Genomic DNA, 1,100,466 nt, shown 5'->3' with positions numbered 1-1,100,466 from the left:
AATTTTCAAATGTAAGGACCACAGACAAATGATCATGAACACACAAGAACTAAGCTTGTATTTTTTCTGTTAGCACTTCTCAATTTAATAGAAAATGTCCTAAAGACCATCGAAACAACTTTAAAAAATCATGTATGTGAGGATTAGAAGTGGCCATTAAATGTATATTTACCCACAGAACCAAAATTATATGATGGTGACAAAAGAGACAGAATAGGATGTGATGCCAGTAGTAAGTAAGGTGGCAGGTGTTGTTGCCTGGTTTTCTGGGAGGAAAAAGCCTTGTTCTGTGTTTGCTGATTTGTGTCATGTAAACATTCTCATAATCAATTTCAAGCCACCAACTTAAAGAGGATCCTACTGGTAAAAGATGGAACAATTGAGAATTTGTAGAAATAACTATAGTAAATCAAAGCACATCAAATGCATTTAAACACATGAATTCATTATGATACTAAAAAGAAAACCCTACTTAATTGATCATTATTAGAGGCTAGTACAAGGAATGAATTCACTTTGAAAACTTGTCAAAAAACAACAAACATTAATTTTGCCTTTCTTTTAAAATCAGGACCTCACGGCAACAAAATAGTAGAAGAGAGTTCATCTTTGTAAAAATATCCCAGCTTGTACATGAGAAAATAAATAATTTAATCAAAATATAAACATTCACAATACCTAATGAAATAGAGATCTGAACACTGATCATTAATTGCTGCTGACATTATCAAAAGAGGCAACGGTGGCATTAGTTACATCCTGAAGGAAGTGCAAAGTGCTTCCTGTGAAACAGTCCCACATATGTGAGATCTAACGGTGGATGTGTAATAAATGTAGGAACGAGTTGAACGTGTTGAATGATGCCAAGACAATGCAAGCAGCACACCCAGGTAATGGGAAAGCCACCGGACAAAAACAAAGAAACAGAAAACCACAAGACCCTGAATTCTTTGAAGTAAACCATATGAAGATAAAACAGGTATCTAAATCAGGATACCTAAATGACAAGACTTCAGAGACAAATTAGCAGTCAAAATGTATAACTGTTGTTTGGATCTCAATTTGATCAAACATACTGTAAAAAGAAAGAGAGCAATTGTAGGATGATCAATAAAATGTGTATATTGCCTACTTATTTGGTGACAGAAAAATTGTTCATTGGAGGAGGGTGTGATGAAGATATTTCTTCACAAAACATTGTCCTGTTTTTACATTTATCTGTTGTGTTTTATACGTTGTGCGTTCAGGCCACTCAAGATGGCTGTTCTCTTGCTCTCTGTACATCCTCTGCTCCACTAGTCCCTGCTTCACTCAGGACTGTCCAATCCTCTATTATAAGGCTTAGCCAGTCAGTGCCTATGGGCTTGCTCTCTGCCCCAGCCACTGGTTTCCCTGGTAACTGATGGGACTCCTTTTCCCAGGAGTAGGGAAGATGCTACCATGTCCTGGCTGCCCTTGTCCCTGCACAGTGGCTGTCACTGCAGGACCTTGTGCTTCAGTCTAGTGGGATTCCCTATCCAATAAACCATTGATGTCTCTGTTTCTGGGCTTCTTCTTTGGTCTCAAAGCTGGGCAACCACAGGGCTTGCAAGCCTGCAGGGTGCGGTCCAACATACATATATACCAAAATGTTTATAGATGAAATAATGTGTGAGATTCATTTCAAAATCATTGGATGGTGGGTGAACATGTGAAGTTATGAAGAAAATTGGACTGGTCATACTTTGATAATTGTTGAAAGTGGGCAATGGGTACATGGAGACTCAAAATAATGTTTTCTTTACTGCTGTATAAGTTTGAAATATTCTGTAATAAAGATTTAAAAAAGATGACCCTCTGGCTATAAAATATAAAATTCTAGAACATGAAGTTAGATTATTCATTATATCAAATAATTCTGAAGAAAATTGAAGTTAAGTGTTTCGGTGGCATTAGACTGTATGCTTGTATGACCTCTCAAGGTTCTTTCTATTCTTGGCTGTACTTCATTTCTTTAGAAAGTAACGTTATATTAGTCTAAGGTTCTACAATGCTTTTAAAGATTTTAGGTCCAAGGAACAATATATTATGGTGGTTTTAAGTGTGCCTTTGTTTTCAATACATCACTGCACTAGAGATAACTGGAGATCTGAGACTACCCTTTTAGGTCACTGAATATACTACCTTTCTTTCATCGAATAGTTAGAGATAAATATTTTTTCAGTAGGGCAAAAATCACAGATGATTTTAACTTTCAGATACTAATAAGGGAGTTACTGAACTCGTAATATTAATTGGCAGTCACTTTCACTTTTTTATGTAGGAAGGTAAACTTGTAATAATATTAAAGAAAAAAAAAACCTTGACCTCAAGGCTGTATGTTGATATCATTGATTTCACAGCACTTAATTATAAAATGTATGTTTTAAAAAGTAAACACAAATTATATTTATTCTTTATATATTTATTAAAGAAGAAATACTATAATAATTTTGGCTTTATTTTTAAATGATTTAATAAATATTAAAATAAAAATTGCATTTATTGTATACATGTAAGGTAAAATAAATGAAGGGAACATCTGTGTACAAAATTAAGAAATAGAGTGTTACTAGTTCCTTTGAAGGCCCTTGTGTAAGGTTTGCTTAAACATATATATTTTTTTTTCTTTTTTTTGCAAACTCTATTACTTCCATTCTAATACTCCATCCATCCTCCAGGCTTTCCTAGGCCACTGATACAACAGGGAGCTAAGAAACACTGGATCCTGTGTTTCAGAGGCAGAAAGAAGGCAATGTCGTTAGCCCTTTCCTCCTTCTCTCTCCTGTTCCTTCATTCATATATTCAGTTATATCCCTATCTTCTTGTTTGCTAGCTCACGCTTGGGCAACATCAATGCTTGGCAATCTGTTTAGTGACTTTCTAACAAAAGCAGCCAACATAAATATTTCCATGAAACAGTGGGGAGTCGGCCCAAAGGATGCTATGCTTATAACAGCACCTGCTCCTGAAAAGTCACCCTGATGAATTTCCAGAGCTCAACCAACTCAGAGTATGGTAGTACATACATTTATCCAAAATTTAGTGAGTGCTTATAAAGTGGAAGATAACCTTACTGTTCTAGGAACTGGAGACATAAGCCAGGCTCCTATTTCCATTTCTGGAAGTTTTCTTTATATGTCAGTAGAAGAAAGCTACAAGCACCCACGCAAGCTATGGCCTGAGCCTCTCCTTGTTGCCAGGCACTTTCTCAGGGAACATACCCAGGAAAACATACCCACCATCCTGACCCGGCAGGTGATCAGACTCCAGTGGGAAGACTGGCACCTAAGCAAGTGAATAAAACTCAACAAATGTGCAACTCAACTCTCAATTCAGCTTGGGGGAAGGGAGAGGGAAGCAGGAAAGGCTTGAGAATAGGGGCACTGCTGGAACTGTGGTACGGAGGGTAGGGTCACGTTGACAGTGAAGACCCTGGGGTCCGCTGGTCAGACATGGAGGCAGGAACAACTGCATTATAGCTTATTACAAGAATTTGAATGTAGTTCCCTGTGCTATACAGTAGGTCTTTGTTGTTTATTTAATATATAGTAACGTGTATCTGCTAATCGCAAACTCCTAGTATATCCCTCTTTTTCCCCTTTGGTAACCATAGTTTGTTTTCTATGTCTGTGAGTTTATTTCTAGTTTGTAAATAAATTTGTGTCATTTTTTTATATTCCACATATAAGTGATATCATATGATATTTGTCTTTCTTAGTCTGACTGACTTCACTTAATATGATAATCTCTGGATTCATCCATGTTGCTGCAAATGATATTTCATTCTTTCTTATGTGGTGTGTACACTGTATATATATAAACCACAGCTTCTTTATCCATTCATCTGTGTATGGACATTTAGTTTGTTTCCATGTCTTGGCTGTTGTAAATAGTACAGCTGTGAACATTGGGGTGCATGTGTCTTTTCAAATCATAGTTTCCTCTGGATATATGCCCCGGAGTGGGATTACTGGCTCATGGAGTAAGTCTATTTTTACTTTTTTAAGGAACCTCCATACTGTCCTCCATAGTGGCTGAGCTGAGTTACATTTCCACCAACAGTGTAGTTTTCTTCACACCTACTTTGGCATTTATTATTCATAGACTTTTTAATGAAGGCCATTCTGACTGACATGAGGTGATTCATTGCGGTTCTGATTACAAAGAGAAATTCTCAAAGATGATTTATTTTATCAATCTTTTCTTTATATTTTGCACTATTTGTGTTTAGTTAAAAATTCCTTTGTTATGAAGAAACGGAAAAATATTTCATGTAAATGGAAACTAAAAGAAATCCGTGTTAGCTATGCTTATATCGGATAAAGTAAACTTTAAGCCAAAAATTGTATTGAGATAAAGATTACTACATAATTATAAAATTACACAGTAAGGGATAAAGGGTTTGATTCATCATTTAACAACTGTAAATATTCATACACCCAACATCAGAGCATCTAAATATATAAAGCAAATATTAAAAGCTCTGAAGGTAGAAGTAGAGAGCATTATAGTAATAGTAGGGGATTTCAATATCCCATTTTCAACGATGAATAGATGATACAGACAGAAAATCAATATGGAAACGTTGGACTTAAATTATGCATTGGGCTAATTTGACCAACAAACAGATACAGAATATTTTGCTGAGTTCAAACTCGTTCTGCTCACTGCATGACAGGCCAATAATCAGGAGACAAGGTGTTGGGGCAAGGAATAGCGACTTTTTTGGAAAGCTGGCAGACCGAGAAGAAGAACCATCTTACTCAAGTAAGAATTCAGACTCCTTTTATACTAAAAAGGGGAGGGGTGTGATTGGTTGTTGCAAACTTCTTGGTGTAGGAATTCTTTGTTCTTGTAGCTGTCCACGTGGGTCAGGTCATGGTACCCCTGTAAAACCTAATAAAACAAATGTTATTTTTTATTCTGCAACTTTTTATCTTCGTATAAGTGCAAAAGTGTTAATATCCTTAAAGGTCAGATCCTTGAGAATAGGCTCTCCTGTATTTCAGACTAAAGGCAACATTCTTTTACAAAAGGTGCAGAGCTAGCAAGACTAAGCCTAGACAACAGGGCTCAGGGTTAGAGCCAAAGAAACAGATCCTATATGGAGCCAGATTTGTTCTTTTCTGTTACAAGTATTCTAGCAATAGAATACATGTTCTTCTCAAGTGCACATGGAACCTTCTCCAGACTATCTCATATGTTAGGTCACAAAGCAAGTCATTTGATATTTAAGAAGACTACAATTATATCAAGCATCTTTTCCAACCACAATAATATGAACCTAGAAACCATCCTTGCATCCTAGAAGTAAATCCTGCTTGATCACTTCGGTATTCCCTTCCATTGCTAGTCTTGCTAGTCTGCTAGGAATGATGCCCATAGGCTTTGTTTTAGATAGATATTATCTGGCATCCATTGGGATAATTTTATGATATATTTTGTCTGATAATGGAGTAGAAAAGGCCCACAAGGACCAGCAAGGCCTCCCAGGCACAGACATGGCTTATCGCTTTTGCGCTTCTGTGAAACAGCTTGCTTCTAGGAGACTGAAACTAACCCCTCCCCACCCCACAGGCACGGAACCTGCCCAGTGTGTAAACCTAAGACCACATGATTTTTTGTTCCTAAAACCCTATAAAAGCCTGTGTGAACCTACAATCCGAGTCTGGAGCTTGGAGTGTTAACTCCTCTGGGCCGCCGGCACAATAAACCTGAGTTCTCCACCCCTCCGAGTGTCGCTTGGTCTCTCCATGGGATTCAGGTTTCTGTAACAATAATACCTCAGACTTTTTTCATCTGCGCTCATAAGCGTATAATTTGCAGATATATTGTACTTTTCCCTCCCTTACCTTTCTTCATCTGTTTCTGCTTTTTTAAAGGCTAGGATAGCAGCATCATAAAATATAACGGAGTATTTTCCCTCCTTTTCTATGCTCTGGAAAATTTTGTGTAAGCTTAGATTTATCTGTTCTGAGAACATTATCTGGTTTTACATTTTGTTTACAGGAAGATTGTAATTACTTTTTCAATTATTTTTGTGGTTAAAACATTCAACTTATCTATCACTGCTCCAATACATGGTGTCCTTGTTTCAAATTTGAGCTAGAGTCCAGAGACAATATTTGGCTTGTGTATGCAGGTCCAATGTTCTTTTTTTTGTTGCTGTGGTTGGTAATAAAGTTCCTGCATTTTGTATTTCTTCACATTGAACTTGCAAATGAAGTGCTCTAATTGTAATGTATACCTCTCCATATATATTTCATTTTGTCTGTCCCTTGAGATACCATGTAATCAAAATTCATACTAGATTACATGAAACACTTCATAGAACAGCATAATTAAAGATAAAAACACATTTCCTATAAAACGTGTGAAATTAGTGAGTAGGGTGCTCATTCTGATGCTGCTGAAATTATGGTTGATGATAGTGTTACCTAGTCCAAACTTGTTCTGCTCGCTGCATGACAGGCCAATAAATTGGGAGATGAGGTGTTGGGGCAAGGAATAAAGACTTTATTTGGAAAGCCGGCAGGCCAAGAGGATGGCAGACTAATGTCTTGGAGAACCATCCTACTCCAGTCAGAATACAGGCTCCTTTTATACAAAAAAAGGGGGGGGTGTGGTTGTTGCAAACTCCTTGCTGCAGGCATTCTTTGTTCTTACAGCCGTCCATGTGGGTCAGGCCATGGTGTCCTTGTAAACGTCCAACAAAACAAAAGTTACTCTCTATTTTGCAACTTGCCATCTCTACATAAGTGCAGAAGTGCTAACATCCTTAAAGATCAGAGCCCCGAGGACAGGCTCTCCTGTATATTTCAGGCTCAAGGTGATATTGTTTTGCAAAAGGTGCAGAGCTAGCAAGACTAAGCCTAGAAAACAGGGCACCATGGTTAAAACTAAAGGAACAGATCTAATATAGAGTCAGATTTGTTCTTCTCTATTACAATATTAAGCAACACTAATATTTAAGATGACTATTAGAAGGGTTAGGTTATGTAACTTTGAGTAAGAAAAATCTGTAAATTGAGGCTACTGAAGGGAAGAACTGCCTGGTTAACATCTGCCAGGGGATAACCTGGAAGATACAGCACACAAGGGCAGGTTTTACTGCTGCCCTTTCCACATCAGTGCACAGAGGCTGAATTTCGAACTGCTAGCACCTGTTTTGTTTTGTTTTTTTTTTTCAGATTTGTCTAGCCATTGGAGCCTTCTCAGCCCACCAGAAGGCTGGCAGGGTCAGGGAATTAATGCCTCCTCTTCTTCCTGGGGTCCTCAGCTAATGCTTGGTTGTTGGTATATAGATATATCAGTTCTCTCTCCTCTCTGATGGGCTAACTCTGAAGTGAATGGAGCATAGTGGTCCCCAGAGCTCCCCTTTTGTTGGAGGAGGTCCCCCATAGCATGTGACTTCTGGCTGACCCGTGAGTTGGACCCAGGCAACTGTATTTTCTTCACCCCACCCCTTACAATGTACATTCTGCCCCCTATTCCCACAGTGGGAACTGTTTTCAAAGATGTAGCCTTGAGAGAGCCATGTGTGGTTGAGACCATCTGCACAGTGTAAATGACTGAACCCTGTTAAGACCTCTATATAAACTTTTGAGATTCTAGTGGGCAAGTGCAGAGGTCTACTTCTCTTGTGGCCACCCAAGACAAGTCTCCTATGTAAGTTTCCTTGCTTTTTAAACCTGTCATCTACCAATCTGGAGAGGTCTGCCTCTTTCTTTGGTCTCTCCTTGCCAGTTTGGGGGCCAGTTTGCAAACCACAACCAGCAGGATTAAGCTGTTCTTTCCCTAAGTGGTAACTTGATTTATGCACATGCTGTATTGACTGTCTCCCCTTCCCTGTCTCATTTCCTAAATCTCCTACCTGTGTCTCCTGGACTTACTTTCCAAACAACCTAATTGCACTTGAATATATTTCTCAAGTTCAGCTTACTTGGAAACTCCCACAAAGACAGATGTTTCCTAGTAAGCAGGTCCTAAAGATATTTTTCTGTAATCTGACAACTGGCTGACCAAATGACCACGATAATTTGATTGCTGGCCCTCAGTAATGATAATATCTGAAATGTTTTTGCATCACAATTATTAAGAATTTTCTCTGGAGTGAATTGAAATGGGATGCAGGTGTAAGAGCATTCACTAATTTACGCCATTTTTTTTTTTTTTTTTAGCATTTTAATGTTATTGAAATAATACTGATTATAAGACCTGGGAATTGGTTGGTTTGGATCTAGTGTCATCAGTAAGCCAAAGGCAGAAAATGTGATGCATGTCATCCAACCGTCAACTCAGAATATGGTGAACAAGCCACAGATACTCTGGACCATTGAGAGAGACCTTCATCTCATATAGCCAAGAAAAAGACAAAAGTAGTAGCTGATGGCAGGCATCAACTCACAGGATCTTTGGGTCTATTGTCACTCTTCTTATATTAACACCTTTTTTCTGATTTCTGTTAACAGAAATAAAATTGTGTTTCAACAGGTATTTGGAATACCATATAGAAAGCTACCTACCTTGACCACATCACTACCTCTCTTGTAGTGGCTAAATATATATCTGTAGAAGCCTTCTTATCTGATGTGATCTGGACCAATAGATGACTGGTTAATCAAAAAGTCTGTCAAAGCAGGAAATCAGTAAAATAAGAAACAAGTACTTTTTACATATTTTAACTTAAATATAAATAAATACACCCTCAAATTTTAACATATTCAGGAGTCATCACCCATTTTTAGAGGATGGCTCCATTCATATTTTATCAGTTTGCATAGCCTCCAACTTAATAAATTAAGATGCCACTACCTGAAATTAGCTTGCTCCCTTTATGCACTTTTAGTATATTGTGGGCTGATACTGTCAAGTTTCTGGCCAGTTGCTTAAATAGAGGTCAATGAAAAAGATCTTCTGTTGTTTCACAGATAAATTCCATGGGCTTCTGAAAAGGAATATCTAGTACAGTTATGATATAATAGTCTGTAAATTGTTTTAGAGTGAAAGAGTTTCTAAATACACCAAAATATGAATATGTTATAAATAATTTTTATCAACAAATGCACATAAGGACATAGAAGAGTGATAAAATATGAGGGTCCCTTAAGAATTTTCCTCTTTCCCTTCTTTCGCCCTCCCTACTTCCATGGTTCTAAGTTCTTGCCATTTCTTACTGGGAAATTTTGGGGGGCAGGGCATTATCTTGCTTTCAATATAGGTCTTTGTTGCATTATAGTTTTGAGACCATGTGGGCAAATTCCTAATCTGTCTCTATAATAGACCTTATAATATTTCTTAAATATTAGAATCATTATGAGATCTATTAAATGAGAATATGCATGTAAGTGGGTAAGGGTAGTGATAGGTTTATTGAAATAACTTAGTAAAATTTAATATTAATAATATTAATAAAAATAGTAGTAATAAAGGTTACTCATCTATATAGTGCTTTGATCCTGCATTATTTTTCTGAAATGCTTTTTTTTTCCTTGTGGCTACTTGTGGGGACAGTGAGGAGGCTGTTTTGGGGGATATGTTTTCTTCTACAGTTAACCCCTTGAACAACACAGATTGGAACTGTGCTGGTCCATTCATATGCGAATTTTTCTCAGTAAATTCTTTCCTCTCTAAAGTTAAAGGCAGATTTTCAACTGGGAGGAGAGCCCGCACACCTAACTCCTGTGTTATAAAATGATCAACTGGATTTCAGTTGATTTTCAGAAAAGAAAATAAATGTGGGGGTTTATTTACCATTTAATATAGATGGATTTAAAATAAAGAGCAAATCTGGGAAGAAATAATTCTGTGACATAGTGTTAATCCTCTTAGGTGTTAAGTGGGAAGAAAGTGCAGATTAATGCATATGGCCTGAACCGATACTTGTAAAAGCAAACAACACAGTGTTTGTCCTCCCCAGCCAATGTCTATCAAAAATAAGCATGCATAGATTTACATGCGCATGGGTACACACCAAGCTTCTGTGACTTGTGCCTGTAGAGTTTAGGCATGGAAGGGTTTGGGGGAGATATTATTAATGTACATATTTTTGCGTTGGTCCACTAGTCACCCTGAGGATATATTTCTTTGATAATTTAAGATACATATTTTTAGCACTTGAAAAGAGTAAGTCATCTGAATCATTCACATGCATAAAGAGTAAACAAATAATATTTTGTTTTTGAATTTTGTATTAAGAAAGTTAAACTTTTTAAAAAATCAAGAGGAAAGGCCTTATTCCCTAATATTGTTTTCCATGGCCTTTTTTTTCCCCCTGCTTCAACAGTCAAGACTGTTGGCATTTAAAAATTCAAACACAGGTTTATATTATGAATGTTAATATAAATACATGGTAGTAATCGTTTCAGAAAATTATTGGCTGGTAGCAAATATTTTTCTGTGGCTTAAGATATTACTAGTCTCATCTTTCTTTAAAAAATGAATGATTTCTTCTAGGTGTAAGTGTCTGAAGGGATGAAAAATATTTGCTTTGTTTAGCATTTCCTTCAAAACTTCTTGGGCTAGTAGGACCCACTAAAAGTAAGTGAAATCATCAAAGTGCAAACTTCTTATCTATCAGATGCCATCTTATATGATTGCCAAAAAGTAATGGGCCACATCCTTTGGGGGAGCAGATTTCTTTGAAGAAATAACTCATTGTAAATTCCATTAATATTTTCAGGCCGCTTTAAAAATGGGGGTCTATCAACAAATACAATGTAATGAAAAAAAGTTGATAAAATTGATTTAAAATGACATTTTACAATGAAAAGACTATGGAAGTATTTATTTTTATATTGTTTTAATATCCTGATTTAAAAAACAATTTAAAAGTTCAATGAATAGTGTATTGAGTGACATCCGTACTCTCTATCTACACACATAATAAAATCTGACTATTTCAATAATTAAGTTTAACTTCTAAATGAAGTTTCAGAAAAAGAAACTCACATTGCTTCTTCAATTGAATGACTTTGTCATTGCTCATCCACCTGAGGTAGTCAAATTGGTATATATGCTTAGGTATCACCATAATGTTTAAGAATTGTCTGTGAGGGAGGAGGCCTCTGGAAAATAATTTTTTCTGTTTCCTGTCCCAGTTTTCTTCCAACTCCTTATGTTCAGGTTACTTAATCCTCAAATATAAATCTCAGCTCTGTCTCCAGCCTGGGAGCAAAGCTGGTACTTACCTCCAAGGGTTGGAGATCTGGTTAGGAGATAAGATTATATTAGATTGGTAAACTCCCTGTGACAGATACCTTGTCAGCTGTCCTGCACAGATTTTATACTCATGTGTTGGAACCGGCCTTCTGCTTCTGAGGACATTATCTAGTATTTCTGTCCAGAACGTAAGTCTTAGTATTTTCTACTCAATTTTATTTTATTTTATTTTTTTTTCTTGGTGGAAATGAGGTGGGAAGCCCCATAAAAAGACCGGCAGGACCCCTAGGCAGGGCTGCTGCTCTCCTCCCAGCACCGTCTGGTTCCCTGGCATAGAGGCTCTATCTCAACTTTTACCTCTAAAGCGGCTAACTTACACCTAGAATTCTATTGGTTCCCTGAGCTCACTTCTGATTGGTTATTTCCTTCACTCCTGATTGGTTATTACTCTCACTTCTGATTGGTCCTCTTCCCTAATTTCTGATTGGTCAATTTGTAGTACTTCATTTGCATGGAGCTCACTCCTGATTGGCCTATTTCTACAAAGCTTGTTCCTGGTTGATCAACTTCTGTTGTACTTTATTTGCATATGATGTTGCAAAGTGTAAGACTGGCAGCCTATAAAAGGCCTGTGTAAACCTACAGACGGGGTCCAGAGCTTGAAGCATTAACTCCTCTGGGCCCGCTGGCATAATAAACCTGAGTTCACCAACTCTCCAAGTGTTGTTTGGTCTCTCGCCCGGATCCAGGTTGCTGTCACAACTGAGCTGTAACACCGAGCTGTAACACATTTTTCCACAACAGAATGAGGTAATTAAGTTTATTTATTTTTAGAGGAGGTACTGGGGATTGAACCTGGGACTTTGTGCATGCTAAGCAGCTTTCTGGTCTACCACTTGAGCTATACCCTCCCCCACTCAATTTTATCTTGATACTCTACCTGCTTCCACTCGTGTTTCTCAAGGAACTTGAACATTTTCATTTATTTTCCATCATTCCAAAAATGTCAAATGCATCCCTCTTCTACTGTCTGTCTTTCTATGTACCAGGATACGTTCCTGATGGGTCCTTTCTGCTTCCGTGTCTCATCTGTTGCCTAGTTCTCAGTATTCTATGATGCTTACTTACTGCTAAGTACTCTCTTGCTGAATGCTCCTCTCACTAACCATCTTCTCTCAATGAATTCCAGAGACTCTCTCAGTAGTCCCATCCTTTTGGCCTATAGAAAGTTTTATTTTCTTTTAATTTTAATTGAATATTCTACATCTGATAGTTTTTGTAAACTATACAGAATCAATTGAGAGTTAGCAGCAGGAATACCAAGAACTATTAGGAGTAACAAAAAGAGTTGGTCCTCTTTTTTGACTGAAAGGCGAATAGTGTTTAGACAGTGGGAGTTTATATTTCTGAAAGTCTTTAATATTGTTTTATTCTTGGATGTGCTCTAATACCTGTTCTCTTCTCTCCATGGCACTGGTAAGACTGATCTTTATCTGTTTTGTGCTTCTGTTTTAAAGCTTATCTTACTTCAATGAACAGCTACTGAATTCTGAGTTCTCCTGATTAGGATACTTGAATTTCTTAGTGACTTCCAAAGTGGGGAAGACAGATAATGAAATTAAATGAATAAATTCTTCCTTCTTTTATTTATTTACATATTCATTTATTCTTGCTATGTGATAAGCATGCAACTAAGCTTTGAAGATATTTGTAGAATAGCTCTACTCTTGATATTCTCACAGTACAAAGGGGAAAAGCTAATTTGTAAGCACATAATGAGGATACAGTGTGCTTGGTACTAGAAAGTTATGGCATTGCTGATGGTGAGGTACTGCCCCCATCAGAAGCGCTCTGTCAATTCAAGAGATTGGAATTGGGGAACAATTTATTTGCTCAGATACAGGTTCTGCCTACCCTCCAGGGTTTCTAGGCTGTTTCATTCATTATGTATCTCTTTCTTCCTACAGCAAGTTATCCAAAAGCCTGGCTCAACCACTTGCCAATAAACACATTTTCCATGCAAAACTGAGAGTAGAGAGGCATTGTTCGTTCAAGGTATATTTAGTGTCATGTCTTCCGAAGTTACTTCCAGGGAAGATATCTCTTCTTTGCTTTCCTTTGTGGTTACTCTTCTCCTTCCTCGTCTCTGATATTGCACCCAGATTTGTGCTGCATGGGTGCCTCGCAGGTCCTTCCGCGCTGATGCTGGGTGTTTTAATTTTTGTTTTTTTTTTAATAAATATAGTGGAGCAGCATTGGTTTTAGAATCCTGATTCGACCATTTGCTTGTTGTATAGCCTTCGGTGAATTATTCAGTCATTCTCAGCATCTTTTTATTCAGGTGTAAAATGAATTCATGTCAAATTTTCAGCTTTAATATGCAATTAAGTAAGAATGCAGAGAACATTACCTTGAGAATAGTAAAAACAAAATAAGTTATCTTGATCTTCCTTCTCCCCTATTCAACTGACTTACCAAAACAACTTTGAAACATACACGGGGACAAGTAGATGCAATATTCAAAGCACACATTGTTTTTCAATTTGGTTCAACTACTTCAGGAATAATAATAATTGCAATAATATAGTAAAAATAAAACTAGCTAGGAGAAGGTCAGAAAACAATTCTAATAGCTTTTCAACACATAGTTAAAACAACTAAAAAATATACAATAGCAGTCAAAGCATGATTGGGCTTCATAAATCTGCAGTATATGTGGTTCTCCTTTCTGGGAAGTTCAAGTAAATAATGTCATATTGAGCATTCACTGTGGGCCAGTTACGTGCTACGTGCTATCATTAAATGAGTTAGGCTTACTCTTTCCATTATCACACAAGATAAACTTGGTATTGTGCACAAGCATGTAGAACAGAAACTCAGGAAGTCTAAACAGACAGCAGCATAAACATTAGCCTTTAAAGATGCGCAGCAATGATTCAAAGAGAGCTTGATGTAGGAACTGAACCTTGGGGAGTCATTTGAAGATGACAAAGGAGGTAATTCTTCAGAGAAACAGGGGAAAAGTTATTCCATGTGAAAAATAATTAGAAATCAAAAACTAAAAAAAAAAATGTGGAGAAGAGGGAAGGAAGAGATAAGAGATGAGAATAAAGATATATTAAGACAGCCAATTGGTGAGTCAGTTCTGCCCTTTCCTCAGAGATGACAAGTGGAATGACTTTGCCTTGTAGTTTTGAACCAACTTCAGCACACATACAGCCTTCTAATCTTTATGAAGTTTTACCAAAGCAAAGAAAAGCCAAGTATGAGGACCAGAACCTAATTTTTATTTGAAAAAAATGTGAAAACTGTTGGAATTTGGACAGATCAAAGATCTGAGAGTCAGCTCAAGAGTTTGACAAATATTTATTATGTTCCTATCCTTTACCTTATTATTATTTCAGGTGATAGGAATGTAACTTGACTAAGAACTGATTGTTGTCTTGATGGAGATCACCACCCTGTGAGACAGATACTCAGGTCAACACACTGAAAATCCCAATTTATGTTCTCTACTAGAAGTGAGAACGACGGAACACAGGAACAGAGAAGAGGACTTGTTCTGGTTTGAGGACCTTGGATGAATTTCTGTGGATATGAAAATAAATTTTGTTTTGATAGGATGTATGAAGTTAACCAGGAGTTGGTTAAGATTTCTAGGCAATAGAGGCACCATGAGCAGAGTTGCAAAGACATAAACCAGCATAGTATGTATAAAGAAATGACAGAAATTGGTTATTGCTAGTGTCTGAATTAGGAGATAGGGGCTGGAATTGATAGAAGTTAGGATATAAAAGACCTTGTATGCAGAAATAAGAAGATTGAACAGAACAGGAAACAGATTCTGCAGATGAAGAGTCAAACAAATTCTACAAATAGTCTTTTTTGGGCCACATTGAATCAATATTAAACATGAGAGATTTTATATTAAAGTCAGATATTTGACTTCTCTTGCTAGTGCTTTTATGGCAGAACCAATTCTTCATTTTCTTTTGGCAGTAATCCCTGGAGGTGAGAAGGCTTCTACTCAAGGGATGCACTCCCTGTTGTGCCATTGTGGCCACTGCTCACATAAAGCTTACATACGCATTTCACCTGTCTAGCTGTATTTTCATCTGACCCAAGTAGACATTTAACTTTGCTAGCTTTACTTTTGACATTGGTTATCTACATCTAAGAGAACTAATACAGTATTTTAATCTGTGGCATGACATTTAAGCAGGTGGGCGGAGTGGGAAATTCAGCTGGATTCACAGCAAGTTCAGAATGAGAGTGAGAAACAGGCTCCCTCTAATCACAATGTGAGGCTTAACTAGAACTTGCTTATATTGAGCAAATTTCAGTATTTGTTAGATGTGAGGGAAAGCGAGGAGCCTGCAATGGTAATCAGTTGTATGGTTTGGGTGGCGAGATTGATGATGAGACCCATGACTAAGAAGAAAACCCAGGAGTAGATTTGGAGAAGAGAGGTGAATGTGTTCAATTTTGGACATGGTGAGTGAAACTTCTGGGGATGTCCCACGGGACAAGTAGTAGTGAGTCATACACATAAGACAGAAGCTCAGTGGAAAGGCCAATACTAGGAATAGAGTTTGGGGGTTTGTTATTATGCAGGTGATATTTGACATCATAAAAATAGCTGAAGTCTTGAAAATAAGAGTAGAGTAAGAGGAAACCCTGGAAAATTGAAAGAGAGGTGGATGAAAGCATGAAAAAATGAAGAATGAGTCAGAGGAGTATAGACAAAATCAGAAAAAGAAAAATGTATTCTTCATCATCTGAATCTCCTTGGTTCTTAATTTCAGCCAGCGGGAGTTTGGATGGCAAAGGTTATCTCTCGTCTCAGAGAATCCAAGAGTATAAGCGATTTTAGGAATGAGCACTTAGCAGTTCCCAAGTCAATAGATTGGTTCAGTGAGACAAAAACTGAAATGCATTCATGTGGAAACAAGGGTGATTTTTGTTTGAGTAGCTTCAATATATTGATGGAGACAGAAAAAGAGTTCAGGGATTGAGGAGTGAATGGAAGATGTCTAGAGTCAGTGAGAGTGAACTATTTTCAAGAAGCTTGATGCAGAAGAGGAGGAAAATGACAGAGTGAAAACAAGAGGAAGATACAAGATCTAGGAGAGAGGGTTTCCGTGACATGGGAGAGACTCGAGCATGCTAGTCACTTACCTCTGAATGCATGTTTATGGAAGTCATGTGCATGGATTTCAAACAACAGAAGACCAGAGCAATCCTAAGTACAGTAAGGGGTAATTCATTATCAATGCCATTATTGCTATTTACCATTTTAAAAAGTTCAATAAAATATGTTTAGTAATTCCAGCTCCCCTTTACCTTCCACACACGTTCTTTCTGCTGCGATGGGACAGAGGTCCCTGTCTCTACAGGCAACATATTCTGTTCTTTCCCAGCTCTAACTTGCCTCTTACTCTTCTAAGCTTAATTCAAAATCTGCTTCTCATATTTCCACTTCTGTTTATAGTTCTGCTTTTTGGAGCCACAATAGAGGAAGACTAATCTATCTTTCATGAGAAAATCCTTTGGATATTTGAAAAATAACTTACACACCTCCTCTTTTATCTAACTCTTTTCTAATCTCTTCAGAAGTTTCTACACTTAACACCTATTTGAGATGTTTTCAAGTCTCTTACCTACTTCATGTCTCATTTTTTCTTCTTTCTTTTAATTTACTCTGGCTTATAAATATATTTAAATGATGTTGAGTTGGACATAATATCAGGGTTGGTTTGTGTAGTGCAGAGTAAAGTTGGTTGCCTTGTTCCACAGTAGGGAGATTATTCCTATATTTAAACTAAGACTGGCTAGCTATTATAAGCAACCATCTCTCACTTCTAGCTCATTAGGAAACTTGCAGTCACAGATAGTTTTCACATTAACTCATGTCAAGTATTTTTCCTTCCTCCATAAACTTATGTTGGTTATTTTGAGCTAAGAAGCATAAGTGTACATTTTGTTGTCTTCATGTTAATCTAGAAATTTAGTTCCTCACTGTCATATCAAATCTTGGTTTTGTCCCTATATTGTTTGCTTTCTACCTACATTGTTGTCTCCTGAAAATATGATAAGTATCCTTTTAAAAATGATAGGTGAGGACAAGCCACAATTTTATAATGGTCCACTGGAGATTTATCCCAAGGTTGAAATCAATGTCTTATTCAACACTATGTATGGTTACAAAGGCATTTATGAATTCATCTAATAATATTACCCAATTCATATTTCACAAAACATCTTAACATATATAAATACTTTATTCATGAGTCCAGGTGCTTTGTCAAGCTAGTGAAAATTATCAAAGTAGGAAATTATGATAGTACAGCAGACCCATTATGGGTAAATCTTGGATTTCTTAGGATTTCATGATTCTTGTCAAGATATAGTAAATTATATTAAATAAAAAATAAATAGCACTTGACTATCTAAGTGATTTGTCATGCTGTTTTCCAGGAGTAGAAATGAACATCGCACAAAGTTGACAGGTATTGGAATCTAGCAAACGGATTAAAATATTTGGCTTTGGGATACGTTAGCTCTGTGTCAAAGGTGAATATTTAAACTTACAGTATAAAAGAGGTAAATGATAGGTGTTTCATAAGATTATTATGAAGATTTAATGAGAATTTATACCTAGTCCAGGGCCAACTGACACTGTGCATATGACTCATTAAATTTCTTACTTTCAATACCAAAATACTCAAGAATAACTGCACTAAGTATTCAAGTTGACATTATATCCATTTTGAAGATGGATAAGAAAAGTTTAGAGAGTTGTATTCATCCATTTAGTAATTATTGAATGCTTTCTAGGTTCTGGCACTGTTACACATTAGATATGGTGAATTATGAGACGCATATCTAGAGATCCCGGGAACATGGAGATTGCCCACCAAACCCGCCCTCAGTGGCTAGATAGTCCGTTTTGAACACCAGTCTGCTTAGAATTGACATAGTGTTTTGATGACTCAGTGATTGTCTTTTATTATATACATTTTGTAAATATTAACAATAAATCTAGTAATTCTTTTATTGTGTAGGTATAGTCCATAATAAAATAGCTTATTGTATTCAGTTCCAAAAAAGTAATATGCTGGGGTAACAAAATGGGGCCCATTAAGATGCCTAAAAACCAACTGCTTTAATGGATCACTAAAGATTATAATCAACATATGAAGTATATGTCATTAACTGCTTCTAAGGTATTCATGAGACTCAACTAATTTGTTCTTTTATGGAGTAAAACATTTCCCTTCTGATTAAAAATACTCTTTATTAAGCTGATAATGTATTTTTATAGCTAGATAGCCTTAACTTGGTCACAAATATAGAATTAGTGGAATTAGAATGAATGATGTTGAATGTAATTCAAAATTGTCAAATTATAACCTTTTTTTGTAAGAATAAATTTATTGTATTTAAATCTTATTGTCTGAGAGAGTGAATAACATTGTACAACTATGGAAAACTATCAGGATAGATGATAATTTAGTAGCTGTGTTTAATAGCACTGACTAGAAAGATGACTAAAAATATGGTCCAAATATGACAAATCTGTTTTGTTTTTTGCTAAATAGATCAAAACATGCAGTGTATTTCCCTTGGGAGAATTTTTACTCATTTGAAATGAGAATTTTTAAAAACTATGCTAGTACAGTACTTTTACTTTGAGAGGAAATGCAGAGTGCTTTATGTAAAGATACTGCGTGGATCTTTCAGGCATATTTAAAAAACAGTAAGTACCAAAGTAGGACTTCCAACTATGCAGAGAGTAGGTTGATGATTCTGTACACACACACACACACACACACACACACACACCCAACATACAGAATTCTGAAAAAAATACCTTGACTCTGAGAAAATGGTCAAAGGCAAAAGAGAAACTGAGAATCATTAGTTCTTGAAAAACCGCTATAGTTTCAGTTAAGAAAAATGGAAATCTTTAGTCTTTTTGCCTTTTGTTGCTCCATTCCTCACTTACTCCCACTGTTGGCTGGTGAGAAGTGTTCATTTATCAGCTGGAAGCTGTCTGCATAAACGCACAGCTGTGCTGCCAGAGGATGTGGGCTCTGTTTTGTGTATAACGTGAAAACACAAGACTTTGCAGATGAACGTGGTGAATGCAGTAGGAAACACGGAGGACAACATTTCTGATAGCTTGAGGTTGTGATCCTGCTTGGGGTGAATGATGGAGCAGCTGGAACTTTATCAGGAGATTCTGGGAATAAGAGACATGGACTAGTGAGATGAACGATCTCTGACTCCCTTACTGTCTTGGAAACTATGCGTTTGAGTCAGCTAAGTGGCTAGTGAATATAAAGGGAGATTTGGGAATTGGCTGGTCTTTGAATGCCCTCACCAGTCCACATGCAGACTGATCATCAGAAAGAGGAAGTTCAAGATTTTTGAGCACAGAGTCTGCCAAACTCACTGGCTGACCATTAAGCTATGGAGATGCTGGGGTGACCCCTAAGAAATGAAGCTTAAAAGTTAAGAACAAAAACCCTGTAGAGACTTAAGAAAAGAAGAAATAGGAGATATTGTCATCCTAGCTCTACAGATTTGTTACCTATGTGACTTGTTCTGGGTAAGATGCAGATAATCATGACAACTACCTCCAAGGACTGTAGAAGAAATTATACAGTACAATTAAAGTCATAAGAGCAATGTCTGACACATTGTAATTTTTCTATTATTTCTTTTTCCTTTTTTTTAAGTATCATTGACATAAAGTATTATATACATTATATTCATTTCAGGTGTACATCACAGTGATACAACATTTATATACATTACAACTTTATCACCACTATAACTATAGTAACCATCTTTTACCATATAAAGTTATGACAATACTGTTGACTATATTCCTTATGCTATCTATATATTATATCCCCATGACCCATGACATTTATTTTATGACTGAAAAGTTTACATTTTAACCCCCTCCAGCTATTTTATCCATTCCCCTACCTCCCTCCTCTCTGGTAACTACCAATTCTCTATATCTGTGAGTCTGTTTCCATTTTGTTTTATTTGTTCATTTATTTTTTTTAGATCCCACATGTAAGTGAAATTATTTGGTATTTGTCTTTGTCTGGCTTGTTTCACTTAGCATACATACAGAACATTCCACTCCAAAACAGCAGAATAAACATTCTTTTCAAGTGCATGGAGAACATTCTCCAGGATAAATCACACGTTAGGCAGCAAAACAAACCTCAAAACATTTCAGAAAATTGAAATCATTATCAAGCATCTTTTCCAACCACAATAGTATGAAATTAGAAATCAGTTACAAAAAAGAAAACTGGGAAAGAAAACACAAACATATGGAGGCTAATTTTTATATTTCTGTAGAAACCAGTAAGTGTGCTTTTGCAAAAACACAAGCAAAGATCTATGAGGGTAGTAGTTTTTATTCAAATCAAGAGAGAACAAGAAGAAAAAAAAAGAAGAAAACGTAGAAGCAAATGTATAGCAATACAAAGTTGCTGGTTAACTTGTTGATTTCAGGTTCTCCTGACTTTTTCTATGCATGATTTTAGGGCGCCGATGCAGTCATTCAGCAATGATGTGCTACTATGTGGCAGTCACTGTACAAGTTTCTGAAGGTAGAATATAGCTAATGTGAGAATAATCAAACCAGTGATACTACTAACTCAGATGTTTCAAATGTATTGTAACTATTTTATGTGAAATAGGGTCTCACTCTTAGTCATTTGGCAAGACAGGCTAAAGGTAAGGGACGTCTTTCCTGTAAACATGTAGTATCACTCTCTTAGCTGGTGACTAATTACAGTAGATACTGACCTAAGAATTAGGCTTACATTAAGTTTAGCGTTGCATGTGACTTTACATTACTCTAAAGTCAATGTAGCTAATAAATAGAGATGTTGACCAGAGTTGTTACCGTCTTTGAATTTGCTATTAGTTATTTCATTCTGTGAATGCAACTGTTAGTTTAGAAAGCATTAAGATATTAGAACAGACTCCTAACTTGAGAACATATTGAGGGCATAACACCTGAGGGAAATCTATTGTGATTATCTTGGGCAGGGGTGCTCACAATGCCTTCTGACTTTTGTTCAATCAACACATGGAAAATTCATACATTTCAGATTTGACTTTTGAAGGCTTCTCTGCCAGGAGTGGGCAGAACTGAGGTTGCATCAACTTCTGTTCGTGGTATAACTCATAATATCTTTGTAGCTGTACAGTTCTCTCTTGACCTTTAGACTCATATAGTTACTGGACTACTTGACATTTCCAAATGGATGCTTCATAGATACATCAAACAGTATTTCTGAAAGGAACTCTTGATTTTATCCAACAAACCCGATCCTCTTCTGAGATTTCCTGCTTTCAGTAACTGTTAAAACCACCCACCATGATGCTCATGCTGGAAACTTACTGTCATCCTCCGTCTCCCTAGTCAATGCATCTGCAACTCCTAGTGTTTCTGTTTTTCAAATGTATTCATGCTTATTCTCTTTTCCTCTATCTATGCTATGATTATTTGAATCCAAACTGCTTAAATTGTATCTTTGGTCCCAGCCAGTTTCATCTTAAATCTTGCCCTCACTTGAACCCTTTGTTTTAAATATAGCATCAGAGGAATCTTTTTAGATTATGAATTGGATAGTATTATTTGCCTTAAAAAAAAAAAAAAAGAAAACAAAACTTTGTTCTACTTGCTTGAGATGCTGTCACCCAATTACAAATACCAATTCCTTACCGTGGTCTATCAGAGTGTAGATAATCTGGCCAGTTCACACCTTTCACATTTGTTTCTACTCTCTCTTCCATATGTGTTCTGGCCACCTGGGCTTTCTTCTAGTTTCTTCATCTTTGTTAGTTCCTTTGTCACCTCAGTGTCCTAGCTGATAGCTTCCTGTCTGAAAAAATCTTTTGCTGTATATCTCAGTATGTATCTCAGGTTAAACTTTACAAGACTTCTCCAAAGTTGTCTAGTCACTCTGTTTTTTAAAAAAAATATTATTCTACCTTTGCTCATCACTTAAGTACCTCAGGTTTTTAAAATTTATTTTTATTGGTGTAACATTTGTTTTTAACATTATATAAGTTTAATGCATATGACATTATATTTCTCCCTCTGTGTGTAGTACAGTGAAGACAAGTTTCAAATATGCATTTAGTATATTCATCTATATTGATACAACTTTAACTTGCCATATAATTGCTCTTAAGAGAAGCACCAATAAAGTACATTTAGCACCTATTTCTTCATAATTTCTAGAGACTAGACCTCTCACACAAGTAAAGCAAACGCGCAAAACAAAAAGTATACATTACAAAGCAGTATTTGTTCATAATGCATAAATGAATGCAAATAACTTGATTAAATGATGCTGAAGTCAAGCCCTGTAGATACTAGCTGCAGGTGTAGGCAAGCGGCAAGAAGGTGAAGCTCCCTCCCAATCCTGGTTGTGTGGTGTCCCCTGAAATCCAGCGCTGACACCCACCAACACAGCAAGTTTCTCCAAACACAGGGCTCACTTCAGGGTTTAATCTCCAGCACAGGTGGAAATTCTGAATTTGTGGAGAAATTACATTTTCACAGAACTGAGTGGAAAAGAAAAGGGTAACATATCTTAATTCCTTTGTAGATCTAGTCATTTTGTTAGACTCAAAATATAAAAATTATATCAAGTATACTTGATTTACTTGTGAAATTTAAATAGTTGGCGTGTTAAATTTAAAAGAATGGTTTCTGGAGACTCTAGTTTCAAATTTACTATTGGGATTTACTATTAGATGTATTTAATTGTTACCAATGGCACTGCAAGCTGCTGAGTTTAAGAAATGAAATATCTTTTAGTTTTTCCTTCTTTATCTGAGGCAGCAAACAACAGAGAAGATAAGAAACTACAAATATTCTAATTAACCAAACAAAACCATCATGCTTTGTAGACAGGGTGTCCACTGTGTTCTCAAATAGATGTAGAAATACACTATTTCAGAGAAAGAGGTAAGATAATAAAAAAAATGTTTATTACATACATAAATATATTCTCATACAAACAAAGCAAAACCACAAAATAAAAATGTATATTGTTATGTAGTATATATTCATAATGCATAAATGAACACAAATAACTCGATTAAAGAACATTTAAGTCATGTCCTGTAGATATTAGCTGCAGGCACAGGAGCTCTGCTAAGCAGCAAAGTACCCTCCCAGTCCTGTGTGTGTGGTAGCCCCTGAAACTCACTACATGCATATACATATCCCATTGGGTCTGGCCAGAAGATTCAAGAATGAAACACGGAGTTTATAACATGAGTGTGAGGTAGGAGGCAGGTGTCCTCACATGGTGAAGAGTATCTCGGGAGGCAGGAAGGGTGGGGACCAGCTAAGAGATCAGAGCAGATATAGTTCAGTATAAAGGTGATGGGGAAGGTGGTGAGCAAGGCAGTGCAGTTTTACTGAATAAATACCATAAGCCAAGAACTGGGCTGGACAGTTTAAAAGGAAGTTACTGTAATGTTTGCAACAAGTATTTGAGGTAAGTATTATTTTCCTTAATTTACTTGTAAGAGATCCAGAGCTCAGTAAATTTAACACTTTTGCCCAAGTTCACACAGTTTGAAAGTGGCCTGTTCAGAACTGTCAGAGAGATATATGTGGGTCTAAAATCAAGCTCTTCCCAGCAGCTAAGCTAATATCATGGCTGTTTCCAGAAAGGGGAGCCAAGAAACCAAACTACATCAAACCAAGTGGTGGAGAGGTGGCCACTAACAACTTCATCATTCTATAGTTCAGTCACACTTGTAGGCTCTGTGTTTGTAGCGGTCAACAGGAGAGGCAAAGTCTTACCCGCACAGCCAGTACAGTCTAGCAGAAGAGACAGACAATGAAATGCAAAGATATGAATGGATGTCCGACATAAATAGTATGTAGCTATAGATGCTTTGAAGAAAACTGTAGCTGTCAAAGTGGATGGATGTGGCAGGGGTAAAATATGGCCATTTTACATGAAGTGGCTAGCAGATGTCCGACCAGAGACACAAATGGAGGGAGAGAAGCCCCAGACCAGTAGTGCTGTGGGCAGCCAAGCCACTAGAGCCACGAGGTGGGACTGCTGTGTCTGGCGGATGTCAGGAAGACAGTGTGGTTAGCACCAGATGAGGGAAGCAGACAGGTCAGAGGATAAGGGTTTAGAGATGCAGGAAGCTGCTGGTATATGTGAGTCTCCATAGGCTGTGGGAACGAGTTGTGTTTTATTTTACATGATGGGAAGCTTTCCGATTTTGAGCAGGGGGATGTCAGGAACTGACTTTCATGAAGCACCACTTTTGCTGCTTTGTGAAGGACTGGGCAAACGTCAGAGCTGGCAAACCAGTTAGAAGGCAATCATTCAGGTCCAGGAGAGGTCATGGTGCTTAGAATAGGGTAGTAGTCACATCGGAGATGTATTTTGATGTCACAGATGTGGAAGCATCTGTGGTTGTAATAGGAGCAAAGAGAGAACATGTAACAGGCTTTCCCACAACAGCACTGGGCGGTTGTTGCTGCTCTAGTTGGCTGTGATTTCAGCTCTGTGCCTCTGGGAAGTTCAAAGGATGCTATAAAGTAATCATGCAACTTCCCATGTCTCCATTTTCCAAGCTCCAGTATTCTCATTGAAAATATCCTTTGCCATGCTGGTGATCACCCTCATTATACGAATGATCACTATCAGGGGTTTCTGCTTTGCCATTGTCTCATTATGATCTCAGCATAAGATTCACAAAACTGAAGGTTTTTAGTCTTCTGTAAATTATTTGGCTTATTTCTTAAAGAGATGGGTTTCCACCTAGACTTGGGATTTCCCATTGTTATTATCTTTCGTGTTGCTTCTATGTTCTGATGAGGAATTCAATGCTCCCCTCTGTATGGTCTTTGGGAAAGTTTTATGAAAAGGATACTAACTAATGTTCTTGGGATTTTCTTATGTGCCAATTTTGGGACAAAGTATCTTGCCCACATTGTTTCACTTTAGCTTCTGAATAACCCTGGTAAGTTCATGTTATTGTTATTCATAAAGGAGGATATTGAGGCTGAGAATTTAAATATCATGATCGACTCCACACTAGTAAGCAGTGGAGTCAGGATATGAGACTTTCCCTATAATTTCCCTGGAACTGCCAAGCACAAGTGCTTTCTGTTGCTGATGCTCGGCCGATCCCAGACTAAGTTCCCAGAGCAACCCCTGAAGGAATGCCTTTTTTTCCCTCCAGCAATTGAAAGTTTCTTTCTGACATCCAGGTTAACTGCGCTGCTTATTTTGTAATCCAGTCAAATGCAGCAGAGTTTTATATTTCTGCCTTTGAATCTCAGATCCAAGCAGCTGGCAGCAGCATGAATCCCTCAGTGTAAAAGAATTGTAATGATCTGAATCTGTCGATAGGTTGACACCAAATTCTTTTAGTCACATAAGACTTTTTGGGGTTAGGAATAAAAATAGTTGCAGAGGAGTGGATTTCAGGAGTCACAGAAGAACAATTTAACTCAAAAATGATGCTTTATAAAATATTTATAATAAAATATGCTTAATTCTCCATCCCTAGAGACAACTACCAAAAATACACCTCCTTTGATTTTTATTCCCATCACTTCCTTCATTTCCTCTCAAGTCTGCACTAAAATAATGTTCATAAACTGCTGCAGGCTATACCGTCCTGCAATTGCTCTTCTGAAAAAGGGACAAGCAAGAATCTTCTTACCTGCTGATAACTGGTTCACCTTCAGGGATAAAGTCGTTAATGAGAAATGGTTATATTACGACTGCCTATTTTTACCCCACATCTTAGTTTTTCTAATTTACATAAACCTATGACTATTTTACTACAAACCATAAAAAGAAATAGCAAACTTTATATAATGTTTAAAACCTAAGAAAACCACTCAGTTCAGTTCAGTATGAGGACTTAGTATGAGCTATGCTGGAGAAGTTGCTCTTGAGGACTTTATAGTCTATGGAAGAACAAACACAAAGAGAAAAAAAAAATCCTAAGCTACAAATGCTATGAGACAATAATTTTCTCAACTTGAAAATTCCACAAAGACTTACTGGTGGGAATAAGTAAAGTGGAGCAGGTGAATATAAAGGGAGAGAGATTTCTGACAGAGGAAACTGCCTGAAAAAAGGAAATCTAGGGTGTGAGGTATTGCTAGTGTTCTGTCTCCCACGTCTCCTCCCAGTTCCCAGCGTGAGAGTGAGGTCCAGTGAGGAGCTCACTCTGCGTCTTTTGCTGCCGTCAGTAAGGAGAAACGATGCAGTGAAAGATGGGGCTAGTTGGCATTCTGCTTTCCCTTAACTGTGATGTATGTGTGTGGGGGTTGGGGTGCTATCTACAAGGGGCTAATTGTCAATTCCAGCCCTACACGCAGGACCTGGCACCAAGGTTGATGTCCCTAACCACAACAAAATCCAAGCCAGTCTGCTTTTGTTGCTATCGCAAGTGATACTTGGATTTGCTTGGGAACCTGCTATGGTGTTTCCAGAAAATGTCATTATGAGAGGAATAAACCTTTTCTTACCTTCTTGGTGCATTGTGGCACTATCAGCCTCCAAATCTCAATTTCGGGTGGTTTTTCCATCTCGTCTCCTTAATGCCTAAATAGATGTATAGGTAGGATGATGATTCAAGTTAACTGACTCAGATTTCTCATCTGACTGTGAAGACCATTCTTCCAGCACTGAGAGAAAAGAAAGGTCAGCAATGAATCCTACATGTGGTAAACTTAGATGCAAAAAATCCCCACAAAATATTAGCAAATCTAATCAGGCAATGAATAAAAATAATCACTGACTCTGATCAACTGGAATTTGTTCTAGGTATGCAAGTCTGGTTCAACAATCAAATATCAGTGAATGCAATTCACTATGCCAACAAGATAAAGAAGAAAAGTCACATGATCTTATCAACTAATTCAGAAATAACATTTGACAACATACAACAATTATTCATGACAAACACTCTCAGCCAATTAGGAATGGGGTGGAGGAAGGGACTTCCTCTACTTGAAGAACATCTACCAAAAACCAGCAACTAACAAAACCCTCAATCGTGAATGACTGAATGCTTTTCACCTAAGATCCAGAATAAAGCAAAAACGTCCACTCTCACTACCCTTATCCAACAATTGCTGCAAGTTGTTGTCAGTACAGTAAGGTAAGGAAAGGGAATAACAGAAACACTGATCAGAAATGAATAAATAAAGCTGACCTATTTGTAGATGAAATGACTGCCTACATAGAAAACTTCAAAGAACTTATAAAAATTCTACAATTAATTAATGAGTTGAGTATGATTGTAATATCATCTTGCAAAAATCAAAGTAAACAGGTAGAAACAAAAAAGAAAAAATTGTACTTGCTCAAAATAAAATGAAATACTTAAGTATAAATGGAATAACACATGTACATAATCTGTGTGCCTAAAATTACAAAATTGGCTATTATTATTTTAAACAAAATGTTACCTGTTAGAGCAATTAAGAACAAGAAAAATAAAAATTTTATTTTTCCTTCACTTAACCTTTTCTGATGCTCTTCCTTTATTTGAACTGGATTTCTGTCCTATACCATTTTTCCTTGTCTCTGAATAACTTCTTTTAATATTGTTTGTCCAGCAGGTAAACTGGCAACAAATTCCCTTAATTTTGGTTAGTCTGAGAAATTCTTTATTTCCCCTTCAGTTTTGAAAGATAATTTTTCAGGGAACAGAATTCTAGGCTGGTGATTTTCTCTCTCAACACTAAATATTTCACTCCACCTTTTTCCTGCTTTTGTGTTTTCTGAGAAACTGATGTCCTTTTTATCTTTGTTCCTCTTCAAGGTAAGGTACTTTTTAAATTCGGCCTTCTTTCACGTTTTTTTTTCCCCCTTCATCTTTGATTTTCTGTGGTATGAAATTAATATGAGTAGGTGCATGTGTCCTGCTTGGAGTTCTCTGAGTTTCCTGGATTTGTGGTTTGCTGCCTGACATTAATTTGGGGGAAATTCTCAGTTATAATTGTTTCAAATATTGCTTCTATTCTTTCCTTTTTCTCCTTCTGGTCTTCCCATTATGCATATATTAAAATATTTTGTAGATGTCCCCCGGTTCTTGCGGTTTTTTATTTCAGACTTATTCTTTTTACTGTTTACTTTTAATTTTGCAGATTTCTACTGAAATCCTGTCAAACTCAGCAATTCTTTCGTCAGCTGTGTCCCACATAACAAGCCCAATTAAGGCATTCTTCCTTTCTTTAACAGTATGTCTGACCTCGAGCATTTCTTTTTCTTTCTTAGAATTTCCATTTGTCTGCTTACATTGCCCATCTGCTTTGGCATGCTGTCTATTTTACCGACCTTAGAGCTCTAGGTGAATATTCTCAGTGATTATCCCCAGTCAGATAATTTCAACAGCCCTGTCCTAACTTAATTTTATGAGGTTTGTTTTGTCTCCTCAAACTGTGTTTTTAGTGTGTCTTGATATCCTGTCATTTTTCTGGTAGTGGAACATGATACACCAAGGAAAGGGAATTGTTTTAAAAAGGCTGTAATGACGTGGTGGTGTTACCTGCAGGGGGGGAATCAAAGTTACCTTGGTTCTCAGTCACCTGAAAAAAAAAAAAGAATTTCTCACAGGAGACAGAAAGTGTGATATAAAACAGAAGATTTTATTAGTGAAGTAAAGAGATAGTAAAACGTAGTCCACCCCCGAGACCTGGGGGCAGGCCTCTCCAAGAGGAAAAGTGGTGCCGCTGCTTTGTTTTTCCTGTTTTATATCCTGGCTTAGGGGGCGTTTTCGTGATTGGTTGAGTCACTGCTCAGGTTCTTTGAGCGCTCAGGCTGATTGACAGCTCACGTGCCTTGTGCTCAGGCACGCCCGTCTCTTCTGCGCATGTTCTTACCCATGATGCACACGGAGAAACCTACGGGCCAGACCGGGGCTCAAACTGCGGTATTAATTACATCATAGTGAGCATTGGGTCAAATTAACCTGGGTCCTTCTCTCTACTGGGCAGCCTCAGCGTTCCAATCTAGTCGGCTTCTTTGCTGGCCTTCATTTAGAAAAAGTAAGTTTGGGGCCCCTTGTCCTGAGCGCAGGAGTGCTGTTAATTTTTGGGTTGCTCCCTCCCCCTTCTCTCCCCTTCCCTGGTGCTCATTTCTATCTAACTGCCTAACAGTGGTAAGATGTTTGGGGACGTGAGGCATCCTACAGTCCTATGAGTAGGTCTCAGTCTTTCAGGACACTTTCCCTTGGACTATAAACTTCACTAGTGCTTTTCTCAGTTCCCCCACCAGCACCTTAGGTGGGACAGGATGGCCAGAGTGGATTGATACTGAGTATTTTCCTTCTCCCAAGTGGAAGGCTAGCTGGGTCTGGAGTCGGCTATTTCCCTTTATCCACGTGGAAGATGAGAGTCAGGTGTGGTTGGGTATTTCCAGTCCCCTAAGTCAATGAGGCTCTGATGAAACACCTGAAGGTTGGGCGCTGTTTAAATGGTTTTTCCTGAGGGCAGACCTTGTTAAGAATAGAATGATCTGGTGTATTTCAAACTGGTTGCTTTTCCCCTCTTGCGGTAAGCAGCTGGGGACTTTTCTCCAGTGTTCTTTGTGAGAAACTGATACAAGTTTAGAAAGTAAAACCCACAAAAGTGTGGTCCTCCCCATGAATGAGTCTCTGGAGTTTTTCACTCTCAGTACTGTCTACACTGAGCCTCCTGTAGTTAATCAGTTTTAGCTCTGGTTTTCCTGCCTGGCACGGATTCCTGCACAGATTTCAACTTGTGGATCTCTGCTCTGGTAAGTTACCATTTTTGTATTCATCTGTTGGTCTCTCCAATTTTGGTGGCAATGATTTGCTTTGTGACCTCACTTCTCTTATATAAGTTGGGGTCACTAACAAGCATTTCTAAACTTTATTGTTTTTATAAAATATAATGTTTGTATTTATTTGCTCTAGAAAGGTAGGTTAAAGCAATGGTATAACTTGAAGCAGTTAGGACGCAATTCAAAATATAAAGTTTAATTAACAAAATAAAACCTAGGAAGTACAAGTAGGTTAATATTATTAGAGAGTAAGAGCTTCTAGGAGGGTATTGGAAAATATGAATAAAGAAATTGGTTTGTTGGGGGTCTGGAGAGACTTGAAGATTTTGGTAGAAAGTTTGGATTTTATTTTGCTTGTCATGTTATAGCATTATGTTTTATTTTGCCAGGGTAACAAATTATCATAGGCTTAATGACTTAAAATAACACAGATTTATTATCTTACAATTCTGTAGGTCGGAAGTCTGAAATGGGTTTCACTGAGTTGCAATTAAAATGTCTGCAGGGCTGTATGTATATTTTTTTTTTTTTTCTGGTGGCTATAGAAAGATCCTCTACTTTTGCTTTTTCCAACTTCAAAAGACTGCCTGAATTCCTTAGCAGCTAATCCCTTCCTCCATTTTCAAAGCTAAGATTGTAGCATCTTCATGTGTATCTTACCCTCCTCCCTTTCTCTTACTTATAGGAACCAGGATAATCCCCTCAAGTTTCTTAACTTAATTACACTGGTGAAACCCTTTTGCTGTGAAAGGTAGCATATTTACAGGTTCTAGGAATTAGGATATGGACATGTGCTGCACGGGAACTATTCATAAACATTTATTGTGGATACATATGAAGACATCTAAAAGAATCAAACGTTGAAATTGAGTTTGCTTAATGTTAGGTGTGTAAGCAAAACTTCTGCAGTTGTGTGTAGTGGCACAATTTGCCTGTCCCCCTGAGTCTTCCAACCCTGTGCCTAAAGCTGGACTCAAAAGTAGAAAAATACAATGATCTATTTATGCCCTAGATTGATGTGGAAGATCCTGGGTATTCTTTTAGTGACTCCCATGTCCCTTGTCTTATATTTTTTGTGTCCCAACTTTTGTTGCCACTTGAAAATGGGAATTATTTCAAAGATTCCAAACATACAAAATGTGCACAGTGTATGTTTAATAGTGTCTAATTTTCCTGCTCTTCTTCAAACAAGCCAGATCCATGCTTCAGTTCTTTTTGTGTGTGTGTCCTTTGAGACCATTGTATTGAAAAGGCCAGTGCTAAATTCTCATTAGCTTTTGTTTTTTTTTTCTGAAGATTCAGAAAAGTACGTGTCAGTTCCAGTGGACTCATCTGTTCTATCTTGCTGGGATAGCCGTTAATATCAAAGTTGCAAACATTCTTGTGCAGAACAGATTTTACTGTAATTAAATCGTTCAAAGTGAAAAAAGTTCAGTTCGACTTTCACTTATCTTTTGTCTTTTGCCGGGGGAAACAGTAATTTTGCTGAAATTTTCAGCACGCAGGCTGTCATCTGGTCTCCTCTTTCATCTCTGAAGGTGAAATACCCAGATACCACTTTAAACATTGTTCTTTAGAGGATTGCACAAAGGACTTCTATAACTAAGTGTGTAATTCAGAAATGTCACTATCACTGCACTGTGAAGGATGTGTGATTGGTGGAGTAGGAGTGGCTTGTATTAATCTTAGTTGGCTTTTCCTAATTTTATCTTAATTCAATGAGATTAGAGCTCATATGAGATTGTCCTCAGATATTGCTCAACAACACAGGTATTAGTTGAAGCAACAGAAGTCTGCATTATATTTACTCACTGTGTTAAGTGTCTAGTGCAACGAATTTCCACAGAGGGAGTTCACCTGATAAGAACATGTGAAACTCCAGCAAACTAAGTTGTCTCCGTGGCTTAACTATACTGTCATTTCATGGAATTTTAATGAAGTTAACAATAAGTTGTAGATGAGTTCAGTGTTATTACTTGCCACACATTGGTGAAAAGAGGTAGAAATGTGAAATGCAAAGCCAGTGAAATTAACATTTAAAACGGCAGTCAATGAAAGCATCATTCAGAATCTCCATATATGCTAGGCTCCTAGACAAGAAATTTATAAAGCAGAGCTCCTAAAATTTTGGCAACAATTTCTCAGTACTTGAAAGGAGCAGTGATATCAACTTGCTGACACTGTTTTAAATTCTTCTTTCAAAAGCTGAATAGAAATCGTTACCTTACCACCATTACTTTGTAAGTGTTTGACATGATTTATTCCTGAGTGTCAAAGAGCTTTAATATAATACCTTATCATAAATTTAATAATTCTCTAGCATCCTTGGGATAATATGGAGTTTTCCTAAAGTCAAATGCATTGTGAAAAGCAGAGACAAAATGAAAATTCACTTCCTTGTTTGCATGTACCTAAACTTACATATACATATAAAAGAATATATATATTCATTTTTGGGTAGTGCAGAAATTATCTGCCCACTACTAGGTTGTGAGATGTTTCTAAACTTGCAGGAGTTTTTGATTTGTAACCAAGTTACTAATGAGAGCTTATCTAGAGGAGGAAATATAGTAAAGGGACACCAGAAACTACCACATGTACAATTGCTGAAAGAATTGGAAAAGCAAAGAGAGAGATGACGTAGAAAGGAAACCGATAGCCGCCTTCAGACATCTGAATGATTATCATGTCTAGTTCCTGAAGTTCGAATATATGGAATTAATACGGAAACATGATTCCATCTAACATCAAGAAAATTAGGAATCCCCAGTGATGGACTATGTTGCCTCAGATGTGAGCTCCCCGTCACGAAAGTGATTAAGGTAAAACTGGATCACCATTTTCCAATATTATTTAAAATAATTTTTTTTGCACTATGCACAAGAATAGGTTAGAGGAATACAATTCTGTTCCTCTTTATATTTCTATGATTACTCATTGTAACAAGGCGGAGATGCTAAGGTATCCAGCTGCCCAGTGAAGTGTGTAACAGCCTGATGCCCCAGGAGGGAAGCTGATCAGGATTCACAAGACAAATCCAGCTGAAGTCAACAAGAACCCCAGACAGTCTCTAATTATTCATGGCATGTTCTCTGTATGCCCACAAATACTTCATGGATACACTCTAGGCTATAAATACAACGCTTTATGGTGATCCGGCCTTTGTAATGGATACACCTAGGCATCTTAATCTTCTATATCTTTCTCCTCTTTGCACAATATAAAGATTCTTTAAGAATCTTTGCCAGTCTTCTGAGTTTTAGATGTATCTTGGTAGCTTGCAGCTAATTCAAAATAATGATGGAAACATTGAGTCCTATTTTGTTGTTGTTGTTGTTCTGGGAGAATGTCCTGAATTTACCCCTTATTCTCCGAAGTTGCTCTCTGATAGTTTTGCCTAGTCCTTGAATTTTAGTGAAATGTTGATATCAATGAGAGTCTATCCAACGTGGGAGGGGTAACACAGGGGCAATAAGTTTCCTAATCCTTTAAAAATTCAAGGAAGGACATAGCTGTAGTAAGACATATTGTTTTGAAGGGGCGCTCTTTGAGTGATATGAACTCAGAGTACCAGAATTTTGACCGAAGTGTCAGTGGAGGACTGTCCAGATCAGAGAGCTCCAAAATTGAATATTTATCTCAGAAATCTAAAAATACAACAAACTGTTTAATAAAATATTTCAATGAATAAGATGTGACATTTCTAGAGTTTCTTTAAGTTTAAACATACAAACATGTCATGCATGTACATACACAGTATGTGAACACAAATACTAATATTAGTTACTAAATACTAAACTTAGGCTGATATTAAATTCCAGTTTGGTCTATGAGTCTTCCTGTTTTGTAAATAAGTTCATTTATCTTTTTTTTTTTTTTATTCCATATATAAGTGGTATCATACGGTACTTTTCTTTCTCTTTCTGGCTTACTTCAGTTAGAATGACATTCTCCAGGTCCATCTATGTTGCTGCAAATGGCATTATTTTATTATTTTTTTTCTGGCTGAGTAGTATTTCATTGTATAAATATACCACAACTTCTTTATCCAGTCATCTGTCGATGGACATTTAGTTTGCTTCTATGTCATGACTGAAACATTATGCTGTATACCAGAAATTGGCACAACATTGTAAACTGACTATACTTCAATAAAAATATATATGATACATATATTACATATAATACATATATTTTATATATAATATACAAAAAATTTCCAATTTTGATGTTCAAGTTAATCATCTTAGACTTTGGGGTACATCCTTTGTCTGTGTCCTCTTTTTATAATTTTTGAAATTATCCAGTTCTGTGCAGTCTAATAGTCCTCTTTTTCCACTGTTTAATACTTTTTTTCTCCATTTTTTGTAATGAATACTTTTTTGTATTAAGGCACTTAAAATACATCAAATTCTCATTTCATTCCTGAGACCTGCTCTTAGTTTGGGCCTTATGTATACATATGCTCACCTAATATAGGAATATTTATATCTTTCAGTATCCCTTTCTAAAGTATATTCTGTGTCTTTCCAGAGAGAGAGAAGACAGTATAGCTTTTTTTAAAAAAAAAATTCTTTCTCTTTTTTTCCTGTCTCTTTCTCTATCATTTGAAAGCCTCAACTTCAGTCTTTTGGATATTCCACAGTGGCAGTGATGGAAGAAGAGTGGGTGGTTAGGCATCTACCTAGCTCTTATCACCGAGGTGTTCGTGTTCAACCATTAAGATGGAACTGTGCTCATTGTCAGGTTGAATACACAAGCAGAGCCTGTATACTTACTCACTGACTGGGTAGTGACGGCAGTGTTGACTCATGGCAGTAAACTGGACCATATGGCTGCAATATCTAGGATTATCCAATTGGGTCTAATTTGGCCAGTGTGAAAATTTGAGACACAGAAATAGTCCATCCTAATTCTAATCAGAAGCAGAGTATCAAAACTAAATAGAAATGGAAGGATATATGCTCCAAAAAACAATGCAAACACAGTCTTTTTTGGGGGGAATGTCAGCTATTCAAGCCCACCATTACTCTGGAGGATAATATTCAAGGAGCTCCTCAGCTTAACTCTGGTAATTGACTTCAAACCCAGAGAAAGGCAATCTAAGAAATGACTGTAGCTATTCTCTGAGGAGATAGGCAATGGAAAAGAAATCCAATAGGCATTTTGCTGTTCCCATGAGATTGTACGTACTTTCCTGTTGCTTTCAGAGTCCAGATTCTGAGGATGAACCCCCTCCCCATTTCTTTTTAGGGGCACAAACTGGAAAATTAGAACAAACAAAAATAAAAAAAACTTTAGGGATAGAATAGGTATCTGTTGATGAAAACCAAGTTTACTGTGGACTAAGTCAGAGGGAAAGCACCCCTAGAACAAGTGAGGAATATTTAGCACTGAATAAGAATTCACATTTTCCCTCTCCATAAGAAGATCGGACATACAAATTTAACCTGACATGGTGGCAGGACTAATATTTTTGTCATCTTTTATTTTAAATAATTATCATTTCTCTTTTCCTCATAATAGCATACATTTTATACACACACACTGTAACTTAAAGGCCAAAGCTATTCTATTACGCTGCTTGCATGATACATGGTGATGATGGTGAAAAGCTACCTCATGTTGCAAGCATGGCATGGAATTGTACTTTTCACAGTATTGGAATTTCAAAATTGTATACAAAATTATTTGTCATGGATGAAGTAATGGGAAGCAAAGCCTGTCTTCTTAATAAGAGCTATATTGTAATGATATTGGAAACATTACACCCAAGGGATGGGAAAACAAAGCAAAATAGAAGTTTTTGAATTGTATTAAATGGTGTTTCATCAGAGAGAGATGGAATTTTTACTTACTTTATTCCAAAATTCCCTACTTGAATTTTATTCTTCACTTGCTGACCTGTTTTCCATTAGTCTATTGCCAAAATGGGACATAATCACATATAAACCAATCAGACTGAGTCTTAAAACAGACAAACAAGGTAAGGTCAAAGAAACAGCTGAGTTTAGAGTGTCTGCCCTCTGGATTTATATTATGGACTTTGAGAGATGAAAAAGCATTCTCTGGTTTAATGAATTGAGTATGATTTGATTCTGTATTGAATCACTGTGTGTCATTCAGCCAGAAGTTCAACTTATTACTGCACCTGATTCCAGTTAAATTTTTTATGAGACCCACCACTGGGGAAATTTGAAGCCACTATCATAAGAGTAAAAGCCAGAACACCTCCAGAGATTATTTTATGCAACATCATGTCACCCTGTACAACTGAAAATGCTATCAAGGACTATAAAAGTATTGTAATCTAGAAAATAATAATAGAAAAATAAAAGCAAACAGTTACTGCCATATTATATTTTAGTTGTGTGACCATCCTCAGACACAGGGAAATCTAATGACAGAAGAAAAACAACTTAGGCAAATTTTTCTGTATTTCACATGCATACCTGTTAGTATCTGAACATATTCAAGGAGTGATTTTTGATATTTATTATTTTTAGAGATAAATGAAACTGAAAAATTCACATAAATGAACACAATAAGACCCTCAGTTATTATTTTTTTAATGTTTCCTGTCTATATTTTTTCCTTTTTCAGTTTTATTAGGTAGAATTATTACAGTTTGATTGCACATACACATTATATTGCATGTAAATCCATATATACAGTATACTGTACTTTTAAAAAGTTTACATATATGTACTGATTATTGTTTCTAAGAACAGATTAGACCTTTAGTTTTTTTAAACTTACATAGTTATCAAAGGAATAAAGCCAACTACAAAATAAGAATCAACAGAATGCAATAATCCAATCATAAAGGACAGTCAAATGTGAGCCTCAGTTATTAATATCAAGCACCAACAATTACAGACAACAAGGACATCACATCACTCTTCTGTATCTTCCATGTTTCTCCTTTAGTCTACTAAGATCTAATTTCTATCGCAGTTAATCTTGACATGACCAAAGAATTGCTCAAAGTATGTGGCTGATGGATGTTCTAGGGACACAAAACCAGTTTAGCTCTCTTTCCAAACCCTCACGTGAAGAGTATTTTTCTTTCCTGCCTCCATGAGTACCATGGAATAAAATAAAATGTCGCCATTAGAGGCAAGATAATGTTTAAAACATATATTAGCATGTTTATTTCAGAGGACTGTGGATTTTGTTACTGCTTAAATCTAACTTTGGTGGTTTCAACTGTTTTCTCATGCTCAAAATAAGGTGGGACTTTACTGAGAAAAAGAGGGAAACCATTATGCCAAGAGCTAATGCACGTGAGTGTGACTTTCTGTGGAAGGACATCTAACTACAGACCTAACCCCTCTGTTTTCTTCAGTCATTTCTAAGCTCTGAATACAGTAAAGTGATTAAGAATCCACTTTGGGATGAAAAATGGCCTTTAAAATGAGTCACCTGTTCCTACTGATGACAAATTGAAGACATTTAAGCAAGTGCTGGCATTTCTGACTTTGGTGACTTGTGAAATGCAAGGGATTTCTGTAACTTCTGAGGAAAGGTGTCTGATATCTAAGGGCCAAGTTACCTGTTAAACACAGTAGATGCAGTGCCTCACATTCAAAATCATTTTAGGGGCTCACTAAAATGTTCTAATTTTTAAAAATTTCATTAGGAAAAAAATTGTAGGTGAAATAAAATGTTTTAGTATGTAATGAAAGTGTATTTTATACCAATGCACTTGACAAATGTAATTTTAATATTTTTATGGAGAAAGGGTCCTATGAAGGCAGAAGTACATTGGGCCCGTGAAAGTCTTAACATGTCCCTGCTCACTTCAGTCTATAAACATAATAAAAGAGGTGGGGAGAGAAAAAAATACATTGTCTGCAATGGTTTAATATGAGGCTTTTTAGATTCTGGACATTCCAAAAATAAATTTCAGCCAATTTATCAATCATTCATTGAATGAGTTCTAATTTCCTTCAAGCTGAAGTGGCAGCTCTGATGTGACTATGCCCCATATGTTTCCATTGGAGGCCAAACACTGTTCTTTGCTGCATTCTGGTGACAGTTGCCATTCTGTGTGGTCCTGTGTCATCAGTCAGTTACTCATTCAAGACAGCACGAGTTCTCCTCTTTACCCTTCCAAACTGGATGGTCTGTGATGATGTGATTCTGCCACAGTATGTTGCTCAAATCTTTATCTGAATGCAGCACCTGGTCCCTCTTCAATATTTTATGAAACAGAAAACTCATGAATGAAGACACAGTAACTACCACTTGCACGTGCCAGAATACTTTCTGATATATTGATAGACACCTATGCATGGATTTCTGCAAGATAGTTGTTGGTACTGTGCTTTTGAGGGCAGAAATTTGAACTGGGCTTGAGAAAACCTGATTTTGCCTCAGTTATCCCTTTGTTTCTGACTCTGAGCAAGAAATGTGCCCCATCTTGGACTTCATCTGTTCAATAAAAAGAAAAATGGACTGACTTCTAGGATCCTTTTTAGCCCTAAATGTCAGTAATTCCATAAAGCTTTTCTGTTGGTCTCTAGCACGTCCTTATATGATGTTCACTTGCAGTGCCGGAGATCTGAACCACTAATCAGCAGTGGCTAGGATCTCCTACTGACAATGAGTCCTTTAAATTGTCCAGACATTTATAATGAGCATCACTTCCAGGCTGTAGCATACTTGGCCGGGTTCCAGGAGACTCTTTTATAGTTGCAATATGTCAAATTTCCACAGCTTGTATTTATGGGAAGGTTAGATATTATCATCCTGGATAAGGACTGGAGTCTGAGCTGACTTGATCTTAATCTGTGAGGCTTCATGGAAGTCAAGCTGACTTCTCTGATTTGCTTTTACCTTTTGGTTTGCCAGGAAAGAGAAGAATTCAGGGGATGTCTGTCAGCTTTCTAATGATGTGGAAAATTGTTAGCTATTTATAGCATTTACTTGGTGCTGGCTTGTCTTTGATTTCAATTGCTTACCAATTTAATGATATATATCCAGATCTGAGTATCTAGTAAAGGATCATCAGATCTTCACCATATTGTAAATGTGGATAAAGTTTGAAAAAATAATTTGCATTTTTATACTTTTACACTGGCTTAATGTAAATTATCATATATAATTAATAATATGCAAGTAATATTAATTAATAATGACATACTTAATATATAATATATTAAGTATATTTTTATTTAGTTTTATAAAGTACACAGCTTAAATTAATATATTTGTGTATAATAACATTTATTGTAAGCTAAACAGAAGTATTTTTTTTTTATTGAATAAGAAGTGCCTGAATCATTGTTAAAGAAAAAAATATATATATACCCTAATATACTAGCTAAGTCTTCCAGTCCAATGATCAATAGAAAAAAAATGATACTGGATCATCTTTATCTTACTACCAACCTCAGGGAAGAATATTCAATATTTCATCATTAAGTAAGTTGTTAGCAGTCAATGTTCTGTAAATCTATTTGTTAGAATTGAGGTAGTTGATGTAGTTCCCTTATTCCTACTTTGCTAAGTGTTTTAACAATGAAGGATTGTTCACATTTATCAAATGATTTTTCTGCATTTAATAAGATAATTGGAGGGAGGGTATGGCTCAGGGGTAGAGTGTGTGCTTAGCATGCACGAGGTCCTGGGTTCAATCCCCAGTACCTCCATTAAACAATCAAATTAACAAATAAACCTAATTACCTCCCTTGCAAAAAAAAAAAAAAAACTTTAAAAATAATCAGATAATTATAACTTTTCATTGTTTTCTAATGTTTTGAATTGTATTGACTACTTTTTGATGTCCTGTTTTCACAGCATCATATATAAACTATATTGTCATCTAAAGCCAGTTTCTAAAACTACCCTCCCTTGCCTGCTCAAGAACCCTTTGTGGCAAAATTCTTACTAGATGGTGTCTCTATTCATGGCCTCTGATTTTTTTTCCTTTCCATTTATCAACATTTTTTAAAGAAAATATTCAAGCACAGAGAGAGTTTGAAAGGACTGTACAGTGAAATAATGTGTACACATAATCTAGTTTTTTCAGTTAGTCTTTTACTATCTTTTCTTTACCATATCTATCTTGTCTCTGCGTTAATCTTTCTGTTTGTCTTTTATATGAGGCATTTTGAGTTAAATTGCAATCATCAGTATACTTCACCGTAGATACTTCAGCATATGTGTGATCAGAGGTTTCCTTTTTTTTCTCTGGATGAGAAGATTACAGATTGTTGTTCTTCCTTCGTAAGTGGCTGGGAAAATTCTCTGAAGTCATTCAAGTTTTGAGCTTTCTTTGTGGGAAAGTTTTCATTTACTGATTAAATATTTTCAAATAGACATTGGACTATACTTACCTGTTCCATTTGCTCTTGATTTATGTATAATTACAAATTTATATTTAAATTATAAGACTTTAAACATAAACTTATAAATGAAATATTTAAAAAATAAAATTTTAAGATAAATGTATATTCACAAGAGGTTGTAAGGGATAATGCAGAAAGATCCTGTATATCCTTCATTCACTTTAATGGCAATACCTTGTAAAACTGTATTATAATGTTGCAACCAAGAAATTGAGATTGTTACAATCACTGATCTTATTCAGATTTTATAAATTCTTTCATGAACTCATTGTGTGTATATGTGTATAGTTGACCATTGAACAGCATAGGGGTTAGAGGAAGCAACCCTCTGCTTCATCAAAAATCAAAGTATAACTTATAGTTGGCCCTCAGAATCCTTAGTTCCTCATTCACAGGTTCAACCAACCTCAGATGGTATGGTACTGTAGTGCTTACTATTACAAAAAATTCAAGAATAAACGGACTTGGGCTGTTTAAACCCACATTGTTCAATGGTCACGTATATATAGTTCTGTGCACTCACATGACGTGTGTAGATGCATGTGGAGACAACCACAGTGAAGGCACAGATTGGCTCCATCATCCCTCATGCTACCCTTTTATGGAAACAGCTGCCTCTTTTCCTTCTTCCTTAACCCCTGAAAACCACTAATCTGTCCTCCCTGTTACCAGTTTGTCATTTCCAGAATGTTGTATCAGTGGAATCATACAATAAGTTACCTTCTGGAATTGACTTTTTCTCATTAAGCATATTTCTTTTGATACAAGTTGTTGGATGTATTAATAACCTGTTCCCTTTTTTGGTTGATAAATAATCTAAGGTATATATATATATATAACATAGTTTAACTATTCACTCTTTAATAGACATTTAGGTTGGTTCTAGTTTGGGGTTATTATGAATAAAGCTGCTATAATTATCTCTGTAAGGTTCTGATGTGAACATAAGTTCCTCTCTAACTTGTACCATAATTTCACCTATTAATGAGTCATTGCCAATAGTAAATAATATTTCTATATTCTCCTCTCAAACATCCTCTTTAAAATCCCCAAGTCCCTCTAGCTCTTGGCTCATTTCTCTGTTCCTCTATCATATGGGAAATTACCTGGAGGCAATGGTAGCTTCCAAGGACACCACTAGGCAAGCTCTCCCAGAGGTCATAGAAGTGAAATGCTCAAAGGCCAACTTAAAATGCTTTAAGCATTTGGTTTATTAAATTAATATAAAATACACTGTGAGAACCAAAAGAAAGCTTTGGGATAAGCTAAAAAATTCAGGATAAAATACAAACAGGGTAGAAGACACATACCCTCTGACTCTTGGGTTACACGATGGTCCTATCTCCCTTGTCTCTCTTTTGCCTATCTCATTAGAATACAACCCACTGAAAGGGGGAGGGTGGAGTTCAGTGGCAGAACCCTGCTCAGCATGCACAAAGTCCTGGGTTTAATCCCCAGCACTGCCATCAGAAATCAATAAGCCTAATTACCTCCTCCTCCCCCCAAAAAAAAGACAAAAAAGGAATTTTTAAAATGTGCAAAATCTATAAGACAGCTCAAAAAAAGTTAAAATACAACAATCTGGAAGCTACCCTTAATCTCTCTCTTTCACCACCCACATCCAAGCTTGTAGTATCTACAATCAGAATGAATCCTGACTGTGAACACTCCTCATCTCTCCCTCTGCCACTCCATTTGATGCCTCAATGCCACAGCCAACTTTCTCTTTCAAGGCTTGTGTGGTGTTAGCTTGAAACATTTCATAGGAATTGGTTTCTCCATAAATCTTGCAGAGCTATCTTTGAACAGTGAAACTTCTTAAAATCTTCTGTTAGCTTCCAGGCATAGGTGAAGCCTTCACAGTCTGGACCCTTCTTGCCTGTTGGACTTTTTAAGTCTCTTTTCTGACCATTCCTCAAAGGGTTCCACTGTATCCCAGGGACAGTTCCCTCGCTCTCCCAGTCCTCCGACTGGAAAGCTCTTCTACCTGTTAGTCCCAAGGGTTCTTGCCTCGCTTACGTGTGAGCGTAAGTCTCGCTTCCACAAAGACTGTTTTCCTGGCCCCCTTGTTGAAAAGAGCCAGATTTCTCCTCAACACATATCATTCCCTATCCTCTTTTCTACCATGTTTTCTTTATAAAACTCAGAAATTCCTAAACTTTCAGAAATATGAACATACACACGTTTATATACACACATTATATACACCTATTTTATATACACGTTGTACATATATGTGTTAATGTGTGTTATGTATCTACATGTATCTTTTTTTTCCTCTCTGAAAACTGATTTTATTCTTTCCTTTAACAATTCAATTCTTAAACAGGAGCAGCTAGATTAGTGCTGACATAAAACGGACATTGACTAACTATGGGTAAAATGTATGAACGAGTGTGAACAGCAAAGCTAGGATAATCTTGGCCTTTCATAGTTCAGTCTTCTCTTGCCTTTTTTTTTTAGATTAGCCCATAAATTGTGTCCTTTGTAAAGTATAGCTTGTACCAAAGTACACAGAGAGCTCTTGATGTTCCTGAAGTTTTTCAAATGCTGTGAAAGCTCAGGTAAAAGACACCAAAGCGATGAGGAGCACATTTATGCTGTGGAATCTGATACCTGTCACAGGGCTTCCAAATCTCTCCTCCATGCCCATTAATTCTATTGAATTGTATTGCAGATAATACGATTTTTTTGGTTCATTATCTTAATCTCCAAAATAATCCTTTGCAATAAGAAATATGTTTTTTTGTATCCTTTCTTATAAACAGATTTGGGGAGATTAAGTGAGCTACTCAACAATGTATAATTAGTCAGGGAACTAAGAGTTGAATTCCAAATTCTGTAGTCATTCAAATGTACTACATCATCGTGTCAAAATATGCTAACATGTAGGAAATAAAATTTTTGGTGTTTCAACTCATTAACACTAAAAAATTTTTAAAAATAATAGCAGAATTTCCCCCTTGTTTACAGATTAATAATATTCCATTATGTGGAATACACACACACACACCACATCTTTGTCCATATACCCATTGATAATCACATAGTTTGATTCCATATCCTGGCTATTGTGCATAATGTTGCAGTGAACATGGGATTGCAGATACCTTTTCAATATCCCATTTTCATTTCCTTTGTATACAAAGAAGTGGGCTTGCTGGATCGTATGGTAGTTCTGTTTTAATTATTAAGGAATTTCCATACTGTTTTCCATAGTTGCTGTACCGATTTACATTCCCACCAACAATGCCCAGGGATTCCTTTTTCTCTATGTCCTTACTAACACTTGTCTCTTTTTGATCTTTGCTATTCTAATAGGTGATATCTCATTGTGCTTTTTTTTTTTTTTATGATTAATGAGGTTGAATACTTTTTCTTTTTTTTTTTTTTTGAATACTTTTTCATATGCTGTTGGCCATTTATATGTCTTTCTTGGAAAGATGTCTATTCAGTTCCTCTGCCAATTCTTTAATTGGATTTATTATTATTGAGTTGTTTGAATTAAAAAATATTTTGAATATTAGTCCTCTATTAGATATGTTTTGCAGATATTTTCTCCCATCTTGGAGGTTGGCTTTTCACTTTGTTGTTTGTTTCCTTTGTGGAGTAAAAGACTTTTAGTTTGACGTAGGTCCACTGGTTGATTTTTGCTTTTGTTGCCTGTACTTTTGGTGTCATATCCAGAAAAATTGTTGCCAAGATCAGTGTCAGGTAGTGTTGTCCTGTTTTCTTCTGGGAGTTTTATGGTTTTAGTTACAGTGTTTAAGTCTTTAATCCACATTGAGTTAATTTTTGTGTGTTGTGTGATAGGGGTCTGATTTCATTTTTCTGCATGTAGCCATTCAGTTTTCTGAGCACCATTTACCAAAGAGACTGTCCTTTCTTCATTGAGTATTTTGCCTCCCTGTTCAAATATTAGTTGAACACATATGCCAGTTTATTTTTATTATCTTCTGTGTGCCTGTGCCTCTTTTTATGCCAGTGCCATCCTATTTTTTTATTGAGTTACAGTCATTTTACAATGTTGTGTCAAATTCCAGTGTAGCGCACAATTATTCAGTTATATATGAACATACATATATTCATTGTCACCTTCTCTCTGTGAGCTATGGCAAGATCTTGTATATATTTCCCTGTGCTAGCCATCCTGTTTTGATTACTATAACTTTGTAGTTTAATTTCAAATGATACCTCCAGCCTTGTTCTTTTCTCTCAGGATGACTTTGATTGTTCATGGTCTTCGCATTTCAATGCCAATATTAGGATTGTTTTTTTTCTTTTTCTGTAACTGGAATTTTGATAGGAATTGTATTGAATTTATAGATCACTTTGATTAGTACAGACATTTTAACAATATTAATGCTTCTGACTCATGAACATGGAAAACTTTCAATTTGTTTGTGGCCTCTTCAATTTTTTTTTATCAGAGTCTTCTACTTTTCAGCATACAGATCTTTCATCTCCTTGGTTAGATTTATTCCTAAGAATTTAATTCTTTTCACTGCCATTGTGAATGAGATTGTTTCAAATTTTTCCAGATATTTCATTGTTATTGTACAGAAACACAACTAATATGAATGTTGACTTTGTATCCAGCAAATTTACTAAACTTGTTGATTAGTTCTAACAGTAATTGTGGTGCAGTCTCTTAAGAGTTATTACATATTAAGATCATATAGTCTGAAAATGGCGATTTTACTTCTTCCATCCATTGGGGATGGCTTTTCTTTTTTCTTCCTTCCCTCCCTCCCTGCCTGCTTCCTCCCTCCCTTCCTTTCTTCCTTCCTATCTATGCACTTTTCATACACAGCTGCTATTATGTTGATGTTCATTCCTTTTATACCTAATTTTTTGAGAATTTTCATCATGAAAAGGTGTTGAATTTTGTCATAAGCTTTTTCTGGTTTTGAGTTTATCATGTGAGTTCATTTTTCATTATGTTAATGTGGCATAACTCATTTATTGATTTACATATGTTAAACCAGTCTTACCTCCTAGGAATAAATCCAGTTTGGCCATGATTATGATTCTTTTAATATGCTGTTGAATTTGATTTGCTAATATTTTCTTGAGAATTTTTACATCTCAATTCATAAGGAATATTGACCTAATGTTTCATCATCCTGTTTAGTCATGTAGGGTACAAGTGTATAGGCCTGTGGTGACATCGGGTCCAGGGAAGCATTATGTCTTCTGGCTCAGGTCACTGGGCTCCATGGCACTGACAACTGTGTGGGTCTTGGAGAGCATCTGGGCATCCATACTGACTGCAAGGGCTGTTGGTTTCCCCATGGCACTTCCAGGTCCAGTGGCTAGGGACCAGGGCACAGAACGGTGGTGGCCGGAGCCACCGCCGTGCACGTCCCCTGCTGCGGAAGCCAGCTGCAGGTCCCTGTGTAGTAGCAGGGTCTGGTTACAGACTTACACACACGTAGTGGCAGGGGCAGGGCAGGCAGCAAGGGCTGGAGCACACTGCAGGCACGCTGGCAGTGAACACAAATATCTGCGGGGCGAAAGCTGGTAAAATGTGCAGGATCCAGAGACACTGTGCTGGCCTTTGGTTTATTCGGTGGTGAAAGCTGCTGTGTTTGTCTGCAGAACAGGTCACTGTGAACTGTAGCTGCTCCTGCCATGGGGCCACCATGGGTAGCCCCTGCTTCTCTTCCTTTTTTCTAGCCCCCTCAGCTTTGCCTCTCCGGGTGAAGTGAAACTGAAGCAGGACTTTCTTACGATGCCCCAGAAGGCGGAGGAGGCTGCTTGCTCACCTCGCTCTTCCTTTCCTAGTGAGGGGCGCTCTTCCTCGCTGGGGCGTTCCCTCCGCACAGCAGTGCCGGCTTGGGGGATGGAGCGAGGCAGGCACAATGAAGCTGTCTTGCGTGTTATGCAGTTATTCTCAGGTTTTTTAGTTCCACTGTGTTGCCGAAATTTCTCAAGTATTCCAGAGCTCTCCCAGAGCTATTTTTGTTTGTGGATAGCTGCCTAATTGTTGCTCTCTTGGGAGGACAGACAGGGTGTTGTACACTGCCATTTGAGTGATGTCACTCTCCTATCATTATCTACTTTTATTTTTTCATTCCAGCTCCTGTACTATTTCCAGGGAGAGTTTTAATAAATTAAACAGTTAAAACTGATGTCTCTTTATCTGTAATACTTGCCAATTTCTTTCTTATTCTATTCCTCCTCCCTCCCTTCCTTCTTTCTTCCTTTCTTCCAATGCAGTGAGAGCAGTGATCTCTTCTGCATTCTTCAGTGCTCCATTCTAGACACTTAGTACATAACTAGATTCTTAACAATATTTGTTGACATAATAGGTAAATATTATTCATTTTCTGTATATCCCACAAGTACATATCTTTCAAGTCTCTAATGATGCTCATAAATTCTTAACTCTCTGAGGATGATTTGACTTCAGTATTGTAAATTCATTGCCCTATGTCATCTTCCAGGAATGTTATGGTTCAAGATTTAATGTTTAGGTCTGTGATGTGCCCTTAACGTTTATATGGAGTGACTGATTGAGGTTCTTTTTCCTTCTCATTTAAATTTCATTATTTTGTAATACGAAAATACTTTACCCACTGAATTAACTTGCCACCTTAGTTGAAAATTACACATGCACGTGTGAATCTATATGTGACCACTCATCTGTTGAATTATTCAGTTTTTAGACCCATATGGCACTGTCTTGATGACTGTAGCTTTACAGTATGTCTCGAAATCAGGCAGTTCAAGTTCTCTAACATTGCTCCTGTTTATCAAGACGACTTAGGCAACTTTAATTTTTGTATGCCTCTAATACAAAATCAGCGTGTTGATTTCCATACTATAGTCTGCTGTGATTTTGAGCAAAACTACATTGAATCTAGTATAGGTCAATCTGGGGAGAATGGATATCTTAATATTAGTCTTCCAACACATTCACATGTCTTATCTTTTTCTTAAGTCTTCTTTAAGGTCTCATATCAAGGTTTGTATTTTGGTATTTTGCAATAATTTTTGTTAGATTTATTCTTAGATATTTGATGTTATTTGATAATTTTATAAGTGATATTGCTCTATTTCATTTCTACTTGTCTCATCTAATATATAGAAAAACAATTGAGTTTTTGCATATTGACCTTATTATTTCTAGCATATGTTTTGTAGTTTGAATAGCCTTTTCTTTTACACAATGTCATTTGCACATAGGCATAGTTTGACTTTTCCTTTTAATCTCTATGCCTTTCAGTTAATTATCTTGTAGTCCAGTGTTAAATAGGGGTAAGTAACTGATATCCTTGGCTTGATTGTGATCTTTGGGAAAGTGTTCAGTGTTTCACCAGTAAGTATATATTACTTGTTGCTGTTTTGTTACTGATATTTACCAGACTGGGGAGATTCTCTTATATCTTAGTTTTCTGAGAATATTTTCTTTAAAACCATCAATGCGCATTGAATTTGTCAAATGCTTTTTATGTATCTGTTGAGGTGAGCATATGGTTTTTATCCCTTTACTCTGTTAATGCCATGAATTCCTTTGCTTGCTTTTCAAATGCTAAACTAACCTTGTATTCTGGAGAGGAGATCCAACTGGTCATGATATAACATAATTTTATATTGTTTGGTTAAATTTATTAATATTTTATTAATTTTTTTTATGATTATACTCTCAAGGAATATTAGCCTCTAATTTTTGCTTTTAGTACATTCATAATGTTTTGGTGAGAGGCTTATACTTGCCTCGCAGAATAGATTGAAGAGTGTTCTCTATTTCCTGAAAATATTTGACTGGTATTATTTTTTATTTAATGTTTGAATTAAACTTCTTCAAAGTTAATACCTAATACCATCTAATATATCTTTTTATCCTTCTACCAGCTCAAACGGAATCTTTACTCTGGGCCCTTGTGAAAAATGTCTGTTGTTGACTTGTACCATTCCATTTACTTTAACTTAGTTTGTAAATAACCATATGGGGTATATCTTTACCTCAGTTTTGGTTTTAATGAACCCAAGTAATCTTAGTAGCCCCTTCCACCGTAGGATCCAAGTTTATGTCTTATATATTCCCTTTCCTCTCCCTCTTTGATCTAGCACCTGGTACATGATCCAGACATAGTGAATGGGATTCATATGTCCTGTACTTTACTTCTTGAGGGGGTGAAACAAAGGTCAGACTCAGATTGTGATTTTGTCTGTGGTTTTACCTGAGTGGAGAGTCTACATGTGCCTTTAAAAGTACTGAGAGTACATAGTGTCTACACTGGTTCCAGAGATGACCAGTGATGGACATGGTGTCGTCAGGGGCAGCACCTTGAGATTGCTCCTGGGCAGCAGACTGATGGAGACTAGCACTTTTTGGATCCTGACACAGGTTGATTTTGTAGATTTTCTCTGAATTCTGTAATCTACCAGAGTCCTTTACAACTGATTTCTCTTGGGCCTATTCAGAATCAATGTCTGCTCTTTGCAACCTCAGTCCTCTGGTGATATTCTTACAGGGCCATGGAGAATGATCTCTTTTATATAGCAACATCATGTGTTTATTACAGTTTCCAAAGAAAACTGAGTAACCAGTTTGCTCCAATTGTGCATGGGTATTAAGCATTTGTTTGTGTTCTAATGTTATTCTTCAAGTCTAATGCAGTTTGTTTTTGCCTGAAATAAGAGTTATGCTTATGAATGATATTAGCTAAGGGAGAGCTGCCGTGTTGTTCTTTGTTTTAAAAACTCTAAATGCATATCTTTTACCCAATTTTCTTTTGTAAATGGAATTATAGTGGAATTAATTCTCATAGATTTCGAGGATGTTTGTAGTGAGGTGATTTTCCACTGAAAGAAAATGATAAATGGTGTTGCATCCAACTCTTAGGACAGTGAATTCCTCAATGAAATTTTACATTGATAGAGCACCTCGGGGGGTCAACTTTCAAAGGTAAAATGTAGGGTCAGAAATTGATCCTTAGGGAAGCCAATCTTTAAAGTTTCATAAAGGTCAAAGCATTTCACCTCAAGGTTGTTTCTTAATGGCTGTTCTGGATGGATCATTGTATAGTCAATTTGATTGATTGTGCCATTTGAGACACCCGAAAAAAATCTGGCAAAAGCAGCCAATATGTTGGTTTTTTGTAGGTACAGCCTAGGGAAGCAAAATGTCCTTTTTCATGTAAAATTTTGTTTTGTAGTGGAAAATATTGGGGATCTGTAGTAATCATCTAAAAATATTGTAAATATTAATACAGTCAGCACATAAATAAGTGGGCATATATACCTACACAGGCACACAAAATTTGCTATTTTTCTTTCCAGTGCCTATTTTTGCATATCTACATTTTTGCCTTAATAATTTGATATTTATAATAATGACAGGTTAAGCATATTATTGTCTAACAGCCAGTGAAATATTAGGTTTAAGGCCATGATAACAATAGCCCAACATCAGAGTATGTTTCTCCTTTTGCCTCTCTGGTTTTAGGATGACATAAAATCAGCTGAATGAAAGCAAAGTTGAACTGCAGAAAACAATCCTATCTGAAAGCCAGTCAATGGTTGGCTTTCTTACTTCAACTTTTATCCCTAACTATTGAGAAATGTAAGTTGTATCCTTACTTATAGCTAACTACTTAGTAACTATGCAAACCTCAACATATTGGCTAGTCTCTCAGAAATTCAGACTCTTCAGTTTAGCTGGTCACTCCGTTTATAAGGCTGGGTTACTAACTACACCCACTAGGATGGCTGTGAAACTTAAATGGGATGATCTAAGTAAAGCAGTTAGCACAGTGCTGGTCATATATTTGTGCTGGAAGAATTTTGTAATGACGATGACTCTCTGCCGTCAGCAATCCTCTGAACACAGTGGGAAGCTTTGTAGATAAGCCAACACACAGTTGTATCAGACTCAGACCAGTCAGAGCGCTTCCCTAGGTGGAAGGGGAGAGTGTGTATTTCAGTAAGTCCAGGGAAGCCAAGTTTTTCTCCAGTGTTGGAGAAAACTGTTTTATTTCAGAAACACCAAATGAAGTGGTTGACTTACACTTAAGGGCCCTGCAGTATGAAAAAATAAGCCCCAGACATTAAAATCACATTCAGAGGAGCTGGCTGCCAACAGGAAAACTGACACAAAGACACTGAGACCTAATGGAAAGAAAAATGGATTCATATCTCTCATTTCAGACTCATTCCAGGCCATAACTGGGAAATAACAGGCAGAACTCCCCACTCTGTTATTTCACTCTCTCTCCTCTCCCCATCTTTCTCCCTGTCTTTTGTTTTTCTTTTTCATTTGGAGGAAGCAGAAGTGTGTAGAATCAAATGTCCTGCACTTCACACATGTTAAAAGCAGATTCTGTTGTCAAGAGGGAAACTTTTGCTATAAGACACAGAAAGCCCAAATGGAAATGACTTAAATGAAAAGTCTCAAAGATCAATGGATCAAAAATTAGGCAATTAAATGCTGGAACAAGTCATAAAGTTGCAGAGTTGTCCCTCCATATTTTCCTCTGCTGTCATCAGTGTATTTCCTCAGCTATACTTGGTGTATTGCATGAGAATATTCCTCATCATGAAATGGAACCTTAAATATCATATCCTTCTACACCAAAGTGCAGAGACAAGAATGGAAAAGCAGTTTTTTAGTGTGTTTATAGCATAAAGGAACCTATCTTGGAAGCCCTCTGGAAGGTCCCGTGGTTTTCTGTGATTCAGTCACTGGGAAAGGAACTGAAACACAGGCTTAGGCAAATCAGTATTTATCCAGGTCACATTGGAGAGATACAGAAAATTTTAGGATTTAGACAGCACAGAAGATTTCATAAACCCTTGAGGATAAGCATCCAATTATATCTACTATGGTTACATTCTCACATGTGGAAAGCTACTCTTTATCAATGAATATAAGGAACTTCCTCAATAATTCATCATTCATATTAAATTACAGTTTTCCATATGGATGGTACAAACCTTAGCAACTAGTAGTTGTCAAATCATTAACAAAAAGGCTGCATTTTTAAAGATATTTTCAATTTATCTACTAACGTGTTAGTGGTCAATTTCTAATACATATCTGCAAATACATAGTTTTTAAATTTACCATTACCCATTTTTGGAGCATTAAGAAACAGTTCTGTTTGAATCTTCCAAAAATGCAAAAATAGTCGTTACTCTGTCATTTCTGAATCACTTTCTAATAGCTGGTTGTTTAGGGAATGTGTTCATTCAGAACAAATTTTCTGTTCTATTACCAATGTAAAAAAAAAAAAAAAAAAGGCTTATTGTAGTATAGTTTCCTAAAATTGAAAAAAAAAATAAAAAGCAATGGAATTTAGAAAGTCCTGGACATTAGAAAATAATTTGATGTAATTAAAAATATAGTTTATTCATTTAAAAACACAGTGTATTTTCATTAATATATAATGCGTATGTACACACACACAAAGGCATGGAATAGGTCACTTTAAATAAATTTAATCAGAAAGATTTAATAAAAATGGGTGCTTTAGAGTTGAATTCCTTGGTAACTGGGAAGGATTTCTAATAGGCATTGATAAAAGTCAGGACATTCAGAGTAGAAAGAACAGCATTAATAAAAGGGCATGGAGATGGGAAGGAACTTTTGGAGCAGGTTAGCTACAAAGACAAATTTGATTATATCAACAATGAAGTAAAATATTAGTAGTATGACTTTTTGGATAGATTATAGAGAGTCACGGATAGCAGGCTATGAATTCATTCTGTGGTGCACTTTATTCTGTAGGTAACAGAAGTAACTGGAAATGGTGCAGCAAAGACAAGGTGAGTTTAAAATGGTCTTAAGGAAATAGAAATCTTAAAGTAAGGTTATAATAAAGTGGGGAGGATCCATATGCAGTTAGGATCAGTGGTAGCATGTTATAAGCCATAAAGCATACTCTTAATTAGATAGACATTCAGATTTCAGCTCTGATATTACCAGTTTTAAAACTGTAGAAACTTAACCCTTCAGTGTCTGGCTTATTTCACTTAGCATAATGTTATCCAGGTCCATCCAGGTACAGATTACAAGATTTCCCTCTTTTTATGGCTGAACATTATTCCATTTTATGTATATACCACATTTTCTTTATCCATGCCTTGGATATTTCCACAGCAGTTGCACCAATGGTGTCACTTACATGAGGAATCTAAAACAGTCAAACTCATGGAAACAAAGTAGATTTGTGGTTTTCAGGAATTGGGGAGGAGGATATGGGAAAGTATTAGTCAAAATGTGTAAAGTTTCATTTATATCAGAAGAATAAATGCTAGAGGTCTACTGTATGGCATAGTGCCTTAGAGTTAACAATACTGTATTGTACAATTAAAATTTTGCTAAGATGGTAAGTCTTATGTTGTATTCTTTTTTTTTTTCTTTCCAAAGTTTATTTGATCACTTGGGTACATGATAGGAGGTTGGGTCCACAGACCACAAATATTTTTTTTTTTCCTATAAGAAGAGTCCTAACATTAAATGCTGGATTCCAGAATCAAATTTGTCCAAAGTCTTTATGCCTTCCCCCAAACATTCTTCCTTTTTACATATGGTCCCCTGGTTATTACAAGTTATGTGATAATAGCTATTGGCATGCTTGGATTCAAGATAAATAAAAGTAGGAGTAACCCTCAAACTTTCCACCCACAAAAGAACATTCTAGCCCTCCAGCAAAATATCCTCTATCATGAATGGGTTGAGGGGAAGGGATTTTTCTTTCCTTTTTTTTTTTTTTAATATTTTGACTGCACATACACATTATATTGCATGTAAATACATATATACAGTATACTACACTTATTTTACATTACTTATATGTACTAATTATTGTTTCTAAGAACAGATTAGATCTTTAGTTTTTTAAACTTACATAGTTATCAAAGGAATAAAGCCAACTACAAAATAAGAATCAACAGAATGTGGTAATCCAATCCATAAAGACAGTCAAATGTGCTTACATATTTTCAAGAAATTAAAATATTAATTAGTTCATTTGTGTCTTTAAGTTATTATTTTTTAGATTCCTCATATAAATGATATCATATGGCATTTTTCTTTCTCTTTCCAGCCCACTTCATTTAGAATAAGAATGTTCAGGTCCATCCATATTGCTGCAAATGACATTATTTTATTCTTTTTTACGGCTGAGTAGTGCTCCATTGTATATATGTACCACATCTTCTTCATCCCGTCATCTGTTGATGGACATTTGGGTTGTTTCCATGTCCTGGCTACATAAATAGTGCTGTTATGAACAGAGATGGTCGATAAGTTTATGACATAGACTGTGGTGTTGGTTTCACAGGTTCATATTTAGCTCCAAACTCATCAAGTTGTGTACATTAAATATGTACTGCTTTCTGTATGTCAATCACACCTTAATAAAGTAGTTTAAAAACCACACCAATTATTTAACTTTTCTCTGTGTTTATGTGTATTTTTTCCACCTCAGTCAAAAACAATTAGCTAATCCTGTTGAGTCTGCTGCGCACATAATTTTTAAATCTATTGGACGTCATAGCTCTGTGCCTGCTGATTTCATTCAGCAATTCATTGCAGTCTAGTCTCTTGCTTCCTTTCCAGCCATAATGTTCCAGCATTGATCTAGCCCCATACATACTGCCTTTATTTGTGGCTACTTAAATTTGTCTTTTAAAATTTGACAAGCCCTTACTTTTGAATGCCTTTCTTTCTTATCACCTAGCTGACATTTTCTTTGTCTTTCAAATTATCAAACCAAAGTGGTGTTTCCTCTGGGACCCTCTTCCACCTCTCTCTCTCCACCTGATGAGAAAATGAGATGTTTTGTCCTTTTACTGCTTATGGCCACATGTGTACTCCTGTACGGAAGTGCTTCTCATGCTGTGTATAACTCTTTACATCAGTGTCTCTTAAACTCTTAAATAGAACTTTACATTTATGTTGTTTGGCACACAGTAGACTTTGAGTACATGTTGATTGGATAAAGAAATATTGATTGATCCCATCACAGAGTTGGGATTATATAATATGGCTCCAACATGAAATAATTTAAAATCATCTTGACATTTGTTTCATCAACAGAGTTGGATTTGAGTCTTATATGAGTGCAACGATCAACCTAGCTTTGCAATTTTGATAATTGATTTTTATGAAATATTTGAATACATCAGAAAGCATAGCCAAAGTACTTAAAGGGCTAATAGCTAGATTATTATGAGGAAAGAGAAAATGAGTTTGTATGGATCAGTTTAGAGATGAGAATGGTGTTAACCCTCTGCAGCTATTTCTAAAGGTGATGATTAGTTTTTTTTTCCTTCTTGAGGAGACAGGATAGGAAAAACCTTAAATTATAGTAAGAGTTTGGGTAGGCATTCAGAAGTGACCATTATCTATGTATGGTTAAAAGGATAATAAGAATGTTTCATCTATGCCTGACTTTAAAGATGAAAAACCTAAAATTAAGGTAGTTGTCTGGATGGCTTTGAAACCATTCCTGACTCTAAAAATAAACATAATACAGAAGATAAGAATTAAAGGATATGTTAATATATACATTTTTTTCTTGTAGTCAATTATAAAGAGATTATTTTGTACATATGACCCAGATCAATAAACAATGGGCATATTATGCCCAAATTAAAGGTACTATTCTCAGTTTAATTACTTACATATATAATAGATGGCTGTTAATTCTAAAAGCTGTTACTACAGATGAGTTTGTAAATATCAGTACTTTTAGAAACCAGAATGTAAACCCAATTGTCATATAGTACTTTTGAACTTAATTTCTTTATTGTTTGCACAAGTGTACATGCATTGAAAAATAATTGAATGCTGAGAAGACAGCAATGAAATTGTTTTCTTCCCACTGCTGTTCAGTTCTGGTCCCCTATAGTATACCTGTAGAATCAAGTACAATCTCCTTATGGGAGCATACAAGGGTCTTTATATTCTTGTGTCTACTAACTTTCCCAGCTCATCCTCTTTTAATCTGTAATCTGTTTTCTCTTTAAGTGTATATACACACATACAAACATGCAGACAGACACACACACATTTAAACAGACATTTCCTGCACCTTGCTTTTTGACTTGATAAAATACTTGATATAATTGTACATATAGATATTATGTAGTCTTTTTTTAAAAGAAAGTGAGTTATAAGCATAGATACACAGAACAATGGAACCAAATAGAGAGCCCAGATAAACTCTTGTATATATGGTCAACTAATATTTAACAAGGGAAGCAAGAATATTCAGTGGGGAAAGGATGGTCTCTTTAGGAAATTATGGGATAACTAAATGACCACACGCAGAAAAATGAAATTAGATTCCTATCTTACAGTACTCATTAAAATTAGCTCAAAGTGGATTAAAACTTAATTTAAACATTGGAACTGAACCCATAAGACTCCCAAAAAAAAAAAAATGTAGAAAAACACCTTTGACATTAGTCTTGGCAACAATATTTTTGGATATGACACCAAAAGCACATGCATCAAAAGCAAATATGAACCGTTGGGACTAAATCAAACTAAAAAGCTTACACAGAGGAAAAAACAACAATTAAACTGAAAAGGCAATCTATTGATTTTTAATCAATCTGTTTAAAAATGGACAGAGGAACTGAACAGACATTTTTCCAAAGAACACATACAAATGGCTAATAGTTAAATGAAAAGGATGCTCAGCATCACTAATCATCAAGAAAATGCAAATCAAAATCACAGTATCACCTCACACCTGTTAGAATGACTCTGATAAATAAGACGAGAGAAGACCAATGTTGGTTAGGATGTGGAGAACAGGGAACGTTTGTGCACTGCTGGTGGAAATATAAACTGGTACAGCCACTGTGGAAAACAGATGGAGGTTCCTCAAAAAATTTAAAAATAGAACTACCATATAATCTATCAATCCCACATCTGGGGACACATCCAAATGACATGAAAAGAGGATCTCAAAAAGATACCTGCACTTTTAAGTTCATTGCAGCATTATTCACAGTAGTTAAGATATGACAAACTCTCAACAGTTGAATTGGTAAAGATGTGATATATAGAATGGAATATTATTCTATATTGAGAAAGAAGGAAATACTGCCATTTGGGAAAACATGGATGGATCTTGAGGGCATTATGCTAAACAAGGTGAGTCAGATAGAGGAAGACTAACATTGTATGGTATCAATTATATGTAGAATCTAAGAAAGCCAAAAGTTGTAGCAATAGAGAATAGGATGGTGATTATGAAGGGGCTGGATGGTGGGACAGTAAGAGAGATGTTGGTTAAAGGATACAAACTAGAAGATGAATAAGTTCTGGAGACCTAATACATGGCATTGTGATTACAACCAATGATATGGTATTACATACTTTGAAGTTGCTAATAGACTAGATTTTTAAAATATATGTTTTTTTTTAATTGAAGTATAGTCAGTTTGCAGTGTTGTGTCAGTTTCTGGTGTACAGCATAATGCTTCAGCCATACATGAACATACATAAATTCATTTCCATATTCTTTTTCACTGTAAGTTACTACAAGATATTGAATACAGTTCCCTGTGCCGTACAGTATGAACTTGTTGTTTATCTATTTTATATATATTAGTACCTGCAAATCTCAAAGTCCCAATTTATCCCTTCCCACTCCCTTTCCCCCTGGTAATCAAAAGTTTGTTTTCTATGTCTATGACTGTTTTTTCTGTTTCAATAATGTTCATTTGTCTCTTTGTTAGATGCCACATATAAGTGATATGATACAGTATTTTTCTTTCTCTTTTTGGCTTACTTACCTTAGAATGACAATCTCCAGATCCAACTGCATTGCTGCAAATGGCATTATTCTATTCTTTTTTTATGGCTGAGTAGTAATCCATTGTATAAATACACCACAGCTTCTTTACCCAGTCTTCTGTCAATGGACATTTAGGTTGCTTCCATGTCTTGGCTATTGTAAATAGGGCCACTATGAACATTGGGGTGCATGTATCTTTTTGAATTAAGTTTCCCTTTGGATATATGCCCAAGAGTGGGATTGCTGGATCATATGACAAGTCTATTTTTAGTCTTTTGAGGAATATCCATACTGTTTTCCATAATGGCTGCACCAAATTATATTCCCACCAACAGTGTAGGAGGGTTCCCTTTTCTCCACACCTTCTCCAGCATTTATTGTTTGTGAACTTTTGAGTGATGACCATTCAGACTGGTGAGAGGTGATACTTCATTGTAGTTTTGATTTGCATTTCTCTGATTATTAGCGATATTGAGCATTTTTTCACATGCCTATTGGCTATTAGTATGTCTTCATTGGAGAATTGCTTGTTTAGGACTTCTGCCCATTTTTGAATTGGGTTGTTTGTTTTTTTTATTATTAAGTTGTATGAGCTGTTTATATATTCTGGAAATTAAGCCCTTTTCAGTCTCATCTTTTGCAAATATTTTCTCCCATTCCATAAGTTGTCTTTTTGCTTATGGTTTCCTTTGCTGTGCAAAAGCTTACAAGTTTAGTTAGGCCCCATTTGTTTATTTTTGCTTTTATTTCTATTGTCTGGGTAGACTGCCCTAGGAGAACATTGCTGAGATTTATGTTGGATAATGTTTTGCCTATATTTTCTTCTAAGAGTTTTATAGTGTCTTGTCTTATGCTTAATTCTCTGAGGCATTTTGAGTTTATTTTTGTGTATGGGGTGAGGGAGTATTCTAACTTCAGTGATTTACATGCAGCTGTCCAGTTATCCCAACACCATTTGCTGAAGAGACTGTCTTTGCTCCATTGTATGTACTCGTCTCCTTTGTCAAAGATTAATTGACCAAAAGTTTGTGGATTTATTTGTGCTCTCTTTTATGTTCCATTGATCATATGTCTGTTTTTGTACCAGTATCATGCAGTTTTGATTACAGTAGCTCTGTAGTATTGTCTGAAATCTGGGAGGGTTATTCCTCCAGCTTAATTCTTTTTCTTCAGTATTGCTTTGGCAATTCTGGTTCTTTTTTGATTCCATATAAATTTTAGGATTATTTTTTCTAGTTCTGTGAAAAATGTCCTGGGTAATTTGATAGTGTTTGTATAAAATTTGTACATTGCTTTGGGTAGTATGGCCATTATAACAATATTATTTCTTGCAATCCAAGAACATGGGGTATCTTCCCATTTATTTATGTCATCTTTAATTTCCTTAGTCAATGTTTTGTAGTTCCCTGCATATAATTCTTTCACTTCCTTCATCAGATTTATTCCTAAATATTTTCATCAGTTAGATGCAATTTTAAATGGGATTGTTTCTTTACTTTCCTTTTGTTATATTTCATTGTTAGTATAAAAAATTCAATTGATTTCTTTGTGTTAATCTTTTATCCTGCTACCTTGCTGAATTCTTGTATCAGTTCTAGTAGTTTTTGTGTGGAGAATTTAGGGTTTTCTATTGTAAAATAGAGTAACATGGACTCATTTTTTTTTAACATTTGTGATTGATTCACAATCATTTTACAATGTTGTGTCAAATTCCAGTGTAGACCACAGTTTTTTAGTTATACGTGAACATATATATATTCATTGTCACATTTTTTCCTCTGTGAGCTACCATAAGATCTTGTGTATATTTCCCTTTGCTATACAGTATAATCTTTTTTATCTATTCTACAATTTTGAAATCCCATCTATCCCTTCCCACCCTCTGCCCCCTTGGCAACAAGTTTGTATTCTATATCTATGAGTCTATTTCTGTTCTGTATTTATACTTTTTTTTTTTTTTTTTTTTTTAGATTCCACATGTGAGTGATCTCATATGGTATTTTTCTTTCTCTTTCTGGCTTACTTCACTTAGAATGACATTCTCCAGGAGCATCCATGTGGCTGCAAATGGCGTTATGTTGTCAGTTTTTATGGCTGAGTAGTATTCAATTGTATAAATATACTACATCTTCTTTATCCAGTAATCTGTTTATGGACATAAAATGCTCAGTATCACTAATCATCAGAGAAATGCAAATCAAAACTACAATGAGGTATCATCGCACACCAGTCAGAATGGCCATCATTCAAAAATCCACAAGTGACAAATGCTGGAGAGGCTGTGGAGAAAAGGGAACCCTCCTACACTGCTGGTGGGAATGCAGATTGGTGCAGCCACTGTGGAAAACAGTATGGAGATTCCTCAAAAGACTAGGAATAGACTTACCATATGACCCAGGAATCCCACTCCTGGGCATCTATCCAGAAGGAACCCTACTTCAGGATGACACCTGTGTTCATAGCAGCACTATTTACAATAGCCAAGACATGGAAACATGGAGTCATTTTTAAATTTTATTTTTCTTATGTTTTTATGAAGATACAATTGACGTAACATTGTCTAAGTTTAAGGTGTACAATGTGTTGATTTAACATTTGAATTAATATTTATTACAGGATGATACTACTGTAGCATCAGCTAACACCTCCATCACATCATGTAATTATAATTTCTTTTTTTGTGGTGGCAACATTTAATATCTAGATTAGATTAGATTAGATTAAATGTTGCCACCACAAAAAGGAAATGATAATTATATATGATGGAGGTGTTAGCTGATTCTATATTAGTATCATCTTGTAATACATAAATGTGTTAAATCAACACATTGTACACCTTAAACTTAGACAATGTTATCTCAATTGTATCTTCATAAAAATAAAAACATAGGAAAAATAAAATTCCAGAAATGACTCCATGTAATTCTACTTTACAATTGTTCAATAATTTATATAACTGGTCATCTCTTACAGCCTAAGATTTTCCCAGACAGAGATGTAAAAAAAATGGAGCTTCTCCATTTATATTGGCATAATCTGGTGAACAAGAGGCCATATGAATACAGGCCACTTGCTTAGGACACATAACCAATTCTGAATATTTATTGTTCAGTAAGGGACACAAGGAAAGCATACAGAAGCTCTCCACCAGTGATTATGGTTTGGGCACATACCAGATTACCCTTAAGTAATGGATATGTCTGAGTAGAGTTCAGCCTAAATTCTCCCCTATGCTATGAAATATTCAGAATCTTCCCTCTGTGGGATTCTTGAAAGAGGCTTGCAAAGTGAAGGTATAACAGGATGCTGGAAGGATGCTGAGCATACTCAGGGCTTGTATAGAGAGAAGCAGTAGTGGAAGTCTGAAGTTTCCTGGAAGGAGGGAGAAAGTGACAGAGGTTAGTTTCCTGTCCGTCCCTTGCCCCCCAATCCATTTCAGTATCAGAGAGAGCCGGAAGAAAAGCACTTTCATAAATGACATTGCCTTTCAGGGGTCAATGGAAAGCTGTCCTTGAGGGTCCATAATGTGGTCCATGGTTGCTGTCTAGGGCATTACGGGAGGTTCTCCAATGTCAGGAACAACCATTCTCTGTCTAGGCTCTAAAATCTCTATTCTTTTAACTTTGCAAGCTCTGTATTTTGCTTTACTTGTTTTGTAAATGCCACTGTAAATGTGTTTGATGAAATGTAACTATTGGCTGCAAGTGTAAAAGTAGCCATCAGTAGTGGCATTGTATGTGGCCAGGACATAAAGCAAGCAGGGAGGAGACATCTGAAGAGAGGCCAGAGTGAGTGCTGTTTTTCCATGGCTCTGGTTCACAACAGACTGACAGGTTTTCTAGAGCTTCCTTCTCTTCCTTCCTAGATTTGTTTCCCCAAACCAGTCTTTTACACTCAGTCATATGGCCCCATCCATTATTTAGTTCACTTCTACTGCTGCGGGAAGGATATATTTAGCAGGAAAGGCAGTGAAGGTGAAGAGACCCATTGTTTACAAATACCAACCATCTTTGACCTCAGAAGTAGGGAAATGTGAATAGATTCTGAAAACCTAGAAATCCATAGACAGCACCTGGGTAACATACACAAGTGTCACAAAAAGAGGCTGCTTATTTGAATTCCCATGTCTGTATGGTGAGGGTTAGGAGCCAGTTTTGTATACAGATAATCAGGACACTGCAAAGCACCTCCATCTGCTGATGGTGGAGGATGTTTATCCTTGATGCCCGTGTCCCAGGCGTCACATACATGGTGTTCCCGCAGACCTCACCGAAGAACAGAGGACAGATTTTGAGTGTAAGAAAGGCCCATTTTCTGAGTTGAAAACATTTTTGAATCTACTGTGGTTCCTCACAGAATGTTTAGAATTTATTCTTTAGGGAAAGAAATGAAGAGCAATGTGTATGGGATGGAGAGAGACTCATGACAGGTAATTTGCAAGTCACAGAACAAGCCCAGTGAGTGTAAATGAAGGTGAGGCAGAGTTTTAGCTGTTTAGGCCAACTTTTTAGGCTTTGAAGATTGAATAATGCCATGACTATCAAGGCAGTGTGCATGCCTATAGAGAGAGAAACTGGTAAGTCCTGTAGCTTAAGGGATGATCCAAGAAGTAATTAAGAGAATAATATGTTGAGTGATGATGCATGTAAAAATCTGCATTCTAGTGTCTGCGGGTGGAGCTAAATAAGAGGATTTAGTTAAAGGGATGGTCTGTTCGGTCAGCAGTTTTGACAGGGTACTGGGTTTTCCGGAGACAGGCAGAAAGCATATCATCAAAATGAGCATGATCTAGGGTAGGAGCTCCGAGTCAGTACCAGAGACAGAAAACCGTTCCATTTCCCAGAGCAGACTCTAATATGTAGGGCTACAGTCCTCTGATCCGGGATGAAAGGAAGCAGAGAGTGAGATGAGCAGTGACACGTGGCTCAGAATATGGGTCCTGGCTGAGGCCCATAAGGATGAGGCACGTTCCCATACAAATGTCACAAACACGGGCACTGGAAAAATAAAATGGACTTTCCCAAGACTCTGAAGTCTTTGAATTGAGTAATTTGAAGATTATGGAGACTTGACATTTAGAAATAGATAATGAAAAAATGTTAGAAGAAAACTAGGGGGAGAAGGAGCCAGTGAGAGAGGAAGGTGCTGCAGTGGGACCTTTTCAGGCTGGAAGCAGAGAGATCTTTGGGGGACTTGGCCAAGGGGGATGGGCTGTGAAGAAACTGACTTCAGCCCTTCTTTCATAGATGCTTCTGTTGGTTTGAAGCAGAGACAGGAATTCCCGAAACAAGTTACAGCTTAGACAGCGCCCAGTGGGGTGTCATGTGGAAACGCTGACTAGAATACATGGAACTGTAAATTGAGGCCTTTGGTTCACGTGCTTGACCGCTCTTCCTCTGAGGTTCAGGATGTTCACTTTTTCTCTCTTCCCTCCCTCTCTCACCCTGTCCCCTCTATGCCCTATTTCTGATTTTCTTGCCTTAATATGTGTAACATTTTTCTCTGTTGAGTACAAATGAAGTAGGAAATTCCCAAGGTTGGTCACAGTTGGGTTAGATCCTATTGGTGAGGAAGCAAAACCCCGTGGGACTGGAAATTAGTGTGTGGAGTGTGGCTGTGGACACAGCTCCTCTGGTGCCTGGGCTTTGGTGCCTCACACAACCTATCCTCCAGCACCAGTATGTTCTACCCATGGGGTGTTTGATGGGTCTCTTCTTCTGCTGTATGCTGGGTGCCCTTTTTTGTGGGGGAGTTGATGTGTATCTTTTATGTGAAGTTTCAGGGAGCTGAGGATACTGAATTGAAACGGATGCCTAAAGTTGAATTCTAAGATCTGATGGAAGGAAAACAAAGCTGCGAGTCTTTATGAATTTGAGAAAAATCAGAGATTTGAGAAATGTTTGACACAGTCAGCAGAGACAATAGTTTCAAAAGAACTCCCAAGCTCAGAAGGAATACTTTTGAGAAATCCTAGTTCAAGGGCTGTCTGAGGCTGGCATGCCGTCGAAGACAATGAGTCCCAGGAACCTGTGGGAGAACTCTGTGGGAGGTAATGAATCCAATCCATAAAAAGCTCTCATGGTCCAGTTTGAGTCAAGGGTTAGCTTGCCTGGACGACACTGATAGGAAGAAGGGTTTTGAAATGACTGAAGAAGCACCTGTCAAGGAAAATAAAGCTATCAGAAAATAGATCAGAGGATAAACGTGGGATCTGCAACATGGACAGTTCTGAGGGAATCCCTTTCCAAATTCTCCACTATCATTACACTGTTTTTTAATAAAACTCCCTTAGAACTTGCTTGCATTCACACCAGCCCTTTTTGTACCTTTAACCATAAAGGCGCCACCCCCACCCCACCTCACTTATCTCAGAGCTTACACTGTTGCACTGCCTGGGGGGGTAGAATCCTCTTAGTGATGAGGGGATAACGTGTAAGCAATGATTTGGGGGAAGCCTCCTTTGATGACTTTTCAAGCCTCTCTAAACCATGCAGCTTACTGATTGTGCCTGTTTATATGTTTTTTTTTTTTTTCCTCTAAGGGTGAAGCTTGTATCTTATTGCAATACTGATATTTAATTCTGAACAACAGCAGTGGTAGGGCTACTGATTCTTGCCCATTTAACCCAGTTATTCCTGATGGGGAGGGCAGTCCTCGCTCCCCTGGGAACATTTGTCAGTATCTGGAGATATTTTTCTTGTCATAAATGTGGACATGAATGCTACTGGCATCTAGGAGGGGAGGTCAGGGATGCTGCTAAGCCTCTTACTAGTGTATGGGCCCCACTTCCACCCCACAAGCCCCGCAAATGTCAACAGTGTAGAATGTGAAAGTCATTGTTTAAATGTGAGTAGAATACATTTTGTTATACCATATTTTTCAAAGTCAAAATCCTCAGATAAGTAAAGTTATTGTTATTCCAGTAATAGTTGTCTCTCATTATATGTTATAAAAATTTAACATATTCCATCGTGTACTTCAAAAACAAATTTACTTAAACTTATAAAAAGCATAGGTATCGAGTTAAAGGTCTGAGGCAAAAGAATCTCGTCCTCTCTGCCTGGAATCTGCTTTTCCATAGGTACCCTCATGACTCACTCTCATTTCTCCATCAGTAATTTCTTAAAATGTTTGCTTTTTAATAATAAGGTCTTCCCCAGCCACACTATTTAAAATTACAATGTATTCCTGCACCCATGCACTTCTGTCCCCCTTGTCTGTTTTATTTTTCCCTATCACTTATCACTGTCTACTAGGATGGATATTTTACTTTATTATCTTATTATCCCAAGTCTCCTCTTACTCCTTGAAACATCAGCCCCTATGAGGATGGTGATATGCTTCTCTTTTGTTCAAGGCTGCCTTCTCCACAACTAAAGATAAACTGGGAGTTTGAGATTTGCAGATACTGACTGGTATATATAAAACAGATAAACAAGTTTATACTGTATAGCACATGGAAATATATTTAATATCTTGAAGTAGCTCATGGTGAAAAAGAATATGAAAATGAATATATGTATATTCATGTATGACTGAAGAATTGTGCTGTACACCAAAAATTGACACATTATAAATTGACTATACCTCAATAAAAAAAAAAGAATACTTGGCACAAAGTAAATACTTAACATTTGTAGAATAAATGAAAAATTACATTGTGGTGAGGAGAAAGCACCAAAAGTCTTCTGGAGAGCCACTGGAGAGTAGTAGGCACAATGACTAGGTTAGAGACATGGGAAGGATACAGGGAGAGTCCGTGGACTTTTTATTCAGGATAGCCAGGGAACATGGCTGAGCTTGGTAACCGGGAGATGCCACTGAGAATCCTAGATTATCCAGAGAAATTTGAACTGCTTAGGCTGAGCAGGGAGTAACTAACAATCTAGCACATATGAACCTGCCTAACAGAAAAGGCAAACTCCAAAATGAAGAGGCATATTGATGATAATGTGAGGGAGAGCTTTGGTGAGAATCACTGAGGTTTTTGTATTAGCCAGTAGGTCACCTGGCTTGAATTGACACTTGAAATGAAAATATATACAAACTTAGGCATTTATCATGCACTGCTTGGTATAGTATGAAGGAAACACCCAGTCTCCAGTTGAAACATCTGTGATTGACAGCCCAGAATGTATACTAACAAGCTTATTGATAACCAGGCTGCTTCAGCAAAAGAGCCAGCTCTGTGGCCAGTATTCCAGGACTGATTGACAAGGGGAGCAGTTGCAGGACACACCAGGGGATGAGGACAGGCCATTAGTAGTGAAGTAAGAGCTTTTCAAAATTGGAAGTATTTACCAGTGTGTGATGGCCCATTTGGAGTAGTTTGTGCAACCTGCTTTCTAGGGGGGAAAACCTATTTGCATACAGCTTCCCGCTGTGAAATTTTCACATGGCCAAGGTGGTAAAGAGAAACTTCTTTGTTGTGGAGCCATTGATGTGACTGGAGAGGATGCTTAGGTCACTCTTTCTGGGAGACTCATTGTTTGATTGATTGATGGAGCCATTCATTCAACCAACAGACATTAATTGGCAACCTGCTCTGGGCCTATCAGGAGTGTGTCATGCTTAAGATCCTCAATTTTGAAGTCTGATGAAGCTGGCTTCAAATCATGACTCTTACACTTAGTTCATCTTCAAAAAACTCAGACCAGTTAACTGCTGCATCTCAGTTTCAACATCCATAAAAAGGAGTGGATCATAGCTCTCACATATCATGTTGAGGGGCTTAGGGGACACATTGTATATCAGCTGAGAAAGGTTTCTGGCACAAAGTGAGCTCAGAATATGTAGCAGTATTTTCTGTCACCACTAAGAGAGTAGGGATGTTAGGGGGAGACCAGAGGACTACTCTTGTAGTAGCCATAGTTGGGGCTCAAAAATATCTCTAAAGACTATTGAGTCCAGTGAGTGTTAAGCCTAAGTCTTCAAGTTGAATGTGAAATATTAAACCATGCAAGGTGAAAAGAACACATATTCAATACAAAGGATTATGTGAATATGTCATGTAGAAGTTAAATCAACATGGAGAAGAAAAAGTGGGTGTTTTGGAAGTCTATGCAGTAAAGGGAAATCTTGGCTGGATAAGCTGTGTGGTCACATTGGATAGCACGAACTGAAACCTTTCTCTTGAAAGTCACCGCAGGGAAGGGCGAGGAAGGATCATTCATGCATGGAATCACGTGTTAGCTGGTCACCACAGCAAGACTCTGAATCAGCAAAAAGCGTGTTTCTCTTGTGCCAGGTGGCTATTCCTGCTCTGGGCTGTGCATTCTCTGTGGCTGTCTGCCTGTCTGTCTCTAGCTCTCACTCTCTGTCTCCCTCTTTATTTTTTCATTACTACTGATTTGGTGGCCGATTCTACAGACAGGTGAATTTTTGGAATATTAATTGAGTCAAGGATAAATATTTGAAAAAAAAGGATAACTTATGGATGGAATTCAAGGTATTAGAGATTAGGCTGATTCCCACACCTAAAAACAAAACAAAAAGGCAAACCCCATGAAGTCAGACTCCTGCAATCTTGCCATGGGGTGTCTCTGAGGAAATTAACTGGGGAAAATGCCTTTAATTGGCATTCAGATTTCTAACATAGCTCTACTTAATTCCCTTTAGGGCCATACTAGAGGAGAGCTTACCCATCACAGCTTGGTTTGAATGTGGTTAGCCATCCAGTCCTCAATTATGGAGGCCCACTGGCCACAGTATTGAAAGAAAAGATTATGTATTGCTAGGGGCCACATTTGCTGCACATTTTTTAAACAACTTAGATGAAAACAACAAAGAACAAGGCAGAGGTCAATAGTAATAAAATCTGCTCTTCAACACTGGAAGTCTGTTACAAGGCATGTGTCATCTAGGGTGACTGCAAATAGGGACGTCACAGGTCAAGGTCACAAACCTCACTGTTGTGAATATTCTTAATGTATCTCATAAGAGTAAAAGATTTGGGGTAACAGAAATTACTGTGGCAAAATGTTTAAAATGTCAAAAATAACACTGTTGACTCTAAGGCTATGAAATTATTCTCCAGTCTCATTCTACCTCTGTTTATTTCTATTAAACTGTTTCTTGTGTGCTTATTCTCTGGAAGTTGCTGTTGGTGTGTTTGGAGTGTTTTTTAAATCTAATTGTCTAGAGCTACTCCGTGGAATATCTCAGTTGGTGTGAGAGAATGTAGCCAAGAACGGATAGTCATGTTTTCAGACTGTCCATCTTTGAATACATGAATATGGATAGAGACGCTCTTAGAAATCCACTACCCCTAGTCCTGACATGTCTCTAGGTACTTCCCACTGCCCCTGTTTTTTTCTTCTCTTTCTGCTCATGACCACTGGTTCTTTTTCTCTTTATTTTGCTGCCCATGTGTTTGGTGTAACATGTGGGATTGTCCAAGAAGGCTCACTTCTGAAATAGGAATGCAGGGAGTTCGAGGCAGCTAGGGAGCTCACAGGTGTCATCCCCAATCTGTCTGAGTGCTTAGTAATAAGTGAACAATAGTTCCTCTTCAACAGGACTCTGGAGGAACACTGATGATCAGGAAATCTCCAAACTCACCGCGACGAGTTTGTACTTAGCAATCTAGTTATAAGAAGGACTATTGATATCTTGGAGAAGCGCATAGTGTGAGTAGAGGTGTCTCTGCCAACAGGTGCTAAACATGATGAGATGCATGCCAGGCCACAGGACTGGGACAAGGGGCATGGGGAGTGAGTTAAAGGCACTCTTTAAATTTGGAGGTAGTCAACATCCCAGTTGAAATTATTTAAAAAAAAATACTCTTCTGATAAAAAACACAAGGAATGGTCTTAGGTTATTAAATGAAATGTTCAGAGCAGGAAAAATGCAAATCAGGAGAAAAAGCCTGTGATGTGTAAATACCCACCGAGTGCCTGTGGCATTTAGTGGTTGTTTAGTGGTGAAAGGCTCTTAACATGACCGTTATTAAGATTTAACTTGAGGCTGTCTATCTCTCTGCGACTTTTCTACCTCATTCTTCTCATTGTTTGCGTTTTCCATTCAGCCATGCATATCAGGCACATGCTCATCCCACCGTTAGCGTATGTAAGCTGAGCCTGAGCATGGATGCCACCAGTAAGAATTGACCAGAGAGAATATTCATGGAGTAAGGTTGAGGGCAGCAAGATGGCGTCTGTGGAAGATTTAGAAAGGTCAAACATGACCTTAGGGACTGGGTTGCTGTCTTCAGTGGACAGGGAACTCCATGAATACCCTTACTGCACAAATACTCTCACACCAGGAAATTTTTTACCATCAGATAGCCTTATTCAGACTAATATCGTTGTCCTGTGTATAGAATACTCGAACCATAGAAGAGAGGCTATTTTCTGAATAACTGCAATCCAGAAAGAAAATCCAAAAAAAGAAATCTATCAAGATTTAATTAAGAGTGTCTATTAAATTCTAGAATTTCTAAGTTCATGTGAATAGAGGTTGAGGACCTTATTAATTCAAGGAAACCCAGGGAATTGGAGATATGCTCGAGACTGATTAGAATATATCAAATAATGTTTTACATTAATGATGATAAAAATGTGAAGTTTTTTGTAGAGCTTGAAACATTGTCATCAAATCTGTTTATTATAATTCTATATTCATTCCATGGCAGGTATTTTTGAGCATCAGAAAGCTCTGATGCTAAAATCAATGAGGAAGCTAAAATTGATGGAATGACTATGAAACAGTGAGAAATGCTTAAAATAAATTTTGAAAGGATGTTGACAGAGAACTTCTGTTTTAGTTTAGTGTGTTAAAAAATTCACAATATTCTCATTCGCTTGGTAAAAGCAAGAAAAATACTGGAAAAAAAATGATGATTTTTCTATAGGGCTAATGAAGAACAGTGACTCCAAGGAAGCCTTGATGAACTGAATTCTGGAGGAAAGCAGAATCCTTCATAGGGCAGCAGAGTTGCAGTGCTGTTTCTAGAAATGAGCAGAGGGAGACATGGGCTTGCCACAGAAGGACAGAATTGAGAGGGACAAGACAATATAAGCTGAGTATTGAATGACTTATGATTTAGATGGATAATGTTGAAATCCTGAAGATCCCCAAATGTAAAAGAAAATGACTGGGCTTAATCATTCTCAGGGCACCTTCACTTCTGACTTTTGTACAGGGAGCAGCAGTGAAGAGACTGGAGAATGGAAAGAAATAATGTGTTCTTGAGATTTCTCATGGTACTTAGATTATGGGGCTGTGCCTGAGTTAAATCTAAGCATGATCTCAAATTATATGAATTGTCAGCCCATCCCCTCCCAGTTCAAATAATGACAAGATCAATGAAAAGCACAGTCAGAGGAGATTTTGTCTTGAGCTAATCACAGGTGAATTCAGCCTAATTTAAAACTGGTCCAGATGTCACTCAACTTGATGGAAGGAAGAACCTCAGTGGGACATGGATTGTCTTGTAATAAATGGCAAAACAAAATATTATTATACTTCTATCTCTAGAATTTTACAATAATGTCTACACTAATCTAAACAGTGTAGATAAACAGAAAAGTATGACCCCCCAGATCAACAGAAAATCCAGTTATTAGAAGGCTCCCCAGGTATAATCAATTATTGGATCCAACATACAAAGGCCTTTAAAACAAACATTTTAACTATGTTAAAAAGTTATAGGGAAATATTTAAGTAAAAATGAGGAATATCATGCAGCAAAATTAAAAGTAGAATGAATAGGACAAATAGAAATCAATTAGGAAAGTGGCTGGCTTAAACCCACTGGTACCAATAATTTCATTAAACAAAAATGACCTAATTAATCATATTAAAAGGCAGAGGTTGTCAGACTGGATACAAAGCAATATACTGCTATATGCCACTGGGGCAAAATGCTTTTTAAAAGGACAAATACCTTAAAAGTAGAAAGATGAAATGTATAAACCATGAACATAATACTCATGATAATTTTGCTGTATTAACATCAGAGACAGCGTACTTCAGGTAATAGCACATTGCTGGAGGAATCAATACTCCATAGTGGTAAAAGGGATATTTTGTTAAGACAGAGGAATCCTAAATGTTACGCACCTTATAACAGAAATTCTAAGTGCATAAAAGGTATAAGAGAAGGAATAGATATAACTACAATTATATTTGGAGATGTTAACATTCCTACCCAGTAATTGAAAGAATAGCAAAAATAGTAGTAAGAGCATGAAAGGTTTGAGTAACACTGTCAACCAACATGATCTGTTAGACATTGTGGGGCTCTAAAACCAACAAAGTTAGAATCATATTCTTTTCAAATGCAAATAGAATATTAATTAAGATAGACACTATGCTGAGCCATAAAATGGCAAAGGACTGAAATCCCGGAGTATGCTTTCTGATCACAATGAAATGAATTTAAAAATTAGTAACATTCAGATATTCTGAAAAATCCCCAAATGTTTGGAAAGGAGACAACATATCCGAAATAACCACTATGTCAATGAAGTGACAAGGAGGTTTAGAATGTATTTCAAATTAATGATGAGTTTTAAAAACATGACATTTGTGGGATACTGCTAAGCAAGAGAAATGCATGGCTTAAAATCTGTATATTGGAAAAGAAGACAGCTTTCAAAATCGATGATATATTTCCATCCAAAGAAGCTAGAAAATAAAGAGCAAGATGTTGTGATGCTAGCAAATAGTTGAAGAAGATGACGCTATACTTATTTAAGTGTGTATAGGCTGAGCAGAGAGGACTTGAGTTGACACTCAACCAACATAATCTCCCTCCCTCCCTCTTCCTCTCTCTCCCCCTCTTTCTCCCTCCACTATCCCTACCCCCACCACCCTGCCCTGCTTCCCCAACATAGCACACATAGCCACATATATTTTCTCTCTGGAGAAGCCTCATGGGTAAGGCAGCTAGGAGTCCTAAACCCTCCCATCAACCTGAATGTGCTTTAGCATCATGACGTGCAGAGACCTGCCTTCTTCATGGATTTTAGTCAGCGGCAGTGACTCTGTTCTATATGAGGCCCAGAAATATTAGATCTGGTAACCTGGCATGAAATGCCAGAAAAGAGGAAGTGGCTTTTCAAAATGATACAAAATCCTTATGAACTGTTAATGGGTTATATTCCAGTAGCAATAATCAGTGGAGTCTATTCTGCAAAGCAAGAGATCCCGGGACGAGGCTATGGTGGCAACAGCTCCTGAGAACAGCAGCGCTAACTTGTTTACTTCTCTCTGTTAATCTCTCCATTGTTTTCTAATTATGTTGATTTTGAAAATAGTGTGTTTGAATATCCTGGCTTCCCACTTAGATTTTCCATTGTCTAAGAGTCACCAGGAATTATTCTGAAAGAAAGCTCCGTGGGTTAGGAGTGTGGGAAGGAAGCTTAGTAACTGCTTTTCAGCCTCAGCGGGGAGTGTTCTCTAGAGACCTGTGTGCAAGAATTTTTCTCTGATGTACAGATAACCTCTCCACTGTCCTCTGTAGATGTTTTGTTCAATTGTTTTCTACATATGAGTATTGGACCCCTCTTCTGGTCTTAAGATCTGCATTGTGAATAGGATATTTGAGCATTAAGAGGTATTTTATTAATAAGCCTTATTCCAGAGCAAAAAAGATGTTTAAGTTTTACTGGAGAGAACAATACATTTCTGAGCTTTCAAACTTCAGTCTTTATAAGCAAATATTAATAACAATTTTGAACTCTGTACATTTGAGGGATATCGTGGAAAGAAGACAAATACTTGTTAAGTATGGAAACCGGGAAACCCATCTACACCTCATCATACAGATACGCAGACTCATTTGTTAAAAAGACGGAGGAATGCAGTTTAGCCTCCTGCTAGAGCTGTATGTCTTGGCCCTGGCAGACAACTTTTACTTATAATACAAGCCAGAGAAAGGGGAACACAAAAAGGAGAGTTGATGTGTGACTATTTTTTCCATCCCACTCTATAGTGTCATATTATTTTGAATGATGAGCACAAACTTTTCCATTGTGTTATAAAATATTAACAGACTTATAGTAATGGATTTTCATAATAGGCCTCCTCTAAGAGAAAACATACCTACTAAGAAATGGCAAGATGTTGCAGAAAGATCTGAGATGTGTAGAAGCCTTATTGGTGGGTGGGTAGGAGGTGTCCACAGGAATATATTTTCTGATGGTAAACAGAAGTTGCTTGTCTCTGATGCAACTGAGCTGTTTTACACCCTGACATGTTTCTTCCTGGAAGGAACAGGGAAGAATGTAGTTCAGAAATTAGATCACGGTTCTGCTGTTTTTCTTTTTTTGTTTAGAACAAGAACTGTTCTCAGTATTAATCATTTGTGTATTCTTTATGTTTTTCACTCTTGCTCTTACATTTTTCCATATTTGCGATAACTGTCCTTGTTCAGTTTATGGTAGTTGCATGATAACTCCGAGTGACTGTATAATTATGATCAAAGTGTGTCTGGTAGAGTTATTATTGGGATTAATCAGGAATTTCAGGGTTTGATGTGGGGAGAGAACAGAAAGAAAGGGACTGGGAAACAGATTCCAGTCCCTCTGTTTGTTGGGCGACCAGAGGTGACCCTGTACTGGAAGGGAGGTCTCCTCTGTGCTCTGACCTGCTCTTATTTCCACAATGATGGAAATAGATGGCCCTGTCTATTGTCTGTACCAATACTTGGTGCTGTGCATTGTAGCCATTAGTGATTTTGAGTTTTGAAGATGGGGACATCCATTTAGGGAACAAGATTTCAAATGAAATCCTCAAGATCTGGACATGATAAATGTGCATAGGCACTTTACTACACTTTAGAATTTCTTAGCTCACAGAAGAACAAAAGTAGCCTAATATGAGTTAGACCAGATATTTGGGGAATATGTGTAAGGTTAGGTGAACTTTTTGACATCTTCTAAAGAAAGGAAAGACAAATTTAGGGAAATGGCTTTTAGGAGTAAGTTTATGAATTTAAAAAAAATGGAGAATTAAGAAAAAACATAGGAAACTCTGAAAAGTTATAGCTTTGTAACTTTTTTTTTAACATCAGGGCTTTCGTTTCACAATGTCTGAAATGGAATGACCTACCTCCTTCATAAGGTTACTTTGCAGGTTGAATGAGATGATGCTTATAAACTGCTTAGAGTACCTGTGACTCAGCATGGGCTCAGCAGATGTAGCTGTAGTCATTTTTTATTCTACTCCATAAAGAGAGCAGAGATCCTGGGGAGATGCAGAGGAGTTCCTCATGAGTGAGTGAAATATGAAACTCATAAACTCTTTCCGAGAATAAGATCCTTTCCATTGAAAATTAAGTTCTCCTGTCAGAAGTGAAATATGAAGAAAATTGCACTGTGCCATATTTAGTACACATGATTCCTAAAATGATGTGCTAGAAAAAAATACAATAAATACTGTGTTGACATTGAGCCAATTAGGCAAGTAGAAACCGGTCATTATACTTCAAGTCCGTGTGAAAGTGCAGTACTTTCTCATAGTAAGTGGATTGTAGCTTATTCTGGGAATATTGAGCTGGTAATCTTCCCCTTCGCTCCCAGTGTGCACACAAATGTGGCTGTTGAGAGAAAGAGAGAGGGATGAAACTTAAGTCAAGTTGCAGGTGTACTGTCACCAACATGAGGCTCCTGGGCCGAATGCACCGTGATGGATATCCCAGCACCACTGTCTCTGGAGCATCAAAAGGGAGAGTGGGTCTCTTCCTAGATCAGACTGGTTATTTACTGATCCAGCTCTGCAGTTTTTTTCATCGTTGTAACTGAATGTCTCTATGTGTCCTTTATCTTTCTCTTAGCTCTTTCTCTTTCTCTCTCTCCTACTTTCTTTTTCTCTGATTAATCTTTTTCTGTGTGTTTTTAAAAATAAGTTTATGTTTTTCATTCATCCCCAGCTTGTATTCTTTTAATGATGAAAATTAAGTAATGGCAGGTGGTACATGAAGGAGAATTTAATAAAGTCTCCAGAATGCCTGTGGAGAGAAATAGACATATTGGTGACTAAGGAATACTACAGCATTAAAGTCAACTTCTGGTCCTTTACGTGGAATGTGCCAGAAAGGAAAAAGTCTGATTCTGAATGAGCTGTGTCATAGGGGCAAATAGGTGGGGTCCTTTACATGGAATGTGCCAGAAAGGAAAAAGGCTGATCTAGAATGAGCTGTGTCACAGGGGCAAATAGGAGGGGCCACCAGTATGGTCTTGCAGGACATGTCAGAGAATCAGTAAAAAGAATAAACCTGTGGTGTGAATATTTTCATGCATCAACCATGAATGAGACTCCAAATGCCACCTGTCAAGATTGCATTAGAAAGAAAGAAAATTATCAGTCAGGGACTAAATCTGGTAACTGAAAATTATCCTAAGGTTTTTATTGAGATAGAATTTTGGACTAAGGAACTAACATTTCTATTTTCAAATGTTCATAAAACCACGAGTATCACTATTGAATCTGCAGCTATGAAATGTCTTCCTCTTTTATTTAGAGTTTTCAGCTTGTGAAAATTGCTCTCTATGAGGCTTAATATCTAAGTTGGGCTTATATGGGGTGCTTGAGAGTTCAATGGGAAGAAAATATCTTGAAATGGGAATGATGACAAAAATGGAATGACCAATGAGTGGCAAGAATGGTGCTCTTTAACTGTACTGGAAAGTCTGTCTCTCCATTTCCTCTTTAAGACTTCCAGCTGTCCTGTAATATTTTATATACAGGTTAGGAATCCAGGTTTGGAAGAGTAAAAGTAAATTTGTAGGTTCTTGGATTCTACTATTTCTGAATAATCATACAAAGGCAAAATAATGACTCATTTGAGAAAGACCAGCAATATGGAGGATATATTTGAGGCCACATGGAATATAAAGGGAATCAGGAATCCCTGGAGCCCTGTGTAGTGGGTCTTGATAAACAGTGAGGCATAGCGAGGCCTTTTGCTTCATCTGTTGTGTGTACGTTGGGCCCTTGAAGCAAACACCCCAGACACAGCAGACACAGAAATATTTCAGAAAATGTTGATGATTGAGACATGGTGCTTAGGAAAAGGAGAGGGAAGCATCCTTTAATACTAAAATCATGCAACTTGGAAGATATCTTCTCCACCAAGAAAATAGTCCCAAAGCAGTACTTGGGGCACCCAGAATAACTCAGAATACAAAACCACTAGTTAAGCTACTGGAACTGATGTTTTAAGATATCTTAAGAGTTTCAAAAGGCACAGATGTCTGAATTTGGTGACTTTTCTGCTGTCAAACTTTGATGAAATACAAGGCAAAGAAGATGGTTAGAAGATGATAAACTAATAATCACTCAAATCTCATTTAAAAAAGGGGGGGATATGTTCATGCAGGCAATTATCTAAGTTTTCTCCATCCACTTACTAGGTTCAACTAGACAGGTGGCAGGTCCAGAAAACACACGATTAAAGATGACCCTAGTGAACTGCACCTAGGTGAATTAAAAGCTAGAGATAATAGGGCTACGTGTCCACAGTAGCACAAGGAAGTGCAGTATCTGAAAGGTTTGAATCTGGGTTTTATTGGAGAGAAAATTATTATCACAGAATATTCCATGAAACTTCCCTATGACCTGGAATTGATTCAGGGAACCTTAAACTGATGACAAAAATATTTCAAACCTTTCAACCTCCTTATATCCTAAAGGAAGTACAGAATAATTGGGGTCCAACATCTTCCTAAGACTTAGTCAGCCATGGTTCAATGAGTTCTACTACTCAAGCTGTCCACCCCTTTCCTATGTTCCATTTATATAACGCCACTACAGGAAGGGTAGATATTTCAAACAACTCTGAAGTCCTATGCAAAAACCTAGAAGAGAATGACACAGCTTATGCAGCCCTTTCCTGCCAAGTAAGAGGTGCGTGTCCCTAAGCCACAATCTGAGTGAATGTGGTTCAAAGAGAATAATTTGTGAGACGAGGGATGCCTGGGAGAGAAGAAGATTCTGGGATTTCATTTCCCTTTTGGAAGTGTTCTTATGAAATGATTTGCTGATACGATATTGGTGCCTTTTTGAGTAGATCAGTAAGGTAATTGGAAAAGGAGGACAGTGTGGAGAAAGGGCTGGGGGAGGAAAGAGAGCAGCCAGGTAGCAGTCAGCCTCCCACCCCTCCTGGTGTAGCAGGGATGTGTGGGGTTTTGTGGGTCTCTCAGACACTTGGAAGGAGGTGGGCTTGAGCTGCCCTGTAGGGACCCCACTCAAGAAGGTTGCTTTCTGTGTGAATAGATCTGCTAACAGAGGCTCAAGCTGTGCAAAGAGTGGAAAGAAATTAAACTGGGACTAGATCTCCCTTCCTACCACAGGTAGGAGTGGGGGGTGTCTCTGATTAAGTCCTTCAAGAAGCCCACCAGTACCTAATCCACATTTGTAACACAGAGAACATTGAGCTATAGTCAATATTTAGTCAAAGAAAGGGCAACACTAAAAAGGGGCTCTAAAAGCATCCTAAGAATAGAGGTCCAACCCCTCACTCTTCCAGTTACTCTGGCAGACATCTGGGGGAAGGGAAGAGATAAACATTAAATACCATATACATTGGGAGTTAGAGATTTGCAGATACTAACTACTGTATATAAAATAGATAAACAACATGTTTATACTGTATAGCACAGGGAACTCTATTCAATATCTTGTAGTAACCTATACTGAAAAAGAATTTGACAATATATGTATGTATATTTATGACTGAACTATTATGCTGTACACAAGAAATTGACACAACATTGTAAACTGACTATGCTTCAAAAAAAAAAAAGGATAATAGATTTCAGAGCATAGGACTTGGGGTTCTGGATCCAATATGTTCCCTGCAGTTGAAAGTCTACAAGAAATACTCTAAGGCCAATTTTGTAGTTAAGAGGAAGTAAAGGAGTTTGTCAGAGCATGGGTGAAGGAAGTGTCAGGAAAAAAATTGAAGCTTGAGCCACACAAGTTCTGTCTGACCAATAAAGTAATTATATCAGTCAGAGGTTGTTGAGTATCTTGGGAGAACAGCAGAGGCAAATAAATCCTAATCTCAGGCATGACTGAAGCAGTTTTGTACTGATCAGGTAGCCCAGGGGCAGCCGTGACCTAGACACAGGGAGAACGGAGAAAACTGGAGCCTTTCACATGACTGGAATGCTAGGACCATCAATTTTAAAATGTTCTCAAAGAAATAATTTTGTTGCTTTAAGTAGTTATTGTTTATTTAGGTATTTACCTTGCTTCATGTATTATTTTATCCTGTTTTATCTTATTTTTTCCTGAGGGGTACTGATTCTGTTAAAGAGACATTAGGAACCAAATACAGTTAGGATAAAAACTTACAAAACTGCTTCTTAAAGAAAACAAACTTTTATTGTGGACATGGTCGTGGTTTTCAAACGCAGGTAGAATAGGATGATGGACCTGGTATATCAATCACTGTCCTCCACAATTTTCAACATACTTTTTTTTTTTATCTACATCCTTTCTTCATTTCACTCTCTGTGGATTATTTTGAAGCACAACTGAGACATCCTGTAATTTCACTGTAGCAAAGCCTGCCAGGTGCTCTTGTGAAATGGGAGGTAGCCTTCTCTAAAGTGGTAGGTGGGCTTCTTTGAGTCTCTACATGAAAGTCGAGGATTTACAGTCTGTTTCATACTCACTCAAAGTGCTTAGGAAGGTGGTACAAATGGTTGGCCCTGCTGAAGTTTGATATGGTTTTCAATAATTAACTGATTCCAAGGACATTTATTAATTGGATACTTTATGGGAAGGAATTTTAAATACTGATTAATAAAAGTTTAAACATGACATGGATTTAGTCCAAATCCCATCTCTAGCATTTTCTACCTAAACATACAAAGCAGTTATCCACTCACCCTTTAAGTCTTCATCTGTACAATACAACAAATATTATTTGCCTGTTAAGTTGGTTGTCAGCATTGAATACGTTGTGTTAACGATGTGTTTTGAGTAATAAGTGTCACTACACTTGGTATCCGATGACATTGGTTGTAATGCAATGCAGTGGATTAACGATGTGAGATGCTGGGGAGAGAATAGAGGAACTCCTCATGAGAAATCAATTAGGTTGAAATGAGATTTTCCTAGAATAATGGAGTGATGCCAGAGTTATATTGCCTGGAAGTTTAGGTGGCAGTAATCTCTCTCTAGTGCTCAGAAGCTTCTGTGTTTCCCTTCCCAAATTTCTTTCCCCAAACAATATTTTCTACTTACTGGAGCTAACCCCCATCGGTTATCCAGTCTATGATATTTATGATGTCAGCAGGTTATCTCAAGTTTCATACAGAACATATAAAGGAATGTTCAGCTATCAAATCCAAGCTGGTTCTTTTGCAGAAATTGACAAGCTGATTCAAAATTTCATATGGAAATACACAGAATGTGGAATAGCCAAACCATCTTGAAAAAGAACAAAGTTGGAGAATTTATACCCCAGACATACTATGGACAAATGAAGTAGAATTTAGTGTCCAGAAATAACCTTTACATTTCAAGTCAATGTATTATGAAAAAGAGTACCAAGATAATTTGATTGAGAAGGAGTAGTCTTTTCCACAATTGGCGCTGTCACAAATAGATATCCATATATAAAAGAATCAAGTTGGAACTTTAACTCACACTGTACACAAAAGTTACCTCAAAATAGATCAAATACCTAAATATGGGTTGAAAATGTTAAACTCAGCACAGGGATATATTGGATACCTTGTAATAATCTAAAAAGAGTATGTAGATGTGTAACTGAATCACTATGTTGTACACCAGAAATTAACATAGCATTGTAAATGGACTATACTTCAATAAAAAATATTAAACTTTTAAAAGAGAATATAGAAGTGAATCTTCACCACCTTGGGTGAAGCAGTGATTACTTAGACATGATATCGAAAGCACAAGCAACCAAAGAAAAATAGATAAATTGACATCAAAATTTAAAGATTTAAACATAAGACAAGATATAATAAGCCTCCTAGAAGAAAATATAGTCTAAACATTATCTCACATACATCTCAAAAATGTTTTCCTAGTGCAGTCTACCCAAGTAATAGAAATAAAAGCAAGAATAAACAGATGGGACCTAATGAAACTTACAAGCTTTTACACAGCAAAAGAAACCATAAGCAAAACAAAAAGACAACCTACAGAATGGGAGAAAAGTTTTGCAAAAGATGAAATTGACAAAAGCTTGATCTCCAGAATACATAAGCAGCTCATACAACTTAATAAGGAAAAAACAAACAACCCAATCCAAAAATGGGCAGAAGATCTAAACAAGCAATTCTCCAAGGAAGACATACAAATGATCAATAGGCACATGAAAAAATGTTCAGTATCACTAATTATCAGAGAAATGAAAATCAAAACTACAATGAGGTATCACCTCACACCAGTCAGAATGGCCATCTTTCAAAAATCTACAAATGACAAATGCTGGAGGGGCTGTGGTGAAGAGGGAACCCTCCTACACTGCCGGTGGGAATGCAGTTTGGTGCAGCCACTATGGAAAACAGTATGGAGATTCCTCAAAACCCTAGGAATAGACTTACCATATGACCCAGGAATCCTGCTCCTGGGCATATATTCAGATGGAACTCTACTTCAAAAAGATACCTGCACCCCAGTGTTCATAGCAGCACTATTTACAATAGCCAAGACATGGAGAAAGCCTAAATGTCCATCAACAGATGACTGGATAAAGAAGTGTTATATTTATACAATGGAATACTATTCAGCCATAAAAATGACAACATAACACCATCAGCAGCAACATGAATGTTCCTGGAGAATGTCATTCTAAGTGAAGTAAGCCAGGAAGGGAAAGAAAAATACCACATGAGAATGCTCATATGTGGAATCTAAAAAAAAACCCATAAATACAAAACAGAAACAGACTCATAGACATAGAATACAAACTTGTGGTTGCCAAGGGAGAGGGGGTGGGAAGGCACAGACTGGGAGTTTGTAATTTGTAGATACTGACAGGCGTATGTAGAACAGATAAACAAGACTGTACTGTATAGCACAGGGAAATATATACAAGATCTTGTGGTAGCTCACAGCAAAAAAATATGACAATGAATATATATATGTTCATGTCTAACTGAAATATTGTGCTCTGCACTGGAAATTGACACAACATTGTAAAATGACTATAACTCAATAAGAAAAAAATTTAAAAAATTTAAAGCTTTGTACCCTCAGAGGACGATACCATCAAGAACGTGGAAAGACAATTAACGATATGAAAGAAAATATTTGTAAATCATATATCTGGTGATGGATTTATATCATAAGAAAAGAACCCTTATAACCCGATAATAAGGTAACCCAACTAAAAATAGGCAAATAACCTCAATAGATACTTCTCTAGAGAAGAAATACAAATGCTCAGTAAGCACAGAACGAACATACTCAGCACCATTAATCATTAGAAATAAAAATCCAAAGAACAACGGAGTGCCGCTTTACATCAGTAAAAGGCTGAAGTGGGAAAGACAGTGAGTGCTGGCGAGGATGTGGAGAACCTGGAACCTTCCTGCATTGCTAATGGGAATGTAAAACGGTGTAGTGGCCTTGGAAACCAGTTTGGCTGTTCCTCCAAATGTTAATTATAATATTACTGGATGACCTAGCAATTCTCCTTCTGGGTATAGTCACAAGAAAACTGAAAATTTATGTGCACATCAAAGTCTGTACATGGATGTTCATTGCATCCTTATTTATAAGGGGAAACAACCCAAATGCCCACTAACTGAAGGATGGATTTAGAAATGTAGAAATCCCTACAGTGAAACATTTTCTCAGCCATCCATAAAAAGGAAAGAAGTACAGTGCATGCAACAACATGGATGAATGACGAAAATATTATGTTAAGTGAACAAATGTAGTCATGGAAGGCCTCAATTGTGTGATTACCGTAATATGAAAGCTCCAGAATAGGCCATCATTAGAGACAGAGAGTAGATTGGTGTTTGCCTAGGGCTTAAGGTGGTGTGAGGTGTTTGGGAGCAACTGCTAATGGGTGTAGTGTTTCTTTTCGGGGATGGTGAGAATGTTGTAAAATTAGATTGCAATGATGCACAGATCTGGGAATGTGCTAAACATTATTGAATTGTTAGTTTAAATGAGTAAATTTTTTTGGCCTGTGAATTTTCTCTCAGTAAACCTGTTTTGAGAAGCATAATGTTTAAAGTATGTCAGAGAAATCTGAACGAGGACATGACATCTTGGTATTTCTAAGTGATACGAAATACGAGAAAACCAGAGATCTAAAGGATTTGAGGATACATAGTAGACTGATTGATGTTATTATTTGAGATTCCTTTAATAAGACTGACATATTAGAATGTGAGTAGTTCCTGCTCATGGCAACAGGTTAGATTCCAGAGGTCAAAAAACACAAGTTGGCTGGATCTCTGGAGCGATCTGTGAGCAGAGAAAGCTTTGTCAGCCTGGACAGTGAGAAGTACCATGTTGTCTGGAAATCAGTATGATGAGGAAAAAGATGTAAAATTCTTCAGAAAGCCTCTAGGCCAGGGATCATAGACCTTTTCTTTAAAGGGCCAGATAGTAAGTATTTCAGGTTTGCAGACCACGTGGTCACTGTCACAACCATTCAACTCTCTCCTTTTATTGAGAAAGCAGCCGCAGACAGTACATATGTGAACGGGAGAGATCATGTTCAGATTGTTTTTTCGGTGAAACAAGGTGATGGCTGGATTTGGCCTATAGACCGCAGAACTTGCCACCCTGCTCTAGAGCAAAGATGGTGGACAGAGGAGATGTGGAGTGGACAATTGTCCAGATCCAATTCTCAGTTCTTCTATTTGAGGGTGAAGAGAAAGATGGAAAGTTGGATAGGACTGCTAATGTAACAACACATTTGACTCCTTGTGAAGTTACTGTGTTCCCTGGGAGCCTTGGAGTTTCCGGACCAGTCCTGTGTGTGAGAAGAGGGCTGAGGAAGCAGCTCAGCCTGTTACTTTAAGTGCCCTCTGAGGAGAGATGCAATAGTTGCATAAAAGCTAGCTTTGTTTTTTATTATTTTAATTATAATGCTTTAGTAGAAAGATAATAAGGGGCCCTAATAAGTTAGAACATTTCCTCAAGATGGACTATTTCTTACCTGACAACAGATGCCCCAGTATAATGAACAACTTTATGGAAAATTAAGCCTAAATTTGTATGTGGATTATGAAATACTGAAAACAAACTTATTCTTAAAAAAAAAAACCATGAAAACTTATCCTATGAGATCTTTGCATGTTTTCTGGGAGCATTAATAGTAAGACACTAAGGAGACATTGAAACTATTCAGACATTGTCAACCAGATGAAAATTGTATCGGAAAATTTATAGCAAGATTAACAGCAACAGAGCTTAGATTTCTTCTCAAGAGTGTTTCTCTGAAGGCATGGGGGCAGGAAGAACATTTAGGACCCGAGGGTTCTAGGGGGCTGTTATTGGAGCTACACTACCATTGATTCATCCTAATGACTCCAGAGAATTAATTCTACTTTGTCATCTCTCCCTCCCTCCCCCTTACATTTTTCTCATGTTTATTAATGAATTACTGATATTAGAGTGGAGGTTTCATTTATAAAGTTTCATGTTCCAGGTACCTTGTGTCATATGGGGTCTTTATCAGTGCTCAGTTGTGAAAGCCAGAACATGAGCAGAGTGAGGGCAGGATGAAGTTGCCTGGGACCATGCTTGGGATTCTTGGTGGCCTTGGTGAGAGAACTCTGTGTGTGTTGGTGGGAGGCCCCCAAGTTTCCCATCCCAGACCCGCTTTTAACATCACCATTTTTCCTTTCAGATAATTCTATCCCATTATAAACTGAATCTAACATTTTTATCCTGTGAGCAACAAGAGGTAAAAAGCTGAGGTTACCCATTGAAAGTGGGTAACTAGCTTTGGAATCAAGCTGTTGAGAATGAAAATTGTGAATTTGTCCTTAATTACACAACATATTATTTTAAAGTGTAAGTAACAACCATAGACTTTATGTGAGAGACAGGGATTTGGAAAAGGGCTGAGGTTGATCCTTAGAATTTCTAATATATACAAATATTAACTGAATGGGGAGTACCATGGCTTTGGTTAAAAGACAGAAAGCAAAATGAAAAAGTCACTAGGCCTAATCAGTGACATCATTTCTTTGTTCAGTTAGTGTGTCTGTCAGTATGTTTAGTACTTTCCTAACAAGTACCCAAGACCTATCTGATGTCTGAAGAGGAGTAGAGGAGTCTTGGTGTCCAACAGAGTCTAGGCTGGGTTCATCACATGATTCATGAGTTAGAACCATACGTTCTTCTCTTTAGATGACCTCTTCCAAAAGATCACCAAAAGTGAAGTATATCTGGGGATCATCTTTTTAAATTTGAAAATTTTTTTTAAGTTTAGTGTATATGTGTATATAAGATAGTACTTAGTGAATACTTAAAATGTATAAATTGTTCATCCACACCTGTGTGTGAGCTGTATTCACAGCAACAGAGCTCAGTTAAATGCAGCTGTATTTTTTTAAATTGAAGTATAGTCAGTTTACAATGTTGTGTCAGTTTCTGGTGTACAGCACAGTGCTTCAGTCATACATGAATATACATATATTCGTTTTCATATTCTTTTTCACCATAAGTTCTTACAAGGTTTTGAATATAGTTCCCTGGGCTATACAGGAGAAAGCTGTTATTATTTTATATGTATTAGTATCTGCAAATCTCGAACTCCCAGTTTATCCCTTCCCACCCCATTTCTCCCTCTGGTAACCATAAGTTTGTTTTCTATGTCTGTGAGTCTGTTTCTCTTTTGTAAATAAGTTCATTTGTCTTCTTTTTTAGATTACACATATAGGTGATATCATATGGTATTTTTCTTTCTATTTTTGGCTTACTTCACTTAGATAATGCTAATTTGATTTACAAAATGGTACTACAACTTGAGAAGTGTGACGCTGTTCACTTCAGAATAATAATTTTTATTTCTCTTAATTCTCAAAATGATTTTTAAAGCCTAGTGGATGCTAGCACTCATTCTAGGTGTTAATTTAATATCCCTAAGAAAATTAAAAGGCTCTGTTCATATTTACTTTTGATGGGCTTGTTCATATAAGAAATTTTCAGCATTCTACAAAAATAAAATTGCTAGAATTAGTTAAGTGAATTTAGCCAAGTTAAAGGATTCCTCATCAATACACACAAAAAAACAAAACAAAATAGACAAATAAAAAGTTATATATCCCTTTAACCTACAGAATTTGTTTTATCATTTCTTTTACTGCAGATTGACAAGATGAATTATTTTACTTTTCTCCTATCTAAAAAGTATTCATTTTACCTTTACCATTTAATACTTTCTTTTTTCTGCTCTTACAATATAGCATAATTTGTATAAACAAAATTCACCCTATTCATTACGTAGTTCTGTATTTTTGACAAATGCTTACAGTTCTATAACCACCACTACCACATTCAAGATACAGAACCATTTCATCACCCTGCAAAATTACCCTGTGCCCAATTGTGGTCACCTGTCCTGCCCCCCACAGTCTCTGGTAACCACTTTTTCTGTTCTATTGCTTTGCCTTTTTAACAATGTCAAGTACATTGAATCATGCAGTATGTGGCTTTTTAAGTCTGGCTTGTGTCACTTAGCATAATGCATTTCAGATTTATTCACATTGTTACCATATCAATTCTTGGTTCCTCTTTAATGCAGAAGAATATGCCATTATACGCCTTTACTGCAGTTTATCCATTACCCAGTTGAGGGACATACTGGTTGTTCCCAGTTTTTATGGGTCTTCATTTGTACCTCTGGGGAAATAGAGGTAATTTTATTTTATTTCATTTTACTTTATATATTCCTCCCAGGACCTTAAGCCTTTTATTTTCTGGAGAGATGGAGAGACAGATTCAGGTGAGGTGTTGTGTCTTTCCAGTTGTGGTTGCTGTTCCTGGCCCAGAATCCTGCCTCACGAGGGGGGCTTTCTCGGATCTCTCATCCTGGCTCTGATCTTCCTTTTGAGTGTTGGGTGAGGTCTGTGAAGAAGATTCTGCAAATGACTGAGAATATCCCTTGTGTCTGTGGGTCCTAGGGGTTCTCTTTCCTTATTAGCTCATACTCAGCCTTTAGCAATTTAGTAAACATTTACTTGAATTCTTAGAAGTTTGTATGCAATCTGTCATCTGCCCCAGAGACACAACCACGTAGGTCTCACCTCTCCTTGGCTGTACTTGTCTCCCTTAGATTTTGGGGTAGTTGGCTGTACTGCAACCACAACTCTGATGGGCTCAAGAAAAGCTGTGACTTTGCAGGTAATGCATTAAGTTTCTGTGTTGTTGCTGTTAGATACGTGGGAGTAATGCTCTTTCCAGCTTTCTAACATCCTAAACAGAAGACAGAAAGGACCTCACCTTTATTTTTAAAGGATGCTTTGACCAAGTGTACCTTGTCTTTCAACACTTCAAAATATGCCATTCAGTTGACTCTGACTCCCATTCTTTTTCAAAGAAAGTAAGATGTACTTATTATTAGTATTTACCTGTATGTTAAGTTTCTTGTTTCACTAGTTGCCTCCAGGATTCTTGTTTAATTTTTGATTTTTAGCACATTGACTAACATGTACCTATGTTTTGTTTTACTTTGTTTTATTCTGCTTGGGGTTTTTCTTTTTATTTGTTTTGTGTGGGGTTCTCTGTGAACTTCTAGGATATGTGGATTTGTGTTGGTCAGTCATTTTTAAGAAAAATTATTGCCATTACCAATTTAAGCATACTTCTTATCCATTCTTTTTCCTCTTCATCAGAAATTCAGCTTGCAGGCATATTGTTTCATATTGTCCCATAGATGTCAGATATTTACTCAGTTTTTTCACTATTTCCAATATTATTTGGTTAATTTCTATTGGAGTGCCTTCTGTTTATCTGATCCTTTCCCCAGTTGAGTTTGTTCTGATGTCTTTTAAAAGCCTTATCTCATTTTTTTCCTATTATTTCTTTTAGGCTCTTTTTTATAGTTCATTTCTATGTTGAAATTGTCCATCTGTTCATCATGTTACCTATATTTAATATTATAACCATGCAACGTCCCTATCTGATCATTTTAAAGTCCTCATCTGATAATTCCAGTATCTCTGCCACATCTGAATTTTTTCTGATGACTTGTTTATCTTTTGGTAATGTATGATGTTTACCTGATTGTTTCTGCACTTTGTAATTTTTGTTGAAAGTCAGAAATTTTTCACAAAACACCAGAGACTAAAGTAAATAGTATTTATGCCCAGAAATGTGAGATTTGATAAATGGTGCAAACTCTCACTGTATCTGGGCTCCCTGGGATTCTAAATTGGCATAGTAGCCCATTTGGCCTTGAAGAATTCATTTTAATTTCAGCTGTTTTCTTCTTATCTACTTTTGTGGTGATGACCTAGTTTACCTACTGTTTTGCAGTAAGTGAAATAATTTATCTTCCTGTCTCTCTTTGGAGAGAATTTGAACCCTTTGGATTTCAGTTTGCCAGGTACTTTGCAATGTCAATTCTTTGATAACCTAAAAAATTATGATTTTGTACACTCCAGGACTTGATCTCATCATTATGGTGGAATTGATATGTTTCTGAAATTTTCTACATCTTAAGCAGAAGTGGAAGTCTAATTAATTGTGTTTTTAAATAATAATAACTGATCACTGGAAAATGAAAATTAATAAACAGTCATCAATAGTAGTCTCACATTATGATCTGTGGGGGATAGATTTAACAAAATATATACTAGCTTTACAATGAAAACAAAATATTGCTGAGAGAAATTAAAGAATACACAAACAGATTGCTAGATATACCATCTTTCTTTTTTGAAAGCTCAATATTTGTGGAATTTCCACTCTGCAATGTGATCCAAATGCAATCCCAAATCAAATTCTAGAGATTTATTTTTAATTGAAGTATAGTCAGTTACAATGTGTCAACTTCTGGTGTACAGCTAATGTCGCAGTCTTACATATATATATAATACATATATTCATTTTCATATTCTTTTTCATTAAAGGTTATTACAAGATATTAAATATAGTTTTCTGTGCTATACAGAAGAAATTTGTTTTTTTATCTATTTTTATATATAGTGGTTAACCTTTGCAAATCTCAAATTCCCAAATTTATCCCTTCCCACCCCCTTTCCCCCAGTAACCATAAAATTGTTTACTATGTCTGCTAGTCTGTTTCAAAGATGTTGTGGTAAGAATTGAAAATCTGATTCTAAAATTTATGCAGAAATGCAAAATCTGAAAATCACTAAGGCATTCTAAAAGAACAAAAGTTGAGGGATTTATATTACTTGATTTCAAGACACTTTAAAGCTCTAGTAATCAAGTGAATGTGGTGTTGGTGAAAGGGTAATCAAATAGAATAATGCATCAGAATAGAGTCTGCAAAAAGACTAGCTTTATTTATCAAGTCTCAAATTGAAGTCACTTTCTCACTAAAATCTTCTGTCTCCTGAGATAACAGATTCCTCTACTAAACCCTCTCACTATCCTGTGTCTTTTCATCTACTTCATAGTATTCATCACAGCAATATTAAATAATCATTTCTATAATTATTTATTTATTGTTAGTGTTCCCCATGAGACTATGTATTTATAGCAAGAAGTATTCTCCTTTGTTCATGGGTATGTTAAGACTTAATACAGTGATTGGCATATATTAGTTGTATAATAAATCCAAATGAATAAGAGATTTCAGAGTTCCATGAAGGGTAATAATTTGAGATTATACTGGTATACAGCCGATGGTATTTGTAGACGTTCTCTAAAGGCATCTGCAGGAGACCACTGTTTTGCTGACTGGTTTTCTTTGTTGCTTCTTTTTCTAGTCGCATCTGGTCTTTAGTTGTTTTCTCTAGATTGCTGTATCAGTTGGTATCCTTAATTTCAAGCAATCAGAAACAAACGTGCTTCTTTGTTAGTGATAATGTTCAGTAAATTGTCTTTTAAGAGTGAACTCTTTAGAATGAAGCATTGGATTTCTTAATGTTTCATGAGATTGTAGTCCACCTGGTTGTTTTTTGTTTTTTGTTTTTTTTTACTTTTTATTATGAGATTATTTGAGAATTATAAAGTTGCCCACAATAGTACAATAAATTCTCTTAAACTTTTACCCAAATTCCCTGAACGTTAATATATTTTACATACAATTTTTATTCTTCCCTTCCTTTCTTTGTTTCTCTCTCTAAACATATTTAAACACACACACACACATACTGAAACCATAGGAGTACATATTGTCTATAGATTTTTCTTTCAAAAGTTTGAAGTAAATTTGCAGATATACAAATTTGACATAAATTTATGTTTACTTATATATAGCAGTAAAAACAGTAAATTAGAAGTAAATTTACCCCTACATACTTCAGAGTATATTGCCTAAAAATAAGGATATTTACTTACATAGTCAAAGTAAGATTATCAAAATTGGGGAATTAATGCTAATGATTATTATTAAAACTTCAGAATTTATGCAAATTTTTCCTATTGTCTCATTAATTGTTTATTTTCACACACATAAAAAATTCTTTTCCGGGATCCAATCCAGGGTTACATGATGAACTTAGTTCTTTATTTTCTTTGTTTTCTATGATACTAACATTTTTGAAGAGTTCTGGCTATTCATTTTCTAAACTATTCCTTAATCTGTGTTTGCCCAATTTTTATCATGATTAGAATCTAGGTGTGCATTTTAGTAGAAATCATTATAGGAGGCACCTGATGTCAACTTTTCCCATTAATTGTAATCATATTTTGATCACTAGATTGTAATGTTGTTGGCCAGGTTTCTCTACTGTATTTCCCATGGTAATCCTTAAGTGTCTGATGGAGATATTTTATAAACATTTTGCTTCTCATCTTATTTTTGCCTACTAATTTTAGTTTATGGTTATTCTTCCCTGAAATAATAAGATGGGTGCCAAATGGTGGTATTCTAATTCCATCATTTCCCTTTTTGCATTACTTTGGAATCTGTGGTAAGAAAGAAGTTTCCCTTCTCCACCACTTATATCTGTTTGGACTCATGAATTCTTGTTTTGTTCTAAGACCTATAATATATTCTTCTCATTATGTCTTTTGTTACCCAAATGCCTCATTGGTTTTGAAAGCTGTGTCTCCCCATCTTCAGTAGACATATGTCTGATCAAGACATCTAGAGTATTTAGCCTTCAGACTTCTTAGCATGAGGTCATCAATCTAGAAGACTAGCATAATGTTCCTTGGATAGTAAGACAGTCAGGGCCCCTTAGTCTACAGTATGGCACAAAGATAGAGAACCAACATAGCCTAGAAGCAAGATGGTAAATATCTTTTCACATCTTCTGCTCAATTAAATGAAACAGCCCCTGTGTTTTCTGTTGGAATAGGTGAAAAAATATTCCCCAGATCAATAGCTACATATGATATGTTTTCAGTCTCCAGTAAGATGGTGGGTAGAATGGGAAATGGTAGATAACATTACAGCACTTTTCCATGTACATTTCAAGTCTTTGGTCATGGCATTAATTTCTTAAATTCTCTCCTAGTTATGGGTTAGCTTTTGATGTACTAGGGAAGGGTTAGGGAAGAGGAGAGCCAAAGATTACTACATGACCTTTCCTACCATAGTAAACCACTGTTCCAAGTATTAGAAGCCAATGTGATGATGTTCTCAGCTGCTAATGATTGCTATTTTAGTATATGCTGCAAATATCAATAAATGGTTGATATTTTGGATGTTCCACTACAGGCATGGTGAAGTAGATTCATGTCAAGTTTCTGTTGATCACCTGATCTACTTAAATTCTATTACGCACCAGTGAATAATAGGGAATGTAGGTGCCCAGGTCATAATGTTTACTTTGGCAAGCATCTGATAATCTAATGTGTAAGTACCTTAAAAGATGGCTGCAAATATCTTTGGTAAAGACTAGGATAAAAATACACATAATATGGATGCTATGTGTTTTTCCTTAAGTATATCAAACTTCTGCTTTGTTCAAGGGGGCTATAGATTTATATACATGTGTATGTATATATAATCACTATAGAATTGACTCAGGTCTGGGAATTGGAATACAGAACATCAATGAGATACATACATAGTTAGTCTTGGGTGTCCCTTGAATAAATAATACTCAATAAAGAGGTTATTTCTCAAGACTCATATTACACTGTGCAATGTGCTTGTCCCTGCACCCTGTTGTGTCAGCCAAGCCGGCCTTGCTCTTATTTCTGTAACTTAAGGAGCATTACTTGTTTAGGTCCACCTATTATACGCCCACCCTGACTTCACTTGCAGTGTCTCCTGACCACAGCATGACTTGCCCTAAAGTGAACGGCCTCAGAGGAACTTTCCAGAAATACTAATGTACCTCTCCCCTCTGTATTTCAAAGACTTGTTGAAGGAGAGATAATCTCAGCTGTCTTGTGGTTTGTAGTCAGAGACATGCCTGAATTTCCATCTCTTGAAATATTTAAAGCATTTGTATGAAAATTTTGACATCTTAGTTTCAAAAAGAAGACCCACCAGCCATTATAGTTTTTTTTTTTTTAAATAACTATGTGATTAAAACTGACCTTAGCTGCTCGAGGTACCACATTATATCCAGAATATGTGAATGAACATTGATATGTTGACGATTGACATATTCAGCCTTACCTAATATTAGGTTTTTGTTTTTAAAAAAATCACTCTCAAATCCACAGCCACATACCTTCCACGGGTTTATGCTTGTTATGTTGATATGATTTTCAAAGTTGTGTTTTTTAAAAAAAAAATTTAAGCCTCTCTTCCCAGGCTTTACTTTATAATTTATCTGTGGCACAAGGTAGAATATTCATTTATTATGATTCTGTTATTGGGCAGTTGAGTATGAAAGAATTGGCTTTATCTTAAAAGGTAAGTACTTCACTTGAGTGTGCTGTGAAGCATTAAAGAGAAGGAAAAAAGAAACAGCAAATAGATGAAGAAGAGGCCACTTCAGTTGGCAGGGGAAGCTCAGGGAGGGCTGAGTTTTGAAGGGAATTGTGAGTTTTGAAATTCCCCATATACCTGTGTTTCACTCTGCAGAGCCCTTACTCATACAATCCACCTGCTGACTTTCACATAAGGGACCTGGAGAGTCAATGAATTAAATTGTCACTGCAGTTTGGCAACCTATAAAATAAACTTTTGTGTTAATTATTAGCTGCCCTATCACTGATGTTGCTGAAAATAAGAGATTTTTTTTAAAGGAATGTAGTGTCCCTTGTTTCAAGAAATGAAATAAAAACAATTTTAAGGATTTGACTGTATCATTCTTTTCCTTTAAATTATCTACTGCCCTTAGAAAAAGTTCCCCTGTGCTGCATTTCTTGAATTACTTTTGCCCATCATGTGATTGGAAGAGCAAGGATCTCCCAGACTTGCTTATAATCAGCTCTGTAATCATGGTTATCATAGGGAACAATTTAATTTGTTAATACATAACTATTGTGGGCCAACCAGATGTCCATCCATTAATGATAATGGGATTTTCATTGCAGTTAGCAGTAGAAGCAGATAATCAAACACATATTTTAATTCATTTTAATCCAACTCTCCTGTCTACAATATTCCAAAGGCTGAAACAGACAGGTTCATATTGGAAATCATGAGAAATCATCTCAGTTGCAAGCAGTAGAGAAAACTGGGAGGCTATCTGGACAATAAGGCTTGAAAAGTGAACATAAACCAATAATAGATCAAGAAGATGTGTCCAGAGTACCATCAACAGTACTATAACACACACCACTAAAATTAGGAAGGATATAGACGGTTCATACAACACAGCTAACAAGTGTGTTGTAAGTAGCAAATATAGAACATCATAACCAACAGGGAGAAAATACCCATTCATCACAAAAATGTGCAATGTTTGCAGATCTGTGGCTGCCTCTCTTAATTCTTAGAGTCATTTCCAGGTACTCCTTTCCTTGTAAATACCAAATGGAATAACAGATGTCAAAAAATTCCTAGTACTCCATGGGGATACATTACATTAGACTAATAGTTATGTAAGTATCCATAGTATATAGATAGATATAATTGTACTTTATATGTAATCAGTGTATATTATGGTAGTTACCATATTTCTTGGAAAAAATGAGGGCATGACCGTCGTCCCAATGATTAGTAAGTTTCAATGATCAGTCTCTGAGATAAATCATGACAGAAACAAGTCACTTTAACTGTCTCTCTGGAACTAAGATTAACTACAGTAAAAACTTGCTAACATAATTTTGCAGAATCTATATAGATCAGTAATTATTGGTAATCTTACCCCTACCCCAAATAATTATTATAAAATTGAGTCATAAGAATATTATAAATAATTTCTAGTTTGGAACAAGTCCTCTATTTGTCATCCATTTTCTATATAAAATATTTTGATATTGTGCCACAATCATAATTACACTCTATGGTGTTTTATGGTATCACAGGATACCAGTTTAAATGTTATGAGGAAGGCCTTTTTTCTTCATTTTTGAAATTTCCTCTTTTAGTTTCAAGCATGGCCGAACTTCTCTGCAGTTTCTTATGCAGTGAGTAATTACATCCTACTTAATTTTTTGAACATGAACTAATATTTAATGAGTATCCAGTGGCCACATGACAGTGCAATAAACATTCTTTTGTTTAAATGTCTATTTATTCCCAGACTGCAGTGTCTTTTTAAGATGCTGAGAATCTTAGCAGTTTCACAATATGAAAAAGCATAATAGTCCCCTTATGAAGAATTATCACTCTTGAAAATATCCCAAAAACCAAAGAGAAAGAAACATCATGTCTCTGAATATTAATAACTTCCAGAGTTGTAAGTTCTTACAGAAGAACTATTTTTTTTCAGATATTGAACAGCATTCCGAATAGTTGCAGCATATCAATAAGAAAAAGAAAATGAGTAATGTAAAAATAAACTCTGTATCTAATATTGACAAAATTAATTAAGTACTAAAAGGAATTGAATGTCATTTACTATGAAACTAGGAGTGAAGCTTTCTGGGGGAATTGGTATCAGTGATATAAATAAATGTGTACAATAGCCAAGCAGCAATACAAGTCTTATCCTAAAACATGTATCTGAAATCTAAAAATATTTCTGACAATATAAAGCAGAGAAACCTGAGTTAGAATGAGGGCTCCGAGTTCTTTCCTTATTGGTGGACAGGTAGGGGTGGGTGAGTATTGAGGCCAGGGGCTATTAGTAAATCTAGGAACCCTCTTGATACAGTCTGAAAGGTGGGGGCTATGGCATTATATGAAAGATTGATATTGAGACTGGATAATAAAATATAATGCCTTGGCTTTGTTTACCTAAAATTATCTATCGGAAACTTCAACAGGCAGTTATTGACTAGAAGATTACCAGATGTCCCTGATAGCAGGGAGGTCTGCAGACTATCACCCACTCCACAGCCAAGGAGGACTGAGCCTAGGGGTGATCACTGGGAACATCTGGGGGTATAGCTGGATCAGGCAAAGAATTCACAACTTTTTGTGGTTCACTTGATCTACTCCAATTCTGTTGACATATCAAGGTGGTGAAGAGATCTATACAGAATGGATTTATTTGTTAGGCACCCTGACTGCTTCTGTTTGGTAAAAGAGATGTAAAAGCTTTTTTAGCACTGGTTGGGGAAAAACCATGTGAAAACTGCATGTGTTCCAACAGTTACTGGGCTATCTGGAAGGCAAGAAGAGAAATTTGCCAAAACAAAACCAAAAAGCCCATGATATGAAAGCTGTTAGTCTTTGCCGTCATCCTGCTTTCCACTGTGAGAAATAGTGGAAAGTACCTTTTTAATGAGAGGAGTTGTAGACCTGGAGTGGAGTCATCTATAGTAGCTTTGATCAGATAACAGGTTGTAAAGAGTATATGGCATTTTGAAACACTAGGCAAAGATTGTGTCATCTAATCTGCATGCTAAAAACGATTTCAGTCAGGTCTGTAAAGAGTAGTTATTAGACATCAGATAACAAAAAGCAAGTGTGCATTCTGCACCTTTTATTTAAAAAAATGCGGTGATGTTTTTGAGTGAATTAGATGTATGCCCTTTTACCTGAAACCAGATTTTCAGTACTCTCCAGTATGACATACGGCTTTATTGTCATAAACCTAAATGTGGGTCTACAAGGGTTCAATGTATGCATTTGCCAGAGCTTTATCTGTGATAAAAAATAGTTATGATCAATAAGTGCTGTTTTTCAGGCATTTTTCTCAGCAATTTATATAATTTACCTTAGTTTAGTCTTTTCAATAACCCTAAGAATGAAAAGCAGTCATTATCTCCATTATTATAGATGAAGAATTTGCAACTCAGGGTGATTATCTTATCCAAATAATCAGAGATGGAGCTAGGGCTGGTACCCAGGTCTGGCTCACTACAGGTCCTTGCTCTTCGTTAATCTGTACTGCTAACAAGGCAAGTTGTATTTGACTCTGTTGATGGGCAGAACGATGTTCTATAGAGGAAGGTGCATTTATTTACTTATATATATGTTGGTTATAATTTTTCATCATGTGATAAGAACTTTTAGGATTTAGTGTCTTGGCAACATACAAATACAAAATGAGCTCAGTGTTAACTATAGTCATCATGTTGTACATTGTATCCCTAGTATTTATTTATCTTATAATTAGAAGTTTTTACCTTTTGACTACCTTCATCCAATTCCCTCACACTCTATCCCCTGCCTTTGGTAACCACAAATAGGATCTTTTGTTCTATGAGTTTGTTTCTATTTTTAGATTTTCCATATGTGACAACATATAGTATTTGTCTTTCTCTGACTTATTTAACTTAGCATAATGCCCTCAAAGTTCATCCATGTTATAGCAAAGGGGAGTATTTCCTTCTTTATGGCTGAATAGTATCCTCTGAATGCTAATAATATAGAATATCTTTTCAGGTGCCTTTTTGCCATCTACATACATTCTTCAGTGGACTTTCTCTTCATGTCTCTGTCCATTTTCTAATTGGATTGTTTTTAATTGTTGAGCTTTGAAAGCCCTTTATACATTCTAGATATAAGGATCTGACATATTGACTTTGTGTCCTGCTAACTTGTTGAACTTGTTTATTCTAATCTTTGTGTGTGCACATTTCTTAGGATTTTCTATGTGCAAGATCATGTAATTTACCATTAGAGAAAATTATACCCCTTTATTTCCCATCTAGATGCCTTTTAATTTTCTTTGCCAACTGCTTTGACTAGAACCTCCAGTAAAATGTTGTGTAGAACCAGCAGTAGCAGACATCCTTGTCTTGCTCTTACTTTAAGGTTAAATATATAGTCTTTTACAGCTAAGTGAGTTTTCATAGATGCCCTTTATAAGGTTGAAGAGATTCTCTTTTATTCTCATTTTTTGATATTTTTTTTGTTTTAAATCATAAAGTAGTCTTGAATTATCTAAAACATCTTTTCTTTATCTATTGACATGATTATGGTTTTTTATCCTTTAATCTACTGCTGTTATGCATTACATTTACTGACTTCTGGCTGTTAAACCAACTTTGTATTCCTTGGATAAGTCCTACTTTATCGTGTTACATACTTCTTTTTATATAATTATATTTCTGCATTTGTATTGCGGGTATTTTGTTACTGGAACTGTTCTTACCAAAGTATTTAGTGACCTTCTGAGAATCAAACTGCTAAGTCCTGTAGCATTTGTTTATTGACATAGCATCTGCAATAATTTTACATCCTTCCATAATATTTTTCTTTTATCACATGAGAAACCATCAGTCTTTCAGGTCCTCCCCCGGCTTTACCATAACCTGATGTCTCTCTTCATATCTATTATAGCTAGCACGTATTTTTATGTCTCCTTGTGATCACATTATTCTCAAAATTAGGGATTTGCTTTTCTTCACTTTTGATAGTGCCTGTTTCTTTGAATACTTTCAAATTCTTCCTTTTCTTCCTCCTCCTCCTCCTCTTTTTTCTCTTTCCTACTCTCTCCACTTCTCTTCCTTTCCTTTTCTCCTCTTCCTTCTCCTCCTTGTCTTCCTCCTCCTTCTGTCCTTCTTTTCCCTTTTTCTGACTAAATGAATAAATAAATATAGAAAACTTAATGCACAGGAAAGTGTTTCCTACTTAACCCTAACTGTAAGCTATTAAATCAGATGTGTGTTGGAAAGAGAATAGAAAAGGTGAGAAAAAAGGATAGAGTTGTAGTGAATTCAGACATTGAAATGTCAGAGTAGAATTAGAGAGGAGAAAAGAAGAGTCAGAACAAGTTCCTTGTATAAATTAAACTAAACATTTGTAGCTTGCTATGTCAGTGTTTCCCAGAGTATTCTTTATGTGTTTTGCATTAAACCAAGTATATAGTCATTTATGTTTAGAAATTTATGGTAAAACAAAACTAAGTGACTCCTTAGAGATTCTGGAAGAATGAGCTATATTGCTAATATGAAGCGATCATAGTAGCTAGCATTTCTCAATCATATGTAACCAGGAATCAATTGAAAAACCCTACAGCAGTCACCCAAGGACTGAGGCATGCTGTTGTTGGGGAAAATCCAGTTTCCTTCTCATTCAGAGGTGATGTGGTGGTGGATGGGTATGACTCAATATTCTAGATTTTAAAATATTATCATTCAGGTCAATTTATTAAGTTTTTGCTCACATGTTATAAAATTAGACCATTAGTAGTTTAGGTAAATATAAACATGTGATGTTTATAGAAAATGTCTTATCTGAAACCAATTCCTCAGCTTGTTTAAGCTTGTTCCTTGGCTTCTGATTTCTTGGTACAAAAGAAGAGTGTGAACTAGTATTTTAAAGTATCAGCATAACAACAAAAAATTCAAAAAAGGAAATGCAATTCCAGACTGAACCCTTAAAAACAAACTATATATTTATTCATGTTGTTACCATATAGCAAATTCAGTAAAATAGGGAATTATGTAGTGATAAAAAAAACTAGATGCTTAAAATCCTACAATAAAAGTAATATTTTTAAAGAAAATTTTATGTTTATGTTTTGATACTACAAAAGAGACAGTTATTTCAGTATTAAATCTGACTTATCTGAAAAATATACTTCTAGCAAAGAATAAAAAATAGAACTAAAAATTACCTTTATATTTTCAGGGAAACATGTTAACTCTAAGTCTAAGACTTAACAAATAGCTTGTAAAAGCAACATAAGTTTCATAATGAATCAAAGTAAGAGTCAATAACATAAAGTATGAGTTATTTGAAAAGATAAATAGTAATTTTCCTTTGTCCACACTAGTTAAGGAAGGTGCTTTTTTCATAAGTTAACCAATTTGATCAACTGAAAGTTGTCTGGGAAATTTCCTCAGTAATCCCCCTTTTAACACTAAAACTGTTAATTTTAACACTTTACTGTATCTTGAACCCTCCTTTTGATTTTACTTCTACTGTCAGTCACATAATTTAGGCCCTATTCCCTGACAAGTCAACCACTTGTGTGACTTTTAATTTGTCCAACTGCTCTAAATTTCCTCTGATGACTGCTGAAATGTGTTTCTGAGACTCTTGATCATGTCCCTTTCTTCTTGAAATTCATTGAGCTGCATTACTCATAGTATAAAGTAAAATCCCATTATCATAGCAATAATGAGGCATCATGATCTATTCCTTGTCCTTTACTTCTTTCAAATTTGGAAATTAGTTTATGCCAAAAGTTGTACTCAAATGTACCCAATGGTTTTGAACCTGATGTATTCCCAAAATATCTTCTTCTCTTTATATTTGGCTATTTGTAAATCATTTTTAAGCTTTAAAAATCAGTTATAATGATTGCTTTATTCATAGTGTAAAAATCTCTACTTGGATTTAGTGAGTCCTTTCTGTGTGCTGTATAACTAAATTTATACACCAGTAGGTACCTGTCTCATTGTATGTCATTCTTTTCCAACCAACTTTAGCATAGGACAATTTCACTGATCTTCACAACTTCATTGTTAGCAAATGCCTAAAATGTATCTATTAGATATTCAGTAATTTAGTAGCATATGGTAGCTTTTTGCTAAATCATTTTCTCCTTCTTCCTGGGCCAGGTAAATTTTCCCAGTTTTTTCAGATTTTCTTGCAGTTAGGTAGGGTCATATAACCATATATTATTCAATGGAAAGTGAAATGAAGTTGTCTGCTTTCAGGCCTTCACACTCTTTTTTTAATTCCAGCAATCTTAGAGACTGGCAAAGCCATAAAATGTAGGGATGCTGAGTCCATGGGTATTTCCTAGGAAGAGAGTCACCTGCCGGTCATGAATACTCAGAATTTTTCTGAGCAAGAAATAAATTTCCAAAGCTCATGACTTAAGAAAATAGTTTATCTGTTCCTTTAGCTCTCTTATATTAAATAATATGTTTTTTAATATATTTGAGCATGTTTTAGCATATTTTGAATATGTTTAACTGAATTTTGTTTATCCATTAAAATTAGTATACAATACAATATTAAATATAAAAGTAAAATTTATTAATAATAGAGTGTTCTGTGCCAAATATTTTATGTTAATTGTCTCTAATTTGTTATTCTGGTTTTATAAATGTAAAACTGAGATTTAGAAGGATGAACAATTATTCCAGGATATAGAGCCAGTGGTGTGGTCTCAACCCAAACAATCAACTGAAGACTTATATTCATCCTTCTGCACTGCAGCATCCTAAAATAATTCTAGACTGCTGTGATGATTCAGAAGGATCTTTGAGAGCAAGTGTACTGATGTGAACATTGGTCATCACTCTGGGGGTGAGTCAGAATATGTCTATCTTTAGATTAGTGTGCAAATTTTCTAAGAAATCAATAATATGGCCTTAACATTATCTTATGGATCTGCACCTGAATCAATTGTATCTGTCAATCTTTTAAAGGGTTTGAGTTTTCTGATTATATGAATTTTGAATGATGGAGTTTTTACTCACATTGCTCATTATATACTACAAATTCAACTATGGGAGGAAGGATAATAAATACTATATCTTATTCAAATTTGCAGCAAACAGATTTTGGCTAGGTTCTCATATAAGACAGAAATCACTTAACCATCATTAAAGCATTTGGTTTCTACTTTGTTGATTAGTAATGACAATTATAGCTGCATTGTTTTAATTAGCTGTTAACTATCACAAACTTGGTTCAGATATAACAGAAGTCACTTAACCATCATTAAAGCATTCAATTGCCACTCTGTTGACTAGTGATGACAACTATAGCTGCCCTGTTTTAATTAGCTAAAAACTTATGAGAAACTTAAATAAGTAGGGTTTCCATAATGGAATAATCCAACACACAATACAAATGCAATATTTATTTGGTGTGGGGTGAAATAATAAAATTTTAAAACTTTATTATTAGTAATGATGTTATAAATCATAGAATGCATTTTTATAAATTAAACATAATCTTGATTTATTAAAATAAATTATGAAAAACTTCAAATATTCCACTTTTTTTTCATTTTTGGATATGGCCCTGAAACTGTAGGGTATCTCTGCTGCATTGTTCAATTTGAAATATCCCCACATGTGCATTAATTAGTATCACATCATCTTTTACCTTTCATCTAAAGGCAGACTATTGCTTTTACATAATTTTCTTAGCATTCATAACAGTGATTCTGAGAACATCTTCCATTTCTACTCTTAACTTTTAAAGCTCTTGCCCAATTACTCACTTACCTAAATATATTATAGTATTTCCAGATCCTTGTCAGCTGGGAGGGAAGGGGCATCACAGGGTTCCAGGCTTTCACACCACCCCTTTCACACCTTTCAGTTACTTTTTAATTTTCTAAATAGTTGCCTATCTTGTTTCACAAAATGAGATGAATTTTAACAGATTTGAAGATATCCTAAAGCAAAGGTGAATGTCATTAATATGAAGAAAAAAACTCTGATAAGGAGAAAACTCCAGCTGAGACGGTAATTTGGATGGTCGAGACTCTAACTGAGCCCATAATTTTCCCTTAGACAAAGCAATGAGGTGAATATAATTATTGAGAAAATATTTTTGAAGCACGTGGTTAAAAAATAAATTTCTCATGTGATATTGTTCACAAAGATAGTGATAGGAGAATGTCAGTCATAGATTGGAAGCAAATATTTTGAAAAAGTATACTGAATATTTTTATATAATTCTTTCTTGTAGATTCTGTACTTAATAACCCAGAAGACACCATCATTGTGCAATTAAACAAACAAAAAATAATTTACACATAGATAAGCATGTAGATCCAGAATCAATTATTTTTTAAAAAAGAGTTTAAAGTGTCCACATTATAGTATTATAGTTCTCTGTTAAAATATCTCTTTTTCACAATACTAAAAGACAGCCTATATTTTAAACTTTTTTAATATCCAGTTACAGAAACAAGGGCAATATCAGATACATAATAAGTATTAAATAAAATTTAGCATTTTCTGGTTGAGTAAATGAGTGAAACATTTGCTCATAACTGGTCAGTACACATAATAACTAATGTTATTACTTACTTTAAGGAAAACAGGTCATTTTTGATTTGCACAACACACACACATATACTGAGCTTTACTTTTACTCTTTTCAACAATTGATGCAGTTGTTTAACTTATATGACATTTTCCTCTTCTCCACTTGTTAATTTGTGTTTTTGGAGAAGCAGTGCCTATTTATATGCATTTGGTTCATTGTGTCCTGGAGTAACAGTCTGTCCCCATCTACTGCTATGTTTCTTAAGCTATTCATTTCTCATTGTTATCTTTTGTTTGATCAACTTTATTCTGCAGGTTTTCTCATTTAAATTCTCAGACTTGGGACACTGAAATGTTAACATCACAAACTTGACTAAAGTTTTCTTTGTTCAACTCCAATGGAGTTGTGCTTTGGTGAGGCAAGGTTAAATCTGGGTTGGCTACAACTTTGTCTGCTCTTCTCCACTTTTCACAGTTAAAAAGCACCCTAGGTTGTACTTTTATACCACACAGAGTTAATGACAGAATATGGTGCGTAGTGCTATAAAAATTCCAATGCATAATTGGAATCCTAAACACAGTTTATAACACTTCTAGCCAGAAAGTTGTGTGGAATTCAACATTTTACTGTACCTATTGAAATTCTAGGAGATGTGAAAGAATAATGGAATGAAATAAGAACTTTGTTCCTAAATACTTCAGTAAGTTAATTATGAAATGAATTATTGAGTTAATGTGCACTTTACTTACATGCAGAACAATTTTCATTTAGTATATCTCAGTGATTCAAAAAACTTGAAAAGGGAAGATTTCAATGTTAGCATTTTTACTAATATGTTCTATTTTTCAAGCACTGGTTTTATCTAATTGTAGATAGTGAGGCTTTTCATCTAAAATATTTCTTAAATCAAAATCTCAGGTGTGAATTCCCATTATTAAGCTATCTTCCTCTGCTCCACAGGTCTCTATTGCATTCACAAACTTCATCATGGTAATACATCATTTGTTCATTTTTCACTAGATCTTTAAATTAAGTAATAAGATACTAGAGTATTGAGAGCTTTCCTTCATGATGTTTATATGCTAAAGCTGTGTGACCTTTTCAGTATTCTTCAGTTCATTTTGCTGGCAATTCTTTGTTATACACAGAATGGTTTTGAAAGAATCTTGTAGCTTCAGGTTTTGAGTTATACACACATGGTTTTATTAAGGCAGGAGAGAAATTCAAAGAGTAAGTCTAGTTCCTAAATGATAAAGATAAAAAATTATTCAAGATAAGAAGTAGTATGTTGTTTAGTCTCCATGCAGTCATTTTTTTTTCTCATTTGTTTTTCTGTGGTTGGTTTCTACTTCATGCCATTGTGGTCAGGAAAGATGCTTGAAGTAATTTCTATCCTCTTAAATTTGTTGAGGCTTCTTCTGTGCCTGAATGCATGGTCTATCCTAGAGAATGTTCCATGAGCACTTGAAAAGAATGCATATTCTGTTTCAGGGATGTAATGTCCTAAAAATATCAGTCAAGTCCAACTGTTCTTATAGTGTCATTTAGTATCTCCATTGCCTTAATGATTTTCTGTCTGGAAGAACTGTCCAGTGATCTTAAAGTCTCATGATTATTGTATTCCCATCAATTTCTCCCTATATGTCTGTTAGTATTTGTTTTATATATTTAGATGCACCTGTATTGGGTACATATGTGTTAAAGAGTGTAATATCCTCATCTTGTATTGCTCCTTTGATCATTATATAGTGTCCTTCTTTATCTTTCTTTATGGCCTTTGTCTTAAATTCTCTCTTGTCTGAGTATTGCTACTCCTGCTTTCTTGTCATTTCTATTTGCATGGAATATCTTTATCTATCCTCTCACTTTCAGTCTGTGTGTGTCCTTCACCTATTGTCATTCTAAGTGAAGTAAGCCAGAAAGAGAAAGAAAAATACCATATGATATCATTTATATGTGGAATCTAAAAAAAAAAAAAAAGACCAAGGAACTTATTTACAAAACAGAAACAGACTTGCAAACATTACCAGGGGTGGAAGGGCATGGGAGGGGATAAATCAGAAATTTGAGATTTACAGGTACTAACTAGTGTATATAAAATAGAAAAACAGTAAGTTTCTGCTGTATAGCGCAGGGAACTATATTCAGTATCTTGTAACCTGTGATGAAAAAGAATAAGAAAACAAATATATGTATGTATATGTATGACTAAAACATTACGCTGCACACCAGAAATTGACACAATATTGTAAACTGACTATGCTTCAATAAAAAAAGAAAAGAAGTAAAAAGAAAAAGAATAGACTATAAAAATAAGCTAAAACTTACAAGTAGTATCACGGATCTTCATTTTAGACCTTGAGCCTTTGTTATTTTATTCATTCCCTCAACCATAGAAAGCTTTCTGAGGCAAAATCAAAGTAAAGATTTCTGGGACTTAAACATGAATTCCACTCACTCCAGATTTCCAGAAATCAATAACCTGATAGGTGGATAAAATATACAGAGATGTTTGCAATATTAGATAATGATAGCAATTAAACACTACAGATTTTAGAAAATGAAAAAAATCCTTTGGGGAAACAAACAAAAAAGCCTTCTAGAGAAGATGGTGTATGAGTTAGGCCTGTAAAAATTAGGAGAATGTCAATAAATGTAGGTAGAAGAAGGCATTCTAGGCAGAGGCCAGCTAGAGATTAAATATAGTTGGAGAGTCACAGTGTTTGGTTTTGCTTTAATTTGCTTTTTATTCTATAGAATATTTTTAAACACAAGGAACATTATGGTTACCTTAATTAAGCTTTATGGCAGATAAAGAACACTGTGCCTAAATCTCTGAGTTCCTTTTCACATTTTCAAGTGCACCTAGAACATTTCCAAACATGAACAATATGCTGGGGCATAAAGTAAATCTGAAGATGTTTCAGAGGTTGGAATCATATGAGTATGTTCTCCGACTACAGTGTAAAAATAAGCTGGAGGCTAAATTCCAGGAAGATAAGTAGAAAATGCCTGTATGTTTAAATGTTAGAAAACATAATTTTAAGTAACTTATGGGTCAATAAGAGATCACATTGTAAATTTTAGAGTATTTGGGACTGAATTATTACTAAATTGTGACATATCACAGCTTGTAAAGTAAAGCTAACTTTCTGCTTGGGAGAAATGATACACATATATGTGTTTAAAGAATGACCTGAAAGTTAATAATGTAGACACCCAGCCCAAAAAGTTATCTAAAAAGGAAAAAATAGAACTCAAAAAAGTGAATGAAATCATGAAGACTTAACTGTAAAAGTTAATAAAATAGAGAACATACACAACATAGAGGATTACTGAGGTAGAAGCTTTGCCTTGAAAAGGCTAATAAAATTGATAAGCCTCTGCGCAAACTTTTAAGAAGAAAAAAAAAAGACTATCACTGCAGAACTTGAAGGCAAGAAAAATCAGAAGTAAATATAAAAAGTACCAGTAAGTTAAACATTTGGAAGAAACAGACAAAACTGGCTGTATTTTTAAATATCAGCAGCAAACTGTTACAATTTCTTTTAAAAAATACAATTTAAAAAAGCTTTAAAACATTAAAAAAAAAAAGGAATAGATGTAAAAAAACAATGTTCCAGAAGTCTGTGCCATATAAGACACAATTGGAGGAAGTTAGAGATGACTTAAATAAACTGAAGGGATAAGCCACATTCATGTAAGATGCAGTACTGTGATAAGGTCAGTTTGCTTTAGAGATTCAAAGTAATTTCAATAAAAATAATAACAGGATTTTTTTTAGTGGAATTTAAAAAGCAAATCCCACATTTTACATGTAAATCTAGAGGAACAAAAATATCCCAGACACTATTAATAAGAACAAGATGGAAATATCTACACTATCAAATACAACTGTGTATTTAAAGATACAGTAATTAAGAAAATATGATATTGGTGTAATGATAGACAAAGAGAACAACAACAACAAAAAGGAATAGAATGCCCAGAACACAGGTCAAATATATACAAGCATTTGATTTATGACAAAGGTGATACTTCAGAAAATAGGACAATTATATTTTCAGTGGATACTGGGTTAATTGGATGTCCATATAGTAATAGTAGAAATTTGACTCCTACATTACAATATATACAAAAATTATCAAAAGAAGATTCCTAAACATGTACACAAGGCAGAAAAATGTCTACATGTACATCAAGAGGCATGTATGAGGATGTTTAGAATAGCATTATTCCCAATAGACCAAACTTGAAATAACCTCAAATCCTTCAACTATTGATGAGATAAATCACAGACTATAAATTATATGAATTATAAGTTGTGTTGTATATCTTGCCCATTTTGATAATTAATTTGGCTTTACACTTATATATTGTGCATACATGTTTTGCCTCACAATTTAAAGTGAAGGAAAACCCCTTAGAGTTAATGTTACATGCAAATACCAATGTATTTAGAGCTGATATTCTATATTGAAAATTTGCAGATAAAGCTATATAGAACTTTGAAGTAAATACACAATGGTAAAGAGATTGTTTTAAAAATAAAATCAACTAAGGGAAAAAACAGAATAAATTACTAAAATAATAAATGAGAACCCATCATTACTGATTATTTGAACATTAAATAACAATAAATAACATTATAAAATCTCTGCCCATGAATTTGATAACTTAGATGAAATAGACCAATTTCTTGAAAGATACATCTGCCCAATCTCACACATGAAAAAACAGTCTGAATAGGTCATTATCTATTACAGAAATTAATTGAAAAATTTTTAACGTTTAAAATTGAAGTATAGTTGATTTACAATATTGTATTAGTTTCAGGCATACAGCATAGTGATTCAATAACTAATAACCTTCTGAAGCAGAAAGCACCAGGCCAAGATGGTTTCACTCATGAACCATTTAAGGAATATATGACACCAATTCACTATAAACTCTTCCAGAAAATAAAAGCAGAGAGAATATTTTCTAATTCATTCTGTGAAGCCAGTGTTATGCTAATACAAAATCTGAACAAAGACATTACAAGAAGGGAAACTATAGTCTAATATTCATCATAATAGATGAAAATCCTCAACAGAATATTTATAAAATCAAATCCAGTAATGTATAAAAGCATTTATATAATCACCGTCAGTAGGATATAAATTCCCAGTCTGGTTCAACATTCAAAAATCAATTGATGTAGTTGGGAGGGTATAACTCAACTGATAGAGCGTATATTTAGCATGCACAAAGTCCTGACTTCAATCCCCAGTACCTCCTCTAAAGAAAATAAATAAATATGTAAACCTAATTGCCTCCCCACCAAAAGAATCAGTTGATGTCATCCTTTTCATCAGTAGGCTGAAGAAGTCAAATGATACCAATAGACGCATAAAGAGCATTTGACAAAATCTAATACTGATTTATATTAAAACTTCCTGCAAACTAACAGACGGGAACTTTCTCAACTTGATTAAGACTGTCTTTGAAAAACCTGTAGAGATTACTGAATGGTGAGAAACGAAATGCTTTCTTCCTAGATTGGGAACAAGGAAAAAAATGTACCCTCTCACCACTCCTTTTCAACAACAGCATACTGGAAATCCTAGTTAATGTAATAAGACTAAAATAGGAAATAAAGCTATACCATGGGAAAGGGAAAAAAAGAAACTGTTTGTTAGCAGGTGACATGATTTTCCCAAAGAATCTAGAAAAACAAAAAGTCTTCTGGAACTAATAAGTGATCAGAGTAAATTTACAGGATACAGGGTGATTTTAAAAAGTCAATTGCTTTCCTCTGTACCAGCAATAAACAATTAGGACTGTAAATTAAAAGCACAACATCATTTACATTAGCACCCAAGAGAAAAAAAGAAATACTTAACTATAAATCTAACAAAATATGTATAAGATCTATATGAGAAATACTACACAGCTGTGGTGAGGGGAGAGCTAAATAAATTGGGGAAATATTCCATATTCACAATCAGAAGATTCACTGTTGTTAAGATGCCAGTTCTTCCCAACTTGATTTATAGATTAAGTGCAGTTTGAACCAAATTTGGGGGGATATGGAAACACTAATTCTGAAGTTCACATGGAAAGGCAAAAGACCCACAATAGCTAACACAATACTTAAGGGAAAAAAGAAGACTGATAAGTACCTGATTTCAAGACATACTGTAAGGGTGGGAGGGTATAGCTCAAGTGGCAGAGTGCATGCTTAGCAAACAGGAGGTCCTGGGTTCAGTCCCCAGTCCCTCCCCTAAAAATAAATAAATAAACCTAATCCCTACCCCCCCAAAAAAAAAACTAAAAAAGGAAAAAAAAACTTTCCAGAAAGACATACTATAAAACTACATTTATCAAGACAGTGTGGTATTTGTGAAAGAACAGACAAATAAATGGAACAGCACAGAGAGTCCAGAAACAGACCAACACAGATAGTCAACTACTTCCTGACAAAGGAGCAAAGGCGGCAGGGAAAAAGATGAGTCTTTCCAACAGGTGGTGTTGAAACAATTGGACCTCCACATGTGTGGAGGTGAATCTAGACACACGACAAGTTTTTAAAAAATTAACTCAAAATCATTGATAGACCTAAATGTCAAGTGTAAAACTGTCAAACTAAACTTCTAGATTACTTAGGACAAAATCTCAGTGACCTTGGATTTGGTAATGAGTTTTTATATATAATTTCAGAAACATCATCCATGAAAGAAGAAGAAAAATAAGTGGAACATCACTAAAATTAAAAACTGGCATCTTCAAAAGACACTGGTAAGAGAATGAAAGCACAAGCCACCGACTGGGATAAAATGTTTGCAAAGCAAATATCTGACACAGGCTTTATGAACTCTACACTAAGAAAACAAAACAACCCAAATATTATGGTTTGTTGCAAAGCAAATGACAAACAATGCAGTGTTTGACTCAGAAATTCCACTTTTTTACCATATAAAAATCATAGACATTCTTAAAGAAAATGTTACAAAATTTATAACAGCATTTTTGTTGTCATGGAATCCTGAAATCAACATAAATATGTACCAATGAAAAATAAAGGATGCCGTATCTGTACTTTGAAATGTTCTTGCTAAAATGCAGGAACAGGAGCTTCAGCAGTAACATGAATAAATTCTAAAGGCAAAATCTTCACAATAACAAAAAACCGTTTCAGAATGAACCTACTGTATGAGACATATCAAGTGTGTAAACAGGAAGAATAATTTTATAGATGTATACTTATTTAAATATTTACACATATAATTGGAGGACAAAAACCTGCATTGACAATTGAATAGCAAATTTGGAGAGTGGGTACCTCTGTGGAAGAGACTGGGACCTCAGAGATATTCACAAGTGATCTCAGCAGTAAATAAATTTTACTTCTCAAAACAAATGAAACAAGAATTGCAAAATAGGAGGCTAGAATGGAGTTGAGGGAGGCATACAACATTTTTTAAGTTAATTCACAGTTATTTTTTTCAATACTGTGATTATATGTAGCAGTGAAAAAAATAGGGAAGTTCTCAGTGTATGGACATGGGAAAAATTTTAATGACTACCCATCAGCCAGAAAAAAAAAAAAAAGCCAATTGTAGAGTGATACTTAATTTGTGATACCATCTTTACAGAAGAAAACTCACATGTTATTTATATATTTATACTATATATGCTTATAAACATACCAGATGCATAATAGTGTTCCAGTAGTGTTTATCCTAGGGGAGGGAATAGGGTTGTGTCAAGAAATCCTTTGTTTCATCTGAACTTTTTATTGTTTTTCTTTTTTCCCATGGAGTGTATAACATGGGTAAATAAAAATAAATGACGTTTTATTTAAATAGGAGACACATTTGATTTTGTGAGAAAAAAATGAAGCGGAGAGTGATCTTAGCTAAGTAGCTTCAAAACTAGACTTATGGGTCCCTGTTAAGATCTCTGGGCCTCAAATTTCATTTTATTTTATAAATAAGATGATAAGTAAGCAATAAAGACCTTTGAAGATCTCAAAAATTCCTTCAAAGCAAACTGCTTCAGAAATGACTACTTGCCCAAATCCAGAAGGCCCTTCTCCGATACGTTACTAAAAACCTGTAGCCCACAAAGCGGTTCATTTCCAGGCACTGCTGTCCTCCTTTCTAGCCATTTCTGTTTGGTCTTCTGTGTAGCTGAGGGCTCTTTCCTTGGCCTTCTGTCCCTATTCTATTCATTTTCCTGGATCTCCTTAGAGAATCTGCTCCCACGCATAAGTTGATAACACATTAATCTCTTTCTTCAAATATGTGGTGAGTACCAACTCATTGATATAACTACCTAGAAAAAGTTTCCATTTAGAGGGTGTTCAGGTAGCTCCTTTTCCTTTAAATATCTCTATCCAAGTGATACCTCTATACCCGGTGTTACCTAATATTACGACCACCCACTTAGTTTCCTAAGCGAGTGGTAATATTCCTCGATGCTGGTCTCCATTCTTTGGTATTGAGTTACTCACCCAGGCCTGTTGCTTATGCTTTCTTGCGAATGTGCCCACATTTCCCCCTTATGTCAGATTCTCATCATTTCTAACTTTGATGTCGCTACACTTTCCTCACTGCATTTCGTAGGCCAAGCCTTGTTCATTCTCCATATCACTGAAAGAGCTTCCTACAACACAAACCTGATCATGCTATTTATTACCCTTTAATTTTTAAGTATCTCCTATAGCATTCAGAATTTTTAAAAGATAGTACCTCGGCATTAAAAATCTATCTCTGACCTGTCCCTCCAGCCTCATATTCGACCATTTCAGTGCTTTCTTCCTCCTGATGATAGTTCCTGGCATGAAATAGCACAAAACACTTTTAAAAATTAAAAATGATATCTCTAAAGAGGTATAGTTTACATAGCATAAGATTCAACCAGTGTATCTGTCTAACTTGATAATTTTAGTAAAATTGTACCATCATCACCACAATCCAGCTTTTGAGTATGTCCATCACTTTGAAAAAAATTCTCTTGAGCGCATTTGTAATTAGCTTCTAATTCTCCCCTAGCCTCAGGCTGTTCTGATCTGCTTTCCAGTCTTTGTAAATAATATAATATAAACAATCTGCCTTTTCTCATGTTTTATATAATTGGAATCATACAATATAAAATATTTTGCATCTAGCATATTTTTGATGCTCATACATATTTAGCATACATTACTCAGTGCTTCATCCTTTTTATTGCTGAATAGTATCCTGTCATATATCATACAACAGTTGGTTTTTGCATTCATCAACTGATAGACATTTGGATTTTTTCCAAATTTGGGCTATCATCAATGATGCTGCTGAGAATATTTACATACAAGTCTTGTGTGGACAGATGTTTTCACTTCTCTTGGATAGAATCCTAGGAGTGGAATTGCTGGATCATATGGTAGCTTTATGTTTAACTTTTTGAGTAACAGACAAAATGTTTTCCAAAGTAACTAAGCAGTCTTATTTTCCTCCCTGCAATGTATAAAGGCTCCGATTTCTTCACATTCTTGCCAGTACTTGGTATGGATGGTCTTTTGATTACAAACATTCTATTATCACATTGTGGTTTAATTTGTATTTCCCTAATGAAAAATAATATAGAGCACTTTTCTTCATATGCTTATCGGCTATTTATATGTATTCTTTGGTGAAATGCCTATTCATGTCTTTTGTCCATTTTCTTTTTTGAGTTGTTTGTCTTATTCTTTAAATATTTTGATATATTATTTGCAAACGTGATCATCTAGCCTGTGGACTGTAGTTTTAGGTTAAATGGTGTATTTTGAAATAAAAGGTTTATAATTCTAGGAAAGTCCAAATTTCCATTTTTAAAATGAGTAATGCTTTAGTAGTTCTGTAAGAGAATTATTTGCCTAACTCAAGGTAATGAAGACTTTCACTTTTAGTTGTTGTTGTTCAGAAGTTTTATAGTTTTAGTTCTTACATTTATGTTTATGATCTATTTTGGGTACATTTTGTGTGTGGTATGAATAAAGAGCCTGTTATTCTTGTTTTAATTTGGCTGTTCGATTGTCTTGGAACTATTTAGCGAAAGGACTATCCTTTACCTATGAAATACCTTGGTATTTTTGTTGAAAACCAAATGACCAAAAATGTAAGGTTTAATTTCTGAACTATCAGGGTTTTTTTTCCATTGATCTTTATGCCTGTCTTTATGCTATTCCATAATGTCTTGACTACTGTAATTTTAAAGTGAGTTTTGAAATCAGATATTTTTAAGTCCTCCAACTTTGTTCTTTTTTTTAAAGTTGGAGAAACTTTAATGGTCATACTTTGCCAGGGGATGAGGAGGGATGTTCAGCGATATAAGCACCAGAGCTAATAGTGTGGCATAAAATCTAGCAATTGTGAGACATTTACCCCAGAGAAGTGAAACCTTAGTATCATGCAGAAACTTAAACACATATTCAGAGCCGTTTTATTTGTAATAGCCTTAAACTGGTAGTTATTCATCTGTCCTTCAGTGGCGAAACAAACTGTGGTGTATCCACAAACACTACTCAGCAATACAAGAGTATGAACTGTTGATAACATGCAATGACTTGGATGAACATCAAAGAAATTGAGTGAAAAATGTTAGTCTCAAAGGTATATATACTGTATTTGTCAAATAGTGTAAGTGTATAAATGGATACTGATGAGTAATTGCCAAGTGATGGGGACAGGGTTGTTGTGTGGTTGTAAAAGAGTAGCGTGAATTGTGGTGGTGGTACAGTTACGTATCTTATTAGTGGTTGTAATTATGCAAAATCCAATGTGATAAAATTGCATAGAGCTACACACACACAGAAAGATGAGTACATATAATAATTTCAAGAGATAAAGTTGAAAAAATGTGAAAATGAACAAAGTTCAGGGTTTCCTGAGAATGTGCTTCAATTCTGAAAAATAATATTAAAGAAAAATAATAAATATGGCTTATTAAAAACTTTTAAAAAGTCACATAAGAACATTGTAGAGAATTAAGAAAACAAACTCCCCAAAGATACAAAAAGTATGATAAATTCTCACATAGGGTTAGCTGCTCTTAATATCTAGTACACATTTTTCTTTCTTTTCGTGAATGTAATAAATACTGATTTGTAACATGCTTTTAAAAATATTACATTGTGAGCATTTTACCATATCATTAAATAGACTTCCACAATGTCCTTTAAAATGTTTATGTAAATGAAAATATGTGGAAACTTCATAACTTCTAAATAAATTATTGTTGGATATTTAATTAGGTTTCTATTTTTAATATGACAAGCAGAGGTGTAATAAGCATTCAGAATTTTCTTTACATAAACCCATATTATTTACTAGGATACACTTCAAGACATAGAAATTCTGGGTAAAAACTTGGGCATATTTCTAATGTTTTTTGGAAGTACCTTGCAAAATTGCTCTCAAGTCTTTGTACCAATTTATAGTCCCACCAGGAATATATAAATTGTCGCACATACATACTCAGATATTCAAAAACACTGGACATTATTAGTGTTAAGATGTATATTTTTTGATAAAAGTTATATTCTATATATATACAATGATACATAGATATTTATTTCATTAACTTAATAGGCAAAATGAATCTCACTATTGTCTTACTTTGAATTGTCATTTTTTCATGTGCTTATTGGCCATTTGCATTTTCCTTTGCTGATTTGCCCATTAGTTCATTTACTTATTTTCTGTTAGAAGATTTAAAATTGTCTCTAAACAACTGTAATCAGTTTACAATGATACCCTATTTTCAGATTTAAAAGAGATCTACATCATTTTTAACTGATACAGGTGTAGGACATATGCTTTTTCAAAGTGTGGAATTCTATGAAATTCCTCTCTTACAATTATCTTTGGCAAATGTTCAACATTACCAAACACTGTGTACTGTATTTTACCAATTTGGAACGTGCTAAGGGAAACCAATATCATTCTCTTCCTATTAGAACCAAAAAAAAAAAAAAAAAAAACTGTGATTTTTCTGTAATATCTTCAGTAGTCAATATATAGAAGTGATTTTAATATTTATTTATAAAGTAGTTATTTTATTGTGTTTATGGTCAGTAAATGTGATATTAACCCTATTCCCCAAGTTCTCTCCCAGGCATAAAATAATACCTCAAGTTATGCCACAAAGAAATGAAAGAAAAGCAAATCGTTTTTGGCTTGTATGGCTACTTTTCAGAGTGTGAGCAGTTAGTATATACACAAATTAGAATTTTTTTTCTACTGTTGCAATTTACAGACTCCTTCCAAATCTCTTTTAACATCTCAGTGATACGGCTTAACTGTCTGTGAAATGTGTGCTGTAGAGATACTGAATGATCTGAAGCTTAATTAATGTTTTAAATGTCCTTTGAAATCTTGAATTAAAAGGATATTAATATTGCAAAATCCATGAAATGGTAATTGGATTATTTTATTTCTGATTTATTGAGCATTTAGGATATAGAAACCAAAAATAAATAGATAAAGACCAAAAGTCAATTTTTGGAAACTTGGTTACATTTTTCATCCACATGTAATTGGAAGCAAATATATTAAACTTCAAAAAAAGGAGACAAAGGCAAGATCATGTCTTAGAACATGGTTTGTATCTCCAATTCGTTTCTAACTTGAAAATGTCATGTTTTATCAACACAGCTTTGAGAATTCAGCTAACGTACCCCGTTTGCTCTAAAGCCCTTTCATTGTTATCCTGTGGGTTTTCCTTATGGTCATTATGCAAGAAGTCACCTTAAGATAATGACTCTTACAGGCTTTGACTTTAGTTTCCTGGTATAAATTTATCAGAAGCTATCTGCTTGTGTGTGTGTGTGTGAGAAAGGAGCAGAGGGGTGCTATGGAGAAAGGGTGTGGTCTTTTTTAATTGAAGTGTCAGAAGAATTTATTAGAGACTTACATGAGGCATCTCCATCACCACTGCAATGTTTGAACTATATTTTCAATGTATACTTTTTTCTTTGACTCGGCCCTCTTTTCAACCCCTCCAAATGTTTTGTTGCCTTCTAAGTTATGATACTATTCTTTTGGTTTCTGTACATCTAAGTTGGCCTAATAGGAACATTTTAATATTTTATTAGCTAAGAGACCTATTCTAAAACTAAGGTGCATTCTCCAATCAGAAAAGCTTGAATCCTTTTGATACGTGATCTAACTTTTACTTAATCCTGTTTCACTTTGACATACTGCAGGTTCACAGGAATCATAGATGTTTTCTATACATTAAAACATTTAAATCCATGAGACCTTCCTATATAAAGACTATGTCAAAAATGTACATCTTATTACATTATTCTCTTGTGATGGTCTTCCATGGCTTAGTTCTATGACACATGAAGTTGATCACATGGCTATACATTTCTCTATGATCAGATCACAGTTCCTGCCTCTTTCAGTCTCTTTTTTCCCCAGCTTTCTCAGTTCTAGCTTTGCTAGAGACCCCCTACCTCACTACCAATTCTTAGGAAACCCTGGTTTCTTTTTGCTCCAGGGCTTTGCGCAGTTTCCTGTGAAACAAGACTGTCTCCAATACCAATTCTATCCTTCAAAGGCTAATGCCATCCAGCTTATAGACTGCCTTCCCTGGAATGCCATCTTCTAAACCTAGTTTAGTGCCTTGCACCATTATAATAATTTAATAAATGTATACACTTAACAAATTAAGTTATGATTGTATAACTTAGTGCCATATGAGACATGGAACCAAACAGTTTGGCTCATCATTTCAACCCCCATTGTCCTGCCCGGTGCCTGGCACGCAGGAGACCCCCGATAAGTATCTATTGACCCAATTGATGATGTATGTTTCAGATATAAGTGCATGTTAGACATACAGCAGGAGAAAAGTTTAGAGGTAGTCTACTGTCATTTACAACCTATTATCTAACTTCTGCTTGCCTATCTGTACAGATAGGGCCCTCCTGCATCATCAGCAGCTCATTTTACTTTCAGACAGCACAGACTGTTACAATGCCAATTATTTTTCAATCAAAACTTTTCTCTTTAATATTACTCTTCTAAAGATAGGGCATATTAGATGATTAGCACTTGATTATGTTTCATTGCTCATGGTCATATATATCCAAGGTGGTATGTATGAATATAATAAGGATCAATGGATAAGATATTGAGGCAATCATCAGTTTGAAATACAACTTGTTCTACCCTGATTAGAGGGAGCTTTTAAACCATGCCCTCCATGACTTTCTTCCATAGCATCCATTATATACAATAATGATAATGGCTAATACTTACTGAGAATCTCTTCTTTGTTCTAAGTGTTGTAATTATAGTAACTAATTTACAACAATAACTCTGCAAGGTACTTTAGTACTATCTTAACTATACATCAATATATACACAAAATTATTTACTTTTTAGTAGGTTTGTGAGAGTAGTAATTACTAATGCTGTTGCCTATTAGTAATTTAATAAGAATTAGATTAAGTACCAAAGATAGTTGAGTATTTTGGCAAGTACAGAATAATCTGGGGGAAGGTGGGGATTCCTGGCCAACACAGGACTGGGAGCAGTGCTCCTGGGAGCAGGGGATGGAATTATCTCTCAGATACAGAAGGGCTTCCAGATGGAGGATGAGGGAACCAGAAATGAGAAATGGATAACATGGGAAAACAGACATCCCTTCTTCATGAGTCTAGAACCATTTCAACTGCCCTCACAATTTTGGTTTAATTACAAGTTAAATTCACGCCCAAATGTGTCAAGATGTGACCTTCAGCAGATCCAGAGTCAGCATTCCCCTTGATTTCAGAGATGATTCTCACTCAGTAGGAATTTTTTCATAGAGCAAATATTTTGGTTTCTCACTTGTCAAAAGAGAACTGGGTTTTCTATTTGCTGTGTAACTTATGTAAGGAAGTGTCAGCCTTAAAAACTAGCTGGAAATTTCATTGTCTTCTCCAGAATTCACACTGTTTTCAAAAACAGAGTACAATTTAAGGTACAAATTTTAATGTGTATTTTGAACTATAACCAAATCATAATGTATTGAGGTTTTAAATAATGAAATAAATGACTGTTACTTATTCACATGATAACATTGAAAATAAATTTAATCCTTATTTCTCTGGAAATGAGATAAAAAATGTTCTTCAATGTAATATTGATGTTAAAATTCTCCTACCTAAATATTAGGAGACTCTTATAGAGAATTGTGCACCATTATAAATAATGTAATGCTGGCAAACTCCCAGTATGCATGTTGCTTTCTTTGGCAGGTACTGAATGTTTTGAGGAATAGAGTTTGTGTATTATTTTTGTCATGCTGAGCCATTCTGTTCTTTTCCTCAGCAAAACTAAGTTCAACAAACATAGCAACTGAGAACTTCTGAGAGATTTTTTTTGTAAGTAATATCAATTGCAAACCTTTCCAGATGATCATATATTTATTTATTTTTGTGCCCCAAATATATGTCTTAAAAAGCAAGTAAAATATTTCCATATTCTATGATATATAGTATAAGTAAAGCATACTTGCTCTTTGTATTCCTGCATTTATGGAATAGTTTATGCCAAGTCTTATGCTGGGGTTCCCAACCTGCAGGCCACAGATGGGTTCCAAAGGGCTCATGACTGCTTAAATTACATGACAATTTTTGTGTGAATCTACTTATAAATATAATTTCTATTATTTTCCTGTTTCCTTGAAAAGGATTCCTAGAGTTTGTCAGCTTAGCAGAGGGCATTTTATAACAAACAAGAAATTAAGAATCAGTGCTTCTCAAGAGGTTTTTAGGGCAATGAAATTGTTCTGTATGATACAACAGTGGTGACTACATGTCATTATGCATTTGTCAAAACCCATAGAATATACGACATCAAGAGTGAACCCTAATGCAAACTATGGACACTGGTTGATAACAATGTTCCATGTTGGTTCATCATTTGTACCAATTATGCCACACTGATGGGGGATGTTGAGGGTAGGGGAGTATATATGTGTGAGTGGGGAGGACTATGTGTGAACTCTCTGTATTTTCTGCTCAGTTCTGCTGTGAACCTGAAACTTCTTTAAAAAAATAAAGTCTGTTAATAAAAAAAAGAAAAAATCAATGCTTCTGTCTGCAATCAGCATTATCTTTCAGACTGCTAATAATAAGAGTTTACATTTATTGGGCACTTAATTTTTACTAAATACTGGTTTAAGTTCTCTATGTATAATAACAGATTTAATAGTCTCAACAGTCTTAGAAAGTAGGCTCTAATTTTATTTCCACTTTATAGATGAGAGAATTGAGTCACAGAGGCTTAGTAATGTGCCAGGTACCACGCAGCCAGTAAATGACAGAGCAAGGATTTGAACCTGGGCCACCAGTTTCCAGAGTCTGTGCTATAAGGCATAATATTAAATGAATTTCATTAAAAATGTATATGGTTAAGTTCTGTGGATCAGACATTTATTTAATTATTTTATACACGTTATTTTATGAGATCACCACAATAAATTATGGATTTAATATAGTTTATTGTCTACATTTTATAATCAAGATGACTTAAGTTTGAATAGTTTAATATATGAATGAAATAATGTCTATGCCATGGACATCTAGAGATTGTCCAGTGAATGAAAATTTCCCATTTTTTTCTCTTCCTGATAGGAAAGCAATGAAGTTGAAGTAGAGATAGAACTCCAACATTAGCATTCCTATTCAGGAAATATTTTGATTCAAAAGATCAGTATGGATAGCCAGAAAGGGATATTTTGGATTCATTTGATGTCTACTTTCATTTAGGTCCATAACCAGCTGTAATTTTTCTACAGGTAAGAAACAGGTCAGTTCCATTTCACTTGCTCTTCTGCTGGGTACCTATGTTATGGGTACCAAGATTATTTCAAAGTTTTTTTTATCCTTAGAGCTATCTCCTTGAATTTATTGACTGCATTTCATCTTGCACGAAAAGGATTCAGCTTGGTAGCATCCACTTAAAGCCAACTTTCTTTTGAAGTACCATGGAATTCCTGAACAGTTGAGATGTTTGCCAGCCTCACAAGTCTTAAAGAAATTCTGCAGTTGACAGTCTTGCCTGTGCTCATCATTTGCTCTCCTGTACTTTCCAGCTCTTCACCTTAGCTGAATCCTGACCTTCTCCCAGAGGCCACCTCTGCCCCCTGGGCTGGGGGAGGCTGTCTGCTCTAGGCTTTCAGGTGCTGTTTCTGAGAGAGCTCCACTGCCATCCTCTAGTCACCCACCAGCATCCACATCTCCCATCTGCCCATTCTCTCCAAATCTCTCTTTCCAGCTCTATACACTTTCTCCCTTATATGTCTGTATTTTATTTTGTTTTCTTCAGCCTGTCACCATTTTTACTTTCTGGTTTTATAATCTCTTCTGGCAACCTATCTAAATGTGGATTACAATTGCATTGTTCACAATATTCCGTACACATCAGTCACCTCCCAGCATCTCTCTAAAACCTGGGAATGGACTATGAAAGGCATTGTAATGTAGTAGAAGGAACACAGGTGTTAGAAATGGGCCAGGCTGTGGCATTTCCTAGCTGGGTAGCTTTATTCAGTTGGTGCATTGAAGTCTATTATTATGTCTGCTATTAGAAATAATACGTGTTTCTCAAAAAGTTAGTTTGAAATTGTACATGTGATTTTGTTAACTATAGCTATAACTAGGCAAATTATAAAGCTGACTAAAAGAGGGCTGTTCTCAGATCAATGATGATAGTGGTCAAGGCAAAGATTATGAATAATCCAATTCTCCAGAGCTGAGGTCTATTTAAAACAGTTTAAAAATTGCAGTAGTATGAAAGTGCCAATTCTTAGTTCTTAGTTTATTCAATACATTTTGTTCAGTATCTTCTATGTGCGAGACTCCATGTTTGTAACTATATTGGGTTCAAAATTTTGTAAGAATAATCTCTATCAGCATTTTGGTTTAAATCCTTCAAATATTTATAATTACCTCTTCCTACATATCTATAAATGCTATTTTTATGAAGATGACTCAAATTATACTTTCTAAAAATTTAAATGAAAATCAGCAATTCCAGTCCATTTCTCACACCCATCTTGCCTCAGTTCAGCAGTAGGATTCATTCATTCATGACACAGTGTGCTAAAGGAAGTCAGTAAATAGGCTAAGATCAAGAAATTTCTAAACTAGTAGAGGAAATAGATATTCTTTCATGATCATATCTAAGATAGAATGTCCTCCCCTGTCTTCTCTTTCCTCTAATCTTGATTCAGTTTCTTTACTGTACTTATTTATTCCCTGTCAAATGTGTGTATTTCCTACCTGTCCCATTACAATGTGAGCCCCTTGAGAACAGGATATTGTGTCTCTTGTTCATTACTGCATCCCCAGAATTTACACTTAGTAACCAGCACTTAGAAGCCACCCCTTGCAGAGTTAAGGCACACTGATGAATCTGTGTGATTATCTGATCTTTCTGTCTCACTCTGTCTCTCTGAGCTTCAAACTCCATGAGGACAAGGGTCGTGTGTATTCGGCTCATCACTGCCCCAGGGTGACCTCCAAAATACTTGGTATATTGTGTATGACCAATAAATAGGACAAACCATTATCAAATAAAGAGGAAATCAGATACTGTCTTTTCATTTCTTTTGAAAAATCTATGATGTAAATTTACCTTTCCAGAGTAACTTATATTAGCCTAGTTAAAACCTTATGGCTTTAATCCTTTATTGGTTGGTGTGCTCTTAATATGCATATGTCTTATTTTTCCATCTAGATTACACAGCTATTATATTCTTTATTAGAGCCAAAAGATTATTGCTTATAAAGTGCTACATAAATAAATCTTTAGACCAGGCACACATTTTATTTCCTCTCTATTTGGCCGTGTCCTCTGTGGGTCATTTTCCTGTTTTATCTTGCTTAGGACTTTGTATAGCTTTCTTCATACTATACTGTTACTTGTTTATTTTGGAATGTAAGTGGATATATTTATTTCTAATTTTCCTTTTTCTCAAAATGTCTTTACTCTGGCTTACAAGAAATAAGACAACATTTTAAAAAATTAAGAATGAAGACACAAAGTGAAAACAAATGGATACAGGAATAGAATCAGTACACAAATTCCCGTTATGAAATACCAAGTATATCCCGTGAGAGTGAGCAGTGAATTTGCCTCCTAGTGGGAGTTACTACAAACAGAGCAAAATGGTCTTTCATGTTACTTACTAATAATTTGATAGAAATTAACAGTTCATTTCTAAGGAGTCACACTATGGCTCATAATTAGACTAGGAAGAGTTTTTCCCTGTTGTCCTCAGGAAGAATATCCAACTTTAATCAATGAACAACATCCCCAACAATAGCCATCCTATTGGCAATATTCCATATCTTATTCCTCACACCCCACAGCACAGTTACATGACTGCGGTTCCACCAGGGACCAATGCTTGGTGGTCCAGCCTATGTCTTTCTGCTGACTGGGTTTAATCTGAGAAATTTAGACTGTGTTCCTTTAGGAAACCCTGTGCTTTTGATGAACAGTTAAGTAATAGTTTCCAGAATTACTTCCTTGCCTCTGCTTGGAGTGTTGTTACATTCATATAATCAGACAAACTTTTGTAATTTGGGGGAAACCAGGTCTCTGGGGCAGATCTGGTTTCCCTGGACATTCAGTCTATACTTTGAAATGTACTGTGCATTTTCATCTCTGAAGGGATCCTTCCAGGAAACCCCAGGACACAGCCAGAAACAAACAAACAAACAAACAAAAGAAAAAAACAAACAACCCCCCCAAACTTAAAACTAAAAAGAGACCAGTAATCCAGGATTTACAAAGATGGGTGAAATTTGATCAAATGCCCTAGTAGAGGTTGTGTGAGTGGATCTGAATGTGGCCTCGGCCAATGTCTCATGGAGTTCTTATTACTGAGCAAACAAAGTATTAATTTCTGCTCTTTGAAGAAAATTTATGGCTGAGGCAGGAGTCTGCGGAGCAACTAGGTAGGAGACAAAGCACAGGAATGTGGGATTTAGCCCCAGGCACATGAGCAGTCATATCCTTCTGAGAGAGTGCAGTTTGTCTTTATTGCCTTTGATCACTCCCTCTATTTAAAGATAATATTACTCCCATTTTGGTGATCCCCTGTAAGGAATGGAATATCAAGTATGTATAAGTAAATATTTCAAGAAAGTGACAAGAGTAATTAAAATTAAAAAAAAAATATTGAAAAAAAAATAGAAGCATCCTCAAACCCAGAAACCTGTGTTAAGTTAGTGAAGCGTAAGTGCTAATATCTTGCTGGAAAATTCCCCAGTTCTTCATCATTCCAGCGCTGCAGTGGGAATCCAAGCCCATAACCATACACAGAACTCAGATCCTAGTGGCCGTGGAACTCCCTTGACTTGATGCTACACTGGGTGGTGTGTTGGTTCTCCCTTAAAGAATCCCCTGAAAACCGGGGAGGAGAAGGAAGAAAGTTGTCCTTCCAGACTCGCTTCGCAGAGCAGCCACACTGGCGCCCTCAGAAGACAGCAGCTGTGGCGTGTTCGAAGCTCACGTGGCATTCATCTGAGGTCTGCTCTCACAGATATTCTGGAATAAGTAGGATTGCTCCTGCCAGCCACCCTGACCCCCTTCCCTGTCTTCCTGCCCAGCTGGAATACCCACCTTTCCTCTCCAGACACCCACCCACCAGCACACACCCAAATGCACACCCACTTTCAAGACCATAAGAATTCCCAAAGGTAGTGGAACTAGATTACACTTTCCGTTAACCTGAAAATGTGGGGCATTCAAACATGTGGGTCTTATCTATACCCTAATCGCAAATCTAGACATTTGTTATTAAAGTTACACTGGAAAATGTAAATTCACAGAGAACAAGTGTGTCAGGGCCATCCTCCAGAGATGGAAAAGGAGAGATGGAAAATAAACCTTTTCATGGTTTTAATTCATTTTATTCCTCTGGTTCACCAAATGTAATCATATTGGTGGAAAAGTGTCAGTGCAGGTCAACAACTCATATTTCCCAACTTTTACAAGTGTGTCTAGACAAACAGCATTGTGCTAACTGGGAACCATATTTTCGTTATTTCTTTCATGCGCCTTTGTGCCATAATACTCAACACACTGCTTCATACCTCAGAGTGAAGTAAGGGTTTACAGAAACTAAAAACAGTTTTCCATCTTTGAAAATAAATAAGTCTAGATACTTGCTAAAAATTTATGGAATTCATTGGCACTCAATAAATATGAATGCCATTTATTTTATATGATGTTATTAATAATGATAATAAAAACCTACATTTTGCAGAATGCTCTGTAATCTAAAATGTGCTTTCATATTTCTTCAGTTCCTTATTTGTTCATCAGTTTTTTTTTTATTCCTGAGGAGAGGAAAGCATCTATTTTTAATTATACCCTTTGGTGAAATAATGTACAAACATTTCTACTTTCAGATACAAAAGGATAGAAGGACTCATTTCTGTTTTCACAGGAGTCCCACTACATTTTCAGTTCTTTGCACATCAGGCTAAACGGCAACTGGCCCTTTATTTAGAGAATCTTCATTCTCAGCTGTTGGCACTGCCATCCTTTCAGCTGCTCTTAGCCTCTAGAGCCTGCACATGATAAATAATACAATCTGCTGGAAGGCTCTAACGGCTTTAAATGTTGCTGCTAATGCGCCTGTGGCATTTTAGACCAGACATTTAAAACTTCCCTAAAATCTAGAAATTACAAAACATTTGTGGGTTTAAAAGGGCATAAATTAATGAATGGCTTGATTTTTCTTTTAGATGAGACATTTCCAGCTCAGTCACTGAGTACTTATTGCTGTCTGAGATCCAAATGGCCGTGGCAGTTAATCACCTATTATAAAGGACCAAACTCTTTACCATATCTGCATTAAGACTGATCTACTGAATTGAACTATTAGTTTGGGAGCCAATATATTCGAGCTGAAAACCCCAAATGGGTCAGCTCTTTTTGCGTTCTGGAAAGAGACAAGCCTTTTGTTGTGTATTCACATCTACAAGGGCTGGCTCCTCATCTTTCAAGTTCTGTTCCCTGTGGCAGGTTCCTGATAGGTAGGAGGAAAGACATTAAGGCTTCCATAGCATTTCAGAAGTGAGGCACAGATAAGAGAGAAGATAATGAAAACAAGGTGTGCCCTATATTTTCATCTCAGATTATTCTCCGAGAAAGTCCTAATGGGCAAGGAGGGAAGTTTACTATGACTGGGGATGAATACTGTTTTAAGAATGCTTTCAAGCCTCCAGAAATAAAGCCAGTTTCTCCCTAAGAGCCAAAGAAAGAGCTTTTTTGCAAATGTGATTGTTGTATTTGCTCTTCTTGTGCTTATAATGCAAATCTTTCCATTTCTGAGGTTTTACTCATGGATATAAAGCAAGAAGCTAGACTTTTGTTCAAAATGTTAAAATCATTTTCCCTATTGAATGTAATAATAATACTAAACAGCTCAGTTTAACAGTTTAAGAATGGCATTGTTGATCAACAATCTACATTTCCATCCCAAATGGAATGGAATAGCTCTTCCAAATTGTGGATGAACTTGGTCATTCATAATTTAAAGTTCTATTAACTCTGATTGCTTTGCTGTGATTTGAGAGAAGGCTAAAATGGGGCAGATGGCATCATTATATCAAAATAGTTTGTTAAAGATAATGAACTCACTTAAAAGAACAGTTGAACTTATAAAGGGAAGAACAGCTCGAATAAGTGTCATGATGTTTCAAATTTACAAGCACGGCGGCTGTAAGTAAATGCCTTTTTCTTTGTCTTCTGTGATACCCTCCTGGCCTGACCTTCCTTGCACCCCTCTCTTTTGGTATTTTGGCCTCAGTATTTAACATTTATTAAGGACCTGAAATCACTACTCTATCTTGGAAAGCATAGCCCTTCTCACAGATTTGATAATGCATTCATTGATCCAGGAATCTTTACTATTAATCATGCTTTTTCTACCAAGTTCCATCCAATTTATTCAAATGACTTGTTCATTATTTCCTTTTTGCTTCCCTGCTATATATCATGAATCAAAATACACCTAGAAATGAAGTTTTATTGAAATCTAATTTATCTAATGACATTTATGTGCAAGTGATTATAATAGATCTAGTCATTCATATTTTCCCCTTAGACACATATGCTACTTAATGCGTATGTTAACTCTTCAATTCAGTTAGCACTTTTGAATGTGTTCTGAATGTGATTCTGTGTGTCAAGAAACTCAGTGACAAATTCTATGAATCAGCAATGACTAAACATTTTAATACAGGTGCTATAAAATAACAAGCTTCTGACTAAATTGTCACAAAATTTATTTGAATTACATATATGGACGTTCAAGTGGCTAGAGGACTTTTCTAAGAGACAAAAAAGTAAAAGCATAATAAAGAGAAAATGGCTACTTCAGAACGAACATGTGAGGCATAAACAGAAAGAAAACTTGGGTTGTCCTAGGTAGAAACACCAGTGTCCAGCCGAGAATTAAAAGACTGAGCTTTGTACCAACTGTAAGGTAGGAGAAGGAACATAAAATTCTGAAATTTAGCCAAAATATTAAAAGGGGTAAATAGTGCCCTCCAGCCCCTTTTGGAGAGCAAACTAAATTATCTCTGTAGGAACAAGCCACAATTTCGACTCTCAAGATTTCAACATATTAGGATCAACAGAATAGCACAATGAATGAGCAACACAAGACTAAAAATGAGTAGGGATATTTTAAACATAATAATACGGAACTTTTCAAAATGCAAGTTTGGAAATGAGAATCGAAATTAAATAGGAAATGTGTATGCTTCTGGTTCAAAGTAGAAAGTTGTACAAGAATGTTGCTCTTATCCTAACAACAAAAGCAAGCCAGATCAACCACATACTCAAATTGTTATTATTTTCTCCCCATCATAGAGGATATAAGTAAATATAAGTTGAACTAAATGAACTCCAGAGCGTGAAGAAAGAAAGGATCCCTGGATGTTCTCGTCTGTGACTGAAACAGAGAAGATAGGATATTTGCAATAAATCAGGATAAGGAAAATCAGCCTAATTTTCAAAAAAGCTTTTATTTTTCATGTGTTAGCTGACATGACAGATTAGGGTCAGAGGATCCCCTGACACAGAGCAAAACTGCGCTACTTTAAAGCTATTTCCCACCAGCCTCTACAGAGTGCTGGGGGTTGTACCATAAAATCAGAAACAGGGAAGAAAAAGTGAGAGAAACTCCAGGGATTCCAGGCTCTCTAATGAGGCAGTGACAGGAATAGGAGTGTACCTATTTCTGGAGATAAATATAACTCAATTCAGACTCTATTGGGCTTTTATAGAAATGCATGGCACAAAATAAAAACCCATGAAAAATCAAGAACTTGTGAAGCCTCTGAGAAAGGAAGTAGTCAGTAGAAGTAAACACAAAGCAATTCTAGATGTCAGCGTTATCAGTCATAGACTTAAAAACACCCAGGGTGAAATGTTAAGAAATCTAGTGCACTGCATCAGCAATGTGGATTAAAGAGAGTGTATTCAAGTAGACATATAGATGAAGACAAATATCCTAAAGAAATTGCTCAATATTATAATACAATAGTGAAAATAATGGGCTTAATAGAAGGCTAAATGCAGGTCAATAGAAAATGATAAAATTGAAGTACAAGGAGGGAAATTGGTTTTAAAAAGAACAAAGCATCAGAAGTCTTTTGGAGAATACAAAGTGACTTAATACACTTATCATTAAACTCCAAGGAGAATAGAGAAAGAAAATGGGGTATATAAAATATTTGATAATACGGTGGCAGAGAGGTTTCCAGTGGATGAATGGCATCAACCAACAGATCACTAGGCACAAAGTATTTTACATTTTAAAAAATCTAGTTATAATCAAATAGATAGAAATGGGCAGAACTTAAAAGCATTCAGAGGGAAAAAAAAGACACCTTACACACAGGGGGAACTTATATGACTATTAATATTTTTCCAGAAACAAAAACAGATGGGAGAAAAAAATCTGGAAGAAAAAGCAGGCTGTTCTGGTTCTCAGTCCTTTAAGTGGCAGATCTCTGTAATTTGCAGCTTGTATAATCACATGAGTCAATTCCTTCTTCAATAGATAGGTAGAGAGATACCCTGGCTAGCAGAGATTTTGGTATTGAGAGGGTTTGTAGAGGAACAGAATAATGATGAGCTTTCTGAATTGGTTCTGGAGTTTCTGGAATTGAATCTCTAATTTGATTAAAGGTGATAATGACTCTATTTCCAGCAGAGGCAAGAACAGTGATAGTTCATGGTGTGATCTGGCAATAGAGATACATAAAATATCACAATTGTATATTCCTCATCAACCAATTCGGAGAAGTATGGAGCTGGGTGACTGTGTATATGTCTTTCATGCATTTTTTGAAAACTAACAAATATAATGAGATTGGCTCATTGCTCCTAATCTCTCTGGACATGGTGGTACAAGGATGTGCTCAGTGATTCAAATTCCCAGCTCAGGAATGACATGAATAACCTCAGAGTTTTCCACTGTATCCTGAAGGGGGCCCTGTATCTCCGGTAGCCCCAGGGCTGACAGTGCTGAATACTATATGCAGAATCTTATTCCGTGGCTAGCTGAATTACAATGCAAGTTGAAACTCTAATCCTCCCATGGCGTCTACTGTTAAAGTGAGGGCGTCTATTGGAAAAGAATGGGATCTTGTAAGTGAAATAAGTTCACGTGGGAAAATGCTGGTGAGGCTGGAGATATTGAGCCGCCAACGTCTGATGAGTCAGCTTTGCCGGTGGAAGAGGTCTTCCCACCCCAAGCACCTCATTCCCAGGGGCCGTGGCTTCCCCGCTTCCATCCTCTCCACCTCCATCTAAGCGGTTTAACTCTCGTTGCCTGAGAACACTGTAATGGCCTCCCCCAAGACAGTTGCCATGAACACAATGCTGATTCTCCTCAGGACCCACACATACCACCGTTCTTTGCTTCTAGAATTATAACCGGGTTCAAGTCACAGCAGGTCCCTAAAGGTGAGGTACAAAGTGTGATCCATGAGGAATCCTGTTACATTCCAAAAAGAACTACTTGAATTTTCTAATTTATCCAAACAGAAATGTAGGGGAATATGTGTGAAGATAGCTCTTAAGAGCATGGGTTAATGATGGAAGGAACATAAAGCTGGATTAGGTCAATTTTGTTGATATGGGCTCAGTTAGCAGAAATGCTGGATTCACTGTCATAGCTTGGGGACTTCGGAAAGGCTTTAACAGTTTGATTAGTTGGTTAACTGAAACACGGAGCAAAAGGTGGCCCACAGTGTGGTAACTGGAAATACTGGATCTGCCTTGGTTAGATGTAGAAACAATGGTTTGAGTGCTTTGGAGGCTGGAAAGTCACAGTGGGTTTTCCATATTGAAAGGGTCCAGAAGACATCCTTTTAACCACTACTGTGAAAAATAAATTTGCGAATGGAGCTCTAGCATCCTTGAAGAACTCTGTGATTGTTCTTTTCTGTAGGCTAGACCTTATAGTGGGAACCACAGTCACTGAACTGGAAAATCTAAATACAATGAGAGTAATTTGAGCTCAGGGTGGCAGGGGCCAAGTGGCTATACTCAACTGCCAAGAGCAAGGTGGGTATGGTTTCCACAACAGACAACAGAGTCAAGGCAACAATTGGAACAGTCTAACTCACGCAGACCTATGATGTTGGCTAGTTGATTATGGTGTTCCTAGAAGTGAAATAAATTGAAATTGTCAAAGTCTGGACCACTGTGACAGGATACCTTAGACCAGGTGACTTAAATAACAAACTTTATTTCTCACATTTCTGAAAGCTGGGAAGTCCAAGATTAAGAGGCCTGCAGATTCCATGTCTGCTGAGATCCCCCTTCCAGTGAGGCATAAAATGTCTAATATTCTTACAGGAAAAATAAAATAAGTTATTATTTCAGTTATTTAAATTTTGCTAAAAAATTATGAGGAAATACTAAAGAGAAACTTTACAAATAAGTGATTGATCTTTGCCACCAAATTGTTATGCATAGAATACAAGTCCTTTGTAAAAAGAGCTAAAAGTGAAAAGATTCAAAATGAAAAAGTAGATACTTTCTATAGCTTTCCATGAACTAGGTAATGTAATAGACACTGTGAACCATCCTTATGAGGAAATTTTTCATCAAAGGACTTCCAACACAGAAGGAATTGTTGTCACTTTACAGTCTAAAGAATTAAATTAGCTTTTACACTTTCGCTTCTGTTCAATAGAATTTGAGCTAGATATGAGAGGGTTAGTTTTATCTTGACAAATGTTGCTACAGCCATATTAGGTCAAAAAATAGAAACAATTATTAGACTGTTAATAAAAGGGACTTACATGTTTTTCTTATTTATTCCGCTGTTTCATACATAATGAAAATACTGCTTGGTTTCTGAAGCAGGCTACTAAAATTGTCATGGATACTTTTGTGAAAACTGTTCAGTCTGTATGACACATGCTATGAATCATTAACTCTTTATGGAGTTTGCAGAAGAAATAGAAGACAATGAGTTGAATTATCTTGTGTTTGTGCCAATTTACTCTGGTTCAACCGGGAAGAGTATTTCTTTTTTTTTTTTTTTTAAAGATTTATTGTACTGTTAATTCCAATTGCAGATTTTCTTGAAACAGAGGAATGTCTGCCAAAAATTTAATAATCAAAGACAAAAAAATGGCAGTGTGATTTATGTTTTCTCACAGAATATCACACTGCATATAAATAAGATCAATTTGAAGCTCAAGGAAAGAAAGAAGCTTATTTGTTATCTAAATAGACAGATACGGAATGTATGTTGGTATTTAAACTTTTCAAAATGAGAATGAATCATAATTTTCTAATATGAATCAACATACTGATGATTTTAGTTGCAATTTACAGTGTTAACCACACATGTGCATATGGTGCAAAATCTACAAAATGAAGAAATTTTGGTCATGATAGATTCAGACTTTTTTAATATATGCCAATACTTCTTTAAATATGATAGCAATACCGAGTTGACATGAAAATTAATGAATTTATTTAGCTTGTACAGTCATATTTTCAAGCTCCTGTGCTCTTCTACAAAGTCAAGTCAATTCTTATAAAATTAGATAAACTAGTTTTACGTATATGGATGTGGGTATTAAAGGAAAATACTTTTTGTATTCAGTTCAGTTATTCAAGAATCTTTACATGTATTTAGAAAAGCTTGGTTCTGTTCAGCTACATTTCAACTGAAAATGTTATGAAATAGAAATACAAACCGTGCATTTGCAATTACATTTCAGCGTTCAAATAGAGATGTGCCATAGGGGTAAAATTGACACCACATTTCAATGACTTAGAATGAAAATTATGAAAATCTTATTAATGATTTTATGTGGATTGAAGTGATTTAAAAGTGTTTAAATGATTTGAAAAGATATCTTGACTGAGTTACATAAAATATATTATTAAAATTAATTTCACATCTTTCTTTTTATTATTTTTAGTGTAAATATCAGAGTATTAAAAATTGTCTATCAGGATCCATTTTATTTCCATTGGACAGAACTTCATTACAGCAACACTAAAAAAAAAAAATCAGTGTTTGACTGAATAAGGTAATAGTGGACATAAAATTCAGCCATTACAATAGTCAAATAATACAAAATAAATAGGAAAAGAAAGAAAAAGAGACTAATAGAGACTAACAGACTATCAACTAAAGTCTTTCAATAAGGAAATTTCAAAAGCTTGACATTTGGTGGACTTCTGTTTCTGGCACACATGAAAAAGTAACAGGGACTAAATTTATCCTTCCAAGTCAAGAAAAAGACAAGGAGTGGGGGAGAAATAAACAGGACAAAATATATACAACTACAGTTCAGAAAACATTGTACATCAAACAGTGGAGGACAATGATCTCTGAGAAAAGGGAAACAAATCATTTGAGCCTACTGTTATCCCACTGAGTGCCTACTGAGAGGTGCCATGGTCTGGTACAAGGATGCGGGACCCAGGAAATGAAGTAGATTGAGGGTAAAGGTATTAGAGTCAAGAGATCCTAAAGCAGGTAGAGTTGAGCTCTACATTCTTAAGTAAATTTTAAAAAGAATAGTTTCAATAAAAGTAATAATGTAGTGTGTGATTACTAACATATGTAAACCTAAAATCATTGACCATACAGGACAAAGTTCAAGAGGAAAGAAATCTAAGTGTGATGATTTAAAGTGCTTATGGTCTATGTGGAGTGGCTTGAATGTGACTGTGATAAGCTAGTTATATTATAAATGAAATGAAATCTTCAAGTAAACACACAAAGAGAGGAGATAATTATTGGTTGTATTTCTTTAATAGATACAGCCCTATTCAGATCATTTATTTCTTCTCCTGTGTGTTTTGGCAGCTTGTGTCTTCTAAGGAATTGGTCCATTTATCTAGGCAGTCAATTCCTCCAGTACCTAATTGCCACAAGACATGCAAGACATTGTTTATTAGGGGAGCTCATTAGAGATTAATTGACCACGGTTTTTTACTGGGGGCTAGTCATGTAGGCAACTTCTGCTTAACATGTACCAAACTCCAGACTGCCAGAAGGAGTGCAAGTATTCCGCATAAGCTATAACATTTGTGTAAATCATGTAGGCATGTTAAGACACCCTTATCATTTCGGGAATTCTGAGAATCATCCAGAAATCCCTTCCCAGACACCAGTCAAGGGTCCATCTTGCATGCATGCCTTTCTAATGATAGCAGCCTCCGGCCGGCTGTGTTAATATTTTTCTGTACAGTATCCATTTTGAGTTCATTTTGGGGCATGGTGTGAGGTAGGGTTCTAAATTAATCTTGTTGCATATGGATATCCAACTGTTTCAGAAACATTTGTTGAAGATACACTCCTTCCCTATAAATTGCCTTGGCACCTTTGGCAAAATAAATTGACCATAGATTTGTTTATTTCCGGAATCCAATTCTGTAGCATTAATATGCATTTATACTAGTGCCAGCATTATACTTGATTATTGCAATGTATACATTTTTGAAATTGGATAGTATAATTTTCCAGATTTATTCTTTATCTAGATTGTGTTTGCTATTTGGGATCCTTTGGAATTTTGTATGAATTTCAGAGCAGCTTTGGGATTTTGGTAGGAATTGTGCTGAATCAATAGATAAATTTGTGGAGTCGTTATCTCACCTCGAATATTGCATCCTCCAATCCATGAACATATTTCTTTGTTTATTTAGCATTTCATAATTTCAGCAATGCTTTATAGACATTTATGTTTAACTCTTAAACTTCTTTGTTAAGTTTATTCCTAGTTGCTTCTTTCTTTTAATACTATTGTTATGGAAATCATTTCAGTTGTGTTTTGTTCATTGTTCGTATATAGAACCACATTTTAAAAATTGATATTGTGCTCTGAGACACTGTGGCCTTGTAAATTCTGTAAACATTTTTATATACAAAATCATACTGTCAATAAAAGTTTACTTCTTCTTTTATAAACACAATGCATTTTAATTCATTTTCTTACTTTATTAAATTGCCAGGACCTCCAGGATAAAGTTGAAGAGCATTGGTGAGAGTGGACATCCTTGATTTGTTCCTGATCTTGAGATAGGAGGACCATTCTGTCTTTCAACATTAAAAATGGTGGTGGTCATAGGTTTTTTGTTATTGTTGCAGAAGTTTCTTTCATTTCTAGTTTATCAGTAGTCTTTGTCATGAATAAGTGTTGTTATTTGTCAAATGCTTTCATAGAGTCTTTTGAGATGATCATGTGGTTTTTGTCTTTTATTCTCTTGTATTGCACTAATTGATTTTCAGCTATTCCCAACTTATTTTTGGGTAAAGAACAAAATTCTCTAGCTGGCCTTCAGTGCTCTGCCTGATCTGGTCTCCACAGGCTTGTCCTGTCATAAGTTCTTCCTCTCGCCTCATTATTCTCTCTTCTTTAGCCATGTTGGCCCTCCTTCCATAGCCCAAGATTGCCTTTAACTCACCTCCGTAGGGTCATTTTTATATGTTTTTCCTTCTGGCCAGGAGATACCTGCTGTTGCGCCACCACATCTTTTAGTGAACTTACGTTCATCCTGCAGATTTTTTCTTAGTCATTTCTCATTGAGGGAAGTAGTTTCTCTCTTCAAAGCTCCCAATGTTTCATGTCGCTTTATCGTAGGCTTTGCCTCAACACATACATTTGTAATCATACAATCTGGAATAGTTAATTGAAGCAAAGTTTTGGTCTGTTATCATGTTGTATTTTATCCCACAATATCTAGCAAGGGACCTAGAACATATCGGATGTGTAATAAACATTGTTGGATGTAAAAGTCGTGCATGAGAATGAGAAAGGGCCTTTTAGGAGTGTTTTTGAGGAATCTTTTAAGCTACATGTAGCTGATATGATGGCGTATTCTGACCTGCAAATGGTTCGCTGTGACTGAGCCAGTAAGTTCATGCTGGGCAGTGAGCAGAAATGAATCTATAGACAAGCCTGTCATGATGAGCTCACTATGTCATAGTAAATAATTATATTTTATCCTGGTTATTTCAGTAATTCAAGCTTGAATATTTGAGTTATTACTATCCTTTCTCCCTCACATCTCACACAATTATTTAGCAGTATCTCAAACTTATTCTTTCCTTTACAGTGCCATTTCTATCACTGTTGTTTATATTTGCCTTTTTATAAGTCTTCTGCTGTCACTTCAAAATTCATTAAAAAATTTTTTTAATACATTTGTACACCAATCCCTGTGACATTTGTAAAAACAGAGAGAGAGAAAGGGTAAAACACTGTGTTAAATAAGAATTTAGCCTGGCTGGATTTAAGGATAAGTGGGATGCAGTGGGATGTGGGAGGTTTTACAGAGACACAGGTCCCCAAACTTGACCTTGTCCTGCTAAGTTTTTTCTTTTTTTTCTTTTTTTTTTGATAGAGGTACTGGGGATTGAACCCAGAACCCTGTGCATGGTATACACACTCTCTACCACTGAGCTATACCTACCCCTGCTAGGTTCTTAGGCATCATACACACAACGGGGAAAAATTTGACAAATTTTAGGCAAGAGAGTTGCAGTAGAGATATTTAACTTTTAGGAAAAGGTATATTACTCTGAAGTATTTATTTAAAATAATACAAATTATAGGCAGAGAAGGGAGAAGGGAACATACTGCATTCTGAGTTTCTGGTTAGTTACGTAAATATCTATAGTTTGGCTGACAGCAAATGAAGGCAAGGAGGTCTGAAGAAAGCCAGTGTAATTATCATCCTTACTGTTGGGTGTGTTAGAAGGAATAGCTGAATGGGTCATTTTTACTTTCCATCTTTCTGCATATGGGACGTATTCTGTGGTGATTACCACCGATAATTTTCTTTCTCGATTTTTTCCTACCAGTTTATGTGCTGTTGTCTTTAAAATAACAGAAGTACCTAATTATAGGCAAACACTGAGTATTCTGATAAAAAATAACAAAGTACAACTTTTAATTTTCTATGCACCATGCTAAATATTTATCTCTATCATTCTCAAGGAAACGAGTAAAGTAGGTACTATTATTACTGACCCATTTTATAGATGAGGAAAGGAATTTAAGTGGTGATATTACTTCCCCAATGTCAACCATTTAGTGTGTAGAGCCATGACCCTGAGCTCGGGTCTGTGTGACTATGCTGTGAACCACTGCATTTTACAGCTCTGTCCTGGCACCTAAAGAAGGTTAAATCATCTTGGAGTACACAGTTTATTTCTTCTTCAGAATACTTAATCTTGAAAAACATATAAACTAATTTAATATATTTTGGTGGTTTGAAAACTAGTTATCCTTTAACTTCACCTAGTAATAAAAATGACATCTAATGTGGAATTTAATTCAGTGGATCTAATGTTTAAGCATTTATAAAGTGTTTTAAACATTTTACAAAGCCAAATGTATCAGAGCGCACTAGGAAACAGAGCCCTCGTGGCAGTGAAGAATGCATGCTAATCATCCTTTGCTGTCTTTCTCACAGATGGTATCACATTATGCGTCAAATTAATCTCATGGTTGTGTTTTTATTTTTAATTATGTACCCAAACTATATCTTAAGCAGTGCAGTTACTTCCTTTTTGTTATGCTTTGTTATTTTTCCTTCTCATTCATAATACCTGGAATACATAGATGATCATGTTTAATATAAAAATTCCAAGTTTAGCACCATAAAATCAAAATATTCATGAAACACATCAGCAGGAATATACTTCAGAAGCATTGCTACAGTTTAGGTTTCAGAAAAAGGATTTTAGATGATGTCTCTGAGCACAGAGTGATTTGAGTAAAAAGGCAATGAACATAGTTACTGATTTCTGAAAAGTGAATGTAAGTAGATGCTGATACATTTACTAATACCAATGATTCATTCTAGGGAGGAAAAGAAAGTGGAGAGTTAACAGATTTATAATTTTTCCATCCGTGAAATGAGGTCATTCTAATTCAATATATAATATGAGACATCTGCTAGCTTTTATATAATTATGAAATAGTACATTTTGTATTCCCAGAAGAATAGCTTTGTGTTCCCGAAATAGTAAGTTCATAAGACTATTGAGATACTGGTCTATAGCCCTTTTAGTGTGTTTCATACAATCCCTCTGTCTTCACTCGCCAACATCTAAGAGGCATTAACTTCATGACAATTTTTTTCAATGATCAGCTGATTAATTACTTTTAATATATTTAATTGTCTCCATTCAAAAACAAACAGAGAAACCCTAAGAATGGTCAAATTTGTTTACCACAGTTGCAGTTGTAATCTCACCTATCTTAATGGAAGTTCCCAGTTGAGTTGTGCATTACAGCTATCTCCATATTTTGCTCTAAACTCAGCATATCGTTTAAGTCAGATTTCCAATCCCTGCTCTCTTTCAAAAGTAGATCAACAGTGACTCCGTATTGCTAAATCCAGAAGGCATGATGCACTTCTTAGGCCGTATCTGAGATCTAATCAGCGGTCAATACTTTTGACTATTCTCTTTCATCGAATTACTGTCTCTCCTTGAAGTCAAGCTTAAATTAAGCTCCTCGTTTTCCTTTGCAGTAGGTATGTCTGCACAAATAATTCTGTCGTGTATTCTCTAATACTTGAATGATGAAGTTCTTAGGGCTCTGTAATTCCTCAATGATCTCATTCACTCTTATGTCTTCATTTACCATTTGTAATTCCCTAAACCACATTTCTTGTCCAGATCTGCCACCTCAGCTGCAAATCTTCATGTCCAAATAGTTACTTGTCATGTGTACTTTGTTTTATAAAAGTCTCAGTCTTAAAATTTCAAATATAACATTTTATTGAGCTCTAAGAGTTTTTAATATATTTTAGAGATTAGGCTTTTTTGAGATACATGATTTGAAAATATGTTCTCCCATTCTATGGGTAGTTTTTATTTTTTTACCCTTTTTATAAAGTGTCCTTTGAGATACAAAATTTTAATTTTGATGAAGTCCATTTTGTTTTATATTTGTTGCTCTTGCATTTGCTGTCATTTCTAGTAAACCACTATCAAATGAAAGACTATAAAAAATGTCCATATGTTTTCACCGAAGAGTTTCATAAGTTTAGTTCTTATATTTAGATATTTGATTTATTTTGAGTTCATTTTTGTAAATAGTGTGAGCTGAGGGTCCAAATTTATCCTTTTGCATGTGGATATCTATTTGTCCAAACATTATTTGTTGAAGATGACATTCTTTCCCTATTGAACAGCCTTGGTACCTTTGTTGAAAATCAGTAGACCATAGATGTATAGTTTATTTCTGGAATCTCAATTTCATTCCGCTAGTCTCTTTGTTCATACTTAGGACAGCACCACACAGTTTTGATCATGATAACTTTCTAGTAAGTTTTAAAACAGTTAAATACCAAAATAGGTCATTGGGGTTTTGATAAGAGTTGCATTGAATCTTTACAATGCTTTGGGGGAGTATTGAAGTCTTAACAATTTTAAGCCATCCAATGCATGAACACGTGATGTCTTACCATTTACTTAGACCTTCTTTAATTTCTTTCTGCAATGGTTTGTAGTTTTCAGCATAAAAGTCCTACACTTTCTTAGCTGAACATATTTCTAAGTGCTTTTATTTTTGATGCTACTGTAAATGGAATTATTTCTTAATTTCCTTAGTCAATTTTTATTTTATGAAGCCTTAAATTTTTAGAGCAGTTTTAGGTCCACAAAAAAATTGAGGAAAAGGTACAGAGATTTCCTATAAATGTCCTTGCCACACAAATGTGTAGCCTCTACCATTATCAGCTTCCCCCAACAGAATGAGTAATTTGTTAATTACTCATTATTTTATGGCTCAGAATGTGGTACTATTTTATGGCTCAGAATGTGGCCTATATTGGTGAATGTTCCAAATGAGTTTGAGGAGAATGTATATTCTGCTATTGTCGAAGAAGCAGTCCATAGGTGTCAATTAAATCTAGCAGATTGATGATGTTATTGAGTTCTACTGTGTTCTTACTGATTTTCCATCTGTTGGATCTGTCCACTTAATATCCTCTTCAAATTGTTTACTGTTAATGTAGAGAAACATAACTGCTTTTTGTGTATTTTTACTATATCTTGCAAATTTGAAGAAATCTTTATTAGGTCTATTCTTTTTATGTGTGTGCATTCTTTAGGATTTTCTACACTTGATCTTAGCCAAAAGGCCAAGAAATATTTATATAAGATCTATATAAGATTGTACTACCTAACATCTAAGAATAGACAAAGTTTTACTTTTTCCCTACCAATTTGTATTAACTTTTATATCTTATTTTGTGTAATTCCTCTGGCTGAGACTTCAAATGTGTAATAGCAGTGGCAAAAGGCGTCATGTCTTACTAGTTATTTTAGGCTGAAAGCCTCCAGTCTTTAACCATTGAGTATGATGTTAGCTGTGCATTTTTTTAAGCCCTTAATCAAGATGATATGATTCCCTTGTATTTCTAAAATATTTATTTTTAAATCAGGAAACAGTTTTAAATTTTGTCAGATAATTTCTGTACCACTTGAAATAATCAGCTATTACTAGCTGATTAATAATTAATATTAATAATTAGCTATTTTTCTATACATGTGGTATGTGCCCTTGATTTTCATATGTTGAACCATTCTTGCATTTTTGTATAAATTTCATTTCATTATGATTTATAAATATTGTTATATGTTGCTAGATTTGTTTTAGTAGTATTTTGTTGAGAATTTTTGCATCTATACACATAAGGTAGTGGATCTATAGTTTTCCTGTGATATCATTGTCTGGCTATGGTATCAGGGTATTTCTAGCATTATAGAATGAGTTAGAAAGGGTGCCATTTTCTACTTTTAAAAAAGGGTTTGGGAAAAACTGGTTTAATTTTCTTTAAATGTTTTATAGAATTTACCAGTTAAGCCATTTGGTCCTGGAATTTTCTTGTTGGAAGTGTTTTTATTATGGATCTATTCTCTTTACTTGTTTTAAGTCTCTTCATATATTTTAATTTCTTTTTGATTCAAAGCTTAGGTACTTTGTATGTTTCTCAGAATTTGTTCATTTCTCTAGGTTATCAATTTTGTTGATGTATAATTGTTCAAAATATTCCCTTAATTCTTTTTTGTGTGCATATTTGGTAGCAATATACATATATTTATTTATAATTTTAGTAATTTGAGTCTTCTCTCCTTTTTTCTTAGTCAATGTAGATGAAGAATTGTCCGTACATTCACCTCTTTCAAAGAATCAACTTTTGGTTTTATTGGCATTCTCTATTGTATTTATATTCTCTGTTACATTTGGTTCCACTCTAATCTTGATAATTTACAGTGGATTCTTCAACACTAGTTTGAACTGCATCGGCCCACTGATATGTGGGTTTCTTTCTCTAAATACATACTGCAGTATTACATGATGCATGGTTGGTTAAATCTGCAGATGTGAAGGGCTGACTGTACAGTTATATGCAGAATTTGGACTGCACCGAGTGAGTGCCCTAACTCTCATGTTGTTTGGGAGTCAAATGTTCTTTCTTCCTCTAGCTTTGGGTATAGTTTGCTCTTCATTTTCTAGCTCATTAATATGCAATGTATGTTATTGATTTGACTTCTTTTTTTAATGTAGGCATATGTAACTATAAATTTCCCTCTGAGGATGGTTTTCATGCTAACCTGTACATTTTGGTATATTATTACTGTTCATTCATTTCAAAATATTTTCTAATATCTCTTGTAATTTCTTCTGTGACCCATTTATTATTTAAGAGTGTTGCTTAATTTCTGCATTTTGGAAATTTCCAGTGTTTCTAGTTTCATTTCACTCTAGTCAGAAAAGATACTTTGTATGATTTTTATCTATTTAATTTTATTGAGACTTACATGCCTTAACATATGGTCCATCCTGGGGAAAGCTCCACATGCACTTGATGAGAACATGTATTCTTCTGTGTTTGGGTGGAGTGTTCTGTATCTGTTAGTTCTAATTGGCTTATAGTGTTGTGCAAATCTTCATTTCCTTATTATTCTTCCCTCTAGTTGTTCTGTCAGTTATTGAAAATGGGCTATTGAAGTCTCCAACCATTATTGTTGAACTGTCTGTTTCTTCCTTCAATTCTATCCACTTTTGCTTAGGCAAAATGGATTGTGTGTTAGGCTGGTATACATTCATAGTTGTTATATATTTGGAATGGATTGACTTTTTTGCAATTACAATGTGCTTCTTTGACTTTGAGCAATAATCAACCTAAATTCTCATAGACTTGATATTAATATAGTCATCTAAGCTTTCTTTTGGTTACTATTTTCATGGAATACCTTTTTCATCCTTCACTGCCAGAGTTTTTGTGTCTCTGAGTAAAACATGAGTCTCTTGACAAACATGTGTATATGGATCCTATAATTTTTCTATTCTGCCAAGCTGTGTATTTTAATGAGAGATTTTAGTACATTTATATTTAAAGTAATTACAAATAAGAAATAATTTACTTCTGCCATTTTACTATTTGTTTTTGTATGTTGCATATCTTTTTAGTTCCTCAATTCTTTCACTACTGACTCTGTGTTCAATTGATTTTTGATAGTGTACACTTTTAATTCCCTTATCATTTTCTTTTCTGTACATTTAAAATTTATTTTCTTCTTGATTATCTTGCAGGCTACAATTCACCTCATAAATTTACAATAATGTATTTTGTATTGATACCAACCTCACTTCAAAAACAGAAAAAAATCTACTCCTTTACATCTTTATTCCTCTTTGTCCCTTTGAAAAGACCGTATTTTCTTGTTTCTTGAATAGTTCATAATTTTTTGTTGAAATTGGATATTTTTCATAGTATGATGTGGTATCTATGGAAATCAGACTCTCCCTACACCCAGGTGCTATTATTTGTCCTGAGTTGTTTTTGTTTTCTAAACTACTTTTGTAACAACCATATTACTTGTTGTGTGATTGCAGAAGTTATGGTCAACTTAGCTAGTGGTCACAGTTTTAGTGCATGTTTAACAGATTTTCTTAAGCTTCTGGACCCAAGAAACAAAAATGTGTCTTTGCTAACTGGCTCTATTTGGGGACACTGCTCCAATGCTAAGCCAGGTCATTTGTAACTCTGCCTCAGCCTTTTTACTTCCTGCTTGTGCTAAAACTAAATTTCAGTTGAAACATTACAATCTTTCACGTCTTTGTCGAACATACATTCTACTCTTTGAATGTGTGTGGCTCCCCAAATTTCCTGGTATATCCAGGAACTTTGCAGAGCTCTTATTCTGCAAAGTATTTTACTCCTCAGTATTTCCCCCAAGGCTTTCAGCCTTCCTATTATTTGTTCCAACTTTTATCTCTTTCCCCAGGTGGCAGAGGCTTGCCTTTGAATTGTTTTGAAGAACTTCCTCCCTAAAGTTACTTTTCCACCCTAAAAGAGTTCCCTTTTAGGCAAAACAAAGTCAAGCTCCTTGTCATCAATCTTTCAGGGAGTCCCCAGGCAGATCAGAGCAGACAAACACAATTACTGTGGCATAAGGTCTACTTTGCTTCCCCCAGAACCAAGAACCCACACCAGAGATTCAGACCACTGTCTTCAGGACTGCCATGTACCTGGGAGGGGTGTGTGATAAGGGTAAACTGAAACTACACAAAGCTCTGCAACTGAGTTTCAGCGGTTTCTCGTCAGGGCCACCCACTTTAAACAAGAGGACTCTTACCTCTTCCCAGGAGACAGCCATGTTCCCTTTATAGGTCATCTCATATGCATATTTGGCTCCGGTCAATGCATTCTCCACCAGGAGAGTCTAAAGACTAAAACCTACAAACTTGATTCTTTAATTGTTATGCTTAGAACACGTTAGAGTTTCACACAGGCCCTTATAATAAAGACCAAATTCAGCCCAATAGATTACAAGACCCTTCATGGTTGAGTTCCTGTCTGCTGCAACTTGTTAAATCTCTTTCTTTAGGTCTCTATATTCCATGTGCAATTGCCTCATTTTACTTTCTTACATCAGGCTTTCTTACTCCTCCCTACTTCTCTCTTTAGTGGTTTCTTCTTACTTTTTCTTTCCCTTGCCTCTTTTACCTCAGAGTCCTCAGGTTTGTTAAATCTCTCTGCTTCTCATTACTACACTATTCACCTAGTTACTTTCTTAGCTTCCCATCCACTCAAGGTTTACTTTAGTAACAATGACTGTTATACTCCTTATCCCTTATATGCAAAGCATTGTCATTGGATTGGCAGCAGCTGCATTACTGATAAGCTTGATAGAAATGCAAATTCTTAGACAGTAACCTAGATGTGCTGAATCACAAGGTCTGGGAGTGTGGGGGATGGGGCTGAAGCATGTAAATCTGTGCTTTAATAAGCTCTCTGGGTGGCTAGTAGATATGATCAAATTTCAGAATCACTTCTCTAGTGCAGTTTTATAACTTTCATAGCTTGCTGTATTTTCTCTTTTGAAACATTTATTTATTTTTTTCTTCAAGTTCTGTGTACCCCATTTTTTGAAAGTTCAGTAAGAGTATGACTATAAACGTTTGTAATCAGCATAAATAAGAACTGAAATATATTTGAAAGGATAAATTAGTAAAATGAATAATTGATTTTAAAACCTTGTGTTACAAAGAATGGATTACCTACTGATGATTTCTGAGGTTTCTTCCCAGAATCTGGAATCCAGATTCTTATTTCTCACATTGTTGTGCAAAATTGCATGGGGAGTCTTGTTAAAATACAGATTCTAATGGGAGAGATTTAATTGTGATACCTGAGATTCTGCATTTTAACAAGGTCCCTTAGTGAGGATAATATATTCCTTGCATTTTTTGGTATATCCTGTCTTTGACTTGAAGCACCAAATACATTTTCATTCTTACTGACTGGTGTTTTAAGAAAACTACCATGCTTCTTCCTGTGATTGAGGTGAAGATTTTTTTAGAAGTTTATGTCTAAGTGACATATTCACCAAGTATATTATATACTCCAGGGATCTTTGGTTTTCTGTGCATGAAAAAATAGATTTAACCACTGTTTCCTAATAGTCTTACATGCACTGAGCTTTTCCCCTCTGTTCTTTTTTAGTGCAATAAAAACTACCTATTGAAACAACCTGTTGACAGTAAACAACAGTTTAAGAAGAACTGATTTGTCAAGAGTGGTACTTGTCAAAGTAGCAAAGTTGATACTTGTCAGTCAAAACACTGAAAAAATCCTCTTAGGAAAGAAATCCAGATTCACTTTATTTGATCAGTTTCTGAAGGGCAAGTACATCTTGAGAAGAGTCTGGGTAGTCAAGCGAGGAGAGCTTTATGTCAGAATTGACGGGAATGGGTCACCGAAGTCCAATGGGAAAGCTACAAAAGTTATCTTAAAAAATATACATTTAAATAATAAAAAGGTAAAAACTGCTTTAGGAAAGAATTAGATAATAGAAAGGCAAAGAGAAAGGGCCAGAAAGTGTCAAGTTTAATCATTTTGTTAGTTGTGGGTCATTGAGAAAATTCTTAAACCACTCTAGGCTTCATCATTAAATGGGATTGATAATTCCTACTCATTTCACAGGATTGTTTTATGAATCAAACCAGTTAATATATAATAGAACCCTTTGTAATACTCCACACAAATGTAAATGATTATCATTCATTCACATACCAATTCCTAAACATGTGGCTCCTAATATGTGCTAGGTGCAGCACCATTATCCTGGTCATCACCATTATGTGGGATCTTTGCCAACTGACATGTCAAAACAATCTCTTTGGAAAGTAAGTACTTGACTATCTATGATTACTAGGCCTGTGCTAACACTCCAGCATGACTTCAAAGAAGGACCAAAACAGAGGAAACACCTTAAAAATTGAGTAAATTAGGAAATGTGAGCCAGAGCATACCTGAATTTCATACTGCTTTTCTGACGTTGGACTTGGGGGAAGCTTTATTAGGATTTCATGGGTTATTTTAGAAATAGACTTAGACTCTGGGTAGCCTGTATAACTTAATGTAGTGATATTTTATATTTGTATACAGAAAGGATATGTGATCCCTCCCCCTTTCCCTTAAATTATATGTGAGAAGTCTAGCCTTGCCACCAGATGGTTTTGCAAAATAAATTAGTATGTCAAGGCCCCATTTTGTGCCCATGCTAGGAAAATCCTGATAAGAATGGTTTAGTCTAGAAACAGACTCATTTGTATCACAAAGTGATCATCTCCAGTGCCCCCCAACCAAAAAAAAAAAAAAAGAGTGAGTAAAAGTAAGTGATAGAAAGTGAGCACTTGGAAAAGATTGATACTTGTGAGAATGGGACATTGTCAGCATCACTAGCGCCAGTGTCACTGAACTCAAAATTGAATACTAGAGCAAGAAGTTGTTAATGAAAGGACAAATAGAAGCTAGATAAATGCTTCTCTACAACAATCCTCAGACACTGAGTGCAAGGCACATTGGGAATATTACTGGGGTTATTGGAAAAGGCACTGGCAAGTATGGTATCGAGATGAGCAATGATGGATGCAGTGATTACAGTGGTAGTTGGCAATGTTAGGTATACCAGCTGTGCCCCCCTGATTGTGTTCAGTGTTAGGCACTGGGACCAGAGATTAACACTCTCTGGTCATTGCTTCTGGGGTGTTAGTGGTGCTCTCAGTAGGTGGCAACTTTGGCCACACGGTTCACTATTTTGGATGTAGTGTTGATTAGAGACACCTCTGAAATAGCAGAGAAGAAAAATAGACACCATCTGATATCCAAGACAATTAGTTAGTCCTTGGACATCTCATGAAGCATCTGTCTGTGATTTCTAGAACAATTTAGGAAAAACATGTAGCAGAACAGACTCTGGTTAGAAATGTTGGGAGAGTGTCAGTGAAATGGTATTTTATTTTTCAACTATCATGATCTGAGATTCAGTGGTCACATGTATTTTGTTATGATTTGGGTAAGCAAAAACATAATGAAAAGAGTATTTCATTTTACCAAAAACAATACACATTTAACACTTACTGCAATAATATTTATCCATTCTGATAACAAGATTGAGAGCTATCATACATTGAGCATCTGGTATATTCTAGCTAATGCACTTACATCTAATCTTTATTACCAAAGGGCTTCATTCTTTGGTTACTTCAACTCTATGGCATCAGTAATCTCTCTGCTTCATTCACACCACTCCAAATCACAAGCCATTATATCTTTCATTTAAACAAGGATGTTTTCCTCCTTCTAACTAATGAAGCTGTTCAGGTTAAGACCATTGATAACTTCATTCTGTCAGATCAATAAGAGACATGTTGTGTTATCTGAGTGATATTCATCAACACTGGACATAATTGACTATTCTCTAAACTCTCCTCCTACTACTTCTTTCTGTTAGATTTCCTTCTTATTTTTCTGAACACTTGTACTAAATCTTCACTATAACTCCTCCATTTCTCACTAACGTCTATATGGTGTAGTAGTGTAGTTTTGGGTTTAGGTCTCCTTCCTTCTTTTTCTGTATTTTATTCCTAGGCAAACTCCCTCCTATACTTTGATGATGTCAAATAACATTAGTATGGATCTTTGTGTTTTATATATATATGGCGGAGATCTCTCTTACCAGCTTTGTTTGTGCATTCAAGAAACTACTTGACATCTTCACTTAAATATCTTACAAACATATAAACCTGAACTTTTAATTTTATTTCCGCCCATTTTTTTCTTCTAATCTTCCACATTAACTGAATGATGCTACCATCTTATCATATCCTTTATGTCTTCTTTCCTTTTCAACCCACCCTGTTAGTCAACCCATAAACTTTGGATTTTTAATCCTCACTCTGCCATTATCTTTCTGCAGGCATACGTTTTTAGCATCTTGAATTGAAAATAATAATATTGCTCTTACATATTCCATTCATTCAGTCAAAACATATGGACTAATTATTTAAAATAAATATAACACTAATCAAGGACCTAGTTGAGATGACCAAGCAAGTAGAAGTTGTTACCTTCATAAAGTTTGTAAGTTCCTAATCATGAGAGTTTGACACGAGAAGATTGTATTATGGGTGTTTTAAGTACAAAAAACATACAATAGGAAGAAAGTGAATGGCTTTACATCGAGAAGTGACATGATCAGAATTAGATCTTATGTTTATTGCTCTGGCTGCTTTGCAGAGAGTTAGTTTAAAAATGTAGTGACTGGATGGATGTGGAGGGAGAAGCCTGAAAAAGATTCATAGACAAGTTGTCAGGCTATTATAGGAAATAGCTGTTGGTAATTTTACCTAGAGTAGTCATAGTAGGAATGGAAATAAGTGGATGGACTTGATATACATTTTGCTAATAAAAATATATATAAATATATATGTATTACTGATTGAGGATAATATTACATTTCAAAATGGCGCTGTATAGTATCTGCTGAAATAGTTTAATCATTTCTGTCTTTGGCATTGAGATGCATTTCTGTAGGACCTGGAAATAACAGGCATTTAACAAATGTTGAATAGATTGATGGATAGATGAATGGATGGATGAATGAATAAATGGATAAATGGATAGATGAGTACATGCATGCATGACTCAGTGAGTTAGACTAATTAAACTAGTGAGAACCTGTACAGTGTTGACATTAAATAATCTGTTGCTTTTTAGCATGAATAGCACTAGATATACATGTACATTTATTTGCTATATGTGTTGTCAGATACTCCTTTTCAAACTTTTGTGAGGGAATTTTAAAGCGGATTTCTCTGTTCTCACATAAAGGCCCCTGGGAAGCCTTGTACATTTGGAAAGAAGCAGTCACCTGCAAAAAAGTATCCATGTTTACCCACTAAATAAATGCAGCTTAATTCTCTTTAGAGAAATAGGCAAGCTATTCAGTTCCTTCAGACTGATATTCACCTTTATATGCATTATACTTATGGCCACCCCTTTTCTCAAAAACCAACATGAAGAACCTTATAAAGTCATTTGTACCTAAAATAAACTAGGAAGCTATTATTACTGTTCCTCCCCTTTTCCCCTAGAGACAATGTGCTTTCTTTACTATGACTTTTGCTTTAATATTTGTGAAAATTAAGAGGGTGATGCATTTTAAATTGACAGCTTTGATTTGCATAAAATACAAGTTCTCCCAAGCTCTTGAAAGCACTTCAGAGAGTACTTAAAGGCTCAGTGTATCTCCCTGCTCATTATACATGCAGTGCTCAACTGCATCTGCTGATATATATTTTATTAACAGTGTTTCCCCATCTCCTTGCCAAAGTCTGTTAAATTACTCATGGCTTCCTTTTACCTCTACTATGACTCCATTGCTTCCACGTCAATCTTTTTCCTCCCTATTTCTGTTTGGATGGAACACTATTGTGTGTGCAGGGAGGGGTGGAGACAGGAGAGAAAAAGGGGAAGAGTTTTGAGTCAATATATTGGACCTGCTCCAAGATGGGACTTGGTGTGCTTTTGGGAATGAGGGGAGAGAGGAAGTGAGAGAAAGAGAGCTAGGGGTGTGTGTGTGTGTGTGTGTGTGTGTGTGTGTGTGTGTGTGTATGTGTGTGAGAGAGAGAGAGAATAGGCAAATATAAGGAAAGACAATATACCACTTGCCGAGTTCTAAGTGGCCTGGATATGTAGACAGTGTTTTGAGCTCAAATACTATCAACTGAGGTCCTATATTTTGGGGAAACACCCTTATTTTCAATGAATACAGCTTAATCCAGCTTGTTTTCTTCTCTATCATGTTGCTTTTTTATTGATTTACTTATTCTTTGCTTCCTTCCTTCCATTTTCTGTTTTTCTGTCTTTCCTTTCCTTCCTCTCTTCTTTGCTCCCTTCCATCCTTCTTTATTTATTAACTCACTTTTCCCCCCACTGTTCTTAATGTAAGCAGTGCATCCTTGGTTTTACATTTGAGAAAAATCAAAAAGAAATGCTGATATTTTATTACACAGTATATGCTTGTATTTTATTGGACTCAAATGTTACCTCATCAGAACAGGGTTTAGCATAGCTCTCAGAAATTGTGATGTGGCGAGTGTGTTTGCCAGTCCAATGCTGATTCTCATTAATGCTTACCCAGACTATTTTGAAGATACGTAACTGGAATTCCAAACTCCAATCTTTCCTTGTCATATTGTTTTTGAATTCACCTGACATTTATTTAAATGTCATACATACACACTACACATATACATATGCACACATACATACATACATATTTAGTTAAAAGATAAACTGAGGCACATTAAAACTTTCAAGAGAACATTAAAAATGTTCCACCAATAAGAGCTAGGGGAGAAGGTTTTTTATAGAGAAGACTTGGAAGTAAAGCAAGGATGTTATTTTATCGGCTATCGCTTAAGCACTTGCCTTATTTGAGAAAGCTTAGTTGGCTGTTTGTGATCGGCTGTTCTTAAGTCTCATTTTCTTGGATTGGAGACATTAATTCTGGCTTAGGTTTTGGTTTGATTACTAGGCTACCAAGGTCGGAGAGCCACCTTTAACATGTATAAGGACAGGATTCTGGTGATTTTTGATTAAAACTTTGATGGTCCCATGATACTTGTATACTGAGTGAATTACTGCAGATTTCATTAGAATGCAGATTCCCAAAACCTATCTATGAAATTCGATTTATTTGTTCTTGAATGGCCCCAGGAATCTACATTTAAAAAATTACTCTGATATTGAAGTCTAATCACATTAAACATCTCAACATTCCCATAGATAGTACTTATTTCCCACGGTCTCTGTAGGTCCTTCATCTAGAATGCTGTGAATCACTCTTGCACAAAATCACATGTCAAAAGACTCCTCCGTGTCACTGACCAGAATTAAATAACCCTGTCTCATCAGTGCTACGCTGCATCTAACCCTGCCCCCAACAGTCTTCTGTGATATTGTGTTAAGTGAGTTCAGAGGTCTTGTTTCACAGGGAGAGTGTGAGTTTGGTCTTGTGAGCTCTTATTACTGTTTATATGTATATGTTGGTGCAGTGACTGCCACTTAATTGTGACACAGAAAACAATTTATTTTAGGAATTATCATATACTTTCGTTTTGTTTCAGAATATTAGGTATGTAGATATGCCTGAAAACATGAATTAATTTGGCTACATGTAATTTCCTCAGTTTTATTTTCAATTATAAAATTAATATGGTATAAAATAAAATATAAATAAGCACAAATGAATAAGTACTAATGTCACCCAAAAGCCTACAGCTCAGAGAAAATACATTTGCTGACATTTCTTGTAGAATTTTCATTTTCTTATGTACAAAATATACTTTTTTTCTCACTAAAAACAGTATGATTGTATTGTAAAATTTGTTTTTATTTAGTTTTTAATTAATCGACTCACTTCTTAGAGCAGCATTAAGTTTGCACAAAGTACGGGTCCTCATCCCTGCCCCTCAGCCCACTCCCATGTTTCATCCACCGTGTCTTTGTCTATTATTAACATCTTTCACTGGTTTAGTACATTTATTAAAATTAATGAACCAATATTGATAGATTATTATTAACTGAAGTCCACAGTTTTTATCAGGGGTCATTCTTGGTGTATTACATTTCTTTGGGTTTGACAAATATATAGTGTAATGTATCCACAATTATATTATCATACAGAATAGTTTCACTGCTTTAAAATTCTGTGCTCCAACCCCTGGCCACTGCTGATCTTTTTCCTGTCTCTCTAGTCCTGCCTTTTTCAGCTGTCATATAATTGGAATCATATGGTATGCAGCCTTTTCAGACTTGCTTCTTTCACTTATTAATATACATGTAAGATTCCTCCATTGTCTTCTGTGACTTGCTAGCTCATTTCTTTTTATTGCTGAATATTATTACACTCTCTGGATGAGCCACAGTTTGTATGTCCGTTAACTTATTGCGGGACATCTTTGGTTGCTTCGAAGTTTTGGTAATTATAAATAAAGCTCCTCCAAATATCCACATGTAGGATTTTACACGTTCATAGTTTTCAACTTCTTTTGGCAAATGCCTATGAGCATGATTGCTGCTGGGTCAAATCGTGGTGTCTTCCAAAGTGGATGTACTATTTTGTATTCCTGTCAACATGAATAAGACTCAGTCTTACTCCTCATCTCATTTGGTTTTGGTGTTGTCAGTATTTTAGATTTTAGCCAGTCTAACAGATGCGTAGTAGTATCTCGATTTAATTTGAAATCCTTTAATGACGTCTGATTTCAAGCACCTTTGCATATACTTAATCATCATCTGTACATCTCCTTTGGTGAGATGTCACTTCAGATCTTTTGTCTTGCTTTTCTTTTCACTTATTTTGAAATTCCCAAATCATAAGTTTTTAATCACTACATAGTATGAATGTGAATTCCTTTTTTTTTTTTTTTACACATATCTATTTTTGACTGTATATAAAAAAGTAATGTAACTTAGGAAAATTCTTTGTTGATGTGGTCCCTTTTCTCCCCCAATATTCTCTTATCAATATTTCATAGTTAAACTAAAGTGATCCCATAAGTTAGGCTAAGTATTGTTATAAATTAGGAATAAATGACTGAAATTATTGAGTCTTATTCAGTAAAAAACATAGACAGGCATTGACAAGACTTATCTTCTAATGTAGAACCATAGAAGATGTCACTCAAGTTGGTTCCTATAATGTGAGTTGTATAGAAAAGAGCTATTAAATAGAAAAGTCTAAGTGTGAAATTCTGATAGCTATATATATATATATATGAAATCTCCCTTCAAAAAAATATATACCATTATTTGATATAGGCATCATTATAGATAATTGATTTTAAATCTGCATTATTAAGAGCAAATTATAGTTTTATTACTGTGACAAAACAATATTTTTTATCAACACGATCAGATTGATTTAAAAACAGTTGTCATTTTTGCCTCAGGACTTTTAAAATTTCAAGCCAAGAGACAGTGTAATCAGAAGAGAATAATATATATTGTGATAGAATTTCTCTGTGAGTGAGAAAGAATCCTAGTGAGAAAAAATTACTAGGGAGGATTTTGATAAACACATAAAGGCTCATATTTTAAAATGTTAACATTTACTCCACACTGCAGTTCCCACTGATTCCTTGTTCATGAATGGTCTGAACACTCCATTTCCATATTCAGGATTACAGTGTCCACACCATGAGCCACATGAAGGGAAACAAAACTACTAATGTAATTTACATAGAAATATGCTTTATCTCCTTCCTTAGTCCCCATGTGAATATGCTTCAGTATTATATAGCCTATAGATTCTGAGAAATTCAAGAGAAAATATTCTGTGACATGGTTACAGAGCTATATTTAAAACAACAAAGGATAAAGAAACTTCAGAAAGCAGAAAGCTTCAAAAGAGGTGTGTTTTTGTATTGTTACACAGATGCCCTAATTCAGTAAAATACAGTGAATATAGCCACTTATTCATAGACACGCCTGCTGTATATTTTCTTATGTGTTGTGTGCTTTCAGGATGTTTTTTCTATTTTTTTAACAATGTATATTATAGGCACTTAAAAAAATCCTTGTGACTTGTTTAAAACTACAGTCATTTGCTAGACTACCCTAGGAATGCAGTGAATAATTAGAATAGGAGGCATTGGATTTGGTAATACATTCTCCCCTGTGCTAGGTGCCATGGAAAATTAAAAATAAACATGCCCTGGTCCCTTTATAAGCAACACGCAATCTAGTGATTAGGTGCTGCAGTAGATAATCAATCACTGTTATGGATCATCATATATTAAAATACTCACTTGAAATTCTAATAGTCATCTCAAAATTGATATTTTCAAATCTGCACTCCTCCTATTGACATTACCCTGCTAACCTCAACATGCTCCATCCACCACCTTCTCCATCTCAGTTAAAGACAATTCCATCCTTCTGGTTGTCAGGCTGCATCACCTGGACTTGACCTTCATTCTTCTCTCTCTCACACTCATCACCCATGCCTTCAGGAAATTATGGTTACTTTATTTTAAAAATATGTTGCCAACCTGAATTTTCACTATTTACTGCTGCCAGATCAGAGCTACCATCAACTTTCTTCTAAACTATTGCAAAAACCTCATAGGTAGTTTTCTTGTTCTTAACCTTCGCCCTCTATTTACTTTGAAATTCTATTCTCTGCTATCGTTACATAGGAGCAGCTAGAGAAAATATTTTAAGACATAATTTAGACCATGCCACTCAAATCTGATCAAAACACCATATTCAGTGGCTCTCCATTTCATTCACAGTAAAGCCAGAATCCTTACATCATCAAGAAGGAATCGCATGGCCTTCTCTCATTACCTCTAGGCATCATCTTCCACCCTTTACCATGTTCACTTAACTCTGATGGTGGAGGATTCTCTAACACTCCAAGTACACTCTTGCCCCAGTGACGTTGCTTCAGGCTCATGTCTGTAGTCCCTTTTCCCCAGATATGTTCTTGGCTGAATCTCTATCTTCAAGCTTTGCTCAGTTCTCACCTTCTCAGATAGATTTTCCTTAACTCCTCTAATTAATTGTGTAACCCATGCCCTCTACCTCTGTTTCACCGCCTCATGGCTATCCTTTCTGATCCCTTTTACTGTGATCTATTCTTTTTCTTTATGTTTGCTTTAGTCTTCTTAAAGACCAATCAATTTCTTCTTTAATTCATCTCTCTTGTACCATACGCTATCATAGGCAGCTAACAGTTGAAAATCTCTAAGTGAAATCTCATTAGCCAAAACAACAAGGTTCATTAATTACTCTGTTTATCTCCTAAATGGCTACAGTTTACAATTGGGAGTGAGACCTTCTGATCACCCACCGTTCTGCCTGGTTAAGGGAAGAGCAAATCAAGCAAAGCATCGTGGTCTCACTGAAGTGAAGAGAGAGAGAATGGCTGAAGAGGCTGGGATTTGTGGAGCAGAAAGGAGGGAGCTGCAGAAAGGGAGAGTTGTAAAAAATGCTAAAAATAATCACAAGGAGATATAAGAGCCCAAAATACGGTAAACCTTGGCTTTTCCTTGACCAAAAAAATTCCTACCTTCTTCTAACTCTGAAAGAACGATCTCCATTCAGAATCATCACAGTTACTTTGTATTGTAGCTACCTGCTGATGCTTTGTGTTTACCTTCTCTGTATTCCATCAACTTTTTGAAGGCAGTGGTCATGCAGAGTTTTGTATTTCCAGCAGCAACCAATCAGTATTTGTTGAAAAAAAAAAAAGGTAAAGAAAAGTGTCTAGCTTTTGGATATAGAAGTTGCTCAAGTTCTGTTTAAAAGGAAATGCTATCAGTTAGACTTGGATATTATGAATATACATCCATTCTTTTAAGCTAACTATGCTATAACTTCCAGTAAGATAATTGATTTACATGTGTGTCTCTTTAAAAATTCTTAACATATAATATACATTTAAATCTAATTAGTTGCCATTTTCAACAGTGAAAAAGCTGATACTAGAAACTTTATACCTAATTTTAAAATAAAACTGCCTTTGAGAAATGTGTTTTTTAAAGGAAAAAAAAATCTAGTTTCTGGTTCTAAACCTCATAAGGGTCTAAGAGTATGGATTTTATCCAATTCTAAATATATGATACAGAAAAAAAATTGCTAACAAAGTGAGCTTTTAAATAAAACCTATCCAAAGTAGCTAATTTCTAGCAGCTTTTCCTTTACCATGTAACTATAAAATATAGTGATTACATAGGCAGGCTATAACCTTCATCCATTACCTTCCCTTAGTATTCACTAGAAATGGAAAATGATGACTCCAACAGGCCTATAAAATATGATACAAAGAAACCTTAGTGAGTTTTAAGATGTAAAACCCCACATTATATTCTAAAATGGTACATAATATTTCTGACTATTTTACTTTATAAAAATCTAAAATTAAAAAATAGGAAATAGTATTTCCCCTGAGGTGAACATTATAGCCTACGGGCTACTTGAAAATCTCCTTTAAATGGATTAGGGATATTGCCGGTATTTAGGTTTGATGCTCCATCCAGATTCAAGGTTGCAGTATATTCTCAGTCTAATCCACACTGAGTAATTTTTATACTAAAGCTTTTACTAAAAAACAAAAAAAGCAGTGTTGCTATATTTTTAGCTGAAGACTGGATTGATGTAATTTTAATTATTTACAGATTGTTGGGCTGAATTGTTAAAACAAAATTATATGTAACAGAATTTTCCTGATAAACTTCTAATTCTCAATTTGAAATTAATAACGCTTATTTTCAGAGTGAAGATTTTGCATGTGATGTTATTAATTAGATAAAATTCTACATTTATCATTGAACAAAGTGGGGGAAAGTTTTTAATCACTTTTATTCCTTAAAATAATTCATTCAAATGAAAACAAGACGTACTATTTTCTTTTTAGGTATTTGATTAGTTCAATTTTGGAGCTAAAATATCATTCATTTTACCTGAATCCATTTGTCTCCTTTACTACAACTTGTTTTTATCAATGTGAACATTAAAAAAGAGGTTGTGCTAGGCTGAATAATAACTCCCCAAGGGATGTTCATGTCCTAATTTCTGTAACCCATGAATATTTAACTTATATGGTAAAAGATGCAATTGAATGAAGGATCTTGAGATGGGAAGATTACTTTAATTTATCCAGATGGACCCTAATTGCAATCACAAGTATCTTTATAAGAGGGGACACAGTGATTTGACACAGACAGAAGTCATCGTGACCAAGGAGAGCTGAAAGAGGTGAGGAAGGCATTCTCCCCTAGAGCTTCCAGAGGGAGTATGAGTTGGTCAAATCTTGACTTTGGTCCAGTGAAATTGAATTTAGACATCTGGCCTCCATAACATGAGAGAATACATTTATGTTTGTGGTAATTTATTACAAAGGCTTCCATAAAATGATACAACATTATTGATAATTATTCAGTCTTTAACAGCAGGAAAAAATAAGATTTGTTTAGAATAAGATGGTGGAATGAATCTGTAATTTTTTGCGTGTTTAGGAAAATAATAAATATTTGGAGTAAATTTTTTTTTTTTTTGTCCCCTGTTGTGGAACCTGTATTCTGTTTTTAGAAAAAAATGTAGTAATAGGCATTGATTAGGTTCAGAATTCCCGGGGTGTTTCATTTCCCCTTTTTGAAAACTCAACTGCTTTATTTCTCCTGAGGAGAACAATGAATCTGGGCTCTGTTAGCCTCCATTCTCCTATATTCTCTTTCCACAGTCTTTTACAGTTTTTTTTCCTTTTTTTTTTTTTTTTTCCAAATTTTCATTGAGATGCGAAGCTTGTGGAAGGATAAGCAAAAGAGAAGTAAAATTGATCCCATTCCAACAAGCAGCTTATGTTCTGGTTAAAAATACCTAAGAGCACAAGAAGAGCTGCTAGGAAAAGAACTTCCCTGAAAGAAAATGGGGCTTATGGAGAAGTGTTTTGGACAGGTCTGTATTTTCTCAGACTTGGCAAAATAGATGTAAACTTGCGACAATAAGAAAAGCATATTCCTGAACTCTCTCCTGCTCTCCTATGCTATATGTCAATTCCCATCCTCCAAAATCTAGTAATTAGATTTTTCTTAGGCCCTTTCAAGTTGCAAGGAAAGAGAAATCAGTCAGGAAACCAAAGATGAAAGGGACTTAATAAGTACGTATAAGAAGAAAGGAAATCCAGAAAGCTCTCTAAGTAGCGGAACCAAGTCTGTACTTCAGTAATTTCCCTTTCCACTTAGAGCAGCCAGAATTCAAGACCACTCCTAGGAGCTGTAATTAATGTTGGTATGCTTTTGATGGGGAGAATAAAATGTAACCAAAGTCTATTGGACTTAAAACAGGTTTGGGTATAAAGGAAAAATTTCTGGAAATGTTTGATAATCCGTCTTCTTGGAGTGTATCTGGTATTTATGGTAAATGGTGCTCCAAACATTTCTGTTTTCTTACTTGCTTGACTCAGTTACTACCACTGGTTGGCCGGTGTTTCTGCCACTCAATCAATGATAGAACTTGATAGACTTTTTCAGTAAACACCAGTTTGGATTTTTAGACTCTGTTGGTTTTTTGGGCATCTCTCTTCTGGTCTTGTACATTTTGACTTAGCTTCTGCTCTACTGTAACCATTTTCACTCAAGATTGAGTCTTATGCACTAAATAGTTGGCAAGTTCCAATCTGTATTGTACTTGAACCCAGGTACAGGAAATAAAAGGGGGCATTGTCTGTATAGATACAACGACAATAGAATTAACTAGTAGTCAATTTGCCTTTTTTTAAATGACCATACACCAATAATTCTAAACAGTATTAGTGATACAACATTCCTTCTTGATGGAGCACATGGCTGCCACTGCTGCCTTGATGCGTCATCTACCGATAGTCTCCGTCTTTTCCAAGCATTGTTACGAATGATATCCTAGGAGAGCTTTTTACCTATTAACCTTATTTTTTATTGAGAAATTATTTACATGTGATAAAATGCACACTTAAGCATTCAACTTGACGTGTTCTAACAATTGATCCCTTGCGACCACCATGCTAATAAACACATAGAATATATTTGTTACCCAGAAATATCACACTAGTTCACTTCCAGTTAATTCAAAGCCATCCCCAAACCCCACCAAGAAAAACAATCCTTTCTGTTTTTATCACTCTCAATTATTTTCATATTCTCAAATGCCTTTTAAATGGAATGTGTCGAGCTACATTTGCTCATTGATCTGTTTCTGTTTTTAGGCCAGTACCTTACTGTTTTGGTAACTGTAGATTTGTAGTATAGTATGAAGTCATGGAGTGTGACACCTCCAGCTTTTTTTTTTTTTTTTTCCTTCAGATTGCTTTAGCTATTCAATATTTTTTGTGTGTGGGTTCATATAAAATTTAGGATTATTTGTTCTAGTTTTGTGAAAAATGTCATGAATATTCTTATAATGAGGATTGAATTAAATCTATACATTGCTTTGGGTAGTAGGGTCATTTAAAAATATTAATTCTACCAATCCATGAACACAGGGTATCTTTCCATTTGTTTGTATCATCTTCAATTTCCTTTATCAGTGTTTTATAGATTTCTGAGGACAGGTGTCTCACCCCCTTGGTTAAGTTTGTTCCTAGGTATTTTATTCTTTTAGATGCAACTTTAAACAGGATTGTTCTCTTGCTTTCTGTTTCTGATAGTTCATTATTAGTGTGTAGAAAAGCAACAGAATTCTACATATTAATATTCTATCCTGCAACTTTACTGAATTAATTTATTAATTGTAATAGTTTTGATTGAAACTTTAGGGTTTTTTTTTTTAATATATAGTTAGCATCTCATCCATAAACAGTGACAGATTTACCTCTTCACTTCAAACTTGGTTGCCTTTTATTTGTTTTCCTTGTCTGCCTTTTGTTTTCCTTGTCTGATAGCTGTGACTGGAACTTCCACTACTATATTAAATAGCAGAGATAAGAGTGGGCATCCTTGTCTTGTTCCTGATTTTAGAGAAAAAATGGTTAGCTTTTCACTGTTAAGTATGATAGCTGTTGGTTTATCATAAATGCCCTTAATTATGTTAAGCTATATTCCCTCTATACACACTTTGATGAGAATTTTTATTGTGAATAAACATGGAATTGTGTCAAATGCTTTTATTGCATCTATTGAGATGATTGTATGGTTTTTGTCTTTCTTTTCATTAAGTGATTGTATCTCATTGACTGATTTGCATATGTTGAATCATCTTTGTGACCCTAGAATAAATCAAACGTGATCATAGTGTATGATCCTTTTTATACATTATTGGATTCAGTTCACCAATATTTTGTTGAGGATTTTTGCATCTATATTCATCAAGGATATTGGCCTGTATTTTCTTTCTTTTGTAGCACCTTTGTCTGGTTTTGGTGTCAGGGTAATGATGACTTTGTAGAAAGAATTTGGGAGTATTCTGTCCTCTTCAGTTTTTTAGAATAGATTAAGAAAGATAGATATAAGTTATTTTATGTTTCAGAGAATTTCTCTGTGACGCCTTCTGATCCTGGATTTTTGTTTGCTGGGAATTTTTTAAAAATTGTTTTAGTACAGATTCAGTGTCACTACTAGGGATCAGTCTATTCCAATTATGTATCCTTCCTGATTCTATCCTTCTTCCTGAGTCAGTCACGGAAGATTGTAGGTTTCTGTTTTACTATATGTGTTGCCAAAGCGAGCACAAGACTGTAGGTTTCTAGGAATTTATCCATTTATTCTAGGTGGTCAAATATGTTAGTGTACCTGTTTATAGTATTCTTTTATGGTTTTTTATATGTCTGTGTTATTGGTTGTAATTTCTCTTCTTTTCTTATTTTATTTGGGTCCTCTCTCTTTTTTCATGATGTGCCTAGCTAAAGGCTTGTCAATTTGGTTAATCCTTTTAAAAAACCAGCTCTTGGTTTTACAGATCTTTTCTATTTTTTCTTTTTTTGGCCTGCATTTTATTTATTTCTTCTCTGATCTTTATTATTTCCTTTCTTCTGCTGACTTTGGGCTTTGTTTATTCCTTTCCTTAATCCTTTAGGTAATAGATTGTTTGAGCTTTCTCTGATTTTCTGACTTAGTTCTGTATTACTATAAACTTCTCTCCTAGAACTCCTTTTGCTATATCTTACAGATTTTAAAGAGCTGTGTTTTAATTTTCATTTGTCTCAAGGTATTTTCTGGTTTCCTTTTTGATTTCTCCATTGACCCTTTGTTTTTTCAGTAGCATGTGGTTTTTTTCCCCCATTTTGCTAAATGTAGTTGATTTCTAGTTTCATACCGTTGTGATCAGATAAAAATGCTTGATATAATTTTTATCCTCTTAAATTTGTTGAGACTTGTTTTATGGCCTAGCATGTGATCTGTCCTGGAGAATTTTTCATGTACAGTTGAAAAGAATGTACATGCTGCTGCTTTAGAGTGGAATGTCCTGTAGGTATCTATTAAGGAGAACTGGTCTAATGTGTGATTTAAGATTACTGTAAAGAGTGAAGATATTCATTTTCTTTCTGGATGATGTGCCCATTGATGTAAGTGGGGTGTTAAAATCCCCTTCTATCATTTTATATTGTTGTCAATTTCTCCCTTTATGTCTGTTAAAGTTTGCTTTATATATTTAACTAAATATATAAAACACATGTATGAGTTGCAAATATATTAACTAATGTTGTATCCTATTCTTGTACTGATCACTTTATCATTATATAATGCCTGTCTTTGTCTTTCGTTATAGAACTTTATTTTAAAGCCTATTTTGTCTGATATGATTATCACTACCCTCACTTTCTTGTTGTTTCTATTTGCATGAAATATCTTTTTTCCATCTCCTCACTTTCAGTCTGTGTGTGTGTCTATAGTTCTGAGGTAAGTCTCTTGTAAACAGCCCATAAGTGGGTATTTTTTTTAATCCAATCAGCCACCCTATGTCTTTTGACTGGAAGACTTAGTCAATTAACATTTAAAGTAATTATAAATTGGTATGTGGTTACTGGCAATTTTGTTACTTCTGTTTTGTTTTATTTTATTTTTGTTTTTATAGTTCTTTGTTCTTTTCTCCTTTTAGTTTCTTCTCTTATGGTTTTATGATTTCCTTTAGTGGTATCTTGTGTTTCTGTCCCTAGCTTTTGTGTAGATTTTTCATTTGTAGTTAGCATGATGTTCATAATTTGACTTATAACTATATCTACTTGTTTTAAACTGGTAGTCATTTAGGCTCAAACACCTTCTAAAAGATCGATATTTTCTTAATCTATGTTATGTATTTATAGTGTCTTATTTTACATCTTTGTCTATCCCTTAACTGTTTATTGTAGTTATAGTAGATTTTACAATTTTTGTCTCTCAGGCATAATAGTAGCTTATTTAGGTAGCTGATCCACAGCTTTTACTATATATTTGCCTTTACTAGTGGGGCTTTTCCTTTCCAATAGCTTCTTTCTTCTTGTTATAGGTATTTGTTTTCCATTTAGCCAAGACCTTTCAATTTTTCTTTTAGGGTCAGATTAGAAATGATGAACTCTTTTTTTTTTTTTTTTTTTTGCTTGTCTGAGAAGTTCTTTTTCTCTGTTTCAATTCTGAATGATAATCCTCCTGAGTTTGTAGGTTGTTCCCTTTTAGGACTTTTAAATAGCATGCCACTTTCTTATGGTCTGCAAAGTTTTGGCAGAAAAATGAGCTCATAACTCTGAGGAGGTTGCCTTGTATATGATTCTTTGTTTTTCTCTTGCTGCATTTAGAATTCTCTTTCTAATTTTGCCATTTTTGATTATGATATGTCTTGGTGTGGGTCTCTTTGATTGGCTTCTCTAGAACTCTCTTGTGCTTTCTGTACCTGGATATCTGTTCCCTTCTTCAGGTTCAAGAGTTTTTCAGCTATAATTTTATCAAATATATGTTCAACCCTTTTCTCTCCCTCTTCTCCTTCTGCAACCCCTATAATGTGAATGTTAGTACACTTGGTATTATCTTAGAGCCTCTTAAACTGTTCTCATTTTTTAAAATTTGTTTTCCTTTTTGCTTTTCTGATTGGGTGGTTTCCATTTTACTTTCTGATCACTTATGGATTCTTCTGTATCACCTAGTCTGTTATTAATTTTTTCTAGTGTGTTTTTCATTTCAGTTATTGCAATCACCAGTTCTGCTTGGTTCTTCTTAGATTTTTTAGTTTCTTGCTAAAAATTTCACTCTGTTCATTATTCTTTTCCCTAGTTAAGTTAGCATTCTTATTATTCTTATTACTAAGCTTTGAACTTCTTTATCTGGTAAATTGTCTCTGTTTCATTAGAATTTTTTCAGAGTTTTTTTCTTTTTCTTTCATTTGAAAAAAAGCCTCTGTCTTCTCATTTTGCTTAACTTTCTCTCTCTCTATGAAATTAGTTGAAACAGTTATGTATCCTAGTTTTGAAGAGTTATCTTTGTGTGGAAACATCCCTATACAGTGTGCATGTGCCCAGTGGCCTTGGTGAGAAAGCTGGATCTGACCCGAGCATGAGTCACATCTTTCCTCAGGGTGTGCTGGCAGCTGTCAGCTTGGTTGGAGTTGGGGCTGGAGATGGATTGGCTAGAGGCTGAGTCAGGTGTGAGCCAGTGCCTTTTCCCTGCTCGGTGGCCGATACCACCCTATCAGAGGTAGGAGTGTGTCCCAATTTGCTGGAGCAGAAGCCCTGAAGTTTGGGTCTGAGCTGGTTCAGTTCCCTCTAAGTGTGTGTTCACCCCAGATGGGAATAGTGCTGGAGCAAGAGGAGCTGAAGCAGGCCTCCTGTGTGGGCTGGGGTGCTGGCTGGGGTGGTCCTGGGACAGCAGTCAGAGTTCTGGACTGCTTCTGCTCTGCCACCTCTGTGAGCACCAGTGATGGCTGCTCTTGCTCTCTTCAGATGCTTTGCCACATCTGATCCTGCTCTGATCCCCACAACTGTGCACTCTCCTTGGTCATGGCATTCTTTGACCTAGCGTAGAGCTGCCCTGCTGAGCAAGACGGGTAAGAGTGGGTGCTTGGCTCAGGCTGCTGTGTTCATGGGAAACTGGCCAGAATCCCAGGCAGTGTCAATCTTCTTTCTCCACCTTTTTTCAGGAGTAAGCAAGCATGTGTGCACTCCTCATGAGTGAAGTCTAGGTTTCTTACAGCCCCACTGTCAGTCCCACTGATTTTCAAACCAGCTAAGGGGACCCATCCTCCTGGTGTCGAACCACAGTGCTGGGGTGCCCAATATGTGATTCAAGCTGCTCACTCCCCCGGGAGGGTCACCAAACCCATGTAATCCCTCTCCTCTTCTGTGTCCCCTCCTAGAGGCACAGGTCCTGACCTGACTTCTCTTCCCTTCCTACTTGATCTTGTGTGTAAATTTATTACAGCCTTGGCTGTAGACGAGTCTTTCTGACAGGGTCCAGTTTGTTTCTAGTGAGGAATGCTCCACACATGGATGTGTTTTTAATGTGTTCACAGGTAGAAGTGAGCTCTGTATCCTCCTACTCTGCCATCTTGATCTCTCCTCACTATTCAGACAGTTTAGTCCACCATCGTATTCATTGAACTAGTCCTTTTAGAGCTTATAGGCTGACAATTTTACATATTTCAAACAATGTTTGCTCTTTCCCTTATGTTTCAATTTTTGTAAACTTTTCCTGCATGATTTAGGATTTTAGAATAAAAAATTAAAATTCGAGCTCTTCATTGACAAATACGTTTATATATATGCAACATTAATAGGATCAATCAACAAGTATACTGTATACTTCATTATACTAGTGCCTCAGGTTTTAATTTTTAATTTTATTTCTTTCCCATAGCACTTGTACAGAATGTATAAGCTAAATTAAAAATATAAATAAAAACTCACACAAATCTGAGATATATTTGGTGCATGTGCATTGCCTCTCTTATAAAATGAAATGATTACTTGCAAGATCATCAGTGTCATAATCTACCTTTGTTAGTTCATGTATACTTAGTTTTTTTTATGTTTGCTTTTGTTTTAATTCTGTTCCTTAATCAGATTGATAAAAAATTTTCATCAATATCATTTATAAAACCTTTCTATTCCAAGTCTAAGTATCAGAATTTTAAAAGAACATTACAGGATGATATTTATTAAAATAAAGTTTGATTTTTTTCTATGCATTTTGGATACATGTAAGCATATCACAAAAGGCTGAAATGTAGTTTTCAAACTCCTTAGAAAGCTTTGTCAGTAAAGAAAAATTTTTAAAAATCATACTTTAAAAAATTAATATCTTTAGCAAATTGTTGAATGTTGTTTAACTTGTTTTTCCCATCACTATATTTTTAAATGTTTTTCCTCTGCAGGATGTTATTAGTGTTCTCCCAAAGGAAAAGGAAAACTGTGTGTCAAATTATTTTTTATTACGAGGATTATTAGTCAGGATTTCCAGAGAAATGAAACCAATAGGATCTCTGTCTCTCTTTGTCTCTCACTCTAGAGAGAAAGATTTATTATATGGAATTGGTGATTAGGGAGGTTTATAAGTCCCCAGAGCTGCAGTTGGCAGGCTGCAGACCCAGGAGAGTCATAGTGTTGCTCCATTTGGAAGCCTGGTGGCCTCAAGACCCAGGAGGACCTGATGTTTCAGGGCAAATCTGAAGGCAGGAAACACTGGCGCCTTTACTCAAGGCAGTCGGGCAGGAGGAGTTTCTTCACACTTACTGGCGGGTCAGCTTTGTTGTTTCTCGCAGGCCTTCCACCAGCTGCATGGGAGCCACTCACTGTTCTGAGGGAAATCAGCTTTACTCGGTCTACCTATTCAGATGTTAATGTCATCATGTCATCCCGAACACTGGTACATACACATCCAGATTAACCTTTGACCCAAGTCCTGGGCACCCTGTCAGCTGAAACATGGAATCAATCATCACATTAGACAATGGTTGAGTTACCAGTTTGAAGATTTCCCCACTGTAGAACAACTCAGTCTTCAGTATGTTAATATACATTGCTAGTTTGCATAGCATGGATAATTCCAAAATATTTTTGGTCTTTTTTTTTTTTAAGGAACAACACAATAATGTTTCCAGTAAGTGTGCTGCAAAGAGCAGTTTGGAATATACAGTCAACCTTTGAACAATGCTAGTGGTTTGAGACACTGAGCTTCTGCTCAAACAAAACTCTGCATATATGTGTACAATTTTCCTGTTGGCCCTCGGTATCTGTGGTTCTACATCTATGGATTTAACCAGCCACAGGCCTTGTAATACTATAGATCACATTTACTGAAAAAAATTTAAGTATAAGTGGACCCCCTCATTTCAAACCCGTGTTGTTCAAGGTTCAACTGTACTTACTTAACTCTCAGAATAATGATCAGACAATGACAACAAAATACTGTTAGTCACAAGTTATCTAGTTGTTCCCATTGTTGAAATTCTAGAGATTTTACATCTGGAATTACAGTAAATCACTCGCTTTAATCTCTTTCTCCAACTGTTCTTTGTCATGTTCAGCCAAATATATTAATAAATCTTTCCAAAATTCAGGATTATTTATTGATCTTGCAACCAATATGGAAGTGGAGATGACAGTAAACTGATTTCCACTCAAATAATGAGTCTTACATTTACAGGCTCTTTTTAGACGGCCTTTTTTACATAGTGAATGCTTTTGTATTTTAGTGTTTTCTGTTAAACCCAATTATCTGAAATTTTTATATTCTGTTTAAATTCCATGGGCCCCATAGGTGTGCCATGAATGACTCTGGATTAGAAAGAGCCAAATGGAAATTTGGCATTATCTGGTAGTAATTTGGTAATATTATAGGTAAATTTTCTATGAACAAATGCTTTCTTTTTTTTTTTCTTCTGCTTTCATCAGTGGGGCATATTGAAATTGAAATATTATAGTTTAATATAATTCAACTATTCTCTGAGAATTCTTTTTCCCCCCGTGGGTTCTTTAATAGGTAGTTGTTACATAAGTATAACCATTAATTTTTTACTAATGTATTCATTGAGATAACCACAACTGATTTGTTGTTTTGGTAGTCTGGTTATGTAAGCATATGCTATTGACAGACTTAGGCAACTGTTCAGTAATCTAATTAGGTCATATATTTAAAACCCTAAATTGAATATATTTTTGACACTGCAAAATAAATCACAAGCTTTCTTTGGAAGATTTAATGTAATTACCAAGCGTATCTGTGGTGATGATCAATATACTAAATTGACATAAATAAAACAAATAAATCCTTATATTTAATAATTTGAATTGCCAAGCAAGTAATCATTTCCATGTTGATTAAATTATTGAATATCACTTTTCTCTCATGACAGTAGCTCGTCCTCAGAAGAATATTGTCAGAATTTGCCATCTGTGTCTCTATGTCTTAACTCCAAATCTCCTTATATAATTTAATTGTTTCTAAAAGTGGTCTGGAACTCAAATCTATGTTTCTGATTTTCTTGTCATTACTCTTCTAGACACACACCTTAGCATATTAAAATAGCCTTTTTGGTGTTTCCTTCAGAGCTGTTATGTTCATTTCGCTTGGTGATCACCTTGATGGGTCGAGCTGTGATGAGGAGGAGGTTGAATGAGATAACTTATAAGTTCTCTTACTAAAACGTGGGGGGAGATGAACAAAAGAAGTACACAAAGCACATTAGACAGATGGGGAAGGACCATCAAAGAAGTCAAGAGAGGGAGATAAGTTCAGGTGGTCACCAGTGTCAACTTTTGCAGTGTGTGTCATGATTGTGGTTACCATGTTCAGTGTTAATCCCCCAGGATAATTTCTGAAAGATACACTTTTCACAACTCTTTTGCTTCCACTTCTGTCACGGTGGCCTCTTTCATATTACTGGGATTACAGGCATATTTTGGAGATGCTGCCAGTTCAGTTCAGGACCACTGCAATACAGTGAATATCACACTAAAGCAAGTCACATGGAATTTTTGGCTTCCTAGTACATGTAAAAGTTACGTGCACATCATGCTGTAGTCTACTAAGTGTGCTGTAGCATTATGTCTAAAAGATAATGTGCATATCTTAATTAAAAAGTGCTTTATTACTAAAAAAAAAATCTAAGCAAAATCCGAGCCTTTATTAAGTTGTAACATTTTTGCAACAGTAACAGGAAAAAATCACCGATTACAGAGCAACATAACAAGTATAATAATATTGGAGAAGTTTGAAATGCCACAAAAATTAGCAAAATGTGACACAGAGAGATGAAGTGAGCAAATGCTGTTGGAAAAATGGTGCCATTAGACTTGCTTCATGTAGGGTTGCCAGAAACCTTCGATTTGTACAAAATGCAGTATCTGCAAAGCACAGTAAATGAGGTATGCCTGCATACATACCAGATGAAACTCCAGTAGCTTCTCACAGATCCTGTAGCTAGCAGTATGGTGGCAGAATCCAATGCTTTGGCCTTCAAATTAAGAGAGCTTTCTATCTAGAACCCAAAAGCATCATTCTCATTTACTCTTTTCTTCTGTGTTTTCCCAGTTTTGCCTTAGGAGGTCTTCACAGTAAGTGTAGTGTTTCTTGATGGTGGACAGAGTAAGATGCTTTTTCTAAGCAAATAATTGGGCAAGTGAAAATACTGGCAGCTGCAACATTTTATTACTGTAAGAACCAGGCTTTTGGGTGTGTTGAGGTAACAGTATCTTGGAACAATGTGTGCTTTCGTGTAGTCAGGCTTATTATATAAGTAGTAGCTCCCCCTTATCTGCAGGGGGCATGCTCAGGATCCCCGTAAATGCTTGAAAGTGTAGATAGTATCGATCCGTACGTGTACTAGGTTTTCTCCTATACATACATACCTGTGATGAAGTTTAATTTATAAATCAGACAGTAAGAGAGTATCTAAATTGCCAACACCACTACCCTTGCACTTTGGGGCCATCGTTAAGTAAACTGAGGGTTCTTTGAACACAAGCACTTTAATACCTTCACAGTCGATCTGATGACAGAGAGGGCTACGCTAAGCGAATGATGAGTGGGATATGCTGAGCAAAGGGACGGTTCGTGTTCTGAAAGGGGCAGAGCAGTACCGCGTGAGACTTCACCACGCTACTCAGAATGGCGCCCAATGTAAAACTTAGGCATTGTTGAATTCTAGAATTTTCCATGTACTGTTTTTGGACTGCGGTTGGCCACAGGTAATTGAAACCACAGAAAGTGAAACCACGGATAAGGGAGGACTGCTATAGTTAAAAATCACAGAGTCCGAAAAGGAAGGAAGATTCCATTTCCTTGACCATTCTTTTGTTCCCTCAAGGAAGGCCCTCAGTGCAAAAGGCATTTATATCTTATTATTGTGCTAATAAAGGAAATGCCAGAGCATGTATTCTATCTGCTGTTCAAACTGAGAGCTATAAAGCATTTATCTCAGGCTCAGCATTAGAGAGAGATTTGTTCCGTCAATTTTATTAGACATCGGCAGAAAGAAGACAACTGGGGAAGCCCTTGAGTAGAAACCATAAATGCTGTGTATTTGCTAAGAGGGAACCATTCACTTCTCTTACAATCCTGGGGATCGTAGGCCTCAAACAAAGCAAAAGTTCTTAGGAAGAACTGTCCTTTAAAAATACTTTTCATGGCTTTAAAAATATTATTCTTGTTTAACTTGTTCTCTATAATTCTTACAATTGGTGAAGACAATATGTGACATGGTATTTTTCTCTCATCAAAACATAATGTACAACAATACCTCAAGCAACTTTGATAGCAATAACTAAATGTCTTTCTTTTTCTCTGTCTATCTATCTATCTGTGTTTCTAGCTATCACTCATTTTGTGCCATACACAGCTCTATGAATGTGTGCTATTATTAGCTCCATTAAGTGATGAAGAAAGGGAAGCGTTGACAGGTTAAATAACTTGTATAGAGTCACACAGATAAATTCACTATGGCAGGCTAATCAATTATATATGAGCTTGTTAAATTTTCCTTCCTTTTATCTAAACTCCCCGAAAGATAATCATGTATATAATTTATCTTCTGAGACAAGATATATATTTAATTTTCGATATGAAACAATCAATTACACCTTCTTAATGGCAACTCCTTTACAATCTATGGGAAGCTTTTAATGCTTCTAAAGTAAATTTTAATTCAAATCTCTATTAAAATGTATCATTACAAATAAAAGCTAATAAAAAGGCTATACTATATTTTGTTCTATTCTGTCATTAAATTTAATAGAAAAATTTGAAACATAAATGTTTCTTATTATAGAACTATTTAAGTGAATTATGATACATCTGTATGTAGAATATTACATAGCTATGAATGCAGTCATCTTCAAGAAATGCTCATATCACAAAGCAATAAACATGATACAAAACTGAGTGAAATTCTGATCTATAGTGAATATAATATGAGTAAAATCAGTTTTACCTGCAACATGATCTTCATTATAAAGGTATAGATATATATATATACATGCAGAAAAGAAAACAATGGAAAGAAATACTCCCAAGAGGCTGTGAGTGGTTATCTCTGGAGGGTGGGCCCTTGAGAAATTTCTGTGTATGTTGTGTCTTTATACTCTTCTTTATTTTTCTAATTTCATGCTGTGTACATAAACAACAAAACTTACCAAAGACACTTTTATTCCTTGCCTCAAATATTCTTAGTAGGTTATTATTTCTGAATCAGTTAAGGTAGTAGACGCAGTAAAGCTTTATGAAAAGTGTACTGATCTTATACTCAGGAGACACACTGCCTGATTCCTAGCCCTCATCTAAAAATAGATCATAGAAATAATATTTAGGATTATTTCTAGATTTAATATTTAGATAAAATTAATGTGTTATCATCAAGTAAAGAAGTACAATTAGGATCTAAGAAATTATGGAAAATTCATGCAAATGTTATAAATTTTTATCTGATATAGAATATTTAAAATAAAAGAAATATGTGAACATTATATGGTATTTGATTGATTATAAAATTTATATACAATAAAAATATTCTTTCACTTTGGAAAAAATAGGGAAGTCATGCAACAGCACACTACTATAGGGAATTTAAGGTATGTTAGGCATCCCCTAGGGAACAACCGGGAATTTTCGCTCCTTCACTCTTGTCTATTACACTGCCTGAAACTGACTTTCTCTAGAATGAGAGCTAGCGGGGAGAATGATGCTTCTAAAGGCAGTCACCACACAGAGTTATGCAGGTAGTATGAAAATACATTTCAAATATGAATACATTCCAAAATGCAGACAAGTACTGGTGACTCTTATATTTTAGAAAGTTTTTCTGCATTTATTTTTAAAGTGTTTTTTTTTTGCATAACTTAGTTAACAAATGCATGTTCTTCTCCAGATAGTCATATTAAAGTGAACATTCATTTCCTGGAACATTCAAGCTAGATGAGATTTTCCCACACTCACATAAATTGCTTGACTTTAAAAATAACCTAGGTAGAAAACATTTTAATACTCATTTATCCTTTTTTTTTTTTTTTTTTGCTAGCTTTCCTAGTAAAATGGGTCAGACATACAGAATGAAGAGATCAGAATAGGTTGAAAATGTCTAAGCACAAATACCATAGCAAAAGGACCCACAAGGTATTTTAAGTTAATTTTAAATGTAGGTAAAATACACCTTGTGTTGTGAAGATTTCAAAAGTGGCTTGATTTATTCATCTCCTCTGACTTTTAAAATTGTACAGCAGTGACTACTCACTAACTAAAACCATAAGTATCATCACTAGATTATGGTATATTATACTGTTAATGTGATGTTAAATTTGATATCTAATAGTTTGTTGAGATTTTTCCATCTATGTTTATCAGGCATCACGGATACTGATCGGTAGTTCTCTTGCAGGTTCCTTATTTGGCTTTGGTATTAGGGTAATGCTGGCCTCATACAAAGAGCTTTGCCATATTCCCACCTCCCAATTTTTTAAGGGCTAGCATTAATTCCTCTTAAATTTTCTTAGAATTCACCAGTGAAACCATCCGGTCCTGAGCTTTTCTGGTTGGGAGGTTTTTGATGACAGTTTCAATCTCTTTATTCACTATTGATCTATTCAGATTTTCTGTTTTTTTTTTTTTCATGGTTCAGTCTTAATAAGTTCTATGTTTCTAGGGATTTGTCAATTTTTCTAAGTTATCCAATTTAGTGGCATAGAGTAGTTCATTGTAGCCTGTATATTTCTGTGGTATCAGTTATAATGTTTTCTCTTTTACTTAGCTAAAGGGTTTAGCTAAAGGGTTGTTAATTTAATCTTTTCAAAATTCTGAGTTTTATTGACTATTTCCATTTTTTTGGTCTCTATTTCTGTTCTAATCTTTTTTATTTCCTTCCTTCTACTAGCTATGGGTTTAGTTTGTTCATTTTTTCCTAGGTCTTTGAGGTATAAAGTTAGGTTGTTTTTAAGATCTTTCTTTTTTTCCTCATGTAATTATCACTACAAACTTTTCCCTTAGAACTATTTTTGCATCAATCCATCGATTTGGATACATTGTGCTTCCATTTTTATTTCGTATCTTTATCTCACTTTTGATTCACTGCTTATTCAAGAGCATGTTGGTTGATTTTCACATATTTGTGAGTTTTCCAGCTTTCTTTCTGTAAATGATTTCTAGTTTCATATCATCGCGATTGGAGATGATATGTTTTATGATTTTGTGAAGCCCTGTTTTGTGACCTGTCATATGATCTATCCTGGAGAATATTTTGTGTGCACTTGAAAGAATGTGTATTCTGTTGCTGTCGAATGGAATGCTCTGTTTTTGTGTTAGGTCCGTTTGATCTAAAGTGTGTTGATTTCTTGTTTGGATGATCTCTTCACTGTTGAAAGTAGGGTATTGAAGTTTCCTACTACTGTTTTATTGTCTGCTTCTCCCTTTAGATGTTAGTATTTGCCTAACATACTTAGGTGCTCCAATATTGGGTGCATATATGTTTATGAGTATTGTTCTTCTTGATAGATTGACCTTCACATCATTTTATAATAGCTTTCTTTGTCTCCTGTTATATTTTTTAGGTTTACAGTCCAATTTTTTCTTGATAGAAGTTTGGTTCCTACTTTCACGGTGTATCTTTGTTCCATCTCTTCACTTTGCACCAACATGTATCCTTAAAGCTTAAGTGAATCTGTTGTAGACAGTATATAGTTGGTTCATTTTTTTTTAACGTATCTAACCACTGTATATCTTTTGATTAGATAATTCAATCTGCATACCCTTGGAGTAATTACTAGTTGGTAAGGACTTATGACTGCCATATTATGACCTGTGTCCTGGCTTTAGAGTTCCTTTGTTCCTTCCTTTGTCTCTTGATGCCTTCCTTTGTGGATTGATTTTTTTTTTTGTTATGATTTGCTTTGATTGCCTCCTCTTCATCTTTTGTGAATCTCCTCTTTTACTTCCTCCCTTTTATATTTTTGGTGTCACAATTCACATCTTTTAATATTGTGTAGCCCTTAACAAATTACTGTAGCTATAGCTATATGTTATACATTTCTGTAACATTTGTACTGAGGTAGTTAACACAAGCCTGCATCACAGTATTAGTGTATTGTGAATCTGAATGTATGCTTACCTTTACCAGTGTATGGGGTCTTTTCATATGTTTTCATGTACTTATTATCTTCTGCGGTCATTTCCCCTTGACACACTCCTTTCAGAATTTCTTATAAGGTACATTTAGTGGTGGTGAACTCCCTTGGCTGTTGTTTGTTAGGCAATAATGGATAGCTTTGCTGGGTATTCTTGAGTTTTGTAGGGGGATAGAGGCTGGGTTCTCCTATGTCCCTGTTTTGATGGAGATGGCAGGCTGTTAATGGTCAAGAATTCATCACTGAGTAAACGAATATAAATATTTAAACATATTTATATTTGCAGAGATATTTTCCTTTATTGTAGCCTCAAATTGTAATTATTGAAAATGTGAAATAATGTGATTGGACAAATCTGTAACATCATGAATTCTGTTTTGGGCTGCTTAGCCTTGATCCAAACCAAGTTCCAACAAAGTCTTTTGTGATAGTCTTGTATTTATAATATAATATACTCTCATTCTTGGTCTCTGAGGTCAGAATCACGGAAAATAAGGGGAAATATAGTGAAGAATAAAATAAAGCACTATTGAAAACTATAGGAAATGATGAAAAACCTTAAAACCTCAAAAAATCTAGATATATTTTTTCTCAATGTAAAGAATATTATGTGAATCCAACTAGATAGATTTTCTGTCCAATGCAATGTCATAATTACACAATATAGCTTTCAAAATTATAGTAACATATGCGTAGTCTTTTCAGGTGAAAATTAGGAAGAATGTCTAGAAATATGCAGGATAACCACAAATGGGAGTGGTGAGTCAGACTTTCATTTAGTTTGCATCTTTATGAAGAAAGAAAAAATAATGTTGAAGCAGTTATCTAGATAATTTATTAAAAATAAAAAAGACAAATCTTCCAATTATAGAAATGTAGGGTTGGCTGCTTTTTTAAAGAACTAGGTTTATTTCTGATGAGTAGTCTGGGTAACTTTGGAAGTGTTCCGTCTTCAAAGCACTCTTAATTATGTATTATAGACACAGACTTAAATGGTTCATACTAGGACTGACTTTAGGTTTCAGTGTAGTCAAAGAATAATGAAGTGTATCAATGAGGACTTTAACTGCATCCTACTGTACTTATGTCTGCAAACAGGCAAGAATCATTATGAAATGGCCGTAACATGCAGGAGGCTGAGCAACATGCTTTATTCTGCTGAAGCAAAAATAACTTGATTGGCTAAATGCTTAATCCTGAACTTTGTTGTCTATTGTAGTTATCTTGATGGGAATGACTTGAATTTGATCTCCTCATGGAGATCAAAGGAATTCAAGTCACAAATTATACAAAGGTATAGGCAGAGGAGAGGTGAAGAGACCAGAGGAATATGGAAATGTAAAACTGACAATTCACCAAGGCTAGGCTGGTTCTTTGCAATAGATTGTGGAAACTCAGTGGTTGGTACACTGAAATACTCAAAAGTGTAAAGTACTATGTTCTTCTTAAATATTTATATGACTGAGAAAATTATTTAAATGCTCTTTTCTTTAGGTTTCTTATACTTGAGACGTGGATATTGATCATTCTCTAACTTGATTGTCAGATAAAGTTGATAAAAATGAAAATGAGTGTACCTAGTTCTTGGTACAGATTAGGCACTTACTAAACATTTGTTGGTTTTTACTCTTATAAGGGTGTGTGATGATGTTGTGGAATAATGTGTTACATTTCAGTGCTATAGCTCATTTGAAGGAATTTTGGCTTTTCATGTCTAATTTTAGGAAAAGCTGTGTAATTTCTACTTTAAGAGTTGAAAACAAAAAAGGGAAAAACACCTGATTATGTTTAGCCCTACCACTTTACCAGGTGTGGAGAAGGGTTTAAGTATCTGGACAAATGTTACTAAACTAGTGATTGTTAGAAGTATAATTTAAACTCCGCCTTCTGATTGCAAGTTCATATTCTTTGCACTGGACAATGCCATCATGTTCATTGGTGAATCCACTGCCTCACGTAAGATATGTGGGTGGCCCCTTCTTCCGAACTCCTCCATGTGTCAGTGATGCTTGTTGCTACTGTGTGAGAAAAGGCAGAATCAACACATTAGTCGTGCCAACCGTTCTGCTGACAAATTTTCACCCAAGGGAAAGGAATGTAACAGAATTTGTAGATTTTCACATTAAGAAAGTCATTACTACATGAGAAGGAAAATGTTGCGCCATCTCCCAAAAAGGACTCGCTTAAAGAGAAAACAAACAAATAAATACCTATCAAATATGTAGGTCAAGCCTTGCCTTAGCTAGTGACCTCACTATCTCTTTATACCTCTGTGGTCTCTCCAACAGGAAATGATTTTTACCTGTATTTTAAGTAAAAAGACGTCAGGCATATTTGCCATTTGGTTCCTTTCATGACCGGTCCCAGTCAGCTCAGATATCATGGTTGCTATCACACATCACATTCTGATACCTCCATACAAGGTGGATACTGTTTCTTTTTCTTTATTTCTCTGAACTTGGTAACCAAAGGGAGCTGTAGGTTTGATCTCTGAAGTGAGTCGTAATCGTAGACATTCTATTTGATATCTGAAATACATGGTTCATCCGTGTATCAGATAGAACCATGTTTCCTAAGTGGCAGTTTAGTATTTAAATATAGACTTTACCCAAGAGTATGAGGAGCAGTCACTGAAAACCCACTACCCTATGAGACAATACATAACTCCCCGACACCACTTTCCTATTTCTGTTGTCAGAAGGTTCTGTACAGAGGTGGAAACGAGGAGCTAGTGAGATTCCCAGTGTGGTCACACGTGTCCCTCCCAGGAAGCACATAACGTGGCATAAATGAGGGTTGCAAGGTGCCTTGAAATGATTTTAAGGCCACTCAATTGCAAAAGGCATCCACTGATGACTATAGTCCCAGTTAAGACACCATCTAGTAATTTATAAGAGGCATGAAAACAGGCATGGCTGCTGGGCTGGTAGATATTAGACCAAGGATGGGGCAAAAAAGATTCCACTAAAGAAGTAACAAAGTAAGGACAGGAAGGAGAGGAGAGAAGAGAGAAAGAGAGAGAGAAAGGAAAGAAAGAAAGAAACAAAGAAAGAAAAAAAGAGAAAGAAAAAGAAAGAAAGAAACAGAAAAAAGAAAGAAAGAAAGAAAGAAAGAAAGAAAGAAAGAAAGAAAGAAAGAAAGAAAGAAAGAAAAGACAGAAAGAAAGAAAGAAAGATCTCTCCTACTCTCCTACAAAAGAAAGAAAGAAAGAGAAAGAAAGAAAAAAAGAAAGAAAAAAGAGAAAGAAAAAGAAAGAAAGAAAGAAAGAAAGAAACAGAAAGAAAGAAAGAAACAGAAAGAAAGAAAGAAAGAAAAGACAGAAAGAAAGAAAAGATCTCTCCTACTCTCCTACAAAAGAAAGAAAGAAAGAGAAAGAAAGAAAGAAAGAAAGAAAGAAAGAAAGAAAGAAAGAAAGAAAAAAAGAAAGAAGAAAGAAAGAACCCTACTCTCTCCTACTCTCTCCTACTCTCTCCTACTCTCTCCTACTCTCTCCTACTCTCTCCTACTCTCTCCTACTCTCTCCTACTCTCTCCTACTCTCTCCTACTCTCTCCTACTCTCTCCTACTCTCTCCTACTCTCTCCTACTCTCTCCTACTCTCTCCTACTCTCTCCTACTCTCTCCTACTCTCTCCTACTCTCTCCTACTCTCTCCTACTCTCTCCTACTCTCTCCTACTCTCTCCTACTCTCTCCTACTCTCTCCTACTCTCTCCTACTCTCTCCTACTCTCTCCTACTCTCTCCTACTCTCTCCTACTCTCTCCTACTCTCTCCTACTCTCTCCTACTCTCTCCTACTCTCTCCTACTCTCTCCTACTCTCTCCTACTCTCTCCTACTCTCTCCTACTCTCTCCTACTCTCTCCTACTCTCTCCTACTCTCTCCTACTCTCTCCTACTCTCTCCTACTCTCTCCTACTCTCTCCTACTCTCTCCTACTCTCTCCTACTCTCTCCTACTCTCTCCTACTCTCTCCTACTCTCTCCTACTCTCTCCTACTCTCTCCTACTCTCTCCTACTCTCTCCTACTCTCTCCTACTCTCTCCTACTCTCTCCTACTCTCTCCTACTCTCTCCTACTCTCTCCTACTCTCTCCTACTCTCTCCTACTCTCTCCTACTCTCTCCTACTCTCTCCTACTCTCTCCTACTCTCTCCTACTCTCTCCTACTCTCTCCTACTCTCTCCTACTCTCTCCTACTCTCTCCTACTCTCTCCTACTCTCTCCTACTCTCTCCTACTCTCTCCTACTCTCTCCTACTCTCTCCTACTCTCTCCTACTCTCTCCTACTCTCTCCTACTCTCTCCTACTCTCTCCTACTCTCTCCTACTCTCTCCTACTCTCTCCTACTCTCTCCTACTCTCTCCTACTCTCTCCTACTCTCTCCTACTCTCTCCTACTCTCTCCTACTCTCTCCTACTCTCTCCTACTCTCTCCTACTCTCTCCTACTCTCTCCTACTCTCTCCTACTCTCTCCTACTCTCTCCTACTCTCTCCTACTCTCTCCTACTCTCTCCTACTCTCTCCTACTCTCTCCTACTCTCTCCTACTCTCTCCTACTCTCTCCTACTCTCTCCTACTCTCTCCTACTCTCTCCTACTCTCTCCTACTCTCTCCTACTCTCTCCTACTCTCTCCTACTCTCTCCTACTCTCTCCTACTCTCTCCTACTCTCTCCTACTCTCTCCTACTCTCTCCTACTCTCTCCTACTCTCTCCTACTCTCTCCTACTCTCTCCTACTCTCTCCTACTCTCTCCTACTCTCTCCTACTCTCTCCTACTCTCTCCTACTCTCTCCTACTCTCTCCTACTCTCTCCTACTCTCTCCTACTCTCTCCTACTCTCTCCTACTCTCTCCTACTCTCTCCTACTCTCTCCTACTCTCTCCTACTCTCTCCTACTCTCTCCTACTCTCTCCTACTCTCTCCTACTCTCTCCTACTCTCTCCTACTCTCTCCTACTCTCTCCTACTCTCTCCTACTCTCTCCTACTCTCTCCTACTCTCTCCTACTCTCTCCTACTCTCTCCTACTCTCTCCTACTCTCTCCTACTCTCTCCTACTCTCTCCTACTCTCTCCTACTCTCTCCTACTCTCTCCTACTCTCTCCTACTCTCTCCTACTCTCTCCTACTCTCTCCTACTCTCTCCTACTCTCTCCTACTCTCTCCTACTCTCTCCTACTCTCTCCTACTCTCTCCTACTCTCTCCTACTCTCTCCTACTCTCTCCTACTCTCTCCTACTCTCTCCTACTCTCTCCTACTCTCTCCTACTCTCTCCTACTCTCTCCTACTCTCTCCTACTCTCTCCTACTCTCTCCTACTCTCTCCTACTCTCTCCTACTCTCTCCTACTCTCTCCTACTCTCTCCTACTCTCTCCTACTCTCTCCTACTCTCTCCTACTCTCTCCTACTCTCTCCTACTCTCTCCTACTCTCTCCTACTCTCTCCTACTCTCTCCTACTCTCTCCTACTCTCTCCTACTCTCTCCTACTCTCTCCTACTCTCTCCTACTCTCTCCTACTCTCTCCTACTCTCTCCTACTCTCTCCTACTCTCTCCTACTCTCTCCTACTCTCTCCTACTCTCTCCTACTCTCTCCTACTCTCTCCTACTCTCTCCTACTCTCTCCTACTCTCTCCTACTCTCTCCTACTCTCTCCTACTCTCTCCTACTCTCTCCTACTCTCTCCTACTCTCTCCTACTCTCTCCTACTCTCTCCTACTCTCTCCTACTCTCTCCTACTCTCTCCTACTCTCTCCTACTCTCTCCTACTCTCTCCTACTCTCTCCTACTCTCTCCTACTCTCTCCTACTCTCTCCTACTCTCTCCTACTCTCTCCTACTCTCTCTCTCCCTGCCTGGAATCGAACCTACAACCTCCTGCCTGCTAGCTCTATGCTCTACCACTACCCTACAGCCTCTCTCTAGCTACCTGACTTACCTCCATACTCACCTTTATCTCTTCAATTCAGCCAGTATGCTGGGTTCCAGGTTCCTCCAAAAAACAAATAATCAAATTTAGTGCTAATAAAAAACAAATAATCAAATTTAGTGCTAATATCCTTAGATGCCTGCATACATTTCTTTGTCGTTTGCTACCTATGCTACTGAAATTTCCCAAACTGTCTGATTTAGGACTCTCATTTCCTCAACAGGTTTCTTTGAACTGGATACACTCATCCTTTGGATTTGTTCCATTTATCAGAAATGGTAGGCCACAAAGTCAACAGACCCTTGTTATCATCAGCACATGGAAGCAGAGGTATGACTGATGCTGACTTGACTTCTTCCTTCTTGACGATTAATGGTTGTCCCTAGCATAAGTTTAATTATTTCAAGTCTGGCACAAAACCTCTTCACATGCCCCCTGTACTTCCCTTCTCCATCTAAATGCTCCCCAGTGGCTTTTAAGATTCTGTCTTTGCATCCATGTCTTGTTTACCCGAGCAGATATTGTGATTGGCAAAAACAGACATAGAAGACAATGGACTAAGTGCCACAAGGCCCTGAGGAAACAACTTACACTGCAAATTTTTGGGTCCTGCTAAACTATCTAACAATGACTGCAAGAACAAGCCCCAAATCCACAAATAAGATGTATTAGAAAAAAAAGAAAAAAAAACCCACTAGCTAACATACCTTGAACCGTATCATAGCTATATATGTGATATATATAGAATATATGTATATATGATATATATATTCTATATATACTTAGGAAAATAAATTCCTTTATTCATTTATTTAATTTTCTATATTTTCATTAAATATACTCAGTTTACAAACTTGTGACAATTTCTGGTCAGCAACACACAGCTTCAGGCATCTCGAAGCATACATATTCATTTTCATAATTTTTTCATCATAATTTAATTCTAGCTATTGGATATAGACTTACCTGTGGTATACAGTATAAACTTGCTGTTTATCTCCTTTACAATGACATGAGTTGGTATCTATCCGCAAATCTCAAACTGCCAATCTATCCCTTCCTAACCCCTGCCCACCCTACCCTGGGTCGAGTAACCATAAGTTTGTTTCCTGTGTCTATGAGTCTCTTTCTGCTTTGGAAACAACTTGGTGTCTTGTTTTTCTTTTTTTGTTCCACATATAAGTGATTTCATATGGTATTTTCCTTCCCGTTCTGCCTTATTTGCCTTAAATGACATTCTCCAGGTCCATCCATGTCGCTGCAAGCAAATGGCATTATTTCATTATTTTTTATGGCTGCATTGTATTCTGTTCTCTAAATGTACCATAGCTTCTTTAAACAGTCCTCTGTCAATTCGTGGGTGAAGTTATTTCCATGTCTTGTCTCCTGGAATCAGTGCCACTGTGAACACTGGGGTGCATGTGTCTTTTTGAATTAAAGTTCCATCTGGATACATGACCAGGAGTGGGACTGGTGGATCACAGTGTCAGTAAGTCCACGATTAGACTTCTGAGGAACTGCCCTGCTGTTTTCCATAACGGGTGCACCTAAATACATTCCAACCAAGAGTGCAGGAGGGTTCCCTTTCCTTCACACCCTCTCCAGCACTGATCCTTTGTGGACGTCTGATTGATGGCCATTCTGAGGAGCATGCGGTGACATCTCATTGTAGTTCTGATTTTCATTTGTCTGACAATTAGTTATATTGAGCAGTTCTTCATGGCCCTATCGGCCATGTGTATGTCATCGTTGGAGAATAGCTTGCTTAGGTCTTCTGCCCATTTCTGGATTGCGTTGTTTGCCTTTATCTTCTTTGGAAAATTAATTTTAGTATAAAGGCAAAATAGAGACATTTTCAAAGAAACACACAGAATTTGCCACCTGTAGACTGAATAAAGACTTACTCCACTCACAAAGTCATGAAACATTCTTCTCGACATAAAACAGTCTCAGATTTACTAATAATTTCTAAACAAAAAAAAGAAGGCAACTTGGTCTGCCCTTCTGTGCCCCAACAGTAGACAGGAATTTCCCTGCACAGACTTCAGGCAAGAAATAAGAGGAATCCACTTTCCATCTGAGACATGAAAATGGTGTCTATTGACAGAATTCAAAGTATGTTTGCTTGTATGTGAACCTATTACTAATCAAATAATATTATTTGCTCTGCTCGGCAAATGCTGCAAAGTTATGGTACAGAAGAATCTTTCATGAAAATTCATTTTGTTTTCACACATATATATATAATCAAATCTCTGTCAATGAATTAATGAAAGCCATTGCAGTTCCACTAACATCAACATTACTCCCCAGGAACATATGACAGCAAGATGCAATACTTTTTATGGAGGTAAAGCTTATTGTATGACTCAACTGAATAGAAAATAAATTCCTTTTTAAAATGCTATGTCAATACTGTGTCAGAAGTGGAATGATTTAATAAACAAGTGCACGTAATGCCCAAGCCCCAACAAGTTCCCACTCCTCCCCACAAAAACTGGAGAGACACTTTGGAAAGATTATAATCATGAGCCATTTTATTTGATGCAGATGACGACTTGGTGTGGTTACAATAGTGCCATATTTAGAAATTCACTTTTCCATAATTTTCCAACAAAACCGTAGATAACATTACAAATGAATGCTGAATAGTTGCACAATAAATACACAAACATCAATTGCAATTTTAACACTGCAGATGAACATCAACAACAATCAACAGTGACAGAAGGAAGAAAGCGAGAAAGAGACAGAAGGAAAGAAATAAACAAGAAATACAGAAGGAAAAAAAATCCATCCTATGTACAATTACAGGCAAAGTAAAAAATTAGGAAGGAATCTGTATACACAGGAGAGTGGAACACATGCACACTGAAATCTTGCACATCTAGATAATCCATTGAAAAGGACAAAAACATAGATGCAAATTTCATGTCCTCATGGCATCAAAGAATGACAATGGTTAAAACATTCATTCTGCCCAAACACTGTAACTTAGTCCCTACCTGAACCGCAATACATTATTCACAGATAAAGAGCCAGTCGACCTAGGTTTTGTGTGGAACCAAACCACAGTGTATCTAGATGGCTCAACTCAGTCAAAGATGGGGGAATCAGGCCTTCCCTGTCCTTGGAATAATTTCATATGGTTTCTCTGTATCTTCCATGTCCAGCTGTCCATTCACACTTAAGCCTGTTTGGAATTGAAAGAGTTGATAATACCTGTCTCAAAAATTAATCTCAAAAAATATAAACAATATAAATTCCATTTTCCTGATTCCAAATCGGAAACATCTGAATGGTCACCTGGGCAAAGAAGATACATTGATTCCATACAAACTTATGCCAAAGAAGTGTAGGGCCATGAAAACAATGGTCTAGAACAACTCCTGAAATCCTGTGCAACTCTGATCTAGTTCACTATGTAAAAAAAGCACCCTAAAAATCAACAGAAAACATCATACTCAGTGTAAAACACTTTCGGCTTTCCTTATGGTTCCTACATAGAAAAAGAAGGCGGTGGCGGCTTTCCCGACTGCGTTTCTCAGTGCACTGGATGTCTTCATCAGGCTGGAAAAGCCAAGTCCATTTGAAATTTCCCTAGTTACTCACGAGGATGTCTCTTCAGGGAGAGCTCCACTCTGAGGCGGCATTTCGGGGAATGGAACCCAAATTGTCTACGACAGAGACAATACAGAGGAAAATTCTAGATGAAAGTGGAAGGGAAAAGAAAGCCAGTCAATCTCCAAAATCAAGGTAGATGCCATATTTTTACACAAAGCACAAAAACAACAGAAATGGGAGCCTTCTAAAGTTGCACAGGCTACTATAAAATGTACTTTCTTGTAAAAGGAAATTCCATTCATGTAAAAATGGGCAACACAGAAACTATTAAGGCCAGATACCCATATAAGTTAGAAGAAAATTTTAAAAAATGGACTAAAAAGCAGAATTTTCTTTCAGAAACAGTATGCATGCCAGAAAACAAGAAGGTACATTTCAAAGTAAGCTCAGTATATTAGATACTTATGCAAGGCACGAAATAGCATCATAAATAAAAATGCAAAATGGGATGACAGAAGTTAAGAATTATACATTTTTTAAAAAATCTTAATATTTTAGAAGTTGTACAGCAACAAATAAATATGCAAATAATACCATAATAGCAGCTGATGATACAAACTGAGGAAATTTTATACATTAAAAAAGACAGAAAACATTGGGGAAAGTAGCAGTTATTGAGGGCTGGCACAAGTAAAGAAAATGTATGGATAAAACTAATACCTGAAGATGAACATCTGATCCAGGAGATGGAATACATTAATAATAATGTGAACACCGTAATTCAAAGAACTACAGTAAGAAATTTCCCAATGTCCTTTTAAAAACAGAAAACAAAATACCTGACACTTTTAATCCAGAATGACAACACGTTCTAGTAAAATGGTTGAACTTAAGTAAAAAATTTAGCCATTCATGCCAAAGAGTATGAGATTTATGTAAGAAAGCAAATAGATTATCAGGAGCTGCTTAACTGCTACACCTTCAGCTACAGTAAAATGAGGTAACATTTCAGGTACCCAAGAATAGAAAATGTGAGCCAAGGATTTCCTGCTCAGCAAAATTGAGCTTTATTTCTACAGACTATCAATTGTTATTAATTTATCAATATTAATAAGATTGTTCCCATGAGACTTTACTCAGTTGTCTCCCTGTGAAAATGGTTCAGGCAATCAAAAACTAGAAATATAGTGACTTAAGGACTGCTGATAGCAGTGATACACATACTTACCTATGAAACTAAATTGAGATCTAAAACTTATAGCATGTAACGGCTGTGTTATCTGCCATTGTAGACTAGTGTAAACATGAAAGTTTGGAGAGGGTGTGGAGAAATTGTATGCAAAAAAAAAAAATAATTAAACTCTTTCAGTCACCATAATTGATTTGGACACTATTCCCATTGTGTTATTCTGGTTCTGTTCGTGTGTGCTATGCTATATAGCAAACTGAGTAACCATGGACTAGTGTAATCGTACCACCTTCTGTGTTCTTTAGAACCAAGATCTTCATGAGGAAGAAAGAAGGTATCTACAGAGACAATGCAAATATAATATAGACTAGATTAAATGAAAGCCCCCTAGAACTACTTACACATTAGAACCAGGAGTATTAGCAGCTTTAACAAGGAAGGACAGACCTCAGTCCATCTTAGATCTACGCCTGCAGCTCTAAAACTGTGTTGTTTCCTGTTCTCAGTCACGCTGGTTCTGCATGTTTTGTAAACGAATGTTGCCCACAGCCTGAAATGCACGTTAGCCCGTTCTCAAGGCTCTGACCTTTACAGTTGTAACCACTTTCCCATTCATGTAAACATAAACGTTGCAGAACAGAGAGTAACATTTGTCTTGTCGGGGGTTTACAGGAACATCGTGCTCTGACCTAAGTGAACAGTTGCGAGAACAAAGGATTCTGACACCAAGAAGTTTGCAACAACCAACCGCACCCTGTCCCCTTCTTACTATAAAAGAACCTGAATTCTCGCTTGAGGAAGATGGTCATTAGTTCCCCATCTTCTCAGTCTTCTGGCTCTCCGAATATCCATGCTGTTCCTCATGCCAGTACCTCGTTTCTTGATTTATCATCCTGTTGTATGGCAAGCACGATGAATTTGGACTCCATAACATGGTTTGAGTAGGTGCTCATAAAGTTTCCTGTTCCTTTCACCTACATGTATACACCTTTTTATGGTCCGCTTCTCCCTGCCTTTTCCTCTCCTCCACATATAGGCGATACATATCACATTTTCTGATGACTGTGTATACATATATATTCTCTATAGATATATATTCTATAAACTATCTTTAAACTTAGTAGCAATGAGCATCCATATTGTTTTCTTCAATTACCATTCCTCTTTGAAGGAATCCAGGGCTCATACAGAATGGGCTGATTCCTTGTGTAAGATGAGCCCAGATCAACTTGTCATACCAAGTTGTAAGTTACCTATCAACAAATATTAACACCATGTCCAAAGAACCAAAAGGACACAGGAAGCGATTTGGGAAACCTACCACTGTCCAAAGAGGGGACATGTTACACTTCATGAATGATAAGAATGGCCATGGATGGCACCCCATAAAGTGTTTACATCTCTTTGTAACTGTACTTAAAAATCATAATTGGTCATCTTTTGAGGATGGCAGAAATTAATTTTTACATACAGCAGGTACACAGGATGTAAAAATCAAACATTTTTATGTGGCTTTTTTCCATCTGGTGGATACTCAAATTATAATTGAGGAAGAATATCACTGTATTCAAAGCATTATAGTGAATCATTACAAAATAACAGGATGAAACTAGAGCCATCTTGAAAACTCCCTGAGTTAGTGGGTCTAGGCATTGAACCCCTATGTATTTTAACATCAAAAGAGACTGAAAACCTAAACATATGCCTCCTCCTAAGGCAGGAACACACGTGAATCTATACCATTGCCAAAGGGACTGTGCCTGATTCCGATAGCGCCTTGGCATCCAGAGGCCAATTTGCAGTAATTACAGAGGAGGGACTAAATTGCTGTCATGCACCATGACTATACAATGAGCAAAATCCAGACTCTGAGAAATTCTAGAATAAATGGCCTAATATCTTAAACAGATAAACATCATAAGGAAAATGAAGGACTGGAATGGAAATTTTAGATTAAGATTTCATCCATGTGGCTGTTACAGACAGGTACACAAACATACACAGACAATTGCCCATACACAGGTACCTATGTATCCTTACTTCAGCATCTGCCTACAATATCATATTCAAAATATACATAAATAAAAATTCTGAATCCCATCCTTCAACAGTTAACTGTAAGATGCTTTTAAAAAAATTCACTTATTAAAATAAACTTTAACACTGTGGCGTGACATCACTAAAATGGTAGCAAGCCATTCCCAACTGCGCTCCCCCTCACAAGAAGGCCTACTAACAACTATTCATCTGCAAGACACCATTGTGAAAATCTAAAAACACGGGGGTGAAGGGAAACACCTCCTGCATCAAGGAATCTGCCCGATGTAGATCCATCACCCCATATAGTTACAAAAAAGGGCTTTTTTTTTTTTCTGTGAAGAGAACTTTTAGGTGTCTGCAAGTCCCCAGAGTGCTAACCACTCTGGCCATGTAGGGAAGCTCATCTGTATCCCTGCCCACTCCTGAGTGCGGCCTTCAGCCACCCAATCAATGAACCTAACCAGAGCATGTTGGCAGGTGCACAGACCAGCCTATAGCCCCACTTACAGTGGCATTTGACCAGAAGACACATCAAAACCAGGGGTCCCTTTCTGGCCAGAGGATTCAGTGCACAGTCTTGTGTGAATCAGGACCCTAAGCCATGAGCCATGCTGGCCACCCTGGGGCACATTCTGTAGCCCTGCTAGGACAGGGAAGCTAATTCATAGCTTCCTCTTCTGGTGAGGACAGTACCCAGTCTTGACCATTTAGGAAAGCTGACCAGAGGATCCAGGCAACTGTGCAGGCTAGCCTGCAGCCTTGCTTGGGCAATGAACTAGTCCAGGAAAGAAATGAATGGTATATTCAAATTACTGAAAGAAACAAAAATGTCAACCAGAAATACTATACCCAGCCAAGCTGTTCTTCAGAAATGAAGGAAAGATAAGACTTTCCCGAACAAACAAAAGCTGAGTGAGGCTATCAACACTAGATCTGTCTTGCAGAAAATGCTAAAGGGAGTTATTCAAGTGGAGCTAAGAGGAGGTCAGTTAACATTATAAAAACCTATGTAGATAGAATAAAACTCACTGGTAATGAAATAAATTAAGGTTTCTAATACAGTAATGGTGATGCATAATACACATAACTCTGGGTTAAGAGTTGAAAAAAACAAGCATATTGCAATAATTATAACTGCAATAATGTATTATTGTATACATAATGTAAAAATATGTAAACTATAATAATAATGTGAAATACCCTGATACAAATGCCAAATAAGACATCACAAGAAAAGAAAACTAAGGCCAATATTCTTAATAAAGATAGATGCAAACTTTTCTACAGAATATTAGCATACTGAATTCAGCAGCACATGAAAGGAATCATACACAGGAAAGGAATCATTCAAGTGGGATTCAATCTTGGGATGCAAGGATGATTCAACAGAAGCAAGTCAATGAATGTGATACAACATACTGACAGAAAGAAATATAACATTCATATGTTCATCTCAATGTATACAAAATATTTCATAAAATTCAATACCCATTCATAATAAAAACTCTCAACCAATTAGATACAGAAGAAAGGTACCTCAACATAAAAATGGCCATAAAATTCAAGCCCACAGCTAACATCCTACTCAGTGGGAAAAGTTTGAAAGTCTTTAAGATCAAGAACAAGATAAATGTGTCTACTCTTTTTTTTTTTTTTTTTTTAGTCAGTTATAGTCAGATTACAATGTTGTGTCAATTTCTGGTGTTAAAAGTGTCTACTCTTACCACTCTGATTCAATTCAGTATGGAAGTCATAGAAAAATCAGGCAAGAAAAAGGAAATAGAAGACTTTAGAATTTGAGACAAGGAAGTAAAAATGTCTCTATCTGCAGATGACATGATTTTATATATGGACACTTCTAAAGGCTCCACCACAAATTAAAAAAAGAAACTGCTGGAACTATTAAACAAATTTAGTACAGTTGCAGCACATAAAAGCAACATACAAAAATCAATAGCATTTCTATACACAAACACAAATTATCTCTACAAGAAGTAAAGAAAAGTACCTCATTTACAACAGCATCAAGAGAATAGTTAGAAGTAAATTCAACCAAGGAAATGAAAGACCTCTACACTGAAAACTATGACGTTGATAAAAGACACTGAAGAACACAAAAATGGAAAGATATCGTGTAGTCATAGATTGGGAGAGTTAATATTGTTAAAGGGCCTGTATCACCTAAAGCCAACCATAAATTTGCTATAATCTGTATCAAAATTCCAGTGGCATTTTTTTTACACAAGTAGAAATAAAACAATCCTAAAAGTCACATGAAATCATAAAACACTTCAAATAGCCAAAGTAACCCTGAAAAAGAAGAATCAAGCAGTATTAGACTTCCTGATTTCAAATTATATTACAATGTTGTAACAATCTAAACAATATAGTGTTGCATAAAAATAAAGACACCTACCTCAATGAAGCAGAATCAAGAGCCCAGAAATAAACCCATGCACTTACAGTCAACTAACATTTGACAAGGGAGCCAAGAATACCAATGAGAAATGACAATGTCCTCTATAAATTGTGCTGGTAAACCTGGATATTCACTTGTAAAAAATGAAACTAGACTGCTATCTTTCCTCACTCATAAAAATTAACTCAAAATGGATTAAAGATTTAAATGTAAGACCGAAACCATAAGACTCCTAGAAGAAAATATAGAGGAAAAGTTCCTTGACAGATTTCTTGGCAACAATTTTTTAATATAACTCCTAAAACCCAAGCAGCAAAATCTAAAATCAACAAATGGGGATATATCAAACTAAAATGATTCTGCCCAGCAAAAGAAAAGAAACAACACAATGGAAAAGGAGCTTATGAAATCAGAGAAAATATGTACAAATCATACCTGGTAGTGGATTGATATCCAGACTATATTATAAGACTCATAAAAATGAATGGCAAAAAAATAATAATCAAAAAATGAGCAAAGGACCTAAATAGATATTTTTCCAAAGAAGACATAAAAATGGCCAACAGGAACATGAAAAAGGTACTCAACATCACTGATCATTAGTAACATACAAATGAAAAACATAATGAGACATTAGTTCATGCCTGTTAGAATGGCTGTCAGTAAGACACAAGAGATTACAAATGCTGGTGAGGATGTAGACTAAAGGGAATTCTTGGGCACTGTTGGTGAGAAAGTTAGTTGGTACAACCATTATGGAAAACAGTATGGAGGTTCCTCAAGAAATTAAAAATGGAACTACCATATGATCCAGCAATTCCACTTCTGGATATATGGCCAAAGAAATTGAAATCAGTATGTCATAGAGACATCTGCATTTCCATGCTCATTGCAGCATTGATCACAATAGCCAAGACATGGAAGCACCCTAAGTGTCTACGGACAGATGGAAGGAGAAGAAAATTGTATATATAGAAAATTGTGTGTGTGTGTGTGTGTGTGTGTGTGTGTCTATCTATATATACACAAAATTGATTACCATTAAGCCATAAAAAAACAGGGAAATCATGTTACTTGTGACAACATGGGTGGACCTTCAGGGCATTATGTAAGGAAGGCAAATACGGTATGATCTCACTTAGATGTGGAATCTAAAGAAATCTAACTCATAGAAAAAAAGTTCAGATTTCATTTCCTGAGTTGATCAATGGATGAGGAGTCAGGGAATTGGGTGAAGGTGGTCAAAGGCACAAACTTCCTTTTATAAGGGAACTAAGTACTAGGGGATGTAATGTATGACATGATGATGGTTAACACTGCTCTGTGCTACATTCAAAAGTGGGTAAGAAAGTAGATCCTAAAAGTTCTCTTCAGAGGAAAAAAGGCCCTTTTTTGTAACTATATGAGGTGATGGATGTCAACTACACTTATTGTGGTAATCCTTTCACAATACATATGTGACGCCACTATGCTCTATACCACAAACTTACACAGTTTTGAATGTCCATTATATCTCAATAAAACTGGAGGAAATAAAAAAGAATTCTACTCATAGAATGAGGTACTTAGTCATCATTAGGTTGCCATGCGGTTTTCTCACCTTTTTCCTTTATACTGTTGAGTGCCCGTAAAATATTACGATATTCCATGTTGATAATCATAAAAACTTGGGTTTTTTAACCAAACACTAAAATCTGTTGTATCTCAAATACATCTAAGGCAAAGACTGCAAAGTATCTTCACTCTGTGTTTCTATCCAAGTTGGAAATGCTGAAGCATAGCTGTTATTACAATATTTTGTCATTTTAGTTTTTGTTCCAAAGCCATGTCAGATGGAGAAATAATTTTCTCATTTTCACCCATTTCAAGCAGTAAGAACTCTAGAAGCTTCTTTATTAGACAAGGCCATGAGGCTACACTGTATTACTTGTGTAGTACGGTGACCGTGTAGCATATTTTAGGGTAATTTATTAGCTTGTACTTCAGACAAGCCCCCCAATTCTACAACCATAAGCCAAATGGATCCGAATTCAGCTACTTTGCTGTGAGGGAGACAGTCAGCCTCCTCTATGTCCTCTTACGTTCATTTTTAACCTTTCAATTCAATTTAATGTATTGTTCTTGTGTTTTCTACATGTCATTGTACTAGGCACAAAAATAAGTAGTGTGAATAGAAAACTCTGGTTCCTAACCTCAAAAATATTTTAAAACTACCCAGAAAAAAAAGACCACTGCACAAGTACTTAAAGTATGGTAAATGTTATAAGAAAAGGAAACCTCGTGCTTTTATGATGATTACTCTTTGGTCTTATTCCAGTCCTGGATACTAAATTCATCACTTGGAAATAATAGTATACTGAACCACTATGGCAGTTAATTCAAAGACAACCCGGTTATCACCTACATGATCTCTTGTGAAATTCTGCTTGAGAAAAGTAGAAAAAAGGAACACTACAACCCTTTAATTTTTTTGATTATTATGTCGCTTTTGATGGTTCCTTTTCTAATCTTTGTTGAAAATGGAACTCAAGGACACAAAGAGGTATAGTCAGTTAATTATAAAAGGTTAATCTATAACCTGGCAATCTTTAATAAAAAGTAGATCCTACATTCTTTTTCCTCATTGTATTCCTTAGATTGACTTCCCAGATAAGCTATTGGGCGGGAGGGACTCCAGCCTCCAGTTTTTAATTGTATATTAGTACATTAATTTCTAGAAATACATATTTTTGAATTCTTGATATTACTAAAGCTGGTACTGGTGAGGCAAAGTTCATAATGATGTAGGAATTCATGTCTGAATATTTATCTATTCTATTTAATTCTGCTGTATTATTTCATTATATTGTACAATTTTCCTAACAACCCCAAGTTTTGATATTTTCCCTGTTTCTCATTACAAAACTCATCCTGTATTATTTAGGTTAAAATAGAATAAATAAAATAAAATAATGAAATGAAATGAAATGAAATACCAGAGAAAGTTAATAAAAACTTTTCTGGCATAGGAAGTTTTTTTTTTGTTTTTGTTTTTGTTTTTTTTTACACAAGTGATAGAACTCTTGTATTTAATCCCAGGTCTGTTTGATGTCAAATGTTCTTGGTAAGCTACATGGCACCAGCAGCTTTCTGGTTTCATGAAATAAAGATACATGCTTTGAAATTTGAACAGTCTATACTACTGCCAATCAGTCTTTCCTGGTGAAGTCCTATAATCATTTGCAACTGTATGGTTGCTTGGATGTACATATTTGTTATAATTTTATATCAGCTCCTTTACATTTTTCCTTCACACATAGGTAAAAGTGAAGGGGTGTCCCTTGTGGCTGACTGACTTGTCTGAGGACAGAATCCATCTGATGTATTCAGAACTAACAAGAAAAAAACAATTTAGTAAGACAAGTGTAAATTGGAAAGCGCACCCTTTCTTTCTTGCTTTTGAGGATGAAGTGATTTTTGGAAACTCTGTTAAATCTGTCATCTTCCAGGCAGGAATCTGAGAGGAGTAGATATTTGGGGGGATATTATTCCTTTACAGGTAGATCAGGTATATCTAGACATGATTCACTCATTCATTCATGTTGTCAACGTGAAGTCGTTGACCCCTTTTACCAAGTCCTCCTAATTGTTACATGTAATCATTCTGATCACTCAACTCTAAATGTTTACAAATTAGGCAAATAACCTGATGACATATTCTCATATTTTTACCTAAACTTCTCTATGAAACTTAGTAATATTCCAACAACTTCAGTGATCCTTAATGTCTGTATTCTGTCTCTCTGAAAGAACCGTATACTAGCATAACGTCCTGAAAACTAAGATTCCCATGTCACAGTTCAATTCATAGGCTTCATCCCCCTAAATTCTTAGTGATCGCTTTATAACATGCTGGGGAGGGGTCTACAGATGCTTTTATGCCTCTTGTTTCAGTAGTTCCTTCATTCTGTCTTCCGGGTTCCCACGTTTTAATGCCTACACTAATAGCAGCTTTGACATAGTAAAGGCACAATTCAATAAACGAAAGCTAAATGAATGCGCAGCCTAGGACCGTTACCTTCTGGGTGTGGGTAACGGTCCTGGGCAGTCCTCAGAAACCAGGATCGAATATTCTCATATTGGCAACGATTTTAGAATGCCTAAGCATTCAGAGAAACAGCTTCATGGAGATTTTCGAATCTGAAGTGTACCGAAAAGAAAATGTATCACCTTTCTCTCCAGGTGGCCATTGCTCCAGCAGGAATTAGAAGAGGCCTTTCAGGGAAGTAGGAACTGATAGATTAGGTTCATCTGAAATAATTTGTGGCTGTGAAAGATGCTGCTTTAATAATCAGGATGTTAGCCCCAGTGTTCTGGAGACATTCCAGCTGTCATTATCTCTGCCCACCTACTTTCCTCCCTGAAGTTTCAATGGAATTGTTTTTCTTCCCAGAAACTTAAAAAGCTAATAAGGCCATGTCGAGTTAAAGTAACACTACAATATTTTACTCTTAAATACTGGAATTTTAAGAATAAAATGACTATACATTTTCTTATGAAAGATTTAATTACATGCTTCAAATATTTACTCATATAAAGATAGTTACAGAGTCCAATCAACAGCATACTTGTGGGAAGTGAAAATTTTCAGAATTATTCTCTTTACAATATAATTTTGGGAAAAAAATCAGAAGACAACACAATTACACCTTTATTTGCTTCAGATAGCAAGGCTTTATTCTAAGTGTGAATATGTTTTGCGGGCGACTCATAAGTCTGAGGTCTCTGGATGATTTAGGTTTACCTGTGTCTTTAAAAGTCTCCTTGATGCTAGTCACAAAGTTGTAACAGCATAAGCGTGAAAAACATATTTTAAGAATTGCTGCAATATGGGCAATCCATTTTGTGCTTCAATATGTAAAGAATTCTAAAATTTTGAAGAAAGCTATGTTATTGCCCTGGCTTATTCGTCTGAGGAATTGAGAACTTTTTAAAATAGCCTAATTAATTATAAAGACAGTTAAAAAAAAAGTTGCTCAGAAATATAAATTTTTTTTTTTTTTACATTTTGAGCTATTATCCACTTACAAGTTGGAAAGCCATTGTTCAGCAATTAAATCTATCATATATATTATTTTTATTAACTTCTTATGTGACATCAATGAAAACATAGAATTTTATCACAATGTTTTGCAAACAGTGAACTCTTCCTCATGTTAATAGAAACATGACCATCTAGAGACGGAAGCATTGCTATTCTGTTACCATTTTAGTCTTACTGAGCTTCCTACTCAGAACAATATACTTCTTGCTACCAAATTTCTCAGGAATGTGACAAATGCCCCCTAGATATCATAAATTAGAGAATAAATTGGGAAGTGCTGTAACAGGACTCCTGAAGGTCATTTGAAGGGCTTTAGGAGGAACGCTCATAGATAACAGGAGAGTAGTTTTGGACCAGAGACAATGTCTATCACTACTGAGTTAATGATTAAGGATGCTTGGAGGTTGAAGTGAATGTCATTAACCTTCTCCTGCCAATGTTAGTAGCATAGTCAGATAGTATAAAGTGGATGCTTACTTTTTAAAGTATCATTTTCATAGGACACTTGAAATATTCTTTAAAGAAGCAACGGCCTTCTATGAAGATTAATAAATACAAATGAATGAAAAATGGAGTCTACAGTTCGTTAACAAACCACTGGTGAATGAGAATGAGGTCTTAATCTCAGAGCAAGTGTACTTTAATCAGTCCTTTCTGTGGTTGATTGCTTGCATCCTAGGTTGGGAATTTTGTTTCTAATTCAGAAAAGTCTCAATAGCAATATCTCTATTATTCTCTGGCATGTAGAACTTGAAACAGGAATTACAGGTACTTCAGGGGTAAGTGCTAGTCTCACTCATCTTGATAACAGCCACTCTTCCATTTGCACAGCCATTCCTGAATTATTTCTGAGCCAGAGTTTCTGTGTCTTCAGTATATCTATTTGTTAACATGCTGACTGACCCTACACATCCATTGCTTTCAAATATCCAACAGATACTACAGTTTAACAGCTGGGGGGGTCCTCATATGTACCTTCATATCTAAAGCTGTCATTTTTAGATAGGGAAATTAAGATATCCTTACTAAAATCATTTGGGAACATTCACAGACTTGGACAGAGTCTAGCAAGGGACATTGAGAAAAATCTATCAGAATTTTAAGGTAAAATTAAGTTCATTAAGATGATGTGGATGATAAAGAAATATGCACATTATCAAAGAAGATAAAGCACACTGGCTTTCCATTATATAGTAACAGCAAAGATATGGATATATTTACACTGCATAAAGTAAACTATACCAGTAGTGATAGCTTGTTTATTTCCTTAGAAATGAAGATTGATCTGTCTACCTACCTACCTGTGAGTTTGTTTACTGACGATGATAGCCCAGCAAACAGAGTCTCAGTAGCTCTGAGAGGACCGCTCCCAGGAGTCCAGCCAGTATTACTAAGTGAAGTTTGAAGACAGAGATGAGTATAATGTAGAACATACTGGCCAGGGCCCACCTGCTATGAATCTTAACTTCGCCTATTATAAATGGTAGTGTTTTAATCTTCTACAAACTCTTGCCTTCTGTGAGCCCCAGGAGACAGTTGAACTAGATCATTCTTCCAAGGTCTGAGATGTTACAACTCTCTAGAAGGGAAAATCTTCATTTTAGATTAGATTAATTAAAGTACATGTACATTTTAGATACAAGGAGCCAATTTAATGTTTACTGTATCAACTTACCAGCTGTAACTAATTTGAAATATTTTAATCAAGTCAAAGAAAAGGCATAAGTTAGATGATCCCCTATGTTTACATTTTATTTTTTACTTAGAATGTTCCTAGGTAATTAGATGAATATTATGCATAGTTCATCTTCACTCATTATTAATTTAAAAATTAATCATATTTTTTTACATTTTTGTTATTTTACAATGTGTCAAATTCTACTGTAGAGAACAATTTTTCACTCATACGTGAACATGTATATGTTCATTGTCACATTTTTTTTCGCTATGAGCTACCACAAGATCTTGTTTATATTTCCCTGTGCTATACAATATAGTCTTGTTTATCTATTCTGCATTTTAAAATCCCAGTCTGTCCCTTCCCACCCCCTGCCCCCTTGGCAACCACAAGTTTGTATTCTATGTCTATGAGTTTGTTTCTGTTTTGTATTTATGTTTGTTTGTTTAGATTTAGATAAGTGATCTCATATGGTATTTTTCTTTCTCTTTCTGGCTTACTTCACTTAGAATGACATTCTCCAGGGACATCCATGTTGCTGCAAATGGCGTTATGTTGTTGGTTTTTGTGGCTGAATAGTGTTCCATTGTATAAATATACCACAGCTTCTTTGGTCAGTCATCTGTTGATGGACATCTAGTCTGCTTCCATGTCTTGTCTATTGTAAATAGTGCTGCTATGAATATTGGGGTGCAGGTGTCATTTTGAAGTAGGGTTCCTTCTGGATAGATGCCCAGAAGCAGGATTCCTGGGTCACATGGTATGTCTATTCCTAGTCTTTTGAGGACTATCCATGCTGTTTTCCACAGTGGCTTTCCTTGCTTCCCTCTCCCACTCTTAATTATTTAGATGTCTTCTTTTACAAATTTGTGTTTATTCTTTTTGTAATTCATGGCAGTTATCTCCTCTCCAGTTATGAGTTTCTCATTTTTGTAGCATCCTGCTTCTTTTCTATTTAGAGTAGACCTGTGAATATTTCTTTTAGCATGGATTAGTGTTGCTAAACTCTTTTAGATTTTGCTTGTCTATCAAGTTCTTTATCTCTCCCTCTATTCTAAAGGATAACCTTGCTGGATAGCGTATCGTTGGCTGCATCCTTTTTTCATTCAGGACTTTGCATATATCTTGCCCACTCCCTTCTGGCCTGTAGTGTTCGTGTAGAGAAATCAGCTGAGAGCCTTATGGGGGTTCTCTTGTAACTCACTCTTTGCTTTTCTCTTGCTGCCTTTAGAATCATTTCTTTATCCTTGACTCTGGCCATCTTGACTATGATATGTCTTAGTGTGGGTCTGTCTGGATTTTTCCTGTTTGGGACCCTCTGAGCCTCCTTACTTGGATATCTGATTCCTTTAGGTTTGGGAATTTTTCAGTCATGATTTCTTCAAATACATTTTCAATCCCCTTTGTTTTTTCTTCCCCTTCTGGAACCCATAATATGCGTAGATTGGCATGCTTTATATTATCCCATAGGTCCCTAATATTGTTTTTGTTGTTTTTTATTTGTTTTTCTCTCAGCTCTTCTGATTGGGTGCTTTCTGTTGCCCTGTCTTCTAGGTCACTTATTCGTTCCTCTGCATTATCTAGCCTGCTTTGTACAGTCTTTAGGTCAGCTCTCATCTCAGCAAATGAGTTTACTAATTCTACTTGGTTCTTCTTTATACCTTCTATTTCATTTTTGACATATTTTATATCTCTAAACACTATTTCTTTTAGTTCCTTCAGTACTTTCACTCCTTCTTTGAAATCTTGATCTAGTAGGCCATCAGTGTGTATTATTTCCTTGATTGTGCTTTCAGGGGATTTCTCTTGATCTTTTAATTGGGAGTGGTTCCTCTGCTTCTTCATATTGCTCATATCTCTTTGGCACAGTGGCTTAAGGAGTATCAGTTATCTAGTTCTCCTGGAGATGGTGTGCTCTTAATGATTTTATCGAGAGGTCTTTGTGTCTTCACCCTGTTTTGTGAACTCAGCTTGTTGTTTCCAGAGGCCCTCTGTTGGTGCCCTCGTCTGTGCTGCTCCCAGTGGCTGTCGGCTAGCGGAATGCGCCCCCTCCCAACACTGGGTCAGGTGCTGAGCTTTTACTCAGTGGGCAGGCGGATCACTCCCCTTCCAGATGCTGCACTCAGCTGCTGCTGTAGGGCGAGGGAGGTGGGTGGATCGTGCCCCCTCCCGGCTCTATGGTCAGGTGCTGCATTCCTGCCAGGAACAGTGGTAGCAGCCCGCCCTCTCCCAGCACCGGTCGCTCCGCTGCTCTGTGCAGCTGCCCACTCCACCTCGGGTCGGCGCTCTGAAAGTGGGCTTGGGGAAGACCGCAGAATGGCTGCCCCTGCTCCATGCCAAATCTCAGCTCCTTATTTGTCTTGGTGGCACGAGTACTCTGAGGTGCCAGGGCAGAAAGATCCTATCTGCTTCGGGCTGTAGACAAGTCTCAGTCCTGCCTATGAGGTTGTGGAGCCCCAGGGTGTGGAGTCAGGTCTCGGCCCCTCCCCAACCCGGGCGCTGCGCACAGGAGGAGATGGTGGCTGTGGCTGCGCCCCGCCTCTCTTCTCACGAGAAGCATCAGTAATGGCAGTGCAGGTCTGAGGAGACAAAGGCTACGGCGCCCCTCCCCCCAGGGCACACCAGCTGTGTTGCTTTGCTTTTTTCACAATTTATAGGGGACTGAGGTTGTTCTGCTCTGTCCACCTTCCCAGCCATGGCGCGCAACCCCCTGCAGTCCCCTGTGGCTGCCTCAGTGCAGCCGCCCCAGTCCTCCGCCCGACTCAGGAGGCCTGTCCCAGCCCCAGCTGCTGGCTTGCGTCTCAGGCTGGGTGTCACGGGGACTCTTTGTGCCCATTTAACTCAGTTCTGTCGGTCAAGGGGTGCTCAGGGCAGATCTAAACCTAGGAGGCTCCCCTTCTGTCCCACTGGCCTCTCCGTTGGAGGGGGGGACCCAGCAAATGAGCACCAGTCCTCCTTTGCCACTCCCTCCCTGTGGGATTGGTCCCGCACTGTTTTGCTTTTTCTTCTTTCTTTTTTCCTTTTCTCCTACCAGATTTTTGGCACCTTTGTCTTTTGAAGGCGGCGATGTTCTGTCAGAGTTCAGCAGGTGCTCTGGGTGGCTGAGTGGGTCCATAGATGTGAGTTTTGGTGCCTATGTGGGAGACGGTGAGCTACAAGCGTCCTTCTACTCCACCATCTTGCTTCTCTTTCCCAGTCATATACTTAGAGATGTAAAGAACCTAGAATAGCCAAAACATTTTGTCAAAGATGAACAAAACTACCTGATTTCAATAATTATTATAATGGTGCAGTAATCAAGGCTGTGTATAATTGACATGCGGACCAAAAACAATAGATCAGCGTAATGAAAAAGAACATGGGCAACTCATTTTTAACAAAAAGAGGAAAATAGCACTTCAGTAGGTGGAACAATTGATAACCTTATGCAAAACAAACAAAATAAACCCCTTAGATTCATACAATGTACAACAATTAACTCAAATGTAACACTTACAGTGATAAAATTCAATTAAAATGCATAGGAAAAATGCATATGACCTTGTGTTTATACAAGCGCATTTTAAGATTTGATACCAAAAACAAAGCCCATAAAAGAACAAACCAATATATTGGACTTCATTAAAATTAAAAGCTTCTTTCCTTTGAAAGTCAATGTAAAAAGAATCAACAAACCAGTTACAGACTGGAAGAAAATATATATAAACCATATTTCTGATAAAGGACTTGTACCTAGAACTCTCAAAATTACCCAGTTTAAAACAAATGGGCAAAATTTATGAAAAAATCCTTTACCAAAGATGATGAGTCATTAAACATATGAAAAGATACTAAACATGAATAATCATTAGAAAATGAAAAGTGTAACCACAATGAGATTCCATTTCACATATATTAGAATGGCAAGAATTAAAGAGATTGACTATTAAAATTTTGGCAAGGATAAGGTGGAACTGTACTTCTCATACACTGATGGCAGGAATGTAAAATTATACAGTCACTTTGGAAAAGATGTGGCCATTTCTTTTAAAGTTAACTGGACACCTTCTGCATGATCTAGACTTCCCACTCCTAAGACTTACTCAAGATAAATGGGAGCACACACATGCATATATTAAGACCTGTACGTAAGTGCTCATAAGAACTTTCATTGTAATGGCTGGATGTTGAATGCAACCCAAATATTAATCAATGAATAAACTTGTAAACAAATATGTTATATCTATAAAGTTGAATACTATTTAACAACAAGAATGAAGAAACTATTGGTAATTATCCCTACATGGGTGAATTTTAAAATAATTATGGTTAAGTGGATTAAGTGTACAATTTATGATTTCATTTATATAAAGTAGTAGAGTTAGAAAATGCAAATGAATCTATGGAAAGATTGTAGACAACTCATCTATGGTTTCTCTGGGGATGGGGAAGGAAGTTAATTGGTCATAAAGGGGAGGGAGAGAGAGAGATTACAAAGGAACATGTACACATTTTTAATAATGATAAATACGTTTATAAAGATTTTGGCAACAGCATCTTGGACACATGCATGTATCAAAACCTATAAAATTATATGCTTTAAATGTGTGCAACCTATGTCAAAACTATTTAAAAATGATACTTAAGAAAGATTATTCAGACCTAATCTTGGCATGCAAGGTCCTAGTAATGTTATTAGTGTTAAATATACATTGGTGAAAAACTAGAGAACATGATAGTTTTCTATCAGAATAAACACACACACACACACACACACAAGGAAGTAAATAATCCAAAGGAATTGAAAATTTTTGGATCAATCTTTAAAAGGACTATGTAAATGTAGGGCAAAATGGAAACAGAATGGGAAAGACAGAAAAAAGTAGAAATAAACATTTTAATTAGCACTATGTTTTGTTGTGAATTTAAAAGAAGCAAAGCAATTTCATTAACCTCTTATTTGTTTTATTGTAATTTGGTTGGTTAATATTATAACTATAGCCCACACAAGGTCAAATATTGCTCCTGGTTCCTAGAGTTTGAGCAGTTTTAATTGCACACTGGAAAACCAGTATGTTTATGGTTTGCAGTGTGTATAGTGTTTCAACAAAGGAAAAGGAAATATCTTGAGTGTCATAAAATGAAAAACATAAGTACAAAAAATTAATTGTGAGTTTTCATCATAAGGCTGAATGACTTTCAAAAGCACAGGGGCTCTGTGCTTATCTGGACACTGACATTGCGATGTTTTAGATACATCACAGCATCGCTCTGACTTAACAACTTGGCTTCTTTAAAAAAGATATTGTATTATGAAAAACAATATTGAGAAAGAAAGAAAGACATGTCTGGAGACCAGTTTATAAACCTCCGTTTCCTTCTGCCAATAAATATTTTATTCTAGTTGTAGCAATGAAGTGTTGAAGGTGAAAATTGTTTATAGGTTACTTCTTATTATATTGTATTATGTTATATCATATCCAGTTATAGCTTCTCCACCTAGAATATTCTTTCCGAAGCTTCCATTTCTGGGCTTTGTTCCCCTAGCCTGCTTTGCCTGTTTAAGTCCTATTCGTCAGTACCCAGCGTAAGTATCAGCTCTTCTATAAACAGTCCCAAACTCCTTGTGTTTGTGACATATGTTATCTCAAGTTTACCGCTTCGATGGCACTCAGTCCACTATGTTATCTGTTATCTCTTCTGTCTTCTCCGCTGGGCCAACCTGGCCCATGAACCCTTTACTTGTATTCATGTACATGCAAAGAAACCATTCAAAACCCAACACGTATTTGACATAAGTGATTGAAAGGATTGAGTGCAATGCAATGCGTGAATTGTCATGAGAAGATACACTACAAAGATGAAATTTAAATAAATATATAGCTTCTCAAATAACTAGAAAAGTCAACCAGTTACATTGAAGGATTATGGAAATTAAGGAGCTCTTTTGTTCAAATCAACAACACAACTAAATACAGCCAGAGGAATTAGCAAGCAGACACAGCAGAACTACGGAAGAAATGAGTCACAGTTGCCCTGGGCAACTCCTACAAGCCATTGGCTGGAATCTGCTGTATCGTGTCCTAAAGGATAAGTCACTGGCCAGTCCTCTCCCATCCATACCAAAACAGCAGTATCTGTGGTTTGTTCGTAGGTTCAATATAGTTAGAAAGACCAGCTCTCCAAGCAAAATGTAGAATCAGTGTATGTACTTCCCTAGAAAGTATGGTAGGGCTACCAAGATACCCAAGACAGTATTTGGGGTCACTTTAGTCTTTCCCACATGGTGTATACAGCTCACAGACTGAGGAAAACCTTACCCTTTTATCACAGTGAGGGCTTTTCCATTCACACCTGCATTTCCTGCTACAGAACAGTGATCTCTATAAGGAAACTCATTAGTTTTGAATATTGATCATTTATTACCACTCATTATTACTGATCCCTATGCTTTCTATGAATGGACAATGAATTCTCAGTAGACATGTGAGGACAATGAAGACAGGGAAACTAGAGAAAACAGTCAAATAAACAAAGAAACCAACTTCCAAGAAAATAGAAAATGGAAAAAAGTATCTAGCTTATATTGTCAAAAATTCAAGAAAAGTTCACATTCATAAAAGAAAAATAGGCTAATCTGAATAAAAGAACATTCGTTCTTCCTTTCCGTCTGTGTTATCTTCAGTAGATCTCGTGACTTCTTCTGTGCCTGTAACAGTGCATTTACTAAGTTTTTCTCCCCATCTGTGCTCTTTTGTTGCAAGGTAGTTAAAAGCTTCAAGAAATATCACACTAACTTCTTCCATTGATAAAAACTGGTGAGACCTAAGCATTTATTATTCAACAAAGTAATCCATTCATCAAATATTGATGAAGCAGCAATGTGTGTCAAATACTTTTACAGGTTCTAAGAATGCATCCATGGGAGAAAAAAAGAGATAACCGACTCTCTTCATGGAACTTACATTTTAGGGAGATGAAACTGAAATGATCAGATGTGGTAAGTTTGAAGAAGAAAAACAAGGTAGGTAATGAGAAGAGAGAATGATACTATATTTTGATTGTCTTCTTGGGGAAGACTCTTCTGATAAAACTGTATTTAGCATTGACATGAAAACAGAGTTTGTGAACCCTGAGTAAAGAAATTTGCAGGCAGAAGTAACAGCAAATGTAAATCCTGTGCCAAGTATTATATTCTTGTCGTGTTCATAGGATAATGAGCCTCAGTGGCAGCGGGGAGGGAAGTAAAAGCTGAGTAAGCGAGGCCCCCGATGAACGGGTGTGAAGACCTCCCAGCTGCTGGCTTCGCGCGCCCATGGCAGTGGGACAGGGGCGGGGGCGTGGACAACAGTCACAAGGTCATCGCAATAACCCTACTGAACCAGGATGCTCAGGTTCTGGACGTATTCTGAAAGGGGAGCTGACAGAATTGGATGTAAAATGTGAAAGAAAGCAGGTAAGATTAAATGTTATTCTCCTTCTTTGGGGTACACATCTGCATACTGCACCGCTGGAACCGCCCTGGAAGGAGGAGGAAAGAGGTAGGGGCAAGGAAAGAACAATTAGGATAGCTAACATTAATTGAACATGTACTTTGTGCTGGCAAACTTCTCAGTGCTTTCCATGAATAATATCATTAGATATTCACAATAATTGTCTGAGATAGGTGCTGTTAATAACCACAGTTTCAGAAAAGGAAACTTACCCTTAATGATGCTATATTCCAAACCCTAAGTTAGTACACCTAGTAATTAGAGAAGATGATGACATCAAGCCATCTGACTTCAGGTCCAAAATAGTATCTGTAGGCCACCCGCTTTGGCATGAAGGACTTCCTGTCAAGCACTTTGCAGAGGTGCTCCTGTTTAATCATCACAATCAAGTAACTGTGAGAAAATCTTTACTTAACAAGGATGTTAAACTTACTAAAAATCACAGATGCTTCAAACATTAATGATTACATTTCTAGTTTTAAGTAATATGTATACGATATTAATTGAGCTATTACCAAACATAGAGGGAGATTTTATAATCAAATATTTCCAGATTTGCTGAATTAATTAGTTATATTGATTGCAGGAGTTTTTAGAATCTTTGAATATTATTATTACTCAAAAGGAGTTTTAGCATGCAACACGTTTCAGGCTTTTATTTGACCAGGCTCTTATTTTTGGAGTTCCTGGTTTAAAGTATTTTCTGCCATACGTTTTGTTGCATGTACCATGAGAATGATGACTGTTCCTAGCAACCAGATGAACCACATTCCTTGGGAATTTTGTTACCTCTTGGAAGAGAATTCATGGAGTTGTGAACGGCTTCACAAGGATCCTGCAGAATAACTTCAGCCACATTATTTTCCTTAGAAAAATTAGAAAAGTGGAGTGTTTGGAGTAGTAGATGAATAGTGAAGAGGGGAAAAAATAACTTGCTATAATTCCACCAGCTGTGGCCAGGACAGGGCACGATCAAATGCACCACATTCCCAGCCTGTATGTGGTAAAATCTGGATATGTCCACACTCATATCTTGTTATTCAGCAAATGGGTCACTCACTACAAATATTTATCTTCATTACTTGCATGGACTCAGATACTCCTAAAGAGTTATCTCAAGCCCTGAAAGACTCACCTTTGATAAAAACTGGGCCACTGATATCCTTAACCAACAGTGGTTTTGATTGTCTAAGCCACAACATACAAAAAAAGTTATAATTATTTTTTCGTTGGTGTCTGTGTTTCTGAGAAAGGATGAATTCCACAGACTGACATGTCAGAGCTAGGAATGTTCAGCTGCTAAAACTGATGCCGATTTATGTCTAAGACTGCCTGCTGGTAAAAACTGCCACACGCTGCATCAGGCTTGGCTGTTTAATTGCCATATGACATCGGACAGGTGACTAATAATCACAGTGCTGACCTTCTAGGGCTGTTATGCAGATGCTTGATGATGATGATGATGAAGAAGAAGAGAAGGGAGAGGAAGGGGAGGAAGGAGAGGAAGAAGAAGAACTACTACTACTTAGAATGGACCATGATATATTGCAAGAGGTAGGATTGCAAACTCATAGTGAGTGAACATGCCACAGTAATAATAGAGACAAAGTATGCATATTTAAAGTTGCTGTATTCGGATATACTTTTTTTTAAATCTATAAACCTCTAAAAGGTGGAGCAAACATTAACATGGCATCAATCCCTCACAACTGAGGTAAATATAATCTATTAAGTAACTTTTCTAGTAACAGTTTACAGGGGGCAAAACACAAGTGGATGCTCTGAGAGAAATGGGTAACTCTGAGTGACGGCTCTGCTTGGAACTTGCACCTACAAATAGTCATTAATTACTGAGCATTTTAAATGGTCATTCCAGAAATGATAAAACTCTCTCCATTTGGAATATTTATGTAATTATTGATCTGAATTATATATCCATTGATGTGCTAGCCCTTTCTAAGTGTGCATATTAATTTAGAAAAAAATACATTGTACATTTCTGCTTAAAATAGAACACGGTGTTAGAACACAGAAGTAACACAGTTGAGCCTTAGTTAACGTGCTGCTTACACCTGGAGTCTAACGGAGAGGAAGACACGTGAAAGGTGAGTGGTATTAGCCTTGTTTTTAATCTTATGGCTTGAGATTTAATTATGACACTAGCAGTGTCCCTGCACTGGGTTATATAAAGTCACTTCCCAAGGACCCATATCTGCAACCTCTTTCAGGTGTGAGCTAGAAATGCCATCAGCAGTTCTGTGACACACCGATGTCCTGATGCCCGGCAGCAAGAGGAATGCTGACGCTGCCTCTTACACACCTTTCATTCCTTCTGTTATGAAGCAAGGGAATGAAACTGCTGTGTTTTGAAACATAAAATTAAGAAACTACTGGTACAAATAAATTGGTTTTAATTCATACATGTCTTTTAATTCTTTCTAAGCCTGAGAAGATAATTTAAGCCCTCAAAATAAATATATGCTAACAAAATAGCTCAGCAACTCAACTCAGATGACCTTCTACTTCAGAAATATGTATCCCTTGGGTTTTTTTAATACACCATATCCTAAAATGCTTTCAGAATTTTCTCAAACTTGGTAAATATAATTCTCTCCATATAGATAGACAGACAGACATGTCAATGGACTGTCTGATTGACTTCTGTTTAATGGTGATGGTTTCTACTTTTCCCCCATGTTTTTTAGGAATTATAAACTGAACGCAACCAAGATCTATCTAATTCTTTCTTTCACAGAAACTTCTGGATGTATTTTTACCTAAACCTCCAAGCATTACTTTTTAATATGGAATCCTAGGAGCCTTACAGCAGTATTTTTCAAACTGTGACTTGACCTACTTACGGATTATGATGGAATAGTGGGTCATGAGAGCAAGTTAGGGGTGAGGCAACAATTTTTTAAATAAAATAGGATAGGATAGAACAAAACAGTAAAAATCAGAGTGCAGAACTAAAAGTAGATATATAGTATAAGATGTTGTCTCATGAACATTTTATTCCCTTTGGCACACAAGAGTGTGCGTGCCCAAAGTTGTTAAACCGTATTTATACTATGGACGGGTATGTAAAATTTTGATAGCTGCAGTGTGATAATTTATGTTTCTACTTCCCTTGTTTCACGTGCCCTAAAAATGGTCTTCCAAATTCTCTCTATGCACATTTTCTTGGGAAACGTATTTTGGCGTTCATCTGTTTATGAAAATATGTTTTTCAAAATGCTCCAGAGACATACTTATCCTAGAAAAAAATTTAATTATTATAGGCATAGCTTTAGAACAGGTACACTTTGAAATTTGAAATTAACAAATAAGTTTATATATCTCTCTATTCCACAAATAGATATACCAAAAATAATTGCTTCTGTGTTCCCAACTTAAATTTAAGTTCTAATCAGGTTACATACAAAATTTATTTATGTTCCTAAAAATGAAAGTATATTTACACTTATAAAGGTGTGAATAAAGCTTATTCTACATTTCAGTTTGCCTAAAAGAGTTTACATCTTCATAAAACAACAGCATGTCATGAATTCAATTTATCTAAATACTATATTTCCAGGCTTGTGATAATAGACATACAATATACTAAGTACATAATGAGGATGGTGGCCTGTGGAAAGTTGCAGGTGAGGGGAAGAGATGAAAGGTTATTTTATTAAAGATCTAAAAATGAGCTAAAAGAAGAAGCAAATGCATTCTGAACAATAATTTACACCACCTACCATGCTAGAGGTTTTATATCAGTATGTTCAGCACATAGGCAACACTCTGATGTGGATAATATTATTTAAAATTTGCAAATGAGGAAACCAAAGATCAATGTAGTGAAGGTTTTTGTTTTTGTTTTTGTTTTTGTTTTTGTTTTTGTTTGCCATAGGTCACAAAGCCAGTAAGTGGTGGGTCTTGAAGTTTATCACAGCTCTGACTCCAAGTCCACCCGTGTCACACTGCACAGAATACTGAAGGAGGGAGCAGGAATTCTCATTTCTAGTTCTCATCTGCAGGTAACTTAGGTAAAAGAGAAGCCAGTATTTTACACCTTCACACTATCCAATTCTACAGACTAAACTGGAAGTTAAATTATTGTGGAAAACAACCAGCCGTGCAAAAGAGATATTACATTCTTTAGTTCCACCCAATTTATTCTAGTACACTGGGGCCTCAAATGAGAAAGGAATGATTTAGCAGCAGGAGGAACTGAATGGAGTTGGAAAAGGTATATATAAACAAACAGGCAAATGTTCAGTTTTTATGCCAGTTTTGGGTGATGGCAGAATGTGTGCCTTGGGCAGACACCATCAACAGAGAAACAGATAACACACATATTTTAGCAAAGATCAGATCTAAGTTAAGAAATCAGAACCTGCAGGAGTAGCGGATGCTGTGATGCGCTTTCCAGATGCCCCTTCAAGACTGAAGAGCTGCTTTCCCATCTGCTGTGGCTGTTGCTGGCTGATGGCTCTCAACTGCCAGCCCTCCCTGGAAGCTGTCCTGGGTTGGAGGGACTGCCTTACTTCTCTCTCTGTGGGCAGCCTACGTTCGTTGGCTGGTAGCTTCCATAGCATAAAGACCTGGTTCCCTCACTGTAACACAGACTAATCTAAGGGGTCCATCTGGCCTCAGAAATTCCTTCCTTAATGTCTGGTCACCTGAGGTGTTCTTTGAGACAACCTTGCATCCAGAGCTTTCCCTCTGCCCAACCCTGCTGCTTTGTCATTCCTCTTCTACAGTGATGATGATCTCCAAAGTCCTCTCTTACCAAGTCCCTAAAATATATGCTCCACCTCACACTCTGTTTTCTGGGGAACCCAAGCTTCAAGGAGGCCTACAATAATCTGAGTCCACATCGACTGTCAGACACCAAGGGCTCCTTGAGCAAGCAACACTGATCAAATGATGAGGCAAATGGTCACACTCATTCAAAAGGTTAAAAACACACAGATGTGGGACAGAAAGTACTCAAAGAAGGGAAAAGGAAAGGGGATACACTGGACAGTGGCTGAGTCTGTTTGGATGAGGCCAAGTAGGAAGAAAAATGGCTCCCAAAGTTGTCTGCATCATAATCTCCACAGCCAATGAGTACGTTATCTTACATGACAAAAGGGACTTTGCCAGTGTGATTAATGTTAAGGATCTTGAAATGGGGAGACCGTGCTGGATACCCAGGGAGCCCAGTCTAATCATAGACATCCTTAAATGCAGAAAGCCTTTCCTAACTGTCATCAGAAAAGGAGTTGTGAGAATGGTCAAAGTGATGCAGTATCACTGGATTGAAAGTAAAGGAACAGGGGCAAAAGCCAAGAAATATGGTTACCATTAAAAGCTGGGAAAGGCAAGGAAACATTCTGCCCTAGAGACTCCACACAAAATGACGACAACAAAACACACACAAAAAAAACCCCCAAAATACAAAGACAGACTATTGGTATCTTAATTTTAGCCCAATAAGGCTTTTTTTTTTCTTCAATTCAAACTTACAGATCTATAAGATTATATATTTGCGTTGTTTAAAATACTTCTTTGGACTATTTGTTACAGCACCAATAGTAAACTAATCTATATTTGGTATCAGGGGTGACGTGCTGCTATAACAAATATCTAAAAATGTATAAATGGCTTTGGAATTGGGCAACAGGCAGAGACTGGAAGAATTTTGTAGATCATGATAAAAAAAAAAAAAGAAACAACTAGATGTCTTTGGGGAAACTGTTAGTCGAAATATTGATGGGAACTATTCTTCATAAGGACTCAGAAAGAAGCGTGGAGCAGGACTGAGAAAACATAAATCATCTCACAGAATCTAATATCACTGTGAACAGACTGTTAGGAAAATATGGACTTTAAAAGAACAGCTGGTAAAAGCTGAGAAGGAAATGAAGAACACGTTATTGGAAACGAGAGGAAATAACATCGTTGCTGCATAGCGGTGGAATGCGCAGCAGAACCGTGTCCTTCAGTTACGTGGACAGCAGAACTGGTGAAGGACAAAGCTGTACATTTCCTGGGGAGACGTCTAAGCAGAGTGTTGAAGGTGCAGCCTGGTTTCTTCTTGCTGCTTATAGTAAAATGTTAGAGGAAGGAGATTGACTGCAGAACTGTTAAAATAACACAAAAGTGAGTTTAAAAAAAAAAAAGCAAAAAACACCCCATTACTGCATGATTTTGCAAGTTGTCAGCCTATTCAGATTGTGGGGGAAAAAATCACTATAATGGAGAGGTTCACCACCTGGAAATCATGATCTAGAGGAAAAGTCAAGTATGAGGCTACACTCCTTCTTGCTAATACCTCAGAAGAATCAAAAGAGCATAATGTTCCTTTGCACATATGGCTCTTGGAGGAGATTAAGTTCTAACAGGTCACTTTAATCTAACTGGCATCTTGGGAAACCATACGGCATGAGCTCTCAGCCAACCCAACAAAAACCAAACACAGAAACTGGGTACTCTAGGAAAGATCTTGTCCAATGGAGGGGACACCATGACATAGATGGGAGAGCCCCAAGAGTCTCCAGAATTCCAGCCAACAGAAACACTGCTAGCTGGGAATGAAAGGGGTAGGGAGAGTAAAAAATTAACGAAGGCTGGCGGAACCACCCATTTCTACAGGCAGGAAACAGGCCGTTACAACTATCTAGCTGCAAAGCATGCACCACCATTTATTAAAAATGGAGGCTGCCGACCAGGGCGGAGCTACGAGCCCAGATAACTGAGCCCCTTAGGGTTACTCCCAGCACTTAAAACAGAGCTTCCCTGCCTAGACTTTGAATTTGCCTGGGACCAGTAACTCGTCCTCCTTCCATCTTTGACTATCTTGAGCCTGAATTCTGGGAACTGTTATCATGTACCTGTCTCACCATAGTGCTTTAGGAACAGGTAACTTGCTTCTCAAGTTCCATGAGTCCATAGATGGACAGGATGCCCAGCAGGGATTGTTACCAGGGAAGATCCCATGTCTCATTTAGATGATTTAGACGATGAGATTTTAGGCTTTTAGGCTAATGAGATTTAGATGAGACTTAAAGTCTTGAGACTTTTTATACTGTTGTGATGGGTTGAATATACTTTTTATATGGGAATATAAACATGTAATGTAAACAGAATAATGACCCCCTACATAAGTCCACATCCTTATCACTGGAATGTGTAATCATGTTATCTCACATGGATAAATGGATTCTGCAGATATAATTAAGGTTAAGGATCTTGAGATGGGAGATTATCCTAGATTAGATTATCTAAAGAGGTCCAATCTAATCACATCAGCCCATAAAAGAAACTTTCCTGGCTGAGGTCAGGCTCAGAGAGAGAGTCGATGTCAAAAGAATGGTAGAGAGATGCAGGGCCAGGAAGGAAATGGGCACAGAGCCAGGGAATGTATGTGGCCACTGGAAGCTAAGAAAGAGAAGAAAATGGATTCTTTGCTAGTGCCACCAGGAAGAAACACAGCCTTCCTCCCACACTGATTTTTTTTTAATTTTTAATTTTTTTTTTAAATTTTGTCTCCCACACTGATTTTAGCCCACTGACACCCGTGTAGAAATTCTCATGTACAGAACTGTAGGATAATAAATTTGCATTCTTTTAAACCATGAATTTTGTATAATTTTTATAGCAATGAGAAAGATAATACAACATTTATAACTATCACCCAGTATAGTATTTGGGACACCAATGAGAAGAATTAAAAGGTTAAGTATGACAATTGAAATGTGCTAATGAAGATTTAGGAGTCAATATGGTGTCTCCTTTGAAATATCTTCTCTATAATAGTTGCTGGAATCCAAAAAAAAATCAAGATTTATGAAATTGTAAATTAATGTTTATATATATATAATCCTAAATTGAAACCTGACATATATATGTTACATATGTTCCTTTTCACTTTTGACCTAAATTATTCCCATGAAATTTGGGGTGCTGCTTTTTACGACAAGGAATTTGTATTCACTTTGATTATTTTATATTTTTCTTTTTATATGGAGCATGGATGGCTTTAGCTTTTACTTTTCATAATAACAGGTACTTTATTGACTGTAATTATAAATTTTTTTTCTTTTCACTGAATTCAAAAGAAACCACTTCTTTGATCTCATCTGATTTGACTGAAAAACACTTACTCTGTGAAATGCTGACAGAGCTGTTCTCCAGAAAGAACAATGTCACATTTTAGGGGGTGTTGGGGAGAATGCTTATGGAGGGTAGGGTTTCACTGTTGCAAACTTAATTGTTCTGAAGTAACTAAACAGGCAGAATTAACAAGTAAATTTGAAACAGTTACAGAATTTATACATAATCCAGATTGCTGGCAATGTTTCATACAGACATCGAGTTTATAAGACAGTTTTAACGCATCATGTAAATAGAAATGCAGAATAAGCAGTGTGCTTTTATCTTTAGAAAAGTAAGTAAACATATGCTGTTTGAAGGATAATTTTCTAATCTTTAAGGTGAAATGAAATTTCCTGTAATCCCTTCCATGATTTATTGCTGTCTCATGAGCCAGACTCAACTCTAATTTTTTCCTGTAATATTTCAGGTCAGCCTTTTTCTTTCTTTTGCTTTTCCAGTTGTTCACCATATGATCTTCTGCAATTTTTTCAAATACAGACAATACGTATGGATTCACTTATCTGAGCACATATGTGTGCCTGTATATATACAATTTCTGATTGTTGGTTTGGCTAGATACAGAATTCTCAGAATGAATTAATTTTCTCAGAATTTTAATGGAAATTTAACATTATTTTGTATCGTCATGTATTACTGATAGAAGTTATGCCAATGGCTTGCATTCATTTGTAGGTAACCAATTTCATCTTCCTGAAGGTAATATCATCATCAATGGAGTTGTGAAATATATAGGTACCTATTATTTAACATTCCTTCTGTTTATAATGAAGCGAACTCGTTTTCATTTTGAAAGCCTAAAATTACTAAGATGTTTTAGATCAGAATAATTCTCCTCTAGCATAATGTTTTAAAATTTTTTAAAATTTCTTTTATATATTTTTATTGATTTATTTTTACTGGTGGGGGACGTAGTTAGATTTGTTTATTCATTTTTAGAGGAGGTTCTGGGATTGAACCCAGGACCTTTTGTAAACTAAATTGTGCTCTACCACTTGAGTTATACCCGCCCCTCATCACATTGTTAATAAATGCTTCATTCTCTCCTTTCAGCCCTCCCAGTATGTGGATTAATACTCCACGTCTCTTAATGTTTTCCTATTTTCCATTGTCTTATTATCTTGGACTCAGGATTTCCTCCTCCCCCCAAAAAAAAATCTGTGATTACTAAATAGGTAGATACCTGCATCCATCCTATTGTTTACCTATCCTAATAAAGTTGTATTTTGTAATTTTATTTTACATTCTCAATACATTTTTGTTGTGCTTCTTTACTACTTATTTCCTAGAGATAATGACTATTCACGTCTTTCTAAGAATATGACTAGAGTTTTTTTTAAATTTTTATTTTATGTCCCCTGGGTCTGTTTCTCTATTTGCATATTTAGCTCTTTTATCCAAATAGTTTTTTTTTCTATCCCTAAATTGCAGGTGGTTGGGATGGCTTGTTGTGTTTTTAAGTGGGAAATCAGGCTGCTTAATAGATACCTGGTAGGTGTTTTCTCTGCAGGTATGTAGGCCTGTTTCCCCAATATTTCCCTCCCCTGGACGAGCATAAACAGCAGACCTTATTAAACTGGTTTGTGTTAAGTTTGCCATACATGTCGACTGACAGGTTCTGCTCTAGCATGTTATGTAGCAGAAAAACTAGGCACCCACCAATCTCCAAAATAAGAAGGTAAAATCATTTCATGTGTAGAACCTTTTTGTTCTCTTTTTCATTATTTAGAAAGCCCAGCTATGCTTACTTTTCCCTCAAATCCTAATACCTACACATGGGCCCTTCTTCTGGTCAGAACTGAGGCTCGCTTTAGAAAGACAATGTTCATGGGATAGTAAATTAGATGGAGCTTTTAGGAAAAAGGATATTTTTTACTTAGAACTTGGTATGTCTGAAAATTTCTTTTCCTCTTGCTGACATGTGCTCCACCTTGTGTTGTATGTATGGGGGCTCTGATTCTTTTACTCTGCTTTTGATCTAATCTCATTTGCCTTCTATATCCCAGGAATTCTTTAATTTTTTGGCTCACTAGTGGCATCTCTTCATATTATGGAGATGTGTTCTATCATAGGAGTGGAAATTCAGGATGCCATTCATCAGTTAATCTGCACAGCAACTCTATAAGGAAATTTTAAAAAATCAGCCAAGAAACTAAATGTCTCTATGTCATAGTTTCTGAGTGACAGAGCTGTAATTTAACCTTCAGAGTCTCTATCTCCATATTCAGATCTCTCATTCTTAACCAGAGATAATCTTGAATTCCCTTCCATTTCAATCAATTCCATTGAAGTCAGCAAAATGTACTCTGAATGTCTATAATGTGAGAGTACTATTAAAGCAATGAAAATACAGAAATGGCTAAGACAAAGATCCTATTTTCAACGGATTCACACTTTTGTATGCGGAATTTAGTAAAGAAGGAAAATCAGTGAAAGCAAAGACTAAATTTACTTGCCATTCAGTTTTGCCTAAGATTGTACTGGTATAGGTAAACTGACAAACATGTAAATTAGCAGAAGAATCGAATAGCCATTTTTCCAAAGAGGAAAGGCAGATGGCCAACAGACACACGAAAAGATACTCAACATTGCTAATGATCATGGAAATGCAAATCAAAACCACAATGAGATACCAATTCACACTGTCTGAATGTCTATCATCAGAAAGAACACAAATAACAAATGTTGGCGAGGACATGAAGAAAAGGGAACCCTTGTACACCGTTGGTGGGAATGTAGTGTGGTGCAGCCACTGTGGAAATCAGTATGGAGATTTCTCAAAACACTAAAAATAGACTTACCATATGATCCAGCAATCCCACTCCTGGATATATATCTGAAAAAAACACAAATTCAAAAAGATACATGCACCCCAATGTTCACAGCCATGTTATTTACAATTGCCAAGGTATGAAAGCAACCTAAGTGTCCATCAACAGATAAATGGTTAAAGAAGGTGTGATACACACACAGTGGATTACTACTCAGCCATAAAAAGAATGAAATTTTGCCATCTGCAAAATTAGAGGTTTAGAGCGCCTTATGCTAAATGAAACATGTCAGAGAAAGACAAATACTGTATGATATCACTTACATGTGGAATCGAAAAAGTTTTAATTTTATTTTGGTGAGTAAAACAAAACAAAACAAAAAAAGAAGCCGATTCACAGATATAGAAAACAAAGTAGTGGTTACCAGTGGGGAGAGGGAATGGGGAAGGGGCAACATAGGAGTAAGAGTATAAAAAAATAGGGATTATTATGGGATTATATGAAATCATGTGTGTGAAACTCTTGAAAATTTTAAAGCACTGTAGAATTTAAACACTCTTTCATTCAATTTTTAAAAACTGTAAAAAAATAATAAAAAAACAAAACCCTTAACTTCTAGCGATTAAAGTTGAAAAACATTCATTATGAATACTCTATATATAAGAGAAAATAATGAACGTGTTTCTTTTCATGTCTTGATATAATCTATAAAATACTGCATATTTCAAGTAATATACAAATGATAGAAATAAACCTATTCATATATACACAATAAGGATTAATGTTTTTAACCTATGTCTTACTTGTCAGAGTTAATTTGCAACAAGGAGGCAAGTGGAATAACAAGTAGCATTATTCATAAATAAAATACATAAAAGTATATTCAGGAAAACCATGCTGTTACTTAACTGTCTAATTTACGCTCTGCCTATTCAGTTTGAGTAAATAGTATTTTAAATTTTCCATGAAATGTGAGATCTTAGCACTTGTCTGTCTTTAGTTTCAGAGAAACTGAAATCAAAGGAAGACTTGTCCTTGGACACATATACACATACAGGCACAACCAAGCCTGCTTCTTAAGTCACTTCTCTGAGTCCCTTGTCTGAATGGAATGGGAAGATGGGAGATCTTTGAGTCACTTAATTTTCCACGTTTTCCTTGAGGGAAACTTTTCCTTTAGTGTTATGGAAATATGATATGTCAGTCTATTATATGATTCCTTTGAAAAACAACTTAGGCTCAGAAGGGCTAGACGATACTGAAACAAATGGAACCTGAAGAGATATTTTCTTACATGTCATCAAATCTGTTTCATTAAAGGCACAAACTAGGGGATACCTAATAAAGTCAATGAGGTTTCTTTGGTTGTTGACATCTTTCATATTGAAAGGAATACTGCCAACGTTTTCCCCTATCATTGGAATTTATGCAGGAAGTAGACTCATATCATCATACGGTACAGTGGAATCTTATTTTTCACTCTTTCTACTCTAGTTCCAAAGTAAATTAGGTGACTGAGAACAATGACACACCATTATTAACTGAAGGTAAGTAGAATTTTCCATGGAATCCAGTACTGATTAAGGGAAAAGACAATATTAAGAGATATATTTTCACATCCTCCAGGTTATATTGATGATCTGAGGAAGGAAAAAACTTGTTTCTTGTGCCATGTATGTGCTCTTTACTTGCTACAGATTCCAATTACACTTCAGTAGAAAACCAGCAGTAAGAAAACACCACAGACATTATTGTTCTAGACAAAGCCCACCAGAGGTTACTGAGTAGCAGGTGAAACTTTCAGAAGAAACAAGATATTATCATACTTTCAAAATATCTACCCCAAGATATTTATTAACTATAAATGGAAAGATAGTAACACAGCAAACACTATTTAACCAAGTAATCACAGTTAGCATCAGCGGTAAAATATATTGACATTGTTTTTGATACCAAGTGTTGAAGAAGGACATATTCTTAACCTTAGACCAATCATGAGGAAACATCAGAAAAATTCAAATTGAAGGACATTCTGGAATATAATTAATCAATTATACTATTCAGAAGTGTCAAGATCATAAAAAAAAAAATAAGGAAAGACTAAAGAACTGTTGCAAGTTGAAAGAGACTTAGGGAAAGAAAAGTGCAATGTCAGATCCAGAACTGGATCCTGAAACAAAAAGAGGACATTAGTGGAAAAACTGGTGAAATCTGAATATGGTCTGCAGTTTAATAAATAATATTATAACAATGTTGGTTTGCTAGTATTGACAATTTTACCATGCTATGTCAGATACTTACCTTTGCAGAAGCTGATGGGATAGATACAGGAATCTCGGCCGCTTGTAAGTCTAACATTTCAAAATCAAAAAATTTTTTAATCATTTGAGAAGAAAAGGCAGAGTCTGAGGGAATACACTTTCTCCATCGAACTTTTAAAATTTCACTGACAGAAAAAGACTAGATTTGGAGGCTGCTCTTTAATTCTATCAGGAAATACACATGTTTCCATGAGAAAGAAAATGAGGCCTACAAGGAGAGTGGGTGAGGAAAAAAATGGGAAGGTTTGAGGGTTTTTCATTCAAGGATATGTCTACTTATCATTCTTCCTCAGAAATGGAAGGTGGGGTTCCTAGCAGCAGTAGTCATACAGAACAGGAGGCGTTTAGACTTGCTCACCGCCGAAAAGGGGGGACTCTGTCTCTTCCTAAATGAAGAATGCTGTTTCTATGTAAATCAATCAGGAATTGTCAGAAATATGGTCCAAAAATTATGAGATCAAGCTGAACGCAAAAACCAGGAATTAGCAAACTCCTGGGCACAATGGAATAACCTCTGGAGTTGGGCCTCCTGGCTCCTCCCCCTAGCAGGCCCCCTCCTTGTGATCCTTCAAGCACTGCTGTTTGGTCCCTGCATCCTTAGTCTCATTACCCATTTCATTAGCTCACGAATAGAGTCACTGAGACTATAGCTAGTAATTACTCAGTACAGGCCCCTGGACCAGGAAGAACCAATGATGAATAAGGGACACCACTCTAAGGTTGATGCTCCTTACAGATGTTAAAGAGAGCATTAAAAGAGGGGAATGAGGTGGGAAGCCCCATAAAAAGAGCGGCAGGACCCCCTAGGCAGGGCTGCTGCTCTCCTCCCAGCAACGACTGGTTCCCTTGCCCAGAGGCTCTATCTCACTTTTTGCCTCTAAAGCGGCTAACTTACACCTAGAATTCTATTGGTGCCCTGAGCTCACTTCTGATTGGCTATTTCCTTCACTCCTGATTGGTTATTACTCTCGCTTCTGATTGGTTATTTTTCTCACTTCTGATTGGTCCACCTCCCTAACTTCTGATTGGTCCATTTGTAGTACTTTATTTGCATGGAGCTCACTCCTGATTGGTCTATTTCTACAAAGCTTGTTCCTGGTTGGTCGACTTCTGTTGTACTTTATTTGCATATGATGTTGCAAAGTGTAAGACTGGCAGCCTATAAAAGGCTTGTGTAAACCTACAGATTGGGTCCAGAGCTTGAAGTGTTAACTCCTCTGGCCCCCTGGCGTAATAAACCTGAGTTCTCCAACTCTCTAAGTGCTACTTGGTCTCTCGCCCGGATCCAGGTTGCTGTCACAACTGAGTTGTAACACTTTTTTCCACAACAATTACACGGAGTCAGCATGGGGTCAAACACAGAGAGAGCATACGTTAAAGACCGTAAGTTTCAGAGGCAGACCAATCATCTGTCAAGTCCTGAATATTCTACCTGGTAACTGTGTGACCAGTTTAACCATAAGTTACGACTACCACCATGGCCAGTACTACTACTACCACAACTATCATGGCTACCATGACTACTGTCACCACTACCAGTACTAATACTACCACTACCACTACTACTATTACTACCATTACTACCACTGCTATCACTACTACCATCACTACTATCACTACCAGTACTACTACCATCACTACTACCATTACTTCCACTACCACTATCACTACCATTACTACCTCTACCACTACTACTACCACTACTACCATTACTACCACTACCACCACCATTATCAATACTACCGCTAATTCTCCTCCTCCTTTTTTAGTGGCAATAATACTTACCTTGTAGATTTCTCAAGATATTACTGAAGTCATGTAAACACTACAAATAAGAGCCATTAATCTCATGTCTCTTTAAAGCCATACATTTCTTATCATTGTATCATTACATAAAGTTTAAAAGAAGAGAAAAATCACATCCATTTTAATTTACCAAAAGGTATGTGTGATCATTTTAAGTTTTATGGTTATATATTTTAACATGGTTGTGATCTTAGTGTATCATTTTTATTTTCCATTTTCGCACATTACTGTTTATGGCTTTTTCATGTTGGTACAATATACTTAAAATGATAATTACCTCTCCTCATTGGAGCATTTTAGTTTATTCCCTTTTTTTTTAACTATTGTAAGCCATGTGTGTTGCATTGTTTGCATTGCTTTTTTCCTTAACTTGGATTATTCCTTTTATAAAGAATTCTGTATCAATGTCTGTAGCTTTTTTTTTTAAACTCAATAGTTAAAAATTGACCCTCTTTCTAGATTTTTATTATTTTTACCTGCTACTTTTTAGATATCTGAATACATGTATCTTAAAGCACTTGATTTTCTTGATGTTATTATCAGAAGTACTTTCTTGTCAGTATCAGACAAAGCAAGGTTATTGGCATGATCCTTCCTTCCAGTACAGGATTACAACCCTGGTGCAGACCATGTATAACCACCACTGTTTAGTTATATGAAGCATGACAAGTGCTATGTAAATGTTACTTCTCATTATTAGTTATTCATTCTGGCATGATACTATAGGGAAAAAGTAACTTTGCCAGAGATTTTACTATCATTCTATTAGCCTTCTTTAGTGTAGGTTGCCACTGGTGATGGTGCGTAAGAATACAGAACAGATGAGATCTTTTACGTTATGTGGAAAAGCCTATCACAGTGTCCCTCATTTTCCAGGGTTAGCACAGTGCAAATTTTCTATGAGTTCTTTGGAATTTGACCAGCGACTGCTTTGCCTGGGCCATTCATCTTGATCCTGAGGCTGTGCAGATTTCTGGCTTTTGAGTATCCACACAGACCTCTCACTATACTCTAAACTGCAATTTTATGTTCCCTGAACTTTGCTTACTTTTGTTATCTCAGGTTCATTGTGACCCCATTAGTGTCCTTCCTTTGTAGCCTGCTCTCATGTCTTGTTTTCTTGTTCAGCTATTATAACATGTTGCCATCCTTGATCCAGGAGGGAAAATTTAGTCTACGGGTATAAGAATTAGATATGTTGCTTGTATTGGAGAATAACATAGTTATCAATTTCTTAGAAAGAGAAAAGATGAAAGGTTAAGAAAATAGAGGAGATGCTATGGGCTTTCTCTGCAATTTCCCCAAGCTGGGAAGGAAGAGTGAAGCACAACCTCTAAGTTAGAACACATGCTGCTAGTTTTGAAACAGAAAAAAACAAACTAATTCCACAGTGTTATTGTGATCATGTCAAAATATACATGACATGAAAGTTGCGATTTAAAATATTTAAGGGTACACTTCAGTGGCACTAAATACATTCATTATCATGCAAATGTTGCCACCATCTATCTCCAGGACTGTTGATTTTCCCAAATTGTAACTCTATCCAATAAACAATAACTCCCAGCCTTCCCTGCTCCCAGCCTCTGGCAACCATCATTATATTTTCTATTAATTTGATTAATCTAGGTGCCTAGAATAGTACAATATTTTTCTTTTGATTATTGGCTTATCTCCCTTAGCATATTTTCAAAATTCATTCATGGTACAGCATGTGTCAGAACTACCTTCCTTTTTAAAGCTAAATATTTAATTGAATGTATACCACATTTTGTTTATCTGTTCACCCATATAGGGACACTTGAGTTGCTTCTACCTTTTAGCTAATGTGAACAATGCTGCTATGAACATGTGTGTACAGATATCGCAGACCCTGCTTTTATTTCTTTTGGATATATAATTTTGCCAATATCTAACACTCGTTATTTTCTGCGTGTTTCTTGCCAATATCCCACAATTGTTATTTTCTGTTCATTTGTTTTAACACTAGCCATCCTTATGGGTGTGAGACAGTATCTCACTGTGGTTTTGATTTGCATGCCCCTAATTATTACTGATGCTGAGTAACTTTTCATGTGGTTATTGGCCACTTGCATATCTTCTTTGGAAAAGTATCTGCCCAATCAAGATACTTTGCCCATTCTAATTAGGATTTCCCCCCTTTACAATAGTTTTAATAATGGAAGATTTAAACTTTGAATTAAAATATGAAGCTAGAGAAGGGACAGAAGAGATGTGAGAAAGGGCTCTGGCCTCAATCCAATACACTTGGCTATACCTAGATATTTTACATGTGTTAATGGAAATGATCATGTAAACACTGTTACTCCTTAAAGAGTCCTGTATCATAGTTGAAATAGTGGGTTACAAAGACCCCACAGGTGATAGGGAAATGGCAACATCTGGAAGCCCCCCACCCACATCGGAGCAGATGGCTCTTCCCCAAGGGATATAATAGTAACTACTTCCCTCAAAGAAGCCATCTGTCTGAATCATTATTTTCACCAATTAATGAAGAAGGCATTTGAAAGGCTGAGAAACTTGTTAATTCTAAAAACAGGAAGGAGGAAAGAACTATGATTTGCCCAATTATAAACTGACACCATTTCTAGACATCTCTGTTGAATACGAAATAGTATCTACTTCTGTTGCCCTTTCTGCATCATTCAGTGGAATTAGCTGAATTGGTAAAAAGCAAATCAATAGATGAAACTAGTCTGTGATGACAAATTTGACTTGCTTGACAGCAGTGTATATTATTACTGATCACCAAGATCAAATCAGGCAGAACAAGCAAGTCACAAAGTCTTATGATACAATAAAGCTCCAACTCATAGTATTAATCTGATGGTGAATTCAGCAGGGCAGGTAATAGTATTTTATCTTGATGTTGTTCAACTATTATAATATTGGTTAAACCCTTACCTACCACTCACTGACCCATTTCTTCACTCCTTAAACCCCAGCCATATAGAAAAATTAACAGTTCCCTTATCCACTAACAAGCCCATATAGCTGCTAATGTCAGCCCCAGATGATAACAAATTGGCAAACCTTTCTCATTCTGATTCCAGCTCAAGCATCTTCTATGTGAAGAACTGTTCTATCATGTAAGAAAGCTGATAATGCCACCTTAGCCTCCTCATGGTTTGTAATATAAATTGATACTGCAGCATTTTCTCACTCAGCTAATTCACTGTAAAATGCTGACTTTCGTAGTAGACTGTTATCATGTGAGGAAATAGAATGCATCCCCCTCACCTATGTAGCACTAGTCCCCAGAAATAAAACTTAAAAAAAAGAAACTGGTAATTAAAGAAAAAAAAAAGGTTTGGAAATGCTATTGACAAGATGAGAACTTGCTTTAAAAAATCATAACATGATAATTTTATGAAGGCTTTCATTCCTTTTTGCTTACAATGAAAAGCTATACATAAAACTGTTATTCTCAACTTTTAAGCACACAGCAAAAATAAACTTCAGTTAAAAAAACAACTATCTGGAAACAGAGATGCTGAGATTACAAATCTGATTTTTTGGGTTTAGGGTTGGTGTTTATTAAATAGGGCTTGCCAAAATCAGTCACTGAACTTTGAACCTGGAAATTTATGGGTTCTTAAATAATGGTTCCTTATCCATGCCTATAGCTTTGTGTCTGACAGCAGGGCAAAAATGCTTCCTGGTGTTCAAAGGGGCTAATCTAATGTCTTACCTAGTTTCATTAATTATTCTCAATCAAACAAAATATTAAAAAAACAACCTTATAATCACTTCTGCTGGCCTGTTTGTAGTGCAGCTGCTACAGGCTCATGATATTTCTGTCTCTGCCCTACTCAGATTTCCTCGAGCCAGACACACTGGGTGGACCGACACTCTAGAAGCAAAGCTTGCACACCATGCTGAAAGTAACAATGCTACATGGCAAACTCACACCTGACTTTCCCAAACAAAGAAACCAGCTCTTGATGAGGTGATCTGTCAGTAAGCACAAGCGTGGAGAGATTTATAACAGACGGCTCATTCCAATGGGGATGTGATTTTATTAGTTTCCTCTCTCTTGTTCTCTCAGCCTGTCTCTCTCTCTCCCTTACCTCTTAAATATAATTACAAATATAAATATTGTATTTTGATGCCCACCTTTGCCAAAACAGTGCAAAATGACTCACTTTTCATTGTATTTTTTCTCAAACATTGACTCATCAGGCTTTTTATAGCTCCTCACACTGTTTTTTTTTTTTTCCCCCTCAGTAACTTTCTGATTAGTGAGCCTTTTGCTCATGACAGCACTTAATGATGTCGCTTAAGGGAGAAGTGCTTGGGATGAATTTATGTCTGCTTGCTTTATCCAAGCAGAAAAGTACTTTGCATCCTTTTCCTTGCCTGGTCCCCTTAGAGCTGCATTCTAGCCCAGCTGATGGATCGCTTCCTGTCTACAAAGACTAACCACAGTGTCTTTCAGTCTGGGAGTGTGCACGTTAACGCACGCTGTCTCATTGTCCTGTCCTCTTAATTTAAATGCTTGTCTCCTTGCTTCTCAGTCTAATAGCTCATTCCTTCTCCCCTATTACCCAGTACTGTTTCTCCATCCTATCACTTGCAATTTCCAGGATGACATATTTTAATTCAGATCATAGCTCATTTAGTCCTTTCTCCTGATATGCTAATAGCACCTCAAGCTAATCATTAATTTATACCCTGTGGTTTCAATAATTCCTTCCATGCTAAATCTTGCAAAGGAATATTGTTTTAGGCTTGGCACCTTAACTTAGTCTAAGGCAAAAATGTGCCAGAAGATGCCAAGTCACTGCAAACCCCCACCCCTGCCCCACCAATGGGGGCATCATTGCTCACCTAAAGGCTTGCTTTCTCAACAAGTGAAGACTAAAAGGCACAGAAATGACTGTACACCTGCTGCTTTATGTGGGTTTAATTAATGTCTTTTGGAAACAAAAAGGAAGTGTTTTGCAAAATTACTGTTTATGTGCCCCTGCAAGTAAATATATTAATGGGAAAAAGAGATCAAAAGAGAGAGAAAAAATTTAATGTTAGTGCTTGAAAGATCTTCAGAGATCAAGTGCAAGCTCTTCCTTTTTACTAATGAAACAACTGAGGTCCATGGAGTTTCAAAGATTTGCTGTGGGTCACACATCCTGTTACGTGAGGTTATTAAAGGGGCAAAGCTAGCCCATGGGTCATAAAAGCAGGCAGGCAAGTTCTAAAAGGGGAGAACTTGGGCTGGCTCATTTGGAGAGCTTCTGTGCATGTGTGTGTGTGTGTGTGTTATTTATTTAAATATCATATGTTTATACACACTGATAACATTCCTCTGTCTCCATAGACAGACAGACATACGTATATACACACACTCTCTTTTCTCTTGGATTTCCTTTTCCCTCTAATTATTTTTTACTCTCTTTCATGTTGTTGGATAGTCTCAAATCTGCCCTCCTTCACTACAACACTCATACACACACACACACACTCATATCTGATATTTTATGTTATCATTCATGTTTAAGTTCGGGACACTCAAATACTGATAGATGATCTATGTTGGGTGGAGGGAGAAAACTGTCAACTACTGATTTTCCTAATAGAAATACCAGATGGACAGGCTGGGCAACCATACATTTAGCAGTCAGACTCCAAAGTATCAGTATCTAAAAATCTGTTCTGTTGGTTTATTCAGTGTCTCTGTAGGAGGATTTGCTCAGCTCATACCTGGAGTGTGTAGATCTGGCTATCAGCATTCTAAGAAGTTTAATTATCTATCAGAGGACAGGAAGTCCCACCACTCCATGTGCTGGATTTCCCTTAACACTTCTGGTTTTTGGAAGGCAGCTCTCTGTCAGTCTACAGTGGCACATGTCCCTGAGTCTGATGCTTCTCTAGTACCATTTTGCAGTGTTGGGGACAAGCAGTCACTAGGATGCATGAAATAATAAAGTTACCTGGGGCAGGTACCTGTTCCATATTGTGCTTTTTACCGATTTCCCTGATCTTAGCCCTACATGTAATACACAGGCCTCACTCCCACTCATCATCTCACCCAATAATATCAGTGCCTCTGATTCCCAGGTCTACTCAGGGCTCTGCAGGATGAATCACTGGGCTTTCCATTGGCAATGTCTTCTGCCAGGAACTGACAACAACCTTCTGAATCTGCTAATGCTTCATCCACATCCCTTCATTAAAAATTTGTTAACATCTTTTACTCACTGTAGTCCCCACTCCTGTTCTCTTTGTAATCATAGTGTACAACTAATGTCTTTTTTTTTTTCTTAAAGTTTCAAAAGGCAGCAGAGAATGAGTCTGGAGTTAGCTGTTGCCCCTTGGATAGTGTGACGAGAGGAGGATTTGTTATTTATCATTCATTATTATGCTTCTCACAAAATCACTGAAGAGGCCAGATAAGCATCTCTTGAAAAATTCCCTGAACAACACTGCTGAACTAGACCACTAAGTCAGTCACTGACTCTGTGATGTTTGGGATGCTACAGAATTAAGAAACGACCATCATTATTGCTGACTCCAGAGCCATGCTATGTCTGCCATGAACTGGGCCAAAAGATCTTTGCCCCATGTCTCTCCATAGTCAGGAGACTAAGCTCCTGACTTTGGATTTCTGATGCAGCTCACACTCATAAACACACACACACACACCCCAAATATCATTATAATCATGCTTGCCAGAGGAGTTACATATCTGCTTGATATTTTCTTTGCCTTTACTATCAAATGTTGCTGCCTTGGCTTGGTTTAATGTAGATAACTTGCAGAATCTGAACTGTAATGAGTCTTGGAAATACGGGTTTTAGGTTTCCATGCACTAACATGCAGTAAGGAATATTAAAAGGGAATTGGGCTGGAGTTGAGTGAGCTTTTATAAAATATCTTTCATGTTTGTGTTTAACTGAAATTCCCTTAAGATCCCTTTTCTATGGATTCAAATGTGTATATTCATATGTGTAATTCTCCTCAACTGGGGGTACTTTTGCCCCTTGGGGACATTTGGACACACATCATCTTTGACTGTCTCTCTGGGGGTTCAGAACTGATACCTAGGCAGCAGAGGCAAAGCATGCTGATAAATATCTTACAATGCACAGTACAGCCTCCAACAACAGATATCAATAGTGATGGAATTAAGAAACCCTAGTATATGTGAATACATGAAAGATGAGTAGTTTATAACTATAATTATCTCTGGGGATGAGAGAAAAGGACTCGATTTAAGAATGATGATTAATGACAGTGGCATTTCTTTACACAAACAATGAAATATCAGGAAAGAAAAGCAAAGAAAAACATACCTTTTAAAATTGCATCCAAAAAAATAAAATACTTAGGAATAAATCTAACCAAGGAAGTGAAAGACTTATATGCAGAGAACTACAAAGCACTGACTAAGGAAATTAAAGATGACATAAAGAAATGGAAAGATAACCCATGTTCTTGGATTGGAAGAATTAATATTATTAAAATGACCATACTACCCAAAGCAATCTACAGATTTAACGTAATCTCTATCAAATTAACCAGGATGTTTTTCACAGAATTAGAACAAATAATCCTAAAGTTTATATGGAATCACAGAAGACCGAGAATTGCCAAAGCATTACTGAAGAAAAAGAATGAAGCTGGAGGAATAACCCTCCCAGACTTCAGACAATACTACAGAGCTACAGTAATCAAAACAGCTTGCTATTGGTACAAAAACAGACATGTGGATCCATGCAGCAGAATAGAGTCCAGAAATAAACCCACAGACTTTTGGTTAGTTAATCTTTGACAAAGGAGGCAAGAACATAAAATGGAGGAAAGTCCAAGTCTCTTTAGCAAATGGCATTGGGAAAACTGGACAGCAGCATGTAAATCAGTGAAGTTAGAATGCTCACACTATACATAAAAATAAATTCAAAATGGCTTAAAGACTGAAACATAAGACAAGACACTATAAACCTCTTAGAAGAAAACAGGCAAAACATTACCCAACATAAATCTCAGCAATGTTGTCTTGGGGCTATCTACCCAGGCAATAGAAATAAAAGCAAAAATAAACAAGTAGATAAACAAGATTATACTGTATAGCACAGGGAAATTATATATATATGTATATTTTTTATATAGCTCACAGTGAAAAAAATGTGACAATGAATATATGTATGTTCATTATAACTGAAAAATTGTGCTCTACACTGGAATTTGACACAACTTTGTAAAATAACTCAATAAAAATGCAAAAAAATTAAAAATATACATAAGACCTAATTAAACTTATAAGCTTTTGCACAGGAAAGGAAACCATAAACAAAACAAAAAGACAACCTGCAGAATGGGAGAAAGTATTTGCAAAACATGAGACTGACAAGGGCTTAATCTCCAGAATATATAAACAGCTCATATAACTTAAAAAGTAAAAAACAACCAACCCAATCCAACAATGGGCAGAATACCTAAACCAACAATTCTCTAATGAAGACATACTAATGGCCAATAGGCACATGTAAATATGTTCATTATCACTATCAGAGAAATGAAAATCAAAACTACAATGAGGTATCACCTCACACCACTCAGAATGGCCATCATTCAAAAGTCCACAAAGAATTAATGTTGGAGAGGCTATGGAGAAAAGAGAATCCTCCTACACTGTTGGTGGGAATGTAGCTTGGTGCAACCATTATGGAAAACAGTATGGAGATTCCTCAAAAAACTAAAAATAGACTTACCATATGATCCAGCAATCCCACTCCTGGGCATATATCTGGAGGGAATCTTAATTCAAAAAGATACATGTACTCCAATGTTCATAGCAGCACTATAATACAATAGCCAATACATGGAAACAACCTAAATGTCCATCAACAAATGACTGGATAAAGAAGTTGTGGTATATTTATACAATGGAATACTACTCAGCCATAAAAAAGAACAGAATAATGCCATTTGCAGCAATGTGGTTGGACCTGGAGATTGTCATTCTAAGGTAAGTAAGCCAGAAAGAGAAAGAAAAATACCATATGATATCAGTTCTATGGGGAATCAAAAAGAAAAAAAAAGGAAAGAAAAACTTATCTACAAAATAGAGTCACAGACATAGAAAACAAATTTATGGTTACCAGGGAGTGGGAAGGGATAAACTGGGAGATTGAGAGTTGCAGATACTAACTACTACATATAAAATTGACAACAAGTTCATACTGTATAGCACAGGAAACTGTATTCAATATCTTTTAGTAACTTATGGTTAAAAAGAATATGAAAATGAATATATGTATGTTCATGTATGACTGAAGCATTAAGCTGTACACCAGAAATTGACACACTGCAAACTGACTATACTTCAATAAAAATATATATATACAACAAATGATTAAAGGGACTTTAGCCATTATTTAATTTTATTTTTTTAACAAAGTGTCTGTGTGTATTGGTGTCATTAAAAAGTAGTAAAAATAATAAAGTATAATGAACAGCAACCAAAATGTGGAGTAGGGATATTCAGAACAGAGTATCTGCCTTACCTCTAAAGGCCCTTTGTTTTCATATATATTCCCAGTGATATAACAGCCCACACTATCATTTTAGCAATAAATCTAAGTGTCTTCCTTAACTCCTTTCTTCTTCATCCTCCACATCTAATCTAGGATTAATTCAAACCCATTCTAATAGTGAGTAAACTCTCTGAACCATCATTCCCTCTTCATCTCCACTGATCATTTTAATTTATGCTTTCTTTTTAGGTTTTCCCTATGGCAACAGACTCATTACTAGTTCCCTGCTATCTGCCTTCAAAACTCTCTTTCCAAGTAATTTTCCACATCATTGACAATTTCATTCATATGTGCCATTATTCACAGTTTCCCCTAACAAAGACCTCAGTTGTTTTCTTCTTGGATGAAGGATGATGAAGACAGTCTCAGTATCAGTCTCAGTCCCCAGGACTGAGGCAAGTACCACTGGTATCACTGATTAATCTCAGTAGTCTTTTGGGCTGATACTAACTCTGACTTCAGACTCCCTCCTAACATGATCCATGCAGCCACCACAAGTATTCTGGAGTCTGTATAAAGATGACACTGAGCATGCTTTCTTTCAACACTGAACTGCTGCATATCTAACAGCTGTTTTTCTCTGTCAGTGGGTATTTCCATATTGAGGAATAAAAGTGATGAGGGGATACTGATGACTTAAAGAATGGAGCAAGAGATTCAGGAATATCCTGTAACTGAGTGTTCTTTTCAGATACTTTACTCTGATTTTGAAGATCTAACAAACTTAGTCAGAATACTTGACCAGTAACTGACCATGTTCTAGAACTGACCCTATATTCTATTATATTAGTTTCCCAAAATAGAGTTTGGTGGAAGCTGACATCCAATTGTACCAGATTTGAAACTACAACTCTTACTAAAGCTTATGCTTCACCTACTTGTAAACAGACGTCATCTCAATGGGAAAGAGAAAAATAAAGAGAAACAGTCCCAGGAAATAGCAGTCCAGAGAACAATTAGGGAGCAGTCAAAAAAAATCGGAAAAGGGGGGTAAAAACAAGAACCTATGATTCTGAACAAGTTTAAATAAAGCAGTGTCAAGGCAATAAGAATGAGATCACTTCAGAATAAGCAAAACTACCATAGAAAATAGATGGTGGTTCACCGTGACATAGACAAACTGGGGATTTATCTTGAGTGTGGAAATGTCATCAAAAAGATGTCAAATAAAATGGGCAGGAGTAAAGAATACAAAGATATGAAAGAAAAGAATTATAAGTTTGAGTCAATTCTTAATAGGAACCTAATTCCTAAACTCATGAAAAAAGGAAAAAATGAGTGAGAAATATGAAGAGTTGAGTAGACCTCGGAGGGGATGAGTATGAAGAATCCGATATCAGACAGAATGAAAAGAGAAGATGTGACATGTCAAGAAAATTATTTAACATCTTCCTCAGGAGAAGGATGATTTTTAAAAGAGGAATTTTTTCAGCAGCACATTTTAAACTGATTTCACGTGCCTTCTATAGAGGCTGAGGGAATCATTACTGATTTCAATAATCATTTTAGAAAAAAAAATTCTTCATACTTTATTTTTTATAATTTCACCTCTTCATAGGACCAAACAAGGAATCAAGTGTAAATATAACATTTGAACCTAAATGAAATGTCATGCATCAATGTCACCACCAGATGAGGACGGAGCACCCAACATGGCAGCAGTACCTTCTGGATGAACCCCACACTCACCTTTCCCAATAGTCACGGTTCCAGCCTCACAGGGTCCTTGAGGTACCCTGGGTTTGCACTTCATTCAGTTGGCACAGTTTTATTTCTTTCAATGACTCATTACAGAAACAGACAGAATAATAGCTGGGATGAAAAGTTGGATGGTTTGAACTTTTCATCTTAGAAATAAAAACTGAGGTGCTTTTATGGAGCACATATAACTTTAAACGTTTGGTGTTTTCCATACAATCACATAATGATGACATTGTCGGAGGAAATCAGAGTAAGCACAAAACCAATAGGGTTAGCAAGGTTGGAGCCTACCAATATTGAGATTGATTTTCTACACAGAATGATTAAACTACCACTGCTCCCTTACATACTAAATCTTTAAAATCCAACTCACCACTTCACTTTTCCCAAAAGTAGAAAAGCAAAAGAAAAAAGAGAAAAACTTATATGAAGAAAAGTCATTACTTCCCCAAAGTACAATAGCATATTGGCTTTGAAAACAGTATCTTCTGAGAGATGGGAGCCCAAAAGCTAGGGTTCAATTAACTCAATGAAGGCTCCATGTTCCTTCCCATCAAGTCAGAGGCAATTACGTCTATACGCAAGTACAGACGTATGAATCAGTCTTTCTGTTCCAACTCTTCCCATTGTGTGTATGTATGTTTCTATTTTTATTTGTTTATGGAACATTCCAGGAAGAGATACCAGATAAAAACAAGAGGGATTACTCAGCATTTCTGAATTCTGTCATAAGATAGTCTAAAACTTACACATGTGCTACAATTATAGGCAGTTCTTGACATAAGTCATCAAATAAAAAGGAATAGAAGATGGTGACATAGAAGTCTCCCAAGCTCCCCTGCTCCCATGGGCACAATGAATCTATGGCTGCACATGGAACAATTCCTTCTGAAAAAGAACTCAGAAAGTAGCTCAGTGATGCCTGCACAACGGAACGATAAGAAAATCGCCACATCGTAAAGTGTAGTAGAGGGTGAGACACAATCTTGTCGTCACTACACCCCCGGCATGGTAAGACACCATCAGGAGGGAACTCACAACTCCAGATTCTCCCTGAGGAGCAGAAGGTTTGGACTCCACATCTGACATCCCAACTTTTAAGACTTTCACCTGACAGATGGGTCCCCAAAACATCTAGCTCTGAAGGCCAGTGGGAATTGCCTCCATGAGACTCACAAGGGTATAGCAGACTGAGAAAGTCTCAAGGAGCATGTGAGGACTCACTGGGGCTATCCCCACAAGCCCAGTACAGAGGCAGCAGACAAACCTGCCCAGTAGTTCCATGAAAGAGACCTATTTGCTTAACTTAAAAACTGTACACTGAGGGTCAGACTTCCAATTTAACACACAGCTAAGATCCAACTGCATTCTCTCCAAACACCAGGCAGGCCAGTGGGTGCTGCCTTTGTGCTCTTTCTCTGCCCTGCACCCGGTCACTGGTACAAGAAAGATGCTTGTACACGCATCCCATACCAAGGACACATCCCTTGACAGCCTGGCTCCATTGCTAGAAGGGCTTGTGTTCACAGGATTAAGAGGACAGAGGCAACAAAACAGTTCTTCTCCCCTCCTCCTTTTATTTTTTATTTTTTTGTTAATGGAGGTACTGGGGATTGAACCCAAGACCTCTTGCATGCTAAGCATGTGCTCTGCCACTGAGCTAATCCCTCATCCAGAAATAGTTCTTAACTGGCTAAGTACAGAGGGATCAGACAGAAACACCCAGAAAGAGGTATATTTACACACTTTAAAGCTGCTACCTGAGGGTCCAGCTTCCAATCAGCCTCCATCTAGGGGCTGACAGAGATCCTCCCGTGTGGCACACTGAGTGGTCTTGGCACATCCTCAACTACTGGGTACCACTAAGGACAGAGAAGGCTGCTTGGACATTCACAAAAGTTTGAGAGACGAGCAAGAGCTAGGGCAGGGCTGGATGGCAAGTTTCATCTCCTATCCAAGACCACTCCTTCAAGCCTAGAAGTGGTGGTTTTATCTATAGAAAACAAACACAGCAAGGATCAAAGTAAATGAAGGAAGAGAGGAATATGTTTCCAACTAAAAAATAAAATAAAATCACAGAAAAAGACCTTAAGGAAATGGGGATAAGTGATTTACCTGAAAAAATGTTCAAAATATGGTCATAAAAATGCCCACAAATTCTTACATTCTCCTGAGAACAATGTACGAACAAAGTAAGAATTTCAACAAAGGGACAGAAAATATAAGAATGTACCAAACAAAAATCAAAAAGATCAAAAATTGAGTAACAAAACTGAAAAATTCAATAAGAGTTCAACAGAAGACGAGGTGAAGTAGAAGAAAGGATCCAAAGTTCAAAGATAGGACAGTGGAATTCATACAGAAGAGCAAAAAGAAAAAAAAAAAGATTAAAAGAAGGTAAAGACAGCTTAAAGGACTTATGGGACATAAACATATGGAAGATATTCCCATTATGGGAATTCCGGAAGACGAAGAGAGGGAGAAAGAGGTAGAGAACTTATTAAAAGAAATAATGTCTGAAAACTTTCTGAACCTGGGAAAAGAAACAGAATTCCAAAACCAGGAAGCCCCTAGATTTCAAAGAAGGTAAAACCAATGAGACTCACAGTAAAACACATGATCATTAAAGTGTCAAAAGTTAAAGACAAGGAGAGAATCTTAAAAGCAGAAAGACAAAAACTAATTGTTATATACATGTAAACCCCCAGATGGCTAACTGCAGATTTTTCTAGCAGGACAGAAAGAAGTGGCATAGTATATTCAAAGTCCTGGGGTGAGGTGGGGGAAGGAAGGAAGGGAGGGAGGGAGGAAGGAAGCCCAAACCCTGCCAAGTAAGAGTACTTTACCCACCAAAGCTGTCCTTCAGCATTGAAGGAGAGATCAGAGTTTTCCAGACAAGTAAAAGCTAAAGTAATTCATCATTAGATCAGCCATACAAAAAAAATGTTAAAGGGACTTCTTTTCATTGAAAAGAAAGGGTGCTAATTAGTAACAGCAAAACAGTATAAATAACCCTAGAAAATGTAAATATACAGTTGACCTATGAACATGGGTTTGAACTCTGTACACTGACTTATACATTCATTTTTAAAATAAATATGTGCTACAGTACTGCATGATCTGTGGTTGGCCGAATCCATGTACACCAAACTGCACACATGGAGGTCTAACTATAAAATTTTATACAGATTTTAGACTGCAAGGAGGGTAAAGCCCCCAGCCCTTGTGTTGTTCAAAAGTCAAGTGTACTGTTAAACTCAGAATAATCTACTATTATAATGGTGATGGATGACTCATTTATAAGTCTAGTATAAAAGTTAAAAGACAAAAGTAGTAAAATGACTATAATACAAAAACTTTTTAATGAATACACAAAATAAAAAGATGTAAATTGTGACATCAAAAACATAAAACATGAGGAGGGACTAAAATTATAGAGCTTTAGAATGCATACACACTTAAGTTTTTAACAGCTTAAAACAGACTGTTATAGCTCTGTTTTATGCAAGCCTCATGAAATCATAAAGCAAAAACATATAGTAGATATATTAATGATAAAGAGAAAGGAATCTAAAGATACTACATTAAAAGTTACCAAATCACAGTGAAAGAGAACAGGAATAAGAAGGAAACAAAAGAATGAGAAAAATAGCCAGAAAACAATGTTTTTAAAATGGCAGAAAGTCCCTACCTACCAATGATTACTTCAAATTTAAATGAATTAAGTTCTCCAATCAAAAGATAGAGAATGGCTCAATAAATTTTTTAAACATTCAAGATCTAAGTATATGCTGCCTACAAGAGACTCACTTCAGCTCTAAGGATGCACACAGAGTGACAGAGAGGGGGTAGAAACAGACATTGCATGTAAATAGAAGCCAAAATGAATCCGGATAGCTATGCAGGAAAAAAGTAGGGTTTAAGCCCAAGACTGTAACAAGAAACAAAATTATGTCTGTAAATAAGGATAAAGGAGTCTATCCAACAAGAGACTGTACATTGCACATGTTTATGCACCCAACAAAGGATCACCTAAATATATAAAGGTGTTATTAACAGACCAAAGGGGAAAAATAGACATCAATGTGATAATGGTGGGGGAATGCAATACCATAGTTTCATCAATAGATAGATCATTCAGACAGAAATCAATAAGGAAACATTGTCTTAAATTACATGTTAGAACATATGAAATTAACAGTTATTTATAGAAAATTCCATCCTAAAACAGCAGAATATACATTCTTCTCAAGCTTAGATAACATTCTCTAGGATAGATCATATGTTAAGCCACAAAGGAGATCTTAATAAACTTAAGCCGAAATCATATCAATCCTCTTTCCCAACCACAATGGTGAGAAACTAGAAACCAAGTACAAGAAGGAAAGTGGAAAGTTCACAAATACGTGACAATTCTACAACATGCTACTGAACGACCAATTGTCGAATGAGAACTCAAAAGAGTAATAAAAAATTATCGAGACAAATGAAAATGGAAACACACAATATCAAAAGTTATGGGATGCAGCCAAAGTAGTTTTAAGAAGGAAGTCCACAGCCATAAAAGCCAACATTAAGAAAAAGAAATATCTCAGGCAACCTAACTTTAAACCTTAAGGAACTGGAAAAAAAAATTAAGTTCAAAACCTGTAGATGGAAGGAAATAAAGATCAGAGCAGAAATAAGTAAAATATGGATAGAAATATGGTCAAACAAACAAACAAACCACCACCACCAATGAAAGTAAGAGCTGGTGTTTTGACAAGATAAACAAAATAAACAAAACTTTAGATCATCAAGAAAAGAGAGAGAAATCAAATAAATAAGATTAGAAATGAAAGAGAAGATATTAAAGCCAATACCCCAGATATACAAGGCATCATAAAATACTATAAAAAATATACACAATATTGGACAATTAGAAGAAGTGGATCATTTGCCAGAAAAAAACAACTTATCAAAACTGAATCATAAAGAAATACAAAACTATCTGAAAAGATCTATGTCTAGTAAGGAGACTGAAAGTCCAGGACCAGATGGCTTTACTGGTGAATTCTGCCAAACATTTAAAGAAGAACTAATACCAATTCTTCTCAAATTCCTCCAACAAATAAAAGGAGAGGTAACACTTCAGGACACATTTTAGAAGGTCACAAATATCTGATACCAAAACCAGACAAGTGTGCCACAAGAAAGGGAATTACAGACCAATATCCCTGAAGAACAGATGCAAAGATCTTTCACAAAATATTAGCAAGTTGAATTCAAAACTGCATTTAAAAAATCATACACCATAATGAAGTGGGATTTATTTCAGGGATGCAAAGTGGTTCAACATTCTCAAATCAATCAGGGAGATACAGGCACTCATTTATTGTTTGTTTGTTTTTGGATTTGACCAAAATCAAAGACAGTAAAAACAAAAATAAACAAGCAGAACTATATCAAATGAAAAGTTTCTGTCCGGTGAAGCAAACCTCAAGAAAATGAAAATGAAACCTAAAGAATGGGAGACAACAGTTACAAATCATTTATCTGATGTGGTCATGAAAAGGTGCTAAACATCACTAATGATCAGGGAAACACAAATCAAAACCACAATAGATATCACCTCACACCTGTTAGAATGGCTATCATTCAGAAGACAAGAAATAACATGTATTGGGCAGGAGATGAAGGAAAGAGAAACCTCACGCACTGTTGGTGGGAATGTGAATTGCTTGTGCCTACTATGGAAAACAGTATGAAAGGCCCTCAAAAAATTAAAAGTATAACTATCATATGATCCAGCAATTCCATTTCCAAGTATTTATCTGAAGGAAACAAAATCACTATGTTGAAGCAGTGTCTTGCATCTCTTTGTTCACTGTGGCATTATTTAGAACAGCCAAAACATAGAAATCTAAGTGTCCATCAGCAGAGAATGAAGAAAAGTGGCGTACATATACAATGGGATATTAATCAGCTATAAACAGAAGAAAATTCTGTCATTTGCAAGGACATGGGTCAGTCTTGAGGATGCTATGCTTTGTGAAATAAGGCAGACAGAGAAACACAAATACTGTATGATCTAACTCATATACTGACTCTTTTAAAAAAAGCCAAACTCAAAGATGCAGATAACACACTGTGGTTGCCAGAAACAGGGGCCAGGAATGGAGGAAGGTGGCCAAAAGTTATACACTTCCTTATAAGATAAATAAGTCCTAGGGATGTAATCTACAGCACAGTGGTTATAGTTAATAACATATTGTAAATATGAAAGTTCCTCAGAGAGTAGATCTAAACATTCTCATCATAAGAAAAAAGAATTATAACTGTGTGGTAATGGATGTTAACTTATTCTGGTAATCATTTTGCAGTGTTTACACATATCAAGTCATTATGACATATCTAAAACTAATAAAATTTTATGTTGATGTTTCCTTAATATTAAAATATTGTCAATATATTTTCATGACATAAATAAATTTTAAAAAGAAACAGATTGCATTTCAAATACCTCTTATATACATGTAGATACTATCTGACTAAAATTAGTAACGGGACTCCAATATAATTCCATATATTTTATATCTTTATAAGTTCTATAGGAGAAATTTTGCATATTGGAATGAGAAAAAGTTTAAATAATAAGTAGTCTAAGAGGGAAATAATTATTTTCAATGACTAAAAGGGTCTGATTAGGGATCACAAATGTTGGTACTTAAAGCACGAAATAACTGGGCTTCCAGAACTCTCTCCTCGATAATTAATTCTATTTGATATTAACAGCTAACATGGCCAAACTTGTTCTTATAACTGAAAAGGGTAACTTGGAGCCTCACCTCTTATTTACCTTCTAAACACTGAAATGTGTTTCAGTTGCTGTTGTACCAATCTTATTAATCAGAGAGATTTCTTATGGTAGAAACAAAACCCTCTAACATCTTTCTGACACATGTCTGCTCAAACCAGAACCTTTGTTTATTTATCCCTTTTATTTGCTTTTCACATATGTATCGCTGCTCTACAGAGAGTAGTATAGGAAGCAAAGATTAACTACATTTTTATTATTTCGGCTTCAGAGTGGTCATGTGTGGTTAAGATTCCCATCTTGGGAAAAGGCCCAGGAAGGCAAAACTACATCACAGTCCACTCTGCTACAAGTTCTTTTAGTACTCAAGGGACTTTTTTCCTCTTACGGTTTTAGAAATAAGATGTGAAGTTTTTATTTTCCTGATTTCAATGAGAACATACGAATCTTTTAGAAAATGTAACAATGAGTAAAGGACAAAATTTAAATAACTCTTTTTCCCACCTTTAAGGGGTCCTCACTATTGTTTTCACTGTAAGCTGCATGCTGATAAAGTCAAGGAAGTAACAAGGACAGATGAATACATGGCACAGATGAGGTGATAGGACAGAGTGGTGGGCGGTCATTTTGTTTCACATCCAGTTAGTGTTGTCAGAATGCACTTAAAAAAAAAAAACTTCCCCATCTACAGGTGGTTCAGTTATCACTTGGTGTTTCTATAAATTAACCAACCTGCTTAGAGTAAACGGCTGATGCGCCGTTTGTCATTCTTCCTGATGCAGCAGTTGCCACTTTCACCATGAAGCCGTATTAATAATCATGTTACTCCTTGCGGTTATGATTGGTGATTCAGTCATTCAGTTATTTTCAAATATTATGTTACTGTGTTTTTTAAAAAATATTTACTTTATTGGTTGCAAATGTGCTTCATGCTTCTTTAGTCTTAAAATGGTATCAATTACCCACTGCAGCATATAACTCGTATTTTTGAAGCTGGAGAGAAATTCGACTCACAACAATTATGTCTTTGCTATAGTAGGCACCTTCATGTATTCCTTTGTTTTTGTTGGTTTTATGTTACTTTAAAAAATTTGTCTATTTTCACTTTGCTCTTGGTTTTAAGACCAAAGCTAGACAACGTTCATAGTATCTAAGAAATTTTCTGAGTCATTCAAAATTAGTTAAAATTGAAGTTATTAGCCACATAATCCTAGAAAGTTAAGCAACTTAGAAATATGAAAATGAATATTCCAAGAAAACTGATTCTAAAATTTATTATTTATGCAAAAAGTGAAAAAGATTAATGTAGTGATCCTTTATTGGTACAATTGAGATAGCAACTATATTACCCTAAACAATTGCTTGGGGTTTTTGATACTAATTATGAAGCAATATTCTGTTTTCAACATGTCCCAGGGGTTCACTTTTTTTCTTGATGCAAAGGGCATGAGATTTGATATTTGGAGTCCAGACCATTAAATTTCTATCAGTGATGAAATGCTGGTACCCATTTATTCTCTTTGGGAAAATCTCTGCTAATTTTAATAGGTTTATCATTATTAATATCAAAATTATCTTAGATAATTTTAAGTTTTTTCATTGTCAATATGCTATACATATTGCATATTTTATTTTGGAAACATTTTTTCTAAATTCTGGTAAGATTTCCATATATTTGCATTCAATTATAATTTCAATTAACAGTTACTATTATTTCACAATACCATAATAAATAATAGAGAAATAATGTGCTGCTCCTTGTGTTTAAAATGACTGCTGTCTGAAATGAATCCTAGCAACATATATATGAGAGTACATAATACTCATTTAATATTTTTGGAAAAATTATATATATATATACCCCAGCCAGTTTAATTGTTTGATTAACGCAATTGGTCAACCTTTCAATTGTATTTATCAATTAGACTATTAAAAATAATCAAACATCCTGGGAGTCAGGGAAGTTAAGTAAATATCTGGTTAACAAATCTATAAGTATATTAGAGCCCCAGTTCCAAAATAGATCATTGAAACATTAGCACTTTCAAAGCCAGTTTAGAAATTTAGAGCACTTAATTATTTTTAATATAATCAGTTTTAAAAACTTTGACATGGCCTTGACTTAAGACAAGTGGGTCAAAATGTGCCTTGAAACATTATTTACTGAAGAGATTAGTGATAAGAGAACAGTGAGAATAATGGCCAAGTTTGTCTCTGCGGTAACATGCATTCTTTCCATATCTTTTTAAAAACTTATTTCATATGAGAGTAAAAACATCTTCATGAATAACAAGAATCAAAGGAAATGAAATGGCAGACACATATTCATTTTTCCCTTTTAAATAAATATTTAAAATTTTAGTCTTCTTCAATCTAGGAGCCACAAGGAGGCATTTGAATTTGTGCTCACCATAATACTAGTTGAGAATTAGGTTATGGTTGTCTTTGCTAAAATGTTACCTAGCCTTCTTTCTACCACTGATCTCAAACTATTTATACATGCATGAAGAAGGATTCTTTTATAAGGTATTTTTATGATGTTTCACTTCTAACAATTTCAATACGCACATTAATCAAGACATCGTGCAAGTTACGGAGTAGGTACAATGTTAAGGACCTTCCTTGCCAATGAGAATTCTAAAAAGACGGCTAATGTTCAGACTACATAACTTCTTTCCTTTCCTGTGAAAGCAGTAAGGTCTTGGCTTGGCCTCATTTTCCACCGAGAGTATTATGGAAATGAAGTTCTTTACTGACATATATTTTATTTGTTCTCCTTCCCTTCAATCTCTTATTGTCATTTAAGCTCAGCTCAATGTTTAATCCTGAGCAGACTGATTAAACTAAAAGGCCTTAAAATATGACATGAATTCTTGCCCCCCGCCCCTGCTCCCCTATCACACACACACACAAAGGAACACAGCTTCTTTCAGCTCTCCTCATTTTTCTAGGGGTTAAGTGCTTAGTAAATGGAATTTAATTTTGCATCCGCAATGGTATGAGTTTTAGAGTTAGAAAATTTGGGGCTCCCATTTCTAACTACCATTTACTTGTTTGATGACATTAGAGTACCTGCTTAATCTCTTAAAGCCTCAGTTTTCTCATCCATAAAATTTAATTTGATTGGATTGTTGTAAATATAAATCGGACAATATATGTAACAGGACAAGGGAAGGTACAGACTGACTAGCTGCAAATTAATGCATTTCTTTTATTTAGGTGTGGACATGTAATTAGGCTTTTGAAGCAATTGGATGTGCTTGGGAAATGTACACTCTCCTAAATTCAGCTCGTTAAACAAAATTTCTGGCATAATACTCCACTTTTCCTCTCCTTTCAACTGGTGCAGTGAAACCCCATTGAAAGTGGCAAATCTTGTCAGGTTACGTGCCTGAATGACTGCATAATTCAGAGTCAAAAACTGAAATTTCACTGGGGGAGAAATAAACTTCAATTTCTTTGTAAAGCACTGCTTTCAAAGTTTATCCGTTACATTATTAGCTTTAGCTTAACTGATAAGGATCTGAATAATCAATGTTACTAATTGTTCTCCAGTTGGAAAGGAAGAGAAAAAACTTAGTTTAGCCATATGGACAGCTTATACAAAGGCATAGACTAGGCATTCACTGTAAAGAGGAAGGTATTCACTGTGTTGCCTCTTTCTGCACAAATATCAGCAAAACATAATTCAGAAGAAAAGATTACCCGCTGATTTACATTATACATGCCAAAGCTCAGCGCCCAGGAGCATTACATTTATATGACATTTCCCCCCTGATTATAGGATCAAAGTCTCGCTGCTAAAATTTTAACTTCAAAAGACCTTTGGGTAACCAAAGGCATGGGAGTGTCAGGAGCAGTGAGTATTTAGCCACTGAGCAGATACGTGAAAGAGAGAGATGACTGAAACACAGAAGTTTTCATTTGATTGATATTTTATGTTTTTAAATAGCCCATATTGTCAGAAATTTATTGATTTAACTCCCCCAATTAAATGCAATTATGATACATGTTAAGAGAATCGTAGTTACCGAACTAAGTATCAAATAATAATAAAGAAATATGTGTATATATATGTATTATTGTGCTATAATACATAAAAAATACAACTTACTATGTGAACCATTTTTAAGTGTAGAGTTCAATGGTATTGAGGATATCTGCATTGTTGTGCAACTATTAACCAGGATCACCATCATCCTTCTTCAGAACTATATTCATCTTGCAAAACAGTAACTCCAAAACAATAAATAAATTCCCATGACTTCCTCCTCCCAGCCCTGGCAAACACCATTCTACTTTCTTTCTTTCTTTCTTACTATTTTTTAAAATCTCTTCTTAATTCTATACTCAAGCTTCTGGTAATCAATATTCTGCTCTGTTACTGTGATTTTGACTTTACTGTACTTAATTTTTTAATATTCCACACATCTGCATGATTATGCAAATTTATCTTTCTGTGTCTAGCTTATTTCACTTAGCTTAATATCCTCCCATTCATCCACGTTGCCGGAAATGGCAGGATTTGCATCTTTTTAAAAGTTGAATAATATTCCAATATATATACCATTTTGTTTACCCATTCATTCATCAAAGGACATTAGGATGTTACTATATCTTGGCTACTGTGAATAAGGCTGCAAAGAACGTGGAGGTACAGATATATCTTCAAGTCAGCATTTTCACTTCCTTTGGATAAACACCCAGAAATGAAACTGCTGGATCATATGGTAATTCTATTTTCAGTTTCTGGAGAAACCTCCATACTCTTTTCCATAATGGTTGTACCAACTTACATTCCTAATAATAGTACATCAGGATTCCTTTTGATCCATGCCCTTATCAACATTTATTATCTCTTACCTGTTGATAATAGCCATCTTAACAGGTATGAGGAGAGTCCCCATTTTGCTTTTGATTTATGTTTCCCTGGTGATTAATGATGTTGAACATCTTTTCATAAAACTGTTGGAAATTATGTGAATTCTTTGAAAAAAAATCACTGTTCGAAAAGAGCCTATTTGTTTTCCGTGGTCCTTAGGGATTCATAAATGCCAAGCTCCACTGGGTCTTCAGGACGAGGCATTCAGGAGCTGGTCCCTTGGGTGGCAGTCTTCAAAGTCAGGGGCTAGATGTGTCAGAGATGCTGAGGGTTAGAGATGCCCTCCTGACTGTCAGGCACTGTCCTGGGGTGGCATTTATGGCCTGAGAGTGTCTAAGTTTTCCTGCCCATTTTGATGTGTGTATTTTCTGTTTCCCTCTGTTTATGATTCACAAAACTAGTTTCTGGCTTTCTCACAGAGGTAGTGATCTACAAGTAGCTGTATATCTGGTGTGTCCATGGAGCAGGGAAAGTCAGTAGTTTCTCATTCTACCATCTTACTGATGTTTCTAGTACGGATTTTTATAAAAATATATACATTTTTTAATTAAGAGGGAAAATGATATACAGTAATACCAACATGTACCCATCTCTCAGTGGCTCAGGCCACTGAGCAGTGATATTCTGGGGGTTCAAGCTCCTGACCTAGAATCTTATGGAAGAGAGAGATTCAGCTGGTTGGATCATGTCAGGTTATTAACATTTCTATGCTTCACAAATTATTTAAAATAATGACCCTTCACCTTTCTTTCCCATTTGAGTTATAGGGAGAACTTTTATACATCCCAATATTCAGCCAATGACTCAAAACTATAAGCAGAATATTTAGAGGTATTATCAAGATATTACCAAAGCTTTAAGATTTTCACGTAATTCTAACTTGTCCCCAAGTTGAGAAGTGCTACTTTAAAATGACAGGGAAGTGTTTTTTGGTTGTTATTCTTTTTTTTTTTAATGGGATTGTTGTACATCAGAGCTGGAAAGTAAAAATAAAATGATGGACTACCACTTCCAGGAAGATGACATAGACATATTTTTTCCTATTATGGACATAATATATAAGACAAACGTAAGAAGTCTCTGAAAGGTGGAGAAAAGAAGATTGGCTTGGGTCAACAGGTTCCAGGAAATAAAATAATAATGAGTTCCTTAGGTTCTGTTTTTGCCACATATAACTTAGACTTGGACCTGAGGAAGCTGACAACTTGGAAGTGCCAACAAATAAATGAATAACTGAGAAATAAACCAACCCACCATTACAGCTGGAGACTGTATAACACATCTCTCTCAGCAACTGACAGACCAACTAGACGGAGAATCAGTACAAATACGAAAGAATTCAACAGAATAGCTTCCACATTGAGAATTTAGGAAATGAAGAGCAAAAGGACTTCCACACAGTAGAGGAAAGGAAATAATGGAGGTAAGAGCAGAAGTCAGCAACATCAAAAACAAAAAAAAGCAACAGAGAAAACTATTGCAACAACAGCAACAAAACGCTCTTTGAACAATATCAATACAATTGACAAAGCTCTGGCAAGACTAACAAAAAGAAAAAAAATGACACAAATATCAATGTTAGGAATGAAACATGAGCTATTACCCTGCATTTTGTAGGCATCTGAAGAGTAAAAAGAGAATGTTATGAACAACTCTAAATGCATCAATTTGAAAATTTACATGAAATAGACCTATTCCTCAAAAAACACCAACTACCACAACTCATGGAGTACAAAATAGATAATTTGAATTGTTTTATAACTTATAACAAATAAGGGCATTGAATGCATGCTTTTAAAATGCCCAATGAAGAAATCTGAAGGTCCACATGGTTTTGCTGAAGAATTCTGCCAAACATACAGAAGAATTAACACCACTTCTACACAATCTCTTCTGAAAAATGAGATACAGGAACAACTCCCAATTTATTGTCCAAAATTAATTATTTCCCTGTACAAAAACTCAAGCACTTGCAAAAAAATAAAATTATAGACCAATGCCCCTAATGAGTATAGAAGCAACATTTCTTAATAAAATATTATCAAATAGAATTCAGCAATACATAAAAATAATTATACACTACGGCCAAGTGGGGATGAATTCCAGGGAAGTAAGTTTCATTTGATATTTTAAAATCAAAAAATGGAATCCAATATATATATCTTTAGCATGCTGAAGAGCAAAACTCACATGATTGCATAAAACAATGCAGAAAAAGCATGTGATAAAATTCAATATCAACTCATGATAAAAAAAACTCTTGGTAGTATCACCATATTCCTATTTCTCCCTTCTCAAGTCCGTTTACATTTAAATTAATTTTTGATAGGTAAGGACTTACTATTGCCATTATGTTCATTGTTATGTTTTTGTTTTGTAGTTCTCTAACTGCTGTTTGTGGTTTGATTTATTTTGTAGGTATGAGTTTTGATTTCTCTCTTTTTTTGTGTATGTGTTTACTTTATTTGTTTTTGTACTTACCAGGGATTTACATTGAACACTTCATAGTTATTGCAACCTCTTTTAAACTGATAACTTTTGTAATACACAGACTCTAAACTTTGCACCTCCTTGTACGTATTTTATGTAACTGATGACAGATTTTACTTCTATACTGTGCTTCCATCAACAAATTCTGTGCTTATAGTTATTCTTACTGCTTCTGTCTTTTAACTTATATGCTAGTGTTAAAAGTGATTTTATGCCACTATTATGAATGATAATATTCTATCTTCATACTGTATTTACAAAAGCAGTGGATTTATACTTTTGATAAGCTTTCGTGCTTCTGTATACTGTCTTTTTGTTTCAACTTGAAGAACTCCTTTTAGCACTTCTTATAAGGCAGGTTTACTGGCCAGGAAATCTCTCAATTTTTTGTCTGGTTAAGTCTTTATCTCTCATTTGTGAAGTACCCTGGAGTCTTTGTCCATGAATGACTGCCAAGCCATTGCTTTTGTAGGGGTTTAAGGCCAGGAGACATCTTATTCCACCAACTTGCAGACATCCCTCAGGTTCTGTTAAATGCAAATTTCCAGCTGTTTATTACAGATATTAAAAATATCAAGTGATTTTTCAACATGTGTAAACTATATTGTTAGTTATAAGTGCTTTTCTTGATTCTATTTTTCTACATAGATGAATTATATGATTTGCAAATGTTGCCAGCTCTGCTCTTCCTTGATTGGCTAACGAGTGATGCGCTTGTGTTTTGTTGATTCTCTTTTCCACAGAACTTAGGTTTTTGCTTCCAAAAGTTAGTTCTTTATTTTAACACTTTCATCATTTTTTTCTCATCTGCTCCTATCTTTCTTTCCATTTATTTGTTAATTTTTATATTTTGCTGAAATGAATGCTTAGTTTGTATCTTTTAAATTCTAACTATAAATATTTAAATTTGTGTGCATAGTTTTCTGATTATGGTTAGGCTATACTTTTCTAAGTGACTTACTCTTATCATCACAACTTGATGATAATTTTAACTAGAATGTTGGCCAAAGATAAAATCTATCACTGGTTGTAATAGTAGATTAAATTGAGATCATCCACAGATGGAGATAGCTTGTGGATAATCCACATTTTTGTTTAGAATGGTTGTAAATTCTGAGAGAACTTGCTTCAAAATTCTAGAGCTTTGCAGGTATGGTTGAGTGAATAAGAGTTAGAATGTGCCTGACAGATAAGCCAGACATTGTATTTGGCCTGTGATGTTCCCAAAATCTTGTGAAATAAATTATCATTATTATCTGTTTGCCAGTGAGTAATGATGAGGGATTTGCTTGCAGACAAAATAAGCAGAGGTTACAATATTCAAAATAAGATTATGCTTTTTGCACTTGAACTTGGTATCATCCGTCCATCCCTTGTAAAGGATTACTCCTATGAAGAATTTCCTATATGGGAATACTTGTTTTGCACATTTCTCTCTCAAATATGAAAAGCATGTATATAGGTTAAGGATTTTATCCACGTCATCGCTAAGTGTTGAGAATTTACTATAGGCTAGACTTGTGATTTCTGGAGGTCAGAAACTGAATAAAACAAACACATAACTGCTTTTTATGAATTGGGTCATCTACTGGGGAAAACTGGAGAGAGATAACTTTAAAGTGTGATGAATGTTACAGAAGAAAATATTATGGTGGGATACAGCTTTATCTGTATTTCCTTCTTCTCATGTATACTAGAAATTGTTGTAAAAGTTTGATGTGTCCATATATTAAATATGGCTCAAATGTCTTATAAGTCTTAGTGTGCAATTAGGGCTGTTTTATAGTTCAAACTGCATCATGGCATGAGACATGGTTGTTTGGCTGACCATTTGTTAATGATGCTGAGACAGGTCATTGTATTGTAATTATGACATTCTAATCCCTTCATTAGTTTTATTTTGTAATTTATGACTGAAAAGAATTTCTACAATTTATATAGCATTATTTTGGTATCATGTGAACGTCTCTTTCCTTTAACCGTCTGTCTAATGCTCTTAACACCACCTGGTAACCTTTGCCTAAATAAGTCCAACCAACTGGTGGCAAAAAAAGTAACGTTCTATTTGAATTGATTATTTTAGAGTAAACTTGGATCACTTTCTTCTGTCAGAAAAAGCTCAGTATGTGTTTGTCTTTCAAATTTCAAAAAGTAATGGGTTCAATTGAGCCCCCCAATGCTTACAAAGAATTTTCTTCTGGCTTGCTTACTTAGATAAATATACTTCGTACTCCTTTATTTTCATTGATTACATGGGTTGAAATTATTGAAATATTATTTCTTTTCTACTGTTGACACTGTCATAATTTTGGTTAGTAGGCATGAATTCAAGCTGATATCTGTGACTTTTTTCATGATATTACTTTTTAATGCTTCCCTCTTTCTGCTGTTCAGGCTTGTATCAGGATCTGGAATCAAATCAGGAATTTCTAAGAAGTCCAGCTTCCATTTAGAGGACAACTCTCATAAAGACTTAAGTATGGTATGGCTAGCAGTGTTTACTGTCACTGAGCAGACATTCCTGTAAGAGTATATATGCTTAGTACACAGAGATCAATATTTCATAATGTTTTCAGTTTAATTCTAACATTATGGTATTTTCACTTAATCTACTTGATTTTATAATTGCATCTCTTTTACATTGAATCTAATTATTCATAACATAATTAAGATAATTGCTTTATTCTCCCTCATAAAAACACTTTTAAAATAAAAATGCTGACATCAGTACAAACAACAAATGTACCAAGTGAAGTTTAAAATTTCTCTATGTTCTTTTATGTCCTAGAATCTATTCCACTCGTTCAAATTCCAAGGGCAGTGTGGTAGAAGTAGTCAAATCTGGGTGTAGGCAATAAAGGGATGCTCTTTTGAGGATTTTAAATCAACAACAACATTTACTTTACTAACACTTAGTCTACCTTTTATTATCATGAGGTGCCAGCAATTTCAGTATCGCTAGCAAGAGTTTAATTATCCCATATCTTTTCTTTTTCTAACTTTCTAAACAATTACCGTATTGTTTTCACTGCACACAGAAAAATATGCTTCACAGCAGCAAATATATTACTCATCTTTAGTAAATGTTTTATACTTGGAAGTTACTCTGTTATACAGCTAGCCTGGAAATGTGCAGGCTCAGCTACATGCGATCCTTTCGAGAGTAACCCTGTAATATTTCAAAATCATTCCACTGTCCTCTGATTCAGTCTGTGTCTCTAATCTCGGTGGTACCACATATCCTTTTCTGTAAACAACAAACCGAGGTGAGCAATGAGTGCAGCGATCGTGAAGCCAAAGATGCACAACATGAAATACTCTAGTTCTGTTCTGCAGTGTGAGCGTGTTGTGGACGACTGGTGTCAAAGGAAAAAGACTTCCCCATAAAAGCTGATGTGTTGCTCACTGTCAAGCTGTGAATGCAGTAAAGAGAAGTCTGGGGAAGTTCATCTCAACCTCTGAAGTCCTGCGTTACCCAGAAGAATATATGGATATGAAAGAATCTGCTCCGATTTTTCTATTTGCTATATGTCATTTTGCTTTTCTGAGTTACTATTTTCTCCTGGGATAGAGTTTCATAACATTTGCAAGGAGTCAAATGAGTCTTTTAAAGTAAAATGTCAAGTTTTAAAGTTGCTCCTTGAAGACTGAAAAGCAGAAATTGTGTAGAAGACCATTAATTTTTCAATAACAATAACCACATCACAGAGAAAGTGACATTTACATATACAAAGGAAGAGTCAAATTTCCAATAAGGATACCAGAGAATCTAGGAAAGAAGCTTGTCGTAAACTTCCAGAACTAGATATTCATTTTAAAGCAACAAATCAAGTGATCTCAACATTTACTATCATTTAGTCATTCCCTCTGGCCTTTTTTTCCCAGAGAAAGAACAGTTTCAAAAAAATTTTTTTTAATCTTTGAGATATTACAATAGAATATGTTGGACTATGAGGATATATAAAAACCAAGAGAATAAATCCAGAAGAAGCAAAGACAGCAAGTGTGACCAAGACAGGACTATTGCTAGCAATTTCTAGAATTTATTATGAAATGGAAATTTAAACGATTTCTACCAAACTCATTTATATATTATTTTCCTATTTACTTGCATATCTGTTGCTTTACATCAAAAATTCAATAGTAAAAATTATTTCAAATTGTTCTTTGATAAACTATGAGTGAAGATGCAATAACATGTAAACTATATTTTCTAATAAACATGAATATGTGAAGATCATTGAAAAATTTACAGAAGTCCTGAAAACAGGAATTATGTCACTATATTGTGACAGATCAAAATATATGTTTTTTACTTTTTAATTAAGATAAAACCATTACTGTATTTTAGAACTAATTCATTACTTTTAATATTTTATATTTTTATTTTTTACTAGCATGATCATGTGAACTTCAAAAACTTCTGCTTGAATTTCTTTTCTGAGCATTATTTTTATTACTGTTTACTGAAAATACCTTTGTCACATAAACAAAGAGTATGTTAAAAAATGGACATTCTGGGTGCCTGAGTTCTTCTCTGAATTCCTTTGTGTTAGTTTCCTGTTATCCTTTCACAGTTTCAATGCATACATATTTAAATTAAACTTGGTATGTTATTTTTCTCTGCTTTGGTTTGGCCCTTTACTGGTGATTTTTTTTTTTTTCTTGCTGAAACTCTCCAAATTTATTTTTAATCTTTAAAAAATATCCTTCTGTGATCATGGATGTGTTTTAAATCTGTATTCATATTTAAATAATTCAATTGACATGTTTGGGACTTTCCCGGACCCTCTGGAGGAGAAGGGGAGAAGTTTAAACAGATCAAGAACATCTTCTGTTGCTCACATGACATGCAGTTTCTTTAACACAACGTTCTCACGTGTTTTTCTGCACCTTATCACACTTCTTCCCTTTAGCCATTTTCAGAAACTCCTTTGCTACTTGCTGGCCTCAGAGATGATTACATCAGCTTCTCTTGGGGATGGGTTGGGGGGCTCCCACCCTGAGGGGATGGGAGTCCTAGCCATGCTGGGCTCTCTAGGAATACTTGAGCCCTGCCAGTCCCCTCGTGGAACCTGCCGCACCACCACAGCTACTGGCAGAATTCTCAGAGGTTTGGAGGGCCCTCTCATCCTGGTCACTTACATCTTAACTGGGAATTTTCTGGAAATCCCTGCCTCCATTTTACTCATGGAATAAATCGCTGGGGACTTGTTTTTGTTCCCACGGTTTAGGTGAAGGAGTAGACAGTCAGCTCAAGGATGCTGCCTTGTCCCTGTGAAAAGTGGATACTTTAAGAATATCATCTCACATGAAAATTATAGTCCAAAGAATGGCTCAAAAGAATAACTATTAGAATCGTGATGAAAAAGAGATGACTGAAGAACAAAGCAGTAAAAGTTAACTTCTTTTGAATTAGGAAGAAAACAGTTAATGTCTAAGATTTCAAAATATTTAGCAACATGGAAGGAAGCATCATAGGACCTGAAAGTCAAAATTGATCAAAGTTAGTTGCTCAAAGGAAGAAGGTATGGTGGTGGAGAAATGGTGGCATGGGGGATTTGAAATGTCCTTCATACGCTCTTCTTCACTACGTATGTTAGAAGATGTGCTCTTGTTGCTATATTCTGTCTGTCTCTCTTTGTCTCTCTCTATTTCAGGTCATCTATGTCCCAAGCAGTTTGGAGCATTCAGGTCCTGAAGTAAGAAAATGGAGAGACTGGTCTCACATGTAACTAATTAGGAGACTTTATGGCTGTCATGGCACTCTGCTGAACACCATGTGAGTTGAGGCCATAGATGATTATTCATCTGAAATTCAATAGCAGATTTTTACTTCAAAGATACTATGAATTACTTTAAAAAGATCTTAAACACATTTTCTTGTGATTTCTAATAATTCAGGGACTGCTGGGGATTTTCAGTTCAGATAATCTTGTGATCATTTCTGAGAATTTTCTCTAAACACATTTAGTTACCATGTGTATACCCAAATCAATGTATATTGTATCTGTGGGTATGTGATTTAAACACTTAGTTATTGACTAAACTCATTGATCTCCTTAGTGGTCAATCACTTTAAAGGTAGATTCATATAGTTCGATGTAGCTGTGTCATTACAGGCAAACTTAACTTTTCTCAGATGATGTTTGGACTGTGGCCATTTAGGGTTTACTGTGAGTGAGTGAACCAGAGCACTCATTTTTAGAGAACTACTCTGGACCGGTTTTCCTCCCTTGTAGTAAAAGACTTGGTAAGTTCTATAAAATGTCGATTACTAGCATTTGCAAACATTCAAAATCTGTGATAGCCTGTCTGGTAGGTTTGAAAATTAAGTCCAGTTCAAGACATATGTTAGCATTTATAAGACATATAATCAAGTCATTTATATGGACTGTTAAAATATTGGATAACTGAAGAGACTTTTGTCTTTCTTACAATAGGAAAAGTAAGATGGTGCTGATTACCAGAATAAAGCTCTACTTTAGTCGGAGGCTGGTTTTGAAGGTCATACTGGGATTTCTCTCTTTCCAAGAATATAGGGGCACTATGGTTTATTGCACTTCCAGTCATACTTATAATTTAATAAACAAATATAGATTTTTCATCAAATCTGTAAGTCACTGAGACATATTTCCAATTCAGTGTTTGGCACCATCAATTCCCATTTTCATTTTTTCCCACTGTCAACTTAATCATAGAGGGACATGCAACTGATGTCTTCATACATCCTCCAGTTTCTCCCATGACTGTCCTCTTAGAATGATTCCTAGCCTGTTACATAGAGCCACTGTCTTCTTAAATTCTACTAAAGACGCCAAATGCTTCTATGTGCTCTTCCTCTGTTTCCTGCAAAGGATGATTTTTGGTGACACTCTTTCCTACATTTTCAGGATTCTCTTTTCTTTCTTTTTTTTTTTTTGTAGTATTTTCAAATATACCAACTCAACCATGTGCTCTAAAGACTTGGTGTTTCCCAAGAGATCAAAAAATAAATGTCTTTGATTTTTGTTTTTACAATTTACGTGAGTGATAGCTGGGCTCAATATCACTAATTATCAGAGAAATGCAAATCAAAACTACAATGAGGTATCACCTCACACCAGTCAGAATGGCCGTCATTCAAAAATCCACAAATGACAAATGCTGGAGAGGCTGTGGAGAAAGGGGAACCCTCCTACACTGCTGGTGGGAATGCAGTTTGGTGCAGCCACTATGGAAAACAGTGTGGAGATTCCTCAAAAGACTAGGAATAGACTTACCATATGACCCAGGAATCCCACTCCTGGGCTTGTATCCAGAAGGAAATCTACTTCAGGATGACACCTGCACCCCAATGTTCATAGTAGCACTATTTACAATAGCCAAAACATGGAAACAGCCTAAATGTCCATCAACAGGTGACTGGATAAAGAAAAAGTGGTATATTTATACAATGGAATACTACTCAGCCATAAAAACCAACAACATAATGCCATTTGCAGCAACATGGATGCTCCTGGAGAATGTCATTCTAAGTGAAGTAAGCCAGAAAAAGAAAGAAAAATACCATATGAGATCACTCATATGTGGAATCTAAAAAACAAAAACAAAAACAAACAAACAAACAAAAACAAAGCATAAATAAAGGACAGAAATAGACTCACAGACAGAGAAAACAGACTTGTGGTTACCAGGGGGGTGGAGGGTGGGAAGGGATAGACTGAGATTTCAAAATTGTAGAATAGATAAACAAGATTACACTGTATATCACAGGGAAAGATACAAAAAATGTTATGATAACTCACAGAGAAAAAAATGTGACAGTGAGTGTGTATATGTCCATGAATAACTGAAAAATTGTGCTGAACACTGGAATTTGACACAACATTGTAAAATGATTATAAATCAATAAAAAATGTTAAAAATAATCTCATCTGTAAGTCAGAAGCATTAATAAACACGGTTTCCAACGAAAGATATTTTATTCCTCAAATCTGTCCCCTTTCTGTATTCTCAAATTCATTCATATAAGTTCTTTAACACATTGCATCAGGCCATCAACAGAAGCCTGCCTAGACCATGACCTTGCCTTCCCATAGCAAGTCTTGTCTCATTGAGCCTATTCTTCATTATAGTACCTATGATCAACCCCACCCATGTCCCCAGATTCAGGTTACACACTGTTATTTTGTGTCCAATATATCTTTCAATCCTTCAAATAGGCCATGCGTTCTCTAGGCCGAGCGTTTTACCTCACATGCAATCTTTTTTGCCCTCCTTCCCTCACTTATCACGAGCACACTGCCTGTGCAATTCACATCCACCTCTAGTAAATCATTTTAGCAGAGTTATTTATGTGATTTTCTTGCATTATTATAATAGGTTAGAATAGAAACATAAGTACATTGATAAATAAATATATCACTGCCCTTGTAATTAAATCTCTACTTGTTTAAAATCGGCTTTTCCCATTTAATTTTATATGAGTAATTATGCATAACTTATCCATAGTAATTCAAGGAAATAACCAATATTACAGATTAAATGTACTTCAATGTAAGCTCCTTAAAAATAGATAGTTTTTCTCATATTCATCTCTGCACCCATATCTAGATGTAATTTAGTATCTAATAACAACAACATATTCTTTCAATAAGAAAATGACTTCTTACAAATCTCCTACTAAAATCTAACTCTTTGCAATCAAAATAGCTCAAATATGTCTGCTATCATTTTAAGAAATTTTCCTGACTCAGATCTTAGACCTACTTTCAAATTGAAATATTTTTGAACTATGCATTTAATTTGAGTATCTGTCCATTATCTGGTGATTAAAATATATTAGTAACAATTATCTCACCAGTCTAGATTTCATAAAGGCATAGAAATCTATCTTGTAAAAGCTGCTTTTCCTAGTATTTATGAATGTAGCTCTCCATGCAGTTCATCTACTCATCTGTAGTAAAATAATGATTAGTATCTGCAGTGCTAACTCAAGACTCTACAAGATTCTGAGGTAACTTCTGAGAATCAAAGACAGGCTTAAATTGTGTTTATCAGAGTTCTAGTGGCCATAATAATAATAGCTCCTATGTGTGGTTCACAAGGCAGGTTCCTACCATTTTGTCTCACCTTTAACAAAACCCTTATGTACAGACATTAGCATCCCCCTTTTACATACTAAGACATCCCCAGTATCACACAGGGTGGAAGTGACAAGACTCAAAGTCAAACCCAGGTTGGTCTGATTTACAAAGTCTGGGCTCTTAAGAACTACTTGCAAGTCCCTGGCATCAGAGTCATGTGAGCTGAAGTAGCTGCATTGATTCTCTCTGGGAATCTATGCCTTATTGGGTCCAAGAAGATCTGGGTTTCAGCTTTTCAGGACTAGGAAAAACGTGGATCAAGTCAGCTCCCTCAGGGATGATTTGATAAAATAAAACTCACAAGAGACTTGGTTATAGAACAGAATGACTATTTACGATTTCACCCTGAGAAATATTACTGTCAAGCTGGTTTCAATACTCATGTTTGTTTGTTTGTGTATATTTTTTATGACAAATTCTATGGTAGGCTATAAAGTCTGAATCCTTTGAGAACTGTTTGTTAACTTAAGTGACTAGAAGACACTGGTAAACAGATAGTTGCAACGCAAGTGCTTTTTTGAGATGGTGCTGATAACTGATATTTCCTAAGAAGTATTTCTTCTTTTTATGTGATTCTTAGCTAATTGTTGAGAACACTGCCTTTCTATTACTCCTTCCATTCAAACTGAAAAACAGATTTGTTCTCTCAAATGAAATACTTGTCATTCTGTCTTACAGGTTTAAAAATAAAATTCCCTTAGTTCCTTGAAAGCAGCTCCACCCTGCAGGGCCAAATAACCGTTAACCAACTCAGAGGACTGACGTATCATTCAGAATACTATGTGCGTTTTAAACTGCAAATACATCTACAGGAATAGCATGCATTTAGTATGCACAAACTAGTACATTCCTCTCCTATACACAGGATAACAAACACAAATCAGAACCATAAAGCTGTTGGATGAGCATATAATAAGGATAAAAGGTTTTATGCGGTGTATTAAACGTCTAGTGGCACCAGAATAAGGGTAGCCTCTTTTGACCTACACATTTGGAATGACCTTAACAATGGGGCTACATTTTAAAATACTCTGAACAAGCAGGAGTGGACACTGTCATCATTTCCTTTATTTAACTTCCTTTTCTTTTCTCCTAGGTAGAATACACAATCCTACTTTAGATTTTTTTTTTTATTTGGTATTTTTAAAAGATTGTTTACATTAGTTTCCAGTTAAAATCAGAACATTGTATCTGGTCATTTAAAATGTTCCAAACTCTTTTTCTGACTCACTTGGTGATGATTTAAAGTTTAACTCTCAGAATGTCATATATTTATTTCATTTCTAAGGTCTTTCTGAGCAATTTATGCCATCTCCATGCACTGATACATGCACTGTTGCCTAGCATTCAGGTTCACACACACACACTACCTCACACTGCCTGGTTTCTAAACCTTATGACATCATTTATTAAGTAAACTTGGGATGTGGGTCTTTCTGCGCTTATGTTTTCTCATCTGTAAAATGGGGGCAATATATTATAGCAGCTAGAAACAGAAGATTCAGCTAAAGTGACATTAGCAAAGGGGCTATTTGCAGAGGTATATTTAGGGTTAAAAGAAAAACACAAAAATGAGATTGTGAGGCACAAAAAAACAACCACAGAGCAAAGCTGTTACCATCACTATGACTGAAGGGACAAGGGAGACAAATGATATAGTTAGAGACCAGTGAAAATGGAATGATAAATTTGGGTCATGAAGCAGAAGCTGATTTTAAGGAACGATGCATCAAAGAGATAACAATGGCTAAGCAGGAATGGTCTTGGAAAAAAAAAGTATCCTGACTGCTACCTTTTTTCCCTGAACCAAGCTCTTGCTATTGCTTCCCTTTGGCTTCCAGAACACAAAGAGAGGTCAAGAATGGATCAGAGGAAGGAAGAATAGAGAAGAGCCAACATATCCTGTATTCAGAGCAACTTAAGAGATTAATATGAGGAACAAATGGGTTAATGTCTATGAAATTGTTCATAAACTCATAGCTGGGGAGAGGAAGCAATCAGAACGTCTGGGCAAGGCTGGCATAACAGAACTTGTAACATATGCAGGAAATTGGGGAAGAGGAATTTCTGATACTTGGCAGCCCCTGAACTATTGGGGCTCTGTTCCATCATGGCACATGTCTCCAGCATCAATCCCTCTACATCTTGCATGTTGCCTCCTACTATGATAGACTATTTAGAAGGAATGCTGTGAATTTATGAAAACCGTCATATTTCCATGGCAGTAACACCATGATTTTTGTATTAGTAGAGGACAACTTGGCTGCCTGTGAACAAGACAGTAAGATCTAAAAGAGCGAAGTGAGCCTTCCGAGTCTGGATGGCTCCATCCCTCACATCATTTAGGCTTTGGGTTCCTTCCATCTGACTTCTCTGTCAACCACTGAGGAATCATACTTGTCTGCATGACTGAAGCTTTATCCTGGGCATCTCTATGTATCAGCTTCTGGGAGTGGGATGAGCAGGAAAAGGGTGTTCACTGTTTAAAGTGCTGACAGAGAAATGGTACTCAGTGCTTCTGTTCATATTCCACCTCCCAAACCTTTATCACTTAACCTTTTTGTCACACCTGATGACAAAGGAGGCTGGGAACATACTTGGGCATGTACCTATTTTTTTAAGGAAGAATAAATGAACAAATGATGATTGACAGCCATACCTCAGATACTACTTTTCTTCCTTGATACTCTTTGACAAAATAATGAATGCTGTCTGAGATATGCATTTACACACTTAGTTTACTTAAAGAATGCATTTCATAAGTGTCTTAGATATGTGTTATTTGGCTCTGGGCAATTAAACTAAGTGAGCAATATTGGAGGGGTATGTTGAAAGCGTATGGGAGAGTATATTGAATGTATGAATAAGGATTGCACAGAACACTTCCCCAAAACAGTAATCCCTCCCTTTCCCCATTCTTCCTCTTGATGGCAGTTTTAATTTTTTTCTTTTGTTATTTTTGTATGTCATTTCATTCTTTTCCTCTCAAGATTACTTTATTTGGTCCACTTGAATGTACGGATTCCTGATTGGCTCACTTGGAACTATCTTCTACCTCAGTCCTTCCTCATTGCTTGTGTCAGAGCCTAGTGCCATGTGGTCCACTACCTATTCATTAGTGATCATGGGACAAAATCATATGAGAAGATGATATACTAGAGTTGGCCAATAACACGTTTCATATTATAAATTATTATTTTAGGTCTAACTGGAGTCATGTCTGTAAGGGTTAACTATTTAGAAGAAAAAGGCATGGCTATATCTTGTAAGAGTTAAATGAAGGGGCTCAAGTAAGTGCTATTAATTTAAAAAACAGATACACCACTATGGGTTTCCATGGACTTCGATGGCTTTGTGCAGGAGTATATACTGAGGTACACTTTTGCCAACAGGTTGAGATTGAAATAGGTAAAGAAAGGAGGAGAAGTTACTCAAAGGGTAGTGAACGGGACATGTGTAGACACGTAGATGAAAGAATTCTTATGCAAAGAAAAACCAGATCCTGTTACAGCAGAGCAGTTCACATAAGTAAACAGAAAATGAATGACAGAAACACTGAATTAAATACTTAATTCAATTTCACATTAAATGCCTTTTGCCTTATGATATTCTGATGCTTTCATAGATGTTTTAAAATATCACCTTATTTAATTCTCTAAACAGCCCTTGTCATCGGTTTCAAATTGCTCGTCTGTTTTGGATGGTGAAAGAGCAGTTCAGAGAGGTTAACGTAACTACCCAGCGACCAGCAGCTAGTGAGTGACAAAGCCAGAATTTGAATCCCATATATTTTGACTTATTTCAGTGGATGCTAGCATTTACTTAACATCAGTAACTCTGTTATTCTTGGTTGTTTGTTTTCTATTATTTTGTCTGACTTGAATTTCTTCAACCACACATGTCTAAACATTCTAGGAAAACTAAATGGAACTTAGAGGAATGTATTACATTCCAAGAGGCTTCTTCATGTTACTGCTTGGTTGTGTGGGCTACAGCAAGACCTTTCATTACAGGTTCTTGCCTAAATAGTCAAAGAAGAGATCATCATTATGTTTAATACTACATGCATATTTATGGAAATGGTTGATCTACAAATGAAGCATTCCATTTTTAACTGTGTATTGTTTTGAATTTTCTATACTATTGCTGAGCTTCTTTTGGTAAGAAAAATTTTAGATAAGGATGAATCTCCCCTTTTTAAGACTCCACACTCTGACGTAGGGGTAATCAATAATGATAATAATAATAATAAATATAACAAAAACAATAAAAACACCTTAAAAACCTATAAAATTTAAATTTTCATCAGAACTTAGAAAAAATGGAAAGCACTATGTAAACAGACTCAGAATTTTAAAAACATTACATTTATTTAATGCATCTGCTCTTCTATTTGGGTTATTTTTCATATTGGTAAGACACTGGTATCTGAAAGTTAAAATGTTGTTTTAAAAAATTAAAGAGAAAATCCGTATTTATAAGAGCATTAAAATGAACTGTGCCCTGTACCTTGCTTTTAATGGTTTATTAATAAACACTTCAGAGAGAAGATACAACAAAGCATGAATTGCTCTTCTTCCGTATTTATTATTTTTATTCTTTAACATATATTAGGCATACCTAAGAGTGCAGAGTGCTATACAGAATGAATAAAAGCTAGAGTGATGATTAGGCTATATTCTGGTGAGGAATTCACAGTAGGTACTCAATAATTTAGTATGATTTATCCTCTACTTTTTATGCTAATGGTTAAAGAGAAGTCAGTAATATTTGAGCTGGAATTTGGAAGGAAACTCTAGGTTGGTTCATTGTGGAAAAAATCCTGTATTATGACTCACAAATAATATGATATAAACCTTCCTCATTGTTAAAGCATTGAAAAAATGTGTAACAGACTTTAAATTCACATCTCCAAGTCACTTCATAAAAGTTTGATTCTGGTTCCTTTCCTCTTATAAGCAAGAATCAGCTAGCTGACATGAAACATAGAGAGCTTCTGTGGGTCAAAATGGAAGACCACATTCTTTTACAACATTGAATTGCACATGGCCTAGGAGGTGGTAGAATCATGACTGGTCTTGTAATCAACCACTTGCCAACTCTGGACTATTTTTTTGACCCTCTTATTTGACCCTGAAATCAGCTTTCCATTTGCTTTAAAGAGTGATATAATAACTAATTCTTAGAGAGAGTACAAGAATTAAATGAGATTATGAGTGGAGTAGTGTCTCCTACAGTACACATTTAATAAATATTTGCTCAGTATTAAAAAAACATTTTATAATGAAGAATTTAGTCTTCAGAGAAAGAAAATTCTCAGATGACTGACTTTATAAGAACTTCCTCACTTCTGATGAAAAGAAACCATTCTTTATTCTCACTTTACTATTTCTCCACATATTTTATATAGTATATGCTTCAGTTTTTAAGAAGTTGCCAAGTGCCTTTCCTAAGTGGTCCCGATGTTAAACAATTCCACTAGCAATTCATGAGAGATCCAGTTGCTACACATCCTTATACATGGTATGGTTCAGTATTTTAAATGTATGTGAAGTGACACCTTGTGGCTTAAATTTGACCACCCTAATGATTAATGATGTTATGCAACTTTTCATATGCTTATTGGCCATTTAAATAACTTAATTAGTATATTTTTGTTCTAAGTATTTGTCTTATTTTAATGGATTATTTGTCATTTATTATGGAGTTAGAAGTGTTATTATTAATACATGATACAAATACTTTGTAGATTGCATTTTCTTAATTGTTTCTTTTGAGATTATAATTTAAAAGACATATAATGGCCAACAGGTATATTAAAAGGTTCTCACCATTACTAACCATCAGGGAAATGCAAACCAAAACCACAATGGACTATCACCTCCCAACTAATGGCTGTTATCAAAAAGATAACAGAAAGTGTTGGTAAGGATGTGGAGAAAGGGAATTCTTTTTTTTTCTTTTTTTAACATTTTTTATTGATTTATAATCATTTTACAATGTTGTGCCAAATTCCAGTGTAGAGCACGATTTTTCAGCTATACATGAACATATATATATATTCATTGTCACATTTATTTTCCACTATGAGCTACCACAAGATTTGTATATATTTCCCTGTGCTATACAGTATAATCTTGTTTATCTATTGTGCATTTTAAAATCCCAGTCTGTCCCTTCCCACTTCCCACCCCCTTGGCAACCACAAGTTTGTATTGTATGTCTATGAGTCTGTTTCTATTTTGTATTCATTTTTTTTTTTTTTTTAGATTCCTCATATGAGTGATCTCATATGGCATTTTTCTTTCTCTTTCTGGCTTACTTCACTTAGAATGACATTCTCTAGGAGCATCCATGTTGCTGCAAATGGCATTATGTTGTTGGTTTTTATGGCTGAGTAGTATTCCATTGTGTAAATATACCACTTCTTCTTTATCCAGTCATCTGTTGATGGACATTCAGGCTGTCTCTATGCCTTGGCTATTGTAAATAGTTCTGCTATGAACATTGCGGTGCAGGTGTCATCCTGAAGCAGGGTTCCTTCTGGATATATGCCCAGGAGCGGGATTCCTAGGTCATACAGTAAGTCTATTCATAGTCTTTTGAGGAATCTCCATACTGTTTTCCACGGTGGCTGCACCAAACTGCATTCCCCCCAACAGTGTAGGAGGGTTTCCCTTTCTCCTCAGCCTCTCCAGCATTTGTCATTTGTGGATTTTTGAATGATGGCCATTCTGACTGGTGTGAAATGATATCTCATTGTAGTTTTGATTTGCACTTCTCTGATAATTAGTGATACCGAGCATTTTTTCATGTGCCTATTGATCATTTGTATGTCTTCCTTGGAGAATTGCTTGTTTAGGTCTTTTGACCATTTTTGAATTGGGTTCTTTGGTTGTTTCTTATGAAAAGGGAATTCTTGTACACTGCCAATGGGAATGTAAATTGGTGCAAACACTAAGGAAAAATCACATGGAGGATCTTTACAAAATAGATTAAAAATAGAATTACCATATGTTACAACAATTCTACTTCTGAGATTTTATCCAAAGGAAACAGAAACTCTAACTCAAAGAGATATCTGCACCCCAGTGTTCACTGCAGCATTATTTGCAATAGCCAACACATGAAAACAATCTGTGTCCATGGATAAATGAATGGACAAAAAAATATAGTGTGTATATATATGTATATATTTATTTACATCTGTATATATATAATATATATGTGTAATATATATATATAATATAATATATATAATATATACACCTACATACACAAACACAATGAAATATTATTTATTTCATTCTATATTCATTTAATTTTATTCAAAGAAGAAAATTCTGCCATTTGCAACAACATAGATGGATGGGGAATGCATTATGCTAAATGAGATAAGACAACAAGAGAAATACAAATACTGTATAATCTCACTTATAAGTGAAATCTAAAACACACACACAATTAACTTACAGATACAGAGAATAGACAGAAGGGGGAGAAAAATGAATGAAGGTCACAAGGCACAAATTTCCAGTTATAAACTTAAATCCTGGAGATATAATGTACAGAATGGTGCCTGTAGTTAATAATAACATTATGTACATTTGAATGTTGCTAAGAGTGTAGATCTTAAAAGTTCTACCACCAGGACAAAAATTTGTAACTATGCGTGGTGATGGGTTTTAACTAGACTTACTGTGGTGATCATTTCTCAGTAAATGCATATATCAATTCATTATGTTGTACATCTAAAACTAGTAATGTATGTCAATATATTTTAATTAAAAAAAGATTTCAATTTATCATCATATCATTGTTGTATGTTTCCTATCTAGTCACAAATAACTTTCCTATGTTTTATTTCAGAAGTTTTATAGATCTTACATTTAAAATTATGATTAATGTCTAAAATAAGTTAGTATTCATGTACCTTGTGAAATATGGTTTGTGGTATGTTTGTTCACTATAAATTATCCAGCTATTCCAATATAATTTGTTAAAAAAAGTTTTGCCTACTGAATTTCTTAGAAACAGCCTCAAACAATAAAAATTAATTGACTATGCAAGTGTAGACCTATACTGGACTGGTTCTATTGATTTCTGTTTTTTTAAAATGAAGTGTAATAACAATGTGTAAGCTTAAGGTGTACAGCATGCTGATTTATACATTTATATACTGCAATACAATTACCACTATACTTTAAGCTAACACCTCTGTCACATAATCATCATTTCTTTTTTGTGGTAGGAAAAATTAAGACATAGTTTCTTAGCAACTTTGAAGTTTGTAATACAGGATCCAAATCAGAAAGAAGTAAAACTGCCATTATTTGCAAATGATATGATCTTATATATAGAAAATCCTGAAGACTCAACAAAAAAAACCCTGCTGGAATTAATCAATGAATTCAATAATATTGCAGGATATAAAATCAACATCAGAAATCAGTGGCATTTCTATACACTAAAATGAAACACTGGAAGAAAATAGAACTATCACATTCACAATAACATCAAAGCACAAAATACTTAGGAATAAATTTAACCAAGGAAGTAAAAGATGCATACAATGAAAACTACAAGACTATAATGAAAGAAATTGAAGAAGACACCAACAAATGGAAAGTTAACCCTGTTCAAGGTTCTGAAGAATTAGTATTGTTAAAATGTCCAAACTACCCAAAACCATCTATAGATTTAATACAATCTCTATAAAAATTCCAACAGCATTTCTCACAGAAATAGAAAAACAATCTAAAACTTGTATAGGACCACAAAAGACTCTGAAGAGCCAAAGCAATCTAGAGGAAGATGAACAAAGCCAGAGAGATCACACTTCCTAATTTCGAACTACAGCTGACCTTTGAACAACATGGGGGTTAGTGACAACAACTCCACCGGGCAGTCAAAAAACCACATACAACTATATAATTGGCCCTCTGTACCCATGGCTCTACATCTGCAAAGTCAACCAACTGTGGATCATGTAATACTGTAATACATATTTATTGGAAAAAATCCACATATAGGTGGGCCTATACAGTTCAAACTCATGTTGTTCAACAGTCAACAGTATACTACAAAGCCATAATAATTAAAACATATGTTATTGGTAAAAACAGATAAATTTACCAATGGAACAAAATAGAAAGCTTTGAAAATGGACATATAATATACCAAAATTTATGGGATTCAGCAAAGGTAGTTTGTCATACAGTGATAAATGCCTACAGGAAAAATAGAAAGATCTAAGCAACCTAATTTCACACTTCAAGGAACTATAAAAAGAATAACAGATTAAGCCCAAAATGAGGAGAAGAAAGGAAATAAAAAGAGGAGAAATAGAGACTAAAAAGACAATAGAAAAAATCAATGAGAGGTATTTTTTTAAGAAGATAAACAAAATATAACTTTAAAAATAGGTTCTCAAAATTATAATTGACAGAGAAGACATTACAACAGATACCACACCAAAAAAAAAAGGATCTTAAGATACTACATTAAAAAATTATACACCAACAAATTGTACAATCTAGTAGAAATGGATAAATTTCTAGAAACTCACAATCTACAAAGAATAAATCATGAAACAGAAAATGTGAACATACATACTAATAGTAGGGAGACTGAATAAGTAATCAACCCCCCACCAAAGAAAAGTCTACAGATGGCTTCAATGATGAATTCTAGAAAAAATTTAAAGAACAATTAATCCTAATACTTCACAAAGCTCTTCCAAAATTAGTTAAGAATAATTCCAAACTCACTCTACAAGGCCAACATACCTGATTCCAAAATCAGACAATGTCACTGCATGAAAATTACAGCCCAACATATTTGATGAATACAGATGCAAAAGTCCTCAAAGTATTGGCAAAGCAAATTGAACAATATATTAAAAGAAACATATACCATGATTAAGTACGATTAATACCAGTGACAAAGGGATGTATCAACATTCTGAAGTCAGTCAATGTGATACACCACATCAACAAAATGAATGAAAAAGCAGTATGATTATCTCAAATGATGCAGAACAAGCACTTGACAAAATTCAATATCCATTCATGATAATAACTCCTAAAATATTAGGTATAGAAGGAACATAATAAACACCAGATATAACAAGCCCACAGCTAACATTATACTGAAAGGTGATAAACTGAAAACATTTCATCTAAAATCAGGAACAGGACAAGGATGCCTATTCTCACCAATTTTATTCAACATAATACTGGAATTGCTATCTGACAGTTATGCAAGAAAAAAGGCATGCAAATCATAAAGGAAGATGCAAAGCTCTATTTGCAAATGGCATGATAATATATATAGAAAACCCTAAAGACTCCACTCAAAACTGTTAGAATGAATAAATAAAATCAGCAATGTTGCAAGACACAAAAATCAATCTACAAAAATCAGTTGCATTTTTATACACTAACAAGGAACTATCACAAAATTAAATAATACTCCCATATGTAGTTGCATCAAAAAAGTAAAATATTAGGAATGAATTTAGTGAAGGAGGGAGGAAAGATCTGTACACAAAAAACCCTAAGACATTTGATTAAATAAATTATGGAAGATACAAATAAATAGATATATATGCCATGCTCAAGAAATCAAAGAATTAATGTTGTTGTTAAAATGTCCATATTACCAGAAGCTATCTATCTACAGATACAATGCTATCCCTATCAAATTTCAATGGTATTTTTTAACAGAAATAGAAAAACAATTCTAAGTTTTGTATGGCACCAAAATGTTGCCAAATAATCCTGAGGAAGAATAACAAAGCCGGAGTCATCACACTTCCTGATTTCCAATTATATAACAAAGCTATAGTAATTAAAACAGGATGGTACTAGCACAAAACACACACAATGATCATTGGAGCAGAACAGAGTGTCCAGAAATAAATCTATGCATATCTGGTCAATTAATTTTTAACCAAAGAGTCAAGAAAATACAACAGAGAAAGGATAGTCTCTTCATAAATGGTGATGCAAAAGTCACATGCAAGAGAATGAAATTGGTCTACTATCTAACACCACTGACAAAAATAACTTGAAAAATATTAAAGACTCAAATGGAAGATGTAAAAGTGTAAAATTCTTAGAAGAAAATATAGGGAAGAAGCTCCTTAACATCAGTGTTTGAAGTGAGTTTTTTCATAAGACACCAAAAGCACAAGCAAGAAAAGCAAAGATCTACAAGTGACATTAGATCAAACTTAAAAGCTTTCATTAAATGAAACAAACACATAGGCAACCTACAGAATGGAAGGAAAATATTTGCCAACTTTATACTGTTTAAAAGATTCATATCCCAATTAAAACTATAACTCAACAAAAATAATCTAATTTTAAGGCAGAGAACCTGAATATACATTTTTACCAAGAAGACATACAAATGGCCAAGAATTATATGAAAAGATGACCAATATCACTAATCATCAGAGAAATGCAAATCAAAATTTCAATGAGATATCACTACATACCCAGTAGAATACCTATCATCAAGAAGACAAGAGATAACAAGTGTTGGCAAAGATGTGGAAAAAAGGAAACCTCTGTGCACTGCACTGCTGGTGGAAATGTAAACTGGTTCAGCCCCTATATAATGAGATTCTTCAAAAAGTTACTATCATATGATCCAGAAATCACATTTCTGGATATATAGCCAAAGGAAATAAAAACAGGGTATCAGAAAGATATCTGCCTTTCTTCCTTCCCAATTATTCTCATATTCTCTATGACTTTTACTTCCCACTGTCACCACCATACCTTACTGTTTCACATCCTGTTTACTGTGCTCGTCTTTCTGTCTGCAGTCTATCTTTCTTTTAAACCCCACACTGTAACCCAGCTTTGCTGGGTTGGGTTTTGTGATAAACTATAGATACTACCTGACTAGTAGACAGTATTTTTAAAAGAGATTCCTACGTGATTTTTTTCTGTTGTAATTAAAACCTTACATTTGTACAATCCACTTAAAAGTGTAAATATTGTGTATGATAAAATGTATGTCAATCTTCATGCAAACTTCAAAAAAGGTATCTGCACTCACATGTTTACTGTGGCTCTATTTACAATAGCCAAGGTATGTGTATAACCTAAATGAGAATGAATACAAGGATAAAGATGACATGGTATATATTTTATACACACACATACACACATGCACACACACACAGGAATGTTATGCAGCCAACAGAAAAAGGAAATCTTACCATCTGCAACAGCATGGATGGAGCCTGAGGGTATTATGCTAAGTGAAATAAGTCAGATAGTGAAAGGTAAATACTATATGATATGACTTATACATGGAATCTGAACAAAAATAATGTAATTCATATAAACTGTAGAAAAGTTGTTGTCAGGTGTTGGAGGTGGGGAAAATAGGGAGAGTCACCTAAAGGGCACAAACTTTCAGCTATAAGATGAATTAAGAACTGAGGATCTAATGTATAACATCGTGACTATGGTAGATAACACTGTATTTTATAATTAAAATTTGCTAGGAGAGTAGAGCTTACATGTTCTCACTCCCCCAAATTTTATATATACACAAACACAAAATATATATACACATACACACACTTATGTATATATGTGATGGTTGGATTAACTAGATAGAAAAAGCCTTTCATAATGTATATCAAAATATTGATGTATATTTTAATATTCTACAGTTTGTCAATTATATGTCAATAAAGCTTAAAAAACAACAAAAATCAAACAAAAAACCTCAATGAGATGACAACGACTTAGAATTTCAATTTCTTTTAGCAAAGTTTTATCATTTTCAGAGTTCAGGTGTTTTCATTAGAAAATAAAATGATTTAAAAACAAATTTATCATTTTTAAATAGAATTGTATCCTTGATTTCAGTTTGGGATTGTCACTGCTCATATATAGAAACAATTTTGTATATTGATCTTAAATCCTGTGACCTTGTTCTCCTGTTTATTTATTCTAATACTTGTTTGTTTAGGTATGTGTATGTGTGTATTCATTAGAATTTTCTCTATATAATATTTTGTTATCTGTTCATTCTGACAAGTTTACTTCTTTCTATACAATTTGATAAACTAATTTTTCTTGCTTAATTGGTTGGGCTAGTTAGTTTTGATAATATGAAACATCTTGGGATTTGGCCATTTCATCTAAGTTACTGAAATTTTTGGCAAAATATTTTGCTTATTGTTTTCTTATCATATGTGTATTACTTATAATACTTAGAACTGTGTGGTCAGTCTCATTGATTTTTTCTACCATTTTTCTATTTTCTGTTACAGAAATTCCCACTCAAATCTTTATCATTCCCTTTCTGCTTCCTTCAATTTGATGGCCCCTATTCTTCTAGATCCTAAATGTAAATTCTTATATTTGAGATTTTACTTCTTTTCTCACAAAGGCTTTCCAACCTATAAATTCCCTCTAAGCATCAGTTAAGCTGCATCACATAAAATCTGTTACAGTTTTATTATCTTCCAAATCTTATTTTCTAATTTCCCTTGTACATTTTTGACTCATGGCTTTGGACTTGTTTAAATTTCTAAACAATAAATTTTGTTTATAATATTTTTGTTTTCAAGCATTTGTGCATTTCTCAAGTGTAGTTCTGTTGATTTCTACTAACTCCTTTTCTGTCAAAGAACAGGTATTCTATGTTTTTACTACTATTAAATTTATGAATATTTGCTTTATGGCCTAGCATGTGGTACATTTGTAGACTATTCCATAATAACAGAATAGAATTATGTACTTACTGGCCTCTGGAACCAAAAGAGTCTCAAGATCACTCACTAGGACCATTTTACTCTGTAAACTCAGACTACTGTGAGGATTATCAAGACTATTAAAAATTACTTCATGTTAGCTCATCATGTTAGAGTTTACTGATATAATATTTATGAGTCAAAACAAAACTATTAAAGCATTACTGTTTTTATATTAGCACCATGGCATCTGTTTGAAGGCAACTGTTAGAAGGATTTCCTAGTTGAAAGGATATTAGATTTTCTTATAAATTGAATTAAATGATATCTAATTATATCATATACATGCTAAGTAAATTTTATGTATTCAATGGGCTAAAATAATTTTCCAGGGAATAAAATTTTATCACTAAATGCCTGTGAATTAAATTGACATACTGTCTATAAATATTGCCTTTACTTAATATACAGACAAAAATATGGTCTGATAAATAAAAAACAAAACATTTTCATAACCTAGAAAAAGAAAATAATTTCAGGCAATATTGTGTACAGTTTAAGTATTTGGCTTTGTAGTACTGCCTGTGTTTAAAATAAATCTTCACCTCTAACAAGATAGTTGATGGTAATTTAGATAAGTAACTTATTAGCCTTTATATTCTCCTCAATCAAATGGGAATTATAATAGAATTTACCACATAAGACTTCAATGAAGGTGAATACAGATGTTCTAAACAGTGTAAATTCTCCCCAGATTAAATGGTTCTATTATTATTGTGATATTATACTATTTCAATATTATTATTGTGATGTTATTGTACCATTTCTGACACTAGCAATAAAGGAATTCATAAATGATGTTTTCAGACCCAAAATCATAAGATTAAAAATTATGTAAGAGAAGTAACCATCTTCGAAGAGAATTTTAGTCACTTCTTTTAGAATGAATTATGGAATGCATCACAGCTAATCCCAGTGGGAATGTGTCTTCTTCATTATGTTGTCACTGTGACAGATTTAAAGAGTGCCCTTCACTGGCCATCAATATAGATAAAAATTTAACTCTAGTTGTAGAATCTCCATAATAAATGAGTAATCTTCTCTCTCAATTTCTTCAACTTTGAAACATTTTTATATCTTTCAAGTTTATTGTGATCAGGCAGTTAAAATGTTGGAAAACTAGCATTTGAAAAACCAACAATGGGATTGAGATACAACATTGATGTTGATCCTGTTATTTTATTACTGATTTGACTCTAACACATTGATTTTACTTTATATACTTCTTAACAAATAAGCAAAAGAAGCAAATTCTTATAGAAGTCATTGAGGCTTGAATATTTAGAGTAGAAGTATTATTATGAAAGTGATATTTTCATTGCTTTTTTTGTCTTTAGCAATTTGGATTGTGCCAAGGATATGAGAAAATGCCTTACAACAGAAGGAATACACACATAGCTTCAAAATGTCAAAGCACTTCAAGTACTTCTTAAGTATTTGATAGTATGCTAACTGCAGGAAATACATTAATGAAAAACAACGGGGAAGATTGACAGGTATTTACAGCACAGTGTGATGGACTCAGAATGTGGTAGGCTCAACAATGCCCCCCTCACAAGATACCTATGTCCTAATCATCAGAACCAGTGAATATTACATTATTTGGCAGAATATATTTTGAAGATGTGACTAGGATCTTGAAATGGGGAGACTTTCCTGTATTAGCCATGTGAGTTCAAAAAAATCACAAGGGTTCTCTTAGGGAGGAGAAAAATTTTCTTCTACCCCTCTAAGTTCTTCTTGCTAGGTCTAAATTAAACTGAAAAGAATTAAATTGATGTAAGACAGATTAACAGGGAAAAATCAAGCAATTTAATAATAAAACTATATGAGATAAACCCAGAAAAACTGAGTAACTTGTCAAAATGACTGAAACCCTCACCTTAAATATCATCGTTAGCTAAAGATAAAAGAGGATGTTGGAGGTTTGAGATTTTGAAGGGGAGGAAGGCAATTAATGTGGAGGTGGAAAAGCAAATGTTTGGCAAACAAAGGTTTGCTGGGCCTTGTAGAGATAATGGGACACAGAATGGACTCCCTTGTTCTGTCGAGTTTCTCCCCAGGTTCTGCCAAGTCTGCCCCATCTTCTTTGTAGGTATCTTGGGTGGTAGCTTTATCCAGGAACAGGCCCTCTATCTAAAATCTTTTAGGCAGCAAGGGGAAACGTTGCAGGCGTTTTCTGAGTCTTTTAGGCCTTTATTATTTTCTGCTCAAAATAATCTGAGTGCAGAAGAGACATTCTGAGGTGGCAAATTTTGTACCTCTACAGTCCTAAAAACAGGCAGGCAGAAGGAGAGCTGGTACAGAAGACAGTACAACTATTGAAGCAAGAAGCTATACTGCTGGCTTTCAACATTGGAGAGATGGGACATGAGTTAAGGAACATAAGGTATAACGATGCTGTGTTTTATATACAATGGAATACTACTCAGCCATTAAAAAAATAAAATGATGCAATTTGCAGCAACATGGATAGATCTGGAAGTTGTCACTGTAAGTGAAATAAGCCAGAAAGAGAAAGAAAAATACTGTATGATATCACTTATATGTGGAAACTAAAAAAAGAAAAAAGAAAGACATTAAAGAACTCATCCACAAAACAGACTCACAGACATAGTAAACAGTGTAATGGTTACCAGGGGTAAATGGGGAGGGAAGAAGTAAGTTCAGGAGTTTGAGATTTGCAAATATTAACTACTGTATATAAAATAGATTAAAAAAATGTCTTCTGTATGGCACAGGGAATTATATTCAGTATCTTGTAATAAAAATAATATAAAATAAAATAATATTTTTTAATGAAAATTCTTTTTTGAATTAAATGATTGTTTTAACAATATTTGCTGTAGATAGAAATTAAAGAATCTAGTTGCATCTTTATATACTTTTTGTAAGTATTAGGTTTTGCAGGTAATACATTCAATAATTTTTTTCAATGCTGATTACAGATGAAGCTGCAGTGGGTACAGTGTGCCCACAAAAACTTAATCAGTTGATCTAAGAAAGATGTGGAGATTTTCATTCAAGCCAAATTTGAGTATTCTAACCCAGAGAGACCATCTCAGAAAGCTCTGAGAACTGCTGCCTGTTAGAAGTCAAGGCTCATTTATGTATGTTTTTTGAGACAGAAGACTATACATTAAAAATGTATTATTAACAGTTTACACAAACCAGATTTAAATAACATAATGGCCCTTTACAAGATCAAGAAGGAATGTTATCTTTTAAGGACTTGCCTTGTTGATGCTAGGAGGATGTTGCTCTTTATGGTTGAGCAGGTTTTCTGCCGACTGGGGAGATACGGTTGATGCATAATGCAGTTACACGATGCACAGTATTTGGGTATTTAAAATTTTATCAGTAATAAATAGAAGGTGATTTAGTGGCCAAAGATACACATGAATGAGTGGGGAGACACAGGCCACAAAAGAAAAATAGATACAATGGACTATATCAAACTTGAAAACTCCTGTATAACAAAGGACATAAGTAACAGAGTGAAAAGGCAAAATACAGAATGAGAGAAAATATTTGCAGTTCACATGTCTGATAAGGGACTAATATCCAGAATATATAAAGAATTGCAACAACTCAACAATAACCAAACAGCCTGATAAAAAATTAGGCAAAGTGCTTGAATAGACATTTCTCCAAAAACATATACAAATGGCCAACAAGCACATAAAATGCTCAACATCACTTGTCAGGAAAATGCAAGTCACAACTGCAGTCAGATTCCACCAGTAGAAAATATGAAGTATTGGTGAGGATATGGAGAAATTAGAACTCCTATGCACTGTTGATGGCGATGTAAAATGATATGGCTGCTGTGGAAAGCAGTATGGTGGTTACTCAAAAAATTAGTGATAGCATTCCCATATGATTAAGCAATTCCACATCTGGGTACATATGAGACAGGAGGGAAGGGGGCAGGGCAGAACCATTAAAATACAACACAACAAGTGGTACCAAGATGGCAGTAGATTCAACTTGCAGTAGACCTTGAGGCCCAAGATGGCAAGAGACTTAACTTCCAGTAGACCTTGCACTTCATTATATACTCACTGTAATACATTAGCATGGTAAACGGCACCCCCACAAGTGCCATGACAGTTATGAGGCTCTGATCATAAAAGTCAAACAGTGGGCAGTGGCCCAATTCCTGGGACTCCTTGCTCCTTCCCCAAAGTAATTGGAATAATCCCCCCACTTGTCTGCATATGGAATTACTAAACCCATAAAAACTAACCACCCTGCATCTCATGGTTGCTCTCTCCTGCCTTCTGAGACAACCAGCACTCTGGCTCTGGAGTGTGTATCTACTTTTACCTTAACCACCCCTGTGCCTCCTGGCCTCTCTGTCCTCCTGAGACAGTCTCACCTGGCACCTGGGATGTGGCCATCCCCACAAGCCTCATTTCCCTGCATCACCTATATACCTAAACGAATTGAAAGCTGAGTCTTGAAGAGCCCCCTACACCTATGATCACAGCAGTATTATTCACGAGTGCCCAAAGGTGGCGGCAAACCAAGTATTCACTTATGGATGAGAAGATAAATAAAAAGTGGCATACAAATACAACGGAACATCATTCAGCCTTAGAAAGGACATAAATTCTGATGTGCATTATGATATGGATGAACCTGGAAGACTTAATTCTAATTGGATTAGCCAGTCACAAGAAGACAAATTCTACTTATGTACCCAGAGCAGTCAAATTCATAGAGACAGCAAGTGGAATCATTATTGCCAGGGACTGTGGGGAGGAAGGAACAAGGAGTTATTTAATGGGAATAGAGCTTTAGTTTTTTTAAGATGGCAAGACTTCTGAAGATTGGATGTCAACAATGAGAATGTACCTAATACTACTGAAATGCATACTTTAAAATGGTTAAGATGGTGAAGTTTTTGTTTTGTGTATCTTACCACAAAACAAGGGTGGGTTACCTTCAGTCTCTCTCATGGCACTATTAGGCATGTTACTTAGCTCTCTGCCTTTGTCTCCTCATGTTTAAAATAATGGCACCCTCCTTGTTGAGAAGAGTGACAAGTTTATACAAGTACCACCCTTAGAACAATTTCTAGAACATGACAGCACTATAGAACTCTTCACAGTTACTACTACTATTCAAACAAAACTGCTTTTAGCAGTAGAGGTTAGTGGTAGGATTAACTGCCTATGGGTGCAAGGAGAGCAAAGAACCATTAAAAGTTGGATCATCATCTCAGTAGTATCGACAAAGTTTTATCTTCAAAGTAGCCTTCATCAATTTATAATAAGCTTTTCTTTTCTTTTTTTCTTTTAGTAATGTGCCTTAGCTTCCAAAATACTTGTCAAAATACGCTGAGCAGTGCTTCATTTCAACTTTCAAATGTATGTTTTAAAGTTTACTCTTTATTTCAAAAGGACTTTACAACAGAATTTGATTTCTCTTTAATTCACTGTGGATAGGAGTCTCCATGAGTCTGTTTTGTAAGTCAATTTGTCATCTTGAGGAAAAAAATGACAAAAATACTTTCAGAGAAGGCAAGTTTGGAAAAACAACTGACTGCTATCATAGAAATTCACATAGTAATTCATTTCAGAAGTATGCAATTCTCCAAAGAAAGGTCCTTGGCTAATAAAATATTTGTATTGGTGGACACAATTTATAGAGGGATACTTCTGTGGGTTTTGACACGGCCAAAATTCCTTAAAATTTTGAAAATAAGGTAACAGACAGCTTTATATTATTTCTATCACTTTAGAAAGAGGTCCCATTAATTAATTTGTAATTGCCACTGCATTTTATAAGTAGTAATCTCAATAATAATATATGACTTTATGTATCTTCAAAAGTGTCATTAACACTATTGCTTGTGTGATGAACATAGTGGGATCTAACCTTTTTTTCCCCTCATAACTTTTTCTTGTAATACTTAAAAAAAAATAAGCCACTCATTACAATTTTAAAGGTAGTGATTTTTGGAAAACCACCATTTACTTTTATCCATCCTGTAAAATTCATCATTGTCTTTCATTAAATATTTTTATGAGTCCATAACAAGGACTGAATTGATTGTTTCATCTTCTTTTATTTCCTGTATTTACCCTTTGACAGAGGTGCTAATGAGCAACAAATTGGTGCTAAAGACAAGCCTCGGGAGTGAGGAAGCTGGGGTCAGACTGGCTTGAAATATTTATCAACAGTGTAATCTGTTCCTAAATATAAGATGCTGTTTATTCCAATGTAAAATCCAGAATTTTGTGCTTCACTTGGAATTATACATACATAGGATTAAGTGGCCTGAGTCTTATTTTTTAGAAATTTTTTTGAGCTTGGCCATCATTGACATTACCCCTCAAGAGAAAACAGGATTCATCCTGGCAGAAACAATGCTAGTGCTTCGCCCAGGGAGTTTCAAGACTCAGTTTCCTATTAACATATCGCAAAATGTGTCATAATTTTGGGCAAGTCTATTTTTGCTTTATAACAATTAGAATATATAAGAACATGGGAGGGTGTAACAACTGAGCCTGGGTCATCACTATGAAAATGTGAGCATTAAGTTATTTTAAGTGCTCTTATCTCTGATTTTTATGTTCTTTGATATTTTGCACATTGCATCAAACACTTTTCTTCCAGGAATTTAGTGTTCTTGTTTTGTTTTTTTCTTACATCTACTTTTCCCTTTTCCTTGTACATATTATCAAATATAGTAGCATCTCTTAACAGTCATGTATGTATAAAGTCAGTGTACTGATCGTTCCAGTGGCTTTTAACCGCTAACTGTAATATAAATATCCATCTTCATAAAAATATCTACAGTCGTGCATGTGCACGTAACAGATTTTTTTTGTATCAGCACTATTACTGGCTAAACTCTTTCCCTCACCTCTTAAATGTGTATGTTTAAGTTCCAACCCCCTGTACCTCACTATGATTATATTTGGTGATGATCTTTACATGAGATCATTAGGGTGGGCCCAAATCTACTATCACTGGTGACCTGTATCAGCTAAAAACTGGCTCTTGCCATCTGCCTCTATAAGGATTAAGTCACTTGCCACTGTGGTCGCTGACATTCAACACATCCTGAAGGGTGTTCAGGGTGAAGATCTTGAATGAGGCACCCTGTGCTCTGGGAAAACTCACAGAATTGGCCCTCAGGTATTTTCAGGAGAAAATTTTATGAGCCCCAATTCTTGCATCTCCTCATATACAGAAAAACACTAAAATCATTAATGGAGGCATCTGCTTCTCGTGAGTAGCAGCAACCTTCTCGTGACTAGCAGCCGCCCTCTGCCAAAATGTGTGCTTGACTGTCCATCTCCCACTTCATTAAAACCATACGTAATACTGATCTTCCCTCCTGCCTCTTGGGTGAGATGCTGTCTCCTGGAGTACAGTCCTCACCTTGCCCCACCTTAACTCACAACTCTCACATTGTGAAATTTTCTTTTTTCAACTGACACTTGTAAGAAGACAATGTAAAGAACAAGGAGAAGGCAGCCAACTAAAAGCTGAGGACAAAAGTCTTGCACGGCAGACTAGCAAACAAAAACGCCCATTTCAATATTCCTAAAAACACATCACTGCCTAATATGTCCATAAGTAAAGCCGAAACTCTCCAGGGAGGCAAACATTGCAGTCTCCTCTTCCTGTGCTTGTAAAACCCCATGGAATAAAATTCAACAAATATATATTTATTTAGTGCCTACTGTGTATAACATTTTGAGCCATATCATGGAAGATAAAGTCCCTCCTCTTAAGAAACAAACCCAGAGGGGAAAAACAAACTCACAAATCATTCATATATTCTTAAATATGTGCAATTTCAGAACTATGTTGATAGCAACAAATTTACTGCAAGGTAGATCAAAGCTACCTTACAAATGCAGTTATTGTAAAAGAATTGGGGGAAAGATTATGCCCAACTGGATATATTGGGATATGCTTTCTAGAAGGAATGTCTAAATTTAAACTTAGAAACAATTTTCCACTTCCCAAGATGAGTGAAAGGGTGGGATAGATAAGAGTGGCTTGTGATAAACTGTAGATATTAGATTAAGCAGAGCATGTTGAAGAAACAAAATAAGGATAGTCATAAGGGGAACACTGGAGAAAAAGGAATAAAAAGTAAAATCAACTTAGGCTAATTAAAATTAAACCTATTAGGGATAAGTCAAAGTATAAAACAGTGAATTACACACTAGAGAGTTGAAATACTATGTGATACTAAGTACTAAACAATATTTTTAAGCAACAATGTTTTTTAATCTCATATAGGTTGTTTATAAAAGCAGGTGTCTACCTTTCATATATAAAATAAAATCCATGTTAAAAAACATCTACTTGCTTTACAATGGTGCATTGAAACTGTGCCCCCCTGGGGTTAAAGGAAGTGGTAACTAACACAAACCCTTGAGCTTGTCTTACAGAATGTCAGGTAAGAAAGCAGCTTTTTGAAATCTCTGCTTGTTATATGACAAATTTGACTGAAACAGGTTGGAATCAATATATCTGATTTGAGTCTGCATGGAATAAATTTGCTTGTCCAATGGGCAACCCTTTGATATCACAGTCTGAATTTCCACACCTTGTTACATATGGACCCCTGCTCCCAATTTGCACAGGACCCTTGAAGAGACATGAAGACCAAAGGTGCCTGAGCAGGGAATTCTCAAAACTTACACATTTCTGATCATTGCTGAGCACCGCCCCCTGCCATTCCCTTGCTTAACTCCTTGCTTCCACGATTAATATCCTACTCAACAGCAGATAGTAGCTTTGTCTCCTGTTCCTTGGCTTGTCTGCCCTTCAGTAAAGCCTTTTTCCTCTGCAAAAGACTGTTGCCTCAGAATCTGGTCTTGGGAAGTTGGAAATGAATTTCTCCCACAGAGAAATTTTTTTTTTAATTTTTAATTTTTAAATTTTAATTTAATTTTTCCTTAAGTACATTGTCCTTTTTTTTTAACATTTTTTATTGATTTATAATCATTTTACAATGTTGTGTCAAATTCCAGTGTTCAGCACAATTTTTCAGTCATTCATGGACATATAAACACTCACTGTCACATTTTTTTTTTCTGTGAGTTGTCATAACATTTTGTGTATCTTTCCCTGCGATATACAGTGTAATCTTGTTTATCTATTCTACAATTTTGAAATCCCAGTCTATCCCTTCCCACCCTCCACCCCACTTGTAACCAGAAGTCTGTATTCTCTGTCTGTGTGTCTATTTCTGTCCTGTATTTATGCTTTGTTTTTGTTTGTTTGTTTTTGTTTTTGTTTTTTAGATTCCACATATGAGCAATCTCATATGGTACTTTTTTTCTTTTTCTGGCTTACTTCACTTAGAATGACATTCTCCAGGAGCATCCATGTTGCTGCAAATGGCATTATGTTGTTGGTTTTTATGGCTGAGAGGTATTCCATTGTATAAATATACCACTTCTTCTTTATCCAGTCACCTGTTGATGGACATTTAGGCTGTTTCCATGTTTTGGCTATTGTAAATAGTGCTGCTATGAACATTGGGGTGCAGGTGTCATCCTGAAGTAGGGTTCCTTCTGGATACAAGCCCAGGAGTGGGATTCCTGGGTCATACGGTAAGTTTATTCCTAGTCTTTTGAGGAATCTCCACACTGTTTTCCATAGTGGCTGCACCAAACTGCATTCCCACCAGCAGTGTAGGAGGGTACCCCTTTCTCCACAGCCTCTCCAGCATTTGTCATTTGTGGACTTTTGAATGACGGCCATTCTGACTGGTGTGAGGTGATACCTCATTGTAGTTTTGATTTGCATTTCTCTGGTAATTAGTGATATTTAGCATTTTTTCATGTGCCTTTTGATCATTTGTATGTCTTCCTTGGAGAATTCCTTGTTTAGGTCTTCTGCCCATTTTTGGATTGGGTTGTTTATTTTTTTCTTATTGAGTCATAAGAGCTGCTTATATATTCTGGAGATCAAGCCTTTGTCGGTTTCACTTGCAAAAATTTTCTCCCATTCTGTAGGTTTTCTTCTGGTTTCCTTATCTGTGCAGAAGCTTGTAAGTTTCATTAGGTCCCATTTGTTTATTCTTGCTTTTATTTCTTCTAGGAGAAACCCACAGAGAAATTTTGATTCTGCTATCGCAAAAAAAGTGTTTGGGGGTAAAATTAGCTTATGTAAGTAATGGTAATATTGCTTGTAGAAAAGTTTTGTCTTTATAATCTTTTTGTATATTCTCTCATTGTAGCTTCAGTAACTTTATACAGTATGAATTGTATTCATTCCAACATTTACATAATAGGGATAAACCTAATTTGAGTAGAGGCTTTCATTTTTTTGTTGTCTAAATTTCCTTAGTATCTCCAGGGTTTGTGATGGAAAAAAACACATTCAGTTAAGGCAAGGCATGACCAAGGATAGTTTAGTCAACATATGCTTGGCTAAGTGATGTTAATTAGAATCTATTTATTCAGACTTGGTAATTACTAAATCTTCAAATGCTTAGATTGGACTTCTCATAACCAAACCTTAAAAAAATAATGTGGCAATACAACAATACCATGAGAGGAAAAGAAAGGCTAAATAATTCTGGAATGGAGGAAGAATAAAGGACATTATTGGAACAATTGACTAAATTGGAATATGAACGATAGTTGAGAGAATCTTATCAATGTTAACTTGTTGAATTCAGTAGTTGTAGTGAGGCTGCAGACGAGAATATCCTGATTCCTGGGATTGCCATTCTCATGCATTGTGTGTGAAAAAGAGGTAACACGTACAATGTACACTCAAACACGAGGTGGTGGGGACTGGAAGGTGGGGAACGGGGAGAGAATCAAGCAAAATATTAAAAGCTGATAAACCTGGATAAAGGGTATCTGGGAGTTATTATTCTGACAAAATTTCTCTAAGTTTAGAATTCTTTCAAAAAGAAAAGCATAATCATGATACGGCATTATCCACAATTTGATGAAGAAAAAATGCTGCTTTTACTTCTCCCACTTTTGTGACTCTGTTCCTTTTTATCCAAAGTTGCATGATGTTTTGACCATTTTACACCTATCAACTGACAGTTTTAAGTACAAAAGCAAGTAAAAGAAAAAGAAAAGCTCCATGCTTCTCAATTATTGTATGAAAAAGCAAAGCGTTTGCAATTTCTCTATTTTGGTGGCTCAGTCCAATGGCTTTTCTCAAACATATTGATTAAACTTGTTTTCAACCAAAGACTCAGATTAAGTCTTTATTGGAGGAAGTATAAAATACTTGCTGTTTCGGAAAAAGTATTTGGAATTGTATAACGTGATTTTTTTAAAAGCAAAAAAAAAAAAAAAAAAAACAACAAAACAAAGACAATTACTCTGGACTCTTACAATATTTACTTCGTGTTTGTTATTTTAAAACACTTTGCATTTGGAAGTCTTGGAAAGTGAGACCAATTTTGAGTTGTCTTGCATTTAGTATTCAAACTGAAAACTGGCTGTCATTATAAAATATATTTTTCCCTGAAGATTATGATTTTGTTAGTGGGTACATTGGAGCTGGAGCTCAGAGGAAGGGGGAAAAAAGTAGTTTACATGAATTCTGATGTTTTCAGCCTATCTGTAATACAGACCTCTTCCACATCTTTAAAATATAGACTGGACTCATTCTTGACCTAGTGAACCTGATACATTAAATTTCTTTTTCATTATGGAATTATTTCTCAAAAAATTAAGGAGGGTAAATGGAATGACTTATTTCCTACTTTATTTTAAAAAATGGTACAAAGTTGAAGTGGTTTATAATTGGAAAGAGGAAAACCTCCATCAATTTGATTAGAGTCATTTCCATACTCTCTCATTTTCTTTTAATACAAGTATTTGTCTTAGTAAGTGCTTAATAGAAATGTAAATGTCAATAAGGAAATAAAACCACAGACAAAAAAATAATGGAGAAATGTGTTTCCTGGCTGGAAAATGATCCCTGGGTCAAAAAATGTGCAATGTTTCCCCTCCAATAATAATATGAAGTTTCAAGCCTTTTCATGAACAGATGCAGATACTCATGTAAGCATGCTTGTCCTGTGTTTTTAGAGTGCTATGATCTCAGAAATGAGGTTCAAATATTTATACCTAGATCAATTTACAACACGATAGTACACCAGCTGTACACCAGCTTCCCAGTGAAGTGACAATATTTTTTAAGAAAAGTGACTCAAAGTCTCTAGAAATGATTCTAAAGAAAAGAGAAAAATGAAGAAACATCTATTCAAGAAAGTTTATAAAAATTCAGCAAAAAATTTAAGAATCTATAGTATTAAACCAAGACTGCTCCCTCCTGCCACCTCCCAGCTCAGCAAGATGAAATGAAAGCTCCAGACTCCAGACCAGTATATCCAGGAACACAGGGCTTCCTCCCCTGCCAGCTCCCAATGAAGCACTTTATTCCTGGGAAGACGGAGACATCAAAATTTCTCATTCTGCTCTGTTACCTATTGGTGAGGTCAGTTCTGGTTTTGTGTAGTTGAAACATGGAGCTCTCTCCTTCTGTCAAGCTTCCACTTACAAAATAGAAACTCTACCTTACTCATAGCACCATGAGAAAGCTGGACCCCTAAGTAGCTTTGCCCTGGATTATAAGGCTGGTTCCATAGCAAAAAACAAACAACCCCCCTCCAAAATTAACAAAAAAAAACATACAAAAGCACCAAGAAGACCTTAAGCTATTGTCCAGACTCCTCTCCCCACTGAAAGATTAAAATTTAAAGAGGCATTATTACTCAGAGAAAAGTGCACCATTGTTTCCAGATCCCTGGCTTTGGCTCTGAGATTTCACCTGGGGTGAGAAACAGGATATAAAACAGATACTAATCTCTTCCCCAAAGCAACCAACTTAATAGCCAACAGGACCTGGAGTAGTTCAAGAGTAAGGATACGCAGAAAACACTGGAGGTTGAGGTGAAAGGCAACTGGGAGGAGATTCTTAGACTTGCTGAGGTTACTGGATAAACTCTGGGCTGAGTAATTTCCAAGAAAGAACTGCCAGAAGGCACTTGGGAAGAGCCTTCATGGGGTCAGATGAAACACCTAACACCTTGTGGAAGAATGACTTAATGAACTTGAAGATAGATCCATAGGTGTTATGCAATTTGAAGAACAGAGGGAAAACATAATGAAGAAAAATCAACACAGATTTAGAGAAATATAGGGCACTATTAAATGCACCAACATATACACAGTAGGAGTACCAGAGAACAGTAGAGAAAGATGGGAGCACAAAAAATATTTGAATAAATAAAGCTGAAAACTTTTCAAAATACATTGAACAATCTACACATCCAAAAAGCTTAATGAACTCTAAGTAGGATAAATGCAGAGATCCACAGACATCTCATAATAAATACACTGAAAGTCAAAGACAAGGAGAAATTCTTGAAAGCAGCTAGTGATGAAAGTCTTATCACTAACAAGGGGAACTGTAAATAAAAATAACAGCTCATTTCTCAGAAACAACGTAGATCAGAGGATGTAGGATAACCTATTCAAAAAGGTCAAAGAAAAAACTGTCAGCTAGCAAAAACATCTTTTCAAAGGTGAAGGCCAAATTAACATATATCCAAGTAAACAAAAACAGAGAATTGGCTAGTATATCTAATTTACAAGCAATATTAAAAAAAAAGTCCTTCAGGCTAAGAGCAAGTAACTCAAGACATTAATTTGAATCCACACAAATATATGAAGAGCACTAGTGAAATTAATTACATAATTATAAAATACAGCATAAATGCAAACTCTTTACCTAAGTTAAAAATCAACTGTGTAACAATATGTATATCATGTATCATTGGATCTGTAACATACAGAACTGTAATGTATTTTAATATATTTACCAATGACACCACAAAGGATGTAGATGGGAGCAAAGTTAAAGAAATGACTACAAATGGTATGGTAATAATTATAAGAATGTATTGTTGGGCTTGTAATATTAACAGATATAATATATATAACAAAACACCATAAAAGAAGGATAAAGTAACAGAATTACATTTTTTATTGCACTGAAATTAAGCTAATATAAATCTGATACCAAAGATAGATATGAATTAAAATATATATGGTAAGCCCTAAATCAGCCACTAAAAATGACTAAAAATGGTGAAAAAATTATTATTATTAAGGTAAAATATTTTATGGAAAAATATTCACAGTGTAAATAAAGCAGTAAGAGAAGGATAGAGGAACAAAACAAAAATGTGACACATAGAAAATAAAAAGTAAAATAGAATACATAAAATTAGTGGTATCAATGTTACTAACTATAAATGGATGAAAATCTAGTCAAAAGACAGGGATCACAAGATCAGATAAAATAAAAAAATCCTACTGTATGCTTTCTATTGAAAATAAAAGAATGGATAAAGATATATTGTAAAAATAGCAATCACAAGAAATGTGAAGTGGCTACACAAATGTGATGCAAACAGATGTTAAAACAAGGTATGATACTAGAGATTAAAAGAGGCATTTTATAATGATAAAAGGGTAAATAGAGGAAATCCACCAAAAAAAGGTAATAATTGTCTCTGTCTCTCTCTATATATACATATACATATATATGACTACCCTATAATACAATACAGCATCAATTTTCATGAATAAAATTGATAGAAATCAAGGGAGAAATTGAAAACTCAAAAATAATAGTTGCACACTTCAGTGTTCTACATTCAAAGATGAATAGAACAACTAGGCAAAAATATCAACATATGAAATATAAGATTTAAGCAACACTATAAACCAAACAGACCTGACAGGCATCTAACTACAGAACAGTCTAGTGAACAACTACAAAATGTATATTCTTCTCAAGTGCACAGAGAGCATTCTCCAGGATTGACCACATCTTTGGTCATAAAAAAAATGTCAATAACATTAAAAACAAAGTATGATCTCAGATCACAATGGCATGAAATTAGGAGTCAGTAAGACAATTATGGTCAATTAATCTATGACAAAGTAGGCAAGAATGTACAAAGAGGAAAAGACAGTAATGTGATGCTGGAAAAACAAAGAATTAAATTAAAAAAATTAAATTAGAATATTTTCTCACACTGTTTACAAAAATAAACTTAAAATGGATGAGAGACCTAAATATAAGACTGGAAAACTTAAATCTCCAAGAAAAACTTAAAATATTCTTTGACATAAGTTGTAGCAATAACTTTTGGGGTGTGTTCTAAGGCGAAACAAACAAAAGCAAAAATAAACAAATGGGATATAATTAAAAGCTCTTCCTAGCAAAGGAAACCATCCTCAAAAAGAAGACAACCTACTGTATAGGAGAAAATGTTTACAAACAATATGACCTATACGAGGGTAATATACAAATATATAAACAGCTCATACAACTCAGTATCAAAAAATAAACAACCCATGGGACCCATGTCTCTCATACTTAACCTTGTACTTAACCACCATGAAAAGATGATTTGAAGGCATTTTTTAACTGTATATGTGGCTATAATCAATATCAAATCTCATAAGAATATTTTGTTTTGGAAAATTAGGCATATAACTGTAGTATACTCAAAATTTTTACATTTCAGAAAAATAACAAAATTTAAGGGTCTAAAATTTTTAACATTGAAAGTACAAGTCGAGGGGTACATTACACCTATCTACAAGTATAAAAAATAGACATACACATAAAAAATTAAGCAATCCAATTAAACATGGAAACAAATATTTCAATAAACATTAGGTTGCAGGTATCTTTGAGTTAGTATTGATTTGCTTCCCCCTAATGAACACTGGTTTGATCACCATTTCACGTAGCTGCTCGTCATTTGTATATCTCCTCTGCTCATTTCTTAATCAAATTCTTTTTATGTTATTGAGTTTAAAAAATTTAATTAATAATCTAATCTTCCAGTTAAGGACATTGGGAAAATAAGAAACCTAAATGTAAAGCATAAGGAAGGAAATAATGAAGATGGGCAAAAGTATTAAGAAGAGAATAGAAGAACAATAAAGAAAAATCAGAGACCAAAATCTTATTTTTTGAAAAGATTAAAAAAATTGAAAACCTTTCAGGTAGATTGATCAAGAAGAAAAGAGAAGACTCAAACGACTATAATTAGTAATGAGAGAACATTACCTCCGAACATATAGAAATAAAAGATTAGGAGGAGATATTATAAACAATTGTATACCAATAAATCAGGTAATTTACATGGAGTGGATCATGTTTTTAACAAAGACATCAACCACCAGAAATTTTTCCAAAAGCCATAAACTAAAAAAGCATATAACAAGTGAAGATATTTAATTATTATTATTATTATTATTATTATTACTACTACTACTAATAAAACTACCCACAAAGAAAAGCCCAAATGCAGAAGGCTTCACTGCTGTAATCTACCAAACATGAAAGAATAATTTATACCAATTATTAACAAATTCTTCCAAAAAATAGAAGAGGAGGCAACAATTCCCAACTCAATCTTTAGGTGTTACCCTGATACCAAAACCATAAAAAGGTATCACGAGAAATGAAAACTACAAACCATTATCTTATGAATATGGTCACAAATCCTTAACAAAGTACTAGCAAAGTGAATCTAGCAACTTATAAAAAATAATTATACAAATATTATTTATTCTTGGAATACAGGTTGGTTTAACATCTGAAAAATTAATGTAACATAGCACGTCAATAGAACAAATTATATGATCCTCTCAATAGACACAGCAGGGAAAAACCTCAAAGAAAATGACTAATGAAAGATTTCTGATATGTCAGTTTCCTGTTGCTGCTATAATAAATTAAAATAAACTTGGTGACTTGCAACACATTATCTAAGAGCTCTGGAGAACATGAATCAAACATGACTAAAGGGCTAAAATGGAGGTGTCAACAGGCTCCTTCAAGATGCTCTAAAGAAGAATTTGTTTCCTTGTCTTTTTCATATTCTAGAGACTTCCCATATTCCCTGTGATCCCACTTCAATGTGACCTCTCTATTCACATCATGTTCTCTTCCCTGCCTCCATTACCATGCTGCCATATCTCTTCCTCCTTTAGTTTCTTCTGGTATTACATTCTCAAGAACATTGTCTGCGGATATCCTGGGATTCAGTTCACTTAATAAGAGACTCTCTACAGACCTTTTATGGGTAATCCAATCCCTAACCCTGGGCTTTGCTGAGATGCTGGAGGGGACCCAACAGTTATGCTCAGTCTCTTCAAAAAGCTCCTGTGGCCCTGATTATTTGATTCTTCCAAAGCACTAATAAAAACTACACCTGTGGCTTTCTTTTAAGACGGTATTTTCTGTCAGCAAATCTCCTAATTACATTATCTTTTGCAACCTACATAGACTGAAAGCTTCCCTAATTATCAAGGTCTGATTCCTTTCGGCTTAACATTCCTTCCCTTGATTTTTTTCTTTCCTCTTGCATTTTACTGTAAGAAGCAAGACAACTCCAGGCCACACTTTGAACACTTTACTCAGAAATCTCCTGAGCTAAATAACCAAGTTTATTGCTTTCAAGTTTTGATCCCCTCACAACTACAAGACACAATACAACTAAGCCATCTATCACTATACAGCAAGGATACCCTTTCCTCCAGCTTCAGTAACATGTTCCTCATTTCCTTCTGAATCCAGCAGAATCTTTATCATTTGTATTTAACAGTTTGCTTAAGGCAACCTAGGCTTTTTCTACTACACTTCTCAAAAATCCTTCAGCCTCTGCCAATTGCTCCATTGCAAAACCACTTACACATTTTCAGGCATTTGTTATAGCAGCATTAATCTCCAGGTACTGAAATCTGATCAGTCAGGACTCAACTAGAGAAACAGAACCAACGGTGATACATGTTAAAATATTTCCCATAAATATTGGCACACACAACTGTGGGGATGCCGTGGCAAGGCTGAAATTCATAGGTCAGGCTGCCATCAAAGGCAGGATGGACTCCCAGGGACGATCGAGGCTACTGCCTTAGGCTGTTTGGGCTGCTACAACAAAATGCCTCAGAATGGGTAGCTGATAAACAACAAAAATTTATTTCTCACAGTTCTGGAGGATGAGATCAGGATACACATGGTCAGGTAAAAGTCATCTTCTGGGATGCAGACTTCTTTTTTTACGCTCACATGGTGGAAGCAGGCCAGGGAGGTTTACCACGCTTCTCTCACAGGCACAGTAATCCCACTGGTCAGGGTACCACCCTCATGATGTAATCATCTCCTAAAGGCCCCCCACCTCCTAATACCACCCTTGCCTTGGGGGCTAACACTCCTTCAATATATGCATTTAAGGGAAATACATTCAGACCATGACATGCAGCCCCCAGTTACTCAATCGAATTTTTTTCTAGCTATTGCTATAGAGGTATTTTATAGATGAAATTCAAGTCCATAATCAGCTGACTTAAATAAGGAAGATTATCCTAGTTAATCTTGATGGTCATCCCATCAGCTGGAAGGCCTTAAAAGCAGAGCTGATGCTTCCCCCCAAAGAATAAATTCCACCTGTGGAATACAGTTTCAGCCCACATTCGAAAGATCTAGCCTGCCAGTCCTGGGATCTGCCCCTATGGATTTCAGGCTTACCTAGCCAGCCCTCACAAATTCTCAAGCCAATTTCTTGCAATAACTTATGTTACCTTCTATTGGCCACCTCTCTGAACTCTGATACACCTACATCTTGATTATACAAGTTTGTTTTCATAAACTAGCATAAAATCAGTTTAAAGAGGTGTCATATGTTCCCAATAACCAGCATCTTACCTGAATTTGACTTAGAGCACTTCAGTTTTGAAGACATAAAATAGCCTACTTGTAATAATTGCCAAGTCAGAGATAATATTAAATACAAAGTGATATAACCAGCTTCAAGTAGTTTTGTTTTATCATGAAAAGCAGTCGTTAAAAAAACCTATGAATGTTGATGAATGTTGGCAAAGTGTCTGTATTTGTATCTTACATGGATTTATTTTATCTAAAGTGATGTAACTAGTCACACAAAAAAATCAAAGCAACTCTTCAAAATAAGTAATCTAGAGGCCCCTTAAAAATGATCTTCTAAAGATCACCTTGGATTGATTATTTTCAAGTGAGGAATCATTTAGATCCAATTTGGGTTCATGGGTCATTTCAAAGAAAATGAAATGACCTATTCCAACTATTAACATTTTCCACTGCATGAAGCAGTAAAGACGTCTTGATGGACTGTGACTAAAAGCAGCAAAAAACATTTTATTTTTTCTTATAGAAAAAATTTTATTCTATTTTTGTAATGAATCAAATTGAGACAACATTATGTCTCCAAATATAAACATTTAAACTGTGATCCTATTCTTTAGCTTCTATTCTTTTCATAAATATTTAAATAATATATTGTTGAAACAATATAGAAAAACAGGAGTAATGTCTAGCCAGTTTAGTCAAAAAATGTAAGCTATTATGGATGGAGGATATTTGCTGGAGAATTCTGATGCCAAGACAGTTTTATAGAGCAAAGGCATACAAGGTGTTATTCTCTAACATCACTATGTAATTTTAGCTAGAAAAATCTCCAGAAGTCTTCTCCTTCAGTTATGACATAGTAACTGGTACCAGGTTTGTTTTTCCAAAAAACCAAACAAACAACTATAATGCTAGACAACATATTTGAGGCAACTGCCTTTAGGCAATGAACAGCAGGCAGCACAGGACTATGGTTCTTGCAAAAGGAAGAACACAAGAGGTGAGCCTCACATGCATCCTGTTAACCTCCTGCATGAGCTGCTTTTCTGAGATGAGTTAAGGAGTAAACTGACTGAGCTAAGTAGGCAGAAATTAGAGCCCCATCCTACTAATATGATAGGATTCCAGGGAAAGGTAAAACAGTGCGTGGTAGCAGCAGACAGGATTTGCATGGAAATTTACCACAATTACCTCAGTGAAGGCTGTGTTTCTCTAATGCCAGCAAAGACTCCAGGAGACCCACAGAAACTTACTGATGATGCCAGAGGTTATGCATCACTGAGGAACGGAATTGGAATTCTGGCCCTGTAGAAGTGGAATCCTCGCTGATCACCCAGGACATTCAGATTAAGCCCTCAAATCAAGGCATGCCTAATCGTGCGGAGTACACCCTAGAGTGAGGATCACTTCCTAGGACTAAGACTCAAATCACTGCGCACTTGCTCTAACAAAGAATCAGATCCATCTGAGAGGAGCAAAAGGATCTCCTGGCAATTTAATGACCAGCGAGAATACATCTTGACACACCTCAAAGCAAGAAGACTTAATCCAGGCACCTTGAAATGGATACCGTATAGCAGCAGTTTATAGAAAAGATGAAGAGTTTCCTCAGATCTGTAAATTAGGAGGCACTGAATTTGAATCACCTGATAAATGTCTTCAGAAATGTAGGAGAAAAGTTGATCATAATTAGTAAGCATAGTGGAATTCAAATGGAGAAATTAAAATGAAACAAAACAAAAATCTAGAACTGAACTGAAAATTTCATTTACTAGACCTAACAGCAATGAAGATGGCAAAAGAAACTTTTAGTGAACTTGAAGACATACCAGTATAAAGTCCTCCAGTCTGAAGAACAGAGAGTAAGAAGGTTAAAAAAATACAAAGAGACTCAGTGACTTGTGGTATAGACAAAACAATTATATGAATAATTTGACTTCAAGTGGAAATGATAAAGAGGGAAAAATTACTGAGACTACATTTCAGCAATGCATTTAAAAGGTTGTTTTCATTTACCTAACATCTGGGTGTTTTGCACTAGAAAGACTATTCAAAATGTCTAGCCTACTATACTGCCCCACGTTGAAGTTCAATACATTAATTTTTGAATTGATGTGAATTCCTTTCAATATTTTCTATATCTGCCCACTTCTACCCTCCAGAAAATGATAGACAGTATAGAGACATGAAAGAATTAGTGAACTTTCCTAACACACCAACAGGAGCTAAAATGGATGCTTGATGAGTCAGATCTCTTTGGACAGAGAGTGAGTGATGCTCTCATCTCAGTATTTTTTGCTAATGGCATAATAAGGCCATCAGCTGTGCAGTGTTCCACACTGTGCATGTCTCATGTACAATAATAATACTTATGACTCCTGGTTAAGGGAAACCTACTTGAACTGCTTTTCCAGTAAGAATCAAAATAAATTTGGTGATATGTCAAACAAATTTTTGTAAAGGTTGTAAATACTGTTTACATCACCTTCTGTCTTTATCATGTAATGTAGGCAGGAATGCAGTGTGTTTCCAGATGTTTCCCCGTTTTTTAAAATGCCATATTATTATTAAAAATATACCATACGTGACTCCATTCATTTCTGCCTATCAAACTATCACTTGCAAACAGTAAGCAAAATCATGAGGCTTGAAGCCTATTTTGGGTCTAGTCATTTTCAACAAAATTATTTTTTTCTTTCTGCCCACAGTGCCTAAGACAGTGAGTCTCAGATTGTAGTCCTAACATGTGTTCTTGGTGGCATCCTAGGAGGACTGGATACCAAAACAATAAACGTGTACACTGTCCCATTCTCCTTGAGAAGATAAAATAACTGAAACAGTTCATCTTGTTCATCTTAATGATATCTAATATGGCATGACGATGCAAAATTCATTTGCATTTTCTAAAATAAAACATAGTGTTCAAAGTTCTTTATTGAAGCAGAAGCTTTAAACTACACCTTTACATGGTCCGAGTAGGCACTTCCTTTGCTTACAGAGGTACATCAATAGAAAGATTTTAAAAGTCCTGGGTTAAGGGACAACATTTCGTTTTGTTATTGAAACGTTCTTTTTAAAAAGAGTATTCAGGTGGCTTACTATAAAAATACTGTGCAAATGACTATAAACAGAGAACTACAAACTTTTAAGGGATGATTTCAGTAAAGCGAACAGAAGTATCAGGGAAAGAATAGTGGATTTCCTTCTAGACCTGATCATCTGCAATAGAAGTGGTTTCCTTTAGGGTATGTGTACAGTTCAGGTCTTAGAAATGCCCAGCAGACACCATCGCCCAGAAGCAAGATAGGTAGTTTTTTGCATCAACATAATTTTTCTATTTAGGTAGCTTCATTTGGGGACTTGAAAGTGGTCATCACCTTTACATCAAAGTGAAAATATTTACATTAAGAGCAAATAAGTGTCCTGTGGTTATTTGTAGATACCTGCTATCCCCTTACAAGAAAACTCAGCTGAGCAAGAAAAGAAAGAAGAGTTGATATATATCATGTTTCCTAAAGGACTGTTGGTTGCTCTTTAATTCAGCCCTGAGAATAGATTTCTAGCTGATAATCAATTCTTTGTGTTTTCTCTGAGTTAATGCAGTCTCAAGAAGAGGCCCACAGATGCTGCCCTAAATATATCGGTAGCAAGAAAAAGTAAAAGCAGCAAATAGAATTTATCATAAAAGGTCAGAGATGATATCCATCAACTTGTCTAGTGCCAGAAAGTTAAAGTAGATTTTTATTTTAATAATAATATTATGTAAAAGCCATTCCATATTTTAAAAGTTAAGTCATAGTAAATGCAACATTCTGTGTTGTAGGAAAAAGCCACGTGCTATTTTAAAAGGTCCTTCAGTTTTACAAGTCATGATTTGATAAGTTATTCTGACTTCGTGAATTTCTCTAGTAACCAGTCTTCAAGCTAATCAATTACAGCAGTAGTTTCATCATAGACATTCACTTTTGCTAATATCTGATTGATTGTTCTAGGTGGAATTAAAACTGAACCTTGTTCAACCATACACTTATATGGAAATATAGAAAAACAGATCCTCCTCTTGAATACATGCACCTGCCATTGGTATCAGTGAGAAATATACACACTATGAAAAGTAAGTATAGAAGAAATGTTACCTTTAGTTTGAGATACTCTATACTCAAATTTAAATTTTAAATTGGCCCATGCTTTTCCTGACTTGCTCAAATGTAACAAAACCCCATAATATTTGGCTTGTTCCTGTTCCATAATAATTTCTTGCTCTAAACCATTTCCAAAACTCTTCTTAGTTTCACTTTGGGGCCAAGAAAATGAAGGAGGCTCTACAAGGGGTTATCTCAGCCATTGCTAATCTCCTCCTCTGATTTCCGGACTTTACTCATGGGTAACCATTCCTTCCTTCTCGGTAAATTTTCTGCTTTAGCCTAGGATTGTCACAAATAGCAGTAATCAAAAAGGATTCATGTACTTATCGGTATCAAAAAAGGGATTAATAGAAGCACAACTGGCCTGTGACCAATCCAATTTCAATGGAATTGAGCAATATAAAGGTGCAGTTGATTTTTGTGCACGTGTCCATGATGGTGGGGGGAAAGGCAAAAGCAATAGGAATTTCTAATTTTTTTTAACTCATGAAGTGCAATTAATCATTACATCTACATGAATATTTTCTCTCCAACTGAAGCTAGAGTCAGTGTCAGCACAGGGCACAGTATAAGCTGACAACTTCCAGCATATGGAATAAATCCCATCTTTCCCAAACCAAAATCTAAGTCATCAGCTCTACAGTCACAAACCTTAGAATCAGCCAACTCCAACACATCTGTCCCTTTATTATCCTTGTGTAATAAATATAAGTCAAAGTCTTGACTGTTATTTATGCATGCAACTGGAATGCTTTTTAAAATTATTTGTAACATATTTACTTTACTCATTATTTTTGGTTAAGTGAATATCACAACTTGCTTACATATAAAAAAGGATCATTCTCTGCACAGAATAGAATGCTTTACAAATGTGGCTCATGATTATTATAAATAATAAGCACAGATCAAATTGTTCTGTATAGTCTGGAGCAACTGATCAAAACTGCTCAGTAAAACTCATATATAAGGCAAACACACAATCAGAAACTGACTGCAACATCATTTCTCAATTTTCTTCATTTGGTGAGCAAGCTTTTAGCCTGTCAGGTAGAGGCCCATGAGTTTTCCAAGAGCTCTCACATCATGCTAGTCATTTCTGTATCTTGGGTACACCTTCGTGTTGTGCATATGTATAATTCATCAATTTTAAAATGCACATTTTAAATAATTTAACATCTCTAAAATGAGAATGTGCCTTAACAATCATTGGCATGTCATAATTTATTATTATGTTTTTTAACTTCATAGTGGAACACACATATTGGTGTCCCTTATCATCAATGATGCTTTTGATTCAGTTGACTATATGGTATTGACTAAAAGTGTTTTGAACTTGAAAAGCAGCATATATGTTGGAAAAATAAGATGTTCTAGGATCCAGGTTAAAGATATATTGCAATTCTTGGACTGATGCAATGGAGTTAGTAAAGAGGCTGGATTTGAGGCCAACAGTAGGTGATTTTAACAAATGGAATAAGCTACTAGAAAATGAGATTGGATAGAGACAAAGACAAAGTAAACATTTTGCCTTTGGATAAAAGAAGTGGGATATCTTCCTTACATACAGAATAGAGGTTGGAGAAGTGAAGACAAAATTTTGGGGGAGGGGCAGGGTGATTAGGAAACAGAAATCATTATTAGTTATTTTAGTGAAGTAATAAACAAGGTGATAACCTGAGGACCAGGCCAGCTCTCCACATGAAGCTGGGAAAGGCTGGTTATTAATTTGATTCTTCTGGTATAGCAAGATTACTAATAATGTTTGATAGGGCTCTGGTCAGAATTCCCTTCAGAAGGGGTGCAGTCCTTTTGGGGAAGGAGTTGAGAAGGAGGCCTCTGGGGGACCCTCCATTTGCAACCTGCACAATTCATACCCCACTCAATAAAATAAAAGCCCCGAGACTGAGAGTAACAATGAAAAATTTAAAAATTGACCTCATATTTTTTTAGACAAATTGACATGTACAAATTAATCTAATTCAATTATGTCTGTACCCAAACAAAAACTTTAATACCAACTGCCACTAACGAGAGAAAATGAGAAGGAAAGACTTAGCTTTTATATGAAAAGAAGTTAAGGAAAATTAGGAAGGAAGAAAGACCTAATATCACTTAAACAAGCTTAAACCATCCCAAGGGGAAGTCTAGCTGTGGACTTAGACTGGGTAAGACAAATAAAAAAAAATTTACAAAGGTAGAATTTAAATTTCTCTCTATAAATATAAATCCAAATTATTATATGTCAGAATTCTTATATATTGCAATCTATCACTTCTCATGGTCAGGTTAACAAAGTATTTAGTTTTGTGTTCACACAGCAACATTTCACCTATTAATTTGTTTAGCATCACTTCTTAAAAGGAAACCCAGCATCATAAACTGGAAAAAGCCTGACAATGGCATTCTTGATCTCGGAAGGATTCTTGGAAAAAGACAGCTTGCTACTTTTCATCATTTTCTCTGTTTTGCCACAGCCTAGGAGGGTTGGATCCACTTGTGGGGAGAAGTGGAAGCAACAGCCTACATTAAACAACTGCACTATCTATGAAAACAATTCAGTTTATATTCTGGGGGGTCTCAGGTCCATCATAAGATAATGAGAGAAATCCATCCAAAAACACATATGACATTCTCTGAGACTTACGATAATTCTTCCTTTTTATTTATTTTTTTAATTTAATCACATTTAGGATCCCATGAAGGATTGAGTTGTGCTTTTGCACTCTGTATCCACTGGTACCTTTGGGAACTGCATGTTTTGTTTGTCCTTTATTCTGCCTTTAGAAGCAGCCAAAGTGAAGAAGTAGAAGACATGATTGACCCTGGGCAGGGAATTGGAAAACCAGTTGTGAGAATGAGGGAGCCCATCCCTGGAGCTAGCAAATGCACCACTGATGTGACTTGTTAGAAATTAAGTGAGAAACACCATGGTCTCCTTTTGAGAACATAAGGTAGGCAGGGAGGGAAAAGAGGTTGGGACCCAAGAAAGCAGTTATGTATAGGCTGAGAAGAGACTACTGGCCATTGGTTGGTTGTGGAAAAATCACGTAGGGGGAAAAAAAGGTAAAAAAGAATTTCAGTAGGGTGGCCTGAAGAGGCACTAAGGTTCTTGCCCCAAATCAAGCAAGGCTGATAAAGTAGCTTTCCCCTCTAGCACAGTTTAAAGAGAAGCATGGACATCACATATTGTATCCACCTATCCCCCTGAGTGGTCCTGACAGAATTCACATCGGAGCCATAGGTTTTCCATTCCAATCCCGATCCCCCAGAAGTCACTGATTTTTTTTCAGAATAGCAACAATAATTTCAGACCTCACAGCAACCCATTCATTATATGGAAATTCCGTTAACAATTTGAGCTGCCCTTTTAAGACAAATTGAAGCAAAAATTTTGTCACTGTGTTGGCTATTCTTTAAATGAGTATTTCGCTTGTTTGTTTTCACTAATTCACCAGTAAACTTACTTGAAATGATCAAGCCAGCTCTATAATTATGCAAAGCTAATGGGTTTCTTGGACTAAATCATTAGATGATTATATTAGTTAATGTTCTTTTGGTTGCAAGTGATGAAAGCTGATTCTCTTAGCTTGAACAAAAGAGGAGGCTTAATGGCAAGACATTGAAATAGTTTATGTCATCAAAGGAACATTTGGGCCAACAAGACTTAAAAAGGGATTGAAACAGGACAGATTTAAATAATCATGGTTCTCACCTCTAGGTAAACATTTTTTTTTTTCCTTTTTTTTTCCACAAAGAGCCAGATAGAAAACAATTCAGCTTTCTGGGCTACTCAGCCCCTGTTACATGACTCAGAACTACCACTGCAGTGTGAAAGCAGCTGTATGCAGTGCAGAGATGAATGAGCATGGTGTGCTCAAATAAAACTTTATTTATATACTCTGGAATGTGAATGCCATAGAATTTTCACATGCCAGGAAATAGCATTCCTCTTTTGACTTTTCCCCACAACGGTTTAAAAACACATGCAAAAACCATCCTTGCCTGCTGATCACACAAAAACCAGCAGCAGGCTGGGTTGACCTGTGATCCTTACTCCGTCCACTTTTGCTCTAGAAGGCTGCCTAGAATGCTCCAGGACTTTTGGTCTCTCTTTGTTCAAAGTTTAAAATGCTGGGGAAGATAATCTTGTTGCCCTCAATCACATGTTCTCCGCCACACGGGAAGGCCCACACAAGGCAGACATGGGCTCTGGAAACCTGCCCTGGGGAGTGAGTCATTATTGACAATATTTGGAATTACATTTGAACCACCTAAAATAAGACATGTCATTTTGTTCCCTGCCTACAGACTTCAAGTTTAACATAACTATAGGTAAATGGCCTTAATTTTTATAGCCTATTGTAGGAGGCAAAATTCTAAAATGACCTCTAAGATTTCCATCTCCTGATACACACATACATATATCATTCATCCCTTTAAGTGTGAGCTCAACCTGTGAATAAAAAGAATTATCACTTGCATGATTACGTTACATGGATAAATAAATTCTTTAGATGTAGTTAAGATCCCTAACTAGGTGACTCTAATTTAATAAAAGTGATATTATCCTAGGCAGGCCTGACCTAGTCAGGAGTGCCCTTTAACAGGGAGAGATTTCAGAGAAGTGCTCTTATGCTGGCCTTGAAGCAATGAATGGAGAAAGTAATTATGAGATATCTATCTATCTATATATATCTTCCTTGTTGTATAGAGCAGCTAACTACATTCTCTCACCAGGAAAAAGATCTAGAAACAGCCATTTCTGATTTTATTATACAATTGTCCTCTATTAGTTTTCCTCAGTATTTTGAAATCACTATATATACATACACACACACACACACACAAACACACACACAATGGAATATCATCCAGCCATAAAAAAGAGGGAAATCCTGCCATTTGTGAAAACATGGATAAAATGGGAAGATATTATGCTAATTGAAATAAGCCAAAAAGGGAAAGATAAATACTGTTTGATCCTACTCATATGTGGAGTTTGAAAAAAAATAAAAAGGTCAAACTCATTGAAATAGAGAGTAGAATAGTGGTTACTGGAATCTAGGGGTTGTGGGGGTGGAAAGGGAAGATACTGGTCAAGGGTACAACCAGTCAGTTATAAAATAAATATGTTCCAGGGATCTAATGTATAGCATGGAGACCACAGTTAATAATACTGTATTATACACTTGAAATTTGCTAAGAGAGTACATCTTCAGTCTTCTCATCACTCAAACACACACACACACACACACACACACACACAAGTAACTATGTGAGGTGACAGATGTGTTAACTTGATTGTGGTAATTGTTTCACAACATACATGTATATTAAATCAACATAGTGTACACTTTAAATACATACAATTTATTTCCAATTTCACCTCAGTAAAGCTGGGGGGAAAAGATGGGAGATGAAGCAAATCTCCATTTTTTAAGAGGCTTATGAATGGGACCAGGTTGAAGAAAACAGATGGAGAAAAATTGTGCCCAAGGAGCTAGCACACTGAAAGATTACACCCAGGAGCTACAACTCCTTCTGATTTAGATTTAGATGGTGATGAGATTGGACTTTCATGACATTTAGCTTAGATTTTGGACTTTGAGTTGAAATTATGAGAATTAGATTTAGATGACAAGATTTTGGATTTTAAGCCAATGGCATGATAGAATGAGAGTCAGGAATTTTGATAGACAGTGGATATATTTTGCATTTGGGAAGTAAGTGAATCCTTGAGGGCCAGGGGAGCAGACTGTGGTAGACAAAATTCTACATAGCTCTCAAGATTCCTGTCACCTGAGATAGATAGACAGATGGACAGATAGACAGATAGATAGATACACACTATATATATAGTTTTACCCCCTTCCTGAGTGTAGACAGAATCTGTGGACCTGCTGAACTACTGCTCTCATGATTAGGTTACTTGGCAAAGTAAAGGGATTTTCACATGGAATTAAGGTCTGTAATTAGTTGACTTTGAAGGAGGTGGTCCTTGTGGAGTTGACCTAATCAGATGAGTTTTTAAAAGAAGAACTCTTTTACTGGTCTAAAAGAAAGGAAATAACAATGTCGTGAACTGCCTATGGAGAGGACTGTGTGGCTGGGTTCTGAGGGATGGATGGCTCTATGAGCTGGACTGGTACCTAGCTGACAGCTTCAAAGAAAAAGGGAACATCAGACCTAAAGGTGCAAGGAACTGAATTCTACCAATAACCACGTGAGTTTGGAAGAGAAGCCTAACCTCCAAAAAGGAATGGAACCTGAGCTACCACCTTGACTTCAGCCTAGTGAAATCTGAGCAAAAGCTTTAGCTCACCAGGACCTGAACTTCTGACCTGCTGCAACTGTGAGATAATAAATGGAAGTTGTATGAAACACTTACAGATGTGATAATTTGTTACATGGCAATAGAAAACTAATACAACTGTGTTATAACTATGGGTCTCAGTTCCCAGATGCCAGCCTAGTGGGATTGTTGACGGTATTTTATAACCTGTATCTAATTGTAAGTCTTACAAAGACAATTGAGTGCATATTTGCATAATTCCCTCACTAGTAAATTAAGTACATTGTTTCTCTTATTCTTTCCTTTATAGGAAAGTGCAAGTCTTTCCATATTCATTGTCTATTCATTGTTTCTAACCTGGCATTGAAATTAGTATTATTTTTCATTGTTTGTTGGTCTCCTTTTCTTCAGTTTGATAAATGTTTATGCTTGCTTAACTGTTAATCCAAAAACACATTATTAGAACTTTCATTTGTATATGAGACTATTTTATGTCCCTGTTGTACAGAGCGACTAAAACCTTCCCTCGGCAGGAAAAAAGACCCAGAAACACAGCCAATTCTGATATCATTATACACTGTCCTCTATTAGTTTTCTTCAGTGTCTTGAAATCACTAACTGTGCCTGAGTTCATTTCACCAATTATTGCTTCAGCAAAGAGGTGGGAGCTAATATCCCTCAAGTTCCTATTCTTTTTAGGAATCATTTTTATACCAAACATCTCAAAATTCAAATGTATAAAAGAACACGTATTATACAATGAATCACAAAAAATGAATATGTAAAGAAGAATTAACTATACTGTAGTTATAAACCACCTCTTCTGAAAATTTAAGTAAAGCTATTCCTAAAAATATCGATAGAATAATTTAAGTATATAAAGGGCATTTTAAAAAGAATTGTACATGATTTTCAAGAGAACATGTAATTTGAATTTCCTTAAACATTAATAATGGATACTGAAGTAGTTATGGTAAGAAAAAAAAAAGTAATGACTGAAAGTGTTTAAGATTGAAAATATCTCCATAAAAGTAGAGGGGACAGAGCTGGGAATGGTAATCAACAAGGTTGGTAAAACCTGCAGTTTTGTAGGGTTTGGGATGTTTGTTTTTAAAGTGGCATGGATAGTGAGCAGAAGGCGAAGAGCTCCAAGCACTATCTGACACATATATGTAAGACTGTGATGAAGCACTAAGGAGATGTTACTAAGGGGCATAATTCTTCCACGTCAAAGGAGGATGGTGGTGAGCGCTGCCAGTACTGGCAGCCTCGCTTCCAAAGCCAGTCACATGACAGCTGCCTCATCCTCCCCTCCATGTACTAAGCTTTTGTGTCCAATTACACTAACTTTAACTTTCATCCTGCGTTTTAAGTCCCATTTTCAAACACAGGATCTAGTCTCCTACTCCCAACCCAAGCAGCATGGCACTGAGTAAAGTGATGGAAGGCACCAAGATAACACTGGATGTGAATTTCTGTCTCATCCTTTGGATGCTGAAGGCAGCCTGACTGGGTCTCAAGTCTAAATCTGAGCTGTTCCCCCAGCAGCCTGCTTTCCTGCCCACTTCTTATTCTTTGCTCTTGGCTTCCATGATGCTGATGTCTCTCTGTATTACTCATCCCACACACATCTTCCTTCATGTTCTCTATGTACCACTCACACAAGCCACTGCGTACAGAATATTTGGATGAAATACATGGGGAATTTGGAGAAATTTTAAATAGTGAAAAAAATATCAGAACCAAATTCTAAGCTTCTTCCCGGCCTTAGGTCAATTTTCCTTGCAAGATTTCTCCCTTATGATTTTCCTTTTCTAGGTAAGATTTCACATCCTTTTTTTTTTTTTTTTTAATGCTAAACAAATAACTTTTTCAGCCTCTCTTCCACATCCTAGTCTCAATCCACTTAATTGATTTCATAATATACTAATGAGTTTTGGCGTTCAGTGTGTAAAACAACTTTCAGATCATGCTCCCCCAAGCCTTCACATCTCATAACAAAAAATATCAATCATTTTCTTCCAAAATATCAAAGTCATCTATCTCTGACATGAGCCCAGTTGCTGTATCTAGAATATGGAAACAGTAGATATTATACTATTGAAATAGTATTTTTTCCCTTTCTCTTTGATTACTACTATCATCACCGTGGGACCCGCTGTCTCTGTTATTGCTCGTGTTGCTACTGTATCATGAGTACCCCCCCAGCTCCTATCATTACAACTGATATTTAGCAGGTATCATTAGACCTGATTCTACATCAAAACTTACAGCTTTTATTGTTTTGTTGTTCTTAGAAATCTATCATCCTCAACTGTGGTAGGCAGCCTCAAAAATGGCCCCTTGTGTCTCCTGCTTTCTGGTATGTATGACCTTGCATAGTCCCTCCCCTTCTGTGTGAGTTTAGAAGAGAGTGTGACTCACTTTCTAAACATTAGAATAGGGCAAGAGAGAATGGATGTCACTTCCAAGATTAGGTTACAAAAGACTCTGGCTTCCGTCTCACTGGTCCTCTCCTGCTCTCTTACTTGTTGACTTTGATGGAATGCAGTCAACATGTTATAACTTGACCTGTGGAGACAGACCCAGGTGGGAAGGGACTCAGGCAAGCCTCCAGCCATCAGCCACAAGGGCCTGAGGCTCTCAGACCAACAGCATGCAAAGAGTGGATTCCTGCCAATGACCCTGTGATTGAGCTTGGATGTGAATCCTCCCCCAGCTGAACCTTGGGAAGATTATAACCTTTGCTTACACCTCTTACAACCATGGGAGAAATTCTGACTCAGAGGATCCAGCTACACACTGTGTACATTTTGGAAGCTCTGTTGTTTCATCTACTATGATTTGGGATATTTTGCTATGTAGCAATATATAACCAACAAAGCACTTTCCATAAATGAGTTTTTTTTTTTTTTGGTCTCTTTTACAGCTCTGTAACTCCCTATATTATCCCATCAATAGTACTATTCAGATACTATAGTAATTGCTTATTTATTTCTCTGCCTAACCTACAAGACACTAAGCAAAACAGGAACTGCCCCTTGCTCTTCCCTGCCTCTCCTGGGCTCAGCACTCTTCTCTATTCTCTCCCTCTCCCCTGAGAACCTTACCAAGTACGACTTCATCCATTCACAGGCACCAGTGAATATTATAAAAAGGATGAAGTCCTCCAACGTGTATCAGCTATAACAACAGTGGTTTATTGACTCAGAAATGGGACAATGTGAAAAGAAAGACTATCCTGTTATCAATTTTAAAGACTCAGGAGAAAGACAAAAATAGTTAAAGAGAATGTTTTAACATGTGAGAGATGGAGAAACATTGAGTAGACAGATGTGATAAAATAAAAGAGGGAGTGTATAGTTTATGAAACCATAAAAGGGAAAAAGCAAATTGGATTCGATGAGTGTCACTGATAGTCATACCTCTTAGGTGTTTTTTTAAGACCGTTATGTTGGTTGAAGCTCCCAGATTGAGTTATGTACTTGCTAAATATTTGGCCTGTGACATTCCCGATGTGCTGTTCAGGTTATGGCTGTTTTCTTCAAAGCCCTGTCCTTTCAGTCATTCTCACATTAAATTTTAGGAGTGGTTTACAATGACACAGAAAGAAAAAAGGACTTTTAAATGATACTGTTTTCCCAGATTGGCACTGCATCTGCTTCTAGTGGTACCCTGGTCAGTGGAGGATTTGAAAGTCTGGCAGCTTCTTCTTCTAATGAAAACTCCTAGGAATACAGACCATTGACTCTGCTCAAAGCAGCAGCTTCCAGCTGCTTCTTTGGTAACTTTCATTTCTTCCTCAATTCCTGATACTTTCACATCAGTTTCTTCTTTCCTAGCACATCTCATTGTTTCATTTTAAGCACCATTCAACAGTTGCCCCTATGGGTTAGATCTAAGATTAGCAAACTTCTCTGCTACATATTCTGATATTGTAGGATCTGTATCTCTGGCAAGTATCTAAGGTGATTCTTACCGGCAAGGAAGTTTTGAAATCACAGGACAACTCAAAACTAGGCCCAAGCTGAAACTATCTAGAAATAACAATGGTGCTGTATCATCATCTCAAGTAACATCCAAGCCGTTTGAACTTTGAAGCTCTTTAATTCCACACAACAAAGAAATATAGCTTTCCCTTAAAAAAAAAAAAAAGTCATTTTAAGTCTTAACTAAACTAAATTAACATAACTAAAAGGTGAAAATTGAGACAAAATCCATCAAAAAAAGGAAAATTAGAAGTACTAAGAATCTCATGCCATGGTATATGATCCAAAATACGTGTCAGCATGGTAACTGTATCTTGGTTTCTTAAATTTAAGGCAAAAAAACCTCCCCCCAAAACCAAAAAAAAAAAAACCACGTCATATACAGTTCATAGAAGGAGGGGGAAACTAAGGTCCTATGGAGCTGATCTTTATTTCACCCTGGGCACTGCAAGGAATTAAATTCATAGTTTTTTTTTTTATATTGAGAATATTAAATGGCATATGTAGTGTTTATAAATATAAAACAGGTTCGTCCTGATGGTTTTGGCATTTACCCAGGAAAAAAATCTCGCGGGGAGGATGAACAGTGGCTGGGAGGGAGGGGATGGTAAAGAGACAGTTAACTACTGAAGAGCAGGATCTGTTTTAAAGATGCTTACAAGCGTGTGTAGCTCAGCAAGTAGACATGCTTATTACCTGCTAATGAGCTTGTCAATAATGGAAGTTGATACGAGCAGAAGATCAAAGGCTTCCCTTTGTGTCTGACCCTGAATCCTAAAAAGCAACTTTGACCACACATTTTGCCAATTGACATATAATTATGATCATTATACCATTAGGTATGTCACTGTCCCTATTTAAAATTTAGGGAAGATGGATGAATTTTTGTGTGTTATTCTCTGAGCATATCAATAAAATGCCCACTGACTTCTCAGATGTAGCTGTGCCCTTTAGTGTCATCACAAAGAGGCTTCATTTCAGAACCAAATGAAGATTCAGTGGTGATTCTCTACCCACGGTTTATGAAACCTAAATCCTGCAGTCACAGAGGTACAGTATTCCCATAGAGTACTTTGTGTAAAATGGATTGCAATCTGCGCTGGTCTTACATCTTCTTGACAGTCAATTTTGTGCCTTATTCGCAAATGTAGCGCTTCGTGTGAAGCAGTCCGCCACCGAGGTTACAAATCCTAATGAAGTGCTTTACCTCCTGTCAGATTTCAGTGGGGAAGGTTTTCAAATGCGTTTCCATTTATATATGTCTGCTTTTTTACTCTCAGTGCACAATGAAATCCTACTGAATGATGTGCTTAATTTTCTATTTCCTTTCCTTGAAAGTGCATGTGGAAAGACAGAAAGTAGATTGGTGCTATAAATGCAAAGAGAAGCAATTAAGTCACAAAAAATTGGGTAGGCTTTGCCTAATGTGGATGTATTGTTATAAATAAGACACGTTTAGAAGTCTGTTGACTTTGGGATTTTCTTCTCCATGCCTGTGGTTTCAGTTTTCTATCGATGGTGAGAAGGCAAGGATTCTAGTCTCTCTCTCTTTTTTTTTTTTTTTTGCTAGACCCCAAAACAATACATACAAGCTTGTAGTTTCAGAGATTTAGAGATCTGTCTGCATTTTTCATCTTTCTGGATCAGTGCCATTAACAGCAGGCAAGTTCAGGCACCAGAGGAAATCTGTTAAATACGATAAATTATTTTAATAGATAAATTATGCCAAATAAATAAATAAAAGTTAGAAAAATAACAGAAAAAAATCAAATAAACCCGCTTGTTTTGCTTTCAGACTACTCAGCACGGTTTGTTATAACTGTAAATTTAAATCTAATCACATTGGGAGGTGAGCTTTGGTGAACAGACAACAAAGGCTCTGACAATTATATACTTGACTCCTGTCTTTCAGTCTTTTCAAAGTAAAACAAGATATCGTGATTGATCATGCACACAGCGATGATTTAAACTACTAACTGAGTAACTAGATTTGTAATTGTTTTATCACCCAATGATAGGAAAGTTTAACACTATGCTATTAACCACAGGTTTTAGCATTTATTCATATATATAATTTCTCTAGCTCTCTCAAATCTGTACCTGAGATCTGTTACTAAGATTTTTGCAACTAAGGCAGGAAGGAATAAAAAAACCTGTGCTATACAAATCGGAAAAAACCTATAGACTGGGAGCTTCTCAAGCACTATTAGGCTTATTGGACTGCCTTTGTAGCAATGATGAATGAGTGAAAAAATTATTTTTAATAAAGCACTGGGTCAGCAACTCATGGTAATCCCCTACCAACTTCCCCTTAAAATATTTGTGCAGGCACAAAAAATGTGAGAACACAAAGCAAACATTTTTTAAAAAATTAGATAAGTAGGCCATTTATTTCCATAACCTGTGAGAAATTTTATCAGCTACAGAAAATGCAGCTGAACACACAAGGGCTTCCTATCACAGGATGGGTGTAGAAAAGGGGAAGGGGGAGATATAATGTGCACAAGGATAATGTGCTGTGGATTCTCAATCATTTACTCTGGGTTATTTCATCATTAGACATCATCAGCACAGTGTTGACTCCCCTGAGATTTCAAGGGCCTATAAAATCACCATAAAATAGCTGAAAACAGAAGAGAGTGTCAATTACAAAATAGCAAAATAAAGACAGTAAAAGTGCAAAAGTTCAAAAAATACACAACTAAAATATTCGTGTAATATTGCACCAAAAAACTAATTGCCATTTAACGGAACTTGTAATTTGTACCCGTACAACAAGTGCACGAGTTATGTACGTGCATGGTCAGCAGGAAGAGCCCCATAGAGGCCGAAGGAGCCCCGGGAACGTCCTCCCATTGAAGAAACCATCTCAGCACCTGACTCTGCCATTCCCAGTTCCTCACATTCAATCCTACTGAACTCCTATCCTGCAGACTCAGTATCACTGATTCCCAGGCCAAACAGGATTCACAAAAGCAAAAAATGAAGGCAACGTCAGCCTCCTCAAAAGTTGAGAGGAACATTAAACTATGCTGACTTGGGGTGGGAGTGGTGTAATGGTGCAGGGATCTGCTGGGTTTTACTCTGGTCCCCAGATTCAAAATTCCTTTTTTTATTCCTTACCCTTGGCTGCATCCTTACACCTAGTACTTAGCATTGGATTTCAACCATCAGTCCCAAGTGAATTTCTCTTTTACTGATGAGTCCTCAATCATGCAGATTCTCTGGAAAGTGTGGTGCTAATATACTGTGAACTTTGAGCCCCAAGTTCCACAGTGTTCAAATCTGTAGTCAGGACTAAACCTCTCTGGCGATCCCTTTCTGAGCTACTATTTGAGTGGTTTACCCACTGCCACAATATCCTTCCTGTCACCTGACCTATTTTACCTCCTAAAGTTTCAGAATATTGCTCCTGAATCTCAGTTACACCTGGGCTCCAGGGATCACTCTAAATTTCAGCTGTTGCTTTTTGGATGTTGGGCAATCTCCACTCATCTCACCCACAATGGGAGGGATGTTGCCCGTGTCCAGCTGAATCTCGGGTCAGTCAGGTTTAAATGCATTCCTTGGATAACAGCAGGTCTCCAGCTTGTCCTATTGCTGGACATAACTTACCACAAATAAAAAGCCGAATCCCCTGACACTTCCCAAGATTATATGAACTGATATAATGTTCATGTTCTCTTCTATGTTTCATGCATGCTTTCTGCCTATTTTCTTTCCCCTCACATTTGGGAGCACATTAATCATTCTGCTCTTTGAAATGAAAGACATACTTTGACTTTTAATTAATTTCTTGAGAACAAATTTGGAACACTTGTATATAAGTTTTCTTTTTTTAAAAAAAAATGGGTAGTATGGCATTGTATAAAGTAATTTTTTAAAGTCCATTACAGTTGATCAGGCTTGGAATTCTAGAATGACTTCCTGGATCAATGCATAGCAATTTAAAAGAAGAAGGAGAAAGAGAAGGAGATGCAGGAAGAGGAGAGAAGAAAGAAGAGGAAGAAAAAGGTTTTAAAACCTCTGAAGCTCTGAGTTACCCCAGTTGCAGAGAGGAGAATGAATACTGCGGTAAAGATATTTCAAAAAAAAAAAAACTTATTAGCTCACAGCAGGTGGGAAGCACAGGCCTTGGAGAGGGAAGATACATCTTATATACCTTCTGAACAGCATTCCCTGCCCTTTTTCATTCCTTACATGTGGTCACTAGGTAACACACCCCTTTTACCACAGCGATCAGCTGAAGGCAGCTGACAGGGCTGTGCTTATAAATAGCAAATGTTCGAAGAGTCTCAGAAAAACTGGGTCCTTCATCATTCAGCTATCCATTTTGGCTTAGGATACAAGTCAAAGAGAATAGGTAATTAAATACTGGCTAGAGTGTCCACGCACTGCAGACTGTGGCTAGTTTGGGGTGCAGATGAAAGCACAGGTATAAGAACATTGACCCGAGGGCCTATTTTCCACCTCCTTGTGTTCTTTTTAGGGTGTCTTTAAAGTACAAAATGTTATCAGTGGATATTGATATGAGGTATGCTGGCCTCTGATATTTTCCATCTAAGCAGAAGATGTCACTGAGATGTTCACTGTTGCAACAAGTATGTCCTACTAAAATGCATCTAGACTATCTTACACATCTTTTCATGTTCCCAGAGAACTGGGTCATTCTTACGAGGTTTTTAATCATGTATGTGTGTGTCTGTGTTATATAAACTCCAAGGCCACTGCAAAAATCTGTAAGTACACCTACATATTTTTTCCAAGGCAGTATTATTTTTAAAAATTAAAAAAAAAAACTTTCCTTATAAATACACTTACAGCAGGAAGATTTCCTTTGCGCAGTTCTGAGACCAAAAATTCACACGAGTTCAGAAGAAAGAGAAGCAGCTGATCAGAAGAGAAATAAATAAATAAACAATTAAACAAATAAATACAACCACAGTTGTGTTTTCTCTGTGCATTAACATCATGTGGTAACTTAAGCATTACATACAAGAAGAGCAGTGTTTATTAATTGTAATAAACATTGGCAGTTTCTTTCTTTACAGGGACAAGGCCTTATTGCAAATATTTTCTTTGCTGATACCATAGAAAATAAAGATTGCAGGAACAAAAAAGAAAAAGAAAAAGGGAAATATTTCATGTGCATTAGAAGTTTAGGAGATGCTTCATATTTATCTTTAAGAGGGTTTTTGTAAAGCAACATTTGAAGCACATTTTCAAATATATTTTTGAGTAATTGTGTACCACTTTAAGGTTTTGCTATAATTTTAAAACAGCTTCTAAAAGTTTGTAAGTCTAAGAACAATTTAAAACAGCACCTATTATTAGCCACAATTTAGAAACAAAGCATTTAATTAGATTTTTATGCCAAGGAGTAGAATTGTGAGCAAAGTCAGTTATTCTAACCTTTCTTCATTTTAAAAATAATCAACTGCCTTTCCTTCTAGTTTATCTTTCTTCTTTTCTTAACACTTTAAATTCATTTATAATCATTTTACAATGTTGTCTCAAATTACAGTGTAAGTTTATCTTTCTTTTTAGCTTCTTTTCCATTTTTTTATTACACAAGATTGGCAGAAAATGTAGTGAAGGAAGAGACAAACACCCTTTGAAACAAAATTGGCCATAACAACTACCAAACAAACTTTCCATAACTGGCTAAATTTGATAATTAAGCAAAACCTCTCAACTCAAAAGGAATTTAGAAGACATATACATTATGAGAGGAGACAGATTTCATTATTTTGGATGTTAAAATTCTTGAATAGGAAGATTATTTTTTCATTCTCTTTTTGAAGTTTGCGCATGAGAGCTACTGCTGATACCCAGGTCATATCCCCAATGATTTTTCCCTGGACTAATATGGGACTTAGTGACACCCACAGTACTTACTAACTGACAGGACTGATGCTGTATTCTCTAATGAACTGAATAAATAAATGATATTTTAGGTATGCAGCAAGCAAATGTTGGGGAAGAGGGGAATTATACTATGAAGAGAGAAAAGCAGAGTAATTGACTTGACAATGAATACTGGGAAAGAGGTTAGAGACAGTAATGACAGAGAAAAAATATAGAAACAGGACAAACAATATTAAGGGAGTGAGCCATGGCCAGGATAAAAAGAATGCAAAGGATCTTGGGTTTGTTTTTTTTATATATATATTCAATAGCTCACAGAAGGGAGGTGGTGTTCTCATTGCTCAAATCCTCTGTAAGACAGTACAGTCAGCCTTTGAACAATAGGAGGATAGGGGCACTGACACATCGCACAGTCAAAAATTTACATATAATTTATATTCAGCCCTCCATGTACGGCGGCTCCATATCCTGATATTCAACCAACCACAGACTCATCCAAACACGAATCATGCAATACTGCAGTATTTACTACTGAAAAAAACCCATGTGTAAGTGGTCCTGCACAGTGGGCCAAGGGTCAATTGTAATTCCTATTTTGAGAAACTCTCTGCTGTAATATACTCTTGGCCTATGAAAATTCCAAAGAATTTGTGGGTATGTGTATGTATGTGTGTGCTTAGGTGTGTATATGAAAATAAAGTTTAATTTTGCTTATCTAAGTATAGCAACAACATCATTATATGGTAACTGTTTCAGAACTCCTGCTAATTTTAGTTTTGCATCACCAAAAAATCCAATTTGATCCCTTAGAGGAAACTTCCAAGGAGTCAGTTTGAAGTTAAAAGCAAGTATGTTAAGAACCCAGCTATATTTGTGTACAAATGTATGTCAAATATTTAGAAGAGAATGTGGAAGATAGCAGCAAAAAAACAAACAAACAAAAAAAAACCCCAAGAAATTCTAGTTCTGTATTATGTTTACAAAGAAGGCAGACAACTCCATACATTTCTATACAACCCGTAGGTCTATCATTATTTTAAAATTGATTTAAAAAGGCAGGGTAGATTCATATCTTCTTCATGCCCAATGTGACTTGACAGAAGAAAACTCGCCAACAATGTATGCCAAGTTCATGGTGCTTATGACAGATATTGATACAAGAACAGTTCAAGTCATCACGTCTGCCGTGTAGACCAGAAGGCTCCAACTTTTGCTGAGAAACCACAGTCAAGCTACTCAGGAGAACTTCTGCCGATCTGAAAAAGGATGCAGCTCAAAGAGAAAAACTATGCCCGCGAGTCTGAAAAGTTTTGGAAAACTCATTAAGGGCTTTGCATCAAGGTGAGGAATGTGAACTTAATACTAGGAAATTCTCCCTCCATTCAATGAAATGATGATAATTCAAGTAAAAAATATTCAGATAAAGTGTGATAATATAAAGTAAAACACAACCCCAACAAAAATAAAGTTTCCCATGGACTATAAATGCACAGAAGTAAACTAAAGATGGAGCGGCGGGGCACTTGGGTAGCAGTGGTTGAAAAACTTAAGAGTGGAAGACGTGTGACTCCAGACTGCTTGACCCAAGGAGGCTGAAAATAAGTGCAGAATGTGCTGCCCAGGGCTGGAGCTGATAGCAATCAGTGTTCTTGTGGTTGCAGGAGAAGTCGCTGCAGAAGGAGCTTGAGTCAAGTCAGCCTCTTGTCTCTGGTCCAATAACTAGACCTAGAGTAGCAACAATAAGACTGTGAGCCAGACTATGAGCCACTGAGAGGACACCTGACTTTGGACTAGGAGCCCGCTGAGAATGCTCACAAAATCTACAGAGAGGAGAAGATTCAGTAAAAAGATGGAGGGGAACAGTGCACAAGAAAATCTTCCCAAAGAATTAGACCTCACCAAATGAATCTCCAAACCTCCTGAGAAAACTAGGAAGGGCACCAACATTTTAGAGCCATTGGGATACATCAGACTCACAGAATAACCTCAACATGATTTTAAAATGAATTAGCTCTGAAAACTATAAAACAAGAGAATAATGGTCCTGAGAACAGAAGACATTAACAGCAGATACCTATAAATTAGAAATGCAAAGACATAGGCTTACAATGATTAGACAGAGACTATACATTGTTTACTAGTACATCAGGCTTTACATTTTAATGACCGTATAGTTACCTATATTGGCTGATTCCATTTTACGTGCTGCACATCAGTAGGTCAGGATAATCATTCCACACACTACACTTAGGTGGTTCTATAACTGGTTAATGGTTAAAACCCAGAGAATTTTCAGTGTAAAATGATGGCCTGAAGAATTTAATAAGAGTTATTTCAAAAGAAAAAGCCTCAAGCCTATTGTAAAAATTTCTCAGTGGATCTAGATAAAAATACAATTTGTGCTATCTGCAAATTAATCCAACACTGAAGGATATAACATAGATCACCACATTGTTAATATGGCAGGTACTGGCCACGTATGGCTATTTAAACTTAAATTTAAAATTAATAAAATTTAACACAATTAAAATTCAGTTCCTCAGTTGCACCAGCTGTATTTCTAATGCTCAGTAGCTACACGTGGTTAGTGGTTACCGTTTTAGGTAGCAAAGACCTAGAACATTTCCATCATTGCAAAACTTTCTACTAGACAGGACAGTTATAGAAGATTCATAGTAAACTCAGTCACATCTAGAAGCTCATAAAAGAACCAATAGAACAAAAAACTTGCTGACTTGGTCAATAAAATACATCTGACTTTGGGTGTTGCATAGTACAGTTTTGAATATATTTAGTTTGAGTACGTTTGGTACATAACCATGTGGAGATGTTTAGTAAATGAGTGAAAAAAAAATGTGGCACTCAAATGTCTGATGTCAAAGACAGAAATAAATAGTTGGTGGTTTTTAACTTCCAGGTTTCAGCTGAAATTGTGAAAAGGTTTGACTTAGGACTGGAGCATAGAAGAAAAAGCATAGCTCTTGGGTAACCTTTGATGGACTCTGTGTCAGTCACTAATGTTTGTTGCTAATAGAAAGCACTGTAGCTAGCTTAAGCAGAAAAGAAATTAAAGGCAAGAGGTAGCTCAAAGAAAATGAAGATTTTTAGAGACTCAAGCTGAGAGACTATGCAGCCGAAAGGTTCCTGACTACGTCATGGGAATGAACCAGAAAAAACCCGATACTGCAACTGGCATTACTGGCACCTGCCGTGGATGAGGAGACCCTCGTCTTGTGCTTGGGAGCTAGATGCTCCCATCTGTATCCTCATCCTTCCTAGTTAAAGTCTCACACTGACGCACTTGATTGGCAGAGTCCAATTTCCAAGCTTACCCATTTTTAGCTTCAAGGAAAGCCAAGACTAAGTTTTCTGCCTCTTTCCTTAGGGATACATAACTCATACTGTAAGAAATGTACCAAAACATGGAATGTATTTTTTTTAAACAGCCAGAAAATTCAACTAAAGTTCATGATACTATGGAGACATATGTGCATATCCTTGGTAAAGGAAAAATAAACACTTGATACATCAAAAAACTGTAAGAATCCCATGTGAAAGCCCAGGGACAATGGGTTTTCAGAAATGAAGGGTGAACCACAGTGTCAAATGCAGTAGGACAATTGAAGAAACAACTATTTTAAATTTAATTCTGTAAAGTTGATGTTAAGGGATGCACTTCATGGGAGAAAATGACAATACTAAAAGAGAAATAACAAAATGGCTGCACTTAGGCTAACTAATTCCTGGCCTTATACTTGCCATTTGCTTTTACAACGGTCAGCACATCTGACTGACAAGACACTGCCCCCAGCCCCAGGCCCACTGTTACAATTAGGGTTAGAGTCAGAGCTAGTAATGTCTCTGTCCGTTTCACCTTACTCTGGCAATTGACATTTACAATCATGTTTGGATTCTGAGTCATTCCCCTAGGAATGGAGTCACCGGACGACAACCTCAGGAGAATGACCAGACCCACCGAAGTCCCTCCTGGCACCTAACGAGTCTGATCAGATAAAGAAGGTCACGGGCTGATGACCCTCCAGACCACTGGATGGTCCCATGATGCCGGACAGACCTGCCAAGATTCAGGAGGAAGCTTCACCAGAGACTCTTGTTGATCGATATCCCCTTTTACTCTCCAGTTTGTTCACTATATAATCACAAAGCCCCAACCCTAAGACGGGTTCCCAGTTGTGAAGGCACTAGTCTGCCAGCAGTCCCCTTTGCCTGGCAAAAGAATAAAGCTGCCTCTCTTCTTCTAACCTCCAAGACCCAGTCTCTGAATTCTTTGGCTCATCAGGGATGGGGGCTGATCTTCCAGCAACAATACCATATAAAAATTAATTCTGGCAAGAGACCCATTGCACTTGCTTGTTGGGTTACCGCATTAGCCAGCCACCTAATTTGTGGTGGTGGCACGTTACATGAGTTGTCTAGTTGCATCTTCACTTCAAGTTACACAAAGTCCCTTTGCTTGGAGAAAGCAAACTGAAGCTCAGAGCCATTAAATCATTTGCCCAAGGTAACAGAGCTGGCAGGTACTAAAACACAGACTCCAATGCTCAGTATCACTCCACTTTGTTGTGCTGCCTACTATTATTAGACTTTGACCGCAGCAGGCTCTATGACAGACATAAAAACATCTGTTAGAGCAAAAAGGGAAAAATACGGACTGGATGGTGAAATAAATTGATTGACAGTTAGATGAACAATCAATTCTCAGAGAGGATTAATCAAGTGATATCAATTAATAAGAGATGGCTCAAGATAAACTCTTTGGCCCTCTGCATACATTGCTGTGTTTTTCCAATAACAGAACTGAAAATGTGGGAGATGGCATGCTTAATATTGCTATTGGTGTTTTTATTTTTATTTCTCATACACGTCTAATTAGCCATTCTCCTTTATTTTACTTTGTTTCTGCTGTGTTGACTTAAACCATGACTTTGGTTTAATTTCTAGTTTAGTCATTCAAGTATAAGTTCATTGACAGTCTGTTGATTCAGTCAATGAATAATTATTCACCAAGGAGCCACCATGTGTCAGGCCTTTTGCTCGGTTCTGGAACAGACTTAATGAGCAAGCTAGTTATGGATTCTGGCCTCATGAAGCTTGGGTTTCTAAACTAATGTTTTCTCATCTGTAAGGTGGAACTTGTAGTCCACACCTAAAATTGTGCTTTCAATGAGTGAGCAGATGCATCTGAAAAGATCAGCACAGTGGTGATTGCCTTTTTTAATTCATTAACTCGCTTACAAATTTATTTACCCCATTACAACCATCACTTCTGTGCACTTATATTTTATCTGGGTCATTTTACCTGAATAAGCAGCTCTAAGTACAAGGAATTCTGTTCTTGAATCCCGGATTGTCCTAACTCTTGTGACTGTCCCTGACAACCTGCTGGTCCAGCACGCTGGTTACGGTGTTCCTGGGTTGTCCCAGCAACTACGTCTACCTTATCCGATGCAGTTGCCCTTTATCCCTTGATGAACTTCTTTGAAGGACTAGTATGTCTTCCTCTGACCTAATAAATTCTTCTGATTCCTTTCATCTTCTGCCTCCCCAAATGCTCCATTTTTTTCCTGCTGGATCCGCTCCAGAGGTTCACAAATTTTAGGGTACACTGTATATACCTAGGGAACTAGCTCAATTGCATTTTTTAACCACCACCTTCAATTGCTAGATTCTGATTGTTGGACCACATTCTTACTAAAGAACAAGACTTAACCTGAGATATTCAAGACTTAGATGATCTATAGCTTAAGAGGAAGTGCATACAGTAAGTTTTGTTGAATGTCTACCATGTGTAAGAGACATTTTAGTTGATATATTATATGTTTTAGTTTATTTAATGCACAGGAAAACTCTGAGTTTGAATATTATTATTGCAATTATGTAGATATGGTTATTATGGGAGGAAATGTGCCCCCTAAAACACCTATGTTGAGGCTCTAGCCCACAATACTTCTGAATTTAAGTATACTTAAAGATGGGGCCTTTAAAGAAGTGATTAACTTAAAATGAGGCTATTAGGAGGAGCCCTAATCCAATCTGACTGTTGTCTTTATAATCAGAGGAAACTTGAACATCAGGATGCACATGAAGAGAGAAGAATACAGAATAAGAAGATGGCTATCTGCAAGCCGAGAGAGGCCTCAGAAGAAACCAAACCTGGTAACACCTTAATCTTGGACCTCCAGTCCCTACAGTGGAAAAAAGGATTGTTCAAGCCAGATTGCTTACAAAGTCCTAACAAACCAATACCTATGGTAAATAAAGCTCAGAGGGCATGTAGTTTGCCCAAGGTCTACCAATGCAAAAAGAAGTGAGAATATGAACCAAACATAGATAGGTTAATCTAAGTAAATTTTTTTTGCATTACGCCATGTTGGCTCCCATAGCAGCAGCAGTAATATCATCATGTTATTATAAGTAAGACTCTGCTAACAGTGAGATTTTTAAAATACTCTCAAGGGAGATCATGACATTTCAAATACAGAGTTGTGCATGTGCATTTTGAGTAAGGATGAAAGGACTGACGAAGCAGCCCACCATTCAGAGTTCATTCCTATATTGCTCGTGTATGGTTAAACGTTCCCCTCTAACGTCTGTTGTCATACAGATTTCGGCCTTACGTTTTCCAGCCTATGGGGTTACTTGTTGGTGAATAAAGCGAGATGCTGATTTTCAACTTTTATTATTTCTTGTCTTTATTTCATTAGAATGCAGAGGGCAGAACCAGCACCTTCACTTTGATCTGTGCTGTAACTTTCAACTGCCAGTTTTCAATCACTATGAGCAATCAGTCCAGAGTCTAAGTTGAAAACTGATTACCAACAGGCAATTTTGTATTATCGTTCATCTAACCTTTATTATGTAAGAAAAACTCTACTCTGATTTCACATTTTTTTCCTAATGTGTTTTGTTCTTGTAGCAAAGTCCTTGAGCCTTGTCTATTTTTGTGGGGGTCAGCATTTTCAGAGACATGATTCACAGAGGATAGAATTACTTCCAAGAAGTGTGAATTTCTGAGTCCACAGTCTCATAATGCAAAGGTGAAGAAAAGGAAGCAGGGCAAATCTCTTGTATCTGTCATGAATTTCAAAAGGCAAATTAAAAATAACTCAGAATTTCACCCAGTTATTACATAAGCTTACATTTTGCTATTCAAATATGCAATCAAAACAATGAAGGTGAAACCTTCTATTAAAAACTTATACATCCTTCAGAGGGAGACACTGAACTTCACCCAGCTGCAAAAATAAAATGTTCTAATGAAGCTAAAGTTGTGAGATTAATTGCTCTCATATATTCCTTTTTAATGAATAGTAACAATTGACTTGACAGGCTAATTATTATAACATCCTGGGTCCACAGTATGTAATAAGAGTTATAATGTACCAGTCAATCAAAATCTTTCACTTCTCTTATTGTGCCTGAGATCCTCAACTTTTTTTGTTGTCATATTAACTAGGTGACATATGGAAATTACTAGAGGTGTTATCCTCAAGAGAGAACAGAAGCCTAAGATATTCTGCTCATATTTTAATTTCAGTTGATGTGAAATGGCTTTGGGTACATTGAGCATAAATTCTTTCCAATTTTATAAGAATTATTATATTACCATAGGGCATGCTGAAATGGAAATTTTGGTAAGATGTGCTAAAGCTTAGTGTATCCTATTGGTAGACAATATAGGTTCTTAGACAATGGAGAGAAATTAAATAAATTATCATACCAACCCCTAATGAAAGGTATGTTGGAAGATACCACCTGTGGAAGTTTTTGCTCATGTTGTTAGACACTTTTAATATATATTTTTAGTAGCTCCACACATATTTTTCTGGAAAATTTAATTTTTTAAGATCTTATATTTAAAATTTACTACTTGAATGCATGTGATTCTTCCTTCTACTGGAATTCAACCTTTCTGATGCACTTGCCCAATCATGTTTATATGGTACCTCACATTTATACTGAGAGCTCCTGCATCAAAACAGAGAAAACTACAATGAAAAGGAGGAATGTAAAGCAGTTGGGCCAGGAGTCAAGCACACAAGAGAATGGAGATTGAAAATCCTGTTGAGCAATGCAGTGTGAATGAGAATTCAAGGAAGATTCTCAAGATGTCATTTAGATACTGCTATATTATAAAACAGCTGATGTACTTATAAGAGATGTCTCTGCATCATACCTAATGCAAAGAAGTAGAATTTTGTGTATCATCTTATCTAAGATGCCATCAATTGTAAGAGTCATCATCACCAAACTGACTGACTCAACACATTCTTACCACTTGGAAATTTCATTTTATAATTATTAGAAAAACTTTTTATACATAGTCTAATAAAGGTATTTATCAAATATACATCTTGGTGAGGTATATGTAAGAATAAAAGAAAAAATAATTGATCAGACGATTCCTAAAACTTATTCCCAATCCAAGTTTTCTGAACTATTCCGTGACTTGATGTAAAAAAGTCTAAATTTTCATCATAGTATTGTCTCCTTGGACACCAAGAGAATTGGTAATGCAGCTTTTTCAAAGAAGGCTGACTCTTGTCTTTGTTATTTTCTCCTAAGTTGCTAGAAATTATTTATATGTTGATGCTGCATTGTTTTCTTCACTAAGAGATGCCAATAGGTTATCAAAGAGAAAGCAAAACTCCCATAGCTTCCACAACTTTTTTTTTTTCTTTTTGGACTGAAACATGGAGTGGTTGCATTTGTCTGATTGGATGATGAGGAACAGTATCCAGGCTTATGCACGCACAGAGCACAACTGCATCCCAGTGTCACCAGACCAACAGTGACTACAGTATGCCAAATAGTGAGATGCAGCTTGATTTTAGACATTAAAACTTGAAAAACAATGTCACTTACAGTTAAAGAATGTAACAGGCTCTAACAGGGCCATTCCATTCCTCTAAACACTTCTAAGACATACCCTTATTCTGGAACCAACTAAATAATGGAATTCCTGGTAATCATTCAATATTTCTTGCTCAAAATAAAGAAATGAGAAAAGATGGTCTTTGTCGTGGGGCACCACATAAGATGCCATTAACTGTAGTTCACAATGTTCCACTCAGTCTCCTACATGAAAATGATTCAATTAGTCTTCCTCAAAATAGGGTTCTTTTCACTAGAAATTCAGATCTGATACATTGAAACTGATCAAATAATACACCTGAAATCAATCAAATTGTATTATTGGATGGTTGTACATGCATATCTACTAAATAAGTAAAGCACACTCTTCCAATAAGAACACGGATAAAAGGACTGATTTGATTCTGATTACATACCCTGAATCTTTTCTCACCAGGCTTCTGTTAAAAATACATTAGCTATGAATAAACAAATAAAAATCTTAGGCCTAATGTTGGACCTCAGTGTTTTCAAATTTTGCCTAACTGGTTTTCTTTTATGTTTTTCAGGAGGTAACAGACACACGCTGCAATGTACAGTCCTTTTGCAAGGTCTGCTATCTGCGACATTAAATACAAAACACATTGCTCAGCTCCAATTCTTGATTCCGTGGTTTCTTCTGATCTCGGGGCACCATTAACTCTGTTTTCCACTTCTCTCTCTTATCATGTTTCATTTCTTCCTCTTGGTTTAATTTTTTCTCTAAAAGCTACATCTGTCTGCACCAGTCTATCTTCTTTGGCCACTTCTTCCTCCATAACTGGTCTCAGTCTCCTCAATCCTCCAAGCCAATGATTTCCAGTTTTTGGAAAGTACTTTTCTATCAGTAAAATAACTGCATATATGAGTATCATCTGTGCATGTGTATATGTGTGTAACACTCCACTAATTTTTGCTAATTCTTTTTTAGCCCAACTTCTCATATCGGATTGGATCATAATTGACAAACATTTTAGTTCATTATACTCATGATAGCATAGTTGGAGACATAAGTAAACCTGTCAGTTCCACTCTTGTATTATTATTTGTTTATATCTGTATTAGTTTAGTTTTCTATCTATTCTATAGGTCTTTCAATGAATAATTTAAAACCATTTTTGTGAGGGTAAATATAGTTGAAATTAAGTAACATTAACTGTAAGTCTTCTTAACATAGGATATATAAATTGCAGTGTCCTGATAAACTGAAAGAACTAAAGACTATGAGCCTCTGAGCCCTGAGTTGTTGATTTCTCTTTCTTTACTCAGACTGCCTCCCATGTGTTGACATATTTGGCACAGGGCCACCTGACAAAGCCACAGAGTCAACTGTTCCATTAATTATAAATGGAACTTAACTTCTTTAATACTTATAGATATAGTATACAGAAATTACCACTGTATATTCTTTCTTCATTTCAATGGATGACCTCCCAAAGCCCCTAGAATGTACTGATTCCTAATGCTGGAGACCGCTGCTCTGAAATGGCCCTCTTGACCTCCTTGTCACAAGGTCATGACTCCAATGTCTGCATCTTTCTTCTATTCTTCTGATTGTGCTAACCCTTCTGCCTTCACAAACTTAACTGGTTGGAAAAAAATCTAGCTTCCTGCAAACAGCAAATCAAAGAACAATAAAAGAAATTTTGTCTCCATGTAGCATTCTCATCTCTGATTTTGAAAATGCTCCCCCTACGGTATACAGCAAGAGAAAAATGAACATACATCAAAATACGCCAACTTGCTTTGAAATCTAGCAATAGGAGATGAAAAGTAATTCATCTTTAGCTCTTTCTTATCTACTATGAATAAATTACATAGGCAAATTTATCTTTTTTCTCCATTTTTCTTTCTTGCTAGGAGATGAAAAATATTGATGAATAGAGGTTAAATCATTCTTTTCCCTCCTTTTCTGCCTTCTTTGGTTGCTATGCAATTTTTATAAACTTCTGTACAACTACATATTTATAAAATAATTCTGGCTTCCCATTTTGATGAGAAATAGGTCAATTCTCAATATTTGGCTAAATACACAGTTATTGACAATTTCCTCTGTGTGACACATATGTTAAGAACTAGAAATTTAAAAATGTATATATATATATATATATATATATATATATATATATATATATATATATGCTCATAAAGTCCTTGGGGACTCTAAGTCCAGTGAGCAAGACAAATGTGCACATATACAATTCTAATAAAATCTTACATGCATATTCTGCATATAAGAATACAAGCAAGGGAATAATGAATTCTGCTTAGAAAAAAGAGAAGGCAGTTTAGCCTTAAATGATGAATGGCCATTTGGAACTTTATTGGAAGAAGGAAAGCTACAGAAAAAAATACATAAATTATAAAAATGCTTAAAAAAATGCTTGGTTCCATGTTATGTTTAATTAGTCAGAAAGGAAATGAAAACGACTACACTCATAGCTCAGTTTAGTTAGAATTGCTTTGTCCAAAAGGAAAAAATCTCAAATTCATCCAAATTGAGATGCTTTATAAACTTTATTTCATGAATAAGTCATTTATTTTTATAATCTGGGAAGTTGTAATGCATGTATAAGCTAGAGCTATTTTTCTTTTCAACAACAGAAAAATATTTCTGGCTAAATTCAACATAAATTTATTTGAAGGCAGATAAGTAGCTGAGCAAATTATAATTAAAATCTTAGAAGAGGCAGAAAACTGAGGAGACTGATGATTTTTGTAAAAGTATTCACAACTACTTTCTTCATTCTGTCTCCTTAGCTAGTCTTTGGAATGGCTTTCAAATATTTTATAGCATTGTATATTTCTCATAAAGATAAACTTTTGCAAGAGAAAGAGTCTAATTTGATTAACTTGAGTCATGGGGCCTGGAAGAGTGATGAGGAGCCCCACATAGAATGGGGAGGGCAGTTTACTAAGAGGCATTTTGATGGAAGGGGCATGGGATAAAATGTGTGCTTTCAAAAAGAACACTTACACATCCATTGCATTCCTTGGTTTCTCATTAGAAACACATCATTTTATTTCATACTAAAAGTTCAATATATTCACACAGTATTCTTTACTATCATATATATCAGACATATAATAAATGCATAATATATATTTACTATATAACATCTGTCTCCTCAAAAGAGAGGCAATTCTAACCCATTAACTGCAGCAGCTTCATGATCTCGGAATGACTTGTATTTTCTCTTCATCCTGGCTTTTTTCTTTCTAGGTATCTTATAATGTATGCCAAGTATGATCATAATCACTGCACCCTTTAAATAGTATGAATAAAGAAGAGGAAAATATGATTTTTTTAGTGTAACCTAATAAGCAAACTTCGTAATATTTGCTTCTGTAATTGTCTAAATCTGTAACTTACATTTATGGTGTTTCTGCTCCTATTTTCCCCTTTTTTCACTTAACCAACTTAGCTAATTGGAATACTTGTTCAAAATCTTAATTTTAACAAATCTGATTTTCTGGTGATCCTTCCTAGGGAACACTTTAATAGTCTTCTTTTAAAATTTACAATTGCCATATTCATTTAAATAATGCCCCCCAACAAAGATCTTACATTCTTCACTTCCTTTGTCTAACAGAAAACCTACTTGCCAATGATCTGAATTATTCTTTGCCTATAGAGACAGTGGCATAAAATGCCTGAAAGTTAGTAAGACCTTATCAACTTCCAAAGCTAAGTAACCATTTTTGCATGCCCTGATAGAAGATGAACCTAGAATGGCAAAAATGAGATTTATTTTCGAGATGATCAAATAATATACTTTATTGAGTCACCACTCCCATATTTGCTTCTTGATTCCTGGGCTTAGGTATTGTAGCTCTAAGAGAAACAGCACTATATAGACAAATGGTTTACAGAATATAGCACATCCTCCGTGACAGCACTCTTATGCAAATGGTATTGGCAGTGTCTTGTCACATGGTCATTTACTACATTTTTATCAGAGCCTGGTAGTATGCCAAGAGTTGCTTTTCTGAAGTTGACTTACCAAAAGGATCATGATTTTTCTCCCTCACCTCAGGATCCTACTCTCCAATTATGAGCATAATGCTTGTCAAAGGCTCCATCCATCTGTAATAGGCACCTTGGGAAGTACTGCATCTTCAAATTAGTTGAAAGACCCACCAGCAATATAGGCTGGTATTGCTCTGTCTTGCTCTGGGATTCACACAAATTTCACATTTCACCTGAAAATTGGGCCACAGAAAGACACCTAAATGTTTCCAAAGTTCTTTGTAGGGTAGCCATCCAAATGTTCTTTGCCCTTCCTAATGGTAGCAGGACGAAAATGAGCCATATTTAATTTACTTTAGAGGTAATATCCTGATAGGCCTCCAGGCTATACAAATCCGAGAAGCTTTCCTGAAGTATAGATAAAATCTATTTTGTTGTACTAACATTCTATGATACGATTGTTTAAACATCTATAAACAGCACAAACTTACTCTCCAGACATTAACATCAAAATATTCTCCTTGTCATACAACAGTCACTGTGACAGTGAGTTAACTATTAGCATGAGTTAAATTGTGACACAAAGCAAGAATACTAGAGTGTGGTAGGCTGAGTAATGGCCCCTAGTATGTCCACATCCCAGTCCCCAGCACCTGGGAATGTATTTCTGTACATGGCCAAAAGTCTTTGCAGGTGTGATTAAATCAATGAATTTTAGATGGGAAATTATCCAGTTGGGCCCAATGGAATCACAAGGGTCCCTATAAGAAAGACACAGGAAAGTCAAGCTCAGACAGGGAAGTATGATGAGAGAAACAGAGGTGGAGCAAATTCGTGGCATTAGCCAAGGAACTCAAGCCATCTCTGGAAGGTGCAAAGGCAAGGAAACAGATTCTCCCCAGAAAGGAACACAGTCCTGCTTACACATTGTAGACTTCAGATAACATATTTTTGTTGCTTTCAGGCACTAAAGGACTAAAAGAAAATATATTTTTGATGTTTTAAGCCACTAACTTTGCAGCAATCCATTACAGCAGTAGAGAACTAATAGAAATAGTAAAAAGGTACTATTGATTTTACTGGGAAAAAAAAAAAAGAAAACTACTTCAATAGCTGATAACAAGAGCCAAGAGCTGCATTACTTTATCCCAGTAAGGCTTCAACATTAAGGACAGCATACACCGTTGGAGGTTTTTTTTTGTTTTTTGTTTTTTTAATTAAGCTTCAATAATCTCATAAATTTCTGAGAATTATCAGGAAATTTCACAGGTCAAATGAAAGATTTGAAGGAGAATGGCATGGAAATTCCCACCCCTGGTTTTTAACTCTTTCTAATTTTTAGGTCTTTGATGGTGACTAGTTATCTTTGGGTTTCTCAAGGATATCATTACTTTTGGAGGAAGAAGAGCCTCCAACAGCTTTCTCTTGACCATTCGTTCAGCAATGACCCTTACAATATAGTCAGTGGAGGATGCTTTCATTTTCCAAGAATATCTATTCAGATTCTTACTCTCAGTATATGTGAAAATAAAAACAAAATAACAGGATGGGTTTGAGGTCAAAATCAGGCCTCTTCTATCCCATGAACCCTACGAGCCCCCTCTCTTTCCAGCAGGTTACAGTAGTAATCAACATTTTATACCCAATGCTTTCCAAAATTTTCACCTCTTTCTTATCATCCAGTATAAAGTTGTTGTGAATAATAATCCAGATCTCTTTGTAGAGAGCTATGAAAGATAGTATCTATCTGTGGTTGTACAACATGTACACAGTTTCCTCTTTGAGACCCCACAGCAACTGGGTTCATTCCTAGGAGCCCCCTGGCTTCCTGTCGGATGTACACACAGACCATGACTTGCCACGTGATCTAGTTACCTTTCAGTCCACTGTGCTCAGTGTGATAATCATGAGTGAATGGATGCACATAAAAGGTCCAGTCCTGCTTTCCAATATCTCAAAGTCTGTGACAGTATTTCTTCTAGATATGGACAGGGCTTTTAGTCTTTCAATGTCATCGAGCAAATTGGATTCAGGTTTGCTCTGACTAAACCAGGCAGCAGCTGTCTACTTAGGCTAGCTCAGTAACGTAGGATCTCTGTTGAGAGTAACTATTCTGATGAGTCCAGCCTGATCCAAACTTATGTTCCCCAGCCCCCTCCTTGGCTAAGTGTTCTCAAAATCCAATATTACAAAGTTTTTAGGCTTTGACTATGCATATTAGCAAATTCCTGTAAATCCTCCTGGGACTAACTTAGCTTCACTATTCTAATTTAGTGTTTCAATCTCTGTATATATTCATGATTATGGCCAGTAGTCTCTCAACAATACAGGGACTGTTTTCTCTTGCATGAGAAACATGGATTCTTTCCATAAAAGGATGTTTTACAAGGATTTGAGGGATCTAGGTTCTCCAGCTAGTCTTATTCTCCCATATACTACCCTCTAATTGTTCCCGATTATTGGGGATATATTAGTTCTAGAGCAGTGCTTGAACTTACAAAGGAAAACAGAAAAGGTTGTGAATTCAACAGATTTATAATAGAGCAAATTACAGAATTAATGTCTAAGATTATTTTGGTGATCTCAGCTCTGTGGCAGAAGAGAGAAGTGATTTTTTTCAGTGCAGTCACAAAAAGGCCCCGAATTCAGCCCATGCCTTGGAGCAAGAATCTGAAGATTTGAGCTTGTCATTCTTTTGCTTTTAAAATAGCAAATATTGTCAGAAACAACTATCCTTCCCTGTGCTTGCAGAATTATTTGACCTTTCTGGGCTGTACTGTGACAGTAGTTAGTCACCCAAAGCCTTGTGCTTGTTGAACACATGGTTCCAGGTGATCAAAGGGAGACACTTAATTAGCTGCCACACCGCTGATTACCTTGGGGTAGTTATTTTCCAGTTCTGGAATGTTAATGGGAACCGCAATGCCATTTCTGGCATTTCAATGTCATAACCCATTATAAACACCCCACATTGTATATACATGTCAGTGCGTATAACGTGGGGGAGTAGACTGTGCTGCCCCCAAATATGCAACTTTCGCAGGTGAGTTATTATGAGCTGAAGATAATCAAAGTGCAATGAACTCAAGAAGGCTGTCTACCTTCCTCTTAACTGCCTAAAGAATTTCGACAGAGGGCCTGGACCAGGAACAGAGCTAATACCAAAGATAATTTTTTCTGTCAGAAAGACTTATCTGCATGGCATGACAAATATTTGTTTATCAAACATCTGTTCTTCTCTTTCTCCTGTAAGTTATCTTCTTCCCTGGTGAAGCCCCAAATCCCTACCCGCTTCTGCTCAGCTCAGGATGGACTGTCAGCCTCACCTGCCTGAAAGTCTTTGGGTCTCGTGTCTTTGGGGCTCTCAAATGTACAAAATTTGTTTTTCTCCCTTTAATCTATCTTATGTCAATGTAATTATAGGACCAGCCAAAGAACCTAGAAAAGAAGAAGGGAAAAGTTTTCCACCTCTATAAATGCAATAATTAAGAGGGTGAGTTAGCAAGTCAGACTCAATGGAATCAAACTGTGTTCCCACTACTTGCTAGCTCGGGAGAATTTCTCTCTAAACTTCAGTCCCTTCATCTCTAAAGTGGTAATTATGATACTGCACATGGTAGTTACAAGGATTAAATAAGCTAATGCAGCACATAGGATCTACTCCAAATTATGTTTAAAACTTGATTAAAATTAATAAAAAATTATACATTAATTTGTGTTTATATGTGAATATATATATAAATATATATGTGCATATGTATATATAAAACTAGGTGTGTGTTTTAGACCATCATTCTAACACATGTTACCCTCTAGTCCAGATCTATTTAACCCATGAAACAGCATGAGAGGACTTGTTAATATGAGAAAAATCAAATCTCTTTTTAAGTTTCTTATGACTTCACAAGTAACTAGGGGTGAAAAGGAGCAGCTAATACGCTCAGCAATTCTCAGTGGTGCAGGGGATTTTTGAGTAATTTTTTTTCTTTCTTCTTAAGTAGCTTCTCTCTCATTACACTGTGAACAGATGCATACATGGGTACTGACTCAGATCTTTAAAGCATAAGCAGAATTTACTGTCTACCATCCAGCGTTTTTTTTGTAATGCAGATTAACAATGGGTCTCATTTCTTTTTTCCCAAGGAAAAGAACCAGAGGACCAATAGGAGTTAAGGAAATACTTTGCTTTTAAAAGTCAGCACAATAGAGATGAAGTGCATAAAGAAAAGGTATTCAGATTAAAACAAAAAAACTTTTCATGTACCCATGACAAGGCTGTTTCCACATGCATGTTGAATTTTCTGACAAAATAATTTTTAAAAGGCTATCTTTCTGAAAAAAGAATGAAATAGTAAAAACCTGAGTTTGAAAATAGATGAGGTCTAATTCACCAAAAGGACTAAGATGATTACATTTGGATTCCAACCTCAAACTCCTAAGTACAAGATTAGCTACAACAAGAAGATGCATGATAGGTTCTCTGAGTAATTCATTTACCACTTGAGTCATATTGGGTGCTTTTCAGTAGCTAGTAATCGAAAATCACACTAAAATTGAATCAAACCATAAGGACTTTTATGACTCAGAACACTGGCAGGCAGGTGGTCCAAAGTTTTGTTCAATGGCTTGAGAAGACCAGGATGGGCCCAATATTCTCTGATCCATTTGCTAAATCACATTCAGTCTGATGGCAGTATCTCTGTAAATATCCTATTATGTCACCAGGGTGATGGAACAAATCAGGAACAAAGAGGAAGTTGGAGACAGTAGCCGAAGATCTGTCTTCCCCAACCCCAAGTGATTTATTTCTCTTTATATTTCATTGGCCACAACTAGGCCATGTACCTGCTCTTAGGTGAGAAGAGATAGGGAAAGCTGGCATTTTTCCCCCCTATACTGGTTATAAACTAGGAGGTGTCTTTTCGATTACATGAGATAACTGGAGTAACAACAGTTAGTTGAAGACAAAATATATTGATATATCACATGCTTCATTGGCAAGAAAGACAGACTCTTAATTGTTTCAAGTTTGCTACATCATTTACTGGGTTCTCCTCAGAGTCTTATGATCCTGTCAAGCTGTAGTATATTTAAATCTCAAAAAAAATTTTGATACAGCCAAGGAAATTTAAAAGCATTTCAGTGCCCACCTGGTCTCCCATTCACATAATCTGCTCATCTGCTTTGTCATCATGTTTTCATTTCAGCATATTTCATCCAATGATAGCAAGATTCCAAATAAGGAGTCTCTTCAAGAGTAAGCAAAAGAAAAAACAAACTCTGTCTTCCTGCCTCTAAAGGTAAAGTCTGATTAAAAGAGAACATTTTTTTCTTCTGCTTTCACGTCTCGTTTTTCCAGTCCGTTACTAAGTAATATAAGGCATATAAATGGTGCACGTGCAGATACAGGGAACCAAGTGAAATGATCCTTTCTATCCCACTGCCCTGTCAAATCCTTAAGCCAGAAGAACAAAAAACACCCCAGGATTGAAGTCTTTGTTATCTGCCTCCCACCCTCCTGCCCTCCACTTTCTTTCCTTTTCGAATTTTCCCATAAATCAGGAAGCTTGATGATACAAACAAATGATCAAGTTGAAAGGGACATTGCTATGGGATTATGGGTGGAAATGTTATTTTATTTTTTAGCAGAAACCTTTGTAATATAACTTTGAATTAAAGCCTAAGTTCCTTCCATTTGAATTTTAAAATGCTTTTTTATGACTTGAAAGAAAAGTAATATGATACAGAGATTCTTTCAATTACACTATTAAGAACATATTTTCTCAACTATCATATATTACGTATGTAGCTACTTGGCAGCTACTTAAAGTTTCCAACAAGAATATGTGAAATTCTTAATAGAAAGTCTAGCATCGCAGGGATCATTTAACAACATGGGTAAATTCCAAAGAAAATAAATATTTCATATTTGAACAAAACTTTTGTAGCTTAGAATGGTTTCCTGATTTATGTAGGTGCCTCCTTTCTGCCCCATCTTCTTTAAATAAAGATTGAGGCCACTGGTCCACCCACTGAAATCTATCTTTTTGCAGACAGCCTTGCTTCTGGATTTCAGGTACATGGAGTTCTCCCATCTTGTTAAATCCTACCCCAAGGGGGAAACATTTGAAGTGCCCCAAAATGTATTATTAATTTCTCTTTCAATGATATAGTTGAGGAAAATATATAGTGCCACATGTTCTTCTAGAATCTAGGCCTAATACAGTATTTTCTTTTATTCTCCCTAAGATTTCTAGGTTTATAACTACTGAGGTGGGTGTAGCAAAAAAAAAAAAAAAAAAAAGGTGTTAGCATCTGCATTTCAACAGTGGGCAAGTGTCACATTTATCCTGAGCACTGTAAGTCTTTTCCTACCTCTAGCTTCAGGGCCCATCCTCACTGCTTTGATACTTCCACAAATGCAGCATTGACAGGGGCCAGACCACACATCTCAGGTGTAAAATACTGTGAGATGTAACCATTATCTCCAACTTAGAAAACAGTACAAACTCCAAGCTTGTTAGGGTTTTTAAACCTGAAGGGATGGGTTTACAAGAGGTCACAGAAATCCCACTTGTGACTGTCCTTGCTAAACTTCTACACCAGAATCAGATTCTAGATGGGGCAAATTCCAGACCAAGACCAGGCAGGACTTTGGGGAGTTCCCTTCTGATGGGGATTAACAATGCACTTCTTTGGTTTAACTACTGTAACCTGTATATTTCTGCACCTCTGCATGCATATGGTCCCAGTGGATACTCAAACATGGAGTCATGTTTCTGGAAGGAAAAATGAATGAATGGATGAAAGAATGAAGATTAAAAGCTAACTCACCCTTTCTGTCCTAAGCACTATACCGTGACTCCAGGAAATCTCCTTCTAAGGCTTACGTGTCTGTCTGTTTTTGTTCAGGTAGTCTCAAAGGTGTCTTAAAGTGAGTATATCCCAAAGTAACCTTTTATTCTTTTTAAAAATCTGTTTTCATTCTTTGGTTCCTGTCTTGGTACATCATGACAACATCTATGCAATCATTCAAAACAGAAATTCCGATGACTTTACTTTTTCAATTCATTCAGTAACTAAGTGCCTAGATTGTGGCTTTGTCAGCATGTTCGTATTTATACCCTCTCCCCAGCCTATCTGTTCCCGCTGTAGTTAGGGACACATCGCATTTGACCTGGTCAAGTTAAATAGTATCTTAAAAAGTTGGTTGCTCTCCAGCCTCATAGCTCCCCCAAACTTCCCTTTAACGTCTAAACAGAAGGAAATAAAATGTGATTCTTATCCCATCTCTCCCTGACTTAAACCTCTTTAGATCACACTGCAAAGGAAATAAAACCTAAACTTGCTGGTATCATGAATATTTACCTGTTTTTCAAAAATGTTGTCAAATCCTAACTTTATTATGAATACATTTTCTATCACCTCTGATTCACAAATAAGTCTGACACTATTTTTCTCAGAGTAAAACTCTTCCTACCCAATAACTGACTAACAAATAAATAAGTGTAAAGATACAGCCGATATTAAACTGAAATCTACTTCCTTACAACTTAGTTTCATTTATCTTAGACATTACCTTGTGACCTTCAAAGTCTAATCTAATTATTTATTTTAATTTGTTTTATTTAATATTTGGTCCATGACAACTATCCAAATAATTTAAAGATATCCCTCTGTAGATCTGTCAACATTAGCTGAGAATCACCTCTTTTCTATGCTGATCTTCCCAATTCTTTATTCTCTTCTTGAATTATATCTTTTATCTTCTCAATTTTATTAATTACAGTACTATTCAAACACATGGAAAAGAAAAGAGAATAACGGATTGACGCCCAAGCAGCTAGCTTCAAGAATTAATAAAGCATGAACTAAGTTGTTTCATCAATATCATGGCCACCAACTCCAAACAACTTTGATTTTTTTATGAAGCAAATTCCAGACATAATATCATTGTATCAGTCAATATTTTGGCATGTATTTCCAAAAAGTAAATTTCTGAACAGTTTCATGACCAACTCATCATTCTGGTCAATGTCCTCTGAATGTGTTTTTGTCTCCTTGTCTCCCTCTGTGTGTGATAGCCTGAGTTACCAGAACGAGATGATCAGCAGAAAATGAGTATCACCAGAAACTCTGCAAACACACTTCTAAATAATTACATTTTTATTTGCTGCATAAGAAATAAACTATCTGTTCCTTTAGTAGCTATTTTTATTTTTGTCTTTAATTTTATTTTTATTGAGTTATAGTAGCTATTTTTCAATGCTCATTTATTTTAATTTACCAAATGTGATACTTTCCTCAAGTTCTACAATATTCTCTCAGCCTGCGCATGTAAATTTGTATAAACACTCTTAGAAGCCTCAAGGAGCACAGTTCAGCTTTCATTATCTTGGGGGAATTTCTAAGAAAATCACCTAAAAGTGTAAATGCCTCTGGCATCTTAAACAGCTTAGAAAGTACTCTAAAGAGAAGGTAAAAGAGGATGACTCTGAGGAAGGAGGAGAGACTAAGTGGGGAGAAGCAGTAGAAAGGGGACAATTAGTACCCTCAAGAATCTTAAACACTTAAGAGATATTGAAACCACTGATACAAATTATGATTTGACTTTAAAGCTGATACAATTTCAGTGGTACAGTGTCGAATAATCCATTCTAAAAGCACTCCTCTATCCAAAGGGACAACATGAGCACTAAGTTCCTAGGGTCGGGGTTATCAGTGTCCTGCCTCTTAGCTCCAGGCTCACCTTCCATATATGCTCTGCCTTAATGGACTGCAGTCCTTTAAGAGTCTCTGTTTCACATTGAGCATGGTGGTCAGCTTTCTCAAGATGGCACACTGCAGGGACATGGCAGGAGGAAGGGCTCCTGCTGGACACTGGGTCTGTGGGGTGGTGTGAGGCATCTAGTGGAACACTGACCCCTGTTTCATGCCCAGACCTCTGCCTGGCCTCACAGTCACCTTCCCATAGCTCTCTTGACTTTGAGACCAGCATCCTAAAGTCCTTTCTCTGCCGGCCCACGTGGATGGTTCCTTCTGAGCCTTCACTCTCTGAACACCCAAGCCACCAGTTCTTGTATCCTATGTGACTTTCAGATGGCTGCTTTCTGCTTACTTGTGACAGCAAGCCAGCTCTAACTGGGGCAAACCAGCAAATGTCCGTGCTATCCAAGGGGGTGAGCTATACTTTCTGCAGGGAGACCGGAACCCTCGTCTTGAGACGGGATCCTTTGGAGTTTGTCCTTCCTTTCTCTGGTACTCTCCCTAAGTACTAGGCTAACACATAGACTACCTTTGTGTCTTACAGTCACTCCTTTATCAGAGTTCAGTTGTCCTTTATGTGAAATTTCTCCAGGTTAAAAACAGAAAGCAAAGTCACTTGTCAGAAATTAAATCCTATATATGTGGAGTATCTCAATTCTGGCAACAATTCTATAAACTGGAAAATTTATCCCAATCTAACATACAATTAAACTGAGTCTCATGAAATAAAACAGGTGTCCACAGTTATTTATTCAACTTGTTGATGAACCCAGTTTTCAATCTAGGTCATCATTACTCTAAAGCCATGCTTTATCTCTCTGGCTGAGCCATGGAGGACTCCTTTGGTCAAGGTGAACGTATGTGATGAACAACAAACATAGTATTTAATATACTCCCTTTTATCTGTTCCCATCACACTATCTCTAGAGAAATTACATATGCAAATTCCCTCCCAGGTAGTCAATCTAACTCTCTTTCTCAGAGTTGCGGTGATGCAATGTCAAATCTGTAATATTAATCATTTGACAATTCTCTGATAACATACAATGTCTTCACTCCACTAAAATGAATGACCTGCCATATAACAAATCATTTAGTACTCAAATTTTCTGTCAGTAGGACCAAATATTCATAGCAGCCACACTTGTATTTTTAGTCTTGCTCTTGTAAAGTGAAGATGAGACAGGTCTTTTAATGTTTTTAAATATGAGTGCTATTCAGTATATAGAAATAAATGCTTTAAAAATCACAGAAATTCCTAAACTATTATCAGTTAATATAATTACTTGAGCACCCAGGTTGCTAATGCAATTATAGACCAGTACCTACCCCATGTGGGAAAGGAAAATGAAAAACTGTAGAGGCCAAGGGATAAATTTTAAAAGCTATGAATAATAATTTGAATGGAATAGTGCAATCTATTGAGTGGGTTAATTTAGCAGCAAAATCACCAGTAAGAAAGAAAAATCACTGAAAATATACCTAATAGATTTGCTCAAGATTAGCTCACTTGAGAGGAAAATAGGTGTTTTTACAAAAGGACATCTTAGGCAGTATCATTAACAGATAGATAAGAGAGGGGAATAAAAAGGACATGCACAGCTTATCATACACTGAATCATAGACTTAAACTCCCGGGAAAATTGCATTTTTTAGATTAAGGCTCTGTTATATTTGTATGTATCAATAGAATATCTCAAATATCTTTCTTCAGGCAAGTATACACAGTTAATCAGTTTTCCCAGTTACAGGTTGATTACTGAAAAATGTTATGAGATTTAGAAAATAACATTATCTCATGATCGCAGCCATAATATCTGGTATACAGCTTATGTCTATTAGAAGGGAAAAAAAAAGCCAAAATGTCCTATAAAGATATATTAACTAGAAATATTTAATTCAAATAATTTATTTTTCTAAGTGAAATATACTATAGAGGTAAGAATCAGTAAAACAAATCTTAATTTTTTTTCTTCACACTAATTCAGAATCATTGTGTAGGGTTACTTAGGGTAACAATTTCTCTGGGCCTGAAATCCTTTATCTTTAAAATAAGAGGTAAGTGTTTATATGGGATGCATTTTCAAAAAACTCTATTGGTATATGTTTTATGTCAGGCAACCACATACTGTGTTCTGTGTTAATGCGTTAAACAACACCACCACCAAAAAAATAAATAAATAAATAAAATAAACACCTGTTTCTGCCATAAATTTCTGCCTTAAATCTGTCTTAAACAGAGTTTTTGATTGTTTAAGTTACTTGATAGATCAGTAAGAAAGTTCTATACTAACACTGCTCATATCAAAACAAAAAAGAAAACTGTCTTTTCTATAGATGTTCCTCAAATACTGTGACCCAATAACAGAAAATAATGCCACCCTAGAGCAGTTTTAAGGACTTAAACTATGCGTCCCAATATAAGCTCATTATATTCATGATGATAAAATATATTTAACATTGTGCACGTATTTAGAGAGACTATAAAATGTCTAAAATTATTTATCTAAGATTCTAAAATGTTATAATTATGCCTTGAAAGGAAAAAAACACTAGCATTATCATATAGGCTTAAAAATGATAAAAGATATATGAGACTCTACCCTGAGAACTTAGGGCAGACATACAGAAAAACATCACAGGTTTAACTTATTTACGTGTTAGTATAATGAAGATTGATGACGACTCATTCTCACTGTCCTTGAAACACTTCAGCATTATGGTAAACCCTGAAAAAATTCCAATTTGTTTCTCATATTTTCTTGCTCTATGCATTTTTGCCTTTCTCTTGAATGCCCACATTTAAAATGAGCCCTTTATTGAAAGCTAAAATCTTCCTCATTGAATGATTTATGACTATGGGGTAAGTTTTCATAGATCCTCATTTTCCTCTTTTAGCAGCTGAAATTAGATTGAACATGATTTACTTAGATGAATTTGCTGACTTTGCTTCATTCTGCACTGTAAATCTTGGGGCAGCCAGATAAATTCAAAATGAACTACTGGGGACATTCAAAGGTCCAATAAAATAGAACATAAAAAAATTTAACCTAAGATAGCATCCCTACATAAAGGAGAGGGACAGCCTATGCCTCCATTCAGTCTTCCTGCTGGGACACCCACATGGCATAGGTTATCTCCACTTACCACCTCAGAGAGAGCGGCTGCCTACCGGTGTTCCTTTGGCAGGTGTCAAGATATTGACTCCAAATGCCAGGTTTTTTTTTTTCTCTCCCTGATTTGGAACCTTCTTTTTAAATAATATTCCAAAACTAATTTGCTAGAGATTTTATGAAGAGTAACAAATATAGAAGTATTCACTTACTATGACTTTAAATAGATTAGCATATAAGCCAATACATAATTAACATAAACACAAATATCCTGGAACTCTATGTTTGAATTTGTAGAACTGTGTGTTATCAGCAAGTATCTTATTTTTTGAGCACCCAAATTATTCAGCCACATGAAAACATAGAATTTCTGTGCCATGGTTGGTTGCTTGTTATCAAAGAGAGGGTAAAAATATAAAATAGAAAATACAACCCATGCAGAACCAGGCTGCATGGAAACGACAGCTTGCAAATGTGTGACACATCTGCTGCCACTTCTTCCTTCCTGTATCTGCTGTAAACGTTACTAACAAATCATCCTTTATCTCTGAGCCTAAAGCTTAGAAGAATTTTAAGGCAGTAAACCATATGGCTGCTACCAGTCAGGTGTAACATATGATATGAAACCTATTTTCTCTTACCCATCCAAAGAAATCACCTAAGATGAAACATAGGAAATAAGACAAAGTACAGTGCAATGAAGATTGCTGGGATCATGCAGGAAGAGCAGGTTCAGCTACCCAGTGCTACGCAGACTGATGTTTACATACATTGTAAGTAGGTAAGGCAGAAGCAGAAAAGAGCTTTCTGGCCCTGGCATCAGTATCAATGATTCTTATCTCACCCAAAGGCTTAGTCCAAGAGTATTTCTAAACTTAGTTTGCCATTAAGAGGGGATTTCCTACTACAATTGGTTCCAATTAATTCTGAAATGATGAATAGATGAATGTCATGGGAAACTTAAGATGAGACTCAAGTTTGGCAAAAACTGAGAAGAAAGATGAAATTTAACCAGTAGGGCCAAGGAAAATGACACAACTTGGTTTGACAAATCAGCTTGGAGAATGACATGATTTATGGTAACAAAGGTTTCTTCATTTACAGATGATGATATCTATCCCTGAAAAACACCTTCATGCTTAGTTATTAGGAGAAATTCCTATTCGAACGTCAGACTCTAGCTCAACTGCTAAGCCTTATCCAATCTTTCACGTGATATCAGGTAGGCATTCCCTTCCACTAGAACACACTGCATTGCATTATTTCCCGGTTTGTTTATACAAACAACATAGCCATTTGATGTTAAACACATTGAAACAATAGGTTGTATGATTTTAAAAAATATTTCCCTTGTGTAACATGAGAGCTGTTAAAGAAAATATATTTGGTATATGTTTGTATGTGTATATAAATGAATGAGTAGTAAAATACACTAAGTAGGTGACACTTCTTCAAGATTACAGGCACACCACAGAGATATGGTGCATTCAGTTCCAGATCACAATGAGAAAGTGAATATTGCAAAGTCACAAAATTTTTGCTTTCCCAGTGCATATATAAAGTATGTTTATACCATACTGTAGTCTGCTAAGTGTGCAATAGCATTATGTCTAAAAAACAATGTACATACCTTAATTAAAAGTACTGTATTGCTAACCTATGCTAAGCACCATCTGATCCTTCAGCGAGTAGAGGGTCTTGCCTTAATGTTGATGGCTTCTGACTGACCAGGGTGGTGGTTACTGACAGCTGTGGTGACCGGCCATTTCTTAAAATAGACAACAATGAAGTTTGCTTCACTGACTTGACTCTTCCTTCCATGAGGATTTCAATGTAGCCTGCAATGCAGTTTGCTAGCATTTTTCCCACAACAGAAATTATTTTAAACTTGGAGTCAGTCCTCTCAAACTCTGCTACTGCTCTATCAACCAAGCTTCTGTGATGTTCTAAATCCTTTCTTGTTGTTTCAACAATTTGCACAACATCTTCACCAGGAGTAGTTTCCAACTCAAGAAATCACCTTCCTGGCTCATCCATAAGAAGCAACTCCTCCTTTGTTAAAAGTTTTATCATGAGACTGCAGCAATTCAGTCCCATCTTCAGACTCTACTTCTAATTCTAGTTCTCTGGCTATTTCATCCACATCTGCAGTGACTTCCTCCACTGAAGTCTTAGATCCCTCAAGGTCATCCAGTTGGGCTAGGATCGACTTCTTCTTAACTCTTGTTAACATTGATAATTTGACCTCGTCCATGACTCACAGATGTTCTTAATGACATCTAAAATGGTGAATTCTTTCTAGAGACTTTTCAACTGCCTCAGTCCAGGTCCATCAGAGGAATCACTATTTATGGCAGTTACAGCATTACAAAATGTGTTTCTTAGATAATAAGACTAGAAAGTCAAAAATCACTCTTTAATCCACAGGCTGCAGAATGGACTTTGTGTTAGCAGATATGAGAACATGCATCTCACTGTCCATCTCCATAAGAGCCCCTGGGTGACCAAGTGCACTGTCAATGAGCAGTAATACTTCGAAAGGAATTACTTTTTTCCCCCTGAGCAATTGCTCTCAACAGTGGACTTAAAATATCCAAAAAATCATGTTGTAAACAGATGTACTGTCTTCCAAGCTTTATTGTTCCATTTGTAGAGCACAGGCAGAGTAGAATTAGCATAATCCTTAAGAGCCCTGGTGTTTTCAGGATGGTAAATGAGCACTGGCTTCAACTTCAAGTCACTGCATTAGCCCCTAACAAGGAGAGTCAGCCTGTCCCTTTGAACATTAAAGCCAGTGGTTGGCTTCTCCTCTTTAGCTCTGAGAGTCCTAGATCACATCTTCTTCCAATCTATTTTGCCTACAGTGAAAATCTGCTGTTAAGCGGAGCCACCTTCATTAATGATCTGAGCCAGATCTTCTGGATACCTTGCTGCAGCTTCTACATCAGAATTGCTGTTTCATCTTGCCTTTTTATGTCATGGAGATGGTTTCTTTCCTTAAACCTCATGAACCTAACCTCTGTTAGCTTCAAACCTTTCTTCCACATCTTCCTTACCTCTCTGAGCCTTCATAGAATTGAAGGGAGTGAGGGTCTGGCTCTAGATTAGGCTTTGGTTTAAGAGAACATTGTAGCTATTTTGAACTTCTATCCAGACCACTAAAATTTTCTCCATATCAGCAATAAGACTGTTTCACTTTCTTATCATTCCTGTGTTCATCAGAGTGGCACTTTTAATTTCTTTCAAGAACTTTTCTTTTGCATTCACAATTTGGCTATTTGGGGCAAGAGGCTTAGCTTTCATCCTATGCTGGTTTTTGACATGCCTTTCTCAGTAATCTTAATCTAAGAAAAGAAAGCTTTTGATTTGAAGTGAGAGATACGTGACTCTTTTTTCACTTGAATACTTAGTAGCCATTGTGGAGTTGTCAATAGGTCTAATGTCACTACTGTTTTGTTCCAGGGGATAGGGAGACCCAAAGAGAGGGGGAGAAACAAGGGAACTACCATCGGTGGATCAGTCAGTACACACACAAAATTTATCAATTATGTTCATTATCTTATAGGGTGCAGTTAGTGGTGCCCTAAAACAGCTACAATAGTAACATCAAAAGTCACTGATCAACATCATTCAAAAGTCCACAAATGACAAATTCTGGAGAGGCTGTGGAGAAAGGGGAAACCTCCTACACTGCTGGTGGGAATGCAGTTTGGTGTAGCCACCGTGGAAAACAGTATGGAGATTCCTCAAAAGACTAGGAAAAGACATTGCATGACCCAGGAATCCCACTCCTGGGCATCTATCCAGAAGGAACCCTACTTCAGGATGACACCTGCACCCCAATGTTCATAGCACCACTATTTACAATAGCCAAGACATGGAAACAGCCTAAATGTCCATCAACAGGTGACTGGATAAAGAATAGGTGGTATATTTATACAATGGAATACTATTCAGCCATAAAAACCAACAACATAATGCCATTTGTAGCAACATGGATGTTCCTGGACAATGCCATTCTAAGCGAAGTAAGCCAGAAAGAGAAAGAAAAATACCATATGAGATTGTTCATATGTGGAATATAAAAAAAAAAATGTAAATACAAAACAGAAACAGACTCATAGACATAGAATACAAACTTGTGGTTGTCAAGGGCAGGGTGTGGGAAGGGACAGACTGGGAGTTCAAAATTTATAGATACTGACAGGCATATGTAGAAAAGGTAAACAAGATTATACTGTAAAGCACAGGGAAATATATACAAGAACTTGTGGTAGCTCACAGCGAAAAAAATGTGACAATGAATATACGTATGTTCATGTATAAGTGAAAAATTGTGCTGTACACTGGAATTTGACACAAGATTCTAAAATGACAATAACTCAATAAAAAAAAGTTTAAAAAAACCTCAGTGATCACTATAACAAATATAATATTGAGAAAGTTTAAAATATTTTGAGAATGACTAAAACATAATAAAGTGAGCTAATACTGTTGGGAAAACTTGCTCAATGCAGGATAGCAACAAACTTTCAATCTGTAACAAAACACAGTACCTGCTAACTGCACTCAAATGGGTTATGCCTGTACTTCTATAAGCTGATTATGAGTTTATGAGTTATATTAAGTTATTGATTTTATGTAACTTTTAGAAAATCTATTTGTAATGACAAACTACTGCCTGTGAGCCAAATCTGCTCTGCTGCCTATTTTGGTAAATAAAGTTTTATTGGAACACAGCCATTCCCGTTCACGTACAAATTGTTTACTGCTGCTTTCATGATACAACAGCAGAGCTGAGTATTTGCAACAGAGAACACATGGCTCCTAGAGCTGAAAATATTTCCTATTTGACCCCACAGAGGAAAAAAAAAAAATCCACTGACCCTCTTCCAAGAAGTCGTGTCATAGAGGCATAATACATTTGGAAATGAGTGGAATAGGACATTTGTCAAGACGACAAGTTTGCAGAGCAAGTCACTGCTCTTGGCTCACCTAAGGTTCCATTTTGATTTGGGATGCCTTGTGGGATGTTTTACAGTGTTCCTGGCCTTTCTCCCAAGTCATAGATTTATGATCCACTGCCTAAAAATTACATAACTTGAAGTTATATAAAGGCCCCTATATTTCTGGGTTCTATATCTTTCCATGAGCTGTGCTATCAGCATCATCATTAGTAAAGCAGTTCTCTTTGGATCTCACATTTTCATCAGCAAAGTGAGAAGGTTAGATGGCAATGTCCTGTGCTCTCTTCCAGAAAGGCTGACTTCACGGGCATGTGACCTGTGTAGTCACACAGTTTCATGCAAACATTCCCCTGTACAATTCACTAACATGGTCTCCCAGGCTGGAGCAATTCTGCTCTATACCCAGGATCCCTGAAGCATCACAGCATTGGAAAGTCTCTGAAGCAAGTGCTTCTTGGGGATTGTCTTTCCCCCACTGCACTTCCTCCTCCTGTCAACGCTTCCCTTCCAGGTCATCCATGGCCTAGGTTCCCAAAGGTCTGATATTTTCTGACATTCCACCAGCCATGGGCAAGAGGTGGCTTAGTGTTCTTTCTATCCCAGGAATACTGGTATTCAAAACAATCTTGGAAATTAAAAAAAAAATTAAAAGCCAAAGAGACAGGACATTATCTAGAGACCTAGTTCTCTCATTCTACAGATGAAGAAACCCAGAGCCAACAAAGTTCTGGGATTTTCCCAAGATAAAAGCAAAGTCCAGAACAGAACACATGATCCAACTGTCTCCCATCTGCTTATTTTAGCATTTCAAGGGAGGGGCAAGGCATTTCCAGATTTTCTTACAAAGTATTGCAAACAGTGAAGGTACATCCTCTGTTATTTCAAAAATTTAAGAGAGTGCCAGGCTTTTCAAAGTTTTTCAACAAAACCCTCTAAGTTGCAGCCTGATGTACAATTCGCACTTCAGTCCCACTGCAAATGCTTCAGTTTAAATCACCACCACCATCATCACCATCATCACGATGATAAGTCATAGTAATGAACTACGTTGTAGTTTGTAACTGCTATGTATCAAGCACAGTGTTAATCCCTTTACATGTATTACCCATTCGCTCCTGTACTAGAGAAGCTCTGAGACTTTGCATAAGTGACTTAACCTCACATTGCCTCATGTGCAAATTAGTAAGCCCAGGTGGTACATAAAGTGAAAACAAATGTTATATACAAAGCATGGTGGAAAGTTCAAGATATACCACATTATTATATTGTTATATATTTATATAAATACATTTATTTGTAAAATATAATGTAACCTAATTATTTATATAATTAGATTTTATATATTTTATACAATTATATATTTAATTTTATATATTAAACTTCATAAAAATATATGTAACATTATTAACCTGCTTTGAACAAAATATGTTTACAACTAACTGGGTATGAAAATCATTAAAGATTCTATTCCCTTGAGTTGCTTCTACACTAGTTTTGTGAAAGGGACTGTAAAAATAATTAAAGAAATACACAGAATGTATAAGCAGGTGATATAGGTAATCATTTCTCAGTGGAGAGAAAGGATGTTGTGGTCAAATATGTGAGAAGGGCTTAATAGCCCTGGGGAAACACATCTGAAATGTGCAGAAGAAATTTCCTAGACCTCCATACATCATGTTTCTCTCCTTTCATGTGGGGAAGCCCTGCATTAGCTTGTGATCTAGGGGAGATGTTCTTTAAAAGAGACACCTCTTCTGTGATGCAGCCAAGGCTTATAAACTTCTTATCTGGGAGGTTTCTGCGACCTTTCCAAGCAACATACTACCCAACACAGCCCTAGCTTTTGTTTGGCAGTTGTTGGAGATATTTTGAAGACAAAGGCCAGTTTGCCTAGCTGAGTGTTCCATTTGCCTTGTGACACAGGTTTTCAAGTCCAGCACAAAGAAATAACAACATAGCAAACCTTCCATTTTACAAAGTCAATCTCACCACCACAATAAACTTGAAGCTCATAAGCAGTTATGGTAATCAGCAACCCATTTCAATGCGCTACCAAATATATGTAACCTACTGACCTAGAGGATATCTGCAAGTTTCCTGTTTCCCTAAGTGTATGGATATTCATATCATCACTGAGCTGATGATCTTTGTTCATGTATTTGGTGGTGCACTTTCCTCTCCAAATCCTGGGAGTTCTCTCTACTCTTCTCTTTCAGTTCAAATATCTGCTATATTCTCCCTCAATCATACAGTCTCACATTTTATTTTACTTGAAATTTTAAACATTTTTTGGAATTTTGTTTAGGCTATGTCCTACGATGAGAAGACGTGGGGAGCCCCACCATGCCCTGGAGCAGAAACACAGCTAATCAGCTGCCTACATATACCAAGAGGGAGAAATACTTGGCGAGGGAATCTGCTCCAATTTCTTTCCTAGTGCAAAGATGACTTAATAAATTGACTACGCTTTTTGCCACATGAATGTAACTTGAACAGATAATTGATAAGCAGATATATGAAAGAAGTTTGTCTTTCTTCATTGTCCTAAATGGGGAAGGGGGATTGGGTACAGATTTAATTTCATTTTTTTATGCCAGTTGCATTATTATTTCCATAAAGCAGCTTTAGAATAAGCTCATCAAGTTAATAAGCTCTAACTGGGACCATATGAACAACTGTAAAGTTACTAAAAGGAAAAATATGCCTCATGTGCTCTAATGGGATTTTTGTGTTTTCTGACTTAACTGATATCTCAGATACTGTATTTTTCAGTTCTAGAATTTCTATTTTTAATAGTTTTTTGTTGCTCTGGTGAGATTTTCTATATTTTCATGTTACAAGCATATTTCCCTTTACAACACTGAGCACAGTTATAGCAGCTGCTTGAAAATCCTTGTCAACTTATTCTAACATCTAGGTGACTGAAAAGTTGGTCTCTACTGTCTTTTCTCTTGAGAATGGGCCATGGTCCCAGAATTTTTTCCCCTATATTTTGAGTAGTTTTGAATAGTAGCTTGGATATTAGAAATGATACACTGGAGACAATTTAGACTATATCACAGTCTTTCCAAGAATATTCATTTTTAAAGCAGGCTGATTTCAGACTACAAAACTCTTCTCTGTGATGGGTGGCAGCTCCAGTTTCAACTGAGTTCTGTTTTTCTGGGCTGTGATGTTAGTTTCACTTACACGTGGTCCAGCGCTAAGTCGGACATCCGGGCAGCGACTGTGAACAGGACGTGTTGCTCTCGCTCTCTGGCATTCATGTTTCTGAGATTTCCCCTTAATTTTCTTATCACTGTAGTTGCTCTAAAACTCCCTCCCCTGGTTCTTCATGCCAGTGTGACTACGGACTGGCCACCAGAGTGCCCCGAATGGTGCAGACTTGGGCCTGCTCCCAGGTAACAGGCATAAAAAAATCAAAAATAAATTTTCCCAGTACCCAGTGCCATTCTCTTCTTTCAGAAGTTAACTCCCTTCTAGTTTTTTTCTTTTTTCTCTTTTGACTCTCTTGATGCTTTCAAGGAGGTCCCCCGTCACCAAATTTTCAGTTGCTATCTTTGGAAAGGTTGTTCTGATTGGAGCTACTCAGTGAAACCAGAAGCAAAATTTTCAGATAGTATTTGAAATTCAGATGAAGGTTTGTTATCTACAATTAATATCTATAATTGAATTAAAAGCTTATTTTTAATTATATGGAATATATCAGTCTTCATATTCCAATCCTCCCACACTCTACTGATAGACTTTAAGAGATTATTTTTCAAACAAAATATTCTTTATAAACTAATTTCTAGAACATTAATTAAAAGATAATGTTCAGAGTTGTAATTTAAGTGATTTATGATCTGCTTCATTTGTAATCTACTCTGTATAAAATATTTAAAAGGCTTCAAAGTATTCTTTCAATTGAATAGGAGTGGGATTTGAATTCTTCTGAGGCACCTCTTGATATGGCCCATTCTTACAAGGGATTACATTTTAAAATTACTTAAAAATAATAGTGAATAAAACTACATATACTAGAAGAAAGAAAAGAGGAAAAGAAACACATTTTAAAAGAAATTTTTATTGATTAACAAATGTTATGTAAGTTACACATATGAGTCTACCATCATCCCTCACAAAATAAATTCTGATTATTTTATATTAGGTTATTTCTGGTTTTCATGCTGAGGGAAACTTGATATAAGAATAAAAGTTTATTGGGGGTGGGACATAGCTCAGTGGCAAAGCACATGCTGAGCATTCATGAGGTCCTGGATTCATTCCCCAGTGCCTCCAGTAAAAAAAAAATAAAAAATAAAGAATAAGTTAAAACAATTCAAAAAGAATGAAAGTTTTATATTTCATTTTTGGATACAAATGATCAAAACAGAAGAAGGTTTTAATTCTAAACTTAAATTCTGAAGAATGTAGCTACTCTGCTTCTCCTCCAGAATAATAAACCAAGCATAAACCAAGCATATTCTGGTGAGTCAATATGACAAATAAATTGAATTCATGCCCAAACTAATAAATTGCACACATTTGCCAACAGTGCATGTACTGTTTCATTCCCCTTGATACACAATCACTATAAATACAGGCTATTTGCAATACAAAGCATAAGTTACTAAGAAAACCATTACTTATTCACATTGATATCATTTATATGAAAAATATCCTGTACAGTTTGAACAGATCAATTTATTCTTATATACAGAACAGCTAGTCATAAATCCTATCTGTTTTTCTGTTTTTGCTTTCATGTTGAATCTTACATTTCCTGTACTCCCTAATTTAAATCAAGTTTCATTCACAAAAATCATTTTGTGGCATATATCATTACCTTAATTACTATTCTGGGGATATGAAATAAAACATTATTATCTCCTTGAAGCAGTAAACAACTCATAAAACCAATGTGAAAGACAATCACCAACAATACTTTAATTCTTTTTCATTTCTGAGATCTTCTATATCAAATTTACAAAAAATTATGTTGTATATAGTTTCCGTGCAAGTGTATTTTTTAATATGTTTAGATTTCAAGTCAAATAGGAGAAATCCATGGTTAGTCTGCTTAAAGTAAGCAAATTTTACTTCTAAAATATTTTTGTTTCCATGTTTCTTAAAGAATCTATATTTACCTTAACACAGAATTGTTGAACAATGTAAACTATTATAGTGACAAATATTTTGATTTTGTGTTAGCAAGTCAAAGAGATGTTGAAAACTAGAGGACCAAACCTAACCATTCATTTATTCATTGCAAATATATAGTTTTTATGACAAACTGTATATAAAATAACTACATAGATAACTCAGAAATTTAAATAAAGACTTGAGAATTTTGTGGTAGTTACTGACAAGTTAGAAATATTAGCTCAGAAGTCAAAGAACATTCCTTTCATGTTTTGAAAGGCTTATGTAGTAACTTATTGCATATATTTCCATTTTACACTCTAATCAGCTCTATGCTGTGGGGTTTAACAAGGTTCTCAGGACTGTGTTTTCAAACAGATCTACAATTAACCCTCACTTATTTTTACCTTTTTGGAAAAATAATATATGTATTTAGTTTGTAAAAGAAGAGTCAATAAGAAAATACTTTCTACTCACACAATTAAGAAGAATTCTGGACAAAGTAGCTTAATCATTAAGTGCTATAGTTGCCATTTTCCCATTTTATCTTGGCTAAAATAACCTGTGTTTATTGTATTTGTTTAAGCTTAGGAAAGGTAAATTTCTAGCACCCTCCTCCCAAACTCCAGGAAAGGTCATGTGTCCCAGATTTGATAATTAAAACATAATAGGAAGTCTTACAATGAAATATTTCTTTACTTTAAAACAGGAAGTCTTAAAAGACATAGTAAGAATTTCTTCTTTGAAATGAGAGAAACTTGCATACAGAACAGATCTGCCTGGCTTCTGCTTTATTTAAATAAGCCATTGGTAGATAGTTTACTACATTCTATCGAAAAGTGTCCCTAACTAATGTATAAAACATACATGTGAAAGAATGCTTTTTAGATATTACAAAAGAGGCATCAAGAGGACTGTGATCTCCGAATTTTCATAACAATCACAACAAAACCAAAATACAGTTGGGAGATGGTGAATCCTGTGATTTCCAGAGCTTAATGGTTGAAGACAGTTTTCAGACCACAGCAGAAGGAGGGGAAACCCAGTGAGAAACCAAGGATCTCACTGAGTTGAAAACTAAAAGTTAGAATTTCTGGAGGCCAAGATGGCTAGAATTTTGGGGGTGGAATATTAGACTATGATGGGTCCTTAGCCTTGTAATTTGCATCTGGCCTCCCTTTTAATTTTCACTCCCTGGGAATGGCACTCAAGATTGGCATTATAGAGTTCAAGGGACATGTGCATTCAGTCAAGAAGATATCAATGGATGCTATGAAGGGATGGCTACAGAATGTCTTTTCCTATTTTGGGGAATCAGTGTAAATAGCATTTTGTCAGACACTATGGAGATTGAAACTTTACAGCACCCCCCATCACCCCTTTAAGGACTGAAATTGAATTTCCAGCCAGCATGCTTTGACAGAAGCGAAGAGATTTATTGAATTCCAAAACAATAGTACAAAGAAATGTAAATTTCTCAAAAATGTTTATTTTCAAGAAAGACATCACAGTTCTTAATTTGGGCAATTGTGAACTGCACACAATAATCGTTAATTGTGACAGCAATGAATAGGGAAATTAAGGAAATGTGGGAGGCTGAAAGAGAGAAATGAATAGAGGTCTGGAGGAAATACCTGATGAAGGAAATTAAGGAGGAGCAAGCAGGTGGATTAAAGCAGCTGGACTAGGAGGTTAAGACTGCAGAAAAGCAGAGAATAAACTTGAAAATTAGGTATAGCTTAGGTCATGAAGATTAAGAAATGTGCTCTGTCATGAGTGAACAGTTGGGAGCCACTGAAGCTTTTACATCTAGAGAGTAAATAGCATCATGAAAATAAAATTTTACTTTAAAGATTAATCTCTGTGGGAATATGGTGAAAATTACCATGGGGAGAATTTAGAGATGAGGAGTTAGGATACACTGTCTGTGGTTATCAGAGCCCAAGTTGGCATAAATATATGAAAGAAAGAACTGAGAAGTATTTAGGAGGCATTGTGACAAAATGATTGGCACAATTTAGTGAATTTATTGACTTAAGAGATGAGAAGGGGTAGACAGTAACATGGTCAGATTTTCTGGGCCCAGAATATTAAGAAATTGTTAGGAGTCACTAACAAAAGTAAATTAATTGCCAGAAATTAAATTAATATGGAAGCCATAACTGTAAGATAGGTTTTGATGGCATCATTTCTTAATCAAATAAACTAAAATAAGTAATACTTAGGAAAATGTGTGTAACTGAGTCTATTACAAAGAGAGGAACATCTGATGATACTGGGAGCATAAATATTTAAAATCTCACATAGAATTATAAATAATATGTGTGTATGTATATATATATAATATATATATATAAAACTGAGCAAGCAATTTGTTGTTGTTACATTTGGGCTAGAAAGGACCTGGACATGTATATTTTGATAGAAGAAAAACCTAGAGGAGTCTAATGCATAGCAGTGGTTCCAGATCTGTTTCCTAAATTCTCTTACTGTTCTAAAAAGATAAATCAGAGGAAAATACAAATAATAATATTGCCACTTGCCTAGAATTTTCTTTAAATATATATATTTTTGATAATAAAGATGAACATCAACTTCTATACAGAATCATTAGATCACTTGTGAATTCTCAAACTGATCCTGACACCGAGTGAAAAACAGTCCATTAGTTGCTTCACAAGCCAGCTCCAGACTATATGTAACACGTTTTACTGTGACTTCATCTATTGATTTTATTTTTGAAACAGTGACCCTCTGCAAATAGACTCGCTTTGAGACTGGAGAACAGATTATGTGAGGCAGTTATTTATAATGATTAATAGTGCACTATTATTTTAGAGTATCCTAATTCCATATGATTAATAATATAACATATGATTCAGTTGGATCCAGCTCTTGAAAACTGCTGAGATACAATTAACTGTGAAAAATAAAACTGGAGATTGGCATATGTGAATTACAAGAAGAAAAATACAAAAGGACCTATGTTACAAAATACTGGTGAGAATTTCAGTTTTCTCAGATCAAAAGAAGTTGTTTTCAAATTAATGATGACAGAAGGTGGGACAAATGGCTGAGAATAAACATGATCACTTCCAAGTACTAAAGAGTTACAGGGACTACAGAGCAACAGTGAAAGAGAAGGACACAATTCAGTGCTTGGTAAAAACAAAAAGCCAAAAAGTTTGACTTTACCAAAAGCAACTGGAATAAGGAGAAGTAAAGTAAGAATTTCTAAAGCTTTCATTTAACTATCAATTGCATATCCTTATATTACCAAAAAAAAGGCCGAACAACTGGACTCAGTTATAAAAGTATTTCCAAAGAGATAAATAGATATTCCTTTATCACATGACTTGGAAATTTTATGAATTTACAATTTTTGTGATTTTCTTTTTTCAAAAAGAAAAAGATTTTTAATTTTTTTTAAAAAATCCACCTTTATTCAACATTTTCCAAAAGCTCTCTTGTGAAAGCATGGATGATTCTCAGATATATACAATACCTGCTCAAGGACTCGCACACACTTGGGAAAAATCATACAAGCCAACAGGCAGAGAGCACATCATGGTAAACCCCAGGCATAGACACCTACAATGAACAGATCTAGAGTGAGCAATATGGTATTTTTTCACTGTAATTAGCAACACTGTTCACACTGGAGACACTCAAGGCATAACAGGCAGTCAGTGACTATTAGGTGAAATAATTAAAGAGGGAAGAGTGAAGTGGGATTAACAGGGAAGCTACGTTGCTTTAATGCAGTTTTTTTTTTAAAAAAAAGCATCAGAAATAATGGATTAACAAATAATTATACACACAGAATAGGTTACTTGCTCACACTTGATTTGTATTGTATCTTCAGACTTAGCCAGTGCAATAAAGCATGATAAAAGAATAAATGGTAAAATGTTAGACATGTAGAAACAAATGCCTTATTTGAAGACGAAATGGCTGCTTATGTAGAAAATCTTAAGTATCTATATAAAAACCCTACTACATTTATTGAGTTTCTCAAAGTGGTAAAATAAAAGTTTATTATACTGCAATCAAGTGTAAACTGGAAAATGACATTTAAAGAGTATCTTTCACAATAGCTTTGTAAAATATTTAAGGGTAAACTCAAAGAAAAATGTGCAAGAATTTTGTTCCAAAAACTTCAAAGGATTAGAGGGAAACATTTGGAAAGATACCAAGATATGTGTAGATATATACTACTGTCATGGATATGAAGTCCCAACATTAAGATGTTAATTGTCCGCTTTATTGATCTATTCATTAAAGGCAAAGCCAATTAAAATCCCAGAAAACAAGGTAATTTTAGAATGCATACAGAATGACCAACACAGTATTTTAAAAAGAATGTACTAAGAGGACTTAAATTATCTGATTTCAAGAGTACAAGGCAACACAAATTAAGGCAATATGGTAGTGATATAGAGATAGACATCTAGAACAGAATAGAAAGTTTGCAAGTAGATCTAATGTACGTGGTCAATAAATTTTCTAACAAGGCCACCAAGATCACTTAAGGAAAGAATTATCTTTCAAGTAACTGAAAAGAAACAATTAGATAATTGAGTGGGAAAAAAAAAGCTGAATCCCAACCTGCACCTCCTATAACACAAAAATATTTTGTTTAGATGAATCACTGACCTACACGTGAAAACTCAAGTAATAACAGCTTCAGGAAACATGTGAGACTTGCCTCACATTTCAAAAAATTCTTAGACTTCTGTTTATTACAAATAAAAGTGATTTATAAAAATCTTAGAAAAAGCATTATTATTGTTACATTTTATTACAGTTTCGTGCACCAACAGATGGATGTAATCCAGGACAATCTTTGAAATATACACAACCTCATGGAAGACAGAGGAAACATTACTAAATGATCTACTCAACTATCAGAGGACTTTCATGTTTTAGATTGGCTTAGATATTTATTACAGGGATTTTGTAAAATATCTGAGCTGGGAAATGTAGTATTTATAAAATGATTACAATAAGCGGACAATGGAGACAGTAGTTACGAATGTAGTTGACATCCTCTTCATGAAGATGGTGCTGAGGGATACTTCTGGGATATTCTTAGAGCAAGTGAGTTAATCCTATATATCACAAGGGTCCAACGTCTTACAAGAAGTGAGCAGGATCACCAGAGGGGACCCTGAGGGCAAACAAACATAGCAATAGCAGATTTCTCTCCCTTTTAATAATAACCGCACAATCTCTTATGAGTTTGTACTGTTACATTGATTGAAAAAGAGAACAAATCTCTTTTGAGATAAAAAAAAATCAGCTAGTGCTATTTTCATTATTTATTAAGCCATTTCATTTTATTTCAAATTGCAGGATGGAAGTGAAAATATGCACCCATAGATCTATGATAATATGAACAAGAAAAGGTAGGATGGGAAGAAAAACAACAGTGCGTGAAGAGAGTTCCTTTCCTTATGGGCAGTGTCACAGCGCCTCATTTAAAATAATTATTCAGGAGTGATTCTGTATATACATGTAAGCAGTTCATTCTGAGTCATTTAGGTCCTAGGAATAGCAAAACAGATTTGACACATTTGAATAATATATTGTAGCAGACATGAAGGGGTTTCAATCCTGCCCCACTGTCTGCCAGAACCTCCTATCAGAGAAGGAGTGTTTAAGAAGCCTCACAATTGAATCAGTAAGTGCTCTGTCTTCATTAGAAATACCACGTGAAATTGATGACAAGATTTCTGACTAAGATCTATTTTGGGCTAGGTGTTGTCATAACACCCTGTGACCTCACATGTGATGCTTCCTTGATCTGTATTACAGACATCTGAAGTTAGAGATGAAACCTTAATGACTGTGCTATACACACGGGGTGTCTCTTTATCCAAAGGCAGTGAACTTAGGTACCAGTAACTCCAAGAAAAATATGGATTTCTCTCTCAAAAGCAACTCTGAAAAACATAATCTCAATGGGCATAGATCATTATTTAACTACAACTTATTTTATCTAGCCATCTCCTTCCCACATTCCTGATTCTGATCAGAAACATATTAATTATACTCAAAGGAACAGTGACAATTGAGATTAGCCCATCATGTTTGAAAAAGTGAAGACCTGGCCTTAAATTTTTTCCTCCAATTTACCACCCATAATAGGATATGAAGTTCATATTTATTATCTGATTTTAATTGGAGGATGGATTTTATTTGAATGCTTTGGTCTTTTATTACTTCAGTAAGAAAAAATACGTGATTCACAAAAATCACGGAAAAAGTATTTCTATTGCTACATTTTATGCTATTTGGTACAGAGACAGATATATGTCATCCAGGACAATCCTTGAATATATACAATCTCATGCAAGACCGATGAAACAGTACTAAATGACCTACTGAATTGTCAAAGTACTTTTATGTTTTAGATTGACTCAGATACTCAAACTGACCTAAAACTAGGTCAATATACAATCATTCAATAAAAATTAACTCATCTGTTTTTAGATTTATTTTCTTTAAGCACTTTTATGTTAATCTCATATACAATCAGGATGCTAAAAAAGTGGGTAGAAAAATATCTTAAAATTACAGATAATCTTTATAATATTATGGCCACAAATGGAAAACAGAATCCTTCTTTCTTTTAGAATCTGAACATTATAAAACTTAACAATAATGATCCTTATTTTTCTTGTCTTTGCTTTTTTTTTTTTTTTTAATCACTGATACTCTCATCTTCTTTGGCTCTATTGTAATCAAAAAAGCATTGTTGGTTTTCCCACTGACTTGCACTTTTGCTTATTTTCTTTCAAGGTCTTCAGTGTCCTGACATTTGAGTGTTTCCCAGAGATTTAGTCTTTTTTTCTTCTTATGTTTGTATACTTTTTACTACTTATGCTCCCTGGCCAATTTCATCTCATCCATTATTTAACTTCCTTTCTACACTTTTGAGTTCTAAATCTATACTTGCAAGATCCTATTAGCCTTTCCAAAACAATGTTTCATCAGTGTTCTCTCCTGGCTGGTAACACCATCAATCATACAGTTTCTCAATCCATAAACACGGACCTATTATTTCTTTTCAGTAAATTTCTACACCTAGCAAGTTGGTAATTAACTAGGAAGACATAGTCATTTAATATTGACAGAGAATTATTTTCTAGTATCTCAATTCATCAGAATCCCAATTCATAAAAATATGTTAAAATCTATTTCACTTTAGCTATTTTAAATAATGTTTATTTGAAGACTAATCTATTATTTTGTTATAGAAAGATGAAGATAAGACAACCAACATATATGGAACTATGGTAATTTATAACATATGGGTTGAATTAAATTTAAGAAAGTACTTGCAAAGAGCAATGGGAAGAAATGTGTAAATTACCTTCTCATCACACATGGAAAGCCCATTTTTTGTTGATACTCCACTTAATGTGAATTCTTTGTTACCAAAGAGCATTGAACTCAATTGTTTTTCCTTCCTTCATGACTTTATAGCTTATATGTCTACTGATAGAATGATGGCTTCAAACATGTGAGCAGCTAAGACATAATTATTTCTAAGTAATAATAAATACACCTTGTGCAGGTGTTCTCTGGGGCCATTTACAGAACTTCTGGTTAAGTCTCTTTCCCCATTTTCCACCCTGGATATATTCAGATGTATTCTTCCAGCAAAACAGAAAGCCCTTTGCAATAGAGAAGACTCTACTCCTACCTTCCACTACTCCCAGGATATTTTCTCAACTGCCTTAGTGAGAACGTTCTTACGAATGCATAATAGGAAGTAAGTTAGTATGCCATAAAGGCAGAATGGCTATAAAATGTTTTCAAGAAGGGTTAAAAAGAGAGACACCAATCAGGTGTTCACAATGGCCTATTTCTTATCTTCTGCTCTGTCTTCACTAAACCTAAGTCAGGACTTTTCACTGGACAACAGTTCAGTGAACCTGCTTTCCCTGCAAGCCCTGGGCAAGCACTGAAAGCAGAATATGCCCCCTTATCAACTTATTCTTGGTGACTAACCAGAGTGGGACAATTTCCCTCTCGGGCCCTGCTGATCATTTTCCCTTGCTTATCCAACTCTCCTTAAAGTTTCTGCTGAAGTACTGCCTACCTCTTCATACCTATTCAAAAAAAGCCTTTCTGGTTTGATTTTGAGACACTTGCATATTTCTGATAGAGCATTCTCCCTATTGTAATAGTCTTAAGTTTAAGCAAATTCTCTCCTCATCTAAGTTCAGATTTGTTTTTATTTAACAACATGAAATTTTAAAAATGGAGTGTAAAATGTATAAAGTATATTTAAAAACTGAACAATTTTATAACACCAGATAGTAACTCTTGTTACAAATAATACAAGTTTACATAATTCAGGATAATCCTCCTGCTGAAAACATTGACAAAAGCTTGAAAAAATTTAAATCCTTTAAATACCTCAAATTTTCAATGAGGAATGAGGTAGTGAAGATTATTTCAAGAACAGAAAGATACCCCATTTTTATATTCAGAAGAATTAATGTAAAGTTGTCAATTTCCCCCCTCAATTCCTTAAGAACTCAAAATGCTGTATGTGAAAATATACATATGCTAATTCTAAAATTTATATTGAAATGTAAGAAGTCAAAAGAGCCAAAGACAATGTACAAAATGTAAAAAAAAAATAATACAAAAGACATAATACATTGGCCAAAGTGTCAATAAATTAAACAGTGGAACAGAAAATATTGCCCAGAATCAAATCCACTTTGTCATCCACGCATGATACTTGACCTATCATAAAGCTTGATACTGCATAAACATGAAGAGCAGAGTCTTTTCATGATTGAACTGGTAACTTTTTTTCCACACCCAAAATATCTTGACCATGTCTATAATGGATAAATTATTTCTATATGAATTGCTATTCTAATGTAAAAGGTAAAACAAAAAGTTTGTAGATAAAAATATAAGAGATTAACTTTATGAAGTATAGGAACTTTTATCTTTAAAAAATCCACAAAAAGCAAAAAATAAAAAAAAATTGACTATATTGAAATTAGAACTTCTGTTCAACTAAAGATAGTGGTAAATTCATCTTCAGTATTGGCAAATACATTTGGAACACATAAAACTTACAAAGAATTTATAGCCAGCATATACAAATCATACAATATATAATCCATAGATAAAGCTTATGAATCAATGTTTAAAAAGATATGAACCCTGGAAGAATTATGGCCAAAGACTTGAGCAATGTTCTACAGAAGATGAAAGAAAATAACCAAAGAGACATTAAATATATGTAAAGGTATGCAAATACATTATTAAAGGAAAGCAAGAGGGAGATCAAGATGACAGAGTAAGATGATGTAGAGTTCACCTCCCCAACAAACATATCAAAAATACATTTACACATCGAACAATTCTCACAGAAAACTAACTGGAAACTGGCAGAGCTCCTATATAATCAAAGCTGTAGGAAAGTTTCCCATCTAACTGGGTAGAATGGAAAAAAAAAGAAGAAAAAAACCCATCAGGTTTTCATTCAGGATCGGTGCCGCTGTGAGGGGTCTAAGAAAGAAGACTGCATGGGCAGACACTCACCCTGGGGAATGAATAGGTCAAGCCACAGACTGGGTGTCCCAGTCCTGGGGTCCTACTCAGAGGAGACAAGACCCCTAGGTTGCTGGGAGAATCACTGGGACAGATAGAACTGCTGAAGAAGCCTAGGCTCCACCCACAGGAAGTATGTGGGTGCTGGTGAGCCAACAGACAGGATGGAGAAAGTTCTGCATGAGAGGCTGCTACCTCACCACATTCCTCAATCCAAGCTGGGGAAAAACCCTGGCCCCACTCATTCCATGCCAGAGTTTGGTGTACAATCTAGGGAAGCTGGACCCTGGAAAAAGACTCAATCTACAAAAGCAGGGGTGGCGAAGGGGCCTGAGGTATGGCTTTGGTGGGGTCACTGTGGCCATTGCTGGCAACAACTCAAAAACACCACAAAGGCAGCAAGGACCTCTGATGGCAACATGGCCGATGGAGCTCCCATGACCAATAAGCCATGAACCATACTCCCAGCAGAGTGAACAGTGACTCTGCCCACTCCATGCCACAAACTTGCACTGGATCTGGGATGACAACAGCAGGGGAAAGGACATGAACTCGGGCTGTGTCTGAGTGGAGCCACAGCTGCCTTCACAGGTGGGGCTTTAGACCTCTGTGAGCACACAAGTCTCACTTACTTCAGCACTCTCCTCCTCTGGGGCAAAGTGTGAGGAGGAGAAAAAACACACACTTAAAGGAAACAGAGTCTACTCAAGCCCAACATAGAGGAATTACACTCCAGTAACCAGGGGGCAGACCCCTCACTGACAGGCAAGCAACAGTCATGGAGCAGATGGGAAGCTGTGTCTCATGCAGACTTTTGCAGCTCCAGCATCAACCACACTCCCCATCAGTGTGACATACTTAGTCACAAAGCAAGCCTCAACAAATTTAAGAGGATGGAAACTATTTGAAACATCTTTTCTGACCATCATGGTATGAAACTAGAAATCAACCACAGAAATGAAAAATGGGAAAAAATAAACACATGGAGACTAAACACGCTACAAAAAAAAAATGGGGGGTCAATGATGAAATCAAACAAGGAATTAGAAAATACCTAAAGACAAGCTGAAAATAAAAACAGCGACTTAAAAAATCTATCGGAAGCAGCAAAAGCAGTTCTAAGCAGCAAGTTTAAAGTGATAAAAGTCTTCCTCAAGAAATAAGAAAAATCTCAAGTAAACAACCTAAGCAAACAGCTAAAAGAATTAGAAAAAGAAGAACAAACAAAACCTAAATTCAGCGGAAGGAGATAATAAAGAACAGAGACAATATAAATAAAACAGAGATTAAAAAAATAGAAAAGCTCTATGAAAGCAATAGCTGGTGCTTTTGGAAAGGTTAAACAAAACTGATAAACATCTAGCCAGGCTCACCAAGAATAAAAGAGAGAGGATGCAAATAAAATAAAAAATGAAAGAGGAGAAATAACATCCAATATGAAAGGGATATAAAAAATCATAAGATAATACTATGAACAGTTTTATGCCAACAAATTGGAGACCATAGAAGAAACGGACATATTTCTAGAAAAATACAGTCTGCCAGGATTGAGTCAAGAAGAAACAAACAAACTGAACAGGTGAATCATCATAAGTGAAATAGTACCTGTAATAGAAAACCTCTCTGCAGACAAAAGGCCAGCACTGGACAGCTTCGCTGGGGCATTCTACCAAATGTATAAATAACTTACATCTATTTTTCTCAAACTATTCCAAGAAACTGAAGAGGAGGGAACACACCCAAATTCATTTTTTAAGGCCACTGTTATCCCGATTGGAAAATCAAAGGCAGCACAAAAAAAGAGAGAGAAAATACAGACTAGTATCTGATGAATTTAGAAGTGAAAATCCTCAACAAAATATTAGCAAACTGAATCCAACAACACATAAAAAGGATCATATACCATGGTAAAGCTGGATTTATTCCAGGGTCCCAAGAAGGGTTCAACATATACAAATCAGAGTGATACACCACATTAATAAAAGGAAAAACAAAAAACGCATGATCACATGATCATGTCAGTAGAAGGTAAAAAAGTATTTGACAATATTTAACATTTATTCGTGATAAAAACATTTCATCAAAGTGGGTATAGAGAAAACATACCTCAACACATAGAGGTCGTTTAATGCAAACCCACAACCCATGTAACACTCAACAGTGAGAAGCTGCAAGCCTTCCTGCTGAACTCAGCAATAAGACAATGATGACGGCCTGCAACGCTTCTATGTAACATAGTATTGGACGTCCCAGCCACAGGAATCAGACAAGAAAAAGAAATAAAATGTATCCAAATTCAAAGGGAAGGCATGAAACTGCCAATATTTGTAGATAACATGATTCTCTATATAGAGAACCCCAAAGTGTCTACCCCCAAACTAGTAGAACTAAGAAATGAATTCAACAGTGTAAAATATAATGTATAGAAATCTGTTATATTTTTATACACTGAGTGAAATATCAGAAAGAGAAAGAAAAATATCACATTTAAAGTTAGATCAAAAAACTTACATACCTAGGAATAAACTCAACAAAGGGGGTGAAAGAACTATATGCTGAAAACTATAAAATATTGATGAAGGAAACTGAAGATGATTAAAAGAAATGGACAGATAATACATGCTCTTGAATTAAAAGAATTAATGTTATTAAAATGGACATAGTACCCAAAGGAATCTACAGATTTAATGCAATGCCTATAAAAAAATACCTAGAACATTTTTCACAAGACTATAGGGAGTTATGCTAAAATTTATATGGAACCACCAAAGACCCTGCATTGTCCAAACAATTCTGTAACAAAAGAACAAAGCTGGGGTTATAACCCTCCCAGACTTCAGACTATATTACAAAAGCACAGCAATTGAAACAGCATAGCATTGGCACAGAAACAGACACACAGATCAATGGAACAGAATAAGGAGCCCAGAAATCAACCCATGCATCTACAATTAATCTACGACAAAAAGACACAAGAATATACAAGGATGAAAATACAGTTAACAAGTGGTGCTGGGAAAACTGGACAGTCACATGTCAAACAATGAAACTTGAAACTTCCCTCACACCATAAATATAAATAAACTAAAAGTGGTTTAAAGACCTAAATGTAAGGTATAAAATCATAACTCCTACAAGAGGACTTAAGCAAAGCACTCTTTCACATAAATCATAGCAATCATAGCAACTCTTTCACATAAGTTGTAGCAATCATATTTTCTTGGATCAGTCCCCCAGACTAAAAAAAAATAAAAATAAGCAAACCTAATTAAACTTAAAAGCTTTTTGTACAGCAAAGGAAACCATCTATAAAACAAATAAAACATACAGAATGGGAGAATATATTTGCACATGATATAATCAACACAGGATTAATATCCAAAATATACAAACAGCTCATATAAATAAATACTATAAAAACAAACAATTCAATAAAAATTTGGCAGAAGACTTGAATATACAGTTTTCCAAAAAGATATAGAGATGGCTAAAAGGTATATAAAAAGATGTTTAGAACCACTAATAATTAGAGAAACACAAATTAAAACCACAGTGAAGTGTCACCTCACACTTCTTCAAATGGCTATCATCAAAAAGTCTATAATTAAAAAATATTGCAGAGGATGTGGAGTAAAGGTAACCCTTTGTAAACTGTTGGTAGGAATGTTAATTGGTGCAGCCACTATAGAAAACACTATGGGGGTGCCTTAAAAAAACTAAAAATAGAACAACCGTATGATCCAGCAATCTCATTCCTGGGTATGTATCTGGAAAAATAAAAAACACTAATCTGAAAAGATATATGCACCCCAATATTCACTGCAGCACTATTTACAATAGCTAAGACATGGAAGCAACCTAAATGTCCATCAAGAGGCAAATGGATAAAGAAGATAGACACACACTCACACACACACACACACATATATGATGAAATGTTAATTAGCCATAAAAAAGAATGAAATACTGCCATTTGCAGCAACATAGATGGACCTAGAGAATATTATGCTTAGTGAAATAAGTCAGAGAAAGACAAATACTATATGGTATCACTTATATGCAGAGTCTAAAAAAAAAAATACAAATTAACCTATATACAAGACAGAAGCAGACTCACAAACAGAAAACACACTTGTGGTTACCAACGGTGAAAGGGAAGGAAGAAGGGACAAACTGGTGTGTGGGATTAACAAACAACTATATATAAAATAGATAAGCAACAAGGATTTGCTGTATAGCACAGGGAACCATGCACACTATCTTGTGTTAACCTATAATGGAATGTAATCTGCAAAAATACTGAATCACTATGCTGTACACCTGAAACTAACACAACACTGTAAATCAACTCTACTTCAATAAAGAAACAAATTAAGGAAAAAAAGAAAGAGAACATAATGTAATCAACCAGCATAAAAAAGAGGTAAAATTCTGAGGATTGAGAACAAACAAATAAACACTGAAGAGAGCACAAGGGAGGTAAAGAAAAGATAGGAGATCAAGAGAGAAAAGACTCAGCTTCCCTAAGCCTGCTGTAAAATGTCACTGGCACAAATAGAGGGAGGGAAATTTCTGATGAGAACCAGAAGTTTTCGTTAACAAGGTCAGTATGACCCACAGTGAGATGTATGCAAGTGTTAAAAAGCAAATACAGTCTCCAGCTGTGTGAACAGAAGTAAAATTATGTGCAATAAATAAGGCAAGAACAATAACAACAAAATAAAACCACAATTGATATCTCTAGGAATAAAGAGGTGCAATTTTAAGAAAATTAAAGAAAAGAAAAGAACAAGTTTTGGTATATGAAGGGATAGGGACTCATAAAAACCTCATGACAGGGTGCTTTGGTTAATTAATTTCAATAACAATTTGATATTATTTACAAAATAAATGTTAAATAATGAAAAAAATTAGTCCTTGTTCTGAGTTCCTGGCATAGCTTCTAAAATCCTGGAAAATTTCCAAATGATAGGAGTGACTCTATTATTCATGAACTCCCTTGGACCATATCTGAGCTTATGATAATCAGACAATTCAGGATGGGGCTAGTGACCAGAAAAACCAACTATATATTTAGAGGGTTGAGGCTTTGAGCCAGACCAACCTTCAGCAAGAGGAGGAGGGGAGGAGAATGAGTTCAGTCATGTGGCCAATGATTTAATCAATGATGTCCATGTAAAGCCCAAGACAAAAACTCTGAACACTGAGGTTTAGTGGAACTTCCTATTTGGTGAACCCATCTGTGTGCTGGGAGGGTGATGCAATCTGATTCTATGGGGAGAAGGCACAGCAGCTCTGTATTTGAGAAACCCCATGTCTTGTCCTATATACCTTTTCATTTGATTCTGATTTGTATCCATTACTACAAGCTGCAACTCTAAGTATACCACTTCCCTGAGTTTTGTGAGTTGTTTAGCAAATTTTCAAACCTCAGTGAGGTTATGGAAACTCTTCTGGAATTGTAGCCAGTTGGTCAGGAATGTGGGAAGCCTTGGGAACCCTGAACATGTGGCTGACACTCTAATTGAGTTCCACGCCCTTAGCAAATAAGGTTTGCACTAACTTCAGTTGTTAGAGTCAAAACTGTATTGCCATACAGTAAGCATATACCATGATCTAGCAGTTATATGCTTAGGTATATTCCCTAGAGAAATGCATCTGTGTATGGATCAGAAGACATGTATTCTTAGAAGCATTATTCGTGAAGTAAATATCTGTGTAAACCCCACTGCTTATTGGCATGACAAACTGTAAAATGCTTTATATTCATTAAAGGAATACAGGCAATGAAAATTAATGAACTACAATTACATGCAAAAATGTGGTTGAGTCTTGAAAACATAATTTTGAATGACAGAAGCTTATAACAAAGTAATACACACAATATTGCAATTCTCTTTATGTCTAATACAAATACAGTCTGCTGAAAAGTAATAAACAGAAATCTCAAATAAACAGAGTCAGGAGACCAAAAAGGGGAGCGCTCACACCTCATGACCACAGCAGAGCACAACAGAAAGAAGAAAGGCTCCTCTTCCTTCCTCACAGGACTCAGCAAATGAAAAGCCATGGGCTCATTATCATAGCCCTCCCAACTTCCTTTTCTCCTCTATAAAAGCGTTCTCCTTCCCTTGCTATGTGGGGACTTGCACATGCCTCGTCATGGATGTAGACCTTAAATCCTAACTCTTTGCTGATACCAAATGTGAGCTGGCCTTGAGATGAGTTAAGGCCGTGGACCCAAGGCCATGATCAGAGCATGTTTGTAGTATTCAGTAAATGATGACTGTATGCATGCATCAATTATATAAGATTCAGAACAAAGAACATAGAAGGACACATTTGCTAGAGACATCCTGTAAGCCTCATGAACAAAGGAATTCACATTGCGCATGTGCTGGCAGAAAACAGATAACGAGCAAGACAGGGGCATCACAGGTGCGCGCACCGCCCTGTGGCAATGCAATAAAATTCTGTTAACCCCGTGGTGTCTCCTGCTGCAGTCTGTCCAGCGGTATGGCAACTCCTCGTGTATTTTTTCATTTGGGGTGCTCACCTTCTAGAACCCCACATCAGCCCCCCTCAGCTGACACCAAATAAACCCATCTTTACTAGAGAAATACCTGGCAGTCTATTTGTTTTAGGACAATGCTTTGGTGGCCCATATGGGGATCATAGATGACCTTGAAATGTTCCAGGGCTGATGAACAAATAGGTGCAGTATCCGCAAAATAAACCCTCTGCTTTTCCCACGGACGCTGGAGTTTGAAGGTATCTGTTTCTCCTGGATCTGAACACGTCCCTCTTTGCAGCTGAACATCTCTAGGCTTTACTCAGAATCTACCCTAAGGTTCCTTTCTGGTTAAAGCCTTGTTCTGTGTGCAAGTACTCCTTAGGCACTTTGGTCTGATTTCAAGATTAGACTGTTTCAACTGCAACTGGCTGAGAAGCTGCTGGCCCATTCCTCCAGGAACAGGGACTACTTCACTGAAACTGTGCCAGTTTTTCAGTCATTGGCTCATTCCTTTGAAGTAGGGGCTGTTCTATTGAATTTGGCTGAAAAGCCTTTGGCTTAATTTCTCCAGGATCTAGCTATTTCCATAGAATTAGCTGTTACTAGCTTGCAAGCAGTTTGAACTGAGCTGTTTGCACTCTTTTTTACTCTGTAGTGATAAACCTCTAAGAAATGAGATCCCAGTTATTGCACTATTTTGAGGGTGCCCCACCTACAGGTACTTTAGCTGATTTTATGTTCCTTCCTCATGTGCACTTTTAACTAAATGGACTGATGTGACCAAAGGCAATTTAGAATATCAATGGCTATTATGGGGAAATTTTTAAATCCCTGAAGTTAGTTTCTTTAAAATTGAATTGGACTACAATAACTCAAAAACTTACAGAACAGTGTGCAATGCTTATTTTGATTGATATTTTGAGGTTTCCCAGTATTATCAGGAGTCTAAATTGCCTCGATGCAAAATAATCATTTAAGATTAACTGAGGGAAACAAATGGTTAAAGAAAGATAAAATGGCTTCTGAAGCCTTAGACTTTCTTCCTTGGCTTATCTCAGGCTCTGGCTCTGGCTCCACCCTGTCTCTCTTCCTCATAGCCAGACTCCTCCTCCAGCACCATCGTCCCCCTTCCCTTCTAGGCTGCCTCTGCCTTCTCTATGCCCTCAATCACCCCATACTATTTCTCTTACCAAACTTCCCTTTGTCTCTGGAAGTCTCCCCACACTCTTGTCCTCTCAACTTACCAGAACCTATCTCCTTACAAGTAAGTCCTCTGACAATTCAAAGGTTAAACCTTTAATTTCTTACATTCCCTGAACTAAAGCTGAATTGTAAGCCATAGTCAAAGATTTTCCCAGAGCAGCTGAAGATCCTCACAGACTTAAAGTGGAATTTAATAAAACCATTCAAACTTATCAACCTGGTTTCTCTGACTTTTATCAGGTAGTTCACACGCCTGCTGGTGAAGGTCATGCTCATCATCAGACAAAAACCACGAACTGGGAAAATCCTGAACTTTCTCTAGAATTACAACCAGGAGATCAACCTGGTAACTTATCATAAAATCAGGATTGGAAAATCACTAGGCAACTTCATCAAGCAATTCCCAGGGATCATCCAAAACCTGTTGATTGGAACAAAATTTAGGTTTCCACACAAAGCCAAATGAGCCTGCTCATGACAGTTACAAATGATTTCAGATAATTTTTAAAGGAAATTTTGGTTTTCCTCCAGATGTTGATTTCACCTGGGTAGCTTTTAACTCTACATTTATTAATGGGCTAACCTGGGACCTTCCCCTTCTAGTAAAATGGACAAGGATGGCATGAGAAATTATGTCCATTCCAGATTTAGTTCACCTGGCAAACCAGACCTGTCACACTACAGATGAGTACTTCCAAGAAGACCACCACGATTTTTAATCTTCAACTCCAGCAAATGAAGGCCCCTAAACAAAAACAAAACCCTTCCGGTTTCTGCTATTATTGCAAACATTCAGAATGCTGAGAAAGAGATTACTCAGAGGTATTTTTGTAACCTATGAGAATACATAATTGCTGGAGAAATGTCTAGTAGTCTATTTGTTTTAGGTCAATAAGCCAAAAGTAAACCATATTGTTTATCAAAATATCTATATCTATCTATCTATCTATATCTATATATATATAGATATAGATATATATATAACAAAGAAGTGGTTACTTAATGACAGAATAGTGATTACCTTTAAAGAGGAGTGTTATTACTAGGCTGGGGCAATTGTACAAAATAAGATACTGACAAATGTTTCACTTATTGTCCCAGGTGGCAGTTACCTGAGTCCTTGTTTTGTGGAACAATTTTGCTGTTTGTTTTATGAACATTCCTATGTGTAGGTTATATTTCACTATACAAAAAAAGTCAGAAGAATTTCATAGGAATGAAGACTTGTGACCAAGTTTTACCAGCTTCCTTTGACTTGCTTTGACCAATAATGACAATGAATGTATCATGTTTATCACATAAATGTTTGCTTCTAAAATTGGTAAGTCTGGTTATTATCTAAGGGAGATTTTGTGTCACAATATTCTTTTCATGAAATATTCGATAATGGCATCAGAAATTCACTAGCAAATTTCAGTGAGGCTTTAGCCAAGCCTCATACAAAATGTAAATGAAACATTAGAGATAAGTCCAAACAAATGAGATTTTAGAAATGCAAAATTTTCTCTTGTCATAAGACTATGACCTAGTCACTTAAGCCAGGGTCCTGGAAATTAACTAGTGTTATAGAAATCAAACTTGAAACTGCCCAATTAATCCATAATGTAAAAATCTATGATATTTGAAATTAGAGCAAATCAAAGCTTTGCCAAGTAAAATGGAATATTTTTTAAAAATCCAAATATTACTTTTGACTCAGATATATATTACTGTTCATTCCTCGATATTTATTCAAATTTTTTAATGAAATACTTAAAGCAGTCCAGTCCATAAGTTTTCAGGTTCACTTGATTTCATTCATCCCAACCTCCCCAACATTTACTTTAAAAATATACCGCTTTTTTGTAATATGGTAATAATATATCATGACAAAGCTTTTGTAATTGTTTTCATTTATTTTATAATCCTATTCTTCAAATTGTAAAATAAATGCATCAAAAATTTTTTTTTGTATTTCTAAAAACAGCAGGAAGTCATAGTCTATAGCAGCTATTCAAAAGGCTGTTTGCACACAGTAATTATTACAAAATGAGAGTTCTAATTTAGTAGACTTGGAGTATGGTCCAAGTACTTGTGATTTTAGAAAGCTCTAACAAAAAATTCAATGTACAATACAGTTTGAGAAGAGATTCTATGAAAATGCTTATTTATTACAAGAGTTCCTTCTTTTCAGAAGTGTTTGTAACTATTTCTAGGATGAAACAGTTCAATTCTTATGATGTATGATTTCCTCCTAATTCTTAATTTTTAGGGTTACTGTAACTTCTTACAGAATATAGAAATTAGGATATATATTTTTCTGTTTTATTCAAGGGTAATGATTGATAGAAAGTATTTCTCTCCTTTCCACATACTCTTTATCTGTCTAGGACAAACTGGAAATTATGGCTGGCTGTCCTAAAAGAGTTCTACAATTTTATTAAAATATGAACTACCATTTGAATATATGCATCCCCAATTGATTTTCAAGTCTTGATCCCCTGAACAATTTGAAGCAGTTACCCTTCCCATCATACACAAAGAGGATAAAATGTTATATTTATGAATGTGAGTTTCAGTATCATTGTGTAGGTAAAAACGGGTGGGATTCTCTACAAAGGCTTTAAGGAATGAGGGATTTGGGACATAACATACCTGGAAAAAAAGCTAACTCTATTCCTTTACTTTTCCATTTACAATGGAGTTAGAATAGCAGTGCCTTTCATAGTCATATACTGACAGCCTTAGCAATGTTAAAACAAACTTACAAGTACACTTGATCTCTCCCAAGTCACATTTTTCTCATCCTTAAATAGGAATAAGTGTGCCTTTTACGTGGAAAGCACTGATCATGGGAAGAATCTGTTGTCTAAGAGCAAGGGGAAGGCATCAAGAGTAGACAGAAGAAATAGATTTGGTTAAATTAGCAAATTCATGAGAGACTGGGTGATGTCAAGATCTGGGGAAAGAAAGCCCAATTTTGAGAAGATAGTAATTTTTTTTAAAAGACCAAAACCCCAGGAAGCACCATAAATGGTCCTCATTCCCTTAACCCAAGTAATAAAGAAAGGCAAGATCATAGCAGAAATCTAACTGGGTAGATTCTAAGACCACTGTCAAAGCTGCTCTGCAAATTCTTAACTGCAGGTGCCCATGGTACTTCATCTCACAGTAAGAACATTATATTTAGAGAAAAATATTTAAAAAGAATAAATGGTTTTTGGGGGAGTAACAAATGTCTGTCTAGTCCCATCCTGGGGCACCATTCAGGGAAGATTTTGGCTAACGTCTAGGCAACAAAGAATACTGAATATATTGTAATATCTGATACTTACTGAACACTTACTCTATGTTAGGTGCAGTTCTAAGTACTTTCCGTGCGTGGACTCATGTAATTCTCATAGAAATTCTATGAGATTAGATTAAGTATAATCATAATCTCCTTTTTTGCATTTGAGGAATCTGAGACCCAGAGACCTTAAGTAAATTATTCAAGGTTACACAGCCTGTATGCAGATACACATAGTAGTATTTATAATTACAGAAGATAAAAGAAAACCTTTTCATTGTAAAATTTTCTGTAATGTCTTAGCCATTTTCTTTTGCTTCCCATAGGAAAAATAAATAAATTACAATCACTAAAGATTACCTCTGTATGAAATTGGAGCTCTCTTTTACAGACAATATATTTTTGATTATTGAATTTCTGATAGTTACAGTGTGAAGATAAATTCTTCATGCACTGAGAAAATAGATTTTTTAATCCACTTTAATACAAATGATATAAATTGGTGGAAAACATTTTATTTTTTAAAACCAAAAGTCAACATCATTTTGCCATCTAAATAAACTAAAAATTGCAGCTGATTTTTTTCCTCCAAATAGAAGACACTCTGACCTTGTTGACACTAAGTGCTTTGAAGTATCTGACTTTTTTTCCATTTCCCTTCCTTTTCTTTTTCTTCTTAACTTCATAGACTAACCTTTGGTAGAAATCATGGTAAAAATGTTGATATTGCTCTCAGAAAAGACCATAGAAGTGAATAGACACACTTTTTCTTTTACCAATTAGCTGAGGTTTTTAAGATTTTCAACTAGTTAAAATGCGTAAAAGGGGAACTTAATTGCAGAACTTTCTATTTATAGTTTTTATGTATCAGCACATAATAGAACATCACTACACAGACACAGACACCCTGCAGATGGGGCTCCATCTGTTCAGCCTGATTCTGCTACATGCTTATGAACGAAGCCCAGTCATCGACCTTGTAAACTGCTGCTGCCTTAAACACTCACTGCGTTTCTATACCATTAACTCTGAATGTTTTCCTGTCTTGACTATTGTTTTCTTTCTCTTGCAAAAGAGTTGTTTTGCTGGAAGATTTGTCTCCACATACAATGTGTCACTGTGGGCAAGTACTGCCAGTTATATCTTTTGTATGAATTCTAAATGTAAATTTATTCATTACAATGCCTCCTGTTTGGGCTAAAATTTCAAAACAAAATAATATGGTTTAAATCAACACAATGAGTACCTAAATGCTGTCTTAATAATTCTTTGTTACTTTAATTGAAACTATTTTTTCTACTAGAGTCTTTTAGTACTGACTTAAGTCAAGAAGGCATTGTGTTGAAAGTGCAATGGCCAAAGCATAGCTTACATTTCCGGGACACTCAGCACAAACGTATGTAAGCACACTGAGTTGCCCTCAACTGTCCTGAGAAGCAGAATCTTAAGTCAGGATGAATGAGCACTAGCCTCCGTCTGCGATCTTTTTCATCTTCTTTTCTGAGTGAGTGACAACAAACATAAAACCAAACAGAAACGACAAGGAGATGAAATTAAGTCTATGCTATGTTCACCTTTAGTGGAAGCCCTAGAGTTTTGGGGAGCGGACTTGGGACTTCACAAATGAAAGCTTCTAATCACACACGCCTCTCATCAGTAGTAAATCTACGGCAATACAGTATTTTTTGGTGAAATAAATTATGTTCTACTGGAGGAGAGTATACAAGTAGGCAACTGCTTGACACAGATTACATAGTGTTAAACGTTTCCAGATCAGAGCTGTCTTGCTTTGTGATTAATAGCGCTACACATCCACTTCTGCCCACCCGACAGTAGCCTGTTCTAACGTACTCTTTACCTGAACAGACGAGAATTGTTCATTTCTTTAAAAGTTTATCTCCTTCTTTCTGCCTCATTCTCTTTTAACCTCGACTGTTCCCCCTGGGAATTTATACCGAGATTCCTTTGTGGCCCCTTGTTCTGCCAAAGAAAAAACAGTTTTTTCTTTTTTTTTAATATTCCTAACTGTGGAAAGACTATCACCTCCCATCACACACACACACACACACACACACACACACCACACACACACACATGCTCCTTTTTGAATTTTTGAGCTACCACCTGGCAGGAATTTAAGTGTGATTAAATTCCCTTCCTTTTTCTCCAGCCAAGTATACTTAGAAATGAGAGCTTAACGACCTCAGTCTGGGAGGATGTAATTCTTGGAGAAGGAGGCGATCACCAAGAAGCTGAAAAGAAGCAGCTTTACGAGAGGCGATCTTCACACCTCAGAACTTCCAGGTGATCCCGGTCACTGTCCCAGGCAGGTACAGATCTACAGGAGCCACTCCACAATTAGCGCCAAACAGAACAGGGTGATGGAAACAGAATAAAGTCTGAGACCACAGAATCCTGTCGAGAATCTGGATTTGCCAAATATTTGTTCTGTTTTCTAAGCTTTCTTCTAACACATGTAGATCCCATTTTGGCACCTGTGAAAGTGACTTTCCCTGGTGTCTGCCCTCCCTTTCACCCTCACACCTTTATTTTCAGTTCCAGAGCTCTTATTCTCATGTAGTTAGGATAATTTTAGTACATGAACAAACTCATGAGATTTCAAGCAAAGACAAAATTATCATCTTACCCCATTTAGTCAATTTTTACAGTGTTTTCTCTTCCTTTGTCCTTTTTCTTCTATGCTTGGCTCCCACATTCAGGGTTCCAGTTTTTTGTTTTGGGTTTTTTTTTGGGGGGGCAGCATAATAACTAAACACTACACAGTTTCTTAAAAACCTAAATGAACAAATTTGTAATGTATTAATTTCTAGTAGATGATGGTACTATCTCTAAATCCTCTATTAAGTTGTGCTGATATAGCTATTCTTTTATCAATAAGATGATACTTTTGGAAGCACATTACAGATTAATGAGGAATAACAAATACAATTTAATATCAAACATATCATCCCACTTATCACTGAAATATTTATTACTTTATAATAATATAAATATATTTTATCATTATATATAATTGCACCAAAAAAGGAAATCACTGGTAAAAATTAAGGAGACTCAAAGAGCTTAATGTACAAACAACCTGCCTATAAAGATCTTTGACAGACCAAACTGATACCTGCAAATAAGGATGTTTTTAATTCTGCTTTGAATGTATTAAGTTGCAAAAGAATTTTTCTTACACCCTAGTAAGAAGAACCAGGCAGATAACCCCTAAAATTATAGACTTATTTAAATCTATAAGAGCTCTGAGAATCTAAGCAAACTGAAATGAATTAAAAATCCAGGCATGACACTCTTGTAGTAGAAAAGAGACCCACGGTTGCTTTTTTTCTTGGCAGAAGAGTGGAAAGTAGGAAGTTGCCACCCTTAGGAACTGGGAGAAAGCAGCTGAATGTTTTCACAATTGTATAAAGTGGAGAGTAGACTAGGATGAGTGTGTAGATTCTAGAGGAATCTGAAGCTGAAAAGGGTTTGCATTCACCCATCATCACTTTCCCTCAGGCCTTCATAAAGTGCTCACTCAGAAAATAAGGGTTCAGCAGGTTGTACAAGAAAGACCCATTTGAGCACTTCAGGTCCTCAAATAGTAGGGAAGGTTCACGTAGGCCAGGAGAGAAGGCTATCATTTATATAATTCATATAAATATATCTATTCATCCATCCATCAGTTTATCTATCTATCCATCTATCTACCCATGTGTGTATTAGTGTGTGCTTGTGTGTGTGTGTGTGTGTGTGTGTGTGTGTGTATGGAGAAAATGTGAAAGTAAAACTGTTTCTAATCAAAGGCAATCTGATTGTCTAGCATAAAATCCTAAGGGATCTACAAAAAGTATCTGAATTCTCGTAGTATTAATTAGTAGTAGTAGTATTCTGGTAGTAAACTAACAAGGAATTAAGCAAAGTGGCAAGATAAAAAATCAACACCTAAAGTCAAGTGTACTTCTATATACTGGTCACAAGCAAATGGAGAATGAAAAAATTAAAAAGCTAGTTACAGGTAGCATGTATAAATTATATATTTCATTTATTTCTATTCATTTGAAGGCCAGGGTAAGAGGAAATTCAGCAGGAGATGGCCTTTTGATTCCAGCTACCATGTAGACACAAACACAAACACGCACGCACACACACCTATGCATATTAATATATATATATAGATACAAACTTTAACACATAAATAAGTAAATTAGACACAAAAATGTGCAAATTCTGGCCTTCAAAGGTTGAATTTCTGTATTAATTTCATGCAATCTCAATCAAAACATAAACAGCCATTCCTGAAGGAAATAAAAAATGACTGTAAAATATATTTGGATATGCAAATGCTTGTGAATACACAAAGCAATTTTTAATAAGATGACTGCAGTTTTAAAGTAGAAAGAATTTTTCACAATATATTCTTGCTACACTAATTCACTGATGTATTTCACAATAAAGCTTAGCACTCAAACCAGCATGGGATGTCATCTACTGTAACTCCCTTTTATTAAAACTTTGAAAAATCTCAATGCACATTAACACTGCATAGAGGAATAAGGCAATAAAGGAGTTATAGTGTTTAGTCAGTGTTTCCCAAACTTATTTGACTACAGAACCTCTTTCCACTTGATTCCTATTAACACCTTTTCAATGTAGAGGTTAATGGAATATTCTGTGAGGAACCCTGCTATATACCTCCAAGACTAGGAAACAACAGAATTAGTAGGGGAACTGAATGTTAAAATAGTTTATAATGCTTAAATAAACACCAAAGACTACAACGTGGTTTTCTCCAATGCTCTAATCACAATATTTTGACTTTTGTGTCTAATCAGCATTTTATTAAATTTGATGAAGTCAGGATTGGCCAAATATCCACTTTTGACTTAATGATGACACAGCTAGACCAAAAATATTGCTGAGTCACGATTCTTGACCCTCCAGGATTATCTTCATAAAAGAATTGGTTCTGAAATTTCTGCATCCCAGGAGAGAAATACCATTAAAAAAACTATGGTCAGTATGTTTCTTGCTGTCCACTGAGTGAGCTTAATTAACAGAACTCTTTATGTTCCATACAAAGGCCACTGGTGATAGTTAATTTAACGTGCTAACTTGGCTACACCACGGTCTCAGACACATGGTCAAACATGTGTGGATGCTGCTGTGGACGTGTGTTTTAGATGAGATTAGCATTTAAATCAGCAGATTCTGAGTAAATCAGGTCAACCTCCCATCATGTGGGTGGACCTTAAGAACCTTAAGAAAAAGACTGACATCCCTGAGGAAGGGGGAATTCAGCCAGCAGATGGCCTCTGGACTGAAACTGCAGCTTCTTCCTGGGTCTCCAGCCTGTCAGCCTACCCTGCAGATTTTGGACCCACTAGACCTTATAATCACATGAGCCAACTCCTTAATATTTCCATAATATTTATTTTTATATTTATCTCACACACTTCTGTTTCTCTAGAGAACCCTGGCTGCCACACAGGATTCCTCCTATTTCACACATCTGTCCTTCCCCTTAAGTCCCTAAGATGTAAAACTCCTTTCAGTGTATTATGTAAAGAAATGCTATTCATCCTTCCACTGAAGTCACTTTGTGCATCTGTCTGAAACCCAAGATCATACACTTCTTGGCACCAATGTAGAAACAGGATTGGATAATGATGTATTAAATACTCTTCTAAATGTGACCACTCATAAAAGCTGATCTTTCTGATACTAAACAATGAATATTTCAGAAAGCGATTGTATTTTGAAATGCATGTGGTTTGGACAACAACTCTCTCACCATGAAAGAGAAAGCAGGAGCACTTCTTAAAGGGCTCTTCTGAGATAAAGTGGCCCTGCAGCCTTTGAGTAAATGTCTTTGAAGAATGAGTTACTGGACATCGTGTTGTATGCATGTGTCTATGCACCTGGTCGTTACTTTTTGACTCATTACAGTTGATCAGGAACCCAAACCTGGGTACCCATTCACTTGGCTAACCATTCTAACTCACAAGAGAAGGTTTTGAAGAGGAAAGGATGACCACAACCAGCTGGTATTTAAGTTCTAAACTCTTTGAATTTCCAATCCAACATTTTTCTCCCCTCCTCTACCACCCAAGGAAAGGGTGAACCATTTTTAGCAAAATTTAAAAATTTGTCTGGTAACATTTTTTTTTTTGACCAAAATAATGATTCTTGGTTGATAAACCCATAAGAGGAAGACCCCTCATTTTTTCCATCCCCAGAGTCAGCTTTATTTTCCTGTCTAATAATTCAGAAATAATACTACCTTACTACTTAAAAATAAAAATAGGTAAAATGCCTAAAGATGAGAGAATTCATAAATTTTTAAAGTAATTCACACTTACTGGGGAGCTCCAAACTTCAATTTCAGTAGAGACGTAGCAACAGTAAGAAATGGTACTTTAGTGGCCCTACTCACAAAGTGATAAGAACATATTCATTCTCACATTATTTTTCATTAAAGGCTATACTAAGGTATTGAATATAGCTCCCTGTGCTATATAGAAAAAACTTGATTTTTAATCTATTTTTATATATAGTGTCTAACATTTGCAAATCTAAAACACCCAAATTTATCCCTTCCCACTCTCTTTGTAACTGACTGTACTTCAGTTAAAAAAAAAAAAAAGAATATTTTCTCTGAAATCCTTCTTGATTCTTTTAGAAAGTCATAGAAAGAGGAGTCCTCCCACCTCAATCTCTCTGCTAGATTTCTATACAATAATCCTTACAAATCCCTGCAAAGTGCCCTTCTGTGCTATTTTTTCTATTCCCAGTATGGAAGACTCTCTCAAATTGGTGCTTTAACATTTCTCATTAGTGCAAAACAGGCTGCATGGTTCAAGATCTAAAATCATCTCCAGTGCCTTATACTGACCATATGAATATAGTCTGCTTCTTCCTGCACATGCAACCCACATATAATCGTATATCCTCATCTAATTCTTGGTTTCCATGTCCTCCCACTGGCATATCACAGTACAAGGATATCCTCCCTCCATTTTTGAAATTATTTCTATTTAATTGGGCTCTGAAAATCAGGAGAAAAGTGAGAATATTTAAATCACATACCACGATGCACTCAAACTAATCCCCTCATATTTTCTGACACTTTGACTCTCTTTTACTTTAAGAAGAGCTCTTTCTCCTGAAGAAACTCAAAGCAGCAAAAACCAAAACATGTCCAAAGATGAATCATCCTATACACTGAGTTAGTCCTGGCAAGCCCTTGCTGGGTCAGTATTTATAATGAGTACACAGCTCTGCAGAATCAAGTGCTCAACTGTTTTCTACTTCCCCACTGCCTAAATAAAATGAGTGGGCCAGGACTGGTCTACCTGAAGCCAATGGCCGAATTTTAGGAAATACATTATAAGAGACAGTATTCTTTCCAATATGTGAAGAATACATCCTGGAGGGAGAAGGAAAGGAAGAAGTTTACTTCACTATAAGAAACACCTGTTAAATATTAGAGTATGTTTTAACACAGACACTGTGTGATATCACCCTTATCAATTCTGTTTCTGGATGGATACATGGTTTTAGAAATTTGAGATGTTGAAACTACTCCAAGGTCAGAAATTGCAGGTAGCCCTACTTTGTGTGCCAATGAAATAGTTATAATTACAACTTGGTCCATTTCCAAGTCAGAAAACCAGAGTAAGTTACTTTTTATGAGCATCTTTTATGGGCTAGGCTTAGAGTATGCACATTATTAAATATTCTGAAGATATAAGAGTTCATAGTATTTATTCTGTGCCAAATGCCAAGTCCTGAGTTAGGTAGTGTTATTATTTCCAGTTTTTGGGTGAGGCAACTGAAGTACAGAAAGTGAAGTGGTTTACTAGCTCGTGTCCAGGCTGGTAGCAAAGGCCAAAGTTAAAATAGAATTCTTGGCAGCAATGCTTTCGAAAATATTTTAAAGCAAAAACATCATGTGCTCAATAAATACTGAACTAAACTGAGTTAATTGCACTATGTTCACAATTTTAAAATGGGGTTTTGACCAAGTTACATATATTTTAATTTGAAACAAAGAGAAAAATGAATTCACAATGTAAAGTGCCTTATCCAGCAGTCTTTCAAAGTCAAATCTCTGAAGGTCACATTTAAAAAGCCTTTCTGAGAATTCAGTGACAAAAAACAAAACGCACATACCCTATTATTAAGGCTACACATGCAGTTATTTAAAAATACATTAAAGAACTATGAAGTTTTTTTATTTGATATTTTTAAGAAAATAACTTCCCACATGCCCAGTAATTTATCATAATTCATTTTTATGTGATATTTTATCAACTACTTAAAATATGAAAGCATATAATTTCCTTCATCCAAAATCTAACATTTAAGTAATCCATGACATCTGGTTCTAATGCTGAGGCTGACGACATGATACATGCCCAGGTGGGTACAAATAGAATCTTTTTTCATATACTAATTTTTCAATTTGTATTTACTTTTTATTTTCTTCTTTTTTTCTATTGAGGGGTATTTTCAATTTTTAATTAATTCACATGAACTCTTTATGGATGAAGGTAATTAAAACTTGGTATTTTGTGCTGCAAATATTTTTCTCAACCTCTTTTCTTGGTTTTCTGCCTTTGTGTTAGCCACAGAAATGACTGGGTGTATGTAGTCAAATCTATCAGCTTTTTCATTTATGAACTCTGACTTGAATTTTTATATCTAGGCCTGTCTTCCCAAGTTTGTGTATCTAAAGGACCTCCACACTACCACTGAGGCGTAAGCCAACGTGGTCTCAGTGTGCACAAACACCAAATGTGAACATGTGGAACAGTTACTGTCCTCAAGGTGAATCTGATGAGAACTGGGGAGCTGATTGATAAATCCCCTTTCCTTTCCTCCTCCTGGACTTCCTGTCTCTGGTGCTTTACTTTATATGACCTGCTGGAAATCCTGTGCAACTGAGCTATTTTTTGTGCTCCATCCAGTAAGCAGCCACCTCAGCTGTGCGCCTGATACTTGCTCTTGTTCCTTCCTGTCTTTCTCTTCCCCTCATATTTGCTTCTCAATCATCATACTCCCTAAAAACATGTTCACAGGCAAAAGTCTGCTGCAGGCTCTGATTTTTGAGTATCCCACACTAAGACATATGTGTAATAAAGAACTAGTTAATATGCCAAAAGAAAAAGAGGAACTATTGATTTCCTAAAAACCACTGCCTGGATTGTTTCCCTGTCTCAGTAAATGGAAACTCCGTTTTAAGGGCTTCAAGCTCACCAATTTTAAGTAATCCTTTTCCTCTCTCCTCTTCTCATATTCTACATCTAATCCATTAGCAAATCCTGCTGTCTGTACCTTCAAAACACATCTAGAAAATGATCCCCTCTGTGCTACACCACAGGTGCTCCTGCCCGAGCTGCCGTTACCATTCACCGGGATTTTTCAGTATCCTTCCTTCAACGTGGTACCCAGGTGTCTAGACTTGACACCTATGATGTATGTTTCATGTAGCAGAAGAAAGATTCTTTTTCAAATGTGCATCATGTCATGTCACTACTCTTCACATAACCCTTCAAAGATTTTACAGTTGCTTAGAGCGAAGGGAAGAATTTACAATGGCCCATAATGCCCTCCTTGTTTTAAGCCCTTGTTTTTTCTCTACCTTAATTTTCCCGCTACACATCTAATCTCTCCTCGTGACAGACCTCCTTGCTGGATATCACACATGCCGCACATCCTCCTCCATTATGACTCTTTCCATTTGCTATATTTTATTAGCTTTTCCAAAGGATTTAAATAGATAATCTAGTAAATCTGGAACACAGTTCCTGATAAGATCATAATAATTATCACTTGTTATGACATTTTAAAATAGAAGCTGCAATTATTCTCAGTGCCTCAGTCTTGTCAGTAAATATGTGCAATGACTGTAACACCAATGTTAAATGTGAGAATATTTCTGAGTTTACGCGAGGAATATGAGTGGTTAGCATGAGACAGTGGTCCATAACCTGGAGAGCACTATACAAATGCTGGCAGTTATTAAATATTTAATGTATTCACTGTACTAACCATCACTTTTTTAAAAATCCTTTTCATCATGTGTTTGGATGACTGAGTGTGTCATGGTTATAGATTTTACGATATATTATTCTAACATGTCACCGCACTCTTCCCTTCTCCTCCCCCTCCATTCCTTTTCCATTATCTAGTTGATGTACATAATCAATTATTAATTGATCAATAAATGATGTACGTACATCAATACACGTATCTGGTCCTATCTGATTCCTCCTTCCTTCTAGCAGTTATTCTATTGCTTTTTGAATCCCTATCACCATTCTTTTCCAGGTTCACTTTTCTCTTTCCTAGATTTTCTTCCATTTTCTATTTTTTCTAACATGATTTTGAGAGTTTCTCAGCCAGTGTTTGATGTCAGGGCTTGGAGTTGTCTGTTGCCATGGATACTGCTTCAGCTACTTGCCCACAGGAGGGAGCCCTCTACCTGTGAAAAGGTAGGCTGGCAGCAGCAATTTTGTTGTTCTACAAGAGGATGGTGGAGGAGTCAATTACCAATAGAGGCATAAGATGGCTTATTTTCTCATTGTGTGCAACTCTTACTGGTGCAAGTATGGCGTTTGGTTTATTCTCTGGACAGAAATAAGAGGCACACTAGACAGTTACACAAATAGTAAGAAAGGCATCTAATGTCTCACTGAACAAATATATCTTCTCATTTTCTCTTACCAGCCTGATCTCTTTGCACTGAAATCTCCATATGAAATACCAAGCAAGAGTCCCATGCAGCTAGACATCAGCCAGGACTGTCCTCACAGGAGAGGAACAAATCCAAATGACTGCTTCTGAAAGGAAGTGAGGTTTCAATGGGGCAAAGTGATGGAGTTCCTCAGATAACTGGGGCATCCTGTGAGACTTGCTGAGAAGTATACGAGTCCTCAAAACTAAGGACGTTTCAAAACCATCTCTCCAAATTCACAATGTTCTTTTGGGACGATTATGCCAAGCTAAAAATAATTTCATTCAAGGCTCAAGAGTGTTTTGTAACCAAGGAGGCCTGAAAATATCCCTTTATAGCTCCAGCACTATGAGTCCCACAGAGCCACCATCCTTGCTCTGAGACCTGGAGGTTCCAGCAGAAAGAAGAGATGCACTGGCCTCCTTGGGCAGGAATTTGTGCTCACTCATCCATCCCTAGTGACTATGACTGGGCTGATTGTGGGCCTGGGACCTAGAATTTTTTTCCCTGGCTACCCACCTTCAACTACCAATAATTATAATTTATGCTAAAGATGATGTTTTAGGTCAAATAGGAAGAACAGAGCACTGAGCAGTCAAAGCTGGTGGGCCAAGGAGCATGGGTCTTCTAAGAAACATGAAGCCTAATGTTCTATATTTCTTAAGGGAAAAAAAATTATCTGTCCAAATTAATTGGGGATAAACTGGCATGAAAATAGGATAGCAACTGAAATTACAACTTACATTAAGTTTTTTAGCTAATTTATCATTTATCAAATGCTTTTATCATAAAGAATATTCATTAAAATCAAAAGATTATTCTCACATAAATAAAATCTAAGCTTCATTATTGGAAAAGAAACCATAGGTTTTCAGAGGACAGAGATTTCAGATGACACATGTCTTTAGCAGTCCTATACTGAGTGCCAAATTTAACTATAGAACATTACACCAAGTGTAAGAAAAAGGGACCCTAATGTTTAATTTTAAATATAAATATAAATATAAATATAAATATAAATATAAATATAAATATAAATATAAATATAAATGAAGCAAACAAAGTAACTTTATTTTCATTCATTCTTTTCCCCTTCAGTAGGGTACTCAGCCTTCACATGTCATGTCTAGGGTCCAACTTCAAAATACTTCAGTTTTGTCAATGCTGATGCTGGAAATCTTTTGAGTATCTCAAAGTAATTTAAGAGCCAGAAACTAATGATAGAGGCTGAATTCCTCAAAGAAGATTTTAAAGAGAAGAGACTCACAAAAAGAAAAAAAAAAAAGAAAAAGATAAATAGAAAGGAAGGAAGGAAGGAAGGTCATTTATTTTCTATTATACTAGCAGGGCTAAGGGAAGACTTTCTTCATAAAAGCAGAATCATTGCAGCTTTTACCACTACTTCCCAGATTTAAAGCCTTTATTGCTTCTAAAACTCAATAAAGGAGTCACAGGTTGATGATTTTTACATCTCTTTTGGTGCTGTCAGTCAGAGAAAAGCAGAAATTTTTTAAATAACCATAATTACAGCATGAAGTTAAATAACAACATTAATTTTGTACAAAGTAATCCAACAAAAGAATTATGTAGCTAAGGTCTGCATGGAGTTATCAACAAAAGGTCCCATTTATAGCTAAGTTGTTTTGTGGGGGAAGGATGAGGTATGAGGGCTTCATTAAAACCTCCTAACAATAAAAACAAAAGAAAATCAAACCGCAGATAGATGGCTCCTAAAACACTTCATTCCAAATGCTATGCATAAGCCATCAAAGTAGGAAAACAAAAATACCCTCAAATCACATTATCTGAAGGGAAACAGCCACTGTGTAACTCACCTACATTTCTGCCTAAAAGAGCAAATATCACACCAGTGCAGTGACAACACACACAAACATTTGGAGATTAAATGAGGAAAACTGTGTCCAATTTTTGCTCAAGTGTTACAGTTTTATGTGAGCCAATGACCGACCAGTCCACTGCGAAGAGGTGACTGAACTGCCTGCACCAGCACAGAATATCTGTGAACCCAGCCTTGTTTTGGGGTGAAAAAAAAGTGTATGTGTAACATATAAATATATACATGCATACCTATATCTGCCTTTTGTTTAATCTGTAACTCTTCAATCTTATTTTTATTAGAATCTACTTACATGACTTAGATTTGCTAGGTAATTCTGTGACTTTAAGCTTCTTAAAACTGCTTTAGATCTATTTGTTTAACATTAGAGTAAAAGGTAAATGTTATAAAATTTTTGCTTGATAGTTTATCCAAAATGTCAAAACTATTTTTAAGCCTGAAACAAATTAAACAGTCATTTCCAAAGTCTGGGCTCCAGACGCAGAGTTATGGACTCGGTCTTTCTGTCCTTTCCCACAGGAATCATCAGTTACACATGTGGCTTCTGAAAAGCAAGGTGGGAATCTAAATTACAGCAGGTTTTCTCATTGACCTCTTACTCTGCTCGCAGGCTTTGGAAAGATAATTACTCATTTACATAAAAATCCTTTTGCTAGGTTATTTGAAAACTGAGATGTTTACTTCTCTTAGCAGGGGAAATGATTCAGACTTGTTAGCATAATACATAAAAATGCTAAATGAAAAAAGTCCTGGCGGTCTCTCTGCACTCTTCCCAACCGATCTGGGATAATCCAAAAGGCCTGTTTAATTGAAAGGGGCATGATATGAAATATAATGACATTTCACTGTAGGACGGTCCAAAGTTTCCATTTATTAAAAAAAAAGGATCTGGGATCTTTATCAGAGGCATGACTGACACCCACCTGCTTATGGGAGGTTTATGGTGGAAATAATTTTCCGTAAGTACATGGTTGCTGCCCCTCCACATGCTTACCCTCTTTCCACTTTAGTAGTATTTCAAGGGCATGTGCATGGCACAGGGTTGGGGGTGGGGGTCCATGCTCTGAACCTTGGTATTTGTTCTTACTCATCAACCCTTCACTTGCATACTCCTCCTTTCTCACCACCTTTGCTTTGGGATATGGGAAGTCTCTGAAGTTCTCTTTGTCCCTGATCGTTCTCACACAAGTCTTGGAGTCAAGTCCTCTTTGCTGCTTGTGCCACCCCATCCCACGCTGGGGGCTGACTGCTGACACTAAAATCTGTAAGTTATCCCAACTCCATCTCCTGGCCACGCTGTGAAGTTGTGCGCTATGAACGCTAACTGCCATTTTCAAGTACAACTCAGATTCAGCAGGTTTCTAATTGTGGCCCGTTTAATCTTTGTCTGCTGGAAGATACGTCATTTATTCTGAGAGCTCTTTTAGACCTAATGAACCCTCCTTCATCAATCTACTGAACCCCGTGTGTATTTCAAGCACAGCTGCTCTTCTCACGTTAGTCTATGGATTTGTTTGCATTTGTGTTTCTCGCTGCTCTAGACTGTAAGCTCTTTGAGAACTTATGTGTATTTGCTTTTATATGCCCACTAGCTAGACCTGTACTAGGCATATAATAGACTCTTAATAAATATGTATTGAATAAACAAATCCTCACAACAAGCCAGTAGTGTAAATATCTTCAGCACAATTTAAATTAAGAAACTCACATATGGAAGATGTTAAGTAACTTTTTCCAGTTCTCCATATAGATAAAAATGGACATTTAAACTTCAGGTAAGTCTGACCCTAATACTTGCACTTTTTTGCATCCTGTTATACACCTTGTGTGACCTCAGACTGTGTTTTCACTATGTACAGAATTGAGTTTTTAACGTCAGTGTTTTCATTATTGCTCATTTTAATTTTTATTCCACGTGAAAATTCAAAATAAAAAAACATGATCTTTTAATTAAATAAGAGAAATTTATCCAAATGAGAATAATTTGCTTTGAATTCTCTGAATGAGCAGGATTATTATTTGGATGAGACCAAATTAGACAAATGATAGCAAATACTGAGAATGATAAATTGCAAGTGAGGTGTGCAACACTGTACTTAAAATCAAGAGTTCGTGAACCTGATCACACTACTATTGAAAAGAGATCAAAAGGAATGTTGCAATTAGCAGTGGCCAGGAGTATTTTTCCCAGGAGAAATATTCCTAAGGCAGTTACTGTGACTCTGAATCTGTTGTGTTGTTTTGTGTTGATCGCTGCTCCTTCTCCCCACCCTTCAAAATATGGCTACAGGGAAATGTTGTTACAACTTATTCGGCTTAGCTGTGCTTCATTAAAGGCTAATCGGCCCATGGAATCTATTTTATATGTTTCTGTACCATTTGCTGAATTGGATCTTCTCAAAATAACATTTTAAGTATCTGTATCAATAATAACGACAAGTAAACTTCTGAACTTAATAAAAATGTTCAGTGTTCATGTCCCCAAGCATTCATGAAAATCAGCGGAAACAACTTCCCAGGGAACACCATATCAAAAGGAATTTTGTCCGTGTTTTGTGGATCATGGGAAGGGGGGCAAGCTAGTTGGAAAGAAAATAAACAGGATGCTGATCCACGACATATATTTTTGGAAGTGCTCTCCAGTTGAAGCCTTCCTCTTTATATGTGCAGAAAGCCTCCTTCACTGAAGACATTCTCCCATAACTCTGCCTTATATGGACCCAGCATTGTAAAGAACATTGTTATCCTAGAAACAATACCCACAAATGCTTAGTGGTAAAGATGCTGAGAGCAGATGAATTTTTGACTCCAATTACAGAAAGCTGTATTGAAATAAGGATTTAGCACCATGATATAATCACTGAGCTCTAGTCAAACAAACCTCTCTCTTTCTCCTTCCCTCCCCTTTTCCTCACTTGGCCTTCTCTCTGCCTCCCCAGAGATATTAAGCAGCTACTCTATACAGGTAAAATTCCCAAAATGAACACACAACCTTTATATGTGTTGTTAAAATCACTAAGCCAAGAAGGAAAAAAAAAATGCAGGCCCTTCAATGTGTATATGGAAATAAAATAGGTGGAGGAAGAAAGTGAAAAGCAACTGGGAGAGACAAGAAATGCAATTATATTAAAAAGAAAACAAAATTGGGGCAGATATAGGTTAAAAATGCTAGTTTCCTTTAATGTTGATTATACTGGAAATCCATCCCTTCTAAACACTGCTTTCCTAATATTCAGCAAATTTCTGATGCTGTACAATTTTCACACTGAAAATGCTTTTCAGATTCATTAAAACTATTTTATCTCCATGTTCTAATATTGTGATAGACTTTCACCTTAAAATAAATATATATCTGTTTAGCTATCTCCTAATTTTCAATTGTTGAGGAATACATTCTGCTTTTTACTTAAAAAGAAAAAAAAGACCTATGGAATCAAATAAGAGAATTTTGAATTTCCTTTCATTGTGCTCTAGAGTGATGTTTCCTTGCATGAAAAATTTAGAGTCCATCAATAGATTCTTTATTATTTTCCTGCTTTCTCAACTGTTTTGCAGGCATGGAGTCATCAGCTTTCCCTACTTGCAAAAAAATGATATTTGTAATTTATGATCTATTTATGGTCACCTTTCAGTTTTTTAAATAACATTAGAAAAAACACATTTAAATCTACATTTGAATCTAAATCAGATGTCATCGCAAAGGAAACTATATGTGGAATTGATTATACACATGAAGCTATTTTAGCAGAAACCAACCAGATCTGTACTGTGCTGTGGTACTGTGAATGCAGCTGTCCAACTCTGTGTTAGCATGCATGGTCTGTCTGAGTGCAAATACAAGTATAAGTGAAGAGCTTGAGATCAGCTCAAAAAATAAAGTGAAATTAAAGGAGTGATTTGCAGAAGAAGTATTTGAACATAATGTTTTAGGACCAATCTCATTTTTAATAAGGTGAAGAAAATTTAAAAAAAAAAAACTAGAGAAAGAAAATGTTTTTGCCATGTGATCTCAACACCCAATTCCCTCCATATAAACAAGCTGTGGCAAGGGTGATTGGCCCTAGTATTCTCAGCATGATGCACTTGAGATAAAAACTGTCCTGTAACTGGAGGCTGGTTGCAATACAGAGTCCCCCAACTCTCAGATATACTCATCTGGAATTTAGCCTCCTCTGGAGAGATGAGAAGTACGGGCAGACTGCCCCTCCTGGGGAGATACTGTAGCCCTTGACTATGAGGAGAGGGAGCTCTGTGTTCTTGGCTGCTCCTGTCTGGATTGGATTTTCTGTCACACTGTGTGCAAGGTGGGGAAAGTTGGGGGGAGAGAGAGAGAAATTTGCAATTCAAATGCTACTGTCTCTTGCAATTCATACTGAGGTGTAGTAGAATTTCCTGAGTAAATGCTTCTTCATTTGCTGTATGTCCTGGGGACAATTTCCAAATAATTTTTTACTTTTTAAAATACTTCTCACTCATTATACTTGTTTTGCTGGAGAGTGGGCCACAGAGATCTTCATGCCCAATTCCAGAAGTGGAACTCTACAGCTCATGTAATTTAAGTGTTCAAAATAAAAGGTAGCCTGCAAATTATTTAATCACTGTATGTCACTGATAGTAGATCAGCTGCCCTAGGAATTTAACAATTGACAAAATTTTAAACCAGTGAAGAAGCAAAAACTATAATCTGGTTCTCAATTCTTTGAAGTTATACAAAACAGAAAATCATGCCCCTTAAAAACTGTAAGTTTGTAAGGAAGATTTTTGTATTGTTAACTGAAATAAACAGTCTTTATTTAGAGAATGACAGAGGGAGAGTCCAATATAGACTAAATATTTAGTCTAAAGATTAACAGGGACATAATCTGATTATTGAGTATACTAATCCCCTACGTGATATTCGCTCTCGCTCACATTACTATTTTATAATTGCTGTTAATGTTTTTTTTAGTAAGAGAATAATTCTAATTTTGTTTTTTCCAAAGAGAGTTGTTTCTGAAATACAGCAATTTATGAAATGGATTGTTACAAAGAAACACTATGCAACTTGTTTTCAATCATCTCCAAAAAGTCTTCAAATAGAACGAACAAAAATTTCTGAAAGACAATAAATCTTTCATCAAGAGAAAGATAACACTAACAGCAGTAAAAGTCATTACAGTTGTAAACTCCTGGCTGTGTAAATGGACTAGGCACATGGTAGATAAATAGAGACGTTGATGTAACTCTATGTACAGATTAGTGATTCTCAACTTAGGGTGACTTTATCTCCTGGGAGATGTTTTTCAGTTAGGTAGAGTTCAGGAAGGCTACTATATATTCTGCAAATCACAGAGCATCCCCTCACAACACAAAACAATTGTGACATGGTTGAGAAATCTTGCTATTGATAATTATAAGTACAAAGCAGAGGTCCCATTATAACACTGCTATACATTTATTCAACTCACATTTATTTCATATGTAGATGGATCAAGCACTGTCCTAGGCTTTTGGAAATTCAGTGGTGAATAAGAATCTGTCATGAAAATTCTCATTAAATTCACAATTTCGTAGAGAAAACCCTGTAGAAAAGCACCTGTGGGGAATCTGAGTAAGAATCGGAGAGAGCAGAACAAAGACTTTAAAGCTCTTCAGTGACTTCTACTGGAACTTCGATTCAGTTTTATGATCACCTCAGGTCAAGAACTATGGGCTTAAATTTCAATCTTCCATGTCACAAGATATTAAAGAAGAGAAAGCAGTCTCGTTTTGAGCCAAAGTTTTGTTCACTGAACAATGCAAAATTTTTAATCTAGATAGACGATCAGAAGATCAAGCACAGAGAACTTAGTTTCTACATTTAACAAGTAATTTTATTTTCACAATGAATAGAGAAGCATCTTAAGGAGATTTAATGGAGGAAGGGGAATCACATACAGATTTTGGTTCAACAATGTGTTAGAAGTGAAGTATGATTCTGACAGAGCAAAGGGTTTTCAATTTCTCTTAGACCTCTGACCTCATCCTTAGGGATGTATTTAGAAACAGGGATGAAATAAGAGTTAGTAAGAACAATACAAGCTATTTCTCTGTAATGCCTGGGGACTACTTGGTGGCAGTGGCAGTAGTCTCAGAAATGGGTCTAAGACATTCAGTAGCAGTACAGGTAAGAGCAGCGATTGTACTCAGGTGTAAGTTGTGACAACAGCATGGTTTTAAATTTTTGCCTCTACAACTGATAAAGATACACCTCTGGCAGGTTAGAGAAGGAGATAAGAAAGCCATCGGATGATCTGCAGTAGATGAGGAATTCTGTAATGACTCCAGGATTCAGAGGAGAAATGGAATTTCTACGGAAGAGCTAAGGTAAACAACCAAAATACTCTTTTCCAACTATTATTGTAGTCTTGTTTTACTTCCTGACTCAAGCAGTGTGAGAAACATTTAAAAAAGTTTTTTTCCTCCTCCAGTGTATCCCCTTTCAAAAGAACAAACACCCATTTAAAAAAAAAACAAAAAACTGAGCTTATGACATGAGTGCGTTTTGGCACAATTAAATCAGTAATAAAAATTTTCTCCTACAAAGAAAAGGGAAGTCCATTGACTCCTATATTATATCCATTATAACACCAAGAGTGAAAATAGGATAAAAGTAAAAGAATAGCATTTGCCTGCCTGGAGATCATACTCTGTAGATGAGCAAAGATATTACTGTTCCTTTCTTAGAGTTTTTTGCTTTTCAGTCTTGCCAACGTAGGATTGATATTTTCATTAAAAATTACAAGCTTCCTCCCAAATGCACATCAAAAGCAACATTCAGTATCATTATCATGGATTCTATCGCTATGGGCAGCCATTCTGTATTCCCTAAACATGCAAGGAACCTGAATCTAGGGTCAGTAGATAAAAGAAAGTATGACAGACCATGTTGTTTTAGATTTTATATTTTCCCTAACAATCTAATAAAATAGAAGATGAATAGGAGAAATTACTAAATGGGTAGCAGAAAAAGAAAATGGTAGCAGTAAATCTCTATCACTTTATCAACTGATTTAAACGAAGGGCTTTTAAGAGACTATCTAAAATTTAGATGTGAAATTACAATAATGTGCAAAATGGGGAGGAGAGAGGGAACATACTTGTTGATTTTTATAAAAAATGAAATTTCAACTGGGGAAGTCCAAATTCATTATATCCTTGGAGAATTGTGTTTTCTTAATATAAATGTGAGGGAAGGAAGCAAAGAAACACTCTTCAAATCTTATGTTTTGCTGATGTGATGGAGGAATAAAACTGAACACATTTTTGTTCTGATCCCAACTAGCTATTATTCCAATAATTGTTTAATGTGACATTAAAAATACATCATTAAAGTAAAGAAAACACTTCCGCACTGTGAGTAGAAAGCACTTACACTGAACACTTAATACTGAAAAAATTACCACTAAGAATAAAATTTACTTCTGGCTGCCTAACTGGAAATATAAAAAGAGAAAGAAAGTCTACTAAAATTTCATTCATGAATGAAAAGTTGCTTATTAGTTTATGAAGATAGTTCTTCAAATTTTTATTCACACTCAATTCTTAGCTAATTTATCTGGGAGAAGTTTTTATAAGGACTATTGGATAATATGAAGGATAATCTTTCATAACCATTTTAAAAAAGACGAAGACTTATTTATTTTCTAATTTTTTGTATGAATCACAAAGATAAAGTTAGTCATGTCAACTCATGGTTTATGGAAGCTATTTCTAAGTTGTACAAAAATGTATCTGAGGCAAGAACTTTCTGGTTTTCCATTCCCAAGGTAAATGGAGAATGAATTCAGGATAAATAATGGATCTGACATAAAATTCAGTTACGTAGGACTGCGAATGATTAACATGTCTTTCAGCACTAATATTCCTTACATCAATTGCCTTAGTCAAATTTTTTAGGGTTAAGTTATGACAAAATTTTGAAACTGACATGTTTGCTAATGACCTGAAGTAGAGATTCCTTATTAATTGGTTGGAAACAAAGTCACATGGTGCAGGTGATACCACCAATTTTTTTTTTTTTTTGAAGAATCTAAATGTTTGGCTCCTAATTTGCAGGGAGTGCCAAGCCTTTTCTAACAGCTGTAATTCTGTTTCAGTACACATGCAAGTTGAGCTCACGAAATTGTGAATTACATAGCAGAGATGAGATGAACTTATTTGCAAAGATTTTGAGACATAGCCTCTGGACTGATTCTTAAAACTGCCACTGAATGATTAGTTTTTATTGTATTGAACAACTAGAGTGAGTATCTTAGCTTGGAATCCCTTAAAATGGACCCAGAAACAAGTACTCAGGTACAGTTTTAAGAAAACATGACATGAGAAAGAAGGAAGGAGTAAAAGCTCATACAAGGGTGCATTATCAAGTTCATTGCTGTAGGCTTTAACTCTAAATTCCCTCTGGACATTTGAAGAGTCAGAACACCTCTCAGAATGTTCCATTTAAAATTAGAGATGCTGAAATTCTTATGCAAAGCCCCTGTTACCCATTGTTTGAGGACTGCCTCCCAGGGGCATCTTCACCTCTGTATTTCTAGGCAACTCGTATGGCCAAATCCAGCCAGTTTTTGCAAGGGTAGCCTGCTGGAAGATGCAGGGTGCTTAAATTTGCACAACAGCAGTTCAAGATGAGCAGATTAAAAACAGAGATGGGTAGAGTAATGTGATGCAGGCAAGAGAGGCATGTTCACAGTGAGTTTTGGAGATAACATATATAAGCTAGCTTTTTTTTTTCCAATCATCCCAACTGGATGCTAATCAGTACCTGCTGAACAGGAAGGCTTGTGGGTATTTGTCTGCTTTGATACTATTCCTTTTAATAGTTGCAAATGTTTTTGAAGGTCCTGAAATGTGATACTAAGATGAAGTCACCAGTGTGAACAAAAAACATTGCCAGTCATATCAGTAAACAAAGAATGCTGTGGCCATCAAATCATCAGCTGCTACTTCCACGCCCTCCCCCCGCCCTCCCAGTGAGCAGAGGGAATTGAGGATGCAGAAAGGCGGGCCGTCCAGCCTCTGCTGCCACCCACAACGGTGCCCCCCCAGAGGGAACTCAGGATGGGAAAGAGCAGGAAGCTGGCTCTAGATGGCTAAGGTGCACATGAAAGGGATGCTTTCAGTGAGCCCAGAGCTTTGCACCTTCCTGTACGTAGAAAAGCACTAAATTCCTTAACTTGAGATACCTGGTTTATGTTAATTAACAGTTATCTTTCGATGTTCCAACTACCTGGTCTTTGTTGCAAAAACTCGTATATCTTGGTTTCTCCCTTGCCACTTTGGAGCAGTCCCTCAGAAAGCTCTGAGAAGCTGTCAGCCCAGGCATAAATCCTCAGAAATGTTGACTAAAGAAAACATAACTTACATATGTGTATATTATAGACATGTATATGTGTGCATATATACACAATGACATAACTATTCTCTTAGAAGTATTTATATGTCATCCTGTTACCTAAATATGGGTTTGCAATACAAAGTTACCAAATTAATCCCTGTCCTAGATTTAGCAATGGGTCACAACATCATGCAAACAGCTCCTCTGGGACTTTGTCACCTAAAGCATGCAAAATATATTAAATTGATTAGATGAAAAGAAAAGTTGCCATGGCCACTCACGTGGGTAGCAGGTCAGGAAAACTGGATTCGGAGAACAGAGACCAAGCAGTAGAAGGTAATCTATTACGTGGGTTCCACTGACAGCTAAGTGTCTGCGGGTGTGCTTCTCAGCCCTTGGACTCTTCTGCTGGAAATGGACTCCCTCAAACCTGTTTTGTTCTCTGTAGAGCAGGCACTACTGGTCTCTTTCCACATTGCAACTTTTCAATGTATCTTGGGTCTGGGCTGAGCAGTCACGTGAAATTCATGAACTCAACCTTTATGGAATCATCTAATGCTGCAATTGGAAGGAATTTTAGAGGTCAGCAAATCTAGTCCTTGTAAGATGTGATGCATCATTTACTATTTATTGACTGTTTGCCTGCAAGCAAATACCCTAAGGATGTTCTCTCTGGCCGTCTTTCTGGGATCCAAGAAACAGTTTCCAATCTGAGGGCCATAATAAGACTATGTGAAAAGAAAACTTGATGGCCATATTGCTGATGTTTAAATCCTGGCTCTGAATTGATGTCTCTGTGATTTTGGACTAGTTAATTGAGTCATGGAGATGCAGATAGAGATTAAAGGTTTTTTACAGTGTTTCTTGGCACTCTGTAATGCTCAATGAATTTAAATTACTATTTTCATCAAACTCTGCCCAACTTAATACTTCCTCTTTCTCACAGCTGTCTCTCCTAGCAAGCACTCAGTATTCTTTTATATCATCTCACCCAGGAAAAAAGAGGATATTAATAAATGCTTGTTCTCCTTTGCCTACTGTTTAGGAAAAATATAAAAGGTATCTTATCAGTTAAAGCTGGCTTGCTGGAAGTCGTATATGACCATAGAACAACTTTATCTGTGAACCCCAGAGATCAGTATGTTGTAACACAGCACACCTCAGAGGCACTCCACGTTATCATTATCGAAAACTTTAAATAATTTTATCATCACTTCCAATTTTTATATGTTCTACAACACTGCAAATTTGTGTAAATGGTGAAATTCTAACATAGAATCAATGAACCTGATATTATACAATTGCACACCACTTTAAATGGAGCTGTTTTAGTTAAAATAGGAAGCCAGCAGGAGCAGGTACCATCTATATTTCATTCATTGCTATGTAAAGCGTAGAGTATTTGTGCACGGTAGGTTCTAAATAAATATAGTTGATTGAGTGATCTATTTAGTTATTAAGAGATAAAACATAACATTTGTAATAATTAAACATTAATAGAATCAGTAAATGTACATTTTACTAAAGCAAGAGAACTGACACAAGCAGGATAAATTGCTACTGCCACCAGAATGCAGATACTACGAAAGCCGATGCATTCCTAAAAATAACCATATTAAAGTTTTAGTGGGAAAATCATGCTTAATACTCGCTACACATGGTGTTTGCTAAATAATGTGCATGTTTTAATTTCTAACTAGTTTATGTCTTCTTAGTGAGTACCCACATGCTGTGTATTTTCTAAGCTATACATTTTTAACAATGGCTATATGAACATCAACATATCTTCAGCTAACAGCAAATGGAATATTTTTTCAATATTCTCATCTTAATGACAGCTTCCAGTATACATACTTATTTGATCATGTGAATTTTGTCCTTTCTTTGGTGGATATGATGTATCACATTGATTGATTTGCATATGTTGAAACATCCTTGTGTCCCTGGGATGAATCCAACTTCATCATCGTGTATGATCTTTTACACGTGTTGTTGGATTTTGTTTACTAATATTTTGTTGAGAAGTTTTGCATCTATGTTCATCACGATATTGGCCTGTAATTTTCTTTTTTGGCAGTATCTTTGGATTTGGTGTCAAGTAATGGTGGCTTCAGAGAATGAGTTTGGGAGAGTTCCCTCTTCTTCAGTCTTTTGGTAGAGTTTGAGAAAGATCGGTATGAGTTCTTTCTATTTGAAACTTAACCAAGAGACAGATTCTATTTGTCTATCATACAAAGTTGAGTAAATTATTTTAACTTTTTTGAACAGCTCAATTTTCTCCTCAATGTCTTAAACTCAAAACTGGCCTGGTTAGAAGTTTTTACAGTGAGTTACTTATAGAGACATAGCAACTTTTATTCTCTATAAATGATTAACTGACAGATTTCTTTATCCATGCTTCTTTTAAAATTTTACTCTTTTATTATACTTACATAGTTCAGTGTGCTAAAGTATCCTTGCATAATTCAAGAACTTACCATAATATGAGAGACCATAAATCAGGATTACACACCTTTATGCTGTTTATAAATATAAAATTCTTGGTTGTTTTCACATTAATATATTTAGACATTCACTATTCTATTTGATTGTGATAAACATTATACAGTGAAAGAGATATAGATACATATTTAATCTGTACAAATATATACATGCAAAACCCACAGATGCGATTTCTTTCTTAGAACCAAAGAAGACAACATTTACGAAAACCTTGAATTCTGTTTCTTTTAAATAAAATAGACCTGAATTGTTATTGCTTTCTCTGAGTCTACATTTTCCTAGATGCATTTTACTCCTCTGGTTCATTCTGAGCTAATAACTACTTTACGAGCCCCCAGTAATTCTGCCACTTCACATGGTCTGTATCCACAGGGTCATAATTCTTCTATCACATTCTTACTCTGTCCTCTTCTATCTTAATTTCTCTTCATATTTCTTTGAGTTTTAATTGGAATACTCAATCTCATTACTTGGAGGTATAAGAAAAATATCATATTTGTATATTCTCTAATTTATACTGTGAGTTTTTCAAGAACAGCCTCTTTCATAGACTTCTTTGTACTCAGCCTTGTCATCATATCAAAGCCCAGGAACTGTAATGTAGGTGGTGCAGAAATTCTATGTGAGAGACGATGGCATCCTGTATACAATTCTACTGGGATTATTCTGACCTTTCAAAACTATGTTTCTATTCTTTGTTTTTGAAGGATGAAAATAATACATATTATAATCATTGTAATTTTTAACATAAAACCTATATAAAGGAGAAAGTAAAATTCATCAATAGTCCCCTTCAAGCTCCTCACTTCCCAAGACAGTTAAGTTTAATAGTTTGAAATAAAATTCTTCCAGATATTTTTTTCCCACCTAAAATAATTTTATACAGAAATTTGTTTTACACAGTGTGTGAGCCTGGGTTGGGGTGAAGGATCCTTGGGTGATCAGTTTAGCTGTCTGCTCTTTCCTGCAGTAAGAACTATGCTCTTGGCTACTGTGTCCTCCCTGCCTCCCTGAGCCCAAGCCCGGATGCCAGATACAAAGGGCTGGCACGGAGAAAGGCTTAGATGCTATCCTAAGCTGAACACAGGTGAGGAGTGTTGCATAATCAAAGCCTAAGTAAATATAGGTAATAAGACACTTGCATTGACTAAATCTTGCAAGAAAAAGTATTTACATTTCTCTTTGGTATTTTAGTTTCTCAGAAAGGAAATGCACAATGATTAGTTTTGCTAGAGCAGGCAGATAGCTAGATATGAGTAGAGAATGGGGGACACAGACCAAATGGCAGGAATTGGGCAGAAAGGAGGGGCACAGGCCAAATGCAGGAAACCACACATCATGTGAGCAGCAGGGGTCCTTGGGCAGAGAAAGAAAAGCAGGAACCTTGGGGCTGGTAAGGGATCATGCCTTTTGGGATGACAAGTGGCCTGGAGAAGAACAAAGGTGAGAAAAGGCAAGAATTTCTAGTGTCCTAATGTAACCTTTTGTTCATTATGCCCTCATTTCAATAAAATTAGCCTTGCAGATCAGAAGTACCCATCATGCACTGTTGCCATGACACTTTCAATCCAGACTAAATAAGGACAAAAATCCCTCCTCCCTATGGGAAGGTGGAGTTGGGATGATAATCAGGGAATACTACCCTCAAACCCGTTCCTCCCCTATGAATATTCCGCCCATTCATTTTTACACCCTATGTAACTAACTTGCTAAAGAAACTCGGGGCAGCCGCTCACCTGAGCCTGCCCGCTCTCCCCTGAGAGTGTACTATCCATCCTTTAATAAATCCTCACTTTACCTTTTTTAACCTCTAAGTCTTGTCTCTGAATTCTTTCTGGGATGGGATAAGAACCTGGAACACCAGTTGCATCTATTGGCAACATCTTAAAATAAGAGTTTCATATCCTGAGAGAATATCAAATTGTCCTTATATGTAGACCATTAAGAGTATTTTATTTGTCACATACATATATTTTTTTCATGATTTTTCCCTATCAAGACCTCTTCAACAAAGTCTTGATTTTAATATAATAATAGTACATACACTGAATACCATGTAGATTTTTAAATATACTGCTCTAGTTTCAAAATCAATTACTGGTTTTATTAAAGTAATTTCAGTTAATTATACGGCAACTGTGCTGATCATTTAAAGTCTTTATAGCTCAAATATTAGCAATCATTAACTTCTTTACACAGACTAGCTGTCCAATTTTATATAATTTACATGCATATTTGACTCTCTAACATCTTTGCAATATTGAAGTTGATTTTTAATATAAAATGGAAAAAGTCATTAAATTTTTAAAAGCCTATAACATTTTCAAGAAATGCTTAAACCATTACTTAAAGAGAAGAAAGCTATTTACTCTATACCTCTAATTTCCATAGTAAATAATTTTAAATGTGAAATTTATTATCTGAATACAAGATGTTCCCTGAATATGTGCTGAAATACAACATGTATTTTGTACTTTGGTTTCCCTGATATTAAATATTTGTGTTTTAACTGTGCTGCTTTGTTGAATACTATTTATATCCTAGTGCATGGCAGATATTAGAAAGAAGTCTTTGAAATGACTTTAGGAATAACCTTTAGAACAATGCACAAAAGAGAAAAATATTTAAATAAATTTTGGAATGAAAAATCCTCATTTTTCTAGTATAATTTTACTTGAATATATTCACAATGACAATTGTGTCTGCTAAAAACATTTTGTAATTTATAAAGAGAAAGTAATATACTTTTACCAAAAAGCACATTAAATGTCTCCTTAAAAAAATTTCATTAAAAACTCATATATTAAAACTCTTTACTCAAGATACATTCCTATACTAATAATTAAAAAGATTTGATCATGCAACATCTAAAATCTAATATTTCCTGGTTATTCTCAAAACCTATTTGCGGAAGTTCTAGGGTCTAAGAATTCAGTATTAACATTTTCCTCTGCAGCCCTCGCATTTTCCAGCCTTTCTCTTTATCCCTACCTAGACATATCTAATAAGACAAAGTTAACTTCCTGCACCATCTACCCAAACAGATTGGTTTCATTCAGGAAGTCCCATTAACGTATAGAGCAGGAAACCCACATAGTATAACTCATGAAATACTGAGCTTCACTGAATTCCTACAAAGGTCTTCTTTGGAAACACGTATCAAGAATCGTAGTTACTCATATTATTTCAAGAAAATAAAACAAAAAGTAAAATATTTGTCAAACTGCTTGATGTGTACTACCTTGTCTTTACCATGAGGGTTAAAGCCACAATACAGATTAAGAATTAACTCAGTTTTAAAGAAAAACAAAACAAAACAAACAAAAAAATTTCTGAATCCAACAAGTGTAAAATGACTTAGTGAAAACCACATGATACTTTAAAGCAGAGAATGAAATCAAATCCTAGTTCTGCTTTATCCTAAAGCTTACATTCTTTTTGAGATGCTATAGTACTTTCCAAAAATAGGCTAAAAATTATTTAGCCTAAAGACGATTCATCACATACATTTTACAGATGACCACATTTATGATGTTTGTTGACTTCTTTTTAACCCTTAGTCTTTTTTCCCTTTGGTCCCACTCTGGACAAGCTGATGCAAGAGCCAGCACACACCTTCTCCTTTGGAGCAGGTGGGAAATTTAAATCTCACACACCTCCTGACTGGGTGTCAGAACATTCCCCTGGTTACACCTTTTAATAGCTATAAACCCATCCCCTCTGCTTTGCCCAAGCCACCTCTTACCTGTTTGCACAAACTGATTTCCCCAGGTGTCCCTGGTATGAGGACCTTCTGTCAGATTCTCTTGGTGGGTGATGTGTCATCAGCTTCAACATCTGAATGCAGATTGGGGTTGGGGGGAGGTCCATGCTGCAAAATAACAAAATATTTATAACTCTATAAAGGAGTTTACAGGTCAGTTCTCAACCAAAGTAACAATATTACTCACAGATTCTAAGGAAAATATCCAATACATAACTGGTTTGTTACAGATAGCTGAGATATATCAATATAAACCAAAGGTAAAAGTTTAGAAACTAATCATTTGATCCTTGACCCATTTTCCTATTTTATAACCTCACTGGACACTTCTGTGAATGAGATAATTGGTAGTAATCAAATACTATTCATTTTAAAATACTCTTTGTATCTAATATGTAACAAGCATCTAATAAATGCTATTTGAATAATAAATTAACAGACACTATTGATTATTCTGCTTACATTTATTCTTAATAAAATTGATATACATTGTAGAGGCCTATTTATGTAAGAATCATCAAATCAGACTGACCATGTTCATACTGTTTCAGATTTTCATGATATAAAAAATAACACTTTCTAAAAAGAGTAGAATAAATGCTGTATATATTCACAGTCTAAAAAATCTGCATCCATGTGGAATTACCATTTAAAATAAGGGCAAAATTTAACAAAGAATGTCAGAGTTTATGTCAATAGAACTTTGATAATGATTTTTATGCTCCAAAATTAACATGGACCCACCAGTTAAAATAATTAGATACCTTAATTAGTTATACTATTAATGAATTCTGATCCTCTACTAAGAAATTGATTGAGAGTAACAGCATTTTCTTTAAATTCTAACTCTAAAACAAACAAACAAATGCACAAACTGGAAGAATTAATCATTTTCTGTCAATGTTTTCTAATTTTCCATTGATGAAAATGAAATAAAGGAATGTGTTATAACACAGCTTATATACAGATCTCTTTGGAGTTTCATGCATTGGCACAGACTTTCTGTCTTCAGGGAACATTGCATTTTTTAAAACTATCTCTGAACAACCTAAATGTCCTCGACAGATGACTGGATAAAGAAGTTGTGGTATATTTATACAATGGAATACTACTCAGCCATAAAAAATGATAAAATAATGCCATTTGCAGCAACATGGATGGACCTGGAGATTGTCATTCTAAGACAAACAAGCCAGAAAGAGAAAGAAAAATACCATATGATATCACTTACACTTGGGATCTTTAAAGAAAAAAAAAAAGACAAACTTATTCACAAAACAGAAACAGACTCACAGACATAGAAAACAAACTTATGGTTACCAGTGGGGTAATGGGGTGGGAAGGGAAAAATTGGGAGTTCGAGATTTGCAGGTACTAATACACATAAAATAGATAAACAACAAGTTCCTACTGTATAGCACAGGGAAAGATATTCAATATATTATAGTAACTTATGTTGAAAAATATGAAGATGAAAATATATATGTTCATGTATGACTGAAGCATTATGCTGTACACTGGAAATTGACACAACACTGTAAACTGACTATACTACAATAAAAAAAATTAAAAAAATAAAACTCTCTCTGCTGCAAATATTAATCGGTATAATGCCCCTGTTAAATCACTCTGCAGTAAGATTAAACTTACACATGTTTTCAAGTTAATCCACTGTTACTGAGATAACCAAAACTCTTTAAAAATCATAATTTTCTGTTCTTTTCATATCTCCTGTTCAAGACACATATTGTCTGCCCAAAGAAATGGAGAGGATGGAAATCCCTTGTGATCTATTTAATATATAGCTCTTAGGAAGCTAATATAGAAATTAAAGTTCTCATGCAAAAAATATATTAGAAATATGTGGAGAAACAAAAAAAAAAAGTGTTACTTCTTAACATATTTATGTGATCCCAAAAACAGTATGAAAGAGACTTTCTAGTTTGAAGGTGTATTTGCTAATATGGAAGGAGTGAAACTCACAAAAGTCCATTAAGTCATACCCTTTTGTCTGAATGTTGCAACATGTAAACAACTCAAGATAAAATGAATTTGAAATTAATAGAGAGGGAAAACAGAATTATGGAAAAAAAGAGAGAATGGGTTTTTTATTTGTTTAAGGTGTGGCAATCATTGGCTTCTGACATTTGCATGGTGCTGGTCCTAGAATATTTAACATTATGCTACTTGATTCAAGATTCTTTGTTATCAGGTTCTCTTGCCAGCACTGAAGTTCTGGAAGTACAAACATAATATCTTTTTAACCAAGATTCATGGGCCCAGGAGTCAATACTTTTTAGCAAGAGACATGAACTTAAGTGTCAGTTCCTCAGATTTTTAGTGCAGAGTTTGTGTTAACAGGATCTGATGAGGCTCTTTCCAGTAAGATAAAAAAAGGAGTCTTAAATCAGTTACTTCCAATTTTTAGCTAAAGGTCACACAAGGAGTCCATACTTTATCCTTGAGAAAAACTTTTTGTACTTGTTAGTAATAAATCTGGCTTCAGTGACTTAAGACTTTATAATAATACATTAGATGATTGTGAAAGCTTTGAAGTGTCTTTGTTCTCTCAGTTTTCATTGCTGATGATGGATGATAAGGACAAAGATGTTTGTAGATGGTGAGCAGCATCGGATAAAGCATTGACACTGATAGTTATTTATGTTATTCTGAAAGCAAACATAAGGGTTCCAGATTAGAATCAGACTATTATTAATTACAGCAATGACCACATCAGTTTTCCATACCCCACTCTCAGAAAGATGCAATGAGAGGCCGATGGTTAGCCACCCATACAAAAAAGTGGTTTTCTTATACTACAGGAGAGGAATCTGAAATTCTGAGTTTACAAAGTGACTGATATACAGTTACACTCCTCTCCCACTTGAGAGACAGAGAAACTGTACCTCCTTAATGAAAACAAATCTCCGAGGCAAGAAGAAGAAGGTCCCTAGTTTACAACCATTTTGAATGTGAATGTAAAGGAACAGCCCAGGGATCCAGCCCCTGTGAAATGCAAACCCACACCTCTGTGCAAAGTGCACTGAAAACGTGAAAGAGCAAATGCTTCCAGAGGACAAAAGGACACAGTGTCTATTTTTAGCATGTCAATTTCCATTGTTCAGGAGGCCAGAACCCTGCAGGAACACTGAAAAATCCAAGGAGGACTACTTTCCCAGTGTCTTGCAAAGCTTTTTATAAAATGTAAAATCATACAGTGAATGCCTTTGTTAGCAGATAGAGAGATTCCCAAATTAGAGAGCCCACCAAAAGTGTGGGTCCTTGCCCACCAGTTGAGGAGGAATTCTCAGCAGAAGCAGAAAGACAAAGTGAAAGACACCTTTATTGCTCAAAAGAGAAAAGGGAAAGAAAGTGTTTGAGTGGGGGAAAAGAGAAGAGAAGTGCTCCAGTGGGGAACTGTTAGCCCAGGTAGCTAACAGGATGAGAGAGCTACATCTCCAGGGAGGGGCACCGGGGCTTTTCCTGGAGACTTCTCCCCTCATGTCCTCCTTCCAGGTGTGTTGGAGTCAATCACTTTTTCCAGTCCTTATGCAGGATATTCTGGCTGTTGTCATGGCAACTGTCAACTGTCCTGGTGCTGGTGGGTGTGTCATTTAGTATGCTAATGAATTATAATGAGGCTCAAGGTCTACTGGAAGTCAAATCCTCTGCCATATTGGGCCTAGTTGGTTCTCACCAGTTTCTGTTTTTTTCTTTTTTGCAGCTTTCTCCTGTGACTTAGATAGGAGTAATTTGTTTCTATTCAAGGGAGGGACAGGGGTATGATCCTGGAGGCAACAGCCTTGAATTTCTAACAGAGAAATTCAAGAGATTACTGAAGGGGAGGCTAAGGAAGAGATCTGGTCATCACACAGTTTACCTTTTTCCCTCTGGTAGCAAGTATAGTGTCTGTAAAACATCTCAGGAATGTGCATCTGATAATGAATCTGTGACTTTATTGTCCTAATCATCAACTGCTTGAGCCTGCTCTTTTATGACTCAGAGAGGCCTGGGAAATTTCATCTTTTCTAAAAACAAGAGGCAGAGGTTTGGGGGGGAGGGGGTGTGTGCCCTGCAGGGTCCTGCTAGGTCTCCCCATTGGTATTGGATATTTAAATTAGATAACCCAAATTGGACACACAGTATTAAAATTGTGAGTTTGTGTTTTTTTAAGTTATGTTTAGATAGTCATCTTTTTGTTGAGCAAAGCTGCTAGCCATCCAGAAAACGGACAAACAATAATAAGAATGTGTACCTGTTCATTTAAATGGCACAACTATACAAATTCCATTTGCTGGTGTTCAAACACCTATGTCCCATTTTCATAGATATTTGCCAGAATTATGAGGTCAGCAGACAGGACATGTACTAGAGACAGTTTCAGGAATTTTGGCCAAAATTGTCCAACAAATACTGATTTAAGATTGCAGCCAAATTTCTGTTATGGGGAAAACTGAACAGTTTGGGCCAATTAATTATGTTGGCTGATTTGATCACACTGGAAGCAGGTATAAGAGAGTTTATTTAACACTGCTATGGCCCAGTTTTGAGGTCCTGGCTCAGTTTCCCTTTCTGAACAGCTAATTAAGTTCACATTCCCCAATGATTCACCTTACTGGGTCTCATACTTCAGGCCACAGTATACCTTCCTTGGATTAGATACCATAAAATGAATGATAGTCAATTTGCCCGAGAGCCATCCAAATTATTTAATGAGCCAATCCCCAGGGAACTCATGAAATCTAGCTAATGTCACCCTACTTGGCCAATATAAGCTGTCCCCTGAATTCCAACTTGCTGTTATCTTATCCCCAGGTTGACCTTTGTAAGGCCCTCAGTGAAGGCCTTCTCTCACTCAGCCTTTCATCTCTCTTGAGTGTCAGTATGTTGTGCCCACCATCAAAAGAATCTTCAAATTTTACGAAACTGAAGGTAGAATCCTCATTTTAGGAATGACATTCAATTAATTTATAAGAATGTAAATGATTATTCCTGAATGAAAAAATACACAAAGAAAATTGTAAAAAATCTCCAAGGCTTTTGATTAATAATATAAATCAATCAAATGATATGGCATATATTATAAATTGATATATCGTGAATTATACTGGACTGACAGGTGTCCTAAAATCTGTAAACAAGTATTAATTGGCAAATAGTACCTAGTCTTTGGGTTTCAGCATAAATCCTAACATGAGAAGGCTACTTATGCATATAAATTATGACAATGGAACTTTATAGGTTTGGAAAACAAATAATTCTCACAATTATGAGTTGATTAAATTTTGGAGAATTTCATACAAGCTTCATTCCTCATATGAATAATTTTTAATCTTTCTTTTTATAAGGAGATAGAATACAATTTGTGTTAACTGGGTCATTCCAGCAAAGTTCACATTCATATAATTATTATTATAGATAATGTTATGTTATGTTAACTTTCATCTTAACCCACTCATTTATGTTAACTTTCATCTTAACCCAAGTAACTAACTTTTGCTTCCTACAAACACATACACAGTGAAAACTAATCACAGATCCATAAACTCTTCATCTTTATGAGCAGATATTTTTATATAACCTTCAGAAATTCTACTGTCAAAAAAAAAAGGCACCAAAACATAACAGTATACAGAAGCATTTTCACATTCTATATGGAAAAAAAAAAAGGTAAATTAAAATTATGTTTAATGATCAAAGCTTCTATTTTTGCTTGCTTTGAAATTACCCAGGAAACCAAAGATTATTTATTAACACATTTTAATATTAGCCTAAGGTCTAAAATTTACTTTGGAACTTGGAAATTGTAATTAAAGTCAATATATTAATCCCTCATTATTCCTAGAATTATTAGAATTTATGGGTTTTAACGTTTTGAGATAACCTAATAATTACAAACTAACTTAAGTGCCATTTATATATTTGAAATCTGAAACTTTTGTGGGAACAGTGATAGCTTCTTTGACTCATAAACCAATGTTTATTTCTAAAAGTTTAAATCATGAGATGCTTAGAAATAATCTTGCATAGAGTATTTTCTTGGCATTAATTTACAAAGTAATACTTGGAAGAAGACATATGCATTAGTTAACTTGTGTTATTCACACACTTAATAGGACTACTACGTGTTCTTATTTTAATACAATTTATAAGCTTATGTGTTTATAAAACTGAATTTTAAAGACTTCTTAAATCATATTTATGCTTTCTTCTTCATTTCGTGGAACTAAAGCTCATCTTTTCCCTTTTATGTTGAGCAAGGCCATTACTCAACTACTTTCCCAAGTTGCAGGTTTTATTTTTCTTTTTTGTATATATAAGCTCATATATCTTAAGCAAAATAAATTCAGTTTAGTAATTTTTCTTTAGTTTCTTTTTATAGATGGCAATTGCTGTGTATTAGACTAGATATTTTTATAGTGAACATATAATAATAATTTTCTTCATCAATTCATTTCCAAAAGTTCCCAATAGAGGGGATAAAGTAAAAGAGAAAAAAATAAAATAAAAAGGAGAATTTGAAGAAGCCAGTTTAATCGATGTGGGAAATTATTATTGTCAAAAGCTATGTATCGGCCTTCTGCATGAAGGAAAGAAATATTAGATGCAGAAAAGTCTTCTGAGACACACGTACACGAGCTTTTATAAATCATTTAAATAAAGTGAACTTTCATAAATGTTCTATCTTTCGGACGAAGAATCTAGACTCTCTCTTCCTTTTTGTGCTAAATTGTCTCCAAAGTGAAAAATTTTATTTATGTCAAAAGTTCCTCAAAGTGATCATTGTAATTCCAGATTGTCCTTTATGAAATCCTTTCAAAAATTAATTTTTTTGTGCTTTGGCACCCATACAAATGGGCAGATGGAAACTGGCTTCATGGCAAACTTATCAAATGATGGTTGCCCTTTGCTTTTTTATTGGTGAAAAACAAACATCACTCATTAAGAGTCCTCCCAAAATCAAAGCCAACGCTGAACTCTTATGTACCTCATAGAAAGTCTTAGAAATTTTAAAACTGAAATATAGAAATTGTATAGAATTACTCTCTAATTATACCACATTAAAAACTATAAAGAAATTGCAAAGGTAGAAATGAAAAAATCTAACAATGTGGCAGTTTACTCAATTAACTAAGCAATACCTTGATAAAAGAAGTAATCAAAATTCAATTGCCAAATAATAAAATCTATGAGATATGACAAGTGTACAGAGAGGAAATTAACCACCTTAAAACTCACCATTACTCACAAAAGCAAAGAATGAAAATAATAAAGGCGATATTCAATTTGATGACATACAGAACAAAAAAAAATTTAAAAAGCTACAAAGATTAGAATTCATTAGAAATAGAAATTTTTCAATGAAAAATAAAAGTACACGAGAACTCTGATACATCTACGGAGAGATTCTTGAAAAAGTATAACCTAACAGTGGTATAAAAACAGAAATTTGAAAAAGATTCTGTCAACGTGAAAACTGCACTGGCTATAGTTGAACCATCTAGAGTGACCTAATCCAAGGCTGTTCAAATGAGGAAGAGAATGGGTTCCAGACTCAGTTCTGCTGTTAAGAGATGAAGTGGAGAGGATTTTAGGCTGCCTCTGTGTGTCAGCTTCATCTTAGCAGGAAAAGTAAATATTCCCTGATCTTTGTGATTGGAGGCAGTTTTGTAACTTGGAATCAGGCCCTTACTCTTCCACAGGGACTGTGAGACAGGCTGCTTTCATCCTTGTTGATGATGTTTCACTGGGATGGGTCCTGGCCCTTGAGAATCACAATCCTGGGTTTTAAAACTGGCAACAGACTTTTAAATGAATTATAGCTCAAGGAGCAGGGTATGAACTTGCAGTTACAAACTTCCTAATGTAAGTGGTCTAAGAAAAGGGAGGTCAGGTGGCTAGAGTAAGAAGGATCCTATCTAAGTCTAGTTAAACTAAGCAGAATATTAAGGGTCAGTTGGTCAGTACTCCAGGACCCCATGTTTCCACAAGTCATTATTTTTGAAATTGAACATAACACAACACATACTAATAATGTTATCACATGATAACTAAATTGTTCCATAGCACAGAAAAAGGAAGAACACGTCCAACTTTTTAACTGCAGCATAACCCTCATACCTAAACATTACAAAGTAAGTACCAAATGAAAATTACCAGCCAGTCTGGTTTCTGAGTATTTACACACAAATACACACACACACACACACACACACAAAAACTAAATTTAACATGAATGGATTCATTCCAGCTGACATTTAAAAAAAAAATATTGAAAGAGCTGGGCTGTGTATCGGCAGGGGTTGTACCAGGAAAGAGAGGATACACTTAAAATGGATTAATTGAAAACAGTTAAGTGAAGGCACTGTTTACAAAGGTTTGAGCAGAGTTAAGAGATTAATACAGATAGTGCAACTCCTAGGGAATGAACAACAGTGGCAAAGGGGTAGGCGATCTCACAGAGATACAAGGAAATATATTACATGTAATCTCGAAGGGACAAGGGAGGTGGGATCCCGATTTAACGGAGTCTGGTAAAAACTAGGGCCATGGACCACTAGATAAACCTTAGGACCAGAAAGAAATGCACGCTTCGCCAGGTCTGCAGCCACGTTTAAAAGGAGATGCGGGAATTACCGTCTCCAGTTCTCCTCACCTCCCGCTCGAAGTCCTTCTGAGTGTGCGTCCCACTGGTCAAACACAACAGGAAGCCAGAGGGCAAAGGAGCCTTCCAGAGTAGACAGCAGGGCAGAGAGGGCTGGTGTACTGAGATCGGGGAGGGGGAGAGCAAAGATTGTATCCCAATTTCAAATGAGCTCCAAGATCAGGAGACGTGCTACATGTTATTGAACCTAAGACTAAACTGTTTGGAAGATGCCATTAAGTGGCACTAACAAGTAAGAAATGCTGGCAACTGAATTAGAATACTTCCTAATCTGACTTTTTAAAAATTGTACTGATTTAAAATATTTTAGATTAGATAAAAATGTTATATCACTCTTGGCAACAAAAACATGCAAAGCTAGCCGAGATATTCTGAAACTGCCACTTATTCACTCTGATTATTTGAAATCACTTGACTCAGCTTCCCTATGCCCTGCCACCTGTACCGTCAAGAACATTAATGAGGTGACCTTTCTTAAAAGAATGCCTGACCACCATCCTCAGGAGGCTCCTCCAAGCCACAGACACTCATTTTACAAATTTTGATGCTGGTACTTGAACCATTGTACCAAAAGGTACCAATGGAAAGTTTCCAGACACCTTTCCAGATTCATTTTCTTTCTTCAAATGACCCATGGGTAGAGTTTGAGAGAAAAGAAATAAAAATCTTCTCTCCTTGTGAAATTAGTATTATTTTGAATCACTGTCACATACAAATGAACCTGTATTATACTACACCAAGACATCATGTTAAATAAGGTGGGCCACATTAAGAGGATTATATAGGATTCCAAGGGAAAAAAAAGTATTTAAAAATGTACTAAGGATATAATAGAAATTACAAAAAAATTGAGACATCTGTTACTTCAATAAGTAAACTTGAAGAAAAGCACTATGTATATTTTTAAATCCACATTTTTTTTCCTGTATGTAATGAGGTTTATTATGTATGTTTTATGGAGAAGAAATTATGATGCCTGACTACTGAGTCCAGGAAACCTGCAGAGGTCACCAAAAAGACAATCATGCTGCACATTTCTACAGCTCTGAGAGTGAAGAGAGTGAGGGCAGAGCAGCTGTGGGATTCCCTGCCAAGAGGCAAAAATCAGGCAGAACCCCAGCATGTCACTCTGACACGGTTTTTCTCTCGCTTACTTTTTTTTTTCTCCCAGGCTGGAAAACTGCTAGGAAGTCAGAGGGAATGCTCAGAGTGTTAATTAGGGGCAGGAAAATGCTCTTCAATGGCTTCTCTTTGGTAGTTTCTAAATATGAAATTAAAAGCCTCCCCCCCTAGAGGAAGGAGTTGCTGCACAAAAACAGCCTGCCAAAGGGCTCTGGATCCCAGACACGGTGAATCTAGGATCAAATGTTCACTTTGTGGGCTTTTCCTTACAGCAGAGCGCTCCGGCTGAGTTAAATGTTTGTCTGCCTCCTACTGGAGTCTGGGGAGAATAATGAGACAATGTATGTATGTGCCTAAATTAATTTTATAGCAGCCTTTCTCCCATTGATTGATTAGTTAAAGTCAACAAGGAAATAGGAAATACTCAAGTGAATTGAGGTGCTGTTTACTTCCATTTCTTGCTCTGCACTATACTGGCATCTAAAATATGTCATGTTAATGTTAGGCAATGCTTCAAGATTGAGTTTTATCAAGGAAGACTGTTTCTGTGGGAGGCAGGTCTTACCTGAGTGTCAAAGAAGAATAGAGATTCATGTTTGTTTGTTTTTTAATTAACTCATCCTTAGAATTCTTAGCTACTTCAGTTTAAAACCCACTTACAATATATGTGCATAGATAAATAGATGCAGATATACAACTTTGTATTTAATGCATCTCATGCAACAAGCTTTTGCTAAGGGGACAAGCAGGATAAACTGCAGTCTCATCCACTATGGTAAATAGTAGACATTGTGACAAAAAGCAGGACCCTGCAGGGCCCTCCCAAGTACCAAAGTTCCTATGCGCCCTCCATTTCTTTTTTCTAATAAAAGGCTTTAGTCTTCTAGAACTTTCCTGAGTTCCAAAGAGCAGACTTGGGCAGTTACTAATTAGGGAAATGAGGGACTGCAGAAACAAAGGAAAAGCAAACAAGAAAAAAAAATAACAAGAATTCAGCAATAAAACAGAGTCCTAGTTCCTCCTCAAGGGATGCACAGAACAGTCTGACAGGTGTCTTTGAGTTGTTTTTCAGGAATTCAGATCCTCCCCCTACAAAGACACTGCCACCCCCAACATACACACACACACACAGTGGAGAATGGTGATTATGTGCTGAGCACAAACACTAGACGCTAGGCTGGTTGGAAGCAGAAGATTAATGATTGAGAGTCCTGAAACATCACTGTCTTCCCTCACCGTCAACCAATCAGAAGAAAGCCATGCACCCTGCAGCCCCTAACCCCCAAATGCTACCTTTAAAAGCACCTCTCTGAAAGCCATCTGGGAGTTTGGGTCTCTTGAGCATGAGCTGCCCATACTCCTTTCTGGGCACCCTGCAAATAAAAGCTGTACTTTTCCTTCACCACAACCTGATGTCAGTAAACTGGATTTGCAATGCTGTAGGTGAGCAGATCCAAGTTTGGTTCAGTAACAGTAGTGACTAGGAAAGCAGCTCCTCCCTGTGTGGCTAGACTTTAGCAGCACTGAACACAACAGAACACCGAGAATGGGAAAGGTAGCCTAAACATTATGCTTTCCTAGGCTCCCTTCCACGTTTGGCCTGCTTCTGCTCACACGGAAGTACTTCCAGACATTTTTTTTTTTTATATTTAGACTTTCTAATTGTTTTTGCCAAGAGGATTAGCTCAGCACTGGTTAACTCAAAATTATCAGAAATGGAAATTTTGTATTTTTAATCTCCCCAGGTGTTTCTAATGTATACTGAGAACTTTGATCTAGCCAAAGATGACCTATTAGCTTCTAATTATACTCTGTTAATTTGATTATGAGTTGAGTTTTCATTGATAGCTACCATTAGCATAATAAATGATAGTAAAATACCTCTCTAGCATTTGTCCAAATTTTCTATCCAACTGGTAATGTCTATTAAACAAGAGACTTTTCTTGGTATGTGACTTCTTGGTATGTTACTTTTGGCCTGTAAACAACTGCAACTCTCAACATTCTGTGGCTGCTTGTGAAATCTGGGCCAGTTTTACTCACAGGAGCTTATTCACCTTCGTGTCTTTCATAAGGAAGTGGCATAATGCAGTATGTCAGTGCATCACCTCGGGAAGGCAGAAATCACTTCTGAGATCTTAACCTGCAATCTTTGTTCACAAAAGCAGGTATTAATTCCCAGTTCATTACACAACTGGATGAACCAGCAGGCATTACATGTCCCTCAACATTTAAATAAAATGCTGTTCATCTCTGATTGGATTAAACATTATAATTTCCCTAACAATTCTTCTATTTCATGATTGTTTCATGGACCTATGAAAATTAGAGACTATATGACCTGACTTTTCTTATTCTTTCAATCAATAATTCATCCTCAATATTTTTACATACCAGGTATAAAATATATTCACATTTTATGGCAAGACAGGAAAAATTCAAACATAAAAAATGTTATCTGCACCTTGGACTCCTCCCTCCCCTCTGCTGTGCACTGTGTACCTACATGACGCACTGAACAACTTCCTCGTGGGCAAAATACCTGCTCAAACATAAAGAGGAGCATTTTCCCATCACCAGTAAGACAACTACTTAAGAGATAAGATTCCTTCTTAATCTTGTAAGGGACCCCAGTGATCCATGACCCACTGCTTTGTGCCAGATTGTGTAAACTGTCAATAACACATCATTTAATGTATAGCCCTCTGTCTCAACAACCTATGTAACTATGCTTTGACTTCTAACTGGCAGAACAGATCTTGGAGTTTTCTGATATGCTGTTTCTGGGTAACAATAGTCCATTTGGCCCAAATAAAATTTTCCATTTCTTTCTTACTTTGATTGATTAATTTTTTGTCAACATAGGCCAGGAATTTTAAAAAGGGGGCTTCAGAATGTTCTTGTCTGCATGTGTCTGTCTGTCTTTCTTTCCTTTTCTTTTTTTTTCTTTCTTAACTGGGACTCTGATGCTCCAATTGGAGCAGTACTTCTTGCTTGGATTGCAACCTTCTGAAATTTTTCTTTACTAAGTTAGAAGACAACAGCATTGGTGGTTAATTGGTTCTTTGCTCCTGAAATAGGAATAATTGAAGTACAGTGATTCATATGCAACCAATGCATACCATCAATGCTTAAGCAATTACTTTTACATTTTAAAAACCCTGTAACAAAGACAATACTGCAAAGAGCAGAGTTCTCCATCCTTAGCAGAAAGGAAACTTCAAATAAACCCTCTTTCAAGCATATCAAAGAGCCTTTAATGGGAAAATTACATTGTAATCTCTAAAAGGACCAGTTTAGCTGCAAAATGAGTTTCTAATTAGTGGGCCCTATTATTTTGCTATTTGATAACAATTTAGCTTCTTAGTGAAGCATATTAACTCTAAAACTTTTGAGGAAAATTTATAAACCTTGCTGCCAAGAGCACCACAATTGATGGGCATTAAATATTTAGAATCTATTAAACTAAATGTGTTCCTAAGTGTCTTAAGGGTGAATGATGAGTTACAGCCTACAGGACAAGGGGCTTCATTGCCTTCTTATTCTTAAGGCTCAAGCAATTCAGTTCAGAAGGGGTCATCTGTTTGTGCTTGTAAGGCAGTGAAATTTTGAGTCAAGTTCTATATATCTATGTCCTCTCCTATCTAGTCCTTGAAAATAACATAAATAGAAATAACACTGTAATCAAGTAGCAGGTTTTGCTGGTCATTTGGCCCTAAAGAGTTTATTTTAGACACTTTGTTAGGGTCTGAATATAACACTGTAAATGAGATAAGAAACCCAAGATCAAATCCTTGTCTCTGATCAAAATAACACTGTTTGGGTCAATCATGATATAAAAACATAGTGATATTTCACATTTCTATTAGTGAAAGAAAATACATTTTGTTTAGTCTCTTTTTTATCACATTAAATGTTTGCAAGATTAATGTTTTTCAAAAAAATGGACTTTCTTTTTGCTTATTTTCCTCAGACTTCACATGATAAGTAACAAAAATGAAATGGTAAATTATAATTACATCTTATGAAGAAGCTGTTTGAAAAGTACATTAGCAAAGTATCTGTTGTTTGGACCAGGTATGGCGATGGTGATTAGGTAACTGGAAACTGAACTTTACTAATATTCACAGAAAAGACTGAGAGAAGGTAATGAATAAACTGTAATGTGTTTCTGAGGATGTGAATTGGGTTATATTTATCTGACTGAGGGGGAAAAAAAAAGAATAGAATGTCTTGCAAGCTACCAGTGAGACAGGAAGGGGGCAGGGCACAGCCATTCAAGGAATGTACAGCCATTAACATCAAAATGGTGAAGATTCAACCCTCAGGAGGCCTTGAGGCTCAAGATGGTGGGAGATTTGACTTCTAGCAGATCTTCAGCTTCATTATATGCTCATTGTAATATATTAACATGGTGAATAACATGCCCACAGGCCCATGGCAGTCCCAAGGCTAGCCACAAATGGTCAAAGAATGGGAAATGGCCAATTTCCTGGGAATTGCAGCCCCTTCCCCAGGCTACTTAGACCAGTCCTTCCAATTATTAGCATATGAAGCTACCAAAGCCCATAAAAAAATGGCAACATGGAGCCTTGTAGCTGCTGCCTCTCTCTCTCCATTCAGAGACAGCCCGCACTCTGTCTATGGAGTGTGTACCTGCTTTTAATCTGAGCACCCAACCCCCACAACTCGTGGCCTTTCTCTTGCCTTTCAATGTATCCCTCTGAATAAATCTACCTTTACTCAACTTGAATCCTCTCCTGTGCGAAGCCAAGGACCCACACTTGGTGGGGCACGTCCCAGGGGCTCAACCGAAACCTGGGACACAGCCCTTCTCATGCCCCACATCTGTTTTTCCTGCATCACTAGGACCAAATTCTAAATATGTTTTATCTCTGCAGACAAAAAATTGTTACCTGCCTTTCCAGTAAACAAAGAATGTTGCCCTCCATCAAGCCATCAGCCACTACAGCTTCCATCTCTGGTACACCCTGAGGGAAACTGGGGATGGAGGAGAACAGGCTAGGTCTTACTTTTCTTACCTATGTGAACGAAAATATTGCGATGTGAATGAAGATACTGCAACCATATCAGTAAACAAAGAATGCTGAAATCAAGTCATCAGCGGCTGCTGCCACCCCCCAGTGAGGACAGGCCTGCATCCACTCACAATGGTGCACTCTGAGCAGACTCAGAATAAGAAAGGGCAGGATACTGGCCCTAGTCAGGTGCTTGTCAAAGGAATGAGTTCAGTGAGCCCAAATGTTTGCTTCCTCTCATACATAGAAAATCACTTAATTCTTTAACTTGAGATGTCTGGTTGTCTTTAGATAACAAACAATATTTTATTGTTCCAACTACCTGGTCTTTGTTGTAAAGCTCCTATATATCCTGGATCCTCCCCCACCTCTTTGGAGCAGTTCCTCAGAGCAATCTGAGAGGCTGTCACCCCGGCTCAAGTCCTCCCGCCAAATAAAATGTAACTCTTAACTTTTAGGCTGTGCGTTTATTTCAGTCGACACCTATTACAAAAATTAAAAACCAAATTCTGTCTACAAAGCAGCGTATGATGTATCTTACGAATAATCTTACCCATAAGACTCATGTAATGTGAGAATTTCAAGTAGAAATTCATGAAAAATTGTAGAACACATGTTCTTTTTTGGCATTACTTGTTTTCAGTTTTTAATTATTTTATAGTCTTTCTTAGCTTAAATGGTAGATTTGGGGAGAGTTTTGTATTGTTATTTCCAAATTGCAAAAATTTCAATTTTGTTGCTGTTGAAAATATTTGTTCTCATTTTTCTAAGAAACTTATGTAACACTGTTTTAAAAATGCAACACATTTTTCAGTCTGAAACGAAATAAAATGCATTGGTTAGTATAACTTACTCTGTTCTCATTTTTTTTTCCTACTTCTCTTTCATATATTTATTAGTGAATTTAATAATCTGAGTATAGATTTTTATAAACCAACTACATTTTCAAGGTTCCAAACATGAAAATTAAGAATTTTGGCCTTTGCCTTTGGTGAACAATAGCCTAAGAATGTTGATTAAAATAGATACAAATTCTGCTCTATCATGAATTCTATCATGAGAACATCCACTTAAAGTACATGTTATTAATAGTAGCCAAGCTCCATCATGTGCCAGATCATGTGATAAGCGCTTTTGTACAAATTATGTAGCCATCATAACAAAGCCAGGAGTCTCAGCTTCCTCATTTGTAAAATGGGGGTTAAATACTCCTCACGTTCCTTATCATTAAAATATATCACAACTTACTGGCAAAGAGTTACTGCTAGCTACTTATCTTGGTACAGACAAGCATTATTCATCTTCTAATAAATTCACATATTAAAAGTAATTAACCAAAAAAGTTCTAGCTGAATTCTAACTTTTAATTAATTATTTAGTGCTGCTGAAGGTAAAGTCAGATTTAGGTCTTATATTAAAATGATGAGATTAAACAGAAAATATTCAACAGAAACCTTACCACTGCCATAAAATGTTCACCTGAAAGAATCTGAGAATGTAAGAATTGTGTTGATGGTGTTACAAAACAAACACAAGCTGGAGGCAGAAAACCTGAATTCAAATTTATACCTTTTAATAGTTCTATAATGTAGGGCAAGTAACTTAGTTTCTCTGAGCTTCATTCATTTGTTAATGCTCAAAAAATCAAGCATGGAGACAGCCGACTAATTGGCTCCACTTTCTTCATCTTTACAATACAGGTAACGACCATCACAGAAGTTGTTATAGACTCCAAAGATGTCTAAGTTAGTAGGTTACATTGCAGACCATTCAGCCCTACAAAGCTGTAATAAATTATTATTCAGATAAGTGACCAGCTCTACCCAAATAAGAATAGGATGGTTTTGATTTATCCATTTTACCACCAAAGAGCTAAATGTCTTAGAAGATTTGAGGATTTGTTTTGGTTATAATAGTTTTCTCAAGTCTCATCAGCTCTATCATTCTATGAAATTTATCATTGCATTGATTCACTCATTCATTTAATTTCCACATGTATTCATTCGTATGTTCTTTCTTCTTGAAGGAGAATTGATTTACAGTATTATATTAATTCCAGGTAGATAGTATATTGATTCAGTATTTATACAGATTATACTTCAATAAAAGTTATTATAAGAAAATGGCTATACATAGTAACGTGTTATACAGTACATCCTTGTTGCTTATTCATTTTATCCATAGTAGTGTGTCTCTCTTAGTCCCATACCACTAATTAGCCCTCTTCCCTTCCCTCTCCTCTTTGGTAACCATAACTTTGTTTTCTGTATCTGTGAGTCTGTTCCTGTTTTGCATATACATTTCTTCATTTTTTTTTTTTTTTTTTAGATTCCACATGTAAGTGGTATTATGCAGTATTTGTCTTTCTCTGACTTATTCACTAAGCATAATATCCTCTAGGCCCATCCACATTGCTGCAAATGGCAGAATTTCATTCTTTTTAATGACTAATAAATATTTCATTGTATATATACACATCTATATCTTACATTTCTTTATCTGTTCACCTGTTAATGAGCATTTGTGTTGCTTCCACAACTTGGCTATTGATAACAGGGCTGCTAAGAACACTGGGTGCATGTATCTTTTTCAATTAGTGTTTTAATTTTTTTCCAGATATCTACCCAAGAGTGGACTTGCTGGATCATATGGTACTTCTATTTTTAGTTTTTTGAGGCAGCTCCATATTGTTTTCATAGTGGCAATTGACATTCCCCCCACCAGTGTGCAGGGTTCCCTGTTCTCCACTAACATGTTATTTGTAGATTTTTGATGATAGCCGTGCTGACAGGTGTGAAGTGATATCTACTTGTTTTGATTTGCATTTCTCTAACAATGAGCAGTGTTGCCCATCTTCCCATATATCTTTCAGCCATCTTTATGTCTTCTTTGGGAAAGTGCCTATTCAGGTCTTCTGCTCACTTTTTGATAGGGTTGATTGCTTTTCAACATTTAGTATGAGCTGTGGATATATTTTAGATATTAATCCCGTATAGATCATATTGTTTGCAAATATTTTCTCCCATTCAGTAGGTTGTCTTTCAGTTTTGTTGACAGTTTTGGTTTCCACAGGTGTGCAAAAGATTTAAAATTTATTTAAGTTCCTGTTGTTTATTTTTACTTTTATTTCTCTTGCCTTAGGAGACAGATCTGAAAAAAAATATTGCTACAATTTCTGTCAGTGTTCTGCCTATGTTTTCTACTAGGAGTTCTATGGTTTCCAGCCTTATATTTAGGTCTTTAATCCATTTTGAGTTTACTTTTTGTATACGATGTGAGGTAATATTCTAGTTTTATTATTTGACACATAGCTGTCCAGTTTTCCCAGAACCACTTACTGAAGAGACTGTCTTCTCTCCATTGTATATTCTTGTCTCCTTTATCACAGCTTAATTGAATATAGTTGCATGGGTTTATTTCTGCGATCTTTTGTGTTTCCAGATACATTTTAGGATTATTAGTTATAGTTCCGTGAAAAATGTCCTCGGTATATTTATAGGGATTGCATTAAATTGCTTTGGGCAGTATGGTCATTTTAACAACATTAATTCTTCTAATTCAAGGGCATAGGATATGTTACCATTTCTTCATATCACCATCAATTATCTTCAGTGCTTTAATTTTCAGTTGTCAGAGGGTAAGTCTTTCACTTTCTTGGTTAAATTTACTCATAAGTATTTTATTCTATTGGATGCAATTTTAAACAGGATTGCTTTTTTTCTCTTTCTGGTCTTAAACTATTAGTGTATAGAAATGAAACAGATTTCTGTATATTGACTTTTTACCCTGCAACTTTGCTGAATTCATTTATTAGATCTAATGGTTTTTTGGTGGAGGCTTTAGAGTTTTCTGTACAAAGTGTCATGTCATCTGCAAATACTTTTTCCTCTTCCCTTCCAGTTTGGTTGCTTTTGTTTCTTTTCATTGATGGCTGTGGCCAGGACTTTCAGCTCTGTGTTCAAGTCAAGTGGTGAGAGGAGGCATCCTTGTGCTCATGCCTTTACAGGGAAGGCTTTCAGGTTTTCACTGTTGAGTGTGATGTTAGCTTCGAGTTTGTCAGAAATGGCCTTTATTATGTTTAGATGTGTTCCTTCTGTACCCAAATTGTGACTTTTTTTTTTTTTTTTTTTTTACCATGAATGGATGTTGAATTCAGTCAAATGTTTTTTTTGTGTGTGTGTCTGTGCTCTGGTGGAGATGTTCTGGTGATGTTTACCCTTTCTTCCGTTAATGTGGTATATCACGTGGATTGATTTACATAAGTTGAACATCCTTGTGAGCCTGGAATAAACCCAACTGGGTCATGGTTTCTGACACTTTTTACATATTGTTGGATTTGGCTTGCTATTCGGTGGAGCATATTTTCATCTATATTCATCAAAAATCCTGGCCTAGAATTTTCTTTCTTGGTAGTGCCTTGATTTTGGTACAAGGGTGACAGTGGCCACATAGAATAAATTTGGGGGTTTTCCATCCTCTTAAATTTCTGCAACAGTTTGAGCAGTACAGCTATTAGTTCCCTACATGTTTAGTAGAATTCCCCTGGGATGCTGTCTGGTCTTGGTATTTGGTTGCTGGGAGTTATTTTTTGTTTGTTTCTTTGTTTTTACAAATTCAGTTTCACCACTAGTGATTGGTCTGTTCAACTGATATTTTTCTTCTTGACTCAGTTTTGGCAGGTTTTATATTTCTAGAGATTTGTCTACTTATTCTAGGTTGTGCAATTTCTTAGCATTCAACTGTTCATAATCTCATAATTTTTTATACCTCTGTAACATTGACTGTTATTTCTCCTCTTTCATTTCTAATTTTATTTGATTCCTGTCCTTTTCTTCTTGGTAAATCTGGCTAATAGTGTTTTTTTTTTAATCAATTTTGTTTATTTTTTCCCCCAAACCAGCTCTTGGTTTCACTGTTCTTTTCTATTTTTATCTCTCTTCTCTTTATTTCTCCTCTGATCTTTATTAGTTCCTTCCTTCTGCTGACTTCAAGCTTTGCATGTTTTCTTTTTCTAACTCTTTTTGTTGGTAGGTTAGGTTACTTGAGATTTTTCTTTCCCATGAGTGGGATGCCCAATCTGTGGCTCAGCTTACGCCTTTCTCCAGGACAGGCGTCTGCCAAAGCAATCTCCCTTTCCCTCTGAGCCCCCTCCCAGGGACACAGGTCCTAACTGGATTGTTTTTCTACCTTCCCTATCTGATTACATGTATGTATTTCTTACAGTCTTGGTTGTACATGAGTTCTTCTGTCAGTTTTCAGTTAGTGTCAGTAAGAAGTATTTCAAATGTAGATGTATTTTGGATGGGTTCATGGTAGGGGAAGTGAGCTTCACATCCTCTTACTCTACCATCTTGATCTCCTCCTCCATTGGTAAATTCTTAAGAGAGAACAAAATCTGTGGCTTTGTTTCAGCTAATAAATGTTCTTAACATCTGGAAGACACTTTTGTATGAATTTTACACCTATGAGGTAAAAAACTGTGCTAGATTAAAGGTTATCTCTTTCCTGTGGATTGTTATAAGCTCAATTATGAGAAAAAGATACTTTGAGGATAGTATTTGCTTTGTTTTAACCCCTTTCTGCATCATATGCTGCAACATCATATTGTCATTATAAGATCACCAGACAGGTGTGGGGTCGGTGTAGGCAAAGACAAGGAAGATGGAGCCTGAGGATAGAAAGGCCATGCAGGATGGTCCTCCTCTCTCACCTCAAGTTCACTACCCACATTAACCTACATTGAGGGAAACTAATTCAGACTTAGGGGATGTTAAATTTAAGAATAAACATCCTACCACTGGTATATTGTCAGGCTCAACAGGGCTTGAAATTTACTGGGTGATTAGAATTAATGAGGAATAAAATATAGCCATCACAAGATTAATAGGCTGACTACAAGGTTTTAGAGGCACACATATATGTGTCTGTGACTTAAGGGGACATCAAAAATAATATATATATTTTTTATATAAACTAAAAGCAGCCTCTGCTGCAACCTAGCTTTTCAAAAAAAAGGTTTATTCTTAATTATTTTCATTGAGGTGAAATTTACATAACATAAAATTAAGCCATTTAAGTTGTGCAATTCACTGGTACATTCATAATACTGTCACAACCCCTTCTGTCTAATTCCAAAACATTTTCAGCACCTGAAAAGAAATCCCTGTACCCATTAGACAGTCACCTGCCATTTCACTCTTCTACCAAACCCTGGCAGCAATCAGTCAGCTTCCCACCTTTATATGTTACCTGCTCTGGATATTTAGTATCAACAGAATCCGTTCTTAACTGTAGGTCTTTATGTGCCCAGACACTTGCACATCTCAGAGCACAGTGATGCTCTCTCGTGCCTCACAGCATACTGTTGCTAATGTCACTGCAGCAGGTCTAGTGAGAACTTGACTCACACTTTCACAGTTACTTTAGTTTTTATTGCCTTCATGTTTCAGTTAGTAATCTTTAATGATCCTCTTCACAGTAAAGGCAAATCTCATCTGTGATGGATCCAGGTGAGTGCCAAGTAAACTATCCTTATAAAAACACAGGAGTGATGTCTTAGGCTTCATCAAAATCATGTTCCACTCTTCTGAAATAATACTTTCTTACTATTTCATCAGGAATGTGTGTGTGTGTGTGTGTGTGTGTTGAGGTGATACTACTTTCTAAGAGATATAGTAAATGTTGCCACAAAATGTGCAATAAGATAGTTATCCCTTCTCTAGATCAGTGGACTTCAAAGATATGCTCTCTTGGTTCTAAGGACTACTAGAGATAGTGCAATATTGGCTTGAATTATGTTGTATTTCCAAATTACCTAAAGGATTTTATAGCCATCTCTGCTTTTTTTCCCCCTAGTCCTGTCTTTTAGGTGTCTGGCTGGATACCTTGTCCAGAGGAATCCTAATAATGGTGACCCTAATATGGTCTTTTCAGGTGCTCACCTGAACCCTAAGATGAGTTTGTGGGCTTTCTTTTCTGTGGATCTACAGACAGAAATTACATTTTTTATTTTGACTTATAAAGAAATAGAAGAGTGAAATGTGGCTTCTAGATCTTTAGTTCCAAGTTATAAATCTCTGCTTTTGAGGTATGAAATGTTTGCACAGTTATGCATGTGGCCCTTTTATCCATGCTTCTTGCTTACTTTGTGTACCATTCTTCAGAGAAAACCAGAGGTGATTAACTGGACAGGAAGCTGGCGTTTGTTTCCCACTGAATGAATAAATGAAATAAGGAATAAATACATAAGCATCAATCCCTAGCTTTTATCATCTAAGCAGTTGTCTGCTTACTGGTCTGCCTCTCCTGCCTACACTGAGGACTCTAAGGTCAGGTAAAGTGAATTCTGATATATTCAATTCCACACTGAGTATAGCAACAGGTACACAGTAGAGATACAATAATCTCCTGATACACAGTAAATTTAAGGTAATATTTTAAAACACGTATTGTGGTACAACTTCATATGCAACACTTTTTGTTCCAGGTAAGAAAGCAGTATGTATATATGTGTATATATATGTATATGTATATGTATATGTATATGTATATGTATACGTATACGTATACGTATATGCATGTATGTAGTTATGTATCGGGGTGTGTGTGTGTGTGTGTGTGTGTGTGTATGTGTATATAGCAAAATATTTGATTTTCAACTGGTTTTACATTTCAGATCAAGAACCAGTGACAGCAGTGATGTAGGCAAAAATGGTAGAGGAGGGGTCTCTAATGGCTTGCCCTGCCCCAGAAACACTGAAAAACCTGACAACAAAGATCAGAATCAACCTCATAAGAACAAATAAATACAAAGACATTCTGTCATTCTGTGTTTACTAATTGGAAGACTAAATATTTTTAAGATGGCAATACTACCCAAATTGATCTATGAATTCAGAGCAATTTGTACCAAATCCCAGTGGTGTTTTTTTTTCCCCAGAAATAGAAAAGCCAATTCTGAAATTCATATGGAATATAAGGAACCCTGAATCCAGAATAATCCTAAAAATGAAGGACAAATTAGAAGGATGCACATTTCTCAAACGTGATCTCAAAACTTAACTACAAAGCGACAGTAATAAAAATGCAATATTAGCCTAAGATAGACATACAGATCAAAGAGAATCGACCATCCAGGAACACATACTCATATTTAAGGTCAGTTTATTTTTGACAAAGAAGCCAAGAAATTTCAATAGGGAAAGAAAAAGTTTTTCAACAAGTGGTGCTGGATCAACTTAGCACGTGCACCCACATGAACACGCACACACACATGCCTTGTTTACAAGTTGACCCCTAACATATCACACAACGTAGATAAATTCAACATAGATCAAAGACCTAAATGTAAGAGCAAAAGCTATAAAACTTTTTGAAGAAAGTATGAGTAAAAGTACATGGTTTTGAATTTGGTAATTGTTTCTTAATTATGATATGAAAAACACAAGCAACAAAGACAACTACAAATGTTAGACTTTCTCCAAACTAAAAACTTTTGTCATTCAAAGTTTGGGCATCAAATACTATCAACAGAGTGAAAAGAAAACCCACAGGATGGAAGAAACTATTTTCAAATCATGCATCTTATAAGTATCTAATATCCATGAAATATAAAGAACACTTACAACTTCACAATGAAAAGACAAGCAATTCAGTTAAAAAACTGGCACAGGATCTGAACAGACATATCTCAAAATAGATAGAAAAATGTCTGATAAGCACGTGAAATGATGATCAAAGTCATTAGTCATTAGGCAAACGTAAATCCAAACCACAAAGAGCTATCACTGCACATCCGCCAGGAGGGCATAACCAAAAAACAGATTACAAACAACTGTTGATGAGAATGTGGAGAAATTGGAACCCTCATAAAATTAAAATGGGACCATCACTTTGGCAAACAGTTTGGCAATTGCCAGTAAGTCAAATATCGAATTACCATTTTACCTAGCAGTATATACTCCAAAGGACTGAAAATGGACACTCAAACAAATACTTGTACATGAATGTTCATAGCAGCATGGTTTACAATAATCAAAGGGTGAAATGCACAGAGAAACAAAATATGCTATAGCTATGTAACAGAATATTATTCAGTCATAAAAAGGAAAGAAGTACTGATATATGCTACAACGTTTACGAACTTTGAAAACATTATATTAAATTAAAGAAGCCAGACACAAAAGGCCACATATTGTTTAATTCCATTTATACGAACTATCTAGAACAGACAAATGCAGAAAGACAGAACAGATCTTTGGCTGCCAGGGGCCAAGGGGAGAGTGCTGCTTGGTGGATACTAGGTTTCCTTGAGGGTGAAAGAAAAAGCTCTGGAACTAGTTAGTGGTGATAATTACTCAACCTTGTGACTGCTCTTAAGGCCACTGAACTGCACACTCAACATGGATAAATAGTAGGTTTCAGGTCACCTATTTTTAAAATAATCAAAATAATGTAAAAATAAAATAAAAACCTATTTTTCTCATTTATATCTAAAAACTATATAAGAAAGAGTCCTGTAATTAATATCTGCCATTAACTGAAATCTAAATCATGATCTCTATCTAAAAGTAAAACAAACAATTTCTGAGACTCACACTGTGACCTATTTCAGGAACCATTGGAGAATGGGACAAATTTGAATGGTGACTCTGAATTTTTCAAATGATGTCCAATGTAGCTGCATACCACTCCTAAGACAGACGGAGTGGATATTGACTTATTTTTTTCCAAAACCACTTGTAAAAAAAAGTATATTTTTAGTAAATAAAGTAACATCTGTGATTTATGAAATAAAAAAGATAATAATTTAGTCAGGATTTATGGTCTTATTATCTCAGTTCAGTAAAAAATATTTATATTTTTTAAAATGTTGAGAATAACCATAGTTGATATCCTTGGGAAAGATTCTGAAATTATTACAACAAAAATTGCATTGTTTGATTCCCAATATCACCGAGCACCTACTCCTTGGTGCAGTGCCCGTAATCTTATGCTGCCTCATTATAAACTGGGCTCCTAAGGTCAAAAATGTGTTTATCTTAGTTTAAGTCTTTAAATTTTATACATTATGTTCCAGACTTCCTAGAAAAGTGAAATACATAAAGTGACAGAACATTTGGACTAGAAAAATCCTTAGTGATTCATGGAGGTTACTAATCATTTTAGAAAACTGATTCCCAGAGATTTTTTTGTTTTAATTTTTTGCACTTTTTAATACACTTTTATTTTATTTTAAGCATTTTATTTTTATGCACTTTTATTTTAAGTGCAATAAAATGATGTGGGAGATTTTAAGAAAGGACATTATATCTCTGATTAAAATTTTAAAAGATTAATACATAGATGGCTGTTCTATTGAATATAGAGCACCATTGAACAGGATTACAGCAGTGGAGGTACATGGGGGAAAATTATCCAGTTCTGGGTACATTTTGGAGCTAGCACAAAGAAGACCTTATTGAAAGACTGGATATAGATTTTGAAAGAGATGAGTAAATTCTGAGTCTTTGATTTGTAGACTAAAAGTCTATGTGGGTATTGACAAAGATTTGGAGTGGGAAATCAATTCCTGTGTTTTGGCCATGTGAAATTGAAGTTATCAATCATGCATCTCAGGGAGATGTGGAGTAATCAGCTAGACACATAATCCTCACACTCAGGAGTGGTGACTGAGAGGAGGCATACATTTGGATGCTATAAATTGGTTTCTGTAAACTTTGCAATTAAGTTATATCACTTCAGGGAAAAGGTGAATGGACAAGATCAACAGGGACTGCTCTCTAGGATATTCCAACATTTAGAAGTACGCAACAAAACAGAACCCAAGAAAGGAAACTGTAAATTCCCATTAGGACAGTGAAAGCCTCCTTCAGAGACACTTTCAGAGATCTCTGAGAAAGGCTTCAGTCAAGAAGGGAGCAGAAAACTATGTCAAGGGCTGCTCAGAAATCACAGAGGATGAAGACAGAGAATGGACCACTGGGTTTGCCAAGAAGTGGATTACAAGGGCATTAAGAGTCGGGTGGCTGGATTAAAAGCCCAAATGTGACACATGAAGTAAGTGGATCAAATGAGGAAGTAGAATTTTTTTTGAAATGTTTGGTTGTGCATGGGACAGGAAAATGGAGTACTTACTGGTGTAAGAAATATATGAACAAAGGCATATGAAGCATGCAATTTATTGGCATGGACAGTTCCTCACAAAATTCTGCAAAGTATACTATCTTTTTTTTTGCACAGTTTACAAATGAAGAAGCTGGCTCAGTGACTTTGCTGAATCCCTACTAACTGTTAGAGGGACTCTACTTCTGAAACCTGAATTTCCAAGTATCATTTCTCCAAAAGTCACTATTTTTGGTGTATAATCTAAGGAAATCAAGCTGGTAAAATACATTTTTAGGAGGTGCTTTTGTCAACCTAAGTGTCCATCACCATGTGAATTGACAAAAAAGATATTTATACACACACACACACACACATATATATATATATAGTAGAATATTACTTAGACATAAAAAGAGTGAAATACATGGATGGACCTAGAGATTATCATACTGAGTGAAATAAGTCTGACAGAGAAAAACAAGTATTTTATGATATCACTTACATGTGGCATCTAAAAGATAACTGGAATTAATTTATTTATAATACAGAAATAGACTCACAGTCATAGAAAACAAAGGTTACCAAAGGGGAAATCAGGGATAAATTAGGAGTATGGGATTAACAGATACACATTACTACATATAAAATAGATAACAAAGATTTACTGTATAGCACAGGGAAATATATTCGCTATCTTGTAATAACCTATAATGGAAACGAATCTGAAAAAATAAGTAACTGAATCACTTTGCTGTACACCTGAAACTATAAATCAACTATACTTCAGTTAAAAAGGTGCTTTTGTTCTATGAATTTTGAGAGCCCAAATTCTGTACTGTGTGCATGTTCCTCACAAAAGACTTGAACAGCCTTTGAATGTATGTTTTCTTCACCTGTCAATGGAGGACTAAAGCATAATTGCTTAGCACAAGCGTACTTAAGTGTGTGCCGAGTCGTTGAGATGACTGACGGCAGGTATACAGCCATTCATATGAGAGATGACCAGATGCCCATCAGAATTTTGTGAGTTCCTACCACAGAGGAGAGATATCCTCAGCAGTGACATGCTGGTCTCTGTTGCACCTCTTTCTGCATCCAGGTAATATCACACAAATAGCCCTTACTAGTGCATTGCGAACAGATGAGATGTGTATCAGTTCCAGATCACAGTGATTAAGGAGTGGATAACGTTCACCATGGTTTCCCATTTCCAATGTACCTGGTACATGCAGAGAAATCTGATGCCCTAGAAATAGGCATTCCGTGTTAATGGGAGAAAGTCCAGATCCCTGAATGTCCCTGTAGAAAGCCACTTACAGATAAGGATCACCAGTATTCAACTTCATATAAACAGAAAGTGAACATCTACTATATTAAAATGCTGAAATTTAGAGATTCAGGTATTAAACAAATTAGTTACCTTGATTAATACACTCAGCTTATGCTGAATTCCTGTAACTAATTCTTTAGAAACTGAGAATCATAAATAGTTTGGGGATATTTGGACACCACAGTGGTGGTACTGTGTTCAACAGCAAAAGATGTCCTGTTGCTGAGAAGATGGAAGCTTTTATATACTCTGTATGTGATTTTGCGACATTCTGGGTGTCATGGAGCCAAACTATTGGATTACAGTGAAGAAACCGATGAAGTAAAACCTACTCTAGCTAGTAACCGCACTGTTACCAGTAGGTGCCAGGAAATTTTTCTTACTGACTTTGAAAAAGCAAGTTAAATGAAGAAAATGCTATAGAAATAGAAATTGATAAAATTAAATTTGTTTTTAAAAAATCTCTTTACTCTGTGACGTCATTTCTTTTGTGCACATTAATCTTGATCAATTGGAAAGAATGGTACACAGTGTCATTTTTAAAATGTTAAAATACAGAGGTGGTAGATTTTTTACAAGGATTAACAGATGTACCAACATTATTAGAAACACATGTGTGTAGAAAGATGACTATATGTATGTATGTAACCATTACATTAAATATATATACATATATATTCTATTTCTATTTTTATCAAGGAATTCTCTATTGATGATTTCATCTTAGACCTTCATGTTGAAGTGAAGAAAATTCAGTTTTGGCGGTTAAAGATGAAGAAAATAAGATAACATTGGTTAACTTAGTCTAACAGATGCAGAGAAGTTTTCAAAGCAGAAAGACAAGGGCAGGACATAGGCTTAAGAAGGTAATTCTGTGAACATCAGAACAGTTCTCCTGTTTCAGATGCAGATTCTTTGTGAGAAAAACAAAGTAGTAGAGGAAGATACTCCTCTCCTCTACTAATCGTTCCGTGTTTTCACATAAAAGCAGTACTTTCATTTCTAGATTTTGAATACCTCTTAGACGTAAGGGCATTCGTTCAAAGTGACACCATATATTGTAGGTGTTAGCGTGTACATTTTTCAATCTTGCTGTAAAATTTAGGGAGTCAATTATTTAAAAGTACTCGTTTAAACACCATGCGGTTCATTAATTTTACTTAGGGAGTCCTAAACAGAGAAACATGTAGTAAGTCCCACAACTAAGTACAAAATAAAAGCACCATTTAGGGGCCATTTTTAGATAAAAACATTACTTATAGAGGCAGCCATGGACTAGGCAGGGGAGTATTTTTCCAAATACTATGATTTGAATGATGACAAAAGAAATCCACCAGCAATCCTATCTCAATATATTCCTTCCTGTTTCCAATGCCTTGGAGGACAGTCATCTTTCTGCCTTCAAGAGAGATTGGTTCTCTCTTGAAATCTGAGGATGCTCAAGTCCCTTATATGAAATGATGCAGTATTTTCACACAACCAACACGCATTCTCCCATATGCTTTAAATCACCTCCATATTCCCAGTAATACCTGATCCAGGTAGCTCTCGAACAACACAGTTTTGAACTGCGTGGGTGCACTTATAGGAGGCATGTTGTCCCTAAATACATACTACGGTACAACACGACTGGCAGTTGGATGAATATCCGGATGTGGAACTATGGGTACGGAGGGCTGACTGCAAAGTTTTACTTGGCTTTTCAACATCATGGGGTCAGTGCCCCTGACTACCTTTTAGTGCAAGTGTCAAATGTACAAAGTAAGTGCGATGTAAATAGTTACCAGCATATGGCCAATTCAAGTTTTACTTTTTGAACTTTCTGGAATTTTAAAAAAAAAATTCAATTAGTGGTTGGTTGAATCTGTGGATGAAGAACCCGTGGATATGGAGGACCAACAGAGGTACAATATTTCTCTTAAATTAAGCACACATAGTTCTTTGTTCTTGCGTTCAACAATACTGGGACCATAAGCACTTCCCTGAACCTGTCTTAAACAACACAGGATCCAGGTATATATTCCTCTCCCTATATGAAATAGTGAGATAAGCCCAAATGCCTCAGCTGCTTTCTCTGAGAAGTATCTGCTCCCAGAAGATAAGACTATGGGAGTCAGCTCAGAGCTGCTCTATGCCCAAGCAGCTTTCATGTCAAGAGTCATTTCAGAACATGCTCATCTTCCTTTGCAAAACCAGTTATTATGTCATACAGTCTGTCCAGACAGAGCTAGTTTTCTGTTGAGTAGAACCCATTTTAAAGTTATCTAACCCAGTTCTTAAAATCTCAAGAATATCCTACACTTAATTTCCAGTTTTGAGACACTAAGTATGGCAATGTGAATTGGCCTTCTTTTGGAAATCAAAATCTAGATTTTTTTTTTCCTGGTGGCCTTTTTTGGAGTTTGCAGTAGTCACTTGTGTTAGAAAATGAGTCTTTTTCTCATCCCAAGGATGGCTCTGAGAATTATACCCCATCCAGGAAATGGGCCATGAAGCCATGTTTTTATTATTTTTGCTTTTGTTCTTGTTTTTTATTAACCGTATTCTGGCGTTAGATCTGATTGGACCAAAATGAACACTAAGCAAAAAAAATCTTCTCTATTAGTTGGTCTTAAGTCTATAGGCACTTAAACTTCTGGCTGTATAAAGCTACCATGTCCCCCTTCCACCTTGTTCCCAAAGAAGCACAAAATGTGGGGTCTGAAGAAAGAAAGCAGTGGAGCAGGTACATTTTAAGAAACAACACTGGTTACTGATGGCTTCCCAAGTTGTGGCTCCCTGTGCGAATTGTCCCTTAGTATGTGACTTGAGTCTTCTGTCTTAAGCACGTGGAACAGCTCACAGCTCCTTGTAATCGATGGGATGCTCATGGAGGCAGCTCTTTAAAAGTTTTGTCATAAAGTTGAGTTTTCTTTGCCAAAACTAATCACTACCACAATAAACGCAAACACATTTCTGGTAAGAACCAGGGTACTGGTGAGGATATTTAGCACTGCACACCAGCTACACTTCAAAAACAGGGAAGAAGCACAACCAAAGAGCAATTTCCTTTACCCTGTAATTTCCACATAGTTCATGCTTGGCACAGCACTTCACAGATAGGAAGGATTTAATGAATTAAGAATTTGATTGTCACCAGATACTACTGATTTCAGAATTTTCTCTCTTATCCCAACAGAATAATATAACTCTCTATAATTTGGAGAACCATTTGGATGAATTAATAGTAAATTTTTAAAATCTCAAATTTCTAGATGGAGAAATAAAGGATTGATAGGAAAGTTACATGTAGCGATGGTAAAGTAACAAAATACTGTATGATCAAAACTGACAAAATCATTTTAATGTTGTCTGACATGTTAATTGCATTAGTAAGTGATATAACAGGATTTTTTTATTGTTAGAAAATACTATGAAAGCACAGTGCTGAGTTATTTCAAGGATAAGTATCCTTGAAATGAATAAAACAAAACATAAAACTACAGTAATATATAAAATATATTAAACTTCAGTAAAGTGTCCATGAAGAGAACATTATATTGACTATCAATTAACTGCAAATATTTGGCCAATTACCTACTAAACACTAATCCTCATTTACTCTCTCTGACAGGTAAATTGGCAGGATTTGGCTAAAATGATTCCGGGATCTGTCAGTCTACAATGATTAGTAATTCCAAAGCAAATTTAATTTCATCCTTTGTGGTGTATAAACCATTTTCTCATCAGTTCCTTATTACTCTTATACAAATTTTCAGTAGATAAATTAAAACATTCATTTCAGTACTGAAAATACACTGAATCTGAGAAACTATCATTGCTTAAGATCAAGAACCTCCCAGTTGTTGGGATAGAGTTCTAATCCAAAACTTTTAAATTCAGAATTTTTATTAAATGACATCAGTTTTTCTGAACACTTAAGATTCCTACAGTGAAAGGAATATATCTTTTACAAGCCCACTAGATTCCTGAAAGCAACTGATAAAGCATCATTACTGTAGTAAGATTTCAATGCTGAGAATGTTTGCAAAGATAATTCCTTTGAAGTTCATTTAATTCAAAGCTGTTTTCAAGCTTCAAGTTAGTATTCACTAAATGAGTACAGGTGACGTGAAGAAAAAAGAAAAAGAAATCTGATTCAATAATCTGAAATATTTTTTCTTTTGCCCAGCCATCAGAACAAATTTTACTGAATCACTAATTCAACAGAGCAAGTAACTTATAAATTTAAAGCCAGAAGAGCATGTAATGGGAAGGCATCACTTGTGTAATTAGCTTCTCTAGGCTTGCCTGCTTTCATTGCTGAATGAGGCTAATATGAAGAACTAATTATACAAATTTTACCATGTGCCTTGCACTGTCCTCAACTGAAAAGGATTAACTTACTGTAAGACAACAATTCTAAAAATTCTCATTTTACAAATGAATGAGCTAAGACAAAGACACATTAAGTAATTTGGTCCAGGTTCCACAGCGGGGAAATGTCAGAGCCGTGATTCAAAATCAGATAGTCTAACTCCAAATTCCACATTTTAACCATTACTCTCAGTATTCCATATACTCTGAGGATTTGCTGAAAGAATTCATGGAAAGAATTTACAGAGCCAGCCATAGAATAATCTCCAATTAATATTCATTCTTGTTAATATTATCAACCTATAACATTTACACACTATAAAGAAATACAATAATATGCTAGTAAAAATAATAAGTTATTAATATGATAACTAGTATCCTACAAGAAAAGGACATAAATTAGGATATATTGTATACTACTCTGGTTTAAATTTAAATAAGCATAAAATCGAAGGGGTTCAGGGCAGTTTGCCCAAAATATGTCAACTGACATGCAGATTACTTTAAGCTGAGGATAATTAAGGTCTAAAAGGCTAAAGAGTCCCCCTTAACTGTCTAAAATAATTTAGATAGGGAGCCTACAGGAGGAAGAGAGCTATAATCAACTATAACTTTTCTAGCATAGGACTTCTCCACGTGGCACTGAAAACACTTGTCTATCAGGCAGTATCCTCCTGTGAACTGTCTCCCTCTCCTTTTAAGCCCCAGATACTTACCCCTGCCCCTTAGCTCAGAATGGCATATAAACCCCAGCTGCCTGCCTGTCAGGGGGCCTCTCATGTCTTTGGGGATCCTATACACACATAATTAAATTTGTTTTTCTCCCATTAATCTGTCTTCCATTAATCCATTAATTTAATTATTAAGTTCACCAAAAAATCTAGAAGAGAAGGTCAAAGTTTTTCTCACCTATGAAACAAACAAGCAAGCATCTACCCTCATCACAAAAGCCATTCATGTGAAAACAAAAATTTAGAGTTAAAAATAGAGACTGAAGAGAAGTCTGTATACACCTACATCGTCCCCTGATATTTAAAATATGAATACTTCCTAATGAAAAACAACGTTTCTGTCAAGATTTCTTTAAATTTCTGGTGGGGTATTTGTTTATTTCCTGTTGTGACTCACTGCTTTCTCTGAAAACTTGATCCTGCTCTTATCTCAGCTTCTATGTGACTAGCAGACTTTTTCTTTTATTCTCTCAAAATATTAGTATGTACAGCCAGGTGAAGCAAGATTGGAAATAATGCAATAAGTCAATATGAAATAAAACTGAATATTAGACACTCTTGTCTTCCAAAGCCTGTTAGCCCAATCAATAGCCTGAGATTTTCTCAGAGTTCTAATCTCCTGCCCTATTATTGTTCCTTTGAGTCCATCCAAACTCAGCTCATCTTGCCTTACATTTTCCCCCATCTTTATGCACATACATTTAGTTACTTATCCTCTCCAGCTGAAGATTTACTTTGGTCTACAAAGGGCATCTTCTGTGGATCCCCCTTGGGTGCCCCATACAGCATCCTAACGGTAATTTCAGAGATTTTCTTTTTCTCTTCTATCGAAGGGGTGCCATCCAGTGACCTAATTCCTCCTTGATATCAATAATAATATGCCTTATTAATGGCACATCCATTGTGAGTCAGTTTTGATCTTTCTTATCTCAATGTGAATCTGGCCATAGAATTTGTGGGGACTAGTGCAAAATAAAAATGTTCAAAAAGTGGGGGAGAAAGCCAGACACAAAAGTCCACATATTATATGATTCCATTCATATGAAATAAACAGAAGAGGCAAAACCATGCGACAGAAGGCAGATTAGTGGTTGCCCAGGGGCGGGGGGAGGAGGCAATGGGGAGTAACTGCTTGAGTTAGTGGACCTTCTGATTCCCAGATGTCCTCTGGAGACAAACTGTGAAGGAAGCTCCTTGTCATTTAAGGTTAAATTCCCAAGGAACAAATGCATCTGTTAAAGAGAAGCTGTTGATTCATTCACTCATTCATTCATTCACTCTGTATTTTTTAGTTGCATATGTTTTTCTTTTCTCCTTATGGCCTAATACGATAGTTTCATATACCTTGTATAGTTATTTTCTATGTTGTTTTGATTAATCCTTAATTGTGCTTATCATCCCATGGTGATATATTTCAATAAACTCCTGTCTCTTTGTCTCTATTTAAAAAAAAAAATTCCTTCTAGTTTTATTGAGATATGATTGGCATATAGCACTGTATTTTTTGGGGGGGAGGTAATTAGGTTGGTTTGTTTGGTTATTTAATATAGTTACTGGGGATTAAACACAGCACCTTGCATTTGCTAGGCAGGCACCCTGCCACTGAGCTATACCCTCCACGCTCTTTGCCTCTACTAAATTCAATGTAAAATCCGTCCTGTTTTTGTTAGGCAGTTAGATAGAAATGAGCACTGGGCAAGGGGAGAGGGCAACGCAGAGTAACAGTACGCCTGTGCTCATGATTAGGGGCTCCAAAAATGTTTGCTTTCTTTAAATGAAAGCTAGCAAAGAAGCAGGCTAGAATTGCACACTGCAGCTGCACAGCAGAGAGAAGGACCCACTTAACTTGATCTAATGCTTATTGTAATGTAATTAACATTGCAGTGCAAGACCCCTCTCATAGGTTTCTCTGTGTGCATCATGCGTAGGAACATGTGTAAAAGGGATGGGAGCGCCTGAGCACAAGGAACCTGAGATGTCAATCAGTCAATCATAAAAACACCCCCTAAGCCAGGATATGAAAAAACTGAAAAAATAAAGGAGTGGCGCCATGTTTTCCTCTCTTGTGTTGGCCTCCCCCTAATTCTCAGGGCTGTATTATATAAAATCTTCTGTTTATATCACGCTCTCTCTGTCTCATTAAAAATTCATTTTCCTCAGGGGACGAAGAAACAAAGTGACTTTTTCCCACTTCTCCCAGTAACATTTCTAAAGGAATTAGTTAACTATATAGTAAATATTAAATATATATATATATATTATATATATATATATATATATATATAATATATATATATATATATCAATCCTGCCTTTTCACTGGTGTGTTTAAAACACTATGTAAAGTACCCAGTTGAATCTGATTTTACGTACCAGGCAATAAGGGTTTAAATCAAATTTTTCAGAAATGATATATATATATATTTTATATATATATTATTTCTGTCACTTTCCTTCTCAGAATTTGATTTAGACTCTTACTGCCTAGTGTATAAATTCAGATTCAACTATGATACTTTACCTAGCATTTTTTAAACACATTAGTGAAAAGGCAGCATTGATCAAAGGGAGATTCAAGGATATTCAGTCTCTACAGAGTCTCATAGACTACAGGAAGACATGCAGTTGAAGCATAGTCAGGATTTCAGTTAAAAAGTCAGGAGAAGTGATTATAAAGAATTTGTGGAAAAATAAATGGGACAAAAAAAAAGGAACAAGAAGAGACAAATTATCTTCATTCTTGATCACCGTAAACATGAGGATCACCAAGGATGGGAAGTTTTAACTAAGAAGGCATAAGTAATCAATGAAGACTGCAGGCATGTACTCCTCCCTCCTCCAGTTGAGCTGGCTACAGCCCTCCTGCTCTACAGGATCATCTCCTTAGGGTGTGGGGGAAAAAATCATAAAGAAATTACGTAAACCATAAAAAGTATCAAAGCTAAATATGATCCATCATCCACTACTTGGAGAAAGATCTGCACAGAACTTTGAAAGAAAACTATGTCTCAAATAAGTGCTATAAAAAAATAATGTTAGTTTTGTAGGAAGAGGTTAATTTGAATCATCCACCTCACAATATTTTGAAGCTCCCATAGGTAATGGCTTCTCCTACTGCATTTATTTAAGTCCATGCAGGGAATAGGTTGTGTAGATGCATATATTATGATGAACCACCTGTTCCATTTAGCAACATTGCTGCCTGGAGGAAACCTCAGGGAATCCAAGGACTAATGCTGAGCAGCTTATTCTGCAGGATGCCTTTGTCATTTGTGATTAGATTGGAGTAGCTGGACTCTAACAGCTTCTTCCTTAAACACAAACTTCCAAAAATGTTGAAACTTCTTGGTGCATGATAGGGACAGAACAGGAGGTGAAAACAAACCAGACTTCTAACATTTTTAAGAGAGTTTCCTCCAATAGGAAAGCTCTTTTCAATCATTTTTCTCCTAGGTTTTATTATCTGGGAAGGTCCACTGCATCCTTTAAGATCAATATAAGGTCATATCCACTGTGAAGTCTTATTGAAACCTCCTGTCAGAAGTAATTACCTCCTTTACTACTGTATAATATTCTATATGCACTGATGAAATGAAAATATCTGTAAGGCATGACAAGAAAAATGTAACAGAAAATTTTCTCTGCTGTTTGAGCCACCGCTCCCTCCCCTTTAGTGTGCATTGTGCATCTGCATTATACATTAACTAGAGTTACTCGAGCCAACCTGAGGATTATGACCACAAAGACAGTCTTTCAGAAAGCTCTGAGGAGTATTCAGCCTAATAAAGGTCAAAGCACAGTCGTATTGAGCTTTTGAGACAAATGATTATATATCCAAATAACATACTGACAATTTACATACTTCAACGAGGTGAGTAATGGGTCATTGTGACCCCTTACAGGATTAAGAAAGGAATGTTCCTTCCTAATGAATCATCTTCCTGAAGCCAGGTGAATTTTTTTTTTTTTTTGGTAAGTAGGAATTCCTGTGTCTACAATAGTCAAGATACAGAAGGAAACTAAGTGTCCATCAACAGATTAAAGGATAAAGAATATGTGGTATATAGCTATAGATAGACAGACAGACAGACACATACATATACATACAATGAAATACTACTCAGTCATAAAAAGAATGAAATAATGCCATTTGCAGCAACATGGATGGACCCAGAGATTATCATACTAAGTGAAGTAATTCAAAGACAATATTATATGATATCATTTATATGTGGCATCTAAAAAAATGATACAAATGAACTTATTTATAAAACATAACAGACTCACAGATACAGAAAACAAACATGGTTACCAAAGGGGAAAGGGTTGGGAGAGGGATAAATTAGGAGTTTGGGATTAACACACACAAACTACTACATATGAAACAGATAAACAACAAGTTCCTACTGTATAGCACAGGGAACTATATTCAATACTTTGTAATAATCTATAATGAAAAAATATGAAAAATACATACACACACACACAAAGACATATAAGCCTAATCACTGTGGTGTACACCAGAAACTAACACAACATTGTGAATCAACTATACTTCAATTAAAAAAAAACAGAAATGAGTATGGGACATAGTCAAGGAAGGAAATTACACAAAATGGGAAGATAACTCATATATTTGCACACATACAAAATAGTAATCTGTCACAAACTGGTATCACTTAAGCTGTGAGAAATCAATAAAATACAAGCTTCAGCATTTTGACAGAAGTTTCATTCAGCCAGTATTTGTTGACCTCTGGTAGCCATTCGGGAAATGGGGATTCAATAGAGAACAATTAATTCTGTAGAAGCTAAGCATCCAGAGGAGAAAATACACATTAATTTGCATGGACAACCATGCAAATCTATCCAGAACTGTAAACTCTGAGAAGTATTGGAAGAGAGATACATGGTATCACAGGAGAAAAGGGAACAACACCGTTGTTGCCTATTCAAAAGCCATGGTCCCTCCTCCCTCTTTAGCATAACCACAATTTTACATCGTTAAAGTTTTTGCTACAGCCCTCTTCTTTTCTGCTGGGATGTTCAAGACTAAGGGTGTGAAGCTTGGTGCTTCAGCACATACTTTACCAAGGTGACCAAGCTGAGGAACTGGAGATGCAACTAAGAAGTTCTATTTCTTGACATTGTTGAGCCAATGGGTTTAGCTCCTAGGTGAAACTGATCCCATTAATACAACTATTTGGGTAATTACTCTGTTACTGAAGCTAAACACATTCTACTGAGAGTTAAGGAAACATTATTCCAACCAATGTTTCAGGACAGGTATCACAAAGTTTGATTTCCTTTCTCTGAGATGTTCTTCCACTTTGTAATATTAGTTATGATGTACTGAATACTTACACTTATCCATAATCACAAATATTATTTTTAATCCTTATAAAATTGGAAAAGAAAGATATTACCCTTTTTCCCAGATAGGAAAACTGAAATACAGACAAATTAAGTAAGGTTTTTTTTCAGATTATACAGCTAGTGAAAGGAGGAGCCAGACTTCTAATCCATGTCTCCCTGACTGCAAAGCTGAGGATCTTCCCAGTATATCATGGCAAGTATCTCATCACTCTGACATTTAAATGATTCCAATATTAACTTATTAGGAAAACAGACTCAATTAATTTTAGCCATAGAATTAATGAGTAGAGAGCCTCAGATCATATGCTGTTGAGGTATAGAGATACTCACTATTGCCATGTTGGCTTACAATTGGTACAGCTTTCAAGTAAATTTTAGGATAAATCCAGATATAACTGATCAGTAGATCTTATGAAATCAGGAATAGTGTAATAATAATTTCAAATATACTCTGTAACTTAAGAATTTTTTTTGGTCATAAGTAGATTAGAATTCACTATAAATTCATTTCTCTTCTATGAGGTCATAGGAGGTGTAATAAAATAAAATGCACACATTTAGATCTTAAAAGTTCTCATCACAAGAAAAAAAATTTTAAAATGAAGTCATTTATGCATACATGTGTATGTGTATATATATAAACACACACATAAAATCATCAGAAGTAGCTGTTAATTACCTCCTTATGATTGTTCTCATTTTATATCACGTTGTCTAATTTGAAATGGATATTTCATTCAAAGTGTTAGGGTGTCTACTAACACTTTTGTGTTAGTATTTGAGAATTAAGCTTTTGAGAATTAAGGTTGACAGTATTGCTGTCTCTTGTATGTCAGAGGAGAATTTACTTTTTATTATTTCTATCATCACCCAAAGAAATTTAGGCTATTGCATTCTAAAAGTTTTAAAAACAATCTTTAATGACAATCTGATTTCTCTGCCTCATTAATACACCTGTTAAAGTCAATAAATCCTTTTAGAACTGTTTAGGAGAAAGTGAACTCAAGGGAACAATGTTTCCCAGGGAAATGATAATGGGATACACAGCCTTTCATTTCTGGGTCACTGGTTTGAAAGCAGCTCTGGTTGTAAGTGATGGGAAGTCATTAATGTTCAATGGCCTATGTGAAATTAGCTGGTGGTTTCAGTCCAGTTCCTAGTGAATAGGTGTCCACATTCCAACTAGCGTTGACATGCATGTTGACAGTTTTATCATGAGGACCAGGGGCTACAGACATCAAAAGCCTGATTTTTGGCACACATGAGAAATTATAGTCAGCACGGCTGGGGAAAGGTATGTTTCTAAGAACGTAGCCATGGAAAGAAAGAGTTTGAAGATTGTTTCTCCATGGGGACCCCTTTCTTTGGTACTAAGAATGTTCAAATGACAGAGATATATTTATAACACTGATCTAGTGTAACTCTAGCATTTTTCCATGTTCTCAGGATTTTTTTTTAAATCCCAAATTATTGGAAACATTTATCAGCAAAACCAGTATTTATTTGGAATCTAACCAAAAATGAGCTCTTAATTTTCTTAGACCAATGAAGTAATCATCTCTTGACAAGATCCAGGAAATCAGTATTACTTGTTTTTTGTTTTTTTCTTTTTTGAGATGATGCTGATGGCACTCAACCAACTTTGGAAGCGAAACAGAATGTACCTTACAGAGGACCAGCAGAATTCTTGGACTCAAATAGTACTAAAATAGATTATTTTAATACTGATCTTTCTTCATTTCTTGGCAGGTATACTATCAGAGCTGAAAAGCCAATTATATCAGAATCTCAGGTATTCCAACACACACATGGGCACCAACAAAAGAGAATGCTTACCAGATGTTTCATATGGTAAAAGTTGCACAGCGATGTCCACAAAAGATAATTATCTAAATGGGGCTATCAGCCTCCTGTTCTCTGACTCTGTCTCCGCCTCTGTCCCTCTCACACACACATACACACGCCAATTCAAAAACAAGCCATCAGCAACCATTTATTATCTATTATTTTACTGTTTTCCAGGAATTTTAAGCTTCTTCAAATAGCTCATTTAATACTGACAAAGTATGTGGGGGTTGTCATTATTATTTCAATTTCATAAATGAGGAAAAAGTCTTAGGGAAATAAAAGATTCCATGCATGTTTCATTGGCTAAATAATAGGGTGAAGGTTCCCATTCCATGTTATCTTGACTTCTAAATCTGTGTTTATTCCACTATGCTAATATAGGAACCTTATGTCAAAACACAATGTAGAAGTCCATAAGCAAGACATGTCTACTGTTTTTCATTTCTTATATGCAAATAAGAGAGTGGAACTAGGTGCATTCCAAATCCCTGTTAATTCAACTGTCATAAGATTCTGAAAATGTTTTCATTGGATGATGCAGACAATAATTGGAATCATTAAATAACATGTTCTATCTATGGTACCTCTTAATATTACCACGTATGAAGTTCAAAAATCATTCTTGGTTGGGATTTGTTGCTACTGTTTCCCACTAAAAGGCTCTGGGCTAGTAATCCCAAGATTCAATGCACTTGTTTCCCTTCATGTGACAATGAAGAAAGACTCCATTGTCAAGTTTACATTTAGGGGTGGTATCATGAATGTGGTAGAAATGGAGCTGGGTCTCAAAGCACAGCAGAAGCCACCTAAGACACACAAAATAGCTTTGAGTGCTCCTGGACTGGTCACTCTGGTTTCAGATGTACTGACATTCCTGGTGAAAAATGTCTTTGCTTTCTTTATTAAATTGTACAGGGTACAAACCAATGCTAGGAAATGGAAGAAATGAACTGTTAAAATTGGCTACATAGAATGAGTAGACATTTTTCACATGGCCAATCTGATTAGTCAAATTAAAGCCTGTTTACAACCCAAGACCTGTGACCCAACTTTCTACTAAATGTGTGGAAAATTAAAACACTATTAATTTTCTCCACTTCAGTTTATTCATCTGTAAGTAGATAGCAAAACAATATTGAATTTAGCTGAAAACTTTTAAATTCTTCTGCTAAAATTGCCTAGAGTCCATTGAACATTTCTTAAAAATTATATAACTGATAGAAAATTTTTATCCACTGTGGATGGGTTTGGTTTGTGCAAACAGTAAGACCCAGTTTAGCACCAAGTATGATAAATTAAGTAAAATATTCAAGTTGGAAAATACTGTTCATTTTTGTATGTTTTACAGGTTACTTTTACACAAAGTCTTATTATACAGTCTAGAAAGCAAATATAGCAAACCCAAAATTAGACATAATAAGATCCATGTTAATCATATGCAACAAATCAGAAGGACTGCTTTAGAAAAGTCAGTGATTGAGTAACCTAAATTAGTACAACACAGGAGTGGGGAAAATAAATCCACTAGACTGGACCATCAAACCATGATTCCTTTCCTTGCTCAGAGCCCTAAGCAAGATGATACCATCTTTAAATTTCTAATTAACATCTTTAATTTTTGTAACAGCAATCCTCAGGCTTATTCTGAGGTTAAAGTTAAATATTGCATGTGAAATTTTTATCATATGCAAATGCTATATGAAAATTAATATGTAGTTATTATCTCATTGTTATTTTTGGTGCTGTATCAGGTAGCATGCTTTATTCAACCAGTACCAGGTAACCCATTTTAAAAAGGCTTAAATAGTAAATAAATTTCTTGTCTCATGTAACATTAAACCCAAGGTGTTCTAGCTTTGAGAATGATTAATTGAGTGATTCAGTGAGGTTGTCAGCAACCCACCCTACTGCTTTTTTCAACTTATCATCCTTATAGTGGCCTTACTGCTCTTTGCAATCTGGCTAAAACATTTCCAAGCATCAAGTCCAACATAGCAATGGTCAGAGAGATCGAAAGTATATTTCTTCTGTGGAAGAATAAGGCTCTATTTTTCAGACTTTCTCTACTCTAAGGTAAATCTCCATTAAGTCTTATTAGACATAGCTGGGTTACGTGGCAAGACTAAACTAGAAACTGACAGAAGAAATAGAATTATTATGGGACCTTAGACTAATCAGAATTTTCTCAAAGCTGGGAAAGGGTCAAATTCTCAGAGAGGTGACTATCTAAACTAAATCATGGCTCTTTTTTAAAGGTAGTCTACAAAACCTGTCACATATATCTATGGGTTCAGGGGTTTGTGGTTGTTACTGGAGTGTTCTGGTTCCTTACCCTTAATTCCCAGCATTGGTGACCCAGTAATTGTGCAAATGTATAAATCTAGTAGTCATAAAAATGTTCCTACAGCTTTGTAGAGGCAAGTGTCCCCTACCTTCCTATCCCAACACCACCAAAGAGCTGACTTCAAACTCACACATTTTTACATAATCTGAGTCTACTATCTATATTGGATTGACCAAGCCAATTCTTTCTCATGAATTTTCAGAATAAATGTTAAGCATACACTATGTTAACTTTTAACAAAGTTGAGTAACTACCACATGATCAATACCATGTGATCATGATACAGAACATTTTTATCTAAATTATCCTCGTGTTGCTTTTTAGTCACTCCCCTCTCTCGCCCCAAAGCTTTGACAATCACTGATCTGCTTTCTGCCATTTTATTTATGTCTTCTTTAGAATTACAGTTTTCTTTTGTATCTGACTTCTTTTATATTCCATAATATTTATGTAATTCATCCATAAACCATTTGCCCATTTTATTGGGCTGTTTTATTATTGAGTTGTAACTGTTCTTTAAATATACAGGAAGCAAGTCTTTTATTACATTAATATACTTTGAACATTTCTTATAGTCTGTGGTTACCAGTGTCTTTTAGAGAATAAAAACTGTCATTTTTTTTTTCTTTTATGGATCATGGTGTTTTTTGTATCCCATCTGAAGAAACTTTCCTAACAAGTGGCACAAATATTTTTTCCTATGACATATACAATCAGTTTTATAGTTTTAGCTCTTACATTTAGGACTATGATGCATTTCTAGTTACTACTGGTTTATGGGGCAAAAGTTTCATTTTTTATGTATCAATGTTCAACTTTTCCAGCACCATATCTGAAAATAGTAACATTTATTGAATTTCCTTCACATCTTTGTTAAAAAATTGACTGAATCAACATGTGGGGGGCTATTTCTAGACCCTGTTTTTTCCATCCTTTTACCCACACCACAGTGTCTTGATTAAAGTAGATTTATTTAAATCTTGAAGCTGAATAGATATCTTCAAGTTTGTCTGCTTTTCAGAATTGTCTAGGCTTTTTTCATTTCTATATAAATTTCAGAATTGTCTTGTTAATTTTAACAAAAATGCCAGCTAGGATTTCGTGAGGGTTGTATTGAGTCCATACATTAACTTGTGGAGGATTGACATCTGAACAACATTAAGTCTTCTGGTTCATAAAAATATCTCTTTAAGTGTTTTAAGTGTGTCTCAGCATTGTATTACAGTTTTCAGTGTACAGATCTTGCACATACGCTGTTAAATATTTTCCTAAATATTTCATATATTTGATGATATTATATATATGGTACTGGTTTTTTAAATTTCAATCCCCAATTTTTCTTTAAAAGGACAATTAAATTCTTAATTTGCCTGTATCTTGAAACCTTGCTAAACCAATTTATTGCTTGGAGTAGCTTTTTAAATTCCTTAGGATTATGTATATAGGAAAAACTGCTATCTTGCAAATAAACACTTCTTTATTTCCAATATCTATGCCTTTTAAATTATGTCTTTGCCTGACTGAGGTCTAGGATGTCTGGTACAATGCTGAAAGAAAGTGTTGATAGTGGAAATCCTTGCTTTTTTGAGATTGTGCTTAAAATGTTCAGTATCCCACCATTATCCCACCATAATTTTAGTAGTAAGTATTTTGCAGCTGTCCTTTATCTGGTTAGGCTATCTCTTTTAATCCTAGTTTGCTGCAAGTGTTCAATGAAGTAAGGAGACTGAATTTTGTCAAGACTTTTTCTTTATATATTGAGATAATAATACAATGATTTTGTTTTTATAGAATGAAGAATACAGTTAATAACATTAATTTTTATAGGTTAACCTTACATCTCTGAGATAAATCCAACTATTTCATAGAGTAGTAGGCTTTTTCTATATTGTTGGATTCAATTTGCTAAAATTTTGTTTAAGATATTTTGCCTGAGTTCCTAAGGAATATTTATCTGTATGGTTTCTTTTCCTATTTCCTTTTTTCCCCCAAGTATTTGCTGTTCATAAAAATTCTATGTAAGTTTTAAATTAACAACTGAGCTTCAAAACAATTGATGCAAAAACTGATATGTAAAGAAGAAATGGGAAAATCAGCACTTACAGAGTTATATTTTAAAAAGCCTATTTCAGTAACAGAGAATGGAAATAAGAGTATAGAAGACTTGAAATTATTAATAATCTTGACCTGATATTTTACAACACTTTACAAACAATAACAGGATATATATTATTTTCAAATGCTCACAGAACTGTGGAAAAAGAGACCATATTCTGGGCCATGGTATCAGTTTCAATAAATTTAAAAGATTGAAATAACACTTATAATTTGACTATATGAAATTAAATTGGAAATATCTGTAACAGAAAGATATCTGAAAATCCCTGTATATTTGGAAATTAAACAGCATACTGTGAAGAAGATATTAATCAAAGAAGAAATCATGAAGAGAAATCACAAGTTATATGAGAAATTATATCTAACTAAACAGAATGAAAATACAGCATATCAATATTTATGGCATGGGGCTTAAATAGTTATTAGAAGGAAATTATCCTATTAAACACTTAGAAGGTAAGTCTCAAATGAATAAGTTTCTGCCTAAACAAACAAAAAGATAAACAAAACAAAAACTAAATTAAATCCACATCTAGTAGAAAGATAGATATAAGACAAGATTAAAAATAAATGAAATTGAAAACAGAACCACAATAAAGAAAATGAAGGAAATGAAAAACTAGTATTTTGAAAAGGTCAAGAAAGTAAGATAGAAGACACAAATTACAAGTATTCACAAAAAATGATGGGACATTGCAACAGTTTCCCTAGGTGTTAAAAGTATATCAAGAGAGTACGAGGATGTACTTCATGCCAGTATGTTTTACAGCTTACATGAAATGGACAAATTCCCTGAAAGACAGCAGCTGCCAAACTCATTCAAGGAGATAATTCACCTGAATAGCCCCACATTTAAGTTATTCATTTTAAGATTTCCTGTGAATTTCCCTGTTGCACATATTTCATAATAAATATTAGTTGTCATCACTTATTAACTTTTCATTCAATTATTCCATAAATATTTACGTAGTATACTTGAATTCAGAGACAACTCACAGACAACTAGGCTCTACCTAACCAGTCAATATTTTTTTTAAGGCTATCATGATTTTATCAAATATCTTCCCTACCATTGTCGGCTCAAAGAAAGTAACTGTAATTCTTATTCATTTAATATGCTTCAGATCATATTAACCTCAATCATTTGCAATATTACAGCTCCATTTTATACCATATCCTTATCTCCTCATAATTCTAAATATGGTCTTGCCTTTTTTTTTTTCAGTGACATGATTTTTTGTCTCATTTAATGTACTATATACCATTGGGCAAAATAATGCACTTCTCTGAAAATTACATATCTATACATGTCACTTGGCATCACTTTTACTTCCCAGAATTCCTTCTTTTTCACTATTATTTAAAAATTACATGAATAAATTCTTTGTACTGTTAGAGAATGAATCTGGAATGTAAACTTGACAAAAGTGTGGGAACTTGTTCAAAATATTGCTATATTTCTATCAGCATATTAGATGGCGTAATGCAATAACAAATCTGGAAAAGACGTGTTTAAACTTTGCTAAGCCATGTTTTTGAAAGGAAACAAATCTGCCTTTAAATTTGATTGAGAATGCCTAACTACTCAAATTCTTCAACTACCTTTGTTTACATATAATTTGGTTTCACTGCTTTGTGACTGTACATTTACATTTAAATAGATTCATCTTCAAATGATGTGCAGCATACAATAAAAACGTGGGATTGTGAGGGCATTTTTTTTAGAAATTTTTACTGACCTGACAGTCCAAAAAGCTATAGAGCTCTCTGTGACATTTTAAAAGTTGCACAAATGAATTTTATCACATCTGTAACTCACAATGATATTACAATTTGGAATGATTTTTCAATGTGTCTTGAACCTGACTCTTTCCTTCATTCTGCACCTCATTCTAATGCAGATTGTTGAAACTGAGTGTCTCAGCCATTTCCTTTAAGTTCAAATCTGGGTCAAGGACTATACAATTTAAGATAATTCAAAGGACATTATATACTTTTCCCGAGTTTTCCTTCTGAGTAGCAGTGTCCACTTGACTTCTAATATTGGCAAGCAAAATTATTTCACACTAAATATGATGGAGATGTTAAAAGTACACCCAATAAAGTCCTAATAATATTGCAGAAGTGAAGCACAGATAACAATATAATCCTAGAATACACACTTGTAGTTAGCTTAACAGAGCTACTATACAATACATTATATGAAGTCTCCTAGAATGTTCTTGGTGTTGAGATGGTCAGTACTGTTTCATTTTTCCCTCTGGTTCTCATCTTAATTGCCACCCCTGTAACATCACTTTGTTTAATGCTTTGCTTAATGTTTCTTTGTTTCTAGTTTTGTTACATTTTTTTTTATCACTTGAAACCCTCACCAGAGTAGAAACTACATGAATATAATTATTATATTCAATGTAGTTGAGTTTATTCATTTGGAAACTGCCTTTTTCTAAAAGGTCTGTCTTTTGATGGAAACTGATTTCTACTACACCGAAAGGCAGGCAATAGGACACAGACATCATTTAATCAGCAGAATCCCACCCTCATGGCCAGAGCAATTCATTCACTTGAACTACATGAATTCAAACTTGAGTGAAGCCCAAGAAATAATCACCGTAAAGAGTTTCCCCTTTCCTTTGGAAATACATAAATATGAACTGTTTGATAATCACCTTTAGACAAAAAGGAGACACCCTAACTGACAAAAGAGCCAATATCCAGAAAACTGATAAAGGAAATGAACAAAGGCAACACACAACCCACACATACCAAAGGAATGCTATATCGAACAGTACCTCAAGATGGGCTCTGGAAATGTGTATCAACATGTTGTAAGAAACTTGTTCTCTGCTTAAGCAACATGTGGCTGGTGTTGCCCTCTGCATGATGATAATTTCATAATTCACATGTGTTCTCAAATGAGACTATACAGCACTATACTGGTATATGTATTTCACAGCCAGATCTCCAAAATTACGTCTTGATTTGTAATGTTTGCTGATACCCTCATGCGGCCACTGAACCTGAAGCTAGAAATAGAGTCAACAAAATCAGCTGTCACAAAGCAGTGTGAGCAACTCCGGCCCTACCCTGAGGCTAAGCTGTAGCTGGTCATGAACAATCTCCTTAATTTTCACAATTTAGTGGGGGATTCTTGTCTGGATTGTGACAAAATTTGAAAAAAAAAATAATTGAAATATAGTTTTAAAGGCTCTGTCTGCTGTGCTTCATTGTTATTTGAATTGTGGGAATAAAGAGAAGTTTACCTACGCAGGATGTCGTGGATGATGGGTGGAGCACAGATTAGAAGAGAAGAGGGAGAGGCAGATACATAATGAAGTGAATTAAACTTATGTTTCTGGATTCTTGTTCCCATAGGACTCTTTCTAGACGCGGACTATGGCACACTTGTACATGTGATCATGCGCTTATAAAAAATTGTCAATACCAAAATATTTAACCAGTGTCATTTAAAAACACTGTCTTTTCCAACTCCAATTTTCCTATACTTTCTGTGGTGTAGGCTGAATGGCCAGAGATGTTTAGAGGTCCAGCTGGTGTCCAAGTAGATCGGGGGCAATGGACACTTAAATAAGGACATAGCAGGGTGATGGGAGCGGCTATGTGAGGATCAGAGGCACATAAATGTTTCCTGAAACCATGGAAGAGCCTGACACTCCCCAAAATATGTGTAAGTTAAAAGAAAAGTGGCTAAAATTTAAATAGTGGAAATAGCATCACTGAAGGAGTATGGAGAAGCAAACCAGGGAAGAAAGAGACAGGAAGGGAAACAGAACTGTGCAGTGGTGTGGAGGTTCCTGGAGTCCAGTTTCACAAGGGCACTTGATGGATGATTCCACAAGAGATGAGAACTGAAATTAGGCAATCCAATCTAGTCAATGAGAAATTAATATATATAACCAATTCAATAGAGTTCTAGGGAAAGAAGCCAGATGACCATGAGACAAGGAAGTAATGTAAGTGCTATTATGAAGACAAGTGGGCAACCTTTTCAACGTACTTAGTTGAAATATAGAAATACAAGAGCACCAGAGTGATCTCCAAGGTTTAATCCTGGATTTGAATATTCTACACACATACACAACTCAAGAATTAATCTATACCTTGTATAACATGTGTATATAAAATTAATATAATGTAAATAGTTACTTTGCCTCTAGGTAAAAATCAAAGCAATACTAATTTGAACATTGCCTTAAAAACTTAAAGGAATAAATGTTTCAAGATAAATTATATAAGCACTAATGTAATGTGTGAGGTTTTGTTTACTCTGTTTAGCTTTTTACAAAATGTGATTTTTATGTAGTACATTTATATGCTTGAAGGAGATGAAAAATAAATGTAGGGGAATAATTTTAATTGCCACTATTTTCAAGCCTATTGAAATCTGTGTGGGACATATAGTTTTAGAAAACTCTCTTCAGAGCTAAATTGACCTAAAGTCCCCTGAAGTACTTGGCCTAGGAACAATTTTTATTCTAAAACTTAACATACAAAAAAGAATTACTTGATGCTAATTTATTAGTACCTATTTCTCCATCATGGTCTAAGAAATCTAATCCCCATTCAAGGTTTTTTTTTTTTTTTTTTTTTTTTTATTCCTTATTTCTCTACATCTGAAAAAAAAATTAGATACATTTGGGGCATATTTACAAAAAACAGAATAAAAAGACTGTTTTGAAGTTGTGAGCATTTTTCTTCATCAAGGATGTGACAAGAAGCAGTTTTATTCGGCCTCATCTCCCGCTGATACAGTGCCAGCACATTTGGAAATGGTGCATTTATTATTTCCATTATAGCCACTGTCAGTTTGGGAAATATTAATTTTGTCTAAATACACAGCTTGCAGATTTTGAATCATCATTCATGGAAATTTCAAAGCACACAGTATCAGTCTTAATGTGAGGTTGCATTTTACCTGAAAATGGAGCACTCTTGCAACTGAATTCTCTTGGTTCAGAACTTTTTTATGTTTAGTTTTTTAAAAATGCTTTTCAGTCTCAGTCCCTTTCTTAAGTAGAGACATTTTCATCACTTAGTTCTTTAAATTTGTTAACTATTATGTATTTCATAATAAATTTAATTTGCATGTTAGGGATTCTTTGCCTAGATTATGAAAAGTATCCAAAATATAAATATAAGTTATATTATTTGAACCTCAAATAGAAAGCTGAATTTGAACTCAATGTACTAGGCAAATCCCATAAACGCCTTCCCTCCACATATCATTTCCAACTAAATCTAACAGCTTGAACCTCATGCATCTTAGCCTTTATACAAACTGTCATTTAGCATCCAAACAGAAAATTTCTGGTATTAGTAGGGTCACACCAGACTAACAAAAGGGTATAATTTACTCTCATTTCTTTCCCACTAGGCGAATTTTGTTGTGGACAGTATAATACATTTCAGAAAACTCTCAAGCAAAGGCAAAATATTACAGATGATTTATTTCCTTGTCCACCTCCAGCATCCCCATCTGACTTTGTTACCTCCTACCTAAATGTCTGCACATTCTCCTCAGTCCTCACTGAAAGAGTGTGAGGAAGACGATCAGTTCACAACTGAAATTTAGAAAACTTCTCGTTACTTACCTAGACTCTCTACAAGTTCAAAAATATTTATCTAACTCAGTGTTGGCTATATTTGTCTCCTTGATTTTTCAACAGTATCCAGCTTCCACTGGGATGCAAACTGACCTACCTACTGTGTACAACATGTGTTGACAACTTGCTAGTCCCAAAGATGAATGTTTTCAAAATGAAAATGTCCAATACTATATCCCTCTCCTCCCTGAAATATATACTGCATGTCCTTTATGTGGAATATTATATTAAATGAGTGACGTCTGTCCTTGGCAGCCTCTCCTTCCTCCAATTTCATGACTTCTCATCCTTTTTGACAACTCCACAGTACCCACCCATTCCCTGCTCCCTAAATTCTGTCAGGTTTACATTTAATCTATTAGCAGAACATAGTTAATCCCTCTCAATGTCATTTGTGAAGTGAAGAATACTTGCATACTCTATTGAATCAAGAACTAAATGGAACTACCTAACTGGGATTTCACAAAATGTGAACTGGAGTAGGGAAGCTATTTGGAGACCTTCTATTAGATAAAACGTCCATCTCCTTTTTATGACTAAATCCTCCACTATGAAAAGTACAGATATAATCTACATCACGAGACTGTATAATGTAATAACCTGAACTCACTCACTATAGAAAAGCTAGGTTCAATTCCCAATTAATCCATTTAACTGGGTAGCCTTAAGTATGTCATATTCTTCTCTAGACCTTAGTTTTCTTCTTTGTAAAATCAGTGGAAGATACAATGAGATACAGGAGACTATATGCTTAGAATTGTGATGCAAGAATAAATGACCAAACTGGAGGGAACTCTAATTTGAAAATGTACATGCACCTCAATGTTCATAGCAGCACTATCTACAATAGTCAAGACCTGAAAGCAACCAAATGTCCACTGACAGATGACTGGATAATGAAGTTGTGGTATATTTATACAATGGAATACTACTTAGCCACAAAAAAGAATAAAATAATGCCATTTTCAGCAACATGGATGGACCTGGATATTGTCATTCTAAGTGATGTAAGCCAGAAAGAGAAAAATACCATATGATATCACTCATATGTAGAATCTAAAAAAAAAAAAAAAAAAAGAAAAAAGAAAAAAAGAGGACACTAATGAACTTATCTACAAAAGAAACAGATATAGTAAACAATCTTATGGTTATCCGGGGAATGGGGGTGGGGAGGGATAAATCTGGGAGTTTGAAATTTGTAAATGTTAGCCACTATATATAAAAATAGATAAAAACCAAATTTCTTCTGTATAGCACAGGGTACTATACTCAGTATCTTGGAATAACCCTTAATGAAAAAGAGTATGGAAACAAAAATATGTGTATATATGCATGACTGGGACATTATGCTGTACACCAGAAATTGACAGATTGTAACTGACTACACTTTAATTAAAAAGCAAAAAGAATAAATAATCAGTAGATAATCACTACTTCAAAGATAATAATAGAAATAATGATGTGACGATTATGATGATAATTATCATACAATTTTTCTTTTGATCACTTCCTATTACCCTATGTAGCAACTATGCCTTCACACATAGGTAAAGCAGATGTTTCATTAATCAATTCAATACTTTTTTTAATATTTGTTATTGAACATTGAGTAGTACTAGGTATTTGTCAGGCTCAAAACTGCAAATCACTGAAAACCTGTATATAACAATTTCCTTTGTCTTCATTCCCACAAACCTAAATTTTGAAATAGACTAGTATTAAGATATGGGGTATATTATACACTGCTATACAACCTTATGGTTGGAATATCTTAGAACTACTTCAATCACTGTTCTACCTAAAACAAGAATCTTCCCTAGAAAATTACCACCACAGACATATCCAGGCTTTCCTCCAAGAAAAGTATAGAAGTTCTCTACCTCAAAAACCAGTCCACAGTTTTATTGCTCTGATTATAGAAATATACTTCCTCTTACTAGGTGTAGAATCTGCTTCCTTGACCTAGCAGTGTGAGGTGTTAGTCCTGCTCGCTAGCGTTCCCTAGTACAAGTGTAAGCTGTCCTCCACGCGACAGCCCTGCACACACTGGAAGTCAGCTCGCACTGCCCCTCTCTGCTCTTCATCTGTGTATTCCTGGGGTTCAACTGTATTTCTGTCAAGTCCAACTTCCTTTGTGGTTGAGTCATTAAAAATGTTGAAAAAAATCAATGGTAACCTCCCAGTGCTTTCGTTATCAGTTGCTATGCTACTAACAGTTCAACCTCCATCCTACAACACTGACTTCATTAAGTTTATGAATTCTGTGAGTGGGAAATTCAGATCGGCCATAATTGAGGTGGTTCCTCTCTGCTCCATGATGTGTGAAGCCTCAACTGGGAGAACAAAACTTAGCAAATTCAACTCATTTCTTAGATACAGATTTCATTTTCCATGTTATCACAAGTGATGGTACCTCCAAACTTTGTGCTACTACATAAGGTAACCAGGATAAATTATGAAAGGTGAAGATAAGACTGAGGGAAACAACTATTATCTTGATTTGTGTCATAGGGAACATTCAGTCTGTGAATGAAAAATACTGCAAGCCACATCAATAAACAAAGAATGCTGAAGCCACCAAGTCATCAGCCGCTGCCACCACTCCCCACAGTCAACTCACGGTGCAGACAAGCCCGTAACCCGGCCTGTGCAGCACCCACATTTGTGTACTCTGAGGGGACTCAGAATAAGAAAGGACAGGATATACTGGCTTTACATAGCCAGGTGCTTGTCAAAGGAATTATTTCAGTGAGCCCGGACTTCTGCACACCTTCCTATACATAGAAAAGCACTAAATTCTTTAACTTGAGATGTCTGGTTTTCTTTAACGGTAATCTTTAATGTGCCAACTACCTGGCTTTCTTGTAAAACTTCTATATATCCTGGCTCCTCCGCTACCTCTTCAGAGCAGTCCCTCAGAGCAATCTGGAAGGCTGTCTCAAAGGGGTTCAAGTCTTCTGAAATGTCCGCTGAATAAAATGTAACTCTCCACATCAAGGCTGTGCATTTTATTTCAGTCTACAAGTCTCATGGTGCAAAGCATACTTTCATATAACCAGCCCCAACATATGTTCACTTCCCTAACGTGGCCAGAACACCCATTTGACCAAGACATCTGTGGGATCCAAAGAGCCCTAAGTTGTTCAGAACACCATGTGACCAGAACCCAGTCACGTAACCACTCATCTTCCAGTTCATCTACCATAACACTCCTGTTAAAACATTTCTTAAAATGGCTGTAGCTCTAATCCATCTACTGTCATCCACCACAGTGCTCATTTCTTACCAGCACAGCTACTATTCAAAAGGTCTTCATTACATCAGTGCCTTTACACTCCCTTAGTCTTCATGATTTCCCCCCTCCTGTTACACTAGCCTGAGAATACCTTGATTATGGTGAAAAAACAACTATCTTCCAACTCTGTGTCAGCCGCTGACTGGTTTAATATTGCTGCAGAAAAACAGATCATTTGTGAAATAAAATTGTGTATCCTGGGTAGATTTAATTTGGACTTGATTAAAAATCATGGCTGTAACTTAAAGCCAAAGATGTCAATCTTTGGTTAATGAAAAAAACCTAGAGGGAAACTTTAAGTAAATAAAGTGGTGGTGTAAGTGCTTTGATAACGTTGACCTCTAGGCTGGCTATTAGCCTTTGTTTAGAAAGATAAGGAAGGAAATGAGTGCATGTACACCTGTCTATTACCACACATTTTTAGTTAAACTTCACATGTTCTGCAACTTGTCGCAATGAAGTTCAGGTTCTGCCTGAGTCTGAATATCAAAGGAGGCAAAGAACTTTCTTCCTACAAATTTAAACATTTTAAAACATTGTTAGAACTGTTGACTTCTGATCTATGTTTAGAACAGGAATACCTGTCCCAGTGTTTCAAAAAAACGTGTTCCAAGTTTTAAGCTATATTTGGCACAGGGGGCTGGCTTTCCTGATAATAGTAATTGTCCATTAAGTATGACTTGGCTGACCTTTGCTAGAGTTCGTATTTCTAAACATGTTGGGATCATATGTAAAGACAATCTTCCTTGACAAAAAAAAAAGACAGCTTGCATTTAAAATAATAAATCTCACAGTTGTCTTAATCTACTTCTCGGCAGAATTCAAAGCCTAACAGATCCCCCCCATTGAAATGATATTTCAGCTCTGATATGACTACATTTTACTATTTGTCAGTTTTTTTTTAATGGCTTACGTCATTATATCCTATCAACATATTTCACCCCAGGCCATCAACATAGTTTCTGTATCTTGAGAAGATTAAAATTTACACACCTACTATTAAATGAACTAGGGTGTGGTTTGTTAAAGGATCCAGACTTAGTGAGTTCACACAAAAAGCAGTTTCACCCGCTGTCATCTACACCTTCAAACTGCTATGTTGTTCTTCCCCATCCTTGTATAAAACATTGAGTAAATCCCAAGGCTTTTATAATCACATTGTAGTATTTACAAATCCTGTATGGTCTAATGACAAAACTTTATTCTCTCATTTGAATCAAAGCTATTCCCCTTCTAGGCAGCTTTGACCTGAACTAGCAAATAAGCCTTCATGTAATTCAAGTTCTGCTTCTCTCTCCTGCTGGCTTTACCTCTTTCTTCTATAAGCTACTTGATGTTTGAATCTATTCCCAGACTTAGAGGAAGGGTAACAGGTTCTAGAAAATACACATGTTCTGCGGCCAGGATAACTGCAGTTTAACATCTGGACAACGTGTGTGTCGAATGCCGAAATCATAGTAGTTGTGTTTACCAAAGGGTAGTTTCAGGTTTCTTTCCACATAACCATCATTAGAGACCACTTTTCTGGTATTTCCCTGATGAAGATGAGGTTTCTTTCAATTAGGCTTTTAAGACTTGCTCTGTCAGCATCTAACTTCCAGCTGTCTCTCCACACAGCCCTCTCTCTTGGCCCACGCTCCCTTCCACAAGGCCCAATTCTGGCCCATAGCAAACTGCTTTATGGCATTTAAGGTCTGTCCACTGTCCAAGCAGTTTGCTTCCCTCTGCTGCCACAGGCCATTCAAACCCGTAGAGCCAGGTGGCACTTTCTGGAGTCATGAAACCCCCACTCTTGGGTTCTCTGTGTGCCTGGAGACACTGACATCTTAACCCCGACTCCCCAAGGCAGCACCACTCCACTTACCTGCATTTCTGCAGAATTAAAAAAAAAAATCTCTTGATGTGTGTTTACCCTAACAAAACCCATTACCCCAGGAGATAACCAGTCTCAATACCCCAGGCAGACAGGCCTCACATCCTGCCTTTATCAATGTCATAAATCCTATAGTTCAGAGAAGTCCCTGCCTTCTTACAACCAATCACATCCCTGTTCAAGAACTGATCACGCAGCCTCCTCCTCCTCATGTGCACAGCTCCTCCCCCCAAAAAAGACCCCGCTCTTGGCCTCTGCACCCTCTTGCCTGTGTGGCCAGCTGTTGCCTACAGCAGTGTCCCTGTTAAACTTCCCTCAACTCTCCTAGGTCTCTGGAAATTTTTCTACCAACCCACATTACCAGCCTGCTGCTTTTGTGCCCACAACAAAACTTAGTCTTTTTTTTTGGCTTGAAATCAGAAAATGCTTCTCATATCCTTAAAAATAAAAACAAACAAAAGTGAAAAAAGCCCTAACATCTTAAAGTGGGTCTCTGATCATCCCTTCACATGTCTTGCTGGCAGGAAGGAGAATGAGCAATTATCTCCCCAAATAAATTCCCAATCTGTAGTTCTTTTTACTATCACTCTCTTCTTCCTTCATTTAGGTAAGAGTTGGACAAATAACTAGTTTTGCAGAACCTTACCATGTTCTGTTTATGATCTAGCACCTAGCTGGTCTTCTTGCTCACTGCCAGCCCCAAGGCACAGGAACTCCAACACAATAGGAAAAGTTACACTTGACCTTGTGTTACTAAGAGACAATTCTTAAAGAGGCACTGAAACTTAATTCTAATTCTACACGTCTAAAGAGGTTATGGAAAAACTAAAGAAAAGTAAGATCAATGTCCAATTTTCATTACTTCAATGATAATTTTTATCTATTTTATCTTTGGTGAAGTACTTTTTTTTTTTTTAGCAATCATGTCTAAATTATTTCTTAAGTTACTTAGAGCATGTATTACTGAGAAAGGAAACTAGACATTTATATTTAAATATCTGGTGATATGTTTGTACCAGTTTAAAATTATTAAAGTAGGTTCATTTAAACATATTAAAATAAGGTGAATTAAAATTTCAAGTTTATATTCCTGAACTGTTTAAGAGGCTTGCTAATTAGAGAAGTCACCCGCACAGTGTGAACATCATACTGGACTCTGTCTTTCCTAAGAATACTCAGTAACTCCCCTTTGCTTATGACATTAAACAAAAACTCCCTTACTCAATGTCGCAGGTGCTCTTTTTCTATATGCTTCCTGTTTTCTTCACCAAACTTACCTCTCACTATTCCCCCACTCAGTTCTTCCACTCAGCTATGCACTCTTCTTGACATAGAAACTTATCACAAAGGTCCCCCAGATAGCTTCTTCCCTGAGTCCCTCCAGCTAATTTTACTCATTTATTTCCACTCAAGATCAATGCCAATAATTGCACCAACTTATTTAGAATTTGCTTAGGCTAATTTCAAATATGTATCTGCAGGTTTACGTCAGCTAGATTTTTAAATTACTTAACCTTAAATTTTTTTTTGTTTTTTTCAATCTTCAATGCCAAGAGTAGGACTCTGTATACACAGAGCAGTCTGGCTACACATTACATTGGTGACAATTTATTACACAACTGAATAAAAAACACTACCATATCATGGAGCTCTTAAATCTCACCAATGGCAAACAGCGATGTGACTTGTTAATATAAGTTATGCAGTAACACACCATACCTTGATTTATTTTTCTCCATTTATACATACATATATTTAATTTCTGATATGTCTATAAAGATCAACTGCTTTTTCTATTGTCCTGGAAGGGCACCTGTTTATATTTTACTTATAACTCATGCATATTTATGAATAAGTAAATATGTACATTATATATGCATATATATGAATGAATGAAGGAATGAATGAACACATATATTCATTAATTTAAATATGCTGAGTGAGTGTGATATATGTATATATGAGATCTATATGTGTGCATGGATGTATGAGTGCATATAGAGTGTGGTAGGTTGTAAAATCAGACACAATGCTTTGCCTTCTTTCAAGTAGACCCTTTTGCCACTCACTTGGATCAGGGCTATTAAGATTCACTTAGGCCAACAGCGAAAGTAACAAGCACGATGCAAGCAGAATCTTGAAGCACTTTCACGCTAAGATTCCTTCTTGTACTGGGAATCTTTCTACCATCCTATGAAGAAGCCTGAGCTAGCCTGCTGGAGGATAAGAACACATGGAACGGAAACAAGCCTCACCACCTCGGGCCCCAGGGACCAACCAGACTCAGTGTAACTGAGGACATCCTCGACAACCGAGCCCCCGCCGCTCACCAGCTGACTGTGCTGATCAGCCAGGCCAGCTCAGAACAGAAGGGCTTCCCAGTGAACCAATAAACTGGTGACTATTTTTATATTAAGTATATTAATGGCTACTTATCAGGTCCTATTCTACATGCTTTAAATATACAGCATTAGCTACTGAAACAGAGAAAAGTCTCATGATCGCTAGACAGTCACCAGTAGAGAAATGACTCAAACCCCAGCAATCTGTTCTCCTCATACTGATACCTAACTTTCTCTTCCCTGCATGATGGACTGAGCTGGGAATTATTTATCAAGGAGCAAATAGCAGGTGAGCTCAAGCAATAATTACTTGATACATGACATTGACAGTTAAGAGCAATGGAGTCTGATACACATTTCAGTCTCCCATCACTTTGATCTCTGAAAATTTGAATAAAGCTAGCCAGAAGTTAGATATTTACCCAAAGTTAGACATTCTTCTGACTCATTTCCAGTTTTTGAGGCAGAAGGCAGTGGCTAAATCATCCCCTACATCTACAGTGAGTAAAACCATGGATGCTCCCATTTTACAGATAAGGAAATCAAGACTTAGAGGGGATGAACAATTTGCTACACATCACCTGTTCATAGGTAAATTTCTTTTTTCTTCCTCCAATTGCTTTATTCCTTCTCTTACATCATATGTCTATCATCTGAGTATATGAACCAATTCAAGCACTCCTGTAATGCTGGATCACCCAGCAAGACCCTAACTCCCCACCCCTTCTCTTTATTATTTCTTGAGTTTGGAGGCATGGATATCTGATTCATGTTTTCATGATTATCTGTAACCTCAGGAAAAAATACAAGGTATGGCATTCTTGTAGAATATTGTTAAGCACATTTATGTGGATTTAAATTTCTCTTCATTCTTCACAGATTAAGCTGCTTGCCTCCAAGGAATATTACTTCTAATTATACTAACAAGAGTGATCAAATTAAATTCTGAGATATTAGCACTGTAAATTGACTTTTCTTGTTGGCAATCACAGAAAACCATATAACTTATTTGGTACTAATTCTCTGGGGTTCCTTGAAAATGACCTCTAGTTCTTGGTATAAATTAATTTTGTAAAATGCTTTCCCACTTGGAGAACAGTGTTGAGACCTCTAGGTCAAGGAAAAAAGAACATTAAACTTTTGACATTTCAAATTTTGTTTTCTTTCTGTAGTTATTTCAACTTATATAATAAATGGACTTTCTGTGAATAAAATATACATGGTATTTTGTTTTAATATCATTTACTTTAAAAATGGCTTAAGTAGGGAACATAAAAGAAATATATGAAGGATGAATTAAAATGGGTTTCAAGTGATGAAGCAGAGTGGTACTTTATAATGAAGTAGAAATAGCTGCAGTTTTATGTGTATGAGTCTACAGTTTAACCAATAGAGATGTACTGAGAACACACCTCTTAAAAACATATAGGAAACTTATCATATGATCCAGCAATCCCACTCCTGGTCATATATGCAGAGTGAATTCTAATTCAAAAAGATACATGTTCATACACCACTGTTTACTATAGCCAAGACATGGAAGCAACCTATAGGTCCACAGACAGATGCCTGGATAAGGAAGATGTGTTATACTTATACAATGGAATACTACTCAGTCATAAAAAATAATAAAAGTGCCATTTTTAGCAATACAGATGGACTTGGAGATTGTCATTCTAAGTGAAGTAAGTCAGAAAGAGAAAGAAAAAATACCATATATCACTCATATGTGGAATCTTAAAAAAAAAAAAGAAAAGAAAAAGGAAAAAGGAGGACATTAATGAACTTACCTACAAATGAAACAGACTTGCAGACATAGTAAACAATCTTATAGTTACCAGGGAAAGGGGATGGAAAGGGATAAATTTGGGAGTTTGAGATTTGCAAATGTTAGCCACTATATATAAAAATAGATAAAAACCCTAAACAACAACAAAAAACAAATGAAAATATATACAGAAACAGTCATATTGTAAGGTCGTACTTGAAAAGTGACACATGAGGTATAAAACAAGTGAAACAGGAAAGACATGAACTAACTGAAAATGGGAAGACAGAGATAAGAAATATATATATTTATATATATATATATATTTATATATATATATATATTTTTTTTTTTTTTGGTGAAGGATGAGAGAACGTAAGAATTCATTGAAGGAGAATTTAAGTTAGCTGAAGAATGGATTGGATGGCATGGAAAGAAAACTTAATTTAGGTAAAGTGGAGAGCATCATTGGAGCACACATGCAACAAAGTTTTGGTAGAATGAGACAGTGTTTGTGGGGGTGATACCTGGATTGTGATTTCTAAACAAACATTTCCTTCAAATATCTGCCATATCTGGCAAATGGAATTGCCATCAGAGCGTGTGTGTGTGTGTGTGTGTGTGTGTCTACTTCACAAAGAAATCATAACTGACCTCTTAAACTTTCTTCAGCCATAAAAAAAATATCTGAAGACAGGAAACATCACCACTCTCTCCTGATTATGAAATTTGGAACCGTGTTAGAGTTAAACCTCTTTTAGGCTGAATGTGAGCATTTACACACCTGACACTTAGCAGAAAACTTTTTCTGTCTATTTATATACTTTGAGTAAAGTCTAAGAAAAACTGAAGTTAACCCTTAAACTAATTTTAAAGATGAATTCTAAGGAAACACCAAAATTAGAACAGAAACATAGGGTCAGTGAGGCTATGTTTAAATCATCTTATAGGAAATATCATATAATCATTTAGTCAAAAGGCTAATGTGATAATTGCCAGCAACTTTACCCATTCATTAAAGCGTCATTTCTAATGACAAACTTGTAAACACCTCATTTGCCAAAGTTACAAATACATTCTTAATTTTGCAATTTTATGACTCCAATAATGAATATCTTCACTTTGTTTTCCTCACGTTGTCTCAGTAATGGAGGCTTTTTAATGTGTTCTACTTTATCATTGTTGTGACAGCAGGTTTTTGAATAGTGGTACAGGAAAACATCTTTTCCACCTCTCTTTTCAATTTTAATGATGCTGTGACATAATAGGAATACTTACAGGACAAAATAGTCTACAATTTTTATTGCATTCATACTGTATATGACAATTGTAGTTGCAAATGAGTGCATGAGAGGCACGCTAACATCACCTTAGTAACTAGGGAACCTCGATACCCCGCCTGCACGGCAGTAGTAACAGTGCTTGATGCCTCTCCTGAGCATTTACTATGTACAAAGCCAAGCTAAGCACACTAGCTATATAATCTCAATAAATGCTCAGATTCCTGGCATTATTTCTATTTTATAAACATGGAAATTGGTGATTAGATGCATTATGTTAATTCCCCAAGATCCCACAATTAGTAAGCGGCAAACTGCTGAGAATGCGTCCTGCCTGGATCTATATTCCTAGGTGTGGGCTCGGAGTTGGATCCTGTTTATATAATTTCTGAGTAACCAGAACTCTATGGGGAGCCAAGCTCTATAATCCTCAGCTCTGATTAGTATAGAAAATTACTCATTATTGCCACTCTTACACATTTTAATTCCTCCCTTGCACTTTTAAAAATTATTCTCCACTGATGGATAAAGTACATGTAGTGAAGTGTACAGATACTGCCTGCAAGTCTAAAACACACACACAAAATATACCCACACTTCTGTCAAGACAGAGTATTTCCATCAACCAAGAAATATTCCTTATGACACGCCCCAGACCGTTCCTTCCTATCCTCCATTGCCAAGTCTGTGAGTCAACCACTGTTATTTTATCTTTCCCTGTAGATAATTTTTCCTGTTCAGGAGCCTGATTTAAATGACATAAAAAATGTGTACTATTTTTGTCTAGTTTCTCTTGCTTAAAACTATGTTTTAGAGGATCATCCATGTTGTTTGTACCTATAGGATGTTTTTTATTACTGAATAATAGTCTACTGTATGAATAAATTACAGTATTTTAATCCATATTGTGGTTGACAGACCTTTCAGTTGTTTCCAGTACGTGGTTATTATGAATAAAGCATCTATGAGTGTTTATGTATGTCTTTTTATAGACATACGTGTTCATATCTCTTGGGCAATATTAAAAAATAAAATGGCTGGTTCACAGGATAGGTGTATTCTGAATTCCTACTGAAATTGTCAAACAAATTCCTGATACAGTATTTAGATTTCTGTGTCTTTGTCAATACTTGGTATCATCACTCTTTTTGATTTTAACCACTCTATTAGGTGTGTATTAGTATCTCATTATAATTTTAGTTTTAATTTCCTTGATGAGTGATGATAATAAGTATTCATGAAATTATTAGCCATTTGTGTATTCTCCTGTGTGAAATGTCTATTCAATTGTTTTGCCCACCTTTGTGTAATTTGTCTCATTAATATTCCTTTTTAAGAGTTGTGTATATAATACACATAGAACTAGTCACATATATTATGAGTATTTTCTCCCATTCATTGCTTGTGTATTCATTTCACTAAAGAGGTATTCTTCAACAGATTCCTAGAGCTTTTTGAATCAGAAAAATTGCTCAGAAAGAGTTTCCATATAGCCACATTCCCACACACACATTTTCCCTACTATTAATGTTACATGGATTATAATTGATGAACTGATTCTGATGCATTATTATTAACTGAAGTCTAGTTCCCATCAGGGTTCACTCCTCATATGGTATAGTTCAATGGTTTTCAACAGTGTAATGCCATATCCCACCACTACATTATAATATAGAACCGTTTCACAATCCTAACATGCCCTGAGCTCAACCTGTTCAGCTCCCCAAAACAAAATCCTGGCAACCACTGGTATTTTTGAATGTTTCTATAGCTTTACCTTTAGAAAAGTTTGTTCCTCTCCAAAAAGTGAACCATCAGGATTTTGTGTGGAATTGAGTGTGACCTAGATAAAGTTGGGAAGAACTGACATCTTAACAATATTGAACCCTTATGTCCATAACCATGGATTCCTTTCCATTTATTTCGATTTTCTTTGATTTCTTTCATCAGAGTTTTATAGCTTTCCTCATATAGATCCTGTCCATATTTTGTTGTCTTCACATCTAAGAATTTATTTTTTTCTTGGTGATAGTGTAAATGGTGGTATGTCTTGAGCCCTCTATTGAAGGTCAAAGTGATCACAGCAAACTAATTCTTTATAAAGCTGAAATGTTTAAAATAACAATTTATATATAGAAGACATTTCTAAATATTGTATTAGAAAAGAGTTAAAATTCTAAAATCTACAAAAATGTAGTGTAAATAGCATCATGGCTGAAAAGACAGTAACTTGAATTTACTATTATTAAAAAAAAGAATTTCAATATATTCAAGCCATGAAAAGACTGCACTATTTTGAACCCAACATAAACTAGAAGGTTATTTAAGTGCTCTTCTTTATAGCTTCTGTTCTTGAATTTTACTAGTCAAATCTTCATAAAAATTACCCTAACAGAAATAAGGCAATGTTGATATAACAGCAAGCTATATGAATAATCACAAATGGAAGATGAGTAAGATGCTAAGTTTCAAGGATGTTAAAGGGTACTGCAATATAAATATCAAAAAATGCTTGCTTCAATAATTGAGTTTCCTGAGGCTACTTTTGAAAAGCTGCAGTCCTGTCTTTTTATTGTTTCAAGGACAAAACCAAGATGGCACTGATAATTCAATGTGGAAAATAGCAGAGATGAGAGCCACATAGACTGTTCATTCAAGATTTTCACTAAATCATATAATGATAAAGCTGCACTTTCCTCTCATTTTACTTTTATTTCAAATGTGTTTATTTCACTTTAATTTAAACTTTATCATTTTCTCCTTGGCATTTTGCCTTCAGTGTACATTTGTCTTTATATTTAGTCACAAGCACAGCTCTACGTTGTTGAGCTTACACAAAAGACACACAGTCCTTACTCAAAAGTGGTCCAAAAACCTGCAGAGGGAGAAACACTTTCAAATGCATTCTATGAAGCCATCATCACCCTAATAGTAGAACCAGACAAAGGTATCACACAAAAAGACAGCTGCAGGCCAACAGCACTACCTAACATAGATGCAAAAATCCTCAACAAAATACCAGCAAAAATGACTCCAGAAGTACATTAAAAGGATCATACACCATGATCAAGTGGGATTTACCCCAGGAATGTCAGGATATTTCACTATCCGTAAATCAATGAATGTGATACACCACATTAACACAATGAAGAACAAAAAACACATGATCATCCCAAAAGATGCAGAAAAAGCTTCTGATAAAATTCAACATCCATTTATGATAAAAATTCTCCAGAAAGTGGGCATAGAAGGAACATACCTCAACATAATAAAGTCCATAAAAGCAAACTGACAGCTAACATTGTACTTGACAGTGACAAGCAGAAACCATTTCCTCTCAGATTAGGAACAAGAAAGGGATGCACACTCTCACTTTCATTCAACATAGCTCTGGAAGTCCTGTTCACAGCCATCAGGGAAGAAAAAAAGTAAAAGGGATCCAAACTGGAAAGAAGTAAAATTGTCACTGTAGACAACATGATACTGCACACAGAAAATCCTAAAGACAGTACCAGGAAACTGCTAGAGCTCATCAATGAACATGATATAAAACAATGCTAAGAATAAAATAAGAATCAAGTCCAGTCAACACCTTGATTCCAGCCTACTGAGGTCTTGAGCAGAAGCTGAGTCACTCTCCGCCTGAACTTGTGATAACACAGAATTGTAAGAAGATAATGAAAAAGAATATGAAAGGAATATGTGTATGTAAATTATGACTGAAATATTATGCTGTACACTAGAAATTGACACAACACTATAAACTGACTATACTTCACACACACACACACAAAAGAAAAACAACACTTGTTAAATCCAAGATGGAAAAAAATGGGTATTTTTTAAAGGTAATGTGTTTGTTGACAGTATACTATAAAAGCAATAGAAAATGAATACATCTGGTAAAATCATTCTATTACATAAGGAAAATTAATGGACTTAGAAAATTTACCATCAGCTTACAATGTAACTGTCAGTTGGTTAGTATCATCAAAATCAAAAATTATTTAGGCTAAAATTATTTGCATCATAGTATTTATATCCTTGTAAAACTATATTTATTAGAACATACCTAGATTATATTCATAAAGCGAATTTTGGCCATGTTTACAGATAATTCCTCAACCCCTTTCCAAGAAGACTTATGGTGGATCTCTAGGTACTTAATCCTTCACTTTGAGGAAAAAAAAAATTCACTAAAGGGAAGAGCAGAATCAATACAACCTCAGATATTCCATAATTATTTCCTCTGCTATCTTATTCATCAAAAAGCAATGCTTCAGTATATTTCATTGGAAGTAAAAGTTTGTAATCATTTATCCTGATAGTCTTAGGTTATTTACTAACAACCAGAAGAAAATGTAAATATTTATTTTGGTCATTTACAGAAAATAATTTGATAAGGGACAATTTTTAAAAAATTTGCTATCACTTCATCTCAAAGTGATGAAAGCATTTCATCATTAAGAGTATTTATGGAAAAATCTTTCTCAGGAATCAGCAGAAAGGAGACCTGTATTTACCTCACCTGAATACTTTTTTCTTAAACCTGGAGACTCTGTAAATAAAGTAACAGATAACATGTTTTATCTTAGTGATGCTCACAATTTTGTACCCACTTCTATCACATGACTAGGATAAGGCATGTATTTTTATGTAGAAAAAAAAAACTTATCCTGAATCTTTTGCTAGTTGATTTGTTATATAGTCTTACATTTTCTTTAATCTGATTTTATTATTCATTATTTATTTCTGGTTGACATTTGGGAAAGCTGCTCAAATAAACTGTCCTCTATCCCCCAAGTTTAACTCTGAATTTCACAGTTTACTAGATTAAGGGAACGGCATTTAAAAAATTCCCATGGACAGGGTCTGGCCAAATACATTTTATCATAAAACTTATAAAATTTATTATCCTATTTCAGTGATCTCTTACAAAAACAGGTTTAACATTGCAGGAGATTCTTCAAGTCTATTTGATCAGCTTGATATGAAATCTCCTGCAGTTTAACTTTCCCTTAGGGCTTAATACTTTGATTTCTGGTACCTTACCTCTTTAGTCATAGCTTTAAAATGCAGCCAAAATGTATATTTAAGTAATTCTCCTGGGGCCCATCACAAGGCCGTGATAAACAGTGTTCAAGAGTACATTAAATTCCAAGCCTTATTAAATGGACAATTCAGCATCATGATGACATTACAAAATAATAGCACTCAGTTAATGCATTTATACAAAAAATATACATAGTCTAGTGCAGCTATTGGTATGGGGAAGTTTATTCAAAGATAACCCAGTATAAATTGTAAGGAGATAAAATACTCATTTCCCCCAAACTTAGGGGAGTCATTGACCAAAATTATCTTAAAGGAAAAAGCCAATACTGAAATTCTATTACTCTGTTTAATCTAAGTGGCTCTGCTTTAATCAATGTTCATCAATATGGATCTGATAAATACTGCAAGGAAAAAATATAATACATAAAAAAAATTTAAAAATCTAACAAAAACAGTAAAAAAAAGAAAAAACTATTTTGATAGACCTAAGGCTTTGCTCCTTGCTTTCAATTATTAAATAGATGCAGTGTGTCCAGAATAAAAAATAAATAATCTGAGAAGTTTTTACTTAAAAAAAATGGTAATGTGAAAAACTGTTGTAGCAGTGGGAGAAGTCAAAGAGAGACACTTTGAAACATCAGCACAGATGTGAATTTATGAAAAATAAAAGCAGCAGCTAAGTCTATAGGTAAAATAGCAAAGCTGAGTTGCATCTGGCAATTAAGCTGAATACCTTGGGAAAATCAAACTCAACACTACATAAAAATATTTTCATTGATAGAGGCATTATATTTCTAGTATCTTCTCTGCAAGCTGTATAGTTCATAATTGTGCCTTCATGGTTGTGGTCAATATGATCTGCTTGAAGGACTGGTAGGTCCAACAGTCTGTGGGGCAGGGCCACAGGTTTGTAAAAATCAATGCCACTGGCATTCAGGTCAAGTTGGAGCATGGAATTCATGCTTTGATCACCCCCTCTGTTCTAAACATGTACTAATTCATGATAAAATATTAAAGAATAAAACTTAACAGGCACTTCCAGACTCAGATACCAAATTAAAAAAAAAAAATCTCTCTGTGCCAGAAATAGAGTAAAAACATGCAAAAACGAGCCAGGGAGCAGCTGCAGGCTTACTGAGCTCGAAATGCAAAGAAGGTATGCAGGCAGGAGTTCAGCTTCTCCAGGGTAAATGGTACTACAGGCGCTTCATGTAAAGTGGTGACTCTGAATTATATTGACTACACAAAACCAGACAATGAAATGTGGTCCCCTATACCAAAAACTTTAGTAAACGGAGACAAAAAAAAAAGTCTAGTAAGTCGAAACTCAGCAAAAAGTGTATCTTACGAATGAAGAATTAAGAATCCGATGAACAAAAATCAATCAGATACCATCAACTGATGCACAATAAAGAAAATCTAAGAATGTACTTCAGTCAAAAAGAAAAACTCTCCAATGGAAAATTACAGAGGGGATGAAGGAATTTGTGGGGTATGTGTGTGTGTGTATTTCTTTAAAAATTAACTGTATACATATAATGTTTTGTGGTCTCAAATATACAGACAGATATAGTCACATGTATTTATCTGTATACCAATATATTACTAGTATCATACAATTTGAGAAGTTGAAAATGAAATCAATGTGTTCTAGGTTCTTTTATTGTTTTCTGATATTTACTAATTTTAGCTAACTTAAAGATGCATGTTGTAATTGGGAAGGTAAGTATTGCAAAAATAGTAATAATTGGATATGTTGAGTTGGTCAAGACAAATATGGGTTGATGAAAAATAGACTATAACTAAAGAAGAGACATGAGGAAAAATATAAAACAGAAACAATATGTATAAAGCACAAAATAACATGTTAAACTTGAACTCAGTATTTTTTTTAATGGAGGTACTGGGGATTAGAACCCAGGACCTTGTGCACGATAAGCACATACTCTTCCGTTGAGCTACACGCACTCCCATCTCAAATATGTTAGTATTAAAGCGACTGTAAGTAGCTTAAATGCTTTCTACTATTTTTTGTATGAGATAAAATTTATTATTTAAGTACACATAAAGAATGAAAATTAAGAAATGGTAGACATCCTTTATGTGTACTTAAATATTAAAATTTTTAAGTATTATATAATGCAATTTATCTAAATTTTAATAACCAGAAAACAACATCCATTTAATATTTAGAGGCACATAAATAGGTGGTAAATATACATGGAAAAAACTGCTACTAATGGAAAAGAAACATGAATCCAGGGAAGGCTTACATGTTCTGTTTTTTTATGCATTCTTTACCCTCTCATTTAAATAAGTTTTAAAAATTGTGGCTTAATGTTAAAAAATGTTAATAACATTTTATTTAAGACTATTATAAATAAAGACAGATATAGATAAGTAAATATAAAGAATGACATAATTTATAGGAGAATTCATATTATTTACATTTATAAGGTTGTTCCATACTATATCAATTTGGGACATCCATTCAGCATAGTTCTTACATTTGCTGATGAGATGAAACTGTTTACATGAAAAAGGTAGTTAAAACGTGTTAATTAATGTTAGCTATATTAAATGTTCCTTAAATTTCTAAGAACGCTTAACTTTCATTCTTCACTAAACTAACTGACTTAATGACTCTTCCTCCAATTATCCACCAAGAATCTATGTCTGTCTCTCACAAACTTTGATATTGTATCATTTTAATTGAAATCAATTGGCCATTTTGGTACTAAACATGGAAGCCCACTGTATGATTACTTTGAAGATGACATTTATGAAGTCAAAATTTCTAATTGTTTATTAATAAATAATTAATTGCTTTTGCTTACTATGTACTAGAATCATTGCCAGTAGGTGGGAAGAAAGAAATAAGCCATGTCAGTGCTCTTCTCTGTACACGGAACTAGTGACTTGTCAGAAATAAAGAGCCTATTGTCAAATCTAATGAAAGTATAATATTTCATATCCTGCTGAGTCTTCACTGAGTTTTGGCACTGAGGACGGTAGCTATAAAGAAGTCGAGTAAAACTATTATTTAACACACTATTAAATATAAGTGAAATAAAGATTTCTTGTTCCAATTAAAGTATGATGCACATACTGGCTAAATAATGTCAACTGATGTTCATCAAATTAGTCACAAGAGAATGATTGTGTGTTCATGGGGCAACTGACTTCACCTTTGTGTTCAGAAGTGTTTCATTATCTCTATGGGAAGGACAATGCTAATTATACAAGTGGGGACCTTGGGATGAGTTGAATTAACCTGCAATACAAATAAGTTAGAATACAAATCTAGTGACTATTAGCATGATAACACTGAGTATCTAGGAAAAGGGGGCAAAATGATGTCATTGTCTTTCTGCAGGTGTTCCTGTGTGGTGGGGAAGCCCCAGCAGCAGACAGTAGGAAGCAGAGCTTGGTCCTGGCCCCCATCCCTTCATGAGTTGTATCTTATTGACCTGTGTGATGGACCTTCAACTCCACCTCTCGTGAAAATCATTTGTGTCTGGGTAAATCTCCAGGTAATTTACCTGATGAGTAAGAATATAAAGAAAAGTCTGTAGCAAAGATTACATTAATTTAAAATTATTGATATATATTCAATACTACATAACTTACAGAAAAAACTTATTTCCTTCTAAATATATAGAAATGAATGAAAGAATGCTAATTGCTTTCCAGGAAAAAAGTATTTTAAGTTTTGATGGCACCCAAGGATTATTTTGAAGAGCCCTAAGTATAATTTTTGGGTTATGATGCTGTGTTCTATAATCTTTTTGATTTTATATTTGATCCTTTTTTTTTAATTTTTGTTGAAAAGTAGAACCAAAGTTGAAGATCTTATCAAAGAGAAACTTAAAAAAAAGTTTACAAGAACATGTTAAACATAATAACAAATATCCAAATAATTATTTGGAAATAGTCAAATTATTGGGGTTGATGAAGGAAAATAATATTAATAGCAGTGGTGAAACCAATAAACTTCATTATAGATTCATTTGTATTTCTTAATATTTATATACGTTTATGTTGATATAACTTTTAAGACTATAGTAAGTCAGAAATTTACACTGCCTCTGAGAAAGGTGGCAGAGGTTCATTAGTTTTAAGGTTTTTATGACTTTTAAAAGGAAAGTAATTTCATTTTATCTAAACAAATATAAAAATGTAATACCTGGCTGATAAAAATGTCACAGTTCTCAAGCAAGTAATTTGGTTCATTTTCTTTTTATTGCTCTTATTTTGAATAGTTTCTGTGAATAAAAAAATATATTTTTTCCCATCAATGTGAATGGGGACCATCATTTAAGAAGGCTTAACTCTGTAGAGTTTATATTCCTTTCATATAAGATATCCTCTTACAGAGTTTTTAGGAACAAATATTTCCTTGATAAGAAGTAGATTTCTTCCATGACAAATTACCTTTGTAGAGTGTTAGATAGGCCACCTTTTCCTCATGGCTGATTTCAATCAAGAGAGGTTTTTTCTATGAACCCCCAGGGCTTTTTCCAACATGCTCTGCTCCTGAGAAGGAGCTTATCTCAGAGAAATCCTTAATCACCTTAGCATGGACTGGTGTCTCTCCTGCTCCTCCAGGGGGCGCTCTGCTTTACCAGTGGAGTGTGGGAAGGTGCTGCCTTGGTCCTGCACTGCCCAGGCTGGGCATTTCAGTTAACCTCATGTTGGGCTTCACTTAGCGGGTACAGTGAATATTACGATACACTGCATCTTCCAACCTTGCCTTTTTCTCTGGTAAAGGTAATAAGCTAACCATCATCATCTATTCCTTGTTTTGTATCTCAGTGTATTCAGAATTATGCTGGAGAAAAAAAACACTATTCACTTTAAAGGTCATTTTAAAGAGTCCAACATGAATGACAGTTAAAAACATGGAAAGCAAAGCTGTGGAGGTTTGTGTTTGAATCTCATCTTCATGTCTTACGTGTTGTGTTATCTTGGGCAAGGCACTTTCTCTGAACTTCAATTTTCTTATCTTTAAATGAGACAAAGATATATTGATTATTATAAGGATTTAGTGAACTATGATTTTGTATGTATACTCACTTTCTAAGTACAATTGTATGAAATATAACTATATGTAACCATATATAATAATCCTTATAACAATAGTGTATAAATAAAGTGATCTATTTTTACATAGACAAATATTTAACAGAAAGTATATGGGAGGTAGTTAAGGTTACTGTATTTATACGATACCCACAGAAGCCATAAAAACTTAGTACAATACTTTATGCATAAAAGAGTTCCATAGAATACTGAGTATTCATCACTGGAAAAAATAATGAGGAAAAATAGGTTTCTGGATAGAAGAGAAAAAGAAGTTCCTTAAAACTGCAAGCCTTACTTTTTGTGAAACATATTCCTTGAGTATTCCAATTGTCAGTAAAGAACAAAACAAGCAAGCAAGCAGGGAAGGTGGGGCATAATTCTCTTTTCACTCGGAATACCACTTTCTCTTAGTGTTCCTTACAGCTGCCATTGCATGTTTTTCTTTTTTCCTTTTTTAGGAGGCAATGCTTCATATTGCAGCCTCTTGTCTATTTGGGTCCATTGCTATAGATTAATTTTCCATTCACTGTAGTATAATCATGAGCTATACATACCAGGATAATTGGTATAATAATAATCTACACATAATCTTTTATTTATCCAAAATGAGATGGAACTTCTATCTACAGGCAATCTTGAAAAATTAGCATCTTTTTTTTTCCAGGGAATTAAAGGATTAGTGGAGACATATCCTGTCTCAATTTCAGAAGTAGGTAAAAAACCAGGTTAAAGATACAGTTGCAATTGCAGCAGGAGAAACCAAGATGGAACCCAAGACAGTTTAGAAACATCAAGTCTATTTAAAGGTATGAATTCTGTCATATTGCCCGGGTAACAGATGACATAAATAAAATAATGGCCAGCATTTCATGAATTGCAGAACAGTTGAATACCATGTGAATGTGAACATGTCCTAGTCAGTGAGTAGCAAATTAGTATGTGCTGGCTGTCACCTATGTCTTTTTTGATTCACTGATGCAATACACTTCCTGAAGGCTGTTCATCTTAGACAGAAAGAGATGCAATGATCGGTCATTACCACATTCAACACTCTCCCTATTCTCTATCCAATCACTACATTTATTTTTTCTCTGTGCTTAGCTTGTACCATAGCACAGTCCAGTGGTAGGGCTTTAACAAGCAAAAAACAAGTTTTTGGTAAGAGACGTGACAAAGATACAATGTAACATACGTGAAAAAATATGTTATAAAATATAGCCTACCAAACATGTAGGTTTTTCAGTTAATTATACATACTACCACATGCAATAAGGAACTCTCTGATCATCAGAATGAATAGAACAAAACATAATTAAATACACAAGCTCAAAATGTCAAAGAAGTAAAATATAAAAATCATAAAAACATAATCCAGAAGGCACCCTACTTCAAGATGACACCTGCACCCCAATGTTCATAGCAGCACTATTTACAATAGCCAAGACATGTAAACAGCCTAAATGTCCATCAACAGATTACTGGATAAAGAAGTTGTGGTATATTTATACAATGGAATACTGCTCAGCCATAAAAACTGACAACATAATGCCATTTGCAGCAACATGGAAGCTCCTGGAGAGTGTCATTCTAAGTGAAGTAAGCCAGAGAGAAAGAAAAATACCATATGAGATTGCTCATATATGGAATCTAAACAAACAAACAAAGCATAAATACAAAACAGAAATAGACTCATGGACGTAGAACACAAATTTGTGGTTGCCAAGGGGGTGGAGGAAAGGAAGGGATAGAATGGGATTTCAAAATTGTAGAATAGATAAACAAGATTATACTGTATAGCACAGGGAAATATACACAAGATCTTATGGTAGCTCACAGAGAAAAAAATTTGACAATGAATATATATATGTTCATGTATAACTGAAAAATTGTGCTCTACACTGGAATTTGACACACTGTAAAATGATTACAAATCAATAAAAAATATTTAAAAATATCATAAAAACATAATAATCAAGTTGTGCTTCCCAAGACTGGGTAGTCGATTAAATCACAAGGAAAACTCACACCTGGAATGGTTTTCAAATATGACAAAGCTATGTCTCAAGTACACTTTATGAATATGGTACATCAGTTTTAAAATATAAATTCTTGAAGGTAAAAAGAAAAACTTAAAATATCTTATTTGAAGTTTGGCTATGCAATATGTATATTTTATGAAGCCTCCAAGATGGCTTAATTCTTTCTTGAATCATGAAAGGTATAAATTATATATATATGTTTGTATGTGTGTGGACACACATATCTCTATTCAGATGCAGTAAGGAAGTGTATAAATGCATGTGTGTATGCGTATATGCATAGATCAAGATAGAGAAATGCTCTATTTATCTCACATCTGATAAGGACGTGATATAAAAAAATAAGGATGTATATATATTACACACACACATACACACAGAAAGAGAAAAAAATGTGATTACAAGAAATTACCCTGAGAACATTCTTCTGCTGTAGTCATTTTTGTCATTTTACAGTAGTTAATTTATTTCAAATTATATCTGTTTTTCATAAATACAAGACAGAGATCTAAGTCCAACATACCCTTTCTTATTAGGGTAAACAACAGCTAATTGTGATAGGATGTTAATTCAGTTTGACAGAAGGCATGTAATGAAATAAAACTTTCAGATCCTATTAGCGTAGGGGTACTATGCTTCATGGTCATTTTCAACAGCATTGCAGTTGGTGGTTAATGACACGCACGTCCTGGAGAGAGAGCGTATTTTGTTTGATCAGGTAGGTTAAGAGCTGACAGAACAGTGCAGTTGTGAGGCTCTTGATTGCCACGCACACTCTTGTTACTTGCCAGTTATTTAAGGAGAACCTCACTGATTCCTTTTAAGAGACTAACTGGAAATGAATGAGCTCTCAAAGTTTATCAATGTAAGCAGCAGCATAGAGCATCCTAGCCCATGCACGCTTCACAGTGCCCATGGGTGGTAGCATGGGGGCGGAATTCACCTGAGTCATGTCATCATCACAGCCAGACACGTCACGTTGTGATGATGTCTAATGTTAAGAGTAGGAAAAGGTTGTTTAGATTTGAATCTGCACAATATCTGCAGGTCAGTCTTTAAAAAATAGTATCACAGAAATATTTTATTGCTATGAGATGCTGTTTGTAATATTGGTGGGTAAAGCATGAACCCATTTAAAAAAAAAAGCATGAACCCATTTTTTTGCTGAAAAAATGACACACACACACACACACACACACACACACACACACATACACATGCAGGTGTGGAAAGCTGAAGATATACACCTCAATATTAATAGTGTTATTTCTGAATAGTAAAATGTTCGGTGATTTATTTATGAAATTTATTTTCATCTTTTGGCTCAACTATACTTTCTACTTTAGTATAATGAGCAAGAAACAACTGCGTAATTATTAAAAAGATGCCCTTTATACACTGGAATCTCTAGTATAACAAAATATGTCTTTATAGTACAATGGTTTTCATCTACATCTCTTTTCACTTTACAGAACTCTTTCATAAACATTGTTGTAGTTGATCAACACAGCAACACAGGAATAAGTCAAGTTCTTGTGCCCCATTTTATAGACGAGAAAAGAGAGGCTCAGGGAGTTCTCATGCCTACCCAAGGTCACCCAATTTATGGATGGGGGAGCTAAGGGTAAGCCAGGATCTCTGACACCTGGTTTAGAATTTGCCACAGCTTCACACTCCCTCCGGGGACAACTGTCACCAGCCCAGGCCTTGAGCTTCTGGACTCCAGCTGCTAGCTCTCAGCCACATTCCCATTGGAAAAAAAAAACCACAAAAAAACAGCTTTCTAACTTCTCCAAAATAGTCAGGGGCCCTAAGAGCACACCTCTAACCATTTCACTGCCCTGCTTAGAGCCTTCAGGCTCCTCATGGCTGAAGGCCAAGGACTCTCAACTTTGGGCATCCTGCACTGGGAAGCTCTCTGTGGTGAGGGGCTGTCTCTTGCAGTGTAGACCTACTGGCAGCACCTCTGGCCTTTCAGCAGGTACCAGGAGCACACTGCCCCTCCTCATCCTCCCACATCCAGTTTCCTCAACTAAAAATGCCTGTAGACATTCTATTCCCTTTGGGAACAAATGAAACCCCCAGGACCCTTACTGTGGCCTCTGATTTCTTCTGCTGCATCTCCTTTCCCAGAGTCCTGTCTCACATGTTGACCTCAGCAATGGTATCCTCCTTCACCTGTACCTTCTTCTGAGAAAATATGTGTGAACATATATACACATGTATATCTGAATTAATTTGCTGCATACCTGAAACTAATATGACATTGTAAATCAACTGTACTTCAGTAAGTTCCTCTCCCCTCCCCAAATCTGACCTCTAACATCTGTAGAAGCCTACTGAGCAGTCATGAAAAATGGACTATTGGACTGCACATCTCCCCTGAGTGCTTCCAAAAAGGAGCTGAGGGGACAGCCCTTCTTGGAGGCTGCTTTCCCTTGACACGCACCTTCTAGTACCTCTGAAGCGTTCTGCCATTTTCTGCCTGTTCTCTCCCTGGATTACTGTTTGGTCCATTCAGGGCTTTCCCCCAGGTGCCTGGGTCCTTCCCATCCCTGGGCAGGGCCGGCTGACTCAGGCCATTCTTCCTGATTCACTATCCTGGCTCACGCCAGATTTTGCACCCGACCCTCAGAAACTGCTCACTGTCTCATCGTCAGCTCCGGGTTCCCTCTCTCGTCAAGTGACGGCTTATCTTCCTGCCCTTCACTTTCCTGCATCTCCCTGCTGCACCAGTGGACAGACTATTGTTTCTCAGGTTACACTCACTCTCCTATGCTCTGCAAGGACTCTGTCAACCACGTGTCAGCACTGCTAGCCGGATCCCTGTTCGCTTCTGCCACTGGAGGCATGGGAAGGAGACAGAAAGTCAGAGGAGGGAGAAAGGTTTTAGATCTTTTTGTTGTGCTTCCAGCTTCAGGCTTGTTTTCGGTTCCTGTCAGCATCACCATGGCAGTGCATTTGCTCTGGGCGGCAGCAATTCTCTTGACAATAGCAATTGATCTCAGTGTCTAGGTTTTTCAACACTCCCAGAACCACCCTCATCGTGACCCCTTAGAAATATCAAAACCATCCCCTGGCAGCCTCCAAGGTCTGAGTCCCTGCTCCACACAGTCCTTCCTCTGAGGTCCTGGGATGTCTTTATCATGTGTGCAGAACCCCGCCTGCCAAGTCAGAGTTTCAGCTCCGTAAAGCCCTTTCCCCAACTGGGCTTTTAAACTTTTATCTTAATTTCAACATCTTCCCTGTTAGTTCAGCCTAAGGGGTGTTAATTATACTCACTACCACCATAATGCTTTAATGTTGCTCTGTTTGTCCTAAAAGTTCTCTCACAATGTTAACAGCTGTTCTTACTAAAATACCTTGTTAAAATAACTGGAGTTGTACCTGTCTCCTGCCTGGACCCCTGATTAGCAGACCCCTCCTGTAAGACCTGTCTCCTTCCTCACATCCATGCTTCACTATGACATGTATCAATGTAAAGGATTTATTTTGTGTCTGTTTTATTCCAAAGGAGGCTGAGATTCTCCAAGGCAGGATACTTTTATTTCTTCACTCTAGGAACTGAGCACCATATTTATTTGTTCAATGAACTGAAGAATGAATGACAACACTGAATTTTCCCAGCTCATTATTTCTGGCAAGTGGTGATGGAACATTCTGGAAGTGTGGCTTTGTAAACTACGTGTCAGAGCAGAACAGGAAGCTGTCTAGCTGCAGGCTGTGAGGAACACCAGCTTCCTGATCAATGACTCACCATGTACCCAGGTTTTTATCACTGTCTAGGAAAGGACAGAATGATCATTTTCTCTTCTGAGAGTCGGTGCTACGTGCTTTTCTCTAAGGAAGAGAGCTTGCATTATTGTCTCTCAGAAATCTCTATATATTAAATTTCTAAACTCTCTCCTCTGACTTAAAAATAAGATGAAAAGTGCTACAATGCTATCCCAATGCTAGAAATTATACAGAATTGATATTCTTTAGTAAGTATGGATTGTGTAACAAAATGAATGTTGCTATGTGTCATTGTAATTAATATTTGCTATACTTGACACACGGTCAACTCTCAGAGGGTTTTCTCAGATAACATGAAAACCGAGGGCACACTCTCTTCATTCAACAATGAATTGATTCAGCTTTCTCCCCTCTCAAGGGATAACGGCTTATGTAGCTCATCCTCTGTTTTTTTTAATGGTCCAACACTACCTCTGTAGGAGGAAGGTCCAGATTAATATTCTGGCCCTAAGAGTTCAGATGTCTTTGCCCTGGAAGCAACTGACTACAGTTAAATACAACCTGTTCTCTCCTCTCCACTGCTGAGACCGCCTTCAGACAACTAGGCATCATGCAGTGAGACTGAGCTTATCTGGGAGTCCACAGGATCATGACTTAATTCAAGAATAAGGTATAAAACACACATTGAGAGTCTAGAGAGGTGGAGAGTATAAAAAGGAAAGACACTACAGAACTTTTACAAATCAATTGTACTTTTTTTTTCCAAATCAGTATAAGGCAGCGTGGTGGCTGGCAAAATGGCATTCTTCCCCAGGGGTTGCTAAGTGGAGCACACCGAGCGCAACCTTTCTAGCCAACAGTTAGTCTGCCATGCGATGCCTTCAGCAGAAAATGGAATTACCAAGAGCCACCCTGATCCAAAAGCCTTATATGCTGTTAATGAGTTGTCTATATCTTTTGTTTCTTATCACCTTTACAAATTTAAGAGGCACCTAGGTTCAATTATATGAAATAGGAAGGAAGCATTGCCTTTACTTAGAGTAGGGAAGAAAAGTCAGTTGATTGTGGATATGTTGCTGAAGTGTTCTAACAGCTGTTGAAACTCTTATTTTTTCTTATCCATTCAGTTCACAAGAAAATACCTCAGAAATTTAAAAGTAAGATGCATTTCTGAAAGCTAAGAGTTAAGTGTCTGAGGTACCATTATGTGCCAATCACATCTAAAGCGCATCTTTCTATTTTGCAAGCAAGGATAGCCCAAATCACAGGTGGAAAAGGGAGAAACATGTCCCTTTTCTTCCTTTTATGTTTTCTTTATTTTACAGATTAGTGTTGTAATGCTGCCCGAAGAAAAATGAGCTGGGAGGGGGAAAGTGAATTCATTCACACTACAATATCAATAGGTAATAATGCATGGTTATATCATGATCTTCCATTTTTCTATGTTTTGTGTGCACTGTTCCACTGTTTATGAATGTATTCACCCTTGTCTTATGAACTCGGAAAAAATAAATGCATCCTTCATGTCTCAGCTCCAGGGTCAAACTTCTTTGTGGCCCATGTCCCTGATTCAAGCACAGAGAGGTGCTTCTAACTATGTTTGGCACTTTGAATATACAGTGCTTTTGACATTAATGTAGCAGCATAAAATTATATCATAAGAATTAGCCTTGAACTTAGTCTTTAAAAATGTAACTGTTAATAACTGTGTGACAGATACCATAAGTTACCTAACTCTTCCTATAGTATTAGTTAAAAAAAGATACATGATGTTGAAGCCTGTGCATTTTCAAATATATATATACATATTTGAATTACATATGTATATATATATATAAATGTTTGTTAGTTAAAAAATATAAAGACATTGAATAGTATTTACACGACCAAAATTTTAGCTGCCAGTTCCACAGATCCTCCAGCCTTCTGGAGTTCCCTCACCCATACTATTTAAAAATGGCTTAAACCCAGATGCCAGGTATTGTTAACACTCAGACTTCCTCCCACTCACTGGAAATTCTTGGGGCTTATACACTTCCCCTACTCACCTCAGCTACATACTTATATTTTCTTGAGTGATTTCTCTCTCATCTTTTTCTCTCTATCCTGGGCTTTTTAGGTATGGAGCAAGAGCCCCTTTTCTGTAATTTTTTTCTAAGAAAAAGACCACATGTACCAATTTTGTATGTAGTCACATTTTTTTGTGAAGGCACTGATACATGATTGTAGAATAACATATGCCAGTTTTATAATATGTAGAATAACATACAGAACAATCTAAAATATAATTTGAATATTAGACACATGTTGAGATGACCAAGGCCATATCTTGCTCTCAGAAATTCCCAGTGGTCATTTTTCCTTTGAGGGTCAGTACCCACCACTTTCCTTAGGCCATTTTCTCTAAAACCTATGTCTATTCTTGCCACTTTATCTGGATTATTGGGTCAGTGTTTCTGGTTGGGTCAGTTTTTCTCCATGAACTTTTAATTGGCAAAAAGATTTTTTTATTCTGTTGAGAAATTTACATTTTCTTCACTTCTTATATTTTCCATGCTCTAAATGTCATGACAACAGTGACACAAAACTTCTGTAAAAATTACCTCTTTTTAAAGGAAATTCTGTCAGCTCTTACATTAAGATTTTTTTTTCCAACACACACATAAGCATATGGCCATCAACCAATCAGAAAAGATACTGGCAATAAACAACCAAAATGCCTGGAAGGGAAGGTGCTGCCTGAATCTCAGGTCTCAGCTCTGCGTTCTATGATCGTCTAAGTGATTTCAAGCTCCATCTCCATTAATCCTCTGAACACTTCACGGGTAGGTATCATCGTATCATCATTTTAGAGATGATAAAATTAAAGCAGGGAAAGCATGTAATCAAGTCCAAGTCATATGTAATTCAATGCCAATTAAACCCCGGCAGCTAGACTTCAAGCATTTCCTCCAAACCTTATAAATGTGCTAACATTCACATCTGTGATGTTTGGTTTAAAACTCAAAATTTCCTAGGAGGTGTGTATTATTATTCTCCCTTTTTTGGGCAGTGAAGAGATAAAAATCAGAAAATTTATGTAAGTTAGGTAATTTTGTTTAGTGAGATACAGAGGGTATGATTCATGATTGAGTTCCAGGGGACTGACCTATGCAAAGGTGAAATTGTATAGAAAACTGAATGGAACAGTATGTGCTTAGAGAAAAATCCATAGACACTTCTGGACTTTGTACTTTTTTTATGTTCCCTGACAGGGCATGATGCATAGTCTGGTTTATTCATGTCGTAACTATAAAAAAAATGAAAAAATAAGGCAGCATGAATCATTCACATTATATATGACAGTGTTCATTTCAAATTAAATTATACTTAGATAACATTTGAGAACGCATATATGAAGGTCCTGATTTTTTTAAAAAGTGGCCAAAGAGTTTTTTTTTTTTTTACAAGGTAGACAGTTTTAAAATAAGGCATGAATTACAGAACTATCACTTTTTAAATATGAATCTTCATAAACATTTATCTATTTAGGGCCATGATATGTGATATGTGACATGTTCCATGTCAGACTGAGGAATTAGGTTAAGATGAAAATTAAAATCAGTTCTAATTTTTTACAGCTGCCTTTTGGTCAGCTTTAAGCTGTAGCATGTAGATTTTAGCCCAAATAATTTGGTCCATATTTCAGAAAGAAAGTTTTTTTTGCTCATGTCTTAAATTAAAATGTCAAATATATTATCAAAAATATTTAAACAGTCACAATAGTATTGTCTTTGCAAGTTTCTTTTAATTCTACATAATTACACTCATTTCAATAATCTTTGATCTTTTCACTGTGCCATCAGCTATGGACTAAAAAGGTCCTGAAAATCCTGACTCAGTTCAGTTAAATATTCTGAAGGAGTCTGTTTCTGACACTGAGATTGGCTTTCACTGGGAATGATCCACTCATGAATTCTATTTCTTGCATTAACAATGGTCAGGAGGAAGTAAAATCCTTCACTGAAATTACTGTTCTTTTACTTCTTCTTTCCTCTATCCTGTAGCTTTTAGAAGAGAGCTTCCGACTAGCCAGGGGAAAAAGAGAAGCCCCTTTTTGATAAGACTGGGTGGCTCTAAATAATTTATTGCAGCAGTCAGTGTCAGGATGGAGGAAAAGGGAATCCTCTTTTTGATATATGACATGTAACTATTTCACAAGGATTAAGTAAAGATTATCCTTAGGCAATAACCCATTATGGACAGTGAATAGACACTGACAAAACTCTAGGCTCTTTCATTTACACAGCGAAGTATGTGTTAACTGCCCAAAATGACAAGGATAGCCTAATCTAGGAATACAACTTTTTAAATACTGACTTATTGAAAATTAGTAAATTACACAATACCATGAGTCTGCTTCTGTCTCTAATGAAACACGTAGACAGAAGCATTCTTCTGAAACCTACTAACATCAGTAACATTTCATTTGCACACAACTCAGCTTGGAGAGATTTGGCTTCTGTTTTTAAAACTGGCAGCTCTTGTGAGCTTGTTAAACAGGGTAATTTTTACAAAAGCATTAGTTAATTAATATCTGAAGAACACCCACGCATGCTTATTTCTACTGATTCTCCTTTTATAAGGGAGTGAATAATCCTTGGAGCTATTTTGTGGCCGTCTGGGAAACACTAAACATGGTTTTCACATAAAAGCCAACTCAACTGTTTTATTATTGAATGTGGAGCCTAAATGTAATAAGGGTAGTAAGTTGTGAAAAGATACTGTTCATTACATAAATATGTACCTATGAAATTAGATTTGGTTATTTTTAAATTTTCTTCCTAATTATAATCTCTATAGAAATTGTATAGGTAACTGAAGACTTCAGGCAACTAAAATGACTCACTTACTGTCTCTACGCAGTTTTAGCCTAAAGTTCTAAAATCATTTGGGACTTATAATTACAGGGCATTATAATCACAGTAAAACTTACCTGTGAGATGCCATAAACATTTTGAGATAGTTTATATAGAATAACTTCATCTACATGCAGCATTGCCTCAGATTAACAAGTGGTAAATCTTTTACAAAGTCACATTAATTAAAATATGTTTGCATTTTCATGATCTTATATAAAACTGAATGTTACACTTCCATTATATTTCACACTATGAAAAGATCAGAGAGAAAATATGTAGCTATTTTTAAGCTATCAAGCAATTTTAATGTGTTCAAAACTTACCTTTACCAGGACTACTACATAAACACTAGATTCTTAATTCTCTGTATTTATATGCCCAATATTCAACATGTTTCAGAAATTTCTCTGACAATTTTATTATGGTTGGACTAATAGTCATTTGCATTAGTTTTTTTTTTTCATCTAACAATTGGGTATTGTTATCTAAATTCATGGTTTTGAACTCAAGCATTGCAGTTTAAATTCTCCCCCCGTTAGAATTCTCCAGAACTTCAGAACTTTCATCTGAGATTTAAATAAGTGCTTAACAGTATCTATTATCCTATTACAAAAAGAACCTCCTCACATTTGGAATATTTCATCAATTTATTAATCCTTCCTTGAAACAAGACACCATGTTTCCTTAGAAGATACTCCACACTCACATGATGAAAGAATCTTATCCAACTTGCAGAAAAATCCGTGAAGTTTGAGGTTGCCTTTCTCTGTATGACACAAGCCATTCCCTTGGAGGGGAGATTAGAGATCTTAGCGCAGGTGCAGAATTGTAACGTAGTGAACACTAACAAAGAATGTGTGGTCAGATAGTGGGCTGAACTAGAGGATTAACTCAACTTTCAGTGCCTTGTTAACTGACACATGAAGCTTCACTTCAAATCTTGACTGAGCTCATTTGTATATGAGGCTTTCCCACTACTTACAAGAGAGAAAGATAAAAAGCCATGACCTCAGATTTAAGTAATGTGAGGTGATGAGATGCCAGGCAAGCCAGACACAGATAGGCATGTCCCTTCCAGCACCTAAAGCCCAATATTTTCATCACACATTCAAGCTCATTCCCACAGACATCACAGAAGCCAGCTAATGTGGAGAAAACAGAATTCTTTGATCTCGACAACATGCACAACTATCTTCCACTTAAATACCTGCCCATTTTCCCTCTTTGATGGTAAAACTGTCCGTATGATTCAGCTAGTCCCAAAGCAGAAGCAAACACAGATAAATCTCCAACAGTGTCTCCAATACATCATCCTTAATACTTACAGTCACCATTATAAAAAGATAATTGTAATTGGCTATTTTGCTTCACGAAGGAATAAAGGCTTTCTTGTTTAAAATTATGCACTCTCAGGGATTCTGCAGCTCCAGTTCTTTATCTTAAGTGGTGGGTTAAAAGCAAATGTGTATTTTAACAACTGCACGGTAGACATACACAGACAAAACAATCTGCAGAATCTTTCTGCAGCCAAATGAAAATACGGTCTGTTTTGTAGGATGTGATATGCAACAACGTTTTGGTCTGGAGTCTTAGTAACGTTCACAAATAAACCACAATGCAGAAAGTCACGAGTTCATAAAAATTAACTTCCCAGAAAAAAGAGGGAAGATTGTTCTTAACTCAAATTGACATAGACGGTCAATAATTCTGATTAAGTTTGGGACAGTTTTGAATTAAAAACACAGAAGCTCCTATCTCTGACAACAGATAGCTTCTCAGCCTATCAAAGAATATGAAACTTTTAGGATGACTCTGTAATCCATTCTACCCACCTTAGAAAGCAAAGCCATTAGAAACGTAAACCTTTGCTGTGCCTTAATAGTCTTATGCATCATTTCACACAACTGGCTGGACCAAGCTGAGCATTAATGCCCTACGTTTAATATTTCATTAACCAAATCCTCAAGAGGACCATTATTGTGTAATAGCCACTGATTTAATAGAAGAGTTACACAATCACACAGACTTGTAATTCCAAGTTTACATTCTTTAAAGAATTCTTCTTATACTTTTTTTTTAATCCACAACCTCAAAATGCAAGCATTTTTTCTCCACAAACTCCAGATGGATAAAAATTTTCAGTGTTTTAATAAATTCCACCATGAATGCATTTTCCTTTCTTTTTGTTGGAATAGAACTTGCAGGACAAGAAAAATCTTGATTTCTTCTGATATATTAGGAAACATTTTGAGTACAAGTCAAATTTAAAGTCTGTTTATGTTCAATTTTGTCCCAAGAAACCCAAAAGGGACACAGTGTCCTGTGCTCAACTGACCCAAGCTGGGTGGGAATACACAAACTCTACTCATTTAGGATATCTGTCCACTTTTAAAATTAACTATATCTGTTATGTGTGACACCTATGCACATTTGATGTTACACACCTCCATCCAATTTCAGATAGCCCTCTCTCCACCCATTCACAGTAATTCACAATCTCTTAGAGAAAAAATACGCATCACTCCTTTAGATTTGTAAATTACCATCACAGTTGATTTCACTATTAACAAAGAGAAATCGCTTTTCCCTAGAACTCAGAAACGGGTACATATGTTGTGCCAGTTCCAGCGAGGATTAGCCTTTTTAAAAACACAACTACCACTAAGTAACCTTTTTTCATTAAGTTCCAAGAGACCGACTTGTGCCTCACTGTTTGGGCATCCCTGAATTTGGCGACCACGTCAAAAGAGGTACGTCAAATGACTAAGCTACCCTGGCTCCTAACAGCATTACAATGCTTTTATTAATAGAACAGAATAACCATTATCAATGCTTTCAAAGAGACCTTTTGAAAAATCCAGGTTTTGGATGAAAGCCAAGGGACTATGCTTTTGAAATGTATATGTACATTTTAAAGACCATTATTATTATTATTATTTTTGAAAATGAGTCTGAGTCTTTTCTACTTTGACAGGGCAAAGGAACCTCTCGAGATTAATCCTGAAGATCACAGATCAAGGTTTAGTGTTCAGCCTGAGCAGCACTTTATCTAAAGTTCATGTAACTTGATCTCTGGTTTTTCAGATGAGTAATTTTTGGCTTAAGTAGAGCAGAGGAATAAATATATTTTTATTTCTGACTATTGGAAAATCCCAGTTTTCAGTGTGTGAAATGGGGAAGTTCAGTGAAACTTCTCTAACACATGCCGTGATTTTTACTGTGTCAATCTCACTTAATCCTCACAGCCACCATTATGCGTGATGCATTACAGCTTTCTTTTTACATGAAGAAACTGAGGGTTTGAGGGTTTCTTAACTCACCTTTTTAGTACTTGTGCCAACGCTAAGGCCTATGTTACTTCCTGCTGACCAGTATACCTCCCTCAGAACTTTCTAGCACTATGAAAGATGGGAAATATACTTTGTCATTAACTTATAAGTTGTAGAAATCTGAAAGTTTCTAGGAATATCATCAGCCAAAGAAGTAGGATGAAGACCTTCTTTTAGGCTTGGAGAGGTGATTTAACTATTTAGTAATAAGTACAGAACTTGGGTATTAATTAAAGAAAGGCAGTGGCTTTAGCAAAATATTAGCCAATCTGATAACTTATATCACTGTTTCATATTTAATTCGATTTTAATTTTTATCTCTTCACTGTGTATGAATGTAATTATGCTTAATATGAAGGTAGTTGAAAGGCGGCAAGAATTAAGTCTCTGAATTAAACAAGTGTATGAATCAATAGCTTTACACTTAATAGCAACAGTCTGAAATTACTTCAGTGACTAATTTACTATGTTTATATAATACAGTCAAAATTTAAAAATACAGAGAAAAATTTAAAATATTGTGAATAACTGTCCTAAAAAAGGATCACATTGGACTCAAAACCCCTCTCATTTTCCAAGTCCAATTTCCACATTAATTATGTAATATTTTTCAAGTCACTTAACCACTATAACACTTTCTTTTTTATTATAAGGACAGCATCTGCCTGTTGCAGTATTTTGAAAGGAGAAAATGTACCTTAAAGGCTTCTATTAAGCCCTATATAATGGAAAGTGTTACTGCTATTTTAAATAAAACACCAGACATTGTGTTGGTACACACAGATTTCCTCATGTAAACATAAGAAGTATGAAATTATTATTTGTGGAAATCCAAACATACAGTTGTTTACTCATGGATTTTAATAGCTATATTTAAAACATTAAACGATAATTGTTAGTTGTTAATGAACATGAGAATTTTCAAACAATATTCACTACTATCAGTACACATTAATAAATGTGTTGGTTACAGTGGATTATATTTTGAACACTGGCAGTCTCTGCTTGGTTATTTTGAGAGGTTTACCATCTTACACAAATATGAATGGCATTTAACAGTGTTTTTCTCTAAATATTTAGAGGAAATATTATTTCTTTGTTTTTCAACTATTTTTTTTTTCGCTTTGCCTCTCCTAGCATCTAAGGTGAAATGTGCCGAGGATAGGGATTTGGGTGTGGACCTTGAAGGGAAAGGAAAGATGGTTACTTAAGTATTCTCCTAGCCTTGACTAAAAGGCCAACTTTAACTCATCTAATATTCATTTAGAATGGCTGAGCCAAGAGAGAAATCCAGCTATTTCCTGCTCCAAAGCTATTCTACACCATGGGGTTTCATCACTTCCTAAAAGGATTCACTGGTAGATTGTCCAAGAAATTTAACTTCACTAACTATAAAGTATTAATATTTTGATATAGTACACTATCCTAATTATTTATTGATTCAGTTCAGTGAGGAAAAAATAAGGCAACAATAAGTAATATACATAAAATACAGTAAAAATTGGAAATTTGATTACAGTGTGCAAAATGAAAAATAGTCTTCTTTATGAATCTTTGCTTCATGCTAGTCTTCTCAGTTCTTATGTTAAAAATTAAGCCTACAAGGTTTTCTTCTTTAAAAATAATTTCTTTTCTTAAAGCTGGCACAGATGACAGATTATTCAAGTAATCCATTTGCACCCATGTCTAAATTTTTGGAAAAGTTAAAAAAAAATTTTCAGAATCTTTTTTACCTAAGCAGACACTGCAAAGCATAACAGAAAAATTTACTTTTAAACTATCAGGAGATCAATCTACAAGGGTTATTCTCTTGATAAGAGCCTCTGTGAATTAAACTAAAGAGTTATTTAATATCTTAACCGTGAAAATTGTTTTCAAAGATATATAGTCTATTAACTTTTTAAAGTTATTCTAACATAATAAAAAAGCAACAATATGCTTCAGTTAGAATGTGTACATGCTTTATCAAAAACAAATTCCATTAAATTCATTTTAAAATTGGTTACTGCATGTATGACCTATACATACTCATTATTTATAAATGTGTATACTTATACAGATTTATTTATTCAGAAATGGAATTTTTGAGAATAAACAGTATTATCATATCCATTTGTTAAATACAGATGCGAGGAATGCAAAGAATGGTGCAGTTCATAGGGTCATAGATTCTCAGTAGCAATGCAAGTGAAATATACGTGATCCTTGCTCTTCGGCTGAACACACCTGTGCTCTTTAAATGTTGCTCATTCTGACAGTCCCTTATCCTCACTGGGAAGCACAAGAGAAACCCTGGAGTTCTTGATCCTAGCTTCTCCCAAAACCTGGGCAGCACCGATATATTAAGTACCCTTGAAGGCCAGGCTAGAACAGCAAAGAGGCCTTTGGGGGATTCAAAGGTCACAGAAGATCAGAAATGCACCTTCTGTCTCTTCCTCTCACTGCTCTGCTCAATCCGGCAGGTAACGTTCCCACACAAAGATGCACAAAATTAGGATTTAACACAGAGATTCTGGATGTAAGACAGGCTCTCTTCACACCACCATGACTATTTGACTATACTGGATCCTACAAGTCTTCCACAGTGAAGCCATAAATGGCAGGATTTGCAAGGAAGTGAAACAGGCCTTCTTATCACTGTATCATAATATTTTATTTCTCCATCCCCTTATATATAAACCATGTCTTATTTTGTGTTTGGTATTTTCTTAGTTTTTTTTTTTTTCATATTTGTTTCACACTTCTTTAAGATTTTTTAGCCTTTTTTATCATTGTCCAGAACACATGTATGTTGTATAGGATTTTCTGAGGCATTAGCATATAACGACTAATCTGTATTTGCATTCTCAGTGCACACAGATATCTGCAAGACTTTACTGTTCTAACTTAAATGGAAAATACCAATGTAGGCCACAACTATTAAATTGATCCTGAGGCAAAGCAGGAAAAATTCAGCTATATAAATTTATATATCACAAACATTTAGTTAGCCTCTGATATTTTAACTCTACTGGGCCACTACCTAACAGGTGTTTCTTTTCCAACATTTTCCTTAATCATGAATGAAAATAAATTACCTTTCTAATTTTCATAAGCACACATCTGTTATTCTCATACACTCGTACATGTACAAATACAAATATATACAAGTCTCTATACAGAATTGTACCATGTGGGTTACATTAAAAAAGGAAGGGGATAAAAGCTATGCACTGAGAAAAAATCAAATAATCAAATAATATCCAGCACAGTGGGCCTCCATATCCATGGGCTCCACACCCACAGGTTCTGCATTCACAGATTCAACCAACCAGATCAAAAATATGCAGGAAAAAATTCCAGAAAGTTCCAAAATGCAAAACTTGAATTTGCTATAAGCTGGCATCTATTTACATAGGATTATATTGTTGACATTATAGTATTATAATATTACATATTATAAGTAATCTAGAGATGATTTAAAGTACATGGGAGACAATGTTCATAGCAACATTATTTACAATAACCAAGACATGGAAACAATGTATGTTCATCAACAGATGACTGGATAAAGAAGCTGTGGTATATTTATACAATGGAATACTACTCAGCCACAAAAAAGAATAAAACAATGCAATTTGTACCAACATAGATGGTCCCAAAGATTGTCATACAAAGTAAAGTAAGCCAGAAAGAGAAAGAAGAATACCATGTTATCAGTTATATGTGGAGTCAAAAAGAAAAAAAAGAAAGACACAAATAAACTTATTTAAAAAGCAAAGGCAGATTCACAGACAAAGAAAATAAATGTATGGTTACCAGTGGAGAAAGGGGGTGGAGAGGGAAACATTGGGAATTCAGGATTTGCAGATACTGACTACTATATACAAAATAGATAAACAAGGTCCTACTGTATAATACTGGTAACTACATTCAATATCTTGCAGTAACATACAATGAAAAAGAATATGAAAAGGAATGTGTATATATATGTATGTTTTTATAGCTCAAACATTGTGCTACGCACAAAAAATTAACAGAACATTGTCAATTTCCTATACTTCAATAGGGAGGAAGGGAGGCAAGGAAGGAGGCTTGAAGGAAGGAAGGAAACAGGGAAGGGAACAGGGGAGAATCTACTGGAGCTCAGTCCAGATGGCAGAGTAGGAAGACTGAGATTGATAAGCAATCTGCCTGACAAAGAGTTCAGCATGGTGATTGTAAAGATGATCAAAGAACTCAGGAGAGGAATGGATGCACAGAAAGAGAAGTTGGATGATTTTAACAGAGTTAGAAAATATAAAGAACCACCAGAGATGAAGAATGGAATAATTGAAATGAAAAATACACTAGAAGGAACCAATAGTAGACTAAATGATACAGAAGAATGAACAGATCAGTGAGCTGGAAGACAAAGCAGTGGAAGGCACAAATAGATGGAAGGATATATGATCTTGGATTAGAGGAATCAATATTGTTAAAATGGCCATAGTACCAAGGCAATTTACAGAGTCTAAGCAATCCCTATTAAAATACCAGCAGCATTTCTCACATAACTCTAACAAATGATTTTAAAAGTTTTATATAAACAAAAAAGATCCCAAATAGCCAAAACAATCTTGAGAAAGAAGAACAGAACTGTAAGACTCATGCTCCCTGACTTCAGAAGATATGACAAAGCTATAGCAGTCAAAACAACATGGTACAAACAAACAAACAAACAAACAAACAAACAGATCAATGGAGCAGAAGAGAGAGCCCAGAAATAAACCTACACTCTTAAGGTCAATTAGTCTATGATAAAGGAGGCAGAATACATAACAGAGAAAAGAAAGTCTCTTGAACAAGTGGTGCTGGGAAAACCGGATACCTACATGTGAAAGAATGAAATTAGAACATTCACCAACATCATATACAAAAATCAACTAAAAATGGAATAAGGACCTAAATTTAAGAACAGAAACCATAAAACTCCTCAAGAAAAACAGGCAGAACAATCTTTGACATAAATTGTAGCAGTATTTTTAAAAATCTGTTTCCTAAAGCAAATGAAGTAAAAGCAAAAATCAACAAATCAGATGTAATTAAACTTAAAACCACCTGCAGGATAAAAGTAACCATCAACAAGATGAAAATACAACCTACAGAACGGAAGAAAATACTTGCAAATTATATGACCAACAAGGGGTTAAAATCCAAAATACATAAAAAACACATAAAACAACCTCAAAAGCAAACAAACTGATTAAAAAATTGGCAGAACCCCTGAAAAGACATTTTTCCGAAGAAGTCATACAGATGGCCAACAGGCACATGAAGAGATGTTCAACACTGCTAATCACCAGGGAAATGTAAATCAAGACCACAATGAGACACTATCTCACACCTGTCAGGATGGCCATCGTCAAGAATAACAGAAATAACAAATGTTGGTGAATGTGTGAAGAAAAAGGAACTCTCATACATTGTTGGTGGTAATGAAAGTGGGTGCAGCCGCTATGGAAAACAGTATGGAGTTTTCTCAAAGAATTAAACATAGAGCTACCACATGGCAGCAATTCCACTCCTGGGTATATATCCAGAAGTAATGAAGTCACTAATTCAGAAAGCTACGTGCACTCCAATATTCACAGCTGCATTATTTACAGTTGCCAAGATATGGAAGCAAACTAAGTTTCCATCAACAGATGAACTGATAGAGAAAATATGGTGTGTATTTATATACACACATACACACACACAATGGAATACTACTCAGTCATAAAGAATAAAACTCTGACATTTGCTACAACATGGATGGACATGGAGTATATTACAGTAAGTGAAATAAGTCAGACAGAGAAACAAATACTGCATGATAACACTTAGATTTGGAATGTCAAAAATAAAATAAACTAGTGAATATAACAAAAAACAGATTCACAGATAATAGAGAACAAACTTCTGGTTACAGGGGAGATGGAAGTGGGGAGCAATATGGGGTAATGGATTAAGAGTTGAATACAAATTACTGTGTATAAAATTAGCTACAAAGATATTGTTCAAGGGAATACAGTCACTATTCCATAATAATTAAAAATGAAGCATAATGGTCAAAGATTTTGAATCACTGTTTGTACACCTATAACTTGAACATTATTTTACACCACCTGTATCTCAACTTAAAAAATAACATATTAGCTACACTGGATATAAGAAGGCAAATCAAGTATAGTTCCTTCTTCTGAGAATCACACAAAATACTTTTGTAGGTTGCAGATACCAGAATAAGAGAAATGTCCAAAAGTGAGTATTTCAGTTGCCACATTGGGTATCAAGGGGGCTCAAAGAAAGCTGCCAATGAAGAGAAGTTTTATAGAAAAGATGACAGTTGAACTATGACTGTGTCCTGTAGATAAGAAAGGCTGGAAGAACATCATAGCTAGAAAAATAATACACACGGGGCATTTACTGTTATGTTAAAACTTCTGTTTTAATCTCCATGTAAGTGACACTACATTGTGATCATGTTCCAAAGATATTTTATATGCTTTGTTCAAAAAATATACCGACTAAAGGATTGATACCGAAGTGGTCTCTCATAGGCAAAACTCTCATAGAGACTCCAAGGACTTCTGAATTCCACTGATTATCTATGAAAAATTGAAATTGTGGATCTGATAGCCTATTTTCACATCCCCAGGATTTTAACAGAAGGCTAAACAAAATGTGTTAGTATTTCCATAAATTGCAGAATATATTTTGTGAAGAACAACAGTCAGCTTTGAAGCTATGCCTTCATCTTCCAGATGCTTCTAGTGAGTAAACTGCAATGATGATTTAATCATAAATGCAAATTCTAGAGCTAGCCTGTTACTCGCAAACCTGCTAATAGGTGGTTTTCCAGTTGGTCTCCTTTCTTTAAATTACTTTTCTTTCCCATAGACTAGTTCATTAATGTAATCAAAATTACATTTTATATAATAATCTTAGGAAGGACAATTAAGGGAATGGAAATGAAAAAAAAAAATCCAAAAATAAGACTTCTCAAGAGAATGATTTCGGTGATCTATTTAACAGAATCAAAGTGTTTTCCCCTCTTACTGAAAGTACTTTTTTTCTTTTTTGGCCTCCCATAAATGCTTTTAAGACTCTCTTTGGAAAACCAGTCATTTTCAAAGTACCCTTAAGAGCACATAATCCATATGTAATTTGAAAAAATGGCACTTTTCTGAAATAATAGCAATTTTCTAGATAACTAGTTTATACAATAAGGAAATGCCTCAGACTTGCTTCGAAAAGGGGAGTATATGACAGATGGACACCTCGTGCCATACTTAGGATGGAGTATATTACTTACAAATACAGAAATACAGAGATTAATGTGTAGCAGATGGTAATCTATACCTTTTTTCTGGGAAAATATGCAGCTCAGGAAACAACTGGGGATTTTGGGGGAGCAGAGGGTAGTGTTATAAACCCATAATTTTTGGAGCCTTGTAAGAATAAAATAAGAGCCATTTGGGAGTAATGTAGGTAGCTGGTAATTTTAAAGGTTACTTTCCACTTTGAGGGGAGCCACAGAACAGAAAGATAGAAGGCAGGTTGATCCTGACTTACCTTGGCAAATCATATCTATCCTATTTGAAATGCAAGTCTTAGGTTTTCTTACGTTATATGAATTAGGGAAGGAAAGAAAAAAAGAGCAAGTAAGAAAATGAATGAACTCTTCAACAAAGGGGATTAAAAATCTACTTCTCTAAAATAAAGATACAGTAATCTCTTCTATCTTTCAAAAAAGAAATAAAAGAATTCTGTTATCAACTGCACCATTGCAGGATGATCTTATTAAATGGTCTATAATTACCCTTCACCAAGCCGTGATCAATCAGACCTTCAGTCATCCTTAGATTATCTAGCCCAAAAGATGATGAGATGTTTCTACAGTGGAAATCTTCCTATAAGGGGAATAAATCTTTGGTTACATTATCACCTTTATACATATATAGATGGTTAAACATTTTTTTGAACCAGTTCCCTGGGAACCAAACAGTCAAAGAGAAGATCTAAGTAACAGATCTCTTACATAAAGGCAGATTGTGGTGTTTGCCAAACCTTAAAAATATATCACTGTCATTCATAGTCACAGTTAAAACTGATAGAAGTACTGAAGATAAACTCTTTCCTCTGGGTTATATATTGCAAAATACTTTGGAATGGAAAAATGGTCATTATTAGGGGTTGAGGATTACTAGACACACATTATTAAATATAAAGTAAACAACAAGGACCTAGTGTATAGCACAGTGAAGTGTATTCAATTTCTTGTAACATAAAATGGAAAAGAATTTGAAAAAAAATTATGTTTCATTATTCACCAAAAAAGAAAGAAAGATAGTCATTATTCTTGGAAAAGGATCTTGAAATACTAATTCAGTTATAAGATTCTCATGCAAACCTGAGGCTCATGCTTGTGTTGGAAAACTCAAGAAAAAGAATTTAGTTTCTAAGTGGGTCGCACATTAAAACAGATGAAAAGTGTGTGTGTGTGTGTGTGTGTGTGTGTGTGTGGGTATAATAAGTTATCCTAAGCATTAAGAAGATAAGGATATCAGAATAACGTACTATTTTTTTTAATTTTTAATTTTTTTTTTGGCAGGGAAGGTAATTGAGTTTACTTATTTATTTTTAGAGGAGGTACTGGGGATTAAACTCAGGGCCTTATGTTTGCTAAGAATAATGCACTCTACCACTTGAGCTATACCTTCCCTCTGATGTACCATTCTTGACTCCAAATAAAGGTACTTTTAAAACATGAACATCTTGTACATATCAGAGCTGTGAAGAGCATAATTCAAGGAGACTTCTGTTTATGTAATTTATACTAAAATAATTTAAATAACACATTTGCTCTAGGCAAATAATATTTTAACAAGACAACTATCTAAATAATAATGTGTTAGCTAACTAAAATATAAAAAGTGATGTCATTTGATCAAAATAATCTTGTGCTATATGACTTTGTGGCTAGAGCTGAAAGCGATAAGTAGCATTAAACATGGCAGGTTATGTAGGTACAATAGAATTTTCACTACAAAGAATTATCAAACTATTACATTTTTAAGGTGAAGGATACATGAAGACTATTAGTTCCTTCTAATTTTCTTGCAAATAGCAACAACATGCACTTAACTTAGCAGTAGCTTACAATGTTTCCCTCAGCTGAAGCTAGTATTTGAGGACATTAAATATTTGGTACTGTTGTGAGTATGGTACAACCATTTTCCCTCTGAATTCTAATCAGTATTCTATGAGGTGGGCATGATGGGTAGAATGGAATTATTTTTTCCACACTGATTAGTTTGCAATTAGGTGAAAATTCCATGAAGTCAAATTTCTCTACAAAATGCATTAGAGGTGCCGTGTCAGAGATTAATACAAAATTTATCCACAAATCCTTACAGCTGGGTTTTGCTCTGGTAGTAGGCAGACTGTCATCTCTGGAGTGTCAGCGAAAGTATCTGACTTATTTGATGTGAAAAACAGATTGTAAACACTAGTTTGTATGGATAACATCTTATATTAACTATATATTCTACTGTTGTGATTTAGCAGTTATTAAAACTCTTTGCAAAGAATGATAAGTCACACCTATAGAGTCACTTTCTTGAAAACAAATTCAAAACCTGAGAAAAGAAGCATGATGTTCACTGTTTATCGTAACTCAAGATTTTAATAAGTGAGAAAGTTTGCTATTTATAATAGTACTTATAATAATTTCAATGTGCTTATTTCTTTCTTGTGCACAATTGAGTTGTATAGTAAGCAGCATAGTATTTTTTTTTTTTTTGAGGTAGAAAGAACTGAATTCTAATTTGATTTCATTTGGCTTCAGCATTTTTTTTTTTAACATTTTAGTTTTAGTATGTGGCAAATGTGGATAATAATTTTAAACTCCTAAGGTTGTTGGTATATAGGATTGAGGTGATAACCTATATGGAGCACCTTAGGGTGCCTTTAGTAAATAATAGATGTTCCCAAATTATTAATTTCACTCATATTATTTCTAACTTCTTCTAGAAAAAATGTATTGAAATAGATTGGGAAATGATGCTATAATGTGAATTTGCACCATTTCCATCATCCCTTGAGACACGACTTTGATCAACTTCTATAAGCTCTCCATGCTGCAACTCCATTATGCATACAGCGGTATTTTGTTCTCTCATTTCTATCTTATTTATTCCTGCCATAGATAGCGAAGTCTGCTACTTAGGACATGGAAAGACTTGGAGATCTGAGGTGGAAAAAAAAGAAATTAAAAAAATCTAAGCGATTTTTATTCAGCTCTTTTACCTCTTACAGCAGGGGCTGCAATTCCAAAACACACAGGTATGTTCTGCAAAGCATCCAATGCAGATTTCCTTAGGATGAGACGATATCTATTTTTACATCACTGTTTCTCCCGTCCTAACAAAAAGGTTGATTTATGTAATTCACTTAGTGAGTATTGGTGAGATGAACAAATAGATCTTTTCAATACACAGAGGATGTTTTCATAACTCCATCACTGACAGTCTGCTTTTCACACATACCACACATGCTGATTGCATTTCTTTCTATCACCTATTGATTATTTCTTAAACAAAACCTTGTGTTGTCTACTTATCAGAAAAATTAGATTGATTAGAGTGTAGGTTGGCAAACTATGGTCCAGGGACCATGCTGCCTGTTTTTGTAAATAAAGTTTTATTGGGACATAGTCATACTGTTTGTTTACTCATTGTCTAGACGTGCTTTCTGGGTACCACGGAGAGTTCAGCAGTTGCTATAGAAACAATATGGCCTGAAGAATCTAAATATTTACTTTCTGGCTCTTTACAGAAAAAGTGTGCTGACCCTTAGAGGATAAAACAGAGAATTTAGCAGCAGTGTTTAGGAATCTCTGCACTATTTAGAAAACTTCCTGGGGGAAACTTCATGTGTATCATACTCAGCTTGGTATAGAAAATACAAATTTAAAGTGATGCAACAGATTTTGTAAAAAGTATTGAGGAAGTTATGCATCTAACTGAGTGCTGTCTCTTGTGGCATGCCTATTTATATCTTCTCAGTGGTGAGAAGACATTTGCCCTTTAATGGTGGATTTAAATTTTGGAAGCAGCTCAAGTCTTTTTCAGAGGTAAAGTGTCTGCATAATGAGTCTGACAATCAGCAATATAGTTGTGGTTTAAAAATTTGAAGCAATGATAGTTATTTCCTTATGTGGCCTGTAATCTGACTCTGAAGACAACTACAAAAGGAGTGTTAAAAAAGTTTTACACAAAAGAAGCATCAAGGGATTGAATTTCTGTTTCTAAGATTAAAAAATCTCTAAGTTGCAACATCCAAGAATTTAGTCACATCTAGAATGAACAAGGCATGTAAACATGGAGTCCATGCTGTCATCTGCAATATTCTATCACTTTGTATATTAACTTTCATCTTGGTTCTATTTTTTACTGATGAACATTTGAATCAAATAGAAAAAAAACATAGCAATCAAAAAAAGATACACTTTGAATGGTTAAATCAATTAACTGATATTCAGTTTTGTTCAAAGTAACAGAGTATCAGATAACATTCTTTATGTTCAGCAAAACCGACAATAGATGCTCATTCTGTTCAGGCAGTGTGACATTACACATTTTAACTACACTCCTTGTGAAAACATGTGTCAGCCTGAACATAATTTCTTCAGAATGTGAGGGTATTAAATATTGTGGTACAGATGCTCACAAAATATGTACCCATTTTTGCCATATGGGAGAGACAAATGAAAGTCTTCAAGGATCAACAAGAGAAAAACAAACCACATGCAGATGAAACTAAGTGCCAGCCTGGGATAATATCCTCTTTGAAGTTTCAGGAATGATAAGAGAGCTTTAAAAATGATCTATGGATACACAATGGCACAAACAACAGAAAACCTCCTATTCTTATTTTGAAATAAATGGATAGACAATCTATGTTTATGCTTAAAAAATATTGAGTGGTGATGCAAGAGATAACATGATAAATGTCTATGTCTCATGTTTTTAAGCAGTATGTAGAAACAAAACACCCAAACATTCCAGTATATTTTTTTCCAATATATGTAACTACAAGATATCCAAAGAGGGAACTTAATACCCAGTACTCTGCAAATGACTGTGCAATACTTCAGAGTAGCTAACTTTAAGGTTTTAATCAGTATCTTTCTTCCCCTTAATTGATGTCCTTTCCTATATTTAATATCTTAATAATTGGCACTACCATGAACTGAGTTGGCCCGTTAAAGCCTTCAGAATCGTCCCTTCTCACTTTGGACAACTGGTCAACAAATCCTATCAGTGGTACCTGTTAACTACACCCCCTGGCTTTCCCTTCAGCTCCACTCCTACTGCTTCTGTTTCAGTCAAGAAGATCAGCACAGCTAACACAATCTACTTATCATGATTACAAGTCCCTGCATAACTTCCTCTTTCACTGGACTCAGTTCTACACAACTACATGAATAATAATCCTCTTTTTTAAGGCACACTCTTATTGTTTTTTACATATGAAAAATAATGCTATAAAAATACCTGTATTTGTCTACCAGGGCATATATACAAGAATTTTTGTATTTTTAGTGGAGTGTATGTAACTAAAATTAGAATTACTGGGTTACATTGTCTGAGTATGTTAAATTACAAAGTAATTTCCATCTTCTGTAATGGCTGCACAATTTACATCCCTACCAGCAATCTATAAACAAATACTCTTGATTCACATTTCCTGCCATACTTGATATTGTCAAACTCTTGAATCTTTGCCCAACTAAATGGATGAAAAATACTATTTTTACCATATTCTTTATTTTTTTACTAATCATGAATGAGATGGAACATCTCATATTATTAACTACAGCTCTGCCCCATCCCCACCCTTGATGTAACCATAAAATGCACTCATGCAAACTCACACACCCTTCACTTATACAGTTTTTACTCATCTTGTGTCACAGTATAAAAAAATCACCATTTTTGGAAGGTTTTGTTCCTCCCATTCCTTCTGTATCACATTTAGTTACATATCTGTGCACTTTCTACAGCGTACTCTTTCCTCCATCATAGCACTGAACTATTGCATATCGCAGACTTTTTCCGAGTTTGAATTTCCAAACAGGATCTCATGAAAACAGTGACTGTTTATCTCATATATTAGTGTATCCTCAATGTGTAATGGGTTGAATACTAAAGTTTCTTAAAATAAATCCTGCTCCTGGGCATATATCCAGAGGGAACCTTAATTCAAAAAGACAACTGCACCCCAATGTTCATAGCAGCAGTATTAACAATAGCCAAGACATGGAAACAACCTAAATGTCCATCAACAGATGACTGGATAAAGAAGTTGTGGTATATTTATACAATGGAATACTACTTAGCCATAAACAATTAATACAATAATGCTATTTGCAGTGACATGGATGAACCTGGAGTATGACATTCTAAGTGAAGTAAGTCACAAAAAGGGAAAAATAAATACCATATATCAGTTATATGTGGAATCTAAAAAAAAAAAAAAAGACATATGCAGCCCAGCTAGCTCAGTTGGTAGACTCTTAAAAAAAAAAAAAAAGGACAAATAAACTTATTTAACAAAACAGAAACAGACTCACAGACAGAAAACAAACTTATAGTTACTGGGGGGAAGGGAGTGGGAAAGGATAAATTGGGAGTTCTAGCTTTATAGATACTAACTAATATACATAAAGTGGATAAATAAGAAGTTTGTGTTATATAGCCAAGGGAACTATATTCAATATCTTATAGTAACCTATGGTGAAAAAGAATATGAAAACAAATATATGTACGCTCCTATATGACTGAAGCACTGTGCTGTACACCAGAAATTGACACAACATTGTAAACTGACTATACTTCAATAAAAAAAATAAAGTGTAGGGAAATTAGGGAAAAAATAAATTAGCGCTGGTTCTAGTAGTTTGAAGTGCTTTTCCACATATGATATCAATTACTTCGGGGATTAATATTCCTTATTTTTTCTTAGCTTTCATTAAATTAAATTGTGCATATGTGTGTCTATGAGAGAGAAATTCAAATAATATAGATTTATACATTTAAGTACATACTTTTGTGACATACATTCGAATTCAATTGTATGTATGAGACATTATCAGCATGATTACCGGGACACAAAACATTCTGTGAACCCCAAATACTCTTAATGATTTCTAATAGCTTCAAAATGGGTGTCCCACAAAAATTCCCAAGCCAGTCTACCCACTGACTTATTTGACACTACCGCCCCATTTATCCTCTTTCGATCCAGCTCCCGATTATTTCTTCAATTATTCCACAAATACTTATGACCCCTTGAATACTCTGATTATCTTTCTAGCATGAAGATTCAGCTGTGATCAATCCAGTCCTCAAAGAACTTCTACCTAAGTAAAAGAAAACTCTACAATAAAAGCCAACAAATGAACACAGATTTTAATTTCAGAGAGAGATAAGAGCTGTGAAGAAATTTAATTGGAATACTCTGCCAGACTAACTGGGCAAGGGTTGCAAGTTCCAACAGAGCAAACAATAAAGGCCTCTCTGATGAAGGTATATTTGAGCTCAGATCTTAATGATGAAAATTGGGCTGGTGTTTATTTCTTTTAGGCCCTTGATAGTATTGCTGAGGACGCCACCTCCAGACACTTTCAAATGCCACCACACTGTACAGCTTGACACGGTGCTGCTGGACTCTGTGCACAGGAGAGAAAAGCCTTGTCCCCTTCCCCTGCTGCATGTACCCGCCAAACGCAGCAAGGCTTCACAAAAGATGCCATTTACTTCACCTGTTCTCCTCTGCTCACCGTCTCTTGCAGCCACTTTCCAAAACTTTAACAACAAACATGCATTCTCTCCACAAGAAAAGTGTCTACGTAATTCAGATTCCCCATTTACAAACCTGGGAAACTAACACTTCCCCGGATGACCACCCCCTTCCCCCACTCCGTACCGCTTCTCTGCCAAATAGCCTTCAATGTAAAGTTCTGCCACAGTGAAGAAAGTACAGACTCTGAAATTAGGAAAATCTGGATACAAAACCTTTTCTCATTTCCTTCATTTCTGTGACGTTTAAAATTAGAGATGCAATTTAATAGTACACTATGGTTTGAATCACCCATTAAACATCATTGAAATATACTAAGTGTAACAAACTCCAGCCTTCAAAAGCCATCTGCAAGCAAGCTATAAAGGAAGGGAGCCGACGCCCCGCAACAAGCCGTAAGAGATTCTGTTGATACAGGCTTCAGGAAACTCAAACAAGTCCACGAGATCATGGTGCACTCCCTGAAGTTTGAGAACTCCTGTTCTCTGGGACAGCGAAAACAAGGGTGGCACTCCAGCCGATTCAAGACATAAATGAATACTGTACGGTTTTTAGGGCTGGGGTTAAAAAATACTACAAACCCAGGGAAAAAAGTACAGAAAATATACCTTCTCACCGTTCTGGAGTTTTGAAATCCAAATTCCCGGCGTGGTTCCTTTTGAGGGCTCTGAGGGAGAACCTGCTGCAAGCCTCTCTCCGAACATCTGAAGGAAGCCAGCAAGCCGTGGCATTTGTTGGCTTCTGAGCACAGCACTTCAATCTCTGCCTCTTGCCTTCACCTGGCATTCTCCCCAGGTCCCTCCCGTGCCTCTTACAAGAATCAGGTGTACTGGTTTAAGGGCTCACCCTACTCCAATATTACCTCATTTTAACTAATTACATCCATAACTGCCCTACTTCTAATTGAAGTCACATTCTCAGGTCCTGGGAATTAAACATATTTTGGGGGTGCGGGAAACAGAATTCAACCCATAACAAATAACAACTACATGTTCAGCCAAGTGCTATTTCATGAGTTCACATGAATCAGAATCTTCTGAGTAAGATATCAATGCAGACAACCAGCCGCATCCCAGGATGCCTCACTCAGGATTTTCAAGGCAGCTGAACTCACATTCAGGATTTTTAAGCGACTTGCATGAAGTTGTTTTAAAATCACTTTTGTAAACAGATGACTAATGTTTCCATGGTAATGGTTTGTGCTATTTGTAATAGAGTAGGACACATTTTTGACACTGAAATTTGTGGTGTAACAGGCTACAGAATTTTATGTTATCCACGCAATACTAAGTATTGCTGGTACGAGGTTGCTACAATACAAAAGGAAATGAATCGTTTGAAATTGATTCCATCTGAAAATGAAGCCTCTTAATGGATTTGTTTCTATCATATTTTTCCACATAATTCTTTATTCCTGTTTTATGTTAATCTTTTTATTCTCTTTTCTTTATATGTTTACATTTCATTTCTGCTTTCTTCGTAGTAGCAAGAATGCTTTTATAAGTGTATTTCTAGTTTAAGGCATTTATAGTGGTACTTATGTACTTGACTTTGTGCTAAAAGCTGAGGAAATAATGTCCTCTAAGACTCAGTCTCAGTTCAGGAGACATTCTTTGTTTTTTTACCAAAAGAGAGACAGACAGAACTTAAAAAAAAAAAAAAAAGCTACTGTGAAATGTGAAAAGAAATATTTCTCAAACTTTAATGTGCATAAGCATCAACTTGGGATCTTGCTAATAATCAATTCTGATTCAGTAACTTTGGGGTGGGGACTGAGATTCTCATTTCTAACAAGCCCTCAGGTTATGATGCTTCTACTTTGTGATCTGTGCTCTGAGTAGGAAGTTGATAAGAAATAAGATGGACAGACACACAAAATGCTAATGGAACACAACTGGGGATACTGGTATTATCTGATAGAAGCCCCAGACATCAGCCGTAGAAGTAGCCCCACACTGAGCCACTTTGGGTCCCTGACTTTAGATGATGTTGGTACACTGATGACTTTTAAATATTTTCAAAATTTTCTGACAATATAAGCATTCCCTTCATCATAAATTCTGCTTGCCATGGAGCTTAAATTAAGGTAAACCAAAAGTAATAAAGGCTGCTTTAGAAGCAATGCCTCTCTGTGTCTGCGTCTCTCTCACTCTCTAACTGCTGAATTGGGAAAAAAAAAAAAGAAGACAGAATAAAACTGAGCTTCTGGATTCAATATGACTCCCCATGCATCCTATTCACCTTTTTATATTAGAGGAGGAGATGTTTATATCCTACTGGCTTACACAGTGAAATTATTTATAGCTAACATTAGTTGTTGGTTTTATGATAATTTTAATGAAATGTTCTCCAGTCCCTCCAAATATAAAGGACGTTTAAAGTGTACGCTAATGCTCGACAATTGAGAGGCTATAACCAACAGGGGAGAAGTGATGTGGCAATAACCCAGCTGAATTGCGGGAATGCGCCTGTTCTCTTCCAAAAGCCTTATTCACTTCTTTTAATGCTCTGGATAAACTATCTTATATAGCAGTGAATAAGTAACAATGGGTCATATACCAGCTGTGAGCGGTTTGGTGGTTAGTAAAATAGGGAGAAACCAGAGATTTCTAATCTCAAATAATACTGCGTATGACAGCTGAAACTTCAGTAATTTGCGGTGACTAATTCTATACAAGAAGAACAGGAAATGACAGCTACATGCCTCAATTCTTTACATATCACTGGATATGTGTTTAAAACTTGAGACTTAGGAATTTAACAAATGAGGGAATTCATCCTATTTACCCCACTTAGGATGCTGGGCAAGTTGTTTAACTTCCCCACACCTTGGTTATTCCCATTTGTAAAATAGGAAATTGAATGAGATTTCTTTTGTGGAAATCACATAGAACATAGTGGTAGATAAAATCTGGTTACAGCCTCTTCCAAAAGTACTAGTTCCTTCTCCTCCTCCCCTGATCTGGGCTTTGGGAAGCCCCAGGATTCAGCTGCAGGGTTTTCCTCTTTCTTTCCTTCACTTCCTTCCTAGAAAAGCTCATTTCCAACCTAGACATGTCTCTTCCTTGAACTCTGGCTTTGCTGATAAAACAGTGGCAGCCCCTCTGAGATGTCTGATGAGCATTTCCGACATCACATATTCAAAACTGAGATCTAATTTATCTGCTCCCCAAACCATCTGCTGTTTCCCCAAGTTACTGTACATCAGCAAATAAGCCAAACCATATTCTCTTCAACTCATGTGCAATCCATTAACAAATCCTGCCACTTCAACTTTCAAAACATCCTTGAACCTCACACATGTGCACGGCCTTTACTGTTTTCATCATGGTTCAAACAGCCGCTATCTTTCACCTGAATCAGGGCAGTGTTTCCTAATTCAACTTCTTATTTTTATCCTTGTCCAGCTACAGTCTATTCTCTCTTTAGCACAAGAGTAATTATCTTAAAATGTAATTCAGATGATCCCCCTTAGTGGCTTCCATTATATTAAAAAAACTTTTAAGTGAAATATAGTCAGTTTACAGTGTGTTAATTTCTGGTGAGCAGCATAGTGTTTCAGTTATACATACATGCACATGTTCCTTTTCATATTCTTTTTCATCATAGGCTATTACGAGATACTGAATATAGTTCCCTGTGCTACAGAGTAGGGCCTCTTTGTTTATGTATTTTATACATAGTAGTTAGTATCCACAAACCCCAAGCTCCCCCAATTTATCCCTTCCCACCTCCTTCCCCCCGGTTTACATAAATTTGTTTTCTCTGTCTGTGAGTCTGTTTCAGTTTTGTAAATAAGTTCATTTGCCTCGCTTTTAAATTCCATATATAAGTAATATCATATGATACATGTTTTTTTTTTCTGGCTTACTTCTCTTAGAATGACAAACCCCATGTCCATCCATGCTGTAGCAAGTGGCATTATTTCATTCTTTTCTTATAGGTGAGCGCCATTCCATGATGAACACACACACACACACACATACACACACCACATCTTTATCCAGTCATCTGTTGATGGACATTTAGTTTGCTTCCATGTCTTGGCTATTGCAAATAGTGCTGCTAATGAACACTGGGGTGCATGTATCTTTTCAAGTTAGAGTTCCTTCCAGATACAGGCCCAGGAGTGGGATTGCTGGATCATAGGGTAAGTCTATTGTCAGTTTTTTAAGGAATCTCCATACTGTTTTCCATAATGACTGCATCAAACTACATTCCCACCAAGGGTGCAGGAGGGTTCACTTTTCTCCACAGCCTCTCCAGCATTTATCATTTGTGGACTTTTAAATGATGGCCATTCTGAGTGTTGTGAGGTGATAACCTCATTGTAGTTTTGATTTGCATTTTTCTGATAATTAGCGATGTTGAGCATTTTTTCATGTGCCTTTTGACCATTTGTATGTCTTCATCAGATAATTGCTTGTTTAGATCTTCTGTCCATTTTGGGGGGGGTTATTTAATCTTTTAAAGCATAATCCAAGTACACACCATGACTTCTCTGGCCCTGCTATTCATGTAACCTCATTTGCTGCTTCTTGTTCTTTCCTTATTCAGTTCCATCCAAATAGTTCAAACTGCACAAGATCCCATCTCAAGGCTTTTGGGATTTCTGAGCTTTTTCATGAATTTGGGGCATCACTGTTATGGCTGGCAGGGCTGGGACATCTGGGATAGCTGACACCTCTCTCCCTTTGTATCCTTTTATCCTTAACGGGGCTAGCTTGGCACTTTCCACAGGGTGGCAGAAAGTTATCCAGCAGCAAGGGGTACAAGTCTCAATATATCATATACAAGCTTCTTGTTCTAATATGTTTGTTAATGTATCATTGACCAAAGTAAACTCCGTAGTCAAGCCTATTAACGATGTGGAAGGGCATTATAAAAGGGCATGGATTCACGCATGCAGAATTTAATGTTAGCATTACTGTAACTATTTTATTAGTTTCCTATTGTGTAATAACTTATCACAAACTTAGTGGATTTAAAACAACACAAAAATTATACATCTCTAGACATCCAAAATGAGTTTTAGAGGGCTCCAATGGGTCAGAGGCCTGCGTTCCTTCTGGAGGAAGAATCCATTCCCAGGGAAGACTGTGTCTTTGCCTCTTGCAGCTTCTAGGGGCTGCCTGCAGTCACTGGCTTACAACTCCTTCCATCACTCCAGCCTCTAACTCCTAGCATCACATCTTGCCTTCTGACTTTCACCCTCATTCTGCTCTTATGAGCATCCTTTTAATCACATTGTGTCCGTCCAGATAATTCAGAACATTCGCCTCACCATAAGATCTTTAATTTAATCACATATGCAAACCATATAAAGTAACATGCTCACAAATTCCAGACATTAAAGAATGGATATTTTTGGCGTCCACTATTTGACGTAACACACTTTTCATGTAATGTATTCCCCAGGCTTAGAAAGAAATTCTGGCATAGAATGAGTCCTTAGATGTTTTTTAAGTGAATGAAGAAGGTTCCAGACTTAACTTATTTGAAGACCCTTTTTATTTTAAATGATACCATAAAGAAACATTTTTTCTTTTTTTTTTTTTAGTGAAAAAGATTTTTAGATTTTTTTTTTTTTGAGGAAGGCCTGTATTGCTATGAACTTCTGTCTAAAAATTGCTTTTGCTACATCCCATAAATTTGGTATGGTTGTGTTTTGTCATTTGTCTCAAGGAATTTTTAAAAATTCCTTAAAGAGACATTGCATATGCAAGATAATTCTTCAAATATACTAATCAAATATTATGTATAAAAGCAAGTCATTTTAAGTATTAAAGACCAACAGAAAAAAGACAATATCCACATTTTAATTCACTAATTTAATTGTGTTTGCAGGCATATGTATTGTGTGCAGGCGTATGTGTGTATTATGGAACACAGGAGAAATTGGGTGGCTGATAATGCAAATGATGCAAGAAAAGTTTTGAGGTTTATGAAAGGATAACATAAAAATATTTTAAAACATTATGTATTACAAATATGCAATGTGTTAGTCTAAGTATTTTGCTTGTATTAACTCATTTGATTTTTGCAACAATGTAATGAGGTAGATACTATTCATATCAATCACTTACTAACGAACATAATGAAAAATAAACTTCTTAATAACTTGCCCAATGTGTCATAGCTACTAACTAAAGGTGGCATGAATGAAACCCAGGCAGCTGGTTTCAGATTCAGCTACCTCAATCATTAAAGAATAGTACCTTAATGAAGACGGAAGGTTTTCTGGAAAATACAGGAAAGGAATAAAATCACATTTCATTGGGATTATTAAAAAGGCTTCTTTGGGTTGGTGTCACTTACATTCAGACACATTTTCCAGGGAAGAATTATTCCAAGCAGAGAGAACAGCTTGGGAGGCTCCAAAGAGGCAGGGAGATGTGGCTGCTCCATGAGAAATGCTGTACATTCTTGTTTGCCTGAGCACCTGGGTTATGTCTCCCTGTATGAGATATTAGGCTAAGAAGGTAATTGAGGGCATGTTATGGGAGGGGAGACACTGCCTTAAATTTGGTAAGCAATCGGAAGCCCACCTAGAGGAGCGATCTGACTAGACTGACTTCTCACAGTTTGCTCTCACGGTGACATATAGGACAGCCTAGAGTACTTCAGAGTCTGCAGAGAAAAAAGTGAAGCATTTTGCACAACTCCACATAAGTCACCATTTGTATGAATTAATGAGAAGAAGCAGAGAAGAAAAGGAATAGATGAAAGAAACCTGAACAATTTGGATGCAGTATGATCTGTTAGATTTGAGTTTTCTATCAGGAGTGAAGGAAAATCTAAAGATGCCTGATTTTATTTTTAAGGTTGCATCATTTGGAGAAGTGGTTTTTAAATTTGTTCAATCATTTGAAAATATTTATTAAGCACTTACTGTGTATCACACTGTTCCAGCTATTAAAGATCTATTGATGAAAATACAAAAGTTTTGAAGTGACCAAGGGGACACATTTAAATAAATAATTTTGGTGTTATTAAAGTATAATTATGGTTATATTCTTAATATAAGAGTTAAGAAAAAGAGCTAGCTTTTCAAGAAACATGAGTTATCATTTAATGTTCAGAACCAATAAAACAAGATGTTAAGGATAACCAGAAAAAAAAGAAAAAAAGAAAAGGAAAAAAACACCTGGAAATATGTATCCATAAGAGAGAAAAGAGATGATTTTAATGCTGTAACTCTCAAAGGCTGATCTATCACTAAGCCTATCTCTACTCTTATCTCTTCTGTCGTTTGGCTATTTGCTTCAGAACATTCTCCGTTTTCACTCGATCTAGTTCAAATGGGAGTTCTGCCTCTCGATTTGAAGGTTAACACGCTTCTACATTTTCATATCAGAATTTTGAGAATAACTTCCATTTTGAAATTTTTCTTAAAAGGTAAATGAAGCTAGGAAAGAAGGACAACTAGTGGAAATTAAACGCTTGAAAGAAAACCTGTGAACATGCGGAGATGTTCACATGTATCTGAAAAGTATGGAAGAATGGCAGCCTCCAATGAATGGTCCATTCTCTTATATTTCAAACAAAGACCATCTTTGCTTTGTTGTGTTTTATTTAGGTCTTTCCTTCCTTTTGCATTGAAGTGCTTATCTTTTCAATATGCCTATGGTAACTGTCACATTACTTCATGTCATTACATTATAACATTATATTTCAATCTTGATATATATCTAAGACAACTGTTTAGAGGAAGCCCTTCTTACAGCTTTTGGAAACTCACTTGGTTACTTCTAGATACCATGTTGCACTAATGTATATATACTCAAATACTTAATTTACCAATTAGTTTTGAAATTATGGTGTTCTGCAATGGTGATCGTACTCTTTAAAAAATAGTTAATTGTCAACAAGTTGTCTTTCACTAGTGTTCTAAAACATAACAATATAATAATTTTCTTTTCAAATTAGCAATTTTTGTTCATAAAGAAAAAAGCCATAATATTTTAATGAGATACTCTATACATTTGAAGGAAATTACACACATTGGAAATGTAATTATATTGTTAGGCAATTGACCCAAATTTCTAGAAAGCATTTTGTGAATATTCCCTAAGAATTGGAAAGATTTAAGAAGTTTTGACCCCAAAAAATCTCTTATAGATTCTGTATAGGAACATAATTCAAAATAGTGGAACAAGGCAGAAAAATGGTTAATGTATAAAAAATGCATTTTAAAAGGGTTCATGTAAAAATTTTTGAATATTCTATATAAGGGAATTGGCTTAAAACATGCTATGCTTCATAAAACAAATATTATTTAACAGTCAAATGATATTTAGAAGTTTTTATAGTGCAAATATGTAAAATTTCAAATACAAAAATTTTCATTAAAATAAGCAATTATAATACTGTTATGTTAAAACATACATTAATAAGATAATTAAAAGAAGCAGGCTGAAGTGTAATTTGACTTTTCTTCCTAAAATTAAGTATTTCTTAGGCATATTAAAGTCAACATATAAAGTAATCAATTGGCCTTATATCTGCCAGATTCTTGCAGTGGTTCAGAGAGCAATATTGGATGAAATTGGAGAATCACTTGGGAAACAACCACAACAAAATTCTATCAGTTAATACAGTTATTTCCCCAGTTGATGATACAGAAGTGAAATGAACTTTCCAGCCTCACCATGGTTGAATAAACTGAACACCACAGAAATTCAGGAATGGAAAGAGCCCTGGAGATGGCACTCATTCTGTCCCCTGCATCTATAAACTGCCCCCAGAAAAATAAGAATGTATTCCATTTTTTATTATAATTTTCTAAAAAAGCACTGCAGTAAATTCCTACTTTAAACAAGCTTATTCAATATTTCAAAGTTCTCTTAAGGAAAAATTCTTTCTTAAAAACCCAAAGCAAACCTATAAATAACTTTCTTGTTAGAGATTTAATTTTCCTAATCATCATTTTGCATTTTTACATTCTTATTGATTACTATTTAGTCATTGTCTAGTTTTCTACTTTAGTTAAGACAGTTTTACATCCTTCAGCTTTCCCCAATATATGTTCATTTTCAATCCATTAATTACCACTGAGCTCTTTTCTGAATACTTTCCAGTTTCACTGCATGCCAATTAATTTGTGTAGCAGAGAAATAGTCAGATCCTAATGTCTTATTTTATAAATTCTAGTAAATCATTTTAATGTTTACTGTACTGCTCAAACTAAAATATTTTAATTTAAAATAATTAAAAATTCAAACTGTAACTATGGCTAATATTTTATAATTTAAAAGTTTACTGTTAAGTACAATAATACTAGCACTCAATGAATACCATGATATCTGTCACCCAAATTTTGGTTATTATTTCAGAGTAAGGTATAATTTTTGATTTCATTCCTTCATCTTTACTTGGATTGCTAAAATAGCATGCCAACCTTCTAAAGGAACACTTACTTGTATGTTCTTACTCATGATCAAATTTACAAAAGTACATTCTTTAAAATAAACATGTAATTTTATCATACTCTTTTGAAACATTTATAATCATGGCTGGCTTTTAGATGATTTCTGTGTGTTTGATATGAACACTGAATGTGAGACCTACTCTATTAAATATTTATATACACAGCACAGTATTAACCACAGGCACAATACGGTACAGAAGATCTCTAGAGCTTACTCATTTGCATAACAAATCATATACCTGTTGAACTCCAAGCTCTCCATTTCCCTTTCCCTGTGGCCACTAGCAACTACCACTCTACTGTCTTTCTATGAGTTTGGTTATTTTAGATATCTTTTTAAATGGGATCATGCACATTTGTCTTTCTGTGGTTTATTTTACTTAGCATAACGTTGTCCAGGTTCATCTAGTTTGTCAGATATGGCAGGGTTTCATCCTTTGCTAAGGCTGAATAATATTCCATTATATGTAGATACATGTTCTTTATCCATTTGCCCATCTAGGGATGTTTAGGAATGACTGATCTTCTATGAATTTTTATTCATTAAAACAGATTTTGGCATTATAAAGATATTTTCCTTGAGAAAACTAGTTGAGATTATGTAAGAGTAAAAACTGCTATATAATTAGCCTACTGAAGTTTAGGTAAGAATACACCTGTTACTCAGTTGGACATCAACTTGCAAAGAAAAATTATCTGGACACAGACCTTACCACCTTCACAGAAATAAATATAAATGGATCACAGATATAACTGAAAAATTAAAAGCATAAACTTTTTATAAGGTTATATAGAAGAAAACCTAGACAACCTTGGGTGTGGCAACGTTTTTAGATATAGCATTAAAAGCATAATCCACATATTGTCACAAAAAAAAATGGATCAATGGAACTGATTAGAGCCCAGAAATAGACTCATACACCTACGGTCAATTAATCTTTGGCAAAGGAGGCTAGAATATACAATGGAGAAAAGACAGTCTTTTTGGCAAGTGGTGCTGGGAAAGCACGGACAGCCGCATATAAATCAATAAAGTAAGAGCACTGCCCCACACCATACACAAAAATAAAATCACTTAAAGACTTAAATATATGACATGACACCATAAAACTAGAAGAAAACACAGGCAAGTATCCTTTGATATAAATTATAGCAATGTTTTCATAGGGCATTCTCCCAAGGCAACAGAAAAAAAAGCAAAAATAAACAAATGGAACCTAATCAAACTTACAAGCTTTTGCACAGTAAAGGCAAGCATAAACAAAACAAAAAAGGAAACTTGCAGAATGGAAGAAAATGTTTTCATATGATTAAAATGTTTGCACAAATATTAATTTCCAAAATATACAAGCAGTTCATACAGCTCAATATCAAAAAAAAAAAAAAAAGAAAAAAGAAAAGAAACAACCCAATAAAAAAAAAAAATGAGCAGAAGACCAAAGTAGACATTTCTCCAAAGAGGACATCCAGAAGGCCAATTTGCACATGAAAAGATGCTCAACATCACTAATTATTAGAGAAATGTAAATCAAAACTACAATAAGGTATCACCTCACACTGGTCAGAATGGCCATCATCAAAATGTCTACAAACAATAAATGCTGGAGAGGATGTGAAGGAAAAGGAAACCTCCTACACTGCTGGTGGGAATGTACATTGGTGCAGACACTATGGAGAACACAGTTCCTTAAAAAACTGAAATAAGTTACCATATGAACCAGTAATTTCACTCCTGGGCATATATCTGGAGAAAACTTTAATTAGAAAAGATACATGCACTCAAATGCTCACAGCAGCACTATTTACAATAGCCAAGACATGGAAGCAACCTAAGTGTCCGTCAACAGAGGAATGAATAAAGGACATGTGGTATATATATGGGATGCAATACTACTCAGTCTTAAAAATAATGAAATAATGCCATTTGTAGCAACATGGTTGGACCTAGAGATTATCATACTAAGTGAAGTAAGTCAGCAGAGAGAGACAAATATCATATGATATCAATTGTATGTGGATTCTAAAAGAAATGCTACAAATTAACCTATTTACAAAACAGAAACAGACACAGAAAACAAACTTATGATTACTAAGGGGGGGAAGGGAGAGATAATCAAGAGTTGGGGATTAGCAGATACAAATTACTATATATAAAACAGATAAACAACAAGGTCCTACTGTAGAGCACAGGGAATGACATTTCATATCTTGTAATAAATTATCATGGAAGATAATCTGAAAAAACATATATAGATATATGTGTGTGTGTATATATATATGTATAAATGTATGTATATAACTGAATCACTTTGCTGTACACCAGAAACTAATGGAAAAATGTACATCAACTATACTTCAATAAAAAAGCACAGTCCACAAGAGAAATAATTGATAAGCTGAATGTTAAAATTAAAAACTCTGCCCTATGTAAAACAGCAAAAAGAGAGTAAATAAGCCATAGACTGGAATAAAATAATTGCAAAAGAAACATATAATAAAGGACAGTTATCTAAAATACCGAACTCTTAAAACTCAACAACAAGGAAACAATGGGCCAAAGACCTTAAGAGACACCTCACTAAAGAAGATCAACCGATGGCTAATAAGCATATGAAACGATGACCCACATCATATATCATTAGGGAAGTGCAAAGTGAAACATCAGTGAGGTGCAATTACCCACCTATTAGAATGGCCAACATCCAGAACAGTGACACCGCCAATTGCTGCAAGCACTCATTTCTATGGAAATTCAAAGTGATGCAGTCATTTGAGGGGCAGTTTGGTGGTTTCTTGCAAATCTGCATCTTCATACCACAGGATCCAGAAATCAGACTCTGTAGTATTTACCCAAGTAGTTGAAAACTTACATCCACACAAAAACCTATGCATGGATGTTTACAGTGGCTCTTTTATAATTACCAACAGTTGGAAACAACCAAGATGTCCTCCAGTAGGTGAATGGATAAATAAACTGTGGTCCATTCAGACAATGAAAAAGTATTCAGGGCTAAAAATAATTGAGCTATCAAGCCATGAAAAGACATGGAGTAAAATTAAAAGCATATTACTAAGTGAAAGGAGGCTGTTTGAAAATGCTACACACTGTGACTCCAATTATATGTCATTCTAGAAAAGGAAAAATGATAGAAATAGTAAAAAGATCTGTGGTTTCCAGGCAGAGGGATGGGGCAAAAGATGAATAGAACACATAAGTTTTAGAGTGATAAAAATACTTGGTATGATACCAACTGATGTCATCATACATCTGTTAAAACTCATAAAATGTACAACCTCAAGAGTGAACCATAATGTACATGATGGACTTTGGGTGATTAAGATGTGTCCATGAAGGGTTATCAGTTGCAACAAATGTTCCACTCTGGTAGGGGATCTTGATAACTGCGGAAGTTCTGAATGTGTGGGGGCTGGGGTTATATGGGAAACCTCTATTTCCCCTCAATTTTTCTGTGAACTTTAAACAGCTCCAAAAAAATAATAAAGTAAATAAAAATGTTTTAAAATAAATATAACATCTGACTTGGAAATATGTTTCCTTCAGAAGGGAGATGAATTGCTTTTATTTTAGTTCAACCCAGTTAAAACTGAGAATTTCTATAGGTTCGCTGTGAATTACCACATCTAAGAAGGAACTGATAATGGTTTGCTTTATCCCTCTAGTTCCGTTTCCACTGCTGCTTCCCTTGCAAAGAATTTATTTGTTCACACTTTGCAACTAAATTATTCTAGCTGCCTGCCTCTTTTTCTTTCAACTGGTTCTGAACATTACTTGTTTTATAACACCTCTTTAATTTCATCACTTCTGCTTTCAAAATCTACCTGCCTGCAGCAGGGAGACTTTTAGTTCCCTGTCACGATAAAACTTCCGTAACTCTCTTAGTTGTAGACCAACTTTGGCAAAACTGTCAGTCACACTGTTTTGCTTTTGACCTTTACCTATTTATACCTCCATACATCTGCCCTTGTCAATCCCTATTTTGCTTTTATAGCCACCTTATCCCAAGTTCCACCTTCAAATTCTGGATGTTTTTTATAGGCTGGCTCATATTTAAACACTGGCATCTTCTCTCTCTCTCTTTTTTTTTCCCCTTAGAATTATTTGAATTTATATCTTTTCTTCTTGTGCCATAAATTCCTTCAGGATAGAGAATGTGTTTTGAGTTCCTTAAAGACTGCTTACAGATTGAAACTAAGGATTCCACATCTACAATGGTGGCTTGAATATAATTACTATATACTTACTCAAGGAACATTTCTAAAATTATGATTTATCAAATATTGTTGCTTAGTAACAATTCAATTCATATTTATGGGAGACTTATTTAGATCCGAGACCCAAACAAGGCAGAAAAACAACAGAAGTGATTTTAAGAGGCCATATACTTTCAAAGAGTTCATTCTGACAGGAGAGTTAAATCAAAATTAAACTAACAATTCCAATAAAATAAGATACTGATTGGTATTGATAAATTGTGTGTGCACAGATAAAAAGGGTTTTTACTAAGTCTTGGGATCACAGGTGTTGATACCTGTCTTGAGTCAAAAGTTGAAGGTAATCAGGAAAATACAACATATAAAACATTCCAAGGAAGGAAGGAAGTAAAGAGACTGGCGATTACATGGTTACCAATGAAGCACAACATAGATGTGCACAGAGCTAGAAATGAGACATCTGGAGAATGAGTAGTAGGATCAGAATTATAGAATCTGGTCCAAAATTTCTGGATTTGAAAGGCAGAGTGCTGGGTATTGGCCCCCTGAGCCAAGGTTAGTGCAGAGGTAGGTCCTTGTGCCGAATGTTAGAAGTCATGATTTTTCCTCTATCTCTTGCATGTTTCCTCAATCACATTTCCCATTGACTGGGAGAAATATGGTCATATTACTTTGTTAATATCAAAACTTCAACTCAATATCTTTTTCAAGTGCTCAAACACAGTCATAGAATTCTTACATAAACAGTATTTATTCATCAATAAAGCAAGCCGGGAACGTACAAGAGTCTTAGAACTGGAAATTTCAAGAAGAATTAAGAATATGTATGATAGGATAAGGTGTGGCTTGACTAAGAACAAGTCAGATATTAGGTGAAGGACCACATTTCATGGAAGGACACTTTTCTCCCTTACAATTTTATAGAATTTTCCCATAAAAACTATATGTAAAAATTATGCCAGAACAATGATAAGAACTGCATAAAAATTAGTCGTGGAAATTGGTACAGTGAAGGCTAAGGCCCCCAGGATTAAGAAGACAGGATTTTTTTCAGCTTGATTCAGTTTAATCAATAAAATGGTAAGATATTATAGGCATACAACATGATAATTTGATATACACATACTCTGTGAAAAGGTTCCACCCAGTTAATTAAGTGACACATTAATCACATCACATATCTACCTCTTTTCCCCCTTTGGTGAAAACACAGAAGTTCTACTTTCTTAGCAAATTTCAACTGTTATGAACTATAGTCTTCAGGTTATATGTTGGATCCTAAGACCTTACTCATCTTCTAACTGACAGTTTGTACCCTTTTAACACTGTCGCTACTTCCCCACTTCCCAGTCCCTGGAAACAGCTTTTCCACTCTTTGTTTCCACGAGTCTGACTTGTAAAAAATGATTCCACATATAAGCGATAACATGAAGTGTTTGTCTTTGACTGGCTTATTTTATTTGGCATAATGTCCTCCAGGTTCAACTGTGTTGTCTCAAGTGGTAGGATTTCCCTCTTTCTCAAGGCTGAATAGTAGTCCATTGTGTGTGTGTGTGTGTGTGTGTGTGTGTGTGTGTATCTCATTTTGTTTATCCATTCATCCACTGACAGATACTTAGGTTGTTTCCATATCTCAGCCGTAGTGAATAATGCAGCAGTTAATATGGGAAAACATATATCTCTTCAAGGGAATGACTTTGTTTCCTTTGGATGTGTACCCAGAAGAGGGATTGTTGGATCATACGGATGTTTTGTTACTATTATTATTATTATTATTATTATTATTATTATTATTATTATTAATTATTTTATTTCTTGAGGGACCTCCACACTGTTTTCCATACTGGCCCTCATGGGCCAAGGCAAAAGCTGGGGTGCAAGACAGATGAAAAGCTCTCTCCAGGGAGATACTGGTGACTTGCTAGAATGGATCCGAAGGAGAAGGCAGTGGGAGTACCCACCAGCTTTCTTGGTCTCTGGGAAGTATCACAGGCAGCTCCTAGCTATGTGCTAAAATTAGAAGCTGGACCTTCTGGCAGCAGCTTTGAGCATACGCAGCTAGGACACTTGCAAGGAGAGAATGGGAGATGGGCATTTTTGCCTGTTCCCTCTGCGGTGAGTTCTTGTGGGGAACAGCCATGGTGCGTGCTCTTGGGCCATCAGGAATTACTTGTTTGTACAGCTGGAGGCTTTCAGAGCTGTATCTTTTGTCGGGTCATCACTTGGGTGGGAGTCTTAATAGCTGGAGCACCGGATTGGAGTGTAAACCCCTTGCTCTTCAGGGAAAAAGTGGGAAACTGGGGGTTCTCTTTTTATTGTAGGGCACTGCTGTGGGGTGGGGTTTAAGGTGAGAGTATCTCAGCCTTTCCTACCATTTTAATGTGTGTTTTGTTTTTTTTTTAATTTACCCAGTATGCAGCAGTTGGCCATCTAGTCTCTGGATTTCCCTGAGGGAATTGCTCCAAGTGCAGCTGTACTTGTGGCGCTCTCCCGGGAGGAGCGACATTCCGGAGCCTCATCTGTTGCCATTTCGGTTGATTCTCCCACCCCTACTCAGTCTTCAACCTAAACTGATATGATTTTAAATTTCAATTTTTTCATAGACTCTAAGGTTAGTAGTCAACCTTTCTAACGTTTAGTTTCTTTATCTGCAATCATAGGAAAAAAGGTCCTCATCAAAAAAACTCATGGGATTATCTGGAGACTAAAGGAGACAGTGTAAAGGACAGAGACGTTTCTGACACTTAGTACGTGTTAAATAGATGTTGATTATAATGATGATTTTAATGTACTCTTTATTTGCAAATGCAGATATTCTGAGTTACACCTTAGAATATTCTCTTTCAAATTTTAACAGAAAATACTTATTTTTTTCCTTAACTTTTTTCTGATACTTTCTTCTTCTTCCTCTTCTTCCTCCTCCGACTCCTCCTTCTCCTCCTTTTTCTACTTCTTCTTATTACTATTGTTTAGGGGGAGGTAATTAGGTTTATTTATTGACTTATTTTAATACAGGTACTGAGGTTTGAGCCCAGGACCTTGTGCTTGCTAGGCACCCACTCTACCACTGAGCTATACCCTCCCCCTTTCTCATTATTTTTACATAATATCTCTTATATCTTTTTCAATTCCCTCTACTTATATTTCATCACTGTCAAATTTCTCAAGTTGACATTTCTACAGCTGTAGTAAATATTTGCTCTTAAACTCTTCCTCTAACAAAAATTAGTTCTATTTATAATGAATACAAGAAAAAGGAGAAACTGGTCATACTATATATTACATTTATTTCTTTTCTAGGTTGACTTGAGATAACTAAATGTGATCCTTCAGATGTCTCACCTTCTTAAGCCTTGAAAAATATCACTTAAAATTAGTTGAAAATACTACTATAGCATTTTTGTTTTAAAAAACATAAAATTAGGCAAGCCAAAAAAAAAAAAAAGTTTGTGTTCCATATTTTCTTGTAATTTTATTTTAATCTTGTATGATCACTGTGATTATGTTTATTTGGCCACTGCTTTCCAGCCTACGCAATGTTAAGAAGGGGAACAAAGGAAGGCTGCCATCATTCCCATTCACTTGAGAACAATTAGAGGTGACTAACTGGCAGCCCTGAGCATACAGTCTCAGGTCTCAATCTAAGAGATAAAAACGTTTCCTTATATTTCATATTTTGTAACCAATGAAAGGTCTTCCTCGATTTTTTCTTCTATTTTGGTAATGCCAATACTCTACTAATCATATTTTTGCATGCCTTCCTCTCCCTAACCCTAACCCTAGCTCTTCTGATTTTCTAGGACCTGAGATCTATAAATGTTTTAATTGTATTTTGAGACTTTACTATCTGTATTTTTTGTTATTAATTTGTTGTTAATTGGATAAAAAAAAGGAAGATTGGATTAAGGCAACTGAAATAATTGAAGAATTTTAGGTAAACAGCCTATTTTATTCACCTAAATATATTCTCTGTGATAAATATATTAGGCAATCTGTCCACAGAACTACATGATTTCAGCACAGTTTAGTGAAAAGTCTTTATAATTCTTTGTATCCATGAATGTTCATCCAGAAAATCAATTTCTAGCAGCCAAAAAATAACATGTTGCAGCCAATCAACCTATCCCAGCAGAAACCCAGATGAAGAAACACACTACATGGCAAATGGCACCACAACTGATGAATAATTATGACAAATTAAAAGGCTTAATGAGAACTGAGTATTGAATCCCCTCAAACCTCTAAAACCACAATCATAAGCTAAGAAATTAATTAGAATGCATTGGTTATTACATGATGGAAACTACATGTGGCGAGTTGAAATTTACACTATGTGTCTTTCCTACAGAGCTCAGGAAGTGTCAATGAGTGACCACAGAATGATGGACAATGAAATATGCTAACATCACAGAAAAGCAGAAGAGGGCAATCAAATCCCTGATGTTCATTCTGAGACTTAAGTAGGTATATATCCTACATGAAGCAAGTATACAATACTATAATTTACACACATATTTCACATAATAAAGTTGATGAGGGGCTATATAATAGAGAAGAAGGAAGGTAGGAAAAGAAAGACAGGAAGTTGAAAACATTTCACATTCAAGTAAACACTGTCTGTAAGAAATAGATTTGAAATAATCAATGAAAACTCTTTACTTTATAAATAATATTTTCTAGTTCTCACACTAAAGTGTCCCAATAAGTAGAGTTACCCACTGCTGCAATCTTGTATTCATCTACAATGCCCCAGTGCTAACCTTATTCTCACTAAAGCAAGACAGGGTTCTTAGGAGCTGTGTGTGTCTTGAGCCAGGGAAAATAGAGAGGAAAAGAAAACTGAGTTGTTGCCAGACAGTTAAGACCATTTTCAGGGGTGAAAAGGAGTCAGCATAAAGGAGCTTCCCTAAACAAGCTAAGAATTAAATAAGAAAATAATAGTTCTTTGAAAAACCATGAATCTATGATGATATTCAAAAATACATGAAAGAGTAGGCATATAAAAATGCATTTCAAGTGTTTACAGACATTGCTGAATATGAGTATATCCAAGATATGTGCTTATGTCATTGTAGTCAGCAAGTTAACTCATCATACTTACTCGACAGTCAGTGATTAGTTCTCACATCTAGATGGGGTAGCAGAAGTCTAGGTAGGTGAAATCAGTCAACAAAAATATTGAGGATGTGTAAAGATTTACACTGAATTTGTTAAACCCATGGAAATATGTTTCTCCAATTACTGGTTCCACATTAGAAAACTGACATCTTTAAGGTTTAAATTTTACTTGATGAACTTTTTTCCACTTGTATAATTCTGAATTAGACTAGATAAATGTTGGTTCAAGTACCCACTCTATAGACACACACAGTGAACTTCTATCTCTCTTTCACATACACACACACACACACACACAAACACACACACATTTAGCAAGAGACAAGGGGAAAATTTAAGATACAATAAGGAAATATGAGATTATACAGTCTGAAAGAAAACTCACTCCTTGGAAAGTTGCACTATGTGAGAAATAATAAAATCAAGTCTAGGTGAATCTTCTTGGAAGCTACACTGAAATCCAGAAGATAACCCAAGGCTGTTAGCTGCAGCACACGACCAAAGCTGTCACAGCAAATAAGAGATGGCCACTAGGTTTCCTTTCATTAAGGTAATGCATTTGTGACCCTGGGAAGAAGACATGAGTGTATTACTGGAAATTTTATGTACTTTATGCTAGTAAAATAAGTACAGTAATGGATTTTTGGAGTCATTGCACTGTGTACATATACTTGTTTAAATTTTACTTGAATGGTTAAATTAATCTGTTATGAAATTTATAATACAGGCTTATTACACTTAGGAGCATTTACAATTAAAAGCATTGCCTAAGTTCCCAGGAATATTTTGCTCATAAAATTCATATATTTGCCTTTTTAGATGTTCAAAGTGATTAAGATAATCAGATAAATTTTTGACTGTAGCTTAATGTCTAAGGGAATCTATTTAATTAAGTATGTAAATAGAGGTAAATGTTTAAACAGATTTTTAACCTTGCAAATGTATGAGTTAGCTGAATATAAACTGAAACCAAGTAAATGACTAATTTTATTTATAGATAATTATCAAATTTAAAAAATCTTAGAGTTTCAAAAACTAATTTAAAAATTTTAACTACAATAATTGGCATATTAATTAAAACAAAAGTAATGGAAACTATTTCTTACTGTGGAAAAATGCCCTCCTTAGACATTAAAAAAAAAATAGTGCAAACAGACTTAAGTTACATATCTATTTGCTATAATATTTATTTTAGAATTTAAATTATATATTTTATTTTATTTTGATAAGAGTAGCATTATGGAGATTCAACAATTTTTTTTAAAACCTCAGGTTTCTAATTGTGAAATTTTTTCAACTGAAATCTTCATATTCATAGTCTATGACTAAGAACATACTTAGGTAGGCATGAGATAAAGATGACCAATCTTCCCTCTGAACCAAGTGAAGTGAGAAGTGAAACAGGAAGGAAAGATAAACTAAATTAAATATAATTAGTTGTATTTATGCTATGCTTAAAGTTATATATTTATTTAAATAGATGAAGTAAAATTGAGTATTTCATGGCTACTTCAAGAAAGAAAAAATAAATTACAGAGCATATTAAAATGAGGTATCACTTCACATCAGTCAGAATGGCTGTCATCGAAAAGTTCACAAATGATAAATGCTGCAAAGGGTGTGGAGAAAAGGGAACCCTCCTACACTGCTGGTGGGAATGTAGTTTGGTGCAGTCATTATGGAAAACAGTATGGAGATTCCTCAAAAAACTAAAAATAGACTTACTATATGATCTAGCAATCCCACTCCTGGGTGTATACCCAGAAGAAACTCTAATTTGAAAAGATACATGTGCCCCAGTGTTCACAGCAGCACTATTTACGATAGCCAAGACATGGAAATGACTTAAAGATCCATCAACAGGTGACTGGATAAACAAGTTATGTTATGTTTATACAATGGAATACTACTCAGCCATAAAGAAGAATAATTTGTAGCAATATGGATGGACCAGGAGATTGTCATTTTAAGTGAAGCCAGAAAAAGGAAGAAAAATACAATATGATACCACTCATATATGGAATCCGAAAAAAAAGAAAAAAGTACACTAATGAACTCATTTACAAAACAGAAGCTGACTCACAGACATAGTAAACAATTTTATGGTTATCCTGGGAAAGGGGGTGGGAAGGGATAAATTTGGGAGTTTGAGATTTGCAAATGAAAACCACTATATATAAAAATAGATACAAAACAGATTTCTTCTATATAGCACAGGGAACTGTGTTCAATATCTCGTAAGAACCTTTAATGAAAAATAATATGAAAACAAATATGTATACATATGCATGACAGGGACGTTATGCTCTACACCAGAAATTCACACATTGTAACTGACTATTAATTTAAAAAAAGAGCATATTATCTCATTTTACATACTTTAGATATCATAAGCATCACAGCTGGTATGTTCTAGTGATTTCAAGATTAATAAAACCATTTCTACACCATCCTAAGAGGACTATACTGTCCTTCTGTCCTCTCTACCTCCCTCCCTCTATCCTTTTCTTTCTCTTTCCTTCTTTCCCTCTTTGCTTTTCTCATTCCCTTCACTACCATCTTTCCTTCTTTCCAATGACTATCACACTGTCTAAATATCCAAGATTTGGGGGGTTAAGATTTATATTGGAAGTGTCAGGCATAAAGGGATATTATTTCTCTAAACACTGGTTCCACACTGGGAAGAATCACATCTTTTAAAGTTGGAATGCTTTAACTGAGGGAAACATTTTTCCTTGTATAACTTAGAAAGAAAAAGTCAGCTAAAAATTGGTTGAATAAATTATTTTATTGAACTCCCTGAACATACACACACACCCAAAATTAGAAGGAAAAATACATAATTTTTACTGATACTAGACAAATGCAAAAATCTATGAAGTACAGTTGCCAAATACTGTAAAGCCTAGATAGAAAGGAATGAGGTAAACTGACCGAACCACTTCAGATTCTAAGTAATGTTGGGGTTTCCTACACATCAACTGATTTATTTCAAAAGGCAAATCCAATGGTACTCTGACTGTTGCCATGATGCCTGAATATCCTGCCAGACAACTGGAAAGTCAGGACACAGCATTTCAGAGACTTAATTCACCAGTTTGTAATGACATTATATGCTGTCTGTTGTGAGGCCTCCTAACTAAAAGAGAGTTTCAAGAAGACCCTTTATAATGGAAAATCAAAAAAGTTAAACATATCAATATATCATTATATATTCTTTGAATATCTTCCCTGCACCTGCCCAGGGTACAGCAAACTGATATAAGAAGGATGTTTTTAATATATTATAATATCATATATATGAATATAATATATTTAATATATCAGTGTATTGTATTGAGAGAAGAATGTGGCAGAATCTACAGACTGACCCCCTTGAGTCCACCTTCCCTTTCCTCTCAAACTGCGTATTAATAGATTATATTAATAGATTATAATAATTAAAGTTCATTATACATGATCTAATCCATAAAAACTTAAAAAACTAAAATTTTAACAATGGGGGAGAATCAAGGTATTGTTTCTTTTTTTTTTAACGTTTTTTATTGATTTATAAACATTTTACAATGTTGTGTCAAATTCCAGTGTTCAGCACAATTTTTCAGTTATTCATGGACATATACACACTCATTGTCACATTTTTTTCTCTGTGAGTTATCGTAACATTTTGTGTATATTTCCCTGTGCTATACAGTGTAGTCTATTCTACAATTTGGAAATCCCAGTCTATCGTTTCTTAAGTTCAACCTACATTTTTTTCATTGTGCTCTGTGCGTAGAGAAGACAGAACTCTGCAAAAACACGCTTCATGGCCAGCTAACGTTTCATAGCCTCTACCAGTAGGGGGCAGGAGAGGAATAGTGACATTGGGGGTCGGGGGCGTGGGACAGGCTTTTCCTGTTTGCTGCCTGTTATGTTTTAGCTCCCAGTTTCTCCTTATGATTCCTGTTCCGTCAGAGTCACCGCAGCAAAACTTCCTGGTGTCCAATGTGAACGTTTGTCCACTTGCAATTTTTCCAGGATTCACAGAACTGGACCAACACACACCACCAGGCCCCTGGGAGCCTCCTCCAATCTCACAGACATCAGTATGAAGGGGGCAGCTTCTCCTTCTCATAGGACCAATTTCCAGTTTTCTGGTTCCCCTTCTAAAAGCATTCTAAATTTTAATAATTCCCATCTCTTCTCTTTGTCCCTGCAGTCCTAAGGGAATAGCTAATTTCTGCACTTGTTACTGTTGTAATGCCTTAGTGTATAGTTTTTACCTTTAAAGATCTTTAACAGCCCATTAACAATTCTTTATAGTTAATTATCTCTGTATTATAATAACTGATATCATTATGTCTCTTGACCAGACTTTGGCTAATATACAACCTAATTAAAAGTTTGTTCCCTCAAATTCTCATACTCCCTTTATCTGCCCTAATACATTTTTCTTCAAAACACTAGATGACAGTGTATTTTCTCCTTCATACTTTTTCTTATGTCTCCTACTACCAGCTTACAAGCTTCATAGAGACAGAAATTTTTTCATGCTATGCTCACTGCTCTATCCATAGCGATCATCACATTAACAAATAATAAATAATAAGCATGTGTTGTGTAAATAAATAAAAGCATATACTCTAAAATTTAATCAATACAGAAAACTATGGAGAAATATGTAGAAAAGAGTTGTCTTAAATCTCTCACTGGGAAAATTTGCATAACTAACCTTTAGAAAGTATCTTTTTTAGATACCTATGTATAAAAACAATTGTTAAAAAATCCATTTAGATAGAAAGCAGTTAGGAAAATGAAACAAAACTCTTAAGATTAACTTTATAAAATATTAAATTAATTTTAATATAACTGAAGAAACACAAACTAAAGTAAAGAAGATGGGATTACTGAATATGAGATAAATGTCTGCCATGTGGAACACAATTTCTTAAGAGAGTTTGAAAACTGGCAAACAGATTGCCTGAAAAATTTCTTATACTGACCTTTTTATGTGTATAGTGTTATAAATTTTTAAAATGTCTATAATAAGCATATGGACTCCAGCCCCTCAAAGCTCTACCTGCTCCCAATTGCCTTAAATCCAATTATTTCATTCCTTTTATTATGTGCTTGGCATCTGGAAGCATTTGCGTTTGTGAACCCAGCTTAAAGGTCTCTATAAAAGTAATGAAAAATAGTTTTGGGGACATTTGAAGTAGCTGAGTCGTTATTATTTGATAAATGTCTCAGGAACAAAATTGAAACTGTATTGCTGTTTTAAAAAATTAAACCTGTAAGACTTGTCTCTAATACTATCAGTACAAAATACAGCTGGTTTGCTGCATGACCCAGAAAAGGGATTTATGTCCTCAAATTTCTTAAGCAGAGGCATGCCTTTATTTGGGGCTACAATAAAAGTAAAATTTATCTTTTAAAAGTATATTTCAAGTTACTTCCCATGAGTCCACAGTATAATGATTTACACAAACCTGTTACTTATGATTGAATTTTAATTATGTGTCAGTCTCTGTATAGGAACAAAAAATGCAAAATACGGTATAAATATGTCTTGGTCCTCAAAGAACTTACTGAAATGTATGCTTTGAGATCTTTTATATTTACAAAGCAATCTAAAATAGACACATAGTCAGATACTCCCTTGAAAAGACCATGTAATAATTCTTCCCTTTAATATAGAGTGGACAGAATAAACAATCTAGGATTATCTTTTTTCCCCCCAAAATTCTACAGCTACGTCTGTCTGGCAACTAGCTTGTTTGCCATCTATATGTCTATCTATCAATCTATCCATTCAATCCATCCATCTATCCATCTAAAGAGAAAAAGAGAAAAGGTAAATGGTGAAATTGAGACCACTTGATTAGGAAGAACTTTATTTGTCAAGCCACTAATTATATTGAAATATGTTCAAATTGGATATCAAGGGATCTTCAATTTGTAAGCCAAGAAAAACTGAAAGAAAAAAAAAGGAGGGTGAGGAATTGCTCAGACTTCCTTTTGTCCCCTCTCCTAGTCACTAGGGCATGCTTGGAGAGGATTGGTATTAAGTTGGAAGCTGTCTACTTTTTGTGTTCTCCATGGATGAAGGCATCTTTTAAAAACCATCTCAGAGATCAGAAGAGGGCACAGTATAATGCTGGTAATGCCTGCCACTGTAGCAGAGATAAAGGAATAGGGAAGTGTGACCTATTTGAATGGGGTCTCTTGATTTCATTTGTTTTTATTGTCATTTACTCATTTATTCATTCATTTATTTATTTATATTGGCATATAGTCAGTTACAATGTGTCAGTTTTTGGTGTACAGCACAATGTCCCAGTCGTGTATATATATATATACACGACATACATACATATACTCATTTTCATATTCTTTTTCATTGAAGGTTCTTGCAAGATGAATATAGTTCCCTGTGCTATACAAAGGAAATTTGGTTTTCATCTATTTTTGTAAGAAAACATTTATTAACCAAGTATGGTAACTCTATGATTTTTATTCCTGAATTAGAAGGGCCTCTGACATCAAGATACTGGTACATGTTATTTTTATTTAAAAGCAATCTGAAAATTTATAGACAAGAATATGGAATCAAGTTAAGTACTAAATATTTGCAGATAGTTAAGAAAGAAAAAAGAACTAATATTTATAGAGGAACTATTCAATGGTCAGTGCTAGACTAGGTTCTTTGCACGTTTTGCTTTGTTCTGATTCCAATAACCCTGCAAAGCATGTTATTTTCACTACAAATTTACAGCTGAAGAAACAAAAATGTGAAGGATTTAATTAATTTTCCCAAGTACTCATGTAATAGAGCTGGGACTAAACCAAGGTCAGACTAGAAATCCAGTCCATGAAATCCCCATTCTTGTTTGCCCAGTCATAAAATTAGGAAAAACATCTCTTGAGTTTTTCCAGTTCTGTAACACTGATTCCTATTTAAATAATATCTCAGATAAGTATTAGGAAGATTCCTTATATCTTTTCCCATTCTTAGCAAGTTGATTTATTCATATTTTCAAATATAGACTTAGAAGAGTAGATCATGGATTGTACTAGAAAGGACACGTGTTTCTTACACATTCCTCTTTGGGTTCCTGGTCCTGTTCTACACTGTACTGAGCAAAGGACTGGGGCAGTAGACAGAGCTTTAACTCAGTTTGTCTCTATCATCTCCTTTAGCTGAAGGACTCTATGCTACTAACAGTCTAAACATTCACATAAATGCATGGAGGGCTAGGCAACAAAGGAAGTCCTCAACAGCTAGAGACCTAACACCATCATTTCTTCTTCATCTCCTTCTTCTATCTATTTCACCCATGCATGTGTGTGTCTGATTTTCCCACATACAAAATAAGCTGGAGGACTCTTACGAAAGCTATGTCTTGTGTCTTCCCTGCACTTTTTTCCTGCTTTGCATTTCCTCTTAGTCAAAAGTTATTCTTGGTGTCAGACACACCTTGTATAGAGTTCATACCATTATATTATCATCATTCATATTTGGTATTGGTCTCCAGAGTTTGTGGCACCAGAAAATCTTAAGGCGTGCACACACACACACACACACACACACACACACACACACATGTAGGTTTAGCCTGAGGGGATTTTTGTTTACCAGATTTCCAGTGTACAATTAAAATGAAAATAACATGCTAAAACAAGTGCACATTGCTGATTTCAATCTGCCTCAACAGCAACCATCTGTTAAGGTAAAACACACACTGCTGCTCACAGCAGTGCAAGTCCTTACCTAATGTCTGTTACAACAGAAGGGAAACCTAAATGCAGAAAGTAATTTTGAGTGGGAAATGGTGAAACGTCCTTCGAACGGGTCAACCATGATTTCTATAGTCTCCCGGCCTGAGAAGAAACGTATAACAGGTGATGGTACTATTTAAGACACGACACTGAGAAAAGTTCTTACTGATTTAGAATTCAAGTGGCCATGATTTCCCTAGAAGACTGAGAAAAAATTCCTAGGTAATCATATGTTCTTTATGTGTCTCCTAGTATGTTTCCCTTCTTGCATTGCTCTATGAGGATATACTGGATGAGAAATTTGAAGTTATTTTAAAGGTCCCTAATAGCCCTTGGAAAAACATATCTATCACTATTTTGTCCATCTCACTCTTTGGATATTTCTGGCAGTCCCATACCTCTATTAATACTTTACTTCCTTGATTTGCAACACTGGAAAGTTCTAGGTCTCTTCTGACCACTTGTAAATTCCTTTTTGTGGGAATGCTTTTTTGCTTCTTGTTAAATAAATATAGGCATTATCTATTGCTTCTTTTTTTAATTGCATATTCAGTTTAAATACTACCTTAAAGATATTTTGATCCCTAGACTTACCTGTAAGACTACAGAACTCAAATTTCTGGTATTAACCATGGCTTACGTTCTGCATTTCAGCATCTCCAAGTAACAATTTCTACCTTATGACAGAATTGATATTCTACTGATAACCTGAATTTAACAATTCATCTCACATTTTTCTTTATAAAGTTACATGTATAATAATTCCAAAGATGGCCTGAGCTCCAGAATCATTTAAATTGTTTATGAGTGAAGTCTACACCTTCACTCAGTGTACCTTGGCAATGGCCTTGTCTTTAGGATGGTAGAGAGAGCGCTTCAGTAGTTCTGAGCAACACACCCAGACATGGAGTTGTTCAAATTAATGGGATGAAACAGCTCCTCCTATCATTTTTTATTAGAAGGAAGTAATCATACTCAAAAACAGCTCAACTCCAATCCATCAGTAGATTTCCCTTTCCTTGAATCTGGCCATAACTGAGACTAACTCTCTTTTCCAATCCATTTATTAACAAGGGAGATTGAAGACAATAGACTAATCATCCGGTACTGAATGGATGAGAGGGAGGCGTAAAAACAGCCACCACATTATCTCCTGTCCAGCCCCACCTGCCAAAATCCTACCAATCCTTCAAAATGCACGTCTTCTATTGAACTTTTTTATGTCAAGCACTGATAAAACCCCCATTATGTTTTTTTCCAGGCTACCTATATAACTTTTACAATGTACTGATTTATAGACTAATATTTCTATATGTCTCAGCTAACTTAAATATTCCCTTTGCCCTATTAATCTGTAGAAGCCAGCTTTACATTGAGAGTTAGACATGAGGTCCGCTGGCCCCACAGTCCCGCAGCCCTCACTCCAGGCTGAGGTCTAGTGTACACTCAAGCATCTCCATTCAAGTCCCAGTGGGGACTCTCATTCAGTCTTTGGAGCTGCCACTACCTGAACCTCTGCCTAAGCTATGCTCTTGCTGTTACCAGTGTCTGACTGACTGACTCGTCACAGGTGAGTCACAGTGGATTCTCCTGCACAGAGAAGTTGACAGCCTTACCTTAACAACAAATCTCAAATGATACTAAATAAATCACTTTGACATAAAGAAATTAAATCAGTAAAATACCAATATATAGAATTCATGGGATATATACAGGGAAAGAATCAATGTACAATAAGTGTTTAAAGATAAATGCTATATGATATTTTAAAAACACAAAACATCAACAAATATTTACCTGTTTCATAAATTATTTAGCCCATTTTGGCATAGGTGTAAGATAGAATATATGTATATTATGTGGGATCAGTTATAATTCTTGGGATATTTCTAGCCTTTAGATCCAGATAACTCATATTTTTACTAGAATGAATTAATATTTATTTTCAGTTTTTAATATTTAACTAAAAAATTCTAGGTTGTCTAGGTGAGAGCTCATTTAATTTGTATAAGAAAAAACCACTTGGAAATAAAGATCTTTAAACCTATGTGATTGTAAATACAAAGTTGTCTGATTTTATAATGGGATAGAAAGCAGTCCTTTCACATGCCCATTGCATGGAGTTCACATTATTTTAACTTCCTTCTGAAAACCTCTGAGAAACATACTCATTTGCCATCTGCAGATGAAAATTAAGTATCTGTCAGAATGTCAGCTAAATAGACATTCATGCAAAGAAAAGACGTTCTATGTTTCAGTAAATTTTTCTGTTCTTTTCCTGATAATGCAAGTGTCTCTGGGAAATTTCATCTGTTCAGAATTAAAGACATCTTTTTAGCCTTCAATCTTGGATGAGAAAAATGAGAAGACAATGAGCAATCCATCTAGGTTTGTGGTTTCACTGCTATCACTGGGCACAATACAAACACAAGTGATCCTCTGACTTCTTACAGCTTTTCCTGACATGAAATATGTTGCTTTATAGATGGAAGAAAATTAAATTCGATTTAACTCTTGGAAGCCATAGTTTTACTATTTAGGCTCCATTATCATCTTTTTGTCACCACTGAAATTTCTCTGGCAACTTGGAAGTTTGACTACATGAGATGAGGAGATAGATGGGATTTGAGCATGGGACATTTGAGCAAAATAAACAGTTAAAAGTCATGTGCTTCTCTTTAAGAAACAGGAAGCATAAAGAAGTCATTCGGGAGAAAATATGAATGGCCCACCTATGTAGGCAGAGAATAAAAAAAAAATTGTTCAGATAAATGATCTGAAGCTTGATGAAATGGCTTATGCTCAATATCACAGAACTGAATTGATTTTTCTTAGATAAAGGGGGAGCCTGGCAAGACACTATGAGCAAGGGAGGGTGCCCTTAATAATCCATACATGGGAAAACTATAGAATTAAGACTTATACAACGATTCTAGGAACTAACGAAACCATAACAATGAATGAAGCAAACCAAAACAAAAAGACAAACAAACCACAAACATAAACATTTAACAGAAGATTTAAGTACTGCAAGTAATACTACAATAAACATGGGAGTTCAGACATCTTTTTGATACAGTGATTGTGCCTTTCTTGACATATACGTAGAAGTGAGACTGCTACATCAGTCAGGATATGGAAACACCTAAGTGTCCAACAGATAAATGGGTAAAGAGGAGGTGGGATACGCATACGATGGAGAATTATTCAGCCATTGAGAAGGAAGGAAATTCTGCCATTGGTGACTACACAGATGGACCTTGAGGTCATCACGCTAAGTGAAACTCATGTAGAAAAGAACAAATAACTCTTAAATGAGCTGAACTTATGGTGTTTGGAGTGGTGATTGCTAGGAGCTTGGAGGTTAAGGCACTGGGGAGACGTTGGTCAGGAGGAACAAATTTCCAGTTAGAAAGTGAGACAGTTCTGGAGACCTCATTCATAGCACTGTGGTCATAATTAAAGAATGGTACTGTATACTTGGAAACTACTAAGAGAGTAGATCTTAAAAGTTCTTCACACAAAAAAAGAAATGTTAATTATGTTATGTGATGGGCGTGTTAGGTAAAGCCACAGTAGTAATCATACTGCACTACATGTGTATTGAATTAACATGGTTTGTAATTTAAATTTACATGCTGCTATATGTCAATCATATCTCAATAAAATGGGGGGCAAGCTGTGAGAAGCTTCTTTGTGAGCTATACAGGCTTACAGTCCATGAGGTGAGTTAGTAGCTTTAGCCTGGGGAAGACAGTAGCCAAAGGGAAGCAGTGAGCCTTTGAAAAACACTTTTTAGTTCTTATTATTGCCTTCTATTCAGGGCCCTGAGACAATCATCACCTTTCTCACAGTAGTTGACCACCAGGACCACATTTGTATGCAGTGCTGATATCAGCAAAGGATGAGCAAAAGACAGGCTAAGGTAAAGTATTAAAAATAAGGACTGAAAACAAAGGTACATTGGGACATTCAATACATCACTGTTTCCCATTACAGAGTGATGGCATCCTTTCTGTAATGCTATAAATAAGCAATGGATATATGTATATGTGTACATGTATACATATATACATATAAAATATGTAGAACTAGATAGGTGTGTATATAAATACATATTTATATATTCACACTGACAAGCATCAATCATGGCAATATTGAAAAAATATACTAAGATAGATACTCATATTAGTAATTAAAATAAACCTTAGCATTAGCAAAATATACCTAGCATGTTTTTATCAAGACAGAAAGGAAGACAAATAACTAAGTCAACCTTAAAAATAGAATATAAAATGAAAGTAGGTAGTAGGATAGTAGTTGGCTTGTTCACGGGTATCAAGATACGATGTAAAGCCTTAGGAACAGAAATAATGCTGAAATGGGACAAGCACAGGAAAACAGACATATGGAACAGGGTAAAAGCTTTAGAAGCAGATCTACATGTGCACAAAAATTTAATAAAAAAATGAACTTGACATCATAAATTAACAGGAAAATGATGGGTTCTTTTGTAGATAATAATGGGATATTGAATCATTATAGGAAAATAGTATGAAACAGGATCTCATATGCAAACATGGACTATAATAACATGAACTGTAAGTGAAAAGTAAAATTAAAAAGGTTAATAGTAAACAATATAGGAACTTCTATCAATAACCAAGAATGAGAAATAACTTTGGCCACATCTGTAGTGAGGAACACCATGGGTAAAATTAAGGAGATTACAGAAATGGAGAAAGTATTTACAGGGTATAAAGCCAGCAAGGGTCTCATTACTATCTACAGTGTGCAAGCAACTTACACAAATCACCAATAAGATAGCAGCCTCAAAAGAGAGATGAATAATTAGCTTATGAAGAAGGAATCCCAAAAACTTAAAAAAGAGATGATCAAAATTCTTTATTAATGAGAGAAATGGAAACAAAGAAAAATTAACCATCAGGCAACACCCACTAGATCATTACAACTTAGAAGATACACAGCAGCAACCACTGATGGTGATGGATAGAGACCCACACACCCTGTGGGTGGCAGCTACTCTGGAAAAGAAGCCAACACCACTTAGTTAATCAACTGAAGTATATTAATGTGCTACAAACCAACAATCCCACACTTGGGTACACAGCACAAATAAGTTTTTCATTGTTCCAGAAGAAAGAAAGCATAAACCCATTCATGGTACAGTATTTTTCATGGCAGCAGGAAGAAGGAGGCAAACAGTCAGCCATTACTGGGGGTGCATAGAGTCATATCGTGGAGAACTATGAGGCAGCTAAGTGCAACAGATACATGCAATATTGTCAAATAACCCATAGATTACAAGACAGAATATAAAACAGGCCAAAAAGTAAGGCAAAATCAAGAGTATGATTATAGCAATAAATTCAGAGTGTGAAATCCTTTTTACTATTGGTGGAAGACATGTTAATTAGCCTACTAGCATAAAAAAGAAAAAAGCTTTCAACTTCCAATTCTGCATCCATACACTAAAAGTAAAAGCAATCACTCCTGAGAACTGAGATTTATTCTGGAAATAAGGCAGAGAGCTATTTGATACACTTATCCTCATAGAGAAAATATTGTAATGTGGTAAACAACATTGCGTACATATAGCGATGAGTTTCAGAGGGCCATAATTTATAAGAAGCTCACGTCTCAGGCAATAAGCTGGCACCAAAAAACAATTCACAGTAGAGCAGATCAACTTACTAAAAGGACAATAATAGATTCAAACCAAGAGTTGCTATAGGTTTATTACAGGTAAATTTTCAGCACTCATTAGAGGAATGGTTAGAACAGTCTTAGAAAATCTCTACAAATGTGTACATATATATGTGTATATACACCCCCACACACATATATATATATGTATATATCTTCCCTAGACATTTAATAGATATTAAATTCCAGTGAGATCAAAAGTTGGAAAGGAATTAACTCACAAGTGACCCTCATGACCACCACCTCCACTGCTGCCTAGGAACCTGCCTCTGCTGCTGTCCCTTCTTCCTCCTCCTCCTCTGCCTCCATCTAACCAAGGCATGATGACCCTGAGAGGAAGCCCTATTCAGTCTCCTTTGTGCACCAGGGGTACAGCCATGGCAGACAATGTCAGGGGTGGTGGGTGTGCCAAGGCCAGAGGGAGCAGGGGCTCCATGAATCTGGCCTCGCTGCCTTCTGGCAGCCCACAGCTCATTGCTTTCATCCAGAGCATCTCAAGAACTGAGGCCTGTTTGACAGCTTCCCCTGGGACCACCTGGCCGATGTGGACACCAAACCAGCTTACCAAAACTTGAGGTAGAAAGTGGATAAATTTGTGTCAACACATCTGGACAAGCAGGAAGGGAATCCCATGATGAACAAAAGCCAAACTGTGAAATGGTGTGAGGCAGAGTGTAGTTCAGTCAGGGATGTTGGAAACTGAAGAGGACAGAATTATTTTTCAGGTGGAACCCAAACTAAACCACATTTTCAGGTCACAGATAGAATGAGCAATCCATGAGTTCCTGGTGGCCCAGAAAAAAGAAGCTGTGCCAGCGCCCCATCAGAGTCCAAAAGCCAGGACCCTTCTGCTCCATCCAAAATGCTTCCTAAGACTGTGCCTGACATTTTGGAAGCTCACTGAACTAACGGTGGTTACATAAGAACACAGTTTCAGAATGAAGATGGGCCAAGGTCATCACTGATTTCAAGACTCAACCTTGATTCTGTGTGTGTGTGGGGGGCAGATAGAACAGGGAGCAATTGTGGCAGTAGGAAAGTTGACCATGTGCCCTGCACCCCCAATGTGCTGCGAACTGACTAGCCTGCCCAAGGGGATGACACCCGGTAGACACTACAGATACATTAAGAAACATACATCAACTTGGGGGTGTCCTAAAACCTTTATACTTGAACATGGAGACTGCATATGGTTTTTAGGGTTTGTGCTTGGGGATGAGCAAAAGCCACAATGAAAAAATAGAATCAGTACCAAAGATGCAATGTCAAAGAATGACAATAAAGTTTGGCCAGAAGTAAATATTTGGCAATGGTTATTTAATATTATTTATCAGAGTTGCAAACTAGAGGGTACACGCCATTAGCATCAAGTAGCTTTAAGATGCTTGTGACCCTCCTATACAGGACTCTTGTAGCTTCAGTTTCCTTTACCCTGTAAAGGGTGTCAAAACATGGGAGCTTGGAATACATGAGGAAATGTAAGTTTAGGTAAAGGGAAAAAAAATTGCATGTTCTCTGTCCAGGGTTTCTTCCTATCTTGCAAGGGCTAATGACTCCTCGGTGCATTTATTGCATTCTCACATTTGTGTTTTTTGAGAAAGTGAATAATCAGTAAGTGGCTTACTTTTTGTAATAAAGTCATTTGAGACTCTTAGAAAAAAGTAGCCCTCATACTTTAATACCAGCCAACAAAGGGGTAGACTTGATATGATTGTTTGGATCCTGAAAGGCCAGAAATGTTTCATCCCCAGTGGAGCCTATCACTGATCACTAATGACTCTCCAAAAGATCACCAGAAAAACATGCTGAAATATCAAAGACAGTGCCATTTTTGCTACCACTGTCAGAAATAACACATCTTGATAGAGTTTTCATAGTGTCTAAGAAGGGGGAAGACAGGAGAGTTTGTTTATAGGATTTTTAGGAGCTGAGCTGATTCAGTTTAAGATGGGTGCTGTAGGAAAGAGATTAGGTTGAGATTGTGCAGAATTGATCACATAACGCCTTGTACCGAAGGGAACAAAAAGGTGAGTCTAGTAGTGAGTTTTGATGAGTAATAAGTTCATTTTCAAAAAATAGCTAGTATAGTTAATTCATAGTCTAATCTTTGGGAATAAGTATGTCCTGGAAAAAGACCTAATATGCTTTCTCAGGGTTACTGAGCACAGAAACAGAAATGTACGTCCAGTCCTGAAACAGTCTAAAATAAGGACAAGTAATTATATTGGTTTTTGTTCCAATCACTTTGCTCCAAAATTTGTCATTGGAGTAAAAAGGGAAAACATCCAGAATCATTTCAGGAAGTAAATTTGTTTTATATTTTAATGCATTAAAAGGTGATTATGAAAGCATAGACAATGAAGTACCACTACATACCTATTAGAATGACTAAGTTTAAAAAACTGATAATAAGCCATTCCCAGAGTGGATATAGAACACAAAGAACTCTCATTTATGCTGCTGGCATGCACGACGGTATAGTTCTTTGGAAGATGGTTTGCAAGCTTCTTACAAAACTGAACACGATTTTACCATGTTTCTTAATAGTCTTACCATGTAACCCAACAATTACACGCGTATGTAGTTGTGCAACTGATTTAAAAATGTATGTATGTGCTGAAACCTGCATGTAATATTAATAGAAGCTTGATTCATCATCGCCAAAAACTAGAAATAACCAAGATATCCTTCAACAGATGAATACATAAACAAACTAGTGTGCCTACTTACAATGGAATATTGTTCTGCAATCAAAGAAAAATAGACTTCCAGTTTCCCGTTCTGTATGTAGGGAGCTTGGAATTTGCCACTATGTACCTTAAGCAAATATAAAGCTGATAAAACTGAAAAATCAACACCTCTTTTTGGATCCCAAAAGAGCAAGGGCACAGGGCACAGCACTGCCACCAAGATAGGACAGACACACAGGCAAATGCAAGGAGGCACTGTTTACCCCCAGAAAGAGACTCAGAAGCAGAAACTGCCATAGAATCCAGCGCTGGAGTTGGGAAATCTGAACCATGGTTGATGAATTTCTGGGAGCTCAATGTGAAAAACTCTGAGAGTTAAGAACTGCAGGGGGACCCAGCCACAGGTGGCCTCCCGTAATTTTGAGATTTATCTCCAGGAACTCTACCAAGTTCTCACAATAAATATTAGAGAAGTCCCTTGTGCTTCCAGCAGGGAAAAGGGAAAAGGAACCATGTTGAAATACGAAGCCTAATCTGTTCTTAACAAGTCTGCCAAAGCCTGACCTGCTGAGGAATTATCAGAATCTAACTGATCTGGAAGAAGGCAAACAGCACCCCCAGCCCACTCTAGCCATCCTGTCCCACCTAAGCGAGGAGAAAAATGCTGATAAACTCTTGTGAAGTTCAGAGTCCAGAAACATAAGCTCACTGCAAGACTGAGACCTAATCATAGGATTATATAGCACTTCCTGTGCCCACATTCCTGACCATTATGTTAATAAAGTCCTATTCACAGCTTTTCCTTTTACCCTGTACATCATGCCCATTACCAACAACAACACAATCCCAAGGCATGCAGAAAGGCAAAAGCATAACATGAAGGGAACAAGCAAGCATCAGAACCAGATATGCTAGAAATGCTGGAATCATCAGACTGGGAATTTAAAATAACTATGATTAATATTCTAAGAACTGCAATGGATAAAGTCAACAGCATTCAAGAACAGAGAATTACTGTAAGCAAAGAGATATAAATGCTAAGAAAGAAACACTCAAGATAAAAATCACTGAAATGTAAATGAATAGTGCCTTTGGTAAGCTTATTAGTAGACTGGACATGGCTGAGGAAAGGACCCCGTAGGTAGAGAATACATTAATATACATCTCCAAATCTGAAAAACAAACAGTACAAAGACTGAAAAAACAACACAGAACAGAACAGTAACCAAGGACTGTGGGGCAACTACGAGAGATACAATATACATGTAATGGAAATATCAGGAGAAGAAAACAGAAAGAAACAGAAGAAATATTGGAAGCAATAATGATTGAGAATTTCCCCAATTAATATCAGATCAGGAAGCACAGGGAACACCAAGTAGGATAAATATCAAAAAAAAAAAAAAAAAAACCAAAAACCTATTCCTAGGAGTACCATTTTCAAATAATAGAAAAATCACTCATAGGAAAGTACCTTGAAAGAAGCCAGAGGGGAAAACACATCTTACCTGCAGAAGAACTATGATAAGAAATACACCTGACTTCTCATAGGAAAGTGTGCAAGTAAGAAAAGAGTGAATTAACATTTTTAAAGAGTTGAGAGAAAAAAATAAAAAACAGAATTCTTTAGCCTGGAAAATTATCCTTCAAAAGTGAAGGAGAAGTAAAGGAAAATAAGAAACAAGAGAATTTACTGCCAGTAGACGTACATAAAGAAAGGAAGAGCACTGAAGAAGAAATAAGTGAAGATTAAATAAAAACTTTCATTTTCTCATTCATAATTGATCTAATAGACAACAGTTTATTCAATCTATTAATACCAATGATGTATCTGAATGTGTATGCCTATATAATATATATATAACATATATACATAAAATATATGTGTATATAGGTGTAAACACATACATACATATGTCTATGTATGGATATTTTAAGTAAAACAAATGCCAGTGATAATACAAAAGGTGGGAGGGAGGAATTGGGATTATTTTGTTCTTTAAAGGTTCTCAGCTACCTGTGAAATGGTACAATGTTATCTGAAAGTGGACCTGGATTAACTAAATGTATATTGAAAAGTCTAGGGCAACTACTAAGAAAAGTTCTTCTTCTTCTTTTTTTTTTTTTTTTTGTTGGGAGGAAATTAGGTTTATTTATTTACTTCTTTTCCTTTTTTTTTAACTTTTTTATTGAGTTATATTCATTTTATAATGTTGTGTCAATTTCCAGTGTAGAGCACAATTTTCCAGTTATACATGAACATACATATATTCATTGTCACATTTTTTTCACTGTGAGCTACCACAAGATCTTGTATATATTTCCCTGTGCTATACAGTATAATCTTGTTTATCTATTCTACCTATGCCTGGCAGTACCTACAAATGTCTAACTCCCAGTCTGTCCCTTCCTGTCCACCATCTTTGGCAACCACAAGTTTATATTCTATGTCTATGAGTCTGTTTCTGTTTTCTATTTATGTTTTTCTTTTTAGATTCCACATATGAGCAATCTTATATGGTATTTTTCTTTCTCTTTCTGGCTTACTTCACTTAGAATGACATTCTACAGGGACATTCATGTTGCTGAAAATGGTGTTATGTTGTCAATTTTTATGGCTGAATAGTATTCTGTTGTATAAATATACCATCTTGTCTCTATCCAGTCATCTGTTGATGGACATTTAGGCTGTTTCCATGACGTGGCTATTGTAAATAGTGCTGCTATGAATATTGGGGTGCAGGTGTCATTTTTAAGTAGGGTTCCTTCTGGATATATGCCCAGGAGTGGGATTCCTGGGTCATACGGTAAGTCTATTCCTAGTCTTTTGAGGAATTTCCATACTGTTTTCCACAGTGGCTGCACCAAACTGCATTCCCACCAGCAGTATAGGAGGGTTCCCCTTTCTCCAGTCTCTCCAGCATTTGTCATTTGTGGACTTTTGAATGATGGCCACTCTGACTGGTGTGAGGGGATACCTCATTGTAGTTTTGATTTGCATTTCTCTGATGATTAGTGATATTGAGCATTTTTTCATGTGCCTATTGGCCATTTGTATTTCTTCCTTGGAGAATTGCTTGTTTAGGTCTTCTGCCCATTTTTGGATTGGGTTGTTTGTCTTTTTCTTATTAAGTCATGTGAGATGATTATCTATTTTGGAGATCAAGCCTTTGCCGGTTCATTTGCAAAAATTTTCTCCCATTCCGTAGGTTGTTGTTTTGTTTTGCATGTGGTTTCCTTTGCTATGCAGAAGCTTGTAAGTTTAATTATGTTCCATTTGTTTATTCTTGCTTTTATTTCTATTGCTTGGGTAGACTGTTCTAGGAGAACATTTTTGAGATGTATATGAGATAATGTTTTGCTTTTATTTTCTTCTAGGAGGTTTATTGTATCTTGTCTTATGTTTACTTATTTTTGTAATGGAGGTATTGGGGGTTGAACCCAGGACCTTGAGAATGCTAGGCATGCACTCCACCACTGAGCTATATCCTACCCCCTAGTTTTTTTTTTTTTCCCTAAAGAAAACTAATATACTTTAAAAAAGAGAGAAAATAGAATCACATAAAATGTTCAATTAAAACCACAAAAAGAACAGCATGGAAGACAAACATAGGAACAAAGGAGACAGGCAAAAGATAGAAAACAGTAAAAAAAAATTACAGCTATTAAACCAACAATATCAATCATTTTTGAATATAAGTAGTTTAAAATTACCAATTAAAAGAGAACATTGGATTCAATAAAGAAAAAGAAAGACCCAACATTATGTTGTTTACAAAAACCTACTTTAAATATGAAGTCACACATAGATTAAAAGTAAATGGATCAAGAAAAATATATGGTGATAATATCATTCAAAAGAAAGTGGAAAGAGCTATGTTCATTTTACTCAGAGCCAACTTTAAAGCAAGAAAAGTTAACAGTGTTAAATAAGAGCATTACAATATGATAAAGGCGTCAATTTTCAAGACAAAATAATTTTAATGTGCGTGTATTTAATAACAGAGTATAAAACTATGTGATGCAAAAACTAATAGAATTGCAAAGAGCAATAGATTAACCCACTGTCAATAGTTCATCACCTTTCTATCAGAAAAGGTCAGACCCAACAGGCAGAAAATCAGTAAGGACACAGTGGAACTTAACACTATCAGTCAACTGTTTATAATTAATACCTATAGACTACTTCACCCAACAAAGCAGAAGCCACATATTTCTCAAGCTCATGTGGCGCATTCACCAAGACAGACCAGAGTCTGGGTCATAACACACAAGTTAACACATTTAAAATTAGAGAAATCATGCAAAACCTGTGCTTATACCACAATGGAATGAAACAGAAATCAGTCACAGAAAGATGACTGGAAAATACCTCCAAAATGTGAAGATTAAATAACACACTTGTAAATAACAGATGGGCCAAACTAGAAATCCCAAGATAAATTTAAAAATATTTTGAACGAAATGGAAATGGAAATACAACTTATGAAAATGTATGGGATACAGAGAAAACTGTTTAGAAAGAAATTTATAGCACTGAATGCATAGATTAGAAAAAATACAATGTCAAGAGAATAAGAGGATAAGCCGAAGACTAGGAAGAATATTTTCAAGACACATCTGATAAAAGACAGTTATCAAGATATACAAAGAACTGTTAAACTCAGCAAGGAAATGAACTGATTAAAAAATATGCCATGGATCCTAATATATACCTCATCAAAGACTTCCAGGTGGCAAATAAACATACAAAAAGATAATCTATATTATATGTCATCAAGGAAATGAATATTAAAACATCAATGAGATATTGCTACATACATACTGCACTGGCCAAGACCTAGAACACTACTAACGCCAAGTGCCATCATGGATGTGGAGCAAGAGGAACTCTCATTCATTGCTGGTGGGAATGAAAAACATACAGTCACTGTGGGAGGCAGTTGGAAGTTTCTTAAAAACTCAACATCTCTTATCATACAATGCAGGAATCACACTCTGGTATTTACCCAAAGGAACTGAAAGTTATGCCCACATGAAACCTGCACAAAGATGCTGATAGCAGCTTTATTCATAATTATCAAAACTTGGAAGCATCCAAGCTGTCCTCCAATAGGAGACAGGATACATAAACTATAGTATATCCAGACAATGGTATATTACTCAGTGTTGAAAAGAAATGAGCTATCAATCCATAGAAAGGCACGGAGGAACTTTAAATGCATATTCCTAAGCGAAAGAAGCCAATCTGAAAAGGGTACATACTATGTGACTCCAACTATATAACATCCTAGAAAAACCAAAACTAAGAAAATAAAAAAAAACCCCAAAAACAGTGGTTGCCAGAGGTTGGGGATGTGGGAGGGGTGAACAGGTGGAGCACAGAGGATTTTTACGGCAGTGAAAAACTGTATGACATTGTAAAGATGGATATATGTCACAACAGGTTTGTCTAAACCTATAGAATACACCACAAGAACAGAAAGGGAACCTTAATGTATGCAAATTAAACCTGGAAAAACCCTAAAATGGAATGTATAATGTGACAAGACAATCTATATTATGAATCTATGACAGAACGTCACTGTAGAAAGTAGGGGAAAAGGTACCGACATAAGTAACTTTATAAATGAGTGGAATGTATAAAACTAAAAGAAATATAACAGTACATAAGCATTATACTCTAGTATGCTTTTTTCCCACCTGTGGATACAGAATAAAAATTCAAATACACCCTTGAAAAATCAAAGAACCAAAGAAATGAATGATCAAAGCTAAATGTCTTACCAGTGGCATGGAAGATTACAGAAGAACAAGGAGAAGATAGAATGATTCATGTGGTAATCGATCAGAGTTGAAGAAATCAGTGTGAGCTCATGTTTAGCTTAAAATTAACACACAGAAATAAATACAAATGTAAGTATATATACAGGTTAGTATACTCAAATATATTTCCATGCTCTGTCATTGAGAAGACCTGGGGGCAAAATCATCCCAGGAGAAGTTAGCACATCCAGCACTGAGATCTCGGTTTCTAGTATCATAATCCTACAAAATAAACCATTATTTCATGGAGCAATGGCCAGTTCTAATGGGGGACAGGAATTATACAAATAGGCCTGAAACATTTTGAACTGCCAGAAAATAAGGAAATTCTTAAAACAAAAACAAAAACAAAAAAATTTTCCAATAATGAACAACCTCAGCCTTCTGCAGAATTAAAAAAAAATACAAAAAATCATACGGAACTACAAAAAACCATAAACAGCTAAAACAAACTTCAAGAAGAGGATAAAAGCGGGAAGTATCTTACTGCCTAAATTCAAAATATGTTACAAAGCTACAGTAATTAAAACAAATGATACTGACATAAAGGCAGACAGATCTACCAGTAGACAGCCACCCGGAAGTAAATCTACCCATTTCTGGATAACTGATCTTTGACGAGGCTGTCAGTAACAAACAATGCAGAGAGAATAGTCTCCTCAACAAATGATGCTGAAGAAAATGGACATCCAAATACAAAAGAATCTCACTTCTGGTTACTGATGCAAAAGGCTTGAAATCAGAATCTTGAAGAGATATCAGTACTCCAAAGTTCACTGCAACACTTTTCACGATAACCAAGATATGAAATTATCTAAGTCTTATTGGCAGACAAATATTAAAGAAAATATTTTATAGACATGCACCTGAGTATTATTCAACCTCAAAAAAGAAGGAATCCTGCAATATGCAACAACATGGATGGATCTTGAATATATAATGCTCAGTGAAATAAGCCAGTCAAGGTAGGATAAACAATGCATGATTCTACTTACATGAGGTATCTGAAATAGCCGAAATCATAAAATCAGAAGTAGTGGTGTTTGCCAGGGGCTGAGGCTGGAGGAAATGGTGAGTTACTAACTAATGGGCATGAAGTCTTAATTATGCAAAGTGAATACATTATACATATCTACTGTGCAACATTGTCCCTATTGTTAATAATACCATATTATATATTTAAAAATTTGGTATCATGTTGTCTTCTTATTAGAATGAATTTTTACAAAAACTAACTAGGGTTTCTAATACATAGATCAAAGTAGGTTGCCTTATTTGAAACATGATTTAGGGAGCTTTAAGCACAGGATAACATGCTGTTGCTACATATAAAGTAAGTCATTATCAATAAAATAGTAAATTAATAAAGATTAAAAATCAACAATGAAAAAATGTCCCCAATGGTTGAGGTATAGCAAAGGAACTTGGGAACAAATTGAAAGAACACTCAATGGCCCAAACTAAAACAACTGTAGTGATAAAATATAGCTTTATCTAACTAGAACTCAAAATATAAATTAAATTTTCATTATTTCTACTTTGGTAATAAATGATTGCATAAACAGATGAATAATAGAGAAAAGATAAATCCTCTGTTTGGAAACAGACAATTTCTAAATAATAATCATCAGAAAAGCATTAAATATGTCCCTGTGAAAGGACATTCTGCAAAATATCTGACCAGTGCACTACTCAAAACCGTCAAGGTCGCCAAAAACAAGTCAAGTTCAAGAATCTGTCAAAGCCTAGAGTAGCCTAAGGAGACAAGACTACTTAAATGTGACTGTCTCATGGTTTCATATACCTACAGACAAAAATTCAGATTGTTAGAGGCCCCTGAAGCTCCTGTTAGCTTTGCTGCTACCATGACTTGAAACCATTTCACCAGGCAAATCATTATTTGCTTAGATAGAAATTCCAAGTTAAACAGCTTCCTACCTTTAATGCTCTTTTAATTCACTTCTTAAAAGGGTCATTGCTCATGATGTCACTATGAAACTAAAATGAAGAGGCCATCCTAAAAACAGAAACTAACTCACACAGTGTATGGTTAACTGTAAGCATGCTCTACATTTCTAAAAGTCCACTGATCACCGTAACTCACTAACATTTAGTATCTCCTGGAAGACATGTGCCAGGAGAGTTAGGTAGAGTGCCTGAATAGCATTTAAAATATTCCAGACATGTTTTCCTGATCCATTTAAAACTTGTCTGTGTCATGTTGTGACAAAGTTAATAGCTGAACTCGTTTCACATGTACCTTTTAGTGCAGACTAACTGATGGTCTGAGAATTGTCTGTTCACACTGCTGCCTTCTCGCAAATAGCTTGTGGGGAGTCTTAAGAATAGAAAACACCATATTGCAACAGAAACTACAAAATGATATCGTCTTCATTTTGCCATTTGTCCACAGGTAAGAACATACATGCATTGCTGACACGACATAGCAAATACAAAGAAATGGTGAAGAGAGTTAAAACTGAACACATGACCAAGGCTTCTGTGCCACTACTTTATTAGAAAAACAGGATAATCCACATCTATCTGATTGGAGATGTAGGTCATTCCATTTTTCCTATAAATAATGGGCAATTGGCATGGAAATTCTCAGTCATGTATGTTTTCTCTTCATTTTAAACTTTTAAAATTTTTCTGAACTCAAACATTATCTTAATTTTAAGTTTTACTATCTAATAAGAAATATGATTCTAGCAGCATAAGAAAAAGTATTTCAATATCTGGTAGACAATCTCACAGAAAAAAATTTTTAGAAAAACAAAAAGAACATTTCTTGGAATAAATGATGCTGTGATGATGGCATGAATTATGAGTTGCTAGAGAAATACATATACAGATATGTGTGTATATGTATTTACTTATATTAATAAGAATTTAGGGTTACATGGGGATAAAAAATGAAGGAGAAGAAAAAGCAAGGCCATCAAATTTCATTTCTCAAGGGAGAAAGAAGAGAGAGAGGGTAGCTAAACAACACAGCAGAATTCCCAAAGAAAATCTAAAAGCATGAGTATCTAATAATATTAATAGGTTTCTTGTAAGGTTTTAATATAACCAACAATTCCTCTTATAAGCTTTGCTTTAAGTAAAAGCTTTAAGCAAATTCTGTTACTCAAACAAAATCCTTGTGTGTGTGTTTTGAAAGTTTTCTCTTTTTTTGCTTGTATTATAAATTAAGACTGTGGGGTTTTTTCCATGTTTTTATTTATCTCAGAGGAAAAGGAATCTCCTCAAAAACAGAACAGGAAAATGCATCCAGAACAGGCAGGCAGAAGCCAATGAAGAAACTTGGGGCAGAAATGAATGGGTCCATCTGCCCATCTGCCACTGGGTTTTCACTCAATCTTACCCATGTATTAAGTGTCAAAGAGATGGAAACACTGGGTTTACAAAGCACTTGTTACATCTGTTTAGATACTGCCCATCATGATACATCTTAATCCTGTATATATCGTAACATGATGTATTTAACACTATCACTTATCAAGAAAACTGCTTTTCTTTAAGTCTCCATAGGTATTCACCTTTGCTCTTCTAAGAAACATTCCAAACTTGAAGACTTCAAACTATCCTTAAAGGGCTTGCTTAAAAATGTGTCTTGTGATGACGTTAATCCTTTATCATCAAGTTCTATTTCCAAGCATATTGTTGATTCCCGATGTTGGAAGCCTTGTCTTGTCAATCTACTTAGAACTGATTTTTTTTTTAAGTACACCTACCTTTTACTGTAAACTGTGTGCTTAAGCCTCTAGATGAATTTCTAGTGCAGTGAAAAATTACCATATTTACATAGGTAGAAGAGCATAAAATTACTGTGTCCAGGGGTATGTAATGACTACGTATTATTTTTAATACGATAAATATTATAATAACTTTGAAAACTCAAGTAATACAAACTTTGAAGAAACAGATTTTAAAAAGTTTTGAAACAACATAATGATGAAGCATTTGTTTTTCTGGCTAATTTTTACACCGAACAAAATAGCAGACAGCATTCTATGGCATAAGAAAAAGTCACTATTTTACTATATTCTGAGACAGAAATCTACAATAGAAAAATGTTGTTCTTCCTTCGAGAAACCTGGTGAGTGGGGAGACTGTGAATTAGATGACCTTCAGCATTTCTTCAACTGAACACCCTGCACTGACCAGTCTCAGTTATGGATGTTAATTCCAGAATAGAACTAACAAGCTCAGATAAAAGGGAGCGTTTGTATATGTGGCTTCCCCTCCCACTCATGACAAAGGATCACTGGAAGGCAGGATGAAATTAACATCATCATTTGTCAACATAACAGATTTGACCTCAGTTAAAACAAAATATTCTTTAGAGTCTGAACAAAGTAGAAGTCCTTTGTAAATAGGACTATTGCTGGGAAAACTGAGTAATATATGTTTTCTGATATTTTCTTCATAAAACCTAAAGTTTAGATTTTTAAAGGCATGATCTAGCATCCCATGATAATCTGAAAGGACAATATTAAATCAGAGACCCCACATATCAATGTGTGAAGGTAGAACCTATAGGCTAGTTATCCAGAACAAAAATTCTTTATTTACATGGCTAGTCCATCCTTCTACCTAGATGAATGGGTTGAATTTTCTAATTCATTGGAGAACATGAGATTTAAAAAAAATTGACACTAATTCAATATATGTGAAAATCTCTCTCTGGGTCAGACTTAGCCTGAGATGCGATTTGTTGCATGATGTGGAAATACAAATTGATTCAACCATTCAACCATTCAAATAAAACATACACCTACACAAGGTGTAGCAAATGCCCTCCTAAACATATACCCAAGAGGAATGAATGACAATGTCCACCAACACACATGTATGAGAGGGTTCCTAAGAGTTTCATTGAGAATTGCCAAAACAGAAAAAATTTAAAATTCTGTCAATATGAAAATAGAAAAAAAAAACTGATGTATATCTGTACAATGAAATATTACTCAACTATAAAAAAGGAAAACCATGGTTTTATACAACACAGATGATCTTATACGTGTAATGATAAATGAAGGAATGCAAATATAATTCTGTCTATATGAGGTTCAAAAAAGGGCAAAAAGTAATGGATACTGATAGGAGATAAAGTAGTGAGTACTTCTGGGTGGAGGGAAAAGGAACATCAAAGTCCTTGCAGTTGTTGGGATCATTTTATGTCTTGATCTAGGAGGTGTTCACACACACACACAAACATACACTCACCCACAAACTTGAAAATTAAAGCCCACATTAGTGTCCTGCTTTATAAGTGAGGAAACTGAGGCTTTAAGAGCTTATGTAAACACTGTGGACTGTCTGCAAGCACATGGCAGAACAGGATCAATCAACGTATAATATTAAGAAATGTTTGAACATGTCATTTTAAAAATCAGAGTTTTTAATAATTCAATACAAGTTATTTTTCATGCTCTAACTCAGGCATAAAACTAAATCTGAATTTTATCTAAAGTTGTGATATAGTAACAGTGTCAGCTTGCATTGCCAGCTTGTTAAAGACATAAGCAATTTCAAGAAATTTGCCAAATTAAATTATATTGGAGAGATATTTAACAAGTGGAGTTTCTTTAACAGATGTATTTGTATCAGCTCAGGACCATTTGCTGTCAAAAGTAAAATTCTATATTCTCTAGGTGTAGCATTTCAAATAACTGAATCCTGAACATATAAAGATTATATCTCTGATTATTTGAATTCATTTATACAACACCTTTACACATTTTTTTTCTTACTTTACATTAATACTGTCAGGAACACATTCTACTTTAATTTGTCAATCTGTAGGGTAGTGTATTTTTTTTTAATGGACTAAACACATCTCTTTTGTTTCCTGTTTATGTAGCAAGTGTTTTATTAAGAAAACAATTTTATGTTCCATATTTGCAACTGCCTTATGAAAAATATGAAGTAGAGAACCTCAAGATTCACATAGTTGAACAGAAAAGATACGTTATCTTGATATTTGAACCAACTCACCATTGGATGGATACTATGTCAGCTCAGGCTCTAACTTCAGGAACCTCATTAAACATGGTTGTCTTTGTCTGCTCAGGCTGCCCTATCAAAGGAGCTTTGACTCGGCAGCTTAAATAGCATAAATGCATTTTTCTCACAGTTCAATAAGCCAGAAGCCCAGGATCAAGATGCCACCACGGTTGGCTTCTGGTGAGGGTTTTCTTCCTGGGTTTGTAGGTTGCTGCCTTTTCACGGTGTCCTCAAGTTATGAGGAAAGAGAAAAAGATGGCAAATGCTCTGATATCTGATATCTTTAAAAGGGCACTAGTTCCACCATGAGGATGCCATGCTATCATCTCATCTAAACCTAATTATCTTCAAAGACCCCTTTTGCAAGTGTCATCATATTGAAAATTAGGGCTTCAATGTATGAATTTGGGCAGGAGGGGGACACACAGTTCACTCCCTAGAGATGGTTAGTACAGAATTTGTGGCCCAGGGCTTGATAGACTTCTGCAGCTCTTCCATTATACCTCATGTAGTCACTTTCTTTAAGTAATATTTTGAGTGCTTTTTCATTATCAGCCTTCAGATATTTGCTATACCTCTAAAATATGCCAAAATTCTACAGAAAACAATTTGATACTCACTACATAAATTATAAGGAATTTTTAATTCATATTCTCATTTTAATTGGAATGATGTACCAGCATATACAAAATATTAATAAATTGCTATGTGTTGATCAATAAATCAAATACTCCATACACACCAATATGGTCACTACTATGCATGTAATTATGAACAAGATACTCAACAGTGTTTATGAGTTAAACTGAACTCAATTCTCCATTATTATAAGTTCTTGGACTTCCTGAAAACAGGCTAATAAATTTCTAAATGTATCCAAGAAAGATAAAAGTATAGAATGCAAAGGGAAAGGAAATTCCTTAAACATGCTTTTATTTTAACTTGCTGATCTAGAGTTCAGTTTTGTAATTTGATGTTAATCACACAGTAAAATTTTCTGAGTTTATTGAACATGGGAAGCTCTTTTTATATTTTGTTCAAAGTTAGCACAAAGACATACACGTGTACTTACACTGAAGAAATTTTGGGAAAACACTATTTGGCAACTAAAACCATTAATGTGATAATCAGATGAGTTAAAAATGGGTTCAGGGAACCCTGCTTCAAGATGACGCCTGCACCCCAATGTTCATAGCAGCATTATTTACAATAGCCAAGACATGGAAACAGCCTAAATGTCCATCAATTGATGACTGGATAAAGAAGATGTGGTATATTTATACAATGGAATACTACTCAGCCATAAAAACCGACAACATAATGCCATTTGCAGCAACATGGATGCTCCTGGAGAATGTCATTCTAAGTTACAGAAGTAAGCCAGAAAGAGAAAGAAAAATACCATATGAGATCGCTCATATGTGGAATCTAAAAAAAAAACAAAAAAATAACCAAAGCATAAATACAAAACAGAAATAGACTCACAGACTAGAATACAAACTTGTGGTTGCCAAGGGGGCAGGAGATGGGAAGAGATAGACTGGGATTTCAAAATTGTAGAATAGATAAATAAGATTATACTGTACAGCACAGGGAAATATATACAAGATCTTATGGTAGCTCACAGAGAAAAAAATGTGACAATGAATATATGTACATTCATGTATAACTGGAAAATTGTGCTCTACACTGGACTTTGACACAGCATTGTAAAATGATTATAAATCAATAATAAATGTTAAAACAGAAATGGGTTCAGGAACTGGTATACAGTGATGTTGCTAAAGTTCACTTGATTTCTACAAAAATCAGCAATGAAAGAGAGAAGTATCTCCCCAAGATAGTATAATCCAAAGTGTGGAGTCAAAATGGCAGAATAAGAACAATCTATATGTCAGCGTGGCCTTTAGCTAACCTTTAGATACCTATATTTTTAAGTATATATTTTCTGCTCTTTTCAAGTTAAGCATTGTTAAACACTGCAGCATAGACAAAAAAGTATGTTTTTCATTCATGAGACTTCTATAACTTCTTTGAAAATAAGACTTTAAAGAAAAATATTTGCCAAGTAGAAGTGTTAAATAAATTTCTGGATTGTTTTACATTTAAATATTATTTAAGTACATAGCAATTCTCAAAGCAATTAAAAGTGAATGTTATGCAACTAGAAATATAATTTGTATCTCATATTGCTTTGTAACATCTTTGAGGCAATTTCTACACTCTCCCAAATTCACTACAGGTGTTTTAACCTTTGCTTTTTTGCACATGTTGTTGTTTCTTTCTGGAACACTCCTCTGCTCTTGTCTGCCCAATAATGATTTGAATTTCATTAAGAGTGAAGTCTCTATTTGATTAACTATGGATCTGTGTCAGGTACTGTTTAGAGGCATGAAAGGTGGGCACCCTTGCCTCAATGGAGAATAACTCTGAAGCAGTCTGTGTTAAACTTTACCTAAGAACATAATTTTGTCCTAGTCTTTTCCTTTTGCTATTCTGCTGTAATTCCTCAACAGATCAACAGCACCTAAATTTTTATCTCAGGTTCTTTTTTTTCATTAGTAGACTTTATTCTTTTAGAGCAGTTTCAGGTTCACAGTAGAATTGAGCAGAAAATACAGAGAGTTCCCACATAGCCCTCCCCACCCCCACATATATACTCCCCTATCCTCAACATCCCTCATCAGTGTGCCATATTTGGTACAACTGATGAACCAACTCAGACACATTATTGTCAATTTTTATTTACTAGGGAGCCTGACCTGTTATAGGTTTAACCTGTTCTGAACAAGAATTAAACACCCTTTCTGTTTTCTAGCTCTTTACTTCCTATCCTCAACCTCAGATGCCAGGTTCTTACTATTTACAAGCATTCTGAGATACAAATTAAGCTCCTTCTTTGTTTTCCCCTCTGCCAGATACAGATTTTGTTTATGAATCCTCTTAGTCCATCTGCTTTGTAGTTTCCATAATGCCACTGTCATCAATTTTCTTGTTCTCAAAGTCTTAGTGGTGTAATGCATTAAAAAAAAATGCCACCCCATTATCATGTTGGAGTTTCAGGATGCAAAAAAACTGAATGTGTGTTCCATTTTGCATTTTTATCTTGTTTCTTCTTTTTAAACATAAGAACACTGTATTTAATTTTGCTATGTATCCATAATGTGGATGCATACATTTGAGGTTAATTAGGGAATGCAAAGTTTCCACAGGAAATTCAGTTTTATCTTAAGTCTAAGCCTTCCATTAATTATTATAGGATTGGAAATATCTTTATATGCCCTGAAATTTAAGTAATAATTATACTCACTGTAGAATTTGGGTTGATAGTTTCCTGAGAAGTTTCCTGCAGCCAAGTTGTCATTGCTTGCAGGCTGGCTGTGTGGTTTTGGTGGGGGAACAGAAGTGGGTATGTATCACAAGTACAGTGGAAGATTTTTATCTTTTTATTTAATTATGGCAGATAGGATGGTCCCCAAAATTGCTAACACAAATTCTACCAGTTATTCAATCAAATACAAACCTAGGTATTGATGTAAAGGCATTTTTACAGATGTAATTAAGGCTGCAATTCAGTTGACCTTAAAATAGGAAAATTATCTAGGTGTGCCTTACTCAATGCCACAAACCATTGAAATGTGCCTTTGTTGACTTGAAGATAGAGAGAACATACAGCAAAGAATTCAGGTAGTCTTTGGAGTCTATGAGCAGCGCTTGGCTGACAGTCATCTAGGAAACAGATCTTGGTCCTACAGGCCCAAAGAGCACAAATCTGCCAATAAAGAGCTTGGAAACAAACTTTTCCACAGAGCCTCCAGATAAGAATTCCATCCAGCTACCATCTTGACTTTGGACCTGTGGTCCCCTGACCAGAGAACTCAGCCACCTCAAGTGGACTTATGACTTAGAGAAATGCAAGCCAACAAATGTGTGCTGTTTCAAGCTGCTAATTTTATGGTAATTTGTTACAAAGCAATACAAAACAAACACACTGATATCATGTACTTTTACTGTTCTGTTTCTATTGTGATTTCATTATATTTATCCTTATTACTTCATGTGGACTTTTTGATGGCCCATGTCTTTCTGTAGTGAGTGACAGGTAGTAGCTAGAATTTTCTAAAACAAGGAAACAAAACATCATAACAAACACACAACTCATTCAATAATGATTTGCCCTTGAAGAAAGGAAAATAAGTGGGCAAACTTCAAAGATTCTAAAATATGATTAAAAAAACATTATCAGTGATAAAAAATAATATCATCAAGAAAGCAAAAATAACTTACAAATATAACTGTCAGATATGAACAAAAACAAATGAAGGAGGAAAACAAACTAAATAGACATATCTAACATTAAATATATAAAAGAGAATTCATAGAGGACAAATGCTAGATTAAACTCAAATGACAAGACACTACTATAAAACGCATCTATTTTCTAGCACAATATAAAGATATAGATATATAAATAAATCAAAAGTAATTTATATCTAAAAAGGATTCCTAAGATTAGAAAACAGAGGAACAAGCAGATGACCACCATATTGGGCTGTCTTCTCCTGAGATCTTCACATGCTCTTCCTTCTGTGCGCTTCTGTGGCATCATCCAAACAGAAACGTGCAGTTATATCTTGGTCCCACTCTGCTAGCTAACCCATTCTCTTCTTGTAATTCTGAACTGTGTCTTCTGGAAATCCAAGTTCACTGTCTAGGGATGTGCCCACCACTTCTGACCCACCAGATGATGCATGATGCTCCTTCCTGACAGAACAGGAACCAGGCTTTCCCATGGGGCTATTATTTCCCTGTGGCCCACAAGGATCAGTGATACCTTCCATCCCACCTCCTTTCTCAGCAATCAGATTTTGTACTGGGTGTGTGACTCTCAAGGTTTCTGTTTCTACATCGCCACTTCCAGGTGGTCAAGTTCTGGAAACCCAGCATTTGCCTTTTTCAATTATTTTTGTAACTGGCCTCCTGATTCCTCACGGGTATCCTTATCTCTACCTTTTCTCCCTTCTATCCAGGCACATGCTCAATCTCTTCCTTATTAAAGTAATGATTATAATGATGATAACACAGTTGACCCTTGAACAACATCAGGGGTTAATCCACATATAACTTATAGTCCACCCTCCAAATCTGAGGTGTGATCTCTTTATCCACAGATTCAACTAACCACAGCCCTTGTAGTACTGTAGCATTTACTACTGAAAAAAATATCCATGTGTAAGTGAACCCACCAGTTCAAACTCAGTGTTCAAGGGGCAACTTTAATAATGATTCTTATTGGATTCAACAACTCCTTTTAACTACCATCCTCTTTCTTCTTTCCCATCAATGACCCTATTTTCCCTTTTCTTGCCCCAGGCTAATTTGGGGGCCACTCCTTGGCTGCTTTATAATCCAGTGCAAATTTTAATCTTTTACTTCCCTGAACTGCCAACATCACCTTACATGGTAGCGGATCTGCAATACTCTTTTGCAGCAGGAACACACGTTAATTCCTCAACATCGCTGATCCTGTTGGCAAGTGTGAGCTGCTCTGTCTTATAAATACCACTCTCATAGAAGCTGAAATTTTTATTTTCCTAATGTGTTCTGGTGCTGATTAAATGGCTAGCACTTTTCTTGGACCATTTTAAATGTCAATTTTTAATTTTGTCAAGACAAACTTTTGGAAGCCTTCACTAGGAATTCTATACATAAATCTATCCCCCAAATTACCATATTACAAAGTTTAAAAAAAAATCTACATTGAGACAGAGTTTTAAATTTTATGTCATGATAATAACCCAAGTATTTGTGTATTCTTTTATAATTCACCATTTCCTTTGATATACAACATAACATTGTATCCTATCAACAGACCTGTGAAGGTACTAAGTTAGATGTTATTTCCAATTGATTGGTGAGGATACTGAACCTTAGAGAGGTTCATGATTTGTATAAGGTATTACCTAAAATATAAATATGGGAGCTTGGATTCTAGAATAATATACATTTTCCTAAACTGCAGAGTTCTAATTTAATTAAAGAGTATTTTATATAACTATTGATAAGATATCTAATCAGCAATCTCATAAGTTCATAAATACTATATGTGAGAGGAGAGACTATGCTTGGAGAGCAAGTTGTCAACATACCACATTCACTGCATGCAATTATCAATGTGCAAGGAATCAACAGTTTTACTGAACATGAAATAAAAGGATCATAGCATATGGACTTATGAATCTGCTTAATATTAGATATCCACAAAGAGCCATGAAAAGTTCACCGTTTTCAGATTCAGATTCCACAAATACATATTTAGTGCTTTCTGTAAACTAGTTTACTCAAATATTTAGTGTCACATTCAGTCTCTAAGTCAAAATGATGAAGTAGATGTTGCTATCTCAATTTTACAGATGAAGGAACTAAAATTTGATAAAAGTAAAAAAAAATCTAGATTGCAAATATGAAAATCAAATGTACATATTCCGACTATACTTTAATATACCATAAAATATCATACAAGTCCAAGCTAATTCCTGAGTTCTGTGAGGCCATGGACCAAAAGCATTTTAATTCAATAAGTAGTTCTTTTCCACTTTTTCCCTGTGGCAGGACTACTGAATCTGATGTTCCATTGTGCTATATTAAAACAACCTAAACTTTTCTATGATACTTTTAAAGAGGACTCAGTTTCATTTACTTTGGAAAGAATTTAGCTTTCTTCTTTTTCGATGAAGAAAAAATTAGTAGAAATGAAATCTGCTATATCATCAATGTACAATATATTGGATTTAAGATAACAGAGATCCTTTTTCTTTAATAGAAGAATCAATCTTATTCCTCTTCCCTGTTAAAGAGCTGCCTGTGATAGTCTTTGGACAGTGCCAGACTTAAGAAGGTCAGTTTTCTTACCAGACTTTTTCAAACCAGGGTCTTAAACTGCTGAGAAGCAATTTTGGTAAACATGGAATCGTAATGCTGCATTCCTTGTTGGTTCAACACAGGGAAGAGTCACAGTTTGAAACAATCAATAGAAAGCAGCAACCCAGTCAGCAGTTAATACTCACCCTCTTATAAGCCCCAGTAAAAGCTAACAGCAAAGAAAGTCATGACAACTGAAAGATCAAAAAATAAAATGGCAATCTTCTGCTCTTAGAGTATTTAAAGGCATAATGGTCTGGGTAAATCTCTCCAGACTCCACATAATTCTGGATTATTGCCCTCAAGTTTAGGGGACTATGTTCCATTTTATCCACTGAACTGACATCTACTTTTACTGACAGACAACTTCTAATCTTGACTCCACTGCATACTGTCTTCTAGTACTTTTCAAAACAGTCTAAAAATATCCAAGTATCAATTGCTAAGATAAAACATGATGGGTGAGCTCGAGTCTAGGAACCAGACTTAGTGCTCACATTCAGGAAGAAAATAACCATCTTTACTGCCATGGATAAAAGACATTGTGTTCATTATTACATTCCACATATTATATAACCATAGTATTATTTTTGCAAACATTATTGCAATGATAATGAAATACAATCTTTTTTGTTATTTTCTTTTTAAAATTTTTCATTGGAGATTCAGTGGTTGTGATCTCTCTGTGAAGATACACTGTATTGGTCATTGAAGAAGTATTATTTTTAGCCTGTTACATTAAGGGCTTTGGGAATGGAAGAAGAAAGACAATAAACAGATTATTTGGCATTAACTTGTAGCAGGTAATGTTCTTGACACTTTAATTATGCCACCTAAGTAATCCTCACAGCTTCCATAAATGCTAAGGGTTAATATTATTCCCAGTTTACAGAGGAGGAAATAAAGTCTGGATGACTAAGCACACTGATCAGTTTATCCAAGGACAAGTCATACTTGTAGTTCCTTTGGACTTTTATTTGTTCATTTGGGTAAGTTTAACTAGATTGCTGCTAAAGATTTCTTTATTTTAAATCACTCTCTTGTGTGAAAAGATACACTTGTAAGGATCTAGAGAAATCATTGAATATATCAAGGTATGTTTTGTGTCATTGGTTACATGAGCTTAACAATAATCTTATCTACCTGAAGGCTCATTTAAGGAAAAATCTAATCCAATGACTTGTGGTCTCCTCTGACTAGAATAAAAGTTATAGGAAGAAGGAGATTATATCTTCTGGTTTTAAAGTTGCATATTATTTTTAAATTTCACCATATAAAGTTACATTACATAATTTACTATAACAATGAAATTACTGTATTACACTAAACATGAGTTCATACTATATCTACATCTTCCAATGTGATTTGGTTTATTCTAGGCTTTCCATCTTGTTTAACTATTACTTCCTGATCCAATGGTGAGAAACCTGGCTTCTGCCATCTGCGAGCAATTTTTGTAATAGTTCCATCCCACTATACATATACAATAATTTCAGAATTTTTAGCTCATACCTTCATGAGAAAAAGCTTTACAAAGTACAGGAAAGGGCACTGGTACATCTTATTTAGATTTACAGTTTTCATTTATTTCAAAGATACTTAGGTTAACACTCCCCACGCCCACAATCCCTTCAGTGAGATTCTGTGAAATAATAGATATAAGTATTGATCTGTGCCCCCAGTTCTTGGCACAGAGCTTCTACATCCATTGGGATTTCCTGGGTGTGTCTTCTGATCTAATGAGGTGAGCTTTCTATATGGGTGAGCACTCCAATATAGCCTCATGATGGGGGCTAGTCACCAGAAAGACCAGCCATTCTTAGTAGTGTGGGACTTTCTACCCATCCCACCACCTCTGGAAAGGGGAGAGAGACGGAAGACTGAGTTGATGATCAATTACACCTACATGATGATGTTTCCATAAAATTGCAGAAGTGCAGACTTCAGAAGGCTTCTGGGCTGAACACATGGAGGTACTGAAACGGTGTTATATCTGACGAAGGCACAGAGGCTCTGCACCCCTTCCTTCACACCTGACATCCTCACACCTATGCACCTCTTCCATCTGTGTGTCCAGTTCATACCTTCAAATATACCCTTTCATAATAAACTGGTAAACTTAAGTGTTTCCCTGAGTTCTAGGACCCTATCTGGCAAATAAGAAACCAAGGAAGGGTCATGAGAACCCCATGTATAGCTGGTCAGCCAGCAATTTAGGAGGTAACTGGATTTATGATTGACCTCTGAGTTGTGTGTGTGTATGGGAGGTGGGCATTCTCATGATACTGAGCACTTAACCTGCAGAAGCTGACATTATTTCCAGGTAGATATTGTCAGAATTGAGTTGAGAGTAGGATACCTTGCTGGTCTTGCAAGAAACTGTTTGGAAAATACCCACACATTTTGGCATCTGAAGTATTATGAATGTGTGAATAAAGGAGAAACACACAGGAGTGCATTTTTTCTTCTAATCTTACAATCTATTGCTAGATCTCCAATTCTCTGTTCCTTGCAGTGTTTCTCAGTGTGCCTCTGCTTACCACAGAGGCTTGGACTGCTAGGATTTGGTGTTATTTTATTTACTTTCAAGTATTTTTATATTTGAGCCTCATATGACATTAAGTTATACTGAGTTAATTCAAATTTACTTGTTTGATTGTTCTGTAGTTTTTGAAGGAAATAACAAGAGCTACCAGGAAGACCTGAATATTATTTTTTTTAATTATGTTAATTAAATCTTTCTTTATATACGTTCTGACCATATATCTTTATCCTCTTACTATATATGTCTATCTTTTCTCTTTGCACACTTTGATGGGGATTGTTTTATCCTTTTGCTCCTATGTCTAGTTCCCAAATCAGGCTTCCTCTTCACTAAGTATCTGGAATGTTTTTATTGCCTCCGGGAGAATCTTGAGTTCAGTAGTATTTTTCTCTTCATACAAATTATCTTGATATTTGCCATCATGTCTCTACTTCTGTAAGTCTAATGTACTCTTGATTAAATTGAACATTCGAATCTGTAATTCTAAATAGAATTTTTTTTTCTTTCTTTCTTTTTTTTTCACAATGCATATGTTTCTGAAAAGGTAATGATTTCCCCTTATTCTTTGGTGGTGGTGTTTCTATTTACCTGTAATGTTTGAGAGCTTTGCTGATTTTTAACTCTTTCTTCATTTCAGAGAAAGTTCCTCCATGCTGATGTTCTGTTTCTTATACCTGACGACTCTGGGGCAAAGCACTGCTGTGCTCTTCCTGTATATTCTAATTTCTGCAATGGAAGGAAACCTGGGAGTCACTTACACAAAGGAAATTTTTCCCTAAATTTTGTTCCAGTGCTTAATGGTGATGGCCCAGTCTCTTACTCAGATTACAATTATGGAATGAGGAAGACAGTCATTCAGCAGCATTATTCAAGTGGATGCCCTCAGTGTTTGGTTGGGTTCAGAAGGTTTTATGTCCTAATATCCTTGATGCCACAGAATTAGCCATCACTTCTCATGTTCAAAGACACTTCTAAGAGTAATCCATCTCTAGAAGGACCCAGAACCATCAGGACCAAGAACTTCCATTTCCTTTTCTTCCTTGTAACAAAAAATTGCCATCCAAAAGGAAGTAAGATCTTTTGAAACTATTAGCAGTACACAGAACAATGAGAAAAACTCTCCAGAAGCAACTTTAAAAGAACAAGGAAGTTCTGCATCAAGGTAATTTTTTTCATGACTCTATTGTGAAATAATAGGCAACTTCTATGCTAAAGATGCAAAAATATATACAAATTTGATTTATCGGTGGTACCATTTTAACAATCAGGGTTCAAAATTATGTAATCAGAGTGCCACACCTTCAAACAAAACTTTATTTTATGGTTTTGAACAATTTCAGAATAACAATTATCTCCATCCATAAAAAATGAAAAAGAAATTTTAAAAATACAGAAAATGTCAACATGTTTTGGAGACAACTTCTGAGGGTTCTGAGATCCTCCTCCTAAAATTATGGAATGAAGAAAATTGTTCTGTAAATGTATTTACAAATGTTTGCTTACTAAATGAGCACGGCTTATGGCAGCGACATTAAAATAAAATGAATCACTTTTATGTAATTTTCTATTTCTTTTCTATAGCATTTAAAATGTAGAGTATAAAATAGTGTAAAGACTTTTAAATACAGCTATGCATGTCCATGGAAGGCTTTCAAAGTTGTGTGTTAATACAAGGTTGACAACCCTTTTACCATCTATGGGCTTCAGTTCTCTTAGAGAAGCAGATGTATCCTGAAGCAGTTGAAAATGTCACAACTTCAACCAGAAAAACAAAAAGATATCATATGTAGGAATCCCGTTATCTTCTCTGCATCCCAGCAGCTGGCAAAGGCAGATGGTTTCCTTTTCTTTTTCTTTCTGTCTTTCTTTTGTTTTTTTGATTGAAAAGAACAATACAAAGGCTGAAGCTCAATTGAAAACCTGTGCTTTCTTTTATTTGTTTAACTGCAGGCAGAGGTAAGGAATTAAAATCTTAAATTTACAACAAAAATCAAAATATCAGATGGTTTTAAAATTGGATATTTTTTTTTCTCCCAGAGCAAACCAGACTTTCTAAAAGATGAAGATATGGGCTAAAAATATGTGTGCATGTAATATCCAATCTTTGTACTAAGCAGAAAAAAAAAAGAAATTTATTATTGAGAGTTCTGGAGATTGTGGCCAAATTAAATCTCATAGCAACTTATATTAGTATGAGACATTGTGTATTGATTTATACCCAGCTATTTTTGAGTATTTTGTACAACGTAATAAATCATACTTTTTGAAATGAAATATATATTTAAATTAATCTTGAAGAGTTTTATGTTCCATTTGAGGCAAAGTCAGTAATAAAGTTATAAATTTTAGTTGAGGTATTTTCACAAATAACACAAGATTAAAAATATTCTATCAAATTAAAGTAATCATCATCTCTGCTATAGGCAAGGTTAAATAAGAACATAATTACAAGTATGTTTTGTTGAGGTTATCAAGTTTTTCTTTTGGGATGTTTGTCCCAAAGATGGCTAGATCCTGGAGCTTGTTAACGTTACCTTGTATGGGAAAAGGAAGTTTGCAGATGTGATTAATTTAAGGAATTTGTTATGGGAAGATTATCCTGGATTATCTGGGTGGGTTCTAAAAACATTCACAAAATTTATACAGAGAAGAAATATCTAAGTTTTATGTATTGAAATAAAATTTCATTTTACTTGCCATACTAAATGTAGTTAAATAAAAATGAATCCATGTATATTTTTTCAGTCTTTGACGGAATATTCTTTTACTGTTACCAGAAAAGGATGGTATAAACACAAAGCAGCAATATTAATTAGTCATTTTTAAAGAACTGCTTCATAATGAAACCTTGTGATTAATAAAAAAATATTATATATCTAATTGGAATTTTAAATGATAAAGCTCTATGCTATATTATAAAACTTCAAATAATTTATATTTTATAAAACTTTAATGCTTTTGTGAAGTGCACTAGATAACCATTTTGCACGTATAAAACCCTGAAAGTTTCTTAAACTGAATGAATTCATGCTTCTACACAAGTTCATTTTTCCTAGTTACTGAATAACAATGATAAACTATGTACATATTACAAGGAATGTAGGAACAAACACTTTTGATTGATTATATTATTGCATAGAATCATCAGAGAATTGCGAAGTTTGCCCTATTATGTCGCTACCAGGAGGCATGCAGCATAACTACTGTAAATGCCTAGCTCATTCAAGGTAGCTGCTCAGCCATTTGGAGAAACGTTCAATTGACAATAACTTTGAAACTTTATATATTGATCTGTCTAATTTCAACCAGAGGCTTTTCTCAACATTCCTTGCAACCGATTGTTACCAAAGTTGGCATTTCCTGAACCCCTGCTGTTATTTCCTGAGAACTAGTTGGACCATCACTTTCATGTTGTCACCTAACATTTTTGCCTAATTGATAGAGACCGTGCTTTCATGAAGATGGTCATTGCAGATCAAGTTGGCAAAATGACAGACTAACCATTAGCAGGTGAATGGCTCCCAAAAAGACACTGCACATCCTTCAAGACATGGACTGAGTGATTGACTCATCTATTCATTCAACAAAGATTGAATAAGTATGCATTTATTATACAACAATGAATAAATTATTATAACATCTGTCTATCTGGAGCTTAAGTTCTATTGAATAGAGACACAACTAAATAGTACTAACAACATATAGGTATATTATATGTTATACTAGAACATAAGCACTAGAGAAAAACTACATTGGGGTAAGAATAGTAAAAAATGTTGGGGGGAATTCTTTGAATTTCCTTATAAATGCTTATTCTCATTTAAGAAGTAACATTTGTGTAGAGAAGTAAGTTATATTTTGAAAGGATTTCTCTAGCTGCTGGGTTGAGGATACACAAGGTTTTCTTAGAGAGAGTGGGAAGGGAGAGAGAGTTTGAAGTTTGTCATCTGTGAGTCTAGTTAGGAAAGCAGTGCTAAAACTATGTTGGAAATGTTTGCAGTTGGACCAGGCTTGTAGCAGTGAAGGTGATGAGTCAGGCTTTATTCAGACGGGGGAGAATCCAGGGAATTTTCTTACAGAAAAATGTGGAATATGAGAGAAAAATAAAGCATCAAGCATGATTAAAGTATGTTTGTTTTGAACAAGCAGAAGAATAAAATTACCATTAACTGAGAAAGGGAAAAAGTTTTCCCTTGGATCAAGTGTTCGAGGAAGGTCTAGATGTTAAGTTTGAGATATCTACTTGAATTCAAGTAAAGATGTGAGTGAGCATTTAGATATCCAAGTCTATTGTTTATCTAAAAGAGAAACCTGGGCTTAAGATATAATTTCTGTATTTTTAAGCTTATCTGAGGTATTTACAGTCAAGAGACTAGCAGAGATGACCAATGGAGTTGACTGAGTATACGCAGAGATCTAAAGATTGAGTTTTGGATTCTACAAGTTTAGGAGAATGGAGAAAAGAGAAGAGTAAGAAAAGGAAAGGAAAGGGGCCAGCTTGGTAGCAGTATAACCATAAGATTTTGGTATCTTGGACATCAAATAAAGAGAATACATTGAGGAAGAGGGACTAATCAGTTGTATGAAATGGTAAATGCAAAGTTAAAGATGATTGGTGGACTTGACAAAAGGAGTCACTTGAACGAAGTCCAATTATCTCTTCCACAAGTTTTTTCTCATACCTGTAATCACCTTTGTAGTCCCTTCTGAACCATTTGCCAACTGGTAAAAAAAAAAAGATTACTGAGTAAATTAGCTAGTCTAAAACATATTCTTTTAGTATTTAATTTTTGATACAAAGTGATTAGGCAATTGACCAATTACTCATCTACTGAAAAAGCCATAATAAATGCTGATTCATGAGGATTTCTGAAGATCATGTCTTAGACACCCTTTCAGTCTATACTCACTCTTTCATTACATCCTCCAATTGCCTGTCTTTAAATTACCTCACAGAAGATGGAAACTACTCAATTTACATTTTCAGCCCAGTTTTCTCCCCTAAATGCCAGAAATGCATATCCAAATATCCACATAATACTTTATCTGAGCTTTAAATAGATATCTCACATTGTTTTGATAGCTTATCTACCATAATTGAAATGGGTTAAATTTTTTACTCTAATAAGATTAAGTTGGAGTAGCCACTGGAGTCCATCAGAATGTTTTTGTTCCCTTTTCTTATTTAAAATTAATTTTCAGTTGGAATATAGTGAGTTCTTCTGATTATTACCACATGAATACAGTTTACCATAAGCTAGAAGCTCAAGATGAAGGAAAGTTTAGTTGTTTAGATTTGGCAATAAATTCTATGCACTAAAGAAAGGAGGATTATTTGCTTACATCTGCAGCAGAATTTTCAGCTCAATTTAGATTTTAGAATGAGACTACTGTACTGAAGTGAAAGGGAAAATTAACTCTTGAAGAAATTTTCATGAGTGAAGAAAAATACAACAGCAAGGCTAAGATAGGGAAAATATGGAAAGAGAGAAGATGACTCTAGTTTAGTCATCTGTCTATGCATCCATCCATCTGTATTTTTGAACTGAGGCTTCTGCATCATGAGTTGGAAGCACTGCAGAAACTACAGACATTTGGAAGGCTAGATTCACCCCATCTATTAGAGGCAATAATAAATATGGCAGGGAAACTGAAAGTTTATATATTCAGTGACAAACAGTAGAATGCACTAGCCTATGCCAAAAATAAGCAAACCCGTATGCTGAAAGTATAATGAAGCTTAACAAAGATAAAAGTTAACATCTTTTACCAAAAAATAAAATTTTCTAAGAAACAAATGTAGACCTCATATTGTTTTTTTCCCTGAAAATGTCTAAGGTTAATTTTCAATGTGTATATAGAACTTCAAAACTGAATGATTCTTCTGGTCAACAAAGCCAGCCACAGTAGAACATTGGCCAACTGCAACATCTCTCATAATGTCAGGAATCATTATAGGGCTCACATCAGTAATTGGGGTACCAGACACTGCATGGGGCAACTCATTTAACCTCCACTTGATTTCACTGACATATTTTTGCCTTTCATTTTTTTTTCTGGTTCCATGACAGCTTGCCAAGGAGTTGTGCATCTGTTATTAGTAAATCTGATTTTATCTTGTGTCAGACAGGAAAAATGAATGATTGACATCAACATAACCTTTTGTTTCAGGGAGATTCAAGGTACTGTGCATCAGCAGCAGTGATACAGCAAATGTATTAGACATATTCAGCTTGACAGGAAGCAAATATTGTACTTTGAAGCAACTTAAAAGTTAAAACAAAGGAGAATGTCATGTTTTCTAGTAACCATGAAAAATGTCAGCTTACTGGCTATTATTTACTCTTTTTTAATGTAAGAAAGAAGCAGAAAGGGCCTGGTTTCTAAGACAGTTCAGTAAATTAGCATTTGCCAGTATACAATGGATGGGTATTCCATAACAGGTTTCAAAGGAAACATTTGAAATCCAGAAAAAGGTTTTCCCCCTTTTTAATAACCTCTGATTCATTATTCTTCAGCATGTATGTGTGAACTATTCTTGAGAATCCAGAAGGTTCTTGTGAAAGTTACAAATGATTGTCATTTTCATTTTTTGGTTATATTTACACCAAAATAAGCCAAAAGGATAGCAATATTTAATGTAACCTTAGAGGGAAAGTGGGGCTGAATGTATTAACTATATCAGTCTATGTAGCAAACACCACACAATCACACACACATTCCATCCTAATTACACCTCTGTCAAAAGAAATATTTAAATGCCAAAGGCTTTTGGAAGTAATGGGGAAAAGCAGTTTTAGGTGAGGCTTTTCTGAAACTATGAGAAATTTGTGATGAAGTGTGTTAAAATGGAGTATATTTGTACAGAAATCTGGGAGAATTGAACAGCCAAGGCAGTTGGAGGGGACAAACCATCAGCAGACATCATCTGTTTGTCACGAAGGCACCAGTGCTCATTAGCAAAAGGAATTGTTCCCTGTACCCACAGATGTCCACCCCGGTTGCCTAGAGTAAACTATGTCCTATGCCGAACAGGAAGAGCATGAAGGAAATTACTGTCAGCATATAAGAAGAATATGGTTTCTCCGTTTTCATACTGCGAGAATGCTAGACTTAGTAGTTCTCTAGTAGGCTCCGTCAGTGATTAGAACTTTGAAAAATTGGTGTCTGTAGAAGGATTAACATAAGCCCTGATGACTTACGCCTGAGTAACAGGTAGTCACCTGACAGTCAGTTTAACGTCACAGATACCTCATTTTTGTCAATCACACTCATTTGCGAGCAATCTGATCAATTGATTGAAAAGTCAATGATCATCTTATGCTCTATAGTGTTTTAGGTTTCTCAAGAGAATCTTATTTTTCTTCCTATAACTCACACAGGGGAGGCACACACCAGTGTTATTGTTGTTTTCTTTTCTGTCTTTTTATAAAAAATGGATGAGGGCATAAATGGACAGAGGTATATGATTGCACGTGTAACAAGCAGTACAAGCATTGCAATGCAAATGGTAATGTGTTATCTAGTTTCTACCTGTCTCATTTAGAATTAACATATTACTCATGTATTAGTAACCAGAGTTGAAAGTTCACTAACTAGTTTATTGGCCTGGGATCTGATTTAACAATGTTCTTTTCTTTTGTGTAAGAAGTAAGTCACTGCTAATAAATTAGCCATGGACTTCCTGAGACTTGAGTCCTCTTCACTGATACTGTTAGTCTACAGCTTGCTGAAAAATACTCATAAAAGTTTTTTTAAAAATAGCTTTATGTAACGTATTTCAGGAATCCGAACTTGCACAGAATTGGGAAAGGTCTTCCCAGCAGTTTACAATAGGCACAAATAAAGGTGAGTGAGGGAAATGGCATAAGTGAAATTCATGTGTTCTTAAAGATGTACATCAATATAAGAATAAGTAAAGGAAATGGAGCGAGGAAGACTTACAAAGTAAATTTTGCCATCAAAAATGACTGCCATCCAGTCTCCAAATTAATTGGAATTTTAAATTCAATTTTAGGTCTAATAGATATTGTTAGGAAATTAAACAAGGAACACAAAATCCTGTATGAGTACAGGGTAATTGCAAATCTTGGAACACAATACAATAAAAAGATCCAATTACTAACCATATTTACATGCTGAATAATGCCGTTAGTTCATTATTTGCAACCAATTGTATTGTATGAACACAGAAAGGGGATTTTTAGAAGGGTAAAGCCAATATAAATTGAGTTCAATGAAAAAAAAGTCATTACAGTCTCTGAGACAATCTTAATTCAAAACTTCTAATGGGCATTAGTAACATTTACAAATAAACGAAGACGTCAGCTTACAGCAACATTAAGATATTGGGAGTCATAAGAATTAGCTGTTTGTTGAGAAATTATTGTTGTTTAGAACATTACAGTGCTCTTCAATTATCAGACTAAAAAATTCAAAGAAGGGAAATGTGATCTTGTGGTACACATGTAATTTCTATTATACCCAAATAAGGATAAGATTTTGAAGCAGAATTTAACATAGTGTGCCTCCCAGGGAGACAGAATCAAATCTGCAATGTTCAACAGGATTCTACCTGTATCGATATCCACTTATGACTATACCTACCCATGGTAATTCTTTATTTTAGAAATTTATGATGATAATTCAAATGATTTATTCAGAAAGTTCAAATAAACATGATAGAATAGTAGCTATATGTGCTTACTAAATAGTCGGCATGCACAATTTTACATATAAATCTACAGATAATAGGCGGTAAAAGCTTATTTTATAAGCTTCCAGTTCTTCTGTTCTAGAAATAGTACGGCCTCCAGCCAGGAGTGAATAAGGAATTGCATCCTTTCTGGTCAGATTAGGATTTGTCTTACACTCATTTCCTCATCTGTACGATGTGAACTATGTTTCTTCTATGAAGGCTTTTATAACTAATTTGCAGAAACTCTTTTTCAATATGCACTTGTTCAAAATATACATAACATAAAATGTGGGTAGTATTTCTAAGTAGCCTTATTTTTATACAAATTTCCTGCTTCTCACTGCCCGTGACAGTTTGGCTTGGTCAGTATTTACCCTTAGATCTTTTCATAATTGTTGTTTTCTAATTTTTTCCCCTGTGTTTTGCTACCAACGTTCTTCCTCAGTGAGGTACGAGGGCATGGGGAATGGAGACAGAGGCTCATAATGTCATCTAAAGCCTATAAGAGAAATTAAAATGGAATTCAAAGGAGTAAAAGATCCTCTTTTATGATTAAAAACAAAACAAATGGAAGAAGCAGAAAAATGTGGTTACTAGAAATTATTTTCTACATAATGTTAATAACCACCCTACTTAGTTGCAGTATTTTACAATCATGTCTACCACTGGATATAGTTTTAGGACCTCCCCAAATTCTACTAGTTAAAAATCAAAGCGCATCCTATCTTGTAACAAATGAGACAGGCTGAAATGAATCAAGATGGTCATAAGAGTGGAAACTGACTGAGGTTGGGCTGGGGAGGTATATGGGAAGTCTCTGTTATTTCCACTTACTTTTCTGTAAACCTAAAACTACTCTAAAAGAGAAAGTCCATTAATTTAAATGTTAGAAAACAATGCAAAGTATCTTCTGTACAAACAACCCACGAAATCAGTGTCTTTAAGATGTTCTAAAATGAGATAAATCCATTTAATTTAATATTAATGATCACTATACAACTAATGGCTATTTCATTAGCTTATATTTTTCTTAGATTTTAAAAGGTATTTCATAGCATTTTATTAAAAATTATCCAAAACTGTGATGTTGCCTCTTCTCATTTGAGAGTTCACAAATTAGAGAAAGCTGTTCTCCGCTACAACTTTCCTTATATAAGACAGTGGCACTCAGCACATCTAAAAGTGCACAATGTAACAGAATTACCTGAAATGCTGCTCAGTTACAGCACAAGTAGATTTACTAAGAATGTGAACTAAGGCAGCTTTCCTTGATGGCAGGCCCAGAGGACTAGGTATGGGTACATCTCTTTCCCTGGAAACAGTCATCTCTAGCTGTTTGATTTTGTTTTTGCCAACTCTTCCTCATCTAATGGATGTCAAAATAGCACAAAGATTTCTTAAAGTTGTATTAGGGATGTTTGTTTGATTCTATAAATAGAAATGAAAGAAATGATGGTTACTAACCTAATTTATAAATCATGTGTACTCTATCCTCAACAATCTTCAGTAACTGCTTTCTAAAACTGTAATCTAAAATTACACTTGATGTGACAGCTGCCATTCTAATCAGTCCAAATATTGAAATTTCAGCCTCTCAGTTATAAGTAAACAGGCAAGTTCAGGTTAATCAACATATGTATTGAACAGAAATGGACACAAGTGGAATTCCTATGTCAAAATATTTCATTTTTAATAAAGCCTTATCTGGCATAGCTTTGGTGGCACTAAAAAAAATCAATTATTCTTGTCACTCAAATAATCACATTTTATAATAAATCTTCACACTGAATGTTGATCTGAAGCAATTTCAATTGATAAGGTTTTCTATTTTCATTTTTCTTTCCCACTTTCCTAAAGAGATGTAACTGTCAACTCCCAGCAGTTCTCAACAGCTAGTGTTTCCATCTGTGGGCACTGAGAAGATCTGGCTTTCACTCTTTTTACCATGTGCACATTCAAACTGGTTGAAAAGCTGTTGGACATCATTGTTCTCACAGATATTAAAATGCTACTAAGTTGTATTTCCCCTTTTTCGTTTTTCTCAAATACAACAAATGTGGCACCCCCAGATGTCTAGATGCCTGTAAGAAATAATTTCTGGAAAGAATTTGCTGGCTTTAACACACTTAAGGACCAATGGAATTGAAAACAAGTAAAGGGGAAGAGATCAGGAAGAAAGTGGCAAAATAAATGAGAATCAGTTAGCAGTACAGTATAACGCCTCATTCCATTTAATTACATTGATATTTATTGACCTCCAATTACACACACGGTGCCTGGCACAGTGGGTGATCCAAAGATCAATCAGACATAACTGCATTGTCCAGAACTCAATCTACTGAGACAAGAAAAGCATGTAAAACAAGGCCAGTGTTAGTAAGTGATGTAATTGAGCTACAGACAAGAGCAACTTAAACAAAGGGATGTGAGATTTCATGTGATTGAATAATCTGGGAATCATTTACAGAGGATAGACCAAGAAAGATGGATGGAAATTGTAAAAGTAGGGAAGGCACCTGAAGTATCAGGGGCACTGTGAGCAAACTATGTAGACAAGAAATGTCCATGTTCACTAAATTAATCTAAAAGAGTTCCTTATAGCTAAAGGTTATTACTAACACGTTCCTTTCCACCATATAGGTCACCAAAAGCACCTATAGCCATACATCTTTGAGAACTGAATGAGTTTGCTTTCAGACATATAGTCACATTGTTATTAAATGATTAACCCATTCCTTGAACAAATGCATTGAGTTTTGATGCCTGCCCAGTAGTCCCCCAAACATAGTAAATGTTATAAATTTGAATAAAATTGAACTTAATGTGTTCCCTACACAGAAAATATGAAAGGGCAATAACACATATAACTTATAATGGATAAATACATTTACTAACAGTTGTTAAGTAAATATTTGAGATTTTACCTCAATTTCAAGATACTATGATAGCCTGCTACAATTTTATTGGTGTTGGCAGATGGCACAAAAATCCTGAGTCAGAGATAAAGGACAGTTTACCACTCATCATAGTAACAGTAGCTAGAATATCCACATTTTCTTTTTTAATTGAAGTATAGTTGATTTACAAAGTTATACTGGTTTCTGGTATACAGTAAAGTGATGCAAATATATGTGCATGTGTGTGTGTGTGTGTGTGTGTATGTGTGTGTACGTGTGTGTGTGTGTAAATAAATAAATAAATAAATAAATAAATAAATAAATAAATAAATAAATATATATCTGGGCTCCCTTTTTTGTTCCATTGATCTACATGTCTGTTTTTGTGCCAATACCATGCTGTTTTGATTATTGTAGCTTTGTAGTATTATATGAAGTCAGACAGGGTTAAGCCTCCAGTTTTGCTCTTTTTCCTCAGGTCTACTTTGGCAATTCTGGCTTTTTTGTGTGTGTGTGTGCTTCCATATACACTTTAGGATTATTTATTTTAGTTCTGTGAAAAATGTACTGGGTAATTTGAAAGGGATTGCATTAAATCTGTAGATTGCCTTGGGCAGTATGGTCATTTGAGCAATGTTAATTCTTTCATTCCAAGAGCAGAAGATATCTATTTCTCTGAATCATCTTTAATTTCCGTTATCAGTGTTTTACAATTCTCAGCACATAGGTCTTTCACTGCCTTGGTCAGGTTTATTCCTAAGTATTTTATTTTTTTTGATGAGTTTTTAAAGGAATTTTTTTTTTTTTTTGCTTTCCTTTTCTGATATCTCATTGTCAGTGTAACGACATATAACAGATCTCTGTAGGTTAATTTTGTATTCTGCTAACTTTCTGTATTCATTTATCACTTCTAGTAGTTTTTGTGTGGAATCTCCAGGGTTTTCTATATATAGTATCATGTCATCTATAGATAGTGATGGTTTTACCTCTTTCCTCCCAATTTGGATACATTTTATTCCTTTTTCTTCTCTGATTGCTGTGGCTGGGACTTTCACCACTTGAATAGAAGCAGTGAGAGTGGGCATCCTTGTCCTGTTCCAGGTTTTAGCAGGCAGGCTGTCAGCTTTTCACTGTTGAGTGTGATGTTGGCTGTGGGTTTTTCATAAATAACTTTATGTTGATGCGTTCCCTCTATACTCACTTTGGTAAGAATTTTTATGATGAATGGGTGTTAAATGTTATCAACATTCACTGCACCCATTGATTTGCAAGGGTTTTCTCCCACTCCTTAGGTTACTGTTTCATTTTGTTGATTGCTTCTTTGGCCGTACAGAAGATTTTTAGTTTGTACTCACATTTATTAATTTTTATTTTTATTGCCTGTGTTTGTGGTATCATATCCACAAACACTGACTGCCAAGACCAGTGTTAAGGAACATTTCCCTTTGTTATCTTCTACGAGTTCTATGGTTTCAAGTCTTACTATTTAAGTATTTGATCCATTTCAAAAAACTACTTTATATACCAGTCCTATTAGGGATACACTATTAAATTCCTTTAATATCTGAGAAAATAGAGCTTCAAAAAAGTTAAGTGACTAAGCCAAAGTCACACAACTGGTAAGTGGCAGGATTTGAAAACCAGGCAGTACTCAAGCCCACTGTCAACTGCTGCAACACTGAGTAACAGTGAGAAGAAAAGCCAAACCATAAAGAACAAAGATGGAAGAAATCTATCAGGATATGTCTTCAAGTTTTAGTTACTACACATTTACAAAAACAAAGCAAAATCACATTTTCCACTTTTAAGAAAAGCAGCTTTGCTGTTTTGCTATTTTTACTATTTGTTGTAACTTAGATATTTTTACAATCTCAGTTGAAGATAATAAGACATTCAAGCAATATTTTTAGAGGCACCAACATAGCATTCTACTAAGCTACGGAAACTCCCAATGGGCTCAATTGTTCCTACGAATCATATGGATTTAGAATATGAAAGAATGATTCAAAGAGGGAGCAAAAGACAGATACAACCCAGATAGCCTGATAACCTGAATGTTCTGCTGCAGTCCTTAACCAGCTGTATTTCACAAACTCTGTTCCCTTTGCCTCTGCTTCCCTTTCTTTCCCATATTAATGCTGCTGCTTAAGCTCATTTTGATACGTGCATATGTTTCAGGGCTCCTTTGTAAGATCTATTACAATGTCATTTATAGTTTTATTTGAAAAACATATCTATATATGTGTTGGTTTCAATAGAATGAAATAGTCATGTTTTTCAATTTATATCCATTGCCTTTTAATGCTTCCCTTAGCAAATCTAATACATTCACTTTATATGGTGTTCCACAATTTTGCAGTTCAAACTCATGGCCTTCTGTTACTTTCTTGAAAGTAAACACTCTCAAGACATTTAATATCTATGATTTAGACAGTGTCGTCATTATTATAGTGATACAGTAGGAACCAATGAAAATATCAGAATACTTGAAAAGTAATTTTGTATACATAATATCACTGAAATGAGATCATGTGGAAATAGCCTAAAATATTAAACTAATCTCCAGTATGGCAAGGCTAATATTTTCTATCCCATATCTTGCTGGATGAAATGAGTCATTTATCATATACGATGGCTTTTGTAATACTTCAGAACCATAGAAAACTCTAATAATAGTGAGTTTACACAGCTATAAAGGGAAAATGGAAACAACTCTACACCTTAAAAATAATAGTTTATTACAAAAATGTATGACTCAATCTGGGAACTGGACCAGAAAATTTTAAAAATATATTATATATTTTAATTTTACATACAAAAATAGATATGTTTTTTAGTAAAATCAGATTGCTGAGTAAAAGCAATACAAATATACGGTCACTTTAACATGCCAGTTTCAGTCTCATACCAAGAAGCAGGACTGGGGTTTGCACCCAGAAGGCATCCTTGAACCTACCTAAACAGGGCACTTTCTACTCTTTCCTCATATAATATATATTCCTTAAATTCCCCAATACTCACTCTATCTCTCTTTCCAGGGATTATACAAAGAAAGAGTTGATAACTTTTTATTTTAAACTCCCAACAGAGCTGTAGTTCCCTATGAGCCAAGTAGCTTCCCTGACTGTCAGACAAGCCACACTAACCATGATGCAAAGGATGAGTTCCATTTCAGTAAATGTGTGTACATGTGTTTTTTCCAAGAACCATCATATGAATTTGCACATGGTCTGTAATAACTCGAGCATAAGGCCAGTCTGTAGTAACTCTATAGAGCACAGCAGAACCTATCAGAGAAGTCGGTCTATATGTGCTTAATCAAACTGATATGACAACAGCCTGATTAACAGGAGCAAGTGTGAGAAGGGCTTCACCACTTGGTTCATTTATTCCTTCTCCCACTTCACACGTGTTTATGGAGGGAATCTTACATTCTTAGCACTATGTTAGACACTAGGGGTACGATGAAAACAAAGACTGACATGTTCTCTGTCTCTTGGAGCTTATAAACTACAGGTAATTTCTGCATCTGATTATTACACTGCATTTTTGGGGAGGAATGTAAGGAAAAAAAGAAGAAGCGATAGATAAAAAGGTAGGTAGATATTAAGACTCTTTCTTCTATCACCAAGAAGTCAATGTCTTAACTGCTTCCCATTGACTCCACCCTTTTACACAAAATGATCCTATTTATACCCAAGTCACTTTTTATACCCAAATAGTAGAATCACTATTTAAAAACTTATATAAGAAAACCATTTCTCTATAGAGAATGCCTAAATATTTCTTTAAAACTTTCAGGAGAATTCAGCAACTACCACTTGAGCACCTACTGTGTGCCAGGGATAGGAGAAAGATACAAGTGTCCTTTCCTGGTACTGCAGAATGTTCCTTTACTATGAACAGGAAACAGTGGAGAGCAGTGTGGAGGGGATTGGCAGATGAAAAAAGACAGAGAGGAGGTGGGACCACAGTTGACTTTTCTCAGGCACTGCTACCTTTTCTCAGTATCTTGAGGGATGGTAAATATGTTTTTTAAACCACTAGTATGTTAAAAGGTTTAAGTCGGCCTGGATGGTAACAATACAAAGACAATGAGTAATTTGTCAATATTTAAGAATCAGAGTATTTTATGTAACTACATATTTCTAGCTTATTTTGAAAATGTGAAGGTAGCTGGCATGACACCCTGCAGCCAAGGCGTCCTCTCAGACCCTCACATGCCTCCCTCACCCTGCTTCACCCACTTAAGCCACCTACTTAGTCTCTATCAGCTATGGGTTCCCAAAATTGCCAGGTCAGAAAAACCATCGAGACTCTTGACTGAAAATGTAGATCCCAGCTCACCCTCGAGAGATGCTCACTCAACAGATCTAGAATAAAAGCGGACTCTGAACTGTTACAGGCATCCTACATGACTCTTTGTAAACAAAGTAGTGGGGGAAATGCTGTTGTAGGTATTTCAGTTTTCAGCTCCAAAACGATTAAGAACATGCTCGTACGCTCACAGTAAGAGTCGGTGATCTCAACCCAGTATTGATTAGCGGGAGTTTCATAAGTGTGCAAGTAGAAATCAGTAACCTCATACATTTTATTATGTGTGAGGAGATAGATAAAAAATATAAATATAAACAAGATTATACTGTATAGCACAGGGAAATATATACAAGATCTTGTGGTAGCTCACAGAGAAAAAAATGTGACAATGAATATATGTGTGTTCATGTATAACTGAAAAATTGTGCTCTACACTGGAACTTGATACATTGTAAAATGATTATAACTCAATAAAAAATGTCTTAAAAATATAAATATATATATATCCATGTGAAAAGGATTATTGATGTGCTTAATCTCAGTGCCCTAGATTGATGCAACATAGTGTTTAATGCATAATTACAGCATCTCCTGTGGGAATCAGTTGGAGTTTTTCTGAATTAGGTCAGTACCAACCATGGTTCCACACTGATACAAAAGTGGCTGAGGTACTCGCTACAAAACAAAACAAGATTAAAAAAATACAGATAACCCTCATACGTGAACTTGGCCAAGAGTCACCAAGATGGGTATGGAGCCTTGGTTTCACATCAATATGGATATTAATCAGAGATGTGCTAATAAATGGTTCACAAACTCCTCTCAGGCATAGGAGGAGACCCTAATTTGTGGGATTCTGTCAATTTCTATGATGTAACTAGCCCTGCCATGGCTAATTTCAAGCCAACAGGATGATGTCACTGAACAAGAAGCTGAGGATGAGAAGAGATGTGCTCAGTCACCTATGATAATGGCACAAGATGAATCTAGCACATCACATGATTTAATAATTACCTAAAATTTAAGTGCTGAAGACAAAAAAAAAAAAAGATCCTTGCTTTCAAGTCTTTTATCATGTCACTGCAACTTTGTCATATACACACAAAAATATGAAGAAATATAGCCTTCTTTAGTATCAAAGGAGGCAGTAATGATAAATACTATCATTCACTGAACATTTACTCTCTCCTGACCATTACATTAATAGTTAATTACATACAAAGATACTACATTTATAAACACATATACAATATCTAGTTAACTGAATCCTCACTATGTTCTGGGCAGTATTCCTAGCACTTTACTCTATTATTTCAATGATGTCAGCAGTATTTTTCTCTCTTTCAGAAAAGGGAAGCAAAGTCCAGAAAAAATATACAACTTTTGTGATACCCTGCAACTGGTGAATATGAATATTGAATCTGAATCCAAGTAATCTGACTTCAGAGCTAACACCTCTAACCACTAATCCCATCACACAGACAATAAATGGTATCAGATGTCAGCACAAGGAATGAACACCCAGGCATAGTGGTTCAAGGTGGATTCATACTTGTGTGACCTGTGAACCCTTGCTCTCTTCAGATTTATAATCAGGAGTTAATATTGCCAATATCACTGCAAAATCAGTATAAGTAATCATATTACAGAGTCTGTCACCTGAAAATCGGTAAGAAATACATTAACACGACAAAACAGAGAGTAAACCAAATTTATATGGCAACTGTGATTTGATATTTTGCATAAATTCACAAAATACAGTCCCCTGAAAGCTTTATTATAATAAAGTTAATTTTTTCCAATTTAAAGTAGAAAATATTTCCATTGTTTTCAAACATGTAAGACAGCTGATCTCATTGCCAAATTATCGTTATTATCCTCAAAACTAAATATAACTTTCTCTATTTTGTCCAGTATTTAGTATTGCAAGGATGCCTAGGAGAGGCCTTCTTTTTCTCTCCCTACTGTTAACCCCTCTCACTCAACTTCTCTCTCTTTTCCCCTCTCTGTCTGGTGGCAGGGAAACTTTCTTTTACTCTAACTTGAAAATATATCTCCAGAGTCTAGACTCTAACAAGATGTGGATCACTTCTGATTTTTTTTCCTTGACTATATTCTGCATGTTAAATCTGCACACTAAATGGTTTCCCTTGGTTCATTTCTGGTGGTCTCAGTAACAGAATAGATCTAGAAGGAAAGGAAATAATAGGATGAGAAGTGATGGGCAGCAGTTTGCTCCTCCACCAAATAAAGCAGCCCCATGGTAAGAGCACCTGCTACTCACTGCATTTCTGAAACAAAGAAAGAGGACTTTGGGGTGGGAGCCAAGCAACTTTCTTGTCCTTCTCTGTTGACTGTCCCACTCTGTTTTGGTAATGCCTGTATAACGGTTGCTCTTTGTAAAGACATTCTATCAGTTTTATAGCTAGAGAATGTTTTATCCAGATTCTGGGATTTCTGTTAGCATTCCTCTATTTTTCTCTGATTTCACACTCTTACATATGGCTCTATAATTATTTTAGTGACAAGTTGAGAAAGTCTATGCCAATTGTTTTCAGACAAATATAATTAAAAAACCTGTCCTAGGAGCTCTTACCCATTTGGTTCTTTGGATTATTTCTAAGATACAAGTTCTATTGTGAGGTTGATGTCACTCTTCAGACGCTCCAGGATTGTTTATTTAGTGTGAACCAGGTCCAGATGTGCATAAGAATATCTGCTCTCGTCCTCTGAGCAGCCAGAGCCCAGGGGTCCTGGTTAGTCCACCAAAAGGGATAAAAAGAAATGCAGAAACAATGAGTAACTACAAAGCCCATACCTAGTACTCTTCTAACGAGCACACCTAAACCATTTTATTTAATCTTCATAACAATCCTAACAGCAAGGAAGTATAATTAACTCTGTTTTAAAGAAGCAAATGCAGTGATTTTGGACTTTATATAACCTGCCCAGTAACAAAATATGTGACACAAAGTCAAATTTTGAACTCAATTTTTGTCTAACGTCAAGAGCTCAACTCTAATTTACATATGTAAGTGATTAGCTTGTACTAATATTGAACACTGATACAACAAAAGACACACAGTGAGGAGAATGCTTTTAAATTATTGTGGCTAATCAGAAAATGCACAGTCTAGAAAGCTCCATAATAGTAAATTCTATCAATAACAAAATAGTAATTCTTTGGGGGAAATGTAAAGTGTTTTGAGAACACAGGGGAAGTTTTTAGTTTTTATCTAAGACTCATCTACTCATTTTTTATTAGGCATATATTTCATAAAGTGTTGTCAGAGGAAAGGAATTTTAGAACTCAAATCTTACTAAAAACATCTAAATTCCCAAAATTTCAACTTCAGTCTGTACACAACTGTTTGCATATTATGATCAGTGAAAATATTCAGGGGAGATAGAAATATATCATGATAACACAGTTTTGGATTTTCTTTTCCTTTACAGATCAGACTTACAACAGTTCTCATTGCTCATGTAGGAAAAAATCTAATTTCACAGCCAGTTCCAAAATCCTGCTGTTTTGCTGTTTCAGCAGAGCTTACAGATATGGGAATGAGTAGAGTCAGCCCTTATTGTAGAGAGCTATGAAATTTGTGATTTCAATATCCTTCATATATAACTTTTATTGCTAATGTTATATTTCTTTAAATGAATGGGATTTCTATGGTGCTGGGCCCCCTAAAGCTAGTAAGATGCTGTAATTGATCTACATATCTGCAAAGCCAAATGCCTCATAAGCAACTCAATTAAAATATCAAGAAGTTAAGTATTCATATTGGTAGAATGAACATAAGGTGGAAATGGTAGGTGTAAGCTAAAGTATGCTAACATTTTATTTAAGAACACTGGAAATTGAAATTATAACCTTTTATATTTAAAAATTGGGAGTTTAAAACTTTCTCCTAAATTTCTTCATTCTGAACACAGCAAAATTTTGCAGTAAGTGGAGCCATTTCCTTAAATTCACTAGGAACAACTGTCCTCCGATTTCTATAAAATATAAATTAAAAAATCTAGATCTTAAACAGATGAGTTTGAAGAGTCAGATTTCATTTTTGTCTGTTAGGGGGAGGGTATAGCTCAGTGGTGAAGTGCATGCCTCACATGCATGAGGTCCTGGGTTCAATCCCCAGTACCTGCATTAAAAAATAAATTAATGAAGAAACCTAATTACCTCCACCCCCCCAAATTCTCATGTTTATCATTTTTGCCTACTGACTTCAAAATACTGTTAATTTACATTCCCAATGGACATGGCTTAAAGATTGGTGATGTCAGAAAAAAAACAACACAATATAAGAGCAGATAATATCCGTAGGTTTATCAATCCTCAAACTAATAAATATTTAAATCATACGAGCATAAACTCTATTCTCTAAATATTTATCTCTAACAAAGCTGAGATAAAAAAGCTACTCTTTAAAATTTGAGACTTAAAAAGTATTTATATTGCTAAATATCTATAAAATCTGATTTTAAATATTTTTTGCTAATACTAATCATATTCTCCATTCACTTATCAGTAAATACATAAATAAGTGGTAAAATCATAAGTTACCATCATCTTTAAGCTTATCTTAGGAAAGAGGTGTCCCTAATGTGACTCAACTAAAATTATTTTCATCAAAACTCTAACAATTGTATTTACGGTAAATGTTTCTAGGATCTGTGGGCTATATACATAAAGTAGAACATATGAAAGAAGAGCAAATTATATCTCATACTGATATTTCTACATATAGCCAAAGATAATTAAAACAGGGCAAACAACATCAATAAAATGTGGTCTGTGATCACTGGAGAGGAAGTGCCACCAATTTTCAACATTTGTTTTTGTTCCCACTACTTCCACCAGCATCTTCCGTACAAAGTTCAATATATGTTTGTTTTGTACTTACCAAACATTTACTTTCTTTTCAGAACTATGAACAAGTTATTCTATTATACACCCCACTTACACACACCACTACACTCCATTAGCTTATAGGCTTATGCTGTAAATGTTTGCAATTCACCTGCTAAGTGCCACTGGAACATCTATTCACTATCACTCAACAGTACTTTCAGTCAATTAATCCCCCTTTTTAGCATTTTGTATATTCACCAACCCAGAATAGGGCAGAGATCGCAAAACCACTACTGCACACTCATACAGGCTGGGATCTCTGAGAAAGATGAAAGCTACAGACTTTCTTCCTAGAAAAATGCAAGTTTAAATGTACCCATTATTTCATCCAAATTTATAAATGCATCTTGAGGCTACTGGACTTCATGTTGGGAAAAAAAACCAAAAAACAAAAAACAAACCCTTATTGTGAGAGGAGTGATGAGGCAGGCTTACTGACCCTGGCTGGTTAACGAGGGAAGGGAAATGCCAGGCTGCTAAAAAACAGATTGTCTCTCTCATTCCTTAGCTGGCTCCTTGGTTCCAAGGACACAGCCATATGAGACATTTTGTGTCCCACAAGTGCAGCACTGATTCCCACGGACACGCCCCAGTATCTCTTTCTTTGTTCCCTTTCTCCAGCCGAAGTTTCTGTTTCAGGGCTGAATTTCATGGAAGGAAAGAGCCAGTAACAGAAGACTGGCACCACTGGAATGAAGGTAAGGATGGCAGAGGCGTCCAATTAAGGGACACCCCAGCCTGACAGGGGCTGGAGCCGTCCTGATCTGCTCCCTGGCTGAACACTTCCCTCTTGAGTGTTTTCTTTTTGCTTTTTTTTTAAAACTTCCTCTCTCTGAGCAGTAAAGCAGCTCCTTTTTTCACTTTGTCTCTCTGCCTCCACTGAGAATTCTTTCTCAGCTAGGGGGCAAGAACCCACACATTTAAGGAGAGGATCTTGCCCACACATTTGGCGGGCTTTCCAATCAGGGGTCACTCTATCCGCTAACAGTTACAGAAAACTTCAAACATGACAGAGTATCAGGCACCTGACTTGTCCTCCTAACATAAACAGTTAGTAATGTGACAAAATATGTAAGAACTGTTTTTCAGATATTTGACGACAGGCATGGCAGTATTATGATCTTTGAGAGAGAGGAAATAATAAAGATGAGACTACAATTCTCTGGTTTTCTGCCTAAAAAGGTAAGACCTGCCTTTTAAATTTCATATATTTATTTATTTTTTAATTTTAAAACAAATTTTGTTTTTTGGGGGGAGGTATTTAGGTTTATTTATTTATTTATTTAATGGAGATACTGGGGACTGAACCCTGGACCTCATGCATGCTAAGCACACATTCGACTACTGAGCTATACCCTCCCCCACCAAAAAAAAAGCTGCCTTGTTTGATTATGACTCAGGCAGTAGATACCCAAGCAGAACAACACAGCAGCCTTGCTGAACTGAGGAGATAGATACTGAAGTTTGGAGAGATCAAACTAGATGGAATTTTAGGAGGAAAGTAATGGAAAAAAATCTATGTAACTAACACTCCAGAAATATGCACAGGGGTCCCTCAAGTATTTGGATACATCTTAAGGGGCACACAGATAGGATTTAACTCCACTTGACCAGGCCAAAAAAAATGTTTCTTGAGATTTGTATATCTAAATAATTTCTAAAGCTCATGCAAACCAGACAGATGTTGGGTTCCAATCAGCAGAGTCAAGCTACCTTGTTGCACAGTTGAGGCATCCAACAGAGAACCAAGCAAAGTCAAGCCCTGGTTGTAGGGATAAAGGAGCTCTAAGAGTCAAACTACTATGAACCCATCTTTACAAAGTATAAAAAGCTTTTAAAGAATGAAGTATCTAAACTGCCCTTCAAGTACTGCGTAGAGGGAGAGAAAAAATTCCAGACCCCCATCAACAGAGAATTTCAAATGTCCAAGGATACAATATGTTAAAAAAATTCCAAAAAATAATTGACATTCATTAAAATAGTAATCTGTATGTCCAAGAAGCTCAACAAAACTAAGCAGAATAAAGAAAACTGCATCGAGGCACAACCTACATAGAAATTATTAAAAAAAAAAAAAAAAACAAATTCTGAAAACTAGCCAGGAAAGAAAAAAGTCACATTGTGTATATAGGAATAAAGAATGACAATCCAGTTATCTTCAGAAACTATGCAAGGCATCTTAGAAATTTCAAAAGAAAAAGAAGTCTTTTTTTTTTTTTAACATTAGAGCTTCACTACCACTAAAAATGCTAAAGGAAAGCATCCTGATGTCACGTGAGGTATCATAGTGGTAACAAGAGGAGATACCGGTGTCCATAATTAGCACAGTTACTAACTCAAAAGACATTTCACTTATGGTTTTATAATTTGTTATATAAACTTTTCCAATATTTAAAAAAAATCTTGCATTTTTTATCACTTCATAACTGATATTTTTTCCTGAAGAGATCTTTTCCTTCCCTGGTACACATTAGATGAACGATTGTATTAGAAAGGGTAGGCTAGGCTGTAATAACAATGACAGTTTGTTTTCTTGATTATTTAACTAAGTTAGGTGTTTCTCATTGGCAGGGGGATCTTCTCTATATAGTAATGTATTTACCAAGGCTTCTTTCTTCATATGGCTTTACCATCCTTCACAGATTTATAATCATCTGATTCTGAGACTAGGAACTGTAGTCTCTGCCCATGGTCAGGAAGAAGAAATATGGTTTTGTGATGAACAGCAGCCTTCACTACAATGGTAAAGGTAAACAGCTCACAGACTGCTAAGTGTAGTTTGGGAACATGATGTGGAACTTTTATACAAACAAAATCCTAAACAATGTATGTTCAAGCTCACATTAAGTTATGGAATAATTATGAGTTCAGAGATGCACTGGATAAAAGGAGCATCTATACATGATATTTTTCATTATTTGCTTCATATTTGGGAGTATGTTTTATAAGTAAAAAGTGATGATACTCTGATTACAAAAGTACTATGCATTCATTTTAGAAACATGGGTATTACAGAAAGGAATTTTTTAAGTTAGCCTTCATTTTACAATATGATACAGTCATTGCTAATGCTCATACTATTACCTTCCCATTTTTATGCATATCATATACACTGTTTATGTTTTACAATATAAGAATTCATGTAGTAAAAGGTATCAGGCTGAACCATAAGAAAATGTTGATATTCAGCAGTTTTGAATTATAACAATGGTAATTGCCTATGACTTAAAGTAACAAAGAGGAAAAAAAAGTATAAAATACATTTTATCAGACAGAAAATTAAACTATTCATGGTTGACTCCATAATGTCATTTTAAAACATGTGGGGCAGAAATAATTAAATTGGCCTTTGTTAATTCACATTCTTTTATAACAAGGTTTCTGAGATCATTCTGTAAGTTTTCAGTAACAATAGCTGATGAAGGAACTAACTGGTGAATGTGATTCTATAAATCTCAATTAGTTCACGAAAAGAAAAATGAATATTTATTGTTAAGATGCTTGGAACACAATCATTGGATGGGAAATAAGCAAGTTTTACATATATATAGATATACATAGATATAGATATATATAGATATATGCATATCAAAGCTATCTAAAACAAAAAATAGCATTTTAACTGAAACTTGGTGAATAAGCCTTTAAAAAAAAAAACCCTGCTGTTTTATGGGTAATGATATTTCAGTGTAATGAACATCTTCAAGTGTCAAGTATATGACAGATGAGCTAATGTCTATGCCATTAAAATTGTAGCTTCACCCAAAAGTTAATGATCTTTAAACTTGACCAAGATAGGTATTTCATTAAGCACCTAATGTTTCCCTAATTTCATGAGATACGGTAGAACCATATGAGATAAGTTATATTCTATTCTGAGCAAAACATGAAGCAAATTATTAACTTAAGCAACTTTAATATAATAATTCACTTTAAGTTACAGAACTGGAAGACTGGATTCACTGAATTAATTCTATTTCACTTGAAAAGACTGATGATGCTTCAACCAGAAATATGCTTTATTAAATTTTAGTAAGCCTCCTTAAGTTTCTGTTTGTTTAGATTATTGAAGTGAAATTTTTACATCTTAACATTGTCGTTTCTGCAAAGTCTTTATTCAATCATTTCCTGTTCTGAAAAATTACACTTTTAAGATGACAGCAATGAAATATAACACACACATTTGTCAAAATATGAAGTTGTGTCTTTCTTTCATAAGATTGTGTATTTCAGCCCATAAAGGAAAGCACATTAGAGTGCATGCCTATATGACGACTTGATAAATGAGGAAAACACTGTCCATTTGCTAACTATGAAAACAATTTTGAAATATATTTTTGAGGTTTTAGAGCCCTAATAAAGTTCAAACTTTCATTTAACAGATGAAAATACTATGTATCATAGAGTTTCAGTGACCTGATCTATTTCTTTGTTACTGGTTTTCCTCGTCATTTCCTGGCTTCGTACCTCAAGGATTTTGCTGACTTAGGTTTATGATTTCAGCTCTCGGATGGGTACAGGTTTTAAAATTACTGTTTTGTGGCTTATCCAGTTTGTGCTTGTTGTTAGTTTAGGAGTGAAGGTCCCTTGTGTCTTTCTACAACTTACTCAGAATAGGAAACCACAGACTGTAATTTTGACTTCATCAAAGTGGTTGATCTGATACCAATCATCTTACCATAATCAGAAATAAAAGTCCTTGTTTAGGACATAGATCATAACATAGAGAGCTCTATTCAATTTGTTATAATAACATATAACGGAAAATAATCTGAAAAGAAAAAAATCTATATATGTATGTATATGTATAACTGAATCACTTTCCTGTACACCTGAAACTAACATTGTAAATCAACTACACTTCAATAAAAAATTAAAAACAAACAAACAAGTATATATTCTGGGAACGTACTATAATTTTTTAAAACTTTTTTTTATTGAGTAATAGTCATTTTACAATGTTGAGTCTAATTCCAGTGTAGAGCACAATTTTTCAGTTATACATGAACATATATACATTCATTGTCACATTTTGTACCATAATTTAGAAAAAATTAGAATAAAAATGCTCTTTCATTATCATCTAAAAACAATCCTGTTTAATAGAAAATATACAACTACACAGTGAGAAAGTATAAACACTAAAATGAGACATCAATTACAAGTGTTATTTCTTTAAATTCTGGAATTTCATGTCATTATTGAGCTATCTGAAGCAACCCTCTTTCTTTGTTACCAATGTAAAGATTTAAAAAAAATTCCTCTACACAAGTATGTCTTTACCTTTGAAGTTTCATAACTAAATGATAACTTGTTATTCATCATTAATTATTATTCATTATCAATTTTTTCTGTACAATGGTGCTTTAAAATCTGCAGGATTTGTTATTCTTTTATTAACTAATTAAATGGATTTTTTTCCTTCCATTATAAACTTTGGTTACATTCTCAATACTATATATTAATTTAACTCTTTATCAACACTGTTTATAGCTACTGGATAATCTTCGTTCTCCGTAGAGTCTTGCCCAATGATTTTAACTGTCCTTTTACTTGGATTCCACTGTATCTTAAAATATGTTCGCATGTACAATTTAGTTTTCAGTCTTCCATTTGATTTCATGCTATTCCAGAAGGATATTTTAGTTGTGTAATGATTTGTTTTTGCCTATGTCAATTACCTGAGCTCTCATAATCTTGATTTAACATCTTTGTTACTTTGATACATTATTATCCACAATTCCTTCCTCCTTCCCAAGCCCTTTGTCTTATATGACTTTGCTGTGTATCTCATAGACATACACCTCCAAACATCTTGATATTTTTGATCATGTGACTTGATTCTTCAAATGGTCTCTTAATAGGTGTGATGCCAGGGAAGGGTTAGAGATCTGCTTGCACACTTGGGCTTGCTCTCTTTTGTTCCTGCCACTGCCATGAAACAAGCAGGCCCCGGCTCACCTGCTAGGTCAGGAAGTAGAAAAGACATTGGGGAGCGGATCTGAACTTAACCTAGAATGATCTAACCAATGTCAGTTTATATCAGCAAAGACACTGCACATGATCTACAAACAGATAAGAAATACAAGATTACTGTTTTTAGCCACTGAATATGTGTCCTAGAGTGTATGTATGATTGGTAGTAAACACTGATTGCTACACACTGATTATACACACATGCTCAATACATTCATGTTCTTATTATTTTCAGCAACAGCCTGGGGGTACCCATATGTACATTTCTTATTTCTTGTGATAATTTAATTCAACAGTTAATTCTCACTGTTGGTACATAGGTTTCCCTTTCTTATATTCTTTCCTTTATTACACAGAATATATCTTTCAATGTTGCTGTATTTCTTTTTTATTTTTCTGCCTCCATTTTGCTCAAGAAGGGAATTCTGTCAAGTATTACCTCATTTGGGGTGACTTTCTTTGACTTTGGGTGACTTTCCCACTACTGTGAGAGCTAGTTATCTTCATAGAACTGCTGCTTAAACGTTGAAGAGTATATACCATATTTATTGCTAGGTCGTCTGAAGGAAAGGCAAACTCAGCTAAAGCAATGATCAATCTTGGTTGGTAGACTTGCTATGTATTCTTTAAGCACAGATTTTATTAAATGGGCATCTAGGGTTTACTCACCCTTGAAGAAGTACTTTTTATTCTTCTAGGGAAACCCATATACTTTGAAGACTGGGAACATGTCAGCTTCAGCAACTGTTTCCTGAACTTTAAATACCTTTTGTACATCAGCAGTCATTCTCACTCAAACTCAAAACAAGAATATGAAATTAATAACTGGAGTTTTGAATCTCTGACTTTGTTTATCATTGAAGGAGGAGGGAGATTTCGATGTCCTTTTTTTTCCCTAAATTCCTACTTCCTTTTAAGACATTCTCCCATTTTCTCCCATTGGGTCATATTGCCTAGGTTTTCTTTATTGCTATGAATAGTGTGAATTTCTTGTCAGTTTTCCTTGCACTTTTAATTGGTCCAAATGGCATCAACATGAATAGATTCTAAACTAGATGAGAGAAGCTACTCTTTGGATTTTTATTATTTTCATACTGTGCTACTTTCTTATCTCTCATTCTGTTTCTCTACAAATAGAAATATATACCCATTAATTTTCAGGATTTTGCCACTTAAGGAACATATCCATTTCAGGGGACACATGGAGGATGTTGGGGACAGGATTAGAAGCTGACTCAAGCAGCAGATTTCCTTTTCTTCTAGTTTTAGAAAATTATTATTTAAGATTGTGCCTCTTTGTCATCTTCGGTTGTTGAAGATTCTGCTGGGCTTTTAATTATTTGTATGCATTTAATTGTATTACTGTAAAACAATACTGTTGTTATTTGACTATTTTACCTGGAAATTGTACATATTACTTTGGGCTTTCAATTACTTTGGCAATTAAAACTGAAATTAAAACTGTCAGTCATATATTTAATCCTATTTTCCTTAAAAATGATTTATATGTTTACTTAGCAACATTTTGAATTATGGCTCTAGGATTAAATTTGGAATATGAGTCTTTCAACTACTGAGTTACTTGACAGCCATTAATGCATTTCTCAGTTTTCATTAGTCTTTTATCCCACACGATGTTTCTTTCTGTGTTTCCTTTTCCTTACAATGCTAATGGGTATTCCTATCTTAGTAAGGATGCTTCGCTAAAGTCATTGTTAGTGACTACTTCATATGTGCTTCAATTTTTTCATGCGGTGGCAGGTCAAATTAGCACCATACATATTTATGTTTCATTTTCTATAACTCTTCAGTTATGTGTCTTTTACAATGTAAACTATATGTCATTCTCTCTCTATGGTTTTTCTTTAATTTGTAATAGTATGGATTCTCTGCTGAGTTCTAGTTAAAACAGGTGGTTCATTTTTCAGACTGACGGTCTCAAATCTCCAGAACAGTGCATTAGAAACCTTCAGAAGCATAGTTAATTGAATAATTGAACCAGCTCTACTAATTGCTAAACCCCAGTATTTGCATCAGTTGAAAATTCTCACAAGTGCACATTTGGAGGAAATGCAGGCTCTGCATAGATACAAAAGGAATCCCCAGTCCCCAATGTACCATTGATTCCCTACAGCAAGAACATGATTGAATTTGAAAATAATCATCTTAAATTAATTGATTCATTAATAAACAAATACTGTTCTCTTCCAAACAAAGGTTAAACACGAATGATGTACTGGCAATCACCAACAGACCAGAATATAATTCTTTAATCACAAACAATTTGGGTTTTCTTACCTATTAAAATATTGAATGGATTTTATACCAGATGTGAAGGTTATGTGCCAAAATGTAGATATTCACAAAATGAAACTTCTAAAATAATTATAAAGAGAAAATAATGCCAAATGGTGGTAAATGGTATAATAAAATTAACACTGGCAACTCAGTATTCTGTCCTACAAAGATCTGATTTATATTATGAAGGGAGAAATAAGAAATGTGATGCATTTTTAATATTTGTATTTAAAATCAATCAACTTTTTAATGTTTATATTAATTTAAAACCATAACCTGGTTGATCAATAAAAAATGGCTTATGACAGGAGATGTGTAAAAAGAGAATATATTCATAATGTTTCTAGGGTGCCATGGATTGAGTAAAGCTCCAAATTTTCCAAAGACAACATGATGAATTGCTCCAGATATTTAATAAGATCACACTAATACTGTTCTGTCTCCAGAAATGTACAGGCTAACGTAATGGTGAGGAAAATAAAAGAATATTTCATTTAAAAATTACATACAATTGAGTTGATGAGCTATTTGCTTAGTTCCAAACCATCTTCTTATACTTTGGTCATTGTGGCTGGACTAAGAAAACATTTCTTCTTGGTTAACTGACATCCTGTTAGGTAAGTTATTAAATACAGCACTCCTATTATTATGTAATAATAAACAGCTTAAAAATAGACTATTTCATGTTTTACCAGGAAGACTACTGTGGTCCCTCTGTGGGTCAGGCTCTTGTCTAACTTGGGGACAACAGAAGAAAAAGGATGTGACATGTAAACTGTGTAAGAAGCTTATAAACACATTATGGGCTCAAAGGAAGTAAGGGAATGAAACTGTTTTGTGATGTTATCTTCATCTCATTCCTCCCATTCCCCTTTGACATCACCCATCCTCACAAGGAGGTCCTGGCTCTTATATGTCTAGGGCTGATTAAGAAGCACAGACAGCATCTTGAGCAATCATTAGAATTCTTTTTTTTTCCTTCTGCAGGAAGGTTAGGATTTTATTGCAGGGTGCCAAGCAAGGGAATGGGGAATGAGTCTCAGATCCACTCCACCAGGTATTTATTGAGAAGCCTTTTTATATCGGATGCCATATGAGGTTGCCCTGTCAAAATAAATTAGACATAACTCTGTCTGGTAACTCACAATTTAGATGAAGTCATCTCTGTTAGCAGACAAATACAATACAGTCATGTTTTTGCTATGTTAAAGACATTTAATGATGAAAGAGTAAAGAAAGTTCAGAACTTGAGGTAAAATTCTTCCAAATTGTTACCAAAAAAGCTATCTGATGAACATTAATTGAGTAATTTAAGATGATTAAGTATTTAAAGTGGTTTAGATGAATAGAGGATCTATGTTAAGTCTTCCTAGGCTAGAATTCTGGTTTGCCATTCTGTAAGTTACTGAACACACCACTTATCCTCTTTAAGCATATTTCTCTGGCTGTGAATTCAAAGTGATAATGCAACCAAATATTTAGTACTTTTATAAAACATCAACTTCTTCCCACAATTTGAAACTGAAAGCTGACAGCACAGCTTTTTACGTCCCCAATAATATGCCTCATTAGAGTTCAACAAAAGTCACCTATAATCATTACTATAGTATTTCTTGACATTTTTAAAACTGTAATTCTGCAATTTGCTTTCTTCCACTAAAACCACCCTCTGTACTAGAAACCCCATAATGGCAAACAGAATAGTCTGTTTGTATCAGTAACACAAAGATCCAACACTGTGTCTGGAATTTAGTATTATCAAAGAGCTAACCTTTTGCATTATTACATTACTGCATTTGCCATATTCTGGGCTTTCCATGGTTAAAACTGTGTGAGAGGACAGATATTCTATTTTTTGGGGGTGAGAGCAAAAAATGAGGAATGTCTCTTACCCTCAATCTTTAATAAAATATCTGTGAAAATTATCATGGAATAAAAATAACATAGCTAAAAGACTTTCTGGCAAAAGAAGAGATCTGCACTCCCACTTTGGAGTATGATGAAACTGGGTCTCTCTCTTGTTTCTGGGTCATAATAAATTTTGATTTTTTAAAAAAAAACTTCTACTGAATAAAACAAACAGTGATATAGCAAGAGAATGAGATTAATAAAGTTTTCACTCTTCCTTATTCCATCTCACTCTTTCTTTTGGTTGAGGTGGGAACCTCTGAACATTTTGGATTTGGCACAGTTTACTCAATGATGAGGGCACAGAAAACATCTTAGCTGTTATTTGGAACAAGGTGACATCAGACATTATTGTTAGGGACCAGGGCTGGAGGCTAGCTCAGGGGCTGATTGCTAACATGTTTTCTTCTCCCCTCAGGTTGGAAATTAAAGGCATACACACACACACACACACACACACACACACATTTATTTGTATTTTTCAGGTATTTATCTGCAGGTTTTTCCTTAATTTACCATCAAAAAGAAAGTTAGTAAAATTTTCTAGGAGAAACTTGGAACAAAGAGCTTTTTTTGACCTGACAATAGTTACACAAAAATACTCTTCATTTCAGATTGAGATATTGACCATTCATACTACCCACAGGAAAGAGGGAAACCTTTTAGCTAGAGCTCAGAGACAACACCACACTTGACCTAAAAAGAAGAGCGACAATCAAGTGGTCTTATTTGGTTCCCAGGAGAGATAACAACAGAATGTGGTGGTACTCCAAAGAGCAGATGCCATACAGACTCATTTCCCAACACACGGAACTCATTCCATCACACCCTGAACAATCTAAAATAGAAAAACAAATGTAACTTTCAATTACCCAACCTCTGCTGCAAAGATCAAGTATTTTTCTTTCTCTTATTCAAAAAGTATTTACTTAGCAGTTACTGTTGCCAGACACCACAATAGTTTGGGGGGAAGAAATAAACAACAAGAAAATCATGGCCCTGAAATCATGAAGTTAATAGAATATTTTAGAGTTAACAGATGAAGCAGTAATCACATTACGGTGCACTGCAAACTGAGGTGGAGGGTCAACAGAGAATTAGGCTAATGCATGGTGGGTAGAGCCTGTAAAAGGAAGGGACATGGCTTTTTCAACAAAAGTAACTTACAAGTAATGGGACAGACTTGAAAGAAAGTGGGATGCATTTAGAGATCTAAAGAACATTTAGTATGATTCCATTTGTAATGGAGATAGTTATGAGAGGTAAACTGAAAAGATACGTATACAGAAAACCTTACAAACGATCATCAGAATTTGTGCTTTTTACCTTAGCACAGTGTGGAGTCATTTCAAAAGTTTCCTGGAGCAGAGTGACATGTTTACATTTGCATTTACAAAGATGATTCTGATCTCAGTGTGAAGTGTGCATTAGAGGGAAGAAAAACCAGAGATGGTGGGATTATTTAGAATGTTGTTGAATTAATGCAGGGGCCTAAATGAGTATCCTATGTTTTCAGAAAAAAATATATGGGAGATGAGAAAGCGGGGCTTTGTGGCTTGCTGGTATGAGTGGTGAGGGAAAAAGCTGGTGTGAATGGAAGTGACAGAAAGATGGTACTTAATGATAGGAGCACCTTTGCAAAGGGAAACTTCATTTTTGTAATCATGATTCACAGTTTGTATAACCCACCCCTGCACCTGGCAGCGAGCTGCTACATTTGTGTGTCTGAACATCTAGCTGATGCTTACAGTCTGATCTGAAGTCATCAGAGTACAGATAATTACTGCAGCCACCATGACAAGGACTGACTGCACCCAGATCATGTAAGATGCAACTAAACCTTGCAAAGAACACTAAAGATGGATACTTAACACAGATGTTTGGGAAATTGAGTCTGCAAAAGTTCACTGAAAGAGAAGAAACCAAAACCACAAACTGACAGACAGAATTACAGAATCAGTTCTGCCGGTGAAAAGGACATTTTTGATGAAAAATGGTAATTGGTATTTGAAGCTAGACAGATCAGATCAGAGAACTAGTGAGAAAAGTTTCTTGGATGTACTAGTCAAGAGGGCACTGACGGTCTTAGTGCAATTTGAGTTAAGTACCACCGATCCAGATCTAACAGCTGCAGAGGAAAGTGAGAGGTGAAGACTTAGTGACAGCAAATACCATCAGTATGAAAGCATGCTGGCTGTGAGGAGAGGCGCTAGCCAGTGCAGCAGCTGTGAACAGGAGGGTGTTTAAAGAAGTCCTTCAGGGTTGAGAGAGGGCTGAGTATGTTTAAGTGACCACATGAGAGATTTATTTTAGAGAGAGAAAGATGAGTACTACACAGGAGGGAGGCTGAGGCTCCAGAGAAGAATCTCGCCTAGAGGTTGAGCGGACAATACACGTGGATGAAGCTGCTTTGAGCAGGTGTGAGAACCTCCACTCCACCATAAATGAGGGGAGAGAGAAAATAGTAAGTAGAAGTGCAGACACGGTTACAGATGGAGGACAGAGCTGAGGTGGTTCCCATCCAGCGTTCCTGTTATTGTGTAAAGTTGGAGGAAAGATAGTCTCATGAAAGGTGTGTTTGTATCTAGGTCTTAACCTGAATGTTCCTTCTGAAATATAAACACAACTTATCAGACACTCTAGGTTACAGCTCTTTCTGTTTCTCCATTACTTTCTATCTCTCAATCTATTTTTTGGTTCAAGTCCATTTTTAAACTTAGAAGTCTAATGGATCATAATCGTTAATTTAAAACAGATGCAATTTCACAACTATGGTGGTAACATACACCATGTACAACCCTGATTAGCTGCTTATTTCCATGTGAGGGACTCCATCTTACAGGAGTTAATACCAATTATCTACTGAGGTTTTAAAGCACACTCAATGTTAAATAAAACAGAAAAAAGGCAGAGTTTTCCCTCAGGTTTCATTACATAAAATATTATTGAAAAACACCACAAAAATAAGGGCAAACACTGCAAGAATCATGCCATTTCTCATATTGATTACAATAGGGACAATGGAAAAGTCAAACTGCTGGGAAGAGCTAAGCTCTCTCACTGTAGCCAAGATGTGTGAGACAGAATTCAAAGAAAACTATTTCTTCTGTTGTGCATATTTACCAATGACTACGGATATCAAGATATATGTTCCTGAAATTGAGAGGGAAAGAAAAGGACTCTCAAAAGTAAAAGATCAAGATTGACATATGAAAAGTACAAAATTAATTTATTTCAACTCATCATTAGAGGAAAAAATTTTTTCCATTCATTCAATACCTTAGAAGTGAGAAAGACTATACAGTGTGCACTCAGGAAAAAAAATGGAATAGAAAAATAGGATAAAAAAGATACCCTTTTTTCCCTTTAATGTCAAAGGGTCTGAAAGCTAGGACATTATTGTTTCAAAATATGCTTCTTAGCAGTGTTTTACTGGGAAATATCATAGTTGGTCACAGTTAAAGTCCTAGATTAGTGAGAATCCCATATCGGCTGGGTGACAAATCCTCTCAGTAGTGAAATTCTCACTTGATATTTCTGTTCAAATAATACTGAGCATTGACTCTAGATGTATGTGTTCCAGACAATATGTTTCTGAAGACAGAAAATGAAACAAGTAGATGAGCAGAGAGAAGAAGTCTCAACTTCAGCAGCGCTGTTAATTTGTATCTGTTTTACACAATGAGATGGTCTGGTGCACTTCAGCTGTAATACACAGGTACGTTTCCTCCAGTGCTTTAATCCGGGTCCTATACACATGGTTTCAGTTAAGTCAGAAGTGACGATCCCAATGTAAATGCCAATGTGGATGGAGTTAGGAAGAAAGAACAGGTTAACTTGAAAGACAATAGGGAAGAAATATCAAGACCTTTATATGCCTGTCCCGGCTCCAGCCTGCTCACCCCCACTGCCTGAGCAGAGGTCAGCATCTCCCATCCTGAGGTTACCCCTCCCCCAGCTGCTCCAAAATTTTCCTTGGAATAGGTCCATTTCAGATGGTTTGGAGAGAAAGACATTCTCCTAACTTACAGCAAATGGATAGACAAGAGAAATTCAGTTCTTTGTCTTTCCATTATATTGATAACTTACGATACTAAAGGTTCCTTCTCCTTCCTCTGGTTGTACAGACAAGGGTCTTGTTGGGCTGGGAGACAGAGGACACTGTTGGAGCAATGGCTTGTGTTACACAGCCATTTGAAATGCTTCCTCAGCAATCCCCCAAAAGCTGATTCTTTACAGCTTTCTCTCACCTCAGTTCTTTAATCTACACAGAAGGACTCAGAGCTCAACCTCTCCCACAAATATATCAAAAATGCATCTACATGTAGAACAATTGTCACAGAACACCTACTGAACTCTGGCAGAAGATCTTATACAAGTGAAGCTACAAGAGGAATCTCCATGTAACCAGGTAGGAAAAGAAAGAAAAGAAAGAAAACAAAAGAAAGAAAAGAAAGGAAGAAGGAAGGAAGGAAGGAAGGAAGAAAAAGAAAGAGAAAGTAAGAGAAAGAAAGAACTGTATGGGTTCTTGAGTTCTCAATATATTATATTTTATATAAGAAGCAGGCATTCGCAGAAATCAAATGCTACTAATTTCATGTTAAAGATGAGAAGCACTTTAATTCCTATTAAACGTTCAAATTCCTGTAGTATGTAATTATAGATTCTTGGGAGAAAACAGTTTGTCATTAATATTCTAGGAAATATTTCACTTTATCAATCATAGTATTGAGAAATCATTTCATAGTTTAGTACACTTGCAACTCAATTACAAAAAAAAAATTAGCAATCAAATAACATGCACCAGGTTTTGGTTAAGCAATTTTTTCTTCCTTTCTGTCTCCATTCTCTGTCTATATTTTATATGTGCATATTCATATCCTTAACTAAATTCAAAACACTGTTTTGTATTTAGGGTGGCATTTTCTTCTTAATTTGTAAAGCGGACTACAAATACTGGACACTGTATTATTTTTAAAACATGGTAAGATGAAAACCAGCTTTCATTCTTCCAAAAGATAATAATTTTAAACATTTACTAGAAAGCTATTTACTTACTGTAAATTACATTCTTAATTTTTGACAGAAAAATGGATGCGCATATGAAACAAATATATTCTATTAGGGAAAAATGTTAAAAAAAATAAATACAAGGACGATGTTTACATTCCTAAATTAGTCACAGGAAACTGGAACTAATTTATAATACCATATGCACTCAAACACATAAATATATACTTGTAATTTCTGAAAATAATGTTTTACATTTAATCTTAACATAAAACAAGTTGCCAAGAGACACGATCCCACTGCTATTCTCAGTTTTGTGGATGTGCTCACTTTCAGAAGGGCTCTCTCAGCAGTTGTAACATACTCCTTTTGAGGAATGCTCTGGACAGGTTGCCTCGGGAAGTACTTAAGTTTTATTGAATAATACGTCAGTGCCAGATGTCTCTTATAAGAAACTTGATTTCTCTAGGAAAGGTGTTCACTGGTGTGGCTTTTAGATAAATCAGTTTAGAGAATGGTCAGGAGGCATTTCAGCTCTTTTGCATTGCTTTTGCTAAAAGCAGTAAGAGCACTGTCACATTGACACTGGGGACTCTCAATGAATCAGACAGTTGTGAAGGTTTCTGAAAATATGCCTAAACCCCTTAAGTTAAACACTGAAAACCTATGAAATATTCAGAAAAATGTAAAATAATAAACTAAATTCTAAAATTAATTCATCTAAAAGGGGAGCAACAAGAATAAATATGTAGGCTTTGCATATTTAAAAAGTGCTTAAAGAATTCAGAAAACATATTTGCGAAACATCTAACCTCAACTACATTCTCCCAGCAGCATCAGAAACAAATATTCAACCACTTCTGCCTGGGAGCAGAGTAAGAGGACAGGAGATTTTATGTACAATTAATAGAACACACAGAACGATCTCAGATGAAACTATGGGGAAAAAAATTCAATGAAATTAGATGAGTATCAGTATAAAAAGTTTAGCACAACTAACCATAAGGCAATAATGAATTATTAATAATGCACAAAATATAGATATCACTGATATGTAAATATCTGGCTTACAGTTTTATCAAAGGTAAAAATTAGAAGAAAGGGAAAAACTGCAATAATACAAAAGATTATGACTTAGGAAAATTAATCTATAGATAATAGAAAGATTTAATTAACAGACGATCAATCAAGAAATTAAGAGTGGATACTAAATAGAGAACTCCTTTTATGCATAAGAATAAAATGTAGATGTCAAAATAAAAAACTAAATATGCTCAAGATTTAAATATACTAGAAATAATATGTAATTTATCACACTAGGAAACTAGAATATATTTTCTCTCTCTCTTTTTTTTTGGAAATGCCTAAGAGAAAAAAGAGATCATGCTTACAAGGGAATTTCTCAGGGAATTAAAGCAGCCATTTTCCCTCATTTCTTTTTTTTTTATTTAATTCACAAAAATACTAATTTAGGAAACATATAATAAGGTATAAAAGACAAAATGCCCTCGAAAATTAAGGAAATGATTTCATTCAGGTATGAACATCCAGTTTTAAGATAAGTTCTGGAGGTATTCAGCATGGTAAACTATAGTAATCAGTATTATCACCTGTAAAGTAACTAAGAGAATGGATTAAAACGTTCTCATCATACCAAAAAAATGTAGTTATGTGAGGTGATGAATGGATTAACTAACCTTTACATTACTGTTATAATTGTTTCACAATATATATGCATATCAAATCATCACTCTATATCTCTCAACTAAATAAGAAAACAAACAACTTGAATAAAAATATGCCAAATACCTTACCAGACACCTTACTAAGAAGATAAATGCAAGTTGGCAAATATGTATATTAAAGAATATGCCTAAGCATATATTATCAGGAAATGCAAATTAAATCAATGAAATATGACACATATCTATTAAAACGGCAAAAATCTGGAACACTGACATACCAAATTCTGGGGAGGATTTGGAGCAACATGAACTCTTATAAGTTGCCGATGGGAATTCAAAATGGTACAGCCTCTCTGAAAGAGTCTGACAGGTTCTTAAAAACTGAACATACTCTTAAGTCTGTCTCTTCAGCAAATGGTGCTGGGAAAACTGGTTAGCACCATGTAAATCTCTGAAGTTAGAACACTCCCTTACACCATACACAAAAATAAACTCAAAATGGCTTAATGACTTAAATATAAGAGAAAATATAATAAACCTCCTAGAAGAAAACATAGGCAAAACATTTTCTGACAAAAATCTTAACAATGTTCTCCTAGGGCAATCTACTCAGGCAATAGAAATAAAAGCATAAATAAACAAATGGGACCTAATTAAACTTATAAGCTTTTGCACAGCATAAGAAACCGTAAGGAAAACAAAATGACAACCTACGGAGTGGGAGAATATATTTGCAACTGACATGACTGACAAGGGCTTAATTTCTAGAATATATAAACAGCTCATATAACGTAATAACAAAAAACAAATAACCCAATCAAAAAATGGGCAAAAGATCTAAACAAGCAATTCTCTAATGAAGACATACAAATGGCCAATAGGCACATGAAAAAAAGCAAAATATCGCTAATTATCAGAGAAATGCAAATCAAAACTGCAATGAGGTATCACCTCACACCATGCAGAATGCCAATCATTCAAAAATCCACAAATAATAATTGCTGGAGAAGATGTGGACAAAAGGGAATCCTCCTACACTGCTGGTAGGAATATAGTTTGGTGCAGCCACTATGGAAAACAGTATGGAGATTCCTCAAAAATCTAAAAATAGAGTTACAATTTGATCCAGCAATCCCACTCCTGTGCATATATTCAGAGGGAACTCTAATTCAAAAAGTTATATGCACCCCAATGTTCATAGAAACACTATATAACAATAGCCAAGACATGGAAGCAAACTAAATATCCATCAGCTGATGACTGGATAAAGGAATTGTGGTATACACACACATGCACATGCACACACACACACACACACACAAATGCAATAATACTCTGCCATAAAAAGAATAAAATAAAGCCATTTGCAGCAACATGGATGGACCCAGAGATCATCATTCTAAGTGAAATAAGCCGGAAAGAAAGAAAAATACCATATGATATCACTCATATGTTGAATCTAAAAAAAAAAAAAAAGACACTAATGAACTCATCTACAAAACAGAAAAACAGAAAGAGACTCACAGCCATAGTAAATAATCTTATGGTTAACGTGGAAATGGGGTGGGAAGGGATAAATTTGGGAGTTTGAGATTTGCAAATATTAGCCACTATATATAAAGATAGATTTTTAAAAAGTTTCTTCTGTATAGCACAGGGAACTATGTTCAATATCTTGTTATAACCTTTAATGAAAAAGAATATAAAAATGAATATATGTATGCATATGCATGACTGGGACATTGTGCTAGAAATTGACACATGATAACTGACTGTACTTCAATAAAAAATTAAAAGTAAAAAAAAGAAAACAAAAAAAAAACCCTGAACATACTCTTAACAAGCAATCCAGCAATTGTACACCTATTTATCCAAAGGAATCAAAAACTTACACACAAAAAACCTACACATGGGTCTTTACAGTTACTTTATTTATAACTGTCAAAACATGAAAGCAACCAAGATGTCCTTCAGTAGATCAATGAATAAATAAACTGGTACATCCAGAGAATGAAATATTATTCATCTCTAAAAATACAAAGAACCATCAACCCATGAAAAGAACAGGGACATCTTCAATGAATAATACCAAGTGAAGAAGCCAATCTGAAAAGGCTGCCACCGTGTGATTCCAGGCAGGAGAAGTATGCATTCTGGGAAAGGTCATGTCACTATGGTGACAGTGAAAAGATCAGTGGTCATCAGTGGCTAGAGGGACAAGAGGAGGGTGAACAGGCAGAGCACACAAGCTTTCTAGAGCAGTGAGACTACTAGAAGTAGTCACAGAGTGCAAATAGTCCCTGTAAGATATCAGAATGATGGATACATGTCACTATACATTTTCCCAAACTTAGACAATGTACAACGTCAATAATGAACGCTAATGTAAGCTGTATGCTTTGGGTGACTAGGATTTGACAATGTTGGTCCATCGACTGTAGCAAATGTACCACTCTGGTGGGGGATGTTAACAGTGGGGAAGAAAGTGGAAGAACGGAACGGGAAATCCCAGGACCTTCACCTCTATTTTGCTGTGAATCTAAAACTGCTTTAAAAAAATCAAGTCAACAAAATCCCCCACAAAACCCAAATTAGATACACACGTTATTAGATACAAAGGTAATTAGTCCTATTATCAGTTTGTATCAATCACAGAAAGTAAAAAATATAATATTTACTTAAATTATGCCATTTATGAGAAACTTAACAGTTTGTGAAGTTGGATAAATTAAGGTAATGGAGAATACTCTTCTTAATAACATTGCTCTCCATGTATATCATCTTTGTAGCCTTACCAGTGATTTCAAAAAGAATGAGAACTCCCATTATTTGATATTAATTCTTTGCCAGGCACACAGGTATATTTTACATATGTCCTTAAATTGTTACAGCAAGTGACAAAATACATATCATTTTTCCATTTTTTATAGTAACTTCAGTAAGCCTCCAAGCTAGCTAGAGGCAGAAACAGAGAACCTGGTGTAACCAACTCCATATCCCAAACTACTCATCATCACTCTCTTGTTCCGTAGCATCAGAAGGTTTTATTTCTGAATTAAACACAGTAACATACCAATTAGTGCACAAAGGAATTTGAAAATGGTCTACTACGTAAGAGCCAGCTCCTCAGTAATCAGAGAATACAGTACAATCCAAATCCTTAAATCCAAATGACCAAAAGCGTCATTGAAAGGAAAATGTATTGACATCTATGTTCTCTTAATAAGAAAGGAAGAGATACTTTTGTACAAAAAGTACATCTAAAGGTATATAAAAATAAAAGATAAAAACTTAAAAATGGTAAATTATAAAAAATATTACTGGAAAATGAAAAAAGTGATCATTACAACTGACTAAAATATCTGGTAAATTCTCCCATATATCTTAAAGAAAAACACAAGAAATAATAATTTAGCAGGAGAATTGATAAAGTACACATGATACTGGCAATATATGAAAGAATATCATATTCCATTATTTGGAAATATATTTGTTCTTAAAGAAAAAATAAAAGTGATTAATCTAGAGCTGTTGAACAGGAGAGGGGTTCATTTCAACACACAAGAACATAAAATATCATTTTAAAAACCATCTGTTCTGTCATTTCACAAAATTTCTGTTATATAAGATTAGTATTTAAATATTGAATAATATTTAGAGATTTATCTTTTTAGACAATTTCCACATATATACCCTGGAAAAATTGATCAGGAGTAAATATCAATTTAAATCCAGCTATTAAACAGTTCTCAAATAGATGGTGTGCATTAACTTAAAAGATACTAACAAATTAAAATTGATTAATTCTATGTTCTTTTAGGAAGGAAGTCAGAAATTTTCAAAATTTGGAACTACATCTTGCTTTTGTGTCGATGTGTTAGATGTGGGCACTAAAGGAAAAGTCTATCTTTCTGATGTCTACCACACAATAAGCCATTGATACAACTTTCATAGGAATGGTTAAGTGACAGTAGTACAGGGGTTGGTATGTTCTGAGTGGGTAAAATCCTTCATAGATGTTGGTGAAACATCAGTTGTGTTAGTTCCCTGGTTTAATGTCAGAAGAATGCCTACTAACAAAGAGAAAACAAGAAATCAAGTGCAAATTAATTTAATCTGATCTTTAAACAAAGTGGAGGACCTTAGAGGTCAGCAGTGTAAAGCAAATTATGTCAATAATAAAGCATGAAGTTGAATAGATGGACACCTTGTCCTTATCCTTTTGAAGTTTGTCTCAGAACAGTACCCTTTTATGCTGGGGAAGGTGATAATTGCATCTAATAATTGTTAGAGACTAGCTTTCTGCACTAATAGGTATGAAAAGGAAAGATCAGGTTTTGAAGAACCAGGGGTTCTTCAGTTCAAAACAAATGCCTCACACTTAGCTGGATGAACTCCAAAGATTAACAACTATGCTATAAATCACAGAATCAAAGAATTATGGGATGGGTAGAGAGCATGCAGTAATCAAGACTAAGCTGGTTGTTTTTTATGTTCTTTATGTTTTTTAATAAGGATATAGGATGTGGCTTAATTTTGCTTTTGTCACAGATCCATTAGTTACCAGCAATTTAAATAAATATGTATCAGAAAACAGTAATGAGAAACTACACTGAGAAGGTTCTTGCTTAGTCCAAGTGAAATTAATCTTCATTCCCAAATCTGATCCCATTGGAAATATATATTCAAACAACATTAATCAATGTGGGTGACTTTAATTAAGTTATTATTCCTTAAGGATCAAAATTTATCACTCTTCTTTTGAAGTAAATAAAGCAATGTGCTAAGAAATGTTGGGAGTTCAAACATTAGTAAGATACAATAGACAATGACTGGACTCTGAGTTGGAAGATAATGTCCTAGTCTTGGGATGTGTGACTATAGCAAAATAGCTTCCATGCTGCTTTGAGAGACTGCACATCACCTATTTCAATATTCCCTGCTGCTTTCATTTGTTTCAATATTAAGAAGAGTAAGATTTTGTGACAGTGAATATTCATGTACAATTCTATTTGTGATTGGTATCCAGATTCCTGAATTTCTGGCCAGCTAGTTTTGCAGCTAGAGTAAGCTTGGTGATTCCAATAGCCTCAAAATAGTAAGACTTCTTATTTTATATAGTAACATTTTAATTTTACATCTTACTGTTTTGGTTATTTACTGCTGCAAACCACCACCAAAGCTGTGTATTGAAACAACAAATCTTTTATTATCCTTATGGTTTTGTATATCGACTGGACTTAGCTAAGTTGGCTATTTTGTTTGAGGTCTCTTAACTGGTTGTAGTCAGATGGCTTCTGGGGCTCGAGTCACCTGGAAGCTGGTAAAGGAAGCTTCAGTGTCCATGCCTCAGTCTCTCTTGGTCTCCCTCCAAGTAGGTGAAGGGCCTCTATCTCTGAATGATGTTATACGTGGTGTCTGCCTATGATCATCCCCATCACACAGTAAGACTCAATACATGGCCAATCAGGTATCTCCAAAGAGAGATTGCCAGTAAGCAGAAACTGACAACTCTCTAAAGTCTAGTTTGCAATGCTTTATGGCATCTAATTGCTAGCAACCCAACTACTTTAGTAAACTCAGGAAGGAAAGATATTTTCAACCCTGCTTCCTTTTCATCTTGGTCACCAGCTAGACCGTTTCTCCCAGCTTCTTTGCTTCTGTATTGATCTATGTGACAAAATGTTGCCATGCAGTAAGAATAGAAATGAAGTATCATTTCCAGGGTAAAATGATCAAAGACAGACATCTTTTCCATTGTCTCATGGCTTATTTACTGACTGTATAATTCTAGGTTAACCTTGAAATTGCAGGTCGAAGTTTGAGAGAACATGGGGCCCTGAATTAATGTTTGCAGGAGATGCCCTTAACACCTACAACATATATGCTGTCCCATTTTGGATGGTCAGTAAAAGGACTAAAGAATGATGCTTTGTTGGGTTTTGCCACTGCAATTTGAGTGTTTGTTGCAGCAGCTAACATTGTATACCTTAAATAATATAGAAATTGGTAAAGTAATTGGAATTCTGGTGTAACAAAAAATCAAGTGTAGGGATTTGGGACTATTGGGGAGCAAGAAACTTGAGTTTAGAGGCTATAATGTTGATGATACATGTCTTTGAGTTGCAAATATTTGGAAAAATCATTGCCTGTGACAACTTAGGAAGTAAGCCTCAAGACTGTAGATTTGGCATCTTCTGGCAAAGTAGTCAGGATGAAGTTTTAATGTGCATGGGCGATTTTTAGCCTTTTGACAGGGTTGTAAAATAAACAGATGAGCTCAGGAGAAGAATGACTAGTTTCAAAGCCACTATGAAAATACATTCATAGAGTCTAGGAATTTGAAGACTTAAGGGTTAGAAAACCCTGAAAAGTAAGAAGTAAAAGATTGAAAACATTGTTTATTAAGAGAAATTTGCAGAGGTGGGAACAGGAGGTGGTGAATTATTGCCATTACACTTTGTGGAAGGGGTAGTATGATGTTAATACAGAGCAGAACTAAATGTAAGATGCTGTGAGTTGAGCCCTTAACCCTGGGCTGTGGGGTTAACAAGATAAATGATTTGGGAAACATCATTCCTTTCCCCAGTGTGATTGCAAGCTGGCTTCCAAGACTACTTCTATGGTTCTGCTGTAAGGTGGTCCCAGTCTTGTCCTACACCCTTGCATCTCCTCTTTAGCATTAATGTTTAGTGGAACATCAGTCTCTCTCCTAGCTTGGGCTGGGGTCAAAACTTTCCAATACTAGCCCTATGACTTGTCAAACTAGTGATGATCATCTCTGATTCGCCAGTTCAGCATTCACCAAAGATTATTCTTTCAAGCACTCATCTCTAGCCCATTTCCATGAAGCCAAGGTTTAGTTCTCAAATGATCTTGTTCTTCAAATACTCTCCTTCCCATTTGGAGGCTAGTGTTCAGGGCATCAATTTTGGACATGTTAATGCTTTTTTTTTTTCATTTTTCATTTTTCTCATCAAAGGAAAGCAAACTATAATGTTAACAAAATCCATACAGTATCATTAAGAGGAAATTTGAGTTTATAGTGATGGCTTCTAGTCATTGGGTGATATGGAATTCATTTTTATTGACAAATTAGTGAAATATATAGTATTCCAAGGAGTATGAAAGGCCTGGTTCAAATTCTGACTGGAAATGATAAATGCTGGAGAGGGTGTGGACAAAAGGGAACTCTCCTACACTGTTGGTGGGAATGCAATTTAATGCAGCCACCATGGAAAACAGTATGGAGATTTCTCAGAAAACTAAAAATAAACCTACCATATGATCCAGCAATCCCACTTCTGGGCATATATCCGGAGGGAACTCTAATTCGAAAAGACACATGTACCCCAATGTTCACAGCAGTACTATTTATAGTAGTCAAGACATGGAAACAGCCTAATATCCACTGGCAGTTGATTGGATAAAGATACAATGGAATAGTACTCTGCCATAAGAAAGAATAAAATAATGCCATTTGCAGCAACATGCAAGGACCTGGGTTCACCATTCTAAGTGAAGTAAGTCAGAAAGAGAAGAAAAAAATACCATATGGTATCAACTCACATGTGGAATCTAAAAAAAAGAAAACAAAAAACAAAACAAAACAAAACAAAACAGCACAGATGAACTTATTTACAAAACAGAAACAGACTCAAAGACACAGAAAACAAACATGATTATGGAGGATGGGAAAGAAGAGGGAAGGAGTAAATTGGGAGTTAAGATTTGCAGATACCACTATATATGAAATAGATAAACAACAAGTTTCTTCTGTATAGCACAGGGAACTGTATTCAATACCTTGTAGTAACCTATAATGAAGAAAAATATGAAAAGGAACATATGTATGTATATGTATGACTGAAACATCATGCTGTGCACCAGAAATTAACACAACATTGTAACCTGACTATACTTCAATAAAAAAGTAAGTTTAAACAATTCTGATTGGCATTTGATTTAACTTTTAAATCTCTGAAAACCACATTTGGATATGTCATGTTATTTTAGATTTATGCTTTTAATTTAATGAAAGTCATTCAATTCTCAAACTATAAAGTTAGTATTTCTATAAGCCTTGCTTATATAAATTGAAATTTGAAGATGAAAATTTCTTTACTCCCCAAATAAACATTTGTTAGTTTTCTCCCTTTTAATCTTTTTCAGCATGGCTATGAAGGAGAATTAATAAAATGGCTACACTTAGGCTTACAGATTGCTTATTCTTATGCTTGCCCTTAGAACGGTCAACAAACCTGACCAACTGGTTACGACTCACAGCTCCCGGCCCATCGTTAAAACTAAAGCTATTGATTTTACTGTTTCTGCTTTATTCCAGTAGTCAAAAGCAACAATCATGCTCGGTCTCTGAGTCGTTCTCTGCGGAGAAGGTCACGGGACTGTAACCTTACAAAATAGCCTAAATTACCAAGATGACCACACCTTGGGCACTTAAAAGATAAAGAGATCGAAAGAGGGACATCCACTAGCCTCTATAGACTTCGTCACCTGGAGACACCATGACGCCATGCTGAGTCTTCTGATGAGAAAATACTTCTATTGATTGTTATCCATGCTTTATTGTTTGAGCTCTGGCTATATAACCACCCCACCCCATCCCCAAGATGAGTCCAAAGTTTTGAAGGCACTAGACTTCTGCGAGACCCCTTTGCCCGGCAAAGCAATAAAGCCACCTCTTTTCTTCTAAGCTCCAAGACCTTGTCTCTGGGTTATTTGGCTCATCAGGGATGGGGGCTGATCTTCTGGCAACAGCTATCATATTGGTTGCTAGTTTTTCATTTCACCCCATGCTTCACCAACACCAACATTGTGCACTCTTACACTCCTCTTTGTTCCAAATTTGAACCAAGTCATCATGTATATCTTAGTTTGATGTCTTCCTCCCCAACTTCAGCCACACACCATGCCCTTCTTCCAGCAAAAGCTAAATGCAGAGGACAGGACCCAGTCCTGTGTGAAGAGATTTAGAAGACTTCGAAGTCATTGTGAATGCTTGGAAGTGAGATAAAATTAAGACCCAATGAAACAGAATAAATTCTACCTTTCAGTATTTTTTCTCAGCCAAAACCCTTGCTTTCAACTTTTTCAAATACTGATTCTTTAAAATTCACACTACCTTTTGCCAACCCACACCACACGCAGTCACATTTTTGACCTTCTGGTTTTAGAAAACAATTCTGCTGTAGCCTCTTACTTTCCTTATCATGTGTACATACTGGATTCAAGGTATTCTGGTTAAGATTATACACTAGTTTTCCACAAAATTTCAATCTAGTTTACATTTCACTCACTTTATTAGAAACAGAAACCATCTGATTAACAACAACATCGCTTTTAAAAAATTCACATAGTAACTAGTGCATACTTTTTTAACCACTGGCTTTCAAAATGACTAAAGCTATCAGCTGTTCAAAAAATTTCCAGCTGTTTTCTACTTTAACAGTTTTCCTGGTAACATATTTTATACTGTACCAGTTTAGAATTACAACAGTAGACTATAACCTTTTAATCAATCAACTGACATTAACTAAATACCTCTTCTGGTCCATTCTGAAGTTAACAATACTTAATGTTAATCTACTTGTATACGTTCCTCATTTAAAAAGACAATGTTGGCTTGCTTTGTTCCCTTAATTCCTACAACATGTCTTTGGAAAATGTCGTAAAAACTGTGTCCTTACAGATGCAAACATGAAATCTCAATTGGATATACTACACTGTTTTATAAACTCCAGTAAGATTTAACACTTGAGACGTAAAGCATTTCTCTTCACCTTTCATTACATCTTCTGTTTCATGAATAATAATGGAAAACATAGTCAAAAGAATATTTCATTCATTCTTCTCTTTAAAATCCAGTTGACAATATGACTATTAAGAATATAGATAAATCTAAGGCAGTAGAACTTTGTAAGTGGTTTATCATCGCTAAGCTCAACTTCAACCTGCCCAGCCTCCAATATTTATAGCTAATGGTCATTTTTTTGTTTGATATGAATCTGCCATGACAGCTAAGTCAACTAGGAATGTGCATATTTCCCAAGGGCAGCTCAACCAAATCTCATGGGAATCAATTTGGGCTGGTGAGTAAATAGCTGAAGTGGAAGAGCCAGGATCCTTAATGAGCCAGGCAGGAGTGTTTGCAGTTTTTTTTTAATTAAAATGCCTAAGTAGAGCATTGAATAATGCCATTATCACTTATTCAAAATAACGCATAATTTAAAACTATTTGCATCATGAAGAAAATTAAAACTTTAGAAAATGTTGGAATGTTTAATTCACTAAGTAGAGTTCAAATACTTTTGGATTCTTTTAAATTTGATACTAAATATTTATACTACACACTTATAAAATACCTGTGCAGTAACAGAGACATAAACTATCACATATAAGTTGGTACTGTGTGTGTATATATATATGTATCATGAGTAGTTTGAAAAGAAAAGCTGTGTATGAAATGTATATATTATAACACTATATTTTTTAAACATTTTTATTGAGTTATAGTCATTTTACAATGTTGTGTCAAATTCCAGTGTAAACTGCAATTTTTCAGTTATACATGAACAGACATATAACACTATAGACCTACACTTTAAAGTCTTTTCAACCAATGGTTTCTAACTAGCACACCAGTTTTGCCTGTTCTGGAAAGATAATTGTCTTTCCATCTACAATAGTGCTTCTTATTTTATTTAAGGGATCCAGTTCCCCATTTTTTTCTTTTCTTTCAGGTTTCATTTTTAATAGATAGATAGTGTATGTAGTATAACAATCTTTTCCTTAGTCAAAGCAAGAAGATTATGAGATAAATATATAGCATACAGTCTTACAGTCTTTCTCTTCTCATGTCCTAAATCATATATACTATGTCATGATGCTGATAGTTAGCTGGAAAATTTGAAAGCAAGAAGACCAAACAGTTGAGAATTGTTGAAGTATGTCTGTAAGCCAGAATTCTAGCAGATGTGAGAATTTTTGTACTGGAGGAAACAAGTGTGTTGAGATATGACTGAAATGTCAGGTTGACAATACAGAGATAAGATGATCGGTATTGTTAGAGGTGTAATAGGTTGAATGAAACAAAATGTTCTTGGTGTTCTGCATTGTATTTTCATTTTTTCCAAAATGCATCATGCATATGAAAAAGGCTTTGTTGTTTTGACTGCACAGTGACAAACCATAATTTATGTAAGCAACCCTCTACTGATGGACATTTAGATGTGGCTCATCTAAATTCACATATTACAATGAACTACTGTGTGTGTGTGTGTGTGTGTGTGAGATAGACATGTGTCTATGTCAGCATCTATGCCTAAGCCTGAATCTCTATCAATGTCTGTACTTATGTGCACATCACAGCAGGACAGTGTACATGATCCACATTCTATTTGTTCAAATGTTCTTTTTGCACTTTACTTTCCATATTGAAATTCAGGGCTTCGTAAGTCTAGTTCTTTCTCTAAGTGATCCTTTTCCAATACTTAGTCTTAAAATTGCAAGGCCTTCTACTATATGGTTGAGAAGTATTAGCAAGAGAAGAAGTTGAAAAAATTCTCTATTTCATGATAGTGCTGAAAAGTAGGTACTGTTCTTCAGAATAAAATTGTTCTTAGAAAAAAAAAACTGATGAACAGGGAGTATTATAAGACATTAGCCTGAAGAAATGATTATGTTCTATCAAAATAAACTTTAATCTCCAAAAGTCTGTAATTCCCACTAATGTGTTGCCATGGTAGTAATATTTAAATTGGCATCTCTGTTTACTGAACTTATCCTTAGTTGCAAATTTTCTTTGTTAAGCCAGAAGAAGATTATGGATATTTCTCTCTTTTTCACATGCATGACATCTGCTAAGAATGAGCTCTGGAAACTAGTAATGGACACCTAGAAGACATGCAGCTTAGTAAGAAAAGAAAATGCACTTACAATCAGATAGACTGAAAAAATATCCATAGAACAGCTTAAACCTCCTATACTCCTACTAATAGCACAAGAAAGGGCACCACTTCCACACTGATGACAACTTCAGATATTATCAATATTTTCACAGAGAAAGGTGAAAATTAATAATTCATTGTAATAGTTTTGCTCTGCTTTTTAGCTGACTAGCAGGTGTGGAACACTGACATTTGTTTTTCTATATGTACCTACTGATATCTTTATATATAACTGTTTTGTTATGTTAAATTTATATCAATTTTCTGTTTTTAAATTTATATTGCATTGAGTAATTTAATAAGATTTATATATGTTGCAAATGTAATTATATATTATAAAAGTTATTATTAAAGCTGATGACTACGTAAATGTGTAAAATATATCAACACTTTTTTCTCTTTACCTTTTGACTCCCTTCATCCATTTCTCTTATATTTCTGTTAAATTTCACTTAACACTTAAAACTATACAAAGTTTGTCTCCATAAATATAATTATCTAGATCTAAACTAAGGTACTAGTTCGAAGTATAAAAAAATGCAGAATTTTCATTGAAACATAATAAAGTAGTAATATGTAACAGTGTAGGAATTATTGACTATATACAGACCATTCATTTCAAAATGAAAGTTTTGCAGAAACTAATATACATGAAATAGATAAACAAGTTTATACTGTCTAGCACAAGGAACTATACTCAGTAACTAGTAGTAACCAATGGTGAAAAAGAATATGAAAACAAATATATGTATATTCCCATATGACTAAAGTACTGTACACCAGAAATTGACACAACATTGTAAATTGACTATACTTCAATAAAAATATGTTAAAAAATGAAAGTTTTACTTGATAATTCAGTAATTTCACAAGTACTGCCTTATATGGTTGCCTAATGAAATAAAGCCTTTCATTAATATCTAAGGAGGTATTTGAACTTGAACAACTCTTCTTGGCAATATATAATAAGAGATTGGGAAATAGTCAGTATCACCTTATAGAACAGTCATCATACAGTTGACCCTTCAACAATGCAGGGGTTAGATGCTCCAACCCTAAGCAGAGCAGAAAAATCTGTGTATAAATTATACTGTACCCTCCACATTCAAGGTTACTTTGTATGCAGTTATACATCCAAGGATTCAACCAACTGCAGATTGTGTGGTGCTATATTATTTCTATTGAAAAACAAACAAACCAACCATGTGTAAGTCGACCCATGCAGTTAAAACCCATATGGTTAAAGGGTCGAGTTTAAGTACATACTTATGTATTTCTGTAATTACGCATGCAGCTTATATACTAGATACATGCAGCTTCACTCAATTAAGAATTAACCTGTTATTTTTCATTACCCAGAATGTATCCAAATAACTAATCTTACAATAACATGAGAGAATAAGGAATACTCTCCATGGGGAAATGAAGGAAGGGTTCTGTGGAAAGCTTGCATATATTCCTTTTTTTGTAGAAGGTTTTAAAAATTGATATTTTATCAGTAATAAAGATGTGATCAGAAGTAAATCAGTAAAACGTGATAGACATCAGGAGAGGAGAAATTATAAGCAACAAAATGTATTTGATAATTCAGTGGGAGAGATATGGAGAAATCTGTACTGAATTTAGGAATTTTTAGGCTGTTCATGAATTTCAAAAAGGGTGACATCTCTATTCTGACAAGCTAGATATTAGACTGAAAGTGATTAAGGACAAATTTAAAAGCTGGACACATATATGTATGAAAATTTTTGTTGAAGCTTAACTTACATACAGAACACTACAAATGTTATAAGCGTGCAGCTTAGTAAGTTATCCGAAAGTGAACACATACATAAATCAATTACCCAGTTAAAGAATTATAATGTCACCAGTAAAAAGAGAGAGCTCCTCTTGTATCCACTCCTTATCATTACCAGTCATTTTTTTTTTCCCTCAAGCTTTAACCACTCTCTGGACCTTCACTGCCAGGATTTGTTTTGCCCATTTTTGAACTTCATATAAATTAAAAAGAAGCAAGTATACTATTTGACGTTTAGCTTCTATTGCTCAATATTACATTTGTGAGATTCATCGATATTTTTTGCAGGTAGCATAGATAATTTTCACTTCTGTAGAGTTTTCCACTATACAAATGTTTCATAATTTATTTCTCAGTTTGTTATTGATGGACATTTAAGCTGTTGAACAGTATATACCTACTCTACTTCCCCTCAGGCCACCTAAATTTGCCTGTGTCTGTCAAGAGTCTCTGGTTTGCATAAGGCTCCTTAGCTTGAGCACCAAAATCTGTATTACTTCTTTACCAGAGGGCTTTCTGTGCCACTGAGGGGCCCTGCACAGCTATGTGCAGACACAACCCCAGAAGGATGGCAATTTACACTGCTGGGGCAACTTTCAGCCCCTGGGGAATAGAAGCTATCAGGTAAATGCCCCAGTTTTCTTGTCTTCCTGAAGGACAATTCTGAGCTGTGACACATATACTCAGAGGTTGTAAATTTTATTCATTTTGCTTTCTTCCTTCTCTCATTTTCACCTTTGTGTGTCATCAGTAATCTACCTCATGCAAGTCCCTGTCTGTGTGTCTGGTTTGGAAGGAATCAAGACTGGAGCAGCCAGCTCTGGAAATTGGCTTTGAAAAAGGACCTGGATATTTGATTCTGGAGTTGTGATCATTAAGTGGTAACAAAAGCCACCCTGCTGGTTGAAGTCAGGGTGACAACAACACCTGGCATCCTGTCACAAGACTATCATTAAGACATTCACCTTGGGGCGCAGTGATGAATGCCAAGTGGAACAGCAAATACTTGTGATGTAGAAGTTCTGGTATTTACAGATTTAAGGCTAAAAGCAATTCTCAGGATTATGGATTTGGCTGGGGTTTCTTAATTTCTCTAGAAGATTTGAAGGAAAAGAATGAAACACATTAACTTTTTCCTCTTACATTATTGTCTGTATTTCCATATTTTTTCTCTATTTGCTTGAACATTAATATTTTCCTCCAACATATTTTTCAGAAGGGTAATTGTCTCTTTAGCTATGCCAAAAAAGCTATTAAACACATTTTACATAAAGTTACTTTTTAGGTCTCAAGTTTCCATTTGATTTATCTTTATAGTTTCCATTTTACTCCTGAAATCCTCCATCAATTTTATTTCCTTGATCACATTATTTTAAAGCATGCATCCCTGAACTCCACTAGCTTTATTTCCTTTGAGACTTTAATTACTACAATTTTCTTGATTTCTATTTAAGTTCTTTTGCGGGTCTCATAATTCTTTCACTGGTTGTTGAATATAGCATATGAAGAATTTTATACATCATTTAAGTTCATGGAAGGATATTCTTTTATGTTTATGAAAAAGATAAATAGTTATGAAATTAGACTAGGTGAAAATCACCTTAAATCAATCAAGGATTGAAATGATTCTAAGCTGGTTTTCAGTTATTGTGAGAAATGGTCTATTTCACAGTTACTTGTACAACATTCCTCTTCCAGGCCCTTGCTAAAAATGTAGCATAATTTACCAGCTACTTGACAGGTTATGTACTTCAGCATTTGTTTCCTCACCTGTACGGAAGTGCAGAATCACTTGCTCAAGGTCTCATAACAGGACTGTTCAAGTGGACATTGTTTTATAGGGAAGATGTGGTGTCAAATGCTAAAGTCACCTATGTTACCTTCAGGCACCTCCCTATCCCTTAAAATTTGGTCTGTTAGCTTTCTACTATCATGAAACTTTTTTTTTCTTAACCATATGTCCTTCTTTTCTATTTATACTTGTAAAAGAATTAATTTGATACAACCTAGCTCACCATGGCCAGGAAGAGAGGTCCTCAATTTTTTTTCTCTGTATATATCTGAAATACCCATTTTTTAATATTTCAGATCTTCTATTCAGATGTATCTCACATTAAAGATGTTCACATGTAACATACTCATGTATAAATAATACTTCCCCTGCTTTTATTGCAGGTATGACAGACTGGTAGTTTTTCTTTCTCATCTTCATAAACTATCTTTTAAGTTAGGCTCTTAATACCAGTTGCCATATTGGATAAAATATGAATTTTGCTGTTGTTTTGTTTTGGTTCTGATGCTCTTCAACTAATGCTAAAATTGGATCTATCTCAATTTAGCTAAATGTTTTTCGTGATAATAAAAAGGATTTGTGTTCAGTTTATTCATCTTTTTTCATATCCCTGATTTGCAGAGCAGTAGAACAACCTGTTAGTTATTTTACCAAATCACAAAATAGTTTAGATGGCTGTAGATTTGCTAATAACCCCTTAACTTGATATCTAGTAAATATAATATCAGTCTCATTTGACTCACTTGCAAATTTTTTTTCTTATGTGAAATATCCCATTCTTAGAAATCTAATGCATTCTAGAAAGTACGATGGAAGGGTTATTTTTATGTTTCCAGATAGGTAAGATTATCCCACGTTAAGATTCCAGCCAGTATCTGATATAATCACATAAAAATTTACTACCTCCTGGGTTTTATTATTGAATAATTTGATGCATCTCTTAAATATTTTATAGACTATAAATTTGTGAAGTTAGAACTGATAATTGCACTGTTCTAAGGACACCCAGCTTCTGTTGCCTGCCAACAAAGTAATGTATAGGATGACATACTGAAGCAATATTAACATAGGCTATAAATATCCCACAGATGATATGGTATTAAATTAAATATATCCAAGAATAACACAACAATGTTAATTTTATAACTGTATTTCTAAGATATTTTTGAAATAAAGTTTATTTTTATACCAATTTCATACATTTCTCATGTTAATTTACTATATTTAAATATCTATCTCTTTCTGAATTAAGACAAACTATTTTACACATTTTTCATGTAATTTGAGGTTAGATATAGAATGTTTCCTTTAAAAGACCTACTTTAAAGGTAACTATTACTTACTAATTATTTCATCATAGCAACTCCTTGTCTTCAAGAATGAAAACAAGGCAATTTGCTTTGATATATTTTTAAACAAACTTTTTTCAAGTATAACTTACATATAATAAAGTGTACCCATTTTACATACTCAAGGCACTAAGTTATAACAAATGTATTCATCTGTTTACTACAACTCCAAACTCTCTATAGACTATCTCCTTAGCCCCTTTGTAATCAATCAACTCTAGCCTACCACTTATCTGGTTTATGCTATGATAAATTATTGTCTCCTCTAGAAATTCAAAAAAATTTTATCATGTAATATGCACTCTTTTGTGGCTGCCTTCTTTTCTCAGATTAATGTTTCTGAGGTTAAAAGTCTGTTTTAAATGAATAAATATGTTTAATACTATACTAAAATATTTTAATAAATACCATAGTTATTAATATATTTCTATACTCAAAATATGACTGGTGATTATTGAGAAACCAGTTTTCCCAAGAATGAAAGCAATGATTCAGTGTGCTCTCTACTGTTGCTGAAGACATAATGTAATCAGTGGGCAGTGGTTCCAGTGAAAAATGATGTTGTCTCAACACACAAGAGTAATACCTGTTACTTGGAATTACCCAACATTTAGTGAGGTTTACCTACTACTGTGAAACTCCCAATTACTATACATATAAAGTCAAAGATGTCTGGTCAGAGTAATCGATTGGTATCACTCTCCCAGAGAAGAACTTTAAATCTAGTGAGTAAGAGAAAACAGAAACATGAAATGAACAGTACTACAGAAAGCAACAAGCATATAAAGAATAAAGACAGAAACTAGGGTATTTTAAAAAAGTCCCTCCTCTCTGATGTAGAAAATTGGACCTTGCCATACTGGAAGGGTTTCATCAAATAAAGACTAAAACTGAAGAAGTATTTTCAGACAGAAAACAGTATGAACCAATGTAGAGAGATGGTCAAAATGTTCAAGATGTTAACACATCACTCACTGTTTGGGAAAGGTGAAAGAAAATAATTTAAAATTTGGCTGGAAATCCAAGCAGATCAAAAGCAGACCATGGAAATTGCCAGATGCACAGTGACAATGCATTTTTAAGCATTAGGGAGATAGTGAAGGTTTGGAGATACTGGATGGGATGTGTTCTGTTATCTAATAATACTGGTCAATTTCCACAACACAATGCTATGCAGAATTGGGGACAGTTGAAATCCTGGTTTGTGTCTGACTTGAGTGGAAAACCTCTAGTGGCTCCTAGTTAAGAAACATGCTGGCCCATAAGCTGCTATGAGTGTATGCCTGCATGTAAGTATTATGCATATGTTAAAGAAATTCTATCAATTTCTTATTTCTTCAAAGTTTCTTCCAACATTTCTGGACATTGGACGTTAAACACCTGAAAGGTAACTGAAGATATTTTTGATATTTTTCCTTATCTTTAATAGTGGGATGGATTATAAGAATACTTTCTTATATTGAGGCACACTTGCTTTCCTGGAATTAATCTCACTTAGTCATGGTATGCAAACTTTTTAGTATCTTCTTGGTCTGTTTTTAAATATTTTCATGAGATTTTGCATCAATATTCATGTGAGTTTGGGCTTGTATTTTCCTTTTATGGCATAATCTTTTCATATTTTAGGATCAATATGCACTAACTTCATAAAACAAATGTGAAAATTTTCATTCCATTTCTATGCTCTGAAATAGTTTATGTAGCTTTATGATGATTTTATCTTTAAAAATTCTCCTGCAAAATTATCTGAGCATGGTGCTTTCTCTTGAGTACAATTAAAAAAAAAACCCCTGATTTCTACAACAGTATTATTTTTATTTAGATTTTGTAAATCTACTTAGTAGTGTCTCTTTTTAGCATGGGATTTGGCCATGTTAGATTTCTCTGTCTCTACAGAGGTAAAGCTTGGAGAGTTTAATCTTTTTTTTTTTTTTTAAATGTGCTTTCTGGCTAGAATTGTGCAGAGTAAACTTCTGTTATAAATTCCTCTGTTTGTGAGTCATCCTTGTCATTTTCAATAATTATTTTTTAAATTTTCTTTAATTTTTTTTATTATAGTATAATCAGTTTACAATGTTGTGTCAATTTCTGGTGTACACCATAATGTTTCATACATGAATATATATATTCATTTTCATATTCTTTTTCACCATGAGCTATTTAATATTTATTTTAATATATTTATTAAAAGGGTAAAATTATCAAACATATGTTTGAATCTATTGAAATAATCATGTGATCCATTTTATTTAGCTTTTTTATATTATACATTATAGTTATAGATTTATTAATGTTGACCTAAAATGATTTATACTCTGAACTGATATTCCTGATATGTTATACTTGGTCAGGGTATAAGAACCATGCTTTAAGATTTTTTTTTTTTTTTAAATAACTGTGAGTAAATCTACAGGTGCGTGACCTAGGTGGTGAAAGATGTGGAAATGATATCATATGAGAACTAGATTATTCAGCCTACAGAAGAGTACACTAAATTATCCCTCTTAGAAGGGAAAATGGTGGCTGAGTTTTTTTTTTTTTTTGAAGTACAGTCAGTTGACAATGTTCAGTCAATTTCTGGTTTATAGCATAGTGCTTCAGTCATACCTGAACACACATACTGTTAAGATGGAGAAGGAAATAACATATATCCATTTTCATATTTTTTATTATAGGTTACTACAAAATATTGAATATAGTTCCCTGTGCTATATAGAGTAAATTAGTTGTTTATCTATTGTATATATAGTAGTTAGTATCTGCAAATATCAAACTCCCTCAATTACTGTTTTTGTAGTTTCTTTTTATTTTTGTCCAAATGTATAAATTATATTGATATGTTATTTTCTGAATGAAGTAAACTATAGGCATATGCCCATTTACTACCTGATCATCGAGTATATATTTCCAATTAAAAATGAGTATTTTCTTTTATATAACCACAAAGTTCCATAAGAAACAATTAACACTGAAACAATACTGTTGCTAACATATAATTCATATTTGGATACTGACAACAGTCACTATGTGGTCTTAGTACATAAAAATTAAAGTATATATATGATTTGCTATTTTTCCAAAAGTACAAAAACAAATTTAAAAAAAATAAATAGTATTTGTTCATTTGTGCCAGAAACACAGAAACAGTGAATAAAAACATAATGAAGTTGGTACATGTAAGAAGTGAAAAGACATGGCAATGAAAGGATGGGTGGGCTGGGGGGAGGAATGGGATGGAAGGATTATGCCTGGAATGTAACTTTTTGTATACTTCTGACTTTTAGAATCATGGTAATCTCCTATTTAACCAAAAGAGAAGAACAATTAATAAGGACAGTATGGATCCAACAAAATTGAATACAAATGAATAAAACAAATGCAACTAACTGTAGAAAGGGAGAAATTATCTAGGTAAATTTTAAACATATCGTTTCAACTATATATTCAGTCCTATGGAACAGTTCAGAAATACTCTGTATTCCAGAACTAAGTATATTTTGGATAATGAGAGCAAGGATTCTCACCATTGGAGAAGGGAATTATACACATGGAAAGGCAGAAGGTTAGAATAAGCCTTATCATGTTCAATTGGAATTGGAAGTATAATTGTGAACTTATTTGTTTAATATAAATAGATATATAGGCAGAAATTTATATAGATGTGTTTATGTATACACATAAAATCACATATCCATGTCTAAGTATGTATCAGTGTATTTATAGATAACATAATACATATATAATACACATATATATTTGATCATGAATATATATATATATATATATGTAAATATGAGGATAAAGAGCATCTGGCAATTCTGTTTTAAAATTTCCAAACCTGAAAATATTTTAAAATACCCTATTCCACTGACATTATTTTAGAATATTCCCTTCCTGAAGCAGATTCTCAAGCTAAATGGAAACATAAAGTCCCTTTTCTTCCTTCAAAATATTTTGCCTCTTTAGGTATTTTTGGCCATGAACCATTTCTTATGTTTTGTCATATTTTTGTTACTTTTCCTTACAACTAGACACATTTGATGAGTTCAAGCAAAATGAGTGATTGAGGCTAGAAAAATCACCACTGCTGTCACAATCATTTACATCTATTCATCAACTGAATTACTATTCACGTCTTCAGCCAGTTTTTGCTATAAAATTTACTCATTAAAGTTGATCCATGTCATATTGTGACCATTAAAGTGAAGTATACTTGATGTCATTCAGTGAAGATAATGACTTTAGAGTCCTAATATCTTTCCTTGTCAGTTCCCACAAAAGTGACAAGACTAAAGATGCATCATGAATACCGCATCTTTCTTCCTGATTCAGTGCCCTACACTTAATAAGTATTTACAATCTCAGCCGTTTGTCACTAAAAATTACAGGATTTATCCAACAGTTCATTTATTCAAAATGTCAATAATTACTTAATTTTGTACACAGAATTGGGCAATATATTCCTCTGCATTTATAGATATTTATTACAGATACAGGGGCATAAAAGTAATGGTGTGTTGGAGCTGGCTCATACTGGCTTTTTAGAGCTGACTAGGTATGTCTCTTCCCAACTCGACAGTCAGTGCCATCATACTGACAGCTTAAAATCACCATAGTAATCATATTTACAATGTAGGAACTGGCAGATGGTATCAATCAGAACCCCTTCCCTTCTCCCCCTCCCAGGGAACTGTTTACTATATAATAATTAGCACTTCACTGCTCTAAAGTCTCCTGGGAATAAGGGGCATTCCATGTTTATAAATTCCAAATGGAAACTTGCCATTCAACAAGGTCTCCACTTCCCTTATCAGCTTCAGTTACACTGTTCCTACTGCCTTGCTCAGGAAAGTAGGCTCCAGCAGTAGGGCTTTTGCATTTATTGGTTCCTCGGTCTGGAACAGTACTTGCCCAGGTGGCCACATAATGTGCTCCTTCAGTCCCTTTAGTTATGCCTACAAAACAATCAGTGAAGCTTCTCCTGATCACATTATGTGAGATAATTTTCCCGTGTACGCGCCTCCAGTAATCCCCTTCCCAACAGCATACAGGTTCATTTCACCCAATAGCACGTATTACAATCTGAAGGTCTCCTTATTGACTTGCCATTTGATTACTGCCTATTTACCACCAACACAATGGACATAATGCAATTTTCATGACAACAGACGTCTTGCCAATTTTTGTTCAAATGTCTATATCCAAAGCCTAAAAGGTGGCTCATAATTGACCCTCAAAATATATGCTGAATGAATGAAAACAATGAAAGTAAAATTGTGAATAGTATTTTAAAATGTAAGTTGTTTATTTTTTATAAAAGTGCCTTAGAAGTATTTATATTTTTTAAGAATTGGTGCTTTAATTCTATATGTGTGTGTGTGTATATATACATATATATATAAGTTTTGTTTCTTATCTGTTCCTTATTTATCTCTAAATCTTATCATATATACATAGGCATATATCTTTTATTTACGTTTCTTTATTAAGGCTTTTATTCATATTACTAGTTGTAAATATTATATAAACTATGTTTAAGTTATACAATCAAACTTTCATTGATTATATACCTTAAACACAGTTTCTCTGTGCTTGGAACTTGTTATTTTTACTTGCATTTTTACTCAAAGCAAGGTTGATGGAACTCAAATTGTATAAATGCATCATTTCATAATTCATACACATTAAATGCAAAGACTCTTTATAGTTTAGAAAGTGATTTCCTAATTATTGTCTCACCTGATCCCTACAATGGGACTTACTGTCCCACACTGGTGATGACAGCAAGAAGCATGTTGGCATATGAATCTGTTCTTCTTAAACTGTGATGTCTAATTGATTTTTGTATTCCCAGAAAATAGCATCATAGCATCATAGCTGTTAATAAGTGAAAGTCACTGTCAATGAATGAATATATGGATAAGTAACTGGCTGAGTGCATGAATTCTCAGAACACTTGTATTAGAATAACTAAGAAAGTAACTTTTTTAAGGTACAATGTCAGTACATAAGTCAAAGAGTTCTGACCTCAAGTCCATAGTTATTTCTTCAAAGATAAATAGAAAACACTGATTTTTTAACTGAAAAAATTATTGACTATTTTTTAGAGCAGTTTTAGATTTACAGAAAAATTGAGAAGAAAGTACAGGTTTCTCATATACCTCTTAGCCCCAGGCATGTATATCCTTCCACATTATCAATATTTCTCTCTAAAATGGTGTATTTGTTACAATTATGTAATCAAAAAGAAATCAGAAAATAATCTGAGATATATGACAATGAAAACACAGCTACAGAAAATCCATGAGATGCGGCAAGAGCAGTTTTAAGACGGAAGCTCATACAATACAGGCCTGCCTCAAAAAACAAGAAAAATCTCAAACAACCTTACCTACTGCATGAAAGAATTAGAAAAAGAAGAACAAACAAAACTGAAGGCTAGCAGAGGGAAGGAAATAATAATGATAAGGTAAGAAATAGAGATTAAAAAACAACAGAAAAAAATCAATAAATTCAAGAGCTTTTTTTTTTTTTTTTAAAGGGATAAAATCTACATACCTCTGGCCAGGCTCACCAAAAAGAATAGAGAGGGGATTCGAATAAACAAGAAATTAAAGAGAAGTAACAAGTGATACTGCAGAAATGCAAAATATCATAAGAAAATGCTATCAACAGTTATATGGCAACAAATTGCAAAAACTAGAAGAAATGGCCAAAGTTTTAGATATAGCCTGCAAAGACTGAGTCCAGAAGAAAGAGCATTTGAACTGACTGATCACTAGAAATGAAATAGAATCTGTAATAAAAACAAAAACAACAACAAAACAAACTCCTTGCAAGCAGTAGTCAAGGTCTGGACGGCTTCCCCAGGGAATTCCAACAAACATACAGAGAACAACTTATAACAGTCCTTCCCAAAATCTTCCAAAAGACTGAAGGAGAGAAAAAATTCCCACAGACATTCTATGAAGCCAGCATAATTGTGAAAACAAAACCAGTCACTACAGAAAAAAAAAAAAATTCAAGTTGATAGTGAATATAGATGCAAAAATCTTCCACAAAATATTAGAAAGCCAAATCCAGTAACCCATAAAAAGAATTATATATCATGATCAAGTTGGTTTTAAGAATGGTTCAATATATGCAAACCAATCAGTGTGATACACTACATCAACAAAAGCCATGTGATCATCTCAATAGCCACAGAAAAAAACATTTGATAGAATTCAACATCCATCCACAATAAAAACTCTCACAAAAGTGGGTATAGAGGTAACATAAGCCATTTATGACAAACACAGAGTCAACAGAATATTTAATGGTGAAAGGCTGAAAGCCTCGCCCAACTGAAGTCTGGAACAGGAGAAGGACACCCACTCTCATGACTTCAACATAGTATTAGAAGTTCTAGCTACAGCAGTAAGAAAATAAAGAAATAATATGTATCCAGATTGGATGGGAGTAAGTAAATTTGTTATTATATACAGATGACATGATACTCCATAGAGAAAATTACAAAGACTCCACACAAAAACTATTAAAACTAATAAATGAATTAACATAAATCAGTGGCATTTCTTTACACTAACAATACAGTATCAGAAAGGGAAAGCAAAAAGAAATAATTCTATTTAAAATCATGTCAAAAATAAAATATCTTGGAATAAATCTAAACAAGGAGGTGAAATCCCTGCACACTAAGAATATGAAACATTGGTAAAGACATTATACATGTTGCAAAGAACTGCAAAGATACCCTGCACTCTTAAATTAGAAGAATCAATATTGTTGAAATGGCCATGCCCAAAGTAATTTATAGATTTAATGTGATCCCAATCAAATTACCCATGACATTTTCCACAGAACTAAAACAAATAGTCCTAAAATTTATATGGAACCACAGAAGACCCAGAATTGCCAAATCAATTTCAAGGAAAAGGAACAAAGCAGGAGGCATAACCCTCCCAGACTTCTGACAATACTACAGAGCTACCATAATCAAAATAGCATGGTATTGGCATAAAAACAGATGTATAGATCAAAGAAACAGAATACAGAGGCCAGAAATAAACCCATACACTTACAGTCAATTAATCTTTGTCAAAGGAGGCAAGAATATACAATGGAGAAAAGACACTCTTTTCAGCAAGTAGTGTTGACAAAGTTGGGCAGCTTTATGTAAATCAATAAAGTTAGAACACTCTCTTATACCATCAGCAAAAATAAACTCAAAACAGTTTAAAACATGACACTGTAAAACTCCTAGAAGAGAACATAGGCAAAATACTCTCTAACAAAAATTTTAGCAATATTTTCTTAATTCAGTCTCCTAAGACAGAAGAAATAAAAGCAAAAATAAACAAATGACACCTAATTAAACTTAAAAGCTTTTTCAAAGCAAAGGAAACCATAAATAAAATGAAAAGATAGTCTAAAGACTGGGTGAAAATATTTGCAAATGATGCAACTGACAAGGGCTTAGTTTCCGAAATATAAATACAGATTTTATAACTCAGTATCAAACAAACACCCCAATCAAAAAAATGGACAGAAGACCCAAATAGACATTTCTCCAAAGAAGACATTCAGTGGCCAAAAGGCACATGAAAAGATGCTCAACATCACTAATTATTAGACAAATGCAAACCCAAATTATAGTAAGGTATCACCTCACACTAGTCATCCAAAATTCTACAAATAATAAATTCTGGAGAGAATGTAGAGAAAAGGAAAACCTTTTACACTGTTGGTGGGAATGTAAACTGGTGCAGCCAATGTGGAGAAAAAGATGGATGTTCCTTAAAAAACTAAAAATTGAATTACCACATGATCCAGTAACCCACTCCAGAGCCTATATCCAGAAAATACAAAAACTCTAATTTGAAAATGCATGCACCCCAATGTTCATAGCAGCACTATTTACAACAGCCAATACATGGAAGCAACCTAAGTGCTCATCAACAGATGAATGGATAAAGATGAGGTTTATACATATATACATGTGCATTATATGTATAATGTAAATTGTATGTATATAATGGAATATTACTCTGCCACAAAAAGAATGAAATATTGCTATTTGCAGCAACATGGATGAACCCAGAGATTACCATATTAAGTAAGTCAGAGAAAGACAAATATCATGTGGTATCACTTATATGCGGAATCTAAAAAATAATACAAATGATCTTATTTTAAAACAGAAACTCACAGACATAAAAAAGAAACTTACAGTTACCAAAGGGGAAAGCAGTGGGGACAGATAAATTAGGTATATGTGATTATTTGATATATAGTGGTGTGTGCCTGTTAAACAAGGATTTACTCAGGTTCTTCATCTGTAAAGTCACTATTTTATACAGCCCTCTTTCTTAATACAGTTTTGACAAATAAATCACCATAATATCTATTTGAGTGTGCATCACACTCTTATTAAGAACTTACTCAATTTGAGTTCAGATCACATCTTCTTTAATACACTTTCTTTGATTACCCTCAGGATTCAAATTTCCAGTTGATTTTATTTAAGTTCTAGTTAAACATATAGAATTACAGCAGGCAACATAGTTCAATGTTATTTGTTTATGAGCCCTGAGTAACCCTTCAAAACTGCTGGAGACACATACACAGCCACAGGAGACATATCTTTCTATTTAATAATTTAGACTAAAATAAATGAAACATTTTGGAGGAAATACTGAAGACACAAATATCTGTATGGATTTTATCGGCAAAGGCTTTACTAATTTACTGTGAGAAAAGCAATACTTTATCGGACATGATCTCTTTCCCTGTGCTGGTTTCCTCTTCCTTAGCAAAGGTACGCAAAGAGTATGCCAGTTTAATGCTCTGAAAAAGGCCGTCAGTTCTTCCTGAGATCAGCTCGTGCATCCTAATGCGGCATCAGGTTTCCTGTAGACAGCCACATTTCAGGCCCTTTGACAAAACCCACATAAAAAAAGATATGATGTTCAAGAAGAGGAGGTGGCTTGAATAATTTAACAGCTACATATAGGCCTATGAAATATTAAAGGAACAACAGTGTACAATGGGGGATTTAATAGAGATTCTAGCTGTCATCAGCCTCCTCCTCGCTTGGTTGGCTATCTGGCTTTAGCAATAGTTAATGTGTTACAATAGTGAGACAGTAATTACAATGGAGTTAATAACTACCTTAATTAAAGCTAAGCCAGCTTACTAATAGTCACATTAAAAGTTTTTTTTTTTATCTCAAATAATTTAAGCTTTCTTTGGAATACTGAGTTGACACGAAAAACCATTTTGAAGAACATTCTATCCCTGTTATTTTAAAATAAATTTGCTATAAACAGGAACTGTTCAGCTTGCTATGTATTTCCTTTCAAAAAACTATGGCTTTAATAACCCCATTATAAGGTGAAGGCAGGAAAGCAGAGTCTCTGAGGTTGTGAAGAATCAATGCACGTCATTTCATATGGTACCTCCACATACTCAAATCCCACTTTATAATCATGAGCATCTCCATCAGAGGCTCAGAGTGTCTGCTGATTCCCAATAAAAGGCAGGTGGCCCAAACAGGGACTCTCATTTTTCTTAATTGCAGAACTTTGACTTAGATGTCTACAATATGCTTTAAAAGTTTCTAATGCTTCTAGGATATATTTGTTTTTAATTTTCCTCTCTTCTTTTGACATAACAACGTGCTTACAAAAACCCATAATTAGATCAAGGTGTATCTTACCAATTTAAGTGAAGTGAGTGTTTGAAATACCTTACTTAAAAGAAAGTACCATGCTATTTTGCTATTACTTCTAAGAGGCCTCTGTTTTCCATTTCCCAATATGGTGCACCGAGTTTTTGCTTTGAAGAGACACCTAAGGATGCGGGAAATGGAGGTGAAGAGGCTTGTATCCCAAAGGGATCCTTTCTTTTGACAGTGATGATTCTGATCTCACTGTTTAATGGATAATTTACATGAATTTTGCAATAATGTTGAGTTCTCACTGAATACTCAAGGTGTGTTTTATGTTCTTTCAGCATTTATGGAAATCCACAGTGTGTCCGAGACTCTGTATGACTCATTTTGTAAAGGCAATGGATCTATAAAGTGATTGACACCTATTCTCTGCACATTTGTAGTCTCGTAATAGTCATAAAGTGAATAGCTAACTGGTGAGGTAACTGTGTTATCAATATAGTCCCTTCACAATGTTTTACAGTTTTGAATTGCTTCTGCATACATACTTTGAATGGAAGTCTACTTGGCATAATCTTATAGGGAAGACTTGGAAAGCGGGGGGGTGCTGTCCAAGCAGAAGCAAGTCAGCAAGTCAGACCCGGTCAGTCACTGGGAATTGAGAGACAGAACACACGGGAGATGCCTCTGGGAGCAGAGCCACAGAGCTGGAAGAGCAAATTATCTTTGAAATTATCAGTAATTCTGCTTTCTTGTGAACACTGCCCAGCTTTCCCAGTTTAATTACTCAGAGTCTTATCTCTTTAGTTAAATGGGTCAACTGGGGACCCAATATTTGTCCTATTATGGAATAGCAAGGAAATAACCATCACTCATTACTAGATGTCAGTGAAATAACCAATAGCAGCACTTCCTCACTGACTCCTGTCAGTAGAGTATGCCCACAAGGTCAAAAACACCAGCATGTCAGAAGCAGCATGTGAAGTGAAATCTAGCACCACTCTCACTGCCATCCGTGGTGTCCTAGGCTTCCTGGTCTTAGACAGCCCCCACATAGCTCCAGGGCATGCTGTCTCCTTTGTTAAATTATGCTCTTATCCCTCATTCCCTAATAGCATACAGATTTCTTTAAAGTATCTCCCAGATTACAGGGACTGCCTGCATTCTGTTATATTGTTTAGTTGCCTGCATTCTTCTTTTATTTCTATCCTTTCTGTTCCTGGGTTATACATTCTTTGAGGTCAGGGGTCCCACCTTCATCACTGGTATGCTATTACTGTTAATTCTGATGCCATGTAATAGCATTTAGCCAAATTCACTAAATCCATACCATCTGTTCCATTCAAGTTTATTTTTTAAAGTTTAATTTTGTTAACAGTTGAAAGCTGTTATCAGTCTACTACACAAAGACAACTACATCAACAGTGGACATCAAATATAAATAAAAATGATATAATAAATGCCTACAGAACTTCAAAGCAGATTTATGTTACTAAAAGCAGAAAAAAATTTCCCCCCAAAATGACTAGAAAATTACTGTGGCTTTAATAACTTAAGTTTAGAAGTATTCTCCTATATTCTTAATTTCAACAAAATGTTCTCAGAAAGACTACATCAAAGTTTTTCTTATATGTTTGGAGTTTTAGCACAGAAAAACATATGATGAATACATTTTAGCATCAAAAGTTAATCAAGTTAATGCAAACAGCCAACATATTTTACAGGGGGCTTTAAATCAATTAACAGGCAAACAGGTCTGTGTCTGTGTGTGTCTACAAGAAGCCACTGATTTTACTGCTGGCTTTCTCTTAAATGATAGCTAAAATAAGCTATCATTCTAGAAATGAAGCAGAATTTTAAATGATCAACACACGTTTGAATATCTACTGAGTTACTTACTGTTGAGAATATCAAAGAGTAAGACACGTGGTACCTAATCTCAAGCACTAGGATTGTTGCATTAAAAGATAAAAGACACCAGGAAATATTTTCCACCCATATTAAGTGTTCTTTACATCTCATCTTCAGCTTTCCTCTTTCTTTAATTGAAACCATCTTAAACCCTTTTATAAATAAAGCAGTATTCTACAGATTATGTATGTTACAGATTTAAGGGACAGTAGATCTGGACTCTAATCTCAGCTCTATTAATGCATTTTGACTGTTTCCAAAAGTTTGTGCTGAGAATCACGTAAGACAATACATGTGAAAATGCTCTGCAAATTATAACAGCCTGTTTTCATCAGAATAATGTAGATGACTCACAGTGTGTTTACTTCCTAAACCTCTATTTTTAACTGATCAACTGTAGAGAATATTTATAGATTTTCTTTTCTGCAAATGAGGAAATCAATATTTTTAAGTTAAGCTCAGCCGTGCTATTTAAAACCTTTACAACTGTCATGGCCCAGGCACTGAGCAGTGAGGATGAAGGATGTGTTCTGCAACCATGCAGCAGGCTGTCGTTCCAATTCAGATCATGGATGTACGTGGGGAAGTGGGAGCTGCCAGGGTAGCTGGGCTGGCAAGAGCCATAAGATTAGTAAGTCACATTAACATCAATGAACAACTAACACAACCACACTGCCGCAAATGAATTGTATAATTCTAATTAAGCCTTCTCAATCTAAAACCTAATTTGATACTTTCTGTAATTATTTTGATAGTCCTAGTGATTACAGCTTCACCTTTAAACAATGTACCTAAAGTTCTATTACTTAATTTATGAATTTTAATTTAACTGACTGACCCTCTAGAAACAGGTGATGAGAAAATTCAGGTCTTGTATGTTACTCCAGCAATGTCCTGCCACATGAAATTACATTCTTACGTTAGTTTTAATTATGCTGTTGAATTAAAGCCACAATTCAATTTGTCTAGTCTATTTGTGCTTCTTCCACATTTAAAACAACAAGGAGAACAGCGTGGCTCAGGATGTGGAAAAGAATTTTCCAGAAATTCTTTTTTATTTGCATTTTTCAAACAGCTTAAACTAAATATAATTTCATGGGCTATAGTGGCAGGTCTCTGAATTTCCCTTCATCCACCATGAACTTTTATCACACTCCACATCTATTTTAGCACCTCATTCTGCAAAACTCCCTGATCCTCTCCTCTTTTGCCACAATTACTTTGGGCTTTTTTTGTTGTTGTTGTTTTCCTTTCTAAAACACAATTTCTCTCCAAGGCCACATATATGTGCCTGTTTTTTACTTCTCCATAAATTTCCACATCTCCTGGGTTTTTGTTTGTCTTTTTTCTTTTTTCCTCTTTTACTTTTGAAATTCATTATTGCTAACCATGAAGATCAGCTAGACATGGCCTCATGGAAGACAAGGCAACAAACTCAATCTTTAGTAAGAGAAAGGAGAAAATTTTAAATAGCCATACAATACTAATAGTTATCCAATCACCAATCCATTATTTCTACTATAATACATATTAATAATTTTACTTATATTTTTGTTCAGTGATGAAATACATAGAGTTAACTTTTGATCTATATTTTAACAATGATACCTTTTTTCCAGGAAAAACTTCTTTCATAACTTAGTGGACTGAAGTTCACCTTCAAGAGCATTTTTACCGAGACGTGTACCTGTAATCAAGTCCTCCTGACTGTGCAGATTAGGAAATATAATTTGTGTGGTCTGATTGACAGATTGGCAGCTCAGCCAGCTAAAAAGCCTGAATCAAAATTTATTTTCTCTCATTTGTCTTCTTTGATAACTTTCTGGAACTTGCTTATAAGCAATAACTTTTCTATGTGGGGGGGGGAAACCCAAGAGGTGGGGCTTGAGAAAAACCGAAAATCTATCCTTCCTGAAATTATGTTATTTCTTCCCTGACTCTGATGACTCTTTTAGTAATACACTAACTTCCAAACTCATAAACTAAGTATGTGAAAGGTTTGTAACATTCATGCTTTTCCACAAAATTTCATTAATGCTATATACTTTAAATCTGTAGATTCAGATCTTTTATTCAAGAGAAATTTTTTTTTTTCTGTTTTACTTTGATCTTTGACTTCAATTCTTTCTATTCTCTGGGTATACCAATTACATATACATGGATTCTTACCTACCTTCTTTATTTTTTGTAATCCTAAAACCTTTTCCTTTTCATTTAATTGGACTTTATTTTCCTGGAGCCTGCACTGTGTGATTTTTATGTCTCATGACTCCCTTTTCTCCATTTTGAGGCCTTAGTCTTGTGTTTATTTTTGTATTTATCCTCCTTCACATTTTCTTCAGCTCTACAGTTTAGTTTTTCTCTCTGCTTTCTGTCTTAACCTCTCTTGTTGGATTCTTCCCCCCTCACCCCTTTTTAGGTATGTTTTTAAGAGGCTTTATTTCAGTTTCCTTTTTCATGGCAAAATATTTTTCTGAAAATAGCATCCCACCTCAAATTTTTCTTTGTGTCTCATGTTTCTTCCCTTAAGAGCATGTTATAAATAGGAGCATTATTTTTAAATGAGAGCATCACTTGGGGGAGAACTGTATGTTGAATCAGAGTGTGGTGGAAAGGAGAGAGAAGTTAACAATTTAGATTTCAATAAGACATCTAAGACACTTTCTTACAAACTGTTCACTCGTGTGTGTCAAGAATCCTTCACATAGTGATTCAGCACTTGTTTTGTATCCTATGACAAAGATCCAGGTGTACTAGTTATTGCTACATTTTCTCCCTTGCCTTTCCAAACCTGACTATGTACACAAAAGAAAGCATACAAACTGCCCTCCACTAGCTCTGCTGTCTTCCCCCATCTGTTTTCATTAAGGAATCTTGTCTGTTTTGGCAGCCTACTCTGACATGCGGGCAGAGATATCCAGACACTGGGTCATCAAGGTGACTCTCCAAAGATGATTTCTTTTACTTTTTAAGAGAAATCTTCATGCTTCCAATGATCTACAAAGGCATCCACCTTCCCTTAACAAAGTTTAATTTTTCTTGATTTCAACAGCCCTTCTTTTCTTATTGCTTTTTAACATCTGAATGTTTTCTGATTTTTTCCAAAGGTGCATTTATTTTTTCCCTTTTATCCAAATGTTATCAGGGAGAATGAAGCAAGAATACCTTCACTCTGACTTCTTTAAAAGGAAGTCCATGCTAGGTTGTACAAATGTCAATTAGTATCCTAAGCAGAGTATTTAGAGTTTGGTAGTAAACTGGTGATTATTTTAAGATAAAAGATATCTCTTCAGATTTAAGGAAAAAAATAAGCAGAGAGGCATGAAATGATACAGTCATTGACAGAATAGAACTTAGATAAACAGAGGGAATCACATGGAATATTCTGGTCCTGGGAGTTAGTGAGTCAGGAAAAAAAAACAAAGAAAGAAAAGGCTTAGCAAATTCTTAAAAGTTATACCCTAAGAAAACTGATGTGGTTTTAAATGTGCAGACTGGCTAATAAGGTATACAGTCTGAAGTCACTCTGACATTTTAACGTAATTTTGGCATAAGTGAACTTAAATATAATATGTTGCATTTCAATAGTATTTACTTTATATATATTACATAAACATCTTTTCTTTAGAACAGAAATTAAACTTGAATACTACTACGTTATCCTCTATCAATATATATCATCGATTTCCAATTAATACATCAATGCATTATTTATCAGTTATGGTCAAATATTAACGTATTATATTCATCAGTGTAAAAGGTTTGCTAAAGTCAGGGCTGTCCAAATATGGACTGAACTCTACACTTGTAAGCGGTTTTGTACCCAGACATTATGACAATGACAAGGAATCTAGATGGGACTTGCCATGAAGTAGGTAATAAATGTTTCAATCAAGGGATAATATGAATTACATTTATAATCATATTAAATATAATCTCTCACTGGGGGAACTGAGGTTCATGGAAGTTAAATGATTTGTTTAAATTTAAGATTGGGATAATGAGCCAAATCAAGCTTTAGGACGATGGCACAAATGAAACATAAAGTCAGAGTGTCTTGAGATGGACATTTCTGAAATTACACTAAAAATAAATTTAAAAACAGAGAAACACTAGCTGCACAGAAGTTACAGGATAACATGCTAAGCATGTCCCTTTGTTCAAAGTGTTGCTTTAAAAAAGGAAGAATAAAGCAAAACAATTATGATACTTTTAGTGGGAAAACAAAAATTTGGGAAAAGCAAGAATATAGTATGGAATTGGAGAGGTTCCAAAGGACATCACTCCTTTTTGATAAATTTTGACATTTTTAGACCATTCCACAGACATTCCTTTTATATACTTCAGAACTCTTGGTTATAGTCAATTGCTATGCAGGCTCAATTATCGCCAGTTACATTTTCATCTGTTTCTTTCACTGATCCTTGGAAAGTCTAGCTGTCAAACTGACCCATTCTGACTGTTCTTGGCCACCAGGAACTGCCTAGTCAAAAGTATTCAACGTCTCTTCCATTTTAAATACCATTTCAAATATGAGTTTCAACCTAAAACATTCATCTTAAAAAAAAATCCCTGCCACTCATACTCAAGTCAACAGTAATTTTCCTGGAACATATATTTTCAGTATATAATTTTTTAGTGCATGCCAATATCTCTTCATACCCTTTTATTCAGTCCTTTTAAATCCAGTCCCTCTTTGTTTCAGGCACCCTGCAGGTGACATGTCAGAGTTCTGTGCCTGTACTGTGAGCCAGGAAATACATTCTAAGCTTTGCAAATGGTTTGTGGGTTACAGGGTAGAATGTTGCATATTATCACATGAAGGGTTCAGAGAGGATCAGTTATGCACAACTAAGGACAAACAAGTGTAACTGCTTTCTCAAACCGTGGCCTTTTTTCCTTTGGCCTTCTGAAAGTCATGTAGTATTTTAAAACCCGTATTTTGCTCGAAGAAAAATTTAAGTCACATAACTAGGTCATAACATTCGAATGATCAAGCTTTTTTTTTTTTCTTGTGTGATTTATAACAATGCATAAATTCATAGTGTCTGACTTATCAGATACAATGCAGGATTGTATGCCAATAGTACAATTTATTCCTTGAATCTTTAATGGAGGAAGAGAAATTGATTTTTGAGAGATCAAGCTGCCAATAATATCTTCATGACATCCCTATAAGGCATGATTCATTTTTCCATTTTTAAGCTGCCAGCCTAATTACATTCTTTTTACCTTCATAAATAGAAGCCCAAGGGTGATGTTTCCAGTTAATTCTACTTCTAAGATACTATTTTACTATTTTCATTACCACCACTGTTGTCATTCTAACCATCACAATACCTTACATAAATTATAGCTCTTCAGTTTGCAAAGTATCACAACAAGGCTTTTTTCCTCCACATTTTTAATAAACCTATGGTTGCTGTAAAATATGAGTTACAGGTGTACAACATAGTGATTCATGATTTCTAAAAGTTCACAATTATAAAATATTGGCTACATTCCCTGTGTTGTACAATATAACTTCATATTTTATTTTATACATAACAGTTGGTACCTCTTAATCCCCTACATCTATCTTGTTCCTCCCTTCTTCCCTCTCCCCACTGATAACCACTAGTTTGTTTTCTGTATTTTTGAGCTTCTTTTTGTTATATTCCCTAATTTTATTTTTTAGATTTCACATAAGTGATATCATATAGTATTTGTCTTTCTCTGAATTAATTTCACTTAATGTCTAAGTCCATCCATATTGTTGCAAATGGCAAAAATTATTCATGTTTTTGGCCATTAAACATCTACTTTATCAATTCACCTGTTGATGGACACTTAGGTTGCTTCCATGTCTTGACTACTGTAAACAGTAGTGCTGTGAACATTGGGGTGCATTAACTTTTTAATTTTTTTGTTTTGTTTTATTCAGATATATATCCAAAAGCAGAACTGCTGGGTCATATGGTAGGTTTGCTTTTAGTTTTTTAAGAAACCTCTATACTGTTTTCCATAGTGCCTAAACCCATTTACATTCTCATCAACAGTGTACAAGGGTTCCCTTTTCCCCACATCCTCACCAACATTTGTTTTTTGTGTTCTTTTTGATGATAGCCATTTTGACAGGTATGAAGAGGTTTCTCACAGTATTTTGATTTTCATTTCCCTAATGATTAATGCTTCTGAGCATCTTTTCATGTGCCTGTTGGACATGCAAATCGCTTCTTTGGAAAAAATGTCTATTCAGGTTTTCTGCCCATATTTTAATCAGATTATTTGCTTTTTTGATGTTGAGTTGTATGAGCTGTTTATACATTTTGGATATTATCCCCTTATAGGTCATATCATTTAAAAATATTTTCTCCCATTCAGTAGGTTTTCATTTTATCCATTGTTTCCTTTGTTGTGCAAAGTTTATAAGTTTAATTAGGTCCCATTTATTTATTTTGGTTTTTATTTCCTCCACTTTAGGAAACAGGTAAAAAAAAATTGCTATGATTTATATAAAAAAGTGTTCTGACTATGTATCCTCTAGGAGTTTTAGCATTTCCTCTGGTGAGAGGCCATTACATCCTTTTAAGTGGCTTTCATTAACCATCTGATCAGGAAGCAGCACAGTCTTTTGAGCTCCTGTGGCCAGTCATTCTCATATGACCACTGTCATATACTAGGCTGAGCAGTGCTGTAGTTGTAGGTGAAAATTATCACTTTTAAGTGATTACATGAGCAGTTAGACAATGATGCTAATATAGGGAGCAAATGCCGTGAGTGGTAACTCCATCACCAAAGGATCCTTGGAACATAAGTACCTGCCAAAATGGATTACTATGCACATGTAAGTAAGTAGCCGAGCAACTTTCTTTTGATACATCTATTGAAGGATAAATCACATGTCATATTGTACACTCTTTTAAACTGTAAGACTCAGTGGTTTCTATTCTGTTTTCTGTTATATGACCAAAAGGAACAAAATTCTGCCACTACCCTGAATGAGCAAGGAAATGGATACACTCTAAAGCAGCTAATCATTGATTTTAGACAGTGAGGACAACTGAAACATGGAGCTGTAAGACAATATATCAGTGTTGCTTATGACACACATTTGTGGCAACTGGTTACCGAAGCACTCCTTTCTGGCCAGCAAAGTTTTCATGAAAAAATCTGCTGACAGTTTTACGAGGATTCCCCTGGATGTAACAAGTTGCATAACTCACCCCAATTAGCATTTTATCTGCAGATGGCTAACTCTAACCAAGAAATTCAAAATGAAATCAAGTGCCCAAAGGATTTCAAACGTTGAGAGATTAGGACTGTGCCATCTTGTACCTAAATGTTATAGGCAGCTAGACCGCGGGAATGAAACACATATAAAAGGAAGGCTCCGGATGAGTAAAATATCTGATTGTGATTCAGGAAACACTTCTCTGTGACTTTTGAGTCCTCTGTGATATGTGTAAGCCACGTGTGGTTAACAGAGATTCCACTTCGATGCCTGGTAATGCTGCCTCGAGTATGCGGCAGCACTGTTATATTCAGTTGTTCATCTATTTAAATCCATCAATTTGAATATTCATTAAAACATGTCAACAAGATAAAATGCAAATAAATAAGAAGACAATCTGCAAGGGTGTTAATAAATGTATGACACTGGCAAAATAATGATGTAAAATTTACTAAATCAAGCTTAGATCCAATTAAAATCTATCTAAGAGTTTCAGTGGTATTTCTCAAGGTATTTCTATGTTCAGGAGTATGAGAACATATTTGTGTAAGTCTCCATTTCCTTCTTAGATTCTTTCTTAATATCTACAGTACATGATGCCTTTAGGAAGAATTTTTTATCATTATGGGCTGTCATTATGCAGAAAACACTCAGGTTTATGTCTCTCTATTTGATAATTTAGCTTTGGCAGCAGATGATCTGATTCAGAGTCTGTCTACAGTGAGTAATTGAATGTCAGAAATGTTTTAAATTAAATTCTGACAAAGATGAAATGCTTTGTGGAGGAATCTTAATGTTTGTTAAATTCTTTGTCCTTTTTTTTTATGGCTTCTTAATGGTTGCAATCTTGTATCTCCTTTTCCCAAGAAAAGCCCGTGTGCTGGTTAAGATTCTGTAGAGGGAGACACCACATTAAATCTGTTCTGTGTCTCTTCAACATCTTAAGTATATGGTAATTGTACAATAAAAAAGAACAGCAATGAAAGAGTTTTGACAAGATGGCACAGTTAGTTAGTATCAATGTATATTTCATTTCCTGTTAATGGATATAGATATAAGAAACAGGACTTGTTAATGATCTCAAATGGATAAATATAAAGAAGATTTTGGAGGAAGTAAGTTTCAGGAATTGATGTTCTTCTTGAAACTATACATGAGAAATGCCCAGAAATTCATGGTTTGAATATAAATGTCCCAAGTTACATGATCCACTATATTATTTTCCTGAAGATACTAATTATGCATCAATAAATAAGTATTTTTTTATTTTGCTAAATCAATATTTTGGAATATCTATCCCAAAACAAGATAGGAAAGTAGACTAAGACAAGTATAGGAAGATTTCCATGGTTTTAAAATACATACTTACAATTTTTCATTTTGTTCTTTTAAAGGTTGAGTGATATTTAATGTGACATTTTGGCTTTTTGACAAATTCTTGGCCAAAGATAATAGATTGAACTGAATCTGTACCTCGGATTATAGAACACAGAACAATTAAGAACTGACTAGAGGAGGAATGCCCAGATAAATGTTGGCCAAGAATTCATGTGTCTTTCATTTGCATTACAATGTATCAACTGATATGTTACTTCAGTCTACTCTAGGCATGGTACAATCTCAACATTCTTCAAGTTATCAGTAACCTTCTCTCTGAGAGAGAGGAACTCAGCAAATTTGTAAGATAGGTCATTTCAAGCAGAGATGAACTGGTAGGCAGTTGCCACAGGTGGTTATAATCCCTTTTGCCCTCTCTTGATAGGAAACAGATTAGCTAGCTTTTAACTTTCTTTCCAGACTCTGTTTTCTAACTGTGAAGAAAACACAATAGACACCTGAATTGTTAACCTGCCCTACAAACAATCCTAGAATTGCTACTTAAGCATTAACTGTATGAAATAAGTATAAAAATAAGGGTTTTATTAAAATAGAGAACATGTATGAATTTGTTTCTCATTTCACTAGGATGTTGATTTCCAAGTAAGTTGCCATTTCAATGGATCCCATCGCCTATCCACTCTTTGGGGAAGGGACTGTTTCCACCTACTTCAGTCAATTATTTAAGAAGCCTCCTTAAATTAGTGATTAAGTTCAACAAAAAAATTTTGAAGATTTATAGGTCTATGAAATTTTCAGGACTAGACTGACTTATAAAAAGCATCTTTTAACCTTAAATTCCACTTACACTTTCCTGTATATGTTCTGTTATTTAAGGAGAGTTTGTTAATACATGGAGGTATTCTTGCCTGTCATCTTAGCCAGTATTGACTTTTTTTTTTTGCATAATCACACAGATATATGACTATCCAGTAAGAATCCTAGATATGTTGAGTTCTACTGACATCTACTTTCCTGAAGTTCTATGCTATAGAGTGTGGTTAAATCAATTTCTAGGGGAAAAGGGAACTAGTATGAGTTACTGGTTCCTGTCAATAGCACACATACGAACACTCCCTTACACCACACACAAAAATAAACTCAAAATGGGTCAAAGACTTAAACATAAGACAAGAACAATAAACCCCCTAGAAGAAAATATAGGCAAAACATTATCTGACATTCATCTCAAAAATGTTCTCCTAGAACAGTCTACTCAAGCAATAGAAATAAAAGCAAGACTAAACAAATGGGACCTGATGAAACTTACAAGCTTCTGCACAGCAAAGGAAATCATAAGTAAAACAAAAAGACAGCCTACAGAATGGGAGAAAATTTTTGCAAATGAAACCAACAAAGGCTTGATCTCCAGAATATATAAGCACTTCATATGACTTAATAAGAAAAAAACAAGCAACCCAATCCAAAAATGGGCAAAAGACCTAAACAAGCAATTCTCCAAGGAAGACATACAAATGATCAATAGGCGCATGAAAAAATGCTCAGTATCACTAATTATCAGAGAAATGCAAATCAAAACTACAATGAGGTGTATAACTGAAAAATTGTGCTCTACACTGGAATTTGACACAACATTGTAAAATGATTATAAATCAATTAAAAAATGTTAAAAATAAATAAATAAAATAATTATAAAAAAACCCCAAAACTACAATGAGGTATCACTTCATACCAGTCAGAATGGCTATCATTCAAAAATTCACAAATGACAAATGCTAGAGAGGCTGTGAAGAAAGGGGAACCCTCCTACACTGCTGGTGAGAATGCAGTTTGGTGCAGCCACTGTGGAAAACAGTATGGAGATTCCTCAAAAGACTAGGAATAGACTTACCCTATGACCCAGGAATCCCACTCCTGGGCAAATATCCAGAAGGAACCCTACTTCAAAATGTCACCTGCACCCCAATGTTCACAGCAGCACTATTTACAATAGCCAAGACATGGAAACAGCCTAAACATCCATCAACAGATGACTGGATAAAGAAGTGGTATGTTTATACAGTGGAATACTATTCAGCCATAAAAACCAACAACATAATGCCATTTGCAGCAACATGGATGCTCCTGGAGAATGCCATTCTAAGTGAACTAAGACAGAGAGAGAAAGAAAAATACCATATGAGATCGCTCACTTGTAGACTCTAAATCAAACAAACAACAAAATGTAAATACAAAACAGAAACAGACTCATAGACATAGAATACAAATTTGTGGCTGGCAAAGGGGGCGAGAGGTGGGAAGGGATAGACAGGGATTTCAAAATGTAGAATAGATAAACAAGATTATACTGTATAGCACAGGGAAATATATACAAGTTCTTATAGTAGCTCACAAACAAAAAAATATGACAAAACATATATGTTCATGTATAACTGAAAACTTGTGCTCTACACTGGAATTTGACACAACATAGTAAAATTATTATAAATCAAAAAAAGTTAAAAAAAAAAAACTAGCACATATATGGCCCATGTGTTAGCTGCTGATAACTGTGACTGACCAGATGAAACTGCTTTTTCAATCCTGAGGTCAGTGGTCACTCAAACAACCATGAATTAAAGGCAAGTGTCATCCCAGAGTATAAGCTTTAGCTTGCCTATTTGTAAACTCGACAGGTTCCTGCACTGTTTCACAAATCTTGTTTAATGTTACCTTTCTGAGATTAATGTAATGCTCTGATTTGCAAGTGTTATTCTAATCCCTAGTATAGGACACTTTTTTAAGTACAAGTTAAAATTAAATTTTATTACAGATCCTAATAATAACTCAGAGAAAGCCACTGAAGTATGCAGGTGAACACCTGCAGATATTTACAGTAAGCATATAAAGTAATTTTCTCTGAAATTCTATAGCATGTATCAAACACTCCAACCCAAAACCCAAAACTCCATCTAGTAGTATAATTCAGATTTTGGTTATGAAGTTTGATTCAAATTGTTTAACATCATTTAATGATAACATTTTTTGAAGCCCCTTCAACAGAACATCGCTCTTTAATCCTACACCCTGAAATACTGGCACTTCTTGCAAAGAGTGCAGAATTTTAAAAACCACAAATGTGAGTGGTCTTTAAAAGATATAGTTTAAAAACACTATTAGTGTGAACAGACTGAAGGATAAGAAAGGTTTATAGAAAACTACATCCCACAAAGTGTAAAAACTAACATGAGAAAGCTTCACCACCAAGAGATTCCATTGTCCTAGTTTTTCTCTCAAGTCAGAGAGAAGGCAGTCAGAAAACTGCCCATCATTGGCCCAGGTTAAGATTAGTTTTAAACCTAAGTATTTTCATTCAGAGACACAACTTTCATTCAGCGCCCCAATTCAAGAGTATGGTTAATTCAAATCTATCCAAGTGTGGGGTTTTAAAAGGTGATAGTATTGGAAATGCACATACTTTCAGGTACTTCTGGCATAAGAATACCATACACGTGGCAATATGCTAGTTCACCTTTAAGCTTGAACACTGGACACTTTTCACAGCAGCCGATTTTTACTTTTTAACATCATACTAAGGAGTAAAGAACAGGCTTAAAGTTGTCCTGAGCTATTTGAATTGCTTACGTTAATTCTGACAGGATGCGTAATACCATTATACTGTTTTACAATCAGATAATAAATGAAAAGTGATCCTTGAAATTGATTTTCTAGAACATGTTCTCTGTATGTGCTGTCAATCCTTATTAAGTGAGCAATTTTTATAATACACTGGCGACATGACAAAAATAATACTGCACACCTGCTGAGGAAAACTTCCTTTCATCTTGAGAAAAATACAAATACATATAAATCCAAGATGCAAGGTAAGAAATGACAGCAAAAGTGAAGAGACAAGAATAGTGTGGATGGGAAAACTACAATTTAATAATAGTATGCTCTAATACCTTACACACCACATTGCAAACATGAAGACAAGAACTAAAATGTCTTCATTTCAATATGAGATGACGAAGTTACAGACAACAACCAGCCTTAGAGAAAACAGCAACTTTAATCTTTAAGCGGAAGTCATAATAGCTCTTGGAAATTCCTTTGATTTTTTTTAAATGTTCAGTGAAAAATTGACTACTAACAGAGACACACTGGGCTAAAAGCATGCTAAACTGTTAATTTCCACACATTAGGGGGAAAAATTAAGGATTTCTTTTTCTTTTTAAATTTTCCTGACAAATATTTTGGTTCTCAAAAATTATTGGTATTTTATTACCCAACATATTATTCTGTCAATTTATTTTATGAATTGCTCATTTACTTTGCATATTTGTAGACTGTTTTTGCATCCAGGTGTTGGTATTTCCTTTTCTTTTGGACATATTTTACAGCTGGTCTGCAGTATTTTGTTATAGCAGCCTAGGCTGATGAATATAGTATGCATTTTTAATAAAAAAAATTACAGTAATAGAAAGCACTATTTATACTCCTGAATTTACTGCAAGGAATATTTTTCTGGGCCTCATAAAAATTATTTCTTAACTAACAATTCTAGATCTGAAGATATTCTATAGTTTGAAAGAGTCTATGGGAACAAATTTTAATTGCCAACTTGTATAGCAACCAATTTAAGAAAAAATGTATATATATACATATATATATGTATAAATGTTGATCAAGGTTTCAATTCTTTGTCTCCACTTGGATGCCAAGTAGGATAAAAAAATACATGTATGTGTGTTCAAGTGTGTGTGAAGGTTTAAGAGCATGCGTGGAAGGATGTGTGTGTGTGTATGTGTGTGTGTGCATATGTATATTCACTATAAATTTTAGTTCCATACAACTCATCAGTTCTTATAGACTTTAATTTGCTTGGTTATTAATACATTTATTCCAATGCTGTTTTTTACAGGGTTTTGTTTTTGTTTTTTTTGTTTGTTTTTTTTTTGCTACTTTTTTTGTGAAACACTCCTGGTGATTTTAAATGCTGTTATAATCTCTGCTTCCTACAACTATTGCAAAACTGAATATATCAAATGAGAAAAGGAAAAAATAGGTCAATATATCTATGTAAGTGGTCAAATAAAATAACTGAGATTATGCTTACTTCTTCATCAATCAAAACCTATCAATTATGTACCTAGCATTGTTCTTACTACTCTAAAAGATAATACAATTATAAAGCATAACTGATACAGCCAAAGGTCTTACAATTTAACTGAAAACAAACAAGGATACATAGTAGTTCAATTATGAACTGCAGTCTAACAAAAATTTTAACAGTAACTCAGGGAACAGGGAGTTACCAGACTCCTGGACTACAATCATTGGTAAATGGTTATACGAGAGTTTTGAAACTTTGATATTTGGGGAGAAGAAACGCTAATATATTTACACTTTGTAACCTCCAATACCCTTTAGAGAAGGTGTGATAATTACACGTTTAACAAGCACACACCAACACAAGGAGCAGAGGAAGAATCCTGCCATGTTAGGCTTGCTTTCTTTAGCTCCTTCATCAATTACAGTGTTTTTAATAACAAATTTCAAAATGCTTTGTTTAATCTCAAGTATTGCATTCATTTGAACATGTCCTGAGCCAAAACCAATATAAAATATTAATTTATTCTAACAATGGATAGATGTTGAGTTATTTATTGCTCATGTTTCTATTTTTATAGAATACTTTTTCCATAGTTTGTACATTAGGTGTTATGGAACCACTGAGTCAAACTTTTTTTACATAGGATTTTGCCATTTCATTATCTAAGAACAAGAAAATTGCATTTAATGTATCAATGAAATATATTAAATCATATTAGAAATTATTAATAAGTGATCAAATAACAGCCACTGTTTAGTGACCATAACAAAATGGTCACTATATCTCTCATTCATTTTATAACTTGGTCATTTTGCTAGGCATTACAATACTATATCCTATTTTTTCCTTACACAAGCTTCAAATTTGAAACTATTATACCCAATGGAAAATAGGGAAACAGTTTCAAAGTATGTAAACAATTTGACCTATTAATATGGAAGCATGGTTTATATTCCATTCTCCAACTCCGCAGCCTGCAATGCAGCAGAGCAAAAGTAACACAATCAGGTTAAAGTTTCATGTTAAAAAAAAAAAAAAACTCTTAAATGTTAGCATTCCCAGGGTAATGTCCTAGATCCATCTCTTTTTTGCTGTCTTTTGGGAAAAGTATACAAACATATTCTTCACCACTTCAATTACCTTATATGTATTCAACCCTGAATCTTCATCTGTTATTCAGAACCATAAAGCCAACTGATTTTTCAACTGGGAATAATCTATTAATTGATATTTCCATCATTGAACTTCTGTTCTCCTAAACCTACTCATTCAGCATTAATACACCATTCAACAATTCTACTGCCCACCCATTTACCCAAGGAGGAAATCATGATATCAACATTGACTTCTCTGTCTATCACCATTTAGTTAATTATAACTCCCACTTATTGCATTAATCTTTCTCATCCTCTTTATGACAAGAGCAACTATCCTAGTTTTGGTCATTAACACTTGTGGACTGAATGATAACAGCTCAATGTTAAGTCTGCCTACTATGAAGCCACAATGGATTCAGAATGACCTTCCTCAAACAAAAATCAGATCAAGTTATCTCCTGTTTTAAATTCTTTCAAAAGCTCTCCTTGTCTTTAATAAATGTTTGGTTCCTTACAAGATTTGCAATATTCTTTGTAATCTAGTTTCTGCTTTCAATTTACTTCTTGTCCTGACTTAAATTACATGCTCCAACTGTCTTTCACTACTTTTACAACTGGAATATGGCATGTTCTTTCTCTGTATTCTTTGACAAATGACAACTTCCCTACCAGTGCAAGACCTTCTTGTCCCTTATTTATTGTATTGCTTTTCTATTTCTACTGCAAAAAAAAATTGTCTATAACCTAGTGGTTTAAATGATACAAACTTTTTGATTTATGGCTCTGCATGGCAGAAGTCTGAAAAGGGTCTAGTAGGGTTACACTCATGCTGTCGGCAGGGCTACACTGCTGTTGAAGGCTGCGGGACAGAATCCATTTCCCTGCCTCCTTGGAGCTTCCTGGGACTGCCTGCAGTCCTGAGCTTGTCACACTATCATCAACGCAGAAATGGCTGCTCCAGCCTTTTTCACATCACTTCATTCCGACACTGAATCACCTGCTTCCCTCTTTTACTTCTTAGAGCCTTTGTAATGAGCTAGGCCCACCCAATAGTCCAGGCTAATCTTTCAGTTTCAAATTGCTTAATCGTATCTGAAAACTCCCTTTTCCATGTAAGATGACACGAACATAGAGTCCCAGGATTAGGGTGAGACATCTTTAGGGACCCATTATCTTGCCTACCACACTTATTCTTAAGTTTTCAGATTCAAGGTAAATTCTTACCCAAAGCTCCTTATCACGGTTACATGCTGCTCCTATGCATTAGCATTCATTCTTAGTTGTGCTTATTATGCAAGAGTGAACAAGACAATCACTGACCTCACACAGTTTACAATCTAGTAAATGATAAAGAAAATTAAACACGTGTGGACATGAGGGCAGGAAACTGGCTCACAACTGTATTCCTGGTGACCATTACAATTATGCCATCTAGTCAATATTTAAATACTTTGCGTGAATGAGCAAAGAAATAAGTAGAAAATATATTTAATGCATTTCACAAAGCATCTTCTAATCATTAAATTCATATTTCTCTGTAAAGATATTTTTAACCAGTATCTCATCCAGCTTTAAAGTCTTATTTTGTCCACTCTGGTTTCATTCTTTTTCTCAAGAAAAGGTATACATTACCCAAAATACTGATGACTTTGTCTGTCTGCCTCATACAAAATATTTAATCAGGCAAAAATAATCATCTCGCATAATTTTTCTATACATTTGTATAATCTTTCTACAGAATTGCAGTGAATATTCTTAAAATGGAATTAAGAAAAACATCCCTTTCACAGTAACATAAAAAAAAAAAACCACTAGGTACACATTTAACAAAGGAAGCAAAAACTTTTATAATTTGAAAAAGTCCAAAATATTGACAGAAATTAAGTCACATATAAATAACTGGGAAACCAATCTGCACTTATGATTGAAACACTTAACCTTGTTAAAATGGCAATTCTTCCCAAACTTAGCTACAGTTTTAACACATTCCTCATTACAATGTCAGCTGACTTTATCATAGAAGTGGACGAGCTGATTCTAAAATTCATGTCAAATTATAAGGGACCCAGAATATCCAAAACAATCTTGAAAAACAAAACACAGTGTATGACTTCACACTTCCTCATTTCAAAGCTTACTACAAAGCAATGGTAATCAAAAAAGTGTGCTGTCATAGAAACATAGATAAAAATCAATGAAATAGAACTGAAAATCCAAAACACTAACAAACATATGGCCAAATAATTTTCTACAACATGCCAAGACCATCCAAAGAGAAAAGAAGATTCTTTTCAACAACTGATGTTGGGACAGATAAATAGCTGCTTGCAAAAAATCAAATCGTTCCCTTACCTTACACCTGGGGTAAAAATTAAGTCAAAATTGACCACTGACTTAAACATAGAAGCTAAAGCTATAAAACCCTTAAAAGAAAACATAATGGCAAATCTATTTTACCTTAGATTTGGCAAAGGATTCTTAGAAATGACACAAAAACATGGACAGTAACAACAAAAAATTGGATCAATATTAAAAAGTAACTGCTTCAAAGATACAATCAAGAAAGTGAAAAGTAAAAACAGAATAGGAAACGTATTTGCAAGTCATACATCTGATAAGGGACTTGTATTTAGAATATATAAAGAACTTTTACAAATCAATAATAAAAACACAAACAACCCAATTGAAAGAAGAGCAAAAGATATGAGTAGATATTTCTTCCATGAAGAATACAAATGGCCAGTAAGCACATGAAAAGATGTTTGACATCCTCAGTCATCATGGAAGTACAAACCCAGAACACAATGAGATACTACTTTCTACCCATTAGGATGGTTAGAGTCTTACAGGAAAATAACAATAAGCGCTGGTGAGAAAACAGAGAAACTGGAATATTGATTTGCTGCTGGTGGGAATGTACAATATTCCAGCCACTTTGAAAAACTCTCTAGTAGTTTTTTTAATGATTAAAGGTGGAGTTTCCATATGACCCACTAATTCTACTTCTATGTATATACCCAAGAGAAATGAATACTTTTGTCCACACAAAAACTTGTACATGAATATTTATAATAGTATTCTACATATAACCAAAAAGGTGGAAACAGTTCATATACCCATCAATGGCAGAATGAATCAACAACTTATGGCATGCCCATGCAACAGAATATTCAGACATTAAAGCAGTGAAGTACTGATACATTCAATATGTATCTTGAGAACATGTGGTAACTTAAAGTAGTTAAGTCAAAAAATACCACCTTTTATATGATTGCATTCACATAAAATGACTAAAACAGAAAAATGTATAGATAGTGAAAGACAGGTAATTGTTTAGGGATGGGTGTAGAAGTTGAAGGGATGAAAGGCTAGTCACAAGGTACGGCATTTCTTTTTGAGGAGATGAAAATGTTTTCTAATTGACTGTATATAGGTAGTTGCACATACCTATGAATATACTAAAAAAAATTGAATTGCAAGCTTCAAATGTGTGAATTGTATGGTATGTGGATTATATCTCAAAAAAAGATTTAAAAGTCAAGTAATACATAATTCACTGAAAAAAATATTTAACATTGTATTTCTCAAATGCTAACTAAAGAAGAAAAAATCATGCCAGCACCACTATTAAAGGTAAATACATTCTAAAATACTTAGAGGTGTTTCTTAACTTGCTCAATGCCTGTGACATCAGTAGCATGTTAAAATCAAAAACAAATGGAGACCAGTCTTAAAAAAAAAATTCCTGGAGCAGATAAAACCACTTTAGTCATAGAAGCAAAGCTTAATTTAGCTTCTTTTGCAAGATTAACTTGACCTGGGTCACTTTCTGTTTGTGCATTTAGAAATCATAAGCAAAACTTAAAACTGTTTTCTAGAAGTGATATAACTACTAACCAATTTCGTATCATTTAAGAAAGTCCTAATATTATAACCAATCACTGTGAAAGAACAGTCATGCCTCCTCATAAGCTGCTTTATAATCATATACCTCTGAGCCTCACTGCATGTTGTTTTGAGCACGCCTGGTTCACAAACCATGTTTTTGCACAATAGACCTTATTAATTGCTACTTCTTGGTGATTCACTGGTTTTACTCCTGTTATTTCTGAACTTTCAAAAGTTCAAATACAGCATTCCTCAGTGACAGTCAAAGCTCCTGAAAGCGTTCATGCAGATACTCTAACATCAACTCCCTTTCCTTTTTCACCAAATGACGTGCACCTGCACCAGGCTGAGACAGGTGAGCAGATTCCAATTTGCAGCTTTTATCTTTGTTCCTCTAATAATTTCTTTTATTCCTTTTTGACTTAACATTATCACCTTGCTATAGAAATGTTATTCCAGTTTCTACACAAATATCATAAATAGCTGGAGAGAGGAAACATAATGCAAACTTTATTTCAAATGAACCGAATAAAGTTCTGCCCCAATTAGAGGAAAGAAAAAACATGGAACTTACCTGTCCCAGGATGGTTTCTTTGAGCAGTAGACTCTGAAGCAGAAAGCAGAGAGGAGGAAGTTTGTTAAGAAGGTCTCCTGGGGTCAGTGGCTGTGGATGAGGAAGAAGAGGGGCGAATCAGTCAGAGGAAGAAGTCAAGCTTCAAGGCAATTTCAGCAGAACCACTCTGCCATCTCTGCAGGCAGTACTGAGAGGAGATGACCCAGCAGAGCTGCGCCAAGATGGGATGAGAAAGCAGGGTATTTCCACTCATGCGCTGAGCAATCACTGGGTGAAGACCAATCAGGGATGGGGTCATCACCTTTGTGATCATAAGGGAGGACAGCTGAGTGCTGGATGCAGGCAGTAGCTGCATCAGCTGGGCTAACAACATATTTATTTCTGAAGAGGGATTAATGGATTGCACCTCAAGACCAAGACACTGCTAAAAGATATGTTACCTTAAATACATATGGTATTGCCTTAAATAAATAAACCTTAAGGTATATGGTAATTCATACCTAATAAGCTGATTCTAAATGAAATATAACAAGGATATAATAACTTCAGGTGTTTCTTGTGAAAATATATGTTAAACTTATTGTCCATTTGAAGGTAAAGTTATTTTTTCTCTGGCTGCTTTCCAGATGTTATCTTCTGATTTTTTTAGTAATTTAAAATGATTTTCCTAGGCATGGTTTTCTTGGTATTCATCCTATTTGGGGTTGTAGGTACTAGTGAATCCTGGATAACTTTCTTCCCTTTGCCCTGACTCACTCCACTCTGTCTTCTCTCCCAATACTTCAGTTAGGATAACTGACACTTTCATTTGGGTCTCAAATGTTTCTTATGCTCTTTTTTTCAATCCATTCATTTTCCCTTCAGATTGTACTGACCTTTTATTATAATTTACTGATTCTTTTTGCTCATTCACTCTGCTGTTAAAACCATTTACTGAGTTAGTAATTACTCTATTTTATTTTCTTATTTTTCAATTATCCAAATTATTATTTCCTCTGCTTGAATTCTTCTACAAAAGTTTCATCTTGTTAGGTATAATTAGTAACAGTTGTCTTAACGTTTTAACCCCAAAGTCTTAATCATATGTGGATGGTATGTTGAATTTTTTGTGTTGGTTTTAAATAATTTAGTACTGTATTTAGATGTGTCTGGTAGTTTTAGATGTAATAGTAGTCACTGTATAAGAAAAAAAAATTAGACATGTAGCTTTTATCTTCCTCTAGAAAGGACTTCATTTTCATCAGACAATTGTAATATGTGTACTCGAGTCTGGGATTCAGACTTTATAGGTCTGAATGTTTTGTTCTTTGTTTTTTTGTTTTTGAATTACATAGCTTTTTAGGGAACTCAACAACAAACCTGGAATATTTACTAGTTACCCATCTAGGCATGCCCTGTACTCTATCTTTTAAAACTCAAATACTGTAAGACAAAAAAGACTCTGCTTAGTTTTCAGGACTCTTAGCTTCATGTTTATGTTTGCCTTCCTGTCTCTTGGTCCCTGCAAATAAAAAGAGAAAATAAAAGAAAAGAAAAAGAAAATGCCTTGAGAGATAAGAGGTATAGAATATTGAGCTACCTTCTTGTTCTCTTTTCTCTTCTTCCGAACCTGGACCCCTCAGCTTTAGCTTTTCTCTGAAACCCTGAACTTCACAGTTGTGTTCTAGCCCTATGATACCACTAAAGCCCTAGGCTTCTCCTTTCTTCTTGGCCTGTCTGGTCTCTGTTGCTTAAAGTTAAGCAAATTTGCCGAGGCGAGGATGATAGTCAATGTTTGGTGCAACTTAATGAAACTCCCATTCAAGGAAATCAATGTTCACTTTTGAGCTTCCCATGAGACTAGAATGAGGCTTTGTGATCTATCCTGGCTTTGAAGTAGGAATGAGGAAAGCAAAAAGGCAGGGAATACTGAAAAAATGGAAGTCATAGCAACAGGCAGGCTACAGGACAACATTATGCCCATCCAGTTTGGTTGGCAGTGCTGTCACAATTCGAACAGAGATGAAATGTCTAGTGTCCCTAATGTGGAGGCAGCTGAATCCAGTGCTCAGAGATCTGAGCAGTGATGTCCTTGTGAGGGTAAATCCATGGCATGTTCTGCTCACGGTTCTGATTTTGAGTTGCCTTTAAACTACTCTCAACATTTTCAGCAATTTAGTGAGATATCCAGTAAACTCTCAATAAATTATTTTCTGCTGTTTGTGCAGAATGAATTATATTGCATTCAACCAATTTATACTTTTTTCCTTTATTTTTTTTTTTTTTTTGGTGGGAGTAGGTAATTAGATTTGTTTATTTATTTATCCTTGGAGGAGGTTTTGGGGATTGAACCCAGGACCTCATGCATGCCAAGCAGGTGCTCTACCACTTGAGCCACTTGAGCTATACCCACCCCCTCATACTCTTACCAACAATGTACGATGGTTTCCTCCCAGCACACTTCTCAGTCTTCTAGGTTGCTGCCCAGTGGATAGGTGGAAAACTACAATTCATTATTATTTTAATTTTTGTTTAATTAAATTGTGAGTAAACTCAATTGTATCTTTATAGTTTTTTTTTAAACCAGACATGATTTATCGATTTCTTGCTATGTTCAACTGGTTTGTAAGAGTTTTACATTAATCTTCCCATTTAACATGCATCATCTTTATTGTATAATTGAGGAAACAAACGTTTAGAAATACAAAGTGACTTGTTCAATACATTACAGCAAATGAGTGTGAAGCTGAGATTTTAAGCCAAGTAGCCTGACTGCAGAGCTCATATGATTAAGTACCTTGCTTCAGTGGTTCCCTTTAAGATAAATATGTATTTGCTCACTTTATTGATTTATAATTATCATATTTTTATAATAAGAAAACAAGTCTAATCTTATCTTATAATTATAATGGAGACAATAAAATAATTATTATAGAACCTTTTATATATGAAAGGTGCATAATATCATGTAATAAAAAAAGTTAAAATTTATTAGAAAACTAGAAGAACATATATAGATAGGTTTGGTGTAATATTTGAGGTGTCCCAAACTGGTAAAACCTGTAAAATAAATACATAACTCCAGAAAACCTATCTTTTCTAAGCAAATTTTTCTTCATATATATATATAGAAAACATATATGTGTGCATATATATATAGAGAGAGACACATATATATTTGTATGTATGTGTGTGTGTGTGTGTGTGTGCATTCTGGCAGACCTTTTGATTTACCAAAATAATAAAGAGTCCTATATCATACAAATAGCAAGGAATGGTTTCAAAAACACTAACACAAAACAAAACAAAACAAACATAGCCTAAAAGTTATTTCTTGTGAACTGGTCTTGAAGGGAATTATCTACTTTGCTAGACAAACAAATTGTAATAGGAACGTCTTAGTCAATAAATCAAGACTCTGGAATCCTCTGTGAAGGAATCAAAAGTGACATCAGTAACATTTGGTTAACTAGACCCACATGATGAAATTCAATATCATTAATTTCTCTAAAGATATCTCCACTCCCTAATGAATTACTAATGAATGCTATGCACGTTTACATTTTTATCTATGCCCTAAAGCCATTTTGAGGTTATGGTGAGGCAATGTAATTCTTAATTTATTTCCCCAACATAGTTGGGCCATTGTTAAAACTGCTATAATATCCAGAATAAAATTTCAGTTTTATTATCCTTTCCATGTTATTGTTCTTTCTTTGAATATTTCTGACACTCACAACCAAAGCTTTATATTATGACAAGCACCAAAGCTATACCATGTTTTCAAATTGATTATTTTTAGAAAAATGTGATCATTCTTATTGGCATGACCTCTTTTTTCCTTGGACTGCTCCATTCATAGCCCCCATATCTGAGAAAGAAAAATAATCTGCTGACCAGCACCATACTAACTCCTTTTCTCAATTCATATATTAAATGTACTTCTCTTTTGTCTAGAATTCTACTAGCTTTTTAGTCTTGGGTTTTAATAAAAAGAGAAAGTGTGAGGAAACATGACTTGGGTACACTGCTGAATGGAGAGGGAAATACATGTTTTCTATTTCTCTTGAGAATAATAAGTTCTTGTCTTCCTAGGAAAAGACTGATCACTTTTGGCCATAGCAGTAATTAAGCATAGCATAAGCAGTAAGAAAAGACTGATCACTTTTGGCCATCTGAGTCAGTTTTAAGGCCATCATATTTGATCAATGACAACTTCCTTCAGCAGAATACTTCATAGAACCAGTCAAGCAGCAACAGCCTTTTCCCACTCTAGACTTGTAAACGTCAGCCAATCAGAAAGATCACTTAATAACACGCTTGCACAGCTGAAGTTCAACCAATCCCTAAACATTACCACTTCTCAAAGTCAGCCAATCCTTCAGAGTCCCACTTCTTTAAACTCTGTATAAGATTAGCTCTTTGCTTTTCCTCTCTTCTTAGGAAAAGACTGATTGCTAACACAATACAGCTTTTCTTTCAGGCAATAAATGATGATTGCTTCTCTCTATACCCTTCAATGAAAATATAAGTAAATACCCTCTACTTTTAATGTCATGAAAAGGTTATAAGTTCTTTGAAAAAATCCACTCCTATGTCTTTATTTCTTTCTACTTCATTGAGCCTAATTTACTGTTCACTGAGGACTCTCAGTAAATTAAATTACTGAAAAATATCTGAGTCACAAGCTATTTTAGGTGTTAAAAATCCAGTGGTGTCCAAACCTTAGAATTTAGCAGTAGAAGCCTCCTTAAAACAAAATTTCACACTGAATCTAACTCGTAACCAAAAAAGAAGCAGAACATCTCTGGGTGAAGTTATGGAAGAGGAAGCCAGCCCTCTCCTATTTGTGCTACTGTTCACTTCACTGCTCTTGGGGCTCTAAGGTGCTTCTAAGTCATCAGTAAGACTTTGCTAGATAGCATTTAAACCACTGATGTGTTTCTATTCTCCCATTAAAGATGAGGAAAGTGAGGCCCCAAGGACTTCCTCAGAACCAGATTACACACAAACAAAAAACTTTTTCTCTTATGATTTCCTTGTGAGGCAATTCTTTTGCCGATGGTCTTCTTCTAAAATATATTACTGTTTTCACAGAGAAAAAATGTGACAATGAATATATATATGCTCATGTGTAACTGAAAAATTGTGCTCTACACTGGAATTTGACACAACATTGTAAAATTATTTTAACTCAATAAAAAAAGTTAAAAAATGCATGTAAAAATAAATTATTGTTTTCATTCACATGGATTCATTAATGTATATGAAGTTAGTTATATTTTGCATTAATGTTATCATTAAGCACTACAGTACAAAGTTACAGTAATCAAAAAAAGTATGGTACTGGCATAAAAATAGACATATACATCAATGGAATAGAATAAAGGATAGAGAAATACACCCATGCATACATGGTCAACTAACATATAACAAGAGAGCCAAGAACACACTATGAAGAAATGATAGTTTCTTTCATAAATAGGGGTGAGAAAATTGGATATTCACATGAAAAAGAATGAAACTAGACCTCTACCTTATAGCACTCACAAAAATTACCCGTAAATGGGTTACAGATTTAAATATAAGACCTGAAACCATAAAACTCCTAGAAGAAAAGTTCCTTAATGGTGACCTTGGTAATGACTTTTAGGTTATGGTACCTAAAGCATAAGCAACAAAATAAAAAAATAAATAAGCGGCACTACAGCAAACAAATAAGCTTCAGCACAGCAAAAGAAACAATCAACAAAATGAAAAAGCAGCCTATGGAATTGGAGAAAACCCTTGCAAGCCACATATCTGATAGGTAGTTAATATCCAAAATAAACAACTCATACAACTCAACAGCAAAGAAACACAACTAATACAATTAAAAATGTGCAAGAGATCAGAAAAGGTATTTTTCCAAAGAAGACATACAAATGGCCAACAGGTACATGAAAAGGTGCTCAACATCACTAATCACTGGGGAAATGTGAATCAAAATCACAATGAAATATTGTATCACACCTGTCAGAATGGCTATCATCAAAAAGATCATAAGTAACAACTGTCAGCAAAGATGCTGAGTAAAGGGAACCCTTGTTCACTATTGGTGAGAATGTTAACTTTTACAGCCACTATGGAAAACAGTATGGAGTTTCCTCCAAAAATTAAAAATAAAACTACCATATGATCCAGCAATTTCACTTCTGGGCAGCTATCTGAAATAAATAACATCTCTATCTCAAAGAGATATCTGCACCCCCATGTTCACTGCAGCATCATTTACAATAGCCAAGACATAAAGACAACCTAAGTGTCCACTGATGGATGATCATATATATTATTACACACATATATAATGCACATTTTCCAGCCATTTTTTCAGGAAATCCTGCCACCTGTGACACCATGAATACACCTTGGGAGTATTATGCTAAGTCAGAGAAAAATAAATATTGTTATGACCTCACATATACATGGAATATTAAAAAATGAACTCAAAGTAACAGGGAACAGATTGGTGGTTTCCAGAGGCAGGGGGTGTGGGCTGAGGCAAATGAGTGGAGGTGGTTAAAAAGTATAAACTTCCAGTTACAAGATAAATTCTAGGGATGTAATGTACATCATGGTGACTATAGTTAACAATCTGTATTATATATTTGCAAGTTGGTAAGAGAATGAATCTTAAATGTTCTTATCACAAGAAAAAAATTTCTAACAATGTGAGGTGACAGATGTTAATCTTAATCTTACTGTGGTCATCATTTCACCCACATATATACATATATCATTATGCTGTACACTTTAAACTTATACAATGTTACATGTCAATTATGTATCAGTAAAACTGGAAAAAATGTAGTAATATTCTAGAATATTTACAGAGTTCATCTATTTACTCACATATTTTAATAAACATCTTGTAAATTTTAAAGTCTTCATTCATATTATCTAAGATTAAAGTTTATAATAATTATATATAACATTTTTCTGCTGTGTCTTACTCTATTGGGAAAAAATCACAGTGTTAATAACAATGGAAGTTTAATCAATTTCATTTATGGTATGAGAAGTGTTATCATAGACTATGTTATATATATTATCATTATTTTGTAAAAAGAATGTTTATTTTTCTCAGAAAGTTTCATTAAGTGATTAAATAAATGAATAAATTCTGATTATTTTATTCAGCAAAAATGTATTGACTACCTCTCGCACACTGGGAAATGTTTATAAGCATATGAAACAGTATTAGTGAACCCAAGTTTCCTGCCTTCATGAAACGTAGATTCTGATGGGGCTCAGAAGAAAAAATGAATAAAATACACAGCATATTATGAAAGGATGTGTTATAGAAACAAGGAAAAACAAAGCAGCATTTTGGAAGTGAAAGCACTGTTTGTAAAGATACAGATTATAATTTAAAATAGAGTGGTGAAGGCAGAGTACAATGAGAAAGTGAAATTTTAGCAAAGTCTTGAGAGGAAGAAATTAAAAGATGGAAGAACTTTCGTAGGCAGAAAACTTGGCCAGTGCAAAGGCCGTAATGTAGAGTGTGCATGTATTGTTCAGAGAACAGTCAGGAAGCCAGTGTGGCTGGGTAGAGCACATAAAAGGGAGAAATGTAAGGTGTGAATTCATAAAGGTGGGAAGAGGCCAGACCATATACAGCCAGTCCTATATGCAGGCCTGCAACCTGAGTAAAAAGGGGAACTATTGCAGGAAGCAAGGATCTGACCTAGAGTGAGCTGATATGCTGAGAACCATTAGCAAGGTACTAAACTAGCCAAGAAGTAAGAGGTAACAGTAGCTTGGACCAAGACAGCAAATAGGGCTTGCTTAGGAGTTGGGTGAAGGGGTCGGGGAGACAGAGAGATGTTAAGGGTTTGATGAAGTTGCCAACAACTAAGGAAGGAATTCTTAGGTGGAGCAGCTTTATGGGGACAATATTTGGGGTTCATCTAGACGTGCTACATTAGAGACACTAAACAGACAAACAAGGGGAGACTATGGTTCAACAAAGCTGGCTTGATTTTGGGCTGGAGTTAATATAAAAACCTATGAACAATCAATATATAGATGGAACTTTTAATGATCATAACTAAATAAGAGAAAAGGAACATTTACTGAGCCCTGGGGCACTCCAACTTTATGAGGTCTGGGAAATCTAGAACCTGCAAAGGAGACTGAGAAGGAGCTACCAACTAGGTCAGAAGAAAATCAGAAGAGTGGGTCCCAGAGGCCACGAGAAGCACCCTCCCCTCCCATAGAGGAAGGAGTGATGAGTGTATCAAATATGGCTTAGATGTCATTTAAGATTATATTGTGGAACTACCCATTAGGTCTAATAACTTGAAGGTCATCGGTAATTTTAACAAAACAGATCTGATGGCTTCGTTACAGAGAGTGGGCATATAAATGGCTCTTTCAGGGAGTTAAAGGTGATATGAATGAAAACTATTAATTTGTCAGGCAAGATTGAGCAATACTGTTAATATTGAACATGTCAATTTTGAATAAGCTTAAACAGACCTTCTAATGAACGAGTGTTGTGCATTTCCCTGGAGTTTACAGTACGCAGTTCTGGCCAAATGTCCTTAATGACAGAGGCCTTTTCACGTCACAAAACATTTGTAGAATTAAAGTCCTACACATTTCAAACCTATAATCTTATAGTCACTCATGCTTCTGGATTTGAAGAAAATGGTATTAAAAGAAGGACGGGTAGAGTAAAACCAGCTTAAATACTCAGTGGTTTCCAATTATGTTTAATTGGCTACATATTTATATGCTCTTAAATTGGCTTCCCAAGTCATATTTAGTTCATACGAGTTTAATTCCCCTAAACCAATTATACTTATGTCCTTAAATTCCTGAATTTAAATAATACCTCTAGGTATTACTTAGTAAGAGTATTGAAAGCAAAACAGAACCAATGAGATTGAAAGCAATCTCGCTTTCTCAATTGGGAAGACATCAAATCAAATACATGACAGAATGACATTCTAATGATCTCTCCCTGTGACTCCAGAAATCCTTCACAAAATCCCTTAAGATCTGATACTATCAAGGTCATGGACTTTTTCTTTTTTTCTTCCCTAAATGAAATACATTCAATGTATGACTTCTCATAAGATGTACTAGATTTACAACAGCAATTGTATTATTCCAGGCAGGAATTTGCAATTATGTTTCTAATAGCAACAGCAGCCACTTTCTGATGTTGGCACTGATCTTTGTGCAGTTTGTGTACACGAGGGAACATTCACTGAGGGTCCTCCTGAGTGTACAGCATCGTCAGACTAATTTCCAACCACTTGTCCTCATAGAGAATAATCAAACTGTGCTTCAGTGAACTTCTGCAGCAAGGCAGCAACCTGTGCTTCCACATCACAATTGTTACAAATGGAAGTAAAGGACATGGGTAGGATTTGGCAAGTAGATAAATGTCCCTGATTTCAGGTATATTTTGAGGACCTGGAAGATATTACGCAAATTGAAGAAAATGCAAATTGAAGAAATACAGTCAGAAAATTACTGTATAGCTTGTAATGCCCTAATATCTCCAATAGAGCCCATTTTTTACCAATTTAGGATGACTGAAGGGAAAGCTAGACTCTATTAATAAAAAAATCCAAATTTATTTATTCATGCCTACATATATGTCAGTTCTTTCTACACTTATAAGTCCTTTGGAGGCATATTAAAAAATATATTACCCATATTAAAAAAAGTTAACCTATGTAATAATAATAACAGTCTTTTAATGCAGGCATTATTCTCATTTACCATGTAAGGGGATTGAAGAAAAGAGAATATTTAAATTGTGTAATGATCAATGTTGCATCACTGTTTCAGCAGACATTGGTTGCCTATCCTGTAAGTTCCTGTTGCCAAAGTTCTTGCTTAAAATATACAACTCTAACTTTGTCCAGTTATTGGAAGATAAATCTTTCATGGATCCCTCCAGAGACTAAGGGGTTAAATGTTCATTACTCTAGAACAATCTTGATAATTCTGTTCCTCTGATCAGGCAGCACTGAGATGACATAAGCTAAACTAATGAGATAGAAGGGAGACTCTCGGGAATGTTTATCCTGCCCTTATAAACAACAAAGTTAAAGACAACCTTCCAGGCTTTGTACGTGTTTACGTTAGGACATGATGCTGGGAGTAACTGTACCCAAGTAGCAAATAAAAGACAGGTCAAGAGAATTACACAGAAATTGATAAAATCCTTGTATTACTGAGTTACTGTATCAACTTTCCTTGTAACACCTTACCTCCAGTATTCTTTTTAAATAGGCATTCTTAATATGTCACCAGGATTCCTTTTACCTGCCAATGGAAACATCTGATGTAGCTAGTAAATGTTGGATGGTCATTTAGTAATTTAAAATTAGTAATTTAAATAAAATAGTAATTTAAAACTATGACTTGTGATTCAAATTAGTGAGCTCTTGCCATTGCAAAATCTGAAATTATTTAAAAATTTAATATTTATGTCTATTGAAATGAAATGTTCATTGAAAGTAGTCTTTCTGATTTTCAGTTCATATAGTGCTATTATAGAAATTAGGTGCTTAGAAAGAGGGTTCCTATCAACAATTCCAGCCACCTCTATTTAACTTTAAAAATCGATGTCCAAAGGTAATCATTTAAAAATCCACCTCTTCTGTCCCCTGTGTCATTAAATTAGCTAAACTTCTGGTTTATACCCTAATGCATGAAAAATAACAATGGTTTATCAAGGAGAAAATTATTTTCTCTTTTATCTTTATCACTATTAAATGCTAAATGGTATAAATAATACATTATAACATTTTGATGAGAATTAAATAATATTACATGTAGAAAATTACTGGTACACTTTAGCTGCCAAAATCACTACTTTTGTTTGTTTGTTTGTTTGTTTGTTTACATATACTTTTCTATGTATATGCTTGTTCTGCAAAAGTATAATCCAAGAAATGCACTTGCAAAATCAGTACTATGATTAAATATATTTGCACTACATGATGTATCATAGGTCTTTTCTTTAGAATTAAATCATATCAACCTATTAAAGCTCTGAGAAGTCCTGGAGTAAATGAATCTGCATTTGTTATCTAGTGCTGCATAGCAAATGCCCTCAAAATGTAGCATCAAAAAAACAGTAAACATGTAAGATCTCCCACAGGTTCTCTGGATCAGGAAGCTGGGAGCAGTGTAACTGGCTGGTTCTGGCTCAGAGTGTTGTGAGGTTGTAGGCAGCATGTTGACTGAAGGCTTGACCAAAGCTGGAGGATCTTATTCAAGGTGGCTTGCTCACTTCCCCAACAAATCAGTGCAGATTACAGACAGCAGAACTCAGGGACCAGTCATATGGACCTCTCCACAGAGATGCTTAAGTGTCCTCATGACATGGTAGTTGGATTCCCCCAAAGCATGCAATCTGAGAGAGGGAAGCAAGAAGGAAGCCACGATGCCTTTTACAACCTAGTCTAGGAATTTGCACATTCTTTCGATATCCTCTTCATTAGAAGCCAGTCACTAAGTCCAGCCCATACTGATGGGCTTTAAGCCCTACCCCTTAAAGGGAAGGACAGCAAAGGATCATGAACATGCTGTTAAACCATCAAAGGTTATCTCTATAACTTTATTTAATGTAGAGTTTCTAAAAGTCATTTGACCTGGTAACTCTAAAGTAGCATGATTCTAAGAATTCCCTTTAAGTCCTCTTGACATAATAGAATTCTATGTGATTTCATTTGAATAAATACATGAGGAAAGTTTGTCATGAGAAAATAGTTAGAATGTTTCTAAAATATTTAAGCAGCTTGATACTTTATTTTTAAAAAACTTCCTTGAATTATATTTGTTTTTCACTTGTTTCTAATAATTTATAACCACTGAAGATGATGTGAATTGGCAGTCATGATTCCTGAATTATACAAATGGACATAAACAGAGAGATTTGGGAGAGACATGTTCTAAGTGCAACTTGGCATATACTGTTCATCTTTTAAAGTGTGAAATGGTGTTATTAAGGACCCTAACTAGGGCCACTATTCTGAAATCTAATGCTGTTGTGAGGAAGAGTGAAATTATTTGTTTTTAAGCAAAAGGGTTCTGTTTACTCATCTACTGTTTGATTGGTAAAATGGGTATTTAGCAATAAAATACCCTCCCTACTACAAGACCAAGTGACACCCAGAGGAATGGATCCCAAAGAATCCCTTAATCCTGACTGCAGTCTGGGATTTACAAGCAGTGCTATAGAGTCTGCTTGAAGACATCAGATGTCTAGTCTCGCTCCTTATGGTAGGCAAGTACATGGGAACTTAAACAAATGTCCCAGTCATGAAATGCCAAGTTTCGGACACCTCATATATCTCTCTCTAAAATGTTAAGTATCAACAAAGTCATAGAGTCACTTGACATCCTTTAGGAGATACTTAATATCTGCTAACATCACTAAAATGGAAGATAATAAGCAGACAAACAGCAAGACATCATACACAAACGTAAGCACACTCAAACACAGGATGCACTCATAGGAACACACAGAAAATGATACATAGATCTCTGCATTCTCTATTTGCAGAGGAAACAGGGCATAAGAAAGCCAACTGTTAACATTTAGCTGTTCTTCAATTGCAGCTGCTTTCTTTGTCTATTGTTTTGTTCCTTACACAGGTTTCAGCTGTTCTGTGCCCCATGTAGCCCCATCACCAACAACTGTATCTCTGGGAAGTGACAATTTTCCACAAGAGCAATTTTTATACCTAGAAGACAATGAAAATATGAGAAGAATGGTTATTGCTGTTAAAGTATGTCCTCAGGATTACAAACTACATTATGCAGCCATGAACTTCTGTATTAATGTCATTTAACCTTTGGCAATATTAGTCTAGAGAGGATCTTGTGAAGGATGGTACATTAACTTTTAGAACTGATGGGCTATGATATTCCTGCTGTGATGCTGAATGGCAGAGGCTGAACTTCACAGCCTTCTAAAGGCATCAGATACTTTCCTTCTACAGGGCAAAGCTTACATACATGAGGGCAGAGCTGTGAATTCAGATACTTCAACATGTCCTGTGAAGGGGAAGACATAATGGGGCCATTTTAGAAAGGATTTTATAAAATATAAAATTTCCTGGTTACTCATCATGCTATTTTTAACTCTTTCACCAGTCAATTTATTGCATAAAGTGATACAGGGAGACTGCAGCGTGTTTCTTAAAATAAATATGATTGCCCCTAACTTCTATTTACAAACTATTTAGGGGAAAAAAAAACTAAACAAATAGTTGAAACATAATGAGATAAAAGCTTTAGTGGCAGCTTGTACAAATTGCTGAGATATTAGAAAAAGTAAGTATCTGGCTGAATCAAGGGGTGAAGACAAGCACTGCCCCCCAGGGAGATTCAGGGCCAAGCTGACGGGTGGGGAAAAGAACCAGGCAATGAACTTGGACCTAGAGTCAGATCAAAATGAAATCCTTGCTCATCTATTTTTCTGAATTTTGACCTATTATTTAACCACGTGGAATTTCAGTCATCTCATACTTAGAACACATATTCCAGTTCTTCATTTTCATGTCCCAATAGCAACTGCAATGAATACGGCCAAAATTTAACCTACCATATTTCCTGCCAAAATGTGCACCTCCTTGATGCTTTCCAAACCTGATGAAATGTACCTCTGTTCACCCGTTTCATTAGCCCCCACTTAGACTCATTTAGTGGAAACAGGATGAGCTCTGAAATCTGAAAAATCCTGCATCAAACTCAGGTTCTAGCAGTTTCCAATTCTGTGTTCACGTACAGTTATTAACCATACTTAGCCTCTATGCTCTCAAGCATAACATGGTGATAAAACTTGCCTGAGAAAATAATCAAGAGACCTGGCTGCTGGGCATGAAAACAAGCTGCCACACAGTCATTTCTGAAGAAGAAAATGATAGAAATTATTATACTGAAAATTACCTATTTTTCCTAGTTTCTCACATACTCCAGCAATTCAGTCAAACTCCAAGGACTGTAAAGTTTGCCTCCTAAATATTTCTCTGCAAATCCCCTTCTTGCCCCCATAGTCCGTGACTTGGTGGAGACTCTCAGCCTTTCACACCTGAGATAGAGCAGATTTCCAACCAGGCAGCTTGATCAGCATTGACCTGCCCTGCAACTCATTCCTCACAAAGTGATTCACATGATTTTTCTGAGACATCGGTCTGATTATATAAGCCTTGCACAGAAATTGCATCTAACAGCCAGTTGTTTTCATGATTAAGTCGATACTTACTAACATAGCAAATACAACCATTCCTACTTTGACGTTCCCTGGTTTTTCCTTTCATATCTTAAAGATTTAATTTTTCATTATTACTGCTTACAGTTTGCTATATACTTATATTATCAACCTTATTTATTATACTTCAAGCTTTATGTAGCTTTACTGAGGCATAATTGATATCCAAAATATTGTACATGTTTAATGTATACAATTTGACGTATTCAGACATATGCATATTATAATGCCATCACTATGTACAAATAAACATAGCCATCACCTGCAAAACTTCCTGGCATCAGTTTGACCCCCTCAACTTCTTCAAACCATCTTCTGCCACAGACACACCTCACTGCACCAGCCATAATAATAAATACCTACCACTTACTGATTGCCTCCTCTCTGTCAGAGAGTGTACTAAGGATTTTACCAAGATATCACCCTCAAAAGGAGTTTATCACTTAGTGAATACACTACCTTAATTTCACATCAAAACCAAAGTGCATCAGTTTAGTACGTGACCAGAGTCTACACAGCAAGGAACTGGAGGACGCAGAACTGGACCATGGGTAATTGACCTCTGGGGCCCTTAGCTGTACATCACTGTAAATACATGGATGTGTGGTTCTTTGAATGTACTTTTCTTTTTCACATCCATATGATTTTTCCAATGCCCTTCCTGATAAGTCTTTACTGTAGTTCTACTTATGCAAAACTTCACAACTGAGCTCAAACACTTTGTCCTCTGAAAAGCAATGCTTCACTGCCTGACTGCTGTCACATGGAGGTCTATGCAGGTCTCAAGGGCGTGCTCCGCCATCAGTCTCTGTCCTGAGGGTAGGAGTGCCAACCTTTCATCTCTCTATTAATGGTAAATGTTCTCTAAATGCTTGCTGAGTTAATTTAGGAAATGACTATAAAATCTTAAAGAATCACGTCAATTTATTTATACCACATCCTTCCTATGTGTTCTCCAAATCCCATTTGGTTCTTTTCCCATACACCTAGGTAATTCTTATAAAGCATAAGTCAAACATATATTACCATAGCTTAGAAATACACAATGCAAAGGCTTACTTACTGCTACATTTATAACAAGATCTGAACTACATACTTGGTCTTTAAAGAATGGAAGCATGCAGGCTCTGCCACTGCCTGACGTCCTCAATCTCCACACTTCCCACCGTCCTCTGGACCCCTCACTTCTCTCTCTGCTCTTCGAATATGCCAACTTCATTCTGTCTCGGGGCCTTTCTAATATCTATTTTTCTACTAGAACATTCTTCACCAACACGTTTGAAAAATTCTCCTTCATTATGTGGGTTTCAGATCAAAAATCACCTTCTTGTGGAAGCCTTCTTTGACCTTCTTGTGACAATAGCCTTGTATTCATCACATTTACCAAAATCTTTATCCCATCACCCAGGTTTAATTTCACCATAGCGTTTGCCAGTATCACTATCACTGTCTGAAACCATCTTACTTGTAAGTGAACAGCTGTTCTTGGTGCTCCCCCCAAAATATACATTCAATAAACATAGTGAATTTATTTTCACAATTTTGTCAGGCATACAATCATGATAAAGCCAATTAATATTTTCAAATGAATGATGGAAAACATATAGTTATGCATGTAGAAAGTAATAAAGGGGAATATCTATGGATAATATTAGCAGGAATAATAAAACACAACTGCAAAACAAGTTGCATTGTGAAGTATGACAATTATTCACAAAGAGTGATTGGAATAGTACAAGCAAGGGTAACAGAGATGGAACATATTAAAGATTTTTAAAGGTATAACAGCTAGAAGTTATTAATCTATTGATATGGAGAAGCGGGTATCAGTACCAGTGATTAATTTTCCTTTGGTGACTAAATTGTTAACACTGTGTTACAGAATTCCAATTGCTATATTAATATCTTACACATTATAGTAATCACTGGGTTTAAGAAATTAGTTTTATTTTTCAAACTTTCAGCTTTTTAAACTAATTGACCATATATGTGTCTTTTGTTCATAGAACAACTATTATTATCCGCCTATAATTGTATTTGACAGAAACACTTGGGAAACTTTAGGCAATCAAATAAATCATCAAAATTATTAGAGGATTTACTAATGGATTCTAGTCAGAAGTGTATTTGTAGCTTTTTGAACTTAATACCTCTTCCTGTGTCCTCATTTCATTACCTCCTACAGCTGTGCTTTCCTTTGTGTTCTCAATATTATCACCTAAGCCTAGATTTTTTTTGTCATAAATACAGAATTGTAATGGGATTGTAGAGTCATAGGTTCCTGTATTACTTCCCTCTCTGTCTTACACGTAACTGAATAGTTACGTGAATGCAATTTTTGTAGAAAACTCTTGCTTAAACCTCAACAGATGCCTATTAATAAGGTGAAACTAGATCAATGTTTCCATTCAACCCCGTCTCCCCATTCTCATCTACATGGATATTTAGGAACACACAGCTGTCTGTTCCAATGCTGTGAATATGTCACAGTCAGTCAGTTCTTTGTGCCTTGACCCATGCCTTCTCCTGTCTTGCAATAGTCTTCTTCTCTATTTCATATCTCCAAGTCCTAGTTGGAGAGCTTTTCTCAGATCTCATTGTGACTCATGATCATGCTTTCCTTCTGTGAATTCATAATTTTTCTCTGCCAATTGTGTGGCATTTAATGTGACTGTTTAAATCAATGTCACTGTTTCCTTATAGTGCTCCTTGAATTTTAACACACCTATTTTTTTTTTTTTTACTAAATCTACTGCCTGGAGTTTATCAATACACAGTTTGCTGATTTGTATTCATTCATTCAACAAACATTATTGAGGACATAACATAATTCTGCCAAAATGTCCCTTGAAAATTCAAAAATCAAACAATCTCTTTCCTACTTTGAGTGCTCATCGTCTAAGAGTGGAGAAAAGAAAAAGCAGATAATCATACTGCATTACAGTTCCCTGTCATAGAGCCATGTATATATGAAATAATTTATGACTACACAGAGAGTAACACAAATTTACTAGAGTCCTTATTTCCAGGCACCGTTTAAGTCATTCATAGATAAATAAAGTAATAGATTCAATGAATAAACATAGTGCCAGGAACATAATAAACACTCCAAGAGGTCTGTTTATACAACTTGCATTTTAATGACCATTAATGCTATTTTATTTATTCCATTCAACATACCTATAAGATAAAGGTATCTTTTATCTTTTAAGATAAGGAAACTGGGCACATGTATAATTTGGTAAATATTTAACACTGTGATCATTTAGCTAGTATTTAACAGATGTAGAATTTAAACTCATCTTCATTCTAGAATCTGTATTTTCCTTCCAGTCAGTAACCTTGACAAATGAAGTTTCTCTTTGCCATTCTTAAAGTAAGAATGGATTTGAGTAAGGGCCATCTCATGTTTATACAAAGGAAACTTCTTATAAATTTCTTGAGCTGTCATTTCATTTTTCAACCAAGAGGCAGAGAATAAAAGTATTAGTATTAAAGTATGACTGTTTTTTCCCCCTTAGAGTTTAACCTGAGTATGGGGTTCAATTATACAGAGGTCCATTTAGTTTGCTCTGAGAATACTACATGTTATTTGGGGAAATTTAACAGAGAGGTAAAAAGCAAGATGGATCTGAACAATGAGCATCGTCCACTTAAGGCATTTTAACTCAAAACCTTTCATTTGAAGCTAGTACCTTAGCTTTTCAAATGCTGAGATCATCGGTTAATTTTCCTCACATTTTGGCGACTGTGTGCATCACCATGACAATTTGGGAGATTCCTCATGCAATGGGTTCTTCTTTTCAACAGAATATCTGGAGTCTCTCTGAATGAGACTCAAAATGGTAAAAAGCTTTTGCCCTGCACATCCTGTCCAATTCATTATAATCCCTCATCAACCTGCAAATAAGCTAAATGTATTTGTTAGTGTCACTCAATGGTGAGCCAATAATAGATCGTGTGTCTTTTTAATGATTAATATTATCACATATAAGACATATAATCATTAACAACATCCATCAGTGTGGTGCCTCAGGCCACGTCACACAGTAAAGCACTTTAGAAACATAGTCTCAATGATAACTAACTCTGTGAGGGATACATCATTATTTTCCACCCTTTAGCACATACAGAAACTGAGCCAGTTTAACTTAGTTTAAGATATCTACCCTAATAGTTGGTGGAGCCTAGCTATGGGCCACATTTGTTGGCACAAGAACTTCAACTCTTAATCAGCTTTATATACTATCCATAGATAGAGCTGGTCCACAATGTAGGTAAACAGAGCAGGAAAACAGGATGCTAAAGAAGAAAATCAGTATCTTTTAAAAATGTGGTCTCAGCGAGAGTTTTAGTTCTTTCATGTTACGATATTTATCTAAGTTGTTGAACTGAAGTAACCTGGGTAAGCTCTGTTGCTTTCATACATCCCTTTGCTCTGAGCCCTGATCTACCAGGTGAGTCTGCCAGAGAGCTTTTCCCTCCTTGTCTGAGATTTGGGATTTCTGAATCTCTGATGCAGAGTCAGCTCCATTATTAGAAATATGGGAACCTCAAGATTTGTCTTTTATCAAATGGGATCAAGGCTATTGAGAAGCAATCATGTTATTATGCCTACCTTATGAGCTTCAAGTCATAGTATCCAGCAGGGAAAAAGTACATTCATTCTATATCAGGATCTTTCAGGCTATATGCCACACAAATCCATGACAAACTAAGGAAATAGAGTTTTGAGGGTTTGGGGGTTTTCTCCTATCCATCATTAGCCAACTGAAAACTCTGTCTTGGAGAAAAGCACCAATGTACACTTTTCCCTCCTGATGACTACTCAAAATACAGGTGTGTGCCCAGGCCTTCCTCATGGTCAGTCTCTCACTCTGAATGGCTCTAAAGCAAAGCTGGTTACATGCACACTTCAAGAACTGTGGTATTAGCACAATTGGAGGTTTAACATGAACAAAGAACCTTGCTAATTTTCATGTAGAAATATGAATGCTTAGTTTTTCTCAACTACTCAGTCTGGAAAAAAGCTGATTTCTATCAGTCCTTTCCCCAACAAAATATTAAGCAACAGAGCAGTCTACTCCCAGAACTCTTATCTTAATGGAAACTTTAGAAAGCACTATACTTAAATTGTGAAAGAAAAGCTGGGCTGGGCTAACAGGCTAACTCACAAATCTAAGTGTAACAAGTGTCGGATTACTGATCTCAGTTCTGCTGGGCTAACTCGTAAGTCTAAGTTAATTAGTTTTGGTTTGCTGATTCCCTGTTCATGTTTTTTTTGCTAGCCAGCTGGATTTTCAGAGACATATCTGGCCTTGAAATATTGCTTTGCTGCCTCCCTGCCTCTACTTTTGTATTAATGATGCTGCTAAAGCTGTTCCATGCCTATTGGCCAAATACCCCAAGCTTGTAATTAACCCTATAAAACCTCATACACACGTCTTGCAGATGATCAGATCAGAGCAGAAGCCCCTCTGAACCCACCAGCGTAATAAATCTGAGCACTCCAACCCTCTGAGTGGTGCTTGTTTCTTGGCTGGCCTGTCATTTCTGTAACAAAATGAAGAGTAAGTCTGGAAAACTCAGTTTCCTGAATAAGTATAATCACATATATTTTCAGAGTTTCATGTTTATATATTGATTTCATATACTCTATCCCATTTACTTGTCACAACAGCTTGTGAGTCAGACAAGGCTTGGAGCAGAATCATCTTATGGTTATTACAAATGCTCAAAGGAGCTAAAGGACCTCCCTACCACACAATAATGAATACTAGAGACAGAAATCCAATTTTCCTACCTCCTCATGCTTCTGGTGCATTTGTTCATCTATTATCCAACTTTACCTCTTAAAGAGTAAATTCCTTATATACTGAATTTGCAATACTCATCTAAATTGGGGTATCAAAATGTATGTTTTCAGCCTAAACCATCTCATATCTTTTTGCATATGGTCTATACAGTTCAGGATCAGAAGAGTATTTTTCTAGTTCCTTTCAAATTTGAAAATAATGTCCATTTCATATCAGAGTGAGAGATATCATTGGCTAATTTGTTCTATAATATAGCCCAAAGTTATGCTTTATGTTCCATAACATGGCCAAAAGTTAAGCTTCTAGAACTTGGTAGTTTCTTAGTAAGTGTCTTAATTACCATATACTAAGAAAGGAGAGTAACACTATTTTTTAAAAATATGCTATAAACTGATTAGATATAAAGTTTAAAAGTTTATTTAAGAATTTTTATTATGAAGGCACTACAAGATATGCATAGATGACCCAGTAGCAGCAATTTTTTATGTTGGTTAAAACTACGTTGTAACAGAATAACTATCAAAACATAAGTATAACCAAAAATGTTCACACATACACATTTATAAAAATATAATTTAAAAAATAACAGTTGGCTTCTACTTTTGGGTAAATGGAGTAGTTGTGTTAAAAAAGAGCTACTATTAAGAACACTTAAGTTTGTATTTAAAATATTTTAAATTTTTTCAAAAACTGATGGGCCAACAAAGACAAAAGGACAATAACTATATAGAGATAACACTTCAGAGAGGTGATTTATGATTAACAAGTCCTTCTTCTCCCGGGCCATGTGCAGATGAAGGGAAAAGACAAGAAGCTGAAATGTTCTGCAAAGAAAGAGGTGACTGTAATTGGATGGGAAACCAGCTGTGACTCTGATGACTTCACGGAGAAGAGATAACACTGGAGATTTCAGCAACAAACTTCATCATAATTCTCCTCAGGAAAGATCAATTCTATAGCAGTGCAGGGTGAGAGGGGAAAAAAAACCACAACAATGACAAAAAAACCTCTGAAAAGTACAGTGGTATTTTCTGAAATTTTACTGGGCTCTGGAAACAAAGTTTAGAGTTCAGGATCCATCAATAGGAGAGGACAGCATGCATAAAATAGTCTCTTGCCTAAAAAAGTTTCCAGAAGATTATGCCCTCCAGAAAGAATGAATCAGAATAATATTAAAATCTAAGAGAGAATACTCCTTCCAGCCCAGCTGGAGTAATAAGAACCTGATTCCCTCTTCTCAAAAACAACTAACACAAGTTGACAAAATACATGAAACAAACATGTTTGGATATCAGCCAACCAGGTCAACACTCCTGACAGATGGGAAGCAAATGAGGTGAGCCTACAATCACCACCACTCACTGAGCAGAGACTTTCTAGGAACAAGCACGGGAATGGGAAAGCCAGGTGGAATCTGGCTGAGTTGCTAAGACTTGAGTTACGATTTCAGAGAGCCCAAGGAGCTAAAATTGTCCAGGCAGGCTACTAGAGAGGATAGAACTGTGGAGGAAAAGAGAGGGTAGGGAGAGAAGCCCCAGATATCTGCAGAGGGAGCCCTCGAGTCATCAGTAGAGTAGTAAGTGGTACTTGAGTGAGGCAACTACCCAACATCATCAGAAAGGAAGACAGGGACCTACCCCTGGGTCTCTACAGGTTTAAGAATAATTTGTGCTCCTCCCACCAAGAGTCAAAAACCTTGGAATTCATGGAACATTGGGAAGAGTACTCAGAGAGAAATTGCTTCAGAAGTGAAACAAAATGAGACTTGACTCAGGGATGTTCTGGAAATTCTAACAGAATTTCTCAGGGTGTCCTTTCTAGTATGTTTCCTGTTGGGGTAAGCTCCCAGGGCAATTCTCCTGTGAGAGATGGCAGGTTCAAGGAGGGAGCAGCCATTCTGTCACAGACACATGTTTTGCTGTGCTTCTGCTGACTCACTTCCTTGACCCAGAGCAGCTCTGGGCCTGTGGTTGCCCACTCTTCTCTCTGGACCTTCATTCAGTTTCTCTGACTCCTGGGCCAGGGGTGTTGAGTTGCATGGAGGGCCCTGACCTATGCAGGATATCTTTCTCAACTAAGTCAGAGGCAAGAAAGAAGGACAAGAATTTTAATTAGTCCTTGTGAGGTTCCCGTTCATGGGGTTCAGGCTGCTCCTAAGCCCCTCATCAGACTGCCTACCTGTGGACGTTAAGCTCCCATGTTAGATACAGAAATGGACTTGTACAAACCCCTTAACCAACCCCCATGATTGAATAAGCCAGTTCCTTCATTTCCTATGTCTAGATCCGTCTTTCAACTTACCTGTTCTCCTACTTTTCAAGCTGTCACCAAGATGCTTAACTGCACCAGAGAACAAACCTCAAGTATATTTACAGGAATATAAAAATATCTAGCACCCAGCAAGATCAAATTCACAATTTTGTCACTCAATGAAAAGAAAAAATTACCAGATGTATGACAGAACAAATCAATCAACAGAAACAGAGCAAGAAAAAAGAGATGACAGAATTTTCTGATAAAGATATTAAAATAGTTATTATTGTGCATCTTACAGAGGAAGGGTAGGGAAAATATTGAGAATATTAAGCAGGAACAGGAAAGATATTTGCAAAAGACCCAAATCAATCATTTAGAGATGGAAAAAAATATGTCTAAAATGAAAAATACACTGGATGGGATTAACAGAAGATTGCATACTGCAGGAGAAAAGGTTAGTAAGCCTGGAAAAAATCAATAGGAACTACACACAATGAAACACACTCGAGCATTTATGAGACAGAAATGAAAACCTGTGCACAAGAGAAAGGCTGTACACAAATGTTCATATGTTTTAATAGCCTCAAACCAGAAATAACCCTGAAATCCTCCAGTGGGCGAAAGGTTGCAAACTGTGCTACATCCTTACCAGGTAACACCACTCAGCAATAAAAATAAAGAAATGATTGACAGATACAACTTAGATGAACATCAAAGGAATTATTTTGAGTTAAAGGCTAACCTCAAAATGTACCTGGGTCATGTATTAAAAAGTAAGCTATTTATCTGAGAATTCACAATTTAAAGTCCATTCTTCTACAGCCTTAAGGATGAATTCTTCTCAGAACTACCTTAATCATCTCCACACCCTTCTTTAAGGTGCTCATAGGATGTCAACCAATTGGCATCTGCTCTTGAAAATCCAACGTTGGTTAAATGCACGCATGTGCCAACTGAGAAATCAACTTAATTCATCTTGGGAGGCTCGGTGTAAGAACCCTAGTTTAAATACAATTCTTCTCCAAATCTGATAACGGCTTCTCCCTGAGTGTTTTTCAAATTTTTCCCTGTTGTGGAATTGTCACTTTCTTATGAAAATATGTGTCACTGAGAGAATAGGCAAAGATTTCAAGTGAATTTTATCAGACAGTAAAATTTTGAAATTCAGGAAAAACTGAGGTTTATAAACAAACTTCAGGTGCAATAGTTAGGAGAAAAGGAAGTCAACGCTTTTCTCCCACATAATTTTTTCCCAGCTTTTCATCATTAGAGCCTTTTGAGCTACCTTCAGTGTACCACTTAAAGAAGTTGTACACTTGTGAATTCTTCCAAGCTAGTGGGAAAAGGTAGAGAAGAAAAGGCCTAGACCTGTCTGAATATAGCCATTACTATAGAGTGGAGTGGAAATAGTCTATGGTCTTGGGACTCCCAAGACCCGTGCTTGAGTTTCACCTCTGACACCTTATTCCTGTATAACCTTCAGCAAGTCCTTTACATCTCCCAACTTGCACAGTCTCATTGTCAAGTTTAGCTAAAACGACATTCTGAAGACTTCTGAGCGAGTTCTCTAGTACATAGCAAGTATTCCCTACCATTATTTTATTTGCTTTAGGGTAAGGAAGACCTGAATTTAAAGCTTCATATTAGCTAACTAAGAGTTGAAATAAACTCTGCAAACTGTGATTTCATCTGTAAAGTGGAAAAAGTAATAGTCCCTAACTCTACAGAATTCCTGTTAGAATTGAATGATATAGTGATGGAATATCACTCTATTCTAATGTGCAAAGTAGATGGAATATCACTCTATTCTAATGTGCATATTAGAATAGAGTTTGTGCACCATGGGCTCCGTGAATCTTAATTGTCAGTGTAACCTCACACATCATTACAGTGTGGAAAGCATCTAACAGTTCAGTTATCATTTTATAAGAAAAATTAAGTAGACACTAGTTATACAAACTGGGATTTTTCAAATGACTGAGTTGCAATTCACTAATACTAGACTACATTTTTGAATCATAATCTCCCCCTTTATGATCAAGATGGTTGAATTTTAAGAGTTTTTAAGAGAAGAAGCTTAAAACATACCAGTGAGATAAATCTCTTAATGTACATTATGATAGATATGGGCACTGAAAGCAAAGCTGAGGATGTTTATATTTACTTCGCAGACTAAAGGAAAACTTGAGGGACATTTTCAAACAGTTCAGACTTATCAGGGAGAATTTTTAAATATACTGAAAGTAAAATAACTTTGAGGAAGTGAAGCCATTGAGGAGACTAATATAAGTCTAGACGAGCACCTTATATTCTCCAGTAGTGGAGCTGGAGAGACACAGGTGCATATCAGTAATGTTGATATGGGATCAGAACCACTAGGATTCAATATAAAGATGAAGGGTGATTCACAAGGGAGAAAAAATTCTGAATGAATACACAAATTCTTTCTTTTTGGAGAGTGGAGATGGCTGGGAAAATAAAGTAGTATTGTATGAAATGAATAACAAGAAAAAAAGTATTTAGAAAGGAAAATAAGGTTTCAGTCAAAGTCTTCAAGTCTTTTTGGGTCAAACTGCAGGATGTGGAATTTACGATCAGTATCACGACTTGAAACATAATTTTGGATACGGTCTGTATAAAAGATATGCACTCTTTTAGCCGCTGGTTGGAAATGTTTTAGATTATGATAAAGCAGTTTAAATAAGAGCAAAGGGTTTTAAAAATCCTGCCTCAATCTACATTCCTCCTGAATCCTTAGGAATCACCTAGTGCAAAGTAACCAATATCAAACAATACAACAGATAACACTGTTACAGAAATTCTACCTCGTTTAAATGTCATTAAAATCAATACACCACTGGAGAATGTGGCTTAAATAAATGTAAAAATAATTCATCGGGCTTGTCTTAAAAGATGAATTTGGTGAACATATGATATTAGCATGGAAGTAACTTTCCATGTAATCTACATTGTAGTATACCTAACCATTTCTCGTATGGTGTACGTATTATATTAACATTCACACCTGGCCTGTTCCTGTTTTCCTGAGAGAATCCATGCAGTATAAACACACACAGCAGACACAGTGAAGTAAGACATGGGATAATTAACAGCTCTAAGTACGTGGGAAACAAAATACTACGTGCAGGGTAAAAGAAAACAAAAGCTACACCCCATGTTGTTTGGTACTTTAAGTTAATCTTTATGCTGAATCACCCTGTAGCAAAGTTATTTTCTTCACGACCAGGCTTGACTCCGATGAAACTCATGAGTATACAATTAGAACTGCTAAAACAACAAGGTCCCTGCTAACCAAAGTGAAAAATAAGTATTTGTAAATGTACTTTTATGCACAGAAAACTCTTCAGGAACTTGAAATCTTAGTGTAGAGGAAAATGGATTTGATATCAATTCCCAAGATGCTCCCCTTGCGAAAACAAAGACTTGAAGTATCCACAATCGAAAGAAATACAAGTATTATTACACTGATCGATTTGCATATGCTGAGCCACCCTTGTGTCCATGGGATGAACCCCACTTGATCATGATGTATCATCTTTTTTATGTGCTGTTGGATTCTATTTGCTAATATTTTGGTAAGGATTTTTGCATCTTTGTTCATCAGTGATATTGGTCTGTAATTCTCTTTTTTGGTGGTGTCTTGGCCTGGTTTCGGTATCAGGGTGATGGTGGCTTCATAGAATGAGTTTGGGAGTATTCCCTCCTTTCAATCTTCTGGAAGAGTTTGAGAAGGACTGGTATGAGTTCTTCTTTGTAAGTTTGGTGTTAGAAACTGTCCTCCAAAGGAAACAAAATGGCATGGACACCAAGTCTCTTACATCTTTTAGGATGATATTTAAACCAGGAACTCACCTGAAATACTGGAAATTAATAAAACATTTTAAAATCTGAGAGGAAGAATTTGAGAGAGAACCATATAGACAAAAGCCACCAGGTGACACACGTATTAGCATATTTAGGAAACTGATGGTAGACTGCAGATAGTACAGTGTGTTAGAGCTGAGTAAGAGTGAAAAAAGAATGGTAAAAAAAAAAAAAGACCTAGGAGAAGGCAGGTTAAAAAATTATTCAAGATCATGGTAATAAATTGAACTTTGTATTAAGCACAACTAGGATTCATTAGATGATTGTAAACAAGGGCATGTCGTGTTATCATACACATTTTAAAAACACAAATCCAGGATTTCTTCATCTACCTATTCTGTAAAAATCTAGAACATGCACTGCTCCTGAAATAACAACAACAAAAAAGATGAACTACAAATCCACATTTTTTTTGAGACCATCAGAGAGCTGAAATTATTGGGCTAAAAAATTAGTTTGAATTCTTAGAAGGATATGATGGCTAATTTTATTTGTCCACTTGAACAGGCCACTGAATTCCCAGTTAGGTATTTGACTAAACATTATTTCTGGGTGTGCCTGCAGGTTTCTGATTGCAACTGGCATTTGAGTTTGCAGACTTAATAAAGATTGCCTGATGTGGGTGGACACCATCCAGTCTGTTGAGGACTGAACTGAATAAAAAGGCAGAGGAAAGAAGAATTCACTCTGTCTCACTGGATGAGCTGGGCATTGGTCTTCTCCTGAATTTGGACTGAGATTTATACCTTAAGCTCCCCAGGTTCTTGGGCCTTTGGGCTTGAACTTGAAGTACATGACTAGCTTTCCTTGGCCTCGAGCTTTTAGATGTCACATTGTGCAACTTCTCAAAGTCTACAATACATGAGCCAATTCCTTACATATACTCCTTATATAATATAGACAAATGATGGACATAGGTAGACAGATCTGGACTCACTAAGCAGAGATTCTGCATTTAATGTTGTAACTCTGGGAGTTAGGGCTCTAACAATGTGTTTGGTTGGTTAAAACATAGACCAAAAGTGACTGAAAAATGTCAGACCTCTTTTGGTTCAATATATAGGAAGGGATATAAAGGCTTAAGGAGACTGGAATGTTAGAGGGTATTTGTCATTTAAGACTTGTTCACTCTCACTAGGAGGATCAGAAGACATATCTCATCAATACCAAAACAAATATACTTGTGAGGGGAGCCACATAATCCGTGAAGAGTTCTATAATTGCTTTTCTCTGAAGGCCAGACCTTAGAATGGGAACAGCAGCCAGTGAACTGAGAAACCCAAATGCAACAGGAGTAATTGGATTCTGGGGTGACAGGGGCCAATTGGCAGGACCCAGTCACCAAAGGTGAGGTGGGTGTGTTTACCATAATGGACTACAGAGCCAAAGTAGCAATTAGCATCATCTGACTCACACAGACCTATGGTGGTGGCTAATTGATCATGCTGTTCCTACAACTGAAACAGAGGAAGCATATTCAGTTCTTACTTGATACATATAAGCATAAAAGTCCTATGGACAGTGAGCAAAAGTCTAACTTGAATCATAACAAACAAGAGAGGGACAGCACCCTAATCACCTGTCAGATCTGAGCCAGTGTACAGACCCAGAGCTCCTTGAGGAACAATTCTTGGCTGCTACTGGCCTCAGTAGAGACTGACACTTAACCATGGATCACCTACTTACCAGGCAATCTGAGCTTCCCATCATAAACTGGCCATTATTCACCTTAACAAGCCATAAAGTTAGGTGTGCACAGAAGCATTTCATCAGCAAATGGAAGCAGTATATACGTGGTTTAAAGATGGTTCTGTATGATAATCAGCCACCACTTGAAAGGGGACAGCTGCAACACCCCTGTCGCTTTCCAGGACATCCCTGAAGGACAGTGGTAGAGGAAATCCTTCCAGTAAAGAGAGCGTCCATCAGTACACCTGGTTGTTCATTTTGCTTGGAAGAAGAAATGACCAGACATGCAATTAATATGCCAATTAATGGGCTGTGGCCAAAGATTTGGCTGGATGGTTAGAGACTTGGAAGGAACATGATTGGAATTCAGCAGTATGGAAATTTAGGGAAGAAGTATATGGATTTTAATAATCAAGTAGACAAGATGACCCATTCTGTGGATCTCAGTCAGCCTCTTTACCCAGTCACCTCTGCATGCCTAATGTGCTCATGAATAAAAGAAATCATGATGGCAGGTATGGATACAATCAATGGATGGACTCAGCAACATGGGATTCCAGCCACCAAGATCTACATAGCTATGACCACTGCTTGTTGTCCCATCTGCCAGCAGCAGAATCCTACCATGAGTCCCCAATATGGCACCATTCCCCAGGGTAATCAGCCCACTACCTGGTGGCAGATTGATAATACTGGACACTTCCATCACAGTAGGGCAATATTATGCTTTGTTCTTATCAGAATATGTACTTACTCTGGACACAGATTTGCCTTCCCTGAACAGACCACATCTGTCAAAACTACTTAACTTACAAAATAACTTACCCAGCATTATGTTACTCCACACAGCACTGGTTCTGATCAAGGTACTCACTTCACAGCAAATGCAGTGTGACAATGGGCCTGTGCTCATGGAGGACTTTGTGTATTCCATGCACTGCCAACACGAAAATTCCCTCCATCTTATCAGTACATTTCATCACATATCCACCTACATTCTATAATGATCAGCTCTAACAATTAAAACATCTTACTGCATGACTTCACATGCTCAATCATTCTATGTTACTTTGGAGAGAGGGATCAATTTCCTGTGGTGGAGAAGTGTGCATATTCATATTAATTGTGCATCTGTCATCATTATGCTAACTTATCATTAGGTATAATTGCTGAGTCCTGCTGTAAATAGATTTTAAAAAGATATGTATTCAAATAACTCTGGGTAAAAGTTAAGTCCTAATTCTATGGTGTCCCCAAGGTACTAACTTTTATAATGAAGAGATGTATAGGTTAGTTGTAGATGGCTGGAAAATGATATACTAACACTAATTAACATTATCAAAAGATATGTTTAAAAAAACTAGAAAGAAAAATATCCTTCTGGCTAAAATGAGATGGGCAATATTTAAGGTATACCAGCTATTAACTGCATTTGTGATAAACTGAAATATTCACAGCAAAATTGAACATACCATGAAAAACTACCCATAGCAATATAATTTTAAAATGTTTTGTATTAAGCTAAAAATACATATGCAATATATTTATAAGAAAAGGAACAAAAATTTCTGTAGGACATGAAAGAATATAAAGAAACAAACTATCTGGTTGACACAATATGATTTTAAAGACATTAGTTTTTTCCTCAATGTATACATTTAAAGCAATTTCGGTCACTATTAATATAAATAAACTCATACACAATTTGGTAGAGCAATTACATTACCATTACATGTATGTACTTGTGTGTGTGTAAGCTTATACATTTATCACAGTGGCTTATAGCAACGGTGAAATACATTAAATTACTTCTTTTGCATTGAATAAATTACAGCTATTTAAAATAATTGAATAAACATAGAATGCATGAAATCACATATATTTACTATACATACATAAATAAGGAGGCATAGTAAAAAATCATCAATTATATAAACCAAACTGGTGGGTGTTAGGATGTCTTTGAAGGGGGAGGTAAAACTGCACAGAGCTGAGCGAGGAGAAATTTAACTTTTTAATTTACACAGCTGAACTCTTTTAAGCAAGCATGCATCACCCTTGAAATTATAAACAAAATTTCTGAAAAAAAGACAGATACTGTCAACTTCTCTCGTGTAGCTATTGGTGGAGTCCTTTTTTTAGTTTCTTCTAAACTAATACTGTGGATCAGAAGTCGTGACAGCTTGAAACTTAGAATAACATTTTTATGACAACACTATAAAGAATTGCATTTCTTTCTTTGAGCTATAGAACTTATTTGAGGAAGGTTATGGAATATGAAAAAAAAGAAAAAAAAAAGCCTAGGGTAGTACACATCATTTTTTCACTTTGTCTCTTTAAAATTAATGCTTACTTAGCCAAAGGTGGGAGCCTGTATCTTGACATACGTCAATCCTAAAAATCACTACGTCGTGCGCCAAAATTGAAAATCTGGGAGAACATTCAAAAGAACGTTGTTGATCAGTTAGCATCTTTTTGTGCCCCTCACATACAATAGATGGATTTCACAAAAGGATCATAGCGAGAGCTTTTTTTAGGGAGGACCTTCTAAAGGCCTCATTTCTTCAACCTACTGCAGCACTTAATGTGTCTTGCAAAATTTCAATCTGTCTGTGTATTTATGCAACAAGCATTCTAAATGCAAATTGAGACTGGGACAGGGAGAAAATAGAAATAATAATAATAATAAAGCTCCAGTGAAATTAAGGAAGAAAGTTATTTATAAATAAAAACTAAGTAATTAAAATAATGTCAAACAGACCCAATTGTGTAGTTTACAATACAGTCCTGACTCAGCATTATTCAAAGAGTGAATACGGAAAACGGTCGAATAAAATCATACCTTTCAGTGGATGGCTTCACTCTCAGATATGCAAGTATAATGCCCTTCATTTACACTTTGAGGCAAACCAATAATGCTTCCCTAGAAAGTATGTTTTCTTCGAGACACAGTGTTGTCCGCCTCAGGGTTATTACAGGGAATTAAAACAGTATCTTGCTGCCAGTGTGATGACTTCAGGAGCAAGCTAGTGTGACAGACTATTTTCTGGGCTCTGGGAAGACAGAGGGAATTAGGCAACTGGCTTAGATTAATGATTTCAAATTCTTCTTTATTTTCCAATACATGTGTTTAATGTTATAAATTCCTACATCAGAACTGTTTTCACTGCATGTCACAAATTTTAAGTTCTATTTCCATTTAGTTTGAAATGTTTTTTTTAACTTCACTTGAGACTACATTGACCTATGTGTCTTTTATAAGTGTGCTGTATAATTTCCAAAAGTTTGGGGTTTTTCCAGTGATAGTTCTGTTATTGATTCTTAGGTTAATCCCATTGTTGTCTGAACATATGCTCTCTGATTTCCATCATTTTAAATTTATTAAGGTGTATTTTATGACCCAATATATGGTCTATCTTGATGAATGAATGTTCCAAATAGAGCTTGAGAAGAATGTGTATTCTTCTCTATAACATAGCATTTTATAAATGTCAAATAGATCTCATTGATTGATACTGCTGTTTAGGTCAACTATACACTGACTGATTTTTTCTGCCTGCTTGACCTACCAGTTACAGATGTCAGGGATGGATCTGCACTCTTCAACTACAATTGCAGATTTGTCTATTTCTTTACAACAGTTTTTGCTTCAGCTTTTTACATGCTCTATTTTTAAGCATATATGTATTTAAGATTGTGATGTCTTTGTGGAGAATTGACCCCTTTATCACAATGTCACTCTCTTATTTATCTCTGATCATTTTCCCTGTTACTGAAGACTGAATTGTCTGAAATTATGATAGCTCTTTTAGTTTTGTTTAGAAAGTTTTAGCATGGTGTAACTCCCCCCACTTTTATTTGTGATTTCTCAGAATCTTTGTATTTATAATGAGTTTCTGGTTAGATAATATCTAATTGGATCTGGCTGCTTTTTCAAAAAGATTCATTCTCATAATGTCCATCTTTTAATTGGCACATTTAGACACTTTACATTAAAATTAATAATACAGTTGAATTAACAACAATCATATTTGTAACTATTTTTTACTCATTCTGAGAGGTTTCCTGCCTTCTCATTTTAATGGAGCAGCTTATGAATCCCTTTGATCTCTTCTCTAAGTGGAACAATTATAATTAGAGATCCCAGGAGTTTCTCACTCAATGGTCAACATTTATTATTTAAGTTTTCCAACCACTTTATTTTTCCAGCAGTTTCTGCTCTGTAAGCAGGTCTCAGCTCTGACTCTCTGGATTTACTTGTTTCTCCACATTTTGTAGCACATATTTTGCCCTGCAAATTCAGTTCCTTAATGGGCCCCCAAAAGTCTCCTTTTTATTGCTGTAAGGATGGGAATGACAACTTTCAAACTCTACACTTTGGAACTGAGGCTGAAACTCTCACTAATTTACTTTTGATGGTTAAGAAAGGCCTCATTAAGCAGGTGCCATTTTATTTGAGACCTTTAGTGACAAGGCACTTCTAACCTTGTAACGATCCAGGAAACAGTACTCAATGCAAACAAACATCATACCAAGGCCTCTGAGAAGGAAAGGTTTAGCAAGGTCAAGTCCATAGTGGCTGGGACTAAATGCTGAGTAGTGGAATGTTAGACAAAAAAAGGAAATAATGCACAAGTGGACAAGAAGAGATATTACACTGAGTCACGATAAGAAATAAGATTATCTTCTAAATGTGTTGGTAAGTTACTGGATGTTTTATGCAGGGCAGTGACAGAATCTCCTTCACCTTTATAAAAAATGGTTCTATTTTGTGGGGTAATAATTGTTCTGGGGTAAGGGTAGGTGGAGGAAGACTGGGAGTCTCACTGCAAAAACTTAAGGTGAAAATGAACTACAGTCTTAACAGTGAAAAAGAAAAGGAGTCAGACTGAGATTTTGGGTGGGGGGGAGAGTAATTAGGTTTACTTATTTTTTTTAATTTTTATTTTTAGTGGAGGTACTGGGGATTGAACCCAGAACCTCATGCATGCTAAGCACACACTCTAAGCACCGAGCTATACCCTCCCCTCTCAGGCTGGGAATTTTTTTTAGAGAGAGAACCAGATAATTCTCTGACAGAATTCATTGGGAAGAGTAGGTATAGGGTGAAGTTAACTTGTGAAAATTATTACAGGAAAAGACCTGTGAGCACTCCTAGAATAATTAATTCATTACCATGTTAATTAAACAAACAAAGAAATAAATGGTGCAGAGAGATTATAAAAATTGCCCAAAGATACAAAACTAGCATGATCAATGCTCAGAATTAGATGATCTTCATAACAGTTAGGCCCTTTAATCATCATGACCATTTGCTTCACTCTCTTACTTCTGAGAATTTTCATTTATGCAAAAAACATATTTCTACTTCAAACTTATCTATATATGGCATTGCCTTTCCTCATCACTTTTTAAAAGGAGCTGCAAGCCAGACTAGTTTCTTTAAAAGTGTGCAAGTTTTAGATAATTCTTTCATAACTCACACATAAGAACACTTTTGCTAAAATTAAACTGAGAATAAGTTATCAACTGGAAAACTTCTTTAATGTGGAATTATAATAATGGCTCAACAAGAAAGAGAAAGTCTATATTACAGCACCAGGGAACTGTCTTAAAAATATATCGTAGTGATGCTGGGCAATTAGTTTATAAAGGAAGGTCATATTCATAGTCTAATGTAAATTCAAATGCACCTAAGTGTCTTAACTGAATCAATTAAATGTGCATGCAAAAGTTAAGGTTTAAGATATATAACTGCAATTTGGAATGCTTTCTAAAAATATCTGTCTTTAACTTGTGCTAAATTCTGATGCCCATTTTGTGGTTTGCCCCCTTATTATTTTATATAATAAAGTCCTAGCATAATTTTGCCAATGGAAATGCCTCTCAAAATAATCTTTAGTTTTATAAACAGAAATAATGATTCTATAGGATTGGTGACAAATTATTAATTGGTTTTTAAGTTACGTAATAATCTGAACTTCCTTATCTTTGAACATAATTAAAATCTTTGAAAAGAGTAAGCATTCATATTCTAGCTATAAAAAAAATTACCTATGTATTGTGCGCTATTGACCACTCCCAAGAATTTTGTGTGAATTGTTTAATTGTGTGAGTGGCTTTTTTTATCCTAACAGTATACATGAAGAATTTGAGATATCAGCAGATTATATATTTCTAACTTAAGGTCATGCTGCCAGCAATGATAGGACTCAGGTTTGAAACCAAGATAATCTGACTCCAGAATCTGTGCTCTCAATTAATGGCCACACTGCCTTTCTTATTACATGATACTATCTTCTTGTTCTATAATGAATGTCCCCACTTCTTTACAAAGCTATTTTTAAAATGTACTAATTTTAAGAACCAGTATTAAATGATATCAGAACAAGAAGACTATATATATATATGTATACATACATATATACATATATATATATATTTTTACTTATCATTCACCTATTGCTTTATTCACCTTTATTCAACCAAAATTTCTGGAGCAACTCTCAGGCATTATAGCAAGATATGAGAAGACTAAGATTAAGGGCAAACTCACTGTCCTCAAATATTTTCAAGTCCATGGGAAGCCTACAGAAATTTGCATTAACTCTGCATGATTCGAAAATGATCAAGGAGACAGGAAGTTACATAGGCAAAAAGAAAAAAAAAACAACAGTCCTGAGATTTAAAATGACAGACACTTTATGTAACAAAAGTAAATTTCTCTCTAATATGATTGAAAAAGCAATAAGGAAACTTTTAGTGTGATTTCCTCATTCTCATGGGAAGGACATTTCAATATATTGTGGTCCTTGGACAAGCAGCATCAGTATCACCCGGAAAATTGTTAGAAATGTGCCATCCAAGAGTCCCAACCCAGATCTACATAATCAGAACTCCCATTTAAAAAAAAGTCTAGGGCAAGTTGTATGTACACTGAAGTCTGAGAAGCAGTATTATAAAACATGCACCTTGAATGTCTGTTTCCATAGTCCCCATTTGACCATACTGTTTGTTAAAGTTCCCTTGTGTGTTCACTCCTGTCACTACTATCTCTTTGGGGACCCACAGTGAGCATTGTTCGCAGGTCCCACTCATACTCAGGGAATAGCTTTTACTGCTTGAGTGTGGAATACTAGAGCAAAGATGATTTTTGCCAAGCATCTTGTCTGCTTTTACTTGACATTAGTGGTTAGAATTTACTAGGATGCACAATGAGAAATAAAAAAAGAGATGTCCACTTCTAAATCAGAAGGCATCTGGATTATTCAGAAAGCCAGCAGAAGAACGATATTAACATTAACAACAGGGTTCGGATTTTATACCCAATGATAAGTTAGCATAATGATGACAGGTACACAATTAATGTGCAGACTCCAGGACCCGAGGAAATTCATCCTTACTGTAAAATAATACGGAATGATTAAGCACGTGTAACATCACACAAGAGCCATTTTAATTGCTAGCTCTGATCATTATAGAATGTAGGTTTAATAAAAGATTATAGAATGCTGTTTGATAAAGATACTAAGATAGAGGAGATTTTAATGTGGGCAGTGCTTAGATTACACACATTTTTATGGATGTTTATGGCTAATAGTAAGAACTATCCTTGGGTTGACAAGTTGCAAACAGCCATGCTATCTGTGTGGTCAAAATCAATAAAATAGATTTTCCAAATGAGCCCAGACTTTGCCACTACTGAATTCCTCTAAAGCCTTTACACTAGGATGAAAGCTTGGAATGCACAAATAGTCAAACCTATTTAGGATATTTACCAAGAAATTAAGCTCTAAAGATGACAAATAAACTAAAACCACATCTATGACTCCTGGTCCCCAGATATGCTCCCCTAGACATTTCCATAAGAGACTCTATTCTTTAGCTACACAAAATTTCCAGAAATATACTGTAGATATATTAGAGTTGAAATGTCAGAAGCTAAGAAAGAAAATAAATTAAATGAAGTCATGAAAATAGAATTTATTAGAGAATATTCACATTGTTCAGAGCAGCCCCTGACACAAAGTGGAGTAAACAAGAATGTACTTTATTCTGTGAAATTTGAGAGTCAAATAATTAAAGCCTCATGCCTTACAAAGATGAATAAAATTATTTCTGCTAAAGTGTTAATAACTTAAACCTCAAACATGTAAAAAAGCATATCTTCCAGAATGTTTCCATGTGGATACCAAATTATTAATTGTGCAGAATAAATCACTTGTTTTTTAATACTATATTAGCAAGCAATTTATCTTAACTATGGAAGTTGCCAGCATATTAGAAAGCCAAAGTTTTTGTTGTCAGACATAACATTTAATTGCTCATTCTGCCATTTTTCAGGGTGTGAGATCTTAATTTATCTTGTTTCTTCATTTATAATCTTCATAGGTTAGGTATTCAAAATATAATCCAACTCAAAAGGGTTAAGAGACCTAAGAGACCATGCATGTAATGTCCTTTCTTAGTTGCTAATTATCATTTGTTAATAAAATCATCCATGTTCTGAGCTGTCATCTGAATTTTCTCCTCTGATTACAATGAAGTTTATCAAGTTCTCTTCCTGCTCCACCTTGGAGTGCATGTCAGGGTCCTTACTTCTTCCTTTTGTCCCTTCCCAAATGACAACTGCTTTTCTTCATCACATGAGTGGCCATTGGAAATAATGCTCACCAGAACAACATCTAATCCGAGTAGCACTTTCAAAGAATTCAAGACACAACTATCCGTCTGTCACTGAGAAAGTGCATTACTGTGAGGATGCTTCCTACTGTAAGAGTCATGTCAGATGGAGTTATTGACTTATTGTCAACAAGAAACAAACTCATGTTGATAGCACCTGGAAACCAATTTCATCATCCTTAAACACAATTTTTCAAAAAGAAATGTGCAATTGATATAGAGCTCACAAATCGCAGAGTGCAATATACCCATGGTAATTTGACAGTACACTTTGTCCTAAATGTTTTCATAGTCATTAATACCATGATCCCTGCTGTGGTAGTTTCTTTATTGAAAAACATTTTTTTTGTAATGTTCTATGCCATGGAGAAAATATAATGACAAAAAGAACCCATGATTTAGCTCTAACATGTGAGTGTGTATTCACACATATGAATACATACATACATATTTATATCTACACATGCAGATATGCATTACACAGACACATATGCATATTATATATGTAAAAATCCATTCATATATTACTCCTCTAATTAAACTATATTTCATAAAATTAGAAACATAAAAGTAAAAGTAGAGGAAAAAAGAAATTTAAGCACCAAAGTAAGAGCTTAACTGCTTTTCTCTTCCTAAGTATGAAGAATAAGATCCTCTAATTTTCAGAATTGGCTCAGAGTGACTGTCTGTGAATTGGCAACAAAGTTGTCTAAGAGAATAATTTCACTGGTGCCGGGACTGAAGTATATAAAGCACATTATCAATCCTTTACCACTTTTTTTTTTTTAAGAAAATGTTGATGTAGGCTCAGTATACTTATTTTTCTTATTTCACTCGTAAATATTTATGGTGGGAAATAAATCACACATTCTCTATTCAAGTCACAATAACTGAAATTATAATATGTGGTTGTTTATATTCTGAACTATTGGAAAGGATTTCCCCTTTTGCTTGAAATTCAACTAAATATCAATTCATTTGGATAATAAACAAACAAATATTCAGCTGAACTGTTCACATTTCTAGGCAGACTACCTGCCAAGTATAACCTGACTGTCAGGTATGTTGAGATAAGGACATACAGACACCTGTAACAGAGATGGCTGGTGAGTTCCACAGACTGTCACATATTTTCACAATATAGAAGTTGCAGAGGATCTTTTGATAGGGATGATTTGGGGGAAAAACATTATGAAAAAAGAATATCATTTTTGACGTGTTCTTAATTCAGGTAAAATATCAGTAGATAAAGCCAGAAGTGTAATAGGGAAGAAAATTTGTATTTTATTACTAGTTAATCATTAAAGGGATGTTGTCTATAAGCTTAAATTATACATAGTGATCTATCTCTTGGAACCCTGCCTCGCAGGTAATGAGCATTAAGCTAAAACACTTCAGTTTAGCTCACAGGAAACATCCTGACTAGCCCACCTGTGAGAGGCTGCAGAAAGACATCAACACATTCCCTCTGGGGTCTGGCTGGAACCACTTCTTAGGATTAAAAAGGCCTGAATTCTAACCTGGGGAAGATGGCTCTTTGGGACACTAGTCCACCATTTTCTCAGCCTGCTGGCTTTCTGAATAGACTCTCTATGCCTTCCCTCAACAGCTGGTCTCTCAATGGCAGGTCTGTCGTGCAGCGAGCAGCACAAGCCTGGACTTGGTAACAGAAGTAGATGTTTCATTTTAGTAGATGAAAAAGCCTAGATGATGATATGATGTTGGCCACTGTGCATATGTAATCTCAGCCTAAAATTCTGTAAGCACGTGTACCCTTAGTGTTCTATAAAGGCAAAGATCACAGAATAAAATAATCACAGGATCAGATAACCAGGAGAACCACTGGATGACAGCAACAGTGTGACCTGCTTAACACAGTCTAGCAGAAAGGACAAAACAGAGAACCTCGACTAAAGGAGAATTAGGGATATTAATGAATAGCTACTAATACTAGTCTTGTCACATTCCACAAGAGAGGGTGACATCAGGCCTCATGTCTTCCAGTGAATCTGTCTTCCCAATGGTCTCTTCTTTCAGAATCACATGTACTTATATTTTAAAGCTATAGACAGTGGAAGAGAAAATGGCACATCTCCCAAATTTTAAAAGATTGCATTATAGAATAAGTAAAGATGAATGAACACAGAAATCTCATGGTCTGGGCTGAGAATAAGAATAAAGAAAGCCCTACCGATGCCCTGCCCCAGAAAGTACAATCAGGGAGGGAGGGCTCTGCCTGCTGGAGTGTGTGCGTGTAATTCTGTACATGCATGTAGGCTTCCCTACATGCACAGGCTGTGTGTGCACAGGCTGATTTAGGAGGAAAAGGGGTAAGGAGAAACAAACATGCTTCAGCATCTTGGGCCATGATTGCTTGAACATAGATATATTCACATCACTTGATGCTTTTAGTGCGAAAGCAAAAAGTAAAAAGTGTAATAATTACTAATAGAATTAAAGGAGCATTAATTAGAGCAGCACTGAAGAAACTTTAGTGTGTAAACCTAAGGGACTTTAGAACAGCTCACTAGGCATTCATATAAATTTTATATGTTTCTAATGCAGTACTAGTTAAATTATGATGGGCTGTCTTCAAGACACTAAAACCAGGAGTTAATTCTACAGACTTACTATAGGCCAAGAATAATTCTAAGATTTTGTTTGTATCAGAAAGTTGAATACCTTACCACAATCTTACAAAATACAGACTCATTGAATGGTTCAGTTGTCTAAGGCAATCAGAGATCCCTATCTAGCCTAACATTGAGCAACTAGGTCATGGTTGGAACAGCACTCCCAGCACAGGCAGGGAGCTGAAGGCGGAAGCGGTGTGGATTCACGTTCCATGCTCTTAATTGCCATGCTTCACTCTGCTGGGGCGGTGCTGTTTGTTTCCTCACCAGCCCCACTGTGGAGAAAGACTGGATCAGCACAGTTTGTGGACAGGGTTCTCTAAGTGATCAAGAGTAAGTTTAACAAAAGGTAAAATAATCACAAGATAAAACTTAGCTTAGATCATCACACACACACACACACACACACACACACACACACACACACACAAACACACATCCTGTTAGGTGAGGTAAAATTCAATTAACTTAAAATTCACCATTTTAATCATTTGAAAGTTCCACAATCCAGTAGTTTTTTGTACATCACAATGCAGTGCAATTATCACCACTCTCTAGTTCTAGAGTATTTCATCACATTAAAAGGTAACCCAGACCGATTAAGAAGTCACTCCTTGTTCTCTCCTCTCTCCATCCCATGGGAACCACTAATCTGCTTTCTACCTCTATGTATTTGTCTATTCTTGATATTTCATATAATTTGGATCAGACAATAAGTGCTCTTTTGTGTCTGGCTCCTTTCACTTAGCACAATGTCTTTAAGGTTCATGCATGTTTAAACATGTACCAGTACTTCATTCTTTTTAACCACTGAATAATATTCCACTATACCAATATTATCACTTTTGTTTATAAGTTCCTCAGCTGATGGGCATTTACCTTGAATAGAGCTGCCATGAATATCTGTGTTCAAGGTTTTGTTTTAATATGTTTTAAATTTTTTGGAGGTATATACCTAGGAGTTCAAATGCAGGAAAATGTGATAATTCTACATTTATCTCTTTGAGAAGTTGACACTTTCCTACAGCAACTGCACCATTTTATATACCTCCCAACAAAATATAAGGGTTATAACTTTTGCACATACTCATCAATGCCTGTTATTTTTACTGTTTTTGATTACAGCCATCCTAGTGGGTATAAAGTAGTATCTCATTGTGGTGTTGATTTGCAATTCACTCATGACTAAAGGCATTGAGAATGTTTTTCATATGCTTGCTGGTCATATATATATTTCCCCCCTTTGGAGAAACATCTATGTAAGCCCCTCGCCCATTTAATTCTTTAGTTTTGTTGTTGTTTTCAAGTTGTAACATTTCTTTATATAGTCTAGACTTTTATACATTTCACAAATATTCTCTCTTATTCTGAGGTTGCAGTTTTACTTTTTAACAATGTCCTTTGAAATACAAAGGTTTTAAAATTTGATGAAGTCCAATTTGTCTATTTTTTTTTCTTTTGTTCTGTGCACTTTGGGGGTCAATCAATGATCCACTATCAAATTCAAGGTCATGACAATTTACTGATTTTTTAAAAAAGTATTTTAGAGTTTTAGCTTTAATACTTAGGTCTTTGATGTATTTTGGATTAATTTTCATATTTGGTGTGAGATAGAAATTCAACTTCATTCTCTTACATGTGGATATCCAGTCTCCCCAGTACCACTTATTGAAGGGACTCTTTTCCCCCTATTTCTGAACTGTCAATTACATTTCTTTGGTCTGTATGTCTATTCTTGTGCCAGTAATGTATTATTTTGATTCCTATATGTTTGTCATGATTTTCAAATCAAGAAGTGTGAGTCCTCCAATTTTGTTTGTTGTTCAAGATTGTTTTAGCTATCCAGTGTCCCTTGTAATTTCATATGAATTTTAGGATCAATTGTTCTACTTCTGCAAAGCACACTAATTCTTCTCAGACTTTTCATAAAGCCAAAAGAATTAAAAACAAGGCAAAAACCAAAACCAAACCAAAAAACCCAGAACTGCTGAGGAAAAATGATTTTAAACTAAAAATCATTATTAAAATCTCTATTTTGGAGGGTTTAAGTGTCAACCACACCATTAATATTTGAAACTACCTTCAAATCATGTCTCAGTGCACATAATCCTCTTTGTAAATTGTATTATTTATCAAAGTAGGTAAAGCCCCTTCTCTTAAAGACTGCTGAAGTTTAAGGAAGCTGAAGGTATTTCAAAATAGCTAACACTTTCATAATTTAGAAATAAGTTTCAAAAAATTTTAAAAAGAACTAAGTTTCTTCAGCTTTGTGCTTGTTAGTCACAGTGAATATTGCTAGAATGATCACACTGTCACAGCATGTCCTCTGGGTTTATCTAGCACTAATTACCCAAGTGACCTTCTAACTCACAAAGTCAAAATGTCACATTAACACTTGTATTTCCTTTGATGTGCTTGCCAGACTTAGAAGTGCACAGTGCTGTAAATTGTGCATAAATGTGCTGCATAAATACCCCTTTCCAGTGGCAGAGTGGGGACAATTTTATGACACATTTTACAGTTAACTAGGAAGAGCATGAACACTAATCTTCAAAATATAAGACAAAGCCTATAAAAGGAAGTCAAAGCAACTCATTTTAAAACATCACCCCTTCCACGAGCACAGCCTTTTGGAGTTTATACCAGAAATAACCTCAAATAGTAAGAGCACTCTGGCTAAGAAAGCTGTTTAAACTTCTAAATATGTAGAACTTAAAGAACTAACTGTAGGAAAAAGGCACTGATTTCTGTATAGAGACACTGTATCTTGCTAGAGAACTCCTTTCTCTTGGCAATCAAGACTCTATGCCTGTTGACCTTTTTAGTGCCAACAGACAGCTGCCAAGGGACATTTTCCTGAAAGAACAAAGGATGTATTCTTCACCTGGAATGAGTTTGCTATTTCACTCGAATTATAAGGTGATGACTAAATATATCTCCCCTATTACAAGTCAGAAGAGCTGAAGAATTCACAGGAAATTTCATTTTAAAATCTTTGTGGAGGGTGGGGATCATGAGGTAGGTGAGGAATTTTAGTCATCATGACATTCAAAATGAGACAAGATCTCCCAGTGGAATTCTAAGACGTGATGGCTCTAATTTTAATGCAAGTCATTTTAAAGTTAAAGTCTTCATTAGAACCTCAGAGTTTCAAAATTTGAACTTTGTGCTTCTTACCACCCTATTAAACCAGAGAAGTGCCTGCAGACAGATTTTTTTTTTAATGCAAATCTTTAAAGCTGTAAACTGGAACTATAAAAGTTACCCTTACACACGTGCATTTACATTACACAGATAGACTCCAAATATTAAGGTAGGGTTTTTCTCTCTCCTTTTACTAAAATGGAACCAACTCTAATTACCACCAGCTATTAGCAACTCACTCCATTACAATCCATAAAAGAAAACCGTGGAGATGTGGAAGATTCAAAGAGGGTCAAGGTGGGAGGATTCATGTTGAACGTATTTTCTTGGTGGAATCTACAGGGCTAACATTTTGTATTCAGAGGAGGGATCAGAGTAAAGTGAAATAGTGTGGGGAACAGAGTGTCTTGTCTCTTGGAGTTTGGGGACATAAATGGAGCTGGAGACATATCTGAGCATGGAGACTAGTATTTGCCTAAAGATTTATGAAAATGGAAGACTAACAAGCACAGCACCTGCCAGTAAAGCAGACATCAAGCACCCCTCAGACAGCTTTGGTCTAAGGCTATTACAACCTGCCCCATTTTAGGCTCTAACACTATATGAGAGGATACAGATTTCCTTAGTTCTTGTGATTTCATGGGTAGTATTTTGGAAGAGAGAGAGAGAAGATGTAAGGCTGATATTACACATAGTAGGATACCATTGATTCATCTTTTTAAAACTTCAAACAATAACAATGCATGTGAATCCATGTTTTTGTAATAGAAATATGAAATCGCTAACTCTGTACCTAACTCATCACAGCGATTGCCTCTAGGGAGGTAAAAGGAATGAAGATATCTTTATCTTTATCTGTGAAGATAAAGGTAATATAAAGGGCTTAACATTTATCACCAGTGTTTTATTTTTTAATAATTAATAACTGGATCAATTGTAATACATTGATAGCATTTATTTGGGGTGGATGCAGAATTGTTTGTAACTTTACAATCAAGAATACATACTGATTTCTTTAAATATAAAAGATAAGATGCACTTTCAGTTCTGAGAAAAGATGGTGTAGACTCACTTCCCCTTGTTCTTCCACTGTTAATACAAGTTAATAATCTGGGAACAATTCAGAAATCATAGGATGTGGAAAGGTGGAAATAATGTGAAAGGTGGAAGGAAGACATTGGACTATGCAGGAAATTTTAGGACTTGAAGAATGACACTATGATGAGTTCTGTGGGGTTTTTCTTTGTGTGTTTGCTTTTTTGTTTTTTATCTCATATATAACTCAACCTGAGTGCCAGAGATGTGCAACTATATAGAGTCAATAGACATAGGCCAAAAAAAAAAAAAATATGTGACAGAGAGGTGGAAAAGAAAGGGATAGAAGAAAGGAACAAGAAAGATGAAAGAAGAAGGAAAGGAAGGGAGGAACAGAGGAAACGAAGAATAAAGGAATGAAGGAACATAGAAACAAAGGAACAGAGGAAGTAAGAGGGAAAGCCTGTTCTCTCTGGCCAAAAGAACAGGAAAGAGGAATTGAAGAATGTCTAATGGGAAGACCTATATCTAGTGCCAGCAGTGTCCTGATTCTGTCTGAAGAACAAGGTCCAATCCATGCCCCAAGGTGTGCTTGCAACAGCAGCAAGAATGGAACTGGGCTGTTAACCAACCCATATTTTATATTCATAGGCAGAAGACAAGCTCTTCTTAACAGCACTAGAGATGGCAACTATCTTCTGGCCTTCCACCCAGTGGCAGAATGCAACTCAAACCAGTGTCTTTGAATCCTCTACACAAGAGTAATGGCCACCCAGACACAGTAATTCCAGCCCTCTATTCAGGAGAAAATAATGATGCAGGCCAGGTACTACCTGTTCAATGGCAGAAGATAATTCTTCCCAGCATCTCCTTTATCCCATCCAGTAACAGAGTTTCACCCAACCCTTGTTTTTTTTCCCTCTACCCAGTATCAGTCCTACTGGTAAAGACAGAATGGGGAGGCCACTGGTACTGGATGCCCAGAGCAAAGCTAAGGGGAGACACTCTCTGTCATGTAGTTCTCGCACCTATAGCCCCTACCCCACTCAACCTCAGGACACCATGGATCAGGAAAGTGCCTTCTTTCTCACAAGCTGCACCAGCAGAAATCTTACATGAGCTCAAGTGAAACCAGTGCTAAGAGTCTTACAGGGATTCAGTAAACTAAACTGTCACTGGAACTACAACCCCCAAACTAGGTTAAAACTGACATGTTAAACTTAAACAAGCCAATTGCCTACTAACATAAAAGATTAAATAGAACCAAGAATCTCTTAACATAATAGACAAAATGTCTAGGAAACCTGAAAATCAATCATAATATCAAGAATCAGGAAAATCACCACATGAATAAGAAAATACAATCAACTAATGCTAGAACTAAGATGACCCTGATATTGGAATTGTCTAGGACTTTAAAGGGACTATTACAAGATTGTTTCAGCAATCAATTATACATTCTTCCGAAACAAATGAAAAAAAAATATACTCAACAAAAAAAAAAAGTGTTTAAATACGGAATCAAATGGGTATTATAGAATCAAAAAAGGACAGAATAATAACAACCATCAAAATAAAAATAGTTAGATAGGTTCAGTTGTAGAGTGGACATGATAGAAAATTCAGTGAACTTTATGACAGATCATCACAAAATTAACATCAATTACTTAATTTGAACAACAGAAAGAAAAAGACTGAAAAAATCAACAGGACCTCAGGGTCTTGCAGAATGTAATGACTAACATTTATACCTGGGGTCCCAGGAGGAAAGAATGTGAGACTAAGAAAATATTTGAAGAAATAATTTCTGAAAACTTTTCAAATTTGATGAACATGAAAAGCCATAGGTTTAGGAAGTTGAGAGAATCTCAAATATGATAAAGCCAAAGATAATTCACGCCAATACACATCATAATTAAATTTCTGGCTAAAGTCAGAGAAAATAATGTTAAAAGCTGTCAGAAAGAAATAACGTATTACCTATAGGAACACATCAATTTGGATAACAGATTTCTAATCTCAAACCATGGTGGCTTGTAGGAGGTGGGACAATAGTTTCAACAGCCAAACAAAAAAGAACAGCCATCTAGAAATTATGTATTTGGTGAAAATGTCCTTTAGGAATAAAAGACAAATTCAATCTCAGAAGAACAAAAACTAAAATAATGTGTCACTAGCAGACCTACCTTTAAAGAATGGCTAAAAGTAACTGTCCGGTCAGAAAAGTAATGATAAGAGAAGGTGGCTTGGGATGAAAGCAAAGAAATAAGAACAAAAGAAAAGGTAAATACAATGGTGAACATAATATTCCCTTCATGAGCTTTTCAAATCATACTTGATGGTTGAAGCAAATTATAATGATATATACTGTGATGTTCAATGGATTCAGAGGATATACTGAGACAACTATACTTAAGAAATAGGGATAAAGAAAGAAAAATTAGAAATTAAGAGGATAAATAAAGTGGAAATAAGATTCTTAAACTTACTAAAAGTTGGCAAATGTCAAGAAAAGTAGGCTGGGATGTTAGGTATGTGTATTATATCCCTAGAACCAACACCATGAAAGCAAGAAAAGGGAAACAAAAGAATGAAAAATAAGAAACAGGCAAAACAGAAAATATAATATGGGACATAAGCCTATCAATAATTACTTAAATGTGAATGTTTTAAATACACCAACTAAAAGACAGAGATTGGAAGAGTGTATTAAATAATATACTCACAATAATTGACAGAACTACTAGGCACATAAAAAATTAGCAATTATATAGAACCACATCATCAAGCAATGGACTTTAAATAACATTTCTGTAATCTACTGGCTAACAATTATACATATTTTTTTAAGGGGCTATGGGACACTCACCAAAATAGACCATATTCTGGTTCATAAATCTTGACAAATTTTTAAAAATCAAAATCTTAAGTCATGTAAATCAACCAAAGTGAAATCAATCAGAGAGACAACAGGAAATTTTTCAAACACTTGCAAATTAAGCAACATACCTCTAAACAATCAATGGATCAAAAAAAAAATTTTTGAAGGTAATTATATAAATCCACAGAATTGAATGTAAATGAAGACATAACATATCACATTTGTGGCATGCAGCTGAAGTGGTCATGATAGAGAAATATACAGCATTAAATGCTTAGATCATAAATGAGGAAATATCTCAAATCAACAATGTATGTTTTTAAAAACCTTAAAAAAAAAAACCCAACACAATCAGAAGGAAGTAAGAGATGAGGTATATAATCTGTATCTATGACATGCAATATTTCATATAGACACATATTTTATGTAATATTAAGAATTAGAAAAATAAACAAAAGTTTTACATCTTTTTCCAGAGACAGAATCAAATATGCAGCTTACGGTTATTTGCTAAACTGTTTATTCATTTCATTTCAGTTGACTCTATGACAAATCACTCTTTTGAATGTTTCAAAAGAATTGCTATGGTCTGATCTTTGAACTCAAATTATGTTTTGAAATGATAGAACAAATATAACTCCTTCTAGAACAATTTAGAATTCTCCCTACTAAAATAATTTGGAAAGAAAAGTAAGTCTTTCTGAAAATTTTGTATTATACAGTTTAGCAAAAACCTTTTAAGTGCACTGTATCTACAGCTGGAGAGACATCAAATAAGAGCTTTGAGCAGAAAGCCAGTCTCTGCCATTGTAGTCAGATGTCCAATCTCCTCATCTAGGGATGTAAGATGATTTAAGTTTTCCTTTGCTTCATCACCTAATCTTTCTTTATTAGTCACTCCTTCCCTTGAATGTTTTCTCAACTAGATCTATTCATTGAAGCGTCCTCTTTATCTCAATCAATTCCTCCATCAAGATCGCCATCTTTAGCTTTATTGTTTATGTTTGTATGGAAAAAACAAAAATACTAATTATTCTCTCTCATTTCTGTCTACACTCTACACCCTACAATACTTTTACAAGCAGCACACTAATCTTAAAATGTTCCTACTCCCCTGTCAGTCCTCTCAACTGTATATACAATGCCCCTTCTCTCCTTGATAACAGTACTACATGGACACACTTTCACCCCATTGCATTCCACTGTTTAGCATTATCTTCATCACACAAAATGCACTTCTATTTCTTGCTTTTGCTCCTCCTCTCAGGGCCACCTCAAGTATCATTCCTCATCCATAATGCCTTCCTACTGCAAATGAGAAGCAACGTTCCCATTACATTTTCTATTGTCTCTTTAGTCCACAGCGTTACGCCTCATGTATGAGCTTTGGTGGCCATAAAGCTTTCACTCTAGGTCTTTCTGCTTCATATATCATGCTCTTCATTCTATTTTCCTAGATAATGAGACATAATAATATAGACAATACATAATTCCACTCTCTTGAAAATATAATTTACTATATTTACATATCCTTTTGTTTATGTTCCTGTTTCAGTTAAAAATCTATCTTATTTTGAAAGGCTGATGCTTCCATTAAAAATCTCTCCTGTATGTGATGGGATTCACAGGAACTCAGACTCTCCTACCCTCAACTATTTGTTTTTTAACTCCTAACAGATGCATTAGACATCCAGATTTAACATATTTTTAAATCACAAAGCCAAGTCACATTATATTACATAAATATGAAAAAAAATTGAAAATGATAGCCTATTTTACTTCTTCTAATTCGATAGTTTGCTAGTACATAAAGTACAAAATACTTAACCAATCATTTCAGCTGTAAAATGCTCTACAGAATCTCAGGCTTATCTCTAAACAGTAATTTATTAATTTATATACATCATAGTTTATTTAGAAGTGGCTTCTTAAATCAGAATAGTACTTTTTTCCCTCCAAATCTAGTGAAGTGATAATTTAATCACTGGTTGCTCAAAAATCTTTTAACACCAGATTCATAATGTACTTTTATATATTTTTATATTGGTTTTAGTTAAACTAATGTTTCCAAATATATTTTATCTTCATTTTATATAAATACCACTTTGTAATCTAGAATGGTTGCTATTTCTCTTATGTCTAAAAATACTTTTACTAAAGTCAGGATACATATTATGCTTATTTCACCTTATATGATGCAAAATAAAAAGACACATAACAGTTTCATACAACTTAATATTTTATAAATGCAATAATATATATGATGCATATTCCTTTCAGCACACCATTTCCAAGCTCATTCTTTTTTGGGGGGTTTTTATTAGAACATTAAAAAAATTGCTTAGATCAAAGACAACATTAAAGCTATGAACCATTTTTATGTTCATGCAAAATTGAGCATTTCTTAGTTACAGAGGTTGCCACTTGATTCGAATCTGGCAATTCTATGATCTGACCAAACCAGAAGTAAAATAAAATAGTAGATGTTGCCAACTAAACTTAAAGTCTCACTGGGGATTGTATAGAAAAAAAGCCGTACTGAGATGACTTTCATGAAACTTTGTATGTTATTTCGCATTTAACTGAAAGGCTAGGTTTTCCCACTGATGTGGATTTCCATGTCTTTACACAATGACTGTAAAGAGCTCTAAACCTTACTGGATTGTTTTATGCACCAATACCCTCTCCATCTATGTGCGTATGTGGTTATATCATGTTATAAAGTTAAAGGAAATTGTACAGAATTGTGTGTCAGCGCTATTTCTTCTTCTGTGGCTGAAAACAAGAATTCTATTTTTTGAAAGTTCAAATATCACTGTGGGTGTGACTAAAATAAGGTTTACAAACTCAGTTTAAGAAAAACATTTGTTTTGTATGTGTATATATACATATAAATTTTACTTAAAAAATCCATTCCATTACCTTGGTGTCCTATTCTGCAAAACTAGGTTTTTAAGCTCATTTTTAAAGTTCTTTATGATTCTATGATTTTATGATTGTCTCATTAACTTACAGGGGAAAAAATACATTGGCTGTTTTCCAAAACTCAGCAAACGGACTGCTTGAAGAGCACTGAGATGCATGTGCTGATGGCTCATGGGCATACTGCAGAAATGGAGGTCCATACACACAGAGATATATTTATTCACAATAAAGCCACACTGTGATGGATTTATTTGAGTCATCCTGAAATCCAGCCCCCACCTTCACTTCATATTTACAGTCTTCTTAAATTCTAGAAATGCTGTAACAACACATGCTTGTAGACTTGAAAGTGCCTCTTTTAATAATATCAACTCAACTGGGAGTAATGGTGTATAGCTTAAATCAATGGTGGAATTCAGAATAGATTAAAAGTCAGATTCATGTAAGAAGTTGCTTGATATCCTTGTCATGAATACGCTCCTACTGCTGGCTGTGCTCTTGCATCTACAGAACAAAATGGTGCTTGTAATGCTGCTAGGTGGGGAATGCTATGCAGAAATAGGAGGAAAAGAAAAAATAATCTCTCATGATGTTAAAACAAGTCAGATCTTAACTGTTTAAAGCATTACCAAGACTGAACATTTCCAATTGCTTCAAAATGAGTAAGAATTTGTAAGTGACAAGCTTGTGGAAATGATTTTCAGTTTGTTTCACATAATGTAGATATAGAAGTTACAGTTAAAATACATGCATCAGAAGATAAGTGATCACAAACTGGGAGTATGTAAAGTGTAAAATAGAAAAATAAGACACAAACAGCATGCTTTCTGACTTGGATAGCTAAAATATTTTCACAAACAGTATAAAGTGTATACCAAATTTGATGAGTTCACAAAACAGTAAAATTATGAGTTAATATGTTTTCATGCTAGTAAATCATATATCAGAAAGAAATGCAAGTTAATACATTACATAACAGAAAGAAACCAAGACCTAACTCTTCCATTCCCTTTACTTCTTACTTTGTGCCTATGAAGAATATTTTTCAGGATAATATATGTAAAGTGCTTATCATAAGCTTCATCAGCAAAATATTCAATAAAAGAATAATTCCTTTGGATTTATAGAACATTATAGAATAATATTTTCGTTAGCAAGGTATAATATATAAATAAATATTCAAACTGGGATACACTTTCCTTGAAAATACTAATTCTAATTCTACTTTTTTTAATTATAGAAAGTACATAGATTAAAGGAGAATATTATTAGTAAGCACTATTAATCAACAAACTAAACACAATGTAATGGGTGGATTTGTGTTCTTCATTGATATCAGATAAAGAGCAACCCCTAAGTTGAAAAAGCCTGGTACCTTGGTTTCCACAATTATTGTTTGAGATCTTAAAAATGTTCAGTTCTTAGAAATCTTATAAATAACTTGAGTACCATAAACAATTTAGGAGAAAATTACAGGATAAATTCCTCACTCTATCATACACATCTGAGTTTCCAAACACATCTAAGTGAGATAAAGGAAGAAATAAAGAAAAATGTCTTTTGCATTGTGTCTCACTATGAAGAATTTCCATTAACATTACTTTTTGTTGTAAATATATGAGTCAGTTCAACCAAAGTTTCTAGATCATAATTTAGTCTAACTACAAGAGAAATAAGTAAAATGCAACCATTTGAAATGGACAAGCCTCATTTTTCCCTATTTTCTATACTCAGCACATATAAAGGTTTCCTATAAATATAAAAAATAGATAAATATGATCTTGCAAATTTCAGCGTAAATTCATGAATCTTACATTAGTTGCATAGCTTTCAAACAACTGTCTCTATTTAGTAAAATAGGCACCGAAGTTCAAAAGTACTGCTACAACCAAGAAATTGATTATAAAACCTACCTCACAGAATCTCCATCACTAGGTTTGTTCAGAAAGTAAGATCATAGTTAACTATTTATTCATTTACTAGTAAAAGCTGATTCTTTTAAACATCCAGATGGTATACTCAGCTTAGAATCAGCATTTGCTGTCTTTCCTTCAGCCAGATTGAAAGCATTTGGAAATTCAAATTAATCGAAAAGCAGGAATATATCATTCATATTGTATTTATATACTGTCTGTAATCAGTGGCCCAAATTGGGGGGAAAAAAAGACAAATTGGAATCAAAACATACTTTAGAGATCTAGATGAAGCTGAACAAAGATCGGGAATAATCAAAAAAATGTACTGAAGATACAGAATCTACTATGGTTGCATATAAACATCTTTGAGCAAATGAAAAAGTAACCTGCCCAGTTTAATTTCAGAAAAGTCCTATCATCCAGATTTCCGTGGTCCCTCCAACCTTATCAGGGACAGCTTCGCAAATATGTACCTAGTCAGTGGCACAAGCCTGCACTCATGAGGTCCCATATTTGACTCAATGCTCAAATTTCACCACCTTTAAATTCCTAACCATCTAGTCTCTGAACTATGCTTCGTAAATGAAGTCTGCTGGGACACTGAAGCAAGAGCATGAGCAGAGGAGATACCTGCAGAATGGGTGTCAGCTACAGAAAAGTGACTGGTGGGTCCTTTTCCTTTGCATCCTTTCTTACTCATCAGCATACTGAATATAGAGTGATGGCAGCATGCACCAGAGTCCAGAAGTAAAGTAGAAACAGTTGAGTTAGCTTTGTGGAACATTTCCATGGTTCCGACGAGGAAAAACAAAAAATACGTGTGCATGTATGAACAACAAACAGAAATCCTGTAATTTGGCTTTTCCACACTAAAGTGAAATGCTCTTATATTTGCATTTAAAACTAGAATTGTGCAATAAAAGATGAACAGTAAAATCACACTAATCATTTAAAATGCTATTTTTTATGACTTAGAATGGCTTTAAATAACAAGTAAAAAGCATCATGACAGTTCCAAAGAGAGAGGCCATGGAAGAAAGGAAAAAAAGCTTTATTTTTAGTACCACTAACAATATATTTTTTTTTTTTTTGGATTTTAAAATAAAAGGGGCTCCATATGTTTATTTTGGACTGAGTTCTATAAATTGCATAGCCAGCCCTGAAATTTATCTACGACTTGTGCTCAGAGTTTAACTAAGCCATCAATGGTACTGCTGCCTTGGCATTCATTTTGTTTGGCCCAGTGGCCCACAAGAACCTGACACTGACACTAGTCCCCTTATGCAAGCATATTCTCTAGATAACAGCCCATAGTCACAAGCAAATGGAAGTTCCTGATGTGACTCCCCCAACAGCCCTTGTTATCAACAGCCCCCACCTCCCAGTGCCTTCCCCTTGTGTGCCACTTTGAAAAGACCCCTGTGGAACTTAGCAAAACCCTGCTGTTTTTGGTCTGAATTGCCCAATCCAATCTTAGCCCAGGAACCCCAAAGTACTCCAGCCATGGACACAAACAAATGCCTGTGCCCCAGGTCCTGTCTCTGTCTTTGTCTCTCTCTTCCCACCTTGTCTTCACTGCTCCATGTGGTGCCCTGAGGCAAGTTCTGTACTTCCTCCAGGACCTGAGTGTAATCAACTTCTCTATTTCAGTTTCTCTTATGTCCAGTCATGAATCCTGGCTCACCATCAGGCAGTGTGTGCTCCTTAACAAATGTGAACAAGGTCATAACAACTTGCTCTATGTTTATAACCCACCTCTGTTTATTCATTCATTCTATTTCCAGGGTAAAGCATGTCACTGTTCTTCCAGTATTTCTACCCTAATGATGCTTAAGGACAATTTTAAGTTTTTTTGACATTTCTGGACATGTTTTATATTACTTCTTCTCTTCTGACTTTTTTTTCATGGTTCCTGTTCTATTGCCTGACACTTAAATGAATGTTTCTTTCATCATTCTGGCCTTGGGCTTTCTCTTATTTTCTAAAAATCTCACAAATTTATTTTCCACTTCCATGACCTCAACTAACACTTGTTCCTTCAGGTATGTTAAACATCTCCATCGCTCGAACCCATTCTCTGTGTATCATACTTACACACCCTAGGAACTATCGATCATCTTTGTCTGCTCCACAGTCCCTTCAAACTCAACATGCATTCCTCACACATGCTCTATTGATTCTATTATTTCCTAACGACAAGCTGAAATCACTAGCCCTTACTAATGGCATCAGATTCCTTTTTTTTTATATTTCTTTAAATACCCTCTTCCTTGATTTCCCTGTCTGTTTTTTCCTTTCTCTCCATTAATATATTATAGTGCCATCAGCGTTATTCTTCTAAATGCAGATTCAAAGATTTAACTCCTTAGTCCCCATGACACCAAGTTGCTTGCAGAATGAAGTCCAAATGTATTAGCACATCATACTTGGTCTCTCATTATCTTGCCCTCCCCTATGTATTCAAACTCATTGTACAGTTTGCCTCTTTCCTAAAATCTTCTGTGTTCAGGCAATAACCAGGTGAGTTCGCCATGGTTTGTCATGCAGCTTTGCTTCACATGTCTTCCCCCACCTCCTATCCTCTGCCTTTAACATCCTGGCATTCTTGATTTTCCTTTAAGAAACTGGCTGTAGAATGTGGGCAGAAGCTACATAAAATAGTAGATAAGAGAACCGGCACTAAATTAAGATTACCCAGGTCATCCTGCATTTATTATTTATAATACATTGGGTAAGCCATTTAACCTCTCTGTCACACTGGGAAGAAACAAGCTGACAGCTGACCTGGGACTCCTGCTGTTCCAGTGGAGCTGCAGGAGGAAACGTTTGCACTCCACCAGACTTTCTTGGAAACTTACTTCCTCAAAAACATACCAATGGGATTCACTCTCTGAAAGACACGAGCAGTCTTTAGGGAAAAATGGAATAGACTATGCTGGTTTATCGTGAGTGACTTTTGACAACGAACTTGGAATTTACGGATTTACGTGGCATAGCTGAACGGAGAATGGAAATTATTCATAAAAAACTTTCCCATCTCCATGGCAACTAATATGTAACTAAGAAGCTCCTTCAGTTATAAAACAAAACAAACAAAACTTGCTTTAAGAAAATTGTTCTGCAAGCACAGTAAAATGTTCTTTCCACAGTTAGACCTTAACTAAAAGCCCCAGTGCAGGATAAAGGGGCAATTAGGGAGCTGCGTCTTCAGATTTGGCATCTCCAGAAAGGGATGCTTCCTGCTGTCTGTTTCCTGCTTGTAGCCTCTGAATCATTAGTGAAGTTTATTTGGGGGTTAGGTATAAGGTCCCATGATGTGGAATTGACAGTCAAACACTTTGAAGTAAATACAGATTGGTGACAACATTGTCTTATTTTCTTTAAGGCCCATGAGTCATAACAGACAATGCATTCGCAGGCAAGAGAAGGGAAGATAAGGAGAAAGATGAGAATTTGTCCCCAGGATGTTTTACCACTGGGATTTGAAAGAAGTCAATTTAGTCCCTAGAGAACTGGCTAAATAGATAGAAAATACTAAGCAAACAGAAAAGGAGCAAAAATATCCTGTCCCGGCTATTACAAGCAGAGCTATTAACATCATCTAAAGGAGTAAAGGAGGACTTTGAAAGACCGAAAAAAATTGATTTCTGTTTGTTTTTCTGGCTACTAGAAACCCTTTTCATGTGTCCTTGGTCCCTTAGAAGACTATATATTATGAACTAAGCTAACCTGTTATGACCACGGTCTCTGTACTACCTATTTATAGCTATTCAAGGGGCTGGGGACAAGTGCAAGGTAATCAAGGGATCAAGACACGATCTAAAGAGTTGGGCCACTTGACAGGGAAATGTTGGTAGAGGGCAGATTAATCCCAGCTAGCATTGTTTTAATAAACAACCAGGGCCTTATTCTAGAGTCCTCTGGATGAAAGGTACTACTTTGTTTGATGACCACTCTCCAAGTAGGTCCAAACTTCCCTGTGCAGACTCTTCTGGAGGTTAGGACTCCTAACGTGTTGTGATTAGTATAGCTGAGGATTTGCCAGGCTGTTTTCTTACAGTCCTGTTTCCTGTTTCAGAATTTGTTTCCTTACATATTTGGGCTGTTAGCTGCATTCAGTCCCTTGACACTTTAGGACTAAGATGTCCACTTCCTTGCTGGCTGTCACCTGAGGGCCATTCTCAGTTTATAGACCCACTCACATCCCTTGACTCGGGCTCCTGTCCTCCATCTTCAACGAAAGCAACCCTCAGAGTCAGGGTTGAGTTCTTCTCTGGTCACATGTCTCTGACCTACAATTCTACCTTTTCTCCCATTTTTAAGGACTCATATGATTAGACTGTGCTCACTTGGGTAATTCAGGATAACCTTCCAATTTCAAGATTAGCTTACTAGCAACTTAAATTTCATCCACAATGTTAATTCGCCTTTTAAAAAAATATATAATATACTCTATTTGCAGGCTTCACAGAACAGGAGATGCGCATCTTTGGTGGGGCTGTTATTCTGCCGACCACAGTAGCTGTCATGGGTAGAGCTAAGACTTGGTCATTTAACCTGCTGGAGGAAGGACTGGAGTAGCTGATCTCTGTGTTCTAAAGAAACAGTGGACCACCTCATTAATAAATCGAATAAGGGATACATTGTTCACTCAATAGCCCAAGCTATTTTTAGTGTCTGATTGATGCCATTTCCTGTGGAAGAGCAGAATAATATAAATATTTTCCAAATAAATTTGTAAATAAATAGAGTCATATTTCCATCTTCCATATGTGCTCTCTTCTCTATTTATGTTGGGATTTCTTTAAAAATTACTGCTTTCCTATTGTGTATCAATAAGCAATAAAAAGATGAGTTTCCAAGAAGATTAAACAACAAAGGGCTTGTAAATCATTTTGTGTAGTTTTGTTATTTTCTTAGAATGTGAGTATTGAAAGATGTTATCTAAGTAAATTAAGCTGAAAATGGTCAGAATATAATCCATTAGTATATCAAAGAAACTCTAGGTGGACATTTTTATATTTTTTTACATTGATATTCCTCTGGGGGGACCTATATTTATTCAGAAAAAGTAAGGAATATAATTTACTGATGACTGCTTTATGTATTCCAAACAGCTATGCCTGGCATTTTATATTTCTTACTCTAATTTATGTGATGTGCATTATTTTCTCGATTTACAGATGAAGAAACTGATACTCTCTACGGCTACCTGACTTGATCTAGGACACTTGGCTTCTAAACAGGTTCTAACCTTCCAATCAGGTTGAGACGTCAGGTCTGATTACAAAGTCCCTGCTTATTCTGCTTTATTGCATGGTGTCCATTTTCTCTAAAGAATCTGTTGTTACTGAAATATTTCTGTATGTGAAATAAAGCATGTGATCATGCTTGTCTTTTAGAGTACTGACTGAGCCTGGAGTGATTACATTGGTTGCAGATATTAGAGACAACAGAGAGAAGGGATGACCAGTTGATAATCTGCCCCTGATACCTTAACTTTTAACTCTCAATTTTCGCACAAGTTTTAAAAAATAGCCTTAGTTTTAAAACGTCACCTGAAAAAGATATACATAAATGCATGTTTGCATTGCAAATGTAAATATTGATGGATCTTCCCTACATACAGCCCAGGTTGTAGGAGGCAGGGCCCTCCCTCCGTGGCATGCTTGACACAAGACTGAAAAACAGCCAAGGACAACAAACCTCCCCCAAACACCGCATTACAAATGTAGAGGTCAGCCTGTGAGGGAGCTAAGAAGCACCAAGGTTCTACAGGAATCAGCAAACGTATCAAGGGCTTTCAGTACCAGGAACTAAACAGGAAGTCTACATACTGAGAGCCAAGATTTACATATGGGGGATCCAGGAATCCACCTTGCAACTCAGGAATATGGATATCATTCTAAAGCTTTGCTGCCTCTCAGTAGACTGGTTTAACCCACCTCAATTAGCTTTCTGTAAGCCATTCCAAGAAAGAAAATGAGCCTCCTGGACCATTCAGATTTATAACACTTCAAAAAGTATAGCTTGTTATAAATACATATATATAATACATACTATATGTAGAACAGAAATATGAATATTTGAATTAATGCCTCATAGTACCAAATAATTCTTAATTATGTAAAGTACTTCTTTTTATATTATAATAATCTTTAGTAAGTAATACATTAGAATGGAAATGCCAGATGGAAAAGAACTGGACAAGAAAAGCAAAGGGATGTGTGTGTGTGTGTATGTGTGTGTGTTAGTATTTTAAACATACGGTATGTTTGCACACAGAAAGTGTTAGCTCCCTTGAGTATGGCAAATTCAGATGCAATCCAGATTTCCATTTTTTTAATTGCTGTTTGTAGTTTTACTTACTTCTTTTCAAATTTATACCTCTTACTCAGTACTGAGAGCTTCTGATTTACATTTTACTCTCCCAAAATCATTATTATCACCAATATTAGTCTATCAATTTACTTCATTAAAAAAAAATACTGTGTATAAGGCCACAAGTAACAAAATACTAAAAGTTTAATTAAACAGTCTTCCCCAATTCAATCTACAGATTTAATGCAATCTTAGTCAAAGTATCAGTGGGTATCTTGTGGAAACTGTGAAGCTGATTCTAAAATTCATATGGAAACAAAATGGTACAAAAACAGCTAAAGCAATATTGAAAATGTAGAATCCAAAAAATTTAGGTTACCATATGTCAAGATTTTTCATACAATTACCATAATTAAGGCAATGTGATATTTTTGTAAAACTAAACAACAGACCAAACGAAGAATATAGAAAATTCACTGCATTCAAGACAAAAATAATGGCACTGCAGTACCAGTGATAAACTTTTTTTCTAAATGGAAAACATAAATTTTGACCTTTATTTTATTCCATGCACCACGATTCCATATTCATAACATAATCAGTAAAGTTTCTAAAAGAAAACTTTAGAAGACCAGCATCATGCTCTTAATTTTCTCATACAGGTGAAATAAGGCAGTACCATTGTGGAAGGAAAATAAAAATGGAGTTGGTATGGCTAAGAGAAGTCTCCAGAATGGAGCTGGGAGGCCACTGAGGAAGTTTGACTCATGGACTCATGCATCTCAGCCTGGATGGAACTGTAACTATTGGCCATTTATTGTCCTAACAAAGACATTCAAACATCTGCCAGAAACTCAAAGATACTTATCAGATTCTTACCCGAAAACAGTTCATGACAGTCTAACTACTGGACCATTAACCCAAAACAACTCATGACAGCTTATCCCTTAAGAACAAATATTTACTTTTTGTCAGTCTATGACCTTGTGGCTTTTCCATTTATAAGCTCCTGACTCTTTCTCTTCCAGTTTTACCTGAAAATGTGTCTCCAAATGGTAATTCTGAAGACCTCCAAATAAAGCTCTTTGCAGCCTCATTAATGATTATTGTTTGATACCATAACGGGAAAAATAAGACTCTGCTCAAACTCAGAATTTTTCATCAGAAGATGCCATGAAGACACAGAAAACAAGCCTCAATATGATCAATATATTTGCAATAGAATATCCTACAGAGGCTATTAGTGAAATATTAACAACTCTCACTGATAAGAGAAATAGGGAAATAATTACTTTTTAATTCATAATGGATGATTCCCTCAACCTACCACCCATTGACCTGACCTAATAAGGAAAGTAGGGTTGAGCCTGCCTAAAAAGGAGATCAGACAAGGTATTCACTGAAAATAAACAGATTTATAGCAGAAGACATGGGTAGACAGGTAAATACAGAGAAAAGTAGACAAGTATTTTACTAATATTTAACTATTAATAAAGATAATAATTACTAGTAAGTAAAATTATTGATAGTTCTAAGGCCATTACTTCTTTTTATTCATGTGCATTGATGATGTGTATCTTCTAAGAAACCAAAGCTTGAATCGAGTTTTTATTTGCCACACAATAGTACTTTATTGTCTGATATTCAGGTCTCACTTTGTGCCTGTGTTATCACATTAGGGGTACTTGATTTTTGATTCAAGAATATAGATTATTAATTAGTAAAAACACATGGCATGACTTTTTTCTTAACATACATTTTTTAAAATGTCAATATATGAACTATTGAAACATTCTTCCCAGTGATTTCCATGTTTACTGAAACATAAAAAATTTAGTAAGGACATTCATCCCGTGGATAAAAGGGATTAAGTATTACATGAAAATCAGTATCTGTGTACATCCCCTGGTACTCTTCATTTTGTAACATTCCCTGCTTTCTGCTTCTTTAGGATTTTAGTATCTGATGATTTGATTCTTTCCATCCCACTCCATTGGTATATAGTAGTGGATGGCAGCCCACACAACTGTCAGCTGAATATCTTACTACACTTTTGTGCTTATGCTCCTACGATGAATTGTCATATTATCCCAAGGTCCCTCAGACAATCATGTTTATCTAGAAACTATTGTGTGTACTGAGCCCTGCACTAGGTTCTATTAAAATTTACATTTAACTGAAACTAACCTAGAAGGTGACTTATGTTAGTTCACAAATAACACAGAAACATTGTTCATCAGTTGTCTTCTCCCTATTTCATGGTAAGAGCCTTTCCGGCTGATGTCACAGATTCCATCCACTTTGAATTCCATCATTTTGGTTTGTTTTTCTTTTCTTTTCTTATTTCAGGGAAGAATAATTTAATCTTTCCATATAGAACTCCAACTTAATATATGTTTTTGTCCCTTTTCAGCTAGAGCTATGTGGCTTTAGACTCAGAAAAATTCATTATCCTTTTCATTCAACTTTTCATTTACTTTTCAAAAACTCTTTAGGATGTGATATTTTAAAAATTGGGACATAATTGACATACACCATTATATTAGTTTTAGGTGTACAACATAATGATTTGATATTTATATATACTGCAAAATGATCACAATAATTCCAGTTAATATCCATCAGCACATGTACTTCTAACAATTTTTTTCTCATGATGAGAACTTTAAATATCAATTTTTTCAGTAACTTTCAAATATACAACAGAGTATTATTAACTATAATTGTCAAGCTGTATATTACATACATGGAACTTAGTTACTTTATAACTGGAAATTTGTAAGTTTTGACTGTCTTCACCCATTGTGCCTACCCGCTACCCCTATCTCTAGGAACCACCAAGCTGTTCAGCTTATCTATGGGTTTGCTTTTTTTTTTAAGATTTTTTTTAAGATTCCACACATAAAGAAAATTATACGATACTTTCCTGTCTCTATCTGATTTATTTTAATAAGAGTAATGCCCTCAAAGTCTATTCATGTTGCAAATGGCAAGATTTCCTTCTTTTTATGGCTGAATTACACACACACACACACACACACACACACACACACACACTCACACACACATGTATACATATATTTCACAGTTACTATACCCATTCCTCCACTGCTGAACATTTAGGTTGATTTCACTTGTCGGTTACTGTAAATAATGCTGCAATAAACATGGGCATGCAGCTATCTTTAACATACAAGACATAATCTTTGGTTTGTCCCCAGCTATTTCTTTTGTTTTTTAGGTAATCTTATATTTACAGAATAACTACTAATAATTAAAAGATTAAAGGAATAAAATAAATATAATGCTTTTTAAATTCATAAAGAGTATCTTACATGTTTTGCTTCATTTAATTATCTAGCAGGGTTACTCAACTGGAAACACCCACTGTAAAATGCTTTTCATTCTTCCTTAGTAGTTAATATCAAAATAATGTGTATGGGAAAATATTCCTTTATTTTCTTCCCTCTGTGGACCAACTAATCTATCTGACCCTAAATTTTACAGTTCCGTTTTGTGTAGCTGAAAAAAAAATAAGGGGCTTTCAAATACCATCAATATTAAATATCAAAATATAAATTGGTAAAGACAAAGGTGATTTTGCACATTATGATTTTTTATAATATGCAAGTATATGGCATTTATTTAAAATTAAAGCTCAAAACTCATGTAAGTTAATAATCTACAACATACTTTAATACATAATATCCCTTATAATATAATTTCATTTTAAAAGTTAGCCTAATGATTATATCTTTAAAAATAATAAAGGTTTTCATTGTTCCCTTTTGCTGCTAACCTATCTCTTTTGCTCTGACATCCGTTGCATATCCCTAGACTATTATGGCATTCAGTTCCTTAAATTACAAACATTTATTTACCTGTCATTCTGGACCTCTCCTCTCTGAGCCTCTTGAGGGCAGGAAATGAATGTTAGTCGTGTTTTCATAATTCACACACCCTTGTATATAATTAGCCTCCTGCTAAGTTTTGATTAATGAATAAATTAATGCATGAATGGGAACCAATTTCTGTCCTCTGCCTATGGGGTTTGTGTTACGTGTTTTATGCATTTTAAATTGAAGCAGAATTGTCATAGGGGAATTAAGGAATTATCTTCTTGGAGTAGAATCTACACAAAAGTGTAATAGATATAATTTTACATTTACCAAATGTACAGCACTTGATGAATGCTAAATTGATTCTGTATCCCTTAATTCTACCAAGTGTATTCTTGTCCAACTTTTCTATTTCTAAAACTATATTTCTTTTTAAATAGACAAAACGAGTTCAAGCTGTTGGCACTTAAGATAGTGGTTATGGTGGGGTGGAGGTGGGGAGAAGCAGGGGGTGGGATATAAATGCATGTTCTAGAATGCTGCTGGTACTGGGTTATATGCATATATTTACTTTGCAAAAGTCATCATTGTCCTGGGTAACTTACAGACTTATTTGGGGACACTGTAAGCACACTTTAATAAAAATGTAACAAAAAGAGTCCCTTTATTCCATTAAAAAATACAACAAATTATTAGATGTTGACTTTTTTTGAAACTGTTCTCATTAACTCTGCTTAGATACAGAAAGAGAACAAATATTCTTATGCAGGAAATAACTATTAGTAAATTAGCTCATTAAGAGTAATTACAATTCCGATTTTTACCATAATAATTTAATCCTTCAAACTAATGGCTACTGAGATTATGGCAGGTAGCTTTTCTTTTCTCAAATCGCTCACTTATAGTTTTTCATAATTTTTTTTTTGGTTTGAATATTTACCCTTTCACCAAAGATCAACTCTCCTGACAAAGTTTAAAGTGCACAATGCATGACCGTTGGCTACAGGTTTAATGCTGCACAGCAGAGCCCTAGGGCTTATTCATCTTAAGCAAAATGTTGCAGCTGCTATGAAAACAGTACTGAGGTTCCTAAAATAATTAAAAAATAGGACTATCATATGATCCAGCATTCTCACTTATGGTTATTTATCCCAAAGAATTGAGACAGGGGTCTCAAAGAGATGTCAGCATTGCCATGTTCATTATAGCACTATTCACAATAGCCAAGGATGTGGAAGCAGCCTAAATGTCCATCAACAGATGAATGGATAAAGAAAATGTCACACACACACACACACACACACACACACACACAATGCAGCACCTCTCAGACTTAAAAAAAGAAGGAAGGAATTCTACAATATGACACAATGTGAATGACATCTGAGAAACCAGGCTAAATGAAACTTGCCAGTGACAGAAAGACACATCCTGCATGGCTCCATTTTCACGAGGTATCTAAAACAGTCAAAATCATACATCCGAGAGAGGAATGGTGGTTGTCAGAGCCCAGGGAAAGGGTAAAATGAGGAGTTACTTAAAAAACATAGGGCTTTTTAAAGTATCATTGTATTTTATTGTTTTTATCTTCTTTAAATTAGTACTAGAATGCATCAGTTTGCACCTAGTTACTTTCTTTTTAGAAATAATCTAATTTCAGTTTTCATTGTCTGTTTCATTTTCTTATCAGTAAATGAAAAAATAAAACAAAATTCTAGTTGCAGTCCTGTGCTTCTGTTATTTCAATGACAAACGCATCAGCGTTACTAATTTTAACATGTTCACTTTGGCACCAAACAAGGATAATACAAACCCAGAGACTCTCTCTTGTGAAATGAATGTTATTAACAAAGGGTTCTTTGCATAACCACTAACATATAATTGAGAGTATAATTTTACCTATGAAAATTGCTTTCTCTTACTTGTCATAATTTTACACATTTGCAGGATAATTACATCATTTCTTTCCAATGAAAAGGAAATTGTAAAAATGCAGGAATGGGTTCACTTTGCAAGTTATAATCACTTATAACAATTTAGACCAAATTATATGGATAAATTTATGCAAGAAAAGTTCTGTTATATGTGAATAAAGTGTTTCTTTTGACAGTTCCAGATGCAGAGACAGTCCATAAATAGAATTTCAAACACAGATGCACACACACACATTTATGAACACATACATGTAAACATAGACGCATAAATTGTTTAGTGATAGGGAATATACCTAATATTTTACATTGATATCCTTACATTTCTTAAATGATTTATTACATTGTATGTTGGTTTACCCTACCTGCCCAAATGACCTTTGATAACTGAAATTTTGATGACATTTCCTTACAGATTTAGCTGCTACCATCCCCTTCATCAGAATAAATCATCTATTTTTCTATTTGTTACTGCATCTCACATACCCTCTATAATTGTGCATTAATATAATAATGTCCTATCAAGTGGAATTCATGTGCTGATCTATCAGATTCTCCTTGATGTAACTAGCTCTGCTAGGAGGTTGTACATCTCATTCATGTTTAAGTACCTAGCTCTGAGGACCCAGCCTGGTGTATAGTTCAATAAATATTTACTCACAATACACGTTCACTCTAAGTAAAACAGGGTGTAATGTTTATAAAATAGTAACTTTCCAAAGTTGATTCTATTAAAAGTCATACGATAGCACTTCAGTTTTTATTTTATTGGCATCATGATCCACATACACATTAAATTAGTACCAATCTTATGCAATCAGAAATAACCTAAGGATATAAGTACACATGACACAGAGCCTAAGTGTGGTATACAATTTAATCAGATATAGGAAATGAGGGCCACTGCTCTATTTTCTATCATCATATTAGCACTGGGAATGGTTAAAATAGCACAGAAGAATGCCCTCATTAAAAATTAATTTGTAAGGTAAGACTCTAAGTGCTTATCATGGAAGCAAAACATTTTTAGTAAAAAAAAAAATAACTCAGAGATACACTAACTCATTTTTTCTACTCTTTAAAACAAAATGAATATATATTCATTGGTAAAAGGCACAAGATAGAGAAAAAAGTAAAGAATCAATTTTAAAAAATTACTCCTACAACATAGAGATATTCATTCTAATACTTAAAAAACAATGCATTTCATTTCAAATGTTTACTTCTGCATAGTTGTGGGGGGTGTGTATTTGTGTGTGTTTATTCACAGAAAAAAGTGTTGGTAAACTGTGCATCACCTGGAATATAAGGTTTCTGTAGCCTGCTCAAAATTATGCCTCCTTATCAAGTCCCTATTTAAAAGTTTACATAAAAATATAAATATAAAATTAATTTTTTAAAAACTAAAGTATTTTAAAATTGTCATTAGTATTTTAATATCTGCATTATGATCTATTATGTGCCTGAATCACAGTTTAATTAACTGACCTCTTTAATCAGATATGCACTTTAAAATTATTTCTGTATTTAGAAATTATCTGCCTATCAATGACCTTTGCATTAATCTGTGCTGAGATTTCTGAGATAATCCTTTATGTGACTCTGATTTAAGGCTGGTATCTACCTTTGCGATTAACAGATTCAACGTTTTCATTATAGAGGTCAAGTAAATTCCTTGACTAAACATGTGTTTTTATGATGTTTTAAAATTTACATAATTAAATCTGAGTCCAAATATTAATAAAAGTGTTTTGCTGATGCTCCATATATTATTAATTAGGGATTAAAGGAAGTATGTAGTATGTTTTGCAGAGTCATACTTTGATACTCAGGACTGGATGCATATGGGAATCAGTATCAAGGTTTTTTTTTTTATTTTTTTGTTTCTTTGTTGGGGGATAGGTAATTAGGTTTATTTCTTTCTTATTTTTAGAGGAGGCACTGGGGATTGAACCCAGGACCTCAGGCATGCTAAGCATGCAGTCAACAACTTAAGCTATCCCCTGCCCATTATAATAAAATCTATTCATTTTTATTTCCTTAAAGCTTAATGTAAATATCATGAATGATTCTAAAAGCACAACATACAATAAGAAGCACCAAAAACCACATTAAACATATAAGACTAGGACATACTATAGCACTATGAGATACATATAATGTTAGTGGATTGGTTTGTTTGACTTTTTTAAAATTTCTGTTCTACTGCCTCTTTTTGGAGTTTAGAAACTATTTCCAATAGAAGGAAACTGTAATACTGTAAATCTTCAGCTGAAATCTCCCCAGTACTTAAAGACATGAAAAGTATCCTCTTTTTGTGATTTCTTCTTAGAGAGATTAAGTTGGCTCAAATTTTCTTAAATCCAAACCTGGCAGATGATAAAACCAGTAAGCAAAATTCTATGTCTGTGCTAATTGAAAAACATCTTATAACACAGATAACCTATTACTGCATTTCCACAAGTACTTTTCATAGAAGAATATGGAACAAAATTTATCTCAGAGGTTTGTCTCCTCTATGGCAAATTCAGTACAGCTATTCCTTTATACACGTGGAAAATGTGAATAAGAGAGTCCTGAGTAACTAAGTGCATCATGTGAAAATGTAATCGTACTGAAAATGCACTTTTCTTCCCACTTTAAAATTACTTCTGATGTTAAATTATTGGGAAGCAAGGAAAATAACACAGCTTCATGTGTACAGCTCCTTGACACCATGGCAAATAAGCATTAAAATTAAATCCGAGCTGAATAAGGACAGGTGACTGGAGTGGAGGGAGCATTTTGATGCAAATGGAAAGAGAAAGTCCTCTTGATAATGAAAGCAGCAATGAACTCGGGCTAAGCATGACTGTCTGTGAGAACGCTGTACCCACATACATAGTGCACAGCTCCTTATCTCCTCCCAGGCTCTCTCCAGACTCATTAGAAAGGTAATTGCAACTGTCTGTTCCAATACTGGAGAACAGCAATTGCCTTTTACCCCCTTTCCCTCCTATTTCATTCGCAGGTAATCTCTCCACTACGCCCATTTATGATAAGGGAAGGGCAAACCTTGAATCCCTCAGAACCACTGGGCTATTCACTGCTAGAATGAAATGCATCTATTGTATTTAAAGTAGATTTAATTTTTAAGGCATTGTAATTCTTGGTGCAAGTTAGGGTATATTAATGTTAAAACTCTTTTAAAAGAGGATTACTCTTCTATCTGAGAAGCCAAATCAATGCAAGTCATTTTTAAATAGTTTTGGCATTCACCTACTTAATCTTTTAACATGCTCCACTGCAAAAATATATTTCTACCTTAGAGATAGAAGTGGGTTCCTCACAGAGATTAGGGCTGTATCTTAACTGCCACCATCATGAAATAGTAGTTTTATTATTAATCTTCTATTGTAATTGTCATCACTACCCTGCTGAATTATTTTTCAAGGGGCTAAAATACATAATCTATTAAGTATATTAAGCTAATATGTAATCTAACATAAAGGCATGTTCCTTAACACAAATGATACACGCTATGGTAGGATTGGCTAGCTCTGATACTTTCTGTGTGACAGTCCATCACTTTTAAAGTGGAAATAAAATACCATGAGTACAGCATTATTTTAAGTTAAAAGCTTTTTCTTAAGTCAAATAATGAATTCCTATTAAATTATATGAGTATTTTTATATCTTTACAACCTTTCAGCCCTTTCTCAAACTCCTTTTTCACAGATCAATTATTTGTTGTTTGTTCCCCCCTCAGAGGACCATGTGTACTTATGTTCTACATAACAGTTTAAAATATGTGTTGAAGACTTCCTCAAATGTCACTATACACAGTCAAAATGATTTTTGTCCTTACATGTCTTTCTATAGCTTCTGGCAAAGCATAGAGAGGGGAAAAAAATGCTTATTTTTCCTATTAGATTATAATATCAGATGGAATTCTTTTTAATTATTTTATCTCCCAAAACAACTAAATATGGAGTATGTATCACTGTATCATATGACATAAAATCAAAATTGACATGAATTGAAATTCTGACATGGCTGTAAGTTCCTCAGGGCTTTAGTCATTTACTGCTTTAATATTAAGATAATGGTGTTACCCTTTGATGATTTATTTATATTTTCATGTAGAAGTCAAAAGTACTTTGCAAATTTCAAGAGCATTATTAATTATCTTCAATTAATTTATGCAGATTTTGCTTTTCTGTTTCTTATTGACCCACAATTATGTCAGAGGGTAAACCAATTTGCAAAGCACTTCTTGCAGTAATTTTGAAACACCAAATGCTATTGTTTTGCATTCTGTAAATGTACAACTGCTTCCAAAATATTCCTGACCCTAATTAGGTCATCGTTTATCAGGCTTCAACAGGAGATAGTAATACGCTTGCAGATTCTTGTTATATTTTAGATATTAACGGTATCTTGAAATACTTGGACTATTTAGTAAGTCAGTTTGAGCCCTAATTTTTCATTAGAAGATAATTTGCTTATGAAAAGCGATCAATGGCATAGAGCTTATTTGTATACAGTACTATGAAAAGCTCTGAAAACTTTACTGTGCTGTAAATACTGTGAAATATAATCAATAGATTTCAATACTCTGTGGAACTATAAAGCAATATTTAACAGTGCCATGTCTATTAATTTGACTTTTCATTTGATGGATTTGTTTGGTTTTTGTTTAAGTAAATTTTACCCTTTTGTAGGTGAGAAATGTGTTATTCAAAACCCAACATCCCTTTGTAGTGATAATTCTTAGAAAAAAAAATACAGTTGTAACATGCTTACATGTGTTTGTTTCACCTGGCTTTCCCCATTTAAGTTCCCCACCTGTGAAAAATAGACTATTCTACATATTTGTAGCAATAAAATATCAAAGAAATTTCTTCCGGTATTTCTAGCCTATTTTAAAGAGGCCACCCCTATGAAATTTCCAGTTAGGCACACTAAATGGAAATTCACTTTGATGTACACTTCAGTAAATTATAAGGGTTTGTATTTTATAAAAATTCACAACTACATAAGTAATTTTGACATAATTCATTGGCTAATTCCTTCTGTATTTTTGGTCCATAGGATTATCAGTAATTGGCAGTTTACTGAATCCCTCAAAAATCACATTTCTTATTTAATGAAACATAGAAGATAATGCATGGTATGTATTTTGGCAGGATATTATACTTCTCCAAATTATTAACTATCTACAGTATTGTCAGTTTCATATTAGAAATACCCAAAGCTATGTAAGTTACAACTCATAGGAGTCATGTCTCCTTTAACCTGAACCTGCATTCAGAAGGATGGAGGATAGTCACCATTTTTAACAATGGACATACACACAGGAATTCAGTAAGAAAATCTATGATAATAATTAATGCCTTGAAAACTCACCTCCTACAGTACTTTGTTACCACCTCTCCCAAAGCTTATCTTCTTCTGGTTGAATACAATCTGCTCTTTTAGCCATCTTGTTGTGGGCTGATACCTGCCTCAGTTGGGGTCTGAGTGTTATACCAACTATAGCAGCACCGTCCGACACAACAGATTCCACGTCTGTGATGATGGAAACGTTCTACACACGCTGTTTCTGTTGTGAGAGTTACTAGTCCTATGCGATTGGTGAACACTTCAGATGTGGCACATGTGACTGGGGAACTTGCTTTTTCTTTAATTTTACTTAATTGAATAACTACATTTAAATGAGCTACAGGTGGCCTAAAATCAAGCACAGTATTCCAGGTGTGATGGGAACAGCCCTTATTCCAGACAAACACTTACATGACTGTGTTACAAGTTAGTTCTCTGTGAGTAGACACTGAGAAGCTTGGCATGCACAGTGCTCACTGGGGATTAACGCCTTGGAAGGAGAGGAGGGAAGTGGGGTTGGGTGGAAAGAGTAGCCAACATGGGATGCAGGCCTGACAAGCCCTAAGCCAAACCCCTGAGGAGTTCTAGGAAGGCCACCTCCATTTCCCTTGATCACATTTATTTTTTCATGCTTTCAGAGAACAGGGCCTAGAGCCTTGCTTCCTGGGGGAAACTTAGAAGAGGTTGGTCAGAAAAGCCACAGCTCCCATTGTTGAAACTAGTCTTCAGGGTCAACTTCCTTTTATTATTCTATTATCCATTCTAGATTCTTCTTGTCAGGAGCTAATACTTTTGCTGGTATTTGTAGCCCCAAAAGTGGCACAGCTTAGACTCTCCAGAATGAGGAGCCTGCGCTTCTGGTCATCGTGCATTTTAAAGGCCAGGGATGCTGCACTTGTCTCTTCACACTGAAAATGAGGCAGTGAAATACTAAGCAGGTCACCTGGATGCCACACATCCTCCCCCTGCTCCCACTGTGTAATAGCAGCCCCACCCCATCCTGACCATCTGGGTCAGTGCTGCCGGCGGGGATACTGAATTCTCTGCTTCCCTGCGGTACCCTGGATGCAAGGAGGCTGAAGGACTCAGGAAGCAGCCATATTTAATAGTTCAATGGGACTCTATTTGTTTCCCTTGAGAAAGTGTGCCTGCTATGGTGGACCAGAAAATCCAGCCCTTCAGAAGCCAGATTCATGGGCATGGGAAACACAAAATACCTGAGCAGGTCACTGGGAATGATGGGAAAGCAAGTGGTGACTTCTTCCACTGCTCCTTCCCTTTGGCTCCCGAGGTCACACATCTTTCTATTGAGGGCCCGGGATTCAACACTCACATCGAATCCCAGAGGACGGTGTGCCATCCTTGTAGCATGCCACTTCTGGGCTAGAATTTCATCGGTACTTTCACAGGCCATTCCAGTTACAGGCCATCAGGCTGGTGGTTTGGGTGGTGTGATGTGTGAAATGAGCGACCGAATCCATTCATCCACCAATTTTAGGATTTATTCATTTCTATTAGCTGATCCAAAGGAATCCACCATGTGGTTAGTGGAATGAATTAAGTTTCAAAGTGTATGTATAACACAGGAACTTGGATTACTTGCTCACAGAGCTTACGTGAAGGAAAACTGCAGTCAGACTTATGCTCAATCTTGGATGTACCACTTCTAACTTAAAGTGAATTGTGGGGGGCGAGTATAGCTCAGTGGTAGAGCACACGCTTAGCACGCATAAGGTCCTGGGTTCAATCCCCAGTACCACCGTTAAAAAGTTAACAGTCCAATGAATTGCCCCTGACTCCACCTTAACACTGATTTGATATTTCTGACAGAACTGGCTCATTTAGGCAGACTTGGCTGCATGGTTATTTGGTGCCCTAGGGTTTCTATTAGGGCTCAGTAGCAAACCATGGATACTTTTTAAAATGAATATCTTTTGGCTACCAAAAGCATAGTTTTGTAATGGAATCTCAGGGGACGGTACTGTGGTTCTGTGGCTGTGACTTGCCACAAGGGTCACATTTTATCTAGCCACTGATAGCTCGTTGCACGGGCCAAGCAGCAGTGGCATCTACAGCATCACCCTGGATGTGCTGTAGAGCTCTTCATGCTGTGAGCCCCACTCGGGTGGTTCTCTTTCATGATGCCCAGTATGAGTTAAAGTAGACTTCAGTGTGCGGGATGTGTTGCCTCCACAATCCAAAAAGCCTTATTTGGTATTTTGCTTCTCCCTGCATGACAGGAAATTCAAGTTGCAATAAATTAACTTACACTTCAGAAGGGATGTCCTAGCATATCTCTGAGCATAAGACCCTTAAAAATTTTACTCATGTGCAGCTTACTGAATCTTTGTTGAGTTTTATCTTACATTTCTGAAATATATATGTCTTACCCAGTCCTCCAGAGTACTAGCCACTTCTTGTTCATCTAACCTAATAAGCACAACATCACCAAGGCAGTTGGTCAAAATCAAGTTCCATGCAGTGATCAGACAGTCCAGTTCCCTTACGGCATCATAGCTGGATAATTAACACACCTCTGGGGCCAAACTGCAAAGGCCAATTTTATCCACGCAATGTGATTGCCAAGTTCCTCATCCTTTTTCTGATCTGAATGGAAAAGAATGCATTTGCCAAATTAATGGCCACAAATCATGTCTCCTGAGGCATTTTAAGTCTATTCTAATGAAGATATGCATCTACCAGAGTGACTTCCACTGCAGGGGAGGTGTGTGTGAGGGGGTTATCTGGCTGAGTTTGGAGTAACTGCTGTCATAGTCCAGCATTCATCTGATTTTGAAGGGACCAAAGCAGTTAATAAAATGAAGCCATGATGAGGGCAACCACCAAGCATCACTGAGATCTCTAAAAGTGAGTCTCACACCCACCCCTGAAGTGATAATACTAATTTTCATTCACTGTAGTGACCAGAGAGGGCAGTTTCAGGGGCTTTCACATGTTCTCTCCTCTATAATAAGCCTTTCCCTGCAGGCCAAGGACCCAGTGGATGGGCTGACAACTGAGCACAGACATCACAATTATACTTTCAGAAATGGGTAAATAATCACTCAGAGGAACTCAACACCCAACAGACCACTGTAAATCACACTTTGTCTACGACTCCACATATTACCTGGCTCTAATTTACACCAACTTTGATAGGGGCAATGAATACAGGTGTCAACTCAGATCCCATGTTTCACAATGTCAACAAGTTTGAGAACTTTGTATCACCCATGTACAATTACACAGCTTCAGATCTCTTGGAGATGGACTGAGGTATAATTACAGTGTCTACTTGCTGTGATGTCATAAAGTCCTTCCACCTAGGACTCAGCTTCCTCTGGATCAAAGAGGTTCTAGGATTGAAGACAAGTTCAGGACTAGATCCTAGGCTACGGATCACCATTTCTTATTGGTGTGACTTCTCTAAGCCTCCTGGTTATACATTCTTGATTTATTCTGATGAAAAAGTTGAGTTGTTCCCTTTGGAGATGACTGCATTTTTGGTTCTAGGGATTTGCAGAATTTGTTTAACCATGTCCTTAACAATCTGCAGTTCTTGATCCCTTGTCTGTCACTCTGTAACATTTATGATAATTGCATCCATGTGACTTCTTGGGTTAATAGCAAGGCCTCTATGATTTTAAGGTTCTATGTTTTATTATTGCCATTGCTCTCAGTGAGCCTTATTTTGTAATGGCCTCATCTACCCAAAGTCTTGCCACAGAGAAGAAAGCCACCATTAAATTTTATACCAACACCCACTTTGTCTCCTTTGTGAATGAAAAATCCTCTATGCAATCTAGTGTGTCTTCTAGCCTTACGCAGTTGGTATGCTCCAGAATGGCCACTTCTCTAACATTTTTCACTCCTTCCTCTACCATCTGCCACAGTAAACTTGGTCTTTCAACCTGACTCAGAATGTGCCCTCACTTTTTCCATCTTCTAGGAGCTACCCAAGTAGCAAGTTCGTATCATAAGTACTTCTAGACTGTTAAATCCTGTATTCAGAGAATTATCTCCCCAACCTATGTTTGGGCTCCTTTGATTAAGCAACTTCAGAATCCTGTCCTGCATGTACCTCACTGTTCCTTCAAGTACATGCTGCCAACATACAGCAGCTTCTCTGGAGTAGAGTTCCCTTCCTCTGTTAACAGTTCCAGCATATCCACAGCTAGGTTATGCTAGAACTTGACCCTGGTAATAGCCCAGTGAACAGAATGGGTGGCGGGAACAAACACTGTGAGAAACATCTGCTTTCTTGCAGGGAAGAATAATTTTAAAGAAATTTTAAATAAAAATACATTCTTCATCTTACTCTTTTCAACACTGGAACAACTAATTCAGCAGAAAATTCATTCTAAAAATATTTGTGAGTCACAAATGAAAAATAAAAAGATGAACTGTAAAACAGAACTGGGTTTCTAAAACAGAAGAAAATTCTCAAGTTTAGCAAAATGAAATAGGCTCCTGCACAGCAAAGGAAACTACTAACAGAGTGAAAAGACAACATAGGGAAAAAATATTTGTTTGTAAACCATGTATCTGATAACAGGTTTGTCTCTGAAATACAAAAGGTATGTCTATTTAGTAAATACAAAACTAACAAACGCAAAAAAACTCAATAGCACAATTAAAAATGGGCCAAAGGACATATCTTCAAAGAAGACATACACATGGCTGAGATATATGAAAAAAATGGTTGATGGCCCTAATTATCAGAGGAATGTGAATCAAAGCCATAATAAGATATCATCTCCTATCTACCAATATGGCTATTTTTAAAATATCAAAAGATAACAAGCGTTGGCAAGAATATCGAGAAACTGGAACCGTTACATACTATTGATGGGAATACAAAATGGTGCATCCTCCATGGAAAATAGTATGGGAGGTCCTCAAAAAATTAAAGACAGAACTACCACATGATCCAGCAATCCCACTTCTGCGTATTAACCTAAAGGAATTTAAATCATGATCTTGAAGAGTTATCAGCATGCCAATGTTCTCTGCAGCATTATTCACGATAGTCAAGATGTGGAAGCAACCTAAAAGTCCACTAACAGATGAATGAATAAAGAAAATGTGGTATATGCACATAATGAAATATTATTCAGCTTTAAAAATAAAAGGACATTCTGTAATACATCACAGCATGCATGAATCATGAGGACATTACGCCAGTGAAGTAAGCTAGTGACAGAAAGACAAAGACAGTCACAGAAAGACAAATACTACATGATTCCACTTATATAAAGGATCTGAAACAGTCAAGTTCATAGACTCAAAGAGTGGAATGATGGCTGCAAGGGGCTGAAGAGGTTATGCAACGATGAGTTACTAATCACTGGGAACAAAGTTTCAGTTGTGCAAGATGAATAACTCCACAGATATGCTGTAGTACATTGTTCCTAAAAGTCAAAAATAATATATTTTACATTAAAAATTTTAAGCAGATAGATCCCATATTGTGTTCTTTCAAAAATAAAATAATTTAAAAAGTTAATAGGAATAAATATTAAATACAAAAACTGAATACAAAAAACAGTAAATGCACATGTGATTTATGGAGATACATGAATATGAAACAGAATCAGAATCATTCTGTTGTTCCCCTATAGTGATCTATCATCTGTTATGTAGGAAAACTTCTTCTTCCCTCTTCAGTGAATAGGAAAGTACGTACCTTTTAGTGAAAATTTTAAAAGAATTCTTCCTTTTAATTTCTGAATCTCACCCAGTATGTTGGGGTATTGCCTAATATTCCCAAGGGCCAGAGATGCTAGCAGCACATTGTCAGTTAACTGTAGCTTCCTGTTCTTGTACAAACTGGATCATCCTCAGATTTACTGACTTACAAGAGAGGACTAAAGCTATAATACTTTAGAGCTTATTTATAAAAAACAACTATCATCTTAGTTTGCTCAGGCTGCTATAAGAACGTATCATAGACTGAATAACTGAAGCAAGAGGACTTTGCTTTTCATAGCTCTGGAGCTTGGGAAATACAAGGTTAAGGCTTCAGCAGTTGAGGTTCCTTGTGAGGACACTCATTCTGGCTTGTAGGTGGATACCTTCTCAGTGTGTCCTCACACGGCAGAAAGAGAGATCTCTGGTCTGTCTTCCTCTTCTAATAGAAAACTAATTCCATCATGAAGGCCCCAGCAGTATGACCTCATCTAAACCTAATTATCTCTCAAAAGTCCCACTTCTAATACTATCACTATGGGATTAAGGGTTTCAACATGTGAATTTGGGGGGAACAAACATTCAGTGCATGATAATTATTACTTAAAAAAATTTAATGGTGAAGTGTGACATCAGCATCATGACTGAATAGGATGTACCTTGTTCATGTCCCCCACCTCATCTACAAAAACTTGGCATCCATCCATTGTCAAAACCTGTGTGAGAGCTGTGGGATCCAGCACCAATATGCCAAGGTACCTGGGAGGAGTCCTGCCCATCTGTGTAATGGGTAATAGGCACATAAACTTCAGTCCTGGTAGTGGACTCTGCAGGGACCAGGAATTGACTCCAGTTCCTCTCAGCTTTAGTCTGAGAGTCCCTGGCAAAAACTGTCTTAGACAATCACCCATAAATGAGAGAGCCTTTATACAAGTCCCAATTTCTAGCAAAGAAGTTCCAACATAGCAAAAAAAAAAAAAAGTTTATTAGAGAAGGTAAGAGAGATGTGATTTTATCTGCATCACCCTTAACCCACGATGCCAAAGCTTGGGGCCTAGAGAGATTTCCTCGGCCTGTGATTTCTCCTTTGAAGAAAAGTGAGAATGTGAGTGATCACCAGACTTTCCCATCTGTGTGGAATGCTGCCAAAGGGGCTCATGTCTTTCTCATACCATCCAAAATACTGAAACATTACCTACACAAGGGGAGCAGGAAGAGGCTGGGAGAGTGACAGAGAAAAGTCTCAGAAGGCATTAAAGGGATGCACTGCAGATTCTATCAAGAAGTCCCTGGGTGCTTTCCACGCAGCAGCAGTGAAAGTGGGTTTTGAGAAAGCTGACACACTTAAGGTCTCTGCCACAAGCGGGAATAAGAGTGTGGAGCAGACGCACCATAGGTGACAGCCTCAGGATCTACAGCAGGGCTGATGGAAGGCGTCTTCTCTCCCCAGGGCAGTTACTGCACTCTGGAGGAGGTGGCTGCTACTTTCAATGCACAGAGCGCAATGCAAACCTTAAAGTAACATGGAAAATCAAGGTCACATGACACCCTCAAAGTAATAATTTCTGGCAACCAAATCCAAAGACATGAAGATCTGTAATTTACCTGATAAGGAATTCACAAAAGTTGTTTTAAGGAAACTCAATTAGCTACAAGACAAAAAAATTCAACAAGAAAACCTATTCAGTGAAATCAGAAAAACAATATACAACAAATTGAGAAGTTTAACAATGATACAGAAATAATAGTTAAAAACCCAGAAATTCTAGAGCTTAACAACACAATGAATGAAATGAAAAATGCCATTAAGCAACAGAATCAATGAAAAAGAAGAAAGAATGTATGATTTAGAAGACAGGCACCTTGAAATTATCCAAAGAACAAAGAAAACAGAATAAAAGAGAATAAAGAGAGTCTATGTGATCTATGGAATACCATCCCCCAAACAAAAAAGTTTTGAATGACTGGAGTTTCAGGAGGAGAATACAAGGAGAAGGTGGCAGAAAGTTTATTTAAAGAAATAATGGCTGATAGATAAGCAACAAGTTTATACTGTACAGCAGAGGGAGCTATATTCAGTATCTGGTAATCAATAACTTATAATAAAAAAGAGTATGAAAAAGAATATATGTATGTATGTGTCTGACTGAAACATTAAGCTGTATACCAGAAGTTGACACAATGTTGTAAATTGAATATACTTCAATGAAAAATGGGAAAAAACAAATAATGTCTGAGAATTTCTCAAATATGGGAGATATTTGAATATCTAAGATCAAGAAGCTCATAGGTCTTATTTAAATAGATGTTCTCCAAGTCACATTATAATAAAACTGTTTAAAACAAACACAAATCTTAGAAGCAGTAAAAGAAAGAAGTTTAGAACTTACAAAGGAACCATCATAGGCTATCAATAGATTTCTCAATACAAACCAGGCAGGCCGGAAGAGAGTAGGTCATTATATTCAAGGTACTTAAAGAGGAAAACTTCCAATAAAGAATACTACAACATGCAAAGGTATCCTTCAGAAATGAAGTTGAGATAGGCTTCCGCTAACAATTGCTGATGGACTTCATCACTACTAGACCCAATTTACAATAATGAGAGAACACTAATTAGTAACATGAAATATGAAAATATATACCATGCTGGTAAAGGTAAGCATGTAGTCAAATTAAGAATATACTAATACTGTGATATAGTGTGCTGTGTTGATGACTTAACTCTAGTATAAGCTCTAGTGTTCAGGATAAGGGACAGGCATATTGAAAATAACTATAGCTAACAATAATTTATTAATGAACACACAATAAAAAATAGGTAAATTGTGACATCAAAAACATAAAAGAGGGAGCAAAGGGGTAGAATTTTTGCATGCGGTCAAAGTTAAGTTTTTATCAACATAAAATAGACTGTTATATCCATAGAATATTTTATGTAAGAGCCACAATAACCACAAAGCAAAAACTTATACTAGATTCACAAAAGATAAAGAGAAAGGAGTCAAAGCATACCACTGTGAAAAACTATTAATTCACACAGAAAGGCAGCAAAAAGGAAGACATAAACAAGGGAAATTGAAAATAGCCAGAAAACAATTAATTATATAGGCATTAGTAAACCCATATCTATCAAAGGTTACTCTAAATGGAAACAGATTTGATTCTCCAATCAAAAGGCACAGAGTGGATAGATGGATTACAACAAAACAAGACACAACTATATGCTGCCTAAAAAGAAACTCACATCAGATTTAAGGACACATAATAGGCTCAAAGTGGAAACAGATACTCTATGCAAGTGGAAACCAAGACAGAACAGTAGTAGATAAACCTATATCAAACAAAAGTCTTTAAGTCAAAAATGATAACAAGAGACCAAGAAGATTATTTTTTAGGACAAAGTAGCCAGTTCACCAAGAAGATATAATAATCATAAATATATATCTATATAACATGTAGTACTCAAATACACTAAGAAAATACTAACAGATCTGAAAGGAGAAATAAACAACAATACAATAATAGTAGGGGACTGCAATAGTGCATGATTAAGTGATAGATCATCTAGACAGATAATCAGTAAAGAAATGTTGAACTTGAACTACATTTTAGACCATAATAGATCTACCATGTGTAAACAGAACAGTCTATCCAATAGCAACAGGACATTCTTCTTAAATATACACGATATTCTCTAAGATAGATCATTAATAAAAAAAAAAAATAGCAAATTCAAGAAAATTGAAATAATACCAAATATCTCTTCTAATCACAATGGTGTGAAACTAAATATTAATAACAAGAGAAAAGCTGAAAAATCCCAAATATGTGAAAATTAAAGAAAGCACTTCTCACAATCAATATGTCAAAAAAGAAATCAAAAAATATGTTGAAACAAATGAAAATGTTAACACAACATAACAAATCCTGTGGGATAAAGTAAGATCAGTTTTAAGTGGAAAAATTATAGCACTAACTGACTACATTAAGAAACAAAAAAGATCTCAAACTACCTAGCATTGCACCTCAATGAACCAGAAAAAGAATAAACTAACCCCAAATCTAGCAAAAAGAAGGAAATGACAAAAAAACTAAGAGCAGAAGTAAATGCAGTAGAGATCAAATAAATGTATGTAAAAGATCAATAAAACTAAAGGTTGCTTTTGAAAAACAAAATTGATAAACTTTTAGCTAGACTAAGAAAAAATAGAAAATTCAAATAAAATGAGAAATGAAGAGGAAACATTACAACTGATACCACAAAATACAATCAAAGAGATTATTATGAATAATTATAGTCCAACAAATTAGATAACCTAGAATAAATGGTTACATAGCTGGAAACATACAATCTACAAAAACTGAATGAGGAAGAAATAAAAAATCTGAACAGACCAATAATGACTAAGGTGACTGAATCAGTCATCCAAAATCTCCCAACAAAGAAGAGCCAAGGACCAGATCATTTCCCTGGTGAATTCAACCAAACACTTAAGGAATTAATATCAACCGTTCTCAAAGTCTTTCAGAGAAATGACGAGAAATGAAAATCCCTAAACCAGTTTTACAATACCAGTATTATCCTGGTACGAAAGCCAGATAAGGACTCTATGAGAAAAGAAACTACAGGCCAGTATTACAGATGAATATAGATGCAAAAGTCATCAAAATTATTGGCAAAACAAAGTTAACAACACATTAAAAAGATCATACATCAAGATGAAGTGGAATTTACCCCTGGGATACAAGGATGGCTCAACATAAGCAAACTGATAAATGTGATACACCATAATAAGAGAATGAAAGATAAAAATTGTATGTCATCCTCTTAATTAAGAAAACACACGAGAAAATTCAGCATCTTTTCATGACTAAAAACTCTCAACAAATTGAATATAGAAGAAATGTACCTCAATATAATAAAGGCCATATATGACAAGCCCATAGCTAACATCATATGTGAGGGTGAAAAGTTGAAAGTTTTCCCTAAGATCAGGAATAAGGCAAGGATGCTGATTATTACCATTAGTATTCAACACAGTACTGCAAGTCCTAGTCAGAGAAATCAGACAAGGAAAAGAAAATGAAAGCCACCCAAATCAGAAGAAAATAAGTAAAACTCTTTTTGTTTGCAGATGATATGGTCATATATATATATATACACATATAATCCTAGAGTTCCACCAAAAAACTGTTGCAACTAATCAATGAATTCAGTATAGTTGCAGCATATAAAATGAACACATGGAGAGCAGTAACAGTTCACTGTACAACAAATAAGTATTTGAAAAAGAAAGAAAAATATCCCATTCACAATAGCATAAAAAATAAAATACTGATAAATTTGACTAAGGAGGTGAAAACTTTAAGACAGATGGAAGAAATTGAAGAAGACACAAATAAATGGAAAGATAGTTCCAACACATAGATTAGAATAATTAACATTATTAAAATGTTCAAATTACCCAAAGCCATCTACAGATTCAAAGTGACTCCTATCAAAATTCCTATGGCATTGTTCATAGGAATTGAAAACAAAATATAAAATGTGTATGGAAAAATAAAACAACACCCTGGATAGCCAAAGTAATCCTGAGAAAGAAGAATAAAGCTGTAGGCAGCTTACTTCCTGATTTCAAATCATATGGCAAAGCTACAGTAATGAAAGCTGTATGGCACTGGCATAGAAGTACACACACTGACCAACGAAAGAGCCCAGAATGAAACTCCTGCATACATAGTCAACAAGCAATAGACAAGGGAGTCAAGCATTCTCGATGGGGAAATGATAATATCTTCAATAACCAGTGTTAGGAAAACTGGATAATGATAGCAGTAAAATGAAATTAGACTCCATGTCATGTCACTCACAAAAATTAATTTGAAATGGATTAAAGACTTCAACACAAGAACTGAAACTGTAAAACCCCCATTAAAAAACATGGCAAAAGCTCCTTGACATTGATATTAGCAGCAGTTTTTTGGATAAAACAACAAAAGTACAAGCATTGAAAGCAATCCACAAAATGAAAAGGCAACCTACAGAAAAGAAGATAATATCGGCAAATCACCTATCTGACAAAGGGTTAATATCCAAAATACATAAGGAACTCATACAAATCAATAGCAAATAAACAATCATTTTTAAAAATGGGTAGAGAAACTGAATAGACATTTTCCTAAAGGTATACAAATGGCTGATATTCACGTAAAGAGATACTCAACATCACTAATCATCAGGGAAATGCCAATAAATAACACAATGAGATACTACCTTACCCCAGTTAAAATGCCTATCAAAAAAAAAAAAATAGACAAGTGTTGGTAATAATGTGGTGATAAGAAAGCCCTTGTGCACTGTTGGTGGGAATGTGAAATTGTTTCAACTCCTATGGAAAAGAGTATTGAGAGATACCCAAAAACATAAAAAATAAAATAAAAAATAGAACTACAATATAATTCAGCAGTCCTTCTTCTCGGTATTTATCAAAAGGAAATAAAATCACTGTCTCAAAGAGACATTGCATTCCCATGTTCACTGCAACATTATTTATAACAGCCAAGATATGGAAATAATTTATATGTTCATCTACAAATGAGTGAGTAAAATGATGTCAGATGTATATATATATGTACACACATACACACACACACACACACACACACACACAATGGAGTATTAGCCATGAAAATAAGGAAATCTCACCATTTGTGACAATATGCACATTATACTGTAAGTCAGACAGAGAAGGACAAATACTGTATATTCTTCTACATAGAACTTTAAAAAAAAAAACCAAACTCGATAGAATCAGAAAGTAGAATGGAGGTCACCACGGTTTGGGAGGTAAGAGAAATGAGATGTTCGTCAAGTGGTACAAACTGCAAATTATAAGACAAATAAGTCTGGGGATCTAACATGCATATTAGTGATTGTAATTTACAATACTATATTATATATTTGAGAGTTTCTAAAAGAGACCTTAAATGTTATCACCAAGAAAAAAGAAATGGTTAACTATACGAGGTGATGGGAAAGTTAGCTAATGCTACTCTGGTAATCATTTCACAATATCAAATCAACATGTACATAACAAACTTACAAATATTATATAATATTTGTTGTGATTATATCTCAACAAACCTGGAAAAGTATTAGCGCTACATTGCTATTTTAATGATACCAATAACAGCTGATGACTAGAGAAAATTTCGTCACAGCACCATCCCTCCAAATATGATACACTGAGATTTGACAGTATTTATAATATAAAATTTGCATATTACCATACTGAGGTCACTAGAATATTTGGAGTACACACCCTGCATCTAATGCTTTATTGCCTTTACTCTATTTTTTGTTTAGATTCTACTCATCCATTCCAGTTTGCCACAGTCCTATTATCCTATATTTAATTTGAATCCCGGGAAAAATGAAAGATAGCATATGAAGTGATCATATATACAGAGCACAGGAAATTTTGCACCAAACTCACCATGTCTACTTCTAATTATCTAAAGTGAATATTCATGTCAGGTTTTTAAAAAATAGTACCAAAATATTAGAATCAAAAGATGCCCTAGGCTGTGGTTCAAACAGGAGGATAAAAATAGTAATTGGTCCAGACATCTGCTAAAAGATTTGTTATTTTCTTCTGCTGGAACATAAACAAACCACCCAAAAATAACTGCACGGCCAAGCTGTACTCTTTAGTCTTTTTTTTTTTTTGTTGTTCAGCAAAGCTTTGAAGAGCTGATTTAATACTTACATTGTACCTATCACTATGTGAAGACAGTGTACTGAGAATCTCCATTACTAGCTGATTATTTAAATACAAAACTGAAAAAGCTAAGTATTTCATATATGCATTATAAAAATGACTGTTCAAGAATCAAAGCTTCTAATATATTGCTTGTTATTTTAATGCTGTAATATTATTACAGAAAATAATGAAAAATACAAAGTTATTTATAACTGCTGTATTGGAAGATGTATCTGTTTTGGTGTAGTGTTTGTTTTCCTTGTGTTGTTCATTTAAAATGACACACACTGTGTCTGCTACATTACACTTGAGAACTCCAAAGTTAGTTTTAATGTAAGTCTGTTGTGCACATCCACTACCCCTGACCTTTTGACACTCCTATGCGGTGTATTGATTCATATGTCCTTGTTTTGCTGCTCAAAAAATTACTTTTATGCATTATAGTTCTACATCCTGGCTCTCAAGTGGCCTTGGACAAGCATAGGTGAATCACAAGTGGCACCGTTTCTACAGACAGGGTGAGAGATCCTGTCAAAACAACTAGCTGCCTATGTTCTGAAACAGAGAAGGAAACATGAGGAAGTCTGAGCAGCAGCTGCCAGGTTAACCCAGGTTAGCTTTCCTGTAGGAGAGGTAGTGATGAGGCAATTATACAGCTTTCCTTTTTGTCAGACTAGCTCTATGTTCACATTACAGACCTACCACTTACTTGCTATATCCTCCGACAACGTAACATCCTTGAGTCTCAGTTTCTCAACACTATACCATTCCTTTCGTGTCATTTCGTCTGACCAAAAATTAGTAAATAAGGAAATTTTTAAAGGTAATGAAATTTAAGGGGAAAAAAACCCAACAAATACCTTATTTTTCTGTGCTCATACTAGGGCAGTTTTGTACTGATGGATGCAATCCCACAACAGAACAGATGAGTGGAAGCTAAATATTCATGATTGTTAACCTACCTGCCCATAAATTCTCCCACATTTGTGTGGTCCCTGAATTACAAAATGCAGTGGCCGTTACGCTTAGCCATTCTCTCCAAATCTCCGTGTCTCATCCGGATCCCCATCTCTGTGTCTCTCTTACTGGCACTGCATTACTTAACAATGTATTATATACAGATGTCTGGAGTTGTGAGATACAAACTCCCTCAACCACCAAATATATTTGTACTTACATCTGCAAACTATCCCATTTATTTAAACACAGAAGTGTTTATTAATCAGTTAACTTTAATTTTTGACATAAATTTGGCTTTTTGCTATCTTTATTGTATTTCTACTCTCTATTTTATTACTTCTTTTGTTTTGATCTTTATTATTTCCTTTCTTCTATTTAGTTTGGTTGCATTTTGCCTTTATTTTTCTAGTTTCTTAACATGGACTTTAGATTATTGATATATTTATTTTCTTTAATATAGCCTGTTACACATAAATTTCCTTACTAGTGCTGTGTTAGGTGCATTCAATACGGTTTGATATGTTTTGGGTTATTTTTTTCATTCACCTCAAAGTATTTTCTAATTTTTTTGTGATTTTTTTGACCCATGTTTTTATGATTGTTGTATTTAATGTCCACATAATTGTGTATTTCTCAAATTTCCTTCTGTTATTTTCTTACTTCCTTACACTGCAATATGAGCACATACCCTGAATGATTTCCATTTTTTATATTTGTGACATGTTTTAGGACCTAACATATAGTCTATCCTGAAGGAAGTCCCATGCATGCACATTTGACAAGAATGTGTACCCTGCTGACATTGTGCGGAATGTTCTATATACATATATTAGGTATAACTATATTATAGTGGTGTGTTGTTCAAGTCTTCTAGTTTGCCATTAATCTGCCTATTTATTCTATTTGTTATCAAACGTGGAGTACTGAATTCTCTTGAATTTTCTATTTATTTCTCCAGTTCTGTAATTCTGCTTCACATATTGTGGTACTATGACTTCTATAGTTTGTAAATGTTATATATTCTTGACTGACACTTTTATCATTTAAAAATGTCCTCCAAGCATGCAGTATCAAATTTGCCTTAAAATCTCTTTTGACTAATACTAGTATTATTACTCCAGCTCTTTTCTAAAATGTTTGCATGTTTTGTATTTTCCTACCTTTTTATCTTCAATCAAATTTAGCATTTTTTAGCTTTATTTCTTCAAAAATTCTTTCTGCCCCTTTCTCCCTCTCTTCTCCTTCTGAGGCTCCCTTGTGCATATGTATGTATATTCACTATGGTCCCACAGGTGTCTGAAGCGCTGTCCATTTTTTTCCATCATTTATCTTTCAGGTCCTGAGACTGGGTATTATCAACTGACCCATCTTCAAGGTCAGCTAGTCTTCCTTCCATTGGCTCGAATTTGCTGTTGAGTCCCCAGTGAATTTTTAATGTTAGTTTTTGTACCTTCCAACTCCGTAATTTCTACTTGGCTCTACTTTATAATTTCTGTATATCCAATGATAACTTTAATTATTGAGATATTATCCATATATTTTCCCATTCTTCTGAAGTTGTTTCCTTTAGTTCTTTGAGTGTATTTAAAATAGCTGAATTAAATTTTTGTTTATTAAGTCCAATATCTGGCCTGCCTCCAGGACAGTTCGGATTGACTTGTTTATTCCTGTTATATATGCCATAGTTTGTTTCTTTACATGTAATGTATGTTTTTCTTTTGTTGAAGTATTAAAATTTTAAATAACATGTGACAGCTCTGAAACTAAAACTCTCCCCTCTACCTAGGGTTTGCTGTCACTGTTGTTTACTTATTTGGATGCTTTTCTGAATTGATTCTGTAAAGTCCATATTCTTTGTCAGCTGTAGCTACTGAAGTTTTAGCTGAGTTAGCTTAGTGGTCAGCTAATGACTGGACTCAGATTACCTAAATGGGTCAAACAAATCAGTCTTCTCTCATTTTCCAGGGGACTTTGTGAGTTTTAGGACATACCTTCAGTGCTCAGACAGGCAGTTTATGGCTCTGGCTAGATTTTACTTTCTGCTTGCACAGAGACTCAAGGTCAGCCAGAAAGGAGAGCTAAGGGTCTACTCAGCTCTTTGCTCAGCATACACGTATCTCTGGAAATGCACACTTCTACACATGCACGTGGTCTTCTGAATTCCTAGGAGTATGTTGAAACTTTTCAAAGTCTCCTTTGGATATAGTCTTCCATAGTTTTTGTTTGTGTGTGTGTGTGTGTGTGTGTGTGTGTGTGTGTGTGTGTGTGTGCATTTGTATGTTTCTCCTAAGTAACCAGCAGCCTTATATTTTCCTCAACTGTTATCACTTGTCAACCAGATACTGATGATTGTTTTTGAAAAATACACCCAGAGAAAAGACTAAATTTGTTAGCTCTGGAACGTCTATAAGTAAGGTCATATAAGGAAAGGCCTGGTGATAGGGTTTTCCAGGAAATTGTTACACAGTCCCAATAATGACCAGGTTCTGTATACTGGGCTCTGGAGGAGCTCCAGTTCTGTTTGTTCCCCACAGTGGTTTCTAAACTGCAGGTTTTCATAACGATTTCAGGCTGTTGGTTTTCAAATCTATCCCAGAGCTGAGGAGACAGGGATTAAAATGGAAGAGTTACAATGTCACTATCACAAAAGTTACAAAGTTACCAAGCTAACTATTCCTACCTAAATTTAACCATTTTTTTTTTGAATAAATGTACCCAGGATTGTTGCACATTTTGGTTAACTTTCCAAGTTTTGAAAAAGTTGATTATGACAATTTTTACCAGTATTTTTATTGCTTTTTGTTTATTAAGAAGTTTTAGTGGTCCTTACTCCATCATTCCCAGTAATTTCCTTCTTCTTTATCTTTAAATATACGTATTTTCAGTTTTTTCTTTCTTCTTCAGAATATCAGTTTTGTATTAATTTTATATTTGTAGTTTTCTACATTTATTTTCTACCTCACAATTATTGTAAAGAATGCTCCTCCCACATTTAAAGTCTTAAAATTTCCTGTCTTTTCCATAATACTCCTGACTATATTTACAGTCATATTTGCTTTATTGCTTCTAATTTAACATTTAACTCTTCTTAATATTTAAATTTTCTATACATTTATATTTTCACCTCTACTTCTTCTGTTTTCTCAGAATCTCATTTTGAGGTCATGTTACCCTTCTTTGAAAAAAAAAATTAAGCCTAGAATTTCTTCAAAATTTTAGAGACGTTGTCTCTGAACTCTGCTCCTACTTCACTGAAAATCATAATGTGAAAAATGATTTTCATCTTCCATTTGCAATTGTTTGTTCTTGCCTTTTTTTCCCTTTAACATCATTGTATACATTTCATGAAAGTTCTTTTGTCATTATTAATCATTTTTTGAATGAGAGCAATTTTCCTCAAAAGTATTATGATGAAGAGAGGGAGGATAAATCACAGTTTCAATTCACCTTTGTTGTACCCCAAAACTTCTCACCAGATATTATTTCCTTTAGCTCTAGGAGCACATCTTTACTCAATTTTTAGTATTCAAATATTCACTGTGGCTCTGGCAAAGCTTCTCATACCCATAAACACTTGATTTTGTCATATGGTCATTGTTGCCCTCTCTCTCCTTTCTTCACTTTGAGAAAGTCTGGAAGTCGGAGTCAGAGACCATTAAACGTGGTATTATCTCCCCTTCCCTATCATGTGTTCACATAGAACTAAGTCTCTGCATTGGGTCTAGTCCATGCTCCTTGATGTGTTTTAATCAATAATTTTTGGATATATATATATATACATTTCTTTTTATTGACATTTATTGTATAATGATTGACTTTACTGTTTGATATCTGAGGAGTTATGTGTCCCATCTCAGTATCTCCTTTATTTTAATACATCTACTCCAGTACATGGCACATACAAATTACATTATGATTTTGGATGACAGCTCCTTTCCTGTTTATGAAAAGATAAAAATTATTCCACTCCATCCTTCCTTCCATTTTTATTTCTTCCTTTATTTATTGCTATAAAAAGTTTCCAAAAAAGGCTTAGAGAAATAATATCAGTGCAAATTTATTTTTTAACAAGAAACCAAAATTTCATAACAACAAAAAATTTTAAAGAAAAGAAAAATACAACTTTCTGTGCACCAGTTTTCTTTATCAAACTCGTTTGTTCAATCTTCCCTTAAAATCTATTAGACATTACCTACTGCTACTTCCATTATTTCTCATCCTCTCACTCCTCAACACACCTCAAACTCAACACCATCCCACTGAAATAGATGTGCTTAAATCTGACTGTTTTCTACATAGTTACAGCCTATATATATATATAAAACTTTTCTCTTGAGATTTTACATCATTAATGTTTGTTCTTTCTCTTTAAAATATTTTAAAATATTCAATTTTAAAATAAGCTGTGGAAGAATTTTATAAAAGTTTCTTGTACTGTGTTAAATCCAATTTAAAATTTTCTTGAAATCAAAAGTATGCTTGTGAAATGTTTAAAAATGAAAGAAAATAAGCTAATGGTAAGGCAGTTTATATTTCTCACTATCATCACGCTGCTTATGAACAACCTAAATTTGAATCTCCAAGGAAATGTTGTTTGTGATCAAGCTAGAAAAATACAGAGATTTATGTTCACGTTAAAACTCCATATTATCAACAAAAGATCTTATACAATATTCAGAAAACCAAACGGCAAAAACGTTCACTGTAATAAATAATTATAAAAATTGTCTATAAGTGTAAAAATAATGAAGAATGCTTTATACATTCTACATTAATAAATTTAGATTTTTTCAACTCATATGATACTCTTTTTTATTCAATAATACAATATTGAGTTAAAATAACAGGGAATTGACAATCCACATATAGTTTTGTAACTGGTATGATTTTGCTTCAAGGATCAATCTATTTTTCTAAAAATGATAAACTACTTTTTTATAAAATGTAACAAATGTCAAAGATGAATGATTTTATTTACTTAATGTAGTTATTGAAAAATATATGTCTGAAATGAGTATCTGAATCTATTTTATCAAATGTAAATTTTATAAAATATAAATAGTATTTCTGTTCAATGTTTCATGTTCAAATTAAGATGGGATATAAGTATAGAGCACACATTAATTACAAAGATTTAGTATAGAATATAATTGTAAAATCACTCATTAATAGCTTTTTTATTGATTAAAAGTGAAAATATTTTAATATATTGGGCTAAATAAAATCTATTACTAAAATTAATTGAGCCTCTATTTTTAACATTTCTAATGTAGCTACTAAAACTTTTAAAATTATAAGTGTAGGTTATATTTGTATTGGGCAGCACTGATCTAGGCAATGGTGGCCTACAACAAAATGTCTTATCTCTATGTTGAGAAGATAAAAAAACTATTGTGAATGGAAGGTTAAGATGTCTTCATCAATGTCCCTCTGCATTTTTGTTCACTTTGTCTCTAAAGATACATACTTAATTTTAAATTCAAACAGCATGTCTTAAGTCTCTGCAGTTATCAAGGCACTGTGCTATTAAATTTAAACACACACACACAGAACGAAAAATCAAATTCCTGACTTAATGAAGAAAGCGTGATGCCTAATAGCTCTGCTTTGTTTTTAAAGCTTAGATTTTTAATAGGTTGATCTATCCTCTCAAGAACACTTTAGGAACATGGTCACAAAATAAACAGCCTAATTAAGCCCTCATTGTACGTATGCTTTACTAATGTGGTACTATTTCATAAAAACAGATGCCTTGCTGAGGAAATAAAACACATTTGAGGACAGACCTACTAACTTAAAGGTGTAAAACTATGGTGACAATACTGTACTCACAAAAACAAAATTGCACTTTCAAATACATGAGGGGCCATAAAATGAGGATTTCACACAGTGCAGATCAAGGAGGAGAGCAGTGTGATTTCGCACTCTCCTTGTTTGCTTCCAAAAATGTCTGTTAATGTGTCAAAATGTCATTAGACATCAATTTCACAGGGATGCATTCTTGCAGAAGATTTCAAGGTCACGGATGTCTCCCCTGCTTTCCAGATGATTTATATATTCAGGAAAAAAGTGGTATCTAGAGAAAGACTGTATAAAGCCAAAGAAGAATTTAAAACACTGAAAGTAAAAATTTAGTAATAAAATAGTCCTCTAATACTCTGTAAACTGAGCATTATTCCACTTTATTTCATAACCTTCCCCTTAGTTTTCTTTTTACTTAAATGGCTTCTGAATGTTTTTCTAGATCACGTGGCTTAGTTTTGCCTTCTGTTGAATGTTTCATCAATAACATCATACTGTATTAATTTTTACTTTTGACTCCTTTTCTCAAATTTCTGTGAGAGTCATCCAAGGTTATTGCATATTGCTGTTATTTTGTTCATTCTAATTACTCATAGTGTTCTATTGTACACTTATACCACAATTTATTAATTTTATCATTGTTAAACATCTAGGTGCACTGAAAAATTTTCATTGGTATTCCTTGCCACTTCAGTTTAAGTACAGTGTTTTCATGGTTTTATTCTAATTTCTTTTTGTTTTTTCAGAATTTCCAGCTATCTTTAATAATGTCAATTTCTCAGGCCCATAACTTTTCCAAAAATTAGTAATAATTTCAAATGTGGTTGTTATAAAAAGTGAGATATTTGGTTCAAAACAGAATATGCATAGTAGATCACAGCCAGTAACTCATTTCTTATCACTAGACTAAACTTACAATAATGCTGAAGCTCTAGATTTACAAATTAAATAAGAGAAAATCCTAGATGAAATTGAAATTATTTTTGAGAGACAGAAAAGAATACCAATATTCTATTTTTTTAATATCCTAGTTTTGATTCATGAATCTGAGGCAATCTAAAAATAAGAAGAAAATTAACATTCCTTGAACACATTTCCTCTTACTTGGAGAACAAGTGACTGTACCCATGAGATACTAGAGTGTCCAGTACTTGCATACACAAAGCTGATCTGTGACATGGCTGAAGTAATACTAATTTCTCTTTGTTTTATGCACATAAATATTCACATCATCTAGCATTTTATTCTGTATTAATTTCCAAAGAAATCAGCAACTTGCTTAGAATTCATTCTCTCCACAGATATTTATTATATAAAGCTTTTATATGAGATATTTCATGTTATTTGAGACTGGCTATTTCCTCAAAAATGCATAACCTATTATGGAAATGAAAATATCATAAGGAAGCAACCAAATACAATACCAGATGGTAGAGATATTAATCTATGGAAATACCACTTCAGAATGAGGAAGTCCATAAATCCAAATCCCAGTGAAATAGATATAACCTGTGAACATTATTTGAAAAAAAAATTAAAAGGCTCTGGAAAGCATCCTAAAGGCATAGAGTAAATGAATACACATTTATTCAAGACAGCCTAGGAAGTCTCGGTGAGAAAAGTGAGCATTGGTGGCACTTGAGCTATGAGCTGGTCCCACTCCCCTTCCCCCACCAACCAGTGGAACAGAAGCTCCATTCAAAGCACATGTTGGCAAGAAGATGTGCTTAGAGTCTCCTCAGGTCCAGTCAAGGATTATGGTATATTTTTGGGAGAAACAAACTACTACCATATCTCATTATTCTTCATCTTGAGTTGCAGAAGCTATATTCCAGGTAATTATAACTGAGACGCTAGAACTCCCACCTTCTACCTGCTACTCATTCATAGTTTGAAGCTTTACCTCAGGCACAGCAAGACGTCTGGGGCCTTGATTGATGAGCTCTATTCACTCATAGGGCAGAGATCTCACACTTGGAGAAACAGTCTAAGAAGACCAGAGGCTACTATCCCCACTAGCACCCTGCTCATCAAGTAGAGGTGTCCATCTGACAGAAGTAAGCCTCCAATGCCATACTCAACTTCAGAGCAGGGACTCAAGCATTTGGCTCAGACACAAAGGGAACAAAGCAAAAAAACACAGCAAAACAGAACCTGCACCAAAACCAAAACAGAGAGATCCAGTGCTGTCCACAGAGGAACTGACTTTATGGAGAAAAGAGTGAGAGGAAGTTGAAACCTAAGAGTGCTCTCCAAAATAATGGAGATGTTGGTAACAAGTAATTAAGAGGATGCTGTTAGTCAAACAAGAGCAAAGGGCTAAATTAAGGCAGTTTACCAGAGAATAACCAGACAAAAACATTCAGGAGAAAATAATTCAAGAAAGGTACTCAGGAATGGTAATACACACACAGACAGACAGACAGACACACACACACACACACACAAACATTATTCAGCCATAAAAAAGAAAGAAATCCTGTCTTCTGCGGCAACATGGGTGGGCACTGAGGGCACTAAGCTAAGTGAAATTAATCAGACAAAGAAAGACAAATACTATTGTTATCATTTCTTCTGGAATCTGAAAAATCTAAACTCACAGAAACAGAGTAGAATGGTTGTTCCTAGATGCTGGGGGTAGGAGAAATGGGGAGATGTTGGTTGAAAGATACAAATGTATTCTTCCAACTATAAGATGAATACATTCTGGATATCGAATGCACAGCATTATGACTATAATAAATAGTGCAGTATTATATATCTAAACATTGTTAAGAGAGTAGATTTTAAATGTTTTACCACAAAAAAGGCAATTATGTGAGGTGAAGGATGTTAACCAATCTTATTATGGTAATCATTTCACAGTACTATAAATATGTATATAAGATTATTATGTTTATACCTCTTAAGCTTACATAAGTTATATGTCAATAATATCTCAATAAAATTTGGAGAAAAAGAGAAAGAAGAGCCATTCTGAAAATTATAACAAACCACAAAGGATGGACTCAAAAACTAGCCCCTGCAAAGATTTTGGATTTAATTGGACAAGATTACTAAAGAAAAACACAGTGATGAGCTGAAAGTCAGTGGAGACAAACAGCTTAGTACAATGTCAACAGCAGCAAAGTGTTTAATAGAGATTGAGAAAAAAAGACAGTAATGTGAGCCCTGATAAGGTCAATGCAATCCTTGGGTGACTGTGTGCAAGCCATGGCTATATCCTCTGAAGACAGACAACAAAGGCTTCAAAATGCAGAGGAAACAGAACTCACTTAAAAATGTCCAGCCAAGTCACTAAACTAACCAACCAACCAAACAAACAATAAAAACACTGGGGGGGGGGTGTTTCAGTATCCAAAATTGCTACAATATATTATCTTAAATGTTTAATTTTCAGCAAAAAAAAAATGTACAAAGGAACAGGAAATTATAATCCATATACAGGAGAAAAAAAACAGGAGTAGAAGCTGCCTATGAAAAGGCCCTGATGTTATAATTAATAGGCAAATACTTTAAATAATCAATTATAAATATGTTCAAAGAACTACAGAAAACCATGCTTAAGTAAATAAAGTATGATGACCATCTCATAAAATAGAGAATATCAATAAAAAGTCAAATATCATTTAAAAATGAAAATTAAACTAGAAAAATATACTAAATGAGATGAAAAGTCTACTAGAGGAGATCAACAGTAGATTTACCCTGCCCCTCCCCCCCAAGAAATCAACAAACTTGAAGACAGATGAATGGACACGTTCCAAAGAACACAGACACACACAAAAAAAGAAAAAATGAACAGTGCCCCAGAAAAATGTGACATCATTAAATACACCAAAGTATGCGTAATGGAAATACCAAAATGAGAGGAGAGAAAGGAGCAGAAGAAATGCTTGTAGAAATAATGAATGAAAACTTCAAAAATTTGATGAAAAATATTAATCTATGTATCAAAGATATTCAACTAACCACAAGTAGAACAAATGTAAAGAGATCCATATCTAGCCGCACTATAGTAAAAATGCTGAAAATCAAAGCAAAAGTGAAAATCATGAAAGCAGCAAGAGGAAAACAGTTCTCCTTGCACAAGAAAACCTCAGTAAGTGTAACAGCTGACTTCCCCTCAGAAACAATGCAAGTGAGAAGAGAATGAGGCAACATATTAAAAATTCTATTTTTTAAGCTTGATATTTATAAAACATAATCAGTTAAACTACCTTTCAAAAATGAGAATGAAGTAAAAACAATCCCACATAAACAAAAACTGATACAATTTGTTGCCAGCACACCCACCTGTTAAAAATATTAAAAGATATTCTTTAGGGTAAAAACACATGACCTTACGCAATAATTTGCAACAATAGTTAAAAAAAGATAACCAGAAACAGTAATTATGTCATCATAAAAGGAAATATAAATGCATACTTTTTCTTATTTCCTCTCTGGAGTGATTTAAAAAGTAACTGTATAAAATAAAATAAATAGAAAGAGATAATTGTATTGTTGAACCTATAACATATACAAAAATGTAATATATTTGATGAAAAAATATATCACAAATAATACAGTGGAGGCAAAGTCATCTTGGAGTAAGAAAATGACACAAGATGGCATGAATCAACAAGAATAAAGAAAATTATGTATTTAGCAAATAAAGTTATGCACTTGCTCTCCTTGATTTTCTCAACTTTTTAAAAAGATATTATATAAAGTGATATTATAAAAACGTATATTTGCATTTGTAGCAGATATAGGTATAATAATATAATAGAATAAAAAGGGTGAAGAGGTAAAAGAGTTGTGTAAGAATAACTTTTCTACACCACACTGGAATTAAGTTAGTATAAATTTGACATACACTAAACAATAAGATATATATGGTAAGCCATAGAGGAACCACAAAGAAAAAAGCTTAAAAAACATAGTGAAAAAATCCTTCACAAAGTTAAATGCTACATTAGAAAACATTCATATAATGGAAAAGAAATGAGTAAAGAAAGATCAGAGATGGGATAAACATGAGACATGTGGAAAGCAAAATTAACATGGCAGCCATAAATCTAACATCAATAGGATTATTAAATGCGAATGGTTTGAACAATGCAAACAAAATGTAGAATTTGTCAGAGAGGATTAAAGACAAGACATATCTCCATGTGTCTATTGGAGACACACTTTAAATGTTATGTTACAAATTGGTTGAAAGTAAAAGAATGGGAAAGGAGATAGCATACAAACAGCAAACATATGAAAGCTCAAGGGGATATACTCGTATCGGATAAAACAGACTTTAAAACTAAAAATGCTATTACAGGTTAGAGAGTGTTTTCAAATGATAAAACAGTCAATCTCCAAGAAAGATACAACTCAATAAACACATGGTTTCCCAACAACAGAGCCTCAGAAGGCTCAAAGCAAAAACTGACAGCACTCAAGGGAGAAATAATTCAATTCAATCATAAAGTCAGAGACTTCAACACTCCTCTTTAAATAATGGATAGAACCATCAGTCAAAGGATCAAATAGAAAATAGAAGACTTTAAAAACATCACAGAACAGCCAGAACTAACAAGCATCCACAAAGCCTCTACCTCACAACAGCAGACTACATATCCTCCTCACAGGGAACATTCTATATAACAGACCATCTAGTAGGCCACAGGACAATCTTCAATTAATGTGAAAGTTATATGATCATGCAAGTTTGTCTTCTGAACATTATTAAGTGAAATCAGAAATCAATGAAGAAATTTTGGAATACACAAATAGGTGGGAATGAAACAACACACACTTCTAAATAAACAACGGGTTAAAACAAAATCACAAAGGAAATGAAAAATACATTCAGGAGAACAAAAATGAAAACATAGTAGATACAATCTTACTGGGTGCAAGTAAGGCAGTACTTTGTAGCTCGAAATGTTTATATTAAGAAAAAAGAAACATCTCAAGGAATTCAGAAGTTGGTAACAGCAGACATTATTTTCAACCTTAGAGAAACAAAAATGATTACATACTACTACTTTGAATAACTGTAGGCCAAAAAATTACATAGCTTTGATGAAATAGATAAGTTCCTAGAAAAATACACTCTACCAAAATTGATTCAAGAAGAAATAGAAAATCTGAATAGACTTATAACAAACATAGAGATTGAATTAGTAGTAAAAATATTTCCCACAGAAAAGCCCAGGTCCAGATGGCTTCAATGGTAAATTCTATCAAGCATTTAAAGGAAAACAAACAAACAAAACAGTAGTTCTTCACACACTCTTACCAAAAAAAATAAATAAATAAATAAATAAAAGAAGAGGAAATATCATTTTCCAACTCATTCTGTGAGGCTAGTATTACTCTGGTACTAAAACCAGAAAAACACATCACAAGAAAACTACAGACTAAATTCTGTTATTAATACAGACACAAAAAAACTCAATAAAATGTCACCAAACCAAATCCAATGACATATAAAACAGGATATGGATATATATACACACACACATACATACAAGAAAGTGGCACTTATCAGAGAAATGAAATGTTGACTCCATATCAAATATCAACTAATCTAACATGCTATATAACTAGGATAAAAGTCACATGATCATCTCAATAAATCATGGCTCTCTTTCTCGTGCTTCAAGAGAGCACTAGAGATACATCACACCAAGTCCCAGATTGCAGGAGGGAGAAATCAGAACATGGCACTTCTTTTAAGGCTGCACCTTGAAATCCACATACTCATCTTCTGCTTATCCAATTTGTGAAACTAACTGTAGGACATGGGAATACTGTAATGAGTTTGAAGAACTCAGTCTTTAACTGGGCAGCAAATTGGGAAGGCCATCAGCAGTCCAAGCGCCAGCTAATAACTGAAGTTCCTTTAGAAGAGAACATGGTAACTAACAGAGTGAATGGACTGACAAGAGAAAAGACACCACAGGGAAAAAGGAAACTGCTATTAAAGATATGAGCAGGTTTGCAAGAAAGGAAATCTCAGAGACATCATCAGGAAGCTACAGTCAGACTAATAAGACTACTGAGGTTGAACACCTATAACCAGTCAAAGTTCTAACATCAAAATAGAATTAGAAATTGACTCAGAAATTTTTAATTAAAGCTATATGAATTTCAATTACCTGACTCTGTATAATGGCTTCCTCAGTTCATTCTATCCCAGAAAAATGATCTAAATATTAAGCAAATGTGATTATAAATATGTAGGCATTTACACCCCTACTCTGAAGAAGTGTTTCACATTAAGAATGGGAAAAACAATGTGATCTGTCTACCTACATACTTACCTAATCATATGAAACTAAGGACATTTGATGTTTGGGATACAGTGAACTGGAGTCAGATCATATCAGGCCTATTTAGAATATCAGAGAATAAATCATCCAAAAGTTGATAACTGTAAGGTGCTATATTCTTTCTTTCCTAGACTTAACATTCCACAAGCTGAAAAGTACCTGTTCCAGCTGGCACTAACCAGAGACTCCAGAGGCCACACACACACAGAGGAATGAAGCCTTAACATTTATTTGAGTGCAAATGATCAAATAGCTTGCATGTATTAATCAGTTGAACCTTTCTCTACCAGGTTGGAACAACTATTATCTCCATTACATTGTTGAGGCAATTGAAGAACAAAGAAATTAAGTGAATTCCCTAAAGTCCCACAGCACCAGGCTGCAAATGATGGAGACAGGACCCAACCTGGTTTGGCCTCAGAGCGTCCTCTCCCAAGTATTTACTACACGGCCTACCCTGGTAATCTGAACATCCAGGAAAATCAGGGCTTTTTGTTGCTGTTGTTGTTATGGAAATCAAGGGAAAGAATCATTTGAGGAAAGGAGTAGTCAAGAATTTATAATGTTACAGAAAGATCAAGATTGAAATATTTCTATTGTAAGTGGCAACAAGGGAGTCACCGGTGACATAACAAAGCTGGGTGATTTCAAGTCACATCCAAGTAGCACATTAATTACGTGAAGGAAGACATTCTGAATTCAATACATAATCCTGAAAGTGAGAAGAGATACAGAGACAAAGAGACAGAGACAGAGAAAGACAGAGAAAATACAGAGAAAGCTTAAGGGCATGAGTAGGTTATTAACATAGGATTAAATAAGATATTTTTTTTAACATGGGTGAAATGTCATCTGAAAGTGCTGATGGTATGGAACTTTCAGTGGGTGAGAGAAGGCTGCAGTTACTGGAAAGAAACGTGGGGTGGACAATGTTACAAGCGACTTCCAATCTAATCATTGTCATGCTTAATCTGCCTACTTAAATCCTTTACTGCTCAGTCAAGGGGGATAATATCTGCTTATTTATTTATTAAATAATATTAACAGATTCACATATATACCTCCCAAGACCAAACATATTTAATATATAGCACTTATTTTTCTTCCAAATCTGGATATTTCTCTCTTGGCAACCCTTGTCATTGTAGTCTGGAAAGCAGTAAATTTAGGACTTCCTCCACCTTTCTCCCATGTTGGGTCTAGTTTTTCATGGAACTTATAGCTATGCACTTTCTTATCTTTCTCCTCACTTTGCTTAATCAAATCTCACGTCAGCTACTAAGAAACAGTCGAGTGGAGATACTTTTTGAGCTCAGGTGTTGGAAACTATCCCTATTTTACCTTGAAATGTCATAAAATTGGGGGCTTGGAATAGGATTTCTAGAGTAAAATTCATTTTCCCTTAGAATTTAAAAGGCAGAATCCACAAACATTGTTATTTAGAGGACAGATGTGAATGTTAATTCTCTTCCACTGTATACAATTTATTTTAACTCTATGCAAAATTTTAGAATATTTTTCCTGTATTCCTAACATTCATGAAAAATCTCATTACTATGTTACTCTTTTACTGAGACAGAAATCAAAACTTCTTAAGAACTTCTCACATTCTAGATGTTTTCTATTATTCATTTCTTTCTTTCCTACTATCTGATTTTTTCTTTCTTGTTGAAATTATGATTAACACAGAATTTATTCTCAAATTATTTGAACCCTTTCATCTAATTGTTGATCTTCTGGTTTTGGGTGTTGCTTTCAGGAAGATTTCTTTCATTTTATTTTTCAGCACTGCAATTATTGTTATATGTAATTTGGCTAATATATTTTTACTTTCCAAAAGGTCTGTCTTCCCTCTTAGCATTTCTTTTTATTTTAATGGATGGTCTAGCAGCTATGATGTCTTTGGAGATGCTGATTTTATTTGATTTATTAAGTATTGATACAAGGATTCATCTGCACATAGTTTAATAAGAAAACTGATTCTGAATGATGTGTTATGTAACAACAAGCAATCTCTAGACTGAATTATTCTACTATCAACTGAATGATAGCTACATTTCCCAGAACTCCCTTCCCTGTCCTATCCCAAGTAACTATAATTGGTCAAAATAACTAGTTTCAGATTGGGAAGGCAGACAAAAAGCAAGAGATAGTACTCTCTGAATGCTGATCTTGTTATATCTGTTAACAGATGCAGAAACACCTAACGGATGAAAGCTCATCTTTGATCTCCACCACTGTGTGCACAGATCTTCTGGCAGACAGCTGAGCCTCCTGCAAATGTGTCCTCCTGCTTGTCACAAGACACTTAGCTGCGCATCTCAGAGGCAACAACTTCCTCTGGACTGCTCTTCCATCTCCCCCTGGCCGGTTTTACTTTTGTGATTAAAGTGGCCTCAAATGACGCAGTAAAGCAATTGGACTTAGTGGGTATCAATGAGACTTTCTACTGAAAAACAGCAGAAAACACGTTCTTTTCAAGTCCACATGGAATGTTCTCCAGGAAGGGATCATATGTAAGATCACAAAAAAACGTCTCAACATATTTAAGAGAATAGAAATCATAGCAAGCAGTTTTTTCAACCAGAACAGTATGAAACAATGAATCAATTACAGAAAGATGTGAAAAGCATGAACACATGGAGACTACACAATATGCTACTTATATCAGAATATTGTTAGTTTCAATTTTTTTCTGGTAAAGTTTTTCATAAAATTAAAAATTTCTATGTAAAAGTCTCCACATATAACATAAATACCTAACACTAAAGCATGCTATATCAATTTGCAAATAGAGAAACATGTTCTCTTTGTTCTCCTTTCATATTAGAAACATTAAAACAACTGCCAACATCATATGTTTCAAGTGTATTAGAAAAGGCTAGGACATGGAACAAGTGAAGCCAAAAATAGAGGAGAGTAAATAGATGAGGAGTTTTCTCTCAGTCATCTACTGGCTCCTGCTACTGACTGGCTCTTCTCCACGTGGTGAGTCATGGAACTTTATGCTGAGAACCCCATGCTCACCTTTATCTATTCAAGCCACCAGCAAGAAAAATGAGACAATGGAGGACACAGGCTTATATATAAAAAAAAAAGTCCTGTCTCAGAGTGATAAACCCTCCACATATCTATGGCACCTTCTGCATCTACAAAGAAGGGAGACCAGAGAAAGATCTAACTATCCACACAACCCTAGTCATCCAGGACCTAAAAACTGCCTTAAATCAGAGCAGACTCCCCAGTCCACACACATATCCATCAGCAAACGTTAAATACTGATTTGCTCAAAATGTTGGACCATAAACTCTGATCAACTGTTTCAATATCTACTATTTTTGACCCAAGGTCCATACACAATGAAAATTAAGAAACTTGCAAATAAGCAGGAAAATGAGATGAACAGCTAAGGGAAAAATCAATATATGGATTCGCTGACAATTTGGATACTAAACATTCGAGTTGTATTTTACCCTAGTTTTTAGATATTACAAATAAAGCTTCTGTGACCACTCTTGGGATTGTAGCATAAGTGTACTGTTATGGACTGAGTGTTTGTGTCCCCACAAAATTCCTATGTTGAAACATGTACCCCAATCATGATGTTTGAAGGTGGGCCTTTGGGAGGTGGTTTGGTTTCCATGAGGTCATGAGCCTGGAGTCCGTTATGGTATTAATGCCCTTAAAAGAATAGGAGGGGACAGGTGCCCTCTCTTTACTGTATGAAACACAGTGAGAGGACAGCTGTCTGCAACCAGGAAGAGGGTCCTCACCAGACCCCAGTCACACTGCCCATCTTGATCTCAGATTTCCCAGCCTCCAGAACTATGAGAACTTGATATTTATTTTTGAACCTACCCAGTTGATGGTATTTTTGTTACAGCACACTGACCTGTCTAAAGCAACTATATTTTGAGGTAGTAAAAATGTTTCATACTTTGATTACAGACTTGGTTACTCAGATGTATACTTTCATCAAAACTCACTAACCTACACAGTTTCAATATTTAATTTTATTTTATACATTACACCTTTAAGTAGTTGATCCAAAAATTTAATTTTTAAGCATCAAGAATAAAATATTCACAGCTTTTTAAAAAAGTTAAAGACTTTCATTCAAACAGGAAAAGGCCAATAATAAAATAGAAACTTGGACAAAGAAAGGAAATAGAAACACATCTAAACCTATGAAAATGTTTAATGTAACTCACAGGAGAGATCTTTTTTCATTTATCAGTTTAGCAAAGAGTGATCCATAACATCAAGGAGGGGAGGCTGCAAAGCTCAGTCTTGCATTTATAGTGCAAATAAAATGGTTCCAACCTATACATAGAGGAATTTGGCAATATTAATCAAGATGTACAATGTGTGTAGCCATTGTTTTCCAGTAAAATAACTGGTGACATTCATGTCCTCATGTATCTTACTTAAAAATGGAGAAGTAGGGGACAAAGAGAACATTTTATATACACATTATATATATAATCTTTATATAACTCTACCACATATAGTTACATGAAGAGTTTAAAAGATAAGAGAATTGAAAAGTCTAGGAAGTGCTGCTTGAGATAAAATGATGAGAGAAAAGTCCTTTTTGAGGAGACTTTCAAGCAGTGATACAAACGAAGTCAGGAATGAGTTAGTTTCTAGTTTGATGGGAACAGAATGTTACAGGGATAGGAGCTTAACTCATTCAATAATTAATAGGGAGTGCAGTGTTTTGGATACCATAAAGCAAGAAATAATTATGGAAGATGAAATGAGACACATTACCCATGGATTGGGTCATGTTGGGACTCATAGGTCTTGATAAGGATATTATTTCTAGCATGACAAAAACATTTTGGTTGACTCTGCATCAGACTGATTTTAAGTGGATCTCTACAGCCTGTAGAGAAAAGATCAAAGAAAGCTAAAAGTGGAGGCAAGAAGATCAATTAGAAGGTTATTGATTCATTCTAGGAAAGCAAACATGTTGGTTTAGGATGGGATGGTACTGAAAGAAGATGTAAGACGTGGTTGGTTTCAGATATGTTGTAAATGTACTGCAGACCTGATATGATAGCAGATTGGATATAGTTTATGAGAGAGAGTAAGAAAGGAGTTTAAAATAGCATCATGCAATTTTTTCTAGAAAAACTTGTGGCTCCACTTACTAAGAGGTCTTTGTAGGGAGAAACAAGAGTTGAATTTTATGCATGGTAACTTTTGACTGCTTATTATAGATCCAAGTCATGATGTGCAATAAATGGCTTGATATATGAATGATTAGCTCAGGGGAGAAATATTTAAAGTGGTGGAGCTATGAGGGATCATCCAGTGAAGATCTGGACTTAAGAGGAGAAAATACTTCATTTGCAGAAGTCTGGGGCATTGCACCATTTTGAAGGAAAGAACAAAAACAGAATCCAGCAAAAGAGACTGAGGAGGAATGGTCAAAAGTTGAGGAAAAAACATGAGCATATGACATCCTGGTAACTGAGGTAAGAAACTTTTTTTTTAATTGTCTCTTTGTTTTAACACAGGGAGTGATCAGTTGTCTCCAGACACTGCTGAGGAGTGGAGCAACGTCAGACCTTGCCATCTGTGGGTTACCACTGACTTGCCATGAGCTGTTCAGAACATTGGTAGAGACAAACTCTTGACTAGAGTGGGCTGGGGAGAAAATGGAAGGTAGAATGAGCAAATACAGATGTCTTCCAGTGAGCTTGGCTTTCAAATATAGCAAATAAGAGTCAAGAAATCGGGCAGAAGCCAAAGAGTGGTTTGATATAAATGAATGCTCTTCTAAATCTGTATTCTGATTAGAATGATCCAGCAGAGGTGAAACTGGTGTGCAAAAGAGCGAGGCCTGCTCCTGTGACTGAGGGCCTGACTGGGCACAAGGGGGCGCCATTCATGGGGCGGGGGGGTCTTCTGTCTCACTGAGCCTGGGCTGACAGGACACACCGCCACAGGCCGTGCAGCTGCAAAAATGGACCCTCACATCCTCAAATCTCCGGTCACTGCAAGCCTGAGATCAGGATGCCGCAAGGTTGGTTTCTGGGGAGATTTCTATCTTGCAGATACCCACCTCCTTCCTGTGCCCTTATATGACAGAGAGAGTGAAAAAGCGAGGTTTAGAGAGGGAAGAAGGGTGAGAGAGGGAGGGAGGAAGGATAGCTGGTCTCTGGTGTCTCCTCTAAGAGCACTAATTCCACCATAAGAGCCCCACTCTCATGATCTCATCTCAACTAAACTGCCTCCCCAAAGCCCCATCTCTAAATACTGCAACACTGAGGGTTAGGATTTCCACGTATGAATGTGGGGGGAACAGAATTCAACCCATACTATATTGATAAAAGCACAGGCAGAAGGTTTGGGGACATATGTCCTTAAGTTGACAGATTCAGGAAAGTGGATTATTTTTATGAATATGATTACACATTTTTATTTTGATATATACTAAAGCCATTTTTATTTTCTTCCCTTTGCCCAAGTTCAAGAACTTCGTTCCTCATTCGGGCAATGAGGTAGTCCGTGAAGAGTGAAGTGCCTGGTAAATATTAAGCTATGTGTTTTTTTCAATGTAGGTTATCCCTCTCTGTCAACAAAATTTAAAAAGCAGTAATTATATAAGCACTAGGTTTAAGGCAAGGAAAATAAAAAAATAAATAAATTATTTATTTTTGAACCCTACAATAAACTTCCTGAAAATTGCTGGAACAAGATCTTAAAAGCTACATTTCAACTGTTAGAACCATTTGCTTAAGAAGTGTAGGGAAAACTGTGAACACTAAAAGGGGTATATAAAGAGATGGAAAAAAAAAACTGAAAAAAAGACCCTTCAACATTCACAAGAGGATAATTTACAGGTTTCTGAACCACTAGATGTTGCCCAGAAATGAGGGTTATAAGCAGCTAATGCCACAGGGACAGAGGAAGACCTGCCCATGCATTTCAGGATGACTTAGATCTGAGCAGGTCTAGAAAGGGAAGAACAGAGACGCAGACAGGCACGCAGATCAGCCCTTACACCATGCTGCGCTGCAGGCCTTCTGGCAACGCACATGTCACCCTGAAAGATGTGAATGCTGATTCCTTTACCAGGGACCCAAGAGAGAGTGAGTATAAGCGAGATGTGCCTGAGTTTACCATGAATTACCAAAATTATTCCACCAGCCAAGTTAGTTTCAGTTATAGGAAATCAGGATTATATATGCTCACACATGAAATTTATGTGTTTTTTTAAATAATTTCTCAGCTACTGCAAAGACAACAATAATGTTTGAAGAACTGGATAGTTTCTTATAAACTTCCATTTTACTCAAGGTTGGAACTCCTGTACCTGATACACAAAATCTCCCGAACACACTTCTCATTTTGACTCACTCCTTTGTGGACACAGGCTTCTGCCTTCTTTCTCAACATCTAATTGCTGTTCAGTACTGACCTGTCCATGGGCTAAAGCCCTTTTATCTCTGTGTCAGCCAGTTGGTTAGGATTCCTTCCCAGTTCCCCTCGAACTGCTGCATCAGTGACACACATTCAGCTGGAAGCAACAGCAGCCAACTGAAAAGAGCTATTATTGGTATGGATGATATTTACTAAGGGGTCTGAAGGTTGAGAGTTAATCACTTATTAATATTACCAAGAAACTAAGCATTTTCCAGATTCCATCTGGACCATTATAGCTGTTGATTTTTTAATTAATAAGATTTTCAACTCAGGATCACAAGATAGCTGTTTTAATTCCAGACAATTGATCAGTTACAAGGTGGAAAGAAAGGAAAAGGAATGGGGCCAGTAAAGAATTCTCTGGCGTCTGTCTCTGTTAGAATTTTCCAAAGGCTATCCCTGAACTTTCCCACTGGAATTCCCTGTATGTTTCATTGGCCATAGGTAGGTTAAATAATGATCCCCAACCTTCAGGAGTATTAAGAAAAAAGCTATCTTTCCCAGAGATTGCTACATTAGTTATGAACAAAATTAGAATTCCATATGCTTGGACAGCAAGGAAGAATGTATTCATCCTGTTTGTGATGAACTCTAAAGATTATGTTTCTTGTTTTCCCAACAGAAAGTTATATCCATTTTCTTCATTCTAAAAGATTGCAATTTGAATTAGTATTCCAAAGGAACTCGTACAATATCTTCTGTGTTTATGTGTGCTGAGAAATGCTTCTTTTCTTTTCAGAATTCAACATGCTAGCCTAAGGAAAATGACGACGTGAAGCAAATTGGAATAGGACTGTCTCCTTCCCAAACTGCCACCATTTCGTTCAGAAGTAAATCCCCCCAGATCACACCACTTAGCAAGACAATCCCTCCGGTTTCCAGATGTACATTAAAACTTTAATGTTCACATGCTTATGAAAATACATGACTCAGATGATTGCCGACAATTTCAATTAATTCTTTTATCTGAAAAAACTGACAATACCAAAAAAAAAAAAAAAAAACCCTAATTTTCCTTTCCACTGAGAAATGCCTCTTAAATTCTGGAAACTATAATTTTCCATTTTGGCTTACAACATCAAGATAAGGGTTATTTTTGCTCCACTGTCTTGAATAAACAGTGTACTAACATCATCTAACACAATGTATGCAGGATGTGCTGTCAACTTAAATGTGTGAAAAAATTAGATTGTGCATGTTCATTAAATGCCATATTGTAAAATAAGAAGATGGTACTATTTATGTGTGTACTGAGACTATAGATAACATGCCACCTTAAGTTTTTTTAAAATCAATGACCTTTTACCAAGTTTTGCTGAAAAAGCAAGAAAGACAATCAGCTAGTGAGTGATTCGAAGACAATATTGTACTGCTTCATAATTCTTTCCTAAAATCAGCCCATATCCAGGTATTTGGGGGAAAGAGATGAAGAAAGTTAGATTATACCATAGAGAATTTACATAGTCAGTGAACAGCTTATCACTGTACAAATTTTAAAGAGAACAATTTCAAATGAATCATTGCATTCTTAGAGAAGATACTTCAGAGTTCAAATCATTATAATGATGGGTGTGTTGTAAAGCTCAAATGACAAAGTCTAGAATTCAGCGTTAGTTAATGTCTGAACCCTCAAAGCTTTTCATGTTTTCTTAATATCGCCAATTTCCATCCTCTGGTGAAATTATGTCAGTCACAGCACTTTATTCATGAGCGTATATGTTTCATACCTACATGTTTAGGTTTGGCCCCAAATCCCTAAATAATTTCCTTAGTTCACATCACTATTTCAAAGGAACTTCTAAAAAGCTCATGAAATATTATTAGCTTCCACATACCACTTTCATTACAAATAGTCTTACCCTTTTTCTACCTTCTTTAGTTCTTATTTGCCATCTTTTAGTCTGTCCACACTTTCCAGCAATCCTGAGATTGTCTTGCCCCCAAGACTAGGCAAGCACTAAGGTGCAGAACACTGCCTGCGCCCCTTAGCAATTCATCTCAGGAATGAGCCAACCACCAAAAGCAACGCCATCTGTTAAAGCCCCAGGCTAACACCACCACCTATTCCTTTCTCCCACACAGCTCCTGCCAGCTCTGTCCTCCCATCTCTATAAAAAAGCCTTCTCCCGTTTTATTCTGAGACACTGTTAGATCCTGAGATTGGTGCATTCTGCCCACAACAATACTCTCTTTGAATAGTTTCTTTAAGTCTGGTTTATTTTTAAATGATGCTAATGAGCTTGGAAGAGGACCTGCACCTGCGATTTTGGCTGCGGTGTTTTAAGAAACTGGTCCCTTAACTAACCTGTGCTTAAGATTCTTAACACACAGAAATATGATACAATAAATGTGTGTTGTTTTAAGCCACTAAGCTTGGAGTAATTTGTCACCCAGCAATGAAAAACCAATAAATGTAGAACTGCACAACATGAACCTGAATCCCAATATAGATTACAACTTAAGGTTGCTTTCTTTTTAATAGAAAAACTTTCTTAAGCACTTAATACATTCCATGTTATTGATTTTTTTTTTTTTGGAACTTACTTGGTGTTAACTAGGAAAAAACACTTTATTCTCAAGATGTACTATCCTTAACATAATGGTCTATAATCATTTAAATAGAATTTTACATTAAAAACCTTAAAAATTTAACTATAACATTCCTCAAAGGAATTTATCATCTGCCAGATGGCAGCTATTGTCTATAACCCATCATCTAATATGAAAACAGACATATACTAATAAAGCACAACAGACAGAGAGAGAGAAAAGGGAAGGAAAGAAAGTGAGCTGATTTTGAAAATACACAGAATAAGAACATTGGTGTTTGGCTGTGGACCAGACTTAAACCTATTCCAGCATCAAAGTGTTTGGTATGAAATCTTCCCAGACTTGAGTCACTGAGGTGTCTTTCATTCCAATAGTAAGTTCAATACATATATATATACACACACACATATATATACACACACACATATACACACACACACACATATATATATACACACACATATGTAAACAGTCTTCAGAATTTGAGGCTCAAGCTACATATTTTTCCATCTACAACAATCACAAAATTGGAGGTGCCTTAGTCTCTACCTAGCACCAGTCTTTTTTTGTTCCTCTAATATCACTCATGCGCTTTCAGACATTGAACAGAAAAGCTAAGTGAGGCTTAATTACTTCTGCCAAAAACAATACACCTTTTCTTCTTTTCCTGCATAAGAAAGACTAACCGAACTGCCACTCAGCATTATCTTAGTTTTGGATATGTGATGTCTTCAGACTTTTTCACACTGGAATCCACATTACCATCACAAGCCATGAAAAGCAACCGATTTTAATTTAACACAGGAATTGCCGTTTGTTGTACTCTACAATATAGCAGTGTTTTCAGAAACCCATGATTTTGCCCAAGGTGTACAAGGTATTTTTAAAACATAAAATGTACAAACATACACATGTATAAAAAATATATATGTATACATATAAACTTTTATCTATATATAAACTTTAAACATTTGATGTAGAAAAATACTCAGTCATATGAACCAATAATAATAAAAAAAAAAAAATAGAAGGTTGGCGTCCTCAGTCTGATCACGTAAGGAACTTCTGTTTCATTACGGGGAGTCTTACCTGAGCTCGTGACCCGGCATCCAGGCCTCAGGGCTCCCAGTTCCTCATTCCGCTCTTACAATTCAGGTCAAGGGTGTTTCTTCCCAAACGTGGCAAGGATAAACAAAACAAAATAAAACAAAACACTTATTTTTAATTGGTTTCTTGGAACCAAATAGCTTGTCTGTGGTCTCTTTGAACCGGACTAGCCAAAGCGGGACGCCAAGCCCAGCGGCCTCCTGAGGCGCTAGGAGCGGAGCTAACAGCCTGGAGGCGGGGCGGCGCAGGGAGAGCTGGGAAACGCCTCGGGCAGTTAGGGGAGGGGCGGGGCAGGGGCGGGGTAGGGGTGGGGTGGGGGCGGGGCCAGACCCTGCCCAGGTGCAGCTACTCTGCAAGGAGCGAGCTCATTTAAGGCAACAGCTAAGATGACTCTTCCGAGAACAACCTGTTACAAGAGGCAGAGAACCTGGAGGAGGAGTTGGAGATGGAGGAGAAGTCCACTGTACGACCTCCAGGGTTCTAGCAAGAGCTCCAGCTTGCTACCCTGTTTAAGAATGTTCTCCTTAGCAGATGTGAACAATTGATCAGGACCAATTACTGGAATTCGAGTATTTGGCCAAGCAGGAGGAGCTTCGGAGACAAGATAAATACCCTGCCAACGCTGTTGAACAATTAGATGCCGTAACTAAGGGAAATAGAAAAAAATCAAAGATTTGCTGTTAATGAGTCTAGGTGTGTATCTGAAGGTTCTAAGACTGCCTGAAACAACTGATGCCCCCAAAGCCACACTGACAATGTTCAGAACTAGCAAGTGAAAACTTTTGGCAAAGGGAGAAGGAACCACGGGAAATATGACTGGTGGAAATCAATGTGAAACTTCTGCCACCTGACAAAGTATCATGACATAAGGGGAAACAAAAAATGAAAACCACCACCACATACCACAGAGTAAAAGAACTATCCTCCTGACACGGTACTCCTTGTAGAAGATGAAAGGACATCTGTGGAAGTGAAGTCTCTGAAAATTGGGTAACTTTTATATGTTTTCAAATGTGAGGTCACAAAATCTAGGGCTTAGTATTTGCAGCTTAGAATTGTGCAGATGTGCTAGAATTCCCCTTAGCAAAATCTTAGTATGTCTTGTTCTTCCTTAAATGTACAATCTACTACTTCTGTTATGGTCAATACGTGTAACATCTTTACAAGTACTCTGTTTTTTTCTAAGATGGTTAAGAAATAAAAATAAGAAGATATTTGTATGTTTTTATGCCATAAATAACTCTCAAAATTATGTTTGCCTTTTAGAATCCTATGTCACATACACACAAATTTTAGAGGCATTATTTTTTTATTTAGGAAAAAAATGTTTTCAAAGAATATTTGATGTTCAGATTTTTAAAAAGTCCCGAAGTGCTATCTAAATAAGATAATTATATTTTATGTCAACAAAATAAATGTAAAAATAATTCAAAGCTATATAAATAAAATTTACTGTAATAAGTGATTATTCCAGAGACATGTTAAATATTTTCAATAGGAATTTTCAATTAATATTCATTTCTACAGTAAATTATAATGAACAATGCAAAGCTATGAACCACTGTAAATAAAGTTAGATTTGTTTTTAATCTTAAAGAAATGTATTATTTTTGAGTGTTTAACTATGATTTGTATTCCTTAGAAATTATATTTTTACTATTTTAATGTACTCTGTTAGCCATATAACTTTTTTCAAACTGGCAATATACATCATTTTAGGTCTATTAAATGTCTTAATTTTTCAGAGATCAGGAAAGCCTACATTTTTGAAAACTTTTGGATTTCCATTTGTATTCCACCAGAAGTTTTCAATATAATTTTTGCTTGAATAAAATACCCTTTCTAATAGTAATTATAATTGCATTAGTAAAAAATAATTAACATTTGTTGGTCCCCTGCTATGGGCCCAGCCATGAATTAGATGCTTATAGGAGCAGTGACTTTTAATCACCACAAATCTGTAAGGCAGCTAATTTATAGTTACTATTTTATTAATTGAAAATTCTGGCTGATAAAGGTAATAGAAGTCCAAGGTTTTGAAGCTGGTAATTGGAAGACCCAGATCTGGTTGGAACCAACAACTGTGTTCTTCATCGTTAAACAATACCATCTCAAACTATAAATCTGCCTGTCTGGAGGAACATAGAGAGAAAGTGATGTATTGACTAAAAATGTAGCCAATTAAAATGTAATCAAAACAGTTAGGCGTGATTTGTATAAGGTACCATAGCTTGACTGGTAAAGCTCAGTCAGAGTGGAGGGTTGCCCTATGGTGGCCACGGGTATGACTACCATCAGCTCACTGTCATCACTGGATTCTGCTGTTGCTCACTTCTGGAACCTGCTGTTACTGAAAAAATAGCTCTCACAACTTTTTTTAAGTCATCATTTTTGTAGGAAAGAAGGTTATTTTTTCTCTTTCTGAAAACCCATCATGTGGTTATAAACACTGAAGAACTGATATGTATTATCCTATGCCTATGTACATTCTATGTGTCGAGGGTATATGTGTCATGTGAATGAGATGAATTATAAAAAGAGCACTGCACCATATACTATTACAGTAAACCCCAAGGCTGATATAAATTTTAACAAGGGAATCTTTTCAAAAAGGAAAGCAGAATATCCTGATTCTATGTCTTATTACTATTAAAATACTATTAAAATGGAACATAAAATTCCAGATTTATAAGGAAGCCAAAAGGGATAAGGAAAATGAAAGTTTTCCTTATTTATTTTGTACACAGTATATTTTTCTTCTTTGAAAAGTTGGTTATGCTTTATTTGTTGCAATTCCAACGCAATAATGATTTTGACCCAGGTCACATGAAGCATGATTCTAGAAAATGCCGGAAGGTAATAGATGACAAAACAACTTATTTTAATCTTTTGTTAAATTACAAAAATTTACACTGAAATTCACTACATTACGAGGTTTTTTGTAGTTGTTAAAAATTGTAGTATAATCAGTTTACAATGTTGTGTCAATTTCTGGTGTACTGCATAATGTTTCAGTCATACATATACATACATATATATTTGTTTTCATATTCTTTTTCATTATATGTTACTACAAGATATTGAATATAGTTCCCTGTGCTATACAGAAGAAGCTGGCTGTTTGTTACGAGTTTTTGAAGTCAGTATAGATGTACCGCATGTGTATTATCTATTATAATTTAAAATGAAAGAGCCCACAGTCACAATATGGGCTCCAGCCTGCTTTCTTTTCATCACATTGACTGTCTTTGATTTGAAGCGAACATAAAGCCTCACACATTTTATGGTCAATAAAGCTTCCAAAACACACATTTTTAAACTTCTAATGTAAATATATTAATAGCATCAATGTGATTCCTCATCTCATCTCCCCAGAACTCCTTTCTTGAATTTCCATTGGGAAGCCCTGAAATGACCTTAAAGTCGGCATTCTACAAGTAATTTTTAATTTCCCCTCTGACTAACTCCAAACTTTGATTCTCATAGTTCTGTTAATTGAACAACCATTCTCCAATTCACCCAGGCTAAAAACCTGTTATTGGCATTGATTAATCCATAGCTTTTTCTCCCAATAGCTAACTAGCCAATACATCTAGCTGACTGAGTTTTCCTTCAAAATATGACTTGGAGTCATGTCATTCTTTCTATTTCCTCTGCAACAATCAACATTCATACCTTGTTTTGCACCTCAAACTCACTATTCTTTAAAAAAAATGCACACACATTTACCTATCTTTCTGTATGTCTGTCTATCTATAAAATAACTAGAATTGACAGATAATTTTATTATGGTCTTAAGTACCATTTAAGAGTTGTAACTGTGGAAAATTACTCAAATCCAAGAAATGCATTTTTCTCAGCTAGTAAATGGCAATAATTACTAACCAAAAAAATCTAATGTAAACATTAAATACAATAGTTTTATAAACACATTAGTCTTATGGAAATATAACCATAAGGGAAACTATTATTTCTTTATTGTTTTATTTGAATTTAGTCTGCCCTTTCTTCAGTCAGTCAACCATTCACTTAGTCATTCACTTATTTATTTGTTCAACAAATAATCACTTGTTTGGGAAGCACTGAGCTAGGTCTTGGAGGTATAGATTTATTTCACATGAATTTAGATTTATGCCAATAAATCTCTTATTCCTCACAACAGCGAAAGACATTTAAATTCCAGAGCCACAACCATATAATTATTTCTCTCTCTCTCTGATTTGGTGCCTGGCCTTAAGGAATGTACATCACACTAGGGTAGCAACTGTATCTGTTAGCACCATGATGTTTAACATGCTTTTACAGAAGTATTCAGAATATTTTTCAGTACACACAAGATATCTAAGTCAATAAAAATTATAGATTTTAAAGAGATGAAAGTGTAGCTGATACTTAATAGACAAGTATAAATTGACTAAACAAGAAGACAGATAAAAGTACATATAAGGATGCAGATATAGCAAACGGTAAGGCATAACCAAGACCTTAGTTATAGAATGAGGTTATAACTATTCAGGGAGACTTTCACTGTTTAGAGATTTTTGGAGTCTAATTCTAAGGATGGTGAATATCATTTTTGGTATGTGTGCAGGGGAAAGAGAGATTTATTTCTAACTTTGAGATGTATTCATGCCAAATATGCTCCACAAGCATTTTTTTGGAAAGCAGTTTGCCATAGTTTGTACTCCTGGGAAACGGTCTCTGAGACAGTGATTTGCCTAAAGGAAATTTACTTAGAATGCTCTGGGCAATAGGACCTATGAGGGAGTAAAACAGATGACTGGTTGTTGAGTGTGGGCTGTTTCTGGGGAGAGGATTTATTTTAAGTGAGGCTGTGCAGGGCAATTTTAGCATAAGGACCCAGTTGTGAAACATAAAACGTAACATTTGGACAGCTGGGAGAAACGCTTCTGTCCTTAGGTGGGATCTGTGTGGAAAAATATGGAACAGGGAAGAACAAATCTGATTCCATATTGGGTCTGTTTCTTTTATTTTAATCTTTAAATTCTGTTGTTTCTGCTACAGGTTAGGAATGTTGCCCATTGTCTGAAATATACAGGATAGCCCATTCTCAAGGTTCTCACCTTAAAGATACAGCACTTTTCTATTCATAAAGAGATAAAAAATTGCAGATCAGAGAATAATATTTGTCTTATTGGAGGTTTATAGGAACATCATGATCTGACCCGCATGGACAGCTGAAAGAACAAAGGATTCTGACACCAAGAAGTTTGCAACAAACAGCCACACTGTCTCCCCTTTTGATATGAAGGAAGCCCAAATTCTAACTTGGGTAAGATGCTTCTTTGGGACACTAGCCTACCATCTTCTCAGACTACTGACTTTCCAGATAAAGTCACTATTTATTACCCCAACTACTCATCTCTCAATTTATTGGCCAGTCCTGCCCAAGCAGTATGAGCTTGGACTCATTAACAAATACAGCTTGAACAGTATTCTACCAATGGCTGATTTAGGGTCCACTTGCTGCATATAATAAAGTCATCCATCTGGGAACAACTCTTCCAGGATCCACATTGCTCTCTTTTTCTGGGTAAACTTAGAAAAGAAAGAATATGTGGATAAATCTGGGTCCCTACCCCTGTATCTGGTCTTGGTGTCTCAGTTGATACCAGACTCTCTCCCTCCATTATTCTAGATTGTCATCATTATAAATTCCCTTCACTCTGTGTCAGTACCTATGCTAGACCATGGAAGACTGGATGGCTTTATTTTTGCCATGATTCAGATGCAGACAAAGATCCTCGGAAATGTCATCTTGCCCTTCTATGTTTGTAACTGCTGCACTTGTCCATCTAGTGTACAATTGGACAGGTAGGTAACAAAACCCACCATCATGGATCACCTTGGCACCAAACATATTATTCCTAGCTTGCACCGTGTGACAGCATCTCTGCCATTCCCTAATGATCAGTCACTGTAGTGGACAGAAGTTGGTTATTGCAGAAGAGGCTCAGAGGAGTTTTCATAAACTACAGTGAGAAGCCACAGTAGATAACCTTTGTCAACTGCCATTTTTGGTGTATTTTTGTGACTTTTCTTTCATTTTTCTCATAATTTGTCTCTCTAGGAACCAAAGCATAGAGTTAAATATATCTCCAAACTTCAAACAACACAATCTTAAGAGAACAAGTTTATGAAACAATCATGAAGGCAGCTTACATAAGGAGATTTAGTAACAAGTGGCACATTGGTTGGGATTTCATGAAGATGCATTTCCCAGTACTCTATAATCAGCAGTCATTTACTTTAGGCCAAATTCTGGGGCTTCTGTTTCTGTTATGCCTGAAAGTCTACTATTATACTTATTTTGAAGACTGGTTTTCCTTAGGCCTGTGGGAATTTTTTTAAGTCCTGAAGAAAATCATTGGCACATTTTTAAAACTACATTATTATGACTACTATTGTTTTGTGTTTCAGAGTATTTTAAGGCTTGCAAAGCATGCTTGTATTAAATATTTGGACCTGATGATGATTTCAAAAATGTATTATAAGTAAAGAATATGACCTTCATGTACAGGCAAAGCAACTGATGGTTCAGATAGGTCAGGAGAAAAGCCAGGTTTTGAATTTATGTTTTCATATTTTCTACTTTTTCATAAATACACAAAATGGAAGAATGCTTGGAAAAAGAAGCAGTTTTCTGTAAGTCAAAATCAAGATGAGTTATCATCCAGGCAGCCAAGAACAACTTTGAAATGTACACAGTCTCTTGCCTACCTCTCCGTCAGTTAGAGATAAAATAGGAAGTCCCTGTGGATGGCAAGTTTAGACTCTTAACAGTCAACAATCATTCAGGTCCACAGGGAGACATAGTTATCATCTAATTACAGCTCTCTAAGTCACCAATAAATGGTGCCTTCATAAAACAGACTTTAGAAATGTAAAAGGCTTGCCTATTTATTATGATACAATAAAGCAAATTTTTCAGCAAGGACATTTCATATACTTGCATCTTTACATTGTATTTTTTAAATAAAAATTATATTCTCTAGTTCATTTTTAGAAACAATATATTGCAAGTCTAGAAGATTTTCATCTGAGGCCTGGAATACACAAAAGATACCATGGCCTCACGTTAGATTCAGTTTCATTAGTCAACAGCAGGAGAACTTTTCACAAATATGCGTTTAACAAAAGACAGGAGAATCATGAGAGTGGATTGATTCAATTGTCATGTTTGGAATATGACCTACTGAAACCAGAAAAATATAACCTTTTAAACAAGACATTGCTTTTTAAAGTGGAAAGTGTCTAGTCCTGTTAATCCCATATAAAATTTGGTTTAGGATATAAGGAGGGAAGAGCATCCTCACTTATAGTTAAAAATAACATTTTTATCCCATCACATGCACACGCTATTTTTATTTTTTATATAATTTATACAAATATTACTCAAAAGGGATTGTTATAAAGAGCAGGAAACTTAAATCATATTATTTATTATTTAGTCCAGGCCCTGGTGATTAGAGTTATGTTAATGGTCAAATTACTTCACTTTCCTAAATCTTAGATCCCTACCCACTGTCAACAGGGATAATTACACTACTGTACTTTACTTACAGATTAATTTTGTCTGTATGAGAAAAAGGATTTTAAAATATGTTTTCAATGTAATTAACAATGTGAAAATGAGATTTTTTTTTCCATTTTCAACATAAATAGCCCTAATGTGGTTGTTTAACTAGATATGATCCTTTGATTCACAATTCATGCTATACCTGAGGAATACTGGATCTTTTCATTAAAAAATAATCCTTAATCATTTGAACATGTTTTCTTTATCTATCACATAACCTTTGATTTCAATTAAAAAATACCAATTATGATATTTTTCTTTCATGGAAACATTACTTTGCCCCTCCCTCAAGTTGTGTTATCTTAGTTGCATTTATATTAAGCCATGATGCAGAATTCCTGAAGATCAATAACATTGACTTTAATCCTATTAGCTCTTTTTATTTCTTCTTTTTTTTTTTTTTGATTAGTAAGCTACAATGGGCTAAAAATTACCAAGTTAAAATAAAAGCACCTCTAATATGACCACAGAATGTACTACAGATCTAATTCTTCTTGAATGTAAGGGGTATAAAGCTCAGAAAAAAAAATACATAACTATGATGATGTGGCACTAGGGTTACATGGGTTTTATTACAGGAGCTTGCAACCACCCAGCTAATTGAGTTCTGACAAGTCATATTATCTCTCTAGATCTTTTTTTTCCCCATGTGATCAACTCTCTGCATTTCTGTCTTGAAAATTTCTACAGTGAAGATATTCTTGTTCATCTTATTCTTTTATTCTATAGCTTTTCCATCCAGATAAAAGATTTTGTTACCCAAAATAACTACATCATATGGTTCCTTCGCTTTTGATGATAACAATTTTAGAAAAATAATCTAAGTGGAAAAATAATGTATCATTAAGAACTATAAAGGAAAACTAACTTGTACTTCATCACTTTAATTATTGGCTGAATATGTAGTCATGAAATATTGGAAAATGGACAATGTTTAATGAAATACTGGAAATTTATATTAAAAACAATCCTTTCTTTAACACAAATGGTTTCCTGTGTGGTAAATAAAATTGAGTGCCAAATATCAAACCGAAAAATATAATGTGAAGAAATATCTAAAAAAACAAGCCCAGCAGTTCTATTTTTTAAAGTTTTGAAATATATTTCTTATCTCATAAACTGCTGAAGTGAATATACATACAGCTACACTTGACAAGAAAAGTAACAATATGTCTACCAAAAGAAAAAGATATAAAGCTTTCTGAAATGAGAGCACTATGAGAAAAGGAGAAAAACAGGACAACAGTATCCTTTTGAAAACTGAAAAGTAATGGATCTATTTAACTGATCTGTTTTAACTGATTTAAACACCCAGTTAAGCAAAAAAAAAAAAAAAAAAAAAAAAAAAAAAAAAAAAAGGCAGCTTAGAGAATAAATCAAATAAATCCTATTTCCAGAAATTATTTTCCCCAAACCTCTGTAATTCCAGAAATAAAAGTAGGGGGAAAAAGAATAAAGAAAATTATCAATGAAATAATTCAAGACAACTTTCCAATGTTAAAAGTAAAAAGGTAGTAGAAAGAAAGGACCCACCTTGTGCCCTGTGCCTAGAACACTGATTAAATAGAACCTCTTGTGAATCCAGAACACTAGAGGAAAAAAAAAAAAAAGAGAAGATCAGAGAATTTTGAAGGTCCTCCTCAGGGAAAATAGATGTAAAGAGATAAACCATAAAGTAAAAAGAAAAAAGAATATAAAAAGTAAAATGGCAGACTTAAGTATTAATATATAAATAATTAAATTAAATATAAATGATAAAAAATGCACAAATTAAAAGACAGATATTGGGAAAATAAAAAAAGAGTGTATGTATAAGGAGTTGTAAATTATTTTACCTTTGGGATTATTAGTAATAACACTGGAAGCAAGGAATCATTGGAACAATGGCTTGAAAGTTCTGCAGAAGCATATTTTATAACCTAGAATTTTATACCAAACATCCAAACAAGTGTCAGGATAAGTTAAAGACATCATCAAATATTCAAGTTCTGAAAAACTGCCTGCATGTAGCCTCTCTTAAGAAGTAACTGGAAATTAGTCTCCATCAAAACAAGAAAGCAAACCAAGATTGACAAGTATGAGACACAGAAACCCAAATCCAACACAGGAGAGAGGCTGTATGCATGTCCCCAAGATTATGGTAAATGCATATCCTATACATCAGATAACAGAGTAACAATACCAATTTGGAGCAGATTGAAATGCACAAGGTGGAGGGAAAAACAGATAAAATGTCATCAGGCAAGCCTTTGACTTGGTGGAACTAAAGAACTAATTTCAGAGTCTAAATGCTGTTCTGTTATTTATGGTTCATGACTTTTTTTTCCATGACCAGCAGTAAACATGGATAAGTCTGAAAAAATAATGCCTAGAATTACAAACCAAAAATACTGTTACTCTGTATGTAAATTTTTACGTATTGCTTCTTCAAGAAGTATGTCAATAACAATACAAGCTCTATAGTTGTAACATCCAGAGAATAATAACAGTGGATTTTTTTCCTAAAAAACAAAAAACCTTTTAACTTGTTTATGCAGATATTTAGACTCCATCTACAACTTTCATGAATAATAAAAAATATGCCTAGAAATTCATTTAGTTTGGATATTTAAAGAGTAAATTAGTGAGATATGGTCACTGAAAATCCCTTAAGACATAATGATATAATCCAAATATTAAAGGAGATTTAATATAATCTATAACACTAAGAAGCATTTTAAACACTGGCAGCCACATGTGTAGTTGTGTGCTACAACACGTAGTTCTTAAAACGTGTATTAATAGTTTCTTTAAAAGCTCTTTTTAAATTAACAAGAAATTAATATTTTTAGCAGCAAATTTTTGTTTTGAAGTACTTACTTTCCTCCTTTTAGTCTTCAAGTGTAGATTACCTTTATAAATTCATTACAGATATGATGACAAAAATCTGAATTATTATGGCCTAGTATCCAGAAGTAAAGCTGATTAATTACATTAAACTGAGTTACACAAAATGTTAGAGGCAACTACATTTTCTTTCACATTTGTTGTTGTTATTGTTTGTGTGGGTCTTTAAATTTAGCTATAAATCTAAGCAGTTAGGGAAATACATAGGATCCTGACTTCCTCACTGTTACTTGTACATGGAAAAATAAAAGAATATTTGTAGGGAATTTATTTTATAATTAGAACTCAAAATTATTTCCTTGCCATATGAAAAATTAGGTGTGTAGCAGAAATGAGTATGATGTGAAGAATCAAGTTTCATTTCTTGGAGTCTACCCTTTTCAACTAGATTGGTATTTTTTACAGTTTTCTGAAATAGAATGACATGAAAAAGTTTAGGTCTGTGGGGAAATTCTATGAGTTCTGCTCTGAACAGTTCAATTTAAGGAGTCTGTGGATTATAACTACATCTATTTAGCAACTAGATTCTAGGTTAGTGCTCATGAGAGAGATATGAATTAGGAAGCAGATAGAAATCATTAACAGCTAAGGCCATTAAATAACCCAAAGGAAGTATATGGATTAATATGAAACTTGGACTAAGATAGAATCCATAGACATACCAATATTTAAGTTGTGGTTGATAAAATACACATTAGCATCCAGGTAAGACCACCACCCATGGTAAAGTAGCATTATAGAAGCCACTGGCAGACTGTGTACTGAGGGTGGATGACCAACAACGTCAAGCACTAAGAGAAAACTTTGATACTTTGATGACATTAATATAGAGGAAGAATGGGCATGGAAAATACGTTTTAGTCCATATTGATAAATACATAGAGGCAGTGAATATAGGTACCTATTTTAATAAGCATGCCAGGAAACCACCGGTGACAGATTTAGTCCAAATCTACGGTTCCAGAAATGAAGGATGCTCCAAAATCCTCAGCAGTGAGGCTGGGCTTCCCATAGATGTGTTAGAGTCCCAGAGGTGATTTGGGGGAAAAGACAGTGGAATTATAAAGAGTCAGGAACCAATTCTATGTTCCAAACTCCAGAACATTTCTGAAATTCCATAGTATTTATATGGTAGGTACTTGGTTCCAGGCACTTTTCTAAGTGCTAAACACTAAGATGTAGATTTGCCACAATCAATGTATGAAGTAAGCAGTAGTTTAATCATCACCCCACATCCTACATTTGAAGAAAATGAGGTATAGAAATGTTAATAACTTGCTCTAGGCCTCAAAAGAAATGAGCACTGGAACCAGGACTTGATAGTAGCCCATTTGATCCAGAAATTAGGGCGCTATCCATTATGTTCACACCCCTTTTTGGCTTCTGTATAACAAACCATACTTCCTGGTTGACTGAAAGAATGCAAACACGGTGGACAGGCTTTGGAGAAGAAAAAGTTAACTGGAGGAGTTAGTATCAATCGTCCTGGATGGACCTTCCTTTTTCCTGCCTTTCCCTCTCTCAAATATTACTAATAGTCAAAGATCATCATGCCAGTTACAGTCATCTTCACCATTCCCAAATGACAAAAGCTTCTGCTTAATTTGTAAATACTATAACTATTAAAGGACAGTTTACTACACATCCACCAGTTCAAATGATAGAAATTGCTTTTTAAAATCACTGATCATATGAAGGAAAATGCTTCCAAACAACAGAACAGTTTTGATTTATGAGAAGAGGGGAAAAAATTGAGCTTATTTATAAAGAATAAATATTAACAACAGTAGAATTATATAACTTTCTAAAGCATATGTTCAGTTTAATTCCAAAACAAATAATTTGTTTAAGAAAAACAATTAATAAGCTATAATTTAAAAAATCTGTGACATTGACAGTAGAACACAATGGTTCATTAGATTCACTTGGCATTATAAAATTAACAACAGAGTAACCAGGGCATTATAATTTGTCAAATAAATAGGATAGATAAATGACAGATGGGTAGATAGAAATATACATAGATAGACAGAGATAAGCAGATAAAGACATAGAAACAAAAGCAACAGATATTCACTATTGCCATATCTCAGTATTCATTTACTAGTCTTCCTTAGCAAAGTACTGCAAATTAAGTAGCTTAGACAATGAAAAGATTATGTCGGACGTAATGATCAGAGCCTGGAAATCCGAGATCCATGTCTGAATATACATCTGTTTTAAAAAGAGGTTAATAATAAAAAACGAAATTCTGCATAATGGTTACTGTTGAGAAGAGAGAAGATGATGGAGTAAAAACAAAGGCATGCATAAGTTTAGTTTTTAGATAATATGGCCATTTAAAATACCATCCTTCAGAAACAATGTACTTTAAAAATTATGCTCAGGAGCCTCATTCCCTGGGTTCAAGCCCTGGTGCTTATGCTAATTAGCTAGACATCCTCCTGCAGTTCATTCATCTCGCTAAAGTGGATTCCATTCTAAAAATGTAAGTATAGGATTATCTTCCTTCTGTATTATTTTAAAGATTTAATGATACAGTATTTGTGAAACACTTAGAATTGTGCCTCATACATCATAAACATTGAAGGAATACATCTCAAATAGAATTGCATTATTATTTAAATAAAATAAGATAAATGATATGAAAATGTCATTCACCAAGAATTCTAATTAATTCAATCATTTGTGACTGAGTTCCACAGGATGAGAAGGAATATGGGGGGTGGGGGGAGAATAGCAAGAAAGTCTTTTACATTTATATAGTCCATGTACTTTTAGATAGAAATGTATAATTTAGGATTTTTGGGGGGGTAGTGTTCTGTAAAACTGTCATTTTTTTCCCTACAATTTCTTTTAACTAGAAGGGTGCAAGTTGTTCACAGCCGGGAAGGTGCCTCATTTTTTCTGTTGACCCTCCCTCAGGTAGTGCTCTGAAATCCCTTAGGCGTGAGGAAAATTTAACCATTACCAAGCTCTTATTAAGCCTCAAATGCCAATGCTTGTTTTAATCAGCTACTCAGGAGACAATCAGGAACAGAGCCCTGGACAGTTAATGGTGAGGGACTAAATAGATCACTCTGTACCCATCCCCAAGAGCACATTAGAATGGATAGGGTGGGGATACAGATAATTTCATGCACCTTAGACATTCTACCATGTTCCTAGCAAACACCATTTCCACACCCCACTCTCACCTTTCTAAAGAGAATTCTACATGGGTATGTGGGGGGGCAGGGTAGGGTTCCTGCCAATAGTCAGCCTTCCCCTTTCTTTCTTATTCCTGTTCCTTGATCATGATTTGTCTACATGTATAATGTGGGTTTTGGTCCAAGGGCACTTACCCATCTAATTCTAAGCTCATTTATAGGGTTGGAATTTGCAGAGTTGGCACAGAAAATGGGCATAGATAGGAAGGAAATGAGGATATGATGGGAAAAAAATGGTCTAAATGGTCAAGCAGATAGTTTTAACGATAGCAAGGCATATTTGAGCCCTAGTGAAAATTTGTTGTTGGGAGTCTGAAATCTCTACAAAATCAAAGAGCAATGAGAATGGAAAGAGAAAAAGGATGACAAGACATATTGCTATAATCAAAGATTGGGATATTGAATTTTAATGCAAATTATTCATTCATTATTTATTTATTAACCATTGTTTAATTATTATCTACCAATATGTGTCAAAACTTGTTCTGGACAAAGTCTTGAACATAAAAATACAAAAAATCTCGATTTCCTGAAATTTATAATCTGTTAAAGGGAGACAGAAATAAATAAAAAAACACATTTAGACTTTGCTGAATACAAAACTTGGAGGGTTTTATATAAGGCAATGAACGAAGCAAATATCTTGAGAAAGATCATTCCAGAGACAGTGAGCAGCAGGTGCAAAGGCTGAGGTCAGACGGTGTTCCTGGCAAGTGTGAGATACAGCAAACTGGCCTCTGTATCGGCTGCAAATAAAAACATGTGTTTAACAGCTCTCTCTGGGACAAAGGTCACTACTTGTTTGGGAAAGAGAAAAGGAAACAGAAACCATAATTTTAAAATATGTAGAAAGTTTTTTTTTCTAAAAATGAAAATAACTTCAGATTATTTGTTTGATATTCTTCTTCAATAACTGAAACCTGGTTATGAACCTTTGGTCAAATCACAGGCTGAAGGTGCAGCAGTCTCCCTGGGTCTAGTGACAGCAAGCAGAGAAGCCCAAGGAAGCAGAGACGGGAAATAACACAGGGTTTAAAAAACTTCCTTTTTCCTATTTTAATCTTGACTTGAACTGATGTGCAATCTTAAGTGCTTCTGTGAACCCGGAAGCACCCTTCCCCTCTGCCTGCTCCTGGTCACTGATTTTACACAGACTGAGACTCTCACCTCCTTGGGGTGTCTTATTACAGATTCAAAGCAGGTGCACGTATAGGTGTACTTGTTCTAGAGGGTAACATTATTTCTTTGCATACCTCCTCATCTTGCATCAGTGTGACCATTTAAACTAAAACATCCTTGGCACTCAGACCTTACCTCCATAAGCTATTATTCTGCATGTTGGGGGGAGTGACAATGAAAACCAATTAGGAATATTCATTAGGTCTGCCTTTTCTTTCCTCACTCATTGGTTCCAAGGGTACACATTTCTTACATCCAAGATTCTACAGAAACTTTATTCTTATGTTCTAGCAAACAGAAGATGCAAAGCAAAATGTTCTTACCTGTTCATAACCTGCATACCTGAAAATACCATATCTCTTTTCACTCCTACTAGGGGAGATATTACAAAGCCAGGTATAAAGGGACAGGCAGAAGATACTCACTCAGGCAGGTCAGGCAAAAGATGATCCTAACCATTTCACGTTGAATATGTACCTAATATATTATCATCTTTTCTCTTAAGGGTTAATGGTTTAATGAAAAGGATGTGCAGAGATAGGATAACTTTAAGATTAATAGATGCATCTTCACCTCTAATAGAAAATTCCCTTTATCTTTCAAACCAATATAATTGCAGGAGATCTATACAGCAGGCGTTCACCACACACACACACGTCTTTGAAAAGAAAGTCCTGAAGAAAAGTTGGTACAAGGGTATAGCACTCCATTAAGAATTGCTTTTCAACAGTGTGCAAGCAAAATGTAACTGTTGAGGATATGCAAAACAGACAAAGTAATTTTGTGAAAGAGTTAATAGTTAAATAATTAAACTTTACTTGATAATAAATGACATGTGCATCTTTATAAACTTCAGTTTAGCTAATGCATCTCAAGTTAATAGCCAATATTAGAGAATAATTATTATATTTGACTCCAGTTGCTTGATTTGCATGTGGAATTATGAGGATATGAGAATTCATAATTGAAAATTCAAGATTGAAATTGCAGCAATAATCAAAAATGTTAAATACTTATATGAGTAAGCAGAGTTAGATAATATTGGAGTGTCCTATTAGGTTTGAACACTTAAAAAATGAAAAGTAAAAATGAGCTTACCAAAATTATGTACGTGTCACATATATTAACATTTAATAAGTGAATGTTTTTAGCAAAAAAATACAAAAATAAAATAAAATGGAAAGCCCTTGAGCATAGATTTATAGATTTATATTCAACCTACTAGAAAAGGCATGTTAACTGATCACCCTCAATGCAGTAATGAAAGTACAATCTTAAAATTATAAGCAAATGCACACGTGTATAGTGGAGGAACATCACTCTTAGAGTTCTTACTGCTCTTTCCTTAAGTTGTAGGTGTGATTCAATTATTTGTCTTTGTATAATCTTTTAAACATGACTCCCAGTATCTCCGTATACTGTATCACAAAATTATTTGGGACAGAGTTTTTTTCCCCAAGTACACATTTATCATTGTGTAGCATTTGGGGATCATTAAAAAAGTAACCAAATAAAGGTCCCACATTTCAACTTTATTGTAGAAAAATCTTAATTTCTAATTCTCTTAGATTTTCTGGGATTGCTTTATGTTATCAGGGTTAGCAAACAGCCTAATGATACTTACTGCGTTGTTAGTTTCTACCTGCCACTTGTGTATGTATGTTTTATACACACATAAAACATATGTTCATTATATATATGTGTGTGTGTGTGTGTATATGTATGTACATATGTTTTGCCAAATAAGGATAGGTTACAGGAGCACAGAATTACATATGAATTTTTAGATATGATAACATTATTGGACAGTATAAGTAAAATATCTATACATAAAATTTATCAAAATTTAAATACTGCATATCAAATAAGCTTTGCCTGATTTACAAAAAATATAAAGGTGAATTATGTTCAATCATACTACTAATCTCAGATATGAAGTAAGGATTAAGAAACAAAAAGTTCATGACTTAGAAAAAATTTACATTTTAAAGGAGAAAATATTTCTGAAGGAAAGTTCCACATTTAGTAATTTTTATATAAAGTGATATTTTACCACCCAAAAATACTCTATACTTTCTTTTTCTGTTTTCCCTGAAAAGCACCCAGCGTTCTGATAACTTATGGTTGTCTGGAAAAAGCCGACTCCACTCCTTTCTTTCAGCTTCCTAAACGTTCTACATTAGAGTCAGTATATTCAAGATGGGCTTTCGGAAAATACCGTGTATTCCTATTAGGGATCTTCTTTTCAAATATAAAATACTTAAGATTTTATGTGGTAGCCAACAGGTGATAAGTCAATTCTTGAGAGCTTTCTCCTATAGATTGTTACCCTGACTGTAGTCTCTCAAATCAATTAGTTTTGTTCCTGGATTCCCATTTCCCAATTTTCAGACACAAAAATAGAACCTTAGAGAATTTTAACTATTAATAAAGGTTTTCTTTTTAGTACCTTGACACCAATGAACTGAGCAAACTACAAGGCATAATGAATATTTAAGCTCCTGGAACTTCCAATGGTTTAAAAATAGCAGTGAATATAATGACAAACCTTGACCTAAAATATGTTTAACTGTTTCTCTGGAATACTATAATTGTTTCAATTGGAGAACTAGGTTCACAATTTTAACTCGTCCTTTACCTGAATGTAAATCCTACTGTTTATTAATAACAATATTTTTATTGACTAATTTGCCATTTCTATAAAGATCATATTTCAGAAAAGGAGAGCAGTTACACCGAACAATTACTATGGACAGAAAGATCAATGTCATTTCTGAAAATGTACCATCTGCATGGCAGAAACTTTTAGAAATCCCTATAAGATATTGTGAAATTAATGCCAAGTTAAAGACAGAATTAAAAAAGACAGAACTATAGACACAGAGTTTTCAATATTTGCATGGAAAATATGTAAATAAAAGATTAGTACACAGATCAGCCCCACAGCACAACCATGGTGTGTCCCTCAGATGCACTCTCCATTCTTCAGCATTCTTTTTTGCCCCAGAAGTTTTGTATTTGGTTTATATCACAGGAGATGATCTCTAGATTTCTTATTATTTTTACCTTCTTGGCAGCAAAATAGCCCTAACGTTACCAAATAGCATTGCTCTGTTCAGAGTGGCTGATTATTTGCCCCCTGTAAGCCCAGATGAGGCAACAGATCAACTAGTACCAATTTATCATTCCCCTATAGTTACACCTTCCTACATAGCTTTCAAAAATGACCCTTCCTTGAGTTATCCCATATTGAATTTTCTGTCTTATGTTGGGACAGACGCTTACACTCTAGACTTGATAAGACTGAGACTCCCAACCCAAAGACCTCGTTTTGCAGGTGAAGACACTAAATCTCAGCAATGTTAAAATCACTTAGGGAATGGTCACAATGTTAATTACTGACAAATGGTAAACTTTTAGCTAATGTTTGCTAATATCTAGCATTATTTATTTTTCTTAATTTAAAATAAACTTTATTAAAGTTAATTAACTCACATCTAAGAAAAGATACCATAAGAGCACAGGAAAGCCATCTTCTGAAAATATTCATAATACAAATATCCTTCAAGGGGCTCATCCAGACTATATCAAGAAGTACAAATCAACAAAAACAAAGAGATAATCCAACAGGAAAAAAATGAAATACTTGAACAGATGCTTCATAAAAGATTTCCAAATGTCCAATAAACATATGAAACATTGTCAATTTCATTCATCTTTAGAGACGTGCAAATTAAAACCACAACCTGATACTAGTGCATGCTCTTGAGAGTAATAAAAAGATAGAAAATCATAAATGAGGCAACCGTAACTTTTATGTGCTGCTTGAGGGAGTATAAATTAGTATAAGCACTAACTAAAAGTATTTGGCAATAGTTTTTAGCATTATTTCTTAATCTTCACTATCCGTCATAATAGCTTAGTGGCTGTTGAAGCACATGGATTCCCCATGTCCACCCTACAGATCTGCCTGCAGGACAATCACATTAAATTATATTAAACCAGAAGATCAAGGTAACAGTTGGTATGTTTATACCAAAACTTGGGAGACATAGTATTTAGGGCATTTACAGAATTATATGTAGCTTTAAAAACCTGAAAATTAATAATCTAAGCATGTAATTTTTATTAGAAGGCAGACAGTAGAAGAGAATAGAAGGAAGGATTTCATGATAAGAAAACAAAATAATGAACTGAATGACTAAGGAACAAGATAACTCAAACTTTTAAAAATGTAGCTCTTTTCCTGAAAAATCAACTACAAAATTACTAAACCACCAAGATTACCAAAATACTGACTTTATAGAAATAATGGTTTTGCTAAATATAAGGCAAAGTAATGGATATATTCTTGTAAAATTCTTGAAATTTTTCTGAATTGAAAGTACAAGTGTAAAATTATAATAATTTGTATAATTGAGAAACATAGTACTTCTATAATTAAGACAGATGAGAAGAGAATGATGGTATAATCATTGGATATATTTATACTTCAGAAGTACAGTAGTCAACGATCTACTAGAGAAAGAGACCATGACACATAATTACAGATACAGGGGAAGAAGAAGAAAGGTGTAGAATTATGGACGGTAAGTAGACCAGAATATCAAGAAAGCTGTATTTTCAACATGGGCACAGAATACAGAGTGAGCAAGAAAGAGAACAGAGTTTCTCAGAAGAGAGCTTCAAGAAATCTTTTTTAAAATTAGAAATGAGTAAACATTCCCTTGGAAAATGCAAATAATTTGATTTTCCACATGGTCCTTTTTACAAACCCATTTTACTAGTTAATCATGTGTAATTTTCCATAAGCAATGTTAATATTGCCCAAACTGTGCATTTACTTTATTGTCTGAGGAAAGAGGAAAGAAATACAGCTTTTGTTTAATTGTAATAGCAGAGAGCTCACACCAAAATAACTGATCTTAAGGATTAATTGATTTTTATAGAAATGTTCATTTTTTCTAGTAAATACTGCATAAAGTGTTAACATTAAAAAAGAACTCTTTGCTTTGATTTTTTTATCATGAATTTCTTTACTTTTTGTGTGCTCAGATCTTAGAAGTGGTAAAAAAGAAGCCCTGAAGTGAAATATTTAGGTCATTCTTTGATATTTTCTTCCCTAAAACCACTCCTCCTGCTTAGGATGTTCATGTATTATTTTTCAACCAGCTCCTGCAATGACTCATCATGGAATCCCACAGCCACAGAAATGTCTTTCTGTGTCCCACAGCAATAATTAAATTCTAAAACTGATTCCTCTCTCCTTTCTTCTTGGGTAGAAATATTGTATTTGTAAAAATGCAGTTGTTAACATTCATATTCAACTTGAATTGATATGTTGCTGAACCTTCAAATGGAAAAAAAGGAAAGTTAAAGTATAAACTTGAAGGAGTATGATTTCTTTTGAAATACACATATAGATTTTTTCTGAGAAATTCGAATTCCATTAATAAGCATTTCCTGTAATAGGCCTGCTGTTTAAAGTGGCTGATGCCATTTTTTGTTTGATTAATTTGAAGGCAAATTAAAAAAGCAAAATTGGTTGTCAAACCATTGTACTAGATTTAAATTCTTCATCTGACCACACTTTCATACTCATTGTTTAAAATATCAAAATATTATGCTCCTACTGCGAACCCAAACAGCTGAGTATATACAATGGGGTAATCTATTCATTACCTAACCATCTCAGAAACTTAGTGGAGTTTATTATTATCCTAGTTTTACAAGTGAATGAACTTTTAGAGTTATTAGAGTTCAAGTGTATGAGATTAATTGTCAGAGACACATAACTAGTCAACAGTCAAAAGACAATTTGAAATCAGGTCTCCAGGACATCAGAATTCAGTTCCTTCTGGTATACCTTGCTGCACTACCAACTCTTTCCTGCATTTATTGTTCAAAGGCATGTACCTGATTAGACAACAGGCTCACAGTTCTTAACTACTTTTTTTCTCCGAGATCAATAAAGCCAGTAGGGAGGAAAGAAAAGTCTCATTTTGAGTAACACTGTAGTTTGCAAAGTTCTTTCACAATCACTGTTATCAATTAACTCTGTGAGTTTTGGTTTTCTAGCCCATTTTACAGATGAGATTGCTTGGCTAGAGCTTTCAGCTGAATTACATCAAGTTTCACAGCTTGTAATTTCTATATAACATACAGTTGGAGACACAGTGTCCCCCTCTCCTTCTCCCAAAATATAAATAGAGTAAGACAAAGAAGTCCTCTTTCCTCAATTCAATCTCTGCCACATCCTCCAACAGAAAAAAAAATCTGAAATGTCCAAAGAATTATAAATGTATAGAGAAAAAATATCTTGCATTCATTTAGGAAACTAAGAGTGTCACAAATTTTGAGGAATGTCTACATTTAATAGCATCAAATTAAAGGAGATCATTGTTAAGTCATTCTCATGTGAGAAGGAATTCTAATGACTTGTCATGGCTGTTCAGCAGTAGAGAAAATGTGCCCATTACCTTCCAGTTTGTAGAGAGTAGAACCTTAGGCAAGTTTTACTTGTAAGACTTATACATACTATTATTGAACTGGCTTTGACACTACAAAATGGAAACAATGACACTGAATTTTTCAAACTAAAATGTTTACTACTGAGTTTCATTAACATACGATCTCTCAGGCCAAGATAGATTGATAAAGATCCCCGTCATTCTTGGAAGAGATTTTATTAATGTGTGCTTCTGCGTTATCTTTCCTTTAGAAAAGCTCCCTCTGTCCTTTTATAGACAAGGGTACAGTAGATAGAATGACTTGAGTCTGTGATTATTGAGACAGTTCAGAGGAAAAAGAAGCAGAGGAAAAAATAAGGAACCACTTAGCGCTTTCCCCTCCACCTGCCACCCACCTCCATATCCCACCCTGTCTGTCTCAAGTATTTTCCTAAGTGCGTAAGTGAATGGAAACTACCTAGAGGGTTCTGGTGACTAACCCCAAATTTTTCTATAGTATAAGGTTATTAATATGTAATTCATCACTCCTCAAACTGCAGCTGAGAGCTGAGAATCACTCCATGGCCATGCTCTGACCTGCTTTTTGACCAGGGTTATATATTTCCTTGTATCCGCAATTCTCAGTACAGTATCTGACACCAAGTACTCATGCAAGGTACACTTATTGAATTAATTCTGAACGTTACATCTTTCTCTGTAAGTTAATTTAAAATGTTTGCAGACAGAAAGTTTAAAATGTTTGAGAGAACACACTGAAATTTTAAAAAATCACTTCTCTACCAAACACACACGCAAAACTTTGTAATATTCTAAAATCATTGCTGTCTGTTCTATGAAACATTTTCACTCAAGTCCAGACATAGGGGTTTAGATGCTTGAACTTAATAAAATTAAGTGTTTCACATATTTATATTCTGAATGGCCTTTGCCATTTCCATATTAATGAAGCAGACAGACTCCATTGTTTTTGCCCTGTTACACCTTCAAAGGTGGACATACTGCTTTTCATCGCTACCAGGGAATGATCCGATTAAACAAGAAACTTGAATAAAGCACTGAAGGAGTAACACAACTTCAGTGTTCAAAGATATATAGGAAAGCGTGCATACATAGGCCTGTCATTTTTGTATTTTTACTAAGAATCAAGACAGTTTGTATTTAGTGGGCTTCTACAGAATATGTGTTCTTCCCCAAAGCTAAGGTAGGTAAGGTAGAGAGACACAGATCTGGAGGGTGATGACTGCATTTCATAACTACAGTGACTTCAGTCCTCAAATAAAATAGAAATTTACCATTGGTGAACCTAAATAGTCTCCAAATTCTCTCCAGGCAATGCAGGGAGACCCATTACTTCCTATGATGACTAGTCATCTTTCAGTGAGCTTGAACATTACCTCATCCATTTGCAGCCTCCTTCAATCGCTAAGACGGATTGTGGCCAACATCCTCAGCAGTCAAAACATCTTGCAAATGACTTCTCAGCCTGGAGAGCCCAACCAGAATGATGCTCACTTCACTGACTGTCTAACTCATCTCCTATCAAGCCATTGAAGCATTTATAAAAACACTTTTAATAAATTCGTTCCAACATGTGTTCAATTAGATGAAATCTTCTTAAATATTGCACTAGATATGAACTGGGAAAATGCTAAATTGCCCCTGTATTTGCTAAGTGTATTCTCTAAAGTAGACGAAGCCATACGACATCATTGAATTCAAGCAATAAAGTAAATAGAAGAGAAAGCTGTTCTTCTAGCCTGGTTATTTTCACACATTATGCTTTTTTATACAAATATACTAGAATCTATCAAGTACACAGACTGTAAAAGTGGTAGCTCTGGATGAAATGTCATATTTTATTTTCAATGTATTAGTTTCATGGGAGAGTAGAAACGTTATGATGCCCCATCTACTGTAAAGAATGATGTGGGGGAGAGGATTAAGAGTCAACATAGCGACATTATTTATTCTCCTTATTTGATAAATGGGAAATGAAATAGTTTCTCCTTGTTTTGTCACATAGAGAATATATGTAATATCAATGCTTTATTCCACAGAAAATCGAGTGGAAATTTCAAACAACACAGATTCTATGATTACTGTGTACTGCCAACCAAAGACATTTGCTTTTTCTTAATATTAGATATTAATGACAAGTGTCCCTTAAAGGCTACTTGATGTAAGTAGTATAAAGAAAAAGCTGGAATTTCTGAAATAGTAAAAAGAAGGTGACACAAACCCTGTGCCTGGTAAATTCACAGTTTTTATATTGGAGAGGGCCAAATTGCCCCTGATTTATTTATTTATTGTTTTGTTCACTACGCTGAATCTTGCAGCTCTTCTGATCTTACTGTGCATATGGATGCATGTAAATGATACACAGAGCTAGATGTAGCCAGCTCTGTGCTTTTTAATGAGACGCATTTCAATATTATTGTCCCTTGCCACCCCAATATCAGATGTTTACCTACATCTTCATTCATTTCTGAGGATCTTAATTGCTAATCTATGAGCCAAAATTGAAGCTATAGCTGGATATTTGTGGGGTTTTTTTTAAGAATGATGTGTAAATTTCATTATGTTTTTTCTAAGGAGAATATTAGAGCTTTCAAGAGATTCTTTAGAGGGCTGTGGTTCTAACACAAGGGCTGCTCTTCTAAGTATTTTGTGAATGATATTTGAATTTTGAATCATTTGGAGTGTATTGTACATACTTTAATGTCAGATATTATTTATTCCATATATTTAAAAACTCCTTAATTTAGTATCATTTTTCCTTTGTGCTTTTATTAATTTGCTTTATCTTTATTCCAACTTCATGTAAACTAGTTTTGAAAGTTTATAAAAGATAAAACTGAATATAGTGAATTCAAAGCAGTGACAAAATAAGGGTTTAAATAAGAGAAATGATAAATGTCTTATTACCTTATTAAAGTGGTCTTAAATTCAGGTTTCTACTAAACCAAAGTGAACAGGCAGGATAAATTACAAAAGTCAAGGTAAAATCATACTGAGTTAGGTTTGGGAATGATTTCTATGATTTTTTTCCCTAAGCACAAAACAAATTATTATACATTTCATATTTGTAATTAAATTATAAGGATGCTAACCCCTAGTTCACCCTTGTTCTATGTAACTTATTCTACTCCAGTCTGCATGGTAAGAAAGTCTTCTGGGCAGAACAGTAAACCAAACCTTTTTTTCAGAAAGACAAGGAGGGAGAGAGGAGGTTACTACTCTGCATGTAAAAGGGTGAGAGATTGTAAACATGAGGGAGGAGAAAGCATCTGAGAGAAGTCTGGGGAGACAAACATGTTACAAGAGCAGCTCCAGTTCTAAGGAACGAAACAGAGAACAATACAAAAGATACTTTTAAAGTTTTCCCTCTGTACTTCACAAAGCATTTGCCACTTTAGGAAGAAAGCTGTCTTCATGAGAACACTTAGGGCGTTTGGAACGAGAATCTGGCATGAAGTGTGTTAAATTCATTAAACAAGGAGGCCATTAGACTGAGATGGGTCTAATGCCCTGGCAGCCTAGGCAAGCAAACCAACATCTAAGCGTGTAAATGCTTCAAGGGAACCAAATCAAAACCTAACGTCAACCAGCAGCAGACAAGTAGGCTTGGAACTTTGCCAATCAATACATTCCTTTGCTTCAGTCTTTTCTCTGTAAAAGTGTCTCCTGGACTCCTAAACATACCGACCTTCTAACCACTTCCTACTGGCAGTGCCCTCTTCCAATCAATTTTTTCTCAAACTCTTAAAATTTTTAATATGTCTCAGTTTATGTTTAACAGGTGGTTGGCACATCAAATTGCCTTAGGTCAAGATTTGGGTTTGCAGGAAAACCATACTTGGGTTAAATGAAAACTGCTATTAATCTAAGATGTTTTGTGAGCCTGTCCAACTTTCTTTACCATTAACTCCTTGATCCTACTTTGAAGGCAAAAGTCAGTGCTTCCTCCATTTAAATATATGCCCCTGGGAAATTTTTTTATAATATGGGCAAGAAATGAGCAGCAGAAGATGTCAGGGATCAGCAAATAACATGCCAGATAACAAACCCTGGATATTCTAAAACTGCTGGCATAACGACCTTGCATACTTCACCTGTTACGTATTAGCGTATGCTTGTTAACTCTTTGTATGTGCTAGCACGTATTCAATGTAGATGGTTTTAATCTTTTAAAATTTATTTTTTATTTCTTTTTAATTTTTTTAATGGAGTGACTGGGGATTGAACCCAGGACCTTATGCGTGCTAAGCATGCCTTCTACCACAGAGATATTCCCCTGACCCGCGATGGATTTAATCTTTTTAAGTCATACTTTTTTTAATTACAGAAAATAATGAATAAACTAAAGAAGCATTTTAAACATTTTCTTGTATTTCATTATTTTTCCATGCATCTAGTTTGTAGTATTTCTAGGTACAAGTTTGTATCCTTAAAATGTAACATATGCAACTTCTCAAGTTATTACAAAACTTAATCATATAATAAGACATATTGTGTATTGTTTTATACTATTATAGAATGGCAGGCTAAGCTGGTTTTTTGGTTGATTGGATATTAGCTTGATATAAAAAGAACCAATTTTACTACTTATTTTACTGAATGTGCAATTGCTTAAGTATCTTTTCATTCATAGTTCAGCTAACATATGTTTTGGATAAATCAAAAATATTAACTTTAACAGGAGTGTGATTTTTACACTTGATCTTAGCCAAAAGGCCAAGAAATGATAGGAGTTGGATTTTTAATAATAGTAGTAAGCTCCCTGAAATAAACAGTTTGAATAGTTAATAATTTATTCTATTGGCAAAGTAGAAATTTAAATATTGTTCTTCTCATGTAATATTTTGTATATCAACAGCATATGCTTTATGAGTATCTTATAGAAACCCTGTCAGTAAATATGAATAAAGATGTTTATTTTTATAACTATGATTCTGCAAAAACATCCATTATTCATAAAGCAGTTAATTTTAATTTAGAACATTTTCTCCCCTCTTTTAATTTATAAACATATTTAAAGGAACAGAAACAAATGAAATGACAAAATCTTATGTGATATTGATACAGGAGAAAATATGTGGGGCGAGAGGATGGCTGTGTCCCAGGTCTCAGCTGAGCCCCTGGGACATACCCCGCCAAGTGTTGGTCCTTGGCTTCACGCAGGAAGGAATTCAAGAGTGAGCCATAGTGAATAAAAGTAGATTTATTCAGAGAGATACAGATGACATAGACAGAGCGCATGCTGTTTCAGAAGGCAAGAGAAAGGCCATGAGATGTGGGGGTAAGGTGCTCAGTTTAAAGTGAAAGTAGATGCACACTCCGTGGACAGAGTGCGGGCCGTCTCGCTAAGAAGGGAAAGCAGCCATGAGAGGTGGGGGCGGTTAGTGTTCATGGACCATGTAACTTCATAGGCTAACCACTGGGAGGATTATTCCAAGTACTTTGGGCGAGAGGCAGAGATTCCCAGTAACTGGGCCACCACCAACTTTTTGACCTCTTATTGTTAGTCTCAGAACTGTCCTGGTGCCTGTGGGAGAGCCATTTACCATGATAATATATTACAATGAGCAAATAAGGAAGCTCAGGGTCTACTGGAAATCACATCTCCCACCACCTTGGGCCTCAAGGCCTGTTGGGAGTTGAATTTTCCACCACCTGTGTTAACTGCTGTGGCACTTTTTGAATGGCTGTTCCCTGTCCCCTTCTTTCCTGTCTCAATATATCTTTTGCCCGATGTAAAAATCTGAACATTTCCGCTCTTTGTTTTTCCTTATTTATTGACTGAAGATAAAGACTTTCTGCTATATATTGCTGGCTCATCGTCCCCTGAATGGCTTTTCCAACATTTACCTTTTCTGTCCTAAAATTATGTAGAAAATTGAATTGAGAAAGAAATTAGAACAATTCACATAACTCCTATATTTTAGAGCACAAAATTCAACACTTTTTTACTTAATGGCCGCAGCAGTTGTGGAGTAAAATAATTAGTATTTTGTAAATATTGATATAACACAGAGAAACAGATTGTGAAATAAGCCTCACAAGAATCAGATATAAAACTAAGATCAAGCTTTGCTAATACAGTTAAAGACAAGTATTTTATAGGTGCATACAAAACACAACATAGTCTAGGATCCCCAATATGTCTCCCTATAGCTTCCTTGCAGCTTACAGTGTACTCTGGCTCAGACTAAAATATGAAATTTCTAGCTGACATAGTGTAAGCAGTTTTTTGGCAGGAAAGATCTCTCTGCAGGAGGCTACTTCTTCTTGCCACTAACCTTAAACCAGTCACCCTCATGCCTTTCTTTTGATACCTTGTCTAACATGTTGGTTCTTTCCTAGATCAAAGAAGAAGAAATGGAGGATAAGTAATTAATAGATGACCACATCTCTTCCCTAGCTTCCCCCTTGTTAACCTCAGGAACTGTTTGAATAGGACAGCATCTAAGGAAAAACTCACAAGGAATTGACAAGCTTGCCTTCAGTAGGGGATGGTGATCACCCTGACCCCTCCCACTCACCATCTAAATGATTAACTGAAATTACTCCCCATTTTCCTTTTAAACTTTTGGGGCTGAGCAAAATCTTAGAGATGGTTTTTGGGAGACACTGAGTCCACCATCTCCCCAGATTGCTGGCATTCTAATTAAAAGCAACTTTCCTTTCGATCAACATTGCCTCTTCCCTTATTGATTTAAAGAAAGGGGAGCAGTGGGCCTATGTTCAGTAAAAATATGTTGTTATAGCTTATCAAAAGAGTATTATTTCATATGGAGTTCTGTAACTTACTTAACATTTTGCAGGGAGTCATGGGCCACAAAGCCATAGATTCAGGTTTATTTACTCCAAGCAATCTAGGCAAACTAGGTAACTGCTGCTAAGGCATTCCATAGATGAGAAGGGTTTGCCAGGGACCTGTCATCAGCATATTTATAGAACACTGGACAGGATCCTTTCCCTGTCCTTCCTAGAAAGAGTCTCTCAAAGAAGAGAATGGATTGAAGGTCTTCTGCTAATCTTTTCCTTCACAAAGACCTATCACTTGCCAGGCGCTTACTGAATAATACTTCTAGAGTAACTCTCAAAACATCCTGTTAACATTTGTCCTAGCTTTAATTATCTTAATCATTTTTTAAACTAGCAAATTGAGGCTCAGGGATTTTTAGAGATTCATTCAAGTACAGAATTGGGATTGAGATACAGAACTCAGATACACATGGCTGAGTAAATTTTCAAAGACTTAAAATCATCTTAGACAAAATTAAGTTCACACAAAATACATATCCTAGAGTACTGAATAATGTTCATCCCTTGGCTCTCTGAACACCTGACACATCCTCCTGAGGTGGACTCAGCCAGGAGAGAAAAAACAGACATGGGAAATGATGAAAATGAGGAAGTGAAGGAATGTGCAGAAATTCCTATTTCAGTAAGTGGGTAATTACATATACTGCAGAATTAGAAATAATTTATTATTAGGTTTTACTAATTAGCTTAAGCTTCCTGATCCTTTGAAAACACAGCATTACTAAATGTATTGAAAGTTTTATTTTATTTAATATGGAATGGTACTTTGATTGACATCTCTTGAAATACACCTTTTCTAGTTAATACTTTTATTGTATCTTTATTATGTCTCTTTATATTATCTTTTTTAAATAATTTAAATTTCAGTTAAATATATTTATCCCACAGTCTTATAGTAGATAGTCTCAAATGAATTCAATAAGACAGTGTTATATACTAGTTCTTAAATCTCAGTTTATTTATAAGATTATAATTTATCCTTACTGATTTGAAGAGATAATAATAGGAAATCAATGGGAAAATATTTCTTATACCTTCTGCAAATAAACTCACAATATTTTCTCAAGGTCATGTGTATCCATTATGCCCAGTGACAATTAGTAATCTCCCCAATACACCAAACATTAAGCAACAATTCTGGTGTCATATGCAATGTTTGCACTCTGTGGGTCCAGAACAGCATGAGATTTGTTTTATTTTTTTTTCTGAACGCCTTTAAAATCATAAAGAAATACTAATCAACAGAATTATGAAGAAATAATATTAAGGCACATTCTGAACTTCATGAAAAAAATTTGGATTTGGTTAGTTTGTTTCCTGAAAATTCTATTTCATCATTTCACGGTAGAGAATATTCTCGTTTATACTTATTCTTTTCCTCTCCCTTGGAGAGAATCTTATATTCTATGTGAAAGGACAAAAGACTTGACCATATGAATTGCCTTAGGTATGAAATATGAAGGGAGAGGCTATGTCTCATCTCTGGGTCTAACTCTCAACAGTTTATGTTTTCTACCTTCGGTTTAGGCCCCAGGTTGAAGATACAGAGCAGAGCCATGGCCAAATCTTAATAGATATGTAGCTTAATGAAATCTTTCTTATTTTAAGTCACTGAGATTTTGAAGTTGCTTTATATATTACAACAAAATCTAAGCTACTGTAAACTACAGTCATTCTTTATATTCTGTCCTCTCAACTTTTCCCTCATTGATCCTACATTCTCCTATTAATCATTTAAGTGATTTTTCTATGAATACTAACTTTGACAAGTGCCTCAATGAAGGCATGTAATGAGAAGTCTCCCTTGTTAAGGCTGTTGGAACTCTGCAAGTGGTGATGGCACCAGAAGTCTTCACTGAACAGCAGAAATCTCTACCAAATTGAGATAACCACCCTCATATCATAAGTGTTGGTCATTAACTGATGATTTCAAGTTTGCTACCTAAATCTGATTCTCACATCCCTGATAATGTATCTGTTCTATATTTGGAAATTTGTCAAGTGTCTACCAAGTGAAAGGTGCTGAAATACTGTGCATTACATACATTACTTCATTTAATCCTTATATGACACTGGGAAATGGGTGTATACATCTATTAAACACATTTTGCAGTCAGGGCACTGCCTCTGTTAGTTCCTGTCATATCCTCAATCGGAATATTCTACATTCCTCTGCCATAATAGTCATCACAACTATACTCCGTCATTTAAATCATATTTTTTTTCCTGCCAGACTATGAGCTTCAGTTAGATAGATCTTGACAATGCTAAGTGTTGTTACTATTTGCTACATTAATCTATGTTTGGAAATGCAACAAATTAACCAAATATGCTCAGATGTTGTAAGAAGTATGCAATAGGTCTGAACGTAGGTCTGGCTGACTCAGTCCTCCTTGGGTATTGCTATGCCCTTGACGCCGTCTTTGCTTGAGGATTGTATATTGGCACACCATCCGTGCTCTCAGGCTTTTGCTGTGTAACGTCTATCTGAGCTGAAATCTCAGAGAGATTGCACCTGCTGAATGATGCAGGACAGTGAAGCTCTCTAACGATCTTTTCATGCCTCCATTATTTTAAATGGGCTTGTTCCCTTATGGCTTTCATGCTGAAAAACAGTTTGTAAATATATTCACATTAATTTGTCAGTAAGTTAAGGCAACACAGTTACTATCAAAAACTATGTATTTCTTCATAGAAACATACTTCAACTGAAATAAATTGAGTTTGAAGGAAAATTTCAGACGTACATGAACTACTTGGTTTCTGAAAACAGGGTACATAGAAGGAAAATTATATATTTTGCTTTGTTTTGTCTTGTTTGCATAATGTCCCTTCCATTATCATGTCTAATATGATGGAAGACTACACCTTAAAGGGATGAACTCAGGGTATCAATTTTTTGTGTGAAACCTCTGATTTTTAAAATGTGTCACAAAACCTTCTTTTTATAAGCACAATTTACAAGTTTTTACATGAATAAATAGCTTTTTTTTTTCCATTCATGCTTGCAAATTATGACCTAGCATTTCAAGGTTTTTACTACCTTGGCTTCTATCACCAGGAAAGACTTTTCATGAGGTCTACACATAATTAGCTTCATTCCAAATCTCTATCCCAATTGTATTACATGTCCTGACACAGAGAAGTGAAGATAGTCTATGCTGCAGTATCCCAAACAAAGAGTATGGCATACAAATGCTTCATAAATATTTCTTGAAATAATGATAAAATGGGTGTCTGCTTAAGAAAGTTATTGTAGATATTAAACAGGCTGCACAAAGATGGGAGGAAAAGTCTTCAAAACACTGGCATTAACACATGTTGAAAAATACAAGTGAAGAGATCTATTCAAAATTCAAGGAGCACCGAGCTCTACTGCGTGTTTGAAACTTGGAGTGGAGGCAGAAAGATAAGGCTGAAGAGACAGCATCAAAATGCTCCTTTATGTGAATATCAGGGGTGGGGTCTGAAGGCAAGAAGCAGGCGGAGGAGGTATACAGGTGTAGCCAGCAATGAAAAAAGCCAAGAGAGAAATATACAGCAAAACAGAGAACAGTGCAAGATGCAGGAGAGGACACTGAAAGCTCCAAATATTCCAAAGCAGAACCAGAAGGAGCCTGGGAGTGAAGGCAAGACTTCAGAGCAGAAACGAAGATGGTGTAAGGATAGGAACAGTCCAGGAAAGACTGAGGAATGCTGCGTACAAATGACAGAGTTAGCATGCAGATTTCCCAACACACCCCTAGGGGTCATGAAGCCAATAAAGAGCATCCATCAAGCGTTAGATTGTGAACTATCTTGTGGCCAAGCTATGGAATTTGCACTTTATTTGGAAGGCTATGGGGAGCTCTGGAAGGATTTTTAGCTAGGGAGTGACATGATTAGTTCTGTGCTATATAAAGGTCACTCTGGCAGCTGTGCAGAGCGTGTAATTGAGGATGGTAATAAACCTGGAGAACAGAATTTAGGCTTTCCTGGAGTAATTAAATGAAACCTTCTTTAATGAACATGAACACCATTACCCAGCATCCAGATCAATACATAAAACTTAATCAATGAAAGCACAAGAATTTCTGCTATAGAAATCAAATCAACAGGCCTGTTAATGTCAGCAATTTTATCGTGTATTTAAAACCAGTAATGCATAGAATAAACTTGTCCTCTCTCTGTCTTCCCCTAACTCCAGCTCTGATTTATATGTTGCTTCAGATTGGATACAGAATTAACATTATGAAAGACAGTTTAAGTACATGTAAGGAGTTTATTCCACAGATGTTCAAGCCACTTATATTACACATACATCTTCATCCTACACATAAATTATTCAGGACTTCAGAGTGGCAAGGACTCCAGAACCTCCGTGGCCTGACCATTCCTTCTCAAATCTTAATGAGGTCTTTATTCTATTAACAGAAACATGACGTTCATTCTCTTTTACCCATTGTTTCAGTACTCATGCTAGGTTCAAAAAACACTACTTTTTGAAAGGAATCTGCTGTTGCTTTCTTGAAAGAAGAGAAATATTTAATTGTCTTCCAAGTAATACCTGCATTTCCACAGTCTTTAGTTGTCTGTCTGTTCAAATACATCAGCAACAGTTCTGTCAATATGCATACTGTTAACAGAGGGAAGACTAAATTGGGTGGTGAAAGTGTTTATTTCTGGTTTCTGTGGCTGACAATGATGTTTCCTTAAGAAATTTTGCAGAAGAGAAGAGTCCATACTGATCTCAACAAATCTTAACTAGAAGTTGATTATATTCACCTCTCCTTTAAACATTTAAGGAAATGTGACACTGTGACATGTCCTACATGGAAAAGAAACTGGTATAATCCAGTATTCTTGGACTGTCCTATGTGGAAACAGGAATGTTGATCCTACTGCCCAAAGTTAATATTTTACTCTTTTGTTTACAAATTTTCTTAAATTATTTTTTGTTCATAAACAAAACAGTAACAACTTTAGCCTCACTCAAGAAAATGGCTCAGTTTTTCTTAGGCTTGACCGATCTGCTAACAAAATAAAGTGAGGCTGAAAGCACAGGAAGTGAATCTAGAATTACAGACGGAGATGGATCATTATATGTGAATGCAGTGATTTTCCCTCATTTTTATTTTATTCAAACATTAGCAACATTTATGCATGCTGTGAAAAGGAGGGTGGACGTCACGTTCAGAGCAAAGAATTAGAACTGCAACCACACCGTTCCTGTGGAATCAATATGAGGGCTCGTTACGTGTGTTATTTAAGATGTATTTGGGTCCTTGGCCGAATGTGGTGTGAACTAAGGCCACAGCTTGCTAATCCATGTGCCTCTGGCAGAAAAAGTGATAATTGTCCACTTTGAAAAATTTCTTAAAAAGTTCACATTTACGCAACTCAATTCACTTTTCAGTGGAAATCTGGAGTAAATTGAAACTATCTCATCTTAAAATCCAATTTGAGTAGTCGTGCTTCCTTTGCCCCAAAAGAGCTTTCAATATATTGTTCCATCCAGTGGTAAAAGTGATGGCAGGATAATAAAACAATTGAAACTTAATGAAAAATGATAAGCAACTTCTCTGTGCAACAGAATATTTTGTTTCCAACGTGTCCTTTCAATTTAATGGTTAAAAATGGAAGAAGAAAGAATTTAATAAACACTTAAAAGTAAAGATGTGTCATTTTAGGCAAGTAAGCTGAGTTGGATTAATAATAAATTTAAAAAAATACTCATCCATTTTGCTTTTGGATATGGAATTCCAAATAAGGTCATGCTATTTTATTTTATTATTATTTTATTTTTGAATGCAAAATTTCAAATTGTGAAATCACTTGTATGAAAAATTGTGCAAGCCCATTAGTTTTCTTTAATCTCTCTCCTCACCTTATTTTTGTCTTCTAAACCTTATCTCTTTGTATGTTAAACACAGTGGACACTGTTGTGCATTGAATCTGCAGAAGCAGGGACTGATTTACCACTTATGCAAACATATGTGCCTGATGCAGCCTGTAGTAGAGCAGGATAAACACATTTCCATTTCTGCCACTCAGCATATTTCCCTTAGGGACAAGTGGAAAGCTATGCTTGTCTTCGATAGACCTGGATTCTACTTCAGATGCATAACAATAAGAAATACTCTGTTGAGATCTGTTTATTTCACTACTGTGCCAAATTCTAAAAGGGAAGCGGCACTTTATATCTTGATATTCATTCCTTAAAGACATTACGGGAATTTATTTTTCAGGGGCAAACATCCTAGCTATGGGAAATCATTATGTCTAGATACCAATGCTGTTGAAATGACATTTATCTAGTAGATTACAACCCCAAACTCAGGCTTCCTATTTCCTCTCTAGAATTTTTTGCAGATATATGTATATGTGCACATAAGATTATTTTTATTACAGGTTATTAAAAGATATTGAACATAGTTTCCTATGCTTACATCTATTCTTCTCAAATTCTTCCAAAAGACTGAAGAAGATGGAACACTCCCAAATTCATTCTGTGAAGCCACCATTACCCTGATGTCAAAACCAGAGAAAGACACTACAAAAAAAAAAATTAAGGCCAATACCTTTGATAAACATAGATGAAAAAAATCCTCAACAAAATATTAGCAGATCGAAGCCAATAATACGTAAAAAGGATCACATACCATGAATAAGTCGGATTTCATTCTAGAGTTGCAAGGATGGTTCAACATATGCAAATTAATCAATGTGATACACCACGTCAGCAAAGGAAAGACAAAAACCACCAAACCATCTTATCAATAGACACAGAAAAAGAATGTGATAAAATTCAACTTCCATTTATGAAAAAAAAAAAAAAAAAACAACTCTCACCAAAGTGAGCACAGAGGGAACCTATCTCAACATAATAAAAGCCATTTACAATAAACCCACAGCCAACATAATACTCAATGATGAAAAGCCGAAAGGCTCCCTGCTAAGTTCAGGACAGAGGCAAGGATTCCCACTCTTACCACTTTCCTTCAACATAGTATTGGAGGTCCTAGGCACGACCATAGTAGGAAAAAAAACCAAACCAACTAAACCAGGCACAATCAAAAAATAAATAAAAGTTATCCAAATTGGAAGAGAAGTGGTAAAACTGTCACTGTTTGCAGATCACGTGATATTTTATATAGATAACTCATTGTTTCTTTTATTCACAATAACTATAGGGTCTAGGACAGTAGAATGAGTCTTTGAGGAGTGTTTAGGGGGCTTCTATGGTAGATACAAGGCAGAAAAAGCTAAAGACTGAAATAACAGATGTGCATAAAAGGCTCAGTTCTAAATTTTGCTAAGTCTACTAAGTTAGAGCTCGTGTGTGTTCATTCATTCTGCCAATCTCTGTCTTTTTATTGATGCATTATATGATTTGCATTTAAGGCAATTATTAATATGTTAGGGCTTAAGTCCACCCTTTCATTATTTTTCTTCTGTTTCATTCCTTGGTTACCTTTTCCCTGTTCTTTAACTTCAGCACTCTCCTCTGCCATGTATGTGATCATGATTTATTTATAGAATTTTTGAGTGTATCTCTGTGTATGGTTTTGTATACTTTCCCAGGGTACCTCATCATATATACTATATGCAGTCTACTGATGTCAACAATTTACCATTTCAAGGGAAGTGTGCAAATGACACTTCCATTTAGGTCCCTGTATCTTCCCCACTTTTAAATACTGTTGTTTTGAGTATCAAATGATATTTCTGCTATTGTTTTAATCATGAAATAAAATCTATTAAAATTTATGAGGAAAAAGAATCATCGACTGTATATGCAAATATCTCTCTTCCAATGTTTATTTTTTCTGCCCGATGTTACAAGATCCTTTCTCTCATCATTTCCTGTTTGCTTGAAGAACTCTCTTCAGCCAATGTTTAAGGATAGTTCTGCTAGTGATAGATCTTTTTTACTTTCCTTTGGCTAAGAATGTCTTTACTTCTTCATTTTTCAAACACGGCTTTAGTTGATACAGGCTCCACTTTCTTGTAGAGCTTGAAGAACACTGTCTAACGTCCTTTTGGACTCCATGGTTTCAGATGAGAAATCCACAGTGATCTGAACTGGTGTCAGCCTATAAGTGACATATTGTTTCTCTTTATCTGCTTTCAAGAATTTGTCCTTGTCTTTAGTATTCAGAATTGTAATTATGATGTGTCTTGTCATGGATTTCTTTGGGTTTATCCTCTTTAGGATTCATTCAACAGCTTAAATCTGTAGACTTTTGTCTTTTGCCAAATCTGAGAAGTTTTAAGCCATTATTTCTTCCAATATTCTTTTAGCCTCATTCTCTTTCTTCTCTCCTCTGGGACTTTAATAATATAAATGTCAGCTCTTTTGTTGATCCACAGGTCACTGAAGCTCTGTTTTTTGTTTCTTTGTTTTTTAAATTTGTGTTAGTGTATTTTTTTTAGTTCCATAATTTCCATGTGCTTCTTTTGTGTATTTCTTTGTCCAGATGTTCTATTTTTTTCTCATGTGTTTCAAGACAATTTGTAATCAATGGCTCAAAAATTTCTATGAGGGCTTCTTTAAAATTCTTGTCAGATAATTCCATTATATGATTCATCTCAGCACTTGCATGAGTGTCTTATTTCATGCCAGTTGTGATGTTCTTGGTTCTTGGCAAAATGAGTAATTATCTATGCATACTAGACTTTTTTTTCCCCTACTATGTTAGAGAAGACTCTAGTTCCTGTTTAAATTTTTCACTTTGAGGAAGGCCACCCTTCTTAAGTTTATCAGACAGGCATACTTGTGTGTGTGGTGCTTCCACTGAGAGATTAATTTTCAGTCTTTGAGGCATTATTTTGGTGTCCCTGGTACCTGATGCTGCTGGGGCTCCCACTGATCTCTGCAGGTGCTGCCTACAGGGGTAGACGGGTTCCCACAGGCTGGGACACCAGGTGTTTCTTGGTAGCATTAGGTAATCTTATGATAACCTCAGGGACTAAGAGACAGCCCAGGCTTGGATGCTCATTTTGGTGAGTCCATCTTGCTGGTTCTTCTTACTCCTGCTGTCTCCATGTATGAGAGACAAGCCTCAGGCTCATGGCGACAAAGAGGTTATCCAGGCCAACCCAATTACCACTGTGGCTGAGTACTTCCTGCTTTCTCCATCTGCCAGCCTCCTTGTCTCGCAGTAGAAAAGGGAATCCTCCAGCCTGGTGAGGAAAGGAGAGCTTCCTTCATTATTTCTTTCAGGCAGGTCTCCCTATTGATCCGCTTTTCAGGTGGTGTCAGCTCGCCTAAATAAATATAGGCAGAGAGACTCCTGTTCCTAAAAGGGGAAAAATAAGCCAATCTGAGTTGACTTTTGTTCCTATATTGGCAATCAGGAAACACCAGATCAGGGTATCTGTCTTCTTTTGGGTAGGGGTTTATAAGGCACCCTGCTGCTCTGTTACTTCTCCAGTCCTGGTGTCCAAAATCAGTTTTCATAATTCTTACCACTTTTCTTCTTTGGTTCACTCTTGCATTATTTCTAGGATTTATATTGTGCTTCTCAGGGAGGAGTGAGAGGAGTAGGAGAAGCAGCTGGAACACAATCTTGTACAGACTGATGTTTAATGAGAGAGAATATATATTATCTATGTGTGTACATATATATATTAGAATAACAAAGAAAGGTTTAGGACTAGAAGATACTCTTTCCCATTACACTGAAAACACTAAATATATGATTAGGCAGTTTCCTTCTGGAGGCCTCTTATGTAAAATAAAAGATAGCTCTCAGTTTTATACAGCAGATTTTGCTGAACAAAAAAAAATGCTCTATAAAGAATTTCCACATGTCATCTTCATAGAAGCCCAGAGAGATGGATGCATGAATCCAAGTTCCTGCCATTTAAAGAAATGCAGAAAACTTTTCTTTCAAAGTTAAGGCACTATTTTAAATTCTTTCTGATGCAATTTTCCATAGTCTAAACCTTCAAATGTTCCCAGGTCTCTCTCCGCAGATTGCCCAAAGACATGCTTAGTTATTGCCATTGTCTGATAATAGTAGGTCCATCTGTCTTTCCTCATCTCAGTGGCAAGGGAAAACTAAACTGCAATGGAATACATAGCAATATAAATTTGTCCATTGAGATAAAGGGTCCCTGCTAACTGGGAGGGAAAAAAAACAAAAAAACAGGAAGCCACCTTGTGGCCCTAGGGAAGTCTGAGAAAAGAAAGGCATATGTGAGCCAAATGAAAGGAGACAGAGGATTAGAGGACATCTGTGTCTGTGTCAGGAAGAGATATTGCTGTGCCAAAGCGTGATCCTGCTTAAACTGTTTGTTATTTGCATATCATGCTAATTAACACTTCAAGTGAAAAAGCACAGTTGCTAATACTAAACCAAGATTAGGCTCCTGTGATATTTGATAACAGGTCAGAAAATGTAGAGGGGGAATGGGACTCATATCTTGAGATCTGATATTTAGCTTCTTGCATTCAGCTCCTTCCGCCACCAGTTGGCACGCAGTAGTTAGCTCATTCTATATCCCAAACAAATAAGGGAATAAAATTCAACCAGGCTTCACTGAATCACCAACCTGCCTGTGACAAGGAGATCGAGAGACAGGTGAGGTTTCTTGAACACCATCTCTAGGTAACCTTGGTAAATGAGAGGGTAAAGGAAGAGGATATAATCCACCTGGGTAGTGACATAAATATTCATCTGCCTGAGGTGGTTAATAGAATGCCTCCGTCAATGCGACAGTCAAGGTAACCTTGGACTTTATTCCAGTTCAGCAGTTTCTGGCTCTTCAGCAAAACAGAAGATGAGGCAGGGCTCACACTTAAGAACGCTGAGCCAACAATTCTGTGGTGCTCATCCCGAAATCTCGCTGGAGAACCACCACCTGTCTGTGTCAGACAGGCACCAGAAGCTTGTTACAGGTCTGCCTCCCTTGTTTAGCATCTGCATTCGATGTTTTCCTGAAAGTCATGGCAGGATGCTGTCTGTGATAAAGTGTGATACGTGCACAATGACCTTCTAACAACAACTGGTCTGGATAACTCTTTGTAAAATTGTCCCCAGTGCCGGTGGCAACATTCATGTCACTCTTGAAATATTTCTTGATATTCCTGCAATGGGAAGTGACTTTCCTGGAGCCAATATTTCTGTGACATTCCCAAGTTCTTCTGGGTCCCTCAGGGATATGAGCCATAAAGCTGAGACGCCAGGGCACTAGGGCTGCAGCCCACTGGCCAGCAGCCAGAGGCTGTGCATGCTGCCAGTGAGCATCCTCAAGGCCAGCTGGCAGGTGGAGATGTGGGGACAGATGCACTTTATAAATGGACATCTGTGGAAAGGCTGCACTCTGAGCCTCCCAAGCTGGCATGGAACCAAAGCTACCATCCTTCTTCCTCCGTGATGGGAAGCACAGCCTAACCAAAGATGTGTTAGCTGCTTGGCAGAGGAAAGGCAGAATAAAGCAAAGGCGGAGATCTTAAATGGACTGAAGTTGCCATCTCTTAATCCTATGAGTTGAACAGGAAAATAATCCTATTAAAATCTTGATTTTTTCCCCCCCTTTCCTTCATCTCAGCAGGATTAAAGCAATGGTGAACTACAGGAAAAAAGAAATTACTTTTGTTGTTTTGTGTGGCTCCCCAAAGAGCAAATATCGTTTGCTTATATTTACATACACTGCATGTGTGTACGTATAGGCATATGTGTTTGTGTATATAAATAAAGATATGCATAGGGACATATATATGGACATATTAATACACATATGCACACAAATACATATATACATGTACATGTATGTGTGTGTGTATATAGAGAGAATATACATTCATACAATTTCATACAGAAAATCTCAGTGTTTAAGCTCTTAAGTTTTAACCATGTCCAGGCAATAACCGGTGAAGAGCTTTGTGGATGGAAGTCTCAGAAGTCTTTCTCCAGGACAGATCGACTGTGGTCCTATGAGGGACTGATCTTAGCAGAGCAAATTGTCCAGAAAGCAAGGCCCCAAAGAAAAGCCCTAGTCCAGTGTTTCCACAGACACTGACTCTATCAATACACTTAGGTCTACACACACACACACACACACACACACACACACACACAAACACACACACACACACAGCATTCTGTGATGAACAAAGTATGCAATGCAATGGATGAAACAGACATTCTGATCCCCCTACAGCTTTTCACAAGGGTTTCTAAAAGCATGTGTGTGTGTGTGTGTGTGTGTGTGTGTGTGTGTGTGTGTGTGTGTTAAAATAAAAGTCCTTGATGAGGCTATAGAAGGCCATATTCCAACTCATTTATCTGGTCAGGAATATGTCACAGCGCAGCGTACAGGAACGGCTGTCCTGATCGATAGAGGATGGAGTGATTCTTTTTATGGCATGAAGTTGAAGAATTAAATGTGTCTGTTGACTGAGTCCTGTAAGAACGTGTGCCTGAGTACAGATAACAGGAGGATGGAGCAGTGAGCAAAGAGCAGAAGCTACTCAACTATTCACAGAACCGTGTGACACTGGGGCATAAAGGAGGCTATAAACACTGCTAGGTTTTTACTGCTTCACTATGGAACACAGGTCCACTTCAGGACAATGAAGACTCCAGAGAACATTATCTCCTTAGCACCTAGAAAACTCCTGCACAGCAGTGGAATGCCTAGTGAAAGCTGGCAGCCTACAACAGACTGGTGTCTGTGCCCACTGAACACTTGGATACCCAGGACGGTGCAGTGGGACCCACGCACAGGTGTTCCTGGTAGACCTCTTGGTCCTCAGCAGGAGTCTTGGTGCATTAAAGGAAGACAGCATTGGCAGCTGACCTTTGTGATGGTGCCTAGGAATGCAGGGTACCTAGTCTGGTAAACCAGTGCCCTGCAAGGCAATTAGAAGTCTTCCCCTTAACATCTGTAAAGGTGAACCTTCCTGGCTGAGGTGAATGATACTTAGTGGATGTCATGTTATCTACCTGCAGGGTGAAGGACCATAGGAGGTAGTCCTGCCTATCAAAAAACAGCCCATCCAGGAACAGCAGAAATTGTCCACAGTAGATGTTGCAAGCTGCAGCCAGCAGAGCTGGTCTCATCTAAGTACATAAAGAGTTTCATTTGTGGTAGGATAGAAGTTGCCTCCTGTGTGCCCTTTGAACTATTTTTGGCTGCCAGTGGGATGGAGTCTAACTCGGCAAATAGCTCTATAATTTTATGCATCAAACTCTAAGAACTAATTTTTCTCCAGTGGAATTTTATTTCTTACCATGTAACCTTAATAACACAACTTAATATGGAAACTTTTAGTATGACAAAAAGGTTATAAACTGTATCTGGGATATTATTACAGAAAATGGATTAATATAGAGGTCTGAAAAGTGAAAAGTCATTGTAGACAAATGTAGATTGATATAATTCCATCTGAAAGATGATCATTTATTGTACATATAAAGAGGAATATTCCTTCAGAGAAATAATATTGGACCTTAGCATAGCATATGAAAACTTTCTTAGTTTAAAAAATGTGTGCAGATTTTCTAGAGTTTCACTGTTTGGCTACACTGGAATATATTTGGAACAAGAAAGTATGCTTGTGTTCATGCATTGAGAAAAGATGTTAGACGTTAATTTAGAGCTTACTATATCTGAAGCTATCTGCTTATTCCTGAGGAGAAAAAGTCAAACAGTGTATAGTTTATGCATGGGAAGACCTCAGAGAATAGCAGAGCAGTCAAACAGGAAGAGGGGGCCTAAACAAGACAGTGTGATGTGTTCTGATAGGTTCCATGGTAGATGTATGTACAGATCACTCTCAGAACACAGGGAAAGAAAACGCTCATCTTGCCAAGGGTACTAGGAAAGATTTCAGAGAAAGATGACATTAACGCCGAGTCCTGAAGGGTAATTAGTATCTTGCCAGCAAAGAATGTGACTGTAAAGCAGGCCAAGCAGTGGGAATGATGCATAATGGGCATAATTTGTCAAAGGGCACAAGACACTCAGGGAATCCTAAAGAGACAAATATGGCCGGAACACAGGCTATGTCCAAAGGGGACCGAGGGAGGGGGAGTGGACGTTCACTACAGTAAATGAGAAGTAGGGTAAAGGTAAAGTTATATTTATATGTAAGCAGGTAAACTGATGAAAGGATTCCTGTAAGACGCCAGGTCAGAAATGATCAAGGGCTGAAGCATGATAGTGGAGATGTGTGAAGGACCCACTGTCTATGCAGATAGTATGGCAGATTGATGGCTGAGGGACAGTGAAGAGGGAATTATGATGACACCCAAGGTTTAGCTGGACCCCTAGAATAACTCCCTTAACAAGTATAAGTTGTAAGGAAGAACACTCTTGAAAGAGAAATGTTTAAGTTCAGTTTTGGACATGATAAGTTTGATATTTCCTGATTCACTGCCCTTGGCTGCACTGTCAATGAAGAACGGGTTCATATGAAGAGTTACAATACGATCCAGCAAACCTACTCCTGCGCATCTATCAGGAGCAAACTAATTCCAAAAGGTACACACACCTGAATGTTAATGGCTTTGGTTTGCTTCCTATAAATACATTCTTATCCCCTAAGGGGTGCGTTATAGTCACTGTGGACACATTACTGAGTATGCAGATTTCTCTGTTTTCTGTCTTACAAAAAACTGGTCTGTGGGCCCTTCCTTACTGACTTTGTGTAGCTGAGAGCCTTTGTGTCCTGGTGCAGTGGTCTGAAGAATTTCTGCCCCTAGAAAGCCCAGTTGCTGTGTAAGAGCGGCTTGAGCTCTTTTTGTAAAATAACCTAAACCTGTTATTTCCATGCTATCTAATAAATCACAGATTCAGAACCGTTAAAGAAAACAGCCAAGACATGGAACCAAACTAAATGTCCCTTGACAAATGAATGGATAAAAAAGATTTGGTACATGTACACAATGGAATACCACTCAATCACAAAAAAGAATGAAATAACACCATTTGCAACAACATGGATGGACCTGGTGGTCATCATTTTAAGTGAAGTAAGTCAAACAGAGAAAGACACACATCATACAATATCATTTACATGTGGAATTTAAAAAATGATACAAATAAACATACTTACAAAATGGAAGCAGACTCACAGACATAGAAGACAAACTTATGGTTACCAACAGGGAAGGGTGGGGAAGGGATAAATTAGGAGTTTGAAATGAGCAGATACACACTACTATACATAAAGCAATAAACAATAAGGACCTACTGTATAGCACAGGGAACTATATTCAATATCTTGTAATAACCTATAATGGAAAATAATATAATATATATAATCATTTTGCAGTATACCTGAAACTAACAGCACTGTAAATCAATTATACTTCAATAAAATAATGTGTTCAAATTGGAAACTGAAATGTGTAATTCAGGAGGATCATGACCACCTCACAAGTAGATTCTGAAATTATTCAAATGCGTAGATATTCACAGTCACTGAAGACAGGGAGAGATGGGATTGTCCTGGGGGGAACTGGGAAGTGCAGATGAGTGTTGTTGCAGCAAGTCTGATTCCTCCTCCTGCTTGTTAAAGCTGCCTCCTTCCGAGTTTTATTTGGACAACCCTGTGCTCCTCTGCGTCTCCTTGTGTTTGCCTGTGCAGTGATGGGTTTAGAAATTAGCATGTGATAAATTTCCAACCAATGACAACGAAGAATCTGTGTATGTCTGGGCAAGACAGGAAGGATCAGTGCTGGTTATGGGAAAGTGTTTCTTTGCTAAAAGAGACAGAAAGGAAGAGATGAAAGCTAACTGAGACATGTTCAATTCTTCCCAAGAAACAAGATGCATGAGTTTATTTCAAGAAAATGATCTAATTAGTAGCTTCACCATTTTTTAAAAGTTAAATGATTATGTGTGTATGTGCTGAGTGTTTATGTAAGGGGACAGAGAGGAGTGTCCAGTAACTCATACATGTCCTCAGAAAGTAATGCTGAGAGGAAGCAAGGTTGGACTTTTATAGGATGGGGAGAAGGGAGGGGTACCTGTTCCGGTTTTACAGCTCAGTTGGCAGTTTTCATTTTTCACTGCTGGAAAACTTGTGGTTGAAATGTTTGGACGTTTGGCCTATATTCCAGTTTTTTATGCCTCCTGCTTGGTGTCTCTGACACCTGATGCCATCCTGATAAGTGACAGAATAGTCCCTTCAGGAACTTGAAAAAAATTATTGATTTAATTTTGGCAAGATTTGTGGTTTATCAAAGTTCGGATGCAGTGAGGGGGAGTTTCAAAAGTAAAGCAAGTGGAGAAGATAATTTTTAATAAAAGGAAACATAGCAAATGTTGAAGGCCATGGAATCTGGAGACCCTTTATCATGTCTGTTTTTATACTTTCCAGTTTGATACCAAATCTCTTCTATGAAACTTCTCTGCTACACTGCTCTGACATTAGTCCTTGGCTTCTAGAATCTGCAACGTGAATAGAGAAGCAGCAAATAACTGCCTGAGAGAGAAGGCTCAGGCTTTATGGAGGGGAGGACACAGGATTTACAGCATAGAGCAAAGCAGCAGTTCATCAGTTAGATTAAGTGGAAACACAGACCATCAACCAGCATGGTGTCTTGGAGAAGAAGTCCTGAAATCACAAGCAAAAAGGACATCGAGTTGAACAACAGAATATGAGGTCAGAAGTACTACTGGGAATCACTGAAATAAAATGTGACAGAAATGAAGACCAGATGCATGCTTGGGAATTAATCATTTTCTGATCACAGTCAGGTTTAATATGTGACTTAAAATCCACTGCCCTAGGCAGGTAGTGGAGTCAATCAAAGAATGAGAAGAGATCGATTCTTAGGGATAATTTGAAAACCAGGGGCAAAGCTGAGCTAGAGATATTGGAGAGAAGAGAAATAGCACATGGCTGAAAGCTTCAGTGGGAAGTTTACTCACAGAGACCCTTCTGAAGCATGCAAAGCAGCTTAATGTTGTGAGAAAGCACATGGGTTCTTGTGCTCTGAATAGATTCTGGAGCCAGAGTGGCCAGGTTTCAATATTAGCATTGGCATTTACTAGCTAGGTAAAATTAGGACAGTTAGTTAAGTGTAGGAACATTACATGCATATTTCATAAACATGTTATGAAGGTTCACTGATGTAATATACTAAAAATTCTTAAAATACTGTATTAAAATGTTAATACTGGCAATTAATACTTGTCTCTCTTTAATTTATCAAGGTGATTATATTTACCTGAGATCAGTGATTCTCAAAGTGTAATTCCCAGACCAGGAGTATCAGCGCCTCCTGAGAACTGCTGGAAATGAGATAGAATATCTGGGCCCTATTCAGAGCTATGGAATCAGACCCTGCAGGGTGAATGAGGGCAGCAGTTTGAGTTTTAACATTCTCTCTTGGTGACTCAGTAAACTGACGCTTTGAGGCCCACTGCCTTAGAGCACCTTAAGGTTATAACAGGGCTTACGTCTAGGGAAAGTATAATTATTTTTTAAGCAGCTTTTAAGCAGGAGTGTGACAAGACAAATGATGTGGTATCATTGCTACAATACTGGCCGTATGAAAATACATACAAAGGTGTATGTCTTTCACTAAGTGTCTAGTGATTTGTGGTTTTCAATTAAGCAATGCCTGCTACAGGTAACTTCTTTTTAAAACGCAAATGTTCCAGGAGAAAATAACGTTGTTAGGCAAACTGTAAGTCAAATCCAACTTAACAAGAATATTATTACAGAACAATTTCTCATAATAACTTAAAGATTTACACAGGGGGAGTATTGTTACTGCCCCTAATTTTACAATGAGAAAACTAGAGAAAAATTTAAAATGATTTGACTAGAATTATTTCCATGTCATCAGACTCTAAATCTCATTTATTTTATTATCATTTATTCAATAAAATAATACAGCACTTATAAGATATAGCTACAATTTGTTCTTAATAATTATTAATACATTTTCCACTACCCCTCTACATTCTCACTTGGGTATTACTTGGGTAACTGGTTTTCCCTCCTTACAAGAGAACAATGGGTTCTGGGGGTGGAATATAAGAAATCTGGGTTCAATGAATTAAACACATTAATTATCTACTTTGTACAAGACAAAGAGTATAGAAAGAATACTGGACTTAGTGTTTCCCTCAAAGAACTTACATGTTAATTCAGGATGTTACAGTATAACGGTAAATAAGGCAGGGAATTGAGAAGAAAGTGTTACTGGAGGTGACGGCTACTACTCACTGTATTATATTGATGTTTCCACAGACAATGCATAATATCTACCACCTACTGTTACGGTTCTTGGCATTAAACTGACCACTGGACCTGGGATATTTGGTTGGCATACCAAGAACATGTGACTATAGATAAAATATCTCCTTATTCCCCTCTGAGTTCTTTATAATCCAAAGTTTATTGGAACTGTAATTTATTTTAAATCATTTTAGTTCAAATTATAACATTATTTTTTAATAATAAGAAAAAGTCATTTCCCTGACCCGGGAAAGGGCAGAGCTATCAATGGCTACATTCTAACCTCAGAGTCCCTGAGGCAGACATAGATCCATGGTTCCAGGAAAAAGTTTACTTGCATAATCAAGTATGAATGTTCTTATTTGTCCTTAAGAAAAAAAATAGTCTTGAAAGAAGAATTTTGTTGTGTTTTGCTAATTAGTGTTTAGCATACTAGGTGTCACGATGCTGGGAGTTTAAACCATGTGAGAATTTTTATTTTATAAGGATACACTCCCAATATGATAATTCTTGACTATCCAAGATTTACCAGTGTATCAAGACTAGAAACACCTTCCCCCCCAAAACAAAGAATTAAGTAAACTGTGAGTGTAACAGCAAGAAAATGCAAGGGGAATAGATTGGGATAGAAAATAATTAGTACTTGTTATAAATAACGTGACCATATAATTTATTAGACAATGCAAATCCCGTTTGACAATGAAAGAAAGTACTTACCTATAAGATCACAAGAAAACAGGCACAACTCAAGAGTCTCTTGTGCAAACACTAAGTATGAAGGGTTCTCTTACTCCTCACAGTTTCTAGACAGTGCATTTCAGTGGTACTCAAAGAGGGGAGGGGTAGGTTATGTTTTAATCAAAGACAGGAACTCCAGGAAACTTTAAAATTAAAACAATATAAATTGTTGGTATGAAAGTACTTCCAGTTATTTTATGTTATGAATTATTGGCAATAGGAGTTAAACAGATTCAGAGTAGAAGGAAGGGTATAGCAATCTAACAGTGTATATTTCATAGTATTTCACTTGGTAATTTCCAATAATACTGCAGGTAAAATGTAACTGCAACAAGAGAGTTTTTATTTGTTGTGCTTGAATATTTAACCCTTTTTATGTATGCCAGATGCAATTTCAAAAAATGACTTGAAGCCACTGACAATAACCTCATATATAAACAGAAAAATAGAAAATGTAAGCATCTAGATATAAAGGTAGAAAAGGAGCCTGAATTGGGGCCGGAGGAGGGGAGGTCACACAGATAGAGAAGATAAGCTGGTAGAAATTTTCTATTTGAATCTCAAATTTGCTTTGAGCAAGACATGGTTGGTTTTGTTGTGCAGAAATTAAGCCAAAAAGTTAAATGAAGACACACACACACACACATACATTGTGTACCTATAATGTATATCTTGTGTTTAAATAGACATTTATTCTTCAGGGCTACACAATGGGTACACACACACACACACACAAATACACACACACACACACACACACATACAGTTATTCACATCCATGCACACTGTTTACCAGAAACAAAACTTTACATAGATGGATTTCTAATTTCTTAAACAGATTTTTTTAAATGAGACTTTCCATTTAGAGGCACCGAAAGATGTAGTAAACCATGTTCTCTGTCTCTGTCTTTGATTTGTTTTTTCTAAAGCTATTTCATATACTAGTGATCATACATATGTGCATTCATTCATTCACTTACTCAGGTATCAGGCGTTCGTTGACAGTCCATAAATTCGAGGCAATGTGCTAAGCACTTAAATGTAGTAGTAAGCAAATTAGACATGTTTTTATATTTATGGTGTTAGTCTTATTTGGGAAAACTAATTATGCCATCACAGAGATAAAATATAATTAAAATTAAAACATAACTATATCCATATGGATCAAAATCTACCTATCTCTGTATATTGATGTCTGTCTCTCTTTTTCTATCTGTTTGACTCTCTCTTTTTATATATAGATACAGATAGCTACAGATAAAGATACAGATCTGTCTGTATCTATATATATAGAAATATTAGCATGTTGCCACAGACCTGTTGTACTCTGTACATATATTTATATATAGTAATATAGGTATATATTTACATATATCTATATCTATCACCTTGTTAAATAGATGCTGTATTTTTCAAGGGACGGGGCTCTTCTCTATAAATTATAATTTAAATTATCAAAAAGATATTCAGATATATGTGATGTCTTCTCATTATAGATTAAGAGCAATATAAAAACTGATGTTGAAATCACTGCTAAAATGGAAAACAATGATCAACTGCTCATGAGTTTACTGTAACCCATGTTATGATTTCACTTTTCTTTGTCACTCACCCTTGGTGAATGTAACAAGATGCACACTCTGAATGCAAAGACTCAATTCTCCCAGAAGTTCTAAATATTGTTCACCAGTAACTGTTGGATAAAGAAATTGTGGTGTATGTATATATTTATACACACACATACACATAAAGGATACTACTCAGCCACCAAAAAAAGACTAAAATGATGCCATTTGCAGCAACATAGATGGACTTGGAGGTTGTCATACTGAGTGAAGTAAGCCAGAAAGAGAAAGAAAAAAATACCACGTGGTATTACTTATATGTGGAATCTTAAAAAAATGACACAAATGAACTTACTTATAAAACAGAGACAGACTCATACACAGAAAACAAATTTATGGTTATCAGCGGGGAAGTGGGGGTGTGGGTTAAATTGGGAGTTTGGGATTTGCAGATACTAACTACTACATACAAAATAGATAAATGACAAAGTCCTATTGTATAGCACAGGGAATTATATTCAATACTTTGTAGTAGCCTATAATGAAAAAGAATATGAAAATGAATATATATATATACACATATATATGTACAACTGAATCATTATGCTGTACACCAGAAATTAAGATACCATTTTAAACTAAATACAGCTCAATAAGAAATACATAAAAATAAATAAATTCTGGGAAGAACTGACAATTGTGAATAGAAGGAACTGAGTTCTATAAAATATTGTGTTTAACACTATTTACTTGTTACAGTGAATTGATAAATATAATTGGATTGTTATTCACCTTTAAAGGACAGTGGACAATTTAATAAATGGACATAGTACAAATAAGAAGTATCTATTAGATGCCTAAACATACTCACTAGGAAGATGAAACCAATGATTATCAGTCAAGTTGAATGAATGAAAAATAACCTTTAACAATTCACTACAGGAAACATGCAGCTTACGTACAGAATCCATGTGGAAAAAATCAAAGTCTAAACCACAAGCATTTCATTCAAGTGTCAGACAGTAATACACAGCTCACCTTTAAGTCTGCCAACATGCAATGTAAAGATAAAACCCAATAAGCAACCAGACATGGAAATGAATACAAAGCAGGGGAACATGAAAGAAGGAGGGTGTGAGGGCTAAAACACTGACTTAAAAAAGTGGCTTTTTCCCCCTCGGTGGACTCATCTCATCTTCCATTTCTCTGGCAACTGTCGCTCCAAATTATTTTAAACCCTACATAGTTTCAAATCATATATGGTTTTCATTTCTTGATTTTTCCCATACACATATATATCATATGTATTATAAATACATGAATTCTGTCATTTATATAATTACACTTTACATTCTTCCTTTTTTCCCTTAAAAATGCTGCTTATAATTCATTCATTTTTCCCCAGCTGTTTCTGTGTTAGCCTCTATTTTTTACATTTCTGAATAAGCAAAATGATGGTTTTCTCTCGCTTTGCAACTTGATATTTTGGCTGTTGCTGTCAGTGTTTCATCTCCAGACTATGACAACCAAGATATTCACTAATTCTGAAAGCCAATCACATTAATATTCTTTATCTCATTGCTCAGTGCCTCCTAAGGACAAACATGCCATAAAACAGTACCTATAAATCAAATTTAAGTGTACTGCAGAGGTAATGGGGACTGTAAAAATGTCACGCTTTGGCAGCAGTTGAGTGGAGAATGGCCTATTATCATATTAAAGTGATAAAAATCCATGTGATAAAACACATAAAGATTGTAACATTTCTGCTTCTGGGTAACCCAGCAGATTTGAGCTCAAAGTTATAGCATTGGGTTGAGTCACAATCATTTAAAATATAAACTGAACTTTCAGAGAAATTGGGAAATTTAAAACTACTTATTTTCTTCTATATGGGATCTAAATTTATGAAAGCCAAATGACCTATAATACAAATGTGTAATATATTTAGGAGGATAGGTTTGTAATAATAAAAAAACTTCCACAATCTGTAAATTGCTGTATAAAGTAAGAAGGATGGGAGGAAATATTTGGAAGTACTGTTGAAAGAGTTACCTACAGAACAAAGTTTCATGCACAATCAGCTACTTTTATATTAAAAAAAAAAAAAAAAACAGAGTTGCCCATGCAGCACATTGACATATGGCTCAGTCAACATATAATATTACCTTCTGGTTGAGTTGGAGGCAGGTAAAGAATTGAGACCTATTAATTACAACCAGCTAGATTTTTTTTTTTCAGAACTTGAAAAAAATCACACGTTACTACAGACCAGCAGTGAATACTAACAAATTTTCTCCCATCGGTATAAAAGAGTTTTATAAGGCCTCCCAAAACAAACAAACAAATGAAAACCAGAAACCAAAACTACACTTTTCCAGCCTCAAGTAATTTCATCCAATAATGGGATATTGCATCATTCATCATTGTTCAATTAGTTGGATCCTTTGGCCAACGAAATTACAGCAATTACATTGCTGGCCTCACAAGCTTTAAGTAAAAACCCAGTCTGTTGAAAGCATCTAACTGCATGGCATACAGGCACCCCATTATGAAATCAACATGAAAGAAGAGTATGTGTATACAGAAAGAGGGAAAACAGTAGTTTTCTTTCCCAAATATTTGGTTAGTTACAAATGACAGCCAATTGCTAAATAGACAAAATAAGGATGCACATCATCAATAAATAGAGATTTGATAGCCTGTTCTAACTAAATGTAAAAACTCCATTTGGGCAGAAATGGTTCACATATGACCTTATCCAAATACTGCCTTTCAGATGAAGAGTTGAATTACATGATGCATCAACTGCACACACAAGTAATGAAATATGGAGAAACTCCTGCTTGCTTTGTATATAGGAGTGTACATGAATAAAATATCCTTTTTATAACAATTACTGGAGTTGTAACATATTACTTCTTTGGTTGAATACTTCCGAAATGACCTTGTTTTCAAATCATTCTGAACTGGACTAAATGAAGCATTAAATGAAGGACAAGTTATTTAATTTATGAACCAAATTTACTCAAAATGGACAAATACCAATGTATGACTGTTGATGAGCAGTTACAAGATAGCTTTTATTAATTTAAGCTTCTCCACATCGGGCCGCAGTTCTCTATGGTTTCCTTGCATTGATGTACATCTTGCAAGCAGAGGCACTGATCACTTTCCTTCAACACTATCTTTTCAAGAACTACTCTGCTATAAAAAAGAACAAAATAATGTCATTTGCAGCAACATGGGTGGAGCTAGACATCATCATTCTAAGTGAAGTAAGACAGAAAGAGAAAGATGAATACTATATGATGTCACTCATATGTGGAATCTAAAAAAAAAGGGCACTATGAACTCATCTACAAAACAGAAACAGACTCGCAGACATAGTGAATAATCTTATGGATACCGGGAAAATAGGGTGTGAAGGGATAAATTTGAGAGTATGAGATTTACAAATGTTAAACACTATATATAAAAATAGATTCAAAAAAGTTACTTTTGTATAGCACAGGGAACTATGTTCAGTATCTTGTAATAAACTTTAATGAAAAAGAATATGAAAATGAATATATGTATGTACATGCATGGCTGGGACATTGTGCTGTACACCAGAAATTGACACATTGTAACTGACTGCACTTCAATAAAAAATAAAAATTAAAAAAATATTAAAAAATTATATATTTTTTGAAACGATTGAATAGTGAAAACCTGAGTGATAGAAATAGTGTTATTTTCCAGACCAAAGGGCAGATCTGAGTTTTCTCTTGTATTTCCCTCCAGGGGAAAGATCAGGCAGATTTATCAAAGCCTGTTATCAAAGTCCATAAGCTGCACTAGGTTCTTCAGTTGTGACACAAATCCACTGTGTGCACAGATCCCACATATGTCCACTTGAGTCTGCCATGGGACTAAGGACAAATGGAGAGCCACGTGAAAGCAAGGTGAATGCTGCTTGCTGTGTAGTGAGCAGTAATTTTCTTTATCTCTCACCTGGGAATTTCATGTCTCTTGTCAGCAATTCATGAAATAAGTGAACATGTTATCTTACAAGTAAAGTAAAAACTCACACTCTTTGCAGTTCTTGAAAATACTCAAATATAAATCCCTGAAATACTCAGTGGTTCTCAGGTGATGGTAAATTAGACAACTGGGTAAAAACAAAAACAAAAATGAAAAACACCCAATATGACAACAGATTTGGAAAAAAAAACAAACCAAAACAAAAATACATATGTGATTATAATGTGTACAAATCCTGCTACAGTTTTCAATCTAGATATGAAGTTTTAAAATTTAGTAAAAAAAAAAAAAAACCAACAAACAAATGGACTTGTCATAGTAAAATTTTTTAAAAAGTGCTTTAGCAGAACAACAAACTGAGATTTGCATAATTACCTGAATTACTACATCAGAGCCAGAATTCAATATAGCAAGTCTTCTGGAGCACTGGCCTATTTTGGAATGCATAGAAAATTTCTTTTGTTTTAGCATTTTTTTTCCCTGTGTGGAAAAATAGAAACTGCATACGCTAAGGCACAAACTGTTACTAATTAATTGGAAGAAATATCCCCAGTGCGTGTGCTTGGAAATAAATGATAGCTTATTTTTCTCTTCATTTGAATGCCTCTACCTATATTTTAGTGATCACCAAGAGGCACTGTTGCAAAGATTTGTGGCTCAATGTGGCTCTGCCATCTTCTGACTTTGACAGGGTGTTGAAGATATTTGATCTCTTGTTATAAACTGAAATTGTCCCTCTTCCCCTGCCCCCAAACAACTTGGAAATTCAGATGTTCAATTCCTAACCTTCACTACCTTAGAATGTGTCTGTGTTTGGAGATAGGTCTTTAAAAAGGTAAAATGAAGTTCTTAGAGTAGACCCTTATTCAATATGAGTGGAGTCCTTATAAGAAGAAATTGGTATGTACAAATCTTGGACTCCCGATTTATCCCTCCCCACCCATTTTCTCCTCAGGGTAACCATATTTGTTTTCTATGTCTGTGATAGTCTGTTTCTGTTTTGTAAGTTCATTTGGGTCTTTTTTTTTTTTTAGATTTCACATATAAGTAATATTATATGGTATTTTTCTTCCTCTTTTTGACTTCACTTAGTATGACAATCCTCGGGCCCATCTTTGTTGCTGCAAATGGCATCATTTTATTCTTTTTTATGACTGAGTAGTATTCCATTGTATGTGTGTGTATACCACAACTACTATATATAAAATAGATAAACAACAAGGTCCTACTTTATAGTACAGGGAATGATATTCGACACCTTGTAGTGATCTTTAATGAAAAAGAATATGAAAGGAATATATACATTAATGTATAAATTAATTACTATGCTGTACACTAGAAACTAGCACAATACTGTAAATCAACTATACTTCAACTTAGAAAATATATTAGGACACAGACATGCTCAATGGGGAAAGACCATGGGGAGACACAAAGAAGACAGCCACTGATAAACCAAAGACAGAAGATTCAAGAAAGCAACCCTGCTTACACTTTGATCTCAGATTTATAGCCTAGAATTGTTTGAAAATAATCTTTAAATCCTTCAGGCTGTGGTTCTTTATTACGGTTAACTTCACTATGCATATTGAAATTTATTGGAAGAATGCTGGTATTTTGAAAAAAGAAACAGTGCTATTTAGCTCAAACTAATATTCATTTTAAGACCATGGGACTCCATTGTTCTAAATGCAAGAAACAGGTTAGGTCATGATTGTATACAAAACTATTTTTTATCCATGCTATAATTATTCATGCATTTGAATTTTCAGTGAAAGGGTTTTTTTCAAAAAGAACCAAAAACAAAGCTGTAAATAAAAACAGAATTGACTTATTGGCAAGAACTACTAACTAAAGAACTCAGTTTTGAATGTACTTATACAATTACAAAGGTAATTCACACATTCACTGATCGTGAACAAAGAAAGTTGTGGGAGAACAAGAGACAGAACTACCTTGTAGAAGAGTGTACTCTGATTCCGGACATGATTAGGACAATATTGGCCACATCTTTCTGTGATAATCAATGCTGACCAACATGGAAGTTTACTTATCCCTCTTACTTCTGTTTCAATATTCTCCTGAACACTATTTTAATCTAGTCTTACTCATACACATTAACTAATATTTACACATACTCAAATACAAAACACATGCCCACATCTTAGTGTATAACCAGTAATGAGATTACATCTTTTCTTTAGGCCAACAAATTTAATCGAACCTGCTTATTCACTATATTTTTATGTACTGCTTTTGTGTTCAGCTTCCAATAGCCATTGTGAATACAAAATAATTATGCCTCATTGCTGCTCAGATTTATTCAGAAAATGCATTTTACACGGAAGGCTTTGTACTCGTAAACTATGTTTGAAAATAGAGTTTGGCTCATGATATGGCTGGAATAGAGGGACAGATTAACTGCCCTATGAAATTGAGACTCTATAAAATAAAAATTCTTTCAAATTTTTCAAATATTGAATTAAACAAAAAACTAAAAAATAATGATTGCTTTCCTTGTCAATATCCCTTCAATTTATACCAGATAAAAAGAAATGACAAATTATACAATTAATTAATGGATTAAACAAATACTTATTTGTGCTCTAAGTAAGTCCCAATTTCTATGCTAGGTAAAATATGAAGTAATAGTTTTCATGTTGTTTAAGTTTATACTACAGATGATGATGGAAAAGTACAGGGTTAAGTGCAGCACAGTAAAATAAATACTAATGGAAACAACTTTTATGGGGTTGACTGCTATATTAGAAAGTATTTATAGGGACCAGAATCACAGGTGTGGGATGACACTTATAGCCATAAATACACTTTAAGTGAATTATTTTGAAATATTTATTGGAAATACTGACTTTTTTCCCCTCAAACTTTCATCACCTTGAAGTCTTTAGTACCTGACAAGTCTAATAAAATGTAAATACTAGAATTAAAAGGCAAGAATCCAGCCTCCATGCCTAGTCCTGCCAGTATCCATTATGTTGCTCTCATGAAGAAGGTTTCTTCATTTAAACAAAAATGGGGTCACTGAACCTGACCAGTGCCTGAGGAGCTTTAGGATTGCCCAGGGATGCCCAAGTCCCCAGGGGAAAACTAATTTCTACCCTTACTTTAATAAGAGCAAACCTGCTTTCATCAATTTTCTGTAATGATCGGAACATGTTTCCCTTGGAAAACCAGTTCCATTGGTTAAATTAATTTGAAAAGCAGTAAATGATGATATCCAAACACAATGCGATTCAAATAAATTGCAAAACGAGTTTCTATGACAATCAGGCCAACAAACATCAGAGTAGGTCAATTTAATTTTGGAATAAAACTTAAAATCAGGAAAATAATGTCCCTAATCAAATCAAGTTCATTTTATAGGAGTTAATTATAGTATCTAGTTATTTGGGTATCCAAATCAGGACATCTCATTGAGCAAGTAAATGAACTAGTGGATTCCATATATATTCATTTTTAGATCAGATTTAGATTTATTCTGCCTTTGGTATAACTGTAAGGACAAGGATTTTTTTTCTAAGTCTTTAGTGAAAAAATATGTATCAAGTGTCATTCAACATTTAGAAACTTAGGGATGCAGTTGTTTATTTTTCCACTTTGGAGGGGTTGTTCTTTTATGCCTCTAACCACCTGCCCCCTAAAGATTTTTGCTGATGTGGCAAGTCCCTGAAACTTTGTAGGGTTCATACCATCATCTGGCATCTCGGCATCCAGCGCACTAAGGCGCCTCTGGCTTAATCCTAGCCAATAAGCGTGATGTTATTGGTATGTTACTTTAATGTTATGTTCTAATGTTTCTTAGGATATGTAAGTGGTTTAGATCATTTGTGAGTATATTATGCATGACAGAGGGTAAGAGATTTAGCATAACCCTCGTTTCAAAACTGTGGGTCAATATCTTTGTCCATTCAACACAATGGAAACTGTGTCTGATTCTCTCTCCTAATTAGAAAGCAGTACATTTATCATATCGATGGCACATATCATATACCAGAGGTGCTATTAATCTGTGTGAGCAACAGTACTGTGCCAAGTAGGGTAGCTGTGATTTGGATGCCCAGTTGGTTGAGAAGCCATCCTCCTGGATCCTTCTGGTTTCTACAGAAGCCAGACTCATTCAATAAATGCAAATATGATAAGGACAACCATCTTCACACCATTCAGATCTTTAAAGGTGGTACCTAATGCCCACCATCTTCATTTCCTTCCACTCTGCGATGCAATGTTGTTTTTATTTACTATCTTGGCTGGTGGGAGGAATAGATTCAAAGGCGTCTGCTTGGCCTTCCTCACTAGGACAGCTCTTAGACAACATGCCAAGGACCCAACGTGAGGATTATATATTTGGGGCCCAGGGAAATTCCAAGTGGGTAGGTCATCGAACCAGTGGACTTTATCTGGGGCTCCATTTATTACTTGGCCCCTAGATATTCCTCCTCTAAGAGGCAGATGCTTCAGGTCTCTGCTTGTCAATAACAGCTCAGATCCCTTGTGCAACAGCCTCTTAACGTCCTGGTGTTTCCCTGTCTTCACAATAAATTCAGCCAAATAAATGACTGTAGCTTTCTTTGGGGCAGAGCCAGCGTAGTATTTATAAGATACACTTGCTGCAGTGCGGTGATGCTGTTCCACTTGGTAGCTGGCTAACTTCATAGTCAATGAACTCCAAATCTGCATATTGGCCCAAGCTAAGGGAGTGAAAACAGGATTGGGACTTATTATTAGGGCCACTGCTCTAAAGTGTTTGCTCCTAGATTTGTGCTTCCTTCTCCTTGCAGATGTTAAGCAGCATCTTCATTTGCTTCATGTGTTTTGCCCTGGACACAGAATACCATGTTCTCTCAACCGTCTCCAGAACTCTCGGCAGGGGCAGCCCCATGGCAGCCCCTGTGACCTTGTGTTTGTGATGATAAATGTGGGACCACGGCTCCTGGCAGTTAAGCCTCTGTTACTTTGGGGATCTGTCACCCCTGTTGCTATTACCAAGCCCAGCCTTCCGACTCCCTCTCCTACCCGCAGCCCTACTCTGAAGAGCAGAACCAGCACCAGGCTTGGTGAGGCCGCCATCCCCCTCACCAGTGTGTTCTCAGACTGGGTCAGGGTAAGAGAACTGGCTGAACCAGCCCTGCAAATTTCCTGTAAATGTAAAACTTTTCTAAAATAAAATATGTATTAAATATTAAAAATCTATAGGGCAGAGTTATAGAGGAGGCTCCCAGAAGTATCTATATTTAAAATGTATACATTTATATAATCCTAGACAAGATTTGACATGAGGTGGAACATTTCTAAAGGGCAACTATGTAAACGTATGTTATTTAAATTAAGCATTTGTAATACTTTTGTAAGTAGGAAGACAGGGAATTTCCATTTCGGAGGACTTGTGCGAATCGAGAAACTCATGATCGAAATTCTCTCCCGTTGAATTGGTATCGATATTTCTTTTCCCTTTTTTTAAAAAATATTATCCTCTATTAGAAAACAAATGTTGTTAATTCATTATTGAAACTTGAAATTTTAAAGACACGGAAGTCAGGGAATTCAAAGTTAAATCGTCTTATCACCAAATTAAATGTTGCTGAATTTCCAGTTACTTCATTTTAAGGATATTAGGGCTGGCTATAGCCTTGAAATTGCTTGGAATAATCAATCCTTTGCTGAATCACTTGTTAAGATGCAAGAAAATGAGCTTTTTTCCATCCATATTATGTGCATAAATGGTGGCATGTTTACTGGTTCTGAATATATGATGCTCTGAGGAAAGTGTTCTATGTTGAGGATGCCAGTAGAGTGAAGAATTTAATACTGCATTGTTTTGGTGAAAATTTTGAAAAATCAGTATTGCCTAAGAATATGATTTGCAAGACCTTTCTATAGTTAGTGACCTTGTAATTTGGTAAGATGATTTGAAAAATTAATACTGTTTCAGTTCAATGTCTTATAAAGTAATTCATTAAAACAGTGATTAAAATAAGAGGATTTACTTTGGTGATTTTATTCAGCTTAAACTTTGCTCTGTACCCTTTTTTATTTTAAAAATTATATGAAAATAAGTTTAGATCACGTCTGTTATGCACATATACTCAACTTATTGCATATATATTCACACATCACTTAATTGAAAAAAGCCTTTCACTGAGTGCTTCCTGTAGACTGCTCATTAAACGCATTTCTGGGCATAAATAAACAACATATCTCATTAACCCTGAATAACTCTTAGGGTAGTAGAGAGAAATACAGACAAGCACCTTGGTCACTAGTTTTCATGCTTAGCTAAAATTACATCTTGCAGGATTAAATAATCTATTCTAAGAAATCCAGGAAAACTGTAGTGGAAGGGTAGAGTAAATGTAACGGAGAATAGACAGAGCAGAGAGAGGAGGCAAGAAGTGACATTTGACGCATCTGATTTGCGTGACCCAGAAGTCTGGACTTCCCATCTACAGGAAATGGAAGACTGTTGAAATATGTGTACAGTGGAACAACAGTATAAACGTTAAGAAGTTAACTCGAGTAGTTGTACAGATAGTAAATTATTAAATCAAACATTAAAGGCAAAACAAATAATGTTGCTGTTCATTGCAATAAACCATGTGAGCAATACAGAAATCTTAAATATGTACAATATTTTTAGAAATAGGGAAAAAAAAGAGTAGAGAGAAAAGAATGTCTTGAGATACATTAGGGCAGTTATCTGGAGAAGGTATCATTGTGGAAAGAACACAGTGCCTCTTTGGACACAGAGCCATCCGCAATGGTCAGAGACAGCTGGTAAGTCAACTGCATTGAGCCATTTTCCCTAGTTTACTTATGTGTGTGTCTTTCTTAAAGTCATTTGGCAGCAATATGTATGGTGGTTCTCAACTTTGATTATATGATTCGTTTAAATGCAGCTAATCAAAGTGTAATTTGGCTTTTTCTTTCTGATAAGTGGTATATAAATTTTTAAATATTTGAATTAATTTTGCTATGAAAAATGACAATTCCATTTATCAAGGTATACCAGACTATAGAATTAATAATAATAATAATCAGTAATAATTTGCTGAAAAAAATGAACATATTTTTTAATTTTTAAAATTAAGTTTATCACATGTGCTTTCTTAATGAATAACAAATGGACAAATTCAGCTAATGTCCTAATTAGAGGAAACTGTCAACAATAATTTACTACATAAAAATGCGTAACTGCCTATCAAGTAAAACATAAGCACGTTTTGCTAACTCAATAGTGGAACACGCATTTATACAGGCAAGTTGAAAAGAAAATTAATGTTTATTTCTATAGGATATATGGAAAATGCAAGAGTGTTAGCCAATCATCATCACGTGCAATCATATGCCTAATTTTGAACAGGTTTTCATGGGTTCCTTAATTAATATACTGACAGGCTGAAAAATACCATTTTGGTCTGGGTGTGTCTGCTAGGTGAACCAGTTGTTTGCATTGGGCTGATTGATAAATGTACATAGATTGTAATCTTGTATGAAAGTGTAATGTGGTGAAACATTTCTGGGTAAAATTTCAGGAGGCATGAATTTGAAACTTGGTTTTTAATTACTATCTGTGTGACCTGAGTAAATCACTTAATTTTTCTGAAAATAAAGTTGAAAATCTCTTAAGGAATTTGATAATGGAGACCAGGAAAATCCATCATGTTACCGAACATCACTGAATACATATACTGAATCAAATAACACAGCACGATTATTTGTGCTTCGTTAACAAATAATTTCTAAGTGATTACTTTGTACAAAGCAATATTGAAGTTTTTGATGATTCAGCAAGAAAATAAGACAAAGTCCCTGTTTATAGGGCCCACATATTCTAATGGGGAGCTTAACTGGACTTTGTTTTAAAGTACCTTTTTAAAACTTCCTTACCCATTTTATTATCTACAGCTCATTAAGCATGTGCACAATTGTCCTACGTAATAAATGTTCTTGGATTTTGTAGTTCTTAGTTCCAGCATATTTTAAGTGTTAATTAGTACTCAAAAGTTTTTCAGCTCTGAAAACAATTCCCAAATTGTTCAGTTTACCGGTCCCCAGGCACCCTTTGAGGAGCTACGTGATGTTTCTCCTGAGGCATTATGCCTTTGTATTCAGTAGGCTTCTCAAGGGGAACCTATGTATACGTCTGAACATTTTTTTTTTCTGTATGCCCCTCTCTTCTTTCAGTGTTCTTTCCTGAAAATCCAGCTAGCTCAGGCTTTCCAAACTGCAAACTCTGTTTCCTCAACTCAGTGAAATTGCCTTGTTCTGCTCGGTTTCTCCCTCCTTGAGCTGAATTCTGAAAACCGCCTCCAGGCAGTAGTTAGGGGATCTTTGGCTTTCCATCTGCCCAGTGTTTGAAAATACATGTTTCTGCCAATTTTCTAGTTGTTTAGAGAAGGAGGTCAAGCTTAATACTAGTTAATTCATCCTTGTCAGACACTACTCTTTACCTCTTCTTTTCAAGATTATCTATTTGATTATTTTTGTATAATTAAATTCTCTTTTGAACTGATCAGTGTATTCATTTTTTGTCCATTTTTACATATTTTGATGAACATATTGATTATAATTATTTTAAAATCCTTGTCTGCTACATATAACCTGAGTCACCTGTGGGTCTGCTTCGGCTATTTGCATTTTACCTGACTTATCAGCAATAGGTTCTTGCCTCTTTATGTCGAGACACGCTAGGCTGTATGTTGGACTCTGTGTATAGACGATCCCTGATCAACCAGCAAGGTGGCTTGGAGAGAGTGAGGAGTCTCAAAACAGTCAAGTATTGAGATATGCTCTTTGTTGGCACTTTTGGGAAAACTAATGAACTTATGCTTCACCCCTTTTTTAGTGTGTGATTTTCCTAGGTCCTAATTAAAAATTTACAGATTTCTCTCTTCTCAGCCCTAAAAATGTGAGAAATACCATTTTGCCATTCAATTGTTCAGTCCAACTCTCCAGACTCCTGACCACTCAGTTTGAAAATCTGACAGATTTCTGGAGTGAAAAACCACCTATGTGCTTGAAGCAGGTCTCCTCCCCTGGGTGGCTGTTGGCTTATCTAAGCTTCAGGATTCATTCTGCCTTTTCTATACATTTGACCCAGCTTTCCCGACTCCCATGAAAGTTCTCACTCAGCCAGTGGCCAGTGAGGAAGTCAGTTATTCCTTAATTGCCATATTTTTACAATTTATATTCTGGTCCCTTGAAAGCAAAAGAAGATTTGCTAGTTTCTCTTAACCCCACCAGGGTTCTTCCTAAATCAAGATGAAATCCAGATGATGCCTGAAATTAGCAAATGTCTAAGGGGGGCAGGGGTGGGGAATACATGGAAATTGTAGATCATTTTAGAAGAGATTTTCTTCTCTGATATTTAAAAATAATTTATTTCTTGCTGTCATAGCTCCCCAAGGACTATATGATTTTTGTAAATTTAGCTCACTTTTTCAGTTGTTCCAGTTGGAATGCTACAATATACTGTATCCTACTTGGAAGTAGAATTCTACATTGTACTTTTAATTACAATAATTATATTTTTCATTCCAAGAATCTCTAATCAGTTCTTACTTTCAAATCTTCTTGGTCATTCTTTATGGACTCTTGAATCTGCTTATATTTTTAAGTTTCTCTTTTATTTCTTGAACGTAAAACACTTTTTTTTCTTATTTAGTGTCTGGGAAATCTGTCCTTTTGAAGTCTTTTTTAAATCTCTTCCTGATATCTCTTGTTAATGTTTGTCCTATGATTCTCTTTTTAATTTTTGGGGGGAGATCATTAGGTCTATTTATTTCTTTATTATTATTTTTTAATGGAGATACTGGTGAATATTGGTGATTGAACCCAGGACCTTGTGCATGCCAAGCACGCACTCTACCATTTTAGCTATACCCTCCCCTCAGTCCTGTGAATCTTGAATTGCTGGTGGTGTTGTTTTACCTGTGAACTGTTACTGTCTTTAAAACTTTATTCATAGAAATTCTTTTAGTTCTGGGTGGAAGTTGAACTTCACAGAGAACTTAAGATTGGTTTCTAATATTCTTCTGGAAGCACTACCAAACTCAGACACCTTAAACTGTATATTTTATTGCTTGAGTTTTTCCAGATCATGTAGCATGAAGTTGCACAAAAATCCCGCATGTGAGCCATCCTATGGCCAGAAATGGCCAGGAGTAATTTCTCCCCCTGTTTCCTCAGTTCCATGGCAGAGACATAGTTTCTTGCTCTTTCTTTCCATGATTTAGGTCAATTTCTCCTTTCCCTTGCCTGTGAAAAGGTATTCCATTGAAGGTGTGAGCTTTGTGTGTATTCAACCCTTTATTTGGAGAAAATCTTATAAATATCCTGTTCTTAGTTCTGTGAACAACCAGGAAAGCAAAAGCCCAAGATCTCAAAATTTCTTAGAAGGCTTGCTTACCCCCAGGGGTTTCTGTAACTTTGTACTGGGGGTCCTATAGGCACTTTAATTTGATACCACCTTCATCACGAGTTACAATACATACACAAACAGTATTCTACATGCATACATATGTGCATGTGCTACATATATTTATATATCTATAAATATAAATAGCATACACATACATAAACATATAATGTAGTATATAAAATCCAGTATTTTGCTTACACTTATTGTGATAGTTTTCAAGTTATCTAACTAGACATATTACATCAATTCATTTTAATTTTCATCATTTATCTGGTAGATACCATTATTATAAACTATACAAATTAGAGATTGAGGAAACTGTAGACTTTTTTGTAGTTATAGTTGTATATTTGACAGATGCAGTTTTATTTCATAGTTTATACTCTTAACCACTAGACTACACTAGCCTGAATAAATAAATTCCTTGAATAAAAATTCTAAGTGCTAGGATAAAGGAGTAAACAGTTTTTTTTATCGTGTGTTATGTGAGAATATTTTAATTCAATTTAACATCTGCCTTTTAGCAGTAAATTTATAAAGCTAAAGGTCCTTGTTTAAAACATGAGAAAGTGGAGTTTACTTGCACTTTAAATAATCTGCCTAAAGAAAAGAAAATATGCTTTATAAACTGTTAGGACTGTGGCTTTTGGCAAGATGTTACGGTTGAACTCGTAACAAAAAGCCTGCTGGAAGCTGGGCATTTGAAATAGGTTTTCCAAAAGTGTAAAGTAAATGTTACTGCATTGCGATTTGAGAGTAAAACAGAATAATATAAAAATATTATCATTCCTCATACTGATCAAAATTGAGACAAAAAATAAATCCATATATATTTTTTATTACAGTGCGTTTTAATGATGTACTTTTTTCTAAAGTATAAAATTCTATCTGGTATGCTACAGATTCAAATAACATTCAAAGAAAGCTTAGATATTTTACACAAAAAGAATACAGCATGAGGTCCTAAATCCAGTCCAGTTTTTAACACTTTTCCAGAGTATTGTTTTCTTTATTATTAATGTAATTCATTGTATACTAGGTATCCTTCATAAAATCTGAATTTAAATGTATGTGAGGAGTCACGCTACAGTTGAAACATTAAAAATGACCAAATTGCAGGTATTATGTAGTTATTCTATTGGTTAAAGTATTATTTCCTAAAAGGTTAAATTATGACTTTAATGAAAATAAGCACATATCAAAAATATTAAACTCACTAAGTGATGAGTGTTCCAGGAACATGTTAAAAAACATCCCAGTGAACATTTAAGAAGCTGTTTATAGCCAATGTTAATACAAGATTTTGGGGTTAGTTACAAATGTGGTTAGTGTTCAACAGGACCAGAAGCTGTCATCTTTGGAAGTTATCTATTCTATTGGATAGAAATAATTTCTTCTCTACCAGACAAAAATCTTCATCTTTTTCACTGTTTCTACACATACAAATGCCCCTCAATAGTAAGATAAGTCCAGCTCGCACTGAAAAAACATCCTAGTAACATCTTTCGCTTATATTTATACGTTTTTTACTTTATAAATTATATCTTTATTGTGTTTTATGTACTTTTTCATTTATATGCACTAAAATGTATATTAAGTGTATATCTTGAGGACATTTTATAGCTTTATTTATATATAATTAACATATAACACTAACACACTGCAATATATAAAGTGTACAGGATAAAAATTTAAATATGTGCATAAACCCATTAAATAATCACTCCGTGAATGAGATGATGAGCTTATCCATCACACCAATGTCTTCTTAGTTCCCCTTTTCAATCCTCTCACATTCATTTGCATATGGATATCTAATTGTTTCAGCATCATTTGTTCAAAATATCCTTGTGCCATGAATTGCCTTAGAACCTTTGCTGAAAATCAGTGTACTTGTATTTATTTCTGGTTTCTCCACGCTGCTTCTTTCCTCAGTTTCCTGTCTTTACACTAGTACTGCACTATCTTGATGGCTAGAACTCCATAATAAGTCTTGAAACCAGGTAGTGTTAGTTCTTTAAATATGATCTCTTTTGAAGTGATTTCATATTCTAGGTCCTTTGGATACTCATGTGAATTTTTGAATCACCTTGTCAATTTCTTAAAAAAATAGAAACCCTACCAAAAAGCAGCTAGGATTTTGATTAGGATTGTTATAAATTGATTTGGGAAGAGGAGATATATTAATATTGAATTTTATGACCTGTGAACTCCATGTACGTAAGTCGTTTTCATTTCTCTCAGCAATATTTTGTAGTTTTTACTCTATGGATGTTTTTCCTCTCTTTCAGATTTATCTCTAAGCACTACACACTTTGATACTATTGTAAATGTTATTGTTTTAATTTTTTTCGCTTTTTCTGCATTGCTAGTTTTATGTGATAATTTAAGTGGATGATGTAATTAAGCCTCAAAAATAAGTTTATGCATATTTTTCTTCTCTGTTTAGTAGACTGACTCAGGTGTCATGTGTTAAATTACAGTTATGCTCAGTACCACTCAGCTTGCTCTCAAGGACAATATACCCAAGTCAAAGTCATGTTTCAGTTTATTTCATAGCATTACAAAACGTTCAAGCTGCAGAAAACTGGAATAATAATAGACTGTAAATACCAGCTCATAGGCAGATAGATGACTACATATGGACATTATCTCTATGTTGCTCTAACTGCTTTTTAATTCTATCTGAATATTGTTCTTTCTTGCCTCCCTTTGAAATTCTCTTATACTGATTACTGACTTTTGTTTCAATCCTCCTTTTTTCCTCTATAATCTACTTTCTAATATTTTACTAACACTGTGCTCTTTTTATTTTAATGTACTTTTAAAACATTGTATAATTCACTTTGTATTTAAAAGGCACACATGTCACCACAAGAAATGAAAACTGTGACCTAAATCATGGAAAGAGAGAGTGAGAAACTCTGTGTCCACCATGCAACTGAGGAAACTGGGGAATAGATTCCTTCTGACCATTCTAACCATAGCGTGGCCCACATGTGGGGTTTTTGTGCAACAGATCTTTATGTACTCATGTTCCTTGTCAAAGGGTAGCAGTGACTCAAATGTCTACTGCCAGATAAATAAAGAAAATGTGGTCTATACATCCAATGGAATATTATCCAGTCTTAAAAAGAAAGAAAATTGTGTCACCTGCTAAAGCCTGAATGGAACTTGAAGACATCATGCTAAGTGAAATAAGCCAGTCATGGGACAAATATGACATGATAGTAACTGACATGAGTTACTCAGTGTAGTCAAATTCATAGAGACAGAAAGCAAAATGGTGGTTACCAGAAGGTGGGGGCGAGGGAAAATGTGGAGTTAGTGTTTAATATGCAACTGAGTTTTATTTGGAGAATAAAGAATGTTTTGAAGATGGATGGTGGTGATGGTTGTACAATAATGTGAATATACTTAATGCCGCAGAACTATACACTAAAAAATGGTTAAAAAAGTAAATTTTGTATTACATATATTTTACCAGAATTTAAAATATGCAAATCCAGCATAGAAATAGAATATATTTTATACAGTTCAGTGATAGTATTTTACATGCTTGCATATACTTGGAATTTCAAGAGCACTGATTTCAGGTAAGGTCGTCCCAGGCTTCCGAGTGCAGAGTGAAAGCAAGCTGCAAACGGTTCCTTTTTTCAAGCGGATTTGATAGAAAAAATGATAAAACTAGCCAATTTAGTTAATCATGATTCCAGTATTCTTATTTCTACTAATGGAAACATGCAAAAGCACCATTTAGAACATCAACCCTAGAGTCCACACAAGCATTAAAGAAATGAAAACAAAAATAAATAGGATGTAATTCAAATAATGTTTCCTTGTCCTATAGCAGGTTTTTTTTTTTAACCTCATAGTAAGTACTTCAAAGAAATCATCTAACCTCCGTTCATATTTGCATTTAATGAGATGCTACTGGAACTTGATTTAAGGACAGAATTTTGCAAGATCAAGAAGCTTATTTCAGGGCCATTTCTTTCCAAGTTCTTTGTAAACTACCCAGGAGGCAGCTGGTTCTCCATAAATCATATGATTTAACTTCAGAAGATAACACACGCACACACAACGTGTGTTGGGTATGGAATGTTAGCTACAGTATTAGCTAAATAATTTAAACATGGAATAAAGCTTTGCTCTTAAAGACTAACAGGAAGATCTTGATATTTGTTTTCCTCAAGTGAAATTTTCTGACCAAGAATTCCCTTTTGAGGGGGGATATCTGGGGAAAATAGGAAAACACTGAAGGACCCGAGGCATTTTTCACAAAGCTAGCACGTTCACAGCGTCTCTTCAGATGGCTGTGGGTGTGGCCTCAGGGGTCCCGTGGGTCCGGGTGGCTGAGCTTCCTGACTGCACAGCAGAGGTTCTCGGTGGAACCCTTTCTCCTTCAAGTGCCTGCATGTAAGTATAACTTGTAACTAGCTATTTTAACCCCAGACTGCAATAATACAATATTTTGTCTGAAGAAAGGCAGTCTCTCTGGTTATTTGGTTTAATTCTCAGGACTGATGCATTTTCTGAGCTCCAAAAATATGCCATACTTATAGGATTCTGAGGAATGTAAAATCATAAAAAGAGAGAAAGGGAAAGAGAGGAAGAGTGTGCAGGGAGAGAGGGAGAAGAAAATATGTGTCCCCTTTTGTTATTATAACTAACAGAATTATTTTTGTTAATCTAACATTGGAGCTACTGTATAACACTTAAATCTTCAACACTAATTTAGATTCACGGAAAAGAAATTCAATTTGCTGAAGTGTTTGGGTTGACGTGAAATCTCAATATATCACTTTAATTAAAGCATATAAGGTGAAGCACATAATACAGAAAATTTTATCCCACATTAAGCACAAGCTCAGAGTTGCACTCAAGTTGAGCCCAGCACCTCAGAGGCCTTCTAACACCTCTGATGGCTTGTTAAGTACATGTGGCAAGAAATTGCTTTCCTATCATCATATGTCCAGCATAGTGAGGCTTTCAGAATTCCAATTGTCCCCATGCTACTTGGACAAATGACTTTGCATCTCTAAGGCTCAATAATCTACTGTGTAAAATAGGAATAATAATAGTACCTGGTTATTAAGTTCTTACAGTGTGATGTGTATCACATGACTCAGTGTCTGGCATACAGTCATTTCTTGTGAATATTTACCACTGTCAACACAAGCAGGAAAATTGGGTTATAATATTGATGACAGGTTATTCTCCTCATGCTAGGCTGGGAGTGAACACAGAAGCTATGTAAAATATTTAAGCATCTCTAGAAGAGTGTATTTCTTTCTTTTTCTTTTTTTATTGAAGTATAGCCAGTTTACAATGCTGTGTCAATTTCCGGTGTACAGCGTAATGTTTCAGTCACACATATACATACACATATTCCTTCTCATTTTCTTTTTCATTATAGGTTGTTCCAAGATACTGAGTATAGCTCCCCGTGCTACACAGTAAAAACTTGTTCTTTATTTTATATATAGTAGTTAGTATCTGCAAATCTCAAACTCCAAGTAAATCCCTTCGCAGCCTCTTTCCCCCAAGAAGAACATGCTTCCAAGACAGGGTACTATTCTCAGATGGACATATTTTATACTCAGATTGAAAAAAATTATACATGAGTGTTTTAATATCAGAATTCACAAATGAGCTGGAGCAAAAAGGACAGGAAAATGATAGATGATCTTGCCATAGCAAAAGACAAATTTATTAGAAAATTTTCAGCTCAACTGGGATCTGAAAGGGTTGGAAAAAATCCAAAGGCAGGATTGACCCTGATGAGTTTGTGAGGAAAATACAGTCCACCATTGTTCAAAAGAGACCAGCCAGTCAAAGTCATTTTTAAGGACATGTTTTTGAAGGAAGAGAATGTGAAATAAGGTAGATCAGGGATGTAATTATTATAATAAACTGGGCATGAGGTAATAAGCTTTGAAAATGATGTACTGTTGAATGGGGACAACAGTTTGAAGAACCATTTTTGTTAAGTCTAGACAGGATTTTACATTTTGAATCAGCACCATGTGGCGCTAAGAAGGTTAATATCTTTAATACACCTGCATTGTTATTCTTAATCAAAACACTTTGTTCACATATGACTATGTACACTTGATTTAAGTGCCGAAATGCCAAGCTGAATAAGAAAAATAACTTAATGTCATAGTTGCAAGAGGCTTAAATTGAAAATAATGATCCAATTCAACTCATCATTATTGAAATAAGGAAAATGAAGAAGCAAATTATGCAATCACATGAACATTGGCTCCTGTCTCAGGAATCGGAAATTGTAAGTTGCTGAGGGAGGGACAGAAAAGTATCTGGTACCATGAACTCAGGCAAAAGCCCACTGTTTCACAGGAGTAGAAACATGTCACCATTTACAGAAACCCAAGTCCAGGCAGACTGCTGCTACTGGGAGGAGGTGAGGAAGAAAAATACATCTGTGTCATCAGAGGGATGGGATATTTGGGGGCCAGTGATCCTGAACTAATGAATGAAGAGATGACTACTGCTGTGGAGAGTAGGGAAATCTCCAACCAGAGGTCTCAGGCAAAGGTATACGGCTCCTAATGAAAAAGGCAAAATCATCTGCCCCACGTGAGGGACAGGACACCAGCCATGCTCCAGAGCACAGACCTGTTACCACTGAGGAGGGGGAAGGGGCAAGAAATTATTTCTTGCATAACCTAATGTAAATAAAATGTAGAGTCTGGCTCCCGTGGGAGTGAGACTTAGAAAGGTCTGAGGATGCCCTGCATCTGAGTTTGACTCTGAGGCTGGCTCACAAGTGCCAGGAGTATTCCTTCTGTATCCAGCATGAATTTTATGTCTAGTTTACAAGCAATGGTGTTCCATGGCTACAGGAGTAGCAAGAATGGACCTGGAGATCGTCATTCTTAGTGAAGTAAGCCAGAAAGAGAAAAAAAAAATACCATATGTTATCACTTGCATGTGGAATCTTAAAAAAAAAAAGGGAAAAAAAGACACTAATGAACTTATTTACAAAACAGAAACAGGCTCACAGACATTGTTACCTGGGGGGGAAGGAGGTAGGAAGGGATAAATTGGGAGTTGGAGATTTGCAGATACTACTTACTACATACAAACTAGAAAAACAAGTTTCTTCTGTAGAGCACAGGGAACTGTATTTAATATCTCCAGGTAACCTATAATGAAAAAGAATATGAACAGTAATGTATGTATGTTTATGCACGACTGAAACATGATGCTGTACACCAGAAACTGACACAACATCATAAACTGACGATTCTTCAGTAAAAATAAACAAACAAAAAAGAATGTGACGGGATGATTACATGATGTCACTCAACACTTGCAGCATGACAACGATAACAACAACATAACAATAATAATGATGAAAGTGAGAACTGGGCATAAATAATTATCAATTATCTCTACTTTTTTTTTTTTTTTACAGCTGACGCTCTGCATTCTTTAGAAATTATAAGACTCCTATATAGACAAGTGAAAATAAAACAAAATTGTCCAGAGATAAAGAAATCAACAGAATTAGACTCAGGGATAACCCAGATGTTAAAAATCTCATGACACTACTTTAAAATAATAATGATTAAAATCTTAAAGGATCTAGTAAAAAATTAGGCACCATGCATGGAACAACAGGGAATTTCTGCAGAGATGACAACAAAAACTAGATCTAAAGCAAACACTAGAAATAAATAGAAGTGTGACAGCAAAGACGGAGCAACTAGTCAGAGCTGAGGGAAAAATCAGTAATTTTGTAATAGGTCAACACAATTTACTGAAACTAAGCATAAAGGGAATAAAAGTAAAATAACACAAAGCAAACAAAAAAGTAAGCCCAGAGATTTTAAGAAGTGAGTGATAATATAAAAAAGAATAAAATAGATTTTGTTCAAATCCAGAAGGAGAAAACAGAGAATAGTATAGAAAAAAAAATATTTGAAGAGATGACTGAGAATTTTGAACATTATTGAAAGAAAATAAACTATGTGTCCAGTAAACTCAGAGAGCCCCCAAGAAGGATTACTATGATAATTAAATATACCAAGTATAATGATAGTTAAGTTGCTGAAAACCAAAGATTAAAAAAAGTATCTTGAATTCAGCCACAGCAGAAAAGCAACATTATCTAGAGGGAAGCGAAAACAAAGGTCACAATGGCCTGTCTGTCAGCAAATGTACAAGTCAGAGCCAGTGATATAAAGTCTTAAAAGGACTGAAAGAAACAAGTCACCCCGGAATTCTATACCCACTGAATACAGAGCTCAAAAATAACCATACAATGGAGACATTTCAGAGAAATAAATACTGAAAGAGTTCACTGTGAACAGGTTTGCACTAAAATAAGTGTTAAAGGAATTCTTACAGCAAAAGGAATAGAGAAACAAATGGAAATTCAAACTACATGAGGAAATAAAAGAGTGCAAGAAAGATGAAAATAAGGATTAAAAAAATTGCCTTTTCATTATTCTAAAGATAAGTGACTACCTCAGTAAAAATGGTGACTCTATACTGGGGTGATTATAATACTTGACAGTATAATGTGTGATAAAAATAGTAAAGAATATGAGAGAGAAGAAATAGAAAGTATACTTGAAAGGCTTTTACGCTATATATGAGTTGCAATATGAATTTTAGGTCACTGCAGTAAGTTAAAATATATATTGAAATCCCTGGAGAAACACACAAATAAATTTAAATGGTTTACATATTTTTTTCTATAAAACATTGAGTTTCTATTTTTTAAAGTAGTTGTTTGCTTTTATATATACCATATGTTGATTTCTTAAATATGAATACTTTGAGAATTCATGGCAATGACAAATTAATTTCTTTCAACATAAATAATGTTTTAACAATAAATATTCAAATAATTATTTTAAAATCCCCTCCCAACGTCAGGACTATAGGTTAGAAGTAATCATTTAAATTTAGTATGGATTGTATTAAAGTTTTCTGTTATTTCCTTAGGTCATTTTAGTTAACATCAGTCTTGTACATTATGTAGACCTGAGGCCACAAAATGTCACATAAAAGAGTGTCCACTAAAAATGGCACTCCCAGAAGAGCTCTCAAAATCATTCTTGAGACTATGTGCCATTAAACACTGTTACAATCTTCAAAAGTGACTCTATTTTTTTCCTCTAAAAAATTCCATAGATTTAGAAAAAGACTTTGTATCTTTCTCTCTCTTTCCTTCAGAGTATTCATGAATATTTGTAACAAAGACAATAGATTTAGTAGATTCAAAAATCTGAAATAATTTTCTGAGTTTCTGTGTGTGTGTCTTCCTGTTTGATTTTTCACCAGTGTATTTTAATTTTAGTTAATATCACACCCAGTTTCTTCACTCCTTAGCTTCCTGGTCAATAACTTACCTGTAATTTTTATCACACTGAATCCCTCAGCATGATCCATTCTTTAATCCTTTAAAGATTCCTCCTGAATTCTGATTCTTTCAAAAGCAAGGTGTGATCAAGATGTTGTATTACTGTGGGTTCTCCAGAGTAAGAGAACCAGCAAGATATCCACACATAAAGACTTACATGAGGAGATTTGTTATAGAAATTGGTTCCTGTGACTACGGGAGCCAGGGAGTCCCCTGATCTGCTGTCTGTAAGCTGGAGAACCAGGAAAACTGGTGACTTAATGCAGTCCGAGTTGAAGGTTGAGAGTCAGGGGAGCTGATGGTGAAAGTTCCAATCTGAGTCTAAAAGCCCTAAGAACTAAGAATACAGATGTCTGAGAGCAGGAGAAGAACTCAAGCAGAGAACAACTGCCCTCTTCTTCTGCCTTTTTGTTCTATTCAGATCATCAAGGGATTTGATGGTGCCCACCCTCATTAATGTGGGTAATCTTCTTAATCAGGCTGATTCAAACCCTTCTAGGAAAACCTACACAGAGATAACCAGAAATAATGCTTACTAGTTACCTGAGCATTCCTTAGCCTAGTCAGGTTGAGATATGAAACTGATCATCAGAGATGTGTACATGAATATAAAAATAAAGTTCTGGCTAGAACTTTATATTAGTTCACTCTATAAATTGTATTTTGATCATAGGTCTTACTTTTAAAGATTATGGGAATTCATTGATGTCAGACGTCTGCTTCTAATGAGGATGGAATAACAGAGACCAGATTTATCATCACACCTGAAACAACTAAAATGACCAGCAGAATATATGAAACAATGGTTTGTAAAGCAATGAACATCAAGCAACAAAACCCAGTGACCCCAGAGACATGAGCAATGAACAAGTTGAGATGAACAACTTCCCTGGCTTACTGCCTGGAGAGTTTTCATGCTGTGGTGAAGTGTTTTTGGGGCACAGGGATTGATGGAGCCTGATGTTCTCCCTGAGTTAAAGAGAAGTAACTGATAATCTGGTGAGACATTTGAGTAGAGATCAAATTGCAGAGTAATGGAGAATAGAGAAGTGCACAGAGTAATAACTTGAAAAATCTGTGGCAGAAACCCCTCAAGTATTCAACAGAATGGTGATCAACACATACATGTGTGGTACCCAGCAGTGACTGGGAAACCAAATACCCACCAAGGATTAGAGGCCATAGTCCACAAGATTCATAATCCACAAGACTCAAAATGGTCTTGTTTTAATAATGGGAAATTATTAGCTCTACGAAAAGCACAACCTTTTTCATAACTAACACATTTTAAAAACAAGACCTGAAAAGATTAAACTTTTTCTAAGTAACTTAACTGCCTTATAGAATAGAGCTCAAGAATATGTATGGGTATAAAAAAATCTCTAACACTCAAAATGGTAAAATTTAAAGTGTCTGAAATCCAATAAAACATTACCAGATTTGCAATAAATAAAAAGTGTAGCTCATAACAAGGAGAAAAATCAATCCATCAAAATCAACTCAGCTGTAGCACAGGTTTTAGAAATATCAAACCAGGACTGTGATGTCATTAGAACAAATCTACAACTTTATTCCAGTTTTTCAAAAAACTAGAAGGAAGAAAGATCAAACACATTAAGTAGAGGAAATATATATATATATATATATCTTTCATATATATGGCATAAACCAAAGTTCTACAGATGAAAACTGCAATGTCTATGATGAAAAATACAATCATAGGAAATAGTAGATTAGACACTGCAGAGGAAAATGTTAGGGATCTTGAGTGCCTAGCAAGAAAAATTATCAAAAATAAAAGAAATACAAAAAATAAGGTTCTTCCCTCATGGTAATAAAAAGAAGAAAGATTCAGTTAACTGTAGTCAGACTTTAAGCTGCAAAATATACAAGTGACTGGAGTCTCTGAGAAAGTATATATGAGGGAGAGAAAAAAAACTATAACCATAAGACACATGAATGATACTACACCAAGAGACATCAAAATCAAATTGCTTGAAAGCCATGATGAAGAGACAATCTGAAAGTCAGCCAGAGAAAAATGCACAGTATGTACAGAAGAACAAAGATAAAGATGAGAGTAGGTTTCTTAGAAACAGTAAAAGTGTAAAGAAAATGTGGCAACGTCTTTAAAGTGGTTCAAGAAGAACACTGTCAATTTAGTATTTTATACATAATAAAAATTTATTTTTTGAATGAAGCCCAAATGAAGACCATTTCAGGTGTAGAAAAATTGAAAGAATTCATTACTACTTCAAGAAATATTGAAAAAGTCCTTATATCGTAGAAAAATGATACCAGATGAATGTACGGCTATGAATAAGAAAACAAATAGCACGGGACAGTACCTATATAGGTAAATATGTAATTGCATTTTTTATTATTTAAATGTCTTTAAACTATAATTTTTTCAAGAAGAATAAAAACTATATATGTAGAAGTGACATGTATGGTGACAACAACACAAAAATATGAGGAGAAAAAAAACATATGCCGTTATCATGTTTTTATATGTTGAATGGTTTACTATCACTTAAGGTGGCACTAAGTTAAAGTTTATACTGTAAACCCTAAAGCGACTATCAAAATTTTAATAAAAGCTTATTAGCTAATAAGCCAACAAAGCTGGTAAGATCGAATCACAAAAATACTCAACAAAAAATAAATCAGAACTAAAGGAAAAAAGGGACAAAGAACTTACAGGAAAGATAGCAAGTAAAGGGTAAACTGATAGAATTAAACCTAACCATATCAAAAGCTACATTAAAAGTAAATGATTTAAGTGTCCCAATTAAAAGGCAGAGATTGTCAGATTAGATTTAAAAACTGAGAATTGACTATATACTACCTAGAAGAGAGCCACTTTAAGTAGAAAAACAAAATTAGGTCACATGTAAAATATGGGAAAGATGCCATGTCAACAGTAGTCACAAGAGTGCTAAGCAGCTGTATTAATATCAAAGTAAATTTCAGATCAAAGAATATTACCAGGGATGAGAGTCATCTCATAATGCTTAGGGCATCCATTCAGTAAATAGACAAACTGATCCAAAGCATTTTATGTGTCCAATAACAAATCTTCAAAATTTATGTGGCAAAATGGATAGCCTTTTCAACAGATGCTACTGGAACAATCCAATGTTGCAGAAATAAATAAATAAGTAAATAAACTTCAATCCAGACATCACATCATACACACAAAATGACTCAAAGTAGATAACACACCTAAATATAAAATCTAAAACATAAAATGTTTGTAAAGAACATAGGATACAATTTTGTGAACTTGGATTTAAGGCAAAGATTTCTTAGATTTGACATCAAAACACAATTGATAAACTTAAGCTCATCAAAGTTAACAGCTTCTGTTCTTTGAAAGAAAATGTAGGAGAATTAAAAAGTCAAGCCACAGACTAGATAAACATTTGCAAATCAGGCACATGACAAAATACTTGTATATCAAGGGTATATAAAGAACTCTCAAATATAATAACAGTTTAATAAAATAGGCAAAGACATATGGATGACAAGTAAGTACAGGGCAAGATGCTTAATATTATTAGTCATTAGAGGATACAAATTAAAACCACAATTAATTATCAGTATACCTACTCCGAAAAACAAAACAAACAAAAAATTGACCATATCAAATGTCAGTGAGCCTGTAGAACAACAGGGAATTCGACGCTGCTGCTGTGAATGTAAAATGTGCAAAGACTTTGGAAAAGAGTTAGTTTATTTTTCATTAAGCATGTCCCTACCATATATGAATCCATTCCACTTCCAGGGGAAATGAAGGCATATAAGCAAATGTCCATTCAAAGGCTTACACGTGAATGTGCACAGCAGTTTTATTTGTAACAGCCAAAAACTGGAATCAATCCACATGTCCGTCGACAGGTGAAAGCGCTGTTTGTGAACACGCCGTGGTGTGTGCGTGTGATGGACAAGCGCACGGCACTAAGGACAGAGCTAGTGATACATGAAGCAATGTAGCTGACTATCAAAATAATTATGCCGAATGATCAAAACCAGTAAAAAAAAAAAAAAAAAAAAAAAAGAGCATGCACATGCCATGATTCCATTTATATGGAAATGCAGACCCTTATACAGTGACTAAAGGTGGATCAGTAGTCATCTGAGGATGGGGTGGGAATGGGCACGAGGAAGGGACAGAAAGAGAATGAGACAACAAATAATAGTCAAAGACATGCTCATGAAATTGGTATACCTGCTTTCTGAATCAAATAATTATACACTGTGCTAATAGTAATTATATAGAATACTGTCATATTTGCAAGTAGCCATAATTAACCTTGATACTACACTAGCAGGACATCTTAAGTCAATTACGACTTTGTGAAAGAGAGAGGCATCATGAAATTAGAAAATTGGAGTAATAAGACATAATGGCACTTATTTCTTTTCATTACCTTTAACTATTGTGAAATCTATTCTGCATAATTAGCTCTGTTTGGAAATCAAATTTTTAAAACGCTACTTAACATTGAGTAAATGCACTAACAGAAACCATTTTACATAAGAACTAATGGCTATTGTTGCTATTGTCTCTAAGTATTGAGACAGGATTTCTCTCTCTAAAATTAGCTGTGATAGAGAATTGAATAGTTTTCAGCTACATTTTTAAATAAAATCTATTACTTCATTAAAAGTAACCTTTAAAATATCACCAACCTATTTTAAAGTCTACCTGCCAAATAAATTGAGATAAACTATTTACTCTTTAAAAGAGATTATTTAATTAATCATAGTGCCTAATTTCCTCTTCAAGAAATTAACACTCTCAAGCTGCACTGAGTAGAGTTAACCGCTGAGAAACATCACCAGTCCTTTGAAGAAGCCTTAACAAGCCATATACATTGAAGTCCAATTTGTATCCCTGGCTTTAAAAGCTGGGTAATTGATTCTCCATGTTGTCAGTAAGCCTCTTCACAACAACTGAGTGATTCTGATGTGTGCGTTTTAGAGTAACATTTCCTACATGACCCTGAGTTTAATCAGGTTGACCTCAGTGTCAGTAGACAGTGCCAAAGTTATGCCTTTAAGCTTTGGACCTAGTCTCAGTCTTCCAAAAACCTATGTCATTTTGAGACATTCAGAATATAACTCCTGTTTTGTTTCTGCATCATCTTTTTCATGCCCCTCTCCACTGCTGTCACTACTGAACTCAACATTTTGCCTGGTTCCTCCCACTACCTTTAAAATGTGAAAACAAAAATGGCTGAGGTGGGCAAGCCAGGGAAAGTCTGCTTTGATGGAGTTATGGCTGTGGTCGACGGCAGTCACCACTGAGTGTAGCTTTCCGTACTCTGATAAAATTCTGACAAAGTATGGTAATATGAACTTGTTCTTCCTGGGACTGAAAAACTTTACTGTAACTTAAGAGGTTAGCACTTAAAAAAACTTGATGTTAAATATGTTAAAACAATATGGATAAAAATGTAAAATAACTGTTATCAGATAATCAGAAAACACAGCCAAAAAGACATATATGTATCATCATAACTCTCTTTCAATACAAGTAATATTTATTTAATATAAAATCTATAAGTAAATCACAATTATGCATATTAAGCTTGAATTTATATATATGTGTGTGTGTGTATATATATATATATGTATAAATAAAAGAGATGCTACTTTGGAAGAAAGCACTTCCACTCTGGTTAATTCTGTAGATTAAGGAGGATGAGTGAAGTTAGTGTCAGGGAGAAATAAAATTTCTTCTACCTTTCCAGGCTCTTCTGGCTGGTCTAAGAATTAAAATGATATGAGACAGAAAGAGGAGAAAAAAGCAAACGAAATGGTAACAGTGTGTGCATATGTGAGAGACCCAGGAGAACTGAGAAATGTGCCCAAATGGCTGAAACTCTCATCTTAAATACCATCTTCAGCTAAAGACAAAAGACGATGGATGTTGGGGATAGCGGTTTGCATCTTCAGAGGGGAGGAAGGCAACTGGCAAGGAGGTGGAAGAGCAAGTGTTTGGTAAACAAAGGTGTGCTGGGCCCTGCAGACAGTGGGGCGCAGAGTGGACTCTGATCTCTACGCCGCTTCCCCAGCACATGTAGCTCGTATTTTTTGCAAGTCTCTCTGGTGATAGCTCTGTTCCAGAAACAGGCCCTCTAGCTGAACTCTTTTTTAGGCAATTAGGGGAAAAGTAGAAGTTTCTTCAGAATCTTTTGGACATTCATTTCTTTCAGCTCAAAATAATCTGCACACCCAAGACACATTCTGAGGGAAGGATGTTTTGCTCCCCTACCCTAGTCTACATCTGTATCTCCTGTACATCAGAGAGGAGGAAGGTGTTTCATTATGTTTAGATCAAACTGAAAGGTTCCATGAATAGGCATACAGTGGATTTGACAACTCTCAGTTGGGATTTATCATTAAAATCAGACTTGGGAGGACCTATTTGACTACATTACACCTTCCAGTCACTGAACATTTGGGTATTTGTGAGTTCAACCCAAAGAACCAACTAGGAGAATGTACTTAGTTTTTATAGGAAGGAAAGGTTTTTCTGTCCTAAGTCCTACTGTTTGAGCTGACAAGCTGCTTTCCCTTTAATGAGTGTAAGGGTTTTGTTCTTTATGTGACAACATTCTCCAGGCATTGGCAATTCAGAAATGCAACATTTTGACCTTAAATATAGTTCAACAAGGAAGTCAGGAGTAGAGACAGCATTAGAGGCAACTTGAAGCTTCTCAGGAAAAATCTTGGCTGCTTTTTGGGGAGAAGCCCTGGCTGCTGGAATATTAGCAAGTATGCCGTGTTATCCCTCTACATCCTCAGTTTAGTGTCCCTGAGAAGATCTAGCAGAACTGTGGAAATAAGTCCTATTTTTTTTTTGGCAGCTCTTGAAATAAATATTCAACATCCACTGACTCTTAAAATGCCTGTATGACAATGACATTTATTCAAGACCATACTGACCTCTGTACTTAGTCCTCACCACTTATTTCAGAGCAAATCCAGTTGAAAGTGGGAAGACAGGTTGCCCTCACATTGTGAGATGGCATCTGAGGACAGGGAAATGGAAGAAGTCTCAAGTCTGAACATCCTGGGAGGTGTAATGGACCATGGCAGTCTTTCTCCAACTTCCAAACCAAGTCCCTTGTCATTTTCACATTATCCAAAGGCTTTTTCCCTTCAAAACCCCAGGAGTCTCTCCATGGTAGCACATCACTAATCACACAGAAAGCATGGGCGAATATGCAGAATCAACTCAGATATTAAGTCAGAAGTAAATTCTCACCGAGACACTTATGAAAGAAAAGCAGTTTGTGGAGAATTTAAAAAACACTACAATTGGGAGCAAATGGGACTTACTCTATTTGAATGTTTTGAATATTTTCTTTCTTTTATGCTGCCCTAGCTGTAGAAAGAAAATACAATTTCCAATATAGATCTATTGAGTTTATATGTGTTGAATAACAAAAGAAAAGGATGGGAAAATATCACTATTGTGTGAAGACAAACAAAAAGTCAAACCTTAGCTAGAAAGAAGAAATGTGTTTATCGGGGGTGGGAGGGACTGTACAAAGTTAATGTTGACAAATAGTCTAACAAAATTCCTCCAATCTCTAAACTTTTTAAAAAAATATAGGTTCAAAGTCTCGTTTAATAAATAAGCATATTAGGGGAAAAGGAAAAAATACTTTAAAAAAGAGAATTTGAATAAGATGGAATTTTAATTTAAACCAGCTGTATATATTTATCCCCATTCCTTAAGAAAATAGATTTCAGCTACAATATGATTTACCCTGAATTAAAAACATACCCCTCTATATATCTAGAGGAAATTCTAATTCAAAAAGATACATGCACCCCAATGTTCACAGCAGCACTATTTATAACAGCCAAGACATGAAAGCAACCTAGTGTCCACTGAGAGATAACTGGATAAAGAAAATGTAATGTATACCTATGATGGAATACTACTCAGCCATAAAAAAGAATGAAATAATGCCAATTGCAACAACATGGGATGGACCTGGAGATTGTCATTCTAATGGAAGTAAGACAGAAAGAGAAAAAAAAAATACCATATGCTACCACTTATGTGTGGAATCTTAAAAGAAAAAAAAAAGGACACCAATGAACTTATTTATAAAACAGAGATAGACTCGCAGACATGGAAAACAAACTATGGTTACCAGATGGGTAAGAGGATAGAGAAGGATAAATTGGGAGTTTGGCATATGCAGATACTAACTACTATATATAAAATAGAAAACAATAAGGCCCTAATATATAGCACAGGGGACTACATTCAACACCCTGGAATAAACTATAAAGGAAAAGAATATGAAATACATATAACTGAATAACTATGCTGCACATTAGAAATTAACAGAGTATTGTAAATGAACTATATTTCAATAAAAAAGAATATAGCCCTCTACACAAATATTGAATCATCATATTGTACACCTAAAACTAATATGATGTCATATGTCAATTATATCTCAATCAAAAAAAATTAAATTTATCCTTAAAATAAGGGTTGTCTAAAATAGCTTACTAGTTTTTTTTTATAGAAGAGTAGTAACCAGATAATGGCCTTAAAAACAATAATAAATTCTAAATTGATAAAAAGTACGTAACACAGGATATTATTTGACGTGGCAAGAGTGTAATGTGATGGCAATATGAAATAATAAACAATATATACATTTTTTTCTCTCATTACACTCCTTTAATCTGGTGATTTTTTTTCTCTCTGGGCCACTTGGAATGAAGCTTTTGTCCTAAAAGTCAGTAGTCAGAGGAGAATCAGAATAAAAAATAATCATCAAATATCAGACTTTAAAAAATAATTCCCTCAACATAAGGTAAATATGTTAAAGAGAAAATTGTTAAGTAATTTGTCCTGATTGCCTTCCTTCCAGCTAAGGAACAGCACATATATTTCTTTGGGCCATTGGGAAGATAAAAAACAAAAGCAGAGAACCAGCAGATTTCATGGTATCAGAATTTTTGAGGAGAGGGTTGAATTTTCTCTCCCCCTGGGAATTAGCTTCTGTGGGAATAGTGGTAAGACTCTCAAAAAAGTGGCATCCACAAGTAGACCTACATCTCAACCCCACATAGATACACGGGAGATGGAGTCTTACTGGATTGTTGGAGCCACTGCGGTTTCAGTTCGCAGAACAAAGAATGATAAAATGATAGTGTCAGAGGCAAAGAGGGCCAAAGACAACACCATCATTTTTCCTACAGCCCCAGATTGGCCAAAGGGTTAGAACTAACATTATATATTCCCAGGGTGTAAATTTATAAAATGAAAAAGTGAGAATTAGAAAATATCCTCATAGGAATGGATAAAGAAGATGTGGTATATACATATATATTATATTACATGTGTATAGACACAGATACAGTGGAATACTATTCAGCTGTGAAAAAGAATGCTATTATGCCACATGCAGCAACATGGATGGACTTGGAGGGCATTATGCTAAGTGAAGTAAGTCAGAGAAAGACAAACATTGTATGATACCACTTATATGTGGAACTCAAAAATACAACAAACTAGTGATTATAACAACAATAACATAGCAAACTCAGTGATGTGGAGAACAAACTAGTGGCTGCCAGTAGGGAGAAGGGAGATGGGAGGGCAATACAGGGGTAGGGGATTGAGAGGTATAAACTATTAGGTATAAAATAAGCTACAAGGATATAATGTACAACACGGGGTATACAGCAAATATTTTCTAATAACTATAAAAAGAATATAATCTTTAAAAATTGTGAATTACTTGCTATTGCATATCTGTAACTTATACATCAACTCTACTTCTATAAAAATAAAAAATATCATAATGAAAGCACATACAAGGGGGTATGACAGCCTATAAATTAAAAGACCAGTTAGAAGTGCAAAGACCAGCCTGGAGGGATGGTCAGATATGAGGATGAGCTCCTCCTGTCCTTTGCCTATAATACCATAATGCTACCCCAGCAGCTGGAATTTAGAGACCTCCTAAAGATGAAAAAAGAGGGAATATAAATTCTAAACAGACTAAGTTTAATGAGTAAGAAAATTTTAAACTAAGAAAACCCTGATGTTATTGAATATATTATATGTCAAGGTACAGTGTTCTATTTTTGGACAAAATATAGGCATTTATCTTTAAAAAAGATAAAAACTCTTTTTCTATATCACTGAATTTATGACATGAGAAGTCTATCAGCACAATGTAATGATAACCAACACAATGAATAATGTAAGTAATATTCACCAAATATGCCAACTTTTAAAGTAGCAATTCGTATGCTCTTCAACATAAACCATAAGTGCTATGACTGCATCCAATGTTATAGATAAGGAAATATTCTCAGAAAGATGAAGTGTGTAATTATCACAGGCTACTAAGAAGTCAGGAAAACAAGATTTTGAGTTCAGGTGGTCTGACTCGAGACCCTGGGTTCCTAAGCACCATGTGTTACACTATTATAGACGGCTTGATGTATTATGAGCTAAAAATTAAGATTAAAATAACAAATGTAATTTCTCACACAGATGCAAAATATGTAGTGTTACTACATTACATACAGGCATTTATAATAAACCGCAATATTTTTAAACATCAAACCTTAGAAATAGGGGACAAGGTGCCCTCTCCTGAATTCACAGGGTCCTTGTCCATTCTCAGTTTTTGTTGACATGGTTTCATGACATCAGGACCTTGAAATTACCTGGGGATGGGATGAGTGCCTGGGATGAGAAATCCATGGATGAATTCTAAGTTTTTAAATTTTTTTCCAATTTAGATCAAAGACTGGTAAACAGTAATTTTATTTACTAAAGTAAAAAACCATGAAAAAAAAGTTAGCTTTGCATAGAAGATGTAGCTTCCCATTTTAGGAAATTAGCATTTGAGGTACCATTGATTCAGGAAGGGAAGGCACAAAGCTGAGAATGGGTAAGGCTGTTCAGAGAAAAATACAAGAGTGTGTAAAGCTGAGGGGGTTAGGACAAAGTCCTCAGGAACACAGATACCAAAGGAGAGGGCCCATGAGGATAAGCTGGCAAAAATGGGAAAGACAAGGGAGGAAGCTAGGAGAGAATGGAGACACAGAAGGCAAGAGATGAGAGAATTTCAAGGACAGAGAGCTCTGTCTCACCTGCAAGTCCTGAGACTCTGATCACAAGAAGTACAGAGTGTTGTCATTACTGACATGTAGATCAATGGTGATTTTGTGTGTCTAACTTCAGTTGAATTATGAGTACAAAAGAGAGATCTGAACATATGGACTGTTGAGTAGGAAATGAAGAAATATAGAAATTCAGATAAACTCTATTATATTAAAAACTACCACATTAATGGTTTTGTGTAGTTTCCTGATTCTGATATTTTGAATTCTGAACATCAGATCATAAATTCATTTCCCAATGTTCCATGTGATCCCTGTTCTTCCTACTGTTGGAAAGAGGGGGAAGGTACTGTATTTATAAAATTGTGCCCAAATTTCCCTTAGGCTTCATTATGAAAATGGCAAACATGGGATCTGACCCAGGACGCTTACTTGGTGAGTCTTAGAAGCAATATCTGGCTCACGGTGTCAATGGTAGTAAATTAATATCATTAACAAAGAAAAATATTTCTGACTTTTTAAATTAAAACTGCCATCTCTCAGAAAGTTTCCTAGCCTGAATGGCATACTATAGTTTGATTAGTATACAGAAGTAATATTAAATAGATTTTTAACAACTGCTTTTCTTCTTCTAAGTTTTATGCCCTTCAATCATAAATATCTTGAATTGCTTATGAAGACTTCCAGAGGTTCATAAAATTTGGGGGTAGAATTAAAACAGAAATAAATTCTGGAAACACAACAGTTCTTGGCGTATGATGAGTTTTAGCCTAGGAAAAAATAAATATAATGCAAAATAAAATTCACTAGGCATCTTCTCTGATCTTAATTTCCATTTTCCAATTGCCTTACTTTTATAATTCATTGAAAACCAGTCATGTTCACACCTGCACATCACAGTGTTCCTTCTTTCCACCTCTGTTCTTCGAAAGCCATTAGATGTGTAAGATGCCCATATTTACCAAAATAATTTTTTAATCTTACAGCTTCTTTAGTATTAACTTGCTCATAAATATTTAATTTTAACTCAAATGTCATCTCTTTCTCGAAGTAATATTACCTCTAGAAATAGCAGTGAATTCAGTTCAAACAGAATGACATTTTACAAAAGAGATCTCTGGTTTCTATTTAATCTTTCTAGGTTTTTGTTTCTGGCATTTTAGGATTTTGTGAACTTGAAACCCTTTTCTTCCCCCCCTCCATCAGAGTGTGAGAACAGACGTTGAGGGGGATGAAGGCCACACCAGCCCTGGAAGGCTAATTCTCCAGCAGAATGCTCCTTCGGGTGTTTGCAAACTTCACAGCACAGCCCAGCTGAGCCTCACAGTTTCACCTTGTTGAACTCTTTCAAGGTTTATTTCCACATGTTCTCATTTTCTCTCTTCTAAACCCTGTCCTAGCTTAAGAGTATCTTGGCCAACATGAGCCCAATTGTGAACATTTTTTTCCCTCTCTGCTCTGTATGCCTCCCCTCTTACTATTTCTAGCACTTTGCTTTTTCTTGGGAAAAATGTCTTCCCTTTTCCCATTGATTCTGCCTTTTCCACTAAGCACAGGTCCCCCTCTCCCTACCCCACTCCACCAGAGAATCAGCAAATCTTGACTCAAGCCATGCTCTTTATATTACCAGCTACGTCTGATATAACGACTGGTCCTGGGGGAGCCACGTGTCTCAGGACCTGACACAAACTTCTGATTTTTCACTGGAATTAGTATATATTTCTTGAAAGAGAAGCTCTTCTCTCCCTACACCCCCAGCTGTAAATGCTGGCTGGCGTTGTATCAAGTTGGACATTTGCTTACAATGTTACCTGAATTTGGGGGGGGGAAATGCTCAAGTAGGAACAAGAGAGAATAAAACGATCAAAAATAAAGCAGTCCAGAAACATCAAATGAAAGAGAAAGAGCCTCAGTGGAATCATTTGAGCTCCTTACTATTGAGACATTAATCAAAATCAGTTTGGCGTACAGAGAACCCTCTCCCTGACCTTACTCCTTCCGCAGATTTGAGGTGTCTGTAACTTGTAAATGGAAGATTCTTCACCAAATGAGAACGCCAAACTCTCGTATCTCTAATTATTTAACTTTGTGCTTCTCACTATTAGAATAATACCCATTTGCTATATTTTACCTACACCCCCTTTCTCACCTTGTCTCCTTTTCTATTATTTTGAAGTTACATTAAGGCATTTACATCTTTGTATATAGGAGCAGCTACAGACTCATTTTTGATTCTAGAACAAGTTATCTGAGTATTTTTTGGTCTCATTATTTCAATTATAAATTAACCCAAGAATTGTTAATTTTTGTCCTCAGAATTTTAAATTTTCCAATGAAAGACTTCTACAGTCAACCTGACTTTTCTTTGATTCTGGGTTTCAATTTACATTTTAAACACGACTTTTAAAATAATACGTATTGAAAAGCTGCACCATATACCCAGGCTCAAACTGCTCTTGATATAAAAACATTGTCTTTATTATCTTTAGTTTTTACAGATTTTTAGTTGTGAAGTATATTTTGTCAATGTCCTGTATACACACCAGAGCTTAATTCCCAGGGCAAAGATCATCTCTTAATGATTATGGCGTTGGGCTTTCAATATAGTTACAACCATTTTAAGTGATCATCATCCCTGCAGAGAACTAATGAAATATAAAGTAAATATCTCATTTTGATTGATATCTATAATTCAGAAGACAAATTATAATCAATGTATAAAAATAAGTTACTTCCTTAACATATCGTAGAAAATAATGAATATATAATTTGAAAAACATTTATTTTTATGAAGGTCTTCTATAAAATGTACACTATAACTAAAAGAAATGGACTTAGAATAAAAATTCATATTTGGAGGCGGAAAGAGAATGCAAAATTATAAGGAAATTTTACCAGTTAATATCTTTCATTGCTTTAAAGAAGGTAAAAACAACCTAATCTATATGACCTTGAATGAAACAATATTTCTTGGCTCTTTGAACTTGACAAATTCAAGGTTGTGCTGGCATTAGGTTTCCATGACTCATGACCCAAATAATTGCATCAGAGCCCTGTGTGTGTGTGTGTGTGTGTGCGCGCGTGCACATGCGCGCGTCCCTTTGTTCCATTTCTGGTCTCTCACTAAAACTGCACCAGTTTAGGTTCAGGTTTTTTGTCTGTGTTAAAATATCAGCAGTTTCTCTATCCTTCCATTTCTTCAATGGGAAAAAGCTAAACGAATTAGTCTTTACACCGAATTTGGAGAAAAGTCTCATTTCTTCTTCTTGGCTGCCTATCTATGAAGCAATCAACATGGTCTGGAGAAATCAAGACTACTTAGGCTTGTTTCCAGCACTCTAATTTTACAAACTGCAGAAGACATCTGATTTTACAGAAAAAGGATGTTCTGAGAAGAGGACTTAAGTTGATTTTCCAGATGGATAGCACATCCCAATGACCGAAAGGAAGATGAATGTATGGGAAAGGCCCAAACTACATACTGGCCACTACCAAAAAGAATGAGAAGCTTCTGGCTCAAACAGGCATTTCTGTTGTCTCTTCCTAAGTTAACAGTTGGCTTACATAAAAACCGCATGTATGTTTTACTGATATGCAATTTGAGGTAGAAAATACTACTTTTTTACTAACTCATTGTCAATCCCTAAGACTATGACATAGTTACGCAATCTTCCCAAATCTACCTGATCGTTACTAAGAGCATTTACGTATGTGGCGTCCTTGCACAGAAATGTGCCTTTGCCTGAAAAATTCTTAGCGGTGCCCTTGAGCCTGACATTGTAATACTAGATCAAATATAATACAGAGGGCCGTGCATTTCAAGAAAGCACTTCTTTTAAAGAAAATGGCTTTGCTTATCTTAAAAGTTGCTCCAAATATCTGACATATACATCTACACAACACACTCTTTATAAGCAAACTTATACATAGTACCCTCAAAAACATCCCAATATTTACGTGTTTCAGAATATTGACTAGACTATTTTTTTGTTTGTCTTTTTTTTAAAGCCACCACCCCTGAGATGTGGCTCCTGTTTTTATTATTTTTTATTTATTATTTTTTTTTATGGGGGAGGTAATTTGGTTTACTTACTTATTTTCAGAGGAGGTGCTGGGGATTGAACCCCGGACCTTGCGCATGCTAAGCATGCGCTCTACCACTTGAGCTATACCCTCCCCCTATTTAAACTAGACCTCTGAAATAAGACACTCAGACGTTTCAGTTTCAGAGGGAAAATAAACGTGTAGCAGGCAACTCATTTTCCCAAATAGAAGCATGCAAAGTCTTTATCCAGTCATAATAAAATCACTCTGCCTTGTTAATATTCCACAGGTTTTATAAGGTCAGCAAAGAGAGATCATTGCACGAGAAAACCTGACAGCCAAAAGTATGACCTTACTTAAATGAACATAATACCAATAATGCGTACATTTCTCATGAAAGACAACACAACTTTTACTCAGAAATTTCTTCAAATCAAGATATAATGCATAATGTTTAACATGTTTATAATTAGATATCAAATCCATCCATTGCAACACATCTATCACTATTTTTCAACTTGTAAACCTGGATTTTTATCACTACTCTTTCTTCTTCTTAGTCTATTTTCTTACCAAAATAAAATAACTTAACAATGCAAATTAGATGAGATATTTTAGTACCCTTTAAACAACAAGGACCTACTGGAGAGTACAGGGAACTATATTCAATTTCTTGTAATAACATATAATGGAAAAGAATTTGAAAATAAAATATTATGTATATGTGTAACTGAATCACTTTGCTGTGTGCCTGAAACTAACATTGTAAATCAACTACACTTCAACAAAAAATAAAATTAAACAACAGACAATTATGATATCATAATAAAAATATTATGAACTATTTGCAAAAAATCATGATTCAAGTTAAAAAGAATATATAATTTTGATTCATACATTACATATACTCATTTGTATATCTATTATACTCCCCAAAACATGAATATTCAGGGAGTATATTATATTTAATCACACAGGAATAAAGGGATCAGAGACTTTTATATATTCACATATGACTTAAATGATATTAAAATAACTTTATTTGGGTAGCGTTATTGTACAAATGCTGTGTGAATGCTGACAGAAACAAATCTCATTACCTATATTCAAATTAATTGTATATTAACAGATATTCATATATATGTATAAATATATCACAAATGATTCAGGAAAGAAGGCAGAAACCATGCTAAGTATTTCATTATCGGGGCATTTAATACAAATGACAGGTTTTCTGTGCTAGAAGGAATTAAAAGGGAACCCAGAGGTTGGCAACAGCAGGAAGCTCCTATCATCTTTGAAGATGCTGGAGGAACAGCAGAAACTGCTAGAACACAAAGCAGAGCCACACGATGAGGACTGAGGCCATGGCCTGTTATGTCACAGTGAGTGGAGACAGGTAATAGAGGAACTTGGCTTTTTTCTCCCCTCTGGCCCTTTAATCTTCCACAAATGCCTGCTATTGGCCAGACATATCCAGCCACCAGGGATCACTGGGGACCAGAGGGGAATGTTATGTGTGACAGAAAGCAGAGCAGGAGAAGTTCAGGTGTGTAGCATGATACATGCCTGTTTTAGGGGGCGAAGAATGATTGGCCATTTCCAGATATCAAAAAAATGTCTGTGAATTGACTGAAACAATGAATGAAGTCCATTCTGATGTGTTTTAAGTCCAAGTGATTCCTACTCCTTCATGTAGTAATTTACCACCCAGCTGATTCTGTTGGGAGGCAGCAACCTGTGGGTGTGGAAGGCACTGAACTGTTGTATCACATTTTTTTACTGGAAGCTTATTCTCAAACTATTCCTATTTTGAAAACAGAATTCACTTATGACCTGATTCTGTTCAATTAAGACACTTTAACTTTTTCTTAAAAATATATGAACAATGTCTCCTATCCATTTTTATATATTACAATGCAACACATACATTATTCAATTGCAATGAAAGGGCATGTTGAGAAGGCAAGGATTATACTGTGTCTACTTCATCAACACATTTTGACAAATTTTTAAAAAATAAATTAATATATGACAATGTGATAACTGTAAGTACAAAGTTGGCAGAACAAATGCTCAATACATATTTTGAAGTAAATGATTTGATTTGATTACAAGCTCTAGAGTGATTAAGTCAGGCAAAATAGAACAGGAATCCTTAACTGGGAAAGTACGTGTCACTGGCACAGGATTTTTTTTCCTTCCCTGTTTCTCTCTCTTTTTTTTTTCCATCCATAAAATGTAAAAAAGTGATACTGAAAATCCTCAAGATAATTCATTTAAATTGAATCTTGGCAAGCTAAAAATGAATTTTTCACATACTATCAGGATGAAGCAACATAAAAAGCAAAATATGAGAACTTAAATGCAATACTATTTTCCGGCTCATCACAAAAGACTTTCCAGCAGCCAGAATAAGGAATCGTGAAATACTTATCAAGTCAAAACAGGATACATTAAGTTTTAAATATTTAACATAATTTTTGTAAATAACGTATGCAGATAAAATTCAACTTAAACCAACTGCATTTCTGTGATATTGTATATTCTTTCATTGACTATATTATAAATTCATAAAGCACTTTTAAAACTTTCTTTGTCAGATTGGTTTTTATTATACTCTGAAGCTCTTTAATGAAGTTCATTGTCCAGAGTGATATTCACGTATAATGGAAGGACTTCCCAATCATGTCATTTGAAGAGTTAAACCCACACACAAAGGCAGCTTCTTCTGTAGATGACGGCACAGGGCCCAGTATTTAAGCTAATGAGAGTATTATTATCACTTTAACATGAAAACTGCTAGCAATTTCCTTTTCAGGAACATCTGATGAATTTTCTCATATTTAGTCAATATGCATGAAGGTAGAGGAGTCTATCAAAAAATCCTGTCACTTGGTAGGAAGAATGAAATAAACACCTTTGTAAACAGGGAACCAGATATGTACTACATACCCTCAAGAAGTTTCTGGCTCAACACTGTATTTTTAACTAAGGGTCCAATTACAGATCAATAAAACTGAGATGTAGATTAATTCTTTAAGGCTTTACTTGGTGATAAAACTCTTTGTCAGGACAGAAACAGCCTACGTATCTATTTTGACCACTCAGGAAGCTACTAGTTACATGTGGCTATTAAGATTTGAAATGTGGTTGGTGAAACTCAGCAGGTGAAATTTTTATTTAACATTAAATCATTTAAATTTAAACTGAAGTAGCCACATGTGGCTGGTGACTACTATGCTGAAAAGTTCTAAGAAATAACATGATATCAAGAGATGTATGAGTTATCCAAAGTGTATATCCTTTTCTAGAGATAGACCCACTGGAAATGTAGGACCAGCAAATATATAACCACTCTTACTGACACAGTTATGACAGATAATACTAAAGCATCATGGCATTTTGTCTTGGTTTCCATTGCGTCCAAAATCTTTTTTTTTCTAATACAGTGCTCAAAAGAATTGTGAAGAATTCATTGGTGCTGACACACAACATACATTTTTAAATTTTTGTTATAATGCCTTCTAAAATGGAATGTATATCACAGTAGAAGTAAGATAGTGATACTGATGCTTTGAAACATTGAGAGATGGCTTGACCTGGCACGTCTCTGACTCAAAAAAAAGGGAACCTGTTTTTAAGTTGGAGAAAGTAAACACACAGGTAAGATAATCAGAAAAAGTAATAGCAAGTGAGTATGTGAAAAAATAATAGACGTTATGGTGGGTTATTAATATTATATGTTGGTTTTCTTAGAAGGGAAAAGATGAGAAAATGATAACTAGAAGGCTTGTAAGGAAATAAAATTATTTGAAAGGAAGAAAACTATCATTAACTTCATACAATATAACTCCCAGCATGTATATTTAAGATATTGTAAAAATAATTATCAAGAAGATACAGCATTCTTATCCCAGGATCTATCAAAATATATAATCAGACTTATCTTACTTCCATAAACAACTAGAAAATTGGACAAACTATGTGAAAAAATCAAACCCATCTGTTTTTAGATATTGGACAGCAGGCAGTGCAGGACTGAGTGATGAGAAAGAAACAAGGGTGGGTTCTCTGTTTGGAGGAACTTTCAGGATCAAGGTGCAAGGTGGGGCCCTCACCCACACAGACCACAACATTCCTATTGTAAAGAGACAGAAACCAGAGTTTAGTAAGGAGATCATGTGTACATTTGTATTGTATGTGTATTACAAATCTAGGCAAAGAATGCCTAACAGGTAATGAAATATCATGGAGATGTTTAAACTAATACTTAACAGTTCACTCAAGGATAAGAGCAGACCAAGTTCTGACCATCCAGACTGGACAGAACTTGAGAATACCTGGGAATTAAATAGAAACCACAGAAAAGTCACATCTTAAGTGATGGGCAAAATGAGCCTTAAAATAAAGGATGTTCTATACTCAATCCATAAAAAACAAACAAACAAACAAACAAACAAACAACAAACAACAACAACAACAAAAAAAACACTTTAAGCAGCCCAGAAAAAGAGGGAGGAGATACTGGGACACACTAAGCATTGACCAGAAACTACAAGTATCACACACTTTAACAAAAAGCTATGAAAAGTGGGATTTCAAAATTCAAAAAAGAAAATTATCATTTACAATAGCACTCCTAAAATGAAATGTTTTGTATAAATGAAAAAATATGCAGTAATTATATGTTGAAAAATACAAACACTAATAAAAGAAGTCAAAGAAGATATAAATACACGTAAAGGTAAACCATGTTCATGGATTAAATATTAAGATGTCAATATTCTGCTCTTTGATTTACAGATTTAATGTAAATGGAATCAATATAACAGCAAATGTTTTTTTCTGTAATTGATCATCTGATTTTAAAACTTACATGAAGAAGCAAAGAAACATAGAATAGCCAAGACAATTCTGAGGAAGAAAATACAGTGTCTGAGGGCTCACACTACTCAATTTCAAGACTTGTCTATAAAACTACAGTAATCAAGGAAGTATGGTATTCACAAAAGTGGAGACAATTACATCAATGGAGCAGAACGGAGAGACAAGAAATAAGCCCACACAAAAATGTCAGTTGACTTTCCATAACATTGCAAAGACAATGCACTGAAGAAATAGTTGTCTTTTCAACAGACAGTGCTGGAATAATTGGATATCTACAGGCCAAAATAATGACCCACAACATATACCTCACACTTTACACAGAAGCAAACTCAAAATGAATCAGTAACCTGCATGTAAAATACAAAATTATAAAACATTTTGAAGAACACTTGAAAGAAAATATATGTGACCTTAGGTTTTGTGAAGATGAATTGGGCATCTTTAAAATTTTAAATAAAATAAAAGATAAGCCAGAAGCTGGTAAAAAAAAAGTATTTGTAAATCACATATCTGACAATTGATTTGTATCTAGAATATTTTTAAAAAGTGGAACAATGAGTATAAGCTAATAAGAATGGGACAAATGATCTGAAGAGACACTTCACCAAAGAATATATATAGATGCAAATAAACATATTAAAAGTTGCACAAAATGCTGTCTTTAGAGAAATCCAATTAAAACAAGACATTACTACGTATTAATCAGAATACATAATATTAAAATTACTAGCAATGTCATATTTTAGCAAAAATGCAGATCAATGAACTGTCAATTATCACTGGTGTGAATAAAAAAAAAGTAGCTTTTTTGGAAAACAGTTTTTTCATAAAGTTAACCATGCACTGCTTTATGATTCGGCAATCCAACTCCTAGATAGTTACCCAAGGGAACAAAAAATATATATTCACACAAATCTGCATATGAATATTTATAGAGCTTAATTTATAATTGCCCCTAATCTATAAACAGCCCAAATCTGCTTTACTTGGAGAATGGATAACCATATCATGGTATATCCATAAAATGGAACAGCATATGTTATTACGCATAGGAGTGTACTACTGACACATTCCGGATGAATCCCAGAAGCACTGTGCTATGTGCATAGAACTCCACTCAAAAGGCTGTATACTGTAGAATTGAATATATCTGACTTTCTGGAAAAAGGAGACAATAGGGATGGAAAGGAGATGAGTTATAAAGTGCTGGGAGAGGCAGATGGAATTAACTTCCAGGGACTTGAAGGAGCGTGTTGGTGTGATGGATAAAATCTATACTATGGTGGTGATTATATGACTGTATATATTTGTCAAAACTCAGTGAATGTTACATATGGTGATTATACTTCCAGAAGCCTGACTAAAAGTGGAGTAAAAATAAATAAAATGAAATCACCATGTATTGCCATGGTGTTGAACTGAATCACTAATACACAGCTAGTGGGAATGTAAAACAGTGTACCTGCTTGGTTCTGTTATTTGATAGCACCTATGAACATTGAGCACAAACGTCCCTATGGACTGGTAATATCTGGGTAGGTATATAATCAACAGAAATGCCTACATGTGTGCAAAAAACATGCACCAGTGAACCCATAGTAGTGCTATTCCCAACAGCCTTAAATTGGAAGCTACTGGAATATTGATGAGAAAGAGAAAGGAGTTTCTGTGTCTTTGGTACTGTTTCTTGATCTGGGTGCTGCTTCATGGATGTATCTGCTTTGAAAAATTCATCAAATTGAATTACAAGGCAATTCATGAAGTCAACTACCTTGTAAGTTCCTTAGAGATGCTAATATTTTCATCTAAGTCTTCCTAAGACCTCATGCAGTCCTTGGTACATAATGGATGCACAATATATTTCTGAAGAGTGAATTCACAACTGGATAAAAGAGGAAAGGAAGGAAGGGAAGAAAGGGAGGGAAGGGAAAGAAGGTAAGGAAGGGAGGAAGGGGGGAAAGAGGGAAGGAGGGAAGGATGGGACAGAAGGGAAGGAGGGAGGGAGGAAAGGAAGCAGGAAGGAGGGAAAAAAGGAAGGAATGATATTCAGACAAAACAATCCATTAGAGCATTTAAAAATTATTTTAAAAGAATATTCAAAAGTATATATTTAATTTAATAAGAACTGTTTTCTGGCCTAGAGTATGTTCAGAATTAGCTCTAGAGAATAACTCTACTTTTCTCAAGTTGAACTGAATCACATTATTATAAATATTAGTCATTTTAACACACTAATTTACATTCCAATAAATGTTTGTATAGGTTGCTGAAAACCTGAAGTTGTTGGTAATGGGTTTTGTATATATCTGTATTTCTTCAGACCTTTAGTGATTTATCTTATTGCTTGTCTTTTGCTAGTACTTCATTCAAAAATGATACCAGGTACTAAAATTTAATCCACTATATCATTTTCTATATATAAAAATCATTTATTTCTGCATGGCTAATAATTTTTGAACACCAACTGTGCTTTTTCCCCCCAGATGAATGCAGTGAATTTTTCTTTCTGTAGGCAGTCCCAGTAAATAACAGTGCCATGGTGAAATTAGCTTTCATGGAAATTAAGATGGCTGATTGAATTTGAAGCTGCCTAGAAATAATTCTGTTTCACTTAGAAAGGTAGGAAAGGAAGTGAGGGTTGTTGTGTAATATTTTAAAATGCAGACGATAGCACTATATTTTTATGAGCATCACTGTCCAAGAGTAAGAGGAGTACCACTTATTTCTGCCATATTATTTGCATGTTCCCCTTAAATGATATTATATAGCACATCTCTACATTTCTTTGCATCCTCCTCTGTTAAAATAATTGTGACGTTTAAAATAAATGTTGAAATAATAGGTTCGAAAATCTGTAGAGCCGATAAACTGAAAATAACAGTGCTCAAATCCCAAATCTCTCAATTGCCTCTAACAATTCTTACATTGTTTTAGTCTTCTCAAGATGCTGTTTTTTCTGTTTAGTCATTATTCCATAGATAATGTCATTTTATTTTATCCATTTTGCAGAAAAGGAAAAAATAAAAAAGACAAAATTTTAGTTAATTAATGGCTAATAAATTTAATGGATTAACCTTTTTTTATTAATTAGTAATCACTTCTAACATGGTTACTTCCCATCAAAATAGGTGCCATAGTATGAGAGCTAAAAGTAATGAGTTAGCCAGACTTATATTTTACTGTCTTTCTATTAGCCCACACTGTCATTTTATTTGGAAGTAATTATTTTTTGTGTTGATATTATTAACCATGATGCAATATCATCAGATTTCTGTAAAATTGACTTATATTTCTTCCTGTGATTTTTAAGACCGGATGTTCAGGAACCATTGATCTTTTCAGTTTTTCAACTTAATAAAATAATGTTATAATTAATATTTAAGTTTCAAATCCTGAAGTATTTATATTTTCAAATTAATTTTATATCATGAATGATCATACAAAATGGATAAACTATTTATCATAATACTTAACATGACATCTATATCTAATAACCAAGAATTACTGCATACAATAACTGCAAATAACTTCTAACTACTCAGGTTCTTGTCTTAATCAACTTCTCTAATTTCCCCTTTGATATTTCAAAAGGAGTGATAAACTCACATGACATTTATGAGAGTCACGAAGGAGTAACTCTATATGCTCATGGAAAAAATTGGAAATATTTTACACTCCAGCGAAAGGGAAACACGCATAAGAAATTTTTTGTATGGACAGTATGAACACTGATATACTAAGCTAATTCATAATTCTCATATTGTGCTAATTATATAATTAGTGTACTGATTATATAATTAAGTTCATTATTCTAATTACATAATTGCATAATACCTCTGAAATACATAAAAAAAGATTACTCTCAAGGCACTCATATTTTTTAGCTACTAGAATATCAGTTGAGCCCTAAATTATACAAAAGATATTTCATTTATAACTCTGAAAATGTGTGTTTAGATTTTGGGTAGAGCTGTCCCCTGGTATCCATGGGGGTTGGGTTCTAGGAACCCAGGAGAGGCCAAAGTCCAAGGATGTGCAAGTCTTTTATGTAAAATGGGGCAGTGTTTGTGGATAACATACACATGTCTTCTCGTATACTTTAAACCATCTCTAGATTACTCAGAATACCTAATACAATATAAATGTTATGTAAATAGTTGCCTTCACACAACAAATTCAAGTTCTGCCTTTTGAAACTTTCTGCAAATTGTTTTTTCTTCAAAGATTTTTGTCTTGTGATTGGTTGACTCCATGACTGCAGGACACTCTGATAGGAAGGACTGATTATACATACATGTAACAATGGTCCATGACTATCCATCCATTCCTTCAAATTTCCTAACTCCCTTGCAGTTAAGTAGAGCCGTATGATTATTTCTAGTCAATGGTCAGTGAACAGAAGTGGAATTTGGCACTTTTGAGCCAATATATTTAAGACCCTTTGGCTTTCTCTTCCCCCGCTCTGGTGACCTGCAACTACATGTTTTATGAGGTTCAGCTACAGCCAGTGTATGTCAGAGATGGGGGAGCAGTCCCAGTCTTAGGACATGCTGACCTGTATAAGAAATAAGCAAACACTGTGATGCTCTGAGGGATGAAACTACCAAGGATTTATGTATATTATTGTTCCAGTATAACCTAACCTGAATAGTAACAACCAAAACTGAAAATCAGGGACCTCCCCTACACACACACACCCTGACCTCTTCCACTCTAGTTCATCTGATACTCTGTCAGTAATCTTTTGCAACATTCACATGGATCTAGGAAAAATGGAATCCAATGGTTAGTGTTATGTGCTCTTCCACTGGCTTTTTCTCACCCTAAATTATGTTAGGTTGCTAAATTATTGGGGTGTGGGACTGGGGATCCCATACTATTATGTGTATCATTTATTCTTCCATAATTTGAATAAATGAAATATTTGAATTTCTAAGAGGCTAACATTAAAATGAGTAATTACTTAGAATTTGTAAATTAGTATTATTTACAGTCTATGGAAAGTGATTGGCATTCAGCACTGGAGAGTTGAAGACAAAGCATTTAATTGCTTGAACAAAAGAGAAGAAGAGAAAGTTAAGGACTCAACATTTTCCCAATCAACCTCTCAGCCTTGCATTTCTGTGTTAACTTGCTTTTTCTCCAGCTGCTAGTAGACTCCCTCCATTGAAAGGAGAGAGGTAGGTAGGGCCACAGTACCTACTGGCTTCTTTTAAATTGTGGTTAAAGGTAAATGGAGTTGTGTAGTTGAAGCTGCTCTGAAACACACAGGTGTGACTGCTCTTAGAAAATGGTACACAACAACATCACATATTTTTCTACAGAAATGTGTCTAAATGAGTCCAGTAATTAATGTATCTAATGTGTTTCACCTTCCCAAACTTTTCTCTAATATACTAAAACCAAAATGTCTGAGATACAATATGGAAACACTTGATATTAATGCAAATATAAAGTCCAAATCTTTTTTATTGATACACAAGCATGCTGCTTAGAAAAGGAACACAAGAAAGCTATTCTGATACTTAGGATTGTGTTAACAATATTCCCATACACTTATTGCACTATTTTTCAAAAGGGCCACTTTAAAATAGAGGTAATTCTGTTGTTAGTATATTTAATTTTTTATTTGTATGTTCTTTTATCTTTTGTTTTCTATTTCTTGACTTATAAAACTTGTTTTAAATCTCAAGGCCAGGATGATCACAAAAAATACACTTGCAAAAAATTCTAAATCTTGGATTTATATCTCATAATGAAAATAAATACATACACAAATCATAAGGTATGAGGTGTATGTTGTGGTTGATAACTTTTGCATATGGAATCCAGTTATTCCAAAAAACATTATTGAAAAGACAGTCCTTTCTTGATCTTAACCTTTGTCAAAAATTAGTTGACAATATTTGTGTTGATCTACTTTTGAGCTTTCCATTCTGTTCCATTAATTTTTCATCCTTTTGCCAAAATGATAATCTTGATTAATATAACATTCAGATAACACTGAAATCAATTTCTATGAATCTCCAACTTTATTCTTTATATTCAGGACTTCTTGCTTCTTCTAGTTGGTATTTTGCTTTTCCATATAATTTTGAATTTGTTTGTCAATATCTATAAAAGTAACTTACAGTTTTTGATTGGGAATGCCTGAATCAATAGCTCAAATATGAGAGAGAATTAATATATTCGCAATATTGAGTTCTACAGTTAATAGGGAAACATGACATTTAAAATTATGTAAGTTCTTGTCTTATATTTTCATTTTTATCACTGGTCTAGTGCCTTAATAGCCAGGATTGGTCTTTAGCTAAAGGCTAGTTTTTGAGATTTCCTTATAAAATAGAAAAGCTTAGTACATAGTGTGTCAGTAGAATATTTTAGCCTTTCCTACATGCCTATGCTGAGTATGAACATTTTTAATTTTTTTCCTCTCCAACATTTATTAATATCTATTTCAAAAGAAAATTGATGATGAATACGTACTATTTCCAAAATGTCTGTCAAAATTTATCATCGACCACCGGGTAGTGTATCCCATCATGATGAAAAGCCTAAATCACAATCTGATCACCAACTGTTAGTACTTATTCAAAAAGCAGTTAGTCAATTTTAATATTGACCAGGGGTCCACAACTGACCAAAGTTAAGTCAGGTTTCCCTCACAGCCACAGGTCTCTGAACTTCAGGTCACCCCTCAAACCCCCAAGCCTGAGCAAACACTGACCTAAGCAACGTGTCCTCTCATGAGCTTATCCCCAAATCAGCTGACCATGGTGACACACATTTCCTGTCAACCATGCTGATTATTCATTTGGCTGACTCACTCTCATTTGGTCAACTTCCCCTTCCTTATTTTTTTTCTTTAAAAAATAAGAATTTTTCAGTTTGATTCTAAGACATTTACAGTTCCTGAGATAGCAGCACTCATCCTGTTCACTAGTTTTCTGTATGAATTCTCACCTTATCTGGGTTTGTTTATGTTTGAAAAAATAGCTGTACCAATCACAAACATACATACATCAAATGATGTATTACTATATCACTCTCTCAGACAGGACTTATCCCAAAAATGATAGTTTTAATCTGATTATACCCTTTCTGTATTTCATGATTTAACATAAACATACTAAGAAGTTCTGCCCATCTTTAATCTGGTTTCATTAAAAACAGGACTTCACAAAAAATTCAATGACTTCTAATTTTATATTGTCGTACTTAGAAACTCACAAAGAGTATCAGTTAATTTCATTATTTTTTTAAATTCAAAACATGGATGTAAGTAGAGGGTTTGGAGGGTTTTCTTTTTCCTTTCAGTCAAAGACAAGTCTGACATTACTTTAATGGCTATTTCAAATTCAGTTAAGTGCTTAATTTCAACAGAAAGTAATTTGTTTTGCAGTTGCAATACTCACACAGCATTTGGTAGAGATCAATGTTGTGGTAAATAAAGGTCATAATTAAGAAACATAAATGAATCAAAACAAGAAGAAATATTCTACCACATGAAACAGAAAGTGTAGTTGTCAAAATTCATAATCACAGACTTTAAAGCAAGGTTAGCTGACTTTCTGTAGAGCTTTGAAGGCCTTTCCTGTCTGTAACAACTAATCAGCTATGCTGTTGTAGAGTGATATGGCCATAGATAGCACATAAAAAAAAAAGAAGATGGGTATCTTTCAAAAAATGGATTAATGTGCAATGAAATTAGAACTTTATATACAGGCATAACTTGGAGATACTGCAGGTTTGGTTCTACACCACTGCTGGCAAATACAGCAATAAAGTGAGTTACAATTTTTTTAATCTAGTGCATAAAAAAGTTTATTTTCAATGTAGTCTATTAAGTGCATAATAGCATTATGTCTAAAAATGAACAAAACTTAATATACTTTATTGCTAAAAAAATGCTATCCATCATCTGAGCCATCATAAAATCATAATCTTTTTGCAGGTGGAGCTTCTTGCCCCGGTTATGGCTGCTAACTGATCAGGATGGTGTCTGCTGAAAGTTGAGGTGGCTATGGAAGTTTCTTAAAATACGACAACAATGAAGTTTGTCACATCAGCTAGCTGTTCCTTCCTCAACGTCTCTGTAGCCTGCAATGCTGTTTGATAGCATTTTAACCACAGTAGAACTACTTTCAAAACTGGAGTCAATCTTCTCAAACCCTGCTGCTGCTTCATCAACTAAGTTCATGCAATATTCTAAACCCTTTGTTGGCATTTCAACAGTCTTCACAGCATCTTCACCAGGAACAGATTCCATCTCAAGAAACTACCTTCTCTGCTCACACATAAGAAGCAACTTCTTATTCCCTAAGTTTTTATTGTGAGATTGCTACAATTCAGCCACATCTTCAGACCCCACTTCTAATTCTAGTTCTCTTGCTACTTCCTCCACCTTAGGGTCACTCCCTCCACTGAAGCCTTGAACCCCTCAAAGTCACCCATGATGGTTGGAATAAACTTCATCCAAATTCCTGTTAATGTTGATATTTTGATCTGTTTCCATGAGTCATGAAAGTTCTTAATAGCATTTGGATGGTAAACACTTTCCAGAATGTTTTCAATTGACTTTGCTCAGACCCATCAAGGAATCACTATCAATGGCAGCTGTAGCCTTATGAAATGTGTATCTTAAATAATAAGACTTGAAAGACAACATGACTCCTTGATCCATGGGCTGCAGAAGGGATGCAATGTTAGCAGGCATGAAAACAAGATTAATTTCTATGTGCGTCTCCATCAGAGCTCTTAGGCGACCAGGTACATTGTCAATGAGCAGTAAGATTTTGAAAGGAATCTTTGTTTCTGAACAGTAGGTCTCAATAGTGGGCTTAAAATATTCAGTAAACCATGCTGTAAATAGATATGCTGTCATCTAGGTTTTGTTGTTCCATTTATAGAGCACAAGCAGAGTAGATTTAGCCTAATTCTTAAGGGTCCTAGGTTTTTAGAATGGTAAATGAGCACTGGTTTCAACTGAAAGTCACCAGATGCAGTTTCTACTAACAAGAAAGTCAGTCTATCAATTTGAAGCTATGAAGCTAGGCACCGACTTCTCTTTAGCCATGAAAGTCTTAGATGGCATCTCCTTCCAATATAAGGCTATTTTGAGCACATTGAAAAATCTGTTTAGTGTAGCCACATTCATTAATGATCTCAGCTAGGTTTTCTGGGTAATTTGTTGCAGCTTCTACATCAGCATTTCTGGTTCACCTTACACCCTGCTGTTCTGGAGAAAGCTTCTTCCCTTAAACCTCATGAACCAACCTCTGCTAGCTTCAAACTTTTCCTCTGCAGCTTCCTCACCTCTCTCGGCACTAATAGAACTGAAGAGAGTTAAGGGCCTTGCTCTCGATTAGGCGCTGGCTTCAGGAATGTTGTGGCTGTTTTGATCTTCTAACGAGACCACTCAAACTCTCTCCATATCACCAAAAAGACTGTTGTACTTTCTTATCATTCCTGTGTTCACTGGAGGAGCACTGTTAATTTTGCTCTAGAACTTTTCCTTTGCATGCACTCCTTGGCTAGCTGTTGGGCACAAGAGGCCTAGCTTTCTGCCTATCTCTGCCTGTCCCTCACTAGGCTTAATCATTTCTTGCTTTCAATTTAAAGTAAGAGATGTGTGACTCTCCCTTTCACTTGAACACTCAGAGGCAATTTCAGGGTTATTAACTGGCGTAATTTTAATACTGATGTGTCTCAAGGGATAGGGAGCCCCAAGAAGAGGGCGAGAGATGGAGGAACAAGAACTGCATTGGTGAAGTAGTCAGAATGCACACAGCATGTAAGAAGCTCACCATCTTTTGTGAGCGTGGGTCGTGGAACCCCAGCACAGTTACAGTAGTAACACCAGAGACCACAGATCACCAGAGTAAATACAATGATAATGAAAATGTTTGAAATATTGAAAGAATTACCCAGATATGACATGGAGACATAAAGTGAGCAAATGCTGTTGGAAAAAAATTGCACTGATAAGACTTGCATGAAGTAAGGTTGCCAAGAACATTCAATTTCTGTAAAACACAGTGCCTGCAAAGTTCAGTAAAGCCAAGTGCAATACATTGAGGCATGTCTGTACAAAAGTTCGATGATAGAGCTGATAACAAATATATGTGATGAGTTTTGACTTACAAATGTGTATCATCAGGACCACTCTGACCTTTCTCATACATTCAGACCCCATGTAATCTTAACCTCTTCCATTATGACATCTTTGATCAGGATGACAAGCTCCTTCTCAGTACTGCTCTGTCCAGAGTGTGGACCATGCACTTTGTTTATGTGAATGCCAGTCTCTTCCACTAGATTCTTGTGAATAGATGATATACTTTATTCATACTTTTATTTCTAGCTTCTAAAATACCATATGCAATATTTCTTAGCATATGTTCATTGAATTGAACTTGAGTCATAGTTATAGAAGTGTAATGATTAAGACTTGTATTTTTATTGTAAATTTAATTTCTATTTAAGTTTCAAGTTTGGGGTTACACATCTTTGATTTCAATGCAATACCAAGTATGCAATATTGAAGATATATTGCATTTTTTTTGCATTTTCCTACATAGAAAAATTAAAAACTGGGTTTGTCAGAAATGGGTATATACCTTGAAACAGGCTGCACAACTCCCTTCAGCCTCAGGCAATAGAGAATATCAGGTGATTTCTGTCTCTCTCTCTTTTTCTTTAAGCTGATCATTTTAAGAAATGGAGAAGCCCCTGCTGTCAACATAGTTTATTACATTTATGTAATGAAACTCCCCCCACTTGCAAAATATATTTGAGTCAACTTATTATTAGGATCCTATTTTAACACTAAGCATTGTGTCTGTATTGGCAATATGCGTGCTGAAGTAGATACAAGTAAAATGAAGTGTTCATAACATCTTGCTTCTTTGCTTTCTGCTAGTGCTTTCTTCTATGATTTCATATTTTCTTCTGTGGCTCATAGGTGTACACAGAATTTGAGGAGTTATTCTTGATATTGTGTGAAATTAATCTTTCATCCATAACTGAAGTTTTCATGTTTGACTTATACTTAATGGAGAAGTTCAGCTGTTAATCATCATTTGGTGACATGGAGTCATAATATTTTGGCACATATATACTGTTACAGGAGACAGGAAGTTTTAAAATAAATCAACAAATTAAATTAACCATCTAGTAAATATAAATATGAAAACTTTAATTAGGTCATAGATTGAGGAGCACAAAAAATACACATAAAAATACACATCATAAGTATATTATTTCCCTATCTATACAGTTTTCTGCCAAGTAATATTTCTAATATATGTCAATTTTAATGGAAAAAATGTAAAAGAGATTAATACCAATGGGGAAATCTATTTATGCTCATTTAAAAAGCACTGATTTAGTAGCATTTAATTAAATATACTGGCACTTAATTACACAAAGGTAATAATTACACATGATAACAGCATTCATTGAACTTATGTGCAAGAAACTTTATTATGTTACATTATAATACATTTCATTCAGTATTTTACCTCAGTCTCAACAATGTGTAAATAGATAATATTTTTCTTCTCATTTTGTACATGAGAAACTGAGGCAAAAAAAGTAGTTCTCAAAACTACATATATTTTAATTTTGGACACTAGAGCTTGATTCTAGATTTTGTATCAAATGCATGTGCAACTTTATTGCTTCAAGATGGGAAACTGACATTGTAATTGGATATATTGAGATTAATTGGCTTTATAGTGAAGGAGTCTATATTCTCTTTATTTATTCTACATGTTACAAGATAAATTTGCTTTTTCTTTAAAGCATTGTGCTTTTTTCCCCTCTTCACTTTTAATTATGCACCTGGTTTCATGTTCTGTTAGTTTCTTCAGATTTTTCCTGCCTGTAAATAGCAGGACTTTTGCATCTTATCAGATTTCTATACCTTATCAGGGAAAGTGGACTTCAAATGAAAATATACAAGATTTAGTTCCAAGTTACTTTTCCTCCCTGTCTAAAACACTGCCATTCCTTCAAATCTTCTAACAAAACAGTTCCTACTAAACCTCTTGGACTAGATATTTTGGAAAGAAATCAGATGTTCCATCACTGTTTCAGGTCCATTGGGAAAAGCCTTTCTTTGACATAATTAGTTCTGTTCTGACTTGTGTATACATGACCCTAAGGATATAATGAATAAAATTAACAATTGCCTATCTAGATTCTGATTTCACTCCTCAAAGTTATACTTGAAATAAGTGGATGCCATTTTATAAAGAACATATTTCCTCTATTACATGTGATTGAAAAAAAGTAAGTCATTTTAACCATTATCAGTGCAATGGGCAATCATGCAATTAGAATGTGTTTCAATTTTATTTCAAAGCTAATCCACAGCATATTTTTAAGTGAGAAAGAAAGTCTTGAGAACACTATTTTGGGAGGCAATAAGCATAACAGAACTTAATATACATGTAAATTATGGGTTTTATAAATCAGTAGCTATTTAATTTTTATAGAACTGTAGTTCTGTCTATGTAAATACTTAGGGGGATATCCTAATGCTGTGCTCCCATCAGGGATTAGCTCAATGCATAGATGTGTGCATTGACTATAATACCACCATTTCCAAGAGCATTTCATATACTGCTGAATCTATTACCAGCCCTCAAGGAGCATCTCTTGTTTAATAGGAGTCAAGTGTTTATAGTTTCTTGAATTAAACGTTTTTTTCAGTTAGTGGAATAGTCCTTCTTAATTTCTACTGTCTTTGTCTCTTCTTCATTTCAAGTAAGATCAACAAAAACAGTTCTATAAATTTCCTGATTCTGCAGTGAGTTAAGAAGTATATCCTGAAAATTCAAGTATCATGTGAGCCCTTTTATGCAGAAAAGTGGAAAAGGATGATAGCAAACACTTTTCTGTCATTAGCATTAGTACTTTGTGATTTATTTTTTATAATTTGTGCCTTCTTTTAAAAGTTGTCATAAATGTTTTGAAAAGGAGTTTGCTACTTTATGAAAGGTCTGTCTCTATCTTATTTTATCTTTACATAATTTTAGGCCTATTTTTTAATTTTCAGGTTAAATTGCAAGGGTTAATTTGCAAGTTAAATTGCAGATTCAATAAGGAATCCTTAAAATGGTATTTTTGTTTGTTCTTGTTGTTTTTGAATCACAGTAAATTAGTAAAGAGAAAGATTTCTCACAGAAAGATAGTGCAGGAGGAGGTGACAAACTCTTTTAGTGCTTAATTTTTTCTTTGATAAGAAAATGCTGGGCTAATGTTTTCAAGGGTAGAGTGATTTTACGACCTTCTCCTAACTCTTCAGAAATGAACTAGCTGATTCAAATTTAATTCAAAATAGGTCTTATTTCAGCCTATGTGCTTCACAGGGCTGAAAAGATTAATATAACTTTGGAGGAGACGTACAGTCTTGATAAAGGATATTTAGGAATAATAACGGCACTGCATTCTTATAGAAAATTCAATAGTTTCCCTAAAGTTGATTTATCTTCTAGAAGGAAATATGTTTTTTTAAATAAATAAATTGTGTTATATTAATCACCCACATCATCACCAGCAACAACAACTAAAAACCCAAGAGGTTTTGTGCCTAGATACAATTTACATATATATTAGCAAATCCAATTGACATTCCCCATGTGCTCCAAGATCTGACATGTAAAACTCATGAATTAAATAAGACATCCTCTTTTATCCCATTAACAGAACTTTGCTGGGACTATTCAATATTACAAATCAGGCTTCTGACAGTAACAGTTAGATTCTTATTACCTTCCTGCTAGTTCCTCATGGGAAAAAAGATGTTCCATTCATAAGTCAGTACAAAGAATGAACAACCAAAGAATGGCTACTATTAATGAATTGAGGTAAAATTCAAGGCTCAAAATGCCTTAAGTGGAAATTTATAGCACACCAGACATTGCGGTAAGAATCCTGTGTGCATTCCCTCAGTTATTCCATCCTATTTAACTGCAAGGAACATACTACTGTTGTGCCTCTTTTAAGGCTGGACATACTTAGATTTAGGATGCTTTGTCTGCATGGTGTGTAAAAGGAACAGACAAGATTCAAGCTCTTTAATACGAGAAGCACCTACTTTTCACACCCAACATTTAATTAACCAGAAAGTGAACTGCAATATATTTCTGTGAGGGAAGTTTTGAAACTGTAATTCTCCAAATAAGAATATATTTTATGTGATGCTTTTTCAACACATCTAGGATAGTGAGGTAAAAAAATAAAAGAATCCTCAGCTGACAAAATGAATCTATTGCTAGTACAGAAGCAAACTCAAAGATGGATTCAAAATCAGTGACTGCTGTACCACTATGCCTACGGGTTAAATAGTGCAGACTATTATACCTCCCTTATAAAAAAAAACAAATGACAACAACAACAACAAAAGAACTCTGAATTTTTACATTAACCTGTTATTCATTTCTCCCTGCCTTATATTTTAGCTAATAAGAAAAAAAATATATATATATAAGTAAACATATTTTAAACTGACAACTGAGAATTATATTGTATAATCCAGTAAATTCACTAATAGTCACCTTCAAATAGTCTTTTGTTTCAGTGTTTCATGTTTCTGATTTAGATTGCAAATTAGTGTATAAGAATGTAACAACAAGAAGTCAGGGACTTTGTCTCGCTCACACTGTATCTCCAGAGCCTCCTTAGGTGGTTTCCACCTAGTCATACCCAATAACATTTGCCGAATCAAGAATTCCAGTGACAGTCAACTCCTAATATACTTATTCAGAATTCAACACACAGGTCAGTTATACCTTATTTTCGTATTTCAGACATATTTGAATGTTGAAAAAGGAAACATTTTATTTTAAATAAGTAAAAGAAATTCAAAGGATCATCTTGAAGTAATTAAATTTCCTAATTATTTTATTTACTTGACTTAGTAGAATTTCAAAGTAAAAATAATACATCCACTTTCAAGTTGAAGTTCACTGAAGCAGGCACTGAAAGTTTATTTATATGCACTTTAAGTCATAAAAGATTTTAATTTTATTAATAATCTTGATTTTATGTATTTTTTGAATAAAGACTATCTTTTAGAACAGTAACAGATCTCGGGAAAAATTTCAAAGGGAATACAGAAAGTTCTTTTATACATCACAGTCAAGTTCCTCTGTCATAAACATCTTATATTAGTATGATACATTAGCTACAATTTATGTTATAATATTAATTCATTATTATTAACTGAAGTGCACGCCTCATTTATTTTAGTTTTTGCTATTTTATTTTTTCTGTTACAGGACTTTTTTTAGCATTTGCCTTTTAAATGCATTGTTAATGCACTTTTATTTTGGAATAAATTTAGGTTTACAGAATACTTGCATTAACCTCTAGTGTTAAGCATTTTACATTATTATGGTAACTTAGTCAAAACTAAGAAATAGGGCATTATTATTAATTAAACTCCAGACTTTACTCAGATTTTACCAGGTTTTACACTAATGTCTTTTTTCATCTTAAAGGATCTCATAGAAGAGACCATTTTGCAGTTAGTTTTCATGTGTCCTCTACTCCAGTTTATGAAAATTTCTGTCTTTGTTTTCCATAACTTTAACAGTTTTGATTAATACTGGTTAGGTATTTAAACCATGTCCCTAGACTGGAGTTTCTTACATTTTCCCCTCATGTTTAGAGGAAAGTGGTAGGTGTTTGGAAAAAAAATCACATAAATGAAGTTTCTTCCTCTTCCTATCATATCAGGAGGAGCAAACTAACAACATGATTTGTCACTAGTTATGTTACCCTTAATCATATAGTTAAGTTAGTGTCTTCCAGGTTTTCCACTATAAAATTACTAATTTTTCCTTCCCGTATTCTGTTATTTGTAGGTGAATCTCTAAGTCCAACACACCTTAAGGGGTAGAGGGGAGATGAAGCTCTACTTCCAAGAGACAGGATTATCTAGTTGCATGTATTATTTTATACTTTGGCTTATAATTCAACACTGAATTATCTTGTTACTCAAACTTTTCCAGCTTTGACTATTTTTACTGCCATCTCCAGTTTGGTCCCAGAAAGCAAAGGAGTGCTCTGAGAAAAAACTGTGGAAGGCAATCCTGCTACTAAAGCTAAGTGCCAGTTCCAGGCATGAAAGGGCACTCAGAAAATTAGAAGCCACTCAAAAACCTGGCACTGCCTGAAGCAAATGGCCCAGAGTAAGGGCCCCTGATGTCTATACTGATAGTTATGAAACTAAGTTTAGATTTAAACAATATGTATGCATATGAACAAAATTAACCTTCTGAGTCTCCGTTCCCATACCTGCATAAAGGAGAAGACTATCTAAATCATATAATACTAAGACACACTCACTGAGAATATTAATTCAATTGATATGAAAATGTTACTAGCTTAAAACAAAATGCTATAGATGTAATATATTAGTGTAAGCCTTGTGGTGAAAACAAAGGATAAGCTCATAATAGGTAAACAAAAAAATTATGATGATGAAGTTAAAGCCTAACTCTATAAAAATCATCAGATCACAAAAAAGACAGCAAGATAAAAAGCAAGTAACAAAGGATCTACTAAATAGAACACAAGTAACAAAATGTTAATACAAATTACTCACAAATCAATAATTAAACATAAATTGACTGAGTTCTCTAATTAAAAGACAGAATGGCTGAATGGATTGAAAAAAACAATATTCAACAATATCCTGCCAACGAGAGACTCACTTTAGCTTTAATGACCGACATATACTGAGAGTGAAAGGATGGAAAAGGGTATTTCAAGCAAAAGAAAATCAAAACAAAGCAGGGGTAGTTATGCTTACATCTGACAAAAAGGACGTTAAGCTCAACACGGTCAAAAAAAAAAAAACAAAGGTCATTATATATTGAGAAAGAGGTAAGTCCAGCAAGAAGACACAGCAATTAAAAGTATTTATGGACCCTACACTGGAGCACCTAAGTATATAAAGCAACTAGTAACAGGACTAAAATGAAAAACAGCAATACAATAATAGTTAGGGATGTTAATATCCCACTGTCAGCAATAAGCAGGTCATCCAAAGAATAAGGGAACAGTGGATTTGAATGACACTGTAGATCAAATTGACCTAACAGACAAACGCTGAACATTCCATCCGACAATAGCAGAATACATTTTATTTTCAAACACAGACAGAACATTTTCCAGGACAGATCATATGCTAAGCCATTAAGACAAGTACTATCAAATTTAAGAAGACTGAAATCATACCAAGCATCTTTTTGAGTTACGATAAGAAACCAGTAGTCAATAATAGGTGGAAATCTGGAAAATTCACAGATACATGGAAATTAAACAACATACTACTGAACAATCAATATAGCAAAAAATAAATTAAAAAAATAATATTGAGACAGACAAAAGTGAAAACAGAGCATACCAAAACTTACAGGATACCGAGAAAGCAATTTTAAACAAAAAGTTTATAGCAATGAATGCATATATCAAAGAAAAAAATCCCTAACATTCTTTCTATCACCACATGGAACTAGAAAAAGAACAAACTAAGCCCAAACATAAAAGAAAGGAAATAATAAAGATGAGAGGAGAAATATTATAAAATAAATAACAGGAAAACAACAGAAAAGGTTAACAAAATTAAGACATGGTTCTTTGGAAAGATAAACAAAACTGACAGACTTTTAGCTAGACTTACCAAAGAAGCAAAGAGAGAGGATCCAAATTTAAAAAAAATTAGAAATGGAAGAGGAGGTATTATAAAGGCCATTACAGAAATAAATACAAAGCATCAGAGAGACAAATATGAACAACTACAAGCCAACCATTTCACAATTCAGAAAAATGGATAAATTCTTAGAAACATAAAACCTCCAAGACTGAATAATGAATAGAAAATCTGAACAGATCAATAGTAAGGATCAAGGAGACTGAATCAGTAATCAAAGGCCTCCTTACCAAATAAGATGGTTTCACTGGTGAATTTAATTAAACAATTCTACAAGCTTCACATCAATGTTTCTCAAACTCTTCCAAAAAAAAAAAAAAAAATGAAGGGGAGGGAATACTCCCAAACTCATTTTATGAAGTCAGACACTACCAAAAAGAAGAAAGAAACAAGATGCAAAAATTCTCAACAAAATACTAGCAAACTGAATTCAATGGCACATTAAAAAGGATCTTACATTATGATCAAGTTGGACTTGTCCCTGGGATGCAAGAATGGCTTAACATAAGCCACCTGATAAATTTAATATATCACATTAATAGAATAAGAGATAAAATTTATATGACCCTTTGGATAGACACAGAAAAAGCATCTGAAAAAAACTGACATCCTTTGATAATAAAATACTTCAACAAATTGGGTATAGAAGGAATGCACCTCAATATAACACAGGTCATATATGACAAGCCCATAAATAACATCCTACTCAGTGGTGAAAGGTTGAAAGTTTTTGCCTTAAAATGAGGAACAAGACAAAGGTGTTCACTCCCACCACTCTTTTTCAATGTATTGCTGGAAGCCTAGCCAGAACAATTAAGCAAGAAATATATATAAAAGGCACCAGAATCAGAAAACAAGGAAATAAATTTTTTCCCTATTTGCAACTGACATAATTGTATACATAAAAAACCCTAAAGGTTATACCAAAAGCCTATGATATGTAATAAAAAAAATTGGTACATTTGCAGAATGCACAATCAACAAAAATCAGTAGCATTTTTATCCACTAACAGCAAAGTATCTGAAAAATAATTTAAAACAAAAACTAATCCATTTAGAACAGCATCAAAAACAATAACTTACTTAGGAATAAATTTAATCAATGAGGTAAGAGATCTCTCTACTGAAAACTATAAGACATCAATGGAAGAACTTGAAGAAGACAAACATATCCGATGTTTATAGATTAGAAGAATTAATATTGTTAAAATGTTCTTCATACTACCCAAAACCTTCTATAGATTCAATGTACTCCCTATTAAGATATCCAAAGACATTTTTTAATTGAAAAACAATTCTAGAATTCATTTGAAATAAAAAAAAAAAGACCATTAATAACCAAAGCAATTCTAAGAAAGAAAAGCAAAGTAGGAGGCTCATATTTTCCAACTTCAAACTATATTACAAAGCAATAGTAATCAAAACAATATGGCACTGGCATAAAGAGAGACATGTAGACTAATGAAACAGAATCAAGAGTCCAAAAACAAACTCATGCGTATACAGTCAAGCAGTATTTGATAAGGGCGATAAGAATACTCAATGTAGGAAAAAAAGACTGTCTTTTAAATAAACAGTGCTGAAAAATGGAAAGTCATACGTAAAAGAATAAAACTAGAACCCCATCTTACACCACTCACAAAATATATGACATACATATGTATATAAACATACATAGACATTTACGTGTTATCCTATAGCTCTGTGTTTATTCTGCTTTCATCCCTGAAAACCACACTGTTGGAAAACTAGCAATCTGCCATTTTAACAACTGGAGATTAACCTTTTATTGGAGGGAAATATATTTATAAACAACACCAACATATTGAAGATTTATCATATTTCTTTGGCTGACTTGAAATATATATTTATCTCTCACTTCTCACATCGTGCTGGCGTAGAAAGTAAAGATACTTTTGTTTACAGCATTTAAAGCAATGGTAAAAACTTAAAAAGAGTCCTTCAGAAAATGAGAAAGTTTATGAATGAATTATACAAGTGGAGGCCAATTCAAATAAGAAAATCAACAAAATAAAGGAACCATAATCCAATAGATGGAAAAATAAGATCTATGAACTATATTCCTTTAGAATTTATCCAGAAGATTCAAGGAGCTGAGACCTGGAGAGAGTGAGGTATGGCCAGTCTGTCATTAAAGACATTAGTTATAGGAGAGACCAGTTAGATCAGTGCCATCTTCTTAGATTATTGCCTACTTGAAGACAGTTAAGGGTTTCCTTCTTTGAAAAAGGTGTCCAATAATATGGAATTCCATGACAGCAGGTGCCATAGATGACTTATCCTCATAATAACAGCTCATAATACAACACACGCCTAGTGTATTTCGTTCCGTCAACCCAGCTAAGCTGGAACTAACCAACCAGGATGCCCCTTCTTATGTGCTGACAGCCTACAGGATTCATTCAGAAGATTTGGAAGAATGAGTGAGTGTAGCTGCAGCCACCTTTTTACAGAGGGAAGGAAAATGCAGAGTAAAAGGCACTATCGCAGGCCATTGTGAACATATAGGCCCCCTCTGCTTGTTGGCACAGGAAAGCATCTGGGTCCACAGTTCCTCGAACTCCTACAATGTCTTCAGCGTAAGCTTCTCTGACTTCTGGGCCAAGTGTCAGCAACGTATCACCCTCTCCTGCAGAACACCGTAGGCAACAAAGTGGGAGGCCTGGGAGAGAGGACATTTCATCAAAGTTTCCAGTGTGTCCTTATGCTTTCCAGAGCGGTTTTGCAGTTTCCAGTTTGTGCTTGCTTCTCCTGTTTGCATCCAAATTCTGTTCTTGGTAACTCGGGACCATAGCCTGATGTAGCCTTTCTAACCAGATTCCACTACTGGGTAAAGTTAAACCCCCATAATAAATCTCTGATTATTTATAGGTCTTTAGTGTTCTGGTTTAACCATCACACATAACATAACACTATTTTAAACTTCCAATGAATATTAATTACAGTAATGGATACTTCCTTTTGAGGATCTTTGTAACTTTAGTGTCTACAAAGAGCACTACCACATAATATGACATCGCAAATTATTTTTTGAATAAATGTAAAATAACAAATGAATGATTTATTCAACCAATCAGTGAGAGCCCCAACAGAAAATACATTAGAGTGGGAATCAAGGGACCCCTGGGAAGATTGTCATAATTTATTTCTTCCTTAAATCTCTAAAGGTATTTCTGAGCATATAATCCAAGCACATGAAACATTGGTATGTAAGTGATGACTGCCTAAGGAATGAAATCATTATTCACTTTGATATCTATCTAGTTTGCTCATGTGTTTATGAAGGAATTTGTAAAAGAATATACTTGAGGCTAAATATTATATCATGTGTTATTAAATACATTATGTGATGGACACAGCTGGAGGCTCTCAAAGAAATATTGATCTTTCTAAATAACTGTCAATATACTAATTACTGTAAAAGCACAGAGAGCTGCGTCAAAACCCTGGGGTAGTTTTTATCAATACAAGAAAGATGTTATACTTAAATGAGTCATATTTAAGACACTTGGAGCAAAGGTCCAGATCAGAATGATGCTGGCCATCATATTTCTTTCAAAATACATTTAAATGCACCAAGAGATAATGTTAGACAACAGTAATAAATGTTGTCCGGCCTCATACTAAGAAACACGTCAGACTGTGGGAAGTTCTAAAATCCTCATCATGAAAAGAAGTACTTTAAATATTGTGCTAAGAAGAAATCTGGATAATATTCTTATACTTGGTAAAATACTGTGTTACTAATGCAATTCTGGTCTTGAAAATGTCACGAAAACAATCCATCATAGATGGAAATAAGCTTGTTACAATATGTATACCCAAAGACAATTCTCTCCATTTCCAGTGAGGTTCAAATGACCTTTAATTTGTTCATTAATATGGGAAGAGAATGGACATACACCAATATATGAATATTAATCCCAAATGAGAGAATGAAATTATCCATCTAAATTATTCTAGATGAGCAAGCTATATATTCACACAGTGGAATAGTATTAACAATACAAATGAGATGAACTGTTGTCACTCATGACATCATGAATGAATGCCACAGACATAAACACTGGAAATCTGTCACAAAAGTGTCTATGTGTGCTTTAAGTAATTAAGTTTCAAATCAGGCAAATAGATGTATGCTATCAGAAATCCAGATAGAGGGTACCCTTTCTTGTGGGTTAATGATTAGAAGGAGGCAAAAACGGGCTTCTGGGTTAGTTGCAATATTCTTCTCCTTTCTGTATGTGTTCATTGTGTGAAAATCCATTAGGACTTAGAATTATTTTCTTTGCATTTTATATGCATGTTTTACTCCATTATTATATTAAAAATACATGCAAACTGGAAAAATTAACAATCTTGAACCTAGAATATAGCAAAAATAATTCTCAAGACATTATGTGAATGTATATATATATATATATATATTTCACTAAACAAATCAAATTTTCAATCAAGAGAGATTGTCTTGCATCCTTCCTAAAACTATAAACGTACTGAAATGATGAATACTTTTTGTTTCCATCAGTTTTCCCTGATTTAATCACTCTTAGATGATTAAGCAGCCAAATAACCACATTTTCCAGGTGTATGACTCACAGACACATAATTTCAAGAGCATTAAAATGCCATTTATTCATTTAATCTTTCATTTCAATGCTTCTTGATCATTTATGAATAAGGGTGAGAGTTCAAATTCATTCCCCACTCCCAGCTTAAAATCCTCTTGGGGTTACTAATGCCATTACAAAAATGAATAATAGCAATAACAAAACAATTTTAAAATAAACTCTTAAATAGGACCTTTCCCTAAGTCACGTTTCTCACCATTTTCATATCTGTGTATGTCTGTATGTCACCATCACGGAATTCCTCAAAACCACCTCATAATCTCGGAAGCTTTGCTTTTCTGCTTTTCTTCGCATTGTTTCTTTATGTTTTCTATTTTATAGGAACATGGCCAATCCTTCTATATTATACCTTTGACTATTTATAACTCAAGTAAAGCATTAAATTTTCAGTAAATTTTCACCTCCCCATCCTTGCACTGTATGCTCTTTCCACACGGTCTCAATGTTTCAGAAAGTAAACCCACCTTATGTGTTGTGAAATTTTCCCACCAAATATCAACTCTGAACTGGATCTCATCCTGTTCCATCTTCACAGAGATGACCCTGAGACTAGATGAGCAACTATGAAACCCTGTGTAAACAATACATTTAGGGGCAAAAAATGGACTTTTACTTGAAATGATTGAATAGAGATATTCTTAAGGTCCTTGCACGGTTCCCTCTCCAGCAATGCCCAGTGTGATTTCGTCCTTAAACTGTCTCTGTTGCACCTAAAAAAATTATATTTTCCCCCCTTTGGAACACTAACGCTGTAAGATTGCAAAGCAACTTTCAAATTGATTTCCAAAGAAAACTTTAGGTTGACTACATCACTGAGGTTACATGGAATAGATGAACTGATTTTAGAATAAATGAAATTATAATGCATAGATGAAGGAAGGAAGGTAAGAAGGAAGGAAGGAAGGAAAGAAAGAAAAAAAAGAAAGAAAAGAGGGAGGAAAGGAGGCAAACAAAGAATAAGGGAAAAAAGAGCAAATATGGTAATTCAAGATGGAAAAGACCCCATGGTACTTTTTGTCTCCTTATCTCTACATCCAGAATATATTTTCCTAAGTAGAAATAATACAATTTAAAACACGAATGATATTTGAGGAAGCTTGAGCACCTACAAAATGTAAACCAAAAAGACCCTAATCTTGAGAAAAACAAAAATGCTGCAGACTTTATTTTATGAGACTATTAACAGATACCTTGGTCAACTGAAGGTAATCTCCTTCTGACTCTTTTCTCCCAAAGGAATCAGGGCCTCTTTTGTGGCTTTCTGTACTATAACACCTTGGCATTCATTACAGCTTAAGTAAATGCAGGGTGTTTTTTTTTTTCTGATGAAGCAGAAATATGTGTAAATATAAGAAAGTAGGCTGTGTGAAAAGGTTCAATGTGGGCTGAGGTAAACTCATTTACTACTGGAGCCTGGAATTTGAAGATCGTTTTAAGCAGCCCTTCTGGAGTAAGTATTTTTAAACTTGTAATGGAGCACCTGGAGGATTCTATGAAGTTAATCTTCTGAAAAATGATTTGAACATAAATTGAGGACAACCGTAAATTTTTAAAGTAGCTTGTAAATAACACATTTAGAATATTTTAAATATTTTGCAGCAATACTGAAGGACATGAAATACTATATTATTGTATTTTTTCCCCCTTTGGTGTAACACTGCTGGCCAAACTGGTACTTAGAGTAATTGGGGAGGCTTTGGCTCCTTATTCCAAAGGGCAAATATGAAATTATAACTAACACTGTCTTTTAGTTGGCTTCCTGGATCAAGGAGATAGTGCTACTTCAGGTACATTAGATCAATAAAGTACACATGCATCTGAAGAGAATTCTGAAATGGAGTTCTCTAGTAAGGTGTGTTCCAGACAAGAGCTTGCTTTCAGGGGCAATTCTTTGTTTCTAAAATTTGTTGGTATTTTTTATCACCATTCTGTTTCTATTACACAGAGATTCTCTGCTGGCAATCCTATACTCTGACCAAATGAAAAAATATATTTTATTATAATATGATAAATATACATTCAGCATTAGATAATTTTAGTCAATGAGGAGTTAAGTTTCAAAACTATAACCTCAGTTGATCAGTAATATAAAATTGCCTAGAATTTAAATACCATGTAAGAACTGAGGCATCATTATGAAACAGATTTCTAATATTATCTCAGGAATTACAAGCATGTTAAATGAGTCATTAAAGTAGACACAGAGAAATAGAGATATAAATATTGAAGCAATAATTTCTTCTGCAGACTTGTGAAATGAGCGTCTCTACCGAACAGATTTCTATCACTACTGCAGAGAAATGCTCTCTCATTTTCTCCAGGGCTGTGGTTCCTGCCTAATACTTGTTTTCCGACAGAAGTCTACCATTAGCACTTAACTACAATCAGAGGAGAAATACTGAATTGCAAAATTGTAGTCTATGGGAAGTTTCCCAAAACAAATGAATAGATAATTTATATTTAAGCTGATGTTTGACTTTCAACATGTATATTTCTAATAAACATAACAAGAATATATTATATTTCATGGTTAGAGTCTACTTGTACATATACACAAAAAACACAGTATTTTGATTTTATGATAAATTGTTGATTTCACATGTTTATTAATTTTCACTCAGAAGTTAGTAAGTTGTATATTTATATTTGGGTGGGTAGAGTATGTATTTTACAATTATCCCCATGAGCTCCTCCCAATTTCAAAAAAATAAGTCTTTTGGGACACAATCTGAAGATCACTTAAAAAAAAAGAAACAATTTCTTGAATAGTTTTTGCAACTAGCAGTTATTAACGTTGTACTTTGACACACGTTCTTTTTTACTATTGCAATAAAAATACAATCTTTCTAGTGTGTATAAAAGAATACACTAAAAGACAGGGATCTATAACTTGTAATTCAAGGTGACTTCATACATAAGATAGCACTCATGAGATTAGTTTCACTCCTTAGATGGTCCTCAGCTCTGGGCTTCAGGGCATGTAATAATGATAACACGGTAACAAATATTAACATAGTCTAATGCACTTAAAAGCATTTTCCTATGCATTATATGCAATAATTCTGTGAAATTTAACAAAAATTTCTGAATTACACAGCTCAGAAACTGAGGCTGAGAGAGACTGAGACTCGCCCGAGATCACACAGCTAATAATTGGCAGAGTCAACATTTTATTCCAGTACTCATGACATTAGGACTACACACTATACACTACAGAAAGTCTTCTCCAATTTAAACATGATAAAACATATGATACATAATTTAAATTACACCAAATATATATATGGAACAATATATTAATATAAAGGGGTTTTCGGATGTAGTGTTTGGAGAAATGGGAAGTCAAAATGATTTGCTCAGATTCGTCGTAAAGTTGTACTGGAGTGTTGGCTGTAAGACCCTCATTCCATTTTCCTGTTTATTATGCTGTGCTCTCTCCTAAATATATAGAGAATGAGGCACATTATCATAAATATTACTAGATAAAGAAAAGGGTTGTTAAATTGCTTCTCAAATAGACTCATTAGTGATACTACCTAATTCCACAGCTATGTCTGCCATTTCACAGTTCAAATTAAATTGAATAAGAATATTTGAATGCCAGCCAAGTAGACATTACTTTAATTGAAAGCCTGAGGGATTCAAAAATAAATTAAAAGGAGAAGGAAGAGAAGGAGGATGAGAACTACTGTGTGAGCCTTGGAGGAGTTAGCATTTTGCTTGTGTGAGTGGCAAAGATGTGGGTGGTTATGAGTTGACTCTGGTGTGAGACCGTACGTGCTGCTTCCTAGCTGTGTGAACTTTGGCCTCATAAATTCTCTTTGACTTTACTCCATCAGCTATAAAATTGGCATGAGAATAGAGTGCATTGCGTCAAAAGGATATTCTAGGTGAAGAACTTAGAGCAAGACCTGGTACTTATTAAGCATCCTCTAATTATCAGCAACTGACTACTGCATATATGTTCTGCTTTGTACATTACTAGGAGATAAAAGTATGAAATATTTAAACTTTATTATTTTATCTGGCTAATGTTATCATACTGATATAAACAAATTTTATGTCACAAAAGCATTGCCGTAAATTTGAAATATATGAAATATGTTGTCCAGAATAGCAGTAACTCCTGGCTAGAATTCACCATATTCTATTGCCACAGCATTACTAACCTAGATAAGGTTTAGTGGTTGTTTTTAATAAGCACTAAAATACTATTTTGGATTTATTAATTACTTTGTTGATGGATGAAGCACTGGGAAATCTATTTACCATCATAATTCAACTCTTTTTCATTTTCTTTTATAGCAAGGTAGCTTCCAACAAGGAACACCTTTCATTAGCTCAGAATTCTGAACAGGAATAAATGCCGTGTTGAATTTGATGTCTGAAATATAATGTGATAAACATGTGTGTAAATGTAACATATCAAAAATAACTTTAAAGTTAATGGTAGGCAAATTGAGTGCCTGCCATGCAACAAGTGCTCTACACATATTACGTTGATAAAGCTCTACAAAGGGTACATTATTATCTATACTCTTTTTATGAGCGGAGTCAAATGAGTTTCCAGTAATATGAAGGCACTTCCCTCAAGCAAGAGCTAGAAAACCAAGGATCTGGGATTTGAACAGTGCCACCTTCGCCTCTTCTTTGAAAGATAACATTGAACAGCATTTGTTGGGACAAAATTGGGTAAGAATTTGAGGCAACTCCATTAAGTTACAAGCAAAATTGGAGGAAAATGCAATCACTCAGCAAGAATTTGGGGGGCCTACATAGCCATAATATGCAAGACCTTAGAATGTCTTTTTTTTGTTCCTCATGATACTTTTAGAATTCCATCTTAAAATATTTTAAAAACTTATTGTTTATCTGTTACATTTTTGGAGTAGGACTCTTTGGTTTTTATATCTATTTATTAAATTTAATAATCTTTTATAACTGCAGCTGTTTTTGAACTAGATTTCAGGTTGTGCTCTCAATATGCTAATAATAATCTTTAAAATTTTGAAATCTTAAATATTTGTAAAAATGTATTAGAATTTTAAATCCACATTATAAAATATGCATAGATACATATTATTTGATAAAACATTGTCTAAAATATGTATTAGTATATTCTACACAATAGAAAGTTATATTATATATATATGTGTACATTTTTCTGATTTCTTTTTGTTTCAAGGATTAGGTAGCATGTTGACAATCACCTTAAAGATACACAAAAGTGATTATTTTGGTAGGGCTTATTTTCATGGTTGATAATTTCAGTAGTTTCTTATTCATAAATGTGTTCCTTCACAATTTATAAAGTGAATTTGGCACTTAAAATTGAACACATGTTTATTACAATTATTTTTGCCGATAGCCCTACAAAAAACATCTTTCGTTCTTTCCTAACCACACAAATAAAATGAATCCTTCCCCCATACTACTCTGGTCTGTCACTACACTCAGATGCTGTATTATTTTGTACACTCGTTTCCTTATTTGTATTATACATTTGTACATAGTATTTTTGTTGTTAGGAACTGAGTGTAAAATTTAACATGTAAATTTCTAAATTGTTCTTTTCATGTTTGGTTACCAATTTTTAAAAAATTCTGTCTTAAAGCATCAGTATTATAAAAGGAGGCTTCTTCTACATAAACGTATTTCTATACATACATACATCTTCTATATATATTTATATATGTCTATGCACATGTATATGCAAGTGCGTATACACTCCAGGGAATCATACACATATATTTATTTGTATCAATTTATGGCTCTTTTTCTTCTGCTTAGATTTTTACCAATTAAATAATTTGCCTGTTGATTTCTTTCCCCTGGGAATAAACAAATTATCACCAACTTTTTGAAAACCAGTAGAAATAACAGGTAAAGTTTAGTCAGAGTCTGCAAAACAATACACTGATAATTTATATACTTAGTCAACTGAGCTAATTCATAGAATAATTATAAAATAACAAAATAGTAATAAATAATAAAAATAAATAATATAAATATAATTAAATGATAATAAAATAATTCATAAAATAATAATAAAATAATGGTCAAGTCAATTAACACAGTTAAACAAAGAACCAAGTTGACATCATCAAACAATGCTGAACAGTTATTTCATCACTAGCTGGTATAAGACAGAATATATCACAACAGAGATCTGCACACTTAATGACCATCTTCAAGGGAAATGTTGAGGAATTTGAGTTTACACTGATATTTTATCCTTCCCTCACTTGCATTCCAACCTCAACAATTCTCCACTATCCAATGAGCCATGGCCCGTTCAACGAGGTCTGCATTTCAGGGAGGTCAATCTTCACTGGGTGACAGATCTCAGGCCTAGAAATAGTGGCACATCTTTCCTACCTGTCATTCCTGTACAGAATTATCAGGACTACTTATTTACCACTACTTCATTAGTCTTTCTGACATAGTTAAATTTCTTTGTATTAAATTGTTCTGTTTAATTTACTGTGTGGTTTCTGTCTCCTAGCTGGACTCTGAATTATACAATTTACATTTTCTTTAATGATTATATGTAAATGGTGAAAATGTACCCCATCTCTTGGGGTGTAGTTTTAAGTCTACATTAACAGAGAAGTAAAACAGAAGCAGGTAGGTCCAGGACATAATCTATGACAATCAACAATTAAAGATGGCTTGGTTCAGTTTGGTAGTAGTCTGCTGTATTTTGCATATAATTTGAAGGTAACAAAAAACAAGGTTCACTGAGGGATCAATATGAGATATGTTAAAAAGGACATTTTGGGGGGAGGGTCAGTGGTAGAGTGCATGCTTAGCATGCGTGAGGTCCTGGGTTCCATCCTCAGTACCTCCATTTAAAATAAACAAATAAACCTAATTACCTGCCCCCTAAAATAAATAAATAAATGATTTTTTTAAAAAGGGAGATGTCAAGGTTGACTCGAGGTTTTTGGCTTGAACAACTAGAAAAATTATGTAACTTCATAATGATGGAGCATGTAAGAGAGGCAGGTCTGGAGGAAAACATCTAGAGTTTATTTCTTAACTAGTTAAAAGTTCACCTTTCTGTTAATTATGCAAGGAAAATGTTGACTGGACAGTTGGAATCAGGGGTCTAGATAGATTTAAGTGGATAAATAAGTTCGAGATTCATCATCGTAATCACAGCTGTAAATAAGGAACTGCTCCAAAGACAGAATCTGGGACATTCCAGAAGTGAAAAGTAAGCAAGATACAGCGTTAGTTAAAAATTGAACAAAATCTCGACATAGAAACATAGGTTTAGCATATATGTCAAGGGAGAAAAGAGTGGTTGGCCCTGAAAATGCTATTTATAGGTCAAATGATATGAGGGTTAAGAAAAACTCACTGAATTTCTCAATATGAATTCATTGGTAAGTTGGCAGGAGCACTCTGAGTAGAAGAGTAAAGGCAAAAGTCTAAAATGAGTGTGAGAGAGAACAGAAGGAGAGGTATTTGACAGTGCATAACAAATATAACCTCTTTTAAGGAGTTTTGCTGAGAAGATAAAAGTGGTGGTGGCTTTATCGAGATGAGGGATCAAGATAGGGTTTTCCTTTTTTTTTAATGAGATGGAATTATATACTATGAAGAATATTTTATTGGAGAAGGAAAAATCAGTGGTATATGAAATACACAGAGGAGAAATGCTATAGCAATATTTTTGAGTTGTCAGGGAACATGAACTCTATTGAATAAGATTAGGGACTGTCCCTAGCTAGAGGCTCTGAGTATTCACCCATAACAGCCAAAGAGAAGGCAGTAGGTAAGACACAGGTGAAGGCAGTAGGTGGATGTAGTAGAGGAAACCTGGTCAAGTTCCCTTCTGATTATGTTTTCTTTACTGCTAAAAGAGCAAATAACACCATCTTCTGAGAAGGAGGAGAGTGGAGTGGATCATTTACACAGTGATCCCTGAATACATAGGAGCTGATTTCTAGAGAAAATTAAATAAAAATGATGTATGTGAAATCTCATTTTTTCATTTGCTGATCTAGTTGAGGCTTTCAATTGCATACTACTTTGATCAATTTATTGAAACATAGCCTACAAAACAAACACGTAGGAAATAGTCTTTTTAGTTATGCACGCTGAATAGGCAATTCTGTCTTTTCTGCTCACAGAAAATAACCAGCTATTACTCATGAGAGTCAGGTAATGTCTCTTCAGTGCAGCTATAAATATGTAACACTGTTTGACAGAATGTTATTATTTCATCATATAAGAGCAGTCAACTTCAATAAATGGCTTTTTGTAATTTCATAAATTTATTATTTAAATAAAAATAGAATGTATAGGAAACCAAGGACATGCTATAAAGAGAAATATGCCAAAATAAGACAATTTTGCAAATATTAGGATTTATAGACCATTCTTAACCTGGTATTTGAATTTTGGATATTTTCTGTTTCTTTATTCTATGTTCATAATATGTAGTTTATCATTTTTAACTAAGAGAATGAAATCAAATGATTTTCTCCACTGTTTTACTACATGTTTTAGGTAATATTTCATAAATATGTATTCATCCATAGGTAAAACATATCCCAGTTGAAACCAGTGACCTTAATAATTTGTTAAGAAACCAATGTCCTTAATAATTTGTTAATTTGCTATGAATTATATAATTTTCTTTTTTTAAAATTGAAGTAGAATCAATTGCAACATGTCAATCTCTGGTGTACAGCACAATGTCCCAGTCTTTCATATTTTTCTAACAGTAAGTCATTCTTTTTTACTTTTTATTTTTCTGTGTGGAAATATTCTATTAAGTCATTTCTATTAGAAAATGTAAGAAATATAAAATTCTTATACACAAGTATGCTTACCGTTAACACTTTCAATGAATTGGAAAGGATTCTTAACATTATGCTTATTTAATTTTTAGTGTTATATTTAACCTGTATAGTGAAAGAATACCAGGATCAGTCAAATTTAACATAAGAGCAATTTTATTAAGCAAACTGTGTTTAAAGTAGTTTGCTTGATGTAGGAAGTTCTTAAATGATGTAAAAGGAGGCACACAATTCATTGGCGATAGTTATCATTGCATACAAGGAGTAAAAAATAGAAAAGAGAATTAACTTTTGTATAGGGAAGGCTGTTAGGCCTTAAAATTAATGGAAAATTATAAATAAATAGATGTAATGACCTAAACACTTAAAATGATATGTTAATAATTTTAAGTCAGGCAAAATTATTTTAAGCAAAAAAATTCAACAAAATTTGAAAAATTTTACCAATGAAGGATGAAAAATGTGTTAATATCTTTGATATTTAGTTAACAAAATTCAGTGAAATAACTTTAAAAATTTCATAGAAAATAGATAAATAACAAGGCCCTACTGTTATAGCACAGGGAACTATATTCAATATCTCACAATGGCCTATAATAAAAAAGAATATAAAAAGGAATATATTTATATATAGATGAATCACCAGGCAACACACCAGAAATTAACACAACATTGAAAATCAGCTGTACTTCAATTTAAAAAAAGCGATCTAGTCATTAGCTAAATGAAACAAGGTTATTTGTACATACACCAACATAAAACTAGGTAAAATATCTTTGCACCTTTATCTTTTATAAATCTTCAAATCCAAATAAATTTACACATTATATTTAAAGTAAAATCCAACTAATTCAAACTGTCCACATCAATTTAGTGTGATAGATCATGTGTTTTTAATAAATGAAACAAGTGTTCTTACTAACAGCTCAAAAAAAATTCCCAATAGAAATACTATAAAGGGTTAGCAAGTAAGATTAGTTAGGATCCAAGTGTTAACTGGAGGCTTCTCTGGGCCTCATAAGACAAACAATTGATAAATATTGTTCTTAAGTATATAAGAGAGCTGAGAGAAGTAGTACTCTCTTTGAAAGGTAGCTTTTAATTTTAGTGAAGCAACTGTGAAGCTAAAAATATTGAACACATGAGTGCTTTGTAGTCAATAAAATGTAATTATAAACAAATTAAATATTTCATTATGTTTGCCCAATGACAGCAAATCCTAAGTTCATATAACTGGTTGGGTTTAGGTAATGGTGGGGGCTACTGATAATGTCAAATTTTCATGTATGAGGCTATGATGGAAGGAGAAGACAGGAGGCTGAAGAAATGATCACTCAGAAAGATGACTGTGCATCAGAGTATGCATAAATGATGGTGATTATATTAGTCAGGGTTCTCCAGAGAACAGAACCAATTGGAGATAGATTAGATATAGATATAGATATAGATATAGATATAGATATAGATATAGATATAGATATAGATATATATCCATGCATACATATAGAAACACCGAGAGAGACTTATCACAAGGGATCTGCTCACACAGTTATGGAGAATAAGTTCAGTGATCTGCTGTCTGCAAAGCAGAGCCCAGGAAGCTGTTGGTGTAGTTCCAGTCTAATTCTGAAGAGCTAAGAACCAGGGAAACCAACAGTGCAAACCCCAATCCAAGTCCAAAGGCCTGAACACCAGGAGTGCTGATGTCTGGGGGCAGGAGGAGATGGATGGCCCTGCTCAACCAGTGAGAGTGAATTCACTCTTACCCCACCTATTGTATTCAGGCTCTCAGTGAATTGAATGATACTCACCAACATACATGAGGATGATGTTTTTCACTCAGTCTACAGATTCAGATCCTAATCTCTTCCGGAAACACCCTCACAGATACACAGAAATAATGTCCTAACAGCTATTGGGGCATACCTCAGCCCAGCTAAGTTGACATTTAAAATTACCTATCGCAGTGATATAATAAATAGGGTGTCAGGTGAATTCTGAGATTACTAAATTGATATCATTTGGAAATTAATCTCAAGGTCACAAATTTAACTTGAGTGAAATTGTAGCATTTGTGGCATCTTGCTGATCCAAGGTGCTTGAAGTTCACTACCTGCCTCCTCTCCCATTACACATGGAGGGAGTTGGTACAGAAGTTGAGAGTGACAGCTCACTTTCTATGTCTTCATACTTGAAACACATGTATGAATCACTTTATGTTCCTACCCTCTAAGTTACTATTTGAATATTGAATACTCCACTATTCATAGTTGTAATAATTTTGTGGTTGCCTAATTCACAAATATTTTCACCTCAATACAATCAAGTACAGTGTATTAGTCTTTTACTACTCTGTAATATTTTGTAGTATTATAATGTAAAATTATTTGTGTTCAGTTTCAAAAATCCTGAACTATTTAGAATTATGATCTCCAGACAGGTCTTAGGTAAGAGGTTAAGCTTGGGATATATTCTTCATTTTCTTTTTCTGAAAGCTATGTTTAAATTTTAACAGAGCAGAAAGAAACTTGCCTCCAATAACCTTAGAAAAGTAATTTCACAATATGATGCCTTGGAATTTTCAGAATTGATTTAGATTCAATAATTCAGTTACTAAGACCTTTAGTCTTGAATCAGTCCCCAGTAGTGCTGCTTTTGACCATCACAGATTCCAGGTAGTCTATTTGCCTGCCAAGTTTAATGTTTCATCATAAATCTCTATCTGGTTAATTCACAAAGCTGACCTTGTCCTTTCTCAAAATGTAATGGGCTATCCTTACCCCTTATATTTTGCCTCAAACTTCAGCACATTAATTTCCATCTTTTAAAATGCCCTTACTCATCTAGAAAAACAAAGATTTCAGGCTAGTGTTATAGTTTATATTCTTACTGCAATTTATTATAGTTCCAAGCAATTCCTTGAATCATTCAGGCTAAGGAGAATTACTGTCAGACTGACAGCAGGATTTGTAATGCCAATAGAGGTAAACTATCAGAAATATGCCATTAGGTTTGCCTTCAATCCCTTTTAAATAAAGTACAGAGGAAAAGAGAAATTTTAACACAAAGAAATAGCAAAGTATATCTAAATGGTTTGTAATAGTTTTTGTTAACTAATGATTCCTAAAATCCAATTGCCATCTTCTCAGTGATTATAAGAACCTAATGCTCAAGAACTCTATTTGCTATAAATGCCACGGGGATATAGTTACATGAACAGACAGGAACATAAAAGAGCTGACAGCTATTTTGTGATTGAGTTGACTGTTATGTCAATCAAAATATTCTGCATCCAAGTAGGAAAACTAGTCTTAAGTGCCGGTAGCTTTTTCAGGGTTGATTTATCTTGAACCTGCTTTCCTTAGCCAGGAAACCCCCAAAATAAACATCAATTCTTTTACTTCAAGTAATATATCCAGGAGTCCTTGTTTGATTGCCAATGTTATAATCGGTCATCACAACTTAAATTAACTCTAATCAACTGGACACTCAGCAAGACAGAAATGAGAAATGGCATAGGTGAATTTTATGCAGATTTCAAGGGGAGAAGGGAGAACTTTAGCACATGGATGGGTGTTCCCTTGGTGAACATATACATATTTGAGACAAGATTCTGATAAATACAGAGATAGAGAAGGACACTAAATATCCGGATGGGACCTTTAGTAGGATGCTGTTCATTTTAACCCCAGCATTACTCCCTTTGTGTTCTAATGTTCAGACTTTGTCTTTGAAGTCCTTTGGACATGAAGACCATTCTTGACTCTACTACACTGAATGCTTCCAAGTTGTTTCAGCTTCAAGCCAATCTTGGTTGCTTTGAGTAAACCCACTGAATTAACTCATGCCCCAGTGTCAATGCAGGTCCAGCAGTGACAATGACAGTGACCAACCTGGTCAGGTGCACCAGGAACAAGATATTTCTGTACACAAAATCATGGTAAATAATAGCCTACTATATAGGCATGTTTTTGCTTTTAATTTACATGAATTAAATATAATATATAAACATATTATATATTATATACATTAATTTATATATATTATATGTAATATAAATTAGTTACTATATAAATAAATAACCTGCAGGTAATACTTGGTTAAATAAAGCATGCTGTATATCCATGTATAAATGAATGATGCAGACTTAAAAATAATAAGTGCATAAAATTTTTTTGTATTTGAAAATTGTTTATGAAATCATGTTAAATAAAACAACCCTGGTTATAAAACTATACATATATAGAATTTCATTTGAATTGCATATCTCCAACAATGCCTAATATGTGGTAGCTACTCAACATATATTTCTTGAATTACTAAACATTTTAAACAAAAATTAATAAAAGAAAACCTCCCATTAATTTATCTAGCTTCATGTGTTCATAAAATAAGATAAGATAAAACAACAGAGTAACAGTAAATTTTCTCTGGGTAGTGAGGCTACAGATGAAACTATGGGTATATTGTCCCTAGAATTTTTTTTATGTTATCCTAATTGTTTATAAGCTTCATTAATTACACATATTCTCTATCTCTCTCTCACACACACACATATATAATCAAAATGCTGTCAAATTGAGGAGTATGAATATACCTCAAGCAGAGACATATGCCATAGAAGTGAGATATAAATGAAGCTTTCTAGGGAAACCCTAAAAGCAGAGGAGTCCTATAAAGCACTACTGTACCCAAGTTCTTAATGCCTCACAGTTTAGATGTAGACAGCCTACTCACGCAGTGGTCAAAATTGTGATTGAATGGTAACCCACACAGATTACACTCTGCACATAATTTTGCCTAAGAAACTGCTAATCATGAAACAATACAGTTTTGTTTAGCTCATGAAGCTGTAGGGAGACAATTTCCCTAGGTTTGGTTGGGTAAATTTTGTGGCCACGTTTGGAATCATTCACATCCTAGTGCTTGCTTGGCTGTCATCTGGGAAAAGAGAGCTAATGGGGCCGTACACTTCTCTTCTTCTATTGAGGTAGTTTGGATATGACATCATTTTCTATTAGAGATGGAAAATATCAAGAACAGCAAGTGGACATGTGAAAAACCTTCTTCTTGTAGCATCTTACAGTATCATATGTACAATCATCCCTTAGAGCAGAGAGCCCCATGACTGCATACAATGTTAGAGAAGCAGGACTCTCTAAGGTCATCTAGCAAAGGGCATCTATATAGGGAGGAGTGGAAAAATTGGGGTCATTAACATCATTCTACCACAGAATATCTATACAGCAATGGAAGCTTCTTAATCTGGAAACAGGGCTCGTTAAAATAAATCAGACTTCAGAATCCAGTGATAGTTATCAACTTTACTCCTCATGAGCTAACTCAGATTTGCTGAGCTAGATCTGCTAAGTTACTAAAAGTAAATATAGTAAATAATATTTTATTATTAATTTAAAAGTAACAATAAGGCCACTAGTCTTATAAATTTGTGTCTCCTCTGTCCACTTTTGGTCCATGAACACTCATTAAATATCTCTACTGGCTCTGATTAGTGACAGGTCATTGACTTTTCCAGTGATTTCTGGGGATGAAATATGCAAAAATCCCATGAAGCTGGGTCATATGGGAAGTAAAGTCTGTAACACCATGCAAAGACACTTGTCAACATCGATTAGGAGCTATTTGTCAAAACTTTGGATGAAATAACAAAAAATGTATTCAAACCCTTTGCCCCTACAGAAGTCTCCTAGGGTTATATGTATGTGTGAATTTTCAACCAATCAAAGTCTTCTACTTTACACCCTGAGTTGAGATGAATCATAGTACAGTTCATTTTTCCAGAACAGTCAGATCCACAAGATTACTAGGATTTCGACTTTGTTATCATAAACAACCTCTGAAGACCAAGAAGTATGGCCATGAAACTACTCAAGGCAAGGTCGATGTTCAATTTCATGTATACACACTATCTTTGATCTACATAATATGGACCACCAATCCATTCACTGAAGATACATAAACTATCCATGAATCTACTGAAGTCAAAAAAGCAAAAAATGAACTGGACATTCATGATAAGAGTTTAAAATAAAGGAGTTTCTTCTTCCCCTTGGAAAAAAAGATAAACATGTGGTGTTCTTCTTCCAATTTTCTTTATATCCCTCCAAATACCCGTGCCTAAGATCTCACCCAACATAGAGGAAGGTATGACTGTGCTGACAAACCAGCAAGGCAGTGATTCCTTGAATTTTTGAAACTGGTATTTTCCTTACACTTATTTTTCTTAAATATTCACATCTTATCAAAATTTTTTCAAGCTATATCATGATTTTCTTCCCAGTGCTCTTTGGGACCCATTTCCTAAGATATTTATGTTTATCTACCATCATGGTGTTGTTCCAATGCTAGAAGAAACTCTAAATATAACTTTGTTTAAAATTGTCTTTCTTTTAAAATCAGTTCCACCAAGACTGTTAAGTTAAACTGTGTATGGTTTGTCTTATAAATACAATAAATGGTCATGTATTTGGATGGGGTGGCCCCATGTTCCACTGGGCCAGGATCCTGGGTGTGAGGATTGCTCAGATATCTGTTAACTACTAACATGGTATCAGCAATGGTGTTTATCTACCACCAAAGATCTAAAACAAACAGAGTAACTTGAAAAAGAGGTGAATTTACTGCACAGAAAATTTCCAAACTGATAGGCTCCTGGTAAGCAGAGAAATGAAAGCTAGAGTTCAAACCCTGAAGGAAACAGCTAGCAAGCAAACAGACAATCAAACAGGTAAACACTATAAGATTTTCTATGCTCTATGGTCAAAAGGTGGAGGACGATAGAATTAAAGAGTCAAGAGAAGCTAATCAAGATGGGACATGCTGTGGCTGCTTGAAACCTAAAGCGGCAAAGCAGATGGACTCAATAAACACACACACACACACACACACACAGATTAGATTTGGCTGCTCCAGAAAACTAGAACACAGATTTAGACAAGCTAAAATGCACTAATTTAAATGTGTAATTGATATCTTAATTGAGGAGAGGAAAAACAATTATATAAAAAGCTCAGTTAAAACAAAAGAAGGCAGCAAAAGAGAGAAAGACAAAAAAAAAAAAATGAAGAAGAAGAAGAAATTAAAAAGGCATTAGATTAACCCCAGGAAAAACAACTGCACACATGGTAGGGTGTTTAAGATACTTTAGGCAAAGATGGATGAGCCTGAAGCATAGTTCTCTGGCTTCTCCTATCCAAAATGGCCAAGGCAATGTAGTATACACTATCCAGTGCAAACTGAAATGTTCCAAGGAGAGATAGTTGAGTTTAAATCTATAAACCAGTAGTTCTGAATGTATGCCTACGAACCTGACACGTAGGATGTTAACATCACGTAAGTGACTCAAGTCATCTTTAGTCCCTTTTATATTGTTAGAACTTTTCTGGGGGAGCGGAGAGTGTAAATTGCTTAACCAGTATAGTTTGAAGTGAATTATAGTGGGAAGGCTAAGAGTAAAGCTGAAAATTTCTTAACTTTCATTATTTAACATTTTGTATGAAAATAAGGTGTCTGATCACTAAGAAAACTTAAATTATATTGTATCCCTTTATTGGTATGTTACTGTGATCTTAAAATTGTAATTTTTTTGCAAGCTAACTTGAGTTTAATTAGATTCAGAGAATATTATTTCAGTAATAATTTTCAATTTGGAAAGGTTACATTTAATTGGAAACAGGAAAATAACTAATTGATATAATATACTGATCACTTAAAGATTATAAGTGATAACATCACATGCAATGAACATGATTTTGTTAAAAACAAAAAAGTGACCTTGTAAAATTCAGAGCCATTTCGAGTAAAAGGGGTTTGACAACATACCTACAAAATGGTTATTATAGATTCTTCTCAAGCAATAGATTCATTATATAGAAGGGGCACAATTCTGTACACAGGACAGAATGGGGGTGAGGGGTATAGCTCAGTGGTAGAGTGCATGCTTGGTGTGCATGAAGTTCTGGGTTCAATCCCCATTGCCTGTGTTAAGGGAAAAAAAGTAAAACTTTTGTTCTTCAAAGGCATCATTAAGCAAATGACAATGTAATCTGCATGTTGGTCCAATGTCTGATCATGAACTTTTAAAAATATATATATATACATAAAGATATAAATAACTCAAATAAATCAATATAAGAAAGATACAACTCAACTGAAAACAAACTATTTTGAATATATATTTACAATAGAATGAATAGCCAGTAAATGCATGTAAAGATGTTAAACATCATTAGTCATTGGGGAAATTCAAATTCAAGTCAGAAAAGGGAAATTTTGCTTCTCAGCCACAACGGCTGAAACTTTAAAGGTAAAATTTAAAGTTTTATCAACGTTGCGAAAAAATTGTAGCCCTTATTTTCACATTTAAAGTGGAAATATAAAATGATATAACCCCTTTGGGAATCACGTTCACAGGAGTTCTCTGATAAAGTTAAACAAAGTCCTGCCCAATAATCTAGCAATTCTGTCACAGGTATTCACCTAAAAGAAAACACATGTTTACAAAAAGGCACGCCCAAGAATGTACATGCAGCTTGTGTTAGTTTTCTATCAGTGTGTAACAAATGACCCAAAGCTGAGCAGATTTAAATATCTTCCAATTATTCTCTCATAGTTCTAAAGATCAGGGGATGGGTAGGCATGACTGGGCTCTCTCTATGGCTTACAAGGCTGAAATCAAGGTCTTGGCCAGGTTACTTTATGGAGAGTATCTGGGAATGACTACACCGTCAGATTCATTCAGGTTGTTGACAGATCTCAGTCTTATGCAGCTACAGGACAGAGACTCCCCGCCCAATCCCCACCTCACCCTACCTCCCCAACAAATTTCCTTGCAGGATGTCATCCAAGGGATTTGTTCAGCTCCTGGTGTCTACTCTTTGGTCTTTGCACGTGATTCTTTCCACTTCAAGCCTCAACAGGGCATCAGTTTTTCTTGGAAAGTCTCTGACTTGTCTTCTGCAAACAGATGGCAAAATCTCTGCTTGAAAAGTATCATGTGATTACATTAGGCCCAAGCAGATAATCTCTGATCAAGTTAATTCAAGGTCCACAGGTGAGTCACCTTGATGACATCTGCAAATTCCTCTCATCGTGTAATCTTACATAATCTTGGCCATGTTATGTCATTATTTTCATAATCCCTGGGATTAGAGTGATGGAAGGCATCTTAGAATTCTGCCTACTACACAGCGCTTTTTTTTTTATTTTATATTTTTATTTAAAAAAATTTTAAACACATCCACATCCCATGGGCCACCACAGAGCCCTCTTCCTCCTCACCCTCTGAGGCTCCACCGCCGCTCAACTTTGACAGTAGGCGCCCCACCACACCTACTGCCAAGCCCCCTTCCCCATCCACAGCCCAATTTAAAGGCAGCTATCTACAACCCCTTCTCCAGCTTTGCTATTCAGGGGCTCAAGAACGGTGAGAACCTAGTTGCAAGCAAAGAGACCACAGGTCTCAAATCCAGGGAATAAAGCAGCGGAGGCAGAAGCGGGAGAGATGAGGACGCAGAGCTGCTAGGCTCACGGAAGCGCAGCAGCAGCCAAGCAGAGCGGCATCTTGCGGTCAACACAGTTTAATTTTTAATCACCCCAAACTAGAAACAAAACAAATGGCCTGAAGCCACTGTTTAGAATTTTGTTATGGTAGCATACCAGTTTTAAGCACCAAATACTGTTTCAGCTATTCACTGTTTCCTAACAAAAAAAAGCCAGCGTTCGGTTGCTTAAAGCAACAGCAAACACTGATTTTGGCCATAAATGTGTTATCGAGAATATGGATAAGACACCACGGGGGCACTTGGGTCAGTTTTTAAAGTTGCGAGTAATACTCCGAGAGTTAAAAGACCTGCACACTGGAAATGCAAGATACTCAGAAATTGGAACAGCATCACTTCTGCCATATTTTATTGAGGTCCAGAGGTCCAGAATCCAGAGAGGCAGACATAAATCCCAACCATTAATGAGAGGATTGTCAAAAAATTTTCAGTTTTCTTTTTTTTTTCAGATTGAAATATTTGATGTATCAGTCTCTTTAAGAAACAAAAATTAAAGAACAGAAACTTCAATTTGGGCAGGTGGTTAGAATCAAATATAAGGGCGTCAAATTAGCCAGTGACATAACCCACAGGGACATGCTTGGAACGAAGGACACAGCTACAAAAACAGCTGCAGGCTCACTTGCCTGCGGGTAGCCGTGTACCGTTAAGCCACTGCCTGTCGAGTAGCATGTGCTTTTAGCCCTGCTGCTGCCCATTTGCAACCATGTACTTGGAGTTACGCTACTCTGTGCTGTATTTGCTCACCCTACCAACCTTCTTGGTTTTGTTTTTCGTTTTGTTTTTTACATTTTAACCATTTCTAATTATAGTTAATTTATAATGTTGTGTTCATTTGAGATATACAGCAAAGTGACTCAGTTATACATGTATACATTATTTTTCAGATTACTTTCCATTATAGGTTATTATAAGCTATTGAAGAGAGTTACCTGTTCTATACTGTAGGTCCTTGTTGTGTACCTATTTTATATATAGTAGTGTGCACACATGAATCCCAAATGCATACTTATCCCTCCCCTTCCACTTTGGTAACCATGTTTCTTTTCTATGAGTCTGTTTCTATTTCATAAATAAATTTATTTGTATCTTTTTTTTAAGATTCCACATATAAATGATACATGATGTTTGTCTTTCCCTGTCTGACTTACTTCATTTAATATGATAATCTCTAGGCCCATCTATGTTGCTGAGTAAAATGCCATCACTTTATTCTTTTTACGGCTGAGTAAAATTCCATTTTTTATCAATATATATATATCAACATCTTCTTTATTCATCTACCTGCTGATGGGCATTTGTTTGCGTCCATGTCTTGGCTATCATAGACAGTGCTGCTATGAACCCTGGGGTGCATACATCTTTTTGAATTCAAGTTTTCTTCAGTTATATGCCCAGGAGTGGGATTGCAGGATCATACGGTAACTCTATTTTTAGTTTTTTTAAGCTAACTCCATACTGTCTTCCACAGTGGCTGCCCCCAACTAAATTCCCACCAATGGTGTAAGAGGGTTTCTTTTTCTCCACACACACTCTCCATCATTTATTATCTGTAGGCATTTTAAAAATGGCCATTCTGACCTGTGTGAAGTGATCCCCCACTATAGTTTTGATTTGCATTTCTCTAGTAATTAGCAATATTGAGCATCTTTTCATGTGTCTGTTGGCATCTGGATGTCTTATTTGAAGAAATGTCTATTTAAGTCTTCTGCCCATTTTTTGAGTGAGTTGTCTGTTTTTTGATATTAAGCTCTGTGTGCTATTTACGTATTATGGAATTTAATCCCTGTTGGTAGCATCAATTGCAAATATTTTCTTCCAGTTTGTTGGTTGTCTTTTTGTTTTGTTCATGGTTTCCTCTGTTACGCAAAAGCTTTTAAGTTTACCTAGGTCTCACTTGTTTGTTTCTGGTACTCTGGGATGTGAATCCAAAACAAAAGTATTGTGATTTAAGTCACAGAGTGTCATGCCATTTTCCTGTAGGAGTTTTGTAGTATCTGTTCTTATATTTAAGTCTTTTAATCTATTTTGAGCTAACCTATTTTTATAGATCCAGTGACCCGAGAGTCAGCAAAATTGGCTGGATTTCAGGCAGTCACCTTAGCTCTAGAAGATTCCCTGGTTAACAATGGGCCCCATTTGCACATTTTTGCAGACTCTGGCCTTTGCCAATGGTCTGCTATCTGGGTCAGCCAATGAAAATCATTTCTTATCCAAGTTGCTCTTTTAGGGTAAAGAACTGTGGTAATTTCTTGTCCTACAATAACCAAATATCTATATATGTATCAAGGTCATATATGTCTATCAAGGTCAAACACATTCTAAAGCAGTAACAATACAAAGTATCAACAAGACACTCCTTAACCCCTTCATTGTTCAACACATCAGAGATAGTGACCAAGGCACATATTTCACATCACAAAGTGCAGAATGCTTAGCCCTTGCACCAGGCACTCAAAAGGACCTTAACTTCCTCCACTGGTCTCAGGCTGAGAGCCACATAATACACGCAAACAAGTTCAAGTTTAACCATCAAGCACAAGAGAGTCTCGCTCAGTGTTTAGTGTTTGACAACTGACACCTTTGAAATCCACCCATCCTTCCTTTGCCACACACCTGGGGAAACAGATGAGAAATTCCAAGTGTGCACTTCCTTGAACTAAAGATTTCAAACCAGACAAACCTGACGTGTGCATGGGAACCTTGACCTTGGCCCCACCTTCCATGTCACATACATACACAGACACAAACACACACACGCAAGCCACCTGCCCCTTTGCACTAGTTTGGGTGCCTTCCCTACTCGGTGAAGAAACCTCAATACATGAGTAAGTAATCTCTATCACATCCTATCATCCCATGTGGAATCTAAAAGAATGATGCAAGTTAACTTATTTATAAAACAAAACCAGACTCACAAACATAGAAAACACACTCATGGCTGTCAAAGGGGAAAGGTTGGGGGGAGGGATTAATTAGGAGTTAGGGGTTAACTGATACACACTGCTATGTATAAAACAGATAAACCACAAAGACCTACTGGGCAGCAAATGGAACAATATTCAGTATCTTTTAATAACCTACCTAGCAATAATAACTAATAAACTAGTAAAAAAGAATCTGGAAAATAATACACTCACACACACATATATACACACACAAACACACACACACACACACACACATATATATATATATATATATATATAAACTGAATCACTTTGTTGTACACTTAAAACAAACATAACATTGTAAATCCAAAAAAAAGAAAAAAAGGAAAAAAGAAAAAGAAATTTCTCCATAACCTCTTAGTACATCTGTTCCATCACTTATCTCAACCTCCAAGCTGTTTTGGGTAAAGACGAGGCCAGTACCACCCTCTGCATGGCAGCCACAAAGCAGAGGCCTTAAACATAATAAATAGGTAGCTGTCACTCAGCTGGTTAGTGTACAACTGCAAGAAAATATTTCACTGTAATTCTTCCATTGTTTTTAATCTGTGTATTGCTGTTAAGACTATGGGGCTATTAATAGGGCATGTTTATTTTTCATATTTCATTGAAGTCAGTTCCACAAAGTGGTATTTTTAGTCAAGTACTGGTATAAAGTTAATAACTGATTAAATGAATATGTATTTAATAGGTACAGTGTTACATAATGAACATTTTAAAATGTCAGTCTCTACACTGCTCTTGATAAATGCATTACCTGGAAAGTTGTGACTGAAAATACATTTTTTTACAAACCTAGTAATAATTTGCTAAGCACTGAAGAGGAGTTAATTACATGAGTACATTATAGAACAGGCCTGAGCATTGCCAAATTTAAAATAACATTAATGATAAACAGGTAAGTGCATAATTTATAGGTTGGAGATTGCAAAAATAGAGGCAGAAATCTCTGTTATAAGAGTGTTATAGTTGTTTCAGACAAGAGAACCTTAACTGAGAAAGGAACAATGAAGATAAAAGAGAAAGAATATTAGGAAGGGTTTTGCAAATGAGTGAACGAGGTAAACATCATTAGTCAGCACTGAAGTGGTGCACGGTGCTATCAGCGTGTCCACAAGTGATCCCATTTAATTATTAAATCATCATCACTTGTCCAGGTCTACAATCACTCATATAAACAAGGAAAAGTGAGGGCAAATCTATTTTGCAGATTCCATGTGTCAATTGCCATGTCAAGCAATATGAAGGTGTATATTAATCCTTGTACTAATTTTTGTCATTAGTGACCTTTTACTCCACTTTCTAGATGAAAAACCAAATTTTCAAAGCCTATGTTCTATAGGTGACGTGAGAGTATGGATCAAACTTGTAGTGGAAGACATGACACTCAGTATTCATCAGAATAAAGGCCCAGAAAGGAAACTGGAAAATGTGCCTCCTGAGACTATGAAAAGTAAGTAAGAAAGCATAAATCATACTGCTATCTACTGCCACAACTCAGCCAGATGGCAAGAAATATGATCTGACAGACACACAAATAGATAGAAGCCTTTTCTATTTGTCATCATTCAAATGCCTTGTCTTATAAATTAAAAAGCACATAGAACAGCATGCATATTAGAATCTTCGAAATACTACACATAAACCCTATATATTATATCCTTGCCTTAATCATTTCAGAAGTCCCATACTCATACTTGTGCAAGTACACACTCTTCATCCTGTGCTTGCAATGAGTTGGTTGTTCAATTATTATCATAAATTAAAAACCGTATCATTATAAATTAAAATGCATGTAAATACTTATCAATATGCCTAGCATACTAAAGAAAAAATTAATTTTGTTTTATTTTTCTCTACAAATAGATTCCTGTCTCTATGAGTGCAAAAGCCTGTACCTCTTTTACTCATGATTACAAACCTGGTACTATGTTTGCCAAATGAGCACCAACAGATAAATAGAGGAATTAATTAAATATATGTTCATATTTAGTAGTTTTTAAAAATTAACTTATTTTAATGTAACTGTCTTGCCCCTCTCCACACTCTCTCCTCACTGGTAACCACTAATTTGTTCCCTATATCTGTGAATCAGTTTCCATTTTTTTATATTAATCTATTTGTTTTATTTTTTAGATTCCACATGTAAGTGGTAACAGAGTATTTGTCTCTCTCTGAGATGTCACTGAGCATAATACCATGCAGGTCTATGTATGGTGTTGCAAATGGCAACATTTCATTCATTTTATAGCTGAGTAACATTCCATGGTATACATGTGTATCTGTGTACACACCCCCCCACACACCTTCTTTATCCAGTCATCTGTTGATGGACACTTAGGTTGCCTCCTTATCTTGGCTACTGCAAATAATGCTGCTACGAATAATGGGGTGCATGTATCTTTTTAAATTCTTGTGTTTGTTTTCTTCAGATATATGCCCAGGAATAGACCTGCCGGATCATATGGCAGCTCTACTTTTAGTTTTTTTGGGGAGCAGCCATGCTGGTTTCCACGGCGGCTGCACCAAGTTACGTTCCCGCCAAGAGTGTAAAGGGTTCGCTTTTCTGCACGTCCTTTGCCGACACTTGTCACTTGCAGCCTCTTTTGATAACAGCCATTCTGGCAGGTGTGAGGTAATATCTCACTGTGGCTTTGTCAATCTGCCCCGTCATGATGGAACCAATACCACTATCAGATACTGCCCGCTGGAGACAGGGCGGAGAAATGGGCCATGATTCCAACAAACACGGCCCCGCTGCCCATTCCTTTACGTGCTGTTTATGACTGAGTTTGTGCTGTAATAGCAGAGGTGAGGATTTGCAAAGAGACCACATTCCCTTCACAAACTAGATTATTTACTACGTGGCCCTTGATAGAAAGTTTGCCAATCCTTATTGCAGACCATGACAATAAGCTCTCCCATCTTAACTCATCCTTAGTATTGACTGACATATACAGAAACTCAGAACTAGCGTATCTGGGGCCCTGGCAAACAGATCTTAAAGAACAGGTACCACACTGATTCTGGTGTTCCTTTTCCCTGTCCCCCTCCACCACATCAGTCGAGGACCTCTGAGGTCAGTGTGCAGTGCTTGAAGGGTATGAATCTACATACTCTATAAAATGTAGAAGGAGCAGTGGAATTTCCCTCTAATAGGGCTATTCTGACATACTCATATGACTCTGAGGGGTTCAGCTTTGTCTAGTCCACAACTGAAAAGTGAAAAAGAAAAAAACACATAAAGATCTCTTTAAAATATGCAAAGGTTTCAGAAAGTAAGAAACAAAATAAAAATTATTTTCAAAAGCATTACTATATCTTTAAATATTTATCAACAGAAGACCCCTTATCAATAATTAGGTGAAAAAAACACTGAAACACAAAATTCACCTCTAAAGTGGATATAGTTTCTTTCTAAGACCATAGAAGCACATGACTTAGAGGATTCCAACATCCCCGTAACCATTCAACACAAATAATCTTCCGAGCACACGTCATCTGTTTGTATTTGTATAATTTATGACACATGGGAATCTTATTTTACTCTTCATCTTCTGATCTGTGGAAATGTTTCTCAGGTACATTTAGCTGTACTGTGGTAAAGTATTGAAACAGCGAGCCACAATTTGAATAACCTATCTTAGTCCAAACAGTCTAAATTCTGCCTTTGTAGCTCATTTATTTGTGAAAGGGATGTAAAAATTCTCACTGCCTCATATTAATTATGCATCGACAGTATGTCATGTTTTACTGCCCAACTCCCACATCAATGCAAATTTTTGTAATGTACTCACATTTTAAAATTAAAGGATTATGTCCAAAATGATGTGTGTGTGTGTGTGTGTGTGTTGGTATTTGTAATCTTCATTTAAGACTTCTATTTCTAATCATCCTTTTTTTCCCCTAATTAAATTGAAATGTTTTTAATAGGATCATTAAAAAGAAGGAAATTGGGTGCAAAATGAGAAATAGTATTTTTAGGAAAGCTGACCTTTTCCCCAAAACAGAAAGTAAGCAAAATGGATGTTATTTTGTTAACATTTCTCAAAATGATAGAGTTAACCTTTTATGGAAGATGGCAAAAATCTGAGCAGTTTGCATCCTCTCACAACGTAGCTGCAAAGGTTCTAATGTCACAGAACTGAGAGAGAGCAGCGTTCTTTCCAAATTCTGAATATGATATGTTTCCTACCTTCCAGGGATTAGGTGTGATAGGGACAAATCAACTTATTAAAGGCTCTTTTCCATTATTCTTTTTTCTGCACTCAAACTTTAGTTCCACCCTTCTTCCCCTGAATTTTCTTTCATACCTGATGTTAAATCTTCGAACCAAAGATGCCAGTTTATTTCAAAATGTCTAAATTAAAATAAGGAGAGAATATGTAAATTACTTTGCAAAAGTAGGATATTGATCAGATATTTTTAACTACATATGTATGTACATTCACATGTATAAACGCATGTTATTATTTATTTCTATGATCCTTATTAAAATATGAATTTCTGGAAGACTCTAAGATTCTAATCAAGTCATGATGAGAGAAGACCAGGAAATAATTTAGATTCAGATAAAAGTAGGGACAAAGGGAACACAGTAAAAAGGGAAGGAAAACTTTAGTTTTTTTGGCACAGGCTGAAATTTTCAAGCATCACACACTGAGAGATAAATGTAATGAATTATATAACTCTCAATTTTCAGTGGAAAGAAAAAAAAATTTGTTCACCAGAAGATATTAACTTTTTTTTTCCCTGACACTATCTTCAGGAAGATTTATCTCTAGTCTCTCTGCTCTCTATAAACTGCTGTGCAAAAATAATGAAAGCCTCTCTAAAGAACTCTTGTACCACACTTAGAGACAGGCTTCTCTGAGGGCTCTTTCTTATATCAGCACTTGGGCAGAGTTGAAGGGGCAGAGCCCAAGCAGGATTCTCTGCTACATTAGAAGACAGGAAAGATGATCTAGATTTTAATATTCAGGTGTCTTGTATGTGAATGTGAATGATGTTCTAGAGTTCCATTTATGTGTTAAAAGTTGGGTCTAAATCTCATCGCTAGCCCAGATGTGTAGAATATTTTGGAAACTTCAGATGAGACAATTTGGGGGTAAAACATAGCTATTTACTCAGTTTAGCCTATCCGTAGACAGGGATGTCATATACACACACTCCCAAGACTCTTTTTCATGTCTTTCTCTGCTGTGTAGGGTGTGTCATCACCCTTACTGTGGAACACAGCATCCCACTGCGCATGTCTAGGTAGTTCTGAACAGGTCTGCACCATGACGGTACAACAAAATGTTTATTAATCAAATCTCATTCTTGCATTGTTGAATAAACATACTGCAATGTGAATTTTTAAATGTATCAATTTGAATGTTTAAGTGCATGACCTCTATGAAATAGAATTTAGATATTCAAAATGATGGTAAATGAACAAAAGCTTTAGCAGTGGCACAGGGGCTTCCTTGAGAAATAGTATTGAAGGTATTATTAAAGACACATGTGTTCCTGATGTCAGGGAAGACTGTGTTACTTTCAACTACAAGTTATGCCAAATTGTTCAGGTGAAATGAAAGAGGAGTAAATTAAATTCAGAGGAAAGTTAAATATTTTCCTAAAGAAAAACATTATTTTAGCCCCATTTGAAAAGATATTTTTTCTGTTGATTACCCTCTATGTTCATTTCATTTTCTGGTTTTATTACAATAAAGGTTCTCACTGTTCATTAGAAGCTGCGTTCAGTCACAGAGAAATCCCCATTATCAAGAAGAATAAGTGAGGATCAGCTTTACAATTTTTGAATAATTTCCCAATTAGATAAGATAAAATGTAAGAATGGTAAAATCATTAATACACTTTCATCTTATGGAGGGTGTGTGGGTTAGAAATTTCAGAGTTGCTGACTCTAGAAGAAAAATCTGGTGGATTTTCTTTTTTTTTTTTTTTTATTGAATTATAGTCTGTTTACAATGCTGTGTCCTAGTGGGTTTTCTAAGGGCGGGGGAGAAATAGGAGTGAATATCCTGCAGACTGATGCTGGCGTGCTCCGCAGTTACTGAGAAATAACGTGTGATGGAGATAGGGTATCATTTTCCTATATTCTGTGACCTATATCTGAGGATGGTCATACTGAGGATTTTTTTTAACTGTAAAACATTACAAGCCAACATGGGAAGCAAGAAGTAAAACAGCTCTCAAGATTTTTTTTTTTTAATACTCAATACATCTAATTCTTCATCATCAGAGATGTTGTCTATATACAGTTAAGGAAATGCCCATTTATATAAAAAATGATAACCAGAAACTGGGTAGGAAAGTGCTCTTCTGACATCAATGGATGTGTCGGTGCACATGAGTGGGAGACCAGTGAGAGAGACACACAGGGACACAGAGAGAAGCACAGAAAATTTGCCAGATTCTCACATTTTACAGTAACATACACACAATTCACAAAGTCCAAGCTGTTGTTCATGCTGACATCTTCAATGCTGTGTAGGTATTTTCAAGGAGTTTCTCCATCTACTTCTAATATAAAATATTACATTTGTTTAAGTCACCTTTTATGTCTTTTGGTAAAGTGTTCTATTTTGTCGTTCTTAACTAGTTAAAACAAAATGGGAGAGAATGACCACTGTTAGAAAGTTGAAAATGAAGAGAAGCCTAAATGTGCTATCATTCAAGGCATCCTTTACTCTGCTATCCGTTCATATTAACCCCATCAATTATGACACTATTAAGCTTAGCTGGTGGACAGAGATACTTTAGTGAGACAATTAATATTCTTAGCAAAGAACTGCAACAATACAGAGACTGATGTTTCTTGTTCTCATACACTTGCAAAATTTGCCTACATACCTAGTAGAGTTGTATCAACAGTTAGCCATGGATGGTTCAATTTTGAAACTCAGATAATTATCCTTTAGTAACATTTCAGGCAATCATCTTCTGATCATAATTTCTCTGACATCTGTAAGAGTACAAAGGTAATGCCCCCCCATCTCTGGTTACAAAGGTAGGGCTCTATTTCTAAGATAACAGAGCCTGATCAGTGATGGATGGCTATGCTTTGGATAAAAACAGATCTATAATTTCACTTTCCTAAGACCTGAGCAGAGATTCAGTTTGTCACTGACAAGCTTTTCTCATTCAGTCAGCAAGACTTCATTCACTTTGTGGCTACACCCTCCTCAAGAGCCTTGGCATTTTCTGTAAGCAGCCACCTGAGAAGAAAAAGTGTGAAAGTCCAAATATGTGAGGCTTCCTTGAGACAACCCCTCGGGCACACAGCTCTTCTACTCTCGTTCCATTATTTAAAATTCCGGCAGATGTCCATACCTAAGAACAAAAGAGCCAGGGAAATGTCTAGCTCTGTGCCCCCAAAAAATGGGGGAACAGTTTTAGTGGACAGCCAGCGGTATCTCCTACAGGTTCTGAATTCAATCCTATAAGTGCACAAAACAAAGGATTCACATTGTTATGAATCTCAGTAATTATGAATGCCTCATACTTTAACTTCACTTAATGTTAACAAAGCACCCTTTTTGCATCTTCTTAATTGTAACTCACCCAATCCCTGCAAAACACAAGTAAGGCAGATAACATTATGTCCATTGTTTAAGTGAACTAGGAATAGAAATCAAATTTGGTCTCTTTAGACATACAAACAGCATTTTGAGGGGGGATGTAGTTGATTCCTGGAGACATTGCTCTAGAAAATCTAGAATAATTGGGCTTTTCCTAGTTTTGATAAAACAACTGCAGGGGTTCCAGGGGTGGGATGACTGAATGTTCAAGGGGAAAAGGGGTGGGCAATAGTCCTCAACTTTCCACTTTGAGGAACTTTTAAGAATGTAGATTTCAGATAAATAGCTGTAATCCTGCAGACTATTTTGAAGCAATTTCCATCTTTTAATTATTCAAGAATTCCTTCTGAGGAGTATGTGAGATTCTTAGTCTATTTCCTTATGTTTCTTCCTTCCCTAAAACTTTCAGTTTCTTCCCCAGAGAAAAAAATGCGTAGTTGCTGCTTTGATCAGAGAGCAGGATATGCTTTCCTCTCACCTACCTGGCTTGCAGGGTTCTTTCAGCAACCCAAGAAATTCTCGGATCTGACCCAGTCCTCTGTTTCCCAGCGGGGGAGCAGGGGCAGAAGGGACAGTCTGACTAGGCAGTTGTGTTTATGAGATAAATACGATTTCCATTTGGAGTGCAGGGAAGGTCAGCTAGTAAGTAAAAGACTACAGGAGAATGTGACTGTGAATACAAAAACTTGCCATGCTCAATACCCTGTCCCATGACCACTGAAAGCTGGTTAAATCTTCTGTTAATTGGCTGTTACCAAATTCTGGTAAATACTGCATAGTGCTTTCAGGCTAATGGAGATAAATACCTTTATTGTCAGTTGGGCAAGAGGTGTATTGCTTCCTATCCTTTAATTGACCTATTATTAGATATAAAATACCCAAGAATTAACTTCTGTCTGCTATAAAGTAGATGAGAATATAAGATTTTATTAATGTTAAGAAATATATTTTTTAAAATCCAGAGAATCTCTTCTCTCTATTCACTCATATCCTCTGTCCTTACTTATTTCTCTTCCACCCATCTTTTAAAATTTTTGATAGTCCTAAAGGTTTATTCTTAATTTGTCTTTTGCTCCCATTTTTTATATCTAACCCATTCTTTCTTGAGAAACAGATCAACGTTTACAACTGCATCCTGTTAACGTGATTGTAAATATCCCTCTAGTGCCTCAGACCACTTCATTGGTCTGGATATCCTTTCTTAGTCTTCTATTTCTGGTTATATCACCTCCAGATATTCAAGAAATGACACCCCAAAAGTCCCTCTACAGGATGAATTCAACTGAGATGCTAACTTCAGGATCAACACTATTATAGCAGGACAGCTATGAGGCACATAATTTTAAAAAGTGTTGAACTGAACCATTTTTATGTTTTGATTATTTATGTATTTGCTATTGTCCATTTTATTTTGTTGCTTTTAATAAAAGTTATAATAGGATGTGTTACAGAGAAATATGTGGCCCAGTAAGTAAATGGAAGCCATGAATATCCAATAACCTACCAGAAATACACATAATGAGCAAAGTAATGACATTGACAGCCATCAAACTAACCCAAAGGCATGAATTTCTATACTCAGGTGGAAAAGTCTCTTTATTTTAGGGACATGACCAAAGACGGAAGTATCTATCTGGTAAAACTTCCAAATAATTTCAACCTCACTTACATGTAAGCATCCTGATGCCAGTAATCCAATGAGGACTTATTCAACTTAACACCTCAGAGATTTTAGTAACATCAATCTCAACAGGATATAATGCCCGCAGAACTCTTTGGGCTAATGACTAGCATTCAATGATGGGAAAATATCACACATTCATGCACATTTTCTTCCAAGTAAATTTGTATACTGTTTGAGCACGGCTAGTATTTAGGATGGCAAAACACTTCACCTGCTGAGTCCACAGTCATGCTTTAGCTCTACCTTCAATTTATTGATAAATTAGTATAATGTCAAATTACAATCTTATTTCCAACAATTTTATTTCATGTAGATATTTGACAAATATATATGTATATCACTTATTACAGTGAAGAGTTAAAGGAGAAATCTAAGTCACTGTTATCCAAAAAAATTAATAGTTTGAATTCGAAGACTTGGAGATATTTTAATATTTAAGAAGGAATTCTACTCATTGACTAAAGTTTCTTCCTCCCCTAAGAGTCTGGCATCTTTCCAAGAATGTGATAGATTTTAAAATGTAGAAAAGACAATGTTTTCCTCTCACTTACATAACCCTTTGCCATCTTAAAACATTATCAAATCTGACACAATCCTCTGCTACTTAAAAATCTTCAGTTTTATTCATTTTACCAAGTTACTTTTTGAGTCTGACTTCTACAGATTTTTTTGGAGACTCCATTGAGAGAATGTACATGAACTTAAACTGAAAATGCTGAAGCACTTCTCTTCCAGAGAAGACTGAAGTAAAGATTATATAAGATCATGCAGAGATGCTTTGTTAAGTGGAAGCACTATCACAAGTGCAGTATTAATGTTCAATATGTAGAAAAAAAATCTAACAGCTATATTGTTCCTAAAAGTACTACACATACAACATTGCCAAGGTGGCCTTGAGGAGAGTCACTGCCATTTCAATTCCTTTCTACTATTTGTATGCACCTCCAGCCTGACAGGAGAATATACACTTTTGTTTTTTAAAGGACAAGGCTCTGTCTTACTTTTGTATCTTTATCCTTTGCACACTGCTTCATCCAGAGTATGGGTGCAAAATACACATGTCCTCTAAGAAATGCCAGTCAATAATTATATCTTTGACAGATTCTACTTGTAGCAAGTGACAAGAGAATGTTGCTTCCAACCTAACTGTAAGATCAAAATAGATAATGTACAAAATGGTATCTCTGAGCCCATGCGAGAACTGAAATCCAAAGAATGACAAGAGTTTCCTTAGAGACTATACACAGTTCAAAGTACAAAGAATAATAAAGAACTTTTATAGCTTTTCTGGAACAAAATTATATAAAAATAAGAACGTAAAGCACAGAAAGGTGCTACGTACATTGCCACAAAATCTGTAAGTTAGAGACACATCATCGTGAAGTTCTTAAATATTTTGTGAATTAAAACAGTAGCTTTGGATGTAGACTGTGCTGACTTAATGTTTCATTTTGTAATACCCAAAAACCCCAATAAAAAATAAGACAAGGAAGAAGAGTTAGAAATTTAGTAGAGAAAATTAAAGGAGAAACTACAAGTGACTCACCAAAAAATAAGATGGGAAATTAGGGATAGAAGAAACAAGAAAACATGGAAAGTATAGAAAGCAAACACCAAGGCTTAAAATCCAAATTAATAATTATATGAATCAAAGACCACAATTAAAAGGTAGAGCATCATAATACATGTAAATATATAGTTCATCTTTTTCAGACACAAACTTAAACATAAAGACATAAATTGAAAGTAAAAAATGGAAAAAAATTACCATACAAACACTGAGCAGCAGAAAGCTAGTGTGACTCACTAATGTTATACAAAAAAAAAATCAAGAATAAGAGTGTTACCAGAGATCAAAGGGTCATTTTCTAACAAAAGAATGGCCAGTTAATCAAGAAAATATGTTTCTAAATGCATATGTTCCCTCTAACCAAGTTCCTAAATTTAGGAGAAAATATTTGACAAAACTAAAGGGAACTGGAAATAAATGTCCCAATTGTAATTGAAGACATTAACCTACACCTGTCAATAATAAAAAGAACAGTAGAAAAAAAAATCCATCAGTGTGTGGAAGATTTAAACTTCAGTAGTCCAAACTTAACCTCATTGTCATCATGAAAAGACAAACAAAGCCACAACATGATATTCTAGATATGCACTAAAATAGAGAAATGGAAATAATTGACAACAGCCACTTACCCTCTTCCAGCATGTGGAGCAACCAGACCCTCTCATACAAGGCTGGTGGGAACACAGAATGCTACACGTATATTGGAACTATTTCCTTTTTTTTTTTTTTTAATGTCTAAACAACTCTACTCTTAGATATTTATCCAAGAGAATGAAAACCTGTTTTGAAGAGAGTGTCTTCAAAAAGATCTTTGTTTCATTACAGATTTATTCATAAGAGCCAAAGGGTGGAAACAATAGAGATCACTACCATAAAGAAAATGGCTAAACAAATTATGGTGTATTAACACAGGGGGTACTACCCAAAACTAGGAAGAATGGACTCCTGATACAGATAACAATATCAATAATCTCACAAATACTTTAACGACTTGATGAGGCTGGGAGTAAAAAAAGAATATATACTCTGATTCCATCTACATGAAATTATAGAAGAGGCAAAACTCAACTATGGTAATTGGAATTAGTCCTAGGATTTCGTCTTAGTATGGCTCTTGTTTGGCTTCAGTGGTAAGGGGTCCATGGAAACTCTAAGGTTGTGGAGATGTTCTGCATCTTGATAGTCAGTCACCAAATTCAATTAATTGATACCGTTAATATTTGAGCAGTTCAAAGTATACAAATTATGCCACGATGAAAACATAGTAGTTTCAAGATGTATGTGCAATGTACCATTTTTAAAAAAAGTATTAATTAACATGGTGGAAGGAAAGCTGGCAGGAATGGTGGAAACCTGACTTTACAATGAAAGTCCAATGAGCGCTGTCACGAGTGTGATGAAGAATGTGATACAACCTTAAACGTACAAGAGTGAAAAAGAAATAGTCATGTCCTTCAACAGCAGGCAGTCTGAACCAATCCATATGTACACAGAATTCTGCTGTATTTACCATCAATGGATTGTCATTTACCAGAGGACAGGGCTATTTATTTTAAGTGCTGAAGACAAAAGCATGTGCTAATATGTGCTAATAGAGCAGAAGTGACTTTGTGAATGTCAGACTTTCCAGATCAGAGATTTTGGTATACATTTAATTTATGATTCCATATCCCTCAGCTTTAATCTGTTAACAAGTAGGAAAACATTCTAAAGTAAGAAGCAAAAACCAAAACCAAAAACAAAAACAAAAACAGAAGAGAAATACAAATCTTAAAAGTTACCACAGACCAAATTTACACAGAAAGATAAAAACCAAAAATAATAATTACTTTTGTATTATTCACCTAAAATAGTTTATTTTTCTGTAGAATTTTCAAATTGATCTAATCAGATGACAATCTTCCTATAATGATGGAAAGATGAATAATCAGTATTTCTAAACACTACTTTCTGCTGAGGTAACCAAACTATTAAAAGAGCAGCAATATCTATCTCATATCTAGTACTAAGCCCTAAGTCTAACATAACTATTGCAGGTGAATGGTCGTGCACTGTAAAACTGAGAAATTAATGCTGATGGTGATGAAGACAAGGATAATGAAGAATAATATATTTAAAATATCCTCTTACTGATCATGTATTATGTGCCATGCTTTCCACAGGTCTCAAAATTTACTATATTGCATAATCAAACTGTTAGTATAACCTTTTAATGGAAGTATTATTGCCTCCTTTGAAAATAGAGAAAAGTGATGCTCCAATATGTAAGCGGTTAATACTTTAATCATTAACCAGATAGTAAGTTAAAAAAATCCAAGATAAATTTTAGATTCAAGTCTACTTGTACCTAATCACAAGATTCTATAAATGTATCAAACCATGAAGACACGAAACCAACGTTCAATAGTAATCCCGGTGCACTTGAAGAGTACAATTAACAATCTTGCTTACACTTTGTATCCCTAATGTAAAGCCTGTCCATGAGAAAACACAAAGCCACATATAAATAGTTCTTAAATCAATCTGTACAAACAGAAGAAAAACAATGATTTAAAAAAAAAGACACATTTTTGGCTTCAAACAGGAAGTAACATTTTTACAAAATCAGGGGGGGAAGGAGCTTCTTTGGTTTTATTTTATTTTTTTTCTTTAATCTTTTGATCTGAAGATAAGACCCTTGGAAGTTGCCTGTTAAGACTTCAAAGGACAAAACCTGAAGTAGACACTACAGACAGCACCTATTTCTTCTTTGAGATTAAAGGGTTGTTCACTGTCTTACCTGGTCTTGAGACCCAGGAAGAGAGTACAGCAAATCCAAAAGGTTTGAGGCTGAAGCATAGTGGAAGCCTGTCTTCATCAACTTCTTTTAGCCCATCGATCTACAAAAGGAACAGAAGAAAATTATACTTCATTGAAAGCTTAGAGTACCTCATTATTGTGGTAAGAATAGTTAAAATATTTTTGATTTGTACAATTTTTTTTCAACCTAACTGATTCTTATCTATTTTACTATTAATATAAAATTAGTTTTCTGATGTGAAAGAATGCCAGGCCAGCTATGGAAATGACATATTTTATAAGACAGAAGGTTAGTTTATAACAGAACTTAGGGGACAATTATTAAATTTATTCATAGAATTTCTTACTCTTTAAAAAATGTTTAGGATTAAATCTTAGCATATTTAAATCCTGCAAATTATTTTGAGGCAAGATACCTATTGGAAAGTAGAAATTTCCAAATAATTCTAGGATGGTCAAACTCAGATTGTTTTTCAATGCATGACATTATAAAAATCCTTTCTCAGATAAAATGAAGAGAACCAAAATAAAGAAAATAAAAATTTCGAGAAGAGGGAATGTCTCTCTCTCTCTAGTGATCATATAAGACACAGCAACATGCATAGAATATGCACCCTGAAAATCTTATTATTCATTAAGGACTCTTTATCTCATGACTAAACTGCCAAAATTCGTTGTGATGAATATTGGTTTTGGAAGAGCTCATTGCAGACTTTCCCAGAGAGAAAATGAGCAATAAATGCCTTTTTATACCTTTCTGTTGATGTAGCCAAGCCAGGCTGACAAACCAGTTAGACCAGGTGAAAGTCATCATCCAAACTGACCCTGGGTGTCCACAGAAACGTTTTGGATTTTACTCAACACATTATCCGTTATGAGTTAGTTGGTTGGTTAGTTCACAGAACTATTCTTAAGCAAATCAAAGCCAGATATCCAGGTGCTCTTGGGAGCAAGTATAAAGCTGTTTCAATCTAGATGAAATACAATCCTAATCTATACAGCAATAATGACCTAATATCATGATGTTAAGATGCTAGAAAATGAAATGGAAATTAAACCCAAAATAAGCACGAGAAAGGACATTATATTAAATGAAAAAAAATCTATAAAAAAAATCAAATAATAATAATAAACAAATTTAAAGTTGATTTCTAAAGACTAACAAAATCAATCTCCAGCAAGAATGAACAGAAGGGGGAAAAAATACAGGAAGAAAATATATTACTCAGGAAAAAAAAGAGGTAAGATGCATACTACTAAATTTCAACACTACAAAAGAGCCACTGAGGTCAAAAGAGTGTAGTATTCATGTCAGGGTAGATAAATATATCAATAAGACATTACACATTTCAGAATTAGACCTACATATGTGCGATCAAATAATTTTTGACAAAGAAATTCATCAACGATCGGAAAATATTTTCAGGAACTGATGATTCTACCTCCAGTAAGTTGCTAATTCAGAGTTGGTCCAATCCAGAAAGCGTCTGATTTCACAGTTCTCTAAGTTTTTTCACTCTACCATTATACTTCTGGAATCCAAGTCCTGTGTGTGTTTGCATGTGCATGTGTGTGTGTGCTTCTCATTTTTCTCACAACATATATTTTCTCATCTCTTTCATATTTTGTATGAATGTATGTACATATGCATATATGTCTGCCATTGGGAAATGTGACATTTTTGTCTTTTCTAGAATTTTTTTTTTTTAATTGATCAGGATTCTGAGAGAACAGTCCATGCATCTTGAGAACATAACTCTTCTCAGACCCTTTGACCTCAGTCACATCAGACACTCTTCTCTCTTACTATATTCAACTTGAATTCCTTCTCCTATAGTCAATATTTGTAACTGAGATATATTTATATTCCCTGGGGAATGCCGTCTTAAGTGAGATCATATGTAGTTTGGCTATTAGAGGTTCAGTATGTTTTGGATTCAAATCTATGTGCATTATAGTTCATTTTTATACTCCCTATATTCTTATTAACATTTAATTGTCATCTATAGACTCAGCCACTGATTTTCTTCAAAGAACTCATTAACACCTGTTCTTCAAAACAGGTGTTATCAGTGGTGCATGTGTTCAAAAAATGCTCAGTGTTTTAAAGGTATCTATTTTTTCCCTATTTAACTGAAGTAAAAACATAAGATTTTAAAGGCCAAACAAAGTTACATAGTTACATCTTTTAATAATGAGAAGACTGGATTTTCTTAAGTGATCAAAGACCTGTTAGAGACAAGTTGAAATATGCTAAATTATTTTGCTAAGACCGAAAATCTTTTCTTTCCAGGTAGTTTGCCCCAAAAAGGTAAAATAAACCTTTCACAGTCTCTCAGGAACAGACCAATACTCCAGGAATATTTTGGCCTTTTAACACAGCAAAAACCAAATCCTATTTTTACATCAGTGTACTTTCGATATTTGCACTCATTTTTTAAAAAACTGAAATACACCCATTATAATCTTAGCCAGCTTGACCACAAATAAAACGCCTTCTTCAAGATTTCTTTCCACAAAAACTGTGTAACTTTTTAGTATACATTTAGGTTTTGTCCTGTGTTTATTTTCTTTCTCATAAGTGATCATTCCCCTTTTCATACAAAGTTGTTTCCTTTAACTCTTATTATTTCTAAGTAGTTTTAATTGCAGTTTGATTAGAATTCTTAACCTACAGGATCCTTAGCACTTAATGAAAACTAAGCAGTTATATGGACTGTCTGTTACACTAGCATTTTGTGAATCAGCAAATTTCTAAGTACAACTTATTATTTCTAGAAGCATTTTCTTCCTCAGCGTAAATTGTTCAATGTGGTGCAAAATATGTTTAGTAAACCCAAATGTCTTTAATCCCTCTATAAAAGGAAGCCAAAACTGGACACACCTGTGTTTAGTAATTAACATTTCAGTAATTAACATTTAGTAATTTAGTAATTAACATTTCAGTATTTTCTCTTATTTGGAAATGATCTAGCTACTTGATGAAGGTCAAACATTTAATTTCTCTCAGTCTAAATTTAAGATTGCAAGTTACCAAATAGATTTTGCAAACTATGTTTAAGTAAATATAGCTTACTTAAAGCATCATTGTTGGAAAATTTATTTATTGATTTTTATTTTATATCTTATTTAATTCACTTTAATGATTATGTTTAGATTACTTATGAAAATTTACGGAGACATTAAACAGTAATAATTTTAATTAATCTTTCTTGCTGACAAGTTCTGTAATAGGAATAACATGCCCTTGTTTGACTTTTAGCCAACCTAGGTAGAATAAAATTTCATGTCTGTGTTATATTTAATATTGATAATTCTAAAGGCATGCTTGTTTTAATGACACCAACAAACTAACCAGAATTTTTTTTTCCTGAAAATTATCCTAAATCATGTGAATCTAAAAAACATTTGGATTCATTTCTCTATTTCTGAGAGGGACAAAGAGTAAACATCTGGCAATACCGAGCAACCACCAAAGATGCTGCACTCTCACCATCCAGAGCAGCTTTCAAGAGAGTCAAAAGCAGGAAGGACATAGACAATTTCCCTGAGAGCTGGTAGCAGTTGGTAGAACCCTGTCTGCTAATGAAGTGCAACCCACATTTCTGTCTGGTCATATTTTGGGGCCCTCAACCTGACGGTTGAGCTGCCTGCATACACAAGAGCCTGCATGACACAGGCAAGGAGAAGGCCAAGCTCAGTTCTCAGGACACAAATTAAGACCAACAGAAGGTAATAGGTGTTCCTGGGAGGGAAAGGATGGACAACCAACAGGTACTCCAAAACCAAATTCTCACACACACACACACACACACACACACAAAAGAGGGTAGTAGTAGGAGTCATGTAATTCTTACAGTCCTTTGTCTTAGGTATCTCTTGTGTCTAATTTTTCACTAGTTTTTTGCCATGAATTTTTCATTGAAGCTATTTTAGAATCTTGAAGCCATTTAGAGCCTTCTGCAGGCCGGTTAGATTAGGTATCCCACTACTGTCTGATATGGAAACCCTTGCTTTCAAGGGCACATCTTAAGTGAACAATCTTGTATAACTGAAACGTTCTCCATAATGGCTGTTGTGATTCTAGGTTGCCTTAGTAAGCTTTTGTCACTTTTGTGGCTACCTACAGCTGCCAGGATCACAGTTCTTTTAGACATAAAATAAGCAGGAAGAGGGGGGTGCAGTTAATTCTTTGAAACTTGAGAATCCCAATTCTTTAGCTAAGTTTTGGTTCTCTTGAGGCCAAATGAATCCTCAGGAGGAATGCATTACTGAGTCAGGGGTTTTGCGGTATTTCACAGTGCACCTCATTGCACAGAAAATTTCTTGTGGTTATCTGGTGACCTAGTGTCAATCCAGTCTGTTCAGGGACCAAGTTTTCCTAGCTCAGCAGTTTTAGTTAGGTGGTGAGCACACTAATAGCTCTTGAACGCTGGAGGCATGCCCACCAATTTTGTGGCCCTGGGCTTCTGAGATCCCCATCAGCAATAGATTTATATTCCTTTCACGGGATTTCTTTATAGTGGCAAACTTCATGGCTTTTAAATGTCCATCTTCTGCCTACTTAGATTTTAATATATCATTAGTCAAAAAAAAGTCTGAATTTCTTGTCTTTATTTCCCCAAGTACCCTAGGAGTTTATGCTGTGGACTTACCTTGAGGCTTTGTAAGCCATCTAACTGCTGCTGTCTTTTCTTTAGATTGAGGGATTGCCATTATTTTACCTTTGAAATAGTCTTCCCCAATTCAACCAGACATCCTGGCTGCCTGTGTATGGTTCCTGAGACCTATCAGAATCTCCCAAAGGGATTTATCTTGAAGATAAATTCAGCCACAAAACCAAGCGCTGTGGCCCCATAAGTCTCACTGTGAAAAATCTGGAGTCTCTCACAGCCCAATTTTCTACCTGGAAGAATCACAACAAGCAAACTGGGAGAATTCGTATCACAAAACAAACCCAGTGGCATCTGAGGGACGCTTACCCAAGATCCCAGACAGCAGCTCAAGAGGCAGCGGAACAAAAGGAGCCTGTGGATCCCTCCACCCGTGGGGAGGAATCCTCCCCGGAAGCTCTAGAAGCTGTCTTTGTGTCCCATCTTGCTGTCAGAAATGTAGTTATGAGCTTGAGGTCCTTCAGTCAAGGGAAAACAGTCCACGGATTGGGACCACAAGCAGTATAGCAAGCACTCTTCCCAAGCCATCTGGGGCAAGGGCGAGTTTTACATAGCGGCAGAAGAGGCGATGCAGAAGCAGGCAATACTGCACAGAGATCGGGATCTATTTACGACACTAGCAGGTCCTAGTTTCTACAGGAAGACAAGCTAAACCTGAGTTGGAGGACCGTAATTGGTGTGTGTTGTTTCCTTGGCAGGTGTTTCTCATAAGTGCAGGCTGACTTGGGTTTAAATTGGTGCTGAGGGCTGGGCCACTGGGGCAGGCTCCATTTTGTGGATCCTAATATACAAATTAACTTCATCAGTGAGCAATCCCACTCATAGGAATGTACCCCAAGTTCATGGTTAGTAATGCTCATAGCAGTTTTATTTGACGCAAATGAGTGTAATCGAGTAGGACCCTGTGGGGTCTTCCCAGAACAGACCCCTCCCCTATACCCTCTGCTGTAGCTCCTCCCTTAAGGATAATAGAATCCCCTGCATAGTTCCTGAGTTTCAGGTTTAAAAACCACCACCAAGTGCAAGAAATTAACTACTTGATGATCATGAGCACGTGGCCCCCAGACATTCTGGAGCCTAAGGATTGCTTCCCCATCAGCCAATCAGAGAATTGTGCGTGAGCTGATCACGCACCCTGGGAGTCCCCTCCCTCACCTGGCCTTCACAAATGCGCAGCTGAAACCCTCCAGGGAATTTGGGATTTTTTCAGGCATGAGCCACATGTTCTTGCTCGGCCCTGCAATAAACCTTTCTCTCCGGACTCTGATGTTTGGTTTTGTTTGGCCTCACTGTGCGTCAGGCACATGAACTTGTGTAACTACTTTGGTAACACTGGAAACAATCCAGTGTCCAGGAACAGTTAAACAAATCAGTGAATTGTGGTAAATCTATCCATCTGGACCCTATGGAGCAATGGAAATAGAGAAACAAATGCTTCACACAGTAATATGTGACTCTCACAAACCTTACACTGAACAACAGAAGAGAGACATAAATGAGCATATAATATATATTTCAATTTTATGCATTTTATAAGTAGGTAAAATTAATCTATTGTGACAGACTTTGAGTAATGGTTAATTTTGAGGGGTTGGTGCCTGAGAGAGGGCAAGAGCCAGCCCTATGGATAATGAAATATATGTGATGTGGTTAGCTGTTTCGGGTGAAAATATATGGACTCAAGATCTGTGCAGGTGTTTCATAAATTTATTAGACTTCAGTGAAAGATGTGCTTAATAAATAAGTAAAAAAATTCAGAAGCAAGAAAATTGTAGTTTGAAGTAGGGTAGCAATATAGTGAGAAGTGGTTGAATCTATTTTGAAGGTAGAGGCAACTCTGTATTTCTGAAAATCGAACGTGTACTATGAGAGAAATAAATTATAGATGTTTTCTGAGAAACCGGAAAGTTAAACTTATCGTTGAAAAGAAGCAGCAAGATTTTGGAGGTAAGATCGTGTGCTTGGTGTGTGTCATGCTAAGTTACACGTGCTTTTAAACAGTCAAGTATAGATCAAGTAGGACGCTTCATATACCCATCCGCAGCTCAGAAGAGAAATCTTGGCAAAATTAAGGATACATGAAAGTTGAAAGAAAAAAATCTAAAAGGATACCCACCACAAATATTAAATCCCCCCAAATTAGCATACTGATAGTAATATTATATGATTATACCTCATTGTTAAGAGAAATTTTAAAGACAGAAAAAAATCACGCTTATAAAATGGAAAGTTCAAACTGACAGAACTGTATACAAAACTCCTCAGGAAAAAAAAAAGGTTAGGCAGACAAAAAGCCAAACAAACAACATTTTGGGTGTAAGAATATCTGCAAAGCACAAATAACACATCTGGTCTAAATGGCATGTATAGGACACCAACTCTGACACATACAGATGCCCTTTTCAAGCATGTGTGAATCATTTTTTTAAATTGAACACATAAAGCAAGTCTCAAAAAATATGAAATAACTGTACTTAAAAGGTTTCCTAAAGACAGCAATCTTTATTAAATATACAGTGAGCTTATATATTGGTGTGAACTGAGAGAGTCTGTTTTTATGTTCAACATCCTATACCCATGGGAAATATATATATTATAGCATACTTTAAAAAGTATCTTTAGGTGATACATTTTATGATAATCATAGTTATAGATCAATAAAATATTTAATTAAAATTTATTTGGAACAATATCTAAATAACTCATGGATCAAAATATATATAAAGGAAATTATAATGTACTTAACTGAGCAACAATAAATGCCTATAAATTATGTTATATAGATTTATGTAAATTACACACTATAAATTCCAAATTTCTATCATCTAGACTTATTATACAAATTCTATCAATTATACATTTTACATTTCTATCATCTAAGTTGGTTCCTTAAGGCATCATTTCTCAAATTTTGTTCAGAACTCCTTTTACCGTCTTAGACATTATTGAAAAGCCTAAGATACTCTGTGCACTTGGTATGCTATTTCAATTTTTTCAGTCTTCAAAGTTAAAGCTGAGAAATTTTTAAAACACAAGATGACAGAAGCACAAATGTATGAACATATTAAATAGCAGTAAATGAATGTGAGGTTTTAAATACCAAAGCTGACTCCTGCGAAGACTCCCGACCTCAGTTTGTGATCACAAACTGATGGCGTCCCTTTATGGTGTGGTCAAAGCTTCCCCCCTTCTCTCATCCTAGTGCCAAGAACACAGCTTCAGGGCTGCGAGACATTGCTGATGCCAGCCGCTTCCACATTGAAGTGCGGCTGGGCCACGAGCCACAGCCTGATCCGCCTTACACAAGCTTGCCTACTAGCCCAGGGAAAGATTCCTTCCAAGATGCTTCCTTTACAGCTCCTTACACGGGGTTTTTTCTTCTAGAACATGGGGCCTTTGTAAAATAAGCAAGTCAAAAAGAGAAGGTGTTTTCTTCTATCATTTATCTACTTGATTCCCACAGGCAGTGAAGTGAAGTTTTTTATTTTTTTTTTTTAATGTAGGCAAGTGAGAAAGAGAAAAATCTCTTTAATAACTCTGTGGCTCTCTTCCTATTACAAGTGTTCTAAATTCTGGCTGCATATTATACTTGGGACCCGATTCTTTAGAATAGATGTTCTCAGAGGGAAACAAATGAGAAGTCATCAGCTTTGAAGCCACTTCGTTATTTGTGGATTCCAGGATGGAACAGAACTGTGACACCCCTCCAGTACCTATTTCCTTCTTAAGAAAAGCTGAAGCTAAACTGCTTGATTTGCTGCCTTAAACGTGCTTAGAGTGACTGTCTTTTATTTGGATCAATTATATCTACCCTTATACTTCTTCCAGATATTTTCCTTTGTACTGGCTTACTAACCCTGGTCATTTCTAGAAGGGTCATTTAAGACTGGCTTTTTTGGCTCTAGTTGCAAGTTTGCTTTCTAAGCCAGGAGAGCACTGACTCCAACCTTGTTAGGTATGTTCAGCAAATGGAGAAATCTCAGTAACAATGAATTCGGCTGTTTCAGAGCTCAAAAAACTTTAAATTTTGAAAGGTGACCAAGACTTTACAAAATTCTCTGATTATGGGGGACCTCACTAATGAAGTAAATCAGGATGTTTTCTCACACTCCTTTCAACACAGATGTAGCTGTTACAGTGTGGCAGATAGATCTTAGGGTGGCTCCTGTGTTCCCCATCTCCTGGTGTTCACGTACTGTGTAATCCAGCTCTTTTGAGTAGAGGTGGGACTGGTGAGTGGTTTCCAACCAGTGGAAAGGTGATGGGATATCCTAACTTATGCATATGTGATTACCTAAGAGTGTAGCATTCATCTTGCTAGAATCTCTCTCACCATTGTTAGTTTTGAAGATTACAAGCTGCCATGTGTCCTACAGCTGCAAGGAAAGTGATTCTCCAACAACCTAAGAGTGGTTAAAAGCAGATCCTTCTCCAGTCAAACCCCTGATGGGAGCTCAATCTTGGGTAACACATTGTTTATAGCTTTGTGAGATCCTATGCAGAGGGTCCAGCTAAGTCCTGGCCAGATTTCCGACCCACAGTAACTATAAGAAAATGTATGTATATTGTTTTAAGCCATTACATTTGTTGTCATTTGTTTCGCCTCAAAAAAAAAAAAAAAGACAAAAATCAAAAAACAAAACAAAAACCCTAATATACATAGCAGCTTCACTTTAAGTCAAAAGAGAGATATTTTTCTTTTTGATTTTCCCTGAAGTAAACACTTTCACTGACTCAATTCTAATAGTCTATCCTATGGTTACATTGAAGACTATATGAATTCTTTGGTTACATTAGTGGAGACCTTCCTTTTATCCCTGCAGGAGCGTAGGAGTTACTAAAAAGGGACACATTACACTTAAATCATTGTTTAATTTAATCCTAGATGATTGGTTGATAACCGCAAAGATTCGCTCCCGTTCTCCTGTATTTGGGATGTATCAAATTACAACCTACACCACATTTAAATTTATTTATTCTACTTCTAGTATATAATTAAACATATATTGTACATAGCAAAATTCCAAATAAGAGTATCCTGATACTTTGTGACCTGATGCAGAATATTTAGAAATATTATTGACTTAATATTAAATCATAAAGAATAGATAATATTGATACCTCAGTATTACCTCTAACATAAGGAAATTAATGGAGCAGACTTTTCATATAATTGCATAAATAAAATTCAGAAAATATCAATCCTAATTATGAATTTGATAGGCTATGTAATAAATGAAACAGTATCTTGCTAAACACTATTTTCTACATGTAATTTTTGGAGAAAAAATGTATTTTACATAAACACAACTATCAGATGACCTAAGTTCAGCATGTATTTTTATAACACCCATAAATGAACAGAATAAAAATTACCCAATTAGTTGCTGAAGGTAGGTACCATGCTGACCAAACTGTGAGAAATATATGTAAAGGTTAAAAATTTGCAGAATTGTGCAATCAGATTTTACACTTAAATTTCAAGAAGCCATATGTCAGTGAGGATTTCAAGACTAAAGACAGGTAGGTGTGAGAAGCTCAGACAGACAGGCAGAAGTGACAACATAAAGCGCCCATCAGACAGTGCTCAACCAAGTAATTTTCACTGACTCAGCTGTAGCATGGGGAACCCTTTGAGGGAGCAGGTAAGCAATGCTTTTCAATCTCGAGGGAAGGGTTGAAGACAATAATCTGAAGAAAAGCACTGAAGGGTGAAGAGTGAAATTACAAGGCTCCTCCGTGTAATTAAAGGTCTAGGCTGTGAGACATGCCTGTTTCATTATCCCAGTTGGTCCTAAAAACAAAAGATCTGTGTGGTAATAATAGTAACAAATAACACAGTGCTTGAATACCTGCAGAATAAAATTTGGTGCTTGTTCACAGCGGAGCCTCTGTCAGAGAGTGGGATTTCCTATTGATTTTTTAATTTAATTTGTCTGTATTTTTCTCATTAAATCATTTAAAAAATGTAAGTCCAGCTAGATGACATAAATTCTTTCTGGGGCAGAATTTATTTTTATAAAAATAAAAAAATACCACATCAAACATAAACAAGATGTAAACAGGAAACTACTAGGTTTTGGTTTTCACAAAGTATACATATAATATAAAACTGCAGTAACTGATAGAGCTTTACTTGAACAGCTCAGGTGAATTACATAATGACAATATATTATCAGATTTGGAAAGATATGTTTTAATCATATTGATGATAATCTTCTCCATAATATGAACTGGTAATTAAAAATATATACTTTACTCATTCTTAATAAGATAAGATTTACTTACCATTTATTCTTTTATTTTTAAACATTTTATTACTTAGGTATATCTTACTTATAGTGAAATGTACTTAACTTAGATGCTCAGTTCAGTATGACTTGAAAAATTTAAATACTATAGTTATCATGTCCAAAACAGGCTACAGAGCAAGATAATCACCATAGAAACTCCCTTTCTGACAATTTCCAGTCACTTCTACCCACTCAACCAAAGACCACCGCTTTCCGATTTGTGTCATCTCAACTTAGGCTGGTATTAAAACACATGGAATCATACAGTATGTACTCTTTTGTGTTTAAGTTTCTTTGATCCACATATCAACTTTTTTTTTGGATTTGAGTCCTTTTTTTTTTTTTAAATTGAAGTATATTCAGTTTACAATGTTGTGTCGGCTTCCAGTGTACACCATAATGTGTCAGTCACACATGCACATATGTATATTCATTTTCATATTCTTTTTTGTTATAGGTTACTACAAGATACTGAATACGGTTCCTTGTGCTACACAGTAGAGAATTGTTCTTTATTTTATATATGGTAGTTAGTATCTGCAAATCTCAAACTCCCAATGTATCCTTTCTCACCCTCTTCCCTACCTCAGTAACCATAAGTTTGTTTCTATGTCTGTGAGTCTGTTTCTGTTTTGTAAATAAGTTCATTTGTGTCTTTTTTTTTTTTTTTAGATTCCACATATTGATTTTTAAATCGATTGGAGTTGCTTTTGATCCAGGGTTCTCCATTTTATCGATACATTGCATTCAAACATAGTTTATCTACATTTGTTCTTCTAAATTTGAGAACACTCTTGAACAAGACAACTGTGTGTATGCATGTGTTTTCATTTATCTTGAATAAATGTCAGGTATTTAATCACTGAGGAACAGGATGGTGTATATTAACTTTCTAAGAAACTGTTTTCCACGATGGTTGTATCATTTTTCTACCCACCATCAATGAATGAAAGTTTTCTGTATTCCCCATATTAGAAAACATTTGACATTATCAGTCTTTTCCCATTTTAGTCTTTCTAGTATATATATGGAAAAGTATTATATTTTCGTTTCAATTGCATTTCCCTAATGATAAATTTCATCAATATTTTCATGTGCTTCTCTTTTTACTATTCATACAGCTTTTTAAATCTGCATTCCAATCTTTTCTCCTTTTTTCTTTACTGAATTGACCTGCACTTTGATCAAATATCAATAAACAACATATATTTGAATCTATTTCTGGGCAACCTATTCTGATCCACTGATCTGTTTTCTATGCTTAAAACCTTATCACACTCTCTTAATTATTACATCTTTCAATAATTTTTAAAATCATATAGTATAAGTATTCTGATTTTGTTCTATATTTTTCTTCAAGAATGCTTTTCTTATTCAGTCCTTTGCATTTTTATATAAAATCATTTTTGAACTTCTTACAGAGAAGGAACTCTAGAGGAAAATACTCATTATTGAGTGTATATGCTTTTACTTTGTTTTCATATTTGAATGGTGTCTTATTTGGATATAGAACTCTAGGGTTTTCTTTCTCAATATTTTGAAGATGTTGACAACCATGGGTCAAATACCTTCAAGAACGCATCTGTAGTCAATGTTTACTACAAAGAAGTCTGCACACCATGAAGATGCGGGGGTCTCCCTGTAAGAAGTAGAAGAGAGAGCAACATCTGTTGTGGCTTTCCAAATCTTAACCAGAAGAGAAACTTGATATGATTATTGTCACTATATTTGATGAGATTTAAATTGTTGTGTATGTTATCAATAACTCAAGAGAAAAACTCCAAAGTTTCCACTATTACAGATGTTTTCATCAGTGAATTACTAACATTTGTAGAGGATGCATTTATTTTTCATCTCAACAGGAAGTACGACTTGATATTTTAATAAAAAGGAGATTTATAAAAACTGGAATTATTCAAAGCCTTATTCACAGGAATGGGGGGTATGGTCACTCTCTGCTACTTGGAGAAAAATCAAGGTTGAATGCCTTGAAGCAACAGAAGAAACTGTCATATTCATAAAGAACGTCAGTGAACTCTAATAAAAGGCTTTTATTTCTAATATTCTCAGAATTTTGTGTAATGATGATCCTCACTCTAAGAAGCTGCTCTTAAACACCTGTCTCAGGAAACTATTTTAACCCCATAGATTTTTTTTTTTTTTGAAAAAATGCTTTAGCTTATTCTGGAGGGAAAGACCAAACTGAATTAGATTTGAGAAGTGAATCTCTCTTTTTTACCTAATTATTTGAATGACACCTTACTAAATTATTCACTTAATTAATTACTTAATTATTCACTCAATTAATCACCTAATTAATCCAATCAATCATGTATTGTAGCCCTCTGTTATAAAGCATTCCTGGATCTTTTATCTTCTTGTTTCAACAACCTGTCTTGAAGTTCTTGGATGAATGATAATGAAATGCAGAATTTGCATTTTAACCACTGTTCCATTATATACAGCCCCTAAGAGACATATTCTTTCCAATGAAATCATTACTGATAACATGAGTACAGAATTCCATCTGAGCAACAAAGATGGACATTAGCAAAATGACAGCCATCTAAGGGCAGCAGCCTCCTGAACCTTCCTAAGTTGGGGTCCTATTCCTATGCCAAGAAGTGTAAAATCATTTCTCTTACATTGCTACACTTCTCACTGCTTACAGATCCAAAGCACACACATGCATAGCACAACATAGAAAAATAAACCAACCAAACAATCACAAAGCCTTTTCAACACCAGATCGTCAAAAGGCTAAATCTGGGGAAAATTTGTGAAATGCTAAATTTAAATTATTAAAATACAATCTCTCTACCAGTATGCGCTCCACATCTGCCCTTCACAGACTCTCTGTTCAGATTATGTTATTGAGAAAATGTGAGAAGTATGTTTAAGCTGTGACTATCACTTCTACTAAATGACTGTTTTTCTTTGTCTGAATCCAGCTCTTGAAAACTTGCAAAGGACACAGGCTTATGATAGCCCATTCTATTCCCGGCACAGGGGGAGTAAGAGGAATATTTGTAATTTCTCTTCAGTTTTCTCATGTGTTACATAATCTCAACAATTTAGGTAAACCGAGACTTGCTTTATTCCATTTAAAGAACTAGCCATATATTTCCTATACATCATTTATGACCTTTAATACATTTTTACATTTTTTACTGCCCGTTATATTGTTCTGTGAAATTTATCATGCTTACACTGAAAATAATTTCTCATGGTCTATTATCTTCATCCCTTTATTAAAGTTATTTCTTCTATTCAATGATATAGAAATAAATGCCCTATGCAAACATGTGATTATTATTAAGAAAAGCTGTTTTTCACCTGATTTTTGTAGTACTAGAACTATTTCATTGACAAATCCAGATTTTCTAAAATCTGTACTTATTTTTCAATGCATTTGAAGGCTCAGAAAATTCATTTTCTCCCCTCCCAATCTACACATGGTTGTAAAATAAGGGAGTTATATCACGGTGAACCTCCTCTGTCCCCTATACCAAGACCTATGCTAGTTGTAAAATTCACACATAATACTTGAATGCAGACCACCCCCATATTCATTTTACCCCTTCTAGCCTTGGCTACTACGTGGTTCTAGTTGGTTATAATCATAGGGAAGGTTATAAGAGTTAATGTCACAACCCATATACCTTGGAGCTCCAGTTGATGGTGATACCATGTAACTCATTTATCATCCATTCAAGATTTTCCTCACACTCAATGATTGCTTCTGCCCCCTAGGTTATTTCTGTGGTGACATAACCGTGATCCCCCTTCCTAAGTAGTCTAAACCCCTTTTTGCCTGGATCTTATCAAGCCATGGTGCACAATTGACAGTTAAAATACGGGGAATGGGAGGACAAAAAGATGTTCCATTGGATCCATTGCCACTGAACACATTCTTTCCTCACTTCATTATGGAGAAGAAGTCCTGCCTCCCAAGATGGCCAGGGTCAGGTAGCCCTGAAGGTGTAGCCACTGCTTTCTGTGTTTGCTAGTCTGCTAGCATTAGGAGCCCAAAATGACCTTCAGGAAATTCTAATTGAAAGTTACAGTGGGTCCCTTACTGTGTCCTCAGGTAAAAGCATCTCTCTTCCCAAAGACCTCCAGACATAGAGGGACTACAGGCACACGGATGGGAGTTACCACACTCCCAGGATGCCATTTGGATTGCTTCCTTAAGTTTTCCCTGGAGATCCCTGATGCAGACAGATGTCACCAACTTGACTAAAGGTTTTGAAACATTTGGGAAGATATAAAGCTAATGGGTTTGAATTGAGAGACAAAACAGAATGAGAAATCCTCAAAACAAGAGGGCATTGTGGAATGAGCTGCTGAAACAATTGGCAACAGATTGCCACACTGAGCCCCGAGAGAATTGTGGTACGCTGTCAGCATGGGGACAGGAAATGGAGAGGAAGAGCAGCCTGAGCAGCTGACTTCTACATGGGAATGGGGTTCCCTCTCACTAACCATAAACTGAATATTCAAGTGAAATGTTATCTGTCTGGGAAGAAATCAACTTGTTGGAAATTGTCAAGGTTGTTTTTATACGAGTATTATCACGTCTTATTGATGTATTTGTGTTAAACTAGAACAGGCAAAATAACACTGGATGGAATTCTAAATGTATTTAAAATTAATATTCACTCTTAAAATCACATATGAGATAATGACTGCACTTTTGGTAAAATATATTTTTTCATATGGAGAAAACTGAACCTAAATAGTAGAAATACACAGGGAAATTCTGATAAGGTTGGACCTGAGATTGGTTAAGTTCTTTTTTATTGGAAGATTGAAGGGAGATTATAAGTAAAAAAATAGAATATTATTTTATAGAATAAATTTTAGGCAAATGTTCTATAAGTTATAGCTTAACTTAAAATCCTACGTGATCTTAGAAGTCATACAAGCTCCCTTGAGTTTCTTTGTTACTCTGGAAACTGAATCAGTAGTTTCTCCCATATGCCTGAAATAGTTTTTTTAACAAAAGGAAAGGGACAAGATATACTTTTCTATAGATCTACATTAGATAAATATTTGAGCATCTGAAGTCAGAATTTAGTTTTACAACTAAAACACTTCAGTTCTTATTATACTTTACTCTGTAACTGAACTTTTACTACAGGTATCATAGTACTATTCAGACACCTTTTTTTTTTACATTATTTTTTATTTACATAATTATTTTATTTACATTATTATTTTTATTGATTTTATATTTATTTTTTACATTAGTATTTTTATTTATTTTATATTCATTTTTTATTTTTATTTACATTATTTTTACATAATTTTTTAATTTACATTATTATTTTATTTCTAGTAATGTATTTGTTTTTCAGGTGGGGAAAGCAGTGCAGTTACCAGGAATATCTGGAGCATGCTCTGTGTTTACAACCGCTTGGAAAGCTTCCTTACGGTGCACGTGGGTGTGCTCCTCCACGTGTGCTTGACTAATTACAGTTTTAAAGCATGGTTTTCCTAGAAGCCCTATACTTCTCTAGTATTTCCAACCCACACCCACCTTGGCTACTGCCAAATGGCCCTTTTTGAAATATTAAAAGTAATCATCTGAAAATTAAAAAAAAAAGTCAGATATGGAACCATTTCCTGGACTTCCTAATGAAGGAGATAAGAAATTTTATCTGACAATTTTCTGAGGAAAATTAGATGATAAAAAGCATAGAAAGAACCAGAGAGTATTTGAACTATGGGTATCCCTTTGCAAAGACTAGTTTATTTCTCTTTTCTTGTTATACCTTGATATGGGAGAAATAAGTAACTCAAAGAGTGAACAAAAGGTATTATTTAATTTCTGAAGGAAAGACACCGATGGGCACTGTACCACTTATTTGAAAGACATTCGTAAAAGTGACTTGACACAAAACTGAAATTCACAATCAACAGAGGGTGCTAAAAATAAACTGTATCTAACTCATAGTGATGACCAGATCCACTCCTATCTTCATTGTCACGATGAACACAAGGGGTTGAATATCTCCATATTATCTTTAAATGAAAGGTACAGGTACTGAGATTTACAGATCCACTCAATTCATAGTCATATACACATATATGTGTATAGATGCCTTTGAATTCTGATAGAACTGCTTTTGATAAATTAAATATGGTAACAATGAAGAATGTAGATGCTTGAGAAATTTTATGACAAGAGCCATCTCAAAATGGATTTTAATAGTCAGTCTATTATAATTTCTTGACAAGATATTTGACATAAAACTGTTGATAACATTTTTATTATTCTTAGTTTTATATTTTATTACTAATACTATTATTATTATAAAGTGGCAGTGATATAGGAAATATTTGCCAAACATTATTTGCCATCAAATATACTTTGTGGTGAAAACTACATGAGTAAATTATGAAAATTATGCAAACAAATGTATAAGTTAATTAATTCAGTGCCTGAAAGGTGAAAGTACTTAAATTATAGATTCAAATGACATGTATTACTAAATAATTACCAAATAATATAATCATATATGATGTAAATACTACCATATTATTAGTATTGCTTAAAAGTACATGAATTTATCAGTTTGTTTACCATTATCAGCATTAACACCATTGATTTAAAGCAATTATTAAATTATTAAGCATATATCTATATTAAAAAAATGCCACAGTTTAAAATATAGGTTAGCAAATGATACCCTATTTGTGGTATTTAAGAGGCAGGAAAAGATTCTTGGAGGAAAAAGTCAACGGCTGTCCAATGCATAAAAATATCAAGAAATTAAAAATTCACTAACAGATAAATTTGAAAAGAGTGTACAGGTCACATGAAGAAAGAAGGGAACAGAGAAATAAGTCAGCAGGCTTATCTTCCATTCTTGGAATTGCGGTTGTGAAGTGAGCCCCAAATATGTTTCAGGTGATATGCGGACATAATGGGTGAATCATGGAAAAGTTTATAAAGAGAGTAAAGAAAACAGCAAGAAAAGAGGGAGAGAAAATTTGTCAACTGATGGTGCATTTTCACCCCATCCAGACTCAGTATCTCAGGTTGTGCTCTGGCCACAGCCTGCTCTATAATCTTTGTTTAATCTCTCTCTGATAATAAAATCTGACCAAGTTTCCACTCACCCATCTCTGCTTCTATCTTACCTATTTAATAAGTGATGATTCCATTTATAATTTCAGCAGTTTTAAAGTTTAGGACTTAGGGAGAGGATGCAAAACATTATGACCAGAAAAACTCACTTGAGTTAAAGACTGTAGACATGTGCAGAGTAGTGGTAAAGTTATACATACATATATATGTGTTCCTTTTAATAGTCTTTCTCATTACATGTTATTACAAGGTATTGAATATAGTTCTCTGTGCTATACAGTAGGAATAAAAAATTGTAGGGGTGGAAAGAGGACTCTGAATCCAGAAAATGTGTTGGCAGAATTAAGTCAGAAAAGCTGGAACACCACTTACCCCATTCCTGCGAGGTCTTGATACTCATAAAATTAGTTTAGATGGTTAAGTGTGGTGAAAATATTTATCATTGGTATAGTGGACATTTTGGGCCTGTCACAGAGGCATTCATTCTTCTCCTAGTGAGACAGGAAGGGGGCAGGGCACAGCCATTCAAGGAATGCTACAGCCATTAACATCAAAATGGTGAAAGATTCAACCCCCAGGAGGCCTTGAGGCTCAGGATGGTGGGAGATTTGACTTCTAGCAGATCTTGTGCTTCATTATACGCCCATTGTAATACAAGCCTGGTGAATAACATGCCCACAGGCCCATGGCTGTCCCAAGGCTAGCCACAGAAGGTCAGAGTGGGAAATGGCCAACTTCCTTGGAATCCCAGCCCCTTCCCCAGGCTACTTAGACTGGTCCTTCCACTTATTAGCGTATGAAGCCACCGACCCCATAAAGACTGGCAACAGGGTGCCTCAGGCTGCCTCTCCCTGTCTCCCTCTCCCTTCTGAGACCTCCCTGCACTCTGTCTATGGAGTGTGTACCTACTTTTAATCTGGGCACCCAATCCCCACACCTCGTGGACTTTCTCTTCCCTTTCACTGTATCTCACTGAATAAATCTACCCTCACTCAACTGTGGCTCGCTCTTGAATTCTTTCCTGTGCAGAGCCAAGGACCCACACTTGGCAGGGCTCGTCCCAGGGGCTCAACTGAAGCCTGGGACACGGCCCTTCTCACGGCCCACATCTGTTTTTCCTGCATCACTAGTAATCTAAATTTTTTTTTCTGGTACTACCAGACCTTCATTACTTTAGTACTTACAAATTATTCCATATACTCAATGCTATAAGCTTAGTACTGCATATTAATGATGAACATCTATTAACCAAATGCAGCTGAAATTAAAATCTAATCACATTTGTGACTCAAGAATTTTGACTGAGGTTGACTCTACCCTATTAACTGCAAAAGTGGGGAAGTAAACCTTTCTTGGCTGATCACAGACTTTCAGAGATGTTATGAGCCTCTGCTCTCTTTTGTTGGTTAAAGAATAATTGCCTGACCCAAGTCAGATGAAAGAGACTTAATAAAAGAATTTGGTTGGAGTCACTGAGACAGAAAATCTTTATTTCCTTTGGAACAGTGACCTATAAAATAATATGTGTTTCATGTACCTGAGGGCTACTGAGTAGGGAGGCTTACATGACAATGAATCCACTCAGAGGCATCAGGAAGCAAGAGATGGAGAGACATTCAACTGATAGTGTTATTGGAGCTCCAGCTTTCACCCAAATGAAAATGTCAAAATGTTATGGAAACGACAGGCCAGTCAAGAAACAAGCACCACTCGGAGGGTTGGAGTACTCAGACATATTATGCTGGCGGGCTCAGAGGGCCTTCTGCTCCAAAGCTCTGAGCACCTCCAAGATGTGCGCATGAGGTTTTATAGGGTAAAGTACAAGCTTGGGGTATTCGCCTAATAGGCATGGAACAGCTTTAGCAGCATTATCATCACAAAAGTGGAGGCGGGGAGGCAGCAGACCAACATTCCAAAGCCAGATATGTATCTTTGAAAACCCAGCTGGCTAGCAAAAACACATAAACAGCAAACCAACACTAATTAACCTAGATTTACAAGTTAGTCTAGCAGAACTCAGATCAGTATTCCAATACTTAGATTTGTGAGTTATCTTGATAGACCAGCACAGCCTCTCCTTCACATTCCTAGACTTGTGAGTGATCTTGTTAGACCAGCCCGGTTTTTCCTTCACAAAACTGAACATGAAATTTTAAGTTTTCAAAGGCTATACTCTCCTATTATTGCTTAAGCCAGTCTGAGTTGATTTTCCATTACAAGGAAGCAAAGAATCATGAATAATGAGATGATGACATAATGCTTGATGAAATGAAGTTATTAACATTATTTTATTATGGAAATAATGAAATAATGTTAAGCAAGTCTCCATTACAGTGATAGCAACTCTATTAATTTACTAGGTAATAAATCATCTTTTAAAATATTTATATAAAGCACCAGGAAATAAAATGTTGGTGTTTAGAAGAAGGCAATTCTACATTGCACAGCGATCACCAAAAAATTAAAACAAAACAAAACATAATTATCAGTAATTGATTTAAGGAAACACTTATTTGTTCAACAATTTTCTCTTTGAAAAATTCTAAACATTTCAGTACTTTTTTGCATTGCTGTCTATCAAAAATCAAATTTACAAGCACTATTTTAGGTTCCAATAACAAGGACATTTCATTTTCTTACTGATATACCTACTGATATAAAACTAATATTATCTTGTGTTTTGAAAATTCAAATTAGAAACACTGAAAAAAGAGGATGTACCCACATATATTTATTCTGCTTCATTTGTAAACTTGCAGACAATCAATTAAAAGTGCAAAGTAGGGTCTAAAACTATATAACTTAACTAAGGAAAAATGTAGTTTAATGCTATGGTAAATTTAATAGCTATTGATTTTATAAATCCTAACTTTTAAAACTTGTATTAACGTGTTTTAGATGAATGTTACTGTATTCTGAACATATACTTGGAATGCAATTAAACTGTAACTCAGAAAACCAAAGTATTTGTGTTTTAAACTCTGAATCAGTTGCTCTATGTACTTGGTTCCTATCCACCAATCTGCAAAAAGATCATGGAATAGTCTGTAAGAATAAAATGGTTTTCAGTATCTAAACATAATTTAGTTACCTTCTAAAAATACTTAACATAATTTTCTTTTGGCAAATGCAAGACCGTATTTACCCTGCATAATCTGAATAACATTTTGTAATCCAGGCTGCCCTCATATTAATTTATACCAAACTGAGATTAATCATTTTCCAATGAATATTTTGCTATCATTACTTAAAATAAACTAAAATTTAGTTGTTTCTAATTTTCTTTTATGATTCGTATGAAATAAATGTTATTCGGTTATTTTAATACAGTTTAGCAGAATTAGAGCTCTGAGCCTTTGTGTCTGTGAGTTTCTTAACGCAGGGTTCTGATATATTTCTTTGTGTCTCTTCATTCTCAAGCAGAGTGCCTGACAAGTATAAGGATTCAATACATATATTGAATGAGTGAATACCTACTAAATAATACACTTTTATGGTCCTTTATTATATATTATTTCTGTGTGTTTGTTAGACATTATTGAGGACCATATAACGAAAATGTCATTGGCTAGACAAGTTGGTTTTTCATGATTAACAGATCAATATTCCTCTGTGTGTGTGGCATTATTTACATTTATTTTATTGAAAGCTAGTTTCCATTTATATGAAAGTACAGACATCTAGAGGGGGAGGAGCTTCCAAATCATAACAATGATGAAAGCTATATCATTTCACTGAGAAAGAGATAGATGAGAATAAAGGTTGAATAAAGTCTACATGCTAACAAAAGCAGAGTGAAACAGAAGCCATGAAAAGAAGTCCTGAGCTATTTTTTTAAGAGGTAGAATAAAATAACTGAGAGACTATGTTTTCCTTTAGCTCAAGAGCCTAATGTATGTTTAAGCAATGTCATTTTACTAAGGTACAACTAAAATCTGTAGTCATATTAAAATTTTCTAACTTTATTTGATCATTTCAGGTATTGCAATGAAAAGGCTACTTGAATACCAGACTGGACTGGCACTCAGGACAACCAGCTACAATCCTGGCTTTGTGCATAACTGTACATGCAAACTTGGGAACACTAACACTCAGAAAGACTCACTGTCCTCTGCTGTAAACAAAGAATAACAAGGTGAACAACAGAACATCGATAATATTATCTGCTTTTCCAAAATTCAGTGTAGAGCTGTAACAGCCTAATTGCCAAAGCTGCATTGGAAAGTATTCTATTGGACGTTATTTATTTATTACATCATTTAATAGGAATGAATACTGTGTGAGATAACAAAAAATACTTTATAGAAATGAGTTTATATTTTATAACACCTGTTACCTACTGTAAATTCATTACAAAGAATTATTAATATAAGTTCAGAGTCACCAAATACCTTTTATTGGATCAGAAGGAGAACCAAAATTATATCCATAGTGTATTTCACATCATCAATTGTAACTTTTGCCCCCATGCTGATTTATTCATTAAGCATAGATATATTTATCAGTCTTCCAAGAGAGATGGTGACGTCCATGAAAAAGATACCATATCTAAGATACTAATCGAGTCCTAAAGTACATAATAGTAACCAAGGGATATAGAGTACTTAATGCTTGATATAAATGCCCAATTGGATTTTTAATTGGTTTTCTTTGATTTTTATTTTCTGATTGGCTCATGTACAGTATGCTTATGAGAGTAACTTTTTTTTCACATGGTCATTAAAACCATGTTTTATATCTTGTCTTTTTTATTTTTGATTAAAAATTTTAATTCCTATTTTTAATTTCTAATTTGAGCACTTTCATAAGTTGCTTGCATATATCCTTTGCTCATGTATCAGGATGTATATCTTAATTGATATTTTTAATGATTTTAATCAATTCTTGTCCACTATAGATGCTGTCAATTAATTTATCTCATATATGTAATCTAACTTTCTTCCTTTGCTTCTAATTTTGTTGTAGTACTAGCTGTAAAGATGACTTTAATTCTTATGATATCAAAGTTAGCATGTTTCCTTTGGTTTTGAAAGCAATGTTTATCAGACAAAAAAGTTATATGTAACTGATCGGTTGCTTGAACTTATTGCTGAATCACAACCATGCTTATTAAGTTAATATTATATTTTACATATTGATAAGGCTTTTTTTTATTACATTTTTTAATGTTTCTCACTATTTTCACTTCTAAAAATTCTTCCAGATTATATTACAATCATTTAGAAAGTTTGAAACTGGATTTGGATTTTTGCAATTTTGTGGATACATTTGAATGAAATATACATTTAGTAATTTTCCATATAAGAACATAATATATTTCCATTTGTTGGGGTCTTCTTTTCAGTCTATAGTTAAAGTTTCATTATTAATCATCCAATGTTTTCAACATATTAAACTTTTTTGTTTTAATTTTGTATTGTATTGAATGAGATTTTGCCATAAAAATTCTCTATCTAAATGCTTATGAATTATAAAGATGTTGGGTTGTTAACTAAAAATTCTCTTATTCTATTATTTCTAGGTTTTTCTAAAACATAATTTTTAAATTTTTAAGTATTTATAATTTGACATTATTATTTACACATTTTCTAAATTTATTTTATTTGATAAGTCTTTTTAAGTGCCATTAAATGATAACTCCAACAGCAGATTTGAGGCATATTTTGAGGTAATTTGTTTAAAATAAGGTTCTGTTTCTAAAGGACTAATGATTTCAAGGGAGAAGGTGTCTCTCCTTCATGACTGAGACCATCTCAATGTATCATTTTGCACATCTCTCAAAAACCAAATAAAACACACACAAAACCTGTCCCTTTAAGAAAAAAGTAAGGCTAAGATGGCAGGTCTGAATAATGCTCTGGCTCACTTTAGGCATTCAGTACTGAGTCAGGTGTCCAGAGAACCAGATCCTGTGGTCAATAAAAGAATATTTGAGCAGCCATTTGAGGTTTGCCTTCTTATAAACAGAACATAAAAGTTCAAACAGAATGAGAAATTGTAAAGGGCTTGGAAGCCTGAGACAGAGGGAGAGCTACTCTGAAGCGAATCCTGTGCTTTGTAACAAGTCACTATGATCCCTGTCTCCCTTGTTTTGTTTTATTTTCCTTCTGTGATAACATTTTTCAGGAAAATTCAGTCTACAAAATCTTCTAAGATGAAGCAACTGAATGTTACTTACAACTTTATTTGGAATTAAAGAAGAGGTCTACATCTGGGTGGGGGAAAGTTGGAATCTAACTGGGGCCGAGGGGATCCTAATGTAAAAACCTTCAGTTTTCAACATTTGTCGAGCATCAAATTAACCTGTAGATTTACATAAACATAGACTCCTCAACGGTTCTATCAAGTACCTAATTTCTGGTTGTTTCCTCTGAATACATATTATTAGTAGCTTCCCCAAGGTATTGTTTTGTATCCAGAAGGGTTGAGAAATGAATGTCATGGGAAAATAGAATCACAAGTGAAGTGGGCGATGCTTATCCCAGCCTCCATTATTTAATAAGGAGATGCTTCCAGGCCAAGACCTTTGAGGACATGGATCTTATTCTGTTATCTTAAGTGTTCGTGCTTTCCTTTGCTGCGCACTTCAAGCCTGCCCTTTTGACCCAAAAATAGGCTTATTGGAGACTGTGGGACCACGGGATCTGCAATTCTTGAAGAAATCTCATTCTGACAACAGTGAATGTCTTACCAACTACCACTCTAAACCGAGGGCACCGAGGGGGCACAGATAAGCAGAATGTAGGCTTAAATTTGTGCAGGGAAGTTTAGAATTTGGAGGAAATAGGCTCCTTTGGAAACTCTAAACATAGACTGTGGAGAACCTTGATTCTAAACATATTCCATCAGGACACATGTAGCAGCCAGATATCCAGATCGATTTCCCAGGAAGTCTCCCCACCTGTCTGCAGGGAGTGCTGGAGAGAGAAGGGTATGATTTTGTCTCCTTTCCTGAGCCGTGTCTGGACTTTGTGTAAGTTAGTAGATTCCATATTTGATAGTGGATTGCTGTGGCCTTTCAGAAGTCAGCCTTTACTTACTTCGCTTGAAAACACAGAAGTGCATCTTTTATAATAACACATCATGTTTTCATTTTTTTCTATATTAAGAAATCCTTATTTTGTTACTTAGAAATAATGGTAGAGAAACTGAATCTACAACTATATGGATGTTATACTGTGGAATTAAAGGAACCTCAGCTAAACTGGAGTTGGGCAGGCCTGTAGGAGGGGGCCTCATGCCCGGTCATGGATCCTCCACTATTCCAAACAGGAAGAGACATTACTTACATCTCTGATGGAAATGTACCTCTACTTTACTGGCCAGCAGGCCAGCAGGAAGAAGAAAACTTCTCTCTGCCCAGTGACAGCCCAGCCAATCAGAGACCCCAGCCAATCAGAGGCTACAGTAGCTCAACCAATGAGAAGCTTCCATACTTTAGATTCTGGCAGTTTCCTCCTAGGGACTTGTTGGTTATCATAGCCCCTCCTAACTCAAAATTCCCCTCCTTCCTTCTTCTCTGGATTTGCCTTTGTTCCTCAATAGCATGCATTTCTCAAATTGCAGTTCCTCTACTAGGACCAAATAAACTCTTGCTGGTAAAGTAATTGGCTATTATTATAATGTCCTATACAAAGGAATTAAAAACTGATTCCTATATCTGAAGAGACTAGAGGTATAATGCTAGTGGTGGTAGACCTTGACATCATCATAAACTGGAATCAAATCCTATACCTGACAAATCTGTCAAACACCTCACACCATCACCACCACCACCATCATCGTCGTCATCATCATCATCATCTTATTATTATTATTATTACTATCCATAACTATCTAAGTAGGGTGAAGACATATGTAACAATCATCTGTCCTTTGGGGTGAAATCTATCACATGTTTTCTAGTATGTTTGGAAAATCTTCTGATAATTTTTGAGCAATCTGTTGTTAGACTAGTGAGATCTAACAGCCTGATATATCCATTTCCTCTTGTTAACCTCGCAGAACCACATATATCCAAGGAAGAAGGTATTACAAAAGAAAATATATATTCTTATATGAAAGGATATTGTCTAAGAACACCCTTTTGGGATCCCATTGCTTTTTAACATTACGGAGTTGATAAATTTGAGTCCATGAAATAATGACAAAGAAGAGAATACTAGGAAAACAATGGGGTTTTACTGGCCCATTTTCCACTGGCCATCTTATCCTCTGCCTAATTGTGTGTGAGTTCAGAGCTCATATTACTAATGGCTTATCTAGGGCAAAAAAACCCTAAAGGGCTTTAGCTATGGCATTGCTTTCAGTCTCATTGACTGTCATCAGCAGCAGAAAGCTAAGAATTTGTTAGGGCTCTAAATCAATTCCCTAAAAATAAGTTCCCTGAAAACTAAGGTTGAGAAAGTCAATTTTCCAAACGTCATTTGCTGAAGCAGCAGTTTACTCAAAACAGACAGTTCCTTAAACTTAGGCCCTTTTGGGCAGGGGCAATGGCATTGAGAACCCCCAACGCAGGGTTTAGGACAATGGTGAGGGTTAAAGACACAGGCCTGAGCAAGGGCAATGCAAAGGAAGATGGAGGAAGAGCTCCTAACAGAGACCCCAAAGGTCTTCGGAGCAAGGGAAGCCGAGCAGACTAACACAGTAGCAAATTCAGAGCATCAATCAGTAGGGATGCCAACTCACCCAACCCTATGAAGAGGAGATTATGAGGAAAGCAAAGTCTGAAAAGGCAGCTGCTAGAAGGCAATGCCACAAAGAAAACAGAACAAGTTCCCTTTTCCCTCCAGGCTACACACATCAGGAGGCAGAGATTAAGCATATCTACTCATATGTGTATTTCTTACACATGGGCCCATGTGTAATCTTTATTAGACACTCAACCAACATTAGGAAAGTGGAGAATGAATGGACAAATCAATACACAAGTAATGGATAAGTTATTTTAAATGATAGTGGGTACATAGATGGATGGATAGATAACTTAGCCGGTAGGCTTCAAGAAAAAACCTTTGTAATGTGACAACTTGGGGATTCTTGAATGGAATAAGAAGGGTTTTTATTTGTCTTCAACTGAAGTTTTTCTAAAGTTAAGGCCTGTAGGATGTTTGTTTTGGTCTAATAAATGCTTTCCGTTTGATCATTCCTACACATTTTTCCTTGTTATTCTATTGGTAGCTGATGATTGGGTCCAAGGCTCAGGATTTCTGTCTAGTTTTTAAATTCTGAAGAATTAAGAAGGAATATATTTAATGTGGATGTATGTTTCCTTGTGGAGGACTGTTCAAAGAATCTAGTTTATCTGCATGATATAAAGAGTTATCTGAAACAAAGGGAAAACTCAGTTTTTCTTCATTTTCATCTTGGCAGACTGTGGCTACCTGGAGAAATTACTAACTTTTGAAAATCAAAATTTTGTTATTTTTTTGAAACATCAAAAAACATAGTTGTATGTTTTTGAGATAACTGATTTGAAGGGCTGGCATGCTTCCCTCTATACATTTTCTCTATTCATAAAGCAGATGCTGGTTCTGAGTGAGACAATTGGACAAATAGATACCCCCTTTCTATCAGCTCCAGCATCCCAGGCTAGGATTTATCCCAAACTGGAGGAGAATAAACAAGACTTCTATTTACTCACTAAGAGGTGCCTGCTCATAGGCTGTACAGAATAACGTGATATCATTGTTTTTCACCAAGTGCACCATGTCTTTTAAAACTCATCAAAGTTGTATAGAGTAAGATTGGACCCCTTTCCTGTGATATTATATGGTGTAGGATGTTAATTATTTTATGAATATTATTTTTAAAGTAGAAAATGAAAGAGAAGACTCCAGACCAAGATGGCACCACAAAATACACAGCTACACACTGAACAATACCTTCTGAGAGAAATCCAGGAATTAGCCAAGTGACTCATACACACTGAGTGACTGAGAAAAGACACACATTGAACTAGGTAATAAAGGCTGAGATACACTTGCCATAAACCCCTTGGCCCAAAAGCATATAATTGGGAGAGAACACTCAACTTCCAGCTTCTCCCTGAACAGCAAAAGGTTGGACCATGCACTGAGTGTCCTGATTTTAATGCCACCACCTGAGGGATGGGCCCTAAATCAGCTAGCTGATTGTCACTGAGGCTTGTATTCACAAGTACCATAGGACTACAGCGAACAAAGAAGCAGTGTTTTAACGGGCATAAGTGCACCACCTATGGCTATACACCTGGGTAAATGCAGAGGGAGCAAAGAGGCACATCTCTCTGATTCTTCCTGAAAGGGGACTGAAGGCATACTTGTCCCACTGCTCTCTGAGGTCCCACTTCTAATCATCCTACATCGGTTGAATATGATCACCATCTTTGGGACACTGATGAGTCATGGCACACCCTTAACTACTGGGAGCCACTAAGGACAAAGACAGAGGCTTGTACAATCACAACGATGTGAGAGGCTACCAAGGAGCTCAGGCCAGGCTGACTGACAAGGTCTAACTACTACAGGAGGCCAATTTGTCAAGAGTGGAAGAGGGAGGCTGATTTATCTAATAAGCAAAAGCCAACACAGTGAACCAAGGAAAATGAAGAAAGAGGGGATTATGTTCCACACAAGAGAATAAGAAATTTACTGGTTTTGAGCTATATTTTAAAGTGATAGTGATCAAAACAGTAAGGCAGTGGCATAGAAATAGACCCAAATATCAATGGAACAAAATAGAGCCCAGAAATAAATTGATGCATACATTGTCAAATAGTTTACAATGACGTAGTCAAAAATATGCGATAGGGACAGGATAGTTTTGTTAATAAATTGTGTTGGGAAAAAGATATCCACATGCAGAAAAATGAAACTGGATCCCTGTATCTTATGCCAGATACAGAAATCAACTCAAAATGGATTAAAGACTTAAGGGTAAGTCCTGAACCCACAGAACTGATAAAAGAACACACAGCAGTCAATTCTTGGTCTTGACAATCATTTTTTGGATTTGACTTAAAAGCAAAGGCAACAAAAGCAAAATAAGCAAATAGGACTCCATAAAACTACAAAGCTTCTGCACAGCAAAGAAATCCATAAACAAAGTCAAAAGGTAACCCATGGAATGAGAGAAAACATTTGCAAATCTTATATCTGATAAAGAGTTAATATAAAAATATAAAAAGAATTCATATAACTCAAACAAAAAACAAAGAACTAAATTTAAATATAGCCAGAAGACCTAAACAGACATTTTTTTCAAAGAAAACACACAAATGGTTAATGGGTAACTGAAAAGACATTCGATGTTTCATTAAGGAAATGCAATTCAAAACCTCACAACTGTCAGAATATCACCTCACATATGTTAGGATGTCTGTTATCAAAAAGACAATAGATAGCAACCTCAGGAAAGGATGTGGGGGGAAGGGAGCCCTTATGCACTGTTGATGGTAATGTGAAATGGTACAATCTTTATGGAAAATTATATGGAGGTCCTCAAAAATTTGAAAATAGAACTACCATATGATCTAGCAATCCTAATTCTGGATATATACCCAAAGAATACAAAATCATTATCTTAAAGAGATATCTGTACTCATACGTCCATTGTAGCATTATTCACAATAACCAAGGGATGGAAACAGCATAAATATCCACTTACGGAAAAGTATGCAGAAAATGCAGTATATATACACATTGGAATATTACTCAACCTTAAAAATGGAATTCCTGTCATTCACAAGAACATGGATGAAACTGGAGTACATTATATGAAGTGAAAAGAAGCCAAAAAGAGAGATAAATACTGTATGGTATCACTTATATGTAAAACCATAAAAACAAAAACAAAAACAACTTACAGAAACAGAAGAGATTTGAATGGTGTTTGCCAAAGTCCAGGAGTTGGAAATAGGGAGATATTGGTAAAAGTGTACAAACTTTCAATTATAAGATGAGTAAGGTTTGAGGATCTAGTGTATCACATGGTGATGACAGTTGATAATATTATATTGTATAACTGAAATTTTCTAGGAGAGTATAACTTAACTTTTCACAAAAAATTTTAAAAAGGTAAGTATGAAAGGTGATGAATGTATTATTGGTTTGAAAATATTTTCACAATGGGTACCAAATCACCTCCCTTGTACAGCTCAAATAGATTAAAATATATTTGCCAATTATACATCAGTAATATTGAAAAAGAAAAAGGGAATTGAGAGATAGGGAAAGATGCCTATGCTAAGAATGTTATCTTTATCCATATATTTTATCAACCTGGCTCTCTACCATCAGATTAGAGAGTAAACAGATATTTCTTAAGACTGACACAAAGAAATTTTGCACAATACATATTTTGCTATATTGAATATATTGTAAGTATATTCTGATAAAAGTAAATGCTAAAAACAAATATTATCTTGCAGAAAAATGAAATATTTAGAGTTGCATTAAGCTGCAAATGACAGAAAATCTGACAAAAATTGATTACATAGATACATTTTTATCTGTCATATAATAAAAATGCTGAAGGCAGGACTTCTAAGGATGATGTGCTGGCTGAAGAAAGTCATAAAAATAAGACTTCTTCTACCTTTCTGCTCCATCATCATCAGCATGTGATATCTGCGCCATGTGCATTTATTTTTATATGTATTTTTCTCAGATTCTGGGGAGCAAGGAAAGGAACACATGAAAATCTTCATTTATTTAGCCTCAGTGATGACTTATGGACAACCCAGCTGCAGGGAGACTGAAATTTGAACGTTCCCTTTCCAGCTTCTGGTAAATGAGGCTGTTACAAAGACTGCTGTAAGAATCTACTTTCAAATATCTGTCACCGAAGGGCGACCTGAATACACCAAAACCAAATAAATACACTGCAAGATGAACCTGTCCCTCTGACTGAATTGCCGCCCTCAGATGAGGTCCTTCCTGTGGTTTTAGTAGCTGATTTTTCTAACATGGTGAATGGAATTTGTAATAGTGTTACTTTTGTTTTCATTTGATTTACAGAAAGCAATGTAAGTGGTAACTATTTTTATTTCAGAAATGTATTCACAGTCCAATTCTCACAATTATAGGAGTTATATTTTTTTTTGTCAAGTATAATATAATTTGCTTTTAAAACAAGGGCTCAACTTATTACAGGGATAAGTTATTTGTTTTTCATTCATGTGTTCACAATTTATTTATTAAACACTTATATGAAATGACAGATGCTTTTCAAGGTGTTGGAAATAAAACAGTGAAGAAAGACTAATGCATTCACTTCTTAAAGAGGGTTACATTTATGTAACTGCTTATTATTAAGCTTTCCAGAATATATGTAACTGGAATATAAATAACCATGGTAACTTTAAAGCTAGAATATTGTAATTTAATAGACAAAGTTCTTATATGTTCTATAATTACCTATACTGTAAACAGCCAAATAAAATCTAAGACAAATATATCAGTGTTATAAACTTCAAAAGGATTTGTAGACATAAGATTTTATAGATAATTTTGAAGAAATTTTAGCAAGAGTCCCAATAGCGGTTGATAATATGAAACAGCAACATAAAACTTCCATGATAAACACGGCAATGGACGCCAGGGTCGTTGGGTGTAGGATGAAATGTATTTGGTAAATGAACAAATTTAAGATAATTTTGAGATGAAAAATATATTTTGTTTTTCTTTCTTTACAGCCATTTCATGAAAACCCTAGCTTTATTGTGTACCAATTGATTAACAGAATAAATAAGATTTCTATATACCATTATAACCTTATTGTTTCATAATTTAAAAACAAACAATCAAAACTTTACTGGAACAGTGGCCATACTTAGAAGCATTATACTGTTTAAGTTGATGGTTAATTTAAACCCTGTCTCTCTTTCCAAACCAAAAGTCTTATGCCTTTTTTAAGAAGTCAAATGGAAATTTTAATCACTATTACAGTGATACTTTTTTGGATAATTCATCCTTGGAATTTAGATCTCATTCATACATCCTTTGCTGAAGATTGTTAGAAGCCTAGAAACAGATATAGGGGAAAAAAATCTGTATATTAGAGAATGATGAAAACAGAAAATCCTGGCCAGACATCCAAGAGGCACCTGAGAATTCTATTGGGAACATTCCACAGGCAACAGCCCAATGTAAGCTAAGAAACCACGCCACAGTGCGAGATTTGTATGCTGATGCTGTAGGTTTAATTGAGTTGGGTTTTTTGTCCAATAGTTCAGCCTACTGGAAATACTCAGATGGCAGGCAGAAAAATGAGTCTAATGTTCTACAGACAGATCTAGTTTGAAATGCAGGCTGTAAAGTCATTAGCATAGTGGTTGAGGTTATCAGTGGGGATGTATTCACACAGATAATAAGAAAGAAGGTGATGAACTCAGAGGACACTCATACTGTTTGGGTGAGAGAATTGGACCAATTAAATCATTAGTGTTTCTTTTTTTTTTTCCCCCAGTGGATAGATTTCCTTCAATAGCACTGTCCCATAAGAGCTTGTTAGAGTTAAAAAGAGAGGATCAGTGGTCAGGGTCATCACATTGCACAACTTCTGGGGAATCTATTCACATGGAACTCCAATTTTTTTTTCTTTTAATTTGAGTGCTAGCACATGAGATCTGTACTACACCAGATCAAACCACACAATGTACTTTTTTGTCATTAAAATCCTACAGTTCAGACAAAGCTGAAGCTATGTCTATGATGATATGAGATGCTACCTCATACATGCTGTCCCGTTCTTTTGTTTCCAGGAATGTTTAAACAACATTCAAAGTTCAATAGATTCCTCAGTATCTGTATTTCCTTGTTTCAGTGAGGGCTCTGAGTTGAGAGCATCTTCCATTTTTTACATCTTAACAAACAGAGCTAGCTGTAACACAAATAGCACGTTCAACTAACCAATGCCACCAAATGCTCGTATTATGATCATTTTTACTTCTAACTGGTTTCAGCTCCTTAAGAGCGTAGACTCAGTAATAAAAGTTTCCTTAATTTTCCTAGGATGGCCTACATTTTAGTTATTTATATTTTTACTTCATTTGAATTATCTGTATTCAGGAAAACATGCACACTAATTGCCACAAAATAAAAATCTCTACACGGGTGACTGAAAACAACAAGAATTAACTCCATATGCTCTCAGATTGCACTGTGAGTCCACAGGGACTCTCCTCTCTCCAGTCTTTCAGGATGCAGGCTCCTTTCATCTTTTCATGTCATCATCTGAGATTGAGGATTCCTCATTTACTGCAGCAAGAGAATGGAGGAGGATGCTTAACTGTTTTTAAGCATCTCAAACCAGAAGAGATGCTTATGATTTCTGCCTTCCATCTATGGACAAAACTAGTCACATGGTCTCACTTTAAATGGGAGGGGGGCTGGGGCATATCACGGAGAAGATGGGATATCTGCTGAGCCTAAGTGGCTGCCACGTCACACTACAGACTAGAGCCGACCCTTCTGGATCTCCATTTCCCATCAACAATCCTTTTATCTGACAGTGTTTTCTTAAAAGGCACAAGACTCTCAACCAGACTTAATTCATCTTCCTTTTGAAATCCTGCTAGCAGAGGCATACACTAAAAAGATTCTCCAACAACTGTTGTCTCAAAAGCAATTTACCATAATTTCATCAGTTATTCATCTCAGGTTTTATTTATGCATGTGCTGTGTCATTATCTCAGTCCATTATAACACTAGCTTTCAAATTTAATAGACCATCGAATAAATGACAAAGGTACTAATTATAGAGGCTTATTGCAGCCACATTGTTCACCTTGAGAATAATATTATTTGGATGCCTTTATCTTTTGAAATGAGCTTGCTATAAAATAATAAAGCAAATGTGTCAAGAAAATCATAAAATTGCTTTTAATGTTTAAAAATAACTTCCCTGTGTGATGCTTATAATAGATGATTAGAAATATTGGGGATATATTTTTAACCTAATTTGGGTGGGTGGGTACTCTTTTGTCACAGTGTTTGAGATTTGAAAATTTATGAAGAATAAATACAACCATGTTGGTCAAAGTGATGCTTCATACTGATAATACAGAGCTCAAAAAAGTTTCACTAGTTAACAAAGTACCAAGTCCAATTTAGAAATCTGCTGATGTTAATAGAAAATTTATTAAGATTTATGAGATTAAGAAAACAAGCAGCAGCTGTTTGATGACTTTTGCTAAATTTATACACCCTTAGAGTGAAAAATGTGACCATTCAGTCTTTGTTATTTTTGGAAATTTTACCACAAACCATGACTAGTTAATTAAAGTACATTACAAATGCCTTTTCAACCTTAATTATAAACAGACAGTGACAGAGCCATCACTGTGTAAGTGTGTCACATCCTTCTACAGATGGTAAATTAATAGGTGTGGGAAGGCTTTTAAAAAATTTCAACCATGAGAAAGGGAAGATATTTATAAAATGGGATTCGTCAGAAAAGTATTTTGTTCTTTCTTCATTCAAAATACAAGCATGGATACCAAATGTGGCAAAGACACTACCAAAAAAGAGAACTATAGACCAGTATCACTGATGAACATAGATGCAAAAATCCTCACCAAAATATTAGCAAATAGAACCCAACAGCACATAAAAAAGATTATACATACATCATGATCAAGTGGGGTTCATCTCAGGGACACAAGGGTGGTTCAATATATGCAAATCAATCAATGTAATACATCACATCAACAAGAGAAAGGACAAAAACCACATGATCATCTCAATAGATGCAGAAAAAGCATTTGATAAAATTCAACACCCATTTATGATAAAAACTCTCACCAAAGTGGGTATAGACGGTACATACCTCAACATAATAAAAGCTATATATGACAAACCTACAGCCAGCATGGTACTCAATAGTGAAAAACTCAAAAGCGTCCCACTAAAATCTGGGACAGGACAAGGCTGCCCACTATCACCACTCCTATTCAACATAGACTTGGAAGTCCTAGCCACAGCAGTCAGGCAAGAAAGAGAAATAAAAGGGATCCAAATTGGAGAAGAAGAGGTAAAAGTCTCACTATATGCAGATGACATGATAGAAAACCCTTAAAGGTCCACACAAAAACTACTAGAACTAATCAAAGAATTCAGCAAGGTAGCAGGTTACAAGATTAACGTACAAAAATCAGTTGCATTACTTTACCTTAATGATGAGTCAACAGGAAAAGAAAGTAAACAAACAATCCCTTTTAAAACAGGACCCAAAGTAATAAAATATCTAGTAATAAATCTAACCAAGGAGGTGAAAGACTTATACATGGAACACTATAAAACACTGATGAAGGAAATTAAAGAAGACTTAAAATAATGGAAAGATATCCCATGCTCTTGGACTGGAAGAATCAATATTGTCAAAATGGTCACACTGTCCAAGGCAATCTACAGATTTAATACAATCCATATCAAATTACCCAGGACATATTTCACAGAACTAGAACAAATCATAATAAAATTTATATAGAACCACAAAAGACCTAGAATTGCCAAAGCACTACTGAAGAAAAAGAAAGAGGCTGGAAGAATAACTCTCCCAGACTTCAGACAATACTATAGAGCTACAGTCATCAAGACAGCATGGTATTGGTACAAAAACAGACATATGGACCAATGGAACAGAATAGGGAGCCCAGAAATGAACCCACAAACTTTTGGTCAACTCATCTTCGACAAAGGAGGCAAGAATATACAATGGAATAAAGACAGTCTCTTTAGCAAATGATGTTGGCAAAATTGGGCAGCAGTATGTAAATCCATGAAGCTGAACACTCCCTTACACCACACACAAAAATAAACTCAAAATGGATCAAAGACTTAAACATAAGACAAGATACAATAAACCTCCTAGAAGAAAAAATAGACAAAACATTATCTCACATACATCTCAAAAATGTTCTTCTAGAACTCAAGCAATAGAAACAAAAGCAAAAATAAACAAATGGGACCTAATGAAACTTACAAGCTTCTGCACAGCAAAGGAAACCAGAAGCAAAACAAAACGACAACCTAGGGAATAGGAAAAAAATTTTTGCAAAAGATGAAACTGACAAAGGTTTATCTCCAGATTACGTAAGCAGCTCATATGACTTAATAAGAAAAAAACAAACAACTCAGTCCAAAAATGGGCAAAAAACCTTAACAAGCAATTCTCCAAGGAATAAATACAAATGACCAATAGGCACATGAAAAAATGCTCAATATTACTAATTATCAGAGAAATGCAAATCAAAACTACAATGAGGTATCATCTCACACCTGTCAGAATGACCATCATTCAAAAACCCACAAATGACAAATGCTGGAGAGGCTGTGGAGAAAAGGGAACCCTCCTTCACTGATGGTGGGAATGCAGTTTGGTGCAACCACTGTGGAAAACAATATAGAGATTCTTCAAAAGATTAGGAATAGACTTACCATATGACCCAGGAATCCTGCTCCTGGGCATATATCCAGAAGGAACCCTATTTCAGAATGACACCTGCACCCCAATGTTCATAGCAGCACCATTTACAATAGCCAAGACACGGAAACAGCCTAAATGCTCATCAACAGATGACTGGATAAAGAAAAAGTGGTATATTTATACAATGGAATATTACTCAGCCATAGAAACCGAAAACATAATGTCATTTGCAGCAACATGGATGTTCCTGGAGAATGTCATTCTAAGTGAAGTAAGCCAGAAAGAGAAAGAAAAATACCACATGAGATCACTTATATGTGGAATCTTAAAAAAAAAAAAAAAGAACATAAATACAAAACAGAAACAGACTCATAGACAGAATACAAACTTGTGGTTGCCAAGGGGGTAGAGGGTGGAAAGGGACAGACTGCAAATTCAAAATTTATAGATACTGACAGGTATATGCAGAATAGATAAACAAGATTATACTGTATAGCACAGGGAAATGCATACAAGATCTTGTGGTAGCTCACAGCGAAAAAAAAAATGTGACAATGAAATATGTATGTTCATGTATAACTGAAAAACTGTGTTCTACACTGGAATTTGACACAACATTGTAAAACGACTATAACTCAATAGAAAAATGTAAAAAAAAAAAAAGTCAGTGGTCAAGCATTAAAACAGGAATCAAACTATGACAACATCGCAAATCTAAGAAAGCGCAACTATGAGTATGCTATTACCACTCCCTACAGTCAGCATTATTATTCTGCTAGCATTGTAGTTATATTTCCTGTGCACTGTCTGGTGTCTCCTATTTGCCAGACATATGCTAAACACTTAAACACATGTTATCTTTTAGATGTCACAATCCTAACAGAAGGCCAATACCATCATTCCTATATGTGAGGGAGACGAGAATAAGAAAGTTTATTTGCAGACCAAAATTTTTACTCAAGAGTCTTAAGGCCAAACAATTACTAATAATCATACATCTTACTTTGTAAAATTCCCCTCTTTCTTGACTGAGATACATAGTGATTTTAGAACACTGTTACTTCAAGCACTGAATATCTTTCTACTTTGATATTTTATAGGGGGGAATCTCATGAATTCTTATTCATTAAAAATTTCTCATAATTTACAACTGTGTTCATGTAGGAATTTTTAGTAGACACGTAGGAAAATTTGCTAAGAAAATGTATATTCCCTCTCTATAAAACATACACATATATACACACATATATATGCATATATACAGTGTTTAATATGTTAATTAAATTTATTTTATTTATTCAGATATCCCAAGTAAAAGATGAGTATTAGGGTCTCACTAATGCATTTACCATCCATATCATAATTTTTGCCTTCACCGTTATTGACTAGGAGTTCCCTCATGAGGCATGGGTCAATGAGGTTTTGCTGGACTAAATAAGAATGATTCCACATTTGAATTTTCTTTTTTAGTACATTTTATTCCCTATTTATGGTTAGAAACTATATCTTATTGCACAAACAAACTAACTTATTTCTCACGATAAAATTCAGGCTGTTTATCTGCATAATATCCAAATGAGAATGGTTAGAACCTGGGATATTTCTCATCATCTTTTTTTTTTTTTTTTGCATTAGTAAATGTGAATATGCTAATGAAGACATAACAGCATTTATTTGCAACTGAGTTTTGCACTCGCTTTTTCTGGGTGCTCAGGATTCAGAAGCTAATGAATATTAATTTAAAATAAATATGCTGTAAGAAAGCTATGAATTGCTTTTTATTATGTAATGTGCTAAGGTCTTTGCCGTGGATCAGAGGCCTGGTCCATTATTCTATCTATACATAGATCACAGTAATGGCCCAGGAAGTCATAGAAAAATAAAAATTTGCAGAGCTTGCTTTACATTAGTCTTACCTCTATTGCAGAAAAACAGTAAACTAGAGGTGTAGTGATTTTAAGTGAAAAGAATGAATTCAGGCCCTTGAATTGGCTTTATAGAGTGTTACCCATGGAGAGTGAGTTTCTTAAGAATTAAGAACTATAAATGGGCCAAGCTGGATACAGTGACATGATCATGCTTTTAAAACTGATAAGAATTGTTCTTATCTCTCCAGGATTTCAAACTGCAAGACAGAGTTTAAGCCAGTAAGCTGTACAGACTCTTGTCATTAAGACAGGTTTCAGATTGTTTATGTAGTTTAATACTTGATTTAATGATAAACTAGTTTTTATTAAAACTATATCTTGCTAAGTATATATTAAATATTACATTGAGTTCCAATATATAATGAAAAACTAGCTCATAATAACTGACTTTACAGACAAGCAATATAAGATTACCAGAAACCTGCAGGTGTAGAGAAAAGGAGATAAAAATTATTCTGTGGATTAATCGTAAATTCAAGAATGAAATCCATAATCACTAATATATGGAAGCAAAATTTTTTTCTCCTTTCCACTTCATTTTATATAGTTAATCGTGTGTATTGTTCATAGATAATTACATGGATTGAAAAAAATTCAGATTATCTTTATTGAAACTATTAACCCTAACTCAGATTCACCATTATTTGGAATTAATATCATCTCTGATATATTATTTTTGCTGCTAAGTACTTTGGCTTATTTATCAGTAAGAAATCTATTATTTAGAACACATGATTTATCTTACTTGTGCATAATATTCATGTTAATTTCCTAAGTATTATTGATGTTACATAATTTGTCACTAAGATAGAGTTTGGGTTAAGCAAAAATTTTAGTTCGCTATATATCATAAAATCAGGAAGAAAATGTGTTACATTCATATTACTTTTTACACAATGGAGAAAGTTTAAATCAGTAAATCATACCCACCTGTAAAACTACCACAAGTCTCAGCAAAACAGGATTTCTCTTAATGCTGTGGCTATTTATCTTAGACAGTTTTCTTAGCAATGTTTCTATTAATCACCATCTTTTATTTAACATTTATTCTTCCCCAGAGAACAGGTAAACAGATGTTAGCACAGCTGGGTGGGACGTTAATTTTTGTCTCTCTAGAACGGGTGTTCTGGTACATTGAGGGCAGAGCCCTTTCCATCCTTTTGGGACTAAAGAAGTCACTTGGCTGTGTCATCCTTAACTCATTAGCTCAAAGGCTAACTGATTTTCAGATCATTCAATAATTGTTTTTTTAAAATCCGAAGTTGCTCATTATTCACATTTGGCCAAATCCTGGGATATTTTGTTTTGATTCTTGATAAAGTGTATTATTGCAATAATGTTTTCAGATTATTGAGGCTTTCAAATGACCATCACTACACATAGGTGATTTCTAAACAAAATATGCTGTGGAATGTACAGCCATTTATATATATACTTGACTGTGTAGAGTATAAATGATGCCTGTATGATCAAAATATAGGAACAATATAAAGAATAGAACATACATCAATTCCTTATTCATGATTATTAGGGAAGAGTGAATTGCACACATTTTTAGGGAAAAATGTTTTAAAAAATGGTCTAACTTTACTTTGAAAGTCTGTTTTGTCAAGTGGTTGAATTATTTTATACTTTCACCAGCAGTGTATGTAGTAACCTACTTTCTCTTCATCAATAGTTGGTAAAGATAGATTTATTTTTTTTTTCAATTTGGCTAGTATGTATACTGTTTTATCCAGTGGTCTACTCATTTAGGTATGCAGTGGTAACTCACTGTGGCCCTGATATTTTTTGGCCAGGGTTTATTACATAGATTTCTTTCCCAGCAGGTAATTAGACCTGGTTTAAGTGAAAAATACTTTATTTTCAATATAATGAAACATTACCTTAGTAACCTGGTAATTAACTTCCCTTCTCCCATGCTATGAATTACGCTTGTAAATATCTGTTACTGTGTGAGGCCTTTTGAATATTCTTCTTCCTGTCTTCTGATAATGAAATTCCTTTCTTCCTTTAAAACACAGGTGAATTCTCACATTCTTCATGAGGTCTCTCCTGATTACACCTGGTTATTATAATTGCTTTTCAGCATTAGATTTCTCTCTCTCTCTTTTTTTTAGTATCTATAAAATGTATATGTACCATTTTTCCACACTTGAGACATTGAAATATAATTATTGTTGAAAAATGCTTTTCCCTTGGCACATGATTTCTGTATACTTTTTATGTCACCACAACAGATTAAGCTAGACAACTGACAGCAAATTATGAAATTTAGTACTTATTTCCTAGAAAATCCAAAATTATAAAGTTTTGAGAACAGTTAGCATTGCTTTTCATAAGACTAAACACATTCAACCTGAATAACTTTGTCATTTTTCCTCGCTATGAATTGCAAAAATACAGAAATATATAAAATTTTAAAAATCAATGAAATCATCTGGAATCCTAGAAGCCAGATGTAAACAAATTTTATATGGTTGTATTTTTCAGACGCTGTACATAGATTTCATGTAACATGTTAACCACTTTTAGGTTTTCTGCTAATTATCATAATAACTTTACTTTTTATATCTGTTACCCTTGTCCTCAATTTATAAAAGTTAGATGCATTCTGTCAACCCTGGATTATAAAAGACCTGGCAGTGAGTTTACATTGCCTGCTCCACCCTTTCCCATTTTATGTTATTTTATTTTTTTAGTTCTAATCATTCCCTTTAAATATACATTTAAATATTTCCATATTGAATTACTATCTTTAAACAAATATACTGACTTCACATGAGTGCAAAGGAAGAAGAAAGGATCACCTCTATGTAAAACAGTATCCCCCTACCTACCATGCAGGTTTCAGACACATATATCAGTTTTTAGACAGATATATTTTTATGTAACTATATATTTATCTATATAGTTATAGATATTTATCTATACACTTATAGATAAATATATATCAGTTTTAGACAGATATTTTATATATCTATATACCTATATATCATAAATATGTTATATATTTTTATAGAGAAATATATGAATATAATATATTAACTATAATTTAGACAGATATATCAGTAAGTACATTTAGTGTGCTTATATAAATGTTGATTAAATAAAAGCAATATAAATAGCATCCCCAATGTTATGATCATTTAAATACATCTTTCTACTGAACCGGGTAATGTCATTACATAACATTACATTAATAAAAAGTGGTACAGAATTTCACATAACTCTGTCTGTGAAACGTGAAAGAAGCTGTGCAAGGGTGATGAAGAAACGTGGTGACGCTTTCTCAACCTGCAGTAGCTCAAAATCGTGTCCTGAGTTTGTTCCATATCTTCAGCATTTTCTATGCGGGCTGTTTGTCTTCCTCAGAGATTGTTTTTAAGGCTTTCCATTTTTCACTGACAAAATTTACATGTATTTTATTGTAATACTCATGTTTTTCAGTCTTTGTCATCAAATCTGTTGAGCGTATCCTCTTCTTCATGCTCATTTGGGCCAGTTAATGTGAAGGTCCATTGACTCCCTCTCATCATTGATTTTCTTTATACTGCCTTCTACTTTGGACTCGCTAATTTCTGAACCACAATTAGTGATAATTCTTGTATTCTAGTTTCCTTTTGGTAATGTATACATTTGCTAATATTCATTTCAGAAGTGATCTGTGAGGGAAAAACTTACCTAGGCCTAGGAAACTTAAAAATGTCTTTATCCTGCATTCATACGTGATTCGCAGCTGGCTAAGTATAGAAATCTAGATTCAAAAGCATTTTGACCCAGAACTTTGAGACCAGAGATTATCTCTCTCTTAAAAACCCGCATTGTTGAGAAGAAATCAGGGCCAAAAATTAATCTTATTTTCCGTATAAAACTTTTCACTTCAAGAACTTTTTTAGAACTTTCTGTTTATCCTTAGATTAATTTCACTAGGAACCACAAATCTTTTTTCTTTTTTCGTTAATTCATTCTCCTAACGAATTTTTTTAAATCTAAAGATGCAAGTTACTCTTTATCCACTAGCGGGCTTGACAGTTTTTTTTATAACACACCTACTATAATGCTAAAGAATGTTCTAGATTTGGGGATAGTCACTCGTGAATAAAGCAAACTGCTATTGTTACAGCTACAGAGGTCACAATATATGGAGAGAAAGGCAAGACATAATAAACATAAACAAATCCATTATTTAATATATTAACAGGATAATGAAATAATAAAGAAAGGAGGTTAAGCAGAGTAATGGCGTCTGAGTAGCCTAGAGAAAGATAGAGATCTCTCTGTAATCCAGTGAGTAGACCTCATTCAGAAGATAACATCTGTGCAGCCTGAATGCAGTCAGGGAGTTAGACCTGTGGGCATCTATGGAAAAAGCATTATGAGCCAACAGAAGTGCTAATGCCAATAACAAGAGTAGAAGCATCTCTAGCATGTTTGAAGGTGATGGAAGGCTGGTGGCTGGGAGGCTGAAGCAAGGAGGACAGTAGGAGGAGAGGAGGCCAGAAAGGTGGGGCCATGAGCATCACTTAGGGCCTCTGAGGTCACTCAGAGAAGGTCGCTTCTAGTTTGAGAGGAACAGGGACTCATGGGCCATGGACAAAATGCACCATGATCTGGTTCTTAAAGTATCACACGGGAGCTGTGATGAGCTGACTGTAGGGTTCAACAGGGAAGCAGGGACACCAGCTAAGGGCAATCAACCAGACAAGAGAAGTGACTGAGATCAGGGCTGCTGCATCGGACGTGGTGGGAAGTGACTGGCTCCTGCAAGTCTTTATCTTGTTCTGAAGCCAAGATTTCCTAAGGGATGAACAGACTGAGTAAAACAGCCCTCATCTGCTCTGAAGCCTTCTTATGTGTACACTTGGACTCGATGTTTTGGCTTAAATGTTAAAATAGTATCATACACTCCCTCTCTTTCCAAGACTCCTATTGCCTCCTCCACAGAAGACATCTTTTTTCCCTGGTTTTCCTTCTTTTTCTCTTCAGTTTTGCCACATAGCTCTAAATTACAGTTACTTTAATGCTACTCTGGGAAGACAAACACATGTTCTAAGCTCTGGCATGATAGAAACTAATTCCAGCAATGATTTTTAAGATGATTTTTTAGAAGTTGATAACCAAATTGAGAGGGAGGTATGGATTTTCCCATTAATGCAAAGCCTTCCCCATTATCCACATTACTCACTGGAATGGTACATTGCTTACCAAGGATAAGCCTCTATGATACATCATAATCACCTGAAGTACATATAGGTTACCGTAGGGTTTGCTCTTGGTGTTGTACATTCTGTGGGTTTGGACAAATGTGTAACAACACGTATCTACCATTATAATATCACACAGAGTACTTTCATTGCCCTAAAATTCCTCTTAATTCTGCCTATTCATTTCAACTCCTCACCGGGGGAAAAATCTTTAAATCTTTTGTTGCATACTGCCAAACTTTCTAAAACACTAACAATTTATCCTCCCTCCAAAATAGAGGGTGACCTTGCATTTCATTGTCTATACTTCACTCTAGTTATAAATGCCCCATAGTAAGTTTTTTTTAAATTATCAGGAGAGCATAGATGATTATTAAACTGACCCTAATGGCCTTTATTTGTGTAGCACTGAGACGTATGAAACAGAGATGTAGTAGAAACGCTTCTCACTTCACTTTTGTTACTTCAAAAGACTTGTGGAGAATAGATGTCAATGCAAGCCAAGGGTTTATTCACAACTGACACAAATGGTTCTCTTTAAGTAGGTAAAATTCACAAAGTTAACCAATTTCTGATAAGAAAAAACAGTGAATTAAATATTATTTCATAGTTTTACATTTTAAAGAATAAAAGAATATAAGCTGAAATATGTGGATTATGATAAATCTGTTTGCAAAATGTAATTTTTTGATAATTTTAATTCAGTCATAAAAATTAATTATCTTTCAAGTTTGTCATTTTGTTCTCTGTTATACTTCAAATGACTGAGATCTTCAGCACTATTTCAGTGTAAGAGCTCATAACACAGCTACATTTTATGGAGTAATTTTTAGACAGATTTTATGAGAGAAAATTTAATTAAATTTTCATAACTGAATCTATATCAAGCTTTTGATGATGTAGCACTTAGAACACAATATGTGTTTTATTAAATAAAAATTAACAATCCATTTTGTACACTTAGTCATTAAAAAAAAACATTATCTCAAATTGTTGAGGCAAAACAGTAGGAAGGCAGGCAAAGCTAGAAAGATTTAAAAGATGGTAATAAGTCCAGTTATATTAACTATTCTGGCATTTCATATTTTCCACAATGACTTTGTCATTCCTTTTATTTATGAATGCAATGATCTCCTGCAGCCTACTGTGCTTGGTTAAAAAGTGATACTACAAGACAGCTCACGGGCTTTTTCTCAAGATGCTCACAGCCTCGTTAGTAAAAAACAAAAGACTAACAGAGAGACATCCTGTGAGCACAGGTGCCACTACAGTGATGCAGAAGGGCGAGGGGCACACGAAGACTGAGGATCTCTGACGTGGACTGAGAGGCAGAGGGTGGGTTTTGTCAAAGAACTCTTCTTCCCTGAAGGGCACTGAAGACTGCGGAGCACACTGGGTGGACAGTGAGCCTTCTGGCCAAAGGGTCCTGCTTTGGCAAGAAGGCAGAATCACACACTGCAAGTTCTGCACGTCCACCATTCACCATTATGGTTCTCCCACCTCTCACTCCTCAAACGCATTGCCTCATCCTTTGTACCTTGTGTATTTTGAGCAGTCATCTCAGGCTCTTTCTCCAACCAGTCTTTCTGTCTTCCAAGCCATTCTCCACGTAGCTGAAAGAACTCTATTTTTCTAAGTAACAGATATAAAATGAACTATAGAAATATTCCACTTAAAAATTTCCCTGACTTCCCACCCCCTATCCAGATGCCACCTGGAATGTGCATGTCACTTTGAACTCAGTCTATGGTCCTGTTGCCCTAGTGCCCACCCCTCCTCATCCCATGGGATTCACTGTTGGTTGCTGACAGCCTTCCATCCCCAGCCCAGGCCACACCCATGAGTCTGCGCACGCTTGTCTCCTGAGCACAGAGTTCCTCCTCTCACTCGCCCTTTACAACTTCATCTTCTACCTGGAAATTCGTACTTGCTCTTCAAGATTCACTTGAAAATCATTCCTTTAGTGAAACATTCACCGCCCTCCCTGATGTTAAGAATGAATTAACCACACTCTTTTCCCAGTCTATGAAGCATTTCATTTACATTCTTACTTTTTGATGCTTCAAATGTCAATTCATTTCTCATATATGTAGGACCTCTGCCTTTTGAATTATGCAAACCAAATATGACATTCCCTACCTCATAAAGATCACATGTTAGGAAGAAAGACTGACAGACATGTCAAACACTAACTAAAACACATGGTGATAAAGCACATCATGAGAATACACATGGTTTTGTCTGGACACAGACGGAAGAGCACTGAACTTGAACTTGGGTGGGAGGTGGAGGAAGGGTTGGTCAGAGGTAGCTATGAAAGGGAAGTGATATTAGAGCTGGCCTTGGGTGGTGGTAAGGGCAGAGCCTGGACACACACCCTCAGATGGCAATGCTCACCAAGGCTGGGGACCGGCTGTCCAGATGCAATGGGGCACGCACTCCACCAGCTTCATTTTGTTAACTGACATCACCTTTCTGGTTCTTTTAAAAAAGAAGACTGGCGCAATCAAGTGTCTTTAGAAATAATGCTTGAAGGCAGTGGGGAGATCTTATTGCAATACTTGAAGAAATTCTGCTTCCTAGGATAGGAGTTTACTGTAGGAGTTCAGAAGTTCAGCAAGGAGAGTAAGAGCCTGACCTAGAGCTGTGACAGCTGGAACGAGGCGGAAGGGATTGAGCTAGAGAGTTACTTTGAAGGTAACATGTACCAAACTTCCTGACCAGCAGTAGATAAGGGATAAGGCAGTGCAAGGAGCCTGGGTTTCTGTCTCAAGCACTTGGCCTACAGCAATACAATTAAGCTAAACAAATGGACAATCCCATTGAAGAGAGGGCATTTGAGCAAAGGAAGCAACTCACACTCGGATATCTTGTCCTTTTCATTGTTACAGGTATCACTTTACAAAAAGCTAATACATTATTTTTGACAGCTAGCCATACCAAGATCTAATTATCTTCTCTATCAGCATTTAGGTAATTTGCAGCTTTTGTTCCCTATTACAAAGTAAAATAGATTTGTATGAACAGGGCAAGAATAACTTATCGTATAAATGATTTGAAATAAACTTCTAAAGCAAAAGGACTGTGCATTTTTTTGATATAAAAAGAGCAGGTTTTCAGGGAATAAATCTGGAGCAGCAGAAAAATAAGAGCTCAGAGGGAAATCTGTCATTTTCCCATTTTACAGGCAGCATCCATGAGTGATGGTAGATTGTCGGGCTCCTGATAATAAGTGTGGTTAAAAGAAGATGGTAGTCAGGACAGTTTGACTTTAGGGTACTGGGTGAGACCTTCTGGCTGCTGTTTTCATACAAGAACATGATGGAGATTAGCATGTGGCCAAACTGATCTAGTCACTAAATTATATTTCATTATAGCAAATATATAGGCTATATGCAAATGGAAATCTCAATTTTATGAAGTGGCTAATGAATATTTTTTAATAAGTGCCCTATTTTTAAATCTCTAGTTTGTACAGATTAACTGACAGGTCTCATATCCTTGCAGTAGAGTAGAAACACTGAATTTAGAACAACATAACATCACTTGCATACTAGAATTGCCTCTAGTTTATATAATTTTAAGCAACCCCTTAAGTTCTCTAAAAGTCCAGTTTTCTCATTTTATGCATTCAACTGAGTACAATTCCACTGTACAGTAAGCAGATATAGTAACAGTATTACATATAGCAGGATTCAGTAAACACATTCTATAAAGGGCCAGAGAGGAAATCTTTCAGGGTTTGCAAGACACTCAGCCTCTGCTGCAACTACTCCCCTCTACCACCACAGCCTGAGAGCAGCCAGAGGCAATTCAGAAATAACCAGGATGGTTGTGTTCCCATCAAAAGTAACCAGAACGGTTCTAGCCTCGATTTGGTCTCAGGCTGAGCAGCTTGCTAAGCACAGGAACAGAGGAAGAAAGGAGAGTCTTATAATACAATCTGTTATGAGTTCTCCAACCCTGAGACATTATGATCCCAAATCATGTATCTTTCAGCAATACCATTTTTATTTAGGTTACTTATAAATATCTTCCAAAGTCGTGAATATGGATAACAACAGATGGCACAAAAAGTAAAACTGTTCCTCGATTTCCACTAGAAATATTCTGAAACTCCTCAATCATCACATGATTGTGTACCTCTCAAATGCAACTGAAACCAGAAGAGCAGGAAACTTTATCGTCGGCCTCCTTCACAGAGGGTTTTAAAAGCTTGGCTGCTCCCTTCATTACATCCCAAGGCCTTAGGTTGTCTTACTGTGAAATGCAGAAATGAGCCAACAGAGGCCAGCTGGAGCAGAACTGTTTGGTTGGAAGTGGGTGTAACTGTCCTAAGCATGGCCCTTCCTCTAGTTTTGACTTATGGTTCCATTTGAGTTTCAGTGAAGACATGGATCTGCAAACAAAGATGCAAGGTTTATAAACATGAACCTCAAGGGACGAGAACCATGAAACAATTTAATAATGTGAATGTACAGACTCATGGCTTTTTTTTTACTAGTAATAGTTTTGTTATGTTATTTTCCTGCCCAGAAAAACTACATTTTTTGTTTTACCTTATATGAGATGAAATATTGTGCTGCAAAATTAAACATTATGATTTATGGGACTTATTAAGTGTAAAAAAAGAGTGTAATTAGTTTTTCACCGCCAGAGGCATGTCGGAATTATTTGAGCAGAATACAGCTGGTTATGGGATAAACCTGTAACTGTGAGTTGATGGAAAATAATTGCTACTTTCCTCTTCTAATATCTTGAGTTTTTTTTTTATATTATTGTTGTTGCTGATTTTAATTATAAGCTGGAGCCATTAAAGCTAACCACTCATCTTTTTGGAGTCTATGCAATATGTTTGTGAAAATACAACATGGTTGGCACTTCTTTGAATCTACAGATAATTAAATTAACCAAGCAAAATTGATACAGGTAATAAAATTATGCAATGTGGCATTAGCAATGAACTTATTATTTTATCATCCCATGCTTTCAGAGTCACATTATTTTCATGATAGGAACTACTATTAGAATTTCTATGGCGGTAAAGTGTGACTTTCTGCTCTCAGCTGAGATCTCCCTTCTCCAGCACACAGTGCTACATGGCTTTTGTCTGTTTTAGTTGTGTCCTTCTGGGGCTGAGGACGAAGATATAGCCATTACCTAAGGGATGTCATCGTCTGGTGTGAACAAAAGATACTGCAAACCACATCAGTAAACAAAGAATGCTGAAACCATCAAGCCATCAGTGGGTGCCGCCAGCCCCCAGTGAAGACAAGCCTGCAGCCCGGCCTCTGCAGCCACTCACAATGGTGCACCCTGAGGGGACTCAGAATAAGAAAGGACCGGATACTGGCCCTAGATAGCTAGGTGCTTGTCAAAGGAATGAATTCAATGAGCCCAAATGTTTGCTCCCTCCCATACATAGAAAAGCACTAAATCCTTGAACTTGAGATGCCTGGTTTTCTTGAGATAAGAAGCACTCTTTCATTGTTCCAACTACCTGGTCTTAGTTGTAAAACCCCTATATATCCTAGCTCCTCCCCTACCTCTTGGGAGCGGTCCCTCAGAGCCATCTGAGAAGCTGTCATCTCGGCTTGAGGCTTCCCATCAAATAAAACATAACTCTCAACTTTTTAGGCTGCACATTTATTTCAGTTGACACTGGTAATGTTAGAGGCATACACACACAAAACAAAACCATTTGAGTCTCCTTATGGCCTTAATTCATAACTGCTTCATTGTCATTTCCATAGACCTATCTTTGTCCAAAGCACATAACATAGCTAAACCCACAATCTAGGTACGGGAGAGAATGCTCTCTGCACCATGAAGCAAAAAACAATGGTGTAAATATTGGTAAAGATGAACGATTATGAACAATTTTTCAATCCACCGTATTTACTTGCTATGCAGACAATATGATTTACATTTTAGCACTTTTTCAGAATTAAGAAGAGTGACAATATTAAATTTAAAACTTTAATTGCAATTTATTTGTTAAGTCCATTGAATAAATTAAATCTAGCTTATAAAACTAGTTTTAAACTCTTTATAATAGGTATTTAATCTGCTTAGTTATCAGAGGTTTATGAAAGAGACGGATACAGCATAAACAATAACTATACAACAGAGTAGCACCAGGACACAGCTCACACCAGCGAGGGCTTCAAGCTGACAGAGAAGCACAGATGCACTGTTCCTGAGACAGGAAGGGGGCAGAGCACAGCCATTCAAGGAATGCTACAGCCATTAACATCAAAATGGTGAAAGATTCAACCCCCAGGAGGCCTTGAGGCTCAGGATGGTGGGAGATTTGACTTCTAGCAGATCTTGCGCTTCATTATATGCCCATTGTAATATATGAACATGGTGAATAACACGCCCACAGGCCCATGGCTGTCCCAAGGCTAACCACAGAAGGTCAGAGTGGGAAATGGCCAACTTCCTGGGAATCCCAGCCCCTTCCCCAGGCTACTTAGACTGGTCCTTCCACTTATTAGCATATGAAGCCACCAAGCCCATAAAAACTGGCAATAGAGCGCCTTGCAGCCATCTCTCCCCATCTCTCCATTTATGCAGTGTGTACCTACTTTTAATCTGAGCACCCAATCCCCACAACTTGTGGCCTTTATCTTCCCTTTCAATGTATCTCTCTAAATAAATCTACCTTTACTCAACTGTGGCTCATTCTTAAATTCTTTCCTGCATGAAGCCAAGGACCAACACTTGGCGGGGCACGTCCCAGGGGCTCAACTGAAGCCTGGGACACAGCCCTTCTCATGCCCCACATCTGTTTTCCTGCATCATTCTGAACGACAGTATAACAAGCAAAACAATGTGATAAGTCCTAAAATTGGCAAAGTGTTATGAAGGTTTTGAGGAGTTGGTAATTCAGCTTTGAGACTGTTAAGGGAAAGTTTTAGGAAAAGTAAAAGTTTTCAGTTTCTCTGAAATACGGATTGCATAAAAAGGATAGACCACCAAGAAGCTTATTAGGGGGTTGGGCATAGCTCAGTGGTAGAGTGCATGCTTCACATGCACAAGGTTCTGGGTTTAAACCCCAGCACCTCCACTAGAAAAAAAAAACTTGCTAACTTTAAGATAGTAGGTACCTCTGGAGAGAAATGATGGGGAAAATGGTTGCATTTGTTTTAAATGAATCCCTACTTTTTATTGTTTAAAAAATTAGATGTGAAGTAAACATACAAATATAAACATTTGCGAAATTGTGTCACTGAGTGCATACATTTTTTAAAAAATATTTCTTGTCCTTTTTTATGTTTGAAATACTCTAGAATTTTCAAAATGTGTAAAATCAAAGAAACTGTTGAGTATAACAAGGGAAATTTGCTTAAATTCCAAAAACCAGCAACATTTGAATCGCATCAATCTGCATCACTTACAAAGAAACAATATACATAAACTGAAGTAAAACTGAACTCTAACCCATTATTCCACAATTTACATTACTGTAGCCTGAATTTATAACATTTGAATGTGAATATGGTTACAAACAGTGCCACACACCTCCCTAGGCCACAGTGACCTTTGGGTGCAAAGAAGCTCATGCAACTGTCGGTGCTCAAAGTTATCAGTAACTCCTATCGATTTGTGCAAGTCCTCGGTTCTAACCTACAGATACTACCTCTACCCCCGTAGCTATTTCTTCTGCGAGGCTCTATGGAGATGCCGCAGAAGCTCCCAGTGTGCTCTGCCCTCTTACCGTCTCCGATCTTTCTTTGTTATCAGACACCTCCAAGGCAATCAGGGGAAATGTTTCCTTAAGTGAGCCAAGAATTCAGAACCCTTCAAAATGCTGAGCTGTCACTGAATTCCCTTCATTCTTCTCTTGGACTCTCAGGCAGATTCTGTTGCTACCTGAAATCTTAAAGTGCTTTACATAAAAATAGCTCTCTTAGCTTTTACTTCAAGTCCTCCCTACAAAAAGTCAGACCTATTTTGAGGAGTTGCTTAGAGAGAGATACCACCATGTCCTCACTGGTTGTCCCCTTAATAAATACTTGATGTAAGCCAGAGAGAGAAAGAAGAAAACTGTATGATATCACTTACATGTGGAGTTAAAAAAAAAAAGACAAATGAACTTATTTACAAAGCAAAAACAGATTCACAGACATAAAAAACTAACTTGTGATTACCATTGGAGAAAGGTGGGTGTGGTAGGATAAATTGGGAGTTTGGGATTTGCAGACACTAACTACTATATATAAAATAAGTAAACAATAAATTTATACTGTATAGCATGGGGAACTACATTCAGTATCTTGTAGTAACCCATAATATAAAGGAATATAAAAACGAATTTATGTCTGTATATGTATGGCTGAAACATTCTGCTGTACACCAGAAATTGACACAACAGTGTAAACTGACTTTACTTCAGTTAAAAAAAAAAGCGTGCATTGTGTCAGCTCCAGCAAGGGGATGACTAAGGGGAGGAGGGAGTGTGCAGTGCCAGTTCATCAGATACCCATTACCTACCTCCTGGGTCACCACTCAATTTCTAATATTACTAACTGTGGCTTTATGTCTATCCGCATTTTATAATCCAGGTAGCTTTTCCTGAAGAGAGCATGCAAGTTGTGGGCAGTGTCTTGAAATATATAAGCACCGAGAAGGCACCAACTCTTTGGTATGTTCAGGATATACGTTAATCAGTATAATGCGGCTTTACTTTCAATTTTTTGCCAATACTGATGTTAACGTGGTGGTTGCAAGCAGCTTTAAAATTCTGGGTGGCTCAACACAGTAGTGCCTAAACTCAGCATACGCTGCAAAGTGAAGAGCAGGGCTGGAACGTATACCAGTAGTAGGTTCTTCTTCACAGAATTAATGAAGGAGAATGAAGAACCCCAATGCAAAAACTAAAAGACACATTAGGAGATAACCTTTCTGAAATTGTATCCTTGTTGTTTAAGCATAGGAAGGACTAAATAAAGCTCTGGGTTTTTCACTGAGGCTCTAAATTGAAATTATGGTATATCCTCAGAGGCATTATGAATATTTCTGACAAAGATAAGCTGTGAATCGAATTGAGGCTTCTGTTGAAAAGGGATAAAACCACTCTACTGGTGAGATATTTATCACTGCAGGAAAAAAAAAAGTTTCAGTAATTTTATTCCCCATTCTGAGATTATCACTCACAGCTATGGTGTCCGTTACTGCAATAACAAATTGAGAAATAATATTTCCCCCAGGAAAATGTGGGATGTTTTAATGTTTTATGGCAGAAAGACATTTTTGCAGACATTGCAGAAAGCTAATGTCTGCTTTAAATTAGGCTATCATTCAAAGAGAATGATGAAATGCAGCTGCAAAAGTCAGCCAAATAAGTAAGCTTATACTATCTAGTATATTCCTATAATATTTCTGATTTTTCCTATTGTTCATCTTGTGGCTACAGGACGCGGTAGCCACAAATCTTACGATTTGTTTATATCACATGTGTCCTTGGTTAGAGACAAGTTAAGTATCCCTAAGTGATGAGGTGTAAGGCTCAATGGGAGAGCAAGCTGATAATACTTGGTAAACTCATGACTTGCATTTCACTGTTTTTCATGCATTAGCCCATTCGCTAATTCACAAATATATATCAAGCACTTCTTGTTTGTCAAGTGATACAGAATAGGCGTAATACACTTTGTTGAATAATAAGGCATCTTCTACATCAACGAGCCTCAAATTAATGAGCAAGACTGGCAAAAGCAAGTTAAAACAAATGGTATATAATAAAAATCTGTTATAAAACATCAAAGAAAAAAGAGTGAATTTTTTCAGAGAAGATGTATATATATTTAAAATTCTAGTTTTCTACAGTATGTGTCCCCTACCTCTAATGTAAGTAAAATTTCACTATATTTGAATCAGCTATAGATTCATATATTGATTACTTTAAAGTATTTTATTATGCTTTATATAATTAATTTAGAAAAGTAAGTAATGTATAGGAATATTTCAAAGACATAATAAAATTAACACTCATATACCCAGCTTAGGAAATAGCATACTGCCAGTACATGTGATGATCTCTTTGTGTACTGCCTCCAAACCTAGCCCACCTTCCCAAAGGTAACAATTGTCATAAATATTTTTCTAATTCTATTCAATATCTTCATAATTTTACTGCCTACTTAGTTAAGAACACTACTGTTAAAATTATAAAAATGGAATCATAGTGTGTATATATATATATATATATATATATGTATATTCTTCAGTGCCTTGCTTGTTTTGCTTAATATTTTTGCAATTTCTCCATTTCTACCTATGTAACTGAAGTTCATACGTTTTCGTGCTTTCCTGTGCAACAAAACTGTGTTTTTCCAGTGTGCTTTTGACAGATAATGAATTGTTTCCTAATTTGGGTGGTGGGGGGAGCAAAAAGGGAAATTCAGTGAAAATTTCTCTTCACATCTCCAGGGATAGGTGTACAATCATGTGCCAGGATACATTTAAAAGTGTTATTACTGAATCACATGTTCAAATTTACTGTGTAATGAAAAACAGTTTTAAATTATAAAACAAAGGCATTTAATGAATAATATTAACAATAAAAAGCTAAAAATCAGATAAGCTTTTGAAAAAGATGCAGAAAAAATTACTTCATGAAATTCAATATCCATTCATTACAAACAAAAGTACCATACTAAAAAAAAGAAATTATATTATCTGATAAAAGAGATTAAAAAAACTGATGAAAAGAGTGACTTAAAGACCCAATGTTAAAAGGTTTCTTTATGAGATTAACAATGAGACAGCAATAGCCACTACTGGTACTTCTAGTCAACATTTTACTGGAAGTTCTGATGAGAAAACAATGAAATATATGGAAATTGGAAAAGAGAAAACAAGCTAATAATTTGTCTTAAATTGTTCTGGACTTTCTACATACATAACCCTATTATTTAAAAATCCTGGTACATTTGTTTTTCCTTTTCAAACTTTATACCCTTTATTTTCTTCCAGTGACAATTCTGCATAGATATACTAGATCACGGGTATCTTTTAAAGAGTTTTCTCTATAGGGAAAGAAAAGGCTTTATTATTTAAACAGGAAGTGTGATATATGTGTGGATTCATTATAAATGGTCTCCTTTTTTTCAGTTTAAAGTCATTACTTTTTCTTTTTTTAATTGTTAAAATTTTGTGTAAAAGATATCTGCCCTACAAATATTTGATTGAATTTGCGTATGAAGCTGCTAAACCTAGTATATCTGTTATAGAAAGACTCTTAATCACTCATAATGTTTCTTTAATGGCTATAAATCTTGTCATGTTTTCACTATCTCCTTGAGTCAATTTCAGAAACTTGTATTTTTCAAAGTACTTCTGTTTTTGAAAAGTTCAAATTTATTGCCCTAAATTTCTTCATAATATTCTTTTTTAAATTTAGCTATGTATTTCTTTCTTTCTTTCTTTATTATTGTTTATCTTTGCTTTCCCTTTTAATTTCCATGAGTCTCAAGAAATGCACATTCACATTACTGTGCATTTCAGAGAACCAACTTTTGGCTTCGTTCACTTCCTTTGCTTCCCACTTCATTAATCACAGGCTCCATTTTTGATATTTTCTTCTTTTGAGTGTCTTTGACTTTATTTGACTCACTTTTAATTAATATCTTATTTTAGACCCAGCTGAATATTTTATAATATTTCTCGTTTCTCAAAAAACAAAGCTACATCTTTCCTTCTAAATACTATACTTCTCCAACATTTTGATACATACTTTAATTGTCACTAATTTTAATACTTAATTCCCATTATGCTTTTTCATTTGAGGTTAGAGTTGCATTTTTAAGCTTCAAATATGTATTTTGAGTTTTTTTCAAAAATCAATCTCTTATTTAATTGTCTTTGTTCAGAAAATGTTGTCTGCATGAACACAAATATTTAAATGTGTTAAAGTTAACATATTTCAGTACAACCTCAAGGTCTCCAGAGTCTGACCTTGCTTTGAAGACATCTAACCCCTGGCTTTCCTACTTTACTTCATTTCAGTCCTGTTTAGAGTCCTCATTCCAGTGTTAGCTTAGTAGTTTATTTGAAATTTGTGAATTACTTTTACTCATGCTTTTATCTATTTTTTTTAACCAGGAGGGTCTTTATTTTAGTAGTATTTATTTGGCATGCTGGCATAACTTCAAGTCATCTATTTACTTTTTATGCAAAACAGAAATCTTCTGGGTCAGTCTGTGTTTAAATTCTCCCATCCACCTATTTCCTGTTCATTTATTTATCCAGCCAAGATTTTTTGAGCCCTCCTATTTCTCAGACAGTTTTTTGTGTGCTGATGGTAGAACTGTGAGCAGTGAAAGCTTGTATCTGTGAAACAGAGAAATTAAAACTACATTCAATAGAATAATAGTTATTGATAAGTCCTGGGAAGAAAGACAAAGCCACGTTATGAATGATGAGTTGGCGGGGACGGGGCGCTCTTCAGAGTGAGGCTTACGGAAGACTTCTCTAAAGGTGACATTTAAGCTGAGATCAGAAAGGTTAGCCTGAATGAGCCATATGTCTATTTGTACGAAGAGTAATTCAGCTTAGAAAGGGAAATTTTAAAGATTTGAAGATAATGAGGCTGGAAAATGCAGGACATGTTCAACGGCAAGGAAGTATTTGCTACACTTGATAGGACTTTTGGAGAACAGGGATAGGGCAGAAGCAGGAACTTGATATCTATGTTTGAATATCCACATCTTGTCGACAAATATTAAAAGCAATTTTTATGGCTGTTGATGGCTAGCATTTGATATTTCATAGAAAAAAGGAAATTCATTCTGTTTTATTTCTATTACTATGTGTATTAAACCATTGCCTGTTGGACTGATTATTTAAGCTTATTTGCTAAATCTTTAAAATCCAAACATCTTGCCAGAGTCCACTAATTTCTATTAATATTACCAAGAAGGAGAAGTAGTTTTGGCCTATAGCTTCAGATTATTTTAGAATAGACATATTTTTGTTTTATTTTTCTCTCTTCTTTATTTTATCTATTTGCATATTTATTGGGCTAGCTTATTTGTAGTTGGGATCTTTTCTTACTCATCCTTAGTTTTGATTAGTTTCCCTTTTTTTAGTCTGTCTCTTTTCTTCCTGCAGTCATTCTAAGGGAATTAATAAAGTTTACCTTCCGCAATTTCTATTCTCCAGTTTTCATGTAAGATTTTATGGCCTCCAATGAGAATTATAAACATTATTGCATTTTTACTTCCCTGCATTGTGTTCTTAATTAAGCAAGTTCTTTCTCTTTTTGTAAGCTGCTTCTCTGATCTATATCTTCACATTTCTATTTGCTCTCTTCCTGTGTTATACTGTTTTATTGTTACAGAAGCAATCTCACCTTGCACAAGTTGAGATTTCAAAGCAGATCTTTTCTAAAACTTCTCATTTTCCATCTTAGTTCTTCTGCAGAGGTATTGTTTTAATTTTTCCTGCTTCTGGTGGTTTTCCCCACTCCACCATTAGCGGTGCTGCAGTGTCTTTTTTATTGACTTCATTTTGTCTCATTGCTGCTTATTCATTTTTAAATGAAGAAATAGTTTTCAAGTCATCTTCCAAAGATCAGAGTTGTGATTCTATTTGTTTGTCCTTGAATGATCCTTTCCCCCTTTTTATTTTCAACAGTTTTCTGGAATAAAGATTCGGTGATGCATCATATAGGAAAAGGGTAACGTGAGTGATGAGAGAAATGAAAAATAAAATAGAGGAAGATTTCAGAAACTAGAGACTCACTGGACTGATTATCTAAAACACTGCATAGTAGCATATACTGCATTTTCTAAGGATATTAAAGTAAAACTTGAATTTATTTCTCTTTTTCAAGACATTAAAGTAACTATCAAATTGAAGATTGATATGAAATGTGACACTACTGAAAACATTACTATAAAAGTATCAGGCTAATTAACTGAGCTACTTTTTAAAATGATGTGTAAATACAGTCAATTTTATTTAATTTTGAAGACCTATATTCCTTAGTGTTACTTTTGTATCTTGCATTTAATGAAAAGTGAAGATGGAAGGTTAATGTATAGAAGCAACCTCCCCCACACATCCTTCATTTCACGTGGAATAAACTCATTATGTCTGGACTGTCCAGCTTTATTGATATATATCCTATTAATTTATCTTCAGAACATACTCTCCTCCAGTAATGTGAAAGTAAACTTTCTGATTCATTCTTTGTGGACATAGCTTTCTGAAAGTACCTTTTTCTCTAAGTCTCCTATTTCCATGACTATGGTATGGCTGGGCATTCTGCAGGGGCATTTGAGAACAAGCTTTTACTTTTAGCAATGGACTAAAGAACTGAATTTCTCTTTCGAATGACCAAATTTTAAATCTAATTTTATGGCCATGTTATAAAGTGTACAGATGGAATTGTGAAGGGTAATCTTAAAATAAACATATAAAACTGATGATTTCTGGCCATTAAATTGCTCTCATTCTTAGTTAAACTGCTAATAAAAATCTCACTGTAATTTTTTGCCGTCTCACATGGAAGAGAAGAGTGTTTAACCTTGGCATTCTGGCCTAATTCCCACTATTTAACTAGATTCTTTTCAGTTCTACTTACTACTTTTTTCAATCTACTGTGATTTCTTTGAAAACAAAGATAAAACTCCAAGAATTGCTATGACCATCTCAGATCATCCTTCCCCAGATGGAAACCTCACCAACGGCTTAGTGATATTCTTTGTAACAAGTGAATAGTTAAATAGTGAAACACTAGATTGAGTATTTTAAATCCAGCTACCATAATGGATTGACCAAGCGTTTATAGTGGTGCAAACCCAGTAGAAGTTTAATCTTCATATCTAACAGCCCACAGCAGGTGTTCCTGTCAGAGGGGAGGTTCCACTCCATGTGGTCATTCAGGAACCAGGCTGGCCAGGGCACCACTCAGCATGTGACTTCCAGGGTTGCTGTGGCCTGGCTCACCCCAGTCAGCCAAAGGGAAACACGGCAGAAAGAGCGCGGGTGAATAACCACCAATTTCTACTGAGTGCCAGGTACTCTGTTAAAAGCAGAGATTTGAAAGCATGAAGCTCCCTCTTCCCTACATGGAAGGGAGATTGAAAATTAGAATTTTGTTCCAAATACTGGAATGAGTTTAGGGTAAAGTTCTGCGGACACATGGTACAACACGTACTAACCATATCTGAATAAAACAGGAAACGCTTATTTAATTTTTACAGCTGTTTATCAGATGGAATACTGGGCAGAAAGGAGTCCAGGAAGCAGAAAGGGCATGTTGAAAAGGACAGAGGTGTGTGCACCGTGTCCTGCATCACATGTCCTTAAGCTCTTCGCACAGCCCAGCTCCCTCCCACTGCTTTACAAACCTCACTTGCCCTCTGCCTGCCCTCTGTGTCCCATAATCTGACACCGCCTTCTGTACTGCGTGTGCCAGCACAGGCTTGCTCCCTAACCTTGACTGTGTAATGACGCCAATCCAATGCTTATCATTCATTTTAGGTGCCAGTGATCAGACACAGGTCTCCTTGTTTCAGTGTGAGTAAAAGAGGGACTAGATGGTGAACCCAAGAAGCATGGGTAGCATCCTGATCATCAAAGTTTCCAGTAACTTAAGTGAAAAATATATATAAATCAAGGGAAGAGTGAGGACATTTTTAGACACACAGGCAGACTAACAAGCTACAGTGAACACATGGCAAATGACCCCTTACTGCTTTTGTATTCTAGATTTACCTATCCTCTCAGTACAGCCTGACATATTAGCAGAAAGGGGGTATTTTTCATCTGCCTCTGCTTATATGTATTTTTCTTTAAATAATTATGAGAAAAGAAAAACCGCGACATTTCATGTGGAACTGCTGTTTGTCCTAAGTGCATCTACGTGATCTGTCAATCATCTTCAAATAAAGAACTTCCTGCTGCTACTCATTTTGGATAATGCTAAATAAGGAGAGTTGACTTTTTATTTATTTACTGAAGGAGCATCTTAATCAAAAGCCAGCCTGCAACTTAGAGTGCTCACCAGTGCAGCAGAAAATGTGACAAGCGTGCGTAGATTAATGCGTGTTTTCTCTGATGATGCTAAGTTAGCATATTTGGTGTGTTCTCCAGACTGGCAGCCTGATGGCACCTTGTTGTAAGGTAGAGTCACTGTGCTGGAGGATAAATGCCCTTTATTGTAGTTTTCCTTAAGGATACTCACAAGCCATCTCAATCAGTTTCTACTGCCTCACAAAAGCATCCTCCCAAACCTAACTGCTGAAGCAACATGTATTTATTTTCTCATAGTTTCAGATTCTCAGGAATCTGAGCACAGCCCAGCTGAGTCCTGTACAAAGCTGCAATCAAGGTGTTGGCCAGGGTGTAGTCTCTCCTGAGACTCAACTCAGGACAGATCTCCTTCCAAGTTCACTCAGGTTGTTGGCAAAATCTATTATCTTGTGAATACTGAAGACCTTCCTTTTCTTTCCTTTTTTTTTTTTTTGGTTGACTCTCGACTGGAGAATGATTTCAGCTACTGGAGACCACCTACAGTTCCTTTCCATGTTGGATTCCCCAACATGGCCACTTGCTTCCTCAAAGAAACCAAAGGAGAATAAGAGACTCCAACGAGATGAATGCTACGGTCTTATGTAACTTAACACCATAACCATGTGGGCATAACCAGGTAGATCCTGTCACCTCCAATGTATTCTACTAGTTAGATGTAAGTCATCAAACTCTCACATCCTTAAAGGGAGGAGAGGACCCAAGAGTGTGAGCATCAGGAGATGGAGCAATGGCAGTCATCTGTAGAGTCAGCCAGCCGGCCACACCAGCTGGGCAACCTTCCAATCACATCAGTCATGAAAATACATCTGGTTATCCCAGTGGACACAACCACAAACTGAAGTCTAACTTATAATACATGTGGCTTAGACATTATATTTACTCTGTCATAATCTAAGCAGAACTGAGAAAATAATAATACCCAACATTCCATATAATGAACTAAGTTAAATTTATTCACACAGAGGTGGAAGACAAGTCTTAAATGACAATAACCCTGAAAACACTCATCAACCTATCAATTGAAGTGGAAAACTTAAATGAAGACCAATGCCTCTATTATACAGCAGAAATCATCTAGATTAAATGCACGATCTCACATAATAATCAATAGGAAAAAGACATTTTAAAAATGCAACTTATTGCTGTAATAAAAGATTATAAAGCTTTGCATTTACTACATTTTTAAATCTATGACCCTATGCCAATTTATTAGTAAAATTTAGTGAATGAATTGTGGGGGGAGGGGTAATTAGGTTTATTTATTTACTTATTTTTTGGATGGATGAATCCAGGACCTCATGCATGCACTCTACCACTGGGCTGTACCCTCCCCTACTGAATGAATTATTAAGTAAAATCTGTCTTCAGTCCTTACTCAAAACTGTCAACTCAAGGATCCTGACTGACACAGTTTTGTGGTGTATTTTTGAGATAAGATTTTTGTTGAATATATAAATTGATGAGTTGAACTTTTGGATATTAAAATATAACAATAAAAATACCTGTAACTTTATTCTCCTTTCTATATATACGTCAAATCTAGTCCTTTATACAAATCTCCCCTGCTACCAATTTCTCTGCTCCAGCACCATCTCCTGTTTGTACCACAAGAAATGTCTCCTACTGTGTATCATGTCTTGACTTCTTAATTCCTTCTTTATAGAGAAGTGAATAAAAATATAGTCAATGTTCATAGCAGCACTATTTACAATAGCCAAGACATGGAAACCACCTAAATGTCCACTGACAGATGACTGAATAAAGAATCTGTGGTATATTTATATGATGGAATACTACTCAGCCATAAAAAATAATAAAATAATGCCATTTGCAGCAACATGGTTGGACTTTGAGATTGTCATTCTAAGTGAACTAAGCCAGAAAGAGAAAGAATACCATACAATATCATTCATATGTGGAATCTAAGAAAAAAGACAAGTAAATTTATTTACAAAACAGAAACAGACACACATAGAAAACAAACTTATGGTTACTAGGGTGGGAATGGGGTGGGAAGGGATAAATTGAGAGTTCAAGTTTTATAGATACTAACTACTATATATAAAAGACATAAACAACAAGTTTATACTGTATAGTACAGGCAACTAAATTCAATATCTTGTAGCAACTTATGATGAAAAAGAATATGAAATTGAATATGTGTGTGTTCATGTATGACTGAAGCATTATACTGTATGCCAGAAATTGATACATTGTAAACTGACTATATTTCAATAAAAAACATATAAAATACATATACATATATAATACATATATTCAATTAATTCAACTTGCTTTGGACTCCTGTTTTAAAAACCCTTTAGAGGTTCCTTTTGGAGTGAAATCCCAATTCATTAACTTTGTCTCTGTGGTCCTGTGTGATCTGCCACTTTGTAAGGACTCCCCCACATCAGGACTTATTTTCTAAGCTACCGTTGTATGATTTTCTTCTAATTCTGAGAGAGCCAAGATCCTTACCACCTGATTGGGCCCATGTATAATATCTCATTGATCACAATATCCCTACTGTCCTTTACCTGGACAATTACATCTCACTCCCCAGGTTTCAGAATATGTGTTACTTCATATGATTAGTATTGCAATGATAAACGGGTGTCAAGGGAGGTAGATTTATCAAGTGAACTTTGATAAAATGCGCACTGTGAAAAGCACATTCCAAAAATGGACAGCAGACCATCTTGGGGGCATAAGTTAAGTATAGTAAATGTGCTTTAGTTAAATGCAGATGTGATATGATTCTACCATGAACAAATCATAAATCTGTATTATTCAAACATTGGATAACTAAGAAGAAATATATCATCTAGAAATGATCACTCATTCTAATACATTATTTACCATTCCTATTTTCTGTGCATGTTTATATTTTTATATAGAATCAGTCCATAATATGTAAACTATTTCCAAAATTACTTTTGCAAAGTCACTATCAAACATTAAGTATCAAAATAGATTTTCATATATCAAAATGCATAACAAAAAATAATTTCTTTCTTTTTGTTGTTGAAAAATACTCCCTTGAACAGTAATTTATTTAACCCATCTTTTTTTGGTTGAATGTTCATTTTTTTCTCTAAAATTTTATTTTAAACATAACTGTATTGAATATTCTTACAGGTAAATCATTTTGTATATACTTTATTTCCCTAAAGATCACTATCTAAAGATTACATGGGTCAAAAAGCATAGGTATTTTTAAGCTACCCATCACAATGATACTAATTTATGCCCTAATTAATAGATTGTACTATAATTTTCAATCATTTAAATTATCAAAGGCTCATGATGCTGAGTTATTTGTAGAAGGTTAATCAAATGTCAAGAAACACTAATTCCACTATATATAGCATCATTTTAAAGAAAATTAATTTTTAAATACCTTGATATTTTACATCCCTTCTCAGTACAAAATTAAATGCATAGCACTACAATTATTTATGTATTTCAAACAGTTATGTAGACTCTGCGTTTCATCAGGTACGTGCTAACTGGAGAAAGACAACCAGCTCACTACCTAACCCCAGTGCTGAATTAACTTGATCAATTTGCCAAAGTCTCAGGCCCATTAGACTCAGAATTTTGATTGTGACAGGACACGAAGAGTCCATTCATGTCTGTGGGATGGATTCCAATTATTTTTGTGTAGGCAACCAATGGGTGAAGTGAGCACTCTAATAAACATGGTAGAAATACGATCATGCGCACTCACTCAAGCATCACTTTTGGATTCATTCCTAATCATAGACCTGTTGAGAATGTCAGTTTTAATAAAATAAAAAGAGTACTTCTGGAGCAGGGAATTACGTGTGTTATGCTGCTATTTAATGAAACCTGGGTTGCTAGGGGAGGACAGATCACAGTGAGTAAATGCTTAGAACATGGTTTTCCTTTAGCCTCAGAAGGTCCCAGGGATAAAAGAGATCAGTTAAAAAGGTCAAGAGGTCCATCTCTCTAAATAATTTCCTCTTTGCTTCCTGATACATGTTTCAAAAATGTTATGTTTCATGCCAAGGTTTATCACATAGAAGTGGCACATTTTAAAGGTTTATGTTTTAAAACAGTTTATATGCAAACACTTTAATTTCATACTGGAGGTCTTAATCATACAGAGCATTTCTAGTCTAATATGCACTGTTGGTCTGTGTTAAGGGAATGAAGCTTCATTTACATCCTCACCTGAGTGAAGTAGGATCCATGGAAGAAATATTGTGGGAACAGGCTTCCACAGCCGTCCACATGATATTTGGACACTGTTTTGGATTATCTGCATTGATATTACACTTCATTAACATAGACAATCAAGAGTTGGCAGTACTGATTGCTATCCATGCCAAGAAAGCAGGAAGAGAGGTAGCCTAAATTTGCATGAATAAAAATGGATTGATGAGTAACCCTTGGGCACTGGAGTAAATGTGAAACTCATCTCAAAGCAAACACATCAGTGAATGTTTGATTGATGAAAAGCTCTGTGTAAATGAAGGCTGCATTTTATTATTGTTTCATTTGAAAAATAAAGCCACTGACCTTAGAAACCAGTGGTTTATGTCTAGATTTTCACAAGAAAGAGAAATGAGTACTTGTGAAATAATACACCATCTACTACAGCAAGTTTGGGGAGAAGATTATTGGAATTATCTGATTTCCAATTCTGACAGATGTGTGTGATTTTGTAGCAAAATCCATTTCCTTATCACTCTAAAAAGGTTAACATAATAAAAATGGGAAAGATATAATTTATTCTAATTTAAAGGACCAGGTTTAATATATTCCATTCTATTCTATGATACTTATTGGCATCTCTGAAAAATAATTTTGGGAACAAATTATGCCATAGCCTGAAAGTAAGAAAAATATAACAAAACCCAGTATTTCTAAAGTCAAATTAGAAGATAGTTTAGATTAAATTTTCAAAGCAGACCCATTCAATTTTAGACAATAAACATTTAATCCCTCAAGGGCTTGGGGATACAAACCTGTGGTAGATGAGTTACACGTGATACAGTTTCATCTACCAGCAAGGGAAGCTTACTTACGAAGGCAGAGCACACCAGGGAAGTGAGACTCACACTGAGATATGCGGCAAGAGAGAGTTAGGTCCACAGAGTAAAGGCAAGTGCGACCCTTTTGGCACTCTTCTCCTTTCTTTCTCAGCTTTCATAAATCCTCTTTACTTCACGGGATCCCCCCTTGATGGGAAATTCAGAGGTAATCTCTTCCTCCCTTCTTAGTACTCCTCTGGAACCATGATTATACTTCAATTGTAGAAACTACAACATCACATCTCAGAGTAATTATATTTGTGAATTTTCTCCACACAATCTTCATGCCCATTGATGTGCAGTCTGGAAACGAATCTAGGGGTTCCTTTCATCCCAGTTCCATGGATGGTATTGACTTTTAGATAGTAAGTGAATACTACTTAGATAAGATTTTTCCTTCGTGGTAGAAACAATAACTTGAGGGAAAAAAATACATGAAATTCTTCAATGAGGACCAGAAAGGATGTTATACTTTCCATTTTTTTTTTGTTCCCATGCTTCACAAACCCTGAGGGAGGAACTAACAAAGGATCATATGCACTTTCTTGGTTTTCCATGTATTATTAGTCAGCTGATGGATGTAAAAAAAAAAATACTTTTTTTTTTTTATAATAGTTTCTTTTAGGGCACATCTGTTTCAGCATTTTGTTGTTGCTCACTGCTGCGTGAGACACTGCCTGAGTGAAAGAAGGAATGAATGAACAAATGATTCTTTACTCTGTAAGTCTGTGTTTTGTATCATACTACCAAAAACCATGAAACAACGTGATTGTCAAGGATTGGATCACAACCATATAGAAAAGAGAAGAGATACCAAGAAAACAAAGCAACGGACAGCCATTATGTCTCCAAGTTTTGTTCCTGTTTTTCTCTATTAGAAATTCTGAACACTTACAGTCATGTGGTCATAGGTATTAAACAATTCACGAAAGTAAATATTAGCAGTAGCGTACTAGACAACTAGCAATAAAGGACATCTTGATATCACTTAATAATTTTCAGTGATTTAATTGGTCTTATGTACTTGAGGATGCAGGAGAGCACTGAACACAGAAGGTGTTGCTAACTTACTGTCTAAAAGTAAAAAAAAATGAAAGAAAGAAAGAAAGAAAGAAAGAAAGAAAGAAAGAAAGAAAGAAAGAAAGAAAGAAAGAAAGAAAGGAAAGAAAAAGAAGAAGAAAGAAAGGAAAGAAAAAGAAAAAGAAAAAGAAAGAAAGAAAGAAAGAAAGAAAGAAAGAAAGAAAGAAAGAAAGAAAGGAAAGAAAAAGAAAAAGAAGGAAAGGAAAGAAAAAGAAAAAGAAAGAAAGAAAGAAAGAAAGAAAGAAAGAAAGAAAGAAAGAAAGAAAGAAAGAAAGAAAGAAAGAAAAAGTCAAAAGTAATTCCTTATTATTTATGTCATCTTGTATAAATTACTTAAACCCCCACAGCTTAATTCATAAATTGGGCATAGTGATGACTACAAATCTATGGATTTGTCATTAAGATGGCTGGATAGTGTTGTCACATTTCCATGCACTTGATAGGTCAAGCCTTGGGTACTCCTTGAAAGTCCAAATTTGTCTTTCAGCTAACAAAAGCAAGGTCATTTCACGTTAGCATTTTCTACATCTATGAGTCACATATAAAATCATTCACATATTCTTGAGTAGGTACAAACTGTGATTGTGTTCCTTTTCTATAAATAGTCACAAAATATTTCAGTCCGAATTGGTCTGGTGACGTCTGAGAATTCTTTTTCCTTTTAAAAGGGGTAAAGAAGTATTCTGAAGTGATTACCTCCAGTCCAGAGATGAAACGGGACAGACGTGGCCTGAAGATTCTGGAAGCACTACAAAAAGACTGAACTTCCCCAAGGCCATCTTGGTTAGGGTTCATCTTCTAGAGTTGCCCTGTAACCAGCTAGGTTTATGGTGAAACAGAACAATATTTGAGTTGCTTACACATCTACACTTGACATATGGTGAAAAGACAACAATATTGGAAGATATAAGGCTGGCTATAATACTAATTACCTCTACATCTCTGAAAAAGTAATTTAATTTCCCCGATACTCAATTTCCTAACCTCTAATGAGATGTGGTTGTAAAAGATTGTTTGTAAAAAACTCTTCAAATCTTCAATTCCATAAATTAACTTGTCAAGCCCCTGGCATATCAGAATAATGCAGACAGTGTTATTATGCTAAACATAATTTTATATCAGAGATTTGTTTAACCCAAACAAGCAATCATGCTCTAAATTCAGTGACTTCAAAAATTGATACACACGTTCAGCCAAGATGCTGAGAGGTGAGCTGTACATTTCGTCATTGTTTGAAATGGACACAGTGTTGTCAGTACTGAATATGTTCAGAATTATATGAATGAATTATTCAAATATGCAACTATTCACATGTTTCATTAATTCTTGAAAGAAAAACTGGGGAATTTTAAGTCAACAAGCTTTTGTAACGTGAGAAGAAAAGACCTTTTCTCTGAATTAGGTTTCGGTGTTTGTCTGCTTGTTTGCTTTTTCCCACTGAATACTAAATCAGAAAAACCTTTCTAGGAAGAATGAATAGTCCAGAGTTTGTTTTATATGATTTGGATTGCTCTGGCATTTTTAAGGCATGCATAATATAATTTTCCAATGGCAATACAAGACGGGTTGAAATCTGAACTCTGCCTTTAGATTGCAGGCTCTCTTTCCTACTAATCACATTTACTTATGAAGGCAGAGCACACCAGGGAAGTGAGACTCACACTGAGATATGCGGCAAGAGAGAGTTAGGTCCACAGAGTAAAGGCAAGTGCGACCCTTTCGGCACCCTTCTCCTTTCTTTCTCAGCTTTCATAAATCCTCTTTACTTCATGGGATCCCCCCTTGATGGGAAATTCAGAGGTAATCTCTTCCTCCTTTCTTAGTACTCCTCTGGAACCACGATTATACTTCAATTGTAGAAACTACAACATCACATCTCAGAGTAATTATATTTGTGAATTTTCTCCACACAAGAGCATCAATGCCTTGAAGATAGAAAATGGACCTCATTGGTCTCTGTATCTCCCAGCACGCTTCCTTAAAACAAGAATACAGTGAATATTTGTTGAATTATATGAATGTGGAATCTTAAGGCTTAATTCTCTCTACTGACCTTCAACTCTTTTTTCAGAATATCTGACTCCATTTACAATGGAGGAAGTTTAACTGTTTGATGAGTGAGACAGATTCTGTATTTGTCAGCTTTGCTTCATAATAAATAACCCCCAAAACTCAGCTAGATACAAGCGGGATTATTTTTTGCTTAATTTGGATGATGATTTGTAGTTCGACTATAACTGCTACCCTGGCAGTTCTTCTATGTGTTTTTTCTTTCTAGAAGGAGAGCAGCCCTTATGGGAGACACCAATTACCACGACAAAAGGGAAGAAAGCAGGGCTGAGCTCAGTAACAAAGAGCTCCTGAAAGTTTCTACCTAAATGTGTCATATGTCGCTTTTGCTCATGTTACAGAAGCAAAGGAAGTCATGTGGCCAAGCTCAAGCTTATGTAGGCAGAAAAGTCAGATGGCAATGAGTGGTAACATATAATTCTCTTACTGAGAAGGAGGAAGTCAGCAATTATGAATGACACAATAGAACACGTCATTCTTGGTGGTAAATTTTCAATTTCATTCTTTCCATATGCAAAATATATACCCTCTCCCCACACAAAGAAGGAACCATCAAGTTTTCATGAGATGAGAGCTTCAGGTTCAAAATCAAGAATTATGATCTCTATATACAAGTTCCAAGTATGGCTTACTAAATATGGAGAAATATGACTAAAGAGATAAGTTATTTTTCCATACCCACCCAATACACATCAGTACAGCAAGGACAGGACAATTACAATAAACACCTGCATTCAAGAAGGGAAAACAAAGGTGGCAGACAGTTGTCACATTCATAGTGATTCTAAAATACTTTACTGTTAGCTATCATCTTTTAGGGGGAGGCTTTTTGTAGATATGACATCAGATTAAGAATGTTCTCATCAGTGCTGAACTTGCTGAGTCTTAATTTTTATCATTCATGTGCTGACTTTTATCAAATCCTTTTCTGCATTCATTGAGAACACTTTTGTTATATTGTAAAATACATTGAATAATTCATTGATTTTCAAATACAGTATATTTTATAACTGCATAATAGCCTCACACATCATATTAGTTATGCATGATGAGTTATATTTTCTAATATGTCACTGGATTTGAATGGCTAATCACTTATTTGGAACTTTTGACTCCAATTCATGGGATTGCCTATTCAGTAATTGTCTTATAATTTTTTATTTTTTGTAGTTTTTTTGTGAAGTCTTCCTATCAAGACAATACTAGTCTCATAAAATGAGTTGACAAGTGTTCCTCTCTGTTTGCTCCTTCTGAATTTGTGTAAGGTTAGCAAAATTTCTGCCTTAGTAATTTGTACAAATTCACTTGTAAAGTACCTAAGATTGGCATTCTTTCTGTTGGAAAGTTTTATTTAGGATTCAGCTTACCCATAGGTATAAGAATATTTAGATTTTTCTATTTCCTCTGACTAATTTTGGTAAATTGTGTTTTTTTATGGATTTTATTCATTGTATGCAAATTGCTAATTATGGCATAAGCTTATTCATTACATTCTTTATTTCCTTTTATTTTAATTTTATTCAGTTATATTAATGGTTAATTTCCATAAAATGAATTTCATGTAGTTTAAATGTACAGTGCAATGCATTTTTGACCAACAGTAATTCATATGAGAAATAGCTTAGAAACATTAAAAATACACTGATGTGTCTTTTTGAATATATACAGTCACATAGCCACAACCACAATCAAGACAGAGTATATTCCCTTTGCCCCAAATGGTGCCCTCCTGCCTTTCTGCAGTTAATCCCCTTGCCCCAACTCCTTGCTTCATTAAACCACTTATCTGCTTTCTTTCACTATAGTTTTGTCTTTTCTAGAATTTCAAAAAAAAAAATAGAATCATGTCCATTTGACCTTTGAACAACCTGGATTGGAACTGCAAAAGTCCATTTACATGCAGATTTTTTTCAATAAGTATGTACTACAGTGCTACACAATCCGTGGTTGGTTGAATCATGGATGTGGAACCATGGATACAGAGGGCAAATGTAATGTTGTACACAGATTTTTGACTACCTGGAACGTCAATGTCTCTAACCCCCTGTGTTGATCAAAGGCCAGATGTGGTATGTGATCTTTTGTGTCTGGCTTCTGTCACTTTCAAAATATTTTTGACACTTCCAGTATGACGCACATATTAGGAAGTTGTTCTGTGTGACAAGTGTGTGTCTTTCTCTGTCTGACTTATTCCACTAAACATAATACCCTCCAGGTCCATCTATGTTGTTGCAAATGGCAAAATTGCATGCTGTTTTTATGGCTGAGTAACTTTCCATTGTAAAGATACACCACATCTTTATTCATTCCTCTGTTGATGGGCACTTAGGTTGCTCCCATATCTCAGCTACTGTATCTTTTGAATGAATTTTTTTTGTTTTCTTTGGATATATATGCAGGAGTGGAAATTGCTGGTTCATAGTTCAGTCCTATTTTCACTTTTTTGAGGAAACTCCATACTGTTTTCCACAGTAATCCCACCAACAGTGTACTAGGGTGCCCTTTTCTCCACATCCTTACCAGTATTTGTTATTTATAGACTTTTTGATGATGGTCATTTTGACAGATGTTATATCTCATCATGGTTCTGATTTGCATTTCTCTGATGATTAGCAATGTTGAGTATTTTTTCATTTGCCAGTTGGCCATCTGTATATCTTTTGAAAAAATGTCTATTTTTAACTTCTGCCCATTTTTAATCTGTTTCTTTGTTTTTTGACATTAAGTCATAGGAGCTGCTTATATATATTGAATATTAATCCCTTATTATTCATATAATTTGTAAATACTTTTTCCCATTCAGTAGGCTGTCTTTCCATTTTATCAAGGGTTTCCATTGTTGTGTAATAGCTTTTAAATTTAAGGTTAAGGAATAAAAGTAAAAATAAACAAATGGGACCTAAAAATCTTACCCTCTTGAAGTTCTTACAGATCTCAGTTACACTTGTCAAAATATTCTTGTATTTCATCTTTCACCCCTCTTTTTTTTCAGGAATTTCGTATCTAATCTCTCAAAAAATTATTTTAGCTCTAGTGTTAAAGTATACAGAATTCAAGGACCTGTCAACAACTCTAACACTACAGAGATGATCTAATCATCATTTTGACATTATTATAATCTTCTAGCTGTACTATTATAATCTTCTAACTCATTTCCCTACGTCTGTCCTTTATTAGGTCATTTTTACCATAGCAGCAAAATTATCCTTTTAAACAATGAGCCATTGTATGCCACTGTTTTTCACAAGATCCACGCAATCTAGTCCCCCACTACCTCTTTGAATTCAACCTATTTACTCCCTCTCTTTCTCAGTTACATTTGTAGTGACTTCTATGGCAGTCCCCCAATATATTGCAACATAATTGTTTTTAAACTGACTCTTCCCTGTAGTTGGGATTTCTACCATAGACGTTCATTGCTCACTCACTCATGTTGTTCACTTAAATTCTACCACAAATTTTTCAGTAAGCTCTTCTTAACCTATTTAAAAATTAATTTCCCTCTGCAAATACTCACTCTTCACTCCCCTGATTTATTTTTCTTCTTACAGCATTTATCATTTCTTAGCACAGTTCATGTACACAGCGTGTGCACACACACACGTACACATACACACACACGTACACACATACACACACACACGTTTGCATTCACACCCTAAAATACTATCTCTATTGTAGCAGGATACGCATGATTATCCACTGGTTCATTGCTTGGTTCCACATGCCTGGCAAAATAGCAGGCTCTCAATACATGCCTTGAATAACTAAATGCATTAATGAATCTAAATTATACTATCACAGTTACTGTTGTCACTAATATAATAAGATCTTGGTTTCTCTCCAGCTTCATTTCCAATGAAGTGGACATTTTAAATGCAGAAACATAAAATGTATCTCTGATTTTCTGTGAACCATTAAGTCTTTCAAATAATGCAGAGAGTGAAATTTTTTCATCAAACCCACTGAGGCAATTTATTGTTCTAAAATCATGGAGGATAAGAGTTTAAGAAAATCAGAATGCTGAAAGCATTCCACCAAAATAAACCTAGGTCAAAAAATGTACCAATATGTCATCACATCTACTGTGAAATCTAACACACCTCAGAGTTGAAATAGGAAGTCGCCAAACATCCTTGTAACGGTTGTTTGACCAACTCAAGCTACGCATATCTGAACGGACTCAGCTGCTTCCACACATTTTAACAGCCATGACCAATAATATCAAAGTTATTATCGAGTGAAATTGTAAGAGTCTTACTTTATCCTAGCCAAGTAGCTAAACTATAAGTAAAATGAGTTTTCTGATAATAATCAGCTAAGAAAATATAATTTTCCACACAGAAAATATTAGAAAAAAGTCCTACTGAACAGCAGGAAGAATTTGCAATCTGAATTAGGAAGGCATGAGGAGATATGATCATAATGGGAGACAGTTGCATATCCTTGTTTATTTCATGTGTGTTTGATTAAAATTTAATATTAATAAACATGTAATATGAACATTTATTACTCTCCTTGTTCTTAAACTGAGTTCAGGTCATGTAAAAGAGTTCATGGACCTGAGTAAAAATAACTGTATGTTAAAATTATAGGAAAGAAAAAAATCAAGAATAAGATTTTTTTAACATATAAAACCTACCTGACATGTAAGCTAAGTACATAGATGGAAAAGAAGAGAATTCTTGTTGCAAATCTAATGTTTAGATCATGTTTAACTTATGAAAAATGAGCAGTTCAGTAGCTCAATACTTTTGTGAAATTAGTTACAGAAATGCAGTAGGTGAATCACACACACATATGACTGACATGGATTTAACATGAATCCAAAGCCTCATCATCTTCTTAACCAGAATGTACTTGGAAAAATCACTCTTCTAACCTATGGATATGTTGCAGAGTGTTACAGCTCAGTATTACAGATCAGTTGTGACAGAAACCTGAATCCGGGCGAGAGACCAAGCAGCACTCGGAGTTGGAGAACTCAGGTTTATTATGCCAGCAGGCCCAGAGGAGTTAACACTTCAAGCTCTGGATCCCATCTGCAGGTTTACACAGGCCTTTTATAGGCTGCCAGTTTTTCACTTTGCAACATCATATGCAAATAAAGTATAATAGAAGTTGACCAACCAGGAACAAGCTTTGTAGAAATAGACCAATCAGGAGTGAGAGAACTAACCAATCAGGAGTGAGCTTCATGCAAATGAAGTACTACAAATGGACCAACCAGAAGTTAGGGAAGTGAACAAATCAGAAGTGAGAGTAATAGCCAATCAGGAGTGAAGGAAATAACCAATCAGAAATGAGCTCAGGGAACCAATAGAATTTTAGGTGTAAGTTAGCTGCTTTAGAGGCAAAAACTGAGATAGAGCCTCTGGGTCAGGAAACTGGATGATGCTGGGAGGAGAGAAGCGGCACTGCCTAGGGGTCCTGTTGGTATTTTTATGGGGCTTCCCGCCTCATAATAAGACACGGAGAAGAAAGTACATGTATAACTGTTGGCAAAATCAGGACAAAATGCATAATATGTGCTCAATGTGCTTTTCTAGTTGAGAGACAGAAAATCATTAAACACGCTGTAAAAGTTCTCAAGTTGGCTAATCAAACAGTCTCAAAAAGTTTATTCTCTGGATTTTCCTACACACAAATTCATACACGTGAAATATGTCCTATATGGTTGAACAAGATCACATGAAAAATAAGATAACATACAAAAACAACTAAATAATTTTCATGTAACAAAGTTTTATCAAATACTTTCTACTTCTTAATAACCTAAACACACACACACACACACACACACACACACACACACACACACACACAATAAACAACGTATTTTAAACAATTGGAATATTTGTAGCCAAACGAAGAAACAAAAATATGGGAAATTGTGGTGTGACAAATTTCCAACTTCTTCCTGTATACCACAAAGCAGTTTTTTTAAAAGCAAAGTAAGACAATCAAATCCTGAGATTTCTCACTGATACACCCAAATTAGGAGCCAGATTGCTCACCATCTGGTGAAGAGAAAACAACAACAAAGCCTAAGCTAAAGCAAGAGAGCTGGTAAAGTTTTTCCAATTTTTTTAGTTTCCTGGAATTGCTGATTTGGCAATATTGCCCAGGAACACATTAGAAGAGGCTCAAATTTCAATATCGGACATGGAGAAAAAAACTAGAGATATCATTATAAACTCACACAATACAAACAAATATATGAAGACACTTCAGGAAAAAAATAAAATATATGAATGGCAAAGACCATAAAAATAATTCCCAAAGTAGAATGCCCAATAAATGAAACTAAATTCAAAGAGTGTTGAGATGATTTAAAGAAGAGACATTTCATTGAAATGAATGAAAAAGTGTACCTTCATAATGAAAAATCAAACATTAAAACAGGAAATTTGAACTCAGGAGGAAAGATACAAAGACAGAGATGGGGGCTGACTTAAAGCTTATCCAATTTGATGTCTCTCTCTAAGAAAAGGAATACAAAATTATGAAGAAAATTAGGTCTCAAAGTAAATATTTAGATTAAAAAAAATTAGAAATTGAAATTCAGCTGCATTCACTAGTAGCACAAAATACAAAAAGAAAAATTTTATTTTCATTAATTCCTTACTACAGCAGAGAATACTGTTTTCGCCTACACTTACTGATAGCATTTTTATTGCCTTTGATAGATAGGTTAACTATATTGCCATTCTTTCTTCCTTCTCAAAAAGATGTAATGGTAATTATTTCCTTTAGTATAGTTTACTCTGTAATATTGATAATTTAGAATAATTTATTTCATCTTTTCAACACGTCATCAGTAATATCCTGCATATTTTAGGACTTTTGGCAACTTCAGGAAAACCTCTTGTAAAATTTGTAGCTCCTCCCCGTAACATTTGAGTTTTACATCGTGTAGCTTCTGCTGCATACTTTTCAAGCTGCCTTTTCCTACCTACGGAATTCGGTTGCGGGGTGCCATACAGTAAACTCCTGTTGTACTGTGATCACCGCATCTGTATTTTGATGACTTGATGTCTGGTCAGCAGCACGGGAGGTGGGATTATTCTAGAAACTGATTTTGACACTGTTGTGCTGCCAACAACATACAAAATTTGACGTTAAATCACATAAATATATCACTGCAACTAAGTAAACTCAATTTTTATTTTATCCAGTTCCCCAAGTACCTAAAGCCACATCAGCCTTTCTTCAGACCCCACAGGGGGCGTCTGAGTGGAGCAAGGTGCGAGTCTTAACTGACTGAAGAGAAAATCTCTTTCTTCTGATTTTTTTCCCACTAACATAGGACCAGGAAAAACATTGCTAATGAGTGAACTTGAAGTTTAATTTTTAATTGTTTCATAATATATGTGCTTCTGATGAAGACACATTCAAAAAAAGGAAAGATTTTTCAGTCATCCAGCTTGTCAAACAACTTACACATGAGGCTGGCCTCAGACTCAGGCATTATTCAAAGACCCAGTAAAACTAAGCCATGTCAGTAAGTTCTGCAGCATCAAAGTGTGACCTATAGATATTGTCAGCAAGCCTGGAGAAGGTTGTCATAATGGGGAGAGTGTTTCAAATATATACTATGCTGAATATACTCAGGGATGGTTCTTGTCTAATGTACTCAGTGATGAAATTAAGCCCGTAAGTCTATTTTTTTAAAGGAAAGGAATAAAGAAGTGTTGGCTAAATATCAAATAATAAAAAAAATTAACAGAGAGATTATGGCTGCAGATGAAATTAAATATTACCAAGTACAGTAAACAGAAGGTGGAGAAAAAATATGGGAAATAAGAAAGAATAATAATTTAGTTTTTCATTTTGGGAGCCAAGGGGTATTATGTAATATTGAAATGGGCTATTAAAAATAACTTCCAAATAAACTTCTGACTTCAACCATCTTAAAGAAATGATTGAAAAAGCTATTGGATCCCCACTGTCACTCAGGACAAGTGCAACATGGCATATTCAAATAATCTAATACTGGGAAGCCCCTAAAAATATGAGGTAGATCTGTATAGAGTAGAATGGAAAAATGTGTCCAGTATTATTTAATAAAATAATAAAATATGTAGATACAGAATCACACATACATATATATGCATCTGTATATATGCACCCACACATATATAATGAAATTTATTTTTAAATAAAACAAATGTCTTATTATTTGTGTGTGCATTTAAGTATTTGTTTGAATAGGCAGAGAAGCCATTGGAATGCTGTGCCAACTCTTAACTCTTAATACTTCTGATGACTGAGTGAGAGATAGGGATGGTGAGCAAAACTGGATGGGAAAATGCAGTATTTTTACTTCTAATTTAAATAGCTATATATTGCTTTAATTGGAGAAAATAAAAGAGACATTTCTTTTAAAATTTATTTTTGATAATAGTGAATTTGATTTGGTACCAGTCTTCAATGAACTCATATTAATAAAGCAGGTATCCATGTAAACACACAGTTTTATCAAAATTTTTAATTCTACCAGTATTTTTTTTAACACTTATGACCCACCGGGTTCCATGTACTCTGTTATAGGTACAGTGGTGAGGACACCAATGATCCACATTATAATCAATTCAACAGAGATGTGCTCAAAGAAGTTTCCCATGAGGGGAACAGAAACCAGAGAAAGTTCCCAGAGAACTGTAAGGCAAGAGGTGTCTCAAAGAGTGTTTGTTATGTACATGAAGGGGAAGGGCTTTTCTGGAAAAGTGGCGGGCCATGAAAAGGCAATAAAACATTTAGGGGTATATTTGGGGAATATCAAATAATTGAGCAGGGCCTGTGTATACGTTAGGTAGGCGGACGGCAGGAACTAGACACTGATGAGCAGCTGGGACAAATTTTGTTCCTTTTTTTTGCTCCAGAAGAATGAAGAATGAGGTCTTAAAAATACTGTTGCAATAATGAAATGGGGAATGAAATAGGAGTAGGATAGACGACAGAAGACAGATGATTCTAATTTAGAGGAAGAAGTCAGGACAAAATACCGTGGACAAGGACATTTGCGACAGCATCATAAGGTAAGACAGTGACAGTGGGATAAAAGGAAGGGGGAGGTTCCATAGATGTTACCAAGCAAATCACTAGCACTAGTCTTACAAGTAGGGAATGGGTGTGAGGGATACATATGATTTGTTCATTGGTAAAAATAATTAGTCAACACGGTAACTCTTATTTCTAAATTAAAATGGGTTTTGCTCAATTACTTACTTAGCATTCCTTACAGAAAGCCAGTTTATTAACTATTATATATAAAGTAGATAAACAACAAGTTCATCCTGTATAGCACAGTGAACTATATTCAATATCTTGTAGTAACCTATGATGAAAAAGAATATGAAAAGGAATACATGTATGTATGTGTATGACTGAAACACTATGCTGTACACCAGAAACTGACACAACATTGTAAACTGAATAATTTCAATAAAAAAAAAATTAAAAAAAGGAATTACTCAGGATTTAAATTAGCCCTATTAACTATGAAATGGACTGATAAATCCACAACTCTCTTTTAGGTTGGGCACAGAGTTACCTTTGTTTGTGTCACCCATTCACCAAAATATACAGAAATAAAAATAACGTATGCATAAATTTGAGCATCTAGAATTTTGGCCTCTAAAAATGCTGAAACCCATATCTTGCTCACAGAGACCTCATAAAACATGTAAAGGAAGGTAAATGTAGTCATCCTGAAAAACAAAGTTCCTGCTTCAGAACTAGTTTCTTTTAAACAAAATTTTTCAACCAACTGCAAAATTCAAGTGAGAGATGGCAATCAATTCAGTAGAGCGCATATCATTCTAAATTTTATGTGTTTATGATCAGTATAATGTGTGTTTATAGTCATGCATATCCTTAGATTCAAAAATATTGCTATGTTTTAAGACACAAAGTGTTAGTCTTACTAATTTAATCTATCCCACTATGATTTGGTAGAGATTTGTGTTTGCTCTAAAGTGTAACCTTCAGAGTTTTAGAAGGAAAGAAAAGAACAGTCTGCACTGATGTTCATGTACACTTTTTTGTTTTTTGTAATATGTCAGGGTTTGGGACATATAAGTCAGTATGGTCAGAGTTCGAATTGTTCATTGGAGAATTCCTTTCTTGGGAAATGAATTAAATGAACATAACTCTGAAAGTTTAAATGAAAACAAACTATCTATCTATATCTATAAAAAAATCTGAGAAATTAAACAAAGGTAATTTAATCTTTAACATAATTAATTTAAGCCTCAATACACAATCCATTTGGTACATTTTATTTGTGCATGTGTACAATTTCTGCATGCTTCTGTGCTTTTGTTTCAAGTTAACAATTCTTTCCTTGACTGTCAGTGTTAAAAAAAAAAAGAAATAAGATGCATGGGAATAAAAGTTGCTAGCAAGACATGGCTGGGTAGAAATTATGTCCCTTTAATTATATCATGACAAGCTTGGCTTCAATATTATTTATCTAGTATTTTTACAATTAAAAAATATATACTTCTTAAAAAAACTATATGTCACTATTTGCCATTCGACATTAAACAATTAAATCATCTTCATTTATTAAATGGTAAAATCCGAAGGTGATTCCACTAACAATATGAACCTGCCCTATTTATTAAGTATATGTGGCAGAAACTATTGGCTAATAAATGTATTATCCATGGCAAGTCAAAATCCATCTGACATGGTCTTGACTAAACCAGTATGTCTCAATTTACCACCTATATTTAGTGATGATTATTTTTATTACAAGATATTTTCCACTTCGGAAAAGAGTTCATCACAAAACAACTCCACATGTCAAGCAAAATTTGATAAACTTGAAATAAAGATTTACTTTGTAATATTTTATGTATAATATCTTTAGAAACATGGTTTCACAAAATTGTAAAGTATTTGTACTAAAACAGCAAGAAAGGATAAAAGAAAATAAACAAATCACTAGCATTCTTTAAGGAATAAACACTAGGTTAAGAAAAAAAGTAACTACATAAATAGCTAATGTGTTTTTCTAATTTTAGTTCTTAGCAGCATCAACAGGTAGCATTAATTCAGTATAGGAATTTAAAAGAAACTTATTTTAGAAGATTCAAACTAGGAAAAGGAAATGAGCTCAAATTGTTTGAGTTACTGAAATCATTTTTATCAGTCTATCTCCCTCAAGAAGGTTAATTTAATTTGAATAGATTGGAGTATTGACTGAGACATGGATCCCTAGGTATTTAACAGATAAATGAAACAGATTAAAATGAAGCCTATCTGAGGTGATAACATTAAATGTGGATATTTACATGCAAGACTTTTTGTCTTAGGACAGCAGATTATTTAGAATAAAGTAGTATTGAAGACGTTAACTTTCACTGGGTATACTAAGAATATAGCAATTGCTGAGATTAAAAAAAAAAACAAGCAATTTTTAGATAGTGGTCATTGCTATCTAATCTGAATGTAGGTCTTTTCTGTGTGACATAAAAGTGGGAATTATGTCTCCATGTGATTGAAATGGCATTTTCAAATTCTATTCTGGGGAAGGAAAAGGCGACCATTAATAATCTGGACTCTGGACTCAAAGACCCTGCATATATTTATACCCATGGTATAATTCTGGGTAAATTGCACACTGCCTCTATGTATGAACTATTTCAATAATAAAATGGTGGTGGGGTGGTTAATTTTAATGAAAATGACCAACTCAAAGTGGAGTAAAGTCTTAATACTTCCAAAACACTTAGCACTGCGACTGACTTAAATACTTCAGTAATAAAAAATAAGATAGCTCTTGGTTTTGCTGATGGTTTTATTCTTTATGTAGCTCCTCATTAAGCCAAAATATGCCAAAATTTTCCATTAGCTGCGTTACTACTTGAAGTCTTTCTTGTATCTGTTCAAATGAATAAAAGCTAGTAAGAAATCTGTAAGGGTAAACAGATCATCCCTTAATAACTCATATTAAAGCGGCACAACCATGCTTCTCCAACAGCTTTGCAAATTAAAACGCTTTGCCTGCTCTCTTTAATCGTGAAGTCATTCACTCATGCATTCATTCAACAAGTAGTCTGTGGCCTCTTCTGTGGCCGAGCTCACAGTATGATTCTGCACTAGCAGCCCCTCGATGATTGTGTTTCATTTGTCTCTGAATTCAAGGTGCCAACAAACTGCTGGCCTCTGAATGCACGGGGTGGAGAGAAATGGTAAAAGTTGGGAGGTGCACAAATGATGAAAGGACTTATGTTTTAGCTAGCATGGAGATGCTCTTGGACAGCTTGGGATTATGGATGGAAAGATCTGGGAACCGAAGCCTGGTGAATTCTAGACGGTAAGTAAAGCTGTAAGGCTGCAAGCGGCTCAAAGTAAAGGTGGATATGAGACTTAGATGTAACAAACAATGCGAAACAATCTTCTTGAAAACTGGGAGAGTCACTTCACTATTAGTAGATGGGTAGACACTTTTGTCTGCCCATTTGATTTCATGTACGTTTGCGGCCCTGACTCTATTGTTGGAGTGGCAGAATTTGCCAAATTAGTGCTCAGCTTCATGGTTGAAGATGTGGTTTTCTAAGGGATACATGTTGCTAAATTAGGAAAATGTAAGGTTAGATGGAAGAGAGTTAAGGGTTTTTGAAAAAGAGTGCTTATTCTAATGATGGAGTACTGACTACCTACTGGATGAACAGGACAAAGATGACAAGGGGAAATTTACTTATGGATAGAAAGTGGGTTGACAGAGTCAATGCCAAATAAATGATCCTAAGGGTTCACTGTACTATTTAATGCTGGAATTTATAAAGTTAGAACTATTGGATTTTCTACTCATCCAGAAAAAAAAAAGCAAAATAGTATACATATCAATTCATACTAGATTTGACAGTTAAAATGGGGAAGGTGTGAGTGATTTGATGAGATCAATGGATTAAGTTATAGATTTGAGTATCTTTTGGTGTTTCATCAGAAATTAGCTGTTATATAATGACCTCCCCCCCAACCATGAGGAAATATAAAGAATAATCTAACCAAGTGTATAAGTCTGGTACTATCCCTACTTAATGTATGATAGTTATGCACATCAATTTGGAGCTGTCACTGATGATACTGTCCCACCCCATCAAAATTCACTATATAGAAGCCAATGAAACCCTTGGCTACCTTCCATCAAAATGAGCTCTCTATTTGAAACAGTTACAGGATAAAAACAAGAATAGATTTAGAAAATCAACACATATCCTTATGTGAGAGTGATTACTATTTATGCTTAAAGTACTTTTAAAAAGTACCTAGTTATCAAGTATTAGAGAAAATAAACAGGGGTGGATACGAGCCTTATCAGGAAATCCCTGCTTTCAAGGCAAAAATATCTAAAACTGTGAAGGAAAAAATACTAACATAATGAAAGAATAAACAAGCAGATGAGGGATGCTGAAGACGTATAGGTGATCCTTACAGTGAATGTAAGTGAAAGAGGTTATAATTTCTACTAAACTGAACATGGGAAAAGTAACCGATGTTCAGTTTTACTAACACATTATAAGAAGGACCTTGGCCCACCATGGCAAAATGTCAGTCTGCATTACAGCAATGATTCCGTGCTGCAATATAAATTTATGTTTTCTTCAGATGTGAATTTTTTTGGCAGAGAATTGAAGAAGGGGAGAAAAAGAAAAGCCCCTGAGACAAGGGAATAAGTGAAAGCTTTTGCTTGAATGTTAATTTGAACTGCAATGAGAAGGTTATTGTCAAGGACACGAACTTTGCTTTTTATATTTAGAAGAGTTATATTATGGTGTATGTTTTTTTGAAAAAGGCTGAATGGGCACTTCCAGCCTTTCTCTGAGCCTGCTCCAATAAAAGGAGGCACTTTGGCTAGACAAGATTGGAGAAGATGAGAGAATTCCTGGAGACCGCACTTCCATTGCACAGCCTAGCGTCTTATCCATGCTGCCAAATGATGGAAGCTTTCCCCAGGATAAAAAAGTAATTAATTTGAAAGAAACTGCTCAAAAGTCTAGAATCAATTCCTCTCCAGTGAGATTTTACCTGCATTTTCTTTTGCACTGAGAAAAAAGACAATGCAAAATGAGTGGGACAACTCCCTGCATTCTTAGAGAAGCAGGCAACAAATGGGAAAATGAAAAGCCCACTACCTCAAGCAATTCCTCCTATGAACATACCCACATCTATTAGAGTGACCCCACTCTCCCACCGAAGCCCGTAGACCAGCCTGCATATGTGGGTGACAGGTGAGAACTGAGGGCTTTCTCTTTAAGAAAGAGGTAAAAGGTTGACAGTTTTATTCTCTCAAGAAAGTACTGAAGACAGGATCTAGCTACTTAGAGTTGTGACCAACTTCCTCATCCTTGCCCCAAGGGTAATGCACTAACCACTTCTTCTCTTGAAAGAACAACTTGAGAGGTGAATTCTTCCTTGGTGAGGTGCTGTACTTAAGCTCCATCACTCATGCATGCTTTTAAATGGCTTGTTTCCCTGCCAGTCCTAGCCATGTGCACCTCTTAATGTTTCTGGTGGGACAATGGCAGTGTTTTGTGCAGAATCTAGTGTTCTCAATACACCTGGCAATGGTCAAAATAAACAGACTTGGCTCTGTTTCTAAAAACTCTTCCCAGTTTGGTTTTTAAATTTTTCAATTTTTATCACTAGATAAAATTCAGCTTATGTTACAACTTGGGCATTGATTTGCCTAGATCATTATTTATCCATACATTTTTATAAAGCTTGAGATTTTTAGGTGGTAATAGGATTTGATTTTTAAGGGCAGGGAGCATCAGTCTGGCTTTGGTAAGAAAATAGCTTTTGTTAGCATATTTACATATTTGCCAAGTTTTCCACTTAATTCAGCTTTTCTCTATTTATGTGACTTTTTTTTTATAAGAATAATATTCACCTAGCATGACTTGATTTTTTTTTATCTGAGTTGTGATTTGACAGCCATGCAATTTAATACTTTGGATTTTTAACAAGGAAATTTCAAAATGAAGCCTAATCCTTACTCTGCTAGAACTCTTAGCTCAATTATTTTTCATGGAAGTTACTGACGCTGTAATTAAGGAGAGCTTATAGTTGGCATAAACAACATATTCTTATTCTATTTCAGAACAATATGGCATTAAAACTACTCTTTGACAAAGGAATTGAAAATATTACACATTAATCTTAGGTTGGCTGGAAAGGAACTGTCAACACTCCTTCCTTGTACCGAGTCAGCTTTCACAGTAACTCAATATGAGAGAGCTTCCACCGGAACTGAAAACACCTAGAAAAGCAAAATCTGTGGGAGGAATCCACTTCAAGAAGAGGGGGCGGGACTACCTGGATGCTTTTAGTAGAGGGTAGAGAAAAAAGAAAATTTCAAGTGAACCTTATGTTTCCGAATGGAAGGAAGGAATACTGATGGCAAGAAAGAAATCTGTGAATCTGTTTCTGTTTTGTTGATAAGTTCATTTGTGTCCTTTTTTTTAGATTCCACATATAAGCGATATCATAATTTTTTTTCTCTTTCTGACTTTCTAATGAACTTATCTACAAAACAGAAACAGACTCACAGACATAGAGAACAAACTTAGTTTCCAACGGGTAGCGGGGGTGGAAAGGGACAAAATGGGAATTTGAATTTTGCACATCCTGGGGAGTGATAGAAATGTTATCTTGACTGTGGTGGTGGATTCACTGATGTAGACATTGATCAAAATTCATCAGATTGTGTATCTGAAATATGTGCAGTTTACTCTACAGGAATCGTACCACAGTAAGGGTGTTTTTTTTTTTTTGTTTGTTTGTTTTTTGTTTGTTTTTTAAAAAGAAAGAATACTTTGAGAGGCCAGGGAGGTCAATCTTAAGGTATCAAAATTAGGTAAAATTTTTAGATACTTCCTTTGAGAGTTTCTCTTAACTTTTCAGGTTCTAACTCAGTTTGGGATTTTTTTTCCCTACATGCCATTTTAGCATTTCCAATGAAGATTTGGGGATGAGGGGTCTAAACAAGGAACTTCATTAACTGCCACTCCATAGTAACTCATTTTCTCCTGGTGGCGGGAGTTAGAATGAAAAGGGGTTAATTTTGAGTCTGCTGGCCAAATTATTTCCTCTTATTTGTGCTCTGCAGGGGGGCTGGTTTAGGTAGTGGTAATAACAGTAATGTAAGACTAAAGATGGAATCTTTTATGTACGCTTCCTTGCTTTTTCTGTGGCATTGCCATAATAGTCATAAATCTCAAATACAATATACCACATGCAGTGAAATGACTGTTGATATAAAAAGGATTTAATCATATACGATGAATTCTTCGTTCATTTTCTTTATCAGACTGGGAGATTCTTGAAGGCTGAGTTAATATCTGACTTCAAATTCCCACCATTAAGTTTATTTGGTACACAGAAAATCCTTAATAAATATTTAATGCATAACGGGAGAATAAATGGGTGAGGAAATGAATCTCAGACTGCGGTATTTCAACTGAAGATATGTGAGTATGTATTCAAAAATATTTTATTACTTCCAATTAATTTTAAAAATCTACTTTGTTTATATTAATATGCTAGGCGACCACTAACACTAATCAAATCAATATACTGATCATTCCCATATAGTTAGTACCTTTCTCATGTCTTTGCACAGCACCACCTCCTGACAGAGGTAAACCTATTCATGCTCATTTTAATATAAACTAACTTGCTCAGTTCTCAAGCTGCGTGGTAACAAAGCCACACCGTTTGCATTCTTTGTTTCTACCTTATTCCACCCAATGTGTTTTGAGACATACCTAAACTGTCACCTGTAACAGAAGCTTGTTTATTGTTACTGCTATGCACTGCGGTATTACATTGATACATCACAACTTGTTTATTCCCCCACTGAAAGATATGTGGAATTTTTATTGGTTTGGATATGAAGAATAAAACTGTTACAAACATTCTTATACAAAATATTTTATGGACTTAAGCAAACTTCTTTGATATACACTTAGGAGGGAAGCGTGGGGTTGGAGTAAGTACATGTTAACATATGTGAGAAATTGAAAAACAGTTTTTCAGAGTGGTTTCATCATTTATACTCAAACCAGAAATGTTTAAAAGCTACTGATACTGAATATTTCATCCAAAACTTGGTATTTTCCATCCATGATTTTTTAACTTTTAATACTTTGAATACATCATCCTGTTGCCTTATAGCTACATTTTTTTCTGTGATAAATCAGTTCTTAATCTTACTGGGGTTCCTTGTAAGGGAAATGTTGGCTTTCTCCTGCCACTTTGAAGATTTTCTTTATCTTTGCTTTCAACATTTTGGCTAAGATGTTTCTGGGTATGGAACTCACTCTGGAATGCCATGATAAACTGTGTTTATCCAACTTGTTAAGTCCCACCAGATACTCTTGGCCATAACCCATTCAAACTAGAGTACACACAAGACCAAACTGGGAGGTGAGGAAGAGAGTGGGTGAGAGCTGAAATGCCAGACTCTCTCTGTTCTTAACAGGACTTAGTAAATTTTGTTGAACAAATGCTTCTCCATTTTCTATATGCATTTAGGAAAACTTTTAGAAACATAACATGATATTTTTATAATTTTGTCTAGTTAAATGATTGGATGGTTGGGTTGGGAAAAAAGTCTATAAATCTCCTTACTCTTTCATTTCAGAAGCTCTGTTCCCTCTAGGCTATACAAGGGATCTTAACGTTGAAGCACCATTACTAGACCTTAACAGAATCAATAAAGACTTAAGTTGGAAATTTTAAGTGGCATATTTAAATCCTGATATGATTTTTATGATGAGTAGAAATGAATAAATCAGTGGGATTTTCATAATTTTTAAACCTGAAGGACAGACATTGCCCCCTTTGCTTTTGAAATTTCAGTAGCTAGCATCTAACAAATATTCAATATATTAAATACATATTTACTGCATCACTGAATGAATGAGGTGACCATAATCATTTTCTAATCTTCATTTTAATAGATTAAAAATTGCATGTGAAAAGTTAGCATGTATGTTTCACACACTTGGTATATTCTAAGGTCTTAGCTCAGTCCTTAGCATGTACAATCATTCTGTATCTGGCTGGTTCTAGGACCAGTAGGTATAACAAAATTTGTGAATGTTCCAGTCCTTTGTATTTACTGGCATAGTACAGTCACCCTTCTGTATCTGCAGCTTCCATATCCATGAGTTCAACAAACTTTGGATTGCAGTTGACTGAATGGGCAGGTACAGAATGTGTGGATACAGGAGACTGACTGCAGAAGAAACACAAGGCCCCTCTGTTTATGGTATTTCTGAATGGCGAGTGGCAGACGCTCCGTGTGCAGTGTTACTAAGCAGGCTTGTTCAGCCAGGACAGCCTTCCTGGATTAAACTTTCTATGTTGGGCAGCACAGCTGATCTAAAGCCAGACATCAATTTTAGAGAAGCAATGCAAAAGTTATCGTTAATAATGTTTGAAAACCATTTCTTATTTAGGTGGATACTGCCAGACAGACTGTCAGATTGAATCAGTGCAACTTCTTGTTCTCTGAGCCAGCTGGGAAAAAAAAAGATGAAAAGAAAGCAGCTCTCATTCGAGGACCAGGACTGGGTCGAGTGCCTGTTCTTCCTGGCACTTGTGGAGATCATTTTTGAAGAGGCATCTAAGAAAATATCATAACTATAAAAAAATTCTATTCTGTGTGGCAAGAAGGGTAAAATGAGATTTTCCTTCTTTAGTTCCAGCTGAGGCACCAGTAGACTAACAATAAAATAATATTTTAGTAGACTAACAAGTATGCCCCAGTTCAAAAGTAAACTGCTAGACCACCCACAGAGGACTCCAACAGAAAGTGGTGTAAACCTGATCTTACAACATTTAACCAGCAGCCAGTTTAAGAGTAGGGTATTAGATTGTAGGTTTTTTTTTTTCTTTCCTAGTCATAATGAAGGCAAGACAAACCTCAATCCCCTTGTTGCTAAGTAAAGCCACGTGACTAATTCCAACCAATCTGCTGTGAGAGAAATTGGCAGGAAGCACTTCTAGCCTGAAGCATGAGAAAGTGATGAGCTCTCCATGTACTTCTCCCGGCACATGAGGATGCTGCAAGTCCCAGATGGCACAGCGGCTTCATGGGGGGAGTCTCTGTTACACTGGGTCCCTGAGTGTCTCTGTGGGACAGAACACCTCCACATCAACCCAAGTGACCTAACAGTGTAAATTAAAAAATAAAGTGCAATGATATTAAATTGCAGATCGTTACCACAGCATAAACTCATTCATTGTGATCAACACTGGTATCAAAAAGATGAGATTTGAGTGACTGAGAAAATAAATCCCTTTTAGGAAATTTATTGATCTGCCCACAGGAGACAGGATGATAATCACCCTGATTTCAGTTGAGGCAGGAGGTCTTCATGTGTACCAAAATGAAAGCCTGGCCTGTGTCACCTAGATCCTGTTACGACACAGAGATACCTAATAAAAGGCAAGAAACCAGATGAAGTAGTGTCTGTGGCTTTAAAGGAGCAGGGCTGCAACTGATATCCAGAATGACCAAGGAGGTATATTTATAAACTTGTTCTCCCACAAAACTAACACAAATAGAAACAAAATACCTGAAATTAATCTTTTCAGAACTCTGGAAAGGAACCAATGTCACAGAATGAACTGAAAAATATTTATGCAAGGGAAAATGCTTAATTTTGGTAAGGCAGTGGGGTATGTTACATTATAACTTCACCCCCTCTGTCACTCAGTGTCATGGTAGCTGAGGAAAGCCGTCAGTCTTTTAGCCAAAGAATATGAGAGTAACTTCTGGAGTTCTAGTAATAGCACCATTCCTAGAACTATTTTGTCAGTATTTTGTCCAAGCTTTCATATGCCTCAAAAACCTCTATTCTCAGAGTGTAGTATCCATTTCTTTGGATGCACACCTCAGATCAGCAAGGTAGGGTGAGACAACTTCTCGGACATTACTGAAGCAAAATAAAATTGCTGGGAACATCTCAGCTGTCAACAGTTGTGAATTCAGTAGGGGTAATTTGGTCAGGAACTTAAAAGGAAAAATACTGGAGAACAATATAAGAGAAATTGGAAAGGTCCAACATACACCTGGGGGTCTAAAACTTCAGTATATGTGCAAGGCTGTGTGTATGCCCAGGAAAAATATGAAAAAGGGGAAGGCTGATCTTGAGACACTGCATGGCAGACAGTGAAAGTTAAGGCTGACTTGTAATCTCTTTGAAGTTAGAAGGTGTTCATTTCATGCAAATCTCTTTGCAAAGGGTAGAAAAATCATAGGCAAGGTAATTAAAGAAATCATCTGACTAACCATTGGCTGAACACTAAACTATACTGACTTATATGCCCCACAGGAAGCCAGGCTTAAAACTAAAAACAAGAACTTAACAACAGCAGTGGCAGCAGCAGAACAACTAGCTAATAAAGAACTCAGTGGCCACATTACAGGAAATATAGAATCTATAGAATTAATTCAGGAGAGTTGATAACCAAATAATCAGGAACAATGGAGAGGGAAAAAATAGATTAAAACAATACAGTGACAACCAACGTTAGAGGTTGGGTGGAGACTTGAGGAATCTGACACCAGAGTTGTTAGAACACATTAGCTAAAACATCCAGTGTTGAACAAAAAAGATTATGAGACATTAAAAGAAACTGGAAAGTATGCCACATATATAGGATGGAAAAAAACAACATATCCTTGAGGAGGCTCATATTTTTAACTTAGTAGACACAAACTTTAAATAAGTTTATAAACATGTCCAAAGAACTAAAAAAAAAAAAAAAAAAGAAAAAGTCTAAAGGAAGATATGCAAACAATGTCTCACAAAAAAACAATCCCATTATAGAGACAGAAAATGTAAAAATTAACCACACAAAATCCTGCAGTGGGAAAAGCAATAACACAATGAAGAAACCAGAAGAAGTCAGCAAACACGAAGACAGTTCAACAGCTATGACCCAATCAGAAGCACAAAACACTAACGCAGAAGAACGCATAGAGCCTCTTAGACGTGTGTGCATCACAATGGGTATCAACATGAGCATAGCTGGAGTCCAGAGAAGAGAGGCACAGGAGACATCTGAAGGTACAACGGCCAAAAACTTCCCAAATTTGATGGAAAATGTCAGTTGACACATTTAAAAAGTTCAACAAACATCAAAAGGGTTAAATTCAGTTACACCTCTACACACATCATAGTCAAATTGACAAAAATCAAAGACAAAGAGAAAAATGTACAAGCAGCAAGAAAATAGCAATGCACCGTGTGTAACTCATCCTCAGTCGGAATATTATGAACCTTGGAGGTGAGAAGACAGTGAGATGTATCTTTATAACACTGAACGAAAAGACTGTCAATCAAGAATTCTATATCCAGCTAATCTCTTTTTCAGGAATGGATAAATTAAGACACTGGTAGATAAAAATCAAGAGGATTTGTCACTAGTGGAACTACCCTAAAAGAAGACTAAAGAAGTACTTCGGGCTGAAATGACAGGCCACTGGACAGTCATCTGAATCCACACAGTGAAAATAATTTGATGAAATCCAATATCTTTCTTGATTAAAAATACTCACTGAACCAACACTCTAAGGGAATGCTTTCAACTGGATAACATGCATCTATGAAAAACCTTCAGTTAACATTATGCTTAATGGAGAAAGACAATGGTTTTCCTCTACTGTCAGGAATGAAACAAGAATGCCCATTCTTGCCCTTACTATTGAATATTCTATTGGAAGATCTAGCCAGGACAGGTAGGCAATAAAAATAAAAATAATTTATATGGAAAAGTAAGAATTATTATAACAATCTCTATTTGAAAATGAAGTGATTATATATATATATATATATATATATATATGTACACACACACAAAATCATAAGGACTCTAATAAAAACAAACAATTAAAGCTATCAAATGAGTTTGGCAACACGGTAATATATAAGATAACTATACAAAATCATCATATTTCTTCACACTAGTAACAAACAATTCAAAAATGAACTAATAAGACCACCCATTTATACAGCAGCAAAAGGAATACCTGGGAATAAATGTAACAAAAAAGTGCAAGATTTTTATATTGAAAACTACAAGATATTTCTGAAACAAACTAAATAAGATCTACGTAAACAGTGAGACACCCTGTATTCGTGGACTAGGAAAATGGCTTTCCATCTTATTCAGAATAAAATCAGAGGTGTATTTACACAGCCTCCAAGGCCCTATATAACCTGTACCTACTGAGCTACCTTCCTGATTTCATTTCTTGATATCCTTTTCCTCACGCACTCAACCCCATCTGCACTGGCTTTATCACTAAGCCTCCAATGTACTAGCGCATTCTAACCTCAGATCTTTTCCCAGTGTCTGGAATACTACCCTCCCCCAGCCATCCATCTATAGTTCACACCATTGGATAAATACATCAGAATTTACCTCCTTGTTCCAGTGCTCAAAGTATGGTCTGTGAAATATTTATATCAAAAAGAGTTTGCAGTCATTTTCAAATACATAAATGATATTGTCCCCTCGAGACCTATGGAATTAGGTCTCTAGGATTGTGATCCTGGAAACTGTACCTTAAAATATCCTCTGAGTTAAATTTGACACATCACTAAATTTCAGGACCACTGATAAAGAGTTGGAGCCATAGTCAAGTCAATACAACAAATACAAAAAATAGTCTTACTTCACAGGGGAGATAAATTTCAAAAGGTTCTGAATCATACATGTGTCAATTTTTACATTCACACTTATGCATTTTGGCAGTAAAGGAGATGAGCATTACAGAAGAAAATGGTAATGTATGAAGCTGATTAATTGGGCTACAGTTCTTGGCTCTAAGGATAATGATTTCATATATTCCTTTCAATTCCCAGTTTCTCATGAGATAATACTGACTGCCTAAATTTTCAAAAACAAAGATATACAACAAGAGATTGGAATAATTGTATATCTAGTATAATTAAGAGAGAGAAAACACTAAACTTCAATCTACACATAAATGGAGAATCTCAATGTATACACAAGTGAAGGAAACACCCGAAATTAGCACAACTGGGTTCAGAGCTCACAGCAAACAAGTAGTCTGAGGGACTCTGCAGAGAAGAGGATAGGGCAGTGGAATCCTAGCCAAAGAAAAACACAGATGTAACAGTTACCTTCAGAAAGAGAGAGTCTCAACCTGTGTATCAAATATTGAGAATGAGTCTGAGATCCAACAGATCAGATCAGTGTCAGCCAAGCAACCTCAGAGGAAAGGACTTCAAAGTGAGTGTGGCCAGAGGATGTAATCTTGGAAGGTGATGTTTTATGAGATGAAAATAACTTGGAAGAGGAGAGATCTCGTGGAGGACCACTGGCAAAATGAAAGAAGAAAGCAAGTGATAGATACTGAAAGTCCCACAGAAACAGAATATCACAAAATTTGAAGATCTCTCCATATGAAAACAAAATAAAACAGAGCATCATCTATTAATGTGATGCTTCACTGGATGAGAAACAATGATCTGGAACTTCAGCAACACAGCGACACAAGGCAAAATCTGCTTTGACAAAGTTTGATTTAGACGTTTTCCTCAGAGAAACATCTAAACTGTCAAAGACTCAGTGGAACCAAAGGAGATGAAACCCACACGTGTAATAAAAAACTGTCAGGTCACAACTTTAACCTTTGTGCAAAGAAGCAGCCAGCGTTAGGAAGGTTCCGGGTTATTCCTTCATTGTTCATTGTGTAACTCATATTCAGGAGTAACACTGGTTTCTGGAAAGTTCTCTCAAAGAGAGCACAAAACACATATTACCTAATTCATAATAGAAGTTACATAATTTATCAGGGGTTAGGGATGTCAGAAAAATAAAGAAATTAATCCAAATTTGCAAAAACTTGGTTCTGCTGACCATCTTTGGTGTTGACCTCAATGGGCCTCAAAGCATGACCCTGAAGTCTTAAGCCTAACAGTCAATAAGGTTCAAAATCTTGTGACAGAAAACATTTTCACTCTTTTTAGATATATCAGAAGTCTTGGTCTTTTAACCCTGATGTAAGAAAAAAATTCAACAGGAACTTCCATGTCTCTAATATTGTGAAGGGTTTTCTCGGGTGAGTAGCCATTTGTGATACTTCCCTGCTTGATAAAACATCCTTCTTTGATTGATGGCGCCCTTGTGACACTGGGTAGAAGAGTGGGCTAACTTTGATTGATGAAAGACAATGGGATCCAGAAGAATGAGTATGGTTACTGATTCCAGTTATATGGTTTTGTTTTTCTCTCCGGATAAAATTCCTTTGGGCATATATCACAGGAAAAGGTATTAAATATTTGTGGCCATACTCATCTAAAAATACTGGGATCTTTTCAAATTAAAACAAAGTTCTATAACAAAAATTTGGAATCTATCTTCACTGTTAGCTGGTTTTAGAGAAAAAAAAAAAAAAGAAATCTTTGTCTTGTCTTCAATATGACCAGGTAAGTATTACTTGCATGCAATAATAAAATCAAATATATGTCCCCAAATTAACATTCATAAGGAACTTCTAGTTTTATTTACCCCACCTTGGGTTTCAAACTTAGCAAATTTATTGATTCCTAGTAAACCAATAAATGTTAACAATAGGAACACCTTGATATGCTTAGAAAATAGACTCACAATAAATTAATTCTTAGATAATGTTAATTTAGTAAAATGTCATACTCCAAACAAATATATATGTGTATGTATGTGTATTTAGCAATTTTTTTAATCCATTATTTTACAAGTTTATATAATCACAGACCTGATCCCCTGGCATCTTACCATACCAATTGCACACACGTACATATATATACAGCACCCTGCAGACTAGTGATGATATGATATGATATGATATGAGAACAGTTATATCCTAGAGCTAGTGTTAATCAGAAACTGTGCTGTGTGATGATGCCCTCACTGAAGGTGACAGGATACTGGAAGGAGTTACTATGGAGAATCAATGTCAACTGGGGTAAAATCTGTACTCTAATTATGTCATGTGATTCTTGAGAAGCATAAAGAAACATTTGGATCAATTCATTTAGATGGTTAAGCAGAATCACTCATCTTAGAATAAAGGTTCATAACAGAGATCCAAGTAATATTTGGAAGCTTGCCTAGAATCCTTTCATTTGTAACATATATAAAAACTCTAGTAAGGCACGGAATAGGCATTCAATGCCTTAATTAAATATTCATTAATTCATTTAGCAAACATTAATTGACTACTGTTGTGTGTCAGGTAACCTTTAGGAAGGTCACCATTCAGACACTCTGCTTGACCTCAAGGATCTCACTCTTAGTGACAGTTTCCTGCTTTCAGGAGGGATCCAGATCAGAGATTTTGAGCTTGAATTGGAATGAATTTTTTAATGAATAATTTAAATGAAACAGTTTATTGACAATAATAGGCAGAAGGTTAGTTTCAGAAATAATGCTATATTACAACTGAGGTCTGAAAATTAATGATTAGCTAATTACTTATAATCACTACTATGAATTCCCTGGAGGGATTAACATTTAAGAATATATAGGAAGGGTCTTAGTGACAATGGGACATTGTGTTGAAACACAAACTCACTTTCTTTTAGCAACTTTAAAATACTTAGGATAAGAAACAAGATTTTCAGCTATATACATAGCTGAGGTTTTTTTGGGGGGGACTAACTGAATTAAAATTCAGCAGTAAAGGTTTATTTCTAGTTATATGTTTATGAATTATAAAAGTTATTATTTATTGAGCTCTTTATTACCTCATATATATTAACATTCTTAATTCTGACAATAATAATGAGAAGTTGATGTTAATAATTTTGCCATTTAATATGTGAAGAAATTAAAGGAAGCAAGTTTTCTATTTTGTCTTGGGCCACAAGAATCTAGTAAGTAAAAGAACCAAAACTCCAATATTGGCAGTCGGAGTCCAATGAGGTGTCTTAATATTGTCACTGTTGTGTATAGTGGGTAAGTATGTAGGTGTATTTAGACAGTGTTATGTATATTTAGGTGTTATTTAACCATCTAGATACATGCTTTTGGTTTTTGTTTTTGCTCTTGGTGAAAGGTAATAATAATGTTGATAGCAGATCATAAGAGTTTGCAGGTACAGTTTAAGTAAACATCTTTGTATGGTGACAAATGGTAACCAGACATTGTGGTGATCATCTCGTAATGTATAAAACTATCAAATCCCTATGTTGTACACCAGGAACTACCAGTGTTGTAGGTCAAATACACCTCAAATCAAGCAAGCTGAAAGACTCACATCAAGTGAGATCACCAGATTTGAGATTACCAGAGGTGAGGGGTGCAGGGAGGGGGACCGTGGAGTCAAAGGGGATGCAGACTTCCAGTTAGAAGATAAATAAGCACTGGGGATGTAATGTACCACATGATGAGCAATGTTACTGCGGTGTGGCTAGGAGTAGTGGCTAAGGGAGTAAATCCCACGAGTTCTCAGCCCAAAGACTTTTGTTTCCTTTTCTTTTGTATTTATATGAGATGATGATATTTACCAAACTTATTGTGCTAATCATTTCATGACGTAAGTCAATATGTTGTGCACCTTAAACTTCTATAGTGCTGTTGGTCAATTATATCTCAATAAAACTGGAAGAAAAACATAAAGTTAAGGCATTTCTGAATACATTTAGAAATAAAAACAGTAAGAAATCTACTAAAAAGATGATAATAGAAGTTTGAATACAGATCGCGAAATACCTTTATTTCTTGCCATGAAATAAACAAAACAGCGTCGTTATGCATGTGCATGATTCATCACATTCACTGAAAGTCCTACATCTTTATGTTTTGACATTATATGTGTAGTTTTTCAGAAGAAAAAAAACAATGATATTCATGTTTACTTAGTGACTTAAGATTCATTTTTTTAACTTTTTCTTTGGGATTGTGATTTATTTTTAAAAATTATACTAAGGTGAATTTCTTCCAAATGCTAAGCCTTACCAATGTTGTCTATCTAAACCTCACAAGACTTTAACTAGACAATGAGACTTCACAAGATGGCAAAATGAGAAGACAGCACATTGTTTAAATATATTGAATTTGAAAACAATCTAAAGATTGACCATGCTAATGAAGACAAATAGTGTACACGTCTGGTATTTTTCAATACTGAGATCAATACATTTCTCTAATGAAAGTGATTCTTATTAAAATCTGTACTTATTCTTTTAAATTTCACCTATGTTTATAAAAACTCAATTACATTTAGCTTCCATGATTTAATTTTTTGTTATCTTTACCTTATTGTAAGTCTAAAACTCTCGATAGGAAAGTAATTTCATTCCATGCAATCCCTTTAAGATTTGAAGATTTTTACTATAACCTTTAAAACATTGTTATGATTTATGCATTATTGCTTCTTTCCAAAGGTTAAAAAATGGTACAACCATACATGGTACCAAGAGCACAGCCCACATTTCCTGTTAGCCCTAACTTCCAAGTGGATTGGTCTCACACATTTCAATGGAATTTATATTTTTCTGGAAGTTTTTATTAAACCAAGAAGTTTATAAGCTCAATGGTTCTGTTTTACCTTACTGATTAGCATTTTAAAAATATAATGGTAACAAGGAACAGAAATATCTACTAATAAACAATTTCTTCTGTTCAATTTTACTGTAAATCAGCACACAGACTAGCATTTCAATGCTAATTATGATCTGCTTTGATTTTTTATATGATGTTTTCTCAGGAAATTCAAAATTCTGTGACAAGGACAGCAACATTCATTCATTTTTTAAAGACTTCACTTCCAAATCTCGTTGTGTTGTAGTTTAAAAACTATCTACACCAACTCTTCCAAGTTATCTACATACTAATTTGGCACATTACAGAGTCACTTTTAAATCACTGTATAATTGGCCTTTTTGATAGTAGTGTCATAATTTTAAATATTTTATTATTGGTTTTGAAATATAGTTTTTTTAAATATGATATTAGTTTTAGGTATACAACAAAGCTATTATAATATCTAAAAAGTGTATATTTTTATATGTTTCAATAATTTGTGTGACTATTGACCTGTCTAATCCATGAAGCTCTGTATGCTCTTAATTTTTAATGGGTGATCATTTCTGCTTCCAGCAGTCCTCCTTTCCAACCCTGGAGCAACTTACGACATCAGGCCTTACACCACTCACCAATGGATTTTCTGGGTCCACAGGAGGTTAGAGACAAGTCTTTAGTGTACAAACTAATTCATGTTCAACAGTAAAACTGATGCAAAATACAGAGAAGAAGGGAGCTAGGCATGCAACACAGAAGTGTTTGAAACCTCTTTTGGAGGAAAAACAAAAAAAAGCAAAAATGGATAAGAACAAAGAAAACTAAGAGGAAACTATGACCTCTTACTGTACCAGGATCTTTTATTTTTCAGCCTTGACCCCAGGGCATGTTGTTTATATTGCCTGCCACATTATCCTCACACAGGGCCATCAGCTTTGCTCCTGGTAGTTCATTAATTCTCATCTTGGATGCCATTTTTTCTAAAAAGCTTCCCTTTACTTCCAACGTTAAGCTGTTTTCCATTCCATGTACTTGAATTTCACACTTCCATACGAGGTTATCTATCATATATCATATTTATTTGTTTTTGCCTGAATGACCACTCTCTAGACTTTGCATAAGAAAGAAATCAGACATTCATATTTTTCCTGCTCTGTATGAGTTTATGCTCCAGAAATTGTATAATGGATGGATGGACAGATGGATGGATGGATGGATGGACGGATGGATGGATGGATACTTACATAAATAAGTGGATTGGCGCCTGCATACCTTCCTACCTCCTTTTACCTTCTAAAGAATCATTATCTTAGCAAGAAACAGACTCTCCCTAGAAAAACTCACATCTGTCACCATTATCTCTTTTCGTTATCTAATGTTCAGCTCTCCATTCCCATCGTAAGCAGACACACAATGGGACAGGGGTACTTCGGATATGCTTACATCTTCCATAAAATTAATGTGAGTAAAAGGGTTCTGGATGCTTTTATTCAAATTTCTCCCTATGCAACAGAGACCAAAAAGCTATAGTCCTTTGGGAGAATAAACTATAATACATGAGAAGTGCTTTACATCTAGCTTCCGTCAGTTAACTTTTGTTGATAAATGAATGATGTTGATTTATATATGACAACGAAATCACAATATTGATAATAATAAAAATAGGAATAGAAGCCTTTACAATGTATACATTGTATACAATGAAATGAAATGTATAAAATGTTTTACATATGTTTTAACTGGTACTAACATCTCTGAGAGAGAGTTGTTTATTATCATTGTAGATCTAATAATTCATTCTTGCTCTCATTCTTAAGACAGTATATTTCAGTTAAACTATATATAACTATAAAAGAAAAAGAAGGCACAAAGCTTCATATATATTATATATGTGTGTGTGTGTGTGTGTGTAGTGTGTGTGTGTGTTCCATTGCACAATTATGTGGATATAACTTGAAGGATTCTGTGTGCACATTTTTCAGATTTCAAGTGTAAGACTTGAAATTCAAGTTTAAGTCATTTTCTGGGTGTTTTTTCCCCAGTATTCCTTACGATATCTGCTTTTGTCTTAAGACCTCTAACTGGGGGCACAGTAAGTTTGTAAGTCTGAGTCCAAAGTTCTTTTAGATTTCTATGAAGGAACATATGCCTTTAAAAATGCATCTCAGGAGAAGAATCAAGAATTCTGCAACAAGGGAATTAAAGGACTAAGGGACTTCCTTAGTCTCCAGAGATTCTGATCATTCCTATTAAGTCTCAGAGAGAAATACATTAGTACATGCCAAGTGAGATAAATGTGAACAAGTGTATTTCCAAGTAGAGCAGCACACGGCCTCAGAAGCACAGCAACGCAGCCACAGCCAGTGAGGCTCCTCTGGTAAGCTTTCCTTTAGTCTTAACAGGTGGGACCTTGTGCGTGAACACGCGCACAGTGTCGGTGAAGAGCAAGAATGAGCTGAATTACAAGGATCAAGAGAGAGACCTGACTACTTTTCTCGTTACCACTTTGCTGCTCTCAGCTAGTTTTAAAGTAAGTGTATCTCCCTTTTCAACTTTTCTATATACCACAATAGCTCTCCTTTAGGAAAACTGAAAAGTAACTCTGATTAGGATAATGATGAAAAGCATAATTTTGTTTCTCAGCATACAAACTTATAATAAAGAAGTGATCTTTAAAAATTGCTTACAGTTGGAAAACCATATGTGGCTGAGATCTCCAGGGAAGAAAAACAAGGATATTCTATTAAATTTTCTAAATAGGAGTCTCTCCAGTTGTAGTGGTTATTTTTCTGTCTGCAAATGGTATTACTTAAAACATTTTGATTAAATTGACTGATGATTTGACTGAATCGGTAAGCCATTTTTATCTAAATTGTTCAAAGGTTGTTACATTTTGATAGAGCTTTGGTAAATTCTCTCATAAAGGAGCAATGCCAGTATCTGTGCGTGTGTGTGTGTGTGTGTGTATAACACATATTTGTTTGCATATACATAAACAAAACACCTTAGCAATTTTATCACTGTTTCCTGTAATGCAAACCCAATATGAATGACAATAACAGGCTGACAGCAGGTCAAACTGGACTGAATACTACAAGACATTTACTAAGCTGATTTTCCTGAAAGTTGATAGTATTCAGATTCAGGATATTAATCTAAGAATATTTTTTGCCCAGGTCCTTTTGTTTTGATGTATCAATTTCCCTCTGGTTACCATACTCCAACCTCAAGGAAACATTAAGAAAACCTTACCACCATTACTGAATGTATGATGGAGGTGACTAGGTTATATCAATCTTCTAATAATGGAGAAGGAAAGCGTTCTCAGCATGCTCTCTGCTTCCATTTGCCTCCTTTATTTGATATTTTTGTAATTACTGTTTCTTTTATTTATTGAATGGACTTCTCTAGACACTGCTAATTAAGACGAGGTTATCTGTACTCACTTTTCAACTCACTGCAGCTGGATTTCCTCCTAAAGCAGCCCCTTCAAATCACCCTCATTAAGGTCCCCAGTGAAGATTGGAGGAAGGAGAATGAGACCAAGTCACAGATGCTCAGGGGGCTCCTCTCGCATTAAGGTGATGACTTCCTCAGAGGTCCCTCTGAGTTACAGGACTTGGTGTTAATAACAGCCCTGTCTGCACTGTGTGTAAACCGGGGAGGCTGCACTGCCTCTTCTGTTTTCCTGCACATCACCACACCTTTTAAAATTACTGCTTTACTAAAGTATCTTCAAATTACCAAGTTTCCATCTATCTCTTAACAACTTCAGGATCCTGACTGACCATCCATTTCTTCCTGAAACTCTATTTCCTCCTGTATTTCCTATCTGGTCTGGTAGCCCTATTCTTGCTTTTGTTTCCAGAATCCTTCATGAAACCCATCCTTTCCCATCCCCTGACCCTTGCATTTTTGTGTTTTCTAGATGTCCTTCTTTATATTTCCTCCTGTCCCTCTATTCATACACTACCCCATTGCTTAAATTATCATCCATATTTAAATAAATGACTTACATTTACCTTTAGCCTGGGCGTCACATTTGAACTTCTCACCTAAGATGTATATTAAATGACTCCTTCTGTGTGTTCCCAAACTGACCGTGCCACCTTCCACTTCTCACATTCATTGATTTCTGTGTCTTTGAATGATATCCCATCTATCACGTTGTTCTTGCTTAGAAACTGAGCTCCCATTGGCTGCTTCCTCTGTCTAATCGCCTCCATCCAGTCACAAAATTCTATCAGTTATTTCTCTTTATGCTTCTTCAATAGCGTCCCGTCATTGTAGCATCATTATCACTAACTTAGCTCAAGCACAAGTAATTCTTAGACTGAATTACTCCAGTATGTTTTTTACCGAAACCTAACATGGTGCCCCGGGCTCTCACTCAGGCCGGGACCTGAGCCCTTATCTCCCAACACTGGTCTGCATCTCACGGACTCTGACTCTCACTCAAGTGTTTGGCTGCAGTCCACCATCCTCTTTAGAAAGCTGCTAACTGCCTTCTCAACCTAGGTTACTTGCTTAAAGATGTCTCAATAGCACACTGTTCGTACGTCTACTGAAGTGTTTATCACAGTAGTGAATACCTGTTCAGCAGCCTTTGAAGTCAAGGATAGTGACACATGCATCTTTAATTGCTAATGTAGCCCCTGCAACAGGATAAGCATGCATTCTGTGGAATTCCTATGAAAAGTATTTTAAAAGATGTGAACCCTGCTGTCACATTGTAGTAAGTGTGCAGATACACCGTGACTGCTGTAGGATTTGCTAGCCTCACTGAAATTAGCAGATTGCCCTCCCTGCAAATGCTATAATGTCCCAGGATATGGCATTCCATATCATATGGGCTGGTTTTAAAACACGGAATTCGAAACAGAATGGGAAAATGTTAAATCATTTTGAGGTTAGGCAAGTAAAGAATTTAGATATTTAATACAGTTTTACTCTAAAAGACAGTCCCTTTAATTTTTAATGGACACTCAATCTGAAGAGTTGATGTTGAAATAACAAGAGTAGAAATTGCTCCAGGATAGACAGAGAGTTTGGGGTTAGGCTAATATGGTACTTGATTCTATTTCTCTTCAAAGCTTGCACTAATGAGGAATATCTGCATCCTTTGAAAAGATAGTCTAAGCAAACGGGGGCTAAGATCAATCCTGCTTTCAGCCTGCAATAAAACTGTCATAGAGATTTACCAAATAAAATAATGATTGGCAAAGAGGAGCGGGGTCAGCAGCTCAGTCAGACTCATGATATGGAAGAGTCTTGCCAGCCTGAAGAAAGAGGCAACTTAATGATAAGAATAAAAATTTGCACTTATTACTGGGTGTTGATTTTTTGGTGTGTTTTCTTTTCAAGCTGTAAATTGCAGAGTTCAGACTTTTAAGTCTTTGCAGATGAAACAAGGAACATAAACTTAAATACTTCTCCTTGGAGAGAAATCAATAGTTAACAGTTCTCTTTTTTTTTAAGTCAATATTTTATATTCTCACAAAAAGGAGAGCCATGGCAATATTTTAACATCAGTGCTGTGCTCAGTCCTTACTTAGCCACTTGCTTCTAAGTGTCCTCTGATGATCGTAAAAATGTCTGTGATGGTTTCCAAACAAAGCTCCATGGTAAAAAATAACGGGCCATTAACAGTAATTTAATGAGAATATTTCTTCTTCCTAAACTTGGAATTTAATGATCACTTAATTATACATGCCTCATCTATCTAAAATAGGAAATGCCACTAAATTTGTGATGGGAAAGCCCTTTTTTCCCAGTAGCCTTTCTCCTAATTGCAGTGACAGTTAAAAATTCCAATTCAAGTGTACACATTTTTCAACTAATGCAATCATTACATAAAAATAATATAAAACCAAGCTATCTCAGAGACTTGATTTTAATTACCCCATGGACATTATGATGTAAGTATACCCTATATGATTTCATATTGTCTATTTTTAAATCACTAGAAAATCTGAACTAATCTGTAGTATTCCCTCCTCTCCTCTATCTTCCAGCTAACTTATCTACCATGTATTTAATCTGTCTACTATCTAGTTCTCTTGTCTACTATCGACCTTTTCTACCTACCATCTGTAAGTCAATCTACTATTAATTATCCATGTAAGCTTTCATTAGTTTTTACATATATATCATCTATCTACAGGCTAGACTCTACTTTTCAATCTATCTGCTATTTATATATCTAAATGTCCATCCATCTCTGCCCTTGATTTATCTGTAATTTTTATCTCCGCTGCTTTTACACTGTGACAATACTTCATTTGTTAATGATTTATTATGACACATAAGACTGACACACTTTAAAGGGCCATTTCTTTAGCCTAAAAGAAAAGACTAAAAGAAGATAGGATTTAAATCCATTAAACTATAAACATGTGTTTAAGCAAAATTCTGAAACAACACAAGGCAGGAAAAAAACCTGTTACTTGAAAAAAATAAAAAGTAAAACAAATAACCACAGATTAAAAATAACTATGATTTTTGGAACAACAAACATATGTCAGATTTTACATCCAATTAATTATCCAAATCTCACAATAACCCCTTGAGGTAAGAAGGATTATCTTCATTTTATAGATAAAGAGACTAAATTTCCAGCTGCTCATAGTAAGTGGCAAATCTGACATTGAAATGGACAATTTGTGTAAATAACAAGTGGGCTTTCATTAAAGATTCACTACAATGAACACCCTGTAAATCTAGTATAGGATAAAACTAAGGAACGATTTATAAGATCTTGGAAAAACTCCTAGATTTGAGACCAGGATGGCTCACTGATATAAAATGCAACATTTGGTCATGTGTGCCACATTCCTGAAGTCACTGGCAGAGGGGAAAGGCATGATCCTTTACAACATGCCCCTTGATATTTGCATCAGAGACAGACGAAGTGGGCCATCGGTATGACTTTGTGTGAACAAACAGTAGGCTGCCGTGTGGGGTAACTTGCGAACCATAGGCAAGGAAATACACGTGCAAAGTACAGACCTCTTAGAAATCGCCTATAAGAATGATAAGGGAAGGATCACTTACTGTGTTTTCTGGCCCATGTTAGAATAACTGGCATGTACTACGCTATAATTCCATTTAGCAAATTGGCATATACCATTCTAAAATTTACATTTTTTTATCATAAAATCCTCAGAAATGCTGTGGAGAAAAATACTCTTCTTTTCACCTTTTTTTTTTTTTTTTTTTTTTTTTACAGATAAAGGAACTGAATCCCAAGGACACTGAAACACTTAACATGTCTATACAGGCAGTGAACGGCAAGGAGGAGCTCAGCAATGGGTCATCTGGTTATAAATTCCCCAGCTGTATTAGATCACAAAAGAAGTGAGTTCGTGAGGGAGAAAAACGTGCTCAACTCATCAAGAATCCAGCAATCGTTCTCAGTGTAAAGGTCCCTGAGTAACCACAGTAGCACCATCTGCCTCAGTGAACCTCCGCGTTCTCCTCCATACACAGAAGCCAACCTCAGGCCGCCACCAACTGGACGACCTAACAGACGAACAGAGAAAAGCAAGCGGCAGCATTGGTTTTGTGGGAAAACTTAGCCAGAACACTGCTTCCTAATTACTTTGAAACATCAAACTTAGGGAAGGCTGGGGCTTCTATTATGAGTGTGGCTCACTGAGAAATCAGCAGAGAAAGGCTGGAGACAGCTCTGGACATCGTAGCAGGAGGGGACAGGACGGGAAGAGGTGTGTGCAATCAGGGCTGCGCTCCTTCCAGGAGGCTCTGACGGGTGACCCAGTCCCTGGCTCTTCTAGCTTCTGGCGGCTCCCCATACGCCCAAGAACTCCTTGGCTGATGGTAACACCACTTGTCTCTGCCTTCTCCTTCACATCCCTTCTTCTCTGTGTGTTTGTGTGTCTCTGGTCTATATGTCCCTTACAGGGACATTTGTGTTGGATTTACAGGATGATCAATTCTCAAAATCCTTAATTACATCTTCCAAGACCCTTTTTACTTTTCTCATATAGGGTGACAGTCACAGGTTTGAGGGAATAGGATATGAATACCTAGTTTTGAGGTGACCATTCACCCTAGAACACTGGGGAAGTATTATTTACATCCACCTCTAATGCTGCTTTCCGCAGGTGAAGCCAGAGTACTAACTGGGGCTCACCCTCATGGGAAAACCCACCAAAGATGGGCAAGTCACCAATTTTTACTTCTTTCTTTCCCATATACACCTGCTCCTGTGTCTACACACTTATAATTTCTCCATGATGCCCTCAGTTGTTTGTTCTATTTTTTGTTTTAATATTTTGTCCAAAGTGTACAAATGTTATCACTGGTAGGTTTTATCTGACAGGGGCTGTTCCTTTGTTACTGAAAGACAAAACTGAAATCCATTTAACCTGATTGTCTTGATACTCACAGAGTTGTCTCTCCAAAAACACCATCAACAGCCCCCGGAAGATTACCGCAAAGGTAGATTCTCAGTCTCCACTCTGGGCTGAATGAAACAAAATCTGAACTGTGACCCGGTCATCACTTGAGCCTTGGCCTGTCAAAGTCTGATTGCTGTTAATCACAAGGATGTGCTTCCTCCCTGCTGGCTTCTCACACACATTCTTTATGACAGTCATTATGATTCTTAATATACCTTGAGATAAAAAGGGCAAAATCCGTATGTCTGCATGTCCCAGGCGGGGTAAGGAAAAATGGGAAAATTGGAGACAAATTTACCTCTTTACAGATTATGTGACATGTGTTGTCACAGAGTGGTTTTAACTAATTACATGTGTCCCTCGATTTTACTGACTTCCAATATTATTTAAATATTCTCATTATATAAATTGGAAATATTTTAAGATTTTCATTCTATACATACAGTAGAAAAATGAAATTTACTATTGTTACAAAGATTTCTAGAACATTCAACTTAGAAACAACTGAAATGACTTCACTACACACTTTATAAAGTAATACAGAACTTTTAAAAATACAACAGTGATTTTCTTTCTGCTTATCCTGAAAATTTACACACACACACCCACACACATTATTTGAGGCAATATACAAAGTGATACAACATCAAGGTACGCTAAGTGACCCCCAACTTACAGCAGCCCACTTGTCTTTACTATAGTGTTTTCATTCAAAAATTGATAGCCAACTTCCACCTGCTATTTAATCAAAGTGTCAGTGTGTGTATTTTCCTTCAATCTTATTCCAGATCACAGATTTGATGAAATTATTTTTCATGTGGCTCATTTCAAAACCATTTGTATTTCTGATTCATTCTTAGCTAAATTTCTCTACAGTTAATATTACCATAATCAGTGATTATATATATATATATATACACACACACACATATATAATTTAGTAATACCTGTAATGTATATAATTTAACAAAATTGTGTAATTATATAATATATATAATTGAGCAATTTAGCAAAATCATAGGGCCCTCAGAAAATAAAACAAATTTTATTGATGCACTGAGGGGTCAATGGTTGGTTATCCAAGTTTTTAATTCCTTTGCAGACCTAGTACAGGCACTGACAAAAGTAAAACTAGAATAATAGTTGATTTAGGAATCAGCATTTGTGTATTCTCTCAATAAAATATCCTGAATATACCAATATCTACTTATATATACCTTCTTCAAACATCACATTTGATTTGAAATATTATTTCAGTGAATCCTATATATCTCTGTCTCTATCATTCTCATTACTTTGGCGAGGAGTCATTCCTCATGTTTTAAAAAATGTTTTTTAAAGACATTTCTTAATCATTATTTTTTAAAAGGGTGATTATCTTTATGAAAGGCAGGCAAATGTCAATTTAATTTATAAGATGTGTAAGAAGGTAATTAGGACAGAGGTTAATTGAAATTTATGGAAATGCATTGACATAATTAAACTCTCAGAGAAGTCAGGGAAAATTCTAGAAAACACAATCATCAATTCTCTTCTTATCTATGTTTACACTATAGACAGATGTCTATTCACACACACACACACACACACACTATTTTCACTTCTGAATGTATGAAAGCTAGTTTTATTTGTATTTGCTGTTTTTATTTTTCATAACGATAAAGTTTTATTTTTATGTAGGTAATAGAAGTGTTCTTTTAAATGACTGTTGTATAGTTTTTCTCTTATGATTACTTTATTCTCTAAGTATCTGCTTCAAAATTGTTCTATCGTCTTTAAGCTTCCCCCATGAACACTGTTCTGTTTCAAACTCTGACCAGGCACTTACACATGCACAGAGCCTATGTGTGCTCTAAATCTCATTTTTTGCTTACTTTCTCAAGATTTTACTCCTTTGGGTATTTAGGGAAAATGGTAAGATTTTGGTATTTTCTTAAAGACAACAGCTGAGAGTAGGAGAAGGGGGAAGCATGGGAAGTATAGAGGAAATGAGATTAGCCAGATGTTGAAAACTTTGAACCAGGTTAAAGAGACAGGGGAATTTATTGTACCATTCTCTGTACTTTTTTACATGTAAAATGTTTCATAATAAAAAAAATTTTAATACATATTATTTTGATAGTCCCTGCTCTCCCCTACATCCTAAAGCAGTCTTCTCCCTTTAAACAGTTCCCTTAGCATAAAATGTAATCTATTGTTAGCAATCATTAAAAAATGAGCACCCCAATACTTGTTCCACGTGTTCTGTTCTTTTTTGTCTACGATGGTGAGCTATTCTTGAGCCCATACCTCCTACACCTATAATTCAGATGCTTTATTTCCTCATTTTACCTAATTTAAATGTCTCCCACACTCTGAATTAATTGTTCTAGTTCTGTGAAAAAAAATGCATTGGCAATTTGGTAACGATTGCACTGAATCTGTAGATTGCCTTGGGTCGTATGGACATTTTAACAATATTCATTCTTCCAATCCATGATCATGATATATCTTTCCATTTGTTTGTGCCATCTTCAATTTCCTTCATCAGCTTCTTATAGTTTTCTAAGTACAGGTCTCTTGCCTCCTCAGCTAGAGTTATTCCAAAAACAGACACACAGATCAATGGAACAGAACAGAGAACCTAGAAATAAGCCCACACTTTCAAGGTCAACTAACCTACAAGAAAGGAGGCAAGAATATACAATGGGGGGAAAAACAGCCTCTTCAATTGATGGTGTTGGGAAAACTAGGCAGCTACATGCAAAGGAATCAAACACGGCTACTTTCTCACACAATAGGCAGAAGTAAATTCAAAATAGATTGAAGACTTAACTCTAAGATCCAAAACCATAAAGCTTCTGGAAGAAAAGAGGCAGTACTCTCTGCCATCGTTCTTAGGCCCCTTCTTGTTTCAGATCTTTCCTTGGCAAGAGAAACAAAAGCAAAAATAAACAAATGAAACTACATCAAACAAACACGGTTTTGCACAGCAACTATCAACAAGATGAAAAGGCCGCCTACTGAATGAGAGAAGATATTTGCAAACAATATTTCCAACAAGGGGTAAATATACAAAATACATATAACATATGCAACTCAACATCAAAAAAACCCAAACACCCCAATTAAAAAATGGGCAGAGGATCTGAACAGACTTTTTTCTAAACTACACCTACAGAAGACCAACAAGCACATGAAAAGATGTTCAACGTATCAGGGAAATTCAAATCAAACTCACAATGAGATATCACCTCACACCTGTCAGAATGGCTATCATCTAAAAGACAACAGATAACAAATGGGGTGAGGATGTGAAGGAAAGGGAACCCTCATGCACTGCTGGTGTGAATGTAATTTGGTGCAGCCACTGTGAAAAACAGTATGAAAGTTCCTCAAAAAGTTAAAAATAGAGCTACCACATGATCCAGCAATGCCACTCATGGGCATTTATCTGAAGAAAATAAAAATATTAATTGGAAAAGATATATCCACCCTGTGTTCACTGCCTGATTGCTTACAATAGCCACCACATAGATACACAGCACCTGTACTGATGACTTCAGCTGGGAAGGGTTTGATGAGGCAGGAAAGACAACAAAGTTGGATGGCTGCCAAGCATCCTATTTTTCTGAAATCACCTCCGTGAGCAAAAAATTCCTGCTTAATGAGCCACATGCTCCTTAAACTCAACCTGGCCATACTTCATCAGAATCTCTGGGGAGCCAAGTAAGTTTATTGTTTTAACTTCATAGAAGTATTTCCAGCATGGACAATTATCTGAGGAGTGAATGGAGTTGATTGAAAAACACAGTGTGCCCCTCCCTCCCCACTAAGCAACTTGAAAGGAGACCTTGAGACGCTCGACAGCAATTCCAGGTCCATTGGACCCTAAGCCTTAGTTGTGAGTTTGGAAAGAGGAGTTAAGTACTTCAGACTGAGTCCTCGTGCTGTACTCTAATCCTGCCTTGGTGACACAGGACTTCCAAGTTCCCTTAAAAATCTCATCCGTTTATCATTTGCAGTCTTTAAATCTGACACATTTGAGATCAGGAACAGACTTTCAAGATTCTTTGGCTCCAGGTCCCATCAAAGGTGCTCAGGCTGGGAATCCACTTAGAGGCAGGGCTTCACCATTGCCATGGATGGAACCCACTCATAACCAGGACTGAGCAGCAACGATCAGTCTTCTGAAGAACCGAAAGTGCAGATGTCTTATGATGACAGATGGGGACTTTATTCACTATGATTTTTATTGGACTTAAACTGTGCTCATTTCCATGACCAAGGGGACAGAATAAACTTCTCTTCTATTCTGTGTTGCACTTTGTCACTTGAGTATCAAACTTATAATCCCTGGGCCACTTAAATCTGTGATTTAAAAAGAACTCTCCTGGGAGCTAATAAAATGTTTTCACAGGAGATTCAGAGTGCAGAAGGAAAGGGAGGGATTGCCATCACAAGGTCCCAGCTGTCATATGCCCACTATTCCATTCTTGCTCTCCCAGCTCTCCCTTCCTCATCCCTAACCTTCAGCTCACAGCCCCAGCTCCTTCCACATCCCTCTTCCTAACTCAGATCCACCCAGAGCAGATGTACATGAATGGTCTGCTGTTCAGGGAGACCCCATCTCCTTCATAGGAGTAATGGTCACCTCCCAAGAGGAGCCTTGCTCTCTCAGTTGCCTATGGTGCGTAACAAATGACCACAAATTTGGTGTTTAAAACAACACGCAAGTTGGTGGTTCAAATGAATACAAAGCTAACTAGGCCTAAACCAAAGTGTCGGCAGGGCCAAGCTCCCTCTGAAGCTCTGGAGTAGAATCTAAGCTTTGCCTTCTCCAGCTTTGGGAGCTGTATTCCTTGCATTCTGTGGTCCCCAGCTCCAGGCTCAGAGCCAGAAGCTGCATGGTCACAACACTGTCTCCTCTGCTGTGTAGTCAGATCTGCATCTGTCTCCTTTATAAGGACACTGTGACCCCATTAGGGGCCCCTACCTAAACTAGGATAATCACCCCACTGCAAAATCTGTATCTTACTGGTATCTGCCAAGTTGCTTTGGTCACATAGGGTGACATTCACAAGTTCCAAGGATAAACATCTGGATAACTTTGGGAACCATTACTCAGCCCACTCCACCTGCTTATCTTTTACTCTTATGGTCGCTGCCAAGCACCGAATCACAAAATACAAAACACTTGTCAGTGGCTTCATGCAAACCTCCAGAGGGAATGAAATGAAAACTTAAGGAGGTAAAAATTCAAAGCAGAAACTAACCAAGTGGAAGTACCACATACTTTCAGAAATACATTCATTAAAGCTTTGGCTGCAGAAGGATGATGGGTGGCATTTTTTTGATAAGGGGAAAACAATACTTCAAAAATGAAGAACCATTTTAATTGCAAAAAATGAAATGTTAAATAATAGTATGAAAGAACAAATAGAAATGTAAAAGATATTTCTAGTTTGCAGGGGGGGAAGAATGTGTGTCATAAATAGATAATGAACAACAGTTTGACTCATTATATACAAAGCCAAACTGGCCATGGTTCCTGAAATAACAACTGAGAAAACCAGAGGTTCCTATGCAGAGCTGTATTATGTAAAAGCTGAGGAAGGGATTCGGTGCAAACAACAGATGAAGATATGTTAGCATAATGCTTTTATTTTATTTCTTTAATGTCTTTATCTGGAGACTTGCTCAGAAATAAAACGATATAAGCAGATTACATAAACTTAAATAGACTCCAGACTTCCACATAGCACTGAACCGAATCTTCCAGTTTTTCTCCTCAATAGGAAAATATTTTCTCTAGAATTCTTGACAGTCCTTTTATAAGCATTTGCTAATACGTATGGAAGGTTGACAGAAATTGAGGTTAGCCCAGCAAATGTAATTTTAAACCTTTTCTATTTGATAAGAAATATTTTATTGTACAACAATTTGTACCTGCACATCGACATGTGTGAACTGACATAACACAGTGCCACCAACCAGGTGATTTAAGCATCAGAAATTACTATCTCACAGCTCTGAGAACTAGAACTCTGAAATTGAGGTTGACTCCTTCTAAGGAATCTTTTCCATGAGTCTCCCCTCACTTCTGATGGCCTCAGGTGTTCATCAGCTTGTAGATGGCGTTCTGTATCCCTGCATCACGCTTCCTCTATGGGTGTCTGTCTCTGAGCCCAAATGACCCCTTAATATCCATTTTTATGAGGTCCCTTAATGACCTTATCTGAACTTGATCACCTGCAAAGATCTTATCTCTGATAAAGTCACATTCACAGGAATAAAGGTTAGGACTCCCACATCTTTAAGGGGGACACAATTACAATTTGTTTATTCTTTTGTGTTGGACTTTGGCCATCTCTCCCAATCAGATAAACTAGGGGAGACAACATTTTGATAAAAATTGTAAAGGAAAATATTGAAGTAGAGAAAATGTGGGTTTCCAACACCCACCCCCTGGGATAGTTCTAAGATTAGTCTATTTTAAGCAGTGAGATACCACAGTCTAGCTTATTAAGAATATGATTTAAAGCAATTTTCTCATGGCGGGTTGGAGTTTTCTAAACTAGACTGAAGTGAGATGAATTTCAAGTGCTCACAAGAAACAAAACCACAAGCTAAGCTCTAAGTGGGCTTGTCTTTGCCTGTAGACTCATGGGCACATTGTTTAATTAAGCCTCACATTTTCCCTTTCATTATTTCATAAGTCTGAGAAAAGAAGAATGTTAAAGCCAGCTTCTAAGACTTTTTTATTAAAATCTTTCTCTAACATGGTTTCTTCTTTTTTAATGAATGGTATACATTTTCCTTTTAATACATCAAAAAAATTTCTTATGATGACTCATTTTTCTCTGTGGGTGTGCTCTTTAATTCTTCTTGCTGCATAAACCTGTCCAAACTCACCTCATATTTGGCTTCCCAAATCAGTTACCTTACCTAACTAAGCTCAATTGAGAACCCCTAATGTCTGGTCCCGGGTAGTTCTCTGTCCATTTTGACAGGTTCAGTACTTTGTACTTTTTTACATTCTTAGAGAATTTTTTTTGTTATATCTTTTCTGCAAAATTACATCTTTTCTGAAGCTGTAAGTTTATACTATGCAAGTCATTAACTTGCATCAAATTTTAGACGCCAAAATTTGCAATTATTTCCTCGAGTCTTTCTTATATACTTTTCAGATCCAAAGTTCTATAGTGCAGTTTACCATTTGGCAATAAGTTAATTCTTTTTAATATTTAACTGGCGTTTACTAGGTGCACATCTTTAGCTATGCATTGTGCCAGGTGGTGCAATTCCTTGCTCCCAAACAGATAATTAAAGCACGATTGATAGGAGCTCAAATGCCAGCATTGCTGCTCCAAAGCCAATCACGATTAACAGCTAGGGTGCAGTCTGCTTATGTAAGTGATCACCTCTACTTACAAGTGAACGCTCACAATCCACTGCTCTGCTATAAATCAGACAGGAAGTCACATTTGGCAGTAAAGTAGATCAATGGATTTTTCAGATCTCCCTTGTAAGTGGTGGTGACTTTAGACATGAAGATATCAATTCGAGGACTATAAATTATTGAAAATAGACCACCCTCCACAACAAAGCAGCAGCAACACAAATCGGTGTCACTGATCCACGTCCTTCGTCCGCTCAGAGGAAATGCCTCACAGTCACACCGGGGCTGAGCAAGTCATAGCACAGAATTGGGTGCGATTAACCATGTCATGTTTCTTGGCTTTTTCTAAGCAAAAGGTCATAATTTCCTCCTCCCTTACAAAATGAGCCTCACAGGCCTCAATGAAAATAAACTTCTAGGAACCCATCACCAAGAAAGCACAGTCAATAGAAGGTAATTGATAGCGTAGAATTTACAGAGCATGAATCCTTGATGCACAAAGGTTTTGGTTACTCACAGTGAGGACGTGGGCATCTGAGCAAAGTTAGGGAGTCAGAGTACCCAAGCAAAGCTCATTCTGGGCAAGGAGGCTTCAGTGCAGTGTGCATTGTGTCCGCAGATCTGAAATTAAAGATCAAATTCTTAAGTTTTCTTCTTTTAACCCAGGAATTACCTGTAACTTAGTCTGTCTATTCCAACTGAGTGCTTACCAAGGACAACGGCCACTGCTTTGTTAGCACTTGCTATATTTTGCATATAAAACAGGTTGTTATAACATGATAATTGACATCGGCTACTGTATTTGTCCGAGCTCTCCACAGAAGCTGACCCAGTAGGATGTACGTGTGCCTACACATAGAGACTTATTTTAAGCAATTGGCTCACTGGCAAGACTGAAATGTGCAGGGCAGGCCTGGAGGCTGGAGACCCAGGAAAAAACTGACCTGAGGTGCAGCTCTGATCTGAAGGCAGTCTGGAGGCAGAAATTATTCGAGGGGGGTGGGTGGGGAGGTCCCTCAGGTTTTTTTTTTTTTTCTTAAAGACTTCAACTCTTTGGAGGAGGGGAGGTAATTAGATTTACTTATTTATTATCTTTTTAAATGGAGGTGCTGGGGATTGAACCCAGGACCTCATGCATGCTAGTCACGGGCTCTGCCACTGAGCTATGCCCTCCCCCAAAGCCTTCCACTCTTAGATGAAGTCCACGCACATTTTGGAGGCAACAACTAGACGGGTGTTTGACCAAGCCTCTGGGCACTATGGCCCAGCTAAGGTGATACACAGAGCTAACCGTCACAGCGCTCATTCTTTTGCCCTCCGTGCCCTGCTAAGTTACTGCTTCTGTTTTACCTATGCTTCTTTTCTGGAACAGTATTACTATACCTGGCAAATGAAAAGCACACAGGACAATGGATAACTGTATGGTTGATGCAAATTATTTGCAGATTCCATATTTGAGAATTCTCTTACATGCTACAATTCTTTTGTGAATCCACACACATAGAGCTTTCTTAGTCATTCACAGACATGCGTAGAGTGGCAGATAATCTGAGTTGTGCATTCATGCATGTTTCTGTGTAAGATCTAATAATGCAGTGCTCTTCCTTCTTGTTTCCTGCCTTAGCCTATAAATATGTGTCCTGTTCATGGTCTGTTTAGTGTCATTTAAAAAATGTGCTTTTATTTGTGATCTTTCTGTTTCAAATGATCCCAAAGTGTACTCCTAAAACGTTCTCAAGTGCAAGAAGGCTGTGTGTGCTTTATGGAGAAAATACAAGTGTAAGAGTTGCTGGCTGTGAGGTCAATGTTAATGAGGTCAACAAAGTATTAAAAACAAGTGTCTTGAAACAGAAACATATGTTAAACATGTGTATTGACCAGCTGATAACCGTGGTGTGACCAGAAGCTTTTAGGAACCTAAACTGATAACTCACCACGGTGCAACGTGTCAGTATCCACCCATTCAGTGTTCACAGTGACTTTCTAGAACATCACCACAATGAGTAATGAGAACAGACTGTAAGGATTTCTTACCTAATTGCACTAATACTTGTTAATTTAAATGGATCAATTTTATGTCCTTAATATGTACTATTGTTAGTTTTAAGAAGAGTTTGCTTTAAATACAGGTTGTATGTATTCTGAAGAGACAGACTGCATGGATAGGCAGATGGATAAATACATGGATGGATGGAGAGATGGATGGATGGATAGAGTGACTGAGAAATACATACACACAGGCACAAATACATAAGCCAGTCTGTATATACATTTATTTTCTGTCAGTTCCACTGAACAGGCTTAAAACAGTGATGCCCAGGGACACGGAGCACACCTAGTGCTCAGATTTAATTCCCAAATAATGTTTACTATTAAAAGAAACAGGCCTCCATGGACAAATGACTGATTGTGGGGCTGGTGAAGTGGAAGGATAAAAAGGACACGTAATACAGAGAGCCAGAAATTTAAAATGTGCTCAAATACTGATAGATGTCAAAAAATCATAGGAGCCAGCTTGAAGTTACTCTCATTAGACAAATCAGTGACAATCTGACCATCCCAACAAATCAATGGAGAGTTCATGAGCTGAACTTTGTCAGTGAATAAATACATAGGGAAGAATGGAAGCCTATGGCTCACAGAAGGGTGCCAACTGGTCAACATATAATAAATGATGAAGTTAGAAAACACAATAATAACTTAGACCATAAAAATAAACAAATGTAAATTGAGCGAGTAAAAGGTGGATGAAGAAAAAGATACTAGTTTGTATTCAAAGTGTATCCTCACACAGTGCTTATTAATTTAAAAAGTGAAAATAAGAACTTTTCCATGGAGAAATCTAATATCAAATCCCCAACCAGGCGGCAAAGTGAACGTCACAAGTGATAAGGGCAATCACGTGCCTACCGATATGATGCGCTGAGCAGAACACAGCACTGTTTCTATGACACTCCACCAAGAATGGGTGAGCAGAGTCTAAACATGGGGAGATCTGAGGCAACTCCAAAGTTAGGCTCACGCTACAAACCTACACCATTTGCCAGAAAGATAAAGATTATGAAATATCAAGAAAGACCACGGAACTATTCCAGATTAAGAGATGTCATTTTTTCTTCAAGTTCATAACATATAACATGGCCAGTCAAATTTTCTACCTGTAATCTGCTCTAACGTCTGTGACTGTTCCCTACTGTTGTAACTCTAAGTTAAAAGAGAATATGCATAAGACTAGAATTTTGTCTGAATCCTCGATTTGAAAAAAAAAAGATATTGGTATATATCCCAACATTACAGGCAAAATATTTTCACAGATGATATGAAAGGCAGTCATGGCAGTGTTATCTTACCTCCATTCTGGGACTATCTAAGAAGTCATCTGCATATTTTAAATACACAGAAATTTTGTAGCTCCAATTTTCAGCTAGAATACTGATGGAGCAGGGTGTCTACTACAACCACTCCCAGGCAAATAGAGTAACATCATGGAACCAACAGAAGAGTCTGGCTTATCTTTTGAAATTTAGAAGATAGAGAGATTGGTCCTGGGAATAACATCTAAGAGTTACAGGCTATGGTTAGAGTGATCTGTGCTAGGTCTCCGCTGGAAGAGATCAGGCATCTTCCCCTGTTATACAATCAACCAGCCAAGAGCCATCGTGAAACATCCCACATAGAGCGTTTCATGCTGGGAGGAACTAAGGAACATGCTGTGTACTAAGCAATGATCCAGACATAAAAGCACCATTCAAAACAATACATACACACGTGCAAACACAAACACACACACACACACACACACACTTAACATGCCTTCACAAATCACCAAAGTGCATTCCCAAAGGTGAGGCCATGATAATACACACAAAAATAAGACTGTTAATAATACAGAAAGCTAATGGAAAAATTAACGTGTCTAAAATTATTTCAACCATAGATGAGAAATAGAATTTTGGTAAAGTTTGAATTTATAGTTACAGGAAAATAAAGTTCTGTTTCATATATATATATATATATTTTTTTTTAATTACTTAAAATTCAAAAAACAAAAAGAGTCCATTCATTTCTCTTGCTCCCAACCCCCACCTCCGGCAACCATCAATCTGTTCTCTGTACCTATAAGCTTGTGTTTTTTAAAAAAAGTCTTTATTTATTATATTCTTTATATCATATTGATATTAATATTGATATAATGATAAATCAATATTAATTAATATTGAATATCAACACAGTGCTATTGATATGATAATATAAAATTTTCATATATTATATATACTTAGAAGATTACATATGCTAAAGTCAGGTCATTCAATAAGCCAGTATATCCTAATTGTCCGAAAACATCTTGTCTCACCTTCAGAACCCTCCATAAAGCCGCCCCACTTTATTTCTCATTAACTTCCAAACCACGTCATTCCCTTTGATGAAATAGATCTCCGTGTTACTCTAATCCTATACAGATCAACATGTTCTCATTATTTATTTTTGCTTTTGAGATTTACTTTTTATTTTTCACCCTGCCTAATTCTTTCTCACTTTCAAGAGTCAGTAAAAGCCCCATCGCCTCCCTGAGACTCCTTAGATTCCTGTATTTTAGTCCTTGAAGAATACTTCTGTAGGTCTGATCACAGAACTGCCTTCTCGTCTCCTAGATTTTGCAGGCCAGCTCTGCACATTCCATTAGAGAGTAAGTTCCTTGGGTGGAAACTTCAAGTTCTCCAGCCCTGAAAGAAATGGTCCTGTGTGCACAAGGGGAATTCAATTTTTATTCAATGACTGTTACTCTGAACCACAATTCAAAATAAGTGTAAAGAATGTGCAAGAAGAAACACTCTGATGACTTTTGAAAGCATTTCAATGGCTCTACTTTGAGATTTTCATAATCTCTATGTCTGTAGAGAATTTATTTTTAAAATGTGATGATGAAAAGTTCAATACATTAGTGGCCTGAATTTTTAAGCTATATATTTTTAGCAAAACAAATTATCCGGAGGAGTTCTAAATCCTCCAAAGCACACTGGCGGTACAAGGAGTGCTTGGACATATTAATGCATTATTACTACATTCCCAGAATTTATACATTTTATGAATATTTCTATAAGCCTTGTATACCCTTAGGAAGTACACAGGTAGTAAGAGAAAGTAAATGAGAATTATGGCACTATTGACCTCAAAATAAATGTTTTATAGATGACATATGGTTAAGCATGTATACTTTTACTAGATACAGCAAAACTAGAAGCTCACTTTAAAATTCTTATAAAAATCTTTGCACAAGACTGCTAATGCCACCTGCAGAAATCTGTTAAAATGTGAGCCTCCAACATGCTATTTAGAATATAAATACATGATTGGCAATGACTTAGTAAATCTATAAATATGTGATTTATCCAACCATTCATTCACCTATCCATCAATCCATCTATTTAACCATTCATTTATTCCTAGAAATATAAGTTCATAAGTTAGCCTCAATCTCTTAGGGTACTAGTTCGATGTACAGTTAAGTCAATAATTTGTGCATTTCCTTCTTTAAACAGGATACAGAAATATTCAGTTCTTGTGACATGAATACCTTTTCTTGTATTATCTATGTGCATTTGTCCTTCATGCATGAATATTCAGTTTAGTTAAATGCAAAAAAAAAATTAAGAGAGAGTACTATTCATATGAATAGCCAGCATCAATGGAAGTATGTTGAGCAAAAAGATGTGTGGATTAATAAATATTCTACTGTAATAAAATTATAATACTATTTTATTAGTAAGTAAAGAGAAACATCCTTCATCAGGAAATGGGGTGAGAAAATCAGGAAAGCTAGGTCTAGATTTCCCATTTTTTGAGTTGAATATCCAGTGAACATGCACGACTAGTTTGATGATCTGAGACATCCTATGCTCAGAGACTCTACACAAAACTCACAAGGGTTCACAAGGCTCTCAGGAGACAGAGAAGCACTAGGAGAACATCATGTGAAGATGAAGGCAGAGACTGGAGGTACACTGCTACAAACCAAGGAAAGCTTTGGAGCACCAGAAGCTGCAAGAGGCAAGAAAGCATCCTTCTGTAAAGACTTCAGAGAGAGGGCCACCTGGCTGACACCTTGATTTTGGACTTCTAGCCCCAGAATTGCTAAAGAAAAATTTCTGTTGTCTTAAGTCACCCAGTTTGAGCCACTTCATTTCAGCATCCCTAAGGAGCACATTTTTTCACATCAAATGTCCAAAATCTTAGAAACTGGCAATGAGTGAGATTTAGAGGCTTCAGTTATCAGTTATAGCTGGCTCTGTGGTCAGTCAATTCTGTGGTACCATTTAAATGAATTTCTTCAACACAACTTACAAGGAAGACATCTGACAAGATCAATTTCCTTTCCACGCACAACAGTACAAAAGTATATTTCCTCAGCCACCTTGTAACAGGAGCATTTAAAAAAAAAAAAAAGTAAGTGACTAAACTTCAGATCTCTATATAAATGCTCTTCAATGTTGATTACAAAATCGATCTAATCCTTGCCTCTAAAATAAGAATGTGGAATTCTAGTTGAGTACCACCATGGAATATATATTTTATTTCCCTTTCTCTTCCAAAATGCCACTAAATTTAACAAATAAGATGACAATGAGAAAAGTTATGCCTTGCTCTGTAGGCAGCTCTGAGTACTGATTCACAGGAATTTCATCCCACAACATACAAAGAAGTCATCTGACAAGAGCAATCTCAGTGCACAGTTGTGTATACCCTCTGCCACCTGGTGACTGTAGCAGGCAAACATACTCAAGGAAATAACTGTAAAAGTGACTGATAAGAACATTTAAAAAACACATTTCATTACGGGACTCTAGATTTTTGCATATAGAATCTCCCACCAAGGGTACTTACTAAGTTTTCACGACTGACTTCTCTCTTAAATTATTAAAAAAATTCTAAATAAATAAGTATGACATTTTCTAAGTTGCTCTACATTCCAGTGAGCTGTGTTGAAGTCTGCAATGGTAGGCTAAGCATAGAGGGCTTTTAGTCCAAATTCTGCACACTTAAATTATTTGACATTTATTTTGCAACATGGAAAAAGAACGCACTGGCTACTTTGGTTTGTCCCCAGTGGTTGGTACGATATTTTCTAATCTAGAATATGCTTTATTTCCTTGAAAGGGCTGTACAGTTGACTCGAACAATATAGGTCTGAACTGTGTGGGTCCACTTACATGCTGATATTTTTTCAGTAACTATGTGCTACTCCCCTATACATTCTGCTCTTGGTTGAATCTATGGAAGTGGAACCACAGATATGAAGGTCCCACAAAAGTGAAACTAGGAGTTTCAACTGCACAGGGATCTGTGCCCCTAATTCTAATATTTATTAACTTTTTAAATTTCTGTATTGAAATGCAGGTGATGTACAATGTCAATTGCATGTGCACAGCAAAATGATTCAGTTATACATATACATACATATTTTCAGATTCTTTTCCATTATAGCTTACTACAAGGAATGGAACATGGTTCCCTGTGCTATACTCAACCATATATATTATTTCCCCCTATTCTTTTTTTGGTCTTGTTTCTACATCCCATTCCTGGTGTGTTTGATTTTATACAAAATTACACTGTAGTCTTAGAACATCACAATAGCCATGTCTATGCATACCTGTAAATTATGTTTAAATATTATATACAAAACACACAGGATACTTAATATCAAGCAGATATAAATGGTATAATTGTCATCCAGGTGTGGGTGGAAAACAGAAAATTTATGAAAAGTAACTTTCTTTTGTTAAAGGAATTTACTACAGGCAACTTGTTTACCTATAAATGTCTGTACTCCTTAATCCTTGAGAATGGAAGAGTAGATAGCCATTATTATATAAGAAGTTCCCAAAATTCTCTTTTCAAGTTTGAAAAGAGTTTTTGAGAATAAGCGAATAGGGTTTTGTATTTTTTCTTGCTAGTATTTTTTTTTTTTTAACCAGGAATAAGTTTCTGAGTGTACCTGTAAAGGACAAAAACTATCGTTGTCTCAACACAGCTATATACAATTACAAAAACTGGAAACACTCACGTAGGAAAGATAAAATTAAAAATAACTAAATATCTTACATCAGTAACTAAATGGAACAAACACTGGAAACAGGGAAACATCTGACTTCTTCCCCAAGAAAAGTGATGTTGTGCACTCAACCATTTCAGTTATAGAAATGAGACTGTTGCTAAGCAGCAAGTCTTCTATAATCTTGTAAGGTTTGGTATCTGAGGAAAATCGAGGCAAAGAAAAAGTCTGGAAAGCTAATGATGAAGAAATGGCTTCAGTGCAAATTGATCAATAGTGCACTTGACCAGAAAATCAACTATTAATTAGACGAAAGGAAGAGGAGCTCCTTAGTGCTACTTGAGAACAAATGTATTATCACCAAGTGTGTTTCATTGTCTGTACCCTAATCCCCTGTTATCATTTTGTCTTTCTGCCCCCGCAGCAATACTTTCTTCCGTGGAAGCTCAATAATATGCAGCATCATTTCTACTCAGTGGGTTTAACAATAACCCCAGACAATGTTTTGATCACTTCATTTTCTGTATCATTTAAGAATTCAATACGCTGTAATTGGCCTACTTTCATGCTATGGTTATATGAATCACAATAATGTTTGATTTGAACCAAACTCCACTGCCTGCAAAACTGTAGCCATGACAGTGATGTTACAGTAGCTCAAAACTTGCAGACATGTTTTCTAGAATGAGAAGTTCAGAACCTGGGGGTCAAGATAGGAATAGGAGTCAAGAGAAGAGTTACAGGCACATTCTGTGGTGTTCTCTTAATTCTGTCTGTGAAAAAAAGCTCAGGACAAATCAGGGTTGCCAAATCTTCATGTGGTTGGCAAGCAGATCCTCCAGACAAGTTCAAGCATCAGGTCGTGCTAACATTTCTTCACGTCCTTAGTGGGTGAGGTGAGCTGGACCACATGTCACTCATCAGCACTCTTTTTAACTAGAGTAGAAGCAAGCACAGGTCTCAAGCAGACAGGAAGTCTTTATGGAACATTCAAATACTCTCCAGGGAGTTTCAGAAATCCTAGTGGGAAAAGAACCTGATCAATTACTATATTTCCCTCTGGCACCTAAGAAGGAAACTTCGATTATGTTATTTGACTATTACATAAAATCAGGACTTCTGCAGGCTGCAGAATTTGAAATAAACAAACTAAATAAAACTACCCTAGAAGCTGGATGGTAACACGATTCAGAGGATCAGATACAGGAGACAATTGAATGAGAAGCTAAGAAAACACAAAACCAAAATGAAGCCCCAGAGAAAAACTGATGAGGCTTTTCTGTCTAATCTCATTAACATTTGCCTCAAAGTCTGAGAAGCAGAGCATGCCGTCTCAGAATGTGTGCCAAAGCAGACCATTTCCCGGAATTTAGGTCACATCTGATTTCTCACATAAATACACAACTGCAGTGTTGTGGTTACATTTAACACTATGAGCTGTGTTGATATATTTCATTTAAATATAATGTTCATGCTACGAATGTAACATAGAGGCATGCTCACTGCCAGACAGAGACCTACTTCACTGAAAAGCATTTTACTGAAGCTCCTGTTTATCATTTCCTACTACCTGACATACAACATCATTGTTATAATGCAGAGCTAGTTATTTATTCATTTCTGTTTCTAACTCTCTATAAGACTTATCTGAGAACTCATTTCATGAGAAGCTAATGGATTTCAAAATATTGTTACTTTCACGTTCCACTGTCTCTAGCCCATGGCTGAAAACAGCAGGCTGGCAGCGAAGAAACCCGCAATCAGTTTTAGCTGTCACCTTCACAGAGGCCCAAGTAAAGCCCACTCGCATTAAAGAAGATGCCCCACCACCCCGCCCAACACGGTTGACCACACACACTCCCGTTCCAAAGGTGTTCCATGACAACTGTGTAAGTAATGTCAGAAACGTACATGCTATAAAATGAATACGATGTTTTTCACAACCCAGAAGAAAACAGAACAAAACAGGCCTGAGTTCCATTTCAAGCTCTGCCAATGGCTAGTTTTACCTTCTGCAAGTCACTTTGGGGAACGTGGTCCCTCTCTCTGTAAAGTGGAGAGGGTGGATGAAATAATTGCAAAGGTCCCTTTCAAAACCAAATAGTCCATGACCTTTTTGTAATCTAAAAGAATAAAACGTGGCCTTCCCCTACATGTAACGTATGTCCTTCCTAATGCAATTAAAACACTATTATGATCTGTAGAGGAAAAGAGAAAAATGTAAAACTGCATTACAGTATATCAGGAGAGAGAAAAAAATGACCTCATAATTTTATAAGTGTAATTTAATTTGCATAGTCTTTCAATTTAAGAATTGTATTTTGGAATAAATATTCTCTCCTAAAATATTTAAAAATCTGTGTAATTTAAAGTATAGATATCAAAAGACTTTTGATATATAAGGCTTGTCAACAGTATTCAAAGGCAGGCATTTTTAAAGAAACATAAGAGTAAGCAATTTTTCTTACCTAATCAAAGTTTTTTATAAACATGCTTATTATTTCTCTATTAATATTTTATTTTTAATTATTTGACAGTTATTTTGGGAGCTATCGAGGGGAAATCAATTTAGAGGTGAAGAAATTATATACATATGTGTAAGTTCATTCTTAGAAAGAAATTTTATCTTGAAATCTACCACAAAAACTTTCATAGTCTGAGATCATATATATTATCAAAATATTTAGACAGGCTACTGTTATTATAATCATTATCAACAGTGATTGTATACTTCTACACTGTAAGTAAAAATTCCCAGACTAAACACAGGGTTACATTTGTCTAAATTGAATTATCATCTTTTGTTTCCACATAAGCTATATCCTAGATAGAGAAGATAACTGTTTATCTTTACTAATAAAATCATGCAAATATTCCAGCTTGGTTTGTAGCTTCTTTTTTATTGTTATAGAAGCAGTATTTAGTTTTGTAAATATAGAGGTACACAGTGACTAGACTAAAAACTAAATTATTCCAATTTATCATAAGTAATTCTGAGAAACACCCCTTGTGTCCCTGAGTCCTCGTTCACACTCACTATTACTTGTAATAATTTATCATTACTGGGTATTCCATAGCAATTTTACTCTTACAAGCAGTAAGAATTATTTTATTTCAACCACATAATTATGCAAATATTTTTTAAACTTAGACTGCACTAAATTTATATTTTTATATTCACTTATTATCCCATCAGATCTATATTACAGGTGTTGTAAATACCATCACATGGCTGAGGATGCTGAAGTGTAGGAAGGTTACACAACTTGTTCAAGCTCATGCCATGGCTTATGGGAATTCGACATCAGCCAACTGGCAATTGATTTTTGTGCTACCACCATGGTACACACCCTCCCTAGTGTATAAGAAAACAAACTTGTTTACTCATTCAAATGTAACTTGCTTTGAATCTAGTGGTTTTTTGGGTTCATGTGCCTCCTTTGGTGCAACTGTATATGTATATATGTATCTGTATATATACACATACATACAAATACATGTGTATATATGAATTATATATACACACAATTATATATATACACACAAATATATATGTATGTATATATATGAAAAAAATATATTCAGTTCAGAGGAACTGGGTGGGGCCCTCTGCTGCGTGGGTCCACAAGGGTCAACGCTCATGTTAACACAGACACGGATGGAACGGTAGGTGCCTCAAAGCCCTGCTTTCCCTTTTCTTGTGCTTGTTTGTTTTTGGAAGGCACCCAAGAGCCATAATTCTTAGTGTTTATTCCCACCTCTCCCTCCCATCTTCAGAAATCTTTTAGAGGAAAGCCACTGTGTGTGTGCTGTGTGCGAATCCCTTCAGAAATGAATACATCTTTCTCTACAGAAATACTGAGCTTCCCTTCACCGCTCCAGCTTCACTCCCAGCCTTGGGCTCCAGCCCAGCTGGGAAAACACATCATTGTGGGCATTTCTTCTTCATCCCCACCAATGAAGGAGGGTTTTTATATTCAAAAAGAAAAAGCCAACTTTAATCACTAATTCAATACATTATCCTACCACAATTCTTAGAAAAGAGAAAATTCCTCTTGTCTAGGAAGCTTTTCCTTAATTAATACAGCCAACAAGCTCATAGAGCTCTTTATTCATTTCAGAAAAGTAAACAAATGGACAAACTAAGCCATTGCTACTAACCCGAATACTGATTGATTTAAGTTTTTATGAGGCAAAGAATTGTGTATCAAAGAGTCAAGGAAACAAGTTTGCAATTCATTTTTCCTTTCTAAGTGCTTTGATTAAAATTTGTCCTTAGTTTTCCTAATTTGAAAATGTAAAAGAAACAGATAATAATGGTATATTGAGTACTTCCGACCTCTAAAATACTGCAGTAAGCCGACAAAAGCCATATTATCTCCTTAGTTCCACACACTCTTTATTAGATACATATATATATGTATATACATATATATTCTTTCTATTTTCCATTTTTCAGATGAAAACAAGAGATATTAAGAGATCTACACACTTAACTATTACAAATCCACATACATGATAAATCAAAGAGCTGAGATTCAAATCCAGATTTATTGGAATCCAAAGTCCAGGATCTTAATCCATGGGCCACTCACCTTCCAGAGTCAATATGAAGACAAAGGGAGGCCTCAAACACTGCTGCACTTGATGAGGCAAAGCTTTTTATAATTGGTAGTAGTAGCAGTGTTACTGTTAGTTGGCTCACTGAGTATATTATAACTACACTAACTGCAAGATCTATGACTTTTGTTAGTTCTTGTTTGTCAATTCTAACTTAATGCACGCCCATGTAGTCACATCCACTCACTGAATTATTATAAGATATTATATTATATTTGACTATATAATATTGTGTTTTATGGGATTGTCATTTAAAAAGGTAAAAGTATGAAATAATAAAGCCTTTATCTGACACACACTTAGATTAATACTTAAATCAGTTAAATCAATTGAAGGCAACAGAGGTAATTGAACTGGCTACCAAACATATACTTTCTAGTTTGTATATTTTTGTCATTATTGGAAAAATTTTTATGTATAGAAGCACAAGTTACATTTATTAGCAAGAGCATCAAGATTTATGACATTATGTTTTGGTCTGAAACGTTCTACTTCTCTGTAACATAAAAGTATTAAATTTGAATTGTGACTTATTTATAACTTTTTTTCTAGAAACATAATTTATTTTAAAATTAAACAATTACACATCCTTTAAGAGTCTGAACTTCCTGCTGGTAGAGGTTTCTAATATTCCCTAATTTTCCTTTTTTTCTTCTCCTGCCATTCTTACAATGCCCACCCCACAAAGAAACCTGTTTCTCTCCAATGTTCAGAATTACTTTCCAGTTCTTTTAATCACATCATCATCCGTATCAATGTTTTCCTGATTCCTGGAGTAAATTTCAGGTGCTAATTCCTCATTGTATAATAGTAGTTTCTAGGTTTTATTTTTTTAAGTAAGATGATTAATATGAACAATTCGACTTTATTTTATTCAATGTCCCTGAATTACATAATACTGTCTCTATTGTTAGCCTCATTCAGACTATTCTATCAAGCATGAAAGTTATTGTAAATACAGAGGATATAAAATTGTGTTCTGTCAATACAAAGCAAAACTTCATGACATATATACTATTTTTAAAGTGAGTTTATGAGATGCAAATGTTAAGCACTAAAGCAAAATAATGATGATTTGTAGTTATTTGTATTTTTGATAGAAACTACAAGCATCATGCCCTTTCTCAAAGACTCTATATTTTTTTTAACCTGGACAAACAGGTTAAAAGCCATACCAGACTTAACATTTTACCCTTTTAATGGAATTTCTGACTTGACTTAGATTGGTGAGAAAGACAATTATCACAAATGCTTTGATGATGTATTGCTGTAATACATCATCAGAGTTCTTCTTATCTGATAACCCACAATATTAGTATAATTCATCATCAAGAGTGCTAGTATTCGTGTGATACCCCAGCGGCCATCCCCACGCACTGCCACTTCCAACAGTGTCTAAGGAATCCCGTTGTGCTACCATCCACCAGGAAGGAAGGAACACTCCCTAAACAGGAACATTGTGGATTCATTTCATTTTAAATTTGTCTTTTGAAAGCCACTTTCTCCATGTCTCTAGATGCACATGGGTGCTCTGGAACCAGGCTGAAGGTAGACACATATACAAGCTTGTTTTTTTAATATTTTATTTACTATTGAATTATTTTATTTTGGGGATGGGGAAGTAATTAGGTTTATTTATTTTTAGAGGGGGACCTGAGGATTGAACCCAGGACCTCGTGCATGTTAAGCATGTGCTCTAACCACTGAGCTATACCCTCCCTTGTATGAGCTTGTTTTTTTAATCACTTACTCTCCAGCGTATACCTCTCTGCTTTTTCATCCCAGCTAAGGAACATCTTAGAAATATTAAAATGAACTTGGTATTGAATATTAGGAATATTGATTTTAGGTGTCTACCACATAAAATATATTGGTTAATAAACTTTTTTTTGAAATGTGTTATGGATTGTTAAGGGTTAAGTGTTAGGACCTCTGCAATTCACTTTAAAATAGTTTAGCAATACAGTTAGACAATGATTCAATAGATCAAAAGATTTAGTAAATATAGCAAAATACTAGCAATTGAATCTAGATTCCAGGTAAATAGATGCTATTATCTTGTTTGTTTCTACTTATCTTTACATGTAAAAAATATCCCCAAAAGTTGCACAAAAAGATAGACTTAAGAAACATAAGAAAAGATCATATGAAGGCCTTATTTGAATCCTAGTCCTAAAAAAACAACTGTATGGCTATTATGTAAATAATTAGTAAAATTTTTTAAAGTATGAATTATTAAATGAAATTAAGGAATCACTAATTTGTTTAGCTATGATAGTTGCAATGTACTGGGGACGCCCTTAATTTTAGAAATACATTTGGGGATGAGATGACCTGATTTTACAATTTATTTTGGACACAAATGGAGCAGAAAAATGAGATTATTCTCATTATTACAATAATCTTCATTATTTTTATCAGCAACAAATATTGATTCTTGTTAAATATATATATGGGGGTTCTTTATGTTATTTTCCATTGCTTTCTGAATATTAAAAACTTATATACTAATATTAAAAGAGAGCCTAGAAGGACTTTCTTCCAGCAAAACATCAAAGATTATGAACAAAGATTTCCATCATTTATTGCTTATACACATATTTTCAGGCATTTAACTGGTTTATTCATATTCATTTAATTACGCATAAAAATGACATGAGAGGATATCATCACTCATGTCTTCAGATAAGAACACTGGGGCTCAGAGAGGTTAAGTCATGAGTTAAAGTTTGCACAGCTAGAAGGAAGGTGGCATCTCACGTGATCAACTGCATCTCTGCTTCATGCCACCTCCCCAGAATTCACAGTTCTGTAGTGGCCCTTCTCTGGGACATTACTAACCTTAGTACAGAGGAAAAATGAGCATGACAAGCTGAGGTAACTCAGAAAGCCTTTGCTCAGAAAAGACATGATGCCCACTACTCATGCTCACGATTTTACTGGCTGAATTAAGTCATGTAAGCCATAGTGTCATCAAAGAGGAGACGACAATATAATCCTCTTGCTGAAAATGACATGACAGGTAGGATGAGGAGTACCTGGTATAAAAGCACTGCTTTTATCACCTAAGTTGTTGAGCACAACTGTCACAAACATTATTGCCAACGTGTACAAAACCTGTACGGGATCATCAGGGTAACATGAAATATTGTGCAAGTGAAACCTGCTGGGCTAGTCAGTCCACAGAAGCAGAAACTATTATTTTATAATGTACCACATCAACTTCTGTAATGTGAGTCACATTCCAAAATTTGAAATTTAGGAGAAAAAATAATAATCGGTTTCATAAAGTTTCGTATCTTTTAAACCTTTTCCTTGATCCCTTGAATCCACCCTACTCTGTGTGAAATATTATTTAAAGTTTCATTACACTGAGATATGCACTTTTGCTGAGATATATAATGAAATCCATTCCAAATAAACACTATGATGATGTATGATCATTATTCTGAATAAATCTTTTAGATTGCAGTGTGAAAGAACTCCAGAAAGTCAGTGGGAGGTTCAGATTTTTAAAAACTTTTTTATATATTTCTCTAGTTACTGGGAAAATGAATATTTTTATGTAGCTCATAATGAATTTAGAAGATTTAAATCACTTGCAGATTGAAAACAAATTTAGTATATGATTATAGATGAAAGAACTGTAATTTATTTGAGATTCTTTTGAAGAATTGACATTGTCTTCAAATAATTCCCTCTTTTTCCACAAATGTGTTGGAAACACAACAAACGTATGGAAGCATCCATTTACTGAGCCCATACTATGTGTTAAGCAGGGTTTAGATTCTGGGAATAAAATACTAAAGGAGACACAGGCCTGTCCTCAGTCAGATAACATAAGGAAAAATACAAGTTTACAGTCAGGTTTAATAGCATGTGGTAAATACCACGATACAGGCACTCTGGACATGTATATAAGCAGAAAGTAAAACAATATTGAATCATTTGCAAAGGCCCTCAGACAAGGTGATGTCTAACATGAAACTTGAAAAGTAAACAGGAATTATGTCTACAAAAATTATGAGCAGAACTGAGCCACGCTGTGTGAAGTCAAAAGGAACAGTTTTGCAAAGGTGTCAAGTTAAACAGTGTAGGGTAATTTCTGAGAACCTCAGTAACCCTCTATGACTAGATAGTTGATTGAGACACTAGGCTGGATGAAAAAAAAGGGGGAGATGGAGTAAAATAGCTAATGGTTTTGAAAATCACAACTGGACCATAATGGAGCCATCAACAGCTTTGAAGCAAGGGTGGGAAATTATCACATTTGAAAAAATATTGAAATGCTTTCTCTCTTTATTCATTTTGCCTAAAAAAACTCCAATGTGATAAGGTAGTGAGGACTTAAAAGAAAAAGGCATTTCTGACTGCAATGAAGATCACAAAAAAATGCTTCTAGATTTAATCATTAAAATGCTTTTTTTAACCCCTTCTTGATTCTTATGAAACCAGGCCCTTTAGGGTTAACAGAAACCAGTGGCGAACAGAGATTCTTGAGCTTGCCTTACAGCTTGCTAAAATCCCCTTCTGTGTGTAGCCAGAGTCCACTGAGCAATCTCACCTTAATTATTTTGTTGCAATTTGCGTATCCTCCAAGCGTCATGGAGCCTAAATAGGAAGATACTTGCTTGAGGTGTTTTCCAAGAACTTGGAGTCAGATGTGTCTAGCTCTAGCTCAAGCTGGCTAAGACTGGTTGGGACCAGGGACCCTAAAACTGGGCCTTTTAACACGTACACTGAATGACCATTTGACAGAGAGTCTGAAACTCCACCATCAGCTCATGGTAAGCGCCTCCATTTTTAAATATACATCCCACAAAGAAGCACGTAACTCAGATACACCTGTGCAGAACCCCAATTACCTTTCATTTCCCACCACAAACGTCTTTCCCCACCACTGAGACCACCCTCGTCCTTCATCCCATAAATATCTCAAGCCACGTGCCTTCAGGAAGGCAGACTTGAAACTTGTTCTCATATTTCCTCTCTTGGCTGCCTTGTGAATAAATCTTTTCTCTGCTGCAAATCCCAGTATCTCAGCATGTCACCTGAGGCCTATCTGGCAAATGAAAAAAAATCTGGTTTGGTAACACTTGGTGACTACTTATAAAGACTAGTTGTTTTTTAAAATTTGTTTCACTTTTTATAGGAATATATACTTTAAGACACAATGGAACATGATATTGATTTATTGCTCAGGGTTCCCATTCACAATCTTAGTTTGAGAAAGTTTTCAAATGATTTGGATGCATTATAATTATACCCTTCTATACATATTTCCGTAACTTTATATTATTTTACCCTTATGTATTAATTTTTGTTTTCTTCAGTTTTAAAGTTCGATGATATGAAAATTTCACATTGTGGTGAGAAAACAAAGATTAAAAAGAAAATTTAATCATAATAATGTTCCATTAAATGTACTTAGTACCAGTGGGAAATAATAAAATTCTCACTAAACTGCTTTCCCAATAATGTAAAAACAATCAAGAAGCTCTACACATAGAAAAGCAGGTTTTTTTTTTTCCCAAATATGTGTCATGAACTTTACAATTTCTCTAAATAAACTGCTTGAAATCCCATTATGTACTCTCCATTTCTGCTATTAAGTAAAGGCTCCTGGGTAATTCAAACTGCATCCTTAAAAAAAAATGAATTTGAAAGAAGATACAAATCAAAACACCATGCAATAAACTACTACACAGCCATAAAAAAGAATGAAATAATGCCATCTGTAGCAACATGGATGGACCTAGAGATGATCATAGTAAGTGAAGTCAGAAAAAAAAGTCACATATCATAAAATATCACTTATATGTGGAATCTAAACAAAAATGACACAAATGAACTGAGTCACAAAACAGAAATCGACTCCCAGACATCAAAAACAAAATTATGCTTACCAAAGAGGAAAGGGGTAGGAGGGAGGGATAAATTAGGAGTTTGGGATTAACAGATGCACACTACTATATATAAAATAGATAAACAATGAGGATCAACTGTATAGCACAGGGAACTGTATTCAATATCTTATAATAATGTATAATGGAAAAGAATCTGAAAAAGAATATATATATGTATAACTGAAATCATATGGCTGTAACACCTGAAACTAACAGAACATTATAAATTAACTGTACTTAAATAAAAAATAAAATAAAATGAATTTTAAAATCTACCATGGTAGGAATGCAACTATTTTTGAATTAAAAATGTTTGAAAAGTTGGCTTTTATCAGCAACTGGAAATAATTCTATATTTCAAGGCTGCATTAGAAATTTAATAGCATAGAAATTTTCTTAGAATAAAGATAAGGAACACTCTCACTTTCTGCCTCTTTCACTGTCTGTCTCCTGCTGTCACAGGAGGTGATGAGCTTGAGTTACTGGTCATTTTAAGGTCTTTTCATCTTTAACTGCTGTGATTTCTGAATTTCAGAAACATATACTGCCATAAAGCATGAAGGCTTTGCTAATTCCCAGCTCAAAATGATGGCCCTTGAGGAAAAATAGCTTGGGCAGGAAAAAATTCTTTATTAGATGTTCATAAATTTTATGTCTAATGGTAGAGTCTCAACTCAATTTCTTAAGTATATCAAGTATTAAGCTTTATATAATGATGAAAATGCTAACTGTATAAAATGAAACAGCCATTGCATTTGAAAAATGGATGTTTTATAATAGTTGTTAGATAGAGCACAATTTTTGTAAAAGAATATTTAGAAAAAACTCTTCCATAAAATAATGTTTACCTGGGCACAGACCAGCCTACATCAATATTCCTTCCCCACGAGGAGTGTTATTACAATAAAAGTTGATGCCATTCAGAAGACAGTTTCCCAAAGAGAGAAGCATCCTGGTATTTTACTTTGTACAGGATATCTGATAACTTTAATTGTCCATCACATATTTTGACTTCAGATGACAGACAATGATATTTCAATGAGAAATAGCCCTCCCTGAATCAAACAGCACTTCTGACTTCTACACATTCAACTTTGGAAATCTTTTCATGATAATCAGAGCATTGTATCTCCTTGGCCATAGTAGTTGCTCAAAGAGGTACATATGACCTAACTGAAGCCTATAAACCTCAACGATGGGAGTTTTATGAAATGATGTTGATGAGACTATCTCTAAAGACTATTTATTATTCATGATAAAGGTGGTGGAAGCTGACTGTGCTGGCGCTACCACGTGTGGCTTGAGACAACTGCAAGGAAGTGAACACAACCTGGTAGATAAACACCCTTTGTGTCTATTGATCCATCTGGGAAATTCTATCTATCCTATTGCCGCAGATGCCCAAGGCCAACTTCACTCATGTGCAGAAGTATCATAATGTATCAGGATAAATTTTAGTCAGGCCTAAGTGTAGGCTGGCTGGGGTGATAGCCATTCTGGGAAATTGATGTTGGACTCCTGCATGCAGGGAACACTCACCATGTGCTGGTCTTATTCCCTGCACTTGTCCTTGGACATTCTGAGAACTCTCTTTCAGGAAGACTCCAACGTCAACTTCTGAGGTCTGCAATCCCTTCAGCCAGCTCATTTTCAGAGCTGGGTTAAAACCATTCCTAAAAGTATTATGATAACAAGCACACGTAACTAAAGGCCAACGGGTTCTCCAGAACAGATGACAGAGACCAGCAGGGACGAACAATTCCAACAGAATAGTAAGGAGAGCTTTACATACAAACACTCAAGCTATGCACAGCATTACAAGTTTTACATAGTTTTCTTTTTGGGGACTTCAAAGGACAGGGTTTCCTGGCCTTTGTTATAGAGATATAGTAACTGTATACTTTATTACATCCTTTACCTATGTTTAGGTAACTCGTTTTAATTTTTATGCTGCATGTTGGCCACATTCTGTCAATCATATCACCTTGGAAAGGATCCAGAAACAAGTTAACCAGATTTTTTTTTAACAGAAAACTTCACAGTTGTAACTTATTCAGGAATAATTTTATATTTTCTCATAAAGTTCCACTAATTTTAAAATACATCTGTTGTTGTTTCCTGTCTTGTCTTCAGTATCAGTTATTTAATTGGGCTCTGAGAAATTTGTAGTAAAAGAGAAAACTCTTTAAGTATATTTAAAGTTAAAAAATTGAGTATGTTTTGCCAGGACACTTTTTTTCTATTATTTTCAGAAAGGGCTTTGTTTTACCTACAAATTGGGAATTAACTCACCCAAGGATCCAATCAATATCATTGTAACTGTCATTTCATGTGTTCTTTCCATGACTGATTTTTCCCAAGTGAAACGTACCAGACTGTTTACTCCGTTTTACCAATTATACAGCACATCTTCCTCCAGTCCTCACTTTTAGGATTATAGACATAAAAAAAAGTGTGGATCACCCTAAATTTACACTGGGTCATATAAATGTCAGATAACATTTTTACTCCTATATTTGTTCCTTCAAAACAAAACAAAGTAAAACAAACTGATTTCATGCACTCCAGGGGACACACACAAAAATGTTACAAGTGAATGGGAAGAAAAATATCAGAACTTATATATCTGTATATTTTTTATCTTACTTTCATCTCTATTTTGTTCATTCTCTAATGTTCTTAAATAGATCAGCATAGCAGCATGTATATAAAAATTCACATATATATATGTATATATTGTGAGGATGTATGTGCCTATATTTTCACTTATAGGGTTGATGATATAAAGATTGAAGGGTAATTCCATAGGAAATCAAAACTCTTTCCCTTTAAACAGAACTTCCTTTTTCATTTGATTATCCATTCATTCAATAAATACTGAATACCTAATATGTACCCACCATATAAATTGAGGTATTGTAGATTCATCAGTTAAGATAAAACAGATCAATACAAAATTAAAACATCAAAAATTTTTAGCTCCATGGAGCTTAAAGTCTGGGGCTTTACCTGGCAGACTTGAAATGACATTGGAAATATCTCCTGACTTGCTTTATTCCTCACTGAAATATTAGCTTCTATAGGGCAGGGACTGAAAATGTCTTATGATCACTCCGTGCCCAGTGCAGTATTTCCCATTTGATAAATATTTAATACAGTCTTGGTGAATGACACTGAACTAAATGTTCTGCTTCTCTGCCGTTGCAAATCCTCGAACTATTATTCCATTCATCTTCTTGAGTATTTACATGATTTGGGTAAGGTCTTTTGCTGTCAATGACCATGTTTGACACATTTTCTTTATGACGGATCCTTCAGCTCTTAATTTCTTTAATTTCATCGAACTCTACTACAGGCTTTTTTTACTCCCTTCAGACACTCTCTGTTTCCCCACTTAGGGAAATGGATGTTTTTGCATGAGCAATAATCACTATCTGGACCATAATTTCCACTCTCATCTTCTTACCTATTTCAAGACTTAAGAAGGGACTATTGGAAGGGGTAAGTTGGGAATTCAAGATTTGCAGATACGAATACATATAAAATAGATAAACAACAAGTTCATACTGTACAGCACAGGGAACTATATTCAATACCTTGTAATAACTTATGGTGAAAAAGAATATGAAAACAAATATGTGTATGTTCATGTATGACTGAATGACTGAAGCACTGTGCTGTACACCAGAAACTGACACAACATTGTAAACTGATCATGCTTCAATAAAAAAATACAAAAAAAAAAAAAAAGAAACTGTTGCTTACTTTTCATTGAATATACACCAGAGACTCGGTTTTGGTTATGATCAACTCAAAATTACTCTGAATGATGGAAATTCCAGCATACACTTCTCCTCCAGTTACTTATGTGGATTTAATTTCTGCAATTTCATACTTACTTATTAAACAGGCTAAAGTTAGTGAATTGCTGCAAAGTTCTTAAGAGTAACTTGTTCCCAATTACTACTAAGGAACTGAGCAAAAAAAAAAAAAAAAAAAAGAGAGAAGAAACTGCCTTTTATTTAGCACTCTAGTAACGTTTCAGATCTCTCATATATTTTTTCCTCATTTTAACCTCACTGATCTACAAATAAGAGTTGTGATTTCCATGTCTTAGATGAAGAAACTGGCCTCAATTCTCTCAGTTCTGTAACGACTCTGAAGACCTCATCACCCCATCTGTAACTCTATCCCGCGACATCCTACCAGTCAAATATTGCAGTTAAGACTGAATTTGATGCAACTGTCCATGCATTTCAGCCACTTTATTTCACTTTAAAGCACTCTCTCAATTCATTTGGAATTGCTCAACACAACAGATTTCCTCCCGTCTCCTTAATTGAAAGATTGGATCTGAACAATTGCTTATTTTCTGTGTCCTGTGGGAACACTTGGTGCTCACTGGTGATTACTGGACTGTGGTTATATTAAATTTATGTCTTATGAATTTAACAACAGTCGGCTATATCTGTAACCTTGCTAGTAACAGCGGGAACTGATCAGCATGGCTGCCTAATTTTTAGGAGCCTGAATCAAAATTTGGCCAATCTGAATTTCCATTCCCATCAATTCTGCCTCCTTTCCTTATGAGTTATACATCATCAGTCACAGACCTCACTCTGTGATGGTAGGAAGAGGTGTCAGGCAGTGCTGTGACTGAGGACATCTGACTAGACTCACAAGTAATATACAACCTACTGGAATGATTTCATTTCTACAAAGTGTAGGTTTCATTTTTCTTCTTTGATATATGCATACAAATGTACCACAGGTAAATAACTAATTTGCTTACATGTTTTCAGCAGGGGAAAGGAAAAACAGGGCAGTAACAAAATGCAAGCAATCTAGGAAGCAATGCGTGATCAGGAATAGTAAATATGAATTCAGAGATTGCTATATTGTTAATAAACATGTGTGCTTAGCATATAAATATTTTAGCTATACACAAAGGAGACAGTAAAACTACATATTAATTTCTTAAAGTTGCTTTTTTCTATGGAACTGAGAGATATTTGGTTATGTACGCATAATGTTTAAATCACACATTAAGTGTAAATAAGAATAGAATGTAAAATAAAATAGTATCTGGGCTGACAATATGGCATGTGAGCTTTGGAGGATGGAATAATTCAACAAGCAGAGCTATTTATAAATAGAAAGTTATTTATGGTGCAGAAAAAAACACCAATGGCCTACATACATAGCAAAAGTATTTTTCTTAACATTCTCTTATTAACATATCATTTGTATACATGAAGATAAAATCATTTCAAACTTTGATCACAGTATTTGTCTTACATGCACCACCTCTGCGGACCCTCCTTTACTTCCCACAAAGTTACAATCACTATTCCTTTCTTGAACCAAATGCTCCAACAGCAGCCGTCTGAGCAAATGAGCTCCCAACACTTGTTAGCCTGTGTTTGACTGTCTCCTTTCCCAAACTGGACAGAGAACTTTCTAAGGGAAAGAAACACCAGGACGAAACACCAAGAAAACACCAGGAAAGAGTATTGTACCCAGCACAAAATTTCACTTAAAGTGAGATGAATAAATACACATCAGTACACGTGACAACTACAGCACATTCTTGGTAACAGAAAATCAAAGGGGTCTGGGAACATTCTCTGGTAATTTATGACCTGCTGTACTCAGGTCTCTAGCTAATAAACTCAAGGTCTCATAACTTTCTCATAATTGGTCTGTCCCTTTTTCCACCTCCCAGCCGCAACTGTCACCATTCCATCAACCGGAAAACAAAGAACACAGCTTTGTAACTTGATCCCAGACCCCTGCATACACGTTAAGCCAAAGAAGTATTGTGAGAGTCATCCTTGTGCGGAGCCAACCTATTAACCCATCTAAATACTGTACACATTCCTCTGTGAAGTATTGTTTTACTCATTTTGCATGGCGTTAAAATCTCAGCACCTTTCTAGAGGCAAAAGTGAAAAAGGTTTTTCAAAAACAAAGCACCTGCATGAAGTCATGGTTAAAAGACTTTGTTCTCTCTCTGTTCCCAACTGCTTCCAGCTCAGACCCTTGTCCGACAGCAGATCACGGCGTGTCTAACACTAGGGAGTGCTTGGCTTTTCCTTCATCTAAATGCTTTCAACAATGTCAGCATACCAGCCGGGTTTTCCTGCTAACCTGCATGAAGCCATTTCACTGATTCCATAATAAACCGTGTCAGATTCATTTTCAAACCCCACACACTCTGAGAGCTTAATGCCATTCAGGGCAACTGGTTCAGCGTGTTTTCTTTCTTTTTCTACCTCTTCTTGTTTTTGGAAATGTTTCCAAAAATGTCCTACAATCAAGATGATAGCTGTGCAAAAAGCCTTATATGGTCTTCTGATTTATCCCTCAGCACTGTGGTTTCCTCTTCCAAGAGCAACTCTCACCAAGCCTTTCTTTACTTGTTTATCATCCTTATGAGACTCTAAGCTGTTCCAATCAAAAAGCAACACTTGCCATTTCTGTAATCCTAAAGCCAAAAATTATTTTTTAACATACACTGGGCTTATTCATTAAGAATATCTATGCAGTATTCTTCATTAAACTGAAAACTTTCAATAGCTTAAATATTGGACTCTTTTGTGTGGGGGTGAGACAATTAAGCTGACTGATTGATTTAAATGGAGGTAGTGGGGAAAGAACCTAGGACCTTGTGCATGCTAAGCACACACTCTACCACTGAGCTATCCCCCCTCCACTGACTTTTTTTTTTTTTAATATAAGAAGATGCATAGAGGCAAGTGTACATTGAAGTCCATTCATTTGCTCAGAAATATTAGGACTAGTATACCTGTGATGAAATTTCCTTTCCTTCATTATTGCAACACAGTCTCTCTGGCAGCAGTGTATTTGTATTCAAAGCCAAACAAACTTGGAGATCTGGGGACAAACATTTCCTTTTTATCAGGAAAAGCAAACACCTTCCAGAAGCTCCTGAAAACTGTCACTTACGTTGAATGAGACAAAACTGCTTCACAGAAACCCAGAGGTTTAAGAGAGGAAACCAAGCATATAATCCTTCTGGGATTAAGAAAGCAAGCATACGATCTTTCCATCTTCTGCATGGAAGTGAGAAGGAAGAAGATATCTGAAACCCTTGGTAGCTAAGTGAGTCAGCCACAGCATTTCACCAGATGCTCAAAACCACATTTAATAAAGTACATAAATAGATGATGATGAATAAATTTCAGGTTTATAATATATAATAAATTAGTAAAAGCCAACTGATAATTTTGTTCTACTCTTTGATATAAAATTGTGCCCAAATTAAATAAATGTTAGCTAAGTGTCTCTGTTGTAGACATTCATTCAAATCTGACAATCATTGTAGAACTTAAAATTTAATTTTCAGACTTGTAGAGACCATGGTCTTTATAGATATAGATATAGTATTAGTCAGATTGGACTGTCATTAATAAAAACACAGACTAGGTGACTTAAAAGACAGAAATGTATTTTCTCACAGTTCTGAAGCCTGCAAGATCAAGGTCAGGGAGCCAACATGGCTGAGTCCTAGGGAGAGCTCTTCTCCTGGCTTACCAATGGCCACCTTCTCCCCATGTCTTCATATGCTGGAGAAAGACAGAAAGACACAGATACACACCTCCTTCCCCTACCCCCAACAGAGAGAGAGAGAGAGAGAGAGAGAGAGACAGAAGATAAAAAAAGGGAAATAAGGATTTCTTTCCTTTCTTATAAGGTCACAGCCCTGTCAGATTCAAGTCTCACTCTTATGGATTCATTTACCCTTCAATACCTCCTAAAGATCCCCATTTCCAGATAGAGGTCACATTGGCAGTCAGGGCTTGAACAAATTAACTTGAAAGGAAGACAGTCCAGTCCATGGCATCTATATAGCCAGCTAGCTATTTTCTATGATTTGTAAAACACACACACACAAACAAAAATATAATTTTTTCAGCCAGTCCCTGAATTTATACATTTGGATATCTGGCATTCTGGCATTAACTTGTCCTGTATCACTTTTATATTCAAATGCATTTCACTTAGAATGGTGAGGTCAAAGCTATTGTGCAGTTTCTCAGTAGTTTTATTGAACAACACACACACTCACTTGAGAAGCCATCATCACAATCAAGATAAATAATACATCCACCACCTTTAACGTCTTTCTCATGACTCTTTTTGTGCAGTCACTTCTGTCTTTCCTCATGCCCCCATTCCAAGGCAACTGCTGATTGGCTTTCTGTCAACATAGTTCATTTTGTGAAATTTTATACAAATACGGTTTGAGGGGTCTAACCTCTTATAATTAATAAAGTTACTCTGAGCTTCATCTACTTTTTTAGCACATATCCATAGTTTATTTCTTTTTTACTCTCCAGTAGTACTTCAATTATGGCCATACCACAATTAATTTATCAACAGGGCTATTGACAAACATCTGTTGTATCCAGTTTTTAGCAAAAACAGATGCTATGAATTTTGCATACAAATATTTATGTAAATGATGCCTTCATTTCCTTTGGGTAAACAGGAGTTGATTCGTTGGTTAGTATGGAAGGGGTATATATAACTTCTATAGAAATAATCAAACTCTTTTCCAAGATCCTGTACCATGTACATTTCCACCAGCATGCTATGTTCTGATTACTCCACACCCTCCTGAACTCCATACAGTTAATCTTTTTCAATTTCAGACAATCTGTTAGATGTGATATATTATTGTAGTTTTAATTTGCATTTCCCTAAGGACTAATACTCCTCCATATTATTACTATGTGCTATTTATTATCCATATATCTTGTTTTATAATGTGTATGTTTAAATCTTTCCTTGTATTTTTCAAGTACTTTCTTATTAAGTTTGAGACTTCTGTATACATCCCAAATATAAGTCCTTTTTGTCAGGCATGTGACTTACAAGTGATCTTTTCCAGTCTCTGGCTTGTCATTTCATTTTTCTAATAGTGCCTTTTGAAGAGCAGGCATTATTAATTTGGATGAATGCAATTTATCCATCTTTGAGAGATCATGGTATGGTACGGTATCAAAGGAATCTGTGTCTTACTAATACCACAGAAATATTTCCCTACATAATCAAGAAGTTTTATAGTTTTAGGTTTTCAATTAGGCCAATATTAAGTTTTGCATGTGGTACTGGTGTAGATCAAAGCTGGTGCACATATGTATGTATGCATGTATCTGTCTGTCTATCCATGTATGTCAAATTGATCCAGCACCATTGTGAAAAAGTGTCCCTTTTGTCAATTATTAGAGCAACACTGACTTCATAGAAGGCACTGGCAAGTGCTTCCTTCTCTTCATTTTTCTGGAAGACTTTATATAGAATTGATATAAATTCTTTAAAGTGTCACAGATGTCACCAGTGAAGTCCTCTGGACTATCTCTTCCACTACAAATATAGAGAGGCTTATTCAGCTGACGTATTCTTGAGTAAGCCTGGATTTGTCATTTTTGAAGAATTTGTTTACTTTATACAGGCTGTCAAATTTGTTGGCATAAAGTTATTGACAATATTCCATTCATATATTCTTAGTAGATGATGCAGAATTTTCACTTCCTTCATTCCTTACATTAGTAATATGTGTCCCCTCTCTTATTTTTCCTGGCTAGTCTGGTTAGAGGCTTATCAGTTTAAATTCTCGTCTGTAAGGACACACTTTTGGTTTCACTGACTTACTTACTTTCCTGTTTTCTATTTCCATACTAACCTCTATTATTTACTTTCTGCTGCTTACTTAGGACTTAATTAAATCCTTTTTTAACTTCTTTTAAATGGAAGGAAATTAGTCTGAGATCTTTGTGTTTTATAATAAAGGCTTCTAATGCTATAAATTTTCTTCAATATAATGCTTTACCTACAGCCCACAAATTTTGGGTGAGTAGTATATGCATTTTCACTGAGTTAGACATATTTTTCTAATCATTGTTTTGATAGATTTGCTGACCTATCAGTTTAAAAGTCTATCATTTAGTTTCTAACTATTTCATCATTTTTCAAATTTGTTTCTGTTACTCATTTCTAGCTTTTACTTTTGCGGTCTTGAAACGCTTTTTGTGATTTGATCCCATGGAACTTTATTTAAATTTGCTTAATGGTCCGTCTTGGTAAATGTAGTTTTGTGCACTTGAAAATAATACGGTTCAGGCGGAATGCTCTCTACATGCCAGTAAAGTAAAACTTCCTCTGGAAGACAGCAAAACTTGTATAACCGCCACGTTCTCATGGTGAAGCGGCTCATTTGTCACCATTGAATGAACGTCTTTACACCGGGTAGCGTTTCTGTGATGAAACCCGCTTTGCCTGGTGTCGGTGTAGCCGCCCCAGGAGGGTTAGCATAGCTTGTCTTTTTCTATTCTTTTACTTTTAGCCCACTTGGGTCTTATGTTTAAAATTGTTTTCTTTTCGGCAGCATATTTTTTCTTGGTTTTTATCCATCGGACAACCTCTGCCTTTTAACTGAGATCTTTAAATTATGCACCTTGAGTATAAATACTGATAAGAGTGTATTCTTACATATACCATCTTGCTATTGCTTTTATGTCTGCCTTCTTTGTTTGTTCCACTCAAAACTTCTTCCCTTCCTCCCTCTTTCTATGGAGAGAGCAAAGGATATGGGTGTACTCCTTTTGGGATAACCGTCCTCTGCTGTCCAGTTTGATAGCCATCTGACACACGTGGCCATGCAGGATTTGAAGTGCGAACAGTTCAAAGTGAAATATACTCCAAACGTCAAAGACTTAAAAAAAATAGCTTACTATTTTGTAAATGTATTACAGAGTGAAATGATAATTTTTGATATAAAGGATTAAATGAAATACATTAAAAATTTTTTTGCTTGTTTAGTTTTAGTTGTTTAATGTGGCTTCTAGAAAATATAAATTACATACATCACTCACAATGTATGACTTCTAACAGATAGCAGTGTCTTAGATCATGAATCAGCAAACTATTTTTTTATAAAGGGCCAGAAAGCAAACATGTATCTTTGCAGGACTACATTCTCTGTCCCGGCTACACAACTATGCAATCCTGCCACAGGGTCGTGAAAGCAGCCTTAGACAGCACATGATAAACAGGGGTGGTTGGGCTCCAGAGCAAATTTACACACAAAATGTGGCAGCAAGTGAATCTGGCTTGTGGGCCTTGATTTGGTGACCTTTTGTAGACAATCATTCTGAGAATTGAGTCTATGTATAATTCATGATCAAGGAACAGGAATTTTTTTAAAAAGGCTTATTTCCTGATGATATTGGGGAGACCAAAGCAGCCCTTAACCAACAATATTTTAGGTATGACAAAAATAACCTGCCTCATTTATGCCCCAGTTTTTTAATACATGTAGCTAAATCGAATTATATTCATACTCCTGAATCCATTATATGGTTTTGCAGGTTTAAATGCACAGCTACTCCATCCAAAATTGGCCGCTTTCATACGCACTGTCACTGTCATACAGCTAATTTTTATCTCACCTGTCTTATTATCTTTCTACATTATCAACTAATATCTAGTAGGTTTGCTTTGTATTCAGCTAGTATTTAATAAGTGCTGGTGGGGTAAATACAGAACAGTAACATGTGCAAAAGTGTGTCCATCACTGAAGTTTCTCTATCTAAGGAATCAATCTCAGTGAGCAAAAATCAAGAAAGCTCAATTAGTAAAATAATCCTGCCAAACATACCAAAAGTCCATTATTCAAAAACCTATTAAAGTAATTTTCTTCACAGCTACAGCTCTTATGAAAAATTCCCCTCATTATATATGATAGCTCAAAGGCATTCGTCAGTTAATTCTGATAAGGACAGAAATCATTGCAACTGTTTCTATTTTTTATCCCTGGCTACCTATACAAATTGTATGGCTTTTTGTTAAAATTGAAAAACATCCCCGTCCCCCCATCAGATGACTTTGCAGTTTGAACCAGCTCATCTGCCTCAAATAAAGCTAGGTTCAAGATTTTCTAGATAATACAGTAGAAAATTAAGTAGGACTTAAATGATATGTAAGTTACCACAGTTTTGTGTGGAGTTGCTAATAACACTCTTGCAGAATTTCAGGAAAACTGTAGAATAAAAAGATTTACCTCTTTTGATAAACAAACAAACAAACAAACAAATCTGGGTGCCCTATTTTGCTGTGTAAAATTGCAACCACCTGTCACGTGGAGCTAATAGGTAGCCAGGACAGTAATCTTGGGAATAACGTTGACCAGGAGAGAGGCAAGCAGGTGAACAGCGATGCACTCCACTCACTGCCCCACGGTTTGCTCATTCTTCAGTCCTCATGACACCCTTGCATTCCACAAATTTTCATTCCACTGTGTTCTTTGTATACAGAGAAGCAGGCATATCAACAATGTTGAGAAACGCATCCAATGTTGCTGGACTAGGACAGAGGTTTAAATTCAAGTCTGGGTGATGTGAAAACTGATGCCTGGACAGCACATTCCAAGACAGCAGATGACTGAGATGTCTTCCTGTGAATTATATTCTCCTGTAGAAAAAGGAATCACTTTCAGACACCAGTGAGCAAAGAATGAACTGTCCACTTGTCACTACTTAGGTGACAGCAGCGTCAGTGAACTTACACATGAAAACACACCCAGTGGATTTTCTAAGTTGCTAGAAATCACAAGAGCAAAGATGAATGTAATGTATACAATACTCAACTCATGTTTTCTTCTCATGGCGTTTTGGATTATACTTTCAAACATCACCAGTGAACAACTGGTTTGAATTGGCTTTATAACCCTAAGAACAAAACTCAGATTACCTCTTTATTAAAACCTCCATTTCCAATGGCTCCAGGCTTCTCTCCTGGTTGATTATCCCACAATGCATAATTTTCTGAAATAACCACCTTCACATATTTTCAAAAATATAACAGTGCTTTCAATTGCTCAACAGTCAATAATAATGAATTGATAACTCAAAATAAATACTGTTAAATACTGAGAAAAATTTGTAGCTATCATTACCATCAGTTGAGATACTAAAAAGGCCCTGCTGTTCTTTTAATTCACACACACACACACACACACACACACATTCATGGTAACCAGTTCAAGAAGGGTTCTGGAAACATGTGTAGTCTTTTTAGTTGTTGTTAACAACAATAAATCCTTTGACTCTTAGGTCCTAATGCTGCAATGAACACTGGGGTACATATATCTTTTCAAATTAGGGTGTTTGTTTTCTTCAGGTAAAGACCTAGACGTGGAATTTCTAGACAGTATGGTAGTTCTGTTTTAATTTTTTGAATAACCCTCATTCTGTTTTCCATAGTAGTTGTACCAGCTGACACTCCCAGCAGCAGTGCATGAGGATTCCCTTTTCTCTGCGTCAGCACCAGAACTTGTCACTTCCTGTCTTTTGGGTAATAGCTGTTCTGATTGGTGCTCGGGGATATCTCATCATAGTTTTGATTTGCATTTCCCTGATGATGAGTGATGTTGAGCACCTGTTCAAGCACCTGTTAATCATTTGTGTATTTTCTTTGGAAAAATGTCTGTTCAGGTTCCCTGCTCAATTTTCAGTGAGTTGTTTGGTTGTTTGTGACATTGAACTGTATGAGTTCTTCATTTATTTTTGATATCAGCCCATTATCAGAAAAAAGCCAACCTCAGAGATACTGAGGGTCTGGTTCCAGACCACTGTGATGAAGCAAATACAGCAATAAACTGAGTCACATGAATTATTTGGTTTCCCAGTTATGTTTACACATACTGTAGTCTATTAAGTGTATAGTTTCATGCCTAAGAAAATAATGTACATACCTTAATTAAAAATATTGCATTGCTAAAAGAAACTAACCATCACATGAACTTGCAGTGAATCATAGCAGTAACATCAAAGATCACTGATTACAGGCCACCAAAACGAATATAAGAATGGAGAAGTTTGAAATATTGTCAAAATTACCAAAGCGTAACAGAGACATGAGGTTAGCAAATGCTTTTGGAAAAATGGGGCCTGTAGATTTGCTCCACACAAGGTTGCCCCAAAACTTCAATTTTTAAAAACAACACAGCATCTGTGACATACAACAAAATGAGGTATACCGGTGTATCCTTTGCAAATATCTTCTCCCAGTAGGTTGTCTTTTTTGTTGACAGTTTCCTTTTCTGTTCAAAATCTTTTTAGTTTGATGTATTTTCATTTGTTTATCTTTGCTAGATGTGCCCAGCATTCATTGTATCATTATTTATATTAACAAAGATACGGAAGAAGAAGTGTGTACACACACACACACACACACACACACACACACACACACCATGGAATATTACTCAGCCATAAAAAAGAATGAAATCTTGCCATTTGTGACAACATGGATGGACCTAGAGGATATTATGTTAGGTGAGATAAGGTAGAAATTTAAAGACAGATACCATATTATTTCCCTTAAATGTGTAATCTAAAAAAACAAAACAAATGAAGAAACATAACAAAAGAGACACAGATCCATTGATACAAACAACAAGCTGGTGGTTGGTAGAAGGAGGGGGCTGGAGAGATGGGGAAAATAGGTAAAGGGATTAAGAGGAACAAACATCCATTTATGAAATAAGTAAGTCATAGGGTGTAATGTACAGCATAGGGGATATCATCAATAATACTATAATAACTTAGTATAGTGACATATGGTGACTAGACATTTTTGTGATTATTTTATAGTGTATAAAAATGTTGAATAACTATTCTGTACACCCAAAACTAATAGAATACTGTAAGTTAATTATTCTTCAATTAAAAAAAAAAGAATCTTAATTCTGAATCCAGCTCTCTCCCAGGACTCCCCCTTTATAACATTCTGGGTTCACTCATCTTCAATGAAACATCCTTAAGCACCAACCAGAGTGCCCACCCGCCTTTGTCCACAGCAAATATTTGCATTTATTTTGACAAGTTTTAATCCTAACTAGGTAAGTATTTAAGAGACTATCCATTGGGGGAGTTCCAAGCTTCACCATACAAATTAATGAATTTAAATATATATGTAGGGAAAATGTGCTGTCATGTGGGACACATTAGTGCTAATAAAATTCCTGATTGAAATTAATTGGGAGAAGAATGGTACCTAACTTAACACACCAACAAAATTAAAGTCTCATCCCTCTCAGGCAAAACACCCTATTTGGTGCAGACACACTTTGAAAGCATTTGCATTCCACCCACCCGCCCCCTGGCCAATACTATGTGTGAACTAGTTTTTTTTTTTTTTCTCTTTTGAACAGGAATAATGTTTTCTGGAAGGGGAAAAGAAAGGCAGGGGGAAAAAAAAGAAAGGCAGGAAGACAAAACTGTTTAAATACTGTGTCTTCTTTAAGTTATTATGAAACACATTGAAACAATAATGGATTAGGGGCCAAATTCTGAGGACTGTGGAATGCTTAGGGATCTCTGAATATCCATTGGAGTGAAAGACCTATTAGTATGTTGGGATTTTACCAAAGGTCAGGGACATTCTACTGGGGTGCCGTTTATCTAAGAAGGTTAATGCAATAATTAACAGACTGAGGAAGATGTGAGTCCCCTGGAACTGCAGCAAAGGCAATGTAATTCTGGATTTATGGCTTTTAAAGATTCACCAGGTGGGAATCCCTCTCACAAGAGTTTGGCAGTTTTATTCCTTCTTACTGTGGGTTTTATGGTTTGCCTGAAAATGAAAAAAACACACTTTTTAGTTTCTGTTAGATTAGGGAAAGCAGAACAACCTCTAAAATCTACCAGCAAGTGCCAAGTTTGGTGAAGAGGCCTCTCACGCTGAGACAGGGGGGACGGGGGCAGGGTACAGCCATTAAAGGAAGGACACAGCAATTAGCACCAAGGTGGCGGAAAAGTCAACTCTCAGTAGGCCTTGCAACCCAGGGTGGCAGGAGATCTGACTTCCAGTTGACATTGAGCTTCATTATATGCTCAATGTAATATATTAGCACGCTAAGTGACACACCCACAGGCACCATGGCAGCTCCATGGCTGACCATAAAAGGTCAAAAAGTGGGTGATGGCCCAGTTCCTGGGAATCCTAGCCCCTTCCCCAAAGTAGCTGGGAATTCTCCCACTTGTTAGCATATGAAGCTACCGAGCTCATAAAAACTAAAAACCCCCATGTCTCGTGGCCACTCTTCTTTCTAAGTGATACAGACCACACTCTGTGTATGGAGTGTGTATCTACTTGTACTTTAAACTAAACACCACCCCACACCTCATGGCCTCTCTGGCCTTCTGAGAAGGCCTGCCCTCTGTCTATGGAGTGTGCTTCTCTGAATAAATCTACTTTTACTCTACTATGGCTCACTCCTGAATGCTTTTCCATGTGAAGCCAATGACAGTCAGTTGGTGGGGCACATCCCAGGGACTCACCTGGGACCTGGGACATGGCCATCCTCTCATGCCCTGTTTTCACACATCAGTGTGTCAATGGCATATGTCATTATTGGAAGAATGGAAAGCTTCTCATGCTGTAAATATTGATTATTCATACAGCCTGTTCATCATGCTGCTGACTGACACTCCCAGTGCCAGGACAAGCTGAGGTTTTAAAAAAGACACTTGCTTGATTTGAAGCACAGGTACTGGTCTCAGCCAAATAGAAGAATAAAACAATGGGAAGGAAACTTCCAAAGCAAGAGAAAAGTCAGAGGAAAACAGTAAATATTTTGGTTCCCTGGGGAACTGAATGGGCATGCATGGAGGGCTTGAGAATGCTTGCCCTTCTATAAGCCCTGCATGATTTTGCTATTTCAAAACATCATTTCAGTATTTAATGAGTGGCCCCGTGAAAAACAAATATTCAGTCAGGTAAGGAAAAGGACTGGGGCTCTGCAGGAGTCATTTTGTTTCATTTTGTTTGACAGGAAGGTCTATTTCTACACTTGAAACTTGGGCAGATTAGGCTGGTCTTTCGCATCCATATAATTCATCTATAATTTCAGGACTCCACACACATAAAATTAATTTCTAAATAGCATTAACCCATTTCTGCAGGCCAGGATCAGTAGTTTAATTTATAAAAATTGTATGGTCAGTTATGGGAATTTGGATGGGGGATTATTTTTCTTCTATATTATCTCCAAATCACAGGTATAGTTTACAAATCTGGACTGGCTACTTCAGATCACTTAGTCAAGTTATTTAAACCATCTGTAGCTGTGTTCCTCTCTTTAACAGAATATTTATTTCAGGGGGTTATCACGGGATTAAATGATACACACATGGCACTCACAATGCGCCAGGCACTGCTTATGTGTTATTTCACTAAATCCTCATAGAAACTCAGTGAGGTAGGTCTTATAATTACCCTCAAGAACAGATCAAAGAAAAAAAAAATTGAGGCACAGAAAGTTAAATAACTTCCCCAAGTTCCCATAGTATGTGATAAAGACTGAATTTGTGAACACAGGCAGCCTAGCTCCAAACCATGTATAAGATTTGGGGAAGCAATGTTTCAATACAGCTTTTGGTTTCAGCTCCAACATTTATGTAAAGAGCTTAGAAGTCATTACTCCTGTTCCTACAGTAAGAAAAGGAGGGGAAAAAACAGTCACTGAAAACCTATGACTTTTCCTGGACTTTTCCTGGACTGAGGTCACAGGGCAAATCGCTGCCCTTAAATCTGGAGAGATGAGCAAACCTAGAGTCACAGCTGAGATCTGTTCATGGGGGGAGAAGACCCACCCATGAGGTGATAGGAATGTTTATATGGAAATTTTCTTGATGCATTGCTGGAGGCTGCTGTGCACTGACTTGAGAGTGAGGAATTCCTGGGGCCTGAGGAGGTCCTCCAAATTTTCCAGGCTTTTATATCCAGGGACTCCACCAGGTTTTAAAGATAAACAACCAAGAACAATTCACTAAAGACACTGGCAGGGGCGGAGGAAATGTAACAATTAAAACATGCCCAGAGTGTTCTCTATTACAAAGGCCTGCTCTACAGGGCAAAAACCTTTACCACATCCTTTTCTCACCATTAGGAAAGGCATTTCTCCAACTTCAGCCCCCACCCCCTCTCAGCCTTCCTGTTTCACCTAAGGAGAACTAAGAAGCCCGTGTGAAGTTCACAGCCTAAGTACACAGGCTGCCCCTAAACACTGAGATGCAACCGTAGGATTACAGGATTGGTCCCATCCTTCACACCTTACCCCCCCCACCAGCAGGGCTCTGGTGGCTGACAGCCAGACACACTGCAAGACGCAGACTCTATCTGAGGAGCAAATGATATGGAAGCCACAGACTACAGGGGACACAAAAGTAGGGACACTTGTATTTGAAGCCTCGGCCACCTACAGCTACAGTAACCAGTAAACACAGTCCAAGGCCCAGTGACAGCAATATAAAATCTCACACTAAAACCTATTTACCTCCATGGCTATTACCCAGTTTTCAATAATAAATTACAAGGCATGTCAAAAAGCAAGGGGGGAAAAAAGCCTAAAAATACAAAGCAAGAATCAGACCCAGATTCAGATAAGCCAAAGATTTTAAAATTATCAAATAAGGAATTAAAAAAAAACTATGATTAATATGTTAAGGGTTTTAAAGAAAAAAAGGGTAGACATCAGGCAAGAACAGATGGCTGCTATAAGCAGAGAGATGAAAAGAATAAAAATAAATGCTAGAAAAAACTTCAATAGAAATAAAAAAATATGTTTGATGGATTCAGTAGTGTTTACAGAACACAGCTGTAAAAGCTAGGAAATATGTCAATAGGAAATTTGTGATCCAAAATGCAAAGAGGAAAAGAAGGAAAATAATGAAAGAATAGAACATACAAGAACTGTAAGACAGTTTCAAAAAGTGAACTATACATATTAGAGGGATACTAAAAGAAGAAAGAGGGGAGGAAGGATTTACAATTAGAGGATGAAGTATTTACAATAATGAAAGAGAAATTTCCAAAATTAGTAACAGACATGAAATGACCTGTCCAGAAAGCTTAGAGATCATGAAGCCGGATTAATACCAAACAAAAAATACACCCAGGTATATCATATTCAATTTCAGAAAAACCTAGAAATCTTGAAAGTGGGCAGAGGAAAAAAGGACAAAACACACAATGATTACAGAGGAACAGAGGTAAGACACATGCTGGACTTCTCTTTAGGACATGCATGTGCAGTCAAGAAGAGAGGCAAGTGAATATTTAAAGTGTTGAAAGACAAAATGCAGTAGAGTGAATATTTATTAGCTAAGTATTCATTATGCAGAGTTATGGGACAAAAATAATTTAACATGAATACATTTTCATAATCTGAGCATTCATTGTATTTGTCCCTGTCATGGATTGAAATGTGGTCTCTCAAAATCCATAGGCTGATGCCCTAACCCCTCAATGGACTGGATTTAAAGATAGAACATTTCAAGAAGTAATTAAGTCATAAATGTGTTGCCCTAATACCTTAGGACTAGTCTCCTTGAAAGAAGAGGAGACAGCAAAGATCTCTCGCCTTCTCTCTAAGCAATCACTGAGAAAAGACATGGAAGGAAACAGTCCATCTACAAGCCAGGAAAAGAGGTCTCACTGGAAGTCAACTCTGCTGGCACCATGACCTTGGACTTCCAGCCACCAAAACTGAGACAAAAAAATTTTCTGTTGGTTAAGCTACCCAGACTGGTATTTTGTCACAGTGATCAAAGCTGACTAATACAGCCTTCCCCAAATTAGTCACCCCCATTTTTACAATAATGTCTAACCCTGTCTGTTTGGCCAGTCTAATTTTTCTATAAATTAAATATTACAAAATATATTGGAAATGGAACACAAATTGATTATCAAGTGAAGCGGCAAATTCTATCTAACATACAGGATTTCGGGAAGCTGATAAAAATGTTAGAGAATTTCTGGAATGTCAAGCAAAATCATCATCCTACAGAGTATGGAGTGTGGAAGAAAGAGACTGCCAGCCCTGTCAGTCAGGAAAGGATGCTGTGGCCAGCAATTCATCAGGCACTGCAGCCACCACAGACTGTGCACCCTGAGGGGACCCAGGATGGACAAGGACAGGACACTGTCCCTAGGTAGCTAAGGTGCATGTCAAAGGAATGATTTCCATGAGACCAGACTCTTGTATCTTCCAATAACTAGAAAAGTGCTAAATACATTAACTTCAGGTGTCTAGTTTTTAATTCATAATAATCATCTGATGTTCCTACTACCTGGTATTTGTGCAAAAATTCTTACATATCCAGGCTCCTCTCTCACCTCTTCAGAGCAGTCCCTCAGAGCTATCTGAGAGGCTGTCCTCCTGGCTTAAGTCCTCAATTTTCTCTGCTGAATAAAACATAATTTTTAACTTCTAGGTTGTGTATTTTAATTTAGTCGACAAGAGCTAGACCTCTAACGACTGATAATAATAATAGATTTTTCTCAAGAGAATGTTTTCATTATTAAGGGATTATTACAAGATAATCAAAAATGCACTAATGCCCTAATATTTCTATTAAATCATTTCCTTTGTATCAGCTAAAATGATCACAGGTTATTTTCATGATAAAATTGTCCAAAAACTTTCAAGAAAAATAAGAAAGTGCTTAATTTTACCAAGATGTTTGTATATTTTAATCAATTTTTAATCTCAGGTTTGTAATTAAAATACATACTGTGATATTTTAATAAAATGTTTCTCCATGATTTAAAAAATTAACCTGGAAATATTTGATTAATTCTTTTTTGAGGACGAGGAACAATAAGAATCTTGTTGAGATTTTATCTTGAAACTTGTTTCTAATTAGCATAAGAATTTCTGAACTTGAAGTAGAAAACTAGAAGGTGATATTTCTTATGGCGTTATATGTCAGTAGGTTTTGTGGGGATAATATTTAAATATATATATAGTTGAATACAAGCTTTAATTAGTCCATTAAGTAAACATTAAACCAGAAGCAGACATACCACATACATAATGAACCTTAAAATTCAGAGTCATTTGTTCACACATTCTTTTCCAAAATGAGATGCTAGCAATTGTTTCAATGCTTATAATGATGTTATATTTATACAATTAAAAGATTTTAACCACAGTTAGTTAAAACTGATAATCCCTTTAAATAACAGCTTCACCTTTCGCACCCTCTCCTTGTGTCAGGGAGCACTGAGGCAGCCATGGGCAGTTTTGCTGTCTGGTGGCAGAAGTTAAGTTTGAGATACAGAAACTTTGTATTTAGTCGATGTATGGTTAAGACATTTTGAATATACCATAGAGGAACAGTAGGTACTCCTGGGGGTCACTGTGCTGAGTACCCCATCATCACGTCACAAGGGTTTAGGGCCACAGATCGTGATGTATATAAATGTGTCCCAAGATACTCCGGAAAAGAATTATGTGATATAAAGGTACAAAGCTCAAAACATTTTGTTGTTGGGATATTCTTGTAGTCAGAAGAAGTATAAAATTGCAAGAAGAGCATTCAGTTCTCACCAGCACCTAGTCACAGTAGAATTTCTCTCTGGCAGGTATATACTTAATAAATGTACAGGACCACAGAAACATCATGCATTTAAAAAATGAGCATTATATAAAATAGTATTCGTTAAAATTCCTGTGTTTCTAGGTCACAGACCTACAGCAATACTGCAGAAAGTACATCAGAAATACCTCATAGACAAAATTAACTCAATGGAGGCTTCCCAAGTTTGAAAATAACCTTTAAAATCCACACGATGAAGTCAATACTTACTTGTGAAACTGAAAATACCTTTTCTAAATTGCCATTATTAATTTCAAAATAATCAACCATGCCAAGGGAAATACTGAATTGCATTTCTATTTTAACTAAAGAAAGTAATCATTCCAAAGTGTTATAAAGAAGTGATCAGAGAACATGTGGCCAAAGCCAAAGAAAAAAGTACAATAAAGAATGTGTCTGGAAGTTAAACAATAAAAACAGTTGCATTTTGTTAGGTATATGGGCTTTGCCAGCTTCTTCAAATTTATATTATATTGTGAATTTTTTGGTAAATTCTACATAAATATTAGCAATCATTCCTATTTTGCACTCTTTTCCTTAAAGAGCACCCCCAAAGTATTGCTTTAGGTCCCATAAAACCTGGATCTACTCCCGTGCATGGAGCAGATATAATTTTATCATTAGTGAGATTGAACCTTAGAAAAAGTAAGCAGCCTACCCAAATTTACCAGGAAATAAATGTTGTGCCTGGAGTTTTATTCCAACACTGACATTTTAAAGCCCATACTAATTCGACCACTCTTCTAAACTCTTCTCAGATAAGGTGGGAGATGCAGTATCTCTCTAATGGAAAGACAGAGACACAGGCAGGGTCTGTCTCCTTCAGCCCTCAGCCAGCCACCTACCACCGCTACACGTTATTAATTCATGTACATTCAAGGACCCTGTAAGCAAAAAAAAAAAAAAAAAAGCTCTCTATTGGGGATTTTGTTGTTTTGAATGAAATGTCACAGGATTTGCCGAAGTCCTTCTATACCATGGATATCAAGTCTTGAAAAGCATGTAAGCTCTAAGGTTTCTATTTCTTCCTAAATGAATCTACAATGTTAAGGATAAATGCAACTTTAATTGAAGCACTCAAATATGTTTTATGTTTTATAATGTAGGAAGTATTTTGAACTCAATGACTATTTACCACACCACAGCTTGTGGTGTATTCTGCTCACACTTTTTAAGGTAAGTTGTGCCATGATCCACTACGATCCTAATTGCTTTAATTAAGCAGTCAGTGCTATCCCAGCATTGCATCTTAATTATATAAACCAAAAGGTAGACTTATTCTGCATAGGTAAACTAATGAGTTGTCAAAGGGAATACAGATTGTACTGGGCACATAGTCTTTCTACTGTTCTCTCTAAAATTGCTAGGAACATTATTGAAAGAAAATTAATACTTGAACTGAAGCTTTCAGTTAAAAAACATGAATGTAGACTAAAGTTTCTTTGTATCTTAAACATAATCAAGAGTGCAATTATATTTCATTGATGCTGTCTGAAATAGTAAATTTCCCACTGCCTCTAACCTGCAAACTTAAATAGTTCTGAGGCAGAGGGCAGAATAGTAGATTTGAAACTGGAAATTGTGGGTTTGTATGTAAATCCTTCACAGATTTATCTTACTATTGCAAGCACTTAACCTTTCTAAACCTTACATTCACCAATTATGAAATGGGCATAATAAGCCCACATCAATGTTGACGCCTTAGGCATTACAGGAAACTTGAAATATGATGTAAGTAACAACATAATGTAAATGCTTATCTAGGTCATCTTTGACGTGTTTTATACAGAAACACACACTATCTTCTCTGTTTGTAGGGTTAATATCAAAGCAAATACCAGAAAGAGAACCAAATCCTTAATGCATTTTGTCGGGATCATACAGGGAGAAGATAAATCTGCAAACAAAAGACCAATAATAATACTTCTTCAGAAAACATGACGTTTTCTCATTTGCCAAGGAATCATTATAGTCCCACCATCTTTATGCACATAGTTTTATTTTAGTCAGAAATTAATCTTTCATTGTTTTATTGTTTTAAATGAACATCACTCTGCCTTTTTCCTCAAGCCTTTCCTGTCCTAAAAATTTGGCAGAGAAGTAAGAAACATATTTTCTTCTCCTTTTCATTGTTGTGAAAATATATGTTCTAAAATCAGGGAAAATAAGCAGTTTATACTTTAAGGGAGAAACCAGCTAGCCTTTGCTAAACCAAGAAGTCTCCCAAAACCACTCCAAGATCACACAGACTTCCTCACACATATTTCAAGGAATATTACTCTTGAATACTCAGCGAGTCCAACACAACACTTCATTTCTCCATGGCCCAGCTTCATCTGGGAGGATGTAGTCCCTATTTCGATGAATCAACCTTAATGAAGAGAACAGCAATCAACTAAACCCACCCAGAACTGACCCAGGTGTTAGACTAGTAGACAAGGACGTTACAACAATTATTGTAACTGTATTACACATGTTGAGGAAAAATATCATTACACCAGAAACTAACACAACTTGTGAATCAACTATACTTGAATTAAAAAAGAAAACTTAATTAGGGCTACTGAAAAAAAAAAGGCTCAAATTAAATTTCTTGAGACAAAAACTACAATGCCCAGGATGAAGAATACCTTGGGTAGCATTAATAGCATATTAGACATTGCAGAAAAAAAGATGACTCATGCTGAAAATATGGCAATACAAAGGATGTAAAAGGTCACACAAAGAAAAAAATATATGTAGTGATCTGTGAGACAACATTAGGTGACCTAATGTAGGGGTAATTAAGGTCCTTAAAGGGAAGAAAGGAGAGTGCCTTGACCAATGACAGTGACAAAAGTCATGAAAGAAAGGAGGGGAGCTTTTAGGGAAGACAAAACTGAACTTGGAAACTGACAAGTTGTGAGAAAGAGGGAAGAAAGATGTGGAAGGAAGCTGTGATGTTTGTTGACCTAACCAGATCATAATTCCAAGTGGGCTCCAGCGTTGAGTTGAAGGTTATAATGGAGAAAGCATCCAATAATGTAAACTATGAAAAGGATTGGAGGACTGATAGAAGTTCAAAGAGATCTTGTCTGGCTCTTTCTATAATCAGAGTTTGATTCCTTTAGCTTCCCAATACCTCATGAAGATTTCTGTGCAAATTAGACTTTTGAGCTTTGTGATAAAATAACCCAGATGGAATATGACACAATTTGAGAAAAATTATCCCCAGGAATACTCAGACTGTGATCCCATATTATTAACTAAACTTCTGACTGATGGCTAATCCACCTCCCCCCTGTTACATGAAATCTGATGTTACCAATCACTGTCAGAAACATTCATCACTTAAAGGTTTTGGTTTTTTTTTCTCCAAATAGTATACCTAAGTCATCTGTTATGGTTAGAGAGCCTTTCCATTTCTAAATGTTTATGTTTCTTGGAAAAATAAAGAGATCTTCACAGTTAGCCTAAATCTGTTAAAAAATATATATCTTACTTTTTTTCAGTTTTCTATATATAGTGGGCTTCTTGACTAAATTGTAATGCCTACAATTAACTAAGCAATTTATGACAGCTCCATGAATAAATGTTTAGTACGCAATTATTATAATCTAAGCATAAACAGTGGCAGAAAAATTCTTTATAATACAGATAAGAAAATTGAAAAGCTACTCTTTTCCTAAGTATATAGAACTTGCAATATTACATTGTTTACTATATAAAATAGTGTTGCTTTAACATTTTTATTTATATGAAAACTCAATTTTTATAATATGAATATATTTGTTACATATAAATTAATAACTATTATTTATATTAAGATTTTGATGAATTGTTACAATGATCTTGAAAAAAATGTTCAATTGTTAACCATAAATTCTTGACACAGCAATAATCAATTTTAGCCATTTAAAACATACTCCTCCTGGGTTCTCTCTCTGTCAAACACACACACACACACATTTAAAAATATATCATGGGCATCTTTTCTAGGTCAAAACTTATAAATGTTATAATCATTTTAATGATCATGTACTATTTTTTATATTACCATAACAGTGATGGAGATTTGAATTTTGGTTTTCATTTCACTATTATAAATTGCTCTGAGATGAACATTCTAACATGGCTATTTTTGCATGTATTCTACTATCACTTATGCACATAACTATTGTCTACGTTTTGGTCCATGTCCTTGTGTAGTGACCGCCTAATTTCAGCAGTCTAGCTGGATTTCCACTCCTGCCAACAGAGAGCGCCAAGCATGACCCTCAACAATGTGCAGGTGGGTTTAAAGGGGAAAGTCTAGGAAACTGTCCAAATAACCCTACGAACAGGCAATGATGATGTTGACTAAAGCAGTGACCGCTAAATGAGACAGGAGAGAAAAGTCAGAGAAGCATCACGGACATGTGAAAGGTTCTCTAGCTTAAGATTTCCTTGAGAACAAGGATTTTGGTTCTCTCTTCTCCATTCCCAGGGCTTACTGTAGTGACCGGCACATACTAAGAAATCAAAACATAAAAAAGCAAAATAGGATAAAAAATTTTAAAAAGAGTATTTACAGCAGTGGAGGTCTAAATTGTGTGCATACTGAGAGCAAAAAAAAAAATGAGGTCTGTTTTTATTTGAGTTTGTTGTGAAAATGGGAGGATCAATGCTCACACTGCTGTTTCCCTTTTGAATGCCATTTTTTTTCATCGTAACATGTATGCATGGAAACACCTTCTACGAATCTTCCTCTGGTCTTCAAATCATTACCTTAGGGAATGTAAATTCCTTCTCTCTCAAATGATCTTAAACATTTGCTGCTAATGTCTTCTCTGTGCTACAGAGCCAGCTTGTATCTCCTCTTCTTGATGGTGATGTAACTGCCAAGTCCCTCACTGCTTCACACTTACATCTCCCCTGCTGCTTAGTGTAATACTTTGTACATCATAAATATAATAAAAGGAAAGTTTGTGTAACTGCATCCTATATATTAACAAAAGTTATTACTGATGTTGGTTATCTTGCACTAAATGAGCTGGTTTATTTACCCACTTTTTTCATTTTGTGAGTCAGGGAACTGTGTCTCCCACACACTCACCTGCTGTTTGATTTACGGCACACTGTGTCCCATGAAGACTTTACACAATCTGTGCTCAGGCACCCCTGTAATCGACTCTCCAATCAATCTTAGTTAGAAGCTAGAGGAGTAATAATAAAGCGTGCAAGAGCCAAGACAGGGAATAAAAATGTATAAAAGAAAGACATTCTGTGTACTTTCAATATGTTTCTTATGCTAAACATTCATTTCTGAATGCAGTTTCTAAGTGTCTCCCTGAAGACTGCATATTTCACTGTGGAGTAATGTGTATCAATTACTTTCCCTTAAATGAAAAATTGGAAGGTGCTATACTGACTTTACAGACTAGGGTAGATCTCATACAAATAATTGATATTGCTTTTGATTACTGCAAATTCTTTCTTGATAATTAAACCCTTGGTAATTATTTTTGATTCTGATGAAGTACAATGTTAAAAAATTTCCATCTTATCAATGAAGAACTCTCACCAAGGGGCAAAAATCATGATTTTTGGATATAAGTGTGGGCTCTGTAATCAGAATAAATTTTTTAGACTCTTGGCTCTAGGTAGGCTCATGGGCAATTTACAACCTCATTGGCTGTCATTTTTCATAAATCTGATAATAGGGACAGTAATATCAACCAAGAGTGTGGCTGTGGAGATAAAAAAATAAATAAAATAGGTGATGTTTTCACACTACCTGGCACATAGAAAGTAATGAATAAATATTTTTTTCTATTTATCAGTGGGTATTGAGTTAAGCATTCTTGCCACAGTCTCTAAAGCATTTCAAGTAGTACAGATACACATCTTTTCTGTGCCCTCTCACTGCTTGACATACTGGAGTATTTATCAATGCTGGAGCTACTGCACCTCACATGTGACCTTTATTAAATGGATCACATCACTTATCCATAGTTCTTGCTTGAGAATGCCCTAACAGCATGGCAGGAAGTAATTAATTAAGAGGCCAGTGCAGATTCTTCTCATGAAAAGAAATGCCTGTGTTCAGAAAAATGTCCAATGAATATGGATGTGTATAGAAATAACATCCTCTGGGCTTGGCTTGAAGGGGCTGGAAAGAAAAATACGTCTGAAGGGAGAGAAGAATAACAAGAGAGAAAATCAAGTCCGCTGAAGTTTTCTGCAGAAATACATAGCTGAGGACTTTTTAAGAAAGGAGAATACTTTATATTTGCTTTATTGCTAAGCTATGGCATATATTTTCTCTTAGCCTAAAATGATACTAGAAAAACATGCCAAGAATTTTAAAGTCTTAGAAGCAGGGATGCACTTCACATTTGGCTAAATGTACGGCATAGAGAAGGCTACAGGCATTATTAGAAGTGCAACTATTATTAAAATAGGAACAAGAAAGTGATAAAAGGCAATCTGGGAAATGAGAATTTAAGCCACTAGTAGACATCTCACACTGGGTATTAGATTTTTCACAGGACAAAAGTGGGCATTCAAGCCAACTGTATTTAAATTAAATAATTCAATGTCAAGGTGACATGGGATCCTGTGTCTTCTTAGTACCATATTAATTACAGGATATTATACTCTTCAAAAACATGTTTTTAACTTAATCACATGTGCCACTGATTTAATGTTTATTATCAGTCTTTCTGTAGACAGGTAATACAGTTGTAGTAAATATCTTGCCTATCCTTCTGAGCAGGCTTAGAGAATCTTGCACATCTCTTGTATTTTCTGTTTCTTAGAGAATCTTGCTCATCTCTGTTTCCCCTTTCTGGATAGGCACGTCACATCTTTTCAGTAATAACTGTATTTTGACAACAGTTTTAAAGGTTTCTTCCACAAAGGCAACACAACGTGTAGAGTACTGGAACTGGGTGATACCATGTACATGTTTCTTAGGAGTTAATCTTTCCCCAGTTCAATTATATGCTTATACTATGAACAGTTATATTTCGACAATCAACTTGTGCCCTCAGCACACGGCTTTGATAGAACTGGATACCGTCAGGAGCAGAGCTGAGCCAGCAGGTGTTGGAGCAGCGGTCAATTAAAACAACAAGCCAAACTGAGAGCAAAGCCAAGACGTTAACCGCCTCCTGCCAGAGGGTAAGAGGCTAATGCTTGAGAGAGGAATAGCTCCTCCCCTGATCAACATTTTCCCATGGAACAGCATCAGGGGCAGCAGGGACATCAGGACAAAATCAAATCAGTAATGCCTTCTTTGAAATTGTTGAAATATACACAACCACTTGTTGAACAATTTCCTCTGAGAACTCACTGTTCGGCAAAGCCATTTATTACACAATTATACTGAATCTACAGATTGTACTTGAGACTCAACTCTGTCTCCTGAAAGTTTTGTTCTTTTTTTTTTTTGTCTTCAGTCCTCTTCACTGAGATAAAATCAAGTCATAATTAATTTTTTTCCCTTTGGTGCCTGTTTAATAGTCTCAAAGGAGCCAGGTTTAATGGGTTTTTGTCAATTCACCTGGGATCCTGATTACAGCAGCATACCATGTCAGTGAAGAAACTGTTAAAGTTTTGATTGTATCTCTCTTCTCCCCCAGACATATTTTATAAATTCACACTATAATTTAATGAGTGTAATCTTTCTAGAAGAGTAAAGAAGCAAAATAACACCATCTGGGTGTGTCTTAGGAAAAAAGTAGCCTGCTCTCCTAAGGCTGGTGGTAGACTCTATGACGTCACACTGAAGTCTCCTTAGATGAATGCGTGAATAGCCGCATTGGTAGAAAAACAGTGATAATAGACATTCTGTGTAGATGTGTATAAAGAACATTTTAAAAATATTAAGCATAGGAGACCCCTAGGATGGTTGATAAAATGCTAATTGTCGGTCTTTGAAAGACAGGAAGCTAACGTGTTCGTGATTTCATCATTCTGGAATACCAGACACCCTGAGAATGTCAATGTATGAGAAATAAAGCAGCTCAACATTATTTGGGGGCCTAAGGAGGAGATATTTTAGCTAAGTTTATTAGAGTGTTAATTTTTTAAAGAAAACCTGAGAACCTGCTATCCATCAGCAGAGGAGGAAAAAAAATGCCTCTTGAGTCTATGTTAAGATCAATGTTTTAAAATGACACCCTACACTGGTAAGAAGCCATGGCAGCAACATATTAGCTAGACCTAAGCCTTCTCTCCATTGTGTGTGGCATCTGCGTCGATGCTCTCCCTGAAATGTATGAGCCGGAAGGGTTCCTGGGGAAGTCAGAGGATGGTAGAAATCACAAAGTGAGATAATGAATGCTCTCTTCCCTTTTTTTAACTTATTACTTTGAAATACTGTAGATGTCAAGAAGTAGAGAACACTATACATCAAGTCCTGTGTACCTTCCACCCAAAATTCTTGTGGTGACATCTCGTCCAGCTGCAGTACGGTACCAATGCCAATACCAGCACATGGGCCTCTGTATAATGCTGTTGAGTAGACTACAGTCCTTATTCAGATTTTAAAACTATTTTACATGCATTACTCTGCGTGTGTGCTTACGTGTTCATAGTGCTTACCAATTCCATCATATATATGAGCTCTTCCAACAACCACAAGGAAACTCCCTCATGCTAGACTTTTACATTTACAAGTCTATGCCTAGTCCCTGTTTCCAGACAAAGGACTCCACCACTATAGTTTCCAGAATGTTTTATTATGTTACACAAATGAAAACATATGGTATCTAACCTTTAGAGATTAAGTTTTCCACCAATAATGATGTCCTGGGAATTCATCTAAATTACCACATGTATCCTGTTTGTTTCTGTCATTGAGGAGGGTTCCATGGCATGGATGTAGCACAGTTATTTAAACATTTACCCACTGAAGGACATTCAAATGCTTCCAGTTTGGAACTACTATAAAAATCTGGTATGAAGATGCATGTAGTGGCTTTAATGTAAATGTATGTTTTCACTTCTCTTGGCTAAGTGCCCAGGAATATGACTGCTGAGTTATGCATAATTTTATTAGAAACTGCCAAATTATTTTTCAGAGTGCCTGTACCATTTTATATTATCACCAGAAATGTTTGGATAAATAACAACTTCATACTGTAGAGCACAGGGAACTATATTCAGTATCTTGTAGTAACTTATGGTGAAAAAGAATATGAAAACGAATATATGTATGTTCCTATATGACTGAAGTACTGTGCTGTACACCAGAAATTGACATAACATTGTAAACTGACTATATTTCAATAAAAATATATAAAGAAATGTATGAAAGATCCAGTTTATCCATTTTCTCATCAGCATTTGGTTCTGTCATATTTTTTTAAAAAATTAAATACTTGAATAAAGATGTGGGGATATCTCATAGGGGTTTGAACTGGCAGATCACTAATGGGAAATGGTACCAAGCATATTTTCATGTGTTTATCTGCCATTCACATCTCCTTTTTGGTGAGATGTTTATACATGTCTTTAGCTGCTTTTCTAACTGGATTTTTTTTAAACTTAGGTTTTGAGAGTTCTTTACATATTCTAGATAAAAGAGCTTTCCCAGATATGTGATTTGCCAATGTTTCATCCCAGTTTGCTGTCCTGTTTTCTCATCTTCTCTAAAGGATCTTCCACACAGGTGCTCCTTTTAATAGAGCAGATTTTTATTCTGTTAATGAATAGGGAAAAATATTTCAAAGCAAAATGAACTACATTTGCACCCTGAGTTTGTGGAGCTGTTTACATAAGTAACCAAATCACTGTTTATTTTATTACAGCAATGGAAAAAACATTCCACTTTTCAAATAATTGATTTATACAGACCTTTTAGAAAACAACCCATTCATAAGCAGGAGGATTCTACTCAAAATAAACTAAACTGGAACAAAACTGCAGTATCTTTCTTTTCCTGAACACAAATATTTTGACTTTCAGTCTTTGAGTCAATTAAAATTAAAAGAAATTAATGCCCCAAATACCCTTTCATATATTTTGTCTCCAAGTCAATATTTTGACATTTGTATGGTATGTTCAAATAGATGTATCCAAGATTTTTTATTGAAGTTAAGACTTAATAATAATGTGCAAATCTTTGTAAACAATATTTTTTAATTTTTCTACTTTTAACTTAGTTTTAATAAAATTGAGTTTCTTATGTGACAATAAAGAAAACATGATATATTTACTTACAATAATGTACAAATTAAGATACTAGCCCTAACATTACTATCAATTATCCTTTCCTTATGATAAGAAAATATTAAATTTTCAAATTTCTGGTGTATATTTGATTGTAAATTCACTTTAATTTTAAGATAGCTGATGTTCTCATATTGCTTTTCCCTTTTGCAATATTATGTCATCTTAGATAAAACAATAAGGATTTATTTCTACGATACATGACAATTTGTGGTGTTATGCATACTTCGATAAATTTTTGCTGCATAAAATGAAAATAATGAAGCTGAATTTGTAGAAATCCTTCTTGGTTAAATCCAATTAATGACTATTGTCATTTCTCAACCAGTCGTAAAACTATTTCCTCCATATTTATCACTTTTTTTTTAATTTAATACTTTGAAAGATGAAGAATGAGTTAGAATTAGGAGGGAACATATAATGCAACAGCTGTTTTGTTGGTGATGTGATTGAAACCATGAAGAACGTATACTTTTACGCCTTAAATTAGGTGCCCACTTCTTCTCTGTCTAGTATTACGCTAGTTATTTTGAATGCTTAAGGCTGACGTCTGAACTCTGACATCAGGAATATTACTTCTTTTAGGGAGATAATATGCTCATGAACCAATTCAACACTGACTATATCAGTTTGCAATAAAATGTTAAAGCCAATGGTCAGCTAAAAGTGTTGCAGTGTTTTTTTTGAAAATAAAGGGGGAAAATATACTAATGAAAAGTAAAGTTTAAACTGGATCCTATAAAACTAGAAGCATTTGGCACAGCAGATCACAGCAGAAGGATTACAAAAAATACCTAAAGAGAAGCAAGTGAGATAGTTGAAGAGGAAAGGAAAGCCAGGATGTGTCCTTTTGCTACAAAAATTAATCTTATGATGATATTAAATAGCATGAGGCTTTCTATTTATTTTTCCTTTGGGTGTCAGTTTACTTGTAATTTTTAAAGAGACACACGCATACATACACATGATCAGATAGAACATCTACAGCGACTATAAGCTTATCTAGTCAAACGTTTTTAAAAATCTAAATAGCAAGAGCAAAAAGTGAGACTTTCTGTTAATCTAAAAATAAAGATTGAAATAGTGGAATTTTATATACAATGAGTATTTTAATTCTACATTGGTAGCTGAGTTTGTTAGGAGAAAATGATGCGTGGAAAACAAAACCCCAAAAAAGCAACAAAAAGAGTTGCTGCCCTTAACGTACACACATCCAAGTTCATCATCCAAGTAGAAAATATTCAAAGTACATAAACATATGCTTCACAAAAGGAGCCATTAAAATGACTGAAGTAATGTTAAAAAATGGTTCAAAATCTTTAGTATTAAAATAAAGACAAATTAAAATGATGACGTGTAATTTTTCAGCTATCAGATTAGTAAAGTTTAAAATAAACCACTGAAATCTAGTGTTGGAGATATTCTGAAGAAAAAAATATTTTATGATTTGTTCTTTGGAGTATTAAGGCAATATGTATTAAATAATTCAATGCATTCAGTATAGAAATGTGAAATATACTTTGATTTAGCAATAAGAGTTTGAAGAAGCAATATTAAGAAAATAATTACACAAGTGAACAGATATACTTGTGAAACGACTTCATTTCTTTATTGTTTATACTAAGCCAAATTAGAATATAAAAAAAAGTCAATCAGTGAGAGCAAGATAAAACAGTGCACACATAGAATGTAACCTACAGTGAAAAAAATATGAAAACGAATATATGTGTGTTCATGTATGAATGAAGCATTATGCTGTACACCAGAAATTGACACAACACTGTAAACTGACTATACTTCAATAAAAAAATATATATACAAAAAAATGCAATTCTGTACTACGAAGAAATTAAATTGAGTAAGGAAATTCTCTTTTTCTCTCCCTGTGACATGTTTTGTGTATAAAAATTAAAAAAAAAGCAACATATCGTGTTCCCATATATGTGACATTACACTCACTTCATACTGCGATGTCTCCAGAGCAGTGCAGATGGAAATAATTGGAAGGATTATCACCAAAAACCTCACTTCAGCATTTATAGATAGTGCTAATTTGAATAGTTTGTCATAGAGCGGCTGTTTGTTTTACAATAAATATTATCCTCATTCTCAGAAGAAAATGGCATTTATATTTTCTTTTTTAAAAAGGAGAGAGCTCTCCTTGAACATAGCAGCAGCTTCAGTAACTTTCTCCAGTAAGCTGAGCTAGACCTGCACGACACTCTGAAAGCACGTCTGTGGTACCCACAGTTGCCACTGACACTGGTACCATCGATTCCTGTGTGGGTATCTTCCACCATGGGAAGTGGAGATAATTGCCAATACTAGGGGGATCCCCTGAAACTGTCACCTTAGTTTATATTGCACAATTGAGCTGTGGAGTGTTTCAAAGAATCAGACTGTATTAGTTGGAATGCAGATTTTGAAAATGCTGCTGTCCGGTCTGATAAGAACCACTGGTCCCTCTTGGTGGTAACTGATGCAGGAAAGCCTATGGTCCAGATGGAATACAAGGGAGGGCCCACAGGCTTCTGACCAGAGAAGCTACCATCTACAATTCTAGCAAAGACGGAGAAATCAAGAAGCCTACCATGGGAGGACAGTCTACAAATACCATTGTCACAGCATTAGTTTATTAATGGCTGTAAACATCAGGTTTCCAAAGATATTGAACCTACTACTCAACTCAATACTCTCGGAAGTATCAGAGTCATTGACAGCTGCTCTGTGGGAACAAGATCTTGGTGGTGAAATAAATATGTTGAGTCTTTTCTTAGAAGGTATACTTTAAATGTGTAAATCCTTACTATTGACAATGGAATCTTTTGGGTCAAAGCTATAGCTGAAGACAAACGTTTAACTGAAGAAGACTTTGACAAACAGAAAGTCTGATTACAGATCTCAAGTCCAGGCATCAGAAGGCTATGTGTTAGAACAAGAGAGCCAACTATAGCCTCTGTGCTGCTTGTAAACCTGCTCAACGTACTTTAAAAAACTATCAGGTCAAACTTGACATTGATTCTCTCCCAGAAAGGGTTGACTTCCATGCATTCATTAGTTGTGCCAATTGGAAAAAGGAACGCTGACCTGTTTTGTGGCATTCTATCTAGACTCTGCGGAGAAAGCCAGTCACTGTGCCGGGTTAGACAAGTCACAGATGCTTGCCCTCACCTGATGGGTGATCATCCACACATCTCTAGTACTCAGAAACTTCTGCAAGACTTCTTCAGAGGAAGACAACTGACAAGCACATCAGCGCCTATGGAGCTGTTGCTCATGACACACCTGCCCAGGCAGTGATCTTATCTAGGGACAAATGTGACCATGTTGATGATTTGCTGCTCTTGGAAATCACTCATTTTTCCATTGGTATTGAGACTCCTGGTGGGATCACAATCACCATGATCAGCCACGGTATCAGCGTGCTCACAAAGCAGACACAGACCTTCACAACTTGCTCAGACAACCAGCTCAGCGCACTTATTCTGGATTATAAAGTGGATGTGCCCTGACACCCTGCTTGGCAAGTTCCAATTCACAGGCACACTCTTGTTCTCTGCGGCATATCTCAGATCACAGCATGGGGACCACAGCACAGGAAAAGCAAACTAGGCTGCCACCAACAATGACAAGGGTCCTTTGAGCAAGGAAGACACCAAGGGTACAATTCAGGAGGCTAAGAAACATGAAGCAGAGAGACAATGTGTTCTCTGAATATTCTCTTAAATCCTACATCTTCAACATGAAAGCCATGGCTGAATGTAAATAATATCAAAGGCAATGTCAATGATGAGGACACACAGAAGGTTTTTGACAAGTGTAATGAAGTCATCCATTGGCTTGGTAAGAATCATATTACAGGGAAGGAGATACTTGCATATCAGCAGAAAAATTTGGAGAAAGTCCACAAACCCATCATTACCAAGCACTAACAGATAACAGAAGTGTACCAAGGAACACACCTTGATTCTTCCCTGGGGCAGAGATCTCCCACCTGGAGTTGCTTGTTCTGGATTCACCATCTAAGAGACCGCTCATGCCAACAAGAGCACTGAAGCATAGCATCATTCCACAATTAAGGAAAATGAGGAAGCCACATTTGTAGCAAACTCATGGACTGTTAAAAATGTAAAGCTGATCTATTACATTTTTTAGGACTCTCAATACCTGGTTGAGCACACAGGGAAATGAAGTAACAGTGTGGTTTAGCAGTACCGTATAGCAAGCTAGAAGAAGACTCAATGTCCTAAATGAAAACTGTAGTTAAAACTTGCACAGAAAGTTATAGTAAGGAATACGAGAGAAAAACCCCAGTCAAAGAAAAACTACCACATACAATTCACATGCAACTCCTCTATTTCACATTGTAATTCACAACTGCTGTACTTCAAAACGCCCCCTTTCCAAACTGATAGGGAGTCAGTTCATAGGATGTTGGCTGTTCCCTTTATTTTTAAAGATAAAAATAAAGAACATATAAAACAAGAAAATAAAACAAAGACGGGGTTAAACAGATAATTGTAATCACTATCATAGTTATTTTTTCTGTTAGTAATTTCCTCCTCAAAAAAAGGAGCAAATTGATACCAAAGATAAAATTAAGCATTTATCATCTTTTTAAGTGGCACTGGCTTCCCAGATTTCCTCCTTTCCTGAGCCTAATACATTTGACTGATGAATTAAACACAAAATACCATCAATTAAAAAAAAAGAGAAGATACTGTCATACATTCATCTTATTTATGGATTCATTATTTCTGGACGTATAAGGAAATCAAGAACTGCAAAGATATGGAAATGGAATGCACTGGATACACACAATCTATCAGGAAAGTGACTTTTAAAATTTATTTATTTTTATTCTGAGCTGTGAAATTACCCTGCTTTGCTGCCCTTGACAGCAGATCAATAAATAACAGCTTAACGAAATTAGGGCTTTGCTCTCTGTGGCTGAACTGCAGCTGGACTGTTTCTCATCTGCTTTGGGTACTCCTATCAGTTTCATCCACTGTAAGGAGAACAAATGGGAGCCGTGTATGCATGTATGTATTCACACACAACTCAAGCACATGCCAATAAGCATATTTTAATTGGACAGAAACTGCACCACTAAAAAAGTAAGTTTATCACCACTGAATACACAGACATCAACTTAGCACAAAGCATCAAGAATAGAAGTCATTTTTTACTGTCTCTCAAAAATTTTTTTCTACATCCTAACCTAGGTGCTATTTTTCTTGCAAAACTCAGGCTGCACCTGGACTGCTAACTATAGTCTAGGAAGAACACAAAAATGGGGGGGGGAAATTTCATGATAAATATATAAGACATACAGAAATGTAAGGAGAACTGACATCTATAATCTGAAGATACAGAGGATTAAAAGAGCTGACCCTTGACTCTTTAGTAAGATCCATTCCAGAGGAACAAGAAATCATGACAGTATCAATAATAATCATTAAATTTCCTTAATGGTTGAAACTGACAAGCAATGTGCTCACCATCTCCATTTCACTTCACACACACACACACCCATGAGTCAGTATTCCTGTGTTTGCAATGTATTGTACTATATAAATCATAATGCCCATACTTAAGTGACTCTCCACCACTTTTTCACCAATCCCGAACTCTGAGCTTTGGGAATTTTTTTGTGAGGTAGGAGGTTGTCTCCTTGCTTCCCCACTCAGCCATCACTGCTCAGGTTTGGTTGTCTGCCTAGGGTATTGTCAGGAATCAGGGAAACATTCTCCAGAGCTCCAGCCACCCCAAAGATGATATTCTTCCATTCTTGCCAGGAATACTCACCTTTCTCTCTCCTCTACAGGTTTTCCCTGTAATGTTGCCCCATCAACATTTTGTTTGTTGGTTTTTTTCATAGTAGGTGCTCATATCTTATGAGAATCAAAAGACATCAGCAACCAGCAATTCAAGGAACAAAGAGAGGTTTGACTTCCATTTAAAAACAAACAAAAAGAACCCCCAAAACAAAACAAAAACAAAGTAATGAAAATAACCCCCTTAAACAATGCAAATGTTCACACACGGTCACTCCCTGTTGATCACACACAACAATTCAAGCTGGTCTGACAGCAGAGTCAGATTTCCCAACCAGAACAAACTGGAGATGATAGAACATTTGCTTAAAAACACAGACTCAGAAGTCAGACCTCTAGCTTCAGTTCCCAGCTTCACCATGTGCAAGCTCTGTGACCTTGCAAAGGTTGCCATGTCTCAGTTGTCCTGTAAAAGTTGATAACTATTTGCTGAGAGAATTTGTCTTCTTGGTTTCCTGTGATAATTAAATGAAACGACACCTATGAAGAGCTTACAGCAGTGCTCGGAGCCATGAAAAGACATACAAATGCTTAAATGACTTGTCCAAAGTGTATTTACTCTCCAGGACTTGGAAATAATGCAATTCTGAAGTCTGGGTTAAAAAATTACATAGTTCTATATTCAGTTATACATAGATAGTTATGTAATTCAAGATGGGGGTCACTCTGACTTACATACTCTAGAAATTGGGAGACGTGTGAGTTCCTGTTAATCTCTCAGGGTGTTATGGCTTCTACTTGCAGGATAACCACCATTAACTAGTTTAAGAAGGAAAGAGATCTATCAGAAGTTACTGAAAGCCTGAAAGCCAGACTCCTGTTGGATTCCCCGATGTTGCCTGTGTATTGATCACTCTGAATTGACGTCTCTTATAAATCCAGCTGATTGGCAAACAAGCCATATTCCTGCCACCTGGTCTCACTGACGAATAGAGAACAAGCCATACCCCTGCCTGGAAAGACAAGATTCTTCATAGGTGTAATTCCTCATGACTAGGAAGTGCTTGGAAAATGTCCAGAGGCCAAGATGTGTAATAAATTTCCAGAACATTTATAAGACTTCAAATCTGGTTGCTATTCGACTCCAGGAAAATTTCTGATGTTAGTTCCCACCTGTGGTTTAGGATATCTAACTGCCACTGTCTCTCACAGAACAGATGGCTGAATACATGGGTCATCCAATAAATGTCTTTATGAAGCCATTTGTGCCAACACATGTTTACAAGCTATTTCACAACAAACTGATTTTTTTTAAAGCTGAGGGATACTATCCTGGAAATAATATAACTACATGTACTTCTGTTTACATCATAAACTCCCCCACTGCTCTCCCTCCCTAAAGCCAGGTACCTACGTTACCCTCCTCACCAAAAATGAACACCATTATTTTGCCTGAGTAATGCTGGCTTCTGAATTCCTGTTGTCACAGGTCATGCTCAGAAAACTGAGAGAGTGGCCAAGAATCTTTTTTCTTTCTTTCATTAAAAGTGATCACCCATATGTCTCCCTTGCTCACAGCAGTATATGCCTCTTTTCCTTACCCTGGAACAATTACTAGCAAGTGTGGAAAAGCAACCACAAATCTGGCCATAGTGGCTTTTCTTGACAAAGGCTGGGATTGGTGAAGACGTGTTTTTAAAGGGTAAGGATCTAGAAAGGAAAGCTCTCTTTTCTTTTCTTTTCTTTTTTTCTTTTCTTTCTTTTCTTTTCTTTTCTTTTCTTTTCTTTACTTTACTTTTCTTTTCTTTCCTTTCTTTTCTTTTCTTCCTTTCTTTTCTTTTCTTTTCTTCCTTTCTTCCTTCCTTCTTTCCTTCCCTTCTTCCTTCCTTCTTTCCTTCCCTTCTTCCCTCCTTCCTTTTTTGTCTCCTTTCTTACTGCATGGTGTAATCACTGTATAGACATGATCTAGCCATAAAAAAATAAAATAATGCCATGTGCACCAATATGAATCGACCTGGAGATTATCATGCTAAGAGAACTGTCAGACAGAGAAAAACAAATATATGATTTTACTTATATGTGGAAGCTAAAAAAAAATTATACAAATCAACTTATTTACAAAACAGAAACAGACTCACAGACATAGAAAACAACCTTCTGGTTACCAAAGGGGAACAGCAGTGGTCAGATAAATTAGGAGTCTGGGATTAAAATCTACAAATTATTATATATAATAGAGATGAACAACAAGTCCTGCTGTATAGCAGAGGGAACTATATTCAGTATCCTGTGATAACCTATAACAGAAAAGAACCTGAACAAGAATGTAAATATGTATATAACTGAATCACTTTGCCATATACCTGAAACTAACACAACACTGTAAACAGACTATACTTCAGTTAAAAAAATAAAATGAAAAAACAAAACAAACAAACCAAAATAAATTGTAGGGCAAAAAAAGCTTAAGAAAATCCCGAAAGGTTACATGGAAACTTATTGTGAAGCTCTTAAAGCCTTCTACTACAGGGGTTTTTTAGTTATTTAGCAAGATTTTTGGAATGTACACAAAATATTTGCAAGTTATTGAAGTGAATATACAAATACAGAAACCTCGGTTCTTAAATTTTGGCCTTTATTGAATTCACGATTAGTGGTGGATGGAGCACGTTGAGAAACTGACATCTATGTAATGAATAACGCCATGCCAGCAGTCGGTTCATAAGGGGAAGAAATCAGTTCTGACTGTGGTCATGGAGGTGAACCAAAGCTCCTGGGGTAAATGAGTATTTGCCAGGCAGAAAAATGGGGGAAGATGAAGCGGTTCTGAGAAAACGTTTCAGAAACTATAATGGATGAGATTGTTAAAATACAAATAGTATCTTCACTATGAGTATAGCAGGATGGGTTCTAAGGACTAAGCTAAGGGATTGGGGAGGGATTAGGAAGTGTTGCTTGAGAGGTTGGGCGAGGCTAGTTGGGAAAGTGCTTTGATTTCTACATCTTAAGCACGTGCTGATGAGAAGAATGACTAGATGCTTAGACACATACTATGTTTGTTTTACCCTGACAATATTTTCATGTTTTTAAAGATCAAGCCTAATGCTTATAATAACATCAACACTGATCAATCTCTATTACAATGGAATAAACCATTTCATATATGTCATCTATCCTTCTTAAATGATATCCTATAAATATTTAACATTTATTTTAAGCATCACTTTGATTTTTTTTTTTCAGTTTCACATTTCACTGTTTATAGCTTCACCATTCTGTCTGTGTGTGAGAGAGAGAGAGAGAGATGTGTAATGGTTCAGGGTAAAAATATTGGAGGACTTGTTTTTTAAAATCAGAAGCTTTGGTCCCTGTTCATTTTACTTTATATCAAAGACAGAGGCCAATACTATTCACTATGATGGCAGTGGTGTTTTTACACTAATTAACCAATGAGAAAAATATGCCAAGTGACTTGCAGATGTCCTCGGAGTGTTTCTGTGACCAGATCTCATGTGTCCTACCACTCACTCTATTCCTCACCAGTCTTTTTACTGCTTTGCACAAGAGGTCATACCTGTTTCCATCAGAAATAAAGACCATACAAAGGGTCAAGCAGTGAATTCAAAATACCATGGACTGTAAAAATGAAAATATCAAAATAATTTGCTACAAAGTGATGCTATCATAGTTGCTTAAAACGGAAAATGTCTTTTAAAATTTTAAGAAAGGTAGTTGATAGCATCGTGGGCAAAAGCATGTCACACAGAGAGACTAAAAACAGGAACTAATAAGACAGTGATGACAGCTAAAATTAGTGATACCGAATTGTCCTTAAGGAGTACAGTCAGATGTCTGAGGGAGACAGAATGTGGGGGAAAAAAAGCAAAACAAAGTCCAGCAGTATACTATTAGAGGATGGTGATATACAACAGGAATCATTGTTTTTCAAGTGACTCAAAACTATAAAAGCAAAATTCCAATTAAATATAATGACAATGGAAAATAAAACTAGTTTTATCTAGATAGCAATTAAAGTTGTATGTTTTATATTGTCCCCAAGATTCTTAATTATGGCCATGTGAGACAGGAGGGAAGAGAGCAGGGCACAGCCTTTGAAAGGATGACACAGCAATTGAAGATTCCACCCCCATTAGACCTTAAGTCCCAATGTGGTGGAAGATTGAGCCTCCCTGTACCCTCACTGTAATGTATCAGCATGCTAATTGAAACTCACAGGTGCTATGACAGTTCCAAGTTTGATCATAAATGGCCAAGAAGTGGGTGATGGCCCAAATCCTGGGAATCATTGCCTCTACCACAAAATAGCTGGAATTATTCTTTTACTTGTTAGCATATGAAATTGCTGAGCCCATAAAACTACCCACCCCTGCACATTGTAGTCACTCCCTCTTGCCTTCTGAGACTGTCCACACTCTGTCTATGGAGTGTGCATCTCTCTGAATAAATCTGCTTTTACTCAACTATGGCATGCTCTTGAACTCTTTCCTGGGCTAAACCATGGACCCTCACTTGGCAGGGCACATCCCGTGGACTCACCAGAGACCTGGGCCATGGCCATCCTCCCGTCCTGCATTTTCCTGTGTCATGTGAACTGGTATTTCCATGATTACCATGGCTTCTGACTTTAAGACTCTGATTCCTTGTAACTTCCCATCCCAACTAAGCGTAATGTGCTTATGATTTCTCTGTGTTTAAAGCTCGGTCATTTGTCCATTTCACATACACGTATTTATACACACATAGCCTGAGACGGGGAGGGGTTCTACACCAGTGATTTAAGGAACTCTGTTAAGCATCCCTTCTTACAAGTCCTTCGGTTACATCACTGACCCTAGAAATTCCTAACGCCGTCTTTCCCATAGGTGTCAGCTTCTCAAGTCCTATTCATTTGTAATGGAAATGGCGTTACCATCCCTTTGCATCTCCCTCCACCCATGACTAAAGCAGTGCTCTATCTTATGATGCCAACCATGAACTTTCCCTAAACATGACAGCTCTCTTCCTAAGAAGCATTTTTTTTTAACTTTGGCTGTTTAGATGTATTTCCAAATTCTACACTGCTAAGCTCTGTGTTATGCCCATTTCGCATGCTGTATTTCTGCCTTAGAATTTAATTGGGAGTCTAACCTCTCTGTGGGTAAAGCCAACAATATCTCCCCACACCCAGATATTGTTGTCATCATTTCACTTCATTTCAACCTGTTTTACCAAACACCTGAAGGAGTTTATTAGTGATGGTTTAAAAATTGTTGCTATTCCTGCCGCTAATGAACGCTATTCTAAGGAGGATGTGTGAACCTGCTCTTCCCATGCTGCAGTCCTTTATTATTTAAAACCTTATTTGTAAGTAAGGTTTTATTTATTATTCACTTGAGTGAGGACTCTGGGCAGTGGCAGTTGCTCTTTCAGACCCTATAAAGAGGAATCCTCTCAAATCTTCCCCACTAACAGAATAGAGTTGGAATTCTCAGTTCACGTATCCTAGGAAACAAACTTGAAATAGAAAAGGCGATTTAAATCTGGCAATGCTAGTGCTTAGGTCAGGACTCTGAGCTGTCTATTTGAGCTGCAATTCCAAAATGGCCCTAGGTGACCATGACTGTGAACTCATTCAAGATAAATGACCAAGTATTCAAATGGCTGTATCCGTAAGGCCCAGGGAAACAGAAACTAATCACTGCCCTCTTCACAAAGAAATTAGTTGATTCATTAAGTCAGGAAACACTGCAAAGCCTTGGGAACTAGAACCTCGGGATCTATCAAATGGTACATTGCTGAATAAATCACTTATCTGATCTATGGATCAAAAATCTAGGGCTGGTTTTATTTGACCTTCTCATTTCTCATGGGTGAGTAGTGTGAGTAAATGAGATAGGGCAAAAGATTGGTTTTGAATTTATTGAAATAAACATCCTATATCTATTCTAGGAACTATTTCAAGAGATGGATTTCAGAACCTAGACTCCTCCGTTGCCTGCTGTGTGACACGCCACAGAGTAATGTCTTGGAGTCTTCCCTTTGCCCTGGGGCAGCACTGCCCAGTATTTTTTCAGGCTGTGACACAGTTACATGCTTCTCAGGGCACATTGTAAAAACAAACAGAACTTCTCAGTTGGAGTTGCCATAACATTAAGGGAAATTGCATTTATAGACCCTCTGCCATGCAAGAGGTGTCATGGAAAGCTTTTTACACCTATAATTACATTTAGCACTTTCCAAATTCTGTGCAATGGTTATTCCTTCAGAGCAAATCAGGGGATAGACCATTTGAATAGTCAGCCTGAGTTTTCTGCTTTACCAGTTGTACTATGCTCAGAAAACTCCCTTAAATTTTATGATCAGCTGTGAGGCTGAGGTTTTGCCATCTGTCACATGGACGGCTACGCACTTCCTCCCCTCACCGCTCAATTGTTAATTTGCATTCTTTGTCAATGAGGCCGGTCTTCCTAAATTGTTATTGGGTCTCTAACTGAGAATTGGTTAAAGTAAAGAACTGGCTTGAACTTCCAAGCAGGATCCATTTCTCAGGAATGTATTCTATCTTCAGTTCAATTCCATGTAGGCAAATTTGCAGGATAAAAATTATATCATACAAGTGTGACCTCGTGAACAGTCATTATCACAAATAACAGAGGAAAAGCGTTAGCGAGAAAAGAAAGCAAAATAAAATGTGGGTGAAAGAGGAAGACTGTATATACACATGAAGGACAAAGATTACTGCTCAGCAATTCTGACCATGATTTTACGATCAAGGTCATCAGCCAGTCTGGCCCTGCTACACACAGGATCGTGGGCACGGAGTTGAACAAGCTTATGTACTGCTCATCTTTCTGCCACGCAGACAAATCCAATGTGACCAGCCAACGAATTAGTTAAGACTTTTGAAAGCTGGAATAGTCACAGTTCTATACAGCTTGGTTTAATATAATTTGAGTTTACCATTTCTTCTTCAAACTCTGCACGTTAACATGGGGTATCAAGAAAGCTTCAAGTCATAAATGACAGTATCTCCTATTTCTGACAAAGCTGATGAGGTTCTGGTCAGATAGGTGCTCTACTGTCCTTTGATGAAACGAGATACAGTGTGTAAAACAGCCTGAGCAGACGTACTCTCCTTCTTACTGCCGAGCCGCTGCTTCTTGAAACCCGACGGCGCAGCACGGCCAGGCGTTCGATACGTGACTCGTGCTTAACGCGCTGTCCTAGCAAAGCAGAAGCTGTGTGAGGTAGAATAATGGTTTTCCAATCTGGGACTTAGTGAGCCAGGTTATGCCGAATGCTCGCAGTCATTATTAAGTATATTAAGTATAGCCTTCTAGAACCTCAGCGAAGCAGGCATTACTATTCCCTCTTGATGGATAAGAAAACTAGACGGCTGAGCTTGACGTCTGTTACAACGATACATCTTATGGAGTCAGTAGCAGAACTGCTGTTTGAAAGGCTATGGATCTCGTTCTGAACCACTATAATACGCAAAAGCATTTGGAGAGCCAAGGTATACTCACAAACAAGCTACTGTTCCTAAAAAATATTTCCAAAAGCATTTTTAGTCTTGTTATGTTTTCTTTGACTTATTACAGTCACTGTTCTCTATTTTATAAAATTTGGTGTGAATAACATGATTTTTTACATAAGCACAAAGATGTTCACTAATGCTGACTGTCCATGTGTTCCATTACACTGGACCTATTATGTTGTATGACACTTCTAAAATATGACAAAATATTTATGCCAGAATTAGAGAAAAAGAAAAGTGATGATATGCATTCTAAACTATGGACTACATTTAAAATTCTAATTAGATTTTCATCAAATTGAAGTCAATAAAATGCCATTTCTACTAATTAGATATTAATTTTAGCTAATGCAGAATCAAAATATTTTCATAGACCCATATGTAATTATAGTTAAAACTGAAATTACAAAACTAAAGTTGTTAATTGAGTCACAGTATTTAATGCTTAGAAAATAATTATTTTTTCAAATTCATTGGTTTTCTTGTTCTAACAAAATTATCTGGTATATGAGAACATACTAAATACCACTAACCATCAGGGAAATGCAAATCAAAACCACGATGCAATATCACCTCACAATTGTTCAGATGGCTGTTATCAGAAAATAGCAAAAAATAACAAAAGTTGGAAGGATCTGGCGAAATCGGAACCCTGGCATACTGTGGGTGGAAATGAAAAATGGCCCAGATGCTTTGGAAAACAGTATGGAGATTCCTTGAAAACTTAAAAATAGGATTACCACATGATCCAGTAATTAATCCCTCTTCTGGGTATTTATCCAAAATAATTGAAATCAAGATTGGAAAGAGATACTCAAGGACTCAAAGACTGTTCAGTGAGCTCTCCCATGTTCACTGAAGTACAAGAGCCCAGATGAAAAAACAACCTCAATGTTCACTGACAATTAAGTGGATCAAGAAAATGCCACATATACTTGCAATGAAATACTGCATGGCCTGAAGGAGTGAACCCTGCACTATGCAACAACGTGGTGATGTTATACTGGGTGAAACAAGTCAGTCACTAGGGGACAAATACTGCATGATTCCACTTAAATGAGGCAAATCAAATAGTCAAATTCATAGAAGAAAGTTGCCAGAGGCTGCCAGGAGGGGCAAATGGGGGAGTTGCTGTTCAGTGGGTACAGAGTTTTAGTTATTCCAAAGGAGTAAGTTCTAGAGATCTCCTGTACAACGTAGTGCCTGCAGTTAACAAGGTGGTGTTGTGCACTGCGAAAGAGCTCATGCGAAGTGTCCTTAGACACATGGAAAACAGAACCTCTGGGAGGTCTTGACTATGCCTACTACTCTGATTACGATAATGGTACCACAGGAACTTGCATATGTCTAAATACATCAAACTGCACACATTAAATATGTGCATTATTTGTACGTAAAACCTCAGTAAAGCTGCTTCAAGTAAATCATAAACAAATAAATAAGCAGAACTCTTCCCCATCCTGCATAATAAGAGCCCAGGAAAAAAAAAGTTGAGACATTCTATGAAACAATGATGGAGGGTTTTACAGTGAGGAAAGATTATGCATTTACCTTTTAGGTCATGTTAAGGATTTTAATCTTTTTTGGAAGGGCATTTAGAAGCAACTGGAGAGTCTTAAGAGGGAGAAGAAAAGGAGTGACATCAAATTTTGCTGTTTGAACAAATGATCACTGTGACTGCATTAAGGAGAACAGATTGAATAGTTGCAAAAATTGACCTGGAGAAACTTGTTCAGGGCTGATATAAGCAAAGAGAGGTGAGGGATGATTGGGCCCTGGAATAATAAGTAAAATGCAGAGAAAGAAATTATATCACGATATAGTGGTAGAATGACTAAGAGTACTGGGGGATGAATTAGACGTGGGAAATGAGACATCCAAACAGATACTAAGTTTCTGACTTGCACACAAGATGGATGGTGTTGCCATTCATCTAGAAAACTGTTACAGAAGGTGTCGTGGGAGCGATGGTGCTTGTGTTTGCTTACACTGTGTCTAAAGGCATGCTGAAGCTTCCAAGAATAGAGTTTGTATGGATATAAGGGTCTAGACCTCAGAGGAGATTCAGGATTAAATGTAGAACTGTGAGTCATTGAATTTTAAGGATTAATTAAAGAGTGAAAGATATAATTTTGGAGACAGAGATTGTGTATTGAGCAGAGAACCTAGGGCCAAATCTTAAAGAATCCCAACTTGTAAGATATAAACAGGTGAGAATGGGTCCATAGGACAGAAGGAGAACTAATAGCTAGATAAGAGTGAGGGTGCCAAGAGGGTGCGGTGTGACTGAAGATAAGTGAGTGCATTAACCTGAGAAGGAGGAGAAAATCAATGGATGCTGCTCAGGAGTCATGAAAGGAGAAAAATGAATTTTTTGAAAAATTTGCATTGATGGTTATAGTGAGATCATAAATCATCAGTCAAACTGAAGTGAATTGATCCATGAGTAAGAAATGATGAGCTCAAGACTGAACAAAGGCGACTTGTTTTGTTTTGTTTTGTTTTGTTATTTGAAGGTTTTTGTCTTCCAGTTTTACTGAGACATAACTGACACGCAGCACTGGATCAGTTTAAGTTGTACAGCATCCCGATTTGACTTACATACATCGTGAAGTGATGACCACAGTAAGTTTAGTGAACATCTCATAGATAGAAAATTAAATAGAAAAAAAAATGTTCCCTGTGATGAGAACCCTTAAGAGTTACTCTCTTAACTTTCATATACAACACAGAGCACTGTTATATTTACCATGTTGTACATTACTTCCCTGGTCCTTATCTGTCTTATAACTTGAAGTTTGTACCTTCATTCAATTCCCCTTTCTCTCATCCCACCCCCTCCTCTGGTAACCACAAACTGATCTCTTTTTCTCTGAGTTTGTTTTTGATGTATAACTGACCTTCAACACTATGCTAGTTCCTGTTACACAACACAGTGATTTAATGTCTCTTTACATTTCAAAATGATCACCATCATAGTCTAGCTACCATCTGTCACCATACAAATATATTGCATAACTCTTATTGGAAGTTTTCTTCAGAGAAAATAAGAAAGAGATGCGGAGGGTTATAGCTCAGTGGTACAGGGTGTGCTTAGCATGCAGGAGGTCCTGGGTTCAATCCCAGTGCCTCTGTTAACAAATAAATAAACAAACCTAATATACCCCATCCACCCCAACAAAAGAATTCTAAAAAAAATAAAAAATGAAGAGTCTGGGATTGGCAGTTTAGGGTGGGTGCTTGTGTGTTTTCTTAGAAAGGGATGTGAAAACACTCACGAGCAATGTGCAAGATTCAGTTGAGAGGCAGGAGTTAATAAACACAGAAACAGAAAAGAAGAATACTTTTCTAAGGTGGTGGGAGGGAGGGATCAAAACATAGGTGGCAGGATTGACTATAGATGAGAAGAGGGGCTTCCCTTTTATGACGAGGTAAGAGTGAAGAAAGCGACAACCAGAAGTAGGTGGGTAACTGCAAATCTCCAACTCCCAGCTTAGCCCTCCCCATGCCCTTCCTTCCTCCCCTTCACCTCATAATCTTATGTTTGTTTTCTACGTCTGTGAGTCTGTTTCTGTTTTGTTTATACTGCATAGCACAAGGAACTATATTCAATATCTTGTGATAACCTATAATGAAAAAGAGTATGAAAAGGAATATTTGTATGTATATGTATGACTGAACTATTATGAATGCCTGATACTTTGTAACTCATTTCTTTTTCCCCTGCAGACAAGCACCTCTCCTTTCTAGGTAACTTTCTGTAAGTGTTGAGGGGAGTAGGATGCTGCAGCCAAGGTACTCAGGTTCTTAATAACAGCCTTTATTTTAATCTCATAGTGTCCTTCTTCTTACAATAAACAGGTATTTAAAAAGAGGTGAGAGCTTGTGTGAAGCTGCGTTAGGATACATTCAAATATGGATTTACACTGTACCAGTGACCAGGGCTCACTACAACGCCCAGAGCTGCTAAGACTATGGACCCTGCCAGCATCACTGAGTACCATGATGCTTTCCCTCTGCATCCACCTTCCAGCACTCCATCCCCGAGATAAAACATATATCTCCAAATGTCAGGTGTGTTAGGTTATATCTGAATGGGATTCACGTTCTTTACCACTGGATTCCTGGATCCCATTTAAATCGTGGAAATTGTGGCAAGAAAGTGTTTAAACATTCTTGAACTTTCTCTGAGCATTAAAGAGGTTTTTTTTTCTTTTTTTTGCAGTAGACAGTCTTATTTATATCATCTTATAAAATAAGACCATTGTTTCTAACCTAGAATAATGTTTTAAACAATTTTAGCAATTTTTTTTACTACTTTTATTAAATAGGATATCATTAAAACATTAGTAGACAGATGTTGAATGCTCTGATTAATTTGATCAAATTTTTAATTTTACATAAATTTTTTTTCTTGGGTTTCTTGGATTTTGTTGTTGTTGTCATGCGTGTATGTTTTTGTTGTTGTTGTTGGTGGTGGTGGTTTTTCATTTGTTTGTTTGTTTTTGGTAAGCTGACCCTCCGGTGGCCCTGAACAGCTGAGTTAGCTTTAAGTGATTTCACAAGCCTTTTTGTACTTTCCTTATTTTATAACAAATGCCTCACCTCACCTCCTTTTTTTCCCCCTTTTCTAAAATTGCTAAAGTTACCATTTTCCTTTCACATCTGTGCCACAACTTTGATTTAGCATCAGCATGAACACGTGGATGAGCTAGAACAGACAGAGGGTGAATGCTCCACACCAGCAGACAGAGAAGAAGTCGCATCCCCACGCGCAGCGTTTGTTATCAGCTCCATCTGAGCAGAACAGAAGGAACGTTAACTCCAGCCTCTGCGCCTCATTGATCCTGGGCTGAAACTTTCACACGCAGTGTCGCTTTTGAACTCCTTTAGTCTTTTACGCTCAGGCTGGGAGAAGATTCATTCTCATGCAAGGCCCGGAACTGGTTGCCAATAAAATCCTACCCTGACAAATAAATGGGCTGTAATATAACCTGCTCCAGGGCAGTGAAATCTCAAGCACTCAAATATGACCTGCCACAAACACAATATGCAGCAATTCCTGCAGAATGTTACTCTAGCCCTTGGCTTCTCCCAGATTCCTCCATTCATAAAACTGAAACCTTGGCTCACCTGCCGCAGAATTGCAGTGTTCTTTTGTTATTATTTCTAAGACAAGTTCACATAGGATTGCTGTTAAATTCATCACAAGGTTTCTGTTGGAGCTGCATAAACGAAGTTTGAGGATTTTTTTGGTATTATTTAGTGTGATAGAGGCTGCCTCTTGTATAACATATGCTCTCCTTAACAAGCCGAAACAGGGAAATTGTGTTTCTTTCATTTGTCTTTGCCATCTAAAGCAAAATAATATCACCACCACTGAAGCAGACAGGAGTATCTATTTATCCAAAGTTTGTGACTATCATTTACCAAAATATGAAATACATAAAAAGGGAGTGTCAGGCAGGTGTAGAAACGATGGGTATGCTAAGGGGGGCAGGTTAAGAAGATTTGTAACAAATATCCTATAGAATTTTCTTCCTTGCTTTCCTCTCAAGGATGCTGAAAGGATCAAATGTGATAATGTGAGTGAAGTTGTGTTACACATTATAAAGCAATAGACAGAGGCAAGGGATTATTTTTACCAAATAGAATATGGCCAGTTTTTAATAGATATTATCACTCACTAAGTTGCGTCTCAGCTGTGGAAGTGACACCATGGAATACAATAGTATTACAAAAGGGAAGAAGAGTCTGAACACAAAATTTATTACTTAGGGAAATTAAATAGTTTCCCACAGGTATAAAGGATAATGTTTATCCTTCTCTCTGGTAAACCTTTCTGAATAGCTCAATTGCTGCTCATCCCTAGGAAGCATTTTTTCTTAATTGTATCCCACTAAGAAATTCCCAGATACTATCTTACCACAATTTCACTGTTTGCCTGAGTTCTGAACATGAATTCTGTTTAGAATTGTAAAATTCAATGTTTTCTTCACAGACAGGTTCAAATGAAACAGGCCCAGTCAATGGGTCCAACATCAACAAACTAGAAACTCATGAAGCACAGACTCATGAGGGAAGAGAAGAGAGAGAAACGGAAAAGAAGAGGATGTGGAGAAATAAGAGGGTCCAGCCAGGTAGGCTTTCTGAGGGTGGGGCATGTAGTCATGGAGGAGGAGGCAGGGGTGGCTTGTGGGAAGAACGGGGATGAAGGCATGATGACAGATGATGGCAGACAATATGCATAAAGCAACTGATGTGAGGTTTGTGTGAGATCATCTGGTCGCCCGTGTCATAGCTGGATAAGGACATGAGTCCCAAAGGAGATTGGTGAGAGGAAGGATGAAGTAGAAATTACCCAGAGGCCTCAAGATCTTGGAACCTTTTGAAGTGAAACAAAACAAAACAACACACACAAACACACACACAATTTTCTTCTTAGTATAACTGAAAACAATGTGTGTGTTCTTGCGCAGATCACTTAACGTCCCCATGTCTTTGTGTTCTCAGTTATATCAGGAAGATGATGATGATGGTAATAATAATAATAATGACAATAAGGATTACTATGAGGTCCTCAGTTAGTAGCTATTACTACTTAGCAATCATTGAATGAGAAGTGAAACAGTGATGCAATGTTTGAGGAAAGTAAAGAAGATTATTTAGAAAATACATATTTCTTTCATTTGTTTCCAGTTACAGTTTCCCAGTTGTAACTGAATCATACAGGAAGCACAGGCCATGAGACTCATTTTACTGGGAAGTCCTTCAAGGATACAAACATTGTATATTAGAGAGAAAATGGTCTTGGTCATTCTAGAAATGTCTTCAAATCTATTCTCTCTCATTTATTTGTATGGTTTTGAATAAAGTATTTAACTTACTTGAACATCATACAACAATTATATTAATGATACTTTCTTGAAAGAGATGTGAGGAAAAATGAGCTAAGGGTTTAAATAGCCATATTCATTAAAAGAACATCATATATTTTACTTTCCTCCCCTCTCTTTCCCTTAGAGAAGCCATAGGAGAAAATGTTACATCACAGACTTTATTTCTATTAGTACCTGAAAGAACAGAAGTCCTGGAAGGAGGGTAAACAGTGGCTGGCATACAATGTAACACATATTCCCTCTCTCTCTCTTCCTCTCTCTCTCTCTCTCTCTCACACACATTCTTTTTAAAAATAAAGGTTAATAAGCAAAAGGAGAATGGAAAAGTCAGCTTACAGGCAAATACATCAACCAGATGATCTTTCAAGAAACTGCCTGATTTCTTAGAAAACAAACTATGGTTACCAAAGCAGAAAGGGTTGGAGCAGAGGGATAATGTAGGAGTTTGGGATTAACAGATCACACACTACTACCGATAAACAACGAGGACCTACTGTGTAGCACAGGGAACTCAGTGTCTTGTAATAACGTATAATGGAAAAGAATCTGAAAGGAAAGTATGTATGTATGTATGTATGTATATGCATAACTAAACTGCTTTGCTGTACACCTGAAACTAACATTGTAAATCAACTACACTTCAGTAAACATACAATTCTTAAAGTAAGACATTTTCTAAAAACTATAAAAATAATCCACCTAAGGACAGAAAACAACAAAAAAGAAACTGTCCAGTTTTGTTCTGCATTTTCCTGATATACAGTGGCATATTATTCAACCATAAAAAAAGGACATCCTGCCATTTTCAACAACATTGGTGAATCTGCAGGGCATTATGTGAAATGAAACATGTCAAAGAAACACAAGTACTTAATGATCTGCTATGTGGAATTTCAAGATATCAAACTCACAGACAAGGAAAGTAGAATGATGGCTGTTGGGAGCTGGGGGGCTGGGGGGCATGGGGAGATGTTGGTTAAAAGGTACAAACCTTGAGTTATAAGATGAGTAAATTCTGGGACTCTCATGTGGAGCCAGTCATCAAGTCCCACTATCCAGCTCCCCAACTGCAGCTGAATCACATATGAATCATAGGTCACGGGAGTCATTCTACCAGGAATTTTGTCAAGGATAAAAACTTCGTACATTAGAAAGAAATGGACTTAGTCTTTCCAGAAATGTCTTCAACTCTAGGATCTCTTGTTTATTGAGTGCTTTTGCACAAAGTATTTCTTATTGGTACAAAAGGTGTATGGTTGTATTTTAACTAAAGTACAGCACAATGACCATAGTGAATAATTCTGCATTGACAAAAATTAAAAAAAAGAAGATGCTATCTGGCCCATAATTCTACAAATGTGGACATTTAACTTGATGTCCAATGAATATTAAATGTAGACTGGAATTCTTCTGAAAGAATTTAGTAGCCCTCAGCAGAGAAAATGGTCCTGCTTTATTCAAGCAGAAGGGAAAAACATCTATTTCAGACCTTCATTAGCCTGAAAATTTTGTCTCCTTTTATGTTGGGCAACATTTCCAGACATTACGTCCCTGAACCCTGCTTTTAGCATAGGTTTCTGGAAGAGAGATGGTCAGTAACAGAGAAAACATTCTTTTCTGTGAGATCGTTAGTTCACGTCCATCTCTGGCAATATTCAGATACTGTTTCTAAGAAAAGCAAGTAGTCTTTAATGCTCTGCATAGGGCAGAGAAAATTATTCCTGAAGTGTCACTGGATTATGACTTGGAACACTAAAATGCTCATCGTTTTTGGTAACAACACTCTATAATTTAGAATTAAATTTTTACAGAAAAATTTCAAATTAACTGGGGTGAAAATGCAAGGATCCTTACACAACGGGCATGCCTGAATGTTACAACCAAGAGGTGCTGACAGCTATCACATAGACTTCAAAATGAAGCTCTTGTGGCTTTAAGACTTGCTCCCCTGTTAGGGCTTGGAGTTAGGTCCAGCACTATACATAAATAAGCCTTGACTTACTTTTCCATTACTTATTTATTATTTATTAGTTACTTTGTGTTATTCAACATGCAATTAGTTTAATCAAAATCCTTAGTCACTCAGTTCACTAGACTGTTGGTTCCTTAAGAAACACACTCTGCCTTACATGGCATTCAGTTCTCCCTCTGTGTTTAGTGAATGAGTGAATCAACCAACATATAGGAAGTGACTATTATATAAACCGTAGAAGAAGAAATTCATTTCTAAGCATGCCAGTAAATTCTGAACTAGCTGTGGAGACTAGGCATGTGTATATGATGCAAAGAAACAAGGAAATGATCAAATCTGAAAACAGACATCATATGGCACTCTAGTTGCAGAAGACGGTGTATCAGTCATAATTAGGGGAATTTTTTGCCTGTAAAACTCTGAATTAGACACTAGATTTTGCTTTGGGATTACTCACACACACACACACACATGATAGTTGAAAGACACATTTTATTATGTTGAGCAAATATAAAACAGGTATAAATAGAAACAGATCCTGACTCATGCATTCACCCATTTTCTCTTTTGACAGGATTGTGACACATATGTAAGCTCCCTGAGATCAAATATTAAAAAAGAAAATGATTTAGAGCAATAATTTGTAACTGCTGTAAATTCACCCATCCTTTGCTATTTCTCTTCATTGGGTTCCATATCATGAAAGATTATGCCACTAATCAGCATTGGTTGAACAGTAAGTAATTTATTTCCCTATTTATTTAAATGTAAAACACACACGTTTGCCTGGCAGAACACATGCCATGAGCTACCTATGATCTTGGCTAACACAGCAAGTGGAAATAATTTCTGCTAACATATTGTGGACCCTTTAGCCAGTCATAGCAGGTTTTCCAGTGCTAAGTGCACTCTGTTCCACAGGCTCTTTGTGAGAGCAGATTACCGCTCGTGACCTCCCCACTCCACTCCATTAGTAGCCTCGAGTAGCCTGAGAATGCACTCGCTCACATTGCGAAGCTCTGACTTGCAGGTTGTAGACAGAACAAGGGCTAATCTGTAAGGAGGGAGAATCCAGGGCTGGCCTTTAAAAGGGGGATTGTAACACTGGCACTTCTAAGCCCTATAATTTCACTGGCATGGGATTCTGAAGAAGTGGAATACATGTACAACGTATCTTCAAGATGACATCTTATGAAATGTACATGATTAGTGAATACAGTTAGAAGTTACATGTGAAAGTTAAGAAAGTAAATCCTAAGAGTTCTCATCACAAGGGAAAATTTTTTTTCTTCTTTCATTTTGTATCAATATCTATATGAGATGAATGTTTATTAAGCTTATTGCAATCATTTCATAATGGATATAAGAAAAATCATTATGTGGCATGTGTTAAACTTATATAGTGCTGTATGTCAATCTTATCTCAATGAAACTAGGGAAAAAAAGATGGCATCCTCTTAATTTGGTTAAATTTTGGAAACCAATGCCATATGTGTTACTCTACCAAATCAAACGTGGAGTTCCTCAACACCCATCATTTCAGTCATCCACAGTAAGTAAGACAATAACCATTTATTTTGGGTGAAAAACAAGGTTATCTTGCCTGTGTTAAAACCATTGTTATGTAGACATTAATATAAAACTAAGTGGTATTTGCACTCTGATACAGGCTTTAAGAAATCATAGCCAAGCATGCAGTTAACTACTGAATGGTAAGCTATGTCCATCCCATTTTTCATAGTCAAATGCCTATACTGAAGCCAGAGTGCTATTTTAGTTTTTTAAGGCACATTACCAAACTAAGTATATAAGAGTAAAAATAGAGCACCACACCACAACACTATCTTAATGTCTCGTTGTGAGCACATTGGTATAAATATGAGACTTAGGAAGCCAGAAGCATGTTTCAGATGTGTTACTATTTACACTTACTCAGTCTATTTCAAGTAAATAGTAGAACACATTGCATGTGATAAAGGGGTTGATGCTCATGAAGAGAACTTCTATCTCAGCCCACAGTCTCCTTGTGCCAATGTCACCGCAATGTGAGTTTCCACGGAATAGCCTTGCTCAACACTGAATCAAGGGTCAAAGCTGACTTTTTCTAAAGAAAGCACAATGCAGGGGATATCATTTACGGCTTGTCCAGCATAGGTTTGTTTAATGACCATGTAGGCTGGATGGGGTCATAAAAAGAATAGGACCAGAAGTTTAGAATTTCATTAGTAGAAGATTCTGAGTATTGTGGAGAGCACAATGTCAACCCACCGCTACTGCCCCAATGCCCTTGAACAAAGCACTTAAATGCTCGCTGCCTCCGTTCATGATGAGGAGCTGGGTGAGCTGGCCTTTTAATACCCTTCCACATGTAATGTTCCAGGCTGCCTTTCCTTTTACCACAGTACAACCACTCTGGCTCCCCCTTCTCTTTTTTGCCCTCAGGAAGTAGCAGAACGTAAGTTAGAGAAAAAGATGGTCCACCTTCATGGAAGAAAGCAAACTTCATGCTAGCATATTTCCTCCTAGAAAGAATCAGGTAACACCCCACCTTTAAAAAAAAAAAAAAATCTCTGACTGAACTATCTTCCTGTTTAAATAAATGCCTGTTTTGGCAAGGATGAGAGTAAACCCTATGCCTTCTGTTCAACAGTTTTTTTGTAAATGCCTTGAATCACACTCTAGCCAATGATTAAAGGGCATTTACAGAATCTCTCTGAGGAAAGTAACAACCCATGTTAGTTCGTCCAGTGTCTCCATGAGTCACAGGAGGCAAAAGGGAAGCAAACTGGGAAGACACCGTCGCCTCTGGGTCCTGACTCTGACTCTTAGATGAAAGTTGTATTTTCTTTCCCTCCACAGTTGACATACTGGATAAAAGAAATCCTCCTTGACAGAACAGTCTCTCTCCAGCTCACTTCAGCTACGTAAATACAGAGATGCTGGCCAAGTGAGGTCAGAAACAAAGCCCGAATTGAAAAACTTTCAGCTTTTCAAGCACCTGCTACAACTAGCTCCCTGGCTGCGGGCTCTGCCAGCCTCCTTTCGAAGACTCCCGACTCCCTAACATGCCGCGTGCAGGACCCAAGCCGGGAAATGCTACTGCAACGACCTTGGTCAGAGGTATTTCAGGAATGTTTTCAGGAGACGTTGTAAAGATATTAAAGTCACCTTTCTCACTGTCACTGTTGTGATGTTTGCACTCGGTCCCCTCAAGCCCCAGAAAAAAATGTAAATAAAAAAAAGCCTTCTGCCTACCCTGGAGCTGGCGATCAGTATGGAGGAGTAATGAATTAGGGACCTGCTCCAGGGCAAGCCTATTTACTGGAGCTCTGGAAGCATAAGACTTTGAGTTGCTCTTTGAAGGCAAACAAAGCTAGTTAGAGCCTTGCACTGTTTGTCTCTTTTTACGACATATGAACAAATGATTTGATCAAAATGATAACTTTTGACCATGTGGTAGAAATGCAATATTTATTTATGTATTAAAGTATAGTTAATTACAACATTGTGTTCATTTCAGGTGCATAGAAAACTGATTCAATTTACATACATATATATACACATACCCACACACACATATATATAAAATCTACTCTTTTTACAGGTTCTTTTCCATTATAGGTTATTGCAAGATACTGAATAAAGTTTCCTGTGCTACACAGCAGACACTTATTGGTTCTCTATTTTACATCTGTTAATCCCAAACTCCTAATTTTATCCCTCCCCTTCTCCTTTCCCTCTCTGGTAATCATAAGTTTTTTTTTTTTTCTATGTCTGTGAATCTGTTTCTGTTTTGTAAGTAATATCTCTTAAAACAATTATTTCATTTGGAAAAACAAGTAAAACCACAACCACAACCAAAACCACAAACGCTTGTGCTTCTGTGTTTTAATAAAACTCTGACTGGTACCCATGAGCCAGATGTGTTTTAATAATGAAAGGACAATAACAACTCTGTTTGCTAAGCTTCACAAATGCAAAGCCAGGGAATCGCTGGTAGGCCATAGGAATTTAATGGACATGGCCGTCTTCCCAATTAAGCTTCTATGAATATAATTTATTTAATATTCATCTTAAAACAGCCCTTTAAGTAACTAAGAGATGTGCACTTCACCACCAGTATCCTAGAAGCAGGTTTTATTTGTCTAGATACCCCATCCCAGTAAGTCTCCAGCTGATGTTCAGTTCACTTTTAAAGTTCTTATGACCTTTAAAACAGCTTACTACTAAAAAAGAGAGGGAAGGTGACACTGTAAAAGAGTTGATGGCAGCAGAAGGGAAAGACACATTAGTAGAAATCAGAAAGGAAAAGAACCCTTCACTGAAACAGTTCAAATCAGAGAAGAGCTCAGTGTTCCCCAGGGCTTCCGTGAGAACTTAACAAAATAATTGGCCTGGGCAAGCCAGTCACAGAGACACAGACGGAAATCAAGCCCTTGACTAATTTAATTTGAAAATTGACCTTTCTACCTGCAGGCAGAGGAACGACTTCTTTCCTTGGAATACTAGAAAGCCTGAGGCTAGCAGGCAAATGTTGGACCAGAACCCCCTACTGCCCCCGCCAGCCCCATTCTGTTGCCTTTCCACGTGTGACTTCCTGTCATTTTCACTGCACACAGAGTCACGCCTGGGGTCATTCAAATGTCTACTGCTACTTAATGGAAATCCTCACTGCCCATAATGGGCCTTAGTGCCAAACCCAAGACACAAGCTCTGAACTTATATGTTGATTTTAGTTTTAATTTCCTTTCACGGAAAAATTAAAACTTTAAATGAATAAAGGCATCACCCAAAGACCCAACAAAACCTACTGTGAATGTTTCATCATAATTCTTAAGAAGTAATTTTTATTTTTATGTTTAGAGTCTCTGATACACATACTTTTGCTTAGATTTTTCTATGTTTGCTGTAGTCATCTCAGACTTATTTCTTATGATTTCTATGTGACATTAATAGTAATATTTTATGATTTAAGGAGAGCTCTAGTTATCATGTTAAGAATATTATACTACCTTATGCAACCACTTCAAACCTGTTGACTGTTTCGGTTGTTTTTAGTTTTTCTCTATTGTAACATTGAATGAATTTTTTTTTGTATTGTACCAATATTAATTTTCAAATACAGGATATACAAGCTTCTCTCACCAGGTCTGGCATGTCCCAGTTTAAAAAAATATTTACAATAAGAAAATTACCTCTCATTTTAAAATTTGCATTTCTCCAAGTAGTCATTAAATTCACCATTATGTCTCATGGTTATTTGCCATTTACATTCCACTTTTTTTTTTTTTTGGAGCTGGAGAAAGGACTAAGTTTTATTTATTTATTGAATGGAGGGGCTGGGGATTGAACCCAGGACCTTGTGCAACTAGGCATGAGCTCTACCACTGGGCTGTACACTTACCCAGCTATATTCCACTTTTTATTAACTTTTTATTCCTTGCATTTTATTAAAATTAAGGTGACAATTGTTTTCTGTTTTTAAAGCTATCAGTCTTTATGGTAAATATGTCCTCTGTGTCCAGTTTGAGTTTTCATTTTGTTCAACAATAGTTCCTGTCACCTCTTTTCTTTTACTAGTTTTCCCAGATCAGAAAAAAAAAAAAAAAAGAGATGAAAATAGAAAAAGATTTCCATTCTTGGGTCCATAAAACAATGATATTTTCACAACTCTTATCATGTTGTTATTCGTACACTGGTAAGCTGATTCTGATGTTGTTTGGACCTATTCAGATAGAAAGATGCTTGTGGCCATTTCAGCAACAAGGCTACTACTCAGATCTTGCAGAACGAAAAGTCTCACACCTCCAAGGCAACCACAGGCTGCCATTGTTCCAGCCGTAAATCTATGATCCCCTTCCAGTTAGCCTTCAAATGCCTAACTCCACACTAGCTAGCGTGGCGATTACAGTGTTCCAGCTCTTTCATAATAAGATGCACGTATATGTAGCTATTACAACACTGAAAAATCAAGTCTATAATTATTTACTTATACATATTTCTTCCCAAAAAACCGTGAACTGCAGAGGAACATGTGCTTTTCTGTTCTCTAACATTATGCCTATTAGATAGGTGTCCAATTAATATTAAATGAATAGCATAATTACCTAATTAGTTAAGTGACAAGAAGCAATGAGAGAGTGAAATGTAGAAAGACAGGTGGAGACAGGAAATGCAGAATCATTCATTTTCCATCATACTATGGAAAGGTGAGCAAATCATGACACTTACGGGCACCAAACAAAGAGGAATTGTACTATGTCACTCAATCACCTCTTCAGACAGGAAGACTGATGGGTTTCAAACAGCCTGTGCATTTGCCCAAGCCTCCAGTGTCCTGTGTGAGTTATCGTCACAAGAGTTGTGCTGTGAGCCAGCTTCATCATAGCTGTGTGTTGGCCTTGCCGTCTTTGGGGCGTCCTCCCTTTCAAATTTGCTTTTTCATATTTCTAATATGATGATTATGACAAAAGAGAGCCACGCCCTTGAATGGAGTACAGTCCCATTTCCTATGCAAGACCCATAGAGATGCCTCCTACACCAAGGAGACACTCACTCCCTCTCCCACCACCAGGGGGGACTACTGTAAGATCAGCTTCTCCTTTGAAGAGGATCAGGGCAACAGCATCATATGGATGCTTTTACAAGAAAACACAGGAAATAGGAATTCAAGTAATTTTATTAAATGAATAAAGGAGATAAACTAAAAAATACATATTGTAACAATTAGGCAAATAAAAGGAAAAAATGCTCTTCATGGAAAAAGAATATTAAGCCCAAACAAGATTAAAAGCCAGGATTTCAGTGGAGAGTTTCCTGAAAGAGTGGATACATCAATTATGTCATAAGATGATTTTTGATACTCACATAGTAACGTTAAACTCAACAATCTGCAGAAGTCATGCCCTATTTGTGAAGATCGTGTGATTACTCAATTAACCATGATCTAGGACAACTAGTTAGAAATGTTTGACTTGGCAAGACAGAGCTTGTTATCAGGTTATGCATTTTCAATCATTCCATCTTTTATTGAACATGTGTTTATTAATTATAAAATAACAGGAACTCAAAACATATAATTCAACTGATGAGCAAAACTGTAAGGGGAGTTACTGCAGATGGACACTCCTGGTTTATCACCTCCCTATTCATTTTCAGAAGGAAGAAGAAAGGTTTCATAAGGCATTTTCCCATCATTGTATTCAAACTTGGTCTCGTCGTTCCAGTTTTGAAACAGCAATGGCAAAGGGAGAACATGATTTACCTCATTTTCTCCTGGATTCCATACAAAATCAACAAAGAGAATCAGTGACTGAGAGACAGCAACCTCTACAAAACTGATATTTCCATGAGACTTGGTTTAATAAATGAGGACTGAAAGTTGAATAAAAACAAAGAAGCTGATGATTGCAGATCTCATCAAGTCAGGGTTCCCACACGAGCAGTACACTCTGCTGGACAAACCAACAATTCCTCGTTTTTAACCACTGGAACCCCAGGCCAGGGCTTGTAGCTAAGACTTACACAGACTCCATTCAGCATGTAAGATGGAGCAGGACTGAACCAGAAAGAACCCAGAAGAATCAATTTTTGCAAAAAGCAAACTACCTGCATGTAAGTGCAGAGAGAACACACTGCATTTTTACCAACTCTGCCCTTTTTACTTTACTGAGGGAGATAAAAAGATTAAAAAGACACAATAAACAGATCATTAGATGAAATTCTGCTACCATGGGACCTCCCTCAAATAGCTGGTCCAGAAAAATCCTGCTACTTCTCAAAAGGAGTAATTTTACAAAATGGAACCAGAAATAGACCAACGATACAAAGATGCTTCCTTGAATAAAAGAAGTAAGAAGAAGGGAAAGAGAAAAGGAGAAGAAAAGAAATTGAAAATTATGTGCGTGTGTGTGTACATGTGTGGATAGACATAGATATAAGTAGATACATGCAGATTGATATATGCATCTATATGTACACACACACCCATATTTAAGCAGGGCATCGGCATCAGTCTCTCAGACTACATCTATCCTACCGGAGGGCTTTTTTCACAGCACCCAGTCAGGGCACTTGGAGCAAGGTAACTCAGTGGTATGGTGGCTGGTGGCAGGGGACAGCCAGCTTCTGCACTGCATTCCTGCCCTTTCTCTTTAGGCCCCTCTTTCCAGTCTTAGAAGGGGATTTAACCTCTTTCCTAGGGTCAAAATAGTGTCAGCCTTCCTATTGCAGGGTCTGTTGAAAACTTCTGTGTTCCAGTCATACAGGCTTGGTGCTCTCAGAATGTACTGTTTGCACTTTCAAAAATTGTTCTTTGCAGATTAAAATGCTTGTCTAACACATGCACTTTGAAAACCCTATTTTTAACCCCAAAATGCATGTCTACCTTCCTTTAGGTTTTAAATAGGGACCATCAAGGTAACTAGGAACGAACAAGTGTAAGTTACTAGGGACACAAATGCTTCAGCTTCACATATGCAAAAATAGTATCCTTTGTATATTGATATCATGATTAAAGCTTTATCTGCAGTGGAAAATTTGAATAAATATATATATGTGTGTGTGTGTATATATATATCTTCTAATAAATGTGTTACTCCGTGGCATTAATGCACTGAGAAATAATTGTAAAGAATTTACCATCTCTAATTTATATATTAATTCCAAACTACTTATTGCATTTTTACTATGTTCCAGGTACTGTGCTAGGTACTAGAAACAAAGGAAGAATAAGACACAACTACCTTCTTCCTGGAGCTTAGGGCTGCTCTCATCCTCTTTCATCTTTAGATATTTATCTTCATTCTGTCCTTTCGTTCTGGTGAGAGGCATCGCATCACTAAGCAACATGTTTGGGAAAACACGTTTATTCCACAAACTGGCTCTCTTTAAATTCAGTAAACAAGACTTTGAAAATACCAACTTGTGGACATGATACTAATGTACACAGATGCATGGTAAAACTGGAACGTGTATTCATATCCCATTAATGAGAAGTGCTCCCTCCCTCAGCTTTCAGGGTGTTGCTCCACATTCTCTTGGCATTTCACCTGCTGATCCTAACCACCCTCTAACATTAAAACCATCCTATTTATTTTTTTATGGTACATACGCTATTGATGGCCATGATGAAGAGATGCAAAGTCAAAAACATTTTGCTTGTCTTTGTCCCCACTGTGTTGGGGCAAAACATTCCTGACTGGTGATTCATTCATGTCAAAGCTTTTCTGATTCATGTTCTCTGAGTGACTGCTGAATGTAAGTTTATATAATTTTTGGATTGCATAATTGGATACAACTTATGGTTTCTCCTGTTGTAAATATCAAGTTGCCTATTTTCCTACAGGTGTTTATTAAGACCACATTAATAATAACAAGAAGGAGAAGGAGGAGGAGGAAGAGAAGAAGCAAGAGGAGGAAGAGAACAGGATAATCTCATTTAATCATCACAACACTCCTATGTGCTAAATAATGTTATTACCCTCATTTAAAAAGGGGGAAAAATGGATGGGCAAGGGTTTGCTTGTACTTTGATCATGTTCATAAATCAGTTAGTGGTGGATTCTCGATTTCAACCCAGGAATCTGGCTTCAGATACCCAGTGCCAGGCTTCAGTATCACTCAAGTCTCCCTGTATCCTCTACTAGTATTCAATCCCCTGGGTCCTTTGGACACAATATGGCCTCTCTCAGGAAAAAAAAATGCGACCATGGAAACAGGGGGTTTGGAGGTATGGAGAAACCACTCCTACAGCCTAAGTCAGGACAAGGCATGTTCACTGGGAAGTGAGAAGAAGAGATCTAACTTTTGAGAGGACAAATCTCCTTAGCAACTAGGACAGGAATCAAACTAAAAGAATCATAGAGTCACTTTGTCACCGGATTAGACAAAGTTTCCAAAAATCACTACATAAAGAAAAAAGAGAGAATACTTTTCATCCAATCTTACCAACAAAATCTGCACATTCTCTCCTTTCTCAGCATGACCTAAGATGACTGGGCCACAAAGGCACAGTAGACCCTTCATGTCCATGGGCTTCACATCCACGGGTTCAGCAAATTGGGGATCAGAATTATTGAGGAAATAAAATATTTCAGAAAGTTCCAGAAAGTAAATCTTGAATTTTCAACACCCAGCAACTATGTACATAGTATTTACTTTGCCTTGGGTATTATAAGCAATCTGGAGATGATTTAAATTATGCAAGAAGACGCCCATCGATTATATGCAAACATTACAGCATTTTATATAAGGGACTTGAGCACTCTTGGATTTTGATATCTTTGGGGGTCCTAGAACGAACCCCCCAGCACACTGAGGATGACTGTATTCTTGACATTGAGGATACCACGATCCACTATTTAAACAAATATATCCAATGCATGTTCTATGTAACTTTCCAGAATGAAATTATCTTTAGATGCCTGCAAAAGAGAGGTCAAGCTATAAACATTTTCTAAAGTCTTCACCCTCTTAACACAGTGCCCAGTACTTAATATGTGCTAAATAGATATGTAATTTGATGCAGTATTTGTTTATCATTTAAATATTTCTTTTCCAGGATTTAATTATAATTAAGTATTGTAATAAATACAAGAAATGCAAATAGGGTTCAGCACTTGGACAGCTTGAACACATCTAATTCGTACAGAAGGCCGAAGCCTTTATGGTTGGTTTCTGCCTTAGCTGGTGTTATGAAGCCCTAATGAGGGTGATGGAAAAAAGTGTGTGATAGTGTGACAGTATGTGTATCAAAGTATCTCTGTGTTACTAATAGTGTTCTCTTCATCCCAATGCCAACAGCTTTAGACCAGATGGAAGGATGTTCATAGGAAAGAAACAGATGGAAACTGGAATACCATTTGATGAGTTTAGTAAAATCAGCATTATTGAGATACATATATATGCTTAATATTTTGAAGTGAACAACTCCCAGTTCATTGACAGAAGTGATCTAGAGATTACATTTATAAAGATAGGTAATCGTCTGTGTGTACAAGTGGTCTAAACACGCAGACCAAGCAAAGTATCAAGAAAAACAGCAAAAATGCCAAAACAGCATTTACTTACTCCAGACATTTCAATCAGTTTGCCAACGGCCCCGTCAGCCTGTTAATTGCCCAAGGCCTTTAACAGCCAGCAGTGGGCAGTATTGGAAAAACCAGAAGTTGCTCCCCAGCTAACATACCATGTGAGCTCAACGGTTCTTCCAAATCTACTTTTCCTCCATAGTCAGGGAAGACGCCTCATTCTGTGATGACTTACAGATCCCCTCAGGCACGTGCGCAGCACCGCATTCAGATACCCACAAGTCTGTCATCAATGAAAAGTTTGATAAAATAATGACTATCTGCCCCATATTTATGTAAGCCCTGCACGCTGCATTTGACAGTTACGGAGACTTGATGACACTCCGGACACACAGATTATCCCACGTAGTCCTGACAGCCACTCTCTAAACCAATCATGATTACCAGCTTAATATTTTAGTCACAGAACCCAAGGTTTGGAGCTTTTTAATTTAACTCCCCAGCTCCGCCTCTAGCATCTAGACTAAGCCATTATCCTCATCTCCTGCCGCATCAATTACCCCCACCCCATTCTCTTGATTCACCTTCTTCTAGCATTTAGCACCTAACATCCTATTTTATATACGCTCATGATTTATTTATTGTCTCTCTTCCCTTTCATCACACCAATGCCAAATTTATGCCTTCTAGGTAGAAGAATGGGATTTGATTGTAGGAAAAAAGTCTCTTGAAAATGTAATTTTTTTTTCCTGCCAGAAAGATGATGATTTCAAATTCCGCAGTTAGAGGCTTTCAGCTCTGTGGTCACACTGGATGGAAGTTACTCCATAACTTGAGAATTTTACACTGGAGTTTAATCTAATTACTTACTTGACCAATGTATAAACATAAACTTATTGAGCATAGCTTTATTTAAGGTAGTGTGTTAGGGGTATGGGAAATCAAGTTTAAAATATGATGATATTTCTGCCTTTAAGGAGTTTATAAGCTATAGAAAAGTAGGCTACAACACTGGATTCTTATTCAAAAGATATCTGTTTATTCTGTTGCCTACAGATGTTTAATGAGTGTCTACTATGTGCCAGACTTAGTTCTATTGCTAAACACAGAGACTCAATAAAAGAGATGCCCTTCTCTGAATTCATTGAGCTTGTGTTCCAGTGGAGGGAGACCAACAGTGACAGCTAATACAGGCTGCCAGATGGAGACATACATTATTGGAACAATAAAGCAGGGAAGGGACGGAACGGGGGACATCTTGGTATCTTGGCCATTTTAGATAAAATGGCCAAGGAAAACCTCACTGATAAGGTAATATTTGAGCACACACCTGAGAAGATAAGAGAATGGATCATAGAAAAAAATAGCTTTTCATCATGAGGAAATAGAAATGGAGTTATAACCCAAAATAGATGATCTTCACATGGGAGAAAACAATAGGTAATAATAGAATATTCAAAACCATGGTAGTAAATAAAATTGTTGCCAATTAAACAGTCATCTGTTCCTCTGTCCGCTGCTGTCCGGCTACTTCAAACGGGATGAAGGCAAAATAATCATAAATACATTGCTCCCTAAGCTGTAAACTCACTGATCTCTGAGTCAACTAACTCCCTGAAAGGAGTCGGGGACAGAAGAAAGTTACATCCAAACACGCAGTGTTGCCATCCACTGGATCACACTGCCCTTCGGCTTTTTCCACAAAACAAGTTTAGCTCCAGCATAATGTTGTGCATCACAGAAATCCTATCCAGAAATTCTGTCTTTAGGCATTTAATGGCATTAAGATCGTTCAAATTGAAAGTTAATCTTTACCCTATGCTAAAAACAAAGAAAAGCTTAAATAGCCACATATTCTGAACTTTTTCCAGGATTCCCCTGATGATTTTTCTTCTATTAAAATTAATACATTTTAGGATTCATACATAGGCAGAAAACATCCTATAGGTACTACACCAAACACAAGAATTGAAAAAGCAAATACCCAACGCAGTGCCTGACCTATGGTGGGACTCATTCATTTTTGTTGAATGAAGGAAAGAATGAGTGAATGAATGATGACTGGAGATACAATATTTAGATATTGGGAGATTTAGTGACAATTATAAATCACAATTAATGTGCAATCCACTTGTTTACAGCTAATATATTTCTTAATGACCCTCCACCTCTGTAATGTATCTATGTATTAATACACTGTCACAGGACACAGCACGCTTCTAATTTGTAGATTTTTTTCAAGCTAACCTTGTAATCAATACCTTCTTGACATACTAGGAACTGTTTAAAAAAAAAATGAATGAGACCAGAAGTGCAGAGCCAAGGAGAAATCTGGCTGGAGAGAAAAAAATATTTCTGGGATAGAAAGGAAAGATAACCTATATTACATGAAAGTAAATTCAAAGGTAAATTATTAATTTTTTTCACTGCAGAAGATGGTGAAATGACTCTTTGATTTGTTCCCACAATATTCTATTCTTTAAAAAAAAAAAACAACTACATGTCAACAAGGACTTTATCCTCAAAGGAAGGGAAGCCACAATCAGTTCTTCTCTGCTAAGATTTTATGGTCAAGTCTTCTGACATATGATTTTTTTAATTTAATAGTGTTCTGTAGCAGGTGGAAATTAGGCACTCCTCAGAACTAGCTCATTGGTTATACCAAAAAAGACACTGATAATTAAAGTTACGATATTGAACTTTCATAGTCATTTTAGCTCTGATGTCTTTGATGGCCCCACCTCTGATTTGTCTCTCACCAAAACTAAAAATATAGCATTGTACACTCTTAATCATAAGGATAGTGGGAAGAAGCTGTAGTTTCACTTCAACTTAAAAAAAAAACAAAATAGCTCAATTTAGAACAGAGGCCTTATTCCTGGTGATTTATGTGTATCTTTCTACCAGAAAGGGCAGAGAATGGTCACTGTTACTAACATAAATAAAAAAGTCATAAAACTAAACCACCATTTCAAAACATCTCTCCATGAGCATGACTATTAAATTTTGATTTAAATACCAGTAAAAGTACAGCAGTAAACTCAATGGCTTGGCAAACCTAAAACAGAATACTTCTTGTATCTTTCCTAGTGTTCAACTTCCTAAGTACATTGTCCTGTGAAACAGCCTAGAATTACCAGTGCAAGGTCCACCTCCTTTTCCTTGTATTTCTCCATGTGTTCTAATTAAGATGTTCCATATTTATTTTAGTGGATTTTTGTGTTACTTGGATTAAACCTAAACAGGAGATAAGTCATCTTCCCCCACATCCATTTCTGAAAGTTGTTTATTTTAAAAATACACAGAAATAATGTAAACAGTACAAAGTATATACACAGAAAAATAATTCCTCCATCTATTCCAGAACAAACTCCCACTTTACAGATATTACCAGTATCACCAAAATACCATGCAAAATTCCACACACTGTTCCACAGTGTGCACGTCTGTCTATGATACACACACAGAAGTGTGTGCACATGCACATGTGCAGTGCATTAATTCATATATTTTTCCACAAATGAGAGAACTACTCACACATTATCATTTAATTGGCTTTTTGCCCACTCAAGCTTAACTCACATTTCTTTTTCAAATGGTACTTTCAGTTTTGCCTCATCCTTTTCGATACCTGAAGGCTATTCCATTTTAGGGTTTCTCTAGTAATTTATGTAGCTTTGTTCTAATGACTAATGCTGATGGACATTCCGGTTGTTTTAAGGTAGACTCCAATTACAAGGCCGAAATAATATCTTGTGCATACATTTTTGCCTTTATATGCTAGTGTATCAGGATACATTTATAGAAGTAGAACTGATGTGGTAATTGATTGCTTTTGTTTTGTTTTGTAGAGTATGTTGTAGCGAACAATGAAAGCAACTCATGAGATGCGAGATGAGATTCTCACAGCTTAAAATAAATGTTCAATAGAATTGTACCAACACCTTTATGTCGTCTGTGGCATATCCAGCCTTACCTCCTAGTTAGCTGTCTATTATAATGAAAAGATTGGCTATTTGATCTCTGAATTTTATTTGATTTGGAAAAGCCCTTTGATTAAATAATTTGATTAAATAACATACTCAGTGTTAAGAATATGATCCTACTAAACTGCATTTAATTTTGATTTCATCTCTTAAGAAATCAAAATGTGACATAGATGGTACCTCCCATGCAGCCCTGATTACAGTTTCCAAGAGGGCAAGTGTAGTGGTAATTGTCTCATTATTTCTACAGCATGTCGCACGGTGATTTGTAGACTCATTAATTCCTCCCTGAGTTGAAAACAGTATATTACCTTCTCAAAGAGACCTTAATGTAAGAAATGGAAAAATAGCATGTTATATAACTGGAAGGATTATTCACTATATATCTTTTTTTTTTTTTAATTCCTGTGCTTTGCACAATATCTAACTAGTACAGAATAGTCAGCCTGAAAAAGTATGGATGTATGGTTTCCTCTTTCAAGACTCAGAAAAAAGAGTATTAAATTTAATTATCAATAGGGCATCTTTCTTCATCATAACTTTACATATTTATCATCTTTGCAAGCTTGGGGGCACAATTAGTACTTAGGTATGCATCGATGGTAAAGAGGAAAGCAGTAAAGGGTTTATGAGAAATTAAAGGGCATAAATCATATTAATCTCACAATAATTGTTCCAAATGTCATTCTAAAATGTTGTATCTGCAATATCTGTTTAAGCAAAAAGAAAGATAAGTGTTTCAATGGTATGTAAAAAACTGGGTGAGTGAAACACCATTTTTAATGCATGTGAAAATTATACAAGTATGACATTAATTTTATTATTTAAATGATGAAGATTGGGTGATGGACTCAGTAGTCTTGAAGGTATTGTATCTCATATACCAATAGAGATGATGAGAGTCACGGCTACCCATTAAAGAAAAAAAGGGAAAAATCTTTGAGTAGATCAAATAAAAGCTAACTACAAAAAAGATGTTTGAGAAGATTTCTGCTGTCATCTGGTGTGACTGATGACAGTGGAATAGCTTATTTCAGAGTAACTCTTTGGTAAAATTCAACCAGAAAAAAACTTTGAAAAAAAGATTAAAATAAGAAAAAAATTTAAAACAACTATTTGAAGATGCTGGGAGTCACCAAGACAGGAGTTGGAGGACCAAGATCCCAGAAATAAGGGAGGCCCCGAGCAGAGAATCCAGCACTTGGTATAGCTTTCACTCTTGAGAAATTGAGAAACTTAGACGTTGCAAAAAAAGTAGAAGCTTGAAAATTAAGGATGTAACCAGAACTTTCGATGGCCTCACAGACCCGGGAGAGTATTTTGATTTCAGGGTCCTCTGAGGAAGAGGGCTGCTGGTAAAGATCTCAGGTGTTCAGCTTAAACCTCTAGGGGGCTAAAACGCAAGGTGTTAGAGAAACTAAAACTGGAGCAACCCCCGGAACAAATGCTACAAAAACACTGTCGATGTCTAAATGTACACCAAGTGAAAGTATTATCTGAAAATATTATTTTAAATTGGGCACCAAGCAATGATATTTTTAGACAAACGACGACTGAGAGAATTCATTATCCATAGGACAAAACCAAAGAAAATGCTACAGTGATTTTTAGTCAGAAGGAAAATAATTCAAGATGGATGCATGCTGATATATGATGAATGATAAGCAAAACAAAGATTAAATATCTGAAGAAATCAAAATGAATACACATTAATTCACACACTAATAATAATAACAGCATGTGGATTTGAAATATAAATACAGTTAAAATACGTGGCAGTAGTAAGTTAAAGGCAAGAGGCATTAAATAAATTTGAAATATTAAGAAATGTATAAAAATATTAATTCATAATAGACTTTAGTTCATGAGGCATGTTGTAATTTCTATGATGTTGGTATAAAATTGTAAAAAAATGAATACGAGGAAGTTAATAGAGGAGAAAAATAATCAAAATAACTTAAAGAAGTAAAAATAATATAGTACACATTGAGCAAATGTAAAACAAAGAGCAAGCAGGTAGATTTAAACTTAAGTATGTTAGTAATTACATTAAGTATAAGTGGCTTAAAAATGTTGCTTAAATTTATATGTAAAATAATCTAATCGTCAGAGTCCTTGCAATCTACTCTTGCAAATATAAGGAAAAGGGGCAATTAAATATCAGTGAAAACTAGAATGAAGAGCAAGGTGAGGGAGGTAAACGGTGCAGAAAAGGAAAAGCAAAGCAAAAGAAGACCAAGTAAGAGAAAATGAGTGTTGGAAAATGGGGAGAGGGCAAGATGGGTGGGAAAAGAAGAGACCACATGTGAAACGAAGAGCTGAGCCATCTACGGTAAAATTTACCTTCATGTCATAATCAGAAAAGGAAATAAATTATTCCAACCTTCCTATTAGCATTTTTAGATATTCTTTGCAAACATCTAGTAATATTGGCTTCAAAGTTTTCATTTATCTTGTATTTTAAAGCTAATTGAAAAAACTCTGCAAGAGAAATGGAAAAGAAACTCCTTTACCCCAGAAAACATTTTTTTTAAATGTGATGCATAACATTCTGCAACATTCAAGGTATTATAGTAAACGTCTATAGCATGGCCTGACATTTTGATAGATAGCTCAGATTATCTGCTAGAAAAGAGCAAAGCATCTCTCTCCTCTTGATGGGTTTACTCTAAGGTTTCACTTTTTTAGCTTCATCAGTCATGTGGTATATGAAGAAATATGATATCCAGGTTTAGAATAAAGGACAGATGTCTTCTCATGCACTACACAGTACGGACTTACTCAAAAGACCTTGCAAAGATCAACTTGGGATTCCACTGCTTTAAATTAATGCCCTAAATAGGCTAGGCACAGTGAACTTGGAGTGGGAAGAAGAATAAAATCTGAAGAGGACAGTGAGGTAGTTAATTTAGCTGCTGTATCAATGATGGTCTTAGAGTCCAAATACCTAAAGTCACAGCATTTTTAGAACTAGGAAAGCCTTATTATTCATCTATGGTAACTTGTTAATTCATTTGTCAGAGAGAATTTATTTCATGTTTACTTTTTATCAGGTACTTATTTAGGTGTTGGAAATTGCAAATGCAAATATCCCCACTTATCCTCAGATACCTGTATGAAATAAAAGTGTAAGTAAAACATCACAGACATGCATACACAGTACAGTGGAATCACAAAGAAGTTGGTGATTGAATTTAAAGGGATGAAATGGGTCAGAAAACATCTTATGGAAAAATCAGCTTGAATGCAATTCTGTGACTTAGCAGATGCTGTCCAGTTGGGCAAAAAGAAAAGGGAATTCAGTTAAGAGCAGATGCCATGAAGTATGGAAGGAGTGTGGAAAAGGAGTGATGTTGGAGTGGTGGCGAGACGTACAGGATCCTTGGCATGTTACTCTAGGCAATTTAGACACCTCATCATCCCATAGAAATTGCAGAGCTTCTGAATTACTAATGTGGGGTGGGGGTGCATGACTAAAAGTGGATTTTATCTAGATGACTATGGAAAAAAGATCAGGGGTAAATTTGAAGAGTGTGAGATTCCAGGGAAGGAGACCCATTAGGCAATTAAAGATTATCACAATAATCCAAAATTACACTTGTTGGGGATAAAGCATTTTGGGAATGAGAGAAGCTGGAGATGGAGAAGACACATACTAGAGACTGTACAAAGAAATCTTACACATAGTGAGGATGTGATTTTTTTAAAAATATTATCAAGTGATGTAAATTTTTACCAAATCACTAATTTCCAGGTTTGCATAACTTTAAGTGGGAAGTCAGTTATTTTCAAAATTAATTGCCTACTTCTGTATAAATACTGTAATTATATACATATACGATATAAATACTGTTAGATGCAGAGATATCTGGATTAATGAGCAAATTTGTTCTTTAAATATAATCTGTCATTAAGCAAATAATTTCCATCATGGGATATCAACTGTGTTAGTGGAAAAAAAAATTTTTGAAATCCCAGTCTGTCCCTTCCCACCCCTCTCCACCCCCTTGCCCTGGCTCTCTCTTTTATCTGTTCAATATGTTATGTCAAAATTAGCAACTCCTCGTGACATACTTTATATCAACAGAAGTGGGTATGCAGGTATGCAGGTATGCAAAGGGACAGGCAGTTGCTTAAAGAAGGGAGAGTCTATTATTTTACTTTCATTTCTGCATATATGCCTTCTTCATCTTAAAGGAGAAGAAAAACTATTGAAGTGATCAAATTCCAGATGGGAGCACTATTAAAAATGGTGAGAGAGAAGATCACTTTTTTATCAAATTAACTCTGGCTAAATATTTAATAATATATACTTATGAAAATTGCCCAAATTCAGTTTTTGAGTGGATAGATTTTATTTATGAAACTAAATGAATGAAACTCAAACTGCATTTTAGCTTAAAATGCTTTGAGTAAGGCTAGGGCAATTTATATATTAAAAGTGTACGAAGGAAAATAACGTTAATAAGCAGGGTTTGAATACATGCAAAAATTCCTTGTCTTATAATGAAATCAGTGTCTTAAAAATAGCAATGTTAATATCCTCTTGATCATCTCTCAGGGAATGCTAAACACATTAATAGTGAAAGAAAGTTTCAGAGCTGAGTTTCCAAGCGTCTTTCAATATAAATTGTATCATTTGTCCAATCTTTTTCACAATTATTACTTAAAACACATGCTTCTGTGATTGAAACATATGTAAATACATGGGCTTCTCTGTATTTTGAAAGGTTTAATAATTTTAGGTTTGAGGTCTTGTCTATATATTTTTTCACTGCAAAAATCTTACTCCAGAGTATTGGCTCAGTAAGTTTGCTGGATGACTGAACCAGAAAACAAATTTCACTAACTCAAGGATACGTGGAATGGCAGTGCGATAAACTAAGATAGTACAATGATTTTCTTTTACCGATGATCACCAATAGTGATATAAGATAATACAACGGAAATTAAATGTAAGAGAAACATACACGGCCAAGTGAACTGGGAAATAGTATAATGTGCGGGTACCATTACAAGGCACCATGTATACGTTGAGAAAAAATTGAGAGCAAACTCAGCACACTGAGTGTTTTGCCACAAGACTAGAGACTTGACACTTCTCTAAAGTAATCACATGCTACCAGCAACTGCACGTTGCTCACACTTTTCTCCGAATTAAATAGTTGCCGTCTGGTAAGGTACAACTCACTCTTATGTTCTGGCCTTGTAGACTAGAGTATTATAAGGCATTTTGAGTCATTTTCAGAATTCTCAAAGTACTTCCTTCAGGTGAGAAGCAAATATTGAAACCTTATTTCACATCTGGAGATTGAAGAATAAAATCGCGAAAGGAATTATTTATTTAAAGTTAAAGAGCAATGGCAAAGTGCAGCGAGATACTGATTTTTGAGTTTTGTTGTAGTAAGCAACGAAATGCGTACTTTTGGAGATGAGTTTAATGACTGATCCTGAAAAATGTTTCAAATGTTAGAAAACCTCACATGAACACTGTCATTAAGATGACATTGATGACTGCAGTGCATTTGGATGTTTAGCAACTTACCTATTTGGGTGATCATTTACCTTTAAATTATTACAGTAACCTAGAAAAAAAAAATGGACTTTGGGGTGGGGGGAGTTCCATGCTTTAAAATCTATCATTAATCTTCATTTGTCAAATGACTCCCCCTTTCTGATCCTATTTGGATAAAATGCTAGTAGAAGGCAGATGTTTAGAAATTATCAGTCTTCTAAATAGAAGCTTCAGTGTTAGCCAATGATCTCCACATGTTTCAAGGATCCCAGACTGTGTTGGGTATGAATATGCAAACGATAGAGGGTTCTGTGTTAAAGGCATCCACACAGCGGGAGGGGCTGAGTCTGTGATTGAGACAATAGCTAAAAGCAGTGGTCCTTAACTATGAGTAAATTCTACCTTGGGACACTTGACAATGTCTGGACAAGGACATTCAAGACAATGCCAAGACAGGGGGCAGGGCATGGAACCAGCATCTACATGAAGTGAGTCGAGGCCAGGGAAGCTGCTGAGTGCCCTACAGTACACAGGAACACGCCCACAACAAAGCCTTACCCAGCCCAAAGCGCCGACAATGCCGAGGCTGAAAATCCCCGGTCACAGCTCAGGGCTCTAAGAATTAGTCCGTGGCTAATACAGAACATGTGAATGAGAAGGAGCAACAGAGCCCTCAATACATCCAGTATTTCTTGAGGGCCAGTCCAGGAATAAGAGCAAAATAAAAACTGTGCCAAACTGTTGTTGAAGTAATTGTTCATTATTGTACAATATGCCTTTCATAAGACTAGTATGATAATGTTTTTCTCATAATTACTAATGGGAAATATTTTTCCCTCTCTTAAATAACTTATTTTTTGAGAATCATTTTTTCCCCTTAATTTTGCCTTGACAAAAATATGAAGGATTTATATTATCATATGATACAGTCTAATGACTGCTTTAAATTAGTTTGCTGGTGTCTGGGTTGCCTAGATCGTCTCTACATATCCTCTTTTCACATCAGCAGTCTTACCCCATTTCCTGCCTTTTATGTTATTTTGTACATAAACTAGAGGAATCAATTGTACCCTCTCCTAGAATAAATAATTCAAAGAGTTCTTAGGATTTTGTCCTCTTAATTAAATTCTAAGTTAAGAAAGTTACCCTTGAATATAAACTTGGAATTGTTATGAAATCATTAAGGTCTGAAGAGATGTAATAAAAGTATTATTCATCATAAAACATTGTTAATTTTCCAGCTTGTCAAAGTTCTAATTGTTTAATGTTACTAACAGAAAAAAAAGAACGAAAAAAAGATGAGAAGGGAGAAATACTGATTAGAAAACTTATACTGAACATGTGAAGACTGAAGAGAGATTGAGAAAAGTGTATTTCAAAATTATAATGGTTACATAGATGAAGCCAAAGAAGCATGCCCTCCCTTTTGACATTAAGAGGCTTTCTGAGGCAGAACAGATGGATTTGATAGAAGGGACACTGGAGATTACCTGACTTAGTAGGAGGCAGAGAGGTGACTCTTGCACAGTGTGTCTTATTAGCCCCAAGAGAGACAAAGACACACTAGGAGAACACACCTGGTTAGAGTTGTTAACAGTATATTAACACTTGTCATCACTCCCCACGCTTAAGAGAAAATAGAGAATTCTACAGCATGGAATCATACCTGCAAGCATGCCAGTCTGCTGCTGTGGGCTTTGTTGCTATTGCTCATGTCTATGGCTTGGTCCTAACTGTAGCCTGACCAGACAGGCGTTTTCAAATGATCGCTCTTTTTCTCTAGCTAATCCTACAATATCTCAAATTCCACTTACAGCATAAAACCAGGAACACATTTGAGCAGAAAACATGCAGATTTTTCAAACTTATTTTAGCACTCTTTTCAACTATCCTAAAGGCAAATTTAAGAAATCAAAGGCAAACAAACAGAAAATTCACAAAGAGAGAATCCATGTGAAGATAACAAGAGTGGCATTTCTTTGGTACGATTTGAGTGTGAAAAATCAATGTAAGAGTGGCTGAGTAGAGTCTCTCAAACGAACCATTGTCAAGTTGGCCAGTTTAATAAATAAAACTTTTTAAGATAACCCCTTAAAAAGGCTTGAACAAACTCACTAGACTGTGACCTTATTAATTACATGCCTATGTAATTTACATGTACTGTGAAATCATACTCTTACTATATCAGCATAGTCTTTTAATGGCTGTTTTTTGTAGTTTTATATTGCTTATTATTTGAATTCTTTATATTCCAGTTCATTGTTTCCATTCTCAATTGTACTCATTACAATCACTTCTTCCTTCAACCTGAATTATTTTCTAGTTCTTGTTATTTCAGATTTATTCTTTGAATTTAAATGCTTAATAGTTAGATACATTTGTGGACACTTTAAAAAAAACTTTAATTTTTCTGGTTTTCTCTCTTTCCAACAGTTCTTAACTCAATGCCAAAGCAGTGCTACACTCCTCTTCTTGATTTTCCCTCTGGGACACAGTTCTCTGTGAAGAGATATTTTAAATATAAAGTTGTAAAGAGATATTTATCTTTAGCGTTGACTCATTCAGAAAGATGCTGTATCAAAGTTTTTTTTTTTTCCTACCATCAGATGATGATCACCGGCTAACTTTTAATTATCTGTGTCCACAGAAATACACAAATTGTTTGATGTGAACTTGCCTTTTTAAGGTAAATAACTCAGGAGTTAGATTTTCAAGTAACTTCCAGGTAGACCAAAAATTAGGTGAGACTTTCTGTCATGGCTATGATTTCTCAGGTTAGATAAGATTGATAAAATAAAGCACTAAGGAGACAAATTCTACACACTGACCTCCCAAGGTCTTAAAGGAAACATTATTTCTGCCAAAAAAAAAACAAAAGTCAAGGGCCAAGCTATGGGCATCTAGAAGAAAAATGAAATAGCACTAATGGAAACAAGACTTTTATTTTTCTATAAGCTAAGACTCCATGTGTCCAGTAGATGTCAGAGCAATTGAGAAAAGGGGATAATAGCAAAAACAATTTCCAGAGATTGTAACATCTTTAGGTTCTACAAACACCAAAATGTAACAGAAGTAACGATGTTAGAAGATACAGATACAACATTCAAATGCCATATTTAACCATCATATGCCACCTGTTTGCCTATTATAATGCACATATGCTTCATGAATCAATTTACTGAGAGAAATGATAACGACTTCTCTTCTCCCGAATGAAGGAAGTGTTATGCATCCCAAAGATAATTTAAGTATTTAACAGATGATTCTATTATTAAAATGAGGAAACAAGGTCCTCTATTATGACCTGGAGAAGAATGCGGTCTCAGCCCTCTCCCCTTTTCTCTCTACTCCACTTTCCACATTGATGAGGGAACTCCTTGAAGCTTCCTGACAAATTGAAACTTCTTGATCACGTTGGGCTCTTATTCAAGACACATCCAAACTCAGCTTCCTTTACCACACCAACGCCTTAATGACTGGAATTCAATATGTTTCCTTAACCCACAGGTGTGTGTGTCTATGTGTGTGTGGTGGGGGAGGCAGGGCTGTTTATTGGTGGGAAACAGGAATACAGTAATACAGAAAACAAATCCCTACCACAAAGCATCCAGTATCAATGGCACAGACCATCATGGCTTTGGAAAGTCTCCTCTCTCACCTGGATTGGGAGGACCAAAGAAACTCACCATCTTCAGGAACAAGAACATGAGATTTTACAATGTGCTTTATCTTCTTTTGAATAGAATTCTCAATTATAGTATGTCATTGTATTGATTCATTTTTGAACCTGTTTTTAATAACCCACTGCAGATGACAGTATGGCCCATCACAGCCACCAGCTCTGTGGATGTGTGAGCCTAGAAACTGGAAGGTAACCACCTAACTCCTCATAATAAGAGAATCATTTTAAACAGTGAATTGGGTTTTATGAGAAAACAGAATTTTCAACTTGAAGTCTCTTATATGAAATCTTCTGTTAATTAAATTTCTTAATGTAATTCTCTGCTCAAGAGTGATGGATAGATAAGATATTCATGAAAAACAATCTAGGACCTTGAGTAAAGAAATATTTTCAAGTCAAAAATGATTAGAGAAAATTATCACAACTATTATAAGATTAACAATGTTCACATTTCATTTTAAATATATTTGTATATATTACATACACATGTATAGTTACATACATTCTATATTATGTACAGGCACACATATACATATGTACAATCTAAATCTGTCTCCGTATATGTAGTCATTTTTTTTTACTATTATTTGATTAAAAAATTGAAAGGATCAATTTTAAGCTATTCCTACGTGTTGTTTGCAGATTTATACTAATACCTACTTTAAAGGTTAAATATGAATCCTCTCAAAAAAATCCACTGAATCCTTTAAATCCCTGAAATATTTTCAATGACCTTTTTTGAAGAGCTGTTTAAGATGCTTCTACCAGAATTAAACATGAATTATAAGAAACAAAACTGTCAGGTCAAAACTAAGTAAGACACTTTAACTACTGCCGGAGGTCTTCAATTCCCAAGCCAAAAAATATTCTGAATTTTCACATTTCAGATGTATCTACAGTTTTTTTTTTTTAACTGTCAGTGGGCTTATTTGAGATTCTCGTTAAAATTAAAGTAACGGTCACCAGCTACAGAGGAACAGTAAATGCTACAGTAAATTCAACAGCAGAATGAATGTGCTTGTTGCTGAATGGTGTATTTCAATGGATCAGTAAAAATAAAAGTCAGCCTAACGCTGAAGGCTAACACTTCAAGAGCACTGACTTCCCGAGCTCACACTTACTTGTCATGTTTGTTTAGAGATGAATAAATATGCCAACACATACTCAATATTGTTAACACTTGACTGACATACTTGTATTTTATTGAAATGGGAAAACAGGATCATAATCAATAATGCTAACAGCTATCTTTTGTACTGGGAGACAAAGGAGCCAAATAGAAATTTCATACTTTACATAAACATGCAGTTTACTGAGTAAAAGGGGAAAAAAATTACACAGTGGATAATTACAAAATGTATTTGGAGAAGGCAAGTTTCTAAAAACAGGACACTAGGTTAATGAGATGATATCTCTAAATCTGTGAACTCATTATCATGGGAAGGAATTTTGAGTCTCTCCCATAGAAAATCCTTTCCTTTCATGGTCAAAATGCATAAAATTGTACTGGATAATTTTATAAATTATTACTAATGGATATTATATTAGGAATGTCTTGTTATCTAGAAAGTCCTGAAGTTCAAAATACATAAAATTGTTTTAACTTTGCTTAGTATAATGGAGACTTGTTTCCTTTGGATATAAACATAAGGAATCACATTATGCACTCTGGTCAAGTCAATATAATATAATCAAATAATGAACAATGTTCATAAGGTAAAAAGTTTATGAAAATTACCATATCAAAAATTTCACTCCAGGAACACGCACGCAGACAGACACAACCCCACCTTGCATGGCTAGGGGTTCATAGTTTCCATAATCTATGAGTGAGGTCACTGTGGTTTAAGTGAAGCAAAAGGAAGATAAGAAGGAATCCCATCATTTCCAGTGATCTTTTGGACAAAGTCAAAGCAACTGACTGAACTTTTGTCTTTTTCAATCTGTGCAGCTCTGCAGGGTCAGGATTTTATACATCTTGAGACAAATATTTCTTTTTGTCATCCTGTCATCTTGGTCTGGTTTTGCTGAAGTGAGGCAAAGACTCCTTTTATCATGAAGGTCTGTTTGAACTGAGGGGAGTGCACTTAGCAGGAGGTTAATTCTTCAGAGAGGACGAAAATGTAAGCTTCAGAAATCCTCTGTAACCCTTTCAACTCTACATTTTGCTGTGTTTCCTGATAAAGAATACCATAAATTCAATTAACTAATCATTCCTCAGTTCTCCCTTATTTGTTACTGTATTTTTACTGATATAATGACTTTGATGAGTCTTAATACCCTAGGGTATAAAATATATACTAGACTTATTTTCTCCAGCGACTATCTCCAACTGTGTTCTGACAAACCTCCTTTCCCATCTCTTAACAGCAGCTTGAGTAGGTCTTGTAACTGGTTGGTCAAGTCTAATGATTAAAATTTAGCCAACTTTTAACCATCAACCTCAAGACAAATTCAAATGTATCTTTCCCCTCAGTGCAGGCTTAACATATGAGCTGAGGATTTGGAAGTAGGTGCTGGTGTGTGTCCTTATCTTTACATACATTCCCTAACATCTTCTAGGCTCTAGAGTGATTCCACTACTGAGCGGAGAGGAAGAGGAGGAAAGGGTTAATGGCTCTCAACAAACTGAGTGAAGAAGTAATACATTTGTTTCCTGTTTGTTTTGTGTTTTGGTCAGTATTTCTCCAACACACTGTTCCTCGCCATGGGAGCCACAGTCGGGGAAGACATAGTGCAGGTGTTCAAGTACTGTCTTTGGTGATATATATATATATAATTATATATATATGGCTTCTTCAGGGTACCATGAAAGATCTTTTCATTGCACAATTCTCTGCTATGAGAAGGATGTCTTAAAATCAACGTCTTACGCCTCCCTTCATCAGTCATGATGGACAGTCCATTGTGCCACATTTACAGTTGAAATCCTCTACAAAGTGACTACAGCCTAGTTACTTTTCATGGTGATCACTCAAGCTACAGGAATTTCACAAATTCTTGACAAGGCAAATCATGAAACTTCAGGCTGTTGCTCCTTCTCTCAGCCCACTTCTTTCCAACTTGCCTGTACTTGTTCAGGTAACAAACAAAAACTATGAGTGTTATATATTGTCTTATTTGATGCTTGATCCAGTTAAGAAATGCCAACACTCTCCTTTTCCAGACACTCCATCCAGCTTTGTGAGTACTCCTCCTCCCTTGGCTTGCAGGATAGGAAACCATCCTTTGTTTCCCTAGAGAACACTCCACTGCAAAGATGATCACTTAATTATCTCTCAATCCACCTTTGTCTGCAATGAACACAGAAAGGAGATTTGCAGGGTAGTTCAGTTGAAGCAGACATGGCATAGCAAATGTCACTTGTGAAATCTTGGGAGCTGATTGTTTTTTTGTTTTTTGCTTGTTTGTTTTTTAACTATGAGGATCATTTCCCCTCTTTGGGGCTTAGCCACAATTCCAGGACATTAGGAAAAAAATTCACTCAACCTATAATGCAATGATCTTTTTTTTTCAAATCCTCTTCAAATAATCGTTGAGTTTCATATGGATAGATATTCCTCAAGCATATTATTCCTCAAAACCATTGATTTAAAATGTATTCCTACCACTGATATTAGAATCCCCATCTAGTAGATTCCCCAACAGTCACAATGACTAGACTGCTTCTTGGCGTATGAGTTTAAGTTGAATCATTGTCAGCGTAAGGGTCAATATTCAACCTAAAATAATGTTTTCCTCCTCATAAAAAACCACTTGATATGATTCAAACTATTACTTAGGAGAAATAAAAGGGCCCAAATAAGGACAAACAGAAAAATAATAAAGTAGGTGAACTATATGAGCAGGTGAAATTATGTGTGGCTGCCGTACTGTGCCTTTTATTTTTCGTATGAAGCCCTTTGCTTACTTTTTCCCTGATTTTAAGAAAAATACCCTTTATTTCTATTACAAGCAAAACCACAAACAAAGCCACACTTGACTACTGTGTCAATGCCTTTGGTACATGTAGAGGAGAATGTGAAAATATTAAGAAGGAATATCAGAGAGGCAGTAAATGAAGGGCTCAAGATGTGGGAGGGAAAATAGATCTGTTATTTCCTTTTGCTTTCATGGGGCTCACCTCTTGTCCATATGTATGTCCCATCTTTGCTCCTACAATCTTTTCTTACATCCCTACCTATCTAAGCAGATGCCTACAGCCAGATATGCAGAACCGTCATTCCCACAATACCTTTGACTACCCAAGAATTTTGAACGCTTCTATTTTCACATCTCAGAACACGTAAGACCTATTTTATCTGACCCAGAATAACTCTGACCTTTGGATTAACTATAAATTAAATCTTAACTGTTCTCAGATTTATGCTTTTATTAGATTATCTCTTTTGTTTTTCTCAAAGCCCTTTCTATTTCTAATAAAGGGAGCTTTCATTTCCAAATTCCTTTTTGAAGACATGAAAGATGTCTTTTCCCAAGAGTTATCTGTGTCCCAGCAGAGCACTGCCAAATGCTTTCAGGTGGCATACAGGTGGATAAATAATGAATTTATTCACTGTCTTTATCTTTGCTATTTCGTACTGCCCACGTATCATTCAAGGCTCTTAGTTGCATGTGTAAATAAAAATGTACTGTGGTTGATTGATGTAAGAAAATATTTTACCAAAAATAATTGGGAAAATTAATGGATTATTAGAATTTGGGGGAAATCACATCAGGAAAAAAAGGAATATGAGGCATACAGGTAAGCTAGCCAGCCAGAATTACCAACAGAGCCACATCAGAGAACAAGTACTGCGAGGATTCTGTTTCAGCTGCTGCAGCTGTTGAACCAGCTCCCCCAGAGGACACCACTGCCACCTGGACTCAAACCCCAGCTCCTCCTGTGTGTGGTGTCGCATGCTGCTCCTAGAGACCGGCGGCCGCTCTCGCCACTGCCTCGCACATGGTGAGGTCTCCTGGAGGGAATCAGCGCCAGATTAGAAGCCCAGTTCCGGTGCCTCAACCAGCAAGACGCTGAGGGCTGGGAAAGCGTTTCCGATTCCTGTGGCACAAGGTGTATCCTGTCTACCACCAAGACCCACAGTGAGAGGAAGTCCCTCAAAACAAGAAGGGGTTATACATGGTGGACAGACAAAAGCTATAAAATGTGAAAAAAAAAAAGGACTTATTTTTCACTAGGGCACCAAGATAAAATGTCCTATATAGATGAATTTATTTAGATTAAAACATGACTTCATTTACAAAATATAAATAACAATTATGCTGGCACACCCGTGTGGCAGTATTTGTGAGGTGGTACTGAAATGCTTGGATTTTGAGTGAAAATGATGGATCACTCTGGCACCCCATGCTTTCAAGTCTACTGCTTGATTTATCAGGAGCACAGGGGTTTTGGTCCTGTGCTTGTAGCGACTGCATCCTGGTTAACTCTCTTTTTTCCCCTCTGTAGGTTTATCTAACCTGGGTTAAGATGCTAATCTGAAGAATTCTGAGTTCTACATCCTTACACCTCAAAGCATCACACAGACAGTATAATGATGATTTTAAAAGCCAGGTAGGTCCTTGCAGAAACATATGTAAGTAATGACTGAGGTAAAAGGTATGCCGTGACTTTAAAATATATGTAATGTTGAACATTCCAACTGCTGTACTACACTCAGTTCTAGTTCATAAACTCAGTGAGTCAAAGTGATTTTAGGCGTGTCAAACGCATAACAACTGAACAGAAAAGCTACGCAGTCTGCCTTATGTTTCATCGAGGAATGTGGGAGACCATTCGTATCGAGGGTAACTTAAGAATAGTGGATGGTAAAAATAGAAGTATACATGTATCTATAACCACAAATAGCATTTTTTCACATTACCAGTTACAGAGGATTTGGGAAAAACACAAAAGAGTTGAACACATGGAGACTGATTGTCAGCTTTCTTCCTGAAAAGGCGTTTGAGTGCGTGATCACAGCTAGATTTCAGTTTATTATATCCTGCCTCCTCACATCCCAGGTGCCAGCTGGGGCTAGAGTCTTCCAGCTGACCCTAACCCTGTCAGGGGCCAGAATCACTCCATCACCCTGTACTTTCCCTAGTAGTGAATCAGCTATAGTTTGGTACCTTAAGCTGCGTATGGAAACCCATCCCACGCCAACTGTGTGTATTGTGGAAGCCCGAGGAAGACGGAGGAGAGTGTCTGTATCCTGCAGGTAGCCTATCCTACAAACAGAAATAAAGTATTTCTATTTTATATTCATAGGCCTTGTTGCCAATATTATTGATCAGATCAGTGTGAATGCATCTAATGATGTGAGATAAAGAAAAGGATCGGAAATATAACTCTAATATTTTCCCTACAAAGCAGATAACTCTTCCCAGAATTAGGAAGACAAGAGAACGGCATTCTTAACACTGCTCAGCTTTGGTCTTCTCAACCCATCAGGCTTAGCAGTTCAGGCTGCTGTGGACCTTTAAGTTACCCCTTTGCAAGAAGAGAGAAGAAATATTTAATGCAAGTGTGCTCTCGTTTTCATGAGACTACTCCCAAAGCCAACCACAGTTCCTTCACGCATCTTCCAGAAACCACTGTTGAGCAGGAGAGTTCTTGCCCTAGAAAGGTCTGATCTATTGTATCAATTAAATTAACTTTAAGGCCAAGCTTCCCTGTGGCCTGGAGCTTCAATTCCTCTTCTATTACTCATTTCAGATGAAGTCCAGCCAAATTGTCCAATACAGCTCCCCAGCCGTTACATAATGGCAAAAATCAGCAATGTAAGCCTGATAGAATGTAGTCAATAGAACCCCCCTTTTTAAAATCAAATATCTAGGGAGACACTGAAGTCCAATAATAATTAGCCTTTTCTTGTAAAATAAAACTATAACAAATAAATGTGTTTCTTTTCAACCCATTTTCCTAATTCTAATCAATCTTGGCCATTAGCTCTCAGTCAGATACTTGAATGGAATCAAGGTTAATCACCAGCTTTGTTGATCATTTTTGGTTTGAGATTTTGAGAGTTAACTCAAAATCTTTAACATGTTCATAGTTTCAAGAGGCCAAAAATGTGATCATGCATATAGGATTATTAGAGCTCACAAAATTATAAGTTTACAAGAAAACCCCCAGGACCTACATACAACACTTACCCTAGGAAAAAGCAGTGCTTCCATTTCATAGTACATAGTGTAATCCAGAATCACATTGCTTACTCTTGTTGAAAAATGAAAGAAAAAGTAAGAGGGTCAGAAGTTTCTAAGGGATAAAGAGGAGCAAAGAAAACTTGGGAGAGAAAAAAAAATATTTCCTTGCAATTAGCCTCACCAGGATTTTAGTCTAGTACATCCATCAAAATCCAATGAACCTAACACAATTGTGAGACATCCTCCCCTGTCAAGTGGTTGGTTATGGTGCCAAGATTAACATATCTGAGAGAAAATCTGTCTGTGCTTTCTGCCTTCTTTCATAGAAAGTAACATCCAACACATTTCTCTCTTCTCAGAAAATTCTAGAAAATTGCAATTTTCAACTGCTTATAGGTAGAATCTTCCTCATGCCACCTATTTAAAATATCTTCCTTCATCTTCCTCGTTTGAACCCTTTTGTGGACATTCCATTTCTGCATGAAAAGAGGGCTTTCCCTGACGCCATCTCCTCTCTCTAATGAGCATAATTTGGGGAGGCGTGCTTTTGACTTTGAGTTTTGCTATCATCTGCCACTTGTCTTGAAATATTTTAAAACTCAGAAAGGCTTTGGTGTGGTTTTCTCATTGTGCTGACATTTCCTTCTGGTAGAGAATTACCCGTCATAGAATCCTCAACTGAAGCTTCTTTATTAAACATTTTGAAGATGGCTTCCCTGGGGTTCTAGTGAGGACAGATACCTCTGCTATGTGCCTCACCCCCCTACTCCAGAAAAAAGCAAGTTTCCTTAAAATCTTCAGTTTTTCCAGAATTGGGTAGCTCTGGCTAACTTCAATGACAGCAGAAACATTTTTACTGCCCAAAATGCACTGTCCTCCCATTTTCCATTTTCCTTCTGTTCTACCCACACCTCTGTCTAGAAAACTCAGTTGTGTTTCTAAATTTTGTAAACTCCTTAATTCAGTCTCTTTTCTTTTCTACTAAGTGTAGGGCTGCTTCTGTTGACTGGATCTATGTAGTCATTTGTTTCCCATTTCCTTGTCCTTTTATTCATCATCCAGTTTTTTTCCCTAGCGTAATTTTCTACAAGTCAGAGGATGTAGAGTTTACTGACATTATCCATTTTTCAAATGCATTCAACTCCCCTGATTTGTGTAGCTCCACCGAGGAAACACAGCAGACCCGAGGTCACACACAGGCCTGGATTTAATGTGTCAGTAGCATTTCCGGGGCTCATGCAGTGCACCTCACTTTGGCAGTGACTCCTCCCCTCAGTGCTCCAGCTCCTTTCTGCTCCTGGCCATGGTCTCTTTGTGCCAGCATCACCTCCTGTAGTAACTGTGTTACCTGGAAACTCAGTTAATAACCCTCTCATACACTCCCTCAGTTCTCTCTAAATTTTGTCTCTGCACTTCACATAGCTTTCAAAACTTTAGCGAGAGCACTTCCCAACTGCTCATGGTAGTGATTCCCTATCTGTAGCTTAAAAAAAAATTGGCCATTATATTGTTTCTCTTTATGAGTTTTCTGTGGATCCTTTCAATTCAAAGCCATGCTCAGAACTTCTGCATTAAAAACCCATCATATACTGGCTGGATGAGTGGATGATCAATGGTTTTAAGACATACAACTTTCTCCCTTTCTCCCTTAAAATAAGATATCCGTATTCTCTTGATCTCAGATAGAGTTTGAAATAATATAAGAGGAAGAAAATTAGCTGTTAACCTGATACCATCTGCAAATGCTACCACTGGAAATTTACACCTACATTATCAAACACTGTTCATCTGTATCTCACGTACAAGTTGCTGGCCTACATTCCAAGTGGAAAAGCACAACTCAGCACAGAAATTAGGGATTAACAGACAGCTTTTGTAGACTGTTTATCCCT

At 35.5% G+C, this 1,100,466-nt stretch overlaps 2 long non-coding RNA genes and 1 other non-coding gene across 4 annotated transcripts; 2 read left to right on the top strand and 1 right to left on the bottom strand.

The window, feature by feature from the left end:
* Window positions 1–188,747: 188,747 nt before the first annotated feature.
* LOC141577559 (uncharacterized) lies at window positions 188,748–733,793 on the bottom strand. Of its 2 annotated transcripts, XR_012506813.1 has the most exons (5): window positions 733,589–733,793; window positions 626,401–626,490; window positions 384,485–384,610; window positions 209,404–209,438; window positions 188,748–194,206 (listed from the first exon to the last, which is right to left on the bottom strand). It is a non-coding gene; the product is annotated as an uncharacterized LOC141577559 (long non-coding RNA). The 2 variants fall into 2 exon arrangements; XR_012506814.1 differs by lacking the exon at window positions 209,404–209,438.
* LOC141577395 (uncharacterized) lies at window positions 198,874–203,041 on the top strand. The gene is made up of 3 exons (XR_012506271.1): window positions 198,874–200,011; window positions 200,470–200,562; window positions 202,353–203,041. It is a non-coding gene; the product is annotated as an uncharacterized LOC141577395 (long non-coding RNA).
* Window positions 559,991–560,062, top strand: TRNAV-CAC (transfer RNA valine (anticodon CAC)). Its single transcript has one exon. It is a non-coding gene; the product is annotated as a tRNA-Val (tRNA).
* Window positions 733,794–1,100,466: the final 366,673 nt, after the last annotated feature.

The sequence above is a fragment of the Camelus bactrianus genome, chromosome 4 (genome assembly GCF_048773025.1).
Source record: "Camelus bactrianus isolate YW-2024 breed Bactrian camel chromosome 4, ASM4877302v1, whole genome shotgun sequence".
NCBI lineage: Eukaryota > Metazoa > Chordata > Mammalia > Artiodactyla > Camelidae > Camelus > Camelus bactrianus.
This window is presented reverse-complemented; position numbering and strand designations above follow the sequence as displayed.